Source organism: Phyllostomus discolor, chromosome 7 (genome assembly GCF_004126475.2).
Source record: "Phyllostomus discolor isolate MPI-MPIP mPhyDis1 chromosome 7, mPhyDis1.pri.v3, whole genome shotgun sequence".
Taxonomy (NCBI): Eukaryota; Metazoa; Chordata; class Mammalia; order Chiroptera; family Phyllostomidae; genus Phyllostomus; species Phyllostomus discolor.
Genome location: NC_040909.2, coordinates 111,064,137 through 112,109,680, shown reverse-complemented (window position 1 = coordinate 112,109,680; position 1,045,544 = coordinate 111,064,137). Strand labels below are relative to the sequence as shown.

At 37.9% G+C, this 1,045,544-nt stretch overlaps 5 protein-coding genes, 2 long non-coding RNA genes and 2 pseudogenes across 23 annotated transcripts; 6 read left to right on the top strand and 3 right to left on the bottom strand.

Annotated features, from left to right (window-relative positions):
* Positions 1–3,957: 3,957 nt before the first annotated feature.
* RGS22 (regulator of G protein signaling 22) lies at positions 3,958–124,031 on the top strand. 6 transcript variants are annotated; one of them, XM_036031301.1, is made up of 27 exons: positions 3,958–4,145; positions 4,663–4,691; positions 15,129–15,191; positions 25,064–25,285; positions 28,105–28,190; positions 28,835–29,003; positions 37,877–38,006; positions 42,521–43,136; positions 44,675–44,836; positions 49,113–49,287; positions 55,265–55,389; positions 61,261–61,375; positions 62,819–62,941; positions 63,772–63,873; positions 84,697–84,891; positions 89,702–89,794; positions 93,572–93,741; positions 94,587–94,749; positions 97,258–97,416; positions 99,644–99,712; positions 101,961–102,122; positions 108,022–108,201; positions 111,893–112,045; positions 120,429–120,527; positions 122,330–122,423; positions 122,534–122,617; positions 123,825–124,031. In XM_036031301.1, exons 1-27 carry the CDS (start codon positions 4,121–4,123, stop codon positions 123,833–123,835), a joined length of 3,774 nt encoding a protein of 1,257 aa, XP_035887194.1. In that variant the 5' UTR covers positions 3,958–4,120; the 3' UTR covers positions 123,836–124,031. The 6 variants fall into 6 exon arrangements, 4 of the variants coding, with proteins under 4 accessions (XP_035887194.1, XP_035887193.1, XP_035887196.1 ...); XR_004904395.1 differs by lacking the exon at positions 122,534–122,617 and adding an exon at positions 122,677–122,919 and having other exon boundaries at positions 3,959–4,145; XR_004904394.1 differs by lacking the exon at positions 122,534–122,617 and adding an exon at positions 122,677–122,919 and having other exon boundaries at positions 3,960–4,145; positions 93,572–93,739; positions 94,582–94,749.
* A 28,562-nt stretch (positions 124,032–152,593) lies between these two features.
* On the top strand, positions 152,594–165,407 carry LOC114514888 (cytochrome c oxidase subunit 6C). 3 transcript variants are annotated; one of them, XM_036031299.1, is made up of 4 exons: positions 152,594–152,691; positions 154,189–154,318; positions 156,274–156,402; positions 165,275–165,407. In XM_036031299.1, the coding sequence occupies exons 2-3, from the start codon at positions 154,205–154,207 to the stop codon at positions 156,385–156,387; spliced, it is 228 nt and encodes a 75-aa protein (XP_035887192.1). In that variant the 5' UTR covers positions 152,594–152,691; positions 154,189–154,204; the 3' UTR covers positions 156,388–156,402; positions 165,275–165,407. The 3 variants fall into 3 exon arrangements, with proteins under 3 accessions (XP_035887192.1, XP_035887191.1, XP_035887190.1); XM_036031298.1 differs by lacking the exon at positions 152,594–152,691 and adding an exon at positions 152,941–153,065; XM_036031297.1 differs by lacking the exon at positions 152,594–152,691 and adding an exon at positions 153,960–154,106 and having other exon boundaries at positions 154,190–154,318.
* Positions 165,408–166,118: 711 nt separating this feature from the next.
* On the bottom strand, positions 166,119–868,526 carry VPS13B (vacuolar protein sorting 13 homolog B). 9 transcript variants are annotated; one of them, XM_036031293.1, is made up of 62 exons: positions 868,270–868,526; positions 867,658–867,836; positions 856,469–856,612; positions 841,267–841,387; positions 831,561–831,728; positions 826,682–826,863; positions 819,602–819,776; positions 810,126–810,394; positions 803,070–803,165; positions 802,493–802,615; positions 801,891–802,028; positions 800,922–801,009; positions 792,321–792,512; positions 788,192–788,361; positions 785,233–785,427; positions 778,563–778,687; positions 761,325–761,506; positions 690,082–690,216; positions 688,933–689,106; positions 608,539–608,648; positions 599,654–599,801; positions 576,811–576,938; positions 563,106–563,340; positions 542,658–542,878; positions 528,690–528,893; positions 514,414–514,585; positions 513,685–513,799; positions 511,971–512,037; positions 507,483–507,891; positions 499,091–499,202; positions 454,393–454,596; positions 443,738–443,864; positions 439,808–439,951; positions 381,023–381,710; positions 362,226–362,363; positions 333,564–333,959; positions 315,654–315,856; positions 311,157–311,358; positions 310,722–310,906; positions 270,293–270,489; positions 264,702–264,883; positions 263,122–263,471; positions 257,936–258,097; positions 239,246–239,401; positions 229,425–229,688; positions 228,669–228,752; positions 228,316–228,491; positions 227,634–227,804; positions 227,069–227,270; positions 225,742–225,930; positions 223,275–223,421; positions 219,699–219,982; positions 217,177–217,304; positions 216,770–216,969; positions 192,979–193,091; positions 188,529–189,334; positions 184,176–184,352; positions 182,109–182,279; positions 174,467–174,643; positions 172,246–172,348; positions 171,514–171,763; positions 166,119–167,695 (listed from the first exon to the last, which is right to left on the bottom strand). In XM_036031293.1, exons 2-62 carry the CDS (start codon positions 867,802–867,804, stop codon positions 167,447–167,449), a joined length of 11,970 nt encoding a protein of 3,989 aa, XP_035887186.1. In that variant the 5' UTR covers positions 867,805–867,836; positions 868,270–868,526; the 3' UTR covers positions 166,119–167,446. The 9 variants fall into 9 exon arrangements, 8 of the variants coding, with proteins under 8 accessions (XP_035887186.1, XP_028389902.1, XP_035887182.1 ...); XM_028534101.2 differs by lacking the exon at positions 511,971–512,037 and adding an exon at positions 511,277–511,418; XM_036031289.1 differs by lacking the exon at positions 511,971–512,037 and adding an exon at positions 511,277–511,418 and having other exon boundaries at positions 868,294–868,526.
* Positions 266,158–268,816, top strand: LOC114514782 (annotated as a pseudogene).
* LOC118501742 lies at positions 304,275–309,380 on the bottom strand. Its single transcript, XR_004904393.1, has 2 exons — positions 308,908–309,380; positions 304,275–308,871 (listed from the first exon to the last, which is right to left on the bottom strand). It is a non-coding gene; the product is annotated as an uncharacterized LOC118501742 (long non-coding RNA).
* LOC118501741 lies at positions 705,256–708,331 on the top strand. The gene is made up of 2 exons (XR_004904392.1): positions 705,256–706,954; positions 707,185–708,331. It is a non-coding gene; the product is annotated as an uncharacterized LOC118501741 (long non-coding RNA).
* Positions 815,181–816,171, top strand: LOC114514887 (histone H3.3A-like). Its single transcript, XM_028534102.2, has one exon. The coding sequence runs from the start codon at positions 815,236–815,238 to the stop codon at positions 815,644–815,646; it is 411 nt and encodes a 136-aa protein (XP_028389903.1). The 5' UTR covers positions 815,181–815,235; the 3' UTR covers positions 815,647–816,171.
* A 19,733-nt stretch (positions 868,527–888,259) lies between the features above and the next one.
* Positions 888,260–889,326, top strand: LOC114514836 (annotated as a pseudogene).
* Positions 889,327–942,064: 52,738 nt separating this feature from the next.
* Positions 942,065–949,750, bottom strand: OSR2 (odd-skipped related transciption factor 2). Of its 2 annotated transcripts, none has more exons than XM_028533806.2 (4): positions 949,330–949,750; positions 944,544–945,311; positions 943,379–943,478; positions 942,065–942,644 (listed from the first exon to the last, which is right to left on the bottom strand). In XM_028533806.2, the coding sequence occupies exons 2-4, from the start codon at positions 945,197–945,199 to the stop codon at positions 942,462–942,464; spliced, it is 939 nt and encodes a 312-aa protein (XP_028389607.1). In that variant the 5' UTR covers positions 945,200–945,311; positions 949,330–949,750; the 3' UTR covers positions 942,065–942,461. The 2 variants fall into 2 exon arrangements, with proteins under 2 accessions (XP_028389607.1, XP_028389608.1); XM_028533807.2 differs by having other exon boundaries at positions 942,065–942,562; positions 949,330–949,741.
* Between the last annotated feature and the right edge of the window lie 95,794 nt (positions 949,751–1,045,544).

The window sequence follows — 1,045,544 nt, the reverse complement described above, 5'->3', positions numbered from 1 at the left end:
ATTCTTCAAATTTACTAACAATATGTCCAGAATCAAAAGAGAATAAACAAGCATTCCATTTATGTAGATATATTCCCATTGTAAACTTTTGATTTTGAACTGCATTGGTTTTCAACAACGATATAGATTAGTTGCAGAAAAAGCCCTCTTTGGATAAACTAGCTAGTTTGGGGGGCAGAGACGAAATGAAATTAGTTTTAAAAGTAAAATCTAGTCATCAGGGAAATGCAAATAAAAACCACAAAGAGATAATCACTTCACACCCAGGAGGATGGCTATTACACAAAGTCAGGTGATAAGTGTTAGGGAGGATGTGGTGAAATCAGAACCCTCATCACTGCTGGTAGTAATATAAAGTGGTTTGGCCAATTTGGAAAACAGCCTGGCAGTTCCTTAAAGAGTCAGACACAGACTTGCTAAACAATTTAAATTACCTTTTGACCCAACGATTCTACTCCTAGGTATATCTCCAAGAGAAATGAAAACATATGTCCACAGAAAAAGTTGTATGTGAATGTTCATAGCAGCATGATTCATGATGGCCAAAAAATAGAAACCACCAAATGTCTAGCAACTCATGGATGGACACATTAGGATATATCATGCAGTAGAATATTATCCAGCAATAAAAAGGAAAGAAATACTACCCTGGCTGGCATAGCTCAGTGGATTGAGCCCAGGCTGCGAACGGAAGTGTCGCAGGTTCGATTCCCAGTCAGGGTACAGGCCTGGGTTGCAGGCCATGATCCCCAGCAACCCCACATTGATGTTTCTCTCTCTCTCTCTCTTTCTCCCTCCCTTACCTCTCTAAAAATAAATTTTTAAAAATAAAAGCTTTAAAAAAAAGGAAAGAAATACTGAATTATGTCAGATCTTAAAAACATTATGTTAAGAGAAAGAAACCAACATATAGTATGCTTCCAATTATATGAAGTGTCCAGAACAGGCAAATATATAGAGACAGAAGGTAGATTAATGGTCGCTTGGGAGGGGACAATAGGAGATGATAGCTAAAGAGGTTTCTTTGAGGTGACAAAAATAGTCTGAAAGTGATTCTGGTGGTAACGGCACATCTCAGTATACTAAAAACCATTGAATTGTGCACCTTAGGTGAATTGTATGAGGTATGAATTACATTGTACAATAACCCTAAAGCTGTTACAAAAAATAAAATTGCTAAAACATTAAAATAGCTTCTAACTTACACTTTTGGGTTCGAATTACAGTCTTGATAATTCTTGTGTCATTTTTTAGATCATATGAGATTATTTTTAGAGAGAAAGGCTGAATAGCCCATTTGTTAAAGAGCAAAGGTTTTGGATCAGACAGATCTGGGTTGACTTGTGGCTTCAACACTTTCAAGCTGTTTGTCTTTGAGCAAAGTATCCCACTTTTCTGAGTCCCAGTTTCCTAAATTGTTGAGAGCAGTAATTGAGGGGTTTTGTTAGAGGACCATAGTAAGTGTGCAGTAAGTGTTAGCCACACTTAATGTTAAAGCCAACTATTGACTTCTCATTGGTATGCTTATCTAAAATGAATAAATCTCTGTGAACAGGGCACAGTGCAGCATGATTGCAATGGAGAGAAGATATTTCAACAAATACTTGCTGAGTGGTAGGCACTCAGTAGTGCTGGGGGGCGAGGTGGGGCATAAAATGAGATATATCTTCTTTGCTCTCCAGGAGTTACTGTCTGGTGGGTGGCACTGAGGTTAGAAGGTGCACCCCCCTACACAGATTATTTTAGTAGTAATATGGTTTTTAGATATAAGTTTGCACAGGAGTATACAGGAGCAAGAGAAGGGAAAGAACGTAACTCATGGGAAGGTGTACCAGACAAGATGACACTCAAGCTGGGTATTGAAGGATGAGAAAAGTTAGGTTGATAAAGGCCAGAAGGGCTCCCCTGGCAGCAGAACCAGCACAAGCAGACAACTGAAACGCCCATTTATATGTCAACTCTCAAATTTATATCTCCCAAATTCCAGGCTCTTCTATCAACTACGAAATCTTCACTTGGATGGCCAACCGACTTCATTAACATCTCTGCGAAAAGGCAGTCTGCTTAGCTTTTCCCATCTCTGATGATGGCCACTCCATCATTCCAGCTGCTCATGCCAGAATCCCTGGAGTTATTCTCTCCTTTCTTTGTTACATCCCCATATCCAACTTGTCAGGAAATCCTCTTGGCTCTGCCTTTAAAAGATATGCAGAATCTGAGTCTTTTTCAAACTCGATACTGCTTACCACCCTTGGTATGGGTCACCATCAGCTCTTGCCTGCTTCTGCCTGTGTTCATCTACATTCTCTTCCAGTACCCAGAGTGACCCTGTTCAAGTAAAAGGGAAATCAGGGTACTTCTCCGTTCAAAACTCCTATAGTTGTCATTTCACAAAGGGGCCCTCAGAGCCCTTCATGGTTTGTTTCCTCCACCTCCCCTTACCTTTCTGTTCTCTTGTTCTGCTCTCCTTTCACTTCATTTGGCCTTTTGATTTTGTTTGGCCAAGGTAGTGGTTTATTTGTCTTTGCCTATGTAATATTGAAAAGGCAGGTGGTATGATTCCTTGCAATGCAAGAATCCATTGTCTTACCCCTTGCCTAAGCATTCACAGAGTGCAGGCTCCTGGCTGGCCTTAGAGAGCTCCCACACTGCAGGAGGCAAATGTGGAGCTACCAAAGCAGTCATGGAGGTCAGATTTGCATTTAAGATATCTTGCCTTCAGCCTGGAGGGCGGATTTAAGGGAACTTCGCTTGGGAACAAAGGCTGGAAGACGACAATTTGGGAAGATTTTACAGCAATTTAAATGGAGCCTGGCCCTGGCCAGGTAGTTCCGTTGGTTAGAGCATTGGCCCCACATGTTAAGGTTGCCCATTCAATCTCAATCAAGGCACATACAAGAATCAACCAATGAATGCATAAATAAGTGGAACAACAAATCATTCTCTCTCTCCATCTCCCTCTCTCCTCTCTAAAAAAATTACTTTAAGGTAGAATGAGTAGGACCTAGTGCCTGACTGAATGTGCGTTTTGCTTTGGGTCACTTGGTACCACTTACTGAACATGGGACTTTTGTAGGAAGGCATAATTTGAAGATAAGGAGTGGGGAAAGTGCAAATTTCCTTTTGGAATTTTGATTTGGAAGCAAACGGGGAAAGCCCTCACCGTAGGGTCTCCGGCTCAGGGGGAGAGGGCTGGGCTGGGAATTTGAGTTGACCATGACTTTTCTAAAAATGTTACTTTTTTCCTAATTACAAGTATTTTTTCTTTTCTTTTTTTTTTCTTTTCAAATTTCACTTTTCACTTAAACATTTTCATCGTAGAGTTTCCAGGGACATGCACTACGAGCCCCTCAATTTATTGTCCCCTCGTCAGTGGCCTCCTCAGATAATTTTAAAGCTCAGCTATCCCGAAAATGCCGCCGTCCTAACCGATTGGAACAAACATATGGGGTAGATCTGGCTCCACATGTGCCCATGAATATTTTAACTTTGTATACACGCATTCATACAACTAGGAATGAGCTCAGCCGATGTGTGTTGAACGTCCTCTATCACTATGAAGAAAATCCTCGAGCCCAGCTGTTCTCTTCCTTCCTCTGCTCTTCTCAGGACCAGTGTGGTCCCCAGGCCCGCACCCTCTTGCCAGCGGGTCTTTTCTTACTACCGGGCATCAAATCTAACGAACGGGGCGGACGGCATGTTGTGGGGGAAGCACAGGCCTGCGCCTCAGTGACGCCAGTGCCGGCGCCCGTCCGCAGGGCCCCGCGGTGGTCCCCCATCCCGCCGCGGCGGCCTCCCCTTCGGCCGCGAGGAGCACGGGCTGCGGCGGCCGCGCGTCCCTCGCTCGGCCCAGGGGCCCCGAAGAGCTAGTGACGGTCCCGGCTTCGGGCGGGCGCGGCGCCCAGCCGGGGGCAGCCCGCCGGTCGGCGCCCGCATTGTCTAAGCTCCATAGCAACTCGGGCGAGGCGGGGGCCACGGCCGCCGGCGCAGCCCCGGCCCCCCGCGCCGCACCGCGTCGGCGGCCGCTCCGGGGAGACTCGGCTCCGGGCGGCGCCGGCCTTCGCTGATGGGGCCCTGACGGCCCGCGCGGACGCGGGGCGAGCGCAACGGCGGCGGCGGCATGCCGGAGCAGCGGCTCACCGCCGGTAGGTGGGGCGGGCGGGCCCGCGGCGCGGGGTCGGGGGACGGAGGACGCCGCGTCCCGACCCGATCTCGCTCCCGCTTCTGGTGTTACCGTACCCGCCCGGGCGTCCCCTCTAACAAACATTCGGAGAAACGGCCCCCTGCCCTCCCACGGCGTTTCATTGTGATTTCCACCCCTCACCGCGTCCCGCGCTGACATTGCCTCCTTGGCACCGTGTCATTTTAACGTGCTTAATTCTCTGCTTTGCAGCTGGAATAATGGAGGCCTCTATCTATTAAGGTGAACTCCAGGGTCACAGTGAATTAGTGACCAAGCTGGATTCCAGAGGCCTTTCCTCCCACTTCCACCTTGAATTCCAACTTAAAATTCAATCCATGTGCAGAAAATGAACAGAGGGCCAAGGTTTTACTGAGCTTGCCTGATATAAAGCAGGGCTAGGTGCTGTCTCAAATTATTTCATTTACTTTAAAAGGAAATCAGATTTGAGTGAGATAATGTAATATTTTATCTTGTTTCAGAGCCACCAACTATTACAGAAGCAGAATTTGTAAGTACAATTTAGAAGGCTACTATTTTTTTTCCTCTGGCATTTTAAAAATAGTTTTTTTTTTAATTGTATTTTCCTCCCCCTCATTACTGTGTATCCCCCTTACACCCTCTTCCACTTCCACCCACCCTGGTTTTGTTTTGTTTCGTTTCAAATAGCAAATCATAGATGTAGAAAAAAGCTGTATATTTTCTTTTCTACTTTTTGCCAAATGAGTATAATAGAAACTTTGGCTTAGTAACAATGGTTCTGAGTTCAGGACCTTTTAATAGCCTTTTAACAGGTACATTTTCAAGAACAAGCTAATTGATTTTTATGGGGGTTGCTACTCCCTGTTAAACTTTCTTTTACATAAATGACCTCAATTAATTTCTCTAAACCCTTTACTGAAACCTATGAAGAAAGATAGGCTTTATCTCCATGGTTTTGTTGCGATGTGGCTGTGCAGTTCCTGGTTGCAGTAAACATTAATTGGTGGTATTGATTGATAGTAAGTAGCCAATTTATAGTTATAATTCCTTTAAAAGTATACTAAATGTTTTTCACATCAGACTTCTGGAGAACTGAGTAGAAGTAAGTACTTTGCCCGGTACATTATATACATTGTTACTGAGGTGAGTGCTATATTTAGGATGGGTTTTACTGTAATTCTTACTGTGTATTTAAGGAACTTGCCCAAGGTTAAAAAGGTAGATAGGTAGCACAGCCTAATTTCTGAACTGGATTTCAAGACTTCCAGCTACTTCTCTGAATTATTTGCTCATGTCCTCCCAACACTTATTTCTCTTGTTGGCCAATTATCTTATTTGCTTTTGGCTTTTTATTCAACAAGCATGAGTGGCTTCTATATTCACAGTGCAGTGATCGATGCTGAGGATACGTCTTGAAGAGTTCACAGTCTAGAGGGTTCTGAGAGGAGAGGGCTAAGCTACGTCTGCTAGCACTTTCCACGTTTACCCTTCCAGAACTTTAGTCCACTACTAGGAGAGACAGACCAAGACAGAGGCACCAGGGGGATGCCAACAACTCCCCCACCTTCTCGTTGCCTTGATACAGCTGTGTAGTGGCAAAGTTCTTTTGGCTGCTTCCCGCCCGAACTCTTCTTCATTCCAGTAGCCGGTCAGCATTTCTGGAGCCAGCTAATCTTTCCCATGCAACTCTCACATAACTACTCTGAAGAGCCCTCAGCAACATTACACTTGAACACTTGAGCAGTCTGCTAATCTCTTCACCTCCTTGTAATGGTCTGGGAACTCACAAACAGCTTGAAGCCTCTATTAATCACTCCTCTTTCTCTTGGTTGCTTTGATCCCATTGTCTCTCAGTTCTCCCATCTCTGATTTTTATGCTCTCCTTTCTGGCTTCTCTACTTCTTTGCCCATGACAGTGTTGTCCTTCAGGATTCTGTTCTACAGGCTTTCTCTGGGGGAGCTCCTCTTCTTCTGCTATAGTCTCAGCTACCCTTATTTCACAGGGCTTCCAAATCTACACAGCTCTAGTCCAGATACCTCTTCCATGTCAGGACTCTGCACCCATTGTGTAATGGCGAATCTTCATCGTTTGGACGTCCCTGCATCCCCTTGATAGTCTAACCCGAGGTTACCTCCCCCATTCTTGTTTTCTTTCTCTTTTTCTTGTTTTGGTTAATAGCGCCACTTGCCATCTAATCACCCGAGCCAGAACCTGTCTTCCCTTTTCTTCACCTCCTCCGGCAAAAGTTCCTTTCAAGGCCAGATCTTTTTCTCCATCCTCGCAGCTACTGTCTTATTTCAGGCCGTCATCCCTGGGCCTAGACTTTGGCAGTGCTACTAACTGATATCACTGCCTCCAACATTCCTTCTGCCAGCTCCAATTTTTCTTTGCTTGAAGTATAAAGTGCAAACCCCTGTGCATCAGCTGTGCCGGATGAGATTGCTTTGCGCTAACTTTAGACTTTCCTTCTCGAATCACTCCTACCCTGGCTATCAGATTGCTATAAAGTCTTTTAAAAATTACCATGTTACTCAGTTGCTCACATCTTTTATTAATCCTACTATTTATTTGAATGCTGACTAGATGCTAGTATTTAACATCAAAACAACTCTATTATATGGTTATTATCACCCACATTTCACAGATGTGGAAGTCCAAGTCACAGAGCTTAACTTGGCCTGAGGCCACATATCTGGTCACTGGCAGAGCCAGAATGTCAAAAGCCTCCCTTTAGTATTCAAGCTTTTCTATAACTTTTCAGGCTTCTTTCACCTTACCTCCCAATACTCTCTGTGTGATAAAGACAATGTTCATACTGTTTTGGGTTTATAAAGTACTTCCACATGCTACTGCTCCAGCCAAACTACCCTGCTTGCCTCCCTGCCTTTGCTGTCAAGTTTCTCTCAGTTGCCCCCCTCCATCTATTTCACAATTGTGCACATTCTTCACCGCCCAGCTCATCTCCTCCAGGAAACCTTTCCAACCTAAACTCATCCAGACCGCCTTTGAGCTCCGTGCAGCTTGCGGGTGAGACCAGTTTGTGACCAGATCCTCGGATTCATAATGTCACCAAACATTATCTGAAGAATAATAATTCATATGTCTTCCACACACATATATTTCCCACTGTTTTTCAAAAGTTTAAAAGTATATATTTTTTCTCACTAATGTTCTTAGGAAAAAAAGTGTGTGGCAGAGATCTTTTGTTCCCCCAAATCCATTCTACCCATTTCCGTAATACATGCTAGACATGTTGCTCCCCAGAATAAAGACCGCATGTTCTAGCTTCCCTTGCAGCTAAATGTGATCAAGTAAACACATTTTGACAAGGGAGTGTAAGCATAAGTGTTGTGTGTCCTACCTCTGGAAGGCTGACGTTTACAAAGACTAAGTAACTGACACCTGGGTTGCACAGCTAGTAACTGGTCGAGCTGTAATTAGAAGCTGGGTCATTCTGACTCAAACACACGTAAGAGTATGAAGGGAGAGAGTGTGCTCTCTTTGTTTTCCCTGTTGGCTGGAACAGGGATGTGCTCCTATAGCTGAAGCAGTCATTATGGGTCACGGGGCAGAAGTGGCATCCTGAGGACGGGGGGCACTTACCAGATCAGAGGAGCCTGGCCTCTCAATATTTGGGAATCCACAGTCCCAGTCCTGAACTGCTCATGGTTTCATGAGAGAAATACACTTCCATTTTATTTAAATGGTGTTATTTTGGTTTTCCATGATTAGTAGCGGCTATACACTAATATAAATTGCTCCTATATTCATAGGAACTTTTTTCATATTGTATCTTCTCAATCAATGGATCTGAAAAGTACAAGGCTGTTGTGGACAACTGCAAAATAGTTTAACCTTTACTGGGTCTTTATGCTCAAAGGAGAACATAACTCATTTAGAGTAAATCATTTGTTGTAAGGAACACATAGCCTTGTATATATTTTAACTTTTTATGTCTAAATTTTGTAATTTCTTAACAAAATTATGAGCTCCTATAGGGCTGATACTGTGTCTCAGTATACCTTAACATTCTCTATAATGTGTAGCACAATGCCTATTATGAATGTGCTATTAGATGACTGACAAATTTTAGCTGATGGATATTTTAATATATAATAGTTAGTGTTTGTTTCACTTATATGTTTGCAAAGCTTCATTGCATATACATTCTGTGTTTCTTTCTTTCTTTTTTTAAAAAGATTTTATTTATTTTTAGAGAGAGGGGAAGGGAAGGAAAGATGGAGCGAAACATCAATGTGTGGTTGCCTCTCATGCGCCCCCTAGTGGGGACCTCCCATGCATGTGCCCTGACTGGGAATTGAACCAGTGACCGTTTGGTTCACAGGCTGGCACTCAACCCACTGTGCCACACCAGTTAGGGCCATATTTTGTATTTCTTAAGTACCTCTTTCTTGGTCTTTTTCTACTTTAGTGTCTTTATTAACTTCATATATGATTGATTTTTCATAATTTTCCTAAGGAAAGTATATACAAAAAACTTGGTATATTCTGTTCTCTTATTAGTTTCTTTGGGGGTATATTTTTTTGTCATTTTTTTAAATTTTAATCATTGTTCAAGTACAGTTTTCTCCCCCCTACTCCCATTCCAGCCCACCCACCCAACCCTCCCCCCTTCCCCCCATTACCCCCCACCCCTAGTTTTTGTCCATGTGTCCTCCAAATTTGTTCCTGTTAACCCTACCCATTCCCCCCTGAAATTCCCTCTTCTCTCCCCTCACATTTTTAATTATATAAGTAATATATGAGTATAAATCATTCTTGTAAATAATTCAAATAATAAGTGACAAAATACATGCTTCTCTTCATTACATTCCTAAATCCCAGCCTTTTTGTTTTCACATTCCATAAAAACTGAAATATTTTTCAGTATACCTTAACACTCTCTATAATCTATCAGAGCAAGAATGGTGGACTACAGACTGCTTAATGATACATTATATATTCAATTTTTTTAGGACCTGTCATACTGTATTCCAAAGAGGCTGTACCATTTCACATTCCCACCAGCAATGTACAAGGATTCCAGTTTCTCCACGTCCTCACCAGTACTTGTTATTTGCCATCCTAGTAGATGTGAAGTGATATCTCATTGTGGTTTTGATTTGCGTTTCTCTTGTTGCTAGTGATGTCGAGCATCTTTTCATATGCTTATTTGTATCTTCTTTGAAGAAGTGTCTATTTAAGTCTTTTGCTCATTTAAAATTTTGGGTTTATGTTTTTCTTGCTGAGTTTATAGTTTCTTATATATTCTAGATATTAACCTTTATCACGTATGTGATTTGAAATTTTTTTCTCACATTCTGTAAGTTGTCTTTTTACTTCTTTAATAGGGTTGTTTGATGCACAAAGGTTTTTAATTGTCATGAAGTCTAATTTATTTTTTCTTTTGTTGCTCATGCTTTTGATGTCATATCTAAGAATCCATCGCCAAATCCAAGATCATGACTTATCCTTCTGTTTTCTTCTAAGTATTTTATAGGTTTAGTTCTTACATAGGTCTTTGATTCATTCTGAGTTAATTTTTATAGATGGTGTAAGATAAGGGTCCAACTTCATTCTTTTGCATGCGGATATCCAGATTTCCTAGCACCATTTGTTGAAAGGGCATTCTTTCCCCACTGAATGGGCTTGGCACTCCTGTTGAAAATCATTTGATTGAATATGAGTAGGTTTATTTTTGGACTCTCTGTTCCCTTCCAATGGTCTAGATGTCTGTTTTTATGCCAGTACCACACTGTTTTGATTACTGTAATTTTGTAGTAAGTTTTAAAATTAGGGTACATGAGTCCTTCAACGTTGTTCTTTTTCAAGATTGTTTTGGCTATTCAAGGTCCCTTGAAATTCCATATGAAATTTAGGGTATTTTTTAATATTTCTGCAAAAAATAAAATATCATTGGAATTTTGATAGAGATTGTATTATATCTATAGATTGATTGTTTTGGGTGGTATTGTCATTTTAACAATATTGTCTTCCAGTCCATGAACATGATATTTCTTTCTTTCTATTTTCTCTGATTTCTTTCAGCAATGTTGTATAGTTTTCAGTATATACAAGTCTTTGCATCCTTGGTTAAGTAATTCTTTTTGGTTCTGTATTAATTGAATATGAATTTTCTTAATTTCCTTTTTGGATGTACATAACTTTTTTTAGTAAGCAATTAAAAACTGGTGTTTATCATTATTGATGTTTTACTATTATTTTTCATTCCATGAACACAGTTCTAAACAAAATGTAAATCTCTCCTTGTCTTTGAGTTACTTGTGCGCACGGCTCTTCTCTCCCTACAGACACTGTAAGTTCCCAGCGAGGAGGCTGGGGCCTACGGGGCGCCCCCTGGAAAGGCGCTGCTGTTTGCTTTCCTGTGCTGCTGCAGCTGAAGGAAGCTAAACGATGCCTCAGACAAGGACTCTTACTATTGCTGCTGACATTTTCAATGTATATAAGTTTGCCACTGTGGCTTTCCGCAGCTGCTTTCTAAGAACTGGACATAAATACATAATATTTAATATCAGATGTAATGCATGAGGTGACTTGATGCAAGTCCTAATCAGGATTTTTAAATGGTGGTCTTTTAAAATCCTTGAATAGCCTCTGTTGATGAGAAATTGTGTCATTCAATAGGTATTCAAATTTTTTAGATTATTTTTACAACCATCTAAGAGTTAAAATTCAAACTTCTAAGAGTTAAAATGAAAATTTAACAGCTCTTCCTTTTTTATGACAAATATGTTAACATTTCTTAGGATAAACAAATAGAATTAAAAGTCAGTAAGATGTTTCATATCAAATATTTCAAAATAATGATGAAACTCTTATTGAGACACATATATATATATCAGGCAATGACCTTATAACTAGCTTGGAAACTACTATAAGGATCCATCAGTTGCCAGCAGACAGAAATATGTGATGTATGTAAACGCAATGATTTGGGGTCACTGTCTGTATGTAGTCTTCCAGGATCCCTGCTTCCCCCTTTCCTCCCAGCTGTCAGCACCTTCGGCTGTGTCCGGTCTTCTTGGACACCTCGGGTGGAAACTCCTCCAGTGGTTCCATGGGGCAGTGGTATGTTCTGCAGCCAGCCAACACATCCATGTCCAGGGGCTTGAGCAACTCCCTGGCTGTGCTCAGTCTCTGACCGAGGAGCAGTGGGTGTGGGATGTGGCTCATAAATCATCATCTCTAGGAGAGGGAGTTGGATCTGAGGAGTCCCAGACAAGGTTGCTCACAACTGAAGATCGCCACCCCGGGAACTGTGGCCCTCTGTGCGGGGCCTGGTTGCCTTGGGGGCCAGAGGGTTCCACTTTGACATGACCCATTGAATTCCACGGTCTGCACGCCACCACATGTCACTGTAGCCCTGGTGGGAGCTCTGGTCTAGTGATTGGTTTGTTTGGAGGGAGAAGTGAAAGAGTTTTTAATATATTAGGAAGAAGCAAAAATAGGTATAATTGTGGAAATATGGTCTAGCCCATCTCCTGACTGATGATAGCATTCCCAACCTAAAATGTGACAATTTGGTGTTACACACTGGGCAGTAGATGAATGGCTTTGGTTTAATATGTGAACAGCATGAAAGGAAGTGAAAATTTGGATTGTTTTCCTACTTTTGCCATTAGCTGACTGTGATCATCTTTACTTGTTTTGCTTTTATAGAATTTCAAGTTATTTGAAATACATTTCAAATGCCATTTCCCTCATTTGCTGATCCCTTTTACCAGATAATGTCTTTCCTCCTTTGAGAGAAAATGGTTTATATTGTACTTTTCTTACAGCATGTATTATGTTCTTTTTGAACTATGGTTTTTGTCTGTATTTATCTTATTTACTCTTTCTTGTTTGTAAAGGTCTTTTTTTGTATATCTTTTTTTACAGTAGTGAAGTAATTGTAGTTTATCTGGTTTTAAGGTGCAGCAAAATAACTTTTTAAGCAAAAGAAAATTTACCTATCATAATTAACAAACACATATGAACTATTTTGCTTGACCCCCTTTCAGGAAGAATTTTGAGAAGTTTGGACTAAAAACGGAAAAGCTGACTTCACTTTCACAGATGGCACACCTGTAATACATGAACAAGCAGGTTTTGAGAGTGTATTCAGTTCTGAAGAAACGTTTCTACCTTCCATTGCATCATTCAGCCAAGAATCTGGGTTGCAAATTTTGCAGTCACGTTCATGGAATGATGTAATGGAGGAATTGATTGTAACTCAATTTTCTTCTTGATTGTGCCATTAACCATCTCCAGTTTATTGGTCATTTGAAAGATATGAAACCCGAATATGGAGACTTCTTTCATTTTAATGTGACTTGTGTGACTGGATTGTGGAAACTTACTTAGAGTCACTGAGCTGCTTCTTCAGATCAAGGCATTAAAAAACCATTTTTTAAAAATTAAAGGCTTTGAGAATAAAGGCTCTGTCAGATCCTCATTGCTTCACGAGATCGTTTGTTGTTAATGGGACACAGTGCCTGGCCGCATTGCACTAGTGGACCCAGTAGTGGGAGAAGAAGCTCCTTTACTTAGGGAAGTGCAGGCCTTCAGGTTAAAGTGTAACAAGGGAACGGAGCAGATGGTGCTAGCAGACTGCATGCACTTCCTTTGCTACCTGACCTGCTACCAGCAGAAGCAGTGATGTTGAATATTGGTAGAAATTAAGATGTAATTACAGAAAAGAAACACAGATTTTGATGCATTCAAATAATACTTTAAGTGTCCATGGGTGAAAGTGCAAACGTGAGGATGTGACTCAATGCCAGGGACACGTTCCAGCAGCGGGTTCAGTGTCAGGGGCACCTGAGGGAGCTAGAGGCGAACTGCTCACCAAAGGCCTGGTTAGGGCAGTGTTGTTTGGAGGGTCTGCAGACCGTTGCTGCCTGAGACTCTTTTCAGTGCACGTCAAGATGAGTTCAGAAATTGAGAGGGGACATTTAGAAACTTTACTGTAACTTGACTGAGTTATAATGATTATAACGATCGTTATAATGTTTATAACGATTGAATTTAATTTTAATTTTTATTTATTTTTTTAATTTAATTTTTAAAGTGGGCTTGTATTATGTATATATTTTATTTCATTTTCTAGTCATTCACTCTTACTGTGCTTTACAAAAGCTATCTGAAATGGATTAGGGACAGAACAAAACGGGTACTTCATCACAGACAGTTTGGAAAGTGTTGAGTTAACACCTCTTAGAAGTGTGAGCCATCTGGAAATGAATACATGAATCTGAGGATTATCTGGAAATTTTTGGCAATGTGGCTGGCCAAATTCTAGGCAATAATTAGCTCTACCTGACTCTATGAAATACACATTCTCTTTTATAGCTAACTAATCCACTGCTATTATAAATGAAAAGTGCTCACCCTTCCCATCTGTGGATTTTTGGTTGTGAGCCCAGCAGCACAGAACTTGGCCACCCTCGTGGTAGCACAGTGCTACCTAAGAGATCCAAAAATATTTATTGCATCCAATCAATTTCTCCTAAGAGTTAGCAGAAACTACGTAGTTCACTAAATAAAGTCCAAAAAATTAAAGGAACTTGGAAAGGTAAAATTTGAAAGGTTATTAGCCTCCCAGCTGCCACCAAATGTCATCTGCCTTGTCCTGCTCTGGTAGATCTCTGCCAGTCAGAACTTGGAGAATGTGTTGGTAAGGCACCACTCCGAAGGTGGGAGGTTTATGAGATCCTAAGTTTGTTGTCGTTATTTTAATCCATTCAGATTTTTAGTAAGTTCCTTGGTATAAATCCTGTAAGTGATTGTTACTCTATCTCGACACTACAATCATTGGAAGAAATTATCCTGGAAATCGACTTTCCAAAGTAGGTGTTAATATTACTATAGTGTCTTCCTTATACGTTTACACTGTACTTCAACGCAGTTTTAAAAACTTGGCCGGTACAAAAAGAAAATAAGCAGCCATATGGAAATAATAGCATTGTGTCATATTGTCAACTTTCATGTTGGATTTGTGAAATTGAAATATAATTATGAATAACAAAATAAACACATGTACTATACAACACAGTATGCCATGTTGTGCTTTTGACACAATGGAAACAATTACTAATAAAATAAGGTGTTTTATTTGGAAGAGAGCATTTGTTCTTGGCAGGAGCTCTCCAATTTTGCCCTCTTTAAATATGACCGGGTTGGGGGATGAAATAGTTATGGAAAAAATGTACACAATCTTTATTCTTTGAATGTGTGCACTGTCGGAGTTTCTTCATGCAGAAGTTAAGCAGGGCCCAGATTACTAGATCTGTGTCTGTTTCTTCTTTTTTCTTTTTTTTTTTTTAAGATTTATTTATTTATTTTTAGAGAGGGAAGGGAGGGAGAAAGAGAGAGAGAGAGAAACATCAATGTGTGGTTGTTGGGGGCCATGCCCTGCAACCCAGGCATGTAGCCTGACTAGGAATTGAACCTGCGGTGCTTTGGTTCGTAGCCTGAGCTCAATCCACTGTCCATTTCTGAGGGGGAATCTGTGGAATATTTGCTTCATTTAGTTGATCATTTTCACTAGGCAATTTAAGAAATTTACATTCTGAATTTCATTTTAACCCCAATCACTGGTTCTGTCTTTATTGCTCTGCCTTTACTTTTATTAAATATATATTTTAATAAGTCTGTGGGAAATTTACCATGTATAGCATTTTTTACTGGTTGATGTTTCATTTTGAAGTGTGCTGTGTTTTTCACACATTGTTTTCCAGCTAAGTGCAGGGGCCAGTCTTTTAAGGGTATGCTCCACTCGATTTTCTAATTTTTTCCTTCCAGAGATTGTAGCACTGCTCTCTGCTTATAGTGAGGATTCAGTGTTGACTGACTGAAAAAGAGTTGATGATCTATATATAATCTTTTGGTAGTAGAATTAGAGAATAGTATTGGCATGTTTGAAAACAGCATAAGCATAATATGGTGTTTTTATGTTTTTTGCAGGAGAATTCTTTGGCAACAGATAATTTCCTCGTGGAGTACTTTAATGAATTTCTAAGTCTTCCAGTGAGTGTGTTGTTATATTCTATTGACTACGTTATCAAAGCAAAGTGTTGTAATCCCTGGGTTATCTTGTAAGACATTTATCAGGAGTAATATTTTTAAAAATATTAAAGCATTTTGATAAGGTTTATATTTTTTATAGTTAATAATTTGGGTTTGAATCATATTTAGGAATTATTTTTATTGAAGAAAGCTAGAATTTTTCAAAAGTGTTCTGTACAAAATCTGATAGTTATATTTGGCACTGTCTTAGGGTTTGAACGGAGGAGACAAGGATAGAATCCCAAAACACTATAAGAAACTACATTTCTTGCCCCTAGGCAATTATTGTCCTCCTCTTGGACAGATAGTAAAGTATAATTTGTGGTTAGGGCAACTAGAGTTTTATATCAATAGTAAATAACACATTGGAAGATGCTGAATAGTTGATTTTCAGACTTAGCAGCGATTGACAGGGTAAGTATTGAAGCATTTGGGGAAGTGAAATGGGGGTGGGTATATAAAAACATATTGTGTGTATAGTTAATCAGAAATATCAGATAAAAGAAAGAAAAGGCTTCCATTATTGTTATGAAAACACAAAAACCTTTTTCATTAAAATATTTACAAGGCAAAATTTGGAGTATAAAAAGTCACAAGTAATTTTAAAAGTAGTGGGCCATAAAATGTGAAATCTCTTAAAACTTAACCACTGAAAATGCCTTTTGGAGGGAAAGCACTACATGTACTTTCTTACCTGGGTCAGTTTTTGCTAGATGTGTGTATGTATCTACGCACGCAGGTTGGTTCATTGCATGAAGTCTTTTTCCCAGAAGAATTTGTTCTTCCACCTCCTTTTGGCATAGTTAGGTCCCTGAGACCACTGTGAGGGTTAGGCGGAGACACCAAGCTGCCCTCTCCCTTCCCAGCCACGGGCCTGGGCAGTGTCACAGGAGACCTCCGGGGTTCTGGTCTGGTCTGCCTCTTCAACTTCCGTTGTCTGATTGTGTGATATAAAAAGCCCAGCAGAGTCACAGCATTGTCATAAGTTTGCTCCTCCAGATTCTGTAGTCTTTCCTCTGGACTTCTTGCATTCTGTTTCTTCCACCGCAAAAATCTTTTTGTGAAATGTTAAAAAGGAAAAATTCTATTTCGGACTGATGTCAGTTTCTCACGGTTTACATGCTGTGAGCCCAGCTCTTCCACTTGTGTCTGTTGTGATCTTAGTCACATTCCTTAATTATTTAGTTTTTTTGATTTCTTTCTCTATGAAAACAATATAACTATCTTACATTTTGTTATGAGATGAGGTAATATTGATGAAGTGCCTGGCCCACAGTTAGTGCTTCTCCTTCTTTCACTATCTAACAGAGGTGTCCAAACTTTTGGTGTCCCTAGGACACACTGGAAGAAGACTTGCCTTGGGCCACACATTAAATACACAAACACTAGCCACAAGGGATGAGCAAGTGAAACATATTTAAGTAAATTTACGATTTTGTGTTGGACTGCGTTCATAGCCATCCTGGGCTGCATGTGGCCCTTGGGCCTTGGGTCGGACACCTTGTTCTAGACCGTCTCGTCCTCTATTCCTAAAACGTAAGTGACAGTCACTCTTTAATTAGATTGGCGGACCATCATTAATCTAGACGATCATCTTCTGTGCCACCCAAATCTGTCATTGGCTTTGAGTTCTAAAAATTGTTTTCAACAGAGACTCGAATGAAATATTGCATGTGAAGCAGTGTTTTCCAGTTTTAGGTCGCTGAGTTAGTAAATGACAGTGTCCACCCAGAGCCATGTGGCTCACAAACTTGCCCTACTGTAATGACTACAGAACTGGCAGCAGAGGAGTAAACTAATAGTTTGGGTAACAGAATCTGGTCCCATTTTTATCACGGTCATCTGAAATGGGTTAAAACAAACAAAGCTAATGTGTTTTTAGGATGCATTAATAAAAGTATAGTTAAGATCAAGAAAAACATTAGTCTGGAGCACAGACGGCACTCAAATAAATGTTTTTTTGAGTTGGATATAACTGTCAGATGACATTTGGAATATCGTGTTCCATTCTTGGTGCCATATATTAAGCGTGCTCTGCCAAACGGGACTCGGGGAGACTCGGCTGATGAATGCTCTGGAAACCACGTCCGGCGAGGAAGGGTTGGAAGAAGTGTGAGCACTGAACCTGGCTGAAGACTGGGTAGAGGAATTGGAATGGGGCAGCTCTCCCCAAAAATATGAAGATGAGATTGAGGAAGAGGAGTTAACATATTCTATGAAGCTGGAGGGCAGAACCAGGGCCACCGGCATTTATAAGGACATTGATTTTTACCCACTAGAAGAAAGACGTTTAACGTTTGTGTCACAGCAGTAGGATGGGTTGGCTTGTGAAGCAGCAAACTCCCTGTGATTGGAGAGTGTCAGGTGGAGGTTAGGAAACCATTTTGGGGAATATTTCATGCGGCATATTGGTATTGGGTGGAAGATTAGACTTTTCCAACAAAAGAAAATGTGATTAATTCCTTCTCTTTATTTTATCTCAGGAAATACATTGTAAATATCCTGGGACCAGGGATAGGTCCCTTTTTTTCCAAATCTCCCAAAGCTTCTTAAGGATGATTATGTTTTCATTTCTCCATCTTCCATGGAAGATGCCTGAAATAAATGCATAAGCCTTCTACTGTTCTGTTCTTCTGCCTCCCCACCTCCAACACCCTCCCCCGCAAACCCTCCACAGTCTAAGTCTGAGAATGTAGATACATACTCTAACATGCTCAATCCGAAAGGGCCTTGGGTCGTCTACATTTCTGATACTTCTGTAGTGACATGCCCAAGGTCCCATAACTGGTTTGTGGCATAAATGGGCCTAGAAATCAGGCTTTCTGGCTCCTACACTATTTCTTTCCATTACAACATTACACCCTTGGGACACACTGTAAGACCCAGCAATTGATGGCTGGTAGCCTGCCTCCGTGTTATTTTTTGATGAGGGGAATCCAGGACAGTTGCTGCTATTATAAATAATTATGACACTTTCCAAATCCCAGCTTTCATAACTTCAGTCCGTTTGTTCTGGTGCCAGGTTCACATTCAGCTATTGTTTTCATGTGGTGTCTGGGAGGTTTCTTGCTGTCAACTCTTTATGGACAAGTGTTTGCTTATTAAGTTTTCTTCTGTGCTATAGTGTGAAAACATTTTTTTCCCCTTTGGTTTTATTTTGTGTGTTTTATGCTCAGTGACTGTTGTGGGCTTGAGTAGAGGAGCCCACATACAGATTTAGGTTGGTCCTCTGTGGGTGGTTCAGAATGTTTGTGACATTTATGGTTTGCAGAAGCTGAAGGGTGGCCTGTTCTGTGCCCTCCTCGCAAGGATAGGTATGTCATGTGTTTGCCAGACCGTGCTTAGCTATGTGCCTTTGGAATTTTACCATAACTTCTTTTTTTGGATGGATTCTCCACACTTTTTTTAAAAATCTGTAAACTATTATAATTTCTTGCAGCTTTATGAAGGAGTTCTATGTTAGATGGATTGTTCAGTAAGGGGTAAGAGAGAGAGAAGGGTTGTGAATTCGGAGAAGGAGTGGGGTAAAAGGGGATGAAGAGCATGGGTCATCGCCCACCACGATGCGAATACTCAGAGACTGGTCTTTAAGGGTGTTGATGGAGCTCTAGGTATATACCTATGGGCGATAAGCCTTATAGCTCAAGCATGAAACACTCAAATTAGCTTATGTGGCTCATTTTATTAACTAAGGGTATTTTCTGTATTTTCTGTGCATTTTATGTGGCACATTATTCCTTTCATCCCGTTGGTGAATGGTCCAGTAAATAGTTTATGGTTAGACATCTAAAATAACAATAAAATTTAGATTAAAAGAAGTCATTATTAGTAACTGACTTACTATATTCAAGTGTTCAGATGTTTCTTATTCACTGACTAGGATGCATGTTTAAAACATAGATTTTGGAGCTCAATTAGTAGAGAACAGAGTTGGACCAGAGATGAACATGCATTAAATTAACCCAGTCATTAGTTTTTAATTTAAATACTGTTCAGCTAAATAATTTGGCACCCTGTAAGTTTCAGTGGTGCTGGGCTGGCACTTGAAGCACGTCACTAATTATTCACAGGGTTTTTTCCCCTCCTCTTTTCAAAGAAATGTGGAACCAGCAATTTATTGTGGTAAAAAATATTTCCTTGCACTTGCTTTTTCTGTGAAAATATTTTTCGCACACGGATGACTGGTACTACAAAGTTAGCTTTCAGCACCTTCAGGTCAATTCGTTTTGGAACATTGAGAAAATGATACCCTTGAAATAAGAAAAGTAAGTAAGGGAAAGAGCTGTCTGAAAAAGCTCGTGGAGGGTTGGCTTTGGGGCTCCAACTGAACATTTTTCCTGTTACATGATTAAAAGCTGAGTGTTCTGTGAATTAGCCTGCACAGACTTCTTACGTCATTCATTTCTACCTCCCCCGCATTACGTGTCATTTATTGTCACATACTAAACTAATTTGGGGAGTTTTGTAGATAAACTTAGAAATGGTGAAAACAAAGAACTAAATGTGTGAGAGAGATTCTTTTTAAGCAGCAACAGGATTTTTCGTAATAATGAAAGACCAGGGTCTTTCTCCTCGTGTCTTTCTCATCTAAGATTTAGATGGCCACCCCTCCCCATACATGAATGCACATGAGGGCAGCACGAAGTGACAGATGCAGTGGAGGCTTTGGCGTTTGTCTTAACCTGGATTGCATCTATCCCCAGCTAAAAACTCTTCAGTGCTCCCCATCATTCTAAAGCAATGATTCTCAAACTTGAGCGTGCATCAGAATTCCTAAGGGCTTGTTAAACACAGAACATTAGGTCCCACCCCCAGAGTTTTTCCCATAGGGAGAGACCCGAGAATTCGCATTTCTCCAGGTTTCCAGATGCTACTGATGCTGCTGGTCCAGGTGCCGCACTCCAAGAACCGCTGATTTGAGAGAGTAAGCAGAGAATTACAGAACATAACAAAAAGTCCTTGATGAACGTGTCCCCTACCTTTCTCTCCAGGCTTGTGTTCTGTTATTCTCTCCTTGGATATGAAGCTCCAGCAATGTCAGACTGCTTGTAGTTCATCGAAGGTGCTCTATACTTTTGTGCCCTCCTGTCTTGATGCATTTGCTATTTCTTGGGCTGAATTCCCCTCTCTCCCTTATCTACCAGATGAGAATGCCTGTCCATTCTTCAAGACCCAACTTCCTCTTATAAACTCCTTATTTCCAGAAGATAGTTAATGAATCCTTCTGTGTCATCACTCCACTTTGTGCACACTTCTACTGAGGCTGTTATGTGTTAAGGTGGAGTGGCAATATACATGCATTACCTCTCAAAATGAATTATCTGTGCTCTGCAGAAGAAGCGGAACGGGGGTGGTGTAAAGGGTGAAGATGATTTTGTCTGTTGTAGCAACCTGTGTACACAAATATACCGATCCATGCATTCCTGGGGAAGGTGTGAGGTGGAAGACCAGAGTCTGCCATTCCCTCGGTGGGTCTCATCCTTCGTGCCTCTCACAGTGCAGCTATCTTATGTGGAGGGTGATTCTAGGATTAAAAAATGCTTATTTTTGTATAACATGAGTATAATGTGAGCTTTAAGCAGGAGCCAACATTTTATGGGTCCCTAACTGAAGAATCAGTGACCCATTACAATACCAATGGAAAAACTGTGGTCAACCTCTTGAAAGATAGGACAATGTTGTACTTTATGGCTGTTTCCAAGGGGTACTTTTTACTGAATATGCTTTCACTTAATGTGCTGGCTGCAGAGTCCATTTCCCTTCTGGGTGAGTGTTTACTGTCTCTGTGAATCACATGTCTTTCTTCTGTTAGATTAGCATACTTTGAGGCCCGATCCATGCCTCATACATTTGAGTTGGGGCTTTATGGAGGACGATCTGGATTGGCTCACTAAATGTAGCAATACATCATCATCTGTCACAATTTCTCATTGAATAAGGATTCAGTACATACTTATTGAAGAAATTAATGAACTAACAAAGGAACAGTGGAATTGGGCAGTCTTATTAGGGACCAGAAGAGATTTTTTTTCCCTGGGGAGACAATCACGGGCTGATTGGGTGTCAAACATAAAAGGCATCATGGGTTTATTTTGTTAAAATCCTTTATATGAGAAATCTCAGAAAAGTGAAGTAATTTACCCAACATTTCTTCCATTTAATCATTTTGTGCATCCTTTTCTAGACAGATTCTACCTTAGCCAAATCCCTTTTAAAGTACAATAACTAAACTAGATATAATATTCTAGGATTACTGTGATCTTTGTGGAAAGATTTCCTCACCTCCAGGCCAAGGTCAGCCCCCACCTGTGTTTTGCCCAGAGCCACCCTGCCTAAGCTATAAAGCAATCTGAGATGGCTGCTGCTTGTGCTGGGTTTGGAGATTCCCAGGTGAAGCCAAGCTGTGAATCTAGGCTGGCTGCTGCTAGTGCTATACCTCAGGCCACTTAGCTAGAGGTAAGGGGGCTGGAGGCTCACTGAGGCCAGGCTGTTGCTGCTTTGAAAGGGTTTAGGAAGCTGTGAGACCAGCCATTCATACAGAAAAACCATTGTTAACAGCTGTAAATTGGGTGGGATGGAGCCTCAGGGAATCACCAGTGTGGGGGCAAACAGTGTTAGCCAGGTTGATGGAGTCTCAGATATGGCACCCGCCTGCCAGCTCTGTGGCTCTGTGAGGGGAGGGTTCAGAAAAGGGACAATGGCCTCTGCCCACCTTCCTGTCTAGGAGACAGCTGTCTCCCAGCTCTTGCCTTATGCCAGGAACTTCAGTTTCTCCCTGTATGCTGCTGGTGCCTTTGAGTTGCTATCCCAGTGCTAGAGCTCAGAGGGAGTGAGTCTGAGTAAGCCCGTGTATGGATTCTCTAAGAGGAACTACTTGGGACTGTAGAGGTTTCTTCCACCAACTCAATACCCACTGGTTTTTGCAGCCGGAAGTTGTGGGGACTTATCTTTTGGGCACTGGAACCCTGGTCTGTGGGTCCTGGTGTGGGGCTGGGACTCCTCGCTCCTGAGGCAAGCTACATTTACCTATGGTGCCATCTTGACTGGAAGTTGCAGTTTTGCTTTGTAAGTTGAAAATAAAAGCAATTGCTAACTATCTGACTTAACACCTGCCTTGGCCCCTATGTGTGAAGAGGACAGTGACCCATCCAGAGAGTTAATAACTACCGCACTAAACCTGGTCACAGTAGCTGTAGCTCTGAGGGCACAGCTGGCTTCCCCAGAGCCTGGTGATGGCTCTGCATGGGGCATGGGAGCAGTCTGTCTCACCAGCTCAGGAGCTGGCAAGCAAAACTCCAGACTGCTACTAGGAGAGCCTTCCTAAAACACAAATCAGTCTAAGTGACTACTCCATAAATGACATGCAAAGCCTTCCATGATCTGGTCCTGTTTTCTTCATCTATGTCCAGTCTTCTCTGTTTCTTAAACTCTGCCACCTATAAACTGTTCTAGTTCTATTCCGATGGCACTGAACTGCTTGAAATTACCCACATACACCATGCTGCTCCATGCCTCTGTGCCTTTACTGGTAAAACCAGAACACAGGCTTTGGGATCGAAACACCTTGGTTTTTGAGTCCCAGCTCCACTAACTTCATGGGGTTATGCTTAGCACAGTCCTGGCATGGAGGAGATGGTCAGTATATGCTAGTTGCTAGTTTTATCATTTGTGATGCAATATAGTAAAGAAGGGGAAACGTGCTTTCTTTGGGACCAGACAGACTTGTTTCCATGACCTTGATCCTAAAATTGGCTACTGAGGGTCTCAGAGTGTCACAGTTTTCTTTTTTAACTCGAGCATTTTTTACTTGATTAACAGGAAATATTTTATTTGTCCATAGGACTAATTGGCATTCTTTGCTTTGGATTATCACAGCTTTGTGTTCCTCTGGCTGCCAGGTGTGAGGGTAGGAGGCAGAAAAAAGAAAGGAAAACAATAAATAAAGATCAAGCTTGTTCTTTTGTTCCACGGATACTCAGAACTAGAAGAAATCTTTTCCAGATGCTCTTTCCATTATACTACTCTGTCCACCACTGCCCACCCCCCAGGTTAATATTTGATGTCCACCCTCTGCCAAACTTAGTTCTCTTCCTTTCTTCAACCAGAGGAACCTGGCCTCTGATACCAACAGACTCATTTATCTGTTTTAGTCTAGGGATTTTTTAATTCAGAGAGAAAGAATATTTGACTTTTAGGTAAGTGGTGCCTGTTTGAATCTCATGTTTGAAAGACAGATGCAGTGGGCAGCCAATGAAATATATTTATTCAAGAAACCTTATTCAGAATTTACTGCTAACTATTGTTACTTATCCATTGAGCCACACTTGTCATTTGAGGGGAATTCTTAGTTTTGAGGCCCTTTGAACTGTGGCCTGACATTCATATTGAACTCTATTGTCCACATACTCTAAATTCTGTAGAAGGAGAACCAATGAGACTTCAGGGATGTAATATCATCTGACATTAAAATGAATAAGTAAAATATATATATCTATACACACACAATATATGGGTATTTACACACATATATATATATATTTCTAACTCCAATTTTACAATATCCTGCCATTTATTAGATTTTAACTATACATAGTATGTCTAGCAATCTCTTAGTAAAACTTGAAAGAAGTGCTTTCTCCCCTAGGATGGTGATCAATCCAAGGGGAAGGCTTTAGGGTCTTTTACTACCTGGCTAAAAATATGTAAATTAATATACATGAGTAGGCAATTCCCTGAAGGGACCCTAAAATAAATCAGTGTTCCAAAAAAGGGACCTGATTCTAGGTTTGGAGGACAAACTGGAAAAGACACAGCCGGTTTACCCTGTGCTTGTTATGGGAGTGGAGGCCCCAAGCATGTTCAGTGGTTCACCGAGAGTCACAGTGCGACTTACTGGCAAGCTGGCAAACTCCAGACTCCTGACTGTTGTATATTAACTGACTGACATTAAAGAAAAGTTAGCAGTCAGCAGAGAGAAAAAAGAGGAGGTCTCATGGACACAGACAACAGTATGATTACCAGAGGGAAAGAGGGGGTGGGGGGAGGTAGAAGTAGGGAAAGAGGGGAATAAATATGGTGATGAAAGGAGATTCGACTTGGGGTGGTAAACACACAGTACAATATACAGATGATGTCTTGTAGAATTGTACACCTAAAACCTGTATAATTTTATTAACAATTGTCACCCCAGTAAATTCATAAAACATAAATAAAAAGTTGGCAGCATTTAGTAATTACTGAGAAAAGCTCGGAAATGTTATCTTTCACTCTTCTTTTTTTTGTCAGAGTGAAAGGAATGGTGTTGAAATAGTCTTAAATGAAGAACATGCTGTACTTCATTTTCTCCTTTTGGACACTTTTGGACAAGGGAGACTTTAGCTTTCATGGCTCCTGGGATGAAAAAGATAACAGGAGGGTTATTTCTTCTACTTTTACTCATTCTTCCCCAGTGATTCACCTCCTTTCTAAGAGAATAACATTGCTTCCTAGAGACGAGGTGTGTATTTCTTTCCAGTTCCAAAAAAGCACAGAGGTAAGATGTGTAAACTGATAGCAGATACTACACTCGATCTTTATTGAAAGGCTGAGAAGCAATAGAGGTAAGATGTTTATGCAAAGGAAATTTCTGTTGTAATATACCCTAATATACCCTGACACATTGGGAAGGAAGGATTCAGTGGGTTCCTTTACCTGTAGTGAGTAGATTTCCAAGCTCCTAAAGGAAAGAGGTAATGATTGAAAACAAAACTGTGTATGTAAGTATTAAGTCTTGGAGACAGTGAGTTTCTGGTTTTGAAAAATTTAAAGACATAATTCCACAACTTATTTTGCAGACCTTTTCAGAGGCAATTAGATTTAACGCAGATTATGGAGTTTTTGAAGTCATTAACAATGCCCCACAACTTCTGGAGAAGCAACTGAAAAAAATTCTGCAAAGCCAGCAACCTCGCAATCCCATCTATGATGTTGTAAGGAAAGGGAAGAATGATGTTCAGCCATTTCAAGTGAATGTGCCCTATGAAGATGAGACCCTTAATGTCAACTACAATATTATGGTGAGAACGTACATTGGAGTTTATATCTTTCTAGATAGATAAAGCATAGTTGAGCTTAACATGAGCTTCCGTGGGCTCCCCTTTATGAGATTTAAATGTATTTATTAAATGTTATTGTACTTACACATAGTATTAGCTGTTGTATCATCTTACTCATATTATATGGCCATGTCAGTCTACTAGTTTTGTTGATATTTGATTATTGATATGAGGATGTTTGTGTACTTTACCTTGAATATTTACACATCAAGTGATGATGTGTGGCTCTGGCATGTCTGGCTTTAAATTTTACTCTCAGCTCTGGATTTTGTCTTCTTAGCATGAGGGGAAAAAACAAGAACAAAACCCAAAAACCTGGATTCTCATATTGGCTCTCAGCTGACTAGCTGCGTGTTCTTGAACACGTCATTTCGATGAACCTCATTGTCATTGTCAAAAGGTGTCAAATGATGGCTATACTACCTACTACTTAGGTTGGTTTTGTGGATCAAATGAAAATGATAATGAATGTTTAACAGCACCATTTTTTATTGATTTAAAATGTCCAATAGAACTAGGGTAACATATGTCAAACACTTGAGACAAAGCTCTTCTCCAGCCTGAAAGTTCCATTCTTCTTTTACATATTTCTCCTTCTTGTTTACCTCCATGCAATTAAGTGCAATAATAATAGCATTTATTTAAACTATATATGTCTTTTAAATACCAAAAATGAAAGTAGTAGTAATAACAACTATATTACAGCAATGTTTTGAAGTTAAAAAGGAAATTGATTCTGAACTATATAACAATATATAAATTGTCAATTCAAATACTTTTTTACTAGGTGTGACAATGAGGTTTATTGATTTATTCACTTTCTTCAGTGAATAGAAATTTCTTTAGTTCATACAGGTCTTTATCACCTGTTTTTTTATTGTTAAACAAAAGCTGTTTAGGAGCTTCTTTTTTATTGCAATGTAATTGACATAACATTATATTAGTTTCAGGTGTGCAATGTAATGATTAGATCAGGGGTGTCAAACTCATTTTCACTGGGAGTCACATCAGCCTTGAGGTTGCCTTCAAAGGGCCAAAACAATTTTAGGACTGTATAAATGTAACTACTTCTTAACTGTTCAGGAGTTGGAATTACATTCAGCCCTTTGAAGGCAACCACCAGGCTGATGTGGCCCCCGATGAAAATGAGATTGACACCCCTGGATTAGATATTTGTATACAAGGAGCTGCTTGATTTATGTGTTTTGATACACATTTCTAAAACATCTACTAGGTGACCTTATTTGATATATTTGAAGGTGTTTTGAAGATATTTACTAAACATATTGTAAACACTAGGGTAATAATTTAAACATTTTTGAAAGAAGAATAAATAATATAATAATAACAGATTTATAAAAGAAATATTCAAACTAAAAAAAAAACAGAAAATGGAAGGAAAAGGAACAAAGAATATATGGAACAAATAGAAAATATGATGGTAGATTTTAATCAAACCACATCAGAAGGAGACTTGACTTGGGGTGGTGAACACACAGTACAATATACAGATGATATATTATAGAATTGTACACCTGAAACCTATATAATTTTACTAACCAATGTCACACCAATAAATTCAATACAAATAAAAATAAAATAAACCACATCAATAACCAGTATTTTCACAAACTGTCACCACAAATGCTAAGTGAAATAAGCCAGTCAGTAAAAGACGAATACCATATGATCTCACTTATATGTGGAATCTAAAGAACAAAATAAACTGATGAATAAAATAGAAACAGAGTCATGGACACATGGAGCAGACTGGCAGCTGTCTGAGAGGAGGGGGGTGAGGAGACTGGATGGAAGAGGTGAAGGGATTAGCCGAAGAACAGACGTGCATACCCCGTGGACAACCCACAGCAGTGTGGTGGTGGCCTGAGGGAAGGGCAGGGAGGGCTGGGGCGAGAAGGGCAAAGCGGGGGCCATATGGGAACATCTGTAACAGTGTAAGCAATAAAAAAAAGTTTTAAAAAAAGTAAGGAACTTGACCAAAAAAAAGACTGTTCATAATCAGGCCCCTGCCTACCTCTTCGGCCTTCCTCCTGCCATCTCTCCAGTCTCCACCTGTGACCTAGTCATAATAAATTTATGTCTGTTTCCTCTCCTGCTCCCCTCCTCTTCAACCTAGGTAATCGTGTTTCAGGTCAGAGAGTGAGTGGCATGTTCTGGGGGAAAACTGTGCTGTTTTAGAGCCCCCATGACCTCCCACAGAAGCCTGAACTGGCCCTTACAGCATTGGGCTATTATTGCCTGTTGAATTCTCTGTGAACTCTTCCAGGATGGGCCTTATCACTCTTATTTACCTTTGCGTCTGTAGGAACGTGCTTGGGGAGGTCAATATTTAACAAAATTTTCTAAAATTGGAAGCACAGAGGGCCTTCAGTGACCATAGTTGTCTTTACCAAGTTTTCTGGTTAACTTTTCCTGGTTGTGATTATTTTAACCCATGTTATAACGAAGAAAATACCGAGATTAACCGAATTTTATCTCATTCCTCCACTTCAGTAGTTACCTAACTTCTCTGGATTCAGTTTGCTAATCCGTAAAATGGAGATGATGGTTGATGCAGGGTTGTTGAGAGAATTAAGGAGGCCCTAGAAGGCAAGAAGTGGCCTCAACTCTGTGACTCTGGGTTCTTGCTCTTATGCAAATAGAAGGTAGAGGCTCCTCATAACAGCTGGAGGTCATTATTGCTCTAGTGATTAGGCCCCGAATGTCCTAAAAGGCGATTTTTCCTTGACACTCATTTTCTCTCATGTGTCGCCAATTAGTGTCTCAGTCGTGAACAAGGCATTCAGTGGATCAAGAAAGAAAGGCTTCCAGCGTTTCTGGAAAGTGATTGCTATTTTGAATACAGGTATTGTAGTTCCATCAATATACATGTTTTTTAAAATGCCTATTTTTTTACCCATATTTATTTTTTTGTTCTTTCTTAATAAAGTTTATTTAAATCCATTGGAGTGTCGACCCTACTTGCTATAGTATAAGAATGTTACAGCATTCGTTAAAAAAAGTCATGTAGCTTTTACTGAGATTTCACAGAAACAGCACCTAATAAATGTATGACAGTTGTGCTTCTTTAATCATTCTACTTTGAAAATTATCTACTTATTACATGATAATGGCATTTATGTACAGGGTGTTACACAATGAAAATAAGTGTGTCGTGAAAAAGACAGAATGTCATAGTGCCGAGTGAAGTTTATCTTCTGTGTGGCCTGACTCCTAAAGCATAAGGACCCAAACATTCTGACGTTTAACTGAAATCTGACCTTTTCTTATAACAATCATTTTTAAATAAAATAAAAATAAAACAAATTAGAATACTTATTAATTACTTAGCAGTTCTATGAATAAGCCATTATTTTAGTAGACCCTAAGAGAATCATCTTACAGAGTTAGGGAGATTGGCTTGAATATGTAAAATAAAATTTTAGTGTTTTTTTTTAATTCTACTAAACTTGAAACTTTTTTCAAATTTGTATGCTTTCTACAATGCAGGTTAGCCAAGCTGGTTTCACAAGTGAGATGGAGTAGATCAGGCATGACTATCATGGTAGATACAGACATTTCTCCCTGGGTCTTGAGGAAACCACCCACTCCGCCTCCTCCCCCCACTGAAGATGACAACACTATCCTTATGAAAAAGTTCTACGTTTCTCTTGGCGAGGTAAATGTATGAATGGTTCTTTGTGACTTGGCACTCCAATAAGGCTTCTTATTTCAGGAACATGAATTTCATTTGTACCCCGTGCACAGGGAAAATTATTTCAAATACTTCCAAAAGCAGATTTAGTGAAAACCCTGGCAGACTTAACACTGACTCGCTTGCCTTGCACTTTCACCCAAAGTGTAATTAGAATTCCTGTCCTCCTGTGTGTGAAGGAACAGATGTGAGATTGAAGAACATGCTCAGTGTCACCTGGGAAGCCTGGGTGACTTGAGTTACATCCATGATTTTATTGTTCTATGCAAATTTTTGTTATTTGGATTCTATAACTGTTACTAGGCTCCAATATTTGAGTCCACCTGCCTGCTCACATTGGCCCAAAAGAAATATACGAGTAGGAATTTGCAGCATAGAAATGGGGTTTATTAGAATATTGGTCAATCTGGAGTACAGGCAAACTCATGTCCGGGAAGACCCGAGTCCCTGGTGGCGTGCAGGTTATGGATAATACAGGGCAAGATCACACACTGTGGGCTTGGGGGTCAGGGGCTATGCTGGGAGCTGATTGGTCCAAGGTGAGGTAAGGGCGATAAATGATTTCTTCAGGTCTTGAGAACTGCTCTGAGGTCTCCTCTGGCATCCCTCTGTCTGGTCTTAGGGAAAAGTAGTGGGGAAGAGGGTGGGGAGAAGGGGCTCTTCCTACCTTAGGGTTCAGGAGCAGAAACATAACTTAGGTCACAGTGTTATCTTTAGTCTGCCAGATGTCCAGACCTGGTGACCATTAGGTCCAGGGCTATTGTCTTCTGCTGCCTCGGGAATGGCTGATTATCCAGGGGAGAGGATGGATCTGTGACAGTTATAGAGAGAGAGAGCGGTAGGATTTCTAGAGCTAGGGTTCAAAGCTAAATTAAATTTAATCAAAGTCATAAGGACCCCAGTTCAATAACTTTAAAAAAATATATAACTTTCTGTGTTCACGTGTTTTTTTGTTTAATACTTATTTTTCAGTTATAGTTGACATAGAATATTATACTAGTTTCAGGTGTATAACATAGTGAGTGGACATTCACATAACTTATGAAGTGATCACCCTGATAAATCTAGTGCCCATCTGATACCATACGTAGTTATTACAGTATTACTGTCTGTATTCCCTATGCTGTACTTTACCTCCCCATGACTGCTCTGTAACTACCAATTTGTACTTCTTAATCCCCTCACCTCTTCACCCATCCCCCAAACCCCCCTCCCATCTGGCAACCATGAAAATGTTCTCTGTATCTAGGAGTTTTTGTTTTGTTTGATCATTTATTTTGTTTTTTAGATTCTACATGTAAGTGAAATCATACAGTATTTGTCTTACTCTGACATTTCACTTAGCATAATACATTCTAGGTCCATCCATGTTATTGCAGATGGCAAGATTTCACCCCTTTTTTTATGGCTGAGTTCTATCCCATTGTATGTATATACCACTTCTTTTTTATCTGTTTATGTGTTGATGAATACTTACATGCTTCTGTATATTGGCTATTGTAAATAATGCTGCAATGAATATACTGATGCATATGTCTTTTTGAATTAATGTTTTGGATTTTTTTGGATAAATACCCAGAAGTGGAATTACTGGGAACTTCTTTGTCTCTTATTATAGCCATTGTTTGAAATTCTGTTTTGTCTGATATGAGTATTCGTACCCCAATACTTTGTTTATTTCCATTATCATGAAATATCTCTTTCCATTCCTTCACTTCCAGTCTGTGTATGTCTTTCAATCTGTAGTGAGTCTCTTGTAGGCAGCATATGTAAGGATCTTATTTTCTTATCCATTCAGCCACCCTATTTCTTTTGATTGGAGCGTTTAATTTGTTTACATTTAAACTAATTGTTCATAGATTTGTAGTTATTGCATTTTATTATTCATGTTTTTTCCTTTTCCTTTTTACTGAATTTATTGGGGTGATACTCGTTAACAAAGTTATACAAGTTTTAGGTGCATAATTCTACAGCACATCATCTGTACATTATATTATGTGTTCACCATCCCAAGCCAAGTCTCTGTTTATTACCATTTAACCCGACTGTCCACTCCTCCACCTCCTTTCATACCCCTGCCCCGGGTGATCACCACACTATCATCTGTGTCCCTAAGTATTTTCTCTCTACTTTATGTTTTGCTCAATCCCTCCTCCTCAACTCACCCCTGGCAACAGCTGTCATCCTGCAATCTATGAGACTATCACTATTTTGCTTGTTAGTTCATTTTGTCCCTTAGATTCCACATATAAGTAAGATCATATGGTAGTTGTCTTTCTCTGGCTGGCTTATTTCACCTAGAATAACGTTCTCTAAGTTTTTTTATTCAGTTATTGATAGGTATTTTTCCCATTGTATTGTTCATATTTTTTATTATTTTCTTTTTCTCAAGGAAGATCCTTTAACATTTCATATAATGCTGGTTTGGTGGTGCTGAACTCCTTCAGCTTTTTCTTATCTGGGAAACTCTTTATGTGTTCTTTGATTCTAAATGATAGTTTTGCTGGGTAGAGTAATCTTGGTTGTTGGTCCTTGTTTTTCATGACTTGGAATACTTCTTTCCAATCCTCTGGCCTGCAAAGTTTCTGTTGAGTAATCAGCTGACGGTCCTATGGGAGCTCCCTGGTAGGTAACTAACTGCCTTTCTCTTGTTGCTTTTAAGAGTCTGTCTTTGTCTTTAACCTTTTGTATTTTAATTATGATGTGTCTTGGTGTGGGCTTCTTTGAGTACATCTTGTTTGGGACACTCTGCACTTCCTAGACTTGTATGTCTATTTCCTTCACCAAGTTAGGGAGGTTTTTTTGTCTTTCTTCAAACAGGTTTTCAACTTCTCTCTCTCTTCTCCTTCTGGCACCACTTAATGCAAACGTTGTTATGCTTGAAGTTGTCCCAGAGGCTGCTTACACTATCCTCAATTTTCTGTATTCTTTTTTCTCTTCTGATTGCGTGTTATTTTGCTTCCTTATATTCCAAATCAGTGATTTGATTCTCAGCTTCATCTACTGTATGGTTGATTCCTTATAAATTATTCTTCATTTCTGGCTGGTCCTTTTTTATATTTTCTATCTCCATATTTATGTTCCAATTTCTTTGTTTGAGACCATTGAGCATCTTTATAACCAGTGTTTTGACCTCTGCATCTGGTAGATTGCAGTCTTCATTTTATTTAGTTCTTTTTCTGGAGCTTTGTTCTGTTCTTTCATTTAAGGTATATTTCTTTGTCTAATTTTGGCTTCTTCCTTGTGTTTGATTGTATGTATTAGGTAGAGATGCTTTGTCTCCCAGTCTTGGTAGAGTGGCCTTATGTAGTAGCTGTCCTGTGGGGCCCATTGCACAGTCTCCCTGGTCACTTGAACTGGGCACTCCAGTTGTGTCCCTTGTGTGGGTTGTGTGTATCATCCTGTTGTAGTTGAACCTTGATTGCTGTTGGCATGTCAGTGGACGGGATTTATCCTTACATTGATTGGTTGTGAGGACTGACTGTGCCTATAGTGGAGGAGCTGTTGGGCAGGAGCAAACCTGACAAGGTAGTATTTGCTTTAGCAGAGCTCTGATGCCTTCTGAGTCTTCCCTTTGGGTTGTTTGTTTGTGGAGGTGGTTGGGTGGTGTTCTCTTGTAGTCTGAAGCTGAGCACTGCATGTGTTGGTTCTGGGCCTCTTCATAGGAGCTTTTATGCAGGCCAAATTCAGCTTCTACCTGTGCACTGCCTCAGGCCACCCAGCATTAACTAAAAATGATCTGCAAATGGTTGTTATTAGTGCTAGGCTTCAAAGTGCCAGGGTAGGCTAAGGTGCAAACTAAGGCTGGCTGCTGCTAGTGCTGAGTTTGGGGCTGCTTAGCAAGAGGTACAGGGCATGCTGAGGCCAGATGCTGCTTATTTGGGGTTTGTGCACCTTTGAGAGAATTTAGGCAAGTTCACAGCATGAGCCAAGGCAGGCTCTTTATCTGGAAAATCCACTGAAAGTGACTTGAGTGGTCTCACAAGTTGGATGGGGCAGAGTCTCAGGAAATCACCAGGGCAGGGTGATCAGTGTTAGCCAGGTTGATGGACACTCAGATATGTGGCCCACCTGTACCTGCAATGGAGGGTTCTGCAAAGGGACAATGGCCAATGCCAGCACTTTGGTCTAGAATAAAGCTGCTCCTGTCACTCGTGCCCTGAAGTCAGACTATTTAGTTCTCCAGTATGTTCCTGGCACCTTTTAAGTTGATGCCCTAGCACTGGAGCTCAGAGCAAGTGAGTTCAAGTAAGTCTGTGCGTGGCCCTTTAAGAGGAATGCCTGGGACTCTGGAAGCCTTTATCTCACTCAGCCACAATCTCTGCTGGGTTTTGCAGCTGGTGGTTATAGGCACTTCTCTCCCTGGGACTGGAACCCTGGGCTGGAGAGGGAACCCTGAGTGGGACCCCTCATTCCTCAGGAGGACTTCCTCATTTTCTTTGTTAGTTCAGTTCATTAGATTCCAAATGTGAGTGAAATCATATAGTATTTGTCTTTCTCTGACTAGTTTATTTCACTTAACATAATGTTTTCCAGGTCCATCTATACTGTCCCAAAGGGTAAAATTTTCTCCTTATTTATGGCCAAGTAGTATTCCACTGTATAAATGTCCCATAGTTGTTTTATCCATTCATCTACAGATAGACACAGGCTGTTTACATATCTTGGCAATTATAAATAATGCTGCAATGAACAAAGAGGTGCTTATGTCCTTTTGAATTAGTGTTTTGGGTTCCCTCAGATATATTCTCAGAAGTGGAATAGCTGAATCATAAGGCAATTCTATTTTTAATTTTTGAGGTATCTCCACACAGCTTTCCATATTGGCTGCAACAGTCTGCATTCCCAGCAACAGTGCAAAAGGGTCCCCCTTTCTCCACATCCTTGCCAGTACTTGTTGTTTGTTGATTTATTGATGATAGACAGCCATTCTGACAGGTGTGAGATGATATCTCATTGTGGTTTTAATTTACATCTCTCTGATGATTAGTGACACGGAACATCTTTTCATATGTCTATTGGCCATCTGTATGTCCTCTTTGGAGGAGTGTCTATTCAGGTCCTTTGCCTATTTTTTAATTGGGTTGTTTGCTTCTTTGGTGTTGAGTTTTCTAAGTTTTTAATTAATTTTGGATATTAACCCTTTATCAGATATATTGGTAAATATGTTCTCTCATTCTGTGGGTTGTGTTATTATTTTGTTGATGATTTCCTTTGCTGTGCAAAAACTTTTTTGTTTGAGGTAGTTCCATTTATTTATTTTTTCTTTTGTTTCCCTTGCCTGGGGAGATATATCTGATAAAATATTGCTGCAAGCAATGTCTGAGATTTTGCTGCCTATGTTTTCTTCTAGGAGTTTTATGGTTTCGGGTTTAACATTTAAGTCTTTGATCCACTTTGTATTTATTCTTGTATGTGGTGTAAGGAGGTAGTCTAGTCTCATTTTTCTGCATGAATCTATCCAATTTTCCCAACACCATTTATTGAATAAACATCATTTTTTAATTTTTATTAAATTTTTTAAAATTTATTTTTAGAGAGTAGGGGAGAGGGAGAGAAACATTGATGTGTGGTTGTCTCTCATGTGCCCCCAACTGGGGATCCGGCCTGAAACCCAGACATATGCCCTGACTAGGAATTGAACCAGCAGCCCTTTGGTTCTAAGGCTGTCACTTGATCCACTGAGCCACACTAGCGAGGGCTAAACTACCATTTTTTTTAATTGAATTGTTTCTGGTGCTGAGTTTTATATATAAGCTTTTTGTAAATTTTGGATATTAATCATTATCAGATGTATTTTGGCGAATATGTTTTCCCACTCAGTGTGTTGTCATTTTTATTTTGTTGATGGTTTCCTTGCTGTACAAATGCTGTTTAGTTTTATGTGGTCTCATTTGTTTATGTTTTGTTTCAAACAGACTTACCTGAGGTCTACTAGACACTTCTACTAGAAGTGTCCAAGATTTTACTGCCTGTGTTTTTTTCTAGGATTTTTATGATTGAGTCTAAGATTTATTGTAAGTCTTTCATCAATTTTGAGTTTATTCTTGTATATGGATATAGCTTTTTAAGTTTAAGGATACAATGTTCTTTGGGTCCTTAAATCATTTAAACTGTGACTATAGATAGGGAATCATCTTTATGATGGCTGGTAACATTTCTTTGAATCCTTCATTTATACCATCTAAACATAAACAAGTGAACCATCTCTTGACTATATAGTAGAATAATTAATTGCTTATGTGTCTATTTCTTCCTCCCTCTTTTTTGTGCAGCTGAAATAATAAGCACTCTTATATATTGGTTGCTCTCAATTCCTTGAAAATTCTCTAATTATTTTGGTCTCCTCTCAGTGACTAAGACACTGCTTGGAATAGAGAAGTCACTCAATAAATATATGTTGAAAGGACATAGAAGTAATAATAAATGACTTCGTTTTAAACAAGGAAAAGAAGGAATAAAAGGAAATTAGTCTCTCAAAGTGTAAGGGGGTAAAAATAATTTTTCTTTCACTTTTCTAAGTTCTTCTGGCTGGGCTAATAATCAAATTAACATGAGACAGCTTAACAGGAGAAAATGTCCAAAATTTATTACAAGGCACACGTGGGGGTGCCATGAGAAAGGAGACCAGCAGGCGCTGGCCCGCTGAGGCTTATGCGCCATTCTGAACTGAGGAGAAAGAGGGCAGTGGTCTGGGGTCTCCGAGGGAAAGTAGGCAGTTCTTGGTAGAAAGAGCAAACGTGATAAACACATTTTTGCTGGGCCACCCAGAAATAATGGGACACAGAAGGAAGTTCAACAAACAGGTTTTGCTAGATTTCTTCCTGTCTGCCACATTTAGTTCATATTATTAATGGTGGGAGTGGAGTTCTTGTGGTGTTGCGAGGCAAAGAATTTCCTGAGACCCGCATGGGAGGATGGGGTAAACTTTATTGATGATGTAATGTCCCATCTCTGCCTGTTTTGCCATGGAAAAAGTCCAATCTTGTCTTCAGTAGGGCCAGAATAAGAGTCACTACCTAGAGGTCCTATGCCGTATTAACTTCCAGTCCAGTCCAGTCCAGTATCTGGCTAGTTTAGCCTGTGTTTGCAGCTGCAGCCCAGTGCTGTGCTGCAGTGTTCGGGCTTCCTCCTGGAGCCTGTGTCTGGAGTTTCTCTGGTCATGGGCCATGCAGCTGCTAAGGCCACATGGCTAAGGAGAAAGAACATATCAGTGCAGGGGCCGAGCATGGTGGCAGGTGAGAGAGCGAGAGAGAGGGGGAGAGAGAGTTTCTTTGTTCCCCTGCAAATATGTATCTTGGGTTTGGAAAAAACTAGAAGCTTTTTCAAAATTACCAGTCAACTTCCCAAGTTTTTGCAGGCTTTGGATAGGTATACACCCCAAATTTAGACTGACAAGGTCTCTTTGGTCAAGCTTCTCCCCATGTGCCCCCAACAATCAGTACTAGAGGGAGGAAGGGAGGAGTGTTAACCCCCTTGGCGGAGCAATGCTGGGGATCCCCTGGGGTGTGAAGCTGTAGTTTCCTGGCTAAGCAATCAGGCTCTTGCTCCCCAGTTTATTAAGCTCAATGTCTAATTCCCTTTGCTCCCCTCTTTTAAAATTAATAATTAGTTAAATACCAACAGTAACAATATTATGATGCTAAGGTGACACTCCTTTCCTTTAAGCAGGTTTTTCTAACAAAATTCCTTTCCTTTAGACAAGTTAGGGGGTGGGTCAAAGGTTCTTTCAGAGTCTTTTTGTTTTTTAGTAACCAGCTTACAATCAATATCCCCAAAGGCATATTTTAGGGTGGCAAAAGTTTGGTCCTCTGAAAAGCTTTTATCTGCCCAGAACACATGACCTCTCATTTCTCTCTCCTGCTTTTGGTCTCATTGTGTGGCCTTGCCTGCAATGCTGATTCTGCCCAACAGTCAGGGAACAGTGTCTATTCCATTTGAGCCCTGCCTGTCCTGTGAGTGTTCCTTAGGCCAAGGGCTAACCAGCTGATTCAGTTGGAGAAAAGAGAAATGAGAAATGAGAGTAATGCTACCAACTCCCTTCTCAGTTGTGTTGAACTAACAGATTCTCTTAGAAAAACAGGTGAGGATGTTACTGAGAAAGTCAGGCAGAGGAATTATCGCTGGGAGGCTAAGGTAAGGGGCTTCTTAGGATTCAGATTCTAGAAGCCCCAGGGTCAGCCTGGGTTTTGTGTCAACTGACTTAAGGGTCACCAAGCAAAGGAAAAACTGAAGGCTACAACCTGGAGCAGGTGGAGTCAGGAATCATTCTTCAGGAAGTATCCAATCCAAGCAAAGTTGTGAATGCTGAGTCTAAGGCAGAGTGGCAACTGAGCCGAGACGTTTCCTGTGCTACTGAGAGTAAGTCTGTGTGGTATTAGGGAGGAGTTGTTAAAAACACTGAGCCAGGTCAGACAGAATTAGGGGCATGAAATGATTGGGAAGGTTGTGAGTGGGAGCGGCTGGCTCAAGATGCGTCCAAGGGCTGATGAGTCATGGTGACTGCCAAGCTCGAGTTAGATGGCGCAAACCTGTAGTGAATTCAGCATGTAAGGTTGCATGCATTTGGTGGAAGAATGAAGAATACTATGAGGGCACTGGGCTCATTTTTTCCCTTTGGTCATCTAATGTGAAAATTACCTAATTTGAAATTTCCTTCCCATTATTCTCTTAGCTAATAAATTTTTCTGTGTACAACCTTCTTTCCTTCCTGGCATAATTTTTCCCTTACATATTGTATAGTGCAAATTGAATCACATCATAATGATTTGTCCAGGTTTGTGATTGGAAGAATACTGCTAATCTTATGTTAAACACACGTGCTTCTTTCTCCCTAGGCCTCCTCTACTCAAACAAAAGATTGGTTCGCACTAGCAAGACAAAGTCAGCATACAGTATCAACCTTTCCATTACCATCTGCTGTACACCACAGCAGAACTGAACCACCAGTTATTTCATCTGAATCTGGTAAGCAGAGAAGGACAAGAAGGCCTTCAGAACACCTCTTCAGGTCTTCTGTTGTTGTTCTGATCTTACAACACAACACTTAGTGGTTGGGAAGGAAAAGATGGTCTCCCCCGTCTTCCCTCAACTCCACTTCCTAGTGTTTTTCAAGTGGCAACTTGGTATAGTGGAAAGAGGATGAGTTTAGAACTCAGCTCTGATCCTTATTGGCCATGTGACTTTCGTAAGTTATTCCACTTCTGGGAGCTTTTGCTTTTCTCACCTGTAAATGTAAAATAATGATAGATGCTCGATGTATAGAAAATGCCTGGCCTAGAGCCTGGTACCTAATAGGCCATCAATCAGTGTTTGTCTAGTCTTGATCTCTCATCACAGTTTATAAATTCTTGTTATTAAGCTTTTGAAATAAAGCGGGAGCCACCTTTATCGCCTCTTAAAAATAAATATTCCTCTGTGGAATTTGAGTTTTCCTTCTGTTTTTAAATTCAGACTGTTTTTCACCTTGAAAAGCAGATGCAGCTCTACTGTGGGGAACTTTTGTGGATGACGTAAACTTTTTATAAAAATAGAAGGAAACTTTCAGAAATGGGAGTCATTGACATGTTATGATATTGCTGAAGAAAAAAATCTAGCAATGTGGTTCAGGACAGGAACTTGGCAATTTACTAACAGTTCTTACCTAATCCTTTGGAAAAGATAAGCAACTTCTTGGCATGATAAATCTAGATTCTCTAGACTTGAACCTAAATATAGGTGAAGAGGAAAATAATCTCCCTAGTAGGAAAAAAGCTAAATTTATAGGTTCCTTACAGTTTCTCTGAAATAATAAAGTAGGACACTGGAGAGTGAAGGTAGTGAGGAGAGGACACAGGAAGAGGAGGGGGAGCGGGGGAGGGGAAGGAGAATGCCAGCCTGTGCTCGGCCTCCAGTTCTGTGGGACTGTGTATGTGCCCAGTATCTTCCCATAGGTTCGCACAAGTCTAATCTCTCCATATAGGGGGAGATTTGATATTACCTTCAGTGAAAGTTTCCAGTTCAATGAAACACTTCCAGTTGATTGAGGCTTGACACCCATCGCTGAACAGTGGTCCGTGAGGGTGGGGCATGGACCACAGCGGGTCTCCCAGTCCGTGGTGTCTCGAGGGGTCGATTTGCCAGGTGAAAGCCCTGGCTTTGGACGCGTCACTGATTTCTGAAAGAAAGGGACTGTAGGAGCCAAAGCCTCTGTCTTCAGAAAAAGTATAAAAACAATCCATTTGTATTCATAAATAGCTTATGCCATTTTGTAATTATAATGTTAGGTTGTAAGTATGACAGTAATTGAATCTTTCTGATGAAAGAGTGAACGTTTAACAATTGCAAACATGACTCCAGTTTTGATCTGTTCATCTCTGGTTTCCCCGTCTGTGGTGACTAATTCTAATTTATCATACAACATGACATATTGAAACACATACGGGCATACCTTGGAGATATTGTAAGTTCATTTTCAAACAAGCATAATGAAGTGAACGCAATGAATCACATGACTTTTTTGGTTTCCCAGTGCATATAAAAGTTGTGTGATAGACTACACTATACTGTAATCTATTAAGTGTGCAATAGTGTTATTTAAGTGTGCAATAGTGTTATGTTAAAATAACAATGATAGGTACTCTCATTGTTAAGAGTGGAGGCCAAGATAGAGGCATAGGTGGACACACTGTGCCTCCTTGCACAACCAAGATAGAGATGACAACAATTTAGAAACAGAATAACAACCAAAACTGACAGAAAATTGATCTGAATGGAAGTTGGACAACCAAGAAAGTAGAGCGTTCATCCAGACCGGTAGGAGGGGTGGAGTCGGGCAGCTGGGCGAGGGTTGCCTCGAGGAGAGCAGAGAGCATTGGGACCAGGCATGTGAGGCATCCAGGGTGCATAGGACTGCAGTGGGTGGACCCTGAATGCGGCAACTGGCAGACCCTGGCTGAGAGGTGGCAACTGGCAGACCCAGTGAGGTGGCAATTGTGAAGCAAGATACTGCGTGCAACCTAGGATCACAGCGCTGGGAAATAGAATCTTGGGGCACTGATTGAGAATACCTGTGGGAATTGAGGAGCAGGGAGAGACTCCCAGCCTCACAGGAGAGGTCTTTGGAGGGTCCCACAGCGTGCACAAGCCCACCCACTTGGGAATTGGCACCAGAGGGGCCCAGTTTGCTCGGGGGAAGCAGTAGAAGGGACTGAGGTCCCAGAGCGGAGCAAGCACCACCACTCCCTCTTGGACCCTGCCTCCACATACAACGTCACAACCCAGAGACTAGGGTGCCCCGCCCTGGTGAACACCTAAGGCTCTGCCCCCCCCATATGTAACAGGCACAACCAGAACAAAGGAAAAAGAAAAGATGGCTTAAACAGAATTTAAGGCCCCAGAGCCAGTTTTCTTAAGCAACCAAGAAATAGCTAACCTATCAGATGCACAGTTCAAAACACTGGTGATCAGGAAGCTCACAGAACTGGTTGATTTTGGTCACAAATTAGATGAAGAAATGAAGGCTACAATAAGTGAAATGAAGAAAAATGCACAGGGAACCAATAGTGTTGGAATGAAAGCTGGGTCTCACATCAATGGAATGGACCAGAAGGAAGAAAAAAAACAAAAACCAGAAAAGAATGAAGGAACAAGAATTCAGAAAAACGAGGAGAGGCTTAGAAACCTCCAGGACATCTTTAAACATTACAACATCCTAATTATAGGGGTACCAGAAGGAGAAGAGGAAGAGCAACAAGTAGAAAAGTTACTTGAACAAATAATAAAGGAGAACTTCCTCAATCTGACCAAGGAAATAGACTTTCAGGAAGTCCAGGAAGCTCAGAGAGTACCAAAGAAGTTGGACCCAAGGAGGAACACACCAAGGCACATCATAATTACATTAACTAAGGTAAAGATGAAGGAGAGAATCCTAGAAGCAGTAAGAGACAAGGACACAGTAACCTACAAAGGAGTTCCCGTCAGACTGTCAGCTGATTTCTCAAAAGAGACCTTGCAGGCAAGAAGGGGCTGGAAAGAAGTATTCCAAGTCATGAAAGGCAAGGACCTGCATCCCAGATTGCTCTATCCAGCAAAGTTTTCATTTAGCATGGAAGGGCAGATAAAGTGCTTCTCAGATAAGGTCAAGTTAAAGGAGTTCATCATCACCAAGCCCTTATTTTATGAAATGTTAAAGGGACTTATCTAAGAAAAAGAAGATAAAAAAACATGTATAGTAAAATGACAGCAAACTCACAATGATTAACAACCACACCTAAAACAAAAACAAAAAGAAACTAAGCAAAGAACTAGAACAGGAACAGAACCACAGAAATGGAGATCACATGGAGGGTTAGCAACAGGGGAGTGGGAGGAGGAGAGAGGAGGAAAAGGTATAGAGAATAAGTAGCATAGATGCTAGGTAGAAAATAGATGGGGGAGGGTAAGAATAGTATGGGAAATGTAGAAGCTAAAGAACTTATGACACATGGACATGAACTAAAGGAGGGGAATGTGGGTGGGAGAGGGTGTGCAGGGTGGAGGGAAGTGAAGGGGGAAAATGGGACAACTGTAATAGCATAATCAATAAAATATATTTAAAAATAACAATGATATAACTTAATAATACCTTATTGCTAAAAAATGCTAACCATCCTTGGAGCGTTCTGTGAGTCATAAAGTTTTTGCTGGTGGCGGCTCTTGCTCTCATAACATCAAAGATCACTGATCACAAGTCAACCATAACAAGCATAATAATAATGAAAACGTTTGAAATATTGTAAGAATTACCAAAATGTGACAAAGAGACATGAATCAGGCCCATGCAGTTGGAAACATGATGCCAATAGACTTGTTTCACTCAGAGTTGCCATAAACCTTCCATTTGTGAAAAACAGAGAAACAAGCTATGCATGTACAGTTGTTTAATGTACAAATTCTTTTCTTTTTTAAAGATTTTATTTATTTATTTTTAGAGAGGGAAGGGAGGGAGAGAGAGAGAGAGAGAGAAACATCAATGTGCGGTTGCTGGGGGCTTTGGCCTGCAACCCAGGTATGTGCCCTGACTGGGAATCAAACCTGTGACATTTTGGTTCACAGCCTGCGCTCAATCCACTGAGCTACACCAGCCAGGGCTAATGTACAAATTCTAATTCTTTGATAGAGTTGATCTTTATATTTTGACATTCTATATTAGTCTGAAATATTACATTTTTAAAGTATATGTCCTTTTGGAGATCCTCTGTATTAGGGATGTCAGATGTTTAGTCCATCTGCCCCTGTTACCCACTCCCATGTCCAGGGAAGACATGGCTGATCCCTGTTGGAAGTTTGTCCGCTATTGGTCCCAAATGTGACTTCAGACTCCTCCTTAAGACCCTGGTCCCTGCAGAGACTATCTGTGATAATACACTTGTTTGCCATCCTGACTCTGTAACATCTAGTTAATAGTAAGAAAGTCTTCTGTATTCATGTCGGATCTAATAGCCTTTTATAATTTAATACAGAGAGTCTTATCTTTGATGATGGAGTTCACCCCAGGACGAAAAAGCGGCCATCTAAAACCACTAGCTTAATTTCGGTGGAGGTCGAAGAAGAAGACGGGTCTGTCTCTCTACAAGACACTCCTTCTCACGCGCTTCTGAGAATATATCTCGAGAAGAAATCGGGTGCTGGCGAAAACCTGACATTGCATTTCTCGACATGTGAAGAATTTTTAAGATCTTATATAACCTTTACTTTGAAAGCAGCAATTCATGAAATGTTTGGGCAGCCATTTTTAGAAAGCCAGGATGTTATAAGCTTCAAAAATGTAACAGAAGTGATAGTTGATCAGTGTCCTGAGCTTATTTCTGACAAGAACGTTTTGTTGAGTGAAACAACACAACCCCCAGAGGGAAAGGCGGAAGAGATGTTGGAAGAAACAAGTTCAAAGAGTGAGAGTGTTGGGTCAGAAAGTAGAGCTGATTGGTGTGTTTCTCACAAAACTTACGACATTGGCAACCGAAAGGAGTTCGAAAGATTTAAGAAATTTATCAAAGGTACATTAGGGGAGAGATATTGGTGGCTATGGATGGATATTGAGAGATTAAAAGTTCTTAAGGATTCTGGAAGACATCAAAGGTATTTCTGTTTTTTTATACTTTAGTCATTTTAGAAACAAATTGTGGAATATTAGTTTGGGTTATATAAGTATAGGCAGAAAGCTGGAAATAAATATAAAAATGTAATTTATACTTTTGGAGGAATGAATATGATAATTTATTTTATTATAATAATATTGATTTCACTACTAATATGATTTCAAAGCTTTCGAATACTAACAGTAGCAATTACTTGGCTTTGCCTAAGTTTCCTCCCATAGATTTTAAACCTGCTTTCAAACTAATCACTCCGTTTTATTTTTATTACAGTGTAGTGATATATTTTTATGGAAAAAAAATATCAGTTATATACTACAGTGGCATAAGGTACCTTATATAAGAGATATCTTGTGACAATGTAAGGGCTGGCTGTTCCTAGCAGCCTGCTTGGCTACCAAGTTCCATGATCTTTAATTGGATGCCACTTAGAAATTTGTATCTGAATGAGGTATCTGCTAGATATCATCCTGGATATCCTCTAGAGAGCCCCTTGGAGGTCTGATGGGTGCAGGCCTTTGTGTGGCTGCTCCATAGGTTTTATTGTACTGTGTGTCTGGAGAACCCTAAGAGGGGCCTGCTGTAGAAAAGTCCTTATCTCGTCTGGGTTTCCCGGATCTGCTGCGAAGCAGACCAGCTATAGCAGGCTGCAGTTCCCATTAGGGTTTGGCGGAGTATGTACTCGTGACGGGGGCATGCCAGTTACTTCACTGGCATGCAGATCGTGGTCATACACAGTTGTAAGAGCAGGCGTTACCAAATGGCTGATTATGAAGGATGACCTGACTGACCCTGGGGTGGAAGGCCACCAGCACTTCCCAAGACATACTAGGGAAGTTATGTGCAAGCAACCTACATAGGTTCTTCAGGATCAAGATTGTATCAGTTCCTATTGTTCGTGTAACAAATTACCCCAAATTTATTGGCTCAAAGCAACACAAATTTATTCTCCTACGGTTAGGAGGGTAGAAGTCTAACATGGGTGTGCAGGGCAGCATTCCTTCTGCAGACCCTAGGGGAGAAGTCATTCCCTTGCCTTCTCTGGCTTCTGAAGACCAGCCACTTCCCTTGGTTCCTGGCCCCTTCCTCCATCTTCAAAGCCACCAGCACACAACTGTCTCTTTTCTCTGTTCTCTGCTTCTGTCCTCGCCTTTTGTCTCTACGACTCTGACCCTCCTTCCTCCCTCTTAGAAGGACCTTTTGATTACATTAGCGCTGCCTAGCTGATTCAGCATAATCTCAAAATCCTAATCACACCTGCAGAATCTCTGCTCAGGCACAGTAACATCACAGGTTCTGGGGGTGACAGCATGGATGTCTTTGGCAAAGCCAATGGGCCAACCTGCCAAAAATACCCTTCCCATTCCCATGACTGAGGGAAAGCACTTTTGTCTCCACACTGGGACCCCTGTCACTTACTGTTGGTTTTGAGGTCATTCACTACTCGTCTCAAACATTTTAGAAGTGGAAATACTTGGCTAGCTGAATATTGTGTCCATGCGTGTATGTGTTTTCTTGCAGACATCTTGAGAAGATGAAAAAGCGCTATCTAGCGAGCAGTGGCGATTGCTACCTTTCTGCAGAAATCTTAACAAAATTTAAACTGCTAGATGGATCTCAGTGGAATAATGAACACTTAAGAAATATTCAGACTGAGGTTGTAAAACCCTTACTTCTGTATTGGTAAGAAAAATAATGTGATTCAAAGTTTCTTTGTGACTTTCACTTTTCTTAGAGGTTAGTTACAAGTTGTATCATAACATAGTACCATACCAAATAGAACCATATTATTTTTATTACTATGGCCTTATAGTATATTTTTAGATTAGGGAATGTGATTCCTCCAACTTAGTTCTTTCTCAGAATTGCTGTTGCTATGTGGGACCTTCTGTGGTTTCATATAAATTTTTGAAATTCTGTCTAGTTCTGTGATATACACCATTCTTGATAGGAATTGTGATATACACCATTCTTGATAGGAATATCCAATCTTTATAGGAATTGCATTGAGTCTACAGATTGCTTTGGGTAGTATGGACATTTTAATGATGTTAATTCTTCCTATTCCTGAACACGGTATGTGCTTCCACTTAGTTGTATCTTCTTCAGTTTCTTTCTTCAGTGTCATAATTTCCCAAGTAAAAGTCTTACATCCTTGGTTAGGTTTATTCCTTGGTATTTTATTTTTTGTTGCAATTGTGAGTGGGATTGTTTTATTAATTTCCCTTTCTGTTAGTTCCTTATTGGCACGTAAAAGTGCAACTGACTTCTGGATATTAATTTTATGTTCTGCTACTTTGCTGAATTCATTATCAGTTCTAGTAGTTTTATGGTGGAATCTTTGAGGTTCTCTATGTACACTTTCATGTCATCTGCAAATGACAGTTTTACTTCTTCCTTTCCAGTCTGGATACCTTCTGTGTCTTCTTCTTCTTGTCTGATTGCTGTGGCTAGGACTTCCGATACTGTGCTGAGTAAGAGAAGTGAAAATAGACATCCTGTCTTGTTCTTGATCTTAAGGGGAACACTTGCAGTTTTTGCCCATTGAGTATGATTCTGGCAGTGGGTTTGTCATATTTGTCCTTTATTATGCTTAGGTATGTTCCTTCTAATCCCACTTTGCTGGGGGTTTTATCATAAGTGGGTGCTAGTTTGTATCAAATGCTTTTTCTTCATCTATCGATATAATTATGGGGTTTTTATCGTTCATTTTGTTTATGTGGTGAATCACATTTATGGACTTGTGAATATTGTACCAACCTTGCTTTCACAGCATAAATCCCACTTGATCATGGTGTATTATCCTTTTGATGCATTGCTGTTTTCAATTTGTCAATACTCTGTTGAGGATTTTAGCATCTACATTCATCAGGGATATTGGCCTATCATTTTCTTTCTTTGTAGTGTGTTTTTCTGGTTTTGGAATTAGGATAATGCGGGCCTCATACAATGAGTTTGGGAGTTTCCTTCCTCTTGAATTTTATGAAACAGTTTGGGAAGGAGACAAATTAGTTCTTCTTTGAATGTTTGGTAAAATTCTCCTGTGAAGCCATCCATTCCAGGGCATTTGTTTGTTGGGCCTTTTTTCTTGATCTTACAAGATCTTGTGTAGTCTTTAAATTACAAACTGAGGCTTAAACCTTTCAGTGAATATCATGTAGCAAACACTTCTGTAACCACCATGTGGGCTGAGAAATAAAACATTACTAAACCTCTGAGGGTCCCTTCCTGATCACATCCTCATTCCCCCTCAGGGGTAACCCCTATCCTGACCTTTGTGATTATTATCTTCTTGTTTTTCATTATAGTTTTACCAACCACATAGGCAAAATAAATCTCTAAACATATATTTTCATCTGCCTGCTTTACAGCTTTGTATAAAGAACCCTGTTGTTGCATCCTTTGTGTCTAATAATTGCATTTAAGAGTTTTATTAATTTTCATTACTGTATATAGTGTTCTACTGCATGAATGTGAGGTCTGTCCAGAAGATATCCAGCCTTGTAATATGAAAAATAGAGACATTTATTGAAGAAGATACAAGATACAAGAAACATTGTACCCTCACTCCCCTTCAAAATAGGCACCTTGGAACCTCACACAGTTCTCCCAATCACCATTGGCTGCCCCGTCATAATTTTCTGAATTTCATCTCATTGATGGTCTGAAATCTCTTCCCTTTCAAGGTGATTTTAGTTTTGGGAAAAGCCAGAAGTCTTAGGGTGCCAAACCTGGGCTGCAAGGGAGCCGAGTCATCTGGGTGATTTGATGTTCCACCAAAAAAACCCTGCACAGGACGTGATGCATGAATGGACACATTGTTGATGAAGCTGACAGTCATCAGTTGTCTATAGCTGCAGCCTTCTGAATCATCTGAATAGTTTCTGTGGAGGAATGTTCAAGCTTCATGAAAAATTTGGTGCAGATTTGTTGTGCTACTTTCTCAGTCATTTTGAATGCAACAGCCACACAGTACACAGGCTCAGTCAATAAACTCTACCACCCCCACTAATTAGTACAGTGAAGTCATCATTGTTCATGCATGTGCATTCCAGTCCACTCTCCTTGGCTACCAGGATACATCAGTGTCATGCAAACCATTCTCATTATTTAACAATGGCTTGACTTCTTCCAGACAGACCTCATATACCTTACTTTATTTGTCATTTTTTAAACATTTGGGTTGTTCTCTACTTTTCACAATTACAAGCAATGCTGTAATGCATATGCTTGTATATGTATCCATTTTTCTGAAGTAGTTTTACCCACTTATGCTCCCACAAACAATATGAGAGTACCCATTCCTACAGATATATGATAGAATTTAATATTGTCATATTTAAAATTTTTAATTGTGTCTGGTGTGTCATTGATGTCTTCTAGTTTTAACTTGCATTTCTGTGAGTACTAGTAGGTTGATAACCTTTTCAATGATTATTGGTCATTGGATTTCAATGTTCATAAATTCATGAATTGCCAATTTATCTTCTTTGCCCATTTTTCTATTGGGAGATACTGCCCCCCATATTAATATATGTGTGTATACACACATATGTATGTATATATACATACATATACACATACATATGAATATATATACATGCACACACATAGAGTTTCTTTAATGGTATTATGTGGCAAATACAATATCTTCTCCCACTGTCCAGAGCTTGAGAATTAAGATGTGTGTAATAAGTGGTGTAATGAAAGCTTATATGATGGAAGCATGAAGAATAATACAACAACAATTTAGGATTGACTGAAATTTATTCTAAAGTATTTGATGAATTCACATAGTAGCTAACAAAAACTAATGCAATGAATGAAATAAGAATGCAAGATTTAAATGGTAGGGGTAGCAGAGACTCACAGGGTCATATCAATATACTATAAAGATGGGAATCTGAAAATTGAGATGCTTGGATTTTCTGGCCAGCATACGTACAATTTATTTGATGAGGATGTTGTATATATGCCCACTTACTGGTTGACATCCAAATAAGAGGTAATCTTGAATATTTCCAAGTCTGCAGGTATAGGTTCTGAAATATAGTGTAGAATGACCACCCTAATCTCTCCAGGATGCGTTCTGATCCTAAACTAATTATTAATTTTGGATTCTCTTCCACTCCCAAACTGTGTTCATTTCAGGAAAATATCTACCTTCTTCCTATTTTAACGGGAGGTAATTTTCTACCAGGATCTGAAATATGGAATGGGAATCAGTGTTTGTGTTATGGCGCTGGGGGGAAAACCGACAATTAGCAACGGTCCCTGACAGCTGGAGTTACCCCGACGGCCCATGAAGAGTTAACCCTCAGGCTGAACACCAGGGTGTCCCCCCAGTGGAGTGCGGCCTTGACAGTGTGCCAGACATTCTTTTCCCTGAGCTTCTGGCAGTGGTGTTGCTCTTTCATTTATATAAATTGCTGTAAAGTTAATTCTTGCCCTCACATTCAAGGCTTGAAAATAAATCATAGGAATCATAATCCACTTTAGCAGTATACTTAAACATTATAAAGTGTTTATATATTTAAAGTGTAAATTTTATCTACCAGTTTTTATTTGGCACCATAAGTAAATACCTGTCTTAAAATGATCACAGGCGCATTTTATGTTCATTTTATTAGAAACTCTAAGTTTTAGATTTTCCTTCATGAAATAGGTGTATAGGCTATTTTTATGTAGATGATAATTGGAATGTAGTTTTTAAATTATTTTTTCTTCTTTGTATGAGTGTATATTGGCTCTGTATATGAGTGAATGTGATTTTGGGCAGTTGATGTACCATAGGAGAATATTTTTTTAAAGCTAGGCAGCAGAAAAAGAAGTGGAAATTATTAGAAAAGGGGCATGGCAAGATGGGTAAGTACGAGCACAAGTACTACACACTGTGTAAGCTCCTGGTTTTTGAGGCGTATGGTGTAGTTTGATCGTGAGTTCCTTTTCCTCTCACCAGGGCACCAAGATTCTGTGTGACCCATTCATATGCAATAAAACACGCTAGTGCTGAGCTGAAACTGTGGCACCTCCGTCAAGAGAAACCAAGGAAGGATGTGGACCCTTTCCCCCAAATACCAACCCTCTTGCCTTTAAGACCTAAGTCTTGCACTCCACAGCTATCTGATATACAGGTAGGGGGTACATCGATACTTACATCTCTTTATTAAGCTTATAGTAAAATGTCTGTGCTTGGGTTTTGTGCACTGTTTCATCATAAGCTTCTCTCTCCCTCCCTTTTTTTTTTTTTTTTTTGGTTGTTCATGTATGTGCTGCAACAATCAGAAAGTAAGAAAACCTATAATTTGTTCTCCACCAGGCAGCTGAAGTGATCTTTAAAAATACAAGATCATGTGATTCACTTGCTCAAAATTGTCTAGTGGCCTCTGCGCTCACTCAGAATAGCAATCCAAGGTCTCCACACAGCTGCACATGCCTCTGCTAGCCCCTGACCCCGTTTCCTGCCACATGCCTCCAACTTGCTCCACTCCCACCACAATGGCCTCTTCGCTTTCTCTGAGCACACCAACCACCAAAAACGCAGGAGCTCTGCACTTACTGTTCCCTTCATGTGGAACACCCTTCCCCAGATATCCACATGGCTTGCTGCTCCCTCACTCCAGGTGTGTGCTCCATGGTCGCTTCTCCAGAGAGGCTCCCCTTGACCCTTCTGTGGAAGCACACTTGTGTAGGGCAGCGTGATGCCCTCCATCACTGTGTCCTCTGCTCTGCTTTGTTTTGCTTTGTTGTACTAAGGACCACATAAATTGTTCATTGCCTGTCACCTCCTACCAGAATTTAGGAGACTTTTCTTTGTTAACTACTCATCCCCAGTGCTTAGAATAGTTCCTGGCACGTAATAGTTGTTTAATAAATATAAATTGAATAAATGAGTGAGAAGGAGCAACAGCAGAATTAGAAGTAGTGAGCATTCTTTCACACTGGAAAAGATTAAAGTAGTATGAAAAGATAAGGGGAAAAAAGTTCAAAAAGAGAAGAAAACTTAGCCAACTTTTATAGAAGAAGTAAATACTGCTACACACTTTGGCATAGAGATGCATTAACTGTAGCTAAGTTCTGCTTTTCAGAAATAGCCTTATTAATCTTAGTAGCCTTTAAACGTCACAGAATGTTGTGCTGTTGGTCATAGTCACAAACAACCACTTTAGAAAGGATTGCTTTATATTCAGTACATCTTATTTTAAAGGAAGGAAGATGTGTAATGTAGCTTTTAAAGTTTTACTTCAACAAGTAGTGTTTTAGGGCTGGAGTGCCTTTACAACTTTGCCACGGTCCATATGCATTAGGTCACGTAGAGGGCATTTAAAATGTGCTGATGCACAGATTCCACCCTTGGAGATTCTGATTTAATCGATCTGGAAAGGGTCAGAGTCACTTTGCAAAATTAGGGGATTGGCTTAGAACAGAGCTTCTCAACCTGTCTGAACATTAGACTCACCTTTTAGAAGCTATGTTTCAACAGGATGCCTAGGTGATTTGTATTTAAAGCACTGCTATGAGCTGGTGGGCCTTCAGCATATGGAAGAGTCATCTGAAGAGCTTTTTTTAAAAAATTATATTTTAATGATTATGCTATTACAGTTGTCCCAGTTTTCCCCCTCCCCCAGCACCCTCCACTTCCTCAGACAATCTCCACATTTTTGTTCACTTCCATGGGTCATGTGTATAAGTTCTTTGGCTACTCCATTTCCTGTACTGCACTTTACATCCCCATGGCTATTCTGTAACTACCTATTTGTACTTCTTAATCCCCTCGCCTCTTCACCCATTCCCCTACACCCTCCTCCCATTGGCGACCATCAAAATGCTCTCTGTATCCATGATTCTGTTTCCCTCTTGTTTGCTTAGTTTGTGTTTTAGATTCAATTGTTGATAGATTTGCATTTATTGCCATTTTATTATTCATAGTTTTGATCTTTTTTCCTCAAATAAATCCCTTTAATATTTCATGTAATAATAGTTTATTGAAGATGAACTCCTTTAGTTTTTCCTTGTCTGGGAAGCTCTTTATCTGCCCTTCTATTCTAAATCACAGCTTTGCTGGGTAGAGCAGTCTTGGCTGTAGGTCCCTGATTTTCATGACTTGGAATGTTTCTTGCCAATCCTTGTAGCCTGCAAAGTTTCTTTTGAGAAATCAGCTGACAGTCTTAAAGGAACTCCCCTGTAGGTAACTAACTACTTTCCTTTTGATGCTTTCAAGATTCCCTTTAGCCTGGGCTCCACTTATAAATCAAGATTCCATAGGTCTGGGATAGGGCCAAGAATTTGCATTCCTAACAAATTCCCTCCCAGGTGGTGCTCTTGCTTGCTGTGGTCTGGGAACCACACTTGAGTTCATGTTACTTTAGTGTGCTAATGGTTTCTTATCCATTGTCTTGACATTTTCCTGACCTTTGACCTTGTGGCCTCTTTGTATGCCATTCCATTCCACTGGTAAATCTAATCTTCCCCAATAGCCCATATAAGTTAGTGACCCGGTCACCAAGTCAGTACACATTGTAGAGGCGTAGTGTAGGGATCACGTCATCTCATAACATGTAAACCTTTGTACAAGTAATATCTGTACAACATTTGAGAGGTGAGGCAGAAGAAAAGGTAAGCGGTGTGGTTAATGAAAGGAACTTGAATAAGAGAGCAGCGTCGAAGGAGTGGGGAGGGACTGGCCCATGTAAGAAGTGGTATAAACGTGACTTTGACCTCTCCTCCGTTCTGTTCCTTGGCTTCCCGGGTATCATTACCATGTGGTGTCCCTCATGTTTTCTGGTTGGTGACTCATTCTGATCTCTGTCTTTCCCTAGCAGAAAACACTCTAATTCTTTATTTTTCCCATTTTAAAAGTTGAGGTATAATTTATATTCTATAAGCCCCACCCTTTTTAGTGTACATTTCTGTGGATCGTGACAAGGATATGCGTTGTGTAACCACCATCCCAATCACAGCAGAGAGCGTTTTCTTTACCCGCCTCCCCCTATTTTACTGCGCCTGTTTGTCAGGTGTTTTCCCCATCAGTAACTTTCTGGCTATTCTTCTCGGTTTCCCCTGAGCCAGAAGCTCAAAAATGCCAATTTAGGCTCTTCTCATACTACATAATACACTTAAAAAACTTTTTAAGAAAACTTTTTTAATTGTGGAAAAGGACATAACAAAAAAATTGCTACCTTACTTGTATACTTCAAAAGTAAATATGTTTGCATTGTTGTGAAATGGCTCTCCGGAGCTGTTTTCACCTTGCAAATATGAAGCTAAGCACTCATCAGAACAACTTTTCTACTCCCTCAGCCGCTGGTAATGACCATTTACTTTCTGTTTCTATGAGTTGGACCACTTTCACATGAAATACTTTTTAAAAAATTTATTCTGGAGTGTAAAGCTCTTTTTAACTGAAGTATAGTTGACATGCAGTATAACATTAGTTTCAGGCGTACGACATAGTGACTTGACATTTATGTACCTTATGACATGGTCGCCACAAGAAGTCTCGTAATCGTCTATGACCACGCAAAGTTACTGTGGTATTGTCTGCGTTCCCTGTGCTGTACATTTCATCCCTGTGACTGACTTAAGTTGTAAGTTTGTGCCTCCTAACCCACTTCACCTTTTTGCCCATTCTCCATCATCCAATCCTCTGGCAATTATCAGTTTATACTCTATCTATGAGTCTGTTTTATTTGTTTAGTTTTTTAGGTCCCACATGTAAGTGAAATGATTCATTATTTGTCCTCCTCTGACTCATTTCACTTAGCGTAATGCCCTCTAGGACCATCCATGTTGTTGCAAAGGGCAAGATTTCATTCTTTTTTTCCTGTGGATCAACTTTTTTATTTTGTTTACACATTGATATTTGTCCTCCCATCACCTCTCCCCCCAAAAAGTTAAATTGGTTTTAGAAGCTGGCAGTTTATTTGGACATGCCTTAATTGTTAAAATGTGTTTGAATTATCTATAGTTACATCTAATTTGAAACTATTTCTTTTAATTTCTTTGACACAAGCGCTTATTTCCAGGTTTTTAAAAAGCAAACATTTTTACTTGTGTTTCTATTTATTTATTTATTTTTTTGTTTAGTCTAATCTTTTTTAATTTTTTTATTTTTATTGTGCAATTACTGTTGTCCCCATTTCCCCCCCATTACTCTCCCCTGCCCTACCTTCAATCCCCTCCCGCATTGTTTTTGTCCATGGGCTGAGTAGTAATATATTGTATATATGTTCCACATCTTTATCCATTCATCTATGGAGGGACACCCAGGCTGCCTCCATTGTAGGATACACATTTAATAAGCTCAGCTCCCTGTGGTACCATTTATTTATTGACTGCTGCTTAATGTCCTGCTGTGTTCTGAATTACTAAAACAGATGTAATCCCTTGATACCTAGGAAGTTATATGTAAAACATACCTAAGTAATTAATTTTGTTTGTGGAATTCTTTAAAAACCATAGTTGTTAGGAAGCTACAGTATATATATACACACACACAGGTTATACACACACACACACACACATATTATATATGCACATATATACACATGTATATATATATAATTAATTCTGTTATTTGTTCTAGATAGTAAAAACCTCAAAAATATATTTCTTGCTCTCCAGAGACATATATTACATTCAAATTTTAATAGAAGTTGACAAATAATAAAACTTTACCCTTCTTTTCCAATTATAAAAATAATAAAACTACTGTAAATTTGGAAACTGAAGAAACAAATTATTCTGATCTCATCTACTTCTAGACAACTATTGGGTTGGCCAAAAAGTTCATTTGTTTTTTTCTGTATGATGGCTCTAGTAGTGCTTAGTTGTCTTTAGCTTCATTCAAAACAATTTTGTTCAATTTTATTGTGACAGCTGTCATATTAGCATGCATCTAAAAACTTATCAAAATTGGTGAATTTTTGTGCAACCATTTTAATATTGATGATGGAAGAAAATATACAACATTTTCAGAATATTATGCTTTATTATCTCAAGAAAGGTAAAAATGCAACTGAAATGCACAAAAAGATTTGTGTGGTATATAGAGAAGGTGCTGTGACTGATCAAATGGATCAAAAGTGGTTTGCAAATTTCCTGCTGGAGATTTCTCACTGGACGATGCTTCACAGTTGGGTAGACCATCTGAAGTTGATAGTGATCAAGTGGAGACTTTAATTGAGAACAATCACCATTGTACCACACAGAAGAGAACCGACATACCCAAAATAACCAAATCAATAGTTACTGGTGAAACCAAAAAAATATGTCTTTTATTTTATGGAAAAAACTAAACGAACTTTTTGGCCCACCCAATATTAATTTATTTATTTTCTCTTAGGCTTGTTGTGAAACTAGTTTTAATGTTCTTATGCTTTTGTGTTCTGATTATGTCTTTTTATTATTATCAGTGTTTTTCCACATGTGTCATAATTTTCATAGTCCTTACTTTTAACTATTGTATAATGTTACATTGTATGTACCCCATGTTTAGGTGATTGATTCTTTTTCCTCTGATTTTGATGCTTAGCTGTTCATACTTTTTTGATCACACATGTAGCATCTCATATTTTGGATTTAAAAACTTTTTACCATCAAGAACTTTTAAGAATGGGAACAATAACCATGCATATATTTTTTTTGATGGAAGGAAATAGTTCTGCTAAGATGTAGGTCTCTATAATGGACCAGTGGTATTCCTGCATCCTTTCCACACCTCGCCACCCTTTTTTCCATGCTGCCACATGCAGGCGTGAGCACTAAACCCTATTAAGCTACAAAATAAAGAAAAGTTTTTACAAAGTTCTTCCTCCAGGAAAGAATCCTCTTTCACAATGATGTAAGGAAATCAAAGTGCTTGGCCTTTCCTTTCTTAGAGAATAAACAGCAATAGAGGTTTCGGTTGCTGGTTTCATAAAAGTGGGCATGTGGGAAGAGGAACAGTTTTGTTATAGTGGGAAGAATAGTAGGTGGTGGAGTGAGGGAATCCATCCTCTAGTAATCAAAACAAATTTTCAGTATATAGGCAGAGCTATGCTTTTATTCTCTACCTACCTTTTTTTTTAACTTGCTCATTTTTACTTTGTTCATTATTTTACCACTTGTTAGAAAGAAGAATCCAGTTTAGTACAACTTTCTAAATCTCCCAAGAAACCATCTACAGCAATTCAAAGACCTTGGAAGAGCGAGACTTGGTATTCAGTTTCTTCCAAGGATGACGTGGCCGAGAAAGGGTAGGTGCAGCCTTTTGTGTGCCAGGTGCTTTTCTGCAATGGTAAGATTTTTTTTTATTGAAAAATTAAATAGAAATTGAAAGCCAATATGTTGATTTTCTTATATTTTAGTGATAGGTATTTGGGGGTAGATACTTTCCATGAACACTTTAAATAAGGAGTAGAACTCCTGAGATTAGTATTTTAAAGAGGTGGTGCTTCTGATCTCCCGCTGCTCCTCAGCCATGCACTGACTTCTCTGGGAATCCGGTATTGCTCAAACTGGAGAACTCATAAATCTCTCAAAAATATTGTCATTATGCAACATAGTATGTTAGTCATTTAGATTGGCCCACATATTTATCCTTTTTCTTATTTTTTTAAAAAATGGGATTATTGTTCTTCAGCCTGAAAAAAATGCACTTTGGTATTAACTTTGGTGTGGGATCTGCTGGTGAATAATTCTGTGTTTAATAATTGATCACTTTCATTAGTTTCATTTTTTTTTACTTTCATTGTTTTTTTTTTACTGAGATAAAGTTCACATAACATAAAATTCACCATTTTCATCATGTTCAAGTGTACCATTCAGCAATTTTTAGTATGTTTACAATGTTATGAAACCATTCCCACATATAATTCCAGAACATTTTATCACCCCTAAAAGAAGCTGCACCTCATTAGTAATCACCCCCCCTGCCTCCCTCCCCCAGCGCCTGGTCACCACTCACCTGCTTTCTGCCCCTAAGGATTTGCCTGTTCTGGACATTTCATGGAAATGAAATCATCTAATAGGTGGCCTTTTGTTTCTGGCATCTTTCACTTGGCAGGATGTTTTCAAGATTCATTTATGTTGTGGTCACTTTCATTCTTAAATATCAGCAATTTTCAACCTTTCTCATGGCACGCAGAAACTAATTACTAAAATTCTGTGGCACACCAAATAATATATTTTTGCCAATTTGACAAAAAAAATAAGTATAATTTTGATTCATTCACATGGGACAGCTATTGTGTGTTGGCTGCTGTCATTTTTTCATTTGGCAATCTGAGGGAAAGAGGTCAATACCCCTGACTAAACAGTCGGTATTGCACGTTTTAAAGATTCTTGCCACACACCAGTGTGCCACAACACGCCTGTTGAAAATTGCTGTTAAATATTTTTGCTGAGTACAGAATTGTAGATTGGTACTTATTTTCTTTCAGGACTTTGAGATATTATTTTGTTATTTTCTTGCTTCCAGTGTTTCTGTCTAAACATAGTAGTCCCCACTTATCCACAGAAAATGCACTTCAAGGCACCCTGTGGATGCCTGAAAACCTGGATAGGTGTAGAACCCTTAGACACTGTCTTCCACACATGTGCACCATGAGAAAGCTCAGTTTACAAATTAGGTGTGGGAAGAGATTAACAACAAAACTAATAAAATAGAACAGTTATAACAGTATATTGTAACAAAAGTTAGGTGAATGTGGTCTCTTTCTCTCTCTCTCAAAGTATCTTATTTTTCTCTACTACCTTTTCATTTATAGGAAGCACTTTATGGCTTCTCTTTGGTATATCCCAATAGCCAGCATCACTACTGTTATGCTTTGGGGCCATTACCAAGTGAGCTAAGGGTGACTTGAACACAAGTGTTGTGGTACCATGACAGTCGATCTGAACACCGAGAGGGCTGCTAAGGGACTAATGGGTGGGTAGCATGTACAACATGGATACACTTGACAAAGGGGTGATTCGTGTCCCAGATCGGACAGAGCAGGACAACGTGAGATATTATCATGCTCCTCAGAAGAGCAAACAATCGAAAAGTTAGGAATTGTTCACTTCTGGAATTTCCCATCTAATACTTTCAGATGGCAGATGACCATGAGCAACTGAAACTGAGAAAGGAGAAACTGTGGATGAGGGGGGACTACTGTATTAGCTGTTGGGCTAGTTGTTTTTCTTTTGAAGATGTGTCTTTTCTCCAGCTGTTTCAGTATTATCTTTGTATTTTGTTTTATTTTTGTTAATAATTTTAATATGTTTAGGTGTGGGTTTACTTTTTTGCATCCAACTCAGGGTTATTAAAACTGCTTTGACAAATATTATATGGTCTCACTCATATGTGGAATCTAATGAGAAAGATAAGCTGACAAACAAAATAAAGCCAGAGGCATGGACACATGGAACGGACTTACAGATCTCAGAGGGGAGGTGGTATAGGCACTGGAAGAGATAAGCCACAGTACATGTATGCTCATATGCAAAGTCCATGGACACAGACAACAATGTGGTGAAGGCTGGGGTGGGGGCAGGGTGGGTTAGGAGCTTGGTGGAGGGGGGAGGAGGGAAAATGGGTGACATCTTTAATAGTGTCAACATTAAAAAAAACCTGTGGCTTTGATGTTTTTCATTAGTTTTGGAAAATGATCACCTGTTATCTCTTGTAATGTTACTCTTTATTTCCTCTTACTCTGGGATTCCAATTAAATGTATATAAGACCTTCTTAATTTGTTCTCTCATTCCCTGTCTTCTGTATTCCATCCTATTCTGGGCATTTTCTTTTGACTTATTTTCTAGTTTATTGTTTCTCCATTCAACTGTGTCTAATCTGTTATTAGTCACATTTAATGTTCCTAACTTCAGTTTTGTATTTTCTATAATTTATCTTTGGATCTTTTTAGATCTGTTATAATATGCTTCCTAGTTTCCAGTTCTTTGCCGAAACTCTCAGTCTTTTGCTTAATCCCCTAGATCACAGTTGTTTAAAGTCTGTGTCTGATAGTTTCAATATCTAAGGCTCCTGTGAGTCTCTGTTGTTCTATTTTAAGCTGAATTTTGTTCTTGTTGTGTTGTCCACTCTTATTTATTATATTGGTTCACTTTAAGCTATATCTTCCATTTGAAATATCGTCTGTCAAATTTATTTGAGATTTTGGTTGACATTTTTCTGGAATGAAGTTTTTCTTCTTTTCCTTAAGCACTGGTCATCTAGGATAATCTTAATCAAATTACAGGGATTTTCTGAGCAAACAAAAAGATGGAAGTCACGCTGCAGCATGTGCAAGGACGGTTTACTTCGTTGTATCCTCACTACTAGGCTTCAGCCTCTGGGTTTGCCAACCGTGAAACACGATGCTTAGTTTTTCAGATGCTCTTCATTAGGAGCAACACTTCAGGGAAAAGCACCTCAACTGCTGAAATGGCATCTCTGATTTTTTCATTTTTATTTTATTGTGGTAAAATACACAAAACAAGAACTTTACCATCTTAACCATTTTTACTTATTTTTTTACATTATATATTTTGTTGTATTTTTTCCATTACCTTTTATCCCTCTTATGGCCCCTTCATTCCCGCAATCACTGCACTGTCGTCCACATCCATGGGTCCTTCTACCTTTTTGCTCAATCTCCCCAGAGCCTTCAGCCTGCTCTGTGTCTGTGAGTCTGTCTCTCTTTCGCTTGTTAGTTTGGGTTTTAACCCTTTTAAACTGTATAGGTTAGTGGTACTAAATACATTAATAATATTGTACAGCCATCACCACCATCCATCTCCAGAGCTGTTTTTATCTTGTAAAATGGAAGCTGTGCACCCACTAAACAATAACAACCCCCCTCTCTCCTCTCCCAGCCATGACAACTGCCATTTTACTTTGTCTCTATGATTTTGGCTACTCTCAATACCTTGCATAAAGGAAATTATTTGTCTTTTTGTGGCTGTCTTATTTTACTTAGTATAATGTGCTCAGGGTTCATCCATGTTGTACCATATTTCAGAATCTCATTCCTTTTTAGGGCTAAATAACTGTTCATTGTATGTATACAGGAGTGGGCAAAAGTAGGTTTATAGTTGTGAGTATATGAAACAGAGTTTATTCTTGTATTATTATTTTCATACCTGCATGTCTTTTTTCTATACAAAACTGTACACTTTCATTTGACCACCCCTGTATATTAATATACATAGAATGAATATAAATAAGTATATCACATACTGTTCAATCATTCATTCATCAGTAGACACTTGGCTTGCTTTCACATTTTGGCTACTGTGAATAATGCTGCTGTGAACATGTGTGTACAAATCTCTTCAAGACCCTACTTCCAGTTCTTTTGTGTGGAAGTGGAATTGCTGGATCAAATGGTGATTCCATTTTTAATTTTTGAGAACCTGCCATGCTGCTTCCACAGTGGCTCTACTGTTTAATATTGCTACCAACAGTGTACAAAAGTTCTAATTCCTCCACATCCTTCCTAACAGTTGTTATTTTCTGACTTTTAAAAAATACTAGTTATCCTAATTATGTGAGGTAGTATCTCACTGTAGTTTTGATTTGCATCTCTTTAATGATTAGTAATGTTGAGTCTCTTTTCATGTGCTTATTGGTTATTTGTGTATGTTCTTGGACAAATGTCTATTCAAGTCTTGCTCATTGTTGAATCAGAATGTTTGTTTTCTTGTTTTTGTGTTGTAGGCATTCTCTGTGGGTTCTCTCCCATTACACAGGCCACATTATTACTTTTAGTGTCTTTTGGTGCACAAAATTTTTAAACTTTTATGAAGTCTAATTTGTCTATTTTTTTGCCTGTGTCTTTGATATCATATCTAAGAAACCATTGCCAAATTCAGTATTATGAAGTGTTTGTCCTGTTTTCTTCCTAGAGTTTGATAGCATGGGCTCTTATATGTAAGTATTTAATCCATTTTGAATTAATTTTTGTATCTGGTGTTAGATAAAGGCCCAACTTCATTCTTTTGTATTTGGATATCCATATTTCCCAGAATCATTTGTTGGAAAGACTGAGACTGTCACTTCCCTATTGAATGGTCTTGACATCCTTGTCAAAAATCATTTGACCTTACAGGCAAGGGCTTATTCCTGGACTCCCTAAGTTATTCCATTGTCTCCATGTCTGTCTTTACGTAAACACTATAACATTTTGATTACTGTAGTATCAAAGTAAGTTTTGAAATTAAGAAGTGTTAGCCATCCAGATTTGTTTTATGATTTTAAGATTGTTTTGGCTGCTTGAGGCCCATTGAAATTCTATATGAATTTTAGGATAGGTTTTTCTATTTCTGAAAAAATGTCATTGGGATTTTGATTGGAGTTGTATTGATTCTGTAGATTGCCTTTCATGGTGTTGACATCTTAACAAAATTAAGTTGTCTGATGCATGAACATGAGATCTGTTTTCATTTAGTTATGTCTTCTCTGGTTTATTTTAACAATATTTTACAGTTTATATTGTATAAATTTTTCACCTCCTTGGTTAAGTTTATTTCTAGGTATCTTATTCTTTTTGGTACAACTGTAAACGAAATTGTTTTTCTTACCTGCTCTTTCTGATAGTTCATTATTAGAGTATAGAAATGCAACTGGTTTTTGTATATTGACTTTGTATCCTGCAACTTTACTGAACTTGATGATTAGTTCTAAAAGATTTTTGATGGAATCACTAGGGTTTTCTATGTATAATATTATGTCATCTGCAAATAGTGACAGTTTTGCCTCTTCCTTTTTGATTTGGTTGCTTTTTATTTTTTTGTCTTGCTTGATTGCTCTAGCTAAGACATCCAATACTAGTATAGAATAAGAATGATGAGAGTGGACATCTTTGTCTTGTTCTTAATCTTAGAGGAAAAGCTTTCATCTTTTCACTGATGGGTATGATATTAGCTGTGGACTTGTCACTTATGGCTTCTATTATGATAAAGCACATTCCTTTTAACCCACTTTGTTGAGAGTTTTACTCATGAATGGGAGTTAAATTTTGTCAAATGATTTTTCTGTACCTATTGAGATAATCATATAATTTTATCTTTCATTAATGTGGTGCCATGTATACCAAAGGTGTTCAAAATGTTTGTTGACCAGTTAGTTCTCATCCCTATAATTTAGGTCACGATACAAGAGAGACAGCAACGAAGTTATTTGTTTAACATCTTTTACTGACATTTCTGAATGTCTGAAGCCCCACCTGGATAGAAAATATACTTATACAGAAGAACCTTTGGTAAGTATTTTAAGGACTGATTAATCTGATTCCTTATTTCACTGATCAGTGTGCCTTGATTTTAAAGAATTATTATTGATTTACCATAATATTTTTTCTTTACTAAACAACACATTTTTATTTTTCCTTGCAAAAGGATTTTTACACAAAAATTTCTACTGTATTTCCTTCTGGACAACCATATTGCTATATATTCCATTGATTACTGTTTTGAAAAACAGCTGTGTTCTGGTTTTAGTATGAGGACACGTCAAAACCAAAATAACACACTCTAGGGTTTTTATTATGCTTGTAACACTTGATAAAAATAATATTTGATATTATGTTTTAGAAGCTTAGAATTTTTATGAAGCATTTTATGATGTATTTTCGTAGTGTGGCTACCTTGAAAATGTGGATTTTGCACACCAATTCTATATAACAATTTCACATTCTCTAAGGATTATACTTCAGGTAGTAACCTTGGTAGTCCTGATATAGTCTGACCACTTAGATATAATTTTGTGTCACTATTTTATTCTAAGCAAACAGTTCCCCTTTTCTTCTAATTAGGATTTTTTGCTACCAAAGTAATGATAATTTAGTTTTGGAATGTCAGTGGTTAGACATCATAAAAACATTACATTCTCACCTCAGAATTTGTTTAGTGGGGCCATAAAGAAAGAGGCAGAGAGATACTGCAGCAAAGAGAGAGCAAGAAACTTATTTAAACCCTAAATTGTTTATGCCACAGTTATCTTAAGATTAAGAAGTCTGAGTTCCACACAACAAATAGCAAAGAGTTAGGGTTAGAAATTTGCACTCTAGAGTAACTCTGTGCTTGGAGAGATAGCCAGCTTTCTGTGTTTCAAGAATGGTGCTAGGGTTGCCAGCATCGCCGGCAGAGAAGCCCATAAACAGCAAAGTTTTATGAGAACTTGTCCTGTCATTTACACTCTGAAGGCTGTGACCTGTACGGGGTGAGATGTCCAAAGAGGGACACCCTCCCACCCCCCACAGGACTGTTAACGAGCAGCACTCTCAGGCCTTGAAGATAGTTCTCTTTATAACTCTCTTGTAGCGATGTTAGCAGCACCTCAAGGCTAAAGTAACAGTAAACATGTAGGAAAGAGACCACCAACAGCGATTTGGAAGACTCTCCTCAAGTGCTATCACTGTGCCTGAAACAAGAAAATAGTTGAGGCTGGGAAGTCGTTTTGACATCATGTCTGAGGTCAGACTGGTTTAAAATAGAACCGACTGCTGCTGTCCTTGGCTCCAGAAGTGAACCTTATATGACAGTCAGAGGCAGACACGCTGCATCGATTACATACATGGTACAAAAATAAAATGTTCCAGGGGGGAGACGACGGTCAGGCAGAACCGATGAAACCCTGTTGTACAGTGCCATGAAAAAAATGATAGTGTTTTGGGTGGATAATAGCCTTCTGTTTTGTTATCTAGGTTAAAACCACAGCAGATGGTGCCTTGGGAGGATTTGACATGGAGAATTTGTTGCAATCTTTGTATGTAGAAAATAGATCTGGATTCTTCTTTACTAAATTCTGTGAGCATTCAGGGAACAAGGTAGAAAATTTAACTTCATTTTAAAATAAGAGGGGTTCAAATAATCCAATGCTCAAATCATTGAATTTGATGTTAAAATTCCCATCCCTGGTAACAAATTTCATACTAAATATTTAGTAATATTTTAAACATCTCAGTGATAATTTCCTTTGTTTCACTATCCTCCTAAAATTAAAACGAAAAGTAAAATACAGATAGGCAAAAATTAACTTGCACTGTTAACAATAGTTTATTTTCATGTAACTGTTTCAGTGTAATAAGTCTTATATTCAGAGTGAATTTCTATCAATCCTTTAATTTGATTTTAATAATTATAATATTACACATTACAATGAGTAGTAGTATTATTTTTTATTTATTAAAAATAAATAAAAATTATTTATTTTTAAATAGCCAAAGTTATTTTTATTTTTTTAATACACAAAGTCTTCACTTTGCCTCAGATGAAGAGAATTTCATTGGTTCAAATGAAGAGTAGTGTTTGGTTCTGTTGTGATGCACATTTGCCCATATATACCAAAGTACCTTTAGATTTTGGGTTCCTGCCAGAAATACGTGATCACTCTTTAACTGTTAAGTAGAACACTTACCATTTTAATGACCAATTAGGTGAGAAGCACATATGCAAAAATATAATATCCTACTGACAACACCAAATACTTATTGTGTGTGTTGCCAATTTGTGGTAGAAGATAAAACCGTCTTAAATTCAACCTGATTTATAACCCCAAGGAGTTAAGTAGTCATTTTTATTTGAAATGAGAGGTCTGTAGAGTTTTCACAATTGGGTGGCAATAATCTGTGCACGTTTTCCGTCTTTCCATCTGCAGTTGTGGCAGAACTGTGTGTACTTCTGGTTTGACCTCCAGGCTTATCATCAGCTTTTCTACCAAGACACACTTCACCCTGTGAAAGTGTGCAAGCAGGCCCAGGTAAGTTGGAGGCAGTGTCGTCCGCTGGGAGCCTCTCAGTGCACAATGGTGACAGTCGTGTCCAGCCCCATGCCAGAGGAATCTGGGAGTGCGGCAGGAAGGCAACAGGTGGGATTGCCGTGGGATTACTTTATGTAAATGCAGCATATTGTTTACTTTGTTTAAATGCCAGCAGCACATTGTTTTCTAATCTGATTTGCTGGTTCTCAGGTTTATCTATTTCATTTGGCTTGCTTTATTTTTTCTTTGCTGCCAATAACTCATCCCAATAAAGGACATATCTTTGCTTTTTTAATTTATGGCTTTTTGGTTTGGTCATGAGCAATTTACAAGAGAACCCTGAGAGATTTGTGCCGAACCATTGCAGGGATTGGGAGCAGAGGCATTGGGCAAAGCTGTGCTCCCTGGAGAAATAAGCTGCTGGCTGCAGCTACCCCTGACCTGTGTGACGGGCGGGAAAGAGCGTTGACTGGCCCGTGTGGTGGGGGTCCCGTGTGGCTGCCGAGGCTTCTGTGCTGCACACCATGTGAGACAGACACTCACGGGGGGCGGAGTGGGGGCACGAAAAGACTATCTCAAGACTTCCCCAAAGCAAAGTAGAGAAGGAAGACGGAGAGAGTCGTGAGATTTTTTTTTTGGATGGAGGAAAGGGAATAGAATTATGACTCGAGCTGACTTACCTTTTATTCTTAGGCTCTTCTGATCTTTTATGGATAGAGGACTCCAAGCCTAGAAAACTGCTAATCATGTCTGTATCTGGATCTGTTAAATACTTAAGTTAAAATCTCAAGTAACCCCATTCCAGAGGAACTCTCTTGGAACAGTGCCGAGGAGATTAGCCTCGGCATGTTATTTATTACCTTGCTATAATCTTATTTAGGACATCCCCGAGTGCCGCTGGATGTGTGTTGTTACTTCCGCCACCCCAACCTGGGGTTCATAGCTAGGCCTGGTAAACCAGCCGACAGACCTTGTGCTCTTCACCGTGGGAATAAGGGCTTCGGCTCAACAGAGCCTAGGTCTGGCTCCATGAAACAATCAGATTAAATCTCTGATTTGCCAGGACCATTTTCTGAGACCACACAGTAAGAGCTCTTTTGCTTGTTAATCCTTTACCTATAGTTTTCTATTTATCCTTCTCTCCTTAACCTATTGGCCCTGTCTGCTAAAGTACCATCCATTATTTTTATTATGTTTTCACTGCTACAAAGCTCACTCCTCCAAAAGTCTTCAGTGGCTCAGTTAAGTGGGTTTTTGGTTGTTGTAATCAGCATATTTCCATGCACTTGTCGAAGAGGAAACTATGTTGGAGCTTGGTAGACTTATTCATTCTTAGTAATGATATTATTCAGTGAGCTATGAATAATTGTGAAACAGAATACAGTCAAGTTTTAGTCATTCTGAAATGGATTGTTCTGTTTGGGGATTATCGAGGCCCATAAACATTTTCTTCTTTCCTAGGTTATCTTTTGGGGAGTCAAAGCAGGTGGGTGGAGTTAGCAATGGAGCAATTTACATTTAGTGAACAGGGGGAAATAAAAGGAAAAAATCATGTGATATTTTCTTGTTTGCTTTTTCTTACTTGGTTACTTTATTTTTGGTTAGTGGAACAATTATTTAAATTGGTTTAGGTTTTAATTACTCAAGATTTGTTTGCCTGCAGATATAAGACTATGCCACAATCCTGCAGATTTATTTCACAGTGTGAAATACCATTCCTTTCTTTATAATAAAAATGTTGTATGGTTTTCTTCAACAGTACATTCAGAATATAGATCTTTGGATTGCTAATGCCAATGGCAGAATATAATCAGCTGGCCCTGTGTTAAAGTTGCTGTGAACTTGATTTTATATTGTTTTTATACATCTGACAAGTTGTATGGTAGGAGACCCAGAGTTCATTCCAAAGGCTTACATACTTTTACGTAGGCTAGTAGGCAGATTGCATACTCTGAAGATTTATTACCTCAAGAAGTATTACAGAAATATCTCCAGGCAAACTAGGTTGAGAGGGAGGTCAGCAACAATGATTTAGCGTGACTCACTGTGGTCTAGGAGTTTGCACTGTAGTCTTGGGCACACCCTGAAGAATTTCCTGCCTGGCTTCAATAGAACAGTGTAGGTAGAAACCAATTGAAATGGTTTTGGCAAGAAGAGAATCACTACTACAAGCAGAGATACAGTCTTTGACTCTAGCAGCAACTTGCCAGGGGCTCACCTATCGCTGCTAAGATTTGGTGCCTCAGTCACTTCCCAGGTGGCACTACTGCTTTTTGACGTTACATGCTCACTTCAGTGGTAGAGCGCTGCAATAGAATGAAGCACTTCCATCTCTGCAGAAATCTTCCAGGCAAACTGTATCTCAATAAAAACTATGCATTTAGAATTTACCACTCTCCACAGCATATATATTGGGATTTTGAAAAATTAGAAAAAATGAATGATTCATAAATATTAAACATCTTTACACATATGTGTACATACAAATACAAATGTGTACAAAATTTGTTTTTAATGGGAAGGAGGAAGAGGGGAAAAAAACAGTAAAAATTTAGAGCCTCGCTCCCTCTCTTTCACTTTCCCTTCCCCTCTTTTAACAAACAAAACAAAAACTCCCCGACCAGTGTGGCTCAGCTGTTTGGGCAGCATCCCGCAAACTGAAAGTTCACCGGTTCGATTCCTGGGCAGGGCACACGCCTGGGTTTCAGGTTCAGTCCCCAGTCACAGCACGTAGGGAAGGCAGCCAACCGATGTTTCTCTCTCCCACTGATGTTTCTCTCCCTCTCTCCCCCTCTTTCTAAAACCAAAATTAAAAATAAAATTAAAAAATAGAGCCTAGGAGAAACATAATGTGGAGAATGTAGGAATGAATGAGTCAGGAGGCAGGTGAGAATGAAGTGGATATGAGAAATAAGAGAATTGCTAGGTAAAGTCATAGCGCTTTTACCACAGGGTTCTGTTGATATAAAGATATTCTGGCAGCAGCATGCGGTTTTTGCCTTATTGACTTGAACATTAGCTTAACACGCTATTTTCATGTATCACCTAAATCAGAGGCTATATGAGAGAGAAGGAAAAAAATCACAGAGCTTGCAACTGAAACACATTGTCACATCATGCTAGTTATTGGCGGGGTAAACTTGGTCATGTCAGTCACTTTAGTGATCCTCGGTTTCCTGTTTTGTAAGGTGTGGGTAGTAATAATGTTTCACATTTTATTTCCTTCTATTTCTGTTTTCACCCTTTAACATACATACTGAAATTAACAAAGTACACAATTAATGCTTTTATTGACCATCTCTCAAACAAGTGAAGGATCTTAGAACACATTAATTCTACCACACCTTGCACACTTTACATATTATTTTTGTATGGCATTAAAATTTTTCTTTTATCCATCACGTAGTCATTATTTTTTATAATGTGTAGATTTATTCACACACAAATTTCTTGCTTACCATTGCTTTTTGCCTCATATTCCTTTGGGGGGGCCAATTTACAAAGAACATCTTTTAGTGGTTTTTTTACTAGGATTTACTAGTGGTAAAATCTCTCAGGTTTTGTTTGTCTGAAAATATCTATTTTATGCTCTTATTGACCATATTGCTGAGTATGGAATTCCATATTCTAAATAAGTTATTTAGTTACCAGCTCAAAACAAGTGGTTGTTATTTTTTTAAATAATCATCAGCTTCTTTTCAAATATCTATTAGAAGGAGAGAACTATTTTTCTCAATTTTGAGCCAAAAGCTTTTATTTTTTGTATTATTATTGATTTGAGAGAGAGACTGAGAAAGAAACATTGATTTGTTGTTCCACTTATTTTTTATGTATCATTGGTTGATTCTTGTACGTGCCCTGACTGAGGGTTGAACCCCACTACCTTGGCATGTCAGGATGACATTCTAACCAATCAACCCACCTGACCAGGGCCCAAAGCTTTTATCTTTCCATCTAATCCTGCCCTATGAAACAATGCAAAACAATATTCTCTCTTTTGAATGACAACTCTTCAAACCAAAAATTATACTATCCTGTGTTATTCACATCAACAACTGCAGACTAAATCTTAGATCTTTCAGTATATTTAATCACAACTTGATGAAATCTTGACATCTGGATGTGCCACTCCTAATATCTCCACCCAGTAATTTGGCATCTTGGGAGTATTCCGGCTGGATGCTCTCAAGAGAGACTTCCTGCTTCTATTTACTCGCAGATGCAGCCCTACAAAGAAATCGCTTGATGGGTCCCATGGCAGATAAGTCAGTTTAAGAGTCTACCTCCATCTACACAGGGTCTATAATGCTGTCACTAGTTTACATTTGTGTTTGAAAAATTTCATAAGAGAGAAAGGAAACACCAAAGCCAAGTCAGTACATGTCATCAGGCCTATCCCGTGCACTGGTGTTTTTAGGAAGCCATAAGTTGCAATGTAATAGCAATGTAGAAGTCATTCATGCGTTCATTCAGCAATTATTTACTGCCATCCTTCTCATACTCTCTTGCCTCAGATCACTTCAGTTTCGCATTAGGTGATCTGAGACACAGTGTGGACCCAGATGGAGTTCATACCAGTTTGTGCAGTGTAGCTCTCCCAGAGGGACCCACAAGTGAGTCCATGGATTTGGCCCCTTTGTTCCTGCTCCTGTTTCTGTTACTGTAGAGTGAGGAAATCAGTATAAACTAGATAGCAGTTAGACCAGCAATTATAAGCACATTTTCTCTAGCCTGAAGAATTTTACTGACAGCTCCACAAACATTTATCAAATGTAGTATATATGAGGCTCTGATCCCTGCTGGGAACACTTTGGTGAACAGAGCACATATCGGGGCTGCTATCCAAATGCTATCGAGTTTCAAAAATGTGCCCTTTAGCCCTGGTTGGTGTGGCTCAGTGGAGTGAGTGCTGGCCTGATAACCCAAAGGGTAGCCAGTTCGATGGTTCGATTCCCAGCCAGGGCACATGCCTGGGTTGTGGGCCAGGTCCCCAGTAAGAGGTCATGTGAGAGGCAACCACACATTGATGTTTCTCTCCCTCTCTTTTACCCTCCCTTTCTCTCTCTCTCAAATAAATAAATAAACAAATAAATTAATAAATAAAATCTAAAAAAAAAAAGAATGTACCCTTTTTGTGCCTACTTTTCCAGGGAAACCTAGAAATATTGAGAAAGAAGAAGCCATTTAGTTCTTTCCCCATAACATTTGCATTGTGCTGACAATGTTTTCCAATGAAGTCTGAGTTAATTTTAGGTGACCAAAACCTTGGATGGTACCACACATTTCTTTGAAAAAACTTTTGGCGTAAGATTATGGCAGTGTAGGAGATTTTTCTGATACTCAGCTTCGTTTTTTCTTGGCATGCTGTTACCCATTACCTTAATTGTTCAGCTCCTCTCCTTACTTGGCATTTCCAGGACCTCAATACTCCAGGGTGGTCCTGACATTTTCACTGAAGTGCTATGAGCTAAGTGCTCCTTCTTGAGGCTGGTGGTGTGTTTTCAGGTGTTCTGACAGAGGTCATTATTCCTTTTTGCAGCAGCAGCATTAGGAAACTAGCTGAGTTTTCTAAAAGATAAATGGGCCCCGGTGAGCGGCAAGGTTAGGGTGGTGGTGATTAAATATGGAAAATCACGTATCTCTTTACAGCTTTATGGTAAATGTCAGTGTCTTTGTAACTGGGTTGTTTTTTGAGTGCTGGGTAATTATTATTCAGGCTTTGTGAAATTATTTGTTTTTGTTACCAGAGAGATGGTGTCACAAGTAGCAGTCAGGCTTGGAATCCCCAGCACTATGAATCACTGAGCACAGAATCAACAGAGTTCTTGTCTTGCAATCCCGCTTTGCTGTGCTCGCTAGGGAAGTGGATTCAGGAGGAACATGCATAGCAGCCAGCTCTCTGGCTTGCACTTACTCATTCATTCCCCCTTTTCCTGGTGTTCATACCAGCTGCCCACAATCAGTCTTAAGATTTTGAATACTGTAGGATTATAAACCAAAATCGTCTCACTTCCAGAAAAGCCAAGTGCTGAACTTCTCTACACCATAATTATTATTATACCTGACATTTATTTAATGTTTACTATCTGTTAGGTTCTGTGGCAACCACTTGACATGAATAATTGTTTTAATTCTTGACGATCCTAAGAGGTAGGTGTTGGTATTATCCCCATATTCTAGTTTAGGAAATGGAGCCTTAGAGAAGTTGAATACTTTCCCACGGCCATCCATTTAGCAGTTAGTGATCTTGGAGTCGGAACCAAGTATTCTGACTCCAGCCTCTATACGCTTACCTTCTAAGTCATTGCTTTCTTCTTAATTGTCTCTAGAAAAGAGTAGTATCTGTTTATCAGCTCATTTAATCTTTCATTTAGTACCTTAAAATATCTTTACAAAAATTAAATATCGAATTTCACCCTTAAGATATTCTCCCACTGGACTGTAAGTTCCATGAAGATAGTCTGTCTGGTTTATGTTGTATGTTTGTATTCTTAGCAACATCTTGTAAGGCTACTTATAGATAATAATTGATTATTTATATATGACTGCCATCCAGGTGTTTTTATTTAACAGTTTTAAAAATAAAATAGTTTAACAAAACCCCATATACCATCACGCAGCTTCAGCAATGATCAACATTCATTCTTCCCACACACACTGTGTTTCTAGTCCAAGTTTGCCCTTCTTACAGAGCTCTTAACAAATTCCACTGGAGCAACAGTGAAATCTCCCAGTTTGCTCCCACCTCAACCAAGGATCTTACGCTATGAAATCAACGTGTAATAATTCAGAGCATATCTAAGCAGTTGTCAGGAGACAGAATGGCTTCACAGGCCTGAAAGGATTGTAATGAAGTTACCAGTACATCCATCGAAACTGTTCTAGTCAAGAGGGGGCACTGGCCAGCAGCGGCATTCCAGAAAGAGAAGTATCTCAGGAGACAGACCTTGGCAATGCGTGTGAAGCGCCATCCTGACCAAGCTGCCTACTCTGTGGGCACCTGGTCAACCTGATAGAGCCTGATGGCAAGACCATTCACAGAGATCAGAGCTAACTTCCCTTATTCTGACCCGAAGCAGCCTGCTCCATTTAAGCTTGCTTTCCAAGGCGGTGTGCTGCTGAACATAAACATCCGACCTGACCTGACGGTTGCTTTTTTTCGTTGTAAAGTGGTCCCTCAGTGCCCTGGTTTCCTGTATCAGCCTCTCGTGCTTTGTTAGAATGGATTAGCTCGTCTTTTTGGCATTTTTTTAAGCCAAAAATTTTAATATAGTGATTTTCTCACTGAATTATCCTTTGTTCACTAATTTTCAAGAATTTATTTTTATTAAAGGTTAAATAATTCCACAAATTTAAGTATATATTTTGCTTTAATGAGTTAAAGTTCTTTTTTTTTTTTTTTGATGAATAAAACCATCAAAACAAAATGTGTATTTGTTCCTTAGGGTGACTTAAACTGCTTAGTAATAAATCTTTTTTTGGGAAATTGTTTATTTTATTCCCTCATATACTAATCAATTTTGCTTAAAATATTTTAAGCAATGGCACAAGTTAGCCTTAAGCTCAGTTAGTTTTGTCCCTGCGTTTGTGGTTTGGTTTTGGCTTTGCTTAACACGTTCTGTTTTCCCTTCTGATTTTCCATCCTGTCCAAAATGATTCAAGTTTGTTTCATTCTTTTATCCTATTGGCATCTTCTTCGGCTCCCTTTTGCACTGAGCTCTCCTTGGGAGAGTCTGAGTAATTGCCAGAGACTCTCAATTTGATTGTCATCACGTTATCTTCCCGGTGCCACTCCATCCTGTGTCGTCTCCGCAGTAGTTCGAGCCTCAGTGTCGGTGTTGCAACCTCTAGATCCCGTCTTTCTAACATTCCTGATCGAAGAGCGCCAAGGTCCCTCATACGAAAATCCACTTGTGGAAAGCTCCATCTGTAATTTATTCCCTCTCAGCAAAGCTCCTCAGTAATGTTTTTGAGCTTCTACTGGGATATGAGAGGTCATTAAAAATCATCATTTTTTCCTCCTCTTTCAGAAAAAAAAATATTGGATTACTTGAACTCGCTTGTTGTTTTCTTTTCCTGCCTCATATGAACTCAGATAATAGTGTTCTGTGCTTGCTAGAGCCGTGAATGGCTATGACAGTAGGCTCCTCTTTTTGCCGAAGTAAATATTTTATGATTTCTGAAAGTGTTTTGTATCAACGCATTTATATTCCTTTTATAAACTCCTTTAGGGACCCTTAGCTTTTTGGTCCAGTTTCTTCTCTTCGTTTCCTGTAAATTCCAAGGATAGAATGATTGAGCCCCGGTTGAAAGGACCTGACATTACTTGCAGTTTGCCCTGAAGTGCAGCAATATGCTATTTTGCTATTGTTGTCACAGTGAGGTGGGCATCTGCTCTTTTGTGTTGATGACTGTCTGCAAAGTGGTTTTGGTCTCTTTGGGGCCCGGACACTGCCTCGAGATCCAGCAGTACCACTTTTGTTTCCCATGATGCTTTCCATGCTTCTTCTTCGTCCATGCTGCTTCTTCGTAGCTGTTCCTTGTACTCTCTCATGAGGACAAGCTACCAAGTCTTTGCCCATTAGACTCTTCCCTCTTCTGATTCACTAATCCAGCTGAGGTTAATTTTAATATTTGAAGCTTAGCTTTTCTCTTTTCTAAATAAAGGTTATCCAAGATGTAAACAATTTCAGAGAAAAGCTTGTTTGCCCCCTCCTTATAGTTCAGGTTTATTCTTAACTATATTCAAGGAACTTTATTGTATCCATATATTTTTAGAAAATGGATGTCACTTAAACAGCATTTATGTATACTGTGTTAAAATTGGCATATTCTGGTATGAATTGGACCATTCTGTTATGCGGCTTTGCCTGCAGAGAATATGTGAATCAGTTGGTGTCACTTGCTTTTTTCCTACTTTATTTGTCTGTCTTTTCCCCATCATGCTAGAAAAGGAGGAGTACATTTCCCTCATAATTAGTGGTGTGATGATAGCCAGCCCTCTCGGGGAAAATATAGCAGCCCTGACTTGTAGCATTTGCTGATCTCTGGGTGGAATACGCTTGCCATGGATGACCTCTGGCTGCCAGCGTGAGGGCGCTGAGCAGAGCCGGGAAGAGATGTGCCGTGCCCAGCAGCCTGTAGCATTCCCACCATACAGACACAGCAGAGTTCATAGTCTCAAAGGCATGGGTGATAGTGAGACAGTACAATCATTAACAAGTAATACATTTGAGTATTCATGATTTTGTTTTTAATATTTACTTAATAGTAAATTTAGGTGATTTAATGTTTGGTAATGACCGAGTTTAACAATCTCTTCACACACTTCCTGAAAATTTATAAATTGGCTCTTTAAATTTACTTATTTATTTATTTTTGTTGTGCCTTTCCCATCACCATTTGCCCCCCATACCCTCTTCCCCTTCCACCTGCCTGCCCGCCCTCATGCAGTCACTGCTCTGTTGTCTGTGATGAATCGGCTCCTGTGGGCTATGTGTACGGGGTCCAGCACACCCTTGTTTATGATGGGGAAGGAAAGATAATATCACTGATCCTCTCCATTTTAAGTTTCTTCAGTGTTCTAGCTGGAGACAACTGACCCTCTCTCCATCTCCCCACCCTTGGGAGACTGCCTGCGGACCCTTGCTTGCCCTTGCCGAAGCAGGCACATCACCTCTGCTCCAGAAGCTCCCGGCCCTGCACAGTTTGTTTCCTATGAACTGTAAGAAGGAGCTTGTGGAAAAGGCTTCGTCTATTTCAGTAGCCAAAGGTTTCTTTCTTCTTTTGTTTTTTGAGTGTATGAAGTAGTGTGGGTTTATGGGATGTGTCTTTTTCCAAGTGGGCCAGCTTTGTTGACACCACCCTGTCAGTCCTTTAAACAGAACCCTAATGCCCCCCCCCCCTCCAATAAGTAAAGAAAAAAGCAACAGCGGACAACTTTATATTCCCTATACTCTTGGTGGGTGTCTTGGCAGTTGCTGGGAGAATGTGAAAGATACATATTTTTGTGTGGCCTTACTAGTTACATGATTTGAATTCCTTCTTTTACCATTGCAGTGGATTCTGAGAAAAATAGACTTGGTAGTGACACCAAATGCTTAAGTGTGAATATTTTCTCCTCGTCTCTGGAATACTTTAATAAGTTATGTTGTAAACCCGCTTTTTAAATGTCCCCAATTTTAATTGACATGGTGATATACCCTGTTCAATGTCTCATAAACTTGTATTCGGATCTCACAGCGTATAGATTTTGACACATCTTGTCTCTCCTGTGCTGAGGGGCTCATTTGAAGTCATACAGTTTGGAGTTGAAGTTTCACATTTCTCTCTCTTACTTCCAGTTCTGGCCTGGTGGTGACAGCAGAACATCATGCAATCAGTGTTACCAGGCAGTCATAGAAAGATACATCCACATGATTTTTAAAATAACTACATCAAATCGAAGTATGTGAAACTGTTCCATTAGCATAACTAACAGCTGAAATGTAACATAACAAATCAACACATGTGCTACAACATTTGGTATTATTCTTGACTTTGCCTTTTAAGTCTACACAGAAATTGTTCTTGTTTTCATTGGAACACAGATGAGTGTCAAGCTGCAGCTCATCAGATGGCTCCTACTTATGGGAAAGATACTTTCCCAGAGACGGTGCTCACCTTTGGCCCAGCAAGGACACTGCCTGGTGCCTCTACAGCATGGTCACTGGGGTCGAACCCCGTAGCTGTCCCCATTTAACTTTGGTACAGAAAGAAATCCAAATAGGACAGACAGCTGTGAAAAATATTTTATTGGTGTTGTTTGCTTTTGACATTGTTGGAAACAAGAATACGTTCAATAAACCCACAGCTCTCCTGCCTCAGGTAGGTCTATCTAGGCTTTACGATTCAGTAAGAAAACATTAACACCCTCCAGGGTCCATAAGGGTGAATAAAATGTGGGAAAACTAAGCCTGGAATGAATTATGAATTTGAGAGGAGACTAGGACTCACTTCCATCAAAGAATATGCTCATTAACATACACTTTCAAAGTGACTTGGAAAACTATTAAGTGGAAATGCTGAGTCTCGCATGACAAGTATCTTGGGGTCGGAAAGAATATAAAGTGCAGGGAGAGATGTCTTGTTTTAATCTGAGCCGTCTCCTGTTCGGTGCAGCGCAGTGCTGTGTACAGGACACTGGCTCTGCTTCACAAGCATCTGAAGAGCACCCTTCCAGTGGCTAGATGGGATGCTACCGATCCATGGATCGCTTCATAATGCCGATTAGATCTTCAAAATAAAAATAAAGTCAAGCACCTGAGGTTTCCTTGAAGAGGCAAACATCAAAACGTTTTTGTGTCCTTTTTTTTTTCTTTTTATTTGGGCAGAGGTATTTTATTTCTCCATTCTAGTTTTTCTGGTTCAATTCTTCCTCCAGGGTCCATGGTATCCATCCCACATCTTTTTCTCCGGATGGTCTTGTTAACCATCCTATGGTTTTGAGAGCTTAGCTAAACAAAAAGTTCAGCTCCCAGAATTTTATGACTGTAAGAGATTTATTTTTTATTTTTTATTTTATTTTATTTTTTTATGGAGAGACGTTGCTTTCTTTCCATCCCGATCTGATACGTTTGCCAAGAAAGTGAGTCACAGGCGCAGGTGTAGAGTGGCCGGGCGAGCGGCCCACGGTGCATTTCCTGATTACATAACCTTTGAGTGTCTCCAGGAGAGATGGGGCTTCAGCCGTGCTGTGTGCAGTGCCAGGCAGGCTGATCGCAGACAGGCATCGCTTGTATCCCTTCTCAGAAACTCCCCTGCCGGGTTGTTAAAGCATCACAGGTTAATGTTGAAATTGGAAGCATGTCGACCACAGCTGTGCGTGAGTGAATCTCTGCTTTCATGTGAATCAGAGTAGCTGACTGGGATATGAAGGGAGCATTTTCTTTTCCAATATTAGCTACATTGTTATGTGCTCAGTGGCTAGAAAGGAAGAACTGGGTGGCCAATAAAAAAAGCAAATGACCCCGGATACTGAAATATTGCCTCTAACCCCTAGTTAGATGGTTTTATTTAGTTATCGTGTAGCATAATCTTTATAGTTCATCTAAGTCAGTTTATATCAATTTAAAAATAATTTTTATCTTTAAAAAAATTTTATTGTTGTTCAAGTACAGTTGTCTCCCATTTCCTGCCACCACTCTCCCCCGTCCCACCCACCCCCGCCTCCCGTCCTCAATCCTTCCCCCTTTTGGCTTTGTCCCTGGGTCCTTTATACATGTTCCTTGATGACCTTTCCCCCGTAATTTTTATCAGTTTCATAAAAAATGTAAAAGTATTGTTTAGCTTTTAACTTTTGTTCCTGTATATGATTACATCCCTTGTGTTTGTTATATACGAGTTGCCACTCATTCACTAATAGGTTGTCCCTGGATTACTAGGAATATGTATGAGAAGACGTTTGCAGATTTTAATGGCACAATTCATTACTGTGTGGCCTAATAAATGACTGACAGTCAAGTTCAATGTTCTCCCCCTGACCCTCTTAAACCCCCTCGGGAGGGGAGGAAGAGTGACGGTAAACATGCATAATGTGGGTGTGGGGTGCCATGAGGAGGGCGACCTTTGCAGCCCCTTTCTGGTCCTTCCAGTTCTGTGACCCATCACGAAGCCGTTAAAGAGTTGGGGAGGTGAAGGTGTGTATCATTCTTAAGGGTTGTGGTGGTTATCACTTCAGGGTTGATATGTGAACAAAGAGAAATCACTTGGGTGACAACGAACAATGTTCTAATAAGTTGGCTATGAGGAAGAGACACACAGTGGGGAGGGCACAGGAGTACCTACATTTATGTGCAATCAGAAAGGGGGGGTAAAATATTTTAAAATTTGTGTAAAGATTTTCATTCAGTGCATATATTCTTAGCAAGGAAGTCTGTGAAGCTTCAATCCAAGTTCTAAAGAAATATTTCTGGTTTGGGATGTTGGCTTTTTAACATCTATTCAGTTCATATGATTGCAATTAGACAAATGTATTGAAATATGTATCTTAGCAAGGAATATCCTCTGCTTTTCTTTCCTTTATTTTCAGCCTTCAAATATATGTCCAGCTTTTCAGGGAGTCTTGTTTTAGAGAAACTTCGTAATTTTATCTAACTGGTAGCAGTTAAATATAGGGAGAACACGTAATTTATAATCGAAACCAGAACTCTTTTGAGAGTGACAAGGGAACTATTAATAATTATGCCAGAACAGTAGTCTTAAACTGGACTGGGGACATATGGCTACCCTAATTATAGCTCCTTGAGACTATAGGACTTGCAGCTACATAGTATGCTTGGACCACTATGGCTTCATGAGCAAAGAGTGTGAGGTCAGGAAGGAAGGTAGTAGACAGTAGGCTTGTCAGAAGACTGAGTTTTATGATGTTTCTCGTTGGCGGGGAACTGCTGCTGCTTATTCCCTCCTCGTGTTTTTGTACTTGTTCTTGTCAATTTTTCCATGTTTCATTGTAGAGATTAAATTCATAGGATTTGCATTGGAGGGAGGAGGAGAAGGAAACAGGGAGGTCAAAGAATGTGCTATGAATGGTATGTTATTAATGAAAACTGGGAACACAGGAAGAAGGAAAAGGCTTGGAAAACTAGGGAAATACCAATCATTATATCACCGAGTCACTGAGTTGGAGGGTCCATGAACCACCTGTGAGGTGTAACAGGGGGGCAGCTAGGTTTTGAGTTCAGGAAAGAAATCGGGTCTAAAGCTATATACGTATATTTGGATTTCTTCCACACATAGTTGACTGTTAAGTCTCTGAGAATGAATGAAGTCTTTCATTCATTCTAAATTTGGCATTATGCTAGGTGCTAGGGGATCATTAATAAACTAATTACAGTAATAAACAAAGTAGATCCCATCTGTCTCCATAGAGCTGTGATCCAGTGGGACCCCCTGGACCACATGAGAATGCTACATAAGCCAGATTTCAGGGGTCAAGAAAGACTGAGTGCTTTAGGATGAACAGAAGCTAAATAAAAGGTGGAGGGAGATTAAGGGCCGAGTACATAGAGTGCGTAGTGTGAGAGCCCTGAAAGAGACTGCCTGGCGCGTGTGAGAAACTGGAAGAATGGAACCGAGGAAAAATACGGTTGAACAGAGAACCTTAATGAATACCTTAAAGGGGAAATAAGGAGAAAAGAATGAGCAAAGGAGCCGAAGAATGGAAATAGGCAGAGAATCAGGAGAGAGTGTGGGAGGCAGAGGAGAGAAAGCAAGGAAGAAGGGGATAACCAGCAGTGCTAAAGCCGTGTAAGGAATCAAACGGTGAGGATTGAGGACAGGAGCTTTTGAATTGGTGATTTTGTGGTTTTTAGTGAGCTCAGAGATCAGTTTCATTGGCATAAAAACCAGGTTGCAGTAGATTGAGGAATATGAAGATTTGTAGGGAAGGGAAAGCAAGAAGTGGGGGTGATAGTTGGTAGACTGAGTAGTCAGGAAAAACATTTTAGGATGGGAGAGACACTTTGCTTGAACATCTTTATAACACGAGGAAGGGGATGGAATCAATGGGCAGGTAGATTAAGGAAGTGAAACTAAGGAAATGATTGATGCTTTGAGGCTCTGGAGGGCTGGAGGCAGGGCCACACATGACTGATTTAGCCTTGGCAAGGAGTGTGCCTTTGGAACATCAGAGAAAGAAAAATATTTAGAAAAAGCTCTAGAGAGGAAAGCTGAGGGCATTTATACCAGTGGCTTTTCCTAGTTAAGTGGAATACAAAGTCTGCTGAAAGTGAAGAAATATATGGGTACATTTGTGGGCTGTAAAGAGGATGGCAAAGTTTAGAAATGGGAAATGGAGTTGATTGGAAACAAGCAAAAATGCACCAATGCTTTGCCATCACAGCTGAGGTGTGTTTTAAAGTCTGTTCATAATGAGCCAGTTATAGGTTTGATAGGGAGCTTGAGGGTAGAGTTGGAAAACATGAATAGATGATTAGGCTGGTCCAGAATTGGACCTTGACAAGGCAGAAGGTCAAGGTGGGAGAAGTTAGGGATCTCTGCAGGAGTTAGTTGAAATGATGGACAGTCTTCAGTCACTGGCATGTAAGAAAGTAAGACAAAGTGGTGCCTGATTTATTTAGAGGACAGGTAGAAGCCACAGATGGTGCCGAAGGTAGAAAAAGCTTGGTGAGTTGTATAAAAGGATGAACAGTAAGGGTCAGAGAGAGGAAGCTGGGCTCCTAATACAGTAAGTGATTAAGTCAGTGAAGCTCATTGACGGCTCCATCAGCAGTCAGTGAAGCTCATTGATGTGGTACGGCTTTCTGAAGAAAGTCGTACCACAAAGTTCAGAAGGTAAAAGCCTAAGCCAATTGGATACAATGCTATAAAGAGATGTGGCTTTAACATGGTGTCATGAAATACCTGCCCACTGTGGCATAGTGGTCGACTACGTACATAGCATCTGGAGACTTTTTTTTTTAAATCATTGTTCAAGTACAGTTTTCTCTCTTTTACTCCCAATCCTGCCCACCCTCCCAACCCTCCCCACTCATCTGGAGACTTTTTCATAGGACTGTGGTGACAGTAGATTTTAAAGGTAAGACATGCATGAACGCAGGACTGGGAGTGGAAGGGGGGCATAGATGTGGGTGCCCAGCAGCAGCTGACCTGCCACTGTTATTCTAGTCACCATTCCAACTTCCTTTGTACGTCCCACTCTTCACTGCTATCATGTCTCTACAGCAAAGGGATCATCCTGATTTCTGCAGAAAGAGTTTGATGTAGGGCACATCAAGCCTTTTTAAACTACAGCTTTGAATGCAGCTGACCCAATGACAAAGCAATTGCCTATTTTTGTCATTAGAGGCTATTCCTGCCTTAAAATAGCAGACCACTGACCTAAGAGATTTAGGGAGTCAAATTTACTCTCCTTTGAGGTAAATTTGAAATTATTGAGATGAATTCTGCGGACATTGCTTAATGTTATTAATTTGATCATTTCAGTCTTCAGTTTCTTAATTTACCTTAGTATGGTATTATTTTAATTACTTCACTTTCAAAACTTTCAACTTAGAAAATGTTTAAGAATAGATTTGGATCTGAAACAATCCTAGCTTGTTAGACTAGTTAGATTTGCAAGTCATTCCTTTAAATAACTCCCAAGGTTAAAATAAATTATGTGTGTGTGTAGCAAATTTCATTTTAAATATTCTGTAATCATTTGGTAGACTGTGTATGGTTCACTTTGGACTATTCAACCCAGCAGAATACGTACCTGTATTTTAGGGGGCTAAGTTTCTAGGTTGCAGCTTGCCAAATTAAATAGAACATCTTGAGTGGCTCTTGAATACATCCTTGTCTCATACTTCACAACAGTTAGGAAGAAAGAAGTGCTCTCTGCTGCTATTCAAGACATCTTTTCATAACTCCAGAAATTTGCAGTTTGCTACATCTTTTCATTTCCCCTCTCTTAAATTTCATTAATGTTATCTAAAGATCTTTTAAGTTCTGTTTTACTTTCTTAGAAATTTTCATCCCACAACCCATGAAATTTCTCCCTACATTTTCTGTTTTATCATCTTGATGCTTTTTCAGCAACCACACTAATGGCCCTTATAACATATATGTTATAATGTTCCTTCTATTGTTTGATTGATTTTAGAGACAGAGAAGAAAGGAGACAGAGAAATCATCGATTTGCTGTGTTGCTCCACTTATTTATGCATTCATTGGTTGATTCTAGTATGTGCCCTGACCTACGACCTTGGTGTATCTGGACAATGCTCTGACCAACTGAGAGCTACCCAGCCAGGGCCTAGTGTTTCTTAACTTTCCTAATTCCAATGTTGTTGTTGTTTTTAACCTCCATTTATCCTAAATTAGCTATGGGATGGGCACATACTGGAATCCATCAGAAACTGGAACCACTTCAGCTTTGAATTTTGAGCTTTGATATTCCTCTTTCAGAGCATAATTTCACTTTAGGCCACTGATCTCCCATTCAGTAAATACTTATTGAGTGCCTGTGTATACTGAAGTATACGGTACTCCCATAAGGGAGAACCATAAAAAAAGTTGATTCTGCTTTTTTTGAGGTACCGTAAATGTCCTCTTCCTTTATCCTCACCTTGAGTTTTTGATGCTCCGCCTGCATGTGATTGTGTCACTGCCCTGATTCTGACCTCATTTGCTTTCCTGCCTTGAAAGGTTCGCTTTAACCTGCACCTTCAATTCTGACTTCTCTTTCTTAGGTTTTTTTACTATTCCCTCTGACTTCGTTCATTATTATTATATTTTACAGTCAATACTTATTAATATTTATCTACATATTTGTGCTTTCTTTTGTTCTATATTCTATCTCCTTTTGTTTAGGGCTTTGCTTTAATTAATTAATTTGTTCAGTGCAGGTCTGCTGGTGGTGAATTCCCTGTTTGTTGTTGTTGTTGTTGTTGGTTTCTAACATCTTTATTTAATTTTCATTTTGGAAGGGTATTTTTAAGTATGTTTTATTAATTATGCTATTACAGTTGTCCCATCCTTTTTCTCCCCTTCATTCCCCTCTGTCCTATACCCTCCTTCCCTCCAGTATTACCCCCACCCCTGCCTTAGTTCATGTCCATGGGTCATCCATTTAAGTTCTTTTGGCTTCTCCATTTCCTATGCTATTCTTAACCTCCTCCTGTCTGTTTTGTACTTATCAATTATGCTTTTTATTTCCTGTACCATTCCCCCCCATTCCTCTCTCCCCCTCCCCACTGATAACCCCCATGTGATCTCCATTTCTGTGATTCTGTTCCTGTTCTAGTTGTTTGTTAAGTTTGTTTTTGTTTTTTAGATTCAGTTGTTGATAGTTGTGAGTGTGTTGTCATTTTACTGTTCATACTTTTGATCTTCTCTTTTTCCTTAGATAAGTTCTTTTAACATTTCATGTAATAAAGACTTGGTGATGATGAACTCCTTTAACTTGACCTTATCTGGGAAGTACTTTATTTGCCTTTCCATTCTAACTGATAGCTTTGCTGGATAGAGTCATCTTGGATGTAGGTCTTTGCCTTTCATGACTTCGAATACTTTTTGCTAGTTATATAATTACAGGTTAGTGGTTATTTTCTCATGGCACTTTAAAAATGTAAGGCTAGAGTCTATACCTGGTTTACCCCTGTTCTTAGGGTATTTTGAGAGCCCATGGTATTCATAGGGGCTTCCCCACTGGCAGGTCCTGAACTATAATAACCCTTATCCCCTCAGCAGTGAGAAACTTCCAAAACCTCCACTTACAGGTAATTATAAGAACTTTGGCTGTTACTAAGTGTGAGATGGAAGGGCACTGGAGATTTTGAACAGAGGGGTGATATGCACAGTGGTGTCTCTGTTTGCTGTGGTAAGGCTGTAAAAGAGCTAACAGGAACCTAGCAAGACCAGTTAAGAGGCTACTGCAAAAAAGCAGGTAAGAGATTAAGTTGGCATATAATTTCTTATTTGACTATTGAAACGACTTTCAAACAGCCTCAAGTCTTGATCTACTCAAACCGTTTCACCCTGCTGATGTCATAGTGATTTTTTCTTTTCTTTTTTTTTTTGTCTTCAACTTAGGATATATTTCAGAGAGGAAGGAAGGGAGAAAGAAAAGAGAGAGGGAGAGGGAGAGAGAGATTGGGGGAGAGAGAGGAGAAACATCAATGTGAGAAACACCGATGGGCCACCTCCCATATGCACCCCAATGAGAGCTCGAACCCACAGCCTATGTATGTGCTTTGACCAGGAATTGAACCCGTAACCCTTTGGTGTATGGGACAGCTCCAACCAACTGAGCAACCCAGCCAGGGCTATAGTGATTTATTTCTAAAATTCATGCCCGAGGATGTCACTCCTCAGAGATTCCACGTTATATATCTTTAGGTAGAAATTAAAATTCCTTAGCAAAGAATAAAAGATCATATCCATGCTCTGGTACCTGCCTCCCTTCACAGCATCCTCTTTTACTCAAACTCTTTCCCTGAGTCAGTGTTACCTACTTGCAGCCGCTAATCTCTCCACAGGTTATGAAACCCTGACAGGTCCCCATGCCTTGGCCTGTTTTCCTCCTTCTTCAACCATCTTTCTCAACAACTCCTGTCTCTTTTCTGATTGATTCCAACTCATCTGTAGAGACCCAGCTTTAGGATTAAGACTAAGAGAAGCTTATCTTCCCTTGGAAGGGTTTCTGAACCTTTTCCTTCCCCATTTCAAGACATAAATGAGTCTTTTCTGTGGATTCAGTACAATTCAATAAACGTTTATGGCATCTATTCTCTGCCAAGAACAGTTTTAGGAGTTGGAGAATCACAGATGAATAAGCTGAAGTATTTGACCTCAAAGACTTTTGTTCCAGAAGAGAAGGCACATAAGTACATAATTGCATTATAGGGTGATGGATATAACAGTTGAAAAATATGATTTTGGGAGGAGGGTGTGAATGAAGGATTCTTAGGGGAGAAGGAACCCAAGTTGATTTTAAAGAATAAATGAGAGTGTATCAAGCAGACAAGGTACTTGTAGTAGGGCAAATATCCAAGACTGAAGGAACAACGTGCAAAGGTATGGAACGGCAAAAGAGTAAGTTTAGGAAAATAAGAAAAATTGATATCTGAGTTAAAATTTAGAAGGTGATAACTGGGAGGTGAGCTTGAAAAGCTTGGACAGGCAATCAACGAAGATCTCATTTGCAATGCATGACTCCATTGTGGCACTTTCCATACTGTGTTGTGACTGCTGGTTTTCATCTCTGTCTCTCCACCAAAGGGCTCCTTCAGGGCAGGCAGTATGTCTTACTCATTAGTCTTTGCATGCATAGCACCTACCCAAGTGTCTAGGATGTAGTGGATACTCGTGAAAGCATGTGCTATCAATATGGGCCCTTTAAAACTTTTAAAAGCTTATTTTACCTAAGACTGTTATTTGGTATTTGATACCTATCTATCTGTCTACCTATCTATTGTCTATCTATCTATCTATCTATCTATCTATCATCTATCTATCTGTCTGTCACCTGGGCTGAGTCTGGACAGTATCAGCTCCAAAGTCTAAGTATGAAAATAAAATTGAAGTAAAATACAAGTAGGGATTCTTAGTAAAACTACAGGGCATGACATATCCAGTGTACAACTTTTAAAACATGAAATGTTATTAAAGTGCTTCTAAGATTTAAATAGCTATTATTGAGGAACAAGATAAACAGACATTTATACAGCTTTGCCTATGAAGCTGGATGTTCTGTGTATAAAGATTCATTCACTCTTAATTCTTTCTTGTCTCTCTTCCACAGCAATTGACACCAGATGGAGACATTTTTACAGCAGAAAGTCTTAAGAACTCTGCACCTCAGTTGGGTAGGACAGGCAGTCTTTTGAGTTTCTAGACTAAAAGACTAATAGCCAGTTTTTCAGCCCTACTGTATTCTTGCCTCTTGCTTTCAAGAGCATTTTGAATCCCCGGGGAAAGTAGCACATACAGTTAGAACTGCCATGAACATAAGGAAAAAAGGAAATGTATAACTTGAAACCAACCATAATAACCCATAGCAGTAATTGGAAAAAAAATCGCAATATCTAAAATCACCTACTGTTGTGCAAGATCCATTGGCTAGTTGACTAATTACAGATGAAGAAATAGGGAAAGAAAATGAAAAGGAAAGTCTTTCGAATAAGCACACTGCTTCGTCTTAAGTAGTTTTACACATCTTTTTAAAAAGTTGCTTGAGCTTGTTTGCCTTTTCTTACCTTTTAAAAAGTGCCTCCGCCAAGGAATCTGCTAACCATTATGGTTTCTCCCAACATCCCCTCCCTTTCTTCCCTTCTTCCTCAGTATCTTTTTGCCACATATGTTGCTCCTTCGGCCACTCTTGACATCGGACTCCAACAGGAAAAGAAAAGAGAAATTTATATGAAGATACAGCCACCATTTGAAGACCTTTTTGACACAGCAGAGGAATATATCCTTCTCCTGCTGCTCGAGCCCTGGACAATGATGGTGAAGTCAGACCAGAGCGCTTACAGACAGGTACTGTGGCCCCAAGGAGCTGTGCGTGAGCCCTTGAGCCTACTGTAAAACTGGTGATAAGCAACATCATTAACACACAAGAAAAAAAAAAAGGCTGAAAAAGGTCTCCTATGGGCCAGGAATTCAGTTTTGCCTCCTAACCAAAGACTTGAATTCTTGTCATTTTCAGTTTTTTGTACAAATATGTTAGCAGAGATGAATCTGGGTTTTGGTTTCCTGTGAACCAACAAAATATGCCGTGATTATATACTGGCTTTGTCCCTTCTTGCCGTTTTTCAGCAGCGGCCTTAATTTTGATTAATGGACAAAGCCCGTTTGATTTTAGGCTGGATGAGTTACAGTAAATATTATACCCACAGAAAATATAAACATCTCACATGTATTGTGGAGAGCACATGCCCTGACTTCAATGCAGCCATTTGAGAGCACCCACAGATGTTCATCAGGTCGAATTGCTTGATTGGATGAAAGTTTCAACATGTCTTTTTTCATCCCAAAAGAGGTCATGTTAAGCCTCAGTGCTTGAATATTTTCACTCTTCTTTATGGACGGGTGGAGGAAATTCCTTTAAATATTTATTTTGAATCACAAATTAAAACCATTCATGGGTGTTTTTTATATTCAGTTAATGCACGTGCCCTGTTCATGAGGTCATTTCAGGTGGGGCTCTGCTATCTTCGTGTTGCTCCTCTCTGTTCCCGTCTCCCCAGCAGCTCCTCAGTCATGTGCTCTGCCAGGAAAGATAGGTTCGGTGGTCAGGACAAAATCAGCACTGAAACTCCTTGGGTGGAGTTACCTGATTGGATTGTGACTGAAACAATCCTTATGGCTCACTCAATTCAGTGACCAAAATATATAAATTTTCCTCTCTGATTTCTCTTTGTTCAGAAAAATGAGCATTGTAACCTTTCTACTACAAAAATATATAATTACACTAGGAAAGTTAGGCTATACTATGAAAATTTTTAAAATCTCTCTACGTGATTTTTAATATATTTTATTGATTATGCTATTACTGCTGTCCTAATTTTTCCCCTTGTACCCCCTCTACCCATTCCTCCCCCATTCCTTCTAGCAATGCCCCCCCTTAGTTCATGTCCATGGGTCATGCATATAAGTTCTTTGGCTACTCCATTTCCTATGCTGTTCTTAACCTCCCCCTGTCTATTTTCTACCTGCCAATTTGTTTTTTTTTTAAGATTTTATTTATTTATTTTTAGAGAGGGAAGGGAGGGAGGGAGAGAGAGAGAGAGAGAAACATCAATGTGCGGTTGCTGGGGGTTATGGCCTGCAACCCAGGAATGTACCCTGGGTGGGAATCGAACCTGGGACACTTTGGTTCCCAGCCCATACTCAATCCACTGAACTACACCAGCCAGGGCTACCTGCCAATTTGTATTGCTTAATCCCTGCACCTCTTCCCCAACCCTCCCTTTCCCCCCTCCCAACTGATAACCCTACAAATGATCTCCATATCTATGATTCTGTTTCTACTTGTTTAGTTTGTTTTTTTAGATGCAGTTGTTGCTAGTTGTGAATTTATTGCCATTTTAATGTTCATAGTTTTGATCTTTTTCTTAAATAAGTCCCTTTAACATTTCATATAATAATGGCTTGGTGATGATGAACTCCTTTAACTTTACCTTGTCTGAGAAGCACTTTATCTGCCCTTCCATTCTAAATGATAGCTTTGCTGGATAGAGCAATTTAGGTTGTAGATGCTTGCTTTGCATCACTTTGAATAGTTCTTGCTAGTTCCTTTTAGCCTGCAAAGCTTTTTTTTAGAAATCAGCTGACATTCATATGGAAACTCTTTTGCAGGTAACTATCTGCTTTTCTCTTTCTGCTTTTAAGATGCTCTCTTTATCTTTAACCTTTGGCATTTTAATGATGATGTGTCTTGGTGTGACCCTCTTTGGGTCCATCTGGTTTGGGCCTCTGTGCTTCCTGGACTTGTATGTCTATTTCCTTCACCAAATTAGGGAAGTTTCTTTCATAATTTTTTCAAATGATTTTTCGATTTCTTGCTCTGCTCTTCTCCTGGCACACCTGTGATTCGGATGTTGGTATGTTTGAAGTTGTCCCAGAGGCTTCTTAGCTTATTCTTGTTTTTTTTTTTTTTTTTTATTCTTTCTTCTTCTTGCTGTTCTGCCTGAATGTTCTTTCTTCCTTATGTTCCAAATCACTGATTTGATTCAGCTTCTTTCACTCCACTGTTGGTTCCCTGTAAATTTTTCTTTATTTCACTTAGTGTAACCTTCATTTCTGCCTGGGTATTTTTTTATTCTCTTTGAAGTAGCCAGTGAGTTCCTTGAGCATCATGGTGAGCATAACTAGTGTTTTGAACTCTGCATCTAATAGATTGCTTGTCTCCATTGTGTTTAGTTCTTTTTCTGGAGTTTTATTCTGTTCTTTCATTTGGGTCATATTTCTTTGTCTCCTCATTGTGGCAGTCTCCCTATGTTTGTTTCTATGTTTAGTAGAGCTGCTTTGAATCCCTGTCTTAGTAGTGTGCCCTGATGTAGAAAAGTCCAGGTAAGTTGGATGGGGTGGAGCCTTAGGTAGTCACCAGGGCAGGGCAAACCATGTGAACTAAATTGATGAAGTCTCTGATATGGGGTTGCTGCCCTGTGGCTCCGTGTGGGGGAGGGCTCAGAAAGGGACAGTTCTGCTGCCTGGCCTCTGGAGATTTGTCTGGGAGGAAGCTGTTCCCCGGCACTCGCCCTGATGCCAGACACTTCATTTTCTCCCCGTGTGTACCTGGTGTCCTTGTAGCTGACACCCTGGTGCTGGAACCCAGGGGGAGTGAGTCTACGTAAACCTGAAGTCCATTGTGAGCCCTTTAAAAAGAGACTCCTGAGAATCCCACTGTTTCTTCCGCTGCCCGAACCCTCACTGTTTTTTAAAGCCAGAAGTTATAGCGACTTACCTTCCCAGCACTGGAACCGTGGTCTGGGTGGTCTGGTGTAGGGCTGAGATTCCTCAGTTCTGAGGTATCCCTCCCAAATTTGTATCCACCACCACAACTAAGTGTGGGACCACCTGTTCCATGTCTCTGTGCCTACCTGTGCACCTCCACTTCTCCACCCTCTTATCTGTCTGGATGAATGTGACTTCTTTAATTCCTTGGTTGTTGGACTGACAGCTCATACAGCTCAATTTTCAGATGATTCTGGGTGATAGTTGTTTTGTAGCTTAGTTTAATTTTTGCTGTGGTTGTGTGAGGAGACAAGCCATGTTTATCTGCACCTCCATCTTGACCACAAGTCTCTACTTCTTATTTTAATCTAATGTATAGTCTAGAGGAAAATGGATCTGAAGTATGGTCCTGGGATGATAAAGGTTTAGAATTATAACTGAAGCCCCTAAACCAAAAGGTTTTGGCCTTAGTAATTATTCTTATAAAAATGTATGGGACAAATTATGCATTCTTTTTAGTAAGAGGAAGAGTAACCCTCTCTTAATTTCTAGAAACATCATTAAATTCAACCCGGAGGCTTCTGTAAAAGTCCAGCTGACTGGATTACATAGACTCTTCTCCAAAAGGGATAACCAAGGAGACTACTCAAACTGGCCAAACTGATTTTTTCCCTGCAACAGAGAAACGAAGGACGATTTTATTCTTCTGACTGTATAAAGTAGTACAGTATACACTCTGAAGGCTGCGACTGACCATGCAGTTTAATTAGATGATTAATTCTCTCCTCTCTTGCTACATCAATAAAACCTTTGCTCACTGACTAATGACGATGGAGTCTGGTCACTTCATGTTCTTCTGAGGACCACGTGGTCCCTAAATCAGTAGTGCCTGCCTTCATGACTGTTATCCTGTTGTAATAAACAGAAACTGGAAGTGTGATCCAACATGTTTCCAGTGTTTGTTAGTTCCCAAGGGCTTTCCAGAAAGGAGGAGGATTTTTGGTGGCACTATATCATCAATTTTCAAACTTTTTCATGTCATAACACACATAAACCACTGCAACACATCAAAAAATATATTTTAGCCAATCTTACAAAAATAGATATAATTTTGATTAATTTACAAAAAATAATAATAATAGTAATTACCTACACTTTTTGCTCCAAAGCGACACTTTATTTATTTATTATTGATTGATTGATTGATTGATTTTAGAGAGAGAGAAACATCAATTTGTTGTTCCACTTATTTATTCATTCATTGGTTGATTCTTGTACGTGCCCTTTCCTAGGGTAGATCCTGCAACTTTGACATGTTGGCACAATGCTCTAATCAATTGAACTACCCAGCCAAGGCCACAAAGTGACTTTTAAAAAAATCAGGTTGTGCTACTTGTGCATAAAGATCGCTCATACCAAGAATTAATCAATCAGACACAATCTTATCATACAATGTAACCAAGAAGATGCAACTCTATTATACAACCTATATATTTATGATTCAAGACAGGGCATTCACAATGGAAAGCCATTGTTGTGTTGGCTGTTGTCATTTTTTAATTTGACAATCTAAGGGAAAAGAGGTCAGTGTCCCTGACTAAGTAGTCAGATATTGCATGTTTTAAAAATTCTTGTTGTGCACTTGTTAACATATGTGCCTAGAAATGTAGGTATTTTTTATTGTATACATTCAAAGTCTGACTTTGCTATAACTGATATTTTTTCCTATGTTGGTCATCCTGCTTTAGCCTCCAAGCTAATTCACTTTATTAGCAAGTGTATCAGTTTCTTAGCCCACTGTTACTGGCAAATTGTGCATTCTTTCCCTACTTTCTCATAATGCACACCCTATTGATGTTACAAGTTTTTTTTTTTTTTACTGTTTTATTAGGTGAACTTGATGGAGGAAACTCGACAGCTAGACTCCATATGCTTTAGAAAGCTACAGGCTTTGCATAAAGTGATGCATTCCAAGAAAGCTGAGGTAAGACACCTCTCTACATAGAAAAATAAATTTATGTCCTGGAGAGGATTAGTACTGCATATATTGGTGGGAGTGGGGGTGGAGGTTGGAGATCATATATTGAGGAGATACTATACTGATGATATAAGGGATAGGCAGTCTCATTTTTCTGCTTTTTCTTTGCTTAGTGTGCTACATTTGATAAGTGTCACATTTTACTGACACATTTAATGACAAAGCAGGTAATGTAACACCAAGGGCCAAGCTACTTGTTTGCCTCAGCTGAGAGCCTTCAAGCCACATCATACTCCTATGAATGTTGTTATTTTCAGCAACTCTGTTTGATGTCAAGTCACAAAAGAGTAAAATTGAGTTTTTCAAACAGAAAAGGAACTGTTTTATGATATCAACAGGCAAAATAATTTTTAAAAATAAGGAAAGGGTTTGAAAAAGTCAGTAAAAAGACCATAGGATTGACTAGGATATGAAAAATATTATTTTGATATACAAATTCAAAACTTTTGGATTGGCTAAGTAAACCATGATAGATCTATAAAGCAATAATATTAAATCATATCTTCATTAAAAAGGCAGTTTAGATTAATATTTATTGACATGGAAAATGCTCAGAACAAATTATATAAAAATGTAAGGAATAGAAACATAGGTATTATATGATCTTATTTAGATAAAGTTGAATATGTATCTCTACATGTATACATATATGAAAAGAGGTATTTGTAAAAATGTTCACCAAACTGTTAAAGACAGTTAGCTCTGAACTTCCAACCAAGATAGAGGCATAGGTAGATATACTTTGCTTCCTCACACAACCAAAAGAAAGACAAAAACAAATTTAAGAACAAAAATAACCAGAACTGCCAGAAAATAAAACTGTATGGAAGTCTGACAACCAAGGAGTTAAAGAAGAAACATTCTTCTAGACCGGTTGAAGGGGAAGAGATAGGCAGCAGCTGGGTGGAGAGGACTCATGGTGAGGCAGCGGCTGGAGGACCGGGTAGTCCCACATTTGTGTGCAGATAAACCAGGAGGAACAACTGGGGAGTGAGACAGACCATGCAACCCATGGTTTCAGCCCAGGAAAATAAAGCCTCAAAACCTCTGACTGAAAAGATTTGTAGGGGTTGTGGCAGCAGGAGAAACTCAAAGCCTCACAGGAGAGTTTGTTGGAGAGACCCACAGGGTCCTAAAACATACACAAACCCACCTACCCAGGAATCAGCACCAGAAGGGCCCCAATTACTTGTGGGTAGTGGAGGAAGTGACTGAAAGCTGGCAAAGAGCCAAGTAAGTGGCATTGTTCCCTCTTGGCCCCCTCCTCCACATATAGCGCCACAACACAGTGACATGGGTGGCCCCACCCTGGCAAATACCTAAAGCTCTGCCCCTTCCTACATGACAGGCTCTCGGAGACAAAAATGGCCAAAATGAAAGAACAGATCAAAGCTCTTGAAAAAATACAGTTAATTAATGAAGAGATTGCCAATCTATCAGATGCAGAGTTCAAAACACTGGTAATCAGGATGCTCACAGAAAAAGTTGAGTATGGTTGTGAAATAGGGGAAAAAGTGAAGGCTATGAAAAGTGAAATAAAGGAAAATGTACAAGGAACCAACAGTGAAGGGAAGGAAATTGGGACGCAGATCAACAGATTGGAACAGAAAAAAAAAAAATTCAACCAGAACAGAATGAAGAAATAAGAACTCGAAAAAAAAAAAAAGAGAGAGGCTTAGGAACCTCCAGGACATCTTTAAACATTCCAACATCTGAATTATAGGATTGTCAGAAGGAGAAGAACAAGAGCAAGAAATTGAAAACTTATTTGGAAACATAATGAAAGAGAACTTCCCTAATCTGGCTAAAGAAAGACTTCCAGGAAGTCCAGGAAACTCAGAGAGTCCCAAAGAAGTTGGGTCCAAGGAAGCACACTCTAAGGCACACCATAATTACACCACACAAGATTAAAGATAAGGAGAGAATCTTAAAAGCAGCAAGAGGAAAAGAGACAGTTACCTACAAAGGAGTTCCCATGAGACTATCAGCTGACTTCTCAAAAGAAACCTTGCAGGCCAGAAGAGGTTGGAAGAAAGTATTCCAAGTCATGAAAAGCAAGGACCTACATCCAAGATTACTCTATCTAGCAAAGCTATCATTTAGAATGAAAGGCAGATAAAGTGCTTCCCAGACAAGATAAAACTAAAGGAGTTCATCATCACCAAGCCATTACTATATGAAATGTTTAAGTTAATTATTAAGAAAAAGAAAATGATCAAAAATACAAACAGTAAAATGACAACAAACTCATAACCATCAACAAAGCAATCTAAAAAGCAAGCTAAGCAAAACTAGAACAGGAACAGAATCACAGGAATGAAGATCACATGGAGGGTTATCAGTGGGGAGGGGAGGGGGAAGAATGGGGGAAAAGATGCAGGGAATAAGAAGCATAAATAGGTAGGTACAAAATAGACAGGGGGAAGTTAATAGTATGGGAAATGGAGCAGTCAAAGAACTTACATGCATGAGCCATGGATGCGAACTAAGGGGACAAGGCATTGCTGGAGAGAATGGGCATACTGGGCGGAGAGGGGCAAAGGGAAAAAAATTAGGACAACTGTAATATTATAATCAACAAAGTATATTTAAAATTTAAAAAACAAAACAAAAAAAGAATGTAATCCTTATTAGAAAGCATCTTTCTTTACACTGTAACTTTTGAAATTAAATTATAGATAAAATAATGTTTTATGTTCATGATATATTGTTAAGAAAAAGAACCAAATTATAAAACCATACATAGTTAGTTGTATAGTCCTGTCTTCTTCTATATAATCCTCACTCATGGGTATATCCACTGATTTCAGAGAGAGCGGTGAAGAGGGAAGGAAGGAAGAGAGGGAGGGAGGGAGGAAGGGAGGAGAGAGAGAGAGAGAAAGAGAAATATTGACATGGAAGAGAAACATTGATTGGCGCCTCCCTTATGTGCTCTGACCTGGGATCAAACCCACAACCTAGTGTGTTCCCTGACTGGGAATTGAACCTGCAACCTTTTTTGGTGCACAAGATGACACTCCAACCAACTGAGCTACCCTGCCAGAGCATTTGTATTTTCATTTTTAATAAACTACATATATGTAGACAAAAAAGCCTAGATGGATGGATATATATATATACACACACACACATATACATATATAGATATATAATGGTATTATCTCTGAATGGTAGTATTATGTGTGCCTTTCATTTTCTTTTTATTACAAAAGACATTACTTCTAACCAATAAAATTAATATTTACAAGCAAGTATGTAATAAATGTTTACTAGCTGTTACTCAAAATAAGGGAATGGAATGTATAGGAACAAAAGAGAATTTGTTATGAGTTAGAATCAGATTGTAGATTCCTTTTTGTAAGATTTTTATTTATTTCTTTTTAGAGAGAAGGTAAGGGAGGGAGAAAGAGAGGGAGAGAAACAGTGATGCGAGAGAGAGAATCGATGATTGGTTGCCTCTCATCTTGACTGGGGGAGACCAAACCTGCAACCCTGGCATGTGCCCTGACTGGGAGTCAAACCGGCCACCCTTCGTTCTGTGGAATGACACCCAGCCAGCTGGGCCACACCTGTCAGGGTTAGATTCTAGATTCTTCACCCAGTTCTACCATTGACCTGTGAAATGGCATTGGCCTGACAGTTAATTTTTATTTCAGCTTATTTTACTTTGAAAAATGATTTGTTGTGTTTAAGAGATTTTTATGGAAAGTATTATTTCACTAGGACACTACTCCTGAAATTGAAACTGGTATTTCACAACATCCTGATATCCCTAAGGAAACACAATACTGGAATAACGTTCCTGCAGAATATAGGCATTTTGCTTTTGATGATCTGCTTAAAAACAAACTGGAGTTTGAACATTTCCGTCAGTTTCTTGAGGCTCATTCAAGGTAAGGAACATAACCATTGTAAAAGGTATTTCCCCCTTGAAACATCATTTTTTTCCTAAGCTACTTAATTTTTTTAAAACTGTACAGATAACTTTTTGTCAGGGAGTGCATTAAAAATAGCAGCCTCCAAAGTGTTATTTTAAGTGGTTAAATAATATTTGTTGATACTTTTAGCATTGGCTGAACTAAAACACCAGTATGTCGTATCCTTTCCATTTTCTGCTGTTTCTTTTGCATTTGTCTAGACAGGTGCTATTTTTGTTTTTGAGAAGTGTCTCTTTTATATTTCACCAAGGTATTGAAATTAAGTCAATATTTTATAATTTTTGTTAGTTAATATATAAATGAAATGTAGTTCTGCACAGAACCTTGGGGCCTTATAACATTTATCTAATATAAACTGAGGCATTGATCGTATTTTTTTCCAATAATTGTTCTCACAAGTTAGCAAAGATGGAGACCACATTTCACATATATACTTTCCCTTCTTTGTGCTGAGGATTATTCTAAATTTAGCTTGTTGCCAAATAGACATGCAGTAGGTGGGTATGTTTCCATATCTGAAACTGACAGTACTAGTCCATTACTAAGGGAAGAACTCTGAGATCCTACCAATAATGGTGACAGACTTTTCTCTGCTCCCAGGACTTCTGCCGTTCATTCCTATATTTAGCCAGGATGAGGCACAGAATTGTACTTATTAGTTTCAGGATCTATTCACTTCTGCTAACTAGTCAAGACAACCACTTTCTGAGCTCCATCAGAGCAACAGCTTCGTGTGGTGTTTAGTAGAACTGAGAGAAACAAATAAGAAAGGCTGAATTTGGTCTTTGTTTTTGTTCCAGCATGGACCTCATGTGCTGGGCAGACATCGAGCAGTTCCGAAGAATAAGTTACAAAGATCAAAAGGAAAGGGAGGCAAAATCTATGTATATTAAAAACAAATACCTTAATAAAAAATATTTCTTTGGACCTAACAGCCCCGCTTCTCTGCGCCAGCAGGACAAGGTATGACACGAAAAGACATTTTCTATACTGAAGCAATTTGTTACAATTTATTATTATTTTTTGCCAACAACCTGAAAGTCATTTTTTTCATTTGCTTTTATAACTTAGATGTTAGACAACTTTGACATCTCATTTTTTAGATATTTACGTGTATCTACAAAAATGTTTTTAAAATTCACTCAAGTATTATATATTATAAAATGTGTTATTTAAAAGAGTGATTTAAGAATAAAAATAACCTTTACGCAGCCACTCATCCACTCGTTCGGCCAGTACGAGTGCCTGTGACACGCAGGCGTGCAGGACGCTCGCCTGGCCGCTCGGGATACCGGGTGCACTGGGCGGGCTGCATCCTCTCAGCCAGCAGGGAAACAGCCCCTTCCAGCCATTAAACCCCGTCTTGACCTCTGGTCTGTTCTTCTATTAACTGATATTACTCCAAACATAATTAATCTTTGAAAAATCCCATTTGCCACTGTATTGTCCCTGTAAGGCATTTTCATTGACCCGGAACACAGGTTTGGCCATTTTGTTGGACCAAAGTCATGTGGCCTGAATCACAACTTATTAATAACCATGGTATTATTATTTACAGAAAAAAATTCATATTGGGATTCAGCAGTGGGTTTGATCACATAAAATATGGCTCATTTTTTATGATTAAAAAATTGCAATTATTTATTTAGTTTGAAGTTTGCTAGTACTACCACCTGGAGATCAAATGATAGCATTTGATTTTTTTATTTTGGTAATTTAAACAGATGCGTATTCTGATGGCATACATTTATAAGATACAAATCTCAGATTAATATGAAATTCATTAAGTTCAAGACAAATTCAGAGATATTCACAAGTAGAGCCTACCAAATTAAAAAGCTCAATCTCTGCAGGGAGAAGTAAGCAGAAGTCCTTGGGAGTAAGAGGGACCAGAAGTAAGATTAAGCAACCTTGACAAAAATACTTTGCCATTGGTTCCCTGAGATACAATCTGGGGTGTGTCAGCAGCAGAGGTTGGGTGTCTCACTGAGCACAAGCCTGAAGTGAACGCATGCAAAGCATTTGTTTGCTGCTTGGCCTGCGCTGCAGTGTGTGAGGCTTAGTGATACCGGATGTTCCTGTGTGAACCCCCCCACAGCGTAACATGCTGAGCATTTAAAACTCAGTGGGAGAAGTTCCCCGGTGCTATCATAACATGAGTGTGCTTACTCCAGAGGAGTCCTCCCAATAATCCTTCTTCCTCATCTTTGTCTTTACTTTTATTTACTTATATTTTATACTTAAGGGTATTCAAATCACATTACATTTTATATAGACCATGCTAGCAGTTGTGTGGCCAATTTGCTCTTAGGTTAACAAAGTAGTCTGTTTTTCTTTTTTTTCTCTTTTTCTATTTTCCTTTTTAATACAAAAACAGTATCATTGTTAATGTTATTTGATTACTATTAAAGGATGGCTAAGAGGGTTTCTCTTTTGTTTTCATTAAAACAGTATACTAGTAGGATTCGATTAATCTAAGGAGAGCTAAGAAAAAGGTGTTTTCTTCCAATGAGCAGTCCAAAAGTCTGGAGGGTACACAGAAACAGGGAGAAAACAGAATGATCTCTAGAAGGAAATAGCCATTAGTAGCTTGTCAAAGCCAATAATTATGCAAAAGAAAGATTTGGGCCACAAAGAAATTGTGTTTTGTAAAAGTTGCTGCCTGTGCAAGGCAGAGACCATTGCCTGTGTAACCCGGCCTTCCTCTGCTTCTTGCTGCCTCTGCTTCCTTCTTAGCGGTTGTTGGAACAGCCGCCCATCGCTGCCAGCAGCAGCGTCCCGCCATCGCCCGCCCCGTATTTATGATATCCGAGTCAAGGTTGTCTCTATACTAAGCTTCATTTTCCTCATTAAGAAAAGGAAATGATTTCTCAAACCTGTCACTTTGACTAGAATCACAGATTTGTAGATTATTAGACCTAGAAGAGAATTTAGGGAACTAATATACTGATGTCCTCATTTTAGTTGAAGATACTGAGGCCATGGGGGAAAAAATGGCATTGCTTCTAGTCTCACAGGCTAAAAATCCCTGTGGTTTTTGAAACAACCCTCACATAAACTGCAATTCTCTCTTTAGTGTTAGAGAAGTTATTTTTCTTTTTTTTAAAGATTTTTTTAATATTTATTTATTTTTAGAGAGGGAAGGGAAGGAGAAAGAGAGAGAGAGAGAAACATCAATATGCGGTTGCTGGGGGCCGTGGTCTGCAACCTAGGCATGTGCCCTGACTGGGAATCAAACTTGTGATACCTGGTTCGCAGCCCGCACTCAATCCACTGAGCTACACCAGCCAGGACAGAAGTTATTTTTCTTTACTGTACACAATAGAGCCAGATGATCTTACAGAAAATGAAAATTGTGGCATCTACCAGGTGCTCAACACATAGCTGGGGGTGAGTGAATAAATGAATGACTATTCATGTTTCTTTACCAAAACAGAAGTTTGTATTTTTTGTTTTATTTTATTTTATTAGATAATGAATATGAGTGGTGGCTGGGGAAGGATTCTCCATGAGCAGCTTGATGCACCTGTTCTACTTGAAGTTCAGAAGCGTGTCCTAGATAGGCTAGAAAACGTGTGGTTGCCATTGTTTCTTGCAAGTGAACAGTTTGCAGCACGTCAAAAGATAAAGGTATATTTTAGCACTACGGTCTTTGCGTGGTAACTAACCATGCCTCTCAGAACTCCAGGTGTGCACACCGGCTGGCCCAGCTGGCCATCGTATTTCTGTGGCATCATGGTTAACAGCATACAATCAGACTTCCCAGGTTTTAACCTCAGCACTTCTATACGTTAATTGTACAAGTCTAAGTTTTATAACCTTAGTTTATTTATTTTAAAAATGGGGTTAATAAGAGTAATTGCTTCACAACATTGTTGTGAAGATGAAATGAAATGGTAGATGTTTAGATTCTTAGCATGGTGCCTGGCACACAGCAAACATGCAAATATTACCTATTAATGTAGTTGGTTTTATATTATTATTATTATTATTATTATTATTAAGTCCTCACATAAATGGGCAAGGATATTCAAGGGACAATACCTAAATGAATTATGGTCATTTAATACCAAGGAAAACTATGCAGATTTCCATATAAAGTGAGATTAAAATATAAATGGAGATTTCCACATGTGTTGACATGAAAGATATTATTTGTTGAGTGAAACAAGCAGGATACAGAACAATATATGGAAGACAACCCCATTATGTATTTACATCTATATATGTGTCTCTTTTTATGTTTTTATCTCTATCTATCTGTCCATCCTTCTACCTTTATGTCTATGAAAAAAGATCGAAGGGGATCTGCCTCCTGGGAATAGGTTTGGGGAGTGAAAAGGATTTTTACTTTACTTTGTAAAGTGGAGTGGTTTATTGCTTTTTTTTTTAAATAAGAAGCATGTATTACTTTTATAATTTAGAATGTCATTTTTATACCTAAAAACAGGAAAACCTGATTTTTACAAGGGACAGAGAGCATGTATTGTAATTTTGGATGTTAGTATGCAAAGTACATGCCAGTAGTAATGATCAGGAAGAATCAAAAAAGTTTATCAAACACTTTGAGGCTTAGTTATCTGGAAATATCCTGAGTCTTCTGAGCATCTTAAGTTATGGGAAGTACAGGATACTTGGGAACATAGAATTTATAGTATGGATAAGAGCTAGCTTGTTTTAGGCAAAAAGCTTCTGGAAATAAGTGTTGGAACAATTCAAATTTCCTTATGCCTTTCTTTTTCTAAAAACAGATTTTATTTATTTGTAGAGCTAGGGGAAGGGAAGGAGAAAGAGAGACAGAGAAACATCAATTGGTTGCCTCTGGCATGTGCACCCTACTGGGGACTAGACCCACAATCCAGGCATGTGCCCTGACCAGGAATCAAACCGATGACCTCTTTTGCTTTGTGGAGTGACACCCAACCCACTGAGCCACACTGGTCAGGGCTCCTCATTCCTTTCTTCAGGCTAAACCCTATTCTCTAACCAAAGCCAAGTGTAAAGATGTTTAGTTTACTAATATTATTGACCACCTTTTTTCACTATGTTTAGCACAATAATTTTATTGTAACTTACAGCCATTTCCTGACTTAGCATTCTTCAGGTGGCCAACAACATAAACTGATTTTGGCAACCTTAAGCCAAAGACAAAAGAGAAGGGAGAGAATTTACTATACAGTGGTGCTGGAGCATGTCACACACTTAGGCACAGAGTTGATATTCAAGCTTTAGAAGTACCAGGGGCCAGGGCAGCTGTGGGAACCGTGCAGGAAGAATTCGCTGATTTTTGTCTGGACTGTGGCTGTGGGAAAGACTCAGCGGAAGTGACTCAGGCCCCTGGCCCTCCACATCACCATGGATCTATCTGTGGAAGAGCGGTTGGCTCCATGGTACAGGTTTGGCAGGAGTGGTTCCCAAGAAAGGGGAAATAGTGTTAATCACCAATAACCTCAAGAAATGTCTACTGTATTTTCTGCCTCAGTTGGAGAACTTTGGTACTCTCTGAAATCAGCTGGGGCTAGAATATAGCATGAAGATCTGGGAAATCCTAACTGTCTCTTTGGTTCCATGTGGCCCAAAGTGGAACTCTCACCGGTGTTTGGGGCAATGCAGGTGGCCAGTGTTACCTCTGTCTTTGCAGAGGAGGAAACCGTTGAGAACGGAGAACTGGAGCGACTCACCCGGGATCTGGGCAGCACTTCCACTTCTCAGTCGGGTCCTTTTTCTGCCGAACTGCATTATCTCTTATCTGTGCTGACCTTTACTTCATTTTTTTTTAAAGCTTCCAAATTAGTAAAGGATTTCAAAACTTTAGACATTTTAATAATTGACATAAAATAATTGGTTTTGCTTTTAGGTACAGCTGAGAGACATAGCTGAAGAGTTCTTACTACTGAAACATGAAGGGAAAATTGGGATTTGGAAGGCAAGTAACTCTTTGTTATATTCTTCTTCCTGTAAGTTCTACTCTGTCAAAGTATTATTCTCCTTCTCATCCAAAAACCCTCATTGTAAACACTGTGTCCTAAGCCACCAACTGAATGCCAACACTGCTCTCCTAATCAGCTGGTAGAATCCAGTGGAAAATGTGATTTGACCAGAGCCTTCTTAAACAGGGCCTCCCCTGCTCAACTCCAGAAGTGTCTGATTGGACATTAAATATGTATTTTATTTATTTTACGTGCAACGGGCTTATTGAGATAAGCTCTTCATTCCAGCACATGGTAGCTTGTTTATTATTGAGAGTGGGTTACGCAAAATGAGTGAGAAGCATGCGGCAGAGTCAGCAGGCTAAATCAGCTGCCTGTCCCCCTTTGTTTAGAATTGCATTTTAGCTTTAACAGCATTAAGGTAACCATCACTTTGGTGATTATTTAAACCACTATAATATCTTACAAGAAATTGCCTATTTTGCTTCTTAACAAGCATGATAAACACAGTTTTCTTTTTGAGCCTACAAATTTATGGGTATTTATCCTTCTTCAGGTCTTGATGACATATCAAATTAGACCCAGCTGACCCACTGCAAACAAAGATAAAATTTTATTTGTCTATTAAAGGAATATATGTATTGTAGGCTCCTCTTTTTGTGTATTTTTCTCTTGAAAGGAATAACTGTTCTTATATTTGTCTTTTTCTATGTTTGTATTGAAATACTAAATACAATGGACTTATATTTCATAGTATTGTGCATTACGTATTATGTTATTTTTTTTAGTAAAATTACAGGTTTTAGTTAAACTGCCAAGTTTTAATACCTTAAGAAGCAGGTCTTAAAACATCATTTGCTGAGTGGGTTTTAAACAAACACCTCAGTCTAATACATAGTCGTTACTATTTATAAGGCTGTAATACTAATACGGACCACGTGGCGAGGGTCCTGACTCCTTGTCCAGAGACCACAGCACGTGCCTCCCCAAAACAGCGACAGGCAGCTAGTGCCTCGTCTGGCAAAGGGCCCAGCATTCATCTGCCCTGCGGGGGGCTGCCTCCCATGTTCAGCGTCCTGCGCGGATGTCGCCCGGAAGGCCGTTCTCTGTGGAGCTTCTCCTTCCCCAGGCGGAATTCCTTGCGCCTTCCCTTGTGTTCTCATGGCACGTTTTACGTAATACTCATTTTGATGGTCACATTTGATTTGTTTCAAGAAACGTACTTCATGCACTATCGGGAATGGGTGTTTATCGTGTGGTTTGTTTGACTGTTCCTGCAATTCCTAAGTTCATCTGAAACGTTGCCTTGGAACGATGCGTGGTTGTAGGCTAAACTCAGATTTGGGGAACTTCAGTAACATTTATCCAGTAAAGAAAAATCTACTCAGTAAATTCAGTAAAGTCTGTTTTTGCCATCTGGGAAGCTAAAGGAGAATGAATATGTGATCTAAAAGAAGTAGACATCTTAAAATTATGAAGATATAAAGTAAGTAATACCTTTAGTCATTGCTAAAACGCCCTGGCTCCTCCAGGCTTCTCTGAAGGAGGTAAGGTGAATCCTCAGCCAGAGGACATGTATTATTTAAACAGTATATTAGTAATTATTTCTTCTTATTAGTAATTCTTAATAGTAATTTGCTATTAAAATAATATAAAGATATATCACCAAAAGACATGATCTGTCCAGGATAGAATTATAGTGAGGTTCCACAGTAAATTTCCTATTTAAATTAATGGAATTGGTCATTTTTTTCTAAAAAATTTGAAAAATATCTTAAGTGTTTAATTGTTTTTAGTTTTTAAAAGGCAGGAGAATTACATACTAATCTATGACATATACTATATGAAACCACAGAATAAGTAATAACATAACAATATATAATCATATGATTTTGATTACTTTGTTCCGTTTAAGCAAACTCATACTATGCACTAACGTGGTTTTTCACCATAGTCTCAAGCAGTAATAATTGTTAACATTCTCAAACAGTGTAGTCATATGTTATAAATCTTCAATCATTTCTTTTTCTTTCTGCCTCTGAACAAAATGGCACCATAAGAAAGGAAAGGAGACAAAGGGGAGAGGGACAGAGGGAAAAAGATTCCCAAATTCTGTTGTATCCAGCCATACATTTCGGCAGCCAAAAGTAAAGGAGACAGAAGTTGGTGACTTTTTAGTCTAGTAAATAACTTTATTTACTTTTGAGAACACAGCTAACTCTCTGTACTCTCTGTTTTGGACAGCCTGTGGAGAGTAAGTGGATATCTTCATCTAGTGAAATCATTGCTTTTCGTAAAGCATTATTGAATCCAGTTACTGCAAGACAATTTCAACGGTTTGTGGCTCTAAAAGGAGATTTACTGGAAAACGGGGTGCTCTTTTGGCAAGAAGTACAAAAATATAAGGTATTTTATTGAGAGTGGGAGAAAGTCACCTCTTTTTGAGGAAGAGATCCATTAATATATCAGATTATAATTGTAACTTTATGTAGAAAGTATCCCAATTTTGCCACCTTCATACCAATATGAAAATTTTGAGATGTTTATTTTTCTATTTTCTATTATTATTATTATTATTATTATTATACAATGAAGAATAAGAGTGAGTCCTAGATTATAGTATAGGTCTTTCAGGGCAGTCCCATATATTATGATCTAATGAGAATCTTCCTGAAAAGTCTTAACTATATTTTGGCATATCACTTATCTGTAAATATACTACATACATTTTCCCCCTGAAGGTATCCATATTCAGTACTTTAACCAAGATCTCTTTACAAGAATTCCCAACCATATGTACCACAATAGTAATCAAAGATAGTGGATTATAGATAAGTAAACCAATAGAACTGAGAGAGGCTTTTCTATTAGAAAAAAATAGCCGAATTTATAGCAAAATAAATAAGTGAAAGAACAAGTGGTTAGGTTCAAAAGCAGTTTGTTTTCAGGTTTAAGTGCTTAATGAAATCATACAGAATCTTTGCATTGAAAAGGAGAAAAGGACTTTCTAGGTTATACAACCTAAACTTGTATGTTGTTTACATAGGAATGTTCTCTAGGAACACCTAAGAGTAAGCATCCAGTCTCTGCTTAAACGTTCCCAGGGGTAGCAGGCTCATGTCCTTGCAAGCGGCCTGTCTCATCCCATTATAAAAGTAGGGACTAAAAATAAAGCTGGAATTTCAGGGGATAATGCTTTCAATTGGCTTATAATGTAAGCCTGCATTATGCAGTATGAATACCCTGCAACATGTATATTCTGTATAGTTAGCAGTTGATCAATAAAATCGCGTTCTAAACTTTCTCCAACATACCACAAAATAGTTTTCTACCCTTTTCTATTATCAATAGTTTTTGTGCTATTCACAACTTAGAACTTTTCCCAGAAAAAAGATATTTTGAGATAAGTTTTTCAAAATTTGTCACAAGATAAGTAATATTAAAATAATTTTTTGAGAATTAGAAAGGAAGCAGTGTCTGTTTTCCAGAATAGGCAATTATCATGAGTGGGTAGAAGTATGTTCAAGCTTATATGAATATGAGTAAGCCCCACCCTGCTAAGACTAGAGGTAATGAGATAAATCTTCCAAGGTAAGTATTTTGTAAATCAAAGACACATACTCAGTCAACCCTTAGTTTTGTAGCTGTTCCTTCTTCAAGGCTGCTTTAGTCTTCATTTAGATATCTTTTCTGTGTCCTAGAATGGAGGAAATGTAATACTAGGTGACTATTAAAAATCATGCTATAAAGTAAATTTGTATACCAATAAGCATTTAACAGGTATCTAATATGCCAGCCACAATGCTAGATTGTAGGAATAGAAAGGTGAATACAGTGCATGGCCCTCCCTCAGGGAAGGGGAGATCCATAAAGATAAGTAGTATTGATTATGATCTATTTTCTAACTTGGTGTCCCCGCAGAGGAGGGAGTGATGCAGGGAAGGTGGCAGGTCAGGGAAGTATCCACAGACGGGATGGTACTTGGATTGGGTCTTGAGCATTCCACCTAGCGACATCTTAGTGAGCTCACTTTTATATGTTTTACTCTTCTTAAGTGTTTGCTATCTGCCAGATATTGTCTTAATGCTTTTCATGTAATAACTAACTTATTCTTCATAAGAATCCTGTGAATCTGGCCAAAATGGAAGCATAGGTAGATACATTTTGCCTCCTTGCACAACCAAAAGAAGGATAACTTTAAATGTAAAAACAAAAAATAATCAGAACTGCCAGAAAATCAAACTATATGGAAGTCTTACAACCAAGGAGTTAAAGAAGAAATGTTCATCCAAACTGGTAGGAGGGGTGGAGATGGGCAACTGGGGCAGAGAGGATGCATGGTAAGGTGGCCACTAGCAGACCCAGCAGTCCCACATTTGCATGCGGATAAACCAGGTGGAACAGCTGGACAGTGAGACTGACCATGCAACCTCGGGTTCCAGTATGGGGAAATAAAGCCTCAAAACCTCTGGCTGTAAAAACCTGTGGGGGTTACAGTGGCAGGAGAAACTCACAGCTTCACAGGAGTGTTCCTTGGAGAGACCCACAGGGTCCCAGAATGTACACAAGCTCACCCACTTGGGAATCAGCACCAGAAGGGCCCAACTTGCTTGTGGGTGGTAGCAGGGGGAAGTGAATGAAAGCCAGCTGAGAGCCAAGGAAGCGGCACTCTTCCCTCTTGGATGCCTCCCACACGTACAGCACCCCAGAAAAAAGCTCCAGAAAAAATACAACTAATCAATGGAGAGACAGCCAACCTATCAGATGCACAGTTTAAAACACTGGTAATCAGGATGCTCACAGAAATGGTTGAATATGGTCACAAAATAGAGGAAGAAGTAAAAGCTATGAAAAGTGAAATATAGGAAAATGTACAGGGAACCAACAGTGAAAGGAAGGAAACTGGGACTCAAATCCACAGTTTGGACCAGAGGAAGAAATAAACTTTCAACCAGAACAGAATGAAGAAACAAGAATTCAAAAAAAATGAGGAGAGGCTTAGAAACCTCCAGGACATCTTTAAATGTTCCAACATCTGAATCATAGGGTTGCCAGTAGGAGAAGAGGATGAGCAAGAAATTGAATACTTATTTGAAAAAATAATGGAGAACTTTCCTAATCTGGCAAAGGAAATAGACTTCCAGGAAGGAAGTCCAGGAAGCTCAGAGAGTCCCAAAGAAGTTGGGCCCAAGGAAGTACACACCAAGGCACATCATAATTGCATTACCCAAGATTAAAAATAAGGAGAGAATCTTAAAAACAGTAAGAGAAAAGGAGAGAGCCCATAAGATGATCAGCTGATTTCTCAAAAGAAACCTTTCAGGCAAGAAGGGGTTGGAAAGAAGTATTCAAAGTCATGAAAGGCAAGGACCTACATCCGATATTACTCTATCCAGCAAAGCCATCTTTAGAATAGGAGGGCAGATAAAGTGCTTCCCAGATAAGGTCAAGTTAAAGGAGTTCATCATCACCAAGCCCTTAATATATGAAATATTGAAGGGACTTATCTAAGAAAAAGAAAATGATAAAAAATATGAACAGTAAAATGACAACAAACTCACCACTATCAACCACAACCAAAAACAAAAACAAAGTAAACAACTAGTACAGAAACAGAATCCCAGAAATGGAGATCACATGAAGGGTTATCAGCGGGGATGGGGAGGAGGGAGAATGAGGGAAAAGGTACAGGGAATAAGAAGCATAAATGGTAGGCATAAACTGGACAGGGGGAAATGGAGAAGCCAAAGAACTTATATGTACGACCCATGGACATGAACTAAGGTGGGCAGGAATTCTGGAGGGAGGGATGGTACAGGGCAGAGGGGGATAAAGGGGAAAAAATGTGACAACTATAATAGCATATTCAATAAAATATATATTTTAGAAAATCCTGAAAGCAAAGCTGTTATTCTCACCATTTTACAGAAGCAGCAGCTAAGGCACAGAAAAGTTACACTCCTGACATCATATAGCTAATTCAATGGTAGAGCTAGAATTTGAACCAAGTCTTTCTGTTGCTAAAACTCATGTCTTCAACTAGTACTGGTTATAGTAATAGGCAAAGAGATGGCTGCAGTGATGTAATCAAACTGTGAATTGTAAAAAATTGGAAAGAAGCCAGATATTCAACAACAAGACACTGGATACTTAATTATGATACATCTATGCAATAGAACACTGTGCAGCCACTAAAAATTATGCTACAAGAAAATAATGAATAATGGGAAAGATATTCATCTTAACTGATTTTTTTAAAAAATCTAGCTACTAGAAAACAGTACGATTTAATCTAAAGTGGTGTGTGTGTCTCCACAGAGAAAAGACTGGAAATGTATATTTATTCAATAAATACTTATTGAGCAGCTACCAAGGGCCAGGCTAAATCCTGAGAATCCAGCTGTGGCCAAAGCAGCCTACAGGGCTCTGGGCGGGACAGACAAGTGATCGGCAAGGCAGTCTCAGCAGTGTGCTCAGTGCAGTGGTGAGAGAAGCACGGGCTACCAGGGAAGGACCAGGGTGGGCATCTCTGCTGGACTCAGGGAGTCACAGAAAGCTTACTAGGGAAAGTATCTGACGCTGAGATTTTTAGGACAGGTGACAGTGAGCCGGGCTGATGGCATAGTAGGGCAGAACAATTAGGGCAAAAATCAATTCTGATTCTGTCTAAATTCTATCCCTTCACTCTCAAAATTAAAACCATATAACTTCACAAGTTTCTTTTTATTTCATAAGCCTTATGTTCCATAGTTATAAACCAGGCTCACTAAATAATTATTTTGATAATCTCACCAGTAATAGCAAAAAAAAATACATTTTTGGTAACATGCCAAACATGTGGTATAAATAGACCTTTTCTGAGGGGATACTAAATTGAGTAAAAAATGCTAACTGTTGTCTTGATGTAACATATCAAGCTTTTTTCACGTATAACTTATGCCAAACTGTATGTGAAGTTTTATATGACAAGCACTAGAATTTTCTTTTAAGAGTGTCCATAAGACATGAATTATTTCAATGCCTATCATACAGTGAGTGCTTAATAAATGTTGGCTCATTTCTGCCTTAGAATTATGTTTCCAAATTTGTGTGCCTTCCAGTGAGTTAGACAACAATGTCTTTAACAGACAAGTGCCATAATTCAAGCTAAGCTACATCTTTATTTAAAAAAAAAAAAAAAAATAGCCCTGACCCTGGCCAGGTAGCTCAGTTGGTTAGAGCATTGTCCTGATACACCAAGGTTGTGGGCTCTATCCCCGGTCAGGGCACGTACAAGAATCAACCAAAAGCCCTGACCCATGCAGCTCAGTTGGTTGAGCATCCTGCTGCAAAATGAAAGGTCACTGGTTTGATTCCCAGTCAGAGCACATGTCTAGGTTGCAGGTTCGGTCCCAGTGCCCACTCAGGGCACATACCAGGAGCAACTGATTGATATTTCTCTTTCACATTGATGTTTCTCCCCCGCTCTTTCTCCTTTCTCACCCCTCTCTTTAAAACTAAATAAATGAAATTGTTAAAAAAAAAAGAATCAGACATGCATGCTTAACTAAGTGGAACAACAAATGGATGTTTCTCTCTCTAATATGAACTTAAAAAATTAAGTGATAGTTCTATATCTGTGGCATAAAACTGAGTTTTTTAATGTACAATCACTATTTTTAAGTTCTTTAGCAATAAAGAGGGTAATATCATAGGTTAATTGAAAAACCAGAGACATACTGACACACCTGTCACCACCAGCACGTTGCTTTTGTAGCTCACCTTTCTGGCCCTTTGTCCCCTTGGTGTAGAGGCAGTTCTGGTTGAGAAGTTTTTGTAACCACCTGTAAGTTGGGTTAGGTGCCCATTCTCAGTGCTCTCCTAGAATGCTATGTGTGCCTTTATCATAGCACTTACTATCTCAAATTGCAGTAACATATTTTCATGCTTCTCCTCTAGTAGAAATTGAGCCTTTTAATGGACAGGTACTGTGTCTTAGAGCTCAGCTGCGTGGCTGGCATATTGCAGGCACTCAGTACAAATTTAGTAAGTCAAAGTGGACACTAGATCTCTTCCTTTGCCTGGGAGGAGCAATCAGGATAAAATGAAACCTGTATTTCCGTAAGGCACATTCACTAAAGACTTAGGTTCCTCAAACCCAAGAGAAATAAAAGGTATGATTTTTAAAGATAGCCTTGGCATGTCCCAGTGCCCTCTTGACCTGAAGTTAAAATGTATACATCAGCTGAAAGACATCTTGGCACTATTCTGTAAAGCACTCTAGTAATACATTAATTACATTGTTCTACCTTTTCTCCTTGCCCAGGACTTGTGCCACTCTCACTGTGAAGAGTCCATCATCCAGAATAAGATCACGACTATTATCAACTGCTTCATTAATTCCAGTATTCCCCCAGCTTTACAAATTGACATCCCGTGGGAGCAAGCCCAGAAGATTATTGAGCACAGGAAGGAGTTAGGACCATATGTGTTTAGAGAGGCCCAGGTAAGAGGTTGTGGCACGTGGCTTGGCATATCTTAAACTAGACTGACAAACTAGATATTCTTTTAAAGCTTCAGCATTATTAGTATTTGGCAAGACTCTGATCCTCCTAATACTGGGATTTTTCCTATTTAATTAAAAAAAACCTTTGCCTAGGCTACAGAACATAAGAAACTAGTAATTGACTCTCCTGTCGTTGATAATATACAACAAACACAATTATTAAATAGTACACTTTGACCTCACATGTTATCATTTCTTGTTTCTAATGTATAACACAAGCTAATTCCTCCCTTCTTCCCCACCATTCATATTTCCTTTTAAAATAGCTGCTACCACAAAAATGTGTGGAATATATGTGTCCCAAGATTTGTGTATTTTTAAAGGTTGGAGTATTCGCATAGCTCATAAAATAAGTGCGAGGAGATTTAAGTACCCGACCAACATAAAGTACACAAGCTCGTGGAAGGAAAATCATGTCTGTTAACCTGCTCACGGTACTTCTTTTTAAGATAAATAATAGAAAACAGTGATTTGGTGAACGTAATTTATTTGCATTTTGAAAAGCCTTTTACTGATGTTGTTCCTTGAAAAATGATTAAGAAAAATAAATTATAATAGAGGGACCAGGGAAGGCCGTGTCAGGACGTCAGTGATGTGAAACAGAGATTTAGGGCATGACTGCCCTTGAGCATGGAAAGAGGCCATTACTCCTGAACGTTCGTTTGCGAGCCAGCTGTGTTCTGAGTCCTCTGGAAGTGGACTCACAATCCAAATCATGCATTAAAACAGGGGAAAAATATAGAGGCATGATTGAGGATGTGCGAGAGAGAAACAGAGAAAACATGGTGCCAGAACTGTAGCATCTGTTAACGAAGAGATCTGAGAGCTCGCTTAGCCTTGTCTGGGCCCAAAGGTCCCGGGCCAGCGGGGCCTTGCCCGCTGGATCAAAGACCCTGGGTCCTGCGGTGACTGTCTGCAGGTGCTTATACCGGTTGGTTTGCCACACTGTCAGCGATGGCGGCCAGGAACTTCACTGGAGCCCTCTAGTTTCTGCCTTCTGCCTGACTTCCTAAAATGGAGGCCCAGGCCCATATCTTAAATGTGGACTTTGGAGCATCAGAAAATAAAGCAATATTTATTTAGAGGCTTTATCCCACCAGATCTGTTATTCCTCCTGCATTTCCTAAGGAAGCTCAGAGAAGGGCAGCACCTCCTACGAGCCAGAGGTCTGGTTGCCCCGTTCATGTCTTCCCTCTCCTTCACCCCCTCACCCTAAGATTTCTCCCTTTGTGTCCTTGTTATCTGTCATTCTGTCTGCTTTCCTCCACTTCATGCCGCTGCCTCAGTCCTCACATCTGCAAAGTCTCACATTGATTACCCAAATCCCCTGCCTGCAGGCTCTCTCAAAGCCCATTTAATTTGCTTTTGATTTCAATTACTCCCCCGTCCTCTGATTGAAAACCATACTCCTTCTCACAAGTCTCTAACCACATCTTACCATTTATCTCCCAGTCCTACTGAAACATTTATGGTTCCATAAAGTGGCCTTACCCTCACCCTCTTCCCTCCTGAGCTTTCTGCAGTGTCTTCTCTTTATGCCTTTGGGACATCCTCTCTTTCTCCCTGTCAGAACACTTATGATGCAAAATTGAAGATGACTATTCTCATGCTGGATTTTCCCATTAGATGGTAGGGTCTTCGAAGGCAGGGCCTGTCTCACACTTTCCTTTGCACCCTGAATGTCTGGTGCAGAAGAGGCACTCAAGAACATTCTTTTTTTTAATCCTTATCCTAGGACATGCTAGAGAGAGAGAAAGGGGGGAAGGGATAGAGGGAGAAAAACATTGATGTGCCAGGGAAACATCAATAGGTTGCCTCTCACATGTACCCCGGACCAGGGACCTAACCTGCAACCTAGGCATGTGCCCTGACTGGGAATCGAACTTGCAGCCTTTCAGTTTACAGGACAGTGTTCCAACCAACTGAGCTACACTGTCCAGGGCATCAATTACATTTTTGAACACATGAATGAATGATGTGAGAAGGGACCTATCCCAACAGGAAGGAGTAAGATCAAATTGGAAATGAGAGCAAAACTGAGTGCAAGGACTAAATAGTGAATTAAAAACTGTTGCCTGTTTTAGTATTGTTGTCAGCGCAGCCTCTGCCTGTCCCCACTTGCATCCCTCACCACTCAGCCAAAGTTCTCATCACGGGACCTTTTCACCATTGTCCCTTTGTTGGCCGTCAGCAAAGTAGCTCTGTATTTATTAGAACATTTCCTTGCCAACAGTTTGGTTATCTTCTTAAGGTTCTGGAAGTACAGGGTAATGTTGATAAATAACCCATACATTATTAACCTAAAATCTTAACTGCAACTCTTAGAGCAATTTTATGTCTGCCTTTGAAAAATTCTGTTAATTAGGTGACTTTTACTGGAAGGCCTTCTAGCTGGAAATAAATATATTTGATAGTGGGAATGACTCACATTTTGGAGTGATAAATGAAAGTTTGTCAATAGTTGATAAATAGAGAAGGAGGGGTATTTAAGTTTAAGAAGTTCATATGAAAAGTATCATGATCCCTGAACATTGGAGCAAGGGATTACTGAATTAAATGCATGGCAGGTAAATGAAAAAGATTTAAAGGCCTGTGTTTTATCAAGTGAAGTAGCTCTGGCTTTTGTGTTCACAGTCTCAAGAGGCCACAGAATTCAATGACAAAGTTGTATTTTAAAAGGAGTCAATAATTTTAGAATTACTAATAATATCCATGTACAGAACAGAGGCGTAATGAAATACACTAATTCAGGACTCCGCTGATCACTGCAGCATGCACTTTTTAAAAACCTTTCTTTTCCTCTGAAGAGCTGGCTTGGAGCCTAATGGGATGGTTCATTTTTCTCCAGGGCATTAGGGAAAGGCCATTCCTAGCACCAAAATGTTGGACTTGATCTGATGTGGCAAGTCCTACCTTCTTGGAAGTAATGTATGCCTCTGGAACTAATGGAAAAACTTGGCATGGGAACTTGAGCAACAATTCTTATCTCTATAAATATCACAATTAATCACTTACTGTAGAGTGTCCTCATAGAAAGCATTTGTCCAGGATACCACTCTGCTTCTTAAATGTTACTTTTCTTGCTCTCACATAAAAGAGATTGTATCGTTTAAAAGTTACTCAAGATTTATTCTTAGATCTTAAGCTTTGTTTAAGAGCTTTTCCAGAGGTAAACGGCATTTCCTTTCTCTAAAAGAAAGGAAAGGGGAAGGGGGAGAGGGGTTCCCCTTGATGGACTGAATATTTGGAATACTTGCATAAAACAGCAGTGTGTGGCAGATCAACTAGTATGTGTTTTAAAAGAAAACATAAATTTCTTATTTTAAAGGACCTAATGGATTCTTTATTAATACAATCAATTGGTTAGGGAAACATAAAGAATAAAGTGACTTTTAAGTGTATTTAAGAATTTTTTTTTTCCTAAAGAAAGACCTCTCATTGGCAGTAAAAACCACTGATGATAAGCATGTGCTGAGCTAAACTGTACCAAGATGTCTGGAGACAGTAAGGTGGAGGAAACACGCTGTATATTAAAGATAGAATAGTTAATCCATTATTATGGTGAATTAGAGTTTAAAATGGTGCATTTGTATAAAATTGTAATCGGAGACATACTTTGTTTTTTACACAGATGACAATTTTTGGGGTTCTGTTTAAATTTTGGCCTCAGTTTTGTGAGTTTAGGAAGAACTTAACTGATGAAAAAATAATGAGTGTTTTAGAGAGAAGACAAGAATATAAGAAAAAGAAATTGGCAGTTGCAGAAGATGAAAAACTTGCAAAGGTGAGACAAGACTCATTTTGGGTTTCATCCATTTGTGATAAAAAGTATGTGATATGTATAAATTTATAGAGGAATTTGTGTCAGAGAAAAATATGAAAATGTCACAGAATACAAACTTTAGTGGCTTTTCAGTGTCCAGGTGCAGGTAGGTTTCAGACTTTGTTTTGAGTTCCTTAAAATTCATCTCTGCGTCATCTTTTCTCTTTGAAGGCTTCTGTGACAGTCCCCTAGGCAACTTAAGGAACTCACACCCGCTGTGGTCACATGTTGGAACCTCTCTTGGAGAACACTTTCTGTTGTCTTATGAATACGTTTTTGCGGGTTTTTTTGTCCTCACTGGACCGAGACTCCAGGATCGTATCTGGCTTATTCTTCTGTTTTATAAGCACTTACACTGGTGTCTAGCACATGCTCAAGTATTAACAACTGCTCAGTGAATGAATGAGGACAGCACTTTCAGTATTGCAATTACAGACTGACACATTGACTGTGAAACTTACAAATATGGATCATAAATTGTTTAGCCTGCTTACTTGTCTGTTAGTCTGTCCACTCACTCATCCACTCATCTGCCCGTCTTCTGGTGTATCCTCTAATTTATTTGAGTTGAGGAGAGGTAACTGCTCCCAAATAATGTATTTTATCTTATTTATAAGTTTATGCCTATTCTGTTTCTAAAAATAAACTTAAAAGATGTCGACATAAGAGCATCCAAACCTGTAAAGACTTTTATAAGAGCTTATTAGAGTTGATTTGAGACAAATTAAGATATTCCTAGAAGCAAGATCTCAACAGGCAGAAACATGCTTCAGAGTATGACAGTTTGCAAGTTTTCAAAAATGTATTTGGAATTAGAATGGAATGCAAGGAAGTAAGGAAGATTACATGAAGGTGGGATAAAGCACAGCAGAGATTGGATTACAAAATAGTTAAGATTATTTGCTCTTTTGAGGGTGATTACCCTTCCAAGGAGTCTGAAAAAGAGGCATTTCAAAGGTGTGTTAACCTAGATGCACAGGAGCAGTACACAGGGCTTGTTTAAGGTAAAGATACACCTTTTACTAAAGAAGTTATACAGCTGGAGCGGGACCACTCACTTGACCTGCCCAGTTAGAAATTTATGATCAGATCACAATGTGAGGTTACTTTCAAGTTAAATTTATTGCAGTGCCCATTTTTTCTCCACAAAGAATATTGAAAAGATATAAAAGTAATATATTGAACATTTATATCTGTACAGGTCAAAACAAACACTGTTAACATTCTGCCTCATTTGCGTTCTTCCCTTAAGGAAGAACATATTGTCGAAAGAGTAAACTCTTTATCCCAGCCCTGAGCTCTATCCACCTCCATGTCCCCAAGAGCAACCATTAAGTTTGGGATATGTTCTTCCATCCCCTTTTAAAAATAGTGTTTTATACATGTATATGAATTCATAAACAATGCAGGGGACTATTTTGTACATATTTTTAACTTACATAAATGGTACCATATTGTATTAGTCAGCTAGGGCTACCATAAGAAAATTCCATGGACTGGGTGGCTTAAACATCAGAAATTCACTTTCTCCCGGTTTTGGACGCTAGAAGTTCCCCATCAAGATGCCGGCTGATTCCATTTTTGATGAGAGCTCTCTCCCTACTTTATACATGGGCACCTTCTCCCTGTGTCCTCAGAAAGTGGGGAGAGAAAGCAACCTTGCTCTTGCTTTTGCTCTCTCTCTCTACCTCCCTCCCTCTATTCTTCCCTCTTCTCGTAAAGTCACAATCCCTTTGTATTAGGACCCCACCCTTATGACTGCACTTAACTTCAGTGACCTCCTACAGATGCTGTCTCCAGGTAGTCACATTGGAGGTTAGGGCTTCAATATATGAACTTGGGGGACACAGTTCATCCATAGCACGTGCTGTGCAACTGGTGTTTCTCCGTCTGGCTTTTGAAACTCAGTTTTGTCTTTTAAGTCTACCCATACAGCTATACTTGGGCCTAGTTTATTCAATCTAATTGTTACATACTCTTCTGTTATGTGAATTCACATACTGTTTCCATGTAATTATTTCTCTATTGTTGGACATGTGTTTCCAGTTTTCACCTTTACAAACAGCCCTTCAGACAACATTCTTGTAAATGTTTCCATTTTCCTGTGTATAATTTTGGGGGGAATCGCTGAGTAATAGAGTGTGCGTGTTTTTAGCAGAGTGGGTGCTACTATTTCACCTTCCCTGTGAATGTGTCGGTTTCTGTTTCCACCAGCAGTCTGGGACGGTATGCTCGGCCCTTCCCAATTTGGTCGTCCTCATTTAGCATTTGGGCTTTAAAACGTTTGCCAATCTGATGCAAAAAAATAGTGTTCATTATTGATAATGCATTTATTTATATGTCCCTGCTTATTAGTAAGGTGGGGCAAATTTTCACACCTTACCTGACTCTTCAGATATTTTGATCAGTATTGTAATGAACCTACGGATCAATTTGTGGGTAATTGATATCATAACAATAGTGTGTCTTCCATCCATGAACACGGTATATCTCTACTTGGTTCTTTAATGTCACTCAGCAGTGATTTATAGTTTTCAATGACAGGTCTTGAACAAATTTTGTAAAATTTATTTCAAAATATTTCATATTTAAAATAATGATGTTGCTGGATAGATCTGCAGAGCATTATGCGAAGTGAAATAAGTCAGTCAGTGAAAGACAAGTACCATATTTCACTTATTTGTGGAATCTAATGAACAAAATCAACTAATGAATGAAACAGACCAACAAAATAGAGACAGACTCATGGACACAGAGAACAGATTGACAGCTGTCAGTGGGGGTGTTGAGGGGCTGAGTGGAAAAGGTGAAGGGATTAAGCAACACAAACAAAACAAAACACCCTCATAGCTACAGAAGAGAACAGTGTGGTCATTACCAGGGGGAAAGGAAGGTGGGGAGAGGTAGCAGGGGGTACATGGAGGATAAATACTGATGGAAGGAGACAGGACTTGGGGTGGTGAACACACAATACAATGCACATGTGATGTGTTCTAGAATGGTGCCCCAGGAACCTATATAATTTAATTAACCAATGTCACCCCAATAAATTCAATTTAAAAAGAAAAAAAAATAAAATAATGCTGTTGCTATATTTTTTATTTCAAATTCCAAATGATTTTTTTAGAAAAAGTCCATTTGAAATCATGAATATCACAATAAGTTAGTTGCAAAGATAGTAGACAAGCCCCATGTACCCTTCACCCAGTTTCCCCCCGATGGCTACGTCATATAAGAGTAAAAACAGGAAATCGACATTGGTAAAAGACGTTTGTATAGTTCTGTGCCATTCCATTCATCACACGTATAGATTCAAGTAGCCAGCCCTGCATTCAAGATACACTGCAAAGATCTTCCTTGTGACCGTAAGTCACATCCACCCAAGCGTCCCCAATTTGTAGTGTCTGGCAGGTACAAATCTGTTCCCTATTTCTATGATTTTGTCATTTTGAGAATGTTATATAAACGGAATCATACAGGATATGACATGGACACTGGCTTTTTTTCACTTGACAAAAACGGACCCAAGTTGTCGGGGGTATCCATAGTTGATCCTCTTTACTGCTGAGAAGCGTTCTATGGTGTATCTGCACCACAGTTTAAAATATAGTGATATAATGATTTCTTTCTTCTTTGTTTTGTTTGCATACTTTTATTTAATGATAGCTTTACTGAAATTTAGTTTATGTAACATAAAATTCACACTTTTAAAATGGACCATTTTGTGGTTTTCATATATTCACAGAGTTGTGCAGCCATCACGCCCACTACATTTCAGAATATTTTCATCACCCCCAAAAGAACTCTATACCCATTAGCAGTCACTCCCCATCCCTCCCTCCCTCCATCTCCTGCTAGCCACTGACCTATTTTCTATATCTGGGTATTTCACATAAATGAAGTCATACAATAGGTGACCTTTTGTGACTGACTCCTTTCACTTAGCATATTTTCAGTGTCCATCCATGCTGTAGCAGGTGTCAGCACCTCATTCTTTTTATGGCCACATAATATTCCAGTGTATGACTGTGCTACATTTTGTTCATTCATTTACCAGTTGGTGTACATTCGGGTTGTTTTCCCTTTTTGGCTGTTATGGATAATGCTGCTGTGCACGTTCTTGTACAGTTTTATGTTTGTACATGTGTTTTCACTTTTCTCGGGACATAGAAGTTGAATTGTTGGCTCATATGGTAGCTATATGTTTAACCTTTTGAGGAACTGCCAAGCTTCTCCAAAGCTGCCAGGCCAGCTTGCTCCCCTTTGATGTTTGCACGATATCTTTTTTCATTCTTTTACTACCTGTGTCATTATTCTTGAGTTAAGTTTCCTCTGCACCGCACATAGTTGGGTCATTTTTTTTAAAAACCTACTCTGCAAGTCTCTGCCTTTTAATTGCTGTATTTAGTCTATGTATCTTTAATATAATTAGTGACATGATAGTTCTTAAGTCTGCCATTATATTCTTTCTTTCTTTTATTTTTCATTTTTTTCTGTTTCCTTTGTCTCGCATCCCTATGGATTACTTGCACATTTCTTAGAATTCCATTTTGGTGTATATTTGTTTGTATATTTCAATGGTTACTTTAGATATTGCCTTATACATACATAACTTATTACAGTCAGTTAGTGTTGGTATTTTACCAGTTCGAATAGAGTCTAGAAACTACCTCCCTTTAAGTCCCTTTCCCCACACCTGTTTATAATTATTTTAAATATTTCCTCAACATATATTGAGAACCACATCAGAAAATTTAATAATTTTTGCTTCAACCATCAAATATAAATTAGTAAACTCAAGGGTAGGGGGAAGAAAAGTCTATTCTACTTACCCACACTTTGCTCTTTTCTTTTTTTTTTTTATGACATTCCAAGATTTTTCTGTAAGTAAGGTATTATTTCTCACTGCTTTCAAGATTTTTTCTTTGTCTTTAGTTTTCAGCATTTTGAGTATGATGTGTCTTGTGTAGATTTCTTTGGGTTTATTTTATTTAAGGATTGGTCAGGTTCTTGAGCTTATGGGTTTATGTCTTTTGCCAACCTTAGGAGTGGATTTATATACATATTATATATGTATTATCCACTTTTTTCTGAACCATATGTATATACATACATATGGATCAGAAAGAAAGTATATATATTATATTTTTGCTGCTCTGACAAAAAATAGGTATAACTTTGATTCATTCACACCAGATGGCTATTGTTACATTGGCTATTGTCATTTTTTTATTTGACAATCTAAGGGAAAGGAGTACCCTGACTAAAAGGTTTTAAAAATTCCTGTGGCACACTGGTTGAAAGTCACTGATTTAAGGGAAGGAAAACAAATGTGTCTAACTTATGTATGCTCAGAGTTCTTTTCTGAACCTACTGGGGCACGTGAATAACTTCACCAACCCAGTGTCTATGTGAGTCTGCTGTATTTTCTATTAACGTGACCTAAATTGTCTCTCAACAGAGCTTTCTCTGAGGATCCTAATCCTTTTCTTTAGACTTTTGTTGATCATCTACTACATAGAGTTTTGTTAATTGTCCACTACATATTGATCCCTACTGCATATGCTAAGGGTATGGATGTAATTTAAATACAGTGTAAGGGTGCATAGACATACATACACATAATTGCAAATGATATAAACAAAATTAACCCTGAGATCACAGAAAATGAGCAGTTAATTTTTAGGGGGGAAGGGAAAGATGAACAACCTCTAATAAAAAGCAAACAAGTTAATCTTTAAAAGCATGATTTAATCAAATGGCTCTAAATACATATTTATTAAATGAATGAATATAGTAGTGAGGAGGATGTAAAGAATATCTCTTACTGTACCCCCAGCTCTAAGGAAGAACTTCACAGCTAAGTGTAGTCCCAGGTGTTTTCAGTTTGCTTAGATATATGGTAAATATAAATAACTTTTGTTTCATGGCCTGAAACAAAAGTTGGAACAGGTGATATGGTGAAAGTAGAGAAAATCTTAAATTACTACTACTCCAGGAAATCTAGGATGTATATTTATATCATCCTTACCATACTTTGCCTATGGAAATGCAAAGTGACCTTCTTATCTCCCCATATCTGTCAGCTGGTTAACTACTAACAGGGTAAGGTACAAATATTGACAATGTGAATGTAGCCTTTTTGTAGGATGAAAAATTCTAAAGAAAAGAAAAGAATTCTACTTTTGAATGTTCTTATTCTCAACTGGGGAACCTGGCCTGCAGCCCAGGCACGTGCCATGACTAGGGATCAAACTGATGACCTTTCAGTTCGCAGGCCAGCGTTCAACCCACGGAGCCACATCAGCTAGGGCTGCTGTGTATCTATTTTAACACAGAAAATACGAGGTGAGGGAGACCAGTAAAGCAGAAAATGTTTATTCTGATGTTTTTATCTTATTGAATACATGAGAAGATGTTGGAAAAAATAAATATAAGAAATCCATGAGTTTTTTTGTAACAAAAATTGTATACTCTGAAAAAAATTAGTTGCTGTAAAAAACGTTGGATTTCCCTCACTAACCTTGGGCATGACTGTTAACTCTCTTAACCCTAATTTTATCTCTCAACTGATGATGATAATGTTACTTTCACATGATTTAGAGAGATTCATTGAAATATGTGTGAAAGGTCATGTAAGCCATTCCTCTATACAGTTGTACACAGATAACAAGGTATTATTTGATCCGAGCCCGCAGAGCACAGGGGACAGGAGTGTGGTCTCTGGGTTGGACGGCCTGGTTTGGTGTCCCCACCTCACCACCAGTCACTCCCAGTGCCTTAGGCAAACCACTTCACTTCCTGAAACTTCATGTTCTTCTTCAGCGAAATGGAGATACTAACAGAATTTATATCACAGTGTTGTATTAAATAATATATGTGAAGCACAATGCATGTCATAAAGTAATATTGTAGCAGTAATTGTCCTTGAGAACAAAAATACTAATAGCAAATATACTCTTCATCTCTTATTCTTATGAAGGAATTAAATGGAACTGGGTGATCTAAAAAAGTTATAATGGAAGAGAATCCGATTAAAGCTTTTGTGTAGTTTAATATCATCTATTTTAATATTAAGTAGTTAAAATGAACAGTGGAAAATTCATTAGGAAAGGGTCACAGTGATCTAACTAAATAAATATTTTAAATTGTTAAATGGCAAAAATAAACAAGGTCAGACATAAATTAGGAAAACATAAAATGTATGATGATAGTTGTAAAAATAAATAATAAAAATGATAAACACTCATAACAAAAAATGGGCCAAGGGTAGTAACAGGCAGTTCACAAAAGAAATACAAATGATTGAAGTATGAAAAGTCATTCAGTCTCAGTGGTAGTCAAAGACATGCAGACTGGTAAAGGAGGAAATATCGAGTGTTGCCGAGGGTTTGTGAAAGAGGGCTACTAACTCACGTGTTGTTGGAGAAAGTGTAAGATGGTATTTTGTTTCTGAAGGGCGGTTCAACAACATAAATTGTTTAGAATGTTCATTCTTTTTAATCAGCAAATACACTTCTAGGAATTTATTCTAGACAGGGGAAATGCACAGCATCCTTTATAATAGTAAAAAATTTCAAATTATCTAAATTTCTAATAGTGGACATTGATTAAATTAGCTGTGGTTATATCCTTTTACTAGAATATTATTCACCTACTGAAATGATGATATGGTTTATTTTTTATTGTTCAATAAATACTTGCATGCATAAGACCATTCGCCCATTGAAAATGATGATTCAATTTATTCATTTCATCATCCAACACATATTCAAAGATATACTCTGTATTCTACAGTAGGCATACTTGCTGAATGATATAAAGACCACGCTCTTCACATTTCTGTTCTGTATTTATTCACACAGAAAAATTTTTTACAACATTTTACATGAAACATTTAAAAAGAGCACATACAGTATAATTCTGTTATATATGACATTTGTGTAACAAAATATCAATATTAAAATTATAGATTAAATCTATGCATTTCCCTAGTGAGAAATTTGGATGGATATTCACAAAAATGTTTGTAGTAGTTGTTCTTGGATGCTAAAATTCAGGGGGTGATTTTTACATTCTAGTTCATGATTTCTGTCATTTATTTTTAAATAGAAACTAATTTCTGTCATTTTCTGTCATTTCTGACTGATTGCTGTCATTTATGAAAGAAAACTAATGCCCAAAACAGTAGATTACGCCACATTAGTGATACTGACTTGATGAAACCTCGGGTTGGGGCTCACCACAAAATATTTTTTCATATGCTATTATGACTCCTTAACTGTAAGTTTATATTAATTAATACAGCATTACTCTTTTAAATAATAATTTAATATAATTACAGGATGGAGTTAAACAATATGCAAGTGCTTCAGGAGCTGCTGTCAAAATAGGTGGTTTAGTCAGCGACTCAGTTTTAGGCTTGCAAGCATACGGCCGACAGGTAAGCCAGGGAGATGCGTGGGTATCACTTCTAGAGAGCAGTGGGCAGTGGAATGCAATACGCTCAGTCATTTCACCGCAAGAGAGGTGTGTTTGTTTGAAAATGAAGCTAAAATTACAATAAAGAAGACATGGGAAGGACATTTCCTTGAGCCTTCAGAGAACATTAAAATTTCAGCTGATACTGGACAATAAAATCAAGGAAAATAATTTCCTGATACATGTGAAGATTTAAGATGCAGAAGTTGAAGTGACTGTCTCATTGAAAAAGAAAGAATAAGGCTGGTATAGAACAGAATAGAATATATGTATCTATAGGTTGATATATTTTGAGGTTAAGAGAGGAAAGAAGAATGGCAAATGCTTAGTCTCAATTTTTAAATTCTTTGAATGGTCATAAAATTGGCCAGTACATGACAGTTTTTGTGTTTATATTTACATATCACTTCCCTGATATTTCTTAAGTTGAATGTATGTCCTTTTTTTAATGATTCTATTGAAAGTGATCCCATCCTAAATAATACTACTTCAGGAATCAATCTTTTTGATATTTAGGAATGTCAAGAAAGTTCAGCTACCCAGCTAAGATTATTGATAGACTATGAAGCTTCTATTGAGAGAAGAGAAATATTCAACTTTTTGGAACTAAACATTGAAAAAAGGGGGTCTAAAAGTGCATGATACCTAATAATGACATTGGGAAGTACATTCATTAACAAATGACCAGTATGAAATTTCAGAAACACGGTATAAAAATAAAGGGAGGAATGTGGAATTAGAGATACCAGGCTTCTAATTTTCACTTTGACACAATCGGTATTACCTTGAAGCCTGAAGGAAACGATTTAATTTTCTTTGAGACTTTTTCTAACCATTAAAAAAAGAAACATAGAAAGAAAAGGATGATGATGATGATGATGATGATGATATTGTCATATATCTAAGATGAAGAAACTAAATGTTTTTGGAAACCAAGTGCATTTTATAAATATAAATTGTTGTTTTCATTACTGCTATGTAATGTATTGAATTAGTCTAGCAATTGGTAAAATAATAATATACTGCCATTAGTAAGTGTGGAATGCACTGTACATGCATTTGTTTCAAATAGATTTTGCACATTGAAGAGCTGTAATTAATCCAAATGCAAAACTAGCCCCCACAAAACACTTGGATCTTCCTAAGCACTTAAATCTATAATCATATTGAATATATAAAGCTGTCCAAATAGCTGTCAAGAAATCTATAAAGCTTTTGAGGAATTGTTTCACTGAGAAATAGTAAAGCATCATTGCCACACCCCCCACCCCCCTTCCCATCTAGAACAAGGACATTTAAAATTTTCCGTCAAAGCTACAGAAAAAAGTACCTTTAGTTTATCATAAATGTTAGTTATCACAAATCTTATTAAAATGGTTTAAGTTAGATTGACAACAATTTGTGATGCCCAGTTAAAAGGTTAAATGGGTCCTGGCCAGGTAGCTCAATTGGTAAGAGCATCACCCTGATACACCAAAGTTATGGGTTTGATCCCCAGTCAGGGCACATACAAGACTCAACCAATGCATGCCTAGACAAGTGGAACAACAGAGCAGTGTTTCTCTCTCTCTAAAATCAACAGAAGAAAGATTAAATTGGTACGTTCCACTTGAGAAATTTTATATATCAGTAATTATAAATTTATGATAGGTACACATTTTATCATATGTGTTATATACTGCAATAAGATGTTCAAAAATAAACCTTCAGTTTATTTTCTAGGTCAAATAGTTCTAAAATTCATTTTGAAACTTGTTTTTCTAGCCAAGCTGGTGCTACTCAAAATATATAGAAGCCTTAGAACAGGAAAGGATTCTTCTTAAAGTTCAAGAAGAACTAGAAAAGAAGTTGTTTGCAGGTACTTTTTGTTTTTTGCTTACAGGTTGTTATCTTCCATCGCATATTAATTTTAGAGGGCTTTGTGAAGATTGCTTTACTCGTTTCCTTATTTCTCTTATTTTTGTGCAGGCGTATCATCTTTTACAAATGTTAATAAGCCTGCTGGTTCAGCTCTGGCTTTGAAAAAGAACTTACCTTCCCACAGCATCCATAGTGAGTTCCCAGGGATAACGTATCAGTCTGTCTCAGTTCTTTCTTCCTTTTTGTTACAGTTCTGCCTTTGCCCTGGCCATTCTGAATATAGAGGGCAGGAAGATGTGAGGACTGACTCCCTCCCAACTGATCTGACCCCTCGAGTTATGAGAATTTTCGTGTGTGTGAGTGCGTGTGTGAGAGTGTGTGTGTGTGTGTGTGTGTGTGTGAGTGTGTGTGTCTGGTTTCTCTCTCTCTCTCTTTGCTGAGGAGGAACAACATACACCTAACACTTCATCCGTCTCCACAGTGACAGCATTCATGTGAGTGTGCACCCTGCTGCCGATAGGTATAAAGTAACTTGTGGACTGAAAGTTGACCCGTCCCAGCCATGCCCCTCTAGTGCACCCACCCACGCACTTCCACAGCTGCACACATGCACCTCAAACATATACGCACAGCCGATACACAGCAAACACACACACATGCACACCAAGCACAGACACACCCCCACTAACAAATGGATGGAGAGGAGCCCTTTGCCTCTCTTCTGAACGGCATAGTCTGAAAAGCAAGGCCTCTGGGGAACGAGCATTTGTTGCTTCTATTTACTCCTCCTCTACGCCCGTCTTCCACAAGGAACGTGTATGGAAGCAGGGGCTCTGGTTCAGTTTCCCAAGTTTCTCCGAGCTCCATTTTCCCAAGATAGGAACATAAGAAGGGAACTGAAAATCCAGCCCGAGTACTTCTCGTGTACGGATATCGATGGGATTGCTCGGCTTTGGCTGGTTGTTTGTGTTAGACTTTAACAGCACCTCTGCACAGTAGTGTGGTGGTATAACGTAGTACATGTGTGACCTATTGACCCGAGACTCGAAGAACCCAATAAAAATCCCCTTTCTCCGATCTTCCATATTGCAGCTTACCTTTTTATTTCTCAAAATCCCTAGTGTTCTGATGGATTCTCGGGATGGTTTGGGGAGCAGATCTTTATGTCCTGAGCCTGTTCATCTTTTTTGTCTTTTGGTTTGTCCTAGCCACTGCAGCTTTCTCTCAGCACCCCCTCCCTCAGACCAGCCTCACAGTGCCCCCAACATTCAGAGTATGCTGACACACCTGTTAATTCTGTTATCCTTCTTGCAACCCTCCATGAGGTGTTTTGGTTTGCTTTGGGTTTATATTTTCTGTCGCTGCTTATGTTTTCAACCATTTGTTTTTCTTTTTGCAGGAATTCTTTAAATCAAATGCGACTGGCCTGGGAGCGTGAGTGATTTTTCAGTGGTCTGCGTTAGAGCAAGCCTGCCATCTAAATAAAGTTTGACTTGTTTTCCTCCCACAGTTTTAAAATTATAGCTATTCTGTGCACAGGACATACAGACTATAAAAGTTTTAAAACTTATTTAGAATCAAACTACTATGTAGGTTAGAAAAAAAAGAAAATGTTTTGCTTATCACAGAGCTTAAGGAAGTATGCTTCTCAAGTAATTTTTTCAGCAACTATTCCTTGGGCATTGCTGTATTTGGTTAGCGGATACATTTAGCAGGTTGTTAGGGAACTAATATTGCTAGCAATAAACTGGCCCTAAACCCAAAGGGAAGAGCCCTCCCTGCCCCATCCCATATAGTCAAACGGTGGTTCTCAAACTTCGGTGTGCGTAAGACTTGCTGCTCACCTCTGCTAGCAGTGCAGATTCCTGGGCTCACTCCTTGAGAGTCTGATTTAACGGTCCTTCAGCGGGACCCAGGAATCTCCCTCTGTAAGATATCCTAGGTGGTTCTGGTTCAGGCGTTCCACAGTCACTCTGTGATAAACAGGGTCACAAGAGAAGAGCCTTAAAAGGTAAAAGCCCTCTGGATGGAAGAAGGTGAAGGTATCAGCCAAAGAAGATAGATGCATAACCCATGGACACAGACACCCGCGTGGTGATGGCCAGAGAGAAGAGGGGTGGGGCTGGGTGGAGGTGGGCAAAGGGGGGGAAATGGGGACATCTGTAATAGTGTCAACAATAAAAATAAAGTTAAAAAAAAGTAAATGCCTTCTTATTAACTGAAGTTACACTCGTAGCAGAGAGAGTTCGGTCATACACTTTTTTTTAAATCCTCACCCAAGGACATGCTCATTGACTTTAGAGACAGGGAAAAGGAGGGGGAGAGAGAGGGAGAGAAACATCGATGCAAGAGAGAAATCTTGATCAGTTGCCTCTTGTACATGCCCTGACTGGGACCAGACCCGCTACCCAGACCCGTACCCTGGCCAGAGTCAAACCTGTGACCTTTCAGTCCATGGGACAACGTTCCCGCCAACTGAGCCACACTGGCCAGGGCCAGTCATACACTCGTAACTCCCCTGGAGGGAAAGGGGGTGTGTAGGAAACGACCTTCAGCATCGTTAGCCTTCAGGACTCAGAAGCCCCAAGGACACTGGCCTGGGCCACAGGGTTGGAAGCATCAGGCTTCCGCTCTAACTCAGTCTCAGAGAGTACTTTCAAGGTAGACATGGCATTTCTAATTCACTAAAGACATTTTAGAGAAGGAAGCATCAACAGGCCCACTCCAAAGATCTTTTTTTTCCCCTAAAGCAGTGGTTTTTGGACATTTTTTAAAAAGCATCAGGATTCTGTAGTTTCCACTGTCCCACACTGCCCACAACCCATTGTGACTATGAAGTTTTTGTCTGTTTTCCATTTGTTGCCCTCGCTCTTTGTTTCATTTTTTTTTTGTATTCCACCCTCTTTCTGCATTTTTGTTTCAATTGAGCATTTTATGTGATTCCATTTTCTCTCCTCTCTCAGCATATCCAATATACTTCTTTTCAAAATTCTCTCATTGGTTGCTCTAGAGTTTGCAAGTCTGCATCGAGTAGGTTGCTTGCCTGCAGCCTGTTTTGTTCTTTTTCTGGAGTTCTGTTATTTGTGACATGTTCTTCCTCTCCTCATCCTGGCAGCCTCCCTGTGTTTGTTTCCATGTATTAGGTAGAGCTGCTACCTCTTCTGGGCTTGGTAGAGTGGCCTAATGAGCAGGTGTTCTGTAGGGTCTGGTGGCACAGCCTCCTGGTTCATTGGAGCTCCCCACCCACTGTGGGCTGTGTGTGCTGTCCTCTTGCAGTTGAACCTAGATTGCTGTTGGCACATCAATGGGAGGGATTTTCCCCAGGCCGATTGGCTATAGGAACTTACTGCGACCACTGTGAAGGATCAGCTGTGCAAGGGCCCATCCCACAAAGCAGGAATGACTTCAGCAGGGCTCTGGTGCCTGCTGAGCCCACCCCTTGAGTGTTTTACTTGTGGAGGTGGTTGTGTGATGCTTTGACATGGTCTGAAGCTGTCCACCAGGGCCCCTGGCTCTGGGGCTTCCCATGAGGTACAGGTCAAGGTCAGCCACTGCCTGTGTTCTCTGCCTGGGGCCACTTGGAATGAGCTACAAAGCAATCTGCAAATGTCCGCTACTTGTGCTGGGCTTGGAAGTGCCCAGGAAAGGCTAAGGTGTGAAGCAAGGCCAGCTGTCACTAGCGCCAGGCTTGGGACCACTTAGCAAGAGGTACAGGGCACCTGCATGCTTGAGGTCAAATGCTGCTTGTTTGAGAGATTTTAGGAAAGTCTGAAGCATGAGCCAAGATGGACCATTCCTATGGGAAAGCCACCAGAAACAGTTTGGGTGGGACTGCAAGTTGGGTGGGGCAGGGTCCCAGGTAATCACCAGAGCAGGGTGAAGGATAATAGCCAGGTGGATGGAGACTCAGAGGATGTGCCTGCCTGCGCCTACAGGGGGAGGGCTCAGCAAAGGAACAATGTCCTTTGCCAGCACTTCTCTCTAGGAAAAAGCTGTTTCTCCAGCTCTCGCCCTGAAGTTCCTTCCATACATCCCTGGAGCCTTTGGAGCTGCTTCCCTAGCACTGGAGCTCAGAAGGAGTGTGTCCGAGTAAGTTCGTGCACGGCCCCCTTAAGAGGAACACCTGGGACCCCAGAAGCCCCTTGTCTCCCTCAGCCACAATCCCTGCTGGTGTTTACAGCCAGAAGTTACAGGGACTTCCCTTCCCAGCACTGGAACCCTGAGCTGAGAGCCTCGTGTGGGGCTGGGACCCCTTGCCCCTCGGGAGATCTGGGCAGCCATGATATCCCTCCTGATTTTTACCCACCACACGTGGGTGTTGGACCAGCTTGTTCTGCCTCTCTGCCCCTCCTACTAGTTTTGATGTGGCGACTTTTTACATCCTTAGTTGTAGGACTTACATTAGGCTGGATTTCAGGCAGTTCTGAATGATGGTGGTTCTGTAGTTTCATTGTAATTTTGATGTGGTTGAGGGAGGATGTGAGCACCATGTTTACCTGCTGAGCCATCTTGACTGGAAGCTTAAAATTACCCGAATTTCTTCATCACCCTCTGATAACCCCAGTCGCGTTGGTTGTAGTTTTTGTGCGCATGCCTCCTTCCCTTAGTAAAGCTGTTGTTAGAATTTTCACTTCAGTGCCTTATATATTATACAACAGCTGGAAAGTTAAGTGTTCATTAAATATTTGTTTTTAAAAATGAAAATAACTGCATGGTAAAGTTCACGGGAAGGTAAAAATCACTGCTCATCTAAGAAAGTTCAACATAATGCTACTCACAAAAAGTTGCCATCAGTAGTTTTATAATTATAAATAAGTAGTAATGTAGCAATGTTACAGAACAACGGGGGGCGGGTCTGGAACAATATACTATTACCAAAAGGAACCCCCAGGTCCGTTATGTCCGCTGTCTATAGGAAAGATGTCTCTCAATGCCAGAGATTTGTGAAAAGGAAAGGAAATGTTTATTTAATGCTATACTAACTTAAAGTAGTGACCTAATGTCTTCATCAAAATCCTCAAGTCCCTTAAAACACCCACAAACAGACACAGTCCTTCCTTCCCCCTTTGCCCAGTCTAGGGTACCATATCTCAGGAAAGGAAATAGAAGTCCTTGGCTCAGGCAACCCCCAGTTCTTCTCAGTACTCCATCTCGACTGGGATACCTCCCTGGGTTCCCGGCACCCTCAGCTGTGTCACCGGAATCTCTGGTAAAGCCAGGTGGTGGTTCCCCTTACTAATGCTGCAGGGGTCCCCACTCTGGCAAAGGCGAGTGGTCCTCTCTCCCCCAGGGCCATGGGAGTCCCCACTCAGCCAAAACCACATGGTTCTCTCTCCTCAATGGCTGCGAGGAGCGGGGATCGCCACTCTGCCAAAGTTGAGTGGTGGTTCTCTCTCACAGGGCTGCGGGAGTCTCTACTCTGCTAAAGACCTAGTGGTTCTCTCTTTCATGTCCATAGCCGAGTGGCTCTCCCCCTCAATGGCTGTGGTCCTCTCTACACTGCCACAGCCACATAGTTCTCCCCTCAATGGCTGCCGTGTCTGGGTTTAAATCCCCGCTCCAATCTTCCTCCGCAGCCCCATTTCCGACTCCTACAATCGGCTACACATGTCACAACTCTCAAAGCCTTCCAGCTTTACTGGGCTGCCTTCGTGAGTCTGGCAGGCGTGGCCCCATCTCATGGAGACAATCTTCTCCAAGTTCCCACACAGGCGCTGTAACTCAGGGGGTGGCGGGGAGGGGGGGGTACCTGCCCCTCAGTTACGTCTTGGTGGGGAAGTTACTTCCATTCCCCTGGCTCAGAGCTTGGCCACAGCTATTTAACATATCTATGCAATCAGTTAAAAGTTATAGATATGTTAAATGACCACGCCAGAGGTTAGCTGCAAAGTTGTTACTGTACAAAACAGCCCTGCATGTTCTTACTCCGTGTGTCCCTTCCCCCAACTCATACCTGTGGGGGAAGGGGTGAAGACATGTTAAAATCTCCTGGACACCTTGAGTTCTGGACCCCTTTTCAAATGCCCATTTGGGGTCCCCCCTCTTGGCTGCACCCTGTAACAGCAATTTCATGTGAAGTGTATGTTGTCTGTTCTATCTACATCATTTTTTGTATCTATGACTACAACTATGTGTCATCATGCCTTTCAGAGAATTAATTCTTATTAAACCACATTAAATCGCTGTAGGCCTGGGTTTCTCAACCTTGGCACTACTGACATTTTGGGCCGGTTAGTCCTTTGCTGTGGAAGGCCTGTTCTGTGCAGTGAAGGATGTCAGTGTCTCTGGCCCCTACCAGCTGTATGCTGGTCGCACCCCCCCAAGTTGTGACGACCCAAAATACCTCCAGATGTTGCCAAATCACCCTAGTTGAAAACTAGGGTTGGACTTTGGACTTTAGAATATTTTTATATTTTCTTTCTTGAAACCTCTAATTACAACGGAACCTTAAAGTTCTAGCTTCCTAGCAAATTATTATTTAAAAAAATAATCACACCTCCTAGCTCCATAACTTTACCAACAGTGCCTTCTAACTGATGATGACCTGTTTGTTTTAGTATCCATGTTATATCCACTTGAATAATTTCTTTTCCTTTACATCATCTTGGGAAATATAACACTTAATGGAGATGCTCAGGCAATGTTTATTGAATTAATAAAACTTGAATTCCTTACTTACACTTCAGGTAACATTATACTATATTTTACATAATCTTTAAAGTGCTCTTAAATCTTCCCTGGCTGGTGTGGCTCAGTGGATTGAGCACCTGACTGCCAACCAAAGGGATGCTGGTTCAATTCCCATCAGGGCACATTCCTGGGTTGCAGGCCCTGGTCAGGTCCCCAGGTCAGGTCCCCAGGAGGGAGAGCAAGAGAGGCAGCCACACACTGAGATTTCTCACCCTCTCTCCCTCCCTTTCCCTTCCGTCTAAAATAAATAAAATCTTTTTTAAAAATTATTATTAAAGTGCTCTTAAATCTAACAGGTTTGTACAAATAAAGAAATACTAATTGTGCTATATGTTTGCCTCTGACGTGCTTCTTGATTTTATGAGTTCTCATAAAGAAAAGACAACTTACTTTTGGAAGAGTTCTAGGTTTTAAAAACACACAAGTTATAGGCATACCATGCCAGCTTATACTCTTAAAACATGGGAAAATTGAGCTCATACTCTGTATTATTGTTCCGGGTGAATAAATATATTTTGAAATAAGTACAACAGTGAAGTAATCCAAAAATAATTTGGCCAGTTGGGTCAGATTCAGCTTGTGTATATTATTTTTAATAAACAAATTTAGTATTAAAGGTAAAACCTAATTCATGTTATGTGTTTTAAATATGCATCTTTATCATTTGTCATATAATTGAAGATTACTTTGTAGAACATAATTTGTGAATAATTGGGTTTTCCCTAATTAGCATACTCTCTAAAATTTACGGTGACCTTTTTGCTTCAAAAACTATCTCAGTCAGTGTGTACTCAATGTCAATAAAATTGACTTCTAACCTCGAATCTGTTTCTTCCTTTCTGATCTGAGCCATTTATTTTACCTCTGAGTCTCAGCTTACTTATGTGTAAGGAACAGAGGGCCTTTTTTATCTTAGCTCTAATATTATGTGATTCTGTGAGTTTGTAATACTGAAACTTTTAAATGTGTAACTGTAGACTTTTGCTGTGTTCCTCATTGACCAAGTATTTCTATATTTTGAATTAGAACTTTACATCAGAAGATAAAAAGAAAAGTTCTACTTCTATACTGTTTCCTTTTCTATAATCCAGTACATGGGTATAGGCCTGGTCTGAAATAGTTACTATTTTAGAAACATCTTTATTGTAATCATTATAAAACTAACATAACTACTTAGTAAAAAAATTCAGTAACACAAGGCATCGGTTGGCAATCTCCCTCCTTGCCTTCATCGTGACAGTGACTGCTGCCTCCCGACACACATCCCGCTGCTGTTCCTTTCAGGAACAGAATCCCCAAGTTTGAGCCGTGCTCACGGCCTCCTGACTGGAGCTAATCGTCGTTTCCCAGCCCACTTCACAGACAGGTGTGCCACGTGGCCCACGTCAGGCCAAGGGGATGCGGGCGATCTTACATTTGTTTCAGGGGTCCAGTACAGTGGTTAGACAGGTATATAACTCACAATAAGTCTAGTCCCCACCTGGCACCATGTACAGTTATTACAATATTACAGACTATCTGATGCTGCACTTACCTCCCTGTGACTGTTCTGTGACTGCCAGTTTGCACTTCCTTGATCCCTTCGCCTTTTTCACACAGCCCTGCACTCTCCATCCGCTCTGGCAACCATTTGTTCTCTATACCTAGAGTTTGTTTCTGTTTTTATTGTTCATTTATTTTGTTTTTTTGATTCCACATGTATGTGAAATCATATGATACTAGTCTTTCTCTGTCTGACTTATTTCACTTAGCATAATACCCTCTAGGTCCATCCATGTTGTTGCAAATGGTAAGAGTTCATTTTCTTTTGTGGCTGAGTTGTATTCCATTATATGAGGGGGGGGCCCTAAAACCCTGGAATTTATTTATAAAAATTGTGTATTTATTCTTACATGTTTAAACTTCAATCACCTTTAAACTACTCTCCATTTGATGCCATACACCTATCGAGACATTTTATTCACTGCTCAAAACAGTTTTTGAACTCATCAGGTTTGATATCTTTCAGTGCTTATGCCATTTTTTGTTTCACCTCTTCCACATCAGCAAAATGTTTCCTTTTGAGGACTTTTTTCATTTGGGGAAAGAAAATAGTTGCTTGGGGTGATGTCAGGTGAAAAGGGAGGGTGGGGTGTGGGGGGGTCATGCTGTTTTTGATCAACTGCTGAACGCTCAGCACAGTGTGGGCAGGCGCACCTGTAAATCACCCATCGAGAAATGGGCAAATGTGTTGAAAGAGTCTTTCAAACAAATTCACTGAAGCTGAACCCAGCCTCTCACAATAGCGCCAACTGGTACACTGATGCACACAGGTTCCTAGAACACTCACCTAGTGATGGAAACCTGTGCTACAAGAGGCCTGCTCTCCAGAGGATAATTCTGGTTTTTCGGGGGTCCCCCTCATATATACATACCACGTCATTATCCAATTAACTATCTATGGACACTTAGGTTACTTCCATATCCTGGTTATTATATGGGAAATGTCCTTCTCTGTCTCTTGTTATAACCTTTGTTTTAAAATCTAACTTGTCTCATGTAAGTACTGCTACCCCAGCTTTTGTTCCCATTTGCATGAAATATCTGTGCATCACTTGACTTTCACTCTTTGTGTCTTTAGATTGGACACGAGTCCCTTATAGGCAGCATATGTGTGGGTCTTGTTTTCTTCTCTGTTCAGCCACTCTGTGTCTTTTGATCAAAACATTTAATCCATTTACATTTAAAATAATTATTGGCCCTGGCTGGCATAGCTCAGTGGATTGAGCGTGGGCTGGGAACCAAAGTGTCCCAGGTTCAGTTCCCAGCCAGGGTACATTTCTGGGTTGCAGGCCATAACCCCCAGCCGCCGCACATTGATGTTTCTCTCTCTCTCCCTCTCTCTCTCTCTCTCCCTCTCTCTCTCTCTCTCTCTCTCTCTCTCTCTCTCTCTCTCTCTCCTTCCCTCCCTAAAAATAAATAAATAAAATATTTAAAAATATATTAAAAAAATAATTATTGATAGGTATGTAGTTATTATCATTGTATTATTCATATTTTCAATATTTTTTCTTCTTAAAGAAGTCCCTTTAACATTTCTTACAATGTTGGTTTGGGGTGACATTGGTTAATAAAATTATGTGGGTTGCAAGTGTAGACCTCTGTGATACACGATCTGTACATTGTGCTGTGTGCCCACTGCCCAAAGTCAGACAAATCATCATCACCATGTGTTTGTTCCCTTTGCCCTCCACTCCCCTCCCCTCCCCTGCCCTCTGGTGATCCACCACACTGCTTGTGTCTGCGAGTTTTTGTCTGTTTGTTTTTCCAATTTGTTTGTGCGCTACTTTCAGTCTTATATCCTACACCTGAGTGAAATCTTATGATTCTTAACTATTGCTAATTGACATTTCACTTAGCATGATATTCTCAAGGTCCATCCATTTTGTCACAAATAGCAGTATTTCACCTTTTCTTATGGCTGAGTAGTATTCCATTGTATGTATGCACCACATCGAACCCTCTACTGAGGGTCACTTTGGTCAGTAGTGGAAACCTGGAAGTTTTTGCTCCAAGATCAGGAGTGGGACAAGGACGTCCACTCTTGCCACTCTCATTCTACCTACAGGGGTGGGCAAAAGGAGGGTAACAGTTGTGAGTACACAAAGCACAATGTTTATTTTTGGATTATTATTTACTTATTAATTATTGTATTATTTATTATTATTAGTCTACTTTTTCCCACCCCTGTAGCACTGGAAGTCCTAGCTGGAACAATCAGACAAGAGGAAAAATGGCTGAGTGAGAGTTCAGCAAATTATCTCACCACAAAGAAACAATAAACGGAACAAAGTTGTCAAAACAGCCACCCGAGGACAGAAAAAAGATATACAACAAATCAAGAAGCATTCACTTAAGAAAAACTACTGAGCCTCAATAGAAGCGGTTGGGAGTCTGCGGCATGTTGGTCTGGGGCTGCTTCCACTGCGCCCCCGCACCTGCCGTTCTGTTCCAGGATGTGGCGGTTCTACCAGAGGGGGCCAGCAGCCTTGCTGCCGGAGGGGGCTGATTTGATTTAGGTTGGAAAGTGGAAAAAGTCATGCCCAGTAGTTGTGTCAAAATAGTGGGCTGATCCAGGAGTAATAATGAACACCCAGGAAAGCCAGCCTCACAGCTAGACTGAGGGCATTCCACCGGTTAAGGAAAGCAGCATGCTAACAAACCAGCTAAAAATATAGCAGAAACCGGGGATAAGAGAGCCGTAGTGGTGACTGATGTATTGATGGTCTAGAGCCTGGTGGCTGCACACACGCTCAGGAGAAATCAGAACCGTTATCTCTTCATCAGTGTCATTTGTTGAATATGAGGGCTGTTACTCAGAGAGTTAAACTTGGGGCTAATTGGTAGATTGCCTAAATTTTGAATGCAGTTCCTAAACCATTCATTATACATCATTATACATCAGCAAAGATGGAAACCTTAGTAGCTCAAAATACGTTAAGTGCATCTTCTGACCAATCACTGGCTGACCACTGAGTTGTGTTGATCCAGAAGTGACCCTTAGGAGGCGAAAATTAAGCGTAAAAGCAAAAATATTTTTTAAAATTTGTCAAGGACATAAGCTGCTGCACACTGTAAAAGATTATCTAAAGAACTCACCCAGGCAAGTCACTAAACAAATGACAAAAACAAAACTGTAACAACCCCTTGGTATGAAGGGTGAATCAGAATACAGAGATGCTACAACATGTTATCCAAAATGTTGTCTTCAAAAAAAATTATAAGACGTGCAAAGAAATAGGGAAGTATAACCCACACACTAGGAGAAAAGTAGTCAATGGAAATAGGTGGCTCACATGTTAGACCTTGAAGACAAAGATATCAAATCAGCTGGTTTTTAAATTTTATTTATTTATTTAGAGAGAAGGGAAAGGAGGGAGAAAAAGAGGGAGAAAAACATCTACATGAGAGAGAAACATTGATGGTTACCTTGCACACGCACCCCAACCAGGGACTGAACCTGCAGCCCAGACACGTGCCCTGACCAGGAATTGAACTGGTGACCTTTTGCTTTGCAGGACGATGCCCAACCAACCGAGCTGCACCAGTGAGGGCTCCAATCAGCTATTATCAATGTCCCTAAGTAACTAAAGGAAACTTTAACTAATTAAAGAAAAAATGCTGACAATCATTAATTTAACAAAACATCAATTAAAAATTAAAAATAAATGGAAATTCTGGGGTTGAAAAATACAATAACAGAAACAAAAACATTTGCTATGGGAGGTCAACAGAAGACTTGAGCTGCCAGAAGAGAGAATCAGTGAACTTCAAGAGAGATCAGTGAAGCTCGGCCAAGCTGGAGAACAGAAAGAAAACATGAAAAGAAGTAAAGCTTCAGGGAACTGTGGGACCCTATCAAGCACAGATGCATTAAGCGCATTGGGAAGCTATCAAACCTGAAGTGGTAGATACACGTTTCATAGCATTATTCTTTTCACGTGTAAGCTTGTACTTTATCACTGGAAAAAATTACTGCCTGTTGTTTTCCTTGAAGTAATAGTTTTACTTTGTACATTTTTGAGAAAACATCTGTCAAATACCCAAGTCTAAATAACTATAATTTTTATGTCAGTCCTTTCAAGTGAAAGCCGTGCCCCATGAAGACAGGGCCTCAGTCCGCTGGCAGCCCGAGCGGTTGCACAAGCGCCTCTGGAGATGACCATCACGCTTCGGCACGCACTGGGCATGCTCTCTCGTCACGGCCCATTTCGTCATTGGAATATTTTTAAAGTGTGTACTCACGGGTCACCACTTAATCAAGTTAATGCTTTTGGACGTTCTTAGGTGAAACAGGCTCCTTTTTTTCTTTAAGAGGGAGGAACGCCGTTGTCTTGGTGCCCCTGCCTTGATACCCATAAACGAGCGAGCAGTCTTACCCACTGCTGCATTAGTGTCATCAGTGTAAGCACCAGCACAGGGGGAGAGGCGCGTAACCTCTTCGTGTTGTTCTGAAAATAGTTTTGACTTCATGGGCCCTTGGAAGAGCAGTATACCTCTGAACAAATTACTTACAGCTCACAAGCAAGTCGTGCCGTTTCATATCCGTTCCCTCTCCTGGGAATCTCCTCTTCCACCTGCAGAGTTCCTAACCAATTTCAATGGCCCAGTTCCAACATTCTCACCTTTAAAGACTTTTATTTGTTTTTAGAGAGAGGGGAAGAGAGGGAGAAAGAGAGGGAGAGAAACAGCTATGTGTGAGAGAAACATCAATCATCAATCAGTTGTCTCTCACATCCTCCTCCCAGCCCCCCAAATGGGGCTCTGGCTCGCAACCCAAGCATGTATGTTGACTGGGAATCAAACCAGTGACCTCTAGGTTTGCAGGCAAGCCCTCAACCCACTGAGCCACACCAGCCAGGGCCATTCTCTCCTTAAAGCTTTTGCTGACCCTGGAGTTGATCCCACGGAGTTGATATTTTTTTTTTTCTTTTGTTTTGCTACGGTACCTTACACATAGCTTACTATAGTACTTATCATGAGTGTTGCATTTTTTTGTTTACATGACTTATTCATATCCTTAGCCTATAATTAGACACTCATTAGTTTAATGAGGCTGAAATTTTGTAATGGCCTACCAAAAAATGATGGCAGTCGCCTTTCCTTCTTACTCTTGTGTGCTAGTTTCTTGTGTCTAAACACAGTAGGTCTGCCTTCGCGTCACTCTGCACTGCCCATGTGGCACACCCTAGTCCTGTGCAACTGTAGCTCTTGGTTGGGTGCCCTTATTTGTTAAGTATTCACACATACATTCTATAAATAAACATAAACCCACCTATTCAATTCCCACCATAAGAATAATGAGATTATGTGTGTTTTAAATCAAATCTGTTTTTTTAAGTACCTTCTTTTTTAAAAAAGATTTTATTTATTCACTTTTAGAGAGAAGGGAAGGGAAGGCGAAAGAGAAGGAAACATCTATTGATCACCTCTCACACACCCCCAACCAGGGACCTGGCCTGCAGCCCAGGCATGTACCCTGGCCGGGAACCACACCAGCGATCTTTCAGTTTCCAGAAAGGATGCCCAATCCACTGAGCCACACCATTCAGGGTTTATGCACCTCCCTTTTAAGTTAAAGTAACATTTATGTACTAAGCTTTTCCATTTATCATCAAAAGAACAAAATAGCTTAATTTCTTTCAAAGAATAATTTGGCTCATATGAAAAACACTTTATACATAGTGATAACACTTACTCCATCTGAGGAGTTAAGATGGAGGAGTTTTCTGGTTCCAAAAAAATCAGTGTACACTTTGTTCATGTTGTATACTATTTATTTTTAAGGCTTGTCAGCGGACAAGAAAAACACTCATAATAGATTGTGATTCTAATTGAAGAATATTTTTTTACCCATAAAAACTATTATGGGCTTGGTCCTTTCATGCCATGTGCGTTGGAATTTCTCATCCTGCAAGAAATAGACTATTTCTCAAACCCAGAGAATCATCTCTTCTCAGAAAAGTATTCTTGCACACAGAAGAGCAATCCTGTCATTAACCAGAAGGGGAAACGAGACAAACAACAGGACGAACGGAGAACAACACGGCGTCACCCGGGAAGAATGTGCTAGCGTGCTAGAGCGTATGTCTTGCTGATGTTTCAACAAATAATGTGATCTATCAATCAACAGGATGCAACACAATGTGTAAAAGGTTTTAAAAGTGTTTTTTGGGGGTGGGTGTTTGTGTTTGGAGGATGGCTATTCTTGTTGATAAGTATTCATTGTTATAGTTCAGCCTAAAGAGTGACAATTTTAATTCAGAGGTAATTCAGCAAAGAGCGCCGTGTAATCGTTAGAGCCATCAACAAACTGATTCATGTGCAGTTGGTCCAAAAGTTACAAAAGCTGTTTCTGAGTTCTTGCTTGTACCCACCATCTTAAGATTACATCAGAGTTAAAGCATGTGAGACTTGAACCGACTTCAAAAACTAAACTTAGACTTCTAGTTAGTTTAGCTTTTTTCTTTTATTGGTTCATGGTTTCCATTTGGCTTCCATATCCTGTTCTAGCTTGATGCCCCTTCTAGAATTTCATTTACAAATCTTACAGCCTTGGTTGGTGAAACATACTAATTAATGTTGTGATGAAGGCTGAGGATTTCAGCAATCTCATGCCTCCTGCTTGGAAAAATACCTGCTGTTTATCCACCCATGTCTAGTACCACACTGAACATAGCAAAATGAATCTTAAGTGGAACTCTAAATGCATTTAAGCAAAATGCGTTTGAGGACTGTTTACACTATCTGCTGCCAATACTAGTAATCACAATGCTCAAACCTTTCAATGCAACAGAAATATGAGATCTACTTTTTCTTACTGGATTTAAAAAAAAAACAGTAAACACGGGTCATTTTCTAAAAAATTTTCTTTGAAAAAAGAAGTCTCAGTAATGCTGAAGCCAAAAGCATTACAGCTTTGTCCATAGAATGGACAATTCCAAGGGCTTTGTAAACCCCTTTGAATGTATTAAACGATACTATTTTAAGGGACAAATATCAATTCCATAGGTCTTTGGCCTGCCTGGAAGTCCCATACGGACAACCAAGTTCAGTGTCACAGCTTTGTGCTTGAGAAAGCTTTGTCTGTGACCAGTATCTCAAAAGATTTCGGTTAGTACTTTGTACATCACATCCATTGTATTTTTGTGAGAACTGAATAATCTTAAAATTACTTCTGTTAATTTGCCTACTAAGCTTTTACCAGACCCAGAAGGCATCATGCATTTTTGGTTGAATCTAAAGTTGCCTTATCTGCGTGCTGTTTTGTGATGGTGATGGTGCGTGTCAATTCAGTGTTTTTTGAGCAACACGTAGGAGCCAACCTTTTAGTAGGTGTAAAAACTTTGAAAAAATAGTTGGGTGGTTTTATAAGCACTGTACTTTGTAGCTCCTGAGGTTATAGTTAAGTTTTCGACTCTTGGATTTCTCCAGCCCTAGCTAACTAATGAAAAGGAAAAACAACTTCTCTTGAAACCCCAAATTCAGTGAACCTGGAACGTAACAACCATGTTTAGTGGGATGCGTTGGCCACAGTCATTGGCGGTCCATACACCAAGGGAGATGGAAAAGATGGTGAACCTGCGCTGGAGCTGTAGCGAACTACACTGCCAAGTTCAAAACTCTATTCGCAGGTTACCTTATTACCAAAATTCTCATGTATTTGAAAACTTAATGTGTCCCTTGAGACCTTCTGATGAGTGTGATTCTACCGTGCTTGCAAAAACCTGGGGACCCAGAATTAACGAATGAAAAGAATAACGCGTTTGCCTGGAGCTCTGATTGGCAGTCAGTGAAGCTGTGTCAGCCTCACCCCTGTTTTGTCTCGTGTGAGCGCACTAACACAGAGGAACGACGAGTTGGTTCCAAAACACCAGTTTGAGAAGTATGAGGAAAAAGCCTGTATGTGGCTTGCTTATGGCTGTTTTCTTCATAGTTTAAAAATATCTTTTCCAAGGTGGCATACTCTGTTTTTTCTAACATTCAATTGAAAGTTTCTTTTGAAATACAGAGAAATCTAGTTCAAAAATGTATTCCTTGACTTGTACTTTTAAAACACCTATCACAATTCTCAAGTGCTGTCACATGTATGCCATTCATAGCAGTACTCGTATTTTACTAAAGAGGCGAGGCGCAAAGACAAACTCAAAATGGGATTGCTCACATCCTTTTTTTAAAGATTTTATTTATTCATTTTTAGAGAGGGGAAGGGAGGGAGAGGGAGAGAAACATCAATGTGTGCTTGCCTCTCATGTGGCCCCACTGGGGACCTGGCCTGCAACTCAGGCATGTGCCCTGACTGGGAATCAAACCTGTGACACTTCGGTTCATAGCCAGTGCTCAATCCACTGAGCTATGCCAGCCAGACACCCTTTTTCATAATCTTACGCAGAGTGAAGGACAGAGGTGAAGTCAGCACTAGGAACATCTGAGGTTTCTTACCGTAGTGATGATGACATTGATCTTGATGATGAATGTTAGTATTTATTAAGTGGTTATTACATACCATGTTGTTCCTCACAAGAACCAGAATCATCAGCTGCAACAACTGGGCACAAAAAGGTTGACTTGTCCATGGTTACACAGCTAAGCTTATGTCATTAAACCATGAAGCTTTCCAGCATTAATTCTATTTTGAGCCCATCTGAGACCAACTTAAATTTGCATCAGAAATCTACTGTGCCTCCATAAAGGAAACAGAAATGGAGTTTGGTGAACACATAGCTTTGTCTTTTCCACAATTGTGAAAGAATCAACTTCTTGGAAAGCAGAGTGAAAAAATAGTAAGTACAACTCTTTTGTACAAAATATGAACTGTGCTTAATTCAGTGCCTACATTACCTCTTCTACTTTCAAGTTTATTGGGGCTTAGCAGCTGCAAGTTTGCATTAGATTTAGTCTTAGAGCCAGTGTGCAAAGGAGAAGGGAGTTATTAAATTGCCCCCATACTCCAAAAACTGAGTGACCCTTGGGTACTGAGTGAGGTACTGTTTTTAGACTTTATTTTCTAGAGTCATTTTAAATTAAATTTATTGGGGTGCTATTGGTTAATAAAATGATATAGGTTTCACCCCAGGTAGAGTCTCAATTCTATTTTTATGAATATATAGCTTATCCTCAGTGCAAGCTGAGGTTACAAAAGTTGTAGGAAGCAAACAGACAAAAATCACGTGTGATTTCCAGTGTAGAAAACTAAACTAGAAATCACACAATATAGGTTTGCCTACCTTTAATTTCTCCCTATATAAAAATAAAATTGATTGATAAGAACTTAAATATTTGTGATCTTCTGGTACTAGATAGGATAGAATAATTAGTATCAGGTGCCCTATTCTTAATAAACACCTTTTAAACAGAACAAAATACACAGAACAGTGGTTTTTAGGCACCGGACAACATGGCTGCAATCCTTCAGAGAAAAGCACAAAATGAGAGCTCTGTATTCAACCTGGGGGCATTTTCTGAGCAATGAGCAGGGAATTGGAACAGTTAAATTGATTGAAGACTGGAATGGCTAAGATGGCTGACATTGCGAAACAGGGTACATAGAAAGGAGGGAGCCCCAAAGAAGTAGGCCCAGGAATCTGCATGAAGGTTCCCTTTGGGCCCTTGTCTGAATTCCAAGCTGTGTATGTGCTGGTCAGGACTCTGCTAGGCGTATCAGGAAGGGACAGCTGGAGACGCTGAAAGCAAACCTAGATTTTGGAAGTTGCACAGCACTATGAAGACACGAGAGTTCTGACCTAGTCAGAGTAGGGAGACCTCGTTCAGACTCCAGAAAGGAGTGAGGACCATGTCATACAAGTAAGGGCAAACCCTAGAGCGAAAGAAAACCTGAAATAGAAATTGACTTGCAGTAAAAGCCTGAAGTAAGTCTCAGTCAAATCAAAGTGATCCACCAACACGTTAATGTTCTGCCTGAACAAAATTCAACATTCTTTAGAGAAAATAACAAGATCAAGAGTCTTTCTATGTCCAGCATACATTTAAAAAATTACTACATATGAGGAAGAAGGCAAAAATTCACCCATAGTCAAGAGGAAAAAAGCGGCCAACTGAAGAAACTCACAGATGACCCAGGCATTGGAATTAGCAAAGGACTTTAACATTATAAATATGTCTTAAAATTGAAAAGATCTTTGTCCCTGTAGAGGCTCCCTATGAGACCACAGCCCTTGATGGCTGTCTGACTGAGAGCTCCTGAGGGAGCTCGGTCTGGAGACAGCCGGCGAAGCCAGCTGCGCAGGACTCGCGTCTCTGGCCGGTGGGCGCTGTCAGATAGTAAATGTCGTGGTAAGCCACTAAAATGCTTAAAGCAGAGATTGAAGAAATGGCTGAAGAGCTGGGTTCATGACATCAGAGAAAGGGACCAAATGAAAATTCAGAAACTGAAAAATGCAGTCAGTGTCTGAAACGAATCCACTGCATGCACTCAACCACAGATGGGCACAGCTGCGGAAAGGACGAGGAAACCGAAAGACAGACAGATGGGGATTAGTCCGATTAAAGCCCAGAGGGGAAGTGAAGTGTGAAAAAATAGAACAGAGTGTAAGCGGAATGGTAGCAAATGATCTAAGGTAAATAGTGGAGAAAGAATGGGGTAGAAGAAACATTTGGTTATAGAATAACTTAAGATTTTCCAAATTTAATGAATGATAACAACCTATAGATAAAAGAAATTCAGAGAACCTCAAGCAGAATAAATTCTTTGAAGAATATACCTGGGCATATCATAGTCAAACCGCTGAAAACCAAAGATAAAGAGAAAACTTTAAAAACATTCAGAGGAGAAGAACATAATAAAGATACAACAATAAGAGTGATGGTTGACCTTTAATCTGAAACAATGGAAGCCGGAATGAAATGACATCTTTTGAAGTAATGAAAGAAAACAATGTGTCAGCCTGCACCTTTATCTCTAGTGAAAATGTCCTTCAAATTTGAAGGCCTTTTTTTCACCCTTGTCAGAGCCAAGGATTCAGCTGACACAACCAATAGGGCCAAGTTCAAGGCTTTAGCTGGCATGGTGTTGGAGACAAGGTTGAGAAGATGGGCCATATGGTTAGGAGGTTAATTACATACATGAGGACTGACAAATAATATGCTGAGGATACAGGGAGCCAGGTTTTCAGTGTTGGAGAAGGGCGTTACAACCATGCCAAGTACAAGATATTCATTGACTTCACAGCAGAGAAACATGGCCTATGGCATCTTCTGTATTGTGGTAAAATCTACATAATATAAAATTTTCCATTTTAACCATTTTCAAATATACAGTTCTGTGTCATTAAGTACATTCACACTGTCATGCAACTATCACCTCTATTTCCAGAAACTTTTCATCTTCCCTCAGTGAAACGCTACCCATTGAAGAGTAACACCTCATTCATCCCTCCCACAGCCAGGGGCAACCACCATTTGCTTTGTGTGAATTCGGTGATGCCTTGTATGAATGGAATCATACAGTATTTGTCTTTTTGTGACTAGCTTATTTTACTTAGCATAATGTCTTTAAGATTCATGAATGTAATAGCATGTGTCAGAGTTTCCTTTGTTTTTTAAAAATATTTTATTGTTGTTCAATTACAGTTGTCTGCATTTTTCCTCCACCACTCCTTGCCACCCTAGCCAAACCCACCTCCGTCCATTGCTTCCACTCTCCCCCCTGGTTTTGTCCATGTGTCCTTAAGAATTTCCTTTGTTTTTAAGGCTGAACAATAATGGTATGTACCATATTTTGTTTATCCACTCATCCTCAAGTCCATCAATGGACTTGAGAAGCAACTTGGATTGCCTCCAGGTTTTAGCTGTTGTGAGTAATACTGCTATGAACATGGGCGTACAAATACGAGTATATCTTCAAGACCCTGCTTTCAATTCTTTTGGGTGTAGACCCAGAAGTGGTACCCAAGTGGAATTGCTATGCCATGTGGTAACTCTGTGTTTAATGTTTTGAGGAACTACCATACTACTTTTCAAAGTGGCTGGACCAGTTTCTATTCTCACCAGCAGAGCACACGTGTTTCAATTTTTCCGCATTCTCTCCAACAGTTATTTTCCATTTTTTTTTATTTTAATAAAAGCCATTCTAATGGATATGACATGTCATGTCACTGTAGTTGTTTTAAATTGATTTTTGAGAGAGAGAGACGGGGCTGGGGAGAGAGATTTGTTGTTCCTCTTACTTATGCATACATACATTGGTTGATTTTTGTGTGTGCCCACTGGGGATGAAACCTGCAGCCTTGGCCTATTGCGGATGGTGCTTTAACCAACTGAGCTACATGACCAGGATTCATTGCGGTTTTGATTTGTATTTCCCTAACGATGAGTGATGTTGAGCATCTGTTCATGTGCTTATGGACCGTTTGGATATCTTTTTGGAGAAATGTCTATTCAAGTCCTTAAGCCATATTTAAATTGAGGGGTTTTTTTTGTTTGTTTTTGTTTTTGTTGTTGAGTTGTAGGAGTTCTTTGTGAATTTTAGGTATTAGCCCTTTATCAGATATAGGATTTGAAAATATTTTCTCCTATTCTGTAAGTTGCCTTTTCACTCTGTTGATTCTGTCTTATGATGTACATAAGTTTCACATTTTGATGTAGTCTAATTTATCTATTTTTTGTTCCCTGTGCTTTTGATGTTATATCCAAGAAATCACTGCCAAATCTAATGTTATGAAGTTTCTCTTGTGTTTTCTTGTAAGGATTTATAATTCTAGCTCTTATCTTTAGGTATTTGATTCAGTTTGAGTTAATTTTTGCATATGATATAAAGGAAGGGTTCAACTCCATTCTTTTGTGTATGAATATCCAGCTTTCCCAGTACCTTTTATTGAGAAGACTGCCCATTCCCCATTGAATCATCTTGGTACACTTGTGGAAAATCATTTGCCCCTGCATGTGAGGGTTTATCTGGCGACTCTCTACTCTACCGTGTTGGTCTATATGTCTGTCTCCATGCCAGTGCTACACTGTTTTGATTATGTAGCTTTATGATTGGGAAGTGTGAGTCCTCCAACATTGTCCTTTTTCAACATTGTTTTGTCTGCGTAGGAACACACACCATCTTAACCAAGCAGCAAAAGCTAACGTGGGTGGGAATGAGGACAGCTGACACTGTGTGCCTCCTGCTATCACGCACTGAGAAGGACACACCACCACCAATGTGTTATGTCTGCCAAACAAACAAACGTATCTTGGAAAATGAGGATGTGTCAGACAACCCAACTGAGCCATATTCTGCACTAAATAACTGGCCTGTACTCTGCAAAAACGCCAAAGTCATGGAAGGCAAAAGCAGAGGTAATCTTTTGAGTGAAAAGATTCCTTCAAACCCAGATTGATGGAAATTAAAGAGACATGATAACAAAGCACAGTATGTGTCCAGGACTGGAGTGTAGACTTACAAGAACATTATCGGGACAATTAGTGAAGTTGGAGTAGGATCTGTGGGCTCGATAGATGGTAGTATTGTTTCAATGTTAATTCCCTGAATCGGGGTCATTATGTCTAAAACTTACTTTCAAATGGTTAAAATTATGTTAAGTATATTGTACGGGATTATAGTACATATCACATTAAAAATGATAATGTGTATACTGTGTGGACAAGACAGAGAGACTGAGAGAGAAAGACAGAGTGATTAAGCAAATGTGACAAAATGTTAACAATTAAATTTTACCACTTCTTGGGAGTTCTTTGTAATATTCTTGCAATTTTCTGTAAGCTTAAAAGTAATTCAAAGGAATTTTTTATATAGAAAAATTATGGCCAAAATTAGGCATTTTCAGAAAAACAAAAGGGAATTTGTTGGCAGTAGACCTGCTCTGCAGGAAATACTTAGGAAGCTCCCAGGGTGGAAGAGCGGTGGTCCAGATGGGAGCCTGCCTCTGCAGGAAGGAAGGACACTGGGAATGGCAAGATTTCTAAACAACCTTGCGATCTTGTTACTCAATATGGTGGTTAAGCACATGTGTTCAGCTCCTCTCCTTCTACCCCCACCCCCAAAAGACTGTAAAGGATAAAGTTATAAACCTCTTAGAATAAATAGAAGGCATCAGTTGATTGGAGGTTTCAACAGATTTTTCGAGGCAGGGGTAGACGCAAGGGGTCAGGTCTACCCATTTTTCAGGTAGTAATGGATGAGGTGGTCCCTTGTGAAATTTTCAGGGTGGCCCCTGATTTTAAATGGGGCCCAGTGTCAGAGTGCCCGTGCCGTCTTTTGACGTCTGCTAGCACACAGTGACTGTCTCCTAGCGGAGTATCTGGATTCTAAAAGCATCATGCTCATCATGAGAAACCACTAAGAGATCTTCTTTTATAAAGCAATTACAAGGTCATTATCAAGTGTTCTCTCTTAGAATGATAATTTATATCTGTTGACTTTGTTGTGTTTGCTTAAAACTTAACATATAGTATCTCCCTTTCCTCTAGGTATTTTCCTATCTAGTAAATTTTGATTTTTTTTTTTTGCTTTCTCTATTCTCTATATTAGTGCAGCTGGTTTAACATGACTCACCTAATAGTTTCATTTCATTTAAAAGCTTTTTATCAGGCCAGGACATCTCGCTGTGCAGCTTCTGTGATTAATGTCAGCTCAATTCTGGGGAAATTGTTTTTAATTGCTGCTGACTCTGAAACGGTCAAAGGAACACCAACATCTGATATGTACTTATTGTTGCACAGACCTTAGCCCTATGAGTCTGCATGAATAACCTCTTACATTTTCTAAGTGGGGCCTAGAAGGATGTATTTATTCAACTAAAATTACAGATCATTAATATTAATATTAATTTCTAATATTAAAGAAAAACTGGAAGTTGTGAAATAGTCTACAGATTGGAAGAATGTCCTCAGTGACTTCTTGGGACTGTCCTCTCAGCCGTTAGGGAGAGCACCACAGAGCACACAGTAGGTACTCAACAAATTATCCTAGGCTAGTGAGTTGTATTCATGGGGGTAGATTCGTTTCTTTGGGGTGCTCTGTGCGGCCCTGGTGTGGGAGTATCCCACTGCACATTCCACTCCCAGTTCAGCTATTTTCCACTGCTGTGACCCTCAGTGTGTCAAAAAAAAAAAAAAAATCCCTACTTATCTCATGGGATTACTGAGAGAACAAAATGAAGATATATATGTGAACATGCCTTGCAAACTACTAGGTACAACATAATACAGTGAGGCAGCAACTCAGTCTTTAGTGGCCGCAAAACATGATCCCTGATCCACATACAAACTTTGGGGAGCCCACAGTCCCCTAGAATACAGTACCCTATCAGCTTAAGAACTCTTGGGGAACTGATGCCTCAGGTACTCAATTCCTGATGGACCCAGACATCCAGAGTTCCCACCAGCCGGTGGCTAGAGGACTCTTAGGCTGTGGACAGGTTCTATTATAAAATTCAGGGCTCCCCTGAGAACTTCACAGCTTCCCCGGGGGTCAGGGCTGGGCCCAGGGGTGCCCCAAACCTGGAAGGGCTAGTCTCCACACTTCCATTTTATTTTCACTTAGGAGAAATTGTGGTGATGAACACAGTTTTTTTCCAGGGCCCTCTTTCCCCCCATTTCCTTTTCAGACTCTCACTGTCTGCCGCTTATTTTATCTGTCCCGGCATTCACACACATGTACCCTTAACCAAGACAGATACATGTTTTTAACCTGTAGCAGTCAGGATGAGCTAAATTTGTCTGCAGGACCAAACAATCCCCGAATCTCAGGGGAATAACATGCTACCACACTGTTTATTTCTCACTCACTAAACCTGGCTGGTGCAGGCGGGGAGGAGGCTCTGCTTCTCTTAGTCTCTCACAAACCCAGGTGACACAGGTGCCATCTCCATCGGTGCTTCCACTATAATAAGAAAGGCAGGGCAAAGGGAACAGGGGGAACTACCTGTCACTTCCACTTTGTGTTCCATTCTCCAGATCAAGTCCTACCTTTAAAGGGATCGGGGAAGTGTAACTCTGCCATATTCCTGAGAGGGGAATAGAAATAGTTATTAAATGGTATTAAGCACAACCATAACTCCTGTGGTAAGCAGAATACTGACCCTTCAAAAGTGGGCACATCCTACTCTTTGGGTCACGTCGTTTTATGTGGCAAAGGGGACTGAGGTTGCAGATGGAATTAAGGTTGCTATTCAGCTTACATTTACATAAGAAGATTATCTCCAATAATCCCGATGGGCTCAATGAAATCACAAGGGAGGACAGTGTAGAAAAGAACGGAAAGAGAGAGATTTGACGTCAGAAGCATGGTCAGAGTGACGCAGTATAGCGGGTTCTGAATACGAAGGAGGGGACCGTAAACCAAGGGATGCAGGCAGCTTCTGAAGCTGGAAGAGGCAGGGAAACATTCTTCTTTAGAGCCTCCAGAAGGCCTGCTGACGCATGGATTTCAACCCAGTGAGACGCATGTCGGACTTCTGAACTACAGGACTGTGAGATGATAAATTTGTGCTGTATTAAGCTACCAATATTTGTAATAATTCATTACCTCAACATTAGGACACTAGTCCTATACACCTCTCCTTTAAAAGTCACATTTGTTATTACTTCTATTAAAGAAAGACATGATCAAACTGGGAACATGTAAAAGGAGAAAAACAAAATATAAAAATTATCCACAATACAAGTTTTTGGTGTGTGCCTTTTTGTGGGGGGGCTCCACCCCCAGGGTACCCCCCCCTCCCCACCCCCCTGCCTCTGATGAGACTAAGTCTGCTTTTTTCCTCAATGGGCTTTTATTGGGTTCATTTGCACAAGAATACAGGTAAAACTCATTAATCATTGTCAGGCCATAAGGATCAAACAATAGATAACAAAGGTATCTGAGGGCCTATTCTGAGTCAGGGTCTGATAGCTAAAGAGCTATAAAACTTTGAGGAACAAACTCACTTCTTGCTTGGACCCTTATTTAATTGATAGCATTCTAAACAAAGCAGGTTTCACAGGATTTTACATATTCTTTCTTAGGCCTGATTGCCCAGGGAACCCAACCTTTCCAGCACAGGGCTGCACCACCCTCTGTCATTGTTTCAGACTTAAGTCAGGCAGGGGAAGTAAGGCAGCCAAGAGATTAGGAGACTTCTCATTGACAGAATGAGGACTCAGGCTTTGTCAAAGCCCAGGGGCGAGGGTCCATCACCCCCTTTTGCTGTAGCCCCCCAAGTCCTTCCTTGGGGGCCTTCCACATGATCTTGCCTGTCTTAGATCGTTCCCCCCTTGGGGAATCTTACCTGTCATTGGCTAACTGACCAAGCACTGGGGACCAGTTATGGATGAAGTAAAAGGAGCAGAAGTGGCACTCCTGCCAGGGAGATAAGCTTTGTTTTAGTGGCTTATAGTTCGAAGGTCGCTCCCTCAGCCTTAGCCTTGTGGGGGGTGGGGGGGAGAGGTTACAGCTTCTGAAACCAGGTAGGGCGGTTCCCAATACCTTTTCAATATTATTTTCTGCATGTACATACATATACATATTTTTATGCATGTTATAAAATTAGATCACACAGCATAGCTTTTCAGCCTACCTTTTCATTATGCAGTAGGTCTTGAACATTTTTCTGTGACTGAAAGGGGCTAACTGTGCTATCCAATACACTGACATGTGGCTATCGAGAACCCGAGATATGGCTAGTCTGAATTGAGATGTACTATATGTGAAAAATATACACCAGACTTCAAGGTCTTAGTATGAAAAAAAAGTAAAATACCTCACCCATAATTTTTTTATTGATTACATGTGGAAAACATATTTTGGCTATATTGGGTTAAATATACTATAACAATTAATTTCACTTATTTCTTTGGACTATTTTAATGTGGCTACTAAAAAAATTAAAATTATGCATATGGCTAGCTTTATATTTGTATTGGATAGCACTGTTCTAACAAATAAGATTTTACATGCAAATGCTTGTTCCTAGTACAGAGCTGATTGAAGAGCTTATTTTATCATGTCTCCCTTTCTTAGGGTGAGGTGCGGGCCCACCTTTGAGAAAAGAGCTGAATCTCCTCCGCACTGCACCCGTTGTCTGACATTAGCTGCAGTGAGCTCTCTTTGGGTGTGGGACGGTGCTGCAGCTGCCGTGTTTAGAACACTCAGCTGTTTCCTCCGTAAACCGCAATGCGTGCTTTGGTACTTTCCAAGCTCTGTGCCAGAGCATCAGTGACAGCAAGGGATCTCTCCAGCAGAAGCTGCCTTTCTCGGCACATGCGGAGCCAAGTCACCCGGAACTATGTTGAACATCGCCAATTTCTCGGAACAGGAAGTCATTTTCAGATGATCACTCGCAGCATTTGCTTGGTGAATAACCACGCCACCGACAAGAAACCACAGCATCATTGTACAATACCAGTCTCCGAACGTTTCCTTGGATTCTTATCTACATCTTGAATGCGGTCAGGTTGAAAGGACTACCCCAGACCCATACTTTTGTGATGGTCCGTTTCTAACTGTGACTCAGTAATCTTTTGTTTTTTGTTAAATTTGAAAGTAGAAATAAGTTATATGTAAAAGAATGAACAGATCTGCCCCCAAGGGTTGTCAACTACTAGAACTGCTGCTATTTTAGGTCTCAAAGAGGTTTTTTTTTGTTGTTGTTGTTGTTGCTTTTTAACTGCTCGGTCCCTCACATTTTCTTGATTCACAAAATTATTCATGGCCCTTCCCACTGACACTATATCAACGATTCATTATGTGGTTGAAAGGATTGAAATGGTTTTCCACTTTTTAGGAAAAAGTGCTGACTTTGCTTCAGGGCCCATTCACCCTCTTACCTCCTGGTGCTGTAATTCGCCTTTGGAGGCGGTGCACACACTTGCCCCACTGTGGGGGACCCCCCCGCCTGCACAGGTGGGAGGGGCGGGTCCGTCCAGGAGCACCGGAGTGCAGCGCAGTAATGGAGGAGGCAGGGCAGAAGTTCCTTTCAGATCTTATTCCACAGGTGACATCTTTTCAACTAATTTTAAGGTAGCACATTGACCTGGTGACTGTCAAGGTCAGGATAAAAAGATAAAGGAGTAAGACTATTGCTTTGCTTCTCTACCAATCAAGGCATCCTTGCCTCCCTCACCTGGATATGTCTTTGGTTGAGGATCACTTTGAAAGGGACTGATTCAGGCCATTGTGAATACTGAATTAAAATCTAACTTCTGGTGTCTTCCACCCTGCCATCCAGGTTGTTTTCTCTTGGGGGCATGCAGAAAATCCCACTCCTTTCATTGAGCCATCTTTTGCTCTAGTGTAGACCGTGGGCTTGAGTCAGACTGCCCAAGTCTTCCTCAAACTTCCAGTATGAAATGAATCCTTCTTCATTTTACCCATATTCTCTACTTTTTCCATTGCACTTATCATCATCTGACATGTTTTTGTTTATTGTCTGTTCTGTCCTCTAGGAGGGCAGGTTCTTCTTACTGGAACAGCACTTGGCATATTATAGGCATACAATACTCTTTGGTTTCATACTTTTATAGATCAGCAAGACCCCTACTCCATCCCATTATTTCCCTGAGAGAAAAAGAGCTTTCCCCCAATTGTTTTAACAGAAGTTGTAGAATAGAGTTTCATTGGTCTGGTCAGGACCCTTTACCTGTCCCCAGCAAATAGCTGTGACCAAAGGGATAGGCTACTTTGTTTGGCCCGTCTTGAGTTGTATGCCCAACTGGAACAGGTTTTGACTGTGCTAGAGCCACAGGGCTGGGAGTGGGGGAAGGTTGGCTTCTGGAAGGCAATCAAATATTGCTATTAGAAGTTGGAAGGATCACAGGGCAGGCAAAAAGGACAAAGGGAGGAATGAATGTTCATAGGTGTATCTGTCAGACACTGTACATGTATTATCTCACTTAATTTGCAGCACGATCCCAACAAAGTAAAAGTGGCTACAGTTAGGGTGGTCGATGATAGTGGCTGTGAGAGAATTCACAAAGAGAAGAGAGTGTAAAGAATCAAGTTTTATTCCCTTTCCAAGAAAGGAGAGGGGTGTGGCGTGGAGAGATACACCAGCGGTTGAAGGGTGGGGGCTTTGAGCTTCTATTGGATTATAAATGGATTTAACAACAGTGGAGGCATGTTGTTTTCAGGCCCCTGAGCTCTTGGGGGCATTGTAACCCGAGGCTGCAGTTTGTTCCACTGTTACCTTCCACCTGTGGCAGCAGGGAGTGGTTAGTTCTGTTCCTGCCTCCAGTAATTACCCGTCCTGGGGACAAGCTCAGGAAAGTAAAATGACAGTCATGTTTAACAAGGTTACAGGCTTGCTCAGCAAATGGTGGCACAATAGCAAGTGGCTCTGGATTTATCCTTTCAGCCACCATTTCAGAGAGGTGAAAGCAGACTTAGGAACATTAAGGTTTTGCCAGCTATGTGAGCTGGGACTCAAATCCAGGTCTGTTAGGCTCCAGAACGGAACCCACATATGCCATCTTCTCTATCCACCCCTTTCACTCAAGTTCTTTTCATGTATCACCTTCAGTTAGTCACCATGAATTTTTGTGATCGGCTGTGTGCTTTCCTATCCATGCGGTGTTACTAGGTAACCACTCAGCGCTGGATGTAGGCCAGGTTCTGTTCTCTCAGTTGTGCCTATCTTTGCCACATTCTCCTGACCAATTTTATATTAATAGATTCTCCACCTCTGACCACCTCTCCATTAGACTGGGACAGCTCCCTTTCCATCTCTTTCATGCCTTCTCTGAAGCTTTTCCTGTGAACTCTGAAATTTATTGTCATCCTTGTGAACTCTGAAATTTATTCCTGGTCTCTGGACCAATGGTGGGAGTGGGAATGGAAAAGAAATGGCAACAAATTACCACCTGGACAAATCCCATATAAAGATTTTTGGCTGGGTAACCCTTGATAAGAAGCCTTAATAAATATTGCTGGGGTATAAACCAACTTCTGACCTCAGTGAGCACTTTTCGATGTGGCTGAAAGGTTTCACTAGCCAGAGTGACTGTTAAATTGAGGACAAAGACTTTCTGAGGAAGTGCACCTCACTGAATATCTGTCCTACTGTGTAGCAGAGTTTGGTACATAGTAAGCCCTCATCAACTGTATGTTAAATCAATACCCTGTATCTTTTGTGCCACAGTATATCTTCCACAGTGCTGGCTGAATTGATTTTTAAAAATCAATTATTTATTTATTTTTAGGCAGAGTGGAAGGGACGAAGAGGGGGAGGAAAATATCAGCGTGAGAGGAAATAGCCGTAGGTTGCCTCTAGTGGGAGCCCTGACTGGAGAACAAACCCACAAATTAGGCATATGCCCTAACCGGGAACGTGGATCTCTTTTTTGCGGGAGGATGCCAACCAACTGAGCCACACCCGTCAGGGCATCTGCAGAAATGATTTAAATAATGACTTACAAATCCAGGTTCTTTCAATAATAACCAAGTTTCACACCGCTAGGGCATAATAGCCTTGCCCTTACACACTACTTTTAATGAACTTCTAGTTGCCTTCCTTAAAAACACTTGTGTTTTACTTAAAACCGCCACACAAATACTTCTATCTAAACTTGCTCAGTTCTGCCTGTCAGGTAATTGCTCCCATAGTCGCCTGGAATTGGTATCAAGCTATTTACACCTGTCTCATCTGCTAGGCTCTGAACTCCTAGAACTGGGCTGTCTTATTCACCCTTTACCAAACTGTTATTCGTGTAAGGGTAGTTATGATAATGAAAATGTCGGTTTCTGCACGTGGTTCAGGAAATCCATGGGCCCAGAAAGGTGAATTTGTACATTTTAAATAATTTACATATTAAATACCTCTGAATTCTCTAATAAGGTCATATCAACCCTGTATTAGTAAGATAAGTGTCTCCCGTTTAGTAAGGAAATCAACTTAGAAGGTCAATTCCGGAATCGAAGGTCACACACAATCTAATCACGCAGGCGAACTTCAGCAATGAACACCAGGAGGAGCTCCAGAGGCCTTTTGTACTCTTTCGGCCACCGTCTTCGGGTCCCCTCTGCTGCTCCTGTCTAAGCGCCTGCGCGCTGCTGGAGCGTCGTCCATTTCTCCAACTGGAAGGACGTTGGTGTTGAGGCAAGTTGTGTTTTGTGCCCCTCGTTCGGGTTCCCAGAACTGCCGCCTCCGCTGCTTGAACTTCAGCTATGAGCGGCATGAGGAGCCCTAGAGGCTGTCTTGGATCTGAACCGTAATCAGCATCTCGGAGGCCCGGGAACCTCCGACCTTTCGCTCGCGGCGGCCCCTGCAAGACCCCAGTCCCGGCCTCAGGAGGGCGGTGGGGGTCCTGCGGGGACCGCCCTGGGGTATCGAGGAAGCAGCCGGGCTTCGGGGGCGGCGGGACCGCACCCGGAGGCACTGTACTTTTTCCCCCAGTCATTGTGACCTTGGTTAGGTCATTTGACCTGTATGACCCTAGTGTTTTCGCTGTACTTGACTCAGTCATCACTCGGGTAAGGAAGCAGCCAGCAACGTCTTCACTCGGTCGGCGTTCGCTATGTGGTAGCGTTTGTGAAGGGTCACCGTGCCTGTGCAGGAGGGAAGGCCGGGTTCCTGCAGCACCGCTTGCGCGCCCACTGCCGTTCCACCAGCCTCCCCGCTGCGTTAGCGGAAGGAAGGTCTGCGGTGGGGCCTGGGCCCTGGGGTCAGGCCGCTCAGCGCCGCGGTCTCCAGGTGGGCCCTCGAGCCAACTGTTGGGTATCCTATTCGAGTTTTAGTCTTCGTGTGCCCCGGTGTCCTCATCTATAAAGTGGGAGTAATAACTTGTTTCATAGGGTTGTCTCGGCGATCGAAGGAGTTGATAGTAAGTTTATAGATGAGTCGGTGCTGTAAATGTGTTTGCGCTTTCAACCTAGAGCCACTGCTTACCTTTCCTGTAGTTGGGAGGGGTCTTTGTTTGTAGCATTGGTTTCTTATCTACTATTGTGCTGCAGACATTTTTCATTCAGCACGTGAGGGGTGGGGAATGAAGCTAGAGTGGGAGTTCAGAACAAGTCACCCAAAGGTGTGCTCTGGTGTGCGGATTGTTTTGAGCTGCGGGTAGTTTTCAGCTTCAGGCAGAAGGAAACTTCAGCTTCTCCCTTTAACTACCTAGAACAACTTGAATTGGAGGCTTTGCCCATAACAAGAGATTATCATCCATAGTGTCTTTTTGACCCACCTATATGGCTAGGCTTTTATTTACTAAACATCTGTTCTTACCCTGCTGTGACCCTTTGAAGCCCCCAAGGTGTATTACCTCATCCCTAGCTCAGGATGTCTTATACCATATCCCCCTTTCTATCTCTGAACCTCTTCTGCAGTGGGGTTCCCATACATTTGAATGTATCGAATCCAGTTATCGTCTCCTGCTAATATGTCAAATGTCCATTTACATATTAGACCGGTCAAGGGTCCAGGAAAGTTTGTTCCTCCCCTACAAGCTTAAGCCATTAAACATCTTAGGCTTTGTGGGAGGAATCAGTCCACCAGCCATTCTTCCTGTGCCTCTTCAGGTATTAAAATGCATTATGCATAAGAATTCTTTTAGATAACTTATTTTGTTCTAATAACTTAAATTTTTTTTTTATCTACCAAGGAGAATACAACGACCATGTCTTCCAGTGCTTTGACAAAACCTCAGATGCGCGGCCTCCTGGCCAAGCGTCTGCGATTTCATCTTGTGGGAGCCATCCTTGTATCCCTGGGGGTTGCAGCTTCCTACAAGGTTTGTATGTTTGATTCTTACTTTGTCCGTATGGTCCCAAATGTGTTTTAAATTAAAAAGTGTATTTTATTTTAATAAGCAATTTAGAGTCTTTTAAAGACTTGAATGTGCTTCCCCTGAGTCTTCCTCCATTCACCTCTTGTGATAGGAAAGTGCCTCATTCCTGAGATAACCTGTTCTCCATTTTAAATGAAGCTGTATTATTGGGTTGGCCAAAAAGTCTGTTTAGTTTTTTTCCATAAAATAAAAGACACATTTTTCATTTGCACCAATAACTTGATTGATTTGGATAATTTGAGGTTTTGGCTCTCTCCTTCCTGGTAGAACGTTGATTGTCCTCAGTGTCTCGATTTAATTGCTGTCAACTTCAACAAGTTGACCAACTGTAGAGCATCGTCCAGTGAGAAATCTCCAGCACGAAACTTTGCAAACCACGTTTGAAATGTTCCATCAGTCACACAGCATCTTCTCCACACACTGCACACGTCTTTTTTTGTTTCAGTTGTGTTTTTTACCTTTCTTGAAATGATAAAGCATGATATGCTGAAAATGTTGCTTATTTTCTTCTATCTTCAATATTGCCTACACAAAAATTCACCAATTTTGATAAGTTTTTTTAATGCACACTGACCTGATAAGCTCTCACATGATCTAACAACATTGTTTCGAATGAAGTTAAAGACAACTAAGCGCTACTGGAGCCATCTTATGGAAGAAAGCAAATGACCTTTTTGGCTAACCCTGTAGTTTGCTAGGGCTTCCATGACCAAGTACCACCGACAGGGTGGTTTAAACAACAGAAATGTTATTCTGGAAGCTAGAAAACCAGGGTGGTTCAGGGTTGATTTCTTCTGGGGTCTCTCTACTTGGCTGGTATATGGCTGTCTTTGTCTTCACTTGGTCCCGTGTGTTAGCGTGTTTCTCTCTGAATTTTCTTGTATAAGAACACTAATCATATTGGATTAGTCCCCACCCTAACAAAAAACCTCCAGTTAATTGCCTTTTTAAAGACCTTATCTCCAAACATTGAATTTGGGAGACACAATTCAGCCCGTAGTTGTGGGCGCTAAGTGCAACAACAAAAGGGTTATTTTTAGGCCAGGACTTTTCTGTGAGAGGGGGTGGAAAGGGCCCATCCTGCTTGACCAGGAAATTCCAGCTGGTTGATTAAGATCGTCTCTGGAAGAGGTTGAAATAGCAGTTTGGTCAGGTCTTAAATCTAGATTTGGGGTCCTGGGCTTGGGCACAAGTGCCGTTTGGGCCTGTGGCTTTCTTTTTGATGGTACCTTCAAGAATTGTTGCCACAGAATTTCATCTTAACACTTTGCCTTGTATAGATTTTAATGTTTTGCCTTATTTAAAAAAAAATAATTTTTTATTGGGACAAAATACACAAAACAAAATTTAACCAATTTTGAGTGTATGGTTCAGCGGTATTAAATACATTCATCATGTTGTGCAGCCTTTTAGATTTCTGAATATCTTTTTTGGGTTCTCCAGTCTACCACCCACATGCCCTAATGCAGACACTCAACAAGGAATGGTACCTCCCTTGGCAAGGAGGGAGCTTCTTGCTGAGTACCGAATTTTTTGGACCATAAGATGCACTTAGGTTTTAGAGGAGGAAAATAGGAAACCAAATTTTGGAGCAAAAAATGTAAAATATTTAATAACATAAATAACATAATATTTCACCAATGTAAATAGAACTCAACAGCAGCATTAACAACCATTATTCCTCCCAAATGGGGTGGTGGGGGGGCATCTTACAGTTTGAAAAATACGGTAGTTTCCTTGGGGCTTCTTTCTCTTCCTTGTATCTGTGTCAGTGTCTCTATCCTTTGTCTTGGGAAATAGAGGATTCAAGTTCAAGGTAAACATACTGTGATTTATGTTGTCTTCAGATAACTCTCTAATCTAAAAAATAAGCTGTAATGGGATATGCTACTTTTTAGTTTGGTGTGGCTGAAAGAAGAAAGAAGGCATATGCAGATTTCTACAGGAATTATGATTCCAAGAAAGATTTTGAGGAGATGAGGAAGGCTGGTATTTTTCAGAGTGCAAAGTGATCTTGGAATGTAAAGGTAATATGATTATTTTAAGTTACTATTTAAGTAACTATTAAGTTACTATTGTGGTATAATACACATAAAATTTACCATCTTAACTACTCTTTTAAATGTATAATTTGATATTGTTAAGCATATTCATTCACATTGTGGTACAGCCAGTCTCCAGAACTCAACATCCTGCAAAACTGAAACTCCGTGCCATTCAAACAGTTCTCCATTCCCTCCCACTCCTGGCAGCCACTGTTCTGCATTGCACAGTGTTTGTATTTTTGTGACTGCTTATTTCACTTACTGTAATGTCCTCAAGGTTCATCTGTCACAGCCTGTCACAGTTTCCCTTTTCAGACTATTGTATTTCATGTACGTACCACATTTTGTTCAGTTATCTAACAGACACTTGGATTGCTTCCTTTTTTTGATTGTTGTGAACAGTGCTGGCATGATGTTGTAAATATCTCTTTGAGATCCTGCCTTCAATATTTTTGAGTAAATAGCTAGATGTGGAGTTCCATTTTCAATTTTTTAAGGACCTGCCATACTAAATTACATAGTGGGTAGACCCTTTTACTCTCTAACAGTAGTGCAAAACGGCACTAATTTTTCCACATCCTTGACAAACTTTTTTTATGTTTAATGATGTAGAGCAGGGGTGTCAAACCCATTTAAACTGGGGGCCACATCAACTTCATGGTTTGCCTTCAGAGGGCCGAATGTAATTTCAGCTCCTTAACAGTGAAGGAGTAGTTACATTTATACAATCCTAAAATTATTTCTAGCTTTTGAAGGCACCCACGAGGCTGATGTGGCCCCTGGTGAAAATGAGTGTGACACCCAGATGTAGAGCATCTTTTATCATGCTTATTGGCCATTTGTATATGTTATTTGGAGAAATGTCTATTCAAATCCTGTGTCTGTGTTTAATTTCATTGACTTTTTGTTGTTATTGAGTTGTAGAAATTCTTTAGTTACCTATCTTTGTGGGTAATTTTTGACTGTATTGGTGAGAGGGTATTTTGGGGCTCTATTCTATTGCATCAGTTTATATTTCTTTATGCCAGTACCATGCTATTTTGATTACTGTTGCTTTATATTAAGTTTTGAAATCAGGCAGTGTTAGTCTCTAACTTTGTCTTCTTTTTAATGATTGTTTTGGTTGCTTAGGGTACCTTGAAAGTCATTATGAATTTTAGGATGGATTTTTCTATTTCTGCAAAAATTCTGTTGGGACTTAGTAGGAATTGCAGTATATATGTAGATCACTTTGGATAGAATGGGCATCTTGATTGTAAGTATTCCAGTTCATGAGCACAACATATCTTTCCATTTATTGGTCTCTAATTTCTGTCAGTGTTCTGTAGTATACAAACCTGGTGGTCTCTGGGTTGTTTATTCCTAAGTATTGAGTTCTTCTTGATGGTTGTTGTAATTTTCTTTTCTGATTATTCATTGTTAGTGTACAGCAGCAACTAATTTTGGTTGATTTTTGTATTTGGCAACTTTGCTGAGTTCCTGTTTTGTGTGGAATCTTTAGGGTTTTCTGTATATCAGGTCATCTTTATTTCCTTTTCTTGCATTCTTGCTCTGGCTAGGACTTCAGTGCTATGCCGAATAGAAGTTGTAAGAGGGGACATCCTTACCTTTTCTGATAGAGCCTTTGTGTTGTTATAGTTTCATTCTGTTAGTGATTTGTTCAGTGTTTTTGTAATGAAAAGGTAATGAATTTTTCTAATGTTTTTTTCTGTACCAATTAAGATCATGTTGTTTTTGTCCTTCCTTCTGCAGTGTGTTACATTGACTGAATTTTGTTTGTTGAATCATCCTGAATCAACATTTGCTATGTTGACCAGGAGTAAATCCCACTTGGTTGTGGTACATGATCCTTTTAATGACTATTGGATTCTGTTTGATAGAGTTTGGTAAGGATTTTCACTCCATACTCATCAGGATATTGGGTCGTTTCTATTGCAGTCTGGCTTTAGTATCAGGATAGTGCTGGCCTCGTAGAGTGTGTGTGGCCATAACAGGAGAAACAGGAAAGCTTCTGGGAGACACGGTATGGGCCGTCTCTCTCCACCCAGAACTGTTTTTTAAGATGTCAGAATATTTTTAAGAAGTCAGAATATTTTAATGTACAGAGAATAAAAATAAACAATACATAGAGCGAATTTGGACGTGTTCCTTCCTCTTCAATTTTTTTGGAAGAGCTTGAGGGTTGGTGATAATTTAAATATTTGGTAGAGTATTGTGAAGCCATCCAATCCTGGGCTTTTCTTTCAGAGGTTTTTGATTACTGACTCAATCTCTCTACCAGTCTGTATAATCTGTGTCCACTTCATTCCGTGGTAGTTTTTGCGTTTGTAGGCATCAATTTCATGTAGGTTATCTGTTGACAGTACAATTGTTTATAGTATTTTATAACCCTTTTTATTTATGTAAAATCAACTGTAATGCCCTTTTTGTTTTCAGTTATTTGTGTCTCCCATTGTGATAAGAAAAGATACTTTGTATGATTTCAGTCTTTTAAAATCTATTAAGTTCTTTTTCATGGCCTGACTTGGTCTATCCTGGACAATGTTACATATGCCGTTGAAAACACTGTTTTCTCTTTTGGGGTAGAATGTTCTGTGTCTGTCAGGTCCAGTTGGTATGTAGTATTCAAGTTCTCTGTTTTGTTAATGATCTTCTGTGTAGTTCTTCTAGTGATTATTGGAAAAGTGGGATATTGAAATTGCCTACTGTTATGGTAGTAGAGCTGTACATTTCTCCTTTCAGTCCTGTTAGTGTTTGCTTCATGTATTTGGACGCTCTGATGTTTAGTGTCTACGTATTTTTAATTGCCCTGTCTTGGTGAATTGACCCTTTTGTCTTTGTACAGTACCTTCCTTGTGTCTTGTAGTATTTTTTTGATTTAGTCTATTTTGTCTGATAATAGTGTAGACACCATTGCTCTTTTACTGGTTGTATGGACTATATTTCTCCATCCTTTCACCTTCAACCTATGTGCCCACAGAACTAAAGTGAATCTCGTGTACATAGCATATATTTGGATTCTGTTTGTATCCATCTTTTGATTGAGGAGTTTAAATCATTTACATTTAAGGGAATTACAGGGAAAGATAGTCTGTTGTCTTTTGTGGATCATTTCTCTATATCATCTATTTTATCTTTCAGTTCCTTAATACCTTCCTTCGTGTTTGATTTTTTAAGTGACATTTTGATTTTTTTCTCATTTATTTCCTTTTGTGTATATTCTATGAACATTTTCTTTGTGGCTACCATTGGCATTACATAAAATATGCTAAAATTAAACATAACAATTTCAATCACATGCAAAAATTCTACTCTTTACAACTTGCTTTCCCACTTTATTCACAGATTTATATATTATGCGCTCATGAACAGATTTTTCATGCTTTTGTCTTTTAAATCCTACCAAATTAAAAGTGGAGTTATAAAACAATTTATAATACTGGCTTGTATATTTGTTTATAGATTTACTTTTATCAGAGATTTTTATATTTTCACGTCTTTGAGTTACTTGTTCCTTATGCATGTTTTTTTTTTTACAATATACAGATGATGTATTATAGAATCGTACACCTGAAACCTAATTTTATTAACAAATGTCACCTGAATAAATTCATTAAAAAACAAAAAAAGACCCAGACATGCCTAAATATCCTTGTTCCATCTGCTTTCTAGAAACATTTGCTATTGTTATTCTCTACTTTTCTCTACTTTCACTATTCTGACTTCTGGTTAATCTGGGCTCCCCAGCTACCTCCCTTCCTACTCCATTTCATTTTTCTTTTTAAAGTATGTTTTATTGATTGCACTATTACACTTGTCCCATTATTTTTCTCTCCTTTATTCCCCTTCGCCCTGCACTCCCCCCCCCCCCCCCCCCCAGCATTTCCCCGTATTAGTTCGTGTCCATGAATTGTACATACAAGTTCTTTGGCTTCTATATTTCCTATACTGTTCTTAACCTCTCCCTGTCTGTTTTGTGCCTATCAATTATGCTTCTTATTCCCTGTACCTTTCCTCCCATTCTCCCCACTCCTTGCTGATAAAACCCCCATGTGATCTCCATTTCCGTGATTCTGTTCCTGTTCTGGTTGTTTGCTTAGTTTTGTTTGTTTGTTTGTTTGTTTGTTTTTAGTTTCAGTTGTTGATAGTTGTGAGTTTGTTGTTATTTTACTGTTCTTAGTTTTTGATCTTATATTTCTTAGATAAATCCCTTTAACATTTCATGTAGTAGAAGGGCTTGGTGATGATGAACTCCTTCAACTTGACCTTATCTGAGAAGTACTTTATCTGCCCTTCCATTCTAATTGATAGCTTTAGCCCTGGCTGGCGTAGCTCAGTGGATTGAGCGTGGGCTGGGAACCAAAGTGTCCCAGGTTCAATTCCCAGCCAGGGTACATGCCTGGGTTGTAGGCCATAACCCCCAGCATCCGCACATTGATGTCTCTCTCTCCCTCTCTGCCTCCCTCCCTTCCCTCTCTAAAAATAAATAAATAAAATCTTTTAAAAAATCAGCTTTAATTGATAGCTTTAATGGACAGAATAATCTTGGATGTAGGTGCTTGCTTTTCATGACTTGGAATACTTCCTTCCAGCCCCTTCTGGCCTGTAAAGTCTCTTTTGAGAAATCAGTTAATAGTCTTATGGGAACTCCTTTGTAGGTGACTGTCTCCTTTTCTCTTGCTGTTTTTAAGATTCTCTCCTTATTTTTAATCTTGGGTAATGTAATTATGATGTGTCTTGGTTTGTTTCTCCTTGGATCCAACTTCTTTGGGACTCTGAACTTCCTGGACTTGCATGTCTAGTCCCTTCACCAGATTGTAGAAGTTCTCCATTATTTATTCAAATAAGTGTTCAATTTCTTGCTCTTCCTTTTCTCCTTCTGGCAACCCTGTGATTTGGATGTTGGAGCATTTAAAGTTGTCTCAGAGGTTCCTAACCCTCTCTTCATTTTTTGAATTCTTGTTTCTTTATTCTTTTCCAGTCAGATGTTTATTTCTTCCCTTTGTTCCAAATCATTGATTTGAGTTCCAGTTTCCTTCTCTTCGCTGTTGGTTCTTCCTTTATTTTGTGACCATACTCAACCATTTCTGTGAGCATCCTAATTGCCAGTGTTTTGAACCCTTCATTAGATAGGTTGGCTGTCTCCTTGTCACTTAGTTCTTTGTGTGGAGTTTTGATCTATTCTTTCATTTGGGCCATATTTTTTTTTGTCTTGGTGAGCCTGTTATGTTTTAAGGTGTGGAGCCTTAGATATTGGCCAGGGCGGGGCAATAGTTTGCTACATTGTGGTGCTGTATGTGGGGGAGGGGTCAGAGAGAGAACAATGCCACTTGCTTGGCTCTGGCCCCACTTTCTGTCACTTCCCTTGCTTCCCACAAGCAGATTGTGCCTTTCAGGTGCTGATTTCCTGGTGGGCGGGCTTGCGTGCTTTTTGGATCCCACGGGTCTCTCCGATGGACTCCCCTGTGAGACTGGGAGTTTCTCCCACCACCTCATCCTCCACAGGTTTTTACAACCAGAGATTTTGAGGCTTTACTTCCCTGTGCTGGGACCCTGGTTGTGTAGTGTGTCTAGCTCCCCAGTTGTGCCTCCCAGTTTATCCGCCTGCAAATGTGGGACCGCCCACTCTGCCAACCCTGGCCCTGTCGCACCTCCTGTCTGCACTCCCACCAGTCTGGATGAATGTTTCTTCTGTAATTCATTGGTTGTTGGACTTCCATATAGTTCGATTTTCTGGCAGTTCTAGTTGTTTTTTGTTTTTAAATTGGTTGCTGTCCCTTTGGTTTTGCGAGGAAGCTAAGTGTGTGTGCCTGTGCCTCCGTCTTTGCTGGAAGCCCGTGTGCTTGGTTTTACTTCAGCTTCACTGCAGGCCTAGTAGTGATGAACTCCTGTCCTTTAGCTGTTGTTTATCTGGGAATGTCTGGAATTCCTCCCTTATTTTTGAAGGACAGTTTTCCTGGACATAGTAGTTTTCTATGACAAGGGTTTTTTTTCCTGAACACTGTAAATATATTACCTGAAAGCCTTCTGGCCTGCAAGGCCCATGCTCAGAAGTCCACTGATAATGCAGTTCATAGGCTCCTGTGTAGGTTGTGAATGGATTTTTCACTTTGGTTTTTGACAGTTTGATTACAATGTATGTGTGTCTTGGTGCGGATCTCTTTGGGTTCATCCTGCTCTCTGCCCCTTTGCTTCTGGGCTTTGGTAGTGCACACGTTGGTCCTTCGGTGGTGCTTCATGAGTCCTTTAAGCTCTTTTTCACTAGTTTCTTCTTGCTTCTTAGACTCAGTAATTCAAATGAACTGTTCTCAGGTGTGTTTGAGTCTGCTCAATCCCTCTGGTGAATTTCTCAATTCAGTTACTGTAGAATTTTGATTTTTTAAAAATATTTTTTCCTTTGTTGATACGCTCATTTTCTTCATGTACTGTTTTCCTGATTTTATTTAGTTGCCTGAGTTTTCCTTAGCTTATTGAGCATATTTAAGACAGTTTTAAAGTCTTTGTCACGTAAGTCAGAGACATGTGTTTTTCAGTGACAGTTTCTGGAGATTTTTGTTCCTTTGAATGGGTTGTGTTTGTTTCATGATTTTTTGTTGAAATTTAGGCATGTGATTAAAAGGCCACCATTCCCATTGTTTGCAGACTTGCCTCATGTGGGAGAAGATCTTAACTAAACACCCCAGCACCAAGGCTAGGGTTGTCTCAGACTTTTCTGGGGTTACGTCTTCTGAGCCTTTGCCAGTGCTTTCGTTCTAGTTCCCTGGGGGTGTATAGTTGGTTGCTTTACGTGTTCCTGAGTCTCACCCCTTCCTTTAAGTAGCCTTAGCTGTTCTTTTGTATTCCTCAGCCCTTGCTCACTGGTGCCCAAGAGTCTGCAGCCCCACTGCAGCGTTCCTGTGTTGTGAGACCGTCACTGCTTTCTGCAGCTCGCTGTCTGGTGTCTACACTGTGTCACCATTCCCATTGGTGCTCTGAGATAGACAGAGAAAACAGTCCCCAAACAAGCAAAATGTTGCAGTACATTTTCTACTCCTCCTTGTCCTGAGGGTGAAGCCAGGAATTGATTAGCTTCCTCCTAACCACACTGCCTCACTGAAGAGAGGGGATGGGGGAAGGGTGAGAAAAATTTCATGAAATTTCCCACTGTTTTGAGTGGCTGCTGCTTGTTTGAGGGTTTGTGTGGTTGCAGCAGCTTCGTAACTGGTCTCTAGAGTTCTTACAAAGACACACTGGTCTGTATGTTGATGCTTTTTGTGTCTGGGAGTGGGTGTCTGGACTTCATAGCCCACCATCTTGTTAACTTGGAGTCATAGTTATTTCAGATGTTATGCTGCTATTAATTGCTGGATTGGCATTGGGAAAATCACACTTTCAGAAGTGCTTTAAAAAGTTTTTGACACCTTTTGTTGGTTGGGTGTCCATGAGTGCCTTGGTGGCTTCCCATAGATTTTGGTTTGGTCTGTCATACCCACAAAGTGCCTACGCATCCCTGACAGTGTGTGTGTGACGGTTTTACGTCTAGAAAGGGACTGAAGGGATTGTGTGCTGATGAAAGGTCATCCACACCTGAAAACTGTTCAAACGCAGGAATCTTACTCATGTATTTTTTATTCAAGCTCAACAAAATCAAGATAGCACAATTTAAGTGGAGTTAAAGATTCTGCTACTCCAGTGTGAGTTTGTTGTGACCAGGGGAATGTGGACCAGCCTTTTGTCAGGCAGACTGTACCGGAATGAGCACTCCAGACGCCGTGTGGACAGTGTGTATCTTTTCCCAGGACTGGGGGTTGAGGGACCTGTTGCACAGGACTTAGGCCAGTTTTCAGGGGTGATTTTGAATAGGTAACTTTTGCCTAATAAAAGATTTGGTTCTGCAATCCCTTTCTATAGTTGTTCATCTTGAATATCTGAAGTACAGATAGATGCATACACTAATTAGCCATAGAATCACTTTGAAAAGGTTTAAAGAACTTTATTTCCAATTATCAGAAAGTTGATGAGGAATTATGCCTTTTTCATGCCATGACTATTAGGTACATTTGATAATTCACAAGGTAACATGAAGAGATTATTTTAGTAGAAATTAAGAATGTTAAGGATGATCTATGTTAAATATATTGCACAGGAAAAAAAGGCTGAAGGTAAAAAGGTCAAGAAAATATTAATGGTTCTGTGTGGAATCTTTAACATTGCTATTTTCCTATAACTTTGAAATTTAAAAATTTTTCATAGTGGGTGTGCATTTCATGATCAGGTGTTAAAAGGATGATTTTAAATTTTAGAGTTTTTACCTTTATCAAGAAGTGATTGTGTTTAAAAACCAGTAAGAAAAAGAAAAACAGATTTGGAGAGAGAAGTAGAAATTGTTACAGGGGAGTCCATCCTGTGGTCCCGGGGCTGCATGCGGCCCAACACAAAATCGTAAATTGACTTAAAACATGAGATGTTTTTTGAGATTACGTATATTTAATGTGTGGCCCAAGACGACTCTTCTTTCAGTGTGGAGTAGAGACTCCAAAAGCTTGGACACCCCTGGTAGAACATATGGGTTGCTGCTTTTAACAGTGTGTGGGTATGAGATGGGAATTACTGGATTATGGGATTTGAGAGAGAACACAATAGTTTCAGGAAAGTGAAAGCAAACAGCCAGAATAAGGTGTGGTAATGCCTGAAATTGAAGAGAGGCTGGTCAGAGAGCTTGGTGGAGAATGGACCTGGAGCCCAGGTAGTCTGAACTGGGCTTCTCTGGGGCTAAAGGTAACTGAGCAAAGTGCGGGCCACTCAGGATCTCAAGAATGGTGAGGTATTGAGAGAGTGCTTGTCGTGAACTTAGCCACTGTGTTTTTCTCCACAGAATTTCTCTGGGGTGAATTCCGTGAAAGGCTGTCAGTGACCTGTGTTCCTCCTGAACTATGAAGCATGAAGATTTGAGCTAAGAAAAAGTTTCTCTTGTTAAATAAACAATTAAGAATTACTGTGGACAGTAAGTCTTTCCTCATTTATTCTTAATGATCTAATTCTGGGCACTTACATCAGAATTGGTTAGGGATTTTAACTGTGGACCTTTTGAAGATAAACTTTATTTCATTATTAAAAATTTCATTATTTTAGGACATTTTTAATTATCTTAATGTTTTGTCCATTTCATTGAGATATTACTGCTAAGTACAGTTTTGGTCCTGGGTCATCGACTTAAGGGGTAGCCATGAGTCCACCTATTATTCTGTGGGGTCTTAAGACAGAGATTGTCTTTACAATAAAATGTTCTTGGGCTTTATTGTCACTGTTTGGTAGCCCTACTGGATCAACTACCAGACAGATGCAACAGGTGATTGAAATTTAAGGTTCTTTACTTAGTGTTGCTTTATCACAGCTAATGTTATGTGCATGCAACTTGGAATACACGTGTAGTCCTGTTAGTTACTTAACCAGAATTGAGTGGTGCCTGCTAATGACTAACAGTATGCTAAGTTTTTGAAAGAGGTCTTAGGATTTTTCTCCCTTTTATCTTCTTTGTTATGATCAAAATCATATCACAGCTTTAAAAATCAAGTTTATTTTATCCAAAGCTAATTTAACTGATTGTCAAACTTTATTTTAACTCAAAAATTCTTGATTTTTAATAATGTGAGCTGAATTAAACCCAGGTATAAGTGAAAACCTGCATTTAAAAAATCTGGTGACAGTACACATTTAGGTGTGATCTTTAATTCAAGGATTCCTTTTATTTTAAAGTTTTATGTAACAGTTCTTAGGCAGTATGCAAAATTACCATAAAAGATATAAGAATTAATACATATTTACATTCTTAAAAATAGTTACTCTTGAGGTTAACTGGTAAAACTGAGTTTCCTAAATGAGTATGATACAGCAAACCGATGGAGGAACCATTTTCATACTCAGACTGGCATTGACAGCCTTGCTTCCCAGACACAACTATGTGTGCAGTGACTTCCCAGTAACAGGTGACACTTTAAAGATCAGTGGACCTTTGAAATAGAATTTTCTTAGTGTCTCACAATTGTAGGTAACAGGTTGTAGGCCCAAGTTTAGAATCAGTCAGTAAAAATGTGTTTCATTGCAGTCTTTGAGATATTTACTGAATATTAAAATACTTTGTGACCCAGGATCTTGAGCCAAACCCATTGTTATATGCAAAATAAGTCAATTCAGCAAAATAAACTATTTGGTCTGATTCATTCTTAAGGTTAATGTTGGAGTTCTTGACCCCCCTCCAGTATACCAGGCCAGTGTGAGTCCTTCTGCTAAACCCCTTCCACAAGGGAATGTCAGAGTAGTGTGTTTTGTTTATGAAACTAGAGAGACTCACTTGAGTACTTTGGGTCTGTTTTCACTGGTAGACACAAAGATTTACTCTAAGCTTTACCAGTAAAACAAACTGGAAAAACGTTTTTCCAGAACGTACCTGGACAGGCATCAGAATGTTTGCAGCCAGTAAACATTCTTTATACAGGCATCAGTAAAATGCAGACTTCACACTGCAGCTTTCACTTAAAGAACAGCATCACATGAGTAACAAATTGAGCAAGTTAATAAAATCCTAAACATTTAATTTCACCCAAAGACTCCACAAATTTTTGCAGATGAGGGTATCAGGCAGACAATATCTAAACCTAAAATTAGATGCCCCTAGATATAAAGTTTTAGTATTTCCATTCTAAGGCCTGACCACATTTTACATTAGAGCTGAGTGTTAAAAGATCTTAATTATAGTTGAAATTTTAGCAAATATAGAGCAAAAGAGACTATTTTCTACTTGTGGTAAGATAACCTACAGGATTCTGTTAGTCACTGTCCCCAAATAGGAAAAGAAGGTTTTATCACTCCCCTTTATTAAAGTATCTTAGTTTTAGGGAGAGGGAAGAATCTGAATCAATTTTAGAAAAGGCTAGAAAGTTACTGTAACTGCAGAGAAGTGTTGGCCTCGTGTCCGTGTTAGATGCCAGAGCGTTCTTACTCAGAAGTAAACCGCACCAGCAGGAATCCGTGCCTCAGAGGAGGGGACTCAGGGGAACCCTTTCCTCAGGGCCTTATTTTTCACCATGGTAAATCTACTAATGAAGACTTGAGCAAAAGGTGGGTCTGCCATGTAATGGTATGTTTTCACCGTGGAGGGGAGAGGTTCCACTGGCACCACAGGGCACGGCGTCTGCGTGGAAGAGCAGCTGGGGGCCAGGTGGCAGGACGTCTTTGTGATGTAGTCCACGAGTCGGTTGTACTGCTGCTCCGACAGCCTCTCTCGGACTCCGTCCACCTGGGGTTCCAAGATAAAAGACTGTTTAGTTGCCAAACTCTATTCATAAGGAGACTTCCATAACACAATTACTCCTTTTTCTTGATCCACTTGATACATTTTTAGGTTGTCTAATAAAGCCACTTCATCCAAAACAGTGCTTTTGTTTTTCCTCTGAACGGCGATGATAACACTGCAATTTCAGCAGTGTAACGTTAGAGCTCTGCACGAGGGTATGAAGACAGCTTCCTCTGAATAAGGACTTGGTATTACATACAGTTCCCGTGTTTCGAGTTGACGAGAACATTTTACCCATCAACTATTAAAACATCTGTCACTGTTCTTTTTAACCAGCCCAGGAACAAAGAGGTGCCCTTCCTCTGCTTAAATCTAATCACCATTAAAAGCTCCCTGAAATAAAAACTGTCTGCCTGTCTCCTCATTCTTCAGACAGAGCCTTTTTAGTGAGAAAAAGTGGGGCAGAGGCACCTCTTTCAAACCAGTGGCTTTGGACGCAGCATTAAGAAAATACCTTTTGAACTGTAACATTTACTGTTTTTATAAATACTAGGATTTAAAGCCAGAGAAAATAAAACTGGGCAGAGGAAGGGGAAATTTTTATGGGAAAAAGGAGGATGCAAACTACATTTATGGTTCATAAAAGTCTGGCTCATCTTCAGTGGAACTCAAAAGAACGGAGATACACTACCTAAGTTCTTAAGTGAGATTTTCTGAGAAAGCATCCATCAAAGGCAGTGGGAGCCATAAATCTTCCCACCCTGAAGCTAGCTGGTGTGTATGGACATCAGGTGGCGTGGTGAGTTGCCAGTGTAACTGCTTCTCTGTGGGAGTCAGGTAACCACTGCCCTTTCAGTGGCCTTTACCTGCTAAGTGCTGGCACGGCCACTCTGGAAGAACTAAAAACATTTCAAGGAGGGCTCTTTAGTTTTCAAAGTAGCAGTGTAAAGAGTTTGTATATTTTGTGTACGGCACAAACAGGTGTGGCCAAGGATGTCTTCATCAGAAAGCCAGTGGATGGTAGAGAGAGAAAGGGGCCTTGCCAGAAGAGTAAGGAGGGTGTCTGCCAGGGTTCGGGTCTCGTGTTTTTAGCAGGGGAAGGGAAACGAAGGCCCCCAAAGATTCCCTGACACGTGAAAGCTGCACCACCAGGCAAAAGCCAGAGCTCGGATACCACTTGCTGGGGTCACAATTCAGCTGGAAAGCCAGCTCTGAATACACAAAAGTCTTAGCGGCTCCTCCTGAGCGGCAGCACAGGAAAGCCCATGTTGTGAGAGGAATCGGGCCAAGGAATAAATTGACCTTCTGACTCATTTTGAGCTGCTCATAAGGGATTTGAATAATAACGTGCCAGGCATATTAAGCAATTATTACCCTAAAAATGGCTGCATATAACCAAGAAAAGCAAAAGCTGATTTTATAAAAAAATCTGAATCCTGCCATATTTGAATATACTGAATGATGTCATCTACAAATTAAGTTCTAAAATTCAAAGGACCTGTGCTTCCTAGTGTCTAAAGCAAACACCAGAAAAGGCATTTTACATAAAGATCTTACAAATACTGTTCCTAGTTTTCCCTGAAGCCAGCGGGTGGGCTCCTTCACCTGGGTTCTGCCGGGACTCGGCTGGGGTGTGCGGACATGGGCACGCCAGCTGAGGAAAGCGGATGGTGTCCAGCAGCACCACTGCGTGCCGCCCCCTCTAGAAAATCCGTGGACTACAGCACTCCTAAGGAGAGGTTACTGTCTCTGGGAAAAAAGGGAGTATTTTGTTTTGCAGCTTGGATCTCCTCTGGGGTACGTGGGGGAGGTTAGGTTTTGGACAGAGGACTAAGGGGTCAGCTGTTTTTTTGAGGAGTTGAGGGGAGAGGGAAGTGGAATAGATAATGAGAAAGCAAGTTTGGAGGCTGAAGGCATGCTGGACAGCCACCCTTTCCAGTGCCAGGTGCTGCCGTGCAGCTTGGTTGTCTGTCGTAGCTGCCCTGCAGGCCCTGCAGATCCTGCTGTCGTTTCCTGCCCCTGTTTTAGCCATCCCTTAATCCCACCCCTTGGCCATCCCTGCACATCAATGTGAAACTGGTATAGAGAGCAGCATGGTGTGTGGAGTTGGTGCTTCTGCCTCTACCCTCAATAGCATGGTCTCAATTAGCCTTGGCAGTCTCTAGGGGTGGTGACTCCAGATATCTCATTAACCCACAGAGAAACAGGTCTGACCCCTCTAGCTATGAGAATTCCCTGCGGGACCCTCCATGAGCAGAGAAGCCAAAGAGCAGGATCACAACTGACAGCAGAGGCAGTTCAACAGCAAGAGATAAATCTCTGGTCTCAATTGTTTAGGATCTGAAGTATTTCCCAAGCAGTTAAGGAGCAATGATGGTCACAGATACTCCTCAGGGCCTTGGAAGTTTCTCGTTAAGGACCAAGGACTTGAAGATAATGATACTATCCTCTGCCAAATCCTGTAGCCACATCACTGGTGCTTTATTGTCAACTAGATCAGAAGATTTTGGCAGATCTAATAAAGTCAGCCTGGACATCTGACCTCTGTTTATTCCCAGAAAGTCATCAACTTGAAGCAGCGATGTAGTCCTAGTGCCAAACCCCAGCTTAAAGCTTGACTGATTATGATCCAAGAAACTAGAGAAATCTCAGTTGTTATGTTTGGCTGCCTTCCATCTTCTCAGATAATTTTACCCAAACAGTGGTGTGAGGGAGACACAGGCTCCCATACCAGGGAAAAAAACAAGGAAAAAAGGGATCGGGCAGGATCTCCTAGAGGCAAGTTTGCTGTCCTTTCCTGAGGCCACTGAGTCCGCAGTCAGGACCTGCAAGCTGCACGTTACCCCTGATCCGCCCCCATCTTGCCACGTAGCAGATGCCTGTTTCTGAGATCAGCTCCGAGGGCCCTGTGCAGCAGGCAGTTAATGGGGTGGCAGGAGCAGAGAGGGACTCTCTGGTGGGTGCACCTGCTTCCCAGGCTGGACTGCAGGAAGCTGGTGTCACTCGTCAAGGTTCACCTCTGACCCCTGGCCTCCAGTATGCCCAGCCTGAACCTCCATTCCATATCAACTTATGTGTGGCCAGGAATGAGCAACTTGCACATCTCAGGAGTTGTGCGGCCAAGGAGCTGCCCCAAGAACCTAAGCGGCATCCACAGGAGGTACCCCATAGAACTTAGGGGATGGGAAACTGTCTTATGGGGAGGAGAACACAGGGCCACACAGAATACAAGAAGCAGATGGGAGAGAGATCTGTTTACAAAATGTTGACCCCTCAAGTCTGGGGAATGGGAAGGGAGAGAGTCAGACCTCCTGGTTTGGGAACTTGCTAAGATCTGGCCTGCTGCCCATGCCTTGTTTGACTCAGGACACCCCTCAGTTCTGCGGTGGTCCTCCTGTACTGCGGATCTGCTGCAGCCACTCCCAGGCCACGTCCAGATGCGGGCCTGTTTCACGGAGTAGGTGTGTGGAATTGCTGTTCCCTATACAGACCTGCTTGTTTTAGAGTTCTGCTGTCCTATCCTGTCCACTCCAGCACCATGGCAGCCAGGCCATGCTGAACTCATACGGTAGCTCAGCCCCAGGCTGAATCCACCTGGCTACTGCTGGCCTCTCCTGTGAGAGGTGCACATGTACGCCTAGGTGGGCTTTCCCAACCCCTTCTGCAGTGGCCCTGCTGCTTCCACACTCCTCTGGCAGCCCTCCTGGCCTCCAGCAGCCACTCCAGAGGCTGGGGCTCTTGAATGCCTGGTACCAGTGGTCGGCCCACATCTCGATTTTGCTGGGAGCTAGCACTGGTCACCCCGTTTTCTGAACTGTTACCTCCACATCGCAGGTCACTCTTGGCTGCTTGAGCTGCACGATGAGCAGGCTGCTCTGCTTGCTGTCCTGTGCGCAGTCGATCTCTGTGACGGGGAAGGCCTGCTGCTGTGTGTCCTCGCTGACACTCACCACGAAGAGCACTTCTGAGGTCAGCAGCAAGCATCCTTCGTGCTCCTGGCCTGAGCCCCTCACCAGAACCACGTCCAAGGCCATGTGCACTTCTGGTCTGCCCAGAGACTGAAGCATTTTCCTGTTTCAAAGGAGAAAAGTAAGGCCAGGAGCCAGTTTTCAAAAATGGTCCATATCCACACTCACTATTTGTACCGGGGCTGGGGCAATTCCACGCGATGCTCCTCAAGGGATTTATTTGATCTTGAAATGTCATTGTCACTTTAATTCTCAAATGGAGTCTGGTCAACAGAGCCCAGCTCCTTGTGGGGACAAGGATTTCCCTCAGCTCTAATTACTTCCTTTTCTTCCCTGAGTGATGTCCCCCCCTGATCAGAAGATTGTTCCACAGAAAATCTCTGGCCTCCTCACCAGCCCTGGTTTCCCTGCCAGCATGCATCCTCCTGAAGGGTATACCCAGATCTGGGGACAGCACTTCATCTGGCTCTAGGATGCCCTTGATTTGCCTGAGATGCTAAAGTGACGGCTCCTATTGGGTCCCCTAGCAGCAGGGCCTGTTAACAGTGTGCATGTTCAGTTGAGGAAGCATCTAGATTATTTTACCAGATGTATTTGACGTGGCTATTTGGAGCCTGGGCAGCATGCAGATCACTTGGCTGGTAGCGCTGTTTGGGAAGCTGAGAAAGTCCAGCTCCGTGTAAAATACCTGTGGTAAGAGAAGTAAGGTTTTACTAGTTGTTTTCTGGAAAACAGTTCCATGCTACAGTGATGTCATCTGCTTACAGCCATCCATAAAATGCTACAGATCCAAAATGATGTCACATCTTTGGAAGCAAGCGTACAGATAATCATTAAACACTGCAGTGCTCTTGACCCTGGTGATCTTACATTAGCTCCAGACTGAAATCAGAGTGAGCTATAGTCTAAGCGTCAACAGCAACTAGAGGAAGCCTAATGCTCCTGGGAGGGGGAGGGATAGGGCCTGGGCAACGGCTCACACATCATTTATAATTTACGTGGTGAAAAGTCAAGATTGTCAGCTAACTTTCTTGCTTAATACCGCAATTCTTCTATATCAGTGCTGTGGCTAGTTAAGTAACAAAAACAACACACAGGGAGATGCACATACAGGCACATGCTTGCTTACTTTACATACAGTACTTAGGTGACTTAATCCAGCCGTTAACAGGAATCCATATACATTTATGAGTGCTCTGGGGACCTCCGGTTTATTGCACGCTCCCCCTGGTGCCAGCACCAAACGAGGGCACCCAGGAGCAGCCACGCAGGCTTCCAAAGAGACTCTGCAGAACCAAGGATGGTACGGCATGTGTGCTTTCTGAGGGCTTGTAAATGTTTACAAATGAGGCGCAGTCATTAGGCTAAGAGTTAGTGGTTTGTAAAACCTTCAGTCCGGTAATAAAAGTTTTACAAGAATGATGGAAACCGACAAGGCCATGGGAGGCTCTGTTCTGAGATGTTCTTACACCAGGGAGCGCCTCGGCCCTGGGAAGTGCACAGTGAGGGGCAACAGCCTTTTCTAAACCAAAGGAATTTACGAAGTCCACATTGACTGTCCCTCACTGAGGACTGCAGCAACAGGATGCTGCTTTGATTCTGGGTAAGCACTGGATAAGGGAGCGTGTGCCCACCTGGGGCGGCAGCAGACCTTTCTGTCAGTTTCCCTGTGAGTGAGAACAGAGGGCGGGGAGGCTGGGGACAGCGAAGAGGAACACATGTTTGCATCTGTGTGGTCCCTTAAAGGAGCCTCTCTGGAGGGCTGCCTGAGTGTGGGCATTTGTCCGCTACCCTCTCCTTCTTTACGCTCTGGTCTGGCTGCTCTGGTCAGATCTGAGGTGCAGGATGTCTGCAGTGAACAGTCCCCCTCGGACTTCGTGGCAGATGTAGAGCGCAGAGTGCTCGTGTGCCTGACAAAGGAGAGAGCCCTCCTGCCCTGTGTGATACTGGCCAGATAGCCTCCTTCACCACCAAAATGACGACACTGATTACGGGTGAAAAGGTGGCAATTCTGGTCACTCGTTTATTGAAACTCACTTGCATGTGCTCTGTCAAGAATACAGGAAATAAGCAGGGGATGACGTGCTTACTTCCCACCACCCGTTGCTCCTCTGTGCACACACGTGCATGGGAAGAGGCCAAGTGCAAGTGGTGCCAGGAGCCCAAGTTCTCCACCGCTGTCTGCTTGGGGCGAGGGTGTTCACCTGCAGGCTACACACCGTTGCTGCCGGTGCTAGGGGACTCGACCTGGCTGCAGGAGCAGCGTGGCGTCTGCAGGTGAGAAAGCCACTCCAAGCTCCAAGCACGCGCACGTGTGTGCACACACCCACATGCATGCACACACATGCATGCTCCTCTTTCATTCTCCAAATAAGCATTGTAATTTAAAGATAGTTTTCTTCCTGCTAATCTAGTTTCCCTTTCAAATTGCTCACCTGGAAAGTAGTAATTCCATTCTCTGCTTCAATATATTCTACATACTACCCTCAACCACTAACCAGTTACTTTTACTAAAGTGTATTTCATTAAATAGACTGTTAAAAGATTCTTTGACATATAAACATATACTGAAATGACTGGTTTCCTGGTTCTGTAATTTTGTAATTTATTATCAATTCTATACTTCATGTAAATAAGCAAAAGGCGGTGAGGAAGAGAGCTATTTACTACTAAACTTATCCCCTTTATTTTTCACTGCTCTACCATGGGGCGGGGGGGGGGCTAGGTCATCTCAGGAACCCTTGGTGCAATCACATGAACCAACCGGTGGCGTCTGAGTTGGCCTGACAGCCGTCCCCCGACTCACCGTAACCAGTCTGTGACACGAGCTCAGCAGCTCCTCCGATGGGTTTTGTGAACACCCCCATGATTCCTTTGCCCACGCCGGAGATAACACCCTTGGCCTTGTGTCCTGCTGACGCGTGAGCATCGGACGTTTTCTGGAAGTTTTGCATTGGCTGGTCGACTATGCCAGCAATTGCACCTGAAAAACAACGAAAGTCCCCGGTAAAGGGCCAAGGTTTAAAGTCCCGAGGAGGGGAAAACCTTCCATCTGGACCCTAGTTTCATTTGGATTGAAAATGAAAGCCCACATTCATAAAAGCTCTTTACATTTATTTACCAGTTACCTAAGTACATTGAGGGCAGTTTAAGTTAAGCATTTATTGTCTCATCCACACACAATGTTCAGACTGGGTCTGGTCCACTCAGGACCTGGGAAGTTCGGTTCAGGATTTATTAAACGTCAAACTATTCCACACGACACTCCCCATGCCTTTCCGCAGAAAGCATGCCGTGCAGTTTGGAGGAGACGGTTCATAATCCCTTAGAAAGAAAGAGCCTGCGTGACCTGGGACATTGTCAGTGGATCAGGAGGATGAAAAAAGGTGGACAGGCCAGCCCCTTTCTGCGTTGTCCCTTTTAATTAGAGCAATTATTCATCAGTAAGTTAATAATAATTATTTAATAAGTGTTGATATAGTAATTTTTTTAATATTTATTTTTAAGTTTGTTTATTTATTCTTAGGGGAAAGAAGGGACAAAGAGAGGGACAGGAACATCAATGTGAGAGGGAAACACGGCCTGACTGGGGACCGAACCCACAACCCAGGTGTGTGTCCTGACTGGGATCCAACCAGCCAACTCACTTTGTGGGACAAGGCCAAAACCAACTGAGCTACAGTGGTCAGGGCTTCATTTATTTTTAGAGAGAAGATAGGGAGGGAGAAAAAGAGGGAGAGAAACATCAATGTGTGAGAGCTACATCAATTGGTTGCCTCTCGCACGCCCACAACCCAGGCATGTGCCTTGACTGGGAATCAAACCAGCGACCCTTCAGTTCCTATGTTGGCACTGAATCCACTGAGCCACACCAGTTAGGGCAGAAATAATTTCTATTACATAGTGCTGCACAGCGACATTTTAGTCAACGACAGAATTCATATGTGATAGTAGTCCCGTAAGATTATAATTCCACTATAAAAATTCTATCATCTAGTAACATCACAGCCGTTGTAGTGTAGTGGAATGCACTCCTCGTGTGTGCATGGTGATACTGGTGTAAACGAACCTCCTGCCTGCCAGTTGTATAAGAGTACAGCACATCCAGTTATGAACACTACATAACATTTGGTGATAGTCAATGACTATGCAACTGGTCTCTGTTACATAAGGTCCTCACTTATGGGCAAAGTGGTATCACCAGGTTCTGCAAATTTTATCACAGGCTAAGTGATATAAACAAGAGTTAAGTTCCCATGGCATCTCATCAACATTAGAATGAGATGACTATTTGAGGACCTGCTGTATTACACCTTTTATCATTATTTTAGAGTGCACTCTCTATTTAGATTTAAAAAAAAAGTCTGCTGTACAACGGTGTCCCATGGTACGCCAGCAGAACCCTCATCCATCTCAGGAGCCACTTCTCCTGACTGTGTCATTTCTCCTTGTGACCGACTTCATCTTGGGTTTTGTATAGTAACGTGTGGCACCGCAGGCTTGGAGCCTAGCAGCAACAGGTGATTCCATGCAGCCGAAGTGTGTAACAGGTGGCACCGCCTAGGTGTGTCTAAGTGCAGGCTATGATGTTTGCATGACGACAAAATCGCCTGGTGACACATCTCTCAGAACACACCCCATCGCTAAGCTGTGTAGGACTGCTGGCTAATCTGACCTGAGTGCTCACCCCGTGCTGGGGACTGTGCTAAGGGTTGTGCTTGTATGAGATCATTCATCCAAATAATCCCAGGAGGCAGGCATGATTCTTTATCCACACTCTCTGGATGAGGCCGCTGGGGCACTGAGAGGCAGAGGGGCTTTTCCCGAGGTCACACAGCTGTCCCACGCTTGAGGCAGGATTTGGGTCTCGAGTCAGATTCACAGCCTCACTCGTACCCACCAACCTGTTCCCTGATGCTGTTTATGAAACGGGCTGTTCCCTTTGCCAGTGTTGGAAAAACTTCCTTCTCTCTCACGTTACCCGAGGTTTGGCCACGTACTCTAAACTTCAGAATGGCTGCGAAGCCCTGCTCTCACTGCTCTCTGCCCTGCCGGCTCTCCCCCTGTGGGATGGTCCGTCCCCTGCGCTCACTTTCAGGGGCCGATGATGCGACCTAGGGAAGGCCTCACTGGTCTCGATTTTTTCCATCATGGAGTGGAGGGTCCCCTAACTCATAAGAGGTAAACATTTCACTTCAATTCCCGACAGAATTCTGTTTTCAACTCAGACCTGCTAGGACTAATGAAAATGCACAGTTCCCCGGTAGAAATTTTAGTACATGTCAAATCCCATTATTTCAATTGCCACTAATTCAAAGTCTCTTGGGTAGATGGAGATTTCCAGGTCTCAGTTAATGCCCTGCTAATTTGAAGCAATATTCCATTGAATAAAATTCAGTAAAACCAAAGGCCAGTTCCTTCAGGTCAATTGTGGAGGGAACATTCTTCAAGAATTCCAGTCCCCTCAATTTTGACAGAGCCATTTAAGTTTATGCAGGGACAGATTAAGAATGACCTGAGGCGACAGGTCCGTTTCCCAGCCTGACCCAGCACTTCTCAACCCTAACACAGTGGTGCAGGAAGCGGGAGAAGCTGCTCCCAGCTGACCACCCCACCCCTGCTGCCCTGACGAGGGAGGGTGGAGGGGTCACTGTTTCTGTGCCCCCAGGTCACCCAGCCCTGGCCCTGGAGCTGGAAGCCCGCCTCCCGTTTTCTCTCTGAGGAATCTGACACTCTGCTCCCCGTTTGCGGGTCAGGAGTCAGTGGCTGGGAGGCGTTACTGGAACCGGCCACAGTGGAGGTGCCGTCAGTGCCTGGGAGAGCCAGAGCCCTGGCAAGACTGGTCTTCAAATCCTTTCAAAGCAGACGGTTCAGAGTGACAAGCATGAAATCAATGACCACAGCTTTCCGTGATTTCATTATCTGATTTCTCTGACAGGCCTCTATGCTTAAGAGTAGGAAAACTGGGGTAAATAATTACAAACTCGTCAATAAATTAATTTACTGCCTTCATTTCTGGTGGAAATGTCTTTTTTCAAGTGCAGATTTCCGTTAAGTCTATTTACACTGAGTCGGGGGCAGGTGGTTCCTGCGACGACACTCTCCCGTCTCCCTTCAGCATGCCAGGCCTCGCCTGTCCTCAGGCCCTGGTGCCCGTGGCTGTCCGTCCACACAGGGCGCTAACTTCCACCAGCGCGAGTGCAGACACGTGGCCCAGGGAAACTCCCCTTTGATCTTCCACTTTGTCCAGCCACTGGCCAAAGCAAAGGCTCAGTTACTGCGGTTTTGACAGATAAACTATTTGGGAAGCCCCCGCAAGTGGAAGGCCTGAACCCCATGACAAGGTGTTAGATTCTCCGAGGTAGAGGAGAAGCCGCCAGATCACGTGCTGTCGCCCAGCACCCGACCCTGGGGGCGGGAAAGCTGGCCCGTCACTCACGCCGACACCTCCCTGGTCGCCAGGTGCGAGCTGCAGAACAGAGAGGCTGCTGCTCCGAGGGCTTCAGAAAGCTCTCTGATTAGTATAATCCGGCTAAATCCCACAGCCGGTAAGTTATTTACTGTCATATACTGAAACCTGCTCGAAGGCTTTAGGCGGTGGAAACTGATCCCCAAACCTGTCTGTTGGCATCAGGCCCGCGGGGTGGGCGGCCACATGGAGGCGGCTGTGAGGTGATGAGGTGAGGCAGGGAAGGCTGCGTGCACCCTGGAGGGGCGGGCCCACGGCTCCACGTGTGCTGCCAAGGCAGGGGCCGGGGTGTTTCCTTGTCGGACATCCATTTAGAAAAGGGCTTTCTTTGAAGCCAGGGGACTACAAAGGCCCTCCCTCACCTCTTCTGGGACCTGCTCCTCGTCTCTGGCAAAAACACGGTGTGTCCCTGGGCTACGCAAGTCCTGTCTGCGTGGTTATTTTGCTGCTGCCCTGACCACACATGGCAATTATATTTTGGGCACTTTAAAAAATAAATCACAGTAGCAGAGGCATAGGCGTCCCCTGGGCCCCCACTGCGCAGCCCCTCACTCCAGAGACAAACGAGACCTGTGGAGTGCACCGGGCGTGCTGGCTTGAGGTCAGCTTTTTTGGGCCAGCACAGTCTGGGCAGTTGGGAAGGAAGGAGCAGTCTTCCTGAATTCCCTGCTGACTGCGGACCAGCCTGCCAGTGGCTGGCAGCGGCACCAGAGGGACTGCCCAGGAGGTCCTCTCCTGGGTGCACAGCCCTCTGCTTGCTCCCTTGAGGGAGAGCGTCCGAATTCATCTGGTGGAGGCCTCTGTTGCTGGGATTCCACATGGCATCCCCGAGCGGCCGTGAGGACGGAGGGTGCGGCTGCTGGGAAATCTGTCGATACTTCAGAAGTTGGGCAGCAGCCCAAGAAGCGTGGGTCAAGCAAGCAGGTTCTGATGTCCTGCCAGTGGTATTAACGAGCGAGCAGGCACGTCTGGGAGGGGACTCGGAGTGGAGCTGTGACACGGGGCTCACATCCTCTTTCAGTGAGGACTCCAGGGAGCAGTAGAAAGTGGGGTGGATGGGCACAGATCTGGTGCATGTGGGTGGACCTGGTGCCAATTCTGCAGGCGAAACAGAGCGGTTCCAAAGCCTCTGCTGTTCACAGACTGGTGGAGCTCCTCCAAGAGCCTCGGCGGCATCTTTCAGCGGCATCTCTCTGCCAGCTGACACTTCCGTGCTGACCTGGGGCGATGTGTCTGGGCACGGCAGCCAAAGGCTCCCTTTGATTTTTCAAGTGTCTCATAACACTCCCCAGCGTCTCCATGGGGGCGAAGCAGCGTCAGGAAGGCCCACCGCCCCATCGACATTTGGGGGAAATGTGTTTTCCCCACCCTGGAACTTTCAATTGTTCAGTCTCCCCACATCCTGATTGCTTCCAGGCTTGGAGCCCGCATGGTGGGTGACATGTGGAAAGGCCAGGCTCTCGTCCCGCCTGGAGCTGGACCCAGACAAGTCCGTGAGCCTCGTCCCTGCCCGGGGCTGGAGGGCCCAGTAAGACGGGAAAGCGCTCCGTCAGCCCTGAAGCGCTCCGTGAGTCCATTCCTGCTGACGGGGTCGCCGACGCCCGTGTCTTGTAAAGGAAGGTGCTGAGGAACTAGCACTTGGATTTCACTGAGCAAAGGCTGCAAACTATTATATCGTAACAGCTCCAGCTTCAGTTAGGCACTAAATTGCATTTCTGGGTGTGGATTAGATGGTGACAAACTTATACTTTCCCAGGTGAGAGGACTTGGTTGGTCTTCCTCTCCGTGTCTCCTTGCCTCACGTTAGGGCGTTCTAGGACTGGATGTTCTGAGATAACACCGTGATTACATGGCACACGGAGAGCTCTTAAATTCCTAGAGGAAAGGAAGCCGCGTGGATGGAGATGCCCACTGTGAACTCCAGTGTCTGAGAGCGCCCATGTGGGCGTGGAGCTCAGGGCCTGCTGCTGGGGGCGGAGCTCCTGGGGGCCCAGGGCCAGGCCAGCGTCCATCTGTGGGTGCCATCAACACACGCTGTGGGGGATTTACATGACCCCCAGAAGCCTTAGGCTTTTGCAAATGGCCAGACATGCAGAAAATCTCTGTGAGCCCACTGCAGTTTCCACAGACTACGTGATTCCCTTGCATGGGTGAGAGTGTACAGGACCCAGTAACTATGGCAAAGACCAAAGCTTTCTGTTCACAACAGGAGCCATGCCCCAAAGGGTGACAATGCAAAGGCGGAACCATGGTTCCCCCCATAAGTGAGTCCTACCCTCAGGCACAACTTTATACAGTGGCAACTACGTAGTGGAGACCGGCTTCTCTGGGTGGGAGGAGCACAGATTAGTCGGGATGGAAAGAGCCACACGCCAGCCAGTTCAGGTCCCCTCTGTGAGCACCTGGAGCTCCTAGGAGGGCTCGGATGGAGGGAAGGAAGCTCTCCTGCTTGGGGCAGAGGGCACAGAGCCCAGCATTCTGAGCAAAAAGAGGTCCCATGGACTCCAAACAATGACCTGAGGCACCCAAGGTTGTCACTTTTTGTGGTTATAGCAACTTAACCCATTGGACTAAAATAAAGCGAAAAGGCTCCTGCTGTGGCTCACATGACCCTCTCTGACATCAAGCAACTCTTACAGTCCCTTTGCTGCCATGATATTATCATGACGGGTTCTGACTACCAAATGCAGGCCCTGTGCCTGGCACACGATTGATGGCGACCTCTAACAGTGGCATTCCCAGCCCCGAGGTTTGGAGAGACCCAGGTTCAGAGAACTTGTCGGAGGTCAAAAAGAAGGGATCTGAACACCCTGGCCAGTGGTCGGTGGCTCCTGAGCGTGTGGCCCGCCCCACAGCCCGCCCTTCCCCAGATTGGCCACGCCACCTTCGGGGCTGCCCCTCCACTCAGCAGTACCTCCCCCAGGCCGTTAGCCTCCCGGTTTCCACGCATTATTCCAAGACAGTGCCGCACATCACTGAATGGTGACTTACACAGTTTCTAGTAACTTAACCTGCTCTTGTAACATCTTACTGGGTCCTCTCAGAGCCTCAGCTGGCTGCACTGCGAGTGGAGGGGTTGTGTTTGGAACAGCAGACTGGAGAGAGGACAAATCCTTTCAAGCTCCGCTTTGCTGACCCCTGTTCTCTCTGCACTGGGCACTTTGATCTCTGTGAGACGCACACTCCTTCAGATGCCGGGCAGGCACGCTGCCAAGCAATACAGTTTTAAATTCCTTTGCAAACAAATAAACAAAAAATACCCTTGAAAATCCTGCTCTGCAAAAGTTCAGCTCTCAAGCCTCCTTTTTATAGATTTTTCCAAAGCAACTTACTTGTCAAACATTTGTAATATCTGGAAATACCCATAGCAATCTTCACCTCTAACTATACCATCTGGCAGCTCAACAAATGATAATTACCCGGAGTCAGGCTGATCTGGCATTCTTAAAAAGACAAAAAAAAAAAAAAAGCCAACAGTGTGCTCCTCACTGAGGTTTACGCGACCACTGCAAGGTGATCAAGAGCTTCTGGAACCGAAGCAGGCGCCTGCAGTACCTGTGGGGTGCAGGAGCCAGGCTCCCGTGCGCCTGGGACTCCCTTTAACAGGTGCAGGGCCACGTGCTGCCGCCCTTGTGCTCACACCCCCACGTGCAGGGGCCCGTCCATGGCGTGATTCTGTTTGGGGAGCAGAGCCCGGAGGAGGCCAGAGAGATGCTTCACGCTAGAGGCAAAAGGAAGCCGGAGCAGGGCACTTGCACAGGTGACCCTCTCATCAGACAGGACGGCCCTGTCATGGCCACGTCCTGTTTCTGAGCCTCAGTGACTCACGGCGGGCACCGGGGCGAGTGCCATGTCCTCTCTGGGCCTCAGCTTTGTCTACAGAAAGGATGTGAACTTCCCAGCCACCCACGTCCTGGGAGTCCATGTCCCTCGCCAGAGCCAGAAGGCACCCTGAGCACACATCCCAGCAACCTCTTACCGAGCAGGCTGATGCCAAGCCGGGACAGGCCTTGCCGGAGCCCCTCGCCCAGACTCTCCGGGAGCTGCCGCCGCCACTCCTCCTGCCGGTTGTAGTGCTCCTCATCCAGCGACAGCCGGTCCATGTTCCGGGCCAGGCTCGTGGCCAGGTTGGTGATGGAGGTGAGGGTACCTGCAGGCGCAAGAGCACGTGGGTTGGCCTCCTGGTCACACACGTGGAGAACCCCCGGGAGAGGGGTCCCCAGGGCCCGTGGTAGCACGTCTGTGTCACTGGACATGCCCAGATGGTGAGTGACAGTGGCTTCCTCTTGGGCAACTGGAAGCGTGAGCCTTACGAAAATGAGGTGAATATTAACACTTGCTTATGCCGGTGGCAGCACTCCTCCAAAGGGGTAGGATGACCTCTGTCACCAGAAAAATGCCTGAGTTTCATATGAAACTGTCACGCGCTACCATTTGATTGTCAAGGCTTTGGCTAAAACAGTTAGTTTCGGAGTCCTCACCGGGGCCCAGTTTTGAAGGTTAAAATCTGCCTGCTCTGAGTTGAAGGGTTAAGGTTAGCTGCTGAATTTTTGACGGATGGCAAAGAAAGGTTTCTACTCTAGGACTACAAATTATTCCCTCATTATTTCAGTCATAGTAAAAGGAGACACTGAAGTTTACCATTTGACATTTTGAGGAAATGATTATTGTGCCACAGAGAGTATGTGCCATTTTGATATTTAGGATGCTAACTGAAAAATGTGAGGACAATAAAGGGAGCAAATCAGGTGAAAGCCATACTTCTGTCTGTCTTTTCTCTAAGAAAAGTGATGTCAGCCTCTTGCTCAAAATATCAGAATTCCCTCCAGCAACTCTGCATAGATTTCAATGAGCAAAACTGAAAATACCAACGGACACCTTTCTGAAGCTGCTGAGTTAGCTCCCTTGTTGTGGACATCGTTCTTGCAGCGGCATCTTCGCCCGTCATCAGAAAAGGAATCCATGTGCACGCACACACACGGCTCCCAGCAAACCACTGGAGTTTGCTGAGAGAATGAGTGTGAAAGACAAGCAGTGAGTGAGCACGCTGGAATTACTGATGGGTTTCAATTCAGCAGGTGCTGGTTGTCTCATTTTAAAATTAAAACAACAGAACCACCAAGATGTGAGTGTCGAGAGTGAGAAATCCACCAGTGACTCATCTGTGAGCTCCTGCAGCTCAGCTCCCAGCCCCGGACAACCGACGGGGCTTGGGGGAGTGGTCCTGCCGTTGTCCGGGGAACGTGGTTTATTACTCCTGCTGGTCTCTGGCCAGTCCCCCTCCAGGGACCACGGGTTCTCGTATTTCAAGCCCAAGTTGTCTTTTGAGGCCTTCTAGAGACTTCTATAACCTGCCTGCTCATAAAAGCCCCTGACAGGGGAGAAGCCCTTTGCCCTGTTTTCCCTGCCTCCTGCTGAGAAGAAAAGGGGATTCAGATGGCCCTTGTTAGTTCCCGAGTCATTGCCAACATGACCGAAGTATCGTCAAGCAAACACACGGATGAAAAGAAAACAGCCCCCTTCGTGCACAGGGCAGGGGTTGGGCTTCTGTGCCTGGCGGCCGGTCCGGGCCACAAGATGGCGCTGTGTACGTGGCCTGCGGGAGGAAAGCCGGCTGTTCCACCCAGATCGGCCTCCACATCCTCACGAAAGTTATGACAACTGAATCTACATTTAAAAAAACATGATGAGGCAACACAGTGTAGGGTTTCTGATGTTTAGCAGAAGTCCTGAACACCTTTAATATTTCTGTATTTATCACATGGAATAACAGTTGAGCCAGTCCGAGTTTTCCCCGTGGGAGGTTTAAAATTCTGAAGTTTCTGAAACATTTTCACACACTACGCAGGCAAGCGCTGATCTGTTTAAAACATAAGACATTATATACGAGCTTTGTTACAGCCCTAGCATTTCATTGCAAGCTAACAAGCCAAACAAAGCTAGAGGCGAACCTAATGTGTTTAGAACTTAAACACATTCTTCAAAAATAAAGAATAGGACAGGAAGGAATGAAATAGGCATCGTTACAAGGAACCAAAGTAGCTACCTTTGGAAATGTGCTTCACAAACGACGTCGTCCCCCTGGAAACTCCGCTCACAAAGGCTCCGGGGCCGCGGGTCAGCCCCTCGTACGGAAGCCTGAAGAAGTCGGCGATGCCGTTGCCGATGCTGCGCACCAGGCTCGCAGGGCTGCCGAGGATTTCCAGGGATCCAACCACCCAGCCTGGAAGGGGCCAAAGGGAAGGGGTTACTGAAGCCTTCAATACAGCACTTCCAACATTTGGGAAAAATGACACGTTTTCCCTGCAATTCATTTTTCACACTAGAATTGAGAATGTAATAAGCTCCTTTGGAGCAAAATATGGGAAATAACTCATTCACTGTGAATTCAGATGTGGCAAACTTTCATACTTTATAAATCAAAGTGATCCTTCTGGCAGCCTCACAAATGGCTTTAATACAACTTCCCTGCCGGAGTCCTATGTTCCCGCGGAAAGGGACACGTGTGCAGGGGGACCCACGCTCCAACCTGCCCGCGGAAAGGTGGTCCCTCGGGCTGCAGGTGTGTGCAGGCTGGAGCGTTATCTGTGGAGCCTCCTTGGGGCAGCAGCAGCACTGGGATGAGAAGATGCCTGGTCGGGAGGGGAGGCCAGATGCTAAATGGGGTGTTACAAGGGGGATGCAAAGTTTTGACAAAGATGGAGGAGTTATTTTTAATCTTTCCCAATCCTACCAAGCTGAGTGCTTCCCTTTAGAGCGGAGCTGGAGCCAGATAAATGTCTCCTGTTCAACCCCAGCTGCAGTTGTGTAAACTTCAGTGACACGGACATACTGATTAGGTTAGCGAGAGGGGAGTGTTCCCTGCGAGAGTCCCAGGAGACGCGCTTTGGATCTGGTTTCCTATGTGCGCCGGGGCCTGCCAGGAGCTGGCCTGCTCAGTGGCCTGATTGCTGTGTGCACTGCCCCGTGGGAACGTGGCTCTGGTGTGCACTCCGGCAGCAGTTCCCTCCGTCGTCCCCCCCAGGGTGGGGCACTGGGGCTCTCACCCAGCAGACTCCACGTGCAGGCGAGGGTCAAGGGCAAAGGTGAGGGGCATTCCCAACAGGCGACTTCTCTGGTAACCCCACTGACCTCCCCAGGCCAGGACCCATGTGGGAGCTAGTCCTGCCTCACCAGTGGACTCTTGGAGGGCAGGCCTGTGACAGAGACCTCCAGTCATGTCACCAATCCCAGAGGCCTGGGAAGGTGTGTGTGCAAAGCTCGGCCAGAGCCCTAGTGGCACCCAGGCCCAGCTGCTGTAGAGAGGGACATTCGTAAACTTCGAGTCCACCTCTCTTCTCTGGAATAGTAGGAAGATAACATTAGGGTTTATGTTAAAACAGGACATAATTTCTACAAGATGACTATAAATGGGAGGGCATATAGGTACCAGGCATTCAACATTTCTAGTTCTCACAGGCAACTGTGCAAGAGAAGTGCTGTTACCTCCTTTTACACACATCCGGACTAGCTAGTGACTGAGCCTCTCCCTGGACTGAGGAGCTGCAGCAGGCCCAGAGGGGAGAGGAGAATCTGACGTGAGTAATACCCAGTCTCCACGTTCCCCCAGGAAGGCTCCTAGGAGGAGGAGGGGGAAACTAGCTCAGACACTAAGACCATTATTCACAACCTCTCCAGTGGTGAGACTCGTAAGCTGGGTTTCCCACCTCGGTTTGCCTGATTCCAAACAACCCTGCGCCCCTGCCATGTGGGGGGCCCAGGGTACAAGGAGGGAGCAGGGTCCTGTGGAAGGCCGTGGACTACTCTGCCTTGGCAGGCCCTCTCTGGACACAGAGAAAGAGCAGGTGCCCTTTATCCCAGAATAGTTGTAAGGCTGCACCTGGAGACGGCAGGCTGGCCTAGGAACATTTTGATTCCTCTTCATTCCAATGATTCCACAGAGAAATGAAGAAGAAAGTAGCGACTGGCAAGCAAAGCTCCCAGTGTAAGGGCACAGAGTAGGCAGAAACACAGCCTCTGCCCAGGCGAAGGTGGGGACAGGTCTCTGGGATTAGGCCTATGGCCTTATGGGGAGGCTACTGTGGACCAGAGCGACCTCTCAGGGGCATCTGGGCTGGCCAGGAAAGGGCACAAGGAATCCCAGGACACTCTTTTTTTTTTTTTTTTAACTATTTCCCTCCAAAAGCAAATATATCCTTCTCTGACTTGTTTGGGAATTTTGTTGAAAAGGGGTGTCTGTCTGGTGTCCCATCAAACAGAGACTGGTGGGCAGAGAGGGACCCCAGGAAATCACAAAGCCCACGTTCTTTCCTTTAAAGAGGGACAGTAACTCATTTCTAACTGCTTCACTGTTTCTTTACGCAGCTTGTTCCCTCCCAGGCAGGCTCTGACCCTTCCTACGAGGATGGAAGTGCCTCCCCTTCAATGCTGTGAACCTGGGGGCTGGTCCCCTCCTACGTCTTCCCACTTGCAACTCAGTCCAGCACTGCCTTCTTCCAGATACTCTTCGGATTGTCTGTAGGTTTTCAGCGACACAATTCCCAACAGGCCCTAAAATCTTGGCCCTTTATGTTAGAATTTCTTGTCTCGGCATATAATGAGGTTGGGACAACAGCTTAGAGGATTTTTAAGTGGATTACAAAAAAATCCAAACAGAATGTTCTTGGGAAAGCTCATTAAAAACACAAAACGATCATTTTTAGCACACGGGGTGCAGGGACACGGCTCCCTAGTGCCACGGCCGGAGTCCCTCCGCCAGGTCACTGCACGGAGGGCGCTTGCCACGCTCCGGCAAGCCGTGCTGGCCGGATGGGGGCCCTTCCTTCCCAGGCTCAGATCAGAGCTCAGTAACCTACACGCCCGCTTCTCATGTTAAAAGCAAAAACTGCCTGAAAGGGCAAGTTTCTGGAATTGTTTATAACTATACCCATCTATTAAATTTGAAATCTTAACTGCTTATTTTTAAATGATTTCTTAGCAAGAGGGAAATATTTCTTCATTGTTGTCCAAGCTATCAAAACAACAGTCTCGGCAGGGCCCTCCCCAGATCTTGTCATTTTCACTTAGGAGAGCTGGGCAGCCCTATCAACTCTATGAATTTCATTTGGGAGAGAATGGAATCTTACCAATATGGCAACAACATGGGTCATTTGCTGCGCCGATGTTAATCTTCTATGGGAAAACATTCACCAAGTACAATGTTACAAAGGTTCCCTCCTCGGTTACTTTCGGAAAGTACTCTTTACCAGAAAGGGGCCCCGAGATGACTCTGGCTGGGGCGTGCTGCCTGAGGTCACGGGAACACGAGGAGCCAGACTGTCAAACCGAGACCCCTTTCGGGTGCATTCAGGTCAGGAACGTGCACTCTGACGCTGATTACCATAGAACAGGGATTTTCGACTTGTGCGCCACAAGAATTTTTTAAACATTCAATACCTGATTGTGTAGTCAGGGGCACTGACCTCCTTTCCCTTAAATTGTCAAATAAAAAAATGACAACAGTCAACACAATAGCCGTCTGGTTAAATGAATCTAAATTATACCTTTTTTTGTGTGTGAGACTTGGCAAAAAATATAACCTACATTTTGGTGTGCCACAGAATTTTAGTAATTAGCTTATGTGTGTCATCAGAAAAAAAAAGGTTGAAAACTGCTGCCACAGGGTATTCTAAGACAGCCTGGTCCCCAACACTCAGCTTATAGCAACACCCCCCCCAACCCCCCCCACCAGACAACATCTGCATGCACGTTCAAACCAGCCCTGCAGACTCCTGCGGAGAGGGGGCGAGGCACCAGTAGCAGCCTTCTCCTCCGTCTGTCTAGACAGGCAGGGCCACACTGGGAGGTCGAAGGCTCTCTGTGCATCTTGTGAGCCTTTGAATTTCTCTCCTTGCAGCTATTCCTGAAGGACAGTCATGAAGAAAGCTAACAACCTAGAACTGCATTTCGTTTCTGCCCAGGCTGGAGGGCCTGGGCCACTTTCCCCGGCTGCACTACGGTGCAGATGTAGAGCTTTGTACCTGCAAGGAGCCAGAAGACTGCTTGCCAAATGGGATTATAATTCTAAGTCATGTAACGGCAAATAAACAGCTACTACTGCTTTAGTGTTTATTAAGTGCCAAGCAAAATTCAGGGCACTCTGTATACTTTCCTTGTATCCTCTCAAAACACGTAACCACCCATCTCATGGCTGAGGAAACTGAGACTTGGGGAGGTTTGACAATGTGACCGAGGTCTTACAGAGTGCAGACGGAAACCCACTGCTGTCCCACTGCACAGCCCACATGCTTCACCCCTCACCGTACTGCCTCCCCACGTCTGGGTGTCCACACGGTGCCACCCCGAAGCATCTCCTTTTTGCCCAGGCCCTAGCTCCCCAGACCCTCAGCCGCGCCCTCACCTGCTCGGAAAAGAGCCCCAGCAGCGTAGTGCATCGCCAGGGCGTGCACGAGCTGCCTGGCTGTGGTGAAGATGGGGCCCCTTTCGAACACCGAGAAGGACAGCGGAGTGTGGTCGGAGGCTATGTACAGCTTCAGGGACGCGTGGATGCTGACGAGGAGATTCACCGGCTGTATCACCAGTTTCCGCAACTTCACCGGGTTCACCAAGGCCCTGGCGTGCTGTCTGACCTGCACGGGCAGTGTCCACTCGCCACCTGAGAGTGCCAGGGGCTGCCCGTCCAGGCTGTTGCCAGGAAGGTAGGTCTCAAACAAAGTTTTGATGTAGTATACAAATGTGTCTTCCACATACAGTCGGGCAGGTTTCAATTCAAAACTGAACTCATTAATGTCACACAGGAAGCTCTCGCCTTCCGTTAAGGTGAGGCAAAGTTTGATGAAACACTTTTTCTTGTATTCTTCCAAATCTCTGCCGGATGCAAGGAGACCCTGCATTTTGGCAGACTGGGTGGGGTCTGGCTTGTCCTCCTGGCAGACAAGGACAGCGAAGTGGAAGCTGGATTGGCCGTGCAGCTGGTTGTCCAGCTGCAGGTCCCCGCAGCACAGCTCTACGCGGTGGAGCCGGAAGAGCGCCGCGCCGGGCTCCTCCCCCGGGAGGTGAGAGGCCGCTGGGGCCACGTGCAGAAAAACAGTGTCCAGCGTGAGTCTCAGAAGTTCGGACGATGCTTTGTGGTGGGTGAGGTCATCAAACACCGCCAGGCTCAACTGAGTGATGAACATTTTAAATGTCACCATCTTCTCCAGAGTTCTAGAGAACAGGAAAAGAACATTAGTTTCCCCCTTTCTTTTTTTTGAAACTGATAGTGCCTTATTAAACACCTCCTGATGTCCCATCAGCTTCTCCCAAGGGACATGTAAGAACTCAGCTTTCAGTACATTGTGTCTGGACGGAGCCAGTCACACTCCAGCAATACTGGGAAGTGTTCCCGGTGGGACTACTGCAAGTTCTTGTCACGTTCCTCTGTGTTTCCCTTATCAACACCAGATTTCTACTCCAAATCCCTCTAGTCTCCGTGCACTAGTCCTCTGTCACAGTCATCACGAGGCAGAAGGACATAATAAAACAGCCAAGACTCCTTAAATTGGAGAAGTGAGGCACGCGGAAGGGAATTTCGCACAGGCTCCTGCCACAGCAGCCCAGCTGCCAGCGTCTCGGCCTGTGGGCCGCTGCCCCGCCATCTCTAGAGCCCCGTCTCCGCGGCCCGGTCTCTCTCTGCTCACCTCCTCTAGGCCATCGCTCGTTTCATCCTTACTAGCAGCTTGTGAGCATGCTGCTACTTCTCCTATCTTAAAGACCCCTCCTGTAACTCCTCCAGCTACCACTCATCTTCCAGATCCTTCTTACAAAAAAACTTCAAAGAATTTTCTATACACATTGTCTTCTATTCCTCTCCTTCCATTTTCTCTTAACCTTTCCCTTTACTCCACCCAGGCAACTCTCCCCAAGGTCGCCAGCAACTCCCGCGTGGCCACGCCACATGGTGGACTTTCAGTTTGTGGCTCACTCAGCTCACAGTGGCGTCTGATGTCGCCGACGCCCTCCTGCTGGAAATAGTACCTTTGCGTGTCTTCTCTCGTACCTTCCACCTCTGGTCATCCATTCCCAGTCACCTATGCGGCCCCCTCCTTTTCACCCAGATCTCTTCAAGTCGAGGTCCCCAAAGCTCAGCCCTCGGTCCTCTTCTGCATCTCCACTCCCTCCCACCTTGGAAACCCTGCCCAGGCTCAGGGCGTGACAACTCGTCTGTATGCTGACGACTTCTAAAGCCCACAGTTGGCCCAGGTCCACTGCCCTGCACTTCAGTCTCATGTGTGTAACTGCCTATGCACAGAGTCCTCGCACGTCTAAACGAAGCTCCATCTGTCAGGCCTGTCACCAGACTGTGCCCCCAAATCTACACAGTCTTCCCATCTCAGGTACTGGCAGCCACAGCTGACCTCTTGTTACACCAACAATTCTGGACTCCCCCTTGATGCCTTTCTTTTCGACCCTTATCCAGCACACCAGGGAAATCCCATTGCTTGTCCTTAAAAGGATATCCAGAAACTGACCATTTCTTATCTCTCCCCAGCGTGAATAACTGTGACAGTCAATCTCCTAACTAGTCTCCCCACTCCCACCCTTACTTCTGTAATGTAGTTCAACAAAGCAGCCAACAATTTTCCCAAAATTTAGATCCAGTCATGAAACTTCTCTACTAAAAAAGCTCCAAGGACTTCCCATTTCACTCGGAATTAAGACCCAGTCCTGCATGATGGGACCCCTCCTTCCTGCCCTCCCCTCAGCCCTCTGACCTCGGGTACTGCACTCTTGGGTACTGTGCTCCATTCCCTCTGGCCCACGCCGGCCCCTCCCCTGCTTCTCCAACACCTGGGTCTGCTGGTTTGGACCTTTGACCTGCCTGTGCTCGCTCTCTAGAAAGCTCCTGCCCCAGACAAGCACACTGCCAACCCTCTGCTGCTTTCAGGTCTTCGCTCAAACGCCAGCTCCTTGGTGAGACTTGCACCAGTTTCTAAAAACTATGCTCTTTCTTTCCCTATGTCCTTCTTACTTGGCTCTGTTTTTATAGCTGCAGAATGCCAACTGTTCTTACATTTGAGTATAATGAAATAAATTGAAATGTATGACTGCTATAAAATTTCCTTTATTATGTTTATTCTTTGTCTTCCCATTCCATGCCTATGAGAATATAATTTCCTCAAGAGTGGAGATTTTGGTCTCTTTATTTACTGAGGTATCACTACCCTTAGAACAGCAACTGGCACCCACTAAACCCTTGAAAACATGTGTTGAGTGAATCAAGGAAGTGCAAGGAAACAGTTGTGCCTTGCCTGTTCCCACCCCTGAACGTATGGATTGCTGCCACTGCCATCAGCAGTGCCCTACTAATGCCCTAGAAATGTTTCTGAAAGTCTTGGGCAGATGTGAAATGTTGTACCATGCAATTTAAAATTTAGTCTCTAATTCTGTTATGTAGCTGATATTTTACGAACACTGCTAAGCAAAGAAAACATTCTACCCAACCTTGTTTGAAATATTATAAAATCAATTTAATAATAATTTGGCAGGGTCCAAATTAATGAGCTCCTAACCATATGTGAAAAGCTAGAAACTTTTTTTAAAAAGGGCCTAAACAAATACATCAAAGTTGGTATCATTTTATATTGTTAGAAGTAATAATAAATTAATTTTTCTGATTAGAAAATGTTTTACTGTAGAAAATGGAAAATATAAAAATTATTAAGCAATAATCACTTATAACCCCATATCTTCTAACAATTTTGCTTCTTTTCAGGCTTCTTTTTAGGAATGTTTTCTGTGCATGTGTGTGTGAGAGAGAGAGAGAGAGATGATGGGGAGGGAGGGGGAAAGAGAGAGAGAGACAGAGAGAAGGCATGTATGTGCATGCATATTTAGCATGTATACGTATAGGTACATATGACACATAATGAGGGTCATTTTTATATACTCAACTTTATGTTGTTTTCTCTATTTTAGGTTTATCACATACATCTTTCTAGTCCACTGAAATCCTCCAAGTCTATTTTCTGTGGGTATACCACTTATGGGACATTTATGTATTATCCATTCCCCTGCTGACGGGCATTTCTACTCTGGATATTTTGGCCATTATATTTGGCAGTGTAATATACTTGTATATCTCTCTGCACATATCTTTGCCTACTTCTCTAATGATTGCTTTATCTCTTAAACTCTTAAAATTGGAATTTCTAAGCCAAATGGATTTTAAGGCTTTTCATATATATATTTCTAAAGTGCTTTCCAGAAAATGGTAATTTTTGTTAATATGACAGGTAATATCTTATTTAAATATGTCTTTGATTGCTTGTCTTTCTAGAATTTTCTGCTCATGTGTTTTGTCCTTTTTTTTGGAAGAAGGGGCTACCTTCCTATTATTCCTGCTGAATGACATGAGTTCTTTTAAAGTAAGGATACTAACTCTTTGATGCATGTTTGTGAAACCTGATGGCAACATTCAGGCTAAAGGGGAAAACGAGGCTCTGAGGGGTGAGCTGATTTTTCATGCAGCTCTGATGGCTAAGTCCAGTTACTAACTACTAGGATGTCATGTGGATACAGAAGTATTAATTTGCATTTCATGCTAATGATAACGTTTAATTTTAAGATGTATGCCTGTAATTTTAAGATAAAAACCAGTTTGGAAGAATTGGAAAGGGTACCCAAATAAGACTATAGATGCTATTACAGATAGGATTTAATGCTGATGACCACATCCTGATGGACTGCACAATAACCACCAAAAGCTTTAATGTATAAATAGATGTGACAAAAAATGGTACATAATAGGTTTACGATTTCATAATGGGAAAGCTTATATACACTGCTACTGGGATAAAAATTAAACCTACCTATTGGTCAAAATAGGTCCTGCTTTTCCTTCTGGGGACACAGTGATGAAGACGGTGCCACACTGATGGACAATGTCCACATACACATAACCAAAGCCAGTCAGGAACACAATCTGCAAAAAAGCATATTCAATCTCTGATTAAAGAGAAGTAAGAAATGCCACTGAAATGACCAACTCTAAATGCCTCAAGTTCTGATTCAATACCATAAACACTTCCTGGTTCTATTTCTTTATATCCGCGTGTACGGGCTATTCGGCTGACTTGAAATGAAAAAGAGAAAAGTCAGACCCTGGATTTTTCAATATCCAGTAGTAAGGTTCGGAGAAAAAAAATGGTGGGCAATGGGGCACGAGTGTCTTCTTTCTCCACGCCTTTGGAACTGGCAAGTAACCCTGTGAGGGCTGTAGCCCAGCCATGGGCCAGCTCTACGTGCATGTGTGAATGTCTGTGGGAGAGAAGGCCCTCTAAAACTCCAGAGTTGAAATACAATGTACAAAAACCTTTCAGGTCCTTGAGTGTTGACTTACTACCACGAGGATGCTCTTCTACGCTGGGGACACAAAAACCTACCCACAAACCCACCACCAGGCCAGGCCATCATCCTTCCAAGGTGCTTTAGAAAACTTGTCACAAGACAGATAACTTCATTTGATTGGAGTCTAACTTAATTTTTCTCAGTGACTGAGAAGGTGGACTGAGAATTAAAAAACATTCTATCTCAGAAGCCAGGAGCCAGGCTGCCAGCACAGATGTCCTTTCAGCCATAAATACTGAGTTTGATTAAGTGGATAAATATTTGAAAACAGAACTATTTGAAACACAACTCCAAGTACATCATGTGTACAGCCAGCATCACCTGAGGGCTGGGGCAAGAACCTCCTTATGTTTGGGAACGTTGATTCTGATGATCTGCAGTATCAGTTCAGGCCAAGTGGGGGGGCCCTTATTATTGTTAGGACGGCAAGTCAAAGACTGAACACATCTGGGTGAAGGAACAAAGCCAGGTGGCTGGCTGACATGTAATGAGTGTATTGTAATTCTGACCTAATGAAGAATTACCAGGAGTGTACACAGAACCACAGGAGAGAGTCACAGACCCAAGTCTGAAGCAGCTTCAAGGTCATTGGGCTTTTTCCTTGTATAATGGCTCTTCCTCCAGAAACCCTGACTGTCTCCAGTATCCAGGACATCTGATACTGTCTCTGCCTCCTCTCTCTCATCCCATGCAGCCTGCTGCTCATCCGAGCCTCCAGCTCCCTGCCTCCTACACCAGTGCCTTCTTTTTCATTCCACAGCCACTGTTCCAGCCTAGGCCCTTGTCTGACGCTCAGCCCTCCCTGAGCCTAGAATACACTTTGTCCCACAAATTCCTTCCAAAATCCGGTGTATCTTTGCATATACAGCCTAAGGGACACTTCATTCCATTCTCCTATTTTTCTATTCCTTTCCTCAGCTTGATACCATTCCTACACCTGAATTTCCATAGCACTTTGACCATATTTCTATTCAACCACCAACAGTATTGTCTGTATCACACTCACCTGTTTACATGCCTAACTCAATCTGTATTCTCTAGGGACATGTTTCCCAAATGGATTGCTTTGCAAAAATAACTATTTCAAAAGACTCTGTATCCTGAATTTGCCCTCTTTGTTTCAAGGTAAGAACTGAACTCGAATATGTAAAATGCAAATGTAGCCAACCTCAAAAATGGCTCAGCTCATGATTCTAAAACAGGTGTTCTCTGAGGAACACACTTATAAAAGCCAGTGTTTTAGATAATGTATAGAGTAAGCCGGAGTGCCTTTGCAGGCTTACAGGCACAGGGTCACTCCTTCGGTACCAGCCTCCTCCAGTCCCCGCGCCCCAGGACTTGAGCAGCACACGTGGAAAACCAGAACTACCACCCCTCCAAGAGGGCAGGAGGGGATCAGAAGAGGGGAACATTTATTGTTCTGCACACTCTTGAAGTCATCTTCAGGCATTGCGACAGGAGACTTCTTTCTAAGATAATAAAAATAAGGCAAGTCCATGGTTCCTGTCAACTGCCCATGGTACTCAGGAAGCAAGTGCAACCTAAACCTTTAATGTCCTTCTTTTTCTTCTGAAAAGAAAATTTTGCTGCGAGTCTCTTTCACTTATTGTGAGAATGGAAGAAATACAGACGTGAGTTCTTAGAGCCTGTCTTTGTCTCTTTTCCCCTGCAGACAAACAACTCACAGTGCCAAGTCTTTGGTACAGTGGCAGCTCTAGGGATTAGGGAGATAGGTAACTAAGTGCCAGAGGAATTAGGTTCTTATCTATCAGGCCCCCCAGAGGTTTAAAACGAATCCTTGTTTTGGTCTGATGGTTTGATCATTCAGTCATTCAATCAGTTTTTTGACACCTAAAGAGGACTCACAATGACTCAGTCACTATATTAAGCATCGAGAAGGTATAATCACACCCTCAAGCTGCTTGCAACTCAAGCTGTGAAAAAGCTAAGCACACAGATAATGAGACAATAAATACTAACAGTTTCAGGGCAGAGATGTATAAAATGCTTCAGACTGTGCACCATCCTGGTTGCTGTATAAACTTATGAGGGTGGTGGTTTGTGTCCCATACTCAGTAAAGATCTGAATGGACCCTATCTCATTGTGGCTCATATAGTGGAATTTTAATCCTCTGTCCCTTGCAATAGGGTATGGCCATGACCACTTCTGGCCAATGAACTGACGTGTGCTGCTTCTGAGTCACAGCATGAAAGCAGCAGCCTCCCTCCCCTGCAAAGACCAAATGTTGTGGATCCATAGTGGCCCAAATCCGATCTGCTGCCTGTTACTGCAAATAAGGTTTTGTTGCAACACAGCTCTGTTCACTTATTTCTATACCGTCTCTAAGAGCAGAGTTGAGAAATCATGACAAAGGCTATATGGCCAGCAAAGCCTAAAATATTTACTATCTAGATGTTAAAAAAAAAGTTTGCTGAGTTCTGCTCTGGACGGTTGTGGTAGATTGTTACAAAATCAAGGATCTGCACATCCCAGGACCCAAGGCTTCGCTTGGTCCCTTCCCATACTGAAACAGAGCTTGGCCATGCGGCCTTTTTCAGCTGATGGGATATCAGTAAGCACGGATCAAGAAGCTGCTTGATAAAGCGTGCTTGCTGGAGTTTGCCCTCTTACCCCCATGTGAGGAAGCCAGGTGTAGCCTTGCTCAGGAAGAAGGAGCACATAGTGAGAGAGATGCCCATACTTCCCAGCTGACCTCGTCCCTTAGCCAACCCTCCAGCTGAATGAAGCTACATCAGTGATTTCAGGCTTATCCTGCAGAAGCCACCCAACCAAATCCTTAGAATCATGAGAAGTTAATCACTATCATTTCAGCTTCTAGATTTTGGTATGGTTTGTTACAATGGGGAGATGGAAGATAATGGACCCATCAACCTGGGTCCCTGAGCAAATTTGTAAAACACAGGCTTCTCTCTCTCCCATGACAAACACTAGGCACATGGCATAAGCAAGAAAAAAATTCTAGGATTACAATGGGCAACATAACTGAGCCCATCTTAACAAACATAGACACTAGAAACAGAAGTAGGGTGCTAACAAAAATAAAGAATGCATCTTTGGCTTCAATGAAGTAGAAATTGGCAGTGACCTCTACTGGCCAAGATAGAGGCATAGGTAGACACATTGGGCCTCCTTGCACAACCAAAAGAAGGACAACAAATTTAAAAACAAAAAACAACCAGAACTAACAGAAAACTGAACTGCATGGAAGTCTGACAATCAAGGAGTTAAAGAAGAAACATTCATCCAGACCAGTAGGAGGGGCAGAGATGGACAGCCCGGTGGAGAGGACTCATGGTAAGGCGGCAGCTGGAGGACCAGAGCAGGCAAGGGTGCGGCTGGTGGACCAGGTGAGGTGGTGGCTGGCAGACTAGGAGGTCTCACACTTGTGTGCAGATAAACCAGGCGGAACAACTGGGGAGCGAGATAGACTGTGCAACCTAGGGATCCAATATGGGAAATAAAGCCTCAAACCTCTGACTGAAAAAATCTGTGGGGGTTGAGGTGGCAGGAGAAACTCCCAGTCTCACAGGAGAGTTTGTTGTAGAGACACACAGGGTCCTAGAATGTACACAAGCCCACCCACATGGGAATCAGCACCACAAGGGCCCAGTTTGCTTGTGGGTAGTGGGGGAAGTGACTGAAAACCGGCAGAGAGCAGAGCAAGTAGCACTGTTCCCTCTTGGACACCTCCCCCACAGATGACACAACACAGCAACGTGGGTTGCCCTGCCCTGGTGAACACCTAAGGCTCCACCCCTTACTATGTTAACAGGAGCACCGACACAAAGAAACATGGCCCAAATGAAAAAAAAAACAGATCAAAGCTCCAGAAAAAAATAGAACTAAGCGAGAGATAGCCAACCTATCAGTTCAAAACACTGGTAATCAGGATGCTCACAGAATTAGTTGAGTATGGTCACAAAATAAAGGAAGTGAAGGCTATGAAAAGTGAAATAAAGGAAAATGTACAGGGAACCAATAGTGATGGGAAGGAAACTGGGACTCTAATCAATGGTGTGGACCAGAAGGAAGAAAGAAACATTCAATCAGAACAGAATGAAGAAACAAAAATTCAAAAAAAATGAGGAGAGGCTTAGGAATCTCCAGGACAACTTTAAATGTTCCAACATCTGAATCACAGGGATGCCAGAAGGAGAAGAGGACAAGCAAGAAATTGAACACTTATTTGAACAAATAATGAAGAACTCCCCCAACCTGGCAAAAGAAATAGACTGCCAGGAAGGAAGTCCAGGAAGCTCAGAGAGTCCCAAAGAAGTTGGACCCAAAGAAGCACACACCAAGGCACAACATACATTACCCAAGATTCAAGATAAGGAGAGAATCTTAAAAGCAGCAAGAGGAAAGGTGACAGTTACCTACAAAGGAGTTCCCATAAGACTATCAATTGATTTCTCAAAAGAAACCTTGCTGGCCAGAAGGGGCAGGAAAGAAGTATTTGGAAAGTCATGAAAGGCAAGGACCTACATCCAAGATTTCTCTATGCCACAAAGTTATCATTTGGAATTGAAGGGCAGATAAAGTACTTCCTAGATAAGGTCAAGTTTAAGGAGTTCATCATCACCAAGCCCTTATTCTATGAAATGTTAAAGGGACTTACCTAAGAAAAAGAAGATGATCAAAACTATGAACAGCAAAATGACAACAAACTCACAACAATCAACCACTGAACCAATAAACAAAGACAAAAACAAACTAAGCAAACAACGAGAGCAGGAACAGAATCACAGAAATGGAGATCATGTGGAGGGTTATAAGCAGGGAAGGAGGGGGTAAGTACAGGGAATAAGTAGCACAAATTTTAGGTACAAAATAGACAGGGGGAGTTAAGAATAGTATAGGAAATGGAGATACCAAGGAACTTATATGTATGACCCATGGACATGAACTAAGGTGGGGGAATGTGGTTGGGAGGGGGTGTCCAAGGTGGAGGAGAATAAAGGTGGGAAAATGGGACAACTGTAATAGCATAATCAATAAAATACATTAAAAAAGAAATTAATAATGGAGGCTACAAAATGGGGATTTATGAATGTGGCAAGACATTCAATAAAACTGTTGTCTGAGATGACTTGGGAGACTGATCATAAATCTAATAAAATCTGTAGTTCTAGAAGATGAGGTTTGGAAACATGAACAGTGGGTGTTGGTTGCTGTTGGCTGTATCTGGTCATGTGTTATGAAAAAGAGAGAAGCTCAGGAAAGAATGTGCCACTTTGCAATAAAAATGAGAAAAAAATAGGTTTCAGAAATTCAGGGCCTTATAAAGTTAGAAATGCTTTTAAACCAGAAACAGCAAGAGGTTTTGTCTTTGGACATGCACGCAGATGAACCCTCAGCTTTAGGACTATATATAGGTACATACTCACTGTCAAAAGTTTTGGATTGTTAAACTGACTCAGAAAAACATTTAGATTAAAGAGTATAAATTTCCCACAGAAGTTCTCTTAAATCCAGGGAGAAGGAGGGAAGCAACGTAGCAGAGAAGTATGTCTTTAAAAAAGTACTATGTTGTGGCTACTGGCACATGGAATTCTCTGAAACCAAACAGATAAGGAGTCTACTGAGTTCTTGAGAAATTACTACTGCCCAGTAAATCATGAGCATAGACTGACGGAGAATGTGATGATTTGAAACTCAAAACAAGTTTCAATTTTGGCCAAAGCAGAGCTCAGAGGGTAGATCCAAGGACTAGAGGAATAATGGGAAGGCAGCATGTCTGAGAACAGAGACGAGGCTCAGAGACTATTCCTGGTGTCCAAGGTGCAGATCCCACACACATGCCCCCAAAATCTCCAAGTTGTGGATGAGACGCCGCTGCATGGCTCTCAGTCTTCCTCCTTCTGATTTGGACAGACTATTACCGTGTTAGGCTGTTCTGTTAAATGGTGCGGGTGGGAGGGGAGCAGATGAGCCCATAGGTCTCTAGAGAGAAAGGAGTCACATCCAGGCTCCGGGAGCACCACTCACAACTACTGGATTCCCAGTGGGGTGTGGTAACTGGTCAGAACCCTGGGGAGATCTGTTTGTTCTGTGTGTGGGGAAAAGAATGATTTACTGAATCTTTGATGGCCAAGGGGAATTTTTTTAGTCATTTGTTATTGCTGAAGAAGCTGGCCACTCCTGATCAAAGCCGTCCATTAGTTATTTTTTACTTTCTTCACGCCACATGGGGAGCACGGGGGTGCGTGTGTGGAAGGCTATAGGCAGCATACAGGAAAAGAGGTGCTGATTTTAGCACAAGACATTTGGGGAACTCTGTTTTGTCATCCGTATCTGTGCGAGAGCACTCTGCTCGGTGAGACTTCCCTCGACGTGTGTGGGTTTGCTGCTTCAGGCCTGAAGCCTGCTTCCCACTTAGTGCTTTATCTTTCACTGTGATTACAAGTAAGAAACACCTTAATATAACTGTGCTGTTCCATACATTGCCATCTTTATTAAAATGGACAGTTATTATATTTATATCCAACAAATAATATTTTAAAAAATTACTCCAGTTTAATTTTACTGAGTAAGTAAGTTACAAGGTGATGCATAGGAAATAATTGCAAATAATTCATGAAAGTCTCTCTCTCTTCCTTTCTCTCCCTCTTTCTCATTTTCCCTCCTTGTGGGCTATATGTGCAACCCAGCGATAATCAGTGGTCGTTATTAAGCATCCTGGCCCTGCAGCTGGGTTAAACGAGGTCTTTCCGGTGCAGATGTCTGGTGGGGAGCTGGAAACATGGGGGTGGGGTTTCAGAGGGATGTGGGGGCCAGAGAGAGTTATCTGGGAGTGACTGGGTGACAGTAGCTAAAGCTATGAGATGAATTAGATCTCCCAGAGAGAAAAAGAAGGGAGACAAATTTCTACGATGATCAAGGTAGAAAAGGCTGGATGAGGATGAAAAGAAAACAGCAGAGGCTTGAAGCAACAGTGATTAACTTCCCGTGATTCTGAGCATTCTAGCATCTCATGGTATTCTTGTAAGCAAGATAAGAAATATCTTGTATAGTCCAGTTTAAAAAATGCTTTTACATGTATTTTCCTAATTAAGAAATGCGGGTTAGTGGACAGTGAGTTTGGTCTATCAGTGGCTGACTGACCTCACGCATTAGGGGAGTGTCTAGAGAGGCACTACAGCATGTTGACCTTGCACTTGTCCTGTTCAACACACTTAATGACTAAAATAAACATACAGAATACATGCTTACCACATCTACAGATGAAAAAAGGCTACTGTGGATACTTGATATGTTGGATGACAGCATCACAAATATTAAAAAAATGTTTTTCTTCATCTAAGCCATTTTAAAAAAATGTTTTTCCTCATCTAAGGCCATTTTCCATGGCTTTTTAGAGAGCGAGGAAGGGAGAGATTAAGGAGGAGAGAGAAACATCAGTGCAAGAGAGGAGCATCGATCAGTTGCCTGCAGTGTGTGCCTAGACCAGGGATGAAACCTACAACTGGGGTAAGAGCCCTGACCAGGAATCAAGCCTGTGACCTTTTGGTTACCAGATGATGCTCCAACCAAGGGAGCCAAATAAAAGTGATTTCAACAAACTGGACTGGGCCAATAGCAGCAACATTTACTTTGTTGGGGATAACTGTAAAGTCCTATCATTGGTTCAAGAAGTCAACTGAAAAACAAGTTATATGATAAAGACTTGGGGGATGTGGCTGACCACAAGGTCAATAATAACAAACAGTCTAAACTCGTTAATAAACAGCTAACTCAATCTTCTACCTTATTAATGGAGGCATGGGGAGATAATAGCAGGTTAGACCACATTTGGGATACCGAGTGTAATTCCGGCTGCCAGATTTTTAAAAGGACACGTTACATGGCTAGAGTGTTCCCACAAGGGTAACTGTGGTGACAGGTCTGGAAATCACATTTACCGAATGAGTGATTCAAGGAACCAGAAATGTTTGGCTTGGGTAGGGAAACACTCAGGGGAGATGTCGAAGCTGCCTTCAAATGACTGTAGTGTTGCTGTCGAAGAGGAAGTAAACTATCTCCAGTGCTCTGGAGGGCACGACAAGAATGAATGAATGGAAGCTGCAGAGCATGGCCTCAGCTGGATATGAGCACCAACGTCCTCCCAGTCACTGCTGGAAGAAGCCACGACTGTGCCAGTGGGCATTTTCTGAGGTGCAATGTCATGGAAGGAACTCTTGCACTAAGTAAAAGGGGAAATTAGAAAACCTCCCCTAACCTGTGCTTCCATGAACTTTCTGGCAGCATCTTAGTAGCCAGGGCAAAACTCCAAAGGGCAGAGAGTTACCCCAGCTTGGTGTAGGAAAAACAAGGGTGGAGGGGGTATCACATAGGAGCAGATACAGGTTCTAGCCTGATCCTGCTTAGTTAGTTACAAACCACCTAGTGGATAACTCTTTAGCCTCAACTCTCTTATCAGTTAAAAAAAAAACCCATGAAAATTATTGCTCTATTTTAGGATTTTTGTGCTGCTCAAAAGCTCTACCTTAGCAATATTTGCAAATCAGTAAATGTAGTACATCACATAAACAAAAGCAAAGACAAAAATCACATGATCATATCAATAGATGCAGAAAAAGCATTTGATAAGGTACAGCACCCATTTATGATAAAAACATTCAGCAAAGTGGGAATAGAGGGAGCATTCCTCAACATAATAAAGGCCATATATGAGAGACCTACAGCCAACATCATACTCAATAGGCAAAAACTAAAATCTTTTCCATTAAGATCAGGAACAAGACAAAGTTGTTCACTTTCACCACTTCTATTCAATATAGTACTGGAAGTTTTAGCCACAGTGATCAGACAAGAAAAGGAAATAAAAGGCATCCAAAACTGTCACTGTTTGCAGATGACATGATAGTGTACATAGAAAATCCTATAGACTCTACCAAAAAACTGCTTGACCTAATAAATGAATTTGGAAAAACAGTAGGGTACAAAGTCAATATCCAGAAATCAAAGGCATTTTTGTACACCAACAATGAAACAGCTGAAGCAGAAATCAAGAAAAAAAATCCCATTCGATATAGCAAAAAGAAAAATAAGATACCTAGGAATAAACCTAACCAAAGAAGTAAAAGATCTGTATTCAGAAAACTATGTAACACTGAAGAAAGAAATCAAGGAAGACATAAACAAATGGAAACATATACCATGTTCATGGATTGGAAGAATTAACATCATCAAAATATCCATATTACCCAAAGCAATTTACACATTCAGTGCAATACCTATTAAAGTACCAATGGCATATTTCACAGACATAGAACAAATACTTCAAAAATTTATATGGGACCATAAATGACCCCAAATAGCTGTTGCAATTTTGAGAAAGAAGAATAAAGTAGCAGGGATCACAATACCTGATACTAAACTGTATTACAAGGCTACTATAATCAAAACAGCCTGGTACTGGCATAAAAACAGGCACAGGGACCAATGGAACAGAACAGAGAGCCCAGAAATAAACCCAAGTCTCTACGGTCAATTAATATTTGACAAAAGGGGCAGCAACATAAAATGGAGTAAAAATAGCCTCTTCAACAAATGGTGTTGGGAGAACTGGACAGCTACGTGTAAAAAAAATGAAACTCAAGCACCAACTTACATCATACAAAAATATAAATTCAAGGTGGATAAAAGATTTAAATATAAACCGTGACACCATTCAAATTCTAGAGGAGAACATAGGCAGGAAAATCTCAAATATTTCATGTAGCAACATTTTTACTGATATGTCCCCTAGAGCAAGGGACATGAAAGAAAAAATAAATGGGATCTCATCAAAATAAAAAGCTTCTGCACGGCTAAAGAAGACAATATTAAAATAAAAAGGGAACCAACTGTATGGGAAAACATATTTGCCAATGATACCTCAGACAAGGGTTTGATCTCCAAAATATATAAAGAACTTATATGACTCCACTCTGAGAAGACAAGCAACCCAATTTAAAAAATGGGCAAAGGACTTGAACAGACACTTCTCCAAGGAGGACACACAGAGGATCCAGAGACACATGAAAAGATGCTCAGCATCACTAGCTATCAGAAAGATGCAAATTAAAACCACAATGAGATACCACTTCACACCAGTCAGAATGGCCATCATAAACAAAGCAACAAACAACAAGTGTTGGAGAGGATGTGGAGAAAAGGGGACCATAGTGCACTGCTGGTGGGACTGCAGACTGGTACAACCACTATGGAAAGCAGTATGGAATTTCCTCAGAAAACTAAAAATGGATCTGCCTTTTGACCCTGCAATTCCACTGCTGGGACTATATCCTAAGAACACTGAAACACCAATACAAAAGAACCTTTGCACCCCGATGTTCACAGCAGCACAATTTACAATAGCCAAGTGCTGGAAGCAACCTAGGTGCCCATCAGTAAATGAATGGATCAAAAAACTATGGTACATTTACACAATGGAATTCTATGCAGCAAAAAGAAAGAAGGAGCTCCTACCCTTTGCAACAGCATGGATGGAGCTGGAAAGCATTATGCTAAGTGAAATAAACCAGGCGGAGAAAGACAAATACCATATGATCTCACCTTTAACAGGAACCTAAACAACAAAACAAACAAACAAGCAAAATACAGACAAAGACACTGAAATAGAGAACAGGCTGACAGCGACCAGAGGGGAAAGGGGAGGGAATTTCAGGGGAGAATGGGAAGGATTTACAGGAACAAATATAAAGGACACATGGACAAAAACTAGGAGGGTGGAAATGGGAGGGAGGTGGGGAGGGGTGGGTGGGTGGGCTGGGATGGGAGTGAAGGACAGAAAACTGTCCTTGAACAATGATTAAAATAATTTTTTTTAAAAAGCTCTATATTAGGACATTAATTTAGTTACTGAGGTCCTTGAAGGCAGGAATTATGCCTTACTCAGGTCAAAGGGCTCGGCCCTTGGTAGGTCCTCAATATAAGCTGACAGAATAAATGAATGAAAGAATGTGGGCTGTGGATGTGAAAGTGCTTTGTAAATGGTACAGAGCTACACAAACAGGACGGACTGTCATTTCCCCCTCCCCACCACGCACACACTATTTGAGAGGAAAACGGGAAAAACAGGGACCCTCCTACATACTCCTGCTAAGAGTCTAAGATCATAAGAATTTAATTGATCTTTTCAGAAGAGAAACCACCTGCAAAGGGATCATTTTAATTTGCTCTTTTGGGGGTTCACACTGCTCATCATTCTCCACTCAAACTGGTCCAACATTGCTTTTCATCAACAATTCAATGACTTCCCATGGCTCTTAAGCTAAAAACCAAAATCCCTGACTACAGAAGCAGGATCTTGCTGGGTCTGACCCTGTGTGCCTAATTAGCCTCCTCTCTCTCCCTCTTTTCTGCACACTTGCACTACGGCACCACTGCCTTTCGATCCCTGAAAGGACCACATTCCCTCTCTGAGCACCAAAGCCTCAGATACGCTGATCTTTCTGCCAGGAAACATCCCCCACTTTCATGTGTACTTACTGTCTGCCCCTCCTTGAAGGTACAGAGAGGCAAGGTCTCTTACCCAGACCCACGCTCCCTGGCCTCTCAGCAAACTAGCGTGCTGTCCACTCTGCAGCACACCTGTCCCTTCCCTTCATAGATCTTACCATGGTTCCCAGGAACGCCACAGCCTGTGTGATTACTTGCTCATTTTCCATCTCCTCCACAGGCAGCCTCCTTGAGGGCAAGGGCTGTGTTGTGCATTTTGTTTAGTCCCAGCACCAAGTTATGACGTGTGGTGCATACTAGAGATCAGTAAGTTCTTGCCAACTGAATGAATGAAGCATGCTTGACAACGCTTGTGATAGTTAAACGACAACTACTAGGTTTTCTTTGCACCTCTTTTGTTGCGAATTTTTCAAAAGAATGTTTCCAAAGGTTTCTGACTATCAGAAATCAAAATCATATACACTATGACAGGATTCTAAACTATTTCCCTGATAGGATAAAAATTATGACAAAATGCCAATGCAAGCTTATTTTTTATGCCTTTGCTTTTTAATTGAGAATCTAAAGATCATGGTCACGTTCTAGATAAGAGCACCAGTGGCCACTGCATGGCCTCTAAATGGGGCTGGAAGACCGAGGGGACTGATACTCAGTGGTCAGTATTCTAACCAGGTGTGAGCGAGCTGCGGTCATACTCTCGGACACCTCACCCCAACTTCACAATCAGAATGTGCACCCTCTGTGCTATCTGGTCTTCCTGGTAACTAGTAAGCCAAAGGATACTTCTTTGTGTCATTATAAAGTTCCTTTCTTCCTATTCCCTTCCATATTCCATTTCAAAATTATACAATATGGCCCTGTCCCATTTACAAAACGAAGGCAAGGGGCCTATCTATAACTGACGAGAGCCAAGAGGACTCTCTCCTTGTGGCACAAGGGGGATTTTCTGGAGTTTTGCTTCTGTGTTTTGAAATTCACTTTATGTGCCTCAGAACCAGGGCTGGGGAAAGGGTCCTGGAAGGCAAACCGACTCCCACAGAATTGCTGCTTCCTTTCATCAGAGGACACAGCTCCCTTCACTCCCCGGTGATTTATACGCCCGGGTGCGTTATTGAGGAGATGTCGGTGAGGGTTTGAAACAAATCTTCCTGCAGAAGAGGAAGTAACCCACGGTCTGCAGGACATATGGCACACAGCTCTTCAAAGATTAATGGGAACATGACACTTTGCTGGGTCCTCAGACCAGGGATGATAAGGGTGTTGGAAAGAGTACCTCCTCTTAGCTTTGAAGTATCGCTGACTACAAAGGTTTGAGGAAATTTAGAGTGAGTGGGAATCCCCAAAATAAGCTTTGGCAGGCAGAAGGCCTATTGTAAAGAAGCCCCTAGACATATACAAGCAAGGTTTTGAAAATCTTCAAACTGATGCAGGGGAGTTCAGGGACCCTTGAGTAACAACGCAGTATTTATTTTGTACATTAATGAGACCAGAAATGTCTCTGGAGGCTGCACAGATTCAGCATTTTCACTGTTCATCCAGTGAGCACCGTGGATGGAAACCACATTTCTGGGCACTTTGGGGTCATGATAAATGCTTCTCCAAGGTGAGTGTGGCCCCCATGCTGCTTGGCTCTCCTTGTGCCTGTCCCTGGCTGTGTCCTTCAGCTGTTTCCACAGCCACAGCACCCCCTGGGTCCTCACCACTTTCCCTCTCTCTTTCACAGAAGGTTCGTTCTACACTTTACAATAAACTTATTAAGGCCATGTAGTAGCAATTCACTCAATTTTCTGGCCCGTCCCTCCAAATATCTCTATCTACACGTGTGCCCCTCCTGACCTCTTTTCCATTGTCAGATTAGAGTTCAAGACCCTTCTGTTCAAGTGGGATTACAGGCTCTGGACCTTGAACTTGTTTCTCTGGGCAACTCCTTGCTCATATTTTCCACTTCTCCTCGACTGAGTCTTCTCCTACAGCATACGAAGAGCTTCTGCCCCTCTGATCTCGTTTGCTTCATGACCACACTCCTTGAAAGAACACTTTTCACTTGTTCCTCTGGTTCCTCACTTCCACTTACTCTGACCTTATAATTTAATTGTTCTCTTGCTTCCCCCTTTCCAGCATCTTACATCTGTACATCTCCTGGCTCAGGGGCCTTCACGTTTCCTCCCTGCCTGGGTTTTCCTCCTCCCTCTCACCTTCTTCCTTCTTAGTCAGTTTTGCTGCACTATGTTATATGTTGGAGTTTCCCAAGGGTAGGTCTGGGCCCTTCTTTTTCTTTTCTCTCTGTAACCTCATCTTCCCACTTATTCATTCATTCGATATTTATTAACATTGTGCTGACAGGTACTATGCTATCAGCTGAGGACAAACAAGGCAGGTGCCTGACAGCCAGGAATCTTGACTTGGTAGGAAATCATTTTAAGCAATAAGTGAAATTAAATGTCACAAATGTTCTATGAGCACACAGAAGGTCCTGGGGGTGGAGAGGTGTCACAGGTGTGAAGGAGAGAGTCTGGAGAGATGAGAATCTCTCTCAGTGCCAGCAGGACTGGGGAAGAAGGGAGGAATCCCGGGTGAGGTGCTTCAGAGCCGCTCTGGAGCCAGGCAGGTCTGCATAAAATCCCAGACCCATCTCTTGTAGTACCCGGGGAACTGGCCATGTGGCTCTGGAGGTCTCAATATTTACTTCTGTAATGTGGAGATGATAATCCTATCTTGTATTGCTATTGTAATGGTTAGATAAAAATGAATGTAGGTTTTTGGAGAATTCAAAATGGTAGCACAGAAGGGGCATATTACACTCACCACCTCTCAGGATTGAACTGGAATCACAACTAAAATACCGAGCAATCAGTCTGAATAACCAACTGAAGACTAGCTGAAGAGCAGTCTTATAACCAAGGATTTACAGAAGACACATCAAGACCTGTAGGAAGGGTGGAGACACTAAAGGACTGGCCCCACCCCCTGGGCAAACAGTTGAAGTTCCAGAGGGATATCTCAGCCACCAGGGGAGGGTTTCCCCCTGAGAAACATGGCTCCCCAAGCTGAGTTCCCCAGCCCAAAGCACCAGAGCCAGGAAGAGGTGCCCACATAACACCTGGCTGGGAAAACCAGTAGGGATTCTGTCCACCAGAGAGTGCCAGGATCTGCTAGAGACATAGGCACTCCCCTAAAGGGCCAATGCACAAAATCTCATCTGCAACCCTCACCCTGGGCTCCAGTGGAGGGAAGGCAGAGCAGACAAGAGTCATATGAGTGACTGGGGTCTCTGGCTCCGGGGAACAAGCTGAAGGGACAGCCACCAGGATCTCTATGCTGAGTTATCCTCCCATACTGCAGATGCCATCTTCTTCGGTGCTGACTTCCCCCCTCCCCTCCATAAGTCATCAGCCTGGGGAAATGCAATAGTCCCACTCTCTGGACTCACTGTTGTCCCACCCTGCAAAACTCATGCACTAGGGCTGGAGAGTAGAGGTCCAAGCAGACTCAGGAGGTGTCAGTTGTGTGGCTTTGGGACAGGGTCCATTCCTCCTGCTTTCCCATGAACCTGACCTGTAGTTTCTCCCAAGCAAGGGAGATCTGCTTACGCTACCCTCTCCACTCCTGGTGGCTCTCCCGTGCTGAGGTCTGGCAGAAATCAAGACAGACTGAATTGTGTGGCTCTGGAGCTGGGGCCACTCTGCCTGTCTTCACTCAAACCTGACTAACACCTCCCTGTAACGGGAGATCCACTAGCCCTATCCTCCTGACTCCCAGTGATCCCACCTGTTGAGATTAGGCTCTGGGCAAAACCTGGATACAGACTGAGTTGTGTGGTTCTAGGATGGGCCATTTTTCCCCCTGCATGCCCAACTGCTGCAGAGCTCTCCCTTCACACAGCCAACTCCTGGTCTCTTTGAGCCTGATAAACTCTGCTGGCCTCACCCTGATGACTCCCTGAAATGCTGCCCCACCACAAAGGTGTGTAAGCACCTAGCAGATGGAAACTAGCCTTGATATACCCTGTGACATTTGCTGAGTGGTCACAGATCCATCACTGGCACCGAGTTTGAACCTGTATCAGTCTGGTGAACACCACTCACCCTTACCTGGTGACTTACTGAGAACCTACCTACCTCATGCAATTCGAGTACTATCAGAGGTTCTTTCAGTGAGTGAACCTAACAGGCAGTTGGCAAGCAGAGGTAGGTGGAAGTGGATCTCAGGGTGCCTTGGGACTTTTGCTGACCTGCCTTAGAGCCTGGTGCTGGTAAAAGCTGGCCTTGGTACACAGCTAGGTCCTAGCTGCCACACCCAGGTCCATCAAAGGAAGAAAAAAAACTGTGGATTGCTTGTAGTTCTAAACAGGTTACCCAGGACCAGAGGCAGTGGCTGACATTGGCCTGTGCCAGAGTCCCTCCACCCTCAAGTGACCCAGAACCAACGTGCCCAGTGGCCAGCACCTAAATACATAAAGCAAATCTTGATGGACATAAAGGGAGAGATTGAGAGTAATGCAGTAATAAAGTAGGGGATTCTACCACCCCATTGATATCAATGGTTAGATCTTCCAGACAGAAGATCAACAAGGAAATGGTGGCTATAACTGACACACTAGATCAGAGGAATTTAATTGATAACTTCAGAGCATTTCATGCCAAAGCAGCAGAATATACATTCCTTTCATGTGTACACGGAACATTTTCTACGATAGGCCACATGTTAGGACACAAAGCAATTCTAAATAAATGTAAGAAGATTTGAAATCCTATCAAGCATCTTATCTTCTCTGACCATAATGATATGAAACCAGAAGTCAATCACAAGAACTGAAAAACACACAAAGACATGGAGACTAAATAACATGTTACTAAACAATGAATGGGTTAATAACATGACATCAAGAAAAAACTCAAGAGACACCTTGAAACAGATAAAAATGAGAACACAAAACACCCAAATCTACGTGACACAGCAAAAGCAGTTCTAAGAGAGAAATTTATAGCATTATAGGCCTATCTCAAAAAAGGAAAAGTCTCAAATAGACACTCTAACTTTCCACTTAAAGGAACTTGAAAAAGAACAACAGAGCACAAAATGAGTAGAAGGAAAGAAAAATAAAGATCAGAGCAGAAATAAACAAAATACAGTATAAAAAACAATGCAGACTTCCGGGCAAGATGGAGGTGTAGGTAGACACACTCTGTCTCCTTGCACAACCAAAAGAAGGACAACAACAATTTAAAAACAAAAACAACCAGAACTGACAGAAAATCAGACAGTATGGAAGTCCAACAACCAAGGAATTAAAGAAGAAACATTCATCCAGACCAATAGAAGGTTTGAAGACGGGCAGCTGGGCAGAGAGGACTCACAGCAAGGTGGCAGTGGAGAACCCGGGTGGAAAAGTTGGCAGCTGGTGACCCAGCATGGTGGCAGCTGGTGGCGCGGGTGGTCCCACATTTGTGTGCGGATAAACCAGGAGGAACAACTGGGGAGTAAGACAGACTGCGCAACCCAGGGCCCCAGCAGGGAAATAAAGCCTCAAACCACAGATTAAAAACACCTGTAGGGGTTGAGGCACCTGTGGGAGAAACTCCCGGCCTCACAGGAGAGTTTGTTGGAGAGACCAACAGGGTCCTAGAATGCACACAAGCCCACCCACCTGGGGAATCAGCACCAGAAGGGCCCAATTTGCTTGTGGGAAGTGGGTAAGTGACTGAAATCTGGCAGAGAGTGGAGCAAGTGCCATTGTTCCCTCTCGGACCCCTTCCCCAGGTCACAATGCAGTGATGTGGGTTACCCCACCCTGGTGAACACCTAAGGCTCCGCTTCTTACATGTAGCATGCTCGCCGAAACAAAAAAAATTGGCCCGAATGAAAGAACAGATCAAACTCCAGAAAAAATACAACAACTAAGCGACAGAGATAGCCAATCTATTAGATGCACAGTTCAAAACACTGGTAATTAGGATGTTCACAGAACTGGTTGAATTTGGTTGCAAATTAGATGAAAAAATGAAGGCTACGCTAAGTGAAATGAAGGAAAGTGACAGGGAACCAACAGTGATGGGAAGGAAACTGGGACTCTAATCAATGGTGTGGACCAGAAGGAAGAAAGAAACATTCAACTAGAAAAGAATAAAGAAACAACAATTCAAAAAGTGAGGAGAGACTTAGGAACCTCCCCGACATCTTTAAAAGTTCCAACATCCGAATTATAGGGGTGCCAGAAGGAGAAGAGGACAAGGAAGAAATTGAAAACTTACTTGAACAAATAATGAAGGAGAACCTTCCTAATCTGGTAAAGGAAATAGACTTCCAGGAAGCTCAGAGAGCCCCAAAGAAGTTGAACCCAAGGAAGAACACACCAAGGCACATCATAATTACATTATCCAAGATTAAAGATAAGGAGAGAATCTTAGAAGCAGCAAGAGAAAAGAAGACAGTTACCTACAAAAGAGTGCCCATTAGACCGTCAGCTGATTTCTCAAAAGAGACCTTGCAGGCAAGAAGGGGCTGGAAAGAAGTATTCCAAGTCATGAAAGGCAAGGACCTACATCCAAGATCACTCTATCTAGTAAAGCTTTTATTTAGACTGGAAGGGCAGATAAAGTGCTTCTCAGATAAGGTCAAGTTAAAGGAATTCATCATTACCACACCCTTATTATATGAAATGTTGAAGGGATTTATCTAAGAAAAAGAAGATAAAAAAACATGTGTAGTAAAGTGACAGCAAACTCACAGTTATTAACAACCACACTTAAAGACAAAAACAAACTAAGCAAACAACTAAAACAGGAGCAGAACCACAGAAATGGAGATCACATGTAGGGTTATCAACAGGGGAGTGGGAGGGGGAGAGAGGGGGAAAAGGTACAGAGAATAAGTAGCATAAATGATAAGTGGAAAATAGACAGGGGGAGATTAAGAATAGTATAGGAAATGTAGAAGCCAAAGAACTTACATGTATGACCCATGGACATGAACTAAAGGGGGAAGTGTGGTTGGGAGGGGGTGTGCAAGGTGGAAGGAAATAAAAGGGGGGAAATGGGACAACTGTAATAGCATAATCATTAAAATATATTTAAAAAAACAATGCAGAATATCACTGAAATCAACACTTGGTTCTTTGAAAAGATAAACTAGATTGACAAACCTTTAACCAGACTCAACAATAAAGAGAGAGGAAATGAAAGAGGAGAAGTAACAACCAGCACCAAGAAATACAAAGGACTGTAAGAAAATAATACAAGCAACTATATGCCAACAAATTGAATAATCTGGATGAAATGGATAAATTCCTAGAAATATACAATCTACTAAAACTGAATCAGAAAGAATCAGGAAATCTGAACGGCCAGATTCCAGCTAATGAAATTAAAGCAGTTATAAAAAAAACTCCTAACAAACAAAAGCCCTGGACTTGATTGCTTCACAGGTGAATTTTAGCAAACATTGAAAAGAATGAACTCCTCTTCTTCTCAAACTATTCCAAATAATTAAAGAGAAGGGAAGACTCCCAAGCTCATTTTACAAGACCAGCATTATCCTAATTTTAAAATCAGATGAAGACACTACAAAGAAAGAAAATTATAGGCCAATATTCTTGATGAACACAGATGCTAAAATCCTCAACAAAATATTAGCAAACCAGATCCAGCAATACATTAAAAAACCAGATCATACACCATAATCAAGTGGGATTAATCCCAGGATATAAGGTTAATATGATATCTGCAAATCAATGAACATGATACACTACATAAACAAGATGAAGGATAATAATCACATAATCATATCAATAGATGCAAAAAAGCATTTGATAGAATTCAACACCCATTTATGATAATAACTCTCAGCAAAGTACAAATAGAACATATCTCATCATAATAAAGGTCATACATATATGACAAACCCACTGCCAACATCATACACAATGGGCAAAAAATACAAGCATTTCCCTTAAGATCTGGAACAACACAAGGATACCTGCTTTCATTACTCTTATTCAACATAGTACTGGAAGGGCTAGCCACAGCAATCAGACAAGAAGAAACAATAAAAGGCATCCAAATTGGAAAGGAAGAAGTAAAACTGTCATTATTTGCAGATGACATGATACTGTATATAGAGAACCCTAAAGATTCCACCAAAAACTACTAGAACTGATAAATGAATTCAGTAAAGTCACAGGACACATAAAAAAAATCCAGAAATCATATGCATTTTCATAGATCAATAATGAACTATCAGAAAGGAAAACTAAGAAACCAATCCCATTACAATTGCATCAAAATAAATAAAAAGCTAGGAATAAACTTAACCAAGGATGTAAAAGACCTGTACTCAGAAAAAACACTAAAAAAAGAAAATGAAGAAGATACAAAAGAGTGGACACATATACCACACTTGTGGATAGGAAGAATTAACATCATTAAAATGTCCATACTTCCCAAAGCAATCTATGGATTCAACACAATTCCTGTCAAGATACCAATGACGTATTTCACAGAATAACTACTTCAGAAATTTATATGGAACCACAAAAGAACCTGAATAGCCACAGCATTCTTGAGGAGGAAGAACAAAGTTGGAAGAATGTCACTACTTGATACCAAGCTCTACTACAAGGTCATAGCAAACAAAACAGCATGGTACAGGCATAAAAACAGGCATATAGATCAATGGAACAGAATAGAGAGACCAGCAGTAAACCTATATCTTTTAGTCAATTAATATTTGACAAAGGAGGCCAGAACATACAATGGGGTAAAGAGAGCCTATTCAATAAATGGTGTTGGGGAAAACTGGACAGATCTGAGAAGAAAGAAAGGAAGGAAGGAAGGAAGGAAGGAGAAAGAAAAAGAAACTGAACCACCTTCTTACACTACACATAAGAATAAACTCAAAATGGATTAAAGTCTTAAATATTAGACTTGAAACCAAGAAACTTATAGAAGAAAACATAGGCAGTAAAATCTCGAACATTTCTCATAGCAACATTTTTTCTGATTTATCTTCCCAGGCAAGAGAAATAAAAGAAAAAATAAACAAATGGGACCACATCCAACTAAGAAGTTTCTGCACAGCAGAGGAAACCATCAACAAAATGAAAAGACAACCCACTGAATGTTTGCCAGTGATACATCTGGTAATGGGTTAATATCCAAAATTTATAAAGAACTTACACAATTCAACACCAGGAAGACAAACAATTCAATTAAAAAATGAACAAAGGACCTGAACACACATTTCTCCAAAGAATACATACAGATGGTCAATAGATATATGAAAAAATGCTCAATGTCACCAATCATCATAGAAATGCAAATTAAAACCATAATGAGAGAACACCTCATACCTGTCAGAATGGCTATCATCAATAAAACAACAGACAAGTGTTTGAGAGGATGCGGTAAAAGGAAACTCTTATGCACTGCTGGTGAGAATGCAGATTGGTGCAGCCACTGTGGAAAATGTATGGAGTTACTTCAAAAAATTAAAAAAGGAACTGCCTTAAGACCCAACGATCCCACTTCTGGGAATATATGCGAAGAAATCCAAAACTCTGATTTGAAGGAATATATGCACCTCTATGTTCAATGCAGCATTATTTACAATAGCCAAGATTTGGAAGCAGCTCAAGTGTCCATCAGTAGATGAATGGATAAAAAAGCTGTGATACATTTACATAATGGAATTCTATGCAGCCTTAAAAAAGAAGGAAATCTTAGCTTTTGTGACAGCATGGACTGACCTGGAGAATATTATATAAGTGAAATAAGCCAGTCAGAGAAAGACAGCATGATCTCACTCACATGTGGAATCTAATGAACAATATAAACTGATGAACAAAATAAAACCAGAGGCATGGAATCATGGAACAGACTGACAGATCTCAGAGGGGAGGGGGCTGGGGGTGACTGGAAGACATTTGTCAAAGTACATATATGCACATATGCATAGCCCAGGGGCACAGATAACAATGTGGTGAAGGCTGTGGAGAGGGAGAGGGTAGGGGCTTATTGAAGGAAAAGGGGTGGGGGGGGAATGGGGGACAGCAGTAGTAGTGCCAACAGTAACAAAAAAGAAGAGAGAAAACTGTGGTACACTTACATAATGGAATACTACTTGACTATAAAAAAGAAGGAAATCTTAGTTTTGCAACAGCTTGGATAGACCTGGAGACTATTATGCTAAGTGAAAGTACCATATGTTGTCACTTATATATGTAATCTAATGAACAAAAAAATTAACAAACAAATAGAAACAGACTCATAGATACACAGAACAGGCTGGCAGCTGTCAGAGGGGAGGAAGGTTGGGGGACTGGGTCAAAAATGTAAAGGGGTTAAGCAAAAGAAAAAACCCCAAACAAATAAAACTCACAGACACAGATAACAGTATGGTGATTACCAGAGGGAAAAGGGGCTGTGGGAGGTAGAGGAGGATATAAGGAGGAAAATCGTGATGAAAGGAGACTTGACTTGGGGCGGTGAACACGCAATATACAGATGATGTGTTATAGAATTGTACACCTGAAAGCTATATAATTTTATTAACCAATGTCACCCCGATTAAAAAAAAAGGAATGACTGTAAAGTGCTTAGCCCAATGCCTGGCACACAGTTAGTGATTATTAAATGGTAATCATCATTATTACTATACATATTTATAACTTTAATATGTGTTTTGTAACCATTACAATGGGATCTACTTCAAAAGCTTATTGTGAAGATCAAATAAACTAATAGATGTAAAGAACATTAAAAAAGTACAGCACAATATTATTTGGCCACAAAAGGGAATAAAGTTCTGACACATGTTATGGATAAACCTTGAAAATATTATGCCAAGTGAAATAAGCCAGACACAAAAGGACAAGTATTGTTTGACTCCACTTTTATGAGGTGCTTAGACTAGGCAAATTCAGAGGCAGAAAGTGCAAAAGAGGCTATGAGGGGCTGAGTGGAGGGAAACAGGGAGTTGCTTAATGGGCACAGAGCTTTGGTTTGGGACGCTAAAATAGTGATAATGGTTGGACAACATGGTGAATGTATTTAATGCCACTATATATTAAAAATGGCAATTAAAAACTTATTGATTGATGAGAGAGAGGGAGAGAGAGAAACACTGATTTGCTGTTCTGCTTATTTATGCATCCATTGGTTGATTTTAGTAAGTGCCCTGACCAGGGATCAAATCCACAGTCTTGGTGTATATGGACGATGGCCTAAAACACGGCAAATCTTAAGCACAGTAGGAACAATATGCTTGGTTCATATTCCACTTACAACAAAAATAACAGCACTAATATCCAGAGTAAGACAGGGACAAATCAAGACATTTTATCTGTGCAGGATTTTAAAACTACACTTATACTTGCAAAGTTTTATGTACTACTAGGATAAAATGTATATTTTAAAATTAGTAAAGTTTCAGAAGAGGGAATTAAACTAGCATTGGCATTATGATTGTCTTAAAATCTGGCCAGTTGGACTACCTTCTGTGTAGAGAAGTCCAGCAATTTTATTTGTTTTACCCTGTAATAGATCCAAGGTGGGCTTGCTGTTACCAAGTGCTCCTCCCTGGTAAACAGGTACAGAGTATACTTTAGAAATATATACTTGTATTTGAGAATCAAAAATGAGTACACACAGGCCCTCACACAGAGACGGGAAGTCCAGCATTCAGAAAACTACGCTTAAAAATAGACAACCACTGACACTTAGAAAAGGGCATTTTCCTTTGGGCACTGGGGTAACGTGTGGCTCACGGACCTGGGTCCCCGGACTGTTGACATCGACGGCATCACTCCACTCAGTCGTGACTTCATCCACGGACTCTGCTCTTAGAAGGAGGCTGGGGAGCAGGTCTTTGGGCTTGCAGTCTGGGTAACTGGAAATCTGGTGATAAAGCTCATGATGGATTGAACACTCAGCAGGAACTTTTCGGCAATAAACCTCAAACTTCGGAGTATCTAAAAAAAGGCATATGTAGTCTTAAGGTCTTGAGGACAGACTTAGGGATATTAAACATAGTGGGGCAAGGAAAACTTTTCAGGAGATTAGTAACTCTTTTATTTAAACATTCCTTACAGGATCACAGGTAACTAACTACTAAGTAAAAACCTCCAGAAAAAAATACAGATTTTGTTATTATTTAAATTCAATGTTATAAAATATACCTTTGATATTTTCCTTAATAAGTACTGTTACTGGACATCTGTTGTGGAAAATTATTCGAGGACTAGGGTCTTCGGAGAGGGTTAAATAAGTCACTCCCAAGTGCTCTTGGTAAGTCAGTGCCACGGCCCTGGAACAGAAGGAACCCAAATGACAGAAATGGTTTGGAAAGAAACGCCTTCTCTACTGATGCACGTTTATTTATTAGACTTGCACTATTTAGAACTCTGTAGTACCTTCTCTTTTATAAACCAGAGCAAATGGTTTCTAGAAAAAGAAGGCCATCTTCTTCTATAGTAACTGCCACATATTATAGACTTACTGTTTTTTTCCCCCGAAAACAGTAACATACATTTATCACAAAACTTTTTTTTAAATGTGAGAAATTATCTAAAAGAAACCCCTCCGTAACTTCTGCCACTCGGAGAGAATGACAGGTAACCTTGGGCTGCACTTTCCCCCTGCACTCCCCCCCCCACCATCTGTCTGTGCCTCCAACTGTCGGGCAGGGCGCCTTTCCCCTCAAACACGCATGGGAAATTTTGGCCAAGGAGGAGCTGTTGTGCTTTCAGAAGGACACCGAGAGAATCTGGGTACTTGCTCTTTTTTTCCCCTAAATGTAGGTAGGCTCGTAGAGTTTGTTGTTAGTTTCCACAGTCAGCATACTCTACAGGAGCGCCACTTGTCCACCAAGAATGAAGCTGCGTCATTTGGCACTAAAAGAATTGCTGTGTGGGCACGAGCTCCCCTCCGCAATGGAGTGACAGAGTTTTTCGAATCCAGGACTATAATCTACCAAACAACATTTCATACCAGAGCAAAAAAAAATTCTCTCTGATGTTTAAATTACATGGACTGATGGTTCAGATTAATTGAAGAAATCAGATATTTGCCAAATGTGTGACTTCCCATTTGCTACTTGCCTTGCTCACCAGTGTCAGGCCCCTCCCCGAAGACTGTGTGCCTGAAATGCCACAGAATGTCCACTAGCCTTTGGGGAATCCCATTCACGAAACCTGCAAATGTGCCCTGCTGGACTGAGGAGGGGAGAGGGAGGAGGAGATGGGGCAGCGGGACGTGAATTCACTTTCGGAGTACAGACTGTGGACTAACTACAAAGTTCTTTTCCCAGCCTAATTTTGAAAGAATTGGGAAAGCCAACCTTGGGAATTTTCTTTTTGGTGGCCAAGAAAGTGGGTAGCCAGAACTAACATAAGGAATTTTTAATCTAACATCTTACTTAATATTTAAGAATGAAATTGTTGCCCTGGCTGGCATGGCTCAGTGGATGGAGCGCAGGCTGGGAACCAAAGTGTCCCAGGTTCGATTCCCAGCCAGGGTACATGCCTGGGTTGCGGGCCATAACCCCCAGCAACCACACATTGATGTTTCTCTCTCTCTCTCTCTTCCCTCTCTGAAAATAAATAAATAAAATCTTAAAAAAAAAAGAAAAAAAAACATGTTAAATGCCAAGTTTAAAAAAAAAAGAAATTGTTATTTTAATAAAATTATGTCTTGTGATTCTCAGAATTTTAAACAATTTCAAATAAAAAGTTAGAGTTTTGTCTTCAAATTTTAAAAATAAGCTTTGTTTTCTAGACACAGGTTCACATCACTGTCAAAAATGCTTCCTTAAACTCATCGGACTGAACTTCTCCAATCAGAATATAAGGAGGACCCCTCCTCTCTAGTGAGGGACGAAAGTGCTCATAAAACCAGGGATGTTTGTGAATGTTGGGAAAGGAGAAGGGATGTGTGCGGGGAACAGGGCCTTACTTATGTGTGTTGGAAAGTTATCTTTTAAAATACTACTACTAGAAATCTGTATACCTCACAAAGTTAGGATGGCTAAAATCTCAAATAAAGTCTATAAATTCATAATCCCAAGAGTAAGGTACCTCTCATAAGGTCACAATATATTTTTGTTTGTACTTTTTACATATAGCATAGATAAGTTATTCCCGACAGCTAGAGAAGGACATATTGCATGCAAAACAACCACAAAATAAAAGTCCAGTATGAACAGACCACTACATGTCCCTGGCTTGATTCTGTGGCTGTTATTTGCGTAATCGGTGACTTGCGTGCAGGAACAACTGCAGAACAGAGTCTTCTGTAACTTGTGTTTATCTGAGTTATCTCTCTTAATGACTTTTTGAGAAAAATTCCATTTTGAAATAAAATATGGGAAAATAAAAAGGTTTTCCAACTTCACTCTCTCATATTTTAATCCTTATTTTCTTATCATTTGACAGAGGCCAAGAAGTCATAAAACGAGGCAATCTTCTCATAACGCTGTATTGCTGTTACATCATCTTCCCCCAGGAGAAGCCGCCCATCAGGGAAAAATCCACATGACCCTAACATTTGCCCAGTTGTATACAATGTCTAGAAGCCATTGTGAACAAGAGGCAAACTTAGTTTTACATATGGTGGGCACTGCAATCATTCTCCCGTCTCTTGGCCCCTCAGTGAACAGCTATAGTGACAAGAGAAGCAGGGTGTTTGCACACATGCACAGTACCTGGTGCAGAATCCATTCTCCCTACAGCTGCCCAAGGGCACCGCCACACTCTGTCGGGGGAACTCCTGTTGAACCACGGCTGGCAGGCTCCAGCTCTGTGAGCTGTCGGCACCCGCGGTGGGAGAAAAGGCCAGCGAGATCTGCTTCTGAAGCAGAGATGCATCCAGTGCGGATGCACTGATGTCAGGCATTAAGTCCCAGCAAGGAAGGGAGCTGGAGTTCACGGCAGGCTGCTCGCCACCTGGGCAAATGCTGAAAGTAGCACTGTCTGGAACGTGAAAATACTGAAAAAAGAAAAGACAATGCAGACACAGCACATTTACTACGATAATACAGAGAAGTCAAGCTTTTCCAAGCACAGCTTCTAAGAAACCCTGACCATGTATTCTCAGGAGGGGGCCAGGTGGGGGACACAGGAATATCGAAAATCCTGTTCCCACGACAAAGCCCCAGTGGGACAGTTACAAGCAGTGGGAGTAGTAGCTGCTTTTCTAGGCAGAAAGAAACAGGACGGAGCTGAGGTGATTTAAAAGGTGATGCAAAGTTCTCAACATGTCACATTTGGGAATGTCGCAAAATCCAGATGCCATGGGGGGAGAACTGCCATGCGCTGGGAGGTCTTCTTGGACAGGGATGGGTGAACTGGAGGAGTGTGGCACCCTGGGGGCGGGGGACGTGGCACGAAGAGACGTGAAGGAGAGCCAGAGCAGCGCACTGGGAGCGCGGAACACAGGTTTTAGTGATGGCTCACCCCAAGGGAGGAGGCAACTCCGATCTCCACCCTCAGTTGGAATCTCACATGGTTTCTGGCTCATTTGAGAGTCTCAGAATTTCACACTTAAAAAGGACATTGAGAGTTCTATTTTTAGTTTTTTGGGGGAAGCTTCATACAGTTTTCCATACCGGCTGCACCAATTTACAATCCCACCAACAGTGCACCAGGGTGAAAAACTGAAGTGGTGGACAAACCAAACCAAACTATCAGACTCACAGGTAGGATGTACAAACTGATAGTCGCCAGAGTGTTGGGTGATGGGGGGGTGGGATGGGCAAAAAGGTGAAGAGTACTAAGAGGCACAGATTTGTCACACAAATAAGTCATGGGGATGTAAGGTACAGCATTGGGAATATCGCCAATGGCATTGCAACAACTTTGTATGTGACAGATGGTTACTGGACTTCTCATGGCGATCACTTCGTAAGGTATATAAATGTCAACTCCACGTTGTACACCTGAAACTGATACAACATTGCACGTCAACTGTAATTAAAGTGCTTTATATCCCAGAGTAAAAATTTTTTAAAAAAGGACCTTGGGAGAATTTATTTGATCCTCCTCTTTCACGATGAAGACAGCTGCTTTCCGGAGAGCCAATGACTTGTCCAAAATCACAGAACAAAACTGTTACCACTGGTATTTAGCTGATTATAAGAAGAAAGGGGAGCAAAGGGAACTAGACATTGAGCTTGATAAACTGAGGAGCATGAACCTGTCTGCTTCACCAGAAAGTTACAGCTTTTCATACTCCAGGGGACCACAGCACCTCGCTCCACCAAAAGGATTAACACGCCTCGCTTCCCACCACTGGACTGCTGGGAGGTGTGGGGAAGGTGCTGGGCCACAGAGGCCTGTTAATCTAACTAGGGAGTGTAGACTCATCCAAAGCCTGAGAAAGCCTGGGAAATTGGTCATTTTGAAAAAACACCTGGTCCATCCTAAACCCAAACTAATATAATCCCAAAGCAGTCTCTCTCTCTCTCTCTCTCTCTCTCTCTCTCACACACACACACACACACACACACACACACACACACGGGTGAACTGTACTCCCATGTTCACTCTCCAAAGCCCTGTGGCCCTAGCAGGAACACGGAGCATAGCCGTGTGGATCCCACATGCAGACTCCAGGAGGGAGCCTGTATCCCACAGCACAGCAATGGGTTGCAGCTGGAAACACACGCCACGCTGGCTGGATGCTGGGCTGGACTGGAGTCTAATATGGAGCAGAAACTCTGGACACTGGTTTTTGCCTTGGCCTTGCTGAAGACAAGACTGGACCTTTCCCACGGCAGGACAGATGGAGATAGGACTTTGGGAAGTTAGGAGGGGAACCCCTTCATTATACATCATTGGTAAAGCTTACCACAGAGCCCCCCATGGGTGTCAGGAAATTCTTTTTCTCGTGATACTGCGTGAACTCGTTTTCCACCAATAACAAAACCAGTGAGAGGCAAAGCCCAGCCACAGGCCAGGCTCCCTGCTTCCTGTTTGGTGTTTTCCCCACTCTGCCACACAATCTCCTCCAGAGGCTAGGGATTAGTATGTCTTGAAAAAAATTCCTTTATGCCCCTGAGGCTGGGTGGGGAACTGAAAAAGGGACACTCCTGAGCTGCAGGGACGAAGGTGGGCTGCCCCTGTTTCTCCAGGAGGCCCAGACAAGTGAGGAGCTCACTGCGATGCTGGTGTGGCTGCTGCGGCCTGCCGCACTCTCATTTCCTCAATGCCTAGGCTTTTTATGAATATTATCTCATTTAACGCTCATAAAACCCCACAAGGAACACCAAATGATGGCCATTTTCAGATGAGGACATGTTAGTGTGGGAAGCCCGGACCTGAGGTTTCAGGAAGCACCGGGTGGGGAGAGGTGGAAATTATCGGGATGCAGGCTGATTCTCTGGTCAGAGGCTCTCCTACAAGGCAAACATTGTTGACCGCTGTGCGCCCCCCCCCCCCCATACTTCTGGTCACATCTGCATTTGAACAACACTTGAATGAACCAAGATAAAAATGTATTCTTCACACATTTTTGTAAATACTGCAATACATCGTAAACTTAGAAGAATGACACTTTGATTCTATTTTATTGTTCTAACGTAATTTTAGGAGCTGAACTAAGGGATAATGGTAAATGAAGACAAAGATAAAACTATTGAAACTAGCATACCACTTAGAATACTGTTTTTAAGTGCTTTTAAAATATCTTCCTTTTCCCTAAATGTAATTTCATTTTAATTGTATAAAGAACTGAATCAAAAATCCTTCTTGGGTTTATTTTCTGCATATTGTGCCATGGAGAAGTTAACATAAATGAGTTGGTACATTTTCATGTTTACTGTCCTCATGGACATGGAGCTCAGGGCTCCCAGATCCGGGGCTCAGTGGGGGCCCAGCCTTTCACCCACACGGCTCCTCCCGGCAGTGGGGCCTGCAAGGCAGATGTTCCTTCCTTTGAGATGGGGAGCCAGTCGTCAGGAGCTCTTCCCTGCTGCTGGGGCTGTGGCTCAGTGCACGCGAGAAGAGTGTGCCGTGGCCTTGAGCAGATGGGGCGCAGGCAGCGCTCATCTGACTGTGTCGGGTGTTTTTGCTTGGGAACTACCTTGTTTTTGCTTGGGAACTACCTTGGAAGCACTGACCATGACATCCTCGGTTTTAATTAAAGTAAAAAAAATAAATGTGTTTCTCTTTACCCATATTCAGCACTAGCTTTTTATATGTTCTAGGTTAAAAAAGGTTGATTCTATTGATTGTAATTTATTGAAACTTAAGACAAACCAATCACATTATGAATTGCTTACCTCCTTTCCAGAACGGGGCTTGGAGGCCGCTAACTGTGGTTTATAAAATATTTGATAGGGTGTATTATTGACTATTGTCGTCTTGTCTTCAATCTGAATGATCTGTATCCCCTGCTGCACCATGGAGGAAATGCAGAACTGACACAACTGCAAGACAATTGAGGAAAGAGGAAATCTGGACATCATGTAAGGTGTATAAAAACCTCGATTACTTGCAAAAGGCCATTTTATCTATTGCTTTCCCAGCACAGTACCGATTTTACCTTTTGTCCCAGAGTATTTAACACGGCCCCCTTTCAGTTTCAAAACTGTCCTGGCCCCGGTTTCCTCTGCAACTGGGTACCTCAGCAAAGCACTTCGTTACTTTTTTGCTATCGTGTAGCAACCTAGAGACTTGTTTTCAAGTTATTTAACCAATTCCCTCACAAAATATTTATTTATAAAGCACTTATATGTAAAAAGATGCCACTCATCTTTTTCAACATGAAGAATTCAAATAAACATTTCTCTTCCTCATGCACATGATAGTAGCCGTCTCACTGACTGCCTAGTATGGACTGGGGGGAATTCTGAGAACTTTAACAATGCTGCTGCTGCTGGTGATGATGAAGGAATCATAATGGCTGACCCTCACCTATGGCCTTCTTGTGGTCAACCTGTTTTATGCACTTCATGCATGTAACTCACAGAATCTTCACAACACCCACAGGGGGCAGCTACTTTTATCTCCATTTTACAGAAGAAGGAAATGGGGCACGAAGAGGTTAAGTAACTTGCCCAAGTTCACAAATATAAAGAAGGTCTAGTTGGGGCTGGAAACCATGCAGTCTGGTTCCATGGTGCTGCTCTTACCACTATGCCTGTCATCTTATCACCTCACCCTGTTTATGAGGGACGGGTGCTCAGGGCAGATATTACCTGCATACACATCTAGTGGGTATCTTTAAGCGGTATTATCAGAACAGCAGCTCTCAAAGTGTGGTCCAGGGCCCATGGTTGGCAGGTAGTCTTTGAGATCATTTTAGGGAGTCCAAAGGTCAAAACCATTTTTATAAATAACACTAAGATGCCATTTGTCTTTTTCACTCTAATTCTCTCTAAGTGTACAACTGGAACTTTCTAGAGGTTATATGAAGTATAATGTCATCACTTTCATAACTAATGGAATGTATGTCTATCCTTTGTTTTAAATTTTGTTTTGGCTTCTAAATATCAATAGATATAACCCACATAAACAAAAGGTTCTGGGAGGTCCTTAATAATTTTAAGGGGTGTCAAGGATAAAAAGTTTGAGAATCCCTGCTAAAGAATAATGAGATAAATATATAAAATAATATATTTTCCAACAGTCCATTCATTCACTCACAAACATGTATTCAGCGCTTACTATGGCTATGTGGTGAGGTGCTAGAGACATCGGGTGTTTGTGTATCATAACATTTTTTCCAGGTTTTGATGGTAGTTCTCAACTTACAACTATTCGACTTTGGGCGATTCACACTTACAGCTCTTTGCCATTCACACCCATGTTACAGTGTTTTGGCCGGCAGAGCATAAACATGTGTTGCCCAGACAACTTTGAGGAAATGGATACCAGCCTTGACTATTGAAGAGAAACCAACCTCTTTGTATCAGAGAAATTTATTTTTTAAAAAGTCACCAAGTGACCCTAACTTTTCTCAAGAGGCTCTTCAAAGAAGTCTGCCAAAATCTAACTTCTCCCTACAGAAAGGTCATTCTGACTTAAACTGCTCTGATGAAGTATCCCTTCTTCTTCTGATTTGGGACCTCTAAAATAATGAAGATATTATTAAGGACAACATAAGACCTCTAAATGGTACAATATGATAGTGTTGTTACTGTATTATTCAACTTAATTGGTTTTCATAGACTTTAGAGAAGATTTATGCTGAAAAGTACACATTTGTATTTAATTAACGGCCAATTAAGTCTGTTTTTTGTATTCCTATCTTTAAAAACATGGGTGCCAGTCCCCTGTCCAAGGATGCAACGTCCTCTTGTAACACTGGTTCCGTGGGAAAACCAGAATGGACCCCTGTTGCTCTGCTCAGGAATGCAGCCTGTGCAAGCAGGGGCCTCATCCTTCCCCTCGGTGCTCGGAATGCTAGCAGCTCCGCTTCCTCCTCTGAACGGAGGAGGCCAAGCACACTTTGTGGATACTTGTGAATAAGTTCACTCTCCCCCCAGCCCCCCACATGCAATAAATCAAGTGGCTGCTGAGTGTTCTGAACCGGAGCAGTTACTGGATAAATTATGTGACACAGCTTTTATCACTGGTACAGGGAAGAAAACAGAGAGGTCTAAGAAGTCATGGGTTTCACTGTTACAAATTGTCTAGAACAAGTAATACCAAAACGGGATTTGAAAAGAAAAGGGTGGGTTCATTTTAAACAGGTTGAGGGGGTGGCACGCCACTTCCCCGGACTCACACAGACTTTGATCTCACCTTCTGATGCCCTGGGAAAGCACCAAGTCTTATTTCGGCATCAACAAACCCTTCTTCGTCCAGCGACACGACCTCACCATTGCCTCCATCTTTCCACTTCGGAGACGTCAGGTTATGAACCAGTTTAACTGCTGCTGACTTGTGCACGGTGTTGGTGTTTGCCCAGTATATTCCAATTTGAAAGGCTTCCTGGAAAAACAATGCCTCAATTATCAAGTATTTTTTTTAACTTTGATATTTTTACCTCAAATCACAGGAATTTTTAAAAAATATATAATAGGTCTATTTTGCAAACAAATCCTTCAAGGTTTTCTTTTCTTCCTTCCTTTCTTTCTTTCTTTCTTTCTTTCTTTCTTTCTTTCTTTCTTTCTTGGCAACATACATTTTATTTTAGATGTTTTCTTTGATTCATGATGGAATTCATATTTATGGAAGAAGGGAAAAAACCAAACCCAAATTGTAACCACCCTATAAATACCAAAGGCTTAAAAAACTGAAGGTTTCATTGCATATGACAAAAGAATACTATGCAACTTTAGGTCCATGTAAGTCAACATTCCAATTCCATAAAATAACATGATTTGATTATTTTTTAAAATGCAATTGAATAAAGATGTTTATGAACTGAAGTCCCACCCCCTAAAAAAAATGAACTCTCAAGTTGTTCTCTATCAGGAAAAAGATTTCATTAGGAGTTCCTTGTACTCTTTTTTAAAAAACAGATTTATATGGCTTTTAAAAATGAGCTAGCATCACAAGAAAATTCTCTTGTGATGGAAAATAAACTCATCCTGTGAGATTTTGTTCTGTGACTAAGCCTTCCCCCATGTCAGTCATGATGCCACATTGTCACCGTCAACACTGGGCGGGCATCATGACTGTAGACATTCAAACCCACTTATTAAAAAAAGGGGGCCTGGCAAAAATGGTGGCTCAGAAATCCTCAGTTCTTACCCATCTCTGTCAGGACCACAAAAGTATCTAGGGGGTAGGTGCTAGAGCACAGACTATGGCTCTATGTCCTTAGTATATATGGAGGAGGCCAATTCTAATGCTTGTCAAATGTGCTATATACAGTGGAAATGAGAATGTAACTAGTACAAGTTATCAAATTTAATGATAACTCAAACATGAATACTGCCGATGGGCAAAAAGGCATCTGAAATGTCTTTGAATATCAAAGAACATTCCACACCCCTTACGTATTCAACTTCAACGACAGTTTCCCACAACTGATTCATTCTGTTATGAATATAAATGCAACCTCAGAATAAAAGAAGGCTGTTGAAATAAAAGAATTCATATTAGTTAAAAGAAGTTATAGTACCTGAAAATTAGGAGGGATAATAATTTTGCCAGCAGGAACCTGTAGAACAATCTTCTCTCCTTCAAATAGCCAAAGGTCCCACTTGGACTGATTGATAAGCAGGGCCCAGGGTAGAAGTTCTATCAACAAGGTTCTAACATATGGCTTCCAGACTGACAGCTTCACTCGCATTGGGCTATCCCACTGACTCAGCTGTTCATTCCTGTTCCAAACACCACATCCAAGAGATTCAGTGAAATATAATGACTTCAGTATTCATGAAGTATATTTAAGGATTCCAGACACACAGCGCTCCTGTATGACACCTCTTCACACCACAATCATCCAATGTTGAATTTGCATCCAGGAGAAGAAACTTTTCATGCAGTTACATTCCAGACTATGAGTAAGGCAATCTACAAAATACATCTACTGGATCATAAAAAGGCAGAATCTGACAGATGCGTGCAAGTATCTATTTAAAAAAAAACAACCAAACACCCTTTTTTGGTATCTAACATTTTTGTGAACGGTTATTTATTAATACTGAAAAATGTTTATAGAAAAAGATAGCTGGAGAACATACCTGTCAGAATCCTTTTTATTATAGGGCCACATGGGTTGGAGGGACTTTCCTGACCCGTAGAATTCATCCAGGATCTGGCTAACGGAACCTCCAGGGTATATTTTAGTGGCTATTTGCTTAATGAGGGATGTTGAGATGGGCACAGCGCAATGTGAAGGGTCATCTTCTTCTCTAAGAAACAGAAAGAAAAAAAACCATCAGATTTCTAAGGTGGCCTACAATTTACTGAAAAACAAGCAAGCAAACAAACAAACCAACAACTCTAACTACAAACATACTGTAGTCCAATATTTCATTGCGAGACGGAGTCCATTTCTGGTGGTTTAGGGACTGATGACACAGTGTTTGGATGATGTGGGCCCTGGCTTTTCCTCTTCTGGCCCCCTACCCCAACCACGCTTGAGTGAGACTTCTATTCATCTCTTCTTCCATGAGAGAAATTATGTGCCAATTAAATTTTCTGATGATCCCTCATTTATTTCTAAGCTGAATGAAAGAGGCTAAATTTTATTTAAAACTACTGAAGAGAATAAGAGAACACTAAGTAGGATAATTTAAAAATAACATTCTCATAAGATAAGAAATCATACAAAAAACTGTATCCTCCCTCTCCCCCCTCAATAGTACCAGGTTAATTTTCCACTGAATTTCTCTTAGGAAAATATAAGGGTTTTTCCAGTACCTTGCTTGAAATGTTAGGTGATGTACAAGGTCAGGTTCTATGTTTTGCAGTGGTTTTTCCTGCCCTTTTCCTGGAATAACTTGTGTTTCGCTCAATCCCAGACTCCTTTTCTCCAAATGTATGATAATGGGGTCTGGAAGATGACTCCTCATGATAAAAAGAGGGCTGAACACAATCTGTAAAAATAAAAGGGCAGAAGAACTTTCATATTTGCTCTGTTGCAGTATTCCAGCTGTTTGATGCTGAAACAAACTTGTAATAAATCTCTTCCCTGGGTCACTCTGACCTTAATTTATTTCAGCGCAGGGAAGGTCAGAGTCATATACCATATTTTAGGACTGGAAAGCACTCACCATTCGCTGTTGCACTTGAGAGTTGGGTTCCAAAGTCAAAACTGTGCACCAGACATAAATAATGGAACTGTTTGAAGATGGCACCTGCACACGAGATAGGAAAGGGTCCCATTAAACCCGAGTTTACTAATTAATCAACATAAGGCACAGATATAATGTTGGTTTGGAGGATTAAAAAGTCTGAAGTTATAGAAAAAAGCCACAAAAAAAGAAAACTAAGCAAAAACAGACTTCATTATGGCATAGAGTGAATGTGCAGTGAGTTACTGGGGCCAACTCTTTCCATAAAGACCGAGGGACTTCCATCTGTGAGGAGAGACTGACATGGGCCTGGGTGGGAGAATGAAAGAGATGATTTGTCCTTTATGGGAAGGACAGTGATGACAGCAGAAGGAGAGGAAGAGGTACAAAAGTAACAGATCGACACGAAGATCATTAAGCGGAGAGGACACCCTTTGCCCCCTCCCCTCCCGCCAGAGCTCTGTGCATCACAGTCTTTCCCAAGATACAATGCTCTCAGTCTGGGAGGGGCAGCATCCTGGCTACAAGGCCTGTTGGACCAGAGACAAACGTGCCGTCACGGGGTGGAAAGGAAACAGTTGGGATGTAATATTCAAAGCCTCTTTGTATTATTTCAGATCTCCCTTCTTTTACATATGCCCCCTTATAATAGAAAGTGTTGTATGAAATAAAGAGCATATTGAGAAATGTTTAATTTTAAAGCCGCTCTCGTCTAGACTGCAGCACCTCGCACACCTGAATGACGATGCTGTACTCAGGGGCCTTGGATTCCAGGCACACGTCTCTTGACCAGTCTTCATCTCCCTTGGCCTTCACGCACAGTTCCGTCAGTTCGCTGTTTTCTAGAATGTATGAAGGCAATTTCCGCTTGGCGGTGAGGCAGTCAAAATGCTCCCGAACCACAGCTTGTCCATCGTGACCAACGTAATGCTGAACGACTTTCAGTTCTATGCTTTGAGACAAGTAACTACAGATGATCTGTCTCCCGCAGATGATGATCTAAAAGACAACAGATAGATAAGGCCTCATCAGTTCAGATTTCATGAACTGGAAATATGTAATTATTCAGACAGAGTAACTTGTGTTCCTTTTAATGAAAAGAAAAAGTCGTTCGCTTGTTAGAGAGCACGAGAAGAAAAAGAGGCTTGAGAGGAGAGGGGTTTGGCTCTGCTGAGTTCACAGCACTGGAAGGACAGACACACAGGTGGGGTCCAGGCCCAGCTCGGGGTACTGGCCGAGGGTTTGCGAGTGAAGCTGAGGTTGGAGATAAGAGACTTATGAAACAATAGCCCTGCAAATGGACACAGAAAGAAGGTAGTTTATTTGGAAAAGAGGGTGGCGGCTCAAACCCAGCAACTGACCAATGTACAGGGGACAGCTATTGGGGCAGAAGCCAGAGAAGGGGCTGAAGAACAAGGGATGAAGGAGCGTGGCCATGAACCAGGAGACTGATGCTGTAGAAGCCACAGGGGAAGAGACTGACAGAGAGGTGGTGGTCAATGGTACCAGATGATGTCACAGGAAAAAAGGATGGGGACTGAGAAAAAGGCCCCAGCTCTGGTAGCTGAGAGGACAACTGTAATCAATCCATTCCCTGGAGCTGATTTTGAAGGGTTTGTTGTATTCTTAGGCGACAAGAGATCTCTGCACAAACTGATAATACAAATAACTGTTAACACAGATGCCTACTTATATTTGATTTTATTCAGGTTTTTTCTATAGTGTAGAAGCATGTATCTTTATGAAACATAGGTTATAAATCCATTAAACCCATGGATTATCTAACTCTTCATCCAGCTAAGAGTAGAGTTCATAGTAGGCATTAAGAAATATCTCTTAAATTGGTCGAAACTGAAAAGACAATGCAAAACTTATTTTTACAAAGTGACTACTTTTGGAAAGCAAACCTTTCTGTAATATGAATGCTCACCATGACGGGGAAGAACACTCAGCATGCACCTTTCCCTCCCTTTCTCTACGTGCACACATACAGTATGTGTACAAGTATCTGTGCACGCATATCCAAACCTCAATGGTTTTGAAGAATGCTGACTAATAAAAAACTTTTTCACAAATTCATTCTTTTCATCTCACAGCAACCTTACAAAATCAGTGCTGCTGACTCCTCATCGCAACAAGGAGAAAATGGAGGCACGGAAATGTTGAATACCTTGCCCAGTATCACCCAGACTGGCTCACAGCCTGAGCTGATAATCACCCTGACAGTCTATCTTCTCATAAAATTAATACCTACTAATAATTAAGAAAACTTAGAAACTATAAAAAGAGGATAAAGGCTGCCAATCATAATGTAAACCTGGCAGACACCACTGGTTTTGTTCCAAATAGCTGGTCCCTCCTCCCCTCTCTTGCTATTAAAAACCCTGGTGTGGTTTAGGTTTCAGAAAACAGCACATACTCAGGGAAGGTGAATGCCTCCCATGGCCCCAGAGACTGTATCATCACTGCTATAAACTAAGCCTGGTAATTCACTTTGCCAATGATTAGTTTCAGGGGTCAACATGGGACTCTGTTTTGGCTAATAACGTGAAAAAGGAAAGACTGCTAAAAGGCTCTGGGAAAGATTTTACTCCTTGATAATAAGGGAAGTACTTTGAGAAGAGAAAGCCCTTCCTCTTTTCCGCCATGGAAGATGTTATGAGAAGATACGAATACCCCTTTGCAGCCACCCTGAAACCAGGAGGGCGGACCCGGTCGGATGGCAGAGAAGCAGATGCAGCCCTGAGCTGCTTACCTGACCAGCCCTGGACCTGCATTTTTCCTTCTCATTACGTGAGACAATAAAAGTCAAATGGAAACAATAAAAGTGTCCACCTCATTAACTTGCTTGGAAGATGAAAAAGCCTATTTTGTAAATTTAAGCTGAAAACATCCTGACTGACATATTCTCCTGTATCATTAAGAATAGTTTGTAACCATCATTTTTAATGAACTACTATTTACACAAACATGAATGACTATCTAAACTATATTTTGAACAGTGAGGTATAGCATTTCCTTAAATATCTACTTTTTCAACTATTTAGTCCTTTGAATTTTCTTTAGAAGGAATACATCTGTAAAAACCAGATACTCTGTTCATTACAATTTTTTAAAAACAATGTTTTCAATATAGCAAACATGACACTCATCTGAACTATGAGTCCTAAATCAGAGAGCAAGATTTTTTTTTTAAGTATGTGCCAGGGGTTCCGGGACACTTGTGAGAACTCTCACGATGCCACAGCATCACCTGGCTCGAAGGACACCTCTGAAAGCTCCGAGGCAGCACCGAGCTCTGCCCTCGTGCTGGACGCGCCCAGGCCTGGCAGGGTCTGCACGCTGCTCTTGCTTCGGACCCTCTGGGCCCCAGGAGATTTAGGAGAGAACTTTGCTGTCTGTCACAGAAACCACAGAATCTCTGCAACCATCTGGGACTCACTTTGTTTAAAGACAGAGATCATTCTTGGTGGGGTTTTATAGTTTCATTTTCAACTATAAAGCCTGTTAAATAGGCTTTCAAATTTGATAAAAAGAAAGCCTTTCAAAGTGGCCAGGAGGGAACACTACTTAGATGAAGGGAAGTCCAAAATGGCCACTCCTCGGTGACGAGCGCGGCTGCTCCCACGCACAGTGCGGGGAGAGCTGCGCCTGCTTCTCCTCAAAGTGGCAACACTTAGGATGCCTTTATTTGGAAAATTACGGTTAGAATTTCAAGATTAATTTATCAGTTGAAGACAGCTACTTAATTTTTTTTAAATGCAGGGTTTCTCTTTAATACACATTTCCAGGTTTCACACTAATTCCCCTCTTTCCCCAAAGCCACAAAGATGTGTACTGAAGATTTCCACATCTGATTTTACTTAGCAGGTTTCAGAACTCTTATTAGATCAGTGCCAAGAAGAATAGTGATATTAAAGAATAACGCCAGAGCACCAGATGCACTGGAAAATGATATCTTAACCATGATTAAAAGTGTATGTATAAAGATACAAATATGTACACACACATACATATGTACATTTAGGCTTTTAGAATGGTAAAGCCTTCCTCAGTCAAGGGAGGGGAAGAATGGAAGCAAATACGTGTGCACGAGCAGTTGTGAACTGTGCGAAGTTCCCGAGAAGTTTTCCTTCGCTTGGGGAACTGAGGAGTACAGGAAAAGCAGAGCACAGGGAGCCAGTCACTGTTCAGGCTAGCTGTAGGCGCTTTTCTGTTCATCGGGGCACAGGAATGTGGTTAAGGCACATCAGGGAGCTACACACACTTATCTCTATCAAATGGGGCTTGGTAATTAGGCAGCTGAGGTTTATTGCGGATTCCCAGGCCCAGGCTGGGCAGAAGAAAAGAAGCCAAGACAGGAGGGTGGCGGGAATCCATGAGGCTCTTCTGGAAGCTTGGTTCTGATCTTCCTTCCTAACCTGGCTAACTGAGGAGATCCCGTGTCTCTGATATATAATACTTTAACTAGAACTAATCTGAATGTTAACCTACCCTGACAATAAAATATTAACTCCAATTGAAAAAGATATTGTAAATTTTTGCTTGTGTGTGTGTGGGCCAGAGGAAGAGGGATCAAGGAAGAAAGGGAAGGAGGGAGGGATTGGCAAAGAGGGGGAAAGAGGGAGAGAGATGAGAGGCTACAAAACATTGACTAGAAAGGTTTTTCACAAAGTCGGTACACGCGGCAGTCTGTCTGCGGTTGGCATGGTGGTCTCCTGACCTTTCAGCGTCACCCAGGCTCAGCACAAACCACACTCATTTGCTTCATGCGAGGTTAAATGAACTGCTGTCCCTGTGTTCTGCTTCTTACTACCCTAAGATTTTAAAATGGCCCTACCAGAGAGCTCAGTCTCATTAAACTACAAGAAATGCTAGCATTCAAAGTATGGATTAAGTGTGTATGTGCCCTTCGTGACAGTGGCAATGGCAAATGGACTTCCCCAGTTTCTTAGGCGGACAACGACACTTCCTTTTAAAAAGGTAGATGCCACGTGAGGGCTGCTGCGCTGCCATTACTGCTCTCCAAGTTGTCCTTCTCGTTTGGCTACATTCCATTTTTTTTTAGGTTTATTTATTATAAATAGGGTAGAAACGGACAAAAGTGTGAGAGGCAGTCCCCACAGAAAATCATTATCAACATTCAATGGTACAAACAACATTTGGAAAAATTCTGAATTGTGATTTGGCACAAGATGTCTTAAAATATGTATATTTGACATTAACAGAAAAAATGATGAAAAGAATTCCTTAAACTTCGAATATATGAAAATTATTTTTGTTAGTCTTGATTTGAATTCCTCTTTATATTAAGATTTTTTAAAAATGCTAATGGTAGCCCTGGCTGACGTAGCTCAGTGGATTGAGATCAGGCTGCGTACCAAAGTGTCGCAGGTTCGATTCCCAGTCAGGGTACATGCCTGGGTTGTAGGCCATGACCCCCAGCAACCACACATTGATGTTTCTCTCTCTCTCTCTCTCTCTCTCTCTCTCTCTCTCTCTCTCTCTCTCTCTCTCTCCCCCTTCCTTCCCTCTCTAAAAATAAATAAATAAAATCTTCTAAAAATGCTAATGGTTTGAAAAACTAAAAAAATCAGTAGAAGTTTAGGGATAAATATATATTTAGTTTTATTTAAAAAATTACTGTAGTTCTGGCTCCTGCATGGCCAAAGAGTACATCAGCAAAATGAAAAGGGAACCAACTGTATGGAAGAATATATTTGCCAATGATACTACAGACAAGTATTTGATCTCCAGAATATATAAAGCGGAATTCACATGACTCCACACCAGGAAGACAAACAATCCAATTAAAAAATGAGCAAAGGACTTGAACAGACACTTATCCAAGGAGGACATACAAAGGGCCCAGAGATATATGCTCAGCATCACTAGCCATCAGAGAGATGCAAATGAAAACCACAATGAGATACCACCTCACACCAGTCAGAAGGACTATCATAAACAAATCAACAAACAAGTGTTGGTGAGGTTGTGGAGAAGAGGAAACCCTAGTGCACTGCTGGTGGGAATGCAGACTGATGCAGCCACTGTGGAAAACACTATGGAATTTCCTCAAAAAAATGGAACTGGCTTTTGACCCAGCAATTCCACTGCTGGGATTATACCCTAAGAATCCTGAAACACCAATCCAAAAGAACCTATGCACCCCAATGTTCATAGCAGCATTATTTACAATAGCCAAGTCCTGGAAACAGCCTAAGTACCCATCACAGCAAGTCAGTGGATCAAAAAACTGTGGTCCATTTACACAATGGAATACTATGCAGCAGAAAGAAAGAAGGAACTCCTACCCTTTGCAACAGCATGGATGGAACTGGACAGCATTATGCTAAGTGAAATAAGACAGGTGGTAAAAGACAAATACTATATGACCTCACCTATAAGTGAGACCTAATCAACAAAACAAACAAGCAAGCAAACTAGAACCAGAGACATAGAAATAAAGAACAAGCTGATAGTAACCAGAGAGGAGTGGTGAGGGGGATAACGGGGGAAAGAAGGGGAAGGGTCAAGTCAAGGAACATGTGTAAAGACCCCAGGGACACATATAATGGGGGGAGGAATGAGAGTGGGAAGTGGGCGGTGAGTTGTGCAGGGGAGAGTGATGGGGGGTAATTGGGGACAACTGTAATTGAACAACAGTAAAACAAATTAAAAAAAAAATACTGTAGCCCTAACAAGAATCTGGTGAGACAAAACAATAAATTTTGGTTAAAGAATAAAATATATCTTTTTAGTTTGGGAATATGCATCAACTACAACAACAACAACAACATTCACACCCTTTGCACAGGTAATTAAATTTTATAGCAAATTATACAGGATCTGGCACAAATAATGCCCTTATTATAAAAATCTTTTATTACAAAATCATAAGCATGTAATTCTGTTAACATAACAATATCACACTCAAGCACACCATACGATGTTTTAGGTGAAATGTCCAAATTAAAACTGTAAATTATGCCCTGGCTGGCGTAGCTCAGTCGATTGAGCGCGGGTTGCGAACTAAAGTGTCGCAGGTTCGATTCCCAGTCAGGGTACATGCCTGGGTTGCAGGCCATGACCCCCAGCAACCACACATTGATGTTTCTCTCTCTCTCTTTCTCCCTCCCTTCCCTCTCTAAAAATAAATAAATAAAATCTTAAAACACACACACACACAGACACACACACAACAAAACTGTAAATTATTACACTCATATTATTACCCTACCAACCATACTCAAGCAGGTGTTACTTCTGCTGGACCCTGTATTAGGGAGAGACTCAGATCTTGAACATCTGTTTAGACACAATGACATTTACTTAAGGATTTACTATAGTGACAAATTAGAAATTACCTAAAAGCCTAAGAACAAGAGAATGTCTAGTGTGTTTCAAGGTATCAATTGGTAAATTGTTATGCAACCATTCAAAAGAAAATTTCAGGAATTTTGGGTAACATGAGAACATAAGCATATATAATGTTAAATGAATAAAAGAAACCAAGCTGAAAAATTATTGTAGTCAGATCTCGAGTTGTTTAAAAATATCTACATAGGAAAAAAAGAAAAAGAACACTATTTTTTACTAAAGTAATAATAGTATTTATCTTTGGGTGGTAGAATTATGGTTAATTTTTACTTTCTTCATTAGAGTTTTCTGTGTTTTCAGAAATATTTTATAATAGTTAACATAAAAATAACAAGAGTGAACTAACATTTATTGGGTATTTTCTTTCACAAAAAGAATAAAACCATGAAAAGATTAAGAAATTTGTCACCCTAGTGGGTGTGGCTCAATTGTTTGGAGCGTTGTAATGGAAAGGTTGTGCTTGATGCCCTGGCCAGGTCCATATGGAAGGCAACCAATCAATGTTTCTCTGTCACATGGATATTTCTCTCTCTCCCTTCCTCTCTCTTTAAAAACAATGAAAAAAATGTCCTTGAGGGACAATAAAAAAAAGAAATTAAAAACAAAAGAAATTTGCCTAAGATCATATAGGTAATAAGTACTAGTTCTGGGAAATTTTTTATAATCGAAAAAAAGATAGGTAACACTTGTGAGAATTTTGTTTAATGTATTTTTAATGACAAATTTTTTGACTCATAGTACTGTAATATGTCTTTTCTGCTCAGGAACATTATATATATTAATTTATCCATGAAATTTAGTATTTCTTGAAAGTATGCAATATTCATGAAAGAATGAGGTACTACTGCAGTAAAGCAAGTCCAACTGGTGCGACCCTTGCCTCGGCATACTTCATTATTGTAATCACCATGGGAGTTCATCGGGTTATGCCACTGCACTCTGCACAAACATTTAATCCTCACACTAACTTCCTGAGGAAGGCACACTGAGTATCCCGACCTTAAGGGTGAGGGAAGTGATTCACAAAGGTTAAAAAACTGAATCTCACAGCTGGCAAGGGCAGACAGCCAAACTGCCTGTGACCTTACCCACCAGCACACACCGTGAAAACCATTTCTTCATGGAAGAACCTTGCCATTCCACTAACTGGTAAATGGTCTAGCAACCACATGCACAAGAGCTGAACGAACTGGGAATGTTTAGACCAGAGCTGTGGTAGTCGGTGTGGCCCCGGGACCAGAAGCAGCACCTGAGAACTTGTTAGAAACACAAATGAATACGTCACACCCAAGACCTATGGAATATGGTACTGTGGGAGTGTGGCCCAGAGACCTATGCTGTAACAAGCTGTCCAGAGGACTGTGATACACTCCCAACTTTGAGAGCCACAGCCTAGAGAGAAGGAAACTAAGGGAAAACATCCCAGCTTCCCTCATAGTTTTGAAGGGCTGTAATACAGAGAGGATTCCTTACAAGTTGTCGTGTGATTGTTCTACCCACCTCACGTTTGGAGGAATGGTAAAACTGGCTAAACGGTGCTGATTTTGACTCAAAATTAGGAAAAATCCTTCATTAATAGCTGGAAGTAACCAGCAATGGAAGGGCTGCTATAGGAGGGAAAGAGCCTCTCATTATCTGGAGCATTAAAAAATGCTGAACAACCACTTCCCAGGCATGCTGATGAATGAGAAGGTGAACAAGGCATTCTTGGAAGACCATAAGTGGCAGAATCATAAAACCAGTCTGCATTAATTAGGTAGATATTTGCTGAGAGTTCTGAGGGCAGATGGGAGTCCGTGACACTTCTTGTTCTTAGGACTTTCCAGCACAAAGGTCATACTAGTTAGGCTGGTCCCCTCGCTGTTTACTTGAAATGCCTTCCCTTAATCCAAATCCTACATGTTTTCCAAAGCCCAGCTCAAGTCATACCCTCTTAGTGAAACCCCTAAACTCCCTTCACACTAGTAGTTGCACACACTGTTAGGTTAATAAGACTGTAATTTAAGAGCAAAGATTTTGTCACATTTGAGGCGTCTTTCATTTTACTCAGTTCCATTGCAGCCAATCAGCTGATTGGGAAGACTGTTCCATGCTTCTTCTTCGAGACTCCTCGGTTACAGTTCTCACGTCACTTCTGTTGCCCACAACAATGAGAACATGCCGTCCAGCTCCCTGAGTAGGTGTGGGCCCTCCTGCTTACCTGCCAGTGGCTTCCTACTTACCCCCTGGCACTGAGCAATGGAGTAGAGCCCCTGCTGATCACTACAGAAGGTTCCTGTTTTCCTTTTCCAGGGACTGAGTGCTGTTCTATCATGTCCTCAGTTCACATAAGCTCCGGATGGACTCTTACAATCCAGATGCAGATGTGTATGTTAAAACTCTTACGACAAATCCAGTTATTATGTGTGCAGCGAAGCCAGTTTTCAGATTTTAATATTTCCTTTTTTTCTTTCTACTCTTGTCATATGCTCCGTGCTTGAAAAACATCTTTTAAAAACCACATTTCACATCTTAAGAACACAAAAAAAGTGTCAGATACTTTTTTCCCCTTTGCAGTCTTAGAACTTCAAAAACAGCCAAAAGGAAGTTTTATAAAATACGTAAAAATATGTGCTGAGAGCCGAGGTTTTATATGCCAAGAGTTAGACTGCAGTGAATTTTTACTGCAGTGAACACTGACTCCTAGGGAGGGAAAGCCTGCTGGAGACCCAGGCCCACTCTATCACGGGAGAGCATCGCAACACTTCCCTGCAGAGGATCCCTCCACGCATGAGAACCAACTCCTGGTGACCCGCTGTTGGGTCATCCAGAGTCCCCAGCACCCCTTGCTTCTCTTCCTTCTCAACAAAGGCCTTTTGGCCATTTCACAGCTCATTAGCACCTCCACCAGAAGGTAGGTGGTGACAGGGAGAAGAGGTGAAACTAAAATCAGTAAATTTTACTGCTCGTTAGCAGCTCTTGTAAAAGACTGGGACAAAGGGTCCGAAGCCATCACCATCATCATCAGGATCATCAAGAAGCACTTATTAGGTACTCAGGTGCATGGTTGTAGTAGGTATAACTAGGCATACCACTGTGATTCTTTTTGTTGTTCTTTTCATTTCTCTAAGTTTCCCTCCCATTAAATACATCAAACAATTAAGGGCCGTCTGGGTTGTGAACACAAAGGAGCTCACCTGCTTTTGCACTCCACTGAGCTGCTGGACCTTGATGATGAGTGAAGCCGTTCGACCCTTGTACTGAATGGTTCGAATGAAAGTCCCGGCATGGTCCACACTGAAGGGCTCTGACCAACGCCAGTTGCCCCAGCCTTCTATGCAGATGTGTAACAGCTGGAGGGAAAAACAATTATCGTCATAATGCCAAAAGTGCCAACAAAAATCGCGTCCTAAAATGAACGTCTCTGTGCTGGAAAACCTTCCTATTTGTAACATTTAGCATCTGTTTTCTTTCTAACCTGCATTATTCATCCACTTCCAGCTTATTCAACCCGGCTAAAAATAGCAAATATGCCACATAGAGTCAGTGTGGTTTTCCAGATCACATTTTCAACCTTCTTAAAAATAATTGTCCTATCAAATGGTGAAAGGCCTGGTGAACATTTGAGAAAAGACCATTTCGTTCATCTGGAGGACAAAACAGTTGAAATGTGAGATCAAAGAGCCTTGGTCTTGGCCGATAGTTTGTTCCTTCTTATGGCTAGACAGTAATTAAAGCTAATTTTGGTTTGTCACATTATTTTTGACCCAAATGGGCATTCTTTATTTTTTTATTTTGATAAAGAACAAAATAGCAGTTTGATGATACAGTCCATTTAATACACTCTCCTTATGAGATCATATATATCAAATCAGAAACACCTTCAACATTTTGAATTTACAGAAAATGTCTTTGTTCTATTTTTCCTAGTATGTATTTATTGTAACTTTTACCAATGAAGTCTCCTGATTCAGATTCAAATTTATTCATATAGTATTGCCACTTTTGGTAATATTTAGATTTCTTTCATGGTCATCAAATATTTTCCATTTCCACTCCTACCCACAAAGCACAACTAAGAAAATCAGTTAACTGAGCAAGTATTACAAAACATAATAATTACTGTTTCTTTAGGATATATGTTTACATGAGAATAAACAATGTTTTATATGATTATTAAATACAAGAAAATAAAACTGATGTTTTAGGAAAAAGATTTACATGATATATAAACTTAATATTTTCTTTCCTATCACATATAAATTTTTAAAAGATCTAATCAAAGGTTAATTACATGAAACATTTTCCTAATTAACAGAATAAATAAAACTTTGAAAACATTCTGTAAGAGTTATCATACTTAGTCCTTAAAATAAATACATTAAGGATTTGCATAGGAATTGCCAAACAATAGAAGTCTCTTGATAAAAACATTATTTCTCAGTTTTATCTTTAGGAGGAGCCCTCATAAAGTACTTAAAAAGTTTTCCAAGGTTATTGGTTATCACAATACAATAAAAAAAAATCCTTACCTGAGGATTATGTACATTGATTTGAGAAAGGGGGGGAGAGAGAGACACACACACACACCCATTGATTGCCTCTAGTGAGCACCCCGACCAGGGATCAAACCCACAACCTTCCGGTGTACAGGACGGCACTCCAACTAACCGAGCCACCCAGCCAGAGAACAACATGATTTTTGGTGGAGAATTAAGGGAGAGCTTTTTTTGGTTGTTTTATATATCTTAATGTTTTAAAAAAACCTTCCAATAAGGTCACACTCCAGTTCCTCCTCCACACACAACTGCCAGTCATCAAAAGGCTACCTACCATTTGGAGGACTTCTAGAAAAAGAAGGCATAGAGCAAAAATCAAAACAAAACAAAACAAAAACCAAAAAACATTCTGGACAGCAAATAACCTTTAGGGAAAATTTGGTCTTGTATACACTCTAACATAAAAGTACCGAAGTATCTTTGATGTTTAAATATCACCTACAGAAAAAAGAGAAGAACAACAGTGGTGTTTGGACCCGTTTCAGTTTTTACAGCAGCGATGGGGAATGAAGCTGTGGCACAGAGAGCGCTAAAGAAACAAGAAAGTTATTTTCTTTGGAAAGACTAGTAGCTGGAAATGACAAAAAAAAATAAGGCGAGGTACGTAAGGTCAAGCTCAGCTATATTTTTTTTTGAAAATTTCATAGCTTCTAAAGAAATTTTAATGAATGCCACATAGTTTTAATTAAGCACTGCTCACATTTGCATATGAGCTCAGTTCTAGGTAGCTGCTCGCCCTGCGTACACAGCGTGTAATGACTGGATGTCACTGAGGAACGGGCTGTCAGGTTTCACTTGGCAGCTGTTTGTTCCCAAAATGTTGGCACGGATATTTTCTTTGAATTACAAAAATTCAGATACATTTGGATTTAGTTCACAAAGAAAAGTTAAGTAGGAGAAAAACATAATACTTCTCCCCACATGCATCACCAGCAGAATATTTGTAATGTTTGGTCTACTGCTAAAAAGCATCTAAATATCATTGGCAGTTAGATGTATATAATTTATTAGGACGGCAATTACATTCCTAAGATACGAAATCTACAAAAAGGTATTCAGGAGGCCTGATTTCTTCGGTCTTCCTTCCTATCGTGTAATTGATTTTGGGTACTAGGCAGATAGATACCCACAGACATTAAGTGAGAAGAAACTATAAAATCAGGCATAAAAATCTGAAATGTGTGTTAGACTATCCGATCCTAATGAGATTTCCTACTACCATTTATCCAATACATTTTTGCTACCCAAGGAGTATAAAGAAGGCAATATGCTAGGCACTAGGGAGGAAATAAGAGGAAAGCGCTCAAGAAGTTTCAGACCTCATAGGAAATGCAAGGCATGTGCAAATAACTAGTAAGAGACATTAGAGAGGCACAAAATGATACAGGAGTCTAGAGAAGAGAGGGCTTCTAGGCTGGTGTGATTAGAAGATTTCAACTAGCACAGATGACCATGCACTTCTGGGCTGAAGGGACCATCTGGCATGTGTGGGGTGAACGGTCAGAAGGCATACGTGGGGGAGTTAGTAGCTTCGAGTGGCTGGAGGAAAGGGAGCATGAAAAAAAGGAGTGGGAGTCAGGTCAGACGGACCCAGACTGTGGCCAGCACTAATTACCATGTTAAGGAATTGGCGCTTATTTCAGGAATTGAGTGGGTAGCCACTAAAGCTTTCTGACAGGTGAGCAACGCCTTGAACCAGTCACAGGAACGGAGTGTGGAGGCAGGAGGGCAGCTGCGACGACGGTCCAGATGAGGGGCAACGCGGGCCAGAAACGAGAGAGAGAGGAAGCGGGGGCCTCAGCAAAAAATTACTATGTTTTTTGCCTGGAGCCTAAGGTATTTTATGTTTTCTTATCAATTGGAAATTTCCTTTCTCCTCTTTTCTATTAAATTTCTCTTACTGACTCACTTCCCCTACCATCTTTTCTATTTAGGCACTTCATTCTCTTTGGCCTACTTAGCTGGTGTCTAATATTTTCCATTGGGGAGAAAATCAAATAGGAACTGCTCCTGTTTGAACTTTTCAATGGAAACGGAAACTATGCAATAAGGCAGGCTGTACAGTGACCACACTCACTGGAAGGTCCCAAGGGCCTCCGCTTTCATTTTTTCCAGCAGACCCCTTGCCCCTGTCTCCACCCTGCCCCCAACACTGTGCTGGCAAGGAGGCTAGATTTGTAGTTTTTCCACTGAAGACCTCAAATGGGTGTATATACAGCTTTCCACTCATTTTTTTTTTCAATACAGAATAAAACTTAAAACTGAATTGCTGATCAGGGGCCTGGGGACCAGCTCCCAGGACCACCCACAGCCATGTCCACAGGGAGAATTCCTGTACTGGTAGATTACAGAGGAAAGAAAAACAAGATAAAATCTACAGGATCTAGGAAAACAGGGTATACCAAGGAAAAGAGAGAGAAAGAGGATAATTAAAAAGAATTTAAAAATTGTATCTTAACTATAAATGAACAAATTAGATACTTTCCTGTGAACTTTATCTCATCATTTATTTTTAAATTGTTATCAAGGTTATTTCTAGCTAATAATTACAAATTAAAAACTTGTCTTCAGCTTCATTTGCACATTTTTACATTTTATAATAATGTACTATATAGCAATATGTAATGTCCTAAAAGAGAAATCGAAAATCTAAAGAATTTCAAAACTCTTCCCAAACTACTGTATTCTTTGTAGAACTTTTAGAAGTTCTAAAATAATTAATATGTAATCCAGGAAAAATGAACTACTGAACGTGTGTATATTTCAATATATTTATTACATAAATGTGTATTTTATTTTAATATATATTAAAGCTTAGGTACCATATTTATTTTTTAAACTTTGAAACTTATCCCTATATACCAAAAGCTTAGTGCACTGTATTGAATAAATGAATTAGGAAATAATAAACCAAAGTAGATGTTCAAACGTTTTAGTGGTGATACTTATATATAAAATAATATCATAAAGTATCACATAAAAATATTCAGAAAAGATTCCTACTTGGAATGACCTTTAAAAGGAGGTGTGCTTTGCATGGAAAATGATATTAGATCAAACTAAAAATCAAGTAACCCTTCTGATCCATAATTCAGAAACTGCAATCTTTAGATTAAAGCATAAAGTAGACCCCAAATGACACACTAGATGACCATCATGAATGAAAATTAAGTTAAAATATTAAAATTTCTTTGTCTATCTAAAATAATATCTGGAGAGCTACATATCAAATCCAACAGGTTAAAGTTAAGAATGATTGTTTGAAATGCGCAAGTAAAACTGACTGTGTATGCCACACCAACAAATTAACGTAAAAATGAAATGAATTATGTTGTTCATTATTGCTTTTTCAAGGCAGCGGAATTTCAGGATATTTCGAGTATTGGAAATAATGCTAAGAACTAGGCAGGAAAATGTCTTGATAATGGCTAATGGTCAGTGTCACCCTGATTCAATACTGGAACTCCTAGGACCCTATTATTGCTTTACATTTACAGAACAGAATCTCACACCTAAAAGAATGATACAGTGAAAGCAAATCAAATTGAATTACTCTCTAGTGGACAACTTGGGCTGTTCCGATGCACTGCAGTTTGGAAGAGAAAGCAGGAGGAGAAAGAGGGCTTTCCAGATCAGTCTTTCGGGGAAGACACAATGGAGGCCTTGCTGTCCTTGTAGGGGCAGTCAGGCAGTCTGCTCTCCCACAAAAGGAGCGCTCGTACGCTTTCCCTCAAGATTGTTTGAATTCAACGGAGGCCACAAATACTGTGCCACCAGCATAAAACAGCCTCTTACAACAGAGGAAAACCTAGCACACTCACCAAATGTTGGTTAGAATGAAAAATGTAGCTAGAGAGCAATTCTTGTATCACAAATCTTAGCTTCAGATACTTATTGACTCATCAATTCCACGTGGGAATTCATCCTAACACAGTAACTATGGGTATGTGCAAAGATTCAGCTAGATGTGTGTTTACTCCGGCACTCTTTTAATAATGAAAATCTAACATTAATAGGTAGTTGATCAAATACAGTAAAATCGATATTAGCTATCATTTATTAGACACTATATGTTCCAAGCACTAGATGCTTTTAATATATTTTCCTATTTATTTCTTAAAACAGTCTTATAAGGCAGATGCTTTTGTTTAACCTTACAAGTGAAAAAACCAACGACAAGACAGAAAGGTTGAGTGACCTGCCCAGGCCTCAGTGCTGAGGAGGGCGAGGCACGAGCATGCTCAGAGCCTCTATTCTTAACGGTACTTCTACTATAGACTCCTCTCAAGCCGCTGAAAAAAAAATCAGGGCATAAAAATGTTAAAGTTAGTCATCAACAGGCTAACTGAAAAAGAGCACATGACAAAAGGTATGTGCTGTATGCATCCTATTTTTGTAAAACGAACACTAAGTGTATATGCCTACTCTTAGGAGAGGGCTAGAATTACTCCAGAATGTCAACAGTGTTATCTTGGGTAGGGGTTATGTGTTTTAAATTTCCTTTCTTTTGTGTGTGCTTTTATGTAATTTCCAAATTTCATATTATAAATATGTATTATTTTGCAATCAGATAAAATTAATGTTATTAAAATGAAAACTATCTAATAGGAAGCATACAGAGCCTGCACTTCCAGTAAAAAGGTGTATTTCTATTTTAAAAACTCAGCCTCCTGCGTGAAGCCTCCCCGTCTGGCCGGTGGGTGTCACGGCTTTCCTGCCCAGAGCACCGGCACTTTGCCAAGAGGGTGACACGCTCCGCAGTGCATCTCTGGAGCCTCCGAAGCCCCTCACACAGGGTCTGACTTGCTGTATTACTTACTTACATGGTTCTTGGGGGCAGTTTAACGCAATTGTTTGAGTTTCCACCCTAGGGCAATAGTTGGTTGTCCAGTTTAACAAAAATTTTTTAGGATCTATACCTATTACATGTTTGCCATAACCAACTAACAGTACTAACTACACATGGTGAGCGTAGAGATGAAAGAGGCATGTCACTTGCACTGGAAATTCTCACAATGTAGTGAGAGATACAGGTATTTAACAAGAAAAATTATACTGTGAAATTTTATGGGGGGGGAAAGTGTTGTAGGACTCCACAGGTTATTCTGCTCAGGGAAGTCAAAAGATTGCCCAGAGGCGCATTTTAGTTACCCAGAGGAACACCATGAAAAAAGGTGCATTGGAATAGAGCAAAAGATATACAAGGCCGTTACTTCCGATAAACAAAAGCAGACAGCAGCCTGACTTGGAGTGGTTCTTTCCCTACAAACCCCCTGATGAAGCCTGAAAGACACTGAAACAAAATGACTGTCAGCTGTGGGCTCTTCACTCCTCCCTGGCCTCTGTCCATTGAAAGACAGCACTCCCAGGAAACAACAGGTTCTGGCAGCGCCCCATCCGTGCCCCACTCCATTTTGTACCTAAGTGATGATCACAAGATGAAGATAAAAAGAGTCAGGAAAAACACACAACAAAAACAGTAGCTGTGAACGAAGAAAATTGTAGTTTTTCAGGAATTTTGGCAATTCAGGGTATCAGAGAAGCACGAAAGAATGTGGGAGAAGCTTTCGCCTCTATAGAGTTGAGAAATATTGGGAAATTCCAATTATACAATGGGAAGTGCCATAGGAACTGACTTTATCATCCTGCCCTGTGGCTGGAGGCATGAGAATAAAACCTCACCATTCCTCAACGGGCACAGTATGACCACGGGTTATTCATTTAATGGAATCATTCATAAACAGCAAGAGCGAAATGAAAAGAAGCCAGAGACCTATGAAAAAATACTGCAAAGCAAAGCAAAGAGAATATCAGCCCCCCCAAAAACGTAAAGAAGAGCCTAGTTAATATAAGTGCCCTGTTGCAGAATTCAGGGGAAAAAAACACCAGGAAAGTTTTTGGTTTTCTCCAAAGTACATAAAATTACATGATGCCTATAAACGTGTAGAAAACTACTGAGAGGAGCAAACAGTCTGGTATAAATGGAAAACAGACTGAGTTTTTTTTTTTTTTAAACTAAATGATATAAAGAATTAGATAGGAATAGATGCAAGGAAACTAAAAATGCATTTGCAGAATAACCATCTATTGTACACCGACGGAAGTGGAGCAAGTACAGATAACTACTAAGAAAAAACTCTGAAAACCTTTACAATTATGCAGAGCAAAAAGACAAACAGATGAAATACTGGAGAAAATGTGATAGGTATGAAAGAAAGACAACACATACATGATTAACATAAAAAAGAAATAATGCTATTGATGTCTTCATACACTGCACTTAAAACACTGCAAGTGCCATTTCATAGTATAGTTTATGGTAATCATCCGAATTTCTATGGGTAAAGAGAATGTCAAATGTCACGCACTTCTGGCAAACATTAAAGCTCAATCAATGTTTTAATATATCTATAATCAAGTCATAGAACCTTTTTCAAAATAAAAAATATTTGTTTTTCATAAATGATTATAAATCAAAATCCATTTTTCACTGTTCAGGCATTAGTCTGTTCTCTTTCTGGCTGGAATTCACATACTTAGAGAAAAATAAATTTAAAAAGAAGCAAGAGTAGGGTGAACCGCAATACTTTTGATTTATACATTATCTATAAAACAATGGAATGCTTAGTGGATATTCTTTGCTAAAAATCTAAACTATTTAAATTAGGAAATAATATTTTATATGAAAACGAGTTTTTGCAAAAAGATTTAATGAGCCAATTCATGTATTTATATAATTTTATGCCTAACATTTTGGAACCTATCAATTATGAAATCAGATATAAATGTATACAGTAAACAAGTGTGAAATGATACACAGGCTTATTTTAAAGAAATCCTCACCTTACACATCTATTGCCTGCACGTTTCTAGAGGGTGTGGGCTTCCCTACATTCAAGTGACACGTGACTGGAAAGACCGGAACTGTGATGCTCACAGCTCCCTTCTGCCCAGAACTGTGCGGCGGTTTCTGAGAGTGCCCACCCTTGGGACTACCACATGGGGCTGAGAAGTGAAAATTCAGAGAAATTAGGTTTGTGTATGTGTGTGGACAGAAAAGGATGGTGTGTGCATCTACAAAATATGACATAATTCACATTTTCCTTTTAAATAATAAAATGAATAAAAACTTTGCTTAATTGAGTTGTGCTGTGCGGCAGGGGGCTTCGGGGCTGCACCGACAGACCCGCTTTCTTGACAGGATGACAGCCAGTGGGTATCGTGCCCTTGGCTGGGCCCAGCTCTTCAGCGGCAGGAGTAAGAGGATGTTGGATGGAAATAATAAAGGGTAATTTAGGTGAGCTGAGACACGGAAGCCAGTAAGATAACAAACTAGAGATGCCGCTTGCTAGTCATTCAGATTTGGGTGCGTTATTTGAGTTTGTGAGCCCAGCTGTTAGGTTTTGTTTGAAAATCAATTTTGACTAAATACAAACAGAAACAATAGAGACAGCACCCGGCCAAAGCTGAAACAAACACTTTCTTTTAAATATTTCTCAAATGCAACATTGATCATTCAGCAAATTTAACTTAATGTAAATTAGAAGACATGCCAACACGTGTGCTAAGAAAAGACCAAGCAGTGCCGTGTAATCTTTATTTTTAGTCATCATGGCAATTCAGACAATGTTCATTGTTTCCCTAAATTTTATTTAGCAAAAAAAGAAATCAACAGATGGATATAAAAGAAATCCAAGTTTTTTAGTTATTTATTTTCATTTGACTAAACTGCCTTGCCATACTAAAAAAACATTTTTATAAAGGTTAAATAAAGTATTTCGTGGCAAACGCTGCCTCTCAGTGCCTGCACAACGGGAAACCTGAGCCAGCCGGAGTTGTGCAAGCTGGTTCTCTTTCCCAGTGAGGGAATGTGGTGTCTCAGGCCTTGTCCTAACTCATTCTATCCCCAAGTGTAAGTCAAGCAAGTCAAATGTGAACTAACGCCTGAAGGGAAGTCCCGGACTCCAAAAGTATGGATTATTTCACATTTATCTTAAAATCTGTTCTCAGAGTTCTTAAAATTCACTAACTTTGGCAAGTCAGGAATTATCATGAGAAATGAAATAATTTCATAACTATGAAGTCATCCAACATTCCATGCGTCTGACACTCGTTGGGCTTGGCCATGTCTTGGGCATTATTCTGACCTTTAGATAATAAGCTCTTCCACATCCTGTTCAGCATGGAAATAATTAAAATGTGCCACAGTATAATAGGTATGCCATTGTCTTTAACAGGGTTAATGCTTTTATCACACAGACTTGTGGTGGTAATAGGTTATGATTAAAGACAATCACATTCTGTACACTGAAATCTTTATAACATTCTTGATCAGTGTTTCCCATTACTTAAAAATGGCAAAATACCATGCTTTAATGGTCCAGCTGCACTCCCTTTCTCCGAGCACTGTGTATTAAAATTCACATTTAAAATCAGTTTCACGAAGGACCTTTATGTTTAGACATCAAGAATTCGCATTAGTAGAGCACTGGCTTGTGAAAAGCCTTTGAGTGTCTTGTAAAAAGCTTAAGGAATCTTCAGTACACTTTTCCCCAAAGCTCTATTTCAATATCTAAAATTTACTGCCAGTGGGGGACAGAGAGACCATTAGCAGCACCAGCAGTCACTCCTCCGGGCGCTTCCCAGCTGAAACAATCCCGCCATTCCCTTCCATGCGAGCTTGTAGAAAACTCTAGAAGTCAGGCCTGCGGCTGGATAAAGGGCCCTGTCACAATCCTGTCTGCCATTTCTTGTGACAGATTTACAAGTTTTAATGAGGTCATATTGCAGAAACATTTTTACAAAGAAACTTTGAAATATACAGGAAGAATGACCTCAGTTTCTCATTTAAATAAATGTATTTCCCAACAGATAATGAAGAAATTCCGAATATGCTCTATCCACTAGATACTTAATGACCCAAACTATTAGGGCCCATTTACTTTTACTGGTGACTTCATGAGGCATTATAAGCTTCCTCAGAGAATGTAAGTTTCCTGGACTTGCTTGTGAAACTAAAAATATTTTGAGAGGGCAAGGTGAAGGAGTTCAGTCTACAGCATACTGGTTTGCTGTTTCATTGCTGCTTAAACCTGAACTAAAAAGGCAGTTGATGGTCAACTGACAGTAGGTCTCAGGTAATCAAATGGAGGCAGTACTTACAGAGCATTTTAGATTAAAATTCTTGCCAGAAGGTCCCAAGAAGTGTTTACCTCACTGTTGATTTTAGCTACATGAAGGTCAGCAACAGTAAGGAGCCTGTTACCGCCACCGGGGAGCGAAGGCGCATAACCCTCCCTCCCTGGATGGAACTGCCCACCACGGACAGCTGCGCCCTGCACCACCACAAGGGTGAGACGGCGGGTTTCTGGAAATCTACTTCCATGACAAGAGAAAGAGATAATATATGGCAAATTTAACTCAAAATGATGTTTTCTTAAAAATTACAATATTTGGTAACAGTAGGATTCACTTCCAATTTATAATAAATAAGAATTTTTCGATTGAGCATGGGCTGGGAACCAAAGTGTCCCAGGTTCGATTCCCAGCCAGGGTACATTCCTGGGTTGCAGGACATGATCCCCAGCAACCGCACATTGATGTCTGTCTGTCTGTCTGTCTCTCTCTCCCTCCCTCCCTTCCCTCCCTAAAAATAAATAAAATCTTAAAAAAAATATGTCACAAAACCATGATAAAATTAAACAAAAAAAAAGAATTTTTCACACTGGCCTGGTAGTTCAGTTGATTAGAGGGTCATCCTGAGGGCCGCCAAGGGTGCAGGTTCAATGCCTGGTCAGGGCACATACAAGAATCAACCAATAGATGCATAAATCTATGTTTTTTCTCTCTCTCCTTAAAAATTGATAAATTAAATAACCTTTGTTTAAAAAATAATTTTTCACAGTTAAACACAAGAGGGCAGAGTTAGACACGCACGTGGACCTGAAAGTTGGTCTCATTTGAAGTACAATGCTAACCCCTCCTGAGCCCTATCCTGAGTTATCACAGTTCACGCTGCAGGCCAGTGGGAGGCCTGAGGGCCATGGGGGGTGGCCAGGAGCCACTCTCAGCTAAGAGCCCAGTGGCATCAACAGCATCTTGAAGCACACATTTTGAGATCAGAGGACCTCTTTTTGTATGTCTGCATAGTACATACAAAAACATCCTACATGATGCAAAAAAATACTGTTTATAATTTTCATACTGGTCATATAATTAAGCTTTTTAGTCTATGTTTGTGAGGAATGTCAGAAATGTTATGAGAAATCTCAACATTTACATATTCAGTGAAATTTTACTGAACGCTTAATTATAAGCAAGATACAGGATTAGATATTGTGGAAAGTCACTTTTTAAAGCCTCCTCCTCTTTTGTCTTTCTTTTATCTTTCAGCAAAACCCACTACAATCTCACCTACATTCACACTAATCCTCACTCTCTCCCCCCACCTGAAAGTAGGAGTCCTTTGTGGTAGTTGTAAATGGTGACAAATTCTCTCCGAAGCTCTCATCAAAAGGTACAATCTAGTTCCTTATCCTTTGAATCTGGCTTAACCTCAAGGCCTGCTCTGCTGACTAGAGTGGGGCAGAAGTGAGACTACGTGATTCTGAGCTTAGGCTCCATGGGTTTGCAGTCTCTGCCCTGGCTCTCCTGGCTGGGCTAGCCTGCTGAAGAGGTCAAATGCAAGAGAACCAAGAGTACCTGGGCCAACAGCCTGTCAGCTACCAAGTACCTAGGTGAAGCTGTCTCGGACCACCCAGGCAGCCCCAGCTGACTGCAGCCTCATGACTGAGCACAGCTGGGGCCAGCAGTCGAACCTCCTGAGTGCCCTAGATTTCTAAACAACAGACTCACAAACTAATATATTTTTTTAAGCCACTAAGTTTTGTGGTGGTTTGTTAAGCAGCAACAGATATGTGGTATGAAGCTCTTCCCATCCGGGGTCAATCCTGTGACTTGAATTCCTTCCTCTGCTTCCATTTTAACACCTCAGGCCATTAATCATTCTTCCTCTAGTCTATGCATTATCAACCTCTGCCTATTTAGGCTGAAAGAGACAATGACAGTGCAAAATCTAAAGAGACTTTTGGATCTTAAAATCCCAGGGACAGAAATCACTCTGAGAAAACAATGACATGTGAACAAAGGATACTTTTTATGGAAAAGGATGGATGACTCAGAGGCTTGAGCCCACAGTCTGAAGCCATGAGCCACGGACAATTACTTCCAAGCAGAAGTATGAACGATTACTAACCGAGAAACTTCCAACCTTAGTCTGGCTGGATTTCAGAATTTCCACTCCTCCATGTCTCGCAGCTTCTCCTTTTATGAATGGGAGTATCTACAGTAGTTATCCTGGGCCCACACCACCACTGTGCAATGCTCTGCAGCAAAACACTAGTAAAGCCTCTTAGCTAGCACTCTTCCCTACACGTGCTTGTCTCCATCCACTGCTACACAGGCACTGGTCACAGGCCAGGTTTTTTACCTCTAGGTTATACTATTCCTTTGAGATCACATCGATATTTCTCTCTCTCCCTTCCTCTCTCTCTAAAACCAATAAACATACTTTTGGGTGAGGATTAAAACTTTTGATTAAAAAGATAAAGCAAAGATACACTGGACTGAGGCAAAGCTCTAACTGAGAGAATAATTGGGAAAAACTATTGTAATAGTTCACATGAGAAGAGATAAAGATAACCACTCTTAATATGTCATCAGACTTGCCTCTGGCTTTTAGTCTGAACACAAGTTTTTTTAGGATGATTAGTTTAACCTCTGGGTTAGTAATTTATACCCTTTATTTAGAAAAGTTGAGAAGTATATAAAAATGTAATAAAGTGGAAAAATATCACCTTAACCCACTACTCAGGGGCAACCACTGGTAACATTTTCACTTATCTCCTTCCAGTATTTTTCTATGCTTTTGTTCTTATATTGTTAAGGCCACACAGTGAACATAGAACTTTTATTCTGCTTTTCTGACTAATATGGTAAGCTTTCTCTTTCTATGTAAAACTTTAATGGTTCCATAATAGTTGTTATAGATATTCCAGACTTTAACTTTCCTTAAAAGTGAACATTTTGGTTTTTAATTTTTTGATACTATAAATTATGATAAAATTTTTATGTATAGATCTTTGAATTATTTCTTGAGAGTAGGCCACGATCATTTTAATAGCTCTGACGCTTCTTATCAAACTGCTTTCCAGAAAGGAAGCATTAATTCCATTTCACCGGCAGTGTGTAAGAATGTCTTCTCATCTGACTTTTCTAAACAAACTTTAACATGTATGCCATGTGCAATATAACCAAAGAGGCAACCACTTGAAAAAATTTATTGGTTTGAACAGTTCTGCCAACACAGAATATTTCCTTCCCTTCCTAATCTACTTTTAAATTTTCTAAATTGTGACTGTGGCAACAAGGAATGTCTTTCTCTAGATATACGAGTACACATGCTTACAGAAGTGAACAGAGAAAGAGTGTAACTGAATAAGTTATAATCTAGTTAATGAAATTGCTGGCTATAATTACCATAAGATAGGTTGATACTACTCAAATTCAGTTTTCAGACCATTAGGATGCATGTAGATTTTAGAGAAGGAAAACAGGAAAAAAAATTTGAAGCAAAAAATGTGGTAAAATATTTAATAACATAAATAACATAATATTTCACCGATGTAAATGTAAATGGAACTCAACAGCAGCATTAACAACCATTATTCCTTCCAAATTTGGGGGAAGGAAAAAAAAAGAAAGAAAAAGTGTGTCTTATAGTCTGAAAAATATGGTATTTTACCTTAAGAGAAGAATGACCAGATCTCACTTTTAAATACTTTTACATAAAAAAAGAGACGGGAGAACTTGTCATCTACACAGGCCCAGAGTGAGTACAATAAAAATATTTTACTGTTCTATGGTGAGTAGAGGTTGACTATATGTGTTAGATAGAAACTATTGCTGGACATTTCTTAGTTTCTGAAACATCTGACCAAGGTTTTAAGTGACAGGAAGACCATTTAGATCAGAGTGAAAACAATTTAATACCAAACCTTCAGTCTGTCGGGTGCTGTCAGCTGACAGGCCTTACTTAGACCAGGGGCGGGCAGGCAGACTGCGGCCGGCTGGCGGGCCACATTCAGGGCTCCGCCCATTTGTGTACAGCCTGTGTGCCAGAAATGGCTTTCACATTTTTAAGTGCTTGAAAAAAAAATCAAAAGAATAGTTCGTGATGTGTAAAAATTACTGAAGTTCAAATTTTATTGTCTATAAATAAAGTTTTATTGGAACCTACCATGCTCGTGTGTTACAGCTGCTTTGTGCAGAGCTGAGTAGCTGCAGCACAGACCGTAAGGCCCTGAAAGCCACACAGAAAACAGCTGCCGACCTCTGCCTTAAAGTAACATACACTTTAAATTTTCTTCACTAAATCTGATTATTTTCATGAATGCTTCCCAAATGCTCTGCTGCTCTTTAAAACTAATTCTTCCCTTGTTATATTTTGCATTTTTAATATTTATCTGCCATTTTTCATGACCTTATGAAACTTTCCATTGTATCCATTCTGGAGCAACATTTTAATATTTTATTCTTTTTCTAAAATTAAATTTTATTTTTTTCATCACCATTTATTGCCCCCATGCCCTCTTCCAATATTTTATTATTTTCTTTAGCTCTGTCTAGAGCTTGATGTTGCTATTACTAAAATTAAGTCACTGAGAATCGGAACTCGGCAATTCTAAAAAAAATGCATTGTACATGTCATAGGGTAAAAGCAAACATAATTCTTTATATACAAGGTAAAGGCACACCTATTCTAAGCAGTTTGCTCTTAGAAAAGGACTTTAACTTGAACAGACTAGACACAAATCCTACTAATTGATGGAAGTATCACTACATTCAGTTTGGCTAAACTAACAAAGCTTCCCTTGACTCTGAGCTGCACACACTGCCCACATTCTGGGGAAAGTTTCCGTAAACTCACACTTCCAGTCCTTAGATTCAACCTTATATAATGTGAAGCGCTTTTCTGAAGAGCAATCCCTTGCTGGTCATTGTTCTCATACGAGCTGATCCGAAGCCTACTGAACGGGATATTTACGGGCCCTCTGTGGTGGCATACATGACTGCGCAGCTGAACATGTTCAATTATTCCCTAGGAAATAGTTTGTTCTTCCTTTGTTTATTTAGGCAAGCAACTGTTGCAGGCTATCCAGCATTTTAAGTGATTCTGCCTCAGAGCATGTGTTAGAAACTATAAGGAGAGTTTATAACTTTTCATTTCTGAAAGGTTTTTCAGCACTGGATTTCTGGAATTGGTTGTGTCCATGTTTCTTCCCATCCTGTTGGGACTTACTGTTGTTAGCAACCTCCTGTGTGGTTCTAAGATATGCTGACCTCTTTGAAACCTTTCCAGGTGTCATTGCCACTTTCTTGATCTCTGCAATCTAAGCTGCATTGTTTAGTGGAGTTAAGTCCTGTGAACTTTCGAAATCCTCCCTGAGACTATGAATTGACTAACACCCAAGGTAGCATAAACACGCAGACACAAATGTTCCTAAAACCAAGCCTGCTGGGCAATGCAGGATGTGACTTGGAGTCTGGCAAAAGGAAAGGTTTGCTCACTTGTGGGTCTATGACTACCTCCAGGTGCAGTTTGAAGCTAAGTGGCTAGCTTCAGATGTAACCTCTCATTAGAACACAGCAGAATTTGTGATTATGGATGTAAGGAATTCCATGAAGGCCCCCTGGGCCCATTAAGGCCTCTGGCTTCGGACGGTTCTGATGCCTTCAGCATATGTAGCTGTAGTAAAGAGACACCTTTTTTTTTTTTTAATTTGATCTAAGTTTACACTGAGATTACAAAGAACACAGCTCATCTGAAAATCTGTATCCAGAGGATGCAGTTACAAACTAGAAAGAAAACTTTAATAGACACCTGTCTTTTGTCTCCAGTTTGTCATTAAAAGTTCTTACTGTTTTTGGTGCTGTGGTCAAAGCTTTGTAAGGGTTCTTACTTGGACTAACAATGCAATTATCTAGCTTCAAATGTGGGGTATGGTACTGGTGATTTCAAAGTCCTTCTCCTAAAGCCTCACAGCTTGGCCAGACTAAGAGGCAAATCGTGCTGCCAAAACCTCGGAGAGTTTGACGACATTTTGAAAATAACACTATACTGAGAATTTAAACATAGGGGATGCCAGCTCTACCACTATCTTAGCTTAATATTTCTACTTGTCTCCTTGTTTAAAAAACACACCTAACAAATAATACAAACCACACAGGGATACTGTGAAAACAAAACCAGTGATAGATATAAGAAGACCTTGAAAAAGTGCAAACGTGTTAATGTGAAAGGCGTAGTGGTGGCAGGTTGGTTGTCCATTTCTTCCTGCCGAGCCCTTTCCCACCCAGAAACTGTCCGTCCATAACATGAAGCCTACTTCCCCCCAAGCCCCGAACCAGCTGTTCTTATGGTCACCCTTCCCGTGCTGGCGCCAGTGTCTGGGGGATCTCGAGGGTCGTTCAGGCTATGGTAGTCTACACATCTTAAATGACCGTGAGGGCAAGTGAACGGCCTGTGCTTGCCTTTCTGTCGGCTGAAGTCTGCAGCCTGTGTGTGAACAGGGGCAGAGGCTACAGGCATAGTCAGTGCACGATGGTGCACACTGAAGCGCCTCAGAGGGCTCTTTCCTGCCACTGCGAGTTCACTGCTGGGAATGCAATTACCATGGAAACCTTTCAAAAATCTAAAAGGCTATACAACAAGTGTTAACCTGGGTTGTCACTGGGTGGTTGGAATTATAAATGGTCATTTTAAAATTTGGTCTCTATATAGTATATTCTCACTTTCGCAATTGATAAACAAAATAACAAAAAAACCCCTTAATTTTGAAACAAATAAACAAAACACCCTTTAAGAATGTTATAAGAGGCAAACAAACAAATGACTTAAAAACTCTTGGTTCTGGCTGGGTAGCTCAGTTGGTTAGAGGATGGTCCCAATATTCCAAGGTTGTGGGTTCTATCTCTGGTCAGGGCACATGCAAGAATCAATCAATAAATGCCTCAATAAGTGGAACAACAAATTGATGTCTGTATCTCTAAAATAAATAAATAAAAAACTCTCTAATATGGAAATTTCTCAAGGGAACAATGTAAAAATAAGGGCACATCACTCTAAAATTATGAGTGCAATATTATAACATGAGAAATATTTGTAAGAACTTTTACTAAAAAGGATTTCTGAAGTTTTAATGTCCTGTCAAATTAACTAGAACAAGATAAATAATATCTTAAGCAAGAACTGTACTGTATCTACTTTTCCACATTTCATACCAATAGTGTGGCTATATAATAAAAAGCAAGGAAGAAATCAGAGCCTAGCTACCAGAAAAACAAAGAAACAAGTGGGAGCCTGAGGGTGCAGCACATTCTGAAGCTGGTCTCTAGAAGGTTTCCCCAGATGGGAAAACTTGTTCTCTAATTTAATGACTTTCTTTTAATCACAAGCAGACAGTAGTTTCCTTATTACGCAGAGTTTTAGAAATACATTATTCTTGAGAGTTCTTCCTAGGGCTTCCTTTAGTCAGTTAAGACCACCACATCTTCGTACTTAATTCATCCTCATATTATCCCCGTGGGGCACATCCCTCTCATTATTCCCATCTAATGTGATGGGGAAAACGGGATTATACTGCTTGGAAAAGACACATCCTTGGGTATGTCTTCTCTCAGTGCTCCCTAGGACACACTTTGTCATTGTGCTCACTCCGTCACAGGCCGTGAGCTGTGCCCCGGAGGGCAAGGACTATCTTTGAATTCCCAGCGCCTAGCACATGCTTGGCACATGGTAAAAATCTGAATAAACAAATGAGTAAAAATGCCCAACACACAATGCTTACAGCTTGGCAAGCAGTGTTCCAGGGCCTTATACATATTTATTTAGTCCTCACAACCCTGTGAGATAGGTACTGTTATTATCCCCGTTTTACACATGAGAAAGCTGAAGGGTGGAAAGTAAAGTGAGGAGACACAGAGTCAGGATCCAGACCCACGTGCGGTGGCTCTAGAGGTCAACCTCGTGACCGCCACCCCGCTGCCCCCGAGGCAGCCCTGCTGAGGGGAGACGGCTCCTCTCCACGAGCAGCACGGGGCAATGGGCTCCTCTCCCAGTGCTTCTGCGTCTCCATCGGAGGTAGCTACACCATATGCTTCCTTGGGAGACTTAAAAAGGGAAGTAACTGGACACAGACATACAAATGCAGAATAAATGAACCCCCAATCTTAGCAGTTGACGTGTTCGTGAGGCTGTTTCTCAAATACCTGTGGGGATTTGTGCGAGCGCCAGCTGTACTGGTGACGGTGGAGACTCGCCAGCAGAACATTTTCATCAGTGTCCACCTGGCCAAACCGCAGTGTCTCCTGTGTGTCATTACAGATCACAAAGTGGCTGAAGACCAGCTCCTCTACCTCCGGGCATTCGTTCTGAAAGAAAAAGAATACGAAAGCCAACGTGCATCAGATTAATTGCAAGATGTTTGGCAGCTGTCTGCCCAGTGGCGATTGTTACAACACAGAAACACTAAAAGATCTGCTGTCATTAGCTCTTGTATACAAAGTATTCTATACTTCCAGGGTAAGCACAAAAAAAAAATACCTTAAAGAGCTCTTAAATGTTCCAAAAATATGTTTTGATTTATACTTCTGCAAAATAAATCATAGACGCAGAAGAGTAAAAAAAACAATGAGACCCCTCAAACTTTTAACATTTTAAAATGAATTAACATCCTAGCAAGAATGCTGTACTGGGTAGCGCACGTTTTCGACCGGAGTACTGGAGGCTAGAATTACCGTGCCCTGGCCTTCCACACTCGACAATCAAGACCAATTACAAAGCCACAGTTTGTACCCTACGGAAAGTAAGGATCTTTTAGGTAATACATCCCCAGATCCCTTAAGGGGGAGGGAGTGTGTGTGTGTGTGTGTGTAAATGTGCTCAGGGAGAGATGTAAATAAAACCATGACTTTCCCTCTATTGTTCAGAGGCTGAACACACAAAACAGACCTACTCCAGAGTCAGGGTAAGCCAAGTTGCAGTTTTCAAGGAAAACAATGTTAGCTGAAAAACAGGTGTTGGTCTGTTTCAGCTAATCGTCTTCAATCAGCTAAGGCCTTCCACTAACCTACTAAGGCTCAACAAATCAATGATATGGTCCAGTGTTGATACCCCCTTTCCAACTTGCTGGTGTCTCCACTGGTTGCTGTTATACCAGAACATTGGCAAAGTGATAGAGAATTTCTGTTCTTATTCTTTTATCACTCTGGTTAGGTTATGGCTTCATAAACAATAAATATACTTTTCGTAAATTAAAAAAAAATAGCTAAAATACATGACTACCTTGAGAATGCAAAGAAAAAAGTCTAAATTAGCCAATCAATTTGCAGACACTGGTAGGTAATGTGCTTCTCCAGTTAGTCTCTATTTCTTGGCTGTGGATATAAATAATGTCATAATGCCACTCTCCGTCATTTGCCACTTTACTGATGAGAGGGAGAGTAAAAGGGGATCTACCACTCAGGAGCACAGTTATCTAAGTGATTAGGAGGCCTGAAACCAAGCAGTCTATGGGCAAATGTACCTGAGTCTGGCCTGGACCACGACTGGACTTGGCGCCTTATCTTGGGAGGTAGAATCCATTCCTACCCATCCAGAAGCTCCCCAAAGTGGGTGGACAGTGCTCTATGGCTGCAGGGGGTATAGAGGCCCTGGAATATCTTTCTTCCAGATGTCTCTGAGGACCTCTAAGCCCCTCGTTCTATCCATCTATTCCCACCAAACCTCTATTCTCACAGAGCAGAACCCTGGCAGACAGCCACACTAACCACGAAGAGTCCCTGGCTAGGTAAGACCAGACTAATTAAAGCCAACAATTACCTGTTATCTACTATAACACTCTCTGCTGTGGCTTCTAATCATGGCTGTGATTTCAAAACCTGACTGCCAGCAGGCCTGAGCTGTCCCGGCCCTGCCACATCTTGAGCTACTCTCCATTGGCTCACTGTACCCCAGCCCTGCCGGCCCCTCCTGTCCCTCCCTGTCCATCCATCCAACACAGCCAGCTCCTTCTGACCTCGGTGCCTTTCCTCTGCCTATGTATCTTTTCATCTTTGCCTGACAAACTTTCTACTCAGCCTTCAGGTCCCTGTTTTCAGGCTACCTCCTTGGAATAGCCTCCTGAGATCCTCCCCAGATGAGATTAGGTCCCCTTCTTTTATGCTCACATAATGCTCTATAGTTCATAGAATTTATCCCTATTGGGACTAAGTGATGATACGTATGATTTTGGGTTCCACAATGTCTCCATCATAGGCTCCGTGCTGCATGAGGGCAGGAACCAGTCTGCATTATTTATAAATTTACCCTCAATACTCAGCATAATGCCTGACACATAAATACTCAATAAAAACTTTTGAAACAAATACACTTTTAAAGTTATAAAAAAATAAACGTTTGCAGTAGAAAAGTTAGAAAATACAGGAAGTATGGATTGTGTTTTTGTTTTTGAAAGCCTCTAATTTCACACTCAGAGCTAACTGCTATGGACATTTTGGTGAATTTTCTCCCAGCAGTTTCTCTCCTCTGGGTGTCCACCCTGCCAGCTCCCGTTCCAGGCTGCCCCATCCGGCCCTGCCGTGCACGTCTCACACAAAGGTTTGTGATCAAGTGGGAGTCGCAGCGTGTAATTAGTTTTGATGAGTTTTCCACTTAGCATTATATAATCAACACAAAATGCTCTCTTTGTAAACATTTTTCTCTCCTTTAGGTCCAAGAGTACAAACACGAAGAAAGGGATATGATTTCAAACTCCCACTTAGATAGACCCCCGAGATGGAAATTCAGTTTTCATAACGAACTGGGATCACTGTGCTGGTAACACAGAGGTTAAGTTACCAGATGGGCTTGAGTAGAAAAAAAGATCCTATTACTTCCCTCATCTCTAAGAACTGACCTTTAATAAATGATGAGGGTTTTAGGAAAAAATGTAAATGAAAGAACACAAGGGGGCTGTTTACATTTTTCTAAAGAATACTCCAAGTCCTCAGGGAACTGTTTCTCTGAGGCTCCTTCATCTGTGGAGTTCATTATAACTGTAACAAGTTAAGCATTTCTTGGACTGTTTTAAATTCTAGTATAAAAAGATTGTACCCATTTTATATGATATCATGTAGGCCAGCCCTCAGAACGCTCACTCAGATGTGTAATTAAAAGGTGTCTTACTTGCATTTAAGATCTGTGCGGAGTGTTGGGGAGACATTTGCAAATTAAAGAGATATCATTTTGGTGTAAGATTAAGACACATGAGCATAACCCTGATTTTAAAATAAAAATCCCCTTTAAATGCTGCTTTGTCCGAATGTGGGAATGTGACATAAAAATAAAAAGCAAACTTCAAGTGGCATTCTGGATCTTTAAGCTGGTTTCACAAAGCATTAATCATTCACAAAAATAAAAAAAAAATCTACAGCCAGAGAAATCAGACACTAATGAAGACTTCTGTTAATCTTGAACTTGTGACCTAAAGGTGAAAGGCCAAATTGTTTCATGCTTCATCTGTCTGGTCCATCTACACAGGATACAAATGACTTGTCTCAGATATGAATCTGATAAAAAGTATGTGGAGAACTCAAATAACGTATCTTGCTCATTACATTCATATTTCTCATTGGCAACAATTATACTGTATACATCATTATACACACAATAAAATCAAAGTTGGGAAACTAAGCTTCCCCTCTAAAGGGGATAAACCACATTCAGAATATTTTAGAAACAATGAACTTAATAACCCTTTATAAACCCATTTCAATGTCAAATGTCCTATAATTTCCAAGTTGTGCATTTTTGTATTTACTTTAGAATACACAGGGTTAGATGCCTACCACATTAAAACTTGGTGGCAAGTACTCTTGACATGGGAGGAAACAAGAAAATTACAGCAACAATTACAGAAGTATATCCTCTTGTGGCTCATGTTAACATTGCCAAATCCCTGTATAAATCAGAACCAACTATTCATAGAATGTACCTGTCAGCAATATGCTACGTGACATATGGCTCTACTTAATCAAATATACAATTCCATTTAAAAAAAAAACAACTCAGAATATTCCTTCAAGGCACTGTGTTAGCCAGTCATTCACACTCTGATGTGGTTTAAAACATTTAAATATTTATGCACTGCATTTTATTTATATGTATAGCTGTGTCTAAGAGAATATTTTTTACCCTGGGAGGAAACCGGTATTTCTAAAGGCCATTTTGCAGTAGTTGCTACACACAAGTCCTCGTATAATGGCCCTGATACCATGACAAAAATATCCTGGGTTTAAATCTTCTATCAATGACTCTTTTATATTTTCTAGGTTTGTTTTTTATTAAATGCATTGTTCAAAATATGACAAAAAACAGAAATTGGAGCCACGAAGGTTTTTTTCACATTGCTATTCAAACCAGCTGCAAAGATTTAGATCACACTAGCTCTTATTTTACGCATGTCCTTTGCAACAAGAAAACCATGGAATGCCCTTAAAAAGGAATTTTAAAATATAAAACAGATGTGTTATCTTCTTTCCCTTTGCTGTTGGAGTGCCATGTTGGGTAATTAATTCCTTAGTCTTGTATAGGTCTTCATGCATATAAAGAAAAGTTTATTCCCATAAAAATTCTTACATCAGAGAACTCAAGCTCCCCCGGCCTCCCCCGCACTGCTCCTGTTCCCACATGAGGTCAGTGAGGGATGAGGGGCCGTTTTTCTTGGGGAGCCAGCTCCGCACAAATGCTTGTAATATACACACATGGGGAAGCGCCTCAGCTTAAGCGGCAACACAGACTTTATGGAAACACACTATTGTACTGAATATCGGTAAGAGAAGTGTAAATGATTTGTTCTTAAACCACAGAGCATATTATTACCAAACTTTCTGTGAAATTAAAAGCCATTATGAAGTGCTTTTTACTGATTCAAAATGGCAGAATGAGAGCAGGGAAAGGCTAAGACCATCTTGTGCCCACACATTTCCTCTCCCTGCCTTTTCTCTTTGAAAAGAGGGAATGCTTACCCTCAGAAGGGCTCACGCAGGCTCTTCATGTCTGAACGGGATGCGCAGACACTGTGATACATAGCTCAGTGGAAGCTTTGGCCAACAAAAACCACAAAACTTGGAAAAAATTTCTGGGAACATGTTACTTTCCACACAGATGTGGCACATTAGTCACAAAAATGTGGGCATTATCTCCTATGCATATGTAGAGAGCCTCTGTTCTCCGAAACTTTTAAAAATAACATGTATTGCTTTGTCAAAACGGGTAAGGGCTCAAATATTATGATGCCCATCAAATTCTCACTCTCTCACGTTTGGGTTTGTGCTTATTACTGGAGGTGGTAACACAGAGTATCTAGGAAAGGCTCCCACGTGGACAACTGTAAACTGTTCTAGGCCCTGCATACCTGTTGCCAAGCTTGTACCGCAGTGTTCAGAGAATGAATAGCATGTTGCCCGAAGTTTACAAATATGGAATCGACCACGATGGTGCAGTCGAGCAGCTTTTCTGCTGCATCGCTGGACACCGCAATCTGTCCGAAGATGCTGAAGGGTTTCACCAAGCTTTGCATCGTAACGTTTCTGCACTCCAGAAGTTTGCAGTCCACCTGAGCCGAGAACTGAATCTCCCGGCAGACGGAACTGTTGTCCCACTGTCGAAGATACAAGTGCGGTTCTCTGAAGGAAATAACCATGTATTCTAGTTCAGATGGCACATTTTTATCAGAAACAAATGGCTGTAGGTTTGGTGGTGGAGCTGTTGGGAAAACAAACAAGAAAAAGAGCAATGGAGATGAGCCAATGCTTCATGCAAATACAGAGATGACATGTAAATTATTCCCCCTTTTTGGCCACTGAATTCAATATTTGATGTTTAATAAATTTAAACATTCTTCTGAAAATATTACAGTACTTGAATTATTAGTTGATATTTACAAGTACAACTGGTTTTTTCAATCAGCAGGTCTCTTAAATACATACCGTCCAAAGGTTATATTCAGTTTCACAAACATTTGACCACAGAGACAACAAATAACACAAATAGGACGTAACTTCTAAAGAGAGGTTTTTAGATGTACTCTGTACCTACCAACTTAATTTCAAAAACAAAACCATGACTCAAAGGGAGTTAGAAAAATCAGGTTAAATTCCATTTTTTGTTGAAAAGGCAAGATATTTAACAGCAGCTGTGTTTAGTTTTAATCTGATTTTTTTCATTTTTTCCATTACATGTAGGTAAAAAACCTAGTGCTTGAGTCAAAATGTATTGACTAAGAAATGCTTAGTAAAGACTTTTAGGAATTCATGTAACATTAATACATCTATAAAAGGCCACTTTTGGGGTGAGGGAAAATGTAATCTCTGACTGCAGAAACTTGTAAAAATTATTAGAGAATTTACCCATCTTTTGTAGAAAGTATTCATGCTTTTAAAATCAGGTGATATCAAGTATTTTTAGACTCTATTTGCCATTAATATAATGGATCAGGGTATAGAACAACAACAGATGCATTCTTTCAAAAAGATCATAATCCGCATAACAGTAAAACTTGCAATTTTTGTAATTCCCTAAAAATCTCTACTGTAAGCATGCAAAATCATGTCAGTCCAATACAATTTAGTAACCCATATAATAGGTCCGTAAGATGGTTCAAAAGTAAGGGGCACACCTGTTATAGGAAATTAACTTCAGAATAACTCCTCCAGTGCTCACGGTTAAGGGAAATGAATGCTGCTTCTAAAAATTCCCACCAGCACGTGGGTGTCGGTCAGTAGAAAGGGACCTCTGGGTGGGGGAGGGATTAGCCGTCACAGCACTTTGAAACATCACTCACACTGTAGTACACAGAACGGAAACCCCTCCAAGTCTCTCTACTTCCCGAAAATAAATGATCTGGATAAAAAATAGGTGAGTAGTGTCTTGAGAACACACAAGATAAAACAGTAAGTTACGTGGATACTATTCCGATGTTAAAGTAAAGAGCACCTGTGCCTAGTTGGTCCAAGTGATGACAGAGATGGAGCTCCAGGTGAGCGAACTGGAAGGAAATGCAGAGGGATGGGACAAACCACGGGGTAAAGCAGGAGTCCACTCTGGTACAGGCAGCCAGGGCTGTGGGCGTTACAAGTTGGTCACAAGTGCTTTGAGAGCCAGATTCACTTGCACAACTATAGGAAATAAGAAATAAAAGAAGTTCAATAACCTAAATTTCCCAATTACCACATAAGTAAGATGTCTTTCTATAAGGGTGTTTAAAGGCAGCACCCATAACCCTATAGTCAATATGTTATCAAATCTTTTGTATTTACTTACATAAACTAGTAGTTTTTAAACATTAACTTCTTGTTGATTATACCCTGAGCTATTAGCTGAAAAATTTCAAAGAATTCCTCAAACTCCAGGATGCACTGACCTACCTGTGATCCAATTTTGTTCCATCCACATCTCACAAAACTTCAGAACAGTTTGTTCTCACATTAGTTTAAGACCAACAATATTCAGAGCATGACTCTGCTGTTCAGAAAACCCAATACTTCCAGTGTTACCATAAATGTTTCACTCTTGTTTGACCCCTCCAGATTGTCCACATCCATATTCCCACACAAATTAGTCCATACTCTTTATCGGACACCAACTGAATACTGTAGTAAGTGCCATCAAAGTCATGACCATGTCCAGAACAACAAAGGTCCATGAACAATTACACTGCATGGGTCTTCTCCTCACTTGCCCATCTTCTTAACACCATTTTATACAAGTAAACTCTAGTTCAAAGGAACACTGAGGGCACCTGTAGGAGGGGAGGTGTGTGCCTGTGGTGGCTGCCTAGTTGCCTCGCCCCAGTGCCAGCAGAAGCAAGGGAGCCGGGGCTTGGGAGGGAGCGCAGTGCATCCTGCGCCTTATGGACACCAAGAGGATGCTGCCCTGTTCCCCTTCCCCATCTTCCACCCCTTTCTTTCCAAATCTAAAATTTGCTCTTCAGTTATGGTAGCCTGGCTCCCAAATCCACAAAGAGCCTAGAGAAGCAACACTGTGATTTACGGTATCTTAGGGAGAACTATGACAGGAAAAACTAAAGAAATAAATCTCTGGTTTTCAAAGAACTCACAGTCTAACTGGTGATATAAAATATGTAGACATGTAGAAACGTTACAAAACAGAACAACCACCCAGGAATAGGAAAGTCAGAAGTGCTGCCAGAGTAGAAACATAAGAGGAACTCAGAATGGTGTGGGGTGAGTCATGTGGGATTCTCAGAGTGTGAATCTTCAGCTGAGTTCTGAGAGCGGTTGTGAAAAAGCCGGTGAAAATGAAAGCGAGCAGCTCGACTTGCGGGCCAGCGCAGCCTGCATCCCGGAGCCCCGGCTCTGCCGGCACCAAGAAGTGGGCCAGTTTTGACAAGACGTAGTGCTGCGCCGCGCCTGCTGGGATCTGCTCAGCCATGGCATCTGCCCTCTGAAGGACAATCTCTGTGGCAAGGCTGGAAGAGGCCAAGCATGTGTTCTTCACTTACAGGAATCTGCACCACTTCCCATGGCAGTTCCTGAAAGATAAGGGACTACAGTACTTGGAGAGACTCTACTATACGCAAAGGAACTCACTCACAACCTTGCTCAGATGCTTCCAAACCTGGTGGAACTGTATCTTCATTCAAATAAAATTGTGGTTCTGGAAGTCATTGGGTCCCTTGTAAAACTCCAGTGTTTAGATCTTAGTGGCAATGCCTTAGAAATTGTTTGCCCAGAAACCGGTTATCTGAGAGCTTTACATCATCCTCCATTAGCTAACAGGCAACTGCGATTCTTACCTCCAGAGGCTGCCAATTGAAGGAGCTGCAGACGCCAGACACGACTACCATGGTTTGCTAACCTGACTTGAGAGGCTTCACTGGTGCCTTTCTCTGCAGAACCTCGCCGTGGACTGAAGTTGACTGTGGTGTGTGCTGCACCAGCCTCAACAAGCTCTCCGTGGCTGGAAACTGTCTTGCATTTTTTGCCACTTGTTTTGGGTCAGTCTTGAGAACTATGCTACGTGTACGTGGATGACAGCATTCACCGGAAGGGCTGAGCATCCCATCTGTACAATAAAGTCCTCGGGGGCAGTGGCTGCGGTGCTGTCATCCAAGTCTCAAGGTAAAACTGCTTTCCTTTTCATCAGGGCAACTAACCGTTTTCTTCTGAGGTGAAGGCCATAGGGACAGAGAATGACCACATCCTGCTTCTGCCAGAGCTGGCCCTGACGAGTCAGGATCTCGCCTACCATGGCTGTCTGAAAGATCTGAAAGGCTCTCTGTCTCTCATCTCATTACCCAGAAACCTCCTGGAGCTGCGCACTGTTCCCTGGGCACTGTCATGGGTGTCGTAAGCCCACGTGTACCACTGACTATCCCAAGCTCTTTCCCTTGAGAGAGATTTTGATGGTGTGGCTGAACCAGGGGGGACACCTGGCAGCTTGGTGGCTTCCTGTTGCTCCACCCAGCGTCTGCAGACTTTTGACCTACTGAGTGGATAAACACTCAAGTGTCTCAGGAGTGTCATGGGCTCAACGCTGCAGCTGCCTGCATGTCATGTGCTGTTCGTGCAGCAGGAGGGCGGGAGAGTCCAGCCAGGCCAAACAGGCCCTTACACATCCTCTCCTATCAAATGGGGAGGGGAGATGACCACAGAACTCCCTGGAAGTGTCGTGACTGAGCTTCAAAACTGCATATATCCCCCCCAAAAATTAAAAGAAAAGAAAGGAGCATTCCATCAGTTGTACTGAGTGTTTAGCTCCAAGGAGGTAATAGTTATGTGTTGGTATTTAGTGCAATGTGAGCAAATCTCCACTGTATACAGAGAAAACACACTCCGGGGAATCTATGCTATCGACTACATGCTATGTGCAAAAGTGTTAAGTACATTCTTAACACTTCCTATAAATGGGCATACTAATCCAAATAGCTTTCTAGAAATTTATCCGTAGAGTTTCAAATAAAATATTTTATTGGCAAGGTAAAATTAAACCATATTTATTCAGAGAGAGCAAAATGTATTATTTGTACGTGTTGTACCCATATGGGCTCATTTCTGTATGCTGTGTTAAGAAGTTGTTAAAAGTAGGGTACAATGTTAGTAAACGTTTCATTAAAAATCCAGGTGAGAGTTCTATGAAAAACAGTGAATATACAATTTGAGGTTTATCTGAGGCATTTTTTTTTGTCAACTACAATTTTTGATACTTGATATTTTCCATGATTTTTTTCTATCTCTGAAGAGTAGCAGATACTAAAACATATTGAAAAAAACTGCTAAAACATTGTGAGTATATGCCCAAGTTTTTACCTAAAACAAATCAATTAACCCTTCACTTTTCCTAAATTAATGCACAAATCAATGGTTAGAGAGATATTTTTAGGTATTTAAGAGTATAGTGACTCCTAGCATACTGTAGCGGCCAGCACTATCTTACTTAATCTTTAAAAATCTTGAAATTATGACTAAAATGGTCATGAAGTTAATCTACATTTAAAAATTCAGACTTTCATTTAAAAATTTGAGTCATATCAAAATTAAAGTTTCTTAAACAGAAAATGATATGGTATATACAATCACAATATACTGTAACAATATTTTGAATCAATAAGATTATTGTAGCCTAGTACATCTTACAGTGAAGGAGGTGATAGGAGACTTACTGAAAACATGACAAAGTCTGAAACTTTAAAAGTTGTGGTAAAATATACATAACATAAACTGACCGTTTTAACTGTTGGAACTATACAGCTCCGCGGCAGTCCCTGCCTTCGCACTGTCGTGCGGCTGTCCCATCGTCCAGCTCCGGGCGGAAATGCTCCATCTTGCCCAGTGGGAACTAACCCTGCAGCCACGAAGCACTGCCTTCTTCGTTCCCCGGCAACCCCCACCCTATCTGTCTGTATAAATTTGACTATTCTTGGTATCTCATGTAAGTGTAATTATACAACATTTGTCTTTTTCACAGTGATATTTTCTATTGTATTAAAAAATTCCTGTTGCAACCGGATAAACTGATTTCATGACCCACTAATGGGCTGCAATCTGTGGCTTAAAAACACCCTTAAATGAGCCCCCAGGTAAAGAACTCCTTTATATAAGTCTCTAAAAAAATATATATATATACTTTAAACATATATATTGTAAAATATATTATTAAAATATATATAGAGAGAGATGGGACATATCTCCCCGGGTTCACTGAACAAGCACCATGACACAGGCGTGGTCAATACCCTACATTTCATTACCCATAGTTCTATATTCTGAGGTTTCCTGGTTCTACCTAGGTGACCTATACTTACATTAGGCACACTTTCTATCCATCTGCTAATTTTCACAGGATGGGTGTTCTTTTCATTGCTGCATTACATACAGATAAAACCAAGATCCCACTCCTCTAATACATTTTTACTAACTTTATATTACTAGAACCATGCCTAGAATGTAATTATTTTTGAAGAGCCCAAATGATCTAGCAACAGAATATATGAAGTATGATACATATTATTTTTATGCATACGAAGTAATCAAAAAGACTGTGAGGCTACAGTCTAAAATGTTAACAGGTTCTTTCGCTGTGATGTAATTAGGTATGGTACATTTTCTTTTCAAATGTTCTTCAATACACATATATTACTATTAATAAAAGAGAGAAAACATTCACAACCACTTGTGTATACATAATACAAAGTAGGAGTCAGAATACCAAATGATGTGCTATGATTATAACCTTGTAACAGCATATAATACTGGGCAAAAATAAAGGTAACACAGAAAATGACAGTTGATTTTCAGGGTGGTGGATGCTTTTTCTCTTAGTGTCAGATGTTGTTTGGGGGAGAAAAGGAGCAATTATATAAAAGGACTAAGATAATGCCAAAGCCGACTCATCAGGAGAACTGGAAGGCTGGAGCCCGAACACGACGGGCAGTGGCAGGGCACAGGCCCAGAGTACGCACAAGAACGCGCACACGAGCTGAGAAAACCGTGCCACTGAGTGCACTGCAGTCACCTGACTCTTTTGTGGGAGCGTGAATAGAAAATGCTGACAAACAGGTTGCTGAAGCCATTTTTTCTCTACTCCCAGTTGGTGGATGTACCAGTCTTAAGCAAACACTGGAAAAGCGGACGATGTGGCCCTTTGTTGCCACTAACCCAATACCCTGTAGGAGGTGTGGGACAGGAAGTTCTGGGGATAATGATTCAGAATACCTGAAGTTAACAGCCTAGAGATTCATTATGGTCAAATAGACCCTACAACTAAATAAAAGTTTAGCTAATTGAAATCCTTTAGGTATGTTATTTTAGTTAGCCAAGTTTTTCTAATGCCTGGAGGTCTGTCTTAGAGGTTCTTAGTGAGGGTTTATTATGAGTAAAACACAGGATTTTTAGTACACAGACTTCACAACGCCAGCTTCTATCTTGCTTCCTGGTTCTCACCTGCAGTTGCGACAGAGGCAGCTGCCAGCCAGCTGAGATGCGGCTAAGTGAGGGGGCGCCAGATAAGATGACCCGAGATTGCTTTCTAGCACAACACTACTATCCCGTTTTTCACCGAGTTACCTTTGGTCATCAGCTCCATTTTGGCTGCTGTTTAAGACAATTCTCCACAGATCCGAGGATACCAGTTTCTTCTGGTCATTCACAAGATTGATATCTGGCAACTGCAGCTCACAAACTTTGCTTTCAGATAGGCTAAATTCTTGAAATGCAACAAAAACCTTCTGGAGTTCATCCCAGTATTCCAGACTGCAAGGAATCTATAATAAATGAAAAAGATTTTACAGGGTGCAAATAAAAACTAGCTTCTATGTTTGTTAAAATGCAAATGAAACCTTCATAAAAGTTACAACATTAATAAGACTTTTAAAAAGGAATAAGAAGGAAGACAATAGTTTACAATTTCTCTGGAATAAATACTTACATTCAAGTTGGTTACGTATTTTATTTTAAAAGACTCATTCAAGAATAAGATGTGAAAACAGCCAAGGAAGTTTTTAAATGCGAGAAACAATGGGGAACAAATTCAAGCAAGTGTTAAATGTATTATAAGACCACAGTAATTCAAAATGAAGTTGGAGTGGTAACATCCAAATAGATTAAAAGAATAGAATACAAAATAGTATATGATGAAAGTACAGATAAACTTTAGTATGTGATAAAGATGCCATCTCAAACAAGTAGGGAAAAGATGGGAAATGAGGCTGCAAGAACTGGCTAGCCATTTGGTAAAACCAGAGTGGGTCCCTATTATCATTCCTGGATGAACAAACTGAACTAGTAAGCAAAACAGAAGCAGACGCATAGATAGAGAGCAGGACGACAGCTATGGCGGGGGGGGGGGGGGGTGTAGAGAGCGGAGGGATTGAGCAAAAAGGGAAAAGGAATCATGGACATGGACAACAATGTGGTATTTGCAGTGGGGAAGGGGGTTATAAGGTGGTTAAAATGGTAATGGAAAAGATACAATAAAAAATTAAAAAACAAAAGAAGTAAATTCCAAAAGGATCAAAATGTTGAAGGCTGAAAACTGAAAGATTAAGAGAAAAAACATCAGTTGATGTTTTTATCATAATGGGGCATCCTTTTCCATGTATGTCATGAAACTCATGGGTATAAAAAAAAAACGAAAACCACAATTGATAAAATCAAATTAAATAAAATAAAGTAGGATAAGATACAAAAATAGTCAATGATATATGTAGGAATAATTGTGATAGCAGAGAGCTCTTATAAATCATGTAAGAAAATGAAAAGCAAGCATATAGAAAAATAAGCAAAGAGAGTTGTTGGAAGAGGCTGTTAGCCACAGACCTTGAGCATCCCTGCATGTTCTTACTAGGTATGCAAAGACGCCAGGCCCTGGGAGCTGAGAGGTTTGCAGAGAGCAGCCTTGAGGGATGAAGAAAGTTCTCCCCAGGACAAAGAGCAGGTGTGCTCTAAAAGAGATGGATTCGAGAAGCTCCGTGTTCCTCACTGTGTCGCATATCTACCCCATGCATAACATCCTCCTCGGTGGCCTTCTGCCATTGACTTGGGGACAAGAGAAACCAATGCAAACATGATGCTCATGCAGCCTGCGAGCAACAATGTTTGTTGTTTCTCACCTGAGAGTCTTATGTCTTCTGCCAGCATCCACGGAACACTGACAGGCAAACTGATTAGCTCGCACAGGTAAAATCCCCGACACTGACAGCAGTGAGTTCGTGTGTATGCACACACACATCACACACACACACATCACAGCCATGAAAAGACACTCATCTTCACTAATACCTGAAGAAATTCTAAACAAAGCAATAATGTAATATACTTATTAACTTGGCAGTTTTGAAAGACTGACAGTTCCCATTTCTGGAGAGATGCAAAAAGCACTTCTACGCAATATTTTCAGAGGGTAATTTGACAATATCTATTTAAAGCTTGGAAATATACATCTAAGAATTTATTTCACAGAGGCCCTAATGTAAGTATGTGTGTGTGTTATATTTAACAGTACTGTATGTATCAGGAATTACTGGAAACAGCTCAATATCCATCAACAGAGGACTAAATATAACATGTAGACTTATTGAATATATATTATAATAGTTTTAAGTTATTCTACATAAATGGAATCAATGGATTACAGCCACTAAAATGAATAAATAATATCTATATATACTAACACAAAAGACATACAAGGTATATTATTACATTAAAAATTAAGTTTTAAAATAGGACATGTGGGTAGATCCCATCTGTCTTAAAAAAGAGAGAAAGGACTGGGCTCATCTGTGTCTTCTCTCTTGAAGTACTCCCTCATTTCCACCCTCGGAACCGACCACTGCTTCTGCTACGCCGCTTCCATGTCTAATCACGGCTCAATCATAGAAGGCATTACACTTTGCAACCCCTTATTTACATACTTGTCTACTTTAGTTAACTCAGATATCCTTAGGTAAAAACAGCAAATTATTTTTATTTTCTCCTTTTTATTGAATTTATTGGGGTGATCCTGATTAACAAAATTATACAGGTTTCAGAAGCCCACTTCTACAACACATCATGTGTACACTGTATTGTGTGTTCACCACCCCAAGTCATGTTTATGCCCCCATCACCATTTATGCCCCCATACCCTCTGCCACCTCAGCCCAGTATCCCCAGCCCCCTGCCAGCAATCATCACACTGTTGTCTGTGTCCATGAGTTCTTTCTCTTTTTTTTTCTTGTTTTGCTCAATCTGTCCACCCCCAGCCTCCCAACCCCACCACAACTGTCAGCCTGCTCTCTATCTATGAGTCTGTCTCAATTTTGCTTGGTAGTTCATTTTGTTCATTAGATTCCACTCAGTACAATCATACGGTACTTGTCTTTCTCTGACTCACTTATTTTTTAAAAAGGTTTTATCTATTTATTTTTAGAGAGGGGAAAGGAAGGAGAAATAAAGGGAAAGAAATATTAATGTATGGTTGCCTGTCATGCATCCCCTACTGGGGACCTGGCCTGCAACCCAGGTATGTGTCCTGACTGGGAATTGAACCGGCAAACTTTTGGTTAGCAGCCTGTGCTCAATCCACTGAGCCACACCAGCCAGGGCAAGACTGGCTTATTTTACTTAGCATAATATTCTCTAGGTCCATCCATGCTGTTGCAAAGGGTAAAGTTTTCTTCTTTTTTACAGCCAAGTAGTATTCCATTGTGTAAAGGTACCACAGCTGTTTTATCCACTCCTCTACTGATGGGCACTTGGGCTGCTTCCAAATCTTGGCTACTGTAAATAATGTTATGGTGAACATAGGGGTGCATATATTCTTTCAAATTAGTGTTTTGGGTGTCTTCAGATATATTCCCAGACGAGGAACTGCTGGGTCATAAAGCAGTTTCAAAAAATGACATATTTTTAAAAATACTCTTACCACCTAACAGTTTGGGGGACATAATAAGATCCCAATACAAGCTTCCCGAAGCAACAGATTTCTTCTTAGCCTCTCCTTCCTTAAACAGACACGTAAGTACCCACATGTGAAGAGGTGCTGGATGGAGGAAGGAGAACACGTGGACATGCAGAAGAGGCTGACAGTGCAATGAAACGGAGGCACATGTCCTGGTCAGTGATAAGGACAAACAACATATCCACAGTGTTCTACACACAGCTAACATTTCTTGAAATCCTCTTCTTGCTTTCCATGGCACCATTTTTCTAACTTTCCCTTCTGGGTCTTTGTTCCTACATACTCTCTCTGCCTGAAATACTCGTAAGACTCTCTAGTTTCTTGTTGTCTCGTGTTTAATTCCTTCCCATCTATCAAGTTCAAAGGAAATAACACCTTCTAAATTCTCTCCCTTTTCTGAACGCCAATAGTGTTTTGAAATGGGAATCTGCTTCACAGCTCGTATCGCTGTAGACTTCATGTTACAGTTATTTCTATATATGACATCTTCCTTGGTAGACATGGTCCTTGAGGGAATGATTTCTATTTGGCTAAGCTTTGGATTTTCACGGCACCTGGCAAAGTGTATGCAGTGAATGTTCAAAAAAAGTTGCTGAATAAATGAATAAATAATTCATGAATGGATGAATGGGTGAATCACATACTAGGTGATTCAGCCCATCTGACACATTAAAAAATCTCCACAGGGAATTATAGAAGACAAGAGCATGAACTTTGGAGTCAGACCTAATAGGATTCAAATCCTACCTCCATTAGCTATGCATTCTTGGGCAAATTAATTTTTTAACATTAGTTTCTATACCTCTAAAAATAGGAAAATAACAGTACTACTCTCATGAATTACTGTGAGGGTTAAATGAGACAAAGCATTTCATTCAATACCACATAGTAAAAGCTTAAGAAATGTTAGTTACAAATTATTCATCCTTTTCATGCTCAAAGAACATTTCCAAAGCATGGGTGGTATTATCAGAATTAGGTAGGTTGTAATTAAGAGTCCTTGACAATGGATTGGACTTGGAAGAAAATAATAAACCTTGAACCTAGATGTTCAGAAACACGGTAATAATAATAGTTCAACAGTTTTCTGGTGAACATCTATTAAAATGTGTCCCTTCATGCCCTGGTTCAGTTGGTTGGGCATTGTTCTGCAAAGTGAAAGGTCGTTGGTTCAATTCCTGGTCAGGGCACATGCCTGGGTTGTGGGTTTTGTTGCTGGTTGGGGCACATATGAGAGGCCACCGAGCAATGTTTCTCTCTCACATCAATGTTCCTCTCCCTCCCTTTCTCCCTCCCTTCCTCTCTGTAGAAATGATAATTTAAAAAATTTGTCCCTTCCACTGCTAGGATTATACCCTAAGAATTCTGAAACACCAATTCAAAAGAACCTATACACACCAATGTTCATAGCAGCACAATTTACAGTAGCCAAGTGTTGGAAGCAACCTAAGTGACCATCAGTAAGTGAATGGATCAAAAAACTATGGTATATTTACACAATGGAATTCTATGCAGCAGAGAGAAAGAAGGAGCTCCTACCCTTTGTGATAGTATGGGTAGAACTGGAGAGCATTATGCTAAGTGAAATAAGCCAGGTGGTGAAAGACAAATACCATATGATCTTACCTTTAAGTGGAACCTAATTGACAAAACAAAGAAGCAAGCAAAATATAATCAGAGACACTGTAATAAAGAACAAACTGACAGTAACCACAGAGGAGGAGGGAGGGGGATAACGGGGGAAAGAAGGGGAAGGGTCATCAAGGAACATGTGTAAAGGACCCCTGGACAAAGCCAAAGAAGGGTAGGACTGAGGGTGGGAGGACTGAGGTGGGGGAAAATGGAGACAACTGTACTTGAACAACAACAACAAAAATGTGTCCCTTCACGTTGGCTATGACTTGAGAGAGGAAGGCATATCCTACTGCTGAGCTCCTCTGCACTGCCAGTGACTGCCAGTGAGCCAGTCTTTTGGTCTAGGGCACTCACAGCCAGAGGCGGACAGGCTGTGGGAAGTGGGGTGAGGCATGTGTATGAGAATATAAAAATTTCAGTGGAAGAGCACCCATGAGTTTAGAAAAAGCATATTTAATATACTTATTTTTAAAATACAAATAATAGGATATAAATTTCAAAATTATCTTCTTGGTAGAGAGGATACACAGAAAAGGGTGAAAAAAATACTTGTTTCTGGTATTGTCTACAGACGTTCTCCATTACAAGTAATATATAATAGCTTATGAAAATTAGCGGTCACAGTGGGAAGCAGAGCGGGGCCTTCAGGAAAAAGTCCCAGTAAGTTTTGATGTACAAGGCGAGGGTTGGAACAGGCCCACACATAAGGCAATCGAAGCTGGGAACTATTGTGGGAAGCCATTGGCAGTTTACTGGCAATTAAAGCAGACTGTACCACCACTGGGGCTGAGAGAGAAGGAGCTGAGAGAAATCAGAAAGAGAGATTTGGAAGAAAACCCAATAAAAAATTTTAGTTCACAACTTTGTGTGAGACTGGCTCTGTGGTTACATACTTCAACGGGAACATTCCAGGCTACTCTGAAAATGCAGAAAACAATAGAAAATTACTAAAGAAATACATGCCCAAATATACCAGTTATGTGTTTGTCAGGATTTTCTTTTATACATCCTGTTTTCCTTGGTTAATAAATGGTTATTAATTAATTCACTCCAAATGAAACTTCTGTTGAAAAATTTTAAATTGTATGCCTATAAATGCATTTGCAAAACTCACATATTAACTCTTTTTCCATTATAAGAATATATTTAACTTAAAAAAAAAAGCTAATGTGACAGTACAATTAGTATTTTAGAGGCAACGTTAGTCAAAGATCCATTCAAATATAGATTGAGCCATAAATTTATAAATCTTATAATCTTTGTATTTTCTTTTTTGTTCACATCATAAAAAATCTCGTGGACCTATCCCACCAAGAGCTCCTGAGCATCCTGCCCCATCAAAGCAATACAAGTGTCAGTCAACATTCCTCAACCAAAAAAAAAAAAATCGTGTTGGTACAAAGTCCTGGCCCTGCCAGCTGAATCATTGGTTTAAGACCTTAGCAACTTATTCAATGACTCTGAGCCTCAGTTCCGTCATTTGTGAAATGTAGGCAATAAAAACCATATTGGTTTTAGGATTTTGGACCTTAACTTAATAAAGCCAAAGGGCTCTCTTTCAAGGGTTTGCAGCAAAGAAGTTAATGAAGTCAAATCTATGTTTTTAAAATCTTTGGCTACTGTGTAGAGATTGCCATTAGGATAAAAAAGGGGCAAGCATGGATGTGAAAAGACCAATTAGGAGGCGTGTGCAGTGGTCTATGCTAGGAATGTACAGCTTAGCATATGGCTGCTGGCTGTGGGGTGGTGTGTGGGAGATTCTTGGGACACAAAACTTTTTTGACTGGTTGTGTATAAGAAGAGGGAGGTATCAAGAATGACTCCCAGGTTTCTGGCTCAAACCATGGTGTGGGTGCTGATGTCATTCACCGGGATGGGGAAGGCTGACTTGCCTTGCTGAGGAGCAGCTTTGTGATGCATGTCGGGTAGAGGAGGGGGGATGGTGAGTTCATTTCTAGACAAACTGAACTGGCAGCACCAGTGAGCCATCCAAGTGGACATCCAGAGTACAGAGTTGGTTATTCTGGAGAGTGGGAGGGGAGTTGCCTGTGTTGACACATAACTATAGCTTCATCCAGCCTTAACCTTTTGTCAGGAAAGTATAATGGAAGGACAGACAGCAAACAAGTTTATGGTCATTATTTGCAAGAGGGTGCTTTAAATGATGAATTAAGACTATAAACCAGTTAACGGGGATGTGAAAAAGGAGTAAGGTGATGGACAGGAAGAAAGCAGATTAACTACAGGTTTATACACAGTTTAATAAATGACTACAGTGGGACCTGTTGAGCAAGCAGGTTGGAGAGACGGAGAGACTGAGATCCGGAGGCTGGAATGAACAACTCAGGAGGCAGAGCACTTCTGGATGCTGTGGGGGCCAGGGCTTGCGTGTGGGTGTGGGCAGTTGGACGGAGTGCAGGGAAAAGCACAAGAATGAGGAGGTCAACCTGGGGTTTGCCTGGGTCATTGGCATGAATGTCGACAGGAGTGAAGAAAAAGACTAGACGCCACAGGGCAAAGACTTCTGAGAATGACAGAAAGTGACCCAAGACTTGGCAGATCAAACGGAGGGGAGCATGATATAATGAGATGCAGTGAGTCTAGAGGCAGAAGAATAAAGACAAGTGGCATTGGTGAGCAAAGGGGACATCCCATCTCCTGACCGTGGGAATCCAAGAGAATAAACAGCTTCTACCGCAGGTGGTTACAAGGTGCAGAGTCCCAGGGGACAGCAAGGTTTCATTTAGGCTGAAGACAGGAGAAATGAAGAAGAGGCTGAGGTTTAGGGAAGTTCACTAATCACAGAGCAAGTGTTCCAGAGGGCTCTGTGGAAGAGTTTGGGAGGTAAAGAGGAAGCGGACTGGTAAGAGGAGAACAAAGGGATACGAATCGGTATCTAGACGAGAGAGGATAAATCTTACAGTTTGGGTGGTGACTAGGAAAGCAGGAAGTGAGGCACTGCTGGAACTGTCTAGGAGGGGCAAGGGCAATGCTATGACTGTGAAGTAGCCCACTGCTCCTTCCTGAAGCTGGGCTTGCATTCCGTGTGTCCTCTGACAAATATTCTTAAAGAACTCCAGCTATTTCTCCAATAAGCTCCTAGCACAGAGTCTGATTCATGGTATATGCTTAATAAATAGCTTTTAAATTAATCAATGCAGAAAGGGGCCTTAGTGGTAACAATCTTAGCTTCTTTACCAGTCTTCTAAAAAGGTTTTGTTTTACATACTGAGCCCTCCCTTCAAATTATTTTGCAATCACACCCACTTTTTAACAAACTTTCCATTAGCTCACTAATCTTCCAGTTAGAGCCTGACATTGCCCAGCTAATCTCTAGGCTAGTAGTAACATAATTAAACTAAAAATCGAATGCAGTCATGTTGGGCTTCATATGGTAGCAATTAATTATTCTCAAGGAATAATTCTGGGCTCTATTTTGTGTGATCTATTTAAAATAACTTCATTATGTGCTTTTAGGTTTGAAAGAGATGATGTGAATGATCTTTAGTTACATATCTATAACTGAGGATTTATTATTAGTGCCTGCATGGAATAACTTGAAGGAAAGAGGACTATTCCAAGAAAGTTTGGTTGCCAAAAAATAGTTTAGAAAGCCTGAGTATCTAGTACTGAGTCATGGGAAGTGGGAGCAAGTAAATTGGTTTCACTGGAAAACATTCCACATGTAACACATGGTACATTTCAAATGACTGTCAAGATTATATATATTTTTATTACATTTTGTTTTCCTATGCATTATTTGACAGGACCTAAAAAATTAGCCAGCCATACATAATAAACTGTACTCTAAGCATATGTGGTCTCTGCATATGAATATATTTTAGGTTGTATATCTGCCAGTTGGTAAGAGCACATGTATTTTTGCATTTAAAATGTTATTCCACAATTTGTTTCCATTTGATGGCTAATTTGGGAAGATTTGCATGTGTGTTGGTGATTTAAAAATATTTTTGGTACAAAGGATATTTTGGCACTTAATTTGTTTTTATTACTTAATAGTACTGCCAAGGCTATTAGCAGGGTTATGACTGCCCATCTGTCCTCATAGATAAATAGCTCTGATTTCTTTGTGTAGCGGCTGCTGAAGCTGGGCCACTGCCCCTTTGCCCATGCAGTCCCACTAAGCAGTCTAGGCAAAGGATACAGAGGAAGTGTCTTCCCTGTCCTTATGTGCATAATAAAAGCAAGTAGCTAAAGACAGATGAGATCTAGCAAGTGATGTATTCTATCAATCTGCCTCAACTTGTCTGTTCCTTTATATTATGACAAAACAGAGGGAGCTGACTACGTAGGGCTGGTCAGGAAGCACAAGCTGGAGCTTCCCTTCAGGACTAAGTCATTCAAGTCTGGTTACAGCAGAGGATTCCATCTTCATCACTCCTCCCTCCACAATTACAGATTTCTCAGGACACCAAGTCAACAGGTGATTATAGCAGAGGGAAGAATAACTGCTTTCCCACCATCACTCATAATTTTATTGGTAGCAGAAATAATGATGGCAGCTGTGGTAGATGAAACTACCTGGTGAATAGCCATTTACGATTTACAAATATTTCCCTTATACATTGTCATGGCGAGGAAAACAGGATTCCCAGTTTACAGAGACGTTAACTGTGGATTAGAGAAGTTAGGTAGTATGTTCAAGATTACACATTTAGTTAGTGGCAGACCTTTTGGGTATCAATCCAAGGCTCTTAAACTGGTTACCTTTAGATTAAAGAAGAAAAATGGACCCCATATGTATCATTCACAATTTCATGTCCTAGTTTCTTTAAAGTGGATTTTTTAGGAAGAAATCTAAATGCAGAATACATTTTGACCTTCACCATTTAACCCAGGCATTTATAGCTACTTAACTTGGCCATTTTTTTCTCTTTGAGTAGCCTCTTTCTTCAGCACTCTGACGTCTCTCTCGACCTCTGCCTTCAATGTCCACTGCTGAGAAGTCAGTTGTTGGTCTTACTGAGAATATCCCTTACATATGACAAGTCACTTCTCTAGTTGCTTTCAAGGTTGTCTTTGGACTGTGATTGGTGTGGAAATCTTTGAAGTTCATTGAGCTTCTAGATGTATAGACTAATGTTTTTCATTAAATTTTGGAAGTGGTCAGCCATTATTTCTTCAGATGTCTTCTCCTTGCTCTCCCTTCTCTCCTTCCTGGACTCCCATCGGACATATATCAATACCCTTGACGTTATGCTCCACAGGTCCCTGAGGCTCTGTTCATTTGTCTTCATTCTCTTTTTTTTCTGTTCTCCAAACTCAGTGATCTCAATTAATGTATCTTCAAGCTCACAGATCCTTTCTCCGGCCTGCTCAAATCTGCTGTTGAGCTCCTCTGGTGAATCTTTTGTTATCAGTTATACTCGTCAACTCCAGGGTTTCTATTTGGTTCTTTCTTCTTTATAATTTCTATGTTCTTATTGGTTGGACACCATTGTCATTATTTTCCTTTAGTTCTTTAGACATGGCTTTCTTTAGATTCGTTAAACATATTTAAAACAGGCAATTAAAGTCTTTGTCTAGTAAGGTCAATATCTGGGTCTCTTAGGTTCAGTTTCTATTGAATGTGCTATATATATATATATATATATATATATATATATGGATAGATATAGATAGATATAGATAGATAGATAGATATAGATATATATGTGCCATACTTCCATATTTGTTTGCATGTCACATATTTCCTTGGTAGAAAACTAGGCATTTTAAATGATATAAAATTTTATTATATTAATGAGTATCATTAACTATATTACTATTTTTAACTATATTACTATTATTATATTATTAATAAATAATGCCGAGTGTGAAAACTTGATTCTCCTCCCTTCCCCAGGGCTTCTTGTCATCACTATTTGTTACAGTTGTTTTTTTTTTAGTGTCACTTATGAACTAATTCTAAACGGTATGTATACTTTGTCGTAAGGTCACTGAAATTTCTACTCAGTGAACTCAGTGGTCAGTTAATGATCAGACAGGGATTTCCTTAAAGGTGTGGAACCAGTAAGGCTCCTCAGCCTTTGCTGGGAGGCTCTGTGTGCCTATTACGGCATGTTTTCCATCTGCATTAGCCTCCCCTTCCTACTTGTGCAGAGCCTTAAGATCAGCCAGAGGTGACAGCATAGGACCCCCTCTCAGGCCAGTCTTGAGCATGCACACAGCCTGGGGCAAGTGCACAGCCACATGTGTGTGCATGTTCTTCTAGTTTCCCAGGAGTTTGTTGGAGCTTTTCAAAGCTTCTGTGGACATCTCACTCCTCAACTTTTCCTTGTAAGCTTCTTTGTTAGCTTAAAAGTAAATCTGGTATATTCTGCCTCAAGCGGCCTTTAAATTACTTTCCTTGAATTCTTTCTGACATCCACCCCTGCAGGTGGTAGAGGGAAGGCTTTCATACTGGTACATTCCTTGTGGCTACCTTTTGAAAGTGTAATCATTGTGAAGCTCTTATTTTGTTAATAGAAAGTTATTTTACCTCATTAACTAAGTCAAAGTACACACTGCATTTAAAACAATGTCAAGGTGTTGATAAGGCCAAATGTATTCCCCGGTGAAGAAAGTACTGGAAAGATCACAGGTAGATAGGTTAAAAAGTTTTTGATTGATGAGTGGAAGAGAGGAGGTAAGTGGATAATTATGATACAGAAAGTGAGGTCTGAGAATGAATTAATGAAATGATGGGTAACTGAAAGAGACAATGTACATGTAGAAATCAGCATAAATAAAGAGCAATATAAACATTAAAACCTAATAAGGTAAAAACAGCTTTGCTTTGATGTAATACAGAAGATGTTTGTATTTATGATTGCTATTGGACTTAAGCATCCTTTAAGACATAAAGAACATTTATTATCAGTTATCTATAATTATAACAGGAGAAACACATTCATCACACAAAACAAAATGTGTTCTGATATCATTTGTTGATTTTTTGTGTCTATTCCAAAGTATAAATCTACCATTTACAATGACATGAAATACAAATATGTTTGCAATCTCAAATGCTTTAGCTTATAATATTTCTTTTTTTATGTATCTGCTTTTTAGTTGATTCTGAAGAAGGAAAAGAAAGCTTGTATAGATCTTCAACTAATAGAAGTCATACAAAAAAACCTTAAAATATTGGAACCAGTTGAGAAACCACAAGTATTCAAATGCAGGAAATCATGATTTTAAAACATTTTAATGTGATCTACTCTGGGGAAACACAGCTAACCAAACCCTGTTTCTGCACAGGAACCATTCCAGCGTGTGGCTGTAACACACTGCGGTGAAGGGTACAGCTGCAGATCCCTCACCTGCACCGCCCCGCTGGTCTTGCGGCCTGCTGCATCACATCAGGCTGCTTTCCTGTCCGGAAAACCCTCTAAGTACAAACAAGACTCTAAGTCCAGATTTTATTTTCCCTTGGTATCAGAATATGGTAATTTAAGAGCCCTGAGAAATACTTTTAGCCTTCAAAAAGGAAATATGTAACATTTTTTTATTAAGATCTATGTTTGGGTTGGTTTTCAAAAAACTTAACATATGACCCAGTTATCTTATCAATTTATCAAGCTACCGAGTTTCAAGCAAATGCAGGTGTGTACTATGACATCTTTCAAGATAATATTTTTCCTTAAAGAGAAATGATAAAAATATATTAAATAACCTCTAAGTTAAAGCAAACTTACAGTAGAAGCAACTTTACTACTTTACAGTTTCTTTTAAAGAGACTACAAACTGTAAACTCAATATTGTGTTCCAGTCTCATTTCTAATTGTTGAGGAATTTTAGTCATTTGTAAGAAACAGTCAAATATACATGGTATATTATTAAGAACATTATTTGGGAATCTGGAAGAGCTTAATTCTAACCTAAATTTAGTAGCTAACTAGTTTTGTCACCTTGAGTTGAAGTCATAACTAATATGAGCCCAATTTTCTTACCCATAAGAAATTAGGAGGATGGGATAAGATTAGCTCTTTTTGACACTAAAGTAATTTATAAATACAGAATTTGCTTTTTTAAGTCTATATTTTAGGAAGAGAGCTACATTGTAAAGTGTGTGCCATATGCCAAGATTTACATGATTTTATTCAATCTTAATGGTAATTCTGTACGTTAGTAAGAATATATCCATTTTACAGATGAAGACAATAAATCTCAGAAGGGCTAGATAACTCGCCAAGGATTTGCAACAACAGTAAGTTATGGAGCCCGGATGGTTGGATTCTAGAACCCAGGGAGCTCCTTCGTCTTATCACACCGGCTCCGGCAACTCATCACACCGACTACGGCAGTTTAGCTGCCTGGTTGTGGCAGGGTTTCAGAATATGAAACCTGACAAATGAGCAATGCTCACAAACCAAATACTTATACTGTGACACTTTTTAAAATTAAATAGTTAAAATACAGTAATCATTGATAATAGCTCTTAGCCCTTCATAATAAGAAAGAGGGCAGTACAGACTGGGTAACCCTTAATAACTGGAATGAAATCCATGGAAATTGCAGAACAACTTTTAAAAGCCCCCAAATATTTTAGAACAAAAAGCAGGCTTACCACATTCTATAAAGGCTTGTCACGAAGTTAAATCTTTAGACTAGATCTAGCCCTTTTTTGTAAAGGACCAGACAGCAAACATTTGAGGCTTTGTGTGTACGTGCTCTCTCTCAGAATCAAGGGTGTCTAAGCTTTTGGTGTCTCTGGACCACACTGGAAGAGTTGTCTTGGGCCACACATTAAATACACAAACATTAATGAAAACTGACAAGCAAATAAAAGGTTTAAAGTAAATTTACATTTTTTTCTATTTTTAAAGTATATTTTATTGATTGTGCTATTACAGTTGTCCCATTTTTTCCTTCCTTTTATTCCCCTCTGCCCTGCACCACCCCTCCCACCAGTATTCCCTCCTCCCCTTAATTCATGTCCATGGGTCATACATGTAAGTTTTTTGGCTTCTCCATTTCCTATACTATTTTTAACTTCCCCTACTTTGTATCTACCATTTATGCTTCTTATTCTCTGTACCTTTTCCCTCATCCTCCCTCCTCCCCTTTCCTGTGATAACTCTCCATGTGATCTCCATTTCTATGATTCCATTCCTGTTCTGTTTTCTTAGTTTTTGTTTTTTAGGTGCAGTTGTTAATAATTATGAGTGTGTTGTCATTTTATTGTTCATAGTTTTTGGTCTTCTATTTCTTAGATAAGTCCCTTTAACATTTCATATAATAATGGCTTGGTGATGATGAACTTCTTTAACTTAACCTTATCTGTGAAGCACTTTATCTGCCCTTCCATTTTAAATGATAGCTTTGCTGGATAGAGTAATCTTGGACGTAGGTGCCTGCCTTTCATGACTTTGAATACTTCTTTCCAGCCCCTTCTTGCCTGCAAGATTTCTTTTAAGAAATCAGCTAATAGTCTTATGGGAACTCCTTTGTAGGTAACTGTCTCCTTTCCTCTTGCTGCTTTTAAGATTCTCTCCTTATTTTTAATCATGGGTAATCTAATTATGATGTGCCTTGTTCCAACTTCTTTGGGACTCTCTGAGCTTTCTGGACTTCCTGGAAGTCTATTTCCTTTCTCAGATTAGGGAAGTTCTCTTTCATTATTTTTTCAAATTAAGTTTTCAATTTCTTGCTCTTCTTCTTCTCCTTCTGACACCCCTATGATTCAGATGTTAGAACATTTCAAGTTGTCCTGGAGGTTCCTAAGCCTCTCCTCATTTTTTAAAAATTTTCTTATTTCTTCATTCTGTTCTGGTTGAATATTTATTTCTTCCTTGTGCTCCAAAGCACTGATTTGAGTCCCAGATTCCTTCCTGTAACTGTTGGTTGCTTGTTTATTTTTCTTCATTTCACTATGGATAGCCTTTACTTTTTCCTCTATTTTGCAACCATATTCAACCATTTCTGTGAGCGTCCTGATTCCACTGTTTTGAACTGTGCATCTGGTAGGTTGGCTGTTTCTTTTGTTGCTTAGTTGTAGTTTTTCTGGAGCTTTGATCTGTTCTTTCATTTGGGCCATGTTTCTTTATCTTAGTGCAACTGTTATGTTCTAAGGGGTGGAGCCTTAGGTATTTGGCAGGGCAGGGCAACCCATGTTACTGCGTTGTGGTGCTATATGTGGGGAAGGGGTCTAAGAAGGAAGAATGCCATTTGCTCAGCTCTCGGCTGGCTTTCAGTTACATTTGCTGCTACCCACAAGCAAGTTGGGCCCTTCTGGGGCTGATTCCCAGGTGGGTGGGTTTGTGTACGTTCTAGGACCCTGTGGGTCTCTCCAATGAACTCTCCTGTGAGGGTAGAAGTTTATCCCATGCCACAATCCCCACGTATTTTTACAGCCAGAGGTTTTGAGGCTTTTTTCCCCCTGTGCCAGAACCCTGGGTTTCGCAGTATGTCTTACTCCCTAGTTGTTCCTATCGATTTATCCGCAAGCAAATGTGGTAATGCCTGGTCTGTCAGCCACTGCGTTGCTGCAAGTTCTCTCCCCATCAGCTGCACGTCTCTGTCCCTCTTACCGGTCTGGATGAATATTTCTTCTTTAACTCCTTGGTTGTCAGACCTCCACACAGTTTGATTTTCTGGCAGTTCTGGTTATTTTTTGTTTTTACATTTGTTTTTGTCCTTCTTTTGGTTGTGCAAGGAGGCAAAGTGTATCTACCTACACCTTCATCTTGGCCGGAAGTCTGAAATTTATGATTTTGTGTTGGGCCCCATTCACAGCCATGCTGGGCCACACACAACCTGTCGGCTACGGGGCTGCACACCCCTGATAGCTTGTACCTGAATGAGTGTGCCTGTCTTCCAATAATAGTTTATGGACAACAATAGGTGGTCAGCTAGATCTGGCCTGCAGGCCGTAGTTTGCTGATCCTTTACAAAGTGTTGCCCTTGATAGAGGCCCTTTCAAGTACATGTCTGTTGGGCCGTAATTCACCACAGGTCCATCACATCCACACATCTTGGTGGTAAAGGCCTTCTCTTTGTTCCAGGCTACTTTCCTAAGGACACTGATAGTACACAGCTAGAGAAGACCGAGATAGTGTCTCCCTGTGGAGAAAAGGGCAGGCATGCTTATTACCTTCTAAAAGAAGATATGGGATTACCTAAATTCAGGGTTCCTTCCTCTGCTGTAATGTAACTCTCTGTGTGTCTGAGTGTCATCTGGCTCTTTTCCTGTCACCTGTAGGGAACAGAGGCTTGGGGAACAAACACATATGTAGAAATGCTGTTGTAGGTAATAAATTGTCCTTCATCTCTGATCTAGCACTCCCACATTTTCTATCAGCATCCAGGAGCCTGTGGCAGGCTAAGTTGTTAATTTGTAAATGGAGTACAACTGAGATGCTTCACAGTTTTTGACAATATCTAGTTTATTTAACAGATATTGTTATATGTACCACATAATCACACACATATATAAATATATGTATAAGAATGAGATTCATTAGCCTATCACTTATACTTAATCAATTCACCAAATATTTATTGTTTCTATGGTAAGGGCAAGTGAGGGATAAGGTGCTCAGCAAGGTGGACAGACATGGTTCCTGGAACTTACAAGCAAGTATTGCTTATGTATTAAGTACCTGGCATTGTCAGAAACAATTTAAAGTGTCTTTTTAAAAAGTATTTTTTTACATCAATTACTCCATACTTTTCTGGGAAATCTGGATTCATCTTTATAGTTCAAATTAATGTGGTTTAACTATTTATCAGTGGAAAAGTTCATCTTCTCAAAGCATAAGTATATAATTTCATAGTGTCTTTTCACCACATCTTCTGTAGTGCTAGTAATAAGTAGCAAAAGTGACACATGTGGTTCCGACTCTCACTGAGTCATAATGAGAAGAACACTGAATTGCAGGCAGGTGACAGGAAGGAAAAATAAAAAAAACAAACAAAAAATAACTAAGCCTGCCTAATCAGCTCCTGAGTAAGGGGCAGACTGTATAGTATAGTATTCAAAAACAGTAACCTTGGTTAACCTCTGGTATTCTGGATAAGTTTCCTGGGGGAATAAATCTCAGTGTGGTAAAATGAAATTGTGTGCAAATTCCATTCGCATTCCTAAGGAATTATGCTCCAATTCTGGCCCCTCCCTCTCTCCCCAAAATGACCTCCCACATTTACGCTGCATATGCTTTTAGCTGCTGCCATTGGTTTGTCTCCGTCAGGGCTTCTTGAAATCCCAACCCTCTTTCAAAACTATTTTCTCCACCTCCTCTCAGAAAAACAAATAAAACAAAACCCTCTAATCTAAGAGTATCTAATCATTCATATTAGAAGTGATTTCTCTTTTGAACTCCTAAAACACTCATAGCTTAAAGTCTTCTTATGGCTCTTAGTAATACTGTCTTATGTTGTAGCTATTTGTGCATATCTAACCACACAGAAGCCCGACCTGTGTACCTCTGTAACTCCCTGCCTCTCCTTAATGAAACCCTGTATATAATAAGCACTAATTCAGCTGCTACTCTCTTTGTTCAAATCTCTTACCAGAAATATTGCAAGGGTCTCCCTGTCCCTTAGCCTGCTCATTCTGTAGGCCTCATAGATCCACCCACCAGATCGTGACAGCAGTACGTAAAGCCCAGAGTATGATGGATGTGTAGGCAAGGCCTTAGTTTGGCAATTACTTTCAGAGACAGTCTCAATGCATTAAACTAGTCTTGTTATATTTTATGATTAGTTTTCATTCCATCATAGTCAACACTCACAAGTACCATGTTAGGCATAGCACTAGTCAAAGACTAGTAATCAATGCAGTTATACAAACTGGAGATCACAGATAAATATCATACAAACTCTGTCCTTCAGAAGCCCAAAGTGAAAGAGGGAATTAGTAATATAAATAGGCCCAGGTAACATGGGTCCTAAAGAGGGGCAACTTTCCCAGCCTGAGTGGAGATATCATGGAAGCCTTCCTGGAGGAAGGGTTGACAAATGAACATATAAAAATAACAATTTTGTATATATACAAGATGTGTTTTATCTTTTCAGGGTTCAACGTAAGGCCTTCCCTACACCTTGGAAATACTGCATTATGAATGAATACAAAATGCAAACCATTAAACTAAGTGTGAACTGTCATGTTTCAAACACATATAAACGCAACAAACAAAAAAATGGCAATGATTACAATGATTACAGCACAAACCACTGTGGAATATCCATTTTTAAAAATGGATGAGATATATTTGGATATAAACTTGAAAATCAGGAAGGATTAATATTTTTATAGTTGTATGATTACATTTTGCTCACAACACATAAAACTATTTGGAATTTCAAAATACATGTTCAGATTTGATAAAGCTAACATGAGTAAACTGTACAGACGCCCAAGAGTCATATTCTCAAATGACCACCTCGACACTGTAGGGCCAAAGTAGAATGCACAAGAAAAGTAGTCCGGCATCTCTACAATATATACCCTTACAAGGAAACCTGAATGTCTTTGACACTGATTATGATTCTTTTCCTATTATCTGTCACATCAAATTTGCCTGAAATGACTTACAGTAGTTTAGTGCCAATCACTCTTAACCTTAGACTTCCCTGATTTACCATTAAGAATAGCCACAGGGTGTTAGAAAATATGTCTATTTATATACCAATTGAATATATCAAACCACGGCTCTGTTCACTTGATTTGTTTTCAGGTTTCAGGTGGCTAGGGGAACAAAGAAGGCTCTCATAGATATCTATAATTTCCTAAGTCTTGCAAAATCATCTCTTGTAAAATCTACAGAGAGGCGAATTTCCTGGGCTGGAATGACTGGCTCTTTCTTCATGAATCTGCAGATAGAATTTCTGGCTGTACTGACCACCATTATTTGGTGGTGACCTATGTCCTGTTAAGTAAATCATCATGCAGAAAGAATGTAATGTGGAAAAGATGAATTTGGGGAATGCTTTTTAGGCAATTTAGTTAAATTCAAACACGTCATGGCCCATAATAAAAGCCACAGACACCTAATTTGCTGTTTAGGGGCACATCATTTTATGTGGCAAATTTTTGTCTTGAGATTCATGGAAAGAAACCAAATATAAAAGAGAAAACTAACAAAAAGTATGGACAAAGGCAGAAAAAATACTCGACAACCCACTATGCCCAAAGATCAGTGTTTATGTCCACACAGAATGACCAGGCACCTTCGTGGGTGTCTCCCCACACTGACTCTGCTGCCCAAGGGAAAAGGATCCTTAGAACATGTCTCTCTGAGAAAAGTGGAAAAGCACCAAGAAAAAATTCTTTTATATTCCCCAAATGTAACTGGTTCTTAAGACTTTAGTGAGCAATTAAAATGAATAACATTAATTTTAAAGATTCTGCCATTACAAAAATGCCTTACTTTTAGGGTTAAAATGTATAAACATTTCTGCCATGTTACAGAATTATACAATATTTTACAGATTTTGATTTTCATTTATAATGTAAAAACTGACTATTCCAAAGAACATCAGAATCATTTTACTCCTGAATGAAAAATATAGGATTATAGATTCTCTAAAAGGTACAATCTGGCACGGGTCCGAGGAACTGAGTGCTGGCGTGCATTTCCGTGAACGTAATGAACTACGATTTTGTTTGCAACCATGTACCTTCAGCCACAAAACTTTATTGTGCCTCAACTGAATATTATGGTTTAATAGTTTCATCTAAGTATTAAAAAAAAAATTTCTGGCTAAACGCCAAGTTCAAAACTTTTTTTGTACAATAACATATCTATTTCTAACTTCTGGCCTGCCTCTCCCTTTGGACCCCATCCCTGACAGACATCTGTACTTTGTAACTCTTCCTGCGTTCTGGCTCCGAAGACACTCTGAGTTTCGGCCCAACAATCCTTTTCTGTTTGAATTCATTAGCGTGAGAATCACAGGGCTGGAAAGGACTTTGGGAGGTCACATTAGACATCAGCTTGCTGCTCTGGACAAGACTAACTCCGAACCGTGAAGACAAATGGTGTTTAAAGACTTGCAGAGAAGATTTTAGGATTTCTTTCACCAACATGGGAGTGCTTAACATGCCTCACTGTTAGAAAATGCTTTGTGATATAGTTTCATTTTATAAAAATGTTATTTGGCAGACATCACGGCTTTCTATAAAATGAACTACCATGTAGCTTATATTTTTAGTCCATTAAAAGGAGAGTTAAGACTAAAATAAATTATTATTAGCTGGGCTCCAGTGGTCCAGCACTGAGGCAAGGGAAGGACTTAGGTTATATGACACCAACATCGATTTACTGACTGTCATTCTCATTCAGTTTGGTCTTCAGTTTAACCCCTCTTATCTACTTCTGCAACACACATGAATCAGAATATTTTCTAGGCTATTTTTTCATGAAAAACTCCTAAAACCAGCATAGCTGAGTTACTTACTAGCTATATGACCCTGAGCAAGTTCTATCTGAGCAGTTTATCTTTAAATTATAGTGATGATATGGAATGCACGGATTTGGGGAAGGGCAGATGAAAAAATGTAGGGAAGCTGCCAAGCAAAAGATCTGGCACATAGAAACTGCTCAATAAATGCAAGCAGCCTCCTCTCTCCTAGTGTTAAAGGGGTCACTGAACCTAATTTCTGAGGGCTGGGGGAACTGCTAACACTACCATACAGTTCAATGGATGCTGAAACCAAGGTGTAAAAGGTGGATGGGAGACTATAAAACGATGGATCTGACTGACACCACCTATCAATGCAACGCTGCTACAAATGAAGTAAGCAGACGTGTGTGCCTCCTCTTGTGATGAAACAGAAAGACTGTTGTGACACTTGGGAAGTGTCTCCCCATCCCCCACGAAAGCAACTGAGATCTATAATAACTACTAAATTACAGAAAATACGGAGAATAGAGAAAGTGTTAAATAACATTATAAGCACAAATGAGCCAAAATACAGAAGGTAGGAAATTCTACAGATCAAGTGATCCAATGTCTCCAACAAATAAATGACACTGGAGGAAAAGGAAAGGTGGAACTGTTCTAGATTAGAAGAGACACAAGAACCACCAGTCAAAGGTAATGTGAGCATCTCAGTGGCTTCCTGATTCAAACAAACCAATTCTCGAAAACACTTCTGAGACAATGAGAAGTAAATGCAGACTATTATGTGTTATATTAAGGAATTGTTGTTAATTTCACTGGCTATAATAGATGCTGAAGTTATGTTTAAAAGTATTTACCTCTTAGCAATGCTTACTTTATGGTGAAGTGATAAGATATTTGGGACTTCTTTTAAAATATTCTAGGAAAACAATAATAGTACCAACAAGTACCAGCTGAGTACCAGCTGAGTACCAGCTCTGGCTGGGTGGCTCAGTTGATTAGAGCATTGTCCCAACATGCCAAGGCTACAGGTCCAGTCCCCAGTCAGGGCACGTACAAGAATCAACCAAGGAATACATATAACAAGTAGAACAACAAATCAATGCTTCTCTCTCTCTCTCTAATTAAAATCAATAAATACAATGTAAAAATAATAGCACCAATGAAAAGTGATGAGGGGAATAGACGTAACAAGGACTACAGGACACTGATAACTATTAAAGGTTGTAAGAGACACACAGGGTTTTTATACTTGTCTCTCTTCTTTGGTATATTTCAGATTTTGCACAACCGCAACAATTTGTTTCTCAAGGGGAATCATTAGGTTTTTCCTCTCCAACTAAAACTGGTGAAATGATAGAAGTTTTTTTGTCAAGAATAACATAATAAGCATATCAATGAAGGAAATTTTAAAAATTTGCTTGAAGCTTTCTTCAAAATCAGTTTAGGAAGCATTTCAGAAGGTAGAGCTGACATAACAAGTAACTCTGATGAAACCATCCACAGAGCTTAGAAAAGGCCAAATTTATACTGCATCAAAGTAAAAAAGGAAAGAAAGGAGCTAAAGAAAGTGCCATCATGGGAGAACATAATGGCAAATCCTACATCTGATAAGGGGCCAATATCCAAAATATATAAAGAATTCATACAACTTATTATTTCAAAAAACCCAAACAAATGATCTGAAGATCTAGATAGACATTTTTCCAAAGAGGACATACAAATGGCCAACGGGCACACACAAAAATGCTCAACATAACTAATCATCAGGGAGATGCAAACCAAAACCCCAGTGAGCTGGCACCTCCTATCTGTCAGAATGGCCAGAAGACAAGAAACAACAAGTGTCGGTGAGGATGTGGAGAAAAGGGGACTCTTCTGCACTGGTGGGAACGTAAAGTGGTGCAGCCACTGTGGAAAACAGTATAGAGGTTTCTCAAAAAATTAAAAATAGACCTACCATATGATCCTGCAACTCCACTTCTGGACATTATCCAAAGAAAGTAAAACACTAACTTGAGAAGATGTAAGTGCCCCCATGTTCACTGCAGCATTACTTACAACACCCAAGACATTGCAACAACCTAAGGGTCTACCGACAGATGAATGGATTAAAAAAATGTCTCTCTCTCTCTCTCTCTCTCTCTCTCTCTCACACACACACACACACACCGGAATATCATTTAGCCATAAAAGAACAATAAAATCTTGCCACTTGCGACACCATGAATGGACTATGAGAGCATTATGATAAGTGAAATATGTCATGACAGACAAAAACCCTTGATCTCAGTTACATGTGAAATCTAAACAACAAACCAAAACCAAAATCTAAGTTGATAGATGGAACAGATGGGTGGTTGCCAGAGGTGGGGGCTGGGGATGGGCAAAATGGGTGAAGGGGGTCAAAAGGTACAAACTTTTAGACATAAAGTCAGTAAGTCACAGGGATGTAATGGACAGCATAGTGACTACAGCTGAATGACACTGTACTATGTAAGTGAAAGTTGCTAAGAGAGGAGATCTTAGCATTTTTCATCACAAGAAAAAAATTTTTTTGTAACTATTTATGATGACAGATGTCAACCAGATTTAAATTGTGGTGGTCATTTTGGAATATAATTATGCTGTGTACCTGAAATATATAGAATATTGCATGTCGCTTATACCTTGGTAAAGACGGAAGTGCTATCACCAGTATATACTACCAAATGATATGTTTTAGTGCAGCCTCAATACATACTTGAGTAACTGCTTGAAAGACTCAGGTTCTTCAGCTTACCACTAGGAGATAACTACATTAACGATTTGGTTATTTTATTGGTCTATGTTGATAACATTAATATAGTAGTACTTATGAAGGTCTCTTTTACATTTGATAGTAAATAACTAGTGAAGATTTTCTACACAGTTTATCCATTTTAAAGAGATCAAGGTATTGCTTGGGAACAAGTGTAGCTTTTGTGTCTAGATGGAGCCCAATCTACAAGTGCATACATGTTGCAAAGGTGATTCTTCAAGACCATCTTTAAATTCTGAAAATATTAAAATGTACTACAACAATCACTCAGCCTACCTTATATCAGAATTTAGCTTAATGTGTTTAATAGAATACTTTTACAAAGATAAGAAATTCAGTAATTTGAGTACTTATCCATTCAGATAAATTTTTAATGAAATAGGAGGCAACTCTGAAAGCTCACTATTTTACAAAGATATATCATTATTTAGCTAAATAGAAAAAGATACTGGTCGATGTTTGGAATTCACTGTTCCTCATGGTGGAAAAAAAAGATGTTACAATAAAAAGTAAGAACATGGGTAAGATTAATGAAATCACTGTTGATTTTTAAAATATGATTCAAAGTTGGCTTATGTAGCAAATATTTTTCTAATGCTAAATATTCTTCAATCAACAAATGTACGATAAAACTGTAAATGCACTTGATCTATATTTCAAGATCGCTGCAGTAAAATGAAGTTTGAGAGCTATGTTGAGAAACAGAGCTGGTTGTGGTGAAAATGAGTCCTTTGAGACTCTTGGTTCAGCTTACACGTAGCAAGACAGACAAAGTAAAGAACGACCACATCAGTCACTCTTCACTGAAGATGCCCTTTGTTGAATATTGTTTCCTTGAGATAGTTTAAAAGAGACTGTCTCCTGTTTTGCACATTGGATAAGCACCAGTTGCAGTCCAGCATATGATACAACAGAACTGTTAACAAGAAAACACTTATTAAAATTCCTTCTACTAGGAGCCTAAAACCAATGTACTATTTAGCTGCTTTGGCAGCATTTGAAGCATCTCTAACCAGTGATTCATCACTAGGTGGCTGATAAAGGAATGAAAAATGGTTGCCATCTGCAGCTATTTATGTAAAAGCTAGGCTTTCAAATCTTTGTGACCCTAAGACAGAGAAAACTGCTGGCACATGCTTTGATTTAGGTCAATTTTATAAAATGCAAGAGGCTCTCTCCCATTAACTAATAGTATAGTCTAGGTAATAACACAGAAAGAACACTGCTTATAATAGTAAAACTAATAAAAATGCATTATAGAGTACAATACAGAGTTTGGAAGGGAAGTAAGAGATGATTTCAAAAAACATTTAGGCTTGGAGGAGGCTGCTGCTCTGGACCGGACTCACGGTGACATGTAATTTAAGAAACACCGATCATATGTGGAAGTGTTTCATGAAGGACATCTTCAACAGGATGTCCTGAAGTACCACAAATTCAATGTGAAATATTTTTTTTCATCAATCCACAAGCAAATATCCATCCTTGTAGTTAAACATGCAGGCCTGGAATCAGAATGCCTGAGAAAGAATCCTGTCGTTTTGCTATTTGTAAGTGGTGTGCCCTTGGGAAGCCTATTAAACCTCTCTGAGCCTTGGTTTCCTCCTCTGTGAAATGTGAATAATAACAGTTTTTGTCGTGTTGTGGTACTCCTGTAAGGACTATGGTGACAATCATTTAATGCTCCTAGCACAATGGCTTCACTAAACAAGAAAAATATAAATGGCAGCAGAAAAAAAAGAGAGAAATTACAAAATTACCTCTTTCAATCTTGAAACCATAGGTCCCTTTCCAAGTTTGTTTGTTTTGTCTTTGGCATACTACCATTTATCAAGGTTTGCTGGCTAATATGCAAGAGCATATGGACACAGACCAAAACTTCAGGTAGGTCTTGTCTTTGTCATCTCATGACCATTAAAAAAATAATTGACATCTTGCCTCTAGTTTCTTCTATTTCTAAGGAATAAATCTCACCATTCATTCTCTACTTAAAAGCCCTCCTGCCAATAACTTCCTCCATAGAATCAAGTATAAGCTATTGGGTTGGCCAAAAAGTCCATTTATTTTTTTCTGTAAAATAAAAGATACATTTTTTAATTTTCATCAATAATTCTATTGATTTGGGTATCTTGAGTATGTTAGCTTCTTTTGCATTGTATAACGTTGATTATTCTCAATTAATGCCTCAATTTGTTCACTATCAACTTGTCTACCCAACTGGTCTACCCAACCGTGGAGTATTGTCCAGTGAGAAATCTGCAGCCTGAAACTTCACAAACTACTTTTTACATGTTTCATCAGTCGCAGTGCCTTCTCCACACACTACACAAGTCTTTTTTGCATTTCAGCATAATATGCCAAAAATGTTGCATATTTTCTTCCATCTTCAGTTTTAAAATGGCTACACAAAAATTCACCAATTTTGATAAGTTTTTGAAAAAACTGCACGCTGATATGACAGCTGTCACAATACAATCTAATAAAATTATTTTGAATGAAGTTAAAGACAACTAAGTGCTACTAGAACCATCTTACAGGAAAAAAAAAACAAATGACAAAAACAAAAAGACACACAAAAAACCAATTTTTTGGCTAACCCAATAAATCAATAACTTCTTTTCTAACTTCTCTCCATTCTTCAATTTATTCCACAAATATTAGTGAGCAACTACTGTGTTTTAGATGCTAGATGACAGGGAAACATTGATGAATAAAGGCCATGCCCATGTTCTCCTGGAATTTACAACTTAGTGAGGTTGTCAGAAAACTAAGCCCAATGTGATCCGAGCACAGACTCCAAGGAGATGGGCTCTTGCAGAGGAGTGGCTCTGCCATGGTGCTCTCATGAGCAGAACTTCTCCCTGAGTCAACAGTAGCCTCAAAGTTGTCAAACACATACAGCTGGTACATAGCCATGATACTGTCGAGTGCTCTGAGCCTCCTAAGGTTTCCCTGTGCCTGGGTTTGCTGACACTGGTCTCCCAAGCTTTCTGTCAGACTACTCCTTTGTTGATTTCTGCATCGGCTTCCTAGGGCTCCCATATCAAACTACTACAAACTGGGTGGCTTAGAACAACAGAAATTTATTCTCTCACTGTTCTAGAGACTAAAAGTTCAAAGTCAAGGTGTCAGGAAGGCCGTGCTCCTCTTAAGGCTCTAGGGAAGGATCCTTCCTTGCCTCTTTCAGCTCCTGGTAGCTCCCGGCAATCTTTGGCTTTTATTGGTGTGTAGCTGTATCTTTTCAATATCTGCCTCTGTCTGCACATGGTCTTTTCTTTGTGCATCTTGGTCTCTGTCCAAATTTCTCTCTTCTGATGAGGACATCAATCAATGGATTATGGCCAACCCTAATCTAGTGTTACCTCATTGTGACTTCATTACAGCTAAAAAGATCCAAACTTCTAAAGAAAGTCACATTCTGAGGTTCTGGGTGGAAATGAATTTTGGGGGACACTATTAAACCCAACACAATTCCAAATGTCTATTTATATACTGGACATAATGAGACTTCTCATGGTTCTGTTCTTAGTTTTCTTATCTTGGAACACTTCACTTTCTCTCGAGTGTGATTTCTAATTTACTTACATGGATTCAATTTTTACTTCTGTAAGGATGGCTCTCCAAAATCACTTCTTAAATAACTCTGACCCATTTCTGAATTGTTAGCCTACATTTCCAGACTTGCAGTAGGCATGTCATCATGATCATTCCTCTAAAACCTTGACTTGTACATGTTCAATGCAGAATTTAGTATCTGTTCCACAATCCCGATTACCCACTTTTTTTTCTCTGACATTTCCAGTCCCCATTAATGGCATTCCATCCATTCAGTCACCTAGGCTAGACAGAGTCATTTAATTTCCCCTCCTATTATTATCCACATCCTGGCACTGAAATCTGTTTATTCTCTCCAGATGTTTCTTACATCCATTTCGTCCTTCCCATTCTAAGTGTCATTCTCATTATTGCTGAACAATTGTGCTCTTGAACAAGTCTGGGGCAGCGTACCTACAGGGGCCTCTAATTCATCCTCCCCTCTGCAATCAGTGTTGCTTGCTGCTCAACTTGATGGCACTAATGACAACCCTCACAGAATGAAGTGCTTATGAAATAAAGACCAAGTATCCCAGCAGAGCATTAAAAATCTTCTACTATTTGCCTTTAAGCCTACTTATCAAGCGTATCTCCTACTATATTAACTTCCTTCTGTGCACTTTAATGAACACTTATTGTATAATATGGCATGATAGTTGCCTATGTATTTGTTGCAATAAGTTTGGATTGTAAGCTCTATGAGATAATGCTTATAAGAACACCTTGTAAATATTATTAATCATCATCATCACCCTTTGGTTCATCCCCTCAACTCTGTAGGGCAGAACAGAGACTAAGTAACATGGATCAAGATTCAAAAAATGCTAACACCTAAATGTCCAATAACTGATGACTGGTAAGTAAGTAAAATGTGGTAAATCCATGCAATGAAATATTATTCGACAACAAAAAGGGACAAAATACTGACCCATGATACAACGTGGGTGAACTGTGAATGCACTAAGCTTAATGAAAGGAAGAAGCCAGCCACAAGAACACAAATTATATGACCCCATTCATATGAAATATCCAGGATAGGCAAATATATGCACAGACACAAAAAATCAGTGATTGTGTAGAAGTGGGAGATGGGGTGCTGGAGGGTGGCAGCTAAAGCACATTAGGTCTCTTCCCCCCCCCTCCCTCCCTCCCTCCTTCCTTCCTTCCCTCCTTTTCTCCCACCCTCTTTACATCCTGTTTTTCTTTCTTTTAGGGAAAGGGAAAAGGAGGAGGTAGGAGAGAGAAAGAAACGTCGATGTGAGAGAAAAACACTGATTGGATACCTTCTGTATGCGCCTAGTCTGGGGACTGGAACCTGCAAGCCAGGCATATGCCCTGACAGGGAATCGAACCGGTGACCTTTGTGGGATGATGCCCAACCAACTGCACCACACTGGCCGGGGTGCACACTAGGTTTCTTCTAAAATTCATTGTGGTGATGACTGCATAACTCTGAATATACAAAGGCCCATTAAATTACACCCTTTAAATGAATAAACTGTATGGTATGTGAATTTTATTTCAGTAAAGCTGCTAAAAATGCTGATAGCCAGAGAGAACCAAGATTCTTAACTTTGATTTTGATGTAGCATTTGAAGACGTTGCTATAAAACACGGACGGTTCCCAAGTTTCACATTTTTCAAACTAGGAGTTGAATTCAAAGATTGGAAGTCTTGCATGGTTAAAAATATATGACATAAATGAATTTTTTAGACCAATGTTTTTATGAAAAAGATAAAGAATCTGCAGTTTGTAATCAAAGCTCAGTTTTTCTCCAACACCCAAAATCTAGTGCAGAACGAGAGGCAGACTGGCACCTGGATATGGGAAGCCCTTAGAGGAAAGTAATAACTATTTTAGTTATAAAGCACTAACTATATGCTGCACACTGTTCTTTTTTACATGTAGCCATCAATTATTTCACCCAACAACTCAAAGAGGTCCGAACTACTTTAGGCCCAATTTATAGATAACTAGGTCCAGAATCTGTGCTTTTTAACAACTGGGCTATATTGCCTCTCTGTTCTTCATTTTGCTCCTTCTGTTACTCTCTTTAACAATGCTGCTGTTAAGAAATAAGTTCTACTTTATGAATAACGGTATTTATTGTGACTCTAACAGGGGAAAATGCTTCTATTCCTAAGGGGCATATCCTTTCTATTTGAGGGGGAATAACTCATACATAGATGATTACAGACCATTAATTCATATTTACTTATCCCTTCTTTCTTTTATGCCCAAACATTTTTAATGCTGAGCAGCAAACATCAAACACTGATGGCCAAGCATAGTTCCTCATTTCCAGAAAGAAGTGCTCCCCACCCTTATTAATGCAAGAGTATTTAGCTGGAAAAGAAAAATAGGCTAATAAAATTTCTCCCACTAAATAAAGTGACAGCACTAAAATGACTTCAGTATTCTTCCAGTTTGCAAATGTTTTCCATTTACCTTAAAAGTACTTTTTGGAGGGCAAGGAACACTGGCATGTCAAAGTACGTATGCATGTACGCATGTATTTATTTATTTATATTTCAGACGCCACATTTGCTTTTTACGTCTTCACTACAAATTCTGCTTCAGCAGATCATTCGCCAGTGAATGAGAGAAGGATTTCTCTTACCACATCACAGACTGAATGATGAATCTTACAAGTGGGCAAGAAGCAGAGGCAAGTCCCAGGGCTGGTGGGCACAGAGGAGACTGCGGACACAGATCCCCAGAAGTCATGGCTGTGACACCAGCAGGGACTGCCAGTGGTCTCCTAAAAAATCGCTCTCCTTCCCTTCATCCTCAGCAAGGAAGTTCCAACTTTCCCTTTGAGGAGGAGCAGCCACATGACACAATTCTGGACTGTGGGATGTTGGCGGCACAGTGTGCTGGGTGTGGGTTCCCAGACATATCCTCAAAGCAAGGAGGGATGTTCTTTTTGGTCCTTCCGTCTTTCCGTGGCTGGAATGAGGACAAGACACTTGAGGCCTATGCACCCATGAAGGAAGAGCAAGCGCTGGGACGGCAGAGCAGCAGGAGGCGGGTTTGCTGGGCCCTCAGCCTTTGTAGAGATTCTCACCGTCCTAGACTATCTGTCTTCAACTGTCCTCTAGGAAAAGAAACTTCTGTTTTCTTCAAGCTGTTGTTATTTTGTATTTTCTGTCTCATATCTGAACCTCATCCTAATTGACACGGGGCTCAGAAGCTCTGGCTGTGTGTCCTCTGTTGCCGCAATTCTTCGTCAAAGGCTCATGCAGGGTTTATAGGAATCTATAAACTTCCTGAAACTGTATGTTAAATCTGTGTGTGTCCATGTACTTTTTGAGGGAGAAATGGCCGGTGGCAAGTCATCTAACTTTTCAGATCCTCAGCTTTCTTATGAGTAACCAGGGGAGACCAGCACTCACCTCTGCAGAGTTGATTGCAAAAGTAGGTAAGATCTGAATGCAGTGCAGAGCATGATGAATACTGTCTAGCATAAGATGCTCTGCTTACTTCCAAAATTTTGCAAATAGTCTTGCACTTCTCACTGAGCTTAAATGTATTCACCATCTATGCTTTCTCTTACTCCTTCTCACTAAGTTAGCACTTTAGTTGCTAAGAGCACAGATTCTTTCTCCACAGTCTCCTGCATTTATTTACTTGTCACCACACCTACAATCCCCAGCATTACAGCCTTTGTCATCTCTCCTCTGAGACCCAAGAGGCCAACAGACCCCATTTCCCGTTCCTTCTTAGGGTATTCCACATTCTCCAGACTAAGAGATGAACTTCCTTAAGACCTGGACCGCCAATGGGTCTCTGATGCCTGTCAGCTGAGATTGCAAATCCAATGCTTTAAAAGTGGTCAAGGCAGCACAACACAGGAGGAAAATTATGGATTCACACAAACGAGGTTTGAGTACTGGTTTTACCTCCTTTCTTGCTTTGTGATCTTGGGAAAACTTAACTTTTCAGAGCCCAAGTTACCTTAGCAAGAAGGAGAGACAACAGTACATACTCTACAGGTTTATAGTGACAGCAGAAAGGACATGACACATGAAAGGACAAGTTTGGCACCTGGTACATACTAGGTGCTCAGTAAATTTGGTGCCTGCTTCTTCCCTGCTATGAAATGGACAAAAACTTAAAAAGCACGCCTGTAGGTTATCATTCCTCCATTTACCTCTTAATTGATAACACGTATTAACCAAACCAGGTCATCTGCCACCTCCTGGATGAACGTTCTGTCTTCTTCTAGTCAATTCCCAAATTTTGCTCATACTGATTATTTCTTCAGTCCACCTCTGCCCCTACCACTTCATCTGATTAAATCCTACTCGGCCTTCAAGGAGCCCCTAAACTGGTCAGACAAAAACTCTTATTTCAAGAGGCACATTCTTGGCGTCTTGTCTTTGTAGTTTGTATGCCTTATTCTGTGTACTTGGCATCCCTTCTAAAAGACTAGGTGCCTTGAGGGCACGACTAGAGCACAGTCTACTCCCATGTCTCTCATGGTCCGCACCCAGGTCCTTTTATCTGCATTTAGTGAGTGCACCTCCAAATTCCCAGGTGGAGCTCCGTTCAATGTATTCCTAGATCCTCCTTTCATACCTTCACAACACCATGGAGACCGAGTGATTAAAAGTGTGTTCAGAGAATACTCTATTTTATGTTCCCCTCGCCGTCCAAAAAAAGGAGGCAATGACTTCTGGATGCAAAACACTTCGTAGTCGATCCAGCACTGCTACCCATAATTCAAAGCCATTCATTACTGTGTCCACTGGGTGCACACAACTGTTTCCTTTCCTTCATTCCCTAAGAGTCTGGCTCTGACTCTTACTTCCCCAGAGTCCCCAAGACTTCTTTGTCTTTTCTGCATTTCAACAAGAATGAATCTCGTATCTGGCTTTGAGTACCCTTCATAAAGATGATGGATAGGAGTTAAGCCTTCTAGCACACATCGGTACAGCTGCCAGTGGGCAGGAGGTGCTTATAAAATAAAAAGGCTCAGGATTCTGTGAACACATGTGTAGCTAGAAGTGAACTGCCCAGCACAGCTGAAAAGAAACATCCAAGAACAGTCCCTTGTATTCTTTCTAGGCATGCATGGAAGAGGCAGACCATACGGACTGCAGTCATCCCCCGGAAGGTTCTCCTTCTGCAGTGTCACCGTGTGCTGATCCCGTAACCTTGCTGATCAGGTCCATGTGCTTAGAATTACAGGAGGTTTGTAAAGTCAAGTATAAAGCAGCAAAAGTTTAGTTTTTAATTTATTGGGTAATATCAAGTATGACTGTCTGAGTTGGAACATTTATCCATGTAATTATGAAACAGAATAAAAACCACACAACTGTAAAGTTGCATGAAGCTTTAGGCCAGTCTGGGATAAGTGTGTAAGATAAAATGCTATCAGAAAACTCAACACAATTAAATCACCACCAAGCTTCAGACATTAAACATCATACATTGTAAACTCAGCTGCAAAAATAGAAATTATCTTATCTATAAAGATCTCATACATCATTAGAACTGGGAGAGTATTTCTAGAATCTATTAAGTTGCTTGTGGGCTACATTGTCTTTGTATTAAAAAAGGAAGCACTGATCAAAAAAAGGTAATGGTTTTAAGCATCTTGGGGACAAGAAAATATCTCATGCGTGTCAGGAGAACACACATGAAGTCTGCCCAAACTGTCTTTTGGGAGGATGCTAGACAAGGACGATGGGAAGATTTAAAAAGTGATGTGAGGCTTTGCTCCAGATGGAGACGGCCTTTGATGTGCAGAGAGAAATGGCTCTGCCAGATATCTGCAAAGGGAAAAAAGCTGGAGAAATTAGAGCAAAAAAGAGTCAACTTTTTAGCGAGGCAGTCCTTCTAGAGACCCTCTGCTAGTGGCAATTGGTCTCAAACCACAGGCCATATAGAAAAGGCTTCCCTCCTGGAAGGGCAGAGTACACCGTGTAGGCCTTCAGAGTCGGTCAGACTGGAGACAGAGCTGAGAACTGGAGGCCGGTGCTGACCAAGAGTTTAGCCAAGCCAGCCAGGGTGAAAAACAAGAGCAGTTAGTTAAGAGAGATATGAAATAGAACGGATCCCCATGGGGTGTCTGTAAAGCTCACAATGAGCCCTCATTCTCAGCCATGTCAGTGAATGTGACTCCACCCCCAGGACCACAGTTGAATGAGCCAAGAGTTCCTGACACCAAACTAGTTCAATCAGGAATGTGGAACTGGACCAGGGGTTGGACCGGGGGTTGGACTTGTAAACATGACTCGGGTACCTCTGGGAGCTATAGGGAGACTATTAGGTAGCCTGAGGAGGGGGGTGGTGGGCAGGAGGGCACCTAGCCTGTTAAAAAGGGAGCATAAAGCAAATATTCCTAGCCCCATCTTTCTAGAGGCCCCTGGTGTCCAGAACTCCCCACTGTATCCTAATACTAGATCCCTCTATTTTTGGCTGAGCCACCTTCAGCTTCAGTGGGGTTTCTGCTACCGGCAAGCTAGAGGACTGTAGCTGACAGTGCCTGGAGGGCACTTGACCATGTAGCCGTGGGACAGTGGTGTCTCTTACAGTAGTTGTTCCCAGTCAGTGAGAGCAGTCCATTGATTATGTGCAATCAGATCAATTATGACCTTGACATCCAGTCCATAAACACAAAAACCAACTTTCTCAGACACAGGTCTTCCTTGGTATAATATGGTAGGATCCAGGTTCTTGAATCGACTGATAGGCTGGTGATGATGATAATAATGACAGCAGCTACCACTGTATCGAGTGTCATAATAAATAATTTACTGAGCCTTTAACTATGTAAGGCACTATGCTAGGTGCTTTATTTTACATGCATTATCTCTGCTCCTCACAAGTCTTTAAGGTACTGAGACAGACTTTTGTTTGAAAAGGTCTGGGACACAGGCTCAATAAAGATATCATTTGGGAAAGGCCAGCATGCTGGGAAGGCAGGTACTTAGCATGATGGATTCTCCAGGATTCAAGATCTGGCCACTGACCTCTTAGCCTCAGAAAATTTGCATTGGTGTCCCAACACTGACTAGATTTAGGAAAGCTGAGTCATGCCACCAAGTTCACGAGAGACTGATATACAAACCAGATGCCAAGTCATTAGTTTACCATGAGATGTGCAACCGCCAAGGAGCCTGGAGACAGATGCTGGTTTGAGCGGTGCACGATGCTTCCTACGCAGACAGAGTGCACTGGGGCCCAAACTATTATTTAAAGTCATTTTGTATGTCTTTGGTCTGGTTCATTGTTTCATTATGTAATGGTTTGGGGTAAAAGGGTAATTTTAGTTTCCCTTTTTTCCTATTTCTCAGCAAAGTAGCTGACTACCATCCAAATGTATCATCTACAATACTATTATCCCAATGTTTCACAAATAGAGTGAAGAGCGTATGTTCTGGAGCCAGAAATACCTGGGATGAAAGTCTGGCTCCTTCACTTTATGTTCTATGATTCAGGACCAGTTAATTTCTCTCAGCCTCAGTTTCCCCACTCATAAAATGGCGATAATGCCCACCTCACAGAATCAAAAAAGATTTAATGAGGTTACACACGCAAAGTACCCAGCAGAGTGCTGGGCTGAATCCACAACAGGACCACAACACGTCAGAGGGAAGTAACACAGATCCCCACCATTTAGACTCGCCTTGGTTTCCAAGGACACAGTTTTTTGTTCATTATTCTTCCGACGTGATTATTATAGTCATATTACTGTAACTTTAAAAAACAAAGTTCTCTAACCTTTGAACTGGACAGACAGAAGCAAACTGGGCACGAGCACACTGATTTCTTTGGCTCCCCGCTTTCCTTCTCCCCCGGGAATAAACACACGACACATAGTCTTTTGTGTCGTGTGTTTTGTCTTTTTTCTTCCCGTTGTCCTTGTGAAGATGCCCTTTAAGAACTCTAGTAATGCTTTTTTCACATAAGAATTCTGCACCAAATTCTGAAGCTTAAAAATGTCTTTTTAGCTGAGAAAGGGCTATGAAATCATACAGCTTTAGCAACAAATTTATTCTTCTTTTTCCCCAATGAATTCAATTTACTCTTCTGATGTCAGAATCCCCCAAATTACATGATTGTCCTACATAAATAGATGGTCTATCTTAATATATATTCAGTTATTCTATGAGCTTGCATATGCAATTATGCTGTCTCTTTCTGATTATATTGTATTGGATTTCCAATTACATTCTTATAGACCTCATAAGAGCTGGAACAGATCTATCTCTTTATGTCCTCATTGTCTATACATTGTACCTACACTGATATTGAGAAGTTATCCAATCATTATTTGTTAATAAGAAATGTTGTGAAGTGGAAATAAAAAAACAGATAGGCGTATTTGTTTCATTGATTAAAGTCACATTTTCTAAAGGTATAGATCTGAATCTAAGTGTCTATTTAATTTTCCTAATGTAAAGTTTTGTCAACCTATGTTAATTTTTCCCTAAATTACTCAAACATTTCTTTTTGTCTCTGAAATTTCTTGCATTAGAGAAATTCCCGACTTTAGTGTTTACACCTTTCCTTTTAATCCATATACACCATCAGTGCCAAACACCCTCCATTTTACTTCTTTAACCTCATTACCATCTGTTTACATTGCCTCAGTAATCCCCATCCTTGGTGTTTCCATTGAATTTAATGCTCAAGCTTCATACTTGTATGATCCTTGGGGGGAAGAGGATATTTAGTCTGGCCTATTGTCACATACCAAATGACAATATCTAAAAATTTAGTGCAACACATAAATGAAAATAAATATGAAAATATTAATAATACGGTATTCAGAGAGAAAGAATAAGCACCATAACAGATCTGGGTGAGAATGAAAACATCCATTACCAGTCCTACTACAAAGGATGGATTAAAATCTTACAATCCCGGCACATGGGTGCTTCCAAAATGAACCCCTCAGTAGGCAGTGCACACAGCAGGATGAGAACACAACAAATCTTTGTATGTAGTGGATATAGTACCAGAAATTTCTTATTTTTAAGCTCATTTAAACCACAAAACATTCCTTCTAGGTCGACGGCATTACTGTACCTTACAGATCCTAAGTATACTATAAATATCTAAAATTTAACAAATTGATCACTAAATAAGCTCCTTTTGCTTTCTGTGAACATTAATTTCAGGGTCTTTAGTTAGAACCAGTGCTTAGTTTGATTTAATATTATAGACATGTTTTCCATATTTTTCATCACAATTGCAAAATAAATTCCATAAAGTCATATGGGGAACCTGTTTATAAATCCCATTATCAATCACGGAAAGATACATAAACAGACAAATATGAGGGTTCTGTACAACGGAACTCTTTAAGGTCAGTTTTTTATGAACTAAATGGTCCTGAAGGAAAAGTTATCCAAACTCAATTGTTTTTAGGACTGAAACCAAAACGATTAACTTATCTTTGTCTTTAAGAACTAGCCTCTGTCTAGGGGGCAGTGGGCTTGGCAGACTATTCAATGACCTCACCAAGAGCCTGTGTAATGTAATCACATTAGACTGTGTGTTTATGGTAGATAATACCACTGAAGCATAACAATGCATTCTGACATAATTCAGTTTGTAAAACCGAAACTTACTCAATAGCTCCCATAAAATAATGACAAACAATGTACTACTTTTGAATAATATGAAATAGGAACATTCCATTCATGCAGTCATTCATCCATTCAAAGTATTTACGGAGCATCTCCACGGCAGCAGATACTACAGAGCAGGTAATGACCATTCCTACAGAAACCTACAATCTAGGAGGGAGACCAGATATAGACACATAGTTAAAATGTGAGGGATGGGATGAGAAATAGTGTAAAAGTGGTGCCGTGAAGTGTTAGAGGACTTTAGAGGAAGGTGGTATAATGTTTAGAGCTGGTGTCCAGGAACGACTTCATGAAATTGATGGCAGGTGGTGAGCTGTTTAGACATGTGGCCAGGATTTCAGCAGAAAAGGAGAGATTTTTCTCTAGCGCTGAAGAAAGGTGAGTGGGATGGAGGCAGGATGTAATCAGCTGGTTCGGGGAGTGCTGAGCAGGCCCGTCGGACTCCAGCATGGACCACACAGAGGGCAGTGAAAGGAGAGCTGGCCAAGGGGTCGGGACACTGCGGAGGGGCCTCAAGGCCAGTCAGGCAGGGTGGAGGAATTACTGGAGGTTTTTCTAAGGGGAGTCATGCAGTCCACCTGCACTCGAAGAATGTGGTAGGAAAGTTCAGAAGGGAAAGAGACTGAAGGCTGGAATCCCACATAGGGGGCTCTTTTAGTGGTCCCGGCACTGTTCGTGAAGGAGGGGTACGGGGAAGGAACTCACAATGTGTAAGGCATGTGTTACTATTAACAATAATATTTCATTTAATTCTCAAGACAACTCTGAAAGGTAAACAACATTAACCCCAGTATTCAGTTGAGGAAATTAGGGCTCAAAGAGATCACTAAGGTCACTGAGTTAGTAAAATAAAAAGGGGAGGGGAGCAGGAATCAGCTGTTCGGACTTTACTGTCCACGATATCTGCACAACACCATTATGATCAGAGGCCTTCTTTTCATAAGCTCCCTGCAATTCAGGATCGGTGGTCCAATGTCTTAGGTGTGCCTCTGGACCTAGAGGTAATCACATCTAGCGTGAGAATGATTCTGACAACAGAGAGGTTCTCCTTGAAAGCTGAAATTAGGGAGACCTCTATCCCAGATGGCCAGAGAAATGTCCCTGTTAGACTGAGAGCCTCGTATGAGTGGACATTGTTCTTACCTGTCTCTGAGTCCCCAGGAGCAAGCCCAGGGAAGTACTCAAGGAAAAACTGTCATAACGAATCAAGCTTGTGATTCATACAACACCTTTTCTATTCTGAACAAAAGTTCCAAGGACACAAAACAGTTTGCATGGTTCTAAGATGACAACACAGAATTTCCACAGATGAGGTGCTCCCTAATCCCTGGGACAAATTCTGTTCCTAGCCAGGGATATTCAGTAAGTTCTCACTCAACATTGTCAATAGGGTCTTGGAACTGTGGCAAAACAATGGATAATGAAACCAAACTTACCACATGCCAACTGACAAACAAGAGTTAAGGTCCTGCAGCATCTCATTAACGTTCCAAAGAAACATTGTTATTCGAGAGCATGCTGTATAGGGTTGAACCAGGAGCTCGGCAGCATGGCAAATTCTGCCTGTCCTGCTCTGCCAGACATCCCAGCTGTTGATTCCAGGTGTTCCCTCTCACCACTGGGATCGAGGTCTCCCTTTCAACTTACAGTAGGTGCAACCGTGTCTTAGTATCAGGCCAGCATCCTTGTGTTTGAGCTCTGCTCACATCTCAGCCCCTAGTTCTCCAACAAGATAGGAAATGTGGCAGGGCCTCTCTGCTCCCGACTCCTTGCTTGCCGAAACCTGCTGGGCCTGCTGTCCGGGCCCCTGGGGCTGTCCCAATCCTCTGGCTGTCTCCAGCTGGCCTGTGGGGTCATCAGCCTTGCTCTTTCTGCTCCGTGAGAACGGTTTTGGTGACAGTCATCACAATAGAAGTGGCAGTCCTCATCCTTACACTTGCTGTATGCCAGGCATTGTTTTATTAATAATAATGCCTATCACAATCAGATTATTAATAGCTTCATTTTATTGATTTGAAAAAGGCAAGACAAAGAACCTGAGGCTGAGAGATTGACTTGTCTAAGGTGACATGGTCTGGCAGTGGCAGAGCCAGAATTTGACGCCCAGCATTTGGGCCGCAGTTCATTCTCTTCACCATGGTGCCGTCCAACCTCTCCAATGACAGTGAGGAGGTGAAGCACATGTTGTAAATGAATGTTCTTTCTACCTTAAGTGCCCTATTTTCTATCCCTGGCATAATACAATACTATTACTAGAAGTTATCAGATTGATGTTCATAAATATATTAATATTAGCTATAAATAGGATCTCCCAAATCAGAAAGAAGCCCATATAGAAGGCTGAAACTTTGACATATGAGTATTTTCATTTTGACTGAAAACACCATAGATGTTCTACATTTACAGAAGTCTAGTAAGACAGCAGGATTCAAAGACATTGCTGTTTTATTAGCAAAACTTATCCAGGAATACTGGTAGAGAAGGAGATCATGAACATGGCATTGATAGGAGGGAAAACAAATCTGAGAATTTAAAAACCAAAGCAGAGCCACTTAAAAGTTCTCATGATAAGAAATAAAAGACTCGGAGTGCAGAGAGCCGGCAGCTTGGCCATTGGGCACCCGGCATGCTCTGGCTCACCGACAAAATGCTGGCCTGCGCTGCTGCCACTCACTCAGAAGGTGAACATCCGACTAATGCATCGTGATCAAGAAATGAAAAAGAATTAAGTATGGAGCAGTCATTTAAAAAAATGGTGACTATTGCTATGTACCAGAGGCTGGGGATAAGTGACCAAGGCATAAAAGAACCTTATTTTCTAACAGGAGAGATAGAAAGACTATAAGCAACGAAATAAATAAGTGCACAGGATAATTCTGATTAGCAAAAACAGCTATGGAGAAAGTCAAACAAGGTAATGCAGTATAGGAAAAAGTGATCACGCCAGGATATGACATTTGAGCTGGCACCTGACTGACAAATATGGGGACAGGACAAGGGACAGGACTCTGAAGTGGGTGCTCCAGGAGAAGGGGGACACAGTCAGAGAGGCGGGAGGGGCACAGACTACAGGTCCTTGTAGGCCACACAGGAATGTGAATTTTGTTCTAAGTGTCAGAGAAAGTCAGCATAATATTGTAATTTAGGGGAGTAATGTGACCTGGTCTACATGTTTACAAGTTCACTTCAGCTGCTGTTCGGAAAATGCGTTACAAGAGGTCAAGAATGAAATCCTAGAGATAATTAGGAAGCTACTGTAATGGGGAACAGAAGATGGGCTTGGACCTGAGTTGCACCGGTAGAAACAGAGACAGACAGATGGCACAGGGACCTGTTCTGGAGGTGGAAGTCACAGGACTTGCTGATCACTTAGGTGCAGGGAGATGGGGAAAGAGAACAATCAGGAATGATTCCTAGGTTGTGAGCAGTTGGCTGTATCATCTGGTAGTAGGTAGAAGACTAAGAGAAAAACATATTTTAGGAGAAATTCAGAGCCACAGAACATTAGTAAGTAGGATGATAATAGAGTGATATCCATAATGACATTTACATTAAGCTCAGGGACCTGGAAAGAAATAAACTTTCCCAAAACCATACAGAATATGATCACTGGTCAGACGGTTTTCCTACTAGCCTGCCTCAAGCCCCAAGACCATTTTCATTTTCAGCTGTGGAAATGAAATGAAAACTTAGTTACCCATTCTGGCTTTGTGTGGACACACTCTATTTCACAGAGCAGCTCCAGAAATGCTGGGGAGCTGTGAGCATACGGTAGGTGGTCACCAAGTGCGTGGTGAACCGAATGACACCTATTCGTCTTAGAGACCACTGGACCTACCTACCAACAGGACTAAGAATAGAACTGAGAACTCTTGAAATTGCCATGTACTACTATGAATCTGAATTATATTATTCCATTATATATTTTAAAATATTTTGAGCGTATACATATGTGTGTATTTCTCTCTTATACTGCTAATGGAAAAAATAGGTACACTCCAAACACTTTTCCTAGTACCGAATCAGCACTTCCCCACAGCATTTCAATTTTAACGACGCACACACACCTGCAGCATGTCACCGAGGTCTGCTGTGCTGATGTCTGGATCTTCCGTGGTGTTGAAGGGCACGGGAGTTATTCGTACAAGGGTGAGCACTCTGGGTTCCGGGTATCGCCATAACATCATCCCCGGGCTATCTTCGGTTTCATTGTAAAACAAGACTTCATAGACACCAGGCATTTTCAAGGGTTCTGTTCAATGAAAGTATAATTATTTGTATGCTTTTGAAGGGAAGCATGTTCGTTTATGACAGCAAGAAAAATGTTATGAGGATAAAAGAAAAATTTATAAAGAAGCTGGCTGGTCATTTTTATGTGGTTTGAGAGGGGAACAAATCAAGAATTTTCCCTTAGAGGTCCTGAAAGGTGATTTACTATTTTAGTACTGCAGGTTATTCATGCACTTTTGAAGTGATCTTACTCTGAAGCCGCCACTACTTACCAGCGTCTCTTATGTACTGAAACAGACCTGTCCGTAGGTCATCGGAACTTTGTTCGCTTTTAAACGTCTGGTTCTTTTCCACAGGAGGCGGCCCATGCTGCGCTGCTTCGGAAACTTCACAATTTCTCTCCTCATTAAGATATCCACTGAGCAATTCATGTAGAAGAACTAAACAATTCAAATGTTCTTGACCCCAGAAAACCTTTAAAACCATATGAAAAATTTTAGTGGCTTTAAAATACAAACATTTCATGAAGACAATTAGGTACAATCATATTTGAACTAATGCAAGACAGCAATTATGTTTAATTTAATTACTGACAATAACTAAACTACAGTATCTAAGTAACTGGACCTGTAGAGTATAATTCTATTGCTTGAATAAATATATAAAGACAACGAAATCAATTACATCATATATTATGTGAATAACAATCAATTTTAAGTGCTAAATTAATGATGAAATTAAGTAAATGTGAGGTAATGTTTATTAATTAACTTAGCTAAGAGGGAAAAGAACACCTATTATAGCCTGAGAAAAGAAAATTTGGGTCTTCTAGGCCAAAATGTTAACGAACTACTAATAACCTCATCAGAATAGCTTCCTAAATTTTGTCATGAGATTAACCAGACGCATACTGATCATAGGGTTCCTTTCTCTGCACTTTCACTTTGAAGAGGAGAAGTGATACAGAGGCTAACTGAACCTAATCTCAGAAGTCTCCCGATGTCTGTGCCCAGTGACAGCACGCACGCACGCAGCCGGCACGGCCCGGGAACCACTGCACCAGGGGCCGCAGGAGAGATTCTGAGCACAGGTCTCCGTGCTTCCTCTAACCGCGAGGGGCAAGTGCTCTCTTCTGCACGTGAAGAACACCAGTGTAAAACAGAAGTCTGACCAACAGGTAATAATAATCACGGATTCCAAATTTCAATGCTGTTAAAAAAATTTCTCTGAATATACTGAATAAAGGCAATACAATCTTCTAAGAAATCCATAAAACACACACAAAAAGAATATAGAGAGGTAGAAAAAGTAGTTCTCTAGCTGTGGTTAAGTTCTTAGACACCCTAGATATCCTGTTCTCTGGAATTAAGGCATCTCAGATATGAAGGTAAAAGACATGATACGAAATCTACTTATGGTCTCATCAATATTATTTTTACTGGATCCAAAAAAACTGAGATAGGTGAAGAGTCAAGGCGAACACTCTGCTCCAGCCTTCAAATTGTCAAGAGACAGTCAGAGACTTTATACTGTAGAGATGATATACTGTGGCTTTGCTCTTATTGTTTTAATATGGAATTACTCTGCTGGCCTGAAAAAATGGTAATACAATTAATGATCTGGATAACACAATGTAAAACTAAACACTTATTGTTAAATATGTGAAGATTTCTGATACATGCAGAAAATCTCCAAAGCAGTACAAACAGTAAGTTATTAGGATACCAGCCCACACATCAAGCTCTAGACCAGTAAGAAAACCAATGAAAGGAGTTCTGGCCAGGATGGGGGCGTAGGTGGAAATGCTTTGCTTCCTTGCATGACCAAAAGAAGGATAACAACCAATTTGAAAACAAACAAAAAAAAAACAACCAGAACTGCCAGAAAATCAAACTGCATGGATGCCTGATAACCAAGGAATTAAAGAAGAATCATTTGTCTAGACCAGAAGGAGGGGCAGAGAAGAGCAGCCAGGGTAGAGAGGATACATCAGCAAGGTGGTCAGTGATGGAGAGGTTGCTGATCGGGCAGTCCCATATTCATGAGTGGGTAAGACAGGAAGGAACAACTCAGCGTGACACAGACTGCAAAACCCAGGGTTTCAGTGTGGGAAACTAAAGACTCAAAACCTCTGGCTGTAAACACCTGTGGGGGTTGTGGCAGCAGGAGAAACTCCTAGCCTCATTGGAGAGTTCATTGTAGAGACCCACAGGGTTCTAAAATGTACACAAACCTACCCACCTAGGAATCAGCACCTAAAGTCCCAATTTGCTTGTGGGAAGTGAGGGACAGAAAGTGGGGGGAGAGCCCAGTAAGCAGCATTGTTCCCTCTCTGACTCCCCCCCACCCCACAGCGCACCTGAATGCAACAAAGAGGGTTGCTCTGCCCTAGTGAATTACCTAAGGCTCCACCCTCTTACAACATACTAGACAACGCCCAGACAAAGAAGTATGGCCCAAATGAAAGAACACATCAAAACTCCAGAAAAAGAACTAAGCAATGAGGGGTTAGCCAACCTATCAGATGCAGAGTTAAAACACTGGTAATCAGGATGCTCACAGAAATGATTAAATTTGGTTGCAAAATGAAGGAAGAAGTGAAGGGTATATGAAGTGAAGTAAAGGAAAATATATAGGGAACCAACAGTGAAGGGAAGAAAACTGGAACTCAAATAAATGATTTGGAACAGATGGAAGAAATAAACATCCAACGGGAACAGAACGAAGAAACAAGAATTCAAAAAGTGAGGAGAGGTTGAGGAAACTCTTGTACAACTTTAAATGCTCCAACATCCGAAACATACGGGTTCCTGAAGAAGAAGAGGAAGAGCAAGAAACTGAAAACTTATTCCAAAAAATTATGACAGAAAACTTTCCCAATCTGGCCAAGGAAATACACTTCCAGGAAATCCAGGAAGCTCAGAGAGTCCCAAAGAAGCTGGACCCAAGGAGGAACACACCAAGACACATCATTATTAAGTTACCCAAGATTAAAGAGGAGAGAATCTTAAAAGCAGCAAGAGAAAAGTAGGGAGTTATATACAAATGAGTTCCCATAAGACTATTATCAGGTGATTTCTCAAAAGAAACCTTACAGGCAAGAAGAGGCTGGAAAGAAGTATTCAAAATCATGAAAGACAAGGACCTACATCCAAGATTACTCTATCCAGCAAAGTTATTTAGAAAGAAAAGGCAGATAAAGTGCTTCCCAGATAAGGTCAAGTTAAAGGAGTTCATTATCACCAAGCCATTATTATATGAAAGGTTAAAGGGACATGTCTAAGAAATAAAAGAAGGTCAAAAACTATGAACAGTAAAATGACAATAAACTCACAACTATTAACAACTGAACCTAAAAAACAAAAACTAAGCAAACAACTAGAACAGGAACAGAATCACAAAAATGGAGATCACATGGAGGGTTATCAGAGAGGAGGGGGAGGGGAGAATGGGGGAAAAATACAGGGAATAAGAAGCATAATTGGTAGGTACAAAATAGACATGGGGAGGTTAAGAATAGCATGGGAAATGGAGAAGCCAAAGAACTTATATGTACAACCCACAGGCATGAACTAAGGGTGCGGGGGGGGATGCTGAAGTGTGGAGGGGTTCAGGGTGGAAGGGGAAAAAGAGGAGAAAAAATTGGAACTGTAATAACATTATCAATAACATATAATTAAAAAAAGAAAAGTGATGAAAAACTCGAGGTAACACAATTTTTAGATGAAAAGATATTTAAATATTGATATAACATACCTCCATTATTAATAAATCAGTCACTTTCATTTTCTATAATTGTGAATTTCTCAAGCTTTTGAATTTGTGTCAAATTTGGGGGATATCAAGTCATATAAAGAATACATTAAAATCTATCCAAATAGAATATTTGGATACTTGGCTCTAAACAAAGAATAAAAAGGTTGCAATTTTACTTACACGTCAAGTGTTAGTCATCAGACATTAAAATTTAATCTAAGAAATTTTCTTTTAGAAAATGTTTCTTATATATTGCTGATGAATCTGTGCTTGTGATAGTTGGACTACTTTGTAATGAGAAAAGTCTACACATTGGAAAGAAGTTTAATGACCTAGCAATTCCACTCCTAGTCATATATCCAAGAGAAAGGAAAACATGTCCATATAAAAACTTATACACAAATGTTAATCGCAGTGTTTATCATAATAGCCCAAAGTGGAAAGAACCCAAATACCCATCAATGGGTGAGGGGTAGACAATAAAGGGAATGTCCACACCACAGAGTACTATTGGGCCATAAAAAGAAGTGAAGTGCTGGCACCCGCTAAAGTATCAATGACCCATGAAAACACTGTGTTAAGTGAAAGAAGCCACTCACAAAAGATCACACATTTACATGAAATATCCACAAGAGTTGAATGAAACAGAAAATAAAAACAGATTAGTGGTGGCGCAAACCTGGAAAGGGGATGGCAGGATAAGGGGAGCAAGTGCTGATGAGTACGAGGTGCTGGAGGGATGTGTGTGCACTGTGCTCAAGTGAGCAGAAGTGATGTTTACTCAACTTTGTGACTATACAGTACTGAAGATCCAGTGAATTGTATACTCTAATCAGGTGAATTGTAGGGTGTGTGAATTACATCTCCAGAAAGCTGTTAAAACTACTTAATGCCACAGCAATCTGAAATACCCTTTCTCACCACATCAAGAGTTAAAATTCAGTGAGAGAGCAAACACAATGAACAAAGGCTAGTTAAAAGCTGCGGGAGACGGGGAGCCCACCCGCACACACCTGAAGCAGCCCTCCACTCAGAGCGATGGACAGCTTGGGGACGCACTGCTCGGGGCCTGGGTTGCCGCTGTGCTTGCACCACTTGGCTTCCAGCTCGGCAGCGGCGCAGCAGGGGCCTATCAGAATCCGACTTCTTTCTCTGAGGCTTGTTTTGAGGAGCAAATCGTTTACGCTGAGCAGAAATGATGACCCAAGAATTACACCTGAAAAATAAAAAGAAATGGAGAGGGACATAAATATTAATTCTTCCTTGTCAAAAAATACGTTTGGGCAAAACCATTGTATGTTTAAAGAGCACAAATTCGTCCTTTGTCAGCATCTTCTTTCTCAGTTGGCTTTCCCTCCTGGTTTTATGCCACTCATATAGCATTTTAGTTACGGAGCAGGTATACCTCATTCCCATTCCTAACAAAGCAGTATTTGCCAAAACATTATGACTTTTTCCATGTGTGAGCATTTTAAGTTTTATGAGTAGAGACATTTTCATTAAATTGTGCAAGTTTTTCAAACAACTACATTAAGAATAAGAACAGCTGCTTCATTTGTCTATTGTTAACATGATGAGAAAGGGCAATTTTCTGTGATTTCCTACAGTAAGAGCAAAGTATATTACTTTGCTAGACACTCAAGTTTTTGACTGGCTCATGTTAAAATCAAAACAATCAAAATATATAACATGTGTTTTCTAAAAAATTTAGTTTAATCCAAACTTCACACATCATAACCACTTGAAGTTTACAAAGTCTTAAAAACAGATAGTGGCAGGTTAGATTTATGAGAAAAACTATATGCTGTAGTTCAAAGTAAATATACCCAGAAAAGGAATACACTTTAAAATGTAGGTTTCTTTTGAACTTAAACTAGAAGTGTAGATCAAAACCTTTTCATAAAACCAATGGCATACTTTAAGATATTTGAATGCAAAGTTAGAGTGGTGGGCTAACTTTCCCCCAAGGAGCTCATATTCTGAATTGTCATTGTGAATATTGAATTTCACCAGACCACATTTGTAATGCCCATGGCTTATTTTTCTAATAATATTTGATCCTTAAAAGAGCTGAAAGATTAAAACACACCTTAGGCTGACAGTGTACACTTTTCGACATAGAGAACCCACACTGACTTTTCAGTTCTGTGGAGACTTGAAAACCTCGTGTGCACTGTATGTTCTCACTGCAGAATTAAGATACACAGAAGACATCACACCCACAAAAGTGTCAGGGCTAAGACTTTCGTTGCAATTATGATGATGAAAATCAATTTCTTAAAATTTTCCATCAAATATATTGTGGCACTAGACTTCCATTTTATTTACCCATTTTTCTTTTTCTTAATACTTCACTTAGACTAAAGAAAAAATATACAAAACAAAAAGATAGAAACAGGGCCCCTAATGACCAAGAATGAAAATTCATCTTTACCAATGGAGTTTGCACTTAAGTCATAACTTCCTAACTTGACTGCAGTACATTTCCTGAACTAGTGAAGACTTCTCAACCGTAAAGATCTGCTAAATAGACACACCAATTATCTTTCAGCAATTTGTCTTATTAGGATAAGAAAATATAGGCTTAATTCATTATAATGACCCAGCAAATGAGCATTAAGGGAATGCCCGAATTACATGGCCCATCATTCTCAAACGCATGCACCTTCATACTAGCCTACAACGAAATATTCAATTATCTGGCGGTAATCTACATGTGAATGTCCTATTGGTCCCTCAGAAGCAAAGTGTTTACTATCAAAGGCTCCCTAGGTTGCTTATCTTATTTAACATTTACCACTATCTCATCAGACACCCAGATTGAAAAATCTGGGGCCCAATTTGGGGGCTTTTACTTTTAGTTAAAGATTTCCAAGACTTTCCAACTTCGCTATTTAAAATACCCAATGAAGAGAGACCTTAGGAATCCAAGTGACTGAACAAAGACCACGTCACTTTCAAGCTTCAGTCCGCTGTGACAGTCCTGGAGGCAAGGGAGTTCTCACTGAGGACAGTACTGGGGACAGCTGTAGTAGCTCTTAGCATGTGTCCCACCGAACTGAATTGACAGTTTAGAATCTGCTCCTGGTTTCAGCTGTCTCAATAGATTTCTTAATTGACAGACAGGAAAGGGAAGAACTTCAATCTGCCATTCTTGGTTTGCATCAATGTATCATGGAACAATATGGCTAGATGGAAAAGACCTCAGATGCCACCTCTTCATCTATTCCAAGTCTCCTTCCTCTAAAAGAATCATGCCAATTTTGAAATAACATTAGACTTGCCTAAAGGTTGCAAAAATATACAGTTCCCATACATTCTTCACCCAGCTATGTAACCACGACACAAATATTGAAATAAGAAAATTCACACTGATATAATACTATTAAGTAATCAAAAGGTCTTATTTAAATTTTGCCATTTCTGCCCACTAACAACCTTTTTCTGGTCAAGTATCCAATGCAGGATCCCCATGAATTTGGTTGTCACTTCCTTAGTTGTCTTGACTCTGTGACAGATGCTTCTAGGTTTGTTTTTGTTTTTCCTATACCTTTGATACTCTGGAACAGTCCAGGCCATTTATTTTGCAGAATGTCTCTTAGTTTGTTTTTATCTAATGATTTCTCATTAAAATGAAGGCATGTATTTCTGGGAAGAATACCAGAGAAGCGATGCCTTTCTCAGTGAATCATCTTTGGTTTTGTGTTACTGATGCTTTATTACTGGTATATTAACTCTGATCAAACGACAAAGGGCTGTCTTACAGGTTTTGCCACTGTAAAGTTTTTTCCCTGTATAAATAACAAATGTCTGTGGGAAGATATTTGGAGATTATGCATTATCCTTTTATACATCAAACTTTTACCCACTACTGTAGGCATCCATTTCTGGTTCTTGAATGGAATAATTATTACTGTGGTACAAATCAATAATGTTGATTTCCAATTTCCTTATTCTTCTACATTCATCAATTAGTATTCTATGATGGATAAATGAAGAGCTGTCCCATCTACCCCAGTTAGTAGTTCAATTATTCATTTACATCAGTATGGACTCTACTTTATTTTATGGGTTATAATCCAGTACTATCATTATTTACTTTGTTGCTTAAATTGAACCAGCTTGGGAGAAGGGAAACAAACCACTTTAAGTCAGTCCCTGTGTGCTTTTGATATACTTCCATGATTTTGGGGAACATCTTTACTTTCTGGACATGAGATGTTTCAGGCTCTCACAAGGTCCAAGATGCTAGTTAGGAAGACCCTGAACTCACCTCCTCCTGCAGACACGCTGAATGTATACCTACACATAGAGAAACCCCCCTGAACAATAAATGAGGACTGATTGAACAGCTTCTGTACAAGTGACAGAGTGACCACAGAGAGAAGGGTGAAGACAGAGACATGATAACAAGAGCAACCCACCCCCGATGAGGTGAACTGCACTAGGCGGGACACTGCTGAGGGACCTCCCGCAGACTGGCCCACCCCGTGCACAGTGAAAACGCAGTGCAGTAAAGGGCATATAGGCTGTATGTGAAGGAAATCCATTTTTAACCCTACAGCATCTGCCAAACAGGTGAGACACTGCTGGCACTCTCTCTGGGGCTGGAGGTGTTGGTGAGAGCCATTTTTACTTAATCATGAAGAAACAGAAAACCTGAATAGACTGACTACAAGTAATGACATTCGACTGGTAATTTAAAAACTCTCAAACAGAAGTCCAGGACAAGATATCTTTACAAGACAATTCTACCAAATGTTTAAAGAATTAATACTGATCCTTCACAAATTATTACAAAAAAACTGAAGAGAAAAAATGCTTCCACACTCATTTTATGAGGCCCGCACTATCCTGACCCCAAAATCAGATGAAGACATCCACAAATCACAGGCCAGTATCCCCCATGAACACAGATGCAAAAATCCTCAATAAAGTACTGGCAAACTAAATTTAACAATGTGTTAACAGGATCTCATACCATAATAACCAAGAGGGATTTATTTCAGAGATGCAAGGATGGTTCAACATCTGCAGATCAGCAATACGAAATATAAAAGTCATATGATCACCTCAACAGATGCGGAAACAGAAACAGCATTCAACAGAATTCAACATCCATTTATGACTTAATAAAAATAAAAAAGCACACCTCTCAACAAAGTGGGTATATAAGCTCCAGAAAACTTTTTACCTGGAGCTTACGGATGAATGAGATAATCTTTCTCATTCTATAAGTTTTCATTTATACAAAGATATTTGTAAGCAAAGGATATGATAAAATCTTCTTTGTCGAAGTAATTTAATACATACAGAATTAGATCTTAATTGGTGTTTCTACTATGCAGGAACTACTTCCAAATACTGATATGGTACTGTTAAACTGGTGTCTCTTTTGCCTAAAAAAGCTAGTATTAGAATGTTAAAATTTTCATTATTTTGAAGGATATTATTTTTCATTATACATACCTTATGTATATACTGCTAAGAATGCTATCTCATCTCAAAGAACTTAAATAGGGTCAATGGAAATCTCTTCTTATCTCCCCAGAGTTACACAATCAGAAGTATTTATTGACTGGGATGAGAAGGAATGTAAGAAAAATTCTAGACTTGAATTATTACAAACACAAATATGAAATGTCGACAGCTTTTGTGTCACTGTATATACACTGTTAAAACACACAGAAATTTCCCAACTGTTGCACAAATTCTACTCTTTTTTATTTGGGTAGGAAAAAGTGGGATACCTACAGCTCTCAGGAGAGTCAAGATGAAGGAGATGACTGAAAGCTCAGGAAAATGGCCTAGAATTAGGAAGCCAACGGTCAGGCAAACATTTGGGAGCTGGAAGAAGAAGAAAGTGGGGCAGACTCGGTGAGCACTGAAGAGGGCTGCGGGGGCTTAACGTGCCTCAGGCACAGAGACTTTGCCCTGGGGGCCGGCACTGACCCAGCTATGGCTGTGTCCCAGCAATAGTGGGATCTAACGACTAGTTTTCCAGGAGGCAGACAACCAGGGCTGGGAGCGTGCCAAACTTTCCAGATCTTCAAGTTTGGTACTCTCTGGAGTTTGGTTTGGTGTAGGGAAGAGCATGAGAGTCAATGAAAACCAAGGAGGTACAATACTTTCGGGAAAGTAACCTTGCCCTGTGCTCAGTGGCTTTGAAGTTAAGAAAATGAGGGCACTTAAACTGGTTTAGTTTGTATCTTCTGCCATTTGTAACCCAAAGCATCCCAAATGATGTACATTCTCTAACTAAAGGGATTCCCAAGGGTAGTCCTCAGCCTTTTCTTCTCCCCCACTGCCACCTCCCTGCCCCCAATCTCTTATGTCAGTGAAATTCTCTATCATGGTTTTAAGGATAATTTCTTACGACAGTATACATGGCTATGCCTAATTATTAAACAAGAGCTCCCAACTAAAAAAGAATTGGATACCCTCGATCACCTTCAACTTGCTATTTATGTATGTATGTGTTCATTATTCAACCAATATTTACTGATTATCTACTATGTACTGTATATACAAAGATAAAGTGAATCATTAGCAATTTTCTTTCACATCAGATTTTTCCTTGGCAATTTGTTAGCCTCAAGTTTTGAGATCTCAGTAGGTACCTGAGGAAAAAAAGACAACCTACAACATTTACAATATTGCCTCTTAAGTGAACTGTTGAAACCACGAACCCTTCCTTATTATCATAAAAATAAAAATCTTTTTTTTTTGCTTCTTTTTAAATTGAATTTATTGGGGGTGATATTGGTTAATACAATCATATAGGTTTCAGGTATACAATTCTATAGAACATCATCTGTATATTTGTGTGTTCCCCATCCCAAGTCAAGTCTCCTTCCATCACTGTATATCCCCTCTTTACTGTCTTCTACTTCCCCCGTAATTCACTTTATGTGCTGTCAATTCTTTCATCCTGATCAAGTATTTAACTGAGGAAGTATGTGTAAGTTGCTGTCCATTTTTTTTCTTTCCCCTTTCATTCTTTTCCCAGTAGTGAGCCCTGCACTTTATATTTCTTTTTTCTAATCCTTGTACAGTTTGTACACGCCTGCATTTCAGGTCTACCGGCATGGATCAGTCTTGTGTAAACACACGGGTGGCATGGAGAATTTAAGACGCTAATGCTGGCGTGAGCACAGGGGAACGGGCCCTGCCTAATGTGCTGAGAAAACACATGCCCTACAAACACCAATGTGCCCTGCCCGGTCTCGTCTGCCTCCTTCCTTTCCTTTTGTGTCATATATCTATAAGGAAATTAGGTGTGGTTCACTCTTGAGACTAATCTCATCCCATGTGCCTACCTGCCCATTATACTTGCTACACACACCAGCCTGCTGTGGCTTTGCTTCTCGTGAGGGAATCCGGTTGTCTGTGGACTACAGAAAGGTTCATCCACAAGTACCAGCTTTCAAGTTCAAAATAGAGTTTCCGTTTCCTTTTGAAGATTTCCTGCTGAATTACTAAACATCAATAATAAAATAATAGAAAGACATGTTATTCCAGTGGTTTTAACCTTAGTCTAAGTGACTGGTAATAAGAGATTATGGTGATCCCTTACTAATAAGGAGTAGTGGTGAATTTCACAGGGGCATTTATAAATGGTAAACCAAACTTCACAGTTTGACCACAAAACATGAAAATAATCCCTGGGACTCACGACAGGGCTAGTAATTCCCCTTTTCCCTTTCTTTCATTTTGTGAGAAGCTGGCTAATGGGATGTTATCTCATTAACATCCTTTTCCTTTTTGTTTGTTTGGGTTTTTTTGGAAGATTTTGTTTACTTATTTTTAGAGAAAGGGGAAGAGAGGGAGAGAAACACACATGTGAGAAAGGGAAATTTCTATATTCCACATGTGTCCTGACCAGGAATGGAACCAGCAACCTTTTGCTTTGTGAGATACTGCCCAGCCAACAGGGACAAATTGGTCGGGGCTTTTTTTTTTTTTTTTTTTTTAAACCAGGAAACATACTAGATATCCTTCCTGGGATAAAATGCATCTTATTTTATATAGTAACACACACATAAACCAAGGGCCACAGAGAATCTTGAGCTCACAGAAACTGGACATTTATATATTCAAAATCTGGTACACAAGCCAACAGTTAAGAACCAGTGCATTGATTCATCTTCTAAATGAGTCAGTGCACTGGTGGACAAAGTGACGACAAGTAAAAACTATGAAGAACCATTTTCTTAGCATTGGAACATTGAAAAAGGCTGAATAATTTCGTGAAGTTTTATCTCTGTCTATATGCACATATTGCAAATATGACAAAATGTTTATATTTGTTCTAGCTAAGTATACAGGCATTTAATGTGTTCTGCTTTACATTTTCTGTGCTTCTAATTCCCCCCTCCCTAAAATTCCAGAAATAAGGAGACTTGTCTCAAAAACAAAAAACAAAAACAAAAAACCAGAGAACTATTCTGTGGAAGTACAAGACTTAAAATGATCACTTAAAGTTTAAAAGCATGAATATCATTAAAGTTACTTAATCTATGATTAGGTCATTTAAAAAAAACTTTAAATTTTGCAATAATTTTAGGCTTTCAGCAAAGGTTATAGATAGTCTTCAACTTAGATAGTCTTCACCCAGCTTCCCTTAACGTTAACAACTTACTATAGCATGATTCTCAAAAGCCAGTACATTAACATCAATACAATACCGCTAACTAATTTAGATACCTTTTTTGAATTTCACCAGTTTCTCCTCTCACTGGATAGGTCCTTTTCCTATCCGGGATCCGACACTGCATTTAGTGATTATGCGTTCACGTCATTTTGACCAAGCATGCAACCTCTTCTCTCTACCTCCTTCCATTCTACAGAACACTCTTCTGTCTGATTTTTCTGTTGTCTTCTTTCAAAAATCTGTGTTTACATTTTTAATTTCAGCTCTAGCAAAATAATGGTAGATATTTAATTAAACTAAATGAGGTGTAGCAACATTGAGAAGTAATTTCAGAAACAATTGGTGTGATAAACATATAATCTTGCTTTGTTTGCATACTGACATACTTTACAATGAGGATAAAAATTTAGTTCAAGGAACAAGTAGTTTCATGACCTTTAAAATACTCCTTCAGAAGACTAATAAACGCAAACCACTTGTTTTGGAGATTGTTTACGAAATGCTGCCAGCCCTACATCATTAGTCTCCACTAGACCCTCAGTGAGGCTCCTACCTTCTGCATGCTGACTGGGCAAAACGCAATCTAAATCAAGCTTCTGTATGTCATTAGAGAAGGTTCTCCATGATGACATGTGCTAGCAAAGCATAGCCAGGTACTTTTTTATCCAGCTGGAAGTAATCTAAGCTACTAGAAAATCAGCAAACATGTGTTAGATACATCCGCCAGTCCATTTGCATAACAGTGAAGCTTCAGGATGCCTCAAAAGGTGAGGAAGAAAAAACTCAGTATGATCCATGAAAACATGGATCTTGATAAGTAATGAGAGGACCAGAAAAAAACTTTTGTAAATACAGTCCTTAAAGAGATGATTAGAAATCTTTCCATTTCTGTTCTTAGAACTAATTATGCTGAAACACATAAAAATGGCACTTTGGGTATTTTAACCATGAAAATGAAAAACTTATTTTCCCTCTCCTTGATCCGAATATGTTAAGCTAATCAGATCCCATTTAATTACATTCTAGTTTGTAATAAGCCTATGTAGTTGTATCTAGTAATAAAATATACTAGAATGCACGATAAGATTAATACTTGGAACAGCACTGTCAGAACTCCGTGGACACTGAAGTTTAAGCTGAATGGGATGCTGGTGCTCCCAGCTCCACTAAGAAGTCCAGCTGTAAGCTGACAGTCCAACTGGGTGGTCTACCTGCCACCATGGATCCCCTCTCCGAGCCTCTAATGACTTCTCATGGGTGGGATTTCCAGTCTCCAGAGACTCCCATCCAGTCCTTAAAGATGAGTAAGTAAAAGCTGGGGCCCTTACATTAATTCACACCTCTTCCTTTAAACATAAGAAAATGGTAAGTAGCAGAAACAGGACTGTTTTTCCCTTTCACATAAAGAAAGGGAGAATTACTCATGAAAGATGAAAATGTCTGCTGAGCTGGCTATTTATACTTGGCCCTTGTCTGGAAAGTTATTTTTCGAGAAATGTTTTAAAACTCTTAGATCCTAAAAAAACCAAACTGAAAATACCGAAGGGTGATGGAGGATATGCTTTGCCTCTTTCCTCCAATCTGCCACCATGCTCACTGTTTTTACAGTTGTGTCAGTTTATTAGAAAAATAAAACTTGATTGGATCATATGTCTATGTTTAAAAAAACCAGACTGGCAGGTTGGACTGTGCATACTGGGAAGTGTACGACAACCTTCCCAGAGAGGAAAGAACAGCAGCAAATACACACTCCATAGGTTCTTAGAAGAATACAGTAGCTACTTAATTTAATCACATTAGGAAACTGCTGGTGAATCAATTTTTTAAGAAAGTAAGTCACATGGATGTTAAAATGGGTATAAACTTATTCAAACAATGTTGAAAGCAAAATGACTTGCTAAGTCATTAACTGCAAAGGTTTAGAGACTGGTCTTGATTTGCATCATGCAGGTTTTTAACAACTGGTGTAATAGAAAGAGCAGAAGCCGGGAGACATGGGGTACAGCCCCTACGGTGCCTCAGGACACCCCTCTCCACTCTCAACTCAATGAGGGAGTGAGGCGGAGGAGCTCAGGGTCCCTGACCCAGGGTTCTCTGACCCTTTGGAAGTCCCACATAGTAACAGCGGTCCCTGAAGTACTTCCAGCCCAAAAGACATATTTAGGAGCCTGAAAGATATCACGAATTTGTCTGAGACAGGACTGTGGAGGTGTACTAGGGATTTTATTTTTGGTTAGAGTCATCTCAGGTAGGTATGGCCATGTTAGGTATGTAATCCTACATGCAGTTGGATTGGATCATGAGGTCTGTGAGGGAAAGAAGAAAAAATGTTCTTGATAAAGAGAAGAAAGATCTTAAGATAATTTTCAGCTCTAAAATGTGATGATCTATGACCTCAGCATTCACCTGGTATGTCTGGAGTTGGGGGAAGAAGATACAAACCCTACCCCCCACAATATTTATTGAGGAATATAATAAATTTGTGCCAAGAAAGCTGTAGGGTATTCCTCATACATTATCTCACCTAATGTTCTCAACAGCCCTGTGAATGAGGTGTTCTTGCCTTGACTTTAGAAATGAGCTAAGCTGTAACTTTTTTAAAAAGTCATAACTATTTATTTTTTTAATGATTTTTTTACTTATTTATTTTTAGAGAGGGAAGGGAGGGAGAAAGAGAGAGAGAAACATCAATGTGCAGTTGCTGGGGGCTGTGGCCTGCAACCCAGGCATGTGCCCTGACTGGGAATCGAACCTGTGATGCTTTGGTTCGCAGCCCACGCTCAGTCCACTGATCTACGCCAGCCAGGGCTTAAATTGTAACTTTTACCATAATCAACTGCCAGTAAGCAGCAGGGCTGGGATTCAGACTCTGTCTACCTCCTTCCAGCACCATGTTGCTTTATAAAAACTACTGCTATTAGTGAGCTCTTACTAATTTCATTTTTCTAGCTGGTAACAGGGTTGTGAATGAATGTACTTTCCTGTCCCTGGCTGTCTTGCACAGCCTTGGTAAATTATGACAACACAGCCTATAGGTCCAGGGGCCTGGCCAGAGAGCAAAGGAACATCTACGATGTGTCTTCAGTTGCTTGTCACTGGCAGGGTGGCTTTGCCAGAAACTTTCCTAGCGAAGAGCCCACTGGCTTATGTGGATGAGAGGGCGATGCACTGTGGCCACAGGCGAAACTAAAGGCCGAGTGGGGGACACAGGTGTGCTTCTACCCTTTCCTTTTCCCAAGTCCCAGTGCTGGGGTTCTGATAACTTTTGTCTATTTCACCTAATACTGAGCTGTAGGGTGCTATCAAGGATGCAGAGGAGAAGCTGTTAAGTGAAAGATTTCTAGTATCCAATTACTAGGACTGGAAACTTTCTTCTCCAATAGGACTGTGCACAGTGAGATAGCTTCATGTTAACTGACATTTTTGTTTGTCTGAAAGGTCCCTTTTCCCCTCCTGTCCAAGGAGCACTGTGATTTAATACGTGTACATGGGAAATTTTTATCAGTTGTCCTTTTCTTCCCCCAAATGTATCTAAATCTAGAGAAATAATTATTTACCATACCTTTGTTAAAACTAGGAGAAGAAATAAAAAGCAATATTTTTGGTATAGTATATTAAGATGCACAAAATTCTGGGCAAGGCGACACAATTCTAACACATATAAGCTGAGGTCAACATTTTTCTAGCCATCTAGATTAAGTTTGGAATTTGGTAACTAAAAACAATAGGAAGAAAAACACTAATGTAGCTAGAGACAAGATTTGAAGGTGGATATACTTGGAAGAGTATAACAACTGTACTGGATTTCTCATTAGAAGAGAGCAGAGTCTTATGAAGACTTCATGTTCCCCAAGAGAACCATATTTACACAATTAACAATTCTTTTGTTGAAAAAAGCTTCTCATTATTGCATGTGGACACATGTGGGCTGCGTAAAAACATAAGAGATGTGTAACACACGGTAAACACAAAGTAATGATCTTAAACAGGCCAAATCCTTGAACTCGTCATTAATAAATGTCTCTCCTGCATTCAGCTACCCGGGCTGCTGGGAGCCTGTTTTCTTCAAGTACTTCAAACACTGAAATCCAGGAACATTTATTATTTTAATCCATTACAGGCAGTGCTTGATTTAACTTTATTGGTTGTGGTGGTGGTAGTGGTTATAAGTGGGGGTACAGCAATGTTCTTTTACACATCATTTCAAAAGGGCTTAATTATATTTTATAGCCTGGGCCAGGAGTCCTGCTTGTTTTTTGTCTAACAAGGTTCAAACGGAGTTCAGGTCGGTGATGAATCAGAAGGAAAAGTCAGAGATGGTTATCTCTGTGCGATGAGCTCATCCCCCGGAAAGGCTGGGCAGGTACACTGCGTCCACCGCGGCGGCACAGCGCGTGACCGGGCTCGGCAGCCTGAGCTGGGTGCGGGTTACGTGATTTTTACTTTCCTTGCCACCTGGAAGTTAACACATCGGAAACCTGACCCAGAGGTTATCTTCTAAATATCTGCAGTTACTCTCCTATCTATGCAAGAGCTATAGTAACCACCCAGAACAAAAACAAAAAATGTACACAGCACTTAAAAAATGCACAAATCCTCGCCACAAAAAAACTTAAATATCCCAAATAAAAGATGTGGAGGTCTGCATTAACGTAATTTGGTCAAACAAAAGATCAAGTGACTGCATAAACATGCCCGGGCGGCGTATGCCCGTTGTCATTCTAAGACGGTAGTGTTACTATTGCTCATTATTGTCCAAAATTCTACCTAACAAGATATTCTGATAAAAATTACAGCAAGAAGAATAAATAAGGCTTGTATGTTGGGATTTCTTCTCCATTGCACAAGATTTCTAAAAAGAAGATAACAAAAGAATTACTCCCCAAGAGAGTATCTTATACATTTATGTTTTTTATTTCCTACTATATTGAAAAATAATAGAGGACATTATTTTGGAAAAAAGTTATTTGAATTTCATTTTCTACTTGTTTCCCATTCAATGTTTAGAACGCCCTATTCTAGTTTTTTTAATGTCTCCTTCTACCACTATGCACAGAAAAATATCACTGTTGAAAAAACTCAGTAATTCTAAAGATAATTTAAGACTCAAAAAAGGGGGACATGCCAGTTCGTCAGTAGCAACTTTGAACCTTGTTATAAAGTAATAGGAGGGAATCTGACCAGGATTAATAGTGGTACTCCATTCTGGGATGCGGGGATCAGGTTTCAGGGACGCTAGGCCATCTGTTTGGCCTGCCTACATTTTACTTCTGCAGAACTATAAACGCACCTCTACCTCAGGGACTATAGAAAGGCATTAGAATTCCTCTGCTTTTCATTAGCACAAGATTCAGTAACTCATTTCATTGTCAAGATAATCCCCTTTTACTCTTTCTTTTGCGCTTGCAAAGTATGCCAAAATGACAAATAAAATCCCAGATGTTACGCTCAATGAGGTCTCTACCTTTCCTCCAATGCTGGGTTTAAGCTACTTGGGACACAGTGTCAAAAATGACAAGACCCTGATGCGCACACCCAATATTCATCAAGGTCAGTTAGTGTGATCTGCCTAGCTGTCTACCAGCTGTACTTCCACTTCAGTCCTCAGTGGCTGCTGAAAATTAAGTCTGTCCTCTGGCTTTAACTGTCAGAGAATTCATTTCCTAGTGTTGAGGCATTCGGAAGAAGTACTATTTCTTTCTGAAAGTAGCAAAAGTCTTTGGGGTGTTGTAAATGGCTTCTTATTGGAACATATTATTTTAGGCAGTCATATCTAATTTGATGTTTTATTTCCACTCAGTTTTACCTGCATTTCTGGAGCATCCCAATGCCTTAGGAGATTTTCCTCTGGAGATTCTGTTAACTATGGAATGAAAAGCTAGAGCCCCACTTTTATCAATTAATGGCCCAGTTTCAGTTTTCAGCATGAAAAGGAACTTTAGGTTCTTTATATCTTCTTGGTCCTGAATTCAGTGAACATGAGAAGATACATTTGTATACATGAAAAGTAATATGGTTATGCTTTCCCCCTATTTTTGTTTATACACAAAGATAAGTACATCTGGATGACAGAGGGTGGGGTAGTGAAAGTTATTTAAATCGGGGCTCTTTGACTAGAAGGAGTTCAACTCATTGCTTTCTGCATGGATGGAAAGTCCCTTTGGAAAGGGGACCCCTGAAACTTTTCCCAATTCTGACCAAAATGCCAGATAAGATGGCCTCACTCAGGCTCTTCCCCAGATCCTTTATGCTACCTAATCTGTTCACATCCCATTCCCCTTTTCCTTAATCTACATGGAGATCACTAATCTGAGTGCCTCTGGGAAACAGCAAGGAAGCCTGAAGCACAGCTATTTCACAGCCTGAGTTGTGCGCCCTTGTTTGCCGAAATCTAAGGAGTGCCGCCCTAATAAAGCCATAATTTACTCTGACAGGGGGAGCTAAAGTCTGCAGCTCACTCCCCACGCTGCCCGTGGAAAGTGCTACACTGCTAGCTCAGAATTTATGGCTACATACTTATGGCTTCTCCAAAGAAGCATACTTCAAACGTCCATGTGGGGGGAAACGGGCTATTTTTAAAAAGAACATACTACAGAATGGGATGGATTTAATGGAGAGCAGAAGAATACTACCTGCCTTAAAGTGATTCAGAAAATAAGATATAATTTCCAAATGAGATTCATTTTCTTACTGATAATAGTACAATCACAGGTTTTTGTGTTTTTTGTTTTTTTTTAAGTATTATACACCAACCTTAAAAATACAAGCATTACATTTACTAAAAACAACTTTAGGGCCCTTTTCCCAAAGACATATGGGAGAATGTAAGTATTCTAGCAGAAATACAAGTTAGGCTATTGTAACTCACTATTACACTAGCATCTGTGGAGTGGAATTAAAAAAAAAATCAAGTCCCTTGAAACTCTCATAGTTGAAGATTGCAGAACAGTACAGCAGACTAAGAAAAACTCATAGACTTTTTTTTTTTAAAGTGGAAAGTACTTAACCATTTCATTTTGTTTCAAACAAAGAACACATTTCGGTGAGTAATCTGTACATCTTCCATTGCAAAAAACAGTAAATGAATACGAAAGCATTTCAGATTTAAACGTATTGACGTCTTGGCCGGAAAACCAACTTTCCCCCTTTACTCCTTTATTGCTCCCTTTCCCCATGCACCTCCCATAAGCTTATGACAGTTAAATGATAAAAGATATAATTAGGTGAACCGAAATATTTTTGTACCTTTCAGAAGTGAGGAAACATGCCTACAACACATTCTCAATTGTGTTTCCCTAAATATTACTTAGAACATAAGATTCCTCTAGTATTACAAATGTATTTCAGCTCCTAAATTAAAACTCATCTGGAAAGGACCATTTTACCCTGTTTATATAACATTGTCACATAAAGAGTGTTAAAAAAAATATTTCACTAAAAATAGCTTGCGTAAGTTAGGGATTAGAGTCGTTTCTGCTGCTATAATTGTTCCTTTGTAGTTTTTTCCATGATGTTTTTGCACAGTGTTTTTGACTGTGTTTATTAAAGTCAGCACATCAAAAAGGATCAAAGAGAAAGTGAGTGAGAACCAAAGAAACCCCAAGTGTGTTGTCTCATTGGGGAGTTATGCAGATTCGCATAAACAAGTGCAAATTGTTGAGGTTTTAATGAAAATTTTCTACAATTATTTTATCTTCAGTCATTCTATACAATAACATCTGCACAGCAGATGGCTATACTGCACCAAGGCAATGCTCCTCTTTCTCTCTCTGTTTAACAGTACATCTGAGATGACTACTTTTGTCACTGTGCTCAATTTGGTTCAGCAAATAATTTGAAAAGTGCAGCTGCTGCAGATGGTCACAATAGTTATATAAACTATAAAATCAAAGACACAGTTAAGTATTTCTGTATTAGATTCAAACTATAAAAATCTGACATTAACTGTTGAGCTCAAAGATATACTATAAAAATTTTGGTTGCATGCAGAACAATGTCATTTGAAAAATATGAAATATGACTACTGGTAGGAGGGTTGTTTTTTTTTGGTGTTGGATACTTTTTACCAGTTATAAAACATATATACTTCAAGTATATAATTACATATATTTCATCCAAGTTGCAAAACAAGAATTTTTAAGATATTTAACTACATAATGAAATGAACAAAGTTTAAATTATATTTTACTTTAAAAAACGTTTGCTTAGTTAAGAATAAAAAAATCAATTTTTAAAAATATGTAGTAAACTCTCAATTATAATTTCCTAGAAATCAGCCTTCAGCAATAACTAGAACTTAACACATACAATATTATTTCACTTAATTATAATTTATTATTATTTTGCTGACTTGGTTATCTTAAAACGTTTGAATATGCCATTACACTAAGCAGAAATGTAGAGAAAACAGATTTGGTGTTTATTATGCTCTCATGATAAAATTGTTCCTTTTAAATGGCTAACTTCAATCTATTTTGGTTTTGTTGACACCAGTAACTATTTCAGAAGATTTGCTAAATATCACAATTAGAGTTGCATAACTTATGTCTTAGTCAAAGCTATAGTTTCTACTTCGGTGTTTTTACCTAGATTGAAGAGCATAATTGCAAAAGAAATAAGGGTATGTAGTTTTTCTAGTGTGAAAGGGAAAAAGCAAGTTGCACAACAGAATGAGTCTACTACCTTGTACTACTCAGTGAGAGGATTTTAATTATATTTTAGAGATGTTTGCAAGGATAGACACCATTAAATGTGGATAAAACATGAATAGCTAATGAATAAAGCAAGAAGTAAGGCTGAAAAAAGAAAAGGGCCAAGAATTTAGCACAATAAATTTAGATTCCTTCACTCTGCTTGAGCCCCGATCTTCCCCTGCTGTACGGCAAAGGTGTAGTGGAAAGGCGCGGAGACGGCCCCATGTTGTCCGGTTTGCGATTTACTTGTGGACAAATCAGACATTGTGGCCTCCATGTGTCATAATCTTTCATGTCTCATGGACCCAACATTTTTCATTTCTAACTTTTAAGACAATTTAAAAAATAGTGATTTTAGCTGGCTTGGTCACAAATATTTCTGGTGAGAAAGAAATAAATCATCTATTTTTTGGCCTAACGTCCATACTTCTCAACTATAAAACTTTTTTCTTTATCTCTTAAACTACTGTGTCCAAAGTGGCTATATGGAATGAAGTTATAGTTAGTCTCCAGCTGCCACTTAATTACTTTTTAATAAGCCACTAAGTTGCATATAGTTTCAGGATTTACTTTATCCCCCTCCACCCCCAAATCTTTCCTGCAAATTAATGTGGAAAAAAACCGTTTCCCTTTCGCTACTTTTACTTTCAAAATACAATTTCTGGCATTATGCCCTGAACTTTTACAGTAGCAGTTTTAGTGACTGAAAACTGTTGCTTCCCACCTGTGCCTTGTCTTTCCCTTCCCCCCCTCACATTCCTTCTGCCTACCCTTTTTGATTCAGTGTGAAAAAGCACGTAACAATTTAGTTATGGTTACAAAAGAAGAAAATGTAGATGTCGCTGCCTGTTCATGTCTCCCCTCTGCACCCATCAGAGACAGTCCGCTTGCAGAGTCCATGCCCCTCCTGGCGAGGCTGGGTACAGGAGCATGGCCTTTCCTCGCCAGGCGCTGCTGCCTGAGAATCCTCAGTGGCACCGTCCTTGCAGAGTGGAACCCTGACTTCTGTTACACCTTGTGTAGCATACCTGCCACTAGAGCAATTTCCCTTGTTAATGTAAATTGTTACCAGTGACTTAATGCCATGCATTGGAATCACCTGTATGGCTTTTGAAACACAGATTTCTGGGCTCCGTGCCCAGAGTTTCTGATTCAGTAGGTCAGAGGTATAGTCTGAAGATTTGCATTTCTAACAGGTTCTCAGGTGATGCTAAGCTGTTGGTTCCGAGACCACACTCTGAACCACTTACTTGAATGGTTCATAAAACCATTTCTTGTTGTTCCACTACAGCTGTTTCAGGAAAGAGAAATTTAGGAATGAAAAGTTTTAAAGATATTTGTAGGAACATACCTGAAGAAGTGGATAGGAACAGTTTAGTTTAGGGCATTGAAATTTGTAAGCTCAAAGGATTTGTTACAAAATTTTCACTAAAATAAAGTCGCAAAACAGAAATGTCCCCATCTCTAATGGCCCTTATAACTTTTAACCTCCAAATGATGCAAATCATCAAAATCACACATTTTCAGATGTTAACAGGTCATGCTGCCCTCTCCCCCTTCCCTTTTCTGTGACTTACCAGGTACTTTTTGTGCTGCTTTAACATTAAGGCTTCCACTGAGGGTTGATAAAGATGCTAACAGGCATGGTTTGTTAGGATGGGGGACAGTTTCCATGGAGACCACAATCTGAGTAGTATGCACAGAAATTTTCTGAAAGCAGGAAACAGTTCTCCACATGTTTTCTTGAAACGGAACCTTCTGTGCTCCATCACCATGACCTCTGGGTTTAGTCAACTTTCCACGGTAACATTTGGAGGCTGGAAGCTCATCCTGATGCAGCATGGTGTCCGACGGGGCTGAAGTCTCTTTGCTGTGTGTGCTTTTTATCTTCTTTAAAAAATGGTTTATCTGATCCAGCTTGGTAAAACTCAGGTTTGCTTTCAAAGGCTTTGATATCTCCAAATTGATGTCGGCTACAGAATTGAAAAAGATAAGAAAATTATGAAGCTCTTTTATTGAATATAAGCCTTTACTTTCCTGTCGAGTTCCTGTTTAAGTTCCCCAACACTTGTTTCTCCTTGTGAACCTGCTGCAAACCTGGAGTCTCTACATCTTGCCCTATATTATACTTTGCAGTAATAAAATTTCAAATACCTCATCATGGGTAAACTGAGATTTCTTAAAACCTATAGTGCATTTTATATGTATCATACACCAGAAATTGTCCTTATCTGCCACATAGCCACTAGACATTCAAACTAATAGCCTCAGTGGGTTAGGCTCTAGCCTGTGAATCAAAGGGTCGCCAGTTCGATTCCCGGTCAGGGCACATGTCTGGGGTGTGGGCCAGGTGCCCAGTTGGGGGCATGAGAAAGGCAACTGATCAGTGTTTCTCTTGCATATCGTTGTCCCTCTCCCTGTCTTTCTCCCTCCCTTACCTTCTCTTTAAAAAATAAATAAAATCTTTAAAGAAACTAATAGCCTTATTATTTCTTTGTTTGCCTTGTTTCATTGTCTTTCTTATGGCTCCGTTATCACTAAGACATAGGACCATAAGCGCTGTGAAGGCAGAGTGTGACATGCATCTTTATAATCGAAGGACGAGCACAGTGCGACTCGTATATGCATGTGTTCAATCAGTGTTGGAGCTTCACTGAACCTCACAGGCGTTCTTTTCACTGGGGCTTAAAGACAATATAAGGCATAATAATCCCAGATGAGCTAGGAATAGCAAAGGTATCAAGCAGCTGAAGTTAACAGTCCTTCTGAATAATTTTATTATCTACATCTGTCTTCATAAGAAGGACCTTATCTCCCCTTTCTCAAGTATCTGCACCTTTGGGTTTCCTCCTGGCTACCCAGGGTCCCTCAGGGTACCGTCCCTTTTAAGTGTGCCTTCTCTTGTGCTTCTTTGGTCAGGGCTAGCAAAACTCTAAGAGTCCACCTTCTAACTGGTTGTTCACTGGAAAGAGGCAGACATCTGAGCCACCCATCTGCAGTACTAAAAAGTTCCCTGCTCCCCATATTTTTAAAACAGGAAAAGATAACCTAACTTAAAAAATTACTTTTTAAAACATCTTATTGACATACAACTAACATGTCATACAATTTACCTTCTTAAAGTATACAATTCAATGGTTTTTGGCCCACTCACGAGATTGCACCACATCACCATGATAGAATCCCAGAACCTTATCACCAGCACATACTCACAAAACCCCATACCCTTAGCCTTCACTCCCTATCCACTCCCACCTCCAGCCCCAGTAACCACTACTTTAATTTCCATCTCTACAGGTTTGCCTGCTCTGGATATTTCACATAAATGGAATGATACAATATCTGGCCTTTTGTTTCTGGTTTTTCAGTCAGCATAATGTTTCCAAGGTCCATTCATATTGAAACATGTATCCATTAATACTTCATTCCTTTTTGTGGCTAATACTTCACCATATGGGGATACATTGTATTTGCCTATTATCAGTCGGTGTGCATTTGGGTTTTCTCTACTTTTTAGCTGCTATGAACATTCCTGTGCAAATTTTTTTGTGAATATGTTTTCAGTTTCACTAGGTTATCTTCCTACGAGTGGGACTGCTAGGTCATATTTGATTACAGCCATCCTAGTTGGTGTAATGTGGTATTCTATTGTGAGTTTTTTTTTTGTAATTTCCCTAATGACTAATGATGTTAAATATTTTCTCATGTGCTAATTGACCATTTGCATACATTCTTGGAAAAATGTCTATTCACATCCTTCGCTCATCCTTAAATTAGGCCATTGGTCTTTTTATTATTGAATTGTATGAGTTCTATATATTCTGGATAAAAGTCCCTATCAGATGTAGAATTTGCAAATATTTTCTCTAGTTCTGTGGACTGTCTTTTTAGTTTTTTTGATGCCACCATTTGCAGCACCAACAATTTTAATTTTTGTGAGTCCAATATATCTCTTATTTTGTGTGTGCTTTTGATGTCATATGAAGAAACTGTTGTTTAGCCCAAGATCACAAATATTTACACTTATGTTTTCTTTTATGAGTCTTACAGTTCTACCTCTCACATTTAGGTCTACAATCCCTCTTGAATTAACGTGGTGCATTGTGTGAGTCAGGGGTCTGACTCCATTCTTTTCCATGGGGATGTCCAAATACACCAGCACCGTGCATTCAGAGGCATTATCTTTGAGCTGTAGAATTTTTGGTACTGAAAGAGGCTGGCTGGCAAAATATGGAAGGGTGATTGGATTTTTCAAAAGCATACATCCTTTTATGTGGGCTGGGCCTCCAAATTCTGTGGTTTTACAGAAAAGACCACCTTTAACTGAAAGGAAAAATAAAAAAAAAAAAAGAACAATCTTAAATGAGAGCAACAACAGAAAAACCAAACAAAGTTAAAGTAGAAAGAAGACTCGGATGTTGGGGCCTGAAGCTGTCTGATGTTGCCTGGATTCAGGACATGAAGTCTTAAAGTGAGGGTGAGAAGTGCTCATCCTGTAGCCAAGGAAACAATTATGAGCTCCCCAGGAAGCAGCCCAAATATCCACCTTCTGAATCACCGCTGCTGCAGACCAGGAAAGCAAGCATGAATAAATGGTATGCATGAGCGCTGCTGACTGCCACGTCAGCATGGGCTCCTACCTCAGGCACCACCATGGTCCCAGTGATGCAGACAAAAACCTACAACTTCTCCTATCTCTCGGGTTACTTGCCCAGCATGTCCTCTGAGACAGTCCTTCAGTCACTGTCTCCAAGAAATCCTTCTTGGCCCCTGCAGCTGAATGAGGAGCCGCTCATCCACTGATTCCAGAATTTCCCGTACTCTGTGCCACCACCAGGCACCTGTTTATATTATCTTTATAGTTACCTCCCTAGGTATCGGTCAGTCTGGTGAACTGTGAGCTGCTGGACAGTAAATACTGTCCTACACCTTAATATTCTGGTCTATAGTAAGTACTACTGAGCATTTAATGATGTTATGAAGGAAAAATTATATGGATTTTTCTTTCCTACTGAATTCCCACAGGCTCATCAACTCCATCCATTAACTCCTCTTAGTCATACTATATGCCCTGTCTTAACTAATGGCTCTACCATATTCCAAAAAGCTCATATCAGAAACCTGACTTTTGACTCCTTTCATAGCCTCTTTTCCTGGTCCAAATTCACTCAGTGACTGAGTTCTGTGAGTTTTACTTCTAAAATACTTCTTGCATCCAAGTCCCTTCTCTCAGTTTTCCAGTTAATTCCCATCACTTCCCTCCACGCCTTTTATACTGTTCAGCTATTACAAAGCCTCCTAAATGGTTATTCTATCTAGATTGATTCTGGTCAATCAAGTCTCCCATGTAATTTCCAAGTGATTTGTTTTCAATATGATCCTGTTGGCTCATTCCTGCATTAAACTATTTAATGGTTCTTCTTTACCTACGGAATAAAGGACCGAGATCCTTGGAAAGGAAAACAAAAGGCCCTATTTTGCCTCAGCTATAGCCATGCCCACCCCACACTTGAAAGTTCCAGAAATATCATGGAGTTTGTAGAACCCACTTCCCCAACCCATGTTGTCACCACTGGGCCTTTGTTCATGTTGCTCCTTTGTCTAATGTACCCTTTTTTGGCTTAACAATCTACAGGATACAGCCCAGCATCTTCTCCAAGAAGCTGATCTGCAAAACTTGCCCTGCACAATTATTTTTAAATGAGATTATATCTCCCACCAACCACGTGCTGTGAGTACATAGTTGTCATTTTTGATACTTAGTTCTGGGCCTCAAATGCAACATGAAGTGCATTTGGTCGCTTCACGCCGGAGTACTCCAAATCATTCTAATCTGGTTCTGTGCTGGGCAGAACTCTAAGTCTGGCTTTCCTCCCCAAGATTCCTGTCTCCTGGTTACTGAATCCAGCATTGACCCAGAGAGTGCTGTGCTACCTGGAGAAATAAAATGATGTACTATAAAGAGATTTTATAGTTGTGATAAATATCCTCGGTCAGTTGAATTTAAAACACACAAGTTATCTAGGAGGCCCGATCTAATTATACGAGCCCTTTAAAAGGCACGTGAAGGCAGAAGAGGAGCCAGAGAGGTCTGAAGCAGGAGAAGGGCACCAGTGAGTGTCATTGCTGCTCTGGGGCTGGTGGGGGTCATGTGGGACAGAAGGGGTGGCCCTAGAGCTGAGGGAAGCCCTGGCCAGCAGCTGACAAGGAATTTGGGATCTCAGTCTTACAACCACAAGAACCTGGATTATAGAAACAATGGGAATGAGTTTGAAAATAGATTCTTCCCCAGAGCTTCCAGATTAGAGCCCAGCCCAACTGATACCATGATTTTGGCCTTGTGAGATTCTGAGCAGCGAATCCAGCTGAACCCACCAGGCCTCCTCACCCACAGAACTGCAGCACATACACATTTGTGCTGCTGTAAGCCAGGGCCATTTGTGGTAATTCATTATACATCAATAGACAACTAATACTAATTCCATATGCATATTTATCCACATGATATTTCCCATTTCTAATGTGAGCATAAATGAACTTTCAAAAACTAAAAATTATTTGCCTGTTTCTTTTATCCCCCCCTTCCCAAAGCAAAAACATCTTCTCTTTGTTAGTTGCCAATTCTGTCTCTTTAGAAACTATTTCAAGGTTCTGGGAAAGATGAAACTCTCTCTCTGCCACTCTATGCAGCTACAACACCTGGAGAGAATACAGGTATAACAAACCTATACAGAGAAGCTGCTTGAGGACTCCGAAAAGTAAGTGGTAACCGGTATATTGACTAGATTTCAAAATACCACCAAAATGGTGGTGAGTTTCTCATTTTCCTCCCCTGGCCCCCCACTCTGGATACCGATACCTAGAAGTGGGCACTGGGTGCAGAAATAGAAAGCACTAGGAGAAACCCTCTATTTCTGGCTTCCAGAAGTGGAAAGGCAATTCCTAATGCTCAGAGGTACTATAAAAATCCTTCATTGCTTCCTTCTTTCTTTTCTTCATTCCCTTGTGCTGCAGAAAACAGAAGAGGAGAAAGTACTCCTCAGTTCATTTTAAGAAATTGTTACTGATACCAAAGCCAGACAAAGACAATAAAAGAAAACGACACCACTATCCCTTCAGAAAAGAGACATGGAAATCCTTAAAAAACTAGAAATCAAATCCAGCAACACATACAACCAATAATGTACCACAACCAAGAGGGGTTTATCCTGGGACTACATGGTTGCTTCGATATTAGAAAGTCAATCAGTGTAATGACATTAACAGAGAACAACGAGGAAAAATGTGGGGCAACTATAATCAAAGAACATTTAAAAAAACACCTTGTAAAACAAAACCAAAAAACATGATCATATCAATTGAGGCAGAAAAGCTTTTGAAAAGTTCAATATCCAATATCCAGTTATGATAATTCTTAGTCAACTATGAAGAGAGAAGTATAACTAAAATCCCACTCATGAAGGACTGAATGCTTTTCCCCTAAGATTAGAAATAAGGCAAGAATATATATTCTCACTAATCATGCTCAGCATAAAAAGGAAGAAATACAATGATGTCTATTGATAGATGACATGATTGTCCATGTAGAAAACTTCAGAGTCTACAGAAAAACTCTAAGAATTAATAAGTGAATTTGACAAGATTTTAGAACAAAAGACTACCAGACAAAACTCAATTGAGTGAAGGCTGTCCTGAGAGGGAAGTTCATAGCGATACAGGCTTACCTAAAAAACACAGAAACATTTCAAATAAACAACCTAACCCTACATCTACAAGAACTGGTGGAACAACAATAAACAAAGCCCAGAGTGAGTAGAAGGGAAGAAATAACTAAGATCAGAGCAGAATTAAATGACACAGAGACTAAAAGAACAATTCTAAAGATCAATAAATCCAGGAGCTGGTTCTTTGAAAAAAATAAACAAAATCAATAAACCTTTCACCAGACTATCAAGAAAGAAAGAGAGAGAACACAGATACATAAAATCAGAATGAAAAAGGAGGGATTACAACTGATACCTCAGAAATACAAAGGATTATAAGAAATTACTAAGAACTATATGCCAAGAAATTTGAAAACCTGAGTAAAATGGACAAATTTGTAGAAAAATATACTCTCCAAAAACTGAATGAAGAAGAGGCATGAAGACTGAACAGACTGATAACAGCTGGTGAAATCAAAGCAGTAATAAAAAACTCCTGACACACAAAAGCATTGGACCAGGCGGTTTCACAGGAGAATTTTACAAAACATTTAAGGAAGAGTTAACCCTATCCTTCTCGGACTATTACAAAAAATCCAAGAAGATGGAAGACTCCCAAACTCTTTTTATGAAGCCAGCATCATCTTAATCCCAAAACCAGATAAAGACACAACAAAGAAAGAAAACTACAGGCCAATATCGCTGAAGAACATAGATGCTACAACTCTCAACAAAATATTGGCAAACTGCATCCAGCAATACATTAAAAAGGTCATACACCATGATCAAGTGGGATTCATCACAGGGATGCAAGGATGATAGAATATTCTCAAATCAATAAACGCAATACATCACATAAACAAAAGGAAAGACAAAAATCATATGATCATATCAATAGATGTGGAGAAAGCATTTGATAAGGTACAGCACCCATTTGTGATAAAAACACTCAGCAAAGTGGGAATAGAGGGAGCATTCCTCAACACAATAAAGGCTATATACAAGAAACCTATGGCCAACATCATACTCAACAGGCAAAAACTAAAAGCTTTCCTACTAAGATCAGGAACATTACAAGAATGTCCACTTCCACCACTTTCATTCAACATGGTATTAGAAATCCTCGCCACAGTGATCAGACAAGAAAAAGAAATAAAAGGCATCCAAATTGGAAAGGAGGAAGTAAAACTGTCATTGTTTGCAGATGACATGGTAGTGTACATAGAAAACACTATAGACTCCACCAAAAAACTACTCAAGCTAGTAAGTGAATTTGGCAAAACAGTGGCATACAAAGTCAATATTCAGAAATTGAAGGCATTTTTGTACACCGACAATGAAATATCAGAAACAGAAATCGGGGAAAAAATCCCATTTGCTATAGCAACAAGAAAAATAAAGTACCTGGGAATAAACCTAACCAAGGAGGTAAAAGATCTGTACTCAGAAAACTATATAACACTAAACAAAGAAATTAAGAAAGACACAAATAAATAGAAGCATATACTGTTGTTCATGAATTGGAATAATTAACATCATGAAAATGTCCATACTACCCAAAGCTATTTACAGATTCAACACAATTCCTATCAAAATGCCAATGACATTATTTCACATATATAGAATAAACATTTCACAGGAGCAACTATAAAGGACACATGGACAAAAACAAGAGGGGGAGTGGAAACAGAGGAGGGAGGTGAGGATTGGCTGGGGCAGACTACTGTACTTAAACAATAAAATTCAAAAGTATTTAATAAAAATACCTTATGGGGAGCAACATAAAAAATAGAATAAACATTTCAAAAATTTATATGGAACCATAAATGACCTGAATAGCAGCAGCAATTCTGAGAAAGGACAAAGTAGGAGGGATCACAATACCTGATATCGAACTATAATACAAGACCTCTGCAATCAAAACTGGCATAAGAATAGATGCATAGATCAATGGAACAGAACAGAGAGCCAAAAATAAACCCAAGTCTCCATGGTCATTTAATATTTGACAAAGGGGGCAGAGCATAAAATGTAGTAAAAACAGCCTCTTTAACAAATGGTATTAGGAGATCTGGACAGCTATATGTAAAAAAATGAAACTCAAGCACCAACTTACACCAAACTCAAGATGGATAAAAGACTTTAATGTTAGTTGTGACACCATAAAAGTCCTAGAGGAGAACATAGGCAGGAAAATCTCAGATTTATTCCATGCAGCAATATTTTCATCCATATATCCCCTAGAGCAACAGACATAAAGGGAAGAATAAACAAATGGGAACTTATCAAAATAAAAAGCTTCTGAATGGCTAAAGAAAATATCAAAAAAATGAAAAGGGAACAAAGTGTATGGGAAAACATATGTGCAAATGATACCTTGGACAAGGGTTTGATGTCCAAAATATATAAAGAACTCACATGACTCCACTCCAGGAAGACAAACAATCCACCTGAAAAATGGGCAAAGGACTTGAACAGATAGTTCTCCAAGGAGGACATACCCAGACTTGTATCCAGAACATACAAAGAACTCTCAAAATTCAATAATAAGAAACAAACAGCCTAATGTTAGAGTGGGCAGAAGACTTGTATAGACAAGTCACCAAGAGGATGTATGAACGGCAGACAAGAACACACACAGATGTTCAACACCATTAGTCATTAGAAAAGTACAAATGAAAATGACAATGAAGTATCTATTTGAAGGGTTAAGATAAAAAAAGTACTGACAATACAAAGTGCTGGAGAGGATATGGAGCTAGTGGGACTCTCACACATTGCTGGTAGGAATGCCAAATGATACCACCACTCTGGAAAATACTTGAGCAGTTTCTTATATGACCCATATGACCCAGCAATACCAGACCTAGCTACTTATCATAGGGGAATGAAAACTATGTTCATACAACTTATTCACAAATGTTTGTAGTAGCTCTATTTATAATCACCAAAATTGGAAACAACTTAAATGTCCTTCAATGCTAAATTGTTAAACTGTGACATACCCACATAATGGTATACTACTCAGCAATAAAATATACTACTGATGCCATGTGACATCTTGGTTGAATGTTACATGCAGTATGATTCTATTTGGATGACCTTCTCAAAAAGGCAAAACAAACAACAAACAAAAGCCCTGAAGTGATAGAGAGGAGCAGCTGGCGACATCGGGCTTCAGGGGAAGGTGTGACTAGAAGGGATTCCATGGGAGTTTTTTTTGGATAGTGAAACTTCTATATCTTGACTGTTGTAGTGATTACCCAAATCTATACAAATGTTAAAATTCATAAAACTGTATACCAAAAAAGGATAATTTGACTGTATATGAATTTAAAAAAATAAGACAGAATTATTTCAATGTGTCAGGATAGCTTTTCCCACTCAATTTAATTATTTTTTAACCCTCTCAAAAGGCCTAAGGGCTTGAACGTGTCCATGGCTCCTGTAAGTAGGAGAAGCCCACTTTAGGCCTAAGTGTTAAGAAACTCTGTACTAGGTCAGCTTTTCAGATTTACTTTACGCTCTCTAGGGCCTCTCCAACAAGGTCGTAAAACACTTACCCTAATTAATGGTGAGATCAGGGTAGCCCTCTGTAGAAGGGAAAACAAATGGAATGCTACTACTAAACATTAGGGAAGCCAGAGGACAATTCCCGATCTTATTAACACCAAATGCTGAGGCACATGAAAGTTAGGGGCTTTAATTTAACACCTAGATTAGAGTGAGTTAAGCTAGTAAAACTCAAAAGCACAGGTCACTGGTGTCATCCAAAGTAGTTCAATTACGAGAGCAGATATATTCATTCATATAACTTGGTTTGTATTACAAAAAGAAAAATGTACTGAACTCTACCATATTCAGCCATCACCTAGATCAGTGATTTTCAACCAGTGTGCCACAAGAATTTTTAAAACATGCAAGCAATACCTCACTATTTAGTCAGGAGCACTGACCTCTTTTCCCATAGACTGTCAAATAAAGAAATGACAACAGCCAACAGAACAATAGCTGTCTGGTGTGAAACAAAATTATACTTATTTTTTTTGTCAGATCAACAAAAAGTACATTTCTTTGGTGTGCCACAGAATTTTAGTAATTAGTTTGTGTGTGCCATGAGACGAAAAAGGTTGAAAATCACTGACCTAGATCGGCAAATTTCAGTTATGAATCTATCTGAGTTACATTATTGACCTTATTCTACCGAATATAACTTCTGTGAATAGTCTGAGAACACAAAGATCCACGTTCCAAAGCAATGTCAGGGACAGCCCACAGTGTTCATGCGGTACAAGCCTAGTGACTCGAAATGGAGATGGCAGGTGCGGAATGAGTTACCTATACACAGAGCTGCCTCGTCTGGCTCTGTCTTTATGAGCCCGAATCCCTATTAGGTCACAAGTGTACATATAACACTTAACCAGGGCTCCACAAATTTTAGAAATAAGAAAATCTGAAGCAGCACCTTGGATCTCTATCAGAAAGTTTGTCCTACATTCTCAGTATGATTTAAAACTTTAGTAACTTCAGAAGTGTAGTTGCTACACAATTATTTTAAAGATCATTTGAAAGTTTCATTATCTAAATTTCGTATAGATGTCTTCTGCTTCATTTCTTTGAAAGGTGAGTTTTAGCTTTGTGTGCTGCTGGTTCCTGGATGACCCTTTCCTAGGCCAGTGCATGGGAAAAGGAGGACTGCTCATTGGGAACTTCAGTCACGTGACCTCCCTCTCCTGTGGGGTGCAAGGCAAAACCATTATCCATGCATCAGAACTTCATTCCTTGGATAATGTGAAACCTATGGTTACAAATGCAACCTCACAGTCACTGAGCAGCAACTGATAAAAGTTTCTAAAGTTAAAAAATCTAGTACAGCTGTATACATGGTGCAAGACAGGTGTTAGGTTAACTTTTTATAAAAAAGAAAAAGATATTTAGGCTATTTAAATAATTTACCTTTTAAATGTTTTTGTGTGTTTGTGTACAGTGCAATCTTTGTGCATGGTGACCCCCAGGGGGCCATGGCGTCCCTGACCCCTACTCCACTACAGCAACAGTACTGAGCCACATTCCTTGCAAAACAAACCCTGTTGCACGTGTAAATGGAGAGGCTGAGGCAGCCCCATTTAGGCAAGTCAGCTAGTACTATAGGCCAAGAGCCTAAAAAGTAGAGCTGAAATGAGGCTATACTGTAATACTGGGCATTCTTTTCAGCAGTACCAGCTCCAGAAGATGGAAGTATAGACCAGAATGAGAAGCACCACGAATCAAATAGCTCCCTTTACTGCAGTATAAAGTCAATCAATGTCAAAGTCAAAAGCATAAAGTCACAGTCATATCTGGTAAGTCAACAAATCTGTACTGCTATTTTTATTACGCAGGGTCGCTAGACTTTCAAATCCTTGAACTAGCCAGGCACTTTTTTGGGTAGACTATTAGTGCCTTTATTATAAGTATTTTCAGTCCCATAATTATAGGGAGATTATACTTACAAGTGAAAAATATTACGCAATAGAAATTTAGCATTTTTAAGCATAGAAAAATAAAAGTAAAAATTAAGCAATGTAGCTTCTGGTCTTTGTTTATATTTTAAAACATAATAAAGACTAAAAAGATTCTGCACAGAAAGATACCATCAATAAAGCAAAAAGGTAACCAACTGAATGGAAGAAATTTCCCATATTTGCAAATGATACCTCTGATAAGGGGCTAACATTTAAAATAAAAAGAATTCATACAACTCAACAACAACAACAAAAACCATCAAACAATCCAATTAAAAATGGGCAGAGGACCTGAATACTTTTCTCAAGGAGACATACAAATAGCCAACAGATATATGAAAAAATGCTCAACTTTACTAGCTATGAGGGAAATGCAAGTCAAAACCATAATGAGGTATCACCTCATACCTGTTAAAATGGCTACTATCCATAAGAAAAAAATAATAAGTGTTACAGAGGATGTGGAAAAAAGGGAGCCCTCGTATATTGCTCCTGGGAATACAAACTGGTATAGCCTCTACGGAAAATGGTATGGAAGTTCCTCAAAAATTTAAGAATAGAGCCACCGTATGACCCAGCAATCCCTCTTCTGTGTGTGTATCTATCTGAAAATTGTGAAAACACTTATTTGTAAAGACACATGTACCTTATTTGTATAGATATATGTATGCCTATGTTCACTGCAGCTTTATTCACAATAGCCAGGACAAGGAAACAACCTCAGTGTTCTCTGACCGATGGCTGAATAAAGAAGATGTGGCACAGACATGCAGTGGAATGCTACTCAGCCATAAAACAGGGTTAAATATCGTCACTTGCAACAACATAGATGGAGCTTGAGAATACCAAGTCAAGTGAAATAAGTAAGGCCCAAAGGAACAAGAACCATATGATTTCATTCATGTGTATGATATAAAACAGAAAACAACAAAGGGACAAACAAAACAAACTCACAGACACAGTCAACAGTGTGGTGGTTATGGGGGAAGGAGGCAGGGGGAGGGGGGCGAGGGGGTGGAGGATGCAGAGGGTGGACTAGGTGGTGATGACGAAGACTAGATTCTGGGTGGTGAGCACAAGATGCAATACACAGATAATATAAAATTACATACCTGAATCTTACATAATGTTATTAACTAATGTTACCACAATACATTTAGCTTTAAAAAAACTGATTAAAAACAATAATCTCATTGATTAAGATAAAAACATTAAAGAAATGAACTAGGAAAGTTTTATTCAACAGTGGGAGCTGTTTTAGAAGAACTGGAAATACAACTGGATAAAGAACCAGGCATAGATTGTTAATGTGGACTTTATTCCAATTTCTCACAGATTCTTGTTTTAAAGGATTTCAAATTTTTCCATAATCCTCATTGAACTTTAATAAATGGAGTATTATCAAAGTTTAAAATTTAAGAATATGTGGTAACAGAGAATCTCCCAGCTGAGTCATCTATTTCCCTACCAGATCTAATTTCTCACTGTCCCTACAGCACACTCTGTATCTTGAACTTCCCCAGTAAACCCATGCCTGTCAATTATTAGATTCTAATTACCTTTCAAAACTTTCTGAACAGCTACCAGGAAAGAGAATGATGGAATGAATGACTATTGAGTCAAAAGGAGATTAGACAAATACAAATAAATTACACTTGTTTTACGCTCCCATCACCCTAGGAGATGACTTAACAGTGAAAGGAAAGAATCATACTGTAATAATGAAATCAGAGAGGGAATTCAAGTCCCATTGGTGATTCCCCTAAGTTTATGTTAATGTACACCTTGTGGGGGACCAAACATCAACTGGAAAAGTTCCCTGAAAACTGTTCCAGCTATTTTCTCATTTAAAATGTTCCAACTTTACTTGACCCATTAGTCATCATATTACTTACATTTATGATGTATTTTGAAATCTATTACCAAAAACCCAATGGATTCAATATGGCTTGTTATACCCAAATCATAACATTTATGAAAGAAAACAACTTTGTTAAGTGCTTCTTCCTTTGGAATTTTATTTGCAAGAGACAAAAACTTTGCAGACAAGGAAGGCTTGCTGGATGTCACTGCATGCACGCGCGGCTATGCACAGACACAGGAACAACGGCATCCACTCCTGCCCTAGTTTACAGAGGTAAACACGGAACACAGACCAAGTCGATAGCCAAGACTGACTTCATGCACAATAGTAATTCTAATAAAGATATATATTTTTAAAGATTTTATTTATTTATTTTTAGAGAGGAAAGGGAGGGAGAGAGAGAGAGAGAGAGAGAGAGAGAGAGAGAGAGAGAGAGAAACATCAATGTGTGATTGCTGGGGGTCATGGCCTACAACCCAGGCATGTACCCTGACTGGGAATCGAACCTGCGACAGTTTGGTTCGCAGCCCGCACTCAATCCACTGAGCTATGCCAGCCAGGGCTGCTAATAAAGATATTTTTAATTATAAGGTCACAGTAATTTTTTCCTTATTTGACTATTCAAATTCAGATTTTTGTTACAGTGTCCAAGTACAGGTGTTCATTGTGATAAGGGAAGGTAGAGAATTAGTATTTGCAGGTGTGACAGCTGCCCAAGAAAATGAGATCAATCTGTTTTCATGGAAGGTGTGAAGTGTAAAGACCTCAGTGGTGGCAGAAATGAGTGCTTCCACTAATAACACCAAGGGGATCTGGGTACATGCTGTCCCACGTGGTGGCAAGGACGCTCCGAGACATGACCGACACATGCCCTTGACCGTGCAAGCCTGTAGCAGTTCATGGTGCTTATCACTGGAATATGGGCATCATCACTGCCAGCAGAATTACTCAGGCACATATTCCTATGCTCCAGCATTGTCTTTTTATGACTGTATTGCCCTCACACCCAAAAATGACCACATAAAAATTCTGATTTTAGTGTAATTGTACTGGTTTTCTAAAATGAATATATTGAACTGAAGCTAAATGAGCTTCTCTCTCTATGTAGTCATCATAAAAGGCCAAGTCCATTCCATTGCTCCAGTAATTCTGGCAGCTTCTGGGGTGCCTATGTCCTTTCCCCCTCTTCTCAATGACGGCATACACTCATCCTTGGAGACAGCTGATTTGATATTTGGGAACAGCCTAACATTGTTTTGAGATAAGGGAGAAAGGATTCCAGACTGAGGGAAGATTAAAAACATAGACAAGCCAATTTACAGAAGTTTCCACTGCCAATGATGAGGCAATCTGAATGTCATTAAAAATAATGAGTTCGGAATAATATCAAACAACTGGCCACCTTTGAAATATGCTAAAAAACCAACTATTTTTTTCTGCTTTTTGAGGTATAATTGACAAATAAAATTGTAAGATACTTAAAAGGTATGTTGTGATAACTGATATATATTGTGAAAACATCCTTCCCATCTGGAAAACCAACTCATTTTCAAAAATGGGTAAATCAAAGGAAAGAAGAAAGCATTTATGCTATGTTTCCTAGATGAACATATTACTGAGTCGATGACTGAATGTTTCTCTTTATAGGAGTATCCCGGTTAACATATGAAAAAGGAATGCTAGATCGACAATACTGCTGTTAGCAACCTCCAGTGAATTTAGTCTTTGAGCATCGATGGCTGTTAACATCACAAGAGACCTTCAGACATTATGTGCCTCCTGATGAAACAATATAAAACATTTTACAAACCATCTTGTTTAAAAAAGAAAAAACATCTGACTCAGATTAATCCAACTACCAACTTATATGTAGGAAATAAATAAGACAGGGGCATAGACAAAATCCAAACTACGATAAACTCTACAGAACAAATGATGTGGTTTCTCAAATACATAAAGTGCAAGAGGTAAGAAAAGGTAGGAGGGGAAACCTACTGATAAGAGAAAATTGAAAGACACATCAACCAACAGTAATGCATAGACCGTATCGGGCTCCTGGCTACACACACGCATCCACACACCTGGTGATATTTATGAAATAATTGCAAATTTAAACAGTAACTGGATGTTTGATGATATTGAAGAATTATTATCTTTAGGTTTGATAGTAGAGTTATGGTTATGTTTTTAAAAGTGCTTATCTTTTTGAGCTATACATCTGCCCAAAAAGTATCCAGACACAAAACATGAAAAATAAACACACTTATTGAAGAAGATACAAGATACAAGGGACACTGTACGTAGGACAATGATGCCTCAGCTCCCTTCAAAGTAGGCACCTCAGGACCTCACACAGTTCTCCCAGCATCTCTTCCACTGTTCAAAATACCCTGCAAAATCCTTTGCTGGAATCGCCATCTGCTGCCCCATCATATTTTGCTGACTCTCATCCATGGTCTGAAATCTCTTCCCTTTCAAAGGTGATTTTAGTTTTGGGAAAAGCCAGAAGTTGCAGGACACCAAATCTGGGCTGTAGAGGGGCTGAGTCACCTGGGTGACTTGATGTTTTGTTAAAAAAAAACTGCACAAGACGTGATGCATGAGTGGGTGTGTTGTCATGATGATGCTGCCAATTACCAGTTGCCCATAGCTGCGGCTTTCTGAATCATCTGAATAGTTTTTATGTAGAGGTGTGCAAGCTTAACACAAAATTTGAAGCAGATTCGTTGCTCCACTCTCTCAGTCATTTTGAATGTGAGAGCCACACAGTCACATGCTCACTCAACGGCTTCTACCACCCCCACTGACTAGTACAGTGAAGTCATCATTGTTCACAGATGTGCATTCCAGTCCACTCTCCTTGACTGCAGGTTACATTGATGCCATGCAAACCATTCTCATTATATTAACAATGGCTGACTTTTTCCATACAGATCTTGTTTGTGTATGTTTGTATGTATAAAACATCACAGATTATACGATATGTGGAATTTGCTTCAAAATAATACAGAAGGTGAGGCAGTAGAAAGGGATATTTAAAACACAAAATTGGCCAAATGACAATTGTTTAAGCAGCAGATTCTATATACTATTCAGTCTACTTTTGTATATGTTTGAAAATTTCCGTTGTATAAAGTTGTAAAAAGATTAATGATCACTGACTCTATGAGGTGGGGGCTGGGTGAGAAGGGTGAAGGGATTAGGCAAAGGAGAAAAAGGAAAGACTCCTGGACACAGATGACAGTACGGTGACTGCCAGAGGGAAGGGGAGGGGAGGTAGAAGAGGGTAAAGGGGGATGAATGGTGATGGAAGGAGACTTGACTTTGGGTAGTGAACACATAATAAATACAGTGTACAGATGATGTACGGTACAATTGTATACCTGAAACCTGTATAGTTTTACTAACCAATGTCACCCCAATAAATTCAATAAAAATTAAAAAATAAAATGATATGTGAATTTGGTATATGAGGAAGTGATATTGGAAGATGATTTCCAACCATTAAAGCCCTCTTTTCCCTCTTCAACTTCAAAAGCTGACCTTCCTTCTAGCTGCATGGAGGAAGTTAAAACCATTAAATTTCTTTCAATTACTTGCTACCAAACTGAAAAACTACTACATATGCCATTTGCCTTACCTTTCTTAATTTGTTATGCTTCTCTAACCTAAAAGCTGTTTTTTGCATACACACACTGGTTTCTTCTTAAATTCTAAGGAACTCACCTCTGTCTTTTTTCTTTTTAGTTTATCCAACTCTTCTCTCAACTGGATTCCTCTTGCTGATATTTAAACATGAGAAAGCCCAAGTCTCTTCATCATAAAAATAAAACCTCCAAACCCTGATTTCCAAGTGGTCCTTCACACACTGCCCTTTTTCCTCACAGCTAAGCTTCTCTGCTTCCACCTCCCCGGCTCCTGCTTACTCAATGTGCTCTAGACTAGTGCCCATCCAGGTTAACATAAGGGAAAAACACTTGTGGCAATGTCTATAAATCTATTATGTATTTTCAAATTCTCATTTTTCTGTGTCACTACTTGACACTGTTGAGGACTTCTTCTTTTTGAAATAGTCTTTTTCCTTGGTTTCTTTGACCTTATATAACACTCTCCAAATTTTGCTCTTAGCCTTCAGTTTCCTTTGTAGGCTTCTCCTCCTCCTGGCTAGTAGATATAGATCAGACATCTTCAAGATGAAGTCTTAGGCTCTTTTCTCTACTCCCTCCGTACACTTTCCTTGAATAATCTCTTCTGTGACCAAGGCTTGAATTAGCATCTATATCCCAAAGACTCCAAAATCTCTAGTCCTTTATCACCAGTCTTAGTGTCTCCTGTGAGCTCCAGATATGTATGCACAATTGCCACTAACCCCATACACCCAAGTCAAAGTCTTCGTGATCTTTCCCTCCTCCGACAAATTGTGGGGGAGAGACTGCTCCACGATGTGACCACCATCTGTCCCATGAGCTGGACCTGGACCAGAATGGAGGCTACCTGCTGCAACCACCCACTACTCCCCACCTCCATCTGGTAAACTCTGTCTGATCATAATACATGCTCATTCTGATATAAATCAGCTGCCTTCCCTTGCCTCCTGCTATGTGCTGGCTTCTGAACAGGTTGTGGTCCTGACCTGGTTAAGCATGGAAAGTAATTTCCTGTACCTGTTAGCATTCGTACATGTATTACCCATGAGTATCCGCCCCGTGCCCAGCTGTACCCCATATAATTCTTTGGTGACTGACAAGTGGCATGGGAATCCATTTTGTCTTGCAGCCTCCAAAGACAAGCCTTGTATGTAAGTTTCCCTTAATAAATTCTATTAATTACAAGATAGGAGAGCCTCTTCCTCCAGTTTTCCTGCCTTCTGCTCAGCGAGATAGGCTTTTGGTCTCAGGTCTATCCCCTGTGTATGTACAGACAGAAGTAAAACAAGACAAAACAAAACAGAACAACAAACCCAGTGTGGCTCTCTTCAAGTATTTTTCCTGCCAGTTAATAGGGTTACCGCCTGTTGTAATCAGCATGGGCTGCCATAACAAAATACCTCGGACTAGCTCACACAACAGAAATGTATTTTCTCAATTCCTGGGGCATGGCTGGGCTCTGGTGAAGGCGGCCTTCCTGGCTTGCAGGCGGCTGCCTTCTCACCGAGTCCTCACACGTCAGAGAGACAGAGAGAAACAAGCAAGCTCTCTGGTGTCACTTCTTGTACGGACACTAATCCCATCTTGAGGGCCCCACCCTCAGGACTGCCTCTGAAACTGATTTAGCTTCCACAGGCCCCATCTCCAAAAACCATCGCACCAGGGACCCGGGCTTCAACACAGGAATTTTGTGGCAACACGATTCAGTCCATAGTGGCATTCACCCAATTAACACAATCAGAAACCCATAAGTCATGCTTCACTCTTACCCTCCATCCCCGCTACTCTCCTACCACTGTCTGTGGAGTCTCCCTCCCCCATATCTACTGAATTTTCAATTTCCCCGTTTATATCACCTTTCCCTGATTCAGCCTGCCATTATCTCACAGCATCATGACTCCTCTTATCTCTTCTACATCCTGCAGCTAATCATCTTTCAAAATGCAAATATAACCATATCAACATGCACACATCCCCTCCCACCACATACATGTTCCATTTAAAGGTCTTCAGTGGTCTCCAATGATTGTGATAAAAAAGATCTAAAATCCTTCATGTGGGCAGCAAGGCCAGGCCTCAGCCCCTCCCTTCACCCGCCTCCCCCTCACCATTGCTCCTTCACTCTGTCCTGCGGTCATTTCCTGCCGTGACCCATGATTTCTCTCCCCCAGGGTCTTTTGCACCTTCTCCTGGAAATCCTTCCACCCCTCCATGTCCTTGGTTACTTTGCTCCTTTCAATCCTGTGGAACTCAGCTCAAGTGTAGTTACTCAGAGAAGTTTCCCTAAATCTCCACGTTTTATGAATCCACAGAACGTCATGACACTTATGTTAGTCTGTAATTACACATTACTTTGTGTGATTATCTGGTAATCAAATTGTCTTTCCTACTACTGTGTGCATTTGTTGACAGAAGGAACTGTCTTTTGCGCACCACTATATTTCCAGGGCTTAGAATGACACTAGGAAGACTGTAGTTGCTCATAAGTACTTCTCAAAGTAAATAAAGAGTTCCATCAGGGATTACACCCATCATCTTAGAACTCAAAGGGATCTCAGAACAAGTCTCTTAAGTTACAAAAGGAGATACTGAGGTTCAAAGAAGTAAAATGATTTTATTTAGGATCATTTGCATGGTGACTGTAAGCCCGGACTGTCCAGGTAACACTGGATTACAGAGTCCTGATGCCGAGGGGGGTGTGACTTGATGAGCTGAGGGAGGTGGGTGGTCAAGACTCGTGAGTTTGGCAGTTTGGCGGCAGAAGCTAATCTGGCAAAGACCCAGGAAATGGGATTATTGAGTAACAGGAGAATCTGAAGTGAGGACTGCCAAGAAACAGGTTGAGGAAGCAATCAGGGCATAAAGCTACCCCTGGAAGGTAGTGGGCACAGTAGAGGACCGTTTCAAAAGGAAAACTAGAAGGAGTTGGAATAAAAAGGAAGAACTGAAGGTGATAGTAATGTTGTAAGAGGTCGTGAGTGGAATGACACTGCTCTGTACAGAAATTTGAAGACTGTAACTAAAAGGAAGAAGTGAATAAGAAGAGGGGAGGATAGTGGTTTAATCGTATGGCTGTATTTTAAATAACTGAGCATACCTAATACACAGATGGAGAAACAGTCCTGGAGTTGAGTCGTAAGTCAAAACTAGAACTAGGCATTTGGGAGTTGTTAGCATAAAAGAGAGCTGGGGTTATCGTTTGTATGGAGCAAGGTAAGAACAGAAGGCTCAATGTGTCCTTGGAAAGGCAGAGGGCTAGAGAGCTGGGGGAAGAAGAGCTGTGTGCAAACACAACATCTGCAAACTTTCTAAGTTACACAGAAGCTGGATAATGCAGTTTTTTGTGTAGTGTTCGCCAACTACCCTCATTCGATTGGGTAGAGGAAAGAATTCCAGCAGAATTAGGGCACATGAAGAAATGAAAAATCTCAATAATCGCCACAACACTGGCTTCCCTGCAGGGGACTTTGTGCTGGCTTCTGACCATCTTGCCACCCCCACAGGCAGCTTCTGTGACTCTCTGGGTCCTGTTACTTAGCCAAGTGCAGTCCCCTGGTGGGGCCACCGTCAACTGGACCTTCGAAAAAGATTTATAGTCTCTTTATTCTACAGTGCTGGAAAGTAACTGATATAGCTAACTGATTCTGTGGTGGAAAACTTGGTATTAAAATCAGGTTATTTATTCTTAATAAAAGAAAAATGTTTACTAAAAATCAGTTAAAAATCATCCATTTTCCCAATTGCTTTGCAAAATCCAAGTTACAGTTGAGCTATGAGGTTGAAATAATGAGAGGACACCTGTATTTAAAAATTTTTGGTCCATTTCCTATTTTACATCCTGACATCAAGTTTACTGTTTCATTTTGATAAATCATGGGGAATATAAGTTACAATAATGTAATGCTGATGCTGCAAATTGGAACCCATAAAACTCAGGAAATGTATAAGTCAAGGTTCTTACAGTTTTATTAGCTAGTGCATTTCTTAAATATAGAAGATAGCCCACAAGTACAGCTGTAAAATTGAATTTAGATAAAGTCAGGACTCCAATTATTAGGTTATGGTCCTTGACCCTATCTCTGCAAAGAGAAAAGAGGCAAAGGGTTAACTATTGGGGCTACATTAAGAGAAATAAATTTAAATGACCTTCTTAAAACGCATTCTTTCACTTCAAATTTTCTTGCATTTATAAAGCCTATTACTTATTCTTCATTTACCACTCTGTAAAATGTCAGAAGGCTGCTTGGGTCATCTTCTTCAGGTATCTTACTTCACCTGAACCAGTCACCTTCAAGATGTCTGAATTAGTCTCTACTGAGTAATGGATTTAGGAGTAAAAAATATATAAGCAGAGTCCACTAATGAAGGAAAAATGTTTCAAAAGTACCCATATTTGAGGGTAAACAATGTAAAATTTCTACTTTATACTCATATAAATTTTCCTTTTTGAATAGTGTTATGTGTCTGAGTTTTTTAAAGTAATATTTTACATTTAAGTATATATTTTTATTCAAATCAAAGATATTCATGGAAATGGGATACTTAGGATATTTTGGAATTTTTTTAAAGTAAAAATTAAAATTATTTCAACTTGCAACACATTAAGTTAATCCATGAAAAAAAAAACAGTATTCAAAACAGAATTCAATTAAAAATCAAATAAAATTTTAAAACAAAAATCAAATAAAACCAGAGATGAAACCAATCCAATGTTAGAATGAAATCAGAAATACAGAAAACTACATAAGTAAATTAATGAATGGGTTAAAGAAGGAGAGGCTAAAGAAATAATTTTATTAAGAGAAAAAAATATTAGTGCCAATGTATGTCAACTAGAGACACCAGGTATACTGAAATAAAATAAATGTGAAATTACACCCATAACTTTGTGTTTGCTATAACCATGTTACTTAAATTATATGAGGATTGTGGTATGTGAATTATAATAAAAAATACATTGTGTGAGAAGGTTCTCCCATTTTGGCATATTTTTTCTTTGTTGTCATTTAAATGTCATTTCATGGCTACAGTGACAGTATTCAAAAATATGCCTGCAAAGGAACAATGAAAAAAACACCAGGGAGCTCAAATGTTTTTGCAAATGACCCTGGTTAATTAGAAAAATCTGCACCCTTCCCAGTTCTTCTTCTCACGTGTCAGCTCTCATTAAATTAAAAAAAAAAATCTCATTTCAAAGTTAAGAAATCCTATGGTTAACAAAACTTTTAAACTGGGATCAAGTGGGCACATTGCTATATTTCTGTATGATGTCATACCAAGCAGTTCACAGCTGAATTTGAATTTGGGAGAAGTATGAATGATTTTTCAATATAAGGAATATCTGATCTAATGCTAATTTTTTCTCTATAGGCTAACTGTGCAGGGAACAGGTGGCCCTGCTTTCAATTACGGAGGGCTAGCATGCCAGTGTGAGGCCTGGATTAGTTCACCTTCTCATGGGGAATTTTCCTCGGTTGGGAATGGATTTATTATGGCTTCACACATGGAATAGAGCTCATGTCAGCTGAGGGCAGTGACACATCATATGATTCAAATTAACCTGCTGTGGACTGTTCTGCGGGGCTTAGATTGTGTATTAAAATGACGACATTTTAAAAACAGCTTGAAAGAAACCAGGATTGCTGAACTGCAATGGTTCCAATTTGTTCCAACTAATCTATCACCTGCTGGAGATATTATTCTAGTGGGTTTCTGGTAGCTGCTGTTCTCCAGGTTTCTCCAAGCCACTGACCTTGCTAATGGGTACAATTGTTGCCTCTGAAGGATGGAGCCGGGGGCTGAGAGAGCTCCGAAGGTGTGTTTGATGTTGAAGTTGGGACCTGCCATTGCTCTAAGGTACTATTAAGTGAACTGTAGAAGTAAATGAATACTCAAGAACTTGAATTATTTCTTCAAAGACAAATGCTAAAGAGCAGCACTTTTACCACCTTGCAGAGATAAAATAATTCCTGAAAAAATATGAAAGGTCGATTTCAAAAGGTATTAAGTGTGCAACTCCATGAAGAAAATTTAAAGTTACGTAGCTATAATCAGTATGTCCTCTATTCTTCAGGGTCATAACTTTTATTGCTACTGCAGCCTTAATTTAATAGCAAGAACAGAATTAATGAAAATATACTATTTTAAAGATGTAGCATAGAGCATTCTTTGGGAATGATACTTAATGACATATGCATATAGGTAAAAACTAATGATAGCAAAGAATTCTTAATGATTATACTGCATAAAAATCAGAAGCAATATTTGCAAACTAAAAAAAGGCTTTTTTATTTTTTAAGAAAAGGAAATAGTATTAGGGAATATTATAAAGCTGAAGTTGTTCCCTCCATCTCAGCATAAATAATATTACTCTTAATATACTGTTACCTAAAATCTGGAAAAATATAATTTTCTTGAGTTGACAAAAATCCATAAGATAATACATTCCTAAGGCAAGACAGGCTTTCACATATCTTAGTATTCCTATTGATCTGTAAATTAGTACACAATGGCAATCTGGCTGTATAGTGAGAGAATATAATTATTCTATGGAATAACACCTACTTATATATACTTTAAATGACAAGTAGTTTACAGTAAGGATGTGTCTGTCTAAGAGTAAACCCTGGAGCAGTTCAAGTTTGTTAGTTTAGTGCTTTAGTGGAATCCGGCACATGTGACATATCATTTAAACTAATCTTCCCTCAAATAATTTATGAAAAAAAGTACTATTGATTAAAAGAGATTTAGAAGAACTGGGCTCTTAAACTCCGAAGAACTTAAACCATTCACTGAACATTGTTTTTAATTTTTCATTAAAAAGTACCATTTAAAAAAAAACACTTATCATTCTTCTATGTATCATTCTCCTCTCCTGTGCCCCCAAACATCTGCAGTTTGGCCTTCAATATCTGTAACTGATGGTATTAAGAAAATCATATATATATATATGATAATATATATCACATATATCATATATTATCAATATATCGACACATCAGTATATTATCAATATATTACCATAGATATCCACGCACATACATGCATGTGTCTATGTGATATACCACATACTGCACACACACACCATGTGTGTATATCATATATGTGCATGTGGCACATATGGTACACACACCATATAGCACACATGCGATATATACCACACACACGTGCGTGCACGTGCATATCGCATACTGTGTATCATATATGTGACACACACACACACACACTATTTTCACATATGAATCATATAATACCTTGGTACAAAAGTGTAGTCTGCAGACTGATAGCAGCCACTTCATCTGGGAGCTTGTTATAAATGTAGAATTTCATCCTCAACTTCTAGAACTATTAAATCATGTTTTTATTTTAATTAGCTCCCCAGAGATGCTTCTAAAACACACTCAAGTTTGAGTAGAACTGATTTAAAATAACTATTTCAATTCATTTATTTAAAAGTTTTCATCTCCAGAGAGATTATCATTATTATTGAATGAACATAAGGTTAGCAATAGCATATATGTAATTTCCAATTTAAAAAAGTATAACACAAAGCGACATTTTAAAAAAAATCACATTTCAGCTACACAGTTGCATTAAATTCTAGAACTATGAACATATAATTTTTGATTCATTCATTGACATTTCTCTTAAAATTCAATTGCCATGAAAATACAATACAATGAAAAATACAATTTACCATTGATCTGCAGATCCCATTCCTGTTACAAACAAATCAATCAAATGTAAACCAGAACAGAACTTGCTAGTCAAAGTGAGTGAAAGACTGTGCCTAAAAACAAAAGAAATCTGACACTAAGAAAGAGAAATAAGAGGTAAACCTAAGTTCCCCAGTGACGTCTCCATTAAACTGACTATATGATCTTACCCTGTTTCCTCCATTCTGACATGTTCAGTTTTTTACATGTGAACAACTCTGAAGTCAGGAAGTGTCTTGCAACTGATGCAGTAAGATAGAACTGTAACAGTTTAAACAGCATGTATTTTTTCTTTTTCTTAGTGATATATAAAATCTTCTTTCCAAAAATTGGTGATGGCTTAGATTCAGTGAAATACGGTATTTCACACTCACTAACCAAGTATTAGGACTCACAATCCTGTCAATCCACCCATTACCTTACCCCAAAGGCTTCTTCCACTTTAACCACTCCCTTAGCCTTCATCATGAGCTTCTAGGTTTCCTCTGAGTGTTTAAAACCCTATCTAGATACTTATAATGATTAGAAATAGTTCTTCAAAAGCCCACATTTTTAAATCCCACCAATAGATAAACATGCTTAACAAGAACTGGGCCCCAGGGAAGGGGCCAGTGCTGACAGTTTCAGGTTCTGTTTATTGCGGATGTGACCGTAGGTCACCTTAACCGTTGTTAGTTGTGGATCCTAAGGCCTCGGCAGGCCATGGCACACGGACTCAACCAGGTCCATGCCTCAAAATGCATGCCTTCCAGAGTATTGCCAGAGATATGAAGACAGTGTGGCATCATTGTTTTGATTCTTAATGAATAAATGAATATTCTTTTGATGGCTAAAATGTTCTGAAGAACTTTAAGTATAAAATAAAAATGGAAATGTAATATTTTCTGTTAAATATTGGGTTGGCCAAAGAATCTGTTTAGATTTTTCCATAAAAATAATGAATTTTGCCATGTATGATGCGCACCCACATTTTTGGCCCAAACATTTAGGAAAAAAATCATTCATTTTAATTCAAAAATTTATTTATTTATTTATATTTAGATACTTGATTTTGTATTACAAAGGAATTTTAGCATTTGTTTTTGAATATATTATAGTAGAAGAAATTTTATGTAACAAATAATTACAAAACACAAGAACAGACACAAGGTATTTCAGGTACTACCCATGTATAATGTGCATCCTTATTTTTCTCTCAAAAATTCTGGCAAAAAAGTATGCATTATATATAGCAAAATAGGTAAAAGATACATTTTTCATTTTCAGCAATAGCTTTACTGATATGGACATTTTGAGTATGTCAGTTATCACCTGTGTGGTATAACATTTACTGTTCTCAATTAATGTCTCGATTTGATTTGGTCATTATCAACTTCAACTGGTCTACCCAACCATGGAGCACTGTCTGGTGAGAAATCTCTAGCACGAAATTTCGCAAACCCCTTCCGACATGTTCCGTGAGTCACAGCACCTTCTCCATATCCTGTACAAAACTCTTTTTATGCATTTCAGTTACATTTTGACCTTCCTTGAAATTAAATAAAGCATAATATGACAAAAATGTTACATATTTTCTTCCATCTTCAATATTAAGGTGGCTGCACAAAAATTCACCAATTTTTGTTTTTTTTAATGCATGCTGATATGACAGCTGTCACAATACAATCTAACAAAAGTGTTTCGAATGAAGGTAAAGACAACTAAGTGCTACTAGAGTAATCTCATGGAAAAAAACACGAACTTTTTGGCCAACCCAATAAACAGTTAAAATTTCACTAAGGTGAGGAAGTAATAATAAAAAGAAGAGGAAGCAGAACATGAGATGAAGGAAGAAACAGAACAAGAAAAAGAAAGAGGAGGACAAGGGTAAGGGAAAGGGAGGAGAAATCTTTAGCTACACAAGAATTAGTACAGTACAGAAATAATCGAGGTCTTTGGAGTCATAAAGACCTGGGTTTTCGTGACACCATTAAAGTCCTAGAGGAGAACGTAGGTAGGAAAATCTCAGATATTTCACGCAGAAACTTTTTTACTGACATGTCCCCTAGAGCAAGGGACATAAAGGAAAGAATAAACAAATGGGACCTCATTAAAATAAAAAGCTACACAGCTAAAGAAAACAGTATCAAAATAAAAAGAGAACCAACCATATGGGAAAACATATTTGCCAATCATACCTCAGACAAGGGCTTAATCTCCAAAATATATAAAGAACTTACATGACTCCACTCTAAGAAGACAAGCAACCCAATTAAAAAATGGGCAAAGGACTTGAACAGACACTTCTCCAAGGAGGACACACAGAGGATCCAGAGACACATGAAGAGATGCTCAATATTGCTAGCTATCAGAAAGATGCAGATTAAAACCACAATGAGATACCACTTCACACCGGTCAGAATGGCCATCGTAAACAAAGCAATAAACAACAAGTGTTGGAGAGGTTGTGGAGAAAAGGAAACCCTAGTACACTGTTGGTGGGAATGCAGACTGGTTCGACCACTATGGAAAACAGTATGGAACTTCCTCAGAAAACTAAAAATGGATCTGCCTTTGACCCAGCAATTCCACTGCTGGGACTATATTCTAAGAACCCTAAAACACCAATAGAAAAGAACCTTTGCACCGCAATGTTCATAGCAGCACAATTTACAATAGCCAAGTGCTGGAGCAAACTAGGTATTCATCAGTAAATGAATGGATCAAAAAAGTATGGTACATTTACACAATGGAATTCTATGCAGCAGAAAGAAAGAAGGAGCTCCCACCCTTTGCAACAGCATGGATGGAGCTGGAAAGCATTATGCTAAGCGAAACAAGCTAGGCAGTGAAAGACAAATACCATATGACCTCACCTTTACCAAGAACCTAAACAACAAAACAAAGAAAGAAGCAAAATATAGCCAAAGACACTGAAATAAAGGACAGGCTGACAGTGACCATAGGTGAGAGAAGAAGGAATTTCATGGGGAAAATGGGAAGGGATTACAGGAACAAATTTGAAGGACACATGGACAAAAACTAGGGGGAGGATGGTAATGGGAGGGAAGTGGGGAGGGGTGGGTGGGTGGGCTGGAATGGGAGTAAAAGGGAGAAGACTGTACTTGAACAATGATTAAAAAAAAAAAAAAGACCTGGGTTTTATTGGACCGTCTGCTGCTATGACCTTGGGCAATTTACATCACTTTCCTTTATTCATAAAATAGGGATAATTATAATGCCTATTCCTTGGGTTATATGAGTGTGTAAAACACTAGTGCTTAGAACATAAGCATTCGATATACTTTTTTTTTATCAGTATCTATCTAAAACTTAGTATTAATATATTTTGATTACTTTGCTAAGCATTTGAAATAAGTGTATTTGTACATTTAATCAAACCTATCCATATGCACTATCTTATGTTGTATACCATGTATCTCATCCATCCATCCATCCACCTGCCCACTGATCTATTTTATTTTCTTCATTTACAGGTAAGGTACATAGGAGATTAGATTAACTGTTTAAGGTCACACAGTTAATTAGTAGAAAAGGTAGAGATAAAATCTTGTGTCTTTGGCTTCTAGCCAGTTATTTTTTTACTTGTTAACCACATTTTGTCAAACTAAAGGTAAGTTTTAATGCATATTAACATTTGCCCTTTGATCTCTACAATGGGTAGCCTGAAAAAGAGTACATTCCTAGAAAACAAATGATCTATTCATTTTTGGCAATGAATGGCAAGATCCCTAACAGACCCTATGTACATGTTCATATATTCTCATGAAAAAAAGGCACATACATTTGAACTATGACTTTCTTACCTGGTCCATTAAGAAAGTCTTTAATTTGTAGCATCATGAGGGAAGGTGGAATGCCACTTTTGCTGTCTATTTCTCCAGGCGCCGTCTGCAGCCAAACTGTGCAGTAGTCAAGGGCTTCAGGCAGAGTCTTCCCGGGATCTGAAGGTTTAAATTAAAGTTAAAAATGTCAATTACATCACAAATGTATTATTTGTTGTAAGAGTTTTAGCTGATAAAAAAGGGGAAAAATGTTTGGTTAATTATTGTATGTAACCTTCACTGATTCATTTGTATACATACAGTATATTCATTTGCACACACATGTGCTTGTACAGAGAAAGAGAAGCTCTTTGTACAAAGTGGAAGGATAAAACCACATTTTCCAGAACCAGGCCCAAAAGGAAAAGACATTTCAAATCGTAACTCATTTCATGTTTGAGTGAAGGTAAGTTTCTGTACTCTGAGCCGCTGACCATTAACAATTGAATAGTTGGATTTCTTTTTCTTTTTTAAATGGGAAGTTGGAAACAAAGAAAAAAGTGTAACATTTTCAGCTTAAAAAAAAGCATATACATGTTCAAAGAAGAGTGGATTAGTACTACTTAAGGGTTATTTGATCTGTTTTGGAGTTTTACTGACATTACAATCACTTTTTACTGCTAGGCTTTTGAAGTTTAACTTCAGTAGCTTTCCCATAACCTCCTTTAATGATAAAAATCGGTCAATCTTTTAATAGTCTCAATTATAACTAAAGCTTGACTTTTTCTGCTTTAAATTTTTCTATTAAATACCATGTATTTTTAAAATCTTTTTTTTCTGGTTAATATTGTACATATTTTTAAAAGTTTTTAGCAAACAGATGGCAAACGGAATTTTTAATGTTTAGCAAGCCAGTTTTTATTACAATAGCCCTTTAAATAAAAACGACTGCTGCATCTTGGCATACAGTGTAGCAGGCTTTTTAAAAACTTCTAAATATTCACAGTTTTTCTTTAGTTTCAAGATTGTTTTACTCTCTGTGTTTTAATGGCCTCTGAATGTCAATTTTATAGGGATGTTCTTGCCATGGAGTCCATCTATTCCATTTTCAGTTGATTTGAAATGTGTTATTAAAGTGTTATTTATTTTAGGTTTTATTGATTGGATTGCTTTCAAGAATAGCATTTACATACAGTATATTATATTCAACATATGGTTATATAGTATCACTGTCATATGTGAACTGGGTATATAAATTCTGCCTTGGAATTTGTATTTCCTGACCTTATCATGTGATCCTTATGAAAGTTGGCACATATGAACCTTTATGTGATTTCAAAGAAAATACTGAAAGCAATTGATCGTGACGTTAGATCTATGTGGTAAAGATCAAACACTAAACTAGTGCATTCTTCTCTTTTTATATGATCAGTGAATTTAAAGCAGTGAGAATATGCATAGTAGATCCATTACACAGTAACACTATACTGTTCTCTGTGGTGAAAGGATGGCAAGTGTCTGTTGCTGGGAGGATCCATAATCAGCTGGTAGGAGCTATGTAACCTGCCAGGACCAGAGTGTCTATTCCTAGGGCCTTGCCCATGTAGCCATCATAAAGATGCTGTTATTATAAAGTAAGTGGTACTGTCCCAGGCCTGTATGAAGAGATAAAATTCTTCATTTTGAAGTAAATAAAATCTACAAAGAAAACAATAATTTAACGGACAAAACAGATGGAGATAAAGTAAATAATGAACAGAGATGAATTCAACTGATGTAGAAATATTAATATGATGTGTTGTTGCGCGTGGGTCACCGGCCAGCAGTGACCACGGAACGCTGTGGATGGCTCGCCGAAGAACACGCGAGAAAAAAAACAAACAAACATGCACAGAGACAAACTAGTTTCTGTGGGGAAGTAGGGACAGAATGGCCACCCCCCCCTAGTGGGGAGTGCCCTGATTTACAGTCCATACCTGCTTTTATTGGGCTTATTTTGCATAATAATTCAGGTAAAGTACAGTACTTATCAGGGGGAAGTAAGGAACTATAGAAAACAAGGAACTCTGCTAGTCTATTGAGTTGGGGTCAAAGAGCTGTAAGACTTTGAGGAATCAACTTCCTCCTTGGACCCCTCTCATTCAACTGAGAGCATTCTAAACAAAGAAGGTTTCACAGTAATTTACATGTTCTTTCTTAGGCCTGATCACCCAGGGAATCAGCCCTTTTCAGCACAGAGCTGCACCACCCTGTCATTGTTTCAGGCTTAGCACGGGAACTAAGGCAATAAGGAGATTTTCTCCCAAAGGATGAGAACTCAGGCTATGTCAAAGCTGAGGAGTGAGGGTCCGTCACCCTCTTTTGCTGCAGCCCCCCAAATCCTTCTTTTGGGGGGCCTCCCAAAGTGATCGTGCCTGTCTTAGGTCATTTCCCCCGTAGGGAATCTTACCCGTCTTTGGCTAACCGACCAAGCTTTTTGGGGTCCAGTTATGAATAAAGCAGCAGAAGCAGCATTCCTGCCAGGGAGACAAGCCCTTGTCTCCTTGCTGGCTTAAGGTTCACAGGGCGTTCCCTTAGCCTTAGCCTAGGCGGGGGTTTCAGCTTCTGATACCAGTCAGGGCGGTTCCCAACAATGTGTTAAGAAATTGTCAGGTAAAAGTTAGAAGGATAAGTAAAGCAAGTTATAGGAATCAGATATCCAAACTTGTATGACAAAAAAGGGATATCATTAATAGACAGAGTTCACATAAACAATATTGATATTAATAGAAAAATGGGTAGAGGATAAACAATTATTAAATGAAGATAATTAATAAATAAGCAATTAATAAGTGAAGAAAAACAAATAGTATATAAACTTTTAAAATACAAACATTAAGAATATTAAATATTAGCAATAATCAAACAAAAATTTTAAATAATTTGTTTTAATTGTTTCACTTATAATTAACTAATTAACTTTTAAAAATAAAGACTATTTCACCTTTCAGATAGGCCAAGACTAAAAAAATTGACATCTGTGTAGCAGATACACATGCAAGCACACACAAACTCATTGCAGAATTCTTAATCATGGCAAAAAGTAGAAAACAACCTAGATGCCAATCAACAGATTAATGCTAAATAAACAATGGTAATATGTATAATTATTTAAAGAATAAGATCTCTATGTTTTGACATAATAAGACAGTTATTTGATATTGTTCGTAGTAAAAGCAAAGCAGGTTATACCCCTTGTCATTTATCGACCATTTAGGATTTCTCTTCTACAAAATATTTACTTATTCATATTTCTGTTGGTTCCTCTTTCTTGCTAACTTGTAGGCACTCATTACATACTATGGGCGTTAAAATTTGTTTGCCACGTGCAGCGAATGTTTCCTCTTGGCTGGTTTTGACTCTATGTCAGTTGTCTTTTAACTATATTCCGATGCTTGCTGCATGCATACTTTTTTATAGATGTGCTTAAAAATCTATTAACTTTTATTTTATAAATTTATTCTTAGGTGCTTATATATTTTCCTGTAGTTTCTTGAAGAATTTATGAGATTTTGGTTTTACTTTTAGTTATTCAATCGTTCTGGAGAGCACTGTCATAGAAAAAAATCTTCTCAGCCTATTAATCAAGCACATACACAAATGAAAACAAGAGAACAATTTCCATTCATAGGATCAGCATAAATTAAAAACATTGATAATATCTTTTGTGGGGATGGAGGAGAAATGGGTCCTCCCATGTTTGGTGGACACGAGTGTAATTATAGTATTTTTGCATGGGGGGGAAGATTGCTGAATAAGTGTCTATCAAAATACTGAATACCTGTGCCTTTGTAATCAGTCAGAAAAGATGAAAAGTAGGATGCTATTTTAAAGAAATACTTAAAAATACATAGGTAAATCTTCAAAGAAGTTGATGGTGGCATCATTTGAATTTTAAAAATGAGGGAAAAATAAAACTTAGTGGAGAAATGTTAAAATAAAGTATGGCTATACTGAGAATACTGCAGAGAATACTATGCTGGCATTATTCAGTGTCCGTCCACAGGTGACTGGATAAGAAGATGTGGAATATTGGATGTGGTGATTGGATAAGAAGATGTTCCATACAGAATGGAACACTACTCAGCCATAAGGAAAGATGAAATATTAGCCTTTGCAACAACATGGATCATGCTCAGCAAAATAAGTCACACTGAAAAGAACAAGAATATGATTTCATGCATATGTGGGATATAAAACAGAAAGCCACAAATGAACAAATAAAACAAAAAAAACCCTCAGATGCAGACAACAGTATAGTGGTTACTGGAGGGGAAAGGGTATAGGGAGAGGTTGAAGAGGGTTAAGGGGGTGAACTATATGGTGATGAAGGAGACTAAACTTTGGGTGGTGAGCACACAGTGAAATATACAGATGATGTATTACATCACTGTACACTCAAAACTTACACAATCTTATTAACCAATATCATCCCAATAACTTCTTAAAAGAGAATACTATGCTGTTAATAAAAAGAAGGAAGTGAATCTGATGTGCTGATATAGAAGAGCTTCAAAATGTCCTGTGAAGTGAAAAAAACAGAGAAACAGGACATTAAGTTTAGGAAATTCAAAGGTGAAAATCCTGTCTGCATACATACACACACACACATATATACCTACTTTTTTTTAAGTTCTGAAGGATGATCATCTTGAGATGATCCCACGCACATATATATAGGACATATAAAGCACATATATATAGCAAGTATAAATTATCCAGAAGTAAAAAAATTAGGACTGCACAGCATTTATAAAAATTAAAATAAAGGGGAGAGGAAGAAGCATTTCAAAGGTTATGTGATGTTTTACCTTCACCAAGTTATACAGATGGGGGAAGCAGCAAATTCTGATTATGTGAATGAGGATTTTACAAATACACAAGATGGGTCTTATGCAGGTTGCCTCTCTTTTATTAGAAGTTAGCACACCTGCCCATCTGGCACCCAGCCTAGGAGCCTGCAATAGGATAATCACAGGGAGATATGACTTAGACATAAATAAACAAACTGGCAAAAGTTAGGAAGCAGAATAGGAATAAAGAAAATATAAAAGTTTAAGAAATATATCCAAGGAAGCCAAAATTTCAATGACTGTTACTCAACAAAATATTAGTGGTGAATGATATTATTGGTTAATTACTACACAACCATTTTAAAAGTACAGCCGTACTCATAGAGCTGATAGAACAGAACAATTGAAATTAGGAACATCCAGGAAAACAGAGATTGCATTGCATGGTCGATGAATATTAAAAGTATGACAGGGCTGGTGGCTAGTTTCCCAGCTTTGGCTACAATCTCTACTTTGGATATTCCTGCAGTCACTGTGGTTATGGGAAGCAGCAGCAGCAGGAGCAGAAAGATATGTCAGAGTCCCAGAGAAATAGCTCATGTTTGCAAGTCATAGTTAGTCTCTACACTCTGATGTCTAGATGATGAGGGGCATGCCTTCCCGACTTCCGGTACTGTCTTCAATTTAACTTCTCCTGAATTCCATTATCAGGTTTAGAAAATAGCATTTATATTACACATTCCTCAGGGTCCATATAGCTGGGAAAGCACCAGATAAACTAAGATTAAAGGAGCCTGTGAGTATAATATACATGGAGTGACTAATAGGGATGACCGTTTCATTCTGGAAGCTCTTTCAGACTTTGTTAGTTTTATTTCCCATACTTTGCAAACACCTATTTATTTGAATACAGGAAGCTTTTAAAAATAATAGACACTCCCCGATGTTGATGAGCACATTTATCTCTAAGCCTAAGACACAGGAGAAAGTCATATCTTACTGAGATTAAGAGAATGTGGGAAATGGGTCAGAAAAATTACAAACTGCTCATAGCCATAAATCTTGTTCAATAAGAAAAACAAATCAACAAGAAAAACAAATATTATAACTTTATAACTTGAGCAAGTTATAATATTTGTTTTTCTTCTAGGTTGACCTGGCCTCCAAAGAAGAAAAAACCCCAACAAACTTCATCATATCCTGCCAATATGAAACAACCAAAGAGAAGATTCAGAAAGTCTCATGTCCACTGCCAGACAGGCGGCTTTCACAGAGACTAGATTCAGACTGGATTCTTCGCACCTGCAGATCACTTTGCTCTTCTTCACAAAACCTGCACTCCACTTAACCGCCTGGAAGGTCTTCCTGTGAATCTGAACCTGCACTGCTGTGTATTATTGTTATTATCTTTAACCCTTAGCAAATATTCAGAGTCAAGTATGTCTTTGCTTAACATTTGAATTACATAAAATACAATGTGACTCATTGTGCCCAACTCAAAATGAAACTCTGAAAATAAACTGGTTTATTTTCTTTGCAACCTTCGACTTAAAACTTTGTTTTCCAAGCTGATACAAAACAGCTGAATGCCACAGAGTTTGTAGGCTTTATTATTACTCTGCTTTGTTCTACTATGTGGCAGGATAATTCTTTTTTCATAGCTTTGAATTTTTACTAAGGTCTCAATGAGAAGACATTTTCCCACAGATTTCAGTGGTGATTTTGCCATGTTAAGATGGCTATAACACTGAATCCATAATGAAGTCCAGCTACTTTTACACCAGATACTTCTAAGTGTTACCAACCATAGAGAGAAAAAGTTTTAAATTTCTTTTGCCATATGAATACATAAGTTGGAATTTTTAAAAGCCTAGTGCCATGAGAATCTGTTCATTTGAAAGCTAAATATGCGCTACTTTATAGCTTTATAACTAGAGTGAGACTCTACACCGACACCATTTCTTCCTCACCGATCCCTGGCAGTTACTTTTACCAGTCACGACCATGCTGGTCGTCCGTGCCTCTGCCTGCTTCTCCTGGCCGCTTTCCTGCTCACGCACACCTCTGCGGGTGGGCTGCTTAAGGAAGGGCAGGAAGAGAGGTTAGCCCAATAGTCTTTTCCCTGGCAGTTTTAGGCAAAGTTTCTGTTGTGGAAAATGCAAGTATCTTTAGTCAAAATAACGGTTTTGACCCTTAGATTCATTTTTTTCGTGATACTCTTATCTTTCACATTTCTGTAGAAAATGAGTGCTTACTTAAATATGGAGCGATGTTAAGGAAACAAAATTTTCCCATGGTGGAGAGTTCTTGTACACTTGTGTTACTGGAAAAAATCTTATTAAATGACATTTGAGGGATAAGCTGTGAAAAATAAACTTCTGATTAATCGGGATTTGTTGTACCTCATTAGAACCATGTTTTCTTCAATAAGTGAGTGGTTTGTCATCTTACTCCTGGTATTAATTAGCTTCTTGCTGTATTAAAGTGATCCTGTTGCTGCTCACAATCCTGGATAACAAAATTCTGCTCAATAGTATCAACAACTTCTGAAACTACATCATGCTTTAATTTCTAATTCTACTGATGCTAATGGTACCGTTACTGATGATGTGTAATTAAAATTGTTTCCTAAACTATGATTGCAGATTTAAGTTTCAGTAGCTTTGTTCTTTGATGTCATATTGCAATGAGTTTTCTTTCTAATAGTATAGGATAAAAACACTGCAAATTCCTCAAAGCATAAAATTAATGCATGTATGATGTAGCATTGCAAATAGCCTCAAGATTTACTTGTCTCCATTTTATCAGTTCCAGAAAGTCCAGAAGGATCTACTGTTTGGCTTTCTTTCTTTCTTTTTTTAAATGACAGACTATGTATTCCACTCACTTTTCTGCAAAATCTTCAATGACCTGTGATTATGGGTTACAAACATCCTGAGGTCTGCCATAGCTAATGAGCCCAGGCCTATCTCAGGCCACCACAGAACCCAAGTGGCCCCTGTGGCTGCTCAGGAAGACTGGTTCTCTTTGGCCTGAGGTCCAGCGCACTGTCATATTTATGAAACAGCATTTAAGTGACTTTTGATGGACTCTTGACGGACAACTGGCAGGTGATATGATACTGTCACGTGGAAGAGGTTTGTGACATAGCCCATCACTGACCCAGGACTTACTGAACACAGACTTAGTTTCATGAAACTTTCTCACACTTTGTTCCATAGGAGAGTTTATATCAGTTTATAACAGGATTAAATGTAGGGTAATGAAAAAAACATGAACTCTGAAGGCACATAGATCTGGGTATAAGTCCTGACTCCTTGAAGTGGGTAAATTTAATCTTAACATCACTGGGTTCCAGTTTCTTTGTTCCCAAAATGGGGGTAATAAACTAAATTGTAGGGTTGTTGGGGTCTTAGATAATATGTGTAATGTGACTTGCATGGGGTACGTCATGGTGGCAGTGCAGTAAACAGCCACTATTTTCTTTCTTACACTCAAACTCTAAATAAGATAGGACTGTATGCATCTTTCAAGTGTCTACTCTTCCTAGTTTTTTGTTTTTGTCTTTTGATTTTGAAAAATATTTTTAGTGTTGATCTAAAATAAGAGGAATAAAAAGTAGAAAATAAAGCTTTTTTTACAAAAGATTTTATTTATTGTTTAGTAAAAGGGGAAGGGAAGGAGAAAGAAAGGGAGAGAAATATCTATGTGTGGTTGCCTCTCGTGTGCCCCCTGGTCTCGCAACCCAGGCACGTGCCCTGACTGGGAATCAAACCGGCAACCCTTTGGTTCACAGCCCACGCTCTATCCACTAAGCTACACCAGCTAAGGCTAAAAAGCTTTTTTTCATTAGTGAAAATTATACCCATTTTTTTGATCCTAAAACTAATAAGCTTGTTTATACTTAATTGTTAACATAATAATTATTGAGGTCTGTAAATCTAGTCAATAAACTTACTTCCCTATTTAATACTACTGGTTAGGAGAAATTATAGACTTGACAACTTCCTTGCACTTTGGTTTTGATAATTATCAAATTATATTCTTACCTTCTTTCCCTTAGAAATATTTGTCTCACATACAGAAAGGAAATAACTCTGAAAGGAAGTAAATAATCTGCAAGTTAAAGCAGATTCCTTTCCATTTTTTAACTAGAAGTTAAGAGACCCCTTTCCAAAGGTATCTGGGTATATCAACCTATAGAGTTGAGATGGCACTTTAAAATAATTTATAAAATAACATGGTGAGTGCATCAGGACTGCAATTTCACAGAGCACCCTCTCTCTCTCTCTCTCTCTCTCTCTTTCTTTCTCCCCCCAGGAAGATCAAGTGGAGTTAACAGCTCATCACAGTAGGGAAGAAGAAACTGTCTAAAGAGGAATCAGGGCAGCAGGTGAAGGCTCTGAGAGTCCCTCCTCTTCTCCCTTCAGTCTCACTTCATTGACAAGATGTTCCTAGATGGTCCTTTAGCTTAACCCTTTTATGCCCAGCCAAAGGTACACAAAGGTGTTTCTTTATAGAATGTGAATAAAATTTAAAGGAAAGCATCTAGGGAGACTGTATTTTACTAGATCTATTTGCCCCTATCTATGAAGCCGATGTTAAATCTCCCAAGGGGCCATGGCTGTGCTTGTTTCCAGCAATGCTCGATGCCTGGGGTGTCATTTGTTATTTGAACAGTCACCTTCTTACCACTGGACACGTCTTATATTTTTCTAGATTTCTTTTATGGGCCTTAGTTTTCATGGTGATATTTTTTTTTCGTTTTTTTAAATGCAGGCACAGAAGCAATGGAAGTCCATATAGCTCCTACAATGTAGAAAGTTAAATGTGAAAGAACCTAGATCCATAAAACACAGTAACAATTCAATGTCAGGACAGCAAAACCAACCAAGAAACCAATTCTAAATTGCGCTGATGCAAGTTAAGAGCCACCATCATCTCCTTGTTGACGCCCAGGCATTTGGCTAACTCCATAAGCACTTTCCCCCCATGCTCTGTACCTTTGCACCTCTGAAGATGTGACGGGAAGGGGTAGAGATTTCCTAGTTTGAAATCCTAAGCCTGGAGCTGAGAGGAAGAGGAAAGGCTTAAAGTGGCCACTGGAATGTGTGACCATCAGCGTCCACTAGCTCTCGCTTTTAGAATCAAGTCTTCCATGTAAGGAAGTGCATTCTTTCTACTTAATGATGCAAACCAGCAGATAATAAATGAAATATCATTTCAATAAGTTCTTTTCACTTTATTTTCTATGCTGCTCCATGATGTTCCTGGTCTTTTTCCTATTTGCTTGTTTTCAGGTTAAATTCTAATGTAGGTTTTAGATGTTTTGCAGGACAACATACTAAAATTCAGTGCAAGGAAACACAGGGTGCTGTCCACTAAAAGATGGAGTCCTATATACTCAAGGAAAATCAACTAAATCCCAGCTGTAAGCCTCTTCTCTTCTCTGAGCAAAGTCTGGGTTCTGTAATATTAAAGCTAAACCAGTGGCTTTAAGTGATTCCTCTCATTTTTTTTTTTGGTCATTTAAAGTAAACATTAGTTAAAATGGGTGTCAAAAGGACTGGGACACTAATCTTTTCCTTATGACCAAAAGGAAGGTCTATTAGGCTCTTCCTTCTATTACTAACAATTACAGGAGTCCCAACTTACAGTTGAATAACGTTTCATAGTTCCAACGCATTTCACAAATATTGTCTAATTTGGAGCTCAGAATAAACCATTTAACTATTAAAAAGATATTATTTACCCACTTTAGAGATAAGGAACAATTTGCATCAAAGAGCCAAGAGCAACAGAGCCAAGACTAAAAGAACAAATTACTGATGTCATTTCAATGCCCTTCCCCACACAGCAGTTTCCTGCACTGGCTGGTCCATTTCTTTTTAACTTTCTCAGCACAGCTCTCGCTGAGTGATACACTGGAGTGCCCCTCATTTAATAGACCTACTTACTTGCTGATTCCTGTCAAAGTAATAATTTCATTTCACATTATAGGTCAGCAAGAAATGTTCCCAGCAGCTAAATTTTCAGATAAATGTTCAAGTTGTGATCATTATGACATTCAAGTCACAGGTTAATGCTAAGCCTTTCCAGGGACATTAGCAAAACCTTTAATTCTAAAGAGACATGTAATTCAATCCATCTCTTAAAGTCACAATAACTAAATGAAATCAAGATATGATTTATGAGGTGTAAGAAGCCAGTTTATGATTTTCCAACTGCTGGTTTACTCAAATGTCTTCGGCACGTTTTCTGCAGACCTATTCATGAAAGGGTAAAGAAGTCAATTACTGTAACTGAGATTTTTCAAACTACACAATAGCAATAATTGCACCAAAATGATGTGATTTTTTTTCGTGGCCAATTACAACCACTATTTTAAAAATCCGTCAGAAGATATTAACAACGATGACAAAAGCAACAACATTATATTAACATTCGCTGAGGTCTGTGCTACACACTTAGAGCTTCATACACATTGTTTAATTCTCACAGCAGTCTTGAGAGGTTATTATCAGTGTTACCACCACACTGTAGATCAGGAGCTGAGGTTTAGAGAGGTGAAATAACGTGCCCACAATCACACAACTGTAGGTAGCAGAGCTGCGATTAGAACCAGGACTGACTGACTCCATTTCTTGAACTCTTACTGAGCTCTGTTCCATGTCTGCCTCTTAATTGGACCCATTTATAATACTTATATTTCTCTCCTAACTGGTAATAATAGTATGCTATTACCTGATTTTTTAGTATGATAAATTCTAATCAACTTTAATTTCTGTATTTTAGCCTTGTTGACGCTTGAAAAATTTAATAAGGTAAAGAAGCTGCAAGACAGCAGAAGCAATTGTTTTCAAATCAGTTTGTTAGTTCCTAGAACACATTAATGAGTAATAGGATACTGGACTGACTGACTGTGCACTAAGGAAATATGGGGGTTAGTTAAATTCCGCCAGAATGGTTCAACTCCTTCACAATTGACCAGATGGCATAGTCATTTCTTCAAAAACAAACAAAAAGCTCCAAACAAACAAGAAGAAAAATGACTTTCTGAGGCTGCCCTGGGCTGCATAGTCAAGATATGAGGCAATTTCAAATCTGGACTCTATTACCTTAAACAAAACAAATACCAATTTTAAAATATTTATAAACACAACTAATACGATTATGTTAAAAACAACTACATACATCTTTATTTAAGAGAGAATTGCCAATAATACAGCTGCTACATATAAGGGTGCTGGCAGAAGAGCTCATTCTGTAGGAGGTTGCTCCAGGTGAGAAGGGCAAGGCAAATGCTGCTGGCATATTATTTTAACATTTTAAAAAGAAACCTGCTAACTCACAGATGTATCATCTACTTCAATAGATACAAAATCACTTCAGGTTATTACTATTAATAGTCATGAAAGAAATTCAAGTTGATAAGTCTTTAAATAATCTGCCAGTTTTTAATTTATGGAGAGTAAGACAAAGCCTATATATACACTTACAAGTATAGCTGGCATAATTTAAGACCGCTAAATTGTGCAGACTGGGGATGAGGCTTTATCACTCAAAATTATAAGCAATTACTATCATTCTTATTTCACTTTGGGTTTCTAAAATAAATAAAGCCATATGCATAAATACAGATTCCATTTATCCCTATTCTGAGTAGCATCTTGTAATTAATTCAGGATTTTTGATATACATGCATATATGTCAGTCACATGTGCTGAGAAGGCAAAATGACGTGAAGGACAATGAGTTTCACAGCATTGCTTCTTCTACATTGATTGTATAACATGTGAAAGGACATCCCTCAGGGACACAGAGAAAACACTACTACCACACTCTGAGTATTTGGGCACATTCTTTATTTAATGGTGACATGGGCAGAATCAAGTTAATGCTGACAACTCCCTGAGAGCAGTAATTACTCATTACAATACACTAAACTGAGCTGTGCTTATAGATGTAAAGATATCAAAGTATCACTTCTGGGGGATATCCTGTATTCAGTTTCTCAGAAAGCCATGCATTGGCTAATGGACTAGAAAATATTTTTATTACTTTAAATTGCAGGATCTCTGGTGCCAGCCAAAATTGGAATAAGCTCACTGCAGCCTAACTCTCATGGTGCTTACAATTAAAAACTTGAAAAAACAAAACAAAACAATACCCAAGGACTCTGAAAAGTAAACAAGAACAATGCAGATTTGGGAAGGGCCTCAATTCGCAGATATGACCCATACAATGGTGAGTTTCCCCTTTTCTTTTGTTCTTTTTCCCCTCTTTTTCCTTCTTACTTTGACTAGGGAGTCCTAAGTGGTGGTGCACCATGACGACAAGAACCGCCAAAGGTCTTACAGAATCCCTGTGTGGGAACTGATGCCCCTGTGGTTTCGAGACTGGAGGGGAGACCAGCTGCTTTTTATTTTTCTTTTTTATCTCCTGGTTTTGCCCCAAAGGTGACCGTGTGTGTGTGTGTGTGTGTGTGTGTGTGTACAACAGCTATGGTAGTGGCTGTGATGTAGTGGCAGTGACAAGCGTTTAAGACTTTAGCAGGTGTTATAACTATGTTTCATGGGGTAAAGGTAAACATACTTGAAATGAATGGAAATATAGTTCTCAGAAAAGAAACAAACTACAAAAAAAGAACTAAATGGAAATTTAGAACTAAGAAATTCAACAGAATTATTGAATATAAAGAACAGAGACAAAAAAAAAAAAAGAAAAAAAGGAGTCTCAGCAATCTACAGGACAATATAAAATTGTTTAACACTGGAGTCCCAAAAGGAGAGGAGAAAGATTAGCACAGAAAAAATATTTAAAGAAATAACAGCCAAAAAAGTTCTTGAACTTAATTAAAGAACATGCATTTACAGAGCCAAGAAGCTCCCAGAACTTCAAACAGGATAAATTCAAAGAAACTCAAGCCCAGACACATCATAATCAAGCTACAGAAAACCAAAAATAAAGGAAAAAATCTTGAAAACAGATAGAGAAAACAGCATGTTATATATATGGAAACAATAATAGGCATTAACATAGATTTCTGTTCAGAAACCACAGAGGATTGAAGACAGTGGAACAGTATCTCTAAAGTATTGGAAGACAAGTCAACCCAGAATTCTATATCCAGCAAAACTATGTCAGGAGTGAGACAGACAGAACAACACTCTCAGGTCATGGAAAACTAAAATAATTCGTTGCCAGCAGGCCTGTTCTAAAACAAATGCTAAACAAAGTTCTCAATGCTGAGGGAAAATATACTAGGGGAAAACCTGGGACTTGAGGAATGAAGGAAAAGCTCTAGACACGGTAAAAACCCAGAAAATATAAAATATACTAGTTTTTTCCTCTTTAGTTCTTTCAAATACATAACATTATTGAAACAAAGATCAAAATCTTATTTGGTAGGGTTTTCAATACATGCAGATTAGTATATATGATAATTATAATGTAGGTGGGGAAGGCTAAAGCAATATACATGATCGTAAGGCTTCTACATTTTCGATGAAGTGGTAGAATGTTACTGCTAAACACACTGAAAGAGTATGGCCTGTGCACTGGAAAGCCGACAGCAACCACTAAAATATATTACAAAGAAAAAAGCCAAAACAAATAGATAAATTAAACAGAATACTAAAAATTATCCTGAATTGCGGCTAGAGCTCAATCTATAAATAATTTAGAAAAATAATTTGAAGAGTAGTCCTATTTCATTCCTCTGTATCGAAGCAGTTTTGTGTTACACTGTTGCATACAAATAATACTAAATTTTCCTAAACTGCTTCTCTGGCTCAGCCTTCCATGTTACGAAGACCCATATTCTCCTAAACTTTCATCATTAGTCATAATAATAATGATTATTAAGTGAAGAGAGGTGCTTGAAGGCAGAGAAACTGAGTCTTCTTACTGGTTCCTTAGCATCTTGAACATGTCTGATAAACTACCAGGATTCAAAGGAATGAATGAATGAATGAACGAATATTCCCGCCTGACCCCCTGAAGACTGCCTGACCGCACAAGTGAAAGCATGACAGGGATAACACGCTCATCCTAAGGTGAAGTCACACCGATGGTACCAGACAAGAGGGTCAGTGTGGCGCTAACAACCACAATAATTAATTTTGAGTAGCCCCCTTGGGCGTTCACACTGGATCACTACAGCGCCCAAAGGATTTTTAGGGTTTGCTTTCAGGGTGTTCACTGAGGTCTGCTGAAAATGTCAAATGAGACCACATCTTCATAGCTTAACGTGAACAATATTTCTCTCTTCTAGAATCACCCCGAGCCATGCTTTAACAATGAATCAAGTCTGTGACCAGGTGCCTCTGGCTGATTTTAGGGCCCAAGTGAATCAGAGGATCAAAACCTCAGAGATGACCAGGGCCGTAGCAGTCTCCTGTCTACCAATTCTTTTGTAACATTCTTACTAGTTCCTTTATTAATTAATGAGTTAAGTAGAATTTTTAATACAGTCTTTTATAATATTTACACAAATTATGATTTTGGGGGGGAAATTATCCTGTAAACATGTCTTTTTAAGGGGTAACAAAAATCACTTGTTTACTTTTTGTCCCATGATTTCCATACAGAGGAACATGAGCACATGTACTAATGGTTGATAACTTGCAGAGAAAACAGTAAACAATCTCAAGCCACAGTGTGCTAGAATTTTTTTACAATCAAATATTCTTATCCTCTTAAAAAAGAAAACTCATTATCTCCATGAAGACCTCAGTCATGTCTGACATACTAAAATACGGCCCTCACTGGGATGCACATATATGTTAAAACCGATACTGGCTGGCGGCTGCTTGAGTTACCTTGTGGAAAAGGATCTATTCTAGTGTCAAGAGAGAAAGTACGGTAAGTCCTCAGTGTCATCCAGAGATTTGGTGACTTTACACAACACAACATAAAACGAAACCAATTCTACCACAGGCTGATGATATGACCAAGACTTAAGTTCCTGTGGTTATCTCATCGATATAAAATGTGATGATGAATGCAATGATGTTACTTCAGGACCTGATGTATGAACACTGCAGAAGACATAATATGTTACTTTCATTCCTAACATACGATTTTAACTTCTCCTTGAGCTTTCTAAGAAAGTTAGCTTCATGGTGGTCCCCTCTTTGTCCTTCTGATGAGGACACTGCAATGACTCCTCCACTTTAGAGACCAGAATGAAACTGGCCACTCCCACCTTACTGCTCCTCCCCATGAATGGTAACATTACAGCCATTCACATTTCCTCTTTGTTTTTACACACACGGTCACCACGTCAGGGTTCAAAGGTATCCTGGACCTGGAACAGTGCTTTCTCTGCAGAGAAAAGTGCTACATGAAGTGTTTCTAGATGACTAAACTGGTAGTGGGATTTGAATCATTCATTCAAGTAAGCAATTTAACACAGAAATCCCCCAGGATCAGTTATTTTTGAAAAAAACTTCATTAACATTTAATAAAATTTACGTATTTAAAATGCTGAATAAACTCAGTGCTCCACAAGAATATCAAAAGAAAATTTGTATCTCTAAAACAAGCCAAAGTAACTTTTAATCTGATAGGGTAGTGGCTTACACAGGTCAACTGCTCTGAGGCCAGAGCAGTATAGTTTAAATTTCTTTTGTAAGGTAAATGTGAGATGAATTCCAAATTCCTGAATGCTAAAACCTTAAACTAGAGTAGATCTTAATATTTATAATAGTCATCACATTTACAGACAAGGAAACAGAAACCCAAAGAAATGAACTGGCTAAGATCACACTCCTAATTAATGGCAGGACCAATCTTTCTACTGCATAGTAACAGTAAAAGCAATAGCAGCAGACATCTATGAGGGCCTACTATTTGCTGGACTCACTGATAAGTGCTTTCATGAATTATCTCTTTTCCATTTCACAGTTGCCCTGTGAGAGAGGTAGACACCTTGTAAGTGACAGAGTCGGGACTGGAACCCAGGTTTGTCTTACTACCAAGAGAGCTGTGCTGTGTGGTCCACACAAATTCACCAGCAAAACACCTGCACACTCTGGAGCGGGACCAGTCGGACCATGGAGGCCGACCAAGAGAACTGCGGGTTCACATTCTTCTCTCAACTCCTGGGATCCAGACAGGCTGTGAGACCAGACTCAAGTCCAGCAAATCTTGGCTTTGAATTTTAGCTCTGTTCATTGCTATGTCTGTGATCTTGGACAAGGTACGTAACTTTTCTAACTTTAGTTCTCTCATCTGTAAGATGGGAATGGAACATTTCCCATACAGTTGTGGTAGAAATTAGCTGAGAGAATGCAATTAAAGCAGTTGGTACAGTGCCTGGCACAGATTGTGTACTCAGTAACTGCTAGTTGCATTTTTTTAGGATATTCTAACTACTTGCTTTCTGATGAATTTCTCCACACTGCTAATTGCACTTTTAAGAAACATGCTAATTTATATGGGTAACTATTTGTATAGTGTAAATGTCCAAGCAGATGCTTTTTGTGTAAGAAAAGGCACCCATAAGAACACTGTGCAAAGGATGCTCCTTAGATACCCTGTAAGCCTTTCTCCTCCCCCATGTAATTCCCTATGCTGAGTCTGGTCTATAACCTTCTAAGATTCATCTGCTGAAATTGGGTTCCATATTGGTCTACACACAAGGATTTTTTTTAAACAGAAAGTACATCATTTTTTGACCTAGGAACTGATTCAAATAACGTCAACAACCTCAGCAGCACTCCTGCCTCCAGTGCCCCTGCAGTACCCATTATATTGTAGGCACTCCATAAAGGAGAACACGTTTGAGTCAGGGAGGCGGTGGTTGCCAGTAAATGTTTAACTGGCCCTCAGAGTAGGAAAGCTGCTTGATAGCATTTCCCAGTATCTGTGGTATGAATACTCTCACTGTGACTAATTTAAACTACCAGTGGTTTAACAACTGTCTTTACATGTTCCTAAAAATTAAAAAACTGGCTCTTGCAAGTCAGTGTGAGCCAGTTCGTGCACCAGTGACAAGAGGGCCAACAGGCAGTCCAGGAGGTAACCCTAGGTTACTCTACCCCGCCACTAGCCAGCTGCCCTTTCTAAAGCAGCGGACCTGCCATGCACATCCATGCACGTCCGCAAGAGCGAAGGCTCCCTTGGCCTTACTCCTTGGCTGAATCCTGATCCTCACACCTGCCGTCTACTCTCCAGGAGCCAGCTTTGTAAAATGGTTCTCCCTAATGCCAAGAATGAACAAGCCTATTTTCAGATGGGATGAATTCTCCAAGTGCCTCACTCCTGCCTTCCATCTGCTACATGGGACCACACTATAGCAATGAAATGCTGAGTTAGACTGAGCTTGCTAGCACCCTCTTTCAACACCCTCCCCAGTCTTTCTGGCCACGGCCACATGTCTAACTCTACATTAGCCTTTGTTACTTAACAGCCACTATGTCTTAAATCTGAACCCCTGATCACTTTCCAAGTGTCAACAAGCAACAAGCTGCATAGTTCAATATAATTATTGTAATATATTAGGATGTTTTCTGGTTAAAAGAGCTAGTTGGCCAACACTACTAATAAATGTGTTGTAGATGTATACAATCTTTAAATTATCTAATTTTACTAATAAACCTTCTCAAACATATTTACTATTAAGCTGTTATAACAAGATGATGAGATAAAAATACCTATAGGCCATTAATATGAAATAAAGCTTTGTTTCCCAATCACCGAAAACTGTTAAGCATTTCTACAGCTCTGAAAGAGACACATTTCACTTAGGTCCTGAAGAAAAAAGTGAACATTCAGAGGCAAGGTAAGAACATGAAGGCTAACCCTTGGTACATTTCAAACACTGACTTAAACATGATTCAGCTGTGGGACATGAACTTTATAAATTTCCATATTCTGTAGAGAAAAGAAGCCTTATCTGGTCTGCCAGCTGTTTTCTGTTTGCGCAAATCTTGAAACTGGGAACAGAACTTAATATGTAAGAGTAGTTATTAGCACTCCAGTGAAGCTGAAGGCTCTTACCTGTACATTTGTAATCAGATGCTACCCCTTTAAGCACAGCATCGAAAATGGTCATTTCCACTCGCTGCTTTCGGTGGTGACAACTCAGAAGCAAAGAAGGCTGGGAGACAATAAGGTATAAAAACGGTTCGAGCTGCAAATCACCAGTTCCTCTGCGTCCAGGCTGCCGAACGATAGTTATGCCAAGCGCCTGTCTAGCAGATGACCTTGTGGTTGCATGAAGACTTTCAAGAGAGATGGCCCCTAGTTTTTTCCCGGAAGGAAAAGACAGGCTGCTGCTGAAGAGATCTTCGGCTGTCACTGTGGAAATACACGCCTCGCTGGCTTTAGCAACACCTGAATCATCTTCTGGGGGATTTAGTGAACTCTTGCCTGTTTTTTCATTATCGCTCTGTTCTTGTAATTTGGATTTTGGTAAGGCTGTGCAGGAATAAGTCATGAGTGAGATTCTACTTGCAGTAATAAATATGTCAAAAGGAATGAAATTTAGATTTTTTACAATCGATGACTGGCGTGAGGGGCGGGCGATGCGATGCTGACTGGTGCCGCTGTGCTGCTCTATTTGCACGATTCTGATTTTGACACTGTCACTGCCAATCCCGCTGTCCTGAGCTCCACTGCACCGAGACGAGGTGTCGGCCACGCTTCCGTCAAGTGTGTCCATTTTTTTCTGTTCTTGCTTAGAGATCTGAAAGGAAAAACAAGACAATGTTTTAAACTAGTTATATAGTCCAAGTGCTACTATATAAAGGATGTCATGTCAACATGTTAAAAAGTGGTAGTATAGTATAACTTGTAACAGAGTAATCATTAAAACAAACAAGATGCCCATTCATAAAAATTATTCATATTAAAACGCCAAGGGATACTTGAAAAAAAGTATCAAAAGTAGATTCTAACATTAAATTATACTCTTGAGTATCAGACTTTCTTTCTTTGGACTAATAAAAATGCCTCTTTAAGAAATTAGTATTCTTTCCAAGTAGTACAATAAACTGCTTCCAAATCGTGATTACTATTGGCTGAAATTATATTTTAGGTCAGAGTAGTTTACATTGTTAACCCTTGTCATTATAACACTAATTTATAGTTTTTGGATAGTAAGAAAGAGAGGAGAACATTATGAGAGACAAAGAAAAGTAACATGTATGCCATTCAAAATGTTTCTTTTCCTCTACGGTATGACTTGAAACAGTGGTAAATGTAAGTGATCAAGTAAAATGTAAGCCATTAATGCCCTTGAAAGAAGAACTTCTCTTTGTGCACAAAAGGACACTCATTCTCACAAACTCCCATCAGCAGCATCCCACGTAGAGAGCAGAAACTTGGCGATGGTGAAGTTACGATCACTGTGGGCGCACAGCTCCAAGTCCTTCTGCTGGTTCTTTGTTCCACTCTCTTAGGTCTCCCACCCATAGATGTTTCACTTGCTTTTTCACTGAAGTAACCGTGGAAAATTCGAGAAAAAACCCAGATCCTCCCAACCTCCATCTTATCACGAAACATAACCAATGGTAACATTTAGTGCATTTGCTTTCAGTTTTTTTGCCCTACCTGGGCAAAGGTTCCTCCCACATCACCCTTTGATGGTTATAATCATACTTTAGAGACAAATATGTGAACCAGTGTTTTTCCATGCTAATATACTCTTCATAAATGCTATTTTAAAAAGCTGCACAGTATTTCATTTAGTGTTAGAAACAAGTTGTTCAACCATTCTCATATAACTGGACATTCAAGTTTTCAATTTTCGACAACAAACATCTATGACAAACATCTATCAATACTGTCTTAAGATAGGCTCCTAGACGTGGAATTAGTAGGTAAATGGTATGAAAAAGTTCAAGATTAGTTCAAAGTGTTGAACTGAAAGTTCAAGGTGTTGGGGGGCCAACACCTTTCAAAAAACTTTGAACTAAATAATATTACTACCAACAATGGAAAAATAACCCCCAAAGCCCTGAGTGTTACTTATCTTTTTTAAGGCTCTTCCTTTACTGTATTGGTAAATATAATATCATTTTCAACATGCTACACATTATTTAAATTTGCTTGTGAAATGTTAAAGGTCTGTTAAATAAATCAAGACAACATGCCCTGACCAGTGCAGCTCAACTGGTCGGGTGTTGTCCCTGAAGTGAGAGGTCACACACACCTGGGCTGTTGTGGGTTTGGTTCCTAGTCAGGTGTGTACAAGAGGCAATGGATGGATGTTTCTCTCTCACACTGACGTTTCTCACCCTTCCTTTCTCCCTCCCTTCCCTTCTCTCTAAAAATAAATAAATGAAATCTTTAAAGATACAGATTGTAGTTAGAAAAAGGTAGTATAAGCTATTTGAAACAAAAGCAACTCCCTCCCCGGTTCTGTGGAGACACCACGTTCTTTAGAGCATTCTACTGATACAGGGCTGTGTGGTGTCCGGAGTGCCCCTTCTGAGCTTGCTGGGGGTAGCTATCTGTGGGTACTCAGAACAAATGACACTGTCTGAGAACGGTTCTCTCACTCTTTTCCTTCTTGGTGATGTTACTTGACTAATACTTCTACTTTAGGATGTATTTTCTCTCAGAATGTTCTGTGGTGGCAGTATCAGACCTATAGACTTTGGAGTTACATGGTCAAGCCCAACACTTTCCCAAGGGATGAGTTCAGACAAATACAAACCTCTCTAAGGCAACTTAACCTTATTTGTAAAATGAGGATACTAAATCCTATCTCAAAGGGTTGGTATGAGGCTTCAGTGACCTAAAGTACCTGAAGAAGTCAGCACAGTGCCCGGCATGTAGTGAATACCGCACATGGGCAGCTGCTACGCTTCTGTCTCTTCTATTAGGGAAGGATGCTCAATGGACTGGGCCATACACTGTCACTTCTGGGTATCACTGAGAGCCTAGTGCAGCGCCTGGCACACTGCAGAGAGGATCCATATGTCTCATGAAATGTGAGTTTCTGATAAAATATTAAATAAAAAAACTTTGCTGCAGACTAGAAATCAATGATTGTTAATATGTAAATACATATGTGTGCAGATTTCCCCACATGCTGGGCTCTGTCAGTAAGGCCTTTCCAGACATATTCACGGGCTCTTTCCTGACCCACATCCTCCACCCGGTGGGCCGATCACACTTCAAGCAACCATCTCAGCCTCTGCTGGGTCCTCCCCCTCACACTGAGGATATGAACACCCAACCGCAGAGGTGCTGCAACCTTAAATGAGTCAATGTATTGAACACACACAGTAGGCACTTAGTAAAGGGTCTGTTAAAAAAATGAGTCACTTTCTTTGTGAAGACTTCCTTAATCCTTCCAGATGATGCCAGTCTCTCTAGTGTCTAAGCTTTTACTTATTATAAGCTAATATTATCACAGCACTTTTTATACAGTGTTTTGTCTAAGAGAGCATGAGCAATGAAAGATAAAAATAGAATACCAGAGTATATTTATTATTTGCTAAACGTTGTTAGCACATTACATACATTTTCTTCCCTAAGTGTTACAACCCTTTAAAGGGGCTACTGTTATCCCTGTTTTACAGCTGAGGAAACTGAGCCTTAAGAAATTATCAAAAAAGCTACGGGCAGACATCTAGTGGGCCAGGGGTAAGAGGGAATGCACTAGTGCTCCTAGCACACACCATAATGCCTGTTTCACAGTAAAGCTGAATAACTGTGTGTTGACGGAATACATGAATAAACATATTTAATTTAAAAGTCTGGTAAAGTAAAAATTGAGGCAACTAGCAAAATGACAGCTTAATTTTAAAGCTTTTAGTTATCCCTATTATAAAAATTTGAAATATACCTCCAAATCAATAGCCAATGAATTCTCAGATAATATGTGAAAAAAAAAAATCAAGTCCATAAGTAGTTTAGGATTTATTTCCCACTTTTTAAAATGTCACAAACCAAACATATGTACACAGCATAACTGAAAATTTCCTTTAGGGTAAGCTCTATGGCAAACTCAAAATAAGAACTCAACAATTTTTATTCTCTCAATCAGAAAAGGCAAACATAATTCACTACTTGAGACTAGGTAGTACTTGCTATGAGTATATTTTCTTCTTATTTACAGATTTTATTTAAAATGTATTCTCTCCTTCTTTAAAGTGAATTAAGAGTTCCCCATCCGTGGTAACACGACAAAACCAGCCACTGGCAGGCGAAGATGAACATGCAGCGTCCAGCCCTGCTCCGTACTGAGACGGCCACACTGGGCTCTAGCGCACGTCCAGTGGCCCAATCCTGGGATATAAATAACCAGCGGGGGCAAGATGGCAGCTATCAGCCCGGGTCGCACAGGTTACTGAACAGAAGTCAGGTGGTGACTAATTCCAGTCACTACTGAGCAGATTGGAATTTGAACCAGTGACCTGAGATGAAAGACTCAGACACTTACAGGGGGAGAAAAAAAAAGGTACAGATTTCCCAGTACTAGAGAACTACAATTTTTAAACTAGGTTAAAAGCCAAGATGTCCTCCATTTTTCTAAGGTCCCACAACTGAAATGAATCAGTGGGTGAGTTTTGAGACATTTAAAAATCCAATAGTTTATCACCAGTCTACTGCAGATTTATCTGTTGTATTGAAGAGTGTCTGGCCTGCTAGTGAGAAAAGTTTTATAATTAATTTTGTGTGCTAAACCCTAACCCTGAGCATCAATTTACTATCCCTTTGTGGAAAGAGAAAAGTTCACAATGCAGTAACTCTGAAAATAACTTTTATTATTGTCCAATGGGACGAATAATTTAAGTTGTCAAAAACAGCAATGCTGACTTACAGTTAGTGGATGCAGCAGAAACATGAATCTCTGGGCAGTGCTGTTACATCAGCTCTCCCACTCTTTACCTAACTCACTTAAAGTGAACAATAAAAGTTTTCTTTAATTAGCTACTGGTGTGCATTAACATGATCATGATTAAACCATAAAAACCAACTGTACATTACTCTGGTCCCCTCTTCCATATGTTTTGAATTATCCTGTTTGAAAATGTACTTTGCGTCCCTTTTAAAAGTTCGACCTTCTGCTTTCAGAGAATTAAATGCATATTACTGTAGTGAAGAAGATAATGTTTCAGACCTCCAGGCATATATTAAACACACTGGCAGCACTTGAGACAAAATGCTTTACTTATTAGATACTTCCTATTCTAAACAGTGTCATCAAAGGCTAAAAACAAAATCCATATAAAAGCTGCACAATGCTTCCACACAGAACCTGTGCCAAAATCCCTGTACTTTCCAACTAATGAGGAAAGGATGTGTACTCTTAACATATGAATGTAAGATTTTCCAAGCATTCACTTTAGGAAACTGGGCTATTGATTCCATATGCGTTATGTTAAATGAAACTGTATTGGTAAAATAACCTTTAAGATATCTGGCATGATAACTATAATTAAACAATATTCAAAAGACTAAAACAAAAGGGAATTTGGTTCCACAATGGCTAATTAAAATAAAATGAAAAAACAGAGCATGTCATCTCTCAAGATAAATTGTTATTGTTCAAGAACTATTTAAATACTGTTAAAATATACTTTTAGATAAAATCTGAAAGAGCTGGAAAAATATTTGTGGCTTAAAAATGGATAGTTTGGTGAAGAAAAAAAGTACAGGACTCCGAAATTTTATGCGGAGATAACAGCTTTAAAGCCTTGAGCACTACCAGATGGTACTTAAATCAGAGGAATTCTAGTTTCACTATCAATGAGTTTCAATATGAGCAGGTTTTCAATACCTAAGAAAACATGTCAAGTTGATAGTTTACTTCTTAGATCATTTCGGTGCATTTTCCCATCCTTTCACAGCTCTAGAGGGTGCAACCTGGTCACCTTGGAAAAGGTGCTGAAAGCTGTACTAGTCAGTAGGGCACTGTAGCTGGGTCCCCCTGTTAATGCACTGAGACAGGTAAGTTTACTAGCTGATCCTGGAGTCTAGGAAGAGCTACAGTATCTCAGGAGTGGTGGCAAAACCACACATGAATATGTGACAATACCAAAGGATACATTAAAATAATCTCAAATGAACTTCTTGTGTGGCTATAGCGACCCGTTTGTGAGTACATTCAAAAGTCAGCTTCATTAATAAAAATGATGCAAATAAACAGATATTTAAACTTTTAAAGAAAAATATGTGGAAACCCACCTCTTGAGAATTAACAAGTACTGAGACAAATATAATTTGTGCTATGGCTGACAAGAAAGGGTAATTTCTATTCCAATATATTAATTCACATTATTTAAAAAAAATTCTTTGTCTTTTTAAGGAAGCCTTAACTATACACTAAACATAAACATATCAACATATATTTACCTTCTTATCATAATTATGGTTATATAACAGTGACAATGAATATTTCTAACATGCAACAGTTATACTTTAATGTTGATCAAAATATCTTTTACCAATTATAAGATCATTTACACATCTTGTAAATTATGAAAAAATCAAGTGTGAAACCACAAGATCAAAGTGACAATCCCATCTATACATCAATGTGACAGTTAGTCTAACTTTACTGCCCTTGCTAAAATGTTTAGTAGTGTTTTCAAAGAAGTAAACATTTTGTCTGTCTTACAAAATCAAATGGAACAGAGTTGGTTACAGTATTTTAATGGTTTTACAGACTAAGATTACAAAGAAAAATTTTTACACATTTGAAAAAAATTATGCACCTTGCTGTTTCAACATTTGCAAACATGCTCTTCTAGCTGTATCTTTTATAAATTTGACTTTGGGGGTAGAACGGGGTGGTACTACTGGAAGAGGTTTAGTATGTTTTTAATATAGACACAGTATACACTGGAAGCTTCAGGTAAACAGTAAACTGTAACAATCGGAAATACTTAATTTCAACCCAATGAATTAATTTAATCAAGCAGACAAAAGAATATTTTTGTCTCAAGTTTTCAGTGTTGTCAGCACTGCTCTTCATACACTTTTATCATTTTACATACTTTATGCCATCACAACTCAGTGAGGTGCTAGGTAACATTCATCTAAGCATATCAAATTAAATAAAAAATTATAGAGAATAAATTGACCTTGATATGAAATGTCTCCTTCAATGTCAACAATCCACCTTATTTTTTATGTAAAAACAAACTGAAGCACTCTGTGCACTTGGGTACTACAGTTGTGGAGTGCTGGAAAACAAGGGCTTTTCATATTTTATTTTTCTAAGCCAAATGTTATACAAGATCCCACATAATATAATTGTTCCCAGTTGGAAGGCAAAAAAAAGTTTTCACAATACTGCAGTAATTATGCAAAAGAGCAGAACTAATGATACCCATTACTGCTTAACAGATAGAATGGTAAAGAGTAGTACAGTTTCAAGTTTTCCCTTTCATGAAGTTACTTTTCCGGCTCTTTGAAGTAGCAATATGCGGCCACTACTGCCTGCTAAGTATCAGTTCTAATATTCACATTTCAAGACCAGTGCTAACTGCAATAAAAGAAGCATGGAGATAGTTTAGGAGGCAAAGTTGCGTTTTATCGTAGGCTTTCTGGTCTATTTGTTCTATGGAAATTTATGAAAAGGCACCAGTTCTAGTATCTAGATCATTATCAATGTCCATTGCAATATGATAAATGAAACAACAATGCATATACACCAACCTACCCACACAAGGAAGTTCAAATCCTACTCACTGAGATTTTTATCTGCAGTGTTGACCCGGAAAGTTTTGTGTCTGTTTTGTTCTATAATACATATATGATTACACAGCAGACCTTTATTTTCCGGGGCTTCTAAATTTAGGAGGGAAAAAAAATAATTCCAGGCAAAACTTGGCATATAAGGTCTTAACCCAGAAACAGGTCTCATTCTCATTCTCTCTCTCTCTCTCTCTCTTTTCTACATATAAAATTGGAATACATTAGTAGTTTCTGTTCAAGGGGACCGGATCTAATTGATTCATACTAAACTTCCAAGTTTGTTTGACTCCTTTGCTTCTGGTAATGAATTTCAAGTTGTTGTTTTTTTTTTTTTTAAATGAAACTTCACACATTCTGGAATCTTCGGGATCTTAATCAAAACAGATGCCTTTAAGCCCTGGCCAGGTACTTCAGTTGGTTAGAGCGTCCTCCTGATATGCCAAGGTTGAGGGTTTGATCCCAGGTCAGGGCACTGGCAAGAATCAAGCAGTGACAGCATAAATAAGCAGAACAACAAATCGGTGTTCCTCTCCGCTCTACCCAGACTCAAAATCAATCAAGTAAAAAAAAAAGAAACCCAAACAAATAAATTCCTCTACATGAAAAACAACAGCCTGCTTTGAAATGGCCATGATGTTAATTTTTAAAAAGTGGCTACTGTGGGTACAAGGTAACTACTCTTCATGCTGATGAAATCCAAAGTTCATTCCACTGATGTCAATGTGGAAACCATTTTGTCCCATGGCTGCTTAAAGATTTTCAATAGGATTAAATCAGCTGCGAGTCCTCATTATATCAGCGTTTACAATTGTGTCTGAGCTGGAGTCTGTTTCTCATAGAATTTTACTCAGAGACTGACTTAGATTGGCTCCTTAGGGCTAGTCCGATTTTACTAGAAACAACTGTATCACATCAGCCACTCTCATAAACTTGCCGTAAGATTGAATCAGCCCCTGACCCCGAAGAGATGAAAGTTTGCTGGGCCTATGCATTCTCTGTAAGAATCTCAGGAAAGCGCATGTTAGTTTCTGCAGCAACGCCGAAGAATATGCTTATTAACTATTCCAGTGGGCCTTTGCCTTGAAACTATGAAACTGATTTTCTGATAAGAAAGCTATAGTTGAACTTGGAGAAATTTCTATCAATAAAACTACATATAAATCTTTATGTGATTATTTTATCCTTCAAGTCACATATACCCCTTTAAAGAAACTGTAGGGTTTATGGACATGAAGCAAGAGCATACTTTTAAAACCAATTATCCTGTAATATTTAGAACCGTTGAAAAATAATAAAAATGGTTTAAGTACATCCACAATTAACTGTATCCAGTAGCTAGTTTTCATTGCTAGCATTATGCTTTATGCTATTATGGTTATTTAACAAAAATACTGTGTCAATATTCATTATTTTATACTCTATTTACCAAGTCTAAACAAACCTGGTTCAATTAACTATAGATTCTCTACCAAGTAAATCTGAATCTCAGTATTCTCTACTATGTTTCTGATTTTTTAATTGAAGTTCATCAAGACATTACAGAATAGTCATTTACAAACTTTTACTGACTACCCTTTATCTTCATGATGTCAGATCAAATCTAAACTGAATTAAAGATGCATAATGATTCTCTGTTATGCTATCAATACCTTAATGATGCCAAGGATTTGGAGTGCAAAATGGTCAAGATGTTAGAGAGAACATTGCTCTGCACCCTGCAGACAGTTCTTCATGAGAACTTTGCTATTCTCTGCCACAGCACAACCACCGTCACGAGGTCAAAGTGACCTTGCTCACAAACCACTGTGATCGCATCAATCTCTCACTTCAGTTCTTAGAATCTGCAGTGGCCCTGGACAGGTAGCTTGGATGGTCAGAGTGTCACCTGGATACACCAAGGTTGTGGGGTTAATCCCTGGTCAGGGCACACACAAGTTTCAACCAATGAATGCATCACTGAGTGGAAAAACAGATCCATGATTCTGTCTGTCTGTCTGTTTTGTCTGTCTCTCCCTTGCTCAGTTCCTCTCCCTTCCTTTCTTTCTAAAATCAATCAATAAAAATAATAATAATAAAGTAATTTGTAGTATTCTATAAGTCAGATTCCTAACAATAGCAGCTCTGGCTGAGTAGCCCTACAACATCAGTATATTTTATTTTCATACACTGATATGTCTCAAGAAGTTCCTGCTGATCCAAGAAAGCAACTTTCTATGTATTAATGCAGGTGATCCAACCTACACTTTAAGGCTATTCTTGGTATGTGGGATTGCTTGAATAAAAGTTAAAAGTTAGAAAGAAAATGCAGATTACCTCTTCCCAAATATCTAGCACCATCTCTACAAACATTAAAGCAGTAACCAAGTATGGAAACTGCTCAGAAGTCTTTCCAAAAAGGTTATGAATTAAAAAATAACATTTAATTATAGATGGTATATGCTTCTAGATTATGTTACCACAGTGTCTCTGGTTAATGCTAACTGTGCAGAGATCCCATCCACAGCAGTGTTACCAAATCAGCACCATTAAAGAGGTGTTCTTAGTCTTTAAAAGTTACATCTCTCTAAACTAGCTAAATAATAAAGTTTCTGTTTTAAACAATATTATTATTTTCTTTTTCTTGAACTTATTGGGGTGATATGGGTAAATAAAATTATATAGTTTTCAGGGGTATTATTCTACAACACATCATCTGTATATTGTACTGCGTGTCCAACACCCAAGGTCAAGTCTCCTTTCCGTCACCACTTATCTCCCCTTTATTTCCCTCTCATGTTTCTCCCAACCCCCTTTATTTTTAAGGTAACATTATTCAGTCAAGTATGTTTGTATGTGGACTTTACCTATAATAATTTTATTGGGATAAAATATTTCTTGAGCTTCTTAAGAGCCAAATTCAAAATAACTGAGCAAAATGTGAAATAAGATTTTATTTTACATCATTCATTCAACAAATTCTTATAGAGCATCTACAGGCATACCTCAGAGATATGGTTTGGTTCCAGAAACCACAATAAAGCAAATACCACAATAGAGCAAGTCATATGATGTTTTTTGTTTTCTAGAGCATGTAAAAATTATGTTTGCAATACTGTAATCTATTAGGTGTGCAATAGCATTATGTGCAAAAAATGTACACACCTTAATTAAAAATGTATGGTGATGGAAGATGATTTGACTTTGGGTGGTGGGCACACAATGCAATATACAGATCATATATATAGAAATGTACATCTGAAACCTATATGACCTTATTAACCAATGTTACCTAATAAATTTAATAAAAATATGTCATTGCTAAAAATGCTAACTATGAGCTGAGCCTCAGCAAGTTAGTTGTAACCTTTTTGCTGGTGGACGGTCTCACCTTGATGTTGATGATGGCTGATTGATCAGAGTGACGGCTGGGGTGACAGTTTTTATTGGCTACCCTTTTACTTCATGATGACAGATGGAATACTAACTGAACTGAAGCTAAATAATGATCTTCCGTGAGGCATATGCCATCAGCATATGAACCTGAAGTGCAAAATGATCAAAACAACACTGAAGTTTGCCCCATTGATTGTCTCTTCCTTTAGTGAACTATCTCTCTGTAGCGTGTGATACTGTTTGATAGCACTTTACCCACAGTAGAACTTCTTTCAAAATTGAGGTCAATCCTCTCAAACTCTGCCTTATCAATTCAGTTTACATAACATTCAAAATTCTTTGTTATCCTTTCAGCAATCTTCCTATCAACCTCACCAGAAGTGGATTCTATCCTAAGTAATTACTTTCTCCATTTTCCCCATTGTACCTGAGCAACGAGAGAGAGAGAGAGAGAGAGAGAGAGAGAGAGGGAGGCAACCACTTTCTTTGTTCATCCATAAGAAGAAACTCCTAATCTGGGAAACTTTGATCATGGCGTTGCAGCAACCCAGTCATATCTTCAGGCTCCACTTGTAATTCCAGTTTTCTTGATATTTCCATCATATCTACAGTCATTTCCTCCACCGAAGTCTTGAACCTTCAAAGTCATCCAGGAGGGTCGGAAGTGACTTCTTCCAAACTCCTGTTAATGTTGATATTTTGACCTTGTCACATGAATCATGGATGGCATCTAGATTAGTGAATCCTTTCTAGAAGGAGTTCAATGTGCTTTGCCCAGATCCACCAGAAGAACTGCTATCAATGCAGCTATGGCCTTACACATACTTCTTCAGCAATAAGACTTGAAACTCAGAATTACCTCTTGATCCACGAGCTACATAATGCATGTGTTAACAGGCATGAAAACAACATTAATCTCATTGTCCATCTCTATCAAAGCCCTTGGGTGACCAAATGCATTATTCATAAGCAGCAGTATTTTGAAAAGAATCTCTTTTCTGAGCAAGAGCTCTCAAAAGTGGGATTAAAAGATTCAGCAAATGTGAACAGATGTGCTGTTACCCAGGCTTTGCTGCTCCATTTTGAGAGCACAGACAGGGTAGATCTGGCATAAATAGTAAGGGCCCTAGGATTTCTGGAATGGTAAATGAGCTTTAACTTAAAGTCATTAGCTGCACTAGTTTCTATCAAGAGAGTCAGCCTGTCCTTTGAAGCCATGCACTCCTGTCCTTTGAAGCCACGCACTGACTTCTCTCTAGCTCTGAAAGTCCTAGATGGCATCTTCTGATAGTGGGCTGTTTCACATACATTGAAAATCTATTGTTTAGTGTGGCCATCTTCGTTAATTATCGTAGCTTGATCTGAATAACTTGTTTCAGTTCCTACACCAGCATTTGCTGCTTCACCTTGTACTTGAATGTTAGGGAGATAGTTTCTTTCCTTGAACCTCATGAACCACCCTGTGCGTCTGCAGCTTCTCCATCTCTCACAGGCCTACACAGAATTTAAGAGAGCTAGGGCCTTGCTCTGAATTCAGCTTTGGCTTAAGGGAATGCTGTGACTGATTTGATCTTCTATCCAGACAATTAAAACTTTCTCCATATCAGGAATAAGGCTGTTTTTCTTTCTTGTCATTTGCATACTCAGAGGAGTAGCACTTTCAATTTCCTTGAAGAACTCTGCATTCACAACTTGGCTATCTGGTGTAAGAGAACTAGCTTTGGCCCTATCTTGGCTTTCTATATGCCTTCCTCGCTAAGTGTAATCATTTCTAGGTTTTGTTTTAAAGTGAGACATGTGTGACTCTTCTGTTCATCTGAACATTTAGGGGCCACTGAAGGGTTGTTAATTGACCTAGTTTCAATATTGTTGAGTCTCTGGGAAGAGGGACACCCAAGGAGAGCAAGAGAGACAGGGAATCAGCAGGTTGGTGGAACAGTCAGAACACATACATTTGTCTATTTAGTTTGCCAAAACAATTACAACAGTCATATCAAAGATCACTGATTACAGATCACCATAACAAATAGTAATGAAAATGTTTGAAATACTGCAAGAAACAACAAATTGTGACACAGAGACGCGAATAAGCATATGCTGTTGTAAAATGCTGCTGATAGACTTATTCCATGCAGAGTTGCCATAACTTTCAATTTGAAAAAAAAAATGCAATATGTGTAAATTTTAATAAAACCAGGTATGCCTCCATTATGTTCCTGCTATTGGTTAGGGGTAGAGCAAAAATGAAGCCCTTGCCTTCATGGAATCTGCATTCTTGTGGAGAAGTCAGACAATACATTTTATGTGTCACACATGCATGTGTGCACACATTATGCACACATACACAGCATATCTGATGATGGATGTTGGGTATTTTGAGCTAAATAAGAGTCAAAAATAATTTGAGTTTTAGGCCAGAGCAACTACAAAAATGGAGAAAGATGATTTTCCAGGCTATGCAAGCAGCTTCTCAACCTGTCTATGTGTTAGCTAATTCTTTCACGTTCTGCCTTTCTAAACTTTATCTGTTTTCCTAAGAAACATAAATGACCACAGTGATCTTCACATAGGGAGATGATGACAGCTACCACCACACCAAATTTTAAAGGATTCTCTAGGGCAATTATGATGTCCTCCTCCCTGTTCCTCCAGCAAGCCAAACCCCCAATCAGCCAAGAACTATTCAAGGGAGGGCTATAATTAGAGATGGTTTCTGGGGTTGTTCCTAGACCTCATTCTAGACAAACACTTGGAGAACACAGAAATGGAGCCAAGACACGGAATTACACCACAGCCCCAGAAAATCAGATGAATGAAATGTAAAATATTTCTTGGGAGTATTTTGGCCTTAGGACAGCTGAAATTGATGCAATGTTCTTAAGTTAAACTGGAGAAGAGGGAAAAGAGAGGGCTGGGCTCTTATAAGACCCCCATATTTCTAACTTCTACTGAGCATTTTTACTTGCATGTCCCATTATCAATATCACACATAAGAAGGATCATCATAACATTTAGAAGTATTTTTCCCTAAAATACCATCTGTATACTTTAACATTTTATTTATTTGTCCCTTTTCAAAAGGCTCAAATATCAAATATACTCTCTTGGCCCCACCAAGTACTGCTAGTCATTTCATTAATTACTCCTACTTTTCCTTTGTATTTTCTACTCTTACTGGCCCTTCTCACTCTACATGGGCTAGTGACAAGAGTTCCTTAATTAGTTTCTTTCACAGGTCTTTTTCTTTCCTAACCTATCCTGGATAGTACTGTCAGATTACCCTTCTCAAAATACGATATTTACTTACAAACATGTGTCCCAATAGAATGTAAGGTCCACAGAACCAGAAACTTTTTGAGTGTTTTATTTTTTTTATTTTTCCACTTTATCACCAGCACCCAGAACCATGTGCCTGGTACATAGTAGAACTCAATAAATATTTAAAAAATTAATTGAGGAAGGAACAAATGGACTAGATAATCTACAAGGTGCTTATTTAGGTTCCTGGGTGAGGGAGTAGATATAGAGACCAGTTAAACTTGGAGCCTGCCTTCTAAATCTGAGATACTTATTTACTAAAGATGCTTTCAGGCACATCTGAACCAAGATGGAAAGAAGTTAGACTTGTTGAAATGGCAGGAGGAACACTGAGGCTGAGGGAGACAATAAGTGCAAAAGGAACAAAAGACCAAACAGAGCAAGTATATGGAGCAGGAAATGCCCCCTTTGGATCAAACAAAACAGATATTAATTAATCGGAACAATGGAAGGTGAGGATGGGAAGACAGGACACAGCAAGATTCTGTGTGGCAGACTTGGAAACGTGACTTCTTAGTTTTATGTCGGTCTTCCCCAAGGCAGAGTCTACTGACCACCTAAATCAGAATCACCTTAGTTAAGGCACTTGTTAAAACAGATTTTTAGGCTCCGTGCCAGGGGTATCTTACCTGGACATGAAACCTGGCAACGTGAACTTATAACAAACTCCTGGTAAATTTTATTCACACTATTGTTTATGATACACTGCTATAAACAATGGAAAACTACAAGAGTTTTCTAGAAAAAAAATGACAAAGTGGTGCCTGAGAAAAATTAATATGATCAAAATGTGCAGTAGAAGTAGGGGACTGGAGAGCAGAGAGATTGCAGGTAGCACCACCAGTTAGAAAGCAACTGGCCAGGTGACAATAATGGGGAGATGAAATAAAGCAATATATGAAGTAGTGGGTTTCAGGGGTGGAATGAGAAAAATACTTCATCATCTCAGCTCAGAATCTGGGCACGGCAGACCACTGCCGACTGAATTTAACCGATATTCTGGGACAACTGCTCTAACCCACCCCTAACTACTCTGTTCTGGAATTTCACAATCACCTTCTTGCCTCCACACTGCCACTCATGCTGTTCTCCCAGTCTGGGATGCCTTCCTTTTTAAGAGTCCATTTCCTCTATGAGCCCACAATAACTGCTTTCTCTTCTACAAGCCTATAGAATACTGTCTTCATGCCTTATCTTGTACTGAGCATATGTTACCTTCTATTGTTATTTTCTTTTAGTCCTTACACTCTACCTTTTAACTAGATTGTAGGATTAAGTCCAGAAACACACAACATCGATGTCTGTAAATCCTGTGCACAGGCATGCATATGAAGTGAGATAAGTATATGTGGATGACAGTGATGATGGTGATGGAGATGGCAACAAAAAACTAGTTGAGTCCCAGATACTCTCTAAACCAATGATACTAATGCATGGATAATATTTATTGGATGTGCAGAATGTGTCAAGCTCTTTTCTGTATCAATTCATTTAATCCTCATAACAATTCTATAAAGTAGGTACTATTATTATTTCCATTTTAGGATAAAGAAACTGAGGTCCAGAGAAGTTCACCTGCTCAAAATCACTCAGCTAGTAAATGGTGAACTTGGGATGCGGACATTGGCAATATAATTCCAGCACTTATTTAAAAACTTTTTTCTAATTTATTGATGTTTAAAAGAGAGGGGAAGTGGGCAAGGGGGGTGAGAGAAACATTGGTTTGTGGTTCCACTTATTTATGCATCCATTAGTTGATTCTTGTATGTCCCTGACCCGGGACTGAACCCACAAACTTGGCCTACAGGGACTATGCTCTAACCAACTGAGCCAGGGGATTTCAATGCTTTTTTAAAATCACAACCTACAGAGTCTCAGTCTTAGAACCTTACTTGTTTTGTTCATAGCACTTACCACAATTTGAATTCTCTAAAACTCTTTTGTTGTTAATATATGTCTACTTACTAGATGGAAAGATCCATCATTGTTGGACCAGTTAATTTTGTTCACTGCTATATGCCTAGTGCTGGGCACATAGTAGATGCTCCATAAATATATGCTTTGTAAATAAATGAATGAATTAAACAATAAGGAAAAAGGAGCAGGAGAAAGGAGTAAAGCTATAGATACCATAATGAATATCTAAGGGACTAGGGAGATTTTTTATTACTGCATATTTCAGACAGATGGCTTTCCAGGGGAAGCCTTCATCAATATATGAGTGCATTTTGAAATGCTGAAAGGAAAAATCCATTTGCAAGGTGCTGGGACCAGGTGTCTCTATTTTAGCATATCACTGCATTCAAGAACAGGAAGCAGAGCTTGGAGATAGAGCACTGTGCTAGGGAACTGAAGGCCTGGCTGAGTTCCACAGTTTCCACTAAGTCACACCTGTGTGCAGCTATGTGGGAAAAAGCTGTCTGTTCACAGCTTTCCTCTTGTCGACATGCAGTTAAAATAAGAGTAATCTAGGCCAAATTCAAATTTTCATTTCAATGCATCGGAATCATGGTTTATTAGAGCTGGAAGAGGTTTTGGAGCTCATTGTTTCCAGAGCTTTTTCAAACTACATTTCAGCTATAGTATCCTTTCCTTAAAGAAAATCTTATGAAGTGATGGGGTTCGTGGGTGACAGAGGATGCATGATATGTCAAACCACATAAAAGCAAAGTTGCCCCAGGATGGCTGTGTCATGGATGTGTACACACGTGATTTGAGGGCCTCAACTCTGCCACAGGACAACCACCCCTTGACATAATTTTTAAATAAATGCTTTACTGAGATAATTCATATGTCACATACTTAATTTATTTAAAGTACACCAATCAATGTTTTTTAGTATACAACTGCCACCACAATCAATTTTAGAAGGTTTTTTAATCATTCCAACAAGAAACCCCATACCCGTTAGCAGTCTCTTTCCTTCACTACCTCACCTTTCTCCCTCCCAATCAGCCCCTCCCAAACACTAACCTACTTTCTCTCTCTACAGATTTCCCTATTCTAGACATTTCATATAAATGGAATCATATAATATGCAGTCTATTGTGACTGGCTTCTTTCACACTGCACAACGCTTGCAAGGTTTATCCATGTTGTAGCATGTATCAGCACTGCATTCCTTTTCATAGCTGAGTAATACTCCACTGTCCATACAGTACAGTATTTTACTCTATGTCCCATGGGACTCTATGTGTCCCATACAGTAGGACATATTTTATTCAGCCATCAGTTGATGGACACTTGGGTTGCTTCTACTTTTTAGCTGTTTTGAACAATGCTACTATAAAATATTCAGGTCCATGTGTTTGTGTGAACATGTTTCCATTTCTCTTGGTTCTATTTTTAGGAGTGAAATTGTTGGGTTATATATAACTTATTTAATCTTTTGAGGAATTGTCAGATTACCTTCTAAAATAGCTTCAAAATTTTACATTCCCATCAAATGTATGAAAGTTCCAATTCCCACAGCTTCACCAACACTTGTTATTATTGGTCTTACGAGCATAGCCATCCTAGTGTGTGTAAAGTGGTGTCTCAGGGTGGTGGTGATTTGCATTCCCTGATGGCTAGTTTACTGATACTTGTCTCATGTACCCCTTGGTCATTTGTACGTCTTCTTTGGAAAAATGTCCATTCAGATCCTTTGCCCAGTTTTGAATTGGGTTATTTGTTCTTTTATTATTGATATATAAGGGTTCTTTATGTATTCTAGATAAAAGTTCCTTACCAGATATGTGATCTGAAAATATTTTCACCCGTTCTCTGGGTTGTCTTTTCGCTTTCTTAATTTTGACGAAGTCTTATTACTTAATTAGGTTGCTTAAGCACTTGTGTCATATTTAAGAAATCATTGCCTAATTGAACATCACAAAAGTTTATTCCTATGTCTTCTTCTAAGAGTTTCATAGTTTTAGCTTTTATATCCAGGTCTTGATCAATTTTGTGTTAATTTTTGTATACGGTGAGTAATAGTATTTTCTACTAACACTTTTTATTTCTGTAAGGTCGGTATTAATGTTCCTTTTATCTCAGATTTTAGTAATTTGAATCTTTTTTGTCTCAGTCAGTCTAACTAAGAGTTTGACAATTTTGCTGATTTTGTTAAAGAACCAAGTTTTGGTTCTGTCGATTTCATTTATTGTTTTTCTATCTCCCCTTGATATTTTACAGAAGCCTTAGAGAAAGTAAGGTGTTGGAGCTGAAGCCACAGCAGCTTCCTACCACTCCTTCCATTCAAATGACCACATGTTTGAGATGGCCCAAGCCAGTCGTATTTCATACCTATTGTCTTATTTATTTATAGTGTCTACTGTTATTCTTAAAAAATTTCTGTTAGGATGATAAATTATAGGGTCACTCTACCAACAGCCCTGGTTGAAACTGGATTGCCTATTAAGTTGTATCCAGCTTCCTCCCAGCCTCTTCTGTTCCTTGTGGTCCTGGCCTCAGGTATAAAATAAAGTTAAAAAGTGAAATAAGGACAGCACAAACATTAGATCAAAGAGATACATTTGCAGTCAGATTGGATGGAATGTTTGCCAACTAAGGGAAAAAGCAGGAGTTAACCTTGATATCTCTCTCTCTCTCTCTCCCCCTCTCTCTCTCACTGTTTTTTCATTCTTCTGTAAGTAAGTATCAACTGTGCTTGAGGTTGTACAGAAATATTCCCAAAACCTGCTGTGGATAAAGTAGCCCGTGTTCATGGGTTACTGACTTCCCCATGGGGCACGGTCCTGTATTCCATTCTCCAGCTGTGCCTGTGCACCCACTCTTGCTCAATGAAGAGGGCAGGCCTAATACAATGCCACCCTTTTGAAAGGGGAGGAATATGCTCTTCCTTGAAAGAGAGCTTCTAGGTCTATAGGCTTTAGTAAAAAACAGCAGCCACACTATTTTCCTTTTGCTACCCACCTTCCATGCCCTAATCAATGTACTCAAATCTATCAGATGCCAAAATTCATTTCCCATTCTGTCTATTCCCCACTCTGTCCCAGACTCATACTGGCTCTCTGATTCTATTCACTGAGCATCTCTTCTCCTAACATAGCTGGAGGTAGGTGCACAGGCAAACAAATATATTCCATCAATTACTGAGGTGTATTTTATTCACAAGAGAAGTCAGGGAATTGTACATTCAGTATTTGTAGAAGTATCCTGCAATAACCAAGGAGAATTAAACACATTTTAATGTACTTCATTTGAATCCTAAAACCTTTTTTTTTACTTTATTAATCTAGAAATCTGAATTTGTTGTTGTTGGTCCGATTATTTCATCATTACACAAAGCTTTGTTTTATTTTAACCAAATGAGCCCCCCCCCCCCCCACTATATAAGTCATTAGACTTTATTTAAGAGAGGTTATTTTAGGAGCTAAAGTTTTAAGACACTTTACAAAAACTTTGTTAACAAGATGTTGCCTGATATCCAAATTAAATCACAATGAGCAATATATTTTCAAGGTTTTCACTGGAATAAAAAAATGCTCATATAAAGTCCGGGAACATCATTACTGCTGCTTTTTTGGCAACAAAACACAATGACTAAACAAAGCTCCCTTAACAATGTAAAGACAGAGGGACAGTGACTCAAGGCAATGGCAGATATTTTACTTTGATATTTAATGTAGTTCGCAGAATACCAGTTGACTTTATTCTACAGAACACATTTTAAAATGGCAATGATGGATTTTCAGGCCTAGTTACACCTACCAGGAAAATGATGCAACCATTATTCACCTCTTCCAACTATGGTTTTTACTGGCATCTTCTGTGAGTTACACTTTGGCACACTTCTAAACATCATCAGGCCACAAGCTCAGTCTAAATCAAATATTTTTACAAACTAAACAATCCAGTGCTAAAAACTACCCAAGTTACAAAGACCTAATGCTGTTTCCATTCCAGGGACTGGGCTATTTTATAGGGGAAAAGCGCTCACTACATTAAAAGGGAAATGGAGCTTTAACCCAAAAGAACTGGCCTGGCCAGAGCATTAGAAAAAAACAGTGTAAGGATCAAACCTGCACTGGCCACCAGCAGACAGACATAACCCACTAGTGACCTCCGTATATCGTGAGCCCACATAATGTATTATCTAGGTTAGTTAGTTCATTTGGTATCGGGTCAGCTAAGTTAGATACAGAAAAAAATTCTGTTTCATAGATACAGCCTACACCCCTTATTCTAGCTAATACTTTAGCAAATCTGAGCCACTGTTCACATTATTATTGCAAAGAACAATCCAAGTCAAGTGCACGTTCTACTAATGACCAGTGAATAGCATATGATTTTCAAAAAGCTGAGGGAATCCATAGAAGCAATCCTGACAAGCCAACCTAACAAACCAGTGAGGCTTTCCTTTTTATACACTGAATACGGACACATTAAGGCATACTCTTTGTAGTTGCAGCAAGTTTTAACTTGAAATTAGTTATACAGTGACTAGCACATAATAGGTATATTGAAAAATGCATGTTGAATGAATGAATGCAAGCATATCTGGTTTCCTTGAAGGTCTGGGAAAGCCATATTATATCAAGTGCTATAAAAGTAATACTTAGGAAGCCACAAGCAATTTCATTATACATTTTCCTTTCCCTCTAAAAACAAAAACCATTACTCTTTCCTTGAGGAGCTTTGTAACTAGGCTAACTCTGTCCAGCCCTACTGCTCTCTCACACTTCTGTCACCTCTATTGGCAGTTTTACCGCACGGGGCTTCATACTGGCCAACTGCTGTGCAAACCAGCACAGTATCAGCCCCTCAATCACCATCAATTCTTTGCCTATAAGCATGCATTAAATATAACTATCATTTATTCATTTAACAAACTGGTTATGTGAAAAACAAGAACAGGGTAAAAGAGACCAGGAGTTCTGAGGAAGGACTGCGGTTTTAAATGGGGTGGTCCTGACAGGACCCGTTGTCCTAGGAAAGAGCCTCTGCGAAGGCCTGGAAGCAGGACTCCCGCCAGGAGCAATCAGGGAGGAGCAAGGAGGCCAGGGTGGCGGGACTGGAGTAAGCAATGGGGAGTGCAGTGTGAGAGGAATGAGGGGCAAGATGTTATAGGGCCTGGAAAGTTGTCCTGAAAACTAGCTCTTCTCTCAGAGAAATCAGAGCCAGTGAAGAGAGCTTTGGAGGGGACAACAGAATCAGTTAGCTCAGGTTTTAAAAGCATCCCACTGGCTGCTGTAATGAGAATATAAGGCAGGCAGAATAGGGTGCCGCAGGGAGATGTGACAGGAGGCTCCCTACCTAGTAAACAGGGTGAGAGGTGACGTGACTTGGACCAGGCCAGCAGTGAGGGTGGTGAGAAAGTCGAACTCTGGATATATTCTGAAGGTAGAGCCAACAGGGTTTTCTGACAGATTCGATGTGATGTATGATAGAAAAAGAGGAGGTGAGTATGACTTCATAAATTCTGGCTTTAGCAAGTACAAAAAACAGGAGTTGCCAGTGACTGATAGGAAAACAGACGACGGGTGGAGCGGGTCTGGAGGAAGAGAGCGATCAGCAGCTCTGCTTTGAGCACACTAACCTCCCCCAGCGAGACGCCACCACCCTCACATCACCGTCCCGTTCATGCACCTCATGCACTCATGCAAAGATTAAAAGTAAACCATTGCCTTTTATTTCTTAAGCATTCTAGCTAGAACTGTAGTGGAGACATAAAAAACATAGCACAGTTTTATTCCTTAGAGCTAACACTTCTCTCACTGCAGTAGCTGGAAATTCTAGTCTGCCAATCAAGAATTAAGAAAAGATCCCGCTCACATTTCTTTTACCAAAACCAAATGTGTTTGCAGCTTCTTGTCCCTCGCTGCAAGAATAGTTTAAGCAGGATGAAATGGCTCTGGAATGAGAATCAGAAGAGCTGCAGGTCAAGTCTTGGTTCTTCATTCACCCATGATGGAAATTTAACATATTTGGATCTCACTGATGACACATAAAATGGAGAAAATACCTACTTTATAGGAATGGTGTGAGATTAAATTAAAAGATGTAAATGAAAAAGTTTCATGGATTGTAAGGGTCATATCAACGATAGAGTTGTTATTATCTATTGCTTGACAAAAAATTTACACATGACTATTGCATTGTTTATGCTCATTCATTTAATCATCCATGCATTCCACCATCTTATAAAAAGGAATAAATGTAGATAAAAGTTGTTTGAATAATCTTTTAACAAGACAGGTGAAAGGCTTCTGAGAAGCTTTCTGGAGGTTTCTTCATTCTTTCAACCCCACGCCCTGCTAAGCCCTGTGCAGACAATGGTTAGAAAAATGACTTATACAGATCTGATTCCATTATAATGAATTCTGTAAAAAAGTAACAACTTCCTGGAAGTCTTGTCACTCTTAAGCCCATGCCCTTCTAAGAACTGTCTAGACAGTGGTTACAAAAATGACTTATCTTACACAGGTCTGATTCCATTGTAATGAATTCACCAACAAAACAGTTATTAAAATAAAAGGATAAAACAGCCCTGGCAAGGAGACAGGCGGCAGCAGGATGAAGCAGAGGCTGCGATGCAAAGTGTGCTATGGTGCACATCACTGAAGAGTCAAAGGACTCGGTGCAAAGAGCTGGGGTGAGGACAGAGTGGACTCTGGAGATCTAAGCTGTGGGAGATGAGAATGATGACATATTGCAGGAGAGGGACAAGGGAGTGCAGGGGACTATAGTCAAGGTCCTGGTCAATAAATTGACCACTGTCAATTTATTTTGTCAATATAGTCAATATAGTCAATATAGGCAGTGGTCAATAAATTGACCACTGTCAATTTATTTTGTAAGACCTTTGGCCTGCCCTGCATTCTTATTTATGGAGAAGAGAGGGTATGCTAGCAATCTTTCTCAACCACTTCACTACATATTAGAGAAACTGAAAACTTTGCTGGAAAGGAAGATAGGTGCCCCATGTTCGGAGGTAGGGTCTCCATGTCTTATGAGGCTTGGTGAGTTAACATCAGAATATGTTCCATTATATCTTAAACAAACAAATACCAAAACACTGTGGAAATAATCTTAAGACTCAATAAATAATTTTTTCTTAACTGAAGCAGTCTGGAATAACCATGAGGATCTTTTAGTAACTGTGTCTCCACGATGCTCACAGACACAATTTTATGATGGAAATTCTTACTGTGTGCCATAATTACTCACTAGTGTGGGTGTCTTCTGACACAGGGCATGAGCTTTCTCAAGGTTGGGGAGGTATTTTATTCATCCTTGTAAACACAGAGCTTCCGGCACACAATAGAGAGTCCAAAAAAGTCTCTTTCTTAATTCCCCTTCTACGTACATTGTCCCTCAAAACCTTTATTTTTGAATTGCTAAATTCAGAGCTCTTTTTAGCAAGAGCTCATATATATGGGGGTAGGGGGTGGGGGATCCTGTCCAGAAAGTATACAGCCATGTACTATGAATAATAGACATTTGTTTTTATTTTTGATTTCATCTTTATTGTATTTTATCATTACCATTTAGTCCCCTTATGCCCCCTCCCCTCAGCAATCACCACACTGTTGTCCATGTCCGTGACTTCTTTTTCCTTTTTGCTCAATCCTTTCACTCCTTAACCTCCCCTCCAATAGCCATCATCCTGGTCTCCATCTCTAAGTCTGCCCCCATTTTCCTTGTTAGGTCAGTTTGTTCATTAGATTCCACACATGAGTGAAATTATATCACATTTGTCTTTCTCTGAGTGGCTTATTTCACTTCGCATAATGTTCTCCGGGTCCATCCATGCTGTCGCAAGGGTTAAATTTTGTTTTTTACAGCTAAGTAGGATTCCATTGTATAAATGTCCCATTGTTGTTTTATCCACTCATCTACTGATGGACACTTGGGCTCCTTCCATATCTTGGTGACTGTAAATAATGCTGCAGTGTACACAGGGGTGCCTATGTTCTTTCAAATTAGCATTTTGGGTTTCTTGGGTTATATTCCCAGAAGTGGGATTGCTGGGTCAAAAGGCAGATCCATTATTAATTTTTTGAGGTATCTCCACACTGCTTTCCACATGGCTGCATCAGACTGCATTCTTACCAACAGTGCAAAAGTGTTCCCCTTTCTCCACATCCTCGCCAACACTTGTTTGTTGATTTGTTAATGACAGCCTTTCTGACAGTTGTGTGATGATATCTCATTGTGGTTTTAATTTGCAATTCTCTGATGATTAGTGATGTTGAGCATCTTTTCACTGTCTATTGGCTATCTGTATGTCCTTTCTGGAGAAGTGTCTATTCTTGTCTTTGTCCATTTTTTAATTGGGTTGTTTGTTTTAGTGTTGTTTTATAAGTACTTTATAAATTTTGGATATTAACTCTTTATCAGATGTATTGGCGAATATGTTCTATTCAGTGGGTTGTCTTTTTATTTTGTTGATGTTTTCCTTTGCTGTGCAAAAATTTTAGTTGATATAGTCCTATTTATGTTTTTGGATTTTTTTTTACCCTTGCCTGGGGAGATATATGTGATGAAATATTGCCATGAGCAATGTCTGAGATTTTGCTAAGTTTTCTTCTAGGCTTTTCATGATTTTGGGTCTAACATGTAAGTTATTGATCCCTATTGGATTTATTCTTGTGTGTGGTATAAGAAGGTGGTCTAGTTTCATTTTTCTGTACATACCTGTCCAATGTTCCAAACACCATTCACTGAATAAACTGTCTTTAGTCCATTGTCTGTGCTTGCTTCCCATGTAGAATATAATTGACAATAAAGGTGTGGGCTTATTTCTGGGCTCTCTATTCTGTTCCATTCATCTATGTGTCTGTTTTTATGCCAGTACCATGCTGTTTTGATTACTATGACCTTATAGTATAGTTTCATATTAGCTAGTTAATTCCTCCAACTTTGTTTTTCTGTCTCCAGATGGCTGTTGCTACATGAGACCTTTGTGGTTCCATACAAATTTTTGAAATAATTTTTCCATTTCTGTGATATATATCATTGGAATCTTGATAGGAATTTCAGTGAATCTCTAGATTGCTTTGAGTGATAGGGACATTTTAATGATGTTAATTCTTCCTATCCCTGAACACGGTATGTGCTTCCACTTATTTGTATCTTCTTCAATTTCTTTCTTCAGTGTCTTATAAATTTATGAGGGCACAACTTTTACATACTTGGTTAGGTTTATTCCAAGGTATTTTATTCATTTTGTAGCAGCTGTGAATGGGACTGTTTTCTTAATTTCCCTTTCTCTTAATTCATTATTGGCATATAAAAGTGCAACAGGTTTCTGGATATTAATTTTGTGTCCTGCTACTTTGCTGAATTCATTTATTAGTTCTAGTAGTTTCTTGGTGAAATCACTGGGGTTTTCTACATACAGTATCATGTCATCTGTATATAGTGCCAGTGAAATGCTATGAAGATATAAATTAAACCTATTTGATCTAGTGTGTCATTTAAGGCCACTGTCTCCTTGTTGATTTTCTGTCTGGAGGATGATTATCCATTGAAGTCATTGGGATGTTAAAATCCCTGACTATGATTGTAATTCTGCTGATTTCTTCCTTTATGTCCATCAAGATTCACTTCACATATTTAGGTGGTCCTATGTTGGGTGCATAAATGTTTACTATAACTCTTGTTGGATTGTTCCTTTTATCATTATACAGTGTCCTTCTTTGTCTCTTCCTATAGCCTTGGTTTTAAAGTCTATTTTGTTGGATATAAGTACTGCTACCCCAGCTTTTTTTCCTTTCCATTTGTATGAAATATCTTTTTCCATCTCTTTACTTTTGCCTGTGTGTATCTTTCAATCTGAGATGTGTCTCTTGGAGGTGGCATATACATGGGTCTTGTTTTCTTATCCATTCAGCTATCCTCTGTTTTTTGGTTGGGGCATTTAAGCCATTTATACTTAAGATAATTGCTTGTAGATGAGTATTTAGTGCCATTTTATTGTTAGACTATTTTCCTCTTTTTTTTTCTTTCTTTTTCTTCTTCTTGTTTAAATGCTAGTCATTTAACTGGTTTGGTGTTAACCAACTCCTTTAGCTTTTTCTTTCCTGGGAAGCTCCTTATTTCTCTTTTGATTTTAAATATTAGCCTTGCTGGGCAAAATAGCCTTGGTTGTAGGTCTTTGCTTTTCATCACTTTGAATATCTCATGCCACTCCCTTCAGACCTGAAATATTTCTGTTGAGAAATCAGATGACAGTCTAATTGGTGCTCCCTTTTATGTAACTACCTGTTTTTCTCTTGTGGCTTTCAGGATTCTCTCCTTGTCTTTAAGCCTTGACATTTTAATTATGATGTGTCTGGGTGTAGGCCTGTTTGGGTACAACTTGTTTGGGACTCTCTGAGCTTCCTGGACTTGTGCTTGTTTTTCCTTCACCAGATTAGGGAAGTTTTCAGACATTATTTCTTGAAATAGGTTCTCAATCCCTCGCTTGCTCTCTTCTCCTTCTGGTGTTCCCATGATGCAGATGTTGTTATACTTCATGTTCTCCAAAATGTTTCTTAAGCTCTCCTCATTAAAAAAATTTTCTCCTCTTTGCTGCTTTGCCTGAGTATTTTTTCTACCTTGTCTTCCATATCATTGATTCAGTCCTCTTCCTGTTTATTCCTTCCAGTATATTATTTATTTCAGATATTGCATTCTTTATTTCTAACTGGTACTTTTTCATGGCTTCTATGTCTTTTTTTTTCATGCTGCTGAGCATCCTTATAATCATTACTCTACACGCTCTATCTGATAAATTGCTTGCCTCCAGCTTATCACCTCTTCTTTTAGAGAATTCTCTCGTTCTTTCATTTGGGGTATGTTTCTTTGTCTTTCCATTTTGGCTGCTTCTTTGTGTTTGTTTCTATGTGTTAGGTAGATCTGTAAATACTCTAGTGCAGACTTTGTCAGACGCTGCTTGTGACTGGCCCTGGTTAACCTGTTTGGAGTTATCAGTGATCCATAGCATGTGGCTTCCTCTGCTGGGCTTGTTTGTGTGCAGAAATAACCAAGCTGCGCACCAAGGCCAGCTCTTATCAGCACTGGACCTGGGGGAGGGTCAGCTGAAGTCTCCCAGAGCTCCCAGAGATCTGCCTTAGTTGTTAAACTACATTGGTATGGCCTCAAGCTGGACTCAGCAGCCAGGTTAAGCTCCACAGGGTAAAGTGGCAAAATTCCTGCTGGTGGTGTATTGCCTTCCCTTAGGCTGATGCCATTTGGAGAGGAGTGCTGTGCCTGAGGAAGATGGCTTTGGCAGCATGGGGAATGACTCAGCCCAAGGGTCCTAGCAGCTGTTCCTTCAGTTTTATCCCCAGAGTCACAAACCACAGACTCTCCTCAAGTGTCTTTAGTCCACTCTGCCCTCCCTCTGCTGGAGCCAAGGTAAGTGGCTGGAAACAGAATTTTTTTTGTGTTGGCCTTTTAAAAGGCTCTCTGTGTCTCCAGCCATCTCCCTGTGGCAGACAGAAACCATGCTGCTTTTCACAGTTGTATGTTATTTGGGTTCCTTTTCCAGTTCTGGTGCTGTAGACTGGGGAGCACCACCAATGCTGAAATATCCCTCCAGAACTTTAGCTACTGTCCATGGGAGTCCAACCAGCCCTCTTGTGCCTGCTCTGCATTCCCTACAGTCTTGTTGTAGTGAAATGGTTTCTTTTGTTTGTGGTTATAAGGCTTCTCTCTAGCTAGTGTTCAGTTTGTTATTCAGGATGATTTCTGTACAACTTAGTTGTAATTCCAGATTTGTCCTGGGAGAAAGTTAGTGTAGCTTCCACTTACTCCTCCACCACCTTGGATACTATATGATTGAGACATTTACTGAAGAAGATACAAGAAACATTGTACACAGGACAATGATGCCTCAGTCTCCTTCAAAGTAGGCACCTTGGGACCTCACACAGCTCTCCCAATTGCCATCAGCTGTCCCATCCTATTTTCCTGAATCTCACTCATGGTCTGAAATCTCTTCCCTTTCAAAGGTGATTTTAGTTTTGGGAAAAGCCAGAAGTCACAGGGCACCAAATCTGGGTATAGGGTAGGTTGAGTCACCTGAGTGATTTGATGTTTTGCCAAAAAACTCTGCATGAGACATGATGCAGCATGAGCAGGCACATTGTCGTGATGAAGCTGCCCATCACCAGTTGCCCATAGCAGCAGCCTCCTGAATCATTCCAACAGTTTCCATGGAGGAATGTTCAAGCTTAATGAAAATTTTATGCAGACTTGTTGCCATACTCACTCAGTCGTTTTGAATGTGACAGCCACACAGTACACACGCTCACTCAATGACGTCTACCACCCCCACTGACTAGTATAGTGGTGAAGTTGTTATTTTTCGCACATGCGCATTCCAGGTCATGTCCCTTGACTGCCAGATTACACTGATGTTATCCAAACCATTCTCGTTATAGTAACAATGGCTGGACTTTTTCCAGACAGTCCTCATACTTCATTATCTTTTTCTGCTATAGCCTGCTCACGCAAAATGGTTAATGCCATGAAATTTCAGGGCAGAAAGCACGAATTTAAGGTCATGCATTTCTTCAGAAAGAAATGGGATGCGTGACACATATCATTCCAGTGAGTCACTTGAATAATCATTAAGTTATACTGTTGCTGTCTTGAGAAGAGAAATTCTGACTTCTAGCTCTTCTTACAGGTTTTTATTGTAACAATATCAATCTTGTAAATTTACCTTTTTTCAACATGTCATCATGAAAATATTCAAACACATCAATAGATGAAAGAATTTTATAGTAAGCCATTATATGCACTGTGCTATATAGGTACCATCTAGATTCTCTAATGAATGTTTTCTTGTTCACTTGTTTTAGTAACTATCTAGGGATTGAATAGGTTTCAGGAAATGGGTATTTTTGTTATTGTTTGCAATTTAAAAATCAGCAAAATGCTAATATCAACTATTCTTATTTATTGAATCCTTATGTGCTAAATTCCTTGCCTTCCTTATTTTTAATCCTGACTAAATTCCTATAGAGAAACCGAGGCACTTTGACCAAGTGCCAAAGGAGGTCTCTGGAAGCTAGACTTACACCAAATTCACACTCTGTAACATTCCATACTTCTCTGAAAAGCCAAAAGAGAAAAAAAAAATGAAATGAAAGAAACTGAAGCAGACATTATTGGTTACCTGCCCATCATCCATTCTGATTTCCCTCATCCTAACAAAAACTAATTTTTCACAAAACTCCCCACCTCAGCTTATGTGTCTCAGAGAAGGTTAACCCTACCCCCAGGATCAAGGGCTATAATTGTTTCAGAAATTCAGGCCTAAGCCAATTGTTGCCATACTTTGTCCAGGAAGGGGCTTTGTCCAGGAAGGGGCATGTTACACAGTTTGGTCTAATAATTTTTCAGAAGTTTTCTCAGTGCTTCTGTGGAAAAGCATCCTCACCCCTATAGGATCGCTTTGGGAAAGAGCTTGGTGAGTGAGATGCAGACGTGTAGCCGGGCACTATTATGGCCATGGTGCCATCATGAGGAAAGCAGGCTAAGGATCAAAGAAAGCAACGTACCAAGGAGAGCACACTAGAGGAGGTCAAGAGAAAAGAAGCTGTGTTAGACTGAGATAACTTTCAAATCTCTTGGTACCTCTGGATTTCAAGTTATGAGAGCCAATACATTTCTTTACTGTATACATGCTCTTAGGGTTTTCTGCTTTTTGTAGCCATAGACACAGCTGGTAGGGAAAACCAGTCAACAGAAGAATACTTTAAAGGAAAAAATTGATAGCTAAAAGAGGCCAGCTCAAGGACTGCAGGCACAGAGCCGCAGGAAGGGCCCACTGGACGAGGGGCTGCAGCGAACGGCAGCTATTCTGCTGAATGTCACCCCCAGCACTGGGCTTAGCAAGAGCAGCAGCAGCGGTTTCCAGAGGTTGTTCGTACACAACTCAGGCCTTCCTTGAAGAACAGTCCTTATATTTCCATCAAAGATTATAAAGAAATGAATTCTAGTCAGCCTTTAAAAAGTCTAGGGAACTCTTGCCAGCATCCCCCACAGGCAGACAACCAGTTTTTTACCCAATTACAACTCCTTCCTTCTGCACTTGAGACTGCAATTAACTACAGGTTGGCAGATTTGGGTTCTAGTTCAGGCTCTATTGGATTACTCTTGTCATCCACTTTTCTAGGATTCAGTTTCCGAACCTCAAAGTCCCTGATAATTATTCATGAGGAGCATCTGAGAGATTATTTGTGAAATATAAACATGAGGAATTATTACTAAGGAAATACAGTATGTTCATTACTGCTTATTGGTATAAGGGTTTTGTTTTTTTAAAATTGGTTACTATTAAATAAAAAAACAATGCCAAGAAAATTGTCAAAATATTACTCAGAAGCAGATTTGTTTTTTCCCTCTTTTCTTTCCCAGCTGGTTGGCACAGGTGGCAATGAGCAAAGTGTAGTTCTCAAAGGGACTATGTTATTAAAGTTATAGTTACTATTTATTACCTTGGAAAGCAAAATGCAACTTACCAAGATGGGTATGTTTGGGGGAGGGGGCAGGAAGACAGTATAATAAAATAACAGAATGCAATAGCTGAGAGATCATGGATCAGCTGCCAGGGTGAAGTATGAAGCTGGTAACCAACAAAAGTGGGAGAGACAAGGGAATGGAAAATACATTTTTTCTGCTTAACAATTTTGCCTGAGCTGGGAGCATTTATTCACTTTCCATCTTAAAGCAACAAAGTCTAACAGAAATAAAAGCAGAAAAGTTGTTTATAAAGCAGTGTGATGTCTCATATAGTCCTCTTGCTTCTTATATGTGTTACACCCAAGTCTGACCAAAACTATGCGTTAAAAAAAATCTAGGTTTTACACCTGGCTGGTGTAGCTCAGTGGATTGAGCTCAGGCTGTGAACCAAAGGGTAGATGATTTCGATTTCCAGTCAGGCCACATGCCACATGCCTGGGTGGCAGGCCAGGTCCCTAATGGGGGCCACATGAGAGGCAACCACACACTGATGCTTCTCTCCGTCTTTCTCCCTCCCTTCCACTTTTTAAAGATTTTATTTATTTATTTTTAGAGAGGGGAGAGAGAGAGAGAGACAGAGAGGGAGGGAGGGAGAAAGAGGGAGAAACATCAATGTGCGGTTGCTGGGGGTCATGGCCTGCAACCCAGGCATGCACCCTGATTGGGAATTGAACCTGCAACACTTTGGTTCACAGTCCACACTCAATCCACTGAGCTACGCCAGCTAGGGCCACTCTTTTTAAAAATAAAAAAAATCTAGGTTTTATTATTTCAAGCAATATTACTTACTGATATCTCATATCATCAACCTTCATTTTTAGTCTTCAAATAGATCAAATACATGAGAAATTATTTTTAAGACAGAGAGATGCAGTTAACTCCAAATTTACTTGCCAATCTATACTGTCAAATCTCATGACTAATTTGTCAAATCTGATTGCTGTTTGTATCTTCACTGAAATTATAGAACCCAAGTATAACAAGTATACCTGAATTTTTAACAGTGAAATGTTAATGTTTACTGTTGGTGTTGTTTAATGAAGAGGAGTGAATTATCTTTTGAAACTCAAATTTTAAAATTTTATTTTAATGGACCATTTCAGTGTATAGGCTTTATCTATTTTATTATTTATTCTCAATAAATATTTGTTGAATAAATTTAAATTTTAATAACATTATTTGTCTGTATAAATTATGTATATATACATACATACAAATTACTTATTTGATCTACTTCATACAATGCATCTGACCATTTAATATATACTTACATTAAAAATAATATACTTTAGAAAAATAACTTTATACATAAACACTTATCCTACAGTATTTCTAATTATTGCTTATAATAGTTTCTTGGAAGAAAAATTACTAGACACAACTCTGATAATTTTACTGCTGTTAATAATCCTACCAAAATACATTCTAAAAGTTTGTGCCAATTGATATTATCACTAATAAGATATGATTTACTAGTTAGATTGAATAGCTTTTTCATATATTTGTACCTATTATATTCCTTATTGCTTTGCATATCTTTTACCCTTTACCTATTGGGATAATGCTTGATGTTTACATGTATATGAACTCTATAAAATATCATTAACATATTATTTGTCAGTCTGTCTATTTATTTACATACAGGATTTCTGGTTTTCCTCAAGTGTTCGGTTTGTTGTTAGAGAAGACTGCTCCTTGGACAGAATGCCTAGACTCTGGTTTTGTATCTTTCACTCAGTAGCTGTAATAGCTGTAATTTGTAATCTGCATGCCAGTGTCTTAATCTGCAAACAGAGCATTAAATTAAATAATGCCTAAGGGTCTAAGGGCTCTCCCAGTTTTAAGATTCTAAGAATTTAAGAATAAGCAGAGCTCCCATGGTGTTTTCATAATTAAATTAGTCTAATGAAATTTTCTTTGAAACACATTGTGATCGATGGTGTAGTTATGATTCTTTTTTTTTTAAAGATTTTATTTATTTATCTTTAGAGAGGGAAGGGAGGGAGGGGGGAAAGAGAGAGAGAGAGAGAAAGAGAGAGAGAGAGAGAGCGCGAGCGCCACAGACACATCAATGTGCGGTTTGCTGGGGGTTATGGCCTGCAACCCAGGCATGTACCCTGGCTGGGAATCAAACCTGGGACACTTGGGTTCCCAGCCGCGCTCAATCCACTGAGCTATGCCAGCCAGGGCAGCAGGTTATGATTCTAAATAGCACTAAACACACAAGCTGATGTGTTTGGTTTATGAAATATCATTTAAAAATGTTATTTATTCATTTATTTTTAGGGAGAGGGGATGAGAAGGGAGAGAGAGAGAGAGAAACATCTATTGGTTGCCTCTGGCATGTGCCCCAACTGGGGACCAGGACTGCGACCCAGGCATGTCCTCTGACCAGGAATCAAACTGGCAACCTTTCGCCCTGCAGGACAATGTTCAACCAACTGAGTCACCCAAGCCAGGGCTGACATGTCATTTTTGAATGGCAGAAACATGCAATATCCAATCACAAAAACTAAAAGCCTTCGTTATCTTTTTTGATTCATCTCTGTCCATCAACTGTCATACAGTTTAAATACTACCAAGTCCTTGAAAGTCTGTTCTACATTATTTTTACTTCTCTCTTCTTGCCACCTCTAGACTAACCACGACCCTCGCGATCCTGAACAAATAACAGCAACAACAATAATGGCAGGAGCCAAATGGTCATTGAAATATGGGTAATATTTCAAATGTTCTAAACATGTTATCTTATTTCATCCCTATCACAACTCTATATCACAGTAGTAGAGTTCTGTCCCAGTTTATAGATGAGAAAGGTTTAGACATATCATAACATAATGAGAAGAACCTGTTAGTAAGTGGCAGAACCAGAATTCAAGGCCAGCCACCTGACTCCAGTGGGCAGGCCCTTCACAGTACCAAGTACTCTCTAATAACAGAGGCTACAGCAGTCTTCTCGCTGGGTCTTTTTGCTTGTAGTCACTCCTCAAATGCACCTGTCACACCTGGGTAGTGTGAACTTTTGAAAATATACCCTCCTATGTGCCTCTCCATTCCTTCCCTCAGAATGGAGTATAATCATTTTAAACATTGTATTAGAAAACCACTTTTCCTCCAGCCTATTTGTCCTGTCCCCCCTACCATCTTACTCACAGTTGTCCAGCTACATCTGACATGTACACATTCTTGTTCACACTGTTCCCTCTTTTTGTAAAATCCCCCGCCCCAACACACACACACACCTTCTGCTGGGAAATACCTATTTATCATTCAGCGACCACCCCACATGTTACCTCTTCTTACAAGTTCTTACCTGATATTTGTTTCACCACTCTAGGCAGAACTAATTTCTCTCTGCTCCTCATCCCCTTTTCCATACAACTTTTCTTCACTATCCTGTTATTTCAATAAATTCTCTAACTAGCCAGCCCCCCTTTTATCATCTGGCACTGTAAATGTATAATCAATACTGGTTGAATGAAGTAAATGTTCACAGAATAAATCTCAGCATCTCAACAGACTCTTACACTGCACTCCACTCCCCCAAAACAGAAAAGTCCAAATTAGCTCTTAGATAAAACAGAATGAGAGAATATATAGCAGTTTAAACTTGGCTGATGATGTGACCCTTACTAAACTACTGATTCCTGGGGCCTTCTTCCAAGGCCTACTAACTCAGAGCCTCTAAAGATTTCCAACCAGTTCTCATGAGCACCCTGGTGATTGTCACCATCACATCTAGAAAACACCATTTACATGTGTATGAATATAGATTATATGTAATACACATGTACATAGCATCAACTGAAAAATGACGGCAATAGAGTAATGAAAAGAAGTTGAACCTCTGGAATGAGTCAGAATGGAATTCTAGAACTGAAAGAGGCTTTAGTTACACTTACCACAACTCCTTGCCCTGCCTCTCCCATTTTATGCAGGAGGATACAAAAGCCCACAGTGGTGAAAAGACTTGGCCAAGATCCCTTTGATGTCTAGTTCAGATTCATTTTCATAATATCACAGCATGTAAGTTCCAAAGGAAAAATCCAAAGGAAATTTAGAAGATTATCAAATATAAACTGTCAAAACATATTTAAGTATACAATTTTCCTTATCAAAAAATAAACTTCAAAAAATTGTAAATTAACCTATAGCAGCAAATTCCAGCAGTGATACCTACTAGAATATTTAAGGGCTATCTACTATAAGCCAAGCCTAAATATTTTTTTTTAATCATGTAATTTCTCCTAGGCCACACAATACAATTAAGAATTAAGGAGTATTATCTCAAATTTACAGATGAGGAAACAGGCTTGGAGAAATGCAACAGCTCACGTAACTTTCTAAGCCATGAAGTGGTTGTACCAGGATTTGAACCCAACTTTTCTGATCATTCACTGCTATTTGCACTTAATATTACTTCATTTAGAATAATAATATATTAATAATATAATAAAATGACTAAATATTGCCTTGAAACAAAGGCAAATTGCAGTGGATCTGAGAAAAACCTCCTGATATTTTTGGCAAGCAAAATTTGACACTGAAACTTGGTAAATGCATTTGCCTTCCCTCTTCCCCCAGATTATCATGTTAGTATGAGACAGAATAAAATAAATTTATATTAATTCAAATAATGAAAGCATTAAGTTCTGTTTAAATAATCAAGTGAGGCAGAGCTATTTTTAAATAATCTGGATCAAGTCCAAATCTCCATATAAACGCAGGTTAAAGTCACCCTAGCCCATGAGACTTCTTTCTCATACTAAAACACTTCTAAAAGAATAATAATTTAAGATAAAAGATTTTTCATGGAGTTATTTTTCTCTAGTTAAATCACATTAGCCTACACAGACTACCAGTAATCTCTAAGTGTAAATCTATGTACTCCCTTGACTTTGTCATTTAATTTATTCTTGTTTATTTAATTGAGGAGGAGTGGAAATTAAGTAAGTACTAAGAGACACCCATATACACAAAGTCAAAGGCCAATAATTTCTTCGGTCTTTTTTCCTAGGATAAAATGGTTTGTTCTGAGTATATACTTTTTTGATGGATGCCAACATATTAAAATAAACTGTATCTACCTAGCTTTACATTTACATAACCTATCATTCAGGTCCTGAGGTGCTTTGACATCTATGATACTTCACCACCAAACAGTATGAAGGCATTAAAACATTTTCACCTTGAACTTATGCTCCAGGCTACTAACCAGTCCATACGACCAAACACATTAAGTACCTAGTTACATAAAAGGATTTATGCTGTCTAATGCTTGATATACAGAGTCAAGTAAAGATGCTGCTCCTGCCAGCATTTTCAGTCTTGAGGGTAAATATGTAAGCAAACAATAAAAAGCATTGTTTTAATTGCCTCCTAATACTTCCAGTCTGTTAAGAGGAAAATATTCCTGGCTGGCGTAGCTCAGTGGATTGAGCACGGGGCTGTGAAGCAAAGTGTCGCAGGTTCGATTCCCAGTCAGGGTACATGCCTGGGTTGCAGGCCATGACCCCCAGCAACCGCACACTGATGTTTCTCTTCCTCTCTCTCTCTCTCTCTCTCTCTCTCTCTATCTCTCTCTCTCTCTCTCTCATCTCCCTCCCTTACCTCTCTACAAATAAATAAATAAAATCTTTAAAAAAAAAGAGGGAAAATATTGATTTAGAAAACATAAATTGACCACTGATTCTTGGCCTGGAACTATGCAAGGCACTAGCAATGCCGAGATAATAAGGTAGTGAAAAGAATTTATCTTTCCCAAATAATTTAAAATATGGCCTCTACCCTTCAGAAATACCTGAAAGCTGTTAACACACACTGCTATACATTTTTAGATAAAGATGAATCAGACTGAGCCAATCTTCTAAAAAGGTTGCAGAACAGTAAATAACAATCTTCCCTGAAAATAATTATAGAAAGGTGCTAAGAGATGTAAGAAGTACACGTTCAAAAAGTACAAGGGTGGTTCATGTAGAAACTGGAGGGATCTGGGAATGCAAGTGATATTTGAGCTTGGGCTTAATAGCTAAACAAGATGGCAACAGCCACAGATTTAGAAGGAGAGGAAGAAAAATTCAAATATAGCAGGATACAGAAATGATAACAAGAAAATAGGGAGGCAGAACAAACTGACCAATCACACTTGGGTGTTTGAGGCTGTCACACTCACAGAAGGATCTGGAACATCCCTGATTCCAACTCTTAGATAAATGCAGATTGTGGGTCCTCAGTAGTTTGGATAACCTCAAGTATTTACAAACAACTCTATCCCCACTCCAGATGAGAACTATACATGCTTCTGTGTAGGAAAGATAAAGCAGGAGGAATACACTAGAGCCTTCAGTATCAGGCTGAGCTCTTATTTAATTTAGTAGTCAATGGGAAAGCACTGAAGATGTTGAGGAAAGGAGTGCTATGACCATAAATAAACTTAGAATAATTACTCCTAGCTGCTTTATATAAAGGCATGGCTTAAAATGAGGTAGAATGCAGTGTCGGGAGGCTACTTAGTATTGCTGCACAGTAGGAAGGGCATGCAGCCGGAAATAAGGCACTTGGTAAGAGAGACTTTATTTCATTGCCACTGCCACAGACCCTATCATTTACCCAAGCCCTCTGTGTACTGAGAATTGTGATGAGCCCTTTCCTCTCTTACTTATTCTCACAACCAGCCTCAAAAAGCAGTCAAAATTTTTGTGACCCCGAAAAGGTTATGAAAAGCTAAGAGCAGGTACTTTTATTTGTATTTTACAGATGACAAAAATGTAAGTTTAAAGAGGTTAAGAAACATGCCGAAGCACAGGATTGGTAAGTGGTACAACCAGGGGTGGGAGTTAGTGTGTTTGTGGACTAACAGCGTGCTAGCCCAATGGCAAAGGCAGCAAGTACTTTAGACGTATAGTCTAGGCTGGAATCTTAGCTTTGTCGCTTACCAATTACATGATGGTGTGGAAAACAATCGGTGCCTCGGTTTCTCTTTGTGAAAAATGGGAATGAGAACAGTACCCATTTTTAGGAGGTTACAGAGAGAACTGAGACAATGCTCAGAGAGTACTTACCATACCTAGCTAAGTATATAATAAATGACTGTCACCATCGTCATCTTTACCATTTTGAGTCCTTAGATACGGACTTCTAAAATTCGTACACGTCACATATTATCCTTCCTCCATCTATATTTTTATGGAAAAATGTAATCAAACCCACTCTATGAGAACATTATTTCTAGAAAGAAAAAAAATGCTGACTTTCCAGTCTATTTTACTAGTGTTAAAATAGAAACTAAGTCAGATTCTGCTAAGAAACTAATTTAGAGAATAAAAACACACAAACATTGACCACAGATTCCTGTTCTCAAACAGAAAATTGCTTAGAAGACGCTTAGAGAAGGAAAAAGCTGTTTTAGGCAGTGAAGTTACTCCCATGACATATAAGTATGTGGCAGTGATTACTAAACCCAAGCCTTTTATTTGTTTGTTTATTCTTAGTGACAACTGTGTCTTTCTAACACAGTTCCTTGAGATTTAAATAAGCTAATGCATGTGATAACAGTATAGTTCCTGACACATAAGCAATTAATGAACATTTTCTGTTGCTATCATCACTATCGATAACACTAGATTCTTAAAAATTTTGAGATATATAAATAAGCACTATAAAACTCTTCCCAATAGTATTATTTCTGCCAAAACTACATCACAAATAAAGCATTGACTGACAAAAGTGAACCAGATTTCAATCAGCTAATAAAACAACCATACATAATTTATTTGATGTTTATTGTATTTTATATGGAAAGTTAACTTGTAGATTTTTATATAACACACATAAAGCTTATTGCAAAAGTCTTATGTATTTTTGCAGCAATAAGAGGTTTATAACTAAAGGTATAATCTTATTCTTAAAATAGTCCTTTAATCTGTTTAAATGAAATCATTTTTTATAGAATACTACTTACAGGAATTTAAATTGAGAAAGTTAGAATGTAAGTATAATTCATATTCCATTGCTACCCAAAGAGTATTTTTTTTATCTCTGTGAAAGTATAATTGACATATAACACTGTGTGAGTTTAAGGCATACAATGTGCTGATTTGATATATGTATATATTATGAAATGATTATAATAAAGTTAGTTACCACAATCCACCACCTCACATAATTATAAACTTTTGTGGGTGTGGTGAGAACATTTAAAGTCTACTCTTGTAGCAACTTCTAAGCACACACTACAATGTTAACTGTGGTTACTATGCTGTACATTAGGTCACCAGAACCTTCATGTTATAACCAGAGGTTTGTACTCTAACTACCACCATGCATTTCCCCCAGCATCTTTCTAAGAATATTTATATAATCACTTTTGAGGCCTGAAAGATGATTATCTGCAACTTACTTAATGTTGGCAAATTAAGCCAACACTTTGGACTTTACTAGGTATCATGCTATTTCCCACAGATTTTCTATTAAAATAGCATATAAAAGTTACGAGAGTTAAGAATCAGAAGGCTTGGTTCAACTTAAAATAAACAGAAAGTTAATTAGGCAACCTTAAACAAATACATAAAAAAGTGATTTCTAAAGGTCTCCTCATTTTAAAGTGAGGCTGGAGATTATTTACTTTCCAATTTCTTTAGATTATAAAACTACTGAAAGTAGCTCAAGTAGGAGAAACAAGAAAAAAGAAAAGTTCCAAAATAACAAAAATATATTTGCTTCTACCCAATATGGCATGACTTTTCATCAATCTTACCATTTCTGGAAAATATCATTTTTTAGTAGATAAAAAAGGAACTACCATATCTCAAGTTTTATTGTAACTCAAAGAAGAAAACCCACAATTATCTTAAAGGCTATGAAACTACTCCCTCTCTGACTACACATCTGTGTGAGGCTGGATTTCTCCTCCTGTACTTCAACGAAAGCAACATATTCGAACAGACTGCATACAGTAGCAATACGAGAATCTAGCTCTCTTCCCATTGAGCCATACATTAAAGAGATTTACCAAAAAATAAGACAGTATCAGTAGTCACTTTTGTTTTAGAAAACACAATTTTCATAAAAACTATCATTTTAAGTCATCGACAAACCATTATAATAGCGTAACACTAAACTCCAAATTGAAATTGAATATATAATAGGCACTCTCTAATACTTCCCTCTGTACTATGTCCTCTACGAACAAATACACTTCAGCTTTTTGTTGTGCTGTTTGTGATTCTGGACAAGATGCCTAGATTCATCTGAGTTAGGTAGCTAATGCCTGGCTTTTGAGTCAGTAAGACTACGTCATTGGGCATTTCTACCAAGTGGGATGAAAGAAAAGACTATGCTCCCATGCCACTGTGTTAGGCAGAATCATTGCCCCCCGAAGATGTCCACATTCTAATCCCCAGGACCTGAGAATGTTCCCTTACATGGCAGAAAGGACTTTACAGAAGTGATTAAGGTTCAGATTATGAAATAGGAAAAATATGCTGGGTCATGAGTGAGCCCAATCTAATTAAATGAGTTTTTAAAAGTGAAAAACTGTTCCTTGCTAAGTGGATAGAGAAAGATATAATGACAGAAGAAAGGTCAGAGAGATGTGATGCAAGAAGGACTTGACCCACGTTGTGGCACTGAAGACGGAAGGAGGAGGACAGGAGCCATGGAATGCAAGAGGTTTCTAGAAGCCAGAAAGGCAAGGCAATAGATTCTTCCCTAAGATCTCCAGGGACAACCAGGGCCCTGCTCACACCTTGATTTTAGTCAACTGAGATACTTATACACACTTCTGACCTAAAGAACTGAAAGATAATAAATTTATGTTGTTCTAAGCTATTAAATTTGTGGCAGTGGGTTACAGCAGCAATAGAAAACTAATACAGTGGTAATGTCAGTTTTCATCCAAAACTGGTTGAGGCAGATGTTCTGTTAACAAAAAATTTCAGCTTCAAAACCTCTTGTTTGCATGGGACATTTGTTTCAAGACCTTAAACCTAACTTTATATTTGAAATTTGAATTCTTTAAAAAAATCTGATCAACTTCAGATTTGAGAAAACCTAGATCCATCCCTTGGACAATGCTAAAAATAATATTAGAGGAATTTGCAATACAGATATACAACCAAATTCCATAGATTCATAAACATATTCTGAGATTAATTGCTGGGGGAGTCTTTTAGAATTTATGTGATTTTGGTCCATGAGGAGAGAGAGCCTTGGGGAAAAAACAAAAAAGACATGAAGTTAATCTAAGAAAGTATTTCAGGATAACTAAATTAATGACTTCAAAAAATTCTACTGAATTATTAAGACAAAATCACCTAAGCAGAAAAGATATTTATGAAATGATTATATCCAGAATTAGACTGATCTACATACATTTATGAACAGAGTTTCTTTCTCTCCAAGTGGCTCAAATTTCAGAAGACAAAATAAAAGACAGTTTCATGTAACTACTTGAAAGAAACATTACTAGTCATATCATATAGCAGTTGGGACTTGTTATTGCCAATAAATAATGTATAAATTAGAACTTCCTTGATGTGTTACTTTTTCTAAAGTATCTGATTGTTCTACCTCATCTCAAGGCAACAAAAAGGCATTTATTCTTGGAGATCAGCATGGATTACCACTGGAGGTCAGTCTTGGGGCTTTCCTTCGGGTCATCAGAAACCCCAAGGAAAGGCTAGAAAGGGATGTGAAGGCCAACCGGCATGGTCCAGGTCTCTCATGCTGCAGATGGAATATGAAAGCTTCAAGGGACGAAAGAAATACATAGCTAAGAAAGAGATTACTACAGCTGCAATCTACACTATTAATTAATTTTCATTTTTTTTCTTTTTGATTGAACTTATTGGGGTGACAGTTGGTTAACAAAATTCTACAGGTTTCAGGGGCATAATTCTGTGGCACATCATCTGTACACAGTACTGTGTTCACCACCCCAAGTCAAGTCTCTGTCCATCACCATTTATATCTTCCTATACCCACATCCAACTGCCCCCAAACCCCCTCCCACCAGCATTCACCACACAGTTGTCTGTGTCCATGGGTTTTTTTTCTCTTCTACTTTTCTGCTCAATCCCTCCCCTGATAGCTGTCCACCTGCTCTCCATCCACGAGCCTGTCCCTATTTTGTTTGTTAGTTTATTTTGTTCATTAGATTCCACATATAAGTGAAATCATATGGTACTTGTGAAATCATATGGTACTTGTGTTTCTCTGACTGGCTTATTTCACTTAGCACAATACTTCCCACATCCATCCATGCTATTGCAAAAAGTAAGGTTTCCTTCTTTTTTTTTTTTTTCACAGCCGAGTAGTATTCCACTGTGTAAGTGTACCACTGCTTTGTCTTCCACTCATCTTCTGACAGGTACTTGGGCTACTTCAATCTTGGTGACTGTAAATACACTGTAATTAACATACATCCATTTCAAATTACTGTTTCCAGATTTCTTCAGATACAGTCCCAGAAGTGAAACACTAAGTCATAAGGCATTTTCCATTTTAATTTTTTGAGGCAGTAACTCCATTATGACTTTCTACAGTGGCTGCACCATTCTGCATCCCCACGAGTTCCCCTTTTCCCCACATCCTCACCAACACTTGGTTGGTCATTTATGATGATGACCATTCTGAAAAGTGTGAGATGATATCTCATTGTGGTTTTAATTTGCATTTCTCTGATGACTAGTCATGTTGAGCATCTTTTCATGTGTCTATTGGCCATCTCTGCATCCTCTTTGGAGAAGTCTCTATTCAGGTCCTTTGATCATTTTTTATTGGACTGATATTTTTTTTGGTGTTGAGTTTCTAAGTTCTTTATACATTTTGGATATTAACCCCTTAACAGATGTATCAGCAAATATGTTCTCCCATTCAGTGGGTTGTCATTATATTTTGCTGATGATTTCCTTTTTCAGTTTGAAGTAGTCCCATTTTTTATTTTTTATTTTGTTTTCTTTGACTGGGGGCATATATCCGATAAAATATTGCAATGAGCAATGCCCAAGTTTTTGCTGCCTATGTTTTCTTCTAGGATTTTTATGGTTTCAAGTCTAACATTTAAGTCTTTAATCCATTTGAATTTATTCTTCTGTGTGGTGTAAGAAGGTTGTTTAATTTCATTTTTTTTGCACCTATCTGTCCAATTTTCCCAACATCATTTATTAGATAAACTATCACTTTTAAATTAGATTGTTTTTTGGTGTTGAGTTTTATATATAAGCTCTTACAATTTTTTTTTTTTTTTTTTAGAGAGGGAAGGGAGGGAGAAAGAGAGAGAGACGAAACAAACAATGTGCGGTTGCTGGGGTCATGGCCTGCAACCCAGGCATGTACCCTGACTGGGAATCGAACCTGCGACACTTTGGTTCGCGGCCCGCGCTCAATCCACTGAGCTACGCCAGCCAGGGCCGCTCTTTACAAATTTTGGATATTACTGATAATTGTTATCAGACGTATCATTGGCAAATATATTTTCCCACTCAGTGGGCTGTCTTTTCATTTTGTTGATGGTTTCCTTTGCTATACACATGTTTTTTAGTTTATTTTTTGTTCCCCTTAACCGAGGTCAGAAAAAATATTGCTACGAGAAATGTCAAAGATTTGCTGTTACATGTTTTTTTTTCTAGGATTTTTAGTCTAAGATTTATTATGTGTTTAATCCATCTTGAGTTTATTCTTATATATGAGTGTAAGAAAGTTTTTACCCTTATCTGTCCAACATCCCCAACACCATTCCTGAACAGACTATCCTTACCCCACTGTATATTCTTGCTTCCTCTGTCAAATATTAATTGACTATAAAGGTGAGGGCTTATTTTCTGGGCTCTCTATTCTTTTCCATGATTTAAATGTCTGTTTTTATACCATGTTGTTTGATTACTATGGCCTTGTAGTATAGTTTGATATCAGGTAGCATGATTCCTCTAATTTTGTTCTTTTTTACTCAAGATTGCTATGGCTCTTCTGGGTCTTTTACGGTTCCACATACACTTTTGAAATATTTGTTCTAGTCTGTGAAATATGACATTGGAATTTTGAAAGGATTTGCAGTGAATCTATAGATTGCTTTGGTAGCATGGGAGATTTTAATGATGTTATTTTTGTAGCCATGGATATGAAATATAGTGTCACTTATCTGTAACCTCTTCAATATCCTTCTTCGGCATCTTATAATTTTCTAAGTACAAAACTTTTACCATCCTTGGTTAAATTTATTCTAGGTATTTTATTCTTTTGACGCAATTGTGAATAGGATTGCTTTCTTAGTTTCCTTCTCTGAGAGTTCAATATTGGTGTATAGAAATGCAACTGTATGCTGGATATTTATTTTATCTTCATTAACCAGTTTCTAATAGTTTTTTGGCAGAATCTTAGGGTTTTCTCTATATAGTATTATGTCATCTGCAAATAGTAACTGTTTTATTTTTTCCTTTCCAATTCAGACGCTTTTTATTTCTTCTTCTGTCTGATTGCTGTGGTTGGGACTTCCAGTACTATGTTGAATAAGAGAGGTAAAAGCAACGTACCTTTCTTGTTCCTGATCTTAAGAGAAATATTTGTCACTTTGCCCACTGAGTATGATGCTGGCAGTGGGTCTGTCACAGATGGCCTTTATTATCTTTAAGTATGTTCCCTCCCTTCCCACTTTGCTGACAGTTTTTATCTTAAATGGTTGCTGAATTTTATCAAATATATTTTCTGTTTCTATTGATATGATCATGTTATTTTTACCCTTCATTTTGTTTAGTGATATTATCACGCTTACTGATTTGCAAATATTATACTAGCATGCCTAGAATAAATTTCCACTTGATCATGGTGTATGATCTTTTTAATGTATTGCTGAATTTGGTTTATTAATATTGTGTTGAAGATTTTAGCATTATGTTCATCTGGGACAATGGTCTATAATTTTTCTTTGCAGTGTCTTCATCTGCTTTTGGAATTAGGATAATGCTGGCCTCATAAAATGAGCTTAGGAGTCTTCCCTCCTCTTGAATGTTTTTCGAATAGTTTGAGAAGGAGGGGTATTAGTTCTTCTTTGAATGTTTGGTAAAATTCACGCGTGAAGCCTCCGGTCCAAGGCTGTAGTTAGTATTATGAATCAATAGTGGTTAATTAGTTGTGGCAAATGTGCCATACATTTAATGTCAAATGTTGATAATTGAGAAAAATGAGTGCAGAGTATAAGGGAAGTTTCTATATTACTCTGGCAACCTTTCTGTAAATCTAAAATGATTCTAAAATAAAAAAATATTTAAAAAGATCTATACATTCTAAAATCAGTAAAACCTGTAAACAATTCCCAAGTATCTGAATCTCCCTTTTGTTTTGGCAGCCAGGAAATTAAGAACCAAATTTGAGATTCAGAACTTCTAGCCTCAATTTATATTGTTTTTGTTCTTCTGCTTTTAATTTTTAGAAATCTTTATATTTCAACATTATTTGTATGCATCTTTGTAGATTCAAATCTATATTTACTAGGTTAAAAATTAAAGAATAAGAAGCAGCTTCCTCATCTCAAGTTTTTGAGCCCTGCATTATTTGTTAATAGGTGTTTTTACAGACTATTTCATGGAGTAAAACATCATCAAATGGGCACCTCTTCAACCCCCTATTACTAAAACACTCAAATCTACTCACACCTGTTGCCATCCTCTCCCCCTTTCCCGACTGATATGTTAGACGAGGGGCCCTTCATCCTAATGTCCACCTCTCTGCCTTTTATTCTTGGGCTAATATTTTTTCAGTATTTCAAGAACTCTACACTCTTGATTTTTCCTTCCCATCCAATATACTTCAACCTCTCTTACAACTATATCCTTCCCATTGACATTTACACATCCTTTCTTTTCTCTATTTAAACATAAGACCAATAAACAAATAAATCATAACCCTCTCTTGAGCCTTTAAAAAGACCACAGTCCAGTAACACTTTTTTTATTTGGAGGCATAAATGAACTGCTGAGCTGGTCAAGAGTACAAAGCGCAGGGAGATCCCATTCTGTGGGAGCTCAAATTCCCTAACAGCTAAAGCCTACAACCAAACACTGTTAGCAGGGCAGTCACTGCCCAGCCACCTAATTCAGAGCAGCTGGCGAAAGAATGGTCTAGAGCACTATCTTCTCTCAACATGTGCAGAGACAAACCAGCTCATTTATTATATATTTATTCAGAGAGGATAATAATGAATCAGTTATAATCTATTTCCTAGGGCTTTCCTCCTTACATAATCCTCTGAAGCCAATGCAGACTAAGCACTTTATTGGTTTTCCTCATTGTCTTTCCTAAATCAGTGCTCCAGCTCAGGCTCTCATTTTCCGTACTTTACTGCCAGAGCTTCCAGGGGTCTCCCCACCTAATCCACCTGTCCCTACGCTGAATGTGAATCTGACCACGTCATGTTCCTGTCTTAGGTCTTTTGACAGCTTACTACTCAATACAATGACAAGTAAATTTTACATGGGAACAATCATATTTATATTAGTACATTATATTAATTTTTGCTTAATTCTCCCTATGCACACCCACAACTATATAGGTTAGCTTACTGAAATACTACCTCCAACAGCTCTTTTAACCGATACATTCTCGGTGGGGAGTGGGGCCTGGCTTTGATACTTATTTAGCCATGTAACCTTGGGAAAGTTATGGGACTTTTTTGAGACTCAGTTTCTCTGTGTGTATATACTGATAAAAAAGCCCCCAACTCAAAGGGTTAGTATGAGGACTAAAGAAGTCTAGCTCCATAAAACCACTTAGACCATTTGGCACATAGTGAAGCACTTGGAATAGACTGGAACTTAACAGAAATAGTATGGACTATAAACACAGAGGAACAGTTAACTTCACGGTGATTTGAGATGGGTTGCAGATATGGGCCTATGCTCGGTGAAATATGGGCCCGCTCCCATACTTCATTTCTTCCTCAATTCCTTGCTGGATCCACTATTTTGTCTGGAGCTAGGATACTTTGATTTCCCTTGCTCAAGTACTTCTGAAAGGTGGAGGCCAAAAGGTAATGATAGCTGGTAATTTAACTAATAACCAATGAAAGTAGATACTTCCACAATATTGGAAGGCAGAGAATGTGGAAAAGGTTAGACAGAAATGGGCTGAAGATTTTGATACCTTCTCTAGGTAGACAATTTACAGAATATGTGATAAATTTGATGAAACTGGGTCCATTTGTAATGCTCCAGAAAGTGGTTGATCAGTCAGTATTACCACCCAGGAAAATGAAGTGTTAGTAACTCAGGCCTTTACAAAGTGCCTTCTGAAAAGCACAATGAAGAGCTTCTGTTGAGTGAAGCATTCCACATAGATCTTTGAGTCATCTAATGAAACACTTAGGTTTGAAAATGTACCAGCCAAGATTGCTTCATGGGTTATTAGAGGACGGTCCAGTTTGCCACTTACAATTTTGCCAAGTGGTTCTGAATGAACACAAGGCAACGCCATCACTGATTAAATTACAAGTGCTATAAATCAGCATGACTGTGTCTATAATTTAGGAGAAAATCCCCATGTGACGATAGAGGGACAGTTGAATCAGCTGGGCATTACGGTTCAGGCAGATCTTTCATGTAAAGGGATCACACAGCCTGCATGTGAACATGCCGAGGGGCACTATTTGACCACAATCACAGAGGCAGCATGAAATGGTGACTTCTATTTTCAACCAAACTGGGCTTTTCCACACGACACTGTAACAGTGTGTGAGTTCCTTGATGAGCAACTACCCAATAGGTGGACACATCAAAGCAGGTTAGTGCAATGGCTACCACGATAACCAGACTTCACCCCAGTGGACTTCTTTTGGGGTGTTGTCAAAAATAAAGCCTTTTCATAAAAACCGCACAAGGTAGATGATAGGATTCGCTGCGTAAGAGAAGACTGTTGAGAAACTGATGACAATAAAGAACTCTGTGCCGAGGTCTGCTTGCCTATAGCAAGTAGACTCCAAGAATATGTAAATAATGGGCCAGCTCTTTGGGCACTTACAAGACTGCACCTAAATGCACAGTGTCACTGTGATAATCTTTTGAGTTAATAAAGATATTATAATTATAAACAGTTAAAAATAGAAATACACATAGAAGGACAGATGGAGGAGGCCTGGGGAGAAGAGCAGATGAGAGGGGAAGAGGCGCCTTGACAGGACAGGGGCTGACTGGAGATGAAGACTGACCAGCTTGACTGCAAGATTCTTTAAAATGCAACTTGATCATGCTTCACCGACAGTAGGGTATAATGCTTTATGTCGTCTGTGATTCTTTAGATAGTTGTAGGGAAGCCAAATACAATAACAGCAGAAAATCTGGGGAAATAAAAACCTTACTCTGGTAGAAATATCCATTACTCCAGAAATTTGGAGAAACATGGATTAAGTACTGTGTATTTTATGATAGCTAAAATAAAAATCTTACACAAGAAATTTTCCTGAAAAACCTAATTTTTAGCTATCAAACAGAGTATAAGAACAGGTACCTAGCATGCATGGGATAGGTTACCAAGGGAGTCACTGCCAGTGACCGAAAGGAAAGGAGGGCTAAGGAAATGCCTAAAACCAAGTGGTTACATGGAGGAGGTGGAGGAGGAGGAGGAAGAAGGAGAAAAGGCAAAGGAAGAAATGCTCAATTAGTGTTAAAAATTGTCCTCATTCTTCTCCAGGATATGTAGTGTGTGCATCAAAGAACCCCCATCTTCAGATCCTCAATGATGTGGTTCTATTCTTTGTCCCTAAAATATGGTTTCTATTTTGCTACAAATAAGTGTATTTACTTTAAAACATTGATTTGAAAATGAGCATGTGTTAACTCCTTACATACACTACCCTCTGTTAAGTAGGCTTAATAAGATGATTACTTGATATCCAGGAATGAAAGAGTAATTACTACAGCCAAATGAACATAACTCAGGGCAATCTTAGTCCTCTCACCCTTCTTTTTAGTAAATTTTAAAATTGCATTTAAAAAAAATTGCAGGGAAACAAAGGGTGATATTACATGCTACAGATACTTCAAATCCTAACTGAAATAATCTGATATTGTTTTGACGACAACATATCCTATTATATTAGAATAGAGGACTGTGTAACTATATTTATGTTTCAAGATATACATACTATCAGTGTGTGAGTTCATCTGAGAGGTCAGCCTAAAACAGATCTGAGCTTCGAAGCACACCTGTTGAAGTCATTCTCTAGTCAATTAACTTCAACTTCTCTCTAATCCCTACTTACTTAAAACATTTCAGCCTAGCATTTAAAGCCTTCCACAATATGTACTTAACCAGTCTCCATGAAATATATATTAAAGTATCAGATTTCTTCCAAATCTCTTCAAGTGTATGTTATATACACCTTATCTTTTATATTTCAATGAACAGAAATAGGAATACCTATGAATTAAGTAAATCTGCTTATTAATTCATAGGGCAAGCATTATTTGGCATCTCATTGATACTGTGCCTCAGCACTTTTCCTGGGTTTATAATAAACCCACATTAAAATACTATAAAAGTGTCTGTATCAGTGAGGACTGAGTTTGGCTTTAATGTAATAGAAGCTTGACCATTTATGTTTATTTTCTTCTTATACCCTACAGTCCAGGGCTGGTTGCAGAAGTTCCACAATGTCCCTCACATGTTAGGATCATTTTATCTACCCCAGTGTCTATTTCTAGTGTGTGGCTTTTATTCTCATGTTTGAAATCACATGGTAACAAGTGGCTGGTCACTTCCGTTGTCATTATTCCAAGGAAGAAAAGAAAGGAAAGACTTTCCCAGAAATCTGCAGAACACTTATTTGTGTATTTCACTGACTAAAACTGTGCCAACAGAGTCAGGTGATGTCACACTTCTCTCTCTACCTTTCAGTTTTGCTTATTTCTATGAGCTCAACTCCTCTTCTTAACACAGACAGGTTTTCTTCATGTGACAGGGTGAAGAAGAGTGTGACGTGGTCAAAGAAAGGTCCAGCACGACAACATCTGGACTTAACTGATCCACAGGAAAGAGTTTATTCTTTTCAGTGTCTTCATATGAAACACTGCCCTCCCCTGAGTAGTATGCCCATATGTGATCCAATAATTGGGTCAAAAGGATGAGTACTATGATTGGCCAGGCCTCTGTCTCATGTCTACCTTATCATGGGAATTTCCATCAAAACTACATAGAATAGGAGAACGTTGTTTAGCTAAAGGAAGGGGAGTTCTATGATCAGATGAAAAGGTTTAGAAATAATGGCTAAAGACAATCTTTGTCCAAATAGCAGCACTGAACGATTTGCAAGCCAATGTTATTTCTGTTGTATAATGTTGTATAGAAATCTAGGCTCTAATTGAGAATATGTTCCAAGTACTGAAGAGAGCCAAAGCTGCTTTCTGAGGAATATTCTAACTCTGGCTACCAGATGACCGAGATTTCTGTGGCCAAGGCTGTTAGTTGTACCCCAATATCCTTTAACCCATTCCTTCATAGTAAAATAATTTTCAGCAGGGTGCATAACCATGTATTAAAAAGCACTACCTTTCTCAGCCTCCCTTGCAGCTAGGTGTGACCACATGGAAAGTGAATGCAAATGATATATGCAACAGTCGTGCGCATGTGTATAAACTAGATGTATAGATATATAAGTATATGTAGATATGTAGATATATGTAGATATGTATTCTCCAATTATTTATTATCTATCTTCCTTACTAAATATATGAATACTAGCATATGAAAGCAGAAAACTATCTCTTGCTTTAATGCTATTCCCCAGGCTATCCATAATAGTGTTTGGCTCATAGAAAGGCTTCAATATTTATTGAATGAATAAATAGGTCACATTTTTCTGTCTATTCAATCCCAACTTCTCCACGAAACTAGATTTCTGACCACTTCAGCCTAAAGTCTTCTCTTCCAATTCTGAATAGTTCATATAACACTAATTTTCCACAGAGCATATTCATCACTCTTCATTTACTGCTCTGAGTTCTTAGTAATAAATTCACTTGTATGTGTTTAATTTTCAACCAGATTATAAAATGCTAGGACGGAAAGGACCACAGTGCACTTATTTTTCATACCTCTCTCAGTCTATAGTTAGTATATCTGGCCCATAGTGAAAATGACCAAGACTAGGACAGACAGTTTAACTGTGCCTTAGGAAAACTTAATGCATTCACTGGATTTCTGTTCAGAAGTCTATATGGGATAAACATTAGCATGGCCTGAAAATTAAAATTTTTATTATGTTCTTGATGTTGAGCATCTACCTTGAGGCAACTATGACATGTTTCTCTTGACCGGCTTGTTTATCAGGAGAGGATAAGCAGTAAAATACTTAATATCTTTTCCAGGTCTAGATTTTAAGATATTAAGGTATTTAGTCACAGTCCCTCTTGTCCACTTAAGGCTCTGCCTAAATGTGCATTTTATTGGAGCCTGTGTTTATTGCCTGGTTACAAGTAGTCAATCCAGATGCCTCTGAAGGGAAAGAAATACTCAGTATAACAACCCTGACACTAGCTCACCATGTCTCCATCACTCAAAACTCCCAATTCCTTTTCTATATATAGAAATGTGTAACTAGTGATGTGGCCATTCCCATTCGCATCTACCTTAAGACAGAAAGCATTTGAGACAGACTAGAACATCAGCATCTCTCCCATACCAGTGTCAGTTCCCACTTTCAAACCCAAGCTACACTCACACGAGTTCACAGTACACAGTTTACCTCTACTTCCCTCATCTTCCCTCAAGCCTCAAGTTCCCCTTCAAAACAACATCTGCTACCAGACCACCATTCATAGTCCCTTCTCCTCTTCTTCATTCTGAGGTTCCTAGCTCTAATTATTCTTACCAGTCCTTAGATTGGTCAAGTGTGCCATGACATGAAAGGATTTTTTTTACCATTAACTAACTTTGAATTCTTTACCATTCTTTGAATAAAGCATGACTCCAAAGCAGGTTATTTCTGATCTAAATAATAACACCACCAACCAAACAAATGTCCACCACTACTCCATAGGGCATATACTCAATCACAGTTCATAGCAAAAAAAAGTCCTACATACTATTCTGTTTTAAACTATAAAGACACCAAAGTAAACTATATTAGGTATATATAATAAACCCTATTATAATACTTTATATTAATACACTGTTTCTGTATAGAGACTCAAATAGTTAACATTTTTAAATAGGATAAAATATTGGCAATTTTACTAAGTAATATTCATAGAAAAAAAAAAACCCTTACTTGTTACCCTATAATTTCTCTATTTGCCTTAACCTAAAAAAATCAGCCTTCTGTCATCTGGTTCTTTATGTCAAGTGTGCAGCAGGGCTGGTGAGCTGCCAGTGCAGAGTAGAGAAAGCAGAAAGAAAACTTTAGGAAAGTGATTCCCAGGGGAAAAACTGACATGAGATTATAAGTTTCAAAGTGTGAAAAGTTAAATTTCTCAGCCTTATATAGACTCACTGGTGGGAGTTGGGGGTAAGGTGGAAAGAAAGAGAGAAGTAGAAATTTTTAAAAAACTGGGCAAATAAGCAAATGTGCCAATTGTTAACATCAGGAAAACCAAGAGCATAAAGAGAAGACATATAATCACAGTTACTTTATTAAGCAGTGAACAATATTTTCATTGTTTTTAAATGAAAACAACTCATATTGATTCAAAAAATATGACAAGAATATTGGGGAGATGAAAGCCTTGAAGGGAGATGTAAAAGAGATGGAATCCTCATTTACAATAAATAGCAAAGTGAATGGGTAATGTTAAAATCAGTAAATCAAGAGATGGTAGTCTTTTCGTTTTATTCAGAAACATGGAGATAAACAGTTCATGGGTTAAAAGTGGTTATGCAGGATGAAGTGTCAGGGGACTTACACCATTTTGATACATTTAGCTTAGCAGATTTTGCTTAAAATTCATGTTATTACTTGATAAAAACGACACTACTTTATAAAAATAAGCTAACCATTTTAACAGGCTAATTTTAGTATATTGCCTATATGGGTTATGATTTTACAGACTTCAGACAGATTGCTCAGCTTTCATCCTCTCTGTTTAAATAACCCTAATACTTTAAAATTCTATACAAGTTATCTTTCTTTATGGTGTACTTTTTGTTGACTACAACTGAAATAAAATAATATAAAGGTAGGACTTCTTATTTGTTTTGTTTTAAAAGTTTCTTATAATATTCTGCATATTGATAGAAATCTTTCAATAATTTTTAGTGTATACAGATCATGAAAATGGCCTGTATTATTACTCCATAAATAGACTTGCACAAATTAAAATCTTTTAAATCTTTGTTTATTCACATTCTTTTTCAAATGTTTCCAGACATTTATTGGTCTGGATAATTAAAATTTTCCTCTTGTTTATTCTTATTGCATAAATTTGTGATTTTATGATTAATGACAACTTTTATATAATCGGGTCTTTATAGGACTAAGGCCATCTTGTAAGAGAGGAAAGCTTGTTAGAAAGGGTAAGCCAGGTGCGCCAATCACCACAGCCTCAGCCCACCTAGAGTGCGTTTTTCAAAGCAAAAACACTGGAAAAATTTTGATCGATTTTGGTGGCAATTTGCCTGAACCATCACCTGGTCATTTATTACTAAACTACTTCCTTCTTTTAGCTGTGCACCTGAAAGTTTCATAATGAGTTAGCTGTTCATAGAATTAAAATTAATATTAAAAATGGTTTTAGCAATAATTCTCAAGATTGTTCCATTGTTTTTACTTATATTTCCAAAAGTTTGTTCATCTTTCCTCCCCTTTGTTTGAAGTTTGGGTATGTTTCCTCTACTAACAAAAACACCCCTACCACATTCTTGAATAATTTTAAAATTAATCTTCCAAATGAAACCTTGTCAAAGACTGTTTAAAAGTATTAACATCATCCACCAGTTGGTGGGCTGAGAACAGATATGACATTTACCCCTCTGTAATTGACAGGGTTTTTTCTAGAGTCCTGATTTCCATGATTGATCCATCATTCTTATGAAATAGTACTTGTCTGTAATGCCATGATATACATTTTAATTTTTTTTTGGTAGATAAAAGGTTTATTTGTATGCTCATAAGAGCTAACCAAAGAAATACTTGACTGGTAAAGAATTAAAGTTAAAGGCTCATATAACATGCTTAGCAGGGAAAAGGAAGCAGAGAGAAATAGCTTCTTTGGGAAGAACAAATAATTGTACTTTTCTTCAGGAAAGACAAATGAATTTTTCATGGAACAAACAGGAGACATAGTAGTCCTCCTTTACTCAAGGTTCCACCTTCTGAAATTTTAGTCACCTTTGGTCAACCATAGCTCAAAAATATTACATAGAAAATTCCAGAAGGAAACAAGTCATGTGTTAAATAAATTGTGTGATACAGATTTTTAACAAATACATACATACCCTTTCCTATACTTCCCCAATAACTCAGCCACATTCAACTTTCCTATGTTTTTAATTCTCAAAAAGAATTTTTTGTTTGAAAATGTTTTATTTTTATTTTTTAAATATATTTTATTTATTATGTTATTACAGTTGTCCCATTACCCCCCTTCATTCCCCTCCACCCTGCACAGCTTTTCCCACCCACACTCCCCCCCTTTAGTTCATGTCCGTGTGTCATCAGTTCTTTAGCTTCTACATTTCCCATACTATTCTTACCCTCACCCTTTCTACCTACCATCTATGCTACTTGTTCTCTCTCCTCTCCTCCCCCCTCTCCTCCTCCTACTCCCCTGTTGCTAACCCTCCATGTGATCTCCAGTTCTGTGGTTCTGTTCTTGTTCTAGTTCTTTGCTTAGTTTGTTTTTGTTCTTGTTTTAGTTGTGGTTGTTAATAATTGTGAGTTTGCTGTCATTTTACTATACATGTATTTTATCTTCTTTTTCTTAGATAAGTCCCTTTAACATTTCATAAAATAAGGGCTTGGTGATGATGAACTCCTTTAACTTGACCTTATCTGAGAAGCACTTTATCTGCCCTTCCATTCTAAATGAAAGCTTTGCTGGATAGAGGAATCTTGGATGTAGGTCCTTGCCTTTCATGACTTGGAATGCTTCTTTCCAGCCCCTCTTGCCTGCAAGGTCCCTTTTGAGAAATCAGCTGACAATCCGATGGGAACTCTTTCGTAGGTTACTGTCTCCTTATCTCTGGCTGCTTCTAGAATTCTCTCCTTCATTTTAATCTTGGGTAATATAATTATGATGTGCTTTGGTGTGTTCCTCCTTGGGTCCAACTTCTTTGGGACTCTCTGAGCTTCCTGTTTCCTTTGCCTGATTGGGGAAGTTCGCCTTAATTATTTGTTCCAATAACTTTTCCTCTTGTTGCTCTTCCTCTTCCCCTTCTGGTAGCCCTATAATTCAGATGTTGGAACGTTTAAAGATATCCTGGAGGTTCCTAAGCCTCTCCTCATTTTTTTGAATTCTTGTTTCTTCATTCTTTTCTGTTTGGCTATTTCTTTCTTCCTTCTGGTCCACTCCATTGATTTGAGTCCCAGTTTTCTTCCCATCACTATTGGTTTCCCCGTGCATTTTCCTTCATTTCACTTAATGTAGGCTTCATTTTTTATCTAATTTGTGACCAAATTTAACCAATTCTGTGAGCATCCTGATCACCAGTGCTTTGAACTGTGCATCTGATAGCTTGTCTCTTCGTCACTTAGTTGTATTTGCTGTGGGGCTTTATCTGTTCTTCCATTTGGGCCATTTTTTTTGGGGGGGGGGGGTCTTGTCATGCCTGTTATGTATGAGGGGCGGAGCCTTAGGTGTTGACCAGGGTGGGGTAACCCAGTCACTGGGTTGTGATGCTGTATGTGGGGACAGGGTCTGAGAGGGAACAATGGCACTTGCTCTACTCTCTCTCGGACTTCAGTCCCTTCCGCCGCTTCCCCCAAGCAAACTGGGCCTTTCTGGTGCTGATTCCCATGTGGGTGGGCTTGTGTACATTCTAGGACCCCATGGGTCTCTCCAATGAACTCTCCTGTGAGGCTGGGAGTCTCTCCCTGTGCCTCAACCCCCACAGGGGTTTTTAATCAGTGCCCCGAGGCTCTATTTCCTGGTGCTGGGACCCTGGGTTGTACAGTCTGTCTCACTCCCCAATTTTGCCTGGTTTATCTGCATGCAAATGTGGGACCAACTGGTCAGCCTTGCGTGCAGTGCCTCACTTCACAATTGCTGCCTTGCTGGGTCTGCCCATTGCCACCCTGCACCCAGGGTCTGCCTTCTGTGGTCTTGCTCACTTGGGATGCCTTCCATGTCTGGTCCCACCACTCTTTGTGCCGAGACCCTTCTCTGCCCAGCTGCCCAACTCCACCTCTCCTACCGGTCCAGATGAACGTGTCTATTTTAACTCCTTGGTTGTCTGACTTCCATATAGTTCATTTTTTTTTTGGTCAGTTCTGGTTGTTATTCTGTTTCTAAATTATTGTTGTCCCTATCTTGGTTGTGCGAGGAGGCACAGTGTGTCCACCTACACCTCCATCTTGGCCAGATCAAAAAAGAATTTTGAAAATTACAGTCCTATTGGTTGTTTTAAAAGTCACAAGCCCTTTCAAAATGCACTGTGACAGTATAAGCAGTGTATTCTTTGACACTAAAATGTCTTGTGTTCTTTGACTATTGGATATAAGATGTGTTAATCATTTATGAATAGAAAACTTTTCTATTTCACTGAAGGCATTTTTTAATATTAAAATTTTCACAGACAATTGCCCTCCCACACTAGAGCCTATACTTTTTTTTTAAACAGTGGTAAAATGCACATAAAATAAAATTTACAATTGTAATCACTTTTCAGTGTAGTCTGAACTGTATTTCAGTATATTGTTTGTACTTTTAACATTATCTCCCAGAAGCAACAAAAGGCCACAGACACATTTTTAAAACAGCAAAAACAGTACTTCATTCATTTATAGAACTCGAGGGGTGACTCAGCACTCAGTTAAGGACTGCTAGTAAGCTGAGTGTCCCTTACTGACATTGGATCCTACTAATAGGCATTAGAAGTAGATAGGTAAATAGTTAAGAATCAGTGTGCTAAGTTGTATAAATTCCTAAAACACATCAGAAATCTAAGGTAGATTTCACTGATGTGAGACATTCACAAAATTGGCACAGATAACACAGGAATGTAAAATACTGCTTCTGACCCAGTTTGCTTCAAGGTCTTCCTCAAAAATGCCAGGAGAAAATATTTTTTACTTTGCTTGTTTTCATGTTGCATAATCATCCTCTTATGGATTATCTAACACAGGAGTGTCAAACTCATTTTCACCCAGGGCCATATCAGCCTCGAGGTTGCTTTCAAAGGGCCGAAATAATTTTAGGACTGTATAAATGTAACTCAACTGTTAAAAAGTTCAAATTACATTTGGCCCTTTGAAGGCAACCGCGAGGCTGATGTGGCGCCCGGTGAAAATGAGTCTGACACTCCTTGTCTAACGTATATTGAAGAAAAGCCAACATTTTGGAGAATACATATAGCTGTATAGACCTTTTAAAAAGATGCTACACAGAAAGCACAGGTGGTAAAAACTGATCTAGTTAGAGAATTACCACTTATGAATGCTAAAAGTTTACCATTAAAAATGTTTTTAAATAAAGAAGACTGGAGGCCAACTGTACTTGAACAACAATAAAAAAGTATGAAAACAGAAAAGAATGCAATAAGTAAAAATAATGACACAAGAATAAACTGTTACACGTACTTTAAAAAAAAGATTGAGCCCTGGCTGGCGTAGCTCAGTGGATTGAGCATGGGCTGGGAACCAAAGTGTCCCAGGTTCGATCCCCAGCCAGGGTACATTCCTGGGTTGCAGGCCATAACCCCCAGCAACCGCACATTGATGTTTCTCTCTCTCTCTCTCTCTATCTCCCTCCCTTCCCTCTCTAAAAAAATAAATAAATAAAAATAAAAATAAAATAAATAAAAAAAATAAAAAAAGATTGAAAGACTGCTGTAACAGTGATAGCAGATGAACTGTGGCAAAATGGACAGAGCACAGCCCCGAAAGACCTAAGCTCAACGGTCAGACCCACCGCTGACTGCCGTGTGTGATACCAGGCAGGTTACCACGCACTGTCTCTGGGCCCCGAGACCCGAGTCTGCACACTGGTGAAAGCGCCCATCTCCACCTCACTGGATGGCCGTGACAGCGCGTCTCAAGACAGATGGGCCAACTTACATGGAAATGCCTGGCCTGCTGCCTAGCATCAAGTGGCTCTCAGTGAATACCTCTTCCCCCCTTCCTTCTGATAAATAGAACTTAGAGCCTTCTGCATAATTCACGACAAAAATAATGTCCTTTTCATAGAGAAACGGTTTCTTCACTTGAGGTTTTATAGAAGATTTACTCCAAGCACAGATACAATCGGAGAAGTATGGAAACAAAAACAAAGAAAACATATCTTGAGAAGCATCTAACAAGCAGCTTTGTTTCACAGTGACATGCTCTGTGGTTATAACGCAGGCTTCCAATGAACACCAGATCAGAATTAAAACTCTAGGCAGGCATTCAACTCTTATGATTGTGCCCATTTTTCACTAAGCATGTGAAACAAACGCTGTGCAAGTTATTTATTTGAAGATATTCCCATAGTACTCCTACAAAGTTCACTTCCAAAACAGGCCTATCCCTTTAATGTATCTGAGTAAGTAAAAACTATACCAGGTTTCTTGCATTGTACTTTAAAAACTGCAACAGGGTAATAAAATCATGTTTTTAACAGAGGCTTTTCTGAGGCTAGGCCACAGCAATTTTGCAAAGATGCATGAAAAATTATAGGAAAGAAGACCAAACAAATTTCAAAAGTAAAAAATACCAAACCAAAATGATTTATGACCACATTTTGAATAAAATTAAGTATAGAATAATTAGCAGAAAGCACTTCACTGAGTTTTCCTATTATGAATGTAAAGCTGGCACAAACGCAGTATGTCTAATCAAAATCAGGTAATAGTTACCTCTGTGGCCTTGCTTGATGGTTCCAGTCCAGTCATATTTGCTACTATTAACTGATGTAAGAGTTGAACTTGAGCCACACTTAGGAAGAAATCCAGGTTTGTGGTTATATTCACTTCCAAAGAATGGCCACACACTAAAATCTCCTGAAGGGGGGAAAAAAAGTTGAATCCAGATAAAGAAACATGATAGCCATTAGATGATAATTTATCATTCTTACTTATTTGACCTTTATTACGTTGATGAATTCCTCTGGGACTCGAGTTCATTTGTTAATGAGAGCAGCAGAAATGGTGAGCACAGCCACTTGACACAATTTAATGGATTAACTTAATAAACATTTACGAAGGCCTGTTGTGCGCCAGGCTGTGTGCTGGTTACAGGGCAACAAAACTAACAATAAGAATTTTCACCATTTCATATACATTTGGCTCTTTCATATCGCAAACTACTACCATTGTTTCAATAAGTGATATAATTCTTAAGTATAGCCTTGTTTATTTATTCAAACCGACACATACTTACTGAGCATCTCCTAGTCACCATGCTCTACACTGGAGTGCCAGAAGCAGCACAAAGAAAAAGCCTGGCCTTGAAGGGCAACCTGCTCTTGAGGAGATCACAATCCGGTTGGGCAGACAGATACAAAAGGGTAATTGCAGGCAGGCAATTATAATCACAAGTGGTATGGTCTGAGTACTCTCCAAAGGATACGTTCCAAATGATTTATAACAAAATAGAGTGCTGAAGCCAAAAATAGCTAGACTAATTAATTTAACTTCTTCAAACTGCTAAACTCTTGGCAGCATTAGGTAGATGTCCACTACTTAACCGGTGCTGTTCTGCACAGCTGAGTTACTTGAACATTCTTTGCTGGAAAACCATTCAGAGAAGAGGGACAGAAATGAAAAACAATCCAGAAGCTTCACTTAACAAGCTGAAGTCCTGCCTCTTGTCATGAAGTACATGTGGACAACATTCAAATGTCTGGAAACATCCAACAAACCCTCTCCATATTAGTGTCATCCAAGGGGAGAGATTTAAGGAGACTTATGACTGGTCCAGACACAAACTAAACAGCTTAGAGCGGGTTTTAATAAAGTCACAAACAACGGCATGTCGAAAATGATTATCTTTTTTTTTTTGGTTAAAAAACTTTTTCCCTACAAGTTCCCTGTGTTTACTCATTATAGTTAGAATTATTATTTTACTCCTCCAAGTAATGATGAAAAGAAATACATTCATGTATTTTAAACCAACTGTGTTACTAAGTAACTGTAAGGTATTAGTAGATTGAATTTTTATACAACTGTGGATAACCTAACTTTCCCTACTGGGCTAATATAAACATCAAACAAGATAACACACAAATATATTGTTTTCAAAAAGCTAAGGGAAGGAATGCAAAGTTTATAGTAGCTTGGATTATATTTAATTTGTCCTTAATTTTTCTGAAACTTTCATAACTGCCTGTAACTAATTAAAACATTTATAAAATTTTTAGTATAACAAATTTGTATGAAGAACTTTCTTTTTTTTAAATTATGGTTTCCATTCAATATTATTTTGTATTACTTTCACTTGTATAGCACAGATAATTTTACACTTCACAAAGTGTTCTACTCAGTATTTCCAGTACCTGCTGGGCAACAATATAGTTATTAAGATATTATTGACTATATTCCCTATGCTGTGTGTTATCTCCCCATGACTATTTTGTAACTACTGCTTTGTACTTCTTAATCCCTTTACCTTTTTCAGTCCCTTAATGCCCCTTCCCTCTGGCAACCATCAGTCTGTCCTCTGCATACAAGTATATATGTCTGTTTCAATTTTGTTTGTTCATTTTGTTCTTTAAATTTCACATATAAGTGAAATCACATGGCATTTTTATTTCCCTAATTGACTTATTTCACTTAGAACAGTATCCTGTAGGTCCATCCATGTTGTCACTAATGGTAAGATTCCATTCTTTTTATGGCTGAGTAACATTCCATTGTATACAGGTACCATAGCTTTGTCAGCCACTCATCTGTTGATGGGCACTTGGGCTGCTTCTGTATCTCCACTATTGCAAATGACGCTGAAATGAACACAGGGGTGCATACATTTTCCTGAATTACTGTTTGGATTTTCTTTGGATATATACCCAGAAGTGGTTCACTGGGTCGTAAGGCAACTCCATTTTCAATTTTTCTGAGGAAACTTCATACTGCTTTTCACACTGGCTGCACCAATCTGCATTCCCATCAATAGTGCACATCCTTGCCAGCACTTGTTTGCTGGTTTATTGATGGTAGCCATTCTTACAGGTGATACCTCGCTGTAGTTTTATTTTGCATTTCACTGATAACTAGTGGTGTTGAGCATCTTTTCACATATCTATTGGTCATCTGTATGTCTTCTTTGGAAGTGTCTCTTGGGGTCTTCTCCCCATTTTCTAATTAAATTTGTTTCTTTTTGGTGTTGAGTTGTATTTCTTTATATATTTTGGATATTAACCCCCTATCAATGTATCATTGGTGAGTATATTCTTCCATTAAATAGACTGTCTTTTGTTTGTGTTGATGGTTTCCTTTGTTGTGCAAAGAATTTTTAGTTTGATAAAGTTCCCTTTGTTCTTTCGTTTCTCTTGCTCAAGAAGATATATCAGAAAAAATAGTGCTAAGAGAAATGTCAGAGAGTTTACTACCTATTCTAAGAGTTTTATGGTTTTGGGTCTTACATTTCATTTTTAAATCCATTTTGAGTTTATTCTTGTATATAGTATAAGGAGGTGGTCTGTTTCATTTTTTGCATGTATGTGTCCAATTTTCCCCAAACCATTTATTGAATAGACTGGTTTTTATCTGACTGTACGTTCTTGCCTCCTCTGTCATATATTAATTGCTTATATAGGCAAGGGCTTATTTCTGGGCTCTCTATTCTGTTCAATCAATCTATAGGTCTTTTTTATGCCAGTATCACGGTGTATCTGATTACTACAGTCTTACAGTATAGCGTGATATTGGTTAGTGTGATTCTTCCAAGTTTTTTTTTTAATTTCTCAAGATGGCTGTGGCTATTCAGGCTCTTTTGTGGATGCAAATAACTTTTTGGATTATTTGTTCTTGTTTTATGAAATATGCCATTGGTATTTTCATAAGAATTGCATTGGCTCTATAGATGCTTTGGGTAGTGTACACATTTTAATGATGTTAATTCTTCTTATCCAAAAGAATGGTATATTGTTTCATTTATTTCTGTCTTCTTCAATTTCTTTCTAATGAAGAGCTTTCTAAAGTTCTGATGAATCACATTATTATTACATTTCTATTCTAGGCATGGAAGCACTGATACATAGTGATCAGACTTGAAACATGGATCCACTGGTAATAGGCTAATAACATGGGTCATATAACTTGGTCTCAGTTTTATTCATCCATAAAATACAGATAATAATAATATCTATCTCATAAGGATATTGTGAAGCCTAAATAAGGTAATGAAAGCAGAACTCTCTCCATAGGGTAATCCATGGGACAGTAACACTAAGTTAACTGTCAATATCAGTGTTGCTTTCATTAAAAAGAAGTTGTACAGGGTGTGTGTAGTCTGGAGCCAGACCAGCTGGGTTCATACCATGCTTGGCCACTTACGACTTGTGAAAATTTGGACAAGTTATTTGGGTTAAGCTTTTTATATTTCGGTTTTTCTGCATATAAATGAAGACAGTAGGATAAGCTAATAGAATTATCATGAGGATTAAATGAGTTAGTGCATAAAAAGTAGCAACTGAATGGTACTGGAAAGTGCTCCATAAGAGCTGTAACAGTAACGGTTAACAATGAGCTAATCTGATAGTCTGTGCGCTGAAACCATGCAGACCCCTAGCACACAAAGAAGAGCCGCTCCCTTATTTAGACCAAATGAGACCTAAATTAAGTTCTAACCTCAGGATGCATATTTTCTGGAGAAATTGTTTTGGTGAAAATGATGGCAGGTGCTCCAGTTATTCGGACAGAAAAATCTGTTAAAATGGGAGTCATAATTGCTCTTCTTTCTTGATGCCGCCGTATGCTAAAAAATAAAGTACATTATTGTCAGCCCTTTCATTTTTTTTCAAGAAAAAGTTTCATTAAATTTTTACAAGTCTTTGTACTATAACATGTATGACAAAAATCATTATTTTGGGCATTCCCATTTACATATTTTAGTTATAGTTCTGTAACTTCAGTACTTCTGATTTATAAAAATTTCAAAAAAATCACAGAAATTCAGATGTAAATAATCATTTCATCTGAGCACCTTTCAAAAATTACTGTTGTTCTTAATTCCTTTTGTTTTTACAAAGAGCTTAGTATTTTTGTTACCAATAATAATCTCAATGTTACAATAAGTTTAATTTCCTACTTTTAATATTTCTGACTTTCTAATTAAAACTTTCTGACACCTTACCAATCTCACTAGGTTCATATGCATAACCTCTTAATCTCTGACTTCTTTTTTTAAAAAGCTTTAAGAACTATCTGAGTACACTGATTATTACTGCCTTTACAATTTGTGAAATGACTTTCCTGACTTTCATACTGAATGCTGCTTCACAACAACCCTGTATGTAAAGTAGAGGAGCATCATTAGCCCCACATTATCTATGAGAAAAGGAGGCTCAGGGACTACAGCCAGGGGGAACGAAGACTCCACAACTGGGCATGGTAGGAAGGTTGACCCCAGAATAACATTTGGCCTCTATTTTAATTCTCTTTATATCTTCTCACTTTTGAGCAGTTATTAGCATGACATTTCTATTCCACATTAAAAGTTGCCAATAATTTCAAAGTATTGTATACACTGAAGTATTGTATACACTGTAGAAGGTAAAATTAGAAAATACTATTGAGAAACCAAAGCTTGTGCTAGTATAGATCTCCAGTTCTACTATTCATATTCTTATTTTTCATTTTATAAAATAATACAATATTATTTGATGTTATAATATACATTTTAAAAATCACTAATTTTTTTAGATTCAAATATTTTCAAGGATGAATTATAAAGAAAAACGTAATGCTGAAAAATAACTACGAGAACTAAACTCTTCCAACATTTACTAAACAATAGTCTACGGTTTAAAATAACGAAAGAAGAGAAGCAAAACTCATAGTATTAACTGGCACTGACGATGATTTCAAGGACCCTACCACTCTCAGTGAACCAAGGGAATGGACTTTTAGTGGCCATATGGAGAGCACAGGCTAATCCCTACATCCCTGATGGGGGGGGATTTTGAAGAAAGCTGCCTATTATATATCTGGGGCCCTTACAGGGCTAGAAAAATATCTGCTGTCAGAAAAAGAAAAGAATGAGGAAGTCTGCCTCTCTGGCAAGAGAACTTGTTGAAAAAACAGAGATATCCCTGGAAAATTAAAAAAAAAAAAGAATAATCCTTCATGTTTGTTTCATAACTCTAATTTATATTACTGTGTCAGTCCAAAAATGCCCATTCTGAGCTATTTATATAAATATGGCAACAGACTTTTGATAACCCTGAGGCAGCTATCAGAAATGGACGCACAACCTCTCTGTCATTCCCTCAAAATGACAAAAAGGATTCTCAGGGACAAAGGCCAGTGAAGATAAGAACCTAATCACAGATTTTTATATACCCCACCAAAAAATTATTCTTTATTAGCAAGAGAATTCAACCCCATTATCAGATTCATTATTGCGAACTTCTGATAATAAAATTACTACATATGGAAAATAAAATAAATTTCTTTAAAACTGTTTAAGACATATAGGATATAATAAAAACAGGAATGAAAAAACAAAGTACTATAAAAAAAAGATTCAGAAAACAACTTTATAAGAACTTCCAGGAATGAAACACATAGCTACTAAGATTAAATATATAATAGATGGATAAAGAGTAATTTAGATTTAAGAAAATTTAGTAAACTAGAATTTAGATGAGAAAACTCCAGGAATTTAATAAATTTTAAAATGGGAAGTGTAAAATAAATGTTAAAGAGGCAAATCTGACATATTTGATTGCCATTCCAAAAAGAGAGAAAAGAAGAAAAAGGAGATAATATTAAAGAGATAATGGCTGAGAATTCTTCAAGAATGGTGAAATATAGGAATACACATACTCAAGAAACACAATGATTCTTGGATCAGGTAAATATAAAATCCACAATTAGATATAACTTCCTAAAATAGCTAATCATCTATAATAAATAAAATATGTTAAAATGAGCTAGAGAAAACTGATTATAGCATGCAAAGGCATAGGGTTTAGAAGAGCTGCAAAAGATATTTCTCTGATACACTCTAATATAACAATGATTTAATATATCTCTACATTATACATAGAAACAAAGACGATAGAAAGTTATAAAACCCTCTTTGAGGATTAAAAAACAGTGACTATCATAAGGTGCTAATCAAATAACAAGAAAGTAATCGTATGTTTTGACAAAAGCTACTCTGTTAAGCTCTGGGAGGAGCGGACTGCAAGTAAGGAACAGCATGTTTCTCTGAAATTGTTACTAAGCAAGAAGGCATAGTTACATGCCACATACCCTCCTGAAAATACAGGTATAGGAAGGCTGTGGTCATTTTTTTCTAGGGCCCAGCATAATTAAGCTAAGGTTCTTCTGTCCACCTTCCATACATTTTTGGTATGACTTTGTAGGTAATATTAATTAAAGCAGTTTAAGAACCATATTTCAAAAATCACGTAACAAAAAAGACTGGGAAACACGGTACTAAGGTTTCCCGAATATTCCACCAAAAGACAACAAAATATGCCATAGTCTTTGTGTGCACAGAACAGCTCTTATGCAATATGAAGACTGTTACAGTCCCATTCTTTAAGAAAAAGTCCAAACAAAAAATTCCTCTCCCCAAAACAAACAAAATAACAAACTGAAACTATGGTTTAATATATTTGTGATGGAGATCACAAGTGGTACATTTACTATATCCTCTGAAGAAAGTCTTATTAAGCACATGTCTATATTGAAATATCTACTTAATTCAATTTTACTGAGATGCTCTGGTTACAATTTCTAGTTTATATCTATAGTCTGGAACTCCTATACCTTATTCTACTTAATAGCTCCTTTTTTTCTGAGGAAAGACTTCAAAACAAAGGAGAAACCAAGGGACTGCTGAAAGTTTCTCAGGCAAAAGGATGTTAGAAATCATGCATTGAGGATATATGAGGTCTGTCCAGAAAAAATCCAGCCATTTTTTTAATATAACAAGAACAGTTTGCATGATATCAATGTAACCTGGCAGCCAAGGAGAGTGGACTAGAATGCACATGCATAAACAATGGTGACTTCACTGTACTAATCAGTGGGGGTGGTAGACACCATTGAGTGAGCATGCATACTGTGTGGCTGTCACATTCAAAATGACTGAGTACATCAATGAATCTGCATCAAATTTTGCGTTAAGCTTGACCATTCCTCCACTAAAACTACGCAGATGATTCAGAAGGCCACAGCTATGAGCAACTGGTGATTGGTAGCATCATCACAACAATGTGCCCAGTCATGCATCACATCTCATACAGAGGTTTTGGTGAAACATCAAATTACCCAGGTGACTCAGGCTCCCTAAGCCCAGATTTGGCGCCCTGTGACTTCTGGCTTTTCCCAAAACTAAAATCACCTTTGAAAGGAAAGAGATTTGAGACCATTGATGAGATTCAGGAAAATACAATGGGACAACTGATGGCGATTGGAAGAACTGTGTGAGGTCCCAAGGTGCCTACTTTGAAGGGAACTGAGGCATCACTGTCCTATGTACAATGTTTCTTGTACCTTGTATCTTGCTCAATAAATGTCTCTATTTTTCATAGTACATGGGTGGATACATCCTAGACAGACCCCATCATAAACAGGGATTTACCAAGGGGCACATGGTCACAAGACTTACTTCATGTTCAACGCTTTTTACCATGCATTGCTGCACTATGTAGTGTGCTCACAAAATTATGCAGAATAATGTGTAGAAGTTATGTGTTGTACATATACTTCTAAGTAAATTTTGGTGTCATTGTTTGGTTCCTTCTCTAAAAGATAAAATGCTAAAGAAGGGAAACCTGGCCACTTAGGGCTCTGGTCAGTTGGGTTCGAGTCAGTCAGGGCATACACATGTGCGCATGTGCACACTGACACATGCAGTCATCATGTTAGAAGCTGTGTGAAGTTTACAGTAAGTGAAAATGTAGGCAGTTTTAACATTTTAGGATGTGCTATTATGATCATATTTAAATATTTTCTAATTTTTTTTGAGCACTTACTCTCTGTCAGTAACTATACTATGATACAGAGAAGACAGGGAAGACAGATCTTTGTCTTTTATCTCTACACCACCTCCTCAGGCTGCCAGGACGCCCTCAGACACTGACGTAAGGAAGAAAACATCTGCTTGCTGCCGAGGAGGGGAAACTGATGATTCCTTCCTGCTGCCAGGGTCCCTTCTCCCCTCACATCCAGTTCCCAGGTACTTTAAGCAGGAGAGGAATCATATGCTCTCATGTAAAGCTGTGATTATTTAAGGGATTTATCATGAAATTACACAATTCAAGAAACCATCTGTCACTGTGCAAAGTTATCACACTATTATAGGCTTAATGCAGTGATTGCATCATATAAAATAATATATATAAATGTAGAGTCATATGTTGTATACTTGAAGCTCATTATATGCCAAATACAATTTAATAAAAATAAATTAAGATAGCACCTTGGAAACAAAAAATAAAATTTTAAAATTATCTCTTTAAAAAGATCATATAATTCAAGTAGGTGTAGGTCACTCTGGGCATTAATCCATGAGGTATGGGAATTAGACCAACTTGTCTAATTCTGCTCAGGCATTTGTTTGACATCCTCACAAATTAAAAAGAAAGAAGTGATGGTTTTCAGGTTGAAGAGTAAGAACAAAGAAGATGCTTTTATTCTATATTTCTGTTAACATTTTCAGGTACAAATCTGAAAGAGCTAATGTTTTGTAAATCACAAATCAAAATATGCAAGGGTTCCTGTGAACATGTGGGTAGTAACCTTACTTCAGAAGTAAAAATGAGAGATCAAAAGACAGATGGAACAGTCACAATCTTTCAGAATTAAGGCCAATAATATATGCTTCAGGGATTTCAGTATCAACACAAAATCAATGTTACTAATCCTGTGAGAAACACAGGGCTGATTGATTTTAGGAATATGTCAGATTCAAATTAAGCTTTCTATGCAAATATAGTAACAATGATCTAAAAATATCCTATGTTGGGTTGGGGGGAGGACTACAGAGTAGTATATATAATTTGAGACATGTGTATCAAAATATTTAAACAAATGAATACGCTGCAACCATTTCTCTGAAAATGAAGTATGAAGGAAAAATTACCCAAGGAAATTAAACATAGGTAGTAGTAGGGACAAATAAAACTATTATGATAAAAAATAAATGATTTATTTTTCAAGTAGAGTTTTAAGTTTATTCAAATTGTCTTTAAATATAATAAACAAGAAAATTGTATTAACTTGGAGAAGTAAGCCTTACTGGCATTTTCATGTAATTACAAAATAAACTTCCCCACCCCCATGCCATATACCCAAAGCACTGATGAAAGAGCAACAGTCATTTGAATGTGTAACATGCATATGGCAGACATCGGTACCGGCTGCTTTAGTGCTCAGCACTTCATTTCCACAGATTACAAAATAAGCCCAGATGTAGTGAAAATGGTTGCTAAGAGAAAATGAAAAAAGTGATAAACAATGAACTTCAGCATAAGTGTAAAGGGTCAGGGCATTGAGTAGAAGTAAAGTTAAGTGGATGCAAACCAGGGTTCTACCCTTAGCTCTATTTTAACTACCATTGTACAAGCCAAGAAATTTTCTCACTTAGCTTCTTGTAGTGGTTTTATTCTGTAATAACTTGCTAATAAGACTGATTCGGAGCTCAGAGAGTTGTATGAGATTTGGAAGGTGTAAAGGAAACAGTAGCCAATATACTCTTAAAGTCATGCTGTTTTAAATGTAGTGAAATTCCAATGCAGAGGTTCGACCAGATTCTGGCTTGTCCTCACTCTTCCCAACTCTGTGGCCAGCCCTTCTTCCTGACCACTGTCCCCGCTGACCAACAGCCTCTGCAGGCTCATCCCCAGACACAGAGGCAACAGCCTCCCCTGGACTTCTCCTCTACCAGTCTTCTGAGGTCCCTCCCACCGCTGGTCATGCCAGGTTCCCAGACTGCCCCGGGAGCTACACATTTTTTACCCAGGGCACAGGATTGAGAGGGTTGGGGGCTGATCTTTCTCTGATCCACCATCCCCCTCTTTTTGACCCTTCCTTGCCAGCTTCTTAGAATTGGATAAGGTCTTGTTTCTAAAAGAAATTTTTACACTAAAATACTTACAGTGGTTTTGCTGACCTGATTGAACCCTGATGTATTCCCTCAGCTGAAAAATTAAGATTTTGAAGCAAAAGACTCATCCATTTTAGAATTGAAAAATTTTTTATATTTAACCTCCCTGTGCCCCTCTCCCCAACATACATGTATAAACACATTATGATTAAAGACAAAATCGGAGTAATGTACTCAGGAGGAATGAATAAAAACTGGGATACTTGTCTGGGGTGGAAACAAATTATTCTTCACTGAGTAACAGTTTTACCTTTTGAATTTTACCTCTAACACTATTGAACAAAAATAATTATATTAAGGTTCTGTTTATATTTCTGTCAAGATTAATGAGCAGAACTAAGCTATATCAGATCTAAATTTTTTGTGTCATTTGAAGACACATTCATCAGAATTACTTCATCAGAAACATTCATTCAGTCATGTGATTTGTCAGCTCTACTTAATCATCTAATCATTCAATGTTTAATTCACTTAAATCCTTATTAAGCACCTATGTGCCAAGCACGATATTATGTCTGAGTATTCAGAAGTAAATAAAGCATGTCACATTTTCATACTCCTAGCTTTAGGATCTACTGCTTTCTTAGTTCAAAATGGCAGGTCCTACTCCTGCTACCTATACTTTGTGGAAACAAATTCAGAAGCTCTGTACTCTGTGAAAACTTCCTGACAAAGCACCCGTAGAGTTAACTATTCATTTCTTTCTTTCAATTCTCTATTTTGCACCTAAGTAGATTTTAGATGAATTTGTTTTGTTTATGTGTTTGTCACATTTATTACCCCGAGATGTCCTATGTGCATGGAATGCATCTATCCTGACTTTGATGTGGCTCTTCTGTAACCCTAAGTATCCTACCATTATGTCTGTCATAGCATTTGCTGCACTGCACTCTAAGAGTTAATTAACTAGCCTGTCTTTTTGACTGGATGCTGAGCTCTGTAAGAGAAAGGCACATATTAAAAATTATTTTATCTTGTTTCTTTAGTGTAAAAGATATTCCATTGCACATGTTGAACATTCAAATGTCTGCTAATTTTTTACAAGAACACATGCCAAGAACATTCAACAGGGAACGAACAGTTTGTACCAAAAAAAAAGTACTGGGACAATTGGACATCCACATACACAAGAGTGAAGCTGGACTTTTATCTCATACTATAGAAACAAACAAACAAACAAACAAACTCCAAAACCAACCTCAAAATAGATCAACAACCTAACTATAAGAGCTAAACCAATAAAACCCTTAAAATAAAAACATAGGCATAAGGGGGGAGGGTTTTCAAGAACATGTGTCAAGGACACATGGACAAAACCAAAGGGGGTTAAGATCAAGGATCAGAAATGGAGATGGCCAGGGTGGGGGGGAAATGGAGGGAACTGTACTTGAACAACAATAAAAAATGTGGAAAAAACATAGGCATAAATCTTCATGAACTTGAAATTGGAATGGATTCTCAGATATAGCACCAAAAGTATGGGCAATGATAGAAAAAGACAGATGAATTAATCATCAAAGTAAAAAATGGGCAAAACACTTGAAAAAAACATTTTTCCAAAGAAGATACACAAATGGCCAACAAACATGTGAAGAGTTGCTCAACATCATTAATTGTTATGGAAATGCAAATCAAAACCATACCCAGTAGCATGGCTATAGACGAAAGAAAGAAAGTAAGAGCTGGTGAGAATGTGGAGAAACCGGAACTCTTGAACATTGCTGATGGGAATGCAAAATGACTCAGCCAATTTTTTGAAAATAGTTTGGTAGTTCTTCAGAAAGTTAAACACAAAATTACCATACGACTAATTCTACTCTTAGGTATATCCCAAATACCTGAGAACAGGTACTTGTCACAAATGTCCACAGCAACATTACTCACAAGGGTCAAAAGGGTGAAAAGAGCCCAAATGTCTAACAGATGGACAAATGGATAAACAAACTACAGCACTTAAATCCAGCAATAAAGACAATGAAGTACTGATACACGCTACAATGTGGATAAACCTCCAAAACATCGTGTTAAGTGAATGAGCCAGACACAAAAGGTCACATATTATATGAGTCCTTTTACATGAAATATCCAGAACAGACAAATCCACGGAGATAGAAAGCAGATGGGTGGCTGCCAGGGGCCATGAGGAGGGAGAGAGATACAGAGAAACTAGTTGATGGGTAAAAGGTTTTAGTTTGGGGTGAAGAAAATAATTGCAACTACAAAGTTGTTTGGTGGTTATAGGTACAGGTGGTAGTTACAAAACATCGTGAATGTATGATGTCACTGAATTGTTCACTTCAAATGGCTAATTTTATACATGTGAATTTCAACTCAATCAATTATTAAAACATACATACACACACACATGCAAACATGTTATCAAATAAATTGAGGAACGACTAGCTGAGATATGACTGTGTTAAGGCTCGATGGTCATAAAATTTCTAGGCAAAATCAGGCCCATCTTTGTTGATGATAGACTTTGTGGTTTTTAAGAAATGTGACATGGTAAGTTTTTTAAGCTGGTACTGTCTAAAACTGGAACCTGAGTGACGTGGAAGAGTGAGGGAACTTGATCCTGGCTGGTAACGTGTGGTGTTTAGAGATCAGGATGGTGCTCTGATGTGTGGTACACACCAAGGTCTCCCTCCAGGACCAAAATACTTATCACCGCAGCTGATAAGTATTTCTGGGCCTGCTGCTTGCTGATGGCCCTCGACTGGCATCCCTCTCCTGAGGGATATTTTTCACACATATTTATACCCCCCTTAGGGGCACATTCAGTCACTTGTCTATGAAGGGCTATAATTATTCGTTTTATATCATGAAAGCATTTAGTGTTAGGATGGTGATGAACTCTGTCCTTAGGACCTAGACAAAGTATACAGACATTAGAATTAAATATGCTGAATGACCTAAGAGCACACACAAGGGGAACCTAACCTTTTGTGGGGGCTCAGGGAAGACTTCCTGGAAAACGGGATATGTGTCTGCTCTGAGACTTGAGGAGGCAAATGAAAAGGGCTGGTTAAGAGAGTTCCAGGCTGGCAAGATCGCACACAGAAGCTAAGAGCAAGAGGCAATCCCATTTTTGGGAAGCTAAAAGAAGCTCACTATGAACTGAGCACACTGATGTTAGAAAGGAATGTGGGCACCTGAAAAAGAACTTCATAAAAAACAGTACGGACCACCACATAGTATTTGATTTTAGGCAAATTATTTATCATGTCTAGGGCTTAGTTATTTCACATATAAGGAAAAGAGTTACTACCTCTATCATTGTTGTGAAATTATATAAAGTGATAAACATTATACAGTCTATTATTAATGTTGTCACTATTATTAATGCCAAGACATGGATAAATATAGTTTTGGTGTTGAAGGGGCAAAACCCCAATGAAATCAGCATTGCAAAAGGCATACAACAAAGTCCGTACGCAATGTTTTAAACAAATCTGATCAACAAACCACCATAGAATGCTTTCTGCAACAGATGTTGTTGAATCTTATAAATTTTAAAAAATGGTGAAAAATAACTTTCTTAAATCATAAAAATTATTTACAACATACAATGTATATTTTTTGCAATATAAGAGTGTTTAATGACCAGCCCCTTCCTTCCAGCAAACAACCCTACCCTTCTGATAAGAACCATGAACAGCCCAGGTAAGATGGCCTGGCTCTCTACAAATCTTACAGCTCACAATCAGGAGTAATTTTTAAAAAAATATTTCTGTAAACATAGCTGCTTTTAGTTACAGTAGACTTAAAAGAACCAACCAGAGCCTTTGTTGTTTTCTCCTCTTATTATAAGGGGAAAGGAGAGACTGAAAAAAAAAATCTGACCCTGAATAAAATGGATTTCAAGGGAAAATGTGAATGTATTCTTAGGCTAAAGTGGAACTTTTCATTACTTAGCAAGCTTAAAAAAAAAAGGCTGACATAATCTCAGATTTGTAATAATTATGGTGTAATAGCAGGATTAATAGGTTTCCCAGTAAAATCATGAGATTCAATCAAAAATATATTTTATGTTTGTCATGAAATGCAGAAGCAATACCAAAACATTTAGTTTGGGCATGCTAACGATTCTATCAGCAAGAGCTCTCCTGGCAATGAAATACTAGAAAGTACAGAAAGTTTCCCAGTCATTTCCAACCTGCTGGCCATGTTCCACTCCAGGGCTGGATTCTGAGAATTCCTCTCACCCTCTGGGAGGGCCCCTCCCGTGCCGCTTTCCTTCTCTGGCTTTAGTTGATCCCACTGCGCAGTACCAATATTGATAGACTGCAGGTCTATTTGGTATTGTCTGTCTTCGATTTCTGATCCAGGGTCTCGAAGGATTCCTAAGTTCAAGGCTCTCCTGGAAAGGCGGTGAAGAAAGGCAAACAGATAAAATCAATCTTTTATGTTCACTCTGCTCACTAACACATTATCATCATTTTCCCCCTTTGGATTGCTGACAAATACACTGTGTTAATCAAACCTATGAGGCAGGTATTAGAAAGTTACTACATATTATGACTTACAAATGTATCCCAAACTTACCACTTAGAATAACCTTATGAGTTATATGATTCCCAGCTCTGACTTCACTTTCTACAAAAGCTTTCCTGATCACGCTTTCCCCAAACTCCCTCCCTCCCTCCCACACCTGTGCTCCTAAGGGCTCTCCATGTACATCAGCACAATAACATCACAATGGTTTGTCGATCTTTCCCAATATATCATTATCAGTAAGTGCTGTTTCAATTTACTGATGTGAACTGACACAAATCTTCACAATCTCAGACAAAGAATCTAATTCGCCCACGGCAGGAAGAACACACAGGAGCCTTCGGACTCTGGCCCTCATAAACTCAGATGTACAGCCAGTAGTATCTCAGGCAGCTGGTGGCCTTGCCTCCTTCCCTGGATTATTTTTCCCCATACGAAAGTTGCATTTGCTTATTTTAATCTAGCCAGTGCTTTCTGCATTTCAAATAAATTCCTTAAACATATTTTAAGGAAAACTAAAATACTTTAAGAATCCTTGAAAAAAGAAAAAGTGTTTTTGGAAAGACAATTAGTGCTGTATTAGTAGCTAAACAGAGCAACCTAGCCCAGCATGAACATTAGGCCTTCTGTCGCCCTTGGCACATGGAAGAACTCCATAATCACAAGATTATAACCACAAAGACACTGAGTTTCACCAGTGTTTTTCAGTTGGGCTTGAAATTCCCCATATTTTGTCTTGGCTACATTCCTCCCATCATCCCTCTGTGGAAAACATGACTTTCCACAGGTTCTTCTTCCTAATAAAAAAGGGGTTTGTATATTGAGCAACAATAGCCAGATATTTCTAACCATGCTAACTGAAAATTTTCAAACTATGTAACAATCAAGATTGGAGAGTTTATCTCTGTTTGCTCTTGAAATTAAATTATTTATTTGTCTTTTAAACCAGATTGAAAGTTGAGGGAAATTTATAGTATTTGGGCATATAAATTCAATTTAAAAGTTTATTGCAAAACAATTTAAATCTGAATTGTAGAAAACGGGGAAGCAAAAGATTCAGGTGAACTTTGCTCTCAGTCTTTCTGATGACCATAAGCTCAGAGAAACTAATTTCTCTGTGCTTTAGTTATTTCAATATTAAGACTAATATAGAGGTAAATAAAATATGACTAAAAATTAAACTATTCATGAAGAGGTCCATTATGAATTTTATGACCATTCCTGTAGTACATTATCTTATATACCTAATTCTTAATGAATACTATAATCTAAACATCAACTAATCATAGATACAAACGCACGAGGGTAAAACGTCTACTTTTCTAATTGTTAAAAAAAACTATAATGAAACCTATAAAAAATAAATGTACTTTAATGTTTCTAGGGTCAAACTGTTTCCAAAGTATGAAATATTAGAAACCTTGAATGAAACTCCTATCTGAAACAATGAAAATGCTTGAAAATGATTTAAAGTATCTTTTTTAAACACATCTCAGAGCTGGCAACAAGGAACAAAAGCTGGAAAATTCCTTTTAAAAAAGTGAAACCAGGAACCCTAATAAATAAGCACCCAAAGCCAGCTTTTTCCTGATAACTGTACAGGAAGAGATAAAGCTGAAGGCCCATCCAAAATGATAAATCTGTTTAGTAGGAGACCTTGCATGTAGAGTTGGGGGTCACAAAGCACTCTATCAGCAGTGAAAAAATAAATTAAAAATAGCCCTCCTAAGAAACCTTTCAGTGACAGAACAGTTCTGTACTTTAATTGTGATGATGGTTTCATGAATACATAGGTGACGAACTGCACAGAACTATGCGTGCATATACATATATACTCACAAACACAAATGAGTGCAAGTAAAACTGGTGAAATGTGAGTATGGCTGTGGATCATAATGATGTCAATTCCCGGTTTTGATTTGTACTGTAGTTATGCAAGAAGTTATGTGAGACCTGAAACAATAAAACTCCTAGAAAAAAACACAAGGGTAAGCTCCTTGACTTCGTTTGGTAATGATTTTTTGGATCTGACACTAAAAGCAAAGGTGAAAAAAAAAGCAAAAATAAACAAATGGGACTATATCAAACTAAAAAGATTCTACAAAGCAAAGGAAACCAGCAACAAAATGAAAAGGCAACCTCTGGAATGGGAGTAAATATTTGCAAACCATGTATCCAAAGTATATTAAGAAACTCATACAAATTCAATATAAAAAAGCAAATAACCCAATTAAAAATGGGCAAAAAATTTGAACACAGATTTTTCTCAAGATAAACAAATGTTCAACAGGTACATGAAAAGGTGCTCAATACCTCCGATCATCAGGAAAATGCAAATTAAAACCACAATGAGATATCATCTTATATCCATTAGTAAGTCTATGAACAAAAAGACAAGAGATAACAAATGCTGATGGGATATGAAGAAAAGAAAACCTTTGCACTGTTGGTGGGAACGTTGACTGGTACAGCCACTGCAGAAAACAGTACGGGGGTTCCTCAAGAAATTAAAAAAAAATAGAACTACCATCTGAAGCACCTGTCTCGCTGCCGGTACAGATCCAAAGGCGACGAAGTCATGACCTCAAAGAGATGCCTGCACCCCACGTTCACAGCAGCAGTGTTCACAACAGCCACGGCATGGAAACAGTGCAAGTGTTTATTAGTAGATGAATGGATCAAGAAATGGGACACATTCTGTTTGTTACATATAATATATATGATATATTATTCAGCCTTAAAAAATAAGGAAACCTTTTTATTTGCAGTAACATGGATGAACCTGGAGGACACTGCACTAAGTGATATAAGTCAAAGAAAGAGAAATACAGCATGGTACCACTTATATGTAGAATTTTTTTAAGCCAAACCCATAGAAACAAAGAATAAAAAAAATGGTTGTCAGAGGCTAAGAGGGGAAGTAGAGAAAGATGCAGAAAGGGCACAAACTTTCAGTTATAAGATAAATAAGGTCTCAGGACATAATGTATAACACAGTGAGCATATTTGACAGCACTGTATTATATGATTAAAATTTGCTAAAAGGTAGAACTTAAATGTTCCCACTTTTTTCAGGAAAAAAAAGCACACCAAAATCCAAGTTACTATGTGAGGTGCTAGATGTGTTCGTTAGCTTGATCGTGGCCATTCCTTTAACAATGTACATGCCTGTCAAGTCAACATGTTGTACACTTTACAGTTTTGTCAATTATACCTCAATAAGGCTGGAGAAAAGTTACCAGGAGGAAAACTGGAAGGGCACATAGGATTTCATCCATATATTTATATATTTGCAACTTCCTATGCATCTATTAAGTATTTCAAATCCTCCAAACACCCATGCAGAAAGGGCCAAGGTAACTTACCCACCTAAATATCTTGACCTTAGCGTTAACAATAGGTACAGAGGTGGAAAAAAAGTCCCTGTAAGATTCTGCAATCACAAAACAGCACTTGGAGGTTTCAGCTTTAAATCTGGGGTGAAACCAAACTTAGTGTAAACCTGGAGAGACTTGCTCCAGGTAGACAGTGCCACCAGCTGACAGGCAAAAGCAAAGGTTAAAGTGAATTTTCCTGAGCTGAACCCAATTTCCACCCTAAGAATATCCACAGGTTATATTACAAGTGAAAGTGAAAGGCTAATAGATAAAATTCACAATTCACACAAGATAATAAGGCACTCGAGTGAAACACAGCAGAAAGAAAATGGGCAGAAGAGAAAGCCCCTCAAAGATTTCACAAACTGGAATAGCACACATGAAATATAAATTAATTGTTTAAAAAGTTATTTTTTTAAAAATGTATCTTTAAAATATGAGCAGGACCAAAGAAGATAAGCAGATGGCAAATAAGCATATGAAAAGGTGCTCCACATCCTGTGTCACCAGAAAATGCAAATTAAAAACAAAGATATACCACTACACACCTATTAAAATGACCAAAGTCCAGAAAACTGAGAACGCCAAATGCTGGCAAGGTGTGGGACAACAGTACTTCTCAATTATTTCTGATGAGAATGAAAAATGGTAGTCACTTTGGAAGGCAGTTCAGTGGTTTCTTACAAAAATGAACATATGATCCAGCAACCACCTAGAGAAGTTGAAAACTCATGTCCACACACAAACCTGCACACGGATGTTTGCAGCAGCTTTATTCACAACTGCCAAAACTTGGAAGCAGCCAACATGCCCCTTCATAAACCGTGGTACATCCAAACCATGAACTATTATCAGCACAAAAAAGAAATGAGCTCTCAAGCCAAGAAAACAATGTTGAGGAACTAAAGACATCTTATTAAGTGAAAGAAGCCAATCTGAAAAGGCTGCATAATGTATAACATCAACTATATATTACTTTTGAAAAGGTAACTATGGAAACAGTAAAAAGAACAGTGGTTGCCAGAGGTTGGTTGGGAGGGAATAAACAGGCTGAGCTCGGAGAATTTTTAGGGCATTGAAAACATTATTTGTACGATACTATACTGATGGATACATGACATGTCATCACTTTTCCAAACCCACAAACTGTACAAAACCAAAAGCGAATTGGTGGTAAAATCTACAGTGACCTGTGGTTTGGGTGGATACATGTTGACGTGGGTTCATCGGTTTACACGGCTGCAGCACTCCGGTGGGCGTGTCGGTAACGGGGAGGCCGTGCACTGTGCGGTGCAGAGCGTAAGGGAACTCTCTGGACTTCCCCCTGCTTCTGTTAAACCAAGTCAATTAAACCTGTAATTGGTCTAAAAAAATGAAGTCTTCAAAAAAGTATGCGCAGGGAAGAAGATTTTAGTAATAAAAACTACGTAGAAGTACAAATAAAAATAGAATTACTTAAACTCAAGCAGACTAAACTCAATGGAAGAGATAATTAGTGAACTGAAAGAATGACCCAAAGAAATCCAGAATGTAATCCAAAGTATCAAAAAAATACTACACAGGAAAGAGAGTTAAGATAAATGGAAAAGAGAGGGAGAAAGTCGAAAATATACCGCATTGGAATTTCAGGGAGATAATACAGTGAATGGGGAGGAGGTACCAGTTAAAGAGGTGACGTTATTCTACAAATGTTGAAAAATGCCAACTCTTAGATCCAAGTAGCCAAAGGATCTCAAGAAGAAATGATAAGGAAGGAATTGGTAAATTATGGGTAAACATAAACAAATATTATCTTTAAAATATTAAATGATGCCAAAATTGTGAGGAGAATACAGGTTAAAAGAAAGACTGGACAATCACAGTATATAAACTAAGGGATCAGGTAATTTGTGGTAAAGTGTTCTAAAGTGTTTGTACAGTGGAACCTCAGATCTCCAACTTAATTTGTTCCAAAAAACTGCTTGAGAAGCGATTTGTTTGAAGACCAAATCTCCTGCGTTGCCTGAGAGACGCGTGACTGAGATCAAACAGGTGTCAGCACGAAAGGTTCATTGGGTAGAAGAGTCAAGACCTGAAGTTTTGTTAGACAACAGAAACACTTTTTCCGTGAACAACTTGGTCAAGAACCAAAATGTCTGAGAACGGAGGTTTCACTATATTTGAGAAGAGGAAGACAAAGGTATTAACTTTAGATTTTTACACATGGTAAAAAAGCTAGAGTAACCACTAAAATAATAGACATGAAACATGTAACTTTCAAATAAATGGAGCAAAAGTTTATAATGTAAAGTAAGAAAAAAACAAAAATTTGGACAAATAGGTCATAAAAAGAATAAATCCAAATGTAACTATAATCACAGTAACACAAGTGATTTAAAGTGTCCAGTTAAAAAAGAAAACTGTCAGATTGGATTTAACAAATCACAGTTTTATTGTTTTTTTTTTTTATGAAATATACCTAAAACTTAAGTGCGCAAGGAGACTAAGAATCGTAACAAAGAAAAATATATACTAAGAAAATACAAGCCAAAAGAAAGCTGGAATAGTTACACTGACATTTGACAAAACAGAGTTTAAGGGAAAAATTATTAAAATATAGTTACTAATGGAATATAAAAGATGTAATGGGCTGAAAGTTGAGACAATTATACATTTATTAGTAATAAAATAAAATCAAACATAAAAGAGGCCACTTTGTTGTATCTGAGAGTGGTGCAGAAGGGTACTGAATGTAAATTGGTTGAAGAAATTTAAAAAATCATATGGTAAAAGAAAAGATTGACATATCAACTATGGTGGAAAATTTCAGCCCACCTCATTCAGAAATATATTAACTAAGCACATTAAAAAACCTAAGAATACATACAATTTTAAAAAGTCATTTTGATGAATGGACATATGCAGGATACAGTATTCAACAACTTGTGGATACACATTCTTCTCAAGCACACAGATAAACCAATAAATCACCTGATGGGCAATAAAGTTAGTTAGCCTCAACACATTTCAGTGAATTAATATCATGTGTACTATATCCTCTGATCATAATACAATTAGATATTTTATTTAAAACAGAACCTACAAAACTGCCCATATTTGGAAGTTTAAAAACACATTTTATTAGTCACTCACTGGTCAATAAGTCATATAAGAGCTAAGAAACACTTCAAAACAAAAACTATGTATCAAAGGTTGTAGGTTGGAACTTTATTGTCTAAAATGTTTGTTTTAGCAAAAAATATTCAAAATTAATGAGGTAAACATAAAAAGACAAAATAAACTATAAACTACAAGGAAGAAAATAAGAGAAAATATTAATAATTGTTTAAAAGGCAGAGAAGATCAACAAAGCCAAAAATAGACAAACCTCCAGCATTCAAGGAAAATAAAGAGATAAAGATAGAAGGCCAAATAAACCACATTTGCAATAAAAAAGAAACATAACTATGATGTGGTGATCAAACAGATAGTAAGAAGATATTAGAAAGATTTATAGAAACAAAGATTTTACAGTATTGTGTGTGGGGGGGGAATCCCTCCTCCTTATCACTGTCCTAGAATACAATTCTTACCCTTTCACCATGGGATTAATATAAATGTTGTCCTCTCACATAGTACACCAAATACAAAGTTACTTCTCCTTTTTTAAAAATTACTATTTTAAAACTATATCCTGACAGTATAAAACTGCTGGTAATGTAGTAACTGGTAAAAAGCAAATTCTTCCTTATTCCCCACATTAGTCAAGAAGGTCAAAACTATATTCTACCTGTAACTCTTCGAACAAGGGAAATAAAAAAAGGTATTCAAATAAATGGAACTACATTAAACTAGAAAGTTTTTTTTCACAGCAAAAGAAAGCATCAGTAAAATGAAAAGGCAACCTACTAAATGGGAGAAGATATTCCCCAATGATACATCTGATGAGGGATTAATATCCAAAATTTATAAAGAGCTCATCCAACTCAACACCAAAATGAACACAAACAAACCACTTAAACAATGGCAGGGAATTTGAATAGATATTTCTCCAAAGAGGACATACAAATGGCTAGTAGACATATGAAAAGATGTTCAGTGTCACTAATCAGAGAAACACATAAAAACCACAGTGAGGTATCACCTCCCACCTGTCAGAAAGACTATCAATAAATCAACAAACATGTGCTGGCAAGCATGTACAGTGTCAGTGGGAATACAGACTGATGCAGCCACTGTGAAAGCAGTATGGAGTTTCCTTACAAAATTAAAAATGAATCTGCCTATCACTCAGCAATTCTGCTTCTGGGTATATAGCCAAAGAAACCCAAAACACTAATTCAAAAGTGACACTGAGCATCTTTTCATGTCTATTGGCCACCTGTAGGTCCTCTTTGGAGAAATGTCTACTCAGGTTCTTTGCCCATTTTTTAATTGGATTGTTTGTTTTTTTTGGTGTTGAGTTTCTTAAGTTCTTTATAAATTTTGGGTATTAACTCCTTACAGATGTATTGGTGAAAACATTCTCCTAGTCAGTGGGTTGTCTTATTTATTTTGTTGATGGTTTCCTTTGCTGTGCAAAAACTTTTTAATTTGGTGGAATATACACATCCCTAGGTTCATTGCACTGTTATTTACAATACCTAAGATACAAAAGCAATCCAAATGTCCATCAAAAAACAAGTGGATAAAAAGGCAGGGGTACATATATCCAATGGAATATTACTTGGCCATAAAAACAAGTATTGGCTAAAAAAAGAATTTATGACAAAGTAGATGAACCTAGAGTATTGTTATGCTAAGTGATACAGTCAGACGAGGGTCATATGATTTCACTTACATGTGTAATCTAAAGAAACAAACAAACAAACAAACAAACAAAAACAGACTCAGATACAGAGAACAAACTGATAGTTCCCAGAGGAGAGGGCATTTGGGGACTGGATGAAAAAGGTGAAGGGATTAAGAAAGTACAAATTAGTGGTTATAAAATACTCATGGGGATGTAAAGTACAGCATAGGGGATAGAGTCAACAATATACAATGTAATGACTACAGTATGTATAGTGCCAAGTGGGTGCTTGAAATATTGGGGGGATCACTTCATAAGTTATGTGATTATCTAATCACTAAGCTGTACATATGAAACTTACACTAAATAATATTGAATGTCAACTGTAACTGAAAAATAAAAATTAAAAAAACCCTGTATCCTATCTAAACAGCTCTTCCTCCAACGAGCTAACTGCATTCATTCATTCAAAGATATTTAGTGGGTGCTGCATGCTAGGCAGTGTGACCAGCCCTGGGAATACTGGGTCAACTACAGCTTGGAGCCCATTACAAAACAGGTAATGCTATAAAATGTGCTAGGTACAGAATGCAAACAAAAGCATATTAGAGGCATGTCTGATCCAGATCTGGGGAGCCCAGGAAAGAGGAAGCAATAGTTAAAGGAGTTCAATCTCATTTCATACAACAAAGAAAAGTATTCAGGCTGAGGAAACAACTGGTTCGAAGGCCAAAGGTGTGAAAAAGTAGCACATCCAAAAACCTGCATGAGGCTCTGAATGGTTGGCCTGGAGACAGGTATGCAAGGATGCAAAGCCATCAGGCTAGTGAGGCTTCAAGCCAGACTGGTCTCCTTCACAGTGTCAGAGGTCTGCACCAGGCCCAGCCTTTGTGGATGAAAGAAAGGGTTTGGCCCTGACTTGCCTAGCGAATTAGCATTGTCTCCTCTGCTAAAAAGGGTACAGAAATTAGGTAGTAGCACAGTAGTCAAAAGCAAAGGAAAACCTGAGTTTCCTTCTTCACTATGAAAATTAAGTGCAATAACATATAAAGAGCCTAGGAGAGAACTTGCCACATCTTAAAAACCTCAGTAAGCATTCAAAAAAGTTCTCCTACTTTGATTCTCTTCTCAATCTTTGTATACAAACTGAAATAACTCAAGAATGAGAGGAAGAGAGATTCCACTTTGCTGGGGCACACATTGGGATTCTGCAGTTAAATGCTCTATCCCTGAGCTATATCCCCAAACATTAGGATTCTGAAAACAACAAAAAGCCTGAGCAAGCAGAGCACCAGTGACCTACAACTTAATTAATCAAACTCAATTAATTCTACCCACGTCTTCTAATTTGATTGATTTTTATCAATCTAAAAAGACCTTAATATCATGCTGGTTAGTATACAATAAATGCATTACTTTCTAAGAAACCATTTATCACAGAAAACTTTGGTCAATTAAAAATACACTTGCAACTTTAACAAGACACACTTTCCTCAACAATTTTTTAGCATCCTGAGTAGGCAGTTTCCCAAGTATTAAATATAAGTTACTATTACAAATAATAAAGGTAGGCCATCTGACTTATTAGTTTAGGTTAATATAAAGATTTACTATAAAGAATTAGCTAATATTACAAAAATTACAAGTTTGGTTTGATTTCTCTCTGATAAAAATAAATACGTAACTTTTTTCCGACTTGAAAATAAAATCTAATTATTCTTTGTTATTACACAATTCTTAGGACTTATCTTCAGTTCATTAAAGTCAGAAAATGTACAGTGGTGCATTGATTTATTTCATTACCCGAACTGTACCTAAATTTTCCCAACTTGAAATACTAACTGATCTTTATTCTTTAAAGATATGTTCACTTTGTTCTATGCATACTTAAACTAATGCCAGTTGTTGTAAGATAGAGTATTCTAAGCACTTTTATTTGTTTTTTAATACTAAATTAAGAAAACATATTCAGAATGTTTTCATTCAAATACCATACATGAGCTTTTATTAAGCACTATTAGAGCAAGATGTCTTTTTGAAAAATATATTTCACATCTCATGGTACAACAGAGGTTTTTTAAAAAATATAAATACATAAATGGTTACAGACAGATTTGAAAATAATTTATTTTTATTTTTTCAAAAGCTGGAAATCATTCCACAATTTTTAAAATGTTATTTTCTGTAAGCAAAGAACTTTGTAACTTAAAAATAGCTTGTTAAAAGTAAAACACAATCTGACTACAATGCCAAAAATGAAAGTATACTTCATTGAAGAGAGTTTTGATTTTGCACTATGTTTTCCAAGCACAAGAAACAACTGTAAAATTATTAGAGCAAAGAATTCTAATAGAATGAAACTTTACCAGGGAACTAAGCTTAAGAAAAGAACTGTATGATTTCAGTGAGACCAAAATGCCTAATATTAACAATGCCCTCCTTAAAAAATACAACAAAAATACCTCATAAAAGTTTATGTTGTTTCATTTCCTAATTAAATTTTTCCTAGAAATGTTTGATATCATGAGTAGGAATCAAATTTTGTCTCAAATTCACATACTTCTAAAAGCTCTATGAACTTTGCTCTCTCTCCTTATTGCAGTCTTTAAAGCCTTTTAGCAATTCAAATCAGGAAAGGGGGTGAGTCAAGATGCCCATAACTTCCTTACCCTTAACACAAAAAGCTGCTTTATTGGCTAAAATGTAGGAGTTATAATTGTAATTGCTTTGCCCTTCCGAAACTCATCTCCCATACCATATGAATCGTTCAGCAGGTGGTGTAGGAGGATAAAATAAAGTCTGCAATAGTTGGTCAATAACATAATCATAAGGAACCAAAGACGACTTTAAGTATATAACAGGAAACATAGCTTTAATGTTTTCCTTTTTAAATTGATTTAGTCTGGGTCAGGCCTTTCGTATGTTTACACAAGGAACAGCTCATGTTGAACCATTTACGGCACAGTGCTGAACAGGCAGATCTCAGGAGCTCACTGCAAAGAAGTAAAATTCATTACTTACAACTCAATTGAGATCTACAAAAGTGTTCAACAAGCCAGAAAATAGGAATGTAAAAAGAAGTAAAATTTGTATGTCTTGATTAAATTAAGTGTCTACACTTTTATCACCAATTGCCCCAAAGTAACGGTAACTTTGAGAACAGAATAGGGGAGGGGATATAAATGGCTGACCATCAGGTTGGAACCAAATGTTGATTTCCAGCCAACGGCGCAGAGCAGGGGTTCACATCTTTTGCAGAGGACTTGTTAAAAATGTTAAGTTCCATTTGCAGATATTCTGATTCAAGAATATGCCATCTCCCTTCTTTGCTGTTTTTCTTTTTTTAATCTAAACTAGCATCTTTATTGATTATAAAAACCACATGTGACAGAGCATTAGTCACATCTCTTTGATTTGAACATCTTATCTTTGCTATCTGAACTGAGGGGAGCAGGAAAAAAGGACCAATAAATCTAAGGCTATTTCATTTATAAAACAGAGAAATTAATACTTGTCCTGCCTCCTTCACCAAGTTGTTTAGAGGAAGCATCTCTTCTCGTCGAGGCCAAGATCTTTGTTAATTCACTTCACCATTAAAGGCTGGTTCAATTTCTGTGTTTTCACCCCCATGTACTTAGCCACAGGGCTTGGCACATAATAGGATTTTAATTCAACAAAGTTGAGTAAGTGACAAATATCTTTTATTTCTTTCATTTTCCTTGGGAACTTGACTGGATCGCTTTTCCCTTTTCTCTTGTTACTCTTTTAAGTTTCAGGCTAAAAACAGGTTCCAGTTATCCTCCTTACAAAAGAGAGGGACACTCGCTCCCTGAGACCCAGCATCCCACTCAGCTACGACTCTCTCATGGTCCCTTTTACCCAAAATTGTGTTTTTCTCAGTATTTCTATTTCCTCACAATTCATTTTCTCCTTGGACCAAGAACAATCAGGTGCCATCCTTATCTGTTCTCTAAAATTTTCCTGCAAAAGAACCCCCATGAGGTTTCTAATTACCAGATCCAATGGACAGTTTTCAGTCATTAATTCACCTGGCGTTCTTGGCCATGTGACAATTCATCATGGTAGTAGCGCACACTGGTGCAGAGCACAGGCTACAGATTTAGCCTGCTGGGATACACGAGTCTGACCCTGCCACCTTCTACTGGGTGCTATTGGGCAAATTAAAGATTCAGTGCTTCAGTGCACCTGTTTGAAAAGCAAAGTCATTGAGTGGGGTCATGTGAGTTAATGCACGTAAAGCAGTATCAATGCAGAGTAAATAATTACTATATGTTAGAAGCTATTATTATCACAATGTTGCCCATTTTTTAAAAGACTTTATTTATTTATTTTTAGAGAGGGAAGGGAGGGAGAAAGGGAGAAAGAGAGAGAGAGAGACATCAATGTGAGGTTGCTGGGGGCTGTAGCCTGCGACCCAGGCATGTGCCCTGACTGAGAATCAAACCTGCGACACTTTGGTTCGCAGCCCACGCTCAATCCACTGAGTTACGCCAGCCAGTACAATGTTGCCCATTCTTAAAATTTTATTCCATGAGCTTGTGTGGCCCACTACCCACTCCCTCAACTGCCCTTTAGTCCCCTTTACTATATTCTTTTCTTCTGTTTGCCTCTCCACTATGTGTAATATCCAGGGCTCCACCTTTAGTTACTTTATGCTTTATACGTATTCAGTAATATAACTGATTCACAAAGGGCAGTATATGTACTTCCCAATTATATCTCTAGTGAAGGAGATAGATTTCCTACGATTCCCTTACATTCCCCAGGGCCCAGTCCTTTCTAAAGTATGATGAATGAGCCCTGACTGGCGTAGCTCAGTGGATTGAGCGTTGGCTTTGAACCAAAGTGTTGCAGGTTCAATTCCCAGTCAGGGCACATGCCTGAGTTGCAGGCCACAGCCCCCAGCAACTGCACATTGGTGTTCTTCTCTCTCTCTCTCTTTCTCCCTCTCTAAAAAATAAATAAAGCCTTTAAAAAAATAAAATAAAATAAAATAAAATAAAATAAAGTATGATGAATGGCACACATCTGCAAGAGCGCTGGCTACCCTCAGGGTCCCATGGTCAAGGAAAATGCAGTGCAATACTACTGTATTAAGAGTATAATTTTAATGTTGCAATTATGTTCACATTCTGGTCTATCACTCATAAGCTTTGTATCCTTGGAGAATTCAACTAACTCAGTGAATATCAGTTTCCTCCATAGGGAATAATGTTCCTTAGCGATATAGGTTTTCCTTTGGAGTAAATTAGGTAAATTTAATGAACATGCTTACTATCTATAAATGATACTTGCTTATTGTTATTACTGTAGTGGATAAGAAAGGAGCTGACTGGCCTGCTTTCAGACTGAATCCAGTGGTTTTGCTTACTATGTACTATAAAATCCAAACGTATACCAAGGATACAGAGACTTCAGTTTAATCAAACAGGCCCTATGATAATTTTTTGAGTTAAAGAAAATAATTTCTTGTCCTGGCTGGTGTGGCTCAGTGGACTGAATACTGGCCTGTGAACCAAAGGCTCATCAGTTCGATTCCCAGTCAGGGCAAATGCCTGGGTTTTGAGCCAGGTCCCCAGTAGGGGGCATGTAAGTCACAACCACACATTGATGTTCCCCTTTCTCTTTTTCCCTCCCTTCCACACTGTCTAAAAATAAAAAAATAAATAAAATTTTTAAAAACTAAAGAAAAAAGTTTCTCATTATTTCCAGTCTAAGTGATAAATTAATAAAACACTTATCACGTATTTAATAGTCTCAAAGGGGTTTTATAAAAGAAGCGAAAACAAAGTTGTCCAATTATTAAATTACTTTCTAAAAATTTATACTTTCTAAAAACTAAAATTAATAGAAACTTTATGATAAACAATTTTACCTTAACAAATGATTATATGGGGGCACCTTTAAAATTAATCTTTTTTCTAGTTATAAAATATTATGTGATTATGTGTACAAATCTACATGATACGAGTGAAAATAATGACATGATGGCAGTATTTCCCAATTCTTTTCTTTTTATGGCTAAAGTATAGGCAATTTCATTAGAGTGTAAAATATATCTTTCTGCTTGAATTTTCTCATAATACTTTTACTAGTTAAACAAATAAGAAATTAGATTTTCACAGCCTATCTTCAGGAAACATGAGCTTTGAATTTTTTTCTTCAACAAATAGTCCCAGACTTGAGCTGATTAAGTCCTCATTTGCTCACTACTGTTATAAATAGGATATATTTGCAAAATGATTTAAAAGATGCAGGGTATACAATGTATGGTCAAGGTGAAAATATGTCAGAGTACACCGAAAAACTCTGAACTCAAAGTTCAAAAGAAATGCACTAACTGAACATGCACTGCATTGAAAAATTTCTTGATGTGGTCACAGAACATGTGTAATATCAGAGAAATTACTGAGAAAGAGATGTATGAGGAAACAGAGAAATGAAAATGCTATTTCAATTTTGTAAAATCAAAAACTAGTTATGATGTTGATCTTCAAAAACACAATTACTAGTTTGTCAGAAATTTTTTGAGAATTTAGAATAGAAAGTGGTATATAATAGGGGTTACATAAATTAAGAATAAATTAAGCCAAACCAAATCGATTTCCTTGTTGGGTTGTGTTACCATGATAACAAGTGAGACAAAAAAAAAGCATCAATGTTATGGAACTTAACATTAGAAAGATGTGTAAATGACTAAGATACATTTTTAACAGAGAAATATAGGCTTGATGAAAACACAGTAAAATGGATTTATAGCTGGTTTAAAACCAAATTCAAATAACATTTATTTGGAGTCAGGTTTCTAGGAAAATGCCAGAGGATTTGGCTCAATTAAATAGTTTTTATCATTAATTTTAATAAATTCATATAAATCAGTACAATCAAAGTTTCAGATGACAAAGTTGGGAAGAACTGCTAATACAGTGTAGGAGAGAATCAGGATTCTGTAATATTCTAAAATATTGGAACAAAGAATCAAAAACCAATGATATGAAATTTAACCAGGAGAAATGCAAAACTCCATAAGTATGTACAAATAGCGACCTCTGCAAGTACAGAATGTGAAGGAGACAGATTGACAAAACTTCACAGGAGAAAAGAGCAGTAACAACAACAAAAGAAAGCCTGGAAAAGTTAGGCAGGTATATAAGAAAGAAAAGAAACATCAAAAGCATTAGCAAATGTCCTTCTAGCTTTTTAGTTTTTAAATGGCATAACACACACGGTAGATTTTCACAGGATTAGGCAATCTCTTCCTTATTACACTAATACAATAGTGCAAATTTTAAATATTACTCTTTCATTAATATTCAAACATTACATTCTAGAATGAGTGCATTTATTTGCATAGCTTCAATTTAATAATATATAATAATTCATTGACAAAATGGGATTTTTTCAGAATGTTATAATAATATATTATAGATGTGCTTACATAAAATCCTCAAGGATTTCTAAAAGGTGCAAATACTTGGCAAAAACGTTAACTTCTTATATATTCAAGTCCAGAAGTCAGCAGGAGAGTTTACTGCAATTCCCACATAGGTGACTCTGAAAGACTAACTGTAAATTTAGTAAAACCTTGGCATTCATTAGGTTTCTTCAGAGTTCTTTGTGTCTCTGAAGACAGTAACAAAATAAATAGATGAAATTCATAATACACCCTTATTAAGAGATAGGTGGACCTCCTACTTGCTTCTACTGTTTCTGTAACATATGTATTTGGCAAACCTCCAGATTTAGGATTTTTCTGTAAAATCTACCATGGCTGTAACTCCTATTTATATAAATCATGAACCACCCAGATTTTAATCCAACAGTGTTACCACTTTCCCATTCAGGTATTTTCTTCACACTTTCATTCATTTTTTATTTCATTTACTCAAAACAGTTGGTTTTGGTAGTCAGCGTCTCTTTTTTCAAATCCATTTTGAGTGTCTCATTTGAATATGTCAATGAAATTCTCTGGCTATTGTCATATTCCTTCTTTCTCTACTAATCAATCATTTACCCACCCTCTGCTACTCCTAAAGTGTATTTACAAAGACTTCCTTTCAAAAATTATTTGAGTGGATACAAGATGGTGGCACAGAAGGTGGATGTACACTCACCTCTTTCCAGGACCAAACTACAGTTACGACTAGGCTACAGAGCAAGCATCCTGAATAACCAGCTGAAGACTAGCTGAAGAGAAACCTTATAAAGAGGATGATTTACAGAAGAAGCCACATCAAGACTGACAGGAAAGGAGATGTAAAAGGGGCTGGTCCAACTCCCACAGGTGGCAGCTGAGATTCTGGAGATTATCTGCTGAAAAAGTTCCCCCTGAGAAGTGTGGTATTTCAAACTCAAGCATCGTTCCCCAGCCCAGAGCAAAAGATCCAGAAAGAAACACGCTTATAACATCTGGCTGTGAAAATCAACAAGGATTCTGTTCACCAGGGAAAGAGTCTTCTACAGACATAGACAAACTCTTAAACGGCCAATGAACAAAATCTAGTTTGCAACCACTCACCCTGGGCTCTGGCAGAGAGAGGGTGGAGCTAACTAGAGTATCATGAGGAGAGACTGGGGATGGTGGCTCAGGGAGAATGCTGAAGGGGGATAGCCACCAGGATCCCTGTGCTGAGTCATTCCCCATACTGCAGAAGCCATCTTTCCTGGGTGGAGTACTCCCCGTCTTATGGCATCTGCCTGGGGGAGAGAGGCAGCCCCTCCCTCTGAACTCCCTTATGCTCGCCACTCTTGTGGAGCTTTCAAACTGTGGAGTCAGCTGCCAACAAAATGAACAATCTTAATGAAATGGACAAATTCCTGCAAACATAGAATCTGCCAAAACTGAATCAGGAAGAATAAGAAAAAATCAGAAAATCTGAATAGATGAATTACAATTAATGAAATTGAAGCACCAATATAAAAAAATAAATAACTCCCAACAAACAAAACTCCTGGATGGGATGGCTTCACAGGTAAATTTTACCAAACATTCAAAGAAGAGCTAACACTTGTCCTTCTCAAACTACTCAAAGAAATTCAAGAGGAGGGAAGACTCCAAAGCTCATTTTACAAGATGAGCATTATCCTAATTCCAAAACCAGATAAAGATACTACAAAGAAAGAAAATTATAGGCCAATATTCCTGAGGAACAAAGATGCTAAAGTCCTCAAACAAATATTAGTAATCTAGATCCAACAATACATTAAAAAGATCATACAGTATGAACAAGTGGGATTTATCCTGAAGATGCAAGGTTAGTACAATAAAATGTATCACATAAACAAAATGAAGGATAAAAATTACAATTATATCAATGGATGCAGAAAAAGCACTTGATAAAATCTAGCACCCATTTATGATAGAAACTCTCAGCAAAGTGGGAATAGAAGGAACAAAACTCAACATAATAAAAGCACATATGACAAAACCACAACCTACACCACACTTAATAGGCAAAACTACAAGTGTTTCTCCCTTAAGATTAGGAACAAGACAGGGATGATCGCTTTCACCACTCTTATTCAACATACTACTGGAGGTACTAGCCACAGCAATCAGACAAGAACAAGAAATGAAAGGCATCAGAATTAGAAAGGAAGAAGTAAAACTGTCATTATTTGCTGATGGCATGATATTGTATAGAGAAAACTTGAAAAATTCCATCAAAAAGCTACAAGGACTGACGAATGAATTCAGTAAAGTAGCAGGATACAAAATAAATATCCAGAATACAGTTCACTTCTATACACCAATACTGAACTCTCAGAGAGGAAAACTAAGAAAACAATTCTATTTACAATTGCATCAAAAATAAGACACCTAGGAATACATTTAACCAACGATGTAAAGAACCTGTACATGTAAAATTACAAGACACTAAAGAAAGAAACTGAAGAAGATACTAATAAGTGGAAGCATATATTGAGGCCTGTCTGGAAAAAGTCCAGCCATTGCTAACATAATGAGGATGGTTTGCCCAACATCCACATAACCTGGCAGCCAAGGAGAGAGGACTAGAATGTGCATGTGTGAACAATGACGGCTTCACTGTACTAGTCAGTGGGAGCGGCAGATGCCATTGAGTGAGCATGTGACCGTGTGGCCGTCACATTCAAAATGAGCGAGTACAGCAACAAATCTGCATCCAATTTTGTGTTAAGCTTGAACATTCCTCCACAAAAACTATTTGGATGACTCAGAAGCTATGCCCACAGCTATGGGCAATTCATGATTGGCAGCTTCATCATGACAATGTGCCTGCTCATGCATCACATTTCATGCAGGGTTTTTTGATGAAACACCAAATCATCCAGGTGACTCAGTCCCCCTACAACCAAGAGGTGGTGTCTTGTGACCTTTGGCTTTTCAAAAAACTAAAATTACCTTTGAGATGGAAGAGATTTCAGACCACCCATGAGATTCAAGAAAACATGACAGGGTAGCAGATGGCAATTGGGAGAATTGTGTGAGGTCCCAAGGTACCTAGTTTGAAGGGGACTGAGGTGTCATTGTCCTATGTACAATGTTTCATGTATCTTGTATCTTCCTCAATAAATGTCTCTATTTTTCATAGTACATAGCTGGATATGTTCTAGACAGACCTCATACTGTGTTCATGGATAGGAAGAATTAACATCATTAAAATGTCCATACTACTCAAGGCAATATATATAGTTTCAACATAATTCCCATCAAGATAAAAATGACGTACAATTGATAAAAGGCCCCAGTAATCAAAATAGCATGATACTGGCATAAAAACCAACATATAGGTCAATGGGACAGAATAGAGACACCTGAAATAAACCCATGCATTTATGGTCAATTAATACTAGGAGGCAAGAACATACAATTGGGTAGAGATAGTTTATTCAATAAATGGTGTTGGGAAAATTGGACAGACACATGCAAAAATGAAAGTAGACCACCTCCTTACACCATACATAAAAACAAACTAAAAAGAGATTAAACACTTAAATGTTAGACTTGAAGCCATAAAATTCCTAGAAGAAAAAATAGTAAAACTTCAGACTTTTGAAAAATATCATATCCTATGATATTTTTAGGATAATCATATCATATTCATATATGATTATTTTTTGATCTGAAAAATATCATAGGGTATGATACCCTATGAAAAATATCATAGGATATTTTTTCTGATATAACACTTCAGGCAAGGGAAATGTAAGAAAAATAAGCAAAAGGGAATATATCAAACTAAAAAGTTTTTGCACAGCAAAGGAAACCATCAAGAAAATAAAAAGACAACCTACTGAATGGGAGGATATACGCACCAATGATACATCTGATAAGAGGTTAATATTCAAAGTTTATAAAGAATTTATAAAAATCAACACCCAACAAACAAACAATCCAATTTAAAAGTAGGCAAAGGACCCAAATAAGACACTTCTCCAAAGAGGCTCTACTGATGGCTAATAGACATATATATGAAGATGTGCAACATTACTAATCATCAGAGAAATGCACATTAAAATCACAATGAGGTATCACCTCACACCTACCAGAAGGGCTATCATCAATAAATCAACAAACAAGTGCTGGCCAGAATGTGGAGAAAGGGGAAACCTTGTCCACTGATGGTGAGAATGCAGACTGGTGCAGCCACTGTAGAAAGCAGTATGGAGTTACCTCCAAAAATTAAAAGCAGAACTGTCTTATGACTCACAGATTCCACTTCTGGGAATATATCCAAAGAAACTCCAAATACTAATTTGAAAGAATATATGCTCCCCTATGTTCTCAGAAGCATTATTTAAAGTGGACAAGATATGGAAGCAGCCCAAGTGCCCATCAGCAAATGAGTGGATAAAACAGCTATAGTACATTCACACAATGGAATACTACGTGGTCAGAAAGAAGAAGTCAGTCTTACCTTTTGTGACAGCCTGGATGGGCCTGGAGAATATTATGCTAAGTGAAATAAGCCAGTCAGAGAAACAAATACCATATGATTTCATTTATATGTGGAATTGAATGAACAAAATTAACAAGTAAAATTGAAACAGACTCATAGAGGAAACAGACTGACAGCTATTAGCAGAGAGGGGGTTGTGGGATGGGCAAAACAGGTGAAATGACTAAGAAATGGTAATGAAAAAAATACAATAAAGATTTTAAAAAATCTCATAGACACAGACAACATTGTGGTGATCACCAGAAGGCAAGGCAGTGTGGGAAGGCTGATGAGGATAAAGGGGATATGTGGTGATGGGAGGAGACTTGACTTGGGGTGGTGCACACACAGTACAATATACAGATGCTGTGTTATAGACTTATACGTATGAAACCTATATAATTTTATTAACCAATGTTACATCAATAAATTCAATAAAAATAAAAAAGATTTTAAATTGTCATTTAAATCAGAACTCAGAATTGACACTGTTTTACTCAGCTAAAGAATGTCAACAATATTAATGGTATATTAAACACATTAATGAGTAATTAAAAATAAAGTTTTAATAGACTAGAAGTGTTCATAGTACCATATAATTACATACAAAAGTAGGTTCTTTGTAATTTTCTAAGTACCTTCTATAATAAAAAACCACTGTAACCCTATACAAGTATTTATAAAAAGCAAATTATAGCTGTAATAGTTGCATTACCTGTATACTATTTCTAAATCTAAATAGCTTGGGAAATCTTTAATAAAAATTTACCAAAGAAATCACCCTTTATCTCTTACTGAACTCACTGTTATAGTATGCCTGTAATTTTTTATCATTCCAACAGTTTTCTCTTTAATTACATTCTTTTATTCCACAAGACTTCCATTCTCCTTCCAAACTATCAAGTGTTTTATTGTATGATGCAAAACATATAAACATATACAACAGTATCAATATAAATAATACCAATTTAAGTTTGTACACAATTTAATGGTTTGCAAAGGGCGTTCCAATATCCTCTCAGGTAAATCACCACCCACTGGGTGCACCAGGGAGGCTCCACTTTCCGGACGCTGATGCTTTAAACAAGGAGGCTGGGACTTAGTGGAGCCTCAACTGCAAACCACACCTCCGACTACAGATTCAGTTCTCTCTCGTGCCTCTTTTCTATACTTAACAATATGAGAACTGGTTTTAAAAATAAAACACAAGATTATACTTTATTAAAATGTGTATGTGTGATATATAGTTGGGTGAAAAACAGAGATTTCAAATTAAGCTTTATATAGACAATATTCCCAAGGATAAACTAGAGTGGATTTAAAACAAGAAGGTGGTGAGAGGAGGACCTTTAGATTTGGTATATAGCAAGTCAATGCCTTTTTAAAAAATGCTGCCACATCATTTTCCATAGTTTATAATATAGGGAGTTGCTTCAGACCCACACATTTCACAGAACTGGTCAAGAAGAACAGACATCATAGGTCAAGATTCTCAGATTCATATACAATAATCATTAAGCAAGTCTCTTTATTTGTAAAGGAAAATAGTAGTTTTAACAAGTGCAGCAATCATTCAGGAAATCTATTAACACATTATGTTAAAAATACAAATATCTTAACCTACAAAAATATCAGAAAAAGATGGTTTCTTTAAAGAAAGGTACCACTCCAGAATATTCTAGTCAGCAGTAAGCGCACAATCTAACATTTGATTTAAAATTTTGGTAAATTTCCCCTTATGGTATAGTAGCATACTGCCCTTCTATCATCATACATTAAAGGACACATATCTATACATCCAATCGCATTAAGTTGTCGCTTCCAGTTGCAGAGAACACATTTTCTTCCCAAGGGCGCTCTGCTCACAACCAGGGCAGAGACACTACTGCTCGTAGTGTCTAATACAACAGTGGTGATGGGAAGAATTTGCCGGAGTTGAACAATGGCAACTCTGACACCCAGCTACTGGAAACGTAAATCTGAGAGAGTTGCTTTGGAAAACAATCTGGTGACATCCAACAGAGCTGAAGCCATGCTAAACTTAGGATTTAGGAATGCCTGTCCTGATAAATACCCTAGAGCCATGCTGTTCAATAGCTACCAGTTGTAGTACGTGTCTACTGAGAGTAAGTTAAGAGTGCTCATACAATTAAAAATTCCGTTGCTTACTCACCGCAGTCACAGTTTAAGTGCTCAACAGACACATTTGGCTACTGTACTGGACAGTGTAGATTTAGAACATTTCCTTTATCACAGGAAGTTCTTTTGTAAAGCACTGATCTAGAGAAACTATTATAGATGTGAACAAAAAGAATGTTGAATAGTCACTTTAACACTGTTATAGAGAAAAATTAAAAATGTATACATGCATTCATAGAAGCAAAGACAGACATCTGGGCATATTCATGCAGTCGACTATTCAAGTGCAGTAAAAATCTGTGAATGCAATTATGAATAACCAACTGACGAGCCTTCCATACACAACGTAGAGTTAAAAGAGCATGAGGCAGAATACAGACAGGCAATGGATATAGGATGCATTTTCTTATTCTCTATATTGTTCAGATGTAGTCATTTCAGTAAAAAGGCCAATCGGAACTATAATGCAGTTGTTAAAAGCCCAAGCTAGCTGTGTGATCTTGGGCTTTAACTGTGAAGAAATCATACTAAGAAGGCCTAGAGCTGCAGTGAAAACCAAAGGAGGTAAAATATGTGGAAGTACTCTGCAAACTATAAAACACTATGCAAATGTTAACTAGTATTAAATACATCTTAATACTATGAAGAAAATATTATCTGGAAATTTTAAACTGACATAAGCCTCTTGGGTAGGTGGGATAAATTTGGCCTTTTTTAATGTAAAATATTATAATTTCTTACTTTGTCAATGAGAGTTTACTTATTTAATTTTGCATGAGCAAGAACGAGAGGTGAAATCCAATCTGTTATTAAGTATGACAGCTAATACAAATAAGTATTCAGAAATATTTCTGAATACCTACTATGTGTCAGTCAAGTTCTAAATACTTTACATGCATTGATTTATGTAATCCTCATGTCACACGATGTCACATGAGGTAGGTAATACATATTACAGATAAGCAGGTTTGGGTAGCTGAGTACTCTACGCTGGCCAAGATCTAAGTGGCTAGTGAGTGGAAAGCCTGGAACATGAATCTAGGCAATCTCAACCCTGAATCTATGTTCTTTTTTTTTTTTTCCAGCTGTAACAACTTTTATTTTTTTCACTGTGGTCAGACTTTTCATTTTTTTTTAATTTAAATTATTTTATTATTGTTCAATTAGTTGTCTGTATTTTCTCTCCACCCCTCCCACCCACCCCCTCCAAACCCACCTCCCTCCCTTGCTTCTACCCTCCCCCTCGGTTTTGTACATATGTCCTTTATTATAGTAGTTCCTGAAAACCCTTCTCCCCACTGCCCCCCCTCCCCTCTGGCTATTGTTAGATTATTCTTAATTTCAATGACTCTGGTTATATTTTGTTTGCTTTTTTCTTTTGTTGACTATATCCTAGTTAAAGGTGAGATATGGTATTTGTCCCTCACTGCCTGGCTTATTTCACTGGTACACAGCAGAGAGAAAAAAAGAGTTTATACCCTTTGCAACAGCATGGATGGAACTGCAGAATCCGTGCTGTTTAAGCATCTGTGATAGTGTATGTGCTTCTCACTGTGTTTAATACTCCCCCAAACAGTACAAACTTGATTTTAAAAAATAGGTAGGGCCTTCCCATTCACCCAAGCAATAAAGCAAAAGTTCTGTAACCAGAATTCAAAACTTCCACAGTCTTATCTCAATCTCTCTCTTTATCCCCTTTAACCAATCCTCTGATACAGAGAGAAGTTTGGTCTCTAAATGTATTAATACCTGCCTCTCTTCATTGAACCTTTCTTTCCCTCTACCTGGCATGTTTGCTACAATTCAACATATCACCTAATTCTAACTCTTCTATAGAGATTCCCTCTGGTTATCCCAAAAGACTTTACTGTAAGAACACCTCTGGCACCTACTACCTACAATCAAGATGTGAGATTAGTTACATGTACATGAATTAGGGCACTCTATGATTCTAAACAGCAATGCTGCAACAGGGAAATTCTGAGGATATTCTTGTTAATAACAAATGTATATATTGTTAAGGCTTGTGCTAATTTCCAAGGTTTGGAAGTAGAATTTTCTTCTTTTGAAAACTTTTTCCTATAGACACTTAAATCTCCTAAGATGAGGTTCCAAAAAGGTCTCCATTAAATCTAGGATTGAACACTATCCAGATTTACAGAAATAATTAGGTTTAGAATGTTATATATTACTATAGATAAAAATTCCAAATATAGTACTTCATTCATGCATTCAGGAATTAATGAAGTGTAAAATAAATCACTACCTATATCACTAGGAAGTGAAACACTACTACATCATTTATAATATAAAGACATTTTTTCTTCTTCAGAAAACTAAGAATATAAAAAAATTTCCCCTATCTTCTTCAAAAATAGAGATATTTTTATTTACTTGGGACATCAATGCCTTAACATGGTGAAAAATATAAAAATATGGAGATAATAAATGTGATATGCTTATTGTTAGTAATATATGAAGTTGATTAAATACCATGCCATAATTACAGTGCTGATTTTAGTCAGTAAAATATAAACTATTTAATCAAAATATTTAAGTTATTTCTTATTTCACTAATAAATTTTATGTATGTTTTAATTGATACCAAAGAACAAGTTCTTTTATAATCTTAATATCAGATAAATAATATTAATAGACAGCTTAATTCCTGAACACATTACCCCTGGATATTTTCTCAGCTACAATTAAAACAGAAAAGGCAAAGGGACAATTAAGCCAACATACAAAAAAAAAAAAAATCCAGCAATGTACATTTGTTAGATGTACATAAGTAACTCATATCCATGTAATTAATCACATCTTGATTACAGATGTTAGGTAACAGGTCTTCTCATACAAAGGCCTTTTGGGTCTATGGTACTCAGAGGGAAGCTCCACAGGGAAGTTGGAACTAGGTGATAAGTTGAACTGGAGCAAATATGCCAGACAGATGGGAAGAAATGGGTCAGTGAAGGGAGGCAGGTACATTTAGAGCCCCAAGCAGGCTTCTCTCTGTATTTTGGTAGTTTTTACAAACAGAATAATGGCTACATAAATATTTAACCATTAGTGGTGCTCTATGCCATGACATTTTAAGAAAATAACCTTGTAACAGAAAAGAAAATGTTGAATGATATCAAAGACAAACATATAAAACATCAATGTACAGTTATTCAAAATAGGGATTCAAGACCACAGTGAAAGTTCAGAGAATATAAACACAGGGAAGTTTTTTTATCTATCAAAGGAAATATAAAAGAAACTGATGTAGATAAAATGAAATTTCATTTTACTTATGAATTCAAAAATTTATTTGAAAAAGACATGGTCAAAAGTCGGGGGGAGAGATAGGAAATATTTAACAATAAAATTGAGACATGGAGGTGGTGGAATAAAAGGATATTTTTCACACCTTAGCATGTGTGCTGAGGCAAAAGCATTCAAAATTAAATTTATGATCTGAGAAATAATGAGGTAAAACAGGTGTTACGGAGATACCACCAAAAAAAAATGACTCTTACCTTAGCTTGTGGTAAATTTTAAATTTCTCTTCTTTTTGTGAACATTCTAAAGTATTCCTTACAAATATAACTATTTGTAATAAATAAAGGTGTGTTTTCTAACTTAGGGCACCAAAAAGAAGAAACAGAATATTCCTACATTAAGAATGGCTGCTTCCAATAAGAGGAACCATCATTATACTTATTTCTAAGCATCTTGTCTGTTCCCAGTTTCTCTAACAATTATCCACTATATTTATTCAGCATATCAGTTTTTATTAGGTATAAATACTTTCTTCCCCAATCGCACTATTGGCTATTCATATTTTGTATACATTAATAAAATCACTTCTATATTGAATACAGAATTTTCCTTCAACATTAACATAGTTTTGAATTATATATGTTCTATATTTATATTTAACATGTTACAAAATATGCAAAAGAATATGAAAAAATTAGTACATTTCTTAAAAAAGGCCAACTGAATAATTTTTTTGCAAATTATTGGTGAAAGGTCACAGTTATTAAATTTTGTTTTACTTTGTACCCTATTATGCTTACAATACTATCATGATTATTCTGATGTGAAGCATTAAGATCATAAGCCATGACCTGAAAATGACTTTAACTTTCAAAACTAATGAAGTACTTTCTATTCTACAAGATAAAACAAGTGTAGATGCTACATCAATGTACTAAGGATATATAAAAATTCAGTGGGTTCTTCCTTAACATTTTAAATGTGTCGGATATTTCATTATCTTGAGAAAATGATGTTTAAAAAATCAATCAATTAATATACTTTAAGTATAATTACAAAGATGATTAAACTATATGTCATGAAGGTAACAACTGTGAATATTTTTATCATCAGTTTAGACCTATACCTTGCAAATAGCTGTTAAATGATAAACATTCACAGATATTTTTGAGGAAATAAATGGCATAATACAACTGACTTATTATGTAAGGAAGAAAGCCAAGTTATTATTTCAATATTATAGGAAGAGCCTACTTGGCAGCTAGTGTGTGCCTGTAGTTTTAGTCAAATGAATGTAAAATACTTTATCTGACACCAGCACTGAAAGAGAGACAAAGACAAATACTGAAATTATCCACATACTCATATGAGGGGAAACGATTAAACTGGTTCCTCAAATGAACAAATAAGCACCAATACAAACACAAATGTGCGCACACACACACACACCAGAAGAGAGCACACATTTCTTTAGAATCACCACCGCTGAGTGCTGAGTGACTAATGGGTGATGTGCTAAAAATAAAGTTTATAAAGTACCAAAAAGCAAATATAGAGGGAACAGAAAAGATGAATATGAAAGAATAAAGGATCTATTTTCATATGTTTAACATTGAGTAAATAAAAAACTAAAAATGTAAAATAATATATGAAGACTTAAAGAATAATATATATAGAACAGCCATTCTAAAAAACTTTCTAAACTGTAATTGCAGAATTTGAATTAGTCCAAAAAAAAACACAACCCTAGAATATAGCCATAAATCAATGTAAGAAAAACAACTTCTTACAGACCAATAATCACAGGAAACTTGGCTGTAACCATCTAGGCTATCTGCCATTCACATTTAAACATGTATATAAATAAGATCATACTATACATACATTTTTAAAAACCTTTTGCTCACCTAACAAATAGCTCAATTATATTTCATGTTAATAGGCACACATATTATCCATGCGATGGTTGCTTAGAATTTCATCAAATGAATATACTATTGCATTAACCATTTGTCTACAACTAAGCAATCAGATTGTTATCAAATTTTTGCCATTACATATAATCAGAAGCTGTTGTTCAGTTTTGTTCATAAAACAGCCTAAGCCTATAGCAATTTGGAACTTTACTGGTTCTCCATGTGATCTTAGAATAGTGAAGAACATGTGTAATCATCAACTCTGTTTCTATAAAGGTAGATAATATTGCTGACATCAATTTTGTCAATACTTACTGCCTGTAAGACATACACACCCAGGAAAACTACACTTTAAAGCTAGCTTCCATCTTGAACTTTGTATCCCCACAGGAGACTATGGGAAGAAAATGCTGTAACCAGGTACGCAAGGTGAAATGAGGAACTAAAAGAGCATCTACCTACAGTGCTGTAAGTATTGGCAGTCTCTAACACTGAATCATTTCTTTCATGGGAATCACTGTCTCTAAGAGGATTATCCAATTATGAAAAAATAAATACTTTAATGAAAATGAGAGGTGGTTATTAAAAAAACCAGTATCCTTAATTATAATAATGCTGCTAGGTACAGTTAATGACCCTATACATTAAGGATGGTCTCACTTTAATGCCCTGGACCACACCAGGGTCACAATTGGTAGCAGAACATTGATCAACATATAAAAGCCACCGAACACATGAAAGGAATTACAGTACATCACACATCAAACATTTGGCCTGGTACTTCCTTCCTCTAATCCTACTGGCAGGAAATGCCCTACATATCCTTTGAGGTGACCAGACACATTTAAAAATAGTCCCTTGTTAAAAAAAGCTCTTGGATACTGCAATTTTCTCCGAAAGAGGAGAGCAACTTGGGCTCGGCACTGCTGCACCACCTTTCTCCCGCGGCACAGAGATGGAGCTCCCCTGATGAGGTACTGGAACTGCATGATGTAATTTCTTCTTCGAAGGGTTTGGAAGGGGTAGAAAATACACTTGGAAAGTGGTTTCACATTGTGTATGATACAGTATCAGGCAAATCCACCCATTAATGTACAGATTGAACTATTTTATTATGAATATATATAAATACTCATGTACACAAGTATATGAGTATATATGTTTTGACCTATATCACTTTTTAGGTTGTATTTTCACCAGAATATCTTTATGATACCAAGAATAAATTTTAAAATAATCTTTTTTAGAATACCCATACTTAACCTCAAAAATGTACAAATGATTCTGGCACACTACTCATAATGAAGGTGGCTAAAGTTCTGAGGATAAACATTTTCAAGTAAAATGATTAAATCAAGTTGGGGAAAAAAACTATGACAGATTCAGGTTGAAAGATAACTTTCCCAAGCGGTTATCTGTTGTGATATAAACTAGGGTAGAAAAAAATCAAAACATACTTGATTTTAGTGTTTTACTCTCTAGTATAAATGTGTTTACAGCATAATTTGTAACTGTTTACCAGAATAATAGGATATTAAGTCATTACTTTACTGTATATTTTATTAACATATATTCCCAACACTAAATAAATGACATTGCAATTCTATAACTCTATGCATGTTATTATTTTCCTAGTTTGTGGATCATTCTTAAAGTTTAGTGGTACTATACCTCAGTTTTAACAGGTGTTCTTTAAAATCACCTGGAAATACTGAGGTTGTGTTTCACTGAACATGAGCTTCGTGATTTCTATTCAGAAATTAAATGACTGGGAATGTATTCAGATGCTAAAGACATGCTGTCCACAGTGTGTTTGATAAGCTGACATGGGACAGGAATTCTTTTCACTGTTGTGTCAGTTTATCAAACCCATACCTGGATGACCATCATTCAGTGAGAGGACACTGGGAGCCTCAAATACAAAGCATTATTTCCCTTTTGAGAACCTATGTATTCTATGACGTACAAATGTCACGTACATAAGTACATGACAACGTGCACTAAATAACAGTAAATAAAGTTCACAGAAATTGGTTAAGAAGTTCCCATTATAATCAAAGTTATTAAGGTGCATCCTAGGAATTTATCTAATGAACACAGATGTTTAAATAAAAAATTTTAACTTTATATATACAGTTTTTATTTTTTCCTTATACTCATTAGTTATTTACATGGACAATATCATAGTAAATGAATATACTATTTGATATTAAGATAGAACCAACTGAACTTAAAAACTAAACTTTAAACACCGCTCAAAATATTTCTATTTTGAATTATAAGACCTGACGTTGGCTCAGAAACCATGTCAAATAGATGTATAAACAGTAAATTATGTTGAGAAAAAGTTTTCACAACCTCAAACTTCATTTTTACATGGAGTTATGTCAAAACTAAACTACAGTTTACAGAGCTGAGGACAGTGGTTAACTCTGGAGCACAGAGCACCGGGCGGGACGCGAACAAGGGAGACTTCCGGGACCCTGGCGGTGGCAACACGGCGATGTCCACATGTAAAAAAAGCCCATCAAGCTGTACACAGTGACTTACATACACGCTTTCCTTGTACATACATTATAACTGATTAAAAAGTAAGAAGATATGAAAAAGTACAAGTAAGAAAACATCTGTTATGTGCTTATTTTATTTTTATTTTTACAATCACATTTGTATTTTTCATAATCTTTGTTAGTGTGGGATGATTTTCAGGTATCTAGTTTTTGCTCAAAGCTTAATGTTAGAAATGATGAGCAAAGAGGTATTTCAGGCTGAGGAAATGCCTGTCTTCACCATAGAAAATGTATGGTCTCCAAACGGAGGCTAAATATTTCTAATACATAAAACTAGTAAAACTGCACTATTTATTTTAGGACAGTGACCTCAGTGAACATGGGATAGAATAAGAAAGAAAGATAAGTATGTGTATTTAACAGTTACTATTTAAATTGGTACTTTAGGAAAACAATAATTTACTTGATCTCATAAAAATTATGAGAATTTTTGCATAGTAGCATCCTATTAGTGGTTAGCAAGTGCTCCCATACAATGTGAACAGTTAATTTATTACTAAGTTAGTAGAGGTATTTATAATTAATTAATAATTCATATTAAATGAATGTATAGATGCTTGCTTCCTAACTTGCTTTTTAAATTAGCTTCCATATTTGTGGAAGGGATATGAAGAACTTGTCTGGAAATAGACACAGGGTAAAATGGGTCTTCCTCAAATTGCAACTACAAAGCCAACACTGCAGCTTACATATACAAGTTTCTTAAATTCAAAGCTGATCAAAGATAGATCCATCCATCCCTCCCTCCCTCCCTCCATCCATTTTCTATCATCCCCTTACAATAATGAGTAGATTACATTATATGAAAAACTATAGGAATAAACATGCAGGGTACTCCTGTTACAGTATTTTTTTAAAGTATATATTTTTGATTATGCTATTACAGTTGTCCCATTTTTTCCCCTTTATCTCCCTCTGCCTTTCACCCCCCTCCCACCAGCATTCCTCCTCCTTAGTGCGCATGTGTCACACATACAAGTTCTTTGACTTCTCCATTCCCTATACTATTCTTAACCTCCCCCTGTCTATTTTGTACCTACCAATTATGCTTCTTATTAGTGACAGAAGGTGTTATTCTTCCTTTACATCAGACACTTAGAGAGTAGCACACTGTTTTGCTGTTTTTGAAGAGCTGTCTTCTATGTCACGGATGCTAGTGAACAGTCATTATATTCCAGAAACTATGGAGATGCATCTTAAAGGTAAAACATACCTTCTCTCACTTGTCTTTAAGCCCAGATGTGATTAGGTAATAATTTCACATGATAATGTTATTGCCTCAATGATAATAGAATTGGGAATACATAAGATAGTACATACCCATTGTATTTTATATAACCAGAATGTATTTGAAAGAAACGTAAGAGATTTTCTAAGTTTATAATAAAAAACTGTTACAATGTAAATCCAAACACACTCTACTTTTACTTTTTTTCTAACATGAATTTCTAGAGAAATGTATTGAAAATATCAATAAAAAGGGTTAAATACATTTAATATAACATTCCAAAAATGACAGTAGAAGTTATAGTCATTTTCAACACTGTTATTGAGGTGGCTTTTGGCAGCAAATAGAAACACATTGATGGAAACCTACATCCTGCTACAGGAAGCCACAAAAGACGCAGTTACTTTGGTGAGGCCAAATATAAATCCAAAGCCTTCATACTAGATCAGCTGAAGAACACGACAGGGACAAAAAGTCTGCCAATAGTATTTTTGAAGAAAGCTTTTAGGCGAGTTACTCCAAATACCTACCATCCTAATGTATCTGAATTGGTCAAAGGGAGTTATTTAAAACCAAGACTAAGCATTATAGGATTAGGAACATAATGTCACTAGATATGAAACATATCTTGCCAAAAACCAACACAATAGTTATTTTGAGAACACATATATAGAAAGAAAATTAGGAAGAAATTAAAGGTTGGTAGGGGAAGATACAGTATTTTGGAGATATTTAGAATTTAATTTTTACAACGTATCTGGGAGGTAATGTTAAACTTATCTATGAAAGGACATTAATCTCATCTATGAATTTCTATTGATCATATACTTCAGTAATGATTGTTTGAACCTATGTGTATTGTTTAAGCATCCATGTAAAACAAAATAAAGTTAATTCTGCAAATACAAGTCTTCTAAGAGTAAAAATAAATCAATTCCCTTCACTTTTATAATTCTTTAAAGGTAAAATTCCATGAATTAAACTGCCACAGACACACACCTGTCAGAAACTATATTTTTAAAAATATCTTTAGGTCTTGGGCAAAATTACTGTGAATTTCTCACATAATGCTTGTAAACAATATTTAAGAGAATGAAATTCTCTATGGAGAGAAACTGAAACCCAATAGTTGATTCAAGTTTATTAAGTACTGAATGCACTAAAAAGGGTTAGCAAATGTCTGCAAGAAAGACATGGCTGAAAAACTCAACAACTGACAAAGTTTGTAAGGAGTTATGGGATAAATTAGTCACAGATAGAATTGCAGAAGGGACATCTGAAGACCCACAAATATTTATGGCATGAACCAAAAGCTTTATGCAGAAGTTCACAAATGTCCAATTATATACAAGAAGCATATCGTTCTCTCAAGTAAAAGATGAAAGTTAAGAAACTTTGTAATTAAAAATACTACAAAAGAAAAAAGTTCTGTTTTAAATATTTTAAAATTCTCTTAATAAATAATCTGGAAAGAGTATAAAGTAAATTTTATTGTTAGAGTCATCAGTTTGTTTTTATATTTTAGAGTAGGTATTAAAAGATCTTGTGAATTTTTAGACAATATGAAAGAGCAATGATACAGGGAGTCCACATAAAATCTTGAATGGCCTCCAAATTTACATGTCTAATTCTGTAAGCCTTATTTTCAGATATGTAGCTTAAACACAAGATTTTCCAATTGCATATGATTAGCAAACAAGCCAAAGTTATAAGAAACCTTCACAACAAATTTATTCAACTTTGACATAATCTCAGTGTATGAAAAATACATGTGAACAAATAAAACATATTTGTTTTAAAAATAATAAAATCGTTATTTTCTTCAACACAATTTAGAGAAAAATTGTATATAAGAATACTCTGGGAAGAAAAAGAAGCTTTAGGTTATCTCCCATTTTTCATAACTTTGGGATAAAACTAGAGTAATCACTAAATTATATGAAGGTAAAAATAAAAAGATTTATAAATATGTTTTATAATGATTTAAAATATCTCATGAAAGAAAAATCACAAAAATATACTGAGGCTATTAGTAAGGCAATCTATGCATATATTTAGATCTGGTCATGAATCACTTCAAAGTTCATAGCAGATGAAGGAAAAATTTTGATTATAATCAAAAGTATTAGCTAGGGAGCAATTTTTGTAGATCAAATGCAGTATTAAGTATAACCTAATTGAAAATTCTTTTAAAATAGATTGTATGTTCAATACTCTTAAGGGTCAGAGGACTCAAGCACTAGGGTTATTAGAGTTTACACTATAAATTATGTCTCTAATATCTGTAATATTACATCCATCCAGCTTGTAATGTTTTAGGGAACCTAAGGAAAATGCAAAATTGGTACCTAACAGTTTTTTCAATTTACTCACTGGTAACAAGAATGTTGTCAGGAAAAAAAAATAGCATCACAACAGTAATAAAACTTAATGGAATATAAATGTGAAACTTCAAAAAAAGTTTCAAACTTAATGTTATACACTAGTTAATTACAAGTTCATTAAATTCAAACCAGTCTGTCTCACAAGAAACTGAGTTACAGGCAGCAAGTGTAGTGGTAAATAGTGTGGCAATGGGACCTGGTTCTGTCACTTGTTTTATGTGACCCAGGAGAGATTATTTAATGTCTAAGTTCTGTTTTTTGTCTCTAAAACACAGATAATTGTAATATGTGACTCATGGGTACTGTGAGTTAAGCACTGCATTGCAAGCATCAAGCTCAATACCTGGTACAAGGGAGCTCTTGAGGTCTTAGATCTTACTGCTGCTACTACTAGTACTACTATTTTTATATCACAATGACAGAAAGGTAGGTCAGATACTGGCAGAGAAGGCCAAAGGAAGGGGAAATTACTTCTAAGTAAGATGATTATGAGAGGTTTCAGAAAGAGAGGATTTAAATGAGACATTAAAGGTGTACAGGTGTGATTCTTGAGTTTTTTAAATGAATAATGTTGAACACCATAGAAAAAAGTTTAAAAAGGATCCAAAACCTAACCTGATACAAAGTTTTCATAGCAAAAAACTCTGAAAGGCTGAGCTAGAAGGAAGCTGAAATTGCATCCATAACCAAAGGCCATAGAAAAGAACACACTAAGCATTACTGGGTACACAAAATATTCAATTTGAACAAGTGTCTTGTGGAAGAAAGCAATTAGTAATAAGATTTTAAGTATAACTTGAGGTCAGATCACAGAGGAAAGATGCATATTTGGCTAAAAGGTAGGGAGTTTGTCATGTTAAAAATTGAGCACTATGACAGATATTGAACAAAGAGTTGCTATCATCAAATAATGTTTCAAAGTGGTGCATTAAAACCAAAACGCTTACAATATTTTAATTCACACACAGCAGTGTTGAATAGTGAATCACTGGGCCTTTGCAATTCATGTGGTAACAAAAGAACATTTTAGCTACAGTAATTTCAGTTTCCTATTTGTGCTGATAACTTTGTTCTTTAAGGACCAGCCTAGTAGCTACTTCACTGAAAGAAACAACTCGGATTTTCCTTTTACAATTTCTCAGGTACAATAATGTTTTGAAGTCTGGGAAGTCTGGGTCACAAAATGTTATACAAAAGTTTTTAAGTTTTAATGAAGCTTTTTAATAATGAAGAATATTTTGGTGGCTAGAAAAAAAGCCTTTAAATAGTATTTTGATCTATGCTCTCTAAAACAGCTATTCAAAAATAGACCAGTATTTCTGAATATAATGATACTGAAGGATGCCAACAATGTATGAGTTAAAAAAAAAAACCAAGTTGCAGAACACTATGTAGAGTACAATCGCATTATGTAAGACAGAGTCTCAGTCTGTCTCTGACTCTGTTTCTGTCTCTCTCACACACATACACACACGTGGTCTAAAAAAAGTGTCAACCTAAGTATTAACAACGGCCACAGAGAGAGGCAGCAGTTAGCACTCAGAGCAGGCCCTGGTAAAAGGAGGAACTTCATTTTCAATGGGCATGCTTCAATGTCATTTAATTTTAAAAAAAGGAATACCACTATACATCTATTTAAAAATATTAATAATACAGGTTTATTAATAAATTAAAACTAGATTTGCTATAAAAAGATATTCTACCAAGTATTTATAATATTTTTAAGAAATCTCATTTTAGCCCTGGCTGGTGTGGCTCAGTGTATTGAGAGCCAGCCTGTGACCAAAGAAAGGGTCACATTCCCAGTCAGGGCACATGCCTGGGTTGCAGGCCAGGTCCCCAGTAGAGGGGGCATGACAGGCAACCACACACTGATGTTTCTCTCTCTCTCTCCTTTCCTTCCTCTCTCTCTAAAAATAAATAAGTAAAATCTTTTCTTTTTTAAAAAGAAATCTTATTTTAACTTTTCATGTTATAATTTGGTAACAAGCTGACTGAATAACGATAAACTAAACTGTAAACACTTGGAATACAAGAAGACTTTTTTAAAAATAGACCATTAAAATGTACTGAAAATATGATGCATTTACTTAGACTCATGAATAATTAATGCCAATGTTTCTATTCCCTCTGCTACTTTTAAAAGAAAAAAAATTCAATGGAATGAAAAAACACTTTTCTCTATTCCTTCCTGTGAAAACTGCAAATCTGGATGGAACTTGTGGAATCAATCTTTCCTCTTTTAATAATTTTCAGAAAATATAGGACAGAATGTTGTAAGGACACTTAAAATAAAACAGGACCACAAAAAAAAGTTTAGGATGCAAGTTCATAATGTCTGATTTTGCTTATTCATCATCTAGGCACTGTGAGAGGTGTTTTAGACCCAGCATGGATTATTATGATGTCAAACCTACCAGAGCTGACAATGTAATCTCATTGGCTCAGATCATGTGGTTGAGGTCTTGAGTCCCATGAAGGAAGGCACTATAAGCACTAGTCAAAAATATATATCTACCATTGGTGTCTAGTACATTACAGGTACTGAATAAATATAGGGTCTGGCAGATGTAATGCCTGCTTGAGTGTGGTTGGTAGGATAATACGGGTATAGTAATTTATAGTTTTAATTTGAACATTTCACCTAAAATGTCATAGGGTGTGCTTGAGTATGATATTGTTATGCTGCAGAATTACATGCTTATGATTCTGTAATAAAAGACTTTGTAATAAATAAAAGGCATTATTTGTGCCAGACCCTATATCCATTAAATAACTAAAATAATTAATCAATGTATATTTAATAACTGAAGGAATTAAAGTAATAAATGAATTATTATATGTATGCATATATTCAATGGAATGGGATAACAGTCTCAAGATTTCTATTGTTCTAACAGCTAATATAGGGCTATTTATTCTATTTCTCACATTAAAAGCTATTTTTAGAAAACAATTTAAAACAAAATGAAGTTAAACTGCTTATACATATAGTATTCAGGATCACAGTCAATAAAATGTTTAGAAAAGTCTTCAGAAGTGGAAATAATATAAATCCAATATAATTTTCCTATAGCAATTATACTATAAAATAGCTTCAAGTCTGGACTGAGACTTATTTTCATTTTTAATAGAAACAACCACAAACGCTATAGTTAACTATAGATGATTAACTAGTATTAGTAAATATAGTTTCTAAAATATATATATAACTCACTTGTCTAACCAAATTTTAATTTTTGTTCATTACAATTCCAATTTTATTTTTATTTCCTTATATCTGCCTATGAAGGAACATTTTTAGCACAGGCCATTTCTGTTATAATCTGCCTTTATAACCTTTTACCCTCAACTGTTTCTCTGTTTCTCATTTGAGACAAGAATCTGAATCATCTCTCAGGCAGAAGGGTTGTCTGAGATAAAAGAAGAGCTATCAGGCTGGACTATGGTTCAAAATGGTGGCGGTGGCGTAAGTCAGGGACGTGGGGAACACATCACAGAACAGGGCGATCCGGGAATGAGCTGAAAGGAAACTGGGAGATGAGCTTGTCCAGGGTCAGCAGAAGTAAACTAGGTAGATCAATCCACAAGGCAGGGAAAGAGGGTAGAGGGCCAAGGAAGGGGCTTATGAGGATATGTACCTGAGCGTGAAAACTGAATAAATAACGTTATTTATGTTCTGTTGTTTTCTATTGGATCAGATGCTTTTGAGAGTAAATTAAGTACAGATTCATACAAGGTGTAGGTTAATAGAAATCTTGTTATTTTACATTTTCTGAATTACAGATTCCAAAAGTTAACAAGTGCTATCTACTGAAAGTCTGTGAAAGTTCGGAAGTTCAAGACTGCACCGAGGGCAATCTCGTTAGGGAGTGGGAAAGCTGTGAATGGAGGACACTCACTTCTGAACCTTTCACAGTGTTTGGATGTGTAGCATTCAAAATTACTAGCATTTACTAAGAGTGTATTTTTAAAAAATCCTTTCTTTACAAAAGGTTTGGAAACCACTGACCTAATTTGCTCAAAAACGTGTGCTCCTTGAAACAGCACGTCACCGGCACCCAGGAGTAGGGTCACACCCAATCACTCAGGAATTTGGTACAAATGTGGAATTTCAGGTCTCATCTCAGACTCCCAAGTCAAATCTTGCATTTTATTTTATTTTAAATTTAATCTTTATTGTATTTTTTCCATTACCAATTAGTACCCTTATGCCACCCCTACAGCAATCACCACACTGCTGTCTATTAAAATCCACAGGTACTTTGTATGCACATTAAATTTAAGAAGCAGTGGTCTAATTCAATGTGAATCAAAACCTTCCATGTGGTCTCCTTGATAAGCCTCTGCAACATCAGAGACAGGAAGCTCACTACGTTATGAAATAGTCAACATTTTCGAAAATAAACTCCTGATCTCCACCTGCCCAACCCCCAAACCAAACCCTCCTACAGTTTTTCTTCCCTAAATCAATCTCATCCTTCCAGCTGCTTAGGCCATGCAATGGAATTATCCTTATCTTCTTTGTTTCCATTCCCATGTGCAATCCATCTGCAATTTCTCTTAAAGCCTTTACCTATAAAACATCTACAGAATCTGACCACTTCTCACCACCTCCACAACCACTACCCTGGGCCAAGCCAACATCATCTCTTGCCAAGATTATTGCAAGTAACAAAACTTCCCTGCCTGCAGTCTATTTTCACATATTGGCCTGAATTATCTGCTTAAATATAAATGAAGTCACTATTCTGTTCAAACCCTCTGAGGGCTTCTCATCTGATTAAAACTAATAAAAAACCAACCTCTCAATAATCAAAAGCACTTCATATCACATAGTCATCATGTCATATATCCAGTTACTCAAATAATAGAAAATCCTTAATGTGACTCCTTGAGAGTGCAATATCACACTTCCATTTGTTTCACTTTGTCACGCGTGTTGTTTTTAAATGCACATTTCACCTCTTTTTCTAATGTATATCTTTTGTTTCTGCTGGCCTTCCCTTCATTTCTTTCAGCAGGTAGATACTCAGTAAACAAACAACAAAATTATTTCAAAATTCAGCAGTGAGGAATATCTGCCCCCACAACCACATCTAAAATAACAGCCAACCACTCACAACAGCCTCAAAGGTTCTTCTGTGTCTTCCCTCACAGTCCACTACATTCCCCAGGCACACAACTGCTTCAGCTACTGCTGGCTTCTTTCACACACTCCTGCTCAGGGTCCTCATGCTCTCTTAGTGGGATGGCCTCTCTGATTGGGCCATGCTGTCCACCTCTAACTCCCATTTCCTACCTTCTCCCTGCTTGTTGCCACCCTAACACTTACAGTATTCTGCTATACCAAAATACCTTTTTATTAATTTGTAATGGTCTCTCTTCATCATTAAAAGAACATTCCATGAGAACTGGGATGTTTCTTTTGTCTCGTTCACTGATGTACAACCAACACCAAAAATAATGTCTGATGCACAGTAGGCTCCCAATAAGCATTTGTTAAATAATGACTAATGAATGAATAGCCTTATTTATGAGACTTTTATAATTTGAAAGGCTTTCATTCTTTTGAGCTCTAACCAGTGTTATTGTAATATCCACTAATATAATAGCCCTAGGTCTATTCTTAGCTTCAGAAGGAACAAAACTACTCTACATGACACGACAGTCCAGGTTTTTGAAGAATGGTTCCATGTTACACCTTCAGTTATGTCAGTCTTCCTGTTGTTCCATCACAGGTAATATGTCTCTTTTGTACTGGTTGCATTTGCAACTTTGAACTCAGTTAACCTTTGGTTTCCAACATCCCAAGAGGGAAACATACCCTGTGTTTCCTTCAGGCCTCCCCTAGCAGTGCTGCACCATTTAATAGAAATACAATGCAAACCAATATGAGAGCCACCAATATAATAGTAGTCACAATGAAAAAAGGTTTTAAAAATCAGTGGAAAGTAGTTGTAATAATATATTTTACTCAATATATGTAAAATATTGTCATCACAATGGATAATCGATATAAAGATTTTAAATTAGATATTTTACTTTGTTTTCTTCTTAATCCATCAGACTCTTTATATACTTTATACTTACAAAACATCTCAATTTGGACTAGCCACATTTCAAAAGCAGAAGAACCATGTGTGGTTAGCAGCTACTATACAAAACAATGCATCTCTACCTTGGCTTTGTCTTCTAAGAAAAAGGAAACTTTGAGAAACTCAAAATTCTTCTTGCCAGCCGCTTCTCCCCACCCAGCATTCACATAAAGCACTGTGAAGGACTGACTATGTGTCTGGTTCTTCTCCAGATTCCAATATGTAGCTCTTGCCCACCTGACTGATTAACGTCCCTTTCTTCTCTCTCCCCTGACTAAATCTATCCGCTTATAGCCAGACAAGGCAGACAACTGCAGAGATGAAAATAGTACCCAGTCTCCACAATTAAAAAAAAAAAGATATTTTTCTCTTTCCCTCTCTGGAGTTTTTTTTTTAATTTCTCTGGGCCTTTTTGTCACATCAATTTTTGGTATACTCAGGGATATATTTAAATAAGCTTTACTGAAATACAATTGATATCCCATAAAATTTACCTTTTGAGGTGAACAATTCAGTGTTTTTTGTAGGTTATATTGTACTCACTGTACATCACTCAGTATACAAACACTCAGTGTACATCCCATTGTACAACACTACTACCTAATTCCAGAACAATTTCATCAACCCAAAAGAAATCCTATACTATTAACAGCCATTCCTCTCTCCCCTCCTAGCAATCACTATACTACTTTCTGCCTCTATAGATGTGTCTATTGTGGACATTTCATGTAAATGGAATCATATAATATGTGGTATTTTGTGTCTGGCTTCTTTCAGTTTGCATGTTTCCAAGGCTGGTCCATATTACAACATATACTCCATTCCTCTCTGTAGCAGAATGTTATTCTAATGTATGAATGAGTATACCACATTTTGTTTAGTCCTTCCTCAGCTGATGAACCTTTGGGTTGTTTCCACTTTTCGGCTATTATGAATAGTGCTGCTATGACCACTGCTGTGCATGCTTTTATGTGGACATGTTTTCAATTCTCTTGGGTACATACCTAGGAGTAGAATTGCTGCATCATATGGTAACTCTATGTTTAAACTTATGAGGAATTGCCAAGCAGTTTTCCACAGCAGCTGCGCCGTTTTACATTCTCACTAGAAATGTCTGAGGGCTCCAATTTCTCCACGTCTTTTATCTTTTTTATTGTAGTCATTCTAGTGGGTGTAGTTTTGACTTGCATTTCCCTACTAACTAATTGGGTTGAACATCTTCACACATGCTTATCGACTGTGTTTCTATGTTCTTTGGATATACATCTATTCAAATTCTTTGCCCATTTTAAAAATTAGGTTGTCCTTCTATTATTGAGTTATAAAAGTCCTTATATTCTGATTGTATGTCTCTTACTAGAGACATAAATATCTTCTCATGTTCTATGGGGTCATTTGCAGCACCAAAGTTTATAATTTTGATAAAGTCCAAATTACCTATTTTTTCTTTGTCCCCTGTGCTTTTGGTGTCATTTTTAGGAACCAAATGTCTAAACCAAAGTCACAAAGATTTACTCTTCTGTTTTCTTCTGCAGGTTTCAGAATGTTAACCCTCATATGAGGTGTCATATCCATTCTGAGTTAACTTTTATGTAAAGTACCACCTAAGGGTCCAGTTTCATGTGGACATGCAGTAGTCTAAGCACCTTTTGTTGAAAAGACTATTATTCTTTACTACTGAAATGTCTAGGCTCCTTTATCAAAAACCAACTGATTATAGATGTGATGGTTTGTTTCTGGATTTCCAAGTCTGTTCACTGGCCCATGTGCCTGTCCTCATGCCAGTCAGTATGCCACTACCTTGATCACTGTTGTTTTATCATAAGTTTTGAAATCAGAAAGTATGAGTCCTCCAACTTTGTTCTCCTTTTCCAACATTGCTTTGGCTATTCTGGGTCCCCTGAATAATTTCCATATGAATTTTAGGATCAACTTGTCAATTTCTGCAAAGAAGCTAGGCTGGAATGTGGACTGGGGTCATGTTGACTCTGCATATGACTTTGAGAAGTACTGGTATCTACCAACACTAAGTCTTCAGAACTATGTACATGTGATATATATGTACATATATATATATATATATATATATATATATATATATGATATTGTTTGGTTTCTTTCAACAATGTTTTGTAATTTTCAGCGTGTAAGTTTCACACTACTTTCAGTAAATTTTTTTGCAGGTATTTAACTATTTTTGATGCTATCATACATAAAACTGTTTCTTTAATTTCACTTCTAGATTGTTCTAGAATTTCACTTCTAGCTTATTGTTACTGTGAACTGATTTTTACATTTATTTTGTTGTCCTGCAACCTTGTTGAGCTTGTTTATTTGACCAACAGTTTTTCAGTGAATCCCGTAAAATTATCTACATACAAGATCACTTCATCTGCAAAACCACATGGTTTTATTTCTTCCTTACAATCTGAGATCCTTTTATTTCATTTCTTGCCTAACTGCCCTGCCTAGAACTTCCAATATAATGCTAAATAGCAGTGTTGAGAGTAGATCTCCTTGTCTTGTTCCTTATCTTAAGGGGAAAGCACCAGCCTTCACCATCAACTACGTTAGCTGTGGGTTATGACAGATGCCATTTATCAGATTGAGAAAGAAACACCAAGACAGAAAGAAGAAACATCAAGAGCAGATTAAAAGAAAGAGAAAGTAACATATGGAAAGGGAGCAAGACAGTGAAACAACTGAATTTTATAAGTACAGGTGGGAATTGGGGGGAACTAAATGATAGAAAAGTGAATTTAAAAAGGAAAGGAATTCATAAGAAATTCATAAGAAATAGATCCCGAAATGTTCTGCCATTAGCTAAGTATATGATTTTGGCAAAATGTAAAAGTTCAATGTGTCTTGTTTTGTCATTATAAAAAAATATATAGGCATTTATTTTATAAACATGAAGTATCCATTATATGCTTTTTGTGTACATATTTTTAAGCATTTTTGAATGAGACACTGAAGTTCTGAAGAGATAATATACTTTTTTTACCGTTTATTTTTGGCATTGTGTTTCTGTATTTTAGAAAATAAATAGTGAAACAAAATAGGAAATAAGATAGGGAAAGAAGGCGAAAAGTAAAGAAAAGAATGAAAAATATAGAGAAGGAAAGGGTCAAGAGTGAAGAAAGATACAGAAAGGTACTGAAAAATTAGGCATGAAGAAAGTGGGAAAGTGACTAAGGAGAGAGACTGAGAAGAAAGTGCGAGAAGGACAGAGGGAGGTGAAGCAACAATGCGGAGTGATGAAAGCTGAAGCTGCGCAAACGCACACTGCAGAGGCAGGAAGTGGAGAGTAGAGGAGGGAAGGAAGTATCTCTGCAGTTCGCTTTATTGATGGTGATAGGGTATTTTAATATGAAACATATTTCACCAGAAGGAGAACTTTTTTTGAGAACCACTTGCTTCTAAGTGAAAAAAAAGATAAATACACCTGGAAGAATTTCCAAATGTTAAAAATTAAATTATTGTCACCCAGAAAGGACTCTATTCTAATCCACTGCTTAGACACTGAGGTACACAAGATATACAAGTTGTGATCTTGACTCTGTCATTGTTTGACTAGCGGCAACTATTCTTTTGGATCTTCAGTTTCCTAATCTATAAAATGAGAAATTTGAATTAGATAGCTCCTAAAGCCCCCTTCAGTCTGACATCATAAGATTTTACATAAGCTAGCAAAATAAAAGCTTACTTCAAATAGGGATAAATATGATAAGTTACCAAAAAACAATATAAGAGAGAGAGTATAATATATAATTCAAAGGAAAAAATATCAACTCAAATAGCAGAAAAATTTGAGAAAATAAAATCCCCACTTAAAATAGCTATTACCCTCTAGGTAGTAAATGCATTATAAAAATAAGAATCTTTTCCTAGGAGCGATACTTATTGGAGAAGAGTAGAGATTTCTTTTTTAAAGGACTGAGACTACGACATCTGAAAAACAGACCAGCAGGAAGACGAAGACACTTGTTCATCTGTTTTTCTGGGACTTGTCTCACTTGGTTTATTTGCAACTGTACTTTTATGTCTGGCAGCAGTGCCAACTTCAGTACGAACGATATATTATTTTTATCATGTTGATTACATATGTTCACCAGTTTAGTTGTCCATATATGCTTGGTGTGGTTTGCAAATACTCAGTGACAAAATCCAGAGCATGGCATTTTCACAGAAAGTGTTTACTGTGAAATTACTCCTTAGAAGTTTGCTTTTCTTTACAGCTTTGATCCATATGACATCCACAGACCTACATTTCAAATAATGGCTTATAGTTAAATTAAAAAATGCTTCAATTTGATACAACATGACTATAGTAGGATGTGGTAGTTCTAGAGAGGACTTCATTTTCATATGTGATTAGAGATTTGGTCAAATTTAGAGTCTGCTAAAATTTTCCAAACTGCGCTTCTTCAGTTTTATGGTGACTTGGTACTTACATTCTGTTATTCATCAACACTTCACAGAAATACTTGATTTGTCTGAATGAATTTAAAAACCCACAACTGAAGAAAATCAGAAAAACCTGGTTTTAAATATCAAAAGATCCCAAATGAAAAATATTTCTACAGGCCACACTAAGCAAGTTTTATTGATCAGTGTACTTCTTTGCAGTATGAAATTGTTGCAAGATTGAACGTAAGAACATAAACTTACTGGTAAAGATCTTTCCTGAGGACAGATCGGCCAAGGGGATTGTCAGCCTGGGGAGCCATAGCGACAGAACCGATCTTCAAAACCAGGGTGTCTTCTTTTGCTGCCTGATTACCTGTAACAAAAGCAACAGATTTATGAGGTATACAGTGGGTCTGTGCATAAGGAGGAATGTCTGAGTAAAGGTGTAGAAACATTAAAATAAGAACAACAAATGAGGACAAGAAAAATATGTTTAAAATAGAAATAGTTGATGTTTCTTAACTATTTCTTTTACATCCCATCAAGTAGTTTTCTGTCATATACAATTAAAATGATGATGGAAAAAAATAACTCCAACCTAACATGAAAATATATAAGCAGTAATGAAGCAGTCTGTTTATCTAATTTCATAATCTTATACTACTGTGTCTTACTCCCAAGCAATTCTCAGCCGTTAGCTCCTTAACACTGCACGGTCACCTACAAACATATTAAAGGCTATCACAAAGTCAGTAACAAATTCTTGAAACCACTTAAATTTATATTCTTAATAATAACTACATAAACACACACATAATATACAACTATAATAGCTGTAAAATGTCAGAAAATCCAAAAGAAATACAATGAGTGCAACACTGAAGAAAGAAAGAAAAAAACAAGTAATTATCTAATGTATGAGGATGTTTCAACTTGTTATTCTAGGCCCTTTTTAATTTTAAGATTTCTACTGTAAAATTGCTTGATATATAGCAGTTTCACACCTGTATAAAAGTTCCACCTCCTAATTGAATTTAAAACAAAGGTAAGTAATCTCAGAAAACTATAAAAGGCAAAGAGATATATCAATTCTGATTCTTTATGCTGAATAAAATAATATTTTACCATATGTTCTCATATTATAAAGTTCAACAATTTTTCTATAAATCATCAGCTAATTCAATGTCTTTTTGAAGGACTATTTAGAATGGATAGCAGTTCTTGATGACCCCATTAATTTACATTAAATTTTTCTCCCTCTTCTCACTCAATTATTTTACTCTAGTGGCTTTTAAAAGTTGTTTAAAATGTTTTAGAATGGTTACTGATATACAACTTTTTGGTTTTGAAGAAAACATATACTAAAACTCACAATTTCTCTTAGGGAGCTATCATCTGCCTCCAATGGGACAGGAAAGGACTGGTTGCAAGACCTCAGGAATATTCTGAACTGAACGTGCCAACAAAGGCATACAATCCATATTTCCCAAACTGTGGTGCCCAAAGAATGCGAAAGCTAAGAGATTATTTCCAGCTGCTTAGCAATACACTCAGTATAGTCTGACTTAGATTAATCTAAAAAAAGAAAATCAGAATTAAGAAAATCAGAAAAAATAGGAAGACGTTCAGTGAGGAAAAGGAGGAAACAGAGGAAGATGTTCATAAAGGGAGGGGCCAAACACAGGGTGGGGGCAGAAAGAACAGCACCAGAGGAAAAAGATGAGCTACCCCAGTAAATATTAGCAAGTGGATGCCACAATAAAGACAGTACTTTAAAATGTCCACAGCAGAGAGATCAAATAGAAAACTACTTTTCATGGAGCTGCACTATTTTCAAATGACAAGAAGTCTGTCTTGATTGTAGGTCCTTATATTATGAACATTGTTTACATTTCACAGATCTTGCATTTTACGCCAAACTTATCAAATAGTTCCATGTGGGTAAAAACCTCTGATTAAGCAGCAGGCATCAATTAAATCAATAAATGGTAAGCCTGGAGAATAGACCATACCACAAAAGAGCAATTAGTGTAGTTGCTAACTGTTCTTCCAGGCTACAGATACTACCCACCATATGAAAGTCTGAAATGTAATAGAAACACTGCAGTAAATGAGGTACATATGGAAGAAAAATGACGTACTTGGTGTTACATACAAAGCCAGATCCAAGAACAGAATTCTGTTTCTGTTAGAGCCAAAAGTGTTCTCACTAGAATATACTGACTATGAAGTTATAATAAAAAAGCACTTAATACAGATTATTCACAAACTAAAATAATCAATTTTATTATAGAAAGTTATCAGCTAATCAAAATGTATCTTTGATATATAAGAAAAAACCAAAGAATATGTATTTATACAAGAAAGTGCCTTGACTTATTTCTTCAGTTACTTTATAGTTGGAAAAAAAACAAGCTTCCCTTTTTTGGTTTACTTCACCTGCATTTAATAGTTGGACCATATGAGGAAATGTTCCCTCTAGAAGCATTTTCAACATGAAAATGAATGCCTTCCTTTATTGCTTTAACTGTATTTCAAAAAAAATTGAGCCTCATGAGGAACTACTCACTCTAGAAGACTCACGCTAAATCCAAAAAACAGTCCTCTACTCTGAAATAAATAGCTTAAAGCTGGAAGTCAAACACCTGTAGATTCAGAATCTTGATAATAAGTGCACATAATGCAAATAATATTCAAGTTAAAAATCAGACTTCCAATATTACTACTTTAAGTGAAATATGAGAATGTTAAATATATTTCTTATGATTCTTAATTTTACACATGAACTTTAAAAACGTTTATATTCATTCAATGGAACATGAAATGTAAGTCTAAAAGGTCTTATCTGTTCTTGGGGCAAAAAGGTGTATTGAAAATGAAAAAGTTGTAAACAACTCTGGAATTATGAGCTTATATATAAATAACCAAAAGCTTAAATAAAGAACAGAATTTTCAGGCAATTGTCAGATAACAGTAAGACTGTTGCTTATAACTAAGTTTTCTTAAATCCAACATGAAATAAAAGTTTTTTGGAAACCAACTTTCTTTTAAGATTCTCAACAAAACTCAACATAGTAAAACATCTAAAGTCCCAAGAGTATTGGAACTGGCCACTGTGCAATGTTACACTTTTAGAAAGCTATAACTGTAGCGTCATTTCCACACAAAGCTACTGACAAAAGCTTTAAAGAGTGTTTGCCGTATTTGCAGTGAAAGACAGAAAGAGGCTTCAATAAATGTGTAACCCTAATGACTGTTAGTTGCTTGGAGATATTTTTTAATGTATAGGGTCCAGCACAAACAACACCCCTTTTTTACTACAAAATCTTTTATTACAAAATCATAAGCATGTAATTCCACAACATAACAATATCACACTCAAGCACACCATATGACATTTTTGGTGAAATGTTCAAATTAAAACTAAAAGTTATTACACCCATATTATTACCCTACCAACCACATTAAAGCAGGCGTTACTTCTGCCAGACCCTGTAGTTTCTGCTGAGAAGTATGATATAATACCATGTAACTATGCTATCACACTTATTAAGACAATTTATATATACACTTTCAGTTTCATTAATGTGATAAAAATGTATTCAAGAAAAATTTTTCAAGCTTTTCTGGAGTAAAATAAATACTATGCTTTTTACTCTTATGAGGTATTACTGTAATTACCGTTTAAGTAATCACATTTCTTTCTAATGGAAATGCTGCTTCAATCAATCATGTTTTCCTTATTTAGTCACATTATATCTTTTACATTCAATATTCCATATGAACTAGACATGTAAAACTTTGTCTACACTTTAAAATGGTTTAAATGGTAAATTTTATGTTATGCATTTTGCTGCAATAAAAATTTTTTCATGGGTGAATGAATTATGGTCTTTTGAATTAAGTGTAGCAATGATAAAAAATAAAGTGTTAAAAATATAATGTGTCAAAACCTTCAAATTTTTGGCATGTATTTTAATATCTGTATTTTGTGGGTAGACACATATTCTGGCATTTCATAACATCTCACATAGATTTTTAGATATAAATATATGTATAAGTAAAGATATATACATGTATATATAGATAGTTGTACATGTACATAAATACAGATATACACGAGGACATATAAACAGACACACACACAGACACAGAAGGCAAAATAAACACAAAAATGAAGAGTTGTACATAATACAATGAATGCCAGACAAAAAGATTTAATACACAATGAGCTCTTATAATTGATAAAAAAATATAAGCAACTCCTAGAAAAGCACTACACTTTCTGACTGACAAAAGATCAAAAACTTTGATAAACCTTTGTTAGGATGAGATTCAGAAACCAGAATAAACTGGTACATCCATTTAAGAGGAAAAATTTTCCATCCTTTTGTATTTTAAATGTACATGTCCTTTGATGTAGCAATCATTTTGCTAGGAATTTATTCTACAGATATACTCAGGCAAGTCATAAAAAATACCACTAAAAAGGTGCTTATGCAAAAAGTGTCCACATAAGTCAAAGATTAAAATTAATCAAAGTCCATAGAAAATGTGGCAGACTGTATTTTCCGAAAATGGCTATATGATATCTTCCCATCTAATATGCTGATTTTTTTTAATATGCTGATTTTAAAGGTACCTGCTTAGGAGGTACTTATGCATCTGAATTTTGGAATTAGACACTAAAAATCCCACCACAATCACCACTAAAAAGGGGTGGGAGGGAGCTTTAAAAATATGACCACAAAAGTCTGAAAATATTTTTGCAATTACAATCAATTAGGGATTTACCTACTTATAACAGCTAAAAGGGAAATTTAAAACAACAAAAAAACTGTATGGTATATAGTACTAGTTAATGCCTATAACACAATAAGGCCAAAACAACAAGCAAACAAAACAAAATGTATACACACACAAAGGACATAAAGCTGTCATTTTTTCCTTTCACCTCTCAAAGAGTCATATTTTTATTCTTTCTGACATGCACACAAATCAATAAAGCACAGAACTTATTTCAATAAACCACTGCTGACTGTGATAGAAAAATTAAGCCAGAGGAAACTAATGAACTTCTGGCCTCTGTCTCCTTGCAGAGGTAGTCAAGTGCTCGGCACACAGGTGCTGTCATCACCCTTTCTGAAAGTAAGCTCCCATTACTCTTGTTGACTGAACTATACATGAACATTAACATTTTCCAGAAAATATCACAAATCCTGCCCAGTCAAAAGGACTTCCAAGCAGACTGGTGGTTCTTCAAAAGCAGAGAATTCTAAACATTAAGTATGTATCCCAAAGAGCTGAAAATGGGCTTAAATGTTCTGTTTGTTGTATGCCAATTTTCATCACAGGAGCATTACTCACAATCGCTAATGCAAAGGGTTCTTCCCCTTTTGCAGCCCAAGTGTCTGACAGATGAATGGTAAAGAAAATGTGATATATCCATATAATGGAATGTCATTCGGCCATAAAAAGGAATGAACAATTCCCTTAGAAAACATCCTCCGTACTAACAAATACTAAAGAGGTTCAGAAGCATTGAGTACATCAAACAGGTAAAATATTTTAAGAGAAATGAACAAATTTTAAGTGCAGATGAAGTGCCCATACTGGAAACAGCTGTGTCCGATTCAGGAAGACTTATCAGTATAAACACTAAGGAACATCTATTTAAAAGTCTTAGTCAAATCAAGGAGACCTAACTTGAAGTAGCAAACACACAATACAATACACAGACCACGTGTCATAGAATTGCACACCCAAAACCTATATAATTTTATTAACTAGTGTCACCCCAATTTCAAAACTTAATAAATGGGAGATGAAGCACATATATTTGATTCTACCTCTTTTTAGTGGTATTTGTGACCAACATTGATATTTATGTTGTGGAATTTAAGGTATGAAACCTTAAATTAAAACAGTAGAGTGGGTATTATAGGAAAAAGCACGCGTCTTAGGTTTAGTTAACACGTGAGTGCTATTTAGAGACCAATTAAGGCTTGTACCTGAGGACCATCTGTAATTCCTGAACACTTCTATGTGACTAATAAAAGCATCGCAGTCAGATGTGTTGCTTTACCTCCGGATCTGCCTGCATGACCATCCCCTATTTTTTCAGAGAGCTTTCTCCCTGCATTATTCTCCACCTCATCCCAACCTCTCACCTCCAATATCACTTTTCTTACAATGTTTCAATGAAATTTTGGCCTTAACAGTGGTTTACATTCAAAGGAAAATAATTAGAAAATTATACAATGGAGAACATAAAGTACATACTAAGGAATTTTCAGGAAATGACAAAAGCTTACTAACATATCTTATTTTGAATGAAAATTACAGGAATTCTAGTTAGAAAACTGAATGCTTGTTTACCAACCAGAGAGATATTTATAGAAAATAATATCCTAATTGTTAAAAAAAATTAGAATTTTTTATAATGGAGATATGAGACTTCATTTATTCTTATTTTTATCTATATACAAAATGTCTATAACTTTATTTTAATGGAAAAAAAAGACAGTGCAGTATGCTATTTTTAAAATGTAATGTACTACTGCAGACTCTTTTCCCAAAGTAATGATAAATTTTCTGTCATCACAAAGCCAAACTCCTTTGTTTCCATAGCATTGTCCCCTAGTCTCAGTTGAAAAATCAAACATGGTTTGAAAATCTCAATAACCTTTTACATCCATTCCTCTTCATGTATGGTTATGAGAAAATGATTTTATGACTCTCAAACTGGTTACTAGATGAGACTGGGAGTGTTCAGGGTGGTATGGCTGTAGACTCAAACTGGTTACCAGAAAACTCTATTGTGTAAAAATGTAGGGTGTTTTTGTCCTGGCTCGTGTAGCTCAGTGGATTGAGCATGGGCTGTGTGAACTAAAGGGAAGGGTCACTGGTTTGATTCCCAGTCAGGACACACGCCTGGGTTGAGGTCCAGGTCCCCAGTGGTGGCCACGTGAGAGGCAACCACACATTGATATCTCTCTCCCTCTCTTTCTCCCTCTCTTCTCCTCTCTCTAAAAATAAATAAATAAAACAAAAAAAAATTTTTAATGTAGGGTGTTTTTTGCCTATGTAAGTGTAAGAAATTATATTATCTAAATATTCATTAGATAGTAATATAACAAAGAATAACAGTAAGGAAACAGCACGAAGGTCACTGCCTCTGCACAAAACATGCAGCCTCTTCTCTGGCTCTAGTGGTTTGTCTCTTACGTCACTTGTGATTGCTCAATAAAGACGAGCTGTTCTTTACCATTCAGGTGTTTCTACAAACTCTCTGACAAGGTGAAAATAATGGTATAGAGCTGTCAGAATATAGCATATGCAGAGAGTAGTAATTTCACATTTCAAAGTAATCAATTTTATGACAGTCACTAGTAAAAACTAGAATTAAAAAATAGGAACTGGTATGCATTAAGAATCCATAAGTATGATTCACTGGATTTATCTCCAGATAGACATATTGGTAATTAAGAACTCTACAAGTAGTTTCTTTTATTTACAGAAATGTTACTGTGAATAGTAACATTACTTTGAATATACCTTACTTATTGATAATATTAGGCAGAATACCTTCCTTAATTAAAATTATCTATGGGTGACAGAACAAGAGACACAAGAAAAAGAGTTCTGCTGTGTTCATGTGACAGAAACTACCCCTCAAAAAGGCCATTCTCTTTTCTCTCTCAAATTGACAGAACCCTAATTTACTAGCTGGGCACTACCACCTAGAAAAGACTGAGGTCGCTCACCCTCTCCTAGAGAGGATATAGTCACATGGCTAAGTTTTGGCCAATGAGGAATAAGCACTAGTGAAATGTGGGACTTCCGGAAACTCTGCTTTAAAGAAACTGTGTAAGTTCTGCTAATAAGACTTTCTTTCATTGAGAACTCACTGTGGAACTGGCAATATGCACAGCCTCATGTAGTCATCACTTGAAAGGAAGCTATCAACAGGGCCTACTATCAGGTTAGGTACTACTACTGCCATTTTCAACACAGGGATTCAGTTAACTCATGCAAGACTTCACAGTTCATAGCTGGTAACGCTGACATTGGAACTCAGGTCTGTGTAACTCCAAAGTTCATACCACTAACCACTGTATTACAATTTCACTGAAAATTCTTCAAGTTCTTCACTCTTCTATATCATGGGGAAAATTAAATTTTAAAAGTCATTCTTATGGATGGAGGAAGTGGGACTATCAATTAATTCCGTTGTAAAAGTTGGAATGATTTCAGAGGGCACTGAGAAGCCTGGAAGAAGCCACAAGAACCTTGGTATATTGACTAGTTTTAACTAATTTTTAGTTTTCTGAGGTATATAGAACTCAACATTTGAGTTTAACAAAATAAATGACAGAAAGTATAAGCTTAACTTGCAAAAGCCCAGAAGAAAAAAATCTCGCATTTCTGACTCTAGTCACGAAGTCAAAAACATACCCAGTGTTCTGACGTATTTCCTAAAGACATAGGTGTAGAATGACTATAATGTATACACACTTACTCCTTCTAGAACACACCAAACTGCAAACTATAACTAGCTACCATATTTAAAAAAAAAAAAGAAAGAAGAAAACTAAGGTGTTTAGAAGAAAGTTATTTAAAATCAGATCAAAATAATTTCTAAAGAAAATACCTTCAATACTTGGCTGCATTTCTTCTGTTTTTGGAACAAAAATTCTGATTACACTTGTGTTGATGTAAATCAAAGGTAAATTGCGAGAAGTCAGCGTATGGGTCCTCATGGGCTGACCAGGAGATTTTCTTTTCTCTTTTTGGGTCTTTGGTAATTTTGCTTGAAATATACTTGCAATGGCATTAAGTAAAGGAAAACAGAGGACAATATCAAAAGCTTGTGCTGAAAGAAGAATTTCATGAAGAAAATGAGGGGAACCATCCGTTAAACCTTCAGATAATTTATGAAAACTTCTTCGCTCATTCCTTGATATTAACTTGTGGCGGACATTTTTTGTTACAGCTTTTGTATATGTCAAAGAAAGAAATCCATGCTGCTGATGAGAGCCATCCAGAAGTTTTGCAGTAGTCTGTTCCAAAAAAGGAGATCACAATACACATTAAAAAAACACTATTTGAAAGCAGAAAATGATCTCAATTGGTATTATAACCTTTTATTATGTCTACACCTCTTAATGAACACATTACCAAACAATTCTGCAGATGCAACGAAAGCTTCTAAGACTATGGGTATGAATGAACTAAAGTTAGGAATCCTAAAGTCCAGTTTAGATCTAGAAAGAGGTAATTAACCCTTGTGTGCCCCTTTCTGTGATTTCTACAGTTTTTGTAACATTCAGAATTTGGAACAGATCATCTCTGGATTTTATCTTTCCATTCTTGATAAGAGAACAAATATGCTGTTACAATATGGGCCACAGAGGGGTTGTTTATGCAGGTGAAATTGAAATAATAATGTTATTTATTTCTATTCAGGTTGATCAACAACCTGACTTCACTTGACTTACCATTTCTAAGAATGCTGTTTTTCCTTTAATAATTTTAATTTATATGAAGACTGAGCCCATAAAAGAGCCTCACTGTTACAGTGCTTTGATGACTACACTAACCATTTAACACATGTTCACTGGAAATGATAATTTGACACAGAAATAACACACTTGTCCTTTAAACTTGCCTATTTTCAGTGGTTATCATAATGTTTGCAAAATCTACCAACTATCCTACAAATCATATTCTTTGGGTTCTATACTGTATTACTATACACACAGCATTTGATTGAGAGTGAAAATTATGTCACTGTAACTTCAATATTTCTGATATAATTTTCCAATTAATTCTCATATTCAAATTGCACAGTATAAAGAAATTACAGTAAAGCAACATACATTTAAGAGTAAAGTAAAATGCATACTTTGTATTTCTCAACATACAAAAGAAAACATTTCTTCAAAGATTCCCTAAACAAATTAATGTACATTATTCCTAGTTTATAAATTACTCAATATAAAATTAGAGTTTTTATACTTTACATTCCTAACCTCTCCTTCCCAAGGCTTAACAATTTTTTAGTTATTAGTGTCCAAAGGGTAATGTTAAGAGAGGAGATGAACTAAACAAGAAAAAGAAGGAGAAAGCCGGGGGGGGGGGGGGGGGGCAGTGAGGAAGAGGGGGAGGAGGAGGAGAAAATAATTCCCCCAAACAGGAAACATGTGAGAGAAGTATAGCAAAGCAGTAATGTGTCTGAACCCATGTTATACCATCACTGGAAAACCTCTTTCACTTCCATTTCCTGCCTCTTGCATTGTTATCACCCAAGAATGTGATCAGAGGAAAAAAATATGCAATTCAGCTATTGTTGTTGATTTTGTTTTCAATAAAACAATGAATCTTTACAATGAAGAAAGGTGAGATAAAATTTACCTTTGTATACGTTACTTTTTTAAAGTTAATTTTATGAACATTAAAAGGCCTGGAAAGCAGACAGTACATGGATGTGAAATATAACAATTTTTCATATAACTGTCTTGCCCTCAGAATATTTTTTACTGTCCCCAACTTTCTCACTGCCTCATACTCTTCTCGCCATGTTGCTAGACAGCAGGCAACGGTAGATGGAAAAGGGAGGCTGTGGTGCAGCCCCAGCAGAAGAGGCCACAGCAGCACTGTTCCTCTCCAGGTGTCCCCCCAGAGGTGGGGGGTGGTAGAATCAAACACTAAATTACCCAACTCAAATCTTCATTAATGGCAACATTTGAATTCTGGAATTAGTATAAAAGGCATTTCAATGTATAAATGTTTTGCTCTGGAAAAAAATTTTCTGAACATTGAATTTAGGTGCTCTTAAAAGGTAAACTCCCATAGGGACAGTTTGGTACACTACTGAATCTGTAACTCCCTTCAGATACGAAGGAAAAAAAATGAAAAAAATGAATGAATACTAGCAAGAGTTGGGATAATATACAGTTATTTTACATAGAGTAATAATCAGTATTTTATATGATTTAAGATTAAAATAAGAAAACACTAATATAATTAAGGAAATGTCAATAAAATTGAAAAAGTAAATTGATAGAAAAAATTTTAGAGGATTTTAATAATTTTTCATGAATACATGTCAAAATTATTAAGAATGTTTCTCATGGACACTAATGAACATCCAACAAGAAGAAAATAAATCTAAACAGAACTTCCTCCAATACCTAATCAACGAAACAAACAAGCAGGCAGAGCAAAACCAGAGACATGGAAATAAAGAACTGACAGCAACCAGAAGGGAGGGGGGAGGGGGGTAATGGGGGAAATAAGAGGAAGGGTCATCAAGGAACATATTTAAAAGACTCCTGGACAAAGACAATAGAGGGGTATTGAATGTAGGAGGTGGGTAGGGCAGGGGAGAGTAATTGGGGAAAAATGGGGACAACTGTAACTGAACAACAACAACAACAAAAAGGGACATCTTTTTCTAGACTAGGCTAGAAAAATTCAAAACTCAAATCAGAAGCTAGCATTTGCTGTGTGTGTGATATATATGTATATACACATATTGTGTGCATGTGTGTTTACATATAATATATACATATATTTACATATACATGTACATATACATATATGTACATATATAAAAACATTAATTCTAAGAACACAATTATGTAAAATACTTGGCCAAGTTTTATAATATTGAAGATATATGCCTTAAATTTCTTTTGAGCTACAAAAAAGGAAATAGAAATAGATAAGCAGTTTATACACACTGAGAAAATTTCTAATAGTTTTTGAAATAATTCAATACATTCTTAAGAGAATCACTATTACCATTTTGATAACCTGCTGTTAATATTTTAAAATGCATGTATTTTTACTGACTTGAACACATCACTTAAAATAATTAGCTTAATAATATATTCACATAAATTGCACCATCAGGAAAAACAAGGACCTAAACTTTTAAAAGCCAATGACGTATGGTCTGGTGTTCATTTTCTATCCAGTAAACAATGGACACACAGCCTTTTTCAGATTGAAGAGGACACAACATACGGTACTTTAAATTAGTTGTGAAAAGGAAATGGCTTAATAATAGGAGGAAAAAAGTGAACTAAGTAAGAATCATAAAAGGAATGACAATAGCAGTTTGGTCAACTCTTGATCATTCAGTACATGCATAATTTAAAAAACATATTTAACATCCAACTTTGATTTTTAATGGTGATTATAAAATTAGTTTGTATTCACAAAGCCAGAGTGGGAAGTAGCATATACAAGTAGCCCAGAAACAAATCAGAATACAGTAGGAAATCAGTCCATGCTTTAAAAATTCATTATAATTCATTTACAAAGTAGATGGTATAGAGGAAGAGGAAAATCAAGAGTTCACTCTAAGTATAGTTCAATTCCTTCTCTAGGTTCCTGTTAATGGGAGATCTGTAGCATAATTTAAAAATGATTTCTTACAGAAGGAAAGAAGCCAGAGCAATTACTGAAAGGGTCCTGCTTGCTGACGGGTCGAACCAGCAAGGTGCGTCTGTTCAGCTTGTCAGTACAGGAAAGGAAGACACCTCCACATTGCCCCAGAGACCAACACTCTTCCCCAAGGCTTGAGGTGATGGACAGGAGCAAAGAAGGTGAAAAGACAAAAAGCAATAAAAGCCATAAGCAAAAAAAGAATCTAGATAGTTTTAATTCTGCTCAAGTTTGCATAGCTTTAGATTCGAGCCATTGCTAGGTATGGGCTCTGTCTGGACCATCTTCTGCAAAAGCATTGTTAATGGAAGTAAACAAAAATCAAGTATTGTAAGTGTACAATGACTACTTTTAGTTTACAATAAAGGACAATCCACATGACTCACTTATGAATAAGGAAAACTCCTAAAAAAGTCAATATAATAATACGTTAATGAAAAGTGTATTAATAAAAGCAATCCTACCTTTGACCATTTGAAAAATTTGTTTAATTGCTGTGGAGGAAAAATGGTTACATAACACAAGCAGCTTACAGAAATGGTTTTATTTAATAATGTAATTTTGGAAGAATAGGTCAAAAATTACTATGAGCTCTAATTATTGTAACCATTAGTGCTAGTGCATAAAAGAACAAAGACAAACAGTTTACATTTTTAAAAAATCATAATTACTAAATGAGTCTCACCACAGGTTTTTCTTTGCACTGTAGAAATACTCCTTCAAAATGTCCTGACTGCCAACCTTCCCCTGGCCTGGAAAACATAAGTTCACCTTATCTGTTCTCTTCAATTATTCTGAGTCAAAAATTGAGCATATATAACTATTTCAAATAGTTATGATGTCAACAACACTGCACTGAACTAAAACATTGATCTGACAATGCAATCAATAGAAATATTAACATTAGCACAACACCCTGGTAGTTCTTCTTAGAAGCATTTGTCTTAATGATAAATTATATATTTATTTTTGTTAATCACTGTATACTCATTGTCTAGTAGTACTTGACACATAACACACACTCAATAAATATTTTAAGTGACATGAATAAATTATCTATATACTTAAAACTCACGTAAACATCACAGTAAAGCCATTGATGATCTAGAATATAGGTTGTAATATTTATATCATCAAGAAATTATTTAAACTATAATATTCATGTATCACTTCCAAGGATCATTTTGATATAGAAATATTCCATTTAAAGGGAACTAAAGAGCTAAATATTCCATTATCAAAAATCAACTGATACACTGTTAATTCAATGACAACAATTATCAATGCTTGGTAAGATAATATAATTATAACAAGTATATATATGTATTTGTACATATAGCAAAATATTTGGAATTTCACAATTATGACATAATTTTTCAGCTGTGACAGTGGATAACTATTTACATGAGCAATATGCTATATGCTACAAAGATAAAAATTCAATGTAGAATTCATGTTTTAATGTAGAAATAGAAATCTGTTAAAAAAAAAAGACTGTGTTTAGGGTATATAATGCATTAATAAAGGTTCCAAAACATGTGCTTCTACAGGCATTCAATAAGTAATTTTTGAGTGAATATTATGAATTGAGGTAAAAATAAATAAGGCTGTTGCTATGCCAAAATACTATGGAACTGAAAATACAATGCTATGAAAAATGTTTAAAAAGCATGTGTGTGTTTTATGGTATGTGACTTACATTTCAATTTAAAAAATCTCTAGGGTAGTATTATTAAAACTATAACAACAACAACCCAAAAAGCATTTGGACTTTTATTTGGAAAAAAAATGACAAAAATGTTATATAGCTTTGTGAAAATATCTAAAACTTCACTTTTTTACTACCACTATTTATTACTGTAAGAAAATTATATTTGCTTATAATCATATTCTTGATAGAAATTTATTAGGGATGGAAAAATGGTTCTAGAAACATCCATCATATGCATTTTAATCATCTGTGAGATATGAAAAGTCTCCAGAGTGCAAAGAACAGAAGATGTCGCTTCATTTAGTCCATATTAATGATACTGTTACAGGGAGGGGAGGGCAAGGCTGCAGCAAAAACCAGAGCCATCACCCGTGTCCCAGGCATCTCAGCACATACACAACACATGGAACAAACATGTGAGATGATTAGTAAAAGCAGCTTATGTCATTTAATATGGCAACATGGATATTTATGAACAGATTTACCATTTTATGAAACAAAACTTTATTATATTCTACATATGAATGAATACCAAGTAAAGTTAACACATTTTTTTTCTGCTAAGAACCCTCTTTGGGAATAAATATAGTATTTCTAAAAAATAACTAATTGATATAAATATAAAAATTCTTATTATACCTTGTTTAAAGAAAATATAGCCTTTCCATAAACATTATTCATTATTTACCTGCTTCTATAGTGATCGATATTGAAACTTTCTATTTTACATTTCACTTTGGTATACACATCCTGGACATCTATGGAAGCACTGAGATCTTCTAGTTCGCTGACCATACAAAGCTCTGCAATAAGAAGTAAACAATAATTACAATATTGGCCCTATGATCAATGGTACATATATTCTTTACATCTACAAAGGAAGCAAGCCTCTCTGTTATTCTACAACAAGAGTAAGCGGGAGTAAGCGGGCTGATTCCCAGTCAGGTCACATGCCTGAGTTGCAGCTTCAGTCCCTGGTCTGGGCACAAGTGAGGGGTGAATGAGCGATGTTTCTTTCCCTCTCTCTCCCCCTCCATTCCCCTCTTTCTAAAATCAATAAGCATGTCCTCAGGTGAGGAGAAAAAAATTTTTAAAGGAGTTTGTAGTTAGTGTTTTAAATGCTATATCTGGTATCAGTCATCGATCTTTGAATACTTTTCCTGACAATAACATAATACATCAATATGACCAACAAGAAATTACCTCATGGTTTTTAAGATGAATTTTAATACAGTAAGACAAAATTTATGTATAACAATCAATATGTTATTATTGCTAACAGAAATCACTTTAATAAGACTTAATGACGTCTATTGAATTTAAATGGCAATGATAAATAACACTAAGTCTAATATTTCTTTTAAAAATAGTTTTTAATACTTTATCTTTTCAGTATAGAAGAAAAGTAACCCTGTACCTGTGCCTTTATTCTCAGGATCTGGAGCGAAGAGCTTTATAGTAATTTTGGGGAGCACCCACTGCATCCACAGGCTAACACGTCCACTGGATCCACCAATGTTACTTGTAGTTTGTTCCAAGGTAACAGAATCTGAGAACGGCGAATCATCACCTGCTTGCACAGAATCTCCCTGGGTTGAGAAAAAAAACTTTGTAACTTAAAACAAATCTTTAATTATTATCTATCACTTTTCCATATCACATGTGCTAATACTAATCTTGTAAATGTTTACGCTAATATACAATGCTAATACTATAAACTAATAAAATCACCAAATACTAATCAATACCCTATAGCATGTTTACGTTTAAAATATGTGCACACATATTTAAACATGAGTTAAGTGTGTAAGTTATTCCAGTCGGCAGCATGATGTATCAGGATGGGGACTTTAGACACTAGGGTGTGATTTAATCTCTCAGTTTGTGTCCTCTCCTGAAAAGTGGTTATTGTAATGATATTTATCTCATAGCGTTGTTAAGATTAAGTAAGGACATGAATATAAAGTGGTAACATATACTAAACAATTCATCAACAGCAGGTATAATTATCACCATCAAGCTCAAACAATACTTGGAAATCGTACACTCATATTCCTAAGAATTTGTACCCCAAAGCCTCTTGACTTTCTCATTTTGTTATCTTTCTAACTTCAGCACATTTTCCTGTGCCACATATATTCTCAACTTTTAACTTCTAACTCCATCTATGCTAAGGAGTAATTTAGCAGTATTCAGTGGACAGAACAAAACAGCCCCTAAAATTTGATAGAAGTTAATGTAACATGATCAGTGTACTGTTTTCTATGGAGAGTTTCTCAGACTAATCTTAGTCAAGCCATTAGCTTGGCATTTTAAAGTAGGAAAGATAAGTAAAACGTAAAACAAAACAAAACCAAAAACCCTACACTGATTATCACAGACAAGCCATTCTTTATACTTAAATAGGTATATTTGGCTACTATATGAAGTTTTTACCTTGACGTCAGTTTTACAGCATCTTTTAATCAGAATAAACTTCAATTTCACTGAACCACCACAAGGAGATCAAATGGGGAAGACTTTCACAAAACAGGCAAGTGTGCAAGTGTTTACTGTTGGAATACTTAAGCACCAAGCACAGTAAAGCAACACTGTCTTGTGATATACAGTGACAAACCTGAAGATAGTATAGTCATTCCTGGATCCCATTACACGAAGCAAGGCGTGTTTTCATATAAATAGTTCCCCAATATTAAGTGGTCCTATATCTGCTATAATTGAAATTCCTAAATTTAAGAAGCTGTAGAAAAATTTGGGGTGTTGGTTAGCTGTCTGATGTAACACAACAGCTAATGAAAAGCACAAACTAATCCCAGAAAAGAATGCATTTGTAAGTCAAATTAAATAAAAGACATCTTAGTCAGTATGCCTTTCTTTAAGAATAGGTTCTTAGATTAGAAGCGTTAATAAATTAATTCTCCCTCAAACAGAAGAATATCATAATCACAAGAATGGAAACTGCAGCAAAAACAGCCAACAAAACCTTGATTTTTTTTTTTTAACACTGTTAGGTATATTCAGTATGAATGCTAAGAAAACTACGGCTTCAAATTTGATAAGTAAGCTCTCCTGAGAAAAAGTTCTGCTCTCCTTCCTCACTGAGTTTCAATTTTCATTTTGGATTTACAACATTCGGTATGGTGTTGTTAAATATGTTTATGCATTAATTTTCTGCTTTATTTCCAATTCTAGCAAAAATCGAGCCAGAATTGGAGATGCTGGACTATTTTCCCACACCTCTTTATGCCAAGTTCTAAAATACACAGTTTAATTCTTTCACCATTTTGTTGCAAATTGACTAAAATACTGAGTTTATTTTCCTAGCTGAATTTATCTTTGTTCATCTGGAAGAGCAAACACTTCAACCCTTCATCCTTGGCCTGGTTCAGAGCTCAGGGATGATCATAGTTTTGGCCACATTGCTATTCTCCCTTATCAAAATAACTCCAGAGTTCTTGTTCAATCACGAAACTTCCCAAAGGGCTAAACACTTCCACCACTGTTTGTACTTAAGTCAACAGTAACAAGTGGCCTGCTGTGGTTTCCACTACCTTTGCTCCCATTATTTCAGTGCAAGGGTGGGAAAAATGATTAACTGTTTTTTAAGCTCAGTGCTTAAGCCTTTCACTCATATTTCCCCCTCGACACCACCCAGAAGGATATTCAAGGAAGCTAGAGCTATATTCACTGAAAAGTACGGTGCTCCCCATCAACATGTCAGCATGAAAAGAATTACTCATAGTTTAAAGTATAAATCATCCAAGGATCATATAAACAAATACTTCTACTTAATACAAACAATTGGTAAGAGTGTGCTTTTTAAAACTAGATTCATTTATAGTAAATTCTTTACAGTTAAAACAATTTAAAAATAATAGTTTTGACCCAACTCAACAAGAAAAAATAAATAGTAAATGTTTTAACATTTTTATGAACTTTTTAAATGCAAGTATTATTTAGGGATTTAATTCAAAATTGCAATTTCAAAGTGGTGCTTGATATAAATAAGCACAACAAATGTAAGGTGGCCTTAGATTAATAGATTATATTTAACAATAAAACTCCTTGAAATTTAAAAACCAAAACCAAGTAAGCCAATAATTGAAAAACTAGAGAGATTTTCTAATATAATAATTTAGAAATAGAGAAAACATCACGAACAAAATATTTTGTTGATTGGTGTGCAAAGGCTAAATAGTAACCTTCACTGACCTAATCTGCTTTGATATACCATCTTTGTTCTTTCAACAGCTACTTAATTGATTAGATGATAACCTAAATGCTAAGATTTCTACATTTTGAATAAAAGTTTCACACTAAATGTTAAAGATAAATATTAAATGAAATAAATATATTCAGGACAAGGTTTAAAATTAATGAGACATTCTTAAATGTTTAAATTAAGTTTCTTTTCTAAAGGGTTGTTTGGAATAATAACTTGAGGTATGTTACCATTTAGGTTAACTGTGCTTGAATAATTGAACAATTGACAACAGTGTTGCTGTAGTAGATGATGTCAAACTAGGTATCTGTCTATTATTCATTGGGTTTTTGAAATTAATATAAGTACAACATAATGATTCAATATTTGTATATATTGTGATATGATGACCACAGTAAGTCCACTTACCACTCATCACCACAGTTACAAATTAGTTTTTCTTGTGATGAGAACTTTATAGATCTACACTAAGCAACTTTCAAACATGATAGAGCAGGGGTGTCAAACTCATTTTCACCGGGGGCCATATCAGCCTCGAGGTTGCCTCCAAAGGGCTGAATGTAATTTTAGGACTGTATAAATGTAACTACTTCTTAACTAGGGGCAAGGAGCGTGGCACTGCCGCTGGATAGAAACAAAGTGCTGGGCCAGATAAAACAAGGTGGAGGGCCGGATTCGGCCCATGGGCCTTATGTTTGCAACCTGTGCTGTAGAGTATTGCTAACTACAGCCACCATGTTGTACACTATACTCCAGGACTTACGTTACAACTGGGAGTTGGTACCTTTTGATCACCTTTACTCATTTTGCTCCCCCTCCCCAATTTCCACTTTTAATTTAACTGAAAATAAATGCATTTTAAACAATTACTGAACACTAAGAAATGAACCACTTTATGCTGGGTGTTTTGAGAACAGGTGTGCTAAAAGCAATTTTAATTCCTGAATCAATAAAGAATGCAAGTTTTGTCATGAACCTCAGCTGTCATACACTGGAGGTTAGTCTGTCAATTCTCACTTCAGTGTGTATTGTAAATCAACATTCTAGCAACCAATCAGCATTTTACATTTTTCTAAGCTTCAAAATTATTTTTTATATTCTTGCTGTGGATGAATATGGCACGTAAAAGACATTATTCATACATACAAGAAAGCACAAATAAAAACTTCTAGCTGTGAAATGAACAGTAAAAAAGTCCCAGGCTAGTGACCGTAGGCCCTGGACTCCCTCAGAGAAACACACATAAAAGCCTGTTGGGGAAACAGGCCATCGACGCTGTGTAAGAGTCTCATAAATAAAGACCCATGAAAGAAGAACTCCCAAAATAAAATTACATAACACATAAGGAAACAATCTACTATAACAACAAATTAAGAACACAATAAACAGTAGGATTAGACTCTCAAGAAATTCATATAACAGATCTAATAGAAATATAAAATAATTATGTTTAAAATAATTAAAGACATAAAAACAAAAATAAGCTCATATTAAGTTTAATGTATTTACATCAAAATATATTTGTAGTGACCTAATATACATCTCTTTCCTGTACCATAATAAATCAGTTTTAACTTAATTATAGTAAGTTGATATTCCCAAATTATTTAATATCCATATATTCAAAACCAATGTGTGTAAACTGTATTTTCCACTGAGCTCTGTACCAGTTGCTTAAACTAGTGATAGCCTCAGAAAAAGAAGACAATCAGTGACAGACGGTGATGGAAAGTTAGATTCCACATTCAGCACGGCACTGAAACAATATAATCACTACCTGACACCTTCACTTTTGAGCCAATGGACGTCTGTCTCTCAGTCTAAATCATTCTGTTTCTAACCTATAATGTTTGACTTAACTTTTTTAAATATGGAAAACAAACAACATAAAAAGTATAACTAATATGGAAATAAAAAACAGAGGATCAATTTTTTATATTTTGCTTTTAGAAAAATTATCAGAGCTGAAACAATGCTAGTTTTCATTCACACAAAATTACCGTCAAAAGAGAAAATAGTTTTCAACTTTAAAACACTGTCTACTAACTAAAAACTTAAGTGGAATATTTATTATTAAACATAGTTCTAGAAGCTCTAGCCACAGCAATTAGGCAAGAAAAAGAAATAAATGGCACCCAAATTGGAAAAGAAGTAAAATTACTCTGTTACCAGAGGATATGACCTTATATATTAAAAAATCCCAAAGATCACACACACACACAACCAAAAACTGTTAAAACTAATAAAAAAATTCAGCAAAATTTCATTATACAAAACCCACTTGCATAAATCAGTTGTGTTTCTATATACTAACAGAGAACAATCAGAAAAAATCATAAATAAAATGATTCCATTTATGGTAGCCTTGAGAAGAATGACATACTTAGCAATAAACTTTGCCAAGGTGGTGAAAAATTTTTAAGCTGAAAACTATATTGCTAAAAAAATTATTGAGCATGCAAACACATGGAAAAATGCCCCATGTTCATGGGTGGGAAGATGATATTAAGATGGGGATCAATATGTGGAATCTAATGAGCAAAATGAACTAACAAGCAAAACAGAGACAGTCTCATAGATAGAGAACAAGCTGACAGCTGTTGGGGTGGGGAGGTTACTGCATGAGGGGTTGGAGGGATTGAGAAAGAAAGAAAGAAAGAAAAAAGAGAAAAAACTCATGGTCATGGACAACAGTGTGGTGATAGCCAGGGAGAGGGATAAGTGGAAGGAAGTAGAAGAGGGTATAGAGGGGATAAATGATGACAGAAAGAGATGTGACTTGGGGCAGGGAACACAAAACACAATATATAGGTAATGTGTTGTAGAATTGTACACCTGAAACCTGTATATATTTTTAACCAGTGTCACCCCAACACATTCAATAAAAAGGAAAAAAATAAAAAGACGACAAGGAGTTCTGTGTAATGGCCAAAGAATTTCAGTTGAGAAAAATGAGAAAGTTTTGGAGATTGATATGTGATGATAGTTATACAACAATGTTATGTACTTAATGCTATAAAAGGCTACACTTAAAAGTGATTAAAATGGTAATTTTGTGTTATGTATATTTTACCACAATAAAAAATGTCATAAAAAAGTTAACTGGGTTATGCTAAGCGAAACAAGCCAGGCAGTGAAAGACAAATACCACATGATATCACCTTTAACAGGAATCTAAACAACAAAACAAAACAAAACAAAAACTAGCAAAATATAACCAAAGACACTGAAATAGGGGATAGTCTGACAGTGACCAGAGGGGAGAGAAGAGGGAATTTCAGGGGGGAATAGGTAGGGTTTACAGGAACAAATTCAGAGGACACATGGACAAAAATTAGGGGTGGGGGGTAATGAGGGGGAAGTGGGGAGGGTTGGGTGGGTGGGCTGGAATGGGAGTAGGGGGGAGAAAACTGTACTTGAACAATGATTAAAATAAAAAAAAATTTAAAAAAAAAGTTACCTGGGGCATAAAACCATACCATTATAGTGAGAAAAATAAATTGCATTTATTCAACATCTATAATAAATATGTTTAATTAGTTTTATTTGATAAAATAAATTATGATATTGGAGTGGAATTCAAATGTTTATTTTATCATTAAGTTTTATTTTATCAATGAGCATTATACAATTCATTTTCTAAGAATACAGAAATATCAGTGTCCAAGGAGGGAACAGGGTCGAGGTCCTTGCCCATATTCCCTTTATATTAATTACCATAGTTTCCTTTGTCCATCCAGTCCTCAATACTCATTCTCTTTTCTAATAATCTCCTAAATTAAAACTTCATATATATTCAAATAACACATAAACTAGGACCTTCCAGTTGGGATGAGATATATGTTATACAAATTGCCTTTTCATTTAATATTACCTTGCTGATGATCATGGGAATATATAGGAACCGTGAGAATTTTCACATGAAATGTGTAATTTTCCAGAGTATAAAACGAGAGGGAACACATCACATTTCATTTTATGAAGATAGCATAATCTTGATACCAAAATATGAGCAAAATATTATACAAAAGAAGAGTTAAAGACCAGTATCACTCATGATGATAGATACCAAAATCCTAAATAAAATACTAGCAAACACAATCCAGCAAGATATAAAAAAAAAATCATAATCAAGTTGGATTTATTGCAGAAATGCATGATCAGCTTAATATTTGAAATTCAATTAATATAATTAGCCACATTAAAAGAAGGTAAGAGAAAAAAGCAAGTATATAATCATCTCAATTGAATAAAAATATCAACTATCAAAAACTATATTATAAAAGGAGTAAGACCTCTAAAAAGAAAACTAAAACCTTATTGATATTAAAGAACACATAAACAAATACAGGAATATCATGTTCATAGGGTTTATGGACAAATTGTACATAGTCTGTTAATATTCATTCTAACACGTTGAGATGGATATTAACATTATCCCCATTTTTACAAATGATGAAACTACAGCACAGAGGTTAAATAATGTGATGAGTTGCAGAGATAAAAACTCAAGTTGTCTGATTCCAAAGTCTCCTCCACAGATTCCATTAACTTAGAATCAGGTTAAGATAAGCTGGCCCAGTCCCTACTTTGTGTGACACTTCAATGCACTGTGTTTCAATTTTCCAGTACATAAAATAAGGATCCCAGTCTAAATGAACTCTCCAAAAATTCCTTTCTATTATATATAGCGGTAAGTTGCTAGAATTAAGAGAAACATCTTTGCTCATTTGTCAGACTCTGCAAAATTATTACACCAAAGTTAGAGGAAGGCAATTCTTAGGAGAGAGTCTATGGTGAGGAGTGGGGATACAACAGACACTATTTAGCTAGTTTTCCCAGGAGAAAAAAAAATACACCTTAGAGAAAATTATTAACTCTATTTTTCTGTTTGAAAGGTTACTATAGAAACTAAACACACTACTCTTGTTTTCTTTTTTCCCCTTTGGTACCCACATTCTCTGCCAAATCTTAGAAATATGCTTGAACAAATTGGGGGATAATATTAAGTATGGATAATTCTAGACCATCCATACTAGTACAAAGCAAATAACATTTAAGTGTCAGAAATGTGCTCTTCTCAGTTCGAAAATCAGTACTGAAGTAAGAATCTTTAAAGATTCTGAATTTACTTTCTTTCTTCCACCCCCTAGTTTTTATACCGAATGCCTCAATTATCAACATATTTCAACAAGTAAAGAAAAATTAAAATAGCATGTCTGGTATTACATCAGTTTTGAAATGATTTTTCAGATCCAAGTCAGATAAGATGCATATAATTTCTTCAGGGTAAAATTATTTCATTAAAAGTTAATCAACCCCTGTACATCAATGTTCATAACAGTATTATTCATTATAGCCTGATGGCAGAAACAATGGATAAACAAAACATGTTATATACATGCAATGAAATATCCATAGACAGGAATGAAATTCTGACATATGCTACTACATGAGTGAACTTTAGAAACGTCACACTAAGTGAAATAAACCATACACAACAGGATAAATGCTGTACGATTACTCTTACATGAGGTACCCAGTATAGGCAAATTCATAGAGACAGAAAGTACAAGAGTTTATCAGGAACAAGGATGGGAAAGTGGGAGGACGGGGAGTCATCATTAGAATGAGTGCAGAGTTTTGGTTTGAAATGATGAAAAAGTTCTGGAGATGAACACTGCTTATGTCCAGACAACACTGTGAACATACTTTACTGCCACTAAATTATACATTTAAAAATCGTTAAAACACCTGGCTGGCATACCTCAGTGGATTGAGCGCAGGCTGCAAACCAAAGCATCACAGGTTCGATTCCCAGTCAGGGCACATGCCTGGGTTGCAGGCCAGGTCCCCAGTGGGGGCCACATGAGAAGCAACCACACATTGATGTTACTGTCTCCCTCTTTCTCCCTCCCTTCCCCTCTCTAATAAATAAATAAATAAATAAAATATTTTTAAAAAAGAGCAAAATTTTAAAAATCATTAAAACAGTACATTTTATGTACTTACATATTACCAAAAAAAGAAATCACTGAAAAGTTAATCAATGGTGTTGGGAAACTAATATAATATGTACAAGGCAGAGTAAGAAAAAAAATCAAGATTCAGAAGATCAGTTGTTAGTACTTAATGAAACCAAGCAACAAAGCCAACTATGCTGAAATGAACATTTTTCTGTTCCACTACAAAAGCAAAGAAATCCTAGATAAAATATAATAAGAATTTGTTTTAACACATGAAAGTGCTGTACTGTTTTCTACCCTCTGTGCCTGACAGGGTAACCCATATGAACCATACATATCAATACTCTTGTGCTCTGGTTCCTGGTTGGTTTCAGCTAATGAGGAACAGTGGCAGGATATAGGAATGAGGGAGGAGAATAAAATCATGGCATTTTTGTCCTCTGTTCTAATAATCTCTCCCTCCCTGGCTGAAAGACTGTTGGTAGCAACAACATCCCCGTGCTACTAGATTCAGATATCACAGCATCTCCTGTGGTTTCCCCTCCCAGTCAACACCTTTTGTCCTTTTATTAAATGCTCTTAAAACTGCAGGATTTAAGGAGTATCTTTCTCTGACTAATACAATAGCCAAATTTGAAATCAGAGCAAATCTCGAAGAGTCAGAAATGAAAAGGAAACACAGGCTCAGGGCAGTGAGTGGAAACTGAGTTCACGGTGGCAAATGGAAGTCTCCAGCTCAGGTCAGGGCTGGGGGCTGAGCAATGGCATTCAGACACTGGAGACCAGGCTTAGAGGCTGAGTTATCAAGTGTCCTCTGCAGAAGGCTTGGAGCCAAAAGGAGATGCTTCTACAGCAAAAGAGACGATCTGCTTGAGCCTTCCCCAGACTAAAGCACAGATGTTTTCTATACAGGGTACCAAAGTGGGGCGGGAACAAGAATGAAAACACCAACAACTCTCACTCCAATTTCCTGCTCACAACACTCACTGAGGGGATTAGAAAAAGCTAAAAAGGATTTAGTAAACTGGAATAAAAAAGGGGATTGAGGACATAACTAGAAAGATAATACAGAGAGGTAGTGAGAGTGGGTCGGGGGAGAGGAAACAGAAAAACAGCAGTTTAAAGACAAAGAAAATGAGACGGACAACAGTGAGTGGTTGAGTACTCACTGCCCTGCGTGACTCATATGTTCTCAAAAACCAACTGGGGTCAAACAATTGCATAATTTCAGTTTAACTCTTCATTTTCTTCTTAACCCTGGCTGCATAATGAGACTCCAACACACTAAATGAATGATTTCCCACAGTACCCCTATGCTGTCATAACACTATTTTGTTATAATGGAGGGGGGATATAATTATAAAATAATTTAAATGTAACAATTTTACTTAAATTCACCAATACTCTGTTACTGGAGCAACCATAAAAATACCAAAAACAAATTAATCAAAGAAGTACAACTCTGAACTTCCTAATTAGCATGCTGAGATATCACGGGATGTGTCACGACTATGATGAGACATGATTTCTCTTGGCCCTTGGGAGAGGCCTGGCGTGAAAGAAACTTTCAATGACTTAGAGCTTTTCCTGATTCCTCCAGATATAGATACCACTTTCTATGTAAGCAAATAATATGAAGACCATAGGAAAGCACAGCTATAACTAACCACAAAATCTATACATACAGTTCTATTACTTACATGATAGTGTTGCTCATAGAATGTCTTCTCATAACCAAAAGACTATTAAGACATAATTAGCAAGAAGAGCATAGGGATGCTAGAACTTTCCAGGAACACCATGACCAAATGGGCATCAAGGCTTTTGAATGGATTAAAACAAAACCTATGCATATACTCTCCCTATTATCCTCCCCAGCCCCATTCATTATCTTCTCCAGGGAGAGAACAAGGTTTTATTTCTACTCAGCAAGTAACACATTTAAATATTCAAGCAAATTCATAAAAATTACAAAAATATTTTTAAGTGTAAATTCAAAGGATCACAGTAACATACCTACTGTGTTGGAACTCAAAAAGAATGAAAATTACAAAGGTCATTACACACTGTTCTAACAATACTATAAACACAGGGAAATGAGAAATGAAGTCTTGGACACAAGTCTTGAATTCAGGATGATTAAACCACCACAGATTGAGTCACAGATAAAACAGTTAAACACATAGGAGAAAACAATGATTATGTTTTCTGATGTCATCATTTGCTGGCTAATTCTCAAAGAGGTTAAATTTAAACACAGATGCATACATAGTTAAACGTGATCTCCACATAAATATTTTCTTGAGAGCAAGAAGAGAAACATGAAGTATTCAATACACGAATACCTCTTAAAGTAGTAAATTTATATCAAAGCCTTAACATTGATCATCATTTTCCAACTGTCTTCACAAAAGTCTTCCTCCCCTTTGTGGAAAACAAACCAGCTAACTAATTTTAAGATATTTCTCAGGATACAAGCTTCTTGTATGATTGTGGGTTTCAAATCCCTATTGGACTACTAGTAACCACCTCTTTTCTTGACCATACTATGTGAATGAGAGAAGAGGGTACATCTTGAAAATATTTGCTATTTTCCCCCATAACTCTGTTACCTTCTGTAAACTACTTTACATAGTCTTTCTTAAAATCAACAAATGAATTTTTTGTGTTAAAATTCTTTCACTTTCAGATCTTTTCACACAGATCAAATGAAATCCACGGCTAACACAAAACTAACAAATCCACTAGGAGCACTTCATTATATATCTTTATAACCTGATTTTAAAAAGTCTTCAACATTCTAATTTTAAATTAATTACAGTGGTGTAAGGAACTTATCAATAAAATCAGAATTAATTTTTTAAGTGACTGAGAAAATAACTCTTTGTTAATCTCCCTTTCTTAATTTCCTCACTTTGGCTAAAGAAGACACCCTTCTTCAAGTCTATTATATTTATTATATGCCTGCTAAGCCACAATTGTTACTAATATTTTAAACATTTTTGAAGATCCATCTCAAAGGTTACTTCCTCCACAAAATACCCACCACTCCAGAGAATGGATGTGTTAATCATTCCTCTCTATTTCCAGGGCACGCTTGTCTCTATTACATCTCATAGCAGGGCCATCACATCCTTCTGAGGAGGTGGTCACTGCACAGTTCTAGATGGGACCATTCGTACTGTTTTTCCAAGTGAATGGCAGTCCCTAGATACATGACCAAAAGGAGTGACCATTCCATATGAATCCTGTCTTTTCTGGACTTGCAATGTTTTTTAAATGTGTTGAGTTCCTAATGTGGAATGGTTTTAAATGGTTCTTTCAAAAAGACACTGCCAAAATAGGTAGTCATGCTCATGCTGACATCCCAGAAAATATAGTACTTGGCAAAAAATTGTTTAATTTTTTATTAAAAATTAATAGATTTTTATTTTTCCTCTGTTGAAATGCCTCTGAGATTTAATTTCACTTATCAACTTCACTTCTACTATCCTTGTCCAGCAATTTATCATCTCAAGCTTTGATTACTCTACCAAAGTATTTCACAAAGTGTATTCTATGCAACGCTCATGAGCGGGCTAGGACAAAAGGGTCTGCGGTTAAACAAGTTTGGAAACCACGGCATTCAATGAGGTTAAATAGTTTTCTTTACTGTGGGAGCTTTTGTATTCTATCAACACCAGGAATCTCCAAAAAAGAATCTACTGCTTTTACCCTAGAAGGGATACACCCCCTTGACTTCATAAAGGCACAGTTCTAGGTTCTACACCTATGCCTCATTTGGCAAGTATGGGAGGGGGAGGCATCCCACTATTTAGGTCACTGTGTTTAAGATTTGGAATGAGCAGGGATCTTTAAGTTGTGCAGAGGTCAACCAGCTCTATTACAAAATGTGTTCAAGACTCAAGTTAAAAAAAGTCCTTTTTACTGAATATGTTTACATTTAATAATTTATAAGAAAAAATAAATAACACCCTTTTACTTGACCCTTTTTCACATTCTGTAGTTTGCCAATAGTTTTGTTTCCAGAGGAAATTATGCCTTTATACAAAACAAAAACATATCGTATTTTTCGGACCATAAGACACACCTAGGTTTTAGAGGAGGAAAATAGGGGAAAAAAATTTTGAAGCAAAAAATGTGGTAAAATTTTTAACAACATAAATAACATAATATTTCACCAATGTAAATGCAAAGCTACATTCAGGCTATAAGACACACCCTTCTTTTCCTCCCAAATTGCCGGGGGGGGGGGGGGGGGGGGGGGGGCGGGGGCGGGGAAAGAAAGGAAAACAAAAAAGAAAAAAAGAAAGGGGAGGGGGAAAGGTGCATCTTATAGTCTGAAAAATTCTCTCCATCTACTTATAGTAGTGTCTCTGAGATAAAAGTTCACACCTCTAGGGGCATGTTTTAAATATGTATTAGGGTGTTTTTGGTTGACTCAGTGATTGGGTGTCACTATTGGCATTTCAGGATTAGGAATTAGGGAATCAAGAGATCCTGTGATAAATGGGAAAGTATTGAGACCTAAAGACTATCTCACAGATACTCACATAACTAAAAATCCTGTTTATAAAATTTGGGCATAAAATTGAATTCTGTTTTAAATCTAACCACATTTTTGGGGGCATTTCGGCTAGACTTTATCATATGCTAAGAGTTCCAGAAAGGCAACTGCTGAAATGAAAGGAAGACTAAATTTTGTTTTGTTTGAAACTTTACCAAAAGTTTGCCACTATTTCAGAAAAATCACACCACCAACAACAATAACACTTGTGGTATTTAATATAGAACTGTATATTTGGAACAGTTACACTCACAGTAATGATATGTACTTGACTACGTCATTATGTCTTTTAATGGAGTTATGCCAGAGTATTTATATATTGAAATATATATTATTGTGCCTTAAATTACTTTCTGTATACTTTATATAAATATTACATATATTTGAAATTATACGTATATGTAGTTTATTTTTTTATTTTCATTTCAGGATAGTAAAGAAGGCATTATAAAATATTTGTTACTAAAAAAGAACACTGGCATGCTGGGTGAGTTTAGATGTTAAAATGAAAAGAAAAGCTTTTGTGATCAGAAGAAAGAAGAGGACTTTGGGTCTACCAACTGAAAAGCACTAAGCTAAAGATAACAGTAACACCCAGGCTGAAAAGAGGGGTAGAGGCAGAGGTGGGCGGGGAGGGGAAGCATGAACCCCTTTTTCACTCGGCTCTAAGTTTCCATACTTCTAAAGACACCTTCCCTGTGTCTCTGTTTTTACCATTTCATAGCACCCCCACTGCCCTGGACTACCCATTACCTACTGAAATTGATTACATACTTGGACCTAGAAGGAACAGTAAATCCACAGCCACTGCTACCACATGGGCCTTCTGAACCTGCAGCTTCCACAGAGCTGAGGTCCTCTTCACCCTCTATCCTGACACAAAATTCTGTGCTACAGATCACCCTTTGTTTGGTAACAGGAGTTTTCGAAACACTCACCTCCGTTGTGGTTCCAACGTCAGCAGACGGGCTGCACGTGCTGGTGTCTGGAGGAGCTGTGCCCACACTGCTCCTGACGGGAGAACTTGGACTGGGCCCTGCCACGGTCTCTGGGTAGGGCGAAGAAGGAGCAAGGGTGCCCCTCTTCTGAATTTTATGCCACACTTTGTTCATGATGTCAGTTAGCTCATACAAGAGCTGCACCTGACAAAAGGAGAAAAAAAGGAAAAACAAGTCTTTCAACTTCTAGCCACAACTGACTAAATGTGAGAAAACAAAACAAGTCTAGGGAAACAAGAATGTATGAAAAAAATCTTTTTCAACCAATGGATCACTGATCATGATATTATGTCATGATCTATAATCTATGATATATATTATTACATATGATCATGAACATTTTATCATCACACTATGATTCTGGTAAGAGCTACAGAGAAAAAAATCACATAAAATTTGTAATTTTAAGCATTTTATCATCATTTGCATTTGAAACAGATACAATGAATATATTCACACTTGAAATTTGCCTCATTCACAATGATATTTTATAAGCAATTCAGCATTTTTAGCAAATAATGCTACTACAATAATGCTAATATAACAGGTTATTCTGGGATAGTAGTTTTCTTTCAATATATGAATAAAGCAAACACAAAGAAATGCCTCTTAACAGGGGTCAGAATCAAAATTAGAAATCAAATGTACCTTAGTAAATGATTATTTAGTGTTTTATTAAATAATTAACATCATTATTTCTTAATGATTCCCACATTTAAACTCTATTTCTCTAGAGAATATATCTGAAACTGATTTTCTTGCCTAGCAAAATAAAGTGAAAAAAATGGTATAACATAGAATAAATAATAAAAGGAAAATGTTACATATGAAACTTTTCTACAGATAAAGAACATAAACCATCCAACCTACTATTCCTCTCGGATTTGTCATTCCAATATTCAGAGAAAAAGATGTTTAACTTGCACATTGTTTGACCAAGTTCTAAGATATTTACATAAGATTTCATAAATAAGCATTAATCATGGAATTTGTATGACAACACATTGCCATATACTGTATAAAACAAGCCCAGAGAAAAATGCAAACATGATATATAAGCAAATCCACAGCTGTATACCATATTTTGCTTGCCATTAAAAAAAAAAGGAAAATTCTTATATTTATAAAAAGTTTCAGCCACAGGACACATCCAGATGATAAAGCTGGCTTCCTATGGGGGCAGAGCAGATGCACAAAAACAGTGTTGTCAATCCTCCTTTGATATAAAACAGTACTGGGCTACAGTTTTCTCCTGCTTTTTGTGTGATGAAGTCTCAAATCTCTGGTTATAGCTCTTTTTGTCAAAAAACAAAACAAAACAAAAAAAAAAACTAATGGCTAGAGATCTTACAAAAAAACCTTAGAAAAATTTTAGTTCAAACTTTTTTGTAATTCATAATCATAAGTTCTCCCTAAAAAGAAACAAGGTTGTTAAAACCAAATTTTTAAAAAATGATTCTTCTACTTTTTTTTAAACAATTGGAACTGACAAATAAGGAAAGCATAAACCAAATAAACAGGTTCTAAATACTTCTAAGGACATAAGGTTTATCTACTTAAGGGACTGATGCTGCTTTATTGTCATTATGTCGGATTCTCACTGTTACCATTAGACAATTGTACATGAATGTCACCAAGTGTATTGTGTACTTAACATGCCAAGCGAACTCTGACATAAACTTTAAATGTACTTTTATTTTCAAAGGAGAGAGTTGCTGTCACAGGATGGAGACTTCTGAAAATCAGAGGTTTATGAAGAATTTGAAGATAAATGTTTAACTCATATCCATAAAACAGTATTAAAAACTATGCCACTTAAAGCCACAATGAGCTACCACTACCCATCTATTAAAATGTCTAAATTAAAAAGCCTAACCATACCAGGCACTCATGAGAATATGAGCCACTGAAACTCTCATTTACTGTTCATGGAAATGCAAAGTACAGACTAGAGTTTGACAGTTTCTGAAAATGATGAACACCCTCCATATGTTCCAGCCATCTCACTTCTAAGTGTTTCTCCAAGAAAAATAAAAGTCCGTGTCAACACAAAGATTTGTATACAAATATTCATATTTATTTATAATAGTCCAAAACTAGGGAAAAAATCTCAAATATTCATCAATAAACAAAATGTGGCATATCCATACAACAGAATAATACTTAGCAATGAAAAGAAATAAACTACGGGTTCATGCAACAACATGAATCCAAAATAATTATGCTGAATAAAAGAAAAGAGACAATAAAGAGAGAGAATGAGAGAATGTAACTGTATGATTCCATTTACATAGAATTCATGCAAGTGACTAATATACAATAGAATCAATGGTGGCATGCAATGGGAAAGTGGAAAGGCAGGCCTACGAATAGGCACAAAGAAACTTTTGAGGATGACAGAATTATGTGTTATCTTGATTGTGGGGATAGTTTCATGGGTGTACTTACATCAAACCTTATAAAAAACATGTATATTTTATTATACTTAAGTATACTCCAATACAACTTTTTAAAAAGTCTCTTAAAAATGAGCATGATAGAGAGTTTTATATGAATTATGTATGCAAATAACTGAGTATCAATATTTTGAGTATCAAAAACTGAATATCAAAAATGTAACATTTTATTGTTTAAAAATTAATATCACATACAGTTTCCCACTTCATTTCTGACCATTCTGAAAGGAGACTTAATTAGACTGGAAAGGCTGAGATAAACCTCAAAGAGATACATTCCTAGGTGGGTACAGAAAACCATTGCAGACAAAAGAATAGTAAGAGCAAAAGCCACGTGCAGCAAATGATCAACATACGGTGTAAGGGCAATGGAAAGTTCTATTCAGTTAGGAGGAACTTCTTGTACAGAGCATTAGCAGAAAGAATCCAAAAGATGAGACATCATAAAGGTAAAGAGGAAAAAGAAAAACCATGGATATACCATGCCAACGTAAACCAAAGAGAAATGGAATTTCAACAAGCAATTACTGATCTGTTTCCAACAGGGCAAAGAGCTCTAAGTGAATACAAATTGAAAAAGGCTACTCCATTTCGCATGCAGGTTGTTACTAATCACTAAAACTCAGTTTCAAAACAAAAATATTTTGCCAAAAACATGCCTTTTCATAAGTGCAACACTTATGCATTGCACTTACCCATATCTAACTTTGTTTAACACACAACAATGAAAATCAGGGGCTCAGAGAAATCACAAACAAGTACTGTATTTTGCCATGTATAATGTGCTCCTGTTATAATGCACACCCACATTTTTGTTGCAAATTATACATGGGATTATTAGACCCCCGGTAGGTGATCATTATACCCATGTTTTATATGCATCCTTATATTTCCCTCAAAAATTTGGGCAAAAACGTACGCATTATACATGGCCAAATACGGTAAGTGGTTCAAGAATACAAATCCAGTTTTTCCTGAACTCAGTGACTGTGTTTTTAGACAGTAATGAGAAAATCCACTGCCTTGGTAAAAATAGAGCACAGCTTACAGCAATACAACTATGGATAAATGAACAGGTAAGATGAACAATACCCATTCTTTCTCTAGTTCCACATACTTTAAACCCAAAAATATAAAGCTAGTTTTGTTACTAGAAGAGAATATATATCCATTTATTGGCTAAGAGAAAAATGAAATTGTATTATATTAAAGAGAGGACTTTATAGGCTCATTTAATTTTAGAATGAACACAATTTTTAAAGCCTAAGAGATTAATGTGTAAAGAGATTAAAGGGAATTAGATAACTTTGATAAAGCAGTGAAGATGGAGGGAAGAGTTGATGAAAAGCAATTCCTAAGGGAGAAAACTCTGAATATTCAACCAGGTTAAATATTTATTGTGTCCAAGGCCCTTAAATGGCAATGAGTTCTAGGAGGTGACATAGTAGTTTAGGTCTCTGTAGTTGATATAAATAACTACGACTGTGTCCGACATAATGAATCTTCTCCAGGCCTGTCCTACATATAGAGCTAGCACTATATTTTAAAGTACAGAAATTACTTGAGGCCTCTGTGTCAGAGCAATAATGAACCAAATTAATTAATGTACAAATGTCAACACTTATGGTATCACTCTAGTGGATAAACAAAAGAATGGTATGTTATTTTTAAGTGGGAATTATTTCTCTGAAATGGAATCAAGAGGCTTTTGCAATGACTACAATCTAAAGCTCCCAAAGCGCTGATAAAATATGCAAAGGCTACCACTGTTGGGTATGTACATGGTTGGGGAAAAGGCTCATAGTTTTTATCAGATTCTCAAAAAGTCCAGGGCACAAAAAAACACAAGAAGTACTGTCCTTCACAAAAACACATAAAACAAAAGCAGATGGATTAATAAGCAACCATTCATGAGAGAGAAGCTTATTTTTAGTCATTAACCTTAAAAAAAATAGAAACAGTAAAAGAAATTTTAGCATCCTATATATATGGGATGTTTCTATTTCATGGGCTCACAATCTTCTTTTTGTAAAATAGGACACATAGAAAGTAAAGAATAGCTATATTTCACAAAGAAAGATTAAACATTTTTGGCAAAAGAGTCTATCAAGTTTAAAGGCAAATTACTACCTTATAGATACAGGGTTTGTATTTATAGGGTATATGGGAAGCTCTTCAAACTGCTCAGAAATTTAACAAAAAAACTGGGTAAATGATAAGAATGATCAATTCAGAAAAGAACAAATTCAATGGCCAATAAACATTTACAAACTGCTTAAACATATCAGTAATTAGGAACATACAAATTAATGTAAGTATGAATTGTCAACTCACAAAAAAGCAAACTCAGAGGCTAATAAACATTTGAAAGATGCTCAAACATCTGGTTTCATTTCCTTCCAGCATGAAGAACTCCCTTAGGATTTCTCTCAGTTCAGTTCTATTGGTGATAGATTCATTTATGTGAAAATTGAAAATGTCTTTATTTAGTCTTCATTCATAAATAGTATTTTATTAAAAATTCTGGAGTAAAAGGCCTTTACAACTTTTTTCATAATTTAAAAATGTTGCTCCTTTGACCTCTAGTTTCTTGGAAGTAAGCTAAAAGTTAAATCTTGGTTCTCTTGTATGTAAGGCATCATTTTTCTCATGATACTGTCAAGGTTTGCTCTTTATCGGTGGCTTTTAACAGTTAGATTATGATGAGTGTAGGCACTGCCTTCTTCATGTGTTTATCCCATTCATCTTTGTTCCTTCATTTCTGGCTTACATGTAGTAATAAATATTCACTGAATTCACTGGGAAAAAAAAAACAAGCCATTGTATTTTGACAGAATCCAGAGGGGAGTCTGGAAGCATATGCCACTGCAATCCCTCACAAGGAAGAGGTTTACTTGAAGTCCCATGTTTTATCATTAAAATGTAGGTTAATCTGTCCCACCAGGCTATAAAAAAGCATTAACTCCTTACCAAATATTTGAGTACACATTGTTCTTCAAAGTGCTATACTGTATTGTGGCTTCCTATTCTTTCAGGAATACACTACATCTCTCCAGGGATATTCAGAGCAATTTATGAAGAGGATCTCAAATTTTAGTATCAGAATCAATCTAAACTAACAAAATGGCACTCATATAGGATATCGGAATTTCCAAAGTTTTTCCATAAATATCTCCAACTTCCCAAAATCTTGTGATCAGTTTTGGTTAGAGCAGCTGGTAACAATTTAACAGTAGTTGGTTTATGAGGAATTATCAAGAAGATAAAATGAAATGAAATGAATAGACAGGAATTATTACTTTTTGAGTGAAAGTGATTCTCAGGGCATGAGGGTCATTAAGCCTTAGAATCTGGGGAGCAGCAGCCAGGAGGCCCGGGACGGCAGGTTATGGGAAGAATGGACAAAAGGAAGGAGGAGACTTAGAAAACTACCAGGCCTAACATAAGATCTATCTATGTGATGACTTTGCTTAAAAACGATTTATATTTAAACAACAAAATCTGAGCTTAGTTCCAAACAAGGTAAATATCTAAGGAAGATACCCCAGAGCTCTAGTTTTGGGCCAAGTATTACATTTAATGTGATTCCAGACAAATCACAATATTAACTATCTCCAAAGTAAAAGAAAAAAATTTAAGACTGATAATAGCGGAGTTCCAGGCTAGAACAATAATGGTAACAGAATTTATTTTCAGCTGGATGGCTAGAGATAACCGTGCAGAGCAGGATAATCCTCCCAGGGCTAGAATGATGTTTCATATATCCCTAAATCATAAAATCTCTGGGAGACAACTTCAAGTTGATCATACAGGAATTAAGCTACTACTACATTACATATAAACTATGAATACTTTTTCATATTATCTCCAAAAGATCCTTCATATAACTTCATAATTTGTCCTTCCTATTATTTCTTCCTTCTTCCCTCTCCCTGCCCTGCCTCCAGACAATAGGAACCTGTCCTCTGTCACAATGCAGCAGTTTGCATATTCTAACATTTATACAAATGGAATTATTCAGTAAGTAGTCCCTTTGATCTGGCTTCCTTCGCTCAGCACGGTTGTGATGTTCATCTAAGATGTTGCATTTTTATCAGTAATTTAGCCTGTTTACAGATGAATAGTACTACACTGTATGCATAGGCCACATTTTAATTATTCACCTAATGATGAACATTTGGGTTGTGTTCAGTCTGGGGCTGCACAAACGAAGCTGCTAAGTACATCTGTGTGGGCATATATTTTTGTTCCTCTGAGGAAATACTTAGGGAAGAAATGGCTGTGTTCTGGGACAAGTGCATGACCCGTCCCCCTTCCGCCCCAGAATTTCTAAGTTGTTTCTCAAGTTGTTCTAATTTTTACATTCCTACCAGCCGCAGAATTATAAAAGAGTTCATGTTGGCTCACAATACTGTCTTTTTTTCCTGTTAGCCAATCTAATAGGTGTAGACAAGTTTTGTGTTTCCCTGATGAATAATCACATCCTGCGTCTTTTCATGTCCTCATTGACCAGTCCTCTATCTTATGTGGTGAATATCTATTCAACTCTCTTCCCCATTACTTGTCTTCATATTATTTTATTTATTGTTCTTTGTCTCAGCTTATTGATTAGAAAAGATTCTTTAAATGTTCTGGACAACACTTTGATAAATGTGTTACAATTACCTTCTCCAAGTGTGCTTTCTGCTACCTTAATATGCCTTTCAAAGAGAAAATGTTTTTAAACTTGATTATGCCCTGTAGTTTTTAATCTTCCAATCTATAAACTTGTGTATCTCTTCAGCAGTCCTTTGTGGCTTCAAGGTAGAGACCTCTGACACCTTTTAGAATCATTTGTTCGTGTTTCTTGGTGCCAATGTAAATGCAACTGATCTTATTCCATTTTCCAATTGTATGCTACTATTATATAAAAGTACAATTGGTTTTTATACATTAGCCTTGTCTCCTGCAACATTGATAAATTTGTTTATTATAGTAATAGTCTCTTAGAGTCCTCTAGGATTTTCTATAAAATAGAGGGTTGAGCAAAATAGGCTTATAGTTGTTTGTATGGAAATAATACAATAATTAGTAAATACTACTACAACAATAAACTCTGTTTCGCATACACACAACCCTTAAACCTATGTTCCCCCACCCTGTATTTTATCATATGCAAATAGTAAACATTTTACTTATTTTCTTATCTTTATGCCTTTAATTTCTTTTGCCTGGTTCATTGCACTGGCTATGAAATCCAGTATGACACAGAACAGCTGGTGAGAGCAGACGTTCTGGGCGTTTTCCTGATCTGTGGGAAACAACTCAGTATTTTACAATTAAGCATGATATATGCTTTTTCATGTATTTCCTTCATGAGTTTGAGAAAGTTCTCTAATACTTGTAATTTACTGAATTTTTATCACAAACGAGGGTTAAATTTTGCCAAATGTTTTACATGCATCTATTGAGATTATTATATATATATAATTTTTCTCCATTGTTTTATTAATATGATGGATTGACTGAATGATGAATACTGAACCTGTATTTCCAAGATAAATCCTACCTGGTCTTTATGTATTATCTTTTAAATATATTACTATGTTAATCTGTTAATATCTGGTTGAGAATTTTTATATCTAATTTACATGAAGGAAACTGATTTTTAATTCCTTCTGCAAGTCTTGTTCAGGATTTTTTAACAGGTTTATGTTGGCTTCATAAAACATTTTGGGCAGGAATCCTCCATTCTTACATCTGAGAAAAGTACTGGTAAAACACATTATCATTTTTCCTTGCTTACTGAAACAATTCGCCCATTTGGGCGTGAAGATTTCTATATGGGAAAATTTTTGATACCACATTCAACATCTTTTAAAAGATATATATGTAAGTATTCAGATTTTCTATTTCTTCTTTTATCATTTTTCTACAGTTCTTTGAAATAAAAAAAATTTATTTCATCTAAATTGTTGCACTAGAGTTGCTCACTAGTTTCTTATGCTTTTAGTGTCTGTAGGATTTGTGGTGATAACCGCAGCCTTCATTCCTCCATACTGGGGGTTTGTATTCTCCTTCTCTCTCATTCCTTTTACTATTCTAATCATCTCTGCTCTTTATTATTTTCTTCCCTTTACTTAACTTTGGGTTTACTTCTTCACTTCTTGATTTCCTAAACTGGAACCTTAAGTAGCTAATTTAAGCTCTTTATTACTTTCTAATGTAAGTATTTAATATATGTTTCTCTGAAAGCACTGCTTTAGCTGTATCCACTTTTTAATTGTCATCCAACCAAAATATTCTCTAATTTCTAAGGAATTTTGTCTTTGATTCAGAGATTACTTAAAAATATACTATTTAATACCCAGATAATATATTATTGATTTCTAATACAATTTGACAGAGGTAAAATAATATAGTACATTAATTTTGATCTTCTTAAACATAATGAAACTATACTGTACACTTGAAAAAACGTGCATTCCAGTTGTCAGATACAGTGTTCTGTAACCGTCAATTAGAATAAGGTGAGTTCTTAGTATTTTTCACATTTTCTATATCTCCTATTATTCATTTGTTTTTATCTAGTGATTTTATGAATTCTTGAGAAAGATGTTATAAAAATTCCTAATATGACTGTGGTAGTGTCTATTTTTTCATATCTTATCTCCAATTATTTATTTTTCATCTAGTTGTTTCATAATAACTGAGAAAAATATAAAAATTTCCTACTACGAATGCATGTTATCATAATTTTTCCACTAATTCTGTCCCTTTTTGTCTCTGGTAATATTCTTTTTACTTACATTTATTTCATTTGATATAAAATAAGCAAATTAAGACTTCTCACAGTTTGGTATATATTTTTCCAATTATTTTACTTATATTCTGTTTCTTTATATTTCAAATGATTCTCTTCAGTAGTTTTGCCTTTTTCGCACTCTATAAATCTTGGCTTTTTAATAGGGGTAGTTTGACCAGGGGTTAACAAAGGTTTTCTGTAAAGGGTCAGAGAGTAAACATTATAGGCCTTGTGAGCCATATTATTCTCTGCTGCTGCTACTTACTACTGCAGTTGTAGCATGAAAGCAACCTTAGACAATACATAAAAAATGGACGGCCCCCAATTTGGCCTGCAGACCTTAGTTTCAAACTCCTGGTGTAAACCTTTTTAGTTAAGATCATCAACATTAGTGTGTTTATTGATAAAGTTGGTTCAGCTCCCATGATTTTATTTGATTTTTCTCTGTATCTATTCTCTATTTTTATCACTGTTACCATTTCTTGACTTTTTTTTTTAAGATTTTATTTATTTATTTTTAGAGAGAGGGGAAGGGAAGGAGAAAGAGAGGGAGAGAAACATCAATGTGTAGTTGCCTCTTGCCTGCCACCCACTGGGAAACTGGCCTGCAACCCAGGCGTGTGCCTGGACTGGGAATTGAACAGGCAACCTTTTGGTTTGCAGGCCAGCACTCAATCCACTAAGCCACATCAGCCAGGACCTATTTCTTGACTTCTTTAGATTTAAATATTTTTTAGTATTTCATTTTAATTAATCTATTGGCTTTGGCTCCATGTGCTTGTATTTTTGCACATTTTTAGTAGTTATTCTAGGAGATAAATATATGTGTGTATATATACACATACCCACATATAAACTTTCACAGTCCACTTAAGTTTATACAGTCCACTTAGAGTGGTATTTATAGATTGGGCAATCATACAGGTCCTTTTGGCCCATCATATCTCCCCATAACTTTAATGATTTTGTTAGCATAGATAGCTAGTTATTAATAAATGAAGGGTGCAAATGGAATCTGACATTAAGCCTGATTAACTAGGGAGTTGAATCAGACAGTATGTCTGATTTAACTAGAAAACTGTAGCATTCACAGTCACCCCAGGGACCAGCCACATCCTCCACTAAGGGGACTTAATCCCCAAGCTGGCAGGAAGAATCAACTTTACTATCTCCCCAAGGGACAACCAGCCTGGTACTCAGGATTATCTGGGGAAGAGATAAAATAGTAGGGGAAATTCCCCTGCTGGGCACATGCACAGTAAAAGCCAAGTAGCACAGGTGAGGTAAGCACATGCACAGAGCAAGCAAAACGACTATGCCGAGCTTTGAGGCATGCGCAGTAGAAGCCAAAAGGGCACCCATAACGGGGTGGAGCCTAGGCTTGGAAAATCCAGGAATGGGATTGGGTGGGGGAGGGGCCAGCACAAGCTCATGAATAATTAGGAAAATCAGTGGTTAGTTTGAAAGAAACTTAACCTTCCCCAAACCCAAGGAGATATAATTAAAGCTTAACAGAGATACAATCAGACCTTAACAAAGGCCCAAGCTGTTCCTTCAAGTGCTCAGGTGTTCCCAAGCAGCGGGCCAGTGGTGGAGCGGGCAGCAGAGGGCCGAGGCGGAAGTTCAGGGCGCACAGAAGTTCTGTACCTCTGGGTCCTGGCCCTTCTGGGCCTGACACGTGCCAGTGCCGGCCTCAGGCACCAGAGAAGGGTGCCTTCTTCCTTAGTGAGAGGGAACTGAGCCCCTGAATGGATAGGACATCAGGCAGCGGTGGGCAGCCCTCTGTTTTCACTCCGACACACCCAGCCGCTACGCCCAAGTCCTCCAGTGCGTGGCCCCCGGAATGCCTTTCTCGCAACCCTGTGGAAGCATCCCATTTCCGCCAGCAATAATTTGGTTGTCTTCTAGATCACGTCTACAAATACTGATAGTCCAGCAAGTGTTGTACATATTTATGATGTTATTATTTCTCTTTGTTTTCCTTTATTTCTGAAGATCCACATTTTCAGCTGGTATCACTCTCCTTTACTGTGAAGAACTTCCTTTAGTATTTATCGTCCTGCAGTGCTGCTGGGGACAAATTCTCTTTGTTTCCCTTAATCTACCGTGTCTTTATTTCACTTTGATTTCTGTGGCATATCTTCACTGGCTTGAGAGCACTTTAAAGATATTGTTCCAATGTTGTCTTTTGTCCTCTACAGTTGTTAATGAGAAACCTGTATTCATTCAAATTACTGTAAACCTATACATAATGTGTCTTCTTGTAGCTGCTTTCAAGATGTCTAAAAGATTTACCTTTGTTTTTCAGTATTTTAATCTCAGGTTTTTCTTTCACTTTATCCTCAAAGATAAACATTCTTAGAATTGGATGAATTTCATGAATATGTAAAAGCCTATTTCTTTTTACAAATCTGGGAATTTCATAAGGTTCTGCAGTTATTTGTTCATTTTTTTTCTGCCCAAATCTCCTTTCCTTCCGGACCTCCAATTTACACATCAGTAAAACATTTTGCCCCATAGCCGCCAAGGCTCTCATCCTTTTCTAAATACCTTTTTTCCCTCTGGTTTTCAAAGTCAGTAATTTCTATGTTCAATGTTCAAGTTCAGTGATTCTCTCTTCTGTCATATGCAAGCCACCTCGAAGCCCAGGTGGCATAGTTTGCTCTTTCAGATATTGAGTTTTCAATTCTGAAATTCCCTTCAATTCTTTTTACATTTTCCATTGCAAATTCTTTCTCTTTTTCATTCAGTGTGCTTTCCTTTATACCTCATGAAAAAAATGATAATAGCTGCTTTAAAGTTTTTCTCAATTCAATTACTTTAGAACAAATTGGACATATGCATTTATGTCATTAGTTTTTGCTTTTTGTCCCAGAGTATATAGAAATAATCAATGGAATGAATGGAGTGTTGTGGGCTTTTGTGATAAAGAATCTAAAAGGATGTGAATCCATCTCTCTACAGTCTACTTGTTTAGAGCTGCCATACAAAAGTATCGTCAGTTGAGCAGCTTAAAACAACATAAATTTCTCATTTCACGGTTCTGGAGATTAGAGTCCCTAATCAATTTATCAGCACACAATCCTCCCTCTGAGTAGAATCCATTTCGTTCTTCTTTGCTTCTGGTGGCAGCCAGAAATCCTTGTAATCTTCAGCTTGCAGATGCATTAGTCCAATCTCTGCCTGCATTTTCACAAGGCACTCTTTCCCCACTGTGTTTTCACATCGACTCTCTGTGTGTGTCTACATCCACATTTCCCATTTTTATAAGAAAATCGGTCACATTAGATTATGGCTTACGGCTTACCCTAATGACATCTTTTTTAACGTGATTACCTTTGTAATGACTTTATTGCCAAGTAAAGTCACGTACTGAAATACTGGGGGTTAGGAGTTCAAGGTATCTTTTGGGAGGGGACAATTCAGCCCATAACAATTTCCCTTCCTCTTGCAAATGTTTTTAAGCAAATGTTGGAAAGAGCATTCAGGAAATAATCTATGAAAGTGTTAATTATTTCATAATTATTCTTTCCGATACTACTGCGGAACATAATAGAATAATAATTATGTGCATTTTTATAGTAAGGCCATTTTTAATATATAGTAGTTTCAATGTTTTCAACATGCACAAATAAATATAAAAATTAAACAAACTGTATAGAACACAGTACAGGGAAAGAGAAGAAGAGAGAAAAGAAGAACTGTGGCATCAGTGAGGAGGCGGCTCTATAAGATATAGTGGGGTATATGAACCCACTTTAAAAAACATACTTTAAGTACTGGCTTAAACCCATTAATTCTGGGATAAACATAGACTTATTAATATTGACCTGTCAGATCCAATAATATTCTGAAAAGTATTCTTTTAAAAATAAGATTTCAGCCCTGGCCAGGTTGCTCGGTTAGAGTGTTGTCCTGATACGGCAAGGTTGTGAGTTTGATCCCTAGTCAGGGCACATACAAGAACCAACTGATGAATGCACAAATAAGTGGAACAAGAAATCAATCTCTCTCTCTCACCCCCCACTCTTGCTTCCTTTCACTAAAATCAAGGAATAAAAATTTAAAATTTTTCAACTAGTATACAACATTGATAAACTGTATACTATAGTCTTCTTGAGGTCAAATAAACAACTATTAAATTCTATGCAATTAATAATGTGAACAAACCTAGGTGATTCAAATTCATATTAAATTCCAAAACTGCAGAATACAACATGTTTGGCTTACACCAACCGAAATGTTATGAGATTAACAAAATGCCTTTTTAAAATAGTAAACAGTGCTCTTAAAAAAATAGTACATGTTGAGCAAAAGAAGTTCAGAGTGACAATCTGACTGATATTACACTTGACCACTTCAACAGACTCTCACAGTCTGATGGTAAAGTGGTTCGTCAGTGTTTAAATATTTTACATCTGCAACTGATTTCATTCCACCAGCCAAAAGATGCATTTACGCTGCCACCATTACATTTTCAGAAGAGTTTAAATTACAAAACTTGAGAGAGCTTCAAAGCAATTCTTAATCTGGCCATTCTGATCTTGATGGCCTTGTTAAAAATAATTTAGGACACTTAATAGAAAAGAAACCCTGAAACAAAATGGAAAACAATTGTTCCTAAATCACATTATTTTAAATTTCCTTTCATAAATCAAATGTACCAACCTGGAGGTTCGAGCATTTTATCTCAAGTGACTCTAGGTCAACGTGAAGACAGACAACAAATGAATGTCTTGTATCAGGTGCTGTGGCGAGTAGTTTTTGAGATGTAACTGCTAGAGTAGAAGTACAACCCATAGGATCCACAAGGCAAAGTGTCACTTGTTTTCCAAAAAGGGTATATATGCTGAAATGATGCAAGCTGATAGTCCAAGGAAAAGCATCGCCTGGTAAAGGAGACAAAAGAGGGTGGGGAAGCACACATACAAAATGGTAGTTAATTGTCACTTAATAGTAAGCTGTCTGTTGTCTAAATATGAATTATAAAACATTTAATACATCACTAAAAGAAAGTAATATAGACTAATGTGTTAAACAATCTGTATGCTACATTACCTTCTAAAATTATGTATGTTTGTATTTATTATAATATACTACTATATCAATAATTATATACATTGTAAACACACAGAAATGGACATGAGGGAAATGAGGTAGAAATATACACAGAAGTTCTAACCTCCTCTTCCTTTAACCCAGTGCATTGTATTGTACAACTACTGAGGGGGTACACATTACCTTAAGAGATCAAGAGAATGTGTTAAATTAGGAAAATGCAATAACCTTTGCATGGATTCACTGCAATCCCAGATCTGGCCATGGAATGAAGAGAGGAAAAGAATATAAAATCTGCTATAGTGTATTGCATGACCTGCACCAGAATCATGCAAGTGCTTTATTTAAAATACAGATTCTGTTGTTTTTTATTTTACTTCGATCTACTTAATCAGAACCTCTGGTGGTGAGGCCCAAGATACATTTCACAACCTGCCTGTGGGGATTTTCAAGTATAATGTTACTCTTATATAAAATATACTTAATAAAAATATAAGCATTGATAAAGTTCAGGATTAAGAGCAAAATTCCTTTCTTTTATACTGTTTTCTTACTAGAGGTTAATTCATTAATATAAATTTGTGAGATAAAACCATCTTTTTTTATTATAGCTATAGAAAAACTACTTTGTGATATAATTTTATAAGTATACTCAGCTTAGAATATCTATAAACATTTGTTACTGTGATGCCAATTTGATGGAAAATATGTTCCTTATAACTTGTATTTTTGAATTTGTAACTCTACTACCTGTCAGTATAAACTCCATAGTATAAACTTCTATTTAAGTAAGTAGCTCCATTATTTTTAAAAAATGAAAATATTTATATACATTCTAATTAGAAAGGTACTAGAACCCCATTAAAAATAATTTAGAAAACAAAAATGATAAAAATCAAAACCAGTTAGAATCTACCTTCTGCCCTCTGACTCCCAATAATAAGCCCTATTAACTGTTAAATTTCCTTGAAGTCTTTTTTTCTCCCAATAGTGTTGAACATGCCCAGAGAATTAGAACCAGGATCACATTCTAGTTTAGTTTCACATTATTTTTCAGTGCCAAAAAAGTGAATTATTAAGTTCATAATACAAAAAATGCATATATTAAAGAACTTTAAATATGCATTTGTGTCATTATAGGTGATAATAAATGCTACAAGTAAATTCTCATAAATTTGAACATTCAAAATGTCTTGACCAAATGTAGTTTATAAAATTAAAATCAGAAACTTTGAACTTGAGACTTGGATAATAAACTCACATAGTAGTCTACAATAGCTTCAATGGAAACAATGAGAAATGCATAATAATATGTGGTCAGCACTGTGGTAAACTGCCTGTTTTAAGTCTTAAAATATTTTGCCCCCAAGAAAAAATGACAAACTTTAAATCATCTGTAACTAATTTTAAAATTATTTTAAAACCTATACAAAGGTCCATGCTATTTACAAAATAAAGGCTTTGCCAAATTTGTCTTTAAAAATTTTGGAATAACTTCAGGTTACATATTTTTAAACTGGTAGTAAGCTATATATAGTTTTCAAATTTTATGTTATCTAAGAAATGCTAAATTGTGGTTATCTTGCAATGAAGGGCACCATGTTTAAATTTGTTAAATTGAAAAAAAAAATCCCAAATCACACTGGTACTATCTTAGATATGTGTCTCTCCATCTAACTTTGGAATCAGAACAATAAATAGAAATTGGGTACATCATATTCTAAGTCTTTAAAAGAACCTTTTAAATTAATATTTTATGTCCATTTATTTAGCATGCTAGTTGTCTTTTTAAAAAAGCACAATCTACTTTAAAGATGAGGACTCCCACAATTAAACATTATGAAAAAATATTACCAAACACAAGCCATTATCTGCACAAATATTCCTTTTTCACACACACATATATATATATACACACATTCACAAATAAAACCTTCCTCTTCTATTTTCTTCCCTTATGTTCCACAATCCAGTATGACTCAGGTAGGTTTTTATTTCAAATACAAAAGAGGGTAATAAAAAATATTTTACTACCTATTATGAGGGTTAACACTTTCAAGATAGATACACTACACTCCACAAATACTTATAAATGAGCCAAAATTTCTGATATTGTTTGCCAAACCACTTAGCACTTAATTAATTTAAAGACAGTTAAATAAAACATTCTTTAATTCTAAATAATGTTAATTAAGAAATGGGTACTTTCATGGAATAAAGGCATTAGAAATGATAAAAAGTGTAATCAATTTTCCTAGCAGAGAACAGCTGAAATGCGTGGAGAACAATAAAAATGAGCAACCCACAGTTTTATTTGTTCTGTAACCAAGATTCTACATTTCAAACAAAATACTGTTTTGTATCAAATAATGTAAATATTCAAGAGAATATTAACTAATCAGATCCAGCAATACATTAAAAAGATCATTCAGAATGATCAAGTGGGATTTATTCTGGGGATGCAAGGTTGGTACAATATATGCAAAACAAGAACATCACATAAACAAGATGAAGGAATAAAGTCATATGATCATATGAATAGATGCAGCAAAAGAATTCAATAAAATCCAGCACCCATTTATGGTAAAAAAAAAAAAAAAAAAAAAAAAAAAACCTCACCAAAGAAGGAATAAAGAGAACATAACTCAACATAATAAAGGCCATATATGAAAAACCCAACCCAACATCATACTCAACAGGCAAAAACATTGGCGTTCCCTTAAGATTGGGAACAAGATAGGGATGTCTGCTTTCACCTCTCTTCCTCAACATAATACTCCAGTCCTAGCCACAGCAATCAGACAAGATGATGAAATAAAAGGCATCTGATTTGAAAAGGAGAAAGTAAAACTGTCATTATTAGCAAATGACATGATATTGTGCATAGGAAACCCGAAAGACTCCACCTCCAAATTACTAGATCTAATTAATGAACTTGGCAAAGTAGAAGGATACAAAATTAACATTCAGAAATCAGTGGCATTTTTATACACAAATGATAAACTATCAGAATAAGAAATTAAGAAATCAATCCAATTTACTATTGCAACAACAACAATGAAGGTACATAGGAATTCATAGGAAATTCAACCAAGGAGGTAAAGACAAGCACTTGCAAAATTGTAAGATACTGAAAAAAGACATCAAGGAAGATTCCACATTGTAAGTGGAAGCACATACAATGTTCATTGATAGGAAAAGTTAACACCATTAAAATATCCATACTATCCAAAACAATCTAGAGATTACACACAATTTCTATTAGAATACCATTGGTATATCTCACAGACATAGAACAAATATTCCAATAATTTATATGGAACTACAAAAGACCCCAAATAGCCTCAGCAATCTTGAGAAAGAAGAACTAAGTTGGAGGTACCACACTACCTGATATTAAACTATACTACAGTTTGATAGGCCAAGGTAAACAAAACAGCACGGCATTGGCAAAAGAACAGGCATACAAATCAATGGAACAAAAGAGAGCCCAGAAATAAACCCACACCTTTATGGTCAATTAATATTTGACAAAGGAGGCAAGAATATACAATAGAGTAAAAACAAGTCTCTTCGATAAATGATGTTGAAAAAATTAGACAGATACTTGCAAAAAAAAAAAAAAAGAAAGAAAAAGAAACTAGACCACCAACTTACCCCATACACAAAAACAAACTCAAAATGGATTAAAGACTTAAATGTATGTTGCAAAACCATAAAACCCCTAGAAGAAAACATAGGCAGTAAAATCTCGGACATTTCTCATAGCAATATTTTTGCCAATATATCTCCAAGGCAAGGGAAACAAAAAAGATAAACAAAATGGAATACATTAAACCAAAAAGCTTTTGCACAGCAAAAGATAGCATCAACAATATGAAAACAGAACCCACTGAATAGGAGAACATGTATGACAATGACAATCTTACAAGGGGCTAATTCCTAAAATATATAAAGAACTTGTACATCTCAACATGAAGAAGATAAACAACTCAATTAAAAATAGGAAAGGGGCCCTGACTGGTGTGGCTCAGGGGGTTGGGTGTCACGCTGACAACTGAAGTGTCTCTGGTTCAATTCTCGATCGGGGCAGAGGCACATGGCTGGGGTTATGGGCCGGGTCTCCATTTGGGTGTGACCAAGAGGCAACTGATTGATGTTTCTCTGACACATCTATGTTGCTGTTCCCCTCTCTCTCCCTCTTTTCCCCTCTCTCTAACAAATAAAAAAAAATGTTAATGGTAAAAAGACCTGAATAAATACTTCAACAAAGAGGATATACACATGGCCAACAGACATCTGAAAAAATGCAGAAGGTCACTAATCATCAGTGAAGTGCATATTAAAACCACAATGAGATATCACCTCAGCCTGTCAGAATGGCCATTATCAATAAATCAACAAGCAAGTGCTGGCGAGGTTGTGGAGAAAAGGGAACCCCTGGGCACTGTTGGTGAGAATGCACACTCGTGTAGCCATTGCGGAAAACAATATGTAGTTAACTCAAAATATTAAAAATAGAACTGCCTTTTGACCCAGCAATTCCACTTCTGGGAATTTATCCAAAGAAACCAGAAACACTACTTCAAAAGAATGCCTGCACTGCCAGGTTCATTGCAGCTTATTGCAATAGCTGAGATCTGGAAACAGTCGAGTGCCCATCAGTAGGTGAGTGGATAAAAACAGCAGTGGTACATTTACACAGTGGAATACTACTTGGAAAAAAATACAATAAAAATTCATTAAAAAAAGAAGAATGAAGAATTTCTATGCATAATAACCAAAAAGATAATCACATTGTTAAAGTTAAAAACAAAAGACAAAAAACAAGTTGCAGAACTACTTCTAGTAATAATGGGAGAGTTAAGATGTCATGTGGATTTTTCTCTTGGTATAAGTGTAAAAAAAACCCTATAGTTTTAAGTTTAAATATAGTTACATTTAAAAAAAAAAAAAGCAGTGGTATATTTATACAGTGGAACACTACTTGGCCACTAAAAAGAATGAAATTTTACCCTTTGCATGGATGGACCTGGAGAACATTATGCTAAGTGAGATAAGCCAGTCAGAGGAAGATAAATACCATATGATCTCACTTATCTGTAGAATCTAATGAACAAAATTAACTGACAAACAAAATATAAACAGAGGCATGGATACATGGAACAGACTGAGAGCTGGCAAAAAGAAGGGGGTTTGGATGAAAGAAGGTGAAGGAATGAAGCAAATCCACATCACATAGAAACAGCCAGCAGTGCAGTGCTCACTAGAGAAAAAGCAGGGGTGGGGTGAGGCATAAGAGGGCAAAGGAGGGATAAATGAGGACGGAAACAGACCTTGCTTTAGGCGGTGAGTACATGATTCAGCGTACAAATGATCTTTTATTGAGTTGTACACTTGAAACCTGTATGGTTTTGTGACCCAATGTCACCCCAATAAATTTAATAAAAATAAGTAAATAAAATAACCTCAGTTTTCGTCCTCAGTAAATAAGAAAAAAATGAGATGAAAAGAAACCAAAGCCAAGCAAGTAGAAAAAAGAAATGATAAAAATTAGAACAGAAATCAATGGCATAAAAAACACACAAAAAAATCAATCAAACCAAAAAGTTTTTTCTATGAATAGATGAGCAACCTCACAACCTTTTAGGTAGGATAACCACAAAGGATAAAATTTTAAAAAGGGAGAGAATCCCCATATTAACAAAATCAGAAATAAAAGAAATATTACATCTACCCCCCAAGATTAAAAAGAATATAGAAGCATTATTACAAACAACTCTACATGTCCCAATAAATTAGACAATGTAGATGAACGAGCAACTTTAAGCGGGCATTACTACTGGGGAGATGGTGTTCAAGGGCACACACTCGCAGCCAGAAGGTGAGTATGTTCTGGAGATCTAATGCACGGTGCAGTGATTACAGTGAACACATGTTTCATAGACTTCACAGTTGCTGGGACGAGATCTCATGTTCTCATCACCAAAAATAATAATGATAATAATAGTAATTATGTGACTTGATAGTGACTTCACAGTAGTGCTAGCTAGTGCTACAGTGGTAATCATATTGCAATATACAAATGTATCAAATCAATGTTTTATAATGTAAACTTACAGAAGGTTATGTCAATTATAATTAAATAAATAACAAATTTATTTAATGAGAACATATTACCTTGATATCATTTTAAAAATACACTTCTTGAGATCTTAAGAAAATATAAATTACATAGTTTATTTGAAAAAGGTGATAAGCAAAAATACAACAGCATACTGACCTGCCATATTGCTTTTGCCTTTAAAATAAGTGTGTGGGGGGTAGAAAATGCAAAACTGATTAACGGGAAAGAAAGAAATAAAGGGAGATTCTTTTTCCAGCCTTTAAAAGCCAAATAACTCACAGTGAAACAAATGAAAGAAGAGGCTGGATGTGAGCTACTTAGAAGAAAACAATGTCTATAGCAATGCAATATAGTAACTACATTTAGGCAATTCAACAGCTTAATTTCATTTCTAATATATATCATGGTTTTCAATAGATTTATTTTTAAAACAACATCAAGGACAAATCTGAAGCTCTTTTCTGAGTTCCCTCTTTTCCCTAAGGAATCCCATTTACATGTGATATAAACTAAAGTCAAAGACACTCAGTAAAACTGGAGAAGAAACTATTACAGCAGTATATCATCATCTTTCAGAACAAGTAGAAATTATAATGATCAAACTATGACATTTTAAAAATATAAAATGGAACAATAAATGTAAACTACTAAAGTAAACCAGAATTACACAAAAAATAGTCCTCGTGTTTTTCATAAGTGCTCAATGATCTTCACCTCAGGTTTTATTAAAACTCACTAAATCCAATAGCAGCAAAGTTTTAATTTATTTTTCATAGGTGTTCAACGATTTTCACATCAGTTTCTATTAAAATTCACTAAATCCAACAACAGCAAAGTTTTAATTTATAAATGATCTCAATATTCCATTTCTGTCAAAATATTTTACTAAAGTCACAGGCAAATCTTTCAAAGAAGAAAAAACAAACCTCTGCTAGGCACAGTGTAGAAACCCATCTGCTCGGAGGTGTGAGCTGGATGTAGCAAATTACATCTGCAGGCCTTACTGCAAGTGCTCCCTAATGAAACTCAAGATGTTGATTTTTGACCCAAACACCCTACACAGATTGAATCTGGCTATATTAGAGTATATTAGAGATAATCTCTCCCTTCCCCTGGCAATTGAAATCAGATGACACATTTCAACACACAGTTCCTCATTTTAAACTTTAGAGGTCTAAGTTCAGTATAGAAAGAGCTTCAAATCCATGAAAACCCATCTTCTTTATCCTATGGACCACCTCTGTAATGGTGGGTTGTTTTTTTTTTTTTCAAACTGAACTAACTAGGAATTCTTTTTCCATTATTTATGAACCTGAAGACAAGTTAAAAGCCGAGTTTCATTTTTTTCTCCTATAGCAACCAAAGAGTTTGCTGAATATGCTATTTACTAAATAGCATAGGCTACAATTACTTATCGAGCTCCAATTTTGTGCCATGTATTGTGATAGATGACAAGAATGGAAGTGAACAAGATAGATATATTTCCTGCCCTTTTCACACTACTAGGGGGTGCAAACAGTGAACAAAAATTATTCAGGTGAGGATGGTAAAAGTGATGAGTCAGGTACAATGAGAGCAGAGAACAGGGGGACCTGACAAGTAAAATACCCTGAAACATAAAAGATGAGAAAGGATCAAGGAGGAAGGCACACTTGTAGCACATGCCAAGGCCCTGATATACGACAGAGCTGTGCTTGTTCCAAGAACAGAGAAGCAGCTATAGAGACAGTGGGTGGGCAGCACACAGGAATTCAGGAACCGAGGAACACTAGGGGTTTGAAGGAATATCAGCAGAAACAGAAGTAAGGAGTTATGGCCAAGATGGAGGTGAAGGTAGATATGTTTTACTTCCTCACACAAGGCAAAGAAGGATAACAACCAAATAAAAAGCAAAAACCAATTAGAACCTGCAAAAAAATCAAACAGTATAGAAGTCCAACAACCAAGGAGTTAAGGAAGAAACATTCATCCAGGCCAGTAGGAGGGGTGGAGACAGGCAGCGGGAGTGAGAGAGCGCTCAGGAAGGCAGCGGCTGGCAGATGGCGGCTGGTAGACCGGGTGGTCCCACATTCATGTGCAGGTAAGCAGAGCAGAAGACCTGGGGAGAAAACTACGTGTGGGAAGCTAAAACCTCAAAACCTCTGGCTGTAAAAAACTGTGGGGTTGCACGGCAGGATAAACTCCCAGTCTCATAAGAGAGTTTGTTGCAGAGACTCATAGGGTCCTAAAACATACACAAGCTTACCTACCCAGGGATGAGCACCTGAAAGGGCACATTCGCTTGTGGGAAGAGAGGGAAGTAATGGAAGATGGGGTGAGAGCTGAGCAAGAGGCACTGTTACCTCTCTGACCCTTCCCCCACACACAGTGCCACAAAGCAGCGAAGAGGGTTGCCTCGCCCAGCTGAAAGCTGTACCCTTTACAATGTAACAGGCTGGCTGAGACAAAGAAATGTGGCTCAAATGAAAGAATAGATCAAAACTTCGGAAAAAGAACTAAGTGAAGAGGAGATAGCCAACCTATCAGATGCAGAGTTCAAAACACTGGTAATCAGGATGCTCACAGAAAGTGAGTATGGTTACAAAACAAAGGAAGAAATGAAGGCTATGCTAAGTGAAATAAAGGAAAATACACAGGGAAACAAAAGTGATGGGAAGGAAACCAGGACTCAAATCAACAATTTGGAATGAAAGGAAGAAATAAACATCCAACCAAAACAGAATAAAGAAACAAGAATTCAAAAAAAAAAAATGAGGAGAGGCTTAGGAATCTCTGGGACAACTTTAAATGTTCCAACATCCGAATCACAGGGGTGCCAGAAGCAGAAGAGGAAGAGCAAGAAATTGAAAACTGCTTTTAAAATATAATGAGGGAAAACTTCCCCAATCTGGTAAAGGAACTAGACATGGAAAGACGCTCAGAGAGTTCCAAAGAATCAGAATCCAAGAAGAAATACATCAAGACACATCAGAATTACATTACCCAAGATTAAAGATAAGGAGATAAACTTAAAAGCAGCAAGGGAAAAGGAGACAGTTATCTACAAAGGAGCGCCCATAATGTTATCAGCTGATTTCTCAAAAGAAACCTTACAAGCAAGAAGAGGCTGGAAAGAAGTATTCAAAGTAATGAAAGGCAAGGACCTACATCCAAGATTACTCTATCCAGCAAAACTATCATTTAGAAACTTCGAAGGGCAGATAAAGTGCTTCCCAGATAAAGTCAAATTAAAGGAGTTCATCATCACCAAGCCCTTATTATATAAAATGTTGAAGGCACTTGTCTAAGAAATAGAAGATCAAAAACTATGAACAGTAAAATGACAATAAACTCACAACTATCAACAACGTAACCTAAAAAACAAAAACAAAAACTAAGCAAACAACTAGAACAGGAACAGAATCACAGAAATGGAGATCACAGGGAGGGTTATTAGTAGGGAGGTGGAGGGAGAATGGGGGAAAAGGTACAGGGAATAAGAAGTATAATTGATAGGTACAAAACAGACAGGGAGAGGTTAAGAATAGTATAGGAAATGGAGAAGCCAAAGAACTTATATGTACAGCCCATGGACATGAACTAACGAGGGGGAGATACTGGGGGTAGGGGCAGATGAGGAGCAAAGGGGAAAAAAGGGGAGAAAAAATGGGACAACTGTAATAGCATAATCAATAAGGTATACTTTTAAAAAGACAGTGGGTGGGCAATTGTTAGCAGTGGGAGGGAGAGTGGCAGAAAAAATGGGGGTGGGCAGAGCCAACTCATACAGTTTCCTGTTGGTCATGTTAAGGATTTTAAATTTACCCAAAGATTGATGGGAAACCATGGAAGGGATTTCAGACAATAATAACTAACTATATGACAAAGGCAGAGGGATTAGAATTTCCTTTTGTCAGCAGAAAAGGGAAAAGAAAGAAGGCTCAGGAAGAGGAACCTCTTGTGGCAAGGTTACTAAGAATTCTAAAGTAAGGAGTGTCCGAGAGAGACCGACAGATTTAAAAATTGTTTGATAGGGGTGCACCAGTACTATTTCCGCCTTTTGTAGGAAATCTTTAGTGAACTCTATTCTTTAATGCTTAATGTAAGTGGATATTATAAAGGAACTGAAGTGAGTGAAGAGTTTTATTTTTATTTCAAAGACAGGGTTCCATACCTGGTTCCAAAACCACAACAGTGTAAGAAAGCAGGATGGAATAATGTGAATGGAAAACAGCAGATTGGAAACCAGGCCATGAAATTTGGAAATCTTTCTTAGATATTAAAAACTATAATGGCTTTTACTGATCAGTTATCATGTGACAGATACTTAAAGTACCCATCCATTATCTGATTTAATCCTCACAACCTTTTCAAAAAGACACTAAATTTGTTTACTGCATGACTCCTGTCCATGGCCTGTAAAATATGAGGGAGCAGACACAATCTATGTCTGGTTCAAATCTGTGTTCTGTGTCTGTCATATGGTAGATGCTCAATAAATACCTGATGAGTAAATGGGTCAGATATGTAGGTGGATGGGAAGATGAAGAGTCAGAAATAGGCTACAGGAATGAGCAGTATAGTGAAGAGAGATGGCTGATGAAAACATCAGCCTAGGTTTTAGAAATATATAAAAATAAATAAATTTCCTTGGCTGGCGTAGCTCAGTGGATTGAGCACGGGCTGCAAACCAAGTGTCGCAGGTTCGATTCCCAGTCAGGGTAAATGCCTGGGTTGCAGGCCATGACCCCCAGCAACCGCACATTGATATTTCTCTCTCTCTCTCTCTCCCTCCCTTCCCTCTCTAAAAATAAATAAATGAAATCTTTAAAAATAAATAAATAAATAAATTTCCTAAAAAATTCTGGGCCAAATAGCTCCCTTATCAATAAAGATGAATATTATGTGTCAAGGCTTACTGAAGTCAAATTTATGTTTCCTTCGGATGTTTCAGAATATAGAGAAAGCTTGAAGACATGAATAAAATGTTCCCATTTTATTTTTGTTCTTGTTGCATTTTAATGATTATCTTAAATTGAAAAAAACACAAAAAATGGAAAGATAATCTATGCTCATAGACTAGAATAATATTACCCAAATAATATGGAAAAAATCCATATTACCCAAAGCAATCTACATATTCAATGCAATCCTTATAAAAAATCTATTGTCATTTTTCACAGAATGATAATAATAAGCAATTGTAAAATGTACATGGAACCACAAAAGACCCCAAGTAGCCAAAGCACAATTGAGAAATAAGAACAAGCCTAGATGCATCACATTTCCTGATTTTAGACTATATCACGAAGCTATAGTAATCAAAATAGTATATGGTACTGGCATAAAAACAACACAGAGATGAATGAAACAGAACAGAGTCAACAAATAAACCCATGTATATATGGCCAATTAATTAAGGACAAAAGAGACAAGAACATGCAACGGGGAAAGGATAGTCCTTTCAGTAAATGGTACCGGGAAAACTCAACAATCACACATGCAAAGGAATGCCAATGGGTCCTTATCTCACTCCATACACAAAAATGAACTCCAAGTAGGTCAAAGACTTGATCATATAAGGCTCCTACGAGAAAACATAGGGAGTAAGCTTCTTGACGTTGGTCTTTGCAATCTTCTTTTGGGTTTGACACTAAAAGAAAAAGCACCAAAAGAAGTCAGACTACATGAAACTAAAAAGCTTCAGTGAAGTGAAGGATATCATCAACAAGATGGAAGGACAACTTACGAAATAGAAGAAAGTATTTGCAAATCAACTATCTGATAATGCCTTTAATATTCAAAAAATACAAAGAATTCATACACTCATACAGCTCTGTAGCAAACACACACACACACACACACACACACTCACGCTCACACTCCAATTAAAAAACAATCAGGCAGTCGGTATTAGAAAAACACCATAAGAGAAATCTAATGAACAAAATAAACTAACGAAAAAAAAATGAAGTAGACACATGGAAATATGGAACAGACTGATAGCAGATGGGGGTGGGGGGAGAGAGATAAGGGTGGAAAGAAGGAGAAGAGTCTAGTCAAAGAACATGTATGAATGACCCACAGACATGGACAGTGGTGTGGGGACTGACTGTGGGAGTGGGGTGAGATGGGCACAGGAGGGCAAAGAAGGAAAAACTGGGACAAATAACAGAATAACAATAAAAACATCCATATGCCTGTGGCATGCAATTGTCTTTTAAATTTAATTTGGCAGTAGTGAGTCTTAAATCTGTGAATATCGTAACTTTTTCTTTAAAATGTACTACTAGAAGATACATTTTTTAAGAAGGAAAAAACATTCTTAATCATTAAAGAAGTCACTGTGTCACCATTAAGACTGACATGTTTCAAGAGAACTTTCCTTCTAGAAAGTTTCTCTCTTATTTTGTAATGAGTTTCAAGATTTCTCTTGGAATGAGTTTTGCTGGTCGGAGCACAGAGCACAATTTTTGTTTCAGTCATTTTGAGGTTTATTATTGTTCTATTATCAGAAGTTAATTCTAAATGTCTCTGTTTTATAGAACAAACATAATTTTTTGAAATCATCAAAAATAAATAAGTGGAAAACGGGCAGAGGAACTGAATAGGAATTTTTCCAGAGTAGACATACAGTGGCCAAACGGTGCATGAAAAGGTGTGAGACCTCACCAGTTATCTGGAAAATGCAAGTCAAACCACAACATCTTCTCATACCTGTTTAGATGGTTATTATAAAAAAAGAGAAAAGCGTTGGCAAGGATAGATAGAGAAAAAAGGGAACCTTTGTGCACTATTGTTGGGAATGTAAATAGGCACAGCCATTACGAAAAAACAGTATGGAGATTTTCCTCAGAAATTGAAAAATAGTACAACAACATGATCCAGCGATTGCACTTCTGGGTAGGCATCTGAAGGAAATGAAATCACCATCTCGAAGTGCTGTCTGCACCTCCATGTTCATTACAGCATTATTTATAACAGCCAAAACACATAAACAAACTAAGTGTCCATCAATGGAAGAATGGATAAAGAAAATGTCACACACACACACTATTATTTAAGCAGAAAAAAGGAGTAAATCATGCCATTTGTGAGAACATGGCTGCACCTCAAGGGTATTATGCTAAGTGAAATCAGTCAAACAGAGAAAGACAAATAGCACGTGGTCTAACTTCTTTGTGAAATAAAAAAAAACACCTCAATAGATATAGACCCTGGATTGGTTGGTTTCTGCCAAAGGTAAGAGGTGGGCACATGAGCAAAATGGCTGACGGTGGTCAAAGAATACAAACTTCCAGATATAAGATAAATTGTGGAGATGATGTAAGGCATGATGACTAAAGTTAGCCATACTGTAACGGATATTTAAAAACTGCTAAGATGGTAGGTCTTGAAAGTTCACATCACAAGAAAAGAAGTTTGTAATATGTGTGGTAATGGATGTTAACTAAACTTACTGTAATAATCATTTTGCAATATATCTATATCAAACAATCATGCTGTACACCTAAAATTTATACACTGTTATATGCTAACTGTATCTGGATAAAAGTGGAAAAATAAATGCTGAATAATAAAAAGATTACACTTTGTGCCATAATTCCTGTTTAACAAAATAAAAAGTGCATAAAATATATATTATGTTTATAAGTGTTATATACATACAATACACTAGAATATTTCCATCAAAATAAAAGGTGTGAAGCATACAACCTTAGTTACATAGGAAACTTTATTCTTTTCAGTCCATTCCTTCTTCAGTCTATGTAGTTGGTTTAAATAAATTATGGTTTTAATAGAAGACAAAGAGTAAGGGAAAAGTACTTCTCAAAGATTGTGATGACAAGGAAAAGAGGGAAAAAAAGAAAGTTTTAATTGGAAACATGGTCTTCAATAACCACAAGAGTAAAATGGTGGGATTAATACTGAAACTTAAAAGTCAAAGTTGTTTTACATAGTAGAAAATAGACAATGAGTCACTGAGTTCCATTTTTACTTAAATTATCCTGACTTTGTTGTTTGCAGAGAAAGACTATGAAGGTATATATCCATCCTCTCCCTCCCATACTTCTCAAATAGTTTTCAGTACAACACTGTATATTTGTGTTATCTGACTTATGTTGACTTTCTCTGAAAGTACTGTAATGTGGGAAAGTATTGTAATGAGGACTTTCACATCTTTTAGTCCTTATCTCACCAGATCTCTGCTACAATAGTTCTTCTATGACACTATTTCTTCATGATTTTCCTTTATTTACCTTACCTGTTATTTGCAGTTTCTAACACAGAGTATTCCTTTCCTTCCTATCCAATAAACATTAGTGTTCTCCCCTTTTCTACCTAGATTTTACTTACCTGTCACTATATACATTTTTCATGGTTTTCCCAGCTATCATTGTACATCTCTAACAAAGACCTCTCTTTTGAGCTCTGGTCTCATATATGCAACAGCTCATTAGGTGTATTTATTTGAATGTCTCACAAGCAAGTCACAGCATGTTCCAACCTAAATTCATCTGTTTCGCCTTACACATCTAAACATAAAGCTTTATTTATAATCGAAATACTAGCTACACAAACATCTACATAGACATCCTAGTTAGGAACCATAGTGCCATTCTACACATTTACTACTTCACTATCCATAACTAATCCAATCACAATGTTTTGCTAGTTTGGGGTTAAAATTTCTCTACTCTTCCCATTCTCTCCATCCCCATCACCATCATCCTGGTTCTGACAATTATATTTCTAAACAACCACAACAACCGACTGCATTATCTAACTAACCTCCCTCCCTCCAGTTTTCCTACCTACTTCTGCACCCCTCCTACCCTCCAAAAATATCCTCTATACCATGGGCATCGAACTCATTTTTCACCAGGTGCCAAATCAGCCTCACAGTTGCCTTCAAAGGGCCGAATGTACTTTTAGGACTGTGTACATGTAACTACTCCTTAACTAGGGGCAAGGAGTTCTACATTCAGCTGTTTGAAGGCATCCACAAGGCTGATGTGGCCCTCGGTGAAAATGAGTTTGACATCCCTGCTCTTTATTTACTAAAAACACACTCACTGAGTAAAAATGAACTGAACAGAAAACAATAGTATCAGGAAAGAGTCTAGAAAGGAGTAAAACAGGAAAATGATATAGATTTAGGCACATTCTATATCTAGTTGAACATGAATGACTAAAATACCTATGTAAATTCCGAAACCAGCCAAAAGACAGTGAGACAAAATACATAAATCCAAAAGCACTATAGGGAGAGGACATGATGGGAGGTAAAAATTATCACAAAAATTTTAAACACAGAAATATAATAGATAAAGGATAAGTGACTGAGACCCAGAGGGGTTAGATATAAGCTAAAACTAATTCATGACCTCTATCCTTGGCAGGTTCTAATACTCAAGTATGTCTGAAAAAGACAATGCAGAGTGGCACTGAAGCCTGGAGGACTAGATGAAAATTCAAAAAATGAGTAAATAGACCTCCAGATCCTTTCTCCATTTATGCACAGATACAAGGATGAAGAGTACACTATTATTTACACACATGCATCAAAGCATTATACACACACATTTTTTAATAAACACCCTTTAAAATGAAGAAAAAAATTAAATTTGTGGTTCTTAATAAAAAGTTAAAATCTACAGTTTTTTAATAACTAAAAAAGATGTAAATATGTGAATTAATCTACTTTCCTCACAGTGCAGGTGGACAATGAAAATAACTACATCGTTAAAAAACTGTTTATTCCTTTAGGACTCAATGTTGATTATATAACTACTCTATATTTTCCAAGGGAGTATGACAAACAGACTTCGATTTTCTATCTGATTCTAGCCCTCTCTATCTGGTAGTTCTGAAGTTCAAAATAAACTAACATACTATCTAAATAAGTTCTAAGAAAAAAATCAGAGAATATAATAACATCTTATGCTTTAAAGACAGGGACTTCCGCAGTTCTTAAGTCATTCATAATGTATTTGAAAAACAAGATGAGAATAAAATATTCTGTCATACGAAAAGGACAAACAGAAGTTGGCAGGAGTGGTGTAGGAATAAGAGGGATTTTAAAGGAGCACTGAACAGATAAAAACAGTGGGGCAGTCAGTCCTCTCATCACTAGAAAACAGGGGATAAAATGTCACAATATCTCTGAATTACTGAGGGATTCTATTTCCAGCAACGTGGTAGATTGAGTACCCCAAATGACTTGAATGCCAAAAGAAATACAAATAACGTATTTGTAATTTGCTTATATATTGCAATGACTAGAATTAATAACTTGATTTACACACACACACACACACACACACACACACACAATATCTTTTAAAATTAATTAATGTATTTCCCAAAAGGTAAAAATTATTAAAGCCAGGGACTGAAGGAAGCCAGAAAAATCAGAGGTAGGCAAAACAAATGGCTTGAGTATTTTCAAAACTGGTGATTTGAACAACCTTGTTCACAACTAGGGGCGACTAAAGATAAAACCCTGCCAAATAATTTAAAACCTGAAAAAAATGGGTAAACTCCTAGAAACACACAACCTTCCAAAACTGAATCAAGAAGAAACAGAAAATCTGAACAGACCAGTTACTACAAATAAAATCAAATTAATAATAAAAAATCTCCCCAAAAAACAAAAGTCATGGACTAAATGCCTTCACATGTGAATGTTACCCAACACTCAAAAAAGGATCAACATCTATCCTTCTTAAACTATTCTAAAATTCAACAGGAGGAAAGGCTCCAAAGCTGATATGAGGCCACCATTACCCTAATTCCAAAACCAAACAAAGACATTGCAAAAAGAGAAAATTATAGGCCAGTATCCCTAATGATGCAAAATCCTCAACAAAATATTAGCAAACCAGATCCAGCAACACATTGAAAAGATCATACAGCATGATCAAGTGGAATTTATTCCTGGGATGCAAGGCTAATACAATATTCACAAATCAATTAATATGATATACCACATAAACAAAATAAAGGATAAAATCATACAATTATATCAATAAATTCAGAAATAAAACATCTGACAAAACCCAACATCCGTCTATGACAAAAACTCTATGCCAAGTATGAATACAGGGTACACAGCTCAACATAATAAATGCCATACATGACAAACCCACAGATAACATCATACTGAGTAAGAAAAAACAAAAAGCATTTTCCTTAAGATCAAGAACAAGACAAGGATGTCAACTTTCACCAGTGTCATTCAACATAGTATTGGAAGCCCTAGTATATCATCAGATAAGAACTAAAAAGCATCCAAATGGGAAAGTAAAACTGTCATTATTTGCAGATGACATGATATTCTATTAGATCACCCTAAAGAGTCCACCAAAAAGTTATAAGATTTGATAAATTCAGTAAAGTAGCAGAATACAATATTAATATTCAGAAATCAGTTGTAATTTATACACCAATAACAAAATATCAGAAAGAGAAAATAAAAGAAAACAATTCCATTTACTACTGCATCAAAAAAATATATATATATTGGGTTGGCCAAAAAGTTCATTTGTTTTTTTTCTGTAAGATGGCTCTAGTAGCTCTTAGTTGTAACTTCATTTAAAACAATTTTGTTAGATTGTATTGTAACAGCTATCATATCAGCATGCATTTAAAAAAAAGTTATCAAAATTGGCGAAATTTGTGTCACCATTGAAGATGGAAGAAAATAAGCAACATTTTTGGTGTAATATGGTTTATTATTTCAAGAAATATAAAAAATGTAACTGAAATGCAAAAAAAAAAAGATTTGTGCAAGCTATGGAGACAGTGCTGTGACTGATTAAACATGTCGAAAGTGGGCTGCAAAGTTTTGTGCTAGGTATTTCTCACTGGACGATGCTCTGTGGTTAGATAGACCAGTTGAAGTTGAGAGCGATCAAATCAAGACATTAACTGAGAACAATCAACGTTATGCCACACAGGAGATAGCTGATATACTCAAAATGTCCACATCAATGAAGTTATTGGTAAAAATAAAAAATGTGTCCTTTATTTTATGGAAAAAACTAAACAAACTTTTTGGCCAACCCGGTATCAAGACTAAATTTAACCAAAGAGGTAAAAGACCTATACTTACAAAATTATAACACATTAAAGAAAGAAACTGAAGAAGATGAAAATAAATGTAAGCATATGCCATTCTGAGAACAGGAAGAATTAACATTGTTAAAATGTTCAGACTACCCCAAACAATCTGTAGATTCAATGTAATCCTTATCAAAATAACAATGATGTTTTTCAAAGAACTAGAACAAATACTCCTAAAATTTTTATGGACCACAAAATACTCTGAATAGAAGTATTCAAGAAGTATTCATGTTCTTCATGAGAAAGAAGAACAAAGTGCAAGATATCATGCTACCTAGTATCAAACTATACTACAAGGTTATAGTAATCAAAAAAGCAAGGTATTGCCATAAAAACAAAGACATAGATCAACAGAACAGCCCTGAAATAAACCTACACATACATGTTCAATTAATATATGACACAGGAGGCAAAAACATACAATGGAATAAAGAAAGTCTATTCAATAAATGATATTGGGAAAACTGATCAGATACATACAATAAAATGAAACTAGACCACCTTCTTACACCATACACAAAAATAAACTCAAAATGGACTAAAGGTTTAATTTAAGACTCTTTAAAAGTTGTTATACATATATCAGGAGTTTCAACAAAATAATCAAGGGACAAATCATTTTAACTTACAAGAAATATTTCAGAGTTAAAACAAAAAGAGGGATCACTCTCCTGCTTGCTTTATGGGGCTAGCCTATCCTTATATGATATACTACATCTGTTGTAATAATAAAAAATTCCCTATAATCAAGAGCAAATAGCAAAGAATGGGTATGTTCAATATGTTAGAAAAAGGATTCTTGCATCAAGAAAACATTGAGTAAAAAAAATTCTAAAAAACTTTGTTCTAGCTCCAGAATCCTATAATTTTATAATGGACATTCATATTTAATATTAAACATAAACATCAATTTCTGACAGTAAAATAATGCTTAATTCTGACAATCTGAGATAACTAGATTTCAGTTAAAATTTCAATATAGAGAAAATGAGAGAGAAATCAACATTGAGTCACAGTCAAAGCTGCACAGGCTGTACCTGCTTTAAATAATAGTATGAATAGTGATCTTTATGATATCAGGATTCACACACTTACATTCTAATAATATGAACAAGGTGTTGGCCTGTTCAGCAGTGTCAAAAATTTATACCTTGTTATTAAAATATAAATTCACATTATTTACTTTGAGATTTAAAACTTTTCCAGGTTCACACACTGTTTGAGACAGATATGTCAAAGTTCAAAAGGGTATGAATTTGCAACTGAAAAGACTGCAATAACAGAAATCAAGTACTTATTAAGGAGTCACACCTCTAATCATCACACAATTACCTACATTATTTAAATAAATGAGAAACCTAGATATACATCATGCTTGATATAAATAATATATTCATTTGAATATTTATATGTTATAGCCATTCATAAGTGGCTTAAATTAAGATAAACCTACTCAACAGTCTTAGTTCAGCCTAATGTATGTATCTGAAACCAACTTCTTTCACAAGTTAATGTTATCTTTTTAGCATGTTAATGATTATACTATAATGAACATAATCTTTTGTACATAGTCTCTACTTACATACATATAGAAATATATGATTATGATTGAAAGATGGGTGCCAATAAACAGCATTGCTTAGTTTATGTTCATTGACTTTGTGAATCTGTTTTTAGATCACTTTGTAGATCACTTAGTTTACCTTCATGTAGGTCTTTCAATGAGAAGGCTGACTTACATATGCACTAGTATATTTTAAAAAGCAAAATTAAAATTATCAGTACAAAATAGAATAACCATAAAATAGTATCTTTAAATGTACCTTCTTCAAGGATGGGTCTTGGGATGACAAATGGAATCTCCTGCAGAGGTTCCATGTACTTGTGGCCAGCACTGATAATCTTTATTTGAGGCAAGCAGACGACAAGCGTCCCAGGCATGCTGGTTTGTCCATGGTACCAACTTCTTACAGTTCCAGGAATGTCACCAGACACAATCGTACTTGGGGAAGGCAGGCTATCATTTGGAATGAACACACAACAAGACTGTACTTCAAGCTAGAAAAGAAAAGCAGAATTGAAATATCTGGATCAGACTAAATCTGGGAGTAAACAGACCCTCAAACACTAACATCTTTACCAGAATAAACAGGCAAGCAAATAAAATATTGCATACTTGAAGGTTTTGTTTTTTGCTATAAATTTGATCAAAAGGGCACAGTGACATGAGATGAAAATATATCTGCCTTTCCACAGTTCTTTCCAAGAAAATAATCGAGTTACAAAATGTGCTGGCATAAAAGGTGAGAAAACCCTCCTCCTTTTGCAGTTCATTAGATTTTGTTAACACCATCTAAGCCCTTAGAACTGACTAGCATTTTATTGCTCTTGCTTAAAAAAATTAAATTTAAAAAGACCACAAACTGTTATTTCTATGTGAAGTTGGCTCTTCCTGTTTTACTTTACAGATGAAAATATAAGAAAAAATGTTTAAAATGTTCAGATTATATCTCTAGGCAAACAATTAAAACAGAACATGTTTCTAGCCCATACTTTCTCTTTTTATACACATGTACACCAAGGCTCAAGTGTGTGGGTATCACATTTGTGTGTATATATAGATACATGGTAATGAAGAAAATTCAAAAGACTTCAAAATCAGAGTGTATTTCTTGCTTTTATCATACTTCAAACTATTACCACTTACCCTGTGGTTTCAGGCTTCCCTAGCCCTGATATAGTTACTCAGGTTGCTAGGCCCTTAGAGAGTTAAAAGAAGACTAAGCCCAAATCAATTTGACTTCATCTCATCATGAGTTCTCAATTCAAAAGCAAAGTAGGTTAAAGTCTAGTAGTCTTAGTTGGTTCTTACAAAGTAATATTCTGTACCTGGTTAGTAAATTGCCCAAACATACTAGCATACTTGAATTATTTTTAAACTTAAAAGTATGACCTGTTATTTTCTATAAAATATCTGGCATATAAAAGTATTACCTAAAAGTATAATAAAAATAAAATTTGTTTGGTTGATAAATACTTTGATAGCCTAACAAATTATATTAGCAAAGATACTATATTTTATAAATAATAACTAAGAATATAGTAACATTACTTCTCTTGGGGCTAATATATTCCTTACTGAGAGCAAAAATGATTATATAACAAGTCTGGAATTCCTTGTTACAATAAATAATTTCCTAGCCTTATAAGTAAGCAAACTTAACTCATCTTTGCTTCAACAGTTTTGTACATGGACAAACTGATGAATTTAGTAAAGAAAGATATAAGTAAAATTTTGCAAAAATAAATACATTGGGTCATGGAGTATGAGCTCATTTTTTAGTTCTAGAATTTTCTCTTGCAGCTTAGATAATTTAAGTATGTATATGTTAAGTAGTTAATTGATTTAGTATCACAACACATTGTTGTGAAATAGAAGAGTATATTGTCTCAGATGTGTTACATTTGAGTTCTCAAGTTTTTAACATACATCATTATTGATGCGTAATCACACAAGTTAAAAGGGCACACTGAGAGCATATTCTCCTACATCAGTTACGGCTACAAGGTCAAACTATAAAGAATCCATATTTTACACTTCATATAGGTATTAATGCTCTGTTAAAAAATGCTTTCAATGATGTGAGGTAATTAGTTTAATATGCCACCATATATAAATACATGTAAGCCCTGAGAAACAAACTTAAAATGTGCCAAAATTTCCAAAATAAACTTGTTCCAAAATTCCACTAATTCAGAAATAAATTATTTCATCAAATTTAACAACCTTTAGAGATGCATACAGAATTGGCAATATAAGCATGAAATACACAACAACTTTCTAAAACATGATATATGTTGTGAGGATTTCTTAATGATAAGAAGCAAAACATATACATAATCCAAATTGCTCAAACTTATAATGTTACATCTATTATATATACTAAAGCTATCACATAAATCTTTTTACACTTTTAAAATAACTGTTAAACTGTACATCTAAAATTGTGGTTTTAATGTAAAATGTTGAATGATTTATGTAAGTGAACAGAAATCTGCAGCAGTAAATTCTGCATTAATGTAAGGATCTGACAATCCAAGGGAAAGAAAATGAAGTAATCTGCCAGTAAGAAGTCCTCAAACTGGGGGTCAGATCCTGTTCATGGAAACCATCTGGTTGGGACCCTCTGAGCCACACCAAACACAAATGATCTTTTAAAAAAATATCCTATTCATTAATGCATCACAGCTGCACTGAGTGTTACTTCATTTTTCCATGGCAACATCCTTTCTGTTTCAAGGATCTTATTTCAGTTTTGGTAGCAACGTGTTCTTTCCCCAATATTGAACACATTCATGTGTTAAAGTGAAGGGATTATTGCAAATTCTTGAAGGAGAACCACCTCTATTTTGATTCCTATTAGGTCAAGGGCTACATATTTAAGTATTATATACTGAGAATAAACCAATAAAGTTGAAATTATTCAGTATCCTTATTTTAATAAATAAAATGACTGTCATGTAGTTTTTTTCTGAAGTTCTAAGTTTGTGTGACAGTTAAAAAGATATATGCCTTTGTGTACGCCCACATGTAAGGTATGGTAAACTTAGATTTTTCTAATTTGTGTGCTCCATACTGTGATACAACTCAGTTAAAAAGAAGAGGCTAAGATAGGTTTCATTTACATACTAATCTGAATATTTTATTTAGGCCACTGTCTATCGTATAGAACACTTTACATTAAATGCTCTAAATGTTATACTACATTCTGTGCCCTTTTAAATAATGTTCCTATTTCTTATTACCAAATAACATGTTTCTCTTTCTTTAAAACCTGAAACTTAGGTATAATTATTTTATGCAAAATTGCTAAAGAATGAAGTATTCTCTGTGTGAACATATTTTATTTTTTAGGAAACAGTTTCAAATAAAAAAACAAAAATGAGCAAACATTTCAGGTTATAATTTCATTCATGTTTTCTTTTTTTACTGATGAATTCTTCAGTGTTTACCATGAACTGATCTGGAAGTAAGGAACACAGAGACAAAAGACATAGTCCGAGTGCTTAAAAAACTTGAAACAATAGGGTTTTAAAATGCCTACAGCCCTAGAGAATGTTCAATAGAACATAAGCTGCATAATGTCAGACACTGCCTATTCGTTCATTCTACAGTCTCAGTACACAGTACAGTGCCTAGCATGTACTAGGTCCTAAGTAAATAATAATGAAATAAATGGACACAATTATTTTTATTAGCATCAGATATAAATGTCAATTAAAAATAATTGTTTACCACAGAGACACCTGGTAAGGTAATTTAAATAACTGACTTATCAAGAGATGAGTTCAACTCCAGCCTGGGACCTCTGACAAGTTATTTCAACTGCCTATGACTTCACACTTCTCACCTGCACATGCAATGAAGTCAGCATTGACAGAGAGATCTAACACAATAACTGCCTCCTAAGTGTCTGCTAAGTAAACAAAGTCAATAAACATACACTAAATATCTACGACCTGCCAGATCCATATACTAAGCCTCAGGGATTTATTGGTGTTCACAGTTCATTTGTTTTAAGATGCTGCTGCTTATGGCTGAACTATCTATGTACATAGGGTTAACCAAAATATTTCATGTGTACTACAACAAATATACAATTACCCAAATCACAGTTTTCCTATTTTATAAATTCTTAATACTTTATAAAAATGCTTTGGGTGTGTTACACATAGCAGAAATCTAAATATACTTATTTAGTGCATTAGGTTAAAAACCTCAAAAGTAAACCTTGGATGTCTTCATTTTCAGAGTGAGTGTTAAAAATCTCAGTACTCTTCCTGTGGGGAAGACACAAAAAGACTCCTAAATCTGCATTTCAGATTTCTCCCTTCTAACAAACTACCCCTCAATTACCATTACTTTCTCAGTGTGTGTAAATAAAAATATGGTCCTGTGTGCAAAATTTTAGGCATTATATGCAAAAAAAATTACTTTTACATTTAGGTGATTAACCTTCGATCTTTCTAGCCTGGAACATCTACTCTTATTTAATCCTGGAGATAAGCCAGGAAGTCCGATGGACACAAGGACATCAAGTATTTCACGTAATGTGATTACACCATCACTGATCATATTCTACATGTAATTCTGGGGAGGAAAAATCCAACTGGTCTACCTTAACTGGCTTATATGATACTTGAGAAACGTTGGTACTCTCACCAAAATCACACAAAATGTGGGAAGCAGTTTCCTACAGAAATAATACAGCATTATTCACAAAAGAAGGAGACAAGGATGTTTAGTGTGGAAAACAAAGAGTACATTACACTATACTATACACTCAGAAGACTTCAAAAAGTACAAACACACCCAAGAAATGACACAGGACATCAACATTATCTTCAATGTAAAAGATGAGAAAACTGAGCTTGGCAAACACCAGGACAGTGTTCTCCTTTATTAGTGAATTCCAGGCCAGAGCACTTTATTTTGTCAACTGCATGCCATTGCCAATTATGTGCTTTTCTGGATAAAAAGGTAGCTTTTGAAGTGTAAAACACAGGATCTTTGCTAATCAGCAGACAGAGAAAAACTGCAAAGAACAATTTCGTTTATGTTAATCTACTGTGAAAAGGCCCCAAACCAAGTTCATATTTTTAAAAAACTGTTCAAGAATACATGTAGCACTGTAAAATAATCCACTACAATGAAGTGTGACAGGTCCCTCTCCCACTGAAAAACAAATACTATTTATGTCTTTATGCAATTTAAGTCTTCTATCATTAATATAAGAGAACAGGGACTTAGAAAATATGAACTTTGGCTTCAAAATCAACTTTCCAGAAACTCTGATTCCAAACACATTTACTTGCTCAAATGTCCACTAAAAGCATAATCCTTTGATGGCTTTAAGTTGCAACGTTCTGTTCTTTCTGATGACAGCTTCAGGGTTTTCTGTTTTTTATTTTGATTTATAAAACATCTTTGAAAAATGGACACTACTTTAAAAAACTCAGAACTTTAGGACCCATATTTTAATCACTTAATCAGAATCCAGTTTTATCTTATAACTTTTCAAATATATGTTAATATCTGGAAATGTCTAATGATACAATATGTATAACACAGGGCCAGGACTAGGGCAAGGCAAGCAAGGTACCTAGATCACATTCAAGATAACCTATACAAAGATAATTGTTCACTATTCCTGTAATTATATGTTAATTTATGCCCAATAAGCTTAGTCAAAGGAGGAACATCAAACTAAACTGTAAACTTAGAAATGGTTAAGATGGTAAATTTTGTTATGTGCATTTTATTGTGTTATGTGTATTTCTTCCTTTTTTAAAAAAGGAAGAAAAAGTAAAGAATATCAGTATCTCTACTTATAACTAATCCATAATGACATGTAAGATTAACTTCATTGTTGGTGTTAAAGCTAATAAAGGCACTATGTATGTTATAATATAAGCAAAAGAACCAAAATAATCTTACAAGAATGTTAGAATTGGAAATAATAAAATTTATTTAATCTAACCATTTCATATTGCAGGTAGATAAAGTCACGCCCATAGTTCACATCCAGAATTTGATACTGCTGACCACTGACTCCTGGAAATTCGACACACCCTTGGCTTCCATTAACTCTCCAACCTTTCCCACTACCTTCTGACCCTCCCTTACCGTTCAGAATTGGTATTTCCTGGGCCCCCTGCTCTTTAATCTCTACATACTTTTTTTGAATGACCCACTTTCTTGGTTTTAACCATCTGTATATAAGTCCCAAAATTATCATCTCTACTGTGAATTTCTCCCTTAACCTCTAGATAGGAATATCCTACACTCTAATCCTACACACAAGGCATTTCAAATACATGTGTAAATTCGGTCTCCCTATTTGCCCTTTGCACTGCCCAAAAAGCTGCTTCTGCTATCATTAGTGGCATCACTATCCACCCAAACATCAAAACCAGAACCTGGAACACCACTAAGCCTCCTTTCTCTCACTCCCCAAGTTCATTAGTCACCAGATCCTGCTGAGTTTACCTTAAGCCTCTCAGGGATCACTGTCCAACTTGGTCTATTATCTAGTATTTTGAAATCATTATTTAACATGCTTTGTCCATTTTTGGTTGTTTCAGGTAGCAAGATAAATCTGGTCCGTGTTACTTCATCCTGGGCAGAGGAGGATGTTCTCCAGTACATGTTATATTGTGGCACACGCATGTGATTTGACAACTATCATGAAGGTTTCCTTTTTTTCTAAATCCTTACCCAAGGACATTTTTTCATTGCTTTTAGAGAGAGAGGAAGTTGGGAAGAGGAGGAGAACTGATGTAAGAAACACTGACTGGGTGCCTCTCCTGCACGCCCCAACAGGGGGTCACACCCTCAACCTAAAAATGTTCTCTGACTGGGAATAGATCCCACAAACAACTGATCCCTCTGGCTAGGGCTAAGGACTTCTTGTATCACTTGGAATCTTAAATTGGAAGATTTCTCAGCCCTGGCCGGCGTAGCTCAGTGGATTGAGAGCGGGCTTCGAACCAAAGCATCACAGGTTCCGTTCCCAGTCAGGGCACATGCCTGGGTTGCAGGCCATGACCCCCAGCAACTGCACATTGATGTTTCTCTCTCTCTCTCTTTCTCCCTCCCTTCCCTCTCTAAAAAATAAATATTTCAAAAAAAAATTGGAAGATTTCTCCTAGAGTTGTCAAATTATATGTAACCTAATACCATCTTTTTTACCCTGTTATACAACTACTCAAAATGGTATCAGTAAAGGATAGGTTTTGTGGAATAGATAATAGGAATGAGTCTACTTTTAATAAAACTACTTATATCATTATGAAACAACTTTTAGGACCAAAGTAAACTTCAAACAACTGAATGTTCTTGAGAGTTATTATGTTATAGATATTGCAATACTGTCACCTAGTTCTTCTACAAATCAGTAAATACTCAGTCTTCTGGGATGGTATCTAAATCCACCATGAAGCAGAAGTATACACCCTAAGCATCCTTTCAGGAAATGCTATTTACCTTGATGTTCCCATTTCTCCTTGGGACCCTAGAGTTTTCTACAGACCCTTCGAAGAGAGACTCCCCACAAGATGCTCCCCATACATAGAATGGCTCTCTGCTTTTTCTGCCTATGCTAGACCATGAGAACTACTATGTTTTTTCATCTACTTGGCACATAGCTTGACATATAATAAAAATTAAGTGCTGAATGTGAGAATAAATGAAAGAATAATAAATACATTCCATAATGTATTACTAGCTAACTGTCTTTAAAAATAAACAAGTTTATATTAGGGCACTAAAATGTTAACATGTTTATGATTATTAGTTAAATATATTTTAATGGGATTTTTGAAAATACAAGATTTATCAGAAAAGATAAATCTTTTAAAATCTTTATAAATCTATATAAAGGTTAAAAGAGGCCAAATACATGGTAACAAAAGAAGATTTGACTTTGGGTAGTAAAGACACAATGCAATATTCAGATGGAGTATCAGAGAATTGTACACTTGAAACCTATATAATTTGATTAACCAATGTTGCCTCAATAAATTTAATAAAAAGAAAAACAACTGAAAAAAAGAAAGGATATATGGAATTTCAGAAAGCCAAGGAGGATATTTAAGGAGCAGTAGGACCTTGGGGCAATTCCTGAAATTATATTCCACCTTCTTCACAAACTCCAGGGCTATCTCTGAAGAAAGTACAAGGCAATTAATTTTAAAAAGAAGAGTTCCAAAAGTCCGCTATAGTCTCACTATATTAGAATACATATGTAAAATGAATGATGCTATATAAGCTTATTTTGGTATCAAAGCACTTTTCATTAAAATAGAGAAGGAAAATTGAACAAAGGAAGAAAGGAATTGTGTTACTTAGAAGAGAAGGCTGTAGATAAAAAAGTCAAAAACAGGCAAATTTTGTGTAGGAGGTTAGACAAAAATTCAAGAGGGGTGTTGTCTGTGAAGGTATATTACATACTGAATGAGTCACAGAAAAGAATAATATACTTTTCCTTCCACAGTTCTGAGTGACAATTCAGTGAAACCAGAATACCACTAACCCCTCAAGGCAGCTGGCTTAAAGTGCTAAAGAAACGTCTGATATACAAGTGAAACTGCTAGAGAGATCTCATATTTAGATTATTCTTTTTTCCATAAAATATTATTTGTGTCAAACCATAATTTAGAACTTTGTATTGAACTATAATCAGATAAGCTCACTATTATTTACATAATCATTATAGTAGAGAATGCACTCTTGGTAGTTACTCATCTTCTCAACTACTTATTAATCATTTTGGTATTTACCTTTACTGACTGCTAATGCACCACAGATTACTTTCTAGAAGATCAGTAAAATAATATGCAACAGGATGACAGGTAGCATTCATCAGAAAGAAACACTTATTTTATAGGTGATTTAAATAGAAACAGAATGTATTAAATTAGTGAAATTAGAAAAGCAACTAAAGGTATTATGTAGAAACACAAAAAATAAGAACCCTCCTCAAATAATTTTTTGTGACTACAGACTAGTGTAAGCTAAGAATACAGACTGAGTTTGACCAAAGTGAGAGAGTATAAGTGACACAGAGTTCCCATGTGCCATTCTCATTCCCATCAAAAACGGGTCTTCCCTGAGAGGAAGGGTTTTATCAAAACAAAAACTACACATGTATTTAAATGAATAAATATAAAAAGCATTCAGGAGCAAATCACAAATGGTCTAGTTAAGTTTTAATACGAAGGAGGGCATGGATAAATAAGTGATATACAATGAAGAAGACTAGAAGAAGACAGTATTTTATTATAAATGAAAGAAATTAACATTGACTACAAATGTTCAGCAACATCGTAAGAGTACTGTGTATTCTCTGCTTCTACAATCACAGACAACGCAAAAGCACTACATGTTTCCTGTTTTTGTGAGGTCTCAACTGTCCTGTCTACTGCCACCAATGCATCAAAGGAAACTCTAGAAAAGAACAGGGGAGTCAACACAGCTTGCTATTAGGAATGTATTAACTGTAAAAGGCTTCATGCTGGTTGAGACTGGTGAGACAAAGCTGACATCAGTGAAAAGGTCTCATTTCCAGCAAGACAGAGTTTTAGCAACAACAAAAAAAAAAAATGAGAAAACACACTTTCTCCTTCTCACTCTTCTAATTTTTTCACAATCAACACGCCCAGAAAAGAAGCTGAAAAGGACCACCAATTTCTAGTTTATTGGCTCTTATATTAATAGTATTTCAAATAATCACATTTCACAAACTGGTATTAGGCAACTGGAGACATTTATAGATACAGTTCTAACACTGGTTAGGTAAGTTTTCATGATGGTAATCAGAATATATTATAGTTAAGCATAATGTGTCTGTCTTTATTATTTTTCTATGCTGCACAAAAAATTACCAGAAATGTAGCAGCTAAAAGCAGTACATTTGTATTGGGTTGGCCAAAAAGTCCATATGGTCTTTTCTGTAATGATCAATACTCATTTTTCATTTTCACCAATAACTTTATTAATTTGAAAATTTTGAGTATGTTGTCTATCTTCCTTGTGGTATAACTGTTCTCAGTTAATGTCTCAATTTGAACTCTATCAACTTAAACTGGTGTACTGGACCATCAAGCATCATCCAGCTAGAATCTTCAACACGAAACTTCACAAACCACTTTTGACACGTTCAATCAGTCATAGCACCTTCTCCATAAACCCAAAAATCTTTTTCTGGGTTTCCGTTGCATTTTTACCTTTCTTGAAATAATGAAGCATAATATGCCAAAAATGTTGCTTATTTTTTTCCATCTTCAATATTAAAATGACTACACAAAAATTCACCATGTTTGGCAAGGTTATTTTTTAAATGCGTGCTGATGATCAGCTGGTCAAGATGGCAGCACAGGTGAATACAGCGTGCCTCCTCGCACAACCACATCAAAACTACAACTAACTATAGAACAACCATCAGTCAGAACTATCAGAGCTCAAGTTGAATAACAGTCTGACAACTACGGAATTAAAGAAACCACATCCATCCAGACTGGTAGAAGGGATGCAGATGTGGAATGGTCTGGTCCCACATCCACATGTGGTGGATAGAAATTTAGGAGGGATATCTCAAGAGGGAGAGTCCCAGCCCCACACCAGGCCTCCAGCACAGGATTCCAGTGCCAGGATGATTAAGTCCCCATAACATTTGGCTGCAAAAACCAGTGGTTATTAAATTGGTGGAAGAAACTTCTGGAGTCCCAAGCAGTTCTTCTTAGAGAACACCACACACAGACAGTCCAACTCACTCCTTCTGAGCTCCAGCACTGGGGTAGTACCTTGAAAGGCATCAGTGTCATGCAAGAGGAACGAAAGTGTCTGGTATCATGGCAAGAGCTGAGGGACAGCTTTCTTCCCAGACAGAAACGTGAGCGGAGGCCATTGTCCTTTTTCTGAACCCTCCCTTAACAGAGCCAGCAAGCAGGCGCCGTATCTGAGAATCCATCAACCTGGCTAACACACTGGAGATCCCACACTGGATCCCCTGAGACTCCATCCCACCCAATTTATGGGCCCACCAAAGGGGTTAACAGTGACTTTTCCATATGAATGACTGGTCTTGGCACATGCTTCACACTTCCTAAATCCTCTCAGACCAGCAACAGCTGGTCTCAGTGAGCCCCCAGCCCCCATATCCCTTGCTAAGTGGCCCTAGACCAGGCACTACCAGCAGCCATCCTAGATTCACTCTGTGAACCTCCAAGTCCAGCACAAGTAGCAGCCATCTCAGGTTGCAATATAGCTAATGCAGAGTGAGTGACATGGGCAGAACACAGATAGGAGCTGACCTTGGCCTGCACCACTCAAGAAACCCCAGAGCCTATGCACTCAGTGGACAACTACAGACCACACTGGAGCACCATCACCCTACCCCTGCACAGCCGATCCTCCATGGATGGCTGAGATTGGTGGTCTGTGGTCATAGCAAGTCCTTGAAGGTGACTGGCCCAGGTAAATTCCTCCCATTGAACTAACAACAGCAATCAAGGCTCAACTATAAAAGAAGAGTATAATCAACACAAAGGGCTCACCTTGAGTACCTAGCTTGGGTGATAGGTGAGACTATGCCACTGGACCCTACGGGACACCTACTACATTAGGCAACACTACCAAGACAGAAGTCACAGCAGCTCTACCTTATATATAGAAACAAACATAGGGAGGCCTTATGCCAAAATGAGGGGACAAAGTGGCCCAAATGAAATAATAGATCAAAACCCCAGAAAAAGAACTAAACAAAATGGAGATAAGCAATCTATAAGATGTAGAGTTATAAGGATGCTCAAGGAACTTACTGAGGACCTCAACAATATAAAAAAGATCCCGTCAGAAACAAAGGATACACTAAATGAAATAAAGAACAATTTACAGGAAAACAGCAATAAAGTTGATGAACCTGAAAATCAAATCAATGATTTGGAACATAAGGAAGAAAAAAACAACCAATCAGAACAACAAGAAGAAAAAAGGACCCCCAAAAATGAGGACAGTGTAAAGCAGCCTCTGGGGCAACTTCAAGCTTTCCAACATCTGCATAGTAGGGGTGCCAGAAGAAGAGAAAGAGAAAGAAACTGGAAATATATTTGAAAAAATAATGAAAGAAAACTTTCCTAATTTGGTGAAGGAAATAGACATGCAAGTCCAGGAAGCACAGAGTTCCAAACAAGATGGATGCAAAGATGCCCACTCCAAGACACATCATAATTTAAATGCCAAATGGTAAAGATAAAGATAAAGAGAGAATCTTAAAAGCAGCAAGAGAAAAGTGGTTAGTTACCTACAGGGGAGTTCCCATAAGGTTGCCTGCTGATTTCTCAAAAGAAACTTTGCAGGCCAGAAGGAGTTGGCAAAAAATATTTAAAGTCATGAAAAGCAGAGACCTACAGCCAAGATTGTTCTACCCAGAAAAGATATCATTTGGAATCGAAGGGCAGATAAAATGTTTCCCAAGCAAGAAAAAAAACTGAAGGAGTTCATCATCACCAAACCATTATTATATGAAATATAAAGGCATTTATTTGAGAAAACAAAGTTATTCAAAACTATGAACAATAAAATGACAATAAATCATATCTATCAACAACTGAATCTAAAAAACAAACTAAGAAACAAGAAAAACAGAGACAGAATCATGGATACAGAGAGTATTTTGATGGTTGCCTGATGGGAGGGAGTTTTGGGGAAGTAGAGGTTAGGACATTAAGAAGTACAAATTGGTTGTTACAGAAGAGCCATGGGATGTAAAGTACAGTATAGGAAATGACCCATGGACACGAACAATGGAGTGGAGATTGCCTCAGGGATGGGGCTGCTGAGTGGAGGGGAACCAAGGGGAAAAATTAGGACAACAGTATAGTCTAATAAAATATAATTAAAAAAAATGCATGCTATAAGACAGCCATCACAATACAATCTAACGAAATTGTTTAAAATGCAGTTAAAGATGACTAAGTACTATTGGAGGTATTGTATGGTAAAAACAAACAAGCTTTGCGGCCAACCCAATATTATCTTGAAGTTTCTGTGGGTAAAGCACCGTGGTATACTTTGTTGATCATTGATCTTGCTCTTGTGCTTAATGTGAGCAACTTTTTCTGCAATTTTCCACATCTTAAACATAACTGGAAGGCCCCAGTACTCAAGAGATATTACTGTCTAGTACACATAAAATTCTGTAAAGACGCCTTTGATCTCAATCTTTCATATTGTATTCAAAGAGAAAAGTTCTATGCAAAAGCTTAAAATGTATAACTGTTGGGCTACTTTTACCTAATTCCTATAGAGAGTTAATAAGCATTTAATTGTATATTTTCATCAGGCAAATCATGATCTAAAAAGAGGTTAAATTCAATAAGATTAAATTATGAGTACTTAAAAGTAAAAATAAGTGGGAAGATAATTTAATAATAAAATAAGTAGTTAAAATCATCATTTTCATATTTAATTTGTGATTAGGTAAGGAAATATTTAGAAAAACTTTTTATTTATTTATTTATTTTTATTGTTCATGCTGTAACAGTTCCTGCTTTTTCTCCCTTTCCAATTCCATCCCAGCCCCACCCTCTCCCGTCCCTAAATTAATGTCCATATTTTAATTTAATTCCAACTAAATTTTTATCTCAATACTGAGATATAAATGTAATCTGTACAATGAGCATTTAAAATCTTTCAAATAATGCTTAAAAGAAATAAAAAGTAGAATAAATTAATTTTTTAATTCAAGGAACATCCTAAAGTTTGTGCATTTTATAGCTGTATTAGAAAGAGCATGTAATGTGTGTTTTATATAAATTTGTTAGTAGTATGCAAAGTGCACCAATAGTTTTCATTTAAATTATGGAAATTAGATAGTTTACATAAGTGTTACCAGTGGGAAAACTTTTACTGAAAATTAAAAAGGGTCACAGCAGCTAAAACCATGATATTTCTACGTCCTACTTTACCTGCAGTGTGAGACTCTTTACAGCATTCCACACCACTCCAATAAACTCTTTCATTCTTTCTTCCGGACTTCTGCAGCCTTCAGCTGCAGTCAGCACGGCTTTCACAGGGACTGACAATGGTCTGGATTCTAAATACAAGAATATTAGTTATTTAACGGAAATGAACCTTACAGCTTTACAAAAATATACAGAAAATATTTTCAAGGTTATTCTATATATCCTTGCTTAAAATTAAAACTATATGAGATTATAAAATATCATATCAGATCATTTTAATTGATGGAATTAATGACGCTTGCAATGATTCAAAATCAACAAAACAACTCTGCTAAAGTCAGGAGGGAGCTGGAGAGTCTGTCAGGTGCTGGTGGTTGGAGGACGGGCTTTTGGAGCAATGGTAATTTTGTTTACTGAATGCTTTGATGTCTTCAACTTTGTGAATGAAGTTGTAACCCATTTCTCAATATAATGTGTATCAATAAAAACTTCACTTTAAGAAACTGTAAATTCAACTACAAAGTACCTGATTAATCCCAAATTATTAGGAAATGTGTCTTTCTGATAACAGAAGCTTACCTACCGAATCCCTCAATTCTAAAAACTGACTTTGATGGGAACCAAAAGAAGCATGTGATTACATAAAAGGCATATTTATATAGTAAGAAAATAAAATGTGATATTCTATTCTGTTATTAAAATTTTTATCCATCTAAAATAAGGAAATGAGAGACTTTCAACAATTTTTATAATGTAAACCTTTTACAGTGGTTACCTCTAAGGAGGGTAAAATGGAACTTATGACTGGTATGGGTGAGGGCGTATTTAAGTCTTTACTCCCTGTACTTCAGAATTAAATGTTTTACAACAATAAACTACCTATTATAATTTTAAAAACAAAACACACATTAATTTACTTTCTACTCACTTGGACTTCATCGCTTTTCTTCTGTACAGGACTAGTTATGAAAAGAACATGGTCACCTAAACTTACTGCAGAACTCTGCCAATTAAAATAACTGACTTAAAGGCAAACCACCCACACAAAAACTGGCACACAAATGTGTATAGCAGCTTTATTGATAATTGCCAAAACTTGGTAGCAACCAAGATGCTCTTCAGTAGTTGAACTGATAAAGTTTGTTACACTCAGAAAATGGAATATTATTCCTCACTTAAAAGAAGTGAGCGATCAAGCCACGAAAACACAAGGAGGGTATGTAGAAGCACATTACCATGTGAAAGAAGCCAGTCTGAAAAGGCTGCACACAATAGAATTCCAACTATACGACACTGTGGAAAAGGCAAAACTGTGGGGACAGAAAAAGATCTACGGTTGCCAGTAGTTAGGAAGCAGCGAGGACTCTCAGGGCAGTGGAACTACTCTGTGTGATTCTACAATGGTGGAATCTGTCATCGTAAGTCTGTCCAAACCCATGGAATGTACACCACCAGTGAGCCCTCGTGTGAACTACAGACTTTGGGTGATTCTTACCTGTCTATATGCAGTAAGTTTACAATAATGTCCTTCTTTGGTGGCGGAGGTTAACTGGAGAGGCTATGCACTTGTGGGGACAGGGCACATAAGGGGAATCTGCTCCTTCCCCTTAATTTTGCTGTAAATCTAAAATTGCTCTAATAGTAAATACTATAAAAATGTTTAAAATACAGACCAAACTTCAAAATTATTTGAAACAATGAGTATCAACGGTGTACACAGAAGTTGCTCGTTAATCAAATTTTAAATCTGATAGAGTATCAGTATTATATAAAACTGTAATTACAACTTAAAAATAAATCCATCTAATAAATGCTAACATCGTAAGTTCTGACATGCTATATTACCATGAGGTAGTACTGAAAGTCACTACTAACCCACAGAACCACATGTTAATTGTAAACGCTGTCATCTCTAATACGATGACCTAATAAATAATAATTCAAGGAGGCAATCATCATTTCTGGAGAAAGTGCTTTACTTGGAGTCAACTTGCCTTAGAGTTTCGCATGGTGAAAGTAATTTAATCTAAGTGTGAAAATGTAATAATATTTATATATGATGTCAGGAATACTATTATTCACTTTAAAAATAACAATGTATACAAAAACAATTCATGGAAGTACGATAAACATGGGGAATAATGATTAAAAACTGACTGTGATGCACAGAAAAGAACTTGAAGTTTACCAGATCTGAAAGGGTCGCCCTCCTTCTCCAGCACAATCCCCCTACTGTTTCAGTTGCGCCTTGCCTGCCATTTCCTCTGAGGCTCGGTCAGGGATTTCCCCCGATTCGATCTGGTCCTTCCTCTACAATCTCACAGAGTTCTGACATAATTCTGGATAACATTTAATTTTCCATGGTATAATATTAAACATTTGAACATCTGTCTTTCTGAAAGCAGTGGCAGAACAGTTACCTGCTGCAGCAATAAGCGGCCACGGTTAAAGGTCAATAGGGGAGGGTGGCTTCTAACAGAAGAGCAACAATAAAAAATTACTGTAGCAATTTTTCCCTTAACCATAAGATACCTAACCATCCATTTATGTGTTCATCTACTTTATTCAATATAGTGCTGAAACTAAGACGGTATGTATCCATTTCACTAAAATAACAATCCATGTGTCCTTTATCTATTCATACAATGTACTACCTTGAAACAGCATAGTGCCTTGATCACTAAATATTGTTGAATCATTCAATTGATATATTTTTTAAAAAGAAAAATATCACATGTGCACCTCCTTGAAACCTTTCCCTAGTAACATATTATTTGACATTTTTGTCAAAAATGTAATTTTTATGATTTATAATTTCATTTTTGAAATTTTAAATAATCACAAAGAAGAAACATGTGCCAACCTTTATTCTTCCTTCATGTTCACAGAAAATCAGGCTGTCCAGTCATGTACACACTGCCAAGGCAAGACTATGCTGGGGGTAGTTCTCTTAAACAGAGCTGAATTGCTTTAAAAAGAAAAAACTAAAATAAAAAGTCTCCTGAGAGTAAACCTTGCAAATGCAGGTTGTAGGTCATCCTGGAGAGGCAGCACCCTTCAAACAGTCATAAACGGAGAGAAGACAACTACCAAAGAAAGCCCAAGAGGAAAATAACGGCTTCCTAAGAGGTAACGACAGGAGTACTGCAAGCCTGGGAAGGAGAGAAATGCTTAAGGAGGACCTGAAGCGGGGTTATAGAGATGTTTTAGTACAAGTTCAGAAAGCTAAAGACTGCTTTCTGAGTGATGAACACTGGGTGGCTTAGAAGGGCTTCCTTCCCAGGTCTCTGTGCAGGAATTTGAAAAAGGAAGAAGGGTAAATTCCTGGGAAGAAAAACCAGACCTTGACACAACAGTGAGTTAGTGTCACATTTCCTTAACTTGTCCACAAAGGCATCATAAATGACTAGGATAAAGTGTTAGTTGTTCATGGGCTTAACATGTTCCCTTACCGATGCAAGGTGTATTTGCATATAATATATAATACATATATACTAATGGGTGAATAATCAGAAAATGCAGCTCACCAAAAAATAATGAAAGGTAGGCAGGGAGGAAGGAAATTAAAATGTCCCATAATTTTAACATGCAAAAAAGTCATTCAAAACTCCTCAAGGAAGCCCTGGCTGGCGTAGCTCAGTGGATTGAGTGTGGGCTCTAAACCAAAGTGTCGCAGGTTTGATTCCCAGTCAGGGCACATGCCTGGGTTGCAGGCCATGACCCCCAGCAACCGCACATTAATGTTTCTCTCTCTCTCTATCTCTATCTCCCTCCCTTCCCTCTCTTAAAATAAATAAATAAAATCTTAAAAAAAAAAACCTCCTTAAGGAACACCTACTATGTTTTGGGATTTATGTTAGAAACTGGGAATACCATGGTGAAAAAAACAGACACGGTATCATTTATATGTATATAAATATATAAATATATATATAAATGGTATATGGCATTAGATTTTTTTTAAAGTCTTTAGTGGTAAAATTTCAGGAACCAGTGGGATAAATATATTTTCATAAAGTTTTCTCAAAGCATACACCTGCAACAAGGAAACCTAGATACTACTTTTTATTCTACCAAATTCAAATTGCCTGATCTCAGAATCACTTCGACTATTTAGGTTTCAGTTTTCTCATTCGGCACTTTCAGGAGATAAACATTAAAGGCTGCCTAAATCTCACTGGGAAACCATGGAGTGGGACAGGGATTTAGCTGTCTGTTAAAGAAAGTAAAACAGGAGAAATACAGAAAGAGGAATGAAATAAAGGGGGAAGATGAGGAAGGAAGGACTGAGAGACCATTGTGTAACACCATCTTGCTGTAAGTAGTATAGCAAAGATAAGAATGTCTCTAGCATCTCTCCTTCAAGGTATATCACAATGATCCACGAGACCATTAACATTCTTTTACCCTGAACTTATTATTTCCAAAATAAAAAAGAACACAAACAAAAGGTTTGAACTCCATACTTTCTTAGTGTGTGTACACCCACAGGCGACACTGCCACCACCAGAAATAACAGCACAGGGTAGAATATAAGATAAGCCCTCCTAGATAATATGATAAGATCTTGGAGGAATATTAAGAATTTTTAGGTTGGAAGAGGCAGTCTTTTCTCTTATAGCCACCACTGTTGACCAGACAGGTATTGTTTTCCACATATTTTACACTCAGGCTAAGGTTCCATAAAAAGTCAAATTAGTCAAGTGCAACTCTGAAATAATGAAACTGACTTTCATGCAGTAGCATGAAATTGGTGTTAGTATTTTATGCTCACCCTTCACAAGCACTTCCCACTGTTGCCACTTCTGCAGATCAGTTCCCACTTGAACTTTAGTTTTTATTGTTAGAACTCTTATAATTATATAAAAATGAATGAGAAAACCTTGGATGATCAGATTGCTGCTAGAATTTGAACACTCTTATGTTTTGGAAAGCATAAGAGAAAAAGGGAAGAGAGGAGGAGAAGGGAATCTTGTTCCTCAGAAAATAGAAAAAACTACTGACTGATTTTAGAGAGAGAAAGGAAGGGGTGGGGGGAGAAACACTGATTTGTTGTTCCACTTCACATGCACGCATTGGTTGACTTTTCTATGTGCCCTGACTGGGCATCAAATCCCACAACCTTGGTGCATTGGGACGACACTCTAAGGAACTAAGCTACCCTGCCAGGGCTATGCAATATTCATTTGCTATACACCAGGGTACCACAGTGAGGGCTGGAAAATGGGACACAAACCCTGTCCTCCAAGAGCTTACAATCTAGAGGGGAGATATAAGCTTAATAAAGCAGGTCTTCAAATAATGTTGATTTGCTGCCTTATAAGGTTGATGAGGAAAAAAAGTCAATTCCCAGCTGGGGCCACTGTCTGTGTGTCATTCCCACGTTCTCCCCATGTCCACATAGATTTTCTCCAGATATTCTGGGTTCTTCCCACACCCCAAAGGTGTGCACACTGGGAGAACTGGCATGCCCACAGAGTCCCAGTCTGAGTGACCCTGCGAGGAAAGGTCATCCTCTGTAGGGTGGGTCTGTTTGAATAACAGACTTCATCATTCTTGTGTCTGGTGTTTTAAATTGGAATATACAATTGCAGTCATTTTGGTATCCATTAAGTCTAATTTTAAGTATTTACTGAATGTATCACTTTTTATTCCTTTAAATTTGTTTCAAATACTCAGAGAGAAAGTGAGCCTAACTATGCTCCCCACATCTAAAGGTGTTTCTCCCACTGCCTGAAGAGACATGACACTGGAGAACCAGAACAGAGTCAAAGTGTCTTCTCAGTACTGTCACCTTGAAAACGAAACACAACTCTGGGGGACCCCAAACTGACTCTGCATTACTCTACTTCCTAACCCAGCAGAATAAAGGATCAAAATAAATGAAGTTCTACAGAAAAATAAAGTTACAGTTTGCACACCTAGTTACAGAACTGAGGTCCGTGCCAGATACACACACAAGACTGGATAAATACTACACCAACTGAGGGACTGTGGGAAGACCACATCCCTTCAGGTCCCAACACTCACAACCCTGATACCTAATCCAGTCTGACAAACCCCAGGGTCACTACTATACCCTCATGCTCTTCATCTCTATTCATATGAGCCCCAGGAGAAGTCCAAAAACTCTTATCACCCTCACCATCAGAGAGATCTGTACCACCCCCACCAGACCTCAGCTCTCACTCCACAACATTGAAATCTCCTCTGTTCCACCCTCTAGAACTCACGATACATCTTCAGCACCATCTCCTAGGCCTTCCTAAAACTCTTCTCTAAACTCACTCTTCAACTGTTCTAACAAATCCGAGGACACTTCTCTCAGTGGAACCCTCTTCAGCAGCTGATGTTTTCTCTCCCTTCCCCTGCATAAGGCTGGCACTAAAAGCGGGTGAATGGCTTCCCTGGTCCCCATTACCAGTGAGCGTCTGCTTTTGTACATCCTTGCTCCAAAAGCCTCACTTTGAACTTCATGCCATCCAACCACATACCCACCACCCTCTCTTATTGGAGTAATCTATCTGATGCTGAGGTCAGCACCCTCGCTCCTTCCTTCTCTAGAGATTTTCACTCTTGGATCACTATCACTCTCTGTATCAGAGAAAAGATGCTTATTGAACAGTATAGTCTGCAGCTAGACAAGCCACTGTAGATGAGTCTCAATAATAAAATATAACCTAAAGTGAGGTGATGCATCTAAAGCTTTGGAGGCAAGTAAAAGCTGGTGTGCTTTCTTCCCTTACCTTTCTCTTTGTTTAGCTACTGGCTAAACGCAGGACATCCAAAGGACCAGCAGTGTGACTAATGGTAAGATGCCTGAGTCACTGCTTGGAGGAGAACTACTGAAGTAAGAAACAACAATGGATTTTCCTCGACAAAGAAATGCATTCTATTGTATCAAGTCACTGAGATTCTGTAGTTGTTTTTTAGAGCCACTGGACAACAATGACTAATAGGACCTATTAGGGATCGATCATTTTCTTCACTACCTGCTGGACACTACTGTCCCTACATTCCCCGTCAACGTCACTGGCAGCTCTTTGTTGGTTTTTGTGCTAGTTCTTCATTTTTCAGACCTCTACATGTTAGGAGGACCAAGGACTCCGTCATTGGGCCACTTCTCTCCTCTACAAACACCCTCTTCTTAGGTGACCTCACTCAGTGGCACAGCTTTAAGTATCCCCTACATGGTGACAGTTCCCAGGGGAGAATCTGGATCTGTCCTCTAAACTCCAGACTTTTTATCTGTCTAAACTTAACAGAGCTAAAAGCAAAACTCTTGAGTCTCTCCCTGTCCCCACACCTTTCTTTTTATATTCCTTCAAGTCTCAGTGAACAGCAAATCCACATTCCAACTTCTCCATGGAGGAAAAACACTGACCCACCCCCTCTCTCACACACTAACATACAGACAATTGGCATAATTTTATTGGCTTTATCTCAAAATATATCATGAATTTGACCTTACGTCCTCTAGGGGTGCTATCCTGGTCCAACTCAGCAGGATTACAGGAATACACTATAGCGATAGCCACATGGGAACAGACCACCTGTTTCTATACTTTCCTCCCTCTAGTCCACTGTCAGCACAGCACCCAGAGTGATGGGTGATGTTAAAATAGCCCAAAGGGGAGCATATCTTTCCTCTAATCAAAACCCTTCTGTGGCATCCCAGCTCCCTCATTTTTACTAGTAAAGCCTTCACAGTGGCTTATCCACTCCTAGAGGACCTGGTTTCCCCACTGCCTTTTTTACTTCCCTCCCCATTCCTCTTCCCGGTGCTCTCTCTGCCCCAGCCTCCTGTCCTCCTGGCTGTTCCCTGAGGGTAAGAATACTGGCAAAAAATACTGGGTTAAAAAACATAGTAGAAGAAGAATCATGTACAAGACACCTTTCTCTCAATTCCCAATTTCCTCACGTCTCTAAGAGATCTCATGAGGATTTAGGGAATTTCAGCACAGCAAGAATAAAGGTAGACAGATGCTGATTTGTGAATCTCATTATATTGCTATTCTTCCATTTGGTTGCTGTGGCTTGAAAAACACTTGAAAAATGAGATAAAGGAAAATTCTGACCTCTTCCAAGACTTATGAGCTACAGAAAACTTGCTTAGTTCAAGTCAAAAGCCGCACTGAGTGCCTACTTATGCTGGTAGCTGGGAGGGGAAGATGTGTAAGACTGGGGCCATGCACTTGAGGAGCGTGCACCAAATGAGGGAAATGGATGGGTAACATACTCACAAAATGGATAGGCAGCACAGATCTATTTTAGAAAATTGTATCATAATGTAGTAAATACAATTAACTATAGAAGCATTGCCTTATAATGAGTTTCTAATCTCTTCTAACCTACACATGTTTAACTATGGAAAAGAAGATATTACTCATTCAAATTCTTAATAATGATTTTTGGTATCACTGAAAAGAAATATAAGTATACCTCTTGCAAAATGTAAGAAAAGGATAAATTTTCATTTTCAAAAATTACCTAAATAAATACTTTGTCTCCAACTCTAAGACTACGAATATGTTGGAAATCTCCTTCACTATACATTAGGGTAAGCAACATTTCTGCTAAGATTCTTTCCCCTTCAGATCCGTCCTACCGACTCCTCTTCACGATTGAATACTATTAAAGAATAGCATCTAAGGTAGGTTTGCAAAGCCCTCTCCAAATCTGTTCAACTTTATAGATATGGCTCCTGTCCCTAAATCTTCCTCAGTTATATAAAGCTACCACAATGCACATAGATTTTTTCTTCTTTAGCTAGGGCCTAAAGCTCATCAGCACATAAGCCATGTCATATTCTATTTTCAATTTCCCAAAGCATTTAGCACAGAGTTAAGAACAATGCAAGAACTCATGGTTATATATGACTAAAGATAAAATTCTGCCTCAATATCATGGTTGTATCTGGACTATCATTATAATTCAGCATTTATAAACATACCAAAATTTCTGAGGTGGCAGGAATACCCTAAAAGATTATGTGCACAAATTTAAAATGTACCAAAAGCTGCAAACTTCTCCTAAATATTTTAAAAGTATCCCAGGAAATCTGGTAACAGATAAAAAGTTATAGGACATCAATTTAAATCAATTAAAGGGCAAAACAGGTTAAGAAATACGACTGTTAAGCCCTTAAATAAAAATAAGGAAAAAAGTTTCATTCATTCATATAACAACTATTTACTACATATTTGCTCAATGCCAGAAGTAGTTTTTGAGAGTTTAGGAATACAAAATTACACAAGTCAGATATGGTCCCTGATATACACTCCAGATAAAGAAACATAAAAAGAATGGAAAACTATGATAAGTGTTACGGAGAAGAAAACAGTAGTGTTAAGGTAGGGAATCTTGGGGAAGTAGCACAGACCTATTTTAAAAAGGGTGAAGAGGGAAGGTTTCTTTACTGAAGGGACAACATTTAAACTAAGACTCAGAATGTAAAAAATACACAGCTATGAAAAAAGCAATGGAAACAGTTGAAAAAGCAGAGGTAAAAGAACCCAGGCAAGAAAAAGCACAGAGTGTCTGAAGAAATAAAAGAGGGTGAGTGTAAGAACAAACAGCAAGGGATGGAATGGAAGAACCTGACAAAAACCCAATCAGGTCGAACTACATAGGCCATGTGAGGGAGTTTGGATTTTTAGTGCAATAAAAAGTCACTGAAGTGTTTTAAGCAGGGAATAAAATGATCCAATTTAGATTTTTAATAAGATGACTTGCTGTCATCTGGAAAGTGAATTAGAGTAACTGAGATCAGATGATGAGATAACTTGGAATCCACACCAGTGAGGCTAGTTAGGACAGCCTTACATTATCCTGCACAAGAAAGTGTGTGGCTCTGACTAGGGTTGGTGCACACAAGCAGACTGGAACAAAAAGATTCAAGATGTAACAGAGACAGAAGGGACAGGAAAAGGAGACACTTAGAATAAACCCTCAGTTTCAGCCTTAAGTAACACAGTGAGTGGTGGTGGGGAGAGATACACAGTTGCACAAATTTCATACACTTTGGGCTTTGTGTGGCCTGTAAGATATCTAAACAGAGATGTCCAGGCAATAGGATATGAGACAACCTTAAAAAAAAAAAGATTGCATAACAAAGCAAGTCAGTTAAGACAAATGTAAAATAGGAAGATCATCAGTGTGGAATAAATTGTTAGGAGACATGAATAGAAACACTAGGTTTTAGGGCAACTTTAAAACCATTAAGATCAAAGAAAAAATAAAAATTACACTTCAGGGTCAGAAGTCAATAGATGAAATAAGCTTCTTCTTGCTTAAGCCTATACTTTTCCTTTTAAAATGCAAACATAAAAAGATGTGATCTTTACTTTCTATCTGAATTGTGTTTCATCATTCTATACAACTTTCACATATCTTACTTTATTTAAGTCTTGTAAGAAGACTTAAATCTGTAAGCTATTACTGAATATACTTATTCTTACTTTATAAATAAAGGAAATGTGATTGTTTGAGGGTAGTTTGAGACATGGGACTAAGGTCAAAACCTATGGTTCTTGGTCCCCTATCTACTGGTCTTTCTACCACATTTTCCTAATGCTTGATCTATATTTTACACTAATCATCATTTTATTTGCAAATTTACTTGGCAATATAAACTTAAGTAACTTGAAGAAAAAGTGACATTTTTGTAGTAATACTATTTTTAAACTTCTGGAGTTTAGATAATATATAAAGCTTTAAGCAACTTGCCATAGAAACTGCAATAACGCTTGAGACTTTTCATCAAAACACAAACTACATTCGATAGTATCACTCCTGAAAGGCCCTTGGGAAATAATGGCTTTTGGATTCTGCAAGTCAGCGTGACATGGCATGCAAAATTGCATCTCATGCTGAGCCAACCAGGAAAATATATGTCATCACTATGTGACATTCAGAATTTCATCTGGAAACTATAATCTTGTTCTGACTGCTACAAAGGGGAGGCGGGGGAGACTGCATACAAAATAATTTGGTTGAATTTTTGCTGAATTCTTGCCAGTTCGTGTAAAAACTAGAAGAACTAGAAGAACTCTACATTCAAAACTCTTTCAATGTATGTATTATCATCACAATGTGCTCTCAAACAATTTTAAAATTAACTGACAGTTTAAGTCCTACGTTAACTCAATGAATCTCTGGGAAAAAATACTCACAATAAAAGTTACAAAATTAATAAACGGCGTTAGGCAAAATTGTATTGTTTAAAATTGTATACAACAAAAACATCTCCTAATTCCTTCCCCCACCTGAACAAACTATAGGTTAATAAAGAAACAAAAACCTGTGATAAAGTCTGCAATCCGTCTTACAAATACCACATCTTTCAACCCCAGAGTTTCTCCCTTCCCCCAGTTCTGGTGTACAGCACCTTTGTAACCCATTCACCTTATTCCTATCAAAACTGAAATGCTGAATGAGACTTAGTCTAAGTACTGCAATTTATACAATCAAAATGTATTTTAAACCTTCTGTGATTAATTTTTAAATGAATAATTAGTAAGCATAAACTGGCAGAGATGACTGACTCTCAGAAATTACCCCAGGAGCCATGTTTCTGCTATCCCTACATTTTCTGGTATGACATCTCATACACCTGAACACAGAGGTGGATGGATGCATGACCCAACCTGGGCTGCCACGGGGCCAATCACAGTACCTAACTTCCCTGGCCCCAGTGATCGTCCAGGAGGTGTGCACATGAACCAAGGTAAGTCAAACAAAATCCTCCTCAGGTATGTTTGTTTTCCACAGGTACTGGACCCGGTCTGTTTCTCACTGATCATGGAGAGTTACACACGTGAGTCCAGAAGTGCCATAGCTATGGATACTGCTGGGTCAAGAAACCTGTGTTCAGGAAGAGAAAATTAAACTAACATGAAAAGATGGAGTCATGATGGTGTGGAGTCTGGTTCTAGGTCATTCCAAACAAAAGATCTATCTTTGCCTTTTTTACCACTTTGGCTATGGGAATCAATACACGTTCCTGCTTCTATGGGAATCAATACATGTTCCTGACTTTTTTTTAAATTTAAATCATTTGAATATAGTTTGTCTCTTTTAGTAAGAGAGTCCTTTCTAATTTAGAGGGTAAACGGGGTATAAATGGTGATGGAAGACTTGATGCCAGGGGGTAAACAAGAATACGATATACAGATGAGGTGTTATAGAACTGTGTACCTAAAACCTAACCAATGCCATTCCAACAAATTCAATAGATAGATAGATAGATAGATAGATAGATAGATAGATAGATATTGGGCTTACCTCCCTGTTTCCCAGACTGATTACCTCCTCCAGAACCACTGCACCTCATGGCCCATTTAGCTGACCAGGCTCTCACTCCTTCCATTACCATAGTCAGTGATCATTATCCAGATGAATCCTGCCTCGGTCTGCACATGTGGAGATGCTACTGGTTTTTTTTTTTACTCTGCTAATCTTTTCTCTGGCCACAGAACATTTCTTGACCTACATTAGCCAATACTGTTCTTGTTTAACTTGGCTTCTTGGGAACCTCCAACCTGGGACCTATGAGAGACTTTCCCTAGGTAACCCTAAAACTTCCAAATAATAGCACTCATTACAGGAGTGTCCTCCAGATATGCAGTATGGTACATAAAAGTACAAGATCATTATTGAGCTGTTGGGAGAAAATATGAAAATATCTATTCACACTTAATTTTATCTAAAAATGAGAAAGACACTTAAATTTTAGTAAAGGAGAATGACACTGAGTCACCATGTTGTAAGGCCACAGATAACACTACGCTAAGCATACTAAAGGAAAAGTAGACATTCAGTAACAAGAAAATGGTGAGGGCTCTTCATTCTTTCATTTGTCACCACTTAATAGTGGCTTATTAGAAACTATTTAAATATACATATTTAATGAATTTACAAATTTTATTATCCACATTTAATTAAACTAATCTTCACAATTTGAATAGTCTTAAGAGATTCCCGTAGCTCTGGCTTGATATAGCTCAGTTGGTTAGAGCATTGTCTCAACATGCAAGGGTTGCAGATTCAATCCCCAGTCAGGGCACATATAAGAATCAACCAATGAGTATATCGATAAATAGAACAATAAATCGATGTTTGTCTTTTCTTTCTTCCTTTTCTTTCTTCCCTCCCTCCCTCCTTTCCTTCCTTCCTTCCTTCCTTTTCTCTCTCTCTCTCTCCCCCCCCAACCCTTTCCCCTTCTCCCTCAAATCAATGAATACATTTTTTTAAAAGATTCCTGTAAGAAGCACATACCCAAACATATGCATTAAAGATGCCACAAAAGTATTTAAAAGAAAAAGGCAACACCTTTCAATTAATTTGGAAGACTATTTTATTTATACAAGAACGATGGAAATCTACTAGTCTAATGTCACCAAACACCTTGCAAAATGGATGGGACTGAAAAAGACACGCCCTGAGTGCATCAATGATGCCCATTTCCCTCTTGCATCGATGTACATCAGCAAAGTGCCTATTCAATTATGTTAGCCACTAAAAATCAACTACTAAAATAAACTGAATGAAAACTAAACCTTTAGAAGTTACCACAACAAAGCATTAAACTACTTTAAATATTTAACATAATATTACTGTATCAGAATCATAAGATTTAATTTCAATTAAAATTATCTGGCATGCTTTATAATATATTGTTCAATAGTTTTTACTGGTAGGAATTCACTAAGAAAAAAGTTTGAAATTACTACTCTAATAATGAACTATTTTCAAGTAATTTGTGTTCTCTGTAATTGTTTTATTTCATTCTAACTATTTAGTAATGCTTTTAATATAATGTAAACCTGCCTCCACTGTGTCCAAGGAAACCGAAACAGCGGTTTTGTTTGTTTCATCTCCTGTGTTTGATTTTGAAACAAGCCCGGGCCAGCATACGTAAAAGGCGAAGGAGTGAGGTAGTGATAACAGTAATCAAAGTAAAATAACTCTGACAGCATGCAGAATTTAAAATTTCTCAACATTAAAAAAATTTAACTTCTAAAGTCATCTCCTTTGACAAAATTCAGTGGTGTATATTCTACTTTCAAAGTAAAAAATTAGAGTAAATCTTGAACATGGCAAAATAAACCATGCATAAATAAATCTGCTTTACAGTCCTGACAAATAACAAATGAGGCAAGAAAATAATTTTAAAATATTTTTAACTTTTTTTATTGTTGTTCAAGTACAGTTGTCTCCATTTCCCCCACCACCACCACCACTCCCCTCACCCCAGCCATCCCCACTTCCCACCCTTTGGTTCTGTCCATGTGTCCTTTACAGATGTTCCTAAAAACCCTTCCCCGTTCTCTCCCCCACCATTATCCAATATTAAATATGAAGTAATTACTTGATATTTAAGGTTCCAAGAAGGAAGGACATCATGTTCATATTATACAAATTATAGTACATTTAAAATTAAAAGTTGGGGGAGCAGTGGGGGACAAATGCAGGCAACTATACTTGAACCACAATAAAAATAAATAAATAGAAGTAAATAAAATTAAAAGTCAATGAACCTAGTTTGTAGGTGAACACATTCTTAAAATTAATCAACAAACACTAAATGTAAGATATTCTGTTGAACATACTAGGAGACTGTAAAACAGTATAAATTATATTTCTTTGTGAGCTGAGGATTTACTTGGGGTGTCCTCATATGAACACCAGTAAGAAAGAACACTATGTGGTAATACCGAGTAGCACAATTATCTGACATGTGTATAAAAATTATCATTCAAATAATCAAGGAATGTTTCATGAAACATGAACAGAAATCTAAGCATTAAGAAACTTTAGTCTATGGCTACAACCACCTAGAATAAGGCTGATACATCACACAGTCATCTCGTATCTGTTGAAACCCTTTAGGAAACAAAGCTTAGAATTGTTGTTTGAATATAAATTATTCTGATTGCCCAGAATAGTATAAAAACAACTTATAATTTGACTATTAAGTATCATTTTAAGCTCTAGAGGGTGCTTATACTTTTCAATAAATTTTAGGGTTAGGAATAAAAATAATTTTTCTTAAAAACTACAAAAGGGGAAGAAGAGTTTTTAAAAAATCCTCACCCTAAGATATGTTTATTGATTTGAGAAAGAAAGGAAGGGAGAGAGAGGGAGAAAGAGAGAAACATCGATCAGTTGCCTCCTGTACACTCCCTGACCAGGATCAAACCTGCAACCTGACCAGCAATCCAACCCACAACCTTCTGGTGCATGGGATGACATTCCAACCACCTCATCCACCTGGCCGGGGCAAAAGAAAACAAACCAATTCGATAACTCTGTATCTTCATTAACTACTCTGATTACTTTCTAAATGATATTTGCAAGCTGTTTATTTTAGATGTACTTCATTGGGTATACTTGTTTTCATTTTAAACCTTTTTTCTTTTCAAAGAAGAATATATTATTTAAACCACTTTTTATTCCTGGCAGAATAAAATCAGTTGCATATTATGCACTGGTGTCTGCTCTCATGGTTTAATATTTTCCAATGAAATTAAATATCTAATTACATAGGAATGAAACTTTATGTTAAACTATATGACTAAGGCCAGCAACTTCTAATATAAAAAATTCACAAAAATAAATTTCTTGTATATTAATACTAATTTCACATTAAGAATATACTTAACTCAACATGCAAGCATAATCAAATTAAGAATGGCTTAACTCTTTTATTAGATGAATGACTATGTTGCTGTGACCCAATTTTACTTATAATTCTTAAAACTTAGATATCCAAAATATTGACAGGTCAGTGCATCAGGAGCAAATTGAAACCACCCTCCAAGTATACTACTTCCTGTGGGTAGGACGATTTTTTAAAGACTTGAAGAAATTTCAAATTTCAACTAACATATTAAACAGATTTTTTAAAAAACTGCAGAGGCCAAAGGGGGAAAATTGGGGCAACTGTAATAGAATAACAATAAAATATTTTTTAAAATTAAAGGTATACTGTAATGTCATGCCTTTATTTTTTAAGAAAGAATATATTCCTTATCACTGAGAAACAGGGGCAAATATTATACATTCCCTAACCTCTTACATTCTCTGAAACAATGCAAGGAAAACAATACTTATCCTGCATATATATTTGTTTGCAATGTTAAAAGTAACTAAATTGACATATAATGATACATATTCTTATCTTACCTCTGACTGAAAGAAAAGGCAATTGTCCTGACTGTAAAACCTACATCTATTTATATTCCTCTTCATCTGTGATCTCGTTCTATAAATTACCACCAACTTTACTGCATCTCCAATTTTTCCTTCTCTCCTCTTCACCTCTATCTAGCTGTAGACACTCCCAAGAGTCTGTACAGTCAGATTTCTTGAAAGAGTGGTATTACATAGGCTGTCTCTTTGAGCTCAATTCTCATTCATTCCCTAACAACTAAAGCTCCTCTGGCCAAATGACTTTGGTCACTTGAATTTTTTAGGCCTCACCGTTCTTATGACTTTTACAACAATCATGCAGTTACCTACCATCATCATCTTGACACTCTTCAGTTATGTCTCACACACACACACACACACACACACACACACTCACATCACACTTTTGTTGTCTACCTCTTCGAATGATGCTTCTAATTTCTTCCATTGGCTCTTCTCCTTACCCTTTAATGAGCAAGTTGCTCAGAATTTATACCAGGTTTTCTTTTCATCTTGCTGTGTTTGGTTTCCCTGCAAGATCACATAGGGTCTGTGGCTTTTGCTATGATTCATATGCTGATGACTGACTCCCAGACCTATACCTCTCATTGTTTACAGTCTAGGTTACAACTCAGACATGAAAACACTTTTATCAGCTTTGTCTTCTAATATCACCACTAATAGGAAAATATTTATTTTCAAACTTTCTTCTAAAACTCCGCTTGTGACATTCCATTTTAAGTTACTGTGGCAGAGACCACCAAATCACCTCTAATATCCACTCTCCCTTTCTTTTTGAGAATCCACACGTTAAGACAAAGCATATAGCCTTAAAGAACACAAACGACATTCCTGAAACGTCTATGCAGTTAAATGTAATCATGTCACTCACATCTGGCTAACACTATACAAGCAAAGTGGAGTGTACCCCTTCTGTACAGTTTTTAAAGAGACAGGGAGATTGAGTTCCCCTTCTTCACTCTTTTTTGCTCACTGACATGCAGATACGATAAACCACTGAAGCATCCATTGTAAATAACAAGGCAGGTCTGGCGATTGAGGCCACCCCTAGTAGAATACAGAAGTACCCGATGCTGGAAACCTCTAACACCTTGGAGCACCTACCCAAGCTTTCAAATGAGAGACAAATAAAATTCAATCTTGTTTAAACCACTGTTACTGAGGATATTCTGATATTTTCAGCCAAACTTAACTCATTCTTAAATATTATAGCTACATTGTAAACTTTTGTTTAGTTTAAAAATACAACATTTTGAAATGAGGTCAGAAAAAAATGCAATTAGAAATATTCTACCTAATCACTCAAATTCATCATCAAAAGAAAGATTCTTTAAAAAAAAAAACAAAGAAAAATGTAGTCTGAAACCTTCATCATCTGCAATATAAACAAAGTGGTTTTTAAAATTTCGGGATTTTTCATACTTTGAGAACTAAATTAGATAGAATTTCCATATGCCTGACAAAAAATTTAAATATCTAAAACATACTAGTAATTTTTTTTATTAGAAACATCAATGACTCTGAGATATATTTAAGGATATAACAAGAAACAAAAAATGCCAATAGTATAGTGTTTCACTTCTGAGTCTTATTGAAAAACTTAGCTGCAGCATCAAAGTGATACCCAAGCAAGAGAGACTCCTGCTCATCACATGGTTAGGAATTTCCCAGTATACCCATGTTGGTAGCTCTAATACAAAATTCTTCACTATATTAGTCCTATGGAACTGGGCTTAAAATTTAGAACAATTCCTCGACAAAAAAAAGGATGGGGTAGAGGAGGAGGAGAAGACAAACTGAAGTTGGCTGCTCATATATCAGGTCTTAGAAGAAAAATAGTAGATGACTGAATTTGCATAGACTCTATTTTTAGAGCTGGTTATGCTATTAAGGAATGAGAAAAGGCAACTGATAATTACAGAATGACTACTGTAATCTGGAACTTTCACTGCAAGTGTCACTAAGTATTTTTAACCATGGATAAGTTTCTTGACTTCTTTATGACTCAATCTCCTTAATTATAAAGTGAAAGTGTTATATCACATAACTTTCAATAGATAGATAATTCCTCCCCAAATGATTTTCCACAGATATCCACGTAGCTTGTTCCCTTACCTGCTTCAAGTAACTGGTAATATGAACTTCCAGTGAGACTTCCCTGACTATCCTAATTAATCATTGTCCTACAGTTCACTAAAACTCTGTAAATTTTTCTTCCTTTATTTTATTGTTATGTCTTCAAATTTATTGATTTCTTCTTCTGCAATGTCTACCCCTACTCTAATTTTATCCAGGGAGTTTCTCATTGCAGATTTTCCATCTCTAGAGTTGGGCTTGGTTCTTTTTTGTATCTTCCATTTCTCTCTAAAATGTATTCATCTTTTCTTAAATACCTGAGTACAATTTTAATACCTGTTTTAATGTACAAGTATTTAATACACTTGCCGATTCCATCATCTATGTAATTTCTTAATTTATTTCTGTTGGTTATTTTTTTCTCCTGGTCAAAGTTTCCCACTTCTTTGCATCAGTAGTAGTTTTTTGTTTTGGGTTTTTTATTTTGTTAATCAGTTTTTTTAAACTGAATTTAGTGCAGTGACATTGGTTAATGAAATTTTATAGGTTTCAGGTGTACAATTCTATAATGCATCATCTGCATATGGTACTGAATGGATGAAATTGTGGTTTTTAAGTTGTTACATGTCTGTATCTTGTTGTATTCCTCTTAACAGCACTAGGCTTCATTTGGCCAGCAGTTAACTTACTCATGGTTTTAGTTCCCTTTTTAAGTTTGTTAAAGGTGGGTTTAGGGTAGCCTTTATGCTATGGAAAGTTTAGCTACACTAACTACTAAGGCATGCCTCTCTGGGTTCTCTATGAAGATTTGAATGATTAATAAGAAGTGTATACTGTGGACAGTGGGAACCTGAATAACTCCCATCCCTGTGTGAGCTCTGAGAATCATTCAGATCTCAGCTCCTTGGTTATCCTTGCCCAACATATCTTACCCTTTAGTAAACACTCAAGAAGAACTCCACTGTTGCTTTCTGGAACTCTTTTGCTCAATAGCTTTCTCTCTCTTTGGAATTTTGTCCCCTAATTTCCAGTTATCTCTGCCTCCTTATAATTCTTTCCCTCTGCTTCCCAAAACTTCATTTCAGCAAGGCAGCTGAGCTCAGTTTGATATACCCCACCCTGCTCTATGGTCTGGAATGTGCCTTCAGTCAGAAAGCCAGGCAACCCTAGGCCCTACGGCATTTGTCTCCCTCCTATGAGGGATCACGGCCCTGTACTGCCAGTTGTCCCATGTCCACAAGCTTTATTCTCCCATAGATTCTGATCAGTGTGTTACTTACAGCAGGAATGGAAATTTAGTCTTTGTTACTCCATTATGGTCAGAAACTAAAGTTTCATACTTTTAATTTGTGGTATTAGCTCTTAACATTTACATCATTAATTATCACATTGTTATTATTTTAGCAGTATTTGAGGAGTCAAATTAAAAGGTCTTCTATTGTTTTAACTGTGTACTTAACAGCTTTCAACTTGATGATGATGGATAATATTTTTTTAAAGTTATCATGTATGCAGTATCCTGCTTTTTCATCTCCGCTACAGACATCTTTGTCAAGAGCCTCAAATTAATGTTCATAAGGTTTCCAAAACAGAGGGTAAACAGATGTCGTATCTTTGAGGGTTTCCATGTTTTGAAGGGTATACAGATTCTCTAGAAGATTATTTAGAATTTTGTAATAATATATTATCTTCATGTGAAACACGACTTTATCCTGGCGTGGCCAGCCCTGCGTGCCTGTAGCACTACAATAGTGCTGTTCTGCTGTCAGCACATTTCCAGCCATGAATCACATGTTCCTGCTGCAGCCAGCCACTTTACACCGGTTAACTGACACTGGAAGAGGAAGATGGCTGCTTCATATTGAATAATTAAAATGCCAAAATCAAGCCTAGTGCATTATCAGCTGGCCTTGGTCATCATGCGCCAAAAATACTACGAAATTGTTGGGGACGAACTTAAGACCAAAATGGGAGCTTAGGTTTAATGAGAGTTCAGGCAAAAATTGATACTAACACTTCTCCACTGTAAATTTCAGTTAAAAAATTAAAATGTATATGCCACGACAATGTGAACATACTTAGCACTACTGAACTGTATGCTTAAAAAGGCCAATATGCAAAAAGTAAAACAAAAACAATGAAAAAGATGTATAAAAGGCTATGAATACCTTACCAAAACATTACAGTCCATGATGCAATGTAAATAAATAAAAACAATGATAATTACATTTAGAAGCAAGTAAAAATTCAAAGGATTTACAAAACATATTTAATCTAAAACCAAACAGGAACTGTATACTCTGATTTTAAAAAACAAAAATTTTTGAAACTTAATCCTAATTAAAGCAAACGGTTGGTACAGAGCATTCTCAAGAAAAGAGAGAGCACCACCACCAAGGTTACCAGAAAAGTAAAAATGGTGGGCATGCAAGGGGGGAAGATATATAAGCCTTGAAGAATGTTATACCCAGGGCTTTTCACCTCTTGTAAATGCCCCCAGTGCCAAAACACGGCAAGCACACGCATTGGCTTGATAACTGTTCATTGTCATGCTAGCCTGTGTAAGAATCTATATTTGGTGAAGTACTGATATCCTCACCCATAAAGAGAATACCTATTGGGTATCTAACCTAAGTGTTCGAGAGACAGGGGAACGCTAAAGACAGGAAAAGCAAATATACCACAATTCAAATACAAGGTACCACAGTTCACACTGTAATTTGAAATAAAGAACAATGTGTTGTTTACATATGTCTGCATATTCTATAAAGTAATAATGATAGAAAGCTACATGTTGGGGTGTTACTATTTTTCTCAATATAAAATTAGTATTAATTTCTTATAAAAATAAAAAAGTATAAGAAAGCAAAATAAATCTCAGATATTAACTGATATCTTTTGTGAATTGATATATAACTGATATGGGATGTGAATTTAGATATAAAACTTCTCCATGCATAGCAAATGCATATTTTTCTTAAATCTAAGATATTTTTATATAGTTCTATGTCATGTAATTTCATGTAAATGGTAATCATTTTCTGTCATCTTTACCCCTCCTTAACAATTACTCTAAATCAGTCAAGTGTGAACAGGACTAAATAATAAAAACAGGAGGTCAGAATATATGGTTAATATGCATGTAAGATTACACTTATTTTTATCAATGGATACTTAGTGGACATTTATTTTATTCAGAGGTGATATTTATAAGCCTTTATGTAAATCACCAGTTAAGGAGATTCAAAGTTTAAAATGTAGCATGGTAACTAAAGGAAAAAAATATCTAATTTTATGTTAAAAACTAAATACAAGTTACAGATAATCTTCCTATACAACAAAAAGTAAGCATAGGTATTTTTATCAACTGACAGTAGAAATCTCAACAGAGTAAAAGCCTGTGTGTACTGACAGGTAAAATATCTAATAATTCTATAAAATAAACACAGCATGCTGTTTTAGGAAGGCAATAGAGCACAGAACAATAGTTACATATAAAACTCTATAAATATGTGTATTAGCATAGTTGTTGTTGTTAAATGTGAAGAAAATAATACTAAATTTTCCTCTAAACCACAAATGTTAGTTTGAATGTCCTTATGTGTACAATCATATTTTAATTTCATTAAGGCCAAGCATCATGTCTCATTAATATTTCTATCCTCAATATCACTTACTACAGAGCCTTGCCTCTTATGGATGTTCAGTTAGTGGGTTTTGATTTACTGAAAATACAAAACTTTTTTCAATACAATTGGTAACATGAGTTATATAAAACAAGGCTGAATATCTAAGGAAAAATACAAAATCACCTCCAAATAGGTGGCCCATCATCGGAACATTAAAAATTAAGAAGAAAAATGTCAACTAAAATGAAATCACATAGTGCTCTTTTTCATTACACATTAAACGAAATTTTAAAATGCTTTATGGAAGACTATTTGCATGGACGGTCTAGCAGAGAAAGAGAGAGAAGGGGGAGGAAAGAAGAGTGAAATGTACCGTCATTTGTAAGAATTCACTTTAAGAAGGAACATACTACTGGAAATCAATTCTATGGGGATGTCTTGTGTTTTTGCATGTCTTAAAAGTAGAGGCAGTGAGTGCCTTTTTTCCTACTTGTGTTTTCCAAGATATCTATACAACATACTCAGCCTCAGAGGACAGAAATATTATCCTCCTTCTGAACAATGAGCAAGTTTACTTACAGTCTTCCAAGGTACATATAATGCCTCCTTCTAGAGAGGAGGTGGGCTTTCTACCCATTGGATTCCCTCAATTGAGGGTTCCTCTCCTGTAATGTAAACCACTGCTTATAGGTATTACTTGGCCCCACTTTGTAATATCCTGTGGAAATCAGGCTTAGGCAGAGACTTGAAAAAATGACAACACTTTGGTTACTGCTAATGCTGTTAATGACAAAGTCCTTTGTCTCCGTTTTAGGAGTCTCATGTCTTTGGTCAGCATTCACAGAACTGTGGCCCAGATAATTTGATAATTTGTTACTATGGAGGTTGGGTAAAAGCACAGAACCTTTTGAGTTCTTGACACATACCTGTTACTGTTTTTGTTTTTATAGGGCTGCTGGCATATTCAGAGGCCTGATAAGACTGTTGCTTTGCCAAGGGCGCACTTCCAACAGATGTCTCATCTTCTTTCCTTCTGCTAATTGGCATAACAAGAGGGACAGCTATCACAGGCTGCTGGAGGAAGTCAAATGAAAACTGCATTATTTACTAATTCATAAGGAGTGAAGTGTTAACACAGTATCATTGAGGAAAGGCCTTTACAAGTTGGGGTTTTATTACTATTATTATTATTTTAAGTTTATTTTTATTGTTCCCACTACTATAGATAGCTCCATTTCCCCCTTTTTGCCCACCAGCCCCTGTTCCCCACCATCGCTCCCCTTTCCCTCTGGCCATCACCACACTGTTGTCCATGTCCATGGGTAATGCATATATGCTCTTTAGCAAATTCCTTCACTTTCTTCCATCCAAAACCCTCCTCCATCCTCCCCTCTGTCAGCTATCAGCCTGTTCCACGTATGTATGCCTCTGTTTCTACTTTATTCATTCATTTATTACATCATTTAGTCAATCCAACAGCAATCAATCTCTCTCTCACTCACTCAAATATACACATGCACACACTCAAACAGAAAAACACTTTAAATTGTAAATTACAATTCTGTGTGAAAACCAAGAGAACTTGAAAATAATCATAAATTTTAGAATGAAGTATAAAGCTAACATACTAAGAGCAAATCAAAACTAAAATTAACTTTGAAAATTGTTAGGTCAACTCAATAAATTCAGTAAGTATAAATAAAAACAAAAAGAAATCAAAAAAATAAAATTAATGTTAGAAAATTAAGTTATTCTTATAAAATGATATTTTAAGAGGCACACTTCCATAAAGTGATTATGCATATATTAATATAGGCAGTCTGATATTTTTTGAGAATTGCTGAAAGTCTATTTTGTCTGACAAAGTGATATCTACAGCATATTTAGAAAGCATAGAAAAATATCTACAGTTAGAGAAAGCTGGAAAATATTATGATCCTATATTGAATGCATGAGTGCTGAGCTGAACAATAAAGCAGCTGTTTCATCTTTATTCACTGAAATAAAGTCTGATGTTACCACTGATGACGCCCAATACAATCTTGTCAGATTTTTGGCAAAAAAAAAAAAAATACATAGGTATTTTTAAGTTTGTTGCAGGATCAAAGATCAATGTTGAACGGGGTGGAAAACAATCATCAAATGCTGGGTTTTAGCCACAGACTGAGAAGGAAACCGCAGCTCAGGAAATAAGAGATGATAGCTGCAGGGCAGCTGCATCGAGAGGTGAATCTGAACGGGTGGGTTAGTCAGGCTGCAGTGAGGTCTGAGGTTACCCCCAACACCACAACGACCACACTTCTGCAGACCCAACCTTAAGTCTCACCCAACTCACAATACTGAGTATTACTTAGATTATGTATAAGTATTTCAATGACAACACAGGTACATTAGATAATGATGTTATAATCAACAAAGTTATGAGCTAGAGGGAAAAAAGCTCAACAAAGTTATGAGCTAGAGGGAAAAAAGCAAACTATTTTACAAGTTGTTACTTAGTCTGAGTAAAAGCACAACAAAGCTAATAATGAGAATATAAAAACATAAAATACATTGTGGAAAACATCACAATGTACAGTACCTGCTTTCATATTAAGCATTTAGTCAACATGGTGATATTTATACAAATCTAAGTAGGAAATGGAAATAGTATGTAAGACCTAGATGAGAAAGTCTCAGCACAATGTAAGTTTGATTCATTTAGACTTCATTAATAAAGTAAGGGGGTACAGAAGCCTACTGGAAAACCCCTTTATGCTGACATTTATTAATTCCATAACCCCTTGACTTTCGTGGCCATTATTTATAAACCTGGAGTACAAACACTCTTACAACCAAATTTGAGATCAAAATCAATATATAATAATTAGAGAAAAATTATGTGATATATAGTGTGATACTGAATTCAAGCATAAAAGGTGAAAGATGAGATTAATGAAAGCCATGGTATTGGCAATACCCAACAACAAATGAACAAAACAAATCTTTCTTTCATTGGCTGAAACTCTGGGTTCACGTAGGTAAAAATACAGTAAAAGACCAAACAAAAACCCTTTCTAACAAGAGTGCAAGGCTCTTATATGACTTCTACACAGCTATATTCCAAACATCTGACATGGTATTCAACAGACCTTCCATAAATGTTTGTTGAATCATTGCTAACATAGGTGCCATGTGTCAGGCATGAAGAGACACTGGATAAAGAACAAAGCAAGATGGACGATTCCCTCCACTTTTCTGGAAATATGGCTCCCCAGTCAAATATATCAAAATAGGCAGTATTTATTTTTAGTAACCTACCATTGTCCTGCTTACATTCTTCTACTTTCTGGTAGTAAATATTCCTCTAAATTCCAGCTGTACCCTAGCTCCACATTTGTCCTATTCTTGCCCCAACAATATCCCATGATCCCAAACTAACTAAAGCTTTAGTCACTCTTTTTATAAAATTTCCCTTCTTTATTATTAATTTAATACTATAAAAACACCAGAAATTATGAAGAATAAAACAATATTCATATTCCCAATATAACCAATAATTACTGGTTATTAATATTTCATCATATTTGCTTATTTTTTTAAAAAGGAGATACACTATTACTCATAAAGCTAAAATCCCAACTAAAAACCAATTGCCCATTTCTCCCAGAGTCAACCAATATTATGATATTGGTACAATCCTTCAAATTAATTACTTATTAAAAGGGTGGTTTTGGAAAAACAGACATAGATACTGCCATATTCCATATGTCCTTGGGAAACTGATTTTCTGAATTAAATAGAATTTTGAGATATCCATATTAAGACCTATTGCATAATTTTAAACAATGAAGTATTATATTGTGTGAATATGCTACACTTTAATCGTCCACTTCAGAGAGGCTGTCATTTAGGTGGGCTTCGATTTATATCACTGCAATGCATGCTGCAACAACAGACTTATACAGGGCTCCCTCAGCTCACATGGATGAGACTGTAAGAGCACAGCTGTATCAAAAAGTGGGATTTTGGCATCATAGGGTATATTCATTTTTAATTTTATTAGATATCAAATTTATCAATTTTTACTCATACCAGTGGTACATGAGGTCCTCCATTTTCTGAATTTTCAACTCTACTGAATATTGATATTTTTCATCTTATAGATTTTTAAGTAAAGGTGATTATTCATGAGTTAGTAAATATCGAAGCTGGGTGATAAGGCCACAGGATTCAACTGTACTATTCTCTGATTTATCCATTTAAAAAAAATCTAAAGCTAAAATAGTAGATTTAAGGCATTTTAAAAAGTATATTTTTGAGATATGTTCAACTATAGTAAAATAGTAATAATATAAAATGCTGATGAAAATGTATATAAACTATATAAACTTCTAGAAACAAATTGCCAGTATAACAAGGGCCTTAAATATATTAAAATGCATGCCAGGAACTACTAATTACACTTCAAAAAATATATTCTAAGTGGATAGTTAAGGAAAAATGCAGAGCCCTGGCTGGCGTAGCTCAGTGGATTGAGCATGGGCTGCAAACCAAAGTGTAGCAGGTTCGATTCCCAGTCAGGGTACATGCCTGGGTTGCAGGCCATGACCCCCAGCAACCGCACATTGATGTTTCTCTCTCTCTCTCTCTGTCTCCCTCCCCTCCCTCTCTAAAAATAAATAAAAATAAAATCTTTAAAAAAATGCAAAGATTTAGCTATGAAGATATTTACCCCAATATTTATAATTCTAGATTAATAAGATATGGGTATTTGTTAGTTTATCTTTTAAATAAAACTACCATTTTTTAAAAAAAGATTTTACTTATTTTTAGAGAGAAGGAGAAAGAGAAGGAAAGAAACAGCAATGTATGGTTGCCTCTCATACACCTTCTACCAGGGACCTCACCCACAACCCCAGCATGTGCCCTGACCAGGAATTGAACCGGTAACCCTTTGGTTCGCTGACTGGCACTCAATCCACTAAGCCACACCAGCCAGAGCATAAATAAAACTTATTTATTTAATATATTTTATTGATTTTGCTATTACACTTGTCCCAATTTTCCCCCCTCCACCTGGTACCTCCATTATGTAAAAGGGAATTATGTGAGAAAAAGAAAATTAAAACTATGAACATTAAAATGCACAACAAATGTACAACTATCATCAACTGAATCTGAAAAACAAACTAAGCAAACAAGCAGAACAGGAATAAAACTTTTATTTTTGAATTTAGAAAAATATGTATTTACTTTTAATTTAAAAAGTTATAAAATAAAATTAAAAGTCAGATCTTTGAAGGTGCTTGGTATCAATCAAATAAAAGTCTAATTTACTTAAGCTGCTAGAGCTGACCTTCAGGGACAGCTATATTTTACTGGTAATAATTGTATCATTTATAAAATAACCAGTGAAGAATTTATAATACAATAGAATATCATTCAGCCATAAAAGAAGGAAATCCTGCCATTTGCAACAACATGGATGGACCTTGAGGCTTTATCCTAAATAAAATAAGTCAGACAAGTAGTATGTGGAATTTAAATAAAACAAGACACATTCCCCTCCCCCCCAAAAACCCCACTCATATATATAGAGAACAGATGAGTGGTTGCCAGAGTTTGGTGTGTGGGGGGAGACTGGTGAGGGCAACAGGGGTAGATGAAATCAAAAGGTATAAACTTCTAGTTATAAAATGAGTAGGTCATAAGATGTGATGTACAATGTAATGTACAGTTAGTTAACAGTACTGTATTGTATATTTGAAAGTTGCTAAGAGAGTAAATCTTAATAGTTCTTATTAAGAGCAAAAAGATTTGTAACTATATTGGTGATGGATATTAACTAAATTATTGTGATGATTTCACAACATATGCAACAATATCAAATCATTATATTATACAGCTGAAACTGGTATGTTATATGTCAGCTATATCTCTATAAGAATAAAAATAATTTACAACTAAACTTTTTTTCAAATGGTCTCTGCCATTAGTCTTATTTCTCTATTACCCATTGTATCATAATAAACTTTTAAAAATCCAAATCTATTTACTTCAGTTTCTTATACTTCCTTTTAATCCTTCAGGACAGTTTTAAAACCTCAGCAATACAAATAAAGTATTTTATTAATTGGTTTCCAGTTTCTACCAGTTTCTATAAGAACACCTGGCTCTAGTCTGGAAACGCAACATCTTTTTTGCCTCTGCTCACACGGTTTAGCCTAAAACAACCTTCCCTTTCTGGCTCACTCCTATGATCTTTAGCTGAATTGTTAATTCTCCTCCTCTTATTTTAATTTTTTCCTGTTTAATGTTTTATTGTTTATGCTATTGCAGTTGTCCCACTTTCCCCTTCACCTCCTCCACCCAGTCTGCCCATAGTCAATCCATAGTCAAGACCCACACCATTATCCATGTCCACGGGTCCATTGTGTATGTTCTTTGACTAATCCCTTCACCTTCCTTCAATCAGTCCCCTGCTCCCCTGTCCTCTCTTACAGCTGTCGGTTTATTCCATGACTCCATGTCTCTGGTTCTATTATGCTTATTACTTTATTTTGTTCATTAGGTTCCTATTATAAGTGAGATCATACATATGATATATGTCTTTCACCGAGTGACTTATTTCACTTAGCATAATAGTTTCCAGTTCCATTCATGTTGTCAAAAAAGGCAGGAATTCCTTCTTTTTTCCTACTGTGTAGGATTCCATTGTGTAAATGTACCACCATTTTTGATCCATTCATCTACTGATGGGCACTTAGGCTGTTTCCAAATCTTGGCTATTGTAAATAATGCTGCTATGAACCTAAAGGCACATAAATTCTTTTGAACTGGTGTTTTGGGATTCTTAGGTTAGGGTATATTCCCAGTAGTGGAATTGCTGGGTCAAAAGGCAGTTCCATTTTTAATTTTTTTGAGGAAACTCAATACTACTTTCCACAGCAGCTGCAAGAGTCTGCACTCCCACCAAGAGTGCACTAGGGTTCCCCTTTCTCCACATCCTTGCCAGCACTTGTTCATTGATTAATAATGATAGGCAGATGTGAGGTGGTATATCTCATTGTGACTTTAATTTGCATCTCTCTAATGGCTAGTGATGTTGAACATCTTTTCATATGTCTATGGGCCCTCTGTATGTCCTCCTTAGAGATGTGCCTATTCCGGTCCTCTGCCCATTTTTTAACTGGGCTGTTTTGTCTTCCTGGTGTGGAGTTGTATGAGTTCTTTGTATATTTTGGAGATTAAACCTTTGTCCCAGGTATCATTGGCAAATATGTTCTCCCATACAATCAGTTACCTTTTTTCATTTTGACGATGCTTTCTTTAGCCATGCAGAAGGTTTTTAACTTGATGTGGACCCCCTTGTTTGCTTTTTCCTTTATTTCCCTTGCTCAAAGAGATATATCAGCAAAAATATTGCTATGTGGGATATCTGAAATTTTACTGCCTATGTTTTCCACTAGCACTTTTATGGTATCACGACTTACATTCAAGTCTTTCATCCATTTTGAGTTTATTCAGGTATATGGTATAAGTTGGTGGTCTAGTTTCATTTTTTTGTTTGTACCAGTCCAGTTCTCCCATTTATTTTTATCTTCCTCAATTTCTCTCTTTAGTGTTCTATAGTTTTCTGAGTACCAGTCTTTTATCTCCTTGGTTAAATTTATTCCTAGGTACTCTTTTGTTGTTGCTGTAGTAAATGGGATTTTTTTCTTAGTTTCTCTTTCTAATAGCTCATTGCTCTTGTACAAAAATGCCACTAATTTCTGAATATTGACTTTGTATCCCACTACTCTGCCAAATTCACTTATTAGGTAGAGCAGTTTTTTTGGTGAAGCCTAAAGGTTTTCCTATGTACACTATCATGTTGTCTGAGAATGATGGTTTTACTTCCTCCTTTCCAATTTGGATGCCTTTTATTTCTTCTTCCGTCTGATCACTGTGGTTAGGACTTCCGGTACTATGTTAGAATGGATAAACTTCCAGAAACATAAAATCTTCCAAAACTGAATCAGGAAGAAGAAAACCTGAACAAACCAATAACAACTAGTAAAATTGAAGCAGGAATCAAAAAACTCCCAGCACACAAAAGCCCTGGACCAGATGGTTCACAGGCAAATTTTACCAAACATACAAAGAAGAACTAATACCTATCCTTCTCAAACTATTCCAAAAAATTCAAGAAGAAGAAAGACTCCCTTACTCTTTTTAGGGGGCCAGTGTTATCCTAGCCCCATAACCAGGTAAACATATAACAAAGAAAGTTACAGCCCAGTACCTCTGATGAATATAATGCTAAAATCCTCAACAAAATATTAGCAAAGCAGATCCAGCAATACAATGAAAAGATCATACACCATGATCAAGCAGGATTTATTCCAGAGATACAAGGATGGTCCAATATTCACAAATCAACAGATATAATACATCACATAAACAAAATGAAAGACAAAAATCACATGATCATATCAATAGATGTAGAAAAGCATTCAATAAATATCCAGCACCCATTTATGATAAAAACACTCAGCAAAGTAGAAATAGAGTGAGCATATTTCAACATAAGAAAGGCCATATATAATAAATCCACTGCCAACATCATACTCAATGGGCAAAAATAAATAACATTTCCCTTAAGATCAGGAACAATACAACGGTGTCCACCTTTACCACTCCATTCTCCTTTTAAAACCCTCAGCTGCTTGTGAGAACTATTCCTCTTTTTTGTTTTCACATAATCCTATATATACATCTAATGTAGCACTTACTGAGAATGGCCTAACTATATTCCTTAATATTTTCAAATAAACTAAACAGCTCTAGAGGCACTGATATTCTCAAACATGACTTTTATTTCTGTAGCCTCGGTACCCAGCACATGGCCTCATACTCCGTAACTATTTAATAAAAAGAAGAATAGCATGGGAGAGAGATGGCAGAAGTTTCAAATGAAACTAAAACAAAGTGAAGAAAAATATTTAAAAGATGTTCCTTGACATATGAATTTACTTTTTAGTTACTTTTTTATATTCTTAGGCAATTATAAAATTGTCATTTTCTCCTATCAACTAGCAATAAGTTACTTCAGAAAACAGATATTTCAAGTAGAATATTACGCAACTACAATTAAAACAATGGGAAAATGCAATTCAATATAGCATAAATGTGGCCTTAAACCCTAAGTTCTGCCATCTGCTAGATTTGTGACAATAAGTGAAAAAAATCTAAATAAACATCAGTTTCTTTGTCTTTAAAATGGGAATAATAAAACCCATTGGTCAGAATTACATTTAACTAACATGACACAGAAAATTACATGTAAGTATTCTAGAAACTGCATTAGCTATTTACTTTTTAACTTATAACTTTAAACAAACATACATCTCAATTCTTATGCACTAACCATCCTAATATCAGGGTTAGGTACTCAATGAATGTTTGTTGAATAAACCTAAAGACGAAGAAATGTAGAGATAACAAAAGTGAAAGCTAACAGCTACTAAAAATTTCTTATGTATCTGACACTCTGAGAACAAACATGTAGGCACTACGAGGAAAATACAGGACTACCTAAACTAGCTTCTATAATGTATATGCTTTACAAGCAATTATACAGAAAACACATTTAGTTGTCAATGAAACTCCATTTTGAGCTGTAATTTTTTGTAGAGAAACTAAGGAATAGAAACACCTGAAAGGGGAAGAATGGGACAACAGCGCAATTCTGGTACATCCACAAATAATATCAATAGAAGAAATATATAACTCTCATCAATGACAGAGAAAAAGATGTATTCATTTACAGATTATAAAAATTTCTCACCTGCTGCATATGCCTACTGGTACGTTTTTGAGGCTGATAAATGAGCCAGGTGTATAGGACTGGATCAACATTAACTGCTAGTCCTTCTACACTACAAAGAAGTACAGCACCTAAAAAGCAAGATTTAAAAATTGTTATTACAATTCCTCATAAAAATAGTATCTTAACATCACTTTATACCAATTAAGACAGCTATGATTCAAAAGACCAGCAGCGAGTGGTGACAAGGATGTTAAATAATTCAAACCTCATACATAGCTGGTAGGAACATAATATGGTACAATACTTTGAAATATATTTTGGCATTCCTTGAAAAAACAAACATACAGTTATAATATGACCCAACAATTCTATTCTAGATATATACCATGAGAACTATAATCATATGTTCATGCAAAAACTTGCACATAAAATTTCATAGCAGCATTACACATATAGTTTTATGAATAATTAAAGTGGGAAAACCACAAATGCCCATAAATTGTTGAATGGATAAATAAAAGGTGGCATGCCATACAATGGAAAATTATCCATAAAAAGGAATGAAGTACCAGTACAAGCCACAAATAAATAAAACTTGAAAACAGTTAGAGAAGCCAGTCACACATATTGTGCGATCCCACTTATATAAAATAGCCAGAAGAGGCAAACCCATAGAGGAGAAAAAGATTAGTAGATGCCGGAATCAGGGGGAAGGAAGGAGAAATAACTGCTAATAGATACATGGTTCTTCTAGGAGCAATGAAAATGTTCTGGAATTAGAAAATGGTGATCGTTGCAAGCCTTGCAAATATAGGGTGGGCAAAAGTAAGTCTTCAATTATTGGTATAGAAAATAAGGCAATGGTTAATAAATAACAGTAGAAGAATAAACTCTGTGCTTCATGTACTCAAAACTGTAAACCTACTTTTGCTACACCCTGTATGTTAAAAACATCTAAGTTATACACTTTAAAAATTTTTATGGAATGTGAATCATATCTCATTAAAAGTGTATTTGTCTTTAAAAAGAATAAGCTTAATATTTTCAGGCAAAGAGCAATTTCTATATTAGCCATGACAGTGGAATATTATCTCTCTTTTTTCTTTATCTTACAAAACTAATTCAGGATATGAAAGAAGCATTATTACAACCACTCAATAAATCATGGTAAATTACAGCTTTAAATCTTCAGAAGCAAAGAAAAGGAGCTGCTGAAATGAAATGCATGCTAACATTCTGACATAAAACACAAAGCTTAAGTATAAGAAGTTGTAATTCAAACCTACTAACAAATATTTCTGCCCCCTCTAGTAAAAAGTAACTCATACAGAATGTAACTAAAACAATATCCCATTTTAATTTATATATAGATTATATATATTTATAAATAAGTTTTTGCATTTCTACATCTATTTTTTATAAAAATACTAGCTCAAGAAGGATGTATGCAATATGAAGGAAAAAGTATCTGTCAATATTGCTCTCAACTGTATCTCCAGCATCTAGAAAAGTACCTACCACAGTTAAGGGCTTAAAAAACAAACAAACCAAAAAAAAGAAACAAAACAAAACAAAACCCAACCCAGATAGGTTCTCAGGTTAGTTGGGAAAAGCCTATTTGTTTTATAATACTGCAGATTATTTAAACAATTAAATTAATATTTAAACAAATATTGATAAAGTTAGTATCAATAACAAGTCCTACTAGAAGTGAAGCACATGGAGATGGAATTAGGATCAGAAGACATGAAGCAAACAAAATAGAAATTTCCCCTCTTTTCAAAGCTTTGCACAGCATTGTCAAACAAGCACAATTTGCCAAGTATACTCCTGTCCCACCTCACAGTGCCACTTCACCCAGGGACCCAGATTCAGTGCAGGCTCCTGGGCTACGTGCTCAGACAACACAAGCAATCCCACCTCCACCCTGTGCAAGTATCAATGCAAGTGCCAATGAGCAATGGTTCACTCAAATACGTATCAGGAAGGCATGATGGGAGAAGCGACATACAAGATGATTGCAAATGGGGAGTCATGGTTGAAGTCAACTGGAAAATACCATGTAATATATTTTTTCTGTAATATTTTTCCTATATATTCTTATATATAATATACATTTATATATATTTTTAAATTTGTCTATTTCTCAAATAGCAGTAGTATATAGGATTAGGCTTAAAAATGCTATATTGTAAGGAATGCAGCAGGTGGAAAACTTGGAAAGAAAAGAGCTGTGATCCATCCCTTCCACTGAGAATGTACTTTCTTCTAAGGCACCGCAGTTGTGTGACTGCACGTATGGTTTTTACACTGGGACGAGTTACTCCAGCATTTTTACCTGAATCTTCCAAGTCAGTTGGGGCACATCAGTCCTTTCAGCAGAACCTGCCTTAGGCACTTAACCTTTCATGACAAAAAAAAAAAAAAAAAGGCCCAAATGGAAGAAGAGATCAAAGCTCCAGAACAAATACAACTAAGCAACCAAGAGATAGCCAACCTATCAGATACACAGTTCAAAGCACTGGTGATCAGGATGCTCACAGAATTGGTTGAATTTGGTTGTAAATTAGATGAAAAAATGAAGGCTATAATAAGAGAAATGAAGGAAAATGCACAGGGAACCAATAGTGATGGGAAGGAAACTGGAACTCAGATCAACGGTGTGGGCCAGAAGGAAAAAAGGAACATACAGCCAGAAAAGAATGAAGAAACAAGAATTCAAAAAATTGAGGAGAGGCTTAGGAACCTCCAGGACATGTTTCAACATTCTAACACCCTAATTATAGGGGTACCAGAAGGAGAAGAGGAAGAGCAACAAGTGGAAAACTTACTTGAACAAATAATAAAGGAGAACTTCCCCAATCAGGCAAAGGAAATAGACTTCCAGGAAGTCCAGGAAGCTCAGAGAGTCCCAAAGAAGTTGGACCCAAGAAGAAACACACCAAGGCACATCATAATTACATTACCCAAGATTATAGATAAGGAAAGAATCCTAAAAGCAGCAAGAGAAAAGGAGACAGTTACCCACAAAGGAGTTCCCCTCAGACTATCAGCTGATTTCTCAAAAGAGACCTTGCAGGCAAGAAGGGGCTGGTAAGAAGTATTCCAAGTCATGAAAGGCAAGAACCTATATCCACAATCACTCTATCCAGCAAAGCTTTCACTTAGAATGGAAGGGCAGATAAAGTGCTTCTCAGATAAGGTCAGGTCAAAGGAGTTCATCATCACCAAGCCCTTATTATATGAAATGTTAAAGGAATTCATCTAAGAAAAAAAAGATAAAAAATATGAACAGTAAAATGACAATAATCACAACAGTTATTAACAACCACAGCTAAACAAAAACAAACTAAGTAAACAACTAGAACAGGAACAGAACCACAGAAATGGAGATCACATAGAGGGTTATCAGCAGGGGAGTGGGAGGAGGAGAGAGGGGGGAAAAGGTACAGAGATAAGTAGCATAAATGGTAAGTAGAAAATGGACAAGGGGAGGTTAAAAATAGTATAGGAAATATAGAAGCCAAAGAACTTATATGTATGACCCATGGACATGAACTAATAAAGCGGGGACATGGGGGGAGTGGGGAATGTGGATGGAAGGGGCTGTGCAGGGCAGAGGGGAATAAAGGGGAGAAATGGGACAACTGTAATAGCATAATCAATAAAACATACCATCAAAAAATGCTATATTGTATATCAAGGGAAATAAAATAGGACTTTCCCAAAATTATATCCAGTTTTCAAACAATTCTAGCATTTTGACTACATCAGAGACTATCATCCCCACAAACTAACAAAAATATAGCATTATGGTATGCAGCAAGAGTTAATTTGAATAGTGTTTTTGTTTTGTAACAACTCATTTTCTCCCAAAAATGTTATTAGGTCAGAAATAGAATTTGCCTCTGATATTACACATATGTGGAGTCTAATGAACAAACTGAACTAACAAGGAAAATGGGGACAGACTCACAGAGGGAGAGCAGGATGACAGCTAGTGTTGTGGGGTGGGGGCAATTAGGGGTTGGAGGGGTTGAGCAAAATAGACAAAAGGACTCATGGACATGGACAACAGTGTGACGACTGTTGGGGGAAGGAGAGTATATAAAGGGACTAAAAGGTAATGTAAAAAAAATACAATAGAGATAAAATTTAAAAAAAAAACTTTCAAAGATTAAAAACAAAGATGAAAAACTATTAAAAGCTTTTAATTTAAAAAAATTAGTTGGCATTTAAGTGGAGAGTTTAAGAAAGTTATTTAAATTCAAGAATATATAATCAAGCCCTGGCTGGCATAGTTCAATGGATTGAGCGCGAGCTGTGAACCAAAGCATCGCAGGTTCGATTCCCAGTCATGGCACATTCCTGGGTTGCAGGCCAGGTCCCCAGTGGGGGCCACATGAGAAGCAACCACACATTGATGTTACTCTCTCTCTTTTTCTCCCTCCCTTCCCCTTTCTAATAAATAAATAAATAAAATCTTTAAAAAAAAAGAGCGGTATCACAGGAGGAGCAAGGCTGTTTAAAAAAAAAACGAATATATAATCAATCTTAAAGGTTAAAACACTTCTCTAAAATGCATACAGAGAAATGAAACCACAATTAGATTTAAATTACTATGAATTGCTTCCTATCACATAAGACTACTTAATATTTTATAATTAATATTGCACAAATATGAAAGACACCACAAATAATATACGATTAACAATAAAGAGTATAGTCCACTAAAAGAAGGAACTACAAAAAGAAAGAAGGCAGTGGGATCCAAAAGACAAAGGACCCAACACAGGAAGAAAGTGATGAGAGTCCCCAGGATGACAACAGTGAATTGATGACGGGTATATGGGAAATTTAACAACCAACACAATTAGTAAATACATAAAAATCAAATGTTTAAAAGACAAGGATAACTAGTCATAGGATACAACATGACTGACATGAATGGTACGTGTAGATAGCACTATGTAAATTCAAAGAAATGAATTACTTGGTTAAAGAAACATGGTGTAGCAACAACGGAAGCATGGGTATATGAGAAGAATGCATGATGGGCGCTGAAGAGCGTGGAAGTTGACCAGTTATTGTTTCCCACAGAAGGACATCAAATAAATAATGCTTTAAAATGAACAATGAAGAAAGAACAACAAAAGCCCTGTTAGTTACTTAAAATATGTAAGTAAACACCAAAATAATTACTGAAAGAGTTGAAACTAGTTGCCTTTTGAAAAAAGAACATTACAAAACAGGTGCATGAGAAAGGACGGGGAAGAAATGAAATAAAGATAAGATGAGCCTTAGATTTTCTTGCTGAGGAACATCCCTCTAGCCATTACCAAAAAGCAAAACAAAATTTTCTTTTAAAAACTCTCTCATTCACTGTTACATAACAGCTACAAATTAATATCTGTGAACAGTTCCCATAACAAAAAATCAGCAAGCACTGCAAAAGGCAAGCCAGTGTAAGAAAGAAGCAAAAAAGTTCAACGACAAATTTAGACTTTAAACACTGAAAATATCAAAATATCTGAACACAGAGCATAAAACAGCTATGTATAAAATGTTCAAAATACAAAAGTATGGGATCATGAAGAGGATCAAACAATGAGAAAGTATCAAACAACATATTTTAATGAAAAATGGAAATTACAGAAATGACTAATTTAATTCTTGAAGTAAAAAACTCACTGGACAGGTTAAAGAGCAGATTAAATATAACTAAAGAAAAAATTAGTGAAAAGCAAGAAACACATGAGATAATTTAAAATGCATAGGAGATAGAATAAAAATAAAAGAAAATCAGTAAAATGAGGTTAAGAGATATGAAGACTCGGTAAGAAGACCAAACATAAGTCTAAACAGAATTCAGAGGGAGATACTATGAAATGGGTAAAAGGCAATATAGTTAAAAAGATAACTGAGAACGTTATAAAACTGTTGAAACCCAAGAAGCCCAATGAATCCAAACTGGATAATTACAAATAAACCTATATTAGACAAACATAAAAGCTACAAAACACTGAAGAGAAAAATATCAGGAAATCCCACAAAAAATTTTTTAAACAGGTCTTGTAGGGAATTAAAAAAGCAAACTAATAATCAACTTCTTAGCAAACAGTCAATGATATTCATATATGATTTTACTTCAAAACTTACATACACGCTACATATATATTCTTGTGAATCTATTAGTGTTACAATTAAAAGATGATAATGGAAAAATTAATGGATTTGTTTGAAATAAACAAATTGATTGTTTAAAATAAATATATCTGGATATATTTTCTCTAATATTATCCATGTCAACTTTAAGCCACATATAAACTTTATTTATGATGAAAAATATACAAAAACCCTATATAAACAAAGCAATATATATGTATGTTATATATATACAAATATACGTGAAAGTACACAAACTGCTAAAGACAAAAGTAAATTAAGAACTCAAGGACGGAGACAGCAGTGTGGTGATTGCAGGGGGCAGGGGAGGAGGGTGGTTGAAAGTCAATGAGGTTAGAGGGGGGATAAGTTGTAATGGAAAAAATGCAATTAAAAATAATGTAAAAAACAAAAATAAATAAAAATGAAGTTCCATTAAAAATAAAAAAGTAAATTAAGAAATTACAGATATTCCCCATATTAGGTTACTTATTTTCAAAGTCTTTTCAGACATGTCAAAAACTAAATTGTGTTGAGTAAACTTTTTAAAACTTTCCTCAATAAGTTATTAGTACACCTTTTTTATTTGTGATTTTAGAAAAAAAGAAAACAAATGTGAGAATATTTTCACAAGGAATATTAACCTCATAAGTCTCATTTTATTATAATTAACAGAAAAGTACTTTAGTAAATGTTCATATAAGTAATATAATTATATTAAACAAAAAAAAATGGACTAAATGACTCATAGCCAGGCTTGGACTTTATGAGCGTTAAATAGGTGATAAATAGAAATAATCTATTAATTTAACATCAATTTAGTTGAAATTATAAGTTAGAGATAATGTTATTTGAAATCTAATGGGGTAGGTATCTTCTTAAACTCAATTCGCAAGACACGGCCTTTAAAAATAACACAAAAGCTCTGACATATAAGTGTGCAGATAATTAGTCTGATACTGAGTTGACTCAGAACAGATCCCCCCATAAATCACTAAAATTTGGCAATATATTATTCTGTTTAATTTTAGCCTGGGAGACAACTAATGAGAAAAGTGTGCTTTGCCTCTCCACTCACTGCCAAAATGGTTCACTTATCCACATTCCACTCAGGCCTCACCGATTAGTTAAATCAAGGGATCACAGTCATTTTCAGTTACATCCGAGAGCTGAAAACTGAGAACTGAAACAAGGGACAGAAACAAAAGTTGCGGAGCATGAAGATCACACATACATTCTTCTTCCCAGCTACAGAAACCTTATCAACAATGATGTTATCTTGTAAAATATCAAGTTATAAACCATAAAAAGTACCTGGGATATTATCTTCAGCCAATGAATGAAACAGAAAACACAGATATGTTCATCTTTATCTAAGTTTAAAACTATTTTTCTATTTTGCAGCTATAGCAAAATAAGAACTTTTTAGATTTGTACAGCCCTTAAGAAATTATTTGCTACTCTTAATTTTAACAATTCTCAAGAATTCTGGCTAAACAGTTAAGTAAACAAAAAGGAAGAATCAATATTGTAAAAACAAGGGTGGGTAGTCAAGTTTAAGAAATGACAGCAGGCATGAGCTGCCAACCGCTGGAAACTTTCTCCAAGGTAACTGTCAAATTTAGTATAAATGAATCATAATACTTTTAGGTGTGTGTCTGTGCTGGCTCACATTAGTTAACAAACGATTCTCCTTCCCTTGGGATACAGAGAATCACAGAGAACTGCATCCCACCCTGATAATAAGAATAACCCATGCAACCTACCAAAGCTTTTCAACATCCATCAGGCAGCAGAGTGCACAGAGAAACTTAATGAAGAAAAATCATAAAAGTGAAAGGCCCCTTACAAAAGGAATAAATAGCAGCTTTCATTCTTGGCACAGCAGGAGGAGAAGAAAGCTGATAAGAGAAAACAACTGAACTTTTAACAAATTTTTAAATGTTGGGGGCTGTCATGACAGTTTAGAATCGCTGAGAACCCTAGACACAAGGGGAATCCACCCACCTGCCATCACATTTCAACAAGCTTCCAGCAAACGCTCTTGAGACTGACAGGAGGACTAGAGATGAGAAAGACCCACCAAGATGCGGGTCTGCAGAACCTAATGAAGTCCGAGCGCCAAGGATTAAAAGAAATCCAACAGGCACCCTGAACTTTTCGCTGAGCATTAAGAAGGGGAATCTCTGACTAGGAGAAAAGAAGAGGCACTTATAGGGAGATCCCTAAGGAAGAACAGGGGAATAAGGCATGCTGAAGTCTGAGGTCAGGTCAGGAGAACTGAGAGAAAATCACAAACCATAGTAAAAGAAAGATTCTGACTCTGCTCTCAAAAAAATTGAAGCCTGCAGTAAACACAGTCCACTTACGTGAAGCAAGAACCAGACCCATTTCAACTACAGTATAGAAAACAAAAACCAGACCCAACTCAACTACATCGGTAACAGGACAAAAAGAAGCTGGCTTTTTTTGTGGACATAAACGTTATTTAACTAGGTTCTATTATTCTTTTTCTAACCAATGTTTGACATTGATTTTTAAAAATTATGAAACACACAGTACAACATGCAGAAATGACTCGGTATCTAAAGTGAAAACAGTCAACAGTACCAGTCCCCAAAGTAGGGGGCACGCAGATACCAGAATTACCAACAGGGATCTAAAACGATTAAAATACCTTAAAGAACACAGTGAAAACATTCGTGAACTGAAGGGTAACTGCGGCAGAAAGTTAATAGCAAAAACAATTAAAAAGAGCCAAATGGAAATATTAGAATTTAAAATATACAGTATAAGAGGTGAAGAATTCTTTCAAAAATTATTTTCAAAACTGGTGAATGGTATCAACTGACAATTTGAAAAAGCTTAGCAAACCCCAAGAATAAATAAAAGAAAAGCCAGATCTAGATACATCATGAGCAAACTGCAGAAAAACAAAGAGAAAATCATTTTGAAATCACCCAGAGGAGGGGGGAAAAGATACAATGTTCCTAAGGTTCCCCCATGAACAGGAAAACTTCTCATGAGAAATAAGGGCCAGAAGGTAATGGAAGTTGTAAATGCTGAAAGACGTAAAAGACAACCTAAATTTCTATATCCATTGAAAATATCCTTTAATAATTAAGAAAAAATAAGAATACACAACAAAAACAATTTGCCTCCAAAGACTTGTGCTACTAGAAATTACCAGCAAAGTGCTTTAGGCTGAAAGAAAACTAACACCTTAAAAGAAATTCAACTCTAGAAAAGGAATGAGGATACCAGAAAGAGTAAATATGTGGGTAACTAAAGAGAACCACTTTAACAATTATACATACAAACAATTATATACAGTGACATCTTTAGGTCTCTTTAAAAACACTCTTGACTCTTTAAAGTAACAATCATAATGCAATGCGGGGTTAATATTGTACATGGAAGTAAAATATATGCCCGTTGAGCACAAGGAACAGAATGGTGGAAACTGGAAGTAAAACTGTGCAACAAAGGCATTTATTTTTCAGCTTATCATAGATTTCTTCACTGTCCTCTGATTTGTGAATATTCCTGTCAAGCCCAATTTAGACCAAATAAGAAAACTTAATAAATATCTATTTATGTACACATGTCCTTTTTTCTTTCCATCTATGCAAAGTCTCTGCACATCCTTTGATTCAAATTAGCCATTAAGACTTCCTACCACCATTGACCTACCTTCCCATTCTCTGGCCAACTGCAATACTAAGCATTACAGACCTCATTTTAGCACTGACTCAATTCAAATTTGTCAGTTGAGACCAGCATGGCAGAGGAGGGAGGGTATGAGCACTTGAGGAAACTACAAAATGTGTGTAACAGTAACACATTCCACTGCTTTACAACGTTAAGCGCCCATCTGTGTTCCTTGGTCACGAATGGAAAGGGAGTCAACTCTTCAATGGTTATACGTTTATCTCCAGTCCAGTTCAGGCACAGAGAAGGCAGAAAAATTGGATTTGATCATGACTGTGTATGTGCTTCTTTTATGTTTTTCTACTGTTGTTTTCCTTTTTTCTCCCCAGTACAAATTTAATTTAATAATTGGTCTCCTTCTATCTGACTCATGAATCTTAATTCTCAATTGGCACAGAATGCACAAATGAGATTTAATGGTAGTAAGTGTCAGTAATTAATATTTTGTCATGTTTCAAATCTTGTTCTCCAACTTTATTTTCATGACATAAAGTGTTAAAGCCATAAAGGTAATAATGAACAGCTTTGACAATAAAAAGACTAGAACTTCTACATAATAAAAGATATCATAAACAAAATTAAAGGCAAAAGTCAAACAAGGAGAAAATATTAGAAAATACATAACAAGATAATACTCATGACACTGGAAGTCCTCCTAAAAATTACTAAAATAAAGATATACAACCAAACAGAAAAATGAGCAAAGAATATAAATAAACAAATCACAAAGAAACAGAACTGGCCTTCACTAACAGCCAAAGAAATTCAAGGTTAAACAGTAAGATAATTTTTCAATGACAGATTAACAAAAGTTTAAATAAATGAAATTCTATTACTGATAAAACTATCAAGGATAAAGCACACTCATGCTTTGCTGAAAGAAATGGAAATTGATACAGTGTTTATGAAGGCCATTTTGGAATTACTTATGAAAATTTTAAATGTACATACTCACTGCTCCAGCTATTTTAGTTCTTAGACTCCTGCAATAATACTTACAGATGCCTTCTTAAAGCTATATACACAAAGATGTTCACCTGCAGTTTTACAGCAACAAAAATATGTAAATAACATCAATATCTAGAGTTGAATTATGATGATTTACTTAATGGAAATCACTCATCTTTTAAATAATGAAGCACAGATGTACAGAATGACACAAAAATAAGTGCAGAATAGTACGTTTAAAGTAAAAAATGCTGACAAGACAACTTCACAAAAATTTCAGGTGTTACATACAAATGTACATGTATTTAAACATAAGACACGCTTATATGTAATATGCATCATGAAAGACTGTGGTGTGTCTGAGTGCATGTAGGTGAACACACAACTGACACACCAGGGAAAAGATGAGTTGCAAGTGCATAAGCCCTGCTGTACACAAACCAAGGCAGGTCAAACACACCATTTCATGATTTAAAAATGATATACCAGCCCTGGCCAGCACAGCTCAGTGGATTGAGCACGGGCTGCGAACCAAAGTGTCACAGGTTCGATTCCCAGCCAGGGTACATGCCTGGGTTGCAGGCCATAACCCCCAGCAACCGCACATTGATGTTTCTCTCTCTCTCTCTATCTCTATCTCCCTCCCTTCCCTCTCTAAAAATAAATAAATAAAATTTTTAATAATAATAATAATATACTACAGTACTTATATTCTAAAACCTGGAAGCTACATCAGCATTTTTATGATCAATTTTGAATTTCAAAGAAAACTTTGGTTAATGAAAGAAACAAAAGCAAAATCTTGGTTCACCAAAAATAAAACCATTTAGAAAATTACTAGATCTCATAAAAGTCTCTCTTTTATTTACCTTCAATTTGTCACTGTCCTTTGTTCAGGATTTTCATTTTTCAGAATTCCCATCCCATGCTGAAGTATGAATAAATCTAGGATCCTATAACTAAAACCTAAATTTTAAAGCCAATTATTCAATTTAAACTGAATTTATTAGGGGGACTTATTATAATCAAAATACAGATTACACACCAATCATTGTAAAATTTATTACCAAAGGACTCATTCATCTCAGTAAAATCTTTACTATTGTCCAATATTATGATAGTTTTAATGTAAAATGTTTCTTTATCTCTTTTATAAATAAGCCCAAAAATCCAATATGTATCTAATTGTATTACCATGTATTAAATAACTTCATGCTATCAACATTGTCAAGACATTGTAAACAATATGCCAGAATTAGCTCTTGAATTAATGATGTATAAAATATAAATTGACGTACAGTATCTTGGAATAATATACTGTTTAGTTTGGTTTAAGTAATTTACAATCAATTGATATAGATAATCTCCGTTATGAAATTCCAAATAATTTATATTGTACTGATTTAGCTTTTTAATTCTGCTGACTATATGAGGTTATTTACATCTGGCTTAAATTTTAAGTACACAGAGTGAAAGACTATATGCATGTATTTATTTTTACAGATTCTAATAGGAAGCTTCATAAATATTTTTTTTGGCAGTTTTATTTTTTATTTTTCTTAAGGGCAGGAAAATTTTTTTAATATTTTTTGTTTTTCAAGTACAGTTTTCTGCCTTTTCCTCCCATCCCTTCCCACCACCCCATTTCCACCCTGAATTGTTTTTGTTATTATAATGATTATTAAAATGAATTACAAGAAAAATGTTCAGAGTCACCCATAGTAAATGATGTCTCCAGTCTTAAAATTCCATGTTCCATAAAAGGTTGGAGAAGAGTCTTTCAAAATTGTGATAATATTCAACAGACTAACTAGGAGACAGAGTATACATTTTGATTTAATTATGAAATCCTTGAATACTAAGATTTTTATTAATAATAATAAATCTTAACTTGGAAATTAAAAGCAATGCTTTTTTGATCAAGACCAGACAAGCATGTATTTTCTGATAGTTAACATCATTAATTCTCATTTCATCTAGGACCTCGTGGCATAAATCAGACAGATTTCTAGCATTCCCAAGTCAGGATACAGCCTTCCATAAGTCATCCTTCCTCAGCCAAGTAATTTCTTCCAATGTTTCAGAAATTAAGGCAGCTATTTTAATGTAACTACCCTTGGATCAGCGTTTTGAGACATAAACAAAAATATTTTAAAAATTCCTCTCATGCAAGTATCAAACCAACCAAACAAAATTCCCAATATGTATGTTTTTCACTAAGTAACCTGAAACTAAAATGATTTTCTTCCCCTAATTTGGATTGCCTTTTTGGGGGGGACTCATGGCTAAGGCCAAAAATAAATCTGTATGTTTAATTTAGCCTACCTATTTACTTTCCAAAAATACTTACTAGAGCACTGGATGGTTACCTAGAATCTTATTGTATTTACACCACATAGAACACCATAGAGAACAACAGGACTCTGAAACATGTGAATGCTTTATTCCACCCGACCATGGTTCCAGTTTTTACATCTTTGCTCTGTAACACAGGTATAGAACACTATAAGATACATGTAAATTTGAAGAGCAGGCAAGAGTAAGCCTTAAAGGTTACAAAGCTTATGTGTATGTGAAGATTAGTTGAAAAGTAGAAGCTCTAAAATTCAGTGTTCTGACTTCTGAACAGCATTCCAGTGTTAAATCAAATTCATGGTTGCAGCCATTAAAAGATGAAGCTATTACCATTCCTGTAATTCAAACTGGATTAGAGTCTTCTGGAACATAATATGGAAGAAGTATATAAAACAAAAGAAAAATTAATGAATCATTGCCATGTCTATTAAGACTAGTCACATTAATTTTATACTACCTTATTACTTTAAGAATAATGGAGCTTTGAGTACCATGTGATTTAAAAATATTTTAAAGTTTGTCAAATTATTTAATTCTGAAACCCCTACACATACAATTTAAAAGTTTAAATTTATTGCAGCGTTATTTACAATCGCTAAGATATGCAAGTGGCCCAGGTGCCCATCAACAGACGAGTGAATAAAACAACTCTGGGACATTTATACAATGTAATAATACTTGGCCATAAAAAATAAAGAAAAATTACCCTTTCTAACATCATGGGTGAACCTAGAGAACATTATGCTAAGTGAAATAAGCCAGCCAGAGAAAGACAAATACCACATGATTTCACTCATATGTGGAATCTAATGAACAAACTGAACAAGCAAAATAGAGACAGACTCACAGAAAATAGCAGGTTGACAGCTACTGGAATAACAATAGCTGGGGAGAGAAGGTGGTAGAGGAATCGAGTGGAAAGGAAAAAGGACTCCTGGACATGGACAACAGTGTGACAACAGCAGTGGGGAGAGGGGAATAAGGAGTTATATGGTAATAGAAAAAAATACCAAAATATTAAAAATAATAAAATTTTTTTAAAAGTTTAAATCCAAACACTAGCAAGGACATGGTATAACTGATAGTAAAACACAGACTTCATTGAGTCCACAGGCTATGAGATAATTTTGTAAAAATTTTTAGTAAATATTTTTGAACACAGCTATGCCATTCTTTACATATTGTCTTTGGCTGCTTTTGCACTAAAACAGCAGAGCTGAGTAGCTGTTAGAGAGACTGTATCACCCACAAGCCTAAAGTAAGTACTATCTGGCCCCTTAAGAGTTTGTTGACCCCGTGGTAACATATTGCTGGTAGCGATTCAAATTAACATAACAGTTTCACATATGATTTTGGTAATAAAAAGTTGTAACTTTTAACTGGTTAATTCCATTTCCTGAAATCTATGCTAAGGATATAAAGGTATTATTTATATTAACAATTTAACATATTGTTAATTTTAATAGAAAATATTTGAAGTAATACAGATCTCCAAAAAATGAGAAATACTTAAGCAAACTGTGATATATACAAGTAACAAAATATTTTAACCTCAAGTAATATAAAAATCTTTAAAATGGTGGTTATGAAGACTATGATAATGGGAAAATTCTTATGATATAAACAAAAATTTTAAATACAATTTAATAAAAGATAACATAAATGGGAAAAACAAAAAGCATATACATTAAAAAAGTAGTGGTTTGTTCTGGGTGATGGGTTAATCTTTTATGTGCTGTATAGACTTTCTAACTTTCCAAATTAAGCTAACTGAAAATATAATTACTTTTATAATAAAAACTTAAAACAACATATGTAAATACCAAAAGATTTCATGTGTTTAGGTGAAAAAACAGACTGTTATTCCATGCTTACACACTACCTAACCAACTCCCTTCGCATTACATCTGAACTTCCTGTAGCCCACAGAGCTCGCTCCTAGCCCGCTTGCACCCCTCTCTGCACTCGCACCCTGGCACTCTCCCCTGGGGACAGCGCTCTAGCCCCTCGAACAACACAAAATTCTTCACTGTCCCTTCAGTCACCTTTCTGTTATCCCACACAGAGGCCTGGCTGACTACCCTATCAAACTAGGGTGTTGGTTTTTTTTATTCTATTTCTTATCACACTAGCTTCATCTCTTATTATTTAACATGCATGGTTACATAACTTTTTATTTACTCTAGTTTAATTTACTAGAAGCATCTCTACTGTTCACATATATCCAATGTCAAGCGGTGTTTGGCACAGAGACACTACTAAATGTAATGAATAAATATATGAATAAATTATTACATTTCTTTGATCTTTCAAGCACTGACTATAAAGTACAGCTTCAACTCATACAGAAGCAGTGATTTGAAAATATGCTCTACATCAAACAATACTCCAAATACTATTTATTATAAGACACATTTTCATTACTGATAACAAATAGTTGTTTCCTGGCCTGGTTTCCAATATTCCATTGTGATACGACTACTTTACATACACTGTTTGTGTTAAGCCATTTATCTGTTTATGTGATACAGGATAAATGGTGATATTTGTATAGCATAGTCGACAAAAAATACGAAGAAAGTATTTTTAATTAATACTGACATTTTGCTATAGATGAAACACCTAATGTGTAAGGTCTTAAACCCCAGTTATTTCAACACATCTGTCTATACTGTAGCCACATAAAGCTGGCCTCCAGGAACAAGTATACTTTCTAAAAACATACTTGGCGTTCACATTCTATACACATTTTCTCTAACCTTATGATAAGCCTTTTCCTGTGTCATTTTTGGTGGGTAGCTATTCCTTTCCTCTGCCTCAGACACCTCTGTCTGAACCTAAATTATCTCTTATTCCAACAACTGCGTTGGTAACCAGCTCCTACCAACTCCATACACAGCAAACTGACAAAGCCTAGACTTGAGCCCATCCAGCATGTCTCCCTTTTCTGTCCTGGAGCCCCACGGCTGACGCCAAGGTGTGGGACAGCACAGTACCTCACTCAGTGCCCCCAAATACATGCACAAGCTGGAACTGCAACCCAGTCAGGGCCCTGAGGAGTGGAACCTTGACCAATGGAATAAGGGAGCTGGTGGGCAAAATTCATCCCAGAAAGAACTCTCCTGGAGAGAAATGGTGGCCAACTAGATGACACATCCTACGTAGCTCTCCCTCCTTTTCTGACTCATAACCTTAATCCTAGGACTTACTCCATTGCCATGATCCTTAATGACAGTAGCACGTAAGCCTTTCTCTTAGGCTCTGCTTGCTGAGGAACCCAAGACACCCTTCTTTCCAGTAAAAGCAACTCCAGTTCCTTCAGGGAATTATCACTGCCCCCACTCCCGAAATCACATATAGTTTAGTGGAATTACCAATCAAGATGTTCTATGCTTCCCTGCCCAAAGGATACACATATCACTGAAACCAGACATCTTAAATTGACCTCAAATTTTCTATTTAAATCTATTTCATTTTATTCATGCATAGAATTTAGTCAACATAACCTACTCTCCTTCCCTTTCTTCAATTCTTTAGCTATCATTTATAGACCTAATAGTATACTCCAGATGTTCAGGAGTCTTGTGGAGATGGGGTAGGAAAAAGAATGAATAATAAACTAAGAATCATACAAATGGGAAAAAGTAATAGACTATAGAAAAAGTAGGAATACGTGTCTCAAAATACCTAAGAGGGAAAGCTACATTGTACAACTGATTTCTGACTGGTATTGTCAAGGAGCAGATTTTGCCACCGAGACAAGAGGAAGGAAGGGTCATTCCAGAAACAGAAAGCGCTGTGCAAATACACGTATAAGACAGAGTATGGTCCATTTAAGAACACAAAGCAGTTCTAAAATGCTTGAGCTGAGGATATGTAGAGCATATAAGTAGATCATGAATGCCCATTCTAAAGAGTTAATATTTTATTTTGTGACTTCCAACCTGGAAAAAATAAATCTCAAATTTGATCTCAGAAATATCAAAATGATTGATGTGCATGAACTGAGGAGTTGGAAGCACAATAGGTAAACAATGCTATTTGGTACCACTAGCTTTACGATTAATTGGTCATTCATGATATAAATCACAAAGGTATAAACTTTGAAAGTTAGAATAACATTTTACAATTAAATTGATGTAAGATATAAAGTAACATTTTCTGACTAAATAGGTATGAAAGAGATACAAGTGGTTCAGTGTCTTGAGCCACTGAGAGGATACAATGAAACAATTATTAATGAAACGGACTAAAATAAAGAATGGAATTGAAGAGAAAGAAGAAGATAGCAATTTGGGAAATGGGGAATTTGGGATATTTATGGGACATCAAGGTAAAGGCATTTTTTGTGGTCAAAATATATTGGCGAATACTTTTTGTGAGACTCCTGGGGCTAGAATTACCACTGAACTATAGGGAAGGAAGGAGTTATACTAATCAAATTAAACCCATAAAGTAAAACAAAAACAGATAAATTTAACACTGATACAATATAACAAATAATGAAAGTAATGCATATAGGAGGGAAGGAAGGAAGGAAGGGAGGGAGGGAGGGAGGGACGGACGGACTGTGGCCAAAAATAATAACAACCTATGGCCTATACTCATCAGTGAATGAGATAATTATGGACAGAAGAGCAAAAGAAAGAGAAATTTAAAAAGGAAATTTTTTAAAGTTCAGAAGGATAGAATCAGGATACCATAAACTGAAGATATATCATATCTCTTTTCTTCTGTATTTGTAAGGGAATGGTCCAAAGCACCAAATGCTTCTCAAACCAAGCTTTTAAAAACATGTGATTTTATGTATAAAACCATAGTTTTCTTACTGTGAATTTTTATTCCTGTTTGTTCTATTTCCTCTAAGTTGGCTTGATTGTTCTCAGGTAAATTTATAAAGAGTATCAAGTGGTCACAATACAGTTCAAGATTATAACCTACTCACTTGGAAGAAAATGATTATATCTTTCTCCTAATAATTTGAACAGACATCTTACAAATAAATCTCCTTGGGCTGGCTTGGTTCATATGATCATCCCTAAACCAATCACTTCAAAAAAGGAACAAACTGCCCTGGTTTCTGTAGTTCAGGGATTGAGCCAAGCAGAAGGTCACCGGTCTATTCCTAGTCAGGGCACATGCCTGGGTTGTGGGCCAAGTCACCAGTAGGTGGCGAGCAAGAGGCAACCACACATTGATGTTTCTCTTCCTCTCCCTCTCTCTAAAAATAAATAAATGAACTCTTCAGGGGGGAAAAAAAGAGTAAATATGATGTCCACACATGGGTCACATGTGCAATCCTAGATATGCTCTATGACATCAATCTCACTTGAATCATATGGCTTATAGCTATTATTGGATAAGAAGAAAATAAATGCTGCCCTGGATGGTGTATCTCAGTGGATTGGGGGCCAGCCTCCAAACCAAAGGGTCGCTGGTTTGAGTCCCAGTCTAGGGCACATGCCTGGATTTTGGGCCAGGTCCCCAGCAGGGGGCATGAGAGAGGCAACCACACACTGATGTCTCTCTCCCTTTCTTTCTGCCTCCCTTCCCCCTTTATAAATAAATAAACAAACAAACAAACAAACAATCAATCTTTTTAAAAAAAGAAAAGAAATGCTAAAGAAGCAAAACAAAAGAAATAATCACATTTCACACCTAGAAGTCAGATAGTAACTGATTATGGTAACGTGTTTTAAATTTGGTAACTTTTTAGTTTAATATAGTTCCAAACTTCAACATTGCAAAAATGGTAAAAGAAACTCCAAAATACCCTTTACCAAATCCCCCCATTGTCTAAATTTGGACAGTTGCTTTACACACAGAGACACACATCTGTGTGTGGGTGTGTCTGTGTGTGCATGTACAGAATCTTCTACTGATCCATTTGAGAGTGCACTGGATGCATGGTGCCCATTTACCTCTGAATATGTCAGTGTGTATTTACTGAGAACACAGACATGCTCTTACATGCATATTGTGTTTTAAACAAATGTTGTGAATAATTTTAAATCTTTCCTAATATTTATGGCTCCTTAATTAAAAAAATAACAGTCTATCTCACAAAGTTTCTTAATATTCCTAGAAAGAAGAGATATTTACATTATAAGTAAATGAAAATGCAACATCACTAAAATGGGGTAAATATTGTTCAGTCCATTTCTTTTAAAACATGTGATTTTCATTATTGAGAATGTTTCAGTCTTGCCAGAAGTCACAGAAGAGATTCAAATGAATTTGGAAAGTTCTTCACTCCCAGGTGAACAAGCACCAATATTCACAACCCCTGACAAAGTAAACGAATTGATTACACATCTGCCCTCCCACACCCCCAGAGTTGGCCAAGTCCAGACAATACAGTGCCAAAGCACAAATCTTTAACATCCAAGATGGTGATGGCACATCGAAAGATAACACGAATTCTTCATAGGAATCTCAGCAGAGTTAATCTGAATTTGGCACACTCCAAGCCTCATTCTCTCCATTTTAAAGATAAAAGGGTTTTTCATCAGGCCGAGATAGAGTAATAGGACCAGATTTACCCTTCCCATGTGAAACAACCAAAGTATTGGGGGAATATATGAAACAAAGGCATGCAAGACACTGGAAATCAGGCAACAGAGAGGGGTGGCTCCTGACATATGAAAACCAAATGTGTGCCTACAATTGCCCCAGCTTACTGCCCTGAGAGAACTTCCAGGATATAGTGCAGGGAGAGGAAGCAAGCAAAGCCCAGAACTCCCAAGTAGAGGAGACAAAGCTGGGAGAACGGGGAAATCGGAGTGGCTTGATTTGTCAGGAAACAGTACCAAAGAGAGCTGCAAAGAGAAAGAACACCACAGATGTTCAAAGGGCCTCCTCAAGTAATCAGCAGAGGGAAGAAAGAGGAACAAAGATACAAATGGCAAACAGGCACATGAAAAGCTGCTCAACATCATTAATCATTAGGGACATACCAATCAAAACCACAAAGAAGTTCTACTTCATAACCACTAGGATGGCTATACTCGCCCCCCTAAAAAACAAACAAACAAACAAACAAACAAAAAAACAGAAAAGAACAAATGTCAGCAAGCATAAGGAAAAACAGTACATTGCTAGTAGATACACAAAATGGTTCAGCTGCTGTGGTGAGAGTATGGACCTTCCTCGAAAAGTTAAGCACAGATTTACAAGACCCTGCAGTTCATATCCTAGGTATATTCCCAAAAGAATCAAAAAAGGTACTCAAACCTGTGTGTGTGTGTGTGTGTGTGTGCGTGTGTGTGTGTACAGCACATGCACACATGTTCATGGCAGCTCTATTCACAACTGCCAAAACATGGAAACAATGTACATAACAGAGGAATGGATATGAAGTATGAAATGTCATTTGGCTACAAAAAGGAACAAAATACTTATACATGCTGCCATGTAGATGAGCCTTGAAAACAAGCTAAGTGAAAGAAGCCAGTCAAAAAAAAACGGTTTACATATTCCAAGTGGGAAATGAAAAGGAACCAAACAATAAGAATGTGAAACACTCAGAGAAATCAAAGAGAAACCAACAGAAGAAGCAAAGAGAAGAAAGAATGATCCACTTTGTTAAATACTGCTATCAAGTTAGATAAAATGAGGGCTCTGCACTGCCAATTAAATATAAAAATGTTTAAGTCACTAGTGATTTAAACAACAGCAGTTTTAATTCAGTTGGGAAAGCAAAATAGTGAGTGGAGTGAATACAGAAACAAGAGGAGAAGAAATGAAGACAGTAGCTATAGACAATTCTTTTGAAAAGTTTTACTGCATTGAGGGCAAAGAAATGCAGTGGTATTCAAGAAAAAAAATTGTTTCATTCTTTTAAGATGGGAGAAGGGGAAAACGCCAGGATGTTTAAAGCTGGGAGGAATGATAGAGCAGAGAAGGAAAAGTGAACACAAGTGAATGAGTCCGGATTTCCTGGAGTGATGTCCTTCAGCAGGGTGAAGAGAAAGGATATACTGAGCAAGCTTTAAACAGGAACGTGGCTATTTCATCTTTAGAAGCAGTTAAGATGACTGAAAGGTAAGAAAAAGTGGCTGCATGAGTTTGAGAGTCTCTTCTCATAGCTTCAATCTTTTCAGAGAAATAGGAAGCAAAGTCATTACCCATGAAATGGCTTTGAAGGAGCTGAGAGTTAAGGATGGGGGAGGGTTTGAAGGGAGGATAAAGTTAGAAAGACTGGTTTAAGGCCAGGGCTTCTTCAAACTTTAATGTGCACAGGAATCACTCAGGACATTTTATTAAAATGCAGGCTGTGATTCTGTAAGATCTCAGTGTGTAAACTGTGATGGTGAATTTCTAACAAGCTCCTAGGTGATGCTAATGCTGTGCTCCAAAGTGACCACACTGCAGGTAGCAAGGGTAGAGGAGAGCAGAGAATAAATGGACCAGGGGGAAAAATGAACACCAAGCAGCAGTAAGACTTTCTTTTAGGACAGTGGTCATGACATTACAGTGAGATCAGTCAACATGACTACATATTTTTTTTAATCTCAAAGAGCTGTTGCTGGGGACAATAATAACTCACTTTAAATAGCTGTTGTTATTATCATTATAGTAAATGCAAAACAAGTAACTGAGCTGTGGTTCTTAAAATATTCTTTCAGGTTGCAAAATAAAAACAATAGCACTTTTCATGTGCTGGGCATTACTCTAAACACTTTTTAGGCTTTATCTCATTAATTTTAACAACAACCCAAGGAAGTAGGTTATACATTAAACTCATTTTATAGATGTTAAAACTGAGCCCTAGAAAAATGAATAACATGTCTAAGATCATAAAACCAAATAAGCTCAGAAGACAGGATTCAAAACAAGTTTTGTCTGACTATAAAACCCTGCACTTATAACCTCTGTTCTATAATATTTCTCAAAGATGCTATCTCTACTCCAGTATCCACTAATAACTTCTTATAAAATATATAATTCAAGTAAATACTCTATTCTCCTCGTACCCCTTAAGTTTTAAGTCTTCTTATTTCCTCCATGCAGTCAAACCTTACACTTGAACTTGCACTGTAAACTTGAACCTCGTTTAGTTTCCATGTCTTCTTTAACTTTGCCTCTATTCACATTATCTTTCATCCTCTAACACTATGCACTAGACCGTGACTAGATGTTTATTAGTTATAATAAAGTTTTTTTTAAAGTGACAGAACTCTCCCTATTTTAGAGTCAGGATAAAGGACAAGTTAATATCTATTTATTTTTAGCTAAAAGCCTAAATTTAAAGGCTGTTATATATGTTTCTTAATTAGCTCAAACATGATGGATAAATAGGGTAATGATACCTGCCAACATATAACCAAAGTTTGTGTTATGCTGTGTCAATTCAGATGCAGTTTTTCCTGACACATATTGAAGCTATCGGCTTTCTCACAACTAAAGTACTTTTGCAGCATATGATGATCTTAAAGAAAAGGCCGATGATCCCATGGAAGAACTTTCCTTTCATTCAAGCAGGGAGCACTGACTCAGGGCTCCACGAACCACTCCACGTTCCATCTGTGAAGCTATCTGAAGACGACGAGATGGCAGTGCAGATAAGAAGGTGCTAAGATATTTACCCTATGTGTTTAAAATATAATGAAAGTCTGTACACTTGTTCATTTTTTTTCATGTTGATGAAACCAATCTTGAAAGCAAGTTCATCAAAGGTCTGCATCGCAAACAAATCCTGAACCCCAGGACTTAAGGCTGTCCTCACAAGGATGCCAATTACAATTGCCAGAGGAGGTTTAACTGTGCTAGCATTTTTACTAAAACCATTGCTGTTTTTCTTAATACTCTGGTTGTAAAGTTTCATATGTTTTGAGTAACTGCTTCTAACTCAATTTTCCCTTTATATATGCCAAATGCAAGGCATTATGGGAGAAACGCCTGTGCTGCAGAATGCCTTCACAGCCCTCCCTCTCTCTCCATGCAAGTTCGTGTGTGATACCATACTCAAAATCTCCCCAAAAAGTTTCAATAGCTCTCATTTCAATACTCATGATCTATTAACTTTGAGTTACTTTCAATCTTAAATATATATACAGCCACATATATGCATATGCATATATATATACAAGAGTTGGCAAAGTAAGTATACACTTGTTCATGTGGAATATAATAAATAAATAATACAAGAATAAACAGTTTTGCATATTCATAACAATGAACCTACTTTTGTTCACACCTGTATACATGAAAAAAGGGAAAGAGAGAGAATATAAAATATAACAACACTTATTATGTACCTGGCACTATTCTAGGCCTGACCGTGACTTACCTACCTCCAAAACACCTACAGTGATAACTTTAGATACCTAATGATTTGACACTACAGATAGTCTCAAAAGACAATAAACATTTGTAATGCCACCAAAACACTTGAAAGACACATTTACATTAAATGCTCCTCTTTACACATACTACACTACTACTGAGGACTTCCTAATTTATATTAAACTATTCTTCCTTTATTTCACCAGTATATTGAAATCTTTCCTCAGTTATTCAATAATTAATTCAATCAACATTCAACAGGCACTCGCTTTAACAGAAACCAAAGGTACAAAGACTAATTAAAACAGAATCTCTGCCCTTATCAATATTTATTTAGCAGAGACATTGCAGCAAACCCTTAAGAGCAGTGCCCGAGACACAGACAGAGCCGAACAGAAACACAGAGGGGTGGATGGGGGCTTTGGACGGTCTGAATCTGGCACTGACACCGACTGTACATGTTCGTGACTGCATCACTTCACTGTACATTTCTGACATGTAAAATGAGACACCACATAATTTAGAGGGATTTTTATGAAGATTGAGTGAAACAATGTTTATAAAATATCTTTTATATAAGCAGAAACTGAGAAAGTAATAGCTGTTGTAATCATCCTTATCACCATCATCATTATCATATTTTAGGGATTAAATTAGATGAAGAACTAAGAATAGTTCTGTCTTTAGATTTCTTAAAACCAAAAATGTCACTTACAGCACAGAAGGTGTGTTGCATTATCTGGCTACCGTAACTGATCACAAAATTGTCTCCCAAGAGATAGATGTAAAGAAAGCCCTAGTATCCTAGTATCCCAAGAGATAGATGTAGAGCAAGACCCAGAGGCAAAGGGGACACTGTGCTATAATAGGCACATTAAAAAAATTAAAATCTAGTAGGATCAAAATGATACACAATAGTAATCACATATTATCTGTAAAAGGTCCTTGAGAACATTGACTTCTAGATATGTATACACGAGGGTATGTCCAGAAAAAGTCCAACTATTGTTGGTTGGTATAATGAGAACAGTTTGCGTGACATCAGTGTAACCTGGAAGCCAAGGAGAGTAGACTGAATGTGCATGTGTGAACAATGATAACTTCACTGTACTAATCAGTGGGGGTGGTAGACACCGCTGAGTGAGCATGTGTACTGTGTGGCTGCCATATTTCAAAGTGACTGAGTAGAGCAATGAATCTGCATCATATTTTGCATTAAGCTTGAACATTCCTCTGCAGAAAGTATTCACATGATTCAGAAAGCTGCAGCTATGGGCAACTGATGATTGGCAGCTTCATCACAACAGAATGACCACTCACGCATCACATTCTTGTGCAAACTTTTTTGGTGAAACCAAATCACCAGGTAACTCAGCCCCACTACAGCCCAGATTTGGCACCCTGCAACTTCTGGCTTTTCCCAAAACTAAAATCACCTTTAAAAGGGAAGAAATTTCAGACCATTGATTAGATTCAGGAAAATATGAAGGAGCAGATAATGGTGATTAGAACTGTGTGAGGTCCCAAGGTGCCTACTTTGAAGGGGACTGAGGTGTCATTGTCCTATGTACGATATTTCTTATATCTTGCATCTTCTTCAATAAATGTCTATTTTTCATATTAAATGACAGAATACCTTCTGGACAGACTATTTATTTATTTATTATTTATTTATTTATCTCCATCCAAAGGGAGCCCTAACAAGTTCCATCAAATAACATACCTTTTCCTCCATTCGTGCATCCTTTCATGATAGTTGACAGAGAACTGATCTCTCCCTAAGAGCTAACATGTGAGTAATATACTAAACCTGCACATTAGGCACCCAGTGGGAAAACACCCATTTAACTAAAAAGCTAAGGAGGAAAGACTGACAATCCCGAATGATAATACTCCCCAAAAGTGGTATTAGTTAGAATCATAGTGCTTTAGAGTTGCACCACAAGTGCAATTCTGATATCCCTCCTTTATGGAAGATGCAATCTCAACATTCTGCTACGGAGACTGTCTCCGATCCTGTTCTCAGGCATTTCTACTAAGAAAGGGCTCAGCAAATGACAGTCTGCAAGCCAAAAATCAGCCTACTGTTTTCATATAAACCAAGAAAGATTGCTGTATTTTAAATAGTTGAAAACATCAAAAGAATATTACATGATGTGAAGATTATATGAAATTCAAATTTGAGTGTCTATCAAGTTTTACTTTAACACAGCCACATGCATTAATTTACATGCCGTCTACAGGTGCTTTCCTGCTACAACAGCACAGTTGAGTAAATGAACCAGAGGCTAAATATTTAGTATGTAGCCTTTTATAAAAAGTTTCCCACCCCTTGATCTGAGACAATGTATGAGGGGTACAGTTTCCTAGCCTCAATACTGAGAAGCACTAAATGTCTATCTTCCTGAATAATTTAATTAATAAGTGTCTAATGGACTGTCCAGTGAGTCTCTCTTTGGTGAGGTCACTCTAAAGTCTTCTTCTGGTGTTAATACCAAGTACTAGCCACTGTTTGCTAAGTGTTTATTACTGTATGCCAGGTATTACCATCTTCAGTTCACAGGTAAGGAAACCAAGGATCAGTGGAAGGTGGTAACTTGTTCAAGTTTAGTACAGGTAGCTAGTCAAGTCAATCCCAGTATCATCTCTTCCAAAGCCTTTGGGCATAAATGCTATTGCTGAAACAGGAATACAAAGAATACTAGAATCGGAAGTAATGATCTCCCTTAAAACAAGTAATTTTTCACAATGATGTGGATAATGATACAATAATAAATACTCTGTAGAAAGCAAAACCAATGTCTCTGAAGGAAGAGATAAGCTGTACAAGAACTAAACTTACATATCAAAATTGGCTCCCACTGTCAGTTGCCTTGCTTCTGTCACTGATACTACAATTTTTTTAATTTTCCAAGTTATGTAATAAACTACCTATACCACCTTCTACTCTTGCCAGTAGACCATACCCAACTACAATAGAAATAAATCCATGGGAAGAGTATAATTAGAAAACAGTATGTTTTATTCTCCAATTATGCCATTTCTACTTTTATGCCATTTTAAAATGTTAGCAAGTCCTTTGTTTCATGAAATGAAGGTGTTAAAGTTTTTTAAAATGTCTTTGACAAAAGACGTTGGCATTCCAAAGAATGAAAACAATACAAAGTTATATAAATTAAGAAGCTATTAGCATTGTCTTGGTTATAATTTCTTGAAGTTTACAACATAACACTTTGGAAGAAAAGGGAAGGATTCCTGTGTAGTTGAGTACAACTACTGTAGGCTTTGTCTGTACATTGAGCCATAACCTAAAGGCCACAGTTTTCTGTTGGAAAGAGCAAACTACCTACTCTTATATGGTTAATACATATATTGAATTAGATAAATTCTGTTTAAGTCTACACTTAGATTGTTCTTTAATTTTATTACAAATATCCATGGTTGAGCAATACAGTCAACTTTGGAAATTAACATTAAAAAAATGAGTGTATATTTTTAAACTACATGGAAGACTCACAATATGTAGTATACTTTCCTTTTTTTTCCTAAAAATCACAATGTATTCATTATGATACCCACATTACTGTGCTTACTATCCTTTGTGTTCTCCATCATCAACACGGAATTTTTCTTTCAACAGATATTTTGCTTTTAAGCTAGATACTAAAAGACTAAAAAAAATCTAATGAAAAATAACATTCCTAAACCAATTGTTCAAAATATAAAAATATAAATAAGCCCTAGGAAGAAAATTAATATTCTGACATTTATGAAAATATTGCTTTTAAATGTCCATGTTATTTCATGAGTATAAGATTTTGTTCAATATTGTATTGTAAGACTTCCCGCCAGGATGGAGGCATAGGTGGACACACTATGCCTCCTCGCATGACCAAGATAAGGACAATTTAGAAACAAAATAACAACCAGAACTGACAGAAAATTGAACTGTGTGGAGGTCCAACAACCAAGGAATTAAAATAGACACATTCATCCAGGCCGGTAGGAGGGGCAAAGTCGGGTGGCCTGGTGGAGAGGGGTCAAAGCAAAAAAAAGTGGTGGCACGAGGCATGCAAGGCAGCAGCTGACAAACCCCAGGCGTGCAAGACAGCAGCAGGCAGATCCAGTGAGGTGGCGACTGTGAAGCAGGGCACAGTGACCAAGGTGGCTGGCTGACCCGGTGGTCCCACATTCTTGCGCAGATAAACCAGGTGAAACTGGGGAGCGAGACAGACTGCACAACCCAGGGTCCCAGCTCAGGGAAATAAAACCTCAAAACACCGATTGAAAACACCTGTGGGGGTTGACGTGCCGTGATAGACTCCCAGCCTCACAGGAGAGTTCGTTGGAGAGACCCATAGGGTCCCAGGACATACACAAGCCCACTCACTGGGAATCAGCACCAGAAAGGCCCAGTTTGCTTGGGGGAAGTAATAGAAGAGACTGAAAGCTGACAGTGAGGGGAGCAAGCCCCATTGTTCCCTCTCAGATCCCGCCCTCACATACAGCATCGCAACCAAGCAACTGGGTTGCACCGACCTGGTGAACACCTAAGGCTCTGCCCCTCATACTTAACAGGCATGACAAGACAAAAAAAAAGACAGATGGTTCAAACAGAATAACAAATGAAAGCCCCGGAACCAATACTTTTAAGTGACCAAGAGACAGCCAACCTATCAGATGCACAGTTCAAAGCACTGGTGATCAGGATGCTCACAGAATTGGTTGAATTTGGTCACAAATTAGATGAAAAAATGAAGGCTATACTAAATGAAATGAAGGAAAATGCACAGGGAACCAATAGTGATGGGAAGAAAACTGGGACTCAAATCAATGGAGTGGACCAGAACGAAGAAAGAAACAACCAAACAGAAAACAATGAAGAAACAAGAATTCAAAAAATTGAGGAGAGGCTTAGGAACCTCCCGGACATGTTTCAACATTCCAACACCTAAATTATAGGGGTACCAGAAGGAGAAGAGGAAGAGCAACAAGTAGAAAACTTATTTGAACAAATAATAAAGGAGAACTTCCCTGATCGGGCAAAGGAAATAGACTTCCAGGAAATCCAGGAAGCTCAGAGAGTCCCAAAGAAGTTGAACCCAAGGAGGAACACACCAAGGCACATCATAATTACATTAGCCAAGATTAAAATGAAGGAGAGAATCCTAGAAACAGCAAGAGATAAGACACAGTAACCTATGAAGGACTTCCCCTCAGACTGTCAGCTGATTTCTAAAAAGAGACCTTATAGGCAAGAAGGGGCTGGAAAGAAGTATTCCAAGTCACGAACGGCAAGGTCCTACATCCAAGATTGCTCTATCCAGCAAACCTTTCATTTAGAATGGAAGGGCAGAGAAAGTGCTTCTCAGATAAGGTCAAGTTAAAGGAGTTAATCATCACCAAGCCCTTATTGTATGAAATGTTAAAGAGACTTATCTAAGAAAAAGATAAAAAACATGTGTAGTAAAATGACAGCAAACTCACAATTATTAACAACCACACCTAAAACAAAAACAAAAACAAACTAAGCAAACAACTAGAACAGGAACAGAACCACAGAACTGGAGATCACATGGAGGGTTAGCAACAGGAGAGTGGGAGGAGGAGAGAGAGGGAAAAGGTACAGAGAATAATAGATGGTAGGTAGAAAATAGACAGAGGGAGGGCAAGAATAGTATGGGAAATGTAGAAGCTAAAGAATTTATGACACATGGACATGAACTAAAGGGGGAAATGTGGGTGGGAGAGGGTGTACAGGGTGCAGGGGATGAAGGGGGGGAATGGGACAACTGTAATAGCATAATCAATAAAATATATTTTAAAAATATTGTAAAATTATTTGCAAAAAATATGTATTTTAAAATCAGTTTATATACTATGTTATAATATAAATTAAGACAAAATTGAACAAACACATACTTGTTTCTATAATTTTAAGATAACTTATTTCCCAATAATCTTACATAAATCAGAGAAAAACAAAGCAATATATATCAGAATAGTCTCAAATATTATTCCTATACTTTTTATTTTTTACAATTCTATAACACTTCATCTGTATATTGTATTGTCTGTTCACCATCCCAAATCAAGTCTCCTTTCATCACCATTTATCTCCCCCTTACTGTCTTCTAACTTCTCCTATCCCCCTTTCCCTTTGATAAAGCTCTCTTAGTATACATGCCTAAGAATTCAAAGTACTTAAACCAATTATTATCACAACAGGCAAGACCTGAAATTTAAAATCTTGTGGAAATATCAAAGGTTCAGTAAAAAAGTGTCCAATAAATAGAATGTGTAAATGCCTTGGAAAGTTAATGGCCAAATTAAGATCTTTCTTACTTTTCTATTCCTGATTATCAAGGTCTATGTAGTAATAATGACAGGGCACAAAAAAAGTAAATGGCAGAGAACAGAAGCCACCACAAGGTGGTGCTAATATCCTCTCATAACTGGAGGGATGGACCACTCTTGCCAGTTAGTCTTCAGATATGATGGAAGGTGGGGCTCTCCAACCCACAGGGTAGATGCTCAACTATAACATTCTCTGGCTGGTTTAAGAGAAAAAGAAAAACATTAACAATTTTGTAAGATTTTTACTGTTCATTGCAAAAAGTGAATTTATAATTCTCTAGAATTAACACTTGGTTTCCATCTACATTCTTGTCATATAATCGCATTATTTTACATGAAAGGGGGTAACTAATAACCAACTATCTTTATAGTATTATCAGATGAAATTACTAATTTACACTCAATAAATACACTACCATCATGCTCAAATCAAGACTTATCAATAGTGCCCTTATATGGGACACCAATACAAGTGATTATAAGAGTCCAGTATTACAAAACCCATATTCGTAAGGACAAATATGTTTCCCAGATGAACAATTTTACTGATTTCTGTAATGTACTCATCTTCTGAATGTAATGGATATTGGAAAAATATGTTACAGTTTCCCACAGTTCAGGTTCCAAAGGCACTAAACCAACTGCTAGAGTCATCCTCCCTTAAGTTGCTTTTAGTTCCTCTCAGACACACACAGATAGAACAGGTGGGAAGGATGGAAGGAGAAATGGACAGGTGGGTGGGTGGATAGAAAGAAGGAAGGGATAGAGGGATAGAAGGAGGGAGGGAAGGAGGAAGGAGAAAGGAAGAAGGATGATAGGGAGGCAACTGCTGTTGTATTTCTGGCTCCCAAATTACAACAGCAATTCAGAATAAAGAAAAAGTGAGAATTGCTAGAAAGAGTTGATATATATGCTCACTGCACACAGGATGCTATACAAACACACACACACAAGTTTATATAAAAATTAACATTTAATCCTCAAAAAATAATCTCTACTTACCAATGCCCAGAATGGCTTTATAGAGGTAAAAAGGGTTTCCCAAGTTCACACATTCAGCAAGGACTACCTGACTTTAAAGCCTCTTTCCACTATTCTATAAACTAGTCATGCTAATAATACTCATGGAAGATAGCTAGTATATACTGACTGGAAACTAGGTGCCTAACAATGTGTTAAGCATTTTACATCTATTTTCTCACTTAATCCAAACAACAATCCTGAAAGGGCATTATTTTCTTTACAGATGAGAAAACTGAGGCACAGAGAGGTTTAGTGACTTTCCCAAGGGTCCCACAACTATTAAGTGGTAAAGCTGGGATTCGAATCTAAGCAATGTGGCTACAATTAAGTCTGCCACTTAAACCACTTCACAATATTGCCACTCATTAAATACACAACTATTTCCTTTGGGAGTAAAATGAATGGCTGTTTAATGAGGAGTTAAAAAAAAAACAAAAACAAAAAACAGTTTATTAAGCACATAAAATGAACAAAAACACTACAGCAGATGCTATGGAAATAGACCTCAAAGAAACTGAAATATAGATAGAAACATACAGTTATTAACTTGAAAAATGTGGTGACAGTTAATAACCATAAAATCAGGCAGCAGAAGAGTAAAATGACTAATTACCAATAACTAATTAACAATATAAGATATCAAAAAAGTAAAATATGATTCATTACAAACAACAGCTGATATAAGATTTTTTTTAAAGCAATCACCTCAAACACAGCAGGTTGGAAAATTCACCAGAGAAAAGGCAGATTTTAACTGCACATTTATGGAACAGCAGACTCGAACAGGTGAGCAGGAAGAAGAAAGGGCACTCAGAGCAGTTGAATGTCACTATGCTAGTGAACGTACAGATGCAGAAACAGGCGAACTGTGCTCAGGAGTTGATCATTGTGATTAAATGTAATCTTTGTACACAGAAAAAAATAAAGTAAAAAAGCTGAATGTATTTCATTTTTCCATAATCCTCACAGCCTAGAGATGAGTAAATACATCCATGTTTCTACCTAGTTTATTACATTTTCTATAATAAATATTTCAGAAAGAAAAAAAAATCCTGGATTTCAAATTACATGAATACTTAATCAAAAGGAGACTGGCTGATTGTGACAGAAAGAGAAGGAAGAAACCAAAGCATTGCATGTTCGATTCCCAGTCAGGGCACATGCCTGGGTTGCAGGCGATGGCCCCCAGCAACCACACATTGATGTTTCTCTGTCCCTCTCTTCCTCCCTCCCTTCCCTCTCTAAAAATAAATGGATAGAATCTGAAAAAAAATTCTTAAAAAAACAAAGAAAGGGAAGAAAGGTTTTCAGGAACAGCTACAAAGGACACATGGATAAAACCAAGAGGGGGTAGAAGCAAGGGGGGAAGGTGGGGATGGCTGGGGTGGGGTGGGGAGTGTTGGGGGGTAAATGCAGACAACTGTAATTGAACAACAGTTGTTCAATTAATAAAATATATTTTTTACAATTTTATTTATTTATTTTTAGAGAGGGAAGGGAGGGAGAAAGAGAGAGAGAGAGAGAGAAACATCAATGTGCGGTTGCTGGGGGCCATGGCCTCCAACCCAGGCATGTGCCCTGACTGGGAATCGAACCTGGGACACTTTGGTTCACAGCCCATGCTTAATCCACTGAGCTATGCCAGCCAGGGCTAATAAAATAATTTTTTAAAAAAAGAAAAAAAAGGAAGAGATACAGGAATGAGAGAACTTATGAAGAAAAAATTGAGAACTTAAGAAATTAAGTCAACCAGTTTGCAATTCATAAAATGTTCAACTGCAATACTAGAGATTTTAAGTAACATCTTTGTATAGTACATGTAGTAAAACTATAATATAAACTAAAACTCATCTTTTAAAATTATTTCATCATTAAAAGCAGGTAAAGGTATTTGATTTCTTTGAGGGGGGAAAGGGAGAACTTAATCTGTATAGTGCTGCATGGAAAAGTAAATATACTATTTCACTTAACCTCAGAACAATCCTATAAGAAATTACTTTACAGGAAAAAAAAAAGAGCAGTCACAGAAGTATAGTGACTATGTTTAAATTGTATCATAACTGAAAGTGCTGAAATTCAAACCCAGTTTTCCAGATTTCGATCTGAAAATTCTTTTTCACTGTTATTACTAGATCTATATTTTCATCATAATAAAACTTGTAGCACAAGCAAGGTTTCTGAAAATTATGTACACTATTACTTGGACCAGATACATTGATATTACATGGGTAGCACACCTAGTCCCAGAGCAGTGATTCATACATTCCTTCACACAACAAATATTTATTAGGCACCAACTGTAAACCAAGCACTATTCTAGGCACTAAAGGTGAACTAGTTAATAGAGAAATAAAAAAGCAAGCACACAAAAAAACACCAGTATAATTCAAAAAATTGTAATACAGTGATAGGAAAGAAAATGAATGGGTAAGTCCTTAACATTGGGTGATCATGAAGACCTATCTATATGAAACTGACACGTAAGCGACACAGAGCCAGCCAGTCAAATGCAAAGAAATAAAGCCAATCATTCAAAGGCACGGTGAAAACAACAGCCCCATACAGAAACATAAAGACAGCGTAGTCAAAACACAATGGGAAAGGGGCAGAGTCATAGATTAGGTCAGAGAGGTAGGTAGGAAATGTTTAAGTTAGGAAAAACAGTGGGAATTTTCTGTTCTCAACGTGAAAACAGAAAGCAGGGAATAACAAGCTTATTTATATTCAAGAGGGAAAAAACTCACTGAGGGTGATGCGAACATTATAGCAGAGCAAGCCTGGAAGCAGAGCCCCAATTACAGCTAAAGTGATCTAGCAGTACACGTTTTTCCTGCCCCAAATACCTGAGGGAAATTGCACTCTTTGACAAATCAAAGAAATGGAGGGGCAGTTCTGATAAAACTCCTTGCCCTCTATCTAGACTCCTAAACTCCTTGCTCTATTTTAAAAGTACTTTTCTAGTAGGTGGCATTCTTCCACTGCTTGTTCCCCACCTTCCCTCCTCCCAAGACTAAACAGTCACTTTTGCCTTTCTTTGTTCTGTTTTTTTCCTTTTCCTCTGCCTAGACTATAGACTAAAAGTCTGCCAGAGATGCTACTGAGAGTTGGATTTCTGCCTCAAAAGACTATTGACATTGGGGTACATGGGTTCTTCTGGATTGGTCTTTCAGGGCTCTTAGGATATAATCCCAGCAACAGAACTGCTAGGTCAAAAAGCAGTTCCATTTTTAATTTTCTGAGGAAATTCCATACTGTTTTCCACAGTGGCTACATCAGTCTGTATTCCCACCAACAGTGCACTAGGGTTCCCTTTTCTCCAAATCTTCTCCAACACTTGTTTGTTGATTTGTTTATGGCCCAATGTTCACAGCAGCACAATTTACAATACCCAAGTGCTGGAAGCAACTTAAGTGACCATCAGCAAATAAGTGGACCAAAAACTATGGTACATTTACACAATGGAATTCTACACAGCAGAGAGAAAGGAGCGCCTACTCTTTGTGACAGCATGGATGGAACTGGAAAGCATTATGCCAAGTGAAATAAGCCAGGCAGTGAGAGACAAATACCATATGATCTCACCTTTAACTGGAACATAATCAACAAAAGAAAAAAGCAAACAAAATATAACCATAGTCATTGAAATTAAGAACAATCTAACAATAGCCAGAGGGGAGGGGGAGGGGACAGTGGGAAGCAGAGCTTTCAGGAACTACTATAAAGAACACATGGACAAAACCAAGGGGGAGGGTGGAAGCAACGGAGGGAGGTGGGTTTGGAGGGGCTGGGGGGGAAGGGTGGGGAGAATATATGGACAACTGTAATTGAATAACAATAAAATAATTTAAATTAAAAAAATTAAAATAAGTGACAAAGTCTTTATAATTAAAAAAGATACCATTGACATTGCCTGCATCGAACATTCTTCCTATTTAAAAAAGTTTAGATTCTGAGTAAAGGAAACCAAAAAGACATCTCTAAATAAGCAGCTTTATGAACAATACGATTTGTCCTATATAAGAAAACTCTAAAGATAACCTATACTGTAGTAATCAATTTCCATTTTAAAATCCTAATGTAACATGCTTTCTGGATGTAGGCAAATTTTTATGCAGTTTGAGGATAAATATATAAAGATATTCAAATTCCTAGTATGTGAACACACTAAAACATCTATGGAAAATTAAAACCACTCTGCAGAAACCGATGAAATACCCAATTTTAGTTTGAGTTTCATTTCTTTGTGGCTTGGGATATTTTTCCTCAACTGTTTCAAAAGCACAGACTTTGAAATGTAGAAGGAAAAAAAGGCCTGAAGTAGTGAACTCATAACAATGACTTTCCCCCAACCTTGTTAGTTTTTAATTATTAAAAGTGAAAACTAAAACTCACTTCTCAGCTTTACTAAATGCTTCCAAAATACCATCTAAGTCTCAGAAAGCAATGTGAGCTGCTGTTTTTATCCTTCTAAACAAGAATCAGTCATAGTGAAGCCATGGGAAATTAGAACATAAAACTGTGAGTTAAGTGATGTAAATCAAGTCTCATTTTCTCTCAGAAATAAGGGTAATGATGTAGGGGTTTTTTCTTAATCATAAATATAATTTTGGAAATTATAAGTAATATACCCATATACTACAAAATATTTTTAAAAGAGAAAAAATAATCACAAAATCATAGGTAATATTATACAATAACACGATGTACTCTTCAGGGTTCTCACCTTGTTTTTCATAATTGTCTTAACTGCTACAATTCATTAACGCACCTTCCTTTAGGATATGGAATCTGGAACTGATGTGGAAACGTGTTCAATAACTTTGAAGAAAGGACCGTGGTGAAAACTTAGGTCAACCAAAGGCAATGACAAGCAACATCCAGGAATGCCTCTAGCACTGTCTTTCTTAATAGGTGCTAACATTCCCAAATAGCGGCTGTATTTTCTGCATTTTTGCAAGTTTGCTATATTAAGAAGCTACCGTCTCAAAACGAACACTTCAGCTTACACCTGTGGCATCCCTCCCTGCCTTTCCAACCAAGGAACTAATCTTTATTTGTTCTGAAATTAACCATCCTCAACCTTTCAATTCATCAGGCTTTCCAATGTAAAAGGACTAGGGAACTGAGATTATTTCTAATTTCATATGATTAAATATTTTACTATATAATGTAGAGAATTGCCTGAGAGGAGTCGCTAGCACTGCTTTTCTCTTCCTATCATTTTTTTCCCAGAACTGTGATACATGTGTGGCTTTCAAGAACAGAAGTTTTTGTCTATTTTTTTGCTTTTAAATAAATTCATTAGAATTAGAATTTGGAAGAAAAAGAATTTAATCAAATTATGCTCTTATTGCATACCATTTTTAGAGTTTGTCTTTTTTAATTTCTTTTTTTTAGCTTTTTTAAAAGATTTTATCCATTTATTTTCAGAGAGGGAAGGGAGAAAGAGAGAGAGAGAGAGAGAGAGAGAGAGAGAGAGAGGAAGAGAAGGAGAGAGGGAGAGAGGGAGAGAGGGAGAGAGAGAGAGAGAGAGAAAGAGAGAGAAACATCAATGTGCGGTTGCTGGGGGCCATGGCCTAGCAACCTAGGCATGTGCCCTGACTGGGAATCGAACCTGCGACACTTTGGTTCACAGCCCGAGCTCAATCCACTGAGCTACGCCAGCCAGGGCTCTTTTTTAATTTCTTAAAAGAAAAATCTGTTCTTTGATCAGAAAAATAGTTATTGTCTTTTGTTAGCCAAGTTTAAGTTTCTCAGCCATATACAATTGTTTCTTTCATCTTTTTAAATTTAGCCTTGTTCTTATCACTCCTCCTTTCTTGGAATAAACTCTGCAGAGCTATCAGTGAACCCAGCAGCCCCTTGTCCTGAGCAGGGAGGCTGCAGAAACAAACTGAGGCTGAAAATAAGGTGATGGAACTGTCGGGAAGACACTGAATGAGGTCAGTTTGTTTGAATCAAGCCTACTTGTTCCAGTGATAGAAGTAGTGACAGCACGGTGAACCTGTTAGCATCCGTACATTTGAAATTATTGGAAGCCAGATTACTTAAAGGGAAGACTGCCTATATAACGACTGCTAAAACTTTGGAGTCAGAAGTTTTAAACTACAGAGGTGAATGCATTTTAATAGCCTCCTACTTTGTTTCCTTTCTCAATGTTTGGGAATGCTAAGATTCCATAGGAAGAAGGTAATACATCTGATGTAACACAAGCATGATGGATTATAACCTCATATTAAAATGGGTTAATATTAGCTGAGCTCTATATGAAGATGAACTGACTCCCCAGAACAGAACATTCCCTCTTCCAGACTCCCAAAAAACATTTTCATTCCTTAAAATACCAACATGCTGATTTGTAATAAGATACATAAAGGGTGGGGCAAAAGTAGATTCACAATTGTGAGTACTTGAAACAGTATATTCTTGTCTTATTATTTATTATTTCCATATAAAACACTGTAAACCTATTTTTGCTCCACCCTGTATATGTCTCTTTTGCCTCTAGATATTAAGATATTTGAAGACTTTTCATCATCACCATTATAGCAGAACACATAACAAAGGTTTACTGAACAATTATCACATGCCAGTTTTCCTGAAAACACAGTTTAATGGGAATAAATATTTAAATAATTAATGTACATATGACATTATGTACTACAGGTATAAATAAAATGCTTTACAAAATTAGAGAAATATGAAAGAGGACACTGCTAAGCCTCCCAGGGAGTGGTTGCATTTTTTAAAAGATTTTATTTATTTATTTTTTGAGAGAGGGAAGGGAGGAAGAAAGAGAGAGAGAGAGAGAGAAACATCAATATGCAGTTGCTGGGGGTTGTGGCCTTCAACCCAGGCATGTGCCCTGACTGGGAATTGAACCTGTGACACTTTGGTTCGCAGCCCGAGCTCAATCTACTGAGCTACACCAGCCAGGGCTAGTGGTTGCATTTTAAGAGACAAAATGTTTGATCTGGGTCTAAAAAGTTCAGCCAGTATTTTTCCGACTAAAATGAGATTCCAGAAAGAAAAGTGAGCACACTCAAAGATAACAAGGCATTAAAACACACACACACACACACACACACACACACACACAAGCGTGCACGGTTCAGGAACAGGGAAAAAGAAATGAATGTAAGCTGGTCAGGAAGGTAAAAGTAACCAGGTGAGAGTGCTCATAAGGTGTTTGAACTCAAATCTTGCAGACAACAGGCATCCACAGAAGGTTCTGAAGCAAAGAAGTGACATAATCAGGATGTGTGTTAGAAGACAGACAAGTAAGTGAGATTGATTCACTGAAGACAGAGAAATCTAGCAAAAGGCTGCAAATACTGTAGGATAAACATTAGAATAAACAGGATCAAGAATACATTTAGGGACTGATTAACTGGGAAACAGCTTTATTTTATAACAGTATTTTCTAATTAAGATTCTATTTTTCCAGTAGAATAAATTGTTAGAAGTAGTGAATGTCTCCCTGGGGAAAGGTGAGTAGACAACTTCTTTTTATCTAATGTTCAGCATTTATCATAGTTTTCTTCAAAAATACTGAAATATTTCATAATTTAAAAACCTTATTTAAAATTGAATCTATTTAAACATGAAGAAAACTGCTAAATAACCAAACTTAATTTCAAGGTAAGCTATTTACTTATTTATTTATTTAGATTAATTGTTGTTCAGTTACAGTTGTCCTGCATTTTTCCACATTGCTCTCCCCTGCCCCTCCCACTCCCACATTCAATCCTCCCCCCCTTGTCCATGCCCATGAGTCCTCTACTCACGTTTTCAGCCTGCTCCTTCCCTTTCCTTCCCTCATTACCATTATCCCCCTTCCCCCTCCCTTCTGGTCACTGTCAGTTTGTTCTTTATTTCCAAGTCTCTGGTTCTATTCTGCTTATTTGTTCACACTGTTGATTAGGTTCCACTTACAGGTGAGATCATATGGTATTTGTCTTTCACCGCCTAGCTTACTTCACTTCGCATAATGCTCTCCAGATCCACCCATGCTGTCACGAAGGGTAGGAGCTCCTTCTTTCTTTCTGCTGTGCAGTATTTCAGTGTGTAAATGTACCAGTTTTTTGATGCACTCATTTACAAGTAATTCTTAAAAAGAAGTTCATAATATAATCTGCTGATTCACCCACATCTTACCACTATATATAATTTCACTTTGAAAAAACTCTCCAATTGATTTTACCTCAGTTGCTAACCTCTCTAGACAACTATTTTAAAACTTTTATTAGCTTTGCTATTATTTTTAACTGCACCTATTGTTCAACTTAGAAACCCAAGTGCTATCCTTAAAGCTTCTCTCTTTGTGACTACTGTATATCATCACTAAATACTGAGATTTTTACCTCTTAAATATCCCTCAAATTTTCTACTCCTCCCCATCTCCAGCCTCCTTACCAAGAACCAACTCCTCATGGTTATCTCTCACAGGAACTACTACCACACGCTCTCTGCTGGTCTACCAACACCCACTCTTGTGCCAATACCTAGCAATCACACCAGTCTCCCCACTGCGGCCAATCTGATCTTTTCAAAACATAATCTGACCCTGTCAACACCATCAGTATTTTATCCTTCAATGGCTTCACAATGTTTTAAGGATAAAAGCATGACTCCTTACCAGAAGCACATGTCTCAGTGAAATATGGCCACTACCTTTCTCTCCAGCTTCAACTTGTACTATTCTCCCCCTTGCTACCACTTTGTTCAAAATTGGTTAAACAAATGTATGAAGTTAAAAAATACATGCATACTGTAATATATTGAAACAAAAACAAAGTATAAAAAAAGAACTAAAAATTTTCTCTCCTTCTCTCTGGTCACCAGAAATAATAACTATCAATATTCTGTTGTGTGTTCTTGATTTTTTTCCTAGAATTATAGGAAAGTATGTACTTACTGCTATTATTTTTTTACCAAAAAAAATGAGTCTTATTTTCGGCTGACAGATTTACCAAGTAAAAATACAGAATACCCAGCTAAATTCAAACTTCAGATGAACAATGAGTTTTTTTCCAAAATAAGTATGTACCCAACGTTATTTGTTGTTTATCTGAAATTCAAACTTAACTAGGCATTTTGTACTTTATCTGGCAACTTTAATCACATAATACACATTGTTCTGGATTTTATTTTCTACAATATTGATTCTAGAATTTTATATTAGATATAGTCACGAAATACTGAGTTGTGCCTCCAATAAAGAAGTATTAGTCTAAGCAATGAGAAAAAATAATAAATCGTGCCATTTTCAAATATGAAAAGTATCCATATTCCTTAAAAATAAACTTTTATTCTTCTTTTCATGAGGCAGGAAATAATTTAAGTATGAAAAACTGTCATTCTGAGGGTTGTAAATTTTTTCAAAATAACATTCAATTATTTTTTTATGCTAGGAAAAAACTCCAACTTCATGTGCATTTCAAATTTTTCAACTCTAATTAACATATGATTAAAATCATGAGATAAATGCAAATAAGTTATACTCAAACACAAAACATTCTATGGATAACTGAAAATAAAGGAATTTTTAAGAGCTTCCTTACTACAAGTAATGAATCATGAGTGACTGTACTTTATTATTTCATGAAGATAAAATTATACAGCCATTCTGCATCATTTAAAGAAAATTTTAAAATGCTAAGGCCAAGCCTAGTTCTCTAATCAAAATTACCTTATTTGACTTTTAGAATACACAGTTGTTTCCACAGGGGAAATAGCATCATCTAAATTATGTCTGTGGTGTTTAGCATTGCAGAGGTAAAACAAATAACTTTTGCATCTCATCTAAAAAAGTTTATTTTCATGATTGCTTTATTTAGCAATCCTGATTTCATCTATAACCAGAAATGGGATGTGCTAACCATGGGCTAGAAATACAATTTATTTTGAGCAACTTAAAAATATAAGGCCATTTATTTATTTGTTATGCCTCAATAAAACTGCAAAAATACCCATAACATCATAAAATTAATTTTGGTACTGAACAGTAAAGTCTTATGACATGCCCCTCAGAGGTAACCACAGCAAGGCCAACAGAATAGAACAACAAAACGGCAATTGTCTGGTATAGGCAATGGCACAGTTCAGCCAATCCAAACTTGCTGAAATAAACATGGGCAAGTTTTATCATGATCTAAACATTTTCCTAACTTATAAATTGAATTTTGTAAATATTAGACCTAAAACTTAAAAGAATAGTGAAAGTCCTGCATACATATATAAGAAAACAAGTACAATAATGCTCGTGACAGCATTATTTGCAATATTTCTTTTTTAATGGAAACAAATGGTTACTAAAATAAAAATGAAAACACTGTGGTACACTCATATAAGGTAATAATATAAGCAGAGAAAATGAATGAACTACAGTTACACAGCTATGAGATATGCATCTATTGTAATTTGAATAAGAAAATGAAGTTGGAGAAAAAATGTAAATGGCATAATACCTGTAACAGCTAACTTTTGCTCTCTAACATACCACACTAAAACCCAGAGGCTTAAAACAGCCATCCTGTATTAAGCCTATTATTCTGCAGGTCACCCCTGTGGAGTGGCCACAGCTAGAAAATCCTGCTGGTAGCCTCAGCTGATCCCAACTGGGCTGACTCTGACATCTGTAGTCAGCTGCCAGGTCAAACAAAGCTGACTGCCTGTGGGCTAGGGCACCTTAACTCTCCCCAGCATGCTTTCTTATATTGTACCTTGAACCTGTTCACATGGTGGTCTCCAAGTGTTGCAGAAAAGCAAACTCCAAAATACAAGTGCTTTTCAAAAGCTCTGCTTCGTCAGTCATGTTTGCTGATGTTCTTTTAGCCATAGCAAGTCACATGCCCAACCCAAATTAAAGAAATGGAGAAACAGTTTACACTTTGCAAGAAGATTTACAATATATCACTGCAAGTCATATAGAGATAAACTCCTATTGATTTTTATAAGCTATTACAATAACACACAATGCTAAAACCATGCAAAAAACATTCTATGTATTGTTGAATGAATCATACATACATATAAATATAACAGAAGTATAAAAATAAGCATAGTAATAATATATGTCAGATTCAGGATACTAACCAACTCTTGGTTTGAAGACAAAAATTAAAAAAGGGAAAAACATAGAGGGAGCTATAACTACACCTGTAGTTTTTTAATTTTATTAGCTGAAAGAAGGAGTTTAGGGGGTTCTTCTAAAATGGATTTTGAAAGCTTCAGCCTGAAAATATTCACCAAAAAATAAACAATGAAAGGAATTAAAAGTAAACATAGTCTGCAAAATACAATCTAGCATATTTTTTAAAAGTCCAGTGAATTGCAAGATCAATTTTTATATTATATGCATCATCAGAAAAAGCACAAAAGCATTAAAATAAAAGGAAAATCGATGGGTAAAATGTGGCACCTGGTAGGAAGAAAACAAGAACTGTTAAAAGATACACATGCTCAACAAGGGTTACAAAAACACTCATTTAGATAATGCACTACTAAACATAGAATAATATTTCAAATTTACAAAAAAATAAGGAAATAAGCCATCATGACCTATGATAAAAACAATACATGGAAACAGACCTCCCAAAACTTCAAATAACAACATTAATAAGTGTAGGTTACAGCATAATGTATTAGAATTAATTAAAAAACTAAAAGAAAACTTAAGTAAGAACCCAATACAAAAAAAAAAAAGACTACAGAGTTAATATGGGTTCAAAGTGGATTTCTTTTAAAAGAGCATATTCAGTGAAATTATAAGCACAGTAGATAAGTAAAATAGCAAAAAATACAAGTTAAGAAAAATTTGTGAACCTGCAAAAATACAAAAAGAAGTCACTCAGACTGTAATACAAAAAGAAAAAAGATTAAACATACAAGAGAAGTAGAGACAAGAATAATGAAATGATAGTATACACCATGTTTTATCAAAGTTTTAAAGGAGACAAGAGGAGAAGAACAATATTTGAAAAAATAAGAGCTGAAAATTTTCCACAGTGGACTGAAGGCACTAATTCTTAGGTTCAGACAGTGAAATGATTCCCAAATAAGATAAATAAAATGTAAACACAAGCTGGGTGATTTGGGGTTGCATTTCATAAAATAATTGTAAACAAAAGGATGTAAAAGCAAGTAAAGGGAATAAATGTATTACCTAAAAAGGAATGATAATTAAACTAACGGCAGACTTCTCAGATGAAACTAAGGAAACAACTGAATTTTATACCCAGATCAACTGGCATTCAAGTTTGAAATAATGTTAAATAAGACAAAATTTCTAGACTGCCTCTTAAAAAAAATAAACTCATCAAAAGTAACTCAAACATCAGTATGAAATATAAATATCCTTAATCTATTAGAGGAATTGAAACAGTCATTTAAACTAAAAATAAAACAAGGAAGAGAAACATGGGAGGGTAAGGAAGCTACACTGATAGAAAGAAACACAAAAAATGTTTTTGAAGGAAGAAATGAAGAAAGGAAGGGTAGGATGAAATTGCTTAAGAAATAGTCCACTAAACTTTTAAAGATCATTTCAGCCCTGGCTGGCATAGCTCAGTGGATTGAGTGCAGGCCTATGAACCAAAGGGTCCTGGTTCCATTTCCAGTCTAGGGCACATATATGGGTTGCAGGCCAGGTCCTCACTGGGGGGCATGCAAGAAGCAACCACACATTGGTGTTTTTCTCCCCTTCTCCCTCCCTTCCCCATTCTCTAAAAATAAATAAATAAAATTTTTTAAAAAATAAAAATAAAAAATAAAGATCATATCAATTTCCATAAACACTTCCAAAGAATTATTAAACATTTTTACCAATTCACTTTGCAAAGTTAGTAGACCTCTGATACCAAATCAAGGACACTATGAGAATGGAAAACTACAAAGGGGAGGTCCAAGTTGATGGACCACTCCCCTCTGAAAATGATCTGAACACTAGAGAAACTATTTCTCTCAACAACAAAGGATAAAAACACTACACGAAGATGGTAGGAAAAACAGACACATGTTCTCATTAAAAAAAAAAAACCCACCCTGGAGCTGTGACACACAATCATGAAGGATCTCATCAGGGAGGCCATTCTCCAGACATCTGGCACCCAAACTCCTAAGCTGCACAGGAGAGACAAGCCCCCAAAACATCTGGCTCAGAAAGCCAACAGGGCTGACATCAAAAGGACTCACATGCAGTTGCATTCACCCAGGACCCAGTAGAAAATAAAAAGTTTGAAAAGCATCCAGACAGTATAGAAAGGAGATTAACCTGGAAAGGCAGGGGACAGCTGAAATGCTTCACAGAGACAAATAAGCTGGTAGATATCATTATTACACTCCCTACATAACCTCCTGGCATAGTGGGTAAGCTCCAACACGGCACCCTCTGACTGCCCAGTTATGAGAGGTGGGGAGGAAAGGTTGCAACATTATCCCACTGCCTTGCTAAACCTGAAGAGCAAGGAGGCTGCAACCCTCCCCTGCTTCTTAGATGGGGCAAACGAGCACAAATGATCTGGTCGTTCTCCCACTCCCCAGTTAATGTCTATGACCGCAAGTAGTTACAAGCCACCTCACCCACCTCATCCCTGCTGGGACTGGCTATTATAAGCAGTCACAGCATCCTCCCACCTCCAGCTTAAAGCTGGCAGAGTGCACAGACAAGGCACTCTCTTAGCTGCATTGCTGAAGCCCAAGGGCATACACAGTCAAGATATCTTCCTCCTCTTACTGAAACAGCAAGTGAACCCCGATCCCTACAATCTAGTTTGCTTGCTAAAGCCATAGGAGTATATAACCCACACAGGGGACAATCCTTGATTGACTGGCCTTGGTGTCAATCACCGTGGCCTGAGTTCCACAGGACTAAAATTCTGAAATTCTGTAGCCTTGGCAGGCTACTACCCCCAGGACACAGCACGAAGAGCAGACTGAAACGCAACCCAAGTCTTCCTGTGAAGAAAAGGCATATTTAATTTGAATTGGAGGTTTGGCCTGAGAAACAGGCTTCAGAATTCCCATGTACCTAAAGGCTAAGGAGGCACTGTCAAAATGAAAGCAGGAAGACACCACCTGTACATCCCCCTTAAACTCACTGCAGCTTGAAAAGCCTCCCCAGAAAGGAGCTTAAACACTTGTCTGGAATCCTGATTTTAGCAACTGTCAACCAAGTAACACCTCCAGATTTCCTAGTGTGGAGGCCAGCAGGGATAAGGATTGCAGTCCCACAGGAAAGTATAAATTTGCATACTATAAAAGTTTCTGCCTGTGGGTCCAGCTTCCCATCAGCCTGAAACTAATGGCAAAGTGAGATTTCTCTCCATGGTCTTGGTACACCTTGAATGTCAGGCATATATAAAATATAACTCACAACAGACAACCACAAAGGGATGAGCAACAGCTAGGGCAAGAGTGAATAAGAACTCTTACCTACACAAAGCATCCCTTCAAGGCTGAAAAAGGCAGTTGTTGCATTTAATACAAAGAAACAAACACTGAGAATCACAAAAGACAGAGAAAATGTTCCAAATGAGAGAATAAGACAAACTCCAATAAAAGACCTTGCAAATATAAAAGTAAGTAATCTACCTAATAAAGAATTCCAAGTAATGGTGTTAAAATAGCTCACCGATCTCAAGAGAATAATAAATAAACACAATGGAAACTTCAACAAAGGTAAAATATTAGGAAGTAATGTAATTACTGTACAAAAAAAAATACACTACAGGTGGTCAACAGCAGAATGGACAAAATAGAAACACAAATCAGCAAGTTGAAAGACAAAGCAATGGAAAACACTCACATATTGTTCCAAGGTGGCTGCAGAGTAGCTGGAAGCTCCGTCCACTTACTCCCAGCCCCAGAACAGTCCTACAGATAAACCATAGAGCAATCATCTTGAAAATCCAGTTGAGTATGAGTGAGAGCATGAGTGAGCATGCACGTGCACAAGTGTGCAGGCACGTGTGACAGTGTGGCCCAGGCTCTCCTAGCAGAGAAGATGCGGCTGCCGCTGCCAAGCCTGCTGCTTCTGGCTGTGCATATTTGGGACAGGAGCCATTCTGAGGAATTTAAAATATCCTCCTCAGGAAGAAGCCTCCAGAGTGCCCACACCTTGGTGCCCAGACTTGTCTCTGTGCCCTCTACCCCAGTCAGGGCTAAGCATCCCGCTGCCACCAGGAGCCAGGGTCCAGAGACTGTGATACTTACTTGGGAGGGAGCTGCAACTCCCCAACCGCTGGCACCACAGAAACTGTGAACGGGACAGAGTCTGACTGAGGAGGCTGTGATCAACCCAAGAGCCAGGAGCACTGGGGTGGGGAAAGGTGGCAGGGACAGGACTGGCTGCAGAGACCAAGCCAGGAACACAGCAGCAGCAGTGCAGCAGCAGGAGCCCAAGACTGAGACTCACTGGAGGGAGTGGCGTAAGCACCCACCACTCCTTGTGACTCTTCCCTTCCTTCTCCCACCCCAGCAAGATGATATGAGACTTGAAAGAAGATGATGTTTACAGGATATAATCTATTGATTTAGGAAAGAAGGGAAGAGGCATAGGTGTTAGAGAGAAGCATGGATAGGTGGCATCCTGTATGTGCCCCGACTGGGAATTCAACCCATACCTAGAGGCCCTCTCAAGGCAGAGGAGCTCATGGTAGGGGCTAAGTCCCTTAGTCAGCCAGATGGGGAAAGTTCCCACCAATAAATGGGCTCTCTGCTTTCAGGAGAGATGAAAACCACTAGAAACAAAGCCACCCACTTTGTTTTTGTTTTGTTTTTTCACCTTTAAAGGGTCAAAGCACAGGTTCTGTGTTTGTGGCTACCCACCTTGGGCCCCAGCGAAGGGAGGGTGGTGCAGTCTAGAGTAGCGCTAGGAGAGTCTGGAGTGGGAGACACTGAAGAGAATCTTGGGGGAATAGCTGTGAGATTTTGGGGGTCCCGATACACCTGGGCTCCACAATAGTTATCTTTCTTGAGAAGAGCTAACCCCTCCAGGGGAAAATCAATCACCTTGCACTGTAGGATATCACTCCTCCCACCCTCTGGTTAGTCCCCTTGCAACAACCTCTGAAAACCTGTTCCTTCCACTCAGCACATATTTTTTGTTACTATGCTTTTTATAGTTTTGCTCTGTCTTGATGTTCTGTTTTGTTTGTTCGTTTTCCTGCCTTCTCTCCCATCCTGCATCTTAACCCTTGCTGAGGAGACAGCAACACAAACAGACTCACACATCATCAGACTGGCAGTAGGGGGCAGTCAATCCATACACTATCCTGGGAAGCAGACTGGTGCTCCACCCTCATGGGAGAGCCACAGAAACACCCTCCCAGCATCTGGCAGCCCCAAATTCTAGCTCTGGAACCCTAATAGGTGCCCCGCCCTGCAAAGTACAGGGAGATAATCTGGGACAGACTCAGACTAGTGACACAAGGAATGGGGAACAAACCCACCATCTCCCCTCAAGTCGAAAAGGCACCTGTTATGGGAGATCCAGGAATCACAGGTCCTTGTTTCTTGCCAGAGATAATCTCGTCTGCAACTAGCCTAAAACTGACAGTAGACCAGCAGGCAGAGACAGGCAGAGGTGGTAACTTGGAACACTGGCTGGCACACCCCTGGACCCAGTGCTGATAAATCCAGGTTTGCACAGTAGTCTGGCCCAACCTGAGAGCAGCCAAGCCCACAGGAATCAGCCATAAACTATGGATCTTAGTTTATACCAGACTCAGACAACAGAGGGGTATCCAAAAGGAAAAACCGGAAGGCAAGATCTAATCTATGCTGAGACAAATCCATGTGTTTCCTTTTTCATTATCTTGGCTACTTTTTTATAGCATCTCTATTTATTTTTTATCTACTTTTCCCTTTTTATTTTTGGTGCTCTAATATTTCTTATCTCCTATTCTACTCTTATCTTTGAGCACTCCACTGTTCCCTTCTTCTCTCCATTTATTATTTTCATTACCTTTATTGTGTTTCTTTCTCCTGTTTTCTTCTTTCACATCATTATAGTAGTAGTTCTCTTCCCCTTTCTCCTCTCATAATCACTTTTCTTTCCTTTGGTCTTCTCATATTTTTTTCCCTGTCCTCTTTCTCTACTATTCCATTTCTCTCCTTGCTTTTGTTATTCTTTGCTCTCAGGTCGTTGATATTCCTGTGGTGGGCAGAGTTGTTTGCTTGTTTTGGTGCTGTTCTGTGTTGTTTTACCTTGTGCTGCCAGCATGCATGTAACAGCATACAACAAGTGGTGTGGGCTGAGCCCCATAGTCAGCCAGACAGAAAGGAACTCCAACCAACGAATGGGTCAGTAATAATCAGGACCCAAATGCAACAGTGGAGTCTACATAACCCACACATAGCTCATTCCTACAGCATCCAGATCAAGAGATCAAGGAGTCTGCACCACTGGGTCTCATAGGACTCCTAACACATAAGGCCACCCCACAAGACAGACAGTCAAAGCAAATCAATCTAATACATAGAAACAAACACAACGAGGCATTTAAAATAGGGAGACAAAGAACCCCCAAACAAAAGAAAAGTAGGAATATCCATAAAAAGAGCTAAGTAAAATTGAGGCAAGCAACTTATCAGACACAGAATTCAAAGCAATGGTTATAAGGATGCTCAAGGAACTTACTGAGAACTACAAGGAACTTAGTAGTACCTATATCAACATGAAAAAGGACACAGAAACCTTGAACAAGAACCAGACAAATATGAAGAATGCAGTATCTGAAATCAAGAACACAGTAGAAGAAATTAGGAGCAGACTAGATGAAGCAGAGGATCGAATCTGTGACTAGGAAAGACAAGGTGAAAAAAGCATAGTCAGAGCAACAAAATAAAAAAAGACTAGAAAAGAACAAAGGTATTCCATAACCTTTGTCACTGGAAATACATAATCACAAAAGCTTTGAAAATATATTTTTAAACTAACACCCTTTTAAAATAAATAGTAGCTGATCGTGTGGCTTAAAACTTTCTTAGGAGCAGAACCCTTTCTTCACACAAAATCTCATGGGGTAGCCCAACCATCAACCAGAGAAGAAAAGCAGAGTTGTTTTTATGGAATCTAGAAATAAGGGCTCAGAGCCCCACCCCAATGGCAACTCAGGAAACTGTTGGGTTCTGCGGAGCACTGTTTAAAAATAAAACTAAATGACAAAAGAACATCATCTATCACTTTGGTCCAGGGGAATAAAATTTGCTCAACTGACACTAACTTATTTATCTTATTGACAGATTGAGATACTTCAGATGTACAAACGAAATAAATAGGCAGTACTTGAAAGCGGAATGAAAGTGGAAGGCTAATATTTGTTTAGAGAAAATAGGTATTCAATAATTTTTTACTTCAAGAGCTTGAGAATGTGAAAATTATCATAAAAGATTGTACTTGCTTAACTTTAATTACCCTTCCATGTTCATCCCACTGCTTGGCTGCTAAGCCTGAATTTCGGATCAAGAGTTTGATCAACTGCTGAGTTAAAAAGATCTCCTACTGCTTTTATCTTTTAGTAAAGCTACTGTGTACAAAGACCTCCCTGAAGAATCATGGAGTATGAACTATAGGATTGCTCGTGTCTGGTTGCTTGTATCCCAGCCTGCATTCATTACTTCACCCCATTAACATTCCACACTGGGAGTCCTTTGCCAGTTTTATGAGGCGAAACCACAAAATGTCAGGTTAACAAAATCCTCACACAGCAATTTCACTTTAAAATACTGCCTGTCAAGGACTTGCTTCCAAGATATTCAATAAATCACTAACTCTATAAAGCAGGTTGCAAGTCGAATAAATGCAAAACTTTGCATCAAAACACGATTAAGATTAATCAGAACACAAGTAGACCTCAAGTAGACCTGATACACTATCTCAGTTTTTAATTGTGCTTACAGTTATATACAGTTATATTTAACTCTCTATTACAACCATTTTCAATCACTCAGATACCTGGTCTGAGACACTGTATACTAGAGAGCTCTGTAGACATGAACATACTGGTTCAAATCCTGGTTCTGCCAGTTACCAGCTATGTGTCTTTGAGATAGTTAATAACCTCCCTAAACCTGTTTTCCCAGTGTAAAAATGAAGCAAATAATTCTTTATTGGGCTATTCTGATTTTAAAAAGATGTAAGACAAAAGCACCAAGCACAGTGCCTGAAATAGTAGAAATAATAGTAAATGTTCAATAATAGTAATAATAGCACATGTTCAGTAACTATTGTGTTTCTTTCCCTTTCCTTTGTGGAGATTTTTAAAATGCCAATTTTAGTAAGAGATGCTGTTCAAATTCTACATCCTCTAAAGGGATCATAAGTAAGAAATTCAGTCTCTGCACATACAGTCATGGAGTTGAGCAAGTCAGGGTAAGTATGAAAGAGAGAGAGAAAGGAAAAGATTGTGGTATACATATAAGTGAAGATATACCTATTAAACACATTCACCTTTGCTCCTTTTTGCTTTGCTCAGTATGAAAAAAAGAATATAAATAGGCCAAGCTTGTGCTCCGCCCCTCTGAGTGAATGATCACTGTCATCGCTAGTATTGTATTAAACCATGTTAAATAACTGTCTTCTAAGCAAATATTAAGTCAAAAATCCCGTGCTCAATTATATCTCTATACTTTCTTGTTGACCATGTTATAGACCATCTGAAGAAGCTTCACACTGGACTGCAACTAATCACAGACTGACAAAATAAACAGAAAACCTCAGCAACCTGAAACCTCCCATTCTACTCCAGGCTGGAACTAGTTGGCCAAGACCTCCCTCATTAAATATTTTATTGGGCAACTATTAAATACCAGGCATTATAGCTTGATCGGAATTGTCAACAGGACCAGGAAAGGATGATCACTTTTCAGGCCTAAAACGGCTCACATCAGAAAACTGGGTAGGAAAAGTGAGGGCCCCAAACCAAACACTGTATATCATCTAGGAAACTGACAGGAGAGCAGGTCCAAGTCACACCGTCCAACACCACTTTCCCAAAGGAAAGTAATTCACACTTGATTCTCTTGTGTAGTTTTCTGCTAAAAAAAAAAAAGTATTTGTATAGTTTATGCTAATGGCCTTTGTGACTTAGTATATAGAACCCTTGCTGAGGATAAGACACATCAGAGTGAACTAACAAGGAATTAAGACAAAAATGTTTAAGAACCACTACTGCATGTTTTCCACGTATCCTTGTTTCCCATCTAATAATTACCATTCCTTTCCTTTGAATCCATTCCAATTTCTCCAAATTCCTTGGTAAATTAATATAACAAATAGAACAGGAAAGGAACCAACATAGGACTCTTGCAATAGGTAAGTCTTTGCATATTTATGCCTTCCATCTCCAGTAAAAAATACACAAATATTCACAGACATGTGGACTGCATTTATATTCAATACCCAACTCAACAATTAAATGAATATTAATGCTCTCAATCTAATCAGCAAAGCAAATTTAGAATAAAATTGATTAACATTAAAAATTCTAGTATTATAATCATTGCTCATATTAGACTAACATGACCAAAAAACATGACCAAACCTGAAATTAAAAATTTACTTTTATTTTCCTCTTCTGTTTTCTAAGTAAAGTTTCAGAGACTTTCATGTGCAAAGTTACCATCCAGAGCAACATAAAGAGTAGCAGCAGTCCTAGGTCCTCAAAACCTCAGAAAACAGTCTCTCTAAACTAGAATAAACTTCTATCTATAATTAAGTGAGAACAGTAGTTACTTAATAGAAACCTAAATCTAATAATTCAATTTTATATACTACATTGCATCTCTTTTAAATAAACATTCCATAAACTAAAGAAAAAAATGTTATTTGCAAGTAAAGTGAAATTATGTATGCTTAATTTCATAATTAAATGCAAATTATATTTCACTGTCTCAGCAAAAATTTACTTCATATGAATAAAAAGTTCACCTGTAATGACAGTGGATAAATTTATATATTTTTGTATTTACTGATATTTAGAGAGCAAGACAGGAAGGGGGAGGGAGAAACAATTTGCTGTTTTACTTATCTATGCATTCACTGGTTGATTCTCCTACGTGTCCTGCCCAGGGATAGAACCTGCAACCTTGGCATATCAGGAGAATGTTCTAAGCAACTAAGCTACCCAGCCAGTGAAGATCTGTATTTTTTAAAACTGTACAGGGAGGGCAAAAAAACATACGTGCCATCATCTAATACAGTCATCAATCGCAATTATTTAAGTTGATTAATAACACTGTACAGGAAAGAATCTTCAGTTTTTAAAACAACCTAAAACAATCTGAACCAGTGTGAAACACTAGATAGATTTTTTAGTAATTCTATAGAATTCTCCAAAATTAGACTTTAGTAGTTAATAGAGCCCATAACTAACAATAGCTACTTTTCTTGTAGAAGTGACTGATATTTATTTAAATAAGGCAATTGGTTAAGTCAGATGAATGCTAAACATTTGTTTTGTTTAAAAAATTTCAGCACTCATTGGTTCAAAACCAGACTTAAACTCTGAATAACCAAAGGTAAAAAACAAGCAGTTTTGTAAAAGCAGCAGTGCCTGACCCAAAGGTGACCTAAGGGAATATAAGGAAGAGAAAACAAAATTTTAGCTTTTTCACACTGTAAGTATAAACGTGACTGCTTTAAAAATGTATGTTTATAATTATAAAATACTTATATGAGCTAAATTTTATTAAACATTTATTTAATAAAAACCTCAAAACCTGTAAGGCCCACCGTTCTAGAAAACACATAGAAGCATTTACAGATTAAATGATTCCTCTTCTAAATAAAGTGGATAGCAATTTAAAAACAAAAAATAAAAGTCCCTTCCAACATTTTCAAAGTAATTAATCTCATTAAAATTGACAGAAGTAACTATTTCATCTTAGCTTATTAGTAAGTGGTTTAAACTGAGATGAAAGTTAAACAAGTCAAATAACAGGGCAAAGACAGCAAACATTTACTGAGAAAACACAATATTTAAACTTCAGTTGGCCAAAATCACAGGAGGAGGAAAAGGAGAGCCGAAAAGGAGGAAAGAAATTACTGATGCTATGTTTTAAAAACCTGTGTAACAAGATCAGAATTACCAAGGGAAGAAAGGTCCCTCGGACTTTTACCGTAGCCCCATTATCATCCAGGTATTAGTAAACAACATAAATAAATTCTTCAAAATCAGGATTCTTGGAAACTGATGTGTTTACTGAGGTAGATTTTTATCCCAAAGGTCTCTTTCAAACAGAAAGCAAACCATCGTATTTCTAATTTAACACTCTCTTGGAAACTGGAGGTCATAATCCCAAAGAGCCAGCATTCTCAGTTATATTTGCTGACGCGGATGACAGCACAGGTGCCTATTATGAGCAATTTCTCCCTCACAGGCTTTTAACGTTGTATGACCTATACAAGTTAAATAATAACAAGAGTAAATAAGTATTTGGTAAATTCCTACTATTACTGGAAAATAAAGTGGATAAAAGAGAGACCGCCTCAATCCCACCTGAAGCACATGTCAGGTATTTAAAATATAACTGTTTAACCATATAACAATTCTATAACATATTATCTTCCCAGTTTTCCAGAAAGGAAACCTGGGTTATTAGAGGTTCGAAGCTAACTTGACCAACATCACAAAGTTAACAAGAAGTAGTGAGTAAAAGAATTTAGAAGTGAATCCAAGACTGTGATTTTTACCTGTAGCCTGTGATTTTTGTTCTACAGCCAGTAGATTCTATGATTGTATCACCCTCTAGGGGGCATTTCTGGAAATTAGTGTTTCTGGTTATTACAATGATTAGATTACTGACATTAGGCATCAACTAAGAACATTAAAGTTGTTCAATGCTCAATTAAGTCCTACACAACAAAGAATCCTATTCAATTTCCAAGTGTCTTGCCATTCATGTGAGTGAAAATCTTTTTTATATAATTGCCTGAATCTAGAATCTGACTCCATTTGACACCTAAATAAATATACAGTGGCTTTCATCCACTTTTAATTAACCCCAAAGTTCCAGAAATTTATTAGAAATATAAAAGAAAATTATGAATCAGAGAATTTGATCAAGAGCTGTTTAGAATTCCAGAAAATCACACCACTCAAGGCTTTCCATTTGAGTATGTGCACTGTAAATTTATAAAACATGTAGGGGGGCAAGACGTGTAATTGTCCCAACGTAACACAGGTGGCAAGCTAAATGTCCCACCTAAGTACGTCATCATGTCTTCTAGTCTAGTTACACTCTAACTACTGAAATACAAGTTTCTGTTATAAATTATTTTCCCCTTATTTCTCCTTTAATGTGATCATGTCATTATACTGATTTCTCTATAAGTTATCAGCTTAAAATATATATATTGACTATGAATTTCCCATCAAGACAGTAAAGGGCCATTAGATATGACTGTGTTGAGAACCACCACACTACATCATTTCCCCCTTGTGAAGCTAACAAGGCTATATCCTTGGCCTTAAAATAATGTAATAGCAACCATCCAAATTATAAGATTCAACTCTACTCATAAAACCTTTTATATAAGTTATTTCCAATGTCAAGAAATTTCCTTATAGTGAAGTGAAGTTCTTTATTCTGTAATTTAAATTTGTTTATTCTTTTCTCAGTCTTAAAATGAGATCTGCTGTGCAAGACAGGAATAGCTAAACTTAGAAATACCACACAGGGGCTATATTTTATTACTATCTCTCTGTTGAATTTATTTATCGCTTACTTAACCACTTGACTAGTAAGTGTTTAGTACATGTCTGTCCACAGAATAATTGGTTCTGTAGCATTCATATTCAATATCAATATGCTCATGAACTAAGTAATCCAATATATCAACTATTTTATAAATGCTTCTACTCAATTACTTTTTGATTGACTATACAAACCCAATAAAACTCCTACTCAAAATAAAAATTCACAAAAAGAACATTTAATTTGCAGAGGCAGTAAATTAGAGCAGGTATGACATAGCATTAGCTGCATAGCTGAATTTGAAAACTAATGTCAAGGGTTAAATGTTAATTGTGAATTACATTTTCCAAGGATCCCCTAAATTTCCTAACACAAATTAGAATAGTTGTTTGGAAAAAAAATATTTATCTAAAGGAAACAGGTATCCTCTACTTAGCTTATGGATTTTATAGTACTTTGGTACGTAAACCTAGGTTTATGACAAGACTTTTTTTAAAAAATGAGTTGTATAATTCCTGACCCTTTGCCAAGTCTTCATTAATAGTGAATAAGCCCTCTGATAATTCTCACCTCAAAGATAAGACAAAGATGCCATTGGTTATGTAATTAAATGGTTCATCTTCTCTACACCTTTTACTAAAATTCAGCCAAGGGCTGCTTACTAAATGATCATACAAAATACAATACTATGTTGCATTGCCAGATCTGGGATAACAGTCAAAAAGATCTTGCTTATAAACATGGCAAGCAATACAGCAGAGGAAGTCATTGCCACTTTTAGCCACAAAAGATGATCCCACAGAGTCAGTCTATCCTACCCCACCATTGAAGTAGCTCCAAGGCTATGTATCATTTCCTGTTGTCGACATGCAGTTGCTTTTTAGTTACATCACTGTCCCTACATTTCATTATATGTAAGACTTTATTAATTTTAAGACTGAGCATTACTTAATGTATCACTGAAGAAAAAAAATTCCAAGAAGTCAGTCTAATAACAAAGTCGGGTATAAATTTAACACATCAAAGCTGCCCCTGTAATGGGAAATAAGAAACAAAGCCACCAAGCAGAAAAGTAGTTGTTTGACTTTGTCTTTACATTGAGTAGCAAGATAAAAACAAATCTTTGAGAATTTGAACCACATGCTGATACTCAGTTCAATTTGCAGACTGAATCCACACTAACAATGAAGTCCAAAAAATTCTCAAGGAGACAATTTAACTTAGGGTAAGTCTCAAGTTGTAGTGCCACAGAATGAGCAGCAGAAGCAAAGAGATACCTTCCCTGGCAGAAGTTGACCTCAACTCAAGCCAAGGGCAATTATAAGATATCACTGATTATATAAGGACTCCCAATTCAGAGAGATGAAAATATGGAAAATTACAAAATGAGAATATAGATGCTTTCAGAAGTAACAAAAACAAATGAAATTATGGTTATGGAACAGATCAAAAGGTATTATCTCAATATTTAGGGGTTATTAAGAGAAAAAAAAGTACTAGCTAAGGAATTACACTTTTTTGTTCATAAACTGGAAGCACCTCTTTATTAAGGAGTAGTTAAAATAATATGGAAAATTGCAAAACCTTTCTTTGCTTTTCCATGTGTCAGTGAAATTATATAATAGCACAAGCTAGCCCAAGTATGATAATTTCTAACAATTTTTAAAAGAATCAAATCAATGACAAGTCAAAATTGTAAAATACAATTAAAAAAGGAAATTTAAATCAATTCCATTATCTCTGAAATCAAATATAATACATGTATATATATGCACAAAAATACATAGGCATACACATATATTAAATGACACAGAATACATATATGGAACACTAAAATATTTCAACTCTTCATCAAAAGATTAGAGATGACAGGTGAATCTTTGTGTGCCCTTTAATGTTAACCAGATTCAGATTCAAAATCTTATCAGTACTGAACTCGTTATTACCTCTTTGACAGATCCGTAAGAGTGTACTTTTACTCATGAACTAATACTTATTTAATTGAGTTAATTAATCACAGCTTAACCAAAATATCTCAAACAGACCTCACACAGCACTCAAAGTGTAACTTGAAATCTAACCCTCCCTCCCTTTTCTTTAAACTGGTTTGGGGGATGAAGTCAATAAATTGTTATTTAATAACATACTTGGCTTTGATGATTCTTCAGTAATTTACTGTCATCCCACTTCATAAATTTTTCAGTAAAAGTTCTGAGATTTCAAATAAGATGCCTCTTCCATGGGAAAACTCAGTTTAAGGTTTTCTGCTGCCAATAAACCAATAAGACAACCTAGCTGATAATCCTCCCACACTGTACCTTGTAGGTACAAGCACTCAACCAGTGAAAGTTTAATTTGTTCCGCCAATGGCACAGAAAACTGCTCAAATGTATTCACTAAATAGATCTGGACATTAGCCTCCTGCTTTCGGTTAAGGCCTAGGTTGAACTAGGTCATTCATAGGCAAAAACAAACACACAGTCTTGAACATAGTAGTTTTGGTACAATAAGCATAACTAGTACCCCACTACCAGAGCCAAGGTGCTCAACTATGTAATTGCTCTACCAACTTCTAGAGGAAATTCATGGCTATCCAAGTCCAGTCTCCCCTAGGAAGCATTTCTCACTTGGAAATCAGATACCCCCAAAACAATAATGAAGACATCTGGGGGTAGACAGAATTGAGTCCCCCCAAAAGAGAAGACATATAAGCCCTCCCACACTAGCTTTTCTGGCATTCTACCTATCACTTTTGCCTCCCACCCACATAGTCCGGACCTCTGTCTATTCAGCCTCTTAGCCTCTTACCAACTCTCAAGAAAAACTCCCTAATTGACATATTTATCCTATGCACAGTTTTCCAGCCTCTTATGCTGTGAATAAGATATCTTTATCCTCATGCTCTCCAAGGACTAGTCCCCTTAACTTGCCAGATGTCCTTAAATCAGCTCTATGAAGCCACTTTTACTTATTAAAATGGATATGAAAAACATGGGAGAAAACATATATTTCTAGTCATCGGATAAAACATAAACCATTAATAAAATAAAAATTTAACAATTAAAAAGAGTGAGGCTGTGAGTAAGTGAAGTGAGAGATGGGAACTTTTTGACTGAGTGACTACTAACAAGAAAGCAGAAAAGACCAACATTACTGCCAAACTAGTACATAAATAGAAGGAACTAACTACCTGAATTATGAATATCAAATAGGGAGAAGCTTGGACCTCAGTCCATTCCCTTAGTTTTGCCTCTTGGGAATAATTATAAGCAATTGATTTTTATTATCACCCATTAATGAGAGGCTTATCATGTAACTGTTACCAAAGATTTTATTCTCATTCAAAACCATTTATTAATTCAATAAACTTTTATTGAATATCAACCATATGCCTAAAATTAAATGTTAAACATTTAGAGATAAATTTAAAAATAGTCTCTGTATTTGAGCTGCTCATAATCTAGTGGAAGACACTAACAAAAATCAATCATCAAAATTTTTGGTAAGTGCTTTAATAAAACATTCATAAGAGGTTACAGAATAAAGAGGAGATGCAAATATGAGGGGTCCCTAATTTGCCTTGGGAAGGAAATTCACAAATAAATTTACAATAGAAGTAATATATCAGTTGAAAAAAGTGGTAATATTTCAGTAGAATAAAGAGAAAAACAGAGAGCTACCTCTGCAACAAAAAAATGTATACACAAATGAAATCAATAAGAAAGAAAGATATGTTCATGGAACTGAAAATAGTTCCACATAGTGAGGGAAGAGAATTAACATGAAAAGAGTAAACAATATTAGAATACAGTTTTATGTACTGCTATCAAGTCTGATCTTTATCCAGAAAGCAATGAGGGAGCCATTACAGAATACATTTAAAAGAAGTAAAAGAATTAGATAATTAGATTCATCTTATAGAAAAGGTGTAGAATTTGGCAACTGTACAAATAGGAAAGATGGGAAAAGAGGGAAATAAAAAGTTTAAACAATCCCCAGGTTTGTGACTGGACTGATAACACCACAATTCATGGATACAGAGAATACAGGTCAAAGTGCAGGTGTGAAGAAAAATGGTGAAATTAATTTGAAAATGCTGAGTCTAACATGCCGGTGAATTATCCAAGAGAAAATGTTTGGTTTAGGTAACCAACATTTCATCTGCTTCTCATGGAAAATGTTGGCACTACAAATGTTAGGGGATAACAACAATTTAACATTTTATCTTTACAGAACTAACTGAAATTATCCCACATTGGGCATATAGTATCAATTCCTCTTAGCCACTGGGTGCAATGCTTTATTCACAAGGGTGAGGGGGGAGTGGTTTTCTTTTAAAGCAACTGTATTTATCAGTATAAAATATGAACTTTATTAACATTCCCTTAATCTTGAGTATCTTCTAATAGAAGTGACTTCTGATCAAACAAAACATAAAGACTGCCATCTCTTACAAATAATATTACTCTAATAAATTAGGATGATGCAAATATCAAGATTTGTTCAGAGGCTATTAAAAACTACAGATAGAAACCAATAAATTGACAAGAGTGTAAGTGGAAAAGTAGATCTCCTTAGACATCTATGTATAAATTTCTTCCAGGCACCGAGTCACATTCAATGCTTAGTAGTCACGCACAAGAAACGTGCACTCTAAAGCACTGATGGATACACAATTGCTACAGGTGCTTCAAAACCTTATTACTACTGATCCTATAATGCTTCAGCCTTTAAAATATTTGTAATATCCTTCCTTCTTAATGCCACCTGAATTCCTTTAATGGTGATTTCTCTATAAAGAAATTACAGCTAGCTATAGTTAAAACACACTTTGAATTACAAGGAAGTCTGCACCATATGAGAACCATGTGCCCACTGTCCCAAGCACCATCCTAGCAAAATAATAGTGATTTCTTTATTTCTTCCCTTTCTCCACTGTTTTTAAACAGCATAAGAACTTTTCGTTATGTTGCTGGGCATAATTTTTTCTGGTATTCAGTATCAAAATATTGAAGTACTAATCTGAAGCACAGAGGATTACTAGAGATTGCTAGCAACCGGTCCTAGCATTTAACATAGTAAGAATAAAAGGGTATTTTAATTTTGAGAAACAGAAGAATAAATTGGCACATGATTTTACATATTATTCAATATGAATGTACTGAGTAATCTGTCTGTTAGGTAAACCCTTAGAAACCTAGTCGATACATACAATAATTTTTTTAAAAGCCCTTTAGTTAAAAAAATGGCTGGACAAGTTTCCAAGTGTTACCAAAAAAAGTTATATACATGAAGGAAAGTTTATTAAAAATTTATGGCTGTTAGAACAACACATGCTTTTCATATACTTAACCTGATCTGGCACAAAAATGTTATGTACCAATGTAATACCTGGACACATAATTAAAAGAGTCACAAAAAAAGCAAGTGAACCAAGTCTAAACCCATTTTAAGTACTAATAAATACTTATACATAAAGGGTGGAGCAAAAGTAGGTTTACAGTTTTAAGTATGCCAAAGTTTACTTTTGTATGATTATTAATTATCCTATTATTTTCTATTGAACAGCTGTATGGAAAACAACAAAACATGTACACATACAGAGTGGGAAATAACTTTTGTCCCCCCCCATATATGTCTTGTTTTTATTTTAGCATTATCAATGACCACTCAGATTCTTCCTTTCTTTCAAATTCAGAACAGATCCCTTCTGACCATGAAATTGTATTAATTTTTTGCCAGTAGTATGTTGTTTTTTTAATAGACCTATTTTTTATTTATTTTTACTTCTTTTTATTGATACTCAAGTACAGCTGTCTTCATTTCTCCCCCACCATTCCCCTTACCCCAACCATCACGCTGTTTTGATACTATGGCCTTATAGTATAGTTTGATACTAGGTAGTGTGATTCTTCCAACTTTGTTCTCATTATTCATCAGGATCACTTCTGCACTGTTACTGGGAATACAGACTGCTGCAGCCACTATGGAAAGCAGTATGGAGACACCTCAAAAAATTCAAAATGGATCTGCCTTTTGACCCAGCAATTCCACCTCTGGGGATGTATCCTAAGGAACCCAAAACACTAATTCAAAAGAACATAGGCATTCCTACGTTCATTGAAGCATTATTTACAATTGCCACAATATGGAAGCAGTCCAAGTGTCCATCAGTAGACAAGTGGATAAAACAACTTTGGGACATTTGCACAAGGGAATACTACTCGGCTATAAAAAAGAAGAAAGTTTTACCCTTTGTGACACCATGGATGGACCTAGAGAACATTATGCTAAGTGAATTATGCTAAGTCAGAAAAAGACACACCATATGATTTCACTTACATGTGGAATCTAATGAGCAAACTGAACTAACATGCAAAATACAGACAGACTCATAGAGAGCAAGATGACAGCTATTGGGGGAGAGAGGTTACGGGGTGGAGGGATCGAGCAAAACAGAAAAAGGACGCATGGCCATGGACAACAGTGTGGTGACTGCACAGGGGAGAGCGTTTAAGGGGGATAAATAGTAAAAGAAAAATACAATAAAAATTTTTAAAAAGGAGATAAAAAACAACAAAAAGCCTATTATTAAACCTTTATAAAACAAATTTCAAAATATACTTCTTGCAATACCTTTCCTCTTTTCCAATTATACTGTTCAAAAGCATATCATTAATCCTTGCATAAAATTACTACATAAGTTAAGAAATGATGATTTATTTATTAACAAAATATAATTTCTTATGTATTTCTGCAATTCTTTTCTGCTGCTTAATTATAAATGTCTGCAAAATCTTCTAAGTATGTCAAATGCCTCAAAATATACAATCAACTGTTTATCAATGAGAATGGTATCTTACACTTTTTTATAGTGACAAGTATTTTTAACACATCAACTTAAAAAAAAGAAACTGGTAAAACATGATTATGTTTAACATTGCATATAGCCATCAACAAGCGATAGTATCTTCCTCAATTTTATTTCCACCTGTCCGATACTGTTATAAGACAGAAATTTTGTTACAATAATAATTTTACTGCCATCTGCCTGAAAATCACTGTAATAAACACCAGTAATATTAATAAACAAATTCATTTGGTTTATGGCATGCATGATGACCTCTTTAAAGGGATGTCTTCACACAATGGACAAGCAACGCAAAGGTATTCAATGCCTGTTACTGTGATCATTTAATGGATTAAGAAACAATGTACGTGAGATCAAGTGATGCATACTAAGACTGGATTCCAGAGTCAGAGTTAGAATTTAAGAGTAACAGCCTAGAAGTTATATATACATCTCTTCCTTCATATAACTTGAATCTTTTCTTAGCCATAATCTATCTCCTTATTTTCTCAAAGTCCCCTCTACATTAGATATCAAATTAGTAGTAAAAAAAATCACAAATAATTTTCTTTGTTTATAAGTATTTGTGACTCAAAATAAGCCACAGCCTGCATTTTAGAAAAAAAATTAAAAATTTAACACAAATGATTCTAATATATAAAATGTACCCCACCTGGCTGGGGTAGCTCAGTGGACTGAACACAGGCCTGTGGACCAAAGCATCGCCAGTTTGATTCTCAGTTAGGGCACGTGCCTGGGTCGCAGGCCAGGTCCCCAGTTTCGGATGTGCTAGAGGCAACCATACACTGAAGTTTCACTCCCTCTCTTTCTCCCTCCCTGCCCCATCTCTCTAAAATAAATAAATAAAATCTTCTTAAAAATAAATAAATAAATAAATAAATAAATAAATAAAATGTACCCCAGAACAGCAATAGGTGGAGCATGTTTTGTGACCTTTAAACACAAACACATTTTAGAATTCATTTAAAGTAAAAAAACTAATTTTTATTATATCTAAATAATTTTATATTTTTAGTGATCTAAGTATAGGTGATAAACTTGAGCAAAGCAAAATCATCTTGGCCTATGTGTTTAATTTTATAAGTTTTAAGTATGCAATATCCAAACAATCTTTTCAGTTAAAAACTTCAGAGGCTTACTTGAGAGGCTATAATCATTAAAAGTAATGAATAAAGATGACCAATAATTAAACTGATCACATCTCCCAAAAGGCCAAGCACCTAGCAGATGACAACAGGACTCAACATATTCCAGCTGCTGAGAAGTAGAGGCTTTCAACATTGGATGTATGCAGGCATCTTATTTTCCCAGGATTTCAAAGTCCACATGCAGGCTGCTGTTCAGCTATTGTAAGTGAGTAATTCAAGTAGGGCATGACTGCTTCTTGTATTAACTTGATAAAGATGTTTCATTCCGAACACATCAACAGTTGTGTTAAGTCATATCCTTCACAGGCTGAGGATTACTTATGCTACGCTTTGTTAGCACTGAATCCAATAATTTTTTAAAAGGGTTTATTAACTTCTACATTTGCTTTTGTACAGCTAAAAATTAAATTCTATTTAAAAACTGACTCCAAGCTAAACCACATAAATTAAACACAATATAACGATACCAATACTTATTTTAAGTGTAAAAAGTCTTAAAAAACATAAGCAGTACTAAGAAGTGTTCCAATCACATTGTAAAGTTTAAAAATTGCAAACGTTTTTCTGATTATAGATATCTGAAGATACTGAAGTATTTTAGAAGGAAAACTACCTTACCACAAATACGTACTTAACACATTTTAACAAATTATACATTTTATACTTTTACAAAAATATGGACTTGAACTAATACTAATGACCAAAGTATTTGCAATGCTTAAACGATAAAAATTTTCAACTCATATGCAGTCCTCTATTACCCCAGGTTTAAACATCAGTCCTTCTTTGAGAATCATTCAATGCTTCCTTCTTCCATTCAAATTAGTCTTGCCCCTCTATTTACAGATAGTACTTTTCAACCAATTACAGCACTTGCAGAAGTTAAGCTGGTTTTTAGAATTAGCTGTATATGTATACTACTCAGTGGGGCCCTGTACGGAATTTTTTTATACCAGCCTCTAGTAGTATCATGCATGTAGCTAGCAGTCAATAAAAAAATAAATAAATAGAATTAAATTAACTAAATAATCAATGACTTAAGGTCTGAATTTCCCCATAGTCTTTGCTCAGTGGTATGATGGTTAAGAGTATAGAGTTCTAGAGTCAAGCTGTTTGGGTCTTATTTAAAATACCGAGAATGATAACCTGACACAAAGGAAGAACTAGAAAGATATTAGTGCTGCACCAACCACTTCTAACGCCCAGACTCAAACTTGCTTCTGGTTCCTTTGTTCCTCGAGCCAAGGAAAGCACCTAACTATGCATCCAGCTCTCCAAACCAGAACACTTGGGTACCTGCCTACTGTTCCCTTTCCCTTAACCATCATATCGAAGTAACCATCCATTCCTGTTGATTCTAACACATTACAACACCGCAAAGTTCTGTAATTCTCTCCATTGGCATTACCATTTTTTCACTGCAACATTTTCCTATCTAATCTCCCTGCCTCTTACCTTTTAACCTCATCCACACTGCTGCCTAAATTGGTTTCTAAAGCATAAGTATAATAAAAACCTTCAATTTCTCCCTTTGATACTCAATATAAAATCTTTAAAATAACTTTCGAAATCTGAGGTGACTTTGCTAATTTCATCAAGAATTAACTCATCGTAGCCCTGGCTGGCGTAACTCAGTGGATTGAGCACGGGCTGCAAACCAAAGTGTCGCAGGTTAGATTCCCAGTCAGGGCACATGCCTGGGTTGCAGGCAATGACCCCCAGCAACCACACATTAATGTTTCTCTCTCTCTCTCTTTCTCCCTCCCTTCCCTCTCTAAAAATAAATAAATAAAATCTTAAAAAGAAACCTTAAAAAAAAGAATTAACTCATCGTGTTCCCTTCCATTATAAACTACCGTTGCACAAAACTTATTTACAGAATCATAAACCTGACCCATTGTTTCTCCTCTGGCTCATAATTAAGGCCTCATTTTGGACATGACTGATTCTGGTAATCCTTCCCCAAATCCCAAGTCTGGTTAAAGGGCTACCTTCCACATGAACTCATACTCTCTTGTTTTACAACAGTTTAACTGCCTTTTGTCTGCTTATATGTATGTCTCCTGCAATGAACTGTAAGCTCACTGAAAAATAAAGGGCTCTTGTTCACCTTTATACATCCCAAGGTTCTGGCATGAAGTAAATACTGAATAAATGAAGTTAACTACCAGGTTACCTGAAAGCAGCCATTTAAACGAATGTACATAATAAAAAGGCACCAGACAAGAGGAGTCGGTCTTAACCTCTTCCACTCACTTGCTGTTTTCACTCTCATGACATTTGACCATCTGTGAAACATTTACTTTATTCTTTCTTCTAGACTAGATATGATCTTGAAAGCTTCTTCTCCATAAAACATATATATTCTTCTACACAAGATTAGTAATTATAACAAAATTTTACTTTAAGGATAACTTGCAATTAATGATTTAACAATATCTAATTAATTTTTACAAAAAACTCTTGCCCATTAACTGCTACTTTAATGTTGCCTATCCTCCCTTCCCTCTTTCCACGGTCCAGTGGCTGGCTGCCTGTCACCTGTCAGACAGAGGTGTCCGTCCCATTACCTCCTTTCTTACCACAAAGACTATCTGCTAAGCTCTGCCTGCCTTTCATCAACGATAACTCATTATTTCAGAAAATTTCATGCTCACATATAGAAATGGTCTTTAAATTCTTGACTTCACTTCTTCCTGCCCCTCTGTCAACTCCTGTACAGTCACCCCAAAATCTTCTATTTCTCTACTCAATTCCAGAAATAACCTTCATCATGGCTGAAATCATAAATATTGCTTGAATAAAGAAAAAATTATTTGGAAAAGAGGATGGAAACAAAAAACAGCATTGTTATTAACCTCTATTGTCCTGGAAATGCCAATAAATATCTTTATGTGACTCTCCAAAAGTATCGTTTTACTATCCCAGTCTCCTAATTAAGCCTACTTTTACTTGCAGTAGAACAATTTTAGATACAACATTTATTGACTTTATTTATTCTCTGATTAAAGTACTTTCTAGAATACTGACTCCTACTAGTTTTCATTATACAGTATTTTGTTCTTGTAAGTTTAACAAAAAAACAATAGATTTTATGAGTTGGCCTTGGATTTCTACTATGATAATTCTTCGTTCCTAAGTAACAATGCATTTAAATATTCAAAGAGCCAACTCTTGAGTGACACAAATCAAAAGACATCAAATGTTTTCAGTTCTATACTATCCTAGAGAGTTGACTAATGATAAAATATTTCAATATATTCTTGAAAACACATCTTAATTGTAAATAGAAAATTACAGAAAAAATAGTTATATTATTTTTTTATTATATTACATTTTTCTCATTACCATTTAGTTCCATAAATCTCCCTAGCCCCACAATCACCACACTGTTGTCCATGTCCATGAGCCCTTTTTCCTTTTTGCTCAATCCCTCCACCCCTTACCCACCTCCCCCTTAGCTTCCATCCTGCTATCTATGAGTCTGTCTCTATTTTGCTCGTTCAGCTTGTTCATTAGATTCCACATACAAGTGAAGTCATACGGTATTTATCTTTCTCTGACTGGCTTATTTCACTTAGCACAATGGTCTCTAGGTCCATCCATACTGTTGCAAAGGGTAAAACTTTCCTTTTCTACAGCCGAGTAGTATTCCATCATGTAAATGTCCCAGAGTTGTTTTATCCACTTGTCTACTGATGGATACTTGGGCTGCTTCCATATCATAGCAATTGTGAATAACACTGCAATGAACATAGGGGTGGTTATGTTTTTCAAATTAGTGTTTCGGGTTCCTTTGGATATGTAAGTACTCCCAGAAGTGGGATAGCTGCGTCAAAAGGCAGATATATTTTTAATTTTTTGAGTTATCTCCACACAGCTTTCCACAGTGGTGGCACCAGTCTGCATTCCCACCAACAGTGCAAATGGGGTCCCTTTTCACTCCAGCATTTGTTGTTTCTTGATTTATTGATGATAGCCAATCTGACAGGTATGAGGTGATATCTCATTGTGATTTAAATCTGCATTTCTCTGATGATTAGTGACATTGAGCCTCTTTTCTTATGTCTATTGGCCATCCGTATATCCTCTTTGGAGAAGTGTCTATTCAAGTCATTTGCCCATCTTTTAATATTGGGTTGTTTGGGTATTTTTGTATTGAGTTTTATCTGTTCTTTATAAATTTGGGATATTAACCCCTTATCGAAGATGCATCAGTGAATATGTTCTCTCATTCTTTGGGTTGTCTTTCTATTTGTTGTTTTCCTTTGCTGTGCAAAATACTTTTTAGCTTGATGTAGTCCCATTTCTTTTGGGGGTTTTTTTGTTTGTTTGTTTTCCCTTGCCTGGGGAGACATACTTGGTAAGATATTGCTACAAGCAATGTCCGAGATTTTGCTGCCTATGTTTTCTTCTACGACTTTAACGGTTTCAGGTCTAACGTTTAAGACTTTGATCCATTTTGAATTTATTTTTGTGCATGGTGTAAGAAAGTAATCTAGTTTCATTTACTGCATGATCTGTCCTACTTTCTCAACACCATTTATTGAATAAACTAACTTTAGCCCATTGTATATGTTTACTTCCTCTGTAGAGTATTAACTGACTATAAAAGTGTGGGTTATTTCTGGGCTCTCTATTCTGTTCCATTGATCTATGTGTCTGTTTTTATGTCAGTACCAGGCTGTTTTGATTACTATGAACTTATTGTATAGTTTGATATTAGGTAGCTTTATTCCCCCAACTTTGTTCTTCTTCTCAGGATCGCTGTTGCAATGCGCTACCTTCTGTGATTCCATATAAATTTTTGAAATTCTGTCTAGTTCTGTGATATACATCATTGGAATCTTTGTAGGAATTACGTTGAGTCTACAGATTGCTTTAGGCAGTATGGACATTTTAATGATGTTAATTCTTCCTATCCACGAACATGGTATGTGCTTCACTTATTTGCATGTTGTTCAATTTCTTTTTTCAATGTTTTATAATTTTCCAAGTACAGGTCTTTTATATCCTTGCCTAGGTTTATTACTAAGTGAAAGGGTCAGGCCAGCTCCCAGCCCGCCAGACTGCTCAAGACCCAGTCAGGCCAGTTTTCCAACCCACTGGGCTGCTCATGACTCAGTTATCCCAAGTCAGTTGATAGCCTGAGGCTGAATCGAAACTCCCTCCCACCGTGCACGGCAGACACCTAGACTGACCCTCCAGTATCTAAGAACAGCCCGGCCCTTTCTCTAACCCATAGTCCTGGTTCACATCCTGAAACCCTAAGGCACCCACCTAGAAGAATAGGAGACTAGCCCCTCCCCCACCTCCCCTCCACAAACCTTGCATTTTTTCTTTTAAAAACCCTATTCTTGCCTCCCCTCAGGACTGCAGTTGATCAACTGCAGTTGATCCCCTATGCTAAAGCCCGCCCTAAGCATAGCACCAAATAAAGACACGTGCATCAGATCTTCTGGTTCCTCCCTCCTCTATTTCTCATGCATTTCTCACACTAGGTATTTTATTCTTTTTGAAGCAATTGTAAAACAGATGTTTTCTTAATTTCCATTTCTGCTAGTTCATTATTGACATATAGAAATACAACTGATTTCTGGATATTAATTTTGTATCCTGCTACCTTACTGAATTCATTTATCAGTTCTAGTAGTTTCATGGTGGAATCTTTGAGGTTCTGTATGAACAGTATCATGTCATCTGCAAATGAAGACAATTTTACTTCTTTTTTTTCCAATTTGGATGCCTTTCATTTCTTCTTCTTAGTCATTTTAAACATTTTAACACTAGACTAAAACAATCTAAAGAAAAATACAAATTATGCTATATTGAAATCAAGTATTTTATTCAGATATATACTAAGATGCCCCCCCAAAAAACATATTTAAAACATCTGTAGCTTTCAGGGAGAAGAAGTGCTTTGAAAGTAATATTTTATTTAAATATTAAAGAAATATAAGAATTACTGTGCGAGAGTACCTACTTGTGAGCCAAATGATGATTATAATCCATATATAACTTAGTTAAAACTAAGTATTTTATAAAAGAAATATTTAAAAATAGTGTTTATATTTGCAGAAAATACCAAATACTGTAGGAGAGAAGAAATATAAATGAAAATGACTCATAATCATTTATAATTAACCATTGATAATCACTGTTAAGATTAATTTTTCTGAGCCCTGGCTGGCGTAGCTCAGTGGATTGCGCACGGGCTGCGAACCAAAGTGTCACAGGTTCAATTCCTAGTCAGGGTACATGCCTGGGTTGCAGGCCATAACCCCCAGCAACTGCACATTGATGTTTCTCTCTCTCTCTCTTTCTCCTTCCATTCCCTCTCTAAAAAATAAATAAATAAAATCTTTAAAAAAAGGATTAATTGTTCTGTGTATGATACATGACTATAGATGTAAACATATTTATGTGTATATGTTAAAGAAATTTTTAAAACTACATATAAATGTATTATATGTGGGTTTAATTTTTATTACCTTATGTACATTTTAATAGAAACATTTTCCTATGATATATATTTTCTGTCAGCTAATTTCAAATAAATTCTTCTTAAACATACTCTGATTTTATAATTTAGCTAGTAACCGGACAACAAAGATGATTTGTGATGATTATACATCAGCTGATGTGAAAATTCTAACATTTTAAATACCAGTCTTCAACTGAATCTTGGATTACTTCCTTAAGATATAGTCTTGAAAGTGTTATAATTGAAGTATGATCACTCTAAAGGTCTTTAATGAATTTTCTTAAATTGATTTCTAAAGAGACTACCAATTCCTAGTCCTATCACAGACTTCTATGACAGTGTTCCTCTCATAAATTTCTCAGCTTTCAATTTAATAATTTATTAAACATCCATTTCACAGGTAAAAAAAAAGTTTCCTTATTGTTTTAATAATTATTTCTTTGACTTCATTAATTTAAATTTTTTCTTGTGTTTTTGATCATTTATATCTTACTTCTGCATCTCCTGCACACGTTCCTGTGGTATATTTCCATTTCTGTTTTTGTTGTTTACCTGTAACTGAGTCCTGCACAGTTTTGTCTACCATGTTCTTACAAATACTTTCACAGTGTTGTAGAATGCTATTTTTAAGTGAAAAAAATCAGACAAAATATAATTTTTACATTTGAAGGAAGGCTTCGTAAAATTTAGGTAATACTATGTAACATATTTAATTCTCATAAGAAAAAACACGATGAAATAAAAATGTCATGATGAAGAGAATGTTAGCTCTACAGCACTTTTGGAACTCCTCTTTCCTGTGTGTACGTACATGCAGACATTCTCTCTCAATACCTAAAGCAGAGCAGGTATTCAAATATCTGATCTATAAATGCTTTTCCCAGGAAAGCTATTTAATAAATTAGGACACATTATTTACCTAAAAACCACAAGTTAGAACATCTTTTGTTCACTTAGTGAACAAGAACAAAACTAAACTAAAAGACTCATTTTGGAAAGTTGTACACATTGACAAAAGCACATAGCTGCAGCAAACTTAGTATGATGCGTTTCAAAAGTTAAATTCAAACCCATAATTATTCAGCAATCAATACCTCCTTTGGGCATAAAGAAACTGTTACTTCATCACTGCCCTCTGCCGGTGGTATTATTTTCCTCTAATTTTCCCTCCACTGAATCTTTTCCTCACAATTACTTCTGACCTGCCTCTGTATTTAAACCACCCACAGCTAAAAATACCCTAGCCATCTGGAATTTAGTAAGGCTGTAGGGAAAAAAAATTGTGCTTGAATGAAAAGCTCTGCATTGTTTGATATACACCCTTCCAGGTAACTCTCTGAGTCTGATTCTGTGAGGACTCTCAACCTTCCATTGCCTTTGAGCTTTCTTACATCTGTAAATTTTAAGTAACTGATAGCTACGCAAAATTATTCTTGACTATGAATGCAAATAGGTTCTGTGAAGTACAAGTTAAACTGACCTCCCTTCCCTGCTGTGGAAGTAGTTTTGCATCCAATTTCAAATTTTTTACAGTATCACCAATCTATAAATAATCTTTTTTTTTTCAATTTTTCTTTGGTCTACTTGTAATAGCTACCTGGTTCTCTCATTGATAATTATTTTTAAAATCTTTAACATTTGTCTATTTTATTTTGGACAGTCATGACTGTCTGAAACATGATTGTTTGAAAGTCATAATTTTACTTTTATTAAAAATTATTGTCATTCAACAATAAACAGTACAGTTGTCTATATTTACCCCCCAACCCAGGGGGCAAAATAAAAGTTATTCTTTAACAGGCTAAATCCAGACTACATTTTTCTCCCATATAGCAATTTAGAAATAAAATGACATGGGTCTATAGATAGTAGGACTATGCTCAAATGGCAAAATCATTTCCTTTGGTCCATCCTCTACTTAATGAATACCTCTCATGCACTTGTCATGATCTCCACCCTTAGTGACGCCTAGTGGGGAAGGAATCCTATAAACAGTTATGACTGTTTGCCATGTGTTAGGTTTGCCAAAGTCCTATGGTGCTGCTTAGAAGGAAGTAACTGATGGGGAGGAAGGAGAGTAAGGGTAAAAGCTTGAGGAAGGTAAAAATAAACAAAAACATTCAGAAAAGTGCTCAAACTCTCAAATATTAATGGACAACTGGCCAGCATTATATATTTACAAAATAATGCAATGACATGAGGATGATTCCTACATATACTGTACTGACTTAAAGGGATACAAAAGCTATCTGTGGGACCAAGTTTCTTTTACAGAGATGGAACAATTAGGGGAATAGTCAGATAACAAATACTGATACGAATTTCATTCCTAAGTGTTTTGTAAATCAACTCCTACTGAAAGGCATCTTACTCTTTATTTTGGTCAATATGCCAGCTATTTACAGACAACTTCAAAATCTTGACAGGACACGCAAAATTACAAACTTACTTTAAAGACATGTCATTTTGTCTATGGCCATACCACTCTGAATGCACCTGATTTTGCCTAAAGACACGTCACTTTCCTAAATATAAAATAAGTGTAAAAACCAGTAATAAGCTTTTAAATCCATAAAAAAATATAGACAACATTATACATATATGGTGTGTTCACTTGAAGTCCATTACAACCTGAAATATTTCTTGTAGAGTAATTTACTACTTACAAATGAAGGTACTACTTATTTACTTTGAATACCAGTTTCCTTTTACTATACAAGCAGTAAAAAATGCAAAAATTTTGACCTTGTGCTATAAATGAGGGAAGCAACAGGTCACCCACAAGGCACAAGGGATTTCTCACACTGGCTTCCTTCCAGAATCTGGGACCTTTCAAAAGAGCAAGAAAAGTAATTTCCTGTTGCTTTTGAATCTCTTCCGGACTCCTAGCATCATGGCATCAAGGAGACATTTCAATCTGGAAGGAGGTTAGATTCTTGGACTGAGTAAAGGATTTGCTACTCCTATATTCAGAACTACACACCCACAGGCTTACAGAGTTAACTTGAAAAATTTAAACTAGGTAGGGATTCCTTGGATGTAGAGAACAAGGCAGGAAAGAACAAGACTCAAGAAAAAGAACCTTAAATTGTGAATGAAAAAAAATTAATATAAAGTACTATATTGGAGAGAGTAATGAATGCTTAATGCTTGCCTTATGTTTCACAGTTTACAATGTACTTGAGGATATAGTATTTAATTTAATCTAGACAACAATCTTAGCAATCAGATAAGAATGCATCCTCATTTTACAGGTGAGAAACCAACACTCAGTGAGGTTGGCTTTCTCAAAGTAATACAGTTTACCATGGATGCATTTGAACTTAAAATACAAGCCATTTTATAATTCATTCATTCAATTCATTCAGCCCTAGTGTTTATATGCCTAATTCCTCTATGTATTAGAAGTTTCTCTATAGCAGGGACATCAATGTGTCATTACATTTCTGACACAAAGAAAACTTGGCAATGAATGTTTGTTGGATAAACAAACGAATGATTATAGTAAAAAAAGGCAAAAAAAGAGAATGGCAAAGAAATACTAAAATATATTCCTTTACCTCAGTAAAGATAATTTTGAGAATCACAACACATGTCATTATTTGAATATAAAATTTTAAATATGTATCTGTTTTAACATAAAACATGTTTTCAATATATCTGTATACTCCCTTAATTACTATTCTAAGCAGAAATTTACAGTTCTTATACTTAAAAACATTGTACTGTGTTATTACAAGATATTTATTAAATTTTTTTCCAGAAATAATTATAATCAAAATGCACTTTGTAAATATTTTACAACCCTTTCAGGGTGTCTGTATATGTGTGTGTGTCTAAATAAAAAAATAATTTTAATTGGTAAGTTAAAAAATTCTCTGTACTACAAATGCAACGTTGTCAAAAGGCTATGTCCTACTTAACGATCATAATCCTTTAGAAATTGTTTACATTATGATTAAAAATCACTTTGCTTCTATATTCCCACAACTAGTTCGTATGGTAAAGAGATCAGTAAACTTACTTTTATGCGTAACATCTTTAACATTTGCTCCCCTTTCTGTGCTTGTGATTAAATGTAACATTTTGAAATTCCAAAGTTCTGAGAAAAACATAAATCCTTGTCTCACAGCTGCTGTTTGACTCTGGAAACACATGCATTTTCTTTTCAAGCATCTACCATCAAAATTCCCAAGGGGCTTGGACTGGAGAACACCTGCATCTCTTCATTTAGTTTCAATAACAGAGTCTAAACTCCAAAATTACAAAAATAGACGCTCTGTTCAGCTGTAGTTACATTTTGCCCCTAATTCCCGTGAACAAAATGCTAGGAGCATGAAATCATTCAGGCAAGCTCTGTCATCAAGAGGATAAGATTTTTTTTTCACCAGAAGCCCAGTGGGAACATGATAGAAAACTGGCAGCAATTACAGATAAAGTACATAGTAGAGTCCTAGGGGAGGAAAGAGGAAATGTAATAAGATAGATGGGTATAATTTTTACACATTTATGCCCAAACCACAAATGTGAATTGTCTTTAATTGCTACAATATATAAGCATTCTTACTTATGTGTCCTGTCAAAAATACTAAAAACATAACTTCAAGGCAATTCACTTAGTTCTACATTATAAGAAGCATTTTTTAGACAAAAAAAAGTTCTCCATAAATTAAAATTTACAATCTAAAATACTGTCTCCATTTTAAAATCTCTTAAATAATTCATGTTCTAACCAACCAATTCTGAATGGTGAAATAACAGTATATGTGTTTGCTGGTATGTTTTAATCAAGAGAGAGATCTGCCCTCCTATTTAACTCTATGCTTCCAGAGACAAGAATTGTAATAGTGTCATTCCTTTCCATAATCATCAAAAGTTGCCTACATTTGATGGGTAAAAAATATAATAACTTTTAATAGGACAATCTACTAAAATTAAAAACTTTATTGCTAAAACTGATTACACTGGGAAATAGATTGGCTTAAACTGTATTATATTTAAGTTACATTTTAAGAGGAACACTTGTTTAACATTATTTTAAAAATAACCTCATAATTGCATAGTTCTGTTTTTCTAATCTTAGAAGTATTTTGCTTTTTACATATTAAAAAGCAATAAGTAATTTGCTTTTTATATATTATCTATTTCCCTATTTGCTTTTATACATTAAAAGCAAAATAGCATATTCATCTCATTCTACTTATGCAAGTGATTTGTACCAGTCAGATACTTTATAAGCTATCTTCTTTATTAACAGTAGACAAAAATCAATTAGATGAAATTTCATAGGAATACGTATAAAGTTATTCATGCAAATTCATGAACTAATGTACACATATAAAATATGGAGAACAATACAAATCTGGGAAATACACTTTGTACTTTGTGCTATGTGGAAAATTGTGTTAAATTTTAAAAAGACATTTTCAAACACAGTGGAAGTAATCAGTATGGCAATGAATCTGAAAACAAATCATATGGGAAATGATTAAAATTGATTTAATATGTTTAGCCTAGATTATTCAGTTTTTACAAAAAAAAAAAAACTTTTGTGGAACATCTACCACCTGCAAAGAAGAAAGAAAGAGAATTGAGCTAGTGCTGAAACTGACAGCAGGAAGAGGTAAGTTTTTCATGGTGCCATTAATTGAAATAGTGAATAACGGGCTACGAAATGCAGTGAAGGAATTATATTTAGTTCTAAATGTGTTAGGCACCATTAAAATATACACAGGGATATATGGTCAAGAGGTAGCTGAAATTTGAAGTCTGGATCTCAAAAGAAAATAAATTGCATGCTGGAAACAAGAGTGTCTGAGTATATCATCCATATGGAAGGATGAGAACCACCATATTTAAAATATACTATTTATCTGTCGAATACATTCATTCATTCAATAAATGATTTCTCAAGTATTCCCTATGTGTCAAGTAATGTCAGGCCCTGGAGACAGATTATGATAAGCAACCAGTGACTAACTCTGCCCTCACAGAATTCATTGTCAAATGGTAGAAACAGCATTCAAACCGCACAACTATACAAGTATACACTGTCAGTTAAGTGTTATGAAAATATAGTAAACTATGAAACTGGATGTAACAAAGGTACTTAATCAGACTTGTTGTTGGGAGTAGGGTAAAGGCAGAGTCAGTAAGGTTTCCATGAAGAAGTAGTTCTGGAGCTAGGATCTTAAGCCTGAGCTAGATTTAAGAAAGAATCCCAGACAGAAAAACCAATATGCAGAAGCATCATCACTGGTGAAAACCTGAAAGAAAGATGGCCAAGACAACTGAAGTACACAGAAAGAGAGAGAAATATAAAAAGGACTCCAAACACTGACTTGGAAATTCAAATGAATGACTTCTAACTTCCTTTACTCTAAGTGTACAGTAGTTTGTGATCATTTTATATTCCTAAAGCAGACAATTCAAAATTTATTTATATGTTGATACCAGGATTAACAAAGACTCGGAACTTTTTAACAAGTAGAACCTGTTACAACTCATAGGCAAAATACAGCATGTGAAGAAGACCCCAAGTCTACATTTAAAAGACAAATGAAGAAAAATGTTTAGAACCCCATTTTAAAATGCTTTACATACATCAATCATAGTCACCAAGTGTGTCTCCTTCTGAAGGAGCAAAAGATGCATCTAGTTTCTCCATTTGACCCCTAATATCTACACAAATGTAAGAAACAGAAGCATCGCTAACTGGTTCCTGTGAATAGCAACAATGAACACAGAATGTGGGCTGTCACACTAGACTCCCACAAGAAGCTTCAGACACTCCACTGTAATCACAGTCAGTGGAGTAGAGAATGCAATCAAGGGTGGAAGAGGGAAAGTGCAAAGGGCATTGCTGAGACATCAGAAAGAAAGGAATGTTGTGACACCATGAAAGTGTGGCTCTTTTGACAGTGCTTAATATGAAGACAGGAGCGCCCTCAAGTTAATGACTGTTAAAGCTGGGGGATGCAATGTTCAGCATTATGGACCCTAAGGTTATATGATAAACATAAACAGCCTAGGAAAATGGGAAAATGTTACATAGTTCGAAGCCCCAGGTTCAAGTTCGGACTCTGAGCTGCTAGATACGTGGTCAATCGGCCTCTATTTCCTCCTCCATAAGACACAAATAACACTTGCTGTGCTAAACACAGTTTCATTTGGCAAACAAGAATTTACATGACAGTAATTTTTAAAGTATAAAACTACTATTTTTATAAAGACATTCACTGACACCATAAATACTTTTTCAGTCATATAAAAACCTAATTCACATTTATAAAGCTGTCCCTTTTCTTGCATTCTTAAGTCAGGGCAAAAAACTCTGCCTCTTTATCCTAACTAAGCTAACTTCAAAATTCTCTTCCTAATTGAGTTTTATATAATATCCACAACATTTGCCAGCTCCCAGTTCTAATCCCCTGCCTTCAATTTGGGAGTATATAAACAAAGATGACTGTCTTCCACACATCATAGCAGGATAGGGAGAAGCCAATTAGAATGATCACCAAACTCCTCTAAAATACACAATTTGCAACAAGTCAGTTAACTGATTATTTACTACTCTACAATCAAATACCTCTCATTGAAATTCTATAAATTCAAGGGGAAAGTTCATTAACAATCTCACCTGGGCATCTGCTTGTCTGTGAGAGAGACATCAGGGATTACTTGCACTTCCCTGTAACTGTTCACCTAAAAGAGTTTAACTACCCAGAATCTTTTAAAAACATTTAAAAACACTACATTAGGGAAGATTTCTGTGTCATTTTCCTTAGATACACCAGCCTCAAAAACTATCAACCAGTCAATATAAATATAATCATCACTTACTTGCTTATCCATTCATTAAATATCTGTTAATAGCATACTATATGTGGGATATTTTATATCCTAGGAATACTGCAGTGACTAAAAAAGACAAATCTCCTGACCAAATGTAGCGTAAATCCTAATGGCAAAAAAAATCAACAAGGTAAGTCGGAAGCATGTACAGAATGGCAGACTGTGAAAAGCACCAAGAAAAGCTAAAGAAACATAGAGAAGTGTGTTTCTGTGCGTGTGTGCATGCGCGTGCATGTCTGTGTGTGTAAGACATAAAGAAAAAAACTTATACAGTGGCCAGAAAAGTACTTACTGAAACAGTGATATTTCAATAAAGTCTTAACAAATTGTTGATAAATTATTTCTTCATTTAAAATTTACACTTTATGATTTGTCCATACTATCAGTTAATATAGTAACACGCCCCTCCAATTTAAATCTTGTTGCAGGAACATAAGATTAGTCAATATTCTTTTAAAATGGGTTGAAAAATTAATACTTAGAAACTCTCTCAAAACCATATCACAAAGCCATGAATGTGGGTGGCAGTACCAAGGTTGAATGTAAAATTTAAACTTGAAAATGCACTAAGTAAATTATATGAATGTAGTTTAAATAAAAACATATTACATTTCAGGATTAAAATACTCCCAAAGGAATATTTTCAAAACAACAAATACACGATCACATTAAAATTTTCCACATAAATCCATAAACATATCACTAAACATTAATGTTGAAGACTAGGCAAATTTCCTTAACATCAAGAAAAAATGTGAAACTTTACCCTTGAAATATCATAGGTATAATTTTTTATAGTAGTTAATTTTTAGGCTCATATAATAGATTAGAAAGGCAAATACATTTTTGTCACTCTAAAAGTCCATTTAAATTACAAAGAATATGAATATCATTATGAGAAAGATCTAATTATTATTTAAATAATCTTGACACTTTAATTCATTCTAATTGTGTACATGGCAAAAGGAAAAACATAGAGTCACTCCTCCAATTAAGAATACACAGACATAAACAAGCTTACTTCCTTCTTATGTATCAAAATTCATAACCAGGTGGTCTGGTCATTTCAGTAATATTTCAATGATTTGATGATATGAAAACAAAACCTATCAAAACTTATTATATGGTAGATTACAAAAGTCTACCAAAAGAGCATATTTAAGGAACATGATTAAATGTTGGGAACCGCCCTGGCTGGTATCAGAAGCTGAAACCCCCGCCTAGGCTAAGGCTAAGGGAACGCCCTTGGAACCGTAAGCCAGCAAGGAGACAAGGGCTTGTCTCCCTGGCAGGAATGCTGCTTCTGCTGCTTTATTCATAACTGAACCCCAAAAAGCTTGGTCGGTTAGCCAAAGACGGGTAAGATTCCCCACGGGGGGAATGACCTAAGGCAAGCACGATCACTTTGGGAGGCCCCCCAAAAGAAGGACTTTGGGGGCTACAGCAAAAGAGGGTGACGGACCCTTGCTCCTCGGCTTTGACATAGCCTGAGTTCTCATCGTCCGGGAGAAAAATCTCCTTATTGCCTTAGCTCCCACCTAAGCCTGAAACAATGACAGGGTGGTGCAGCTCTGTGCTAAAAGGGGCAGATTCCCTGGGTGATCAGGCCTAAGAAAGAACATGTAAATTACTGTGAAACCTTCTTTGTTTAAAATGCTCTCAGTTGAATGAGAGGTGTCCAAGGAGGAAGTTTGTTCCTCAAAGTCTTACAGCTCTTTGACCCCTGACTCAATAGACCAGCAGAATTCCTTGTTTTCTATAGTTCCTTGCTTCCCCCTGATAAGTACTGTACTTTACCTGAATTATTATGCAAAATGAGACCAATAAAAGCAAGTGTGGATGGTAAATCAGGGCCCTCCCCACTAGGGGGGATGGCCATTCTGTCCCTACTTCCCCACAGAAACTAGTCTTGTCTCTGTGCATGTGTGTGTTTCTCGCGTGTTTTTCGGCGAGCCATCCACAGCGTTCCGTGGTCACTGCTGGCCGGTGACCCACGCGCAACAATTAAATAGGCATTAACAAAACCATAAGGTTTATTTAACCACCAATCCCTTCTATCTAAAACAAGGGTGGGGGTGGTAAGCTAAACCACATAGGCTAAATCTGGCCCCCCTCCAGTTTTTACCAATTAAAGTTTTATTGGAGCAGAGGTACATCCACTCATTTACATATTGTCTATGGCTATTTTTGTGATGTAAACAGCAGAACTGAATAGCTGATAGAGACCATATGGTCCACAAAGCCTAAAATATTTGTTATCTGGCCCTTGATTAAAATGTTTATCAAACCATGTCTTAAAAGACTGGTAAAATCTTATCCATAGGGACATTCTCAGTTTGGGTTTCTGCCTCATCCTCACGTTTTTTACTTAGCAACATACACCCATTCTCACCAGGCTGATAAGTTATTTCTGAGGAATGCGTTTTTAGCAGCATGTTGACAGTGGGGCCTCAGACTGACCTTGCAAATACTGCTGTCCAGTTTCTAATGGGGACGCCCCGCCAACTGTGAGAGCTACTGCAACGACACTCATCTTTAAAGTATTGTGTCCCTGCACATGTGTGCTCGTGCAGTGCTTTCAATGTTCACCACCATGCAGTCTCTGTCTACTGAGCCAATAACAAGTCTTTTCATGGTTTCTATTTTCAACTTAGTGCAGTAATGCTTAACATTATTTCCCCTAAGCTGTGATACCTGTTAATGGTAACAGAGCTTTACTTTTAGGGAACTATTTGAAAGCACTCCATCACTGGCCAAGTAATTCCCAGGAAAAACTACAGATCCCTTATCCTTTTAAGAAGTCTTTATATAGCTATCTTACTTCTAGTCTCACTGAGTGACCACCTTGGCTTTACTAACCACACACCGCTGATACTGGTCTCTACTAACCAACACCTCTTCCCCATGCCAGTTCTCATTGATCTTTCTAGTATCTCCTCTCAACAATGACAAGTGTGGATCTGCTATTATTACGGTGTTGAACAAAATGAAATCGAGTATAGGCAAAATGCTGCTAGAGAAGAATATAAATCAAGAAATAAGATCTTGACCTCTGAGTTTTTTCTTGGTCCCACCATTAACATCTTTTGCTTTTTGCAAAGCTACATACAGCCCAAACACCTAATTTTAATATGGCAAACTGTGGGTGACAAAGTAGTGTTGTCCCATGAAAAATATTTTACATTTCCAGTGTTGTAAATTTACTTTACTCCATTCGACATATTACATGATACGGTATATTTTAAAACTCAGTTGAATTTAGTAGGTATGAACCTAAGATTGCTATACATACAACTAAATTATCTCTCATATAAAATAAAGTCATTATTGCTCATAAACATGTCATTTACCAAAACTGATTAAAAAATACTACATTTGTATTTTCAAAGAGTGTAACTGTAGAGTATAATGGACACAAAATGTCAAAAAAAAAAAAGAAAAAAAAGCACAATTCTAAAAAAAAAAAAAAAAAATGCAAGCCAAGAGAAAGACGCGAAGTTTGTACTCACCAGAACTGTGGCAGTAGTCCATATATTGGGGAACTTGAACTGTGAAGGCTATCAAATCCGGAGCTAAGAGAGATTCCGGCTTTCTGCTCTCGTTGAGCCACTTGCTGCTGTGAAGGTCTTTAGTGTCAGAAGGACCTTGAAGCAATGGAATCAATTTCTCTTTCCCACTGTCTCCTGAATAGAAACATTAATGGAAAAAATTTTATAAAATAAATAAAGGAGTAGCTTGAGGATGCTTGATCTTAAAATATACTAACATTATAATATTTCAACTATATTTGATGATTTTAGCTGTACATATTATTATACTCTTAAGAATATGACTATAAAATTAAAAGCACTTTTAATCCTTAAAACATAAGCTTTAATATTTACCTAATCAATCTACAACATTTTCAGAAAAGCTTATAAAAGGAAACAACTTGAATACACTATGCTTTAAACATTCCAGGGAATCTATACCTTATCCTTAAACTTACTGGGAAATTTAGTTTGTAATTAAATTACAAATACAGGGTCCAGCAGAAGTGAGGCTTGCATGAGTGTGGTTGGTAGGGTAAGTGAATATCTCACACGAGATAGACAGCAATTTGAACATTTCACTGAGAAAGTCATAATTTGTGCTTGAATGTAATATTGTTATGTTACAGAATTACATGCTTATAATTTTGTAATAAGGGGGGGGGGGGCATTATTTATGCCGGACCCTGTAGTTTAAGGGAAATACTATGAAAAAAAGTATTGGTAGGAAGATGAAGTCAATTACCACCATAAATTTAAAAATAGCTACGTTTTCTGTGTAATTTTATTATATTAACAACATTCTAATTTAATTTTAAAGTGTCATATATATCTATACCTCCTACTCCTATCAAAAGTATAAGAATAAACTTTCCTTCAATTTTTCTTCCTCACATTCATTCTTAAAACTACGCAAAGCTTTTCCCTTAAATAAAAATTAATTTATTAAAGTCAAGAACTATCATCCTGGCACAATTAATAAAAATTTTTAAGTAAAATAAAAAAATATAAAACCTCTGATTCATAGGAACAATGAGTAAATTCTTGTTTCAGTAACGCTCCTTGTAAAATGCAAGGCCAATTCTCCTATACAGGCAATAAAGTTTTACACGGTCCAGCTGCACATACCTGGGGCTTTGGCACAAATTTTTATTGATCCCACGGTCCCAGAGGCACATTTGACCAATGATGTGCTGCAGTACTTCAATTCAACATTCTGGATTGAGCCCTCAAGAGTTGGCAAGGGATTCTTAGATTTCACACCTAATAAAAGAAAACTGCAAATGTACTAGCCGATTGAATTTAAATAATTTTTATACTCCTTCACCAAGGCATTTAAACTTAATTATACTTTAATTATCTACCTCAGATATTCTTACAGTATTTGCATTAGGTTTCATAGTTTAGTGTTTAGGAGGTGAAAGGATGCAATTTTAAAGTAAATGGGCTGAACTTTCATAACTATATTCACATAGTTCTTGATTAGTTGAGCTCAAGAAATAAATATTTTAACATGTTTTTAAGCAAATATGTTAAAAATCATATTTGATTTCAAATATAGAATAAGATTTATACTTTTGAAAGAAACTTAACTCACAAATTTAGTTTCATTTAAGCAGAGACATTTAATTTAAACAGGAAACTTCCAGAGTAAACAGATTTATTCAAAATATCCTTATCAGGTGGGATGAGAAGAGAGAAACAGGACAGCTAGAAACAGCTTGCAAGTTAAAATGCAATAGCTTATAAGCAAAATTCACATGCCCAGTGTAGGTAAAAGAAAGAAAAAGGGTTCTATATCAATTAACCAAAAAAGTGAATACTGACATCTCTACTATCTGCTACTGGCTAAAGGGCATAAAAGCACAGGAGGAAATAGTTACCATGAAATAAATGGTAGAGAAAACTTAATTCAAAGGGGAAAACTCATTTTGGCCCCAGAAGGGAGGTGAGATTAAACAGGAAGAGACACTTTAAGAACATCAGACTGAAAATTTTGCAGGCTAACACAATGGTAATGATGACGATGAAGAGCTCTAATCAGCTCACATTTGCTGAGGAAGTGTGTGTTACGTATGTTGTCGTGTTCTATCCTCACAATAGGCCCATTATAAACATGTTTACTATTCTCATTTTCGGGTTAATATTCAATGGATTAGAGGGGTTAAGTAGTTTTTACTCAAAGTCCTGTAGTTAATGACAGTGTTTCATACAATTTGATCCCATTACAGAAGACGCTAGCACTCATTTTGCCTATATTATGAATAGCTACCAACATAATTCACCTTCTTTTCTTTATTTCACATTTTGATCAAACATATAATATCCTTCATAGACGAAACTCATTTAAACAGAACTATTTATGAATTAAGAAAACCATAAACTTTCTATGATAAATATATCAAACATTATTTTGAAATCTTTCATCGCAAACTTTTAGTGTGTTCCCATAATATTTTAATAATCTTCCTAAGAGGTAGCCCAGGAATCTGCAGTTTAATTAACACACTATATGATTTAAAAATGATTAAAGCACATCACTTTAAGAAATATCTTCTCACATATTAACCCTTATTTCAGCAGAACCTGCTAAACTACTAATCTGTATTTGGATTGTTATATAAACGTGTATTGCTGGGTTGTTATTTTCCAGTATTCACGACCTGTGTTGTTCCCATGTGAAATGATATTTATTGTCCTCAAAGCAAACATCTAAAATGTTCTGTATTCATATAGGCTTCTGATTTTATCATAATTTATCACATTCTCCTCTAAATCACACATGATAGGTCTTTTTAATATCTAACACATGTTATACGAGGTCTGTCAGGAAAAAATTCCAGCCATTGTTAATACAACAAGTATGGTTTATGCAACATCTATGTAACCTGGTAGCCAAGGAGAGTGGACTGGAATGCTCATGCATGAACAATGACAACTTCACTCTACTTGTCAGTGGGGGTGGTAGACACCATTGAGTAAGCATGTGTATTTTATGGCCATCACATTGAAAATGACTGAGTGAGTAGAGCAATGAATCTGCATCAAATTTTGTGTTAAGCTTGGACATTCTTCTGTGGAAACCATTTGGATGATTCAGAAGGCCGCAGCTATGGGCAATTGGTGATTGGCAGCTTCATCACAACGATGTGCCCATTTGTGCATCATGTCTCATGCAGAGTTTTTTGGTGAAACATTAAATCACCCAGGGAACTCAGCCCCCCTACAGCCCAGATTTGGTGCCCTGCAACTTCGGGCTTTTCCCAAAACTAAAATCACCTTTGAAAAGGAAGAGATTTCAGACCATCAATGAGATTCAGGACAATATGATGGGGCAGCTGATGGCGATTGGGGGAACTGTGTGAGGTCCCAAGGTGCCTACTTTGAAGGGAACTGAGGTGTCTTTGTCCTATGTACAATGTTTCTTATATCCTCTTCAATAAATGTATCTGTTTTTCATATTACATGGCAGGATACTTTCTGGACAGGTTTCATATACAAGACTATAATCAGAAGAAGATGCCTAAAATCTCTTCTAACAAAAGTGTCCTATATGTATATAAAAGCATCTTGGTTTAGACTAAAACTATCAAGATCTTAGTTCAAATTTTTTGTGACCACTACATTTCTCAGATATTTTAAAACTTATTTTAATAACTAAAACAGAAGTATATATATCTACTTAAGAAAAGTCTTTCGCCCTGGCTGGTGTAGCTCAGTGGATTGAGCGCGGGCTGGGAACCAAAGTGTCCCAGGTTCGATTCCCAGCCAGGGTACATTCCTGGGTTGCGGGCCATAACCCCCAGCAACCGCATATTGTTGTTTCTCTCTCTCTCTCTCTTTCTCTCTCTTTCTCTCTCTCTCTCTCTCTCTCTCTCTCTCTCTCTCTCTCTCCCTCCCTCCCTCCCCCCTTCCCTCCCTAAAAATAAATAAATAAAATCTTAAAAAAAAAAGAAAAGTCTTTCTATACTTTGTTGTTAATGCCACAAACTGAATTTTTTTTAAATTATAATTACCTCTTGATAGACTTCAACAGTGAAAAAAAGTTCTAGTAAAAATTAACCTGGGGAATATAAACTACAGCCTTCGGTGACTATGACGTGTCAATACAGTGTCATCATGTGTAACAAATGTACCACTCTGATGGGGGAAACTGGCATTGGGGGACAGTATGCGGGTTGGAGGCAGAAGGTATATGGGAAATCTCTGTACCTTCCCCTCACTCTTGCAGTGACCTGCTCTAAAAAAAAAGCCTTAATAAAAATAACCTTGGTTTCTTTCCACTCCACCTTCAAAGTGGGATTTGAAAAGTGCTCCGAATGAAAGCACTAAAAAGGAAAAGGGAGCAAGAGTCTTGGTACTACACAACCCAGGGCACCATTCACACTGTTCTTTCTACATGAGTGCTGCTACCTGAAACTGGGCAAGGAAATCTGTTAGGGATGCAACTGGTGACACAAAGAGACTGAAAGCTCTACAACTAAAAAACATAGCTTTGGCTTTAAGCAGCACTGCTCATCCAGTAAAGGAGCAGCTTAAGAAAAGACACTGTTATTGTTCCATGTGGAGGCTCAAATACTATAGTTACTGTTCAAGGTATTTACTCTTAGAAATCCGCCGAACTTTATACAAAACTGAGTTTAGAGAAGAGGTATTTGGTAAGATGTATAGTCAGTGGATATCTGTCAACAGGACAATCACAAAGAGAGTGACATTTGAAATAATGCCTTTATAAAGCAGCCTCACACACATTTGTTCAAATGCTGCTGCCACAGCCCACCAGAGGAAGGTAAGGGGGAATTCCTAAAGTACTGTAACTGAAATAAAATTTTACATTGTACACATTATCAAGGAAATGATTGTAAAATACCATTTAATATAAAATAATGCACTGCTTTTTCTTCTCCTTATAGTACTTCTCTGAAAAATAACAACTTCTAAGAGACATTCTTAGCCCTGTGAAGCACCATGAATCCTTATTCTGTTCCACCAATTTTCTTCCCACAGTAACTCCTTCATCCTCACTGAGACCTTCACCCTCAGTGTTGAGTAATGAATTTATAACCCTCCTGTCATTATCCTCTACAAATGAAAAGATGAACTAATGACCATCACCTGTATGTCTGTGTAGAAGTAAAAGATTAAGGAGTCAAACCACGTGTAAGTTCACTTCAGTTCCCTCCTTAACTGCCACCAAAAGGCTGTTAAGAGAAAATTTTAGGGCTCGACACCAACAAAGAAATGAAGATGAAAAAAGCCAGGCCGTTCAGAAGGCAAGAATGCAGATGAAGCTAGAAAGATGAGGAATGACTAAAAGTCTGTCAGATCACTTAAAGAGCCTTTCCCTTCTCTCATGCAGCCATGCAAATGAGTACCCTACATTCATCCTGGTAAAAGACTAGAAGTTTCACTATGGAGAGGTTAAACCTAAGAATTTTGGACCAAAAGGTCCACACTAAAAAGGGAAATTGTCTAAAAATCTATATAGAGCATATGTACTAAATAACGAGAACTCCTTTTCTTTTAGTCTAAGAACTCTGAGTTCCAGGAAGGAAATAGAAGAATTTCTCTCCGGAAAGTGGCTAATCCAATGAGAGATACTGATAAATGATTACCCCAACAAAAAAATGAATTAACACAAATAATTGAAAAATTTATGTAGAACCACAAAAGACCCCAAATAGTCACAGCAATCTTGAGAAAGAACAAAGTGGAAGGTATCACACTATCTGATATCAAACTACACTAAAAGCTTATTTCAAATCAGCACAGAACAGGCATAAAAACAGACACATCGATCAATGGGATAGAATGGGAAAGTCTAGAAATAAACCTACGCCTATATAGTCAATTTATATATATATATCAAAAGAGGCAAGAACATACAATGAGGTAAAGACAGTCTACTCAATAAATGGTGTTGGGAAAATAGAACAACTACATGCAAAAATTGAAACTAGACCACCTTCAAACATCATATACAAGAATAAACTTAAAGTGTAATAAAGACTTTAATTTAACACCCCAAACCATAAAACTCCTAGAAGGGAGAGTCTAGAAATAAACCTACACCTATATGGTGAATTGATATATATAACAAAAGAGGCAAGAACATACAATGAGGTAAAGACAGTCTACTCAATAAATGGTGTTGGGAAAATCAAACAACTACATGCAAAAATTGAAACTAGACCACCTTCTTACATCATATACAAGAATAAACTTAAAGTGTAATAAAGACTTAAATTTAACACCCCAAACCATAAAATTCCTAGAAGAAACATAGGCAGCAAATTCTCTGATGTTTTTCTCAGCAATTTTTTTTCTGCTCTCTCTCCTTAGGCAAAAAAAAAAAAAAAAGAAAGAAAAAGAAAAGAAACAATGGGACTACATCAAATGACAAAGTTTTTGCACAGCAAAGGAAACCATCAACTAAATGAAAAGTCAACCTACTGAATGGGAGAAGGTAGTTGTAAATGATAAATCCAAAAGGGGTTAATATCCAAAATGTATAAAGAACTCATATAACTTAAAACAAAAAATAAACAATCCAAGAAAAATGGACAAAGACCTAAAGAGACACTCCTCCAAAGAGGACACTCCAATAGCCAATAGGCATATGAAAAGATGCTTAATGTCGCTGATCATAGAGAAATGAGTACTAAAGCCACAATGAGATATCACCTCATGCCTGTCAGAATGGCTGTCATCAATAAATCAACAAACAACAAGTGCTGGCAAGGATGTGGAGAAAGGGGAACTCCTGTGTACTTTTGGTAGGAATGCAAACTGGTGCAGCCACTATAGAAAACAGTATGGAAGTTCCTCAAAAGTTAGAAACAAAACTACCTTATGACCCAACAATTCCACTTCTGCATATATATCCAAAGAAATACAAAACAATAATTCGAAAGGATATAAGCACCCCTATGTTCAGTACAATGTTATTTAAAATAGCCAAGATATAAAAGCAACCCAAGTGCCCATCAATAGATGAGTGGATAAAGTTCAGCTGTGGTACAGCCCTGGCTGAGTGGCTCAGATGGTTGGAGCATCATCCCATACATCAAAAGGGTGCTGGTTCAATTCCCAGTCAGGGCACACACCTAGGTTGTGGGTTTGATCCCCTATGTGGGCATGTATCGGAGGCAATCAATCAGTGTTTCTCACATCAGTGTCTCTGTCTCTGTCTCTCTCTCAAAGCAATGAAAAACTGTCCTCGGGTGAGGATAAAAAAAGTTGTGGTACATATACAAAATGGAATATTACTCAGACATAAAAATAATGAAGTCTTACCATTTACAACAACATGGATGAAGCTAAAAGGTATTATGCTAAGTGAAATAAGTCAGAGAAAGATAAATGCCATATAATTTAATTTATATGTGGAATCTAAAGAACAAAATAAACTAACTAAACAGAAATGGACCCAGAGATGCAGAGAACAAACTGATGGTTACAGGGGAGCCCAGGGGAGGCGGGGAATAGGATAGATAAAAAATGTGAAGGTATTAAGAAGTACAAATTCATAGTAACAAAATAATCACTGATGTGAAAAGTACAGCACTGGGAATACAGTCAGTAATACTGTAATATCTATATAATGTGCCAGGTGGGCACCTGTATTATGGAGGGGATCACTTCATAAATAACGTAATTGTCTAACAACTATGCTGCACACCTAAAAATAACATAATATTGAATGTCAACAGTAACTGAAAAAAATTTTATATAAAAAAATGTAGTCTACAAAACAATGTTAAGTGAAATGTTATTTTTAAATAGAAAAAAAGAGTTAGAGTCCAATTCCCCTACAATGACACTAGCTATTTAATTCAACAAGCTCCAGCCTCACACACAGGTTCTACTTAGTTATTTAGTATTTTATCTATAATATGAAGGATCATCAGATACAAGGTTTAAATCACTTACATGAAAGGGAGAAATTAAACACACACAGAAAAGAAATAGGGTAAACAGACAATTTCAAAAACAGAAATCTTAATAATAATAATAATAACAATAACCCCCCCAAAAAAGTACAAAACATACTATAACAAATACAGAATGTTATTAAATTTTCCAAATAGCAAAAATTAGCTCTTAGCAATTAAAGATGTTAATTCTTCTGAAATTAATAAAATGATGGGACACTAAAGTTGAGGACATCTGTTATAAATTAAAAGAAAAATCCCGAGGTTGAAAATGAGGAGAAAAGACAACACAATGAAAGGATCAGCATAACCAATCAAGTATCTTAAGGCCAAAAGTTCTAGAAGGAACTATTAAAACAAAATGGAGAAAATAATCAAAGAAATAATTCAAGAAGATTTCCCCAAACTGAAGGATATGAGGTTCAAATTAAAAGGTTATGCCACATATTCAGCACAAAAATGAAAAAAAAAAAAAAATATATATATATACACACACACACACACACACACACATAAAAAACCACCACCTGAACATCAGGGATAAAGTCAGGCTCCTAAAACCTTCTGAGATTTAAAAAAAAAAGCATAAAAGTAGAAATAGGTAACACAGAATTATATACAACTAGAATGGCATCAAACTTCTCAACAGCAATACTAGGTAACAGACAATATAGCAAGGCTTTTTATTAAGTTTTGTGAGAAAATTATTACCAGCCTACAAATCTATATACAGCCAAACTATTAATCACATATGAAGGTAGAGTAAAGATTCATTCAGACATGCCAGATTTGGAAAAAAGTTTATTTCCTCTGCTGGAAAGATAACCAGGGAATTGTGCTCCACCAAAAAGAGGAAGTGAATCAGGAAAAAAATAACACACATCACCCAAGAAACAGGGGGTCCACTATAAGAGAAAAGGGAACTCCCAGGACAATGGTAAAAGAAAACTTTAAGACATCTATACAGTAAGACTAGTAGCAAATAAGAATGAAAACAGAGAGAAGTATATAAATAATAATGATTACAAAAATTAAAACTATCTCGTGCATTTGAAACATTCAGAAAACGTATGATTCTGTAATAGCGTTGGGGAATTAATAGTTAAGTACATTCAGCACTAATCAAGCAAAAAAGGCACTTATTAACTCTAGGAAGAAAAGTTTATAAGATAATATATTTAATGGAAGTATAATTCATACATACATGGCCATAATACATTAATAATACACATAAAATGAGCAAAAATAGTGTTATAATTAAATAATTCAGGTAAAAGGAAGAACAGAGATAATGAGTGTTGGCCCTAAAAGCTAAATCCTATTTGGTAGTCAAAATAATGTCCTTCACCCCCCAAAATGTTTGCATCTTAATTCCAGAACCTGTGAACAGTGCATGACAAAGTAGAATGAAGGCTGTAGAGAGAATTAAGATTGCTAATCAGCTGATTTGAAATGGGGGGCTTATCCCATATTCTCCAGTTGGGTAAGCCTTTAAGAGGCTTCAGAAAGGAGCACAGACATACTGACACTTGGATTTCAGTGTGAGACTCCTTCAGACTTCTGAACTACAGAACTGTAAGAAAATAAATTTGTTATTGTAAGGCGATAAGTGTGTAGTAGAAAGTATGTAGATAATATCAAAATATAGAAGGTAAGAAAATTGAAACATAAGCATTTTATTTAGAGGTAAATATCTAAAAATAAACTAAAAAGGACTGCCTCTAAAAAAGCCACGAAGACGACAGGGGCCTAGAGGGCTGCCCTTTCCACTGCAAGACTTGCAAACTACAGTTTAATAAAAGAAAACAAAAGGTAATTCAGAACACTCAAGCAAGCAGAACTCACATTAGATACACAAAAAATAATAAAATCACAAGATAGTGGACCAATCATAAAGGTTTCTAAAAGGAGGAAGAGGAAAATTCTTTTTTCAAAATGCACTGAAGTGACATACACCTTACAGTTGTTAAGGAACATTACACAAAATGACAGAAAAGCACTTCCAAATGATTGAAAAGGTAAGCATTATTCTTTCAGGGGAAAGATATATGGAGTACATGAACTATAGAAGATGCATCGGATAAGGAAGTGGAGGTCTGAACAAAGGTGGCTGGGTGGGCAAGAACAAATATGAGGTGTAACAAGAAACCTGGTTAGTTCTCACACTCAGCAGGTGACAGATTACAAATGGCTCCCTCTGATAACACAAGCAAATAGGACACAGCAAACTAAAAAGGTAGTAGTTGTTTTGTTACGGTTGCTTATAATAATGATTTTATTGTTTTTAACATGGAATAGCAAACGAAGTAATATTTTAGGATTCAGTTAAGCCAAAATACCTGGATAAAACATACTTAATATTTTCAAAAGAATATAAAACATAACCATTAAACTACAGTCAATTAAATAGCATGAAATAGAAAGTAATCTCAAAAATGTAGCTCAGAGTGGCATTTAAGTGACAGAATTGAACTTTAAGTACTCACAGGAACAAAATGCAAAGCCTTCCTTTCCACTGTTCCGCCCTCACTGGCCCCTCAGCAGTCCCTGTGCGTACTGCTATAACTAGCAGCAAAGAGAGTCAGCAAGCATTTACTGACAAGCATGTATCTACAGATCTGCTTCTCTGACTCTTAACTTTTTAAAACATCAACAATAGCAAATAAACATTTGACAACTAGATTCAGCTTCATACTGGCAGAATGATAAAAAAAGAAATGCCTCAATTTTAATCCATACATTCTGCTACCTAGATTATAGCATAACTCATCACATAAGGACTAACAAAATAAAATTTGCTTCTAACACCAAAATTCTGTAAGTCAGAATCTTGCTCCTGCATTTCTTTGTCACACTAACTACATACATTATGGGAAAACTAATTCACATTAAGAATTAATCTCTTCAAGTTACTTACTTAACTTTGATTACTAGTTGTGACTACTCCACTAGGTGTGGAAATTTGGGCATTTCTGTGTATAAGGCACTAGAAAAATCATTTCATCTAGAAGGGGCTAAACCTGGTTAAAATCCTGAAACACAACTTCAGACAAGTTTCAATAACTCATTTACTTTGGAAAGGGGAGCATCTGAAGACTCTATGGGCTTAAAAGAAGCAAAATCCAGAGAACTTAGGCATTAGATGTTCAAGAGCAAACAATTTTCTTTATCCTTGACATCTTCATTACCAAGTCCGAGAACCTTAAAAACTAACATTAATGTTAGCAGATCATGTCATTAACTTTTCTCCCCATAGGCCGCTTTTAAAGGCTTATGTTTGTCGTTAGCACACTGGGGTTTCACCATAATATATCTACTTAGAGATTTAGGTTTATTTTTCCTGTTTAGGATTTATGACTTTTAAATCTGAAGATTCACATCTTGCAGCAATTTTGTGATTTATTAAAAAAAAAGTTTCTGCCCTGGCTGGCGTAGCTCAGTAGATTGAGCTCGGGCTGTGAACCAAAGTGTCGCAGGTTTGATTCCCAGTCAGGGCACATGCCTGGGTTGCAGGCCACAGACCCCAGCAACCGCACATTGATGTTTCTCTCTCTCTCTCTCTCTCTCTCCCTCCCTTCCCTCTCTAAAAATAAATAAATAAAATCCTTTTTAAAAAGTTTCTAAACATTGCCTCTCTCCTAGTGTCTCCTTCTGAGAGTCGTCTTATACACATACAGAATTGTCTCATGCCCTGGTTGGTGTGGCTCAGTTGGCTGAAGTGTAGCCCTGAACACCAAAAGGTCACAGGTTTGATTCCTGGTCAGAGTACATACCTAGGTTGTATGTACCCTAGGTCCTGCGTTTGAGCGTGTGACAGAGACAGTCAATTGATGTTTCTTTCTCTCTCTCTCCCCCCCCCACCCCGAAATCAACACACATGTCCTCAGGTGAAGATAAAAAAAAAAGAATTGTCTGATTCTACTATCCATATCCATTGACCTGTATTTCACATTTCATCTCTATTTTCAGTGCTGCATTCTGGCTAATTTCTTTATATCCACCTTCAAGTTCACTAATGGTATCTTTGGCTGTATCTAATCTGCTATTTAATCCATTCAATGACTTCTGATCTCCAAATATATTCTTCTTTTTTAAATTCTCTAGTCTTTATTGACAGTATCTGTGCCTCTCTCATATCTACAACTCTCTCTTTTGCTTCCTTAATAATAGTAAACATGGTCATTTTATATTCTGTTTCTTATTATTATATTATCTGAAATTCTGGAAGTCTAAATCATCCATTGGAGGTCTTCACTAGCTCTTGCTCTTGGTGGGTTATTTTCAAGTTCTTGGTGATACTGGATTCTGAGTTTACATTTCACACAGCCTTCTGTTTCAAATACATTGGCACAGCAAGGATTTGTGTTCACTACTAGATACCCAGAGATGTAACCAGTCCACTCTGGATCACTTTTTAAGTTGACTTATTGGTTTGATGGTTCCTAGACCATGAAAGAAATTTAAATCTGAGGGATGACAACACTGCAGTTACAAATTCTCATGGAAAGCACCCTCCCTCTTCCCCATCATGGCCAAAACAAAGAGACTTCTTTATGAAATATAGAGTGGGGCAAATTTTTGAAAGAGTACACCCTTTCACTAGTCCTTAAAAGATATGAGCTTAGGGAATCTGAACACCAGTTCCCAATTCCTCACTTCCTGTCCCCACCACATTTTTGGTGATTAAAAACGAAGTCCACTGACAACTGAGGTTGTGACAACCCATTAGGATAATCAAAATTTAAGTGCCTGCTTTCCCCTCCAGATTTTAGTTTCCTCCTTGTTTTATTTTTACTTTATTTTTTTATCCTCACCCAAGGACATGCTCAACAACTCAGAGAGGGGAAGGAAGGGAAAGAGAGAGAAAGAGAGCACCGATTCAAGAGACACACCGATCAGCTGCCTCTCATAGGCACCTCAACAGGGCACCAAACCTGCAACCTAAGTACCCACCCTTACCAGGAATCGAACCTGTGATCTTTCAGTCTATGGGATGATGCCCCAACCAACTGAGCCACATCAGACAGGACAGTTTCCTCCTTGTTTTAGACATTTTCCCTACTTTCCTACAGGTTCAACAATTCTATTAGAATTAAGTTATATATTATTTAGCACAGGTTTTTGTAGAGGAGAGGATTTTAGATTAACTAGTATGCCACACTGCCAAGCACAGAAGTCATGTCACACTATGCTCTGTTTCTTAAGGAAATGTGTAGCTTACAAATGAACTTTCTGCTCCCTACAACTTCATCCATGATACAGGAGGAGACAGCAAGTATCTTTTTAGGTTAAACACTGCAGAGTATTCAGAGATATTAAACACATATATGAACCCCAAAATGTACTTAACTATATTGTCAGTTTCCTTGAAAGTAAGTACCTTTAGCTACCTTAGAGTAGTCATTAGCACTGAAATGATATATGAAGAGTGGTTAAAAGACCATTTGGCATGTTACTGTTCAATAAATGTTAGCTAGTACATACTCATTATTGTGACTATTATTACAAACAATATAAGTTTGGATTGCAGAAGTTCAGCTTACATACATTAAGGAGTAATGAGGAAATTTGCTGAAAGATACACTAATCACCACACCTTTAGTCAGTATAAACTCTGCCATCAAATAGCGGTGTAATTTTGTATTTAAAACCTCTGTGGCTCATTTTCTTCATGTGAAAAAAGGAGTGGTTGGATTTGATAATGACTAAGATTTTTAGCTCCAAAAGCCAATGAGTAGCTACAGTGGAAGGGGATTAAACACTACATGATGGGATACAAAAAAGTGTCTGTGAAAGGAGTAGTGTTTTCACATACCATCAGTATATTTTAAAGGCAAAAAACTTGCACCAACTAAATGAACCAGTTATGTTTTTTTACATATGGTAGAAAAATATGATTAGGAAAAGTCAGTGAGTCACATCAGTAAAAATGGAACAACAGTTAATGAATAACTACAATCTGTTTACAAACAGATATTATAAGAATATCTTTTCCTGGCTGGCATAGCTCAATGGATTGAGCTCGGGCTGTGAACCAAAGTGTCGCAGGTTTGATTCCCAGTCAGGGTACATGCCTGGGTTGCAGGCCATGGCCCCCAGCAACCGCACACTGATGTTTCTCTCTCTCTCTCTCTCTTTCTCCCTCTCTTCCCTCTCTAAAAATAAATAAATAAAATCTTTAAAAAAAAGAATATCTTTTGAAACCTTTTATGTCACTCCCTAGATTCTACAGCTGTAACACCAGAAGAAGAACAATAATTTTCTTTGTGATACAAATAATAGTGTAAGGCAGTATTAGAGGGGTTTTTTTATAAATAAAAGTTTTTATATGAAATAAAAAATTACACCCAATTACTCATGTCTCTCATTTAGTATTATCCCAATACATGAACTTTACAAAAACTACACTTAGGATAAGACTTGAAAATAAAATGCTTAGAAAACAAGTGCCTGCTCCTTGGATTAGGTAATGTCATCACACATATGTAATGGAAATATATGAAACTAAATTCTCAGTAATAACCACTGGTGGAAATACCCAAAGAAGGACTAATATGCAAAAGTTTTTTTATATTAAACTACATATTCTGAGTGCCAAAGTGGTAAATAAGGAGAAGAAGCCATCATTCTTGGTCCCTGAATTAAGAAACATGTGAGGAACAACTATGTAGGCATCAGGGCAAAATGAAATGAGATCATTTAAAAATACTACATGGGGCCCTGGCCAGGTAGCTCAGTTGGTTAGAGCACCACCCCAATAGGCCGAGGTTGCAGGTTCAATCCCAGTCAGGGCACAAACAAGCATCAACCAATGAATGCGTAAGTGGAACAATGAGTCAATGTATCAATCTCTCTCCAATCAATAAATAAAGATAAAAATAAATGTCACACAGGAACCCTGCAGTCTATTCTAAAACACCTGTAGCAAGATTTTATTTTTTTTAATTTTTAATGTGGATAAGGAGGCTAAACGACTAGCTGGCAATGGAAAGGAAGTCATAGTAAAGAGCAAAACACTGTCTTTTAAATTAAGAAATCGTGAGCGTATATTTAGAGGGAGTTGATAAAGGGCACACCAAAACAAAAATAAATGCAACATTCACATACTCTGTGCAGGACAAAATCATTCATCTTTCCACAGTTTAATTCACATTCTGCCATAGGGCAATCTGAATCCTACCACAAGGTAAAAGTGCCAAGCTAATTATCGGACCACTATGAAATCTTGGCTCTGACAAGCTATTCTTCAACTGTAAGAACTCTAGCTGCAAGCAACCAAGACTCAATCTTCTACTTCAATCACTGCATGTAACTCTGGGCTGTTTCTCACCGTGGAGGGCGATCATCCTGGGGTAAGGATGCAAGTTTTTGCCTGTACCTAACTAACCATGATCATCTACTGTTGATCCCTCATGCGTACACCGACTTTGACTCACACGTCTCATTCATTCATTCACTCATCTATTAAGCGTTTACTGTACACAACTACATGCCAACCTCAGTCTGGGGTCATGGGATTAACAAAACCAATTCAGGATCTTCCCTCTGAAATCACAATCTAGTGAGAGGAAGTACCACTGGTCATTAAACCAACAACACAAACTACACAAATATGTACCTAATTGATACTGAGAAAAATGCCAAAAATGGAAAGTACAAAGTGCTATGAAAACATAAAGAAGAGGCCCTGGCTGGTATGGCTCCATGGATTGAGCACTGGGCTGTGAAGCAAAGGGTTTCTGGTTCAATTCTTAGTCAGGGCACATGCCTGAGTTGTGGGCTGGGTCCCCAGTGCGGGGCGACTGAGAAGCAACCACACACTGATGTTTCTCTCCCTCTCTTTTTCCCTCCTTCCTCTCTCTCTAAAAATAAATAAATAAAATCTTTTTTTTTTTTAAAGAAAGAAAGCATAAAGAAGAAAGGGACAGAACTAGTCTAGGGAGTCTGAAGAAAATACCACTTAGGCTCTGACAAAGGAATTAGCTAAAAGAAGGAATTGGGAAGAATATTTCACACTCATGGAATACTGTCACCACCTAGACACAATGTCACAAACAGGACAGCAAACAGATGGCTGGTGTAGATACTGTTCACTCAAAGGACCACATACCACCAAGTTTCCTTTTCCTAAGACAATAAATAGTGGGCAAGATCACTGGCCATTTAATGCACAAAAACTGCTGGGGAAAGTTCCTGTTATATGTGAAAGTTGAATGTGGCCTTCTGTGGCAGTTTAACATGTTCCTATTTACTCTGGAATAAATAACTGTTTACAGAGAGAATCAAAGGACTTTAATTTATAGCAATGTACACAATTCTGTTGATAAACTAAAAATCCTAATGAATCATTTAATAAAGCATTTAGATATTTGTTGAATAAATATCCAAATAAGTCAGTCCATAATCAGTGCATAATAAAGAATACAAAAGCAAACTCGCCTAAGAAGAAATACAGATAACAAAAGACATATGATAAAAGTTCAAATTTGATGTAACTAAGAAGTGAATTAAAGGAAAAGCAAACCATTATTTGTATGTACAATCACCAATATTTAATGTTGCTGAGGCTTTATTACAACAATCATTACCCTTCATTTCTAGTTGTATTACATATTCATGGAATAATTTGGGAAATCAACATATATTATATGTTATTTTTAGAAGTTTATTATCCATCACTAAGTTATTCAGCCCTAGATTTAACTAAAAAATAACCAAAAAAGAAAGAAAAAATTCTTATAACAATATAAATTACATCAGCAAACATCAGCAAACACTTTAAATGGCATAGAAGAGGAGAGTAGTTAAGTGCAATTATGGAATAGCTCATTGCTATTAAAAGCCTATGTTAGTTGATATTTATGTAAAAGTATAAAAAGTGTATGTATTAAAAATGTTAAATCAAAAAAACAACATAAAGTGCAATATGGTTGCAACTATATGAAAACTACACAAGGAAAAACATTAGAAATTACAGTACACCGAAATTTTCATTAATGTAGAGAAAAAATTTTTGCAAAACTTCATATTCTCAAAAAATTGAGTTACTAACTTTGGAGACTTAAATATCATCATGCAACAATGTTTCACACTAAAAACAAAAGACAAATAATGCTCTGTAATCACTGTAGATAGAATCAAGAGGCAACAAAAAAAACCCTACAAATTTTGGCATATATATAGCTAAAGTTACATAAATGAAAAGGATAAACAGAGTATAATATGTAAACTCACATATAATACTAAGCTTTCCAATAAATAACCCAAATAAAAAATAAAATGGAGGATGATCTCAGGACTGTAAGAAATGTATTTAAAAGACAAGTGCAAAGAGAGTAAGAATAAAAATGACAATGCATTCTATATATAAACTAAGCCCTAAGTTATTTACAAATCAGGGCAGGCCACATCCCTATAGAACAAAAGTTGTTACTACTGCCAAATTCAGCGTTAGATATCATTACAGGTAGCTTAGGTATGGTTAAGCTACATTTAAAATAACTACACATAAATCAAAATTGAATGTTCAAGGAACTAACAAGAAGTCAGAAAAAGAAAATGAACTAAAAACAGAGACATCAAATGGAAGGCAAAAACTAAAATGGCAGACTTAAGGTCTAATCTTAAGTCTAGCAAATGAAAGACAAGATTGACAGAGTGAATTAAAAGTATAACCCAACTATATGCTGTCTACAAAAAACTCACCTCAAATATAATGAGGAGGGCAAGATGAAAGTAAAAGCGTAAAAAAAGGCAGATCGTACAAATACTAAGCAAAAGAAACAGAACATAGTAAAATTCCACTCAACAAGGATGACTGCTGAAAGACAGAGACGACAACAAGTACACATTGTTCAAGCACACATTGAAACTCTTGTGCACTGCACCTGGGAATGTGAAATGGTATAGCTGAAGTATAAGACAAGATAGCAGTTTCTCAAAAGTTAAACACAGTGATATCACATGATCCAGCAATTCCACTCCTAGATAAACACACAAGAGAACTGAGAATATAGGTCCACACAGAAGTTTGTACAAGAAAATTCACAATGGTATTGTTCTTAATAGTCAAAAACTGAAATTCAGCCCTGGCTGGCATAGCTCAGTGGATTGAACACGGGCTGGGAACCAAAGTGTCCCAGGTTCGATTCCCAGCCAGGGTACATTCCTGGGTTGCAGGCCATAACCCCCAGCAACCACACATTGATGTTTCTCTCCCTCTCTCTCTCTCTCTGTCTCTGTCTCTCTCTCCCTCCCTTCCCTCTCTAAAAATAAATAAAATCTTAAAAAAAAAAAGAAAAAAAACCCTGAAATTCAAATGTCCACCAACTGTTGAATGGATAGACAAAAGGATAGTAAATATACTAATATTATAGAATCTTATTCAGCCACTAATAGAAATCAAGTACCATACACCCTACAGCATGGATTACCCTTGAAAACATCATGCCAACTGAAATGTCAGAAAGGTCCCATACAGCATGATTCCACTTATGGAAAATACTGACAACAGGTAAATCCATGGAGATGCAAAGTACATAGATCATTGTCATGAGGGGCCAAAGGTTAAGTAGAAACAAGGAGTGACTACTAAATGGAGAAAGAGTTTCTCTTTGGGGAATAAGAAATGTTTTAAAACTAAACACTGGCAATGGATGCAAAATGAATATAATAAAAATGTCTGAATTGCAAACTTTAAAATGGCTAAATGTTAATATTGTGTTATATGAATTTAACCTCAACTTTTTTAAAAAAAGAAATGGCTATATTAACATCAGATAAAATAGACTTAAGACAGATCCAAAAAAGAAGAAAAAATCCCCAGAGTAGGTACTCCAACAATCATAGCAATTCTCAATGTGCATGAAACCAATACATGGCTATGAAAACCACAGCTCACAGCTGATAAAAAAGTAAATAAACAATCCACAGTTCTAGGTGGAAACTACAACAACTCTCTCATCAATTCATAGAACAATTAGACTAAATATCAACAAAGATACAGAAGATGCAAAAAACACTATCAACTAATAAGCTCTTCTTGATATTATATAACAGCAACAGAATACATACTCTTTTCAAGTGCCTACCAAACATATAACAAGATAGACCACATTATTCTGAGCTATAAATAAAGTTCAACAAATTTAAAAGAATTTAAATCAACAGAATTTGTTCTCTGACTACAATAGATTCAAATTAGAAATCATTAAAAAAAAGATAATAGGAAAATCTCCAAATACTTGCAAATTAAACAGCTCTAATATTCCACAAATCAAAGAGAAATACTCAAGGGAAATAAAACCATACATTGTGCAAACACAACATAACAAATTTGTAGAACACAACTAAAGCTGTGCAGAGAGGGAATTTTATAGTACTAAATGTACACATTAGAAAAGTAAAAGTCTCCAGTCAATATCTAGGTTCCCCTCAAAAATGTTAAAAAATAAAGAGCAAAACAAACCCAAAGCAATCAGAGGAAGGATATAATAAAGCTAGTAGAAATCAATGAATACATTTAAATTATTTTTTAATGAGTAAAATTGACAAGCTTCCAGTAAAACTAATAAGGGAAAAAGAGAGAAGACATAAATTGCCTATACCAGAAATAAAATGTTACATTATAAGAGACTAGACAATATCAAAGATTAATAAGAAGATACCTAATATAATTCTACACACAGAATTTGACAACTTTGATGATATGGATGGATGGACGGACAGATGGACGAACAGATGGACAAACAAATAGATAATGAGGTCTGTCTGGGAAAAGTCCAGCAATTGTTAATATAATGAGAATGGTTTGTGCAGCATCCATGTAACCTGGCAGCCAAGGAGAGTGGACTGGAATGTGTATGTGTGAACAATGATGACTTCACCATACTAGTCACTGGGGGCGGTAGACACTGTTGAGTGTAAACATGTGTACTGTGAAGCCATTGCATTCAAAATGATTGAGCAAGTACAGCAACAGATATGCATGAAATTTAGCATTAAGCTTGAACATTCCTCCACAGAAGGTATTCAATGATTCAGAAGGCCACAGCTATGGGCAACTGGGGGTTGGCAGTTTCATCATGATGATGCACCCAGTCATGCATCGAATCTAGTGCGGAGTTTTCTGGTGAAACATCAAATCACCCAGGTGACTCACCTCCCATACAGCCCAGATTTGGTGCCCTGCAACTTCTGGCTTTTCCTAAAACTAAAATTACCTTTGAAATGGAAGAGATTTCACACCATTGATGAGGTTCAGGAAAATATGACAGGGTAGCTGATGGGGACTGGAAGAACTATGTGAGGTCTCAAGGTGCCTACTTTGAAGGGGACTGAGGTGTCATTGTCCTACATACATAATTTCTTGTATCTTGTATCTTCTTCAATAAATGTCTCTACTGAAGGTAATATATGCCTGGACACCTCTAGAAAGACCTCGTAGATGGGTAGGTAGCTGGACAGATAGGTAGGTAGATAGATAAATAAATAGATAGACTCCCAAAAAGTACATATCCAAGGACAGATGGAAAATTTATACCAAATCTTTAAATAGGAATTAACAGCCCTTATATACAATCATACCATGGAACAGAAAAGGAGAAAACACTTTTCGTTTCATTTTATGAAACTACCCTCAACCCAAAACAAAGGCATTTCAAAAAAGGAAGGCTACATACAAATTTTCCTCCTCAATATACTTGTCAAAGTATTTAACAAAACATAAAAAAGTGAAATTCAGCAATGAGTTTGTCTATATAAATATGAATACAATGTACCCAAGTGGAATTTATTGAATAAACATATGAATGTTTAGTTCAATATTGGAAAATCAATGTAATGCAACATAATAACATACTAAAGAAGAAAAATCATGACTCTCTCAAGGTAGAAAATGTATTTGACAAAATTTAACACCTGTTCATGACAAAAACTTGCAGGGAAATAAAAACGAAGAGTAACACTCAACATAAGAAAGAATGTCTACAAAAATACCTAAAACCACTAAATGATGAAAGACTGAATACTTTCACACTAAAATTGAAAAAAAACCAAGGATCTCAGCTCTCACTGCTATTATTCAACATAATGCAGGAAGGTCTGGCCAGTGCAATAACACAAGAAAGAAAATAAGAGATACACAGATAGAAAAGTAAAAATAAATAACTAAATAACAAAAACAAAAACCCATTCCTCTGTACAGCTGACATAACCATATATAAAGTTTAGGAAATCTTTTTAAAAGCTTCTAGAAATAATAAGTGAGTTTAGTAAGACTGCAGGACATAAACTAAAAATAGAAAAATCAGTGTATTTCTATATACTAGCAATGAATATATGTGTAAACAAAAAATAAAAATAAGGTATCATTTATAATCACTGGAAAAATTTAACAGAAACAAAATTAACAAAACATGCAGAGGACTCATATGCTAATAACTAAAAAATGCTTACGAAAGAAACCAACTAAGATCTACATAAATGAAGAGACATCTATTGGAAGACTCAACACAGTAAAGATTTTGTTGTAGCTATAAATAATTTTTCTAAAATATTTATGAAAAGGCAAAGGAATTAGAATAGTTAAAAATAATTCCAAAAAAGACAAAAGTCAGATAAATAAGTTCATCTAACTTTACAACTTACTATACAACTACAGTAATTAAGACTATAAGGTCTTGCTGGAAGAACAGACACAGACATTGGGGGAACAGAACAAAGAATCCAGAAAAAGACACTCAAATATACCAAATAATTTTTGACAAAACTACAAATTCAATTTAGCGAAAGAAAGATAGCCTTTTCCAACAAACAGTGCTACAACAGGTGGACACCCACAGGCAAAAAAAGGGGGGGGAAAAAAGAACATCAACCTAGGTCTAACATCTTATTTGGAAAATACATCAAAAGGAATCACTGACTTAAATATAAATGTAAAACTACAAACTTTCAGGGGGGAAAAAAAACAGGACAAAAATCTTCAGAATCCAGGGTGAGGCAGAGTTCCTTGACTTAACAACAAAAGCAATAAAAATGAGCTATTAATACACACAACAACCTAAAGAGATTTCCAGACAGCTGTGGTGAGAAAAAAAGCCAATCTCAAAACATCACCCATTATATGATTTTTTTTTAATATAGCATGCCCAGAAGAGGCAAATCCTTAGAAACAGAAAGCAGATTAGCAGTTACTAGGGGATGGGGCAGAGGAGGAATTGGGGAATGATTACTTAAAGGGTATGGGGTGTTTTTATGGAGTGATAAAAAGGTTTTTAAACCAAAAAGAGTTGGCAGTTACACCACATTGTAAATACACTAAATACCACTGAATTGTACACTTTAAAATTGTTAATTGTATGTTATGTGAATTCCACCTCAATAATAAAAAGAGAGAGAGAGAGAAATCAATCAACCTAGGGCAGGTTTAAAAAGAAAACCCACTGGTTCACATATTTAAAACCTAAAACAAATTTGAACACCACCTATTTATTATCCTTTCAATTATGCTTTTATTTCATGTTTATGAAAATTCATTTTTGGAAGAATGTTCAGTGTTTAAACTATAGCAGGTGCTGTTCTAAGAGTTGAAGGGAAGAGAAACATAGACACTTTTATATGTAGGTGGCACCACTAAATCTTTATGGACTAATATACTTTTTAATTCTTCATGATGTTCATCTAATCACAAAGCTATCCTAAAAAGAGTTATTTTACATTCCAAAAGTGGCAATTATCATTACTGAAGGAAAACTAAAACTTATTCCTGTGTCCCTGGAAATAATCTTTCAAACTAAGTCAGAGGCAAACTTCATATGCTATACAATGCTTATACTGATGGGTTATTACACTGAAAGAATATTAACCTTCAATCCCTGAAGCATCAAGAAATGTTTGCGGGAATACTTTTGGCCTCTTTATCTGGTCAAAGAACTAGAAGCTAAGTAGTATCTGTACAAACCAATCATTTCACCAGCAGTTTTATATTTCTTTAAAGCCTCATATAAAAAGCACCTGCCTAAAGTGAGTAATGGAGTTTTATATTCATTGCACTTAGGAACAGCGTATGTAACCTATTCCGTTTTCCTCCCTTGTGGAATATATTTCAGCTTATATTGCACAACACATTACCAATGCATATAAAGACTCTCTGATCAGCCATTTGGACTACAGTCAGCAACCTGCCTGAGTGCCTTATTTTTTTTCCCCTGCCCTAAATAACATACTCATTTTATTCAACAACTTAAATGAAAAATCTTTTAAAGATGGTGATCTTACTTTCTTAATAAACATGTAACACATGCATATGTACTAACTATATTTGGAATACAAATGCAAACACACAATCCTTGAACAAAATTTGTGCATTAATACTTGAAAACAAGTTGACCACATCATTCCAAGGGAATAAAACAGGAGCCTATATGGAACGCCTTCATGTCTGTTTTCTCTCCTGAGCAACCTGCAATTAAAAAAATTACTGCAACCACACTAGCAAAAAACTAAGCTAATTTTCACCCATTAAAGGACTGAAAGTAGGTCCAAACTATTATTAATATTGGATCAGCCTCATATCTGTAAGACCCTGAAATATTTTCAAGGCATAAGTATTCCAGTCATTGCCAGAACTTCATGAAACAGGAATGAAGATAAAATTTAAAAAGAGTAATGATAAAAATGTGGCATGATATTTTAGAGCTGAGACAGATCTAAAATTTAAGTGCAACTGATAAAAAGAGTAATTAAGACTGAAGAAAATTCAAGAAATAAAAAATTAGATTTGCCATAGTTATAAAATTATGGCTTGGTATTACTATAAAATGCTATAACATCTATTTTAACATACTGTAACATTACAGATGAGTAATCAGAAAATAAATAACAGTGTGCAAGGCAAAAGCATCATTCTGCGCCTTGCTGGTACCCTCATGCAGTAATCTAAGGCAAATGGCTAGCATCAATTAATGAACATTTACTTAGACTCAACTATCCCAAGTTAACTTTACTTAGACCCAACTATCTGAAATTAACTTTATTGAGTGTTGAGGTATTCAGAGCTATTACACACACACGCGCATACACACATACAATGGAACATCATTCAGCCATGAGAAAGAAGGAATCCTGCTATTTGTGACAACAATGGGTAGACCTTGAGAGCATTACGCTAACTGAATTAAGTCACAGAGAGAAAGAGAACTACTGTGTGGTATCACTTCTATTTGAAATTGAAAAAAAGAAAGAAGGTCAAACACAGAAAGAGAGGAAAAAAGTGATTCCCAGGGTTGGAGGGTGGTACAAATAGAAGTTGGTTAAAAAAAAAAAAGTACAGATCGTCAGCCATAATATAAATAAGGTCTGAGGATCTAATGTGTAACATTGTAACTATAGTTGACAGCACTGTATTGTAAAATTGAAATTTGCTAAGAGTAGACTTTAAATGTTCTCACCTATACATATAAAAATGTGTGATGAATGTTGTTAACTAATCCTTTCACAATGCAGGCATATAGCAAATCACGATTTTCAAATACACAATATTTCAAATCTTACAATTTTGTCAATTATACCTCAATAAAGCTGAAAAATCAATGGTATTCAAAAAATAACTATAATCAAGAATAATTTCTTAGTGTTAGGTAAACTGAAATAAGAAAAATTAAAATATTGATATCCTTTCATTTTGTCTACTCAAAATATAAATCAAAATTGTTCTAATTTCTACACTCAAGGTATTTGGCAAAGAAAGATTCCCTCTAAAGAAACCTGAAATTTACAGGACCATTTATAAATTCACTCTGATCAGTTACCCGAGTTCTGATAGTGTCACGGCTTGGTAACAAATGCTTAAGCAGCAGCTGGAAGCAAGAAAAACACATGCCCTCTCCTCAGGCTGTTTAAATTCTAGCAGAAAATAGCTACAGTTTATTGATGCTTTTAAATAGGTGCAAGTCACCATGCACAATACTTTATATATTTTTTCCTGAAATATCACAAAAATAACATGAGTTAGATAAACAGTGCAATCATCACTGAACAAAAAGGATTTGAGAGGTTAACTTGTCCAAGGCAAGGTCACACAATAGGACTGAATTAGGACTTATTGACTGTCAGTTTGACACTGAAGACTATGTTCTTAAACACTATGTTCCAAAGATTCATTACTCACTAAAAACAATTACAACATTAAAGTGATTGTGAAACATGAGAGAAAGTACAAGACACCCAGAGAACAAGAGAGAACAAATCAGTCACATTCATTTATGGTTGTTCTCTGTGTGACAAACACGAGTTCTAGCAGATAAGCATAATGAAGGACTAATCTTTCACTTCTCATGTGCTACACACACAGGCGTACATTTTAAGTACACAAGCATGTCTGTGCATCTCTTCTCAGCAATCTCCCATGATGAGGTATCCATAAAGCTAATATAGTCCTTCTTCCTGTTTATTTTAGTGAATAAGCACTCATATAGACTGATATTGACAAGTAATGCATTGCCGATTTAGGATCTCATAACTTAGTCTATCAATTTTAAGATAAATGGACAAAATAAAGAACATTCTAAGCTATTGTGGAACAATCTTCTAAAATGTGACTATCCTACATATAAATTCTAGGTTCCAGTAACACCCAGGAAAATAAAATGTAAGGGTAACTTTTTTAAATGTTTATGTCCTCAAAAATTTTTCCTCTGTGAGAATTTTTGCGCTGTAGTCATAGTAGATCCTTAAGTGTAGAAAAGTGTGACATATCTGGTACATGCTACTTTTAAAATCTATATTAATAAAAATTCAAGGGAAATATTAAATAATATTTGAAAAAAGCAAATTAGAGTAGTCACAAATTAACAACTAACTCTAAAAACCAAAGTATTTATTATAAAAACTGTACTGGTTCAGGTTTCATTGGCTTTTAATATCAGTAATTCTTAATGCAACTTGAAACATTTATAATATTGTAAGTTTCAAAGAATTATTTTATAAGTTGGCTTAATTTGTGAGAAAATAGCTTTTATGAATGCCAGTTGTACTTCTTTGGAAAGACAAATGTAAACCTATTTAGTGATCTGATTTTCTCTTTCATCTTGTCTCCAGTTTCTGTGTAGATTTATAATGTTCATTGTTTCCAATTTTAACAAATCACCTAATGGCAGAAAGGAAAATATGTTAACCTTGGAATTATTTGCAGTTGGAGAAATCCCTTTTGTCTGGCCCATACAGGGCCTGCAATCTGTTTTAAACACAGATTGTCTGTCTTTCGTCTGACAGCCACCAAGCTGCACAAATTACTTTCTGCCTGTTCACCTGTTTGCAGCTGCATCTGTAAGCTAAAGATTCTGCAGTTTGACTTGAGCAACCACTTCAGGATTGATGACATGTGCTGCTGATAAAGTGAGCAATTTGAAGAAATTACTGGCTATCGTTATTGAAAGACATCTGGGCATGAGCTGAGAACTAGAAGCCTTCAATCATGTGCTTGCAACCTGCAGTGGCGGCAACAGTGTTTGAAGTGATACCCAACTTCTAAAAAGAAGTTGGCCCTGGCACTAAATAACCAGGCAATGTATGGAACATAATCTCTCAAATGAGTAATAAAAGGTTCTGTCTTGTAGCTGTAAAAACTTGGAGTTTGGTCTTTTCTTTAAAATATTCTTTGATTTAAAAAAAAGGGGGGAGGGAGGCAATTTCTGTTTCTACTCTCTTCTAATAACTTTACTTATACATTACCTCTTACTTCCTATGTCATTAATTTATTTCAAACTGCTACTCCTACCACTACTATAAAAAATAGCATTTATTGAATATTTACTACATGGCCCATACCCTAACCCTAGAAAGAGCTTTATGTCTATTATCTTATTAATACTCACATCACCTTTATTAACCAGAGTTACTATTCCGTTTCTCTGGTGGAAAACTAAACTAAAGCTCCAGGAAATTAGCCGAATGTCACACAGTGTGAGTCTATCTCCTGATGAAGCGCTTATTCAATTTAACTGTGCAGCCTTTCTGCTCTGGCTTTTTTGGAAATTTTCTGGTATCCTGAAGTACTTCTGATGTGTGATCAATTGTATATTTTGCCAGAACCATTGCATCCTTCAAGTTAGCCATTAAGAGATGTGGTTTCTATCCTACCTTTCTATCTCATTTTATAAAATTTATTCCAAATCAGCTGTCTTCATGAATTGAGAAGCCTGACTCAATCTAATTCATCTTTCAAGGCTAGGGACAATGCTAAAAGCTCAAGCCCTTCAACAGTGTTGAAATCAGATGAGAGCAAAAATTCAAGTAAAAGAAAGCCAGAAATAAAAGCAAATGCACATCCTTTTAAGAGAAAATAATGCCTACTGTTAAAAGAAAGCATACCTGCACAGGTGTTACTTAACTAAACTAAAGGCATTATTTAAAAATATTTATAAATTTGATGTTTTCAATAACAATGAAAAATGAATAGTTAGTACAAAATAAAATATTAGCATAAGTATAATCAAACAATAAACTATGATATCTACAAATATGAAGTCAGAACAAACTATAACTTACATCAATGCCAGAAAAATAATCAAGTAATATATTCAGAGGTATGTATGTGAAACACACATTTACTGTGTTTGAAATATAAAACTGGATAACTTTATTTTATAGCATGATTAAATTTTTAATTAAAATTAATATGATTTTGGATAAGCCCTTGAACTCCTCTCCACTTGCAAATATTTAGAAACCAGTGCAGATTAAATTTAGTAAGATAAAAACCATTTATAAATCATAGGTAAAGCTGAAACAAATATAACCATTCAGATAATGAGTTCTTGTGCAGTGTCTAAGAATTTTTAATATGTACACATATTTCAAACATACTATAAAAGTCAATAGTGTTGAAAACAGTTCAATTGAAACATGTCCATTAACACTAGAAAATATATATTAAAAATTTAGTTAGCTGGTAAGCCATGATAGTTCTTAGAAAAAAAATTACTAATATTAGATTACCAAAAAAATTCACATGGTTTTTTCCTTAAAATGAAAGACATATTTTTCATTTTCACCAATAACCTCATTGATTTGGATATTTTGATTATGTGGTTATCTCCTCCTTGGTAGAACACTGATTGTTCTCAGTTGATGTCTCAACTTCTACTGGTCTACCCAACCATGGAACACCATCCAGAGAGAAATCTCCAGCACAAAACTTCACAAACCACTTTTGACACATTCTATCAGTCATGGCACTTTCTCTATACACTGTACCATTTGGGGATTTTATTTATTTATTTATTTATTTGCATTTCAGTTGTATTTTTACCTTTCTTGAAATAATAAAGCATAATATGCTGAAAATGTCACTTATTTTCTTCCATCTGCAATATTAAAATGGCTGCACAAAAATTCACCAAAGTTTCTAAGTCTCTTTTTAAATGCACCACTGTTGTGGCAGCTGTCACAATACAATTTAACAAAACTGTTTCAAATGAAGTCAAAGAGCCGTCTTGTAAAATGCTTGCTACTAAAGCCATGTTACAGAAAAAAATAAACAAACTTTTGGCCAACCCAATATTTTAAACACTATCAAACAGAAAAATTCAAACTGTAAAATAAGTCTCCAGTCAAGTAACAGATATAAAAAGTTTAATTTGTAAATATTAATTTGAAGATCATTCTTCCACATATCAAATCACTATTCTTGTTTAGGATGGGCACATGAAGTAAAACGGGTTTCTTTATTTGGTTAGAGAGGCAATGACACAAAAAACTGCCTTTTACAAAAGTTCTTTTGAATAAATGGCCTTTCTACATTTTTTTTGTTGGTGTTTAAATTTCCACAGTCTTGGAAAACACTGGCATTTCTTTCAGAAAAATTTAAATACGCTGGTAAAAATATCACTTCAATTTGTTAAAATTAAGTATACTGAAAAAATAGAAAGGCAAAGTCTTCAAGTTAAGTAACTATATAAATTTGGCTTTCACATTTCAATATTCATGATTGGATTAAACACAAACCTGACTGACTCTAGCCACAAAAGAGGATATATATCACTAACGATTATAATATATCAAGCCTTTATTTAGATATCGAATGATAGAGTAATAGTAACATTCTTCCACACAAAGATGATAGTTAAGAAATACCATCTATGTCACTATCCTCTTTCCTAGTTGTATCATGAGTTCATATTTTTAATAGCACCTTTTATTTTTAAAGACTTAAGTTGTGAGAACATTCTTATGTACCACTTCATAACTTTGACCCAAAGTATGTATAAAAAGATTAGACTTTATTTGGTATAAAATCAGCTGGCAGTTTTACATCTGTGCATGCAACATAAATACACCAGCTGGCATCTCAGGCACACACACATATGGACTTCAAAACAGAAACTTCCTTATTTGCAGCACTGCCAGGGTAATTTTGTATCCTCTGCATACTACAGCTATTTGTCAGGCCCCTGCAGGTGTGCACTGCACATAAACACACAGCTGTAGTCCAGCTAGCCAAGTGTTCCATCAAACACATAAAGGGAGACCTCAGCAGTTGGATTAGTCATCCCTACAACAGGTCCAGGGAGAACAATATGGGTTAGTATTTTTGGAAAAAGCATGGATGGGAAATTTATGATTATGCTAGTCTTACCAAATAACTGGTAGATTGTGTCATTTTTAAAGCAGTGCCTACTTATTTTTTTAGAATGACTAGAGAAAATTAGAATTTTTTTAGTTTAAAAAAAACAATAATCTATAAATTAGTTAATTAAGTGCAAAATGTGAAAAGGTTTTCAAAAGTTGTTGCAAGTATACCTTGGCTGTAATATTTATAAGTCATAATTAGTATACCTTAAAACATTTACTAGTTCTACATTATACTTTATTATATTATAATTCTACTTTTCAATTCATATGCATTTAAGATGAACTTGCCAAAAAGCAAGGAAATGTGTCCAAAATCATGTATCATAACATTTAACAAAAGTTACATGGTATATTAATATTAGACTGTCAACAATTATTTACTTCTCAAATATGGTATGAAAGTACATTCATCTACCAATGGCTAGGGAAATAAATAAATGAAAATATAAGACATGATTGTTTTGCAATCATATGAAAGCTCCCAAACGAATTAAATGTGACCTTATTAATATTCTTTAAAATAACAGGTAAGCACTTCAGGCAGTTGATAATTATGACTACTTTAACCACATTTCCCCAAAAGTGCTCCAAGTCCAGCTGGCAGTTGACAAAGCATGAAAGATAACTTAGAAAATGAGCTTGAATGCATTATGCCTAATATACTAATCTTCAGTGAACTTGAGGTCAAAGAGTTAGCAATCAAGAAACACTAGCAGTCTCTGACATCAGGGGATTCATGTGTTCTTGTGTCTGGAAGATATAAAGGTCCTTAAAAATTATGTTAGTCTAATATAAATCCACCCTTCTACACGAAGCCTAACTTTATTAAGTATTACTCTAATTGAGCAACAAAAACATGATCTACATTAGGGAAAGATAAAGGAGTAAAGGTTTATAGTTATTTAATTAGATTCCTTTAAAGTAAATTGTCTTATGTCTTATTTTATTTTTTTATGTAACTCTAAATAGAAAATAGTTGGAATTCAACCTGGATCCCCATATTACTGATGGGTCCCTGAGGTGTGATTCTTTGCTCTTTAAAGCTTCCTAGTAGACTTAAATGCTTCAGGTTGCATATGGCTGAGTTTTGGTTCTAAACCTCAGAATTACTGTTTTTCAGCAATTCTAGATAAAAAATTTACATCACTATCCTTTATCTCAAAATACTGTCATTGAGAAAAGTGTCAAAGGGTGTGGATGAGTAAAATATCTTGGCCCTTAATGGTCATAATAAAATACATTTAAAACAAATTTGAGTTAACAGTATCTATTCCAGTTATTTATTGCTATGGAACAACTCCAAAACTTACTGGCTTAAAACAACAATCTATTTTTATCCCTTATAGCTCTGTGGATTTTCTAAACTCATCTGGGTAATTCTTCCTGGGTCTGTCTCATACAGCTGCATTCCAATGGTTACTGGGGCTGGAATCATCTGATGTCTTCACTGAGCTAAAGGTCCAAGATGGTTTCATCATTCACCTGTGAGACACCTCAGCCTAGGTGACCAGAAGAGGGGGGGAAGAAGCGAGTTCAGAGAGGCATTATCTCTCTCTCTGCCTCTTCTTTCCTCCTTTCTTCCTCTCTTGCTTCCCCCTCTCTCCTTTCCTCCCTTCCTTCCTTTCTTTTTTCCTTCTTCCCTTCCCTCCTTCCTTTTCTATGTGGCTAGGTTGGACTTCCTCACAACATGACAGTCTCAGAGACAGTGGACTTCTTACATGGTGGCTGGCTTGGTCTAGGTAAATACTCTAAATGACTAAGGCAGAAGCTATAAAATTTCTTAGAACCTAGCCTCAGAAGTCATGCAGTATCACCTTCACCACAATCTATTGGTGAAAAGTGAGTCATCACAGGGCTAGCGTGAACTCAAGGGGATGGGCTTAGAGAAGAATATAAATGCTAAAAAGCACAGTTCTTGGCCACCTTTGGAAAGTGGCTACCTCAGGATAATAATAATATCATTAAAAAACATTTTATGTTTTTGTAGCAATCTGTTAATGATTTAAGATTTTACTTTTGTAATTATGTTGTTTACTAATAATATTAATATGCATGGTTTTGATCATAAACTATAGTAACTAAGGTATGGCAAGGTAAGAGGCACATTTCATTTTTTTCAAGTTGATTTCACTGATGCCTTAGGAGTTAAATCTATACCCAAAACTAACGCTAATTCTATTTATAGTTTTAAACATGGAAATACAAACACTGGAAGGTTGCCTCAGTCACCAAATACAATCAGTCTGTAAGAGTTTAAAATACTCACTACTAAATATTAAAAAGTTTGTCATTTACTAAATAAATCATATCTCATTTACTTAAAAGAACTAGACTTAGTAAATAATTACTAGGACTCTAAAGGGACTTATTAAAGGAAATGAATCAGAAGTCAGAAACAGCTCACTACCTACACACATGCACAGACACATGAAAAATCATAATGGGCTTCATTCTCTTGTTTATGGGAAACTGAGAGCAATTCTTAAAATGCTGACAGCTAAATGCAATGATTCATTTCCCCAAATAATTAGAAAGTATTTTCAGAAGACGGTAGAATAAAATATGGAGGAGAAAGGAAAATATTTAAAGATTTATTTACTTGGAAGGGGGATATTTGACCCTCACCCTATTTAAAAAATTCTAAGGGGGAAAAAAAAAGACATAAAAGGCAAAACTCCCTATATTTACATGGCTTTTCTTAAGTTTATAAAGAAGTTGGCCTAACATACTCCAGTCTCTATCTCATCCATGCCCTACACTTTTCCAGAAGGTAACAACTGGTATTTCTTTTATATGTATAAAACTTTTCCACACAAAACTGTTAGTTCACCTCCTACGTGTCCATCATCAATAATATCGACACATGCATGTATATACATAACATGAATATGCACATCCTTCTTATAAATATAAAAGTGGTATGGTGCTATACATACTGGTCTGCAATTTCCTTTTTTCCTTAGAATCTATCAATCTATCCTACATATATTAACAGATTGCTAATATTAAATAGTATAGCATAATACTGCTAATAGTATAGTATAACAATTATTGTTAATAATAATTATATTCACACACCACCACCAACGAATCACATAAACAATGCTGAGAGAAAGAAATCACATACAAAAGAGTATATATGATTCCATATATATGAACTTCAATAACAGGCAAAACTAAGCTACTGTGACAGAAATAAGAACGAGAACTGACTATAGGGGTGATCAGAATTGACTTGCAAGGAGGGCATGAAGAAACTCCTTGATTTGAGTCTGAAAAAGTTTGATATTTTTGCTAGTCCTTTCTTTTCTTTTTTTAAATTTTATTTTAATTGTTGTTGCAGTACAATTTTCTATCTTTTACTCCTATCCCAACTCACCCACCCAGCCCTCCCCTCCTCCCTCCCATTTCCACCCACCCCTAGTTTTCCTAGTTTTTATCCATGTGTCCTTTATACTTGTTCCTGTAAACCCTTCCCCCTTTCCCCTGAAATTCCCTCTCCTCTCCCTTTTGAACTCTGTCAGTCTGTTCTTTACTTCAGTGTCTTTGGTTATGTTTTGATGATTTGTTTTGTTGTTTAGGTTCCTGTTAAAGGTGAGATCATATGGTATTTGTCTTTCACTGCCTGGCTTATTTCACTTAGCATAATGCTTTCCAATTGCATCCATGCTGCTGCAAAGGGTAGGAGCTCCTTCCTTCTTTCTGCTGCATAGAATTCCATTGTGTAAATGTACCATTGTTTTTTGATCCATTCATTTACTGATGGGCATCTAGGTTGCTTCCAACACTTGACTATTGTAAATTGTGCTGCTATGAACATTGGGGTGCATAGGTTCTTTTGGATTTTTGCTGGTCCTAACACATAGAATAAAACCATGTATTAACAAACCATTTAATATATTTGCCCCTTTTTCTTCAACTGCAAATAAATAGCTCTCTCAAAATACTAAATCATTATTTCCCACATTTGGAATCAGTAAAGGAAACTGAGGTTCTTAGATGTCAACTAACTTAACCAAAATCCATGACTAATCAGGTAGAAGCCACATCCAGAAGTCAAGCTTTCTCAGTTGTGATTCAGAGCTATTTTTCCTTTCTCTTTTAAAACTACTTTCTAGATTGTATTACAAATTCTATTGGAAGTTTTTGGCTTTTCTCTGTAAGCAAATAGGTAGGAAAATCAAAGGCAAATCTATATTTAAAACCCAGTACTTAGTTCTGGCTGGTGTGGCTCAGTGGCCTGTGCACTGAAAGGTTGCCAGTTTGATTCCCAGTTAGGGCACATGCATGGGTTGCAGACCAGGTCACCTGTTGGGAACCTGCAAGAGGCAACTTACTGATGTGTCTCTTGCACATTGATATTTTCCCCCCTCTTCCCCTCTCTCTAAAAGTAAATAAATAAAATCTTTCTTTAAAAAAGTCCCTCCTAAAAAAAAACTTACTTAAAGGCCTTAAAGGAAAGGATACCTACAAAGTAGGAACTTGAAATTATTCTACAAAATCTTCCTCCTAGGGTACAAACAAACTTTAGCTACTTAAAACACAATCAATGAAATGAATTGGAAAAAAGCAGATAATAAGAAAACACCAACTGGAAAGTTATGCTTTGATTGATCACATTGATTATGTTTTGCTAGTAGATTTATGGATGATTTTCACTTTATTTTATGTGTTTTCTACTTAATCCCTGAATCAACCATCTATTCTGTAATAAAAAGGTATATAAAATGTTATATATCTTATAAAGGACACTCATTAAGCTGAAACACACATTCTCCTTGACCTACAAACCCACATTTCAGACCCACCTTACAGAAAAAAACAAACACATGCAGAGACTTAGATTCGAAGTTACCTGTTGTACCACTAACAGCAGTGGCAAAAAAGGAGAAACAGCATAAATGTTCATCAAGAGGGAAATGACTAAATAAATAACAGTGCTCCTATACTATAAAGTATGTAACTATAAAAAAAAGTGTATTTGTACCATTATGCTGGAACAATGACCATATATGGTATCAGGTGAAAAGGGTAGGTTCCAAAATATGCATACTATATCACTGAAACACACATACATCCTGAGTGCAAACCTACAAATATATCTGTTTGTAATAAGCACAGAGAAAGTGAGGATGGAAAAGGAACAATGGAAAGTAAATTAACTTATACAAAAATATTTCTTCATATAGCCATAAATTGCTTTACATGATAAAATAAATATCATTTAATGTTTATTATATAAAAGTATTACTTTTTAACTTAAAAAAATGTAAAAGTAAAAAACAAATTAAATGCTTAAGTTTCATATATTTTATATGCAATATATAATAAAAATATTAAAAAGAAAGTTGTTCTCTTACAAAGTCAGGGAAATATATTACTATATTGCAATGTATTTTAATTACTAGTCTTTAAAACTCAAATTGACAGTTTTCTACAGAGATTATTAAGATATACTTACTATCAGGATATGGCATTGGCCAAATGCCAGCTTTACCAAAGTAAGCTGTGCACTACCAAGTTAAATTCTTACCATTATTATTATTTACACTACTGAAAATTTCAGATATTTACAGTAATACGATCCATTCCTTTAACAAAAAAAAACCACTTACAGTAACACAATTTATTCACAAAGTTGGGTACCACAAGATAAGTATAAAATAATTTGACTATTTTATAAACCCATATCTGAAACCTGACGCATTCACAGAAGTAATATCTCATTCAATATACTTAAGGGTATTCACAACTTATGGCAAAATGAATATAACTGTTCAAAAGAACTTCAGACTTAGAAAGAATGTGTCAGTCCTGCCACTAAATAGTCAGGAGAGTAAAAGGTCAGCCACTACTATCAAGATCACCCGGATGCTAGCAAATCAAATGCAAGGCCTTAGCTACAAAGTAGAATAGACCTGAGAACAGAAATTTTAGCAGCACCTCCAAATGATTTTTTTTATCCTAAAGACAAGTTTTACCATAGGACAAATATATTTAAATCATGCTGTTACCATTCATTAGACTAAATAAATCATTACAGAACAATAAAATTCCATCATAAGGTATACTATATATTTTGTATATAATGCCATTTATTCTTCAATACCTAGTTAATGTCTTAGTGCTTAAAATTATTGTAATCTTTTTCATTTTCCTGGGATGTGAAATAAGGTAAACTGGCCAATAAATGTCAGTATTAATATGAATCATCTATATATTTCATACTTTCTTAGATTTTTTCACATAAAATTATTTATGAAATTTTCATTTTTTCCAATATAAATTTTATTATAGTCTAATGTCCTTTACCTTCTTTTTTATTCTATAAAATAGTGCCAGAATACACAGGAGAAAAAAATCCTACCAAAATTTAAATAGTTTTTACCAGCTACCAGGTCCAGATTCACACATCCTTTGAAACTCCACAGAAGTGCCCTCTTCTCACTTAACCTTGCCTCGGGGCCACCTGTTCTACCCCATCCCCACCAGACTGGACACTAAGAGGTAATATTTAATATTTAATAAATGTTTCCTAAATTTAAAAACTGGTAAATACTGGAACCAGAATGCATTCTTTCATAACATTTATTTTGTGCTTACCACAGACATTGTCTTTTCCCATAAAAACTATCTTAAACACATGTAGAGAGATGCATAATTAAATAAGGAATTACAATGAAATATGATAAGTACTATGATAGTAAAAGTACGAGGTGCTTTTAAATTACAGGAATGAGGCCTCTAGCCTATATAGAGAAATGAGACCAAAAGACAACGTGGAAGAGTAAACCAGGAGATGAGAGGGAACTGGAGTGCTCCAGGCAAGGGAAAAGCAGGAGCAGGGAACCTGAGGAAAGAGCTGGCACTGTCCACAGGAGCGATTATAGAAGCTCAGCAGGAGTGAAACCTGCCACAATTGGCAGTGAGGATAAGATGAAATGATGCTGGAGAAATGGGGACCATTAACAGTTTTGTAAGGGGTTTGGCCATTCCTAAGTAAAAACAATGGTCACTCAGAACTGCATTTTGCAGTCCACTTACAGAAATACTTCCTAAGTTAATTCCATGTCTCTATAGTGCAGCCTATTGTCCAAAGATATACATGACATTCTTTACTGTTTTAATCATGACTTGTATTAAGTATGTATTTCTTAACCTATTTCTCATTTCTCACTGGCTATACATTTCCATGACCTGTTTTCTATTTTCTACATAAACCCATGATCCTGGTCACTTGCCCTCAGCATTATCACAAAAGGCCCCAATTATTAGTCATCACCCTTCCATCGGCAGTATACTGGAAGATAATGGTGATAGAATATTAGAGTTACAATCCTCTATTTTCTTACCAAGTAATCAAAAAAGTACCTGCAAAAGCAAGCACTAAACATATGGGAGGGGTTTGGGGGCGGGAGGTGGGTGGGGCCAGGAAACACCATCAGGTATTTCATTTACTCCAAAAGTTGAAGTATGGCTATAGACATGCAGGTGTTTTTATTACTGCTCTGTGTCTAAGACAGTTGGCATAGCGTTATGAAATTTCCAGGATAGTCTACACATCACGTAAGAAATGCTATTCTTTTTTTCCATTCTCCACTTGCGTTCTTTCTGCAAGACAGGCTACTTAAAGGGTGAATGAAATGATAGGTCGTGGTGATCACTGCTGACTGTAGCTGGATACAAACCCTTCCCATTCATGTGCTCTCTGTTTCAGCAAACATGGCAAATCATTATAGTTTCACACTTGGATGTCACTAAAAACAAATATTAGAAATTCCACTGAATTGTTATCAACAAATGAACTATGTACTACTAATGATTAAAGCAAAACCCATGAGAACTTTTACCCCAACCTCAGATACTGCCTGCATGACAGTTAGCCAATGAAAGCGGATGAAAAACAGTAGTGCTTTGAAGCATCAGCCAGTTAATGCCATTGTCGTTTACCAGGAGTGGATATGCACTGTATTAGGCCATGGTTAATTAAACCAGTTCTTGTATTGTTAAAACATGTCAAATATTATTTATTTGGATACCACACAACTGCTTTTAAACTTGAAGATCTCCATCCCACACCTACAGTAAAACTATTCTGTTTCATCTATTGGTAATAGACTCAGTAAGTGGTTACCATAGTGTTCTACTATAACAAACACAAAAGAGCAAAATTTGGTTTTATTAATGCATCACCCTCTATTTTACAGTTAAGTGGTTTTAATAACTGTAGCTCACAAAAGAACTGAGAGTAAATATTGTATGCATTGACCTAAGGGGAAAATGACGTAATGCATAGAAAATGTTTTCATGGTAGCATTTTTGTGTATAAATGATGTTAGGAGTTCAGGGGTTTTTTTAATGTGAATTCTTATAATGCACTACATTACTTAGTTAAGAAAAAAATTTAACAATGGTTCTGATTCTACATTCTGATTCTACATGTTGAAACTTTTAACGAATCATTCAAATTTTATAATAACATGCAATCTACTGAATTTTTAATTAAAATAGAAACTAGCCTCTGAAAATCTTTGGAATGAAATGTAAGATTTTGATGTTAAAAATCCTTTCTTCTAAAATTACCCAATATTCTGTATGCTTTGGGTGAACTGACAGATATGTCAGGCGTATCTAAGAAAAAAATAAAGATGTTACTACTTTCTTCTATTATTAAAACATAGCACACCACTCAGCAGTAGCGAACTATCACTATAATAGAATGAATTTCTGGAATATAATAGTAAATAGAGATTCCAATAAAAAGTAATTATCATTATAAATTTGTATATAGGATCTTAAGAGCTGACTTCTAACTTGCCAACACAGTGCACAGTTCCTCCCCTGCTGCCAGCCACGTGTGACTTCTCTAGGATCCAGTCCACGCATGTGCAATAGCAACTCGATGCTCAGTTCCAACTGAACTAGATGTGGAAGAAGTAAGACATTTTTTGGCAAACACTGATGATGTTTCCACCAAGTTACTAGGTTTTCCTTCTTCTGTAATAATAATTAATTTAAAATCTCCATAGGAATGGTCCTAAAGTATTCTTGCAAAAGTATGTAATTTTGACTGGGTAGATAAGTAGGATGTGTTCTAGATATCTCATTTTTCTTTAATATTTTCTTCTTTGCATGCTCTATATTTTTCCATTTCTATATCTGAATCAATAAATAATATCTATTTTCTTAGATATTATTGGACCTCCCTTTGAGTTATCCCTTCTCAAATATTCTGATTTCTGCCTTTAGTTTAACCTTATAAAATGTAAAAAATTCCCAAATAGAACCTTATCATGAGACTTGTTGCGAAAACAAACTTAAATAACTAGAAAATAAATACACAATTTTTAAAGTTTTATTGATGCTACTAAATTAAACAATTCTATAGATTTTACCAAAAAATGAAGATACAATTCAACCTCTATTGCCTTTTATATTTATTGAAATGTTTAAATATGGGAAAATTATGAAGACCTTCTGTTAATATTTATATTAACTATCAATCTCTTTACCAAGTCATTGAATTTTTGAAGTAATTACTGTTGTACATAAAATTAACAGCTTTTATAACCATTGGCACATGTAGCATTTTACTCTTTTAATAATAAACATTTATACTTCTACTCACTGACAGAATTTCAACACATAAAACCAATAAGAATATGCTTGTTCACAGTTACATCGAGAATACCTACCTGTAAAAGTGAAAACTGAGACAATAATAAATCCAGTGACGTGCCTCAGGTATTAAATTGATGCTATTAGACTATTTGATATGACGATAAGTATTTTTACATACAAATTCAAGGATGCCAGAAATGACACTAAAGTCACTATTCTGGTATTCAATTTTTCAAAGGCTGAGGCCAGAGGTGAAGCCAAATTGCAGATTTTAGATGAATATCCAAATTGAATCGGTACTACCATACATCCCTAACAAAGTAATATCGCATTTAAAGGAACAATAAAAACAGTCATGGTGTGCCAGACATTTTATATTATTTCACTTTCTTCTCACTATAGGCCTATAAAGCAAGTACTACTGGTCTTCCTCATTCTACAGAGAAGGAAACTGAGTCAAAAAATTCATTAAGTCACATGGTTAATAAAAGGTGGGGCCAAGGTTCAAACTTTAGCAATCAGAAGATACTTTTCAGAACTGGAACTTTTCAATAAATGCTACAAATCTTAAGAGTCGTGGGTAACTAAAATCATTCTCAACTAGAAAAATCAATATTTAGATGAAGATAGAGCCCTAAAAATTCCTATGCAAGGAAGGCAAACTTCTGATCCCAAGAAAAATAGCAGCAGCTCTGGAAGCCAGCAATGTGCAGGTCTCTGCGATATGCAAGAAACCTGGGATCTTTAAATTTCATCCTGCACTACACCAGAGAGCAGTATGGATCCAGTAAGGGACTAGTTAAACTTTAAAGGCTCGCAATGCTTTCTCATGAAGAGTTTCAAATGCCTAAATAAAATTCCTGCCAAGTGTTTACTTGCTTTTTCAGAGCTAAGAATAGGCAAATAAGCAAAAAAGAAATCTGTATAGTCAACTAAAAATTAAAATTAATATGGCTAATTGAGTAGTAAAAATACTTTTAAACAAAATAATTGATTAATGAGTCACTATAGAAATATGAGAAATGGGTAAAAAATAAACTGACACTGGAATTGATGTGTACCTTTTCTGCAGATGTTATAACACTGCCAGCAATGTAAAAGAATTCTCCAAGTGTCTACATAGTATATATCAAGGCAGAAGTCAAGACATATTTGCATTATGACTATTAAGTGTGGAAACTGGTAAGCAGGAGTAAACTTTCCAACCATAAGTCAAATTGTGTCACTCCTCTGGTTAAAAACCCTCCAATGACCTCCCACTGCAATTCGAATAAAATCCAAAGTCCTTCTTGTGCCTTGCAAGGCTCTAGCGGCTGCAGCCAAACTCTCTGACCTCATTTCCCTTCCTCCTCTTTCTGCCCTCCCCCACTCCCCTCTCTCTCCTTCTCTCTTTTTCAGAACTCCGCAGCCAAAGTGGCCTTTTTTCTTTTTATTTTTGCCAAGCCATTGCCCATACGGTGTTTCTTTGGCTGGGGATATTTTTTCTCCAGATCTTTGATCTGCTTGCTCACAACATCTATGCCCAGCACTATCCCTAGCATATAATAAATGTCCAGTGATATTTACTGACTGACTAAATGAATGATCAGTATCACCCCAAGGTCTACCGCACCCTGATTTCTTACAGCAAACACATAAACATACCCCTTCAAGAAAGGACATGCTGCCCAGCTACAAGGAAGGTAATTAGCTGAGAGCCTCCAGCTGTTAGGTTCTTTATAGCGTTTGCTTCAGCTTTCCAGTTAGGGAACTACTTCTCGCAGGGAAGCCCACAACCAACACCTGCCTAATGGTGGTAGAGCGGCCTAGTCATTTTCACCCAACGCAGGACTCCCCAAACCACCTTTGTTCCAAAGGTCCCTGTCAGGTTGGCAGGGACTTTGTAAAGTCAGCTTCACCACGTGATGGCTGCTCCCAACCAATCCTGCCCCCACTCTTCCTTTTTACAGGTGTTATGCCCCACTGAACTGTTGGCAATCCTAACTCCACCCCAGCATCTGCTTCTGGGAGAACCCAACCAGCACTGTTTCCACTTCAAAATCACTCCTTATGCCTACGAGTTAAAATGGCCATTTTTAACAGTGCATTGAGCAGTCATGTATCAAGCATTAGATTAGATGAAATAGCAACCAGCATTCCCCATTCCCCACTAACATTCATACACAGAAACACACCCATACTCACTCCCCCCATCTCCTAACTGCATGGCACTTAGTAGACTCTTGCTTTTTTCACATTTAATCAAATGTTACCTCCTCTATGAAGCCATTAAAATACGATCAACTGCTCCTTTTGTCTTTGTGGCTGCTGTGGAACATCTCGCAGTACCCACCACCCCACAACCATGTGACTGCACGTCTGTTTCCCTTCAGTCTGTGCCTGCCTCACAGTCATAACCCCAGCATCTTACAATGCACTGGTTTAATTAAGATGTTCGGCAAGCTTCTTGAATGAAAAAAGAAAATGAGCTAAAATAACAGTAACTTTAAAAAAAACCTTTTAAAGTATGTTTTTTCATAGTTTTGTCTGTAAGGTTGGGTTAAAATGGTCAGCATATACAAACCCCCAAACATTCTTATATTCTACAAATAACTTCATTCTTCTTAGTGAATAAACTTAATTTTGTTTTCAAGAAGAAGTTATTAATGTTAAAATTGAAAGCTGCTAGGCAATTCAGAGCCTTATTCATTTTGAACTTTTCAGATTCTTCCTTACAAATAACATATTAGTTACCAAGTAAAAATGAAGCACTGGTTTTTACAACTCATAAAATTTCTTTTCAACTTCATATAACCTGTCAGTTCTCAATTAAACCCTCCCAAGACAAAAATCAGGCCAAACATTCTTAGCACATAACAATAAAATAAAACTAAACCATGAAACACATACACACAAGAATAAGTATCTACCAGAAAGGTATTTTATGAATTAGAAAATTTTAATTTTGAGACTTGCTTAACACCAATGGTTAAGCCATACTGATTTTTTTTTAATTCAGTGAGTTAAAATGAGTAATCAGCATTTCTCCTCCACTCAGTAATCAAATAATAGGTGAACAATTTAAAAATCTTAATATTTTAAAGGAAGGCTAAGATTCCCATAGGAAATAAAAGTGGAAATGAGTCCAAGGGAGAAAATGGCTTGGTTCCACACCCTTAAAATTGCCTACAGCAATGCATCAAAAAATAAAATAAAATAAGCCCCCAGAGTCTGGGTCAGCAGCATAGTGTTACAACTTAAGCATTGGGTCATCAGTGGCAATGGTAGGCTGATTAAGGGTTGAGGTAATATATTTACTTACTATAGTAAGAAACTGTGTAACAGTACCGCCAACAGTACAAAGAGTTCTTGTGTGGATATTATATACAAAGAAATATTATAACCATCTGCTTATATTTTAATATGAAAATATGAAACATACTTGAACAATTGTTTAAGTAAAAAAATAAACAAAGATAAACCATATCGTAAATACTAATGTTCAACTTGTTTAAAAAAATTTCATTCAGCAATCCATTAATTATATTTTCCAACAAAAAAAACACTTCAGTTTTACTACGTTTTAAAATCTGATCCTAATTGAAAAAACCTTCCTCTAATATAATGGATAAAAAAGCAAAAATGCAATGCTAATAGGGAAAAAGGTAGTTTTTCAGTAATGAAGCCACTCTCAAAAATATATAATAAAATGTATTAAACTTATGGCATGAACAGGTTAAATTAAATATGGATTTGTCTTCATATTTAACAGGCAGCTCCAATTAGTAGAATAAATGTATTTGAATTATATTATGCATATTACTACTCAAAGCTCTGAGAAAACATATTTTGCAATTAATCAAGAAAAGAGTCCTACTCCATTTGTGTTCTCAGTGCCTGACACAAAGAGTGTCATATGATGACACCCAAGTAAATTTATTAAATGCAAAAGTTAATGTATACACCAAAGTCAATTTTTTGTAAGGATAAAAAAATTCTTTAAATAGAGAAGATGTTACTAGTACCAACAGTCTTGATTTCTGAAAATCACTACATTTATCCTGTGATATATATTTTTAGCAAGACTGATATTAAGAATCATTACCAAAAAATGATTCCAAGAGCCCTGGCTGGCGTAGCTCAGTGGATTGAGCGCGGGCTGCGAACCAAAGTGTTGCAGGTTTGATTCCCAGTCAGGGCACATGCCTGGGTTGCAGGCCATGACCCCCAGCAACTGCACATTGATGTTTCTCTCTCTCTTCTCTCTCTCTCCCTCCCTTCCCTCTCTAAAAATAAATAAATAAAGTCTTTTAAAAAAAGTATTCCAGGACTCATAAAAAAGTGTTTCTACCTTTGAGTCAATATTTCTTGAGATATTTTGGCAGGAAAGTAATTTTTTGAAATATTAACATGCATGAAGATGAAAAATGCTTTATCTAATAAACAACTATCAATCATCTAAATTCCAAATGTTAATGAATTCCCAAAACTAACTCAGTGAAATAATATTTAATAATTCAATTTTAAAACATTTTTGAGGCATATACTGTATGTCTGAAAGTATACTCTGGAATATAAAACAAGTACATCCAACTCAAACTGAAGGATATGAAGCCTCAGTTGAGTTTTAAAGGAAAAGAAGTCATAAAGATGACAAGAAGAAGAAATGGTTATGAGGGTAAAAATGGTGTTCCAAGCAGATGCAGTATTAATGTGTAACAGCAAGGAGGTATGACAGAATGTGTGTGTCTGGGCACTCGGTAGTTCAACAAAGATGAAAGAAGAAGCCTGAAGAATGTTTCCACAGACTGACAGTGACCAGAGGAGAGGGGGGAGGGAGATAATGATGGACATGGGTAACGACCCATGGACATGGACAACAGGGTGGGGAATGACTGTGGGAGTTGGGGGATGGGCTGGGTGGAGGAGGGCAAGGGGGCAAAAGAATGGGAACAACTGTAATAGAGTAACAATAAAATATTTAAAAATAAAAAATAGATAAAACAAAAAAAGAAGTTTCCAGAGATAAGTATGGCAGATCATGAAATAACCTTCTAATGTCATGGAAAGAAGTTTCCATTTTATTTTGTAGACTAATGGGAGACCACTAAAGGACATAACAAAATCACATTTTATAAAGATCACTGAGACTGCAATTGAGAAAAAGAATTGAAGAACAAGAAAAGACTGACACAATCCCAGCTGGAAATAAAGGCATGGCAACACAAAGCACAGGCTAGAGGTCAGGAAGATTTAAGAGAAAGAAGTGACAGAATATGATGACTCCTAGGTGTTCTGCACAAGATGATGGGTGAATGGTGATACTGTTAGCTACTATTTGAGACAAAGAGTCAAGCTTCATTTTTTAAAAGATTTTATTTATTTATTTTTAGAGAGAAGGAAAAAGAAGGAGAAAAACATCAATGTGTGACTGCCTGTTGCACACCCCCTACTGGGGACCTGGCCTGCAACCCAGGCATGTGCCCTGACTGGGTATCAAACTTGCAACCCTTTGGTTTGCCGGCCAGCACTCAATCCACTGAGCCACAACAGCCAGGGCTCAAGTTTCATCTTGAATGTAGTAAATTCTAGACACTCTGGCACATCCAAATGAATTTATGAGTTTCAGGAAAAATGTCTAAGCTACAGAATTAAATGAAGCAGTTGGCAGTGTATGGGTGGTAGGTAAAGCCACATGGGAAAAAGAGAGAACTCCAAGTACTCCTTCAAGGTAAAGGATAAACAACAAAGAAGAGTCTACAAATCAAGAATAGAGTTCTGTGAGTATCAAATACGTAGTTAAAGAAGACAAAAACTACAAAATATACACTGGATTCAGCATCAAAGCCAAGTGGAAAGGCAACATGTCTATCATTCTGTCATTTCTCTATGATGGAAAGGAGGAAGATAAAATGAAAGGTTGAGAGGGACTTAGAATCTAAGGAAATGTTCATTGTACACTTTTAACAATAGGAAAGACAAAAGTATGTGACAGCAAAAGGAAAAAAATTTAATATGTTATAAAACAAAAGCATAGCATAGAATGGTACATACATAATAAATCAAATCATGTAAAACTATGTATAAGGACATGAGTTAAAAGGGAATATAGAAAATTAAAAGCAGTCATTTATATTTGTAATATTTTTTCTTTTATGATTTCCTTTAATGTTGTCCTATGCTTTTTCCATCTGAAAATGAGTAAAGAGAATAACTGCTCTATACATGTCCTCACCACATCACATCAAAATGTTAAAGTAATTAGGGATGGATAGCCTTATGATTAATAATTTAATGAAAAATATATCTGTGATTCAATATTAGCTTTTTAATAATCATCTAATCTAATTCTAAAATGTGCATTCCTAAAAGTGATCTGGTTGTTTCAAAACATCCCAGTTCTATAAGACTTCCATGTCTCACTAAACTTGGAAAATATGAGGCAAATGACATATTAACTTGAACAATCATAAAAATGCTTAGAAAGTAAAAGGCTCATTTAATGAAAAAAACTTAGAAATGTTTCCATATGTTTCTATGAAGTATTTTTTCCCCACTAAATGAACACATTCAAGATTTTGTTTCTGGCTTTGTTTCAGAAAAAAAAAAAAACCCATCTGCATAGTACGGCACTTACAAGTACATCTCAGTCATGCAATAGTTATGTCACAGCTCATATATCAAATAAAAATCACATTCAAGCCCACACAACCTCACAGACCCAAAGTCTTCCTTTCTATTAAGAGTATTCCTGAGAGAGCTTTCATTGCACCTAGCTGCTGATGTCACATAACTTTTGTTAGAAAGTTAAATCCTGAAACTAAAATATCAAACAGTTTGGAGTACAGTTGTGAATGACCTAAAAAACCAACTTTCTCTAGTTATAAACTATGAACATTTCCTTTTCACAGAAACAGGTGCAGAAGTGGAAAAAAAAAAGAAAAACCCTGTTACTACACCTCACCAAATGGTGATTTTTAAATAAAGCATTATTCCATTATATTAAAGACATGATAATATGATAATGCTTCATTTATTCTTAAAATAACCTTAATAGATATTTTAATGCGTATCTATTCAATTCCATAATGTACACTATATGGAATTTCTAATCATTATAGATTAGAAATATTTTATTACCTAGAGCAGTTTCCACAAACTTCATGTATTTGTATACCATTATTATTGCTACCCCATCCTCATAATATTTGTTATTCTTTACTTAATATAAAAGCAGCAGTATCTCACCGGGGCTAGAGCTTGGATAGTGTCAGAGAGCACATGGATGGATGCTACAGCTCTGCCACTTACTAGATCTTGTAACCAAGTGCAAGACTGTTACTCTCTATGCTTCAGTTTCTCATGTGTTCAATGGGAATAATAATAGTACCTTTCTCTTAACACTGTTGTGAGGATTACATGACTCAATAGATAACCAGAGCTTTGAAGAGTATCTGGTACATAGCACTAAGTAAACAATTAGCTTATTCAGTTGTTAATGTTTTTTCTTTAAATTTGCCCACAATTTTTTACTTTGTCATAAATGTATTTCCTAAGCAAACTTTTATTCCACTATTATCTCAAGCAATACTATCTGAAATCATGGGTCTAACACATGGGATGTATTTTTCCTAACGCACAGTAAAATAAATAACTTTTTTTATGTTATCTTTTTTTAAAGATTTTATTTATTTATTCCCAGAGAGGGAAGGGAGGGAGAAAGAGAGAGAAACACCAATGTGCAGTTGCTGGGGGCCGTGGCCTGCAACCCAGGCATGTGCCCTGACTGGGAATCGAACCTGCAACACTCTAGTTCGCAGCCCATACTCAATCCACTGAGCTACGCCAGCCAGGGCTAAAATAAATAACTTTTATAATTAAAAATAAAAGTCTCCAACACACTACTTAAAGTCATCTCCACTTCCAACAGTGATACTGCATCAATAGTGAACACTTAATAATTATATAAGAGCCATCTTTTGTGGTAGACATTAAAAACTATGTGCCTCGTACCTTGACTGGCATGGCTCAGTTGGTTGGGTGTCATCCCACAAAGCAAAAGGTCGCCAGTTAGATTCCCAGTCAGGACATGTGGCTGGGCTGCAACCTGGTCTTGGTTGGGGGGCATGCAAGAGGCAACCAATCAATGTTTCCCTCTCTTTTTCCATCCCTTCCCCTCTCTCTAAAAATAAAGCATTTTTTAATTAAAAAAAAAAAACTATGTGCCTCAGAAAAAATTAAAAACCCATCCCAAAGAAATGGAGATGTTTAAATAATAAACATCCTATGACAGGTATATTGCTAGGTATCACAAGAAAAACACACAGTGAGTGAGTGCCCTTTGCACATAAAGGGTATCAGAAAACAAACAAATAATGCAATGCCATTCAGTGAAAAACTGTCATCCTGTGCCATTCTCTACTTACAGAGACTTAATAATCTTACTGATACTCTTCCCACCAAACTAAATTCCTTCTAGTTTTAGTTCATTTATTTCCTTTATAGAATTAGAAAACCCTGTTACCTTTCATAAAATGATGAAATAATCCAAGACATATGCTACTATTGCTGTTGATAAAATTAATAACAGTAGTCACCAATTATCAAGTCAGGCACTGTGATGAGTGCAATTTATCACAACAAACCCATGAAAAATGTATTATTATCCATATTTTATAATGAAGAAACTTAAACTTTAAGAATCTAGGCAACATGACTAAAAAATGGTGATGAGAAGAAGGGAGTTGCACAGGAGAATTTAAACCATAAGGTCTTGACTGTGCTGCAGTGAATCAGGAAACAGCCAAGAACCGTCCTTTGACATTGTTGTAAGCTATTTCAACATTTCATTCATCAAAACACTTTTACTACTCCTCAATTTCAACTGCATTTATGGCCTATAACTCACTCTTCTGAATTGTCACAATGATGACAAATCTTGATCATTTGAGGCATAAGTCTGAATATTTGAAAGAAATAATTACATTCAGAGTGAAGAACAGTGGATAAGGTGAGTGACACAGGAACTCTACAAACTTTATATTGTAACAAAAGGGATGTTCTAGACACATATTCAAAATCACATTTTGTTTCTTTCCCTGACAGTCTTTAAAAGAAAAGGAAGTTAGACTTAAAAAGTAAGGTACCAGTTCCCTCATGTGGCTGCTAAATTGGCTACAAAAACAATTTTAAAGAAGTTTTTCAAATCGGTGAATATGGCAGTGTCTATGGATTGGACAGTACTGACCAAAAGAATTACTTAGAAGAACAACAGCCATGTGGATACACAGCTAACCCCTGAAGAGTGTGAGAGGTTAGGATTACCAGCCCTTCATGTAGTCAAAAATCCCCATACAACTTTTAACCCCCAAAACCTACAGTAGTCCCTCAGGTCCATGGAGGATTGATTACAGGAACCCCCATAGACACCAAAATCCAAGAATTTCAAATAACAGATTAAAAATACTGTTTTCTTTTATCCCATACCGGAGATATGGAAGACTGGCTGTATATTGGGAAAAAATTCCACGTATAAATGGACCCACGCAGCTCAAACCTCGGTTGTTCAGGGTCAACTGTATAAGTTTTGTTTTCAGTGTAACAGAATAAGCTTCAATGACTATTCTCAGGAGAATAGCCATTAAAGCCTGTTTCTGGGTTTTAAAAAAACTAACATTCATCTTGGTTTTGAGTTTTCTTCATTTTCCTTTCTCTTCAAATAGCTTATTGAAACCTGTTCAGTATTTTTAAAAATATTTTCTAATGTGTGATCAGCAATACTGCTAGAATTTTGACAAGTATAGAATAAAATTACGAAGTTTCTTAGTTCTTCCTGGTGAATCTTTTTTGGAACCTACCCAAAATCATGTTAGCTGTTTTCAACAATATGTTTACTGAGGCGTGTTCAAGCTTCAAATTCATATTCCCGAAGTGTCCGGCACAACCCATAACTTTTGTTTGTTCTAATCAAATTTTTGCTTTCTAATTTTATTAATTTTAATCTAAAGCACATTTAACCTTTTATACTTCTTCCTGGTCTTACAGATTCACTTTATATGAATAACAATACAGCAAATTTAGAAATAATACCCAATGCAGTGTGCACATATTTTCCATTCCTTCCTCCATGACATCAATTACATAAACAGAAATGGATCAAGGTGAAAAACCAATTAATGTATCTCTGATGAAGATGCCAAATCATCAGTAACTATATTTATTACACTTTCCATAAGGCAATGAATACCATGTATTTGTTAGTACTCACAATAGTCAGAAACAAATCCAACTTAAGCTAGCTCACACAAAAAAAGCTGACGTTAATTTGCTTAATACAAAGAAGAGTTGAAAACAGTGATAGGGCTGAAAAGAGGGAGGGGATGCAAAAACAAGGTCTGAGAAACAACTGGTACCAGAGCCACAAGCAGCTCCAGAACTCTGTTTCCTTCTCTCTTTAGATCACTCTGCAGACCTGATTCTCACCATGGCAAGAAAAGTAACTTCCCATTCCCATACTGCTTTCTTCCAGTAGAAAAAACTAACCTTATTTTCTGTGGTTCCAAATTCAAAAGTCCCAGGAAAGGATTGTGACTGACCCAATTTGGGACTGTGGACTTTTAACTTATAGGTAGGCACCACGACTGACTTGGTCTAAATAAGGTACCCACCCTTAGTAAAATGGAAATAGCAAGTTAAAGAGCATACCCAGGTTGGCCCTTGCTGCATTTTTGATTTGCATGAAAAATATAGCAACTATTTTCTAGGGGGGGACCTTAATCTCCACTTTACTTAGCAAAGTTGTAGCCTTAAAGTGGCATTTGATACCTAGAGTTCCCCAAAATGCCTGGATCTGATTCACTGACGGTTCAACAAAACTGAAACACAATGGTGCACACTGTGCTGCTGCTGCTGCTGCTCGGCAGCGTGTGAACCAGCTCAGTGGGCAGGATTCAAGGCTAGTCTCGTAATTCTGCCTACACTCCCACTGACAAATCTTGTTTTAATTTACTGACCCTTGGGTTGTTGCCGCGGCCTAGCTGTTTGGTCTGCCATGTGGAAAACTACAGACTGGCAAATTAAAGACTACAGATTTGGGGGTGGGGGGAGGGATACAAACTATAGAAAAAAGAAACTATACAGCAATTATAGGACAAACTCACAACTGAACAAATCATGTGGGCTACTCACGCCGATGCCCACGGCTGAGGCCCCTTCTCTGACGAGACCAGCTGGAATCAACCTGCGCCACCCAGACTGCCATCACTGCTGCCTGCGTCCATCAACGCATCAGACGAGGCAAAGGATCTACTATCACGGACTGGGCATAAAGTGACATTCTGTATTTCTGATGCAGAGGCTTCCATACTGTCACCAGCTCATGACTACCAAAAGTCAACCAGTGAATAATGTGTTGATGAAAGCCACATTGCATTAGGCATTGCCAACCCATCCCTGTCCAACTTACTCATGACAAACTCACATCAGACCTATAACCCTTATCTCCCTTGCCCACTCAGCTAACTCTAGCCACACCAATGTGGCCATCAAAATCAAGCTGTTACACATTTCTTGCTTCGGGGCCATTTACCAGCTAACAATGGTGTGCCTTCTATTACAAAGGCCATATAAGAAGTCACAGAGTAGCTGATGGGCATGCCATGCTCCTACTAATCCACAGACATCTAATATTGTCAAGCACTAGAATGACCTCCTGATAAATAAACTCAGAAAGATTCTGACTGTACCTCCCTCACCTTCTTTTGGTTCACATACTTGTATTTTGGTGTGTATAATGCACAATTTTTGCCCAAATTTTTGAGGAAAAATAAGGGTGCACATTATACCTGGGTAGTACTAATTCCCTATCTATATAAATGTTTTTAATTCTTTTATTTATGCCTATGCATTAAAAATGTAACTCTAGAAAGTAATCTCAATATCCATATGCAAAATAATACCCTGGTATACGATAATTGGTTTTATATGTAAATTAAAAATTGAATTAAAAAATTAAAACTAAAGATTATTTTCCCTGAAAGTTTGGGCCCAAAATGTGGCCACACATTATACACGGCAAAATGGGGTAACTCAGTAAGTTAGTGTGATTGCTAAATGCACTATTCTAACAAAGGGCTCATCTCCTCTTGTCCATCTGCAGGGTAATGATGAGGAAAGAAAGCACTGGGAATTACAAAGACCAAGAAAAGTCAGCAAACGTTTTCTGTAAAGGGACAAAAGCAAACAGAGGAAGAAGCAAGAGTAAATATACAATTGTGAGTACACAAAACACATTATATTCTTATATTATTAATTACTATGTTATTTTCCATATGAATAACTATAAACCTAACTTTGCCCCATCCTGTATTTTAGGTTTTGTGGGCTACATATATCTCAACCACATTCTTCTTTTTCTTCTCTCTTTTTAACCCCCTTTAAAACTCTGAAAAACATTGTTAGCTTGTGGGTTTACAAAAATAGGCTGCAGGCCAGATTTGGCCTGGGAGCTCAGTTTGCCCAACCCTGGTTTCCAGCACCAACCATCCCTGTCAGGATGTACCTTACTTTCTCCTAACAGTAGTCCCAAGGAAGTCTAAATGCTGTACCTTCCAGGTAGCAGCCCAGCCACAGGAAACCTAGGCTTCCAACCAAACTGTGGTCTGGCCACCTGGGCTCTACTATTGAACTGATAAGGTCCTGAATCAGACAAATATTTTAAGAAAAGGGCCAGATAGTGTTTTAAACTTTTTGAAGACACACAAGGTATCTCTACTGCAACTACTCAAATCCAGCACTACAGTGCAGTAGCAGCCACAGACAGTAAGTAAACAAAAGAGTACCGCCCAAAAAATTTGGCCCAAAGCAAGCCTAGCTGCTAGCAAGACTAGTAACATTTTTGTTTTGTTTGTTTAATAGTAGTAGCTCTATTTCTATCCTGGAAGGAATTACATAGAAAAGGTGTCAACTCATATATTTTATAATAGTAAGGTTCATAAGCTCCATATTTGTGTCCTTTTGTATTCTGAAATTCAACACTATGTAACTGAAAATAAAGGCCATAAAAACACCCGTATATACTACAGCTAAAAAGTTAAACTAAAAACTGTTATGTTCTCAATTTGATTCAAATCAAAAAGACTTATGACCACCTAGTACGTGATAAGTCTCATGGCCTGAGATCTGAAAGTATTTCTCCTCATTTAACCCACCAGATTACCTTCTGTGTTACTATCATTACTAAACATGGAAATTAAGATTCAAACATGCTGCCTTGGCTGGCGTAGCTCAGTGGATTGAGCGTGGGCTGGGAACCAAAGTGTCCCAGGTTCGATTCCCAGCCAGGGTACATTCTTGGGTTGCAGGCCATAACCCCCAGCAACCGCATATTGATGTTTCTCCCTCTATCTCCCTCCCTTCCCTCTCTGAAAATAAATAAATAAAAATCTTAAAAAAAAAAAGATTCAAACATGCTGTGCCCTGGTTTTCTCATATGGAATAAGGGCATAGTAATTGTGTACCTAAGGAAAGGAGACCCTCTAAGAACTGAAGGGATTAATGCATAAAAAGCACTTCAAAAAGTGTGAGGCAGCGTTTACCTACTGAACAGCATACAGGTGTCTGGAGACCTATGAGAAGGTTCAAAAGGGGCCCTTGAAGCTGAAAGGTGCCATAGACCTCAGTGGGACCAAGGGGAAGAAGAAAAAGAAGAATGACAAGGCAAAATTCCTGGAAGCCATGGGAACGAGCAAAAGAATGAGAAAAAGCCCAGGTCAGGTGGCTCAGTGGGCTGCAGCATCATCTGTGCACCAAAAAATGTAAGTTCCATCCCCAGTCATGGCACATACCTAGGCTGTGGGTTCGTCCTGGGTTGGGGCAGGCACTCAAGGCAGCTGACCAATGTTTCTCTCTCACATCCATCCATAATCTATCCATCTATCTCTCTCTCTCACAAATAGATATACCCTTGGGAAAGGATAAAAAAAAAACCCCAAGGAGGAGAAGTGTGTGGCCTGGACAAGTGGACCCTGGCCCAGAGGCCTTTGAGAAGATGCAGAAGTGGCAAATGGAAAGGATCCTGAAGAAAGTCTCCAAAACTCACAAGCAAAGAATGAGGGACTTCCATAGACACATGGATACACTCCCAGAGCACTGACATTTCCGAAGTCAGATGGAAAAAGTAACCCCAGAAATGGAGCGGCACCAAAGGGAAATGGAAGGCCAAGTTGGGGTTATGTTTGGTGCCTTTGGTATTTTCTAGAAACATTCTTTTATACACATCCTTGTGTTCTTCTGAGACAGTGATTTTCAAAGCATTGTGCCCTTGTTCTGGAACTTGACTGAAGACTATCCTTTTACTGAATTTTAGTTTCTCAGTAGCACACTGAGTATGAACATTTTTAGTTTGGTCTGGAAATTACTGAGTTTATCCAAGATTAAGGTCATTTCTGTGTAAGTGCCATGGAAGTGCTTTTTCACCCAACTTGTGTCCAACTCATTCTGACAGGCAGACAGCTATCCATGCCTGGATGAAACTGATTCTAGAGAAGAAGTTACAACACACAGACCCCCACAGGGTCTTGCATGGACTGCCCTTCCAAGCACCCTCTTGCTTGGGGCTTATGTTGTTCCATCCAGGGCCTGAGGAAGCCACTTGCAGCTTTGTGGACTGCAGACTGCCTCCTTAGCCACCTGGCCAGGGAGAATAATCGCCCAAGGCAAGGATGGGATGAATGCCTTGCCCCTTTCTGAGCTGAGCTGGGGGCCGGCATGCAGTCCCAAACCCCCCCATTCCAGACAATGTCCTGCGGGTGTTGCCATAGTAGACACTGTCAGTCAAGCACCACATTCTCTGTATTAGAACCAGATACCGCCTGCCTCACTATCCTCACCCCTGGGCTCCCATGTTTATTCAGAGTTGGCACATACATGAAACCCATTTGGCATTCCTGGCCTCAAGACACTTTAGGGTGAAGGGACCAGGGCAGAGCCCTAGCACAGACAGACAAGGGTGCAGTTCAAGGTGAGGACCCAGGTTCTAGCGCTTAAGAGCCAAGGTCTTTGGGGACCTGCCCATGCCCATAGCAAGAGGATCGGACTGCATATGCTACTGGGAGAAATAGTCTCTGTTGACATAGATCTGAAAAGAACAACAAATTCAGAGGAGAGAGTCTACGTGTTAGGTTTGGGGCTGGCATATGTGAACTACAGAATAAAGCAAAACCAGTTATTACATAAAAAGTAAGTAAGTAAAAACTGTGAGGCACACAGTAATCACTTAATATGTTAACAATTATATTAGTAGTAGCTGTAACAGCAGTATATATGAACTACTACATTTTAATCAATCTGCCAAGTGATCCCTTATAACTGTTTTGATCATTACTTAAAAGACAAAAAGAACAAATAGCAAATTTTGTCAATTTTGACCCCAAATTAATTCCAGTATAATGTAAAAAAGGTAAAAGCCCTGAAACAGAAGAGTTTGGGGTGTTTGAAGAACAGAATGAAGACCAATGTGACTCAAACGTAGTGAACAAGTTCGTACATGATTTGCCCCATCAGGCATTCAAATTTTCCTGAAGGGAGACATGAAAAAAAATCTTACAATAAAGGGATTGGTTGCTGTCTACCTGAAACCCACTCCCCTTTCTTAGTTCTAACAGAATTCCAACTTTGTTCATGGTACAAATGTATCTACTTAAACATATGCACCTCCCTGAAATTAAAAGCAGATATTGTTAGATAATATGAATATTATTTTAAGAACCCTGAAGGAAAGACTTAACGTCAAGCCTAAAGCTGCAAAAGGCTTACCTAGAAGGCTAACCCTTGACTAGCAATGTCTGGGAACTTGGCTTGACTCCATTCTCCAACTGATAAGAGTGGTTTAGTGTGCCTAGACTTTTGCACAAAAAAATAAGGTTTACACTAAACAAACACCTGATTTGCTTCTGGGGGTTTGCAATTTAGGGATGTGCGAGACAGAGGTTTACATTTACAGCCCCCAGTAGAAAACAGGGCACCGAATCACTATGGGGCTTCCCTGGGCAGAAACAGTGCACATTACTAAATTTTTCATTGCTACAGAAAAAGAACATGCTCAAGTTTATCCCCTAACAGGAAGTAGAGGGCATAAGGAAGCTCACCTATGGATTTCTCCAAACCACCTGCTTCTTTTCCCTTATTGTCTGACTTGTTATAACCTTGTCATAACCTTGTGGTAACCTTACTACCTTGTTATATAATAAATCTTAGCCAGGAGTACAGCTATATGCTGAATCCACTGAGTTCTTCTACAGTATCTCCAAATACAGAGGTTTTGGAGACCCCAAATACAAGAACCCATAGAGCAACTCTATTTTAACAATTTTTCACCAGACTTAAATCACAATATTTCCTTATTAATAATTATCTCCCATAATTTAACTATATCCTTCAAATGGCTGACTTTGCTCATTCGCTAGCAAAGACAGATCTAGCTTCCAACCACTATATGGTGCCGGAGAATGAAAACAAAGGGACAATCTTAAGAATCTGTAGCATTTGTAAACTATTTACATTCTGAGTGGTCAACAAAAAAAGCAGGCATACAAACACTTACCATCTTTAGACATTCTCCAAAATACATATGAATCGATGGGACAGAACAGGGGACTTCCCTCATGGAACCAATTTTCTACTTAAAGTAGGATACTCCGACACCGGAGCTTAGGTCAAAAAATTAAATTGATATAAATAGGTACAACAGAGGAAGAATAGCATTACAGAAAGATGGAATAGTGTCAGTAAAGCCCTAAGACAAAAGCATAATTCTTTTAAGAAGCTGAAAGGTTAATAAAGCACAGGGACAGGATTGGGTCTTTATGTTACAACTAATAAGAAGTCAATGAAGGGTGAGCACTGTGATTACATTTGAACTTTTCAAAGCTCACTCTGGTACATGGTAGACAATGGACTGGAAAGAAAATAAATGGAGTTGCTCTGGGATAACAGAAGTAAAGATGGTGTGAAATGAACGTACTGTTAAAGTACTTAGAAAACAAATTCAACAATATTTGGTGATTGCTTTACTATGGGTAACTGATTAAACACAGGTAAAAAGTAACAATTACCATAATCAACTAATTCTGTGTATTTTCAATGAGGCACTTTTAACAAAATGGTGGTTTAAAAATGAAAGTTAAAATAAAGATTATCTGAAGTCCAGAACTTCTATTCCTTAAGGTCTGATTAACTGAAAATCACATGAATAAATATGCTAATTTTTCATAAAATCTATAAAAAAATTAAAAGTGCAATGTTTTAAATAGGCTCCAAATGAAAAATATATGTTCCAATACCCTCAGTGATGCCTGAAACCATGAAGATTACTGAACCCTTTATATACTATGTTCTATACATATATATATATATATATATATATATATATATATATACACACACACACACACACACATACACACACACACTTGTGATAAGGTTTAATTTATAAATTAGGCACAGTAAGAGATTAACAAAACTAACAATAAATTAAGCAACTATAACAATATCGGTTGTGCAAATGTGACCTTTCTTTCAAAATATCTTATTGCACTGTATTCAACTTATCATTTAAGCCAGCACTTTACAGCTTATCTATGAATATCTGAATTGCCAGCATTGCTACTCTTGCACTTAATAAGTATTAAGTAACTAATAAGTAAATTAAGGGGGCATTAATAAGTAAAATAAGGATTACTGGAACACAAGTATTACAATACCTCAATGGCCAATCTGATAACCCAGATGGCTAGTCACTGAATAAAAGGAAGGTAGAGTGTCCAGCATCAATATGCTGGACAAAGGGATGATTTCTGTCCGGGGCAAGACTAAGTGGAATGGCACAAGGTATCACCATGCTACTCAGGACAGTGTGCAACGTAAAGCTTATGAATTGTTTATTTCTCAAAATTTCTGTTCAGTATTTTCAAGCCACAGCTGACCATAAGCAACTGAAATTGCAGAACACAAAACTATGAATCAGTAAGAACTACTGTATACCAGGGGTCAGCAAAGTTTTTCTGGTAAAAGACCAGATAGTATGTGTGTTTTGGGATTTGCAAGCCATGTACCCTCTGTTACAACAACTAAACCCTGCCGATGTAGGACAAAAGCAGCCACAAACAACATTAAAAGGAACAAGCATGTTATGTTCCAATACATTTGTTCAAAAACAAGCAGTGAGTCACCTCTAGAGAAAGAGAAAATATGTAAAAGCTAATACCTGTATAATAAGAAACAACACAACAGATATCCTAGCAGGCAAATGTAATATAATCAATAATTACCTTTACAAAAGAGAACAGTAAAATGGGCAGTCAGCAGGTAGAGGCCTTCAAATAGGTCTGGAAACATTTAGTGGAAAACACCACATCCACAGGGCTAACATTAAGGAAAAGCCTCCAGAATCTACAGCAATCTGGAAATAGAAATTCATCTCCTTAGACTTTGATGACACAAGGAATGTGGCCCAACAGAACAGACAGACATCCAGCAACTGAAATGGAAGTTCAACGCAACAGCTTGGTCAACTCAAAAATAAGTTCAATCAGTAGAGCTAAGGCACATGGTCAAAAGCAGGATAAAATGAAAAGTTGAGTAAATGCTCCTGAGTCACCTGGACATCTATTCCTTAAATCATCCGCAGATTAATGATGGGACGGGACCCAGACCCTGAGGCAGAGCTGAAAAAAGTGGGCAGAGATCAAGTGGTTCTAGCTGTAGGGAAGAGCAGGGTGGGTGTGGAGCATCAGGCAGACTCTGAGAGAAATGAATTTCTAAAAAATAACTACTGCTCTGAGGAAATATGTACTAAAGCAGGTCAAGTCAGACGGGGAAGAAATTATTTGCTATCCTATCGGTTAAGTTCTGCTTTCCAAAAAAGTAAAAATGGAACTACCATATGATTCAGCAATCCCACTTCTGGGTAAATATACAAAGGAAACAAAATCACTACGTCAAAGAGACGCCTGCACCCCCACGTTCACTGCAGCAGCGTTCACAACAGCCAAGGCCCAGGAACAACCCAAGTGTCCATCAACAGACGGAAAAAAAAAGTTTAGATATATCTCATATCTCATCACATATATATGTGTACACACACACACACACACACACACACACACTAGAACACTATTTAGCCATAAAAAAAAAGAAAGAAACAGGAAAGTCCTGCCATTTGTGACAACATGAATGAACTTTGAGGGCAATATGCTAAGTGAAATAAGTCAGATGGAGAAAGGCTCATACTGTTGGATCTCACTTACGGGATCTGGAAAAAAAACTTCTAGAAAAAAAGATCAGATTTGTGGTTACAGAGGCGGGTTATGGGAGTTGGGGGAACTGGACGAAGGTGATCAAAAGGTACAAAATTCCAGTTATAAGATAAATAGTATTGGGGATATAATGTACAACATGATCATTAAAGTTAACACTGCTTTATTGTATATTTGAGTTGTCTAGGAGAATAAATGCTTAAAGTTCTCATCACAAGGGTAGATCTCCTTTTTTTTATATTAACAGAAGGTAATAGATATTAACTAAATTTACTGTGGTAATCATTCTGCAATATATATGTCATTATGTATATACCATAAACTTATACAGTGCTATATGTCAATTCCATCTCAATAAAACTTAAGTAAAAAAAATAAATAGAAAAATCACTACACTAGCATATTAACAGAGAAGTCCTATACTTTAATACAATCTGAACTTTTTCACATTATATGATATTTCTAAAATTACCTTTATACGGCAAAGTTAGCCCTTTTTGCATCTGCTGACTAAACATGGCCATGTAATTCCCCCTGTAGTAATGGCTTCCCCACCTTACAATCAAGGCAACAGGATGAGAGGAAGTGTAAGAATCAGCAGGCTTGTCGGAAGTGATGATGTCCAGTTGATAAACTCCTATAACCAAGCACCACCTCCTGTCTCTTAATCACTTGGTCACCCAAGACAGTCTTCGCATAAACCTTTAATTTTCTAACCCAAAAAATCCATCCCTATAGGAAAAATAGTTGAGCATTAAATTTTGTTTTGTGATTCCTTATACCATATAAGTTTATTTTTCAACTACCAGATATTAAACACAGTTTCAGAAATGCTCTGTGTCTACCATGATGGCACTAAATGTGGGTACATAATGTGTGTACACACAAACAGTGAAACCCAGTGGTGGCCAAGATAGAACTACATTAGTAATAATGTACAGAGCCACAGAAGTATATCCCAAAAGAACACAGCTCAACAGGATACAAGTTTCAACACACTGGGGACAATAAAAAAATTCCATGATGGAAGGATTAGAAGGGAGGAGCAGAAAATGTTGTAGTATAAAATGAGTTACTCTGGTTTGGAAAATTACTCATAGGATAGAGAATGCTGACTCCCAAAACACATGTGTAGAAGTCAGCCTAAATAAAGCAAATAGGATTCAAGTGGAACATTCATCTGCCCTCTTCTTTTTATTCAATTAAACATAAAACAAGCCCATCTGATTTATTACTCAGGACTGTGCTCATATTTGGAAACATTAAGCACATTCTTAATTCTTTAAACTATATTCACAGAAAAATGAATGATTATGTATGCAGTTATTCATGTCTTAATGATTATCACATATACTGCAAATGAGCTCTCAATAACCCTACATAAATTCAACTAAAAATTAATATTTAAATTCAATAAACATTCACATTATGCAAAATTTATATAGGGGCATTTTTAAAAGTCACAAGTTTCATGAAAGTAATATCTTTTTTATTACAATTTAACTAACAAGAATATAATTTTGCTGGTACTTCTTAATGCAAATCTAATTCAACTTTATTTTTAGACAAGCATAAATTTATAGTCAATGCTTCTATTTGGAAAAATTCATAACAGCTCAAAAATACATATTTTCGAATCTATCGGAGGTATTTTTCAGGTTGAGTAAAACATTTGAAAACAGAGGGACAGAGAAAGCATATCACTATACCTCAGTCTTTTTCCTAAATGGTTAAAGAACTAGTCAACAACTCCAAAACCCTTTTTATATGCACACCTGGGAAGAATACCGAATCCGTAACTTTACTCAGAGTTACACTGATGTGGTTTTAGACCAGATGTTTAAATGTTACAGTATGTACATTTTCTTCCCCTCTTCTAAGGCAGAAGTAAAGTAGGAGGAATATTTGACTTCACTCCACAAGAGACCTATTTAATAGTTTGGCGGTTATGTAAGTAAAGGTAGCTTGGCTAAGTCAATGTTGACGACATACAGAACGACATGATCCTAATGAGTTGGAAAATATTGGCTCTCATGAGAATAGACCAGATGCTACTGAGCTGAGAAAGCTACTGTATTATTGAATTTCATTTTTATGAGGTAAAATTTATTATTCAACCATTAAGGTATCCCACATGAAATCTTGCATAAAAATACTTTTACAGTTACTTTCTGGAAAGTAGATTTTTATTTAAACATTAAGACATCACTTAAATGAGAGATTCAAATGTCCATTTGATCACCTTCAGCACAGATTTTAAAGTCTGTAAGTAATTTCCCTGCAAATATCAGATTAATGGAACAAGGCTATCCACAAAACAATGAACTATCTAAATAAGGAAAAAGTGGTAGAAAATCCTTATTTTCCTGAGGGGACAAAAATTGTCAGTGAGTTTGTATTTTGTCTTCTGGCAAAATAAATAAGGGTTAGAATTTCTATTATTTGAGTGCCGTCAGAATCATGAACAGCAAAAATATCTAATCCAACAATCGAAGTTAATAATACACATTTAGCTCAAACTTTCCCATCTCTATTTTATTCTTTATAATTTACTGAAGTGTATTATAGTTGCAATTCCTTTATTACATAATTTCTAGTGGAGTAGCAATCCTTCTTACTGTATTTCTGGTCTCTTTTACCAGAGAGGTAGTTTGATACAGCAGAAATAACTAACAGAAAGGTCCAAAGGGCTGGCTTCAGAAACCAGTTTAATCAGTGAATGTCTGTGGGATGACATATAAGAAAAACACTAAATTGTTCTGAGCATAAATTTTCATATGTTAACACAGGATAACTTGCCAACATCAATATTACTGTTAAGAAGTCAGTGAAATTAATACATGAGAAACATCAACCTAAAATAGGTGAGTCAAATCAGACCATTCAAGTAAGTTTTACGGTATCCAGTCCCAACACTATGCAGCTCACTAGAGTTAAAATGCTTAGTAAACAGCTGTAAAGCATGTGAAAAGAAGAAAAAAGAATAGGGTTTCATGCATCTATTGCCACACTGCACTGAAACATCCATTTATAGGTCTGTTGCCACAATCCCCTCTGGAATCTCTGCAGGACAGAGAATGGAAGAGTTCATCATGGGCTTCTGTGAGCTTGGTGTGGCCTCTTGTAAACTTGTAAACAGCTCAATTTCAGGGGCACAATGCACAGTTCCATCTACAAGTTTAAAGTAGGTCTAACCAATGTCATGAATTTCATTCTTCTCTCAAGTTCATTACTCATTATTCTCTTTACTTTTTTGCCTTACTCAATCCATTTACCTTTGCACTACATCTTTTCAGCTAAAACACTGAATCACCGAGACAAGATTTCTTAATCTCCAAGAACCTCACACACCAAAACCATTTCAATAGGTAATAACTGACAGGATTCCAGTGGAATTCTACATCCAGGATAAGAACAACAAATCAACTCCACAAACAATACTGTATTTCACACTCACTAGAAATCTATGAGTAGATAAAAAGATATTAGCACCATTTTACAGAGAGAAAAAGTTAACTAAAACTCAAAAAGTTTCCTTTAGAAACATAACTAGTTACTGAAGAGATTTCCATACTGCAACTCAGTCTGTCCTAAATTTCAGTAATTGAAAAGTGAAGCTATTCTTCTTACCTGACACATAGTGAGGTATTTACTACACGAACACCTATATGTAACATACAGATGAATAAAATTTAATGCACAAAATTAAATTTCTAAAATGATTAGCACAGATTTATTTTAATAGCTTCACATTTTATTCTGATTTTTGCAAAAGCTGAGGAAGAAAATCATTGTAGCTTTAAAGAACATGTAATTCAATATTCATAAAATATTTTCTTAAAGCCTCTTACATAAACATATTCACAAAATATAAGCTAAAAATGTATTCAATAAACAAAAATTATCTCATTTTGGACATATTATAACAGAGTTTGTTAAAGAAAACATATTTCCTTCCTAAAGGCATTTTTTAGTTTTAATGTTTGAAATTAAATTTGATATTGCATATTTGAAGCACCATTGCTAATCTAACATTTAGGATGAGAAGAATGAGGCACAGATTTTTGTATTTTCTGTTTTATGATCCAACAAAATCCAACAATCTAATGTTATATGATTTTATATACACAGACTAGTTCAGTTATTAAAAGAAAAAAATAATGTTAAGTATTTTTATTTTGTTTTTAATTTATTTTTATTGTATTTTTTACATTGCTACTGTCCCCCTTATCGTTCCCCCCACACAATCACCACACTGTTGTCCATGTCCATGTTGCCACAATCCCCTTGAGTCCTTTGTCCTTTTTGCTCAATCCCTCCACTCCCCTTGCCACCACCCCACAGGGCTGTCATCCGATATATGAGTCTGACTCTATTTTGCTTGTTAGCTCAGTTTGTTCACTGGATTCCATATATGACTGAAATTATATGGTATTTGTCTTTCTTTGACTGGCTTATTTCCCTTAGCATAATGTTCTCTGGGTCCATCCATGTTGTCACAAAGAGTAAATCAAGTTACTAAAATAGTGAAAAAATTTAGTGCCTGTAATCAAGGAATAAAATATTTGTTGTGACTGTTTTTTTATAAGAATGCAGCATAAGTAGGACACATATAAAATAATTAACAAACTAATTTGTCTCTTTTGGGTGATAAAATTATTTATATTATTTCACAACCTGATATTGGTTGCCCTTCTCTAAGAGTACTTGTATTATCATAATCAAGAAATCAATAACCATGTTTTCTCACATATCCAGATTTCAGAATAAACACTTTTCACATTTAAAATTTGCCAGAAAAACAGTGGATTGAGCGCAGGCTGCGAACCAAAGTGTTGCAGGTTCGATTCCCAGTCAGAATACATGCCTGGGTTGCAGGCCATGACCCCCAGCAACCGCACATTGAGGTTTCTCTCTCTCTCTCTCTCCTTCCCTTCCCTCTCTAAAAATAAATAAATAAAATCTTTAAAATTTGCCAGAAATATGTAACACTTTACATGGATGTGTATTTTGCCAGTGATCCTGTGACATTCCCCTTGCTCTTTCTTCTAAAAGGGCACAAAAATCAATTCAGGCTTATCTCCAACACAGTGTGGGTTAGGTTCCAGACCACCACAATAAAGCAAATATCGCAAGTCACACGAATTTTTTTGGTTCCATTTTAATTGTGCAATAGCATTATGCCTTAAAAAAATAAACAGACCTTAATTTAAAAATACTTTATTGCTAAACATGCTAACTAACCATCACCTGAGCTTTCTGAGAATCGAACTCTTTTTGCTGGTGGAGGGTTTTACCTCCATGCTGATGGCTGCTGACTGAGCAGGATGGTGGTTCCTGAAGGCTGAGGTGGCTATGGCAATTTCTTAAAATAGCAGTGATGTTTGCCGAATTGGTTGATTCTTCCTTTCATGAACAATTTCTCTGTAGCATGTGATGCTGTTTGACAGCATCTTACCCACAGTAGAATTTCTTTTAAAATTGGAGTAATCTACTCAAAATCTGCTACTGCTCTGTCAACTAAGTTTATATAATATTCAAAATCCTTTTTGTCCTTTCAAGAATCTTCACAGAAACTTTACTGGAAGTAAATTCCATCTCAAGAAACCACTTTCTTTGCTCGTTATTAAGAAGCAGTTCCTCAGCTGTTAAAGTTTGATCACGAGATTGCACCAACTCAGTCCCATTTTCAGGATCCACTTCTAATTCTAGTGCTTTTGCTGTTTCTACCATGTCTGCAGTTACTCCCTCCACTGAAGTCTTTAACCCCTCAAAGTCATCCACAAAGGTTGGAATCCACTTCATCCACACTCCTGTTGAAGTTGGTATTTCAACATCTTTTCATCAACCACAAATGTTCTTAATGTCATCTAGAATTCTTTCCAAAAGGTTTTCAACTTGCTTTGCCCAGATCCATCAGAGGAATCACTATCAATGGCAGCTATTGCCTTACAAAATGTATTTGTTAAATAACAAGAACTGAAAGTTGAAATTACTCCTTTAGCCATAAACTGAAAAATAGATGTTCTGTTACCAGGCATGAAAACAACATTAATCTCATTATACATCTCCTCAGCGCTCTTGGGTGAGGAGGTGCATTGTCAATAAGCAGTAATATTTTAAAAGAAATCTTTTCTGAGCAGCAGGTCTCAACAGCAGGCTTATGATATACAGTAAACCATGTTGTAAACAGATGTGCTGTCATCCAGGCTTTGTTGTTCATTTATAGAGCACAGGCAGAATAGATTTAGCATAATTCTTAAGGGCCTTGATTTTTAGATAGCTAAATGAGCACTGGCTTTCACTTGAAGTCATCAGCAGCATCAGACCCTAAAAAGAGAGTACCTGTTCTTTGAAGCCAGGTACTGACTTCTCTCTAGCTATGGAAGTCATAGATGGCATCTTCTTACAATAGAAGGCTATTTCATCTACACTGAAAATCTGTTGTTTAGTGTAGCCACCTTCATTACTTATCTTAGCTAGAGCTGTATAACTTGCTGCAGCTTAACATCACCTCTAGTTGCTTTACCTAATTGCATTTTTATGTTTTACGGAGACAGCCTCTTTCCTTAAACCTAATGAACCAACTTCTGCTAGTTTCAAATTTTTCTTCTGAAGCTTCCTTACCCCTCTCAGCTTTCACAGAATGGAAGAGAGTTAGGGTCTTGCTCTGGATTCGGCTTTACCTTAAGGGAGTGTTGCAGCTGGTTTTATCTTGTGCAAATCACTAAAACTTTCTCCATATCAGCAATAAGGCTGCTTTCCTTTCTTACCATGAATGTGTCAACTTTTAATTTCCTTCGAGAACTTTTTCTTTGCATTCACAATTTGACTATTTGGAGCAAGAGGCCTAGCTCTTGGCCTACCTTGGCTTTCTATGTGCCTTCCTCACTAAGCCTGATCATATCTAGTTTTTGATTTAAAGTGAGAGACGTGTGACGACTCCTTTCACTTGAGCCCTCACAGGCCATTATAGGGTTAGTAAATTACCTAATTTCAATATTGTTGTATGTCAGGGAACGGGGGGCGGGGGGGGGGGGGGGCGGACAAAGAAATGACTAGTCAGTCCAAGAGTCAGAACACACACAACACATCAACTAACTTTGCCCTCTTATAAAGGTGCAGTTCATGGATTCACCAAAGGAATTGAAATAGTAACATCAAAGAGCACCATGACAAATATAATAATAATGAAAAAGTTTGAAATACTACAATTACAGAAATGTAACAGATACACAAAGTGAGCAAATGCTGTTGGAAAAACGGCACCAACAGACTTGCTGGACACAGGGTTGCCATAAGCCTTTAATAAGTAAAAGCAGTATCTGGGGGTCGCAATAAGTGAAGCGCAATAAAATGAAGTATGTCTCTACTGCATTTTCTTGCTAAAAAATTTCAAAATTTGAAAAGGATACCATTAATTATTATCAAATTATTTTAGTACTTCTTTGGAAAAATACAAGGTTTTCTCCTTTTTTGTTATTCAGGCATTTCTCACATCCTCTCAGTTTCTCAAACTCAGATTTTAAGAAGCAATGACACAGAATGTTAATACCTGTTCTCACCAAGAAAAAAGTTGAGCAATAACTACATTTACTACTAAAGAACATCTTTCATATTTATAAATATAATAAACATAATACAAGTTTCTCTTACTGTATTACATGCATTCTATTTTATTCTATTTTATTCTTTTCAAACTCTTAGTAGTAACTAATGAAGTTGCTTTCAAACTTCAGTCTGCTGTCTGAAATTAATGAAATAGAAAATAGAAATTCAATTATAAATGAATTTTTCTGAAAATGTCAAAACAAGTAAAAGTTAATACAATGTTGTTTTGATGGTAGTAGATATAGCACATATAAAAATGTCTTATTGCAAGCAGACATTTTACAGAACAAACATGGAGAAAGCAAGGAGGGAAAGACAAGGAAAGAAATCAATCTGGAAGGTTAGCCATCACTGAAACCATGGCCTTGGGAATCAAGCTGAGTAATAAATGTAGGTAGCTTTCTGTAATATAAAGAACTTTGAGCCCTGGCTGGTGTAGTTCAGTGGATTGAGAGCATGCCTGCAAACCTAAGGGTCACCAGTTTGATTCCCAATCAGGGCACATTCCTAAGTTGTGGGCCAGGTCCCCAGTTGAGGGCGCATGAGAGGCAACCATACACTGATGTTTCTCTTCCTCTCTTTCTCCTTTCCTTCCCCCCTCTAATAATTAATAAAGAAATAAATATTTTTAAAATTATTTTTAAAACTTTGAAAAATTAAAAGGGCTAAAAATAATCATGAAGACCAAGAAGTAGGATCAACAACAAAAAAGAAACAAGCCATTTCTAAATGATAACTAGGTCCAATGTAAAGATGTACTTGAGCCTATAATTTGGAAAAATTTAGACAGAAGGTGATCATCAGGAAAGTGAAAAGACAACCCACAGAATTGCATAAAATGTCTGTAAACCATATGTTTAATAAGGAACTTGTATTTAGACTATACAAAGAATTTTACAACTTAAACAGATATACAAGTCAAATAAAATGAACAAATATGCACCCCAATGTTCATAGCAGCACAATTTACCATAGCGAAGTGTTGGAAGCAACCTAGATGCCCATCAGTAAATGAATGGATCAAAAAACTATGGTACATTTACACAATGGAATTCTATGCAGCAGAAAGAAAGAAGGAGCTCCTACCCTTTGCAACAGCATGGATGCAATTGGAAAGCATTATGCTAAGTGAAATAAGCCAGGCAGTGAAAGACAAATACCATATGATTTCACCTTTGACAGGAACCTAAACAACAAAACAAAGAAACAAGCAAAATATAACCAAAGACACTGAAATAAAAAACAGACTGACAGAGTTCAGAGGGGAGAGGAGAGGGAATTTCAGGGAAAAAGGGGAAGGGTTTATAGGAACGAGTATAAGGACACATGGATAAAAACTAGGAGCAGGTGGAAATGGGAGGGAGGAGGGGAGGGTTGGGTGGGTGCGTTGGGATGGGTGTAAAAGATAGAAATTTGTACTGCAACAACAATTTAAATAAATTTTTTTAAAAAGAAAAAAAAGGAAAATACAGTACAGCAATAACACAAAGGCTAGTAATCAACAATTGAGAATATACCATTACTTATTATAAACCCTAAGTTTAGAACTAAATTAAATTAGATATATAAGATTTTAAAGGAAAAAAGATAAAATGGAAGAAGAAAAATGTGCTCAAATAAAGACTGAGAAGTCATTTAAAAAGAAAAAAATGAAAAATAAGTGGAACAAATAGAAAACAAAAAAAATGAACAAATAACTTAAGTAGGTATTTCTCCATAGAAGACACATAAACAGCCAAGAGGTAGAGGAAAAGATGCTCAACCTCATTAGCCACAAGGGGAATGCAAATCAAAACCACAATGAGATACTACTTCCTTCACACCCAGATGGCTAGAACCAAAACACAGGTAATAAAAGTATGGCAAGGACATGGGAAAATTGGAACCCTCATACACTGCAGGTGGGGAACATATAATGGTACAATTATTTTGGGAAACAGTCTGGCAATTCCTCAAAAAGTTAAATACAAAGCCCTGGCTGGTGTAGCTCAGTGGATTGAGCGCGGGCTGGGAACCAAAGTGTCCCAGGTTCGATTCCCAGCCAGGGTACATTCCTGGGTTGCAGGCCATAACTCCCAGCAACCGCACATTCATGTTTCTGTTTCTCTCTCTCTCTCTCTCTCTCTCTCTCTCTCTCTCTCTCTCTCTCCCCCTGCCTTCCCTCCCTAAAAATAAATAAATAAAATCTTTAAAAAAAAAAAAAAAAAAAAAAAAGTTAAATACAGAGTTACCATATGGCCCCAAAATTCTACACCTAGATATACATCTGAGAGAAATAACAAGTTTGAGTATATGTTCACATAAAAACTTGTAGATGAATGTTCGTGGGACCACTATTCATAACTGTCAAAAGTACAAATGACCCAAATATCCATCAACTGATGAATAAATGAACAAAATGTGGTATAGCCATATAATGGAATATTACTCGCCAAAAAAAAGGAAATAAAGGAAATGAAATACACACCACAAAATGAATGAACTTCAAAAGCAGTACACTAAGTGAAAGGATTTGGTCACAAAGACTGTATTTTAATGTCTAGAATAGGCAAATCCATTCCGACAGAAAGCAGATTAGTGTTGTCCAGGGCTGGGAAAATGAAAGACTTGAGGAGTGATGGCTAAAGAATCTGGAACTTATCTTTAGGGTAATGAAAATATTCTAGAATTGATTGTGGTGATGGATACAGACCTTTGAATACTCTACAAGCTTAATATTGTGTACCTCAAAAGGGTAAATGTGTAATATGTGAATTACATCTCAATAAAGCTGTTTTAATGGGGGGAAAAAGTGGACAAAAAGACTGGGAAGGGGGAGAGAAACCAAGGTAAAACATTTATGGCATGATGGAGGGGGAAAACCTATACAAAAGGCATGAATGTGGAAAAATATATAAATCTTTTGTAGACCAAAGGGACTATACATATAATGTTAAGTCTCAAGGAAAAGACTGATTTTGTAAAAGCAAAAAAACTAGTTATCAGTGGAAAAGGGATAATGTAGGAGAATATTATCAAATCAGAATTATGTTCAATAGGGACAGAGGGAAAAGCCACTAGGGTGAAGAATAGGAGAAAACTGGATGCTGTGGGTTAATAACGAGCAATAAGACAGCAAGAAGTAAGCAAGTAGGCTAGAGGCACAAGGTTGTACCAGAAGGTGAGGAAAGAACACTGAAGAGAAGTACTTGGCTTATAGTCAACTGCTGAGTAGAAGAATAACAGTTCTTCCCCACATAACCAGAATATAAGTTTGGAAGATCCAAGAATGTGCATAGCCTGCATAATCACTTCATTCATGTAGTAAATGAGAACTAGTTGTAATCTGAAGGAAAGGATCACATGCTTAAACCAAACATATTAAACAAAGTTTAACAAGGCTGAGTATAGTCTATTAATCACCCATAGATACAAGATAATAAAATACTAAAACTGCACCTTAAATCGGCAATTTTTAAACTTTTTCATCTCATGGCACACAAAAACTAATTACTAAAATTCTGCAGCATACCAAAAAATATTTTTTGCTGATCTAATAAAAAATATGTATAATTTTGATTCATTCAAACTAGATGGCGATTGTTGTGTTGGCTGTTATAATTATTTTTTTTGACAATCTAAAGGAAAAAAGGTCAGTGCCCCTGACTATACAGTAAGGTATTACACTTTAAAAAAATTCTTATGGCACATCAGTATGCTGCGGCATACCAACTGAAAATCACTGCCTTAAATACATACTTCCCGGACCTTATTAAAAGAGAAATTTTGGAGACAAAATACTACAAGTACTCTACTAAGAATAAAATGAACAGAATAAGCCTGGCCTTTGAGGGAGACCAAAAAAGATATAAGATAACTGAGCACTTGGAAATATGGCTTTTTAAAATTATTATAGCTGATCCTTTTAATTCACCTATTATAAATTTTATAGCTGCTTTATTTGATAAAAATAAACTTGGCACAGGTAAAAACACCCTAACATCATTCTACTTTCCTTAATTCCCCTAATCTACAAAAAATCAGTTCCACTAATTTTAGGTTTCTCAATGACAGACCATGAGGTTATGAATCACAGAATCTGTTGTTACTTGTCAGATCTGTTTTTAATATAGGTGACTACATTCTGTTAGAATAGAATATCTCCAGAATAAAAAATTTTAAATAAAACGTTTTTTATAGCACAGCCCATTTGATAAATTCAGAAAAGGAAATAGGAAATTAGCTGAGTTAGAAAAAAGGAAAATTATAAAAATTATAAAAGTAATTAACATTACCACTTATTTTCTAATATAATCTTTTGGGCTAAACCAGTGGACAAAAACAAAATAGATAAATACAAATACATTCATATTGTGAGACAATAAACCAAAAAATACTATGAAGAGAGCATCACAGGAAACACATTTGACAAACAAAATAATGAATTAGATAATGTCACAGTGATAAGTACTGTTGTCAATAAGACCATAAGGCCTCAGTGTAGGCCTTATGGGTAAGGATCTAAAAGAAAAGGTTTTATCCCTGGCTGGTATAGCTCAGTAGATTGAGTGCACACTTGCAAACCAAAGGGTCGCTAGTTCAATTCCCAGTCTAGGGCACATGCCTGGGTTACAGGCCAGGTCCCTAGTTGGGGGCGCACGGGAGGCAACTACACATTGATGTCTCTCTCCTTCTCTTTCTCCTACCCTTCCCCTCTAAAAAATAAATAAATAAAATATTTTTTTAAAAAGAAAAGAGTTTATATAATAGATAACTCCAAATAATGGCCATATCAATAGCAATAACATAACATCTTAGTCCATGTGGGCTGCTACAATACAATACCACAAACTGAGTAGCCAATAACCAAGAGAAATGTATTTCTCACACCTCTAGGAGCTGTAAGTCCAAGACCAGGATGCTGGCATGGTCAGGTTCCAGTCAGAACCTCTTCCAGGCTGCAGAATGCTGACTGCTCCCCATGTCTTCACATGGTGGAAGGGGCAAAGAAGCTATCTGTGTCCTTTATATAAGGACATTAATTTCATTCTCGAGGACTTCACCCTCATAATCTCATCACCTCCCAAAGGTCCCACTTTTTAATACCATTACACTGGGCATTAAAATTTCAACAGATGAATTTGAGGAAAAACAAACATTCAGACCATAGCACATAATCCAGTCTCCTTAAATATTCATTAATTCAAAAGTTTTTTTGAATGAGATGAAGTTCATCTAACATAAAATTTACCTGCATAATGTGCACAATTAAGTAGAACTGAGCATACATATTCACAAGCATAAAAACACCACCACTACCGAATTTCAGAACATTTTCATTGCCCCCAAAGAAACCCATGCCCATTAGCAGTCTTTCCCATTCTTCCTTATCCCCACACTCTAGTAACCATTAATCTACTTTCTGTCTCCACAGATTTGCCTATTCTAAGCATTTCATATAAATGGAATCATAATATCTGACTTTTGCATACTGTTTTCAAGGATCTCCACATTGCAGCAAGTATCAGTACTTTATTTCTTTTTATGTCTGAATAATACTTCATTGTACATTCATCAGTTAATAGGCATTTGTGTTGTTTCCACCTTGTGACTATTAAGAATAATGCTATGTGATTTCTTTTACATGTGGAATCTAAAAAAGTCAAATTCATAGAAGAGTAGTTACCAAAACCAAGGTGATAGGGTGAAATGACAGTTGCTGTTCAAAGGGTACAAAGTTGCATTTATGTCAGATGAACAAGTTCTAGGAAGCTAATGTACAGCATGATGACTACAGTTAGTAATAATACCGTAGTATGTAATTTACTCTTCACTAAGAGTAAATTTTGGTGCTCTTACCACAGGAAAAAAATGGTAACTGTGAGGAGACTTAATTATCTTGACTGTAGCAATTATCTCACTATGCATATCAAAACATCATGTTGCACCAAAAAAAGGATAATTTGCTTACCAACTCATAAAGCATTATGATCAGGTATTTTATTCTACTTTACCAGCATAATCAAATAGATTATATTTATACATGATTTGGCTATCATTTCAAACATACATTGGCCCCCTTAACATCAGGCCAAAGAGTCGACTGTACAAGAAGTTGGTAAAAAATAATCTCTTGCAAATATAAAGTATATCCAGAAATTAGTGGCAGATAATACAACTAAATAGCTAAATACATTACACAACTTAAGTTGACCAATGTTATACCTATGGATTTGAATGATAAACTATTAGTCACCACTAATAAGAATTTTCCATATATTTGTCAAAAACATAGTGTTCTTACCTGTAGTTTGAAAAACTTCATTCATCAAAGCTTCATTCACTACTGAAGAGCTGACATATCCAATATGAAACCAACTTTGATATATTGCTTGCAGCAGAAGTGTCTGTGCTCTTGTAGCTTGAACTGTAAGATTTGGAAGTTCAAACACACCTTCAGTTATAGCAATCTGAGATCTTTTGGTCCTGTACAAGAAAACAGAAAAAATAACCATATAGTAAATAGCATTTACAAACAACATAAAAAAAAAGAAGAATTAGGTTGTCAGGGAAAAAAAGGTACACATTAGAAATATCTTTTAAAAGAATTATCAGCCCTGGCTGGTGTAGCTCAGTGGACTGAGTAAGCACTGGCCTGCAAGCCGAAAGGTCACCAATTCGATTCCTAATCAGGGCACATGCCTGGGTTGTAGGCCAGGTCGCTGGTTGGGGGCATGCAAAAGGCAACCGGTCTATGTACCTCTCACACATCAATGTTTCTCTCCCTCTCTTTCTCCCTACCTTCCTGTCTCTCTAAAAATAAATAAATGAAATCCTTTAAAAAAAAAGAATTATCAAATAGAGACACAACTCTACTACCTTTAAGTTTCACTATCTCAGAATATCTCACACTAATAAAAAATAAAAATACAAACTAGAATAATTCATACACATATATTCTGCTCATGCAACTATACTTTTCAATCAAGCCAATCATCAGAAAGAGCAATGAAAATAATACTATTTAACGCTTCAAGAGAATTTACTAGTAGATACGCATTGTTCTAAATGTCTTATATGGAGTAACTCATTGAATCCAGCTCAAATACTCTTTGAGACAGGTATTATCATTATCTTCACTTTTAAGATAAATAAGACACAAAGAGTTAAGTTATCAAATATCATACAGATACCATATTTTTCCATGTATAATGTGCATTTTTTTGCCCAAATTTTTTAGGGAAGAATAAGGATATACATTATACATGGTTAGTACTAATTCCATATCCAATGTTTTTAATTATTTTATTTATGCTAATGCATTAAAGGTGTTTAAGGGGACTAAATGGTAATCAAAAACTAAAGGTTATATTTTTTTAAATGTTATATAAAAAAAGATTTTAAACAAAGTGTAACTCTAGAAAGCAATAATGATATCTGTATGCAAAATAATACCCTGGAATAAGATAAACAGTTTTGTTTCTAAATATAAATATATAATTTAAAAGTTAAAATGAAAGACCTTTTTTCTGAAAATTTGGGCCAAAAACATGGGTGCACATTATACATGGGAGCATGTTATACACGAGAAAATATGCCAAGTAAAAAAAAAATAAGAATTTGAGACAAGGCAATATGATCCAGAACGCCTCTCTCATAAATACTTATAAAGTATTTACATTATACCCAGCTCCCTCCTTAACAGTAACAAATAAAAACTATTTGTAGAATTGGCCCTGGAATATCTAATTCATCGTTGCCTTTCTCATCTGATTCTGTCTTTTAATAAGGTGCCTTACATAATAAATGTCCCAAACAGCAATGCTTCTAGGTACGAAAACATTTAAATACAATCTACTGAGAAACAAGCTGACAGTAAAGGTTAATGAAATATGCAAGATAAAGTGGAAAAAAGAAAAATAAGACAGGAAAAAAATTAGGATACTGCTATAATGGATTCAATCACCCCACTTTCTTCTCAATCCATAAACCTCCACCCTATTTCACATTCCCAACCATATTGATACAGATATTGGGCACCCCTTGTATGTTACCTCAAAGTCTCTCACCACCACCTGCTATTCCAGCCACTGTGTGAAGAGCAATTCAATGCAGAGTTTCACTGCCATTATCTAATGCCACTGGACATGTGAGACTCCAGCGGGAATTATTTTGTTTCATGTATGCAGATCCTGGAAGTATAGGGAGAAATGCTTCTCCACTTTTGTTTCCTTGGCTGACAATTTTGAGATGCATCTCATAGGTCTCTTAAGGAGGTCCCAGGAGATCAAGGATCAGAGAGGAAAAAAGACTTAAAAAACTAGAAAAAGGCCTTGGTGGGCTTTGGAACAATATCAAGCAATTTCAAGCAGGTATACCTAGAATCACAGAAGAGAGAGTGAAGCAGAAACAGAAAATATTTAAGGAAATAATGGCCAAAATTTTTCTAAATTTGAAGAAAATCATAAACTTAAACATCTAAGAATTTGAACAAACCCTAAGCAAAAGAGACTTAAACCAAAGTCACATTATATTCAAATTGTGAAGAGGATAAAAAATAAACAGTTAACAAAAATATTAAAAGCAGGCATGGTTTTGATCTCCAAAATATATAAAGAACTCACACAACTCCACACCAGGAAGACAAACAATCCCATTAAAAAATGGGCAAAAGACCTGAACAGACACTTCTCCAAGGAGGATATACAAAGGGTCCAGAGACATGTGAAAGGATGCTCAGCATCACTAGCCATCAGAGAGATACAAATTAAAACCACAATGAAATACCACTTCGCACCAGTCAGAATAGCCATCATAAACAAATAAACAACAAGTGCTGGCAAGCTATGGAGAAAAAGGAACCCTAGTGCACTGTTAGTGTGAATGCAGACTGGTGCAGCCATTGTGGAAAACAGTATGGAATTTCCTCAGAAAACTAAAAATTGAACTGCCTTTTGACCTGGCAATTCCACTACTGGGATTATACTCTAAGAATCCTGGAACACCAATTCAGAAGAACCTACGCACCACAATGTTCATAGCAGCGTTATTTACAATAGCCAAGTAGTGGAAGCACCCTAAATGCCCATCAGTAAATGAGTGGATAAAAAAACTATGTGTACATTTACACAATGGAATATTATGCAGCAGAAAGAAAGAAGGAGCTCCTACACTTTGTGACAGCATGAATGGAACAGAGAGCACTATGCTAAATGAAATAAGACAAGTGGTGAAAGACAAATACCATATGATCTCACCTATAAGTGGAACTTAATCGACAAAACAAACAAGCAAACAAAATACAACCAGAGACATTGAAATTAAGGACAAACTGACAGTAACCAGAGAGGAGCGGGGAGGAGATAATAGGGGGAAGAGGGGAAAGGGTTGTCAAGGAACATGTATAAAGGACACATGGACAAAACCAAAAAGGGGTAGGATCAAGGGTGGGAAGTGGGGATGGCTGGGGGGGAGAGGAGTGGTGAGGGGAAAATGGAGACAACTGTACTTGAACAATAAAAAAAATTGGGGGGAAAAAAGAAACTGTAATGGTGACTACACAACATTATACATTTGTTAAATCCACAGAAGGTACAGTACAAAGAGTGAATCTTAATGTAAACTGTGGGTCTTAATTAATATAATAATTAAAATGTATATTTTTTAAAAAGAACTTGCTTTATCTCTCTTAATTAAGAACTCTCCCAAACAACTCCCCAGGGATACCTATAGAAAAACATTTCAGGCAAATGGACTACATTAGTCCTTGCTGCCTGGGACAATGGGTAAGAGAAAGGGTGAAAAAAATAATAACCAAAATCTTGGGAGGAAAGTCTGGGGAATGACGCTTTGGGGAATAAGAAGATTGAAAAACTCCAACATTCTCCTGGGAATACAGAAGGCCACACACATGCTGAGGACTTTGCAGCTGCACAGAAAAAAATAGAGAAAGGTCTTAAGCTCCCAATCCTGGCTGACCTTCAGGGTCTACTCAACAAGAAAAGAAGGTATAGTTGTAAATTGCCTGACTGAGTTTTGAAGGCATTCTCCATCAGAAATGATGGAAGCCGCACAGGAAAGGGATGGAATAGTCAAGTGCTGAAAGAACTGCTAATAATTATAATTCTGGCAAAGCTATCCATTATAAATGAAGTAGAAATCATTCAACAAAGAAAAGTCCATGACCAGAAGACTTCACTGGTGAATTCTACCAAACATTTAAAGAAGAGTAAATAACCAATCCTTTCTAAACTTGTGCAAAAAATAGAAGAAACCTACCTAATTCCTTTCATGAGGCCAATATTATCCTGTTACCAAAGGAAGACAAAGACAACATAAAAAAACTACAGACCAATATCCCTTGTGAATATGGATGAAAACATCCTCAGTAAAATATTAGTAAGTCAAATTCAGAGGAATACTAAAAGTACTATACACCATAACTGCTGGAATTTGTCCCGGAAATAAAAGAGTGATTCAGCTTTAAAAAACTCGGCGCACCCTGGCTGGTGTGGCTCAGTGGACTGAGTGCAGGCCTGAAAACCAAAGAGTCACGTGTTCAATTCCCAGTCAGAGCACATGCCGGGTTGCAGGCCAGCTCCCCAGTAGGGGGCATGTGAAAGGCAACCACACACTGATGTTTCTCTCCCTCTCTTTCTCCCTCACTTCCTCTCTCTCTAAAATAAATAAATAAAATCTTTAAAAAGAAAAAAAAAAGCCCTGGCTGGCGTAGCTCAGTGGATTGACTGCGGGCTGCGAACCAAAGTGTCACAGGTTTGATTCCCAGTCAGGGTACATGCCTGGGTTGCAGGCAATGACCCCCAGCAACCACACATTGATGTTCCTCTCTCTCTCTCTTTCTCCTTCCCTTCCCTCTCTAAAAATAAATAAATAAAATCTTTAAAAAAAAACAACTCGGCGCAATACACCATATTTATAGAATAAAGGCAGTGGCGGGGAACATGCTCATCTCAGCTGGCAGAAAAAAGCACTTAACAAAATCCAATACTCTTCATTTCTGTGATTCTGTTTTTTGTTCTAGTTGTTTGTTTAGTTTGTTTTTGTTGTTGTTTAGGTTCAGTTGTTGATAATTGTGACTTTGTTGTCATTTTACTGTTCATAGTTTTGATCTTTTTTTGAGGTAAGTCCCTTATTACATGGAGGGTTATCAGCAGGGAGGGGGTTGGAGGAGAATGGGGGGAAAAGGTACAGGCAATAAGAAGCATAATTAGTAGGCACAAAATAGACAGGGGGAGGTTAAGAATAGTATAGGAAATAGAGAAGCCAAAGAACTTATATGTGTGACACATGAATGTGAACTAAGAGTGGGAATTCTGGAGGGTGTAGGGGTGCAGGGCAGAGGGAATAAAGGAGAGAAAAAAATGGAACAACTGTAATAGCATAATCAATAAAATATACTAAAAAAATTTAAACCAAAAATACTACTAGTTGTTCAATAAATCTTCATCAAGCATGAGTCTAAGATTTAAATCACTTACCCATTTTGAGTTTATTCTTGGGTATGGTGGAGGACAATAGTCTAGTTTCATTTTTTTGCACATATATGTACAATATCCCCAACACCATTTATTGAATAAACTCTTTAGTGCATTGTAAAAAGAAAAAATCCAATACTGTTTCTTGATAAAAACATCCAACACAAAGCCCTGGCTGGCATAGCTCAGTGGATTGAGCACGGGCTGAGAACCAAAGCATCGCAGGTTTGATTCCCAGTCAGGGCACATGCCTGGGTTGCAGGCCACAGCTCCCAGCAACCACACATTGATGTCTCTCTCTCTCTTTCTCCCTCCCTTCCCCCTCTAAAAAAATAAATAAACAAAATATTTTTTAAAATCTTAAAAACAAAACATCCAACACACTAAAGATAAAGGCCACTTTTTCAACACGATAAAGAATATTTACAGCCCTGGCTGGCGTAGCTCAGTGGATGGAGCTCGGGCTGGGAACCAAAGTGTCCCAGGTTCAATTCCAGCCAGGGGTACATGCCTGGGTTGCAGGCCATAACCCCCAGCAACCACAATTGATGTTTCTCTCTCTCTCTCTCTATCTCTCTCCCTTCCCTCTCTAAAAATAAATAAATAAAATCTTTAAAAATATATTTACAAAAACATACAACTAACATCATACTTATTGCTTAAAGGCTGAAAACTCTCTCCAAGATCTGGAGGAAAACAAGATATTTGCTCTTCCCATTCTATTCAACATTATAGTACAGTTTCCAGCCAAGAAATGAGGCAAAAAATAATAAGTAAAAGGAATTCAAACTGAAAAGGAAAACATAAAATTACTCACAGATGACATAAACTTATACTTTGAAAACCCTAAAGAAAAAAACACATACAAACCATTGAAGCAAATAAACAAGTTCAACCAAATTGCAAAGTACAAGGTTATTACACAAAAATTGGTTTTATATCTATATACACACAATAAATAATCTGAAAGAAAGTTCTATTAAAACAGCAACAAAAAGAATAAAATACATAGGGATAATTTAAGAAAGAATTCCAAGACTTTTAATTGAAAACTACAAAGCATGTTGAAAGACATTAAACAAGGAACTAAATGATGGTAAGACAGTTATTGTTTATGGACTGGAAATATTAATATTGTTAAGATGGCAATACTTGCCAGATTGATACACAGATTCAATGTGATCCTATCAAATCCCAGCTATTTGAATAAATGAATAAACTAGTCCTAAAATTCATATGGACTTGCAAAGGGACCCCAACAGCCAAAACAATCTTGAAAAAAACAAAGCTGGAAGACTCACATTTCCTAATTTCAAAACATAATAGAAAGGAACAGTAGTCAAAACAGTGTCTTACTGTCATAAGGATAGCCACACAAAATTAAGTGCACTAGAAATGAGAGTCTAGAAATAAACCTATATGTCTATGGTCACTTGATTTCTGATAAGGATGTCAAGATCAATCAATGGGAAATGAATGGTCTTTTGAATAAATGGTTTTGGAACAACTGAATATCCCAAATACAAAAGATTGAAGTTGCACCCCTATCTAATACCATATAACAAAGTTACTCAATACTGACAAAAAGCTAAAACTGTAAAACTCTTAGAAGAAAACGCAGCTATATATCTTTGTTGATCTTGGATAAAGGAACCGTTTCTTAAGTGCGATTCTTAAATGCAAAACAAAAGGAGGAATAAATGAAATGGACTACTTCAAAATTTAAAAATTTTGTGTATCTGAGAATATTATCCAGAAAGTAAAAAGACAACATAGAGAATGGGACAAAATATTTGCAAATCACATAACTTATAGGAGTCTATGTTTACAATATACAAAGAACTCCACAACTCAACAGCAAAGACATACAGCCGACTTTAAAAATGAACTAGAACATGAAGAGACATTTCTTTAAAGGAGATACAGAAATAAATATATGAAAATATACTCAAACTCATTAGGGAAGTGAAAATTAAAAATACAATGACATGCCATTTCACACCCATTAAGACTGATACTAAAAGGAAAAACACAAAATAACAAGTGTTGGCAAAGATGAAGAGGAATTGGAACCCTCATACACTGGAGGGGGGAAGGTATAATGGTACAGCCACTATGTAAAATCTATCACCAGTTCATCAGAAAAGTAAATATAGATTTATTATGTGACCCAACAATCATATTGCTAGGTATATGTCCAAGAAAACTAAAGCATGTTCATATAAAAACTCATGCATGAAATTTCACACCAACAATATTCTTAAACAAAACATGCAAAGGACCCAAATGTAAGATAACTAATGAATGGATAAACAGAATGTGGAATACTTTTCAGTCATTAAAAAAAGAAGTACTGATACATGACACAACATGGATGAACCCTGAAAACACACTAAATGAAAGAGGCAGACAGAAAATACTACACATTTTAGCTTCTGGTTATATAAAATGTCCAGAATCCTAGCTAGAGATAGGATTTCTTTATTCAAGTTTTTAAAATTGTTCTGGAATTAGATAATCATGATGATAATGATGATGAATGCACAACAATGTGAATATACTAAAATCAATGAATTGCATAGTAACATGGAGAATTTATGTTATTTGGGCTTTATCTCAATAATAAAAAAAAAGCTCCCTAAAGTATTCAGAACTCCATTCTTAGGAATGTCTAACCAAACAACTAACTATTGCCTTCTTTCACTCAAAAAATATCAAAATAACAAAACAAAATCCTGGGATCATATGTCTCTCTTAATTAGCATGTTGTAATTCAAATATATGGTCACACATTAAGATTTCTACAACCTTAGCCATACCGCTTCCCAACATTGAGTATCAATATGTGGCTGTACCTAGATTTACTCTTCAATCCACAGTCATGGTCACATTTTACCATAAAACCAAAGGATTAGAATGACTAGACCAGGAAATAAATATGCACTGAATAAAAGAGTCTTTAAACCAAACAGGTAAAATAGTAGAGATCAAGAGATACTAGGAAAAACAAACGGGACCCAAATCACAATTTTATACTTCATTATCATCATTGGTTTTCTTTTGCTTTTTCCAACATTAAAGCCATTTTTTTTAAAGCATTTTTCCTTTCTTTAGTGAAGGGTTTCAAAGTTGAGAGGTGATTCTCTCTCTACTATGCTCTCAAATTTCTGTTGAAAATGCCTGACCAAGAAACAAAAGTTTATTAGTAGTGATACTCAGTAAAGAAAACAGATATTTGGTACACCTGCAACATAAAAATGTAAAATTAATCTAACTACTCTATCTTCAGCCAGATACACTATAGTATTTGAGAAGTCTTATGGTATAGCTATGTTTTTAGAATCACAGCAATATTTCTTTATGAGGCCAAAATTATAGTCGGGATTCTTTTCACTAGTGGGTCTTTACTATATCATAACAAATTCAGCTACTGTATATGGTACTCTAACTTTCAAGCCATCATATGTCACATAAAATAGTTCCCAAATGGATAACACAGACTTAAATAAAAACTTGAACATATGCAAATTTTAAAATAATTTATTCTACATTTTAATGATGCCCAAGGGTGGGCGCAATTCCCTCCTTCAGATTCAATTTAACATCAAAGGAATAATTCACTTTTGTACAAAAGCCAGAATTCAATAATAAACAAGTTATATCATACACATAGGACATGCTTTTGTAGTTTGTTTTATTTTCCAGCTGTAACGAACTACAAATTAAAGTACAGTTTATTATACATCTGTTAAGTGCTCCAGAAGCATTTGAACTGCCATAAACAAATATTTTAAAATTATTTGGCAATAGATGGTAGCTTTAACAATGTACCTGTTATTATAACAATGTGAATGAAGAGGGTTTTTTTTCCTCTTTTGTTTTTTTGTCAATTTGGAAATATTTCTACCAAGCTAACAAGTATAGGAAAAAGAACACCCATGTACCCACTTCATAAACCGAACGAACTGATTAAACATAATATTATGCCATATTTGCTTCAGAGGTTTTTAAACAAATCAATAGCTTTTATAACTTTTTTAAAAGCTACGAGGGGGGAGGGGCTCATTAAAATGTCAATGAAAATGCATAATAAAAGTATAATTTTCCTTGTGATTTATGTGGCTACAAATTTGTTTAAACTTTGTTTAAAATAAAACAGCTCAATAAAATTCATACTAAAAGCATCTAAACCCTCTGGATTTACCTAATTATCGGGGGAGGTGGAATATCACTAAACCTGCATTTTAACAGTTAAGTTCATGAAAATAAAATTATTTATTTAACAAATGGCTATTTCGCATATCCCTAAGTTCTAGTCTGACATATGTTCATTTTACCAAATAGGTTTAAAAACTATCAATGTAAACATTACTCTCTAGGGAAAATAAATCCTAATGTAACTAGTGGGATAAACAACTCATTAAAATAAATTTGGACACACTCCAGGATAAATTTAAGGCAATAGAAACAAGCAGGTCTTGATTGTGTAGTAGCAAAGACTGAAAATTAATATGACCTAATTAACAAATACTTTAAAGACTTACTTGTACCATCTGCTGATAAATTATAATATAGAGCTGGTGAAAATTCTGGACCAATACAGCATTTCTATAAAGAAAATTCTTCCTTCAAAACTTAAAAAAAAATGCGGAAGTGGTTCTTACTACTCAATGCAAAGGAATTAACTTATACAATCCATTCATGTTCATAGTAGTGCCATAAAATTTTTGCCCTGCATAAACTTGAAAAACAGCCATCCATTCTTTTAACATCAACACACCTCATAGCAAATGAAAGAGTATCTTCAGCAACAGATGGATCTAAAGATTTATATAGAATCCCCAAATGCAAAGTTTGAACCTACAAACTGTTTCCAAAAATGTATTTTGTTATTACTCATATCCTGTACAGTAAAATAAGATTACATCACTTTTTCCAAAATAAAATGAGTACAAACTTCACTAACTCAACTTAGAAATAAAAGTAGTTTTAAAAGCTAAGAAATTTGTATTTAGTTATATATACAATAAGCCTTTAACTTACACATCAATACTTAAATGAAAGAAAAATATTTCATCAAATGGTAGGTAAAATAAATGAATGACTGGTAGGTAAAACGAATGGTTCCTCTTCTTTCCTCCTTCTGATGCCACTCCACTGCCCAAAGATAACAACTTTCTGTGAGTTTTCTAACATACATACACACCTCTGTCTATTGATTTTATTCATCAATAGATACACACATAATTTTAATGGTATATGTATATATGCCTAAAGCCTCCATTTAATGACTAAATAACATATCTTATAAATCACCAAGCTCTTTCCACAATCGAAACACATACTTCTACACTGGTCTTTTTTAATGCTAGTTTGGTATTATACAGTTTGAATCAAGTTTCACACTTACCAGCATTTCTCAAAAACCCCACCAGTATATACTTTTTAATTACGATAAGTTTAGCATTTGCAAATGGCTGTAAAATATAAATTATATTGTGTTTAAATACAAAAATATTGTACCATTTTTCAAATTTCTGAAATAAAAAATATTATTGAATTAAAATGTTAGATAACATGAACAAAAAATGGGAAATAAATCTTGTCTATCTCTAAAACAAAAATATAGTGAATGCTTGATTATTATAATGTATAAAATCAAAAATCTTACAATGAAGTATGGGTGGCAGCAAACAAACAAAATACAGAAATGCTGTCTCTTCATGAATCTCATCGTCTCCTAGACAAGTTATTCAATAGAGATAACTCATCTCCTTAAGTAAAATGTTTAACTATTTAATAAAAAAGGGAGAAAGTACGTTTATTGATACATTTTTATATATACATATATATATATATATAATTACTAACATTCAAATAGAACCTTGAAGCCCTGGCTGGTGTAGCTCAGTGGATTGAGCACGGGCTGGGAACCAAAGTGTCGCACATTCAATTTCCAGCCAAGGTACATTCCTGGGTTGCAGGCCATAACCCCCAGCAACCCTCACATTGATGTTTCTCTCTCTCTCTCTCCCTCTCTCTCCCTCCCTCCTCTCTCTCTCTCTCTCTCTCTCTCTCTCTCTCTCTCTCTATCTCCCTCCCTTCCCTCTCTAAAAAATAAATAAATAAATAAATAAAATCTTTTAAAAAAAAACAAAAACAAATAGAACCTTGAAAATTCTGATTAGGAAATTCAATAAAATTTTAGTTCAAGTTCAGTAATTCATTAAAGTCACTGGTTTTTGTGTTGGCCAAAAACACATTTCACATGAATTATGTAAATAAAAAGGAAACAGACTTGTCAAAAAGCATACAATCTAAATAAGTCAAACTACCAAAAGCAGGAAAAATCAGTGAAAACTTTACCAGCTGTATGTGAAATAGTAATCAAAAACTCTCAACAAACAAAAGTCCTAACTGGATGGCTTCACAGGTGAATTTTATCAAACATGAGGAAAAACTAATGCCTATCCTTCTCAAACTATTCCAAAAATCTCAAAAAAGGGGGAGACTTCCAAGCTCATTTTACAAAGGCAGCACTATCCTAATTGTAAAACCAGACAATAACACTACAAAGAAAGGAAATTTTAAGTCAATATCTGCGATGAATGTAAATGCTAAAATCCTCAAGAAAGTAATAGCAAACTAGATCCAGCAATACATTGAAAAGATCATATACCATGACCAAGTGGGATTTATTACGGAGATGAAAAGTTGGTACAATATCCACAAATCAATAAAGGTGATACACCACATAAACAAAATGCAGGCAAAAACCACATAACCGTATCAATAGATGCTAAAAAAGCATTTGATAAAATCCAGTACCCATTTATGATAAAAAAAAAATCTCAGCAAAGTGGGAATAGAGGGAACATATCCCAATGTAATAAAGGCCATATATGACAAACACAAAGCCAATATCATACACATTACACAAAAACTACAAGTGTTTCCCTTAAGCTGGGGAACAAGACAGGCATTCCACTTTCACCATTCCTATTCCTATTCAACACAGACTAGAAGCCCTAGCCACAGCAATTAGACAAGAAAAAGAAATAAAAGGCATCCAAATTGGAAAGGAAGAAAATGTCATTATTTGCAGATGACATGATACTTTACATAGACAACCCTAAAGATTCCACAAAGAAACTACTAGAAATGATAAATGAATCAGTAAAGTAGCAAGATATAAAATAAATATCCAGAAATAAGTTACATTTTTATACACCCAATAATAAACTATCAGAAAGGGAAACTAAGAAGACAATCCCGCCCTGGCTGGTGTAGCTCAGTGGATTGAGCGTGGGCTGAGAACCAAAGTGTCGCAGGTTCAATTCCCAGTCAGGGTACATGCCTGGGTTGCAGGCCATGACCCCTGCAACCACACATTGATGTTTCTCTCTGTCTCCCTTTCTCCCTCCCTTCCCTCTCTAAAAAATAAATAAATAAAATCTTAAAAAAAACAAACTGTGTATCCTGCAGAGACTAAAATACATTAAAAAAAGTTACTGTTTAAAAAAAAAAAAAAAGAAGAAGACAATGCCATTCAGAATTGCTCCTAAAAAATAACTAGGAATTAATTTAACCAAGGATGTAAAACACCTGTACTTGAAAAATTATAAGACACTGAAGAAAGTGAAGAAGATACAAATAAGTGGAAGCATTTAACACGTTCACAAATAAGAAATAACATCAGTAAAATGTCCATACCACCCAAAACAACGTATACATTCAATGCATCCTATCAGAATACCAATGGTATATTTCACATAAGTAGAACAAATATTCCAAAAATATATAGGAAACAACAAAAGACCCAGAATAAAAACAACAACCTTGAGAAAGAACAAAGTTGAAGGAATCATACTACCTGATTATAAAACTCTACTACAAGGTCACTGAAATCAAAACAGCATGGTACTGGCATAAAAACAGATATACTGATTAACAGAACAGAATAGAAAGCCCAGAAATAATCTCATGTCTTTACAGTCAATTAATATTTGAAAAAGAAGGCAAAAACATACAATGGGGTAAATATAGTCTATTCAATAGATGGTGCTAAGAAAACTGGACAGATACATGTAAAATAAAATGAAACACGACCACCTTCTTACACGTTACACAAGAATAAACTCAAAGTGGATTACAGACTTAAATGTTAGACTCAAAGACATTAAAATTCTAGATTTAGACAAAAACATAGGTAGTAAAATCTCAGATATTTCTCATAGCAATAGCAATATTCTTTTCTGATAGATTTCCTTAGACAAAGGAAACAAAAGAAAATATAAACAAATGGGACTACAAACTAAAAAAGCTTTTCCACAGCAAAAAAAAAAAAAAAAAAAAAAAAAAACCCCATCAGCAATAAAAACAAACCAAATGAATGGAAGAACATATTCACCAATAAATCTGATATCCAAAATTTATAAAGAACTTATACAACTCAACACCAAAAAAAAAATCAAATTAAAAAATGGGCAAAGAATCTGAATAAACATTTCTCCAAAGAGGATATACATATGAAAATACACAGAACACCACTAATCATCAGTGAAATACAAATTAAAAAACAAGGTATCCCCTCACTCCTGTCAGAATGACTTTCATCGATAAATCAACAAACAAGTGAAGGTGAGGATGTGATGAAAGGAGAGCCCTTGTACATTGTTGGTAGGTATGCAAATTGGTGCAGTCACAGTGAAAAGCAGCATGACGTTACCTCAAAAAAATAAAACTGGAACTGTCTTATAACCCACTGATCCCACTTACAGGAATTTATCTGAAGAAACCCAAAACACTGATTCAAAAGAACATGTACACCCTATGTTCACTGCAGCATTATTTATAATAGTCAAAATCTGGAAGCATCTCAAGTGTCCATCAGTAGATGAGTGGATAAAAAAGTTTTAGTACATTTACAAAATGGAATACTACGCAGATGTGAAAAAAGAAAAATCTTACCTTTTGGGACAGCATGGATGGACCTACAGATTATTATGCTAAGTGAAATAAGCCAATCAAAGGAAGGTAAATAGCACATGATCTCACTTAAATACAGAATCTGATGAACAAAACAAACTGATGAACAAATAGAAACAGAGGCTTGGATACGTGGAACAGACTGACAGCTGTCGGGGGAGAAGGGAGGGAGGACTGGATGAAAGAAGATGAAGGGATTAGCCAAACAAATACACACACAACGCAATGACACAGAGGACAGTGTGGTGATAGCCAGAGGGAAAGGCACGTGGGGGCTAGGTGGAGGAAGACAAAGGGCAGGGAAATGGGGATGGAAAGAGACTTAGTTTGGTGTGATGGGTGCCAGTATTCAGGTGATGTGTTGTTGAGTTGTACACTTGAAATCTGTATGGTTTTGCAAACCAATGTCACCCCAATAAATTCAGTAAAAACAAATAAAAATAAGTAAAAATAAAAACAAAAAGTACATATCTCCAAATATTTTTTAAAAATAAATTCTAAGAAACTGAAGTTTACTAATTGCTTCTTCATTAAGGCTACAATTGGATCACCTGAATGAGAAAAATATAACTCATTTTCAATGTTCCTTAAAACATATTAGCAAACATGCTAAAAGTAAATGACAATTAGTTTGAAACTTCATGCACAATTAAAATCTGAATTTTAAAATATTCTTAGGCCCTGGCTTGTGTGCCTCTCAGTGGATTGAGAGCTGCCCTGAGAACCAAAAGGTTGCAGGTTTGATCCCCAGTCAGGGCACATGCTTGGGTTGCTGGCTAAGAGGTAACCCATCAATGTTTCTCTCACACATCGATGTTTCTCTACCTCTCTCATTCTCCCTTTCACTCTCCAAAAATAAATAAATAAAATCTTTAAAAATTTTTTTAAATAAAAAGTATAAACTATTTTGCTGATTTACAATGTTAACTCCAACATACAGACTAAAATTCAATGTGCTATAAAATGTCCTGGGGCCTGTGGTAAATGTGCTCTTCTCATTATTGAATGAAATAGAGACACAGCATCATACATATGCTTTAAGAAACTGGAATGTGAATATTAAAAACCCAAATTAGAACAGCCTGTGTAATTTGAGGAGGGGAGAGACCATGAACGGCAGCAGAGTTGACATTAAATGACATAACCAGGGTGCCTTACTAAAAAATCCTCACTGCATGAGTTAAATAAACTTCTCAGTTCGCATATGATTTTGATTTAATTCAAGCACTACCTGATGTATTTTATCTGGCATTTTTATTCACTTCATTTAACTCAGATATATCTCAGTTTATTGAGGTTTGTATTTATGACTTTCAAATTTAGAGTTGTTAACATTAGATTAATTATAACTTTCTACTTATTAAGGGAAATAATTTAAAGAAATTAATTCAAAGTAATATACTTCTGTAAAGCACAGCAAAAATATAAGTAAAATAAAAACAAGTGGTCTTCACTACAAAAAAAGAAAACCATATCCAAATAAATATTTGCATTCTGTGATCTTATGCTTTTAGTATTAAACTGGAATATTGTCTTTTAGATGTCAGCAGACGTATTTTAAATCACATCTGACAATATTTATAGAAAGCCCTATACATACTTAAAATAAGCCTTGCCTATTTAAATATTCAGTATTTTTCATATAAAGGTTATAATTCACTTTGGAAATTTTGGCTTTTTGTTTTTAAAAGTTGTCAAGCATTTTTCCATATAAAGTGCCCTGTGTTTCCAATAAAATTTAAGTTATGAATAATAAATCACCACATAACTGAGAAAATAGTATTCACAAACATCTATTAAAATAGGTATCAACATCAACTGTGACATATCACATGGTATTTCTTAATAGATTTAAATATAGAATTTGACTCAAATGCAATATGGTATATATACACATATAAAGTTTAAAATAATCTCTAAACAACATAATAAATGATATATGAGGAATATGAATAACTAAGGCCAAAATTAAACTTATCAAGTATAAATAAGAATAATCATTTAATAATGCTTTCATTTTATAGAGCTGATTCCAAGACTTGTAATTAACTGTAATTTCTGCATTTTTACATTTCTGAATCAATAGGAAATTTCTTTTAAAATGTCAGCATTTAATTTACAAATTGTATTCTATAACTGTAATAGCATAATCAATAAAATATACTAAAATTAAAAGTTATATATTAATGAAGAAAATTATCAGCAAGTAAAGTACTTTAGATAGAAAAAATTAATATCTATTTTCTGAAAGTTATGTTACTTTTCAAAATAACTAATAGAAATCATCCTATAAAAATACACTTCCTAATTAGTATAAGAAAGTAAAAATACATTTCAAATACATGAAATAATCTCAGTTTTAAAATGTAGCAATACTTCATCCACTAGGATATCACTTCATATATTTAAACCTTATTTCATATATTTAAGCAATTATTTCTTTAATATATTAAAAGTATTGTTTTCAACTAAAAAAGTTATAATTAACTATTGGCTTCCTTTTTATAAGTCTCTTTGAGTTTAGGGAAATATGACCACCAAATAAAGTAACCCAATACTGAATGATAATGCAATGACTACACATGTATACGTCAAATATTTTATGTGGATGTCACGGGTATACTTTTCTTAGTGGGTATGACTACATATAAAATTGTTACTTAGGTGATAAATACTTTGGCTTTAACATCAATATCCGAGCTTTCTTTAATTTTTATCTGCATCATCTCAAAGAGAAACAAAAAGTATTTGCCCTTGCAGTTCCTATTACATTATGAAGCAGCAACATTTATTTTATTACAGCTCCAATATGGATTAACAGTTATAACCCAAACAACAGTTATCACTACCACAAAAGATATGATGACCTAATACACTTGAGATATTAAAAGAGACTTTTAGTGTCTCAGTAAAAGACAGTATGAATTCAGATATTTTTCTAAGGTTTTATATAAACTAACACACTGACATAAAACAGATACAACTGGTTTTTACTCCTTCTAAGATAATAAATAAAAATTACCATAAGCCAATTTTAACAATTTTAACATAATACTTACCAGCACGTAGGTAGTTTCAGAAGTTTTCCATAAAGAGCAGTGCTGAAAGAGGGAATAATCGGTACAGGTAAGCAGTGAGATCCCCTACAATCTAAAGACGTCAGTCCCGCCTGGAAACCAAAGATCTGAAACAAAAAGAAAAGATCCAAATGTTCACAGAGACAAAGTTTTAATAAGCACAGGATGAAATACGTCAGTTTCAATTTGCTCCACAACAGCTGCACACTAAATATGTTCCAATGTCTTTTTCCACTTTCCAAACATCAATAGTTTCTTTTATTTAATTTGACATTAACTAAGTTAGAATTAAGACATTTAAAAATACAGTATTTCTTTCACATCCCTGCTCTCCTTTTTTTACTAATTTTTAAGTTTCACATTTGATCTCTATAAATAATTCTCATTTAGCATTTTATTATCTGCTAAAATGCACATATTTTCTGTTACTATAAATAGTTACACTGTGCACATTGTAGATAGATATTAACTTTAATAAATTACTATTAATATCATTTTGTGCCTAAAAGAACATTAACTACAACATGAACAATTTAAAAAATGTATTTGCCTTCGATTACATTACACACAAAAAAATTCAAATATATCCCAAAATGTTACATCTTTTCCCTTTATCATGTGAAAATAATTGTAGGGCTGAGATTTTTTTCACCCAGAAAACTTGGAACATGGCATAAATCACTCTTATGTTTATATTTAAAACGAGATCACACTCAAAAATTTATAAACATTCCATGAAATTTATGAACACTGTATTTGCCTTAATGGGAAAAATCAATATAACATCACATTTTACATGAAGTATTGCAGAGAACTAAGTATTACATTTCTGCACTAATTATTTCCCATCAGGTAAGAGAAGAACATCTCAAACAGGAAACACTAACATACAGGGACAAGGCACAGAGGTGCTGTTTTCCAACAACATGCAGAAGCAGCCTAAGCCCAACATTTATCTTTCATTATTATTTTTTATTCCTTGGGTTAATAAAGCACAAGCTTTCCTATCTCTAGGATTAACAATGAATGTAAGTTCTACAGTAAAAACAGGTTTTAAAAGCTTCAATATCTACGTAATCTACAAAATACAACTTTTATTTAAGAACATAAACCAATGATCAATTTCTTAGAAATTATTAAGCTATTTCCAAATGGTTCCTAAAAGCTATTATGCCTTTATCCTTCATCAGACTTACAATGTGAAAGTCCTTCCTCTAAAGTTAGTTCTCAGGGAACAAAATAATGTTTTAGAAATAAGACATTAGTTAGAATTATACACTTTAAGAGACAACTGCATTTTAAAAGACCTACCTACCTAATTTACTATCAAGGAAAATGAAAGTAATACGCTTATTAATTCCTATAAGTCCCACTACTAGCCAAGTAGCAAAAAATACAGAACTGAGAAGAAAAAGAAAAACATGTTTCTAATACTTAAATGATCAACTTTAAAAATTAAGTTATTCTACCTTCATTCCCTTTGAAGACTTATTCTGAGCAACACTGTACACAAAGAACTTCTGGGCACTATGCAATTTCAGCATTTCATATTTCCTCTGAAAGGCCCACTATTTAAAAAATTCTGAAATCTACATTTATTAATACAATACAAAACATAATTATTAAAAAAATGTCCAAGCTACAAATATTTCTAGAGTGTGCCTAAAGATAATATTTTCACACTAGATTATCTATATCCAGCTAAGAACTCTCTCAAGCCACTTTCACACGTTTTATAAAATGTCTCAACAGTATAATCAAAGACACTTATCATTAACTGTACTTAGATGGAAACGGGTGTAGAGGAGATCCCCTGCTGGCTATTTACAGAACTGCAAAGAACTTGGAGGAAGCTACATATTATTCTGTAATTGCAGCTTTTACTAAATTTACCTGTTGCCCAGAGACACTTCTAAGAGAACATTCAAACTAGCACAAACTATAATAAAACACAGCTTATATCAAAAATAAATATTTCAATATAACCAATTTTCAACTCCTTCCTTTAAAATTATAGCAAGAAGATACCTAGATTTACAATACCTATATAGCCTAATGTCAAGGACCCCTGACCAAGATTACAAATACACTTTCTAGAAACAGGAAAACCAGCACAGTATGAATTGAGGATGCTTTCACCAAAGATAGTTCATATATTCAGAAATGGAATAAAAGTACTGAACGCTACAAACCAATTGTCTGAAGCAGTCAAGACTTATGAAGCAGTAACTGTACATACTAATCTAAATTTTAGCTGAAGGAAATGTCAACTTGAATAAGATGACTTACACATCTCATTAAATGAAAACTCAAACATATAGTGCCATCTTTTTTTTAAATCCAAGAAGAAAGCAATAAAAATATATAATATATAGTAACAGTTTAAAACAAATATTCTTGAATTAACATCACCTATTGAAAAAATGCAGCAGAATTAGAAACAAAATTCATTTCTAATAATTAGTTTTTAGTAAAAATTAGTTGCTAAATTAGGATTTGCAATGGTAAAAGACAAAAAAATGAAAAGTGCATACTAACTGTAAATGACAATGACAATTGTGATGTAAAACAAATAATTTTTATGTTGTCATTATAATAAACTCGGCATGGTAGTATAACCAGCATTCTAAAGATGTTCCTTTTTTCAAAGGGACAAAAAAAATCAAGCATTACCTTCATGTCTCAAGTTAATCTGTACATAGTAACACCATGGAATATATAAAAAGTAAATAAAAATAATAATTATAACCAGAAACCTACAACATAAGAATAAACATTTTAAAAAGACAAACCCTTCAGGAGAAAAGAATAGAACCAGATCTAATTGATAAAAAATTAGAACTTCAGAGCTATAACTGCTTAGAGATTACTTAACTAATTCACCTCATTCTACTATGGGAAGAATGAAAAGGGATAAAGGACTTCTTCAAAATCATATTGCTAGAACAGAAATATAATGTGTCATTTGATTTAGCTCATCTATAAGCTCACAATTTCACTCTGCCTCGCTTCTTCCCTCAATTTCCTCCTCCCCCTCTCCAAAAAAGTATCATTGATTCTCCAGTTATTCTTAAAGGAAAAAAAACAATCTTTCTCACCATTACCTCTCCTCCAACCAGCAGTAAAATTCTATTTCTCACCTTAATTGGCTAATTTATTCAAAGAGTAGCCTGGAGAATGCTTTTTTTTTTCATTGACTACTCATACCTTAAACCTTCTAAATCTAGTTGCTGTTCAAGTAGCAAAACTGTATTACACAAAAAAAAGACTATTCTATTTTGCATGAGATCAACTCAAAATTTATGAAAATTTGTTCTCTCTTATTAAGCAACTACATGATATCTTAAATGTTGCCTTTTCCCACAAAGCCTAAAATATTTACTATCTGACCCTTTAGAGAAAAGCTTGCTCATGTTGCTGTAAGATATATATATACCCTGAAAACTGGAATGGATGGATGTAAAGTACATTGTGTTTTTCAGTTACTAGATCCTGCAAAAGTACTCTCCAAAATGATACGAATTTATATACCCACCAGCCATGTATGAAAGCACCCTTCCTACAAATCCTCAGGAAAAACTGTTTACTTGAGATCAGAAATTACTAAATCTAAAAAAATCCAAAGGGTTCTGATTCTACTGTACCCTTCTTGATATCTCTCCCCCCCCACCCCAAGTACTTACCATAGCTGCTCCTTTGGAGTAATGTAGCCTTAAATTTATACATTATTCTATAATTTACAAGGTACTTTCACTAACTTATTTTCTATGTGTTTCAAACATCTGATACTCTTGTAATGTCTTGGCTACTTGACATCATACCTATTCAAAGGATGAGCTTAGCAGTTACATACAGGACTTGGTAAGACATACTAGTTTCATTCGCATGTTTTCTTCACACATCCCTGCCAACTGTCTCAATAAATGTCCCTACATAAAATGACAAAATACTATTTTGTCATTTAGTCAATATAGACAAAACTAGCTACACAAAATTAAAACTTAAGGATTTGAGTATGTAATTGAAAATTACCTAGGGTCTAAAATGCAGTACACACAAAATAGATATTTAAATCCTATTCTGTAATATTTTAACACTCTAACAGTGAAAACTTTCTCAAAGGTTATACATAATAATCATCCCAAGTAACATGAATTGCTAGTAAACTTTATAATAAATAAGCACTTTGAGTCAATTCCAAATAGCCATATAAAATAACTCTACCAAATTCTGAATTTTTTAAATGTACTAGGCCACTGAAGAAGCATAAAAAATGCAATGAAATATTCAAAATTCAAGGCTTTTTTAAAGTATTCAATATTCATAATACTAACAAAAATTTTTTCTACATATATCATACTATTCCCACTCTGCATACATCTAGCTTCCTGGGACATATAATTTAGCTATTATATCAACAGTCAAAGTAACCAAATGTATAGCAAAAGACCTTTTCCCAAAACATCACTGTATCTGGACTATATTATAATTTCTACGTTACTCTGAAATTTTAATTGGGATTTTAACATTAACAACAGTAGTAGTAAATAATGATTCTAATAACTTTTATATAAGTGTGTATGACAACCATATTGGTCAGCAGTAACTTTCATGACCATTTTACTTGAAAATAAGGCATGCATGCCTTATTCACTTGTGGTGTTGAATGTCTGCAATATAGAAAGAACTTAATATTTACCATGTTAATGAATCCTACAGTAAGTAGAATACATTGAAAAGATTAGTGAACTGCCTAAAATTAGACCTGTTTCAACAAAGCAAATATTCTTAATATTATAATATGATATTCACATTGTATCAATATCTTAAAATATCATACTCCTACGTCTCAGTGTATTAATTATGGGAATTAATAAAAAGCACAAATACAAAATAATATATATCTAATTTTCACATATACCTTCTGCTACACTCCACATGACATAGAACAGTGACAAATCATTATAATGGCCCTCAAAGAATCACACTGCAACCTGATACTGTGGCTCCCTCATCAAGGGAGTGGGGTCTCTTCAATCCTCTTAAAAATGGGCTTTGACAGCTAGGAAAACATGTTCTTCTACTCTACGTGGTTTAAAAACAGTCAAATTTTAACATCTTAAGTACACTTAGGGGTGATCTAAAACTGGTATCTTCAAATTGGTTTCTTTTTACTTTACAAACATACAAATATTTAAGAACTTTAAAACATCAAATAATAAATAAGAAACAACAGTCAAGAGTCTATTTTTGGAGTCCTGTATTTTTTTAGTACTTTATATAACATATTCTTAGTCCTTTTTTTTGCTTTTTATTTTTTTAATTTATTTTCCAATTACAGTTTTATAATATTCTATTACTTTCAGGAGTGCAACATACTGATTACACATTTATATACTTTACTAAGTGATTACCTCAATAGGTGAGCACCCATCTGACACCATACATAGTTATTACAATATTATTGACTATATTCTCTGTGCTGTACTTTACATTCCCATGACTATTTTTCTAACTGGCAATTTGAACTTGTTAATTCCTTTCACCTTTTTCACCAATCACCCAGCCACCCTCCCACCTAGCAACCATCAATCTGTTATCTGTTTCTAAGAGTTTGTTTCCATTTTGTTTGTTCAAAAAGGTATATGTACCCTTACATTCAATACAACATTATTTACAGTAACCAGTATACAGAAGCAACCTAAGAGTGCACCAAGAGACAAATGGATCAAGATGATGTGGTACCTATGGGGTAGGCCAAAGTGGGTTTATAGTTGTAATACAAGTAAATAATACAATAACTAATAAATAATAATATCAGAATAAACGTTTTACCTACTCACAACTGTAAACCTACTCTTGCCATCTCTGTATATACAATGGAATATGACTCAGCCATAAAAATGAAATTGTGCCATTTGCAACAACACAGATGGACCTTGAGGATATTATGCTAAATTTAGTACTTATTCTTGAATTCAAATTTGTATAGTTTCCTTTAGTCCATGAAACAGAATTTAATTAGGTCTATGCAATCCCTACTTAGACTCTACATCTGTGTTTGCTTAGCAAAAACACTGATCAACATTTGAGTTCATCTTTTCACATTACTTATACTTGGATGTATTACTTATTTACAAAAAAAAAAAAACAAAAAACCTATGTAAGAGCTGACCAAAGCCTCCAATAATTAACTTTACATAAACTGATTTAAAGCAATCAAAAAGTTTTCCTTCCACATCAAGAAATTAACATGAGTAAGAGGAAAGTGACTAGAAAGCAAATGTGCTAAATCCTCCTTATAAAACACTGTCTCACATAGATGAGTCACACGAGTCTTTTAAAGCACCATTATAAACTAACTGCTCTTGCATACTGCTTATAAATATAATCATTATTGATACATAAAATCTTCAAAAATTATAATTATTATCTTATAAACATTAAGGTATTAATCTCAAATAACTGAAGAAATCTCTTTGAAACAGATACACTTTTTATTCATTTTAATTATATTAATATATTTCTCATAGCTCATTTAAATTTCATCATATGGGATACTAATTCTGTGAAATTACAACTTTAAAAAAGGTTTATTTAATTTTTCCAAAACCATCAGATACTAATAAAGACGAAAATTCACTTTTCATACCTTAAGGTAGCAGTGTGCATAGCAATAATGAAGCAGATTATCAGAAGGCTGAGTAAGGCTGCTGACCACATGTACCAAACGTTCAGCATACATTGGCACAGAATGATCCAGATTAATTTTATCCACCAATATCTGAATAGCAGGCAAAGGCCGAAGAGACTGGAAGTTTGTAGTATTCATGAAGTTACTTGAGTTCTGCAAAACAACAGCACTCACTTTATATTTCAGTAGGACAGTGACTAATGCGAAACGTTCTCTATACCAGCTTCAGACTGACACATCTTGCAGTAATTATTAAATTGATCTGGAAATGATGCCTTTCTATGGGACTCTCTTACTAAAATCAAAAGCAAAACCTTCTACAAATTTTTAAGTATATCCCAGGTTTCAAAAAAAATGCATAATTATTGCAAAATTATCACTCCCCTTTCAGCTTAAGCTTTTCATTTTTTCAATCAACTGTACAGTCCCACTGTGTGCCTCAGCACATTTGTTCTGCCTAATCACTCAAAAGAACTTCCCTAGATATCCCAGAGCCAGCCTCCCTTTATCCTTTTTCCCTTTAGATGACTTTTCACATTTAGATGACTTAGGGACTAAATGGACTACTTCAGACAGTTTCAAAAATACTAGTAATAAGCAAAGTTTGCAGAACATAAAAATCTCTGGTCCATGTCATATCTACTAACAATATACATGCTAAAGGCTCATAAAGTCCTAAGAATCTCAAGATAGGCTTAGTTTTCAGTGTTACAGAACCATTCTAAGCTCCAAAATAAATGCAGGTAAGTTTCAAGATGTCCAGGATATCAACCCTGATTAGCCAACAACTCCCTCCTGTCCTAGAACTAACTTATTCCCTTAAAATGCCACACCTGTAGTTCTCAAAAGAAAAATACTGACCTTCTACCCAGAGGTAGGTGAAAAAATGTGGGAAGAGCAGTTTCACTGTTTTTGTTTTGTCTGTTTTTCATCATCACAATAACTGGGAAGCAGTACTGGTATTTAGTAGCCACAGGCTAAAGATGGTAAATGCTACTTAATATTTCTCTAGTGCAAAAAATCAATAGTACCACTACTGAGAAACACTAACTAAAATTGACTAAATTGAACTTACAATCGTGCTTTTTTGACTCTGTTAACCATGATTTTTAAACTACCACTTACCAAGCAATTACTTTACTTCTGAAGTGAAATTATTTTGAATTATTAAGATATAACATACAGTAGAGTACACATATCTTAAGTGTACAGCTCAACAAGTTTTACATCTGTAACCACCAATATTTCAAGCACCTGAAAAGGTTCTCTTCTCAGGCTATACTGAATCCCCAGCAGAGGTAGCCAATGTTCCCACTTCAATCACCGTAGATTAGTTCTGTCTGTTCCTGAACTGCATTTAAATGGCATCATACAGTATATACTCATGTCTGCTTGCTTTCATTCAACGTAACACCTGTGAGAATTATCTATGTTATTTACTTTTTCAATGGACACTTTCCTCATTATGAAGTGGTTCTCTTTATTTCTAATAATTTTTCTTGTCTTACACTCTACATTTGTTGATATTAAATAAGCCATACTAACTTTCTGCTGATTAGCATTTAAGTAGTGTATCTTTTTCCATCCTTTTACTTCTAAGTTGTGTTAGAATTTTTCAGTTCCAGAATTTTATGTGGTTCTTTTCTAATGGACTGAGGTTTCTTTTGAAATCTTCTACTTTTTGCCTCTTTCTTGAACTTATTAATCATAGTTACTTTAAAGTTTATGTTTAATACTAACATATTTTAATTTTCTCCATTGAAATTTTCCTCAGGTTATCTCTTTACCTAGCAACATATGAATTAATTATGAGTAGCCACTAGAGAGTAAATATACAAAATGGAACTCCTGCATTATAGTCAATTCCTTGCCATACTTTCAAAAGTTCTTATTTAAAGTTAGGATAGTTTATAATTATATAATCACCATCATTATGTAGACATCAAAAGAAATATAACAAAAAAATAACTTTAGGATAGCATATACCTTTTATGCATTTGGCAAACTCAGAAAGCAATACATTATATATTGACCTAAACAAATATTAAAACATCTAGTAAGTCCTCATTAACAATGACAGTAGTATCACTGGGTTCCTAAAATGTGCAAAATGATTTACATGCATTATCTCACTGAATATTCAAAATAATTCTAGGAACTAGGAACTACAGGGGAAATGCTCTGTGTAAGACCCCACAGTCTTACACAAGTCAGTGGAGACCACACAGGCAACGTGCAACCACCGCAGCCTTGATAGAACGTCCTGTGATACACTCAGCACAGGGGAAGACAGGCGGTCTTGTAAGGAACCACTAAAAAAATTGTTTCTCACTCACCTCATCTTGAGGGAGGCTACTATGAGATATTTTCTCATCATCATCCCTCATTCAGGTGAGATAAGGAGGTTTCTACCTGCCCCCTTTAAGAGTATACCTGTAGGCTATATACCTGCTTAGCTGCAAAGTAGTATTGAATCCTACCAACAGGATACCCTACCATGTATGCTGTACGTCACTTTACCCTCTGGTTTCAGGGCTGTCCTCAAAGGGACGTGGCAAGCTAGCACCATTACTGATCTGCTTTTGCTGTCTATGTAAGCAACAAACTACCTGAAGACCTGGGCTTGTTGCTTCTTTACTAGCTGAATCTGTCAGCCCATTTGAAAAACACAGCTAGTATGTGTATGGTCTGACTCCCAGATCCATGCTCTTCAAGATTTCCTTATACAGCCTCAGCTTGAGGTTATTTTATTTTGATATACATAAATTACTCTCTAAAAAAATCAGTTACATTGCTTTAACTTCATCATGGATAATTATGTCAGATATTCTTTTACTTAATCATCTTCCTCTTACAATATCACAGGGTCAACAAACAAAGATACATGAAAACACAGATAATAAACCAAAAAATATACCTTTTCTCCCATGATGACAGGGAGCAAATGACCCAGCAGATTGAATTCGGCCATGAAAACCGTGCAGGTGCATCTGAGGAGAGTGATACTTGTGTGGCGAGTAGGAATATGTTCCTCCAAAGAGGCCACTTCTCCCGAGTCCAGTATTGTTTCATTTTCATCCTTAACATCTAAAATGAAATGATGAGAATTCAATAAAAGTTAGTTTTTAAATAATCAATTTTCTTAAATAATTGAAAAATGAATTGGTTACCCAAATTTTAAGGTCAAATTCTATGTTTCTTTTCAAGAATGATACAATTGTTAAATAATGTGTTACCTTCAACAAACATAATTAAATTACTCTAATTAGTCTATAAATGTCTTTGCTCTCTGAAATTTAACACTTTTTAACTTTAATATTTTAAAGAAATTCCCAACCCTTTTTGTTAAAAGAATAACAGCTTCTATTTAAAACACACACACACGCGCGCACACACAAGCCATTGAGATCATGTAAAAGCAAGCCACAGGCTAGAAGAAAATATTTGCCATAAATAGACAGATACATAGATAGATGTAACTCTCTCCACAAAGGACTTGTACTCACAGCATAAAAAAAAATTAAACCCCCTGAAAATCAGTAAGAAACAAACAGTTCAACAGAAAAATGGTCCAAGAAAAGCCTTAAATGAGCAAAAGACAATATATCCAAATGGCCAAAAATCCTATCAAAAGCTAGTTAACATCATTAGGCATCAGATAACTGCAAATAAACTCACAATGTAATAGAACTACAGACCACTGGAATGGTTTTTAAAAAAAGGTTAGAAAACTGTACTTGAACAACAATTAAAATAAAATTTTTAAACACTATGTGCTAGCAAGCATGAAGACCAACTTTTCTAAAGAGCCATACAGAACATATATTAGGCTTTGTAGGCCATAGAGTCTATGTCACACGCAACCCTGCCACTGTGGTACAAAAAAGTAGCCACAGACAATACATAACTGAATGAGCATGCATGGCTGTGTTCCAATAAAACTTTACCTATGAAAAATGAAAATCAAACTTCATATAGTTTTCAGGTCTCACAAAATATGATTCTTTGTATTTTCCTCCAGCTACTTAAAATGAAAAACCCATTATCAGCTTATGGGCTGTACAAAAAGAAGCAGAAAGTCACAGTATGCCAATGACCTGATCAAGAGCAACTAAAACTCTCTTACACTGTGGGCAGTAGTGTAAAGTAGCTCAACCACCTCAGAAAACAGTTCGGAAATACCTACTGCTGGTGAAGATGTACAATCCTTTCATCTAAGTGTTTCCACTCTCGAATAACCAACAAAAATTAGTACATATGTTTAACAAAAGGCATGTACTAGAATGTTTTTGGCATAAGTATCATAATAAACAAAAACTAGAAACTCACCGAATACTAACAGTAAAATGGATAAGTAAGTTATGGTATATTCACACAATGGAAATCTCATAAACATAATGTAAGCTAAAGCCAGAGACAAAAGAGTACATACTGTGATTCCATTTACATGAATTCTAAAATAAAGGAAGCTGAATCTATGATGTTAGAAGTCAAGAAAATGGTTAGTTACCCCTGGGGTTGGAGTAGTAACCAGAAGAGGGCACAAAGGGACTTCTGGAGTGCTGGTACACTTCCATGTCTTGAACAATTAACATAAATGTGGTTATGTTTGCAAAATTCACAGAACTATATATACCCTTAGGTTTTATGTGCTTTCCAATATTTATTTATCTTGCACTTCAATAACAGCTACAAAAACAGTAGAGTAGAACTGAACTACTTATGATTATTACAGCTGCACTCGTATAAATGGATATACAGGGTTGGGCAAAAGTAGGATTACAGTTGTTCGTATGTAAAAAGATATGCAGGTTATGATTATTACAATAGCTAGATAAACTCTGTTTTGCATATTCAAAACTATAAACCTGCTTTTGCCCACCCCTGTATGTATGTACAGGAAGCCCTCACTTTGCACAATTCTGATATACACGATTTGTTTAAAAATGCCACTTCCCAAAAGCGCAGTTCAAATGTCAGTTACCTCAGTATAATAACTGTAACTAACTGCATTAAGTACAAACTTCACTACTTCTTGTTGTTCAGCCTACATATCATTACATAAATAAGAAGTGAACATCATGACCGGCGACCAATCATGTCACTCCTTCTCTAAGTTTGTCAGGTTTGGGTACTAGTTACTGGTACTTCTTATATTTAACTCATGCACAGATAGATAGCAAAGCGTGTGGTTGTACTGCCTCCTTGATTGGTGATCACTGGTGATAAACCCACATGACATTTTATAAAAATGGATAACTGAAACAGAGAACAGGCAATCAAAGACAAAAGTGCAGCAAAGAAACAAAAACCCATCATGCTGGAACTGAAGTTCTAATCAAACATTACTGGCATTACAGAATAGGTGACCATGGGAAATAGCAACACTGCACCCTGGGAGAGACTCAAGACATGCAGCTAAGGAAGCTTAGTGAAGACAACCTTACCAATAAAGATAAAGAATGATTATGATAAAAAAAATGAAAATGTCCCAGATGAAGTGACGTAAGCAAAATACTTTCTGTTAAAGGAACTCTTAGAGGTTTTCACTACTTTGACGTGTACAGGATAAAATGTGGGACTCTAGTCCAAACTCAGGAGTATATCAATTTGCCATGACATAGGAAAGACACAACATAGTGTAAGTTACATGATGGGAAAGAGACAACCACTGTTCAATCTACTCTTACTAAGTTTTGAAAAAGAAATAAAATCCTTAATTTTTACTATTCCTTTGACTATTTTTTCATTTCTATATACATTTATACCAAGAGTAAGAAAGTTTCTACTGTCTTGACAAAACTAAGTGTGGGACAACTACTCTGTCCCTGTGCGTGATTTCAGCTCACCTATTTTTATGGTCTTTACCTGCCATGGGAAGTGAGAACTGCCTATACACAAAACTAAGGTCAGCTAATAGTGGTAATACGCTGTGGTACATGCTTTTACATGCACTAATCTCTGGAAGTAAGTCCTATTGGTGTATCATTGCAGATAATAGCAAATATGCTGTGATAAAAGTAAAACAGCAGAAGCTTCAACAAAAACAGAAGTTTACTTCTTTCAAACAGCAATTTGAGTCTAAAGGGTAGGAGTTGGCATGGTGCTACCACACTACGAAGATCTCTATCTTATTGTTCTGTCATACTCAGCAATCAGCTTTCATCGCAGAATCTAAGATGACAGCAAGAATTCCTGCCATTATAATTGATTTCCAGCCAGAAGGGGGAAGGAAAGGGGAGAAAAGCATGCTATTTGCCTTTTACAATTATGGCCTAGAATTTACATTAAGTTTTGGACCCATCTCAGTAAGTAGAACCAAGTCATATGACTATATTTTATTTCTATCATAAAAATCTATATCACATAAATTCCTGTTACTATAAAATAACAGGAGAATGGATATTGACAAGACAATTTAACCACCTGTCACATAATCAAATTAATGACAGGCAAAGAGAAATGAAAAATCAGTGGCGTAAATTAAATTTCCTAAGGTCAAGAATAAGTGGGAGTAAGAATTCAAACCATAGTCTGACCCCATAGGCTGATTTTCTTACTATCCTTTACTCCCTTGTGCTATGATGCCCTACTCTAGAGCACTTTATTACATAAAAAAGGAATTTGTATTTTATGTAACTGATGACCACACCTTATACCATGTAGAAAAATTTTGTTGTAAAACAAGTTCTTTTTTACCAGTAAGACCTACGTTTTCTTGTTAAATTAGTATGTTTACAAAATATCTTCATGTCTGCTCTTAAGAATTCAGTAACATAGAATAATGTCATATTTCAAGAGTATTCCCTGGAAAGAGTATCAAAAATCTGTAAATAAAATACTGACAAATACTGGTAAATAAGTATTTATGCCTAAATATTGACCTCTCCCATCTACCACAACTTTATTCTTTAAATTAACAGTGAAATACATGGAAGTCAAATAAGCAAAATTTACTAAAAAGGGTAAGTTAACAAAATACAAATTTAATTATATACTTATTCAAATCAACTGGCAAGAGAATCAAATTTAAGACAAAAACAAACCTGGTTTCAGCCTGTTATATGGCTCATATTCATGCTCCAAGGCACAAACAATCATCTTCAAAATTCTATGTATTGCACTGCTATCCAGGCGAAAATCAAGAGGTCCTACGACAAGGCTTTTGGTCGACTTCTCCTGAACTGTTCCCAAATCTTCACTTTTCCCTAAAGAAAAGTCTTGCTGATTTATAGAACCTAAAAGAAGTCAAACTGCATATTAATATTTCAGCATCAAATATACCAAGTATATATTTTAATATTCCTCTTATCTTTTTAGCTTATAGCTATTTAATGCCTTAAAACCAATTCTTCATCAGCTGCATATAAAGAAACTTGCTGATGTGTAATTTTCTCTATGCAGCTGAGAAGATGTTATCACTAAAAAACTGAGTTGAAAAAATTATTTCTGATATCTACTTATATTATAAGAAGTCTATAAAATTTAATTGGTCATTCATAGAAAATTATTCTCTTAAAATCTCATTATTTATGTCCAATAAACCTATGTTGACTGGGAAGGGGGACTGGAAGAAGCTGCATTTTATCACTATTACATCTAAGAGTTTCACTGAAAATTAGATGGTTTAAAATTAGTTTTATAATAATCATGGAAGTGAACATTACATTTTAACTGTCTGAACTCTTTCCAAAATAAAACTATTATGGCCAAGCTCCTTGGTACAGAAACCAAGGTCCTCATAACTTTCCTGCCCATATACTAAAGAGAAACCAAGGCCCCGAATGGTGTGGTGTGGGTTGGGCATCATCCCACACACCAGAAAGGCCACCAGTTCAGTTCCCAGTCAGGGCACAAACCTGGCCTGCAGGCCAGATCCTGTATTGGGGGTATGTGACAGGCAACAGATCAATGCTTGCACGTCGATGTTTATCTCCCTCTTTTTCTCTTTTCCTTTCCCTTTCCCTCTCTCCAAAAATAAATAAATATTTTTTTAAATGTCTTTGAAAGAGAATAAAAATTTTACAAAAATATGCCCTGGCTGGCGTAGCTCAGTGGATTGAGCATGGGCTGCGAACCAAAGCATCGCAGGTTCGATTCCCAGTCAGGGTACATGCCTGGGTTGCAGGCCATGGCCCCCAGCAACCTCACATTGATGTTTCTCTCTCTCTCTCTCTTTCTCCCTCCCTTCCCTCTCTAAAAATAAATAAGTAAAATCTTTTTTAAAATAAATAAATAAATAAAATATATTACGCTTTGAAAAAAAGAACCAAGCTGTATTCTAAAAACATTTGGCTCTACCTACAGTTATTTCTCCTTATCTAGTATGTATACTTCTTATATTAGAGATTTGGTTTTACATATAAATTGACTATTATAACTAACAATATACAGTAATTTTTAAGCCATTTTATTTAAATAAAAAGAGGAAAACAAGCTTCCTAGCATTTAACACCTTGAGAATATAGGAAGGCCCAACAAAATGCAAAAATTCCATATCTACACCTTCTAATAACTTTTTCAAAAATGCATTTTCTTCATTTCAAACAAAGGAGTACAGTTGTCTCCAGTACCATTGACAAAATGAATTATTTATGTATTCTTAATTCACAGACTTAAATGTTACATCAAGGCATACAGTTAATCTTACACATATTTTAAGATATATATAAATAAAACTGAGTCACACTGAAAATTTGGTATAAATAACATATCATTCATATTTTAAAAAAGCATTATTTTCCATAGCTAAACCAAGCATTTCCAGAGTTACCTCTTAGGATGGGATAACTTGAAGACGACCAGAAAGACTATGGTTATATATCATAATACTTGAAATAAGGAAAATGTCTTGCTTTGAGTCCTGTAGAATTATTAGGCTTTCCACAGAAATGTGACTTTGTTAAGAAGACCCTTTTTTGTAAGAAGGCCAGATGTTTCCCTTGAGAAGTCTGGGGTCTAAACCCCAAGCTGAGCTCCCCAGGCTACAGCAACAAAACTGGGAAAGGAACCCAAATACATACGAATGTGAAAAGCAGCAGGGTTTCTGTCTGCCAAGGAGAGACACAGAGCCACCTAAGGGGCCAACACACAAAATTCCGTTTACTACTACTTACCCTGGCCTCTGACAGAGCAAGGGCAGGGTGGACTAGAGATGCTGGAGGAGAGTGTGGGGCTGGTGGCTCTGGGGAAAACAGCTGAAGGAACACCTGCCAGGATCCCTATGCTGAATCATTCCCATACTGCAGACAGAGGCCATCCTTGGGCAGAGCAATCCTCTCCAACTGGCATCTGCCTGAGGGGAAGCAAAAGCCCCACTGGCAGGAATTACTCTGCCCCACCCTGTTTGTGCTTAAGTCCTGCTACTGAGGAGTACAACTGGAAGACTTTCACTCTTTAACCCTGCAGAAAGCCTGCAGACAGAGGCGGATTGCTGGAAGCTCTGAGGCTTCAGCTGACCTGCCCCCAGGCCTGGTGCTGGTAAAAGCAGTCCTTGGTGTGCAGCCTGGTTCTTTCTGCACAAACCCAGGCCCAGCAGAGGGAGCCACATGCGGTGGATCACTGATAGCTCCAATCCAGTTGCCCAGGGCCAGTCACAGGCAGGGTTTGACTTAGACATGCAGCAGTCTTGCAGATCTACCTAATACATAGAAACAAATACTAAGCAGCAGCCAAAATGGGAAGGCAAAGAAACAGACCCCAAATGAAAGAACAAGGGTATTCTCCAAAACAAGAACTAGATGAAATGGAGGCAAGCAATTTATCAGATAGAGTTTAGAGTAATGATTATAAGGATACTCAACAGCATGAAAAGATAGCCCACAGAATGGGAGAATAGATTCACCAATATACCTGATAAGGGGTTGATATCCAAAATTTATAAAGAACTTACAAACTCAACACCAAATAAACAAACAACCCAATTAAAAAATGGGCAAAGAACCAGAACAGACACTTTTCCAAAGAGGACATACAGATGGCCAACAGACATATGAAAAGACGATCAACATCACTAATCATTAGAGAAATGCAAATTAAAACCACAATGAGGTATATCACCTTACACCTGTCAGAATGGCTATCATCAATAAATCAACAAACAACAAGTGATGGTGAGGATTTAGAGAAAGGGGAACCATTTTGCACTGCTGGTGGGAATGCAGATTGGTGCAGCCACTGTGGAAAGTAGTATGGAGATACCTCAAAAAGTTAAAAATGGATCTGCCTTTTGACCCAGCAATCCCACTTCTGAAAATATACCTAAAGGAACCCAAAACAGTAGTTCAAAAGAACAATAGCACCCTTATGTTCACTGCAGCTTTATTTACAATCATTAAGATATGGAAGCAGCCCAAGTGTCCATCAGTACATGAGTGGATAAAACTATGGGACATTTACACAATGGAATATACTCAGCTGTAAAAAAAGAAAAAGTTTTACCCTTTGCAACAGCATGGATGGACCTGGGGAACATTATGCTAAGTGAAATACGCCAGGCAGAAAAAGACAAATACTCTATGATTTCACTGATATGTGGAATCTAATGAACAATCTCAGCTAAGAAGCAAAATAGAGACTGACTCATAGACACAAAGCAGGATGACAGCTAAGAAGTGAGAGAGGTTAGGGGATGGCGGGATGAGCAAAATGGAAAAAGGACTCATGGACATGGACAACAGTGTGGTGACTGCTACAGGGAGGTGGGTATAAGGGGACTAAATGGTAATTGAAAAATACAATTAAAAAAACAAATAACCCCCCATACCTCTAAGGAAGAAAGCCTGTTTTAGCTCTACCCCAGAAACTAAAAAATTAAGCCTTAAATAGAATAATGTAGGGATCAAGAATTATTCTTTCAGAATCCCCCTAAATTAATACCAACAACTCTCTCAAGACATGTAGATTCTAAAGGGTAATGAACCATGTTTTTCTCTCATCCTTTTCCTCAATCCAATAACTGAATTGTTTCCATTTTATCTCTATGTCTGTAAAATCTTCCTGTTGTATGTTACATTTTCAGCCATCTACTTTAAGTCAACAAAAGTTTGCAATAACTTCATAAGTAAAAAACACCTGAAAGACAGTAGTTATGACAACGGCAGTATTTAAATAGTTATAGTATTAAGAAATGTTTCCATTTATTTTTTAAAATGTTTCATTGCTCTCAAGTAGCATAACTAAAACAAAATAACTGTCAGAAGATGCTTATCACTATCGAACAGTAGCAAAGGAAATTTACTAACTGAATTCTGATTTACATGCCATTTTAGAATGTAGGTAAAATAATACTACATCATTTTCCATAACACAAATAAATAATAATCTATGCTCTTTTTCTTACTGCATTTACTAGTTTCTTACATTAATTAGAATACAATCATGTATTACTTAAAAAACACCAATCATATCTGTTTTCAGAATTTCAGAATTCACTACAAAGTTTGTAAAATTGCAGTCTGACATGCATTTAGACATTTAGGTAAAATTTAGGTCACTTTTCAATCATTTACACTATAAAAATAAATGTCAAGTCACAACTAAGCAAGAATTTTAGGTAAAATATTTCTGTAAAGTATTTAAAATTGTCCTCTTGTAAAAATTAAAAATATTTTTCTTAGGTTCATAAATACTAAACATTCAAAAATTTCTTATTTCAAGTAATCCAAGAAAAAAGAAAGTCTGAACACAGCAGTCATAAATGCAGGTTGTAGAATTAGACTAGCCGAGTTCAAATCCCACATAAAGGTGTTATGTGTGATCTTAGCCAAGTTAGTCATCTGTAAGGACTAGCTATTTCCTCATCAGTAAAATTGGGATAATATTATCCAACTTATAGGGTTACTACAAAGAATGAAGTTAATATATATAAAACACTTAGAATAGCACCTTATACCCCTTAAAATCACTCAATAAATATTAGCTTATATTAACACATCATCACCATCAGTATATTCTAAGCAAATACAGATGCATAAAGAGAAGCAAACTTACAAACACAACTATGTAAAAGCACACAAGGAACAAATAGATTACTGGGTGAATGAATAAAAACATTTTGAAAGAACCTGTGGCATTCACAGCTTAAATTAACAGTGGAATTATTTGCTTACACAACTGAGAAAGTACATGTGTGAGTGGTAAGACAAAAGCAAGAAAGTAATTACCATAAGTTGCCTAACAGCAGTCTCCTACAGTGAGGCAGTAAGAAGAGTGTGCTGCAGAAGGCACACACATGCCCCAACACACACAGGAGGCTCGTCCTGTTCCTTGGCTTGTGTGGGCAAGATGCAGTTGTTAACATTGTATTTCTTTGCTATTCTGTACATAAATGTACAGAACTTTTCAGTTTGTATGTTATAATCTAATATTTTGTTTTTTTAAAAAATTAGACTCAGATATTTATAACATTGTATTCTAAGTCACAGAAATAGAAAACATAAAAAGTATAAAAGTAAACAAACTACCAGCTTCTCAGACAGAAAATATATAAACATCCTAACAAATACAAATCATATTTCTATCTTTTTAAATACTGTAGTGGCAGCAGCTATACAAATAACAAAATGTTCAGCATAGGTTTCCTTTACTTGAAAAGTAACTACTTCATTCTCCACCTCCTCACAAGATACTGGATCCATAGCACATACACACATACATCATAATGAACAAGAAGAAACCCACCAGCTTACATTTGGCAACTACAATGCTATAACAATTTGCAAAGTTCTTAGAACATAAACTTCTAAGTTGCACTTTTTACATACCTAATTGGCTACTGAACATCTCTATTTCAATGTCCACGAGTCCTCAAAACATCTTTTCCTCTACAAATCTTCCCTTTTCTTGTCTCTATCTTCCTTAGTGATTATCACTATCCACGAAGTAATTCAAGATCAAAATTTGATAAACTGTTTATGTTTTATTTTGAAATAAAGCCATTGGAAGGCAGGGAGGATTTTAAACTCAAGAATTACACCAAAACCAGTGCAGTATGGATTATAGGATGGTAAGAGTGGAAACAGAAAGCCAGTCAAAAAAAGCTATTTGAATCTAAACATAACAGTACATTGGATGAGAATGATAACAGAGAAGCTTAAGAGAAGTGAATGAATTCTAGAAAGAATCTGGAGATAAAACTTCACAAAATATGCTAATGGACTGGATGATAAGAATGATGATTCCCAGGTTTCTGGCTTGAACAACTAGAAGATGGTAGAACTGTTACAGTGAAACAGTCAGAATGCCAGGGAGTGTCCCCCATCGGCCAAAATGGTGGCAGGGGAAAGGTCTTACACTGCACACACGAAAAGCTAGCAAGATAGCTGGATAGAGGCCCTCCCCCTACCTTCAGTACCAGATGTGTGTGTGGGGCAGGGGAAGGACAGGAGAAGATAAGCATATGCACCATAAAAGTCAAAATGGTACAGGGGGAGGCTCAGGACCAAAGAAGCCTGCCAGTCTAGACTGGGAAAAGAAGAGATTGGTCGTAAGGTGGGCCCACTGAAACATGCAAAGGTTTGAGAAGTTGATTGGTCATTTTTAGAAAGCACCTGGTCAATCCCACACCTAAATACAATCACAGGGGAACAAGGAAGCTTTCTCCCTTTCTCTCTCCCTCTCTGGCTCGTGACCTGCATTTGCAGAGTGTTCCTGCCTGTTTTCTTCATGGGCCACATGGCCTTAGCAGACACATGGACATGGCCTCCATGAGGGACCCCCTCTGTCTCTCTTGCTCACCTGGTGATGCACTTGCCCGTACACTCTCTCACCCAGGAGCACGTTACCATGAAGCCCAGGCAGCCACATGGCCCCTGGTCATGTGGGCTCCACATCCAGGCTCCAGGGGGCACCTGGGAACAACCTAAGGTACCTGGATGGGTACTAAAACCACTTAGCAGCTGCCTAAGGGCTCCAAAGGACTCTAGTTTAAAATGGAGCAGGAACTCTAGACACTGGCATTTGTCTTGGCCTTGCTGAGGACAACTGGACTTTTCCATGGTAGAAAGAGGAAAAGGACTTCGCAACAGGAGCCCACCATTCTCCCAGGTCACACTGCAACTGAATAAAACTTCTTTCTCCTTTTGCACCTGCATCTGCCTCACAAGTTTGGCTTTTCTGGTGATAGGCAGCCAAATCTCCATTTTTTCTTTTATTACAGAATCATTTTCCAAGAAGAGAAAACCATCCTGGCTTAGTGTGACTCAGTGAATTGAGCGCTGACCTGCAAACCAAAGGGTGACTTGGTTCGATTCCCAGTAAGGGCACGTGTCTGGCTTGTAGGCCAGGTCCCCAGTAGGGGTTGCATGAAAGGCAACCACTCGATTCTTCTCTCCTTCTCTTTCTCCCTCCCTTCCCCTCTAAAAATAAATAAATAAAATCTTTTAAAAAAGAGACAGAAGACAAAAAGTATGGGAGAAACAGAGATAGTAGATGGTACAGATATTAATAATTCAATTTTGGACATATTCTGTTTTGAGACACAGAAATGAAAACATCAAGTATACATTGGATATTAAATTCTAAATCTTAAAGAAGGGAAACCATGCAAAGGATATGTTTGTTTATCCACTGAGCTGCACCCTTCAAAAAAATGCAAAATAAAACTGAGAAAAAAAAGAACTCTGGATGAAAAATACAATATGGGTATATCAATAACATATACTTAAATCTATGGAAAAGACTGAGATTATTTCCAAGAGAGTTTAGGAAAAGAAGTGAATTCAAAAATGAGAACAATGAGAACATGAACATTTAGGAAGGAAGGAAGAAGCAGAAAATTAGCACTCTGTCCTTCTGGTTTCATCTAACGAAACTTAGTTAATTCTTCAAAATCAACTCCTCTGTGAAATCTTCAATCCCACGACAAAAGTAGTCACTTTCTTACGTGGATCTCTCTTAATTTACAATATTGTTCTTAATATGATATATTATAATAATTTATTTAAGTGCATAGTTAATATACTACCTATTAGTTTCTTGAGAAATGTTTTGGTCTTCTTTGCATTTGCATTATCTAACTTATCATTGAACACATAGAAATCACTTTTTGAATATGAAAAATTAACCAAAACCATGGTGAACCTGTTTTTACTAAACTTTCAACATGAAAAAGACTGGAATAATAAGCACAACATGTTATGGTGATATGCACATAAAATATCCAATTTTCAAAAACATTTGATTGCTAAAAAAATATTTGATTGCTAACATAATAAAATTAGAATAAAAATAAAAAACGCAATAATAAAACACTATGTGTTCTATAAGAATTTATTGCTAGTTTTCTGCTTCAAATAACGAGCTCTTTTTTAAGTAAAAAGATCTATATACCTTCAAAATATATTTAACACAGAAAAGGAAATGCACTTTTTTTACAAGTTTATGTAATATGAAATTTATCAAAATTTTAATATTTGCTGCATATGAGAGCTAATTCTAGGTAATTATAAAAAATATCTTTTCAATCAGCTTCACAAAGAAAGGATTAAAAATGTCAAGAACCTAAGAAAATTAACATGACATTAAAATTCAACCATTCCCCAAGGTAATACAAGGTAAATCTGATGTAACAGAGTAAAACCAGTCAAGAACCAACTGATTCTGATGAAGCCAGAGGAAAAGCAAACATAAAAGAAAGAAACCAATACCTCTGCCACTGTTGCTCTCCATTGTGTACAGGTAATCCATGTAGAAAGCTCCAAACCTTTGCATTCCAGCTATCTCAGTATATGTCTCCTGCCAACCAAGCAAGACAAACAGAAAACGTGTTGTATACAAGAGACTTTTGAATTTAAAATCTGTAAAGTCAACAATCAGACACATATCCTAACATAGAAAGCATATCAACTCAAAGGATTACCAAAACAAAAAAACAGGTTATCCAAAGACTTCTAAGAAAAGTCATGTTACCTCAATTACAGACCACACAAAAAGGGATCCATAATTGTACTAGGCATTTTGACCACTCTATCAATAATGCCTAGTTAATGAGTACCTATAATGGAGGAGAGTACACTCTCGACTTTTATCACCATCACAAAACTGTCTAATGTACACTCTCAAATAGTTGATACTTAAATATTTCAGTGCACCTATACGAAACAGTGTAAACACTAAAGATATACTAAAATATTTAAAGGTATGTTAATTATGCAGGTCAAAATTAAATTCTTTCAACAATAAAAGTAAACCTTTAGTGAAAAAAGTTACAATGTAAACTACTTATTCTACTATGATATAATCATATAGACAAACTTTAAACAATACTGAGACGTACATATAATATGTGAAATGCTTCATCTTTCCCCATTAATCCCAAAACTCAAAAGTATCTGAAATTAAAGGAAATACTCCTACATGTGTCCACCATGACTATTTTAACAATAGGGAATGGATAAACAAACTAACTAAGGCTCCGTACTATATAAACATAGAAGCCTCTGAACGCCTCAAACTTCTCTAGCTATAAAAGCTAGATGAACACACTCTAAATGTTTCAATAAACAAACAGCATTCAGAATACCTCATTTGAGAAGAAATATGGCAATCACAAGTATTCATATAAACTGTCCACCCAAACACAGCCTAGAATTTGGCTCAAATATATATGCTCTGACCTTATGATGAGCTGCATCCAAGATAAATTCTGCACGAGTACCATTATTTTCTGGGCTTCGGTAATCAAACAGTGAATTTGTAAGGTATGTCAAACCTTTCATACTCAAATTTTCACCACAAATGAAGAAACAGGCTTCCTGAATATAAATGCAAAAATTAACAGGAGGGAAAATCATTAGACCATTTCAGAAAATAAAACCTTGGTTTTATAACACCCATTTACTAGTCAATAGAAATCACTAGAACTTGAAGTCCTGTAAAAAGACAAGGAAAGCTGTCTCTATTTTCGCTGCCTATTTCGGCAAAGAATATTTTAACAAACCAAAAAGGAACTCCAAGTAGCTGCCATAAACAAGAAAGAAGAAACATTTATGAATTGGAAAGTATTTGGAACTACTGTCCAGGTGTTAAGTGCTACCAACTTTCTCAATTCCCCTGAGCTCTATAATTTCTTACAGGGAAAAACAGTAAAGTTCCTCTGTCAAGCCAAAGATATATGCAGTCTAACAGATTTTTTGGTATGGTTAAACACTTCAATAAGCACTTCATTATCCCTGCATTCTATCCAAAAAAAGCAGGGCAAGGGAAGACTCTGACTTACGGTTTCATTCCTATTCATATTCTCTTCAAAATCTTTAATACCCATAATTCCTTTAAGGCACACAGCTCTGCAACCTACAAAACCGATCTGGCAATCAAAGAAAGGCTCTCCCATCATAAGGGCCTATAAGAGGAAAGGAAACATTAGAACTAAGAACATGAATTTCATAAAAATGTTATAGGCTTCCCTTGTAGAATTTCTTAATCATTCAAAACAGCTTTAGGATTATGGCCTTTCCAAATTTAATCTCCTCGAATCATAAATTCTATCAAAGTAAAAAACTTCTTCCTTATCCTTGTATCTTCAAACCTTTGTCATCTCAATGACTGGCACTTCATGAATATTCACGTACACATACATATGAGTTCACACACATAAAATGAAAAAATAGATTTATGTTGCATAAAATCTTGGTTAAAAAAATAATTGTTTCGATTAATACTACCAACCACTAAAATATAAAACTATAAATATATTTTGAATGTACCACATATGATTGAAACCTATATTTATTAAATATTAATTTGAAGAACCATTAAAAGATTTTAAAAATGTATGTTAAATGTTGAAAGATTACCTCAACTGTAGTTCCTTCTTGTTCCCAACACAATACTTCTTTAGATTTTACTTTTTGAGGACTATAATAACTACTTTCAGCTTGCATTTCAGTGAGCTAAGAAACAATATAATAATATTAGGTAAGTCATATTAGTATTAAATAGCAATAAATTGTCATTATTATGATGAATTGATGAAAACAAGGCCAATTTTAAGATTCGGGAAATTTAATTATTAAGCAGGAAAACAGGTGCAACAGAAACAGCTGTAACAGATTATCCATGGTATAAAGGTTGAATATGCTAGCCTAAGTTCATATAGATAATTTAAATACCAACACTGCCTTATTTTTATTTAACTCCTTTTTCTTAACAATATTGCTTTAAAAGGCGAAAGCTGTGCATCTATAATGGTCCCACAATCACAAAATGATTCATACATTCTGCCAACGTTTTACATATATTTTAACCTCAATTCATTTTCTATTCATTAATATTATTTTACCAAGTTTAGTTCAATATTTTCCAAGATTTCTCCCTAATAGTAATCAAAAAGAAAGCTGTAAGGAAACAAATAGATTCAAAAAAACTCTAGTTCTGTAAAGGAAATCGGTTCATTGGTGTTTACTTTCAAAATACATGTCTCACAGTATGTCTCACAGACTCATTCAATCATGTAAGAAATACTGAGTGTCTACTAACCTAGATACTGACAAAAGAAAAAAACATTCTTGTTCCTCTGATGCTTACAACATATTGTTTATATGTATCCAAAAATTAGATAATTTAAATTATTTTTTAAAGTATTTTTCTAAATGCAACATGCTATCGTGGTTTAGATCATGCAACAGGAAAAAAATTATAAAATTCAATTAAAGTCTGGAATTTAACAGTAATATACTAATGGTTTCCTAGGTTTGACAAATGTACTGTGAAAACATAAGAGGCTAACAATAGACGACTGTGTAAGAAGTATGTGTGAACTCTCTGTACACACCTTTGCAACTTTCCTGAAAATCTAAAACTATTCCAAATAAAGATTTTAATTTTTAAAGAGTATTCTGCCCATGACTGCTAATGATTCAGTGCCTTCATTTTTGTTAAATGGATTTTTATTATTTAAACTTAAATGTAAAGTCAAAGATCATATATTTAAACAGAAAAAAACATGTTTGACTTAAACAGATTTTATTGAACCAAAAAGTTACCATTTTTAAGTATGATAATCTGTTTATATTGTGAATCAACTAACGATTCTCATATTTTGTAACAAAAAGTTTCTTACTTATTTCTTGGATGCTTTCAGAACTGGTACACACATGTTGCTGCTTTCAAGTACAATTCTATGTATAATCTAAAACGAGTAAGTAAAACTGAATATTTTAAACTTGATCACCTTTCAGCTGTCTACAATTATTGTAGAAAAAAGCAATTAATTGATTAAAAGGACTCAAACATTATAAGAACAATTTTCAACATTATTTTTAAAATGCTATATTTAATTTGGCATGATTTTTGTTGGATTGATATCAACTGTTCAGAATGCTAATGTAGAAACATGACCTTATTTTCTGCTCAAAATATGAACCACAAATTAATTCCATACATTCTTCAAATCCATGTTGAACAATGAATTCTAATGTTTTCCTCCTAAATATCAACATATTTCCCTTAGAGACATAAATGTTGCAAATTTTTAAAAGGATGCATTAACTAATGACAAACATTGCCCCAAAAGTCTATTAAAATTTCATATATAAATGACTCAGTTTAATACAATTCTTCTCATCCATGAAGTTACCAGAAATACACCAAAATAATTTCAAATTTAATTTAGGAAAAAAAAAAACCCACCAGAAATGACAATGCTTTACCAGCAACCCTTAACATCCCTCACCAACTTATATGAAAAATAACTTCCTAATTTGGATCACATAAAACTGGCATATATCTAATAATAATTGACAACAGTTGGCTTTTTATTATAGTTTGTCATTTTACTGTTTTATCATTTAATAAAGCCACTGATCCCTATTCCTTTAGTTTAGACAAAGGTGAATCAGTGGATTTCCAGGGCTGTGGTTTGCAGCCTAGGGAGTATAGGTCAATGGTGGTGTGGTGACTGTGTATGGGGCCAGGTGGCTGTCTACGTTTTCAGGGGGATCATCCTGTGAAGTACATGGTTGTCTGGCCATTGTGCTGTGTGTCTAAAGCTAGGTGCAGCATAGTAATGAAAGTAAACTGTGATTGGAAAAGTACATGTATTTAAAAATACAAGAAGAAAGCTGAACTGAGATGAAAAGACAATGGAATGAAAAGGGAGGTGGGTGAAGTCAACTAAAATAACAAAATTAAAATCTATAATGAACACATTAACAAAAAAGGTAAATCAGTGAATTTCAAGTAAAAAATGTATAATAAGCCCTGGCTGGTGTGGCTCAGTGGACTGAGCTTTGGACTGGGAAGCAAGGGGTCACCAGTTTGATTCCCAGTCAGGACACATGTTCAGGTTGCGGGCCAGGTTCCCCAGTGTGGGAAGGATGAGAGGCAGCCACACATTGATGTTTCTCTCCCTCTTTCTCCCTCCCTTCCCCTCTGTCTATAAATAAATAAAATCTTTTTAAAAATGTGTAATAATATAATAATCTTCAGTAATAAAAGAATTCAAAAATAATAAATGATGGCATTAAAATAGTATAGCTAATGTATGCATTTTTATCATTTTAAACTTTATTAGCAAAGAAAAAAATTTTTTAACCAATGAAGCCATGATGAAACTTTTTAGAAACGTATTCTCTGTATTTTTCAGAGTCATATTAGAGGATACTAAATGATTTTAATTACAAAAATCTTTAAAGACTACTAAAGACTATTTAAAATAGTTTAACCTACCATCTGCTACAGTTATAATCTGTATAGTTGTACTACTGATTGAAAAAATTTATTGCAAGCAGTTAACAAATAATTCAAGCTAAATTAAAAGAATACAATGTTCACAGTAGCACAATTTACAATAGCTAGGTGCTGGAAGTGACCTAGATGCCCATCAGTAAATGAATGGATCAAAAAACTATGGTACATTTACACAATGGAATTCTATGCAGCAGAAAGAAAGAAGGAGCTCCTACCCTTTGCAACAGCTTGGATGGAGCTGGAAAGCATTATGTTAAGCTAAATAAGCCACGTAGTGAAAGACAAATACCATATGATCTCACCTTTAACAGGAACCTAAACAACAAAACAAAGTAACAAGCAAAATATAACCAAAGACACTGAAATAGAGGACAGGCTGACAGTGACCAGAGGGGAGAGAAGAGGGAATTTCAGGGGAGAATGGGAAGGGTTTACAGGAACAAATTTAAAGGACACATAGACAAAAACTAAGGGGAGGGTGGTAATGGGAGGGAAGTGGGGAGGGTTGGGTGGGTGGGCTGGATTGGGAGTAAAAGGGAGAAAACTGTACTTGAACAATGATTAAAATTAAAAAAAAATTAGAAGAATACCATGAGACCAAAAACTTATTTGTTTGTTTGCTTTTTGCTGCTATATTTCAAGTATCTAACAACTTGCCTGGAATATCACTGGTAATACTACTTCACAGGTTAGACACATGAGTTTTATCTCCTTCTGGAAAATGCTTCCATAAAAAAAAAACCCACAAAGACAAATAAAATTGCACAAAAATAACAAAATCTAAAAAAGGATTCCAAAAATTTTGGAAGATGGAAAGCAGATGAGATGGGTGGGTGGATGGATGGATGGATGATGAATGGATGGGCAGATGATGGATGAATGTATTTATTCAACAGATATTTATTTGTAGAATATGTACCAGGCAATTTCCAAGAGCTAGAGATACAAATAACTTTTTAAAAATTACCACTTAATAAATTTGGTGTACCATCAAAAAAGAATATCCATGATTCCCTGAAAAGGATATTATTCCTTCATCTATTGAGGACATTTGGGTTGTTTCAACTTTTTGGCCACTGTAAATAGTGCTTTTATGAACATTCATGTTCATTTATTTTTTTGTTCTGTACACTTTCAATTCTTTTGAGGATATAGCTAGGAGTGAAATTGCTGGGTCATATAATAATTCTGTGTTTAACTTATTGAGGAACTGTCAAACTGTTTTCCGCAGCGACTGCATCATTTTACATTCCCACCCATTTGTTTTTAACCAACTCCTCCCATTTGTTTTTAACTAACTCCAACTAACATTCCACCAGTGTCAAATCACTGCTCTGGTCAACATCACCAACAATTTCCACATTGACAAATCCAATGATCTGCTCTCACAAATGACCTCCTCCCTTCACTTTAAAACATTTATGGCACCTAGCTTCCAGGCAGACACTCTAGTAGCTTCTTGCTTACATCACTGGTCACTTATTTTTAGTTTTCCCCACTATTTCTTCCTCAGCTTTCCAAATATTTAACATCACATTGCCTCAGAGCTTAGTTCTAGAATCTCTCCTTTTTCCCCTCTACACTAATTCCAGCTTTACTGAAATCCTAATTTTAAAACTCTTAAATTTATACACTCAGAGCAAACTTCTAACCTCAACACCAGATCTGTAAATTAACCAGAGAGCTCTACTTGAATATGCAGTGGGCATTTTAAACTTGTCCAAAACCAAACTCCTGATATTTCTCCCAAACCTCACCCTCTCACAGTCCTCCTTGTCTGCGAAAACCAGAACTTAACCCTTCCAGCTGCTCAGTAGCCATGCATGGATTCACTTCATTTGTGTCTCATGATAAAATCTATCAGAAAGTCCTGTCCTCTTGACCTTCTAAACATCCAAAATCCAGTTACTTTTCATCATCCTCATATGCCACCACCCTTGTCAAAGCCATCATTAATGTCTTGCTTGAAAATTACAATTCTCTCTGCTTTTGTTCCCTTATAATCAGAGTAATGTAGTTTAAACTATAACTCGGATCATTCTATACCCACTATAAATTGCCCAAAGACTTCCTATCGCACTCAGGATTAATGACAAAACCCTAGAATGACTTACGCAGTATTATAATTTATGGACCTCTCCCACACCCATTACCTCTCTGACCCGATTTTGTACTACTTTCATATTGGCTCACTTTGCACTGGCCTCTTTGCTGTTCCTTGAACTTCTGAGTTATTTTCACTTGCTATTCCTTGAATTCCCAAGGATCTACAACGCTTCCTCTTTCACAGATCTTTCCTTAAGTATCCCCTTCTCATTAGGCCTTCCCTCATCACTCAGTTTTAAATTGCAAATTCCCTCAAGTATAGTCGAAGTATTCACTATTTCTCTTCCCTCCTTATTTTTCTACATAATCCCGATCATCAATGGGCATATTATATATTTTCACTTATTTACAAGAATTTAAATTTTAAAAAGCATAATCTGTTGTGGTACCTCTAGAGTTAAACAGTGCCTGGCAAATAGATGATGTTAACATGTAATTGTTGAATAAATTAGACACTGCCCAAGAATATGGCACATGTGGCTATACAATAATAAAAAGTTGAGGAATAAATACATTAAAGTTAAGTTATATTTTAGGAGCAGAGAAGACAAAATGCAATCAAAGAACACATAAGGGTGCCAGAGTACAAATAAGTTTTTATTTCTTAAAAGGGTGTTCACTTTATTATTCTTTAACTTGAAAATACATATTGTGTAATCTCTTTTGAATATATATTTTACACGTATATCTTAGTGGAAAAAGTGGTCAAAGCATGTAAAGCACTGCTAAAAGTAGAATAAGATAAAAAACTGGATTGTCTTAAAGAATGAGAGATATGGGAAAGAGATAAACTATATATAAACAACACTTTAAAAGAAATTTTGTAATAAAAGAGAACACAGAGATGAAACTATAGCTAGAGGAGCTATAAGTAAGATTATCTATGTGCATTTTTTTATTGACGTTCAAGTACAATTGTCTCCATTTCCCCCCACTACTCCCCTCAAGCCCAGCTTTCCCCACCTCCAACCCCACCTCCCTTTGGCTTTGCCCATGTGTGTCCTTTATACATGTTCCTAACAACCCTTCCCCTCTTCCCATCCACTATGTCAGATATTCCACACAACAGTATTTACACCAACACATCTCCTAGCACAAGGGACATAAAGGAAAGTATAAACCAATGGGACTTCATCAAAATAAAAAGCTTCTGTACAGCTAAAGAAAACATCAGCAAAATGAAAAGGGAACCAACTGCATGGGGAAATATATTTGCAAATGATACCTCAGACATGGGTTTGATCTCCCAAACCTATAAAGAACTCACATGACTCCACACCAGGAAGACAAACAACCCAATTAAAAAATGGGCAAAGGACCTGAACAGGCACTTCTCCAAGGAGGATATACAAAGGGTCCAGAGACATGTGAAAGGATGCTCAGCATCACTAGCCATCAGAGAGATGCAAATTAAAACCACAATGAGATACCACTTCACACCAATCAGAATGGCCATCATAAACAATTCAACAAACAACAAGTGCTGGAGAGGCTGTGGAAAAAAGGGAACCCTAGTGCACTGTTGGTGGGATTGCAGATTGGTGCAGCCACTGTGGAGTACGGAATTTTCTTAAAAAACTAAAAATGGAACACCTTTTGACCTGGCAATTCCACTGCTGGGATTACACCCTAAGAATCCTGAAACACCAAATCAAAAGAACCTATGCACCCCACAGCTGACAGCTGCATTATTTACAATAGCCAAGTGCTGGAAGCAGCCAAAATGCCCATCAGTAAATAAGTGGATCAAAAAACTATGGCACATCTATGTGCATTTTTAATGGAAATATTAAGGCATGTATGTCAATTAAAAAATTTAGTATGGAGAGAAAAACTTTCCATGAAGTTGATTTAAAAAAAAATGGAAAAGGCATTAGGAAGATAGGAAGAGATCAATATGCAGAGATTACAGATGAGGGGACACATACATGAAGTAAGAATGGTAGAGTATATCTTATATCTAGTTAATGTAAAACTTTCAGCTAGATCCTTATTAGAAATCAAAATTTAAGCATTAAGCCATGAGAGATATGAATAGCAAGAAAAAGGAAACCTACTTTGAAAGTCACAGTTGCTTTTGTACAATAAAATCCTATAGAAACAATAGGGTCCTTCAAAGTCTGGGCTTTTTGCTGATGCATGGTTGATGTTGGATCGTTTCCAAGGTAGTCTTCCTCACCGTCATCATAACTCACAATTGCAGGCACAAATGACCAGGCCCATGATACCCATCCCTGCGGCTGTTCATCCTCTTGCTGTGAATACAACTCTTGGCCTTTGTACTGAGCAGGATACGACATATCTATTCTAGTTTCATCTTCAACACCTATCAATCAAAATAAAATCATTTTAAACAGACCAAAAGACTTTAACTAACAAAAATTAAGAAGATAAATTCTATAACAATGTATATCCTACATCCTTCTTTCTACATATAAAGTATGAACAAATCATACATTGCTTATTGGTATTTTAAAGCAATAATTCAGTATTACCACCTTTAAGTTTGCATATTATGCACTGTGTCAATCTCCTTTCATGGGCCACAATTAATGTTATGTGGAAAGTAGTTCACCATGTAATTTTAAATGTATTTGATAAATACAGTGAATAAATTCATTTTTTGGCATTTTGCTCATTAAGCAACAACAACAAAAAAACCTACTTCCCAAAAATACAGCTAAAGTACTAAAAAAACTGACTTTTTCTATAAATATAACATCAGAAAACCACAAGAAAAGTTCTGGATTCCCTTATGCACCCAATGGAAAAACAGAATGGCAATTATTCCTATGCAAAATACACACCCTCAAAAAAAAATTATCCCAAAAAGTGAAAGTAAATATTATAATAAAATTATTCTTATATGTAGTTAAGTCAAATAATAGTGTTGATGACTCTTATTAGTAGGTGACATAATTGAGTATATTTAGTATTCTACAGATTAAAAATTATAACAAAAAATTGTTATTTCCTTACAAATTAGCAGACTAATGATTTAAACTCCAACCACTTTAACTTATTGCAGTTTGTAATGACAAATTCCACCAAAGTCTTTCAACATTATTCTAACAATACAAACAAAACATCCATATCATCATGGAATTTGGGGAGGAGATTACTCTTTAAAAAATTCATGGTACATGAAGACTCCAGCATATTCAACATATCAACTCCTTGCTGATAAATCTATAATACATACACTTCATTAAAATCATCCTCATGCAGTTGAACTTCTAGGTTTTCTGGCTATAAAAACTACATATTTTTTTTTAGTCTTATGATAGGAGGCTCTCAGAATGTTATACACTTATGAGTTACAACACATGGCCATTTACCTGCTTTCATCTAAAAAGAAAAAGACTTAGTAAGCAGAAACTAGAATACCTAAAATAGTACCAGTAGACCTTACACATTTTACTTTAAAATAAATAACAAAAGTTACAAATCCAGAAAATGCTTTGCATAATATGTATATTCTGCTATTTAACCACAAATATTATATAAATTTCCATTGGGGAATAAATAAAGCCTGTTATTAGCTGTTCCTTGTGAGGTCTCAAATTGGACATCACCACTAAATATCACTGTGGTTATAAGAAGTCAGGTTACCACAACCCAGGAAGCTGTGACCAGGTAGAGTCCACAGAGCTGACCTTTTTGTCTAAACTATTAAAACAGGGGTATACACCACTTGGTCTTTTAAAATAAAAATAAATGTCTCTAAGAAAGGACTTCCGGCCAAGATGGAGGCATACATAGACACATTATGCCTCCTCACACAACCAAAAGAAGGGCAACAACTATTTAAAAACAAAAAACAACCAGAACTAACAGAAAATCAAACTGTATGTAAGTCCAACAACCAAGAAGTTAAAGAAGAACATTCATCCAGACCAGTAGGAGGGATGGAGATGGGCAGCCGGGTGCAAAGGACTCACAGCAAAGTGGTGGCTAGAGAACCAGGGCGGGCAAGGCAGGGGGGGCTGGCAGGCTGGTGAGGCAGCAGCTGGTGGAGCTAGCCGTCCCACACTCACAGGCAGATAAACCTGGAGGAACAACTCAGGAGGGAAACAGATGGCAAAACCCAGGGTTCCGGCACAGGGAAATAAAGCCTCAAAGCCTCTGGCTGAAAACACGGTGGGGGTTGAGGCAGCAGGAGAAACTCCCAACCTCACAGGAGAGTTTGTTAGAGAGACCCACAGGGTCCTAGAATGTACACAAGCCCACCCACCCAGGAGTCAGCACCAGAAGGGCCCAATTTGCTTATAGGAAGTGGGGGAAGTGACTAAAATCCAGCAGAGAGCGGAGCAAGTGCCATGATTCCCTCTCAAACCCTGCCCCCACATACAGCATCACAACCCAGTGATGTGGGTTGCCCTACCTGGTAAACACCTAAGGGTCCGCTCCTTACCACGTAAAAGGCGCACTGAGATAAAAAAAAAAAAGAAAAATGGCCCAAATGAAAAAACAGATCAAAGCTCCACAAAAAAATACAACAAAGAGATAACCAACCTAACAGATGCACAGTTCAAAACACTGGCAATCAGGATGCTCACAGAAATGGTTGAGTATGGTCACAGATTAGATGAAGAAATGAAGGCTATGCTAAGTGAAATAAAGGAAAATGTACAGGGAACCAACAGTGAAGGGAAGGAAACCAGGACTTAAATCAACGGTTTGGACCAGAAGGAAGAAAGAAACATTCAACCAGAACAGAATGAAGAAACAAGAATTCAAAAAAATGAGGAGAGGCTTAGGAACATCCAGGACATCTTTAAACGTTCCCACATCAGAATCATAGGGGTGTGAGAAGGAAAAAAGAAAGAGCAACAAATTGAGCACGTATTTGAACAAATAATAAAGGAGAACTTCCCCAATCTGGCAAAGGAAACAGTCTTCCAAGAAATCCAAGAAGCTCAGAGAGCCCCAAAGAAGTTGGACCCAAGGAGGAACACACCAAGGCACATCATAATTACATTAGCCAAGATTAAAGTAAAGGAGAGAATCCTAGAAGCAGCAAGAGATAAGGAGACAGTAACCTATGAAAGAGTTCCCATCAAATTGTCAGCTGATTTCTCAAAAGAGACCTTGCAGGCAAGAGGGTCAGGAAAGAAGTATTCCAAGTCATGAAAGGCAAGGACCTACATCCAAGATTACTCTATCCAGCAAAGCTTTCATTTAGAATGGAAGGGCAGATAAAGTGCTTCTCAGATAAGGTCAAGTTAAAGGAGTTCATCATCACCAAGCCCTTATTATATAAAATGTTAAAGGGACTTATCTAAGAAAAATAGAAAATATGAACAGTAAAATGACAGCAAACTCACAGTTATTAACAACCACACCTAAAACACAAACACAAACAAACTAAGCAAACAACTAAAACAGGAAAAGAATCACAGAAATGGAGATCACAAGGAGGGTTAGCAACAGGGGAGTGGGAGGGAGAGAGAGGGGGAAAAGGTACAGAGAATAAGTAGCATAAGTAGTAGGTAGAAAATAGACAGGGGTAGGTTAAGAATAGTATAGGAAATATAGAAGCCAAAATCTAACATGTATGACCCATGGACATGAACTAAAGGGGGAGAATGTGGGTGGGAGGAAGGTGTGCACGGAGGAGGGGAACGGGGGGGGGGGGGGGAAGGGGACAACTGTAATAACATAATCAATAAAATATATTTAAAAAGAAAAAAATGTCTCTAAGAAAGTCTGAGAAACCAGTCACTATAATTTATACCTAATATTAGTCAAAAGTAAGAGAGATTTTGATGAAAGATATGTTTGAAGTTCTGAGTCTTCATTCACTGCCTATAAAAAGAATAAGACCTGAAAAAAGAAAAAAAAACTCCTTGATCTCTGGTCAGAATTTTCACCCTTTTCCTTCAAAACAGAGCATCTTAAACTGGGGCCCTTTGACAGGAACTCCATGAATTTCAATAGAAACATATATATTAAGTAACTAAAATGTAGCATTCTTTTAACTAGGAACATAGGTAAATCCATTGCATCGCCAATTCCTTCAACTCTAAAACCTATAGAAATCACAGCTATATTAAATAACATTGCGAAGCTATCTCAAAATATCACATATATACATTACTACTTTTTAAGTATGATAGTTATTAGATCTATTATATTGTTATTTAATATGTTAACATAGAAACACATAAAATATAACAAAAAAGACAAAATGTATGAAACAATGGTTTTCAATGCTAGGTATCAGGCAATGAAGACAAGTGAGTTCTGAGAGATGGGAAACAAGGAACGAGCTCTATGAATGCCCCCAGCTCACTGCTTGGAATGAGTTCTAAAGTCACAGCCAGGAAAGTGGGCATTCAAGCAGGCCTCAGCTGTCTCCTTAGATGATAAGACAGGGCAGGGAGTACAGGGAGATTAAAGCGGCTACAGTTTGCAGGGACAAGTGCCAAACAAAAAAGACCTGCTAAGGAAAGAGCTCCTGAGATCTGCAAAGGATCCCACTTTGAATATTAACCAGTTTCATGTGTGAAAACTACTAAAGCCATAAGATCCCACAGAAAAGAGCAAAGGGAAAAATCCCCAAGGATTATACAGAATTGGGAATAATTTGTGTTCCCACCAGTAAGAAAGAAAAAACAATTCACAGGGCATCAGACAAAGTGCTCAATAGTGTAACTGTCTCAAAAGTGGGACCAAGCTGGGCTTAAGCTAATGGCTGCTCTGATCGCATCTGAAAAACCTTTAAAGCAAGTCTTAAAGGAACTCAATGTTTCCAAGTGACTAAACCATTTGCTAGGACACAAAACTATCCAGCATTCAACAGGAAAATTTCACAGTATCTAACATCCAATTAAAAACTTTACCAGGTATGTAAAGAGCAGGAAAATATAATGCAGAATGAGAAAACAATCAGCCAGTTAATATCAAAAGAGCTGGAAATGACACAGCATTAGTAAACATGGATCTTAAAACAGCTATATATACAAAATAAAACATTCAAAAAAGCATAAACAAGAAGAAATATGAAAGACAGGGATTTTAAAAATCCAAACTGAATTTCTAAAGATGAAAAATACAGTATCTGAGGTGTTCGCAGCCGCCATCGCTGTCTAACGCCAGCACCTCCTCCAGCTCGCCGAGCTCCAGCGGAAGGAGAAGGAGGGTAAGTAAAGAGGTCCCTATACCATGGCTCGTACAAAGCAGACTGCCCGCAAATCGACCGGTGGTAAAGCGCCGAGGAAGCAACTGGCTACCAAAGCCGCTCGCAAGAGTGCGCCCTCTACTGGACGGGTGAAGAAACCTCATCGTTACAGGCCTGGTACTGTGGCACTTCGTGAAATTAGACGTTATCAGAAGTCCACTGAACTTCTGATCCGCAAACTTCCCTTCCAGTGTCTGGTGCGAGAAATTGCTCAGGACTTCAAAACAGATCTGCGCTTCCAGAGTGCAGCTATTGGTGCTTTGCAGGAGGCAAGTGAAGCCTATCTGGTTGGCCTTTTTGAAGACACCAACCTGTGTGCTATCCATGCCAAACGTGTAACAATTATGCCAAAAGACATCCAGCTAGCACGCCGCATATGTGGAGAATGTGCTTAAGAATCCACTATGATGGGAAACATTTCATTCTTTAAAAAAAAAAATTCTCTTCTTCCTGTTATTGGTAGTTCTGAACGTTAGATATTTTTTTTCCATGGGGTCAAAAAGGTACCTAAGTATATGATTGCAAGTGGAAAATAGGGGACAGAAATCAGGTATTGGCCGTTTTTCCATTTTCATTTGTGTGTGAATTTTTTTAATATAAATGCGGGAACATAAAGCATTAATGCAAGTCAAGGTGTTTCAGTGAACAAGTTTCAAGCAGTTCAACTTTATAACAATATAAATAAACCTGTTAAATTTTTCTGGACAATGCCAGCATTTGGATTTTTTTAAAACAAGTAAATTTCTTATTGATGGCAACTAAATGGTGTTTGTAGCATTTTTATCATACAGTAGATTCCATCCATTCACTATACTTTTCTAACTGAGTTGTCCTACATGCAAGTATGTTTTTAATGTTGTCTGTCTTCTGTGCTGTTCCTGTAAGTTTGCTATTAAAATACATTAAACTATAAAAAAAAATACAGTATCTGAGATGAAATATAAACTAGATGGAATTAGTAGCAGATTAAATACAGAAAAAGTAAACTTGAACAGAAACAAAAACTATCAAAAATGAAACACAGAAAATAAAAGCAAGAAGAAAAAAAATATGAACAGAGCATCAAAGAGCTCTGTCACACTTCAGGTAGCCTAATAAATGTAACTGGAGGCCTAAATAAGAGGGGAACTGAAAAAAGATATTTAAAGAAATGACATCAAAAATTTTTCTAAGTATATGTGAAAACTATAAACTCATAGATCTAAATACTTTAATTTATTCCAAGCACAAGTAAAAGGGAGAAATGACACTAAGGCATATCAAAATCAAGATGATTAAAACCTTCTGAGAAGAGGTTCATAGGCTTTACCAGAGTGTCAAAGGAATCCACAGCACACACAATATAAGGCTAAGGATCCCTGGTTTAGACAGATGAGAAAATTACTCCAGACTCCTTTGGAAGCAAAGAGTCAAACTGCTTTCTCCTTTTTTACATACAAGAAAAAACCTAGTCACCTTCTTAGATCACAGAAAACAACCATCATAAAGGAAATATTTAAAAATTACATTTAATCAGTATTTAAAACTTCTGCTCAAGAGACACCTTTAAAATATGAATGAGGCAAGTCAAAGACTGTCAAAAAAAAAAAAATCCCAAAACATAATATATAACAAAGGACTTGAGTTCAGAATATATAAAGAACTCCTACAAATCAGTCACAAAATCCAAAAACGTTTAAAAATAGGCAAGAATTTAATATACACTTCAGAAAGATAGTTGTATTAATAACAGTAACTAAATGAAAAGTTCAAAATGTTCATAGAAATGCAAATTAAAACAAGACACCACAACACAATTCATAAGAATGGTAAAAAGTAACAAAAGCCTGACACCACCAAATGTTGGCAAGCATGTGGAACAACTGGAGCTCTCATACGTTGTTGATAGGAATTAAAATGGTACAACTACTCTGGAAAAAATGGTCATTTCTTAAAAATAAAACTAAACATTCAATTACACTCTTAGGTGTTTATCCAAGAGAAAGAATAGCACATGCCTAAAAGAAATGTAAAGAAAAACGCCCAGCACAGCTTTATTTGTAGTAGCCAAAATTAGAAATAGCCCAAGCACCCATCAACAGGGGAGTGGCTAACTAAGCTATGATATATTCATATAATGTACCCAGCAATAAAAAAGAAAGAACTGCTGATACATGAAACAACACAGATGAATCCCAAAAATATTATGCTTTAGGGCCATGGAAATACTCTGTATGATATCATAATAATGGACACATGCCATTATACATTTGCCCTAACTCACAGAATGTACATACTAAATGTAAATCGTACCCTATGGACTCTTGGCAACAATGATCTGTCTGTATAGGCTCATCACCTGCAACAAGCATACCACTCTGGAAGGGATGTCAATAATGGTGGAAGCTATGCATGTGTGGGAGCAGGGGCAAATGGAAAATATCAGTACCTTCCCTTGAATTTTGCCATGAAGCCAAAACTGCTCTAAAAAATAGTCTTCATTAAAAAAAATATTTTTAAGTAAACATTATTATTCTTAATGAAAGAATTATTTCACAAAAGAATTCATCTCAGAAAGTTTTCTCATGTCCTTTCCAGTCACTTCTGCTACCCCTCTCCTCCAAAAAGCACTGTTCTTAATTTTTTAGGAAACCAAAAACTAGTTTTGCTGATTGTAGAATTTCACATAAATGGAATCACACATATATTTTTGACTGGCTGCTTTCACTTAAGATGTTTTTCAAGTTTTCTCTGGCTGGTGCGGTTCAGTGGATTGATGCCGGCCTGTGAACCAAAGGGTCGCCAGTTCAATTCCCATTGAGGGTGCATGTCTGGGTTGAGGTCCAGGCCCCCAGTAGGGAGCACACAAGAGGCAACCACACATCGTTTCTCTCCCTCTCTTTCTCCCTCCCTTCCTTTCTCTAAAAAATAAATAAAATCTTTTTTTAAAGATTTTTTCAAAGTTAATTATACTGAGGATATATCACTATTTCATTCCTTTGTATAGCTGAATAATATTCCAATGTATGGATACACCATAATAGTGTACATACCATAAATGTCCATCCATAGCTGATGGACATATGGGTTGTTTCCAGTTTTTTGGAAACAAAGACATGCTGCCATAAACATTCACATACAAGTTTTTCTGTGGACACGCACTGTCAATTTCCTAGGAACAGACTTGCTGGATCATATAGTAACATTTGGAGAAACCAGATTATTCCAAAGCAACTATACCATTTTACATTCCCACCAGCAACATATAGGGGTTCCCACACTTCTCTACATCCTTGTCAATAGTTGTTATTATGAGTCTTTTTTTTATGTTATTACCTTTTTATTGTGGCATAATTTTAGGTTTACAGAAAAGGTGCAAAGATAGTACAGAGTTCACATACCTCACTGCAGCCATGCCACTAGCTATGAATTGGTATCTAATTGTGGTTTTGACTTTCATTCTCCCTCATAGCTAATGATGTTGAGCCATTTCGGCCATTTGTTTGAATAAATGTCTGTTCTGGTCATTTGCCCAGCTTTTAAATTGGATTATTTGGTCCTAAGTTTTAAATGTCTTTTTCTAAAGTCTCTATCTATGGGAATTAATGATCTTGTCCAAATTTGTTCTCATCTCAGGCCCAATGCCAAGTCAAAGTCGATCGTCCTTTTCATCATTATTTCTACTTCAGATACTCATATCTCTATTTAACCAAACACACTATCATTCTACCATGCATTGTACTTAACAAACTTCACATGTCTGTCTGCTCCATCATACCTTAAGATTTTAAAGAGAGGGAAACAAATCCCTTCAGCTCAATATTTTCCCACATTAACAATAAAATGTCTTATATACCCCAGGTTTCAGTAAAGAAATAATGAGTTGAATACTGAAGTTAACCTACTAGGTATACTTCAATGAAGCAAATACTTTGTTAATTAGTGCTCCAACTAATTAGGTGTCCTCCAATGAAGCACATAGTTAAATATAATAATTAATTACATATAAAATTATTAATTAAGCATATACAAGTCAGTTACAATTATTCTTGGTGAGCCTTCACAAAAAAAATTACCACTACTATAATAAACTAGGAAATCTTGAGGTTACACTACCTTTTGTATAATATACATTCTGAACACCTCTATCTATTAGAAATATTGAAGTTATTTTTAGCATGCAGAAACCAGAAAATCAGAATAGTATCCAGAATGTATAAAAAAATCAAGTAATGTTAAACAATCAAATTAAAATCATCCCACCACCTTAGAACATGGCAAAATTCAATCTAATGTATTTTTTAAAGTTTCACAATTATGAAAATACTTTGTAAGAACAACAGTTCTAAAATAAGTTCATATTATATTTACCTGTAATGTTTCCCAACATATCTTTATTGTGACATGTAGAGTCTTCCATTTCTGCATCTTTAAAATTGCCTATTTCTCCATAGTACAGAGCAATCCCAAGTTGCATTATACGAATAAACATAGGCAGTTGTTGATCTGTGATGGAAAGTTTCAAACTCTCTACTAAGGTGTGAATCTGTATTTTGAAAAATAAAAACATCAACAAAATCATGTTCAAAGGGTGTACCTTTTAACGTAAGTACAGAAATGTTAAAAGTCTTCATTGGAATAGCATAAGAGAAACAGTAATGTCCCAAACATTTCCTATCTTTATTTCAAATCTTATTCTAAAATCTTAGGAATTAAACAAATTCTGCTCTATCAATAAACTTTAGATAGAACCTATATTAAGCCAAATGATGTAAATACAAATAGAAATAATAATAAAAACATGCATTCACACTAGATTGACAGGTAACTATTCCAGAAAGACAGTTATGTAACCAAAATACAGTAGTCCCCCTTTACCTGCAGAGACTACTTCCAAGACCCCCAGTGGGTGCCTGAAATTTCAGAGAGTAGTAAACTCTATATAAACTATGATTTTTTCCCTAAACACACATAGTTTCACTTAAATGAAGCACTTGAAGGCTCTCTTTGGTGTATCCAAATCGCCAGCATCACTGCTCTTGCACTTTGGGGTAAAATATGTGTTACTTGCACACATGCATCGCACTACTACCACAACAGTCGGTATGACAGCCAAGGGGGCTCCTAAGTGACTAATGGGCAGGAATTATATACAGCAAGGACATGCTGGACAAAGAGATGATTCACATCCTGGGCAAGACAGAACAGCAAGGAGTGAGATCTGATCAAGCTAGTCAGATGGTGCACAACTTAAAACTTATGAATTGTTCACCACCCCAAGTCAAGTCTCTTTCCATCACCATTTATCCCACCTTTACCCTCTCCTTCCTCTCCCCACCCCTTTTACCTCTTGGTAATCACCATAGTGTTGCCTGTCAATAAGGCAGTTTATTTTGCTTGAAACCTATGTAATTTTATTAACCAATGTCAACCAAAAAAATTCAACAAAAAAGTTTTGAGGAAAAAAAATCTTATGAACTGTTTATTTCTAGAATTTTCCATTTCCTATTTTTGGGTCACAGTTAACTGAAGGTAAACAAAACCATGGAAGGCAAAAATGCAGACAAGGAGGGAGCACTGTACTACTCTAGAATCTTGAGAGTATGATAGTACCCCCCTCAAAACCAGAAAGATCTCTGTCACAACCAAGAATGCAAGTTTCGTGGTATCATTTTAGTAAGATTTAATCACTCTTCCCAGCTTTATTAGCCAAACAAGAACACATATATATCCTAAAAACATATATTAAAAGGGAAAAGTACTAAACTATAACTATGAAAGTTTGAACATAATAAAATTTTTATAGGTAAATATAAAAAGCCTAAAGAAATGTTTGGAAAAGTTTTTCAAATTTTAAGAGATATAAACATGACAAATTTATAACATCAATCAATTATAAGAAATAAGATTACTTCCTAGCAAATAGGATATGTAGCAGCCAATCGAAGTTCTCCATGGAAACAGACATCAATGGAATATAAACACAGTCACAGTATAATGGCTTCCTGCTGTTATATAAACATGGAATAAAACCAATTAAGCCATAAAGTCAAGTCTCTTAGAAGGTTTATTTTGACTCATTGGTAGTTGAGTGTCTATGAAACATGAAAAACAAGTAATGGTAATCATATTTTTAGAGCTAAAGGTACAAAAAAATTGTACTTGGAGGCGAAGAAAGCTGTATTGGGGAAAAGGGTATAAAATGTCATATTCAAATAAGAGTACAGGTTTCTTAAACTGACCTAAAAATCATACCCTAAACAGACCATAAGGAGGTAAAAAAATGGGGAGGAGGAGAGAAAGGAGGGGAGGGATATGCAGTACAGACCTGTGAGGCTCTTCTTTTCAGATTTCTCTACCATAGTCTTTTATTTTGTTTAAATGTTTTAAAAATAAAATTTTTATTATAAGCCAGTTTTAAACTTATAAAAAAAAAATACCACAGTTGTACAGAGGGTTCCCTTAGACTCTGCATCCCGTTCTCCTGTTGTTAACATCCTGCCACCACATGGTACTTTTATCACAACTAAGAAACCACCAGGGGTACGTTACTATCGACTAAATTCTATGCTTGATTCTGATTTCATTAGTTTTTCCACCAACATCCTATCTCTGTCCCAGGATACAACCTTGCATTTTGTTCTCACGCTTCTTTACTCTCCTCCAGTCTGTGACAGGTCATCAGACCTCTCTGGTTTGTCAATGACTATGACAGTTTTGAGGAGTGCTACACAGGTATTTTGTTGAATATCCCTCAATTTGGATCTCTCTGATAATTATTCCTTCTTATTTTTCAGTTACAGTTGACACTGGTATTATTAGTTTCAGGTGTACAGCATAATGACTAGACACATAAGTTACAAAGAGATCCCCTTGACAATTCAAGTACCCACCTGGCACCATGCCTAGTTACTACAGTTGACTACATTCCCTTATGCTGAACTTTACATCCCTGCGACTATTTTGTACTTCCTAATCCCTTCACCATTTCATCCATCCTCTCTCACCCCTCTCTGGCAACCTGCAGTCTGTTCTCTCCATCTCTGAGTCTGTTTCTATTTTATTCATTTAGTTTGTTCTTTAGATTCCACAAGGAACAAAATCATATGATGTTTGGCTTTTTCTGTCTGACTTATTTCACTTAGCATACTACCTTCCAGGTACATCCAAGTTGTCACAATGATAAGATTTCATTCTTTTTTATGGCCCAGCAATATTCCATTGTATAAGTGTACCACTGCTTTTTTACCTACTTGTCTCTTGATAGATATATGGGTTGCTTCCATATTTTGGCTATTGTAACTAATGCTGCAATGAACACAGGGGTGCATATAACATGTTGAATTAGTACTTTGGGTTTCTTTGGAAAAATACCCAGAAGCCAAACTTCTGGGTCACATGGCAGTTCCATCTTTAATTTTTACCACATCATTTCAAATATGTTATGACACCAGTTATAAACAATCTTTGTAAAATCAATGACAAAGAATACCCTTTAGCCCTGGCCAGTGAGGCTCACTTGGTTAGAGCATTGTCCCGTAGACCAAAGGTCGCAGGTTCGATTTACAATCAAGGCACATACCCAGGTTGCAGGTTCTATCCCCAGTCAGGCACATACAAGAAGGTAACCAATCAACATTTCTCTCTCATACTAATACTTCTCTCTTGTTCTCCCTCACCCCCTTCCTCTCTCTCTAACAGCAGTGAAAACCTATTCTCAGGGGAGATTAAAAAAAAGAAGAAAACAAAGAATCAAATCTTTATCAACCCTTTATATAGGGCATAGGTAGATATACTTTGCCTCCTCCCACAACCAAAAGAAGGACAACAAATTTGAAAATAAAAAATAACCAGAATTGCCAGAAAATCCAACTATGGAAATCAGACAACAAAGGAGCTAAAGAAAAAACATTCATCCAGACCAGTAAGAGGGGCAGAGATGGACAGCCTGGGTGGAGAGGATGTGTGGCAAGGTGGCAGCTAGAGAACCAGGCAGGCAAGGTGGTGGCTGGCAGAGCAGGCAGTCCTATATATGCGTGCAGATAAACCTGGAGGAACTGGGGAGTGAGACAGACTGAGCAACCCAGGGTTCCAGCACAGGGAAATAAAGCCTCAAAGCCTCTGACTGAAAAAACGTGTGGGGGTTGAGGCAGCAGGAGAAACTCCCAGCCTCACAGGAGAGTTTGCTGGAAAGACCCACAGAGTCCTAGAACATACACAAACCCACCCACCCAGGAATCAGCACCAAAAGGGCCCGATTTACTTCTCGGTAGCAGGGAATGTGACTGAAAGCTGGCTGAGAGCCAAGCAAGTGGCATTGTTCCCTCTGACCCCTCCCACACTACAGCGCCACAATGAAGTAAAGAGGTTGTCCCACCCTGGAGAATACCTAAGGCTCCACCCCTCACTACATAACAGGTGCACCAAAACAAAAAATATGGCCCAAATGAAAGAACAGATCAAAGCTCCAGAAAAAATAGAACAAAGCAATGAAGAGATAGCCAACCTATCAGATGCACAGTTCAAAACACTGGTAATCAGGATGCTCATAGAAATAGTTGAGTATGGTCACAAAAGAGAGGAAGAAGTAAAGGCTATGGAAGATGAAATAAAGGAAAATATACAGAGAACCAACAGTGAAGGGAAGGAAATCAGGACTCAAGTCAACAGTTTGGACCAAAAGGAAGAAAGAAACATTCAACCAGAACAGAATGAAGAAACAAGAACTTAAAAAAATGAAGAGTGACTTAGGAACCTCTGGGACAACCTTAAACATTCCAACATCCAAATCATATGGGTGCCAGAGGAGAAGAGGAAGAGCAAGAAATTGAAAACTTATTCGAAAACATGACCAAGGAGAACTTCCCCAATCTGGTGAAGGAAATAGACTTCCAGGAAGTCAGAAAGCTCAGAGAGTCCCAAAGATATTGGACCCAAGGAAGCACATACCAAGGCACAATCATAATTACATTAGCCAAGATTAAAGATAAGGAGAGAATCTTAAAAGCTGCAACAGGAAAGGAGACAGTTACCTACAAAGGAGTGCCCATAAGACTGTCAGCTGATTTCTGAAGAGAAACCTTGTAGGCAAGGTGGGGCTGGAAAGAAGTATTCAAACTCATGAAAGGCAAGGACCTACATCCCAGATTGCTCTACCCAGCAAAGCTATCATTTAGAATGGAAGAGCAGATAACGTGCTTCCCAGCTAAGGTCAAGTTAAAGGAGTTCATCATCACCAAGCCATTATTATATGAAATGTTAAAGGGACTTATCTAAGGAAAAGAAGAAGATAAAAAATATGAACAATGAAATGACAAACTCAACTATCAACAACTGAACCTAAAAACAAAACAACCAACCAAATGAACTAAGCAAACAACTAGAACAAGAACAGATTCACAGAAATAGAGAGCACATAAAGGGCTATCAGCAGGAAGGAGGGGGGACAATGGGGGAAATGTACAGGGAATAAGAGGCATAAATGGTAGGTACAAAATAGACAGGGGAGGTTTAGAATAGTAGGGGAAATGGAGAAGCCAAAGAACTTATATGTATGACCCACAGGCATGAATTAAGGTGGGAGAATGATGGTGGCAGAGAGGGTACAGGGCAGAGGGGAATAAAGAGGAGGAAAAAAAATGGGACAACTATAAAAGTGTACTCAATAAAATATATATTTTTTAAAAATTTCAATTTTTAAAAATGAGGGAAATGTTAAATAAACTATATACCTATATAAATTATTTCTTACTAAAGAAAGCAAATGAATAAATAAACTCTAAAGTCACTTAAACAAACATACATAAGAGGCTTACACAAATCATTAAGTATGGGTAACATTTTGGGAAATGACCTTTGAGGTAATCAGTGAGGTTCAACCATGTCCATTTAATACATATTTCCTAGGACTAGGAGCTGGAAGACTGATGGGTCTAATTCAAAATGACAACTCTTCCATCACAATATATAATATTAATAAAAAGCTCAAAATTTTATTCAGTTGAGCACAATATATTATCTCATATTTAATGATTACCAGAGTCAAAACAAACCATGTCAACAAGCTTATTTATACTAAGGAGTGTTTTACAATGGAATGTCATGGCTAATCAATTTTCAGAATACAAACTTACTTAAGTGCCAATACTAAGTTTTCCTCAAGTTCATTTATTTTTACTTTTCTTCTAATTTTGCTACATCTAAGAATATACAATTAAATTTGTACTAATGATCAGTAAGATTATTCATATAGTAAGTCTTCCATGTATCCATTACTTATCTGCAAAATAGATCCTGTATCTACCTTAACATTCTTCAACTCTACTAGCAGATCCAAGGCTAAAGATGGAAAGTAAGCCCATTATCCTGAGACAGAGGCAGCAATACTATGGAATGGATATTCTTCCATGGTTATTTTTGTGAAAGAAGGTAATTCAAAAACAGGAAACAGAATTTATACAAACCAAGGTATACTACACACAGTGGGGAAAAAAGTAGCACACTCATGACTGAGCACTAACAAAGAAAAACAGGTGGGTTTAATGTATAAATATAGGTTTGAATACCACAGAACCATATAAAATATATTTAATGTAAAAAAACAATAGTTTATACAACCATATCCAAACACACACAGTACTCAATACCGATGTTCAGATGTAGAGCCAACTTTTGCATTACAAAAGTTTAGTATTCAGAGGTATGTAATTCAATAACAAAAATTCAGTTCACATTAATACTTAGTTAACAAGATCACAAGTCTCTGTGTGAATTCTTTTTAAAAGATACATAAATAGGCAGAGGTTTAGAAAGCTGTTACGTAATCAAAGAGCAAGAAGAGATCCACAACTGAGACTAACTATACACACTGATATGCATATCACCTCCTAGGAGAACAACAGAGGCACACGTGTCAAAGACCTTACCTAGAAAGTGCCCATACTCTTTTTAACTGCATTTTGAAACCACAGATCAAAAGCTAGTGTTTTCTGGACGAATAAGATGTCAAGTTAACAAATCAAGCCTTACAAATTTATTCAAAAGACAGTAACACCTATCAGAACAAGCTAAGCAAATTATAAGGACTGATATGTAGATTGATATGCAGTCCACTGTGGGCATAAAAATACTTTTTTATATGATCTCCTCTACCTACTTAAGAGAAAAATACTAATAAACAGCTGGAAAACCAAAAAGGAAACCACAGTCACAGAAGAAAAAGGTCCTTAACTATTTCTTCTAGAACACATAATCCAAAAAAATATAAATATAATACATAATATAGTAAATAATATTAAATAAAAGTTATAAATATAAGTAAAACTTTACAAAAACAAATGACATATATTTGAGGTTAATTTCTTCTTTGCTTTATAATAATGATTAGCAACACAAGAGCCAATAAACAAAATGGAGACATACAAACCAACCACTAGCAAAAGAAACACCTACTTTAATAACAGACGGCATCTTGGAATTTAGGTTATCATACGTAAAATGCAGACGTGTCCTGAAGGAACATTTGTATAACAGAGGATCCTGGTAAAATTCTATTTTACCACTAGCATTTCGTTTGTCAAGACAAACTGTACAGTCAGAAAAGTTGATAACCTTTCTCAGCACCAGATCAGTGGCTAAAAAGAAATAAAAAAAAGTTAAGTAAAAGGGAATATTAATGCAAAAAAGGCAATTATTATTTATTAGTACAGACAGTAATGCAAATGAGATAAACAGAGTATTTAATACATGATGCCAGAACCTAAGCAGAGAACTTCTCATTCATTATATCATTTAAATCTCCCAACAACTATATAAGGAATCAAATAAGCAGCCAAAGAAATGAAGTAGCCTGGCTCCAATTTGCTTGACACCTAACTACAAATTTAAGATAAAACTTGTGAAAAATTTCACTACATTTTACTGTCTGCAATGAGATGTTAAATAACAATCATAAAATGAAATGCTTGAGAAAACATTAAAAATAACATTTTGAGTGACAGTCACTCACTTAACATTTACTTTACACTAAAAAACTTGATGCTATGTTCTAAATCTGCATTAATATGGTAGCCACCAATGATACATGGCTATTTAAATTTATATATGAATTAATTAAAATTATGTAAAAATTAAATTTCGGGTCCTTGGTTGCACTAGTCACATTTCAAGTGCTCAATAGCCACATGTGGCTACTGGCTACAATACTGGATATTAAAGATATAAAACATACCCACCATCATAAAAAATTCTAGTGGGCTAGCACTGCTCTAATAACAACTAATGAAGAATTACCAATAACGGTTATCAAGTTTGTTTTCAAGGCAATAAAAATGAAATAATTACTGGTGAAATATCAAACTAGAAAATGAAACCTTTAGCAAATCAGTAGTTTTATTCTTAGTAAGCAATTCTTAGGTAAATAGCAGGCCCAAGTCTACTTGGTCAGTGACTTTAAGCTAGCAGCTATCCCATGCTACAGCCACAGAAGTCCTCAAAACAATATAATATGTGTTAATCCATTCTTTGATAACACTATTCCCAAGTATATTCTGGCAACCTCTAATTGATTCACCTTTTAATTTTTTATCTTTTTTAGGATTTACTTTTTAAGAAGTAAAAACTAAAGAGTATGCCCATGTGTGGAAACAGTAAAGTTTTATTACCAAATAAATTTCTAACTTGCTAGTTAGAAAAATACATAAACTTACCATATTATTTGATTTTACTTAGTATGTTATTAAATTACTTAGTTACTGATATTATATACAGGTACACAAATTAAAGAAACTGTTATAGTAAAGCTAGAAATGAAAGAAATCCTCCAAATGCTTCCTTCCCTCTCTTTATAGAAATAATAATTTACTGAGTATTTGCAACTGCATGCTACACTAAGTCTTTTATGTCCATTATATCCTAATATTTACATGGCTCTATTGGAAGATGTGAAGACTGAGGCACAGTAAGGTGTATACTCTGTCTAATGCTAGTTCGTAATAAACAGAGTTAATTCAGACGCTGGCAACTTGACTCCAGAGTGCGTGTTCTTACCCACCCTACAGGAAAAGCATGAAGGAGACGTGTTTGAGGATATTCTAGAGAACTACTATTCAGTGAGAGAGGAAATTATGAAGGCTTGAAAATGTTTTTCCGAAAAACTAAATAAAACAGCACCTATGTTTTACAAACTTAGAAAATGAATTCTAGTTCTGGTATTTATTTTAGATAATGTACTGCAGTTTAGTCTGTAAAATGGGGATAATAACTGTGTCTACCTAACAAGCACTGGAGAAAATAATTTGGCGATATTGAAAATGTGAATATCTGTATATCCTCCCAATTTAACAAACCCACTACTAAATGTATGTCCTAAAGAAACAAAGGTAATGTGTCAAACCATACATACAAAAAGATTCATAACAGCACTTGTTTTAACAGCAAAATTCTAGAACATCCCAAGTGCCCATCATCAGGAAAACAGATAATTAAGTTTAGACCTATTTAAATAGTAGAATATTATTTATAAGTAAAAATCAGTAATTTGCAACTACATGCAACAATATGGAAAAAAGTAAATGTATATTTAAATTGAAAACAGAAAACTTTAAAACACAACATAGAAAAAACTTTTTATAAAGCTTAAAAATACATGTAACTAAATATATCACTTATGTACACATTTACACATGAAACTTTTTTGAAGTAAAATTCAAATAACACAAAATTAACTAATTTAAAATGTACGTTTAGTACACATTAGAAACCTTCAGTGCAATGACACTCTTGTGCAACCATCAATCACCACAATCAGTTTTAGAACTTCTTCATCACCTCAAAAAAGAAACTGTAGCCTTTAGCTACCACTCCCCCAATCCCCTTATTGCCCTTTCCCCTCCCCAATCCCTAAACAGTCACTAATCTAGTCTGTATACACAGATTTGGCTATTTTGTCAGTTCACAGAAATGGAATCCTACAATATACACTTTCTTTGGCTTCTTTCACTTATCATATTTTCAAGGTTCATCTATGTTGTGGTATGTATCAGTACTTCATTCCTTTGAACAGCATAACTTTTATTCAGCAAATGAATGATAAAATTTAATACAGCAGTTAATTCTAGGAGGAAGCAAGAGGATGGGAAAGGGAAAAGCACACTGGAGTGGGGGAGGGTAAACAAGTGTTCTAGTTCCTCAGAAAATATATATTAATTATATTGTTTGATAACAAAAATGTTACATAAATCCCTTTGTAAATATTAAACACTTCATTAAAATTTTTAAAGAGGGGAAATAATAGTATCTACTTCAGAAGGTTAAAGAATTAAAATAACATAACTAGCCCTGGCTGGTGTGGCTCAGTGTATTGAGTGCTGGCCTGGGAACCAAGGAGTCAACAGCTTGATTCCTGGTCAGGCACATGCCTTGGGCTGCGGGCCAGGTCCCCGGTGAGGGTGTGAATGAGAGGAAACCACTCATTGAGGTTTCTCTCCCTCTCTTTCTCCCTCCCTTTCCTTCTTTAAAAAATAAATAAATAAAATAAGATAATTAATGTAAAAAACAGCACCAGCCTGGCAAGCATTCAATAAATGTAAAATACCATTTTTCCTGCCTTTATTACCACCATCACCATTAGCTTTTATGTAGTATCATACGAGATGCTCATAAATACACTGGTAGGTTGGCAATAATAATTCACATTTTACAAATGACTCACTCAAGGTTGTACTAGGTTAGTGGTGGAGAAAAGATCCAAACCACGATCCCCTAACTCTCAATTCAGCAATCTTTCCAATTCATCATAAAAGAATTTCCCAAAGTAATATCTGTACTACTTTTATAATAAAACTGTAAGTGAAATTTCTTCTCCTAAAATGTCGGCATATTTATTCAATCCTGTATAATCTAGTTCTGTTTGTTTTCTATTTTACATAGCTTTTTCTTCTAGCATTTCAGTGAATATTTCTTCCCACAGAGGATGAGAAGGAGGCATTAAAAATGTCCCAGAAACCAAAGACTTGGCTGGGCCTTTGTATACACGCTTCTTTATGCTTCACAACAGAGCTGTGAGATCAGAATTATTACTGATTTTTAAAATGTGAAGACCAAAGTCTGGAGAACACACAAAAATAAAACTGTATCCCAATTTTGCGAGTTCCTAGCTGCATGCTTTAACTAGGCAAGTTAAGTAATCTTGAAACTCAATTTCACTCTGCTTTCCATTAACTAGGACTTAAGATAAGTAAATGAATATATGACTAAATGAAAGAGAGAAGATATCTATCATCACTTTATGGAGTTGTTATGAGATTAGAGAAAATAAATGTAAATAATAATAATAGCTCCCTTTCAGACAAAGGACTATATACAGGATACTTTTATAATTCAGTGCATTAATGTATTTAATAAAATAATTCATAAAGAAGCTCATTTTTGTCCTCACTTTACAAATTAAGAAACTGAAAAACAGAGAAGTGAAGTCACCCAGGGCAATGACACGTCTAGTACTAAGTGGAAGAGCCAGGATTCAAACACACTTTCAACAAAAGTATACCATGGCAAGTCAGAGATAAAAGGTGTTGACAACAGTCTCCTTAAGATAGTTTACAAAAATATCCATTTCTTACTCTATCAGAAAATATATTAACAAATGTTATTACTTATTTAATCAATATCTCTCCTGATGAACTAAGGAGAGATATTTTCTTCATAGCTATAGTTTCGATGTTTAGCACAATCCCTGCCATGCAGAATATAATAAACAATATTATAGTGAGTTTATTAATAGCAGAATATAACAGAGTATAATAAATAAATGGTATTGATTAAAATTATATTATTACTTAGTTCTTTTAAGATAAGCAGTAGGAGAATGTAGTATTCTCCAAAGGAGGCATCAGGATTATCCAAAAATCCCAAAAGAACTCTGGAATATGTAAACCCAAAATATAAATCAGTCAGCTATATTGTCTGCCATTACCAAGCTACTGAAAGCAACATACTCCCTTTATTCCTTCAAAATATTAAAATTTTTAACTTAATATTATCTAAGTTTTATTGCTATAACTCACAGCATTGTAATATATTATACACATTTGAAATAAACATGCTATAGCTAAGAAAAAACAAAAATTAAAAACATGTCTGGGATTTCTTAATCTAAGGGTCCATTAACCTCTTCTAATTGCATACTAAATTGTATATATGTACATTTTTCCAGTCTGAAGGCATAGTTTTCCTAGATTCATCTAAGAGCCAGTTGGCCCAAGAAAGATTTAGAATCCAACAAGACAGTTTCAATAATAAAAAATCTATACTATTCTTGCCATTTACTCACCAGAAATATCCATAAATGCACGATCCCATAATTCATCTACTGTATAGCATTCTGCAGAAGTTATGTTGACTGAAAGAACAATATCATCTTCAACATATTTTAGAATGAGGTTATTTATGACAATGTTTACATTATTTACAACTCGTCTAATCAGACTCTGCACATAACCTGTAACACAGAAAAAAGGAATGCAATTAGCCACAAATTAGTCAATAAACATTTCTTTAAAAGTTATTGAGTATAATGTTTATGAAATGTGGGTATACTTAGTACATCGTACAAAGAGGAAATCACCATTCAGATAGGTAATTTTGGCTTGCTGAAGTAATACAGCTAATAAGCAGCGGATTCAATCCAACAAACATCATTATAAAGAAGTTCTACACTGGGACTTCCAAATAAGACGAAGGTGTAGCTAGATACACTTTGTCTCCTCACACAACCAAAACAAGGACAACAACAAATTTAAAAACATAAAACAACCAGAATTGCCAGAAAATCGAACTGCATGGAAGTCCAACAACCAAGTTAAAGAAAAAACATTCATCCAGACTGGTAGGAGGGGCAAAGACAGGCAGCCGGGGTGGAGAGGATACGCAGCAAGGTGGCAGCTAGAGGACCAGGCAGTCCCACATTCCCATGTGGATAAGCCTGGAGGAACAACTGGGGAGCAAGACAGACAGCATACCCAGCGTTCCAGCGCCAGAAACTAAAGCCTGTAAAAATCCGTGGGGGTAGTGGCGGTGGAACAAACTCCCAGCCTCAGAGGAGAGTTCACTGGAGAAACCCACAGGGAACTATAAAGTACCGAAATCCACCCACCCAGGAATCAGCACCAGAATGGCTTACGGGCAGCAGGGGAAGTGACTGAAAGTGGGGAGAGAGCCAAGCAAGTGGCATTGTTCCCTCTCTGACCCCTCCCCCACATACAGCATCACAATACAATCGAGTGGGTTGCCCCGCCCTGGCGAATATCTAAGACTCCACACCTTATAATGTAACAGGTGCACCAAGACAAAGAAATATGTCTGAAAGGAAAGAACAGATCAAAATTCCAGAAAAAGAGTGAAGCAACAAGCAGATAACCTATCAGATGCAGAGTTCAAAACACTGGTAATCAGGATGCTCACAGAAATGGCTGAGTGTGGCTGCAAAACAGAGGAAGAAGTGAAGTCCATGCAAGTCTATAAAGGAAAATATACAGGGAACCAGCAGTGAAGGGAGCAAAACCAGGACTCAAATCAACAGTTTGTACCAGAAGGAAGAAATACACATTCAACCAGAAAAGAATGAAGAAACAAGAATTCAAAAAAATGATGAGAGGTTGAGGAACCTCTGGGATACCTTTAAATGTTGCAACATCTAAATTATAGAGGTGTCAGAAGGAGAAGAAGAAGAGCAAGAAATTGGAAATGTATTTGAAAAAATAATGAAGGAAAACCTCCCTAATCTGGAGAAGGAAATAGACTTCCAGGAAGTCCAGGAAGCTCAGAGAGTCCCAAAGAAACTGGACCCAAAGAGGAACACACCAGGGCATATCAAAATTACATTACCCAAGATTAAAGATAAGGAGAAAATCTTAAAAACACAACAGAAAAGGAGACAGTTACCTACAAAGGAGTGCCCATAAGACTGTCAGTTGATTTCTCAAAAGAAACCTTGTATGCAAGGAGGGGCTGGAAAGAAGTATTCAAAGTCATGAAAAGCAAGGACCTACATCCAAGATTATTCTATCCAGCAAAGCTATCAATTGGAATGGAAGGGCAGGTAAAGTGCTTCCCAGATAGGTAAAGTTAAAGGAGTTCATCACCACCAAGCCATCATTATACAAAATGTTAAAGGGACTTGTCTGAGAAAAAGAAGGTAAAAAATATGAATAGCAAAATGACAACAAACTCACAACTATCAACAACTAAACCTAAAAACACAAAAACAAACTAAGCAAACAACTAGAACAGGAACAGAATCACAGAAATGCAGATCATGTGGAGGGTTATCATTGAGGAGGGGGAGGATGGAATGGGAGAAAAGGTACAGGGAATAAGAAGCATAAATGGTAGGTACAAAACAGACATGGGAAGATAAGAATAGTATGGAAGATAAGAATAGTATAGGAAGTGGAGAAGTTCTATAGGAAATGAATTTATATGCACAACCCATGGACATGAAGTAAGGGTGGGGAGGAATGCTGGATGCAGGGAGGGTGCAGGGTGGAGGGGGATAAGGAGGAGAAAAAAATGGTACAACTGTAATAACATAATCAACAAAATATACTTAAAAATGAAAAAAAAAAGTTGTATATAATGAAGTGTTCATGTACTAAGAGAAACCATATTTACCAGAAACCTTTTCATAACATAGTATTATATCCCTTTCAATGATTATCCTATACTACAGGTACTTTGGTTTCTATCTACTTTATTAAACATTTTCCCATATGAAACTATGCTACTATATGCTAAGTATACCATATATTAAAAGAATAGCTTTAAGCTTCTTTTTGAATCTGCTATTTCTACTTTAAATAGCCATAAGAATATTAAAAAGTTAGCCCCAGAGGAAAAAACTAGGAAAAACATAACCATCATATCAGATTCAACTAGTGCCACTTACTAATGCATCATACTGTAGGGTAGGGAAGAAAATATGAATGAGGAAGAAAATGTAGGCAGAGTTAAAGAAAGAAGAAAGAAGAATACAACAAAAGGAATAGAAAAAAGAAAAGTATGGAAGGAAACAAAATAGATAAAAACATGATGAGAACACAGAAAATAAGGTGAATCCGAAATAATTGTTTTTATAAAAAAACTCAAAACAACAAAATTAATTTCTTTCAATTCTTTTTCTCCATAGTTTGCCTAAAATGCCCAAAAATTTTCTTTTAATTTCATGCTCTTGTGGGATACTCTATATTTTCAGAAGTTTCTCACACAATAAATGGGAATACAGGTACATTATTGAGGGATTTAATTGAAAATATAAATAAAATTCAATATAAACAACATTTAAAAATGGGAAAAAGACTAAAAACCACACTTTACTCAGCACCTGGCCAGTGTAGGTCAGTTGGTTGGGTGTCATCCTGCAAACCAAAAGGTTGCGGGTATAATTTCCAGTCGGGTTGCAGGTTAGGTCGCCTAACAGGGCATAGGACAGGCAACCAATTGATGTTTCTTTCCCTCTCTTTCTTCCTCCCTTCCCCGCTTTCTGTACCCTCTCCCTTCCTCTCTCTCTAAAAGCAATGAAAAAATTTCCTTGGGTAAGGATAAAAAAAAAATTAAAATAAAACCTTCACTTTATGCAAATGCATTTTCCACAATAAAAACTATGTAAAAACTAATTGAAATATTAGCTATCTCATGAAACAACTGTTTGTATTCTTTAAACCAGAACTTTACTGAACAAAACAGAATCAACTTCTTTCAGCAAATGACACTTTTAACACCTACTGTGAGAAAGCTTATTTAAATCTATTCAACCATAACATGTTTGCAAAAACCAACTCCTTCATTCATCCCCAATGAACAGAAAAGAGAAGGGAATGTAAAGCCACAAAGTTCAAGTTTTTCTGATACATGAAAACTATTAGCAGCTTTTAGAGTTCCAATTACCACACTCTAATTGATATACAGAATATCAATAAATTTAAGGTAACGAATACTATTTTTATGAGAGTACATACTAAAATAATGCTTAACAAACTAAGCTTCCAAAAGAAATTTTATATATCAATATTTTCAACCTTAGAATGTACAGGGGTGGGCAAAAGTAGGGTTATAATTATAATACAAATAACACGATAATTAATAAATAATAATATAAGAATAAGTTTGCGTACTCACAACAGCAAACCTACTTTTGGCCACCCCTGTATATTCCCCCATGCTATTTATTATTACTTAACATGGATGTTAAAAATTAAAATTAAAATTTCATCACTAAAAAGTGGAACATGACTAATATTGGTTTTCCTACTTCTGAAAAACCTGTCATTGACAGGGAATTCATATAAACCACTTAAGGGTTTATTATCTTCAAAACAAAAAAACAAACCCTCAAAGAAATGGAGAAAATGTATAATATAAAGTAATACCAACATAATACTGTAGATATATTTTAAATGACAGATCACTAATGATGGATTTTTCTTTTTTTTTTAATATTTTTCTCAGTTTCTCATCATAAAACTGACAAACTGAGATGAATAAACCCATTCACCAAAAGAACCAAATTTCTAAAAAGAGCTATATCTACAGGAGACTATGTATATTTCCTTATTGAAAATGCAATGCCAAAGAAACAGTGATTATCCAATGGAATAAATGATACACCATCTCTTACAGGGGCGCCCAACCTTTTAGCATCTCTGGGCCACACTGGAAGAAGAAGAGTTGTCTTGGGCCACACATTAAATACACAAACACTAACAAAAACAAACAAAAATCTCATAATGTTTTAAGCAAATTTACAATTTTGTGTTGGGCCACATTCATAGCCATCCTGGACCACATGTGGCCCACGGGCCTCAGGTTGGACACCCCTGAAAGCTACAAAAAATATCAAACGACAGCTCTATTACCGCTCATCACTCCATATTTAGAGATCCCCTGGGAGTATAACTGTTCAGATAATGTAACAGTATTCCAGGTCTATTCCACAAGCATCTGAAAGGGCAAGGCTACTGTGGGGATGAGAACCTACAAGACATCATATCAGATGTTTTTTTTATCCTGTTACTAGTCAATCTTTCCAGAAGCTCCTATTATCCAACTCTCTCCTATCTACAAACCCGATTCCTCCAGATACATACATTGATGCCCACAGGGTCAGATAAAACATTATGAATTTTCATTGACTTTGTTCATGTTCTTCCTTACATCTAGAATACTCTTTGCCCATTCTCCATTCTTTCTCAAGTCCAGTATGACTGTCCCCTCCCCTATACCTCCTTCTCCAATGTTCCCCACCCCACACATCAACATTAAGGATACTTGTCTTGACCACTTTTCTTATCCTAATGTAATCACAGAAGTTCTAAACAACCAAACAAGGATAAAAAAGAGAAATGATTACATGCATTAACAAGGAAAAGGCAAAATTATTCATTACATGAAGATGATTATATTTTTATATGGAAAATACAAAAAGTGAGACTGAAAAATGGTGAATACTGAGCAGCTGACAAAGTGTAACAATTAGCTTTTCTACCTAACAAAGTGATGAAAAGAAAATAAAATGATAAAAAAATGGTTATCTTAATTAGCAATAAAATATATAATAGCATTTTCCATCCATAAAAGTTTCAAAGAAGTGCTTCTTAATAAGAAATAACAGCACTGGACCAAAATTGTGCTTTGAAAAAAGTATTATTAACAAACTTCACACAGGAAAATTTGGCCATACATGTCAAAGCATTAAAATTACCCCTAATTTTGATTCTATAAACTGTTAAGAATTTCTCCTCAGGAAATAAACAGAGGTTTGTGCACAGATTTACCTCCTAGTATGTTGACTAACACATTTTATGAAACCAAAAATGAAAAATAACCTCAATATCAAACAAAAAGGTTTATTTAAACTTAAGTTATACAATGGAATATACCCCAATGACTAAAATATTGATGTAAAAAATACAAATGTCCTAGAAACATCTTCATGATATAACATTAAATTTAAAAGTGCAAGTTACAGAAAAAAAGTACGTGTGTATATGCGCATGCACACACACACCCCAAAATGTTAACAGGCTCTAATCCTGGGTAAGATAAAGTAATCATGTTCCCCATTATCTTTCCCACTAAATGTAGTCAAAATACCTGTAAGGAGTGTATTTCAGGACTTAGTGTATGTCAGGAGTCAAAGGTAAAGTAGATATGAAAGGGAGAACAGAAGAATGAAAAGAAGAGCTTATAAAGATATAACAAGTAATAAGACAGTAGAGGTAAATTCAAACATATCAGTAATTACACTCTAATTTAATGGTATTGTGATAAGAGGATGGTCAAAATGATAGCAATTCTTTGAAATTTGTCAAAACTTTCTTTTATACCAAGTCTGTAGATACCCCATGTGTGCATCAAAAGAATGCACACACTGTCTCATCTGCTGAGTACAGAGTTATACATGTATCTACTAAAACAATATTGTTAATTTTGATATTCAAAGATACGGTCATGAGATTTTTTTTCTGCTTGACCTAGCACACTTCAAAGCTAGGTTGTTAGGTACATACAAAGTCATATATTTTTTGGAGAATTCTTAGTATCCCTACTATGTATGTTCTTTAACACTACTTCCTTAGGTTTTATTTGCCTGATTTATATGCTATAAATACATTATTTATTTTTGGATAGTATGCATCTATTATGCCATTCCCATCCTTTCATTTGCACCCTTTTTGCCTTTCAGTTTTACCTGTGTGTTTTGAAAACCACACACACCTGCACATAACCACTCCTTTTTCTAGTAACCAAAATATATTACTTGTGCTTCCTTGGTGTTCCTCTTTACTTTGACTTCACCCTGTAGTTAAGTAGTTTAGAAAGTCTCCTATATTAAGCAGTTAATTCTTTGAGGGCAAAGACAGCATTTGATGAGCTGGTCCAGCATACTCTCATTCACAGAACAGTATAGATTTAGGGAACTGAACAGCCAGGCTCCACTAAGCAATGTTTTGAAATTCAATCTAACTAGAATGCCATAAAGGCTCTCCAATTATCACCTTTCCTGTAGTAAACAAAACGTAAACACTATATACCTTAAAGATTATTGAAAACTAATAGTTAGAAGCATAACCTACTTTAAAGTCATTTTAGGAAAAATGCAGAAGCAGCCCATTGTGGGCTGCTTCTTATAACAACCTTCAATAAAAACCAAAGGCTGTCCACTTAAGAGAGCACAGAACTGAATAATCCAGGTATCTAGCTTAGAAGTGGTATCACTTTACACAGATACAAAGTTTAGAGAATAATAAGGAAAGTATGCATAAATTAATAAATCAATAAAACACCCTTAAACTTTGTCTCTAAATACAAGCCATCAGCATGTCTTACAGGATATAATAAGCCCATAATTCAAAACTGTTATTATTAGCAATAACTGAAGGTCCTGGACTATATATTATTAACTGAAATAAAATGTGTATGCTTCAAATCAGTCAAATTCAAACTCTTTTGACCCTGCTCACAGTATTTTTTAAATGATGTCAAAAACATTACATCATCATCCAGTACAAACGCACACATATGCTAAAGTTTCTTGAAATATTACTACCCTTTACTGTATGCCATATGCTATCAGGTTTTCTATTCTATGCCACACATTTTTTCAATTCTGCCATGACCCACTACATTGCCTTCATAATGCACTAACTGGTCAGGATCCGTAATGGGAAAAAGACTGTTCTAGTTATCAAGAATAGAGATTGCAAAGAAAATATTAGATATTGACTCACCATCTTTTCCTATTACAAAGTCTCCCAGCCTTCAGGGACAAGTCTTCTGGCACCATTTGCTTCACCTCTAAAAGGCTGTATTAGGTACATAAGTTCATAGCCCTCCTGCCTCAAATATATGTTCTAACATTTCTAACAAAAATAACAAACAACTACTGGCAACAGGCAACACCAAAACTTTTCTCAATAAGCATCTCTAGATTTATGCAAATGTTCAAACTCGAAAACTGTAACCACGGATACTGGAAGAAATAATGTTGCTCTAGAAAACTTTGAGAGCAAGAATTCATCTCTACAATAAAAGAACATTAATATGGTTCCTGGGCAGAGTAAGGTTACCAGAAATGAGTCCTCAAATAACCGTATGAGTTAACCTTGAAGTAAAATAACTTACCATTATCCAACTGGATTCTCAAATTATCCCTTTTTTTCCTTTGGCAAGATTAAGTTTAGTGGCTCTGCCTCCCAGTAATTGCCCAACAAGTTCAGTTACTTCCTAAAATAACTCCTTAACTGTGATTTATGTCAGCAAAAAAGAGGATATGAGTCCTTCCATTAGGTAAGGCAGAAAAGCAGATGTTAGTTCAAAAGCTACCTCGGGTAGTTCAGGTAGAACACAGCTCTGTTTTATGCCACTAAAAAATAGGATGTTTTATGTTACATTTATGTTTTTATGTTTTATGCTTCTAAAGTAGACTGATTATCCCAATTCTGACTGCCAGTGTAAATTCTAATACAGGCTCTAAAAAAGAAAAATCATTAGAAGTCTGGGACTTGGGCCCTAGCCAGGTAGCTCAGTTTGTTACGGCCTCGTCCTGATACACCAAGGCTGCAGGTTCGACCTCCAGTAGGGAGCAACAAGAAACAACCATAATGAATATGCATAAATAAGTGGAACAACAGATGGACATTTCTCTAGTTCAGGGAGGTATAGGTAATCAGAAATTTGGAGGGGTAAAAGTGTGGCCCAATTAATAAATAAAAACAAGCTACAGTTTAATTTACAGGTTAATTTAATACACCACTAATTTTTTCCCCAAGGATTTAATTAGCAAGAAAAAAATTAGGAAGTTCCAGAACCACCACACTACTCTAAGTAAAATTAGAAATGTTCAGTATTAAAATCTCTTCTCCAGCAATAGCAATTAATCTATTCTAAAGCCAAAGGATTACCAAGGCCTTTTAGGTAGAGAGTGCTGAAGAATACAAAGCATCAGCATTAACATCACTCTAACACCAGTTAAAAATGTTCAATTCAGCCCTGGCCTGGGAGGCTCAGTTAGTTAGTGTCCTCCCATACACCAAAAGGTTATGAGTTAGGTCCCTGGTCAGGACACACACCTAGGTTGACAGTTCAATCCCCAGTTAGTCCAGGTGTGAACAGAAGGCAACTGATCGATGTTTCTCTCTCCAATGTTTTTCTCTCCCCTCCCTCCCTCTCTCTCTAAAATCAACAAACATATCCTTAGATAAGGATTTTTAAAAATGTTAGAACATATATTTGAGGGAGGAAGGCTACGAAATTATGTACCTAATACAGCCTCTTAGAGGTAGAGCAAATGGTGCCAGAAGACTGTAAAAAATTAACTAAGTTAAAACCAGCACAGAAAGCCCACAAACCTTTAACACAGAAAATAAGTATATACCAATATCACCTTCATCTTAGGGGAAAAAAACTGATAAAATCAAATCAAAAGAGAAGTAACTAATAAACAATCCCTAACTATAAAAAGATACCAATGCACTTCAAGCACAGAGCTAACATGATAATCATTGTTTTTTTCTTCATTAAATAATATCAAGGAACTTTCATGTATAAGTCACTACTGTTCCAGGTAAATAGAAATTTCAGGAAATAGAAGAGATGGTCTATCCCAGTTATAAAATTCTGTGTTTCTGTTAGTGAATTTTATGTGTTCTAGAAACTCAGAACACTCTAGTGTCTTTCTGTACTTATCAAGAAGCAAGGAGAACCAAAATACTATGAGTGGGAAATCAGAGGCAAGTTTTTGCAAGGAGAGCCTATAAGAAAACTCAAGAAACAATCTACTGCAAAAGTGATTCAAAATTTAAATGAAAGACATTCATCAGGCTCTGGACTCAATCTGTTCTGAATTCATGCAGCAAATGCACATGCACATTTAGTCTAAATATGTTATACACCTAAAGAATACTAAAGGAGTATATTCTACAAAGGGTCACAACAATTAGTAACAGGTGAATTTTTGGCTTTATAAGTTCATAAGAAGTTACCTGGTGGTAAATCAGGATCTGTGGGAGCAGCCTGCTGAATTCTTCGAGGTTTCACTGATGATTTTGTGTTCTCAGTAGTACTAGGGTTGGTAGAATTAGAACCACAGCTTTCATGGTCGTCCTGTATTTATTTTAAAGAAAGAGACAAATAAGAACCATAAGACTTCCTTTAGAAAACAAAAATTCTTATTCAATACCACACTACGAGAATGATACAACAAAAGATGAATCTTTTACATGATAGCATGGCTTCAAATTCTAGTGATATGTTAGCAGAAGAAAAAAATTGTTTGAAACTCCAATACAATCAAACAGTAAAAGAATTAGTATCATAAACAACATAGAAAATTTTTGCATGAACTTATATTCTTTTTAGGTTAATGTAAAACAAACTTCACAATGGTCCGTTTCACAAAACCACTTCACTATTCAGTCTTTATAATGACATCTTCTGTTATTCTGGGGGATGTTACAGTCTCTAAATACTGAAAGACTACTACTGTGAATAAAACTTTACTGTAATTACTTTTAGTTCAACTTACATCCTTAAAAATGTCTGCAGTCACACACTTCTGCACAACGTTAACATTAAAAGCACACTATTAATTTTTGAAACATATGGTTGTCTCGAAAGCCCAGAAGTAAAACATATTCATTAAAGAGATGTGAAAAAGTTCCAAGTGAACTGCCAAAACTAGCATAATTATGAAAATATTTAACACTGAAACCATCTGAAATCACATACTGTATATAGATTACAGTGATGTCATAATAAACATCCAGCCAAAATGCACTAAAACTACTGCGGTCCAATAAATCTGGCATGCACAAGATGACAAACATTTTAAAGCAAAAGAAAGAAGAAGTTATTTTTATTTTATTTAAAAAAAATTATTAGTAGCAAAAAGGGGTAAAGTGCATAGGCTAAATACAAGTTTTCAAGTAGTTAAAAAAAACACACAGTGAATAAAGTTTCTCTACAAAAGCTTCCCTACAAACTACACATTTTTATTATTCAAAAGAAAAACAAACTAAATAACTTTATTTGTTTAAACAAAATTTATAATAACCCTGAAATTTCAGTGTGCTTTCAAAATGAGCATTAACTATGGTACTCATAAAAATATATACTATGAAACAAACATTACCAAATGTGTAAGCACTTCTTTCTCAACTACGGTTAGGAGATTATGGTTGCACATACAGTATAATTAGAAAATAATCCTTTTGATAATTTGAACTTGTTTTTATTTCAATTACATTTTAATTTTATCAGTTAGAAGTCAGCTTCCATTCAATCCTGACCCAACTAAATTAAATTAAAAAATAAAGCAACACCGGAATTATAATATTTAATATTAAAACAGAAATTACTTCTATCATTAGTTTTAGTTCATCAGTTTTAACCAGCATGCATCATGATGAACTATTACAAATTCAACTTCATTGAAAGTTTCTAATTCTAATAAAAGAAACTCTGTTCTCAAATACACTAGCTAAAATGTTTTAAGATAATTTTAATCCCAAACATATTACAGTTATATATTTCTTATTTAGGTTGCAATTTTTCCAAAATGTCTGGTAAGTATATTTCATGGCAAAAGAATGTTTTCTCTTGAGGACCACATAGCTATTTCTGAAAATACTGCCCTTTGCTCCTCATGAAAGAATGTCATTTCCTTACAAAAAGTCCTCACAGAGGAAAATGTAGCAAACAATGTATGTAAATAGATCCATTACTTCCATACCGACAAATCATGAGATCATGTAACATACTTTTCACCTTAGCCTTCATAGGTCAAGTCAATTTAAACTTAAAAACTATCAACTCCCAGATACACAATTGGCGTAAGATTGAAGACAAAACTTGAAAAAGGTAAATGAATCATCCCATGTCCTTCTTTAAAAACAGAGGTTAAAAATGTAAGAAAGGGTTGCAGAAGGAGAAACTGAGAGGAAGAACCATGAAGCGAGGTGCTTTATTTATGCTCTTCACCTTACAGCACCCAACTTGGAAAGTAAAAGAGGTCCAAGGATCACCTGGCAGCTCTGGTCACCAAAAGCTCCCGAAACAGAGTGTGAGGGCCTAGGAAATACACTGCTACAAAGCCCTTATGGACATTCACCTCTATCCTCTCCAGTGGCAAGTACAATGGCTATTGTCAGATGCAGTAAAGAATGTCTAAAAGTAACACTGTACTTCAGAAAGTCAAAGCCAAATAAAGTCACCAAAGCAGAGGTACACACTTGGAGAACACAAGAGAGAGCCAGGGAAAACACATTCACTTGCTTTCGTGATAAAAACGAGAATCTCTGATTTACCTCTACCCTGACAGCATATTAATAAACTTAATTTAGTCAAAATGCCAAGGCCCTGACTAGTGTGGCTCACTTGGTTGGGTGTCATCCCAAAAAGCCAAGGTCAGCAGTTCACATCACGTGTCAAGGCCTGTGCCTGGGGTGCAGGTTTGGTCCTGGTCGGGATGTGCACAAGAGGCAACTGATCAGTGTTTCCCTGTTTCCCTCACACAGACGTTTCCCCTTCTGTCTCCCTCCCTTCCCCTCCCCCTAAAAATAACTAAATAAAATCTTTTTTTAAAATGCCAAGTAGGCTTAAATAAAGGAGGAATGCGTATGCCCCCAATCTCCTCACACATCCACTTGAGCCCACAGAGGCTGCTTCCACCCTCCCTCCCATCAAGGGTGAGGACGGGGCTATGACGGGCTAAGGAAGAAGACAGCTGACAGTCCCATGCATTCTAGTATTTCATCTTCCCGAAAGGAGGACTAGCTAACCTGACAGGCCAAAGCTACACATTCTTTAGGCTACATTTTAACAATGAAAAAGATCACTGTACTAACTATAAACTGTGTTGTGGGGCTACTCCTCTACCCCTGACATCTATGCTATTCAGTAACAGGACCAGGGCCATTTTCCCCAATGATACCATCTTTGCCCACCTGTCCCTCTGGTTTCTTTTCACACACATAGCCACCTTACCCAGGTTTTGCCCCAGGCAAAGAAAAATCAAACTATGCTAACAGCAACACATTGGGGAAAATTTGTTCTTCACTATTGCTTTCGACATCCCTTTCCTTCATATCAGTACATGAACATCACATTGCCAACATCTCCTCCTCCCTTTCTTCTAAACTACTCACTTGAAGTGGTTAGATCCACTCTCAGATTTGGAAGGTGAAATAGGCCAAAATTAAGGTGGAAAAGAACAAAAGTATATAGTGAGGCATTCTAGCACAAGCCACATTCTCCATGTAATTTTCAACACAATTCACTGGGGGGAATTGGGTGCTTGAATAAAATAATAAAATCATACTTTGTCTTCTTACATATAACTTCCCCCAGCGTGTAATACCTACTGAGGTATTTATTTTAGGAAAAGATAAGTAGCATAAACAGATGGTATCCTTCTAGGTAGTTTACTTAGCTACTTGAGAAATAAGGCTTATATTAATGAAAGATTAAGAGCAATTTAAGTTAGTTGCCAATAATATATGTCACAAAGAAACAACAGTGACCTTTACTGAGCACTTATGTGTGTCAGGCCACAGTATTTTAAAAATGAGGAAATCAGGGCTTAAGACACCCTGAGGCCAAAAGGACAGGAAGTGAAAGAGCTGGGGTGAACACCCAGATCTGTCTGACCAGAAAGCCCTTCTTGTAACTGCTAAATATGAAAGAAAGACCAGAAAGCAGGGAGAAGGGAAGGAAGAAGAAAGGTAGGAAACAAGAAAAAAAGACAAAAGGAACAAAATTATTTATTTATGGTACTTCCAATGTGGTACCTACTTCTAATAATCGCATTACATTTACATCTCTTAATCCTTTTAACAAGGCTATGAATTAGACACTATTCCTTGAGCAAAAATATCCCCAGTTAAAGATGGGGCGTGAAGAGGTTAAATATATAGTTCAAAATCAAGCTGTGACTAAATGACACAATTCTAACCACCTTTCTCTATTGCCATGCCTATGAGAAAAGGCCAACTAAACAGTACAGTAAGTACTAAGTACCATATACTCTGAGAAGTGAGGAAAATTATCTCAAAGAACATAAGGTTTCGAAAGAATGGCCTGCAAGCAGGTGAGGGGTGGGTGGTGGTAGGAGATTTCAATAAGAACAGTAGAAAGGAAGAAAGCATGTATCTTGTACAAAAGAAATAAGTAGTGCAATTGAAGTAAAACAGACAGCAATGAAATATTAGGCTGTAAAAAGAAGCTAGAGCAAATGAATATCAGTCCAAGAAATTTAAGCTTTATTCCACATACGGCGTGCAAATAAAACTTAACAGTGGGAAATTAAGAAGATGAAGTACTTCATTCAGGAAAAAAAATCTTCTGGTTATGTGACAGAAAGCAAAAGCAGAAATCCCAACAATTGATAGATTATAAAAGGTTAGAAATTAAATGATGAGGAAAGTAGCTATGAGAATTTTTTTTAAATGCTAGCACCTTAATTCAACATGTTTAAAACGAACTCACACTCTGCAACTGACCTAGTTCCTTTTCCCTTACCCCCATCCCCCGCAAAAATCCTCTGTCCTTTACATCCTGGTTCAGTCAATGATACAACAGTCTCAGTCTCCTGAGAAAATAAAACATGCTCTAACTTTGCAAAAACAATGCTAACGAGCTTTAAAAATGTCAGGGTAGAGAGATGCTTGACCTTCAATCATATGGGATGACACTGTTCTGTAAGTTCTAGACTACCCAGGAAATTACCAACTGATTTTTTTTTTTTTAATCTAAAGTTTAAAGGGCCCTGGCTGGTGTAGCTCAGTGGACTGAGCACAGACCTGTGAATCAAATGGTCACTGGTTCAATTCTCAGCCAGGGCACATGCCTGGGTTGCTGGCCAGGTTCCCAGTGCGGGGTACATGAGTGGCAACCACACATTGATGTTTCTCTCTCCTTTCCTTCCCTCTCTAAAAATAAATAAATAAAATACTTTTTAAAAATAAAAAATAAAGTTGAAAGGAAGCTGGAGAAGAGTCATCACAGCAGCAGTGACTTGGGCCTGATTCTACTGTCCTCCAGCTTCCTGCAAGGCTCTGAGAGCGTTGCAGCCCATCCCCTCCCTACTATTCCATCTGGAACTGCACTTATTCCCCTTCACACTCCCAAAACAACAAAGCACACCTTGCAGACTCCAAATGCTCTTTTGCCTTCCTGGGAAATCCTACACTCCCCCCACTTCAACAAGGCCTCAGCCATGACATGCCTCCACAGTCCGTGAATTGCATTAATGTAGAAGAAAGTGGTATTGGGAGAACACCACACTCATGTCTGCAAGAAGAGGAGGAAGAGGATGGCTAGAGACAGGCAGTGGAAGATGGCCAAAGCTGACAGCACCAGATATAACGAGACAACTATTTGAAATGTGAGTTGGACATCAGAGGAATGGCAGCATGAGAGATCCCCTAGGTCTCTCCTCCTGAAATTTCACAAGTTGAATAGCTATTACTCAACAAAGGATTCCCCCTGCTCAACATTACAGGCACACCTGTAAGATGATCACATTGAAGCATCTAAAGCTGGGCAAGCAGGAACTAACAGGAGGGTGAGAAGGGAGGATGGCTCAGACTGGCCACAGACACAGTCCTGCATCCAGGAACTCACTGTAGGTTCACCCTGGGGAGGGGAGGAAGCTGGCTATGAATGGCACTTCCTTCAGCTGGGAGGAGCACAGACTCAGTGGCCACTCCTGCAGAAGTAGCAAAACAAGCTGCAGCTAAGCTGAGAGACCTGGGCAGGACAAAGCACAAAGGTTCTACCACGGTTGTCCGGTGGTCAGCTTTCCAAAGAAAGAAAGCCACAGCAACCTGCTGCCCTGTAGATTTCAACAACTTGCTTCCCATTGCCCTTACTGTCAGGTTGCAGCACATATTATCTGCAAGCCAGAGGACTATTACAAGAGAATCACTATTTTCCCAGAGTAAAGGGTGCTCTCCCTTAACTGATCCCCAATTAGAGCGTGGCAGTTGGGGATCCTCCATCTCAGAGTATGGGATCGCCATTACAAAGAAGGCGAAACAAAGAAGATGGCTGAATTTCCCCAGACAACCCCACCCCCAAGCATCACAGCTGTACTGAAGGAAGCTGGAGGTCAGCTTTGGGATTTCACCGCTAAAAAAAAAAAAAAAAAAAAAAAACTAGTGATTCAGCACCACCTACTGGACAAATAGAAAGACCTCTACAAGCCACTAATACAAAGATGCCTAGACAGAAAAGGAACCCACCAAATACCAGGAATAATGAAGGTAGCAAGGCAACTTGAAAGAAAAATTTTAAAAAATATCCAGAAAGCAAACATGAACACATGGAAATATACAATATAAATGACAGAGAATTCAAGAGTGCACTTCTGAAAACACTTAACAAGATGCGGGAAAATACTGACAGGCAATTTAATATACTCTGAACACAAATTAATAACCAAAATGTGTAGTTTACCAAAGACACTGGAACTTTAAAAAATAAAATCAAACAGAGCCCTGGCTGGTGTGGCTCAGTTGATTGAGTGCTGGCCTGTGAACCAAACAGTCGCTGGTTCAATTCCCAGTCAAGGCACATGCCTGGGTTACAGGCCAGGTCCTCAGTAGGGGGCGCACAAGAGGCAACCACACACTGATGTTTCTCTCCCTCTCTTTCTTCTTCCCTTCCCCTCTGTCTAAAAAAAAAAAAAAATCAATAAATTAAAAAATCTTTAAAAACAAATCAAACAGAAACCCTGGAGGTGAAGAATTCAATAAAAGAAATTGACAATAAACTAGTGAGCATAGGAAATAGGGTCGAACAGACTGAGGAAAGAATCAGTGATACAGAAGATAAAAACCTAGATGATGTAGAGGGAAAAAGAGAAAGACCTAAGCATCAAAAAAAAAAAAAAAAAGAAAGAAAGACCTCTATAAGAACTGACCCCATGAGGAAAAGCTATGTAAGAATAATAAGCATACCAAAAGAAGAAGAGAGGAATAAGGGAACGGACCGCCTATTCAAACAAATAATGGATGAGAACTTCCCAACCTGTGCAAAGAACTAGATCCTCGGATCCAAGAAGCAAACAGAACACCTAATTACCTCAATCCAAAGAGGCCTTCTCCAAGGCACTCTCCAAGGCACTATCAAACATTAATGACAAAGAAAGAAATCTCAAAGCAGCCAAGGAAAAGAAGGACATGACCTATAAAGGAAAGCCAACTGGGTTATCAACGAATTTCTCAGCAGAAACTCTATAAGCCAGAAAACAGTGGAACCAAATATTGAAACTACAGAAAAGAGAAAAATTACCAGCCAAGAATAGTATGTCCAGCAGAGTTATCCTTTAAATATAAAGGAGAAATAAAAATTTTTCCAAATATACAGAAGCTTAGGGAATTTATCACCAGAAGACACCACTGCAAGAAATACTCAAAGAGGTTATTCTACCTGAAACAAAGAACAACAACAACAACAACAACAACAACAACAAAAACAGTGAAGCTGAGGTATCACACTACCTGACTTAAAATTATACTAGAGAGCTACAACAATCAAAACAATATTGGCAGAAAAACAGACACACAGATCAATGGAACAGAACTGAGAGGCCAGAAATAAAACCACATGTATACAGGCAGACAATTTTCAAAAAAGGAGCCAAAAATACACAGTGGAGAAGGAAAAAATCTCTTCAATAAATGCATCTGGGAAAATTGGAAAAGAATGAAACTATCAACAGATTACTGTGTGTCCCCATGTTCAACAATTAATTAATTCAAAATAGATCAAAATAATACGTTCTAAAACAATAAATTACATATAAGAAAACGTAGGTACTAAACTTATGGATCTTGGTTGTAGAGAACATTTTAATGAATTTTTCCCCAAAGGTAAGGAAAATAAAGGTAAAAAAAAAAATGGCACTATATCAAACTAAAAAGCCATGCACAGCTAAAGAAACCAACAACAAAACAAAAAGGCAACTGACCAAATGGAAGATGGTATTTGCAAACAGCTCTGACAAAGGGTTAACACCCAAAAAATATTTTAAAAAACTCATAAAATTCAACACCAAATAAAAAAATCCAATTTAAAAATAGGCAGAGGACCTGAACACATTCCTCTCCCAGGAAGATATACAAAAAGCCAACAGATATATGAGGTCTGTCTGTAAAAAGTCCAGCTATTGTAAATAGCAAAGAAGGTAGCAAAGACATTTTCAAACACAGGATAACTGAAAAAAAAAATTGTAGCGAGATAAAATAAACCACAAAAGGTATTAAACAATGATCTTCAAGCTGAAGTAAAATGCTGCTAAATGAAAACTTTGGCTTACATTAAGAATGAAGAGTGACAGAAATAACTATGTGGGTAAATACAAAGACATTTTTTGGTTGCTAATTTCTTAGAAATTGACTATTCAAAGCAAAATAATAACAACACATTATATGTTTGTAACAAGTATAGAACTAAGAATTATAACACTAGCACAAATGATGGCAGATAAGCACACTGTTGTAAGCATGCTAAAGGATAATACATTATCCATGAAGTAGTATGTTATTATTTGAAGTTAGACAATAACTGAAACATACATATTGTCAGCCCAAAACAACCACCAAAAAGATATAGAACTATAGGGAATAAAGCAATAATAAAGATAAAATGGAATGGCAAAATATACTCAGCTAATCCAAAAAGGCAAGAAAAGAAGGGGGAAAAAGAACAAAAATTAGACAGAAGAAATAGAAAATAAATAAAAAGATATCAGACTTTAACCTAACCATATTTAAAATTACATATAATGTAAATAATCCAAAACACTCCAATAAACAGGCAGAAATTGTCAGACTAGTAAAACCCAACTATATTCTGACTATAGAAAACTTAGTTCAGATGTAGACTCAGTACAGTTTCTAAATACTAGTGTTGCATGTTTCAAAAAACATCTTGGCAAAATGAAAAAGTTCAAGAAAAAATAAAATTACCAGTATCTAATTATCAAAGAAAAAAATCAGAAAACATTGCATTTTATGGAGTGAAAGGAAACCTACAGAACATGCAAACGAAAAAGAAACTTGAAAGAAAACTAGAAGTTGCCGTCTGCGCTCTTTATCTTTAATGCAGGATGCCTCAAGGCTAAAGGGGAAAAGAGAAGTTGTAACTACCAATAAGCTGCAAAGTCTCAAATCAGTATTTTCAGTTCTTTTCACAGTGTTTAGACATATAGTGTCCACAACACTGAACACTACAATTAATGTTGTACTAGCATTTCCATTACAACCTCATATTTTAATTCATTCATAACATTCTTAGAAAGTCCTTAATGAAACTGAGACTTCCTTACTTGTCTCAGTCTAAATGTGACTTTTCATCTCCCTAAAATAGAAGAGCTATGAGAGAATAAAAATACCCCAACTCAGCCCTAACCAGTATGGCTCGGTTGGATGGCCGATGTCCCACACAGCAAAAGGTCGCCAGTTCAATTCCCTGTCAGAGCACATGTCTGGGTTGTGGGTTCAATCACCTGTTGGAGTGCATACGAGAGGCAACCGATCGATGTTTCTCACTCACATTGATAGTTCTCTCCCTCTCTTTCTCCCACCCTTCCCCTCTCTCTAAAAAATAAATATTTTTGTAAATACTCCAGCTCCAAAAAGAAAAATCTTTCCAAGAATAAAAACAAGTATACAACAGAAACTCCTCAAAAACATCCAACATGCCAAACAAGAATTAAACTTCCTCAATAAGTAAATATAAAAAATTTATTTAACCAAAAATCCACTTTATGCTAAGCTTGGTTTTTGTGTGGCTTAAATTTCAAACTCATACATCAGCGATTTTCAACTCTTTTCATTTCATGGCATACATAAACTAATTACTAAAATTCTGTGGCACACCAAAAATATGTTTTTGCCAATCTGACAAAAAAAATGTATAATTTTGATTCATTCACACCGAACAGCTATTGTGCAGGCTGTTGTCATTTTTTTATAACAATCTAAGAAAAGAAGTCAATGCCCTTGACTAAATAGTCAGGTAGTGCATGTTTTAAAAATTCTTGTGGCGCACCACTTATGCAGCAGCACACCAGCGGAAAATCACTACTGTACATGACATAATGAAAGACTCTGTGATTTATATTAATGTATTTTTTAAACAAACAGGTCTTTAGAACAATGTTATCTTCCAACCAGCTAACTCCCCTTCCACTTCTTTTAATTGGGATACATGCAAACACAGGTAAAGTTCAAGAAACAATGATTTCTTCTATTCTCAAAATTTTATTTATTTTTTTAACGATTTTAGTTATTTATTTTTAGAGAAAGGGAAGGAGGGAGAAAGACACGGAGAAAAACATCAATGTGTGGCTGCTTCTAACGTGCCCTCCCCACCAGGGGACCTGGCCCTCAATCCAGGGACGTGCCCTGCCTGGGAATCAAACCTGCAACCCAGGCCAGCATTCAGTCCACTGGTGAGCCACACCAGCCAGGGCTGTTCTCATACTCTTAAAGCACATATTACAGTTTAAAACATTTATTGTCATATTCATCCATCCACAAGTTATCTGTTTGTGTTTTGGTTTTTTTATTTCCTTTTCAATAATGTTTTTAAATCAGTTATTTCAGCTCAAAAATGAACCTAAATCTAAAACAAAATATTTTACCCTCGGAGGGTTCTAAGACTACAAATTTTCTATGCTAAAATTAAAATCACAAACCACTCAAGATATAGCAATCTTTCCTTAAAACATTCAAAAGGAGAGAAATATTTATCACTAAATCATCAGTATTTAGTACAGTACTCAGTAAAGATTTCTTGACTGAACTTTTCAACTTTTCCTTCAAATAAAGGAAATTAAATACTAAAGTGATAATTTTGTGCATGCTTACCCACAATGAATAATATCCAATACATATTAATCTTCAGTGAGACCTAACTTACTAATTATTTTAATATATGATGAGCTCGACAGACAAGTATTTAATCTCTAAAAAGAGTCTAAATTAACAGCACCATGAACTATCCCAATTATCCTAAACCAAAATTCCAGAAGTGATTCTTGAACTTCAACTTCCTCTCTGTATTTTCCTCCAGAACTTGTGCTCAGTTCTCTATGCATAGCCAATGACTTAATTCCATCTAGTCCCCACCATTTTCCTCCTAAAATATCACAAAGTAAACCTCACTAATTATCTGAAATCACCTCTTCCAATCTATCCCTTCACTCTGAAAAACTTGTCATCTTCCTAAAATTCAATCAAGTAGCTTACTGGCTTAAAATAATTCAATGATTCTCTACTCTGTACCAGTGGTCCTTAAATGTTTTGATCTCAGGACCTTTAACCCATTAAAAATTAGTCAGAGCCCCCAAACCTTTTCTGTATATCTACCCATTATTTACCATATGGATAGAATATATACCCATATTTGCCATAGGAAAAGTAAAAAAGAAGAAAAAGTTTAAACATAAATTATATATATATTCTTTTATAATTATTTTTAAATGAATCATGTTATAATTATAAATTATAGTTTTATGCTTTATGAAAAAATCTATATTTTCCAAAACAAAATAAATTACTAAAAAAAATGAAATTATTTTACATTTTTAAAAATCTGGCCTAAAAGAAAATTGCTGAATTCTCATATCGCTTCTGCCTTCAATCTGTTGCAATATCATACATCAAGTATCCTCTGAAAAATTCAACTCTACCCTCATAAACAAAAGATGATGAAAAGAAGTAAATCGCCTTGGCTGGTGTAGCTCAGTGGATTGAGCACGGCTGCAAACCAAAGCATGGCAGGTTCGATTCCCAGTCAGGGCACATACCTGGGTTGCGGGCAGGTCCCCAGTGGGGGCCACATGACAGGCAACCACATATTGATGTTACTCTCTCTCTCTTTCTCCCTCCCTTCCCCTCTCTAAAAATAAATAAATAAAATAAAAATAAAAATAAATGTTTAAAAGAAAAGAAAAGAAGTAAATCATGTTTTAGTATTAGTATAAAAACAATTTTAACTTTATGTATACCCTAAAAAATTTTGGGAATCCCTAAGGGTCCTCAGATCACACTTTGAGAACCACTGGATGACAGCAAATTTCCAACTTTCTTGTAAGGTGCACATAAGTTCATGATCTGAGAGAGTCACTGAACTTGATAGAAAACAGATTTGAAAAAAATTACCCACTGTGCAGCACAGAGAAACAAAGAGATAAAAAACATGAAAGGTTAATACGCAAAGGTCTAAGTGTGAAAACTGAGAGGGTCTAAATGTGAAAATGGGAGTTTCATTAAGACAGAAATAGGAATAAATTAATATTCAAAGAAATAAAGTGGAAATTTTACAGGAGTAATAAAAACCATAAATCCTTAGATAGAGGAAACACAATAAATCCCAAGGAGGATACCAAAAAAGAAATTCACTCTAGAGTTACTACCGTAAAACTGAAGAATACTAAAGACTAAAAAATAGGGAAAAATATCTTATATACAACCAGAAAATATATATATACACTTTACAGAAAAATGACAAAATAACAACACCACTGAAAGGTTAAAACCTCAAATGCAAAAACAGAACTATTTCAATAGTGAAATAATATTTTCAAAGTATCGAGATAAAATAACTGGCAATGTCATGTGACCAAATAAATTATCATTGAAGACTGAGTATGAAATAAAGATTTTTTTAGACAAATCAAAACTTAATATCCCAATTACTAGTAAAGAGATTAAATTGGTTATTAAAAACCTCCCAACAATCAAAAGTCCAGGAGCAGATGGCTTCACTGGTGAATTCTACCAAACATTCAAAGAGAATTAATATCAATCCTTCTCAAACACCTCCCCAAAAAATAAAGAGGGAACACTTCAAACACATTTTACAAGGTCAACATGACCTGATACCAAAATCCAACAAGGACACCCCAAGAAAATAAAATTACAGCCAATATCCCTGATGAACACAGATGCAAAAATCCTCAGCAAAATTAGCAAACCAAATTCAACAATATATTAAAACAGCCATTTTCTACTTCTTTCATCCCATGGAACACAAAAACTAATTACTAAAATTATGTAACACACCAAAAAATATGTTTTTTGCTGATCTGACAAAAAATAGTATAATTTTGATTCACTCTCACCAGATGACTATTGTTGTGTTGGCTGCTGTCATTTTTTTATCTGACAATCTAAGAGAAAAGAAGTCAGTGCCCTGGACTAAATAAATGGTCAGGTATTGCATGCTTTAAAAATTCCTGTGGCGCACCAGTGTGCCCCTTGTCATACACAGGTTGAAAATCGCTGCATTGTCACGACCAGGTAGCTCAATTGGTTAGAGCATCATCTCAGCATGCCAGGGTTTGATCTCCAGTCAAAGCACATACAAGAAGCAACAAATAGGTATAACAACAAATCAATGTCTATCTCTCTCTCTCTCCCCCCTCTAAAAATCAATAAATTTTTTTTTAATTTCCAACTTTACTAATCAAAGCTTAAAATAGGAAAACAAACTGTTTAAAAATGTGTTTCATCTATGTTTTCACTGAAAAATTAATTCCAATCACTAGCAAGTATTGCTCTCCAGGGGTCCAGGGGTGTACTTTGCTGGATAATTTGTCCAAATGTCAGCTGCAATTCTCACAATTCTTTCTACCTCAAAATTTTAAACATCTGTAAAAAATACTTGTTGTGAGAGTGGTTTACAATCATGACACTTTGACCTTTTGCTATACACACCACAAATTCAGGTCTCAAATACCATGCAAGCAGGAAATCTGATCATTCCTGCAGTAGCCATCTGCATGGTCCAATATCAAATATTAGTTCTAGGTGGCACTAAGTCATGTGTTACAAATCTTTTTCTGCAGCCTCTATAATTAGTTGTAATTTGCCTTTTCTAAAATGTGTTTCTTATGGGACATCTGGCCTTGGAACTTCCACCTACCCGTTGAAAAAGTACTTAGTGTCTGGATTTTTTTCTCATCATTATGAAGCACTGCATGGGTGGCATAACCAAATCCAGACTCTTAAAAAAATTAAATTCCAAGGACAAATGATGATTAAGAACCATTTAAGTACTACCATATATAAAAGTAAAATAAAACTTTGTTGCAATATCACTGTCTACGGATTTCTAAATCAATCTCCCAAATATTTTAAGTTCACAAAATAATTTTTCATGGAAATACACATTACTGGTCTACTTACTTCCAGGAATTACATTAGTTAAATTATATTGGATAATAGAGGTTTGAATCAAAGATTTCATCAAGAGAAAAAGAGATTTCAGCCCAGTCAATTAATATGACATTCAAAGTATCTACTTACTATAAGAAATTATTTTAATAATTCATAAGTAACCTTAACTAATTTCACAGAGATTTACGTTATACTTAGGATATACTAAAACTGCCTTAAGATGCTTATAAAAATAGTCAATTTACTAATTTTCTTCCATTCGTTTCAAGCCAGAAAGTCTTCCCTAAAGCTAAAAGTTAAATGTGGGTTAAGCAAAAAGTAATGATAACAAATGACAGAGATACTGTTTTGCAAGATGAAAGTAAATAGATCACAATTATGCTGTTCTCCAGACATATTTGCTTCCTAGATTAGAAAATTTTTGGTAGAAAGGTCTTAAAATCAATATTACCCCTATATTAAAAAAAGAAACAAAACACTAAGAAGAAGTGTCAGATGGGTCAGAGAAGAAATAAGTCTGAAAAGAGTCAGTTTCTGATACCAAAACTTCAAGAATCACCATGAAATTTGGTATATAAAGGCAAATTCAATACATTTTTATCTTCCAAAAATAACTTGAGATTTTCATCTCATTTAGAAATGTCACATAGGTAAAAAATTATGCAGTTACTTTGCAAAAGTTCAAAAATCTTGACTTGAAAATTGGATATAATCAGGCACCACTTCTAGTGCATACAGGTGCATAAGCAATCTACATGATCCTTATGAATGCTATGATCAGGTTAAGTGAAATTAGTATGAAAATATCCCTTAGGATAGTTTACCTAAATTTAACAATACCCTTTTGCAATTAACTATGTTAAGACAGTTAAAGATAATAAGTATATAAGCTAAGATTTATTTATGTAAAAGATGACATATCCCAAAAGTTAAAGTAATATCAAACACTAATAACTACAAAATTAGTTAATATAAACAAACAACGGTTTCATACCTGCATTCCATCTTTAAGTTTCAAAATGCATTCCATTGTGTTGATGGTAATTACTACTGGCTCTGAACCCAGTTTTGTCCATGGTACATGGATCCTCAATTCATGAATATGTCCACTTAAAAAAGTGAATGGCAATTTCAATTCCTTAAAACACAAAATGTTAAATAGAAGTTAGTAGGTACTTAATATTTTTCTCCTAGTAGTCAAATTACTTTCTTTAAAATACAATTTCCAACACAAAAACTGTTTAGGAATTGCTGTTCATCAAAAAGTAATAGCATCAATAACTTGTTAAAATACAAAAATCAATTGTGCAAATGACATTGAACAAGCTACCTGACCTTTCTAGGCCTGAGCTTCTTACTCTGCTAAATGGAAACGATACACTATACCTAATACATGACAAAGGCTCATGCACATTCGTGGCAGTGGAGGTGGTGGTCACCGCAGCAGACAGCAACAGTGCTTGAGATAACTGCAATGGCATACTGTTTAAAATCTCCACCTGAAAATATATCCCCAGATGTGTTTTAAGCTATACATAGGATAGCATTATAAGGCAAGTTGAAAGCAGGGTTGAAATAAATAGGAGAATGACCTGACAAAATAAAAATAGACCAACTTAAAAAAAAAAATTATTAAGCTTTACCTAATTAAAGATTATACCTGGATACTATTTGGTCATAAATTTGAAATGTATTCTGACTGGTTTCTATTATTATTGGAAAGAGGTTAAAAATGAAAACCTAACTGTTACTCAATCACTTTATACTAATTCATTTTACTTTCTAATAAAATTGTTAAAAATCTACAAAGGAAGAAAAAATAAACTATATTTGGATTGTATTTCAACCACATTTTTACAGTTTTTGTAATTCTGTTTGTGAAAGATAAATATTACGCTTAGTCATTCATCCAACAGCTGCCCTAGTTGGTTTACAAAATAGTAGCAATATAGCTAAATATATGTAGGCAGTATGGTAAAGTAGTTAAGATTGATAATAATTCTGGAGCCAGCAGACATGGATTTAAAAATCCTACTGTGCTATTTAGCTCAATGACAGTGAGCTAAATAGCAACTTACAATGAGCTAAATAAGTGAGGCAACTTATTTAATGTATCTGTGCCTCAGTTTCTTCAGTCTTTATCCATAAAATCTGAATAAGAACCGTATCTTTGAGGATTAAAATAATTAATTTGTATAAAGAACACAATCATTATTAAGATGATATTATTATTATTACTACAAATGTGTGGGTCTAATGTATGTTTCTGAAACAGCAAAATTCTAAAAAACTGTTTCTACTATCCTACCTAATTGATTGTCACAATTTTTCAATATTTTTCATTATTACATTAATTTTAAAGCTGCAATTTCACACATTAATCAACTGACACAGATTACATTTTATTCTGTGTCCATACAAAAACAATGTTTACTGAGTACCAGTCACTATTCGAAGAACTTTATCTACATTCAACTATTTAATCCTTATAAAACCCCCAAAAGGTAAATACTAGTGAATATGAGGCATGGAAAGGCTAAGTGACTTCCCTGGTTCATCCAAGAGATCCAGAACACAAATATGGAAAATAGGATACCAAGCGCCTGCTCTTAACCACAATTCTACTGCATCTAGACTTCCATTATGAGCACTGAATGCCTTTCCAAATACATCTGGACACTGAGCCAATAATATTTCCACCTCTACCACTCCCTGATCTGTGTAAATATGATACATTTGTGAAGTGGCTACCAAAGTTGCTGTCTATGGACCAAACTGAATTTTCTAGGGAGGAGCTAAAAGACACCTGAATCAAATTCAAGACCTCAGTATCATCAGTATAATCAATTGAACTACTAACCAAAACTACTAACAAAAGAGACAGCATTGTATATTAGAATATGGAATTTTGAACCACATTGCCCATATAGGAAATCCAATTGAAGTGCAACACTTACCATCTGACTATGAGCCAGATTGTCCTATATCCTCATCACAGACACACTGTGATAAATAAAATGAAAATATGTGCTCATCTTATAAAAGGCAAAGCAAAAATACTGATTGTTATAATAGATCATCACTAAGATAACCACATACAAATGACTTTATTATCTTTTTCCTTCTCAAAAACATTCTATAACTTAAAATATTCTATTCATTTGTAACTATTAAGAAATACATTGGGAAAAATGGATCCCTAAAACCATAACAACTATGACTGTACCAACGACATTAGTAGCAAAGAATTTAAGAAACGAGTTGAACAGTTCTCAAAAATCTAATTCTAGATAAGCTATTAAAAAATATTCTGCCCTGGTCGATGTGCCTCAGTTGGTTGGAGGATCATCCCATGGACCAAAATGTCATGGGTTCAATTCCCCGTCAGAGTACATGCCCAGGTTGCAGGTTCAATTCCCAGTGAGGATGAGTGCAAGAGAGAAGCCTATTGATGCTTCTCTCTTCTCATTCTCGCGTGCACACTCTCTCTCCCCACTTCCTCCCTCCCTTCTTCTTTCTCTAAAAAGCAATGAAAAAATGCCCTCGGGTGAGTATAAAATATATAATAATATATAATATAACAATAAAATAAAAATGGATGAAGATGTGAAAGATGTAGTACACACATAATAAAATCAAATTATTATTCAAGCTTCAAAAAAAGGGAAATTCTGTCATATACTGCAACACAGATGAACACTGAGCACATTATGCTAAGTGAAACAGGTCACAAAAAGACAAATATTGTATGATTCCACTTATATTAGATGACTAAACTGGCCAAATTCCCAGAAACAAAAAAATAGAACGGTGGTTGTCAGGGACTGGGGGAAAAAGAAGTAAGGGTGTTGTCCAGTGGATAGAGGCTTTAGGTTTGGAAAATGAAAAGTTCTAGAGATCTACTGAGCAACAATGCACACAGAGTTAACACTACTGTACACTTAAAAATGGTTAAGAGGGTAAATTGACATGTGGTTTTTACCACAAAAAAAATAAAAGAATATAAGATAACTTCAACAATTCATAGTTAGAAGTTTAGCAAATTCTCACCCCAAAAAGCTTGACAAAAGTGGACAAAGTTGTCAAAACAACCAAAATCTCAGGAACAATAAGGAGATCACAGTATTAGTTGGTACAAGCAACAAAGCAGCATACCAAGCAGAAAATTAACAGAGATCCAGAGAAAAAAAGAGTCAAAGATGGTCTTGCTATTATTTCACATATCCCTGGGAACTGCCTGGCTGTGCTTACGGAGAAGACAACTGAGAGCCCTAACAAGCTATTCATTCATTATTGACCAAGAGGCCCTAAAAACAGGAAGTTAAAAAAAATGGTATAACTTCTGGTCAAGATGGATTGCCTCCTCACACAACTACACCAAAATTACCAGAAAACTATAGAACAACCATCACTCAGAATAGTCAAAAATCAAGTTTAATGGAAGTCTGACAGCTACAGAATTAAAGAAACGGCATCTATCTACATAGAGATGGAGACACAGAACAGGTGGCCCCACATTCACATGTGGTAGATAAAATTCAGGAGGGCTATCTCGGGAGCAAGGAGTCCCAGCCCCACACCAGGCCCCCAACCCAGGGTTCCAGCGACAGGAAGGCAAGTCCTCATAACTTCTGACTGTAAAAACCAGCAGGTATTGAGTTGGTGGAAGAAAATTCTGGAGTCCCAAGCAGTTCCTCTTAAAGAACGCACACACAAACTACTGAGACTCACTCCCTCTGAGCTCCAGAACTGGAGTAGCAGCTTGGAAGGCACCAATGGAATAAAGGACGGAACTGCAGGGTCTGGCATCAAGGCAAGAGCTGGGAGACAGCCTTCTCCCATACAGGAAGGAAGAGACCATTGTCCCTTTTATGAGCCCTCCCCACAACATAGCCACAAAGCCAGCAAACAGGTGCCATATCAGTGACTCCATCGATCTGGTTAGCACTGTTTTCCCTGCCATGGAAATTCCCAGAGGCTCAGTCTCACCCAATTTACAGCTGTTAACGGTGGCTTTTCTATATGAATGGCTGATCTTGGCTCATGGTTCACAACTTCCAAAATCCTTTCAAACAAACAACAGCTGGTCTCAGTGACTCCCTAGCCCACAAACCTCTTGCTAAGTGGCCCAGCTCTGGTGCTAGCTGCAGCCACATTCACAGCTTGGCCTCACCTGGGAATCTCTAAGCCCAGCACAAGTACAGCCACCTCTATAGTTCAGGAAGCGCAGCCTTGAGCTGACTTAGCCTGCACCACCTGAAAACCCCAGGGCCTGTGCATGCACCCACTAGACAACTACAGACCACATCAGAGCACCACCACCCTGCCCCTGAACAGCTTAATCCTCCACAGAAGGCAGAGGTTGGTGGTCACTGCTCACAGCCAGTCAGTGCAGCAGACTGGAGTGGGTAAATCCCTCCCATTGACCTACCAACAGCAACCAAGTTTCAACTACAAGAGGAGGTGTTCTCATCCCACACAAAGAGCACACCTTAAATACACAGCATGGGTGATAGGGAAGGCTGTACCACTGGACCCTACAGGACACATACTACATTAGGCCATCCTACCAAGACAGGGATTCATACCAGCTCTACCTAATACACAAAGACAAACACGGGGACGCTGCCAAAATGAGGAGACAAAGAAACATAGCTAATGAAAGAACAGATCAAAACTCCAGAAAAATAGCTAAACAAAGTAGGAAAAAGCAATCTATCAGATGGAGAGTTGAAAACACTGGTTATAAGGATGCTCAAGAAATTTAGTGAGGATCTCAAAAGCATAAAAAAGATCCAATCAGAAACAAAAAATACACTAATTAAAATAAAGAACAATTCACAGGGCAACAATAGTAGAGTGAAGGAAGCCAAGAATCAAATCAATGATTTGGAACATAAGGAAGAAAAAAACAACCAATCAGAACAAGAAGAAAACTCAAAAAAAAAACAAGGATAGTGTCAGCAGCTGCTGGGACAACTTCAACCATTCCAACATTCGCATCATAGGGGTTCCAGAAGGAGATGAGAAAGAGCAAGAAATTGGAAATCTATTTGAAAAAATAATGAAAGAAAACTACCCAAACGTGGTGAAGGAAGTAGACATGGAAGTCCAGGAAGCACGAGCCCCAAACAAGACAGATGCAAAAAGATACAACTCTGCTATTTTAGTTTGCAAAAACAACAACAGACAATATGTAAACAAATGAAAATAACTGTGTTCCAATAAGATTTAATTTACCAAGGTACTCCCAGGCCAATCTTTTTGATCCTTGATTTTGAGAACACTAAGAAATTTCTTGATGACATCCAGTCAAGATGGATGCATAGGTAGATACACTTTGCTAACTCTCACAACCAAAAGAAGGTCAACAACAAATTTAAAAACAAAAAATAACCAGAACTGCCAGGAAATCTAACTGTGTGGAAGTCCAATAGCCAAGGAGTTAAAGAAGAAACATTCATCCAAAATGGTAGGAGGGATGGGGACTAGAAGCAGGAGTGGAGAGGATGGGAGGCAAGGCCACCTGCAGCTGGCAACCCAGAGCAGGTGAGGTGGAAGCTGGCAGACCAGGGGGTCACATATTTGCCTACAGATAAACTGGGAGGAACAACTGGGGAATGAGACAGACAGTGCAAGCCAGGTTTTCAGTGTGGGGAAATAAAACCTCAAAACTACTGACTGCAAAAACGTGGGGGGAGGACAGCAGGCGGGTTGCAGGGGCAGGAGAAACTCCCAACCTCACAGGAGAGTTTGCTGGAGAGACCCACAGGGTCTTAGAACGTACACAAAACCACCCACCCGGAAATCAGCACCAGAAGGGCCCAACTTGCTTGTGGGTAGTCGAGGAAGTAACTGAAAGCCAGCAGAGACCTGTGTAAGCAGCACTATTCCCTCTCAGACCCCTCCCCCACACACAGAGCCACAATGCAGCAAAGAGGTTGACCCGCCCTGGTGAATACCTAAGGCTCTGCCCCTTACTACATAATAGGCACCCCAAGACAAAAAATATGGTCCAAATGAAAGAACAGTTCAAAACTCCAAAAACAGAGCTAAGTGATGAAGAAACAGCCAACCTAACAGATGCAGAGTTCAAAACACTGGCAATCGTGATGTTCACAGAAATGGTTGAGTATGGTCACAAAACGGAGGAAAAAGTGAAGGCTACGCAAAGTGAAATAAAGGGAAATATACAGGGAACCAAAAGTGAAGGGAAGGAAACCAGAACTCAAATCAATGGTTTGGACTAGAAGGAAAAAATACACATTCAACCAGAACAGAATGAAGAAATAAGAACTCAAAAAAATGAAGAGAGACTTAGGAACCTCTGAGACAACGTTAAATGTTACAACATCCGAATCATAGGGGTGCCAAAAGGAGAAGAGGAAGAGCAAGAAGTTAAAAACATATTTGAAAAAATAATGAAGGAAAATTTCCCCAGTCTGGCAAAGGAAATAGACTTCCAGGAGGTCCAGGAAGCTCAGAGTCCCAAAGAAGTTGGACCCAAGGAAGCACATACCAAGGCACATCATAATTGCATTACTCAAGACTAAAGATAAGGAGAGAATCTTAAAAGCTGCAACAGAAAAGGAGACAGTTACCTACGAAGGAATGCCCTACAGGCAAGGAGGGGCTGGAAAGAAGTATTCAAGTCATGAAAGGCAAGGACCTACATCCAAGATTATACTCTACCCAGCAAAGCTATCATTCAGAATGGGAGGGCAGATAAAGTGCTTCCCAGATAAGGTCAAGTTAAAAGAGTTCATCACCACCAAGCCCTTACTATATGAAATGTTAAAGGGACTTATCTAAGAAAAAGATGATAAAAAATATGAACAGTAAAATGACAACAAACTCACCACTGTCAACAACTGACCCTAAAAAACAAAAACAAAAACAAACTAAGCAAACTACTAGAACAGGAACAGAATCACAGAAATGGAGATCACATGGAGAGTTATCAGTAGGGAGAGGAAGGGGGTGAATGGGGGAAAAGGTACAGGGAATAAGAAGCATAGATTAGGTATAAAAATAGACAGGGGGAGGTTAAGAATAGTATGGGAAATGGAAAAGCCAAAGAACTTATGTTTGGCCCATGGCCAGGAACTAAGGTGGGGGAATGCTGGTGGGAGAGGGGTGCAGGGCAGAGGAGAATAAAGGGGAGAAAAAATGGTACAACTGTAATAGCAAAATGAATAGAATATATTTTAAAAAATTCCTTGAAAAGCATAACTAATCACTAACAAATGGAATTATAGAAGTCTAAATAGTCATGTATCTGTTAAGAAATTAAATCAGTAATATAAAACTTTCCAACAAAAAAAAAAACCTTCTGATCCTCATGACTTCATGGTTGATTTTACCTAACATTTAAAAAACTAATAGTCCAGGCCAAGTAGGTCTGCTAGTTACAGCATCATCCTCATATGCCAAGGTTGTGGGTTTGATCCCCAGTCAGGGCACATACCAGAAGAAACCAATGACCATATAAATAAGTGGAACAACAAATTGATGTTTCTCTCTCTCTCTCTCTCTCTCTCTCCCCCCCCTACCCCGCCTCCCCACTCCTCTGTCTCTCTAATATCAATTTTTTTATTTTTTAAAAGATTTTATTTATTTATTTTTAGAGAGGGAAGGGAGGGAGATAGAGAGAGAGAGAAACATCAGTGTGTGGTTGCTGGGGGTCATGGCCTGCAACCCAGGCATGTGCCCTGACTGGGAATTGAACCTGCGACAGTTTGGTTCGCAGCCCGAGCTCAATCCACTAAGCTACGCCAGCCAAGGCTCTAATATCAATTTTTAAAAAGTTAAAACACTAATAAAGAAAGTTGCAGATTTTTCACTTCCTGATTTCAAAACATTAATCAAAACAATGTGATACTCACAAAAAGAAAGACATTCAATCCAATGTAGATTTAAAGCCCAGAAATAAACTGTCACATCTATGGCCAACTGATTTTTTTCAGAAGAAAGACCATTCAGTGGGGAAAGGACAGTTTAACACACAAGTTCAGAATTCTGAATATCCACATGCAAAAAACAAATGAAGCTGGATCCTTACACCACATACAGAAATTAACTCAAAATGAATCAAAGATCTCAATGTTACAGAGTTAAAACTATAATATTCTAAGAAGAGCCCAGGCTGGGTAGCTCAGTTGGTTGAGTGTCATCCCATATACCAAATGGTTGCGGGTTTGATTCCTGGTGAGGGCACATGCCTAGGTTATAGGTTCAATCCCCAGTAAGGGTACATACAGGAGGAAACCAATCGATGTTTTTCTCTCAAATCAATGTTTCTCTCTCTCTCCCTTTCCCTTCTTCTCTCTCTAAAATAAATACACATATTTTTTAAAATAAATAAAGGTTCAGGAAGAGCCACAAATACTTTTTTTAAAAAAAACTTAATACTGCCTTAGCTGGTGTGGCTCAGTGGATTGAGCGCCAGCCTGGGAAGCAAAGGATTGTCAGTTTGATTCCTCGTCAGAGTGCTGCCTTGGTTGCGGGCCAGGCCAGGTCAGGTCCCCCGTGCGGGGCACGCAAGAGGCAACTATACACTGATGTTTCTCTCCCTCTCTTTCTCCCTCCCTTCCTTCCTCATGCCTAAAATAAATAAATAAAATCTTAAGAAAAAAAAACTTAATACTATGTCAACACAATATATGTTCACATATATTGCTTCCTCCCAAATTAATCTATAGATTCAATGTAACCTCAATTAAAAAGGTCAGTGGGTTTCCCTTTTCTGGGAAATTCTACCATGTACAAGCTGAAATTTAAATGTATATTGAAATACAAAGGACCTAAAATAGTTATGATGAACTTTAAGGAAAAAAGAACAAAGTTGTACAAATTACACTATCACTCTAAAGTCAATATGGTAGTGACACAAGAACAGACAGACCACTGAACAGATAAAGAATTCAGAAATCAGTCCACACAAATCACAACCTGATTTGCACAAAGACGTACTATAATTCAATAGGGAAAAAATGGTTCAACAGATGGAGTACGTTAACTGAAAATCAATGGAAAATTATTGAACCTTGAGTTCTACTTCTCAAGTGCAGAAAATTTTAGAGTGCAGTAATTTTAGATGAATCATAGAAAACAACTAAGCTAAAAGGAAACGTAGGGAAGTATCTTTGCATTGGAGTAATCAAAGATATCAAACAAGACATGAAAAGTTAAAGGAAAAAATTGATAAATTGGACCTCAATAATATGAACTCTATTCATCAAAAGACACTTTTAAGAGAGCAAAAAGACAAGCCACACACTGGGAGAAGATATTGCAAAACATGTATTTGTCAAATGACTTATTTCCAAAATATACAAAGAATTCATACAATAAGTAAAAGACAGAAAATGCAATTTTTTAAAAAAGGCAAAAGAATCAGAAACTTTACAAAAAAGGATATCCAAATAGTCAATGAACACATGAAAGTGCTCAACATTATTAATCATTAGGGAAGTATAATTTTTAATTATGAGGTACCACTACACACCCACAAAAAAAGACTAAAATACCAAACATCAAATAATAACGTTAAGTGTGAAGTAACTGGGAACCCTCATACATTGTTGGTGAGACTGTAAATGGGTACAATCACTGCAGAAAACTATTTGGCAATATCCATTAAAGCTAAAACATATAAGTACCTCCTAGGGAGGAAAAATTAATTTCCCTCCTAAGGGATACCTATGTGCACCAAAGTACATGTACAAGAATGTTCATAAGCCCTGTTCAGGTAGCTCAGTGGGTTAGAGTGTCATCTTGATACACCAAGGTTGTAAGATAGATTCCTGGTCAAAACACATGTAAGAATCAACCAACAAATGCATAAATAAGTGGAACAACAAATCAATGTTTCTTTCTTTCTTTTCTTCTTTCTTCCTTTCTCTCTCCCTCCTCCCCTTTCCTCTCTTTAAAATCAACAAATTTTAAAAAAAATTCACAAGGGCTTTCTTTACAATAGCCAAAAGCAGAAACAATCCAAATGTACATCAATAGTAAAATAAATAAGTAAACGGTGAATCTTTATAAAATGGAATACTACAAGGCAATACAAAGAACAAGCTACCACTCAACATGAGTTCATATTAGCCATAATATGGAAGAACAGAAGCCAGTCACAATTCCATTTATTTACAATTCAAGAACAGGTAATATTTACCTATGTTGATAGAAGTCAGAACAACAGTCATCTATTTGGGGGGCTGGGAGATACTGATTACAAAGAGGCACAAGAGAGTTACTTGGGGTGTAGGAAATATTCTGCATCTTGATCTGGATAGTTACACAGGTGTGTACATATGTATAAATTAAGCTGCATACTTAGCATTTGTGCCCATAAGATAACTAACCTGGGAGAGGAAAAGGGGAAGGAACCAGAGTATTTTTTTTAGTGTTAACTCTAGATTACTTAATAACAGAGAAAACAGTGGAATATAACAAAAATTATTCATAACTATCACCAGCAGATTAAATCTTTCCCTACCTCCTAAAAAGTAGTTGGTCTCTGACTCTTCTGAGTTTCCACAGATTGTTTGTATCCTCAAGTCTAACAGAGTTGCCTGGCATATGTTAGCATTAAATGAAGTAATAACTACATGAACTTTGAAGTTACAGTTCATTTTGTATCACAGCATTCTCACATTAGGAGAAAGAAAAACTAAAAAAAGAAGTTATTTAAAAAGTTTTCAATTTTGCTGGCATTCTTAATCTGTGTCACTCAAATACCGTGAGGATGCCACTGGTAAACGTCATCTTTCCTACTAAGAAACAGAACTTCCCTTAACATCTTACCGTCTTTCAGACTCTTCCATTCCTCAAAAAGAGAATGGAAATGTATTCCTTTTTAGCATCATACAGAATCTTAGCAAGGTAAATTAGCATATTCGGTAAGGCTTGAGAATTGAGTGAATAGGCTGAGCAATCCTGACAAGTACAATGAAATTGTTTTCCTAGTTGATGAGGTAACTTTTGGGAATCAGAGTCTAATAAACCATCGCTAGTAAAAAAGCATAAAAAATATTCTGTAAAGAAAGGTGTCTAGTTTTAGGGTGGCCAAAATACATTAGCAGAGGAGTTTTTAAAACATAAAGTCAAAGTGTAGGAAACAATGGATTACTTTTAAACAAGCTGAAAATGTGTCCAATCAATGACAACTACATAATTTACCTGTTCCAGCACATCCAACTTTAACTCGAGCTTGCTGAGAACCACATCTCCACCCCATAGCGAAAGCTGTAGATCTGATGGCTTTAAATTCTTAATATAGCGATTCACATAGCTCATTAAAATTGGAGTCACATATGACTCCAGCATCGTTTAAGGTGTAGAGGAGTCAAAGTCAGAAGCTGTAAAGACAGAAATATTAGAACTGAGTCGATGGTGCAGCGAAGAAAAAAAAAAAAATCACTTCTCAAGAAGGGTAGATGAGGCCGAAAAAGTTAAGTCCCCACCAAAGCAGCCGCTCGCCTCCTCCCAAAAGCAGAAAAAACTCAGTGGCCTCTCAGCTCCAGGGCAACCACCTCACTAGTACAACCCCCAACTCGCCTGCCGAGAAGTGGGAGGAGAGTCAGTCACCTGAAGACACCGAGTCCCCAGAAAGCCAATGAAGTGCTGTCGGCTCCCTTTGAACCGCAGCACCTCTTCACCAGCCCCGTCATCCCCGCAAGGCCCTGGCCTCCCACAACCCAGCCGGATCTACCACGACAGAACCACAGCCAGAAAGAAGCCGGCTCCCACCCCCCGGCCTACTGCACTCTCGGCTGACACGCTAACGAGTACCGTGGGGTCCACTCCTCTGTATACCTCCGGTACCCGAACCCGGCATGGGCGCAGCTCCTCTACGCGCCACTTCCGGGTGTGCCCCACTCGGTGCTCAAAACAAACTGTCCCTCCACTGCCACCACTCGACTACGCAACAGGGCCGGAGCGCTCGGGCTGGAGGAGCCAATCGGCGCTTCTTCTAGAGGGAGACCTCCTACACTTGGCTAGCCTACGTCCCAGCTCCGAGCCGCCAGTGGTCTGGACAAAGCTTTGGGAAGTGCCCGGGGGAGGTGGGCGGACCGGTAACGTGGAGACACCCGAGATCCGGAAGTGGTGCTCCTGGGAGTGAGTGGCCGCGGGTGGTGGAGTTCGGGTTGGGGAAGCTCGCGGTCTGTAGGTCCGAGGTGGAAGAAAGTGGGTCCCAGCGTTTAAAATGCTGAAAACAAGTAGTTATTGTTTCTCTTGGGAAGTGAAGGCCAGGGAAGAGGAAACATGGGTTCAGTAGGTAGGGCTATAGCCCTCAGGCCGTAGGTAGAAGAAGGCTGTGAAGGGGAGGGGGTACTTAAAACTAGACCTTAAGTTCATTTGCTGGAGGACATGGAAAGAAATTGAAGGGCTGGTGAAGGGGTGCAACTTAAGGAAATGCCTTTTGGCCAAGCGTGTAAACAAGCTCTCGCGTCCTCTTTACTTGGAAGAAGCAGTAATTCCGTGTTACCAAATTTGCTGAAACGGGGCGGAGAAGGAATGGTCAGAGGAAACATTGTAGTAAACCATTGGATTTCAGCTTCGTATGGGATTTCAGAAAAGGGGCGGAAATGTCAGAAGGGAGAAGGAAATGGAACTCCTACAGACAAAGTGAAAAGAGATAGCGGATAAGGAATGAATTCGAAGTTTTAAAAGTCAGTGTTGGGTTTTTTGAGGCTGAAAAAAATGTAAAAAAAAATAGTATCTTTCATTCTAGCACTTTGCAAACTAATGCTTGCACCTAATTTGGGAAAATATACACAGATTAAAGGAATACCACAAGACATGGGACCAAAATTTATGACCAGAGCCTCTTATTTTTTAGTAACCTCTGAAGAAAACACCTACCACTGCATCTTGAAAATAGACAACTTATAAAGTTGTCTATTAAAATACCCACCCATGTTGTTGCATTTAATTGAAAATACTTAAGTAAATTCATGAAGCTCTTTACTCGAATTCAAGTTATGATTTCTTGAAAGTTTAAAACGTACAATAAAAAAGTATAACTGATGATGCCAGGTTTTTAGATTTATTTTGTTAGCGAAAATAATGGATTAAGTTTTAAAAAATTTTAAAGAGCAGCTAATTGCTAATTCAGAGCAACCGTGCCTTCACAAAAAGGTTTGATTAATTACCTAGGTAATTGGTGTCTTATTAAAACTTACTAAATTAAGCAAATAAATTATCCAAGTAAGCGCTTGTTATCTGCCTCACCTGCAAGGAACAGGTTGAACCCATGGCTCAGAGTTTTAATATAAAGAAAATGGTTCCACTAGTTGTATGAAAGACCTAGGTGGTCCAATAGAAGCTCCAGTCTTGTTAGTTTTCCAGAGAAAGAAAAAGGGACTAGTCTTATTTGTGTGGCAATTTAATAAATAGTCAGATGTTTAGAATAAACAGGAGTAGTTGATTTACTATGATGTAGGTAAAAGTAGATTTACAGTTTTCAGTACACAAAATGGTTTATTCCTATATTATTTATTAATTATTTTTATTTTCCATATGAACAACTATAACCATACTTTTGCTCCAACCTGTATAACCACAATGATTTATAATCATAGAATACTAAACTTTTTTTTATTCTTTTTGTTCCCGTATGCCATTTCTCTTTTGGATCCAACAACAACAACAAAGTAGTAAATTCATGTCTTGGGAAAAATATTGGGACACTGATTTTTTTGTTTGGTTTTAAGAATTCAAAAGTGGTTTTCAACCTGTGCCCTGTTCTGTAAGCAATCAAGATAAATTTAATTCCTTTTCAACCAATATGTTTCATTGCTCATGGTTTTTTTTACATATCAAATGTGCAGCCTTTCCCAAAGCTTTCACTATAAATGCTGTTCTCTTGTAAGATTCCACCCCCTCCCCAGAAATCATTTTAATCTCAAGAAATCTTTGAGGCAGTTTGGTTATATAGGTAATAGATCTCCAGAGTTAGGTGAATTTTTTTCTTAATTACAGCAATTGTTGATTCACAGCAGAACTGAGCTAAAAGTACAGAGTTCCCATATATTCTCTGTCTCCACATATGCACACAACCTTCCCTACTATTGACATCCCCCACCACAGTAGTACATTCATTACAATCAATGAACCTGCAGTGACACATCATTTTCACCCAAAGTCTACAGTTTACATTAGGGTCCATTCTTGCTATCTTGCATTCTGTGGATTTTGACAAATGTATAATGACACATTTCTACTGTATATAGAGTAGTGTCACTACCCTAAATATTTCCTATGCCTATTCATCCATCCCCCAAACTTCTGAACATTTTACTGTCTCCATAGTTTTAATTTTTCCAGGATGTTATATAGTTGGAATCAAAGTGTATAGCATTTTGAGATTGACATCTTCCATTTAGTAATATGCACTTAAGTTCCCTCCATGTCTTTTTATGTTTTGATAGCTCTTTTTTTTTAAAAAGATTTTATTCATCCATTTTTAGGGAGGGAAGGGAGGGGGGAGAGAGAGAGAGAGAGAGAGAAACACATCAATGTGCGGTTGCTGGGGGTTATGGCCTACAACCCAAGAATGTACCCTGGCTGGGAATCGAACCTGGGACACTTTAGTTCCCAGCCCGTGCTCAATCCACTGAGCTACGCCAGCCAGGTTGGTGTCCTCTGATAGCTCTTTTTTTAATGATGAAAAATATACCATTGCATGGATGTATCACAGTTTATTTACCCATTCACCTATTGAAGGATATCATGCTTGCTTCTGCTATAAAAATTCACATGCAGGTTTTTATGTGGACATAAACGCCATTTTCAACTCTTTTGGATAAATGTTTTCAAGCACAATTGCTGGATTATACGGTAAGAGTATGGTTAGTTTTGTAAAAAACTGCCATACTATCTTCCAAAGTGGCCGTACCATTTTGCGTTCCTACCAGCAATGAAGAGAGTTCTTGTTGCTCCACTTTCTTGCCAGCACTTTGTGTTGTCAGTGATCCAGATTCCAGCTATTGTAATAGATGTGCAGTGGCACCTCATTGTTCTAATTTGCAATTTCCTCATGGCATGTGAGGTTAAAAGTCTTTTCATATGCTTACCTTACCATCTGTAAATCTTCTTTGGTGATATGTCTGTTCATATGTTTTGCCCATTTTTTAATCAGGTTGTTCATTTTCTTATTGAATATTAACAGTTCCTTGTATATTTCATATAAAAATGTTTTGTCAGGTATGTATTTTGCAAATATTCTCTCCTAGTCTGTGGTTCTTCTTCTCTTGAAAATGTCTTTGGAAGAACAAAAGTTTTTAATTTTAATGAAGTTTGGATTTAATCAATTTTTTCACGGATCCTGTCTTTTCTGTTATGTCTATAAAGGTTTTGTCATAACTGAGGTAATCTCACGTTTCTTCCATTTTAGGAGTTTTATCATTTCATGTTTTACATGTAAGGGTAAATTCAATTTTGAGTTCATTTTTGTGAAGGTGTAAGGTCTATGTCCAGATTCATTTTTTTGCATGTAGATGTCCAATTGCTCCAGCACCATTTGTTGAAGAGATTCCTGGCTCCACTGAATCACCTTTACTTCTTGGAAAGATTTGTTGGCTATATTTATGTGCATCTGTTTCTCATAGCAGCTCTATTAGTTTTTGCCTTACATACTAGGTTTTCCCTCAGAGACTTCTGCTTATGGGTTTCTGCTGCACCGCTAAGTTGCGATTTTCTCTCTAATTTTGAGAACAGTGGTTTGCCCTGTGACTTCACTTCTCTGGTGGATCTAAGAGTTGGTGATATTTCATTTTGTTCAGCTTTTTTTTTAAAGATTTTTTTATTTATTTTTAGGGAGGGAAGAGAGGGGGAGAGAGAGAGAGAGAGAGAGAGAGAGAGAAACATCAATGTGCGGTTGCTGGGGGTTATGGCCTGCAACCCAGGAATGTACCCTTGCTGGGAATCGAACCTGGGACACTTTGGTTCCCAGCCTGCGCTCAATCCACTGAGCTACGCCAGCCAGGGCTTGTTCAGCTTTTTACTTGTTGTTAAGATAGAACAGCATCTTCTAAGCTGCTCACATACTGGACAAGAAACTAAAAGTCTCCGTTGAAATTTTTAAATATTTAAATGTTTAAATTTTTGAAAAAAGGTAAGGAAGGCCTCCTTTATTATTTATTTTTCTATTATGTTTAGTGTATGTATGAGATCTTCAAGTACAGGGACTTGTATGCCTAGCACAAAGGAGGCATAGGTAGAGATGCTTCACTTCCTCCCACAACCAAAAGAAGGATAACAACCAATTTTTTTAAAAAATGAACAACCAGAACAGCCAGAACTGCAGTTCTGCAAACTGCATGGAACTGCAACAATGAAGGAGTTAAAGACCCATTCATCCAGGCCAGTAGGAGGGGCAGAGAGGGGCAGCTGGGTGGGCAGAGAGGACCCATGGCAAGGCAGCAACAGCAAGGGCAAGGAGGGCCTCGTTCACCAGGAAACTAAAGACTCAAAACCTCTAGCTGTAAAATATGGTGGGGTTTGCAAAGGCAGGAGAAACTGCCAGTCTCATAGGAGGGTTCATTGGAAAGTGGAGCTAGAGTGAAGCAAGCTAGCAGCATTGTTCCATCTCTGACTCCTCCCCCACAGACAGCGCCACTACACAACCAACAGAGTTATCCAGCCCTGGCAAATACATAAGACTCTGTACCCTTACAATTTAACAGGTGCTCCAAGACAAAGAAATATGGCCCAAATGAAAGAACAGATCAAAATTCCAGAAAAAGAGCTAAGTGACTAGGAGATAAACAACCTATCTGATGCAGAATTCAAAACACTGGTAATCAGAATGCTCACAGAATTGTTTGAGCTTGGTTACAAAGTGAAGGAAGAAATGAAGGCTATACAAAGTAAAATAAAGGAAAATATACAGGGAACCAACAGTGAAGAGAAGGAAACCAGGACTCAAATCAATGATTTGGAACAAAAGGAAGAAATAAATATCCAAGCAGAACAGAATGAAGAAACAAGAATTCAAAAAAATGAGGAGAGGCTTTGGAACCTCTAGGACAACTTTAAGAGCTCCAATATCTGAATCATAGGGCTGACAGGAGGAGAAAAGGAAGAGCAAGAAATTGAAAAATTATTTGAACAAATAATGAAGGAAAAGTTCCCCAATCTGGCAAAGGAAATAGATGTCCATGAAGCTCAAAGAGTTCCAAAGAAGTTGGACCCAAGGAGGCACACACTAAAGCACATCATAAGTAAGTTACCCAAGATTAAAGATAAGGAGAGAATCTTAAAAGCAGCAAGAGGAAAGGAGAGAGTTACCTACAAAGGAGTTCCCATGAGACTATCAGCTGATTTCTCAAAAGAAACCTTTCAGGCAAGAAGAAGCTAGAAAAAAGTATTTGAAGTCATGAAAGGCAAGGATCTGTATCCAAGATTACTCTATCCAGCAAAGCTTTCATTTAAAATGGAAGGGCAGATAAAGTGCTTCTCAGACAAGGTCAACTTAAAGGAGTTTATCATCACCAAGCCCTTATTATATGAAATGTTAAAGGGACTTATCTAAGAAATAGAAGATCAAAAAATTATGAACAATAAAATGACAAAAAAATTCTTAACTATCAACTACTGAACTTAAAAAAACAAAAACACAGGAACAAATATAAAGTACACATGGACAAAAACTAGGGGGGTAGAAATGGGAGGGAGGTGGAGAGGGATGGGTGGGTGGACTGGGGTGGGAGTAAAGGAAAGAAAACTGTACTTGAACAATGATTAAAATAAAATTAAAAAAAAAAAAAAAACTAAGCCAAGAACTAGAACAGGAACAGAATCACAGAAATGAAGATCACATGGAGGGTTACCAGTGGTGGGGAATGTACAGGGAATAAGAAGCATAATTGGTAGGCATAAAATAGACAGGGGTAGGTTCAGAATAGTATAGGAAATAGAGAAGCCAAAGAACTTATATGTACAACTCATGAATGTGAACTAAGAGGATGGAGGATGCTGGAGGGTGAGGGGTACAGGGCAGAGGGAGGATAAAGGGGAGAAAAAATAGGAAAACTGCAATAGCATAATCAATAAAATATACTTAAAATGATTGTTCAATAAGTCTGTTTACTTTTTCTCCTGTGTACATGGCTAGATTATTATTAGAGCTCTCTTACAGTGAGGTATCGTCAAGTATCTGAGTTCTGAGCACCTGAATATGGGTAGAAGTGATGTGGGTATAGGGCTGGGTCATAAAAGCCCTCCACATAATAGTTTTATTCTTTTGCCCATCACCAAACTACATAAATAGGATGCAACTCCAAAAGAACTCCAAGTTCCAAGAAATGCCAAGGACAACAAATGGGAGACTTGAGTATGTGAATCATTGCCTAAGATGAACACAAACTGCTAACTGGTAACATTCATTAGAATTTTGCATGATTGAGAAGTCAACCACTAATCCTCAGATTTGAGGCTTTAGCTGTTGTAGCAGGAAATGCTATTTTAAGTAATGTAAATAAATAATAGACATTAGCTAAAATTAATCTATTCAACTTTGTTTTTCAGGAACATGAAAATTTAACTTAATTTATTCATGATATTATCATTGTTTAATTCAATTTTAAAATATACTTACCTAGACAATCACTTTACTTTCACTACAAGTTATTATACCTTGTTTCTTTTTTATAACAAAAGTATGGCATGATGAGGAAGATCAGACACAGAAAGATTAAGTGAACTACCTATGGTCAGAGCCAATCAGCCCAACTCTTCTGACTGCAAGTCTCAATTTCTCCCCTTTTGAGAAGAAAAAAAGAAACAGAAAGTAAAAACCTATTAATTCCTATCATAATAGAACAACAGAAGAAGTTTTCTGGGTTTAGGGCAATACATATTAAGTACCTGCGCAAAACACTTCTGACTAGCTTCCTAAAGAGTTACAGCACAAAGATGTTTAACGTAGCCTCAGAGTTAACTGTGGACAAGTATCTGTGCAAGTCATATAGGTGTTATCACACTATGAGCGCTGGGCCCAGTGTGTGGTTCATAAGAAGTCCAATTGCTAGGAAATCAGTAATAATCATGGTTGCTCCAAGTTCTTGAAATATAATAGTTTCATATTCTGAATTCACTCATTAACTCAAAGACATTTCTGAATGCCCACTGTATGGCATACACCATGCTAGGCACTGAGGCATGCCTACATGGAAGAAGCTTAGTTTCAATGGAATCACAGATATAAGTGACTAATTAAAATATTATATGATAAGTGAAATATGTACAAAATGTGGGATGTGAAAAAATCACTTAGAATTATTTGAGAATCACTCAAGACTTAAAGGGGAGTTGTCAGCTGTGGATAATTTTTTAATGTTAACTCCTACTACAGAAAATCAGTAGTATGATTTTCCAGTGTCAGAAACTAGGAGAAACTAGGACTTCTACTCAACTACAAAATAATGTACTTTTTCCAGTGATCTAAGTCTTTCCAAGAAAATCAGGAAACTCCATTTATAATTCACATTAAAATAAATGGATGCTATCACAAGTGGAATGACCTAGTTTGATCCCTATCTGAGGATAGAAATAGCCCTACAAACCTCTACTAGATCAAAATAATAGGAGGGATAGGCAAGTATACCAATGGGATATAGTAAAGACCCCAGAAATAAACTTCCTTATTTATGGGATCTTGATATATGCCAGAAGAAGCATTACAGATCAATGGGAAATGACTTGCATATATCAATAACTGGCACTGGAACAATTACTACCCAGATGAAAGAAAATTAAAATTATTTTCCTACCTCAGACTTAAGGAGTGAAGTCCAAGGTTTATGGGGCCTCAAACTTTAAATCTGGGGAGTCCCTATTTAAGAAAAACTACCAAATATTTTACTTTTGTAAATTTTATAAAAATGTACATCCTATATTGTACACATTACTTGTGATTCTCCCAGGACCTCAGAAAGGGCTTGCTCAAGTAACAGCCCCTGAAGCTTAAGCTTCATTAGTTTTATGGTGAACTTATCTCTGCTCACAACAAAATAAATTACAGTTAGATTAGAAATTAAATGTGAAAGGAAAAACTTAATTTATTTAAAACTTATTATTCCTCAGAGAGAAAAGATTTCCTCTTATGATTATTTTTATTTTTATATATTTTTGAAATTATTTACTTATTGATTTTTAGAAAGACAGAGAAGAGAGACAGGAGACATATTGATATGTTATTCCAAATATTCATGAATTCATTGGTTGAAACTTGTATGTGCTCTGACTGGAGTATTGAACCTGCAACCCTGTCATATTGGACAACACTCTAACCAACTGAGCTATTCATCCAGGGTAGCTTATTTTTCTTATTTTTTAAATAAGCAAAATTGATAGAGTACAAACTATAAAGAAAAAGCTTAATGAATTTTATGCATTAAAATGAAATAAATTTGCATATCAAAGAACATGTTAAAGTGAAATGCAAGGCACAGGTTAGGTGAAGATGTTTGCAATCTACATCAGTTAACAAAGGATTAGAATCCAGATTTGTATATCAAATGGCAAAGTCACAAGTTAAAGACAGTCCAGTAGAAAATTAGGCAGTTCATAAAAGAGGAAACCCAGATATTTAATAATAACAAGAAAGTACATTCAACTTCACTAATATTTAGGTGAATTAAATTTAAAACAACAATGACCTGCTATTTTATACCCATCAGACTGACAACATTTTTAATACCCAATGTCAAAGATATGGAATGATTTAAACTAATACACTGTTAGAGAAAACTTCACAATTGAGAGGAATTTAGCAATATCCAACAGATTTCAAGATACATGTACTCTGGCAATTCCACTTGTAACTATAGAGAAACTCTTGCATATGTGCACAAGGACACATGTTTAACAGTATTTTGCAGTATTGCTTGTAGAGTAAAACAGTGGAAACAATTAAAATATCAACAGAAAAAAATGCTACCTAAACTTTGTTATATTTATATAATGAAACAGTATATAGTAGTTAAATGACAAAGTTCAGCTCTGACTTTCAAGTGTTTTTACCTACAATCAGAAATACAGTTTAAGGCCTGGCTGGCGTAGCTCAGTGGATTGAGCCCGGGCTGCGAACCAAAGTGTTACAGGTTTGATTCCCAGTCAGGGCAAATGCCTGGGTTGCAGGCCACAGCCCCCAGCAACTGCACATTGATGTTTCTCTCTCTCTCTGTCTCCCTCCCTTCCCTCTCTAAAAATAAATAAATTTTTAAAAAAAGAAATACAGTTTACACCATGACTCAATATATAGATACTCATACACATATTGAGAACTCTCACAAAATTATATTTAAATTGAGTATATGTGATGCATTCTCTTTTCTGTTATTCTATTTTTTCCTAAAGTAGTTCATGACATATTAATTGATACTGTGAGCTACTTAATAGTTTGCAACTCACATTCTGAAAAAACACTGAACAAAGTTACATATTTATCAGTATTAATAAATCTAAAATATATAACAATGAAAAAATAAGTTACAGTAAGAATAGCATATTACACATGTACTATATATTCTAGTGTGGTATATATAAATACCACATTTATCATGTGGTATTTATATATAGTATGTATACAATATACTTTATACGAGTATACTTTCATATATGTACAAGGTCTGTCCAGAAAAAGTCCAGTCATTGTTAATATAACAAGAATGGTTTGTACAACATCCATGTAAACTGGCAGCCAAGGAGAGTAGACTGAAATGCACATGCATAAACAATGGCGACTTCACTGTACTAATTAGTGGGGGTGGTAGACACCATTGAGTGAGCATGTGTACTGTGTGGCCATCACATTCAAAATGACTGAGTGAGTAGAACAATCAATCTGCATCAGATTTTGTGAAGCTTGAACATTCCCCTGCGGAAACTATTTGGATGATTCAGAAGGCCACAGCTATGGGCAACTGGTGATTGGCAGCTTCAGCACAACAATGTGCCCACTCATGTATCATGTCTCATGCAGAGATTTTTGGCAAAACATCATATCACCCAGGTGACTCAGCCCCCATTCAGCCCAGATTTGGTGTCTGGTGACTTCTGGCTTTTCCCAAAACTAAAATCACTTTTGAAAGAGAAGAGATTTGAGACCATCGATGAGATGCAGGAAAATACAACAGAGCAGCTGATGGAGACTGGGAAAACAGGGCAGCTGGAAGACTGGGAGTCTCAAGGTGCTTACTTTGAAGGGAACTGAGGCATCCTTGTCCTGTGTACAATGTTTCTTGTATCTTGTATCTTCTTCAATAAATATCTCTATTTTTCATATTACATAGTATTTCTGGACAGATCATTTACACACACACGTGCACATGCATGAGCACGTACACATATGGGCAGATCATATAAATATATGGAAATACAGGTTTATTACACTGTGTCCTGATGTGAATTTCTTTATCTTACTTGTGGTTTGTTGAGCTTCTTATATGTGTAGATTCCTGTCTTCGGTCATATTTGGGATGTTTGCAGCTGTTACTTTTTCAAATATTCTTTCTGTCCCATTCTCTCTCTTCTTCTGAGACTCCCACAATGATGTGATACATGTGTCCCACAAGTTTCTTTGACTCTGGGCTGTTTATTATTTTTCCTTTCTGCTCCATAGACTAGATAACTTCAGTTGTCTAGTACTGATCTATACTGTATATAGTTGTCTAGTACTAATCTGTACTGTATATAGATCATATATAGATCATCTACAGATAGATATAGATCTATAGATAGTATATAGATCATAGGTATGATCTACATTATAGGTCTATATCTATGATCTATATAATCTATATTATTATATAATAACATAATATATAATATATAATATCTATATATGCTATATAATATATGATATCGTATATAATTATATATAATTATATAATTATATAACACAATTATATAATTATATACTAATATATTGAATATATTACTTTTTATTATATACTTATATAATTATATATTTTATGTGTGTAATTATATAATTATGTAATTATGTAATTATATATTTATATACATATGTTTATATTTATATATTATAATATAATTTATATGTTTATGATATAATTATATATTTTATATGTAATTATATAATTATGTTATAATTATATATTATAATTTATTTATTTATAATATATTTAATATACTAATAACATAAACATAATATTATATTATATATTATAAACATCATATATAATATAATTATATAATATAGTTATATAATTATAAACATTAACATTAATGTATTTGATATTATATTTATATGTTTATAATATATATTAATGTATTAACATATTAATATATTAAATATATTGATGTTTATAATATATTATATATAATTTTATAATAATATTATATTATGTAATTTTATCATTATATATTATAAACATTATATGTTATAACATGTATATTATATATAATGTAGAAATAGTCTATAATATACCAGTATTATTCCTATCAGCCAAAGACACTACAATCTAAATGTTTATTAACAAATGGATGGAAAATAAAATATGGTGTATATATATACAATGGAATACTACAGAGTGAGGCAAAAATAGGTTGTCTAATGTGCCTGTTCAGAACATGATACACACTCAGAAAAGACCTGATTGCCCCTCTGGCTTATGCTAGGGTCTGCAGAAGCAGGAAGTGAAGGCTAGGGCAGAATTATAGATGGCCTGTCTAAGCATTGAAGGACTGCCTCTGCTCAGAACCAATCTGCAAAAATGAGAGTTTGTTTGATTTTTTCTTTTTGGTTTGGGGTATTTAATGAAATTTCTGTGAGATTACTGGCTGACTACTGAAATAATGCAGCAAAGACTTAGGTGACCATTATAAATAAGAAGTACACTCTTTGCAAAAACTGTATTGTAGACTCATTAGACAAATGGGTGATTAAAGCCCTCAACAAGGAACAACATCAAACTCTGGAGAGGGGGGAGTAATTATGATTTCCCTAATTATAATATTCAAAATGTCCAGTTCTGTGACAAAAAAAGCACAAGGTATACAAATAAACAGGAAAGTGTGACCCATTCACAGGGAAAAAGTGTAAGAAAACATACTTGAGGAAGTTCGGACATCAATCATAGCAGGCAAAGACTTTAAATCAACTGTCTTACATATACTCAAAGAGCTCAAAGAAAAGCATGGGCAAAAAAAAGAACTATAGAAAAGAAGGAGAATGATATATTAATAAATAGAGAATATCAACACAGAGATAGAAATTTTGAAAGAAACCAAATGGGAATTCTGGAGCTAGAAAAGTAAGTAGCTATAATTAAAAATTTGCTACAGAGATTCTAGGGCATACTTGAACAGGAAGGAAAAACAATCAGCAAACTTGAAGTTAAGACAACTGAAATGATCTAGTCTGTGGAGCATAAAGGAAAAATAATAAAAAACAACCCAGAGTCAAAAAAAACTTGTGGGACACATGTATCACATCATTATGGGAGTCTCAGAAGAAAAGAGAGATGGGGCAGAAAGAATATTTGAAAAAATAACAGCTGCAAACATCCCAAATATGACCGAAGACATGAATCTACACATATAAGAAGCTCAAGAAACCACAAGATAAAGAAATTCACATCAGGACACAGTGTAATAAAACTGTGAAATGTCAAAGAAAGACTGACTAAGTAACAAGAGAAAAGTCATTTAGCATGTACAAGGGCTCCTCTACAAGAATAACAGCCTATTTGTCATTGGAAACCATGGAAACCAGAAAGTAGTGGGACAACATTTAAAATGTTGAAAGAGAAAACAAACTATTAACTAATAATTCTATATCTGGCAAAACTAATATTCGTAAATGAAGGAGGAATAAAGACATTTCTAGATAAATAAAAACCAGCAAGCTTGTTGCTATGAAATCAGTCCAATAAGAAATGTTGAAGGGACTCCTTCAGACTGAAATGAAAGGACACTAGGCAGTAACTCAAGGCCATATGAAGAAAGAAAGAATGCCAATGGAGGTAACTAGATAGGTAAATGAAACAATCAGGATTATAGTGGTTTTGGCTTAGAATTCTCCTTTTATTTCTTTAATGATTTTAAAGATGAATACATAAAACAGTATTTGTACATATAGGTTATTGAACAACAATACATAAAGATAATTTTTTACAATAACATAAAACAGAAAGACAAAGCTGTATAATAGCAGTTTCTGTATGCCATTGAAGAGATGAAAAAGATATTCCATGCCATTGGTATACTAATAGACATTAGTGGCTATACCAATAGACTTTATCAGAAATTATTACAAGAGACAAAGGTAGACATTATATATAAATAAAAGGGTCAATTGGTCAAGAAGTTATAATAATTACATTTCTGTAAAATAGCAAAAGCAGATGTTTATGAACACTTATTTAATATTGCTAAGATGTTAAGATGACAATACCACCCAAAGCAATATATAGATTCAGTATAACACCTGACAAAATCCCAATGGCCTTTTACAGAAATGGTAAAATCCATTATAAATTTTTTTAATTTGCTTATTTTTAATTACAACTGGCATGGAAAATTATGTTAGTTTCAGGTGTATAGCTTCATGGTTACCCATTTATATAATTTACAAAGTGATCCCACCAATAAGTCTAGTACCCATCTGGTACCATACATAGTTATTACAGTATTATTGACTATATTACCTGTGCCATACTTTACATCCTCACAACTATTTTGTAACTACCAATTTGTGCTTCTTAATCCCTTCACCTTATCCAACCAGCAGACAATATTCCACCCATCTGGACGCCATCAGTTTGTTCTTTGTATCTATGAGTCTGTTTCTATTTTGTTTATTTTTCTAGATTCCACATATAAGTGAAATCGGTATTTATCTTTTTCTGACTGACTCACTTCACTTAGAAAAATACCTCTTGACCCATCCAATGAGTGAAAAATGGTAAGATTTCATTCTTTATTATGGTTGACTATTATTCTATTGTCTATGTACCGCTTCTTGGATATCCAATTGTCTGTTGATGGACTCTTAGGTTACTTCCATATCTTGCCTATTGTAAATAATGCTGCAATAAACATAGGGAAGCATATAGCTTTTCAAATTAGTGTTTTGGACTTCTTCGGATAAAAACCCTGAAGTGGAATTGCTGGGTCATAAGGTAGTTCTAGTTTTAATTTCGTGAGGAAACTCCATACTATTTGCCATAGTGGCTGCACCAATTTCAATCCTACCAACAGTGCACAAGGGTTCCCTTTTCTCCACATCCTCACCAATACAGAATTAATGGCAGGCTTCTGACAGGTGTGAGACATTCATACAGGTGATATGTCATTGTAGTTTTAATTTGCATTTCTCTGATGATTAGTGATGTTGCGTATCTTTTGATGTCTATTGGTCACCTGTATGTCCTTTTGGAAAACTGGCCATTTTTAAATTAAATTATTTGTTTTGGTGTTGTATGATTTCTTTATACATTTTGGATATTAACTCTTTATAAGATGTTTCATTGGTGAATATTTTCTTCCATTCAATAGGTTTTCCTTTTATTTTGTTGAATTCAAATAGGTTTTCTTTGCTGTATAAAAACTTTTTCATTTGAGGTAGTCGCATTTTTATTTTGTTTCCTTTACCCAAGGAGATATATCAGAAAAAAAATATTGCTAAGAAAAATATCATAGAGTTTGCTGCCTATGTTTTCTTCCAGGGGTTTTATGGTTTCAGGTCTTACATTTAAGCCCTTAATCCATTTTGAGTTTATTCTTGTATATGATGCAAAAAGGTGGTTTAGGGGTTTTTTTGCATGTAGCTGTTCAATTTTCCAACACTATTTATAGAATGTCATTACCTCATTGTATGTTTTTGCCTCTTTTGTCATATACATCAATTGACCATATAGGTGTAGGTTTATTTCCAGACTCTCCATTCTACTCCATTGATCAATGTGTCTGTTTTTATGCCTGTACTGTGCTAATTTAATTACTATATCCTTGTAGTTTGATATCAGGTAGCATGATAATCTTCCACTTTGTTCTTCTTAAGATAGATGTGACTCTTTAGGGTCTTTGTGGTTCTATATAAATTTTTGATTATTTGTATTCATTTTTGCTAGGGGATAATCAGTTATCAGTATCTCTGTTTTGATTTGTGTTTTTCTTGGATTAGCACTTTCCAGAGAGAAATTCTTCTATTTCCTTTCTGGATGTTATAAACTTGGCACTGAGTTCTTAGAGACTAAAAGAAAAGGAGCTCTTGTTATTTAGTACATATACCCCATATAGATTTTTAGACAATTTTCCTTTTTAACATGAATGCTTTGGTCCAACATTCTTCTGGTTTAACCTCTCCAGAGTGAACCCTTTAGTCTTTTACCAGGATGGATATGGGGTACTCACTTGCATGGCTTCATGAGAAAAGAGAACTGCTCTTTAGAAATTTGATAGACTTTTGGTTACTCCGTATCTTTTCAGCTTCATCTGCATCCTTGCCCTCTGAACTGCTTGGTTTAATTCTTATCTTTCCAGGGTTTATTGCAGATCTAATAATGGTCATACCTCAGTATTCGTTAGCTTCAGAACTCATCAAAACCTGTATTCATCACATTTTGACGAGAAAAAAATGTCTCAGCACTCAGTGCCTGCTCAGGGCTTGTGGCATTTGCTGGAACTTGTATGAGTCACAATGCCACCCTGCCAGAGAAAATGCTTCATTGTTTGGTACTCATCAGTTTCAGCACTCATCAGAGTTCCAGAACAAACTGAGAAAAAGTACTGAGGTACTACTGTACTTAGGTTAATTACTCCTGGGCACTTTTCTTTGTTCTACTGCGTCATTTTTGCTACTCGTTCATCAAATATCCATCTTCCAAATTTTTGATGACATCTCTTGCCTCTGCTAGAGCTGCACATTCAGCTCTTGTCTTCTCATATTCATTTCTTTGTTGGTGTAGAGCCCTAAATTTTTCTCCTAACAGTCTTTTGATGGTGGTTAAGGAGGGAACGGAAATAAACTTACAGGTGGTTTGACTCCTTAATCATTTACTTCTACACGGATATACAGGTGATGGTCATTAGTTCATCTTTTCATTTGTAGAGGATAATGACAGGAGGGTTATAAATTCATTACTCAACACTGAGGGTGAAGGTCTCAGTGAGGATGAAGGAATTACTGTGGGAAGAAAATTGCTGCAACAGAATAAGGATTCATGGTGCTTCACAGGACTAAGAGTATCTCTTAGAAGCTGTTATTTTTCAGAGAAATACTGTAAGGAGAAGAAAAAGAATGGGCTAGCTGGATCATGTTCCATGTGACTTGAAGAAGATGTTTATTCTGCTACTTTCGGGTAAAATGCTCTGAAGTTATCAATTAAATTAATCTGCTCTAGTGTGTCATTTGAGGCCACTGTTTCTTTGTTGACTTTATCCTGAAAGATCTATCCATTGATGTCAATGGGGTGTTAAAATTCCCTACTATGACTTTATTACTGTCAGTCTCTCCCTGTATGCCCATCAAGATTTGCTCTATATACTTCTGGCCAAGATGGAGGCATAGGTAGACACACTGTGCCTCCTCACACAACCAAAATAAGAACAACAACAATTTAGAAACAAAATAACAACCAGAACTCACAGAAAATTGAACTGTAAGGAAGTTGGACAACCAAGGAGTTAAAATAGACACATTCATCCAGACTGGTAGGAGGGGTGGAGTCAGGCAGCTGGGCAAAGAGGGGTTTCGGCACAAAAAGCGGTGGCACATCTGGGGCGTGCAAGGCCGCAGTAGTCGGACCCTGGGCACATAGGCGGTGGCTGGCAGACTCTGGGCACAGGGTGGCAACGGGCAGATCCAGTGAGGTGGTGATTGTGAAGCAAGGCAGTACACACAAGGCGGCTGGCTGACCAGGCAGTCCCACATTCACATGCAGATAAACCCAGCAAAGTTGTTGGAGAGACCCACAGGGTCCTAGAATACTTCTTGTGTACAAGCCCACCCACACAGGAATTAGCACCAGAAAGGCCCAGTTTGCTTGGGCAAAGTGGTGGATGGAACTGAAATCCTGTGGAGAGTAGAGCAAGCTCCATTGTTCCCTCTCAGACCCCGCCCCCACATACAGCATCGCAGCCCCACCCTGGTGAACACCTAAGGCTCTGCCCCTCATACAAAACAGGAGCGTCAAGACAAAAAAAAAAAAAAAAAAAAAGGCCCAAATGAGAGAACAGATCAAAGCTCCAGAAAAAATACAACTAGGTGACGAAGAGAGAGCCAACCGATCAGATGCATAGTTCAAAGCACCAGTGATCAGGATGCTCACAGAATTGGTTGAATTTGGTCGCAAATTGGATGAAAAAATGAAGGCTACAATAAGAAAATGAAGGAAAATGCACAGGGAACCAATAATGATGCGAAGAAAACGGGGACTCAAAACAATAGAGTGGACCAGAAGGAAGAAAGAAACAACCAAACAGAAAAGAATGGAGAAATAAAAATTCAAAAAAATGAGGAGAGGCTTAGAAACCTCCAGGACATCTTGAAACATTCCAACATCTGAATTATAGGGGTACCAGAAGGGGAAGAGGAAGAACAACAAGTGGAAAAGTTATTTGAACAAATAATAAAGGAGAACTTCCCCAATCTGGCAAAGGAAATAGATTTCCAGGAAGTCCAGGAAGCTCAGAGAGTCCCAGAGAAGTTGGACCGAAGGAGGAACACACCAAGGCACATCATAATTACATTACCCAAGGTAAAAATGAAGGAGAGAATCCTAGAAGCAGCAAGAGATAAGGAGACAGTAACCTACAAAGGAGTTCCCATCAGACTGTCAGCTGACTCCTCAAGAGAGACCTTGCAGGCAAGAAGGGGCTGGAAAGAAGTATTCCAAGTCATGAAAGGCAAGGACCTACAACCAAGATTGCTCTATCCAGCAAAGCTTTCATTTAGAATGGAAGGGCAGGTAAAGTGTTTCTCAGATAAGGTTAAGGTAAAGGAATTCATCATCACCAAGCCCTTATTTTATGAAATGTTAAAGGGACTTATCTAAGAAAAAGAAGATAAAAAACATGTATAGTAAAATGACAGCAAACTCACAATTATTAACAACTACATCTAAAACAAGAATTAACTAAGCAAAAAACTAAAACAGAAACAGAACCACAGAAATGGAGATCACATGAAGGGTTAGCAACAGGGGAGTGGGAGGAGGAGAGAGGGGGAAAAGGTATGGAGAATAAGTAGCATAGATGGTAGGTAGAAAATAGACAGGGGGAGGGCAAGAATAGTATGGGAAATGCAGAAGCTCAAGAACTTATAACACATGCACATGAGCTAAAGGAGTGGAATGTGGGTGGGAGAGGGTGTGCAGGGTGGAGTAAAATGAAGAGGGGAATGGGACAACTGTAATAGCATAATCAATAAAATATATTTTTAAAAAATTGCTTTATATATTTAGGTGTTCCTATGTTGAATTTGTAAATGTTTATAAGGGTATATCCTCTTGTTAAATTGATCCCTTTATTCTTATGGAATGTCCTTCTTCATCTCTTATTATAGCTTTTGGTTTTTTGTTGTTTTTTTAATAGCATTTTTAAAAAGATTTTATTCATTTATTTTTAGAGAGGGAAGGAAGGGGGAAAGAGAGAGTGAGAGAAACATCAATGTGCAGTTGCTGGGGGCTGTGGCCTGCAACCCAGGCATGTGCCCTGACTGGGAATCAAACCTGCGACACTTTTGTTTGCAGCCCACGCTCAATCCACTGAGATAGCTTTTGTTTTAAAGTCTATTTTGTCTGATATAAGTATCCACAGAATTGATACTATTTAAACTTACATCATCCCACATTGATTTATCATTTTGGTATATAAAATGTGCACAACTTTTCCATATTATTTTGAAAGCCTATAATGTTATATTATTTTAATCTCTTGATGTTAGAATTATCTGAGGACCCTTCATTAACATTAGCATTCATTAATGGTCCTGGTTTTTTAAAAGCTTATCATTTAACCAAAAATGTTTAACACAATTACTTTGTAAATGTGAAGTGTATGTCTGTCCTGATTTTTTTAAAACAGCATTTCACCAAAAATGTTGAACACATTAACTTTGTCCATGTCAAGTGTACATGTGATCCAATCATCAAATTTAGGGTAATTTTGTGTGAGAGCATCTTTCACAGTCTTACAATACATAATTGTAAACATAGCATAAACATCAGAAAATTTTAAGGAGAAAACATTTATCTAATATATCTCTGCCAAATTAAGATTATTTTCAGTAGTGAAGAAATAATTTATAAAATTTCATTATGAGGCCAGCATTTGGTGATAAGTCTGACCTTATGAGATCCCAATGGGTTTATTTTAAAGTGTTTAATTTCTTAATTCACCCTTATAGTAATATCATTTAAAATGTTTGAGGTTTACTTTGGTCTGAAAGCTCAAGGATATGATAACCCTATAATCTGAAGAGTATAGTAATATTTACCAGGGTTTTTTGTGTTTTTTTACTTTTTATGTGAAAGGCAAGCACAAAATGTCTTTATTATATTTTAAATTGCCATATTTAATAAAGGAAAATAACCAAGAAGCCAGTGCTAACTATACGCTTCACATGTAATTATAATAATTTAGCCTATTATTTTTTAAAAATTAGCAGATACCTTTGGCGGTAAAAAACAAACATCATAATATTCTATTATTTAGCATGTGACCCGAAAAGAATTACCTTTTCTCCAGCTTCCAGTAAACTGGGGTCCAGGAAACAGGGCTGGGCAGGGCGAGTTGAGCGTCAGTTGCAGTTTGCAGGGAGCCTCGGTGGCTGTGGAAGACCAGAGGGTGCACCCACCGCCGGGTGGAGGACGTGGGACGCAAGATGGAAAATCGTGAGCCAGTTGATACTGTTAAGGAAAAACAAATTTTGTATATCTTAACCAGAAAAATTAACCAACTTTTAGAAACAGAAAGGAATCGACCGGAACATGAATCGACACGTATCGGACTCACCGCTGCTCTCTGCGGCCTAATAGCCGTCTTCCTCATCGCGTCTTAAATGACACACGGGCTTGTGTAGCGGCTGGTGTAACAATGCAGTGATCCCATTTTTGACAGCAGGTGTTATCTTACAAGGTTTTATAAGTTCACCATCGAATACAGGTGATTTACACTGCCATAACATGTGCCACAACGCGGGGGGGGGGGGGGGCAGCAATTGGTTGGACTTGTTTTAAGGGCCTGTACCCCGTTTTCCTGGCTATCCCTGGGAATGGTGGCCTAGCAGCCTGGTATACCTAAGCCCTGCTACCAGAAAAAGAAAACATCTTACCCTCCTGGATCAGAATTTCTAAGTGGGTCTTTATAAAGATGGTACTTCCCATTTTGCTCCAGACTGGGTTTGCAGTATACCTTGGTTCTAGACAAAATAAACTACTTATAAAGGTTCTTCGTCACCTAAAGTGGCCTCGAAATTCAGTAATTACTAAGCAAATCTGTACAGAAAAGCAAAACTGTAAAAATAATATATATATATGTATATATATGGAGTCTGAACCTTGCAGTATCTCTCACCTATCTGAATGTTTCAAAGCTATTATCATATTTTCTTAGATTAACAGCTTTTATGAAGAACTACTTTGTGTTTTTCCCCTACACTTCTACATTTAAAGTAGTATTTTTGCTAGATTTTTCCTGACAAATAATTTCATTTAGTATCTTCAAAAGTATAAAGACTTTCATTTCAAAGTTTTGTTAATATTTTCATGGTACCCCCAAATTTAAGGACATCTTTTTATCATCAAAAAGGAATTCTGAAAACAATTGTTTTGTTCGGTTTGCAAACTTTTCTTCATATTATTTGCTATTACATCTGCCTGCTGTACCCTTTAGTATTAGTGTATTTTAAAGCCCTTCAAAATGGTGGAATAAAGAAAGAAATTCAAGTAAATATTAAATTTTTAAGTATCCATCTCCTTAATCCACTGAAGTAAACTTTTCTCAAGGCATTTTATCTTAATAGTATTTTATGTAAAAAAAAAAGCAGGTGAACAATAATATCTGACACCATTCAGGTACACTTTGAAGTGTGTAGGTTTGTGTCAGTTACTGACTGCTTAATTTAGAGAACCCCTACCCACATCAGTAAACACCAGTCAATCTATATGGTAACTTTAACATCAAAAACATATCACAGGAATAGCTATCATCAGTTACTGATGGGAAGAAGGTTGCACAGAGAGATGATATCTCCAATGGAGGGTTGCATTTAATGAAAAGAAAATTAAAATTCTAAATGTAAGTCAGTAAACCCAAAGCCCTTCCTTTCAAGGCTAGTTTGACATTATGTTTTGTGCTTTCTGAATCCTTTCATTTACAATTACAAGAGTTATTCTTTTTTTGGTTCAAATCCTGCTTTCCTCCTTTGTAAAGTTATTCCTAAACACATTAGCCTAGATGAGCTAATTTCACATGGCTTATTTACCTGCTCCTAGATTTATATGCCACCTGCTTTAGCTTTTTCTACAGATGCAAAGTCAACCTCTGGGGCAAAATTCCACCTTTCTCTTTCTGCCACACAAGTGGTAAATAACATTACCCAATAAATTTCAGCATTTCCCCCCAAATGTGTAGGATACAAAAAATGTATTCATTCGTGTGAGATATAAAAATGTACACTCACACTTCTGAAATCAACAGCCAGCCATTTCACACTTGGGCCAAAGGCAAACAAACATAATTCTCACTGGCAGCTGGACAACATTCCAAGCTGCCACCACATTAATTAACTCACCTCAATCAGATTCCACTTCAACTTGCACAGCTTGCTGCCAAGACGCCTAGCAATAAATTGTTAGGTTAAATACTGAACAAGGTAGGGAAATACCATATGGTATGTTGTTGTAAAGGGTGAGATATTCTTGTTTAACACTAGTAGCAGCGTTTTCCATTTACTTTTTATGGTTGTCTCTTGTGATTTGAGAAGAATGAATATATGTTCCTGTTGATAAAATCTTGCTTGTTTTGTTGTGAAGGGGACTGGGATGGTAACATGATAACAAAATATCTTTGTCCACATGCTTCTATAGTTGATATTCTCTTTATTTCAAGGCAGTAGCTTACTTAAGCAAGTACTGGGAATCGACTAATAGTAAATTGTTATTTTAAATTTGAGAGGAATTTCAAGGGACAGAGAACTCAAAATTCCCTTTTCATTGAGGTCCACTGGCAATTTACAAAATAATACAAACTACTTAAAACATGAAAATTCTACCTGGAAGCCAAAATATGTGAGTCTGAAGTCTACTTTCTGCCTGACTAACCGTATCACTTTGGGGAAATCATTTGACTTCTCTAGTATTATTTTCCTCATCTGTCATATGAAGCAGTTTGACTAGATAAGCAGTTCACAAACCTTAATGCACATGTCAATTTAAGGAGCTTGTTTAAAAAGCAGATTCTTGAACATCATCGTTAGGAATTGAAAATGATCAGGTTTGACATGAAGCCCACAAGTCTGAATTTGTAATGAACAAGAAATTCTTCTGCTGATAGAGAACCCATATTTTGAGAAATATTGGCTACATTATGTCTAAGATCCCCTTACCTCTGACCATGTATTATTTTACTAGTCCATGTCATCGCTTTTATTACTTGTGGTGTGATTTTGGAAAGTGGTATGATTGGAAGTGTCAATTCAGGTTTTCCTCGCACTAGGTACTTCCAATATCCAGCAGATAAGACTGAAAACACCAGAATGTGACTACCCAAAGTCACGTAAACATTTTCCTTGGGCTGTGGGGTGGCTGACAGGGGTAATAGCTTACTGGCTGCTACCACTAAATCTAGATAAAGAAAAATATAGAAAGCTATCCTGCAGGTCAACTTTATTCACATTCTTTATTGATCATCCAGTAGAAGTCTTTTCTTACTCTAAGGATGTTGTAATGAATGCTTGTTTCATTTACTTTGCTCCTTGTGTATATTTTGCATTCTGCTTCTATTTTAAATCCTGGAATTCAAAAAAATATTCCATGCTTCTTGTGAGATTATAAAAGGCTAAAAAGTTTTGGAAACTTCATCCTTCCTAGCTTCTAGGGCATAATTTGGTAAGGACAGTAAAAGGCTTTACTAGTATACACTTTTGGTTTATTTCAAATAGGTGCTTATGAATTGTTACAGTGCCACATATCTTCTTCCATCTGATCCCTATTTGACCATCAGAGAGCTATCCCACAACACAGTTGTCTAGGTATTGCCTTAAATTAGGAAGAGAACCACCTTAACTGGCCCACATAAAATTGTACAGAACACAGGCCTTTCTCATCACATTACAAGCTCAACAGACGTGAAGTCTCAAAAAAAAAAAAAAAAAAAAGACACTTTATTTCTTAAAACTGTGAAATCACCTTTACTCTTTGTTTCTTTTCATGAAGGATGTAAAAAAAAACAATGTGGTAGTTGCTTTACTATTTAATCTGCACTAAAGAAACCTGATTGTCTTAGATTTAATCAGTTCCTTGCAAGCTACTTTAGTCACCACAAAAAACCCTGATGTGTAATAATGTCCGTTAGAGTATGGGTGAATGGTCTCATTGATCTTTGTATTCTCAGCTACTAAAATCAGACTCTTTACTTAGTACATGCTCAATAAAGGAATGCTGGCTTGAAGATGCTCTGGCAAAGAATTAAACGCTGTTGCAGACTTTTTTGTCCCCTGCAGGTGGTGCTGGGAGACAGGTTCTTTCTTTACATATTTAATCATAATTATATGGGATGGTAAAGGTGTTCTTAGCACCTGGTTTAAAACTGTTGTAATTATCTAAATTTCTCCCCCCCCCCTTCTCTATAGTTACTGAGTCACAAAAAACCAAAAAGCCTGAAAAGGTGATCCAAGTGAAAAAAGGCAGACATTAATATAAGCAATTGGTGTACACTTGTACTTTCAAAATGAGAACATATACTCAGGAAATTATTCTTTGGTATTATATGCCTATCTCTTCAGATCTACTCTACTAACTCGAGTACTGTATTTGTCATCCCTATGCTTTTAGTATTTCTTGCCATGGTTACATTTGACTGATTGTTGATATTTGGGGTTTCAACCTTTAAGTCTTTCTGTCCATCTCACAACTTGTCCACCACACCTCCCAGTCAGAGTCAGCTACCCTTTCCTCTGTGTTCCTCCAGTTTAAAGGAGGTATTGCTTATCAGGGTGGTCACTTTGTAAATTATATAAATGTATAATCACTATGTTGTACACCGGAAATTAATTAATATTATATCTTAATAGTAATTGAAAAATAAAAACTAAATAATGTATTACTTACCTTTTAATATCTGAATCTCCCATAGAGATTGTGTCAATATCATCTTTGTATCACTAGTTCTTACCTTGATCCTTGGAATGTGGTAGACACTAACTAAATTGAATGAATATATGCAGTCAATAAATCTCTAAAAATACTCCTAGCACATAACTTAGTATTGCCTGGAACCAAGTATGCATTTGTCTTCTAACCACTCCTGCCCAGAAGCTTTCTGAAGCCAAAACTAGAGGTCAGTAATAGTCATAATTTAATAAGCTGGTATTGACATAATATGATTCCCCCAACCTACATTTCTGGCCATATCTTTCCTGTCTTCCCCCATTGAATTTTTCACAACTACCAGATTGGTCTGTTCACTCTCCCTGATTTGCTTTATGCTTTCCTACCTCTGAGGTTATGCCATCTCCCTATTTTGTGCTCAGTCTATTTTAATTACTAATTCTCAAAGTGGTTCTCAGGAGGCCCACAACTTTATGTTTACAGTAATATTAAGCTGCTATTTGTCTTTTCACTCTCATTCTCTCCCACATGTACAGTAGCTTTCCAGAGGCTTTATGATGTATATTACAACAGAAGCAGATATGAGAATCCAGCCGTCTTCTATTAAACTATATATTAAAATGTAAAATGTAAAACAATACCATTCTCCTCACTAAATGGTTTTGTTTTGGAAATAGTTTTCATTAAAATTATATGATGTCAATATGTAATTTATTTTACTTTTTTAAGTATTGTCCTTATTTATTTTTAAGGGGAGAAGGAAAGGAAAGAGAGAAAAACACTGATGTATGGTTGCCTCTCGTGTGCCCCCAGACCTGGCCCACAAACCAGGCATGTGCCCTGACTGGGAATCCATCTGGCCACCTTTTGGTTCGCAGGCCAGCAGCACTCAATCCACTGAGCCACTCCAGTCAGGGCTGTTTTTTAAAATTAATAAATACATTTTCTTGATTTTTATTTCTAATATGGTTAATACAGACAGATATAACCCGCATAAACCAAGGTTCTTAGAGGTCCTTAATTATTTTGAAGAGTATTATAAACAGGCCCCTAAGGCCAAAGAGTTCAACAATGATGACCTAAATCTTCCGTATCCTTTAACATCCAGATGGAAGACTTCTTCCTTGATGTGTTATTTGACCTGAGCAACTAGAGAGGATCTCCTGCCCTGGCTACTCTGAACACCTAGGGCACTTACACATTTATGGTTTTTTTGCACCATTCACCTAGTACACAGCATGTGCCAAAAAGGAATTAAATATTGTTATACTGACTAAGAATATTTAAAGACCTTCATGTTTAATGGTGAATCATAATCCTTTTACTTTCCAGTCTCTGATTATAGTCTTCCCAGCCTCAAAGGAAAAAAAAGTTGTTTTTGACTTTTCAATCTACAATGTTAAGTAAAAATAATAAAGCTACATGAATACATGAAACATTTGTTATGTTTTTATTATAAACCTGATCAATGTTCACTGAAGAAGAATAAAACAAATTATTAGAAATTAAAAAAATTAAGTTCCCCCACAAGGCCATCAACCCAAGGTAACAACTGCATATATATATATATATATATATATATATATCCCCAGTCTTCTGCTATTTGTATAATTTTTCACTAAATTAAGTTATTTGAATATACTATTATCATCTTTATATACTATTTTCTAAGATGCTTTTTTATTTCTTTTACTTAACATCATATGGTGTCCTATAGGGGAATTTAAAGAAACTGATACTGTTCATTTTAATAAGTGGGTGGCACACACATAGGTATTCATTTCTTCTTTAAATTAAAATATATATGAAGGGTAACTTTATAATAAATTAGTTTGTAAAATAAATGAATTTTTAGAGTAATATATGATGAACTTTTTCTATGTGATTAAGTATTCATTATCTTAACTCTGTAATAGCCCATTATATATCTCCTAGGATTTATTTAACCTATGTTTAATGCTACTGTTAGGCATTGGAATTATTCTAATTTTTCAAAATTACAAATAATGCTTGAATTTTCTTCCTTATATATACATTGTGCATACATATTTGGTGATTTGTTTAGAATAAATTTAGAATTTTTAAAAATTGTTTTTCAAGTACAGTTGTCTCCATTTCCCACCCGCCCACAACTCCTCCCACCCCACCAATCCATACCTCACACCCTCAATTCTAGCCCCCTTTGGCTTTCTTAGTGTCTTTTATACATGTTCCTTGACAACCCTTCCTCTTTTTCCGTTATCCCCTCCCCCTCCCCTCTAGCTACTGTCAGTTTGTTCTTTATTCCCATGTCTCTGCTAATATTTTGCTTGCTTGTTTGTTTTGTCAGGTCACACTTATAAGTGAGATTATATGGTATTTGTCTTTCACCACCTGGCTTATTTCATTTAGCATTATGCTCTCAAGATCCATCCATGCTGTTGCAAAGGGTAGGAGTTCCTTCTTTCTTTCTGCTGCATAGTATTCTATTGTATAAATGTACCGCAGTTTTTCAATCCAGTCTTTACTGATGGGCACCTAGTCTGCTTCCAGCACTTGGCTATTATAAATAGTGCTGCTATGAACATTGGGGTACATGAGTTCTTTTGAATTGGTGTTTCAGGGTTCTTAGGATATAATCCAAGCAGTGGAATTGCTAGGTCAAATGCAGTTCCATTTTTAGTTTTCTGACAAAATTCCATACTGCCTTCCACAGTGGCTACACCAGTCTGCACTCCCACCAACACTGTACTAGGGTTCCCTTTTCTCCATATCCTTACCAGCACTTGTGGTTTGTCGATTTGTTTATGATGGCCATTCTGATTGGCATGAAGTGGTATCTCACTGTGTTTAATTTGCATCTCTCTTGTGTCTAAGAGATATAAATAATTTTAAGACATTTAATACAAAAATTCAATCATCTTTGATGCTATTTTGCTTTCTCACTAAAAGAAAAATAAAACTACAACTTAGAAAGAAAGGAAGAGTTTGAGAAGTAGTGAGAGAAAGATGGGAAAGAATATGGAAGAAAGAAAACTCATAAAGAATAATTGCTGCCAAAGAAGAGAGAAGAGAAGGGAAGAGTGGGACACATGAATGGAGTTAGAGAATGCCTACAGAGGGATAAAACAAGGCATGCTGAAGAGAGAAGGTTTTAGAGTCAGATCCACATATAAAACATCTCATCCACTAATTATCTGTATGACCTTAGTCAAGTTACATAACTTCTCTAAGCCCCCATTTTCTTATCTGTAAATGGGAAAAGCAAAGAACTAGTCAAATAGTAGGCACATAATAAATGTTTGCTTCCTTCTGAGGAAATGCAGTAAAAGGTGGGGAGAGGCAGAAGGAAGAAAACAGGATATGGAAATGAAAGAATAAATAATTGATTTTATGGAAAAACAAAACTTAGAGAAAATCAAATTTTATTTTACAAATTACTATTTTTGTATAAAGTTCTGGTGTAACATTAGTGGTAGAATAGAAAAATGAAAGAAACCAAAGCGACACATCAGTGAAAGTTTGCTTATGAGAGAGAAAAGTGGGTTAATATGTAACAAATACAAAGAATGCCAAATCTTAAAAAAATCAAATATTGACTCAAAATATTTGCAGATGGTTTTTTTTTTTGGTCTTTGTATTGCCACTTAATAAAATCCTTACTGTGGTTTGAAGAAAAAGTAAATAAGAAAGATGCTGACGAGTTAAAAGGAGATTATGTTTTGGAGTACTTTCTTTTGTTACGCCATTTTTAAAATTGGGAACGAATTGCACGTTGGACCCAAATCCACTTCAGCATTCAGTGTTTTGACTGACCTTGAGCCCCTGAAGGTGCACGCTGTATACCTGTGTTGCTGCATGCACGCACACATACCCGCACGCACTTATGTTTCTCATCTATCAAGCAAAGGAGAAGGTGGCAACACCCTTTACTACTCTGCTTTGTGTTACTTAACTTCTGGTCTTTGGTTTCTCTTCCAAAAACTACAGATAATACTAGGAATTAAGAATCTCCTCTTTCTTGAATTTCCCTAGTTGGACTAGACATCTTGAGAAAACCGGTTTCTTTTTCTCATGAAATTTTTTGGCACTTCATCCTTCTAACTGTGCCAAGAATGTCTTGAGACTTTTTATTTGGCCTTTCCACTTGAGAATCTAAATAAAACTGCCTGCTCAGAGGTAAAAGTACATCACCAAAAATTTAATATGACTCAAAAGGAAAGTTAATCAAATCTTAAATGAGTTTTAATTAAGGGGGAAAAGACAAATTGGTTTTTATTTACTTTGCAATGCATTCCTGTAGTTTTTAATGGCTAACTTAGTTTCAGACTGGTGGAGTGCTCACCTCCATGGGTGGTGGAAAATACACTATTATTGGTTTCCTTATTTGACTCCTCTTGGATGAGAGTACTACCGATAAGAGCGATAATGGCTTTTCACATAGCAAAATTTCTTTAGCCACCAACCAAGAAACATTAAATTGTTACATAGCAAACATATCATATAACTTAGTTGAAAAAAGTAATCTACAAAATGGAATAATAACCAGTTGAAGTAAAGAATGGATGACAATTAAAGATTATTTTAATTCCAATCTATAGACAGAAGCCCTAGGCGGGGTGAGACCACACTTCTGACCTACTCTAGACTGCCTAGGCTGTCCATTACTCTCATCTTCTCCCACTCAGCAATAATATCTTCCAGGCAATTTTTTTCTTGTCTTCTCACTTTCCTAATATCTGTCTTCCCAGAACTCTGAAGTAATTGGGGATTATAATGCAGACTCTTTAAAAATCTGTACACATATTCTAGATCATTTCAACTAAGTCAAATCAGTTGATTTACTCACTCCTTCCTTTGCTCTTGCCTTTTAACTTCCTTGTTTTGCTAAAACCCCCTCCACTCTTAGCCCCAATGTGCACACTTAAACTTAACAAAAGAGTTTGATTTTGTTATCCTTATAATAATGAAATTCTTAGATGGTGAAAAGTATGTAAAATTTCTAGCTGTTTTCCAAAAATGTTGACCAGGCCTTTGTCTCAGCAAATATAATGAAAGAATTTAACAAAAGGTGCCAGTTAGTCTGTACTAAAATTCTTAATTCAGAGCTAGCACCATTCATTATCTTTTCTGTACCTAAATTATAGATCCCTTGAGAACAATAACTGTATCCTTTTAAGATACCTAGTTTTCTTATATCAAATGCACTGAGTTTTCAAGCCATGATGATATTTTTGACTAAAAAAATTGCATCTTCCTAATAGGATAATACATCAGCATTATATATTATGGGTCAGTTGACAATGGATAATTCTTTCCTTATATTCAAAATTTTTTTAACTGACTGATGATACTGGTATATCCTAGATCGTCACAGTCCAACATGGAAGCCACTTGCCACATGTGGCTATTTAAATTTAAATTAAATAAAATTATAAATTCAGTTCCTCAGTCATACTAGCCACAGTTCAAATGCTTATTTTCTATCTTTTATAATAAACTGATAAAAATCACTTCATATGCTCCTAAAATAAGTAGCTAAAATAGTATTAATTGGACAATTTAGCAAAAATGCAGTGGAGAATTGTTTTAACTCGCAGACTACTGAGCATTTCTTAACAATTATTCTTGTTATAAATAAACCAACAAGTGTATGTGTGTACTCTTCAAAATTAATATGAGCTTCATTAGTTTTAAAATGCTTACTTCCCATGAATTTGGGGAAAATCCTCCTCCCAGAAATATATGGGTTCTATGAATGGAGGAAAGTAGAGATTAGCATTAAAATGCTTTCTTGACTATGTTTAAAATTCTGTTGTCTTTTAAAAATTCTTTGAGAGGTTAAAGTTCATGAACTATAGAAATGTAGAAAACTGGCTTGATGAAAGCAACTTTTTTCCTATTGCCATCCTTCTAAAAACGGGGAAAGGCATAGTGTTCCACTATATCTCCTACCAAGTGCTTTTGGAGAATGACTATGAACTGAGGTTGTTTTGGAGCTAGAAGCAAGTTAGCTGTATTTTTCTTTCTGTTGTCAGCATCACTGGGAAATACACAAGCCACATAGAGTATAGCATGTCTAAAATGATCTCATACCAAAAACTGTCCAAGTCAGAGACAGTTTCACAAAGCAACAAACAATTCTCTTGATCCAGAATTTCCAGGGTGTAATGCAGTGGCTCACTCTCTCATCATGAATAGATTCAGAATAGGAAAAAGATAGAAGTTTGGGATATTGGATCAGTTACTTCTTTCAATGAAAGTATCAGAAACCTATATGTTCTTTTGCGTTTGGCACAGTCTTATCTTTTATCAACACTTTGCACAGCACATGCAATTTACTTTTCACGTAGAGTTAAGAAGGTTCAGATCAGCAGATATTCTTTTCCAACAATTTCAGTCACAGAGCCAACTACAGTTTGTCCCCTCTAATGAATGATAGCAATAAATAGGTAAGTGCTTATATAATAGAGTTAAGGATTGCAATGGAAAAATCCAAAGGAGACAGAGTCACATGACCAGCCAGTAAGATTTCCTGGAAATAATAATATCCAACCAAAGTTTTGAAACATGAAAGTCTTTCTTCCTAGCCAGGCAAGCAAGGGGTGAAAAGAAGAAAAAGTTTTAGGCAAGGACATACACAAACCACAGCACAAAAAACAGCATAGTAAATTCTGTGAATCACATATAGGCTCATATTGCCAAAATAAGTGACAGGGAGGGAGGGAGAGGAGGGATAGATCATTGTATTTAATGCTAATATTAATTTTCTTTTGTACATGATGAGGAGTTATTAAATAGTTTTTAAGGGGCAGTGATCTGTTCATGTTTTAGATGGATCAGTTTCTTAGACTCTGGAAACCATACTGATACTGATATGAAAGGGGCAGATTGAAGAAATGTTAGGAATGAAGAGTGCATGATCCAGTGGGATTAACAGGAACTCCAACTAATTTTTAAAAGTAGTAATAATTGAGACATGAAATAAAAAGGAAAGTAAATATGGACAGTCAAGATTTTCCAGAAGCTGGACAAGGTGATTTTTGTTTTGCTTCACTTGTTTATTTGGCCAGTTTGTTTTGCTCCACTTGTTTATTTGGCCAGTTTTTATTAGAACCTCTACTATTAAAGTAAGTAGAACTCAGAGGTGCAAAAATACAATATAAAAGTTTTAGGGAAGGTATCGTCACATGAAAAAATAAAAAAATAAAGCACTGATAGTACAGTCAGGAAAATCCCGATAATGAATCCAAGCAAACCAAGAGTCAAGTACTAACCTCCAAGGAAACCCAACACACAAAGATCTTCATTAATGATACAGAGCTGAGGACCACACAGCAACTCTCTTGGTTAAGGAGATGACGTAATTATATGTAAGGAAATAAAGAAACAGATTAAAAATTAACACATTTTTAAGAAGTCAGCAAATAAGCAATTGAAAACATAAGCTAACTCCAAACTAAGCCCTAGATCTCTATGTCCCCAAGAGTTGTGGTATTCAAACCTCAATCTACTAGAAAATTAGATTTTTTTCTGTAAATGGATGCCATAAAAATTCTTTAAATGGACGCCATAAAAATTCTCTTGCCAGTCAGGTACTTTAAAGAGGAGGGAAAAAATTTATTTGACTTAAAAGTAAATAGAAGTACTTAAAATAGTACTGTATGGTTTCCTGTCTTCAAAACATTCATGACACCATCTGCATCTTGAGGGTTTGGACCAGTCCTTTTATTGCTTTTGTAGATACTCAAACAAAAGATCACAAACAGGCACCAAAAAAAAAAACTATTTTCAAAACTGTTTTAATTACTTATTCTTCCAAAATGAGCAGATTAATGCCCAAGAAAATGAAAGTAAATTGGTGCTGAATGGGAAATACAACCAACCAATAAAAAAATAATGTGCAGAAATTGGAAGTAAAATCTTTTCTTGCTCTTGAGAAAACACAGCCAAAAAAACTTAAGCTGATGTTGGATTATTTTGTACAAACAGTCCCTGACTGGTTCACCAAGTGAAACAAAAGTTGAAAATGTTTTTCTACTCCTCATCTAACATTTTGGGAAAGTTCCTGAAAAGAAAAGAAAAAGAATCTTTAATTAAATCACACATATGTACATGTATACACACATGATCGTGCTTTTTCCTCCCTTTAGGAACAGTTAAAATATTTAAATAACTCCTATTTATACAATTTTGAATTGCAAAAGCCTGAATGTTTAAAGAAAGAAGACTGCAGTCTCTATAATGGGATTACTTTTATGATAGGGAAAAAATAAATAATAATTTGAATAAAAATATGAAGAAAGCTATAGCAATATTATAATAAGTAAACCATATATTTTGGACTATAAGACACACCTCCCCGCCAAATTTGGGAGGAATAATGGTTGTTAATGCTGCTGTTGAGTTCTGTTTACATTTACATTGGTGAAATATTGTCATTTATGCTATTAAATCTTTTACCACATTTTTTGCTTCAAAAATTTTTTCCTATTTTCCTCCTCTAAAACCTAGGTGCATCTTATGGTCTGAAAAATACAGTAATTATGTGTATGGGCTCTAAATTGTTAACTTTAAATTCCCTTTGTACTATTTTATCACCAAATGGTAAATTTTGTTTTTGGTAAAATATCTGTTGCTTATAAAATAATTAAATATGAAGGTTATTTATCTGAGATAGAACATAATAGAATTAATCAAAATCATATCATTCAAGGCAACTATTAGTCAAATAACCAAATACCCTATTATTACATGATTACATATTGAATTCTAGTTGACATAATTCAAAATATGGAATTCAAAATATTCAATCCCATGGAATTATCATAACTGGAATATCAAATTATTTGCTTTGAAATTTTTATTTTCAATTATCAAATTATAAATTTTAACTAATTTATACGTAAAAACATAAAAATGGCAAATGATTAAAAAAAAAAGACCAGATTTTGGAAAGGGGGCAGATTCCAGTTAAGAGAACCACAGAAAATGAGAAGCATGAAAAATAGATTTACAAAAACATTAATATTATTAAACTTTATTAAATGTAAAATATAAAATAACTGAAATTTATATGTACACATATAAGTTAAAGCAGCAACCATTACTAGTGTTTATCCTATGTTAAGCCCTGTGGTAGTCATTTTACATCTATCATCTCATTTAATCACAACCAAGCATGAAAAGCCACCCTAATCACTTGTACATGTAGTGTGCTTTTTAAATTTTTTGAGAAAAATTATTTTAATTATCTCCTATGATCTTCACACTATGCTATGAAACAGACAAAAGGCAGGAATTATTAATAATATGTAAGTACAGATGAAAAATAAAAGAACATAAAGATTAAAGTCACTGAGCTATTAAAAAATAGAATTAGGGACTTAGTTTTCTGACTTCTAACCCCAATTCATTATCCACTAGCTAATATTAATGTCAGAGAGCCTTAATGATCCTAAATGTTTTAGGCAATAACTTAGCTTAAAATTAATCAATAAGCATTCAATAAGTTTCTACACTGTATAAAGCACAGAAGTATTTGTATGATACAAAAAAAAAATAGAAAGAAAGGAAAAACTGGAAACAAAAACAAAAGGAGGAAGAGTCCACTGAGGAATTTAGTTATCTGGCTGAGAAGAAAACATTAATTTTTAAAATAATTATACACTAATACATTATTTAGTGCTAAATTATAATGTGACAATTACCTGATTTGTTGATATAATTTAATCCTGTTATATCTGAAATAAATTATGTATCTTTTATACATTTGGGTTAATCAAAACCCAGAAAATTGTTAAACTAACCTAACTCTCTTGCTAAACAGAAACCCTGTTATACAAATTATTGCTACAAAGAAAAAACTTAACAGCTGGAAAATACCAACAAATCTTTCAGAAATTTCTGTTCTAATAATTTTTGTTATAATAGAATTTTATTTGAGTTGACTATATAAGGTACCAAAATATTTGTTTTAAAAAACTCTCAAAAAGTATTAATGATCACAAATAGAAAAGTTTAAATTAATAATGACTATCCAGAGGATTAAAATTAAGCAAACATCACTACAGGAAAAAAAATAACCTTTATACTATTAGAAGAAAAAAAGTGATTTATACTCAAGTAGTATTTGGATCAGAATATTCTTTGAATAATTGTAATAAAGTATAAGTTCACAAAATTTACAAGGTGTAGGTCTTACTTATTTATTTTTTTTTTTAGAAAAGTGACCATTAATCAAAGCTAGGCTTCACACACACATACACACACACAAAAGCAGTTAGGAGAAAGTCACATATGGTTGTGAGGTGATAGTTTCACCATAAAATTATTAGTGGAATGAATACTGAGTTTAAAATAGTGGCATCTGAAAAAAATACAAGTCAGTACTCAATTCTATAACATCTTAGAGAATCAACGCATTGTTATTGTGGGTTTACTTGAGTGCATGGTGACTTCTGTCTCTTCTCATATATTTTATCTTCATCTTCTTATTATAATTTTCTTATAATCTCGTTCATCAGTTTCATGCAGCTTCTATTTACAAACTTCACAAATACAGTAAGATCTCTGAAACTAGATCAAAAACAAAGCATTCAATAAACATTATTTAAATACCATCTCTCTGCTGAGCATAGACCTAGACACAATGGAATAAAAGTTAAATAAGAACATAATAACTGCCCTTAAAAAATTTTTTAGCTCAAGCTTTTCAAACTGCAGCTTATGATCTTTTAGAGAGTTACAAATCAATTGTTAGCGGCTTTCTGTGTCAAAAGAATAAAATAGAACACAATACAAATCTTATCATGCATCACACATAATAAAGTAGGTATTGTTTCATTAAAGTATTGTTTCAGTTACCTACATATGCGTATGTGTACTGGGTCACATATAAAATTTATTTCAATATGTGAATCCCAGTCAAAAATGAAAACAAATTGTTTAGAAAAACACCTACAAGAAATTTACACAAAATGGTTTGTTCTATAAAGATAGTCACAAAGCTTGGAACTTCAAATGTTCTCATCTAAATTAACTGGCAAAACTGAATAAATGTGTTACGGAACAGGTAGTCAAGTACCAGCAATGCCCTTATTTTGAAAAATGTTATCTTTGTTTAGATCTCCTTTATCGAAATGTTCACCAGTCAATCACAATGCTATGCAGTTCCAACCAAGTATCTTTACCATTAGTTAACACAACATAAAGTAAAATGAATATGATAGTTCTCGGACATGCTTGGGACTCAGAAGAGGGGATTTGGGGATATCGTTGTATTATCCCTGACCATATTTAATTAGAAACTTTATACTCTAAGTTGATTTATGAGGGTTACAAGCTTTCTTCAAAGATAATAAATGCTTTCATATTAGTCAAGGAGTGCACAGTATCAAAATATTTACATCATGAAATGCTAAGCAATTTTAAGCAGTCCCAACAAAAAGTTGAATAGCCAGTCGTACCACACTTTTAGAGGCTGATTCATTCCAGCTAAACATATCTGAGCTCCATAGAGCTTATTATATTTTTAAATATATTTTATTGATTATACTATTACAGTTTTCTCAAGTTTCCCTCTGTGTCCCACCCTCTGCCTGGTACCCCCCTTCCCTCCAGCAATCCCTCCCCACTTCGTTCACATCTATGTGTCATGCATGTAAGTTCTTTGGCTTCTCGATTTCCCATACTATTCTTAACATCCCATCCCCTCGTCTATTTTGTACCTACCATTTATGCTTCTTAATCTTTGCAACTTTTCTCCCATTCTCCCCTTTCCCCCTCGCAGCTGATAACTCTCCAAATTATCTCAATATCTATGGTTCTGTTCCTGTTTTGGTTGTTTGCTTACTTTGTTGTTTTTTTTTTTTTTTTTTAGATTCAGTTGTTGATAGCTGTGAATCTGTTGCTCTTTTAATATTATAGACTTTATCTTCTTTTTCTTAAATAAGTCCCTATAACATTTTGTGTGATAATGGCTTGCTGATGATGAACTCCTTTAGCTTTACCTTGTCTGGGAAGCTCTTTATCTGCCCTTTGATTCTAAATGATAGCTTTGCTGGATAGAGTAATCTAGGTTGTAGGTCCTTGCTTTTCATGACTTTGATACTTCTTGCCAGTCCCTTCTTGCCTGCAAAGTTTCTTTTGAGAAATCAGCTAACAGTCTTATGGAAACTCCATTGTAGGTAACTCTCTACTTTTCTCTTGCTGCTTTTAAGATTCTCTCTTTATCTTTCATCTTTGTCATTTTAATTATGATATCCTGGTGTGAGCCTCTTTGGGTCCAACTTGTTTGGGACTCTCTGTGCTTCCTGGATTTGCATGTGTATTTCCTTCACCAAATTACTGAAGTTTTCTTTCATTATTTTTTCAAAAAAGTTTTCAATTTCTTCCTCTTCCTTTTCTGCTTCCAGCACTGTACAGATGTTGGTATGATTATTATGTTTACTTACTTATTTAACTATTTAAAGTAAACTCTTACTAAATCCTAAACAACCTGAAGTCAGAGAACATATCTTATCAATGCTTTGCATACAAACAGTGAATGTTAAATAATTGTTTTCAATATATTGTTGATATTAATTTCTTTTTTACTTTCATTTTACCAAAATATCTGAATCAATAGTCCAGGTATATTCAGAGATCTCACTCCATAGAGAAAGAGTCCTTGGAAAATCTAAGTCCATATGACCTATGCCTTTGTAATACTTAAACAATGAAGTCCAGTAAGTGTCAAAGGCAATTATTTTGTCCTAGCAAATACAGACTTTTGGCAAACTACTACAATCCAATTCAAATCTCATCTATTCTGAAAAGTCATCCATGACCACTCTAGACTGAAACACTGTCTCCCTATGGTAGTAGAAATAGCACTAGGTAGGCAATATGAAACTTGGATTTGTATTGTGGCTCCACCACTAACTAGATGTTTGAAAATAATTGTTTAACTTCAGATTACTCATTTGTAAAATAGGGGAAGTGTCCCAGGGTAAATGATATTTAAAGGCCCCCCTTTCATATCCAACAGTTGTCTGACCAGCCCATTCCAACTCTACACTTCATGTCAAAACCATCTACTTTGCAGCATAGGGTTACAGATCTACCATTCTTGGTTGTGACTGTCTAGGGTTCTTGCCTCACCCTTAATTCTTCCTTCTATTCTAGTGTCTCTCTGACTTCTTTTTTCAAGCCACCTCTTACCCTCCAATGATGGAACTTAGTTTCCCTGGTTTTGATCCTCAGTGCTCTCTAAAGGACTTGGTTTGTATAGATGCTCTGGCTCTTATTGTGCCTGGACATGTCAGGAAAATATTCCCAAATCATCTGCCGCTGGCCCCCGGGATCCAAGACTGGGTACCTGCCCATTTTCAGGGACACCCAACAGAGACACCATGACCCTTCAAGCGATTTCCAAGAACTGGTCTGAAATTCTGATATTATTACATTAGTTGTTATTACATTAGTTGTTATTTAACTTTTTGTATGTTACACAGATCCACAATCTCCAAAACTCTTGAGGTCAAATGTATTTTGGAAGTCAGAATTTTTCAGATTTCAAAAGGTAATACAGCACATATATCATGTAAAATATAACACCACCATAATTTAAAGCATTAACATTTCTGAAGTGAAACATATGAGTATTCTTAAGTGGAATAAATGAAAAGTATACATAACTTCATATCAGTTCCAGCCAGGTTTTTCTGCCAAATAAATTAATCTCTGGTTAAATTTTACTGCCAAATATAGTACCAAAAAAAATATGTTTTCTGGGATTTTTCAATTACAGAATTACACATAGAGGACTGTGGCTCTAATAAACTTATGTGAATGTTACTATGATTGCATATATCACAGGGACAGAGATAATATTTTAAATTATTCATATTTCTAGAAAAATACCTTACACAACACTTAATAAAAACATGTCATGTTTATTTAAAGAATACTTCCCTGAGTGTATACCACATGCCAAAGCTATGCTCAGGAGTTGTGAGGCACTAAAATATCATACAATATGCAGAACTTGCCATTGTGAGCATTACATTCTCAAAAAGAGAAAAGCATAGGACAAATTGTTAAAATGCAAGTCAGTGACTAAGCACCAAAATTAGTGGTGAGGGCAAAAAAGATGTCAGAATTAAGAGTAATGAGTCTAAATGTGAAAAGTGTAATTTAGTTTAACAGGAGCTGTCAATATCTCACAACTGTCAAAGTTGGCATAATGATTTATAGTCTGCAGCAGAAGTAGTTCCCTAGTTACATAGAAAATCACTATAATGTTCATTTTAGATACATGGATTTCCAGCCAGAATTTCATTCACACTGATTTCAAAAATGGACATGCATAAAGATGACTCTATATACTCAAAAATGAAGGAGTGTAAAATGGAGAATCAGCACCACATAGCTATATAGAACTGCCCTAGATGAGACAACCTAATTCTGTGCATAGAGGAAATTATTTTTGATGAAATGAAGTTTTAGCTGAACTTTTTTTTGTCAATTGGACCTACTTTGGAAAAAGTAGTAGATTCTGGTAAAAGTTAGTATCTCTTTGAGCCAAGAACAAGTCAGAGAGTAATAAGACACATTTACTCAGGTCACACATTATTTATAAAGCACTAAGCAATTTTAAAGAAAGAAGTGATTTAATAATTGGTTGTAATATGTTAAATTTATTTTATGATATAACTTATCTGGCATCCCTTAGACCAAAATGTTAAATATTCCTTATAAAAGATAAATATGCTTACATCCATTTTACAGATGAAAACCTTGAACTTGGTGATACTGAATGGATATAGGTCAATTAGATAATCAGTACATTTTAAGTTTTTGATACAAGTATCTTAACTCAAACTTCACTGAATTAACCACTATGAATAACCAAACCTAGCCAGAGCAATTTGAAAATTCATTGACATTGCCCATAATACATATACCTTAAGTAGTCAAAATAATGAGATCAATAGGTTCATAGAAACACTTCCTAAACCTCACTTGTCAATTCTTTCAATCTCTGGAACATAAAGAAGAACGAGGAATAAATAACTTATCAAACAAAAGGTAAAGCCCATTCTGTTATTTCTTGCCATATTCCCTGCATGGTCTTAAAACAGTAACATTCCAGTATGAAATTTATAAAAGAAATAATGATTAATTATTACTTATAGAAATAATTGTTTTAGATGATCCTCTTCAGGAAGTTGAATTTATTATCTGATATCAAGTGAATCATGAAGTATTTTTAGAAGATTTTTTCTGTCAATTGAATAATGAAAAGGAAACATCCTAGCTGTCTGAGTGAGAAGAAAAGCCTGGCAAAGACTATTACTGGCAGAATGAAAGGAAGCCTATAAGTGATATCAGATGACATCTTCTATGGGGTTATTTTAGTGGTGATATCATCTGACATCTTCTATAGGGTTATTTGCGGTGAGTGTGACATTTTCTTAATGAGAAGATTAGGAAGCTGGCCTAAAAGAGCCATATATAATGTATAAGGCCAATGAACATATGGATAAAGTGTTGCTGGAAAAGTGTAAATACGACTCTTGAAGTAGTAAATGAAGGTTAAACATTAACAGCTGGCCCAGGGGAAATGCAGGGGGTGGGGGGAGGGAAGTAAGCTGTCTGTTTTATGCTGGTGTTTCGCTAGCCAGTAAGTCATCTTTATCTGTTTCCCATTTTGAATCACCTGGCCAAAATATATTACATTTCAAAGTTTAAGGAAATAACTTTTAAAAGTTGCCTTCATTTAGTTAAATTAACCAAAAAATACATTTTAGGATTATGACTTTGAATTTTGAGCTGCCTGGGTCCCTTTTTTTCCTTTTTAAGAAAGCAGTACTGGAGCTACTATTGGTGAGGGAAGCTGAAGAAGAGTACAAGAGAAGAGAGTAAAAAGGGAGAAAGCAGAGTTACGTGCTGAGAATTTGAAGAGTGAAGATGATGGAGACACTGGGCTATTAGCATTCTGCTCTACTTACAATATTCCTAACTGCCAGATTCCCCTGCTGTAGCTTTTCTTGGACAGTGACTTATTTTGATTGTTTTGAACCAAGAATGTTTCTTTCTACTTCTCTTACACCTGCCAGGTTCAACAATTTGACAGAGATCCAAGATGGCTATGGAGTAGGTGAAAGCTACACTCACCTCATCCCAGGAACAAGCTGGAATTGCAACTAAATTATAGATCTTTCATCCTTAATAACCAACTGAAGACTAGCTAAGAGAAGTCTCATAACCAAGGATTTATACAAGAAGCCAAACCAAGACTGCTCCAGTTTGCCAAGAGCCAGTCACGGGCAGCATCTTACACTGACCTTCATCAGAGTCCTGCCCAAGAGTCCCAGAAACCAACACACCTTGTAGTCAGCTTCTGACAACATCAGAGCAGGATCCTAAAAGCTTCACAAGCAGCACATCCAAAGGAGGATCTCCGCAGGCACCAAACCCTAAAAGTAAATTCCACTTCATGTGGTCAGCACCTGCACAGCAGCACTCACACTGCTGTCAGTGTTTAACCTCATACTTAGCCAGCATGAGGGCCTATCCCACACATAAATGGGCCAATAGCAATCAAGACTCAATTACAACAAGGTCCACATAACCCACATAAGGGACATTCCTGGAACATCCAGTTCGGGTGATCAAGGAGACTGCACCTCTGGACCTCATAGGACACCAACTACATAAGGCCACCTCATGAAAACTTAGAGTCATAGCAGACCTATTTAATACACAGAATCAAACATAATGAGGCAGCCAAATGGGGAGTCAAAGAAACAGGTTCCAAGTGAAAGGACAGGTGAAATATCTAAAAAAACAGCTAAATAAAATGAATGTATCAGATATAGAGTTCAAAGTAATAGTTATAAATTCTCAACACCGTGAAAAAGGACATAGAAACCATAACAAAAGCCCTGAACTTCCCAAGATATGGTGCTAAGGATGTAGCAGTAGGGATTCCAGCTCTGCACCCAGCAATCCGACTTCTTCCGGATGCTGCTTTTCAAGGATTTTACTTAGAAGATCCACAATGGTGGAGGAGTAAGTAGAACCTCCTCCCAGGACCAATCTGGAATTACAACTAAATTGCAAAGAAATCATCCAGAATAAACAACTGAACAATAGCGGGAGAAAAACCTTATAACCATGGACAGACAGAAGAAACAGTTCCACCGCAATGTGACTTGTACAGGGTGCAGAGGAGACGTGAGTGTGTTGGTTGGGCTCCCACGGGCAGCAGCTGAAGTGCCTAAGGAATATTTCAGCAGCCAGGGGCTTCCCCCTGAGAAGTGTGAAGTCTAAACCCCAAGCTAGGCTCCCCAGCCTACAGCACCAGAGCTTGAAAAGAAGCCAGACAACATCCAGCTGTGAAAAGCGGCAGGGTTTCTCTTTATCAGGGATAAGTGGCTGGAGTCACAGAGCGCCTTTGAAAAGGTCAACGCATAAAATTTCATTTGCAGCCACTTACCCTGGGCTCCAGCAAATGGGGGACAGAGTGGACTAGAGACACTTGAGGAAAGACTGGGGAGAGAGTGGCTTTGGGGAAAGAACTGAGAGAGTAGCTGCCAAGATCCTGGTGCTGAGTCATCGACTAATACTGCAGGAGCCATTTGCACAGGCAGACTACTCCCTTCCAAGTGGCATCAGCCTGAGTGAAAGCAAAAGCCTCACCCACAGGAATTACTCTGCCCTGCCCTGTGGCGCTTAAGCCCGACTGCTGAGTGCAGAGTGACTAAATCAACAACTGAAAGATTCAGCCATAGAACGTGGTTCCCTGGTAGTCTCCAACAGGCTGCATAAGGCCAGCCTGGGACACCATCTGACATCACCAAAGGCAGATCCAGAAAAAAAAAAAACAGTAATAAATACTAGATGCCACCGAAACAAATTCCACTGCAGTCTTCATGACTGGTGATACTTTTCTCTCCTGCATAGCTTTTTAACATTCATTTCTTGTCTTTCAAGTTGTACATATCAAGTCACTGAATTTTATATTCTAGTTTATTTCAAATCTCATATTTTGCTCTTCCTTCCTCTTACCCAATTTTACCTCCTTATTTCCTCTTTTTATTTTCATTTTAAATTTTGTTTTCTCTCTTGCTATAACTTGTTTCCATTTTGTACTCTTACTATTTCTGTCCCCTCACCATTTTTCTTGTCATTGGTCATCTCACATTCTTTTCCCTGGTTTTAAAATACCCTTGTTCTCTCTCCACCTTTATCATTCTTTGCTTGTTGTTTATGGATAGCATGGTTGTTGTGGCATTACTTCCATTCTATCTCTAGATCTGCACTACTTTGGTATTTCAAATCTCAAATTATACCATTCCCCTCTCCCACTCCATTCTGCCTTCCTCTTGCCCTTTCTTTTTTTTTTTTGTCTCAAATTTTATTTTTCCCTGTCTTAGCCTGATTTTCATTCCATACTGTTAGTACTCCTTCTTCTTTACCATCTCAAAATTGCTTCCCTTTCCTCTAGACATCTCTTAAGCTTTTCTTTCTTTCTTTGTTCCCTCTTATTCCCATCCCAGTTATATTAATCTTAGCTGATTTGTTGTCAATAGTGCTGAGGTGGATCTTTTTCTCCAATATGGTTCCTATTTTTTAATTTATTTACTTATTTTTCCTTTTTATTTCTGTCTCTCATTATATATATTTTTAATTTCTGTTTAAACCTAACACTACATGCTTCACTTCTCTTGCTCCATTCCACCTTCTTCATTCCCTTATTTATGATGTAAATTTTACTTTCTTTCTCTCTTCACCTTGCCCCAATTCCCTATTCTTACTATTGCTCTTCCCTCTACCCTCTCAAAATCATTTTTCTTTCAGTTAGTCATCTCATATTCATTTCTACTTTCTTATGATGGTCTTAATCTATTTACACCCTCATTAATACTGGATGTTCAACATCACTAGCCATCAGAAAAATGCAAATTACAGGGTGGAGGGGAATAAATGGGGGGAAATGGGACCACTGTAATAGCATAATCAATAAAATATATTAAAAAAAAGAAAGATACAAATTAAAACCACAATGAGATACTACCTCACACTGGTCAGAATGGCCATCATAAGCAAATCAACAAACCGCAAGTTCTGGCAAGAAAAGGGAATGCGGCTAGTGCACTGTTGGTGGAAATGCAGACTGGTGCAGCCACAGTGGAAAACACTATGGAATTTCCTCAGAAAACTAAAAATGGAACTGCCTTTTGACCCAGTGATTCCACTGCTGGGGCTATATTCTACAAATCCTGAAACATCAATTCAAAAGAACCCATGCACCCCTATGTTCATAGCAGTGTTATTTACAATAGCCAAATGCTGGAAGCAACCTAAGTGCCCATCAGTAAATGAGTGGATCAAAAAACTGTGATAAATTTACACAATGGAATACTATGAAGCAGAAAGAAAGAAGGAACTCCTACCTTTCACAACAGCATGGATGGAACTGGAGAGTATTATACTAAGTTGAATAAGCCAGGTGGCAAAAGACAAATACCATATGATCTCATCTATAACAGGAACCTAATGAATAAAACACATAGGCAAAATAGAACCAGAGGCAAGGAAACAAGGAACAAACTGACAGGGACCAGAGGGGACAGGAGAGGGGAATCAAAGAGGAAAGAACAGCAAGGGCCTAGTTAAAGAACAAGCATAAATGGCCCAAGGACGTGGACAACAGGGTAGGGGCTGACTGTGGGATCAGGAGGTAGGCCACACAGGGGAGAGCAATGGCAGGAAATTGGGACAACAGTACTAGAACAACAATAAAAATAAAGAAATGAAGATTAAAGAAAAGTAACCATAAAAAAGGACCAGTCAGAAATAAAGTGTACTGCCCTGGCTGGTGTAGCTCAGTGGATTGAGTGTGGGCTGTGAACCAAAGGGTCACCAGTTCCATTACTAGTCAAGGCACATCCCTGGGTTGTGGGCCAGGTCTCCAGTGGGGGGCATGTGACAGGAAACCACACATTGATATTTCTCTCCCTCTCTTTCTCCCTTCCTTCTCTCTATAAAAATAAAATCACATAAATAAAATCCTTAAAAATTGTTTTTAAATAAAGAATACAGTATCTGAAATGAAAAATACACTAGAAGGAATGAATAATAGTTTGGATAAAGCAGATGATCAAATCAGCAATTTGGAAGACAAGGTAGGAGAAATCACATAATCAGAGCAGCAGAAAGAAAAAATAATTTTAAAAAATGAGGATAATTTAAGGGACCTTGGGAACAACCTGAAATGTAACAGCATCTGTATCATAGAGTTACCAAAAGGATGAGAGAGAGCAAGGAATTGAGAACCTGTTTGAAGAAACAATGACCAAAAGTTTCCCTAACCAGGTGAAGAAAAAAGACATACAGGTCCAGAAAGCATGGAGTCCCAAACAGAATGAATCCAAAGAGGCCCCCATCAAGACTAATCATAATTAAAATGGCAAAATTTAAAGAAAAAGCGAAAATCTTAAAGGCCACAAGAGGAAGACAACTAGTTACCTACAAGGGAGCTCCCAAAAGAATGTCAACTGATTTCTCAACAGAAACACTTCAGGCCAGAAGGGACTGGCATGAAATATTTAAAGTGATGAAAAGCAAAGACCTACAACCAAGATTACTTTACCCAGTAAGGGTATAATTTAAAATTGAAAGAGAAATAAAGAGCTTCTCAGACAAGAAAAAGCTAAAGGGCCCTGGCTGGTGCAGCTCACTGGGTTGAACGCCAACCTGCAAACTGAAGGGTCATTGGTTCAATTCCCAGTCAGGGACACGCCTGGGTTGCAGAAATCAATCGTAAGAAAAAAACTACAAAACACACAATGTCATGGAGGATAAATAACATGTTACTTAACAAGGAATGCATTAACAATGACATCAAGGAAGAAATCAAAAGATACTTTGGAACAAATAAAAATGAGAACAGAACAACACAAAATCTATGGGACACAGTGAAAGCAGTCCTAAGAGGGAAATTCATAGCAATGCAGGCCTATTTCAAGGGAAAAAACCTCAAATAAACAACTTAACTTTGCATTTAAAGGAACTTAAAAAAGGAAAGCAAACAAAGCCCACAGTGAGTATAAGGAAGGAAACAATAAAGACCAGAGCAGAAATAAATGAAATAGAGTCGTAGAAAAAAACACAAAATATCAATAAAACCAAGAGTGGGTTTTGTGAAAAGACTGACAAACCTTTAACCAGACTCATTAAGAAAAAAAAAGAAAGAGGATCCAAATAAATAAAATCAGAAATGAAAGAGAAGTAACAACTGATACCACAAAAACAAAAAAGATTGTAGGTAAATTTTACAAACAACTACATGTCAACAAATTGGACAATCTGTGAGAAACTGTTAAATTCCTAAAAAGATATGATCTTCTGAAACTGAATCAAGAAGAATCATAGAATCTGAATAAACAGATTACACCTAGTCAAATTGAAGCAATAACCAACAAACTCCCCACAAACAAAAGACCTGGACTTGATGACTTCATAGGTAAATTTTACCAAACATTCTGAGAAGAACTAACACCTCTCATTCTCAAACTATTTGAAAAAATTCAAGAGTAGGGAAGACACCTACACTCATTTTGTGAGGCCAGCATTATCCTAATACTGAAACCATATATAGACACTACAAGAGAGAAAATCATAAGCCAATATTGCCGATGAACATAGGTGTTGAAATCCTCAACAAAATATTAGCAAACTGGCCCTGGCTGGTGTGGCTCAGTGGCTTCAGGGCTGGGCTGCAGAAGCAAGGGGTCATTGGTTTGATTCCCAGTCAGGGCACATGCTTGGGTTGCGGGCCAGGTCCTCAGTAGGGGACACGTGAGAGGCAACCACACCTTAATGTTTTCCTCTCTTTCTCTCTCCCTTCCCCTCTAAATATGAATGAATAAAATCTTTTTTAAAATATTAGCAAACTGGATCCAGCAATACATAACAAAGTTCTCACACCATGATCAAGGGGAATTTATTCTAGCGATTCAAGGTTGGTACATATCTGCAAATCAATAAATGTGACACACCACATAAACAAAATAAAGGATAAAAAACAAATAATGCAGAAAAAGCATTTGAAAAAATCCAACACCCATTTATGACAAAAGTTCTTATCAAAGTATAAACAGAGGAAACCTATCTTGACATGATAAAGGCCATATATTACAAACACATAGCCAACATCATACTTAATAAGCAAAAAGTACAAGCATTTCCCTTAAGATCAGGAACATGACAAGGATGTCCACTTCCACCACTCTTATTCAACATAGTGCTAGAAGTCCCAGGCACAGTGATCAGACAAGAAGAAGAAATAAAAGGTATCCAAATTGAAAAGAAAGAAGTAAAACTGTCACTATTTGCAGATGACAAGATACTATACGTAGAGTACCTAAAGATTCCATTTAAAAAAAGCAACTACTAGAATGGATAAATTAATTCAGTAAAGTAGCAGGATACAAACTGAATATCCAGAAATCAGTTGCATTTTTATACACCAATAATGAACTATTGGAAATGGAAACTAAGAAAACAATCCAATTCACAATTGCTTCAAAAAGAATAAAATACCTAGGAATAAATTTTACCAAGAATGTAAAAAACCTATACTTGGAAAATTGTAAGAGACAGAAGAAAGAAAGTGAAGGAGATACAAATGAGTGGAAGGATATACCATGTTCATGGATAGGAAAAATTAACATCATTAAAATGTCCATACCATTCCAAATGATCTATAGATGCAATGCAATTCTTATCAAGATACCAACAGCATATTTCACAGAAATAGAAAAAATATTCCAAACATTTATGTGAAACCACAAAAGACCCTGAAGAGCCACAGCAATCTTGAGAAGGAAGAACAAAGTAGGAGGAATCCTGCTATCTGAAATGAAACTATATTACAAGTTCATAATAATGAAAACAGCCTGGTACTGGCATAAAAACAGACATATAGATCAATGAAACAGAATAGAGAGCCCGTAAATAAACCTAAACATTATAGTCAATTAATATTTGTTAAAGAAGGCAAAAACATATAATGAAGTAAATACAGTCTATTCAATAAATGGTATTAGGAAAATTGGACAGATCTATCCAAAATATGAAATGAGACAACCTTCTTACACCATACACAAAAATAAACTTAAAATGGATTAAAGACTTAAAATAACATTTAATTGAGCCTCAAAACCATAAGAATCCTGAAAGAAAATATAGGTAGTAAAATCTTGAGGCATTTCTGACAGCAGTATTTTTTTCTAATATATTTCCTTGGGCAAGGGAAACAAAAGAAAAAATAAATAAATGGGATTACATCAAACCAAAAAGCTTTTGCACATCAAAGGAAAACATCAACAAAGTGAAAAGAAACCCACTGAATAGGAGAACATATTCACCAATGATATATCTGATAAAAAATTAATATCCAAAATTTATGAAGAACTCATAAAACTCAATATCAAAAAACAAACAATTCAATTTAAAAGTGGGCAAAGGAACAGAATAGACATTTCTCCAAAGAAAATATATAGATTGCCAATAGACATATGAAAAGATGTTCAATGTCACTAATCATCAGGGAAATTCAAATTAAAACTACAATGAGATGTCATCCCACACCTATCAAAATAGCTATCATCAATAAATCAAAAAACAGCAAGTGTTGGCAAGGATGTAAAGAAAATGGAACCTTGTGAACTGTTTATGAGAATGCAGATGGGTGCAGCCACTGTGGAAAACAGTAATGTAAATACCTCAAAAAATTAAAAATGGAATTGCCTTATGACCCAGAAATTGCATTTCTGTGAATTTATTTGCAGAAGCCTGAAACACTAACTTGAAAGACGATACACACACTACTGTTTTTAAGGACTTAAAATTTGTATTTTAAAAAAATTGGAGACTTCTAGTCAAGATGGGGGCACAGGCAGACATGGCTTGCCTCTTCACACCACCACAACAAAATTACAACTAACATATAAAGCACCATCAGTCAGAACTATCAGAATTCGAGTTAAATGGAAATCTGACAACTATGGAATTAAAAAAACAATATCCATCCTGACTCGTAGAAGGGCAGCAGACCCAGAATGGGCTAGTATCACACCCACATGTAATAGATAAAAATTAAAGAGTGATATCTTAGGAGCATAATCTCAGGAGCAAAGAGTCCCAGCCCCAAACCAGGCCACCCAGCCCAGGGTTCCAGTGCCAGGAAGATAAGTCCCCACAATGTCTGGCTGCAAAAACCAGTGGGGATTGAGTCAGTAGAAGAAACTTCTGGGGCCCCAAGCAGTTCCTCTTAACAAACCCACACATGGACTCACCTATTCACTTTCTCTGAGCTCTGGCAGTCGGGTGGCAGCTTAAAGGGCACCAGTGGTGTACTGGGAGAGGCTGAGGTGTCCGGTATCAAGGTGGACAGAGGCCATTGTCCCTTTTCTGGGCCCTCCTCCTGCAGGGCCACAAAGACGGCAAGCTGGTACCATATCTGAGATTCCAACAACATGGCTAACACTGTTTGAGCCACCTTAGAGATCCCCAGAGACCCCCCCACCCAAGTTATGGCCCACACAAGCTGCTTTTCCATATGAATGGCTGGCTGTGGCTCATGCTGCACAACTTCCTATATCATCTCAAATAAACAGCAGCTGACTTCAGTGAGCCCCAGACCCCGCCCCAGCAGCACCCAGCCTAGATTCACAGTTGGGCTTCGTCTGGGAATCTCCCAGACCAGCACAAGTAACAGCCATCTCAGATTGCTTTGTAAGTCAGGTACAGTGGCCCCAGGCAAAAGACAGGTTGGGGCTGATCTTGGCCTGTACCACCTAGGAAACCCCAGGGGCAGCACAGCCAGTGGACAGCTACAGACCACACTGGAGCACCACCACCCTGCCCCTACATGGCTGATCCTCCATGGAGGGTGGAGGGTGGTAGTAAATGTTCGCAGCCAATCCTTGCAGCTGAATGGCCTGGGTAAATCCCTCCCATTGATCTGCCAACAGCAACTGAGTCTCAATTACAACAGAAGGGTGTACTTAGCCCACGTGAAGGGCACTCTTCAAGTACCCAACTTGGGTGATAGGGGAGGCTGTGCCACTGCACCCTGTAGGACACCTACTACATTAGGCCCTGCTACCAAGACAGGGAGTCATAGCAGCACCTCTACCTAATACATAGAAACAAACACAGGAAGGCTGCCAACATGAAGAGATAAAGAAACATGACCCAAATGAAAGAACATCAAAACTCCAGAAACAGAGCTAAACAAAATGGAGATAAACCATCTATCAGATGCAGAGTTCAAAATACTGTTTATAAGGATGCTCAAGGAACTCAGTGAGATCTTCAGCAGCATAAAAAAGACCCAGTAAAAATAAAGGACACACCAATTGAAATAAAGAAAAAATTACAACAACAGAGTTGATAAAGCAAGAATCAAATTAATGATTTGGAACATAAGGAAGAAAAAAACAACCGATCAGAAGAAGAAGAAGAAATAAGAATCCAAACAATGAGGAAAGTATAAGCAGCCTCTGGGACAACTTCAAGAGGTTAAACATTCGCATCATAAGGGTGCTGTAAGGAGAAGAGAAAGACCAAATAATTGGAAATCTATTTGAAAAAATAATGAGAGAAAACTCCCATAATTTGCTGAAGGAAATAGACATGCAAGTCCAGAAAGTACAGAGAGCCCCAAGCAAAAGAGATGCAACGAGGCCCATTTCAAGACACATCATAATTAAAATGCCAGAGGCTAAACATAAAGAGAGAATCTTAAAAGCAGCAAGAGAAAAGAAGTTAGTTACCTACAAGGGAGTTCCCAGAAGACTATCAGGTGATTTCTCAAAAGAAACTTTGCAGGCTAGAAGGGATTGGTGAGAAATGTTCAAAGTCATGAACAGCAGAGACTTAGAGTCAAGACTGCTTTTCTCAGCAAAGCCAACATTTAGAATTGAAGGGCAGGTAAGAGTTTCCCAGACAAGAAAAAAACTAAAGGAGCTCATAATCACCAACTATTATTATATGAAATGATAAAGGGAGTTATTTGAGAAAAAGAAGATCAAAACTATAAACAATAAAATAGCAATAAATACATATCTATCAACAATTGAATCTAAAAACAAATGAAGCAAACAATAAGAATGGAGACAACATTGTGGATAAGGAAAGCATTTTGATGGTTGCCAGATGGGAAGAGGGTGTGGTGAAATGGGAGGAAAGGTGAAGGGATTAAGAAGTACAAATAGGTAGTTATAGAATAGCCATGAGGATTCAAAGTACAGCATAGGAAATAGAGAGGCCAAAGAATTTATACACATGACCCATGGACATGAACAATGGTAGGAGGATTGCCTGAGGGAGTGGGAATACTGGGTGTAGGGGAACAAAGGAGGAAAAACCAGGGCAATTATAATAGCATAATCAATAAAATATAATTTAAAAAATAAAAATTGAAAAAATAGTTTTAGTGTATTGACTTTTTTTAGAGAAAGAGAGGAAGTGGGGGAGACAGAAAGAGAGAGAGACATCAATTTGTTGTTCCACTTATTTATGCATTCATTCATTGATTCTTTTATGTGCCTTGACTGGAGATAAAACCCGCACCTTCGTGCATTGTGATAATGCTCTAACCAACGTACCTACCTGGCCAGGGCTCATAATTTGAACTTTTACATATTCAATCTTAGACCAGAAACACCATCTATGTTCTCCACACACACTCCTCCCACTTCAAAACTATATCACAAATTTTTCTGCATTCTCTAACTGAAAATCCACTCATTTGGTTCAGAAACACCAAGTGTTCCATGCAACTTGAAAAATCAAGATATCACTGGTTTTTGGTTTTCCAGTTGCATGGCAGAGTTAATTGAATTAAATGTAAAAATCAAGTGTCCTCAAAAACCTACCATAGAATACTATTAGGTAGAGCTAGCTTGTGGTGCTCATTCTGCAAGTGTATGGAATACATTTCAGTGAGTAAGTATATTTACCCCTGGTATACTTCTGGTAGTAGTATATATGTAAAACTACTAGTGTGAAAAGCAAGAATTTTCCACTGACACTAGATCATATCTTCCCATTGAGACCAAATCATTTTCAACTTTGGATGTAGAATAAATGAAGCAAAGCTCTTTTTCCCTTGGATTGTGTCCTAGAGGTAAAAAGAAAAAATACTAGTTGCTTATGACTCAGTTTTTTTAATTTTGCTATTAAACTTCTAATTTATTTCTAGAGTTTTTTAAGAAATTACTTTGAAAGCACTAATGTTAATCAGTCCTCCATCTCTGAAAAATATATGCAACTGTTAGAGCATACATCTTTTTATTTACAGTATGGGAAAGAAATAGTATGTCGTGGTAAATGAATCTATCAGTCATAAAAACTTATACAGAAAAATGCCTATAATTTTTACTCAAGAGACATAGTTAATGTTAAAAGTTATAGTATTATAATGCTAAATACTGGTTTTATATCTTGAATTAAAAAAATTACAGCCTACTCCTAATAAAATAATTATGGCCAATATTGTACATATTACTTATTTTGCTAGGGGAAGTTTATATTTCTTTATCAATTTTATCATAACACTTATAATGAAGTTATATATATTAATAGTGGATAGTAAATGAGAACACCATGAGAATTTAAAGGTGGGTGAGATCAGAGAAGAATTTCAGAGGATGTAGCCTCTGAGTCAGGCTTTGAAAATGGGTAGAATTTCCAAAAAGATGAAGTGAAGGGTATGAGCATATTCATTTACCACTTATGTATTATACCCACTAAATTCCAAGCACAGGTAAGGTATATCTATTAACAAGATGGATACACATATTCTCTGCACTCATGAAATAGGTATTCCAAATAAACAAAAATAATGCTCCAACTTACATAAACCAACAAAACATGAAAATAATAGAAGGGGTATTACAGAAGCATGCCTGTTTGATGTGGAGGGCATTTAAATGTTGATTAATCCAACTGTTTAAATCTGAGCTTTTGCTACGTTTCATTCACTCACACATCCCTGTTGTCTTTACTGAAGTAAAATAGATCACCCAATTATCTAGATTTAGTAATTTCAAAGAAACTTTGATTACAAAGTTTAAAAATACATGTTTAAAATGTAGCATTTAAAAAGTAAATATGAAATGTCTTCCTGTACCTGGAGTTTGAATCCCAGCTCTGCCACAAATTAGCTATATGAACTTGAGGCCGCCACTGTGAGCCTGTTTCCCCAATTGTGAAACCAACAGAACTGATCTACTTCAGAACATTTATTATGAGAATCAAATGAGATAAATGTATCTTCAAATAGTTTATAAGTTACAAAATACTACACAAATGGAAGCTAATATGGTTATTGTGTATTTAACTTCCTATATAATTTTACTACCTAGCCAACCTATTCATTATCAAATAAAAAGAATTATCTTATTTAACCAGGGTTTACTTTATACCCACTTTAAGGTTAACCTGTTCAAAGAAATAGCATCACATTATCCGGAACCTGCACCTCAGGCTGAAGCACTGTATTTGAGCAAAGCTGTGAAGGACTACCTAGCCTGGTACAACTGGCTTTTGTATAGACCAGGGGTGTCAAACTCAATTTTCACCAGGGGCCACATCAGCTTTGTGGTTGCCTTCAAAGGGCCGAAATAATTTTAGGACTGTATAAATGTAACTACTCCTTAACTGTTAAGGAGCTGAAATTACATTTGGCCCTTTGAAGGCAACCATGAGGCTGATGTGGCCCCTGGTGAAAATGAGTTTGACACCCCTGGTATAGACCATAAACTCTCCCTTTCCCCAAAACTGCAGATATTAACTTTAATATACTCAGCTCCTGAAATAGTTGCTTGTTAGCTAGAACAGCATCACTTCCAAATCACAGTACCATAAAACAAGTGATGTTTTTTCTTTAAGCTTTCTTTGGAAATTAGTTCTTCCACAATTAGACTAATCATTAACAGAACAAAAATATCTCTTCATATTCCATATATTTTAACATGTTGCATTTGTAATTACTGCTGAATAATTTCCAAAATGGCTTCAATCACTTCCAAAAACCAAAGCCCAAGAGTGCCGGCTTCCACCAGGAGGTGGGTATCTTTGAGGCTGAGAATACATAGGTGAAGGTACTGCCATTCAATGCCTTCATAGCCCCAGGTTTATACAGAACTCAAGAATCTAAAGTGGCCAAACATCTGAATAGGTTAGGGATCTCTCTTTAGTGCTGAGCCGAGTTTCCAGATTACTCACTGGTATGACGTGGTCCTACACTTACACATGACAATAATCTAATAATACATTTCATTTTTGCATAACTGTTTCAGTTCCAGCGGATTCACTAATGATTTACAGTCCACCACATCTGTAAAACAGCCCACCATATCTGTAAAACAATAGGATTTTTATAATTGATAAAGGCCATCACAAACAATATTTTTGCAATTATATTGAAATTACTTTCCTTATTCTTGTCACTATGTGATCTTCAGAAGGCAGCAATAAGCAGAAATAGCCCTGCATGAACCTTTATTTCAATAAAACAATTAGAACCAAACCCTACAAATGAGTATGTCTTATGCAAGAGTTACATGTTTAGGATCTTTAACAAGTGGCAGCGATAGGCGAGCTCTTTGGAGATAGTCAATAAGTAGAATATCTGCCATAAATGTTCTTTTTAAAAAGGTCAGCAAGTCTGAAACCTTAATACTTGCCACTCTTCAACCCCTTTCGCTGGCATTCATCCTCTGACCACCTCAATATACACAAACCCAAGAGGGAAGAGGTGAAGGGGAGGATCTGAATCCGGTCCCTCAGCTAAGGGAGACCTGTCCTAGGGCACAAAAACGCCACCCCTAAACTCTTGGTTTTTAATTCGTCCGCGCAGCGCCTCCTGCCGGGCCTGAGGGCCGCGCTCGCCAAGGGCGTGCGGAGCGCGGGAAGCGCGGACAGCCGCCCGCCCCGACGCTGCCCTCCTCCCGCGGGCAGCAGGGTGCGCTCCGGCCCCGGCTCCGCGCGGACAGCGGGAAAGCACAAGCGACCTCCGCGCCGGCCGCCGGAGGCCTGGAACCAGCGCCCTTCGACGCGCCGGGTGACCTGCTTCCACCTGGCGCAGGAGCACGGGTCCTAAGGGGCCCTCTGCGCCGCAGCTGCCCGGACAAGCCTGCGCTCGGTCCCGGGCGAAGCCGCGGCGCCCAGGGCCGTGGGCGTGGTCTCCGCTGCGCCCGCCGACGTCCTGCTGGTGGCTCGGACCCGCTGCTCTGCACGCGCCTCGCCGAGCGCGCCGGGGGCCCGTGGTCCGCAGCCCACCCGAGCTCCCGCCAGCTCCGCGACCTTGCCGGGCCCGCACGGCGCCTTCCCTCCCGCACGCACAGCTCCCGGCCCGCGGGGACGGCTGAGATGAGGGGCGCTGCCCCGGCCCCCGACCCCCGCTCACACCTGCTCCCCAAAGGGGCCTGGAGCCCCAGCCGCCGCGAGTGGTCGACATTCCTGCACGAGTCCTACCTCCTGTCCTTTCCCACAGCCTCCTCCGGGGCTCTGCGGTCTCGTTCCATTTTGAACCCCCCCAATGCGCTTTTCAACGAGGAATCAAGAGAAGGGGCTCAAAGACGCGTTACCTTGGGAGAACCGAGCTCCTGAGCCGGGTCTCCCGTCCGCAGGTCCGCGGGGTCCCGGCGCTTCTCCCAGGTCTGGAGCCCGCGCCCAGCGTCGCGTCGCCGCGTGGGCTTCCTTCGCGGGCCGGGGTGGGCCGCGGGCCCGAGGCGAACTGGCCGCCCGTGTCCCCACGGGGAACGAGGCCGTCGAGGAGGGCTGCCTCCCGTCCAGCTCGCAGGGGGTGGGAAGCCGTCGGGTCCAGACTTGGCGCGGGCCGCAGGGCGCGAGGTGTGCGCGCCGCTGTGCTCGGAGGCCGCGGTGCCAAGGAGCCGCTCGGCCAGGCGGGGAGGTTTCCCGGGGGTATTTCTGGGGGCTTGAGAGACTTTTCTAGGGGAAGACAAGGAGGAGATGTCTGCTAGACCCAAAGTAGGCCTTTCCCGGCCCTTCTTATCCCCGCCTACCTCTCCCTACCCCGCCTAGGATCTCTTCCCAGGGTCCTTCCCCTCCACCACGCCCTGTTCCCCCAATTCTCCCTCCCCCTGCTATCTGTCCCCGAGCCCCCACCCTCATCCTCTCCCACCTCCATGCTCTCCTCTCCGTCGCTCTCCTCTCTTTCCCCCGTCAGATCTCTACCTCGTCCTCCCCTCCACCCCCCAGTTTATGACCTCATTGTTTCTTGGTTTATATGGAAATACACTGTCTTCGGAAATGGGACTAATTCCTTTTTTTTTTTTAACCTACAGTCCATAACAGTTTCTGGTATACAAGGGCGCTGCATAAATATCGAAAAGAATTTTTAACAGGAAAGGAAATGTTTCTCCCCACGCAAGAGTTTTCCTCCGTTGGCTAAGTCGCAGGTCCCCGTTGGCCATCGGTGGAACAGGAGAGCTCTGCGCAGGTTATATGACAAACCATCCGTTCTTTGCTCTCTGATCCAGGTACTGCCCAGATCCAAAGACCCGGCCGAGGCTCCCTTTTCCAAGGGGCGCATGGGGCCGTGAGGGCCTGGGGGCAAGGGGCCAGGCTTGTGAACCGCCCATCCCCCAGAGCAGGGCTCGCGGCCCGGTCCCTCCCAGGGGACCAGGGGGACCCCTGTCCGAGCCTCGTCCGAGCCCCGAAGCTGAGAGCTGGCGCGCGACCTTGAGGCCAGCTCAGTTCTCCGCAGACTCGGACCGTGCCCTGTAACGTGTCTCGAAACAGGAACCGGGGAAGGTGCGCCTCCAGGTTACTCAGACCGTTCTGCCGCCCCCGCAGACGAGGCCCTGGTTCTCCCTCTACGCCTCAATTTGTGCTTTTGAGCAAGGCCTCAGAGGAGTGTTGGCTCTGTCCAGCGGAGGCTCGTGGCGAACGTGAGCCTGAAGTCCCTCCGCAAGCTTTGTTCCTCTCCCCGGGGCAGAATATTCAGGGCTACGTCTGAGCGCCGCGCGTTGGCTGCGTGGCTTCTTTCTGCTCTGTTAGTGTGTGAACCTTATATGCTCTTTAGACATTATATAACTATAGCATATACAATAAATACATTTTTACTGATTACTGTGCTTGCGTAAACAAATATATCGCTGTGGGCACAATAGAGTCTTAAGAAAAAAAAAAAAAAAAAAGATGGCCAAGACTGCCGTTTCGGGGTCTTGGGCTGTGGCCCAAGCTCCCGACTGGTTGAGTGGCCAAGGGCAAGTCGCTAAGTCCTGCTTCCCATTCCTCTGACATTCACTGAGTAAGGATGTTGGGTAAGGGGTATAATTCCTACGGTCTTCCCTTTCCAACTCAGAGACTGTCCCCCACAGAGGCTTTTTAAAAACTTCCATTAGCTTTTGAATTAGTTGCTTTTGCTTTTCCTCTTTTTAACCCTTTTAATCTCTATGACATTGGAGGAGAGGTGAGAAACAGTTTAAAATTTAAAGTAAGGAAGCCCTGGCTGGCGTAGCTCAGTGGATGGAGCGCGGGCTGGGAACCAAAGTGTCCCAGGTTCAATTCCCAGCCAGGGTACATGCCTGGGTTGCAGGCCATAACCCCCAGCAACCGCACATTGATGTTTCCCTCTCTCTCTCTCTATCTCTCTCCCTTCCCTCTCTAAAAATAAATAAATAAAATCTTTAAAAAAAAATTTAAAGTAAGGAGAAAGCACTCAGAAAAGTCTGAAAAAAAATGGAGAAAGTGGAAAGATCAATTTATATAACTTTTTTTTTAAGTTTCCAGTTTCTCCAATGAAAATAAAACCAAACAGAGCCCTTTAGAGCCCAGCCTCTGGCTCAGGTTTCCAAAGAAGCAATGAAGTCAATGAAGTTCAAGTTTGTAGAGGTCAGGGTATGTATTGTCTTGGTAGGTTCCCATCAGTCTATCTCATCTCTCTAGGCTGCCAGATGGAATACTGCGGGTCTTAATTGCTTGAACAAGCAATTTAAAAAGTTCAAGTAACCCTTTAAAGCAGAAAAAATGGTAAAAGTGAAAAAATAAAGGAGTACGGCTAAAGAAGCAGGAAGAGGCTGTATCTTAAAGGGCCTCGTATACTGAATTTGAACTTTATCCTGAAAGCTATGGGAAGCTCTTGAAACATTTTAAGTGGGAAATGAATGATACAATTTGCTTTTTAGAAAGATCATTTGACAGTAATATTGAGGACACAGGAGGGTTGGGTAGATTGTAAGGAAACCAGTTAGGAGACTATTGCAGTAATTACTGATAGAAGCGATGAGAATCTGAATGTAGGCAATGATAGTGGCTGTAGTAATGATATTGAGGCATGATAGGGAAAAAGGGAGGGACTGATACAAGAGATAATAAGAAAGCCAACTTGAGAGAACCTGGTGACTAATTGAGTGTGATGAATGAGTGAGAATGAGGAGCACAGGAAGATTCCCAGGCTTCTAGCTCAAGTATCTGGACATTTGATGATGCCACTCACCAAAAGAGGAGCCAGGACATGCTGAGTTTAGTGTGTCTGTGAGACATCCAAGCAGAGACGCCAGATGAAGGGATATGTAGGTCTGAAGTTCAGCAGTGATCTGGGCTGAAGGAAAAGATTTAAAAATCACCGCCATAAAAGTAATGGTTGAAGCCCAGGTTTTGATGAATCACTCAAGGAGAGTATTTAGTTAAAGGAAAAAAATAGGGAACATCAATTTAACTGGCCATTGGAGGAAGAGAATAGCCTTGAAGGATATTAAGAAGAAACAGACAGAAAGGCAAAAGGAAAGCATAAGTCTAAGCATCATTTTAGGGATACCTATTATCTTCTAGTCAGTGGCCTGGGTCTTTATATACATTATTTCATTAAATACATACAGCAACCCTAGGAGACATGTTTTCAAGTAGAGAAAGTTAAGTTCTGAGAAGTAACTTAACTAGAGTATGTTTAGCTCTAGAGTCGGGTGAAACTTAGATTGAAATCTTACCTCTCTGAGTCTCAGTTCTACACCCACAAAACAGGGCTAAATAGAACCTACCTCTGCGGACTGGCGTGAAGACTAGATGAGGCAGCATGTGTAAACTGCCTGGCACAACGCGCACTCAGTACCTGAGAGTTATTATCCTTATTAATGGCCATACCCACATACCACCATGTTAACTCGAGTGGTTACTGTCTGTTCTTTAGCCCTTCGGCCCAAACGTATATTTTCCCGTGAAGTCCTTAGTGCACAATTAAGACCTGTGCCAAACTAAAGTCTTATAATAAGCCTTTACTGAAGACTTGGACATAGCCAGATAGGAATGAACTCAAAGAGCAACAAAGAGCTAGATCACCTGAGAGTGTATCACTTTATTTTAGGAGCCCCTATAGGGGTATCACCTTCCTGCCCAGAACCTGGACAAGCCATCTTTCTAATATCGTGAGGGAACACCCTCGGGCTATACAATTTCAAATCCAGCAAAGTGTCAAGTCCACAGGGAGTCAGGAGTTCTCACTCAAATCCAAGGTCCCATTAATCCCTCTGAGGAACAGCCCCTTCCAGATTATTGTTAAAGGGGATGGATACCTGCTTTCTTCAAAGACAGTCTTGTCTTTCTCTACAAGTGTGGCCTTACACTGTGGCTTCAATAGGAGAACCTTATTAGAACACAACCAAATAAGCTCAACATTCATATAGGGGTTACACCCTTTTCACCATTCCTAGAAAAAGATGAGACTTCTTGTATAAACTCTTGATTTTTCATGACCCTTAGGTCTTCCTCTATGCAAAAGCGACTCTGAAAAGTGAGTTTGGGTAAAACCAGAAGTTGTCTGTAGTCCAAGCACAACAACACATAGCAAACGGTACCTACCAGACCAAAAATAAGAGGAAGATTTTTGTCAGTATAGTTGAGAAAGAACCACAGACTTATGTTTTAAAAATTAAAAGATGTAGTAGATATAGAAATGAATAAATTATCAGTTAGTGTTCACTCATGTGTTTTTAATCCTGTAATATGGTTAGGTATTTCAAAGTATAGAGACTTTTGATCATGGCTTTAGTACAATTCACAATGGCAGTTCTTTTATTTGTTTCTTCACACTTGTTTCAAGGAATGTAGAGACATATTCTGCCCTAGGGCTGCAGTCTGTTTACCTCTAAGGTGGGGATCCTATGCCGAATTTTTCAGGGCTAGGCACAGAGCTTCAGAAAGCAATGGGAAATTATCCTCTTTAGGTTAGGAATTGTAATGGAATCTGTCAGGAAGGCAACGGGCCTCCCCATCCCCCCAAAAGAGGAGAGTTATGGTTGGGGCAGTGTGGGACATGTTGGGTTATATGTTGTTAATCAGGTTTCTTGCCTACTGTGCTTCTCAGACACATTAACTCTTAATGTGCATTATGAAGTTTCAGATGTACTTGACTACAAAATCCTTTTTGTCTCAGAGTCTAAAAAGACGTCTGTCATGGATTATGCTTTACAGAAAACTGATATTTGCCATTACTGTCGGAGCATCACTGGGCTAGATTCCATTGGAAAAAGTCATTTCAGTGCTCTCTCATCATTGAAATCATTGGAATCATTACTATTGAAATTCATCTCCTACAGTGAGTCTTCCTCTCTGACAAGGGAAACTTCTACATGCTGTCATACAAGCCAACACATACATGGATAATAGCATACTTAATTTATTTATTTATTTACTTGAGAGAGAGAGAGAAACATTGATTTGTTGTTCCACTTATTTATGCATTCATTTGTTGATTTCTGTATGTGCCCAGGCTGGGGATCAAACCCACAACCTTGGTATATCAGGGACAACACTTGAAACAATTGAGCACCCAAGCAGGGCAACATATTTATTTTTTATTCATGTTTTTCTTTCTCTTTGTCTCTGATGCTAAATTAATACAGTGCCTACCGTATACTGATACACAAACATTTGTTGAATGGCTATCAAATGAATGAGAAATATTAGAAGAAATAAAAATTCAATCAGAGGAATTTCTTGGTTGCAGATATGCCTTAGGGTTCCTCCTAGGACCTGAGGTTACAGAAAGATAAAAAAGACAACCCCCATTGACACACCCACTAGGCAAGCACCTATTCCATATTCTTTTGTCCAGGCAACCTTAATCATTACCAAGAGCTCCTGTGAGTGGAACCATAGCTGTATAATTCCATTGGATTGTTTCCATAAGGTTTTAGCTCAAGAGAGAAAACATGACTAGGGAAAAGGAACCCTTAATTACATCTTAAAAAATATGATCAAAAGCAACATTTAAGAAAAGTGTTTCCAGGGAAGAACTGAGGATGACACCCGGTTTATAATAATTCATTTTCCCAAACCTCAGAACATGTGATCAAAGCTGATACACATTATCTCAGGCTTGGTACCAGGGTGACTCATTTTTTTTTCTTACGTTTTTTGAAGTTATTATTTGGATGAATAAATAGATGAGGAAAAGCCAAACCTGGACCAGCCAGGTGTAGACTGTACAAATTCCGCTGCCTGATCTGTAATAATGCCCCCCTCCTTTTTTAAAAAGCAAAGAAGCTGTGGCCTTTGGCAGCTTGAGACACTATCATGCAATTCAGGCCCTTTTAAATCAAGATAAAAATATAGCATGTTAGAACTTGCAAGAGGAAGACAATGGAACCTTCTCCTTAAATGTGGAGGAGGTAGCAAACAGATGAGTTATTAGGCAAATCGGTGTGTACAAGTACTCTTGACAACCTCTGTGCCCAACGCTGGGATCATTCAGTTAATCTGCACCAGGGATTTTAAAAATTCATATGCAGTAAGGCTTTAGTTCTAACCAGTTAATCCTCCTTCCTACCATACCAGAGCAGGAAATAAAACTATGAAGCTTGTAATTCCTTCTCCCTCCTCCCATAAGGTATACTAACATGGATTCATTGGTAATTGTTGGCAGATCTTCCAGGAAGACTAAAAATATGCTAAATTAGCAGGCATATTTGAATGAGAGATGAAAACTTGCTAGTCCAGAACCTAAAGAAAGAATAAGCAATGTGTTTTTCTGAGGACCTGATGGTGTGGTGACAACATTCCCTAACACTTCTGAACATTTTACAAAGTTCAACTTAAACGTCTTATCTAGAAGAATTCTCCCCGCCCCCAAGTTTACAGCTTAGAGAAAGTAGAGGGCAGGACTGGGACCAATCATTGGAAGGTGCAACAAGGTGGATTTTTTTTTTTTAACATAAGACTTTTCTAGCATTCAGAATTTTCTAATAATGGAACCTGAGGTTTTACAAAATAGTGAGTGCTCTTCTTGTTAGTAATGCTGTATAAGTAATGCACAAAGACATTTCTAAAGTTCCTTCCAATCCAAATATTATTATTATTCTTGAAACATAATGAAGATTGTAACTTGGAAAATACCCTAACTGTTCTGCCTAGCAAACCAGTATCCCATCAGCTCTGGTTCTCACCTTCTTTGATAAACAATGTTTCCTTCTTCATTGGGTTCTGAGAACCTGAGAAGCAGGTGTGGTTGATACCGAAAAACAAAACAAATACCTCCTAAGCAACAAAAACATCGTAAACTACATAGTCACTGTTGCATATTTTACAAAATAAAAAAGTTGTTCTCTGTCTACAAAAGGAAAAAAACCATGTTGGAATAAATACTGTATGCTCACCAGAGTTGTGAGGTCACCGTAATGTGAAGAAAATTGAATGGGAATCATCAAGCTACAATGAGATACCACCTCACACCTGTTAGAATGGCTGTTATCAACAAGAAAAGTAATAACAAGTGTTGGAGAGGTTGTGGAGAAAAGGGAACCCTTATTTACTGCTGGTTGGAATGTAAACTGGTGTAGCCACAGTGGAAACCAGTACTGCAGTTCCTCAAAAAATTAAGAATACAGTTACCATATGACACAGCCATTCCTCTTCTGGGCACCTTCCCTAAAAACTCAAAAACATTTGTTTGCAAAAAGATACATACTCTTATATAAAATAAGAAAAGAAAAGTTAATGATATATAGATTCTACATCGAGGGGTTGCAGAGGTACAAGGGGGTGTGAAGCCTGGCAATTAAATTTGATTTGGTCATTACCTGAGGGGCTAATCAGAACTTTTGAGAGAGGATGGGAAATATTAAGAGACTAGCCAAGTTCATTTGGAAACAAGCCAGGTTCTCATATGTACGATAGGTAAAGAACTGTCTGAGAGGATAGGTAATTCAGAAAGGTGACTAAAGGAGCTTGCTGCACAAGGAGCAAAGATAAATCAAAATAGACTGATGCCTGAAGTTTGGCTCAAGGGAACAGATAACTTGTATATATTCTTGTGACATAAAACAAAGACAAATGGCAGATAACTCATTCATCAAAGATTCACACTGTCTGCATTCTGTGTGTTGATTCCAGTCTTAAGTGGATGATTCACCAGGGAAACAATGTTGAAAAAATGTCGTTAGTTCAACATATACTAAATAACCTATTTTTAAAAGCCAAACATAGTTACAGGGTCCAGTTAATATAACACTTTTTAGAAATCACATTCAGAGAAGAAGTAACATATTGTTTTTGAACTTAAAATGTGTTCTCTTAAATTCTACCAGTTGTTCCAAACATAAATGTAGGTAGAATTAGTGTAATAATGATCAGATTATTTGGTATTCATTTTAAATGTTGCAAAATTTAAAAATACCCACTGGACTTTTCACATCAGAATTTATTTCACCTAGTGTTCTTTATGAAATGAAATTGCTATTTTTACTCGAGGAAGATTTGAGTTACATATAAATTAATTCATGCCACTTTACTATAATTTGAGCATCATGAATTAACTAACCAAACAAATATCTTTATTATTACTACTACTAAATGTAATGGAATTTTTTCAAGCTGCTTTGTTTCTTTTATGGCTTATACTGTCAATACAAAATATTTTCACTTTTTAACCAAATTACTCCTTTTGTGTCATTTATCTTAAATAATCAATCATGTTACTTTTGTCATACCTGGTTGAATCAGATTGTACATGTCTGAATTTAGTCATAATTGAGATGTCACCAATTACCAAAATTCTGGTTATTAATTAATATTTAATTAGTTTGCCTTATTAGCATTTTAAACATCATGTACATTATGTACCCTTAGTAAAAGAGGAAACGAAAGTGCTGCTTCTTCAGATACTTTGAACATTTTAAGATACCTAAGTACATAAGAAAATAAACCAACATTTCTTCATCTTTTTTGAATTACAGATGTTTCTGAAAATTTGATGAAAGCTATAGCTTCCTCTTCCCAGAAAAAAATACACATGTGTATATGCACGTGAAATTTTGCTCACAGTTTCACAGAGTTTATAGACTCTCTAAGGTCTGCCTGTGGACCAACTAGGAGTCCATGAACTCTGGGTTAAGAACCTCTGCAATAAAATCACACTTTGCTTTGGTGAGATGGAAAACTTACCATTAGAAAGCATGACTATTTAAGCTTTCGTTCTTTAGGGGCATGTATCTAAAAGGAATGATTTTTTAAAACATCTCCCTAAAAAACTTTGGCTCAGTTAGCCCTCCTGTTTAGCCTTAAAATGAGGACCAATTTCCTTTGGGTCAAACCCAAACTCTTAGTGTCTTGACTTTCTAAATGCTTGACAACTATAGACACTTTAATGAAATCCAAATGGGTGAAATTCAACACTTCATTCTGATGCTCTTTACAGATGTTCTTAATAAGTACACCAAAGAAGTCCTTAGAAGCCTAGCTTCACACATCAGCCAAGGGAAGAAAGAATTCATTGGAAAATGAAGATAAGTAATTTTGGAGAGTTCCTGTACCAGTCAATATCGAGAACTCACAACATAAACCTATAATCAGCTTTGTAGGGAAATGTATAGTGCACAGGGGTAAAGTTTACTGATAGACTCCTGGGAAGCAATGGGGTTAGACCATACTACCTTCTGACGTCAAATATTTAAATTCTGCTCAGAATAGTTTTCCCCATAAGGGCTTTTTTTTTCTACAGGTGACTTTTTTTTAATGAAAACAGGAAAAAGAAGCTGAAACAATTGCCTTTGGCTATCATGATACCAAAACAATTATTTTAATAAGCAGAAATGAAGGCAATTACTGGAATAGAAACTTTACGAATGCTAGAATTTTATAAACAGAATGGATGCCATAACACCATCTACGCAGATTAGGTCACCATAATCATTCTGTTCTTTCGCTCCTTGTACTTGCCAGCAGTGGATAAAAGCTCACCTGAAATCTGTCTTCAAAGCTCTGAAGAGAATAGTTGCAGTCTGGGAAATTATTTCCTTGAACATTCTTTGAAACCATCTGGAGAGAAGGGTTTTCACAGTTAGATGGACACAAAAGCTTATATTAAACATTTTTACCAATGAATGTATAACTTGCAGTGTGAAAAAAATAATCAATTTTTCTGACAAGATATTAGTGTGACAGGCCCTTTTCTTAAAATTTTCACAAGTGTAGGATTAGCATTGCTTTGCAGGAGTCTGTGGAAGTGAGGCACATTGACCTGAAAGGAAAGATCAGAAAAAAAGGTACTCAAGATCTCACACTAGATTAGTCAGAGTTAGGAATGCTGATCCAGAACCTTTCACTCTTATTTCCCACAGAGCCTTAAGCAGTTTACTTCATCCCACTACTACTCCCCCATTTATCTCTTTATCCATGAAAGGAAGATAATGTTGACCTACCTAATAAGCAACTTGCGCAAATCTAATGTCATGTTCAAAATATTGCAATAATTTGAAGTTTAGTTAAGTTTTAGTGTTTGACAGATTGGTACCTTTTGCCTTGTATCTTAGAGATGGCTACAAACATAGTGTTTGTGCCCAACACCATCAACAATTAGAATAACATTAAGCTAGGGAGTGACCAGGGGAAAATAAACCTTGGTGGGAAGGCAAGGAGAGAAGGCAAGTTTCTAGAAATGGATTGTACCTTGAGAAAATCACTTAACTTTTCTGCACCTGTTTCCTCATACTCAAATGAAATGAAGTCCTCTGTGTGGTCCTTGTTAATATATGTTTTTATATACATACACTTTTAAAAATTTTGGCATCTTTTCAGTAGAATGTAAGCTCCAGGGGTGTAGAAACCTTGTTTCTCTATCATCACAGAGCAGCTCCCCATTACATATATCCAGTATTAGAAGGTTCCTAAAGTCCCTTTCAGCATTAAATACTTTTTTTTCTAAAAAAAACAGTTTATTATAAAAAGTTTCAAGCATATAGAAAGTATGGAGATATATAATAAATATCCCTATACATGTCACTCCATTTTGTCAAATCTTAACAATTTCTACACTTGTTTCAGGTTTTTTTAAGAGATAAAATACCATAAATACAGTTGAGGTCCCCTCAATGTGTACCGGTTCCTAATTTCTTTACTCTTTCTTGCCAAAGGTAGCCACTATCTAGCATTTGGAGTTTATTATTTTTAAGGACACCTTATACTTTTACTGTATTTATACAAACTATATACTATGTCTGCAAAAGTTACATGAATTATATATACTTATCATTCTGCAACCTGCCTCTTTTCACGCATTATGTGCTTGAGATTAATCTATGCTGATACATATACTGCTAATCCATTTTAACTACTATATGGTATTCCATTACGTGAATATTCATGACTTATTTATCCATTCTGTTAGTGGATACTGATGTCCTTTTGAGGTTTTTTTCTACTATGAACAGTATTTCAGACAGCATTCTTGCCCACGTCTCTCTCTGCAGGCATGCTTGGTTTTCTCTAGTGGAACTGCTGGGTTGAAGGGATACACATCTTCAACTTCACTAGTCTAGGCCACAATACCTGACCCCTCACCAATATTTCTATGTAGATAGTTGGTCAAGTTATTTCCTTTTCTCTTTTTTTGCTTTTGACCTGGGCAGGAAATGAAGTGTTAATTAAGTTGACAAGAACATCAGCTTTCCATTTGTGACCTTTTTAAAATCTCTTATTAGATAGAGATGGGGCAGAATCCTTATAGAAATCAAGGAGATTTGCATAAAATGAGGAGCTTTCAGATGGATCTAGATCAGAACCACATAAAAACATGGCCATGTCCTGTCATCACATTATGACATTTACAACACAGCGCTGTCACTCTGTGATGTTGCAAAACACAGTGCCACATGGCAAATACTGCAGAGGCCTGTGAATAAGTCCCTCTGAGAGCTTGTGACTATGACCCGGTTCACAAGGGAAATCACTCTTAGGATAGAGGAGTACGGACCTTTTAGACCACAGCAAAATAATGAGAAATGTTAAATTCTGGACAATAATACCAATGGAAGTACTGAGGCAAAATATCTATTAGTTGAACTTGATTGTCCAAACTCTGGATCTTATGCAATTCATTTAGCTTTTAATTTCAAATGATCTACTTGGAAAGGTAGGCTATGCGGAAAGTTTCTCAGGCTCAGTCTCTGCAATTAAATAGCTGCTACATTTCAACAGGCATTTCCTCATTCAATAATTATTAAAATATAATAAAAGATATGAGAGCATTTGAATGATCTCCTTAATGAAGTCTCTTTTTCCTAGATTTATTTTCTTGTTGAAGTTCAAAGATGTAGGGCATGAATAGAGCACTTGCACTGGGACGTTTACCTTGGTAGAAAGACAGGAGCTATTACATTCTATCTTGTCAATGATCCATGGAAAATGGGTCACCGGAGGATTTAAGAACTATCTTTCAGTTCTTGCCAGGGAGGTATATCAGTGTGCACTGATGTGAACCATAATATGACACACCTTGAAGAGTCTTCGAAACCCTCAGGCACTCTCTCGGCTCCCATGAAGAAGGCAGGGGACTAAAGGTCGTCAGTTAAAGACATGGCATTTTGTACATAATTTCATAATGGAGTGATTTTTTAATTTCTTCGTGTTTAATTTTTTGCTATCTTAGAAACTGAAATTTGTTTTCTCTCTCAAATTTTTAATTGTTTGTTATAAAACTAGTGCGTCAAGAAAATAAACTGTTACATTAATAGAGCAATTAGATAATTGCCCAAATTTTACCTTTTGCAAATGTTTTGATTTCACTAAAATTCATTTATTAGTTACTGCAATATTACTATTAATTAATTACAGTGTATATATTTTTTCCTTCATGTTTAATTCTCATTAAAATAATTAATCCTCAAGTTTAAAAGTCCTTAGAGGTTTTTTTCCATTACCTTAGGGGGAGGTCTATTTATACAGATATGAAAAAATAAACCCAATGTATATTGTTTTATTGTTAAATGGGAGGAAAAATAGTATTATAGTATGATCCGATTTGTGTGTGCGTGTTTTTAAGTATACACTTACATTTGTGTACCCACAGCAAGGTGTCTAGAAAGATACACTGAAAATATTGATAGTGGCTACCCCTGGGAAATAAAATTAAGAGGATCCTTAGTGGGCAAGGGAGAAATAGAGACTTTTACTTTATATAATTTTATATAATTTGAATATTTTTCAATAATCGTCTGAAAAATAAATAAATATATTGACTTTTCTAGCATTTACGTAGTCAACAATACTTATCTAACAATGTATTTATGCTTACCTCAATGAGAACCATAAATGTTATAAGCTAAAGAAGACCTTACTATGTAGTGCAAATTCTCATTTTACAGATGAAAAACTGATTCCCAGAGAGGGTAAATGTCTTGTCTGTAAACAATTCAGAGCTTTAAAACAATTAAATTCATCTTCTGACTTCTTGTCCATGGTTCTTTCCTTCACAAAACGGCCTCCTGCTCTGAAATTTTAGTGTAATACTAATATAAATAATTTAAAAAATGCATTTAGCTCTGATCTTAAAACAAACACACCCACACCTCAATACACAAAGCATTACTCATAGCAAATTAATATCCTTCATATAGAAGTTTTAGTAACAAGTCATTTGGTGATGATATTTCAACGTATAAATAAAAAAAAATTACCTCTCTGGGATTTTTTTCATCTTGATCAATTGTTACATTTTCTCTTTCTTCTTTTGCCTCTTTAAATTATTGAGTGAATTAAGATAACAAAGAAAATGAAAGGAAAAAATATCAAAGCCAAAGATGTTTATTAATGTGAAAAAGAAAAATGGAATTTGGGGGCAGCAACAACAGAAAAAATAAGTAGATGGAGACCATGGAAAAGTAGTAAGAACCAAGGTAGAGGAAAATCTGACAACTTCAAGGACAGTGAATAAATAAGTGAGGAAAAGTGGGTTGAGATTTGTTTTATGTTTATTACGGCAGGCACATAATAAATGGCTGCCGGATAAGATAAAGGGAATGATGGTGTCAAAGGCTAATGCAGAAGTTCTCAGTCTCTGATACACATAAGAACTACCTGAAGTGTTTGTTTAAAACACAGAGTCCTGAGTGTCACCAGAAATTCCAATTCACCTCCTGGTTTAGGAAGGATCCAGCAATAAGTACCCTGGATAATTCTAGTGATCACACCTGGAGGAACACTGAGCTAGACTTATTGCAGCTCTTAAAAGGGAGGAAAAGAAGCTGGACACAGAAATCTAGAGAAAAGGTAGGAAAAGGAGTATTTAACGGAAATCAAGGAAGAAAGAAAAGGAAACTAGAAAGTGAAGGTGTGACTAAATTAAAAGGATGGTATAGGACTGTCCAGACTTTGGGTGTCTCTAGGCCACACTGGAAGAAGAAGAGTTGTCTTGGGCCACACATACATTGGGACACATAATCACAAAAAAAAATCTCATAATGTTTTAAGTAAATTTACGATTTTGGGTTGGGCCTTGTGTGGCCTGCAGGCCGTGGGGTGGACACCCCTGGTTTAGAAGTGTGTGTGGTATGCATGAACAGAGATAAGACTGGTCAGAGGCAATACATCAAGATAAGAAAAATATCGAGGAGATTAGGTTTATCCTGGATTTTAAATATAATGTTTCTTACTTTTTTCCTTTATAAAAGTAACGTGCTCATTGTGAAAGAATTGAAAAATAAGAAAAGGAGAAGAAAAATGTACCCTTAATTTGTTACTCATGAATAGCTATTAATATTTTGGTATATTTTCTGCAAGTCTTTGTTTCTGTTTAGTTTTTGAAGTCTTTATTTTATTTATCTAGTTTGGATAATGCTGTATATGTCCTCAAATATCCTCCTTTTATAACATACCCACCTCCTAACATGAGGTTATTAAATAGAAACTTCATTTTTAATGTTGGCTTAATATTCATAATAATTGGTTCTCCCTTCTTCCTTGCTTACAGAACTCAGGTGTTTTTTGGCTTCAAGAGCTCCTGGGAAGGCTGGTTCCACTTCCATGCGCAGAAGGTGAATTTTATTTAGTCTAAGCCAAGCATGATAGAATTCTATTCCCCTTGTCAGTGACTGGCCGAGGAAGGACCAAGTGAATTAATCCTGACAATAATATATGAAGGCAAGTATACAGGTTGGATTTATGCAGGGGAAACTAAGTTCTTAAAAAATGATATAAGAAAGAGACAATCCCCTTTTCTGTCTATGGAACGTGTGAGAGAAGGAAGTCCTAGAGCTGATGGTTGGAGCTTTTGCAGTCCTCTTATATCCATGAAGGGAGCAAGTACACATACTAAAGATAAAGAAAAGAAAAGTAAGAAGAATTGGGCTTTGGATGATCTTGTCACTTCAGTTAATTACACATCCATGGACCCTACCATGACACTTCTTTTTAGGGAATAAAAATAAATCTCCTATTGTTTAAGCCCCTTTTAGTTAGGTTTTTTGTTTCTTGCAGGAGAAAGCATCCTAACAGATAATGGCATTATAATTTACCTGTAAAATTTCCTCTTGTAGTATATTGGTGTCACTTACAGTTTTTCACCGTCAGTTTTTGCCTTGAATAGTTTCAAGAAAAATGTTACATAGCTTAGATAATAATGTAGTTTATGTCAGGTAGTGGCGGGGTGGGGAACCAATGAGCAATCAAGAAAAGAAACAGGAATAAACATGAAATATCTCAACATCATCAAAGCTGAATCATACCGAATCTCCACTCCCTTTATTTCTCATTGCTGTCAGGAGAGGTGGTATCAGTGGCAAGTTACATTTCAGAAGGAAAAACTGAGAAATACAGTCTCAATGTAACACACAAATAAAGGTGAACACAAATAATCTTCCAAAATACAAAAACTATTCCTATTTGCAATATATTACAGGGTTTCAAAATTTTCTATTTCTTTATTATAATAATATTCAAATTACTTTGGTAATAAGAAAGGCAACACATTATGTCATAGTAATACCCTTCTCATATTAAAATTTGTGGTAGATCTATACCGTTTCATCCAAATGCATCTAGTCTATCATGTTGACAATATTAAAGAACTAATGTTTCCTAAATACCTTTTAAGGGTAGACTGCCCCTCCCGAATCAAAAGTGGAGCAAGGGTACCTGACTAAACATGATTTAAGTGAAGAAGTCCAATGTCTATGCTAACATTTTACAAACAGTAGAAGAAACCCCCATTAACTGCCTCTGATTTTGTCACTAGTTGTACTTGGGCCTACTTATAATTTGAGATTTTAGACTTGTTCACTTTTTAAATATTAAGTTGTCCTAGATTCAACTTTTGGAAAGGCCTCTTCATATAAAAGAGGATGTGCCAGAGCAAAATAACAATTTTAAATACTACAATTACAGAGCACTAGTACTATGGTGACCTCCATGTAAATATTAGCATCAGTAAGTATACTTAACACACATTCATAATTTTATATTAACGATTAATTATAGTGCAACTCATATTTAGAAATTATTTTTAAAGCCCCACACATAGATGATGAAACAAGATTAAAGTCACTGTTCAATAATTAACTATTGCTCATAAAGTTCTTCAGCACTGTGGCTGTGACTCGTGATATTTCCCCGTCCTGGTCTCTGGCCAGGAGTATTGGTTCATGAGTTGACTATGGTAGATGTTTTAAGGAAAATACAGGCTAATCTAAAACTCAAACTCAGCTAATGACTCTTCTCTACGTGCCCCCACAAGAAAGCCAGCAGATCCATTTCATAAGATACAAGGTACTGTTTTCTCTATGATGTCTCATAAGTTTGTCTCATATAAGATTCACTTCCTGCACATTTGGACATTTTAAAGAAGAAAACAAAAGTCAGAATTTGGAGAGGAATCCACTATTCAAGAGTTCACCTGAGATCGTGAGGAGTATAGGGCCTACTCTGAGGCTAGATCCTTTGAGTCTAGAAGGACATTGGATTTAAGAGTGAAAGTTGAAGGTATCTATAAAATTAAGCCCTATTATAGATTTTTAACTTATTTAAGTAGTAGTGGTAAAAATGTGCCACTAGATATAAAAAGGCAGAAACTGGCCATGAAAGTCATCGGATTCAAGCACAGGGCTTGGCAAATGAAAAGCACATAATAAGCATTTGTTAAATTGATGACTACATAAATAAATTATAAATAAATTAAGCTTACATTTTGAAATATTGTATATATGGGGAGGAGAACTGCTTTCTCCACTTCTCTGGCTTTCCTCATTCACTTCTGATTCCGTTTTCTTCAACTAAAAGAAGTGAAGAGGAACAGTATTCTAGTTACACCTATCTCTATATCCCTGTGCTGGGGACTTCAAGACTATGCCTGAGCTTGGTAGCGAGCAAGGGTCATTCTCTGATCATTTGGCTGAAGCCTGTGCAGTGGAACTGTTGGAGCTTGTGGGTAGTTGCAGTGGGTGGGGCAGGGAGACTGACTACATGGAAAAACCTGCAGGATTAGGAGAGCTCTAGGGGCAGTCAATGTGTAACCCTGCCCTAGAGTATTCGAGTCTTCTGTGCCAAGGAGGGCAGGATCTTGAGAGAGGAGGGATAGGGAGGTCACTGAGTTAATTCTGTACAAACAAAAGAGAACAAACGACAGTTTCATTCCTCTAAATACCACACACATATGTACCTCACACTTCATCCTTGCCCGCTCTCCTCAGCGAAATGCATGTGTGAGAGCATTAGACACACAGGCTGGCCAGTGGACTCTTTGTTGAAGAGAACTGATCTTTTGTGAGAAGCAGAGGTGACTTCCAGCCACCTCTTACCTTGAGAACAAGGTAAGCAGCGAGTCTAGAACAATTTTGAAAATTCCTTGTAAGCCATATTGAACAAGTCACTGGTGAGAAATTTTTATACCTCAAATCCCTACCTATCCTTCTTGAGAAATCTAAGGTATGTGTTGCCTCGTATGACTCTGAACATAAAACATGCCATCTCTACAAAAATATAATTTAAAAAAACTCCAAGAATACCTCATTCACCCTATTGTTCAGTATCAAAGTTTGCGAGAACCCACTGGGCCACTGGGTTACAGGTTCCTCTGATATTCCCACTGCAAGTTCAGTTATTTTCCTTCCAGTCTCTGCACAGCACTGCTGTTTACCTGCATCCCAAGTCCTCCGCTCAAATTGTACACAGGGTTGTCATTTTACTAGTGTCATATTTCCCAGCAACTGTTTGGGGAAGGTTGAAATGCCTCAGAAGGTGATTACAGATTTGCCATGAGTTCTATACAGAGTGACCTGTACTTCTGGCACTTCCCCAGGGACAAAAGGCCAACCAGTGATGGCAACCTTGCTAGTGACCTAACTCAGTTTGCTTTGCAGAGAAATCCAAACCTTCTGGGAGAAAGGATCTCCACCCTTGCAAAGAAATATTTTGTGCAAAGACAGCTAAGTAGCTTCTCTTTTCTCTTCTTGTCCTGTATCTTCTGAGGGTTGTACTCTTCTGCCGTGTTCTGGGGGAGACCTTAGACCTCTTCCCTGGAGGCAGGGTCAGGCCTGTGCATAGTGCTAAATCACAGTGTTCAAAGTCTAACAGTACGAGGAGTAGCTCGTCATAAACTTTGACAAGTCAAGGAATTTTTAAAAATGAAATGGTGAGAAGCTCCCCTCCTCTTCTTCTTTTTAATGCTTTCAAGTAGGTCAATCACTGGAGTTGCAAGTTATTAATAGTAATTATTATGTTGCTTTTATCTGAAGGAATAATACACAAGGAATTAAAATAAACAAAATGAAATAAAACCTGAGGGGTGTTCATTTTAATATCTTCAAAAAACAAAAAGACAGCTCAGTTGTCCAACTCCAAGATGCCACAGTACATGAAGGGAAGAGCTGAAGTTCCAGTAAGAGAATTCTGAGTTTTATTTTTAAAACCTAGGGATAAAATATACCCTTCAATATCGACTATTCGAGAGGTAGCCCACTCTTCCAGGATACAGAGGGAAAACAGAAGTTAAATAGCAAGACTCTTTGCAGGAGTGTTGAAACAAACAAGAAAAAGTTTTATTTTGAAAATACAGTCTTTAAAGATAAATTTGGCTTCCATTTTCCATATCTAGGTGCATCCAACAAGATACAAAAACAAACAAAACATCAAAACAAAGACTCACAACATTATGTACAGAGCTCTAAAATGAGCTGTGAATATCTACAAGAAACTAGCATATGCTCTTTGTGAAGGGATGTACGTGTGTGGCTTTCTACAGTTCTCAGTCCTCCAGAAGCGGAGTTAACTCCCTGGAGCTGCAGGTGCGACTGCAGCAAGGGCAGAGCTGGGGTCTGTGAAGGGTTGGGGTAGAACCCCTGGGTGGGAGGCCTGCAGAGGAGTCTGGGGAGGGGAGCAGGGCGGCACGGGGATAGATCCTGGGCTTCTCTAGAAGTCCTGCCGCGGGGTGTGAGTCAGGCTGTGCCGCCGCAGATCACAGTTTCGCCTGAACACTTTGCCGCACTGCTCGCAGCTGTAGGGCTTGATGTCTGTATGGGTGAGAAGGTGAGTTTTCAGATTACTTCTCTGATTAAAGGTTCTTCCACATGTGGGACATTTGTGTGGAGATTCCTGTTCAGATGTGAAGCAAGCAAAGGATTAATCCTTCACACCACCACCGCACCCTTCTCAATAGTTGTCTTATTGGTATCACATAACGCGCACATGACTACAAAAGAGGGGACGTGCAGGAACAAATCTGTGCCCCTAATCCTCCAATCACTAACACACACGCTCAGGCACACACCGAGGCCTGATTACACGGATAACCGTGGTGACCACCGTGGTGGGCCCTGTGATTTCCAGCTCTTTACATTTCGCCACCAGGTCGTAGGCAGGAAAAGGGGGAAGGAAAAACCCTAATCCTCTCTTAAGGAACGACCTTCTCCCGGGGAATAAGTCTCCTCTCTGCTGGAAAATTAAACTATCCTTCAATGTTCTGAAAACTACAAATGATGAGGCCCCTGGGAGAGAGCATATGGGGTTTCACCATGCCTCCATTATCAAAATTACCTTTATTTCCTCCCAAACACGAAAGCCTTAAAAGCAGGGCAGATTGGATGAAAAAAAAATAATTCTAAAATTAGGATTTAGAATAAAGAGAGTGGCCTGTCCTCTAAGAAAATATAAAAATGTTTTACGTTAAATAGGATTAATTTTATGTATAAAGGAGCCGAGTGCTGCTTTCCCCGCCTAGAAAACTAAGCTAAGAAGTCTTTTCAGGGAAAGACTCTGCAACTGAACACCTTCTGTAGAGCAAACATGACCAAACCAGCCACTGTTTTTAAACAAGAAAACAAACTTACCTGCATGTGTAAAGTTTTGTGAACTGCTAGAGTTCTAGACTGACAAAATCCTTTCCCACACTCCTGACATTTGAAGGGTTTTTCTTTGGAATGAATATACCTGAAAATCAATATAAGGTTTCATTGAAATGGCTTTACCACCATGGTGAGGGGTTTCTTTTGACAATTACCGAAATCATGAAATCATGAAAGGAAAAAAAGAAACAGGATTCCATTATGTAGGTTCTTAGATTGTATTTTTTCCCCCCTGTGTAATTCTGTTTATGGTTAACCTCAACTAACAGACTCTTCCAAACATTCACTGGTCGTTGGTTTTATCTACACTTGATCGCCCTCTCTGGTGCATTATAGAGCTCGAAATAGTGCCGAGTGAGTCCTTCCTGGCCTCTACCGTTTTCCCCGGGATTTAAACTGGCCGAATCGAGATGTGAGGCAAGGCCTGAGTTGAGGGGGACTGACTTCAGTGACGCCTTCACCAGCCACCAGCTGTGGAGGGTCGGAGGATCCGTGCACAAGTCCCTCCTTGGGGAACCGCTAGTGGAATCCGGAGAGACATACCCCACCCCCACTCCTGGGAAGTTTTTACTGGATGAAACATTTATGTTATAGTATTTCTTCAGTTGCCGTTTAATAATACAGTTTAGGGTCCGAGGGTGGGGGGAGGGAGTGGGCTATGGGGGAACCGTGTCTAAATTCAGTGATCTTAAGACCTCCGCAAATAAATTGAAAAGGAAGGTCGTCCTGTCAGGCTCTGGGGCGCAACTAGGGGTGGGGGTAGGCGGTAGGGAAGGGAGAGAACCCCGTGGAGGTGGCCCGAGTAGATGGTCTAGAAATGGTCTTAAGGCAGCCATCGTGGGATTTGGGGTCCCCAGGCTTTACCTGCCCCACCCGAAGGGCGACCGGGAGGAAACTGAGGCACGGATCACAGCACTAAGGCCAACCCACCAGGTTCTAACGGTCAAAGGATGAGAAACGAAGACCCTCGCGAGGGCCCGGTGAGGAAAAGATGGTAAATATTGGCGGGTGGCTTTGGCTGGCGCGGGAGGGCCTTTGGAGATACATTCTAGTTCAGAAGGGATTTTAGGGACACTTGGAATGCCTCTGAGACTGGTATTCCGCACAAGTTTGCCTCACCTCCCCCAGGCAGCCTCCTTCTCCGCCTCACCTGTGATCCCGCAGGTGGTCCTGCCTCCGGAAGGCCTTGTGGCAGATGTCACACGTGTACGGCCTCTCGTCCGTGTGGGTCCTCTCGTGGATGAGCAAGTTGTAGGATTTGGTAAAGTGTCTGCCGCAGAACTTGCAGATAAACTCTTTTTTCGTTTTAGAGGGCAACCTCCCTCGGGAGGGCTTTCTGTCCGGAGTCAATTTACTGAGGCCCGAGATGGGGCTACCCAGCCCAGGGCTCAGCTTGGTCAGCTCTCCCATCTTAGGGGGGTCCTCTTGCGTGGCAGCCACGGCCAAGTTGGCAAAGTCAAAACGGGGCCGGTCCTTGTGCAGGGCTGGGAGGACGTGGGCAATGGCGCCCTGCTTGGGGTGAAAGAGGTGAGTGGTAAAGGGCAGAGCCTGGAAGGGGAAGCGAGCGTCCATGAGACCCTGCGCTGCCGCCATCTCGGTGATGGTGGAGCGGGTGATCTCGTGCACGTTGGGGTATCCCAGAGTCCAGTGGTTCATGTGCATGGTCTGCACCGCGCTGAGGCCGTACAGGCCCTGCAGGTGGTCTACCGCCGCGGGGAAGGTGTTCACAGCCTGCAGGAAGGAGTAATTGGTGAGCTGCAGCGAGGGGTGGAGCGGGATGGGCGCGGGCAGGGCCTTGCTCCCCATTTCCCGGGGTGCTGGGGGGCGGAGGGAGCCGCCCCTTTCTTCCAGAACTCAGAGGCCGGTGGGCGTGGGGCTCCGGTGAAGACCCAGAGAGACAGCAGCACGCAGTGACACCCTAAAAAAGGGAGAGAGGGAGGGTTGTGATTGTTATCCAGACCAGCTCTGTCTGAACTTTGCCTGCTCTGCCTGCGCGGGTCACTATACCTCCCTTCTAAGACTTCCTCCCCACCGTCCTCGCGGGCCCCCGAAGGTGTGGCGAGGGAAGCCTAGCGCCAGCCCAGCGAGTCCACACTGATCTCAGCCAAGGCCCGAGGGCCAGGCAGTGCAAGAAAAGGTCCCTAGTGAGCTGGGTTGCCCGGCGGCCCTTCTGGGTGCCCACGGGAAGGTCGGGTTCCCGGATGCAGCGGAAGACTGAGGTTCAGGGATAAGAAAGGGGGGCAGGGGTGCTCCAGAAGAGGCAGCGCCTAGTCTAGCCCACCCACTGCACCCTATCAGCGCTCAGTCAACCCTCACAACCCTTGATGCCAACACCCGCAGGCCCTTGGCTGAGCTTCTGTCGCCAGGGCACCTGGGAGCTAGCTCCCCTGGGAACAATGGTCTGTGGGTCCCATCCGAGGCTCCAAGGCCCGGCAGCTCCTCACGGTGCGCCCTGCACTTACCCCAGCGGCCCAAGTGTGGGAGCGCAGCTGGGGAGGGTGCTTCTTGCTCTAGGGCCCTCGGGCCCTCGGCGGCCGCCTCGCCCCGCGCTGACCTCGGAGGTTTTCTTTTTCCTTCCCCTGCCTCAGTCCCATTCATCAGCGGTGACGGGCCGCAGGAAAGAAAAGTGACACCTCCGGGGCCGGTTCGACCAGGAACTGCTTGCTTCTTCCCAGGGGCTGTCCCCTTCTACCCCCCACTAAGATCCCTTCCAGATGGTTGGGCTCCCAGGGAGAGGTTGGGGGTGGGCGGAGAAGTAGAAGGTCGGGCGAGGCCCGAACCCCTTCTCCCACATTGAGCGCCAAGCCCTGGGGAGGCTCGGGAGGCTCCAGAGGCTTCCGGACCCGGTAGCGGGAGCTACCGCAAGGAGACCCCAGGAGAAAAGAAAAGTAGGGAGAGGGCTCCCCGGGGAGGGGAATGGAAGGGGCAGCAGGGGAGCCACAGCAGTGAGGTCCTGCCGGCCTGGAAGAAGCTTGTTCAGCGGCCTGGAGGAAGCTTGTTTATCCTCCTGGAGATATATATGTACTGCAGCGCTCCTGCCACCTGGACGCTGGAGCCGGGGTCTGCGGGCCTGGGCCTAAGCAAGGCACACGTGCTTTGCTCTCCCTGCGCCTCCAACATAGGGGTCTGCTTTCGGATCCAGGTTCCCAGGGACACCTCACCTGCACTCAGGGTAAGCCTAACTTTTCTCACTGCCAGCCCCTTTACAGCACCCGAGTCGGCCAGCTCGGCAGAACTGCGCCCTGTCTCTGAGGGAGGCTTTCCAGGTGAGAGACTGATAGCTTCAAGCTCTCCCTGGAGAGGAGCAGGCCCAGCTTTATGCCTGGTTGTTGAGGTCAGCAGAAAGGTGGGAGAGTTTCTTCAGCCTCCCCGCCACCCTCCCCCCTTTTCTGTGCCCGAATTTTCTTCTCTGGTGTGTTGTGTTGCCAGTGGCTCTGCGGGCAGACATAGGGGGCTGCGCTAATGACACAGCGCTCTGGCAAGGCAGAACCTGGCTGCCTCCCTGAAGCCCACACCTTCCCTCCCTCCTCCTCTGTTTGGAAAGGCTCAGAGACAGGGATTTATTAATGAACCGCTTCTGCCTGGTGGTATGCGGTCTGGGAGTTCAGGCCTGGAGTTAATGAGAGGTGTGTAACAGTCAGAGGGTCTCAGTTAGACCATTCAACCGAAACTGTAAACCTCCTTTCCGAATAAACTTTCCCACCACAAATCACGACTCATTTTTGTTCAGTGGCAACCTCTCAAGCCCTCTCCTAGAGAGACTGGAAAAAAGGATTCTATTAACATCTCTGGTAACCTATCTGATTATTTCCTCTTCCGTTAAAATAATAAATGACACCTTTATTTCCTTCTTTTTGCATGAATAATGAGAATTTTCCAGAGATTCAAAATATTATTTTCCCCCTAGTGTTAAAAAGTAGCCTCCCCCGTAGAGAGGAAACCAAAATTATTATTTGGGTGTATTCCCAGATTTCTTAGAAATAAATACAGGAGGCAAGTCCATCTCCCACCATGTACTATGTGTGTGTGCGAGTGCGTGTGTGTGTGTTGTGAACTGAAGTACTACCACAACTTGTGGTTTCGATTCCAAATACACGAAGGGAACTCTGCCACAAAGGTTATACGCTAATTCTGCCAGCCCAAAGTTGAGTGCCATCTTCCTTCCCCTTCCTCCCAATGGCTCATAATACAAATATTAATGACTCTATCCTAATTCAGCTTTATGGTGGTACACAGGTGCTATTTCATCATATGTGTTCACTTTAACTTGCAGGACAAATGGTTTCTTCACAGAAGAGCAGACCTTTGGCGACGTCTGAAACCTTTTACAAACAGAACAACTCTAGTTGTCCACCAAACATTTTTTTGCCATAAATAATTAGAGCGTTTTTGGATTTCCAATCTCCCACTGAGTTGCTGGAAATGTATGTCAAAAATATGTTTTAAGCCAGTGCAGAAATCTAAAGCACTTTCGTTTTGTCTGTAGTTGAGCATGTAGTTCCCACACTCTGTTTCAGGCAATTACAGTTACTGTCTCATCGTCTGCTGTCATTTCTCCACCATGCCATTTGGGACCATTGGTTACTTTTAATTTGCAAAGAAAGAAACTTAAACCAATGAGAATATGTAAATATTTCAGTGGAGCTGGGGCTAGTTTCCTTTCATCAGTCTTCTTCACGTGAATTTCTCAGCATGTACAGAAGTTTTGTAAAATGTAGTTCACTGGCTGTCAGCAAGTGAGCTGTGTACACACTAATTTCAGTTCAGTGAAGCTTTCAAAGTATTGGAGGGGGGAAAAGGTACGTGGTAATTTGATAAGGAGTCTCTCTTTTAGGTAATGGTGTTATTACACGGAATTATCTAAAAATAATATAGTCAGGGACCATCTGCTAAAACCCTGGCGCTGGTTTCTGAGAGAACTGACTGATAGATGGAGTGGCTCACTGAATTTCAACCCAAGCCACAATGGATTTTTACATGACTCAGAGAGCTCCAGTCCAAGTGGATCTAAGGAGATCATTTAGAAAAAATAAAGTGAAAATGGCTCGACTGGATCAGGTGAACTGAGAAAACCGGCCGCGAAGTCCTCCTGCCCCGGTGCAGCGCTGCCTTCCCAAGGAGTTAATTAAATTAAGATGCCTTCCGCGTCAGGGTTCTGTTTCTCTCTGCTCCCTCGCTCCCCCTGCGTGAGTAATTTTCTTGTTCTGCTCAGCACTGCAGTTTGTTCAGCAGGGAAAGTAGCTGTCTGAGGCGTTTCGCTCCGGGAAACACCAGCCCTCTTTTGTTCTTTGCTAACAGGTAGGAAGACAGACCCAGCGCTCCCTCCACAAACACCCTTTTCTCCCTCCTCCTTTCCACAACCGCGACTCCCTCTTCTGTTACAATTTATTGAGAATCCAAGCGTTTAAGCCCCAGGAGGATTTGCCTTCTGCCCCCACGTCCAGGACTGGAGGGGAGGAAAATCAAAAGGCCAGCACGAGGTTGTAGAGTTACCTAAGATTGAACTATTACTTCCCTTTTGAAATGCATGGGCTAGACAAGCACTGTGTTCCGGCCGGTCCTCGCGGTGCCTCCGCGGCTGCCCCGGGACCAGTGGACAGAATGCCACCGCAGGGTCAGAAACACCCTGAGGCAACGTAGTTTTACCTCAGCGTACGTCGATCAGCTTTTATTAGAAGCCTAGGTGAATGCTTAGATTAAATGTTGCAAAACAAAACTAAAAACAGCACTTAAAGTGTGTGTCGTTGGGTGTTAGCTGGGAAAGGCGTGCCTGGGATCCGACAAAGTGAGAAACAATGCCCCGGGATTGCATCCATGATTCCTTTCCACAATTTCTGAACTTGTGGCACACGGGGCCGAGAATCAGCGCCCCCTGCATCCCCTGCACCCGTGCTTTCTTAGGGAGGCTTCAGTCCCTTCCCAGGGCGGACACTCACCTCCCGTGTAAAGGTCCGCCTGGGCAGCGTCGCTTAGACCCGGTCCAGGCAGTGAGGCGCACAGCTTGGAAAGGTCACTGGGTCCACGCGGTGCAAACTTCTGTTTCCGCGCGGAGTCCCGGGAACCGCGGACATTATCTGGAGCACCACGAGCCGCAAAAACGGGAGCAGATCCTCGCCTTCGTTGGAGTCTGTGGACATGGAATGCGTAAAGACCGGAGGTGCTCGGAGCCGGCGCTCAGCGCTCGCCCGGAACACCGTGTCTTCGCGAGCCTCTCGCCGACTCCGGATAAGGTGAAAGCCTGCTGCCTTGCAGGGCCATCACCCTCCAGCAGCGAGCGCGCGGAGCTCAGTCCCTGCCCGCGTCCCTCCCTAGGCTGCTCGCGGCCCGGAGTTAGGGCTTTAGTAGCGGCCCCGCCTCCCCTTCGGGCGGGCGTCCCGCCGCCGCGCGGGGCTCTCTGCTCCCTGGCTCCGCCTCCGCGCCCGGCGCCCGCTAATGGTCCACTCTGTTTACTTGTGTTTGGATAGCAACTGAGTCTTAAAGGCACAGGTTTGCTCGTGGTTTCCCAGTTAGACCCGAAGGTGACTCAGTTCAAAACTCACTCACAAACACAGCGCTCGCCCCTTTCCTTCTCTGTGCCACTTTTCCTTAAACTGAACAACTGGTCTTCTGCCTTCCGCAGACCCCTCAGAGAAACTAAAGGGCATTTTGTACTTTTACTTCAAGCTCTCACCGAGTTCATCTCCGCATTTTATCACATTTAACATAACCATCTTCGTAGGGTAAAATCAATCAATTCTAGATTGTATTCTTTATCATATGTCCCTTCCCCCAATTTAAAGTACAGTATTGTACATGATTTTGGTCAATTTTTACTATTCGTGCAATTTGTTTTCATCTGTTTTCAAAACGAAGTTTGCTTTTAGAGGTGACAATCGGCTAATTCCGTAATTACTGCAAAGACATATATGGAATGTCCCAGGAGAAATTTCTTCCAATATTTAAGCTTTAATTAACCAATTTACATTTTATAAGCAGTTAACCGACTTGGTTAAAGAGGTGGGCTTCTGCAACCCATTGGCAAATAAAGAATCCACCTGGAATTGGGTGAAAAACAATCATTTTAAAAATTAGGAAAATGCTATTTTAGCTTCCCAGAACATATACATCTTCATTACCAGCCCCACCCCCTAAATAGAGTTGATTGTTCAGTCGCCAGGAAACTTAATCGAATTGGAAGTGTAGTGATACATTTTTCATGTCCTTCTAAACATTTTGTCCTGTGCGAGAGTAACCGCAGAACGCCTTTCAGCTACTCTGGAAGTAGGGTGGCCGAGTGACAGAAAGGGAATGACACACACTCCTTTTAAACAGCTTCTTTCCAGATGGGATCTGCCTGAGTGACACTGAGCGAAACGCCCTTCGTCCCAGACGAGTCCGCTGGAAGGGATTTGCCTTAGCCCCTGGTGAGTCCTCGTTTTGGGGGCACAGATCTTCCAGCCAACAGGCTGCACAATTCAAGTGTTCCGCCAAAAGTTGGTTTTGGATGTGTCGCCTCAAAGGACAATTAAAATAGTCACAATCGTGAGGGAAGCGGACAAATATGAGCAGAAGACGGAAAACTGTCAAAAGGTGAACCAGTGACTGGGAAGCCAGGCAGAAGCCACGAGATATTAGTTTATTAAGATAAAATTCCTTCTATTTTATTTATGCCGAGGTGGACAGAGTTTTTCGTTCCTTTGGGGTAAAACATAATTCAGAGATAGCAGATCTTTTCCTCTTTCCCATTTAAAATTCACAAAGCTTAAAAAGTGAGCTTGAAGGCAGACCGGAGTGTTTAACATCCTTCAGTATTTAATTGCTTCAAAGTGGATTTGAGAAACAGCGTGGAAATAGTAAAATGCCCCAGAGTTCAGAATTTTTAAAAAAATGTTCTCCCTGGTGGCTGCAATAGGGGTGCTTTCATTTTAGTATTCAATCCTGAGCTCCAGCTACCGGGATGCCTGCGGTCCCCTCTCTCTAACCGCCTCATTCTTTCCGCAGCTTTTCTCAATTTGGAAGATTTGGAGGGAACTTTCTCTTCTTTCAGACCCCCAGGACACACACTCCAGGGGTGGCGACCTGAAGAGTGTTCCTGCGCTTTGTATTTCCTTTCACCAAAGTGTGGGCAATTCCCCATCGGCGGGCTTCACACCTACCCACCGTGTGTGAGTGTGCGTGTCTGTGTGTGTGTTGTGTGCGGAACCGCCTGCTTTTCCCGCGAAGCAGACAGAATTTACAACCATCCATGAGCTGCGCCCTCTTTCTGCAAACCTCCTGAGCCGAGGTTTTCCAATGAATGCATTTACCTCGCCCACCCGAGCCTCCGACGTTCCACAATGGAGTCTGGGCCACACGCCGGGCTAAAAGCTGCGGTCGCTTGAAAGGTAGGGAGGGGTCGGCGAGTTCCGGTCTTTGGGGGAAGCCGCGTGGCCCCGCAGCGCCTCTGCAGCCTCCAGGCCTGGCCAAATCAATCGGCAGGTGCGCGCCCCACCGCGAGGGCAAGCGCGAGGCTGAGCCCTGAGCCGCACTGCAGGCAGGGCTCCCGCGAGTCACCTCCGCGTCCACCCGCGGCATGCCCTATAGTTTCTCCACGCTCAGCCCAGGCAAGCCCCTTGGCCCACGCCGGCGTCTAGGGCGCACGTATTGTGGGGGCCCTCCCAGGAACAGCCTCATTTGCGGGACTCCCCGGGCGACAGCTCCTGGCACCGAAGATTGGCCACTGGGCCCCAGAAAGTTGTGGCGTCCGGGTATGAGGAGAGGGAAGTCCCGGAACCCACAGCGGCCCAGTTGCGCCGGGGGGCTGCGTCTCTGCGCAGCCATCCCACTCCTCCTGCGCCCCCTCCGAGCAGCGCCGCCAGTTCACTTTGACATTTCCGCCGACTCGGTCTTCTGCTGCCCTTGCGGCTCCGGGCTTTCGACACCAAGGACGCTTCCAGGGAAATGGCTAACAGACTGACGAGGGGCGCGCGAGCGGGTGTGCTGCCCAAGACCGAACTGCCGAAAGTTTACGCCCCTGGAGGACCGGATGAAGGCCAACAAGAGGAAACGCGGGGGAGTTGAAGGAGGGGGCTGGGAGCTTAGGCCCCTTCCCCCCGGCCCACCCAGGAGGCTCTGCCTATTCAGCAGCGAGCAGGTGTCAGACACAGACTTCCCTGGAGTTGACTCCGAGCCTTCACACTCTGACCGCGCGCAGCGGACGTCCTTGGTTACGCTTTAAGATACAAATTATGGAAACCCCATCCTTTCTCTAGGGATCTCAGCTGCCATTACCTCTGACGACTCGCCCGCCTTTCCCCCAGCCTTCCCCAGCCTCTGCAGGGCGGGGACCTTTTGCATTTGAACTTCCCGCACTGTTGGCTGCTTTTCGCCAGAGCGCGGAGGAGTTGGGAGCCCAGCTGTTTTCTGGGCACGTGCACTTCAGCCCAGGAGTCTTGAGAGGGCCCGCGAAAACCTGCAGGAGGGGCTTGGGCTCTGGGCGCAGAGCTGTGGGTATGGGGGAAGAGGGGTCCCAAAACTAAGAATTTTATCTTTCAAAAAAGTTTGTTCGATTCGGCGCTCTACAGCGCGGGTGGTTTGGGGAAGCGCAGCCGCGGCGGGAGCTCGGCCGCCCGCGAGAAGAGCCGCAGCGCCCCCTGGAGGCACGGATGGAGCACTACGTGGTGCGGGAGCCGCCGGGTCAGCTGGCTCCCTGGTGTGAGGGCAGGACCGCCAGCGGCGCCGCGGGTATCCTTTCACCTCTACCCGGGCTCCTTTGCTACGAAGGAAAAGTCGTGTGCATGGCAGGGGTGCTGGGGAGAAGGCCTGGTCCTGCTGTCAGGCCCAATAAGCCTCACTACCCTCGCCGCCGGGGCCTTGGTGAGCGCTCCACGAGGTGGCCCCCCGCAGTGATGGCTGCTGGCGGGGTTTTTCTAAGGTGGATTTTTGGACTCACGATGCCGCTCAGGGCGACTCCCGCAGGACAAGGAAAGACACTAGTTCTGACCCCAGAGCAGAGAGTTCGTGGCGTTCTTGTGCTGAGCAGCTCCTATAACCAGATGATTCCAAGGCCTCGGACATTGTCCCTGCGGGAGAGGCCAAAGGGTTTCTCAGGGGACGCATTAGAAAGGAATGCCCTACTCCCCGCGCCTTACCCTCACCCCACCCCAGCATTGAGGCTCTGAGTGTCAGTAAGGGATCCCTCGGTGGGCTGTGCGCGCTTTATGTGTGAAAGCGGGAAGAGTCGCGTCCTGAGGATACCTCGGGAGCCCCCCTCGGGCTGCAAGGCCTGTGGACCACCCGCCGCCTCCAGCTGTCTAACCTGGAGTCCAGCTTCCCCCTGAGTGGGGCCAGCTCCGACAGACAGCCTGCCCACGGCCGGCTTCGCCTGGTTGTTTCTTGCCTGGGGCAGGCAGGGGTGCTGGGCTCAATGGTTCTCTCCCCGGGTCTGCGCTCCTCGCTCAGCTTCGTTCCTCGGAAGACCGCAGGCGGGCGCCCTTTCAGCTACCAGCTTGCAGGGCACTGGGGCGCCGGGAAGGGGGAGCTGCCTGTGGCGGCCGAGGACCCAGTCGGAGGGTTAGCTCCGTGCTCACAGCTGGGGTGGGCAAGCCTAGGGGCAGACCATCTTAGGAGCCCGGCTCCTGTCCGGGTTTGGCTTTTCCGGGCGAGGTCGTCGGCCGCCACAGTAGCAAGGCCCAGAGCCACCCCGAGGCCGCGGGCGACCCGTCAGCTTCTCGAGAGGTCTCTGGGGCGCCAGCGGGAGGCGGCAGGCTGGTTTGGGCACGTGCTGGGCGTGGCGGGACTGTGCAGCCACGAGGGCAGCCGCGCCCGTCGAGCGGCCCCTAGGGTGCGCGAGCACAGGGCGCGCTTTCCAGCAAAGCGGGTGTCCTGTGTGCGCCTCTCCAGAGAGAAGGCACGCTCAACTCCTAGGCTCCCGACGCCAAACGACAGCTTCGACCTCCAGTCCAGGCGCTTTTCTAAAGGAGCCGGTCGGGCGTCCGGACCGGGAGGCCGGGTTTACGGAAGAAATCAGCAGCAGAGGCCGAGACCCAGGCGCGCCCAGGGAGGGAGAGCCCTGCGGATGGTGCCGCTCTGGGGCAGTGTCGTCTGCCCAGCGTGTGACTGTCCCAGCCCTCGCGCCCCACAGGGATAATCTTCTGAAAAGACTAGAGCAGAGTCTGCTAACCTATTTTTATTAGGCGTACACCTAAAAAAATTAATTTGCCGATGTCTAAACGTTGGGGAAATTCAAGCGAAAATCCATATCCAGTGAACTCTGTCTGACAGCTGTGAGCGGGCTGCAGCTGAGCAGCTCCGCTTTCCGTCCTCTGCGGCCCGCTTTTTAAAACGCTGGGCCTTGAATTGCCTCGGACTGTCCAATTCTCGATGCACAGGTCCTTTTTCTGGGACGCTGGATCAGCCCAGAGTTACCGACCAGAACAACAGTTCTTAAAGTTCCTAAAGTGTGGTCCAATAGCATCAGCGACGTCTGGAACTTGTTAGGAATGCAGATTCTTTAGCTCCACCTACTGAGTCAGAAACTCTGGTAGTGGGACCCCCGGATCGGTGTTTGAACAAACCCTCCAGGTGATTCTGATGCACGCCGTAGTGTTTGAGAGCCACTAACCTAGATCAAACGGACATTTGGGGACAATCGCAGGCATGTCCGATTTATCTGTTCGGCTCCCTCCCTCCCTTCTTTCCTTTCCCACCAAAGAATGCACGGGGAAACTCGTGCTCTAGGGCAGCTAATTCATTCATTCGCTCATTTATCCATTCGCTCGCTCTCATTCATCTGACTTTCCCCGAGGCACCTCCCAAGTCCTTGGAGAAACGCGGAGGATCCCCAGGTGAACAAGGTGTGACTCCTCCCTTCAAGGACTCTCCGGTCAGGGATGTCAAGGGGAAGAGCAGGGAAAAAAATCAGTAAGGGTGCCTTCCCATTTCATGGCCAGTTGTTTGTTTATTACTATAATCTAATACCAGATTTGGCCCGATTTCAGAAAATGCCCTTGTTAGGGCTGAACAGAGGTATTTTACTTCATCTTGTAGTTTCTGACCTTTCAGGACCCTACACTCCTTGTCTGGGCCGATGTTAATCTCTCCCCATTTTCATTACATTCTAGGGAGTCAGTGCGTCTGCTGCACACACTTCCACACACTCCTAGACACACACCCTCCCTGCCCTCCCTGCCCTGGCTCAGAGTGCAGGGCTGGAGGGTGGTAGTGTGTGAGGGAGTGTCACCGCTGGCAGGAACGTGTTTGGACTGGGGCTCAAAGTCTGTGTGCCCTGGATCTCCCTGAAGCTGAAGCTGCATCGGACACTCACAACAGCAGGTAGTGCAAGACTACTGCCCTGGTCCTGGACTCTGTGCGCAGGGCTCCCAACCATTCCCCTCTTTCGTCCTGCTGCCCTGGCCCTCCCAGCTTCCCAAGGTCAGGTGTACCTGGGTGTTAAGGTCTTGATCCTTGACCTGCATGTTTGTCATTTTAAGCGTGGGTCAAATACCCTTTCCTTTTTGCTTGGGATTAAAAGAATACTGCATTTTTACCCCTCTCAGAGTACCTAAAAATTTGGTTGAAATTCGCACTTTCTAATATTCTTACACCAAATCTAGTTCCCTTAAACTTTCATTTTGCACTTTAGCTCCAGAGTCTTGCCTTGAACTTCTGTCCTCAGCCATATGAAGAGCCCCCTTCCCTGAACCTTCAGGTTCCGTCGGAGATTTTCTGGTTATAGGGAATGGGAACAGTAGAGGCACTTTGTCTCCAGGCAGTGGTGAGTCTCTCAAAAATCCAGTCTAACTGGGAGCCTCTTGTCTACTTTCAGATTCATAGAAAAAGGTTTCATTTTCCTGAGCCCGTGCAGGGAAGCCACTGAAAATGCACACAGAAATGAATTTTCACATTGACCATAGTCATAAATTGTGTAAAAGTACTCAGCTCTACCTTGACAGAGTTGCTATTTTAATATGACCCTTTCTTAGTGGGGATTTTCAAAATATAAAATGTATAATGTCAGGAACATGATAATCTCTTTACAACCTGTGATCATATTTCTTAACAGGATTTTGCTTTCCAGTGCAGATGGTTTGACATAACATTCAAAGCAGCCAGCACTTAGTTAGGAAATGCCAAGGCCAATGTTTGAATGCAGATACAAGTTTTAACAAAGGAAAATGTGTATCTCTGTAGCTGTTTGCCTGTGAATATTCCCTCAAGTATTAATACAATCTTCTTGAATCATATCCAAGTTAACAAACTCTCTAAAAAGTCTGTAATGTGCCAGTTCATCAGACACATAGAATCCCTTGTCACCAAACATTTTGAGCTGTCTACCGTGTACCAGGTACTAGGCAAATGTGTTATTGTTTCAGACCCTGAACTTCCATCCTGACTTGTGGGGCAGGGGCAAGGGCAAGGGAGGCAGGATTTGGAAGGTTGTTTTCCTTTGGTTTTGTTAAATTGTTGAAGTATTTGTACTTAATAGCAATCTTTAAAACATTTATTGAACTCTCTGTTACATTTTTGGTCATTTTTACAAGTCAAGGAGAGAAAGTCAGTGTTTAAGCCAACTCGTTTATTGGAAAATGAATGCCAGCACAGGCTTAAATTTTGGCTTTCCAACTGGAAGACCTTAATATCATGACAACATTTTACAATAATGTTATTTCCAGCACGCCAGGTGATAATTTAGCTGTAGATTCCTTATGATTGCTGACCATAACTCATTCAATCCTTTTTTCATCTCTTGACTCTGTAGGGAGCCACAGAGGGAAAAAAAAAAAAAAACAACCAAAACACAAACCTTCTTCCCCTGGCACCCTAGCTGGAGGGTACGGTAAAGGAAGTGACAGATGGCTATGATGGCCCCATCCTTGTTGTTCCTTGAAAGAACCTGGAGCAGGACCAACTCAGATCCAGTTGGCTTCAGAGAATCTAGGTCTTACAAGGAGGGAGATGCTCTATTATCTTTGCCCCTAAGCCCCAAACACAAACAACTTCGATGGATCTGGAGACATACAGATATAAGAAACCAAGAGGCCCCATCCTATTCTTACCCCATGAATGGTGTCATAATGCCTGGTCACAGTGCGTGTCATGGCCACACACTCCACTTCACAGGGCCCAACACCTCTTCCCATATCCTCTCCCTCTATACCCTCCCCAGCTGTGCCTGGCAAGTTGGCCTGCCTCCAGGAATCAGACTGGGTGGATGCTATGATGTCAGGACACCAGGCAGCAGCATTTCTAAAATGTGTTAGACCACAGTTGCCTTTTTTCTTTCCCTGGAAAAGTACACAAAGTTCAAGTTGTCTCCCAGGCTGTGAGGCACACATCCAAATGCCCTACGTGGTGGGCCCACCCAGGCCCAGGAGAGCGTGGAGGAGAACACGAGTGTGTCATATGGGTGTGTTCACCACTCCTGCTCCCCTCTGTCTCATCCTTGACCACATTCTCTTGACAGACCATATGGTCTGGGAGTGACCTGGAATATATTAAGAGCATTGGCTTGTGGAACCCTTGCAGACCAAGGGAGCAATGGCAGAGTGGGATTTTAGACTTCTTAATTCATTTAACATGTATTTATGAGGACATTTAATATGTTAGGCCCAGTGGTAGGTGCCAGGGATACAACAATGAATAAGAAGCTAGGTCTAATGGGGAGAAAGACAAGTAAATAGGCAATTATGATACAGTATGAATCAGAAAACCTGGACCCAAGGTCTTGTGTTAATACTTTATCACCTTAGGCAAGTCATGCCCCTTGTTGGAGCTTTAGTTTCTGAATCTGCAAATTAAGGATATTCTGACAGTTCAATGACATGGATGCATATCAATGCTATTAGTAGTTATGATTCTTTCTTACTCATTAACATGAACTGACCTCACCAGCATAAAATTACTCCTCTCACCCCTCCAAGAGAGGAGACCAAGGAGAAGATATCTGACCCAGTGTCTAGTATTTAGTGGTCAAGAGGATAGAAATTGAGTTGCTGCAATAAGTATTTCTTGAGCAAAAGTCATCTGCCTTTTATCAAGAGAAAGTGTCTATATGTTCACTGTTTGCTGAAAAGTAGGAGCACTGTACTGTGCATTACATTTTATCCTACTCTGTTTTATTTTATTGCAACTACAGGATACATGGAGTAGATCTGTTATAAATAGATTTTTTAGGCTTGAGAGGTATTATTTTGGATGTTACCCTCCAATGAAACAATGCTGAAGTTAATTTGGGGATATCATTAATATATCAGATCTTAGGAGCAAGGCAAAGGTATAGGTTAGAATACAACTGAGCTCTGATATTAGAAAATCCAAAATAGCATGGGTTTAAACTATAGAGAAGTTAACTTATCACTCACATAAACATAGGCCAGCCAGAGTCAACATGGTAGCTAGCTCTTTGATAATCAAGTACTTTGACTACTTCTATCTCATAGTTCCACCAACTTCAAAAAATGACTTTCACCATACATTTTAAGATGACTTCATTCCAGCCAGGAGCCAGGAGAAAGGCATGAAGACGGGCAAGCCCCCTTCCTTTAAGGGGATTCCATAGAAACCAACACCTAGTCCCCCAGCTATACCCAGCTGCAAGGAGGCTGGAAACTGCAGTCTTTAATCTGGTGTCCATGTGCTCAGCTAAAATCCAAGCTTCTGTTACTAAAGAGATGACAAGCCTCTGCCATAGAATGTCTAGGCCTGGCCCTTCATTCTTTATATATGTTATCGTTTATGTGTTGGCGCCATAATCACTGTCATTAATTCTGGATAATGTTCACTGTCCCCTTTGCTGACTTGTGGTTTTAGGTACTATATGCAGTGGCAGCATTCTGTTTGGGAACCCCTCAGAATATTGCCACTACGTACTTCCCTTTAGTTGTGACTGCTGGTATGTGACTTTCTGCTTAGTGTAGGGAGGTGGGAACAAAGAAGGTGGGTGAGGTAGGGGGCTAAGAGGTGTCAGGAGCCTGTCTGGGGAAGATCTCTTTTTTTAAAAGATTTTATTTTAGAGAGGGAAGGGAGGGAGAAAGAGAGAGAGAGAGAGAAACATCAATGTGCAGTGCCTGCAACCCAGGCATGTGCCCTGACTGGGAATCGAACCTGCAATGCTTTGGTTCGCAGCTGGCGCTCAATCCACTGAGCTACGCCAGCCAGGGCCTTGGGGAAGATCTTGGTGCAGATTGGGGAGAATACCACTGGTACCATGTGGCAGCATTCTCTTTGTGGAACAGGTCCTGTGGTGTCAGGCACATCATGTGACTGGGCTTTCGGCAGAACTTCATTTTTTCCCCTTGGAAATTGGATGAGAAATGAGACAGAACATACTCAAGGAAAGTGGAAGGAAGCCCTGGGTTCTTCCTGGCCCCATTACTATGTAAAGCAGTCTTGGGGGTGGGGAATGGTGGACAATTGCAGAAACCAGGATCTGCCTTTTTACAGCTTCAGCAGCCAGAGGCTGCAGCAAAAAATGTGTGGAGCAGGTCGCCCTGAGGGGTAGTTAAAACTACAAGCAGACCCCCTACATAGCAGAGAAGGCCCTGCTCAGCTAGAGCTCAAGGACAATCTGCAAAGATAAGTGTGGAGAGACTTAATTACCATTTAAAGTTAGTTGTCCTGGCCTGACCTCTCTGCCAGTAAACTTTGCTTCTGAGCCTTATCCTGTGTTCATACTCACATGGTCGGTTCTCCCCTCCAAACCTAGGAGGGTACTTAGCAACACATATTCCCTTCCAGGCATAGAGAGTTGGGGGCCGGAAAGGCCTGTGGATCCCCAGTCTCACTTGGGGTTCACCCCCCTCCCCAGGATGCTGCTTGGCTTGGAGCAAGTCTGAGTGTGGAAGTTACACACAGAGTGTTAATGCCAATGTGTGGGGAAGAGGATTGTTTCCCTGCAGAAACATCTGGAGTGACACCGAGGACATACTTATACACATTTACACGAGCCCCCGGGGGATTCCCATGCCTGAGAGAACTGGCGGATAGTTCCTATTACACATTTATTTCCTTAAAGGAGGTATTTTATATTCTACCCTGTAATCCAATTCCTTTGGCTCCCCACCCTGCTAAAAAGGAAAAGTACATACAGTCCAAACAATTTTTAAAACCAAAGTTTTTTTCTCTCCACATAGTTAATGTGCACAATTTGTGCAGCTTTTACACACATCTGTAAGCTATGACTTGTTTATACCAGCCCTACAATATTTTAAAAATAAAGTATAGTGTTTTTCAGTCTGTATACAATAGCATTTTCTTTTATCAACCCCCCACATACAAATGTATTCCCCCTTTTAGGGTGTAATTACACGTCTAAATCATAATGTATACAATCGATGTATAAGGAGGACATCTATATTTTACAGCACACATACCAAAAGGATGTAAGAAACCCATGTTGGGTCTTTAAAATACAGTAAGTAACAACCTGCAGAGCTAGAAAAGCCACCTAAGTTGGTTTGATCCTATTTCTATGTGCTGGGCTTGGGGAATTTAGGATCATGGAATGAGAAGGTATTCTAAAGACAGTATAATGCAGTCCTGTCACTTCACTGCATGTGGCCACAGAAGCTCCGGAGGAAGGTAATTTTCTCAAGCTAGCTGACTTTTCCACAACCCAGAGCTGGGACTCCGGATTTCAAGACAGGGCTCTTTCTGTGCTACCTCACAGTCTCATTTAGATCTAACCTGGAATGTCCCTCCAGGAAAAGCTGTGGAGTTGATCCCAACAGCCTGTTGTGCCACACCAAGAGCCTCCCAGTTGATTCCAGAACTCCAGCCTCAGCCAACCTCCAGGAGTCAGCTTTTCAAAAAGTAGTTGGAGGACTAGCAGCTTTGGTCTCACCTGGGGGCTGGTCAGAAATGCAGCCAGACCTGCTGAATGAGAATCTGCATTTTAACAAAATCCCTAGGTGATTTGCCTCTACTGCAAGATCAATTCCTTAAAGACCTGTTTAGTCATTTTCCTCTGGTGCATTCAAAACCTATTGCTTATCCATTCTTATACAAATGTTTTTAGTTTTTATTTTTTCTTATGCCAATGTTTCTAAAGTCCAGGCTCAATCCAGCTACTAAACCAATGGTTTTCAACCTTTTTCATTTCATGGCACACATAAACTAATTACTAAAATTCTGCCAAACACCAAAAAATATTTTTTTGCCAATCCAACCAAAAAATAGGTATAATTTTGATTCATACACACCAGATGACTAATGTGTTGGCTGCTGTCATTTTCAATTTGACAGTCCAAGGGAAAAGAGGTCAGTGCCCCTGACTAAATAGTCAGTTACTTCATGTTTTAAAAATTGTTTCAGCGCACCAGTGAGCTATGGCACAGCAGTTAAAAATTGCTGTACTGAACCTGGGAAGTATGGTCTCTCTGATTGTATACTAGACTTTCTCGATGGGTGTATCTGGGAATCCAGATATTTAAAGCTCTCCCCAGGTGAGTAACCTTCCACGGGTTTTTAAATGGGATGTTTGGGAATGATTAAACTAGGTAAACCATGGAAACCAGCAAGCACTTCTCCATGCCACTTTATTATTCTCAGATACCAAATCACAAAGGCTGTTTGTTTTTTTTACTAATGACATTTTCTCTCTACTTTCTCACTTGCTCCCAATTTGAGAAGATAAACTCTGATTGATTCCCAAATGTCCTCTTCCACATCCCCCTGTTAATCACTGGAACTAACAGGATTGGTCCTGGAGACCTATTTAGACTACTCTGAGATCCAATCACTGGGCTGATCTGACTGCAATATCTGATATGCTAATGATCACTGGGATTGATTTACCTAATCTGCTTGGCTAAGTGCAAGTCTCCGCCTACCTCACCATTCAATGAAAGTCCCTCCTCAAGTTATGCTTTGGTCAAAATAACATCCCAGAGTAAGTCAGGGCTAAATCAGTTAATGATGTTAGGGTTTGTTTTTGTTTTGTTTGTTGAGTAAAAGGAAACACTTAACCACAGGTCCCAGCTCTGAAGTTGCACTAACAAATTCCAGGAAAGGGGATTGTTGTGTATAGCAGGGAGTAATCTAGTTCAGTATTATTGTTTTTGTTCTGATGGGCTCCTCTCTTACCAGGCAATGACTTAAGGCGGGGTCAGTCAGCAAAGTTTTTTGTACTTATTTAAAGGCTGTTACCAAAACCCAGTACCTCTCCTGGCTCTTCACTGTTACCTCATTACAATGGTGACGTCTTCTGCTGAGCATCTGGGCTCACTGACCACAGCAGAGAGAGGCCAAGACATTATTGCTCAAATGACTTTCACCTACTCTCCTCCTTTTTTCCCCCCAAGTTAAATATGTGCAAGATGGATCAGGCTGGGGCAGGGGGTGGTGGTGGTTATTCCACTGAGTATAATGCACCCCTTTTCAGCATGGCACTACTTCCATAAAATAGACTTTATGAGTTGTATGCTTGCATTTTTTCTAACGTATTGTTCTCTATCCTACATTGTTCTATTAATTTGATAGTATACCATTTTAGCCAAACATTTGTTCTGAATTCTGCAAGAGTCAGAAGTTTCCAGACAAAACCCTGTCCAAGAACCTTCCTAAGCAAGCACAACTTCAACCCATTCCCCAGCCCCTGCACTGTCTTCTCAGGGGACTTCAGAAGCCCAATGAGGTCAGTGAGAGGGCCCTAGCTCAGTTACTTAGAGACACCTAGTTTCTGTGATAAGACACATCCCCTCAGGCAATTCTGCAACCAGCTCAGAGGCAGAAACCTGGGTCAGAGGGAAGCAGGGAGTTAGGAACCAGATCTGAGCACTGGGAAGTACAGAAAACTTGCAGGGCCAGCTCCTTCCTTCTTGGGTTGAGGGGCTTCTTCCTTCAGGCCTTGTGTGGGCAGATTCACCGGGCTGACATTCGCGTTCCACTCAGTAGTCTGCTCTTGTAATTCCATGGGGATTTTCATGAGCACAGAGGTCACTATTTCTGACAATTAAGCTTTATAGTTAATTCCCAAGATAAATAGAGCAAATTGACACCACTTTGGTTGTAATTTTTCTTGCTTCAAACTCTAAAAGGCAACAGTGAACTAGCTGCCAGACTCGGCTCCTGGAAACTCAAGAAACAGAGGCATTTTATCTTTTTACCTTTCAAAACAAGCCATTTAGGATGATCTGAAACAACGAAATCCATGTAAGTGTCTTCATTCTACAATTCTGTGTGCATTTCTGAGAGGACAGAGAATCATTGTTCCCATTTTTTTAAGCTATGTAAGTAGTGGTTTCTTTTTAAACTGGAATGATGCAGGGTGGTAATCTTACTTGTGAGCTGGATGATTCGGTAACACACTCTGCATGGAGTTGAAAAAGTAAATAACTGAACCCATACTTTGTAATTACACAGGAGGGGGACGGGGCGGGGGCGGGGTCAAAGCCGCAGCGCAGGAATAGAGTGTGGGGACCCGGGGCAGCAGCTGCAGGTCTGGCCTCTTCTCCCGCGCAGGGCACCCTGGGCGTGGTTGGCAGCCAACGGGAATCCTCAGGTCCCAGCAGGAGGAACCCAGGTACTGAAGGGAGTTGAGGGCCATTGAGCAGGAAAAGGAAGGATGGGTCACGCTGGGCCTTAGCTAGCAGGACAATTAGGATTTATAGAATAAAATGTGAGCCTACACCGGGAGTTTAGAGCTTCACTCCACTGTTTCCTAGACAGTGCTCAGGACACCTCAAGATTTTAATAACTTTGCTGAGGAAAAGAGATTCCCTTGTCAAGTAAGTTTGAGAAAGGCTGTCTACTAGAACCCCTATTGGAAAATCAGAACTCATGTTAGCACAGCCAAAGCTTTGAGAATTCCTACAGCAAAGACATATGTTTAATCCAGTCTTCCCCACCCCTATTTGATTTCTGAAGTTCCTTTTGGCTACAAAGGTCTACAGGTTCTTGCTGACAGGGCGATTTCTGCTTTTCAAGCTAGTTCATTCAATGACAGAGAAAATTATGATAATTCACATTTTAAATTTTGAATTACAACACAAAAAGTATAGGGATTTAATTATTCTCCTTCTCAATGCAAACCAAGAAGCAGGTACAATTTAATTGCAACAACTTGGTTTTTTAATTGCAATGCTGCTGTTCCTCAGCTGCATGACCCTGGGCATTCGCTTAGCTTTGGTTTTCCCTGTTTTGATCTTTGAATTAAAAATCTGTTCCAACACTTCTCCGTGTGCAGGAATATTGATGAAAGAGTCTTCTTACAATAGCTCATCCAGTTGTTAAACCCTTCAACATTCATTCCACTAGAGAATCTGTCCACTAGAAATGTCATACCAATTGTAGAAGAACCTTTGGAAAATCAAGATGAGAAGAAAAGAATCGTGTTTGGTTAATAAACACTTACTATGTCCCATCCCATTCACTGTTTTAAGTGCCTCAGTTGTATTAACACCAAGGCCAAACCACACCAAGGCCCACTGTTCTGCAACCCCAGGAACTTAGAAAACACACTCAATTAGTTGAAAGTGGAATAAGCTGTTTCTGAGGGACTGCCCAACCAACCGACCAATCACCCAATCCCCTAGCCTTTTAAAGGGGGCACGTAAGTATCTTTTCATAGCATAAGCATTGCAATTATCTTGCTTTTCACACTTTCACAGGTATGGTCTTTCTGTGTTCAACCAGTATTTTACAGGTTATTTGCAGTGTGTTATAAGCCCAGGCACTGAAAAGGCAGATCAAATATATTCTCCTCCTGAGGTAATAGCCCTTTATAGCTTATACTTCAGACTCTTCTGCAGGAACCAGTGGACTGCATCTGTGGAGGACAGTCAGTGTGTTCACAGACCGTTACTGAGGCAGGGCACACTCGCCGTGTGAGCAGAACTAGAGCTGCAAACGTCACTACAGTGGCACACGTGTTACAGGATGCCAACCTGTTTTTAATATCCTGACTCATTTCTGTTGCTCTCATCATTCCAGTTCTCACAGTGCATACTAAAGTGCCCCACAGGCAAGCCTGTATTAACAGGACTCATATATGCAAATGACAAAGCTCCAACTCTAGCTAGCTTAAGCTATAAAGGGAATAGACTGGTTCTTGTAACTGAAAAGTCCATGGGTTGAACAGCTTCAAACACACCTAGACCCAGGAACTCAAGCCATGATTATGAGAGTCTCTTCTCTCTTTCTCTCTCTTTCCTTTTCATAATACGTGGCTACCTCATTCTCCTCTCCAGCAGGGAACCCCCACCCTGAGCCCTGCAAAGATGGTCATTTGTATCTCTAGTTTGTGTACTCCTTAAGGTGTATCATCCCAGAGGAAGCAAGGGTGTCTTTCCTTGCACATCAAGAACCCAAGCTCTGATACAAAACTACCTAGTTACACAGTCTGTCTTTACTACCTAGCTGTGTGATTTTAGACAAAGTACTTCATCTTTTTCTCTGTTGCTTTATCTGTAAAAGGAAGATAATAATAGCATTACCTTATTAAGTTAATATGAGAATTAGATGAGATAATGCATCTAAAGCATTTAGAACAATTTCTGGCACATGGTAAGCACTCAGTAAATGCTAGTAGGAGGAGAGAAAATGTTAATTAGAAAAGTTGGTTCAGCTTGTGCCTACCTCTGGATAAATTGCTGTGTGTGCGGGGGGCAGGGGGATGAAATAATCTGATTGGCCAGACTGCAGACAGGAGTCACATTCTCCCACCCTTGTGCACAATACCTAAATCACATAGAGAAGTCATATGATGGGCAGACCACATACTCGTATGTTCCCTACGGGGCCAATACCTGGTCCAGTCCTGACCAGGACAGGAAAGAACAGCCTCAGCCTGGCCCTCCTGGGTGATCTGGGACAAAGGGGTTGCCAGCACAATCTCCCATTCAGAGGCTGAGCCTTATGTAGCTCTAGAGTGGCAGCATCGTCACCCTGACTTACCACCTCAGCACTGGCCCCCTCTAGATGTCATAATAATCATGACACAATTCCGGCTTGATAGCTGCTTGGTTCCCAGCCTTGCACCCCTGGCCCTGTATACAACTGGGACACACTGTGCATTTCATTCTGCTTTGCTGTGGCTCGTACAAACCTGGTCTGCGTTCTGGTCCCGTGAATCTTATAGTTCTGACACCCACACTACTATACACTACTGTGCCTGGAAACTCTCAGCACCATGCCTTACCCACTGGCTTGGACTGGCTGGCACCGACCACACCTAAGCTTACTGTGCCCAAAGACACTGTGCCTTAGGTAGCCTAGGGTCAGTTTCTTGTGGTTTTACCTCTGTCCTGTACTTCTTCCTATGCTGCCCCAAATTCCAACATGTGTTGGCCCCATTTCAACAAGATCAGGCTGTGCCTCATTTCTCAATGGCCTTGCTCTTACAACTGTGTTTGCATGTGGTCTCCTCTCTGCTGGTCATTGTTTCAGAGTTCTGGCTCTTATTCCAGAAACTCTTCCCATGTCCCCATCCATATTACTGGGTAGCATAATTTTAAAATTTTCTCCTAAAGAGAACATTATTTTTAATGTCTTAGCCCAGGCAACATGAGATGCAATAAACTTGAGTTCCCATAAATGACATGGGTAGAATGGAAAGTTCCAGATTCACTATACATGCATTAACAGACAACCAGTTCTGTAGTTGACTTGATACATTACATTTCCATGTCAGCAAGTAGGTATTTATTTTACAATTAATGATTCCCCAAATACAAGAAGTTCTAAGGAGAAGATAAAGCAGCTGCAAATGTGAACTCGGAATAAATATCAAGAAAGGAAACAAGCAGCCGCAGAGTTCCAGCTGCTCTCCCCCCAACGCTTATCGGTGTTCTTCTTCTGGTCAGGCACATTTGAAGTTGGAAGGCACATTTCCAACAGCTCTTGCCCTTATACACGATTCTTGAAATATTGCAGACACTCTGGTTCCTATCAAAATAGTAGTCACTGTCACCAAAATTATTCATTTCCTCCTCAACCTCTGTTCTCCTTCTGGCCCCTCTTCAGCCGGCAGCTGTGTCTTCCATCCTGATGCTCAAGATGACAAATCCTAATTGCGGGGAGGCTGTGATACTGCATTCTTTAACACAAGCAGAGTGGAGCCAAGGTTAGCCAGTGATTTATGTGATCATTCTACTCACTGGGGCAAGCAAGGCATTCTTAATCCCATACCTTTAATCCTTGTCTCCTCCAAACCATCTTATTGTTGCAGCTGCACTGAGTTCCTTGAAACTAAACTACAGTTTTCCAGGGATGGTAATTCCATCTTCCTGAGCTGATTCAAAGATTAAACAGAGTGCTTTAGAGATTGCATTCTCAGCTAGCAGCAAGGGCAATCAAAAACTGGTGCTGGGGCCAACAACAATACAAATTTCAGACGGGAAGAGGGGCTCAGAAAACCTTTAAGATTAAAGGCATTTGAATGAGTTTAGATTTTTGACATTGAAGGATATAGGGCTTCCTTCTATACCATAAAATACTAAGGATTTTATATCAGTATTTCCTCAAAACCTGGGCCCCTTAGATAAACGAATGAGTGGAGAATATGATACAGAAAACAATTTTCTCTCTAGTTCCGCTGCCAATCTGCTGATTTGCTTCTTTTTTTTTTTTAACAGAATATTCTTGTATCTCTCTTTAAATTTTCACTAAGTGTATTTTCAAGTCTGGATGCCTTCTTTTGTAGTTTTTAGCTGAAAAGTAACCACTCTCACTGAGCATGCCAGAAAGGATAATTGAGCCAAAAGATGGGTCAAGAATTTGTCTGAGGGATTGTCAGGAGAGTGACATCAGGCTGGTGGGTAAACATGGCAACCAGCATCTGACGGGCGACTTTGGAGAGTACCCACTCTATCCAGCCAGTCGGACCTCCCTCCTCGTGGCTGCCCCGGAGAAGGCCGGGACTTTGGCAACACCATTCTCCTTGCAGGACAACCTTCCAGAGGAAATGTAGCTTTGAATAATTGGCATGAGTAGTTTCTCTCCTGGTCCCCTCCCTGCCTCATCAGATGTATAGGATTTTGTCCTCTTCCTTCTGATGGGCATTATCTAATGTGTCACACACCAGCGCTTCAACCCTGAGGCGCTTTACGGGCACAGGGTCCTTCTTTTTGGGGGAAACTGTCCCAGATTTCACTCCCCTATGGGAAGAGACAGCTGAGTTCATTCCCATTTCTCTGAACTCTCACAGCCTCTCATTTCACTGACTGCTTTCTGCAGCTGACTTCTAAGCCTGACTTTCCCTCTTTTTATAGTTATTTGACCTTGAGCCAGTAAAGTAAACGTTTTGTTTCTCAGTTCTGGCGTTTACAAGGACTGTTGCCTATGCAGTATGACTTAAGGCTCTCATTCCCAAATATAAATCCTACCCTGATGCCCAAATTCAGTCTACAGTGACTCATTCCTTTGTGCTCTTTCTCATATATTTTTGTTGTTGTTGTAAGAATCCTGGGGAAAAAAAATCCATCAGTCCCTTAATAGGATGATGCAAGATGAAAATAGTGGTTTCCTGAGCCATCTGGGCCTTTGAAAGAGGGAGAAGTACCCATAAAAGAGAGGCAAAGATTCCCAAGAAATAAACTGTACTGACTTCACAGCTCTGCCCAGAGCTGCCTACTTATACAGCCTTGTCATTTCTTTTTCCTGTGTACACACAGTCTTTATATAACCAGCGAGGGGAAGCAGAAATTCAATTTAGTAGAGAAACAGAAGCAGATAATGTTTGTTTATTGACTAGGGAAGCAACCCACCTTTGTTCACAAACTTATTAAACAGACAAGGGGAGAACCAAACTATCCAGGCTGCAGTCTGGAGATACAAGAGTGGGGAGTTCTGCCGAGGGGGGGGCTGTCTCCTCGAAGTTTTCAGGGTAACAACAGCATCCTTGTCTCTATGCTTCCCTCCTTTCTTGACACAAGCTCTCTGGACCTTCTTAAGGAACTCTTAAGAGACTCAATGAACCTCTTAAGAAAACCTGGCAACTCCTTCAGGAGACCATGGACAGTTTTAGTGGGAGGGTTTCCCTTTTTTCTTATATCATGAATTTAAACAACTTCCAAAGGGGGAAAAAAAAACTGGCTGATTCAACAGAAAACCATCGACATGCCTCCAAATTCTCTCCCATCATTGTCAACATGTACGCGTGTTTTGCAAAGCTGTGCCATGCACGCACACACAGTTTCATCTTCTGCTTTTTTAAAAATTAATTTTATTCCAAGCATACATTTCCAGGATGTGGCCAGTATTCTGGACTTCAACATTTGAATGGCTCTAGAGTGTTCCATCTTGTTCATAGACCTCAGGTTGCATGGCTGTTTATCTTCCTCCTGTGGGATTCTTGGTAGTTTTGGCCCAGGGAGAATCTGTCTTTGTTTGAGGAAATGTCCCTGGGGTTTCTTGGGCCATTTTTTTTTTAAAGTAGGGCTAGGTTTTAGGCTTGTTTCCTCATTTTTATTTCTTCTGACACAGTTCTCATTTTGTGTTTGCATGAGGATGTTATTTCTGGATGAGGTTGTTTTAAAAAATATATTAATCTTCACCAGCTATCAGTGCATTTGTGCTGAAATGCCATCAAGGCCCAGTCTAAAAAGCTAAGAATACAAGTGTTGCCACCTGTTGATGGAAAATTTATTACACTTGTTTCACTTGGTTCCTGCTGGAGTACAGCATCAAAGAGAAATTTTATTATAATTTCCACAAACTTAATCCCTACACTTATTAACATAATATTTGCATTTTTCTGTTCTTTTTGTTATTTTAGACCTTCTTCTAACATGGGTCATTGATTGCAAACTATATAAATTTTGCTTCATTACAATTTGCATTAGATATATTTAAAACCTTTCCATTTGATCAAGGCTCCACATTTTTTTTTAATTTAAACGTCCCAAACATCAAACATCTTGAAAACCCATGGATAGTACATGTCCTAGTGCTCGAACTGAAATGATGTCAGCAAACAGCCAGAATTTGTCAATCCTCAGTGGAACCAATTTGAGCTAATTTCAAAGAAGAAAAATAGTTTCCATATTTCATAGAACGAGCTCCACTAATAAACAGTAGAGGAGGAGTTACTTTTCTTCAAGCTTCAGGAATGAATGAGTATGTGTACATTAGGAAAATAAGCAAACAGCGCACACTTTGATAAACCATAATTTATATAAATCAAAGAGCAAGACCCAAGAATCACAGTAGTTTATAAGCAATACCTTATAAATACTGTGGTTCTAAAATATTCAACTAAGTAATTAATTTTAATGGCCCCCACTCAGCAACCAGCAATACCTTGTATATAGTAGAAGTTCATGAATTAATGAACTTCTGAATCACTTTTTATTCATTTCCTGATTTATTGCTTTCCTCCTTCTTTAATAATTACTGAATTCTTACTTTGTAGCAGGTTATGAACTACATGCTTGGGAATATAAGTTGAATAAAAAACACAGTCTCTGTCCTATTTATCTAATGTGAAAGTTAGAAAAGTGCCAGTTATGAAGTATTTGAATGTAGGTGGTAGAAAATAGGAGACTAATTGTGGCTTAAACTTCACAAATGTCTACATTATCTCACTTAACAAGAAGCTAGAGGCGGGTGGTGTCAGGAAAGTGCCTGGGACTCAGCAAAGCCTAAGGACCCAGATCATTTTGATGTCCCTGCTCTACAGTCCTCAGGTGTTGCAGCTTCCTCCCCATGTTTATTGGTTCCAAGATGATGGCCCCAGTGTTCGGCTTCATAGTCCTCACGCAGAGCAAAAAAAAAGAAAGAGCAACACCAGCAAGTTCTCTGCTTTTGTCTGATTTTTTTTTTAAATCTGGGAGCACAATGTGTCCCAGAAGTACCCCGGCTGACTCCCTATTATGCTCTAGTGGCCAAACCCCTAGGTGCAAGGGAGACTCTGTAATCACTAAAGTGAGAGAGAGAAAGGAAGATGGAGCTTGGGAATGGCTTCTGGATAGCCAATGAAGAAGACTGCCACAAGGAACCCAGTGCAGTGTGAAACTCCTCCAGGCCCTCACAGGCTCTAGCAACTTGATTCAAGATTCAACACATTCTCTTACGCTATGAATATTTATCTGAGGGTTTTCTCGTAACCAAACCCTGAATATATAGCAATGGATTAGACAGACACAACCCTTGCCCTTGAAGAAAAAAAAATAGATGGCAAATAAACAACTGCAATGAATAGAATGAGTTTGTCACCATCAGATACAAATGACCCCATTAGGATTTAACCCCAAATCCAATCTCAGCAGATCCAGGAAGGACCTTATGAACTTGTATAGGTGGGACTCTTTTAACTCAACTGACCAACCAACCTGTTTCCATGGTATACTTCAAACACAATTATTACAATTAGGCCTTTTTTTTTGCAATTTTTTATAGGCGTGCACTGTGTGGGTGTTTTGTTTTCAAATGGCACCTCCCGGTGATCTACATTGTGGTAGCAACCCAGGCACTGGCAAGGCAGACCAGTGTGTCTAGTAAGGCTGTAGCCTTTTTTTGTTCTAACTTCAGCCCCTTGCCCTGTCTCTCCAGGGGCTAGAGGACGTGGTCAGGCAGTAAGCAGGGATACAGGCCAGCACAGGAGCCTGGGGAGCTTGCTTGGTGCACACTGGTAACATTTGGACAAACTGGAGCTGCTGGAAAAATCAGAGAGCAAAGCCCCAGCCCTGGGAAAAACCATCAATGGACTTCGCCAGGCCCAAACAACGGCTGGGCCACTTGTGGCAACATAAAAGGCCGACATCCTGGCCATGAGTAATGTGCTCTTGGCAGCTGTTAAAAGAGGCCTAAAACCCCACTGGCTCCCAGACCCAGCCGGACAGGCCAGGTGCAGGCTGACAGGAGAGCTGTGTTGATTCTAAAGGCCAGAGATGTTATTTTGAGGTTTGACTGTTTATGTCTCATTACTGCTAATTTCCATGAGTTTGCAGGCTTCACTCTGTACAACCCCATCTCTGGTGGAGTAATCTATCCACACATGAATGCTATTCACTAACCTATCCCCACCTCCAATTTTTTTGTTTGACGAGAATTATTTCTGGGAATGCAGCAATCTTCATGTGGAAGTTTCTTAAGCAGTTTGGGTTTGGGTTTGTGGGTCCTGCTCCTCTGATGTCTCTTGCAGGGCTGGCCTGGCACACGTTCAAACAGCATCATTTACCTTCTACCTCCCCTCCCCCTAGAGTGCTTGGAACTATTAAGACAGTGGCCTGTGCAAATACATGAAAGTATTAGCTTTCTCTTATATAGGTTAGAAAAATTCAACAGGAAAGGATCAGAGTAATAAGACACAAAATATGTAACACATAAAATTAAATTTGACAAGAAATGTGCAAGAGACAAAGGGGTCCCTTTGCCTGGGCACTTTTAGTCCATTCCCTATGCTGCCCTTTGACCCCATGGGCCCTCACCCCATGTGGCCCCTTCCTGGCCACTGGTCATACCTCCCTCTGCTCCTGACAAAGACATATCTAGTTTTTTATTATGGTAAATTCTAAACATATGTAAAGAAAATTGAATAATCTAATGAACCCTCAGGTACCTATCACATGCTGCCATTTCTCTGCCATCTATACCTCTATCCTCCCTCCCCGCTCCATCCTTATTTCATTCACAGCTTTTTAAGGTAAGCTTTACATACACTGAAATGCACAGCTCTAAGCTGTACAGTTATGACAAACGGATGCACCACCTTTGTAACTTACACCTCATCCCAGTGTAGAATTTCCTTGTCCCCAGAGAGTTCCCTTACTATCTTCTCAGTCAATCCCCTCAGGAAACCATTGCTCTGTTTTTTTGTTTAACCTCAAAATTTTTTTTTGAGGGAGGCCTGTTTTAGAACTGACAAAGATTTTCCTGATCTGTGTCCTATCTCTGAACTCTTCTCTCAGCTTTCTAAGACAAGAGTCAGCTTATCTGTGGCAATAATACACCCTCATCTGCCAGTGGGTGCTAGTAGATGGATGTGTTACCTCTCTCAAGTCAAATCTTGTCATTTCACAGAGGCCTTTGGAGATATTTTAGAATCAAAGGGTCTCTCTTCCAAGGTGAGTTCTGGGACAGCTGGAGGGGGGAGACAAGTGAGGGGGCCCCTGAACTCTTACCTCCTAGGGCCTATTATATATGGTGCTAGCCAGAAAAAAATGTAGTATTTGTACGCCAATACACAGGCATGTCTTGCTTGAGAAGTGCTTCCCTCATTACCAGGGTTTAGTCTCACTGACTCATTTCTTTTGGCGGTGACACTACTGCTCCAACTTACTCTGAGGCTGGTAAGAGACACCAAGCTGACAGGCATGGCCCACAGAGGCACCAGGCCCCCTCCTGAGGTTCCAATTGTCACATCTCTGCTGAGGCATGGGTCTGAACTTTGGAGAATGCCACCCAAAACAAAGAGATTTTTTTTCTTCAGTTGCTATTAAGTTATCTTTTCTGAGGTAAGACTTTTTAATGTAGTTCCAGGCCTGATAGTAAAACCGTACATCAGCAGAGAGGAAAGAGTACTTATTGAGCATCTATTTTGTGCCAGGCTCTTCATCAGCTTCTAGGATAAGTTAGCAGCAAGATGTGCCCCAAATAGCTGGTTTCTGTAAGTCACCCAGCAGGACCTTGACCCTTCAGATAAACTAGGGCTTAGTTTCACTGGGAGGACTTAACCCTGCTGTCATCATAGCTACAAGAGGTTGTGCACCCTGTATGGACCAGGCACTTTATATATGTGATCTCTACTAGTGATTTTTTTAACCTTTTTTTTAAAAGTTTGTATTTATTTTATTTTTACACAGAGGCGAAGGGAGAGAAAAAGAGGGAGAGAAACATCAAGGTTGCCTCTTGTGTGCCCCCTACCAGGGACGTGGCCCACAACCCAGGCATGTGCCCTGACTGGGAGTCGAACCACTGACCCTTTGGTTTGCAGCCCACCACTCAATCCACTGAACCACACCAGCCAGGGCTTTACTAGTGTTTTCAAAGGCAGCCATCTTAGTCTTCAGAGGAAAAAGGGAAGGAAACAAACATATACTGTTTATCAGTTTTACACTTGCGATCCCAGCCTATGAAGTAAGTACCATCTTTACTTACAATCCCCTCTTTACAGATGGTGAAATGGAGGATTAAATGAGTTCATACAAGTAAGGTCCTTAGACCAGTGCCTGGCCCATAGGAAGCACTACATAAACATTTACTTTTATTATTATTTGGTAACTAACTTAAGATGTGTAGTTAATAAAGAACAAAGAAAGGATCTTAAGCTGGTGGTCTTTCTCCTACTCACGCTGATTTCTGAGTCCTCAGACCTAGAAGACATGGCCTTAAACTTGGGCTGAGCTCCTGGTACTGACAAGGGGTTGGTGGGATCTGGAATCTCTGTTGGGGTAGGAGAGGTTTCTGTCAGGGCAAATGAGAAGCCTCCTCTGAACTCTGCTCCCTGGAACGCCTCCTGCATTGCTAACCTCATTAAATAGGCTCTGCCGGTACATCCGCCAGGTGCTGAGAGCCCTGGTCAATTAGATAGCTGTTGATCACATATTTATCCAAGGCCTTATGTGTAGGAAATAAATTAATCTAAGTATTTATATATTTATTTATCATAAATACTTAAATGTTAATCTAAGTATTAAGTGCCTATTATGTGCTGAGGCAATTAAACAGGTTCTCAGAAATGTGCACATAAATGGGTTGTCTGGAATAATTTTTCCTGCGACCTAGATTTCCACCTGTTTTCTGACTTCATCTCTGTCCCCCTCCCGTTTGCTCAGCATGTCCCAGCCACACTCACTGTCTTCTTATTCCACTGACACATCAAGTTCATGTCCATCTTAAGATAAGACTTATGGAGATGCTCTTCCCAGATGGGAGTGATTGGCTTGTGGCCGACTCCTTCCCATCTCTCAGGTCTTAGTTCCCAAATCCCCATTCTCAGGAGGCCTAATAACCTAGAAACACTCCTATTTCTCCTCTGTTTTTTTCCCCTCTAATTACATTGCCCTGTTTACCAATCTCAAACTGAAAGTATCTTCCAATTATTAGGAAGCTGCACAGGGGCCAGACTTAATGCTGTATCCTCTAACCCTAGAACGGTGACCTCAGTTAATATTTGCTGCACGCATGATGGTTAATAATAATGCATTGCACTTGCATAATGCTTTGCTGCCACAAGTAGTCATGCGGTCCTCCCCATAACCAGGGGAGACAGGCAGGGCGATCATGTTGAGGTTACACAGAGAGAAATGGAATCTCAGTCGTAGAGACTGACTCTAGACATGGTGCTTGTTCTCTATGTGCCTTTTGAAATGTTTTGCTCCTCCCCTGCATGTCCAGCACTAGGCTGGAAGCTAGGGGGTTAACACTCCCTTTACCTGAGGACTCGACCTCTGGAACTTGTGTAGCTGTGCCACAACAGGAAAAATAAAGGACATTTAAAGCAGTAAATGAAGACTCTGAGAGCTTCCAGCAAGAGGTGTTGTCTGCTGCTCCTTTGTAGGTCTTTCGAGCTGGAAGAGTTTTCTTTCTCCTTTAGCGGTCTCTGGAAAAGCTATCCTACCATAAAAAAGAAGGGTAAAATGCCTCTTTAATTCTTGATTTCTGTGACTAGTAAAGGAAGTATGAGATACCATGTTGACCTAGGCCATGGGAGTGGGGGAGGGGAAGGAAACTGCTTTTTGGTGAACTGGATGTGTGTGTGGCAGGGGGGTAGGAGCAGGGTGCTGGGAGATGTTTTCTCTCAGAGTGGTGGATGCATGAGTGACAAAGTATGAGTATGTCTTACCTGAGGATATTTTTTATAAGATCCAGTTTTTAAAATCACTCACAAATCATCAGTGTTGATTATTATTTATATTTCAAAAGGATTCCTCAAATGATAAAATGATTCTTTAAATATCCAAAGAACTTCAGTGATTATCAGGTACTATGCAAAACTTTTACATCCTGTGTCTAATCAGTCTCCACAACCGCACTTTGAGGGCAGTGTTTTATCTTCCCTCTCCAGAGGGGAAACGAAAGCTCAGAGACAGGGTTTAAGGACCATGCCTAAAGTTACATAGTAAGCAGCAGTACTACATTTGGACTTAAACCCAGTGTTCTTTTTAAAATGTCGTCCTCAGCAGGGAATTGTCCTTCAGCACATAAAATGTGATTCCATTTAATGAAAGGTTTATTCATCTGCAGTGTTTCAGGACCTTTCCTTCCATCAACTGCTAGTTAGTGTCCTTGTGTCTTACATATCCATCTTTCAGGGACATAGTCAGCCTATCAGTACATTCGGCTCTCACATGCCCCAGAGCACATGGTGCTGGCTCACGCATCCTGTTTGAAGACCCATATTTAGAAATCTATTCCACTTAAAGAGAGATGAGGACAGTTGGAAAGGACTAAAAACAATCTGGCACAATTAACATGTCAGTAGCAGCCATGAGGTACGCAGTTGAGTAATTTGGGCCTGTGTGAACAACTGAAATAATAATTCAAGCTCCTTATGTTATGGGGAGGGTACATGCATGCACATAAGGCTACATTACAGATTTCTTTAAAATCGGCATTAACTGAGTCATCAGTTGCTGAGATAATTTTCACCTTTATTTATTCAATTACAGTAGGAAGATTTAGATGGAAAGAAACCGAAGAATCATGGAAAGTCAATGCAGCCTTATAAATCCAGCCTCAGTATTTTTGAGATAAGGAAATACAGGCTGAAAGAGGCTTGAGATCTCTCAGTAAAGCGAGGCCCCAGGTAACAGCCTGTGGCTGCTAGCAGTGATGGCTGTGGGGGGCTGTGTCCCCATTGCTGGACTTCTGTTTGCTGCAGATTCATTTGTGCCTGGTGTGGAAGATTCTTTTCTTCAGGTTCAGTCACACCGTGGTGTGGAAAGGGATTTAGTTTAATGCTTGAGTGGGCAAATGTGGCGCAAGAGGCTGGAACGCTGAAATACTTCTGTGACAATCTCCTTACCTGCCATCTGCTTGGCGCACTCAGGTGCATGTGGGCATCTTGTCCCAAGGAGTCTGTACAAAGGCCAGAGTCTTGCACAGCAAGTGTGGGTGTTGCATCAACACACCTGGTTATGACTCTCCAGGGACGCTTCTTCGTAGGTTATGCAACTCCAGCTGAGAGGGTGTGCTTACCTTACCGGATTTCTACACTGGATTAACTTTTTAAAAACAAAACAACTACTTCTCTACTATATTTTCGAGAAGTTTTGCATTCCTTTGTTTCTGGCTAAGTAATGTTTAAGAAGGGAGAGAGAATTCTGTTAGGCATAGCAGTGTTTTTCTAATTTTAGATTTAATTGGCAAGACACTTTTATAAAATATGAAAGCATAACTTAAATATATTATCACACATTTAAAAAAAGCACTTATTTGTTTTTCAAAATACAAGAGATTCTTTTATTTAATGATGATTTTTTTTGCATTTATTTGACAGTAACACTTTTTATTCATTTAGTTTTAAAAATAGTCCAAATGATTTCTTAGGATCACTAAGCCTTAGTTATCTGAATGAAGTTTTTGCTGTATTTTTATGCTACAGGTTAGTTGGGATTCTTCTTTTTCCCTGGTCTCATAGTTCCATTTAGAAGACTTTCCTTACAGTAATGTTTCTGGTCTCTCTATCCCTCTACCTCTGATTTGGGCCTAAGAACTGGGCATGCGTGGCTCAGCCATTTCAGACTTCACTGTCTCTGGGCTCAGCTGCCCACAAAGGGCGTGTTCTCTGGTCTGCTCTCCAAGTAGTATTGTTAGCAGGGTCTTGTCAGGAAAGCTTTTGGTTTTGCAGCTCTTCCTGTGATAGGTAAGTTTAACGTGGGGACAAAGTGTGTGTAAGTCTATTATGGTCACAGACCTAAAACCACATCTCTGATCCCCCCTTACCAGTCATCAAGATGCACGTTTTGATCTTCAGTGGTCTAACTTTCCAGTTGGTTTTAAACTCAGTAGGGAGAAAAGAGTTTAACTCTCTAAAGCCTCAATAACTCTCTAAAGGGTAGAATTGACTTAATAATTAGTTGAGGTCCACTTGATTTGTTTATACCAAAAGATGTGAGCTCAATAGATAGGATGTTGTGTAGATAGATTCTTAGTTAATATTTTTCTAATGTATTTTTCATCTTTTTGGACTGGAGGTAATTTTTTGGTCCATATTTCAAAGTGAGAGCATTATTATATAAACTATAACAAATATGAATCATTTAGGGTTAAATTTTGTTCCTTTTTGTTTATTTTATTAGTTTTCATTAAAAAATGTATACCCATTAAATACAATTTGGAAAATAGAAAAAAATCAGGTTAATTAGTCTTATAAGTTCTCCACTTGAAATATAATGAAGCCAATGTTTTGAAATATTTCCTTTAAGAATATTTTCTGTGAGCTGGAAATGTCAGGGGCAACACTTTGTAAAGTATATGATTTTCTAACCACTATGCTATACACCAGAAACTAATACAAAATAATACTGAAAATTACTCAAAGTGTAAATGAAAAATAAAATTAAAAAAAGAATATTTTCTGTGAGTAACACACCCTTGTAGCTTCCTTAGTCACCTTGTAAGAGAGGCTGCTGATGCATTATTGATCACTCAAGGGTAGAATTGACTTAATAATTAGTTGTGGTCCAGCTAATTTGTTTATACCAAAAGAAACTTTTTAATTTAGAACTTCAGGAAGACAACAAAGTCATTTGTTAAAAATGACCAATCCCACTCTCTGTAAAGAGAACTAGAGTTTACTTACAAGATTATGTGCAACAAACTACAAAGGAAAAAAAGAAAAAAGAAAAAGGAGTGTGTCACTCCAGTCCCTGGTTCTTCCTCACAAAGAACAACTGACAAACTTTTCCAGCAGGTGCTCCCTCCAGCAGCCGGCATGGTCGTCCTCTGCCTGCTGCTGCCCTGCGGTGTGTGGGCATCACCAGGAGGCCTGTTCCTTCTGCTCTCTCTGTCCCTGCTGAGTGCACTGTGACCACTAAGCTCTTTCTGGCAGGCTAGGCACCCATGTTCTCCTTGGGGCTGCAATTTCTCTTGAGCACTGTGACCATGTGTGGGACATCTTGGATGCCATTCAGCGGAAACACTCATTTCCTCTGGAGTCTGAGTTGAAGAAGGATACCCTCACAGACAGGACACAGACTTCAGGAACACCTTCTGTGTAGTGTCATTTAACGTTGCAATCTCCTGCAACCTGACAGCAACAGAGAGGGACTGATGATTAATAATCCTGTAATGTGGATAACGCTTTATTTAAAACACAGTTGTTAATTATGTGCTATGTATATTCAATAAAAGACAGAGTTTCCTGAAAAGTATTCCTCAGACAAGAGAAGAATGTGTAGGTCTTTACAAAATCTATCATATTATAGGAGGCTCTTTCTCAAATATTTTGTTTGGAATAATAATGTATTTGGGGAAGACATGTTAGCTTAAAATTTTTTCAGTCAGTGCTAGTTTTCCACATTTATTGAAGCTGCTTATGAAATCTTAAAAGTTAGTAAAAAAGTTAATACAAAGTTAATTATCTCATTCCTGGGTGTGATGGTTAATTTCATGTGCTACTTGAGTGGGGTGCCCAGATTAAGCGTTGTTTCTGGGTGTGTCTGTGAGGGTATTCTTTAATGAGACTGGTGTTTGAATTGGTACACTCAGTGAAGTGTTACAGATGGTCCTCCCTGATGTGAGTGAGCACCATCTAATCTACTGAGGGCCTGAACAGAGCAAATGGTGGAGGAAGGGAGAATTTGCCAGGTTTTTTTCCTGCCTCTCTCTTTGAGTTGAGACATCCCGTTTCATCTTCTCCTGCCTTCAGATTGGGATGTATACAACCAGCTTCCCTAGTTCTCAGTTCTTCATACTCTGACTTAATTACATCACTGGCTTTTCTGGGTCTCCAGTTTGTAGTCCTGCTGCAGATTGTGGGATTTGTCAGCCTCCATAATCTTGAGAGCCAATGCCTTATAATAAATATCCTCCTCCATCCTATTGGTTTGTTTCTCTGGAGAGCCCTGATCAATACACTAAGATCATAACTATACAATTATAAGTATTGGTTATATTTATTTACTGCTTTTTAAATTTTTATTTATTTATTTTTTTAGAGAAAGAGAAGGAGATGGAGAGAGAGCAAAAAGAGAGAGAGATCGATTTGTCGTTCCACTTATGTATGCATTCATTGGTTGATTTTTGTACGTGCCCTGACCAGAGATTGAACCTGCAATCTTGGCATATGGGGATGATACTCCAACCAACTGAGCTACCTGGCCAGGGCAGTACTGGTTGTATTTATAAGTAAGCCTTTTAAAGATTAATTAAAGAAAGCATAAGTAATTAATGGATATTACAAGTACATACCTACCTGACAAATTTTAAAAATCAGCTATGCTACAACTGAATAATAAAATGACATATAATCTAATTAAAAATTGGCAACGAATCTGAATAGACATTTCTCCAAGGACTGTATACACATGGCCAATGAGCACATGAAAAGATGGTTGGCATGATTAGTCATCAGGGAAATACAAATCAAAGACACAATGAGATACACTTCATAACCACTAAGATGGATAGTATCAAAAAGTCAGAAACAAATGTTGGTGAGGACATAGAGAAATTGGAACCCTCATACATCGCTAATGGGATGAAAAATAGTACAGCTGCTTTGGAAAACAGTCTGGCAGTTCCTCAAATGATTAAACATAGAGTTTCCATATGACCCAGCAATTCTCCTAGATCTATACCCAAGAGAAATGAAAACATATGTCCACCCAGATACTTATACATGTTTATAGAAGCATAATTCGTAATAGCCAAAAAGTGGAAACAACCCAAATGTCCATCAACTGATGAATGGATAAACAAGATGTTGTATATCCATACAGTGGAATGATTTGACTATACAAAGGTACAAAGTACCAATACCTGCTACAGCATGGATAGGCCTTGAAACTATTATGCTAAGTGAAAGAAGCCAGTCACAAAGAACCACATATTAAATGATTCCATTTGCGTGAAAGTCCAGAACAGAGAAATCTATAGAGTAGAAGTAAATTAGTGGTTGCTTAGGGTTGGGGGAGGAGGTGGTGACATAGTAGGGTGGTAGCTAAAGGTTATGAAATTTCTTTTTGAAGTGATGAAAATGTTCTAAATTAGTGACTATACAAAAACCATTGGATGGCACACTTTTTATTGGTGAATTGCATGGTATGAGAATTCTAGCTCAAAAAAGCAAGTGGACAAAAGGAATTCAACAATGCTTATTAACAAAATATATGTACTGAAAAAAAGCCAATTGTCCTAATAATTTATTGTTGGCTGTTTTTACCTTGTAATAAAATTTCAGGGCCAGCAGCCTATATGGAATAAAAAAGTAGTATATCAGAAATAAGACAAAACAAGACTAAGTAATACATACACAGACCTTGCAGGTTACTGTTAATGAATTCTAGCAAACCAACTCATTATTCTGAGAATGAATACAGAAAAAAGAATCAAGCATTTATTCTGCCTTTCCTGTATGTTGCACCTGAGGGTAATCAAAAATTGATGAGAGTAAGTTTCTTCTTATAGAAATATTCCAACTAATAAATAAAGAAGGAATGATAGAATTAGAATGTCACCATTTGAATCCCTAATGAAATAGTAGATCAATGATGTAGGCAATGATGATCAATGATGATCACAGAGACAATGAAGGATTACAAGTCTCCTGGTGAAGGCACCCAGTGCTGTCTATGGAATATTCTTGCCACTGAATGAATAGAATGTGAGTGTGATAAAGCCTGTGGAGCTAACTACCAGTTTCCAGAGATAAGGGGACCAGAGGAACATGTAATGTGCTCTTGCAGGAATGGAATGAGCAAAAGCCATTGTGGGAAACTCTGGAATATCCATCAATAAATGCATTGTATGAAAAGGAAAAAGGAGGGAGAGAAAGGGGGACATCAACAGATTAACAGAGAATTTTGAAAAACCTAGAAACCATTCTGACCAGTGGGCTCGGTTGGGCATTATTTGGAGAAGCCAAAGGTCACCAGTTTGACTCCCATCCCAGGCACATGCCTAGGTTCAGTCCCCAGTCAGGATGAGTATGAGAGTCAACTAAGTGATGTTTCTCACTCACATTAACATTTGTCTCTTCTTTCTCCCTCCCTTCCCCTCTCTCTAAAAGAAATAAATAAAATTTTAAAAATAATAAAAAGAAAAAAACTATCAACCAAATGAAATGCCTACATCTAGTCTGGATCCTGACTACTTGATGAGACAAAGAAATTTGAACACTTAACTAAATATTTGGTAATGTGAAGAAATTATAAAGGTTTTTAGATGCTACTATGGTGTCACAGTTATATTTTTATTTATTTCTTTTATCCTTACTGGAGGACACACTGATTTTAGACAGAGAAGAAGGGATGAAGAGAGAGAGAGAGAGAAAGAGAGGGAGAGAGAAAGAGAGAGAGACATCAGTTGCCTCTCGCACGCACTCCTCAGGCATTGGATCGGCAGCCCAGATGTGTCCTGACCTCCAGGAATCAAACCCTCAACCTTTGGGTCCTCAGGAGGATGCTCCAACCAACTGAGCCACACCAACCAGGGCTGCAATTATATTTTTTAAATGATTCTTTCTTTAGAGATACATATTAACATATTTTTGGATAAAGTGATATGATTGGGATTTGCTTAAAAACTATCTAGGAAAGAGGGTACAGGGAAGTATAAACAAAACATTGGCCATAAGTTGACAGTTGTTGAGATTTCCACACATTTCTGTTTATGTTTGAATTTTCTCTCTCTCTCTCTTTTTTTTTTACCAAAAGGAAAAGTACTATGTTGCAAACAATCCAGACAGTAGTGAAGATGAGGTGGCCTGGAAAATTGGTAGATATTTTTGTACGGACGATGGAGACACTGATGTCAAATATGCCCCTGAAGAATAAAATTTGAATAAAATTTTTTCATAAAATGTGAGGGTGGAAAAAAATTTCTATCAGTATATTTTCTATGAGTTTGAATATGTATTTTAAGCTAAATTAACAAATTAAATATTTTTGAAAGGTTTTATATATTCATTTTTTAGGGAAAGGAAGGGAGGGGGAAAAGAGAGGGAGAGAAACATCGATGTGCAAGAGATACATCAATCAGTTGCCTCTTACGTGCCCGCAACTGGGGACCTGGCCCACAACCCAGGCATGTATTAAAGGTAATTTGCAGCCTGGCGCTCAATCCACTGAGCCACATCAGCCAGGGCTAAATTACCAAGCTAAATCTTATAAGAAGATATTTAAATATTGTATCTTCATTGCTCACAGTTTACAAATACCAGTTTTTTGTTCCATGCCCTTAAAAACTTAATTGTTTTACTACTTTTATTAGGATAATATGGAGTTGTGTAATATTCAAAGTTACCTTACATTCAGGTACATATAAGCAATCGCAGATTTTCATTCAATGCAATGAATGTTTCAGCCTTGTCATTTCCCAGTGATTTCATGAAGCTGTGACGAGCATAATTTTAATAACTGCATAATACGGTGGATATTCTAGAGTTGGTTCAATTGTATCTTGTTTTTCAGTATTTTTCATAATGCTGAGATAAAGTATTTTTATTTAGAGCAATTTCTGTCTTAATATAGGCATACTTAGGAGATATTGCAGGTTCTGTTTCAGACCACCACAATTAAGTGAGTATCACAATACAGGCAGGTGTAATCTTTTTGCTAATAGAGGGTCTTGCCTTCAACTTGTAAAAAATGAATTATAGAGTAAAAAGTATAACTATTTTAAGAGCCTTGAAACTTGGCAAATTGTTTCTTGGTAATATTTTCTTTTTTTAAACTAAGTAACACTTTCATCATCAAAATACTAAAGGGCCAATTTTATCATCACCATTAAGGAGTTTTATTTATTTTTCATTTTGGCTATTAAATAGATGAAAAAGTATATCTGATTTCTGTTCCAATTTATCTGGTTACTTTTAATAAGGCAGAACATCTCCCTATTTATTTGTTTTATTCCAACATTGTTAATTAGAATTGAATAGGTATCATTTACCTATTTATATACTGGAGAATTTAATATTTTTCTTACTGATGAACATCAATTATTTATCTCATAAAGATAAAAAGTTTGTTTATTTAACTAATATTAATTAAGCAGCTACTACTACTAAGCTCAAGGGATACAGTGATGGAAAAAGGGATTATGGTCTCTGCTCTCATGGAGCTTATGTTATGAAAGGGTTAAACAATAAATAATTTTGCCCTGGCTGGCATAGCTCAGTGGATTGAGTGCGGGCTGCGAACCAAAGCATCGCAGGTTCGATTCCCAGTCAGGGCACATGCCTGGGATGCAGGCCACGGCCCCCAGCAACTGCACATTGATGTTTCTCTCTCTTTCTCCCTCCCTTCCCTCTCTAAAAATAAATAAATAAAAATATAAAAAACTTAAAAAGCAATAAATAATTTTATACATATAATTAATTTTGGTTAGTGCTATGAAGCAGAAGTACAGGATGCAATGAGAAAGCATAACATAAGAAAATAATTTAGATAAGGAATTAGGAAAAGTTCTCTTGATGAGAAAAGTGACAGTAAAGCTCCATTCTGAAAGACAAGGAGGACTTAGGTGATATATAAGGAAAAGTGTTACAGAGAGAAGGAACCATATATGCAAAGGCCCTGAGGCAGGAAAGAGTTTAGGGTATTAGAGTCCCTGAAAGCAGGATGGTATGGCTGGAACACAAAGAGCAGTGGAAATGATGAAGATAGTACTGGTGGGGTGGACAGAGACCTAGTAACACAGGGCCTTGGAGGCTGTTTTGGGGAATGTGAATTAAGAGAAAAGCAGCATAGCAGTAACTTTTTAGAGCCTGGGTTTTTGGGACCAGGCTGACTGAGTTCAAATACTAACTTCACCTTGTTCCACTCCCATCATTTTGGGCAAATTACTTAATTACTCCAAGCCTCCATTTTCTTATCTGTAAAACAAGATGGCGATCCTTACAATTGTGAGGATTAATTGAGGTAATTCATGTAGGGTCCTTTGCACAATGCTGGATACATTGGCTATTATTAAGCACCATAAGAAGCTGTTCAGGTGTTCTATGTTGGATAGTGACATGATCCCATTTACTATGTTCTTAAATGATCCCTGGTTGCCACATGGAGGGCTCAAGGAGATTAGCTAGCTGGTTGTCAGGATGGTGACAGTGAGAGGGTGTAAAAAATACTGGAGAGGAGGACCTGGGAATGATTTGTGATAAACTGGCCAGAGATGATGAAGGACAAGGCAGGATGACTGTTTGTGCCCAGGTATGCATGAACCACTGAGCAGATGTCCGTGGCTAAGATTTACCGAGAGAGGAACACTGGGTGAAGCACAATCCGGGGGGGGGGGGGGGGTTAAGCATTGGCCCTAGTAAGGTGTACATTTCTGACATCCAGGTGGAGATGTGCATGTCCAGGGCATTGGGTATATAGATGCAGAGCTCAGAAGAGCAATATGAGCAGGAAGGAGGTAGTTATTTAGGAGTCACCAGGATGTAGATGATATTCCAAATCATGAAAATGAATGAAGTCACCTAGGGAGAAGGAAAGCTCAAAAAGAGGACAGGGTAGAGCCATGCCCTAAGGAACTGTGATGTTTAAAGTTCAAGTAGAGGAGAAACGGCTGACAAAGGAGAGTGAGATGGAGAAGGAGGAGAAAGCCCAGGAGAGGATGATGTCACAGAAGCCAAGAGAATAGAGTTTCAAGAACCAGGGAAACTCCAATAGCTCAACCGGGTGGAATGCTACTGCAGCCTCCCTGGCTCAGCCCCAGGCATTTCCTTGGAAGAGCAAAAGTCTTGTGAGTTAAAGGGTGAATGGAATAAGGAAGTGGAGAGCATATGTGAAGTCAATCCTTTTGAGAAGGCCTTGGGTTGACCCTCTGTCCTCTTTATTGCTCATTCTTTCCCAGCTTGCCTACTAATGATTTATTTGAGTCATAGCAGTGTCATATTTCGACGTAGGGATCAGCCCTACTTTGAAAAACTGAGGATTTCGGAAACTGAGAAGCTCTTACAGAACGCAGAAAGCTGCCCTGCCCTCCCCAGCTGCCTCCATCCCAGGCCGTGGGGACTTCCGCCATCCCCGGGGAGCCAGCGTGGAATGAGGCCACGTGAGGGAGCAGGTGGGCACAGTCCACACATCCCAGCAGTGACCAGATCTGCCCTGTGAGCTACCTGGGAATGGAATTTCAGCCTGGAGACCCCTGCTGCTCCTGCTGGGGCTGGCATGAAGTGCATTCAGAGGGCTGGCAGGGCCTCCCAGCAGCCACGCTCTCTCCTCTCCATTTTTCTCTCTCTCTTTTCTCCTCTTTCTCTCTTAAACCTATGTAATCTCGAAGCATATTTCTGCAAAGCCATTGATTAACTGGGAATGTGAAGTAATGGTGTCTGGATGGGGAAGGAGAGGAAGCTTAGAATTAAGAAAAGCTATGGTTGATAATAAAAGCTTATAGTGAATAACAAAAGCAGAGGCTTTATTTATGTATTATCTCACGTGATCCTCACAATAATCCTATGATGTGGGAATCATTGACCTCATTTTTTCAAATAAATAAATGGAGGCTTACAGAGTTAATAAGTTTTCCTAAAGTCACGGGGAAATAAAATGATGGAACTGATGATTCTGTTCCAGGTTTCTCTCACACGGAGTCCAAACTTTTCATCACCATACTACGGACCCTCACAGCAATGTGGCCAAGAGGCAAATGTTTCATCTGTCTGTAATTAGCACACACTGAAGGCTGTATTTGAAGTAGTTACATGTTAGAAGGTTATAACCACTTTCATACTCGGTGTCCTCTTTAAAACGCCTTGTTTTTTGAATACTGTATTATGTTTAAGGTTTTTGGATCCCAGAAAGTCTTTAAGAGAGTTGGTTTTTATGCATTTGTGTAGTTTCCCTCCTCTCTAAGTTTACTTCCTGTATACTTTCTATTGTGCAGAGAGATTAAGTCACTAAGTAAACAGTGTAATCATTCCTAATGCACCTTTCTTAATACTTTTTATGAAGATTGGCATTATTTGATTAAATAACATAAAACATTTTGGAAAAGGAGAGGAGTTTATGGAGCACTAACTAGGTTTATGCCATACCTGAAGCCCCCTTGTCTGGAAACAGTGGCTGAAACCAGTTCTTTCCTATATAAGGTTACTAGAGCATTCTCCGAGTGAAATACCATGAACTCTAATACCTTGGCCCCAGTTAGTTAGATCTGGGATTGGTGTCCAAGCCAAAGGCAATCATGTGTAAGATGGATAGGAAGAGGTTAACCGCCTTTGACAGCATCTGCTGTGAGACACGGCAGTGCTAGTTAAGGTTAGACGGATGATGACTTTGCACAAAGAAGGGTAGTTGGTCATGCTCCCTGTCAGTAGCTGTACTCTGGTTCTCCACGAGGCCTGGTCTATGGCCATGGCTTGGAAGTCCAGGGACCCAGGATACAGCCAGGGACATGGAGAATGCCCTGCATCCTTCTGACGGGCCCTCTTCCATAAGGCAACCTGGTAATCTCAGTAATTTTCTCTCAGCAAACTTGAAGCCCATTCTGAACATCATCTCTCAGAAGTAATTTAATTAAGTCCCTTCTTACAGATGAGGAAAACTAAGGCCCAGAAGATAAAATGTCCGCATACTTAATTAGTGGTGTTTGTGGGAGAGGAGCTCAGGGTTCTTGATGATTCATGTACTTCTTTGAGCTGCTGTGCTGTCTCATGTCTTGGTGCTCTGTGGTGATCATATAAACATGCTTTAGAAGAGACAAATTAATGTGTACTTTAATATTCATTCATCCAATGTGTATTTATTTAGTAAATTCAAGAGAAAGAAAGAGAAAATATTGGCCTTACCCTCCAGTTATTTATAGTCTAACTGAGGAACCACATGTAAAACTACTTTTATAGTTAAGTGATAATAAGAGTTTACTAGCCTGGACTGGTGTGGCTCAGTGGGTTGAGCATCATCCCGCGAACTAAAAGGTCATCGCCGGTTAGGTTTCTGGTCAGGACACATGCCTGTGTTATGGGGCAGGTCCTCCAGTCCAGTTGGGGTGTGTGAGAGGCAACTCGTGGATGATTCTCTTGCATATCAATGTTTCTCTCCTTTTTTTTCTCCCTCCCTTCCCCTCTCTCTAAAAACAAATAAATAAAATCTATAGAGAAGAAGGAAAGAAAAATAAAAAAAAGAATTTACTGAGGGGCAGAATGGGAACTATATTTACTACAGAGGATTAAAAGACATTTCTTTTTAGAAATAGCTTTTAATTAAAAATTCTTTTATTTAGCCCTGGCTGGCATAGCTCGGTGGATTCAGTGTGGGCTGCAAACCAAAGTGTTGCAGGTTCGATTCCCAGTCAGGGTACATGCCTGGGTTGAAGGCCATGACCCCCAGCAACCGCACATTGATGTTTTTCTCTCTCTCTCTCTCTCCTTCCCTTCCCTCTGTAAAAATAGATATAAATAAAATCTTTTAAAAATTCTTTTAAGTTTTTTCAATTTTTTTGCTGTTTCAAAAATGACAATTGACTGATGTGATGCATGAAAAAGGATTGTGAGGCTACCAAACTTAGAGGAACAATGCCCAATGGATTTGGATTGGTTGGTAGTGCCTGTTTTGTGCGTGCAGGGAGTACATGTGTCAGATTTCTTGTGAAGGTGGATCACTCTTATATAGAGATGGACACAAAACATTCCTGATGCAAAAAAGATCCCGAGCAAAGACTAGAGAATCAGCGTGTGTATTTGAAGGGTTGTGGGAAGATTGAACTAAGCAAATCAAGAATGAGGGCAGACCCAAGGTGGCAGAGGAGGAAGTGGAAGCTAAACTAACCTCCTCCCAGGACCAAACTGGAATTACAACTAAATTATAGAAACATCATCCTGGATAACCAAATGAACACTAGCTGGAGAGAAGCTTTATAAACACAAATAGATGGATGAAACCACATCACCACAATGTGACTGGTAGGGAGGCAAAGGAGGCACAGGAGGTCTGGCTGGGCTTCCATGGGCAGCATCTAAAGTGCTGGTGGGATATTTCAGTGGTTGGGGGGGGGGTCCCCCTTAGAAGCATGGGATCTAAATCCCAAGCTGGGCTCCTCAGCCTACAGAGCCAGAACCAGGAAAGAAACCCAAATATCATATGGCTGTGAAAAGCATCAGGGTTTCTGTCTGCCAGGGAGAGACAGCTGGAGACTCAGAGAGCCTCTGAAATGGCCAGTGCACAAAATTCTCTTTGCAGCTACTTACCCTGGGGTCTGGCAGAGCAAGAGCAGGGTGGATTACAGATGCTTGAGGAGAGTCTGGGGCTGGTGGCTCTGGGGAGAGAGCTAAAGGAACTGCCACCAGAATCCCTGTGCTGAGTCATTCCCCATACTGCAGGAGCCATTTTTCTCAGGTAGAGCAATCCCTTCCAGGTGGCATCAGAGTGAGAGGAAGCAATAGTCCTGCTCACAGGAATTACTCTGCCTCACCTGTGGTGCTTAAGCCCTATTGCTGGGAGGTACACCTGGAAGACCTTCACTTATTAACCCTACAGAAAGCCTGTAGGCAGAGGTGGATTTCTGGGAGCTCTGAGCTTTAGCTGACCCACCCCCAGGCCTGGTGCTGGTAAAAACCAGCTTTGGTGCACAGCTTTGTTCTTTCTGCCCACACCCAGGCCCAGCAGAGGGAGCCACATGCTGTGGATCACTGATAGCTCTAAGCAGGTTTCACACGTCCAATCACAGGCAGGGTTTGACTTAAGTGTACGCCAGAGTCTTGCAGATCTACCTAATACATAGAAACAAATACAAAGCAGCAGCCAAAATGGGAAGACGAAGAAACAGACCCCAAATGAAAGAACAAGAGAGTTCTCCAGAAGAACTAGATGTAACGTAGGAAAGCAATTTATCAGATAGAGAGTATAATGAGTATGAGGATACTCAACAGCATGAAAAAAGACAGAAACCATAAAAAAGAAACAGTCAGAAATAAAGAATGCAATATCTGAAATAAATAATGCACTGGAAGGAATAAATAATAGGTTACATGAAGCAGAGGACTGAATCAGTGATTTGGAATACAAAGTAGAAATAATCACCTAGGTAGAGCAGCAAAAAGAGAAAAGAATTTTAAAAAACGAGGAGAGATTAGGAAACATTTTGGACAATGTGAAGCATAATAACATCCACATCATGTGAATACATAAAGGAGATGAGAACAAGCCCAAATTGAAAAACTATTTGAAGAAATGATGACCAAAACCTTCCCATATCTGGTGAAGGAAAAAGACACACAAGTCCAGGAAGCTCAGAGAGTCCCAAGAGACTTTTGGACCCAAAGAGACCTACACTGAAACACATCATAATTAAAATGACAAGGCTTAAAGATAAGGAGAGAATCCTAAAAGCCACAAGAGAAAAGCAGGTAGTTACATACAAGGGGGCACCAATTAGCCTGTCATCTGATTTCTCAACAGAAACATTTCAGGACAGAAGGGAGTGGCATAAAATATTCAAAGTAATGAAAAGCAAGGACCTACAACGAAGGCTACTGTATCTAGCAAGGCTGTCATTTAAAATTGAAGGAGAAATAAGGAACTTCCCTGACAAGAGAAAGCTAAAGGATTTGTTCACACCAGACCAGTACTGCACAAATGTTAAAGGGCTTGCTTTAAGAACAAGAAGAAGATAAAAAAAACCCAGAGGAAAATAGTCTAATAATAAAATGGCACAAATACGTATCTATCAATAATCACCTTAAATGTAAATGGCTTAAATGCTCCAACCAAAAGACATAGGTCAGCTGAATGGATATGAAAACAAGACACATATACATGCTACCTCCAAAGACCCACCTCATATCAAAAGATACAAACTAAAAGTAAAAGGATGGAAAAAGATATTTGATGCACATGGAGAGGAAAAAAAGCTGGGGTAGTAGTACTTATGTCTGACAAAATAGACTTTAAAACCAAGGCTATAGGAAGAGACAAAGAATGACATTACATAATGATAAAGGGAACAATCCAACAAGAGGATATAACCCTTGTAAGCATTTATGCACACATTATAGGAGCACCTAATATGTAAAGCAAACCTTGTTGGACATAAAGGGAGAGATCAACAGGTACACAGTCATAGGGATTTTAACACCCCATTTGCTTCAATGGAAAGATCTTCCAGAAAGAAAATCAATAAGGAGACAGCAGCATTAAAGGACACACTAGATCAAATGGATTTAATTGATAACTTCAGAGCATTTCACCCCAAAGCAGCAGAATATATGTGCTTTTCAAGTGCACATGGAACATTTTTTTGGATAGATCACATGTTAGGACACAAAAAAGTCTCAGTGAATTTAAGATAATTAAAATCATATCAAGCATCTCCTCTGACCACAATGCTATGAAACAGAAATCAATCACAAGAAGAACACTGAAAGACACACAAAGACATGGAAACCAAAGAACATGCTATTAAACAATGAATGAGTCAACAATGAGATCAAGGAAGAAATTAAAAGATACCTTAAAACAAATTAAAATGAGAACAAGACAACCTAAAATCTGAGGGACACTGGGAAAGCAGTCCTAAGTGGGAAATTCATAGCACTACAGGCCTATCTCAAAAACCAAGAAAAAGTTAAAATAAACAATCTAACTTTACACTTAAATGAACTTGAAAAAGAACAACAAACAAAGCCCAAAGTGAGTAGAAAGAAGGAAATAATGAAGATCACAGCAGAAATAGAATCTAAAACAACAACAACAACAAAAAAAAACCAGCTCAAGGAATCCAAGAGTTGGTTGTTTGATAAGAGTTGGTGAAAAGATAAAAAGGATTGGCAAATCTTTAACTAAACTTAACAAGAAAGAGAGTGGACACAAATAAATAAAACCAGAAATAAAAGAGGAGAAATAGTAACTGGCACCAAAGAAATACAAAGGGTTGTAAGAAAATATGAACAATTATATGCTAACAGACTCAACAACCTGGATGAAATAGATAAATTCCTAAAAATGTACAATTTTCTGAAACTAAATCAGGAAGAATCACAGACTCTGAAAAGACAGATTACACCTAGTCAAATTGAAGCAGTAATAAAGAAACTCTCAACAAACAAAAGCCCTGGACTGGATAGCTTCACAGGTGAATTTTACCAAACATTCTGAGAAGAACTAACATCTCTTCTCAAACTATTTCAAAAAATTCAAGAGAAGGAAGCTCCTAAGCTCATTTTATGAAACCAGCATTATCTTAATTCCAAACCAGATAAAATCACTACAAAGAAAGAAAATTATAGGCCAATATCATTGATGAGCATAGATGCTAAAATCCTCAACAAAATATTAGAAAACTGAATACAGCAGTGCATCCAAAAGATCATATACCATGACTGAGTGGGAGTTGTTCCAGGAATGCAAGGTTGGTACAACATTCACAAATCAGTAAATGTGATTCACCACATAAACAAACTGAAGGATAAAAACCACATAATATCAATACATGCAGAAATAGCTTTTGGTAAAACCCAGCATCTATTTATGATTAAAAAAACTATCAGCAAGTGGGGATAGAAGGAACATACTTAAACATAATAAAGGCCATATATGACAAAACGACTGCCAGCATCATACTCAATGGGCAAAAACTACAGGCATTCCCCTTAAGATCTAGAATAAGACAGGGATGTCCCTTCTCTTATTAACCATAGTACTGTAAGTCCTAACCACAGCAATCAGACAAGAAGAAATAAAAGGCATTGGGAGAACTGGAAAGGAAAAAGTAAAACTGTCTTTATTTGCAGATGTCATGATACTGTACATAGAGAACCCCAAAGATCACACCAAGAGACTGCTAGAACCGATCAATGAATTCAGCAATGTAGCAGGATACAAAATTAATATCCAGAAATCAGTTGTATTTTTATAGGCCAATAATAAACTATCAGAAAGGAAAATTAAAAAATAATCACATTCACAATTTCTTCAAAAAGAATAAAGTACCTAGAAATAAATCTAATGAAGGATATAAAAGTATAAGACACCGAAGAAAGGAACTGAAGAAGATAAAAATAAGTGGAAGTACATACCATGTGCATGGAGAGGAAGAATTAATGGTGTTAAAATGTCCACATTACCCAAAATAATCTATAGATTAAGAGCAATTCCTATCAAGATTCCAATGATGTATTTTACAGAACTAGAACAAATATCTCCAAAATTTATATGGAACCACAAAAGACCCTGCATGGCAACAGTGATCCTGAGAAAGAAGAACAAAGTGGGAGGAATCACACTACCAAATACCAAACTATACTATAAATCCATAGTAATCAAAACAGCCTGGTACTGGAATAAAAATAGACACATAGATCAATGGAACAGAATAGAACCAAAAAAATAAAACTACACCTTTATAGTCAATTAATATTTGACAGAGGAACTAAGCACATAAAATGGGTTAAGATAATTTATTCAAAAAGTGGTGTTGAGAAGATTAGACAGATATTTGCAAACTAATGAAACTAACCACCTTCTTATGCCATACACATGAATAAATTCAAAATGGATTTAAGACTTATATAAAATAAAAATCCTATAAACACCATAAAAATCTTAGAAGAAAACATAGGCTGCAAAATCTTGGGCATAGCTTTTAGTGATATTTTATCAGATGTAATTCCCCAGGCAAGGGAAACAAAGGAAAAAAATAAACAAATGGGGCTACATCAAACTAAGGCGTTTTTACACAGCAAAGGAAAACATCAACAAAATAAAAAGGCAACACACAGAATGGGAGAATATGTTTGTTGATACATCTGATAAGGGGTTAATATCCAAAGTTTATAATGAACTTACAAAACAATACAAAAAAAACAAACAACCAAATTTAAAAAATGGGCAAAGGATCTGAATAGACACTTTTCCAAAGAGGACATACAGATGGTCCATAGACATATGAAAGGAAGTTCAATGTCACTAATCATCAGAGAAATGCAAATTAAAGCCACAATGAGATATCACCTCACGCCTGTCAGAATGGCTATCAACAATAAATCAGCAAACAGCAAGTGCTGGCCGGGATGTGGGAAACCCTTCTGCAGTGTTGGTGGGAATGCAGACTGGTGCAGCCACTGTGGAAAGCAGTATGGAGGTACCTCAAAAAAGTAAGATGGATCTGCCTTTTGACCCAGCAATCCCACTTACGGGAATATGTCCGAAGCAACCCAAAACATTATTTTGAAAGAACAAAAGCACCCCTATGTTCATTTTGGCATTATTTACAATCTCCAAGATATGGAAACAGCCCAAGTGTCCATCAGTAGGTGAGTGGATAAAAGAACTGTGGGACATTTACACAATGGAATACTACTTGGCCATAAAATGAAGAAAATTTTACCCTTTGCAACAGTATAGATGGACCTGGAGAACATTATGCTAAGTGAAATAAGCCAGTCAGAGAAAGACAAAAACCATCTGATCTCACTCATATGTGGAATCTAATGAGTGAACTGAATTAACAAACAAAATAGAGACAGACTTATAGATGGAGAGCAGGGTGATAGCTCGTGGGGGGCAGGGGTTGGGGTTGGAGGGATGGATTAAAAAGGAAAAAGGACTCATGGACATGGACAACACTATGGTGATTGTGGCGGGTTGGGGGATATAAGGGGACTAAATAGTAATGAAAAAGTAAAATTAAAAATTATTTAAAGAAAAATATTAATTTAAAAAAAGAGTGGGGGCAGATAACAGAAGCAGATAATAGAATGATAAATGGAAGTGTCTGATTGTATCCTACCACAAGACCAGTGGTTGTGAGGCTGTGTGAAATGAAGCCACCAACTGAACACTACCCCTCAGGCATGGGGCATGCTGGGAAGCTGAGGCCGGGTAGGGGATGTGGGCGAGGTTGGAGCAGGGCAGGCAAAACTCTGGCTGCCCCTTACACCCACCCTCCCACCTTCATGGCACAACGTTGGTTTATCTGTTTTACACATTGGGACTTTGTGTGATGAAATGTTTTGCCTTCAAAGAAACCATTTCTTGCTTTAATAAAACAAACCTGAAAGTCACTGCTATAAGCCAGGAGGGTTTCTGGAGGTTTTTATGTGGTGAATTGGATACTTCAGGAAAATTGATGGGGTACTAGTTTGTATATTGGATCCGAGAGGAGAATTAGGGTACTGTTGCAGTGTTCAAGCGTAATGAGACAAAGCTCTGATTCAGGGTCAGGGCAGTTGTACTAGGGCCTCAGAGGATGGTTTATAAGAACCATTTCAGAAGCAGAGGCAGGGAAGGAGTAGTCTTCACCTGAGGAAATAAACATGTAAAGTGAAATTGTGTTACTCTCATTAATTTAGACTCTGTCAAATTATTTGATCTGCTAGACTATAAAGTTTTTGAGGGTAGGGATTGTGTCTGTCTTGTTTTCTTAGGACGGTACCTGGAACATAGTAGGTGTCCAATAAATATTTATTCCTTATTCAAAAATAAAGGAGGTCATAAGTAACCATTTGGATGATTTCTACTGCAAATAAGAGAAGTCTGGACCTCAGACTGACTTAAACAGTAAGTACATTTACTAGATCATATCAGAAGCAGAGTAAGTTCCAGCCTCAGTGTAGTCAGCTGTGGAGTGATGTCATTTAGGATACAGGTTCTCCCCCTTTCTCCACTCAGTGCCCTTGGCATTGGCTTTACCTTGAGAGCTATGTGCCTCACTTTGTAGGATGGCTGACATGACTCCTTGTTTAAGGGACAGCAGGAGGGAAAGAGAAACCTTTCTCCTAAATATAAACTGTTAAGCCTTAGTTCCCATCCCCATTCTCTCCAGTAACCAGCCAGAAGAATCCCTTATACTGATTGGCTTTGAGCCCCATCCCAGGCTAACCCTGGGGCTGGGGCTAGGATCATTTCCTCTGAGTGCTAGGGGAAGGAGGGTTAGAGTCATGAACAAAATTAGAGTCTACTAAAAAAAAAAACAAGGGAGAAGTGGTGGTGAGCTGAGTATGCCTGTTCCTCTGTGTGAGGTTTGAGGACCAGCGGCTTCAGTGTCTCCGGGATCTTGTTAGAAATGTAAGATCTTAGGGCTCATCTCAGGGCCATACAATGAGAATCTGTATTGTGACAGAGTCCCCAGGTGATTTGTATGTAAGTGCCATCTGAGAAGCATCACCCCATACCATACACTTCAGTCCCTTCCAGGGCTTTTGCCTGGTGTATAGAGCCGATGAACTTCTTCAAGACTCAGGTGTGAATTGCTATCACCCCTCAGCACCCATGGTATTTTATTCCTGACTCTATCATATATCTTCATCCCAGTGTGTTATATTTAGTTGTCTAAATTATCTTAGAGTCCCCAAGGACCTAGCTTAGTACTTGGTACTAAAAGGAACTCCATGAGTTCCTATCCATTCATCCATTCACTCACCAAATTTCTATTGAACATCTGCAATACCTGGTACTACTCTAGATTCGGGACATACAACAATGAACAAAAAATGTCTCCTGCTTTATGGAGCTTCAGTTTTAGTTAGAGGAGACAGGTATTTTCAAATATATTCTTTTTATATATACTTGTAGAGTGAATTGATTAATTCAACAAATATTTATTGAGCACTACAGTGTGCTAGGTTCTGTTCCAAGCACTGAATGACATCAGTGAATAAAAACAGGCACAAATCCCTGTTTTCAGTGGCGCTTACTCTCTAGTGGGGTTTGGGTAAATAGTAAATAGATAAGTAAATTATTGGCATGCTAGAAACTGACAGTGCTATGAAACTGCAGGGGGAAATACTGGGGCCAGGGGGTCACGATTTTAAGTGGAGAGGTACAGGTGGACTTCGTCGAGGAGGTGACAGTTTACGTTCTAGTGAGAGGAGCGCAGGAGTCTGACACGTGACTGGGAGAATGGTGGTGCCACTGGCAAAGCAGGGTCAGTGCAGCTGTGGGTCAGTTTTTTTTTTGAGGGGGCAAGATTATGAATTAGTTAGGATTTGCTGAGTTGGGCTTTTGGTGAAATGGTCAAAGGCTAATATCCAGTAGACAATGAAAAATGTGAGCCTGGAGTCTGCCTGCAAGATCAGGGCAGATAGTTTTGATTTAGGAATCATTAGCATGGTACCTCAACCACAAGGTGGGAGCCATGATATAGAACTGGTTCACCGGGGAAGGAATCAGAGGGGAAAAAATTTAGGAGCTTATGGCTGGGTCTGGGGGAATGGTGCTAGTCCTGCGGTGGGAGGAAGGAGTTATTTTTTTCCCTTATTCAGAAACATCACCAAGTGGTTGATTGAGGCCGATAGTAAAATAAACAAAAAACTAGTTTGATACATTATCCTTCTTCTGCAGTGACCATAGACAAAAGACTATAGTTAGTTAGGGAAATATATGGTTGGTGAAATTTTAATACTTCTCTGAAAGGTTGTGATAAGCAAAAAGTTAGGCACAGCCATCTCTGTCTAGTCAAGTTCAGTCAGATGGGCCAGGGTGACATAGTCCGTGTGCCTTTGTCTTGCCTCATAGCTCTTCGTGCTGTAGGCCTGGGGTTAGGGCATTTGTCTCTTTAAAAAAAAGGTAAATAAAATCTTTTTAAAAAGAATACTAAATTTGTAAAACAAAAAGGGTTTTATTTATTTATTTTAAACTTTTTATTTTATTTTATTTTTTCAGAGAGATGGGGAGGGAGGTAAAAAAAGGAGAGGAGCATTGATGTGTGAGAGAAACAAGGACTGGCTGCCTCTCACACACCCCCAACTGGAGACCTGGCCCACAGCCCAGGCCTGTGCCCTGACTGGGAATCGAGCCGGCAACGTTTTGGCTCTCAGGCCAGCACTCAATCCACTGAGCCACACCTGCCAGGGCTAATCATTGCCTTTATATTTGTCCACTGGTTTTTCAGAACTAATTCAAACTAAAGTGTGAATTTTCAACATTAGCATATTGATAGAACATAAGACCTTCATTAGAATTCATTTGCTCATCTAGTCAACAGATATTTATTGAATAACTATTATGTGACAAGCATTGTTCTGGGTCCTGGAAATACAGTTGTGAGTTAGTAACAGTTCTGGTGTTCATGAAATCCACAGTCTAACTGGGAAAAAGTTAGTCAAATGGGTAACACTTACATAGCAAGACAGTGCTAAGTTTAGGGGTATGTAGACTTTGGGGAGAAGAGCAGGAAGTGGGAGGGAGTGTTCTGAGCAAAGGGAATGATGCACACAAAGCCTTGGAAGCAAGAAGAAGGGATCAAGAAGAGGCAAGTGTGCTGGCAGGAGGCAGAGGCTGGAGCAATCCACAGTGGCCAGACCATGAGGGCCTTGTAAACCCTGCTAAGGAATCTGGACTTCATCCTGAGGGCGATGGGGAGCCAGCTAATGGTTTTAAGCTGGGGACTGTCATAATCATATTTGCATCTTAAAAGATCCCATTAGTTGCGGTGTGGAGAACAGACTGAAGGCACAGAGCCGGGTCAGGAGGCAGTGCCCTCACGCTGGCGGTAGTCAGCTGGTGGCTCGAACTAGCATGAGCAATGAAGATGAGGGGACAGAGTCAAGAGTTGTGTAAGAGGAGTTTGTGATTGATTAAATGGGGTCAGGGAAGGAGAGAGAGAGGAGTCAAGGATGATTCCTGAGTTTTTGATGGAAATACTCCTTAATGGCAGAATCGCAGGCATCCGTGACCCGGTCTGTAGCATAGCTGTTTTTGGGTGGGGTGCTTGTCACACTTGAAATCACATTATGCAAACAGCTGCCTACCCCAAATATTTACCTTTCCGGATGGCTCTGGCCCTCGGTTTTACTGGCTGGGGTAGGGAGCCTTTTGCTTTGCTAGGACTGGAGTACTTGTGGCTTGAGGGCTTTTGAAGTGTAGTGAAGGAGCACAGAGAATATTTCCTAGAATTATTCAGGTTATTGGCAGTTTTCACCTATGTGATCACTTGAGTCCAATGCCTCCCTCCCATTATGAAGTTTCACCTGTGTGCCACCTGTTTTACCTCTGGAACCCATTCTCTCCACCTCCTGTCATAGCAGGAGTGTTGACTGCTGGAAGTCTTTTAACAGCATGACGTACTGAATTGAGTCAGCTTTCTTTTACTGTTTATATCTGAGTAATTTCTCTCTCTGTCTCTCTTTCTCTCATACACACACAAATGGCTCTATTTTAAAAAGTATGCATGGCTTACAAAACTTTTAATAAAATTCTAGGCAACCTATGCCATACACAGACACACACAGACACACACACACACACACACACACACACACACACACATGCCCAAAGTGCTGTAGTGAAGATTGTAGCATAGATATTTAGATTTTATACATCTAAAGGAATCTACCTAGAAATCATTAATTATCAAGAAGTATGTTTTAAAGCTTTTTATACATTATATATACTGAAACAGGGATGGTTAATGACACACATAAAGAGTAGTAAACCTATAAATGGGAATACCTGACAGAGCAATGAGATTTAGAAAGAAAATAAGTGCACCTGGTCTGCCTTAAATGCTTTTTAAAGCCCTGTTTCTGGAAAGTTCGTGTAAGTGAACTAAGCCTGTGTTTCTCCTGGGGCTGCCAGCACTTTCTTTGGCCAGCATAACAGCTGCACCAGGAGGTGCAGAGCTGCAAAAAACTCAGCACGGAGCTGTGGTTGCGGCCCCAGCTCTGGGAGACAGAGCTACAGAGGTTCTTAGCTGGCACCTTTAAGAACTCCTGGGAAGTCGGATTTTTTGCATGTAAAAGGGGAGAAGCCCAGGTGCTTTCAGCAGCCCCTGCTCACTGAATGAAAGGCATATGAAAGTTAGAAAACATGGCCATCTCTCAAATTAAGCTTCTCAGTTACTGGCATTGATAACCATGCTCAAGGTTAGGACAATAAAATGTGATCATTCTTCAACTGAAGGACAAACACGATGCCCAGCTGAGTGGTGTTTGGAAGATGTATCTTTACTAAAGTAATGGTTTATCTGTGTATCTATGTTTTCAGATAATGGATTGCCGTGAACCCTGACCTGAACTCCTAACGGTTTCATGTCTCTGGAATTAGAAAAAGACTAGTTTTATAGGTGTTTTCTTTTCTTCTTCAGGGGATTCTTTTTGCTGAATTATGTGTTGTAACCAAGGCCTGCGGAGGAAGTGGGTTGGTTTGTGAATTAGCAAGGTCTAGTGAAAGCTTCTATTTATGTGACCCCTGGTGGCCGGTGGGAGTGACCGGTGTGCCTAAACAATTTTTCTTAAGGGCTAATTTCTTTACAGACAATAAGAGTAGCAGATTGATGCTTAGGGTCTGGCTGGTGTTTCCCAAGATTCTATTGTTGCTCATTGTCACACAGACGAAGTAGATAGAAAAGTAAACAGAGGGCTCTATGTTTATTAATTCATCCTCCTGACATTGTAACTAAAGGATGCTGTGGCTCCTTGGCTGTCCAACTCTCACTGCCTGTCTTAGGCTACAAAGGAGCTAAATATAAAAAGGAAAGGAGGGAAGGAATTTCTAGGTTGGAGATTTGAGCAGAAAAATTATACCTCTGCCAGTGCAGAGAAAATGCCAAGGTAGGAGCCAAAGGAGAAATTCATATGACTCAGAATCATGTTGGCTTCCCCATTCCTTGCCAGGTCTGCTTGTCCCATTTCGCTCCAGTGTTGGCAAGAGCCACGACATCTGGTTCCTTGCCCTAGCATAACCACAGATTCACTGGGAGACTTTACACCAATTGACTCTCTCTAAGCATACATTTCCTCACTGGGAAAACGAAAGTGTTGAACCAGACAGCATCAGTTTTTGCATCTCCCTGAGCAAGTTGCTTTGCCTTTCAGCCTTCCCAGCATTGCTAGGGAAGATTAGGGTCTTCATCGCCCCAGATCCTGCTAGAACAAAGCTTGTAGAAGTCATTATTAAATGCCTGCTTTGACCACAGAATATGAAAAGGCCATGGAGCTCATCTAAATCAGTGGGTCTTAAAATGTGATCTGGGCCCTGGCTGGTGTGGCTCAGTGGATTGAGTGCCAGCCTGCGGACCAAAGGGTTGCCAGTTGGATTCCCAGTCAGGGCACATGCCTGGGTTGCAGGCCAGGTCCCCAGTAGGGGGCGCGTGAGAGGCAATCATACCTTGATGTTTCTCTTCCTCTCTTTCTTCCCCTCTCTAAAAATAAAGAAATAAAATCTTCTTTTAAAAAAAGTGATTTGGGACCAGCGACATGGGAGTCACCTGGGAATCTAGTAGACATGCTCATTTTGGGGACCCCTCCAGACCTGCTGACCCAGAGACTGTGGAAGCGGGGTCCAGAACTCTGTGTTTTAACAAGCCTTTCAGGTGATTCTGATGTGTGCTAATGTTTCAGTGAAGTATAACATATACACTGAATGTAAAAGGCTTTGGACTACTGCTTTGTTCTGCTTGCTGATCCTGGTGTTGTCTAACAGTTCAGTACTTTTATCTTTAAAAACATGCCCATAGGCACTGGTGATAACATGAGATTTGAAATGAGCTGAGTCAACTCTGTATTTCAAAAGGTTGTCATATTTAAACAGTTCTACTTTTGTTTTTAACACAATTACTGAGTGGTTTAAAATATAGCCCCAGGCCTGAGCAAAGAGAATTCTGGGAAATGTAGTTTATTTATTTAGGACAGGAGTGTTTTATAAAGGGGGAGTTTGGAGAGGTTTATGAAGTTTTCCAGGGCACCTCAGAGTTGGTGAAAGAGAACCGTTTCTGCTGTTGCTGGCGGCAGCCCACACATTTTATCTCTGTGTTTGTTCTGCCTGTTGAACACTGACTTTCGTACCATCTTGTTCTGTAATTCAAAACTGACTCTGTAATTAGGTCTGAAAAGGAATGAATGGTTCCCAGGCAATTCCTTATGAAACTAGTAAAGACAGTTGCATTTGCTTTGGCTTGTTTTGGTGTAATTTGCCTGAGAGGGCTGCAGGGTGGCTGTATTTGAAGTTACGTTGGGTGGGCCTCTCCTCTGTGTGTTTCTAGTGAGAGGGGCTGAGGGCTGAGTTCTGCTCATGGGAACTTTATGTGCATGGGTAGAAGACGCTGGCAGACTTTCCTCTTTCATCTTGGGACAGTAAACTCTGAATTGCTTCATGTGTTTAAGCCTACCTGGCTCAGGTTTGGCTATTTGGCCCAGAGGAATGGTTTAACCAGCTAAATTACAGGGGCCATGGGGGACTTCCTAGAGAGTGGCTACTGGTGTGCTAATTCCAAGTCTCCCCTTTTGGATTCCATGCATGGAGACCTAAGGCATTCTAGATGATTTACATACTTAAAATTGAGGTTGAAATCTAACTTCTCAATAGAGAATATGATGACTACATTTGTAAATCCTTTTTGCTTCAACAGCTGGGCATGGGACCATCAGGAGGCCTGGGAAGGGGGAGGCAGGTTCAGCCTGGCAGGACCTGGAAGCCCACTCCTGGTTTGCACCTGAGCACAACCCTATTTTATTTGCTTTGGTTGTTTACACTTTCACTTAAGATTTCTTCTGGAGAAAATGTTTCACTGCTTTAAAAAGTTTGAACACCACTGGTTTAGACTAGAGGGGTCCAGTCCAAACACTGGAGGTCCTGGGAACTACTTTTCATTAGACACTGGGCTCCCTACTTTTGTCTACCAGCTAAGACTTCATTCAAACCTGCCTGCAGTACCAGATTCAGCCACCTCTCCAATCAGGCCCCAGCATGTGGATACTCAATTCTCTTGCCCTGTTAACAGCTTTCCCTGCCCCATCTTGCTCTGGTCCCCAACAGCCTGGCATCTAATTAGATTGCATCCCTCAGAGGCAGGGAGGCCATAGGAGGCCTCTTGAGCCATAAGTTCTCAATAGCTGCTTTGCACTGTGATAATTTGTCCAAGCCTACTTAATTTGATGTTCTTCCTCCTGCCCTTGTCCAGAATGGAGTCACCCCCACCGGCAGTTCCTTGCCCTGAATTCATCTCTACTACCACATTTTGAGGGAGGCCAATTGTCAACCTTCTACCAGAACTGAGATGGGTCCTGCTCTTTTTTGTCATCGCTCGCCATGCCTGGCCCAGGGAAGCAGTGCAGCGGAAGCACTGCTGTAATGTAGGAAGGCCTATTTTGCCACCTCGACCTGGGTGGCATTAGGAATGGTTCCTCTGTGCTGCTTACTGATGGGTTGCCTAAGAACTGGAATCTCGGAAGGGTCTGGGTTTGCCATTCACAGCAAAAAGTCAGGCTTTGACATCAGGAAGACTTAAATTCCTATCCTGATTTCATCCTTTCCTAGCTGGGTGATCTAGAACATTCTTCCTGGGTCCTCCAGTTGCTCATCTGTAACTTGCAGGTGGTGTCTCATAGGATCACTGTACAAGTTAAATGAGAATGTGTGTGTGTGCGCCCGTGTGTGTGCCCTAGCATCATGTGAAATCATTAAAAAATATTTTTCTACTCTCTTCCCTGAAACCTTTCCACAGCACACAGTAGGTGCTCAAAAGCGCTACAACCATCATCGCAGAGACCTTCAGTTAGATCTGGAGAATCACTTTCTGTGGTCCTCATTCTGTATGTGCCACTTCGATTTGGTTTTTCACTATGGTGATGAGTGGGTTCACTGGAACTTAGTTTGGTCTTACCACTCTTCAGTGTTCATAAAGTTTTCCTGTTGACAGGATAGCTCCTCATTTGTGCAGAATAGCTGGTAATATAGTTTTTTTTTATTTCAAGTACAGTTATCAGTTACAATGATTTGTTGCTTAAAAACCTTTACTGGTATCTCATTGCTTTCCCATTAAAGCCATAATCTAATGTGGCCTGCGGTACCTGCACGGCGGTCCTACCCTCCTCTCAGCCTCATCTTGCTCTCTGTCTTCTGCCATGTTCCTCAACCGTGCAGTGGCCCCTCTAGCCATCGGGCCTCTGTACGTGTCACATCTCTGCCTAGAGTGCTGTCCCCTGTCTGCTCCCTCCACCTCTTTCCCCACTGGCTTTGCATCTATTTCCCACCTCTCCTTCACTCCATACAGTAGGGGGCTGATCCATGCAAATTCCATTTTCCAGGCTTCCTTTTCTATTGGCTTCTAGCTATATTTGGCCAATGAAAGGCACTAGCAAAAAATTAAAGGTCAGGAGGAAGGTAGAGACCTGGTAGCCTCTTCTCCCAGCTTTCAAAGCACCTCCTGGCAGTGCCTGTATCACCTTCATTGTTCCAGCATCTGCAGACTGCCCTCACCGCCAGCCCTGGTTCTTGGGCTCTGTGCCACGTCACCTCAGGTACTTTGGTGACTGCAGCTTCGGTTACCTTGCTATCCTGTTTGTTCTTCATACCTTGCTAACTCATAATTCACCTCCTGAGTGAACTGCCTGGTCGGGGCTTTGTTTTCTTACCTGAACCCTGCTGACTACACACCCATTCATCCTATACATTCTCGGTTTAACTTTCACGTTCTTGGAGAAGCCTTTTCCGACCCTTTCCTTCCACAACCAACAACAACTAGATCAAATCAATCATTACACAATTTCACAGCACTGTCCACCTTGCTGTGTAGAACTTATCCTAGTTCTCACTTCACATTTATCTGTGACTAATTAATTAATTGGTCTCTACCATTAGAATATCAGCATCATGTGGGCAGTCACCATATCCTTTTGGGTGGGGGGTCACCATTATTTTCTCAGTACTTAAAAGTGTATCTAGCACATAATATGTGTTCATGAAGGAACGAGTTTTTTCACAAAGTTTTGTGATGTTAGGAAACGTTGTTAAAAGAATTGTTTTTCTTAAAACCAGAATGAACACTGCAATACCATTCACTGAGTTCTCTGTGTGGTTGGACATGTCTTCATAAAAAAGAGTAAATAAGTCTCAAACAATTGAACTACCTTGTTAACAACGAGAAATTTGTTGGACAAATGACCTATAATTCAGTTGTAATTGACCATATAATTATGGAGAATGGCCGTAGGGATTTTAACAAAGGTCTCAAAAAACACGAGAGCCTGATCTTGCCAAATTAACTGAACCAACACCGAGACGGCCTTCTTGCTCCAGCACAGATGTGCTCTGATCTCAGGAGGGCATAGCTCTTGTTTAATGGTGAGTAAAGGGAGCTTTAGATTGAGAACTTATCAGTGACTAGTGACAGTGAAGCCAAATTTTCACCTGTCTTTCTTGACTAAAATTATTTATTTATTTATTTATTTATTTTCAGAGAGAAGGAAAGGGAGGGAGAAAGAGGAAGAGAAACATCAATGTACGAGAGATACATTGATCGGTTGCCTCTTGCATGTCCCCAACTGGGGACCTAGCCTGCAACCCAGGCATGTGCCCTGACTGGGAATCAGACCAGCGACCTTTTGGTTCACACGCTGGTGCTCAGTCCACTGAGCCACACCAGCCAAGGCTAATAAAAAGGGGGAAGTGGGTGGGGACAGTGGGGAAAAGGGTTTTTAGGAACTACTATAAAGGACACATGGACAAAACCAAGGGGGAGGGTGGAAGCAAAGGAGGGAGGTGGGTTTGGATGGGGTGGGGGAGGGGGAGGGAGAAAATGCAGATGACTGTAATTGAACAACAGTAAAATAACTTTTTAAAACAAAGGAAAAAATAAGAAAGTTTTAAAGAGAAAAGAAAAGTAAATGATCAGACAAAAGTCAAACATTTGAGTAGTAAGAATTTAAGAAATTGAGAGCAGAAAAGATAGAGGAAAAGAGATTGTCAAATAAATAATTCAAGTCAATCTGCCAGAACTGAAGAACATGAACTCCAAAACTAAAAGAGTTCCTGATTCAAGACTGTGAGAGGGAAAACGTAAAATGAATTTGAAACACCTATTGTGAAGGGGATGAAGGAAGGCCCTATAAATGATAGGGGCATGTCAAAAGTAACCTGAATGGACTCTCAATGGCCAGATCTGGGGCAATTTGAGCATCAAAATAAATAATAATAACAGTGGATTATAATCCATAGAATGAAATAAGAATTGAGTCTATACTGAAATAACTAAATGATTGAATAAATAGGGAAAATGGAAAACTCTTTTACATAGCAGAATTATATTTAATAAATGCAGAAGGAATGATAGAAATGGAAAATCGCCTTTTTTTACTGACAAGTCATTTATTTGGACAAGATGAAAATGTCTCCACATTGTTTTCATTTATACAGAACATAGAACATTTCAAATATATCAGTTTTTCTCTTTTTCAACAGAATTCATTTCAATCTTGTCCCAGCAACTGCTTCTCATTTTAGGACATATGTTTTATTCATATGCATTTTAGTAACACATATACACTTACTATAGCCAAGAAAGCATACTTGAATTTTGGATTGTCATTCGTTACTATGGAGACTGTATCAACATCTGGTGAAAACTCTCTGGCTCCTCCCACCGCACCTTTCATTTCGAGCCAGTACCGGCAGCCTTTGTACAAGCCTCTATGACGTCTTCGTTATTATCTCCTTTAGTCATCAATTTGATGTCCCCACTATCTTTTTCATAAACTTGGAATACTCTGTAAACTATTGGGATGTCTTGTCCTTCAACTTCATAAACAACTGTTTTGTCAGCTCTAGGAGGTCCGTCCCAGGTATCTATCCCCAGGAACAGGTCTTCCCTGTGAAAGACTGGCTCCAGGCCAGAACTGGCCAATACTCGTTTGGACTGTTCATAGTGGTTTTCATGAGTTTGATACAAATAAATACTCATTTGGACTGTTCATAGTTGCTTTCATGAGTTTGATACAAATAAATGCCTCTTATAATATTACTCATTTCACAAATAACTTAAAACTTTAGTAACCCATTATATTACATTTTTGCAAATTAGGTAATGAGAAGCAACAAATTGATTTATCTTGATTATCATGTTTTAATAATGTTATAAAGTAAATATATTAATTAAATTATAATTATGCCAATTTAATAGTTTTTGTAACCATATATGATACCTTTCTGAAGACAGTTCTCAGTGGTTTTTATCATGCTTTCAAAATATAAACTAACACATTGATTTGAATTGAAAAAATGAAGTTGGGTTTTTTTGTGAAAGTGAAAAAGGCTGATTGGCTTGACAAAGAAAAGTATCTCTTTAGGTTATTTGGTAGATATTTTCCATAACTTAAACATGCTATATTTGAAGCTCCAAGGTTTTTAAAAAGAATTTATTTATTTATTTTTTTTAGAGAGAGGTGAAAGGAGGCAGAAAGAGAGGGAGAGAAATAATGATGTGAGAGAGAAACATTATTGGTTGTCCCTTGCACTCCCCCTACAGGGGACCTGGCCCACAACCCAGGCATGTGCCCTGGCCAGGAGTTGAACCTGCAACCATTTGGTTCACAAATTGGTGCTCTACCCACTGAGACACACCAACCAGGGCTGAAGCTCCAAGTTTTGACAAAATATATATTTAAAGCATGTGTTGATTAAGAACGTTTTACTGAAAAATTAAATTGGCTAAAGTGTAATGAAATTAAGATTGGTCTGGATGTGGTTTTCCTATCCCTTAAGTTTAAAGAATTAAACATGATACTTCAAAGTGACAGAATAACAAGTATAATAAATAGTTATTGAATGAGCTTTGGTAAAATGTTTTTGGCAGATTTTCTGAAAATAGAGGTTTTGAGGGACTCTACTGACTGAGTAACAAACTCTTTTGTAAATGAGGAGGCTTCCAGTTCAGTGCTTTCACCATTTAGAAGGAAAATCTAGTCTGGGTGGTAGATCATTAAACACAATTTTTGATGATATTTTATGATTCTTCAAAATATAACCTAGAAGGAACTCAAAACTTGATTGGCATTGCAACAATAAAATTCCTTTGTTACTACTTACTTTTATAATGTGACAAGATTTCTTAGCGTTTACAGTTTTTTTTTTTGAGGGAATAAGAAATGATATAACACCCTGTTTTGTTCTAGCAATAAGCCATTTTAATCCATGGATCATGAACTAATTGAAAAAAGTCCCATTAATCTCATTAAGAGCAATATACTTCTGTTAAAAATACCTTTTTATGTTTAGTAGTTTTTAAATGACAATATACTTGATGTATGTTTAGTGATTTTTAATCAAATATTGCTTTATATTATTGTATGTTAATAGGAATCAATGATAAATCTAATCAGGACAAAAATTTTAACACCTACAATGATAGTCACTCATAAGATTTGTGAGTTTAACTTATATTAATATTTTTATTACAGAGAATTATGATAGGGTGATTAATAAAAGACTTTTAAACAGAAAATAAAAGACTACAATAGGATAAAATTTTGTGGAAGAATCAGTAGAAAAGGAAAGATGTAAAATTTCAAATGTAAAAGAAGGGATTTTTCGGGAAAGTGACCAGAGGTGACCTCTGAAAATGGTTCACTATACAATTGACCCAGAAAACCCTACAAAATCATGCAAATCAAGAGATCCAAATCTTCGTGTCCACTTTAAGAACACTCATGAAACTGCCCAGGACATGAAGGGTATGCATATTTGAAAAGCCACCAAGTCTCTGAAAGATGTCACTTCAAAGAAGCAGTGTGTCCCACTCCATCGATACAAGTGGAGTTGGTAGGTGTGCCCAGGCAAACAGTGGGGCTGGTCACAGGGTTGGTGCCCCCAAAAGAGTGCTGAATTTTTGCTGCACATGCTTAAAAATGCGGAGAGTAATGCTGAACTTAAGGATTTAGATGTAGATCCCCTGGTCATTCAGCACATCCGGATGAACAGGCTCTCAAGATGCGGCATAGAATTTACAGAGCTCAAGGGCAGATAAACCCGTAAGTGGGCTCTCCCTGCTACATCGAGATGATCCTACTGAAAAAACACAGACTGTTCCTAAACCAGAAAAGGAAGGTGCACAGAGAGGAAAGAGATATCCCAGAAGAAACCGAAGAAACAAAAGTGTATGGTCCAGCAGTAAATTCAGCATAAAATGAATACTAATAAAAGTAAAAAAATAAAAGAAGGGATTGTTTAGGGTTTTTTTAATGCATAACTGTAATAGCAACCAATCGCTGTGATGTTGCTATTATTTTAGGTTCATTTAAATTTGATGTGACCATTTTATTTTAGAATGTCTATATTTACAATGTCAGAAATTACATCTGTGTCAACTACATAAACTTTTGATTAAAAAATTATTTCAGGGTGTTTTGAGCAAAAAACAAAACAATCTTGAATAGCCCTATTCTAGGGAATTCTGCTATGGATAATCATGGACTGAGTCTTAAGTCAGCTCCACTCACTCCTGGAATATTGCATGAAGACTCATTCTAATTAAGTTTCCTTTGTTTCACTTTATAAACTCTGGGAGCAGATATTCAAGTTCATTACTGTGAATTAAAAAATGCATCAATTCATAAATTATATTATGTAGACTCTGAAAATAATCCATCCACAGGAAAAGGAGGGGTGTACTTGCACAGACTGATTTACAATACCTGTGTTTCTGAAATAATTCTCTATCAATAGGCACTTTTGCAATAAGTTTGGCTGTGACTTTGTTAACACCACTTTGGGCCAGTTCACACAGACCTTTGGGCCCACTTTCTTTACCTGTAAGATTAGAAAATCAACTAGTCCCTTTAGGTCCCCTCAAGTTCTATAGTTCTTTTGTTTTATTATTGAGACTTAAAATTATATGGAAAACCCTTTAAAGAGTAGATAGTAATTATTCCAGTATCTTTTGAAGTTATTTTCTCCATAAAACATGAAATAAGTTAATTTAGTAACATAGTATTATTGGTAATTTTAAAAAGCGAGCCCAAGAATCAAAGGTCTAAAAGAATCCCTTGAAAACACTGTTCTAACATCTTGAGCTTTTTGAATCCTGAGCTAAAACAGAGCTGGTAAGGAGGACATCAGCCAGAGTATTACTTTAAATTCCAACTCACAGTTAATAGAACTGTAGCTGCACTGTAAGTGGTGACATGGTACTGCCTTGTTATCAGAATTCATGGTCACTGCAGAGCCTGTGCTTTAAAAGAACTGTTTACTTTGATCCTCGAGTTATATGTGAGTTATATGGTAGTTAATGCTGTTTCAAAAACTTTTTAGAATAAATGTCATAGTCCTAAATCACAGTTACCTATCTAATCAGTCATCTTAGTTAACAATGTTTATGAAATATGTAACAAATTTTTAGATAATACTCAAGGCTATGTTAGAGTTTTAATGGAATAGCTAGGATATTACTGTTCTGGGCAGAATAAAAGTTTCTTTTTCTGTTCTCTGAGGAGCTGGTGGTTTACTCAAGGGCCTTTCTACCTTCAAAATGCAAATTTTCAAAGATATTGCCTATATTTAAAAATACATGCATTTTTCTCTTTTGATCTACACGATGGTTCTCTGCCCCAGACTGCATGCCAATGTGAGTCGTGTTAGAGAAGAAACTGAAACAGGGAAAGCAAGACTTTCGTTCACACAGCTCCTTAGAGACATTTGACCAATGAACTTGACTGAGCCCTACGGAGAGTGAGTCATTGTCCAGACCTGGAAGGTATATGTCCTGGCCCCAGGAGATTTTGCCCTAGACCTAAGAGACCAAAATTTTGAAGAGCCCAATGAGACTGTTTTCATAGTCCTTCCCCAAATAAATGCCTCCTGTCTCTCTTGCCTGCATCTTTGGTCTACTGTTGACCTTCTCGGGCACTACTTGGTTTGTTAGCTCTCCTAATGCAAGCCAGAAATCAGTGATTTCTGATCCCTGCACAGACTCCAGAATCTGGATTTAAGTAGTGTTTCTCCCTACTAATAAAGTGGTAACTTGATTCATTGAGAATAATTTGTTGTTTCCTGCAGTAAGGGGGAAAAAAGTATAGCAGGGGGAGGAATTTCTTTCTCTTGATCCTTATCCCACTCCTCCAAGCAGCCAGGGTAGTTGTCCTGCTTTTGTTTCCCGGGGGATTTGAAAGACTTTTCCTCACCCAACCCCAAACCCTAGGCTCCTAGAGGTGTTGGAGCTGGGTGGCCCAAGAGGCAGAGGGACTCCAAGGGCAGAAAGGTCAGAGTAGACCAGATGCTTCTATTTGTCCCCAGAAGGACTGAACTTTTGAGGAGAATGGGGAGCAGCAGTGCCGGGGACCAGAGTGAACGCTAAGAACTGTTGCCTCTGGGGTCACAGTGCAAGTTTCCTATTGCTCCTTTCGGCACTGAAAGTAGTAAAGGGAATAGAGCCACTTGCCTTTGAACAGATCCTGGGGGCTTGGGCAACGAGTATCTGCCACAGTGATGGCCGGGGGGTAGAGGCTCTTCCATCATTTTTTGGGAACGACTTACCGAACCCCGTCCCAATTCTTGGACTGTCCAAAAGAAGAGAAAATTTATACCCATCATATTAAAGCTGATAAGCTATCATTCACTGCGAATTTACCATGAGCCTGACACAGTGCTTAACTGTGGGGTAATTTATGAAAATTTTATGTGGCAGAATAATTCAAAATTAACTGTATCTTGTGTTTAAGACTAAAGGTTCATCGGCAAAGACTGAGAGGGTTTTCCACATATCTTCCAACAGAGGAGCCAGGCATGGTGTTCTGAAGCCTAGGTTTCTTTTACTTTCTGGGAAGAGTCGAACAGCTATTATTTATAAAGGTCTAAATCGTAAGTGGAAACCTAGAGTTCTGAGGTTTCATGTTGTATTTGACCTGAAAAAAACGTTTTAAGGGAATTTGGATTAGATACCCATGTTTTAAAAACAGAAGATTTTACATTAAAAAATCCAAATTTCTGGTGTCTCTGGGAAAATCAGAGGATTTGGTAATATTCGGCCTGACTCCTCTATGGCAACAAGGAGTTAGAGCGGAATTACAGCTGCATCTCCAGACGAGGATGCTCTGCCCGGCTCGCACCATAACCGATGTGCCTGAATATCTCCTACGGGCCCACCTCACTGACGGATATAAGTGCCTGGCTCCTGTGCACGTCTGAATTTTTTATCTCTGGTCTAGGTCTATTGAGGGGGAAAAAAGAGATTTTTTCCAGATTATTGAGGAAGATGGGTCCAATCCCAGAAGTGATTTCCTCAAATCTAGACAAAAGGGCAGGATCTGGGGCCTATTCGTAGATGCACATTTGAGCATAAAGCCTTTTAAGTTCTTATGTTAAAAAACGTATAGAGCAAACACTCACTGGGCAATGGATAGTCGCCATGTATTGTTTTAAAATAAAAATGGGATCATATTGTTTAAAACAGGTATTTTTTTATTTACTGAATTTATAAAAGAATTATAAATATCTTGATAGTTAGTACAGATATTGGTTATACAGGGAACAATTGGTATTGGTTTCCTGTGGCTGCTGTCATGGATTACCACCAAGTTGTTGGCTTAAAACAATAGAACTGTATAGTTCTGGAGGCCAGAAGTCCAAAAGTAAGGGATTGGCAGGGCTGCACGCCCCCAGAAGGCTCTGGGGGTGAACCCTCTCTTGCCTCCAGCTTCCGGTGGCCACGAGTTCGGCTGTGGATGCATAACTCCAGTCTCTGCCATCTTCACTGCCCTTTGCTGTGTGTCCGATCTCCCCCTGCCTTTGGCTTGTGAGGACACCTGCGTTGGGTTTAAAGCCCACCCAGACAATTGGGGCCGTTCTCATCTTGAGATCCTTAACTTAATTACATCTGCAAAGACTCCTTTTCTCTGTAAAGTCCCATTTACAGGTTCCAGGTGGACATATTTTGGGGGCTACCATTTAACCCGCTACACTTGAATAAATAATTTTCTCCCTAAAAATTATTATCTACATATTTTTAAAAGAGTGATTGACTGAACTTTCTGGGTGCTTTTTTATTTGACTGCATGGTGGGCAGAACAGAGCTGAGGGCAGAACTCACTATGAGTCACTGAGTGGCTCCAGGGGGTATGTGGTAATAAAATACAGGCCACACACCTAAGAAACATGCTCCGAGAGTTTAACTCCCTGTGCTTTGCTGTCCAGAGGAAATAGTGGTGAAACGAGGTTAATGATTCCTCTCCCCAGGCTGTGGGATATGGATTACAAAACTCAACCGAGGCTTCTTTGAGAGTTGAACTGCCTCCACTCATGCACTGTCCAAGATTTCTGAGAAACCAACTTCCATAAAAGGTATTTTGTTTGGCAGACAAGAAAGAGCTATTTCAACAGTTCTCTTTTATTTGTTCTGCCTCCAGGATTATGCATTGAAGAGTTAGGTGTGGTTGGCACTTGGTTCCTTTTCAGATTTCTGGAGTTACCCCGACCATCTAAAAACTGGATTCTTAAAATATCCCAGTCCATAGAGCAACCGAGAACCTTCACTGCTGGTGAGGCTGTAGGTATGGTGCCCGGGGAGAGGCATCATTCTTGGCACATGGTAGGCAAGAGCCAGTAGAACCCTAAAGAGAACACTTCCTGAGCTTTCAAACAGTTGCCATAACGAGAATGTTACAAGACTAGTTAACATTTAGTATAGGGCAGCACAATGCTAGGCCCTTGGCATATAATACTACACTGATCATTTCACTTAAACATTAGAATAACCCTCGAGGTATCTGCTATTACCTTTTCTGTTTTACAAATGAGGAAACTGAGGCACAGAGAAGTTAAATTGTAAGTGGCACGGCTGACATTTAAAGCCAGCATGATACCTCTAGATTCTGTGCTCTTAACCACTTTGCACCTCCTAATCTATTGCTGACAAAATTGTAAAGTAGGTGAGGTTATCTACAGGATTCCTCCATCTTTTCTCTGCTTTTCCTTTTGTTTCTTTTCTGAAGAAGGCATATGGATGTTAGGCAACCTGACTTGGGTTCCAGTCCTAGCTATGGGAACCTGGATAGGCTAGATGACCTCTCTGAGCCCCAGTTTCCTCATTCGGAAAAGATGATTATAAGGACTACTTCATAGGATTGTCAATGGATTAAATAATACAGGGTCCAGCAGAAGTAACACCTGCTTGAGGGTGGTTGGTAGGGTAATAATATGGGTGTAATAATTTATAGTTTTAATTTGAACATTTCACCTATGGCATGCTTGAGTGTGATATTGTTATGTTGCAGAATTACCTGCCTATGATTTTGTAAGAAAAAGAGGGCTTTATCTGTGCCAGATCCTGTATAATGTACTGATGCTGTGATATGCAGCCCAGATCACGCTTCTGGACCAAGGCGCTTCCCCCTCCCCACCTGCTGCCAGGGCATTACTGTTGACCACTCGCAGCTGAGCCTCTTCCAGAAACTGCCTTCAGCTGAAAGGAGTCAGTCACCCCCTCCCCCCCCAGGGTCAGCGAGCATGCAATGGCATATCAGTGGTGTGTGGGGAGGACACAGAGGTCTGCCCCCTTTCCTCCATTTAGGACAACTCTGAGGGCCCACCCAGCTCCAGGGGCCCCTGTGGGAGGACTGGCTGAGGCTTCTGTTGCGACCTCATCATCTCCACACTCCTTCCTCCACTCGATCCTGCTTCGTTCATGCCGCTCAGGTGCTGGTGCAGAGATCCCTTCCCAACGAATATGCACCCTAGAGTCTGTTTCCTGGGGAACCTGACCTGTACTAGTTAATGCCCGTACAACGCCTGACGCACTGTGCACATTCAGTAAATTCTTTCCAGGCTTCCCACTCCACGTATGTCCCACAGCAATGCCTCCCCGCCCAAGGGCTTGTTGTACCTCTGACTGCCTCCTCAAAATTTAATAATCCCGAGTCTCACTAACACGGAGGAGCATATTGTCAAAGCTGTCATTGGCCAGTGACTCTTTACACCTGGATGGGGCTGGCGGGGGCACAGGGCAGGCATGAAATCGTCCCTGGTCAGCCTGATTCTAGAGGATACCCATGTAGGTAGCTGCCTACAACCCCAGACATAAATGGCTTTCAGTGAAAGTTTGTTGTTGATGGTGGAAGGCAGCTACTGACCCTGAAGAATGGACACTCAGTTGCCACAATTCCAAACAGATGGCATTCAAAAACTGGACACAGACACTGTCTCAACAGTAAGTGCTTTGAGAGCTTCATGACTCTTGGAATTTCTGTGCCATCAGCAACATGCCTGAGACATCTGAGTCCCATGGCCTTAAAAGCTACAGGGTGTAGATAGAGCAGGGTGCGTCGGCAATGCACAGCTAGTGGGCACACCGTCCTGCACCCTGGGAATGTTGCCTCCACCTCAGGCTGGGGCACCGTGTGGCCAGGAGGCAGGGTTAGTTGGAGGCAGTCCGGTGCATTTCCTGTGGGCAGGCCCCGGGCCTTGCAGAGGGGCTAGCGGGCTATCCCTCGTGATGGTGGCTTTGGGGCAGTAACAGTGCCACAGTGGGCCTCCCTACGACGCTGTATGAAGGTGGACTTTGATTTCTAGAAAAGCACTGGCACTGGCCTGCTGCTGTTTTAAAGGCGTCGTGGAGCACATGTATGAGGGTGTGACCTAGGCTTTAAAAGTAGGAAACATAACTGAAAAAAAAAACTGATATGGCACAGAAAGGCCACTTAGTATTGCACAAGGGCGGGTGTTACTGAGCGGTATGGGGAAAAGAACACAAACTTTGGTGCAAAATTGACCTGATTTAAAATCGGGGTCCACTTACCAACTGTATAACCTTGTAAGTTATTGACCTCATCGGTCTGTTCCTTCATCTGTGAAATGAAAATAACTTTTCTTCCCAATGTTTATGGGGTTTTTTCTTTATTTTTTTTATTTCTTATTTCAATCATTGTTCAAGTACAGTTTTCTCCCCCCTACTCCCGTTTTTTCTTTATTTTTATTAACACTTACAGTTGTCCTCATTTTCCCCCTTTGCCCACCTCCACCCCACCCCCGCCCAGTGTTTATTGTAAAGCTTAAATGAGAACATTCATTTCAAAGCTCTTTGTTGTGAAATGCAACAATGACAATGGAAGGTATTGTATATTGCATGAAATAGTGATATTTAAATGCTCACTGTTCAACAGTGCTTGGACTCCTAGGAAATCTTCCTTAGGCATTCTAGGGGAAGTCTGTTGTCTTTGCCCCATCTGTAGTCAGAGAGCCCCTCTTTCCTATGGGAACTTCATTTCATGTGATTTGCCTGGCATTGCCCTCATCTCCTCCAGCCACATCAGTGGGAACATAATTGTCCTTCTCCCTGGCCACATCGGTCAGTCCTGGGGCAAACACATGACCCCACCAGGTCAATCCGAGCCTCCTCCAGATTTTTCTGGTAGAGCTATTGGGAAAGACTGTTGGTTTTTGCTAGATTGTGGGATTGGTTGGATGCAAAGCTGGGGGTGCATGGAGCAGGCCTACCCAAGAGGTGGCAAGACCAAAACTTAAAAGAACCTGAGACCCTGGATCTAGCCATGCTAGAAATTAGCTATACCCCTACACTTCCCAGACGTAGGAACCAAAAAAAGAAAAAAAGAAAAAAAAAACCTTTCTTTTCCATTCGTGTGAATTGGGTGATTGTTACTTGCAATAAACAGAGTCCTGAAAAATACAGGACTTAAAGATAAGTTAGGGGACTGGTATCAATAATACACATCATTTCCCGAGGAGTCCAGTATGTGTTGGAATCTTCATTTCCTCACCTGTAAAATGAAGGGAATAATATCTACTTTGCAAAGTACTTGTAAAGCCAGTGAGATAACGTGTGTACAATTACTTCTTCAGATCTGATCAAATGTTAGTGATGCTGCCTTGGGCCAGGCAGCTCTCAGCTGGGTATGGCTGCTTGACTTCATACAGATGTTTCTCACTTTGGGAAAAATAATTACTACCATCTTGAATTCCTGGTTACCCTCTGATGCAAATTTGCTGAGAAAAGCTTTTTCTCAGGACTGCTGAATAAATGAGCTTCAGCTTTGCTATGTACAGGACCAGCCTTATCCCTGGGTGAGGCAGCAGCCACCTGAATGCTGATATAGTTGACATTCTACCAGTCCTTCTCCATCTAATGGCTGATGCTTAGAATTTTACCATCAGAGCTTCATGTATTTTTAAAATTTATTGAAATATAGTATATATGCAGAAATGTACAAGGTCTGTCTGGAAAAAGTCCAGCCATTGTTAATATAATAAGAACAGTTTGCATGACATCAACGTAACCTGGCAGCTAAGGAGAGTGGACTGGAATATGCATGTATGAACAATGACAACTTCACCGTAGTAGCCTGTAGGGGCAGTAGATGCTGTTGAGTGAGCGTGTGTACTGCGTGGCCATCACATTCAAAATAACTGAGCAAGTAGATCAATAAACCTGCATCAAATTTTGCATTAAGCTTAACATTCCTCCATGGCAACTATTCAGATGATTCAAAAGGCTTTGGGGATGATGCAATGAGTGCAGCACAAATAAAAGTGTGGCACAAATGCTTCAAAGATGGTCGAGAATCTGTTGAAAGTGATCCATGTTCTGGAAGGCCTGCAACGAGCAGAACACCTGAGAATGTTGAACATGTATGGGCTGCAGTCAACAAAAATCAGCAACAGACAGTGTGAAAACTAGAAGCTGATCAGAGGATTGATTCCAAAAATGACTGTGTCTGAGATTTTGATGTAGGATCTTGGCACAAAAAGTGTCATGCCAAAATTCATTCCACAGCTTCTGCTACCAGAGCAGAAGGAACTTCGTGCTGCAGTTGCTAATGATGCTAGAAGAACTGTGTGAGGTCCCCTGGTGCCTACTTTGAAGGGGATTGAGGTGTCATTGTTTTATGCACAATGTTTCTTGTATCTTGTATCTTCTTCAATAAATGTCTCTTTTTCATATTACATGGCTGGATACTTTCTGACAGACTTCATATATGTAAGTTTGTGAGTCAATGAATTTTGATAAACTGAATACACTCATGTAGCCATTACTCAAATTAAGATGCAAAAAACTGAGCACACAATGTCATATTATAATGTTGTGCACCTGAAATTTATATAGTTATTAACCAATGTTACTCCAATACATTTATTTAAAAAGAAACAAAATTACCACATCCCAGAAGGCCCCCCTTGTCTCCCACTCCTAGTTATTACTCCTTTAAAAGTAACCACTATCATGATTTCTGAAAGCATAGATTATTTTCCCTGCTTTATTTTCAGTTCTTTATATAAGTGGAATTGTACAAGGTGTACTCAATAGTGTCTGTCTTTCTTTTGCTCAACATTATATTTGTAAGATTCATTCATGTTGTTGAATTAGTTATAGTTTGTCCATTCTCATTACTCCATTCCTTGACATGCATCCATCCTATTGTTAATGGACATTTACATCCTGTAGGCTATAAAGTAGTCACGTAATAAATCTTAGGAAATAAGAGCTTTTCACTCACAACAAAATCAGGGTGTAGTTATTAAGGGAAAAAGGAAGAATAAACATGATATAGGCAAATAGTAGTCTTTATCATTATTAACCCATACTTCCTCCCCAAAATGTTTATATTGCCTGTGGATAGTGGGAATATGGATAATAATGGGTGGTTTTCATTTAATTTTTTTGTATATTAATTGTTTTACAGTAAATGTGTTATTTTTAATCACCTAGACAGAAATACACATATAATAATAGCTGACTTTATTGATTACCTACCATGTGCTAGGCCTGTTTTAAACAGTCTGTATTTTAGTTATTCTTCAAGGCAAATCCTTGAGGTGGGCGCTCTTGTTACCTCCACTATACAAGTACATGGGGAAGCTAAAGCATGGGGAGGGTAAGTGACTTGCCCAGAGCTACCCACTGAGCAAGCGGTAGAGCCGATGTTCAAACCCAGGGAATCTAGTGGAGAGTTGGCCCTACACCTCCACTTTGTACTGCCCCTTCTAAAAGCAAATTAAACAAAGAGAATAAAAAGAGCAATCAAATGCTGCTAACGATGACAATGACATTCTCGCTATTTTTACAAAGACCTGCAACTCCAGTATTCTTCATATTATCTTGATATGCATCACGTCGAATGAGATCCTTGGCTGGGGGCCATACTCTCCCGAAGTCAACTGGGTCCCCACCCAGGGGGCTTCGGGCCTGGGTTCTGCTCACTTTTAAATGCATCTGACACCCTTGGCAACTTGGCCATCATCAATACCACTTAACATATTTCCAAGGAGTCTGGTATGTTTGGGAGTGCCTCCTTGCCTCAAAATAAATTGGCCAATCCACAGGGTGAGTGCCTGAATCTATGCTAGGCTGGTTTGAACCTGTTCCGTGTACATAAGAATGAAAAATATTAGACATCTGTCACTTTATCCAATTAAGTCCTACATTTAGTTTATTAATAGAACTAAGAGCCTAACATAGGTCACCTGACTCCTTCAGTAGATGCCATTTCAATGGATTTTGCGGTCCCTCTGATACCAGAATCCTTATTTCTGCCTTTTTGTTTCTTTAAATAATTGCATTAAACAGAATTGCATGAGCTGAAATTGCTTTGACTGTAACCAGTGACATTTGAGAGTTTCAAGGACTCTAAAAAGCCCTATTCAGCCTGGCATTGAGCCATCTCCAAATGGAAACCCATTTAAAAACCCATTTTCCTGGCAAGAAACAATTGATGTGAACCTAGACTAATGTGGTATTAAAGAGGCCTAGGAATTTACATCACTAAAGTTTGTTTGCTAGAACCCCAGGTCAGGCAGAGTAAATGTTTGTGTAAATCCCTCATTGGACATACTGTGGATTGATCTGAGGTTACTTGGTTTAAATTCTGGCAAGTGGGGTTGGAGATTCTTATGTTTGGATTTTCTAATCAAAATCCTCACAGTAAATTATTTTTTGCCCTGATATATTTTAACACCCTTGAAACCAATGTCTGTGTTAGCTTCCTGCACTAAGAAGGGAGGAAATTCATTACTCCAGGGGTTCTATAGTTTTTCACTCAGAATCATTTTTGGCATGAGGCTAAATTTCATTTTTCACATATCTTCTCTCAGTTGTTTTAGAAATACTAGATTCTCCCTGTGACCCTGCCTGGGTCTCCCTTTCTCCTCAGGGTCTATGGACTCCCTTTGCTCCACCCAGACTGTCCTGCCTGAATACCCAACGTTGCCCCTGAACTTGGGCAACAAGCTTTAGTGGTAAAAAAAATAAACCATGACACATTTATAAATTTGGCAGGCACTTTCACTTCAATTCTCCAATTAAATCTCCACAATAAGTCTCTTGGGTGGGCATTCTTTCAGATAAGGCAACTGGGCTCCACACAACTGAGCCTCTTTGCCCAGGTCCCACAGTGGAGCCAGTCCTCAGACTGTGAGCACGCATCATAAAGGCCCTCTCCACCGTTGCCCTGAAACTATCAGTTTGTTCTGATCCTAAAGATGCCAGTGCCTCCTTACTATCACCTGCCTCATCATAAAGGTGGAAGAGTTACAATTTTCCACACAGATTCATACCAAAGTGCAGCCATTCCGTCTTCACAGAGACCTTTTTAGAGGTTAAATGCCCTAAGAAATGGAGCACTGATAATGCACTGCCAAGTTATTAAGTATAATGTGTTTCTCCTCCTAGGGTTCTTTGCATTTTAATTGGACAAAAGCTTAAGTCAAATAAATGAAACTCTGTGTTTAGTGAGTCCTGGGAGGATTCCAGTGGAAAAAGGGGGTGACCTTGATGGAGCTTTCAGGGTCACTCAAATCCTGCTGTACAAGAAGTGTAGGCTCCCGACCCTGGAGGCAGCCCCGATGCCCAGCCTTGCTGCTATTTTCTCCACTTCTCTTTGTGGTGTCCTTGCCACTAGTCCCTCTTCCTGAACTTTATGTTCCTAGCTGTTTATGAAAATATAATTCATAATGTATCATCTTTAATTCCTGTTTCACAGTTAAAGTAAAATCAATGTTACTCATATATCTGTGTGCTCCTCAGGTTGTCATGTTTCTGTTCTTCCACTGGGCTCTGAGAGATCCTCAGGGGGAGGCCCAGGTCTTCCTCCAGCCTTGTCTGTCTGACTTCTTCAGCGCCTCTGAGCTATAGCTGGTTCCTTTCACTGTTTTTCTTTTCTTTTTTTTTTTTTAAAGATTTTATTTATTTATTATTTTTAGGGAGGGAAGGGAGGGAGATAGAGATAGAGAGAGAGAGAAACATCAATGTGTGGTTGCTGGGGGTCATGGCCTGCAACCCAGGAATGTACCCTGGCTGGGAATCGAACCTGGGACACTTTGGTTCCCAGCCCGCTCTCCATCCACTGAGCTACGCCAGCCAGGGCCCCTTTCACTGTTTTTCAAACACACCAAGCTCCTTCTCACCTCAGGACGTTTGCTCTTGCTGTCCCTTCCACCTAGAAGTTCATCCTCCACATTTTCATGTGGCAGGCTCCTTCTCATGAACAGGTGTCAGGACAGAGGCCGCTTCTCAAGAGACTTTACCTGACATCCCACATGAAGAAGCCACTAGCCTCCAGCCATTCCATCACACTCCTAAGTTTTGTTTTCCTCACAGCACTTACTATCTGATGTTATTAGGTTTATTTTGATCCCTTAAAAACAAAGAAAATCTATCTTAACTTCATAAGAACAGGGACCCTGTCTTGTTCACTGCTATATCCCTAGCACCTAGAAGGGTGGCTAGCACATAGTAAATGGTAAATAAATATTGATACTATACATGAATGAAAAGTACTGCTCAATAAATGTTAGTTGAATGAATGAATGAATGAATGAATGGCTGTGTTTGGTTTCTACTTCTGAACACTCACATTCATAGCATAATTTCTATCTCCTTCATCTTGTGGTTGTCTTATTTCTACGGGGAAACTTGGAGCCCAAACGAGCAGGGACCTTTGTACAATTTATCTGTGTATCTTACCTAGCACCTAGGAGGGTGTCGTTCACATTGTAGCTTCTCAGAAGTAGATGTCTGAATCTCTCCTTTCATTTTCTGATATCTAAAGGAGCCCAAGAAATGCCATTTGGGTTCTTACCAATGATGCAACCAAGGTGGTATTCTGTCTTTATGGGTAAGTATGTCAATGCCATGTGGTACGTATTGCACAGGGTGGGGTGGAGGGGTAAGGGGGGAGGCGCAGAAAGCACATTTCTGAAGGCCAGCTCCCTTCTATCCGGATTCTGGGTCTCAGAACCAAATGTGCTGAGGGCAGTCACGGTAGCAGTTTGCGCATGGACAGAATAATCAACAATGTCAATTGTCTTGTTTACCATACCTTTTGAACCTCAACAGCACATTAGCATCTCTCCAAAGAACAGCCTCAGTGACACCTAGATCCCTGGGCTCCCTCGTGACTTAGCAGTCAAGTCAATCTATAACGAGAGGGGGAATATTTTCCTGCTAATGTGTTTGTTAACTTACACATAGGCCAAAATTCATCTGCCATTTTTACTTTGTGTAGTTTACCCCTGTTGTTTTGGCATATCACTCCCCATAAAAGTTTAATATCATTTTCAAGTTTAGAGATTTTACTGTGCCCTCTCTTTTCCAAAACATAAAAAGCCATTAAATCAGATTGGCCTATAAGCAATTCCTTGGAAAATACCACAATTTACATTTCTCCCTTTACTAATGTTTCTGCCCTGTTACCTTCATATTAATTCTTGATTCGTAATAAAACCTAATGCCTAATCCTAGGCTAACTCAGCTAAGAAACAGTGATTAACATAAAAAAATTTCAAGGATTTTTTAAATCAGCTGTTATAAGTCTTTTATTTCTGGAATATTTTTTATTTTACTGATTATGCTATTACAGTTACCCCAAGTTTCCCCCTTTGCCCCTCTCTGCCTGGTACCCCACTTCCCTCCAGCAATTCCGCCCTTAGTTCATGTCCAGGGGTCATTCTTTGGCTTCTCCATTTCCCATACTATTCTTAACCTCTCCCTGTCCATTTTGTACCTGCCATTTATGCTTTTTAATCCCCGTGTTTCCTTTCACTCTCCCCCTTTTCCCTCCTAGCAGATAATCCTCCAAATGATCTCCGTATCTACAATTCTGTTCCTGTTCTGGTTGTTTGCTTTCTTTGTTGTTGTTTTTTTTAGATTCAGTTGTTGACAGTTGTGAATTTGTTACTTTTTTTAATGTCATACTTTTGAGAGTCTTCTTTTTCTTAAGTAAGTCCCTTTAACATTTCTTGCAATAATAGCTTGGTGATGATGAACTCCTTTAGCTTTGCCTTGTCTGGGAAGCTCTTTATCTGCCCTTCCATTCTAAATGACAGTTTTGCTGGATAGAGTAATCTTGGATGTAGGTCCTTGCTTTTCACCACTTTGATACTTCTTGCCAGTCCCCTCTTGCCTGCAGTTTCTTTTGAGAAATTAGCTAACGTTCTTATGGGTATCTTTTGTAGACAACTCTCTGCTTTTGTCTTGCTGCTTTTAAGATTCTCTCTTTATCTTAACCTTTGGCATTTTAATTATGAAGTATCTTGGTGTGGTCCTCTTTGGGTCCAACTTGTTTAGGACTCTCTGTGTTTCCTGAATTGGTATGTCAATTTTGTTTACCAAATTAGGGAAGTTTTCTTTCACATTTTTTTTCAAATAAGTTTTCAATTTCTTGTTCTTCCCCTTTTCCTTCTGACATTCTTCTTTCTTCTTTCTGTTCTGGTTGAATGTTTATTTCTTCCTTATATGCCAAATCATTGATTTGAATCCTGGCTTACTTCCCTTTACTGTTGGTTCCCTGCAGATTTTTCATTCTTTCACTAAGTGTAAACTTTATTTCTTCCTTCATGTTGTTGCCATACTCCTCGAGTTCTCTGAACATCCTGATCACCAGTGTTTTGAACTCTGCATGTGATAGGTTGGCTATCTCTGTTTCATTTACTTCATTTTCTGGGGTTTTGCTCTCTTCTTTCATTTGGGCCATATTTATTTGTCTCCTCAATTGGGCAGTCTCTCTATGTTTGTTTCTGTGTATTAGATAGAGCTGCTTTGACTCTCTGTAAAAGTCCCCTGTAAATTGTGTGGGGTGAAGCCTTAGATAATCACTGGGGAGGGCAACCCACTTTAGTGCTTTGTGTGAGGGGAGAGCTCAGAGAGGGGATTGTGCCACCGCCTGGCTTCTGGGGGATTTCCTGGCTCTCTCCCCACTTCCAGTCACTTCACTCACTCCCTATATACAACTGGCACCCTTCCAGTTTCCCTGGTGTTGAATCCCACAGTGGGTGGGTTTGCACATATTTTAAGACCATTTGGTTCCTTTAAGTGGATTCCTGAAAATTGGGCAGTTTCTTCCACTGTGCCAACACCTTCTGGTTTTTACAGCCAGAAGTTATGGGAATCTATCTTCCCAGCACTGGAACCCTGGGCTGTGCAGTCTGGCCTGGGGCTGGGATTCCTTGCCCCCAAGGCATCCCTCCCAATTTCTATTCAGCACATGTGAATGTGGAACTACTCATGCCTGTTCAGCTGCCACCACCACCTCTCCATCCCACCTCTGCATCTCCTCACCTCTCCATCCTATCTCCACATCTCTGCCCCTCCTACCTGTCTGGATGATTGTGGCTTCTTTAAATCTGTGGTTGTTGGACTTCCACACACTTCAATTTTCTGACAGTTCTGAGTGTTATTTGTTTTGAGATTTAGTTGTAATTCTTTTTGTGGTTGTGGGAGGAGGTGAAGAGTATCTACCTACACCTCTGTCTTGACCAGGAGTCAAAATTTCAAAGACTTTTTTTAAAGAATAAAATGCATTTATAATTTCTCCTTTTTCCGTAAATCTATTTTCCTTAAGAAAGAATTTCATAGATCAGTTAAGCATGACTTTTTTCTAACAGAAACTGAGTTGACTTTTGTCTAATTGAAAAATATTCAGTAATTATTTTTTCATTCATGTTTTCACTAATGTGTAGATATCCTCCTTTTAAAGGATTGATCCCATTATACCTTCAGATTAGGCAGATAGTTATTAAGTCTAGAACCTTAAGTTTTAGCCATTCTTTGCTAACATAAGAAACAGGTACAAGAGGGCATAAAAAAACATACTACGCCTACCTTATTTTTTAAAAATTGCTTTATTATATAGTAAAAATTGTGGTCTATGTGCATATTCAACTATGGGTAAACAAGTGGGAAAATTAGTAAAAAAAGATCTGATAGAAATAATCATATTTTGTAGCACCCATTTAAATATTTCATGTTTTCTTTCTCTTTTTTTCTTCTGTTTTCTCTAGTTTTCTCTGCTAATTAATTCTGTTGTCATTCTCCAGTCTAGATATTGTTACAGCTCCTTCCTCAGGCTTTATATATTTTCACCCTTTTATAACTACCTCAATGTTTAGTTTCATTGCTTATAGCCAGTAGTTGGTGTAATAATAAATTTTAACTTGCAGTACTCCTTCAGCCTCTACTTTATGGTCACTGATATGACTCTTATGAGTTTTAAATGGACTTTAATGCATTATTCTCTTTCTTAAGAACTTGAAATGCTAGTAACTTTTAAAGAAGTATACACCCATCTATTATTCTCTAGAACACTTCTCTAAATAATTTGAGCAAATAAAACATTTGATCTGTTTTCATTTTTCTGCTCTCTTTGACAGGAACTAAGTACTCTTGATTTGTTGATAAGGCAAATAAATCTTCCTTTGAAAAACATTATGGGTGCTGACTTATGCTTAAGTCACAACTAGAAATTCTAAGCTCCTAAATAACAATTTTTGAGGCTGCCTCTTTAACCTTCATTAATTGCAAAATAAACAGATCTGTGAAGCTAAACCTTCACGAATTTGTACTACATGTTCAAAGCTTTTTAATGTTTTGAAAAGTCATCAAATATAACCCTTGAGTGGATTATTGTTTTTCTTAAAGAGTTTATTGAGATATAATTTAAATACCATGCAGTTTACTCTTTAAAGCATGCAATTCAATGGTTTTTATTCACTCACAAGCATGTGCAACTGTCACCTCAGTCAATGTTAGAACATTTTCATCACATCTAGAAGAAGCCCCTACTTCTTTAGCCATCACCCCGTCACTTGCCATCACCACTCCAGTTTCACTATTCTCCCACCTCCTGTCTTTAGCAACCACTGATCTACTTTTGTTTTTATAGATTACTCTAATTTGGACTCTATTCTTGGACAATATTGTATACATGCCTAGTCAGAGTTTTTGCCCAATTTTGAGTAATTAGATTTTTTAAAATTATTGAGTTGTATGAGTTCTTTATGTAGAGAGAGATATCTCCTTACATGTCTACTTTTAGTTGTAGTGTCATATCTAAGAAACCATGCCCAAATCTAAGATTATGAAGATATGCTCATATGTTTTCTTCTAAGAGTTTTTAATTTTTGTCCTTACATTTATATTGTTGATCCATCTCGAGTTAGTTTTTGTACATGGTGTAAATTAAGGTTCCAAAGCTTTTCTTTTGCATGTGGCTAACCAGTTGTCATCCCAGCATCATTGTTGAAAAGATTATCCTTTCCCACTGAATGTCTTAGCACCGTTGTCAAAAATCAGTTGACCATAGATGGATACTTTTATTTCTAGACCCTCAATTCTATTCCATTGATCTATATATTTATCCTTATGGCCATACCACAATCTCTTGATTATTGTTGCTTTGTAGTAAGTTTTGAAATTGAGAATGTGAGTCCTCCTACTTTATTTTTTCTTTTCAGAATTGTTTTAGCTATTCTGGGTCCCTTGCAATTTCATATGGTTTTTAGGATAAGTTTGTCAATTTGCACAAGTAAGTCATCTGGAATTCTGATAGAAATTGCATTGAATTTATAGATCAGTTTGGAAATTGTTGACATCTTAACTAACTAGTTAAGTTTTCTGATTCATAAATGTGGGAATGTTTTTCTACTTATTTAGATCTTTGGTTTCTTTTAGAAATATTTTTAGTTTTTAGAGCATTAGTTTTGCTGTTGTTTTGTAAAATCATTCCTAAGTGTGTTATTCTTCTTGATAATATCATAAATGGATTGCTTTCTTAATTTTATTTTTGTTTTGATCATACAATTGATTTTTATATATGATCTTGTATCTTGCAACTTTGATTAACTTGTTATTCTAATAGTTTTTAGTGGATTGCTCATGATTTTCTATATACAAGATTATGTAATTTGTGAATATAGTTTTACTTCTTCTTTTCCAATCTGGATGACTGTTTATTTTTCTTGCCTTCTTTCATTCGTATTAACAACCCATGTCACTTTATGGTTTTCTTGTGATGTATTTGTCTGCTTTTGGTATCAGGATAAAACTGTTATCATAGAATGATTTGGTAACCTTATTCTCCTTTTCTGATTTTTTGTAAGAGTTTGTGAATAAATGGTATTCATTCTTCATTGAATGTTTGGTAGAATTTAGTGGTGAAGCCATTTGGGCCTGGGTTCTTTGTGGGAATTTTTAAAAAATTACTGATTCAATCACCTCAGTTGTTATAGTTCTATTCCAATTTTCTATTTCTTTTTGAGGCAGTTTTGGTAGTTTGTGTTTTTGTCTTGGTTCCTGATTCTCTGTCTGAGCTTCCCCACTTGATTGTCTCTAGGTGTTGGCAGCAGATGTGATAAATCTGTATCAGGATTGTGGACCACAAATGAGTGTGGCTGGCTGCAAGACTTGGAAGAAACAAAAATCAGTTAGGGGTCAGCAATCTGTGAATCAGTAAAAGCCAGAAAGTGCATTAGCAGGGAAATCAGGACCAGTGTGAAACAGAGACAGTAGACTGGATCCTAGAGGAAGGACAAGAATCAGGAGGTACACAAATCTGGGAAGGGCAAAGAGCAAAAAAGAAAAGGCAGACTAAGGCCTAAGCAGAAATAAGTATCAGAGACCAGCAGTGAGAACAGAGCTTAATGAGTGGTGCTGAACCAACCTCTGTTTCAACCCAGCAGCTTTTATGAACTTGTGGTGAAAGCAGTATCCTTAGCTTGGTTCCCTGGGATTCAAAAACGCAGTCATGTGGGACTATCTGACCACACTGGGGAATGAGAGAAAAGGAGAATTAAAATAGGGGGAAAATAGTAAAAGGATCTATATAACATGCTCAAGACTTACTCTAAACCCAACTCCTTAACCATGACCGAGATTTCCCAAAAAGAACAATTAATTTAATTTAACTTTAGTATATATAATTTAATTCATTCTTGAACTATACATGACTACCAAGTAATGTACAATTAGATGAACATTTTATATGGGCCAGAAACAAGAAATTATTTTCTCATATTTTGGAAAAGCTGAGCCTTTATTCCAAATTAATTCTCATCCAAAAAGCATGGGTAACATGAGTCCATTAAATAAATAAAAGAAGTAAAATGGAAAATATTTTTGATCACATATTTGATTAAAATATTTAGTATTGTGTATCTGGAAAAAGATGATCCCTCGAGGAATACAAATTCCAAGTAAGATGGGGTTTATTTTAAAGGGAGAAAGCCACAGCTATGCTAATAATCCCTTTTAAGATTCTGTGGATAACATGAGACCCACAGTAGTATCTAACATAAACATGTAAGGAGATTTGAGAGAAACACAACAAAAATAAACTGTGAGAATCATCCCTACAAAGTTTTTTCCACTCTCTGGTTCTTTTTATAATCTGAAGGAAAGGATAAGAATTTCTAGAAGAGTAGAAAAAGATAAAGAATCGAACAAGTGAATTTGTGAACTATTTCCCTAAAGTAAAGAGTATATTAATAGATAGGTACAGAGATAGAGTGATGATAAGATTTGTTATTAACTAAGGCATGATGGCAAATTCTAAGGGATGAGATGCAGTTGGCATCCATCCCTCTCTTGCTCTTTCTACCTTTTGGCTCTGCCATTTTCTTCTTCCTTCTTTTCCTTGTCCTTCTCCTCCTTTCCCTGTCCTTTTTTGTTACCTCCTCCACCACCTCTTCTTTTTATCTTTTCCCAAGTAGCTTCATTCTGTAGATGAATTCTTCCGAGTAGTTGGGGAAAGTAGCCTTTGACTAAAACAGGTTTTCATTCTCTTTAGAGCTGATTATTTATTGATTACATTAAAGAACTAATGAACATGCTTTACACTAGTAGAGCTGTAGTAACATGGAGAGCAAGATAAAGGGCTCAGAGAAATGCTATCCCTGAAGACCACTCTAACTGTAACTTCTGTTCTTGTCAATCATGACCTCAGCATATAAAAAGAGTCTTTCTCCCCACTGGCCTGAGCCTGACAGGTTTCTGCACATTGCTTGGGCATAAAAATGGCTTTAGCTTGATCATTCAACACAGGTACTTAAGCTTCTACTGTAACAGGGTGCAGCCAAGAGGGAGGCCCCAAATAAAGATTTGGAGTGGGGTCCAGAACTCAAAGTGTCCAGAAAATACTAGGATGTCTTCCCCTCCACAGGTGTGGGTTGGGGGAAGGGACAAATGGAGCAGGGCCATTGAGAGCTGTTTTGCAAAGCAACAGCTTTGCAGCTAACCTCTGGCATGGTCATTTAACATATCTATAACCTTTAACTGGTTGTATAGATATGTTAAATAGCTGTGGCCTTGCTCTGAGCCAGGGGAATGGAAGTAACTTCCCCACCAAGATGTAACAGGGGTTGGGGGGGCAGGTCCCCCAAATTACAGCGCCCGCATGGGAGCTTTGAGAAGATTGGCTCCATGACATGGGGCCACGCCTGCCCAGACTCAAGATGGCAGCCCTGTAAAGCTGGAAGGATGTGAGAGTGCTGGCACGTGTAGCCAATTGTGGGAGGAATTGGAAATGGGGCTGCAGACGACGATTGGCGTGGGGATTTAAACCCAGGCGCGGCAGCCATTGTGCAGAGAGGATCACATGGCTATGGCAATAGAAAGGAGAGCCCTACGGCTTTGCCAAAGTGGGGACTCCCACAGCTTTAGAAGGGGGAATCACCACCTGGCTTTAGCAGAGATCCCAGTGACAGAGCTGAGGGTGCCGGGAACCCAGGGAGGCCTGCCAGCCAAGACGGATTACTGAGAAGAACTGGGGGCTGCCTGAGCCATGGACTTCTATTTCCTTTCCTGAGATATGGTACCCCAGACTGGGCAAAGGGGGAAGGAAGGACTGTGTGTGGTTATGGGTGTTTTAAGGGACTTTGTGATTTTGATGAAGACATTAGATCACTACTCTAAGTCTGTATAGCATTAAATAAATATTTCCTTTCCTTTTCACAAATCTCTGGGATTGAGAGATGTCTTTCCTATAAGGCAGCGGATATAACAAACCTGGAGGGTTCCTTTCGGTAATAACATATCGTCCCAGGCCCCCCTTTTGTTCTGTAACACTACTATGTGCAGGCTCTGGGGTACAGAGGTCAATAAGACAGGTGAGGTCATTGTCTTCAGGGGAATTACATTTAAGTAGGTATGTGTATTGGGGGTGTTGCTTCCTTAGATTATGTGGTCAGTAAAGTCCTCTCTGAGAAGGTGACATCAGAACCACTACCTTAGAGATGAGGAGGATTTAGCCATAAGAAGTTTATTTCCTAGGAAGGCTGAGCCGATCTTTGAGGAGGTGCCAGATAAGCTTCTGCCTTAATCAAAGAAACAGCTGTGCATGTAAAGGTCACTCACCTGGCTGGGTAACTCCAGATATGCCAAGGTTGATGGGTTTGACCTGCTGGTCAGGGCACAAACAAGAATCAACCAATGAATGCATATATAAGTGGAATAATAAATTGAGGTTTTTTTTCTCTCTCTCTCAAAATCAATAAATAAAAAAAGAAAATGATGAGACGGAATATAATAGACATAGAAAGTGTGTTAGTCAGGTGTATCTTTTCTGTCTTCCAGGTACACTTTTCCTGTTTGAAACCTCTGGTCCCACATCTAGTACGGATATCAGTCATTTGACCCCACCACTCCTGCCACAGGAATGGGCATGTAACACAGGCTGACCACCCTATTCCCTTGGACCTGGGACCAGGAAGAGGAATGCTTCCCACCCTCAGGGGGCCAATTGGCATTCTTATGAAGGAATTAATATGGATTCCTTTTAGAATCTCAAATATTGAGCTTCTAGGGGTACTTCTGCTGTTCAGTGGAGCAAGCCCACCTGAGAATTAAGCCAAAGTGAAAAAGGCTTATTGAAAAGTAGAGAGATGGCATCTGACTTACATATTTTGAACACTTGCATCCAGTTGTATTCAAACCTCACAATTAAACTTCCCTTTGATGTGAGACCTAATTTTTCTTTACTTACAATCATAAGATAAATGATAGTAAGTGGAAATAGAATATAGTAAGTATCAGTCTCTAAAATGTAGAATAAGTGAATCTGTGATGAGGGGTAATGCGGATTTTTCTGTCCCTGAGAGCCAGACATCTGGATTACAGGTTAGGGCACAAATTAGTCACCTGTCATATTTTGGAAATCTGCTTATGTGTCTCATGTGGCTAGCGATTTAGCAGCTTGTAGAAAATGCCAAGATTTTGATGTAAGTTAATGACATTTCGATGCTTTTTAAAATATCAGGAAAAATACAAGTTTTACCAAGCAGTTAAACAGAGCTAGCATATGTTCCAGCAATTGCCTCCTAGATATTTTAAAAGAAATGAAGACATATATCCACATAAAAACTTGGTCATGAATGTTTATAACAACATTATTCGTAATAGCCAAGAGGTGAAAACAACCCAAATGTCCATCAACTGATGAGTGGATAAAAAATATAATACATTTACTCAATGAAATAGTATTTGGCAACAAAATGAAATGAAGGTACTAATACATGCTACAACATGGATAAACCTTAAAAACATTATTTCTGAGTGAAAGTAGCCAATCGCAAAGGACCATGTAATATATGATTCCATTTATATGAAATGTCCAGAAAAGGCAAACCTGTAGAGACAAAAAGTTGGTAAGTAGCCAGCAGTTGGGAGGAATGGGAGGATTGGGAATGAAAATGTTCTAAACTTGATTATGATGATAGATGCATAACTATGTGAATAAACTAAAGGCTGTGGATTTGTACACTTTATATGGGTGAATTATATGGGGAAGTTATATCTCAATAAAATTGTTTTTCCAAATGCAGATTCCACTTAAACAGAAAGCAGAAAGGGCTTTGCTGAGTGTCCATTTCTGCCTCTAACCTGCCATCTAAGATACCCAAGAGTCAGCTAATCACGTACGTTTGGAGAAGTCTAAGAACAGTGTCGTCTCCTTGAACCTGAAGCTAAAGTTCAACACAGGTAGATGGGAAATACAGCAAAAGATAAGACTGACAAGGGGAGCCTCACCTAGACACCTGTTTCATCTTTGCCAGACAAAGGTAGGAGTAATTCCACTGGTAAGAGACTACCCTTGGATTGTAGTTGTTTCTATTTCTCTACACTGTGGAGAAAGATTAGGAGTCTTGGGGTGCAGGCTCACATTTAGGGACAGAAACTGGGAGAAGCACAGTTAAACTGAGGACTGGGGGGGATGGGCAGAAGACCAAAGTCTGTGGTAAAGAGCAAAAGCCACTGGGCTGGGGCTTTGGGTTCGAGAATCATGACCTGCTAGATTTTTGGCTTTGGTTACTAGCCCATGGAGTGGGCCATGTGCAGGAACTTACTCTGTGGCCAGAGCAAGGTGTTTGCTCTTTTTTTTATCCAGCAGGTTGGTATATACTATTGAGTGTTGGCCACTGGAAGCTGGTTTCCCATTTTCAAACAAGAATTCTGTTGTCATTTCCTGCTTTACCTCATGTATTCAAATGTTGAACATGTTGGGGGTAGTTATATTTCTCACTTATCATTATGTTGCTAGATGATGAGTCATATCTGGACCCCAAATACTGAACTTTAGAGTACGAGGCATACAGTATTACAAACTGGCTCATTCAGAAAGACTCCATCCCCATACTAACACAACTCTGGGTACCCAGAGGCTGGAAAACTAAAGTCCACATTACCCAGATCTGTTTGCAGTGAGGATTTCTGCGTGTGGTGTGGCACCCACTAAATAGGTTCATCGGAGTGAGACTTGGAAGGGGTTATGAGCACTGTGGAGTGGCTATTCTGGCAGCACAGTGGCAGAGGCATTTTGGTATCTCTGCAGCAGCTAGACCAGAAGCCCTGGTGTCTTGTCAGCCCCTAGCTCCATGTGACCAGCAATGATGGCAGCAACGTCCATGTCTGGAAGCTTTTGTTGCCATGACAGAGGCAGCACAGTCTTTGTTTAAGTCAGCAGAGATGCAGGGGGACAGCAGCTTTGCTGAGGCAGATTTTAGTTGTGCCTTCCGGAGTAGTTCTGAAAGCCCTGCCTGCTACCAAAAGTCTTTCAATCATTCTGTAGTAAGTTAAAGCTCTTTAGTAAATATCTCTCTGCTTAAACGGGCTAGCATGAATTCTGTTGTCTGCAAATGGACTCTGACCATTGTAGCTAATGTAAGTTGATTTTCTGTCAATAGCAACTGCAAGAGTCCCGACTAACTTTGCAGGAATTCTGAAGGTAAAAGCAACAAAGGAGCAGAAATTGAATTATGAGAAGCCTTCCAAGCATACGAATGCAGAAAAAATGCTTTTTTCAGTGGAAAGTATCAGACTGGCCTCAGACCTCTGTGCAACACCAAGTACCAAAAAGTAACATATCTTGACAGCTTGAGGGTGGAAATGCTGTCACGTGTAGTGTCAAAAAAATGGCATTCTCAGTTACGAAAGATTTCAGCATTAGACCAGCTATATGTCCTGTCTAAAACTTTTCTCAAAGAGAGGATCTGTTGCATTATGAAATTTGTCAAAACTAAAAAAATAAAAATTGGTAGCACAAAAAACTGGATATACAACAAAACCAAGTAAACATATAAAAATAAAATTTATAAATATATCGTAAAACTGTGTAAAACAAAAATAGTTGCGAAAGAAATATGTGGGTTTATTAAATAGGAAGATATATTTATTAGAGTTCTTTGTAAGCAATAGAAATAAACTCTAAGAAAAGAGGGGGATTTCTCAGAGGGCTATGGGGTAGCCACACAATCAAATCAAAAACTAAAGAATCAAGTCTCAGGACAAAAACCAAGGCAAGTCCAGCACCCAGAAGGAACTAATCAACAATCCCAAGTCATCGCCTGGGATGCTCTGTTTTTGTCAGGTAAAAGCAAAGTGCTTCTGATTTACTCTGCTTATTGGAATGTGGAAAGGAGCATTTGCTAGCCTTACTGGTGCCTGAGGCAGTAGTATTTTGTCCCATACCTACACCAGACAAAATTACAACCAGAACCACAATGTGATCTTGCTAGCAGCCATGCACTGTCACTCTTCAGGACTGTGTGGGATACTCTCAGCCCCCTAGCTGGCTTTCCCTCACGTATATGAGGCCACAACAGCATCATATTTCCGTTTCTAAACCAGTTAATACAAGAAGAATGGAATTACTTAGATTTGGGCTTAGTGTAATTAGGATTCACCCTAGGGTGCTGGGGAAGAGTTCAGTCTCCTTGAGACACATGGTTGTCTTACAACTTCAAAAACAAACAAACAAAAAAAGGCGTGTTGAGCAAGTAAGAACAGCTGTTGGGTAGGCCACAAACAGGGGCCTTAATATCTGAATTTCCCCCAGAGATATAGCATTGCCTTTGATTTACTATTTTAATAGGGAGAGGGAACTCCAATGTCTTCCTACCATAATAGGGGAAAAAATAGGAATTTCCTAGTTATTGAGAATATTCTATTCAACACAGGAACTGGAAAAAATGCAGAGAAAGAATGGATTCACAGTTTGACTGGGTCACACTTTATTTTACCTGACTCAGCTATGTCCCTGTTCTGATAGGTAGGTCTCAGTGGATTTCTGTGCCCCAGAAATTACTGTTAGCTCAGAGCAAGTACCTAAACATTTCCAAAAAACCTTAAGTAATTTATCTCATTCCAGGGCACAGTTATTGTATTAAATGACCTTTAGGAATATCTAGGATAGGCATAATAGTAAAAAATAAACTTTTACTGGTACAATATGGTACCCAGTCTCCCCTTTAAACAAGATGCTGTGGATCTATGGATCCTGCTGTGGAAACTGGATGAGACATGACTCTCTGTTGTCCCGACTCGGGGCAAGCCTTTCCTCCTCACACCCAGGCTTTTTTAGTCGCACAAATCAAGTAGGACTTTAGTGAGAACCCGATGTCCAAATAGGCATAGCCAGAAATCTCTTAGAGTAAGATCATCCGACTACCAGATTGGTGTTCCTGCTTGTTATAGTCACACACAATGGCCTTACATTGCTGAGGGAGGCTTTCTCACCCCTGTGATCCCAAGATTCTCCTTTCCTAATTGAAACTAGTGAACACATTTTAATTGCAACATTTCCCACCAACAATTTCCAACATTCAGAAAATAGTAAAGCTTTTTTTTTTTTTTTTTAAAGATACTGGAATTTCCCTCAGCTGTTTGGGTCTCAAGGCCTTGAAGAAGGGATAGTCATTCCAGTCCTTCTTGGGGCAAGTTTTGGGTATACAATCAGAACACTCACAGTGGATCTCTTCCAGCATTCCTATCTCAAGGAGTCTTTATTTCCTTCCTGTATGTATGCCAAGGGATTTTTGGCATCTCCACTTTCTTTAATGAGGGCCAGTGTTGGGGCCTGACTTGCCTTATCCAACCCAGTTAAACACCCAACTGCTCCAGCCAGCACTTTGAATGTTGCACTTCTGGTAAGTGCATCCACATTGACAAATTCAGCCCGGTCTAAAATTATGTCCACTTTTCTTGGCTGAGTGTTTTCAAAATATAGCCCTATAAAAATGTCACCAATAGTTCTTTGGTTAAAGTGGCAATTCCTGAAACCCGGGCAATGTAAAACCTTTCTCTTGGAAAAAGAGTCCTGGCAGAGTACCTGAGCCCGATATTATTGCCTCTTCGTATCTTTATGTGCTTGCTGCAACATGGAGAATTGAGGAACTAATTAAACTTAAAATGCCAGGAATGGTGGGGACAGAATATGATAATAACATTCCCTTGAGCCCATTTTCTACTGGTTTTCAAAAGGGTTGAGAGTAGGAAGTGTTGAAATCACTTAAGGATCCTTCACAAAGTGTACATAGTTGCTCTCACCCCCAGGGACAAGTGAGAAGGTAGTGGAGTTAAGGAGGTCATACATATTAAAAAAAAACTCTCTAGATTTTTAAAAAATACATACCCTCCCACATTCACAGTTCATTACCTCCAGACACACAGCTACACACCCGTCTTGATCATGAATATAAGAAAGAAAGGGATAAGGTTGCTGTTTATAATTAATCATAAGGAGAGTGACTTTACGTTGTAATAAATTGTGTTAATGTTTGCAGTTATTCTCGTCTCTGTAAAGAATAGAGGAGGAAGTATAGTTTCTCTCCCCATTTTCTGAGTTGGCTCAGCCACTTGGGTCAATGGAAGATGAGAGGAAGTGGCAATGTGTTAGTTCTAAGCAGAAGCTTCAAGAGGCAGTGTGGATTTTTGCCAACTTGTTCGCTTTTTTCTCTACCAAGAGAATGGCACATTCCTAATGGCGGTCATTCCTTCAGTCTGGTTCGCAGAATAAGACCCGGAGAACAGAGTTGCAACCATTGACAGATACCATGAGCAATAAATAGATGCTTGATTTTGGAAACTATAGAGATTTTGAGTTTTTACTGCAGCAAATCTGTCTAAAGTACATAAAATGATTTTTTTTTGGAGGGTAGGCACCTTGGAGGGTTTGGTTAGATAGTTAAAGTGACATCAAAGCTTGAGTTTAGGAGTTTGAATTAAGAGCCAAAATTCTTTGTATAAAAAAGTGGGCAAACTTGTTCTATCTAGTGGAGGGGGGCAGGGTATATGGCCAAGGAACTAAAATGCAGAAAGCAGAGGTAATGGAGCAGGAGACTAGAGATCCAAAAATTGTTCAAGGACTTTTAAGCCAGGTATATCTAATTTGGAATTTTATATATATTTTCCATTTTAGCTAAGAATACTACATATATATGTAGTATATGGGTATATGTTATATATATGTATATATATATGCCATGTGTGAGTGAATTTTGGTAGAAATCTAAGAAAACAATTGGTTTGCACATCTGAGTTAACTGTCCAGAACAGAAGGAGTTAAGAAGCAGCGTGCCAAGTCCATCCATAAGCTGATCCGACTGAGCAAAAGCAGGAACTTGAGGTTTGAGGAGACCATGGGAATGTAAGACATTATAAGGAGGATTTTGTTTCCACAAACCAGATAGTGGGCATTTGAAACAATCTTCTCTAGATTTGAAAGTTCTAAATAAATGTTAGTAGATCAATTGTAACTGCACACTAAAATAATAATCATACTTATGCCAGAAAATAAAAATGATTCAATATTAGGAAAGTTATAATGATATCTTAAGGATAATAGAAAACTCACCTAATGACCACTAAGTGATTGCTGAATGACATCTGATAAATACTAATTTCTTCAAGGAAAAAAAAAATCTCTTTAAAAGTACAGAAGAACACTTCTTTGTTGTGACTCAAATTTTTTTTAAACTGTCATAATTATACTTTTTGGTGAGAAATTCTCTAAGGACTTTCTTCTGGAAATTTTATTCAACATAAAAAGGGCAGTAAACAGAAATAAGAATAGTAAGTGCTAGAAAGTGACGTTATTAATATTGTAGATAAAATGATTGACTATCTAGGAAATCCAGAAAGATTGTGAGTCACATTAACAAGATAGGCTTTCATAAATAAAATTGAAAGTGAAAATTTTCCCTTATTGCTTTTAGGGAAAACTAATGATTTTAAAGATGATGTCACTTTCCACATTAATTTATAGGTTTATTTCCAGTTTGTTTTCTTGTTATTTGTATTTTTTTAAATTGACATATAATTGGCACATAACATTATATTAGTTTCAGAGATGCAAATTAAAACCACTATGAGATATCCCCTTATGCCTGTCAGAATGGCTATCACCATAAATCAAACAACAAGTGTTGCCGAGGATGTGGAGAAAGGGGGACCCTCATGCACTCTTGGTGGGAAAGCAGATTGGTACAACCACTGTTGAAAGAAGAATGGAGTCATTTCAAAATATTAAAAATGGAGCTGCCTTATGACCTAGAAATTCCACTTCTGGGAATTATCCAAAGAAACCTGAAACACTAATTCGAAAAACATAAGCACCCCTATGTTCATTGCAGCGTTATTTCCAACAGCCAAGATTTGGAAGCAGCCCAAGTGTCCATCAGTAGAAGAGTGGATAAAGCAACTATGGGACATTTACACAATGGAATACTACTTGGCTGGAAAAAAGAAGAAAATTTTACTCTTTGCAGTAGCATGGGTGGACCTGGAGAATATTACGCTAAGTGAAATAAACCAGTCAGAGGAGAACAATTTCTGTATGATTTTACTCACATGTGGAATCTAACCAACAAACTGAACTGACAAGCAAAATAGAGACAGACTCATAGATAGAGAGCAGGCTGACAGCTCATGGGGGCTTGGGGGAGTGGAGGGATGGAGCAAAAAAGAAAAAAGAAAAAGAAATCATGAACACAGGCAGCAGTGTGATAATTGCAGGGGGGAGGAGGGTAGGTGTAGGTGGAAGAGTGCATTTGGGGGGATGAATGGTGATGCAAAAACATAATAAAATAAAATCCAAAAAAAATAATTAAAGCTCTCAGTGCAGAGCAAATGTTCAACGTTGATGATGAAGATAGTGGGGATAAGGATGGTGGTACTGATCACACAGAAGAAGCTTTCAAGAGTAAGTGGGACTTTTGGGGGAAAAGTGATTACTCTTCACTATGACACTTTCAAAATATTTGGAATATGCTTGGAATTTCCTTCTCCATGAAGAGTAAAAGCTTGTGATGGATGCATGGTTTAGATAATACTGGAGATAACTATGATGACTACAATACCAAAACCCATGTACATCTGTTTATATTCTCCATCTATATGATTGTATGTGTTAGTGAATTTCAGTTATAAGACATTAGCATTTTCTTTTAGAAATATTAATATTGCCTCTTGTGGCTTGAAGGGACATCCTTTTCTGTTAATATTTTTATATTTGTGGAGTAAATTTAAATTAACCCTATCCATATTTGATGCTTGCCATGACTATAAGTTAAAACATATGAAGCTATTTATTTCCTCCTAGGCACCATGCCTAGAATTTGGTGCCCCCAGGTAAATGGTTGAACTTGGACAACTTGGACATGGCTGCATGCCAAATGCCAGGCTTCTTCCAGCTGTGGAAAACTAAGCCTTACAGCCTGAACTTTTCCACAACTATATATTTTTTCTATTAAAATAACCATTCCTTAAACTTGGAATAAATATTAACTAGTTACTAATTACTGTCTCTTAATTTTTAAAGACAGGTGAGAAATTTAACACAAGTGTAAGAATATGCCCAGCCTGAAGGCCCTTTAGTGTCTCCTTGAGTACTTTCAAGGGTATGAAAGCAAATCTAATTCTATTTTTGAGCATCACTAAATCTCTTCCTATTCCTAGAGTCTAAAGACAGTTGGAATTTACATACCTTTCCAATTCTGATTCCAGCTTTCTTTGTTTACATATTGCCTCATTTTAGAACAAGTCTTTGGGGGTGCCACCTTCCCAAAGAAGCTTACAAGATATTTTCCCAAACAAAGGTAGAAATTGTTTTCATTCTACCTCTCTAAGTTCTGGATTAAGCCTTGTGGCACAGTTTACATCTTCTCTTTCATAGGCTTCTTCATGTCTAAGAAGCTATACATTTTTTAAAAATATATTTTATTCATTATGCTATTACAGTTGTCCCATTTTCCCCCTTTACTCCCCTCTACCGTGCACACCCCCCAACCACACTCCCCCCCTTAGTTCATGTACATGTGTCTTAAGTTCTTTAGTTTCTACATTTCCCATACTATTCTTACCCTCTCTCTGTCTATTTTCTACCTACCATCTATGCTATTTATTCTCTGTACCTTTTCCCCCTCTCTCCTCCTCCCACTCCCCTGTTGCTAACCCTCCATGTGATCTCCAGTTCTGTGTTTCTCTTCCTGTTCTAGTTGATTGCTTAGTTTGTTTTTGTTTGTGTTTTAGGTGTAGTTGTTAATAATTGTGAGTTTGCTGTCATTTTACTATACATGTTTTTTATCTTTTTCTTAGATAAGTCCCTTTAACATTTCATAAAATAAGGGCTTGGTGATGATGAATTCCTTTAACTTGACCTTATCTGAGAAGCACTTAACCTGCCCTTCTATTCTAAATGAAAGCTTTGCTGGATAGAACAATCTTGGATGCAGGTTCTTGCCTTTCATGACTTGGAATACTTCTTTCCAGCCCCTTCTTTCCTGCAAGGTCTCTTTTGAGAAGTCAGCTGACAGTCTGATGGGAACTCCTTTGTAGATTACCCCTTATCTCTTGCTGCCTCTAGGATTCTCTCCTTCATTTTTACCTTGGCTAATGTAATTATGATGTGCCTTGGGGTGTTCCTCCTTGGGTCCAACTTCTTTGGGACTCTCTGAGCTTCCTGGATTTCCTGGAAGTCTAGTTCCTTTGCCAGGTTGGGGAAGTTCTCCTTTATTATTTGTTCAAATATGTTTTCAGTCTGTTGCTCTACCTCTTCCCCTTCTGGTACCCCTATAATTTGGATGTTGGAACATTTAAAGATGTCCTGGAGGTTCCTACGCTTCTCCTAATTTTTTTGAATTCTTATTTCTCCATTCTTTTCTGTTTGGTTGTTTCTTCCTTCTGGTCCACTCTATTGATTTGAGTCCCAATTTTCTTCCCATCTCTATTGGTTCCCTGTGCATTTTCCTTCATTTCTCTTAGTGTAGCCTTCATTTTTTCATCCAATTTGCGACCAAATTCAACCAGTTCTGTGAGCATCCTGATCACCAGTGCCTTGAACTGTGCATCTGATAGACTGACTATTTCTTGGTCGCTTAAAAGTACTGGCTCTGGGGCTTTGATTTGTACTCCCATTTGAGCCTCTCTCTCTCTCTCTCTTTTTTTTTTTTGATCTGGTTGCACCTGTTACATATGAGGGGCAGAGCCTTAGGTGTTCTCCAGAGCGGGGCACCCCAGGTGCTGGGTTGTGACACTGTATGTTGAGGCAGGGTCCGAGAGGAAACAATGGTGCTTGCTCCTCTCTCCATAGGATTTCAGTCCCTTCCACCGCTTTCCCCAAGCTAACTGGGCCTTTCTGGTGCTAATTCCCGTGTGGGTGGGCTTGTGTGTGTTCTAGGACCCTGTGGGTCTCTCCAACGCACTCTTCTGTGAGGCTGGGTGTGTCTCTCTGTGCCTCAACCCCCCCAGGTGTTTTCAATCAGTGTCCTGAGGTTCAATTTCCCGGTCCTGGGACCCTGGGTTGCATGGTCTGTCTCACTGCCCAATTTTGCCTGATTTATCTGTGCAAACGTGGCCTGGACATCCAGGCGCCTTGTGCGCAGTGCCTGGCTTCACAGTCGACGCCTTGCTGGGTCTGCCAGTTGCCTGTGCACCCAGGGTCATATGCGCCCGGGATGCCTTATGCCTCTGGGGTCACCGCTTTTTGTGCCGCAAGTCCTCTCCGCCCAGCTGCCCAACTTTGCCCCTCCTACCGGTCTGGATGAATGTGTATATTTTAACTCCTTGGTTGTCCAACTTCCATACAGTTCAATTTTCTGTCAGTTCTGGTTGTTATCTTGTTTCTAAATTGTTGTTGACCTTATTTTGGTTGTGGGAGGAGGCACAGTGTGTCTACCTACGCCTCCATCTTGGCTGGAAGTTCTAAGCTATACATGTTTTGATCTTACTTTTAAAATTGATAAACATTAAGTTGCTCTTTAAAATTTTTTATTTTTAGGAATAATTTATTGATTATGCTATTACAGTTGTCCCATTTTTTTCCTCCCCTTTATCCCCACTCTGCCCTACCCTCCAGCATCGCCCCCCACCTTGGTTCATGTCCATAGGTTGTACATATAAGTTCTTTGGCTTCTCAGTTTCCCATACTATTCTTAACCTCCCCCTGTCTATTTTGTACCTACCAATTATGCTTCTTATTCCCTGTACCTTTTCCCACATTCTCCCCCTCCCCCTCTCCACTGATAATCCTCCATGTGATCTCCATTTCTGTGATTCTGTTCCTGTTTTAGTTGTTGCTTAGTTTTTGTTTTTTAGGTTCAATTGTTGATAGTTATGAGTTTGTTGTTATTTTACTGTTTATAGTTTTTGATCTTCTTCTATTTGTTAGATAAGTCCCTCTCACATTTCTAATAATAAGGGCTTGGTGATGATGAACTCTTTGAATTTTACCTTATCTGGGAAGCACTTTATCTGCCCTTCCATTCTAAATGAGAGCTTTGCTGGATAGAGTAACCTTGGATGTAAGTCCTTGCCTTTCATGACTTCAAATACTTCTTTCCAGCTCCTTCTTGCCTGTAAGGTTTCTTTTGAGAAATCCTCTGATAGTCTTATGGGCACTCCTTTGTGGGTAACTGTTTCCTTCTTGCTGCTTTTAAGATTCTCTCCTTATCCATAATCTTGGGCAACTTAATTATGATGTGCCTTGGTGTGTTCCTCCTTGGGTCCAATTTCTTTGGGGTTTTTTGAGCTTCCTGGACTTCCTGGAAGTCTATTTCCTTTGCCAGATTGGGGAAGCTTTCCTTCATTATTTTTTCAAATTAGTTTTCAATTTCTTGCTCATCCTCTTCTCCTTCTGGCAGCCCTGTGATTCAGATGTTGGAATGTTTAAAGTTGTCCTGGAGGTTCCTAAGCCTCTCCTCATTTTTTTTAGTTCTTGTTTCTTCATTCTGTTCCAGTTGAATGTTTATTTCTTCCTTTTGTTCCAAATCATTGATTTGAGTCCTGGTTTCCTTCCCTTCACTGTTTTTTCCCAATATATTTTGCTTTATTTTACTCTGTGTAGCCTTCATTTCTTCCTTCATTTTTCGACCAAGCATAATCAGTTCTGTGCGCATCTGATTACCAGCGTTTTGAACTCTGCAACAGATAGGTTGTCTATTCCCTTGATGCTTAGCTCTTTTTCTGGAGTTGTGATCTGTTCTTTCATTTGGGCAATATTTCTTTGTCTCCACACACCTTTTATGTTGTAAGAGGGGGACAGAGCCTTGGGTATTTTCCAGGGTGGGGCAACCCTCTTTGCTGTGTTGTGGTGCTGTATGTGGGGGAGGCGTCAGAGAGAGAACAATGCTGCTCCCTTACTCCACTCTAGCCCCACTTTCCAAAAAAACTCTCCTATGAGACTGGGAGTTTCTCCTGCCTTTGCAACCTCCACAGTATTTTATAGTTAGAGGTTTTGAGTTTTTAATTTCCTGGTCAGCCAGCCCCTCTTACCCAATGAGGTCCGCCACCTTGCCACCAGTCCTGTCCACCTGGCTGCCCTGTCTCCACCCCTCCTACTGGTCTGGATGAGTGTTTCTTTAACTCCTTGTTTGTTGGAGTTCCATGCAGTTTGACATTCTAGCAGTTCTGGTTGTTTATGGTTCTTAAATGGGTTGTGATCTTTCTTTTGGTTATGTGAGGAAGTGAAGTATTTCTACCTACACTTCCATCTTGGTTGGGACGCTAAATTTTTTTTTTAATTTATTGATTTTAGAGAGAGAGGAAAGGAGAGAAACATTGATTTGTTGTTCCACTTATTTGTGCATTCATTGTTTGACTCTTGTATGTGCCCTACCTGGGGATTATATCTACACCTTGGCATATAGGGAGGATGTGCTAACCCATTCATTCACTCATTCAACAAACATTTATTCAGTGACTCTAATATTCTAGGTACTTGTGTTTAGCAGACACGATAGGCTGTTGCATAATAACAGTCACTCCATTCTTTCTTAATAATAGATCTTAACTGTTCTTCTCTCATGCTTCTCCTGGCCATAAACTACAGGGAAGGCTGGCACCAGCCTCAGCCTCAAGCCCAGCTCTGTGGGGGTGAATTACAATTGGCCTAAACAGGTTTTTTTGTGGTACCATTTCCTTTCTCAGAGGTGGGTCTGTGACATACTGCTGGCCAATGGGACATGAAGGATAGTCTGCAACAGGAATTTCAGCATAGGTTTTTCTGCCATCTTAAACAGAGTTATTTAGAAATAAATAACCCTTTTCTGTTGCTGGACATTGTAATGTTTCCATGTGATGCCTGGACCATTGATGGTCATCAATTGAGGGAAAGGAGGTCCCTGAGGAGTCTCTGCTGTGCAATAAATCAGAGAATCAAACAAACCTAGCAACAACACCTCTAGGCATCTTGTTTTTAAAAATAATTTTGAATTGTTACTTGTAGTGAACTGATATGTGAGACTTCTGAGATGACAAAGATGACTAAGATACTGTTCTTATTCCCAAGAGGCTTACAGTTTGGTTAGAGAAACAAGTAAGATAAAAGGTCAAGATTGCTATGATAGAAGAGGATAGTAGTTGAATTCAAGTGCAACATAGCAGTTCCAAGCTAATTGTAAAATTAGGTAAGAGAAGAGAAATAAATCAAGAGAAGATGCTGTGTGAAGTCACATCTTGAAGGGAAACACTTCAGAATTTCCTTGCAAATAAAAGTTGTATAGTGTAATATATTTGGCCCAGAGCTTTCTCTTTGTTCTGAACTCTGCCTGGTAATAGTAGAAAATATTAACAATTGTTAATTAGCATTATTTTTTAAATATAAAAATGAAAAAAAATTAGCCCATGTAGTTTCAGCAAACAGCAGCAACTAGCAGCAGCAACAAACAGCCCCAAACATTTTTAATCTTAATGTTTTTCTCCCCATAAAACATGGTGCTGTATGTATTCAGTTCAGCAATTGCACTTTTGTTCTTGAAAAGAAAATGGGGCCCAAATTGCAGATTTACCTCACATTTCTCTTGAGCACGCCCATCGAGAATTCTGGTGAGCTGTTTGCTAGTGTAAAACAATACTCAATCCTGATTCCAATTGGAATGACTGGAGGCAGAAACAGATTATCCTACTTCACAGTTAAGTGAAGCTGAGTGACCTTTATCTGAATCCCAAATTTTCCTACAGTTTGTATTCGTTCACGAATGTTGCTGCCTCTTATTGGAAGGTTGAATGATGATTTCCACGCTTCCTTTTTTGGAATCTTCAGGATGCTTCCCCAAAACAAATGAAAACAGAGACTTGAGACTTTTCTCTTCCCTCTGAATAATTTAAGAGGAAAACAATTCCTTCTGTTTGGTAAGACATGGCACAGCAGGCACACTGACCTTGGGACCTTAGTACTTAAGGTTCCTTGGCCTCACAGTTCTCTTCCTGTAGCAAACTGTGAGGCTTTCTCCACAGCTGGCCTCATCATGCTTTCACCAAGGCCTTCGCTGTCCACACTATCTAAATTTTATCCCTCCCTGTCCACTTTGTATTTCCTTTTCATATTTTATTTTTCTTCCTCACTAGTTTTCAGTTCCTAACATTATTGATCAGTTACTCACTATGTTTCCCCAATCAGAATGTAAACTTCATGAGGGCATACATTTTTGTCTATGTGTCTTACTTTCTTTACTGATGAATTCTCAGC

Bases quoted from the DNA above. Each gene is read 5' to 3' on its own strand.
- RGS22 (XM_036031300.1), top strand. From the start codon at position 4,121: ATGCCGGAGCAGCGGCTCACCGCCG. The intron at 4,692-15,128 runs GTAAGTACAATT...TGTTTTTTGCAG, and splicing joins CTATTACAGAAGCAGAATTT to GAGAATTCTTTGGCAACAGA. The intron at 108,202-111,892 runs GTAAGAGGTTGT...TTTTTTACACAG, and splicing joins ATGTGTTTAGAGAGGCCCAG to ATGACAATTTTTGGGGTTCT.
- LOC114514888 (XM_036031297.1), top strand. From the start codon at position 153,975: ATGTCCATTTACATATTAGACCGGTCAAGGGTCCAGGAAAGTTTGTTC. The intron at 154,107-154,189 runs GTATTAAAATGC...TTATCTACCAAG, and splicing joins TTCTTCCTGTGCCTCTTCAG to GAGAATACAACGACCATGTC. The intron at 154,319-156,273 runs GTTTGTATGTTT...GCTACTTTTTAG, and splicing joins GGGTTGCAGCTTCCTACAAG to TTTGGTGTGGCTGAAAGAAG.
- LOC114514887 (XM_028534102.2), top strand. From the start codon at position 815,236: ATGGCTCGTACAAAGCAGACTGCCCGCAAATCGACCGGTGGTAAAGCG.
- VPS13B (XM_028534101.2), bottom strand. From the start codon at position 867,804: ATGCTGGAGTCATATGTGACTCCAATTTTAATGAGCTATGTGAATCGC. The intron at 228,753-229,424 runs GTGTGCGAGGTG...TCTCGTGTGCAG, and splicing joins AGTACAGCATCGTCATTCAG to GTGCCATCTTCAAACAGTTC. The intron at 225,931-227,068 runs GTACTATAACTT...TTGTTTTTCCAG, and splicing joins TTATCCCTCCTAATTTTCAG to GAAGCCTTTCAAATTGGAAT.
- OSR2 (XM_028533806.2), bottom strand. From the start codon at position 945,199: ATGGGGAGCAAGGCCCTGCCCGCGCCCATCCCGCTCCACCCCTCGCTG. The intron at 943,479-944,543 runs GTGAGGCGGAGA...ATTGATTTTCAG, and splicing joins GACCACCTGCGGGATCACAG to GTATATTCATTCCAAAGAAA. The intron at 942,645-943,378 runs GTAAGTTTGTTT...ACATCTGAACAG, and splicing joins ACAAAACTTTACACATGCAG to GAATCTCCACACAAATGTCC.